The following is a 1077973-nucleotide window of genomic DNA, read 5'->3' on the forward strand; positions in this document are numbered from 1 at the left end:
AACAGATTCATTCTTTTTTGCAATCCAAGATCCGTTCTGTGAGACACCTTGTTAAATTCGTTTCTTCCGAAGAGTTCCACAGGCGGACGCCATTAATTATTCAGGGCAGTGACTCATAAACTGTAAGAAAGCAAACGCACGTCAGGAACAGTTAAATGGACTAGGAAAAATCTAAGTCTTTACTTAGAAAACACTCAGAATTTTTCAGACGAGTCTCGTGAGGTTTTGTGCACAAGCTGCCTCCGTACAAGAAAGGAAACCATCTTGTTAGGCTAATTAACCCATTTATTAATGAAGAGTAAACCCAATTTTGATCTTGAGCATTTCCCACGTGGCATAAACTGAAAAAGTTTGATCCACTAAGATAAAACTCTCACGCTTCGATGCAATTAGATTTACAGAAGGGAACAAATTTGCCTGCATTTCCAATAATAAAGTCATACAGTGTATTAAACACTTTGCTGTTTCACTAGCATCATTGACAATAATTTGTTGCTTCTTGTGTGAATTGCTTTTTATTTTCTTGAGATGTTATTTGGACTTTTTCAAGACATAATTTTGTATGAAGTAAAGAATTCTCATTGTCTTTTCTGTGTGTCTCGTTTGCTTTTGCTATAGAAACAGTCACCACGTCTCCATGTTCCAGGCCACCACTGCAACGAGAGTGTAGACTGCAATCTCATCCAGTGAAAAGGCTACTAGTAGAGACTAATAGAGTAGTAGAGACTCATTGATCGTTGTAAGGTAAAGCATAATTGTTAAAGTAGTGTCTTATCCCATATTTTGGAAATGTAGAAAATAAAATGGCCGAAATTGTTCCTAACCACATGTTTTACAGTTGGAAAAATAATTGCTGCTAATGTGATTTTAACCCCAATAAATGAGTATAACTGACTAGAACTTCACAATAACTCTGGTATTTATTCAAAATTCAGTATTTTCAAATAAAACAAAACAGGTAGAAATATGTTGATCCCTCTGCCCTAATTAAACTTGGAATTAAACCATAATGAACAGATTCTAATTGAATGGCATTACTTGGAGGACATGCAACATGCTGTCAAAATTGTTCCTAAAAATGGCTAAAATTGTTCTAACCCTTACGTCTTGAAAGAGTAAAATTAAAAGCATAATTGTTGCTAAAATTGTTCTAACCCTAAAAAGTGAATTGTCTGAGACCTTGCATTTTTAAATTGCCATTAAAATTGTTCTAACCTCTCATGCTTTGAAAGAGTAAAATTGCAAGAATAACTGATTCTAAAATGGTTCTAACCCCCATGTTGTAAAAAATGTGAATTGTTTGCAACCTGACATTTTTTTAACTGTATGTTTTAAGAAAGTAAAATTACAAGTATATTTGCTGCTAAAATTGTTCTAACCCCCATGATCTAAAAAAGTGAATTTTTTGCAAATTCACATTTAAAATTTGCCATTAAAATTGTTCGTTACGGTACGTTTTAAAATGCTGCAAAGAAAATGGTGGAAATTGCTCCTAAAACTGATGTTTTTAGAATAAAATTGCAAGAATAATTGATTCTAAAATTGTTCTAACCCCCATGTTGTTAAAATGTGAATAACTATGTTTTAAAAAAGTAAAATTACAAGTACATTTGCTAAAATTGTTCTAACCCCAATGTTTAATTAAAAAAGTGGATTGTTTGCAACTTTGCATTTAAAAATTGACATTAAATTTGTTCTCTAACCCCCATGTTCTAAAAAAAATTAACCTGTTTGCAACTTTTCTAACCTCTCGATTTAAAAGGTAGTAGATAAAATGGCGGAAATTGTTCTTTGCCCCATGTTTTAAGAGTAAAGTTGCAAGAATAATTGCTTCTAAAATTGTTCTAACCCCCATGTTGTTAAAATGTGAATAACTATGTTTTAAAAAAGTACAATTACAACTATATTTGCTAAAATTGTTCTAACCCCAATGTTTAATTAAAAAATGAATTGTTTGCAACTTCGCATTTAAAAATTGACATTAAATTTGTTCTCTAACCCCCATGTTCTAAAAAAGTGACCTGTTTGCAACTTTTCTTACCTCATTTTAAAAGGTAGTAGATAAAATGGCAGAAATTGTTCCTAACCCCATGTTTTAAGAGTAAAACTGCAAGAATAATTGCTTCTAAAATTGTTCTAAACCCAATGTTTGATTAAAAACGTGAATTGTTTGCAACTTCGCATTTAAAAATTGACATTAAATTTGTTCTAACCCTCATGTTCTAAAAAAATTAACCTGTTTGCAACTTTTCTAACCTCATTTTAAAAGGTAGTAGATAAAATGGCAGAAATTGTTCGTAACCCCATGTTTTAAGAGTAAAACTGCAAGAATAATTGCTTCTAAAATTGTTCTACACCCGATGTTTGATTCAAAAAGTGAATTGTTTGCAACTTCGCATTTAAAAATTGACATTAAATTTGTTTTAACCCCCATGTTCTAAAAAAGTGACCTGTTTGCAACTTTTCTTACCTCATTTTAAAAGGTAGTAGATAAAATGGCAAATTGTTCCTAACCCCATGTTTTAAGAGTAAAACTACAAGAATAATTGCTTCTAAAATTGTTCTAAACCCAATGTTTGATTAAAAAAGTGAATTGTTTGCAACTTCGCATTTAAAAATTGACATTAAATTTGTTCTAACCCTCATGTTCTAAAAAAGTGACCTGTTTGCAACTTTTCTAACCTCATTTTAAAAGGTAGTAGATAAAATGGCAGAAATTGTTCGTAACCCCATGTTTTAAGAGTAAAACTGCAAGAATAATTGCTTCTAAAATTGTTCTAAACCCAATGTTTGATTCAAAAAGTGAATTGTTTGCAACTTCGCATTTAAAAATTGACATTAAATTTGTTTTAACCCCCATGTTCTAAAAAAGTGACCCGTTTGCAACTTTTCTAACTTCTCATTTTAAAAGGTAGTAGATAAAATGGCGGAAATTGTTCCTAACCCTACGTTTTAAGAGTAAAACTGCAAGAATAATAGCTTCTAAAATTGTTCTAACCCCCATGTTAAAAATGTGAATAACTATGTTTTAAAAAAGTACAATTACAAGTATATTTGCTAAAATTGTTATAACCCCCATGTTTGATTCAAAAAGTGAATTGTTTGCAACTTTGCATTTAAAAATTGACATTAAATTTGTTCTAACCCTAATGTTCTAAAAAAGTGACCTGTTTGCAACTTTTCTAACCTCATTTTAAAAGGTAGTAGATAAAATGGCAGAAATTGTTCCTAACCCCATGTTTTAAGAGTAAAACTGCAAGAATAATTGCTTCTAAAATTGTTCTAAACCCAATGTTTGATTCAAAAAGTGAATTGTTTGCAACTTCGCATTTAAAAATTGACATTAAATTTGTTTTAACCCCCATGTTCTAAAAAAGTGACCTGTTTGCAACTTTTCTGACCTCTCATTTTAAAAGGTAGTAGATAAAGTGGCGGAGATTGTTCCTAACCCCATGTTTTAAGAGTAAAAGTGCAAGAATAATTGCTTCTAAAATTTTATTTAAACCCCCGTGTAAAAAGAATTGTTGGCAACCTTGCATCAAAAACTCCCATGTTCTAAAAACAATGTTTATTAAAGTATACAAACTTTATTTTAAGTTGATGATAATTGGAAGAGAAATAATAAACAAGCAGATTTGATAATTTAATTTCTGTGGCATTTATTCACAAATTAATAGAAGCTAAACAATACATATTACAATTTGTTACAAGTCTAGAAACTTTATTTAAGTTGACAATTGCAAGAGGAATAATAAATGAGGAGATGTGCTTATTCTGTGTGGCATTTATTCACAACTTGGAAATAAAAAGGTAGGTGACAAAGGACAAAGGACAAAGGACAAAGGACAAAGGACAAAGGACAAAGGACAAAGGACAAAGGACAAAGGACAAAGGACAAAGGACAAAGGACAAAGGACAAAGGACAAAGGACAAAGGACAAAGGACAAAGGACAAAGGACAAAGGACAAAGGACAAAGGACAAAGGACAAAGGACAAAGGACAAAGGACAAAGGACAAAGGACAAAGGACAAAGGACAAAGGACAAAGGACAAAGGACAAAGGACAAAGGACAAAGGACAAAGGACAAAGGACAAAGGACAAAGGACAAAGGACAAAGGACAAAGGACAAAGGACAAAGGACAAAGGACAAAGGACAAAGGACAAAGGACAAAGGACAAAGGACAAAGGACAAAGGACAAAGGACAAAGGACAAAGGACAAAGGACAAAGGACAAAGGACAAAGGACAAAGGACAAAGGACAAAGGACAAAGGACAAAGGACAAAGGACAAAGGACAAAGGACAAAGGACAAAGGACAAAGGACAAAGGACAAAGGACAAAGGACAAAGGACAAAGGACAAAGGACAAAGGACAAAGGACAAAGGACAAAGGACAAAGGACAAAGGACAAAGGACAAAGGACAAAGGACAAAGGACAAAGGACAAAGGACAAAGGACAAAGGACAAAGGACAAAGGACAAAGGACAAAGGACAAAGGACAAAGGACAAAGGACAAAGGACAAAGGACAAAGGACAAAGGACAAAGGACAAAGGACAAAGGACAAAGGACAAAGTTGAGGCGGGAGGGGAGGCGGGAGGGAGTGTAAGGACACATTTTTAGCGGGAGGGGAGGCGGGAGGGAGTGTAAGGACACATTTTTAGCGGGAGGGGAGGCGGGGAGGGAGTGTAAGGACACATTTTTAGCGGGGAGGGGAGGCGGGAGGGAGTGTAAGGACACATTTTTAGCGGGAGGGGAGGCGGGAGGGAGTGTAAGGACACATTTTTAGCGGGAGGGGAGGCGGGGAGGGAGTGTAAGGACACATTTTTAGCGGGAGGGGAGGCGGGAGGGAGTGTAAGGACACATTTTTAGCGGGAGGGGAGGCGGGAGGGAGTGTAAGGACACATTTTTAGCGGGAGGGGAGGCGGGAGGGAGTGTAAGGACACATTTTTAGCGGGAGGGGAGGCGGGAGGGAGTGTAAGGACACATTTTTAGCGGGAGGGGAGGCGGGAGGGAGTGTAAGGACACATTTTTAGCGGGAGGGGAGGCGGGAGGGAGTGTAAGGACACATTTTTAGCGGGAGGGGAGGCGGGAGGGAGTGTAAGGACACATTTTTAGCGGGAGGGGAGGCGGGAGGGAGTGTAAGGACACATTTTTAGCGGGAGGGGAGTGTGTGTAAGGACACATTTTTAGCGGGAGGGGAGTGTGTGTAAGGACACATTTTTAGCGGGAGGGGAGGCGGGAGGGAGTTTAAGGACACATTTTTAGCGGGAGGGGAGGCGGGAGGGAGTTTAAGGACACATTTTTAGCGGGAGGGGAGGCGGGAGGGAGTTTAAGGACACATTTTTAGCGGGAGGGGAGGCGGGAGGGAGTTTAAGGACACATTTTTAGCGGGAGGGGAGGCGGGAGGGAGTCTAAGGACACATTTTTAGCGGGAGGGGAGGCGGGTGGGAGTCTAAGGACACATTTTTAGCGGGAGGGGAGGCGGGTGGGAGGCTAAGGACACATTTTTAGCGGGAGGGGGGGCGGGTGGGAGTCTGAGGACACATTTTTAGCGGGAGGGGAGGCGGGTGGGAGTCTAAGGACACATTTTTAGCGGGAGGGGAGGCGGGTGGGAGTCTAAGGACACATTTTTAGCGGGAGGGGAGGCGGGTGGGAGTCTAAGGACACATTTTTAGCGGGAGGGGAGGCGGGGAGGGAGTGTAAGGACACATTTTTAGCGGGAGGGGAGGCGGGGAGGGAGTGTAAGGACACATTTTTAGCGGGAGGGGAGGCGGGAGGGAGTGTAAGGACACATTTTTAGCGGGAGGGGAGGCGGGAGGGAGTGTAAGGACACATTTTTAGCGGGAGGGGAGGCGGGAGGGAGTGTAAGGACACATTTTTAGCGGGAGGGGAGGCGGGAGGGAGTGTAAGGACACATTTTTAGCGGGAGGGGAGGCGGGAGGGAGTGTAAGGACACATTTTTAGCGGGAGGGGAGGCGGGAGGGAGTGTAAGGACACATTTTTAGCGGGAGGGGAGGCGGGAGGGAGTGTAAGGACACATTTTTAGCGGGAGGGGAGGCGGGAGGGAGTGTAAGGACACATTTTTAGCGGGAGGGGAGGCGGGAGGGGAGTGTAAGGACACATTTTTAGCGGGAGGGGAGGCGGGAGGGAGTGTAAGGACACATTTTTAGCGGGAGGGGAGGCGGGAGGGAGTTTAAGGACACATTTTTAGCGGGAGGGGAGGCGGGAGGGAGTTTAAGGACACATTTTTAGCGGGAGGGGAGGCGGGAGGGAGTTTAAGGACACATTTTTAGCGGGAGGGGAGGCGGGAGGGAGTTTAAGGACACATTTTTAGCGGGAGGGGAGGCGGGAGGGAGTTTAAGGACACATTTTTAGCGGGAGGGGAGGCGGGAGGGAGTTTAAGGACACATTTTTAGCGGGAGGGGAGGCGGGAGGGAGTTTAAGGACACATTTTTAGCGGGAGGGGAGGCGGGAGGGAGTTTAAGGACACATTTTTAGCGGGAGGGGAGGCGGGAGGGAGTTTAAGGACACATTTTTAGCGGGAGGGGAGGCGGGAGGGAGTTTAAGGACACATTTTTAGCGGGAGGGGAGGCGGGAGGGAGTTTAAGGACACATTTTTAGCGGGAGGGGAGGCGGGGAGGGAGTTTAAGGACACATTTTTAGCGGGAGGGGAGGCGGGAGGGAGTTTAAGGACACATTTTTAGCGGGAGGGGAGGCGGGAGGGAGTTTAAGGACACATTTTTAGCGGGAGGGGAGGCGGGAGGGAGTTTAAGGACACATTTTTAGCGGGAGGGGAGGCGGGAGGGAGTTTAAGGACACATTTTTAGCGGGAGGGGAGGCGGGAGGGAGTTTAAGGACACATTTTTAGCGGGAGGGGAGGCGGGAGGGAGTTTAAGGACACATTTTTAGCGGGAGGGGAGGCGGGAGGGGAGTTTAAGGACACATTTTTAGCGGGGAGGGGAGGCGGGAGGGAGTTTAAGGACACATTTTTAGCGGGGAGGGGAGGCGGGAGGGAGTTTAAGGACACATTTTTAGCGGGGAGGGGAGGCGGGAGGGAGTTTAAGGACACATTTTTAGCGGGGAGGGGAGGCGGGAGGGAGTTTAAGGACACATTTTTAGCGGGGAGGGGAGGCGGGAGGGAGTTTAAGGACACATTTTTAGCGGGGAGGGGAGGCGGGAGGGAGTTTAAGGACACATTTTTAGCGGGGAGGGGAGGCGGGAGGGACTTTAAGGACACATTTTTAGCGGGGAGGGGAGGCGGGAGGGAGTTTAAGGACAAATTTTTAGCGGACGGGGAGGCGGGAGGGAGTTTAAGGACAAATTTTTAGCGGACGGGGAGGCGGGGGGGAGTTTAAGGACAAATTAACACAAGAAAGGTCTTCATTCTCTTTTTACTACTTTACTGATGTTCATTCTTCCGAGTTGAAAGAAACTTCACTCATCTTCAGGCATCGGACGATCTTCCCAACCTGCAGTCAACAGAAGAAATACATATTAAATCACAATATATTTGCAGAGTTGACAAACATTCTAGATTCCAAAGTATTTGACAGGCAGTGCATTTTTTTAACGTTTATAAATTGTGAAGAACATCTAACATGCTTTTATTGAGCTTTTGATTCCCATTTCATTAAAGAAAACGGGTTAAAAAACTTACCGGTACTATAATCTGTTCCTTCCTTTACACTCTCTACCTCCCCATTGATGAGTGAATCCAGAAAGCTGGAATAAACAATGTATAAAGGCATTATGCAAACTGCAAGGATTTTGTTCCATTTGCCACGCTCTGTTTATGATATTTTCCACCTGGGTTTTTACAAATAGTGAATGTTAAAATGCATATATGAAGGGTTAGCCCTGTCGAAAATATCTACTATGGTATGAATGGACCACATCATTCCAAAGTGCTGGGAAACAGTGCATTCTAAACCAGCATTTTTAAAGAAAAATTCATGAAACTATATCTTCTTGTGCATTATGTTATATCAGCCAAAAACACATTCCAAGCCTAACCTTCAGGACAGTCATCTCGCTTCCGTCTGTCTCTCCTCCTGTCGATGTCCATGTAGGTGTCTTCCACGCTGTAATTAAAAAAACTGATAACGTTACACAGCCTACCACAGCCGTTTTTGAGTTATAGTTGCAATGTTGGTTACAACGGTAAAACAGGGTTCATACATTAAAAAATGCAACGTAAAACAAACGCTGACAAAATGAATTAAATCTGAAATAACTAGGCTACAGCTTCGGAGGATTGACGTCCATGTTTTTAACGTTTGAAGTGAGCATCCTGGAATTATGGCAGGCATTTTGTCCCCAAAATATCACGGATAACAGATATAAAACATCATATCCACAACGTACCTCAATCAACATCAGCTTGTCTGCCTCTGCCGACTTTGGCACGTCTGCCGACTTCAGCACATCTACCTCTGCTTACATCAGCATCTCTCTGTGCATTTGTGACTATCTCTGCCTGCAACAAAGGTAACATAAAGGGGACACGGGATGTCTGCATAATCAACAGTTCTTTACAAATTACTTTAAGTATTAAAGTCCACTGCAAGGTTTCTGTGCAAAAAGATACATAATTTGTTGGCTTCACCACAAAGTGACACACCATCTATAGACTTTGTACACACGATAAGTCAGTTTGTGGTGCAGCAACTACACGGAATATGTCAATTCCTGCTGAGACCGATGTATGGAGGAGGGAATGTGGTACACAATGTGGATTCCTTTCACACAACTTGTTTTTTTACCTTTTGTGGGAAAAGAGTGTTTTGGAGAAATATGATGCAAAAGAAAGGGAAAGTCAAAAAACCTCCTATAAACTAAATCTGACGGCCATGTGAAATTTGTGTCTTTAAGCTTGTATACCAATTGGCAAGGTCAATTATAAATGATTCATCTGCTGGAAATATTCAATAAAACTGAAAATAAAGTAACATTTTGGGACTGTCCTTTTTTCGTCGACCTCCAAATAAAGTTGCCCATTCATCTCTTGGTTTTCAGCTGCTGTTTTTGCAGTTGTGTTGCAAAACAGAATCAAAACCCACATCCACAGACATCCCCAATCCATCCCACATTCAAAGGCTCACACCAAGAGGAGGTCGTTTTTCAATTTTATATTAACTGTTAAATCATATGATAAAATATCCAAAGAAGCTACAGATTGCAACTTCTTCATTTTACCAGAAAACCACTTGATGGTATTATTTACAGCTGAAACCCTGACTTTTGAAAAAGCAAGATTATCGACCAACTTTCAACACCGCCGTAAGTACCAACTCTTGAAAGTCAGTGGTGTAATATTTGACAATATTTCTATGGCAATGCCCTGCAATGCAGACTGTGAAGAGCAATCAAGTTTGTGTTTCACACATCATAAATGTTCACAGACTTCACAAACATCGTGTATGAAATAACAATTATTTGCCCAAATGCCGAGCTTCTTCTGAAATTGCAAAAGAAATCTCGCTCACCTTAAAAGTGAAATCTGTAAGGCGTCTGAAAATGCTGTTTGATGAGATGACAGAGATGATCAACTGCTCTGTTCTTAGTTTACTGGAAGCCAATGATGTATGTCCCTCAATAGCCAGCAAGCTGTGAGAAGCCACACAATACCTGCATTTGAAATTGGGTCAGTAAAAGTAAGGGTTTAACAAAAACCTCAAATTATTCTTTTATTCAGGCATACTAAATTTAACCTGTTAGGGTGAGACTTTAATAAAAGACTGACAGAATATGTCGACAGAATATGTAAGAATGCAAAACAGAAAAAAAAGGAATGTATGTCAACCAACAAACATGCAGTTGTCTTTTGCACTTTCACTAGACAGCTCAGAAAAGGACAGAAAATTTCAAAATTTAAAGCTTTTCTAGTTGTTTTGGTTCACTTGTTTTTCCAAAGTTGATACCAAAAAGCTTATTTCAATATGAAATCCATACAACTTTGAACAAAAATTTTAAAAAGGCAAATAGATTTCTACTGAATTCAGAAAAAGGATAGTTTCTTGAATATGAAATGGCTACCCACAAGGTTCTTGGGAAATTATTATTATTATTTATTTCTGATAATGGCATCAAGGATTACTTAAAAGTACCCTTGGCACTATAGCTTGCAAGCCTGAAGAAACCTGCTGTGAGGACACAATGAGAAGCAGTTACAGTTTTAGAGGTGGGAAGAAAACCCCACAGGAATATTCTGGGTAAAACCCACGGAATCAGGTAGGGACTGAAAACCCAATCCACATGCGAACCAAGCCGAAAATAAAGTATTCTCTTGGATTTCTGTTCAAATAGTAATTTCAAGCGTAGTTCACAACTTTTATGACAACGGTTTGGGCAATGCATAATGCGGAAAGCTTTGATTTAGTAAATACACTACTCACATTCACGAGATGCAACACTAGCACAGAAGGGACCACTGCAGAAAAGTAGCCACTGGGAACTGGTATCAATGGCAAGGCGTATGCCGGAGCATAACATCAATGGCATCAAGAGACAGGTAACACACATAGGATGGTTGGGCATCTACGAGGGGGCTGCATCAAGGCCTCGTGGAGAAACAACAGAACAGCACTATCCGTGGAGCGGTGATGTAAGTAGGAAAACATCCACAAATGGTTAGAGTATCAGTGACCAGACGCCATACTCAAATCCTTACGTGCGTTGTCCAGGATGGGATTCCCCGGTCACTGAATGCACGGGCGGAAAGGCATCCACTGAGATGGAAGAGCTTCTCAAACAGCTGTCTAGTGGGGACTGGTATTATTCACATCACAAATTAAACACATAGATACTGACGGTGTTGGCACTGATCTTTTGCAAGACAGATTTTCCTAAACTTGTCAGTATTCTCATCAGTCCTAAATGTATTTCCTTTTAAAGCAACCTTTTAATGTTCGGTATGGAGAACTCGGGAGCCAAGGAGAATGTTCAGTATACCCCCAATGTTTGGTACAGAGGTGTTCAGAATAGCAGTGTTGGGCTGAATCACTTAAACAATTCAAGAACTTTACAGCCCCGGGACTTAACAAACAGCTGAATTTTTGTGTATAACGTTCACTGCAGTCATTTAAACAAATTTATATTCCTAATGAAAATGCAACATGAAGTAATTGATGCAAAATGAACAAAATCTCAATTAACTACACTTCGACAAAGTTAGGAAATTCCCATTGATGCAGGCCAACTTTGAAAAAAGTATTCAGAGGGAGCTTCTTGAACAACAGCAGGCAATTTGTCTAAAAAATGATGAATCCATCAAGACATAAGGAATGACAAGATGGAAGCACTTTTACCGCTAAATCTCAAATAACAACACGTCATCACAAATCATCATATCCAATGCCAGCTGGTCTTCCTCCGATGACTTCAACTCTCTGACTGTCTACCTCTGCCATTAGCTTGTCCACCTCTGCTGATGTCAGCCTGTATACCTCCACTGTCAGCGTGACCACCTCTGCTGATGTCAGCCTGTACACCTCCACTGTCAACGTGACCACCTCTGCTGATGTCAGCCTGTATACCTCCACTGTCAGCGTGACCACCTCTGCCAACCTTAGCACATCTACATGTACATGTATTTCTGCCGACATCATCCTGTCTACCTCTACTGTCAGCGTATCCAATTCGGCCGACATCGGCCAGTCTACCTCTGTCAACCTAAGCACCGATGCTTACTTCAGCCTGTCAATATCTTCAGCCAATCTCTAACGACTTCAGGCTGTCTACCTGTGTGCTTTTTTGACTCTCCCTTTATGCAACAAAGGTACGTGTAAACAGGAAGATATTATTGTTTTACTAGAGAATCTGCAAAACCAAACTTTTACTTTCACCACTTGAAACTTTCAAGTTTAAAATACACTTTAAACTTTCTATATGAATTATGAAAACATGCATAATTGAGCTGAATATGTAGCGAGGAATTATTCAAAGAATAGGTTTTAGTACAATGACAGGTTTACATGACACAAGTACATGTACATTCGAAAGCGCTGACACTCTTGGCATTGTTGCACATTGATAACAAACCCACAGACCAGAACACTGAATACTGAAAAAACATTGTAAGGAAAATAGGGCTGGTAGTTGAGTCAGTTTGTAAGCCATTGTATTTCATTTATTTCAAATTTTGCTCTGGCCGGAAGAGGAATACTGACAAAGTTCCCAACAGGAACATTTCGCACAATATGCATCCTGGTCTTCAAGTGTCAAATAATACCTAAAATGTCTATCAAACGTGGCAGTTACATGTACTTTCAGCCAACGCATCCAATGAAAATAACTATCCCCTGTGGCAAGGAATATTACTGTAAGACTTGAGCAACGTGCCAACATCTTCCTATCAAAATTGTCTTTACATGTACTGATACATGTCATATACAGTGTACGTGTAATGCAGCCCTACTGTACTGTACACAGCACTAACAGAGCAAGCTCCAAGTGTCAAAGTTCAGTTTTTGGCACAGGTTTAGCTAAAAAATTGCACTTGCACTAGTAATTTTTAAAGTGAATTTCTTGTTATTACTGAATCTAAGATAGAGGACATAATACGGCACAGATGTCAATTTTCCTGTGCACTATGCTGCTGGATCTGAGCGTATTAGTCAGACCTGTACGCGTGGAAGGTTACAAGGCAGTTTAATTCAGAATGGTTGCATGGTGATCAATACAGGTTTTCATGCTGCTGGGTTCATACATGTACAACGGACAAAAACATCATTACAAAATGATCCCAATTTCAGAAGAACCAAATGTGATAAACCGTTGCACGTGGATCACAAAATTCATTACAAAATGATCCCAACTTCAGAAGAACCGAATGTGATAAAAAGTTGCACAAGGATCAAAATATTTTCAATGAAAAAATTGATGTTTTTATGACGCGGTTTTGCTTTTAGATGACTGTAGATGACTGCAGGGAAAAATCAGTGGTGTGGGTTTATGGAATTGTTTCCTACCGGTACCTTGTTCATAAATTTGAGCTTCTCAAGTTCAAGACAGGAAAGAGACTTACCAAACAGCAGAGAGCACAGAAACTTCACAAATCCTGAGTTACATCGAATTGATGATTTGAGACATGACGTACACGTTAAGTACATGTAAGGCTTCATGCTGAATTGTGAATAGCACCTGGGAAGAAAATGTCAAAATGGAAAATGCCAAAAATTAACTAAAAGAAACATCTGCAGGGCATGAAATCTATCAAGCAACAGGCTTGGAAGTGTATTGAAATGTATGACATAATGGTCTGGTCATTGCCAGACTGAAACAGCAGTAGTAGATGTACTTACATGTACCGTTACGGTACGTGTAGATGTACGTCCTCATGTTTTAAAACAACTTCAAACCAACCCCAATTATAAAGTGTATTACGAACGTTTGTGGAGTTAAGCCACAGATGACGGTCTTGACTTCTCAGGATTCTCCTACACTGCCATCACAGATCCCTCGTATTGAAAAACAAAACAACCTGACAAGTAACGTCATTGGATATGAATATCCAGAACCAGAAGAAAAGCTCGGTATACAAGGTCTCAACCCCGTTCAACCTAAACAAAGTGAATTTTTTTATTTCTATAATTCAAACAATTTTAAAATGGGGCAAAAACAATCTCACGTAAACTTGCTTTATATCACAGGAGAGAGCCAAGCGGACGATGAAACAGTTTCTCACTATTGTTGGATCAAAGATGAATCGAGACTACTGTCATCACAGATTACCAAACACAACGGTAAAATCTAGCATTGCAGTCTTTGCAATTCACCCTACCGGTACAACAGAGAAGCTGATCGAAACAGACTCTTTGAAGAGTTCAAATGGCTTGATACCCATTCCTGTTTTATTGAAATGCCAAAAGACACAACAGACGGGTCCTCAACACTGTTTTTCACTAGTTACGAACACAAACAAAAAACACCATTTGTGATTTATGCAGATTTTTAATCGATCTTACAGCAAACAGGTGACAAAGCTCGCCCTCAAAAACACGTCGCTTGTGGTGTTTACTACACGGTTGTTAGATGTGATGCAAAAACGATTGCTCAAAAGCTCTGCAGAGGTCCAAATGCTGCTCAAGTTTTTGTGGAGCAACTAATGTTGGAAGTCGAAAAGACATCTTTGCAAACCCTGAACCCTTACAGCTCACATGCGATCAATGACAGCAATTTAGACAAGCTGGAACCTTTTGGATCTGCAAAAAGAAATCTTTTTAACAAATATCAATGCTGGTGCGACAAACCAGAGTTCTCACCGGACCCCAACGATAACCGATGTTTATGGTGTAACAAGAAATTTAGCAAAAACCCCAAATTGAGAGACCACTGTCACGTGACAGGGGCCTTTAGAGGCGCAGCCCACGCCAATTGTAACTTACAACTCAGAATAGTTCCCAACGAAACGCAAATCCTAGTCGTGTTACACAATTTAGAAAATTACGACGTGCATTTCATTATGCAAGGTGCAAGCCTATTTCAAGGTAACGAACAAACTGACAAGATCTTTTGCATTCCCAAAACATCGAAAAGTATGTCTCGTTTTCTCTACGCCAGCTTCGATTTATAAACTAGTTTTATTTTATGGCAACGTCGCTAGACAGGCTTGTAAAAGCGTGTCACAAAACTCAAACTCAAAACTCAAACGGACCCAAGTGCAAGCGTGTGGTGAGCAAAGCTCGCTTCTTTTGCAAAAAGGGATCTGTCTCTACGAATACATGGACTCGTTTGAAGTGTTTAACGAGACGCTGCTACCACCCTGAGTGCTTTTTATAGCAATTTAAAACAAAATAGCATCAGCAAATCAGAATACACCCAAGCACAACAAGTCTGGCAAAGCTATACAAAATAGTGTCAGCGAATCAGAATACACCCAAGCACAACAAGCCTGGCAAAGCTATACAAAATAGCATCAGCGAATAAGAACACACCCAAGAACAAGTCTGGCAAAGCTTTACAAAATAGCATCGGTGAATTAGAATACACCCAAGAACAACAAGTCTAGCAAAGCTTTAAACTGTAAAACCCTCTGTGACTATCACAACCTTTATGTCAAAACAGAGAACTTGCTTTTGGCAGATGTGTTTCAAAACTTTAGAGACATGTCTTATAAAAACTACATGTATGGTCTCGATCCTGCCAACTTGTTGCATGACCCGGCGAGGGATTTAGAAGGACAGATTTTATGCCAGAATTTGGAGGGTACATGAACTCGCTGCAAGAGAGCTTTATTCACCAGACCAACAGAAACCCGGCGATAGAGGGCGTACATGTACTTCTATTTCTACTCAGCATCCCCCTTTTTTTTTTTTTTTTTTTTTAAAGTACAAACTTTAACATGGTTAACTTCCAGATCTCAAAATAAAGGCAAATCTCAAAGTCTGAGCTGTTCTGTTCTTTCGTATAAAGGTTAGGATAAAAAAAGTATATATAACTTAAAATTTGTCGCCTGGACACTTTTAAATGCTGGATACTTTTTTAACTGCTTGTGAAAAAGTAAAGTTTGACCTTTTGAAAAAATAAACTTGTTTGTAAATACAAACTAAATACATGTATTAGCAGGATCTTCTGTTGTTGTTTTTGTGCTTAAGCAAATAAAATAGTCTGTTGTTATTATACCCCTCATGTACTTGAGAAAAATAAACCAGAAAGCAAATATTCTTTTGTTCCAGAAGTAATTACAGGATATTAGCTGTGTCGGCTAAGAGCAGAAAAGAAAAAAAAAATACAATTGGATGTTTAGTCAGTCTTCAATTGTTCAATGACGGACATAATCTCTCAAATAGCCTGGCGGTTTACGGATCCTTCCACTTGTGCGCACAGGCTGTGGTGGAGCTGGTGGGGTAGGTTTTGTGACTGTTCCTGAATTACTACTCTGCCTGGGCTTGACAGAGGTCTGAGTGACAGTTGGTGCAGGTTCTTGAGGCTTTGCTGTGGTTGAGGTGGTGGTCGGTAGCCATAGTGGTGGTGGATTCCGGTGCATCTCCACTCGAGTCGGTCGAATGTGTACTCTGTTCCGACGATACAATCTACAGTTCGCCCCCTCAATAAGATATGTACGATCACCGAGAACTTCTACAACTTTCCCAATTACCCAACGAGCGTGATCGTAGAGCTCAAAGTACATGTATACAGTTTGACCTGGGCGAAGTTGCGGTAAGTCATGAGCGCAACGATCATGGTGGTTCTTCACAGCTTTCTTGCGCTGTTCTTTCTTGCGAACGATCTCTGGATCGCGTCTGTCCTTTTGGATACATGGTAATATTGAACGTGGTCTGTAGGCAAATACCATTTCGGCAGGACTACGTCCGGTGTCAGAACGCGGGGTGTTACGTTGTTCCAACAAGGCAACATTTGGATCAGTCCCATCCTTGCTGGCTTTGCAGATGAGATGTTTAGCAACTTTGACAGCTGCCTCAGCTTTCCTGTTGGCACTGTGGTGACCTGGGGAAGACATGACATGGTAGACTCCCCACTGTCTCAGGAACTTCTGGAATTCACTCGCTGTGAATTGGGAACCCTGGTCAGATGTCAGTACCCGGGGGATACCGAAATGAGCAAACTGCTTCTTCAGTACAGAGATCAACCGGGCAGCTGTGGTTGTAGGCAAGTGATCTACCTCTATATAGTTGGAGTAATAGTCCACAGTCACTAAGTAATGGCGACCTTTGACCTCCATGATGTCACATGCGATCTTATCCCAAGGACCATTACCATCATCTTAAAGTTTTAGTGTTTCGCGAGGGTTTCGCAGTCTCAGTTCCTGACATGGTGCACAGGCTTCAACAAGTTGTTTCACATCCTTGGCCATGCCAGGCCAAAAAACTAGAGAACATGCACGGCGCATCATGCTGTTGTAGCCCATGTGAGCAGAGTGAAGTCTCCCCAAAATGTCTCGTCTTAGACACCTTGGGATCAAAATGGCCTCGCCCTTGAGGATGATTCCATTTTCGTAGCTCAGCACGTCCCTCATGTCATAGTATGGACGCGCTACATCAGGAACCTTGCATTTTGTGTCGGGCCAACCATCCAGAATGAGTGATTTCAAAGTCATGAGCGATGCATCTTGTGCAGTGGCCTCTCGAACTTCCTCCAGACGAGCATCAGATATGTCTGGGAAGAAGTTGATCTTCATGATGTGGGGTCGAAGGTCAGGTGAGTCGATGTAGGCACGGCTCAAAGTATCAGCAATCACAAGTTCTGACCCCTTGAGAAAATGAAAATCAACGTCATAGCGATGGACTCTCATCAACAGGCTCTGTAGTCGTTTAGGTGTCTGGCTGAGAGGCTTCTTGAGAATAGCTGCCAGCGGCTTGTGATCATTTTGAACAATGACCTTAGTGCCGTAGGTGTACTGGTCAAAGCGTTCCAGGCCAAACACAACTGCAAGCAGCTCCTTTTCGATTTGCGCCCAGTTGCGTTCATTAGAGGAGAGTGCACGCGACGCGTACTCTACAGGTTTGCCTCCCTGCAGCAGAACTGCTCCAACGCCGTCCTTACTACTGTCGACTTGGAGTTCAACGTCCTTTGCTATGTCGAAGTATGCGAGCACTGGTGTTTCAGACAGCTTTTGTTTCACAGTCTCGAATGCTGCCTGGCAGGCAGGGGACCAGTGCCACTCGGCATCCTTGCGAGTCAGGGCTCGGATTGGTTCCAGATCAGTAGAGAGGTGTGGCAAGAATCGGGCCATGTACTGCACCATTCCACACAGACGTTTCACGCCCTGAATATCAGTAGGGGTCGGCATGCTCAATACTGCGTCAACCTTTGACTTGTCCGCTTTGACCCCGTCAGCAGTGAAGCAGTGCCCATGAAACCGGATCTCTGACTTTGCAAGTTCTCGCTTGGTTTCATTCAGGATCATGTTCCTTTCCTGGCACCTGCGATACAACTTGGCAAGCTTCTCGTTGTTGTCTTTGGTTGCCTTAGCGAGCGTACTGCCACATCCTGCGACTATAATGTCATCCGCTATGGTAAAGACGCCCTCAAGATCACTGAGTGTTTCAACGAGTTTGCGTTGGAAGATTTCACTGCTCACCTTTAGACCGAAAGGCAGTCTTGCCCAGCGATATCGGCCAAAAGGAGTTATCATGGTGGTGAGCTTACTGGATTCATCATCCAGTCGTACGTGCCAAAAAGCCTCCTTCACATCCAATTTGCTGAAGACCTTAGCATCATGCAACATTGGGAGCACGTCATCAACAGTAGGCAACTTATAGTGTTCTCTCATGAGGGCTTGGTTGAGTGGCTGTGGATCTATGCAGATTCTCAGTTTACCGTTGGCTTTGCGTACGACAGCCATCTGGCTCACCCATTGAGTAGGCTCGGTGACAAGGATGAGCACACCACAATGAACGAGATTGTTCAGTTCAGCCTCGACGTCTCCTTTCAAGGCCACAGGCACTTTACGTGTCAGTAGTGCACGTGGTTTCACTTCACGATCCACAGTAAGTCTGGCCACTCCAAGATCGCCCAGCGGTTGACTAGACTGGGCTGAGATGCCAGCAATGAATTTGTCGGCATTCACAGTTATCAGGTGCATATCAGTCAGAGTTTTCAGACCAAGCAAACAATGGAGATCATTTGGCACGACAATGAAGATAGCGCTGTGTAGTTCACCGGTACAAACATTGGTGACAGGTATCTCAGCCTCGCCGAGGGGTCTGACTTTCGTGCCGTTCCACATGACAAGTTGCACCTTTGTGGGCCGCACTTGGTCTTGACGAACAAAGCGCTGACAGATTGTGTTTACATCAGCACCAGTGTCCACTTGAAAGCGGATGTGGCAGTCATTTACAGCAAGCTTAGCGGTGAGAGTGTTCTTCCTATTGCTACTCACGTTTGCGAGGTATGCATACTGTAGTTGCTATCGCAGTCGTCATCAGAGTCTGTGATGAAATCTGGATCCTCGCGTATGGCTTTTTACACTTGGCCTTGAAGTGATTCTTGCCTCCGCAGTTAGATCATGTTTTGCCCCAAGCTGGACAGTCAGTCTTTCTCATTAAGTGCACGAGACCACAGTAATTGCACTCACGTTTCCCAGATGATGCAGGGGGTGGCCTCTTGGTCGCAGGTGCTGACTTGGCAGGCACCTTCCGTGATGGGCCCTTGGAAGTTGAGGCCTGTTTCGTTCCACGGACAAGTTTGGCAGATGGGGCCTCTGATGCAGGGCGCAGAACTTTCCCTTGAATGGTACATCTAGCATTTTCTGCTGCCTTGCAAATGTTCACACATGACTCCAGCGTGAGCTTGGTCTCTTGTAGCAGCAGTTTCTGTGTTTCCTGGTCACGTATACCGAGGACGATACGATCTATGAGTATGGAGTCCTGCGAGTCACTATGGTAATTGCAAGTCTTCATCATGCTGCAGATGGCTGCGAGAAATGACTCAAAAGATTCACCCTCCTTCTGGTCTCTTCTATTGAAAAGAAACCGCTCATATGTTTCATTGACTTCGCCGATGGCAAAAGAGTCAAATTTAGCGAGGATTTCAGCCATGGTGCGGGTATTCTCCTCAGTATCAAAGTGAAAGCCATTGTAGATTTTTAGACCCTCATCACCAAGGGTGTGCAGTAACAGGGCCACTTGGTATACTCTATCGTGTGTATCTAGCTTAGTAACGATAGCATAGTTCACCCATTTCTGTTTTAACAACTTCCAGTTCTCCGATAGGAACTTTATGTTGGTAAAATCTGGTGGTTGTGGGGGTTTAATACCACTAACAGGTGGTGCAGTCGCCATTTTGGCAGAGTCGGCATGTACGTATCAGAGGCAACATGGAAGTATAGCAAGAAAAGCCACGTGTCCGAATACTGGCAACAGTTATGCACTCGTTTACATACCGCGTTGCAGTTACGATCTCGGCGGATTTCCAGACTGATCAAGCGTCACAGTTTGCAGCGTCTCAGCAATTATCACAGAGTCATTTGCACCTCGGCCTTTCCATTAGAGCTCCAACACCGCTGCCACCATGTTGCGTGACCCAGCGAGGGATTTAGAAGGACAGATTATATGCCAGAATTTGGAGGGTACATGGAGAAAACACTTTTTTGTTGTTTTGTATGTTTACATTGTTAATAATTGGCAGTTTCCTGAGGTTAAAAATCTATTTTTGAAGTATATTGTGTCACTATTTCCCTTCCTAAATTTGACATTAAATGACATGCTATCGTTATCCAATGGCCAATAAGTGAGTGTAGCATGTATGGATATCTTCCCTTTTTACTTTGGCTATTCACGTGTTGTTCCTAGATTTTTCTTTCACTGTCCCCACCCGTATAGGCCTTGTCAAGTTGTCAATGTGTTTAAAATGACCTTATAGCTACCTGTGTGATATAAGATTTGTGTGTGAATTTAGTACTTGCATTGCACCCATAAGAAGGCTTGTACTTACATGTATTTACCATACTAAACACTGCTAACTGTACTCAGCAGCAATTGCCAGTTTTCCAAGTTGCAGCTACATGTACCTGTAACACCCAGTTCCAGTTAGTGATGATTTAATTAGGTGTGTTGTCTAATTAATGACTTTCATCAGGGTGCATGCACATTACGATCCATTCGGCAGTGTCGCTTCAGTCCAGTGAGTCCATTTATTCCCAGTTTTTATGGAGTCTCTCTCATTTCAAAAGTAGCCTTTGTATTTTAGTGTATTAATGTATAAAGTTTTTGTATATTGCGAGTGTCTTCGGAAGTTTGGTCTCTGATAAAAAAGAACCTAAGTAATTGATCTTTGCCCACAGTGCAAGTGTTGATACGTATTACGTTGGCACATGTTCAATAAGTACACGTGATCCAGTCCATACATTAAGTGCCGTGGCATGGTCGATGATTCCATTTGTATGTGGGTAAAGTTACACGAGCTCAGGCAACGGCGGGTTTGTGGTTGTTCTGATAGGATTATCAAATGAATATATACATAAATGTTGAATGGAAAATAGTGAAGGAGGAAGCAGTGCTGAGTTCTACATACATGTTGCAGATTTATTCCAACCACAACTGGTCTACGGTACGAAGAGGCAAAAGTAAAATTCTAAATACCCACTGTGGATAATCTTTAAGCCCATTAAAGACCAAAAGCAAGTCTGTTGTTCCATTTGTGTGTGGCAGCAACAGATTTTTTTAAAGTGTTTTATTAAACCATATGTTTTTCTTTCTATCTTTTGGAGCCAGTTCTAACTCGGAATCGCAATTCTTAGCTGGACCAGGCTGAGAACAGAGCGCTTTGCGAATTAACATTGGGTTGGTACCCCGGCTTCATGTTAGAGGTCGTGATCTGCAAGTTGTTGCGGCAATTTTCGCATGTTCTGATTCAGAGATCCATGTCTGAGGGTACGAGGTACAAACTGGGTGATACAACAAAGTTCAAAGACGTTTTGGCATATTGTAGCGAGTTTTGAAACTGATCGATCGATTGCTTGAGATCCAGAACCAAATTGAGAGATTCCACAATGTTTACAAATTGTCGTTGCACATCTAATACTTTAGCCAGGGCTAACATGCTGGTTTTGGTATGTACTTGCGCTCCTAACAACATAAAAACATAAGCATAAACATAAGCTCTGATCAATTCATTCACTGCAGTCAAGCCCGCGTTTGTCAAGTGAGTCGTTTTGGTATAAAATCTTGCAAAGCAAGTTTCCTATCGTCCGATTGTTCGATCCAAGTCACTGTATAATGGCTTGGGTGTCCTAACCCTCTTTGGGGATCAGGGATGCCCAAATCCCATGTAATTCGCATAAAGATATTTTCCGTGTCCTCCAAAGTCACGTTTGTTGTAACTGCATCCGGGGACTGGTTTTTATCCATTTTCATAATAAAAAATGGTGCCTAATCCATTTGTGGTGGTGTCTCGCGTCTATCTAAATGATCGAGTCGAGTCAACATTAAACAATAAACACCCATTGTTAAACTTTCTAAGATTTTAGTCATTGTTCAAAGCGTCAAGCACGTTATCTTTGGGGACGGTTATTTTGCAATCAAACAAGACCTTTCTAACCATGTAATACACGTGGAAATTAAACAGAGCTAGAATGTATGAATTTGAGTCATTGAGTACGTCCCATCCGACACCGCAGGCTATAGTGGCACAATATACCCCAAAGTTGAGTTGGTTGTGATAAAAAGACATAGGAATGCTATACCAACGGTGTACAAAGAAGTCCATTCTAATTCTAGGCACTTTGTAAGCATCCATTAAATTGGGAAGCTTGGCAAAAAAGGTGTTGTTTTTGTTAACTTTATTCACGAGTTGACTGTAGTTGATGTCCATGCTTGCTTATTTAAAAAGGTGTTAATTATGTTTGATTTATTTATTTTGTTTGGTGTTTTTAAAATTACACATCATGAGTCAGGTTTACACTTTTCACTTTACTGAAAATGAGCAGACGTTTAAATTACAAGACTACATCGAGAACTAGCAAGGTAAAAAAGTCGTTAGAATTTAATAAGTTTCCATCCAGGATATTTTATCATTATAAACTCCACCGAAATTGATTGGCAAACTCAAATAAATGGTAGACTGGCAAAATTGCAGCGTGAAAGGCGCAGAGATAATGAAGAAGAAACAGCAGAACCAAGCCAAGCAAACTGGAGAACTGATAGACAAGATGTTAATATAGAATTTATAGAGCCTATGGTACTTACAGTACCGTTGTCAGAATTGGAGGCAGACAGTTCGACCTTGTTTTATGATGTAATAAGCGATTATATTCAATCTTATGACACACGAAATCTAAAAGAATTTAGCGATACCATTAGTCAAAAACTAGATGACATCAACAGACAAAAAGAAAGAACGAGGAATAGACTTACAGAATCATTAAAAGAAATGGATGTAGATAGGCACAAACAAAATGCATATTTGTAGTATTTTTATCTGGTGAAAAATCCAATACTTATAGAGAAGCTCAACGCATTGCGTTAAATTATATTCAAGAAGGATTTATAGAAGATAATTCAGACAAAAGAACGAGAATAATTAGAAGTGCTCCATCTGAACCTAGAGATGCTCTTTTAGTTATGGGATTTAATCGTTTAATGATGCAATGGCTACACTCAGGGGAAACATCTACAGATGTTTTGCAACCTAGAGAGCATAGTGGCATTGTCATTCTTCTTGGGTTTACAATGTTGATAGGTTCGAATTTGTTTTCAACGCAATTCCGGGTGTAAGTTTTAAAGTTCAACGAGACTCAAAATTGGTTACAATTATGGTGACAGGTTTAAATCTTAGATTGCGATTGGGTAAAGAAGTCTCGAAACTGTTAAACCTGCCAAAAGGTAGGCTAGTTCCAAACGTTCTTTACAAAGGGAAAATAAATGTAAACCCTTTCAATGAGCTTTGGATACACTGTCCCGAGTTAAACACAAGTTACAACTACTTTAATGGTCGACCTTCAGACGTATTATGCTCTGTTACAGACCTGAGCAAACCCCATAGGGTGCACAGTGTTAAACGAAGCAAGTTGCCAAAGCCACTTAAAAACAGAAAAATAACAACTTTCCATTTTCAGTGAGAAACGACAGGGGAGAGGTCATTAATAACAAAGGTGCTGGAATTTCGATCGAGTTTGAAATTGCTACACAGATCTAGGGGTCCAATCGGAGAGCAAAGCTGTTTGTGTTTTTAAACACGCACTTTTTAAAGCATATAATTAAAAAGAAACCTTTCACTATGAGTAAGATACTGATCATCTATAACCAATTTTCAAGATGTATTTTTGCGTTGGGGAGATGTTAATTATATAAAACGGTTTTGCCCTTACCCAACGTATATTAATAAGCACTGTATGCTCAGTGCTTGTCCGAGAGCTTGAGAAAAAAAAAATACATCTTGCCTGAAGTATGAGCCAGCCTTAACTGAGGCCAAATGGCTGGACTTAAAACCCTAACCCCCTAGAGTGTATGTAAAATCATACAGAAATTGGAGATTTTGGGACTGTTTAAAACACTCAGTAAAATAAAATCTCCTTTACTGGTATAGCAACCCATCAAAAGCATCACATTTATGTGAATTAGCATCAATTCCTTCAAAATCATCCGTATGCAACTGATTAAACGTTATCACTACTGGGCACAAAAGTATATTGCTGACAAAGAATTTGAAAACTAATCTCGCATCCTCCAATCACATCCAACAAACATCACAATTTGAAAACTAATCTTCCGCTCGCATCCCCCAATCACATCCAACAAACATCCCTTACTTTTGGTTATATATTCTTCTTATGCTTGCCCATTTCAACCCCTTACCAGACCACTGGCCTAGACTAATTATTATTCAATCAGTAAACCTCACAAGTCACCAGACAGTGTCACTATATGGGATAGTGTCATCGTCTTTTCACATGACTCACACTTTTCTTAGTTTGAAGTTGATTGATACATGTACAATCATGAAGTTCTTCCTGTGTTATTGGGCTTTAAAATAGGGAATCAGGAATTTTGAGATATTTCATAGGGTCAGCAGTGTATGTTGGAGGCCAACTGTTGTCCAACGTTTTAAAACAATCATTAAAATGGTTTGCAATCGTCTGACAGGGTCGATAGTATCAGAATTATTTATGTGAACAATTGACTGGGTTAGGTATTTTCACACTTTCGCTTCAATATTTTATTGATGAATAATTTCACAGGTATTTTTAGTATTGGATGTTTCTTGATCAAAATATAAGATAATGTATTTTCTTGCAAGCTCTAATTAAATAATAATAATAATAATTGACATTTATAAAGCACCCTATCCATCAGGCTGCTCCCAGGCGCTGTACATCAAAATATAGATAAATAAATACAACCTACATGTACATGTACCATTATCAAAATCAATACTAAGAAAGTAAAAATGCTTGTTTAAAAAGGTGCGTCTTCAGCCCGGTCTTAACCACTTCATGCCAGGGCATTTTTCAATGTAGATGATGCTGGGCCGGCATGACTATCATTTTTTCCGTTTTCAAAATCCTTCAAAAATTCATCATTTAATTTAACGGTCGTTTATAGCCGCACCAAGTAATCTTTAGGCAATACTGTAATTTGACAGGTGGCCTTCATTGACACCCGAGTATTTCAGCCACGCCATTGAGTAACCTTGCTGCAGCATTCTGGACTCTCTGCAAAGGAGCAAGGGCTGACGCCGATAGACCTATTAAAGCAGAGTTACAATAGTCTATGCGAGATGTAACAAGTGCATGAATAATCTGCTCCGTGGCTGATTGACCCCAAAATGTTTAATTTTGCTTATATTGTACAGGTGATACATTGCAGAGCGAGAGATGTTCTTGATGTCGGATTGCATATTCATGTCGTTGTCAAAAATCACACCCAGACTCTTGACTCTGTGATTACCAATATTCACAACATTTCTAGGAATTTTGCTCAACGGCATGTGCGATCCAATGATAAGCAGATCTGTCTTATCATCATTTAGCTTCAAAAAAATTAATCGCCATCCAACATTTGATGTCGTCACAGCATTTTTCCAAAACTGACGCTTGTAGCTGTATGCTACTGGCAGTTGGCTGAGCTGACAGATGCAACTGAGTGTCATCTGCATAAAAATGACAACTCAGTCCATGATGCCTAATAACATCCCCAAAGAGCAACATATACACATTGAATAAAAGTGGTCCAAGTACAGAGCCCTGGGGGACACCATACATGTACTGTACCTAAGTGTATAGGTGTCACTCATGGTTCCCACATCCAATCCATTCCGACCATCAGGCGATAAAGACCAAATCTGAACTCTTTGTAAACTCAAAGGTTTTTTTATGAAAGTCCTACATGTGTCCTTAATCGATGAAGCAAAATGTCACAATCAAGTGTATCAGACACACCACTTAAATCAAGAAGTACCAGAATGGAGACTTTTCCCTCATAAATATTTTTCCAAATATCATTCTGAATGCAAGCAACAGCCGTTTCCATCCCATGGTGGCGCTTGTATGCCGATTGAAAAGGTTCATGCAACATAAACCTGGTCATATGATTAGTAAGTTGTTGCGCAACCACCTTCTCAAGACCCTTGGAGACAAATGGTAATTTGGCAACTGGACGATAATTCTTAAGCAGCTCGGCTTGATCAGCCTTGAAATTCCGAGATTTTGGAATGGGAGTAACAGTAGACATCTTAAAATCATTTGGAAAAACTGCAAGGTTAATAGAAGAATTAACAAGAGATGTGATTATTGGGCAAATTTCAGGCAGACAGCATTTTAAAAGTGCAGTTGGTATCGGGTCAGCACTGCAAGTTTTTGAAGGACACTTGCGTATGATTTGCTGGATCTGTGCACAAGTGGTGGAACCAAAAATTAAGCTTACATCCATCAGGAAGAATTGGATCTTGAATATCAAAATCTCCTTGACCCACACTACTCATACGTTGTAAGTTGCTGATCTTATCTTGAAAGAAATTTGCGAACCAATTTGCCAACTCGACTTCAGACTTATGAGTAGGAAATGTAGGAACTGACTTACGGCATAACAAATTATCAATCACACAAAAAATCTGATGACAATCGCCCCTGCTCTCACGGATTAAGCTTTGATAATAATGCACTTTCGCATCCTTGATCATCTAAACAACATGATTACATTGCATTTTATACATCTCCCGGTCAACAGTGAGTCGAGTGCATCGCCAGCGACGCTCCAGTTTTTTATGCTTAAGTTTTTCCTTCCTAATGGTCTCAGTAAACCATGGTGTATTCGACCGTATAGTAAGAACCTTTGATTGAACAGAAGCATGCTTGTCAAGAACCAACCTTAATTCCAAATTGTAAAAAGCTGTGAACACATTGGGGTCGGGTAATGAAGTTTCGTCCAAATACCTTGAAAATGCAGAACAAAGAATGTCTCAACGAAAATGTTCATAGTCTATGTTTTTAAGCTTCCTAAATGCCACAGATCTCTGCAGTCTCACAGGCTTACTGATTTCTAAAGAACACATTATCAGTGAATGATCAGAAATAGCAGGATCAAAACATTTACAGATTTGATAATGTCCATCGATGGACGAGTAATAACAAGATCCAAAACATGACCTTTAAGATGGGTTGGGAATACTACATCAAATTGCAAGACTCAAGAAAATTAACAAAACAAATCATATCATGTGCTTGAGGCTGATCCATGTGAATATTAAAGTCTCCAACTATCACAAAATCAGATGATTTTGACATGAACTGTTCAAAGACTTGAGAAAAATCAAATAAGAAGGTAGTGAATGCTACATTTGGAGCCAATAAACAACCATCAACAAGAAACATTTATCATGACAGTCGACATCAACCACAATGTGCTCAAAAGATGATCCAGCTGCAGTAAATGGAGTGGTACATGTACATGTATGTACAAGTATACTCATTCTGGACTTATAACACTCCTACACCACCACCAGCTCTATCTACCTTGACGAAATTTATAGAGAAACTGGTAATCGGCAGATGTTAACTGTGACACCGTAGTAATGTCTCCTTCTTCAATCCATGTCTCAGTAACAGCAAGCACGTCAATGTCTTGATCAGCCAGCAATTCAAGAATGCCAGTTGTTTTGTTACACACAGATCTCGCATTCAAACTACAAACCCACAAAATTCTTCTGGATGGGGTGCAGCTCGAAGCTGACGCCAGTTTAATGGAAATTAAATTACCTGTCTGGGGTGGTCGGCAATATGACAAATGCCATGAATTGAATTGCCTAGGCGTTACAATAACCAGATTTATAATAGTTCATTTGTGTTTATATCCGTTTATTTAAGTTAATTGATCTGGGTTTCGAAGAAAAACATAGACAGGTTTGCCACTTACTTTAACACCAAGTCAACAGGATTTAACTCGGATTAACCTGGATTTTGGAATCCAGGGTGTGAAAGTGTGGATGTGTTCTCAGTTAACTAGTCACGTGAACTCAACTGGTTCCTTCCATCCATCTTATTTCAAGAGTACTTTTCCATATGAAGTATACAAAAGCTTCTGGAACTTTCATTGGCCACTTTTATTCCCAGATGGACAAACTCTGCTAGAGGGAGATGTACAGATACAGGAAATCCCAGTATTTTCATGGTACATGTACATGTATGTTTATAAGAGGCAGGAGTATTAATGAAAAGTTCATTAGCCAGATAACCAGGAGTGCTATACTTGCGATCAGATTGCAGTTTGGATGATGTACAAAGTGCAGATAAATGGTCTTAGCTGGACCAAATTCCTCAAAAGCTGATTGAGAGAATTATGGAAGGGTGGTATTGAGCAGGGCGTTTGCCCAATTGCCAGGATAACAAACGCGCAGTCAGATAGCAGCTGCAATATGTCAGGGCATTTGTGTATGATTCGTGAGCAAATATTGTCCAAAGAGGACTAAGTCCTATGCTCATTATTTAAATTATGGACTTAAATACATTTGTAACAGTCGTTATCTTTAATTTTCAGGTAATATTTCAGAGAGGGCTATGGGTACATAAGGACATGAGATGAAACAGGATGACGACTTAACATCTGGGCTACCAGACGTAGACACAGAGCTGAGTCTACTCTTAAGCAGTATAGAGAAGCTTTTCATAGTTTGTGTACATGGCAAATCAAACTACCAGTAAAGCTGAACTACTTATCCCTGTACATAACTCATACCCGTCATACTTCTTCACCTATTTCCAAAGCCAGTTCAGCCATTGCTTGGACGCATAATTTGGCAGTTGTATCTGATCCATGCTCTTTACTTTTAGTGAAACAAGTCATAGAGGGTCTCCGAAGAAAATTTGCCGGTCCAGTCTCAAAAAAGAGCCCAACTCAGCCGAGATACCAATTAAGATGTACAATTATTACTATACAGACATGTGTATCACTTAATTATCTTCTTTTACTATGTGTTTAGATTTGATGAGCTTTGACATATTAAAACAAGCCATTTGACTTTGATCATATTTATGTTTTGATTTTCATTCCATCCAGTAAAATGTATATTTATAGAAATGGTAGCCATGAAGTAATCGCCAGACCTTCTCCTTCCGTCTGTCTTGATCCTCCTCTGGAGCAGGATACAGATCCCCCAATTGGTGGATCTGATCCTGCAATTGGCGGATCACGATCAGATGGGAACGCAAAAGGTGGATCTGATCCGGCAATTTGACCTGTCCTCATCCGTCCGTGCACGAGTGGCACGAAACTTTTGCGGTCTGATGAACAAAGAAATACGTTTTTTGACGCGTAGCTCATGTGAAATTTTTAACGTGCACAGCATGCATAATAAACAACCGCTGAACTATGGGCTAGCAAAATGTGTCACCACGCATGCGCAATGCATGCATGCTGCGATGTGTGCCTTGCCCTTTCACAATTTTCGTTGCGCATTCGTCTGTTTCTTAACCTTTTTCATTAGTGTAATTTCACTTGCTTTCCATCAAAAACTAATTCCTTGTTAGTGTATAGCCCGCAGCATATGACAGAGTATAAAAAACGGAAGCAAAGTTTGAAGAGACAACGTACTAGGCTGAACATTCAGTCTGATTCAAGGTCGTCACGTCAGTAGAACTCCGCACCCGAAACACTGCAGGGTCACAGGCATGCAGCCCCAGCACGCCACACTGCCACAGAGCGCGCGCTCAGCAAGCTAGCACATGCGCAATACCGAACTCAGTGACCTTTCGGGCTCCGAAAAGGTGGATCAAGCGCTAGTGGGAGCGCGACTTGGGGTTTCGTTGTGGTAAGATAACGATCACACCAAAATGCTGGACCAAGATCCACCTTTTCCCAATTCAAGTGGGAACGCGCTGTTACTGTACAAAGCATTAATCAATCAATGTATCATTCCAGAGTTTGTGAGGTCATGATGGAGGTACTCAAGCCAATAGTTGGTGATGTCTCCAAATTCTGTGTTCATAGTTTAAGATCAGGAGGTGCCATAGAGGCTGCCACAGCAGGTGCTGAAGACAGGCTGTTAACAAGGCACGAGACATGGAGATCTCAGTCAGCCAAAGATGGCTTTGTGAAAGAAAACTTCTCTAAGTCTAAAGCCATGTTCCCATTGGACTTTATTTGGTCAACTTACGCGACTTTTCTGTAGATTTACAAAATTAAATCCAGTGGAAACACATGGTAAACTAATGTCCCTGTCAGCTTACCGCAATCGTGATGTAAAAACAACAGGCCGAAAAGGGTCACGGAAGATTTCTTCGCAGCCATAGTTAGTTAGCAGGGGCACAAAAAAGCCCACTGGGAATAGTTCCCATACAATGTAGATTGACCATGACCATGCTAAACCTACGAACGAGACTACTTCCTACACAGAGATTGTAACGGTGCTCCGTACTAAGTTGTTGTTCTTGATGTCTTAAAGTTTTATTGTCTTCCCCAGGGTACTTTAAGCTGCACAGCTGGTTATTGCATAACACATGCCAGAGACAGGCTTTTTGTTTATTGTTTGGTCATGGTAGTTCTTTTTACATGTATCTTTTGTAAGGTAGTCGAGCGTTATGTTGCACCAGAAACACTCCCAGGATCACTTTGTTTGGGGAAGTTGGATTTTGAAACCCTGAGAATGGGAGTTGTATGAGGAAAATGGGTGCAGAGACAGGTTGAGGAGCGTTGGGTTGGCTATGTTACCACCGTAGCCAACAGGTGTATAGAATCTGCCACTGCAGGTTATAAGTAAGAGGGTAGACACAAGAGATACCAACTAGATTGTACCACAAGTTATTTTTCTCCTGTGACGACATCTCTGATCTGTCTTTCAGGAATGCCTGAAGCTACACGTAGAGCCAAATGCCTTGACGGAATTACCTGAAGTTCAATTCTTTGAAGTTTGTTCATTGTCCTAGTCATTGTCAAATTTAGAACTGACTGCTCTTATACATGTAAGATACATATTTATTGGAATATTGTATTTTGGACACTATTTGATGTTTATTCTAAGCCAAATCTATTTGCAAGATGTGTTCCCATACATTATATTTGTAGAAAACCTGTTTGGAGGGTACAGACCTACAATAGTGGCGAGCCAATATGAGCTGAGTTGCTGAGTTGGTCCCTATATAGAGTACAGTCCGAAACACGGGCCATACACGTCGTAATACAGGACATCCACTGCTGCCTGGGGCTCTTGAAGGTCGCATTGGTACACATTTCCTGCATCCACTCGCCATTTAGTTTGATTCCTTTGCTGCTTTATCCTTTTGCTATTTGAATAGAATGCTGCAAATCACACTGAATGAGACATGGTTGTACATGTATGTATTGTTATGAGCTCACATGAATCGCATTTCTTTAATTCACCAATCTAATTTTATCTCTCTTTGCATAAGGTGACATAAGGTGACGTGCATGGCAGAGGGCCGAGTTGCAGTGCAAGACTGGTCAGAGAGTTTCCAATGCATTGTGGGAGAGCATCGCACCCAATTCAAACCACCTATGGTATATGTGTTCTCTTCCTGTTGATTACAGTTGGTATCATGATGGAGATCGCAAGACTGCTTGGGTTTGAACTGATTACCTTCTATTCTGAAAAGTCAGTTTGGATGTGTACGTCCGACACCAAAAAATGTATGTCTGACACCAATATAATAAAATGCTTTATCTGAAAGTCACAACAAGATAAAAATAAGTCTTGCCTTGACGTTTATTAACAAGGGTCTGCTAAAACTAAACACAGGAAAACTACTTCTTCAGGTCCTAGCAATTCATAGAGTTTGTGATACAAAAATGGAAAGTCAAAAAATTTACTTTCTCTGAGTGTGTGTTGATGTCCAACCAAACCCTGGTCCAGACGCTCAGGCACAAGATTGTAAACCTGTCCATTATTATACTCCGAGTCAACTCTACCAGATCAAGGAACAGTACGATAAATTTAGAGTCATCCCAGATGTACCGGTATGGTACATGTGCCGTATCAAGGACCTTGGCATCAATTCAAAACTCAGTACTCATAGAAGTAAACAAGCTGGTCTCAGGAAACAGAAACATCAACTTTCGAATGATAAGTCTACGATCCTCCGTGACAAGCAACAAATTCCTGTTATTGTACAACCAAGATTTGAAAGAACAGTCAACTTTCGTGGTCGTGAGTATTGAACTCAGCTGAGATCTGATCGTAAAGTTGACTCAAGACAGTATCATTTGCCTAGATTCCTATTGTCAAATATAAGATCACTGACTGCTAATTTTGATGAACTCAAAATTTATGTGGACACTAACAATGTTGATGTTATAGGAATAACTGAAACTTGGCTGTCTCCTGATACCCCAAATCAATTGTATACCTTACAAAACTTTTCTGTTATCGAGGTAAAGGTGTGATGGTCGCTCAGGTGGTGGGGTGGTATTGTACGCTTTACATTTTTTCAAGCCAAATTGTTGTCAGTACAGATTCCTAATGGAGTGGAGATCCTATGGTCAAGAATGAAATCACCCCGACTGCCTCGCCAAATTTCATGTTTGATAGTCTGTATTGTGTACTATCCTCCTCGGAAAAATAATGCACAAGAATATATCGCTCATATTGCTTTTACTATTGAGTCTCTTTAGTTGCAATATTCAGATGCTGGTATTTCCATAGCAGGAGATTTCAATGATTTAAATATTCAGTCAATTCTGGATCATAATGGTTCTGCACAAGTTGTTAATTGCCCTTCTAGGGGTGGTAACATACATGTATTGGATAAGATCATAACTAATTATGCCAATTTGTATACTGATATTGACGTCCATGCTCCACTTGGTACGAGCGACCACAACTGCATACTTTGGGTCCCCAATCAAGATACCCATTGTACTCAACGTAATATTACAAACAAAACTTTCCGCCCTTTCAAGGAAAGTGGGTTGAGACAATTTGGAAATTGGGTAGCCCATCAAACATGATGTTTTCAATTGGATGATCCTTCTGAGCAGTGTAGCATGTTACTTAATTCAGTCAAGGAAAAACTTAATACTTAAGGCTAAGGTGACCTACTTTAATACCCGGGTTCGTAATTTAAAAACAAATAATCCCAGAGCATGGTATAATCAGATTAAAATATTGACTGGTCGTGAGCATGGTCCCAACTCGATCGCGATCCCTGGTATGGAATTTGGGGACACCCAACATCATTTTCATTTGGTTGCCGATAGGATTAATGAATATTTTTGTTTGGTGGCTTCAGATTTACATTGTACCTTACCTTGACCAGCGTACTTTACCAACGTTCCTTCCAATGAATAAGGATGACTTGCAAGAAATCCAACCCCACCAGGTATTTCAATCACTTGGTAATTAAGGCCGGTGTCTCTGATGATTTACCAGTGCGTATTATACACGAGTTCCCATATGACTTGTGCTATCTGTTAACTCGTATTTTAAATACCTCATTTACAAGTGCTCAAGTGCCAAATCAGTGGTTATGTTCTGAGATTGTGCCAATCCCTAAGTCGCATCCTGCAACCTTAGAGAACGTAAGGCCTATTGCACTGACTAGCCAGTTTGAGAAAATTGTGGAATTGGTTATTGTGAAGTATTACCGCTAGATGTCATACTCCAGCTCGGGCAAGAAATCAAAAAGCCATGTAGCAACATGACCAATGGGCCTCAAAGTTCTAACAAGAAATTGGATTGTGCTACACGACACATGTGGAAATGACCACTGCCCAACCACTAAACACTTGTTGGCATCTGAAGGGTCAATGGAGGTTGCTTGTGAGGGCTAGACTTGCCATGGGACACCCATTTTATGGGGTTTAGGCGTTCAGAAAAAAAGATATGAATTTTTGAAGATTTTGAAAAACGAAAATATGAAAAAACCGCCCGGCAGCGAAAGTAACAGTTAAAAAAAAAGAACCCGGCAGCAAGTGGTTAACGCCATTTTTTCAAAGTATAAAGTTTGTACACAACCAAAGGAAAGACTTAAATCAGCTATAACTGTTGAACCGAGGCCCCAATGGGCACCACATTTATTCAAATGGAGTGGTGTCTGCTTGTAATCATGTACATACAGTGTGTGTAGGAGTATGACATGTCAGATTTATTTGTTTAGCTGTTATAAAGGATTTCCAAAACCCACTCCTGGCAAGCAGGGGTTACGGCTATGGCTAGGGTTACGGCTACGGCTAGGACTACGGCTATGGCTAGGACTATGGCTATGGCTACGGCTAGGGTTACGGCTACGGCTATGGCTATGGTTACGGCTACGGCTAGGGTTATGGCTACGGCTATGGCTACGGCTAGGGTTACGGCGACAGCTATGGCTACGGTTTAGGCTATGGCTAGGGCTCGGGTTGGGGCTATGGCTACGGCTAGGGTTCCGGCTGCGGCTAGGGTTACGGCTATGGCTATGGCTACAGCAAGGGTTACGGCTATGGCTAGGGTTACGGTTGGGGCTATGGCTACGGCTAGGGTTACGGCTAGGGCGATAAAACTACATCCGCACTCTCCCTGAACTTGTTCTAGGCTGGAACTTTTTTCAGTTCCGAGGTACATTCTTCAGAAAGAAAATCGGATGTGCAATAGGATCAGTAGCAAGCCCAGAAATTTGCGACAAAGCTTTACACGTATTTGAATCAGAAATAGAATGGAAAAGAACTCGCACTTCCTTTGGCAGATATTTCCCTAACTACTGCAAATATGGATATGAAACTTATATATATATGAATAGTTAGATTAACATACATGTATGGCCTTTCAGATGATACCAAGATTGCCAGATTCAGATAATTTTAACATGTTTCATCCTCAATTATATAAAGCATTCACTGTGCGGGAACCGAACTGGTATAGCGCCGACGAAGCCAGAATTCCGCAAAAATAGGAGGCAGTTGGTAAAGAATTTGCACTTCCTTTGTCAGCTATTTCCCTAACGACTACAACTATCCTTTGATGCTCGAATATATGAAGTATTCTCTGCGCAGGACAAAGACTGGTATAGCGCACACGAAACAAGAATTCCGCAAAAATAGGAGGCAGTTGAAAAAGAACTCGGACTTCCTTTGGCAGATATTTCCCTAACTACTGCAAATATGAATATGAAGCTTCTATGAATAGAAAGAGGAACATGTGGCCTTTCAGATGACACCAAGATTGCTTTTTTAGATCATTTTTAGATCTTTCATATTCCATTATATTAAGCATTTACTGTGCGAGATAAGGACTGGTATAGCGCAGACAAACCCAGAATTTCACAAAAAAGGAGGCAGTTGAAAAAGAACTCGCACTTCGTTGGGCAGCTATTTCCCCAGCTATTCCAAATATGGATATGAAACTTAAATAAATGGATAGACAAACGTGTAGCCTTTCAAATGATACCAAGATTGCTAGAATTAGATAAATTTAAGATCTTTTATGCTCAAATAAATTAAACGTTCCCTGCGCGGGATGAGGACCGGTATAACACGGACGAACCCAGAATTTCACAAAAATAGGAGGCACTTGGGAAAGAACGCGGACTTCCTTTGGCAGATATTTCCCTAACTAGTGCAAATATAGATATGAAACTTCTTTGAATTGATTTGGCCTTTCAGACTACACCAAGATTGCAATTTTTAGATCTTTCATGCTCCATTATATGAAACATTCACTGTGCGGGATAAGGAGCGATATAGCGCAGATGAAACTGGAATTCTGCAAAAATAGGAGGAAATGGATTTGTGTTCCTGCATTTTGCTGATAATATTGAATCTTTTTTTAAATAATGAACTTTTTCGGCAGGGTATTTTGGACCATGCGGGTGGTGGATGCAAATCTAAAAATTTCATTCTCATGGCCTCATTATAGGCCTCCACTTTTAAGCATTTTTTAATTTTGGGGTATCACAGGTACATTTCCACTGTATTGTAGACGACATCCATTGGGAAAGGTAAAGTTAGTCCAACATGTACATTTTTACACATGACTGACACCACACATTGTTTGCTCAATGGTTTGCCTTACTCCGGTGTGCAGTAAACAGTATGGATGGTGGGCCTTAGTACCGACTAGCAACTAGGCAAAGTGCACCATGCTAAGTCAAAACGTTAGCAAGTCCTGAAAACAAAAAGTGGTTTTTAACTTACCTGCATCAATTGACCATCTTTTGAGTTGTTTATGTGGAAAAATGGTACCATAGGTTGTCCAACACTTCGCCAATGACGTCCTTTTTGTGGTAAAAATCGTGAAGTTTTTACAAAACGTGAGAAGTAAACTTCGAACGCAGCATAACCATTGCGGGACATAACTACGTACAGCGCCCTCAATCGGAAAAGGCCAGTTGCGCCAACTAGACTACTTGAACTTCAAGAACGTCCAGTCCAAGCATTTTCTCCTCCAGGTCTAGGTCCAAGTCACTACACACGACGTACATGTACACAGAGCAGTGACTTGGAGGGCAAGTACATGTACAAAAAGCGCACTCTCAGGTTCGTGCATGTGCACATGTTACAAGAGGGAGGGGGGTCCCCATCTCCTCCCGGGGAAAGAAGAAAAAAGTGGGTGAAAATCTCAAATGGGATTTGGGACCACTGTTTTGAAACCTTTTAGTTATCCTGTACATGTACATGTAAATATCTGTTAGTTTGTCTATCAAATTAGCAATCTTATTTATTTTCCACAATTTTGGGCAAATCACAGAACATATGCAGGAAAAACGGAATAAATAAACACACATACTCAGTTTATTATGGCACAACAAAAATATATTTACCGTAGGTCAAAACAACAGCGCCACCTGGGTGAACTCTGAAATAGGTCAATACAAGGTCAACCTGCCACTTGCGCAAGACTTAAAAGGGAACGGTAAAATATCTACATGTACATGTACATGTAGGAACAGACTGAAAAAGGAACAATCTTACCGTTCACAAGAATCAGAGTAAATAAACAAGCAAAGTGATCAAAGAATAACACCAAAACACACATTAGCAAAGGAAAAAACTCCCCAAAACATTAGGGAACAACACGTTCCATAATGTAATAAGAAAAAGAGGACATGACTGACGCTTTCACGGGGGGTGAGTGAGTGAGGGTGCACTATTAGTGATCGAGATTTTACCGAAAAGAAGTAATGGACTAGGAAATAATGCACATGTGTTGGTAATCTGCGTAGGTTGCACGCAGTAGGCTACATGTACATGTATGCTAGAAGAGCAGCAACGTCAGCTAACAACCACAGAGGACATGGAGGAACAGCTCACAAGAACCTGGCAAACAGCTCTTCAAATTATTGCTGAGCAATTTCAAGACTAAGACTGCATCATGGCCCAACAACTGTTTGGCTACTTCATATGACCAAACCAACCTCAAGAGGCATCCATAATGAATGTCTTAAACGAAACAGTCTAATTTCAAGGCAACCACATCTTCCAAACGAGACTGCCAAGCACTGTTGCTGTCTACGTGTACATGTATATTGCTCTAGTCTCTGGAATACAACCCACTATCCTCCACTTACAGTATATTCCTATCCACCTTCATCAAAACAAAGATAGCAAAAAAAAACTCAATAGAGAATCAAACTATTTCTCTGATATATGCAAAGCCAAAACCAAGAAAACCAAATCCAATAAAAAAACATTTCTTAGAAGAATGCAATTATTAAACCAACCCATCCAAAGTGACACTAATGCAAACCGGCAAAAAAAATTGAAAGGTCTTAGCTCCATCCCCCACTCCAGCTGAGCCAAACTGCACAACACAATGAAAGGCCTGCTATTATCAGCTGGATTTTGACTTTTTTTGGATTGTCGTCGTCAGTGTGTTAAATATTTTGGGACTACCAGCACATGTAGGTCTGAATGGAGTACAGTTCATGCTGGGGTACTTCAGGGTACGAAACTAGGGCCTATGCTATTTTCAATAATGATTAATGATGCATGTACCGATTCATCAATATCTGTCTTCAAGTAAGTACATGTAGATGACTTAGCCTTGGTAGATTGTTGGAGTCCCACATGACCATCTGATTTTCAAGATGTATTATAGGATTTTTGGGATTGGTCTAATACCAATAATATGAGGTTAAACACAAACAAATGCTATAAAATGACAGTTTCTTTTCGAAACAACCACGTTTATCAGTACCAATTTTAACTGGAGTTGATCAATTAAAGGAAGTTACTACTGCTACGATCCTTGAAATTATAGTCCGATGTGACTTAAAGTGGGATGCACATGTTAATGAAATGATCAAGAAATGTAATGATAAATTATACATGCTACATGTAAGATGTCTTAAGCATTTTGATTTACCGATGGCAGACCTCATTACTATCTATAAGGGTTATATTCGGCCAGTACATGTATTAGAATAGGGTACCATTGTTTTTAATGGAAACCTGTCAAAAGTCCATGTAAATAGGATTGAATTTATCCAAAAGAGGGCTTGTCGAATTATATTTGGGTTTAATTATTTTTCATATGGTCCAGCTTTGTAAGCATGTGATTTACAGTCAATAAAAAATAGGGATAAACTGTGTACAGATTTTACACTGTCTTTGGAGAAAAGCGCAATTGGGACGAAATGGCTTTGTACAAAACAACCAATATCTCATGATCTGAGGAATACTGAAAAATATGTACAATACAGTTGTAAAACTAAATGGTTTCAAAATAGTGCAATAGCTTCTATGATAAAAAATTTAAATGAGTTAATTTTTCTTAATATCAGTATTTGTGTTTTACGATTGAAGGTTTACAGTGTACATTTTGTAATTATTTTGTAATAGTTTAATGGTTTTTAAATTGTAAAAACATGTTCAATCCAGCCCAACGGCTGCCATTCATGTTTTAATAAACCATAATGAATGAATGAATGAAGAAGGACCAAGGGGATATTACCGCTAGATGTCATACTCCAGCCCAGGCAAGAAATCTATAAGCCATGTGGCAACATGACCAATGGGCCTCAAAGTTCTACCAAATTTGCTAAATCAAAAAACCCAAAGCAAGGCAGTCGTCACTGGAATCCCGATGGAATACCAGAAGCCTGCAAGCTAGTGAGAGCTTTGGAGGTTAAACGCCTGCTGTGCAGAACATACGGCCAACTGGAAAAAGTCTCTGTCTGCCTAACCTTCAGTACACCCACTCTACCCGACACATTCCAACTGGGATATGAAAACTTCTGAGTTAACCCATCATTTCAACTTTAACATGAAGCTTCAACTGCTAACAACTTGGTCATATTGACAGTAATTGACACAGTCCAACAAGATGTGTCTGATGTGGAAGATTCCATTCACATGAGCAATGTTGACAAAAAGATCAGGTTAAAGGCTGCAACTGTGGGGAACAACACTTAAAGTGCATTGGCTCACTGTGGGTGCAAAACTATCTAACAGGAAAGACGAATACAAAACATCAGAGTATCATACAATGTACATGCTTGATATAATCCCAAACCACAACACCTGCCAAACAACAAAAGGATGCCACTACTCAAACTGAAGACAGGACAGCTGCGCAAATAGACCCCAGACACCAGTGCCTCTGTAGTGAGCTAAATATCTTAGAACTACTCACTTCACCAGAGTAATGCAAATCTGAGATACTATCAATGATACATGACCAGAGAACAGCTGCAGAAATCTGTAACTGATCACCTTCAAACTAGACCTGAGGTATCTAGATTACCTGGTTGGGATGTCTATTGACATGAAACAATACTAACAAGAAAAGTGGTGATGAGTGTGCTTTCATGACAAAGTATGGTAGTGCGGTCAAGTACAAAACAGGTTCCAACACTTCTGAGGAATTCCAAATCAGATCATTGAATGTACATGTACATGTACCAGCAAGCCTTACATTGTTGGCTGTGATTTCAACAGTCATAACCTGCTGTGTGGCAACTCTGAACTTGACGACAATGGATAAAATATTGATGACATCAATAACAATCTGATTTGTCTCAATACTGGAGAAGGCACCAGGGTTAGCACATCACACAGTTCCCTCACTCTAACTTTCCAAGAAAGAAATTGGATTGTGCTACACGACACATGTGGAAACGACCACTGTCCAACCACTAAACGGTTGTTGGCATCCGTCAGAGTCGGAAGACAATGGAGCTGCACCTGAGGCTATGTTCAGACACTGTGTTAATGAAAACGGTAAAAGTTAAAATGGTCATTCACCACAGATGGCGGTCATAAATTAAAACTCACCGAGCCTTTGGAACCATTTTAATTTGGCAAGTTTAACCCAAAACGGTTTATCTCCTTTTCTTGGGGTCATGAAGAACTTCCACTCATTTAAATAAATCCCACTTAAGTTTGTTTACATACACACATGGCCAGCGTGCGCTTGAAGCAGGTTTGGACTGGTTGCCGATATACTTACCGTATAGGTAAAAACATGCTGAATGTCACCCGGGTCCCTGCATTTGTTCATATACATGTATCATTGCGATGCAACAAATGATGGTTGCCCTGGAAAAATGCTCATCAGCAGTCCACAGCCTTACAGACATATTACCAGTCCTAGGCATCCTTGGAAGGCAAATACAACAAAGATGTATCGCTTTTTCCCGAGTACAGCAGCAGTTCTTACAATATACCACGGAGAGGCAGACGAGAGTGACCGCTTTCTCCAGCATTGTATGGGTCGTTAAGCATGCGGTTACATTGTATACCTCATTGTTTATAACAAAGTGCACCAAAGAAAAGCTGCTACGTAACTCTAGGTCAATTCACTGGCTAAAACCGAATGCGTTTTAGCTAAAACCATTTTGATTCAATGCTAAACCCTCCCTCCGAGGTGGTTTAAATCACCATTTTAACTCTGAAATAAAACTGATTTGGTGTAACTTGGAAAGCGCCCAGACATCGTTTCAATGCAAAAGTTACACCAAATCAGGTGAACCGTAACTACCGTTTTAAGTGAATTTAATATGTTGTTTGAATGTACTGGTAGCCTGAGTTGGTCAATCAGTGGTTGACTTGAAGCACCTGCTGTGGCTGAACAGGCCAATCCTTGAGAGGCAGACTGTGTTGCCAGGGCTGCAAGTGAAGCCTGTGCCTGGGTTCATAGGGGTTTACCAGCTTGCTGGTGTCTGCGTCTCCTCTTCTCCTTCCACCTGGCCTCTCTCTGTTGCTCGCCAGCCAGGGTTACTGCTCTGACAGCCTGCTTCCAGCTGGTCTCTCTCTGTTGCTCGCCAGCCAGGGTTACTGCTCTGACAGCCTGCTTCCAGCTGGTCTCTCTCTGTTGCTCGCCAGCCAGGGTTACTGGTCTGACAGCCTGCTTCCATCTTGTCTCTCTCTGTTGCTTGCCAGCCAGGGTTACTGATCTGACAGCCTGCTTCCAGCTGGCTCAATTGGCAGCCAGATCTTCCCAGGCTTTGGTGTTGATATTGAGCTATCTGGCATGTGGCTGGCATGGCCAAACCAATGAAGGCTAGGCCAGGACAGCAGCACAAACATGCTTGGTATGCCTGTGACCTTCAGGAACCTTGCTGTTAGGCACACAGTCCTGCCCAGGTGATATTAAGTATCCTTCTCAGGCTGCAGAGGCAGAAAGCATTGAGTCTGCGTTCTTGACAGGAGTATTACATGCAGGTCCATGCCTCGTTGCTGTAAAGAAGAGTGCTATGGATGCAAGCCCAGAACACCTGCATCTTGGCATTGGTGGTAAGCATGGAGTTGTCCCACGCCCTCTTGGCTAGTCGGGCAATAGCTGTTTATGCTCTGCCTACACAGGAATTCAGCTCAACGTCTAGAGAGAGGTTGCTCGAGATGGATGAACTAAGGTACTAGTACATACATGTATATGTACAGATGAAATTGCCTATGACCTCTGTGTTGGCACCAATTTACATGTAGGTGTTGGGAATGGAGCTGACATCTTGCCCCATGATGTTGGTATTTTATAGACTGGTCAGAAGACCAAACTCCTTGCAAGTATGCGCAACAAAAGTCACTGTAGTCCCTCTTGTATGTGTGTGCTACTAGTGTTGCATCATCTGCAGAGAGCTGTTTTCAGGGAAGTACTGCCTCCAGTTTGGTCCTTGCTCTCAGGTGGGCAAGGTTGAACTACAGCACTGTATCTATCAACTTGCAACAAAATGAATACAGGGAGCCATACTTGTTCACTAGCAATCAATCCTACATGTAATCAAACTCATTCCAATGGCCATCGTTAGCCACCATATTGCACCCACTCTCGCATGAGGAAGTCCATGGGGACGAGGTTGACATATGATTGTTTCGGGGCTTGTGCTGCGTGCTCACTATACATGTATCATCCAGAATAAAACGAAAACTAAGAGAATTTCTTCTCGAAGGCAAGGGCTGGCTGACACGTAATCTTTGTTATTGTCAATATTCAGAATACAGCTTGTTTAGGTTCTTCTACCGGTACCTTAACGATGGAAAAATTGTCAAACTCTTCTGATGCCATGTTCAGACTTGTGCATAAGCGTGAGCACATGGCCTGCCTGTCTGGTATAAACATGTACATGTATGTGGGTGTGTGCACAGTGAGCATACACGCACTATGCGATACATGTATTTTTTTCATCCATATTGAAGTCGAGTCTTGTACTCAATTTGCTTGTTCTTAGCCAAATTGCCGAAGGAAATATGCAAGTAGGAATACTGGGATTTATTTGGTATCAATATTTTTGTTTGCATATCACATAATAATCTGAACTTACTGTATAGCAAACAGAAAGGCACAAAAATGTGTGTCAAGTACTGACCTGCATTATTACCTGCATACCATTTTTTTAAAACAAAATAAAGTGGTGATGAGAAATCTGTTCAAAGGTGTTTGTCATTTTTCGCTTCTTTGTTGCAGGGCTATTTAATCACACTATATAAAACAACAATTGCACACTGTTTTACACTTTTATTTTTGTTCTAAAAGCTGTTAATTTTCTGTTCGAAAAGGCAAACTCAGAAAAACTGTCAGAAATTTTTCAGAGACCACCAGAGAGCATCTAAAATAGGCAGAGCTTCCAGGGCCCTTACACAGGCCCTGGATCCCGGTCGTAAGGGACTTCGCGCTGCACGCTCGTGTTGCATGCTTCAAGTTCGCACACAAATTTGGACTCTAACAAGATTGCACTCCCTGTTTTTCATTTTGTACTCCCACTTCTCAAATCCTAGCTAAAACAATGCTGAAAAACAAGTTTCTTAGAAAATCCAAGCTACATGTACATATACACTGTACTGGTAAAAGTAAGACCAACACCCTTTCCACTGAAATAATCCCAGAAAATCAGCCAACATTATCAGCCGACTACTCTTCAATGTTGATTACTCTCACGACCTCCTTGATGTCAAGAGTTTCTCAATATGCAGATACCGGTAATATACATGTATACCAGTAGCAATTTAGAAGTCCAGCAGAAACATCTCTTTCCTTGAGAGGAAAATCCAAAAAGTCTCTACAATATCCGTTCCTTGTGCAAAATATGGGGTGTCAAGCTATCTCATCCCAACACAATTGCAGTCTTTTTCACAAAGAAGACCAATAACTCTCTCTTTAAGTTTATCCAAAACCACTGAATCCAAATCCTGCAATCGACCAAATTCCTTGGTGTTACATGTACTTTTGACAACAAATTAATAGATAACATCGCTGTAAAATGGAAAACTTAAATGCTGTATCAACAGAATCACATTGGGCACTGACTGTAATATACTATTTCCGTAATACTCTAGCTAAATAGACCAGTTCACTAATAAGTTCTAATTAACATGTATGTACGCATGCGCATAAATGGAAAGTGGAAGCAACAAGCCTGGGCAGCCCATTGAAAATGTACACAAATTTCAACATCATTCTTTTCACAGCTTCTGCACTTGGACAGACTCACTTTTGTCTACAGAAAACCCTCTAAAATCATTATGCCTATTACTTTCAGATGTGAGTGAGATTTTCGGAGAATTTATTAGTGAACTGATGTATCAAACCTATTCTTGAGTACGGATTTGAAGCTTTCATTCAGACTTCACTCTCACATGTAAATGTATGACACAAAACTAGACGGCATTCAATATCAAGCTCTTAAACTCTAAACTGGAGCTCTCCAGTGCACTTTCTTATTTCAACTCCAACTTCAATGTGATAACACTCCACTTACCCTTCACCATCAATTCTCAGTGATTTGTTTTTATAATATCAAGATTAAAGTTATGAAAACCACCCTAACAATACAGTAGAGATCAAGAAAAACAATACAGTAGAGATCAAGAAAATTGCCCTAAATACTACTTAATAAGGTGGCAACCCACACAGAAAACTCCAATACCCTTTTGTTACTTTCTTCCTGCTTAGCACCTTCCTTATAACATAAAATCTTCTAAATATTACATATCGATGACATCAATGTCAGAGGTAATATTGGTAACAAAATAATGAACACTCTTTGGAACAGCTTACTTCAAATCTACATGTACATTGACGGCTCATTTAATCCTGCCCTCAACACTGTCAGATGCAGTCTTCACATTCTCCAATTTCACCTTAAATGGGCTGGGGAGGGGGCAGAATTTGTCCCCTCCCAGTTTTTCTTTCACCGTTACCAACCTGGCCTGTAGGCTGGGAGGTTCGGGGGAACTTCAAACGAACCTCTCGGCTCGCTTCTGAGTTCCGCTCGTCAATTTCTTTTCAATAAATATATATTTTTAATATACCGTAATTTTCCGAATATACGCTGCTTATACATTGATTCTCACACTGAAAATGTCCCTGTGGCTTATACAGCATTATTAGAAGATTGAAATCAACCACCAAACACCAAGCAATGCCTGCGCAGCCTAGCCTGGGCCACTGCCGCATGGCCAGCCATGCCTGCGAAGCGGTGCAGCACTCCGGGCACCCTGACAAGTCAGTTACATGTATGTTTTCGTTGGTCGTCATCTATATTAGCTGAACTCCCTTTCACTTCACTTTATTTCCAGATAATATGCAGAGATAATGATGGTACATATTTAGTTGACGGATGGAGACCCCCAAAAAATATGCTTGTCGAGTGGAGGCTCCATGGACATGCCTGACAACACTACAGAAACTACAGACAAACGTTGTTACCAATTAACAGCAAAAAATAAATACACATAAAACAAGAGGTTTTGTCTGTCTTAAGGACAGAGCAAAGGACTTTTTCGCATTTTCTGTTTTTCTTAAGAAAAGGGCATTCCTTCATTTGGGATACAACCACACTTTGGTTTCTCACTTCTTACTCAAACATCTATGCAAGAGTTCCCTAAGTTTCTAATATTATTTTTGGTGTCCCCATTATGACAAAATATTCGAACCCTTTCGAACCTTAGGAGATATAATGAATTAAAGTTTGCACCCTTTACATCATGTCACCTTGTCTATAACACTTCCCCATTCTAGCTATCTACGATTTTTCAGCCAAATCAGGCATGAAGTTCACCAGATATAGGGCTGTAAAGAATGTACCCTTAATGTCACATGACTAGTCACATGATATCAGGTCAATGTTCGTCTAGAGCACTTCCCTTTCAAGATATCTGTAAGGTTTGAACCGAATCAGACATGTACCTCACGGTATATAGTGCTGTGAAGAATGCACCTTTAATGTCACATGACTTTTCACCTGATGACGTCATCATCACGAGGTCAATAATCGTCTAAATCTCTTCCCTTTCAAGATATACATGTATGCAAGGTTTGAACCCAATTGGAGCAGCATTCATCTGCATATGCAGGGTGCAACACTATGAAACAAGAAAGACGCATCCAGAACAGCAAGTTTCATATGCAGACGCAGCAAAGGCTATCAAAACAGACATCTCAATAAACCCAAAGCATCATCCACCCAATCTACTCCTGCAACACAACCAATGGCGATCTTTGAGGTAAATCCAGAAGTCGTGACAACCCAAATAGAACAAAAACAATTAGGTAAGCAGACCTATTCAACCTAGAACTACATTGTACTCTCCCCTCGGAACAAAGGAAGGATGCCACTACCAAAACTGAATAGGCAACTGCAACACAAACTGAATCCAAGCACAAGTGCCTTTGTAGCGCAGTCAATATCCTAGAACTACTCACTGGAGTAATGCAAATAATGGATACCTTCAAGAACAAAGACAAGAGAGTAGCTCCGACTAAATCTCTTACCGACCACCTTCGTCCCGAACCTGAAGAACTAAAAAAACACAAAGAAAAGCCTGGCAGATGCAGATCAACTCCACAGACTCCATCCAGCCCGAAGAAAACAGATGCATCAAAATCTCATCAAACAAAAACAGGAACACACTCATCTAACCAGTCAAACGCAAGCCAACCCCCCAAAAGTAATATAAAAACAACATCATGAATATTTACACTTTGATGACAGATTTACTTACATGTATCTGACAATGGAATGCACAATCCCTTCTGGCTCACCAAAAGGAACTAAAAGAAATAATTTACTCTTGGCCTACCATCAAGAAACCAGACATCATTTGCGTTCAAGAAACTTGGTTGAAAGAGAATAAAAATTTCATATTACATGTAAGTGGCTACGATATCTACCGCCATGACCGAACAACTCAAACAAAAAAAGTGGTGGTGGATGTGCTTTTATTGTAAAATATGGAGTTGCTTTCAAGTACAAAATGGGTTCCAATATCCCTCTGGAGTTCCAAATAGGTGACATTTACGATGACTGTAAAAATGTAATTAACATCATCAATGCTTGCACTACACAAGACTTCAACTCACTTTCCGTAACCAAATCATTGGAAACACTGACAAGCTTTGCATAATTTGTGGCGACTTTAACCCTAACCCCCTAGGCTCCTGCACTAGAAAGCATACTGAACCTCACAAAATCCAACAGGTTCATGTACTTGTCTATGTACTTGTACATGCAGGGTAGTGTACCAAACCTGATAAACTCCAACAGAATGAGCCCGTTGGAGTTTGAGTGATATGGTATGGATGGGTCTATGCAGTATAGGATGACTTGCACTGAACAGTACCAAACCTAACAAAATCAAGCATAGTCCAACAATTGGTACAGCAAGCCAGACACTGCACACAATGAACCCTGTGTGTCCCAACTCACACAGAATCCAACACCATCTCCCTGGGCCTTTCATCCCAAGTCTCACAAAATTCAACAAGTTCCTCAGGTATGGTACCAAACCTGCCAAAACCTCACAAAACCTGCTGTTGGAGTATGGCAGGTTTTGGGCAGTTAGGGTTAATGGTCACAACCCACAATGGGGTAGCTCTAAACTTGATCATAATGGACAAATATTGATGATATCATCTCTAACAACAACTTGGTCTGTCTTAACACTGGAGAAGGTACCAGAGTTAACTCATCACACAGGTCCCTTTCATGTATAGATATTAGCCTTGCCTCCCCTTGCATAGCCTCCAAATGCAAATGGATCATTCTAAATAACACGATGGGGAGCGATCACTGTCCAATCACTATTGAAATTAATCACCGCATTTATAAAAGCACTAACCACTCTACACCTCATTGGTCATTTAAAAAAGCTGATTGGGGCAAATTCGTAAAAGAATGCAAATGTCTTATCAGTAAGCCAGACAGCACAGCCAGTATTGATACTACATACGACAACTTCATTCATGAACTTGATTGCGCAATGTCTAGTTCTATACCTAAAACCAAACCTAGTCGCACAAATAAACCACCTACATGTACCACTTGGTGGAATGACAGAAAGTTATACAAAACAAAAAGGAGGCTTTAAAAAATTGAGAAAAACTAGTCTCCCATCTGATCTAATAAACTACAAAAGAGCCTATGCTATCGCTAAGAAAACCATCAAAGTTGCAAAAAGAAAAGACTGGGAATACTTACTCATCATCTTCAACATGATCTGGTACACCTCCTAATTTCCTAAGCAGTGGAAAGACACTATTCTCATTCCTATCCTCAAACCAGGGAAAGATCCAGCCAACCCTTCATCTTACCGCCCAATAGCTCTCACCTCCACCTTATGCAAACTAACAGAACGCATGGTTAACTCCCGCTTATTGTTGTATATACATGTAGAAACACATGACCTCTTCAGCCAGCAACAGAGCGGCTTCCGTAAAGGACGTAGCACAAAAGATCACATTCTTAATCTTGAGTCATCTATTAACAAAGCCTGTGCTAACAAAGAAAGTACTCTAACAGTCTTTCTTGACATTGAGAAGGCTCACGATATGCTATAGCATAAAGGGATCATAATTAAACTCCAAGCCATGGGCATACATGTACATGTATATGGGCGAATAACTCGCTGGATAGACAATTTTCTCTGTGATAGAAAAATCCAGGTTAAGGCCAACAATATTCTCTCTACTGAAAGAACCCAGGAAAATGGTGTTCCCCAAGGTAGTGCCATTAGTCCTTTCACTCCTTTGCTTTTTAACATTGCAGTGAACGGTCTCTCCCAGCACCTTCTTAACGTCAAAGTTTCCCAATACGCAGACGACATAGCCATATGGAAGTCTAACAGAAACATCTCTTACATGTACCTCGAGAAAATAATCAAAAATGGTCTTAATAATTTCCTCACTTGGTGTGAAAAATGGGGTTTCAAATTATCCTACCCTAAAACTGTTGCAGTTCTATTCACCAACAAACAGAAAACCAACATCTCCCTCTCTATCCAGAACCGCTCAATCCAATTTTTACAATCAGCCGAATTCCTGGGTGTTATCTTTGACAGCAAACTTACGTTGTAATTACATATGGATAATATTGTCATGGAATGCAAAAGAAAACTTAACCTCCTGCGCTGTATTAGTGAAAACATGTGGGGCGCTGACTGCAAGACACTTTATCAGTTATACTCAGCTTTAATCAAACCAATTCTTGAAACCAAATCAAACCAATTCAACTGAGTAACTGCACAGATAGTTGAGTGATTTGCCCAAAAGTCATACTGATTATCAGATCTACATGTATAATGTTATGTTTGTCTAGAAATTCCAAGATGTGATTATCTACAACAAGCTTGATGATCTTGGAAAAAGATGAAAGTACCAAATGTTGCTGGGTCGCCATTTTTAAAGATTGGGGTAACTCTAGCAATCTTTATATCATTAGGGACTACACCACTTGGCATAGAGTAGTTTATGATACATGTACATTGTTTACATGTATGTAAGGGGCCTAGCAACAGTCATCACAATTTGTTTCAGTAATGAACTACACGTAGCTACTGAACCAAAACCAAGACTACATGTAGGTAAGTTGTTTACAATGTCAATAATCTCTTCTTATGTAGCAGGAAAGAGAAGCATAGAATCTGAGTTAGGGTTCGGTAGAAAGTCACAGAGATTAAGATCTGAGGTATTTTGCTGGTTAATTATATTGGTACCGGTACCATCTATCTCAATCATGGATTGAGGTATATTTTGGAATACACTTACATGTAATTACATGTATTTTCCATGTGCTTTTTATATTCCCTCTAACATTCCCAGACTGTAAAGTAAACAATTGCATTTTGAGTTAGGGAGGACAATGCTAAGCTTCTTTTTGTAATGCACATACTGAGCTTGATTAGAGTCAGTAGGACAAGCAATATATTTACCATAACGCTTATTTTTGTAACATACATACTGAGCTTGATTAGAGTCAGTAGAGCAAGCAATATATTTACCATAACGCTTATTTTTGTAACATACATACTGAGCTTGATTAGAGTCAGTAGAGCAAGCAATATATTTACCATAACGCTTATTTTTATAACATACATGTACATACTGAGCTTGATTAGAGTCAGTAGGACAAGCAATAAATTTATCATAAAGCTTATTTTTTCACAGCAATAAGACTTGCATAACTAACAGTAATCCAAGGATATTTAGGATATCTTGGATTTATTATTCTCTTTCTTAAATGGGACATGTTTGTCAAGACAGTTATTGAAAATATCTATAAAATGAATACCTGATAAATTGGCATCCTCAGCATTTAAGACAGGCCTCCAGTCACAAGGGGGCTTTATAGGCTACTCCAATGACAACATTCCTTATGTTGTGAGACATGAGGATCTCAACAAATATACATTCAAAAGAGCTGTTACATGTAGATAAATTATTTTGCTCAGGCCTAGAGATTTATTGAAGATCAGTTGATGTGGAGAGCAACTCCATCCACCACCAATTCTTCCCTCTCTGTTTTTAGTTTATTACTAGGGTATAGCCAGGTAAGTTAAATTGATTCAGACAAGAATTTGAATTCAACCATGTCTCAGTCAGGCCTATAACAGAAAGATTATGATTTAATGACTGACGGAAATATTGGAATCGGTCAAAATTTGTAGTTAAACTTCAGATGCAGGAGTGAAAAGTTGTCAAGTCAAATCTTTGTTTTCAGAAATCAATGAAATTTTTGGGTGAATAGTAGTGTGAATTTGTGGTATCAACATTTTCCTCATTTTCATTTTCAGTACACATGTCTCAATAGAGCTGAGATTCATAAGATCCAGTAAAGTTTGTAAACTTAGAGGGTGGCACATGTACATGTACATGTAGTTAGAATCCATGTCAGAAATTACTGAATTAAATTCTTGAAACTCAAGAGAATTAAAAGGAAAAATGGAAGTACATGTAACTGAGGACAATACCAGTTCCCATCATCATTTGCTAGATTGGAGAAATCAATAAGATCATGGAGGAAGGACACAGAAGGAGTTGTAACTCAGGCACTTCAAAGCGTACAATGATGGTCGCCACCGAGTCTGACGAATAATAGAAAATATTCCAAAAATGCCTTATTGCTACCTGCATCTTGGCTGGACAAGTGGGGCCAGTAAAACCCTGGCAATATTTGTAGTTTTTTGCTTGCAATTAAATACAAACTATCGATGTGACCAGGAAATAGAGAGAGAAAAATTCCTGATATTAGACCTACTTTTGCCATCATAAATAAACTTTATAAATTTTGACACACTGTTTCATTATCCATGCAAAGTTTGTAATTCTAGTCTCCTCCGTCCAATTTACATCAGTGTCAAAGACTTGGAAAGAATTTGGCTAAGACTGGCCAACAAATGTTCCCTACTACTGAAAAGCTTAGGTCATTAAAAACAAAATGCACTCTTTCATCACAGGGAGTGATCATGAAATCTAGTAAAATACGCCTTTGTACAAATGCCATAATAAAAATGATTCAAACAAAACACAAAATCTTACAAACAGCTTGGCTATCTATTCCTAAAAGAAGTCCAGAAGAAAGCGTTTGATAAGGGCAACAACTGCACATGAACACTTCAGGTATACAGCCTAATAAAAGCAACTGTGCAAAAACTACATTTGATGACGTTGTCGGATCATATCAAGCACCAATGATGGCATGAATATTCAACTTTGTATACTGCAGTACACAACGTTTTAGGGATGCGGATTACCAACGAAAAATTGCGGCGACGATCATGGGGTACAAAGGGAGCTTACGGTTGCAAAACAGGTGGTGGGTAGCAGGTGTGCACTGCGCTCTAGCTATGGACATACCATGTACCAGGCATGCCAGAAAGTGGTAATCAGCCAGATGTTACAGCCCGGGCAGTTCAAACTTCTTCTGTATCCTTCCTCCATGATAAGATTAAGGCCAGTACATTTACATGTAAGGTGTGTCCAGAGATTGCAGCAGTCACACATAATACTGTTTGGATTGTTTTACACTGGGTTACAGCATATGCTACAAGGAAATTTAACAGGCATATAGACACGTACACTTTACTATTTTATATACACATGTACAAGGAAAAGGACTACTGTTAAATGCGCCCCAAAATACAAGTTTTAGTTCGGTAAGTGAGTGGAGTCAATAACGAATTACTAGAATTGATCAATTTTTATTGAACTTCTATAATTTGTTGTGGAATTTTCTAAGATTTGTAATAATAATGGTCATACCATTTGCTCGTCACACAGCGATTCAGGGCACCAGGTCAAGAGCAAATTCACACCAGGCCAATTTACCACACACCTTGAATATTGAAAACTGAAGTATACTTTACAAGTCTTACATGCATCCTTCGGTTCACGACAAACATGTAACTTGTCTTGTTCCAAACCACATTATGATAAGCCTTCTTAAAAAACATGTGTTATCACGTGACTTTGGAGCTGACGACCCCCCCCCCAGTTTCTGGTCAGGCAACGGGCCTGCAAACCTGGGAAAAAGATGCCCACAAGAAATCCATCTACATGTACATGTTGATGTACATACAGTAATGAGGCAATTCCTTGGTAACAGAATTACATACATGTACCTGTATCAGAACAAAACTGACTGTTATATATGTATTTTCCATGTTATGAATTAGTCGTATGACCTTCCTGATTGCAAACACTTCAATAAGGTCTGGTTATAGCCCTACCATCAAACCAGGATTAACATATTGAAACATCCTACATGAAGAAAGGTCCAAGGCCCAGAATGTTCAGTAACGGAATTATGTTAGTAGATATGAAGCATTTTTTCTAACATAATTTTTAAAACAAATTCCATGAAATCTATAACGTAGAGGCCACAGGTACCCATTTATCTTTTTTACGGTACGTGTACCTATAGTTTCAACTTAGCAGCAGTTTTAGGGTATTAATACTTACAAATATTCCATACTCATTCCATACTCGTCATTTTTCCAAAAAAGGCAGTGGTAACGGGATTACAAAAAATGGTAACGGAATTACACATGTGAAATGCACATGTACCTTGAAAAATGCCAATTCTTGAACAGCAATCTTTCTTTTTTTAATCTGGGCATGTTTTTCAGCTTTAATCATATTGATATAAACCATAATGCAATGCATATGTCATGTCCGTATGCCTATCTGAAAGCTTTTACAATTTTTACACCTGTACATGTAGCAACAAGGGTGTATTGGAAAAGAGCATGAAATTTCCAACTTCTGAACCCTGAGTTGTGATCAGAAACAAGGCAGTTGCTTCAAATTACATTTGTCAACTTCAAACTGCTTAATCCTGCTTTAGTTTGTGGGGTAGGACTTGTTCCATGTGTTGTATCCAACAGCATACATGTACATTAAACATGGTCACAGAATTACACAAACTAGGAACACTGAATAACCTAATGTGCTGTGAAATCACAATATAATTGTCCATACATGTATACAAGTAATGTGTATGCATTATTACAATGTAGGACTGTAATGCAGTCAACTACAATGCAGACATCTACATGTAGAGTGATTTGATCTCAACCAGGATATCTGAATGTGTTGATGACATGTTGTACTTTGAGTCGATTGGTTTAATTGCTCTGGAAAAGGAGATACAGCTCTTTACAAAAGAGTGCTTTAAATCAGTAATTATTGTTTATATAGTCATTGGATTGAAACTGTAATTAAAATCAGTGCTCAGGTGATTTAAACCAACATGATTTAAATTAGCCAACCCTGGTTGGTTGAGATGCACAAGCCAAAAAAGAGCATCCCTCTGAGGTCATTTGAACTGTAATCCACACATTTCTCAAGATGAGAAAGACAAGTTTGATGGATGGGGAACAAAGGAAAATTTGTGCAACTGACCAAAAATATTAAAAAAACTTTTCCCTCTTATTTTTGTGACTGAGACAAAGGGAAAATAAGCTTTCAGGCTTATTCAGTAATGAAACTCAAGTACTTTTCATTGATTAGCTGTAATGAAAATCCTACACTGCTCAGGAATGGAAATAAACTTACCAATTTTTGGATGCATACATTGTAACTCTTCTCTCAATCAATTAGTGATGTCGTCTTGAAAGGTTGATGGCAAAGAGATGAATAAGTAGGAACAGGCTGGATGTTCACTTGTTAACAGCTGTCTAGGTAGAAAACGGTAAATTGCAGTGGATTCAATTATTTACTGAAAAAAAATCATTTACCAAGATTTTGTAATCTTATTTGTTCTGAATACATCACCTGTACCGACTAGAATTGGATTTTGATAAATTGTATTATCTCCTGCCTGTCAGTGTTTGTCCGTGTGTGTCATTGCCAAAAACATTTTCATGTCTTGTATTGTCCTATGTTATAATATGTATGTCTGTCAATAGGTTGGGGTACAAAGGCAAAATTTATGCTTCACCCTTTACCTAAATGTTGTTCTTTAACGTGTGCTCTATCTTTCTGCTTGACATTGTACATTCAAAGGCAAACTATTGTAAAACTTAATTCATCTTCTACTCTGTAACCATGGTATGAACAACATAAGATGGTAGTTGTAACAGAAGTCTGAAGACCAAATAAATGTAGTTGGCAACCAAGTCAAGACTCAACCAAAAAAGACCTCAGGAATCATAGAATGTTTAGCAAAGATACCAATTTGTCAGTGTCTGCACTTCCTATATCTCGCCAACCCCCAAATGGTGGCGACACCATGACCTACAGTGTACTTAGTGAATATCAGAAATAATTTGATAGAGGCAACATGGTCCACTTGTTACATCACTGATGATTGTAACAAACCACAAGAATCCCAAAAGATGTTGCTCTGTGAGGGATGTCTTGATTGGCTCCATATTAAGTGTGTTTCAAAGGTTGGAATATATAGTCAGCTGCTGGATGCCAGTCACTGACAGTGTCTGCAATGCAGCCTCAAAGAAGAGCTGTGAGACTTGGCCTTTGAAACCTCAAGGTCCAGAAGTAGGAATTTCTGCATGTAGATCCGGCATTGGGCATCACAAAAACTTTCTCTGGGAAAATGCCCTTTTTTCAAGGAAAAGGGGACAGCAATCACCTTGCCCCCCTCTGCGACGCAAATGTCCAGACTTGATGTTGTCGATGTCGGACGGATTTAAAGCAAATTCAGTGGGATGCATCTGCATTGACTGAACTCTGTTTTTAAGCTCAATGCAGAAGCTGATTTTGTTAGTTCTTTTGTTCAAAAGAAGTTATCAAAGAACTACATGTAATTGTTAAAATGTTCACGTGACATTTAAAATGACAGGTGATTTAATTTTCATGTAAACAGATGTTAACATACTGGAATATCCTTCAAAGATGCTTCTTTTATTTCACAGGCTAATTCCCTAGTCACCCCCAGTGTCATGTAACTACTAACTAATTGCCTCTGTCACCAATACGAATAATTCAACAGTGTACTTTGACAAGTTACAACTTACATGTACATGTATAAGCTAACAAAATTCACTCTGTTGTGAGCAAGAGTTCCAATGAAAGACATAAATGAGGTTAATATCACACATGCAGCTTTTTAGTACTTCCTGAGTCTTTCATCTTTATGGCTACCCAGTTTAACCACTTTACATCTCTACCCCCATCTCCTTTATCCTATCCTTCACTGCCTCTCCTTTTCACCTACGTACCTGTTGCAATGACCCTGTGACCCCCTGCCAGCCTACCCCGACACAAGGTTATTTTTATAGTACCTTTTTAGCACCACCATGCACTGGACATGTACATAAACACACACAAAACAACTGCCCTAAAATTTAATGAAGAAATAAAATAATGATTTCTTCTGTAAGAATTCATCCTGAATATTGTCATATTTGACGATTTGATGATTGATGATTTGATGATTTTTCATCAAATATTGTCTTATTTGATGATTTTTCAAGTTACAGTACAGTAGTTTGAATTCCATGTACTTTAAATCAACTTCCAGGTCATCCCATACATGCCGGAAATTGAGTTGTACATGTACATGTATCATATCATAGTTTTTATATTACACAACATGTATTACCTCCTGCCTGACATGCTACATGTATGCCATAGAGAACATTTTACGGATGTTTTGGTCAATAAATAAAGAGAAAACACTTGTGGCATTCATTTCAGACATTTTGTAATTTTGGATAATTTTTCAATTACCGTATGTTTGAACTGTGCAGAAATAGAGTGAAGAGTTTGTTTATTGCTAACCCCGGCCTGGCGTATTATTCTATTTAGGATGATTTACGATTTTCATGGTGGGTAAATAAGGAAACAAAATAACATGCACCTGATACATGCATGTGTAGGCATTAATGAAAGAAATTTTTTGTCATTTTCATAAGTCTTCGAGTAAAATCGTGTGAATACTGTTGCAGGCGCAGTTGATTATACCTCCGTTCTGACACGCTATACAAATGAGGATATTTTATAATCATTATTGTTAATGAAGAAATAAAATAACTTCTTTCTGTACATAATGTACATGTACCTCCGACTACCTCTGGCTACCTCCGACTTTTACCAACACCCTGTTTTTACAGTGGTGCATAACATCAGTGTAGTGCTATATATACACCCATTTGAATGACTTTTTTTGCTAAGGTAGGTCTTGTATGATGTTTTGTCTGTAAGGGCAGTATGGGTAAAAAAGTCAGTCTAAGTAATCAGAAATAAAGGAGGAGACTGTTAACATTTCAAATCATGGAAATGTAGTCAAATAGGCCTAGGCTACGGTAGCTGTTTAACCAAGACACTTGTAAGGTTACACACTGAAAACAAACAAAAGTTGCCATGATTGGTTGGTTCGGTTTTTCTTCCAATTAATGCATTTTGTATGGGTAGTCTTCAGCTCAGCCTCAGGTTGGACGTTGTCTTCATTTACCATTTACACTACTTCCAGAACTGTGAGGTTTACACAAATTTGCAGTTCTTGACAAAGGTACATGTACATGTATAACACCCACATCCAAGTTAAGACATTTCCTATTTTGCCGTCACACAAAACTGTCCTTTTGCGATTGAATATTGCTCTGTCCCAAACAAGCTATTCCAGCTCTTAACAATTTGAGGCAAAATAAATTGCAGCTTCAAATAATTTATCACCGTGAGACATTGGAGGATCCTTGTCACTAAGTGGGTCAGTAGTGGTCACTCACGGTTGTTTGCACGGTGATCTAATGCCTTGAACTAGTTACTGGCATGACCTCAAGATGTTAGTAGCTCTGGAGAGAACTCCTGGTCACTTTTGCTTGAGTAGCCGTGGCATTTGGTTGGCGAAGAGAAAAATCTGTCTGTTTTTGCAAAAGCAACCCTCCTCCACCCTGTTCAGTGCCACCACCTGTCAGCCGTAGCTTACTTCAATGCCTCTTTTGTTGCTTTGCAAAAAATTTTGATGCACTTTCTGTCAGTAGTCCACTTTGCTGATTCTAGCTAGTAATCGACAGCGATCCGGTAATTCCAGTACTCTGTTGCCAGTTTTAAGAAGCTAGATGGGAATTTCCCCCTTTTTTAATTAACCCTAACAGTCCTGAATCCCCCAATTTTAATATAATTTTGTACATACCCTAGGGAGTTAGGGTTAATGGTTTTAGGGAGGTTTTTTGCCCTCCTCAGAATTGGCAAAGTCACCAACTTTGGTGGATGTTGGTGCAAATTTCATTCAAGGACCTCAAAACTGACCTCAGTTTTTAAGTCACTGTATTATTACCCTTCGGGGAATGTGCCGAAAGGAAACGCCTGACCCCTTCTTTTATTGGGTGAAGCACTAGATTATTAAGAGCCAAATTAAGGAAAGCCATTTGGTACTCACCAATTTCTGTCGTTTGACATAAATAGTTGTTAGTGGTTATTGAAAATGCTTATTAGTTGACTGATATTCCAGCAAGCCAGTGCAGGCCAAAGTCGGGCCGCACTTCATGGAACTTGCTGTCCAATCACAGCGTTTGATATTGATGACTTAGGATGGTTGGCCCAAAAGATATTGTACACTGGCCTGGATCCTCATTAATTTGTTCATGAGAATTGGGTAATTTTGTATTCTGTAATTTGTAATTGCTGTTTGAATTTGCATATCGAAGGCTTTGTACTGCACAGGTACACTCCAAAAATGATTTACCACTCCATCTGCTTTGGGTGGAAACAAATGCTGATAATTGCTTTTTCGTACATTTTGCCGATAGCTTTATATGTTTTGCTCATATGAGTTGCTCCATGTCAACAGCTTCGGGCGGGAACAATCTCTGTACGTTTTGCTGAATATCTATACTTTACCTGAACGCACGTAAGATATTTGCAGTTTCGCTTCACCAGCTTCGGATGAGAAGCTAAAATGTGTCAAATTCAATAAATGGCTGCTCAGGCCAATCAACAAAGTTAGAATGCAAGTGTCCACCTGTCCCTGAGTTCTGTTCTCTGGTCTTGTTCACGTGGGGATAATTACTCTCAGATGTTCATAAGTCTTTCTTTCATTAAATGTTGAGATAATTTCAAAAATGTAGCTCCCTTCTTGCAAAGCAGACAAAATCAGACCAACCAAACCGCTGACCGTCGTGCGCGCTGCCATATTCACTTAGATGGCGCTAGATGAAGCAAATGGTACAATTTTGGTTTGCCTACCCTCGCCTGACAAGCCAGGTCGAAAAATGCTGCCATCTATTGAGGAGCAAGATTACATGTATGTTGTACAACTCAGGCTTTTAAATTGTTAAAATCGGTGGCGGAACAAGGTTTCTAAGGTAATTTTTGTCCTTTGTTTTTTGCAAATGTAGACCAACTTCCTCAAAAATTATATTTTCTCACAAAGAGAACTTGGAGGAACGTCTTTAAATGCTGCATTCATGAATTTTTTGTTCTTTTTTTTACCAATATTTCCAGTTTTCCTTCTTCCGCAAGATCTCACACCAGGGAAAATAAAGCTTTGAAAAGAAGGCTGATGTAATGTGAATTGGGCAAAAAGTCGCCATTGCACTTGCCGATGATAACAGTCTTTCAAAACTATATTGGTTTTAACAACCTTGATGTATGTTTTTACATTCGGTTTTATAAGTTTACACTTACTTTCATCACATTTGTTCTTTTCCATAAGGCTTGAATTCCATAAGGCTTTTAAATGTCTTTTATTCTTCCTGAATGTGTTTCTATATAAGTTTCTTTAGATAACTTTGACAGACATAATATTGTTCAGTTTTGTATTCTCCAGTTTGTTTTTCTTTTTGCATGAACCATTTTTACATTTATGTTTTGCACAGTATCACGCTCAGACTTGCTTTGGGGGTTTATTGCTTAATATTGCACAAATAATGGTAAGACACTACAAAAAGGCACTGACATCAAAAAGATTGCTTTGTTAATTTACTGTTTTTAAGTAGTTAGCTATACAGCGTATATAATTCTGCACAAAACGACACCAAAATGGTGAAAACCCGGCCTTGAACAGTAAAGCTACAGACTTTTAAAGTTTCACCAGAAGTACTTTTGTTTTTATAAAATGTCTGTGGCAAACTTGGTAAGATTTGGGTCATCTTGTTATACTTTGGTTAGATAAATGTGTGAACAAAAAGGCATCCAAATAAAAACAGGAATTAATGAAAAACAATTTGTATTTAATGTTTTTTTCTCCCACCGAAAGCAGACAAACACATGTAATAGACCAGTCTGCGCTGCAATTTCACAGAGGACGTTTATTTATCGCTACCATGGAAACACAGGTAAACAATAAATCCTTAATTTTATTATATACAGAAAAAAAATAAAAATCACATCCAGACTACAGGAATTGATTCTATATGGAATATGCAACATTTAGAAGAAATTTTGCCAACTTTTGGATAATCAGTTTACGAGAAAATTTAAATTTGTTTACTTCAAAAATAGCTCATCTAATGTAGTAAACAAGTAAGTAAACAAATTAAACATGTACATGTAATATCTTTTTACCCATAAATGGTACAGACGTCATTTTTGTACCGGTTATAGCCAAAAGGATGTAAATTTGATAAATAACAATTAGGACATACATGTAACTTATTATTGGTTATCATCTGTGGTTACCATAGAAACAAGGACTACATATCTAATTAACAAGATTCTTTCCATACAGAATGAACATGGTGATTTTACACCTTATGGTAATTCTTTGTTGAGATTATTGCAGTGACCTTCAAGTTTTTGCCTTTTGAACAAAGTTTATTGTAGTCTTTCTCCAGCTTTCTTTTCTCATTGCGAAGTGATGTAGCCTGTGACTTGTGCTATATTTCACTTTTGTAGAGTCTGCGATTGTTCATCAGGTCGTTTGACAGGAATTCAATATTCTGCTTCAGTTCTTCATTTTCGTTTGCTAACTACTCATTCCATGATTTAACCGTGTCAAGTTCAGTTTTCAGAACGCTGATATCAAATGTTGATGGATTGGGTTCACATGTACATGTAGGTCGTGGACCAGAAATCTCAGGAAACACATACACTGTACACATCCTTTTCCCATTCTTCCAACTGGTCCTTCACATCTTTTCCATGGTTGCACTTTTTTAACTTATTATGCATTCCAATAAGTGCTTTTGATTATACGCTGAAATGCCGAGCCCAGCCCCCATCATTTTCCACGCAATCAGGTTTAATTAAGCTTCATTGTCCATTGGGTATAATTACTTTAAGTAGCTCCACATTGCTTTCGAGAGTTGAACAATTGAATAACATGTCCATTAAGCAGATCAAAGTTCAGGGGTGAAATTGGGCTGTCTGCAGTTTTCAACTTTTGAAGGAGGTCCATATCAAGTGATGTTGGAGGCATTGGTCCAGGATTGAGTTCAATGTCTCCACAAACTCAAAGTGGTTCATAACGAATTGGTATACAACTGAAGGGCGCCTTTCCCCTAGCCACAGTCAGGAGAATTACCAGAAAGGTTCTGCAACCAGTACCTACACTAAAGGTACATGTACTCCCTGTCGCTTCACTTGAAGAATGTTGACATTGAGCTTTGGATGAATGTGCAGAGAAGAGGCCAACTCAGAGACGCCATACTTCTAAAGTCACTCCCATTTTGATGGATGGTACCAAGCTCTGGATGGCAGTCAAAGTCTAAAATGGTAAAATAATAATCATCCTGGTAAAATAATAAAATACAAAAATAACAAAATATAACACTCCCATTTGCACAAGAAAACACAACCCCTGTCGCTAAGAGTTCCTTCAGCGCAAACCAAGTGTTTTTAACAATCATTCTTTCCCACAAGAGCCAGGGATTAACAGAGTTATGTCATGAAAGAATGAAAATGATGGGAAAATGTACGCCTGTACCTATCAGAAAATATTTCTAGAATAAAACAATTACTTCAAAGATTTTAAAACTAATTTAAAAACAAACAAAAATAATTTTAATGTTTAAAAATCAAAGCAAATAACTCCATTCAATAAGCAGGTAGTGAGCATACATGATGGAACAGCCTCAACTATGATGTTGGTGGCGTCTTACTAATGAGTGATCACCATTATGTTTAAATGAGTAACTACCACTTGCACAACATATCCATCTGGCCATAATAATCGAAAGTTGAAGCGTGAGTCCCAACATAGAAATCGATTGCGATCGCGTGCGAAGTACTATACCCACGTGAGGTACTGTACATGTAAGCTGTTTCAAGTATTTTCAATGCCATTCTATTGATTAAAAATGCATTCATCGACATTCACACAACCCCTTCCCCCTAAAACCAAGAAAAATCTAGTTCCTTACCTGAACATTGGCCGATTTTCATGCGGATTTCGATGTTGAACAGCTATTATCAATGTAGGACAAAAATACACCACCACGCAGTGTGGGAACATCAAGCTATTCCAGAGTGCAACAGCCGAAACACGAGACCGCGATCGCCAACATTTGTGAATGGGGAAATACATGCGCGCAGTTGTGATGCACTGTATAACAACAGTCCCTACAACATCAAATGTCCTGTATTGTCATACATGTAGGCTAGCTATTCTTTTCAGAAGAAATAAAGTATTTTTAGTGTACAATTTGTGAACCACATTTTAAACAATGCATGTGTACTTGGGTCTGCCTGTCACAGCAAAATGCCCAGCAGAAAACTCTGATGACTTTGAAACTTCAAAGGGTTGTAACTTCCCAAAGAAACATTGTATGACCTTACCAGTTTGTACCACTGAATTTCTCTGATTTCAAACTTTATATAATTTTATAAATTTTTAATTTCTTTGTATCATACATGTCATACCTACTGGAAGTACATTTCCACTGTATTGTAATTTGTAGACGACATCCACTGGGCTAGGTAACGTGTGTTCCTTCCTCCATGGTTAGTCCTACCATGGAGAAATAAAACACATGGTCCTACACTTTTACAAATGACTGACATCACACATTGTTTGCTCAATGGTTTGTGTGCCTTACTCCGGTGCACAGTAAACATTAGGCATGCATGGTGGGCCTCATCAGCACCGACTAGCAACTAGGCAAAGTGCACCATGCTAAGTCAAAACGTTAGCAAATCCTGAAAACAAAAAGTGGTTTTTAACTTACCTGCATCAATTGACCATCTTTTGAGTTGTTTATGTGGAAAAATGGTACCATAGGTTGTCCAACACTTCGCCAATGACGTCCTTTTTGTGGTGAAAATCGTGAAGTTTTTACAAAACGCGAAAAGTAAAACTTCGAACGCCGCACAATCATCGCGGGACACAACTATACACAGCGCCCTCAATCGGAATAGGCTAGTTGTGCCAACTAGGCTACTTCAGCTTCAAGAACGTCCGGTCCAAGCATTTTCTCCTCCAGGTCTATGGTCCAAGTCACTACACGTGACGTACATGTTCACAGCGCAGTGACTTGGAGGTCAAGTAGCACAAGAGCCGCGCTCTCAAGTTCATGCGTGTGCACATCATACACAAGAGGGAGGGGTGCTCCCCATTTCCTCCTGGGGAAAGAAAGAAAAAAGTGGGTGAAAATCGCAAATGGGATTTGGGACCGCTGTTTTGAAACTGTGTTGCGTTCCCTGCTTTTGCCTCTGACCGGGGTTTCTTTGAACATTTTTCCAAATCAGAGAGCCCTCTATCTTGTTTCTATATCACAGTTTTTACATTGGGGAAAAGTGAGTAAATCAAATTAAACTGCTTGAAAATACCTCAGCGCTAACACCCTTCTACCATTAATTTTGTTTAGTTTAATGCTGATGAATGCAGTGCCCTCCCCCATCCCATTTCAAGAACCGTTTCAGAAAATGAAATATTTCCACAAAATAATTCGATGTAAATCAGAGACTTATTTCTTTATCTTATTCTTTCATTCTGGAAAAAAATTGAGCTATTCCTTCTAAAAAAACTTCACATTCGTTGGGGTGTCCTCATTAAATCATTTTTCCTTTAATAACTTCTTAAATTTCCGGAGCATTTTCAATGATGAGAGTAATCCATAAGGCATAACTTCCAGGTTTCTTACATATATTCAAGTAACTTAAGAGGAACAGAACATTGCAAAAAAGGCGCAATAAAGTGCAGTTCAAATCATGGACATATAATTAATGTCTCAGGCTACACATTTTATTTCATTCAATTAAAATCCTCTGACTATTACACTGATTACAGGAATTACAAAAAGTACATGGAGTACTCATCTAAACTTCAAACTCATTTTGTGCGCACAAATTCCCTTGGTTTGCCTCAAGTGTATTGACCTGGAGTGGCATAAGATAAGGTCACACAAGATCTAATCTATACTCTCTAACCCATATTCCTCCAAAATGATTAAACGGAAAAGAGCTTGAATTGTATTTATTTTACATAAGCCTGAAACATAAACAAGCCCATTTTTGATTGGTGGACCATTTTGGAATACAAAATGCAGACTGAAGGTCTGTGCATTATGTATTGTATTTTTTGTATTGTATTGAAAATTTGTATTGTATTTTCCTGAAGGAGACTGAACCTGTTCAGTACTAAAGCCTTAAGCTTTCTATTATATTCTTCAATCGCAAGGTGTTGCCATCTTAAGACTCAAATCTGTGACTTCCAAGACCATGTATGGCACATCAGATAGTGAATCTTCTGTTTATGAAAAAAAGTCAAACAAGTGGAAATGAAGAAACATGAATAGCAAATCTTCCACCCCTTTCCTCTTGTCCACTTGCAGGTGAGTATAATTTTTGGCCAAAAAATTCAGCTCTTGAAAAAGGTAAGACATGGCCCCCAACACAGCCAAATACCATAAATAGTGATTTACACCAGTCATTTGAAGAGTATTTGTCCCACATTTCTTGCCACAACCTCATACTTTTCAACAACGTGGGACATGCCCATGGAGTGGTATATATAACAGGATGCCAAGTTCACATTCAACACACAGTGTACCACCACAGACTTCTCAGACTTTGTGTGTGCTTGAAAAACAAAACAGAGCATTGACATGTTTAAATGTCAGTCGAGTTGATCGAGTCAAGGTATGCTTGAAGTTTGAAACTATTAGCTTGTAGGCCTACCTTTGTATATAGATGGCCTGATCATGGTTACATCCAAAGTGGATTCAAGTCCTGATCAAGACAGTAAGCAAGAACAGTTGTGTACGGAAAAAAAAGAGATAAAAATTTTCCAGAAGCACCTAATGAGTGAAGCTCCCATTAGAAATACAATTTTAAGCTTGAGTTAGTTACATTTACTGACTATGAGTAAAACTGACATCTTCACTCCATATACTGAGATATGGAATGTGTTTCGAAACCTAAAAGTCACATTTGCATTAAACTTTTATTTGTTGTTTACATCGTACAATTTTTGTTTTACATCTGCATTTTGTACACACTCTGAGTCAATCTGCAATCATAAAAATTGCACGATGATCTATGGGTGACATTACTGTTCAAATATGAAGTAAAATAAAAGCCTTTAGAAAACTACAAATAAAGAAAAGGTCTTGATTATTCAGTGATAACTTAAAAAGTTACAGACGCTTGAAATTGAAATAAAACTGTAAGTAGAAATCACACACCAAATTTATGTTAACCTGTGTACAGACTTCCTTGAGTGAACCCCAAATGATCAGTCTGTTTTATGACCACATTTAGAAATACACTGAAGGAAACCTGGCCCTGCTACCATAAACAATACCATTTCCCCTGTGTAATTTCAACAACAATAACAATTAAAAACTCCCGCTTTATTTATTGATGGTATCAATATAATCTCCAGGATGTTTTTCAAAGGGCCGCCAGTAACCACTTGAGAAATGTGACGATCAACAACTTCAAATTACAACTGCAAATATATAATATTTTAGAAGTGAAGGGAAAAACTCCACATGAACATTACAGAGAAAACCCACAAAGTTAAGTAAAGACTGAAAAAAAAACACATGATAACCTGGGCTGGATTCACGGAAGTGGAAGGTACAAAAGTGTCACTATGCCAAGATGATGCCCCATTCTACTAGTCCACTTCTCTATGCTGAGCCAAAGCAACACTGACACCAAAATAACCCTTCAAGACCATATACATGTAGATATTAGGAGTATATTCAGAAAGAAGTTCGGGGAATTTCAGGAGCAACGTGATTCGACATGGAATAATTGCACAATTATAATGAATGAATCACAAGAGGGTACTACTGTGTGAGAGACACGCTTTCGGACAGCCGCCCCTAAATTGGGCACCAAATTTATGGAGAAGAAAGCGTTGGAGCCACTACAGTTTTCATTCAGAACCTAATAGGGCTGGAACTTTATCTTTTTCCTGGTCATCTTGGACAATTCATTGCAGACGGCTGTTAGTCGTATCAGGCGGGCAACAGGGTGGATGAAGGTCTTCTTCCTCATGCCCACACTGTCTGTGCACACTAGACCATCCGGGCCAGGAAAGGTGTCGATGACTCATCCAATGGGCCAATGAACTCTGCTGAGTGCATAATCAATGATCATGTTGACATCATCAGGTTTCATCTCCCTGCTTTCTCGTTGCCATTTCTGTCCTATCTGCAGAGACGGTAAGGACTGCTTGATGAAGCATTAACAGAAGTGATCTGCCAACACGCGGCTGTGCTTGCAGTGTAGTCTGCTGAGTAAGTCCCGTGCTCGGTAGACAACCTGTGGCAGGGATGCGTCATGTCGTCCTATCAACAGGAGGTTGAGAGTAACTGGGTCTGGGTTGGCGATGTCAGAGGAAACATGATCCAAAGGCTTTGAGTTCAGGATTCCCTCAATTTCTATCAGCATGGTGTGCAGGACTGCTTCAGGAACAGCCTGATTGTGGACGACTCTCAAGCTAGCTAGCTTTGACAGACTTTATCTCTCACTTCCACACTCCACCAAAGTGCGGGGTTTTAGGCGGGTTGAAGACAAACTTCACTAGCTGTTTGGCTAGCTTATTCTTCAGTCTTGGTTCCATGGCAGAAAATGCCTTCTCCAACTCAGAAGCACCACCCTTTAAGTTGGTGCCACTGTCAGACAGGATTTCAAAAGGCTTTCCTCTTCTTGACACAAACCTTCTCATGGCCATCAGGAAGTCATCAGCACTAAGACCTAGTAGATCAAGGTGCACTGCTTTGAAGATGATACTCCATCGTTTCTCAATGAGCCTCGTGGTCTTCATTGTCATGGGCCCAAAACAGTCAATGCCAGTTGAGAAGAATGGTGGCTTGTACAGTCGCAAGCTGGATGGTGGCAAATCTCCCATCCTTGATACATCTGGATTGGCTCACCATTGTGGACATCCAAAGCATTTGCACTGATGTTTGCATATGGCCTCTCACCCTGGAAGAGCCCCAAACTTGCACCTCATCTCTGCAAGTACACGCTCAGGTACGTTATGAAGTAGTCTCTTACATTCTCGGATCAGAAGCCGAGTATGGGGTGGGGCGCTGGATCTGTGACAATGGGATGATGGGACTTTTTCTGGATATCTTGTGCATGCAGGAGACGCCCTCCAACATATACGAGACCAGTGGAATAATCGGACTCTGGAGCTAACTGGAGAAGCTTGCTGTCTCCAGGAAGATCCCTTCCAGCCTTCGGGGCAGCTAAGTCACTAGGATAACTACCTTGCTGAGCATGGTGGTAAAGCGGCTGTTCGATGTAGCCTCACTCCTCAGCACTCAACTCAAGTGGTTCAGTTTTGTAGGCTGCCCCATCTTGATGCTCCTTAGTAGCCATAATGAGGTTTTCCCAGTTTAGCTTAGTTTTCCAGAAGTCTTGGGTGATCACTCTGGCTTGGGTAGTGAATGGGGTGAGGTAGCCGATGGGATCATACTGGCTTGCAAGTATTCTAAACATGTTCCTCATGTTAAGGGACTCATAGTCGAGCATTCGGTGGTGGTAGTTCAGTTTGTCTTTGCTGCAATCCCACTAGAGCCCAAGGGTGGTCTCGAGGGAGTCAGTGTCACCATGGGTTAACCACGGCTTACAGCCATTGGAACGAGCATCTGGTGGCAGATCACCTGAAGGGTCGTTACTGGGCCGCTGGCGTATTTCAAAGCCAGCATCAGCAAGTACTTTGCGCAAATTTGATGGACCAGTTGTTTGGCTTTTCTGGATGAGGATAGGCTGTCCAAGCAGTTGTCAACATAGAAGGACCCGTCAACTGATGCTGCCACTTCCGGATGGTGCTCTGTCTGGTCTCTGACATGCTTTCTGAGTGCAAAGGTGGTGCAGCATGGGCTACACGTTGCCCAAAATGGAAGAACTTGCCATTCACATATCTGTGGTTCGGCTTCGACCTCCAGGTTTCGCCACGGAAAGTGAAGGAGAGGCCTGTCTTGTGGTAGAAGTTGCCCTACTGAAACATCACTTGGATGTCTTCAGAAATGGCTATAGTGTGCTGTCTCAACCGTAGCAGCATACCAATGAGGGATGCACCCAGTTGTGGTCCAGGTTTTTATAGTTGAAAGAGCAATTGAAGATCATTTGGTACTTCCCATTAGGGAACAATCCACAAGGGGGCCCGGGGGATGCGTGGTAAACCTCTAGGTTTTTTGAGTTCCGGCTGCATGAATGGCTCTTAAATATACATGCATAATCCCTGAGCTGCAGGTCAACTTCACACGCATGAATGGCCGCAGGATGAAGCTTTCGGTGCAGGGAACGACAGAGCTACAGCAGACAAAGACGGATGGTGGCTGCTATTAGGGATTAAAAGATTAAAGGATTAAAGGTGTTAACTCCTCTTTGGAAGGCAGGTATCTAATTACATGAAGGATTACTAGGAGATTATCTTGAGGTTTAAATTGCTCTTTTGTCCGTGCGTTGGGGTCGTCTGCGTGGCGGTTAATCAAAAGTGTTCCTCTACCGAGACTGCCCAATGTGCGCTGACCTGTGGATAATGAGCTAATTATAGTACAATGAGAGAAACCTCGAAAAACCAAGCGGCCCTGCGAGGTTTACCGCGCAAAACCTCTGGGGCCCCTTTTGGATCGCTCCCTTACGGTGTACTGTGTGATCAGGAATAAACCAGGATTCATCAGTCCTCTCTGCCTCATCATCTGGCAAAATTCTCACATGACCAGCGTCAACTAGTTTTGTGATGAGTTCACTGTGTTTCTCTGCCAGCTGTGGTTGTTTGTGAAGTCGATTTTTGGCTCTCTTAAGTGTTGGGAGAACTGCGTCTTTAGTCGCCTGGAACTTGTCTCCATCTGGGATTCTCTAAAGGGGTGTGGCATGACGTTGCACGCCATCAATGCTGACACAGGTGGTTTTAGACCCCAACACCTGGAGAGCAAACTGATCGTGTTTGGATCAGGTGACTTCCTTCTCATTTACGAAAGGGAGGACATCAGCCTTCCCAAACATCTGCACATGCTGCAGAAGGTCGTTGTCACTCGGAATGAGGAAGTCTTGAAGACTCTTTGTTCCAGATGTTATCATGATTCCCAGTTTGCCCTTGGAGTGTCCAACCAAGCCTTGTGTAAATGGCTACTGGCGCACCAAGGGTGTCCCGATCGTATAGGGTATTTAAGGATGACGAGATCTCTGTGGTCTGCTTCAAGGAGCAACGTTGGTAATGCCTGATTAACTATGGGTAGTTGCAGGTGACGGAGGTGACTATACTGCTGCTGGAGAGCCTTTACTGAGTATGTGCACTTTGAGAAGCACAGATTGCCGGCAGAAAAGGCTCCAGTGATGGTGTATTTGATGTGGGGCTTCCCATTTGGTGAAGCGATGTGGTCAAACCTCGGCATTCGACGATGTCATCCTGGACAGTCCTAAGGAAGACTGTCTCTGGCCAGCCTTCAAGCTGTACATTCTTGGCCGCTGTTCGCAGAAGCACACTTCTCTCATCAGAGCCATTATTAAGGATGGCATATGTTTCGATAGTGCCAGAAGGGCCATAAAGGAAAACTGGCATGACTTTCAGCATCACGCCATGAGAACGGACTAGTCGGTCAACATAGACAGTTTCGCTTGATGTCTACCCTCTGAAGACACGACTGGTAGTCTTCTGAGTGACATCATGAAGCACAGTTAAGTGTACTTCTTTGCAGGTGTAGCATGGCTTCTTGTAAGTGCACTCTTCTTGTTCACAGGAACGACCACACTTCCAACATTGTCCCCTCTTCCTGAATCCAGCTGGCGATCTGATCAGTCTTCAGCATCTTGAGCTCTGGACATCCACCCAGGTAGTGTTCCTTGTTGCCACAGTACGGACAATAAGGCTCAGGTTTGTTCTTTGGCTTTTTTGCTGTCATGAGTACTGTTGTTGGGGCATCTTTCTTGGATGTTCACTCCTGCAAACTGCGGTAGAGTATAGGTCTGACCAGGGTTGGACTTCAAGATACCCTCCTTCAAGTAGTGCTCCATGAAACTTGTCCGGTGAATGGGGGCAAGCTTACTGAGAAGTCGGACTTCATGTGAGCTGCAACGAAGTTCGATGCCATTGGGACCCTCTAGGGCTTGTAGCATGGCCACGAGGGAGAGGACATCGAGGGAGAACTCCTTGAATTCTTTGGTGTCACAATACTTTATGGCAGGTGTGGCCATTATGGCTGCTATCTCCCAGTGGACAAACTGTCAGGGTTGGCAATACTTGTCCGTAAGAGCGGCTAGGGCTTCAGTGTAAGGCTGACTAGAGTACATGAAGGACTTGAAAAGTTTCAATGCTCTACCACCTAGTCGGTCGAGCATCACCTGGAACTTGTACTGTTCGGTGAGGTGTGGATGGATGTTGATGAGGTTGTCAAGGGCCAAGCAAAGTAAGGCAAACTCCTCTCTTCCGTCAGAGAATCTTGGCAGATTGGGCTTGGGAAGTCCATACGATGATGCTACAAGGAGGCCCATGACCGTTGTACTAGGTGCCATCGGAGGGGAACCGGTGGGATCACTGATGACCATGGCTGGAATTGATCAGGTTGAGTTTCTCAAGATCACTCATAGTATCGATGTGGCAAGACGATCATCTGTTTTGACCTTAATGTAATCTTTTACCTTTTGGGCCGCTTTTAACAAACTAAATGTACATATATATGGAGTGATTTTTTTATGACATCGTCGATCGATCGAGAAATATTATTTAGATCTGTACTTTCCAAAGAAAGCTGTAGAGCTCTTTTTGTAGAATGCAAAACTCATAGCTCGTAAAATATACAGGTTTCATTTGGTCTCGGTTGAAATTTACTAAAAATTAAATTTAAATGTAATTTTTTTTTAATATTATAAAAAGTATTATGCAATCTAGACCATTAGCTAGAGGTTATAGAAAATGGCGTGTCTACGTTTCAAGAATATGTCAATGAGAATTATACATGTATATTACTACCTAGGTACACCTGTACAGATTGCATCTCGGTATTAAAACAAATCAAAATTATGTGGAGCAATCACCGGCAAGGATTTCAAGATCTCTGAGAGGAGTGATGCAAAAGTTCGTGGATGTTTTGAGGAAATCCTTCCAGCGCTGTCTTGGTCTGCCGCAAGGACAGATTCCTTCAACCAGCTCTCCATAGAAAAACCATACAGGGAAGTTAGGTTGTGTCCATTCCAACGAAGAACTCGATGGAGGAGGATGGATTTGTTAAAGGCATTGGATATAAAAGGTTTCCAGAGTCTTGAATTGTCTTCTGTAGAGTATCCATGCTTCACATCCATACAAAAGAGCGGAGGTGCATACGGCAAGGTAAACAGTGACTTTGGTGTTGGTGCAAAGTTTGTCATTTGAGAATACCCGTTTGTGAAGATGGCCAAAAGGGGAAGACGTTTATCGGATCCGGTTGATGATCTCTTCATATGAGACATCAGAGATGATGCTTCCAAGGTATGTGAAGGAATTTGTGTTCTCCACTGCAGTGCCTTTTATACTCTGATGACTGTTTCACTTTTTCTCTCTGTATTTTATCTTTCTTTCTGTTTATTAGATACAAGTTTTAAAAGGAGATTTTAATACCTTGACCCCGCTTGGGCCAGGGATCATGGATTAGTAAGGACAATGGTGCGGTCGTTTCGATCCTTGCTCACTGAGGGAATAGGACAATGCGTAGATTACTATACCCTCCCTTCCGGTCGGTTCGGGGTACCTTATTTACTCCAGTACTATACTGTCGAGCACGTGAGTTATCTCTTTGAGCCTCGAGATATTTACTAACTCGGGAGTGGTGGGCTACTTGTGTGTTATCTGGTACGATGCATTGTGTGCCCGTGCGCCCTTGGAGATCCGGTTATCTCTGGCCCGGTCGCTCCTCTACTGCCTCCCGGAGCAAAGTTGAGTTGCCATTTGAGAGAGCGCTTGGGCGACTCAAGCTCATCTACATCCACAGGGTTAGGTGTTGTCGAGGGGCATTAGTAGAGCATAGCTCTCCCTGCGGGCCGTCTTCGAGCATCGAGCAGCACCGGCCTTTACGTCCCCCTGCTAGTCTTCTTGGGTGTAACTGAGTTTGCCACTCGAGAGAGGCTCCGAGCCCTTAGGCCTACTCCGACGTCGGGGCTTTCGGCCACCCTCCATTGCTGATCCCCTTCAAAGGGACGCTGTGCCCACTAGTCGTTCTCATATTTTAGTTCAGCGGGAGAATCTTACAGCTATTTCTCCCACCCAGGATTCGTCTTAGTTGTCAGGAGATGTAACGGGGCAGAAGCATAAGTCACCTTGCCGTTTTCCTTCCGAGCAATCTTCCAAGAAGAAAACCAAGAAATCGTAGGGCACTCCGTCCGCCAAGGATGCACAGCGGCCTCTTACGGTGCCTATTTCGACCCTTATTCAGCATTACTCCCACCCACCGCGTGCTACTCATCCTTATCCGGATCCTTATTTTCTGCTCCCGGTTCGTTCAGAGTCTTACACGGACAGCGGGATCTTCCTTTGTCCCCTCAGCCTTCTCGACTAGTGTCTGCTGAAGTGTACTCCCATGGTCCCTCTATCAGTCCCGACCCACCTTTGCCTGTTCCCGACTCAGGTCAGTCACCTGATGATGAGGAGCCTGTTTGTTTTTCTTACTGAGTCCCGTCTTCGCCTACTCCAATGTGAAATTATACAGACTCTGGGACTTCCAACTCCTCCAGTGGAAGATCAGACTCACCCCACATTTAAGCGTCGCATTCTGGGGTCGTCATCTTCTCATTCTCTTTCCCCTGAGCTTCCTCTTGAGCGCGCGTACGTAGAGGCCATGGGTAAGCTCGCCAAAGATAAGACTTGGTACTGCAGCAATTGTTCTCGCTTCTATTTCAACTTTCTTTCAGGCGATTACGATACTTATCTTTCGGTGTCTGAGGTGCCTGTGGCGGCTAAAGATAAGTTTTTTTACCTATCGAGGAGTAAGTCCAGCAACACTTTCCCTGACAAGATTCTCCAGCGTTTCGAGGAAGCACTTAGAGATATTTATCGTGCTTCCTGCATTGGTATTCGCTTAATGTGAGCTGTGCTCGTCTCGTGCTTGTGAGAAGGGCTCGGACATCTCTCCCGAGTTTGTCACCATGGCCTTTCAGAGCCTTGATGACACCTTGCTTACAGGCCTTCAACAATTTTTCTCTTCGAGCTACGGCGACTCATCGGGTGTCTTGTATTTAAGCCATGAATATTCCCTATGAATCAGTAGAATCAGCACTTAGAAGTCTCCCTTTTTAGCCAAGGATCTATTCGCAGGCCAGTTCTTCAGCCTCTCGGAAAGTGAGGTCAAACGTATCAACAGTGCTCGCAAGATCCCTTTCGGTCAACTGGCTGAGCCTTATCACTACACACACAGTATCACAGAGGCTACCTTACCTAGACTACCTCGCCAACCCACTGACCGCTTCAGACTTCTCATCCTCGTCAGCCTCTTTCTTCAGGCGGGGGACGACCATGCCCTACTTCCTTCAGTGCTCCTAGGCATCAATATGGTCTGACCTGTCGCCCTCTGTGCTACCCTGGGGCCGGTGCCGGTAACTGTTTTGTTTCTTTCACGTTCCCCAGTCCCGAACCCGTTGGCAGCCGCCTTCTAGACTTTGCAGAGTGGACCCTTCAACCAGAGGTCATTCGATCTCTTTTCCTGGCAACAGACAGACCTCATGTGGACCTGTTTGCATCTCACACCCAGCTGCCAACAGTCTGCAGTCGCTACTCACATTCACTGGCTCGGGCGTACAACACCCTGCACATTTCTTTGGAGGGTCTTCTGGCCTAAGCTTTCCCTCTGATATCACCCATCCCATTGGCACTGGCGAAAATAGAGCAAAGCTACTGCCGCGTCTTCCTCATTGCTCCGTTCTGGCCAAGACAGGCGTGGTTTTCCGGAATAGTTTAAGGCTCCTGGTTGATGTTCCCCTACTCCTGCCTCTGCGTCTGGATTTACTCTTTCAGCCCCGGTCTCACCTCTTGCATCCAGACCCGGCTCATCTACCCTTAACGTGTCGGACATTGTCAAGCGATCCATTGAGCAGGCAGGCCTTTCTCGAGACGCTGCTGCCCTGGCTGCCAGGGTTCAACTTGAGTGCACCGGGAAGTTTTATGACAGCCGACTACGACATTTGACTCAAAACGCCCATTGCACAGGGGCGTTTTACGAATCAGACCACTGCACCTCTTTCAGTCGTGACTGGTTTCTTCATGCATCTCTACAACTTTAATCTTCTCGTTTCCACAATTCGGAACTATCGCTTGGCGATAGCAACGGTGGCTGACGGACATATCCGATGGGAGCCGCTGGGGGTGCGTCTTGTTCCGGAGTTAGGCTTCCTCACTAAAATTCAAACTCCATCATTCCATCCCCCGGATATCTTCGTTCCAGCGATCCAGTCCTTGGCGCCATCCTCGTCGAATAAACTTTGGTGCCCTGTCTGCATGCTGAAGTGGTACCTTAATTGGACAAAAGACATTCGGGGCCCAGTTCAACAACTGTGCATCACATCCACCAAACCCTAAGCTCCTCGTTCCAGCGATGCAGTCCTTGGCGTCATCTTCGTCAGATAAACTTTGGTGCCCTGTCTGCATGCTGAAGTAGTAACTTAATTGGACAAAGGACATTCGGGGGCCAGTTCAGCAGCTGTTCATCACATCCACCAAACCCTATCGTCCGGCCTCCAGAGACGTGATTGCGAGGTGGGTGGTTTCAGCTGTTAAGTTTGGTAATGTTGACTGGCCTTCTGGTTCAGATGACCAGTGTGGACGGCATATTCGCACCCATGACGTCTATGCCATTTCATCATAATGGGCCTATTTCAAAGGGGTTTCACAGCTGCTTGTTGGAATAGCACTACCACATTCACCTCCTGTTATCTCAGTGATGTTTTGCAGGGGGACCATATACATGGACTGACTGTACTACAGACGGCATCATCTGCTGGCCATCCCCTACTATTGCAAGAGGAGACACTCAAGTATTTTTCAGGTTGAGTTGGTTTGTACTCATCTCTTCCTGGTAACATGCTCTGTCATTGTTTAGTACATGCATCTGTGTTAATCTCATTTGCCTCCTTAGTCGTGGATAGATCTTGGTGGTGCTTCCTCCCCTTCCCACTATCCACTGTTCGGTGCTACTCCGCATAGGTATTGGTAATCTGCGTAGACTGCAGGCAGTAGACTCTAGTGGGTTGAGTCTATACTACTGCATACCTACCAGATTACAAATCTCCCTCCCTTCTCCCCACTCAGCCTCGGCGCAATTTGCGTCGAAAAAGAGGAAGAACATGGCAGGCGCTTTTGCGGTGGTCAAGCGAGGGGGGGGGCGCACCACTGGTGATCGAGAATTTAGTGGATGGAAGTAATGGACTAGGAAATAATGCACACGTATTGGTAATCTGGTAGGTATGCAGTAGTAAACTCAACCCACTCTAGGTGAGGGAGAATTCCAACGAGCGCAGCGAGAATACCGTCAAAAGTCAAATATACAAGGCATGAGGTTATTCTTCCGTCGTACTAAGGTACTCCTCATCAGAGGAATAGACGCGCCCTAAAACTTTATCTATTTAATACTGGAAGGACAAGACGTCATTAACGACATCTTCAGTGATTCACTTCCTTTAACTTGGACTCCTGAAGAATGATAACAAAACGACAATTGCGAAATACAAAAGATCTCAAAGATAAAGTAGTCAATTATTTGCACAATCATGAGGAAGTACTTCGGACCTGCCTGTGAATCGTGTCACTTAAAACTCCAAGTGAAAAGCAAATAATTTCTTAATAATTTAGAAAATTTCCACGCTCATCTAATAATGCAAGGAATTTTGCAAACGCATCACAACCACCATATTTCGCTATATGCATCTATTGTGTGCATAGCTGCAGATGACAGCACAAACTTGAAGAATGCTCTCATTCTTCAGAAACCTGAAAAATTTCAATCCCGGTTCTTTGGCAGAATTTCTATTACGTCCACTAAGACGCACGATTTGGGCAGTATTGTAAGTCTTGAAGAAAGGAGCACAAACTCTCGACCGAAAAGAGATAATGCGGCACAGTAGAACCTGCACACGGATCGATCGATACCTGACACGCGGTGCACGCACATGTAGCTCCATTTTCATGTACACTATATGTACGTTCGTAGCGCAACCAGTCGTGCCACGGATACCAGTTTCAATGTTTTCTCCGGTTTTCTCCATCATACAAATTTCGTTTCTCAACAGCGCCACCAGCGGTCACATTGTGGAAATTTTTCATAAAACTCAAAGAGAACGTTCAAAATTGTCGGCAAAATTACAAAAATACAAACGCAATACAGACATGATTTGGTAATGAATATATTATTTATTAAACACTAAACGCTACAAGAGTTTATTTTCAAAATTTTTAGAACAGTTGGAGTTGGTCTTTAAGCTTTTATTACCCCGTGATTCGTTAACCCTGAGTTCCACTCCCATTACTTGCGTTATCCCGGAGTTTCGGTAAATCTGGGTTAAGCTTGCCCGAGGTTAATGCGGTGCTGTTTCCCACTTCTAGCGGGCACTCGCACAGCCCGACATTTTGGACCGCAAATCAGAGCTCGTAGGCTTGTGCCACAATGCATTGCACAGACTTTTTGCACGTCAGTCATACAGCCCTTGGCGTGCAAAATTAACCATACATCTAACCAGAAGTATTCTACGAAGTACCACGGACAATCGGCACGTTACGTACCAAAACCGGCACTACACATGGCAATTTTCCAATATTAACTTTCGTTTCAGCTTAGACTTAATTTCCAAACTAAATTCTTTATTGCTGTACAGTGTATATTGAGATACCAAAGAGTTCACTACGAACGTACTACGATTTCCGTTTATAAAAACATTTACAGAAGCAATGAATCTCCTTCTCCATCCCCCATCAACGAACAACTTCGATTTCAACACTTCTTTCTAAACTGTATCCCCAAAGTTTATTTCGGAATTAAAATTCCTTACAAAGTTACCGTCGACCATGTTTCGCCGGCCAAAAAGCGGTTGTGTTTGAACCACTCTTGACTTAACAAAATGATCGTAGGATATGTGAACAAAGCAAACACCAGCATGCTAAAATGTGAGTTCCCTACTTTACAGAATACAACATTAAAGAAGATTTCGAGAGAATTTTGTTTTGGTTATTATTACGAAACAGATTCAACTACCTAACGAATTTGACGCATTTAAAGAAGAACCTTGGTACCAAGTCGGCATGCATTCCCAGGATAAGGAAATTTTGTTATTTTAGATGGGTGAACATTTTAAAGATCTGGTAAAATTCTATTTACAACGTATACATTTCACGTTTTTATCAAACGAAAGGCAAGCTACGCACCTCGTGCCCTGGAGCGCTGCTCCCGACCTGGGATTGATCGAATCAGCCTTCGATTGAGCATGAGTCCGACTATAATCAGCAACCAATCAAACTTAATTTTGCCAGGCTATTTATGACATCAAAGGACTAATATGGAGCGCTAGGGCTTGGCTGTTGGCAAACATGTCTGAACATACATAATTACAACTGGATGTAGTGAAAAGTTAGTAACGACCAGTTTGGTTCGGTTCGGTTCGAAAGTGCCGTGGTCGATTATTCGACACTGGGGCCAATCTCGAAACCAGATCTGTTGTCAAAGACAAATACCGTCTCTGGCTCCAGGCAATTATCAAGGCAAGCAGAAAATTAAGGACCTCTAACCATAAAGTATTTTTAATCATGGACGTCCAATTAACTATAGAGACTGGCGGCAGCGAAAATGGGTTATAGATCTATTAGAAAGAATCTATTAGAAGAGTATAGAAATGTGTATGAATCTATTGTTGTAATATTATTTGTCCCACGTTTAGAGACAAAACTTATCTCAAAAGGATGTGGGTCTCAACAGACCCGATCGTGTGTCTTTTCGACCCTAACCGAGAAAAATAGAATCGAATAAGGCAATTGACCTATACCGAAAGCTTTGTGATGGAAATTTACTTTATCGTAGACGTCTGTTCTTCTGAGCAACGAATAAAATATGGAAAACGATGTGCGCTTTGAGTAAGGTGGCATTCTCAAGTAGAAACTGTAATAATTCTTGTTGGCTTCTCACGCAGCAATATAAATATTACTCAGTTTTAAAATAAAACGACGAAAGTCCGACGTGGATCGTGTTACTTTACTACAACGAAAGAGCGTTAAACAGGCCCTGGATGAGAATTATGATGTTCCAAATAATGAGCGAGCTTTTATTTAACGCCATATTAGAGATGTAACCTTTGGTGAACTGGAGTTTGAAACGGAACCGCCAGTGAGTAATTAACTTCTTTGAAGACGTGTTTCAGAAATCTCTATCGATATTACAAATACTGGAACAAAGTGTCGTAATCGGTGTCCAAAGACAAAAGAGCAGTTTGTGTGAAACTGGTTTTTGAATCAGAAAATGATAAGGAAAAAAATATGTACAGGTTTATTTTGATAAAAGGAAAACAAAACCGAAAATGAACTTATTAATAATTAATCAGTCAACTATAATTACCATTATATACTAGAAGTCTTGAAAAGCACAACACACTAGTGAATATTCTTCATAAAACTCATCAACTGGAAGGCCTCTGATGCTTGCTGATCAATAAACCTTAAGTTAAACACTTAATCAATCAGTCAAAAGAAGCAATCAAAGTAAACTAAATATGTAAAGAACGTGTATTTAAATTATATTAATCACTAATGTATAAACAATAGCGATTAACTCATTGAACTGAACCATAAATCTCACTCGCACTACCCTGTGGTTTCCTTATAGCGATCAACTGAGTAATGAATAAAATAAACAACTAGAGGTAGTGATTGTTACAGCAACAACCACAGAGCTATTTCGGGTCTTAGTGGTTTAATGAGGAAAGATAAAAAATACAAAAATCAATTGAAATAATTGAGTGATGAAGTCATCATGACGTCATTAATCTGGAATAAATCTTGTATCAGGGTCTTTGTTTGCTATCACTTTGATAACGATCAAGCATCGCCAAGTTACCATAATGGTGGCTTGTACAAAGTCAATGGGCTAAAAAGACATGCAAAAACTTGCTTTTTTAAGTGCATGTCATGAGATTTGCGGTCAAACTGAAAAAAAAATGATGAAATATTACTTGATATTTTGACTCTTGCGTATATTTGTAATCGAGTGAAAGGGAAAATTTAGTCTGATTTCTTTTTCGTTCTCACTGTAATCTTGAGCCGACGTTAAGGGTAAGTAGAAAAACGTGTACAAACCTATGGAGAAAAACTGCAGCTTAAATCTCATGTCACGTGACCCCCGATGACATCATTTTGACAATTTTGTCCTGAGACTCTGTCTACGGTGGACTACCAGTGAACATAAATTGAATAAGTCAGACTGCTGAAGACTGGCTATCGAAAAACGTGTAAAAAACCTATGGGGGAAAATTAAATATCAAACAACCATTTAAAAATAGGTGATGAAGTCATCAGGACGTCAAAAATTAAGCAAAATTCTTTTATCAGGATCTTTGTTGGCTGCAGTTTTGATGATGATCAAACATCGGGAAGTTACCAAAATCGTGGTTTGAAAATGTGTACAAAGTCAATAAGCTAAAGTAATAATTGAAAAATCAATACTAAATCATATGATGACATTATCATGATTTCATTTATTTGCAATAATTGTTATATCTGGGTCTTTATTTTCTATCAATTTAAAAACGATCAAACACTGCGAAGTTACCATAATGGTGGCTTGAAAACATGTACAAAGTGAATGGGCGAAAAACATATATGCAGAAAAACTGCTCCTTTAAGTTCATGTCACATGACTTGCGTTTTACACTGAAGACATTTTGTGAAATATTACTTGATATTTTTACTTCTGGGTATATTTGTAATCAAACGAAAGAAAAAATTTACTCTGCTTTCTCTTTCCTTTTGGTAGTAATGTTTGGTCGAATTTGAGGACTACTCAAATAATGTGGACTACTCGATAATAGTGTGCAGCAGAAAAACGTGTACAAACCCTATGGCAAAAATTAAATATTAACAATTCAAAAATAAATCACGGGATGACATCATCACAACAAATTTGTTCAAGGACCATTCTTGGATGGTTTTTTGAACGTCTGCCAAGTTTGAAGTCAATCGGAGGTATGAAACTATTGAAGTCCTATGGGACAAGAAAATGTGTACCACAGATATAGGGCTTTAAACAGTGCACCTTTAATGTTATGTGACTTGTTTCCCGATGACATCATCACCAAAAGCTCAATAATCTTCTATATCACTTCCATTTCTATATATCCGCAAAGTTTCAACCAGATAGAACATGTACTTCAGGAAATATTTGGATTTTAAAAGGGCACATTTAATGTCGCGTGACTTGTGTCTTGATGACGTCATCACCACATAAGGTCAATATTCCTCTAAAACACTCCCTTGTGGAGATATCTGCAAGATTTGAACCTGATTGGACGTGTACTTCAGGAGATATAGGGCCCTAAAGAGTGCACACATTACTTGTCTCCTGATGATAGCATCATTTCATCATGCCAGTATAGAGGGATCCCAATACGACGCTTTTAGCGTCGATCTGCGCACTTCTGCGTTTGAAAACGAGGCTGTATGTGTCAGCTTCGATTCTTAATACGATCAGATGATTGAAACTAAGGAGTCAAGACACAAAATACATAAAGGTATGTTAAATTCAGACTTTTCAGGCTGCAAATTTTTGTGGAAGATTCTTTCAGGATGACTCGACACTTGAAATCAAAAGAAAAATAACGACAATTGACCGCGAACTTACGTATCGGCGATGGCCGTGTATCTTGTGCAGTGGGCGTGGTTTAAACTGAAGTGGTATCACACTTACGAACCGGATACTGCATGTACTGTGTTGACTCCGCGGGCGCGCGCGACGGAGTTCAACACATAGAGCCTCGGTTTCGATGCGGATATGCGCAGACGCCGCTAATGTGAAATGCATCTATTCCTCTAAAGCACTCCCTTTTCAAGATATCTGCAAGATTTGAATCCGATCAGACATGTACTTATATAGGACCTTAAAGACTGCACCTTCATTGTCACGTGACTTGTCTCTTTTCAAGATATCTGCATCGATATTGTCAACAATCAAACGTCGTGAATTTACCAAAATTATGCTTCGAAAACGTGTGCAGAGTCAATGGGCTGTAAACATGTTTGCAGAAACGCTGCTCCTCTTAGTTCATGTCCCGCGATTTCCACTTAAACTGAACACTTTTTATGAAATATTATTTAATATTCTGACTCTTAGGTATATTTCAAATCAAATAACAGAGCGTAAAGCGCTCAATTTCTCTTCTGTTCTCATAGTTATCTTGGGCCGAAGGACTACTCGCTTTAAAGTACTAGTTTTAAGTAGAAAAACGTGTAAAAAACTTATGGGGAAAACTTAATATTAAAAAATCAATAAAAAATAAGGTGATCACGTCATCATGACGCCATAAAATTGGAAATGATTTTGCATCATATTCTTCGCCGGTTGTAACTTAAGTGACGATTGAGCATCGCAAAGTAACCCAAATTGTGCCTTGAAAACGTATGCAAAGTCAATGGGCTAAAATAAATTTGTAAAAATCAATAATAAATCACTTGATGACTTCATCATGACGTCATGCTTCTAGGACTATCTATGCGTAAGGGTTCTTCATTGATACAAGTTTGATGACGACTCGAAGTTTCAAAAGCACTAAAGTCGCTGGGACAAAAAACAAATGGGTTTTGAGCAGAAGAAGCAGAAGAAATAAGAGCTTCTGTGCCTGCAACAGAACATAGGGCTTTTTCGCATTTCTGAGCTTTTCAATGAAAATGCCATCGTCATGATTGCATATCTGCAAAGTTTCAACCCAGTCGGACATGCACTTCAGGAAATATAGCACTTAAAAGGATGCACCTTTAATGTCATGTGACTCATCGACTGATGGCAGTGCCATCTCATGTCAATCTCCATTTTATAAACCTCTTTCTAACCATCTGCAAGGTTTCAACCCAATCACACGTACATTACAGGATACAATACAAAACATGAATGTTATCGCGGAAAGAGCACATATTAGAGATTTTAAACATTTGCCTCTTTTGGCGTTCCATAAAACGCTTGACAATTGCTTGACAATTTTCCAACTCCTGAGTATAATCCTACGCATTGTGCGCTGCCTATGTTACAGGCAGTCCACACACAGTGGTGAATGCACAGTATGCGAATGGGATTTTCGAGTTCGTAAATTATTGTAAGGCGCTTATTATTTTTGTTGGCGCTTATTATTTTTGTTGGCGATTCATCTGTGTGAAGAAGTACACCACTTATGCATTCCATGCAGTTGACTTCAATGGCTTAGCTATCATTTAATGAACATAGTACCAACGACGAAAAGGAAGCACATGTAATGATGACGTTATTGGGTATCAAGTCACGTGACCTTAAAGGTGCACTCTTAATAGGCCTATATCTCCTTAAGTACATGTCCCATCGGGTTAAAACTTTGAAGATAACTTGAAAGGGGAGGGATTTAGACGAACATTGTCCTCATGTGAAGATGACGTTATCAAGTGCCACGTCACGTGACATTAATGTGCACTCTAAATATCTCCTGAAGAACGTGTCCCATCGGGTTGAAACTGCAAATAATTAAAAAGGGAAAGGACATAGACGAAAATTGCCCGCATGTGATGATGATGTCATTCAGTGCCACGTCACGCGACATTAAATGTGCGCTCTTAAAAGCCCTATATCTCGTGAAGAACGTGTCCCGTCGGGTTGAAACTTTGCGTAAACTAGAAAGGGAAAGGGTGTAGACGAAAATTGATGATTGCGTCATCAGGGGCCAAGTCACATGACATTAAATGTGCACACGAAAAGCCTATCTCTCCTGAAGTACGTCTACTATCGGGTTGAAAATATTCATATAACTAGAAAAGTAAGGGTTGTACACGAAAATTAACCTCATGCGATGATGGCGTTACGGAGTGGCAAGTCACGTGACATTAAAGGTGCACTTTTAAAGCCCTATATCTCCTGAAGTGCATTTCCCTTCGGGTCGAAACTTTGCAGATACCTGGAAAGGGAAGGGTTATAGACGAAAATTGGCCTCATGTGATGATGACCTCTTCAAGTAGCAAGTAACGTGACATAAGAAGTGCAATGTTTAAAGCCCTCTAGCTCCAGGAGTTCCTGTGTGATTGAACTTTCCAGATAGCTGGACTAAAATAATGTAAAAAAATGGATATAAAATTTTAAAGCCCTACCCTTTTTTTCATAAGAAACATGCGAAATGCGGAAAAGCCTAATGCTCTAGAACAGGCATAAACTTCTCGTTCTGCTCAAATGTCCATTTAATTTGTGCACGTTGTTTCTACACACGACTTTAGTGCTTTTACAACTTTGGATCTTTATCAACTTGTACAAAGGAAGGACCCATATGCATAGATGTGTCTAGAACAATGAGGTCATAATGACGTCATCGAGTGATTTATTATTGATATTTCAATATTTATTTCAGCCCATTGACTTTGTACACGTATTCAAGGCAACATTTTGGTTGTTCAGCAATATTCAAAATGGAAAGACCTTGAAGCAAAGATAATACTAAAATAATTGCGTCATAATGATGTCATCAAGTGATTTATTACTAAACTTTAAATAGTTAAATATTATGTTATTTTTTAAAAACCATATAAAATCAACCTTGGCCTCTCGCAACATTTTCTTTGAGGCAAGTGCCACAGTGAAATTCATCTTCAATTCATCTCGTGCGGGTCAAATCACGTGACCCTTCCGGTCAAAACCGAAGTGGGCTTATTGTTTGATAGTGATAATAGGTATCAAGTTGTTTTCAACGGTGTTAGTCTCTTGGGGTATTCCTCAAACCATCCACTGATGACGTGAAATAATTGTCCAGGGCCCTCTAGCGACAGGTTGAAACTCCTGAAAATGAATTTTTGAAGAGATGTCTATGGCAAAGTTTGTCCGAATCGCCTGAAAAGTAATGAAGATAATGACCTTTGCCCAGTTAACACCAGCGTGAAATTTGAGGAAGCTATAATAAAAAGTCCTTTTATTCTTCAATATTCAGTAAAAAAATCAAACGTAACAGGTGTACTTCAGGAGAAATAGGCCTCTGAAATTTGCACCTTAAACGTATAGTGACGATTTTTTTCTTCGACCCTGTCTACCCTGAGGAGGACCGAGTGTGGGCCTAATATGTATTGAGTCACATCGAAAACAGGGCCATGTCTTGCTGTTGAAAAACTTGTAATAAAAAATATGGGAAAATATTAAATATTTCAATTTCCACAATAAATCAGGTGATGACGTCATTATGACGTCATATTTTCCGAAGAGACCTTTGCTATAAGTGTAAAGTTTCGAAGTCATTTGACTTTGTTTAATGCCCAAAGAGGTGACGACAAAAGTGGGGAAAGACCAAGAAGAAAAAAAAACTAAAAAAAAAAGAAAAAGAAAAATGATTAGAGAAACAAAGGCATTTCTGCGCTATGCGAAAAAAATCGAAAAAAAAAACACAAAAAAACAAAACAAAACGAATGTCTTTTTCGCAAAATTGCAAAAAATTCCCCCCCCCCAAAAAAACAAAGCATTACCTAAAGAAATAAAATTAATCAAAAGGAAGCTGGGTGAAACGAAGCGATGAGCGAAGAAGAAAACGAGAATTAATCCAGTAATTAAATGTAGCCTTTGTTGGACCGATATTAAGCAACCGGCAGGTGTCTGCTAAAGATCGATTGTCAAAAGTATTATTCAAAGCGTCAAAGATATCATCACCCCGTTTAGGATCGGTCATATCGTACATGTACAAGCTTTTTCGATGAAATATAAGTGAAAATTAAACAATGGGGACACAAATGGATCTTCGTTGCTTAGTAGTCTCAGCCGTTTCCACAAGCTGTAGACGGGCAATAGACTTCAGGGTTTAATTGATTTTGATAAAAGGTGAGAGGATCAGATCTCAAACGATTTACGGCTTCATCTGTTTCCGACGGTACGCGGCCTAGCGCGGCAGGTACTCATTCCACAAAAAGCGTTATACAACTAAATAACTTTGTATCGATGAGCAAAGTACAATGTGGATTCATGTTATTAAATAACATAACAAAGGATTACATACAGGCGAACCCGTTAAACGAAAACTGCAAAATATTGACTCTCAAAAACAAATTTTCAGAGAGAGAAATAGAAAAGGTGGACTGTCTCTAGAACAAGGAAATAAGAACTTTTTATGTTGTTGGCGTAAGAAAAAGAAAAACCTAATTAAGAAACATTGAATCCTTTTTCTTTAAACCCATCCCTCGCTACTCAAATCCATCTCTAGTGGTGCCAGTTGACCCATTTGACCCAAAAAGTAGTTTCCCTCCAAAACGTGTTGAGATCGGAGACTAAATAATGAAAAGAAACCGCTAGAAACGATAGACTTCGACGTAATTTTCTGCCTGTAATATGTTGGTAGTTGTAATCTGTTATTCCAAGCTGTGGGTGTGGTATTTTTTCCCTAGGTTGCTTAGAATTTTGTCTGTGTATCCTTTCTTTCTTTTTTTTTTCATTGCAATGTGCTGGTTGTATTTGCTGTTTATATTTTCCGCACTAAACTCAATATAATGTAAAAAGTCGATTCTGCAATTTTTACGACAAAACCGTTTCCAACGATTATTAGATTGTCATTTTGGCAATCTTTGATGTCTAGTGGTTGGCTCTAAGATCATAATTTCAATACCGAATGATTCCACTCTAGCTCTAGAGTGACAGAAAACTCCTTTATAGTTTTTTCCATTGTGCAAGTTCAGCGGCTCAGCGAGGGACCAAACTTAATCTTTTCACCCGACGCTTAAGGAGAACCGGTAGCATTCACTTTTGATATAAGATGATTTTGAATTGTCCAAATATGCTAGAAAATCGTCAAAAACAGAGTTTACAGAAAGTCTTTCAAATCTTCATATCTAACCTTTACATATCTTTCCCAATTTCCCTAAGATTTTGTTCTCCTGTAAAGGATACGTAATTTACCATACAGCCATCGGGGTTTTTAAATTGAACATATTCAGGGATATAATTGTCTTAAAATAACAAGAACTGAGCACACTACCGGGTTCGTTCTTCGGGTTCGTTGATTATTTGCGAGCAGCAATATCTACGTAAGATGTAACCTCTATGAATAAGAAATAACCTGTGAGGAAAACCTTCAATCATAACGTTGTTGTCTGAGTATAAATAAATATGATGTCGTAAATTCCTTCTGTTATACCCAGAGAAGCATAAAAATCGCCAACATGTTTCTTGAACATTTCAACCAATAATTTTGAATTTTTATGTTTGTTTGAAAAATTCATGTTTTAGGAGAATAATTCTTTCTAGGTTGTAATGATAAGATTGTAATTATATATTACACATTTTATATCACGTAGTTCGTTCATAGCTGTTATTTTTCCTAAGGATTATCAAATTTTATTTTCATGAGATAGGTCAGTATTATCCTGAACTTCGACATCGTCTTTTCTTATCTGTTTTCCTCGGGCTTCTATTTCTCGTATGATTTTGTTGATACTATAGTATCAGTATCATTATTTACATTTTCTGCATCTAAAGTGTGTTCTATACTTGCATTAAACTCATCAATATTTTTCTTTCAAAAATATTTAATTTCTCATCTGCTTTATATTTATCATAAAGATATTTATCATTTTTTTAAGTATTGATCGTGTATCTATTAAGCTACCTTATTATGGGACATCCAGTCACTATTATACCCTTAAAAAAACGACCATATCAGAGTTTCCTTTTTCTTGGTCGTTTCGCCCTATCGTGAGTGACCGTGACCCATATCACAGCACAAGCGAAGCGAGAAGCAACATGTAGACACGCACGAGCCCAGCAAGTGTCATAGTTTCACAAGAGCCATCGCTGCATTAACGGATCCCAAGAGGGCGCCTTAAGCGCAAATCCCCGAGTAGGGGAAAAAAGGAGTACTCGAATAATTGAACTTTTTTCGTTGGTCGTTGGAAAAAAATTCATTGTCGGGGCGGGGTGAGATTCGAGAGGAGCTCTAGGTTCGAAAAAACTGAGTTTTTTATTAGATTTTCATGTGTAATTTTAAATTTTGAATTGTTTTGTATTTTTGATTCGTTTTTAGATTTTTTATTTTTCGTTTTTGATTTTTGAAAATTGAGTTTTGTTCCAAAAGTTAGACTGGTTTGTTGGTTCCCCTAGATAACACTGTGATGTGATATGCACTTTTAGGTGCCCTCTAACTCAAAATCAGACTTTTAAGTCAAGCATGTTTTTTACTTTATTTCCTTGATTGTTTTTTCATACCATGTATGTATTATTTCCATTTACATATCTCCGAAACAAAATGACGCATCAGTGACGTTGTGGACTTTAAAAAGAAAAAAAGGCTCTTCCCAACCGTCTGTCAAACAATCTGGATAAAATTTCAGTCCACAATCTTAACAAAATATGCACAAAGTCAGAATTTCTCAGAATATTTCTTCGGATGTAGTCGCAGTTTGTTGAGCCAATGTGGTACTCAGAAAGCAAGAACCGGATAAAATCTGCAACAAATCTTTGTCGCCCAGAGCATACAAGCGATCGTCAAATTTTTGCAGTCCTGCCGTGATAGCAGTCACATGTGACTGGCATGCAGTGACTTTCACACTTAACCTACAAGTCGCTTCTTTCATTTTACTTATCAGGCTCATAACTCAGTTTTACCACGGCTCATTCGAAGAAAGGACATTGCCTCAATCTCCCTAGTAGCATACAGTACCATAAAATCAACCTCTGAAATGCCTGAATGGCATAAAATGGACAAACTGCAAAAGCAAATGGCATAAAATATGTAACCGTACAAAAATAAATCTGAATACGACGTCTGCTGTGACAAGCATCAAAGAAAGCTTATTTCTAAGATTTGAAATTCTGTTGCCACCTTTGGCCCTTTTTCCATGAAATGGGATCACATAACAATTTCGAAAAGAACAAATTCCCCATCACTCCCTGGGACTACCCCGGTGAATGTGCCTTCGGAATAATCCAATGCCACGTCTCCATCGCAGCCTACCAAGACAACCTGCGCTGCTACCGGTAGGCTCACTGAGACCCATGGTAAGGGCAATCCTTCCCAAAGCTTTAGGGGACCACCTACAGTTCTATGCAAGGTTCTGGACAGATGTTTCTTTCAGCTATTCCCTCGAATTCATGAGTGCCGCTCCATATGATGCAATTTTCATCCAACTGTAATCCCCTCTGTAGAGATCAAACAGCAAGCATTGCCACACCCTTATCTGATGATGAGCCTGGTGGACGAGGTACCTGTTTGCCATCTTCATATGAGGCCCCCCGGCTCCATGTACTGTAGTTCTTTCAGCCATAATGTGGCCCACATCTTCGCTGGCAGCTGATGTGGAACTATTTGGATTGCAGCCTCTCCTTTTCAAAGATTGATCCACAGGTGACAATTACTACCGATGCATCCCACTTTGGATTGGGTACTTCCCTTCTTGACCTTCCAGGTATCAGAGACAGGGGTGCCTCTGTTATTGGGACATTACATCTACATTGTGGAACTCAACGCGACCTTCAGTGCAGTGTATCATATTTGAACAACTGTCAAGAAAACCGTGTCTTGATGCAATCAGATAATCATCAGTAATCGTGTACAAGATCATTTAGGAGGCACGTACTCACCCCACCTCGGCCAGCTGACAAGACAAATGTTCCTATGGGCACTGGATTCTGGGACCGACCAGAAGGCAACCCATATCCCGGGAGCCTGTGACTCCACTGCAGACATCTGCTGTCAGGGAAGAATCCACCTGACAGAGTGGACTCTGCATCACAACGTTGATGAGTCAATCTTCAAGGTACTCGACAATACACATATTGACCTCGGCGGAGAATGCTTTAGATGTAGGTGTTCTGCACCAGATTCCGTCACCCAAAGGCCTGGGCGACAGACGCACCCCAAATTCCTGAGCGACAGATGCCTTCCATATCAGCTTGGAAGGGTTTACTTGCCTACATGCCTTTCCCCGTTATCCCTAATTGCATCAGTTTTGTCATGATGGAATGGGAATGTTGCCATGTTCTTCTCGTTGCTCCATTCTGGCCTCAACAGCCCTGATTCCCCGTCAGTCAGTTCAAGTTTACCCAGCAGAAAACAACTTTTTGCGTCATGGCACAAAGGAAGAGGTGTGGCTTGAACCAAGACATCTATAACCACAGTAGCCCACTTTTCTGGTACCTATTTATATCAGGACTAATGTTATGTGACTTGTTTCCCGATGACATCATCACCAAAAGCTCAATAATCTTCTATATCACTTCCATTTCTATAAATCCGCAAAGTTTCAACCAGATAGAACATGTACTTCAGGAGATATTTGGATTTTAAAAGGGCACATTTAATGTCGCGTGACTTGTGTCTTGATGACGTCATCACCACATGAGGTCAATATTCCTCTAAAACACTCCCTTGTGGAGATATCTGCAAGATTTGAACCTGATTGGACGTGTACTTCAGGAGATATAGGGCCCTAAAGAGTGCACACATTACTTGTCTCCTGATGATAGCATCATTTCATCATGCCAGTATAGAGGGATCCCAATACGACGCTTTTAGCGTCGATCTGCGCACTTCCGCGTTTGAAAACGAGGCTGTATGTGTCAGCTTCGATTCTTAATACGATCAGATGATTGAAACTAAGGAGTCAAGACACAAAATACATAAAGGTATGTTAAATTCAGACTTTTCAGGCTGCAAATTTTTGTGGAAGATTCTTTCAGGATGACTCGACACTTGAAATCAAAAGAAAAATAACGACAATTGACCGCGAACTTACGTATCGGCGATGGCGTGTATCTTGTGCAGTGGGCGTGGTTTAAACTGAAGTGGTATCACACTTACGAACCGGATACTGCATGTACTGTGTTGACTCCGCGGGCGCGCGCGACGGAGTTCAACACATAGAGCCTCGGTTTCGATGCGGATATGCGCAGACGCCGCTAATGTGAAATGCATCTATTCCTCTAAAGCACTCCCTTTTCAAGATATCTGCAAGATTTGAATCCGATCAGACATGTACTTATATAGGACCTTAAAGACTGCACCTTCATTGTCACGTGACTTGTCTCTTTTCAAGATATCTGCATCGATATTGTCAACAATCAAACGTCGTGAATTTACCAAAATTATGCTTCGAAAACGTGTGCAGAGTCAATGGGCTGTAAACATGTTTGCAGAAACGCTGCTCCTCTTAGTTCATGTCACGCGATTTCCACTTAAACTGAACACTTTTTATGAAATATTATTTAATATTCTGACTCTTAGGTATATTTCAAATCGAATAACAGAGCGTAAAGCGCTCAATTTCTCTTCTATTCTCATAGTTATCTTGGGCCGAAGGACTACTCGCTTTAAAGTACTAGTTTTAAGTAGAAAAACGTGTAAAAAACTTATGGGGAAAACTTAATATTAAAAAATCAATAAAAATAAGGTGATCACGTCATCATGACGTCATAAAATTGGAAATGATTTTGCATCATATTCTTCGCCGGTTGTAACTTAAGTGACGATTGAGCATCGCAAACTAACCCAAATTGTGCCTTGAAAACGTATGCAAAGTCAATGGGCTAAAATAAATTTGTAAAAATCAATAATAAATCACTTGATGACTTCATCATGACGTCATGCTTCTAGGACTATCTATGCGTAAGGGTTCTTCATTGATACAAGTTTGATGACGACTCGAAGTTTCAAAAGCACTAAAGTCGCTGGGACAAAAAACAAATGGGTTTTGAGCAGAAGAAGCAGAAGAAATAAGAGCTTCTGTGCCTGCAACAGAACATAGGGCTTTTTCGCATTTCTGAGCTTTTCAATGAAAATGCCATCGTCATGATTGCATATCTGCAAAGTTTCAACCCAGTCAGACATGCACTTCAGGAAATATAGCACTTAAAAGGATGCACCTTTAATGTCATGTGACTCATCGACTGATGGCAGTGCCATCTCATGTCAATCTCCATTTTATAAACCTCTTTCTAACCATCTGCAAGGTTTCAACCCAATCACACGTACATTACAGGATACAATACAAAACATGAATGTTATCGCGGAAAGAGCACATATTAGAGATTTTAAACATTTGCCTCTTTTGGCGTTCCATAAAACGCTTGACAATTGCTTGACAATTTTCCAACTCCTGAGTATAATCCTACGCATTGTGCGCTGCCTATGTTACAGGCAGTCCACACACAGTGGTGAATGCACATTATGCGAATGGGATTTTCGAGTTCGTAAATTATTGTAAGGCGCTTATTATTTTTGTTGGCGCTTATTATTTTTGTTGGCGATTCATCTGTGTGAAGAAGTACACCACTTATGCATTCCATGCAGTTGACTTCAATGGCTTAGCTATCATTTAATGAACATAGTACCAACGACGAAAAGGAAGCACATGTAATGATGACGTTATTGGGTATCAAGTCACGTGACCTTAAAGGTGCACTCTTAATAGGCCTATATCTCCTTAAGTACATGTCCCATCGGGTTAAAACTTTGAAGATAACTTGAAAGGGGAGGGATTTAGACGAACATTGTCCTCATGTGAAGATGACGTTATCAAGTGCCACGTCACGTGACATTAATGTGCACTCTAAATATCTCCTGAAGAACGTGTCCCATCGGGTTGAAACTGCAAATAATTAAAAAGGGAAAGGACATAGACGAAAATTGCCCGCATGTGATGATGATGTCATTCAGTGCCATGTCACGCGACATTAAATGTGCGCTCTTGAAAGCCCTATATCTCGTGAAGAACGTGTCCCGTCGGGTTGAAACTTTGCGTAAACTAGAAAGGGAAAGGGTGTAGACGAAAATTGATGATTGCGTCATCAGGGGCCAAGTCACATGACATTAAATGTGCACACGAAAAGCCTATCTCTCCTGAAGTACGTCTACTATCGGGTTGAAAATATTCATATAACTAGAAAAGTAAGGGTTGTACACGAAAATTAACCTCATGCGATGATGGCGTTACGGAGTGGCAAGTCACGTGACATTAAAGGTGCACTTTTAAAGCCCTATATCTCCTGAAGTGCATTTCCCTTCGGGTCGAAACTTTGCAGATACCTGGAAAGGGAAGGGTTACAGACGAAAATTGGCCTCATATGATGATGACCTCTTCAAGTAGCAAGTAACGTGACATTAGAGGTGCAATGTTTAAAGCCCTGTAGCTCCAGGAGTTCCTGTGTAATTGAACTTTCCAGATAGCTGGACTAAAATAATGTACAATTTTACATCCATTTTTTTACAGCCCTACCCTTTTTTTCATAAGAAACATGCGAAATGCGGAAAAGCCTAATGCTCTAGAACAGGCATAAACTTCTCGTTCTGCTCAAATGTCCATTTAATTTGTGCACGTTGTTTCTACACACAAATTTAGTGCTTTTACAACTTTGGATCTTTGTCAACTTGCACAAAGGAAGGACCCATATGCATAGATGTGTCTAGAACAATGAGGTCATAATGACGTCATCGAGTGATTTATTATTGATATTTCAATATTTATTTCAGCCCATTGACTTTGTACACGTATTCAAGGCAACATTTTGGTTGTTCAGCAATATTCAAAATGGAAAGACCTTGAAGCAAAGATAATACTAAAATAATTGCGTCATAATGATGTCATCAAGTGATTTATTACTAAACTTTAAATAGTTAAATATTATGTTATTTTTTAAAAACCATATAAAATCAACCTTGGCCTCTCGCAACATTTTCTTTGAGGCAAGTGCCACAGTGAAATTCATCTTCAATTCATCTCGTGCGGGTCAAATCACGTGACCCTTCCGGTCAAAACCGAAGTGGGCTTATTGTTTGATAGTGATAATAGGTATCAAGTTGTTTTCAACGGTGTTAGTCTCTTGGGGTATTCCTCAAACCATCCACTGATGACGTGAAATAATTGTCCAGGGCCCTCTAGCGACAGGTTGAAACTCCTGAAAATGAATTTTTGAAGAGATGTCTATGGCAAAGTTTGTCCGAATCGCCTGAAAAGTAATGAAGATAATGACCTTTGCCCAGTTAACACCAGCGTGAAATTTGAGGAAGCTATAATAAAAAGTCCTTTTATTCTTCAATATTCAGTAAAAAAATCAAACGTAACAGGTGTACTTCAGGAGAAATAGGCCTCTGAAATTTGCACCTTAAACGTATAGTGACGATTTTTTTCTTCGACCCTGTCTACCCTGAGGAGGACCGAGTGTGGGCCTAATATGTATTGAGTCACATCGAAAACAGGGCCATGTCTTGCTGTTGAAAAACTTGTAATAAAAAATATGGGAAAATATTAAATATTTCAATTTCCACAATAAATCAGGTGATGACGTCATTATGACGTCATATTTTCCGAAGAGACCTTTGCTATAAGTGTAAAGTTTCGAAGTCATTTGACTTTGTTTAATGCCCAAAGAGGTGACGACAAAAGTGGGGAAAGACCAAGAAGAAAAAAAAACTGAAAAAAAAGAAAAAGAAAAATGATTAGAGAAACAAAGGCATTTCTGCGCTATGCGAAAAAAATCGAAAAAAAAAACACAAAAAAACAAAACAAAACGAATGTCTTTTTCGCAAAATTGCAAAAAATTCCCCCCCCCAAAAAAACAAAGCATTACCTAAAGAAATAAAAATAATCAAAAGGAAGCTGGGGGAAACGAAGCGATGAGAGAAGAAGAAAACGAGAATTAATCCAGTAATTAAATGTAGCCTTTGTTGGACCGATATTAAGCAACCGGCAGGTGTCTGCTAAAGATCGTTTGTCAAAAGTATTATTCAAAGCGTCAAAGATATCATCACCCCGTTTAGGATCGGTCATATCGTACATGTACAAGCTTTTTCGATGAAATATAAGTGAAAATTAAACAATGGGGACACAAATGGATCTTCGTTGCTTAGTAGTCTCAGCCGTTTCCACAAGCTGTAGACGGGCAATAGACTTCAGGGTTTAATTGATTTTGATAAAAGGTGAGAGGATCAGATCTCAAACGATTTACGGCTTCATCTGTTTCCGACGGTACGCGGCCTAGCGCGGCAGGTACTCATTCCACAAAAAGCGTTATACAACTAAATAACTTTGTATCGATGAGCAAAGTACAATGTGGATTCATGTTATTAAATAACATAACAAAGGATTACATACAGGCGAACCCGTTAAACGAAAACTGCAAAATATTGACTCTCAAAAACAAATTTTCAGAGAGAGAAATAGAAAAGGTGGACTGTCTCTAGAACAAGGAAATAAGAACTTTTTATGTTGTTGGCGTAAGAAAAAGAAAAACCTAATTAAGAAACATTGAATCCTTTTTCTTTAAACCCATCCCTCGCTACTCAAATCCATCTCTAGTGGTGCCAGTTGACCCATTTGACCCAAAAAGTAGTTTCCCTCCAAAACGTGTTGAGATCGGAGACTAAATAATGAAAAGAAACCGCTAGAAACGATAGACTTCGACGTAATTTTCTGCCTGTAATATGTTGGTAGTTGTAATCTGTTATTCCAAGCTGTGGGTGTGGTATTTTTTCCCTAGGTTGCTTAGAATTTTGTCTGTGTATCCTTTCTTTCTTTTTTTTTTCATTGCAATGTGCTGGTTGTATTTGCTGTTTATATTTTCCGCACTAAACTCAATATAATGTAAAAAGTCGATTCTGCAATTTTTACGACAAAACCGTTTCCAACGATTATTAGATTGTCATTTTGGCAATCTTTGATGTCTAGTGGTTGGCTCTAAGATCATAATTTCAATACCGAATGATTCCACTCTAGCTCTAGAGTGACAGAAAACTCCTTTATAGTTTTTTCCATTGTGCAAGTTCAGCGGCTCAGCGAGGGACCAAACTTAATCTTTTCACCCGACGCTTAAGGAGAACCGGTAGCATTCACTTTTGATATAAGATGATTTTGAATTGTCCAAATATGCTAGAAAATCGTCAAAAACAGAGTTTACAGAAAGTCTTTCAAATCTTCATATCTAACCTTTACATATCTTTCCCAATTTCCCTAAGATTTTGTTCTCCTGTAAAGGATACGTAATTTACCATACAGCCATCGGGGTTTTTAAATTGAACATATTCAGGGATATAATTGTCTTAAAATAACAAGAACTGAGCACACTACCGGGTTCGTTCTTCGGGTTCGTTGATTATTTGCGAGCAGCAATATCTACGTAAGATGTAACCTCTATGAATAAGAAATAACCTGTGAGGAAAACCTTCAATCATAACGTTGTTGTCTGAGTATAAATAAATATGATGTCGTAAATTCCTTCTGTTATACCCAGAGAAGCATAAAAATCGCCAACATGTTTCTTGAACATTTCAACCAATAATTTTGAATTTTTATGTTTGTTTGAAAAATTCATGTTTTAGGAGAATAATTCTTTCTAGGTTGTAATGATAAGATTGTAATTATATATTACACATTTTATATCACGTAGTTCGTTCATAGCTGTTATTTTTCCTAAGGATTATCAAATTTTATTTTCATGAGATAGGTCAGTATTATCCTGAACTTCGACATCGTCTTTTCTTATCTGTTTTCCTCGGGCTTCTATTTCTCGTATGATTTTGTTGATACTATAGTATCAGTATCATTATTTACATTTTCTGCATCTAAAGTGTGTTCTATACTTGCATTAAACTCATCAATATTTTTCTTTCAAAAATATTTAATTTCTCATCTGCTTTATATTTATCATAAAGATATTTATCATTTTTTTAAGTATTGATCGTGTATCTATTAAGCTACCTTATTATGGGACATCCAGTCACTATTATACCCTTAAAAAAACGACCATATCAGAGTTTCCTTTTTCTTGGTCGTTTCGCCCTATCGTGAGTGACCGTGACCCATATCACAGCACAAGCGAAGCGAGAAGCAACATGTAGACACGCACGAGCCCAGCAAGTGTCATAGTTTCACAAGAGCCATCGCTGCATTAACGGATCCCAAGAGGGCGCCTTAAGCGCAAATCCCCGAGTAGGGGAAAAAAGGAGTACTCGAATAATTGAACTTTTTTCGTTGGTCGTTGGAAAAAAATTCATTGTCGGGGCGGGGTGAGATTCGAGAGGAGCTCTAGGTTCGAAAAAACTGAGTTTTTTATTAGATTTTCATGTGTAATTTTAAATTTTGAATTGTTTTGTATTTTTGATTCGTTTTTAGATTTTTTATTTTTCGTTTTTGATTTTTGAAAATTGAGTTTTGTTCCAAAAGTTAGACTGGTTTGTTGGTTCCCCTAGATAACACTGTGATGTGATATGCACTTTTAGGTGCCCTCTAACTCAAAATCAGACTTTTAAGTCAAGCATGTTTTTTACTTTATTTCCTTGATTGTTTTTTCATACCATGTATGTATTATTTCCATTTACATATCTCCGAAACAAAATGACGCATCAGTGACGTTGTGGACTTTAAAAAGAAAAAAAGGCTCTTCCCAACCGTCTGTCAAACAATCTGGATAAAATTTCAGTCCACAATCTTAACAAAATATGCACAAAGTCAGAATTTCTCAGAATATTTCTTCGGATGTAGTCGCAGTTTGTTGAGCCAATGTGGTACTCAGAAAGCAAGAACCGGATAAAATCTGCAACAAATCTTTGTCGCCCAGAGCATACAAGCGATCGTCAAATTTTTGCAGTCCTGCCGTGATAGCAGTCACATGTGACTGGCATGCAGTGACTTTCACACTTAACCTACAAGTCGCTTCTTTCATTTTACTTATCAGGCTCATAACTCAGTTTTACCACGGCTCATTCGAAGAAAGGACATTGCCTCAATCTCCCTAGTAGCATACAGTACCATAAAATCAACCTCTGAAATGCCTGAATGGCATAAAATGGACAAACTGCAAAAGCAAATGGCATAAAATATGTAACCGTACAAAAATAAATCTGAATACGACGTCTGCTGTGACAAGCATCAAAGAAAGCTTATTTCTAAGATTTGAAATTCTGTTGCCACCTTTGGCCCTTTTTCCATGAAATGGGATCACATAACAATTTCGAAAAGAACAAATTCCCCATCACTCCCTGGGACTGCCCCGGTGAATGTGCCTTCGGAATAATCCAATGCCACGTCTCCATCGCAGCCTACCAAGACAACCTGCGCTGCTACCGGTAGGCTCACTGAGACCCATGGTAAGGGCAATCCTTCCCAAAGCTTTAGGGGACCACCTACAGTTCTATGCAAGGTTCTGGACAGATGTTTCTTTCAGCTATTCCCTCGAATTCATGAGTGCCGCTCCATATGATGCAATTTTCATCCAACTGTAATCCCCTCTGTAGAGATCAAACAGCAAGCATTGCCACACCCTTATCTGATGATGAGCCTGGTGGACGAGGTACCTGTTTGCCATCTTCATATGAGGCCCCCCGGCTCCATGTACTGTAGTTCTTTCAGCCATAATGTGGCCCACATCTTCGCTGGCAGCTGATGTGGAACTATTTGGATTGCAGCCTCTCCTTTTCAAAGATTGATCCACAGGTGACAATTACTACCGATGCATCCCACTTTGGATTGGGTACTTCCCTTCTTGACCTTCCAGGTATCAGAGACAGGGGTGCCTCTGTTATTGGGACATTACATCTACATTGTGGAACTCAACGCGACCTTCAGTGCAGTGTATCATATTTGAACAACTGTCAAGAAAACCGTGTCTTGATGCAATCAGATAATCATCAGTAATCGTGTACAAGATCATTTAGGAGGCACGTACTCACCCCACCTCGGCCAGCTGACAAGACAAATGTTCCTATGGGCACTGGATTCTGGGACCGACCAGAAGGCAACCCATATCCCGGGAGCCTGTGACTCCACTGCAGACATCTGCTGTCAGGGAAGAATCCACCTGACAGAGTGGACTCTGCATCACAACGTTGATGAGTCAATCTTCAAGGTACTCGACAATACACATATTGACCTCGGCGGAGAATGCTTTAGATGTAGGTGTTCTGCACCAGATTCCGTCACCCAAAGGCCTGGGCGACAGACGCACCCCAAATTCCTGAGCGACAGATGCCTTCCATATCAGCTTGGAAGGGTTTACTTGCCTACATGCCTTTCCCCGTTATCCCTAATTGCATCAGTTTTGTCATGATGGAATGGGAATGTTGCCATGTTCTTCTCGTTGCTCCATTCTGGCCTCAACAGCCCTGATTCCCCGTCAGTCAGTTCAAGTTTACCCAGCAGAAAACAACTTTTTGCGTCATGGCACAAAGGAAGAGGTGTGGCTTGAACCAAGACATCTATAACCACAGTAGCCCACTTTTCTGGTACCTATTTATATCAGGACTGCAGTTAGCAACCATACACCGTACCATTCTGCCGTCATAGCTATCCACGGTGGCTTTTCCTGATGGCCCCACTTCCTCACACAACAGGCACTTCATAGTATGTTCATCGAGCATTCCCCCTTCGAGACAGCTCCTTCCCTGTTGGGACCTGTCCCATGTCCTTGAACTCCCTGCAGGTCATCCCTCCTAGCCTCTGAGTGAGGCCTCATCTTTGAAGCTGGCTTTTCAACCTCCAGTAACCACTTCATGTTGAGGCAGTTGACTGTCCATTGCAGACAAGTGCTTCAGATGGGAGCCCTGGGACTCTTTTCAAAGATCTATCATTCCACCAACAAGACATGTTTGTTTCTGACATCACAAAGCACTCTCCTTCTCCCTGTGACAAGCTATGCTGTTCTGTTCGAATTCTCAAGTGGTATTTGGCCAGGAATCATTACCTTGATAAACCCCATCGGCCAGCAACCAGAGATACCATGGCTAGATGGGTTTTCTCGGCCATCGTGCTCGCCAATCCCAAATGACCAACTTCTTCTGATGATAAAACCTGAATGTCCTATCACACCTCGTGACATCATGGCGATATATTCTTCAGTGGCGTCCCAGCGGAGGATATCTAGAGGCCAGGCAGCATGCTCGAAAAAATGCTAAGTGAGCAATGTCTTGCAAAAAGATTTCGATACCATGGCTAGAGAATCCTATCCTCTACACCAAGACCTCAGGGGCCCTCAGCTACCTCCAGTTCTACCTGCTGGCTTTCTCTTTCTCTCGGAGGGTCCTTGACTCCCTAACCCTTTTAAAGGCATTTTTCACTTTCTTCAAAGACATTAATCACATTTTTCTCACATTTAGTGCGCCCTCGGAAACCCTCTTCTAGGATAAGATGCTACTCTGCTAAAGTAGCGACTGCTTGAGTAGGATGAACAGAGTGGACTCCTCCCCAGAGTAGTGTGGGGGAGTCTGCTAGGGAATTCCTATCCAGCAGTCAGCACCCGCCCATCTTTCCCACTCAGGCGTAGACCTTGTTCTCTGATAAGAAGACAAACATGGCGGCGGCACCGTGTCGTAGCACTAGAGGGTGAACTAGTTTTAGCAAATAGCACAAGACGTGAAAGGAAATTTGCTAAAGGAGTGATTTTTGGGGTAGGTGTTTCCTAGCAGATTACTAAACTTCAAGGAAGTTTTGAACTGAGTAACCTTTAACGTAGTTATGTATAAGACATTTAGCCGTGAGTGAAGTCTTGAACGTAGAGGAAGGACACAGGAGTTAGAACTTTGTCACTTCAAAATGCTGGATAATCGGGGTCACACAAATTACATTCCAAAAAAGTCCAATTGCTGCCTGCAGCTTTGTCGGACAAAGACCTGGTACAAATTTGGCTTCGACTGGCCAATAACATGTTGACCACCACTGGAAAGCTAGGTTCATAACAAACAAAATGCGCTTCAAAATTTCATCACACGGAGTGATCATAAGATCTCGTGAAATACACTCTTGTATAAATGTCGTAATAAAGATGGTTCAAACGACAAAATCGTATAAACAACTTGGCTATTTTAATATTCCCAAAATGACTTCCGAAGAAAGCGTTCCTTAAGGGCAGTAACTGCACATGAATATTGCATTTAGGGCACACATCCTAAAACAAGCAACTGCAGAAGCATTAAATTTGATGTTATGAGATCAAACCAAGCACCAACAAAACATGGATATTCAATTTCCTTTACTTCAGTACATAAAGTTTGAAGGATGCAGATTACCAGCAAATATTTGGGTGGCGATCTAAGGGTACAGAGGGGTCTCGTGGTTGCAAAACAGATCATGCATTACGCGCTCGCTGCGGTCTAGCTATGGACATACCAGGCATGGCAGAAAGTGGTAATTGGCCAGGTGTTATGGCCTGGGTAGTTCAAACTCCTTCTGTGTCCCACCACCATGCCCGAACAGAGTAACTTTGGTAAATTGTGGTCAATTTTTTTTTTATTAAAATTTCCTGAAACCTGATTAGTTAATTTAATTCACATTCGATGGAACTGTATTTGTTGTGCAGTTTAGTTTCTTGCGTCACTTGATTTTAGTTTATTTGTAGTGTATTTTTTTAAATTTGTGATATCATGATCTATCTGCCTATACTGCATTCATCTTGGTTGGTGTGACGAATGCACTAGAATAGAAAACGACTATTCTGCTGAAGATGAAATTGAATGCGTCCCCTTAGAGTTGGGGCATGTCTTGAGACATTTTGAAACATTTCGTAGATTAGGTATTAGGGGTCCTTAAGAATTGTTATTTATGCATGTGTTGTAGGTTGTAACGTCTTAGTTAAAACCCTTAGAGTTCAAGTTTTCAATACATTGCCTTAAGAAAATCTGGCTGCAAATGTATTAAGAATGGAATACCACTTCCCTGATTGTAGTAGGCACACGATGTAAAAAGCGCTACCTTCTCCAAAAGAGAGTATAACTCACGACTCCTAACTTCCGAGGAAGAAATTTAATGCGGAGTCTTACTAAACAAGGGAACCCATTGACCATTCCAACCTTGGCCTGTCGACGGAATTCATGGATGAGCTCAAACTTTAAAATATGTTCTCATTTCCGGTTAATGAGGAAAGACATTTCTCTGATTTTTTGGGAGAAACTGGTGCTACAAAATAATGTAACTATTTTGCTAAACATAAAAATCTCCAAGAGGTTGTGTCTATAATAAGTTTTACTTCAATAGGCCAAAAACGTAAAAAAATAGTTTGAAGAAATCTGTTATAGATTTGACCAACATTATGCATTAGTATTCAGTATACTGCAACAGATCCTGACACAGAAATGTGTCAAATTGTCAAAAAACAGTTATTTCATGGCACGACCCGATATCCTTCCCTCGAACGGTTTTGGAACATTTGTTAAAGCCAACGTAAACTGTTAGGTGTACAGGGTGTCTAAACGGAAATTTGTTTATTTCTTGGATGTAACTTACTGTTTTGGTAAATGGTAACCATCATCTGTTTCACTATGAAGTTATCTTTCGTATGACACCAAGAAATCCGAATTTCCGTCATAATAGAGGACTGAGTACAAAGTGGTGTAATTTAATGTCACAAATGGCTTGGACCCCAATGCTATTTTGATGTTCCTACTGTCCAGATATTTTTTTAAATTACGTAATGTTTGCTGGAATTTTCAAAATGTGAGATACCCATTTAAAGGCAACGAGAACAACGGCAGAAGTTTCCACTGAAAGAAATCGGAGCATTTGGAACAAAAGTTTGATGAAGTTTGATGACGTCATCATAACGTCATGATGTTTCACGGCACATCTTTGCTACAGGGTCTTTGCTTGATGCAATTTTGTCGTTGGCGCTTCATCTGTGTAAAGAAGTACGCCATTTAAGCACTTCACACTGTTGACTTCACTGTTTCATTTATTATCTAATGGACAATGCACTCTTAAATCTTTTACGGTTGATTTTTTTTACCGAAATTTGAAGGATAAAAAGACTTCTTCTTATAACTTCCGGTATGATGACGTCATCAACCCCAAATTTCACACGTGTTAACTGGGTAAAGATCATCATCCACATCAATTTTCGGGCGATTCCGACAAAATTCGCCACGGACTTCTATTCAAAATTTTCTTTTCAGAATTTTTTACCTATCGTTAGAGGGCACTCGACAATAACGTGACGTCATCAATAGATGGTTTGAAGAATACTATGCCCCATCAACGACTAACATCGTAGAAAACAACGTGATACCTATTACCACAATAAGCCCACTTCCGGTTTCGACCGGCAGGAAGGGTCACGTGATCTGACCCACACGAGATGAATTAAAGACCACATTTTACCCTGCCACTTGCTGCAGACAGAATGTTTCGGGAGGCCACGATTGATTGTATATGGACGTTTAAAAATTAACATAATATTTAAATATTCAAAATTAAATGATTATACATAACTTGATGATGTCATCAAAACAAAATTTTTAGTACTATCTTTGTACTAAGGTCTGTCCGTGGAGTAACTTTGATGACATTCAAACATCACCAAGTTACCAAAATTGTGCCCCGAAAACGTGTAAAAAGTCAGTGGGCTGATTTAAATATTAAAGAATCAATAATAAATCACTTGTTGGAGTCACCTTGACGTCATTCTTATAGGGCCATCTATGCATAAGGGTTGTTCACTGACGTAAGTTTGATAAACATTCAAAGTTGCTGAGGAGCTAAAGTTGTTGGCTGAAGAAACGTGCACAAAACAAATGGGATTTTGAGCAGAAAAAAAGATTGGAAGAAAAACTAAAGGTTTTCTCTGTCTTAAGGACAGAACAACGGGCTTTTTCGCATTTCTTTTTTTTTCTGACGGAAACGGCATTCTTTCATTTCAGATACTACCACATTTGGATTTCTCACTTCTTACTCAAGCATCTATTCAAGAGTTCAACCGTCTCCCACCGTTTTTGGTGACCTCATTATAACAAATATTCAAAACCTTTCGGACATCAAGAGATACAACGAATTAAAGTTCGCACCCTTTACATAATGTCATATTTTCTATAACACTTCCCATTCTAGCTATCTACCAAATTTCAGCCCAATGTAGTTTACACAGGGCTGTAAAGAATATACCTTTAATGTCGCGTGACTAGTTACGTGATGAAGTCCTTACTACATTAGGCCAATGTTTGTCTAAAACTCTTTCTTTTCAAGAGATCTGCAAGGTTTGAAACCCATCGAATATGTACTTCACGAGATATAGTGCTTTAAAGAGTGCACCTTTAATGTCTTCTGCATTTCATTAGCACATCAAGTCATTCTTCGTCCGAAGCTCCCCCCTTTCAAGATAAATGGAAGGTTTGAACCCAATCGGACAAGTGCTTTACAAGATACATTGGTTGAAAGAGTGCACCTTTAATCTCGTGTCACGTGACCACTGATGATGTCATGTTGACGCACGTGTTCTGGGACCCTCTTTACGTGATGGAGTATGGGTGTGCACAAACATGAAATCAGTTAGATTGATCAGCGTCCTGATGAGAGCCTGTTGAAAAACATGTACAAAACCTATGGGGAAAAATATTCAAAAATCAATATGAAATAATCCAATGACGTCATCTTGACGTAATAAATTAGGCTTTTATTTTGCATCAGGGTCTTTGCCGGCTGTAACTTTGATAACGAATGAAGATCTCCAAGTAACCAAAATTGTGCATTGAAAACGTGTACAAAGACAATGGGCTAAAATAAATATTTAAAAATCAATAATAAATAACTCGGTGACGTCATCACGACGTAATTATGTTAGTATTATCTTTGCCTTAAGTTCTGTATTTGCTGTAACTTTGATGAGAATCAAAGATAGTCAAGTTACCAAAATGAAGCCTTGAAAACGTGTACAAAGTCAATGGGCTGAAATAAATATTAAAAATTCAATAAAAAAATCACTTGATGACGTCATTATGACGTCAATGCTCTAGGCACATCTTTGAAGTAAGGTTCTTCAATGACGTAAGTTTGATGAAGATCTGAAGTTGCAAAAGGATCAAAGTCAATGGTGGAAAAACGTGCACAAAACAAATGGGCTTTTGGTCAGAAGAGGAAGAAGAAGGAAGAAACTAGAGCTTATCTGTCTGTTGCCGATAGAACAGATGGCTTTTTGCCTTTAGAAGCTTGACCAATTAATCTACAGCACAAGCCTTTTGTTGAAAAGATTTGATCATGTATATAGGTTCAAGTTTGGAACCCAGTCATACATACACTTCAAGAGACATAGCGCTTGGGAGAGTGCCCCTTAAATGTCACGTGACATGATTATCTGATGACGTAATCATCACATAAGTTCGATTTCGTCTGTAACACTTCCCTTTCAAAGTAATTGCCGAGTTTCAACCCAATGGGACAAGCACTTCAGGACATATAGTACATTAAGGGATGCAGGTTTAATGTCACGTGATTTGTCACTTAATGACGACATCATCACATGAGGTCAATTATTGCCTAAAGCTCTTCCTATCCAAGATATCTGCAAGGTTTGAACCCAACTGGACATATACTTCAGGAGATGTAGTACGTTTAAATGATGCACCTTTAAGGTCACGTGATTTGTCCTTTAATGACGTCATCATCACATGAGTTAAATATTCGTCTAAACCACTCCCCTTCCAAGATATCTGCAAGGTTTGAACCCAATTGGATATATACTTCAGAAGACAAAGCGCATTAAATAGTGCCCCTTTCATGTCACGTGACGTCTCACCTGATGACGTCATCACCATATGAGGTCAATATACGTCTAAACCACTTCGCTTCCAAGATATCGGCAAGGTTTCAGCCCAATTGGGCATACACTTCAGGATATATAGCATATTAAATAGTCCACCTTTAATGTCACGTGACTTATTGTTTGATGACATCATCACTAAATGAGTTAAATATTTGCCTAAAGCACTTCGCTTTCAAAAATATAAGCAGGGTTTCAACCCCAGCACTAACACCGACAGACTAATCCCTACTTAATACTTAATACCTATTACCACTTTTAAACAATAAGCCTACTTCCGGTTTCAACCGGAAGGAAGGGTCACGTGATATGACCTACACAAGATGAATTGAAGGCCCAATGTATACTCTGGCACTTGGCGCAAAAACATGTTGCAGGAAGCCACGGTTGATTTTATATGGATTTTTAAAATTTAAGGGAATATTTGAATATTTAAAATTTAATAATAAATCACTTGATGAAGTCATCATGACGTAATTTTTTTTGTATCATCTCTGCCCCATGGACTTTCCTTGGTTTAACTTTGATGACGATCAAAAAATAGATCAGTAACCACAATGATGCCTCAAAAACGTGTACAAAGTCAATGGGCTGAAATAAATACTGAAAAATGAATAATAAATTAGTTGATGACGTCATCACGACGTCATTATTCTAGGAACATCTATGCATAAGAATTGTTCATTGACATAAGTTTGATGAAGATCCGAAGTTGTTAAGGGACCAAATTCGTGGGCAGAAAAAAACGTGCACAAAATAAACGGCATTTGGGTTAGAAGATTAAAAAAACTAGAGGTTTTTTCTGTCTTAAAGACAGAGCAAAGGGCTTTTTTGCATTTTCTTTTTTCTTAAGACAAGGGCATTCCTTCATTTGAGATACTACCACATTTGGATTTCTCCCTTTTGGACATTAAGGGATATAAAGAATTAAAGTTTGCACCCTTTACATAATGTCACCTTGTCTATAACACTTGCCAAATCTATCTACAAATTTCAGCCTGATCAGACATGTAGTTCACAAGATAGGCTTGTAAAGAATGCACATTTAATGTCACGTGACCAGTCACATGATGAAGTCCTTACCACATCAGGTCAATGTTTGTCTAAAACTCTTCCTTTTCAAGAGATCTGCAAGGTTTGAACCCAATCGAAAATCACGAGATACAGTCTTTGAGGAGTGCGGTACCTTTAATGTCACGTGACTTGTCTTCTGATGACATCATCGTCACATCACTTCATTATTCGAAAATGAATTTCACTTTTGATAACTGTGACTAGAAAGTTGTACTGTATGATACATGTATACACTTCGAAACTACTCTGACATTCATCGGCAAACGACGCCATGTGGGATCTGCTGGTTAAGGGTCTGGCGTTGTCGATTCATAGACTTCATCGCCCGTCCTGTTTGGGGTTCAGGACTTAATCAACGAAAAAGTAGAATCCAGTAAAAATTAATAGCGTTTGACATTTCGATAATGTCGATAATGTCTGTTCTGAAAAAAGCGATTGTTGATGACGTCATCACTAAATGAGCTCAATATTTACCTATAGCACTTCCTCTCCAAGATATAAGCAGGATTTCCTCCCAGTACTAACACCGATAGACTAATTCCGTTGAAAAAAAAACTCGTTTAAATGAGATAACTAAGTCGTTTAAACGAGACAACTTTGTCCTTACGAGACACTAAGTCGTTTAAATGAGATAAAATAAATGTTTCGCATTGACAGCAATACGCTTCCGTAGTCGCCCCGACACTGTGCTGCGGCCTCTGCATATGCTGCCTGACCCTGCGCCAAATCCATTTGCATATATAAGAATGGGCACTCAGCCATTGTACAATCCTCGTGTATTCGTTACATTATCTGAAGTTGTTGTTATCTTGCCTGATAATGTTGCCATCCCGAGAAAAAAAGTCAGGATCTAAACAAGTCGAATGGCACTTCCAGGGCTCCGTACCTTATCTTTCTTCTTTCCTCTGTTTTTGCGATGTCTTCCTCCCATGATAAATCATCCCAAGTATAGGTGTCATGGGTGTCGTCAGTCAATTTTTGCGATGTCGTCATCCCGTGATAAATTCATTCAGGAAGTTGCCATTACAGGGTGCAGACCACTGATTCAAGTGAGAATTTCTGGCGAGTTCATTAGCATTAAAAGTCACCCCCCCCCAAAAAAAACAGTATCTTTTGAAAAATGAGATTGTTTGGCCCCTAATATGGTGAGATTGCGTAAATTTTTGCCAGGATCAACTCCCTGGGTCTTCGAGCTTTCATATGAGAGCAGAACGGCTAAAACCACGTTTGATAAATTGAGGGTTGCCACTTGAAAAATGGCTACAATCAAACTTCGGAAAAATCGCAGCTCTAGCTGACAGTGAATCGTTGTGCGCCCTCTCGTGACTGACTTCGTCTGAATATATGTATGTATTGATATAAACAATGTATTGGCTAGCGTTAGGCCTACCTCGGTTTAGGGTTTGGACCAATTTCGGTTGTTATTCTTAAACTGATTAAAGTAATTGTGGAAGACATCTGGAGAAAAATGGGGCGTACCTGTAAAGTTGTTGTCTGTGGGAGCTCTTGCGTCGGAAAGACGGCATTGCTGGAGCAGGCGATCTTCGGAAATCATGTGATAGGAAATGTAAGTGTGGCACACGCATCTCCGACTCTGAGCCTTTCGCCACTTAGAGGAAGGCCAAAGCTAGGGTCATAGATCATGTGTTTGCATGGACAGATCATGGACAGATGGAGGTACACGTCCATGAACATGCACATACCTTCTTGAGTTCTGTATGTCAGTAGGGGCCTAGCACGGTTGATTGACTTAGACCTACATGAAAATACATGTACATGGGCAAGTTACTGTCAAGTGTACATGTAAGCCTACTACTTAAAACCCGAATCCGAAAGTTTATGTAGGCCTACGTAGGCCTACCTGCCGGCTGCCATTCCTGCAGCCAGGAATATCAGACAGATGCTTGAGGCAAAAGGGTGGGGTGTGGGGTCATGACGTGGGATAGAGGCCTAGGGTGGACATGGTGTGGCTAGAAACATTAACATGAATAATTATGTAGTATGCACATGACAGGCACCATGTACATGTACATTGTACACTGCAGGCTTGGGCCTCTTGCATCATGTACATGTTTGGATGTAGGCGGCTCTTTTGGTCAGACATCCCGGAACTAAGGCTGCATCTGAATCTCTTGTCTTAAGTTAGGTCTAGGGCCTCGCTCCAATGGAAATGCGTGGAGATGCGCAGACAATAGACCTACCGGGGTAGCCATAGCTCTGGAAGACACGGCCTAAGATGCATTTTCTGCAGTACGCAGCACTAAGGCTTTTGTTCCATTTACCACATGGCTATAGGGCTGGACCTTGAGAATATGGTCATAAATGCATTTCAGCTTTGGGGGAAAATGCACAGAATGGTCTTACTTAGGCTGCATTGGAATCTGTTGTCTAGACTTATGTCAAGGTTTTGACTCCACTGGAAATACACAGAGATGTGCCGACAATAGACCTACATGTAGCTGTAGCTCTGGAAGCCCATTTTGGACTGTTGTGAAGAACTACATGTAAATACGCTACCCCATGGGTCCTTTTAACAACTGAAGAAGCCTGTCTTACCAATACCACAAAGAAGCAGGTGTGTTTCTCCACTGACCGGTCCTGCATTTTTCTTTGAAAAGCCAGCATGGCAAGAATGAGAGAACTGCACAGTACTGTTAGTACACTGTTCTTGATGTTCCCTCCCTGAACAGCAAAACTCCATTGCCACGATAGAGGATATCTATGTAGCTTCTGTGGAGTCCAACAGAGGAGTGAGGGAACGTGTACGCTTCTACGACACCAGAGGCCTTGTAAGTTTTTTAACAAGATCTTTGGCATTTGTCATTTTGGCATGGGGGGGGGAGTGTTCAGCATCGCACCCACCCACAAGGCACCTGTTTATATCAGAAACACGTACCGGTACATGTACATGTACCCTCTAGTGGATTTCGGCCAGCATAGGTTTTGGTGTCTCTTTCACTAGGGTGAACATCAAAATGACATTGACGTACAAATCTACAAAAGCAGAAATCTACAAATGAATTTTTGGTTTGCTTGTTCCAGGATCCAAAGACCAACCCGGAACTTCCTAAGCACTACTTTGCCATAGCAGACGTAAGTTACTGACACTGGCCGACAAACATGGACCTGATGCTGGACAGAGCCTTGCATTTATATAAACCTTCCTTTAATCCAGCAGGAGCCTTTGGAAGATTTTGCGGGATGGAGGAAGGTAGAGCCCAAGTGTGGGGCTTGAGGCCCCTTGCAAGTACAGTTGTTCCCTTGATCTTTCCAGGTGTAAAGGATTTTACACCTGTAAAGAGGTTCTGGCAATTTCTGTTTGCTAAGCGAGTGATGTCATGCTTCAGTGGTTCAAGTTGGTTTTACATACATGTATTCTTAAACAGGCTCTGACACTCAAAGACGGCGCATTGTACCCAGGTATCCTCCAGCCCCAACTTGGCTGTGTGCCATGGCCTAGTTGTAGTAGCAAGTATCGCTATGTGGCATTTCCTCAGTGGAAAAAGGATGTTAAAGTATAAAATGTGCAAATTTCCAGCAAGAAACTACCAAAAGTCCATATTTGTTAGGCCTCTTGTTCTAAAAAAGCTCAGAATAGCCAAGTTGATACAGCCAGTTGAGAAGGTGCCTACATGGTCAAAGTTGACCACATTTGGGCTTTTTTCAATGCAGGGCTTCATTCTCGTGTACAGTATCACCAGCTCAGAGTCCTTCCAACAGGTGCAACTCCTCAAGAAGGAGGTTGATAAGATCAGCAAGGAGAAAGACAAGAGAGAAGTAAGAAGATGGGAATGTTTATAACACGACACATGTATTATGTGGAGTGGTAATAATGCATCACCTACACGTACCTTGAGCAGAAGCACCCCTCATTGGTTGAAAAGATCCATGTTGATCGGGAGTTTTCATTTTGTTGGCAGTAATGGGACGCAGCGCATGCATTTCATAGTCGTTTGTTAAGCAGCAAAGTGTAGCCTCTGCTGCAAGGAAAATTGTGCCCTTTCTTTCTCTTTGTCTTGTTGGGGCAGATGCGGGAGGGATGTTAATCTCCTACCCCTGAACCCGTCTGCAAAAAGGGGGTAATGTGGCATGGGCAGAATGGCAAGTGCACTGGTGTAACCAGCCTGACTTAAGGCACCCCCGTCACTAACAGAGAAGGGACAAGCTGGGGGAAATTGGTCCATTTGGGCTTCCTGGTGTGGAGATGGTACACACTGCTCGGTGTAGCTTTCAGTAAACGTTTATAAACCTGTACGCGTGCACACAATGAGTTCCCAATAAGGGACCATTGTCATACACATGTAAAAACAGGGAGAAAAGGAGTGTATTCAAAGACGATATTTTAATCCCAGCATTTAGAAACCCAAATTTTATGTATGGGTGTGGAAAATGTTTGTCCACATGGAGTATGTTTCTGCTGTGGAGAATTGTACCTTACCTGTCAAAGTACATGTATGCATATTTACCACTGAAAGCTTTGGTGCTGTTTTCATGTGCATCCCTATCCAGTGCTATTTCATTCCCTGTGCCCCAGAAAGATTGTTAGCTACATGTATTTCTGCCCATCAAGTTCCTGTGGCTTGGATTCGCTTCTGGGTATGGCTGACATTTCTCCTGGGGTTTTAGATTGCTTTGAAATGGTGGCATTTCTCTTTTCCTCTGAAACAAATGAAGCAGAAACAATTTTGGAGGCTTTCAGGGGGATTGGTCTTGTGATCTGTAGTACTACTGTAGTGTTTTATTTCTGTTAGGGATGTCATTTTGTTTACATGAGAATTGGAAGAATAGGAAACTGTATCCTTAGTCTTGAAAAGTATTTTCATGTTACTTGCCTAAGAATATCCCATTAGAGAATGCAGTTAAAAGACCTGTTCTTTATAACATAGTTGTGGCACATTTAATTTGGCTCATCAGCACATAATAAAACTAAATATAAACATTCATGTACAAGGCTATGGCATTTTGATTTACAACATGCTTTTAATAGGCAGTGCTGGATGTTACTGCTTCCGAAGAGCATTTTAAAACTACCGAAATTCCCCTCGAGTTGTTTGATATAAGCAGGAAGTTCAGATGTAATCAGAATGTATACAAAACACTAAGGGCAATGTAAACACTAGCTCATCATGGTTGCTGATTTCATTTAGCAAACAAATGATTGTGGGAAGTTGATATTCAACAGGAATTCGTAAATGGCATGATGTGCAGGGTTTAAGTGGATATTAGCGTAACATGGCCAAGGGAGGCAAACTGACCAGTTGCAATGCCTGTGCATGTATTATTTTAATTACAATGCCAGCAAAGAAGTTTTATCCATGCACACTGACCATATCCTCTTTAGTCATGATTGGTTATTCCAACACCATCCATGTGCATACTCACTTGCATATCAATTGTGTACGTCCATTTCCTCTCTGTGCACAGGTTTCCTTAATAGTTGTTGGTAACAAAGCGGATTTGTACAAGGAGAGACAAGTAGAGTACGACATGGTGTGCGCTTGGGCTCAAAAGGAGAAAGGTACCTTCCCCAATTACCTTCTTCTGTCATTTTGCTGTACAAATGGAATTCTGTAAAGAAATAGAATAAATATACCTTGAGTTGTATGTCTGAATGTGCACCAACAGGACCAATGATGCATCCCAAGTCTTTGCCTGGTGCCAGTTGTATTCAAATGTTTGTGTCCCTCACAACTAGGATGTTACTTCCTACAGTGTTTTAAACCATTGGCATATTCTTTATACTTGAACAAACTGGGGCGTAACAGTGGCTGGGCTGCATGAACCTGAATTGTGCGACCGAGCGATTACCGAGTGTCTTTGAATGTGGGTAAATTAATTGATGACTGAATTGAATGATAGAGTATTGTTTATCACCGTCAGTCCCACTGTATGAGGTGACAGTAGCCAACAGGAAAGTGTTGATGGAACCCATCGTAGCTTTGACGTCTAAGCTCACCCTACCTATTGGTAAGCATAGCTGTAGCTCCTTGCACACATCTTTCCCCTTCCTTGACTTAGATGAAGTATAGAGGGCGCTGCTGTTAGTTTCAGCAGGCTTTACAGACCACACACTGTGCTGTTGGATTCTGTTCCAAGTTGGATTCAGCAGGCTGCACTCTTTACTGCTGGATTTGTTGCATTTCATTTTGGCAGGTCGTACACTTCTTTTCTGCCAGTTAGTTTCTGAAGGCTACCTCCTTTAGAAAAACCAAAAGGGGATATCATTATGATATTAATGATGGTCATTTTTTTGTTTTGCAGTTAAATCTAGTTTTCCACTACGAATCAAGCCCAAGCAGATGACAAGTACAGCCTCTCATGATGTTTAACCCAAGCCAGACGCACCGTTAGGGATTATGACATTGCTTGTGTCCGCTTTTGACATCAGGGGCCTGTTTTGAGGGGCCATTCCATCCAACTGCTGGTTGCACCCTAAAGTGAAGGAATTTAGCCCATTTGCCACCCCCCTGTACATTTTGAGCATTTCCTTCTGGCAGTGGTCAGGATGCATTAGACTTGAAAGTTATTTTTTTTTTTTCAGTTCAGTTTGAAAACAACACATAACAGTTTCTCACGTTATGAACCTGAGACACACAAAAAGCAGGATTCAACTGAGCTTTTACAGCGGATTATTACAATCAAGAGGCTGTTTGAGAAATTAACGCCATATCTGAATTACTTGATTGTGGCTTGAATGTACACACAAGCCTAGGGTAGAAAGGCTGCAGCCACTTCTTGTAGAGGTGTGTGCAATTCCGAGCCATAGCCAAGAAATTCATACACAGGTGTATTTTTGGCACATATAATTGAGATCCCCATTAATATAATGGCTGTATATACTGTAAATATTTACACGACTATGGCATTAACCAGTTTATTTTTGTTCTTTTAAGACTGTGTCCTTTAACACAGCGTCTACATAATTGTTAAGCATGCAGTCAAGAAAAACACTGAATTGAATGTGCAATAAAGCAGTGAAGTCTTTTATTCTCAAGGCATAATTGTAAAAATTTATTCATTTTTCAGTACAAACTGTCTTTAATTCTTGCTGCTCTGAAAGTAGTACATATTCACATCAAGTTTACAAGTTTTTTTTTTTTTACTTTTCTACACTGGTATAATGAAAAAGGTTTCACCCATGGTTGTGAATGGTACCACTCAAATGACATTATGAGGTGTGCACTAAGCAAAATGCCAAAATAATCGGTGCTGGAAACGCTACATAAGTTCGTTAACTGTCACATTAAAGACCACAACATTATTCTATAAGTCAGTTACAGGTTTTGCTTGTAACTGAAACTGTTTTGAAGTACACTTGTTTGTAACTTGCCTTCTTTAAATTGAAAACTCCAACACTCATTTCCAGCCTACTGTGCACAGAGGCAGCTTCTGTTTGCATTTCATTATTTTGTCAGTGTATTTGACTAAATAACTTGATTTTATCATTAACAAAATTCAAGCAAGCTGCAGCCATGGAAAATAAATAAAAGCCACGCAAACAAGCAGGTTTCCGAACCTGTCTATTCCTAACGTGGAGATGGGGCTGTGAAAGTGAATACTGGTAACGCCAAAACTTTGAAAAAACTGCTTATGTCACTGGTGCGCAGAAACAGGCATATTCTCTTTAAAGGTAGCTCAATTTAATAATGCATGATTATTGTCATAGTAAGACAGTGCAGCCATTTTGGTATTGTTCCCTGAAGTCATGGCAGTGATCACACCAATGATTCTTCTGGTACACAACAGCCGTCAGAGTGTCTCCAATCCCTTATTCAAGTTGCACATCAAAAACGGCCGAGTCTAAAAAAGGCAATGTTCCTTATTGCCAACATTCAAAAGGTACCCAAATTGAATACGGGCCTAAGTCTCGTTAACCGGACCAGAAGTATATAGTATACAGTCACTAATGCTGGTAACTGTTGACCTTGTACATTATCCAAAACAAGCATTTTTGTGCTGTTGAAACACCCCTCCATTCTGTCCATTTTGAACCAAAGATCAAAAGGTCAGAGTTTACCCAGTGAGACACTGACACTTGTCCATCGATATTCCCCCCAACTGATGGGCTAATACTCATCTTTGAATCACCTGTTTCACTTAAAAACTAAACAAAACTTACACTGAGCCCAAATAACACTTGTGCTTGCTTTTTAAGCATCAATGACACTTTTTCTACAATTTGATTTTAAGTGATAAACCTCTCAATTTTTGTTACATTACTTTAATGGATAGTTCAGGATAACATACTTAAACATTCACTTCATACCGCAGCATCCATGTTCATTTATGTATGCTTTTGAATAACATTTCATGAATAAAAATTAACAAAATTAAAGGAATACGTATTTGCTGTCTTTCTATTATCTTTCTTTCTGGTGGTATCTTGTAAATAAAATGGAATTAAAAATATTCACTGCACGTTTTTATGAACTCCGTGAAAGATGGTCCATATAAAAATACTGCCACCTCAAACAAATTTTACCAATCAGGATCTGATAAATGAAAGAAATGATAACATGCATAATATGCTTTCAATGGTCAAAATTTAATTTTCTGTGTATTATGCACAACAAAAATATTTTACACATATGAAGGAATAAAAAGCCATTTTTGAAACCTAAGAAGTGTCTAAGCTCTGGCCAATGTGGTGATGTCTCAAAAAGGATAGCAGTCAGAGCTGAATCCAAAGTGATAGGAAGATAGCCACAGGCAAAAAAAATAAGCTGTTTTGCAACTATGGCACCTGTGCCTGCCATGGATTTGCTGTATTTGATAGCCCCAGCCATGAAAAATAATTGTTTCAGGCGTTGCTAACATGCACTGTTTAAATGCAGGCATCTTGGTTTGATTCCCAGGCAAAAATCAGTTACTCTGCACTGTGAAAATAGCCACTTTATCACAGGTATCATCCTATATTTGATTTAAACTACTGCAAAATTTCATGAATGTATAGAATTAAAGCCAGGATATTTTTACAACTGCATGGGCAACTACTTTGAATACATCACCCTGTGTAATGAATTTTGAATAGTTAACAATTGAAATAGAAACAAGTTGTTTGACATTTCACAAATAACAGCACTTGCAGCAGTTAATGCAACATAAAAACTGCAAATTAACTGCTGGGTAATTGGTTCAAGGATTTTTCAGAAAATGTTTTGAATTTTAGGACGGATTTCATTGATCAAATTGGGCAACACAAAAAGAGAGCATTAAGATGAATAAGAATCCCAAGCTCATATTAATGTAGCACTTGGTGGGTGCTGAAAACGAAAAAAAAAACAATTTAGAATAAAAGAAATTGCATTCATTACTTCTCCTGGAGGACATTTTATGCACAAGCTTTTCCTTCCTTGCACAAAAAGACTACCATCTGCAATTTCAGTTTGTTGATGAAGTCCAATTATAGTTTGTAGATGCCTTATTACAAATGTCCTCGTTTTTCTATATGAAGAAAACTTTCACCATTCTCGAAGAATTAAAGGATAAAAGGTAACTTTTCTGTCATTTTTTTTCCGCCCAGGTCACTGTGCTTCAAAACCAGGTTAAAGTACTAACACAGCGAAGATCAAAAACAGAAAATGAAATTTAGAAAACAGGCACAATATAAAACTTAAAAAATAATAAATTAAGGATCACACTTCCAACATAACTCTACTCGACAAAAACTAATAACAGCCTTCCTGAGAAAACAAAAGAAAGCAGGGTTTCCATTTTTTCCAAGGGTCATTTGAACAAATGTGCCATTCTTGTAATCAAAAGGGCGCACCAGCAGAAACATGGCTTTAACCAAAATTACACAGGGTTGGGTTCCCTGGGGGCCAACGGAATTGGCGCCTTTGTCTCTAAGCAGAACCATCCATACAACTCTGATGTTAGTAAAACCGAGAGGACATACAAAGTTGTGGTGACCTTAGTATTTGTGAAACGGAGTTAAAAAGATGGGCAACTCATGGTACTGAGGGCCTTTGGAATAACCAGGGCATGGGAATAAGCAGTGACTTGGTTGATCATACTTGATGAGAAGAGCGTCAGTTGTTGCGATGAATTGGTTAATTTTAGACCAAATAAGTAAAGAGAAATGGAGGACGAGTGTAAAACATGAACCACATTTCAACTATCGGCTGACAGCTTAAAAAGAAAAATGACTGATGATTCAAAAGTCCGACAGAAACACAGAAACTGTGCACAGTCTCGTAAAAATAAAACCAACATTTACAAAATTCAGTTTCCTGAAAAAAGTTTTCCAGTTACTTTTTCCTCTTTTTGCAGTTGGCTTGGTGTCAACACATGGTAACATTTTAAAAATTACAGATACTTATAAAAACACTGGCTAGAATCTAAACTGCACCTCTACGATGACAATAGTTTATGAATACAAAAGATATACAAGGCATTGTCACAACATGTATGAGTTCAGTGTAAACATCAGTATTCAACAATCTCTTTTCAAATGACCCCTTGTGACCTGGGTCAAAGAATGACCACTAAAAATTATGCAGATGCTACAAATATTTTCAGTCAAGACCTATTGGCTTTTTTTCTTCAGGACTTCTCTGCAAATGCCGATACCAACTACGCTTTTCCAACCCTGTTCACAAGCATAACATAAAAACGACCAGGAATCAGATTTAGTTTTGGTACAATGCAACCCAATGACAGGATAATTAGATTTTGTTTAAATTGGCATCGAAACCATGCAGGTACATTTACTTGGGTGAGTTTGCAATGCCAAAAACTACTAGTCTTCAACAATACTGAAAGAAGACACGCTTATTCTGATTAAGAAAAACTACATTCATCTACTTTCATAAAGCCAACTGAAATACTCATCGATGGTGTTTTTATCTCAGGAACAGAAACTCCCCACCAGTTCCTGCTGGAAAACCTGTGTAATCACTGAAAACCTAATCTTTATAATTTATACAAAATTGAGTAGTGAAGTAGGTACAAAGTTATATGTGCTTTCTGACTTTGTATCAAAACTGTTCAAAATATATATATTGGTAAAAAAAGTTTCAAATATCCCCTAGTTTTTCATGAAATTATGATAAATAATTCATCCCAAATAACATACTTCAGACATTTCCCCAATGAGCCACTTTTCAGAAATGCACAGAAGAGAAGGTTTATCTTTCACCATTCAGGTCATGCGTTCTTATTTTTTGTTTACATTAAGCTATATATTTTTGCACTCTTTATTTTTACAAATACATTTTTGGGATTGATTGCGTGAAAATGTTCCTTATTTTGTTGAAATCCAAAACTCTTCTAGAAGCTGATTAATTTAAATGTCTCAACATCCCACGAGTGCAAACCTTCATTCAATTACATCATTAGGATGTAATATTTCTCCCAAATCGCCCGATGATTAAAACAAACAAATCAACAAAGCCACAAAAAAAATCCTTTTCAAAATCACTGGAAAAGCATTTCCGTCTATTTGGGATTGCAGGAGGGACAATCAATTTTTTTTTTCATATTTCATATGGAGGAAACAAAAAAATTCATACACCAGTATGAAGGCACATTTTCATGAGGGATGAAGAAAAAAGTCCCCCCCACGACTATACACATAGAAATCTATCCATAGAGCTTTCTTTAATCGTTAAAAATCTGTACAGGTTGTGCATAGAGGGGGAGTCCTTGGCAAGCTACCGGGCACTCACTTGAAAAAGCAATGCTGTCAAAGTTTCCTGATTAGTATGCCTTAATCCTAACCATATAAAATGCACTGAGATTCTCTATGATTAACACTGGGTTCAGGCTTAAGCACTTTCAGCATTCTCTTATGTACAACAGGAAAAGTGAGTGGACGATTTTAAAATACAGCTTCAATGTTCTTGGAAAGCCAACTGAGAAGCAGTGAGTAAATGGCCAACACAAAAAAATCTAAAATTGCGATCTACATTTCAAGCCTGGAAAACTGCCTGATGACAAGTTTCCCCCATTAAAATCAGGAAAAAAAATTAAATAAAAACTTGGGGTAAAACCTGGCTTGACAATTCTCCTATCTTGCTGGTCATACTACTTTCCACCCCCCCCCAAAAAAAAGATTGAGAGAAGATGTGGTTTTTTTCAGCATTGCCCACTCAAGATCTTTCCAAGGGAATTCTGCCAAGTTCTTTGGTGTTTTGATACTCGCCCTCTCTCTACAAACCAAGTAAGCACCGCATTGTCACAGGACTGTTGACAAACATTCAACTGTTGAGGCACTTGACATATTTATACTTATATATATTTATATAATATATAATATTATTTAAAAAGAAAACACAGACAAAGACAGAACGACCCACTAGCCAACTTCCCTCCAAAACATGACCCATTTTAGTTTATCCAATGACAGGCTGGGGGATCTTTCGATACGGTGGGTGCATTCGGCGGGCAACTGGTCACTCAACCGGCTGCCCAGAGCCCAAGATAGAGAAGACATTAAATGTGCTGCCGTGCTGCAGAGCACCAGTTTAGTACAACAGCCACTACAGAAAAATGAAAGATATGGCTGGATCAGTTGTAGGGATACACTGGTACAAAGGCAGAGGGTGGCAGGGCTGTGTACGGATTCCTTTGACAAGAAAGTTTGACCTATACACAAATGCGTACAAGCTATTGCCAGCATAAGACCTGAAGTCAAATTCCACTACAAGCAATGGAACGTAAATCCAGCTGTGATCATTATTGTTCTTGCAAGGATTGATCTAACGCTTATGGTTTTTTGGAGACAGCAAGCTTAATTTGTTCGACGTCTTGTTTGCGTAAGTCAGAACTGAAGGACAATTGTCATGTGTATACCGAGCTGACAATGGCAAACAACTGAAATGTTTGTCAACGCTATTCAGGTAATACAAAGATCTTCTCCATTTTGGGCCATCGCCCCCAACCATTGCGATCCTTTTTTGATTTGTTGAAAAAAACTCAAAGTCAGTTGACCCGCGTACACTTGGTGAATTTAATCCCTCCAAGTCCCACCCGGGTTTCTGGCTGCAAGGTGGTGTTTGTGGGTGTGGGCGTTGCGGAGGAGGTGGGGGTGTCAGTCCTTGACCAGCCGGTAGATGTGGTGCTGTGCTCCGTGCTCGCTCGTCGAGACCTCAAAGACATAGGCGATGCATAGTAACGTTTCCTGCGTTTCTCTGTTGGTGACAACCTGTTTGAATGCATGGATATAAAAGCATCTTAAAATCAACCTTTTAAACAGAAAAAAAATTATTTGGTAGCCATTGGCTCCTAATTGGGAAAAATCTAGGCGCCAGCACTTTTATAAAAGTTTAGTAATCACATGCGCTGAATATTCATGAATGTACGTACACACATGTAGCACAAATACCCTGTGTTTACATCGTCCATCCATGCCGTAGAATCATGACCCGACGTGGCCCGGCACACGCACACTACACAACTTGCATGTGTGTACACGAGCGCCGATAAGGTCAATCCACAAAATCAGGGTTCTTGCCAAGGAGTTCAGCCACGGACGTTATGACGTCCACAGTTTCAGCATGTCGCAGGACACCCTGCTGCATAAATGGTGCTATTTCCGACACTCTAAATCACAGCGCAATCACACCCTTTAATTCAGGCATAAGTTCCATTTCAGGTTTCATTTACATTGCAGCAACAAAATGGAGCCCATTCCATGGTTTGTAAAATGGCCCTGGTGTCCGTATACAGTGCATCAAAAACGTATGTTCAGATCGGGAACCAACCAACACATGCCTGTGATCGCAACACATATACATTATCGTATGCGTACATGTACAGCGCACACGGCAAGCTTTAAATCTAAGATGTGAATTGCACTGCTATTTCTGCTTTTCCAGAACGAATTTTGAGAACATAATCATTGCTCTGGAATTTCCTTAATTAAGCAAACTCAAGATTGTTCGAATACAGTATGTAGTTTTTAAGCTATCTTAAGTCGCAAATGGCGACTGTATGGTGAAAATATGATAGCATTAGCAAAAATTGGGTCGCACTTGTGACTGATTTAGGCACTATTTCAAGCGTTGCTTAAAATACTAGATTTCCTTGGTAATTTCGGAAGGAAACTTCCTTGGAATGTCCAGAATTCTCTGAACATCCACTTGATCTTTTATAATTCTGAATCCTCCTAAGGTAGAACAGGACTCACAAAACGAGGTTCATCTGAATACCAAAAAATTGACCATCCCTTTAAAATTTGGATTTAACAAAGTGCAAACTGACAATTTCTCACTCGAGGCCAATTCACTGGCCCTGGCAGCTTCACAGTACCATTGGCATCTCTTTGCTTACATGTCTATGTCTGAACAATAGCATATGTCTATGTCTGAACAAAAAGGAAGAAACCAAATATGACCCAGTTCAGACCATGTTATACATGAGTAGCTCATGAATGGGTTGAATGAGTCACTGACCGGGGTGAGGGACTGGGGTGTGGGATGGTGAAGAGACCCTCTGGACAGCCCTATCCCCAGCTTAAGGTGAAAGGAGAGGCCAAAGTACCAGATAGGGGGCACATTTTAAGAGCAACAGTTTATTTTTAATGTTTATGGTTTTTGCAGATCGGGTCCAACTGCTCGCTGGTAGGGGCCTCCTCCCCCACTTTGCGATCCGCCTGTCTCCGCATATTTAAAACCTTCCATCTTAGACCCCCCCTTACTGACCTGCAGAATGGTGAAGTTCTCCAGCACACTGTTCATCATGTACTTTTCGGGGAGGTGCTTGAGCTTGTGGATGAAGTTGATCATGTACTCACACATGGGTGAGGGGTGGATGCGGTAGACGAACCGGCCGTTCTCAAACCTGGCATACTCCGTCTGGTGGGAGGAGAGTGAGCGATGCAAATGTTCAGAAATAAGGCTTGAAGGGACCACTTGGAAAGTTTGGCAGAAAAAAATGGCATACAATCTGTTTTCAAAGGCTCTGCTGCAGTCAATGCTCACATGATTTCTTGGAGAGGGTCATCTGAATAGCCACCAGCAGAACCTTCAGTAAAAATACATTGAATGGTATCCTAGATGTTCACTTTATCACGATCTAGTTGTGCTTTGGCAATGTTTTACATTATATTCACAATGAATCTGAAAACCATATTGCAAATTTGAAGTTCACGGTGACCCCTTACCTCAACCTTTTCCACAACCTGCTTGCCAAAGGAACACACTTTCGTTGAGCACATGATTGTCATGTTATCTGGACTCTCATATCTGTAAAAAAAAAAGGGGGAATGGAGGAAGATTAAAACTACTTTGAGAAAACTGCTTCCTAAAAGAAAGAAAAAACCTCTGAAAGACTCGACATTACTAGCCCCAAGTCAAGATTAGAAGACGCAATTAATCCCTAACAAGCATGGCACAGATAACCACAACCTACGAACTGATTCAGAGACTGGAGTCAGAGCTCATCACTGCAGTGGCATAATGCTCAAACGGGCCTCTTCAACTAAGACCGAGTTGTGACTTGCCGTGAGGCAGGGATGAGTCAAGTTTCATCATGTGTGCGAGGTGCGGTCGCAGTAGTGACGTCACCTCAGATAAGCCCCACATGTGAGGTCCTCTAAGGAGGTTTTGTTTTCAAAATTTTTTTGATACCAACTAAGCAGCACTTACTGGCTTGTGACACCGTAGAATGCACCCGTTTCCTCTGAAAGATTTGTGTTGAGGTCCGCCTGCGAGAGAAAAAAGAAATCCAACTTATTATGGGGGAAATTGGGCAAGTCCAGGAAACAAAGACCACCACACAAAATGACAATAGACACTAAATATATTTTTGTTAATGAATAAGCAATTATTCCCACATAAATGAAGAATTAAATGATCTAACAGTCTCAGCACAAGCATGAGATATGGAGACCAGGTAATTCTTTGATAGTGGGCTAAACAGCACAGGGTATTAAACAATGCAGTCATCTTACCCAGAATTTGACCAGAAAGAATGCTTCTGCAGGGCCTTTATCGTACAGCTCCTTCAGACCCCCCTTCTTCTCGGGGAATTTGTCGTAGATCTGACGAACATCAACTGCCTGAGATCAAGATGTAAATAAAACTGACCCTTTTACCACAGATAACCAACTATGTCTAACATTCTTGGGCCTGCACTGACAAATCCTCACTGCAGTAATTGTTCACTTGAAGCACCAACAGCAGGACAAGACATGTAAACATGTTTAAAAACAATGCACTTAATTCAACACCTTTGTTTGGCTTTGACCGTTGCAAGTCACATACCTCAAGCAGTGGGTCTGAATAGCTGACATTTGAGCCAAGGTGAACAAAGAGATGCTTGCTGTACTGTAGCGATTAAAAAGAAAGTGTAACAAAAAAGTAGCATATTACTCAGATGATTGAGGTAATTAGACAAACGTTTTGTGAAGAATTTCTGCAGCAATGTGGGCAAAGCTACATTATGACAACATACATTTCTAACAAATGTTCATTACATTGATTACAGGAACGCCTATGAGATACCGTTTCTGAGTGCTACTGGCACAGCAGCATAAGATAATGTTGGTTCTTTATGTTTTTAAAACATGCAGACAATCTCAAACTAAAATGACACCATAACAATGCCCCCGATGGTAAGAAAACTTCACACAACTCTGGGACTGCGATGTTGAGGGAAAATGACATTAATAACTAATCATAATGTTGCAGACCAAGAAACAAAAGAAAGGGAAGAATACAAACCTCACTTACACTCTCTGGGTCTCGCTGCAGCTCCAGGAAGGCCTGGAACTCCACCAGCCGCAGCTTGCGAGTGCCAATGGACCGGCCCTCCCAGGCCGGGGGACCCCCGGGGGTCATCCCCGCCGCGTACTCCCCGCCAGGTGCATAGGCTTGAGCCGTCGCCGAGAACGGCTTGACACTGGTAGGAATTTGGAAGGGGGGGGGGAGAAACAAACCAAATATAAATACATTTGTTTATAATAAGAATATATATCTGTCTCTTGTGCACACCCGGAGAGGCTTGCGTAAAATGTGGAGGAAAGGGTGGGAGATGAATGAAAGGGGGGGGGGGGTGGGAGCCAAGTGAAGGAGGGAATGAAACAACAAAACAGAGTGACAGTCTCTGATAACCAAATCCAAGCCCTATCAAACAAAACCTCCCAACACCAACTATACAAAGTGGTCAATCAATGGTTTCCATTTTATTGTTGTGTTCAAATCTGAATGTACAACCCCACCCCCAAATACACCTGTCCCTTGTGAGGTTGCAGCAGAGACTGCAAAGACTGAAATTTGTTTGAACCCTCATTGCATTCAATGAGTCACATTCCAAAAAAGGGCAATCTAACGGTTCGAAGGAGGAACTGCCTTTACACTTACTCTTGCGAGGTACCTGCTTGTGTCAGGCCAGGCTGCCACAGTTGCTGAAAAAAAGGGGAGAAAAAAGTGGCCAAAATTGCCTTAAAATTCATACAAAGAAGTTTATGAATAAACAAAGATTGCACGTGACGTGGGCGAAAGGATTTTGAAGGGGGGGGAGGCATTTGTGAGATTATCAGACACCTGCCATTTAAGGACTGGCCAAAAGTGGGCAAGCCACTTGCCAAAGTTGAAAAGCAAGGGGGGCAGTGGCCCCCCCCACCCATTTCCACCGCCAGTAAATTCAGGACCAAAGAAAGTACATGCACTTCTTGCTTTGTGATTCTGATAAAACACTTCCCACACTTGACAAATCCAATAAACTATTACATGTGTTGGTCAGCCATAGTCGGATCTGTGATTACCCTGGTATAATATACACATACACATGTAAAGGATCAACCAAACTCTTAATGACTTACATTCTCATGGCACAAATGCCGAGTCAAGTGGTGGGGATTTTAACATGTTCGCAAGCAACAATCCCCAGTATGGGGGAGGGAAACACAGTGGCTTTAGGGTGACATTTTGACAGGCACCTGAAGTTGTTCAAATTTTTTTCAAGGGGGCTCTAAAGGCAAATAATTTGTGGCCTGTACACAAGCTGTGCACATTTCAAAATTTCAAATACTTAGCAACTGGTGGGGCTTACAGCTGGAGGGACACTTGCCCCTGTGATTACACCACATAGGGAAGGGGCAGACTGACACAAGCAATGACACTCACATGCGCGGGATAGGGTGGACGCAGCGGGGTCGCCCCCGGTATGCCCAGCCCAGCTATGCCCATGGCAGCAGCCTTGTTGTGGATGGCCGTAGCTGAGACGATCTGCGCTGACGACATGGCCGCCATACTCTGCAGGGCTTTGTCCTTGGTGCTCTGGTCCTGCTGGTGGCCAGAAGACCGTCAGGAAAGTGGCGAAGGGAGGTAATGATGGGGTGGTGGGGGTAGCAAAAAGGTAAGCAAAAACGGAGTGAAGGTAAAAACAATGATGCAAAAGAAAGATAGTCGAGCCTAGTTTCTCTAGTGTGTTAATACTCTCTGAATTCAAGAGCAAAAATTTGACTGAAACTGGGCGAGACAAACTTGAGTGATATTGATTTAATTAGGATTTCACTTGAGTATCCTCTGGAAGAGGTTCTTTTCTGAACTCTTTCAATTCAGAGGGATTTTCACTCTAAACCATGTAGACCCTTGATTCACTCTTTCAGCGACTACACCACCACAAAAATTAGAACGCACGTTGTAAAAGATTGGTGCAGCTTCTATCCTACATGTACTTCAAGCATCTATCTTTAATGCAGAACACTTAATGCCAATTTAAGAAACCTCCTTGTTGGACGGACAATACAGGTAGTCTCCACTTTTACCAGATTAGCATGGTTACACATGGAAGCAATTTCATGTCTTGAAATAAAAAACTTCTAAAAATGAGTAACCGTTACAAGTACACACAGATGCAAAGGTACCAGCCACGTGATCGCTTGTCTACAAGTGAGCAAATGTTAGGTAAGAAAAAAAAAGAAGATTTAGGGCATGTCTAAAAGCAAGAAAAGGGGCTTAACTACTGCAGAAATGATAAGTGAACACAAACACAAAAATATTATTCTTGAACTTTATGTCCAATGACCTTACAACTTCAATGATTGCTATCCAATTTCAAATGCAATTAAAAATGTTTCAGAGTAGAGTGAACATCAAATCATACCAACACTGGCCCTTTTGATGGACCGGTTTTCATGCACACTGCACACCAGTGATCACATATTCCTCCTGTATCTGCAGGAAAACTCTCCTGAATTAGTAGAATACTACGCAGCAATAGGCAGGCGTGCATTTCCCTCCCACAAAACATACCCAATCTGTCAAGAATTGAACGGCTAACATCTAATGTAAAAGCATTCCAAAACTCATGCTGAACAAATCGGTGCAAGTTTTTTGGGATCAGTAAATGACAATCTTGGCGTGTTGCAAATTGTCAGGGTAGTGGAGACATCTGATACGGTTTTACTTACAAGTGCGAAAAAAGATTCCTGATCAAGGTAAGAGCGGGGGTAGCATGAGTCCGAAGGCTGCCCCTTATGAGAGAGGAAGAAAGGAGATTAAGGATGCGATGATGAGATAGAAAGTGGGAAGGGGCAAAGGAAGGGGAGGTTTGAAATTAAACCAATTTCACAAGAACATTATAAGGTAGTTGTCGATTTGAGCATACACCAAATAGAGCCCATTTTGGCCTTCCAACAAATATTATCTACAGATCCAGTACCAGAGGTTTTCTATTTTTTCTCAGATACTTTTGATGTTATTTTGATGCTATTCAATCTGTCGCAAATGTATGAACAATGAAACCGATAAAGTTCAAAGCGCATTGCTGATATGGTCAGACTTGTACATGTATGTCTGCGCCTGATGACAATGGCAAGAAAAAGAAATGGAAAAACAGGCAAGAAGGGAAAGAGTTAAGTTGAATTGTTAGGGAGGCAGAAAATTTGACTCGATTAGAGCTTGAGCACAGGTCAATGAAAAAGAGAAGATTACGATAAAAGAGAAGACAATGACAAAACAAGTTGATGAACTCTGACCCATGAAAGATCTTGATTTATTGGCCAACTGCCAATTCTGAAGGTTCACATGGGTGAGACCAAAATAAAAGTGAGAATAAAATGGCAGATTTCCAGGGACTGGGTCAGAATGAAGGAAAGGAAAAAGTGTTTAATGGGAAAGAGCGCACAAGATCTGAAAAGAGTGTGTGCACTAGGTAACTTTTTGAAGTGGCTGGTACCAATGCATAAAAAAAAATGGCAAAAATATTGAGAAACAACTCTGCCTTTCCAATTCAGAGGATGACACCAAACATCTAATCGCACTTTTTTGTTTGTTTGCTGTCTTGACTAGCATGGGGGCAAGTGAAGACTTCAAGGTCTCAACAACCCAAGGCAAATCCCGTATTTCATAGCTTCTCTGGCAGGAGGTCTAACAACTACATGTCATTGCAAGTAATTCAGGTTTACGGAAAAATCTGAACATGCATATAATATACTGTAGCTCCTTTGAACAACCCCTCCAGCACTTTGCTACACTTTTCAAAATGGTCTGGTTTTCTGATGCACCATTAAGCTACCCATTCGACAAAATTAGCGGAAAATTTGATGGCTTTACAAACAGCATGGAAGTGCATCTGTATCCAACTGAAATTACATCAGGCAACAACCTACAACAAACAGCAGTAAGTGTTGTAGGCGAGTCCTCACAAGTCTATCACACATCCTCACAGGTCCATCACATGTCCTCAAAAGTCCTTTACAAGTCATTCAGTTCCACCCAAGCTACAAGTTGCTCTAGTGAACTGTGGCAAATCACGTCTCCTTTGTTCTCATTCATCCCCTGTTCCTTGTGATTTGCCTTGTGAACAGACTCACAATTTGCTTGAGCAAACCTGCAAACTGGTTTTGTGATTTGCTCATGACTGGACTTCAATGGCCTCAACAAGCCTATGACAGTTGTTCTGTCAAACCTACATGTACATGTAAGGTCTTTTAAACCTGTGACTAGTTCACTTTTGTCAGTGGGGTCGTTGAGACTGGGACAGCAGCCCCCTGAGACTTTACACAGAGACAACTGCACTTCCATTCAGTTGATCTGTGATATAGCTTTTAAAAATTGATTCCCTTAAAGATTTAATCTGAACCACGCCCCGCAAGTTTCCGCTCACTGTGGTTACACTGTTGCAGACCATACCTTAAACTGCTTGGCAATATCCCTTGACGATCGCTTGGCAAGGACCTGCATATGACTAGACACCTGCTCAGACAAACAAATCGGGGTTGAAGGTGAAACAAAAAAGGGGGAAAAGGCCCGGAACGAGCCTGGTTAATACTAGGGGTGATTTTTGTTTGTGCCTTTGACAAGCATATCTATTGGGCCCTACCTTGCATAATGACTGAAGTTCCCTTGATTTTCTCCGAGCTAACACCTGAATGTGACTGGACACCTGTGGGTAATGCACAGATACACACATTCACAGATGGAGTCATCCGTTCTCAAACTCCCATTTTCTTTTTTATTTATTTTCCTTCTCCAGTTGAGGCATTTTGTAGGAAAGCTTACTTTCACAGTTTGGCCAGTAGGCAACTGGCACATCTCAGAATAGTCACATCAGTGCACCTTTGTTTGCTGGGTGAAGGTGTGGATTGCTTTGGATGTACGAGTGCTTATTTCATTTTGGGAAAGGAACTATTTGTGTCCTTCTGTATCTCTACACGGTACGTGTGAGTTTTGATTGAAAAAAGGCAATCACACTAGATTGAATGAAGCAGAGACCTTGTGCTGTCAATCAGAAACAGAATGTAGTTCAATAAAGTTGTAAATTGTTGTACTGATACAGGAGCCTTGCGTTTTGCTCAGTGTGCTGTTTAAACTGCACAATCTCTTTTTTGCCAAAACTCAAGTACACTGACATGCAGTTATTACAAATCTCTCCTTTTCTTTTGAGTACTTCAGTGGGTATAGGCAGAAAATTAAAAAAAAAACAGCACTTAATGGTTAAACTTAAAAATGGCTTGCTTTGTCTTTCAGCTGTTTGATACAAAAGTGGAGGATCGAAGTTTACAGTGCAACCAGTACCTTGTTACACATGCTTGTGCAGCCAAATTTTGAACTGATAAACATAAAAATTTTTAGTCTTGCTTCATTTTAGTCTTATATTAAAACAGGTCAGACACAAAAAAATAGTCATGCTGCATAATACAAATGTAGTGAGGCAAAAAGGTGCGCAGCAAAGGTGCTACCATGATGAAATGTAACACAGACAGGCAAAATAATTAACAAAATAAATTTTGGTCATGGATGGGTGGGGGCGCTATCATCTGTGAAATCAAAAGACGGCTTTCTTGATAAATACTGGAAGGGGTTCAGGCACAATGCAGGTGTTAGCTCGGAGAGGGATAATGCTAAATGAAAACAAAATTAAAAAAGAAAAGGGAAAAAAAATAGAGATGAACTTGCCATGCTTGTAAAAATTAATGCACAGGCCAGGTCATGTGACTTTGAAAACAATGTCCATGTGTGAAGACTGCCAGAGTTCAAGATGCCAATGATCAATGGCAGATCACAGCGCTACATTTACATGTAGCTGCTTATTTCATAGAGGTGCACCCTCAAGGATGGTTAAGACAGTTCTTAGCGGCAATACTACGGCAAAAACCAGACATGTGAGGGTTCACAATTAAGAAAATTGGCTGGGCTGTGGTTGTCCATTTTGGAAATTTCTTGCTTTACGGCTGGAAGATCACTGATTGTAAATTAACCTTTGCTGACACTTGCTATGAGGTCATTATGCAGTTCAACTCCAGGGCATTTTAACAGCAGAACAGATGTTTTCAAAAGCACACGGAATGGACAGAACACTAAATTATAAACTAAAAACACTTCAAAGTAAATTGTTTAACAGACATAAATCACAATGCTTAGAACAACAAAAACATTGCATACATGTACATTGATGTACATCGAGCAAAGTGTAAAAATAACTGAGGGTTTTTCGACAAATACTCTGGGTTCACAATGGTCACCCTGGCACATCCGTACTTTAATTTTGCACTCTAAAACTCTCCACGGAAAGTTCCTGGAAAACCTTGTGTCTGTGCAGAGAGAAGGTTTGCTGGTACACCACATGGATACGTCAAGTTCACACTCACCGGTTCTCCTCAGAACCACGACTCTAAAAGAAGAGATTGATTTCACATGCAGCACCCGAAAACCATCTCTCTGGATATCTTCCAGCATGCAAAGCTTCAAACCTTACTTGTGTTTTTAGCTGTTCATATCATGCAGTCAGTGGCATAACTGGGGTACATTTGTAGGGACACTTGGGGGCTCTCATTTTTCTAGAGGGCACTTAAGGCAGCATGTTAGGATCTTAACTGCCTTGTTCTTAAGGAGTGACAGGTAAAACACTGACCAAGGTGGACTCTCATTACATTTTTTCCTTTGCTAGGGGGGAACACAAGGGGGGCGCAGGGGGGGGATGTCCCCCATGCACCCCCTTAGTTATGCCACTGTTAGCAATCTACCAGCAAAAACAAGTCACAAACGTACATGTACCTACATGTAGTTCATGGAACCAGCCTTTAGTGATTTATAAGACAGTAGTTTCAAACCTGGCCCATGTTTCTATTATCAAACACCCACATCAAAAATCTCTGGAAAATGAAGCTCCAATTTGAAATCATTTGTTGCACCACATTCAGCTTCGATAAAACTTCAGATTGTGCACGCAAGTACAATTGTGCCTTTGCTTTCTGGTGGCTCATAAACGTATCCAGGGAAACCATGAGTAGGGTTATGGTTATAATGCATGCACATAACAAGAAAGGAAAATACTTTTCAACACAAATATAGCACAGAATGAAACAAAGTAAAATGAGATTATAAAGTTACGTTCAGCATAAACAGAACGGAGTGTGATTTTTATTTAAAATGTTGAATTCAACAAGAGAAAACAAATATCACTTTTTGGGAAAAGGTCACAAATACTGAAAAAATTTTAATACCAGGTAGACACATTTGGATTTAAATATGGTAATGTCTGATTGAAAAAGACACCTCTTTAATTGGCAAAAAAGAGAAAAAAATACAGGTGAAGAGGTGATATGCCAACATGTTTGAAAGAAAATGAAACAAAACAAAAAAAATCTGCTAGCGGGAGGAGCTGTAAGGAACAAATCAAACCACTGCTGGGGATTTGACAGGTGGTGAAGTCTATCAAGGTCCACTTTGGTCACTTTTGTAGTGCTTTGCTCTGGAAAGACTTTGGGCTGTTCATGAACACTCAACTCCATGTCAGTGCAACTTGTATCATTCATGACAGAAGTTCTTTCCTCTAAATAATGCAAGCGGCATTTTCAACAATTATCATATCTACTTTAATTCTTCTTTTATTTCAATAGTTCCTTTGTGTCTTCTGGTGTTTTGGTTAGGATTGTATGCACTCTAAGTACACTTAATGGAACAGGTTAGGCACTACATGTGCACAGGTGCAATTAAAGAAACAAACGAAGTGCAATAATAAAGATCAAGGACATGTTTCAAATGTGGCACTTCTGGCTATGGCTTCAGGATTTTAATCATTAATACTCCGTCAAGACAATACCAAGCCATAGACAAAAATGCCTGATTGAGGCTTACCTGCTTCCTTGTTCTCGTCTTTCCCGTTCTTAGCTTAATGTACCTTGCAATGAGTTCGTTGCGACCTATAAATAATACATACATAAAAACATGAAAACATGCTTGTACATGTATGTATCATATGCTGCAGCTGTTCCAATGCCATTTTTTTCCCATGATAAGATAGAAATATTCCCCCAAAATGTTCTTTTATTTTTTTGATAATGGTAACATGCTGGGTCCAATGATAAAAATGGGAAGTTAGAGTAATTCAGGACTTGTTATCTGCCCTTTTAGGTTCGGACTCAGGTGAGCTGTCTGATAGTGCTACACGTACTTAAAAAATCAAATAGAAATAAAAGGCCTGAAAATCCTCCAAATCATCTGACATTGACATGTGGGTATTGTGTCACATTCTGGGCTGGGGGAAGTGTCAACACACTGAACACAAGCCCACAATGCTATCTCCAGTTGGCTTTTGTACTGGCTACCCGTAACAACATGTGCAAGATCCAATAATTCACTGGGCATTGCATATACAGGTACGCATTATATCCATTTTCTTTTAAGGTAACTTCAAAATGGCAGCTCCTTCAATACTGGTACTTCTGGTGCCCAAGTGTCCAGAACCAAAAAGGCCTGCATCAACTGCAGACAACCAGCATCACCTCTTTTCAATTTTTTTGAGGGGGGAGGGACACAGCATGAGAGTTGAATAAAGGCTTTTGCTATCCAGTCAAATAATAAAGGAACATTACATGTACAGTATGAATAAAGTTCATCAATGTATCAATTAATGCAAGTTTACAATGTATATTGTATAATGCTGCTTTGCAAACTACTTTCAATTAATTTCACAAAATTTGCCTCTTCTCACGTCAACCTTAACACTCTCGTGTCAAAACTATCCCCATACAATGTACATATATGTAATATACTATAATACATTATAGTATATTTGCCATTATCCGATACATGCCGTTAAAATCACAGCACCATGGTATACCTGAAATGAAAGTGTATGACACATCACCAAATATAAAAGCTACAATACTTTAACCAGTCTGTGATAACTGAGAAGTCAAACATTGGACTAAAAACTACAATGTAAAACCCACAAGAGCTCAAATTTAGCCTCACAAAAGTAAAAAATTCCTTGTTGATTCAGCTTTTATGGTGGTAACAACAACAGAAGTCACTCTCTCTGAAACCTACATGCCATCATCACAAAGGGAGAAAACCCTTGGTTTATGACCCTGTCATTCGTTAACTCCAGATGAATAAATTTAATTGCCAGGAACAACAAACAAGTCCATACAAAAAACCTTGATGTAGTGAATTGATGGGTTCCTCATACGTCAGGCAATAGACCGTAATGTAAAGATGAGACACTTCAGGTGCCAATTATTACAAAGGAGACAATTACCAGACATTTTCCTCATGGGCCGTCACCACACAATAGGGCTGTGCCAAATATCCGAATATTTGATCCATTATCGAATATTTGAATATCATTTTCCGAATTTGATTATTCAAATTAAAAAATTCATGAAAGGGAAGGGAGAATTTTTTTTTTGTTTTAAATGAGAAAAAAATGCACTATGGAGGCTTGTTTCACGCGGGTAAAAATGAAAAGCAATAGAAATCCTATGACGACTCAAAAAGTAAATTATTGAAAATCATTGAAATTAAATCATTGAAAAAATTTAAAAGGAATACAAGTTTTCAACAGGGCTGGAAGTATTGTTCAACTCTTAAATCTTGCTAAATCGTGGCTGAAGATACTCCTAGACGTGAGAAGCTATTAAAGTAATTATAATGTACAGCTGTGTGCATTATTACAACTCATTTTATAGATGGTGTAATCAACAATCTGCCAGTCAGTAAGACCGAATATTTGGATAGTGAATTATTTGAATTGACTCACACCCTACCACACAATGTGCCAATTTTTCAGAGAAATGGATAAGCGTGTGTTGACTGAAATAAGACATACATGTACATGTATATGTATGAGAGAGAAAAACCGCAACCATAATGTGCATGTATATTTTGCTCCATCTTGTGTGTACTACATGTATAAGTCACAGTCACACTGTACATGTACTTGTACGCACAGTCTTGGGGTACCCTCTGGTGTCATCATGACACATCACACGTGACATACATTAGGGATTTACAAGGGCTCTAATAAAGTTGGCAGGAAGTTTGAGACCATGCACTTCTACATATGGGAACACTGCCCACTGCATTTGAAAATTTTCAAAAGTTTGAAATCCTGCTATGTACTGCAGGAGGACCTCGCGTAAGATGTGATCTTCTCTTGACATGCTCAGACTCTCTGTGTGTGCACCTCTGAAAAAGCTCCTCAACAGTGACATACGCACATGATACATGTACATGTTCGATGCCCATGTGAAATATAGTGAGATTGTGCACATTCTCAAGAAAATAATTGATATCTATACCATATGAGTTTGCTGTACGCATTCCGGTAAAAGTTACTGATGTGCGATGAGTTTGTACACATTCAGGTGAAATCATACATGTACATGTATGTCATGATTTTGTACATACATGTAGTCAGGTGAAAGTTACCAACATACATGTACCATGAGTTTGTACCCATTCAGGGGAAAGTTACTGATTTGTGATGGGTTCACACATGTACACATTCAGGTGAATGTTGCTGATACATGTGTGTAATGCATTTTTTACCCTGATTTGATGCAAGAGCCATACACAGGGAGTTGCAACATACACGTACACAAGGAGCATTCAGCTGTCCAAAGCAACTTTAATGTTGCCATCATGAGACCACTTGGTTTCCAAAATAATTAGTTGTTGTGCTAGAGATTACACCAATGCACTGAAAAATGAAAAACACCAAGCTGGACAACTGAATATTCCTTACGAATGAAATGTATAGTACAGTTGACTCTTATTAACACAAAGGCCTCAGGACTTCCTTTATTATGTCGTATTATCAAGAAACTTGTCTTAAGCAAAAAGTACTTTCTCACTTGTGCATATGCATGTATGTGTCGTTTGTCAATCATACTACGATTGAAGGGTAATGAATTTCCTTTAAAACAGTTCAAAAATGTTCTTTATGAAAGTGGAATGTACATGGAGATTAAATAAAGATTTAAAGATAATGTATTACAATACGGTCGATTCACAATGGTGCGCCTCCAAGAGTTTGCAACGCGTTGGCCAATCACGATGCATGAAATCGGTCGACCCAATGCGGGTTTGGAAAGGGTTGACAGATTCCACACGTTGTGATTGGCCAATGCGTAGCAAACTCTCGGAGGCGCACTGTTTTGAATCGCCCGTATTCAGAAGAACGAAGGGGAAAATTAATAAAATGCAACAACTGGGCAAGCAGACTCATCACCATATGTAAGTACATTAACATTTAGTTGGTGACCATAATTTTATACATGTACAAAGTGAAGGAAACTGGTGAATTTTTGGGTGGACAATAGAGGGCGCAGGTGGGGGTAATGCTTGGCCTAGGGAATGTTGTGCTAGGAAATCAAGTATTTTTATTTTACTTTTGGGATTTAGAACTCCAAAAGTTGACTACCAAGGGACATTTACGGGTAAGAGAAGAACAGATTTTAATGACAAATGAATTTTAAATTAGTTTCTAAGTTGGGTAGGAGCATTTTTTTTATTCTCTTTTTCATGTTTTGCTGGGGAGTTTGTAACGAGTTTGTTCTGATCGGGCCCTGTGATGGCCTGGGAATCGCAAACGCCCATTGTCCATCATTGTTTATTGAATGGGTTTGTTGACTGAGGAGCTGTTTTCAAAGTGTTTATTCTAAACATCTGCATTCAACTGCACTGGAAGAAATGAAAATCTTGTACTGAAGCTCGTCTTAAAGATTTTTTCCTAATAGGAATCAATGTACATACTTTGGTCGAGACAGGCAAAATATGCTTGTCTTAACAAGAATCTCATCTTACCCGAGCTCATATTACGGACAGTCGACTGTGCATATGCCAACTGCAAACATGCAATGGGCTCTGGAACCAAACTTTTTATCTATATAAGAAGCCGATAGGACCCTCAACACTTGCATACAGCTTTGAATGATAGGTATACATGTACATGTACATGTAGGTAATCTCCTCTCTGCTGCACTACTCCTGCATGGTAGTATGTGCAGTGGCATAGGAATTTTCGCCAATACGCCAACTTGGAACTTGTTTGCCAAACTTGAGTCGTGTGAAATTCACGGAGTGATCCCTGGTACATAACATGTTTCATGATTCAGGGAAACAAACATTGTTCATGTATTTATTTTGGATTAATTTTGCCAAAGAAGCTGGAATTAATATTGGAATTAATATTGGGGGACCCCCCCTCCCGCTAAGCCCCTGAGTACATGTGTGTGTGCTGTGCGTACATGCAAGCACAGTCTGATTCCTCTGATGTCAAAAGAATACTCCCTCCATCAACCACTTTTGAAGCCATGGACATAACAGATAATAATGATCTTGTAGACCTACAGCTGCATAGTTCCCATGTACTTGGGCGACAAAAGAGCCGTGACAAGAACCACACATGTACGGGTACATTATGGTTCACAGCCAAAAGCATTATTTTCGTTTTGTGCAGTTTCTTTGACAAACACTGCCACCTGTAACAGTATATGGTCACGGGCATCGTGGGGGTTGCCCCCAAAAGAAAAACTTATAAAGGGGAAAAAGGAAGAGAGAGGAAAGGGGACACAATGCACTAATTTGCTTGAATAAACGTCAGAGTTGACTCCATTCAACTGTGAATGGTTTATTAGTTTGCTGCTGCTAAGTGCTTATCCATAGGCCCCACCTGGAAAAAATCCTGGACGCCTGTGGTCACGGCTCTTGTCATGGGAGTGCTGACTACATGTACGTACACACATATCAACCAAGAAGGCTACATACTGGACATGTACGGTACATGTACATGATAGGTTCACTGGTGCATCCTCATGTACCTACACACATGCTGGCCAAACTGATGTGTGGACTGATCTAATGCTTGGACTTGGATCTTGCGGTTATTACACTGTCCAACAAGCGGTCACAATGGTTAAACCAAGCCATGCAACTGGCTGCAAGCTCTTACATGCATATTCCTCCATGATTAATCATGGTGTACATGTACATGCATGCGTGTGCAGTGTTGTGCCATTATTAACATAATGAAGGCTGACGTGTTTCCATGGTTTTTCTGTCCTCAAGGGTCAAAAGAATCAATCACAGCTGGCCGGTGATCCTACATACCCTACATGTAGTACACTGTACATGTCCATGTATAAAGAAAAGCTGTCAGGAAGTCCTACAAAAAAACTGTATCAATACTGGGTATGACATGCTATGATACAACCCTGTGTCATGGGGAATCACATCACACTGTTCCTTGCTCTATGCATCGCTATATATATTGTCACCGAGAAACCTTTCTATTGTCACGACTGGAATCACGGTGACATCATTTTGTCATCACGTACGTGATTACAGTGTTTTCATTTAGATAGCACAAACAATGTTGATATGCCAGTGAAAAAGATATGTGCATCAAACATTATGAAAATTGCTCAAAATCTTTTAATATAATGACTCATCATCAACTAGAACTTGAAATGCAACAAGAGACTCAAAAGGTATGTTTCCACTCCTTGGGGAATTGCTTTTAACTTCATTTCATGGGGGCCCTCAAGTGTGACAGGAGGAGACCTCCCCATAAAAACTTCACTGTCGATAACCCCTGGAACAGCAATCAACGAGGGACTATGCACACAAATAATGAACAGGGATCGGCTTGCTGGTCAACCGGGAATGAAATGAAAATAAAGATTTATTAACTGTCACCTTATAAGGCAAACGGATTCTGCCCGCATCTCCAGGGTCCGACATGCTATAACTGGTGCAATGAGTAAAACAAGACACTGCACTCGTCTCTGGCTTATGGGCAAAATATTTGCCTTTGGAGAATTTATCTGGAAATTGTGCACTGATTTTTTGTGTGTGTTGGTGGTGGTTTTTGGTGTGTTTCTGGTATCAAATGAAGATCAAGGTAGTGCTTCAGTTAAAGGTTGCCGCTGAACTAACAAACATACATGTACACGTATGCTTGACCGAAAAACCTGCACATCACTCAGCAGCATTGATTTAACACATGTTTCGGTGTTATACATGTAGGCTACCAAATGCCATGCCATGTACATGTAGATCTCGATTTAATTTATTTAACAGTCTCATACTATGGGGAGAAGATAAATGGCAGAAAGCAAAATGCTGCGCTGTGTTCATACACAACATTTGTGGGAGGGTTGAACCCTCTTGTCTTTTTTTTGAACCAACACTAGCCAAAAATACCCACAGGTCAACTCTCGGGTACTTTGGCTGAAGATGTTCTTCACCTGCAATGCTACGCATGACCCAATTTAATTGGTGCATCTCCATTCCCGAGGGAATCGTGGATACACAGCACATCAATCTCTCTCGGCTTTTATTTCACTGGTTGAAGCTAGCTGCAGGGTAAGGAGATCGGGTAGTCCCAGGGCAATCCCCCTACATGTACATGTACCTCCCCCCCTAGGAAACAGGGTTAGGGAGGGGAGAGAGAGACCAGGTGCCTGGCCCCATTTTTGGATGTCGTAAAATCCTTGGGGGAGCATGAGGTGTGAGGAAGCAATCTGTGATCCCAGAAAATGAGTCTTCAGGCCATTTTCAGTGAGTTTGTTCTATCTGTAGTTTGCACTAGTTGCAAACTGAGCTCTTTGATTTTGATGTGTGACTTTTTAAAACACAAATCACAAGGGATTCCTGCAAGAACAATGCCTTCGACTCAACAGAGGCTCTGGCGACTCAGTTTCTTCAGCAAGTTGGATCATGGTTGGAAATCTTTCTCCAGGATACATTTGGTAGAACGACTTCAGGATTTATTTTAGTATGCTGAACTCTGGTCGGATTGCTACCTGAGAAACTTCACGAAATGAGCAAACTTGTACCATACGGCATACTACCTTCTTCCAGGGGAGGGTCAAACACTTGAGTGCTAATAGCAGGGGGGTGGTATCTGGCATTTCTGTGGCCCCCCAAAATAAAGGGAACCTGAAAACTAATGCATGCATTTTCTCTAAAGTGCTTAAACAACCAGGTGAGAACCACAGAAAAGCAGGAAAAAGAAAAAGGTATCTCGAAAAAAACAAAACAAATAAAGCCTTCCAAACAGACACACAAAAGTCAGAAAATAGGGGGTGGGGCATGCTAGGTGCACCCCTTAAACTTCAATGATTTCCATCAAATGATCAGAACCAACCTCATTTTCCTGCAATACTTGCATGCACATAACATGTCAAATTTTCGGGCTTAATGTCAGAAAGACTCCAAAACATTTTACAACAAGCCTGAAATGGGTTGTATATGAAGGGAAATACAAATTCGGTGGTGCCATTATCTTTAATCCATAGTCCACTTTTTGATGACAACCATGAAAACCAACAGTTTCCTGAACAGTATACTCATGCCTATACTCCGGCACAGCCGGCCAAGTGTATGGACATGTCTACGTATTCTTGAGATTGTACATGTACCTGAGAAATTACAATAATTAAATTAACTGAGAAATTATTTTGCCATTATAGTAACACGTTTAATATATATTAAAGGTAAATTCAAGCTTTGTGCACCAGATCTACATGTACTTACACCTGATACAGATGAATTGAGAATTGAGGGAAACCATTTTCTGCAATAATATTTTTCAAACAACTTCCCAAGTTTGATGCATGATATACAACTATCAATGGACACTTGCCATCCAGTTTGCAGTGCCGACACTGCAGGTATTAAACATTGACTGATTTTCAAGGAAATAAGTTGTAGACAATTTTTCTATCAGGTTACGCAAGAATCAAAACAAAGCAACTACATGTATTTTTCAGCTAGTAGTTGGTGAAAAGCTCTTTTAAACAAGCCATAATGTTTACACATTCATATTTAGTCTTTGGCAATTTTTAAATTATGCCCAATTTGTGAATGATTTTATTGTTGTATTGGCAATATCACCAAGGAAAAGAATTTAACTACACAAGAATTAATACTGCCATGACTAGAAGCCATCCCCCTTCATAAGACTTAAAATTTCCCTTCTGTTTTCAATCACTATCCTCATTACTTAATATTTCTTTCAATAAAAACATATTGACTCATGTAGTACATGAAATTCTGATCATTGATGAGGAGCCAAAGAATTCAGCATTGTTCAGCAGAAAGGCAATGTCTGCACCGGTGGTGGAAGGGGGAGGGGTACTAGGGGCACTGTCCCCCACTTCATAGTCCTATCAGCTGTTAGAGGTAAACTGCAACTTCATAACTGTATTTTTTCGGTCTGATGGCCGGGACTTGCCCCCTCCCCCACTTTTAAAACCGTTCCATCGCTGTTGAATGTCTGGTACATACATGCATGTGTATCAGTGTCTGTTGGGGTGTTGTTACACTGTGCTGGTCTTAAAGTGGATCCAAGTTTTTGTCCAAAAGAAAACATTTTTTTCCCCATCCTATTATTCCAATTTTTTGGGAGCAACATGATGGCAAACAAGTATTTTATATCTTGTGACCTAACAAAAAAATTTTCTGAAAGACTGAACTGGTACGTATACATGTATGCCCAACCTGCAGAGATGCAAACTTTCCAAAAAAAAAAAAATGTAAGTCTATCGCACGATACCAAATTACCTACTACTCATTTCAACAGAAATACATTCGAACCCTGAGTTGAAATTTATTGTAAAAGTCATGATAGTTCAGGCCCAAAAATAGTTCTGCTTCCCGTTTCCTGACCGACCCTAATTTATTTTTCGGCACGACCCTAAAATTTTTATAGATCTGTAAACAGACCTCCCAACATTGGGTATCAAGAATTCAGAATCCTTCTCCCCAAAATTCATAAATTTTCATCAAAATTTATAATATTATACATAAAAATCAGTCAACGTGAAATAATGACTCATACAGGTATTCTACATTTTCTTTGCCGATTTCTCTTGTATAGTCTGATAAAAAACTCAGCACATGGTGCTTGCACCCTTGACACATTCATGGTCGATTTCAAAGCAAGGTTTAGTCTTGTCACGGATTGTCTACTTGGTTCCAAAACATTCTTAGCTGTCAGTAGCGAAACCGGGTGCTGCGCAAGTTGATGCACAGTGTTAGTTACAATGTAGCTTGTTTATAGAGGGCATTTTATCACATGATCACTTTCAAGTCGCTGCAAGTACGCGTCAAAAAAGGGCGCTGCCACGGATGTAGTGCGTTGCAGTACAGTACATGGACAAGATTAGGTGGACATTTTCTAGTAAATGATAGGCGTGTCAAAATTGCAATTTGGCAGAAATTTCAGGGGTGAAATCGGCATGGTGGAAAAGGGAAAAACAAGAAGAAACTTTCCACCAAAATCGAGAGGGTGTGAGGTCTGGGTAAACTAGAAAAACAAATTTTAAAAATTAAAAATGTTTAAATATCCTGTTATCTTTTCTTTCTACACAAATGTATTTCAACAACTTCTTTTCACATCAAAATGCTTGTATTTAAGTGACTACATGTAGCATTGAGTACAGTGGTGTGAATTGCCCTTACTTCTTAAGAATCGTTGACTATTATATTTCTACTTTAATTAAGGCAAGTTTCTATCACTTCTGTGGCAAGTTTTGGCAGTTTTCTTACCCATTCAATCTGCACAAATTATTGACCCAAAAAAATCCCAACTGACCCACCCTATTCTTAATTAAGAGGCATGTAATCGGAAGCAGAGCTATATTTCTCGGCCTAACTAATGTATTTTTTCATTTTAATGTGCTTATCGCTTTCATGAGTTTGAGCATGGGCAATGTTTACCACGTCGGTTATATGCATTGCAAAACACATACATGTACATGTAACGTTGTAAGCTTCTCCACTCCGAAACTTAACAATAAAGGCCTAACTGTGTGGTGTTTTTGTCCTCTAATTTCTGCTCACTTGTTGCCATTGTGCAAAACAAGTCCAGTTGCTCACCAAAAATCCAAGAATCAAATCTTCCATTCCGGTCAACCTTAGCACGATCACAACGTTCAGGATGGTAACGCACATGTACGCATGTAACGAGATCGATGTACAATGTACAGTGCATGGATGAACACAATCATGTTGCAAATGAAGTGCAACCATGCCTCTTCGCCCCCCAGTTCATCACAGAATTAATTGGGGCGAGTGGATGGTTCAACCTCACTGGTTTCTACCACTCCTCATGCAGCTTGTATGCACAAACTGCAGAATGCCATTTGACACACTTCTGATGCCTGCATTATGAGGCTGGCTCCATGCTCTGCTTATACATGTACAATGTACATAGAGTTTTATGCAAAACTGTACGGTTTCTTACCTTAGGAGTTGGACATCGTAAATATTTTCGTACGGATTGACAGTCGTAAACAAACTATACAAATCATAAAAATTATGCCTAAATTGTACAAGTTGGCATCTCTGAACCTGTTGGGGGGGTGGACTTGTTACTGAATGTGTATACACAACAGTACCTATCTTGATGGACAATCAATGTCTCATCATTAGTTCCTTCATCACAAGGGAGGTTGCCGATTACGTTAGCCCCTAAATGTACATGTACATGTAAGTGATGAGTAATAACGTGGTTGCACAACTCGTAGATGGCCTACATGTATGTAATCTGTGAACAGATTTAACAAGGGACTGGAGCCTCGAATGCAGTGGTAAATTTGGGGGTTTTAACAGAGGAAAAGTAAGTGTAAACACTGACGACAACTGAGGGAATCTTCCCTGATAAGAAAATTTGTATGCACTCATGTGGCAGCTTCTCATAAAAACTCTCACAAGAATGACTTCGACATACTTTCCGGTGAATATCCACTTACATGTACATGAGTCAGGGCTATTTCACGCAAAGATGAGGGAAATGGCATTATCCCATTCTCTGTGGTGGGAAGTCTTTCTTGTAATTTGACCATGATATGTGGACCATTACTCCAGACTGACTTTGTTCCCAGACCAACATGTCTGTCTGGTTGGTCTCATTTAATCTTTCTGTAAAAGGCTTCTTCCCTCCCTGAGGGAAATCGATCCACCCGCTGCATTTTTTCTACTCTGAAAAAGTTTCAGTCCAGGTGGACCCAAATCTACCTGTTATTGTCTGGAGAGCAAGACAGCAATAAAAACCCAGCTGATGACAGAAGGCGCAAAGTAACCGAGGAGTGACAAGTTACCCGGGGAGCTCGGTTGAGCTGGCAATCGAACCAGCAGGCCCCAAGGTTCCTTCTCCGATGGCTGAATCAAAAGTTATCCCCCTCCCTTTCAAGGGGGCCAAGGGGATGGGGGAGGCATCGGCCTATGGTAATTTTTGGTAAGGGGAGAAGGGAAGCTTGTTTGATGCAAGGGAGAATAAGGGAGGAAATCGTGCTGCCCCCTTGTCCTAACAGCTTGGGGCTCTTTCCAAAATTGTACCTCATTTAATAACTACATGTACTGTGCATTAACAAACCAAACAGGAACTAATTAAGTAGAGTATGCAGCTCAATGACATTTTTCAATTTAAAGTCCAAACTAGAAAACTGAATGCAAGAGTGCCTCTTTCTGCACTATCGTGATGCGATTGCCAAAACAAACAGCACAAAGCGAGGCTTGCTTAATATCATTGTCAATGACACAGAGTACCAGACAGACAAATAAAAAAGACAGCTCCAGACAGATATGGTGCAACTGTTTAAAAGAGGGGAGGGAAGTTTAAACACCTGTTTTTCCCATCTGGACTCCAACTGCACAAACACCAGGTAGTAGTGTGGAACAGTCAACAGGTGCTGGCTCAGATGGATGAGACATTTTACCACTTGCAATAGGAGGGCCCATGGAAACAACCTGTACGGTACTGACAGGCTAGGCCTGAGGTTATTTGTTCTGGGGACTGCAGTGTGTTGGATCAGACATTTATTCAAAGTTTGCAACCACAAAAATGGAAAACTGATAAGGTGGGATGGGAAAAAGAGAAGCTTGGAAGAATACCTGAAAATTTGAAAATGAAGTGCTGGTAAATACAGCGAGTAAAATATCTGGGGTTTTGGATGAGGCATGTTTGCATCAACTGAAAACTCTTCCTGTAGGAGCAAAATTTCTTTTTAAAACAACAGACGCTATGGAAACTTACATGTACATGTATATGTACATGTACTGTACCTTCGGAACGGAATTGGAAAGACTATGTACATGTATGTGTACATGTACATGTGACATGCTTTCTCAGAATTAAACATTTAGAGTATCAACGGTATACAACAAACATTTCAAACGTTTATTTAAGAAGCTTCTTCGAGTCATTTTTTCTTAGTGTTTAATCTTTTCATTCAACAAGGAAGGTACATGTAGGGATTCAACTCCTAATTGCCTGGTTGAGTTGCACCTGATAGAGACCGGAATTGTCTTCTTCACATCATACAGCAATGCCCCCCCCCCTTTTTAATTTGCAGGAAGACTTACAGCAAATGACCCACCTGAAGCAGGCAGCAATGACTGTCTCAGATTGGCTTATGTGTGTGTGTGGGGGGGAGGCTTGGATTGGAGCAATCACTCACACTTGAAAATTAAGACCTGCTGCCGAACACTCTGGAATGCAGCTTGATTAATTTTTTTTTGTTTCTAGCAGCCGACATTCCGTTCTCTCATTGTCTAACCCACAAAGAAATGAGAAAAACTTATTAAAGGGGATTTTCAGGAGTGTTTTAAGTTGAGCATTCAAACCAGTCCACCACCTGGCCACTAGACCATTATAAATGTACAGAATGTAGGCCTACATGTGCTCTCCACATAAACAATACCAGAGTCCTGCAAGTTTATTGTGCAAATTGGCTTAAGAGACCAAACTGGACCCAGTGGTTTAGATGCTCTTTTGAATATGCCTACTCATACTCAAACCATAAATGGACTATTTTTATGTCCGCTATGACAGAGTAAAAAAATGGTACTTTTTTCCAATTCCAACTTGACACAATGCACATCCTCAACAACAAATGAGGATGTGACATGTACAGTGCCTGACTTACAAGTAAAACTGTTTAAACCAATACCTATTTTTAAAATCATGCGTTCGAAAACAGTGTTTTTTCATGTTGGTATTACGAGTAAAGTTTTGAGTAACTAAGCCCTGTAGTCCAGTTGGTTTTAATAAAAACTTTCAGCATTGCTATTGTTTAATATGTGTCTTCCCTTTTAATTCTCTGAGGACACTGTTACTCAAAAACAATTTTAACTGGAAAAACCATTATTGTAGAACAACACGCTCCATTTTCGTAAATAGTCTCAACGGACAATAAATGGATGTAAAAAAAAATTCATTGAAGTATCTCATAGCTAGGACAGCAATAGCATACATGTATTCAATTGTCAAGATGTGGTGCATTAAATCTAACCTGGCTCAAGATTGCCAGTTTTGAAGCCATTTCCGACCCCCAAAAATGCAGTCTGGCACAACGTGCTATTCATCACCGTGGTGTTAATATTGCTCCGTGGTTGGGGGGCTGGGGCCCTCGTGATGAGCAAAGCACACATGAAGCCTGGGGAAGGAAGGATAATTAAAGTGGCCTAGGAGACAGGGCTACCTCATCTCTGGCAGAACATTCCAAGCATTCCCAGCCTGAGTGGCTGAGCAACGGTGGGCGCTCTATAACACTAATGGGTTTGCTGCTTGTTGATTACCATAGCGCATGAGCCTTTCACAACAAATCCCCCTCCCCCTTAAAAAAGAAAAAGAAAAGAAAATCAAAAAATTGCTTTTCATCTGGCGGCATAGTTATTAGTCATGGTTTCTTTTTTGTCTGTGGTTGTGGTTTTGAATATGAGTAATCCTGCAAGGAAACATGGATGTTTTGGGAGCACTATTCTAAGGGTGTATGCAATGTCATTTTATTGCGCCTTTGTGTTTCAATTCACGTTAATAAAAGCTATTTAGGCACCTTTCAGGTTTTTTAAGCTAATTTGCATTCATGAGCAAAGCTAATGCCATCCCAGGGAGACATTCTCACTGTTGCAAGGATTTGAGCACCAAAAAACTGCTCAAATTTGTGATGTTGAGCTGTCCTAAAATTTCATATTCTTTGGTGATAAATGCGTCGTGCAATAAGCAGATAAAGCATTCCTTTCTCAAAAACGTATTCAGGTTCACGATTTGAACAGATTAAAAATGTAAACTGAACAGTGCATTCCCTGAATGATATTACAGAGACTGTGCTCTTGACTGTTGAAAAAAAAGCATACTTTACAAAATACTTCACAGAAAAAGAATGTCAGTTATCATACCTTAGAGAAGAGTATAAAGCTGCACAAAAAGTGCATCTAGGATAACTGCATTACATGTACATGGACCCTTGCAATAGTCTACACTTGCTTCCTATAAAGTGGTAGTGCCTTAATGTCAGAGACAGGCTTTGTCTTAAAGTTAAAAGTTCTCATGACAAATCTAAAATAGCACATCTTAAAGGGGACAATAACAATTTCCAAATTCATGAAAACATTGATAATGCTGGTAACACTGACACAAATTTCTGCTTGCTGCTGGGACCACAAGATCCAACAGTAAAACAACTGTACAGTTTGCAGAGTCCAACACTACTGCATAATAAACGGTCCTTTGATTACCCCTTAGAGATTGGCACAATACATGTACATGTATGTTGGCTCATGGATGGACAGTGCTAGATTCTACTAGGTACAGTTGTACATGCATGTGTACATGTAGAGTCAACTCTCATAGAACACGAACAAAATACTTTTTAAAATGAACAAATTCTGAGAATCCAACTTTCTTTTATGCTTGACTTTTCTTTGTTTTCCCACTCCTTTATAACAAATCTTGGTTATGATGAAGTCATTTGTCTGGTCCCTTTAACTTTGCAATAATGAGTTGAGTAAAAACTAACATTTTTCGGAGCAAAATTTAACCTTTTACACCAAAATCCTTTCTGTAACAAGTATTACAAAATTATAATTACATGCAAGTGCAGTGTAATGAATTAAGTATTTGTGTGGTCATGTGTATCAATACTGCAGGCATGGCTGATATTGGGAATGGCCGATATGCCCTATCCTACTGAACTGATAAAAAACACTGATCTCTAACGGTTTATTTTATCTCCCAACATCCGGTTAGCAACTTGTCCCAATGGTTTTGAGCTGGCAAGCTGCCAGCAGAAAACTAGGGCTTCATATTGTAGATTTCCACAATCTTTGTTTAGACAGCAGTCCCACAATGAACCAGTGTGCGCATTAGCGACAGACAAAATTCAAGGAAATTCAGAGGCTAAAGGGTTTCAACACCAAGGGGCACAACAGAAAAGAAACTCCCTAAGCGGAAACTGTAGGAATATTCTGCAGCATCATGGAACCCAAAACAGAGATTTGATGCTAAATATATGGATAACAAGTTGATGAACTGACAAAGTAGCACTTTTTATTTCAAATATGGTATTCTGTGAATTACTTCATCGTGCCGCTGCAAGGAAGCTTTTCTCATATGGAAATAAGTGATTGAACAAAGCAGGAATAACAATAATAGTAAAGTTATAAAGACGATGTGATGCACACCGAGGCCAAATGAGCTAGGTTTGGGCTAGCCAGTAGACAGTGTCACCTCCTGGCTATGCTGGAATAACTGCAGCCATTGGGGTTAATCGCTGGTAAGAATTTGGGCTTTGGGCCAGTGTGTTGCAGGAGAATCCCCTGTGATTTCCCCCCCCCCCACACATCAATGATCCCCACTGATGCAAATATTCCTTCCCATTTATGAACTGTCAGCCCCACATCTTATCCCCCCTCTCCTTTCCTTTTCTCTCCTCCAACCACATCCGCTGCAATCGGGCATCTCTTTGTCTGACGGCATTCCATCCTGATGGTTACCAGAGAAACCTTTCACAGAACATTTCAACAGGTATGGCGCCGTGGGGAATACACGGTGTCGAGTAAAGGTGGGGGGGGGAGAGGGAGTGAGAGCATGGGACAGCACTCTAGCGAAGCTTGCAGAATACTCCAGAAAGTAATAACGGAATTGCCGGAGGAAACATGTTACAGTGAGTTCAAGATAATAGCCAGGTAACTTTCATTTTCTATAAGGTGATGAGTTATTTAGCTGTTGTGAAATTCCATTTGCGCATGTCCTTTCAGCATAATTGAGTTTTTCAACTTAACTAAAGCATCAGAGTTTTTCTTTGTTATGACACTTCTGCCTATGAGACTAAGAACTTGAGACCTTACACCATACCTATAATGTCACTATCACTGTCATCATCACACTTTCTTTTTAAGTGGGGCATAGACCTTTCAACTTCCACGCTTGAAGAGAACTGTCACACAGCTAGCCAAAAGATAAATATTGAATCAAGATGTTAAATACATTTTAATATCAGGACCCATTAGGTGAGGGACAATGTTCATAAATCAATGGTATCTCGCTAATGCGACAAGTCTTATGATTAAGCATGAATAAATTGAATTTTCTTATCCCTTCATCTCCAGCAATGAGTCATTAACTTTTCAAACAGTGGACGTGGGTGTAGATTGGGATGGTGCCATGTGAATGATGCATTTAAGACAACTTAAATTTCAACTTAAATTCTCAATTTAAATGGTCAACAATGTTCCCACTTACTGAACATGGAAGAGAATGCAAATCACACTTGCTGAATTGAGCAAGTTGAGAATCTTCAGACACTATGTATCACTTAATTGGCAAAGTGGCAATGTTGAAATTTCCTTTGCACTTGTTTTTATGACTGGAAGTCCATATGATATAATTGCAACACAATGTGATGGGATCATCTGTTAAATAAAACATGAATGAAGACATTGCATTTGGCTTCTTCTTGCACATCAGAATAACACGAGCAGTAGGGTGAGATTTTCAGGCCACTTAAGAAAAACAGCCTTCATCCTCACATGCCAACACTGGCCATCTTATGGACAACACTAGTGTTGTAATTTTCTTATCAACACTAGTGTTGTAATTTTCTTATCCCTTCATCTCCAGCAAAGAGTCATTAACTTTTCAAACAGTGGACGTGGGTGTAGATTGGGATGGTGCCATGTGAATGATGCATTTAAGACAACTTAAATTTCAACTTAAGTTCTCAATTTAAATGGTCAACAATGTTCCCACTTACTGAACATGGAAGAGAATGCAAATCACACTTGCTGAATTGAGCAAGTTGAGAATCTTCAGACACTATGTATCACTTAATTGGCAAAGTGGCAATGTTGAAATTTCCTTTGCACTTGTTTTTATGACTGGAAGTCCATATGATATAATTGCAACACAATGTGATGGGATCATCTGTTAAATAAAAAATGAATGAAGACATTGCATTTGGCTTCTTCTTGCACATCAGAATAACACGAGCAGTAGGGTGAGATTTTCAGGCCACTTAAGAAAAACAGCTTTCATCCTCACATGCCAACACTGGCCATCTTCTGGACAACACTAGTGTCAGCACAGCAAAGATGGAGCTGGTGATCCCTTCTACCAACAACGTGGAAAGTTTTTATTGGCTCAAAAATGATTCTGCTAAAAGTTTTGTTGACACAGTGAGGCTTGATGCCCCTACAACACAATAGTTGGTGCTTCTTTGACCCACTGCTGTGTTTGTTTAGCGACCCAATTCCAACACCAATGAAATAAAAAAAAAAAGGAAATGCAGATACATGTAGTGATGAGGGTGACAAGGTGAGACAATAAAGGTTTCATTCAAGTCTAAGTTGCAAGGTGTTGCTGCTTACAGTTGGATACACCAAATGTACTCATTGACAACTTTTGTTGACAAGTTTTTTCCCTCCTTTAATGGGGTTGCGAAGTAAAACAGTATCCCTACAAAAAAAGCTGGTACACACGAGACAGTTAATTCTTAGATCACTGTTTGCTCAACACTTCATGGTAGATAGAAATGGCTCTTCTGCCTTCGTGCTGCTACAAGACGAGTCAGACATGTTGACAAATCTTATTCATGATGGCGAAAACAAGATGAACAAGGTGACCAATGAAGCTGGACATTGAGTGGGGCAACTTTAATCTTGAATCTCTCAAGACACTCTTACTGCAAGCCTTCCTGAATCTTCCAACCCCGCTTCACTCTGTAGGAATCCCACGGCACATTTTTTGTACTTAGTGCGAAGCACAAAGCCCCAAGCAATGAAGGAGCTTCTTAGATTTATTGCTCTCAAGCAACATTTCTTGCTGATGTTTGGAAGATCTGCTGGGAGGGTTTAGCCTGTTTTTCCACATCAACGTAAAGCGATGCAGACAGTATCACTGATCAGTCCCATGGTCAACAACATGGTCATATGGAAACATTCTTTTGCGGGCCTAATGAAAAGACCAATGCAAGTACATGTAGTTGGGAAAGTTGGATCATGTTCAACTTTGCCAACTGTCTGTGTCAAGTCGCCAGAGAAGGCTCATACAAGCATGCACACTGGCAGAGTCAGAGCGTCAGAGACAGACATACATGTACATACATGTAAAACAATATCCCGGCGGCTTAGTACCATGCAGGTAGCCCATTTTCTCCTTATAACAGAAAAAGTTACAACCTGACTGCCAACAGAACACCTAATCATAAATGACACATAAAGTATTGGAGTGCGGGTTGGGCTTCAAGAGGTGGTACAACATCTTTAAAAACTACATTTTATACAAAACTGCTTGAGTTGTGGATGGGATTTTGTTTAATTTGTTTGTGTGGACTGACATCACTTTTCTTTTTTGAATATGTCTCAATATCTTGTATGTTGTTAGTGTTCATTATGACCATATGGAAACTGCATGAGAATAGTGCTGACTTCTGTAACCTTCTGTCTGCCCTAACATTACAGTGACATGATACTTGAGAGGACATCATTAAACTGGTTACATTCAGCTTACCATACATCTTGCCTTCGTCAGACAGGATGATCTTCCGTCGGCCACAGGGAGGGTAGATGGCCAGTGCCTCCTGGAAGCTCTGCTCGATGTCGGGGCTCCACACCCCTTCTGCATCGTTGGCCAGATCATCTTCGTTGGTCTGACCGGGTGAGTGCTGCGGCTGCTGGCTGGGGGTGCTTTGGCTCCAGTTTTCCGACGACATGGCTCGGCGGTCTCAGCCGAAGGAGCGCTTGGGTCTAGACGGAAGTCAGCAAGGGGGGAAAGTACATGTACATGCAATCATTAAAATAAAAATAGGACAGGTTTATTTTTTAAAAAGGCCAAGTGAAAAAAAATGGAAAACCTTCAATATATTCATGTACATAGGTTCTTCTGACACAAACAGTACACAAGTTAAACAAATATTTTCAGATGCAGTTAAGTAACAAAGTCTGTTCATTGGAACTACACAACTTAGCCATAATTACATTACAACCAGGGCTTGAGATCCTCAGAACTTGCAAGCACAAATGAATAAGGCACTCTCAAGCCTATCCCCTGGAGTGTATGTAAAATCATATTGAAATCTGAGGATTTGAGAGTAAGATTCAGCAAGTTTTTCTATTGAAAACACCAACCATCCAAATAAATAAATTTCTAGAAGTAGATATACATGTACTTCTGCATCAAAAAGCCACTAGGCAAGTCAACTGTAACCCTAACCGAAGCCTCAACAAGGAGGTCATATTTCAGGCTGTTCTCCAGATAGCTGCAAGCAAGCCAAGCAACCCTGTGGGCTTTGTTGACCCTTAATGACCTCTCCCTCTGTCTTTGATAACCCAGTGAAGGCTCCCATATGTTTTTAGAGTTGCTTAATGCTGGATAAGTTCTGCAGCAGAATATTAACCTGTTTACACGTACATGTACTGTACATGTACATACTGTACATGTACACGCACATACTGTACATGTACACGCACATACTCGGGTGGGAATCCAGCAGACTTTTAAGGAGAGGACTCTAAACATATCTTGTGTCAGGGTTCAAAGGTCAGGCAATGTGGTAAGCTCAAAACAACTAACAAAATAAACTGAGGTGCTACTACCAATCAGACGGTTTTATTTTCACTTCAAGAGAACATGTGGAATAAGCATTCAAAATACGGCAAGATTTCTTACTGACAAGGACATGTACAATACAGTAATGTGGTGCTATTTTAAGTATCGCCCTGGATTTCCCCGAGATAATTAAATTTTGATTTTATGTTATATCAATGTATTGGAAAATTGAAATCAAGTTATTTAAAGAGTGAAAGGTCACTTCTCACTGATTGAAAAGTATGCATTATCATATTCAAACTCAGTGGCACTATAACTTGTCCAACTGAACAACTTTCTCAACCTCGACGATCCGTGTTCAAGAACAGCATTAACCCTAACAGTCTTGAATGTTCCAACTGCTGGACACAAGATTGTTGGGTTAATTACAGCAGGAAGGATCATGCCATGCTCACATCGGATGCTGTCCAAAAAACTGATTACTCATCCTGCATTTAAACTGCTGTATTTCTTTTTTTTTTAAATGTCAAGACATCAATCTCGCAGTGTATTAATATGCTGGGGATTATTAAACGCAATCAACGGAGAGTCAAGAATTCTAGACCCATTAACTTGGGCTAAAGTCCACCACGGTGGCTTCTGCACTGCAAATCTCTGTACAAATTACACGCGGGTTACAAACGGCTTGGCCAAAGGAGAGGGAATGCCATTGTCACTAGACTCGTAACCGGTTGCCAAACACGGCCCTGAGACGGAAATGAGATTGCTGATAACGCGGCCAAAATCACCCATTCCACATCGTATTTCGGGCAGGGCCGCCGGCCATTCGCATATGAGCATCAAAGATTTGGGCTGTAGGATTGAAAGATGTATCAGCCGTAATGGGCCTTTTTCATCTTTCCTGCGCAAGAGGTCTATTGAAGTTGATTTCACTGTGGCTCAGGGACTTGGCAATTAACTCTCTCTTGAGAAAATAAGAAACCGTGTGACAATGGCCAGAGAAATGCCATTCCATCTCCTTGCTAACATAACTACATGTACCAACAGTTCTCATGTATCAAATGAGCTTTTCTTTATTTTAATAGTCTTTATCAGTTTCTTTCTCAGCAACAGGAGAGGGGTGGCAAAATGTTAGTTATCCAAACACAAGATGCAAAAATAACATCTTTTTGAAAGGAGATCTTTTAACGCTGGAAGTACGTAAATGTCTAAGCCAGTTTAAACAGGCATAGCCTCCTCAAATCTTCAAAGAAATGTCATTTTAGTATGTTTTAAAACATGTTTTGGATTGCATTGTGCACACATTTTGAAGACTCTACTGTGTGCACAGAATTTGATTTCTTTCCACTTTTTTGTTGGAATATCGTTAAAACTCTACCCCTCCCCCGGAATGTATGTGTACATGTATGTAAAATCATATGGAAATTGGAAGTTTAGGGACTGTTAGGGTTAACAATTTATTAACTTTGTTTCTTACTTCACGCGAATGACAACAACTTTTCAGCCAAATGGAAAACCAGAACAGCAGAGCCAATTCATATTAACTCAAAAGTTAACAAAAAGTATGATCACACTTTCAATATTTTTTACTCAGATTTTCTCAATGCCAAATCACATTTCCCAAAGATATTTGCTTTGGAAAGATCATCTCTGGGCTACGATCATCCAAGTAAAATCCTAACAATGTGCTCCATTTTGGATACTAATTGTGCCCTTGACTTGAGGCTCAACACCATTCTCAAAGTAAAACTCCAATTACTATTTATTGACAATGATTGAAAACAATAAGTTTAAAAAGAAATGTTTACAAAATCGTCTTGGTTTTGAACACCAAAATACACATAAAACAAAAATTATTTCAATAATTTCTCAAATGAGTCAAAGAAGAATGTGAAACTAACTCAATTTCATTTCAAAACTTTAGACCGAGTCAGAGTACAAATACAGTAAATTTCTTCACAAAGAAGAAAATGCACTCTTTCCCTGCAATAAAAAAGGTCTACCCTGAAGGCTGAAGACGCCTTCCACGAATTCAACTCCCGGTTTTGTCAAAACATGTGATTACCAACTGCCCACTGCCAACTGATAGCTTTGGCAATGATTCACTGAACCGTCACGCACGCAATACATTCCACCTGGGCGCAAAAAACATAACGCAGTTCTGCAACAAAAAACGTGAGTCACCAAAACATCGACTACACCACGGTAAAAAGACAACGGGGGAAAAACAAACAAAACACAACCTTCTGTCCCTCCTTAGTACTACAGAACTTCAAAAAAAAAAAGACTTGAGAATTTTTCCGACCCGTTGACGCATCTGGGGAAAATCCTTGCATAATACGAGCATGGAGGAATGATCTGAGGGAAGCCCCAATGCAACTGAGCGGCTACGCAGACGAGAACGACCCCAGCCCAACGCCAAATTTGGAGGCAAAAAACTGCGGCACGCCAAGGCGGGCCAGGGGCCAACTTGGGGCCCGAGCCAGGCAGCTTTCAACCCCCATCCCTACCTGCATGGTGTGTGTAGCGTACCGCGCGTTGTTTAGCATGCACCGCCACACGGCTGTGTAGTGCACTGTAGGCTCGCCAACTATGCGAGAGAACAATGTTGGAGGGAGACATTTTCCCCCAAGTCCACAACGCCAAGTCGGTGAAGGGGTTTCGAACTTCCGCTCTCTTCTGCAACACTGCTGCTTTCCCCCAAAATATGCAACACAGAGGTGAGGGGGAAGGCCTTGGGTCCTGTAGTGGTGTTTTGGGCAGGGGTGAGGAGAGCCGTTGCAAAGGTTTCCCGGCCAGGAAAACGAGTCACAAGTTTGAAACTTGTTCCGGAAGTCCGCACTCGTGTGAGTCGGAAAATATGACAAAAATGCGAAAGATGCGCCAAATTCACCTGCGACTCACGACAGAAAACCTCTGGGTTGTGCAAGAAATACAAGGCCACTTACCTGAAGATCCTTTGTGGAGCTTTCTGGGTAAACAAGGCACTGGTTCGGTGAGATTCGGGACGGAATTCGCGGTAAAAAGAGCAATTTTTGTGAGGATTTTTGGCGTTCCAGCGATGGGGAAGAAACTATGTGTGGAATGACGTGTGGTATGGCAGACAGCAGCGGCAAGCGTAGCGCTGCAGGGGGTGGGGCCACGCGGATTGGCTAGTTGGGAGAATTTAACACAAATCAATCAATTAGTGTGCACCTGTTACGCCAATAACATAGCCGCGTTTTGTTTTCTTTCGCACTTCATCATTTGATAGAGGGTAACATTAGCGACATTGATGTCTATGTCGTTGTCTTGTTATTGAACGGCATGTTACTAAATTTCAGCTTTTGATGGAGGAAATTAATATTTATTTCACTTGTTCATGCTGGTTTTCTTTTATAAAAAAATCGTACCTGAATAATATTGAAATGATATTTGAATTCCGAAAATAGTTTGTCAATTCAAGCGTAACGGACATGACATTCAGACAGTTTTTTTTGTAATTCAAATCAATGCACAGTAGCATTCGGCAGTCTCCAAACAATTTTATTGAGTTTGTCAGACATATTTAACTGTCAGTGACATACACATTAAAGTTTACACAATTTTATTATTCGACTGTAGAGAAAATGCACTCAATGTGAGCGTAAAGGACATGACCGAAGAGGACATTTTCATGGAATTGCCCAGTTGCAGTACAACTATTGCATTAATCTTGATACCGTTGATCTTTAATTTTACACAACCCTGTAAATACGGAAGAAAAACTTCATAATATTCAAATTTCTGGCACGGATAATAAATGTCCCAGTTCTTATGATATGGCATAGAGTTGCACAAATAGTTTGTCTCGGGAATCAAAAACCACTCAGCTATACACAAGAACAAATGCATGTGTTAATTTTACTAAACGATTTTTTTACACTTTCGTCTTGCAATGAAAAAATAAAATAACAATGCACTGCCAAGTATACTGTCATGAACAATTTCCCCGTTTCCTAGCGACGGCCTGTTCAAAACAGTGTCCATATCTTTATACCCAGCCGCCATTGTATGTAAAACGTGACCGATATGTCACCTGCTTAAATTAATTATTCATGTTGTCATATTTTCTAATTTTCAATTTGATGCATTACAGCACTATTGGGACTGCTGGATAGTGTTTTCCAATATTCTCCTCACGTCCAGCTCAAACAATAGCCAACCAGCAGCGGGTGATGTCATCGTTTCAGCCTCGTCGACTGTGTCCACGGGGGTGGCACTGGAGCTTCTTGAGGATGAATTATTTTGTGTAGCGCAAAAATCTCGAACGACCATCGCACGACTCGAGCACGGACAATACAATCACAAGACCGTGTTGTGTTGTGACTCCGTTTTCAGGAAATTACTTTTTATCTGAAGCGTCGTGTTCCACTTTTAACTGCAGCGGTGATATCTAAATTGGTTTAATCATTCACCGACATTCTATTATTTCCTGAATTATGCTACACCGGGATTTTACTCAAGGAGTTTTTTTCCTGATCATCAGCTTCACTGATAAAACGATCCCAGATCAGTATACATCAAACACGTTATGTATGCACAACCCAAAAAGGAATGCAAATGGCAATGCAGTACTGTTTTGCGCCGCTGAGGGAAGTTAAAATACACACACACACAAAACAACACAAAATAAACACACAATCAAACAAACAGAAAATTGCGAATTTGGGGATAAAAATTGTTCACAAATTGTCCCATGAAAGCAGAGTTGCAAATACTGATTGATTTGATGCACCTTTTCCACAGGATAACTTCGTTTGAAAACTAATTTCTGGAAGCGACAGTGACTTTGTATTGTTTTAAAATTTTTATCTTATTCTTTTTTTGTCATGTAAAATTTCATTTTGAAAATTCGAATCATCATTCGGTTATTACACTGTACCCGTATTCCTCTAAACCCTAATCATGGCTCCATCAGAAACTACAGGTGAATTAAATGTAACTGTTCTGCGGTTTGGCCCTAGATAAACAAATACCCGCGGACCAGAGGTGTTTCCCCGCCGTCCCTTCGGGACTACATATTACGTGTTTGCATAAAAGCTTGCAAACGAATTCAGAACATTGCATTGCGTGAAATCAAGTGAAAACAAGTTTCGGTTCTGAAATTCAATTGAGATCACGTCATCTGAGCTGTAGGCGCTTCGCTGGCATCATGCTTTTTTGCTTCCTTGCAGAATTTTTTTGAAACTCTTAAGAAATACCTCCCAACCATTCTCTCGTTTATTTTTGAAAGGGAGGGTTAATAATAATTTTATGAAATAAAAATGTCAACAATTTTTGGAAAAAATTTCCCCATTTCCCCTGGACGCGAAACCTGGATATGCCACTGAGAATAGGTCAACAAACGCAACAATATTATTCTGAGAACAAACTTCACTGGCTTGTTTTACAGGTTAATCCAGACGGGACAGGTTACTGGCCGCTTTTTGGTGGATAAGGGCGGAAGGGGACGGATACAGTAGGGTACAAGATGTTCCAGCTTCTTGAAGTTTATGGAGTTACTTCTCCTTGTGAGGCCTCGAAATACCGTTTTAGAACGCTTAACAGGACGCTTTGATTAGAGTGCTTTTTAACAAAACAGCAGGTATATAACATAGCTTGTCTTGTATGCATTTCGAAGTTGTTGAACGGAAAATGCCATGCATAGCGGGGCCACTGTGGAAGGAAGGAGGGTTGCATGGTCTCAAAGGAGTGGCCTGTACGTCCACCGTAAGGTAAACCTGGGACTAGAATGACACCACTCGCCACGACACAGACTGCATTTGTAATATCCATGACAAACTTGCTTGTTTAATGTTGTAAAAATATACATTACGGTTATAAATTACCTAATGAATCACTTTGAATGTTTATATACAGCGGCTGTCGAATCCAATACTCATTCCAAAGATTTAATTTCTTCCACAAATGTACCATGTGACCTCCAATTGACTGAATTGTTTGGTTGATTTCATTTGCTCAAGGTTTTGGTGGATATCAGAATCCATAATTTTCAGAAAGAAAAATAAACAATTTAAGGAAGATAATTATATTGAATTAAACATTCAAAGACCACATGAAGAAGCAATTCAATCAATTTTTTAGCTCCTGCTCAGGTTTGTTGTAAATTTCCTCCCGAATGGAAAGCAACCAAGAAGTGGAACTTTTTAAACTATTATTATAAATATCGATGGCAAACCAGGAAAATCGACACAATCTAGTGATTATCAAAAGTATTACGGAGTGAACTGGCTGAAGATTCACTAAATGACCCGTTCACCTGTCACACAAATAATTCAACGATTTCAACCAACAAATCCCCTTTAGAAGTCCATTCACTTGTACGGGATTCTGAAAAGAGCACATAACAGCAAAAATCGCCGACCCCCAGAACAGACGTAACCCTAATAGTCCCAAATCCTCCAATTTCAATATGATTTTACATACACCCTGGGGGGTTGAAGAGACAGTCTACGAGAGAGGATAAAAGCTTTTCGAATTGAATGAAAATCACCCTCCCCCAACTGAAACCGCCTTGGTTTGCACCGACATTCGAAATAATCAATAAGTAATGTGGTTAGTTTCTACCGAGATATCTACAACCTTAAACATGTATTACCTGTCATAAATATTAATTTGAATATCTTGTCTCTATGAAAATAAACGCTGATCGGGAGACTGATGAAAAGGAAGAACAGCACCAATGATACACTTTAAAATATACAGGTAATGCGTTGGAACCCACAACTGGCAATCTATTTGTTGACTTCACAAAAACAAAGAAGTCATAAATGGATGTTAATAACACACCTTTGTGCATTCGTAACACTTCTAGGAATCATTCCTGATTTGGTTGCATAATGTCATAATGTTGCTATGTGATATATAATACAATTTATAGCCAATACGACTGTTGCGTGTATGCAGGTAACTAGCATTTGTCAAAAGAAATAAATAATGGGATTTGTCCGAGTGAAGCAAATAACAGCAACTACGCGCTAACCCCTGAAAAGCAAAGGGGTATCACTGTCTGAAATACAATCTGACACGGATTACTTTTGTTACAACACTTAGCAGACATCAGATAAGAATATAATACATGTATACAACCTACAAATCTCCTCATCTCGTCCAGCAATTTATGAAATGAAATGTAATTCAAATTAACCTATGACCAGAAATTTTGCATTTCTGCCACAAGAGACTTTGAGATCCGTGTCCTTTACGGCAATGGGTATTTCCATTTCCAGCTGGGGCAAAAAGTTGACATACACCTGAAAGAACGAAACGTTTGCCTCAAATTTCACAACTTCACTCATTCCTACCAACTTGAAGATAAGTTTCTACGTAATGTACATGGTGTATGCGTCAAATAAAAACATCCAGAGATAAATGTATGATTCATATTTATATTTACAAAGAAATCAAACTTTTACATACTCCAACCCTAAAATTTACTGCCACTTTCTGTATTTTTGTCACATCTCATTGTCGCACTGGACCAATTTCTGGTGTTTTTTTAAACGAAAATAGGCCTAAGGGGGTAAATGTTAATTTTCACAAAATAATTTTTCAGAAACATTAATATTTTGAACCATAATAAATGACAACTGAAGCACACACTACGAACATTAAGTTGAGATATACTTTGTCTGACCTCCTAAAGAAACAGTTGGCAAAACTATTTCAAACAGCGACAAATTTAGGGAAACTGTTTTTCTACCGAGTGTATGTAAACTTTTCCCCCAACTGCACCCTGTAATACAGCGAAGCGTTCTCACAAATATACTACTCAAAAAGTTAAGGACCACTTCTTAGCTTGTAATTTTTTTCAAGCAATGAGTGGGGTCTAGTTCTTTCACCTTTTGTCAAGAGATAGTGTTCTCCTTGGAATAAAAAAAATTAAAATTAGACAGTTGTAAGAAGGTATTTTCAGCAGTAAAATATCTAACATAAAAAGTATAAACAAATTAAAGGTCTTTAACTTTTTTGAGTAGCGTAAGACAATGTTGCAAATTGTTAAAGCTTCGCTTGGAGAGTGACATGCTAAGAATTTCTCCGAAACTGTCTCAAGTAGGCCTACATCTTAAAAAATTATTTTTTTCATTCAGAAGTGAAGTAGCGATCCTAAGGTTTCCATTCTGGAATATCACTTTACAATTGACATCTTTGTGAACACAGATGTAGGATACGACGCTGATAGATTTGCTTGATTTCCACAGTGCAAAATCGTTTAGGGGCCAGTACATGTACCTTTGATAGCAACTCTGGTGACCTGCGACTCGTCCTGTTGGGTTGTGTCAAGTTTTGTGTTTGATTCAGTGCATTTCCACTTGTGATGAAAAAAAAAATCATAAACAGATCCGGATGTGCACGTCTCCCTGTGACTTTTCAGGCCATTTTATCAGAATTCCGAGACATGTTTGGACACGCAGCGGTAGACGGACCCCAAATGCCTTGTGGAAGGGTCCCGATGAAGACTCTGAACACTTTCTCATTAACGGTGCCGAGTTCATGACAGGAAGTAATATTAAACTGTAATACATTGACCTCATTGAATGACTTACCTTGGTCGTCTCAAGAGAAGGCGCGGCACACACAACTAGGCCTATGATAGACGGAAGTGGCAAAAGCGGGTTAAAGGAAAAACCCTATGGGTGGAGGCAGAAATTTATCCTCGAGTTTTTCATGACAGGAGGAGGGGATATGCAGAGTGAAGTTCCCCAACCTGCGGAAAAATTCAAGGAACTAGACAACTACTGGTACTAATCTTTATCGCAGGAGAGTGTCGAGTGTTGCGGGAAATCATTCATGAAAAAAAACCCCAGCAAACAAATCACATCATGATTTCTCTTTGATGTGTTTGACAATTAGACTTTAAAGTAATCAGAACCAAATCTGGGTCGTACCAAGTCCCATCACAAAAATCACTGATGCTTAATGCAGGGACATTAGGTGACAAAATTTCTGCCAATAGGGACCTACGGAAATACACGAGCCTAGCGGAAACACTATCTGCTTTTGTGAGTGAAACTCATGCGATAAGTTCACTCATTTTACAGAAGACTTTTAGTTTGGTTAAACGTTTCCATGACATAAATTTGACATAACAAAACCCCCCTCAATTAAAAAAGAACACACACACACAAACTGACCAGAGATCCCCAGACAAACACAAAGGGGGCATTTTTTTTCAGGTCCCGCAGTCTAACATTACACCATAAATCCCAAACCCACATACTCTTAAAATATCGTCTTTCTCAAACTTAACTCCTCCTGCACCACGTTTAAGAGCAGGTAAGGGTACAATCGACTCTTCGTTTAAAGGACGCTGTAACTTTGTTTTTCCAGTCCTCTGGCAACAAGGCTACAGTTACTAGGCAATCTAGCTTGTAGAGAGAGTTGAGTGTACCTTGCATGGTCTGTAAACAGTCGGGCAAAAACCGTGCCTTCTGCATCAAACAAATGCGTGTGCAAACTTCGACAAGACCCTCAAAAGCTGTCAAATTTCCTTGATTGTCTCAGCAGCAATTCCCATATCCCAAACCCTAGCTTTGGAATCAGTCTGAACACAAGAGTTCAAATCATATCCATCACCAAACCAAAAATTAAATTATATGCAATACAAAAGGTACCTGCATGAAGAGAGGCTTTCTTTTTTGCAAAGGTGCTTGGGGGGAGGGGATTACAAGTTTAGAGGGTAGGCCACAACAGCTGCAATATTTAATCTACAGTGTACACATGTATTGAGCTAAAATGCAACTTCAGACCTTAATACATTTCCCAGCTTCAAAGAACTCGGAAAAGCTTGTTTTCATTTGATATACTAATCTGTTTGTCCATCTAATCTTTACTCTCTATCTTTTTTACAGTAATATTTTAACATGAAAAGTTCAGACCTTTTTTCTTCTTATCAATTCAACTGAGATTGTTAAAGGTTGGGGAGAAAAATCCACCAAACAGTACTAAATATTAACTGAAGCAGTTTTTTTTTACAAATGAAAATAATGTAACTTTACAGTAGTGGCTATAAGTCGCCCTCTAAAGACAGGCAAGAGTGAGTTGTCTATGTTGCAAAGAGCAAATAAGCCCCCTCGGCTGGCCCCTATGTCAGATGCTTGTACTTGGTGAAAATGTTGTACAGGACTCGCATTGTTGACTTCAGGTCGAGGTTGACTACATCTGTGGATTGGTGAAAAAAATACATGAATATTAATCACATCATGAATATCGATAGTCACCCAGTCTAGTACATCCAGGTCTTGGGTCCAGGGGCCTAAATTCTTTTGTTTTTTTAAAGACTGTCCTTTTTTCCATCTGTAAAAGAATCCTCATTATCCCCTTACCCCCGACAAACGGTAATTGGGTTTCTAAAAAACTGGTGCTTTTAATTCCTAAAAAAAAGGACATGTCTCCAGTCCAATACAAATAGTGGGGACCCAGCTCAAACCTTGTCAGGGGAGAATGAAAAATGAAACAGGTGGTAGCTTTAGATTTTTCCCCGAGGTACCCCGAGAACACCTGTAAATCCTCAAGGTAAACCTCAAGTTACAGGATGTTGAATTTTGCAATCTCCCCTTAGCCATGTTAGCTGAGTGATCCATCTGTCAGTAGCCTACCGACCACATGTTGGTAGCAAAATGTGTTCAGCAGGCAACAAAAAGCATGCAAGCCTGTAACAGATTCATTTTTCTTTGTGTGCCAGAAATCAGTAGTTGTCAACACTCCAGCAAAGCTGTTGTCGCAACTGTCGGTTTCTCAAGATTTGGGGACCAACTGCATCTCCATAATTGTTCAGCAGAATCACACAGCTCTGGCAAGGTTTAAAGTGGGAGGCAAACTTTATGAAGAGAGCAAACTTCTTGATATCTAACAACATTTCATATCACTGCAGAACAGGCACAATGCATAAATACCACCTGATATATATCTGAAGTGAGCACAACTTTCGTCAACTTTTAGATTTACCAGCACGTCAATTTTGATGAACAAATGCCTGGAAAAAGAAACACTTGAGATGCACAGGCAAGTGAGTCTCCAAACAGTAAGTTGTGAACAGGCAAGAATCAAAACTGCATATCTGTTTAAAGAACTTCAGGATGCAGTGCTTCACTATGATGCATTCTATCCTTTACAGGCTGACGTGGTGCAATGCCATTCAAATGACAGGAGGGGAGGAGTTGGAGGGTTAAGACAGGTAAGAAGAGAGGAACAAGGCACAAGATGTTGGGGGAACCGGGAACAAAGTTCTCCAATTTCTTCAACAGTGTGTGTATCAAGGTACTGCTGTCTGGGTGTATTCACAAAAGACAAAGCAGCAAGGAGGAATGGACACCAACATAAAAAAAGACAAGAAAAATTGTAGTAGTATTTTGTGCAAATATCCAAGCCTCTGAAAGAAATGGCACCCAATTTAATCAGTTTTAGCTCTTTTAATTGGAAGGTTTTTCTGTGTTTGCTACATGTATGTCCATGTTACATGATCTCCTTGAAGACACTTGAGGACAGTACTGCTGTGACATCACCCAATGCACTGAAACCCTCCCACTCTCCCCCCCCCCCGTTTAGGAGTTACGTGTACGACTTTTCTGTAAGACACTGTGAAACAGAAATTCAACTCATGGCAACTGATTCCACACAGAATTTTTATGAGCTAAATTAACAAAGAAACACGGACTTTTAAATTGACGCCAACAAACCCAAACTGTGACTTTTTTTTGGCTGAAGCAGCTTCTTGACTGAGATTATCCGTATGTATAATGTCTGAAAAAGAAATTTTTGCTATTTTTTAGCAATCAAGCAGCTGTTTGATGGAAGTATTGCTGAGATGACATCACAATCAATTTTCTGGCTTTTCGCTGTGCCCAAGCAGCAATGTGACTCAAGCTTGTGCAAGATGATATCGTCATTTTACTCATGAATTTGTTTTTATCAGCAATTTAAAAACAAAATGGTACTGCAGCGTTCTTAGCTTAGTCGTAAACTGAATATCAGGTGAGAAGTAAAAGGTGTACAGAATTCCATAAAATTCTATAACGCCTTCTCAGTGACCAAGTGACCAATGTACATCCGCCATTGTTGAAGGCAAAGGTTATGGCACGCAAAACCTAAGTATTTAGTAGTAGACAAGCTCGTAAAGCTTTCCTTCATTAGAAAAACCCGAGGCCAGCACTACATGCAGGACATCCATGGTACAGTACGCTACTGGTGACCACTGAGCCATTTGATAATGAATTCACCTGCCTGGGTATTTATATGAAAATAAGTCCCACTGTCTACTTCAAAATGTATGGGCGTGTGGTTACCATAGAGAATGCTTGCCTAATGCAGTGGTGGTTGATCTCAGTAAAATGGTGCCTTGATGGCAATTGATCAGACTCTGTTGAAAACCCTTTATGGTAAAAAAAAAAAACAAAAAAAACCAAAACAAACCGACACGGTGGATAGAATACAAGAGACGATTCACACTGGATGCATTTAGGGGAAGCAATTGGTGAGTTGGCGAGTGTTAGATCAAGGAAAGAAAATCCAGGCAAAAAGAGACGTTGCAAAGGAGGCAGAAGAGAAACCTGGCTGACGTCATCAGATTTTGTTGTTGTCCCCCTGTTTATATTTGAGGAAGATGACGTAAAGGAGGCGAAGGGTGGATTTCAGGTGACACTGAGCCACATCTAAAGAAAGGAAGGTACATGTACATGATGCAAAAGATGGAATTCATCTTAAAATATGATATGCACAACAGATACAGAACTGTTCATGACAGTGCAGACTGTTTGAAAATACTGCTCTACTAAAGCTCTGTTGATTAGGACTCCACAGATTGAGGGAATGACTTTGAAAGGTGTCATACTTGCAGAAAAATATGTTGCTGAACAGATCTTTGGAGTTAAAACACTTGCTCGAAGTTGAAAGAACCTGACTGACAGACACAGACCACTGGAGAATGGCCTACCCCATACATATGCAGGAAGTATTTTATGGATTACTTAACCAAGGGTTGACCCCAGGGTTAATTGAAGGTTTGGTGGGTGTTTGGCAATTGTTTGTTTCTCTCTTACCCTCTGGCCTTGCTTTAGCTTTAGGTAGTCCAGCATCATCCATGAGGTCAAGAGCAAATGATACGTTGTGAACCTATTGAAAAAACAATATTGTGTGAAATTACTAACGTTGTCATTCATGGCTTGGAAGTGCAAGTATAAGAGATTGTACAGCCATGGTCAAATTGACTGGCTACGGCTATAAAAAACATGTGCATTTTTGGGATGCAGCATACTGGCCACTTCCATAAGCTGTAGCCATGTAAATAAAGCATAACAGACTGGTCTTATCCAAGGAGCGCAAACAGGTCCTAATGGTCGTTTGTCTTGCATGTGCTGTGCTTCTGCATGTTCATACCGGTGTTCAGTGTACACCCGGATATTCCCAACACTTCTCATCTTCCCTGAAGAAGAGACACCATTCTCACATGGTTTCTTAACTTGTAGTTTAATGTTGGGAGTTTACAAAAGCATCCCGAGTTCAGACCTTTTCTTCAAAGAGCATTGGCGTGACGTGGTAGTGGTAGAGGGGTACATAGTAACCTTCTAGGAGTCCCATTAACAAGATGAAATACACACCATCATGAAACTGGGAAAAGAACAAGGCAAGATAGTGCTTGTTGATTAAGTGAAATGGCAGGAGCTTGAGATGTGTCTCAAAAACTCAGTCACTTCCATCCCATTTAGTGGTATTCTTTCTGAGAGTACTGAGAGTGAAAAAGTCAGGAATGGTACACATAATATGCTATACATGATGACATACATATGTACATTTTTGGCATTTAAAATATATTCCTGTGCTAACGCTGTCATGAACTATAGCAAAGAGGCAAAAAAAGGAATATGAGAATCGCTGAGATTGCTAAATTTTTACCTGATTGTCGAGATCTGTGACTTCCAGGTTGAGCTTGTTAAGGTGTTTGTTAGCAAAACTGATGAGAGACTGCCCGTGAAAACAGGAAGGACATTGGTAAGATCTGATGCAGATGTAAACTATTGACGATTTGTGGTCACGTGAAAGGTATTTGTTCTGAGTGAGAAGAAGCTTTGAGAAGCTCCTGCTCGTATTCTCATCTTCGCTACAACGAAGAGAGAGACATTTCATGGCGCTGGTGAAAACCTTCCCCAAATAAAAACACTTTCAAATCAAAACTGACCCACCATTTCAAAACCAGCCTTAAGAATTAATTAGCTACTATGTACAAAATGATACCAGAGTGAAATTCCACAAGTTTTGTAGCTGAAATCACCAAAGCTTCCTGTAGACAAAATTTACGAAAAAAGAATATTTGGAAGTGTATGAAAAAAAAAGCATGGGAGAGGAATTGTCAAAAGTAACTAATTCAGCCCAGTTTTGGAAAGGCGGGTAACATGCGATTACACATCAGAAAAATATTGAATCAAATTTGATTTACAGCATTTCTTCTTACATCCTATTCGTTTTTTACTGTCAAGTTTAATAAACTCATACATACCTTCTTCACAACATTGAGTTTATCCGGTGCATGGTCAAAGAGTGTGTCAAATGCATCCCTCTCTGTGGGGAAATAAACACCAATTAACCATTTAACCACTGATAAATACTAAATCTCTGTATTTGACATTACAATTGAGTGTCTGTGCCTCAAACTTCTTACACTGATAATGACCCCTTTTCTTGTTGCTTACTAGAGATGTACCTTTCTGAAAGTCTCATGCAAAGTGGCTTTGTTCATGCAACAGAAATGAAAATCAAACTTAGTTTGCAGAATGCTACAACACGCGAAAAATACTCACCAAATCTCCCTCCGATTGCCCTGTAATTTGGAAGAGACAACAGAGAGTACTTTATTCATTACAGAATTGACACATTAAGGTAGGTCACACCACACATCTACTAAGATACAGTCAATATTATTCTCTCCAAACAGGGGGACGGCAGGGGACAGGCAGATAAAATTTTCAGTTTAGCTACCTAACAATGATGCGATTGCAAACCACTCTGTTTTTGAGAAAGAAACTCTCCAGGCCTGTAAAACATACTGAGCTTATCTAACTTAGGCAACATAACCAGGTCGCTCACAATCATTCCCAATACACAATTTGCTTTGAGCTGTCTTTAAAGACTTACTCATTTGTTGTAGTGATTTCTTCCGTGACTCTGTTGGTGACCAGCAGATTGTCTTTTTTCTGTTTGTGAAATCAGAGGTGTGAAAATTAAAATGAACTGTATGAAAAATCAGATTATCACAGTTCAATGAAGATGGCAAAAGTCCAACAAAAAGATTGATTGATCTCTGTCTTTGCTTGTACCTTTAACTTTACATGTCACAGTACGTGGATGTTTTGAGGTGTGGTAGCTTTAACACTAAAGCTCTGGCCTCAAATGATAGCACCATTTTCCTCATGAATAGGAATAATTATGGAAACTGAACTGACTGAAAATACAAGGCATATTAAACACAAAGGTAACTTTCAGAGAACTTCGATCCCAGTATCTATATTGTCTTAAATAATATCACCATTTCACTCATGCATATGACAGTGAAAGTCTATCAAACAGAATTGTACATTTCAGAGCATTTTAAACACTGTGATTACATTATCACTTTAAAGGCACAACGTATCTTTCCTCTTTCTTGAAGCCACATCAGATGAATCTTTACCTCTTAAACCTGCATACCTGAACCACGACGACTTTTGCTGACACATACTCCGGAATTCTGATCGGCGCCTTGAAATGAAACGCGAGCGCCACCAAGAGGTGGAGGATTGCTATAAGATTCTTGGAGTGGATACCTGCAGAACAAATTGGAAATGGCTCATATTAATGGATGTGCCACCGAAGGAAGTCCTGTCACAAGGCCCAAACAAGTCCACTCGTGAGTCCTACTGCAACACTAGCTGTAAGTACCGGTACATGTACATAGGATGACAAAGGAAAATTTTGTCACAGTTCACTTTGAAAAGCTTGTATTGTGGCTTAAGCCCGGATGATTTGTGATGGACTTGCAAGAACCTGTGACAGACTTGACCATCACATCTCTGCTGAAACAGTCACTGTAGGTAAACCACAGGAGAGTTTCCCCAATCACTACTTTGTCACCATCTTTGTCTTGAGGCTTCAAGTTTTATTCATTTGATCCTCAAGGTCAAGACCTTCAAGCTTAATGCAGCTACATTTTCTGTTTACAAAATCATCATGACTTTACTGTAAAAAAAAAAAATTGAGTTCTTAATGCAACAACAGTGCGACATCCGAGTGAAAACAAATATGAATGAAACTTTAAGATTAAATATTTACTCTGTGATTTTGCAAAAGTTGTACACATTTCAAATGGAGCAAGATTCAATGATGTCAAATTCTTTTCATTTTCACATTTGCCTAAAGTACAAACCGCCTTTAAAAAAAAAAAAAATCTGAAACCAAATATTGAGCTTGGTGATAACGGTGCAGACCAGATTTGAAAAAAGGGACCCCCTGCATCCACAAAGAGAGTGATGAGAAGTAGGCCGGCTTACTGTCCACACTCCACTTCTGTTGGTTCCATCGGGGAAGACTCATGAGCTTGTTGACCGTGTCCAGCACCACCTGCAGCTTCTGCTTCTGGAAGACTTCCGACTGCATCACCTCCCGAACCTCCAGCTTGATCCCTGCAAGTTTCTCTGTTAAAATGAAAATAAAAAAAAAAAAAAAAAAAAAAAAAGCAGACACAGTGAATGAAAGGTGCCTTTAGATTCCTGGGTGCTTCGTGTCCAGTGCCATCAAATCTGGTACTAACAGTTGTGCACACTTGGTATGAGGAGACGTCCTTACAGCGATTATATCACACTGATGAACAAAGTCTTACCCTTGAAGCACAGGAGCACTTGGCAAATCGCAACAATCTTCTGGCCAAAGAGGTACATGTACTTAAAGAGCGTGAACCATCTGCATACGAGCATGCTGTCACCACAGTTGCAGCATTTAATGATACAGTGCACGGTTAAGAGGTGAGCATGGTGAAGCCAATTTTGCAAAACATTATGGGAAAAATGGTCAACATCCACGCACTTGGCCATATCCCTCCACAGCGAAGGCTTGGCAGTTTCTGCTTTTGTTTGGACGTTTCCGATTTCAGTTGGAATTTGTGTGCAAAAACAATGAGGAAGGAATTTGCGAAGGTCAAAGTGCATGTACTGCCACCTGGACTATCAAGATAACATGAAGCAGCAGGATAATTATAGACAAGATGTTGACAATGAAACTTAGAAGAGCCCAACTGCAGGAAAACACTTGGTGGTAAATAGTAAAGTGGATCACTTCTTAACCTCGGATGCTGTCAGGGGTAAATATACCTGTAAGAAACAGGCCCTGGTATAAGACAAAGGCAACTTGCAGGTTGCTCGTTTTACCAGTACTTGTCAATAAAATTTGCCGTTTACCTAAGAGGTTCCCCAGAATCTGTCCATCGTAGAGATCCTCCTCAAGATCTCGCACAATGACTCTTTGTTCTTTCATCTCCTCATTGATCCAATCCATCAGCACCTGATCAAACGATCAATGTAAAAATCAGTGCGGTGAGTTGCAAGCTGTGCACAACATTCACGGTTACATTTCATGGTGCAAACGTCACCCTCCCGCTTCATGTGCATCTCTGAGGCAAAGAGGGAAGTCACAGCATTTCTAAAGTGTCGGGCATTATCTGCAGTACAGCATTTCTATACCATCTGACCTCAAGCTCATTATCATCAAAGGACACACTATGGGCGATTGTTTTTTTACACTCTTGATGGTGCATCGCTAAAGGTGAAAATGAGAGAACCACATGCCCTTTGTGTGTGAAAGAAAACCATAAATGTCAATAAAGCAGTGCTGATTTGGAATACATTCATATACATGTATGTGTATGCAATGGTTGGTTGCATCCCAACGTAATTGCATAGCAGTGTACATGTACATACACAAACATACCAACTGCCATCAACTTACAATGTAGAAATATATGGGGATCTAAACTTTGCCATTTGCCACACACTTCAAATTGAGCCTTCTCATCTCACCTGTATAAGCTCCTTGAGTTTGGGGTCCTCTCTGGAGTCTGGCTCAATCATCGACCTCTCCTCTCCATTCTCTATAGGATAATAATAATCAAATTAATAAATACATGTATGCAGGCTGAATTTCATCCATTTCCCGACTACTGCCAGGCCTCAGGAAGGAAAGTCTAGTGTCAATTTCAAACATGGGAATAAGCAGCAAAATCGACTGGCTGACAAAGATAACTTGACACCGAATTAGCTCAGTCCCGATCCCCTGCAGACGTAAGGTGTAGATACTAGTATGTATACATTACATTTCGAATGGTAACCTGTTTTCTCCTCAGTGGAACTTTCTGCTGTGCTTTTCTGTGAATACAGGCATGGCTCCAACGAAACGGGAAGGTTCATACATGTACATGTACAGTACAAATTTATTGTTGGTGGTAATGATCCCCAGCAACGTACAATGTTACGATCCTGTTTCAGAAGGACTGGTGTACAATGTTTCAGAACTACATGTACATGTACATGTCCATATATGTACAAAGAAAACGGTGTTCACAAAATTTACAGTTGTTTCACAATTGGCCTCAGAATAAAGTTGTATACATTTCCCATGCCTTTTTATACATGTACTCCCTGGTGAAACTGGGATCCATCCTGATTGACATATGGTTCAGGTTTCTCATTCCTACATGTACATCAAGATTCTTTAGGTTTTTCTAAGATATTTATCTGAAGGTTTCCTTGCTGTCTCTCAGGCTGCCTTTTATCTGTCTTCTCTCCTGATGTTTCCTTCAGTATCAGTACTTTGAGGAATTCATTCTTTGGCACATATTGTAAATTTGGTGGGAACCAGCTAAAAACAATCATTTGTGCCACACCAAAAACTGGCCCTTGTTTCTGCTCACCAGCATTCGTGCTGAGACAGGTTGCATCTTTAAGTGGTTGTACCTGTAGGTATGTATACATGTACCTGTAAGTCATGAATACCAGTAGGTCCAATGAGTAAGCCAAGGCTCACTCTTGCAGGATCAATAGAAACTGCATGACACATGTGTTCCCTCTATGTACATGTACCAGTAAATATGTATGGTACATGTACATGAGTGTATGTAATTATGACCATTTAATTTAAAGGGGCTACCGTACAGTATCTCACAGAAAATTTTTTTGAGATTGAGTTTTTCCTTAAACGTGGCTTGTCTGTGTATTATTCAAAGTGGATTAAAATTAGGCTACATGTAGATCTAAAAGTACTGTACATGAACTGGCTACGTCTGGGAATAACACATGCTCGGATTAAGAGCCACTGGCTAGCGGCTGCAAATACTTCCCATAAAGGCATATGTTACTGCGGGGCCGTGGCTACGACTTTAAGTGTACCAGTACATGTACACCAAAACTCTGATCCTTAGACTACAAGTGAAGGTTGACAATCATAGCGCATGTACATGTATGTGCGATCTTTCAGTTGACAAGATCCTGCCCCAGAAAAGCTTTAGGAAAAAAAGGAAAGGAAAACATTAGGACAAGTGGTTCTCTTCTTGAATGCACTTGGGACTTTGCCAGTTTCGAAACGGTGATCCCAGCTTAAGAGTGCTCCCTTTTGCCCTGCCAACCCCGTGATCATCATCGTGGCAGACAGCCATGAGCCACTTCATAACAAGGAGGGCCTTCTGGTCAAACAATCCTTGCTATCAAATCAAACCCGTCCTCATTGCTGTCAATCCCATAATCCCCTTGGCTGACTGCAGTCTCTCAACACCGTGCCACTAAGCCCAAATGCTACACATACAATGTACATTCGGCTACAAGTTGATACTCGATACAGTCGTATGCTGTACTTTACATGTAGATCCAAACTGCTTGATACCAGTACATCAAGAATGGCAAAATATTTCTCTGAACATGATCTCTTTGAGAATAAATATGACAATGTATATTCAGTTCTGGTGGAAAGGGCTTAAAATTCTTCCTGATCAAGCTGCACTTGTACCACGTCTATAATCATAGATCCTAATACTACATGCTGATATGGCAAGACTACACCCACGCGTGTTGTTAATACTGATACTGTTAATGCTGTCACTGCGATTTGAAGCTTCAACTCTGCTACGTAAATTTTGAGCGTGCTCCAAATTTTGGCCCGACTTTCCTGTCCATGAAGACCCTACCACATAGCTCTCAGCTCCTACTGAGTTATTGGTACGATGTGCAACATCTCATCACAATTGGCCACACTCTCGTGAATGTATGAGGATGTACGTGTAGTAAGATCGTGTTTGAGTGTGATGGGGGTTTTAGATACAAATGTACAGACATGTACACAGTCAAACCTCAATAAGACGAGCACTGTTAATACAAGGTTCCTGTCATAACAGGAAAAGTTCAGGTCCCAAGTCTTTGTTTTTCCTTGCTTTCCACTCCTGATAATACAAGGTTCCTGTTATAACAAGGTCATTTGAAAAGTCCCAAGGACCTCTTATTAACAAGGTTCACAGTACCTGAACACACACTTAATGGACATGCAACTAGACTTTGAAGTCCACGGCACTGGGAATACATGTACATGTACTGTACTTGTGCAATGCTTGTACATGTAGGCTATGTACATGTACATGCTCTAGTATTTTTGTACGTACACTGAATGACTTTTAGCAATTTCATCTTTAAGGAGGCAACCATGGGGAGGAAAATACACAGGGCCCATCAAAGGAAAGGCAACAAACCTGATAAAGAAGAATTTGAAACTAGAAAACTGATCTTACCGAGGATGAAGTTGTCTGGGGTCAGCTCCACAGGGCTGGCTGGTGCCTCCAGGGCATTCCTGCCATCGCTGTTCAGGTCATTCACTGTGAATGAACAAACAACGCAGGACTTAAGATCAGACAATTTACAAACGGAGCTCAGTCACGCAACACGCAGCCACACTCTTCAGGAAATTACACACAGCATTTACAACTCCTATTTCTGCACTTCAAACCGTGATTCCTGGGCAGTGTGCCAGAATTCTTCCCAAAAAATCTGCAATGTCTAGAAAAAACATTGGTGTACAGTTTACACTACAGACAAAAATCAAGTGTATACATGTACCCGTACATCATGTTCAGAATACATGTATAATATCAAGCCAAGTGTAAAACACCAGTAACTGGGCTTGGCTGTCCTAAATCCACCAAAGTAACTGCCAAAACAAGGGCTTGATTTTGACAGATTTTGACGGATTTTGTACAATCTGAACACATGACAGAAATCTCCAAAGCCCAATAATGCGACAACCACATTACATGTACATATACATATACATGTAGGTGCTTACTGGTTCATGAGGCACAACTGCGATGTGTGCTAACTCTGCTACATGTACATGCCAGTTTTACAAAAACAATGGGCGTGCTTTGGTGTTTGTTGTAACATTATTATCTGTAGCGGGAAGTGGGAAGGAAGGAAATGAAACTAGGACATGTGGTAGAGTGAAAGTAATACCGCACACTTGGAGCTCTGAGCACTGCTTGAGTATCCAGTGAACAGGTGAAGGGCCAAAGCGCAGTGGCCGACAGGAAAAAGTGGTCTATCTTTACCGTACGAGTGTACACTTTCAGCGCTCAAAACTTTGGTCATAAATAAACTGCGACTACAGCACACGTATCAAACGCTGTATGAGCTGATATTGTGAGTGACTTAGTGACAGACTGTTTGGCGACTTGGGTACGTACAATACTGAAGTATAAGTGTAAGTTTTCTTTGTTGACACTTCCACATACTGGCATGACTGGGTTACATGTACTAGTACATGTGTGTTTATGCATGGCTGCAATGTACTCTATATGTACATGTACCATACCACTACATGTAGCGGAATATGCCCAGAGGATAAACTGGTCATTTCAGGCTGAAGTACCCTGCATGTACTTTTTCAGTCAATGAAAGAAATGTACATGTGTACACGCAAGCATTTCCAAGACAGTTACATGTACATGTATAATGCTTGTTCACACGATCCCTGATTCCTGTAAATGTAACCTCAACTCACACTCTAACCTCACTGATAACTGTCACTTTGGGGTGGGGCAAATTGTGAGATGGCACATAGCAGACTAACAGTACCATTGGAAGAACGTTGCCATACAGGTCAGGGACTGTGCAGACTACATGTCTAAATCATGTGTCATGTGAATTCACAGTATGAAATGTGATTTCAACCACTCAGATGAAATTTATAGCATCAGTGACACTACGGCTGGTATGTGTGTGTGTACATGTGATTGTACTGGTAAATTGCCAATTTAAACGTTTGTATGGTGGCCAGCAAAGAGTAATATTTGGAATCCCTAAGACACTTTTGGCCCAAACCAAATCTAAAATTCCCCAAATTGTGAAAAAAACTATGGCACACTCTTGTCTCAAACTTTTACATGTCCACGAACAGCAAATGTACACATGTTTGTCCTGTACATGTACATGGTGAAGCTCAGCTTCTGCATCTGAAATCCGTTGTGTGGCCCAGTCTGTAAAATGAGTCATGAGAACATTTGTTTTCAAAAATTTGCTTCAGTTTGCATCAGAAAAAGCAAGCAAGCTCTTTGTCTTTGTTCACTTTGTTTGGTATCCTGATGACAACAGATAGTGTTGCAGTTGAAAATGTTGAGGATTCCTACTGATTGCCCATAGTGCAAGACTCTTTAAAAGGCCCGTAACTCAAAATAAGCTCTGGCAACTTGTGAGTCATTTTTGCAGGACAGGTCATACAGGTATGTTTACATCTGATGTACATGTACCTTCCAAATCCTCCAAAACCTCATGATAGATTTTGAAGGCTCCAGGCTGATTAGGGTTTACAAATTTGTAAACTCCACTGGCATTCTTGTTCAAAAGCTTTTATATGAATCATCCTAAATCTCAACACTGCAGAGTAAAGCAATGTCATTGGCACATTTTAAGTTGTACAAGTATGACAACACTACCGTATGTTTGCATGTAAGACGGATTGGACACAGCAGTGTTGTACCATAGAGCTACAAACCCTATGGTTGTACCCACTTGGGGTGTTTCATGTGTTGGTTGGCAAAGTGGTTCTTTCTTCCCCTTCCACCTGTACGGTCCAGGTTCGATTCTTGGCTTGGTCCGCAGGTGGATTGGGTTTGCAGTCCCTATTATGTGATTCTGTGGGTTTGACCCAGAATATTCCTCTGGGGTTTCCTCTCACCTCTAAAACTGTGACTGCTTCTGATTGTCTGCTCTCTACAGGTTTCTTCAGGCTCATGAGCTACATGTATGGTGACTATGGCACTCAGTTTAGGAATCCTTGGTGTCATTTCAAGAAATTAAACAATGATAATTAAAATCAGGATGAAAGTCACTGCAAAACCTCTGTGTAATGTAAATTTCACTGGATTCAGGAAATCATGTTTTCAGTTGTACTGCAAATAGAAACCTGAAACTTCATGTTATGATTTCTCACATGTACGTGTAGGATGTGTTTGCATGTGTTAACTTTCAATGCTGTCATTACATGTACATGTACAAGAACTCTAGGAAAATTCTTGCAACATGTTGCCAGAATGGTCAACGTCTGAATTTGACATGGGCTGTTCAGAGTTAACACAAAATAGCAGTCCACAGTTTTTAAGTTCTTGTTGTCCAACAGCTTCAAGTCTCTGTTGATTAAAGACCACTCTGTAAGCCAAGTAATAACAAATTTCCATGGAAACAACTTTTGAAATCCTGCAGTCTTGATCAGGTGATATGCAAGGGCCTACTTTCCATCTCAAAGCAAAGTATTGGCTCGTCTAATCACGGCTGGTGCTGCTGTTCATGTGCCCAGGAGTACGCGTATACTCGTATTAAACACAAATAACATGCTTGAATGCAGAAGCCTTAAAACGCAACCTGCCTTTCAAGTTTAGTCGACAGGACACCTAATAATGTACCCTTACATATCAATCACTTGCAAGTCAAGGTGTGCCTTTTGTGACTGTTGCAACTACATGTACATACATGTACATGTATACATGTAGCTTGCCCTTCTTTTTGCAGGCCCAGTCATGCGAAAGGTTCCCATGCCAAGGCATGATTGTTTGTGCAAACAATTTTTCTTTATTGACGATTCCCAGAAAATTCTGACAATAAAAGTCTGTGACTTTGTGGAAGTTGTAACAAATAAAATCTAGAGGACTATTCAGACTGGTTTCAAAAACAAAATTCGTTTCCATAACATTCCATACATGTATGTACTGGTATGATGTGTGTACGGTACACATGTTCCAGAATATGTTTGTCCCACTGAGAAAATTTTAAAAACAAAACTGATGAGAACATAAGGACAGTGGGATGCAGGGCTTATCTTAATTTCACACATTTCCATGGCAAAAACTCCCTGATGTCCAAGGAAAAACCAGGGTGGCGGTAGGGTACATGTACATACCGGTACATGTACATGTATGTATACATTAGTAACATGTACCGGTACATATGAGCTGCAATGCGCCAGCTAGCCATTAGTCAGACCCTGGCAGCCACTGGTAGTGCAAAACAAGTCAAATATTGTAGGAATTTGTGAGTCAATGTGATAGCCAGATGCCTGCATGCACAGTTACACATGTGTGCCTGATGAGCTGCTCTTACTTTACATTGTGGTCACATCCACATGATTGCACATCATCCAGGAACTGTAATTTATGCACTGTTGGCCTGCGTGCCAGGAAAGATTTACAGGGGGTGCAAGAGAATCAATACTGCTAAGCCTGAGACTATCCATTTAGGTAAATTTTTCAAAAGTGACGTACATGTATTTCCAATTATAAATGAAGGGCTATGTGTACATTCATGTACATGTACGCGTCCCTGTACTTGTGTGTTGTAAAATGTTCAATATCAGTTAAGAAGTCTGGGTTTTAAATCTAATGAGATTTTAAAAACTACCCCGGAAAAAACAAACAGAAAAGAGAGCGCAAAATCAAGTAACAGACAACATGACTTTAATTAATTAGGCCTACATGTACATGTATGTACCTGCATCAATTCGTCAGGTGCACTCAAAGTGACATATTGCGGATACATGTAGTTGCCACACCACAAACTGACGTATTGTGTGCACAAAGTCTATGGACAGTAGTCGCAGTACGTCACACGGTGGTGCACCAAAACTATCCTACACGTCACTTTGTGGTGAAACCAAAGAATTATTAGACAAAGTGTTTAAACATTTTGAATGCTGAATCCTATCAGTCCTCAGTCCTTGAACTATTGTTGGATTGAGGACTGTTATGGTTAAATATGAAGTGTACACCCAGAATGTACATTACATGTACGTACCATTACACAATGTTCTGCCGGTATGTCAGACAGTTCAGGAAGGTTTCCTGTACATACATGTACATGTACAGTATGTATAAATGCCCCCCCCCTCCAATTTGGGTCAAAATTTGGTTTCAAAACTTCATTCAACAGCATGACCAAATGAACGTGGAATCCCCAAAGATACAACTATATGCAGAAAATTATGAAGTGAATTCACGCGAAGACACATTTTGCTCTCAGCTACATGTACATGCACATGTAGGCATGCCAAACACTGAAACATGTACCAGCGTAAACATGTACATGTATGTTGTTTTGGGGCAGGAGTTGACCCAACTCCACTTTCCAGGTCATGGTACTGGTCCATGTGCAAGGTATGTACATGTATGTACGGTACACCTCAGTTCTAATGAACTGGTGAAGCACCTGACCCCTGACATTTGATTGCACTGTATACACAGTGACACAGATTTGATTTGAAAGTTGACCACACGTGCAAGTTTGCATTATTTTTCACAGTAGGCCCTACACCTTCCGTTGGGACAGGATACTGTTGCAAAAGTGGCACTGTAATTTGCACTGGAGTGACACAACCTATGTACATGTACCGTTCTTATGGTAATCTTCCAGTGTTAGAGGTCACAAAAAGTACTTTTTTTGATGGCACAATGCCTACTGATTATGCTGATGCTCTGATGCTGAGCACATTAATTAGTTCATGAATTAATGATGTAAGGACTAATTGGCACTTCCATTGTAATGATGTGTAAACTACTCGTAGTAATGAGTGTTGCCCTTTAAAATACAGGTAGGTCTACTGCTTGGTCCTGAAACCCAAGCCAAATTGACTCTGCAGGTTTCTGGTTCTAGTTTCAGTCCATGTGCAGTTATTAGTTTCAGTCACTGGGGATGTTCCATGACCTCATATTAAAGGGACTCTTCCCCTTTCCTGTCAATCTATCACGGGGTTTTGGAGGAAAATGTGCCGCAGGAGAAAATGGATGTGTAACCTGCAGCCAAATGAGGGTGCATAAACGTGGCACAGGGGCTTCACAGAATGAACACTGTCAACCAACTTTGAAAAGAAATGTTTGATTTTCAGTTCTTGTGCACATGCAATTTAAGGAAAACTGTAGAATACCATATCGAAAACTTAATACACTCCAAAGATTCATTCAGATTAATTTCAGCAAATTGTACACTGTACATCATCTTGCAATTAAGTATTGGGCCCTTGATATGTGCACATTATACTCATACATGATACATAAAAACATGCACATGTACATGTACTCTGGGTAATTTCAAACTCAACTGTCAGGGGCATCATAATCAAATAACATATGAACAACTCTGGAGTTTATTTTATATGCATTGTTTATGTACATGCTACATGTACATGTATATTTTGGATGAGAAACCCATGACTCTTACAGGCACTAACAGGAGTGTACATGTACATCAGTACTGCAGGAACCAGTTTTTGAATCCTCCACAAAAAAGCCTTTTGCGAGTTAACTTTGACCCAAATCTGGTACACTGAGTTCTTTAAATTCATGTGAACATAACTTGAATTCTCCTTACTAAAACCACTGTTGCTTTACCTCATGATTTGGGGCAAGCTTTTGCTTAAGAAGGGCACAAAGGAACCAGTCCGTTCCAGAGATGATGGTCGCCCGTCGCTATTACTGGAAGCTGAAAATTTGAGTGTTACTTAAATAGACTACTCTTCTTTATCCTACAACTTGTATGGGCGGCCAATGTTTGCTGAAATATCACCTTTTAGTTGGTTTTCGATTTTCCTTAAATTAATTCAAACTGGACATTTGTCCCATTATCTTAAATAGGGTTGTACATGTACTTTCATTTAGTACATATACTAATTTAGTGGTACAATGTTATAACTTTCTGGTGTTGTGGTACATGTAGCTTGTAAACCTTACAACCATGTAAACAAGCAAAGACTGCCTGTCCAATTTTTTTGCCTGTCCTCAGGACAGGTGGACAGGTGGCTAGATGACACACAGAACTTTGTGGTGCCAGAGAGTACATGTATACATGTACATACATGTACATGTACCACTAGTAATGACACAGGCAAGAGCAGTGGGGAATGATGAATTCAGCAAAGTCGGCTGTCGAAAAAGTACATTTATAACATGAAAAAAGCACAACCAAAGGCAGAAAAACACGTCACATACATACATGTACCAGTACTAGTAGCAGCAACAACAGTCAGGTGTGGTTCCGTATGTCCTAGACCGTAGCCTATGGCATACTTTCTTCCGGTGTATTGTTTTCTGTAAACAGATGTAGGCCTAGTTTGTATAATTGGGGGAGGAGGGTGAACTGACTGTATGGTCAATCCCTCATCTGAAAATATGGAAACTTGTCAATGTTGGTGAAAATTGAAAGTGATGGTGGTCAGACACGCATATACAGGAAGTGTTTTCATCACAGTCTCACATGGATACCTGTGTCGGTGGCAAGAATGATCTTGTGTTAACTTGTATATAATCTATAAACTTTCCAGCCATGCTTAATTTAACTCTAGTTAGTCTGTTGGGTCCAGGCCCAAGTTAGAAATACAGCTAGGCAATTTTTTATCTGAAATTAGGCCTAGAAACTGTCAGACTGTAGTGTAGGCATAACCACTGCAGTGGTGGTTAGGCCTACAGTGTTTTGACGTGAGCTGGCATACGTTTTTTGTCAGACATTTAAGATCACTGTTCTATTCACTTTCTATCATTATTTTGAACAAATTAGTAAAGATTTTATTGTCACTTAATATACTGCTATGCCTCCTGATTAACTGTACTTCCACTGGACCGCATCACGCCCACATTTACACACCAAGGACCATAGTGCACAAATGGAATGTCCGGAATGCCAAATAAGGAGAGCTACACCGCAATGAATGACTTTTGAAACCAGTTTTAAAGCCAGTATTTCACAGCACATGAAGCCCAGTTGTTTCACTTCTCTGACACGTACCTTCTTTGAGGTCCTTAATCTTTTTCCTCCTGCCAAGTGTTGTGACTTTTTCGAGGAAAGACTCTTCTTTTTTCTCCTTCTTCAAAGTCGAAGTTTTGGTCGGAGACGACGCCATCTTCCAAATTTGACAGTGAGTAAGATTTTTGCCGCCCTCTCGTGAAATAGTTTGGAGTTTTGTGAGGCCAACGTACACACGTCGACATGGACACTATCCATATAGTTAGATCATCATAGAACCAGGTCTATAGTTAGATCTAACTCTATGACACAATCACATATAGTGCCCAATAATAATGTAATATACATGCAGTATGAATTATAAAGCCATTTGACCGCGTAATAGCCACAGAAATAAAACTATGACCGACACAATAGTGCTAAAACATCATCTACTCCGGTCGAGCATTTCTACTAGAAAACATTTCCACTGGAAAACATAGCTAGACAAATGGCAGACTATTTTGACCTTTGGACTGATGCCAACTACACGTTCTTTTATCAGAAAAAGCAGGAAGTAATTGTCTCGTTTTTTGCGATCCCATCCCGATTGTGCTATAAACTGCGCTCACCTCCCACCAGCCTACTCACGGTACCAAAAAAAGAAGTTTGGTTGAACACCAGCAAAACAGGTATTTTAACAAATCATGTTTTGTACAATTTTGTGCTCGTATTAAATGTTTTAATGTGAGACACTTGTTTTGTACGTAAACTAGGCCTATTCGGCCTGTCGGAAGGGACATGCGTATGCATGGTTAATACTAGCCCTACACGAATGTACACAAATGTACATGTAAATCGGACATGTGCTGCATTGTAGACTTTGCCTTGCACATGAAATGAAGGCCTACCTCCTACCACAGTCATGACAGTACCAGCAATTGGTTGTCTCTTCATTCCCAGTTGTCACTGGTTGTTACGCTCCAACTAACTATACTGTAGATGATGTATAGCATCTGTCCCTGTTGTAATATGGGTCGAGACGGTCCCAGCTACCATGACTACACATAATACAGTATTGCCCCCAGACCTCTGGCTTTTCTGCGATACGTCGTCTGCCATTGTCTGCCCCGACGAATCCCATAGTTCTGTAGTTACCCAACTATCACTATAGTGCTGCAGTTAGGCTGGCCCTGCCAACAATTGCTGTATTTGACAAATTTTCATCTAAAATTTCTCAACCTTTTAAAGTTAATGCAGCTCACACGTGATGGAATTTATCCAACATATGCCAACCTGGCATGTCATCCATCCACAAATAAAAACAAACATTAATTTCTGCGAGCATGAGCTGCCAATATACACAAAATAACATTGCCATATTCTGTGGCACACACTCGTTCTTTCTTTTTGTAGTGTAGTTGGGCCCCTTCCTTCCCCCTTCTGCCACAAGTGATATCTATTGTTAGTCTTCATGGTTTAATTTTAAGAAGTTACATTTTTGCATTACTAGCCAGGCCTCATATATCAATAACCGTCACTACTGTGTCCCCCCGTCCCCATGAAGGCAAACTTCTTGAGTGTCTTGGTTTCGAAATGGGCCAGTTCGTTTCCAGAAACAAAAACTTATTCTTGAGCCAAAGACGTTTGTGCAAGCAAATGAGGGAAGGAAGTGGTGCCTGTGGTGCTGGTAATAGAATGCGAAGACTTCCGGAACAAAGGAAACAGGGCAAAGCTGAAACAGTAAACAAAATAACACAGCTGAGCTGCGGCAGAATGCACAGCTGTAATAAAAGTTTTGATTTACACAATGAAGTGTATATCTTGCCGGCATCCCGTCGCACATAACTTGTTTGTTAAACAGCTGGCACTGAATCAGTAGTACATGTATAATAATTACTCCATGTGAAATATTGTGACTGCAGCTGATTCTCTGCCAATTTTTGATTAAGCAAGTAAATCTGCTGGGTAGTACATGTCCTTTATATCAGTATTCAGTTTTACAACATTGCCAAGCAGAGAAATGTGCTTAGCACAGATGTTTGCTTGTACATGTAGCAAAACAGGTTACCAGCTGCAATGCCACACTGTGTGTCCATTTTTTTTTTTAATGATTTCCAGTTGGGTTTTGTAATGACCAGCATTTCTTGCTTTTAAGAAATTGGCTAGAAATCTTTGACATTTTGAAGAGACTTTATTTTCTACAGGCCTTACACATAAATGTACACTGTATCACATCCATGCACATGTAACATGTTCGTTTAAATAGAAACTGACTGATTTCCATGTTGCAGATACAGGCATGCAACTTTGACAAAACAAAAAACGAGGAAACTCTAATATTTCCAACATTTTGTACAGTGTTTTTCAATTCCTAATGGGACCAGTGGTAAGTGAAAAATGAGGAAATCAGCTGATCCAAGGGAAAGTTGCATGCCTGCAGATATTGAGAGGTTTTTGCATGGATGTGCAAACAGAATGACTCACTAGTACATTTTCTCTTGAAAATTTGGTAGATCAACCATGTGGCGTGCTCAAGTTGGGGCAAAGGTCGAAGTTCAAGCTGACGATGATGACTGGGAAACTGACCCAGATTTTGTGGTAAGAATCAGTGTCACTGTGTCGAACTAACTTGGTCCGAAATTCCTTGGTGTGTTTTCTTGGTGTGTTTGACTTGTGTCTGCTCATCTGTTTTTTTGTCAGTCTCCTTGTGTGCTTGTTGGGTTTACTTAAAAACTACACTTGTTACAAGAAAAGATGTACGCATGTCATGCACATTTTGAATTCCCAAAAGGGACTGTATGAGATGAGATGTGTTCACACAAAGTGAACTCAGTACATTAGTGAATAGGAAATTTGACATTTTCAGAACAAGTTTGCATTTGTATTCCAAAGAAGTGACTGTCAGTATACTGCTATGCAGACATGGCTGAAATTCTTAAGAGATAGGCCATGTCTGAAATTACTTGGCAGTGGCTTGACATCCCTCGAGACTTTAGGGTGGTAGCTGCAGCCATTTGCCGTAGAGTAGTGTGTAATTTCAAACTACAGCCAAGCAATTTTGGCATGGCCTTACATCAGCTGCGCTTATGAATTTTGTCGTTGTTTTGGCTCCAAGAACGATGTGAGCGAGAAGGAACAGCGATGGGGCTCCAAGACAGTCGAAGGGTCCGGTCACCAGGGCTCTGTCAGGTAAGAAAATAAAGGCTGTGATTTCAGTGGCATTGATGGAGATGTTGGAGGATCAGGCTTAGGCAAACATCCAAAAAACAGTCTTCTAGAGCTATGGCTATGGCTGTGTCTGTTGTCAGCATGTGTGCATGTATTTGTAACTGGCAAAGACCTAGATCAAGCCACAGACGCAAGATTTGGAAGTGACCTTGGTACTGTGTTTGTGGCTATTCACTCATGGGAGGGACTTGAGGCAGGGAAAGGAGGGGGCCGTTCTTAAACTCTAGAGGGTGGGAGGGAATACAAAGCCCACATCCTTCAAGGCGATGGCCACCATTTCAAAATTCTTATCAGGTACATGTAGCTGTCGGACAGAACGGTCCAATACATTTGTTATCGGTTTGCTATGAGGTGAAGTGTTCTCAAGTGGCCAATTCAAACTGATAATTGCCTTTACACTGCTTACTCCCAAGGCTATGTGGTTTCATGGGAGCAACACCCCCTCCATTATTCACTCAACACAAGTCACTGTTATTATTTATTTATTTATCGGTCAGATGGCCCTGTCCTGTAGTCAACTGACAGGAATTTTGAAATGATGCCTAAAGCATGTGGTCGGAGGGGGTCAGCAGAAACCCGTTTCTATTTGGAGGGCTTTCGGGAATAGCATGGTAGAGGCTCAAGGTTGAATCTTGTTTGAAGTGTTGTATCCTGCTTAGATGGGGGAGGGGCTACAAGCAGGGTGGGGAAGGGAGTTAAAGTTCAAATTTTGGTGTTGATCCTTGATTATTCTTGTGGCTGGTGCTGTTGTAGTGTACGATGCACCAATCAACTCACTTCAGGCCAGAGTCTTCTCTGATCAGCTGTTTCTCAGTGCATTCCTCATGGACTGTCTTTCTGTGGCTGGGAGAGTAGAGAGAGTTGGACAGAATAATCAAGGTTTTTTCTCCTGGGAGAAAATGAGAGTTAACTGATGAAGTTCCACAACCTGGGTTTTTTTCTCTCTGGTAGCATTGGGGAGCTGAGGGAAGGGGTGAAAGAGGACCACTCCAAAGTCAAACAGGAGGAGATGGAGAAGGGGCCCAAGGCGTCCTATGGGTATGGAGGAAAGTTTGGTGTTGAGAAGGACCGCATGGACAAGGTGGGCCACCACTTGAAACGGGCAATGAACTTTTGTGTAGTTTTTATATACCCAGTTCATGTGGAAAGACAAGTAAACTGGAAGTGATTTTCTTTGACAGTTTTATGAAGAGCATGTGAACATGTTAATAGCGACGGGTGACAGGTTAAACTGACACATACCCTGTTTATTTTGAAGACATGCATTAAACACTTCCTGCCGGGGACTCCAGAATCAGAGACGTATGGTATATATGCGTGGCCGGGGTCTCCGGACTCGGACAAAGGAAACAGGGCCCTGTAACAAAAGACTGTACTCCGAACAAAAGTCCAGGCTGCTAGGCATTACCGACATTTTTCACTCTCAAAAGTGGTGATAATCCAGCCTTGTTTTGAAACCGTATACCAGGGTTTGGGGCATTGAGAGTGAGCAAATTACCACCGGGGACAAAAGCTCTCCACCACCGCAGCAATGAGCCACACAGCACCGCTGCATGCTAATCTGGCCCCTATTGAAAAGAGGTCAGCAGTGCACTGAGCCAGGTTTATGAACAAAAGACAGTTATACAACACTGCACAATCTGGGCTTTGTTTACAAGGCTGCAGGCCTGGCTGAAATACCCGGGCGTCAATGAAGGTCACCTGTCAACTTAGAGTAGTGCCTAAAGATTACTTTGTGTGGCTATAAATGACCGTTAAATGAAATGATGAATTTTTGAAGGATTTTGAAAACACGGGAAAAAAATGGTAGTCATGACGGCCCAGCATCGTCAACATTGAAAAATGCCCCGGCATGAAGTGGTTAAAGTCAATTGAGGTGACTGTGTGGTAGAGTTTGGACTGGAATGATGTACTTGGCTTCTAAGGCAAAGTAACACCTGTGTGAGAAATGTTCCAAATCCTGTACAGATGACTCTCAAAAATTATGTGTTGTGTCGTACTTACCCGTGAGTTTGAGAACTGGTCAATATACCATATATTGCATACAGTATACCATTAATTTGTAAAAATCAATTGTGTCGTTTTAAAAAAAGTGAAAGATTTGAAGGAAAAATTCCTTAGGCCAGTTCATTGTGAAATGCGAACCGTTTGCAAGTGGTCAACGATGCAGGTCACGCAGGAGATGAATGGGTGCAGGGGTCATGAAGACACTGATTTATTTTGTCCAGTGAAAGCTGTGATTGCGCCACTCAAGCTTTGACGAAATTGACTTAACAAAAACTGGAGCATACAGGGTGGAGTTGGCAAGATGCCCATATTTTCTCTTACTTGTACACAATATAGGTGCAGGGTGAATGTCACCAAATGGCAGCATGTAGCTCGATACTCCCTTGAGGGAGTTAAACAATGTAACCCCCCCCCCACCACCACCCATAATTTGGATGTATGTATGTTGCTTAGAAAGGTGCAAAATCACTTGAAATTATTTCTCCTGTTTGGCAATGGGAAAAAATTGTCAGTTTGAATTTATCGTACTGTTTTTTGTTTGCTCAAGATTGTTGAGGTTTTCTTAGTGATTGCTCACTTTGCAGTGTTGCAACTGTTTTGTGTTTCATGGGCTGTTTTTGTTGACTTTGCAGTCGGCCATGAGTCACGAACACATGGAGAAGCTTAGTGCTCACGCCTCACAGAAGGACTACGCCAAAGGGTTTGGCGGCAGGTACGGGGTGCAGAGCGAGCGCGTGGACAAGTCGGCTGTGGGTTTTGACTATGCCGGGAAAACAGAAAAGCACGCCTCGCAGATAGGTAGGACAAAGAATGATGGCCCAGCTGCAGATAGTTGCAGGGCAGAGTTATGCCAGCTAATACAAAAGTCAATTTCATGACTATAAGTGTAATTGGCCTCTATTTGTTATAGTTTTGAGTTATTTTAAAATTGTTTTGAATCGGACTTTTCTCCCAGACACGTTGCTCAGCTTAATGCCAACATGTTTTTTAACTCAAAATCATGTGAAGTTCATTGGCCTTGTAATATAAGAAGTAATTGTATTGTTTTAATATGTGTAACATAATTATGCATACCAACTCCAATATGTTCCACACACACAGCCCTGTTATTTTGAAAAACTGCAACTTGGTGACTTGCTACAGGGGAAAAAACTGTGGACTCAAATGCCTTGTAGAAAAAATGGATCTTGCTTGATTCGGTTTGAGAAAGACAGAGCTGGTTGATTGTCTCCTGCTTTGCTTAACCTGTTACACTTTCCCCCATTGTCCCCTACAGATTACTCCACTGGCTTTGGTGGCAAATATGGAGTTGAGAAAGGCAAGCAAGACAAAGTAATAATTGCATCTTTTTTTTCCCTTGTGAAACATTTTAGCGCATGTGTGTGTGGAGAGTGTAAAAAAAAATTATATGTGGTATTGCCAAGTCTGAGATGGTTTAAAGGCATCATAACTCGTGGAGTGCCGTGGAGCATGGAAGTCTCCGAAACTGGCATAGCACAGCAAACATTTGTTATCAAAGCAAAAAGAAAAAAAAAAGCTTCCCAGCTGAAATGCTATTTGATGTATATTACCTGTGATTGGTTTACAGCTGATAAATGCTAAGGGCATAGCTTTACCGCTCTAGTAATTAGGCCCGATGAATAATTGATTGAACAATGCTCATTAACCTGATGAGCAAGGATAACACCGATGTAGAGCCTTGAGCACCAATATTTGTAGATGTGCGTGCCTGATTGTCACTATTACAAGTAATTTTACATTTATGGGGTTCATTGTTTTTCAGTCGGCAGTTGGGTGGGAGTACCAGCAAGGACTGTCAAAGCATGAGTCCCAGAAAGGTATATGTAAATGCCAAAATTTATTCTCGGATGTCACAAAATGAAACTCTCGACTAATGACAAGCATCCCGGTATTACATCTGACTCATAACAGGGTGTGATGCCTAGTGAGCATCTTAGTTTCCTTGAAAGACTGATTCTGGTGGTTAGCAAATCTCAATGGTACTTCTCTGCCTGTGGTGATTGATTGGTGTAACTGGCCTCGAAGAATTGTAGAGCTGATATGGACTCCAAGATAAGCAGTTTTAAGTAAAGATGGCTACCGATCGACTTCACATTTACATGATGTTTCACCAACATCAGCTAACATTTGCTGTGCTCACAAGAGGAATGCACTTAAAGTGGCTGTGATGGACACTGCTTTATAAACAGCTCTTTCGTTTTTACCTCAAAAAGATTATTCCAAAGGCTTTGGTGGGAGATATGGTGTGCAGAAAGACCGAGTTGACAAGGCTGCTGTGGGTTTTGAGTACGAGGGGAAGACAGAGAAACACGCATCTCAAAAAGGTGAGAGTGGACATTATCACTGACAAATTAAGCATGCAGTACCAAGCGGTGTCCGTACACATAGAAGCTGGAACTTGTTCATTGAGGTTGACCATGTATGGAGCCCTCAACCAGGCCAAAGCCTGCCCTGTTCTCTCAAACCTTCGAGAAAGTGAGGTGGTAACAACTGTCGCACAGCTCTTAAACAATTAGCAATAAGGTTCAACATTTGGAAAGTCCAAGGACTTAACTATTGGTATTTTGTCTTTCAGCCCAACATAACATTGCACCTGCCACAAGTTTGTTGTGGAATAATACCGATGGCAAGCAGTTAAACATAGAGTAGGCTGTAGAGTGCAGCAGCTGTTAACTAGTGCTAAAGCTGATTCCTACTTAATGTTTATGCATACACACTTTTGTTGATCCATTACTCCGTGTCTTGCTTAGATTACGCGACCGGCTTTGGTGGGAAGTATGGTGTCCAGAAAGACAGACAAGACAAGGTGGCATTGGGCTACGATGAGACCAGCAAGGTGGAGCTCCATCCCTCCCAGAAGGACATGTCCAAGGGGTTTGGGGGCAAGTTTGGCGTGGAGTCAGACAGGCAGGATGCCTCAGCCGGCTCATTTGATGACATGCAGGGGGTTTCGTCATCCTATCAGCGTACCAGAGTGGCTCCTGGTGAGTATGAGCTTGGGATAACCCAGGGGTACCTGTGGACAGTTTCTGGCAGAGTATGCCAATCAAACCTGTTTGTGTTGCATGGCATCAGAGTGTAAGGGGTCACAGATAAAAGACAATATGGACTTCTTCACAGGTATCGGCACTTGATTAAATATCCTCACTGCTGCTGCTGCGTGCCCTACATCCAGGCCATAGGATTTGCGTTCATTCCACTAACAATTAGTGGTGCTCACTCTGTGCGCATGCAGATGAAAATTACTTGAGGTCAGTCTGTGCACATTCTGGTGAAAATTCAACTTTCATTTTATCAATTCAGTAGTCCCACGAGTAAGACCCTCAAGCTCAGTGCAGCTCCAATCACTGCTACAGAAACATTAAACCATCTGATGGTTTTAATTAGTTTCAAAGTACATTTTCAAAAGTGATTCAGCAATCACAGATGGGGCCAGAGACAAAACTGAAATTTGGAAAATGGCATTTGTTTCCAGAGAACCAGGGCTTTGATAAAACTCCACTCTATTTTCTCCCCCCATCATTCACCATCTAGGTTCCGGTGGTGCAGGAAACCTGAGAGCAAAGTTTGAAAATATGGCGAAGGCAGAAGAAGAGGTATGTACAGATCTAGCTTTCAGGAAATGGGGGGGGGGTTGATGTAAATACTGAAGGGATGCCCTGCTAAGGGGATCTACCGCAAATCGATGTAATTATTTTTATGGATAGATGGATGAAGCAATCCTAGTTCAGGATTTCTTTTTGGGTAGTTCCATTTAGTCCATGGCTGAATGGGGAGGGGGGATGGGTGGGTTGCAACCGTTCAACCCCCCTAGATCCGCCTCTGAATAGGTTAACATATACTACTCAAAAAAGTTAAGGACATTTTTCATAACTGGTAATTTTTTTCCAAGCAATGAGTGGGGTCTAGTTCTTTCATTGTTTTGTTTGTCTAGATGTTTTTTTCATTGGAATAAAAAATTTAAAAAGTTTCAAAACATCAAATGCACATTTTCAGCAGTAAAATATCTCATGTAAAAAAGTACACACAAAACAAAAAGTGGTCCGTAACTTTTTGTGAAGAGTGTACATGCAACCCTCTACTGCCCATTCACGGCACGTATGAGTCAGTACACAGAACACTTCAAAATACTAGGGCTACAACTGTAGCACTCAGTTGCAGTAACATTGCAAATGAACAGAGAGAACTGTTCAATTGCTGGAAATGCTTTACCGTGCTAAAGTGGACACAAGTGAAGACTGGACTTTCAGTGCATCATCATTTTTCAGGAGCAACGTAAGAAAGCAGAAATGGAAAGGCAGAGAAGACAGGAGAGAGAACAGAAGGAGAGGGAAGAGTCCAAGAAAGTCGAAGAGGTAGGTCGCTAGAAGATAGAGGACAGCTGAGGATGATTTCAAGATCTGATGCTATGGCAACATTTGTACCGTCAAGAATGTTGGCCACAGTTACTTTGACTGGTGTTTTTTATTTTCTTGAACCATGAAGTGTTTATCATACAATGTTAAAGGCCTTGAGCTCTAGGTACAAGAGGCCTGTTATACTATTTGACTGTGTATCTTGGTTACTAGGAGCGACAGCGTAAGCTGAAGGAGGAGCACAGAGCCTTAGAAGTGGAAGAGCAGGAAGAGCAAGACTGGGAGACAAACCCCGAGCCACAAGAGGAGCAACCACCAGCGCTGCCACCACCACGGCAGACAGCACCCCGCGCCCAGCCCCAGCCTGAACCCGAGCCAGAGCCGGAGCCAGACGAGATGTATGCCGACCCGGACTACATAAACGAAGGTGGTGTCAGCCAGCACGAGCCAGAGCCTGTGCCTGCTGATACTTATGAAGAAATCCCTCAGAAAGGTAGCATGCTGCCCAAATAACCTTTAGAGGTGTAGCCTTTGTAACTCCCGGCCAGAAGCTCAGAGGTTCGAATCCAGCTGCTGGCAAGCCCCTTTATTATATTTACCTCTTTCAATGCCTAAGTTTATATGGGTACCAGAATTAGCTGGGGAGCATGGACTAGCTGTTGGCCATAACTGTATCCTCACGTAAGCCTCTAAATATACTCCCCCTCTCTCCACTCAGGAGTAACACCATTAGCCGGGGAGTGTGGTCTAGTGGCTGGCGTTAGTAAATCCTGTCCAGAATGTCAGGGGGGTCGAATCCAGCTGCTGGCCACACACTTGTGTCCTTTGGCAAGCCTCTTTACCCTTATTGTGCTCGTAACTCCAACCCAGAAAGTTGGTCAGGGGTTCAAATCCAACCACTGGCAACATGTGTCCTTGGGTGAGCCTGGAGCCCCTGTACTCTGTATGCCTCTCTTTTTCCAACCAGGAAATAAATAATTAATTCCAGTCAGCAAGTAGAGCTTCTATTGGCAAATGAATCCAAAATTGGTACATTAACAATATAGGTTGGCTGTCAGCATTTCCTCTGAAGCATGGAATGTAGCATATCATGGATTTCCATTTTCCACTCTATTACAGTATAAGCAATACTCTTCGAAATGTACAACGTACATAGGAAATGAGGAGCGAATTTTGTGGATTCCCACAAACCTAAATTCTCTTTACGCAGCCAAAGGAGGGAACCAGTGACAAGTGCAGTCGCTTGCGCTTCGCTTTAAAGCTACTTCGGGATCGTATGAATGCCCAGTATCACATGAAAATCTGACTTCCGTAAAAATCAGACTCTTACCTGTTATTGGTTAATTCCTCTCACATGACTGGTCATTCTCCTAATAATCATACGTACTCATGTGCATTACTCCAAATGGGTCCTTGTTTCAAAGAGACGTAAATTCATGGCAGCACTGCTGCATAGCCATGTGCAAACTGGCTTTTGGAAATTGGTACAAGTACGTGTGTATGTATAGCTTATTTTTAAGTCCAAGTACATTTCAGGAATAAAAGTATTAAAGTTCTGACCATTCCCTTTAAAATTCCAGGATCTTTGCCTCGTGTGAGGGGTAATGTTAACGTGAATAAGCTCTTGCTGGACAATGGTTGAACCTAGTTTATCTGGCTCCATGCTGCAGGTCCTGCAGTACATACATGTACAGCACTTGGTAGCCTGGGGTGCTTGCATGTGCTTGGTTGCTATGAACAGCATGGCTTTTTGTACATGAATACGAATGAATGAGAATGGTATTCAGAAACAGCACATGCTCAAAATGAACAGCATCACAGGTCATTCCAGAACATTTGCATGTGCGCTCAAGGCCATTGCTATCAGAGCGGCTATGCAACAGGACGCACTCACTGAACATGTTCCAACTGGTGTGATGTCAGGGGCTTTGTTCCGGAATGACCTTGTCTTAATATTGAAAACACCAACTGGCTCATTGATGAAGCATTTGCTGTACTCTTTGCAAATACATGCCTGGCATCGTGGCTTTGTTCAAATTATGCCCCCCAAATCCTCCTACATCCTTCACAATCCACCGGAAGTTTTTTGAAGAATTTGTGGGACTAAGAAAGACGGCTAGACCCTGCCACTACTATTTTTGAAAGCTGCAGTATACAGATAGAATATAGTATGCAGTATAGCGATAGAATTCCTGCACAATGGTGGATTTTGGAAGATCCAGGAAGGGAGTGAAATTACACACAGAACTTTCATCATGACAGTGCTCTAAATTTAGAAAGTCACCTGAACTTTAGAGGTGTGTTTCGGAGCTGTGGTAGGTTGAGGGTTTTTGTACATCCATTCCTTTTCAGTCGCAGAACCTGAGCAGTCACCGCCAGTGGAGGATGCAGTGTATGAGGACATGCCTGGTGCTGGTACTGAGAACACATCAGGCGGGGGTATGACAGCTGTGGCTGTGTATGATTACCAAGCCAGTGAGTCAATTACTTATCAATATTGATACTCAGAATAGCTATGCAGTAGCAAAATAATAGAAAGCTTACGTAGCCCTTTTTGCTTTGACATACAAACTGATGCATGCATGGCTAGACAGTTTTGGTCTTCCTACCAGTGAAAGATGAGGGTAGAAAGAAAAGTTAATTTAAACATCAAAACAGAATGTAGAGATAAGACAAATGGGGGTTTCTGTTGGAAGAGAGGTCAAAGTATGGTTATGTGCAGATATTGCCAAACATAGCTTGTACCTGTATATCAGGTGATGGGATTTCTTGGCAATTCTTTTAAAACTCCATGTATAGTTCATCTTTATTTTATTTCATAATTTGACATTTCTTACAGCTGGGGATGATGAAGTGTCCTTTGACCCCGGTGACGTCATCACTGACATCGATCAGGTGAGGCCATCTTGTCTTTTTCACATCCTGTTTAATTGGGGGGAAAAAGAAACATGAGTGTTGCACGCTAGTCTCTCAGATGTGACATGAATGGCCTTTGTACCTCTATTTTCAACAATCTGACACGTGGCAAGATGTATACTAGTTGATGGTAACCCTTTATCTTGACCTCTGACCCCTTTTCAGATATATATACTTGACAGTGGTTGACAATTCCAGAACTCTTTAACTTTTGATCTCTTGAATCAGTCTAATTGATCTGCTGCACACTTTCACTTTAATAACCTCTGACCTCTTGGCAGATTGACAGCGGTTGGTGGATGGGGACGTGTAACGGTTCCCGAGGGCTGTTCCCTGCTAACTATGTGGAACTCCAGTAGAGACGCCCATCGCAGAGCACCATGTCATTCCTTTCTCTGATATCCCATCTCGGCCAGTTTATGCCATCTGTAACAATTGATAGAAGAAATTGAAAACTTGGCAGATGACAAAAAGTCTTTTGCAAATATGGATTGTGTAAGATGCCCTAGTTTTTGTACCAATACTTAATTTTGATTGAGTTTTGATTTACCCTGACTAAATGCCCCATTCGTATCATGACAAGTCCCGAAAGAAATGTAGTATCTAGGCAGAAAGGCTTCAACTAGAAGTGTTGCCGGCGCCTCGTTATGAAATGAATCCTACCATCTTGAAACTGGAGCCTCTACCAGCAGATGCATGCATTACATACAGCCACACTAGATCTTTTGGATCAGCCTTTGCTGGGAGAAATCAGAAATTCAAATTCTTGATTAAGAGTCCCAAATATATCATTTTAACCACTTCGGACCGGGGCATTTTTCAACGTTGAGGATGCTGGGCCGGCATGACTATCATTTTTTCTGTTTTCAAAATCCTTCAACAATTCATCATTCCATTTAACAGTCGTTTATAGCCGAACGGAGTAATCTTCAGGCACTACTCTAAGTTGACAGGTGACCTTCATTGACACCCGAATATTTCAGCCAGGCCTGCAGCCTTGTAAACAGAGCCCAGATTGTGCGGTGTCACACAGCTGTCTTTTGTTCACGAACCTGGCTCAGTGCACTGCTGACCTCTTTTCAATAGGGGCCAGATTAGCATGCAGCGGTGCTGTGTGGCTCATCGCTGCGGTGGTGGAGAGCTTTTGTCCCCGGTGGTAATCCGCTTGCTCTAAATACCCCAAACCCTGGTATACGGTTTCAAAATAATGCTGGATTATCACCACTTTTGAGAGTGAAAAATTCCGGTCATGCCCAGCAGCCTGGTCTTTTGTTCGGAGTACGGTCTTTTGTTACAGGGCCCTGTTTCCTTTGTCCGAGTTTGGAGACCCCGGCCACACATATAAACCATACGGCTCCGATCCCGGAGTCCCCGGCTGGTAGTGGTTAAAACAAAGAACTGGTTTTGACATTACTTACACATTGCCAGCTAGGTTAATCTGTAATTGATAGGTACAGTTTCTGGGTGAGCCAATTCCCTAACATGTGTACAGGATGAGGGCATTTAATACATACAGTTACAGCAGTGTTTGCTGTGGGCGTCATAGGGTTAATATGCAGATTATTGATACTTACCCTGCAGTCCATGTAGTCTTTAACCCTTCGACCCTTTAGGTTTTGTCTTTACGTAGACTGCATGTACACAGCAAAATACTCTGAAACTCTGAAAAATGATAAATCCACCTGTATGGAGTTATGCTTTGCCCTTTGAATAACTCTTCCACAGCCCCTTAGTGCAGTGAGGTCAGAGCAAGCAATCGGACCCTGCATTGCTTCATAGACCTTTATGTTTTGGTTTGTACAGCCCCTCTGAACATTGTAATGAAACTATTATACGGACAAGTTAGCATTTGAAACCCTACATACGACAAAATCTGAAGTATATCATCATATTTTACTAAGAACTGTCATTATTCCGTAGAATTTGGGTTTGGTAGCAAAGCAGTTGCCCGATGAATGTATATTTTTTGAATGTTTTGAATTGTGACAAGTACATGTATCTTTGGTGACTAACTGGACAAATGCAGTTTAGGACAGAAATTCATGTAGAACTTAACTCATGGTTTTGTTGCACTTTCTTACTGCTATCAAGGTTTCTTATTTCCTTCACACCAATACAGATTTTTTTTATTAGGATAGAAAAATCAAAATCTTGTAACGTACCTTTCTTTTAAAAAAATTGCATTGCGCTTTCAGCTTCAATATGTACAGCCTTTTGTACTGTGAAGGTAATTTTATTGGAAATGACTGTATGCATGACAATGCGTTGTTACTGCATATTCTTTAACTGAATTAAAAATACATTTAATTACGGCAAATGACATAAAAGGGGGAAATTATCTTTTAAGAATTATATGTCACGTATGTTTCTGAAAGAAACGGTCACTTGGGTAGAAACACCGTCTACAAGTGCCTGACTTGTTTTTTACTTTTGTATTCTTTCACTGTGCACAAATTTTCAGATAGAATTACGGTGGCAGCTGATAACTGGCTGGTTAAAGCATTCCAATTATCAGATAGGTTGGTTTGTCTGAGAGCACCAGGTCTAAATTCTGAGTAACGTGCGTTCTATGACTAAGTGTTTCTATGACTATTAAACAAGTCAAGCAGGCTCATTCAACAGCATATTATGTTTTGTTTGTTTTAAGGAAGACTTTCATCTCCAGTCCTGTTACAAGGGTGGACAGAGTATACTGCACTGTTAAGATTGATCAGTTCAGCTTACTCTGTTACCCATAACAGATCGCTAAACTTTGACCAACACCAACAAAATGATTCAGACACTTCTATTCACTCCACTTAATAGTTATTTCAAATGTCAGAAATGGAGCTTGTGCAGATTTTCTGTAGGTTACGTTGCCCAATTTGGCATCATAAGGAATAGTGAATTTGTTGAGAGTTCCCAATGACATCTACTAACATGTTAAAGTGTCGGTGACTTTAAAAAAAGAAAGCTTGTTAAACCTGACTCATTTTGCTGGGTTTGGTTCATAACGTATTTACAAAATTATTGCTCTACATCTACATTTAAATTCTCCCCCCTTTTTATACATCATGCTCTACAGAACTACATGTACAAGGCCAATTTTGTCTATCATTGGCATAATTACAATTACCCCAATGTCTATGTAATATGTTCAGTATTAAAACGAACGTCAGAATATTTTTAAGAAAACAATTTCAGGCAAAAGTACAAAATGGTACATGTATGTGCCATCTATAAACATTTTGTTTTACCTCAGTTGAGTACAGTTATATTTTCACTGCAAAGTATCTTAAAGGAATACTTAGAAAAGCAAATATATATTCAATTTGGTAAAACATTCCTATTGAATGTCACAGAAAGTATAAAACCCAGACCAAAGTTTGTTGACAGAAATACCATGGAAAAGTACAAAATGTTTTGTTGGCTCTTTCATATGTAAACAATGACTTAACTTCTTTTTTTTTGGTTAAAAATTACAAAATGTTGCACTAAACAGCCGAACAAGATGCATGGGTGGTACAGAATAACTTTTCTTTCTAACTTCGAATGTAATGATTATGAAATTCAAAATTGTATTAAAACAATTTTATGTGATCTTACATTAAATAATCTGCATACAATATGCATCTGTGAAACATTTGGGTAGCAACTTTTGCAGTTGTTTGCATTGCATTTCAGTAAATGTATGCAGTTTTTAAAAAAATCTGAGAGCTGTCAAAATTATTCCGCTGCAGTCATGTAGGATGTTTACTATTACACCTCTGCATTCTTTGTAATATGGTTTAAATTCATGTTTGAAAATTGCGGATTTTCAGGCATGCAGTTACAGGGATGTTCCCTAGTTGTACGACTTGAATGCAATTGAAAGTGAAACACAGTAAATGCACAATGGCAATGCCACTGAAAAGTGTACTCAAATTTCAAGTATAATGTTGACAATTTCCTCTTTTGTATAAATAAATTTTTCTGTATAATTTTATGTTTCAATTCAGAGGAGCGCATTTGCTAATAAAACAAGATTATCACAAATGCATATGTTGAGTGGAGTACTTAATAACTTTTTATCCATGAACAAACACCTTTTATCTCTTCAAATGAGTTTTAAAAAACTAAACCACCACTTTTACAAACACTGTGACACTAAATATTCACTGGTGATGACCACTACCTTTTGTTCCAAATGTACGTAAAATACGTGTCACGGGTTACTTAAAAAAAATATTTGTTCAATGAACACAGTGAATCCCTTAAAATTCATGGTTAATACAACTTAATTATCAGTACTGGTCACTAATGCCTGCAATGCTTTCAGAAAGGTCTTGCAGTAAAACTGGAGGTTTTAAACGGCAAAGAAACAACATGAAGGCATTTGTTCTCAACACACCTTGGTAAAAAAAATACTAAATTCATAGCTACACAGTGGCAAAAAAAACAACACGGAGCCGTACCCCCAAAGATGCAATGCAAAAACCACAATGTAAAGTACAAAGTGCCAAAAACCACATCATAGACACACGAGTGGCAACACTTGCTTCAGCCAAATATAGCATACTTTAGACCTGGCCTGGCTTAAGAGCGCAGTGTTGAGTGACTATGGCTGGACTCCATCTTCAATCTTGCATGATCCTCCAAACTCTGATAGCTTTTGAAGGATCAGGGAGAGTTTAAATGCGATAGAGACCCTGTGAAAGACATTTCCTGGGTAAATGTAACCACTCACAATCTCCAGAACTGTCTCTAGGTGCACTAAAAGAGAGAGATTTTAATTGGTTATTGAACTATGAAGGAAGCAGTAATTTTAATTCTTGCACCCCTCCGGAAGAGCCTCGTCTACTCACTCCGAGTCGATGCCTGGGAGGCATCTGTCACGCTGAGGATAGTCGCATCTGTTAGAGTTCCCCGACTGTGTTTCGGGAGGTTCTGCTCCAGAATTTATACTACGGCGTCTTCGGGCAAGCCTGGGATCTGGCTGGAGGCCAGCTAGGGCCATGGTCCTCTTCTCCTTGCCCTGGTTACGCTTGACATTTTCCACAGTGATCCTTAACTGATCATCTTCATTCTGGGTGGAGAGTCTCTGATTTGAGCTGTCATCTCCTAAAGAGGTTGTCGGCTGCTGGGCACTGCATTCTTCTTGGTGTCTGAGCCTTTCTCTGGTAATCCCAGTCTTCCTCGGAGTTGTTATCCCTTCTTCTCTGGATGGTCTCGCCGTTCCAACTGATGCCCTACTGTCTGCTGTGACTGGGGCAAGTGAATCCTGAAAATGACTGCTGCAGCCAGAGCCTTGTTGAGGGTCTGTGACAAGGCCAGTTTGGGCCCTCAAGCTGGTTAAAAGGCTTCCTAAAGCAGATTTAAGGGCTTCTCCACGGCTTGCAGGTCTGCTCTTGTATGGCGGAGTCGGCTTGGTTGCAGGAGGGCTGCTCTGCGGAGACCTTTGAGGGCTCCGCCACGGCATAAGTCTTTTCTTCAGGATGTGTCGGTACTGAGGTAGTTTGGGAGATCGCTTTGCTCTCTGGCTTCTCTCTGGTGATCGGGATGCCATTTTATAGGGGTTCTGCTGTCCCCCCTGCGACTGCGCTCCCGAACTGCTCTGCATTGGTCTCGGAAGTAGTGTGTGGCTGGCCAAGGCCTCCGACTGTTGGAAGGTCACCCTGTTTGTGATTTTCTTGACCTTTGGAGTGGACAGGCAGGACTTCACTGCTGGTTTCTCACTTGCCTTTTCAATCAAACTGGGGTCCTGAACACGTCCCTGCATTAGAGATGCTTGGGATGCTGGTGGATCCATAGTCCTTGCTAAAAGAATATAAAACATTTCAAGACCAAAGAAACATAATCTAATGATTCGTTCGATGAACATGTCACTGAACATTTCTTTCATTATCACTATATGAAATTACACAAAAAAGGAGGGCTGTGATCTGATTGTCAGACAAAGAAGTCATTCAAACAGTGAAATATTAACACAAATATTGGCTGCATTTGAAACATTTTAAATAGAATGTTACATCCATATACATGAAGCTCCCACTCCAAAAAAGAACCCCCAAAGCAGAGCACATTATCAAATAACAGAGGTATTCTATAAATGCTAACCCCCCCAATTTGGGTAGCAAATTGGGGGGGGGTAGCATTTATGTGTTGCAACAAAAGTCACCAAAAATCAACATGGACCAAAACACGAAGACAGCATGATGAGAAATCGGGGGAAAAAAGAAAAAGGCATGCAGAAGACTTAACCAGTGATGGTCTTGTCAACGGTTGCTGATCCTTGCGAGGATGATGCAGAGGGCTTCTCAACCACAGGACTCTGTACATGGTCTCGTTTGCTGTCTCCAATTCTGTTGCTGGGAACAGTAACAGAACCCTCTACCGTGTGTTTAGGACGGCCCAAGCTTTTGCAGGTTTGTGTGGTCAGCCCCTGGGTGGGTCTGTCGCACTGGGCACTGCTGGGAGGTGCGCTGCTGGGCCGTCTGACGCAGTACCGGGCTGCCTTTTCGTACAGCTTCCTTGGAACATGGATGACGCACTTCCGCTTGTCGGCATCTGCCACCACAGCCCACCACTCCTTCTGGCTCTGGAGGGGGAGAGAAAAAAATCCACAATTCTTGTTTCAGGATGGTTAGACATAATGAATATCAGACGATCACTACATGTACACAGAACACTGCACTGCCACTAACCTGACTCTAATGAACATCACATTCAGACTTAAACTGTCCAAACAACACGTTACAAGTTGCCCGGGGCTCGTGGAACCTCCCTACACCGAACACTGCCATACCAAACATTTGGCTGTACCGAACATTGTCCTTGGCTCCCAACATTTTGTGCACAAAATCTACCGAACATTATGTAGTTACAAATCAACAGAGATTCGCCACAGCATGCATCGGAGATCAATCCTGAGTGGTAGCTTCAAGACTTTTAGGATAAACTAAACATCAATTTTGTAACTCAAGATTTAATTAAAAAACAAAACTAATTAACAGATACATTTTTAGAAACTTCAAACATGAACGCAATGGCAAAACATCACAGATCGTATCACAAGAGGATGCACTTCAGTTAGACAAGAGAGGGTGCTATTCAACATGGCAACAAAACGTTCGGCAGTTAATTTCGCCATACGGAACGACCGCAGTACCCAACATTTAGTGTGGACCCTGTCGTGTTCGTTATAGCGGCGTTCCACTGTAGCAGCTGGCCTCATACTTAATTGAGTTTCACCTACATCATGTACAACTGAGCCACCTCTCAAGACAACTGTGGTCCAGTTCCTTGCAAGTCCTATCCAAAGTTCCATCTCAAGGCCAGTCACAAGTAGAAATCTCAAAATTTGACCGGGATGGATGGAACCACTTACTTTATCCTCAGGAAACTCTACATTTGTCAAAATGAGTTCTGGACAAATTGTCATAATTAGCAACTAATCAATCATGAAATGACTGTTTACTTTTGGCCTATAGAGGGCCCACAACCGGCTGTCCCACAAGAGTGGTTTATGGTTTCTCGAGGAATGAACTTGAATGGCTCCACACCTGCCACCTTAAGTGCACTATAGTCTCAACTGATTGATCTGTTTGATCTGACTGTAGTCAGAGGAGGTAAAAAAAGAAAAAAAAAACATTTCTTTCCTTCCCCACACAAAGCGTGGGACAGGTCTACTAGAGAATACCTACCCAAACAGTCACTACATATGCAAATTTCCCATGCGCCTATTATTCAATCGCTGAGAATATTTGATCATCTGTGATGAACCTTGACCTCCCACAATGCAGCGCAGCCTTACCGCCATGATTGTCCTTTTCGAAAGTGGCTCAAAAGGTCCGACCCACACTTAAAGTGGGGAAGGAGTCTACGGCGCTCTACCTACCCAAACAGTCACTTCGTATGCAGAGTAGTACTGGTCTAGGTGGGGGGTTGGCAGTGACACATGTAATGCCAAGAATACACTCTTACATATAAACAAGGATAAATGTATAAATTAAAGAAATAGTAAAGGAACTTCATAATGACTTGTCGTCCATCCTACAGGAGGTCCCTTTGACCTCTGTGCTGCGGACAGTAGGATTGCCTTGCCATTTGCGATGTCACTCTGCAGGACATCCCTCAAGTTGCAGGAGGTAAAGGGAGACTTCCAACATGCAGCTTTGCAGATGTCTGCAATGGAAATATTTCAAGAGCGAGACCAGGATGGATATACTGCTCTTACTTCATGAACCCTGATGTAGTGTTGACTATGTTCATCAGAGCTTGACGGCCAGACTAGATTAGCAAATCTAAGGGCCGAAGCCGTCCAGCGGACAGTAGTGTACTGACACCGCTGGACAGTGTGGTCTCATGAAAGTGATAAGCGACGGATTAATATTGTCCCTCTCATACTATCATTTTAGTCAGATACCACTTCAGGAACAGGGCCCCAAAGTTTATCCGCATCCACTCTAGGATGTAAGGAGATGGAGAGTGTAACGATGAAAGGAACACTGGATAAGCATATCATACAAAAGGTGATGGAATGTCATGTTGTTAAGGGCAATTGAACCGATTTTGAAACCAAAATGTATAGCAGCTAGGGCTGACCTGTAGATATGAGTTGTAGATACTTGTAGCTCCAAATGAAAGAAGTACATAAGGAAGTCTGTAATAGCACTCACAGGAGCGTTAGCTGGAGCCAAAGCCCGACTATCGACACACATAACAAAATGCTAAAATCTGCTGTCACAAATTTGAAAGGTGGGCAGATGACGGCCATGGTTGTAGCATCGCCAGAAAGTTGAGCATTGTTCAAGGAAGCAAAGAGATCGACGTAAGGCAGCTCTATCACCCCAGGGAGAGTGCATCTGCCATTACATTGTCAGACCCTGCAATGTGGATCGTCTGCTGGTCAACTGCATGATCCCTTGTCCTTTCTGTTAATGTGGCTTTGGTTGGCAGAGAGAAAAAAAAGAGGCACGAAAGCCGCAAGACATATTCAAAGACGGAGATGACATTATCATTCAGAGTCTTTAGCATGACTGTAGTGAGGTCTGGGCAGAAAGGAGAACTCTCCTTTCCCATCCAAGGAATTTACCTCGATAAGAGGGGAAGAAATGAAATAGGTCAGAGACCGAGACTAAGACTTCATGTAACCTAGATAAAGTTGGTGTCAGTCTTTATCGAGCAAGGAGTTCCTAACAAAAGGCTTGCTAAGTCGGATGCATAAGTTATCTTTAGCGGTAGTGTATAACACCTAAATAACTGAAGGAGCATCTATAGCAACTCGCTCCAAGAGTACTCCTCATTCCAGTACATGTTAACCTTGATTGGAGGAAATTGCTAGTATTTTCCGCTTAAGGAATAGATCTCCGCAGACAAAAAACCACTTCGATGTTCGAAATCATACTGAAATGAATAGGACCTGACAGAATTCTCTCTCTTTGTTTCAATCACGCTGAACATTATCGGAAAAGAAAGCCCTACAAAATTGGTGACTCACAGCAGGCCTAATTTTTAAAGACCTCGTAACAGTCACAGTAAATAGATTTTGTGAAGTTCCAAGGACCTTGTTATAACAGTGTTCCACTGTATTCAACAGTGTAGTTGTCTCTGAAACATTCTTCTTGCAAGCCTTAGACAAAGGGAAGGTGATGAGAAGACGTCCAACATTATATACACCAGGGCTGCTCCGGATTACAAGATGGAGCGGTCCCCTAACTCAAGAGCCTACTTCACAAATTGGAGCCCCATGGCAAGAGTATCTGAAGATGTGGGGCAGTTGGTTGACTGGCACGGGTGTGGTCAGTATCTTCCTCCGGAGGGGAGGCTGACAGAGGATCCAGAATCTGGAACATCCCATAGGTGGTGAGGATGCAGATGAAATTAGTGTCATCTTCAACCAAAGACACGGTCACTTTGCTTCAACTGAAGTAAGGCCGTGCAATAGTCAAGAGCCAAGGGTGCCCCATAGATTGGCTGGTGGTTAAGCGGAGGACCATCAGGCTGGTGCAGACTTGGACTTGTGCCAAATTCTGTCTAGAGAGACTAGAATAAGAAGGACTTTTGGAAAAATTGGCCTGGAAGATTCCAGTCATGCCATGTTGTTTAAACAACTCGTGACTGATGTCCTCCTCTGGCGAAGCAGCTAACAGCAGGCCGAGCACTTGAATCATGTCTCACTGAAGAAGACAGAGGCAGCAATCGGACTGAGTGAGGGCGCTGATGGAATCAACTTGTAGAAGACAATGCTGGTTGCCCAATTGGGGACAGGGCAGTGCCTCATTCAGAGCCATATGCAGTCCCATGGGGAGTGGCCTGTTCCCGCGAGAGTACGCCCGGCTGGTGCGATTCCCGTGCGGAACCCCACCCAATGTAATCACGGCTCACGGCCAGAGAGAGCGGAAGGGCCTTGTCCGCCAGAATCGGGTCCGGGGCAGTGGAGGTTGATGGCAGTCTAACGCCAAAGCGACAAGTGATGGAGATCCTGACTGGAACCCCCTGGATGACGGCAAGGCCTTTTCCTCGTCTTGGTAGCCGGAGAAGACACAGGAGTATGACAAATCCTGACAGTGACTCCCTGAATTCAACCAGCTAAGGTATATAATTCACTGGTAGGGTAGACACAGCGCAGCTGGAACGAACCTCGCAGTACCGATGGTAAACACTTGCAGGGTGCACAAATAAGAAAGAACACAAAAATATGCACGAAAAGAACACTCCTATCAATAAATGGATAAAATCCAGATTATACTTCATTTACAAAGGAAGGAAACGTGAGAAAGAAAGATGATCATGGCGACTAGGCCGGGCTGCATAGTGGGAAGCCAAGGTGCACCACGGGTGATCAAATCTTTTCAGCGAATGAATAATAGGCGCATGGGAAATTTGCATATGTAGTGACTGTTTGGGTAGGAAGAGTGCCATAGACTACCCAAATTACACATGCATATTTATATTGATAGGTACAAACTTTGTGGATTTATTTTTCTTTTATTTCACTTTGTTGCTAAATTGTTACTATCAACCAAAGCTAAGGCGGAAGAAAACTAAAGCAAAAGATAAACTTTGAAGAAGACATCGGCAAACAGCAATTACACTTAGAAGCCTTTTATTACCAGGAAAAACAACATTGGATAAATGTTCTTCCAGAAAATATCTACAAAGCATTATAAACCAGCTGCTTAGTCAGTCTTATAAGCGATATATATGCATTACATTACAGTAGACAGTGCAACAAGAACTACAGATGTCCTGGAGTAGCCAGCCTGGCCCAAACAAATAACAGTAGGGGTCAAGTGTAAACAAACCGACTGCTACATTGTGGGAAGACTGCAACTTATACTTATAACAGTGCCCGCAAGTTGTTGGCAACAAGTAATGGATGAATTTGGATAGGGAATGAACAGCTGTTGACTTGGCTTATGACTGAATGACCCGTAATAGGGGTAGGGTAGTGGTGGCGTGGGGTGAAGTGGAGAGGAGGGTGGGGTGAAGTGGAGAGGAAGGTGGGTGATGTGGGGTGGCATGGCGTGGTGTGGAGTGGTTATGGCCTGTAGTGGACTTGACTGAAGCCCCACAACTCATAAGTGACACAAGTCCTCCAGACTTGTTTTGTCATTTCATGGGATACACATCAAAGCATCACTAAGATCTCATGGATAAATACTGCTACCTCCAAACAACTTCAAAAAATCTAGCTTGAGCACGATGCTACGGCAACTCAAGCTGTGTCCTTCAAACTCAATCACAGACGGTTTTTCCTCACCTGGAGAAATGAAAGGTTGCCTACAATGAAGAGCGAGTACCGTGCCCTGGTCAGGAGGAAGTTTATCTTTCTTCCATCACTGAAGAAGTTGGAAGAAAAACTGCAGGACGATCTGAAGAGAAAATGGGGAACAAAGGTAGAAAAGCAGGTTGACTTTTTTAACACAGGACTTTTTAAAACTCTATTAATTTATTACTGATGGCGCACGTGGCCAGTGCATAAAGCACTCGCCTCTCACCACTGTGGCTTGGGTTTGATTCCGGGCACTGACTACATGCGAGTTGGTCATTGATTTTCCGATGTGTGTTTTTTCTAGATTCTGAGGTTTTCCTCCCTTCAAGAAATAAACACTTTCAAGCGCCCAGACTCCCATAGGTAATTCAGTGCCACTATCACTTACCCTGAATGGTCAGACGATCCCTGAGTGCGGACACAACTTATTATTATTACATCCTTCTCACGGCCTTGAAATTGATCTGGTGTTGATATTTCTACAGACGGAAATCTGTGTGAATAGATGGTCACAAAAGGGAGGAAACTAGACAAGCTGGTTGTGACTGAACAAACACAGAGCTGTTCCCATAGAGAGAAGTTCCAACAGAGCTATCAAGAGTGAAAAAATGTGCACAAAACATACGGATGTGGGTGGAAGAAAAAAAGGGGGAAAATCATAATGAAAACATTAGCTGTTTCTGATCAAAATTGGGAACACCCTATATAACTCAGTGGATAAATGCTTACACATGCGAGGTTGAACAGTTAAAGGCAATCACGAATATTCATGAACAATACTGCAACATCTTATTACAAGGCATGCAGCAGAAACGTTGGGAATAAACCAACATGTTTTTCAACTGGCAACGGCAGACATACGTGTACAATGTCGGAAGTCTCCCGATCTGAGGACCAAGTAGCATGGCTCTAGTGCGAGAGGTGGGAAGAAGTGAACAGGGTATAGTGTCCAGCTGAGGGACACAAGTACCGTGGATGCATTTCATAGTGCCACAGCACTGTACGGTACATTGTCTTATCTACTGTACTGTATGGCTTCCGAGAACAATACGGTCATGTCCTCATACAAGCAACAGCACTGCATGCTACACTTTACTACTAAGTAGTAATTTTTTTAATTATGTAGGGTTAGGTTTAAAGAACACCATTTCTGATTGTGTTCCCTGAATCTACTTCATACAATGTCATCTGTCAAATGGGTGGTGCCAGACTGTGTTGGAGTCTGAACCTTGCTTTTACTTTTTGAGAAATGCTGTTAAAACAATAAGATACAATGAATCTGATATTTGAAATCATTCAACATCGTAATGAAATGAATCTGTAATGAACTTTTGTTCATTGCTTTCACATTTACTCTTAGGTTCCAAAATAAAAAAAGGTAACTTCACTTTAAATTCCATTTGGCCAAATTGCAAATAAGGTCAATTGACAGAAAGACTCAAACTGCAGAAGACTGTCTGGCTTAAACATCACCATGAATCTTGGACTGGGCATTCAAGATAATACACAGAGGGCATGACAAAACATCCAACCACTTAATTGGGGAAAAGTTCAGAAGTGATTCATTGCCAGCATTTAGAACCAAGCTCAGTGGTCTAGCAAGGATGAATGGAGGGCCTTACAAGAAGTTTTTAGGAGAGGATGCCGCCAGTTCCTTCTCGGCTTTTTTCTGGCAGAGGGAGATGTATGACGCCTGGTCCTTGCTCAGCACGATGATCCCCATGGATGTTGGTTCCGAGAAAATGACCTTGTCCTTCATTTTTTCCCGGCAGATCCGGTGGTACAGTTTCAGTACCATGATTTGTTCTGCCTCATTGGCATAGGATCTGCCCAACCATCGTCAGGAAAGGAACACAAAAACTAGTCATTAAATTTCACTGCCCAATGCAAAACAAAAAGCAGTCACTCAGAGAGGCATTTCTATCTCCAGTTACTGGGTATTCTTACTAAAACCTTCCTGAATTCTCTAAAAACCTGAGCTGTGCAGGAAACCCGCGGTTCAAGGTTTGTACTGTGACTTTCAAAGAATGTGAAGCCCCAGTGCACTTAAGTGCCCTGACTGTATCTTCCTCAATCATTGAAAATGAACCTCAATCTCCTGATGGATTTGCAAGAATATGACAGGGTAGGGTTAATATCAGAAAAAAACTAGAAATACATTCCAAAATATGTATCAATAGTATCAAGACAGTAATTTCTGGACAAAGTCCAATTCTAAACTTTACTGAAATTTAAGCCAAACAATGAGCTGAATTGAACACAGTGCAGAAAAATAAGCAGGAGTTAAACTGGGAGTTTTAGGAGAATGTGTGCCACAGCCTTTTACACATCTGTCACTGTACCTTTGTGAAGTTTTAACTTCTTTGCTCTGTATGACATTGAAGATGAGGTACGGGTGAAGAAAGAAAGACTGTCTTCTCTTTGCCATGTTCCTGCATCCCCGGAAAATAACAAAAACAGACATAGCAAATTTTGAACTGTAGGAAGAGAGTTAACATGGGCTTATGGGTGATTTGAAACATGAAATAAACCTTTATGCAAAGGTTGCTCAGTTTGCCTATGCTGGATACAATGTTCAAGTTTTAATGTTTTCTGAAAACCTCGGAGAAAGTAACATTCTGAGAGGAAAGGCGAAAGGTAGTGTAATGAACAACTACTGAATGATCAACTTCTGAGTGTCCAACTGCCTCTTGTTAAGAGGCCGATTTGAACCACAGTGAGTGAACTGTACACAGTTTGTCAAAATATCCAATCAAAAGTTTGTTCACCCTATTTCTTTGGGGTGGGTGGGTGGAGGGGGTGGGTTAAGTTGGTACAGAGCTTCTTTCCTTGCCTCCCACCTGTGTGGTTGGGGTTTGAATACCAACCAGGCCGACATGAGCATCAAGCTTCCAACCACATACTGGTAGTTCCCCGCAATATTTCTCTGGAATTTCCTCCCACCTATGGCCCTAGAAAAACTGCGGGGAGGGGATATCTTTCACCATAGACGTTTTCTCAGGAATCGTTACAATGCATTTTTTCATATTGAGCTTTTAAGCCGGTGTTCCAATCATGTGTTACAATTATTATGACACCAATTCTACGAAAATATGCCATTCCTTGCAAAATGCCATTTTTCCAAGATATTCTGCTACAAATGTTAAGTTTTCCAAATGACATGTTCACAAAATGTTGGCCAACAAATATGTGGGTGTGAACAATAAATGAGCACAAATAATTGAAATGAAAGTTGGAAGAAGTACTGGTACTCACAATGAAAGTCTTTACGGATATAGTGTTTAAAGAATTGTTATAAAGGCATGAGACAGCCAAGATTTTCATGTGGGGGTTGGATTCCCTCATCCTCCACTGTGAGTTAAAAACTGAACATTTCTTTACCATCTTCTCTCTACAGGATCCCTAAGGCTGCAAGCCACATTGCCATGGGTGCTTTTGAAGAACTTGCACTCTCATTATCAGACATAAAAAGATTAATGACGATTCAATGAAAAGTACAGTTTGAAAAGCCATGTGGATGCATTTCCACTGGTACTGGGCCACCAAGTGCCACAAAACTTGGGCGGCAAATTCCACACAGACTTTCTGCAAGGCAAATACAGCCACAGAGAGGAGTTCCACCGGTGTCCATTTCTCAACCCTTACTTGTCGATCAGCAGCCCGCCACCATAGAAGTGTTTGGACGGAAAGGCAGCGATTTCCGGGTGCATGCGGTGCTGGTTCTTCAGTCGGCAAATTGGCGAAGGGTGCGTCTCGCCCGATGGGAACCAGCCACACAGGCGCTCAAACAAGGACCGGTGCAAGCCATGCTGGTTGGCTTCCTATGGCAAGGATACATACATGGGGAGGGGTGTTACATGATGAAAGGAGAGTAATGTTGTAGTGAGGAGCATCTACAACACCAGTCATCTCTCAAGTTAACACAGGGAATAATGACAAAGGAATGGCTTTGCAGCAGTTCATTTGAATAGTTTAAGATGTGAATTCAAACTGGATGTCTTGTGTTGGCCTTACAACAGTCTTGTAATGGTCTTGTGGGTCTTGACTACAACACCCACAGAAAACACCTTGTCAATCAAACTAAGGTGCCAAAACTTTGTGCTCACAGTAAACATTTTGTCAATTAAACTACTGAAACACCAAAACTTTGTGCTCACAGAAAACACCTTGTCAATCAAACTACTGAGACACCAAAACTTTGAGCTCACAGAAAACACCTTGTCAATCAAACTACTGAGATTCCAAAACTTTGTGCTCACAGAAAACACCTTGTCAATCAAACTACTGAAACACCAAAACTTTGTGCTCACAGAAAACACCTTGTCAATCAAACTACTGAGACACCAAAACTTTGTGCTCACAGTAAACATTTTGTCAATTAAACTACTGAAACACCAAAACTTTGTGCTCACAGAAAACACCTTGTCAATCAAACTACTGAGACACCAAATCTTTGTGCTCACAGTAAACATTTTGTCAAACTATTAAGATGCCAAAACTTTGTGCTGATGGGAACAAGTGTAATATAATTTAAATTCTAACTTTGCCAGGAGCATGCATTTAGCAATGACAATGAAATTTCGCCATTCCTGGATGTCTTAACCTCTCATGTGAACGTGTTACAAGTTCATTCAGTCTGATGAAAATGGGAGTGATTTGCTCCACAGTGCATAGTTTAATATTCTTGGTGCCTTACAAAGCACAAACTTGTAGGTACACCATGATGTGTCCTATGGCTGTAGGCAAATCTATTGGCTGCAACTGGAACAACTACATGCCCTATGATGCCACAAACTGGCCACTACATCTCTTTGCAATACACACATACATTATTGCCAGAAGTAACATCGTGATTCGGATAAGGTTTTATTGGCAGTAGGCTGTGAAGCATCACCCGAAGTTCTTACAAAGAAGCTTTGGGACTAGATTTTTCTAACCAACTTCATGTGAAGCGCACATGCTATGAACCAGTCCAGGGTAACAGAGCCTGAAAGTAGAAGGTCACGCGACGAGCTTCCGGAACCCTTGCGAAGTCTGCCTATGGGGATTTTACATTGGGCCGTCCTATCACGTTCAATAATTTTTGAAAAATAATTCCTTACTGAAACCACCCCATGAAACACTCATGTTGGAATTTTATCTTTGTCTTCTTCAAATAATATTTGGGAAAAGTCACCTGGAGATGGGTAAAAAACTAATTTTATTAATGACCTTTCACAACCGGCAATATCGTACCTAAGTCTCCTTGTTCATGCACGTTTGTTTTCACTCGCCATGTTTTCTTCAAAACCAGATTGTACAACCTTGCAAAGATTTACCTACCTGCCGTCGATGGGTTGCAGATTCTGTTGAATTGACATCATGCAGTTGTTGTCCGCAAAGGTTAAATAAAATATTAGAACCTTTCGTAAAAGTAGATTATTGCTTTATGTTTAGTACTTTATAAATGATTAAAATGTGCAAAATATTTTGATCTGTTTTTAATTTTGGTTTTTACCCAGAAACTACCATAAAATTTCAAACCTTAAATATTCATCTGCGTACGAGACTGCCCTATTACACTGTTCTTCATGTATTTGAGATTTTCGGAAGTGATGGGACAATTTTTGGCAGAATATTTATTTTTTAGGTTAGGCAATTTTTCAGTTTCTACAAACTGATGTAGAAGCAATTATTATTCAAAGCCCTTTTTCAAGTAGGATTTTTAAAGAAAAAAGTGAACAAAAACTATTACAAATTCTAAAATCTTTGCATATTATTTTTCCTATCCAAGGGTTCCGGAAGAGCGACACCAGGGGTCAACTTTCAGGCTGTATACAAACCACGAAAAATTTTGACTGGTAGCCCGTATTTTTCCCGTAACAGCAAATGCATTTTCCGACCTTGGAGGCGACCGTTGCTCGTGTCAGCTTGGGATCACCGACCAGCACGACCTTCATGGAGCAGTTCTGGAGTGGGATGATGGAGTCCAGTTCCATGCACTGATTGGCCTGGAGAGGAAGGAACCAAGGCAAGAACTGACTTGGTGAACGATGAGGGGGTGGGTAGATGTGGCAATGCCTGCTTTGGTAACACAGATCTTTTGCTCTTAACTAGGCCAGCAGAGTGGGTGACAATACACTGTTGCCTTGGGCTTTAACTGCATACACATATTTGCCAGAGTGCAGCCTTCTACACCAATGCCTGCCTTCCTAAGACTTCACCTGCCAAAACAGCTTCAATCAAGTCTTAATATTAATTCAATAGTCTCCAGGCATCTTTACGCAACCTCATTTAGTTTGTTTGCAAATCTACTCCTGTAATTCAATGTATTTTTATATCTGTATCCTTTCCTCTTGTTTCTAGAAATTTAGGTTTTAAAGTGAATATTTAGAGCGGTATAGACCACAGTGCAGTGTAGTTTCATTTTGATGCCCAGGTACATCTTTTTGTTCCTTTTTCTCAAAGATTGCGTCTGGTGGGAGTCAAATCAAGTTGGGGTGGGTTGGGTTGAGTGAAGTCAAATAAGTCCAATCATGAATGAAGGGACCAAGCATGTGAAAGCGTAATCACATACAAAATTACAACATGAAAGTTTTTGGAGCTTATTGACTTTGAGGTTTACTTTCTGACCACCAGTTACTTTTTAATGGAACACCAGCTTCTGATAGACCCCAAGCTACTTTTTAAAGTCAGCAACTTGTAAAGTAACAACTGGTTTCCAACCATCAGCTACTTTTAAACCAACCTGTTTAGATTTTGATCTAATTTAAAATTACCCACAGTACAGCTAATGTGACACAAGAAAAAAGCATATTTTACCCAAATTGCATGTAATGTAGTCCTCAGGGAGGACTGATTTAGCCCAATATTGGAGCTAAATGAGACTAGTTGTTGAGTACCGGACAGGCAATGTTCATACCTCGTCCACAATGACACAGGAGAACTTCATTTTTTGGCGTGCGCCATCCTTAGAGCCAGTATCCTGCAGCAACTGGCTGCCAGTGAAGTTGACAGTACAGCAGATGACGTCTGCTCTGTCCAGAATGGCCCGCTCGTAGATGGCATTGGGCCGGCCCTCCAGCTCGGCTCTCTGTCGCTTCTGGTCCTCCAGTTTGAGTTTGTTAATAGTCAGGTCTTTGATCAGTTGTTTCTTTCTTTGCTGCACTCTGATTAACTAAAAAAGACATTCTTGGTATATGAGACAATGTCCTAATTAACAAACCCCATGTGACGGTCTGCCCAAAATCATGCAATACTATTTAGGGGAATAATCTTGCTGAACAATCTGCCACTTTTTCCTTCTGCCATCGGCTGATTCTTTTCTTCCTTACTCATGGCCTTGAATGATCGTTTTGTACAGTGAACACCACTATAGCCAACATGACAGGGTCCCCACAAAATATTCAGTATAGCAGTCATTCGGCAAAGTGATTTTCAGTCATAGATCTGAAGCACATGATCGTTTTGAATTCTGGCCCATTCAAATGCATGGTGGCCCCCATTACAACACGCTTTTCTGTGAGAATTTAGGGCCAACAGTTACATGCAAAATACTAAGTTAAAACTAAACACACAGAAGATCCTGCATTTTGTTCTATGAATAATAATTTCTTTTCACATTTTAGCTTTCTGGAAGGCCTCACTGAAGGAAGAATCATAAAATGAAATCAAGTTTTCCTTGAGACATCACTTAAATACTGCATGCAACATGAAGTATGGTTACACTGGTTCCTGTTGGTAAAGTGGCACTTAAATAATGGACCACGTCGGAAACCATTCTAATACAGTAGCATGACATGCATGTCAGCCATCAGCAACAAAAAGTCATGCATGCATTTTTGAAAACTATTAAGACTAGCAAGAAATTCGTTGAAGAATTTCTGGGAATTAATTAAGAGATGCAGTGGTCTATCTGCACATTCATTTTCCATTTTGCTGATTTTTTGATGTCAACTCTTCCAGCTTTGTAGGGATTATCATTTAAAGTTTTCTGCAGAGTCGCCAGTGATTCATGATGTTACATATGCTCAGCAGACGGTCTACATGGCCACCTATACACACAGGCATGTTACATACAATGTGCATTTAGGCTGCCCACACGACACAGGCTGCACCAGGTGTTGGCCGTTGTTCCATCGTGAAAAATAGTTTCCTCAACTGTGAGTTATCATCATCAGTTCTAAATATAAATGCTTGGTTTGTTTAAAACAAAATTTTAATGTTTGGCAAAAGTTCGCAGAAAATTCAGGAGCCAAAGTGAATGTTCTGTAAAGCGGTGTTCGTTACAGTAGCGTTCCATGGTATGCAGTGGTATGTGGGAAAATGGAGTCTGATATTACCCTAAGGATTGATTGACAGCACAACACAATGGACTCAGATTGACTGATCATGCCCATCATCATGACACGTGTAGGCTGGAGACGTCAATGTTACAGTGTGTAAAATGCACCGTCAAGTCAGTACATCAGATATGATTGAAGTTCTCTGCACAAAGAGTGCAGAGCAAGAAAACTGTCACCTGGAGGCTAGAGACTTCCATGTTTGTCTCAAATGCACAGTCAAGTCAGTACATAAGATATGATTGAAATTCTCTTCACACACTGTTACCTCTTCTTTGTTACTGTTGTGGTTGTGGAGTTCACAGTTTTTTTCTAGCTCTGTTATTTGTCTGTGCAGGCTTTCTCTCTTCTTTGTCGAACGTTCTAGGTTGAGATCTATCCTGTGAACATCTGCATAAATTGAAAGAGGGAAAAAAAATGAAAGACAATTCTAAATTTCAGTGAACGCCTGGTGTTTGTTAGCCAATCTGCTGGATCTGCAAATGAGCTACAGCACGTTGCAACTGAAAGTTAGCACTGTGAATTGGAATGGGAAAGTCTATGTGGAAAAATGCACATTCCCAGATACACTTTCAATTGGAATGTACTGTATGTGTGTCAACAAGAAATGGCGTGCTTTCCAATAGTGGTCCAGGTTCTGGACAATTGTGCAAGACGGCACGGGCACAAGACTTGAGTTGTCTTGGTGGTATACAGAAACAGCACCCCACAAGAACTTACTCAAAAAAGGAGGAATTTCCAAGGTATACTTATCGGTCGCAAAATGAAGTAAGGGACACTTGGAAAGGAAAGAAAGTCTGGTTCAAATGGGAGCAATTTGGAAACTGCGCTTCATACACTAAATTATTAGTACACAAGAACAAAGGAAAGTTCCTTGTTTATCATCACCGCCCAACTGGATTTTCCCTACCACCCGGACTTTTATTGATATTTGATATTTCTAACTATTTAACCAATTTCCGGCCTCTTTCAACCTTTTAGATGTGTCTGTACCACAAAAATGGTCTTTGTCTTTTTTAATTCTTTAGTCTTTTGCCCTAAACCATGACCAATTGATCAGATTATGCCGTTATGATATATGGAACACTCAAGTATTAAAGTACTATACAAGAAAGGTACTTTTAGACTATCTGAAAAGCCTAGAAAATACTAACTTGAAATATCAAATATCAAAGGTCCTCCCGGCCCAAAAATATAACTTTGAGTGATGAGAAACAAGGAATTAATTTTAATCAGCCAAATGTAAGAGTGAGTGAAACACATATGCAAATAACCTATCAGTATCACACCAGAACCCTTAAACTAAACATTACATGTCCACAGAATTGTCAAAATGCTGGGAAATGACCAACAGTCCCTGATAAAGATTACAGTATACAAGAGACCAAAGGTTTGAAATTTTTGAGTTTCAACATCTGAATGCACAATCGTAAGTAAGCGTTGTGAAACAGTGGATCCCCCAAGAAATGGAGCACGACAGAGAATGCATCATCTTTTAAGTGCATCATCACACTGTAAATGCAGTACATTTGGCAGGAATTCCGTGGCAGATGTGATCACTAACAGACTAAGGTATTGTTATGCAGTCAAGTGCAGACCAGTTTTTTCATCAGTGACCATCGCAGTTATTTGGAAGATGTATCCGTGAAGAAGTTCAGCACTGCACGTTTCTTAAACAGGATAAAGCATATTCTTTATGTCCACCGTGGATTCTGGTGACAAAAAAATGTTTCAAAGAAATGGGTCGGTAGTTGGTGCATCTGACCTTGTTTCCTCTGGGCTTCCACTTGGCTGTCCAGGCTGAATTTCTTGACGCTGTCGTGGATTACAGCAGAGGGTCCGTGCACTCGCACCACATGGTAACGTTTGGTCGCACCTGGCAAGAAACATTATTAACAACCAAGTGTGGGGTCAGGACCTATCCCCATTAATAATAACAAGTGTTAACTTCACCTCTTCCACAAACTTTCAAAATCCTTCAAATCCACCAAAAATGTTTTGGAGGAATGGAAAGAGCGGAGCACCGAGTGACCCAGAAACAGTTAAATGTGCTTAAATCAGGACAGTGCCCCTTCAAAAGGTGTTCAGAGAATGTATGCTAGGGAGTTAGTGTAACAAATGTACAGAATAATTCACAAATGAAACTCGCTTTGTGAAAGCAAACTGAGCTCTTTCAAGATGTACATGTGTCAGGGAGATGTTAATTTCATTACAGGTTTTGCCCTTATTCGATGTATATATGTCTCAACACTGTACACTCAGTGCTTCAAGTACATCTTGAATCGCAGTTTGCGGTACCTGCTGCTTTTTCTGACTCGGACCGGCCAGCCGACCCCGCAAGCTCGGTGGTCGAGTGGTTAAGACATCTCCACTAGTAAGCAGGAGGTCGTGGGTTCAAATCCCATCTAAGTAAACTTCTGAATTTTTGACGCAAGCTCTCGGACAAGTACTGAGTATACAGTGTTTATAAAAATAAAAATATATACATCAGGTAAGGGCAAAACCTGCTGTAATTAAATTAATCTGAGTTATTCATTGAGATGTCTCTCTCAGTTTGGTATCCTGAAGAAATTTAACATTTTGTGAAGGAAAAATGCTGAGGGTTCCTATTGCTTTAAATTTTGCAAGATTTGTTTAAAAGGCCTTTAATTCATGAGTGGTTCAGGTGACTTGTAACTCATTTGCACAGAGTAGGTAACAAATGTTGAATGTACTTCTATCTTATCCTTGCCAAGTAACGGAACAACTTCCTCAGTCAGTGAATTTCAGCACATGGTCAGCTGAGATCAATTTCTTTTATAGGCTGATGAGCACCGGTATTGACTTAACACAGAACACCATTGCCAAGTATAAACCGATTACCAGACAAAAATGGCACATGATGTACAGTGGAACGCTGCTATTACGAACACAACAGGGTCCACAAAATGTTCAGCGAAGCTGTCATTGGGTATAATGATTTTCAGCCAGGGATGCATGCACCCGTTCCTAACTCTGGCCCATGTTCAAACATGTGCCACTTGGTCCATAAAAGTTTTTGTTTCAGGCTTTTGTGGAAACACTTTTACGCAAGAAATAAGGTTTGAAATAAAAAACATTCAAATTCCTGCATTTTGTTCATATCCTTTCATGTTTCACCTTTTGAGTAGTCCTCACTACAAGTAAAATCACAAAATGAAATCAAGTTTTCCTTGGTTGAAATTTGCATGTGATATGTAGAATGGTTACACTGGCTCCTGTTTGTAAAATAACACTTTAATACATGGCAACAGCACTCGAGGCTAGGTGCATACATGTTCAGAGTTGGCAAAGAAATATAAGGCAAGTGTTTTGGAACGCCAAAATATTTATCAAAGATTTGTGTGGATTACATGTAAATACATATGGTTGTGTCTTTTTGCATATTATTTTTTGTTTTGGTGATTTTCCAAGGTCAAATTTCCCGGCTCTGTCGTGATAATCATTCAAAGTTTTCCACACCAGAGTTTCCAGAGTTGCATGAACGTACTCGGCAGCCAGTCCACCTGGCCACCTGTGGTACATGGAATGTAGGCCACCCACGAACGATACATGTACAGAAAGCACTACTTATTGGCAGTTTTTCCTTCATGAATGTAATTTTCCTCAACTCTGAGTTATCATCATCAGTTCTAAACATGTTTCTATCATTTAAAACAAAACTGTCATGTTTGGTACAAGTGCACAGAAAATTTGGGAGCTTTGGGGGATGTTCAGCATTCCCAAATGCTCGGTACAGTGGTGCTTGTTATAGCAGCGTTCCACTGTATTAGTTGCCTATGACTGGTTCACTGCTGCTGTTTGCTCAGCATTTGAAATTACTCAGTACTATTTAAGCGACCTAAGTGCACTGACAGTCGAGGGGGTTGTACCTCTGTCGCTGGGCTGCGTTTCATAGGGGAACATTGTGGGTATTTCCCTCATCAGCTGCCTGAGTAAGACGTTGACCAAGGTGTGGGAGGGGGCACAGAGCAGAACAGGGGGCGGCTTTGCCTGTGACCTGCTGTTACGCTTGCCTGGAAGGCACTGCTGGTGTTGCTTGGCTGCCTGATTCTACAAACGAATGAACAAAATGTGAGGGAAAACATGGACGTCAAAGGACTATCTTGCCAAATTTTTGAAGCACTGCAGTTTAATACAGCAACGAACATGATTTCACCTAATGGCTGTTTGTAGACACCTCTGCATTTCCACACTATCTGCTGAATGCAGAACAGTTGGTTAGAAGAACCTCTACTGAGAAACGGGGAGGGTGCTGAGCTTCGTTTCCATTTCAACATAAAGACATGTAGTTTTAGAAGTATTACCTTCAGTACTTGCTTGACAATTTGGATGACCGTCTTTGTTCTGCCCGTAGCGGGCGGCCCGTTCACCAGGCATATTCTGGGCAGGGTGTCAAACATGGCAACAGCAGCGGACGCTCTGCTGACTGCCTGCAGCTGACAGGGGTTCAAGCATTTGTCCTGCTTCACAAGATGAGAAAAATAAAACCAACTTGCTTCAGAGACATTTACAATACCACAATACACACTCAATATTTATCACACAAAAGATCAATTTCCTGCCCATGGCCTGCCAAACTGCTTATAGCGTAGCTGGCTATTGTAATTATAATTGATAAGGATCTCGGGAGATTGATGCAAGAGGACAAACCGAAGATATTTTTGAATGATCTTGGCATCTCATGTAGTGACAATAAGGGGGGTAAAGTTGACTTTTTAAAACTGACGCTTCTGTTGATTTGAGTCCTCTGGCCACAGAATAGAGGTACATGTATTGAGACATCAATCCCACTGTGGTAATTATAATCACTTCTTAAGACAAGCACGTAAGGAATCCACATCACAACATCATTTGCAACATGCCGAGAATATGAAAGTATGTCGTGGTGTTAATCTGAAGGGGCTATAGAACAGCTTTTATGATTTTTGTCATATTCATATCAAACTCAGCAACTCCTTATTCAACAAGGCAAAAATAGTGACATATTCATTTAAACACGAAAATGCAAATACAACAGACAGATGATGCAGGATGGCAAAACTTTGATTGCTAACACTGGCAGGTCTGGGGGACGGTGGCAAATGGCCCAAGGGCACACTTAAGTGCACTTGTTTTTTTTTTAAACAGGTTTCAGCTGCTACTTTCTTTCTTTCCCTCCGTAGAGTCCGCAAAATGCTCTAAAATTTAGTGCTACACTTTAAAAAGACAATAACAATTACACCAAAAATTGTCAAATTTTTGCCCTTGATTGCTGATGAGAATATTCCAAGTTTCAGATGCTCAATTTTAGCTCATCAAGAGTTTGTTGTGGCTGGTGAGCCTCTTAAGGCTGGTTTCTCACCGGTTTCATGTTTGATGGTGCACTGCTCGATGCCGACGAGAAGACTTCCATACGTCGGAACCTCAGGATGTCTGAGGCTATGATACCACACTTGTGGAGGGATATCAGGCCTTGGAACTGGTGAATGGCCGACACCAGGGAGTGGAGGACCTGAAAATGGTTAATGGATCACGGAGTATAGTTTAAATTGACGAAACCTTTGGTGATGCTTTGATGAAAATGATTTCACCGAGGGCTAATCAAAATTATTAATGTTTGATGCATTTGGGGTTTTGTTCTAAAATTTGAGATCCATCCACAATCCTTGAATGTTCATTGTGGAAAAACTGACTTGCCATTCAATGCAATTAACAGGGTTGACCTTGGCCCAAGTCTTTTCACCAAATTCAACTGAAAAGAGCTGAGAGAGATTTTGTTTTTTTTTCAATGGAAACTGAATTTTGATTTTCAATTACCTCCTTTGACCAACTCATCCACATTTGGAAATGAAAATTTGAAGTAAAAACATTGACAATTTTGAATGGCCCCTCAACTGAATAACTGAGCCAGTAAAAGTCCTGGAGGGAATGTCTGCATTTCTGCTGATTGGATTACTGATGTTTTGTCCGAGAAATCTAAGCATTAGATGTTCATTACCTTCAACCTAACTTTGTGTCCTGTGGTAGCAGACAATGCTCGGTAAATCTCCTCACTTTTGGCAAGAATGAGCACTGACACTTCAAACAGTTTCTCCTCAGTCCGTGGTAGGCCCTGTATGTTGACAGATGCATCTGCACAAAGATTGCAAAGAAGAAAAGACTGAAAGAGGTCCAGCAAAATTGGTTAGAAATTCTGTACTTACATGTACATCAGTATTTGTGTCACCACTGCGAGAACTGATCTGCAATAGACAAGAAACCGAACCCCAACCCCCCAAACACCAACCAAACCAAACCAAACCAAACCAGACCAGACCTAAATAAGTTCTGATAAACCCAATCATTTTCATATTAGATTAAATCAAAATCAAATCACATTCAAAACCAACCACAATCAAAGTCAAATCAACTGACTTGGCAATCTACAACACTATATAGCTGTTCAACCTCCTTGTTGGAGCAGAAGTTACTGGCCTGTAAATGTTGCTAAATACTGCGCAACTTTCTGACAAACTCTGAGGGATTTGGGGGCTTACGGTTTAATCTTAAATCTATGCAAACCAAACCCGTGTATGATGTGAACGCAGTTCACAAACTCACTGTGATTCAGGTTTCTTGCTCCTGTGGTGTTGAGGACGACGCGGGTCACATCTGTCACCACAGCCAGCAATGGACACCAACTACAGGTTGGGTCTTCTTCACTTGGGGATACCTTAATGACATCCTGCGGGCTGACAGGGCAGGTTGCTTTGGCCCCTTGAACTGTTTCCAAGAGATAAAATTTGATTGGATTCCACATACAGCGTGTTCGGCATCTTCTCTTGTGCTTATCCGTGATGTCGTCATAGGTTTAGGCAAGCATGCATGCAAGCATGAACAATCTCAGGTTACAATGCAATGCACAATCGGGCCAAATGGTCATGAAGAAATGAAATATGTAATACAAATTTGAACTGTTGAAAGCAACAGACATCCACACACACGAGTGACATGAGAATGGGTATATAAAAACCTGCTTAAAACAATCTGGATGTGTAGTCCCAAAAGAAATGTATCTAATGTGGACTCCAATACATGAAGTTATAAATGCAAAAATATTGTTAACATGAACACAACCACCACATTTTTATGAGGACTAAACATGATGGTAATGGCTGTAGATGAGACACCAAAATATGACATGGCAATAATGAATTAAAAAGTTTGTAATGACAGTTACAAATGTCATTTAAATTGTTTTGGTTGTGTCTGATGTTGTTATGCTTTCTGAATGGTTCTACGTATGTTCAGTTGAATAATTGACAGATCGTGTATTTTGTACTGTCATCTTAGTTTATAGTAACGTTCGTAACACGTAGTGTCCTGAGCGGTTACAAACGTACACAATGATGCTGCTCTATCACCGCCAAAAGTTTTAGCTTGCTCAGTTGCCTCAATCAATTAAAAATAAGCCATCTGTAAATTTAGAACGCCCAAGGAATCTGCAACTGTTGCCACGAATTAAATTTGCAGACTTTTCTCACCGTGACTGCAATCATGTCCTGTTCATAACATGTTACGAGAGTGCATTGTGTACCACGTTGAGCCAACACTAGCTGGTGTACGTTCCAGTAAAACCACATGAACACTGCCTCGTACCCAGTATGTATGGGTAACATGCACATGAAATGTTTCCTACAACAGACAAGGATGGGGTCGCGACCTTTGTCGTGTCTCCACCAGTTGGTACAGCTGTTACGAGCGCGACGGTCGACAGTTACGGTTTGCAATCCAAGGAAATCTGAAGTCAATCCACGGCCATCACACAATATTTCTTCATTTGAAGCCCAGTGTAAACACTTACAGACACCATATTACCATTCTGTTCTGTTTATTTGGCAAACTATGTGCTTGTCAGACCGATCTAGATGTCACACATTTGGTAACCAATATCGTATACGTGTATATATACAAGTATCTCACCTTCACTCTATATTCATGTATACACCTAACTTACTTAACGTGAGCAAATCTGCCCCTACATGCAATAATTTTCCTGAACAATTTACAACTCTCCTTCCTATCGTTCAACTAAGTAGCCATGTTTTTGCATTCTATTACAGAATACCTCCCCAAGTAAATGACTTGGAAGATTGATTACTTGGGCCAGGCCTGAGTAAGCGCAACAAGTTACATGAGTGTCAAATCAAGTGCTATTACGTTTTAAAGTTTCTAGCTTTAGTTTGCATAAGAAAGAACAATTTGAGCTCTTTTTGACATTATTCTTAGTTTGGCATCCTGATGAAACAGGACGTTTACAGGTGCAAAATGTTATGGGTTCCATTTGATTTCCATTGCGCAAGATTCTCTTAAAGTGGTTCTGGTGATGTAAAACTCATTTTTGTTGACTGTGTCTTAGTGAAAGGCCAAGTGTAACTTAATGCCATTAAATGATGGCATGGCACTGTGCTGGGGAAAGTGGGCTTAAGCTTGACCTTGGCTAATTCGGCGATAGAAGAAAAAAAATCAAGTCCTCAAATCAGGGAGATTGTAGCCACACTCATTGCTGTTTTCTGATTCTGTGACCAGGGTATGAATCTTGCAAAGGTCAAACGTGAACAAGTTTTTTTCTAGGAAAATCCTCTGAACTCTCTTTTTCCTAAATTTTCCTCAGACTTATCAAGTAGTGAACTACAAGCAAGTTGAGCAGAGTTAGCAGTCACCACAGCCACAAGAACTACCCAAGCAAAGCAGCATTCTCTAGTGGCAATCCAAGCACAGATTGCCTCAGAATTTCTCCACGACTCAACAATATTTTCCACTTCTTCACTGCTTTAACCTGATTCAAATCCACACCCTGCCGAAACAACAGGTGTATGAAGCACTTGCCTTTGAATGTGCAACTCAGCAGAAGCCCAGTCTGTCTCTGCTCTTTGTGTCTGCACTCCACAAAAGCTGCTTCAATGCTGGCTGAGCCAACTTCAACTTTACTCTGCAGCTGGATAAATAATGACATTTAAAACAATCATTATTTATATGAACATGCCTTAAACGATTTTAAAGCCATGTAGCCATCAATTTCATATACACACATAACTCAGAGTTGACAACGAACAAGTATGTGTGTGCCCCCCAGTGATGGCATCTTCTCAGGTAAGTCTGCATATCGAGCATGCAATTGAACTTTGAACACCTTAACCTTCCCCTCTCCAGCATTCTACACAAGCAAATAGGTTTTGAGGAGGGCCCTGCTTAACCCTTGAAGAACCGAGTTATTTATCTAACAGGAACTTGGCTGTGCTATGTTCCTTTTCTTAGAACTTGAAGCGCATGTTAAGACAGTCCTTATCATTACACATTTGGCGTTTGAACTTATTCAGATACAAGTACAAGGTTTCTGTTGTTACAATCATTTGAAGATCAAGGGTACTTGCAGCCTGCATGCACAGAGCTACACAGATAAAGAATACTTTTTGGCTGACCTGTCTCCGAAAAATGGGTGCTGCGCAAGCACAGATTAAAAAAATTAGTGTGAAAATTACTGCAAAGAGTTTTATACTCTAAAATCTCCTAAAGGCTCAGCTCCTCAATGTACCTAGGAGGCATCAGAAAAAATATCAGCAGAGGCAGAAGCTGTCCAACCCGCCACTCATTTAGGGTTAAATCCTTTATTACCATTGCTAGGGATCTTCCTAACTCCTAAAAAACTCACTGATTTCCTTTGCAGGATGCCAATGGTACATTTCTGTAATGTTATCATTCAAGGAATATCACAAAGCTATACTAACCTACATGTAGGCAATGTTTCATTCCCACTTCCACACCCTTAAGCCAAAACAAAGAGATGGACGTAAAGTAATCTCTCATCCCCCCTTCCAAAAACTGCTGAGACCTGTCTCAATGTAGACGTGCATGTAGGACCAGAGTGAACTTGTAACAGTAATTTGCATTCCTCATAAAATTCTCTGTAACTAATTTGAGAAGGAGCAGTCCTTAAGGCTGTGAACTATAGGCAACAGTAGACATTGAACAGACCAAATAGACATTTGGTGTACAGTTTAAAACCTCCAAACAGATTGCTGTTATACCTGAGCCCATATCTCATGCAGCAGCAGAGGCACAAAGACCTTGAAGTAGTCTTCATGGAAGTCGAAGGATGACGGAACATCAAGGAGCTGCTTGTAGGGACAATCTGCTAGAATAGCCTGAGGAACCGCTGCAAAGAACAACCAAAAAACAAAAATAAAACCCCCAAAAATCACCGAATGAAGCAAACTCAGCCTGCACTGCTAGTGACATGGTCGTTGAAGAGCTGATGCTCTTATTACCTTTCAACTGGATGACATTATGGAACAGGGTACAGTTAGAGGCCAATGCTGTGTGGTTCTGCTATGAAGCTTGCAGAGGTCCAATATGCTGATCTCGGTCCTTGAGAACAGAAACTGACCGAGCTGGAACTACTGTGACTGATTTCATTGATGTGTGCATTTTAGAGTTGTTTCTGGGTACTTGAGCATAAAGAATGTGGTGCATTTCATGTACGACAGGTGTAGTTCCGTCAAGAATTATACATGTAACAGTATATCTGTCTCTCCTTTCTCTGTAATGTTGAAAACCTTCCAATCCGAGTAAATGTTTAAACAGTTTCCCTTAGTGCTACATGTATCTGGGCCCATATTTCCATTGCCCTGAATAACTTTTGCCCAGCCGTCCTCAGCACAGGTTGCTTAATGAGAAACCCCATGTAGGTGTATTGCCTATCATGTATATCATAGACATTGCAAGAGTTAACAGTGACAGAGTTAAAGTGCTTGGAGAATGCTGAACATTTACAGTACAGTTCTTTTCAGGGAGATGTATAAACAAGGAGTATCTTCTAGTGCTCAGCGCATGAAACTTCTACACTGTCCTAACGTATGCTGTAACATTTCTTGCCCGATCCTTTTTTATCAAACCAAAATGTTGTCGGCATGTGGATGAGGTTACTTACATGAAGGTGACTGGCCCTCAGACTGCGGGCCATAGATGTCCAGCCACTGACTGTTCCAACCGATTACCCAGCAGAACAGATCTTCCATGGAGAACCGGGCAGCCTTGGGGAGTTGTACGGCAGCTTGCTGCTGTACTGACAAGGCAGGAACCGTGCTTATCTCCCTATTCAAGCCGGATGGCTCTCCCTTCTTTGATGCCTTCGCCTGAGATGCTACTGCTGAAGTCTTTGTTGCATCATTTGAGGGCAATGAAGTTTCAGTCTGTGCAGTGGAAGACACAGCTGTAGAATTCCTGCAAACGCTACTGTTGACAAGAGCTGGCAGGCTAGCAGCAGTCTCGGCCATTTGAGGATCTGAGGTGAAGAACTGAAATCGTGGCTGCGAGATCGATGGCACTTTTTGGGGTAGAGGAGACTCAAGTTCAGAGTTCATCTGTTGCCCGTGTATGTTTGCATCTCTGGATGCGGCATTATTGCTCAGGTTCACTCCATTAGCTGAATTTGACATTGGAGCAGCCTGACCAGCCATGGAAGCTGTATTGGAACAGCTTTGCGTACTGGTACTAACCGTTTGAGAGAGGGACACTGCGGGAACAGTTGCATGGGCATAAACAGGTTGAGCATAGTGTGGTAATGATTCTACATACGACGATGGGGGTGTAGTCACTTTCAAGGTGGTGTCCAGACTCTGTGCAGTCTTCCAAGTAGTAGGAGGGCCTGATGAGTGCCTCACTCGCTTTGAAGGTGTGACATCCTTGTCCTGATTTCCCTTCTGGGCAGATGGTGGACCTTCCTTCATCGTCTGGAACAGACTCCCAGTCCGGGAACTGAACCTGCTGGCCCAGGACTGCACAGACGTACTGGGCCGTTCCTCGTCCCTGGCCGCCCTGGGTCTCCGTCTGGGCTGACTGCTGTCCAAGACATACGTATCTACCAGCTCAGGCTCATTGCTGCTGCCCCGGAATCTCTTCAGTGGTTCGGCGTTGGCTGGGGTGAACTCTGGCTGGTGGAAGTTACCAGGCTTCCAGGAACCTTGCACTTTGGATAGTGAAGAAGTAGGCTCACTGACAGAGCTGCCTTCTACAACCCCATCGGTGCTGGATTTTGGAGGGTAAGAAGCTGCTGCTCTTTTTGGTAAGGATGGACGCTTCCCAGATTCAGAGCTTTCGTCCCATCTAATGCGACTGTGGGACAAACTTTTCTCTTCCTTCTCCTTTTGTTGTGATTTGGTCTGCAATCCCTCTTCTGTTGCAGCTTCTGATAAAAGAAAATGACATTATCTGCAATACATATAGGAGAACAGGTAACTTGCATCTTCATATTCACAAATACACTCTGTGGAATTGGTATGCTATCACATCCATGACAGATTGATATTTTAAATACAGGTGTGTCTTCCAAAATCTTCTACAGACCCTTGAGAACTATCATGTCGTTAAACTGATACAAAGCTTTAAAAGAAAAAATTGTGTTCAGGCATTCGTTAAACTTAAGGAACAAAAAATTCCATGTATATGTATGCTGAGGTGGGATCCTGCAGTCAAGCAGTTCCACAGAGCCTGATTCTGAAGAAATTACCACAGGGAAAAACTTTGAATCTGTTCTTGAAGCCTGAATAGCAATGACACTAACCTAATGCTGTAATGTCATCCAGTGCTTTCTTGAGTACGTTATCTGTTGACTTCTCCTCTGAATCCAAACCTTCTGTGCTCTCTTTAGCTGGAGAGCTGTCATCATCAAACCATCCGTGGTTGTTGTGATCCTGGATGGCTCTCTCTGCAGCTGCATTCTCCAAAGGACTCGATGAATGAGACTTGATGTCTGGCAGATCTCCTGCAATAAAGGCTTCCTCCTCCTCCAAGACCAACCTTCTTTGCTTTGCTTGTCTTTGCTCCATCTCTACTTCTTCAGCGACTTCTTGCACTTCTCTGTATCTTTCTTGTTGGTCTTGAAGGTAATCTTCTTCTTCAATCTCATCCTCAAACCATGTGGTGTCCTCGTGGTCCTGCAGAGCACTGATGAAGTCTGGATCTTCAGAAAGACCGGAAGAGTGGACAGGTCGAGACACTATTGAAGGACTGGATCGATTGGGCTGATAATGATCACCTTCTGGTTCCTGCTTTACCTTGATATCCAAGTCTATATTCAGCTCTCCAGCAGTTTGATCTAGATAATCGCCCTCATCACTTGAGATCTCTATCAGCTGGCTCAGCCGATCCTCATCATAGAGCTCACTGCAGTTATAGTTTTCCAGGTCGATAATCTCATCTGAATCCAGGCGATCCTCTATGTAGCTGAATCCCTGGCTGGAATACGAGTTGTCCAGAGAAGCTGAGGCCAATACAACTTGGACAGCCAATTTACAGTCCTTCAACTCATCTGAGGGGGCTTTCTCCGGTGCCATGCAAGTGCTTTCATCACTGCTGATTACGTGGGAGATCAGGGCAACATCAGGCACACTGGAATCTGAATCTTCTGAACTGTCGTAACTGCACATTTCGGATACCAGCTTGTCAATTCTCTGCTTCAGCTCTTTGCTGGAACCAAGAGAATCCTCACTTTGAAAGGGTTGAACTTGTTCTGGAATGGGAATCTGCTGCGTAAGCAGACTTTCACTTTGTTGGGAGTTTTCAGAACTGGAGTCATCTGAGATTGGACTAAATGGCCGCATACCACTTTCACTGCTAATTTCTTCAGGTCTGTGCTGCATCAGCCTCCCCTCCTCCACATGTTCTTCATCCCTCGAAACCTGGTGTGAAGCTTTACTGACCACAGCTGAACTGGCAGGTTTATGGGGATCATCAGTTCTAAACTTCACATCCTCTTGTCCAGCAGAATCAGAGGTATCAAAGACTGGACTAACGGGGCTTTTACTATCCTCATGATGGTCACCTAGAAGCAACAGATTGTTAGTATTTTCTTCTGCACAAGGCTTCATCTCTTCCTCATCACCGTCTGGTTTTGCCACCTGATCCATCTTGACGGAAGATCCCCAATCCTTGCCAAAAGAAATAACAGCTTCACTGTCACAAGAGTCATCACTGTTAGACATCACAGGCTCCTGAGAAACTGAATCATTATCATTAGCAATTGCGCTGAGTGCACCATTGAGATAATCAAGAGCCTGACCATCTGAGAACAGTCCCCGATTACGGCTCTTGGTGCTTTTTTCATGAGATAACAACTTTCCCTTCCCATCCTTCTTCGCTCCTTCTTCTTTGATTTCCACCTGATACTGAGCAGCTTTGGAGGTCCCTACAGCAGAAGCGATATCCCCATCATCAGAGAGCAATTCCTTCTTTACAAGGGGTTGGTATTCCTCTCTTTCGGGCACGTAGGCATCTGTGTGCCTTTCATTTTTAACAATAGAGCACATTGATGTGTTCAGCCGTCTTGATCTCGACAATCTGTTCCTGGGGTATTTGGGTGAACTCTTAAATGGACGGCTGAGGGATGAGCCAGATGATGAACTCGGCCAAAGCCAGCTTTGGCTGGTACTAGGGCTGGATGATGGTGGCCTACCAGTGTCATCATCACTTGAACTCTCTAGCTCTGTCAATCGGCGACGGCAATTTTTCTTGGCCTTAAGGTGTGCATCCCTCCTGATGTCAGAGTTGGAAAGAGAGCTCTCACTGTCGTCAGAAGAGACACGCTCCCTCTTGATTCCTGTTTTTTGTGGTGTAGCGTTTTTTATGATCACTGGATCCATAGAAGTCACGATAAATTGACGTCCATCTTCTGAGATATCTAGAAAGCAAGCATAGTTCTGCACTCAAAAATAGAACGGCATTCGGTCTTCTGATAAATTCAAATGTTTGAAACGGTCAAAAAATCTGCCAAAGAACCAAGGATATCTAATCTAATTAGCTTTATGGAATGTAATAGTTGTGTTTTTTGAGTGGCAGATCCTGCTTCTGGGATCTGAACGAGTTGGATGCTTAAGCATCCCATGCGCAACATATCAAAGTGATGACCTAATGATATTCGAGTATGGTACCTGGGAAATTCTGTAAGCAGGATCTGAATCTGTGTGATATAATCTGGGATATCCCAGTACGTCTGATCTGAAAGGCGTATGACTATTACAAAGCAACCAGGGATATCCTGGGAGGAGGACCTAATGGTGTGTGACATAACCTGGGATACAGCACACACATTCTGGATGCAAAACCTGAAGGTGAGTGACATAACCTGAAACATTCTGGCTGCAGAATCTGGAGGTGTGTCCTTTGTACATGTAGATTAACTAATATAAGAAGAGTGTAGACGTGAGTTTTTGAAAAGTACGGCCATTTCATCTTGCTGTTAGGATGAAGTAAGGTAGCATACACAAAATATACCTGTAAGTTCTGGAATCAATTCAATCTTCACAGATGGCTGCCACTGTTCTTTCCGAGCATTTGGGACGTCAAGTGAAAAATTATCTGATGAAAATACAAAAAAAAATGTCCTTGTAACAGTACATTTACAGTTTATAAACTGCAAATCTTGCATGCATATCATGCATGTCTGGCAAATGCCATTCATGACAGAGCATTTTAAAAGCTGGACTCATTTTCATGTACAGTACCATATGTGAAATAACACTATTGGTATTTACGGACCTAAAGTTGGAGTAGCATTCTGATATCCATGTGGTTTTGAGCTTTAAAGAAGGCAAGAATACAGTCTGTGCACAACAAAGCCCTGTTAACGGAAGTTTGTGTCTAGATACCATATGTACACGTACAGTCATCATTTGTACTGAATGTAAGCAAGTTATTGGTACCCAATCACTGCAGTTGTTTTCATAAAGAAGTTGACATGCTTGAAGCAGAGAATTCTGAGCACAATATGGGAGATTCACAAAAGTGCGCCTCCAAGAGTTTGCAATGTGCTGACCAATCACAGGGCATGAAAATCTGTCGACCCTTTCTAAACATGCATTGGATCGACACATTTCACGCACTTTGATTGGTCAACGTGTTGCAAACTCTTGGGGGCGCACAACTGTGAAATGACCCTATTTCACAAGGTATACATAATACAATGGAATTTGCAGCAAGCATTGAAAGTAAATTCAAATATTCTCAATAGGTACCAGTACCTGCAGGTTCATTTTGGCTGTCCTCACTCTGAGAGGTATGAGACAGTATTTCGTAAATCTCCTCTGAGTCCTGCATGAGTGCATCATCACAGAATTCCTGGCCTGCTGTTGGCGACTGACAGAAGGCTTCGTCCGATGAGTCATCTGAGATGGAGATGACCACATCACTGGATTTCTGGGAGGATCTATTTGGTTTGGCAGTGCTTCCAGGTTGGTGCATCGAGGGAGCACTGCCGGAAGACAGCTGCGGGTGGCCAGGCTCACTCTTAATCACCGATTTAGTTGGGACAGGGAGCACCCATTTGGGGCTGGTCGGTAGGGGATGCACAGCCTCTTCGTGTGGTCTAGATGCATGTTTTGGGCTTGTGCTGGCTTCATTATCGCTGAAATCATTCCTCTCAAGAACATTCTTATCTTGCATTGTGTTAGAGGTGAACGACAGTGGGCCTCTTAGTTTTAATTTGTGAGAGTTTTTCCTGAAGCAACTAACTGGTGACCTGGTGGATGGGCCAGGGACACATGCTGTATCACTTTCTCGAACTGACAAACTCTGGTAAATGCCTATAGAACTCAACGATGAATGCTGCTTGAGAGTTTCTTCCACAAATTTGACACAATCCGTAAATCCTTTTCCCTGTGTCATCTCGCACAGATTTTCTTGCAAGCTGATGGGAAGTACCTGTATGTTGCACCTTGCTGATGAAGTCAGCAGCAGTGGCAGTCCAAGCATCTTAATGTACTTCACGGATTGACCAACACTCAGCTTGTTCTTTTGCGCCAGCTTGAAGACATCAAGCAGGAATTGGCGAATGCTGTTGGACACAGTGATGGCAAAGGAGAGATCTTGCTGACCCCTTACAGGTGGGTATTTTTGAAGGAAGGCCAGGCAGATCCTGAGCCACATGCTTGCCTTGACCTCTCTGACAAGGTCACCAAGGAGGGACCTCTTTAAAAGGCTCTGTAGGACATTGACCAGAGCTTGCATGAACTTTGCAATCAGTGAGTCAATCCTGCTTCTTTTCAGGCTGTCTCCATGGCAGCCAAGACGCAGTAGATCCTCTAGTTGGATGCATAGGAATTTGGTTACTTTGGCTGGGACACTGTCAGAAACTGATATGCCAAAATCCATGAGTGAGTTGACATAGAGCGTCATCCAGAGGAAGGGTTCCGATGGACCGACAGACATCCCAGGGGCGGTGGGAACCTGCTCAGTGCCACTGCATTGAAATATGGAACATATACATATAGTTGCACACAATGTGTAATTCTTCCCCAAACCTACTCACTTGTGGTTATTTTGCCAAGAAAACCCTGACCGGCACAATGGCGAAAAAGAAGGCTGTCCAGTGCAACAGATTCAACAGGTTAGCTACAAGCATTGCCAAAGCTAAACTGCATCAGAGCCTGACGCTGCCAGCCACCACAAGATCCGAAGAATAAAAACTGCACTGTTTAATGGAAAAAGCTTTATGTCTCTTCATTGGCATATCATTCAGCTAAATCTTGACTTCACAGCGACAGGGATCAGCAGAATTGTTACAACTGACAGACTTTGTCATTTATAGCAAGAATGTAAAAAAAAACCCTCTCGTCATTAACCACAGACCATTTACCCAGGGATGTGCAACTTAAGCTCAGAGCTGGTTCAATGCGTGTTACGGCTGGCACAATATCAAAGCAGAAATTAAATTGGATTATCTCTAATAATAAACCATCTATTCCTGTCTACCACTTTGTTTTCTTGTAATATTTTAAGTCAAGAAGCTAGCTACAGTGCCTAAGATGCGTTTGAAGAATCCTTGGTGTCATTACCAGAAATGACAGATAATAGTAATTAATAAAAATACTGCTGCAGATTAAAAAGAACAGGTTTTTGGTCACAACAAACCTCTTGATCATGTTTTCAATGGCTGATATGATAGTGTTTTTGGCAGTGTCAAAAATGCCCTTGACCGTTGCCTCAGGTACATCCTGCCACACAACCCTGCCGACTTTATCCATTAGGAATGCCAGACACTGTAGCAGAGGCCAGAAAGAAGACTGGCAGCCTGATGTTTTATCTGGGTGAAAAAAGGGAAGTATATTTAAATGGTTATTTTATGAATGCCCCATGCAGGAAATACAGCAGTACTTCGGGGACAATGCAAAGTTGATAGGGGTTTGTGGTTATTCAAGGCAAGAATACTCTCTTTTCTGAGTAGTGTGAAATCATGAAAAGAATGTGGGGCTAAATGCTAAGAACTTCATTCTTTGGGTTCCTAAAAAGTTTGCAATGATGTACTGTACATGTATAGTCAAGAAGGAAAATGGTTCTGAAAAGAAAGGCCAAACCAAGTTTCCATATTTTTTGTTAAAACCCTGTGAACCTGTATGTCATGAATAAAGCCTTTATCTTGAGTTCAGCTTGATTTAGAAGTGTTGCTCTCTTTTAAAGATTACTTGACATATAAACAAATGCCAAAGGATGGGCCACTTTTTATTCGAAAGGACTGCATTTAATTTAGTCCCTCTTCTTTTAAAGCTAAGTCTTATCCATGCATAAGGTAAATGAAAATCTCGTTCATGTTTCTTTTATTTTGGGGCTTATCTTTAAGTAAGATTTGAAGCTTTGCATGGTGGAAGAGACATGAGAAATAGGTCTGCGGGTACACCATGGAATCATTCTCTTTTGGGTGAGGTGTGGTTCTTAAAGAACTGGTGAGAGTCAACTCAACGTTTCAGCCAGTGTGCTCTGGCCGTCCTCAGGACACTCACTGGTTCTTTTAAGAATCACACCTCGCCCAAAAGAGATTGATTTCATGGTGTACCCGCAAACCTATTTCTCATGGCTTGTCTTTAACTTTTCAGACTACTTTTTTTTTAATTTCTCTGTTTATCCTAGGGAGGCATAAGATCTGTCGATTGGCAACAAACCGTCGGTCTTGGTAGAGAAATGATCTATCATTGTAGGGATCAACTTCTTGAAGTCTGGGGAGTTTGTGAAGCAATGCTTGAGAGCCTCAACACTGAAAATGGAGAGCAAACGGGCAACGCCTGGGGGGAGGAAATGAATAGGACAAAGGAAAGTCACATAACCTTTCATGATTATCACAGAGATTTGTTATCAGTATATTCCTTTCACTACTGCATTTACACCTCATGAATTTGGACACGGCCTTACATACCCTGCCAGTAAGCATGAAGCTTGGTGCACAAGAAGTGAGGTGGCAGTTCCTTGACCTGGCTTGGTGAATGGAAGATTGCCAGAGTCTTCTGAGGTGATGGTGTCAGTAGTTCTATGGCCTCTGCCGACAACATAACCCAGCGAAACGCCTGGCCCATATTTGTGTCCTCATAGTTATCGCAAGTGATACGGTAGTCTGGATTTTGAAGGCACCGCCAGGCAAGTTCACGAACCTAGACAACCAAGGATAGACGAACAGGAAGACTTCATACGGCCATGCATCAACAGGCTTGACAGTGATCAATGGCCAAAGGCCACCAACCTGAGCTACAATTGGGTCTATGGATGACTGTTTGAGACTGACAAAGATTCCACTATAAAAAAGACAGAAATGACAACCCCTGAAAGTAATAGCTCAAATATTTCAAATCATTTGGTTTTTATCACTGTAAACAAAACATACATGTACTTTTATTATTTCCCTCAGAAAGTTACCTCAATAACACCCCTAAAATCCAAACTTTCTAGGATAAAGTAAACTTAAAATGATGGATGATCGATGGAAAGTTGATGCTGTAAAGGACATCACAGTCCTACGATCTTCCTTATACTAACAAAACACATTAGTTGCAGCCTACTTTTAATACGTTTGGATTACACTCAAATGTCTTTAACCACTTCGTGCCGGGGAGCCCGGTTTCGGGTTCTTTATACCTAATGCCGGGCTGCCCGAAATCGTACAGGAGCTGGACCTTGTAACAAAAGACCGTACTCGGAACAAAAGACCAAGCTGCTGGGAATTTCCAACATTTTTTCAATTGTCAATAGCGGAGGAAATCGTCATTGTTTTGAAAGATTATACCACTTTTTGTGGCCTTCAGCACGAGCAGATTACCACCAAAAGTGCTCCAGTGCTCCAGTTATGAGCGATACAATATCGCTACATGATAATCTGGCTAGTAGTGCACTGTGCTGGTTTCAGGAACAAAAGAAACTTACATAACATCACAAAATCTGGGCTCTTTTTATAAGGCAGCAGGCCTGGCTGAAATACTCAGGCATCAATAGATGTTGTCTGTCAGATTAGAGTAGCCACCAGACAGTCATTCGTGTGGGTGTAAATGTTCACAAAATGGAATTATGAATTTCTTTTAAAATTTCGAAAACAGAAAAAATTAAAAATCACCCAGCCAAGCAGAATCAACATGGATAAATGAGCCCGGCGCAAAGTGGTTAAACTTGACAAATATCACGTGGAATAAAATCTGCTCTGCTAATTTGTGCATTTGATCAACAGCACACAAATTAACAAAGAGGGTTTCATCGTACTTGTTGCTAATGCTCAGTTGATGTGTACCTTGGAGTACATGTATATTCCAAACACGCAAAAAGAAGCAGATCTCCAGATATATTCTTGTTAGTGTACAGAAGGTTTAATGTTGCCATGACCCATACGTTACCACAAAATACAGTCTGGACATACCACAGACTACATATTGCAAATGTTAGCGTGCAAATGACTTTGGTATGGAGCCTCTACAGGGTTTCTTGTTGAGTGCACATGACAGAGGGGATAGAACGTCAAAAATGCACCTCTTCATTTCGATGTATCAAAAGAAGGTACATTGTAGGGAGACACTCCGTCAGAAATCCTTCCAAGCCAACATCTTTGTCTAGTTTCAAGAGCCTCCTGCAGAACACTGCCTCTGTTGTCATAAACAATTCCAACAAAGCCGTATTATTTCAAGAATTTGCAGTTATTCCCTTCTTCAAGTTTTACAGCGTTGTTCGTAAGCGAATTCACCCCAGTAAGTTTCCTACCTTTGCACCCATTACTATTTTGCTACCTTCCAATACTTCTTGGAGATCACAGTGACGATCTGTCCTCAAACCATTCTAAATTCAGATAATTTCCAGCTGAAATATATGTACACAACCCTTGGTACCTTACCTAGTTCGGGATGGAAAAGAAGATATGGGTGCCACAACACCTCAGTGATGGGTACCAAGATGTCTTGTTCTTCTGTATCACGCCTGAAGGTCTCAGTTAACCGCCTTTCTTCCAGCTGAAACAATTTCTGAGCATAAGTCAAATGGGAATCCTTTATAGGCATGGTGAGCAGGGGGGTAATAATAGCTAGGCATAGACAACAAATGAGGAAATTCCTATCTTTACAAGAGAGACTTTGTACAGTGTTTTTCAATTCTCGGTGGCATGAATGTGAAGTGATAAAAGAGGAAATCAACTGATCCAAGGAACAGTTGCACGGAACAAAAAGCCTTCTGAACTTATAGAATTTCAATTCCCTACTCAGTTATCGGATGCATACAAGAAGCTATTAACCACTGCCTGCCGGGGCAGTTATCAATGTTGATGATGCTGGGCCGGAATATTTATAATTTTTTTTCTGTATTCAAAATTCTTTAAAAAAATCTATCTTCATTTACTGGACACTTACAAACACGTGAAGGACTGTCTGGTGGCCCCTCTAGCCTGACAGACAAAATCTACTGACGCCCGAGTATTTCAGCCAGGCCTGCAGCCTTGTAAAAAGAGCCCAGATTGCGCGGTGTTTATAACTTTCTTTTGTTCACGAACCTGGCTCAGTGCACTGCTGACCTCTTTTCAATAGGGGCCAGATTAGCATGCAGCGGTGCTGTGTGGCTCATCGCTGCAGTGGTAGAGCGCTTTTGTCCCCGGTGGCAATCCGCTCACTCTAAATGCCCCAAACCGTGGTATACTGTTTCAAAACAAGGCTAGATTATCTCCCCTTTTGAAAATATGTCGGTAATGCCCAGCAGCCTGGTCTTTTGTTCCAAGTACGGTCTTTTGTTGCAAGGCCCTGTTCCCTTTGTCTGAGTTTCGAGAACCCGGCCACGCATCTAAAGCATACATGTCTGGATCTGGAATCCCCAGCAGGAAGTGGTCAACTTAATAGACTCATTTGCCCATTTTTACAGCTTTGGTATTCGATCTCTTTTACCCTAACCCCCTTAAGTTTAGTCTTGGTACCATGCTGAACCTGACAGAACAAAAAGCTGTTCATTCACTGCTCACATCAACAAAATCCCATAGACAGTGACCTCTGTTGGATATCCTTGGGTTTAGCAGGGCTAAGGTTAATACTTACTAGATCAAAATGGCCCTCTTCTTGTATGAGCTGTTCCCGGGCTTTATGGTATGCTCCCATGCATTTTCTGCATTCCTTCAAGTCTGCCTCAAGCCTCTGAAACACGGGTGATCCTCTGGAGGCCTCCATCACGTATCTCCGCAGCTGGTCCCCTGTGCTGGTCTCTCCATCAGTGTGCCACTGGCAGGCTGGACAGTTCTCGCCAATGTCCATGGCGACATGCAATTTCATTTGCTCAGCCGAAGTGACGTGACCGCCACAAAATGATCAGCCCATCTCAGGGACGTCCTCTGAATGCAGAAAACAAAATGCCAAAATCATGTCAACTTTACATGTCCTCACTATTGTTTGGCATTGAAATTCTTCCAATCGTCTTGATGCACAGACAAGGTCCACAGCGCTTCATCAGCTACACTTGAGGTCTTTGTGTTAAACAAGACTTTTGTGACATTTTGTACCTCACAGTGAAGCCGAACAATACTGAAGTGAATTATAAACATGGGCCCTGGTGATAGACATGGCATCCGCTGTACTTATGTACACGTACATGTACATGTAGATGTATGTTACACTTGAGTAAAACCTAGGTCAAGGGATTTCACAGTAAGCGATGGCTTTATGAGATACATGTACACATGTAAAGCACATGTACATGGGGCTACAGCATACATGTACATGTAAATATACTTTACTTTAAATACATGTACATGTAGCGAATGGATAAGGCCGTGTCTGAATTACTTGGCTGCGGCTAGAAATTACACACAAGTCTATGGTTGTGTCCATAGCCAGTTCCCATAAAGTTGTGTGCAATTTCAAGCCACAGCCAAGTGATTCAGACGCAGCCTACAACACTTGTAAAACTGTCCCTACTACAGTTCGGCTGGCCCATATGAGGTCTACAATTTTCTATTGGAAATTCTGTTTTGCACCCACTTTGGGAATTCATACCCCTTGCCGGATTTCTTTCTGTGTACAGAGCTCTTCCTGCTGAAAACACCATACAACTGTGCACACAGTTTAGAAAAAGACATCTACATGTACATGTACCTACCTCCGGAAATGGTTGAGCAGGTCAGCCACTGAACTGACACATGCCCAGTGTTGCAGCACAAGTGAAAGGTGTAGTTATGTGCACATGTATCATCGTTTCAAAAGTGCAAGGTTGGGGAGTAAAAGCTTTCATATTTAAAAAAGTCATCCCAAAGGTCCAAACCATCGCATGCACAAAGTTTTCAAGAGATATTGATTACATATAGCTGAGGCTGCTATTTTGGTGATTATTTAAGAAAGGTAATCCAGCAATGGATTCCAAGATCCAAACTGGATTAAAAATCACATGGCACCACGACCTCAAAAAAAGTAGTAGTGGTTGAAGGCACACACAGTGGGGACAGGAACGTGCGTTCTACATGTACCTGTAGTTGCAGTTCTTCCTGAAGGACATGTACAGTGTACATGTGTACATAATAGATGGTTGCATGTATACATGCATAGTCATGACAGTAACATACCTAATCCTACACTCTGTCCACTCTTGACCACATAACTCTACCCAGGAACAGTGCCCTTGTTAGAAGGTCCTTGTAGCTCTGCCCTCTTCTGGATCCTAATGGCCCCACCTGCTTGTGTATCCATCATTGTACCCCATCATCATCATCATAACTCACATCAATTTTGCCACTGGCCCCAGCAACTCTCACAGCATACATGGTCTGTGATTTCTCATACAGTTAGTGTCATGTGGATGGTTCCCTCTACTGGTATACTTACCACTTGTGCTTGCTGTTCAAATTGGCCCTTAGGGGTGCAGACCACTAATTCAAGTGAGAATTTCTGACCAGCTCATTAGCATTAAAAGTGCCCCCACAGTATCTTTTGAAAAAGGAGATTGTTTGGCCCCCAAAATGGTGAGATTGTGTAAATCGTCGCCAGGATCAACTCCCTGGGTCTTTGAGCTTTCATATGAGGGCAGAAGGGCTGAAAACTACGGTTGAAAAATGGTCCTAAGTGCCCGAGAAAGTTGAGGGTTTGCCACTTGAAAAATGGCTGCAATCAGACTTCGGAAAAATAACTTTTTGGGGGGTGATTTTGTTTTGTGGGAATAATTAAAAATGTAATTGGTTAACCCACAAAAAATTGAAAAGAAATTGAAAGATAAGGGACCAGACAAGAATTTCATTTGTGTTTCAGAAATCTCAGGGATGTTGGCATGCAAGCTATTGGGCCCTGAACGGTGCTGATTTTACACTGTTTTCAATGGGGCTTGAATGAGTGGACTGGAGCCTTAGCTACCAGTACATGTACGAGGTGATTGTCCACTACACAGGTCAGGAGACAGTCATCAGCACAGGGGTAACCAATAGGCACACTCAAGACATAAGATATGTGGGGTGAAGTTGGGTCACAAAAAGGGCACTATTTGTGACCGGCTCTAGAAAAATGGGTAATAAGTTGCCAGATTCAGGTTATAGGTTTTTATGTGGCTGGATTGAGTGCATCAAAAGCTACAATTTGATTTATGAATGACCCCTGTAGTGCACTGCATTCCAGAGATATTTAGACATTTGTACATGTACATGTATATTCACATTTTCGGATTCAATAAAAGCACTTTTTGAGAAAAAGCTCAGAAAAGTGTAGCACTTAGAAACAATGCTATGTAGGATTTCCTACTAAATGAACAATTTTTCATCTTTATTCATCCATGTTTGCAGTCCCAAATTCTGAAAACATAAATGTTATACAAGCTGCGGTAACAGAGGAAAAAACACAAGAATCGCATTAATCGCCATAACATATTTTGGAATTGCGCGACTTATTACCCTTTTTTGCAGAGCGGCTCACATTTTGTACGACGTACATGGAATGCCAACTAGTGATACAACAAATAAGTACTACTTTGCGGAAAGAAAATTATTCACTCTGATGGCAGCTCAAATAATCCTGCCATTTCAGTGAAATTTTGTCAGCAGTCCACCTTGTTTGCAGGAGATACTACAAAAGTGTTTTCAAAATCTAAACTTTTAATTTGGACTTTCAGGATTGGCGCAAGTAAACACAACTCTATTCCTAGTTCTTGATTGGTTTAACCAGTTCCGAATCACTTCAAAACTTTTTGCACATAAAAAGTAATCAAGTGAAAAATCCATTCGGCCAGAACCACAGTATAACTGATTTGATAAGCTGATTTTCTAATGAAGAGTTTCTTAATTTAGTGAAACTTAGTTCATATTTCAAAATTCCAGTGAACTAGAAAAGAGAACTTGAGCAACTTATGACTCGACTTTTCCAGCTGTGCAGCGAGCTACCAGTACCAATCATATCCCCGGCACCACATTGTTGACAAACCCATTATGTCACATAAATTTACCAGTACAAATCTGCTGCACACATGCACGTACAGTAGTTATATTTACCAACGATGTGCATGCACTTCCATGCGCAATGCAAAACCAGGAAAAAACATTTGTTCAGCTTTTGACATATTTCTAGAAATTGGAGACTCTAAAATTCATTTTGGTGTGATAAAGAATTCAACATGAGAGTATGTACATGCATATGACTGTTGAGTATGAAAAAGTAGGCCTATATAGAATCACATGTTTTGGCTCCCTTAATTTTTGACCAAGCACCCAAACATGTCCGGATGCGAGCTGGAAATTGGGCATAACTTCTTTGCCCAGAAATTGTCTGAAAAGAAATTTTATTAGAAACTTTCGTTTTATCATTAAAAACAGCACTCATCTGAAAATATGGTGTCGGACAACAATACAATGAAGGTACATGTAGCTTTACTTTTCAAATGATCTGGAACCAGGCGAAATCTGGAAAGTCAATGCTTGAAAAGTTGACTACATGTACCTTCGGTGAGGCCAAAAACAAATGTAGAAGTCTGCCTATCAGAACCTGGCTCTTCAACGATGCTCAGATATTGGTTTAAAGATACAAACAACAGAAGTCGCAATTTTCATATAGAAAGTTTCATTTTTAACTCATTATTAAACTTTCCTTGACATTTTCCTATATTAACATGCATCAATCTGCACATTTTTGGTACCATGTAAAAGCCTATTTTCCTCTGATCATGAATATATGTGTATATACGTGTAGGGCTACATGTATTTTCACCAATGACATCATCTTGAATCCTGTGAAGATTTCAAGGGCAAACATGACCACAACATCGCATGCTAAAACCAAGATGGCGGATTCCATGTCACAGTAGCTAAAAGTAATTTTTCCTTCATCAAATCTCATGTAAGTTTCAAAAAATGTAATGAACATGTACAAAAGTTTTTTTCTATTCAGAGTGGGGAATACATGTACATGTACTTCACAACGCAGGCAATGACCGATGATTTCCCACAGCATTGCGAGAAAATGATCGATGAAAATGACCAAATCTGTGTGGTGACAGATACATGTACCGGTACATGTACATGTAGGCCTACAAACACAGAACCCTGCTGTATCACTGGCTTCCCTACATATCACACTGATCCAATGGCAACGTCACACACATGTACAGTACATGTACATGTACGTCATGTACATTAGATACATGTACTTGTATCACAGTAGGCCCATAGGCATGGTACACAATGTACAGGTACATGTACATGTACATGTAGGTCCCTAACCATGCTAATAACATGAATAATAACATAAATGTACATGCACATATGATGCACCTGTAGGCCCCTACATGTAGGTTTTGGCCCAGTACTGGCAGTAGAAACTCAGTGAGGGATTAGCAGTGGTCAGACATCATCAGACCATGATGGGAGCTACCAGTAGCACCAATATAGGGCAATGCCAAATATCAGAATAACTGAATATTGAAAAGATTGTCAAATATTCCAGTATTATTTTCGAATTTGAATACAGATGCAAAATTCATGAAAAGGAAGGAAAAATTTTCTTTTGTCTTAAATGAGAAAAATGGCAATGTGGAGGCTTGTTTCAAGCAGATTCAAATGAAAAGCGACAGAAAACTTAGAATGATTTAAAAAGTAAATTATTCATTAAATAATAGAATTTTTCAACAGGGTAAGAAGTCTTGCTTATCTCTTAATGTAAATCTCCAGCATGCCGCAGCGAAACATGGTGAGTATGTGGGTTACCAGCTACCTGGCGGTGGTGTTCATTGTGTACAAAGAATGTCTACAGTCTTCAACACTAGGGCAGGTAGCCACGCTTTGTCTATGGAGCCCACCAGAGCAGTTAATCAGATTATGGTCTGTCATGTCTGTAGGGACTTTGTTCTAACTCCTTGTGTTTAAAGGGATAGGGCCATGTACCGGTAGGGTTAAATTGAGGTTATATGATAGTTTTCAACCGTCTTATATACAATAAGTTGGATGAGCCCCTCTTTTATGTCATTAAATAAGCAAAAATTGGCATTTATGTGTGCTTTTTACAGTCTCCTCCTGGGCTCTTCGCAAAAAATTATCGAAATCAGTCCATGAGGGTAGCAGACAAATCTTGGCAAAACTGTGACGTCATTGGACGGACTCGACTTTCCAGACCAAGATTGGTCTGCGCAAGAATAATAACTGCTCTCAGCTCTGGCGCAGGTACATGTACATGTACAGTACGTAACTTGTAAGTGTCAAGTCAACCACATTTGGTCTTGTTTCCTATGCCCTTCTCCCAACATCGGGCTGAGGTACATGTATTGGACAACTAACTCGACACGTCGCGTTTATTTTGTTTCACATCGCGTTGTCCACATGTAAATATTTCTATGGTGAATTGTGAATTTCAAAAGAATGCAGAGAAACTGTGTTATCAGTGGCTGTTGTTACGTCTTTTCAAAAAGACAAATTTTTAGTATAATGGTGCAGGACAGAATCATTACTAGTCAGTATTTTGTTGTCGATCCTCCGGGTCGCTGCCATATGCCCATGGCCAAGAACCTCGAGTTGCAAAATCTTTTGGTGTCTTATGGTTCCAACTGATACGGCAATATTTCTTGAGCCTCATCAGCTCCATCAGTGTCGCTTTCTTCGTCGAGTAAATAAGACGAACATAACAACTGATCGTTCTCATGATCGAAAAAAGCATTAGCACTGGAATTATTGTCGCTTGTACATAGTACAGTAAACAGTCGCTGGATAAAGGATTCCATCCTACATGTATGACGTCACGATTCTTGGGAATTTCTTAGACACCTTTCGGTACCCGACGGCTGTTGTTTAGTTTTGCTCTGAGAGGGGAGTGAAATAGGGTCGTGAAAACTACATGTATAATTTTTAACATACATGTACATGTATTTCTGCACAATTCAAAATTATGTAGATGTGTTTTAAGAACTTTTCTTGAAATGGGGGTGCAAATCATGCAATGCAACACAGTTTAAAAGTGTTTCTCATTTCACTGCACTGCAAAAGGCAACAAATTTTAATTCTGTTTTTGACTGCCACTCTGGTCTAACTTACATGTACATTCATGTTTCACCTTTTTATTAGAATCTGTGACTTTTGAACTTGAAGCCATGATTAAACTCTGATTTCTGATTATTCTTAAACTCCAATAGAACGATAAACTACATTTACATGTATGCAGCTTGTAAGAATGCATGTTCCGGTTTTTCCTTGACCAAAGAATCCCTGACAAGTGACGACCGCCAACGACTTGTGATAAAATCTTATACTTTGTCCGAATCTGTTGTCTAGGTGTACACGTAGGTCTTCACTCCATTGGAAATGTGCGGAGATGCGTAGACAATAGACCAAGCCGTAGCCATGGAGCCCATTTCAGACACAGCCTAGGTCGGTTATTATCACTCGTGACAAGACTAGCTAGGCCTAGCGATATTATCCACGGGAAGCTTGGCTTTAAGCAGCTTGCAATCTTGAGAACATTACGCGTTGGTAATTTCTTTGTATCAACTATCATTTAATCTGTAGAAATTGTACAAATACTATAATAATGGGAGCCTAAAAACGTGTCCCGGCATGCCCGAAAAGGGTCACTGTTATGCCCCAACTACAACATCAGTTCCAATTATAGCTGGGACTGTTCCAACTATAGTTGGGCCCGTCCTAACTAGAGTGCTATAGTTGGACTGGCCCAACTACAGCCCAGAGGTCCCGTGTGCCTGTGCCCAGCATATGCCATTTGTTTACCATGACATTTCATAGATGAAGTGCCATATCTTAGATGAACTGTGTCAAATGTGAGATGCCCAAACCTGAAACTGGTCAACAATACATGTAGTTGGGCCAGCCCAACTGCATGACTGCAGCACTACTGTCCCAGCTATAGTTTGGGCAGACGCTATAGTTTGGACGTATGGGTGCAGGACACGAGACATCAGCAGATCAGGGCAAAAGCATGAAAAGGGCATGAACTTAATGAAGGGACAATCCCGTAAAATACAGGACGTCTGGCATGTCTGATTACACTGCCCATAGGTACTTAAAAAAAACAAATGCCAAAACACACCATACACCACACAAAACACACAGCCTACCATGCTTACTCACATGACTCAGGGTTCTGCTCACTCATGTCAGTCATGTCACTCAGTCTCGTAAACGTTGTCAGGTTGTAGTGTTTCAGTTGGCTCAGCATGCAACCTACGCAATTAACACGATCAACAAAACTTGTGAGGCTACTTTTGTTTTCTCGGCACCATACCTTTCTGTCTCATCATTGTGAAAAAAACAAGTTGCCGCAGCTAAGTTCCTTCCTCCACTACTACCTACATGTAGGTACGTGTGCAAGCACTTCCAGCCTCCATGGTACATGACGCGAGTCAAGCATAGTGCGCCCTCTAACGATTTACTATTAGACCGGAGCTCTTGCTTGCATAGTCAACGTTTCCACGAAGAGACAAATCATTTTTTTTTTCAAATTTCTCTTCTTTTTTGGCAAAACCAGCAAGGCTATGTGATGCCTACAACTTGTAAAACTTTTTAAACCAAATCTGCTGAAATCAGCCAAATCACAATGATCTCCTGAAGTAAAATTCAGCTACCGCAGTTTTCGTTTTCATGAAGCGACTAGATACAGCGTCAGCAAAAAAAGGGAAAAGCCATTGGGCAAAACTTATTTTGCAGTTTTCACGAAGAGACGAATTGACTCCAGACATGTATACAAATGAAACAATTTTGCAATGGTCACGTGTTGTGACAAAAGCATGTACTGTGTGTGCTGTATTCACGAACAGACAAGTCACACGATTTTTTTGCCAAAATAGACCAAAACAATAAATTCCAATTGAGTTCTAGAAATTTTATTTTGTAGTTTTTAGTCATTTAAGATCTTGCATGGGGTAGCATTGCTTGAGTCAAAGGAATGCTCAGTGCTAGGAAAATAAGCGTTTGAAAAAGAGACCAACTTCAAATACGATTATCTCGCAAACCTAGTTTTAGGTCTCTATGAACATCTAACAAAAGAAGCACGGTGAAATAACAATGGACACTCATTGTTAGTAAACCGAGTGTTAGATGTTCGTGTCTGCAACCTCAAATCATAGGAATTTCAGAAGAGTGGTTTCAGTTTTTCTTTATTTTCTTCCTGGGCTTTCATAGATACCAATCATCAATCGCAAAATGGATTTAATATTAGTCGCACGACGGATGTAAACAATACACGCAGACTTCTGCTTTTGCATTCAGATGACAATGGACCTATAGAAAGATAGAGTATTCCCACATCAACCGCCACGACAAATATTGCTCCTACAGCCGAGCGATTACCCTTCAAATTATGTGTCTTTTCTTTTGCAAATTATGCGTATTGACGTCTTCAACGGTTGACTTGTTCATTCATTCTTACCGACATGCCACTGGTGAACAGCGCTCTCAGTGTCAGATGGTTTCCAGCCACACCCTCACAATATCCAGCAAGATATGGGAAGGAGGGGTACCCCCCTACATGTCCAATCCCCATACACACTCTGGACTGTTGTTGCCTTACACACACCCCTGATGTAATTCCTGAGATTCCGATCAAACAATGACCAACGCAAAGGTGGGGGGCTCTCCGTCCTATGTCCTCCTTCATACCTACCTCACCGGTTCCCCCCACCCGCCATCACTGATGTGACGCCACTGAATGGCGGGCTACGTTTAAGCACTGTAGACCTTAATTGAAAATGTAAGAGAACAACGGGAAGAAATTGCAAGAGAACAATTGCAGCCAAATGAACTAAGCGAAGGGTGTATGAATGAGGCGGAGCTGTACAAATTTTCAGGTTGTCACTGTGGAATATTGACTGCGTTCAAAATTATTCTGGAGGGGCGACCACGCAACACTTTCGCAAGCTCAGAAAAACAAAGCAGTTAAACCTTGAACACATTTGACTTGCTTGCAAGAGAAGAGAAATATAATTTTCAGCACAGCAGACCTTAAATGAAAGTGCAGTGAGACACAATATTGGAGCCTTCAAATTGAAATGAACCAAGTGCAGAAGCATAGGAATGCAGCGAAGCTGAAGTAATTTTTACCATGGAATATTGATTGCGTTTTTAAAATGTCTTAAAAATATCGTGGGGGTGACAGGCTCGAGTGATAAGAAAAACCGAGTCGTAAACTTGGAGCAAATCGAATATGGACGTGCTCGGAGCAATGCTTATGGTTTTTGTCGTACATGGGCCGCTTACTATTGGTAAGTATGGATTCTGGGAATTATAATAGCCGCTTTCGAATGTGGATACAAACTTTAAAAATGAAAAAGACTGGTAGAAGCAAACCTGCTTTTTAATATGAACTAATCAGTGGCCTGTAAACTGTTTGATGTGAAAATTGTAAAAAGACAAAAAGTATGTGGTGTGGAAGAAACTTTCCTGAAAAACAGGTTCTCTTCGACTTCACTTTTAAAAGACTGTGTTGCCATCGGTTTTGTAGGTATTTTTCAATGTTAAGTACCGGTATACTCTCTAAAGGCAAATGTGTAAAAAAAACACTCTCAAAAAGAGTGAGTCCTTCACAAATCGACTCGAAAAGAGTGAAAACCACTCCAAAACGGTTAAAAATTACCGTCCAGTGAAAATCACTCTAAAATAGAGGAGCCGTATAAAAGACAGCTACTTTTCGAGTTGTATATCATCTGTATATTATCTCCTTGGCAGAGTGCGAATTTTACAACATAGTAGTTTTCAGTCTTCTTGAGTAGATTTACAAGTGACTCACTCTTTTGCGTTTAGACAGATATCCTCAGACGTCTGAAGGAAAAGTCTTCATAGCTACTTAATTTAACATTTGCCTGGTCCAACTACTCACCTCCCTAACAATGAAGCTATCGAAGCAAAGTTCCATGAGAACAGAATTTGGACATGCGCCTAATGTTTACTGCCTGAACACGGTTATTGCAAAACGTGTAATTGCAAAACACAGGTTAAAGAATTTTTAAAGAAAAAACCACAACCAGCTTTTGTTGCTCATTGCGAAACTTGTAGAACTAAAGGCCAGTTAATACTTCAAGCGAAAGCGAAGCGATATTGACGTCAGGACAATTTTTCAACGAAATTTCGCTCGAGTTGAAATTGGTTTCACTTTTACAGGGTTGCAACGCGAATATCTTGATCTGACGTCACAAATGCGCGTTCACTTTCGCTTTCGCGCAAAGTATGAACGGCCACACAAGATTCAAATTGTGACGTCATGCACAGTGAAGAAAGTATATAATATTCGTGCCAGTTAGTCTGTATCTCAGGGTTTTTCTCACCACTAAGAATTTATCTTTGTTTCATTGTGTGGCTGGAGCATATTCTTGCTTCCTCGGTCAAGAGCTGCTGTCGCAACATGGGAGTCACTTCCGCTGGGTGCTGCTGACGGAGCCTCCTCTCGAAGCGTTCGGCGGTGTCGGCTGTAATGCCTTCCAGCTGGGAGGGCTAAACATGGCTGGACGTCCCGCTTACGCCCTTGGCGTAAGCTTGGCAGAGCTCGGCAAAACACCAACGGAGATGACAGGTGTCCCAGACTGCCAAAAGGGTAGGTTGTCATCGTGGCCACGGGCGCAGACACCATCGCAGAGCAGTCGCAGACACGCAGAGGTGACATAGAGCAAAAAAAGTCGTGTGGTGATGAAATTTGGTCTTAAACATCCTCGGAATCCATTTAATATTACGACTGGCGTCCGTAGTCGACCTTGATTGAACGCATATTCAAGTTGTGGAACTTGAACATTGAAAAGCTCATCAGATGCTGTCGAAAGCTTCGAAATGTTTGGAGATTACTCCCCCCCACCACCCTGTAAATACGGTACTGTGACTGACAGACTTATCAAGTATATCGATGAGTTGATGACTGTATCGGATGTATTGATTGTTAATAGGTGAGGACCATCCTACTTTCATCACGGAGCCAACAGAAAACGGCGACACAGTGGTGCTGTTCCCTTTCGGTGAAGTTACATTTCCGTTGGGCATCACAGTTGAGCTAAACAGGGAAAATCCAGACTGTATCGCACGAATCTACCTGGCCAAGACTAGTAACTCTTCGCAGATCAATCAGTCACCCTATTTGATAGGTAAACGATTCTGTTTCATCCTTTTTAATTGAAATGCTGAGTAAGGCATCTGGGTTTATCCGATGTGGTTGTGTCTGAGTTGGTTTTGACCCCATGGAGGATCCGGAGAGGGCTAGGGGGAGGGATGGCCTCCTAAGAAAGGAGCCAAAACGTTTTTTCAAAATAAGAGAAACACGAACGTTTTGGTCTACTTTACTTTCCCTCTTTCAAAATTTTTTAGTGTGTAAAAAGCCCAAGTCCATATCCCCATTTAGGGAGGATCACGCCAATACTGGAGTCACCCGTGTTAGGAACTATTATCCCTTTAAAGTATTATGTTAAAGTATTATGGGTGATCATAAGACCAACTCAGCCAATAAAAATTAAAAAATTACAAAGTGTACATAGGCCTTTTTCTGAAGGCCTTTTTACAACTAAAAAATTAAAGTATGGAGTATGGAATAAGGCGTGCTTATCCCTTCAGAAACATGTACAGGCCTATATGGTTTTTAAAAACACTTTTGCTAAAAAATCAATCAAATCAAATAGAATCAAATCAAATCATACTGATTTTAATCTTTTTCAGAGTTCCTCGTGACTGGAATGAGGGTAAGGACGCGGAAGTCTGAATCCCCAGCGACAGATATCCAGACCAGATTCCTGGTTAATCAATGCCAGATCGAGGTGACCTATCAACACAAACAAATCACAATACGACTTGCTTACAATGAGGGAGGACTTGAAATATCCAGACTGTTCAAGGAATCCCCAGCAAAGGGTGTGCACTTCCTGGGTATTTCATCGACCGGACGTGTCAAATGGAAGTTTTCACTCTTTGAGCCCCCCAAAATATCGCTCGATATAATTTGAATTCACTTAACAAACACATATATTTGGAAAAATTCGAGGGGCATAATATCGTCTCGAGAGTATAAGACAAAATGTACTACATAATTATACTTAAACTGATGGGTACTTTCTTTTCATTCCAGTGAAGACTTGATGACAATCTTGGAGAGAGAAAAGCAATAACATACATATTCAGCAAAGACACAAAGTCCTACTTTACTTGCAAAGTTAAATTTCAAGTCACAAACAGCGCATTTATTATCTCAAAGTGCATTAGTATTGTTGTTTTATGAACGGCACAAGGCCACTGTTGCTTTAAATTTGCCAGAAGCAAAAGGTATTGAAATAGTGTTGTGTGCATTGTCTCGTGTAGAATATTCCTCGACACAGAGTGAAATCAAATTCAGAACTTCAGTAAAAAATGTTACAATGGTATGCAGCAGGCCTACGTTCTTTGAGAACTGGCAGAGTTCGACAGAGAATTCAGCAAAATCTCCCCCACATATGTGGATGTGTTTTAACCTTTCGAAGACAAATGAATGGACTATATGTATGGAATATTTTCGACACATTTCTCTAGAAATGGCATTTCCAGTCGATATTTAGATTAAATGTAAACTTGACATTATGTTCAAGACTGTCACGAAAAGGAATGGGTTGATCTGATTTTTCCAAAACGAAGTTGTTCCCAAAACCTTTATTCAGAGCACAGTTATGGAGGATTTGCGATGTAACCACTCATTTTCCAGCAAAAGAAAGTTAAACCATCTGAAAAAAACAAATTGAACTGAATGGAGGGCGCCGCGGTCATCTTTCAATTAAAGGACCTACGTTTAACACAGGTGCTCTCAGTCAAACTGTCAGAAACAGAATCAAATTCGTTTTAATAGTACATTTGCACTTTTGCTAAGAGTTCTAATTCCTCGTTCTCTCAAGTTTAACAAGATTAGTTCCTTTGTTTGGGCATATAGACATTAAGGTGTGTTTGTCTACACGGTCAAATTATAAATGAAGTATATTGTTTAGCCAACTTGTGCACAATTATGTAATGTTTTGTCTTTAGTTTTACTATGTAGGACGCACTGCTTCACTTTTCACTGACACTTGTTCAAGACTCAGTTTTCTCTATTTGAGTTATATTTCTTGTGAAATAAATACATGTATATAATTCTTATCATCTCATCTTACTGTTGAAATAAAGAAGTGATGTGCCTGTGCAGTGGTAAAAATAATTTAATCGGATGAAGAACGAAACTGTTATCTGTGGCAGCTTATCTACTGGTTTGTAACGTTACGCGCTGCTTTTGCAGTGCCGGCAAGAGCTGTACACCGGGACGAGTACGTGTCAATGACGTCATCACGATCTATAAATCCCCAAGGTATTTGATAAACTTCACGGTCGTGTGCATGTGGTAACCCTCCCCCCCCCATTATGAAAGGCACGGACGCCTCAGGTTTGAGAACGCATGCGTCATCGTTATGCTTCCATTGATCTCAGTTAGTGCTAAAAGTGGCACAGACTCAGGTTTGATTGCTTGTGTTAACTGGTGGAGCATATTTTGTAACAGCCGAAAACAAATCAAATGGAATGAAAACAAGATGGAGCTAAAAGATTCCTTTTTCCTTTTTTTAATGCAAGTTATAAACACCGGTCCAGTGATAATTTATGTTTAACACGGGCCAGTATTTTGAGGGGATACAGTGAACAGCGTTGGGAAATAATAGAAGCAACGTTTTGTAATACAGCCAACAGCACTTGCTTTTTGTCCCACCGAACAGGCTTCAATTTAGCCATTTAATGTTCCAACAGGCTTCTTTTCCCCTCTGGAAACTCCTGCCATTTTTGTTGAAACAGGTCACCGCTAGATCAAACCCTGGAAGGTCAATTTTAACAGCCAGCCGGCTATATTGACTCAACCAACGGTTGCTATGCAGTATGCCATGGCAACGTCACCAGTTGATCGTGGTCCACGGTCATTCATCATTACACTGAGTGCTTGAATATTGCTGTCTTGTACATACATTATTACACTTTCATGTAGGATAGTCAGATGTTTTACAGAACAAATTATTACATGTGCATATACAAGTGCTGTACTTAGCATAGAAGATTGTGAACGGGTGGATCGGATGAAGCATGTTTCAAGTTGAAACGAATCCAGCTCGAGCTGACTGGATTCAACGAAGCGCCAACCCGTCAAGTAATTTTAAAGTGGATGGAATATCGATTGCTTTCTAAATGAGATTCCCTCCACCCGTCTCAGCAAATTGTTCTCAAGGGAAATTGAAGAAAGTAAACAACCCTTGGTATCATCAGAAACGAACACAGCTCCATTTGAAAGTCTACAGGAATGGGCTTGGGGAAAACGTTTCCCGTTATTTCTGCTATCATTTTGCAGTTTACCTTTATCGCTGGTGAGTATAACACACTTTGACATTTCACGAGGGATGTGGATTGAGCTGGTCATGACTAGGGTCGATTTTTCCCCTTAACCCGCATCAATTGCCGAGGAAGAATGGGGCGTGTTGTTACGTCACTGCAACTCACAACTTATCAAAAGTGATAAAGTCAAACTACTTTCGGGTAAATGGAGCGGATACAAAAGTTGTGGGACACAAAACAGACTGACCCGATGCAATCTTGAATGTTGATGTCTGTTATCACCCATCACCTTGGTATAGCGTTACTTCATGCATACCCATGTAATTCCCTTCTCAGTTGAAGCGTACACGTGCTTCGTCGGTCAAGAGCTTCAGCGGGACGCCAGTACTCAAACCCTGCTGTACCGCTGGGTGCTGACGGGGCAGTCTCCCCTCGACCCCTGCGACTGTGCTGCGTTCCGACTCGGCGGGGTGAACACGGCGGTCAGCGGTAGTTGCGTCCGTGCCTTCAACTTGTCAGAGCTCAGTAAAACTACAGAGGAGATTCGCCGCGCCCTGGGCTGCCCAAGAGGTAGGCTATACAACAAACCAATACTTGAGCCCTAAGCTTCCCTTGAAAGACACAGCGAGTGGGTAAGTCCAAGACAAACGCAGACGCTGGACTGAAGTGCACAGCACCGCAGGCCAGGACGTTTGGGTAGAAATGAAAATCTCGCCCATCATGGAGTTTGATAAGACATGGTAACCTCTGTCAACAAATTACCACACCTTAAACAATCAGTGGGTATCGACAAATTGGTGACTGGATTAATGAATCGGTTTACATTGCTGATTTTTTTAACAGGTGAACCCCAGAGGACTTTCTTTACGGGGCCCACGGACAACGGCGGTGCCGAGGTGCTGTTCCCGTTGGGCAAATTTGCATCCCCGCTGCGCACCACATTTGAGCTAAGCATGGACGACAAAACTGACATTCCCCGTGTTTACTTGGCTGAGTTTCCTCAAATAACAGTGACGGAAAGGCCACCTTACATGATAGGTAGATAAAGTCCACTTATGGCTTAAATATGATAAAAACCGTAAAGCAATTTATGGTAAGACGGTTTATGAAAAACCCTGTGAAAAGACAAAGATACAGTGGATCACCAATAACTTAGTGGAAAACTGTAGAAAAGGCCAGTGTAAATTGGTTACTTTCTTTCTTTGTCGATCTGTTCTCAAACAGAAAAATCTATATGAAGCTTCAGTCTTTATAAAGATATTTTGGGCGGGAAACAATCGGAGTGCACTTTCAAACAAACAAGCGTTGGCGATAACATACATAAACTTACACAGGACAAAGGCATTCTAGGAATTACGATGATATGCTTATTGTTGTCTGTTTACATCATTGTTCCACGCAGAATTCCGCGCGACAGAGATGGTCATACACAAGCTTCAGTCCGGGGTGCCTGGTGTCACATTCGCAGGATATTACGGGGCGATACAAACGAAGGCCATTCCCGAAGAGCTGGGCACCCGCCAATTCACAGTCACCTGTGAATACGAGCCCTTGCCAATACCTGAGGTCGAAATTGAGGTGGTCTTCGTGAAGGAGAGCGGCCTTCGGTACACGATGGAGGCGGTCGACACACTTGCGAAGGAAGTGCACTACGTGGGTATTTTTTCGTCCGCGCGAGCAGAATGGAAATTCTTGAATCCTTGATCCATCAGTAGGGATGTGATGGGATCTGAATTCAATTTATTGTCAACTTGGCCCTCAAAAGAGCTTGAGGGAAAAAAGTGGAGAACAATGTTTTCCATACTGCAGTTAAAACAGAGTTTAACAACTAATTCAAATCTCATACGAAGCACAAATTACTCTCATTTTAATCACAGATATTCAAGTGCGTTGTGCAAAGAAAAAAGTCCAATCAGTAAGTGTGACTTGTATGGTATTTAAAAATAGGTGTACCTTCTCACCAATTTTCTGTAATATTTAATTAAGTTATCTTAAAGAAGCGACCACCCCAATGAATCTGGTAAAACCATGAAATAGATTTCAACTTCATGATTTCCTACAACGAAAAGAAATTCTGCAGATGTGTTCCATTGCTCTTGAAATGTCATTAACATCTGTCACCGTTTATTAACAGTTCTTAGGCAGCGGACACAGTTGGACGCAAACAAAAATAAATAAATTAATTAAAAGGGACGACTTAATGCTTAAAGGCAGAACATAGCGTCAGTTTGCACGTTTGTTTAAACATCCCTAACCCCAATAACAGAACCCCAACTCCAAAAGTAAAAGGAACCAAAATGTTACTCCAGAAGATAGCAACTCGGTGTGATGAGGGATTTTGTTATCCTGGTGTGGTGTTTTGTGGCATAAGTCATTAAATAATATGCTATTTTTTGCATCCATCATGCCTCAAATCGACCGTTTCTTCAAATCGATTATTATAACAGAGTTTCTCGCAGCAGTTGTCAATGCAACGCCACTGTAACGTTAGACGGAACAGGGACAGCGTTGCTGTGCTGCAACCCCCACAGGCTTCCAGTTCATTAGAGATCATGCGCAATGCATCTCTGGTAAGTTATTGAGCATGGCGGCTGCGTGCTGCAACGCAGGTATAACACGGACACAATATACTTGTTTGTATACGGCCGACCAAGGCTTGCAGGTGACGACCTCTTGGTTTGTGGCAGGCAGCCTTGGGATTTAGATACACATTATTTTGCTCCAATGGTGTTGACGTACGGAGTATTGGGGGCCTGGAGCTGGATCAAGATGAGGGTGCAGTTTTCCTAGCAACGGAGGCTCTATTGGTGGGAATTGCTCTCCGCCGTTCCCGACTACTAAATGCAAGCGTTTTATATATGCATGCTACTTCGCTTCACTCGTATTCAGGAAAAACAGTTTGGTATAAAATGGGCAGGTAATGTCTCTGTATTCAGTGAATCATGACAGCATGGTATAACGGTGGGTCACAAACAAGTGCTGAAATTGACAAAGTATTAAGAGAAGATTCGAACAAATACCTCGAAAAACATAAGGGTCGGGATGAGGTGGCTTCGAAGCAATCTGCAGTTGGCCATTTCTACGGCGCTTTTGAATCTCGATGTCCTTAAGGCAGCCTCTTCAGCCGCAATGACTTTCTTTCTTTGCGGACCGCTTATCTGCCTCGGTCTTATTTATATGTGAAAAAGTCCCTCAGCCAGTCTTACGGGAGTCTCCGATGCAGATTGGTTGCTTCCTCTGTGCAACGGTACGGCCTATCTAAGGACTCTTGAACGGTCTCAAGCGCTGATTCGGCGTTGTGACCCAGTTCAAGGGCAGCTTATACTTTTCATAACAGGATCTCCAAATGCCTACAACATTCAAATTGCACAATGTTACCGGTACCCGGTTTACTGAGCTCCTTTGCTTCCAGTTTGAATTTGAGCTCTTCTGACGTGGTAGACTCATCTTCAGGCTTTGCAATAGCAGTGAGGCTGGCGTCAAAGTAGCCCTTAAATTTATCAAAGATGACGACCGGCTCCTGCTCAGTTGACATGGACATGCTAGACAACCAGGACTATACCAGCTTTTCACAGAAAATTGACAAGAGCGTACATCGATGAATGGGGAAGATATCGTTCGGTTCCTTACAAATTTAGACGCTTGAATGGGTCTTTGGTGCTGTGCGTACCTTTAAGGAGTGTAGAATATGCGAAGTAGACCCCTAAGTATGGCGGGCGTAACGAACAAAACTAAATGCATACCGAGCACACACAATGAAAGTGAATTTCACATAGGGATTAATGTTGCTACGCTCCGATAACATTCTGATCTGCGGTTGATATGTTTAACATCGGACACAGAGACAAGAATGAAATTTACAGCATGTTCACCAGTGCTAAAGTTGGTGAGTTCGCAGGCTGCGGTTACCATTTCCTGGCGAAAGGCCAACACTGTCCACGTTCTTTATGCTCTTATCCCGGCAAAGTGAACGCTAAGTTGAATTGCAAAGAGGACAAACACGGACCTGAATAACCGTGTTTTAAGCTCGTCGGACCACGATCCCGTGCGAAACATGCTCAGGGCTTGCAAGTTTTGAGTTAATAAGACGAACCTGTTTCCTGATCGATTCACAGATGGGGACGATAAAAGATATAGATTGTATCCTTTGTTGTGAATAACAGAACTAGTAGACAAGACAAAATTCAAAAAGTCTTGCTTTACTGTTCTTAAATTTCAGATTATTTTAGAATGGCTCTGAACTACACAGAAATGGTTCGGGGCGGGGCTTAGCAAGACATGATGAGAGTTTCCAAGCGAAACCCTATTCTTTGGATATACTGACAATTAAAACTCTGAAAATGGTATTCTGAAATAGACATGGCGCTTTTAAGGATACAGGTTATCTTCTTTTGGACTCTATTAATTTTCTAAGAAAGCAATTTGTAGCTGATGGATTAACTGAAGAGGTAGAGCAATTGAGTATGTCCCCCACCTCCAGGCCTCTTCATCCCTTGTCTCCCTATAATGAATCTATGGCGTATAGGAGCTCTTTGTTTAATCTACCTGGAAAACACGAGGCCTCAAATGCTTGCTGGCCTCTAAATTGGACACCAGGGACAAGTATGCACTGCTCTTAACGGCCTTTTGTCAGTGAAGACTCATGGTTTTGTAACACACCGTGCTTTTTTATACCTCACGTTACCCGATGCTCAAACTCGGCTCACTTCTCCTCACGCAAGTGGCACGTAAATCTGTAAACATTGTTGCCGGATATTGCAAGGTACACTGGTACTAATACACCGGACCAAAACTAACATCACGAAACGCTTGGCAGAAATTAAGCCGGAAATGCTTTTAAAGTTTCAGAAGAAGTCAAACGAATCAAAAGCTACAAATTGTGATTATCCAAACGCAATTAGGTCAACCTTAATGCGCTCTCCACTGGCAGGAGGATAAGAGGTCAGCACTCATTATTACATCAATCCCATTCTCTCATAGACAGAAGAAAATTTGATAAGAACTCCCACTTTCTCACTGCCAAAAAATTATTCACTCCTAATCTAATTTATAAAGGGCAGCCAGAGTGTCGTGGCCCAGGAAACGGTGTTTATTTTCAGAGCGTGTTATAGGCTATACTTAGTCAATGCTCTTGGAGTTGGAGGAATTTCCGTGGTCTCGGAGGCGGATGGAGATCCCCCGTATTCTCGGTAACGCAGTCCAATAAATTACTGGTTGGAAGGAAGTCTGTAACAGTATAGAATACCGAACTGTCCACGTCACGCGCACAATTGTGTGTGTGTAAAAGGCATTCGAGAGAGAATCAGCGCGTGAATCAACGTGCGCATGTACTCCATTGGTTTGTACTACACTTTCTGGTTATTAAACAGTGACGTCACACTTCAGTACTCTATAATAGTCGGTGACTTTGACGGAACAAAATGACTTGATGCCGGTGGCCAACACGTCTGAACTGCGGTCCAGGATATACTGCATCTTCCCGGTAGTGTGGTGCACTCGTCTACTGGTGTTCCGGCCGCATAGGTTTGTATATTAAAAACAGTATGCATGCATGCCTGGTTCGCGTGCCTACACAGTATATGTAAACGATAACTGTTGCAAAAGCGCCGTAAACTATATTCTCTATGTTAACAAGTAGCAAAATGAACATTATTACATGTAATTTCAAAACGGACATCGTCACACCAATAAAATTTATATTCGGTCCCTAATGTTGGACGAGATGATTATTTAAAATTTGTGTTCTTGTGTATCTCGATACCATTGATGTGGATAATTGCTGTTACAACTGGAAAAAATAATCCCCTTTGAAAACACGCAAAGTAGTACCGGGTTTTTATTTGCATACGCATTGTTGGCGAGCCAGAAGTCATTTGATACAGAATCGACTCTTCGATATCAGTCTTCTGCATGCTATTTCGATTGTCTTCACGGTCTGGTAAACTTGCATTGATTGTTTACTATATAATTGCTTCGATAGGGTTCCCTCAGCTCGCGTATTGTCACCGCTAGCAATGGCGAAAAACATTTAATGTAAAATATTGTACAACTTTCTTTTTTTTTGGCAGATTACCTGTCAGCACCAAGACCATAGGGTCTTCAATGAATGCCAGTCACTTTCGAGACAACACGCACAGCAGTGGAAAACAAAGTCGCCACCATGACCTGCCCTGCCCATAACACGTTCAACTGTTCTCTCTCCACCGAATTTGCCGCGAGTTTCCTGTACGACATTACCTCCCTGGTGTTGGTCCTTGCCGTTATGCCGACTATTCTAACCATCGGACTAGTCGGGAACCTGGCCTTTCTGTTCGTCATGGCAAGGATTCGTTCCATGCGCACCGTGACCAACGCTTACCTGATGAACCTGGCTATTGCAGACATCTTGTTCCTGGTCGTCACAGTGGGCGACAAGCTGGCACGTTACCTCGTAACTCCGGTGCCGTGGGACCAACTCTACCTTGGTGTGGCCGGCTGCACGAGCCTGAACCTCCTCCAGCACCTCTTTAACTGGGTGTCGATCTTCCTCGTCACCCTGGTCACCTTGGAGAGGTACTACGGCGTGTGCCACCCGCTAAAGCACATGGTCATGTACACTTACTCGCGTACCTGGAAGCTGATTGCTGGTGCGTGGTTCCTTGCTCTGTTTTGCTCAGTTGTCGTTGTGCCCACTCACTGCCGCGTTCTGCTCAAGTGCATCGTTTGGCCCGACAGCACCGAATATTCTGCTTACCCAAATATAGTTGGCGTCTGCGCACCCGTCCCGAGCAACGACTGGTTGGCTATTTCCACCAACCTCTTTCAAACTATACCCTTCTTCTCTGCCATGGTCTTCAATTGTTTCGCATACGTGAGGATCATCCGCGCGCTCAAAGACAGGCCAGGGAGCAATGCACTGTCCCAGCACGCTATCTCCATGAACGACCGCGTGCGCAACCAGGTGTCGATCATGCTCATTGCCAACGGAGTGTCTTTCTTCGTGTGCGGGGCACCGTTTCAGGCGCTGAGTTTCGGAGCCGCCATTCAGGACATAGTTGACGACGAAAGGGGCTTTGGAAGCTTCGTACACGTTGCTCGCACCATGCTGTACCTAAACTCGGCCATAAATCCGTTCATATACAACGCCACCAATCCGTCCTATCGGAGGTCGTTCCGAGACGCCTTCATGAGACGCGTCTCGAGCCGTGAATCCGCTCAACGTCAGTATCTGAGCAAAGCCAGAAAATCGCCCCCTCAGACGCTCAATGTCAACAGCATTGAACTGTGTCCGTCCAAAACGGATAAAGATGCCTCCGGTCAAATAACTGAATGATGTGCTAGGTGCCATTCAGGGATATGAGTGGCCACATACAAAAAAGCTGAAAACAGCTATAGCAAAAAGCTGAAATTTAAGAAAGGGTTTCCATAATTATGTACGGATTAGGGGTACAAAATTTAAAATAAAAATCAGAACACATCAGCTGAAAAGTTGAAAGCTGAATTCTCACACCCCTGCTATTCAACACGCGTTCGATGCTCTATTTGGGCAAGCAACATCCTGGTGCATCCAGAGAACACCTCCCTGCTGCATAGAATAATCATAGGGGACGCCATAGTTACCGTGCTGTTGTGGCACTAGACTCAACTGCGTTGTGATGGGTGTAAACATCCCTTGGGTTGGCTTCCTACACGCGTACTACTAATGCACAAGTACGGTACAAACCCATTTAGCCCAGGTCAGGGAGTCCACCTGGGCAAGGTGCAGCCCATCAGGATTGGTTTACACCTGTGACTCTGTAGTACAACCTCAGTCGACCGGATGGCTTTTTAGTCTGGTCGCTGTATTATTAGTCCATCGTCTGAGGTGGGTTCTTGGGTACATGTTGCTTCTCACCAACTGCTCAATCGCATCTCTGGTTACACATTTTGTCACCAGATAACAAAACGTTTTGATAAATTATATTTTTGTGTACCTCTACAAGCATCCCTCTCATTGAGGTTTTTATCCACCTTAGTTATAACAGTATCTGATATAATAGCAAGATGTAGTCTTTTCAAATTTTTTTACAGGTATTTTACAGGTAAATCCTCACGATAGAAATCGGAGTACATTGAATGCTATTAAAAATCAAAGTGTGTGAAGAATAGAATTTTAAATAAGAACTTCGTAATTAAAAACTCTGCACTGCGTAATGTACAATATGTGCATGTGCATTTTTTCTCACAAAAGTTTAATCCTACGTACACCCATGTAGAACTCCTCTAATCAATTAGATTAAGCACCACATATAGTTCTATCTTGAGACAGGTCAAAGTTTTGGTATTTTCCAAAGTGAAGAATTATAGCACTTTCATATAAATGCAATAAACATTCAATGAAGGAAAGAATGATTTATACGAAGGATATACCTCTTGTCCACTGGGGCCCACTATCCTCAATAAACCCAAGAGAAGTGGTGTTGTAGGCGTATGCACGTGTTTAAAGAGGAATTTGGTCAAGACGAAACCATGCATTTGTTCAAAGTGTGCCAATCCCTGACCTCGTGTCATCAGAACGTGTTTAATATGCTGAAAACTTTATTATTCAATCGTTGAAAGGGAGGATCATACTTCAGGTGAACTCAAAATTGAAGCGAATTCGACGTCGCAAAACATTATCAGCAAGTGCTTGTATTCAACTTATACGACTTCCGCAGCACAAATACTTGGTGTGACATCAAAGCAGTGGCGTATTCAGCGGGGGGTATATAGGGCAACTTGCCTCTCCCCAGACATGTTGACAATTTTGTATTGAAAACATTAACACGTCCGAAACGGTACTGCACCTTAGGCACCTCTACGGGCTAAAACGAACTATGACTGTCATTTCAAGATGTACTGAGTCTACAGTGTTTATGAACATGCGTCGGTGTAAGGGCAAAACCTGTAATTAAAATCGGACTGTCATTGCCTCCCCAAACTCAAACCTAGATACGCCACTGCGTCAAAACTTCACCTTATGATCACTTTTGCGTCAAGTATGAACCGGCCTTATTGACAAAAAACACCTGATGACAAATTGATGATGCATAACTCTCCTCAATGAACCGTGTTTGGAAGTTTCTGGTGGGGAGCGAATGAGAGTGTGTAATCTCAGAAAGCGTTACATTTGTGCGTTTGATTGTTGACTGGCGAGTTCCGCAAGATGTGTTCGAGGCGCAAGCTCCATCAAGGGATAACAGTCGACCACGAGTGGATTCGAGACGAACTGTGCCCCTCCCTCCGCACTGGTATCATAAGCCCCCTTTGAAGCATGGAGGACACAAATAGAGGGCGCTGTTTGAAGTGGGTTACATTTGGAGTAAACACAAAAAGATCTTACTTGACCTATTGTGTCGACAAAACCTCAGATAGGCTAATGGAGCGAACGTCTCCACTTGGACTTACGTCAAACGTCATCACAACTTTCTGTTCTGACTGCCTGCTGTTCAATGTGATATGCTGGCCAGGTGGTCGCTTACATGTCAACTACACTTAGTACTGGTCCACCCATGTCAATTATAGCGTGTGTTCAGTCACAGCTATCCAAGCGATAGTTACAGATCTTGATCACGACACACGCCGTGAACCATCTACAATCATAGCCCTATCATGGAATTTTCCTCTACTTACATGTATATACGAACACAGCACCACAGTGGACCTAGTTTAAAATTGTAATAAAGAAGTTGGAAATATAGTTGAGAATATTGACGTCAAAGTAAAAGATGGAAAGACTTTTAGTTTCTGAAAAACGCACGCCTACTCATTAACTGAATGAATTCAAACGGAAATCAAAACAATGGGACCAACGGGCAATGACATAAAAATTGAACCACGTGTAACAAAATTCGTGGGGTTTCAGAAGCATATGCAAAAACCCAATACAGTTTACGAATCATTCCATTTACATACTATGAGTCATGTTGGTGTTTTGCAGTGGCACACGAAACGCAGCCAAGAAACATTTGTGTAGTACTTTATTTCGATACTCCAAATGACACCTAAATTGAATATCCGATCAATTCAGATTTTTTTCCTCCATCTGCGTAACTTGGCCCAGGTCATACAGCTCTCTGAGTATTCCATGGTCTTGTTATTACCATTAAAACACGGATCTTTTAAATGGACGTACCCGTAGGCCTTCATCTGTTTTTGTTACACAGAGGTATACGCAATAAAAACATGAAACACAAAACAAGATGGCCGCTTTCTGCAATTTTTCTTTTCTTCAGGTCTGAGGCGTATCAAGGTGGGGGGCGTTAAATGGATTTTTTTCCGAAACTGACTATCCAATTTTTTTCTCCCGTAGAGAATCCTATCATCCCACATCAGGTGGTAGTAACATTTTAAAATGCTGGTGCTTCCAATTCGTAACGCTAAAGCAAAGAAAAACAAACAAAAAAGCAACATGTTTGGGGGCTGCCCCCGGATACGCCACTACTTCAAACACCTATAATGCTTCTTGTCATTTAACTCTATCGACTCTGATCAATATGGCATTTTTTTCACGCTAGCTTTTAACATACTGTAGATAGACCAATAGACGCTTTGCGTGGCGACCACTTTGTAGGGCAGTTCTTTTGTTTCACAGGGAAGCCTCCTTTGTGCATACCCCGTGGAACAAATGCTCTGGCCTACAAGATGGCAGCTATGCAAACCTTCTGTGCGGGCTTCGCGCTGAAAGTAGAGAGCGCTGTGGAACTGGACAACCATTATACAAAGGCACTTCGCTGGTTCACCTGTGCTGCCTACTGCTCATCTCAACTGCGTGCAGCAAGGTGCAAAGGGCAAAATGGCGCTCAGTGGTCTCTCCATACCATTCTCTATCAATGTGAACCATCAAGGGGGTATTTTCCCACAGAGGCAATAGTTGAAGAACGCTTCATTGTTGTTTATAAAAACAACAAAAGTTAAGGAAAGAAAATCTTACAGTAAAAGGCGTCAAAATAAAGCAGCTCCCTTTCCGAGACCGTAAACTATCACTGGCGTCGAGATATTCGTTTTAAACTGAAGATCTAGATGTAGATATAAATATTGACAGTTACATTAAAGTATAAATAAGGTCACACTTTCAGTACAGTGCGACAGAGGATTATAATCAGAAAACAGGAAAGAAAACGTAAAACATAAGGGAAAAATTACAAAGCAATCACACGCTATCCATGAATGCGAGTGTTACCTTGCAGCTCTAACTTTGAACTGTAATTGGTAAAGTTGATACTATACAAAACTCCTCCTAAATCAGTTGAACATACATGTAAATGTAATTTCTTTTCATTAGATTTCGAGCCTCACAAGAAATATTCTTTTGCCGCTAGCATCTATAGTAAGTATAATGTGCACAAACTCTTTACACCCTGCTGTGTTCGAACTATTTGTTTCTGTATTTGATGTATTACAAAAAACAAGCTCAAAACGAAAGGAGTGTTTACATGTAAGTCTTATTTTGATATCCAACCTTTAAAGCGAAAAATGACCGTTTGTCATTCTGCCAGCTTCAATTTTAAGAGCGAAACATGACCATTCCGTGAAGAACGCCAGCATTGTTTTAAAACTTTGAGAAGAGAATACTTCGTAAATGAACACTTGTTAACAAAAATACAACTGCAGCTTCAAAATGACAGCATTTTATAGGTCAGCAAGCTCCGGATCTGCTAGCCTTTCCTCTAGCTCTTGTTTTCGTCTTTCCAGCATCTCCTCTAGGGCCTTCTCCTTCTCCTTCATCAATGCCTTCAATCGCTTCACCCTGTCCTGTCGATCAAAGTAAGAAGGCGGGCATGGCAGCTGAGGTGGCAGGCTATCTTCCTCAGCCGTCATGTCGTCCCAATATGTCGGCTCTGGATCGGGACTACCGGGCTCGGTTTTGATAAACGGCAACGGGCTGCCGTCAGTGTCCTGGACATCCAGCGATTGGTTGGCCTCGTCATCAGTCACTGATGGAGTTTCGGGGCGAGAAACCTTTGCTCTCCTGGGGGCTTCTCGTGGTGGCGAGTAGGGGCGCTTTATTTTTTTCTCCCGGGTACTTCTCCGGACGTCTGGGTCCACCTCCGGTTCCCTCGTAAATTTAATTTTCAGAATGGGCTGTTTTTTCTTTATTTTGTGCGCAGGTTTATGCGCAGGCTTATCCGGAGACTTCTCAGGTTTCTTTGGGCTTTGGATCACTGTCGACTCGCTACTCTTTAGTTCCTCGCAACTGCCTTTCTCACCGTCTGCCTTTTTGACAGTGGCCTTTTGTGGGAGCACGAACTGGTACGCCTTGTTGCTGGCCATTTTCGATAGTACAGTAGCAGCATCTGCATTAGCCGGAAGGCTCACCAACCTCTTCTCTCCGTTTGAGGTTGTGATCAGGAATGTTTTCCTGGGAGCATCAATCCCCGGGCTGAATCCACGCTGCGGAGACTTCAGTTCCAAACCAGATTCTGAGTGTTTAGTCGTTACGGCTTTTGCTATGGGAACGACAGTGTCCTTTCTGGTTACTATAGTTTTCTTCGCTGTGACACTATCGGCAGAACTCGCTACAATCTTCGGGGTGAGTGGACTTGTAGCCAACCCAGGGGACGAGATTGTTCGACCTGACCCCGGAGTAACGATGCCAGACGACAAGGGAGCGACTTTGCTTACTCCATCGGCCCCAGACAAGTGATTTGTTGGTGTGGATTGGGGCCGGTGTGAAGCCTCCTTCCTCACCCTGGTTATCACAATCCGCTTGTCACCTGAACAACTTTGAGCAACAATCGGAAGGTTCAAGACAGCAGGATTCGGCCTTTTCAAAGGCGCTGTGGCAGCGCTCGTAGGTCTTATGGGAAATTGTGCAGGGGCAGAGGAAACCACCTGGGCTATGCTGGATGTTGGGACGGGAACCGAGGGCGAAGTACTGACGGTGGTTCTTTGAAGTGCTCCAATATGAACGGGAACGAGCGAGACCAGCTGGGATTGGTTTGGGACAGCCGGTGCCTGGGTGGATGGAACCAGCTTGTACAGTTGCCCAGCGGCACGGTAAACTGGCTGCTGCACATTTATCAAGCCGGGGGCCGCGGGCACAGAGACTACAATGTTGGTCGGTAACACGTTTGCTGGAGGGCTCGGCACTACAGCAGTGACTGGGGTACAGATGGTTTTCTTGTTCGACGACGCTTTTGAGGGTGTGATGTTGTACAGTTTGACGTTTGGATTGCTGACAAAGGGAAAGGTTGATACATTGTGATTTGAAAATGACGCCGTCTTGGTTGGTTGGATTTGACTGCCAAGGTTAATGCCTTGTAAATACGAGGCATCCGTGAATTCCTCCTTGCCGGTTACTCCGAAATTCGTTGATGGTATACCGGTATCGCGATCATCTGCTTCTTGGGTCGACAGAACAGATTTGTTGGGTTGTGAAGGCTTGGGATCAGGGAAAAGTTCTTTTGCCTCCTTCTCTGACAAGCTGTAAACTGAACCGATCTGTAAAGTGGGGAACCCGTCTAAAGAGTTCTTGAACGGGCTTCCGTTGTCGAGATCGGTAGGAATTGTGCCTTCCACAGCCACGTTCACTGGCGTCTGCGGTACGTTAGCTGGTGATTCGGAGGCTGGTGCAGCTTGCGTTGGAGTTTCAGATGAATGGTTCTCAGACCCGACTTCAGAGCTGGGACTACGGGGGCCTGTTCTACGAGTCAATTCGGACGAGGCACAACTCGTGGGCGCAGTTGGGCTCCCGTTTGGTACGGTGATATGGTCCACCGTGGAGACTTGTTTTGCTTGAGACGGGGTCTGAAGTGGATTCTGCTCCTCCGTTTGACGCTGAGCGCTTTTACTGACCGAAACACTGTCTATGTTCAAACAAGTCTCTCGTGTATTTTCACTAGAACTGGGAAAATGTTGACTGGGTGGTTTGTCACCTGTAGATATTGTCGCAAGATCACGTATACTGCTTACTGACGGTCCAGAGGGATGCACAGTTTTTGCAGGTGCTTGGTAGAGAGCTGTGGCTCCTTCTGATGACACTAAAACAACTGAGTGGTCACTAACAGCTTCACAGGTCTTGGTGGGGGGTTGCAACGTTCTTTCGGCACTATCAAACGATGAAGAGGATGAACTGTTTGTGGCGACAGTATTTCTGGACGGTGGTGTTTGCAACTGCGTTCGTTTGTCTAACAGGTTGAGGTGTTCTTTCGGGACACATGGGGTTGTTACCACCGACGTCTTGGCGGTCGACTGCCTGACCGCCTCCTCGACAGCATCTTTGGAAGAGAAGTCAATATCCAGCTTGATGACGCTGCATGTCGGGTTCAGCTTTCCGGTGTTGGCAATTTTAAGTTCCTTGGAGAGAAAATCAACAGTTTCATTCAGGGAGCGGCGCTTGGACGGTTGGGCATCTCGAAGTTTGATGCTTGATGATGCTGGTGACTTCTCGCTACTCAGGCTTGCTCTTGACGATCTGAGAACAGGTCCATTTGAGTTACAGGTAATATGGGACTTTGTATGCACCTGCTGCTCAGTTCCTGCTGACGGTTCACCATTCTTAGAATAACGCGCTTTGCGGTTTACATCGGCAACGTTCACCAAGTGCTTGAGCGCCCTTACGGCTGGGGTGGCCTGGAAATCTTGGTTGGGCTCGGAGGCTGATCTCCGTCCCACGGGAGAGGCCTCACCTTCCTCGGTCAAGAAATATTCTGGGACAGACAGCCGATCCTCAGCAGTGTCTGCAGACGCCGTGGGCGCCTTTTGCGGAATCTGACGTAGCTGCCCACGTTCCGGCTTGTCCGAGTCTGACGAGGGTTTACTTGTATTGTTGTTTTCACAGTTGCGAACGACCGTGTCTCTCTCAAGGGAATCACCACACAGGTTCTGATCTTCCATTCGAGAGGCTTCACTAACTGCTTCTTTGCTTTGGGTGTCGTCACTGTCAACAATTGCGTCTGAAGCCCCCACTATGGGCGGGGGATCGTGGCTGTTGAGCGCGACCAGCTTGCCCGTCGTTCCCTCATCGAACACCAGGCTACCCTTCTCCACCAGGATGGTGTTTGGAACAAGCTCCCCCTTCAAATCAATCACGGCCGTAGTGGAGGTGTTTCGCTTCAGCATGACGGAGCTCAACTGGTCGCCGGTGGGCGGCTTGGTGCTCGTGCCTACCGTGGTGGACTGGAACGCGCTGTCCTCTCGCCGGACCAGGGTCACCCGTCGCGGTGTTTTGAAGATGCCTTTCTGTTTTGCCTCCTTCGTGTTGATCTCCATGTACCCGGTTGTGAAGACACCGTCTCGTAACCATCCAACCCGCTTGCAAAGCTTGAGTTTCTTGGTGTCTCCACTGCCAAAAATAAACAAAATCAATTTGGTTGCAGAAGCAGTTGAATACTGATTAACACAATGCCCAATAATGAATGATCTTGGATTATTGCTTAACTTTTTTGATAACTTGTACAGCGTACTTCAGTCTACTTCCATGTTATGTACTCCAACCAGACTTTTCTTTAAACATTTCGACTCTGGGAGGTTGGGAAGGTTTTCAATTATTCCAAGTCATCTGACAACACTTAATATGATTTTTTTCAATCTGGGGCATAATTGAACCGCAAGCGGGTGATTGTTTTCATGCATGGACAAGTCTGGGCACCTTTGACAATGCTTGCGGAAACGGAAAGCATGAGAATAAAGACAAGGAAAACGAAAATTCCAAGTTTGTAGTTCAAACCAAACTGAGACCACAACCAAGTCATAAATGTTCAGAAAACTATAGCCACAAAAAACTATGCAATATACAAGAATCTAATTCGTAAGAAGTATACATGTACGTTTTCTGAATTTAATTAAAATTATTCGGTGAGTACATCATTTATAAATGTTCTTCTGGAGGTACATGAAAAGTAAAACAAGTTGGTTTGTCTTAATGTTCCACAGATGTCCCAAACCACACAAATTCACTAGTTCTGTAACAATCTTAACTTTCCCAATGGTTTAAATTAATCAAACCAAATGCATGTAGAGATCGCCAACGATGGTTGTACCTTAACGTGCACTGCTCCACTTAGCAACAAAAGCATATTTTATTTGTAAAGAATGGATTTCATCAAGAGGTCAGTTTGTATTTCTGAAGTAAATATAACCAGGTTTATACGGTTCAAAATGACTGGAATATTGAAAATTATATTGGATCTCGTGGTCTCCTGAAAATCGCTTTCTGACTTTTAAGGCACAACTTAGGGATTATCCATTAAAGGTGTGGGGTGCAATACAGATACATGTTTGGATTTACAAAAATCATATAGGAGGGAGCTACGAGAGCAAAGTGAAACCCTAGGAAAAGAGGTAAAAAGAATGACCAGAAAAATTACAGAGGTATTATCTGCTCTAAAAATCGACAACTACACTTAGAAGGCTAAAGTTTGGAAATTAAATTGTAACCTTTTTGAAGTAAGTCACTTTTGGTTTATTGGGGGCGCTGTTTCCATTTAGCAACTCTCAAGTTTATCATACGTTACTTTACAAAGATAGCAGGGTGAATCTTGTGTAAAACTCAATTGCTTCAGTTTCTCCGACCAAACGGTAAATCATTTAGATGCATCCCGTTTTGGGCTGGACATTTTCAATTTTTTTGTTGACTGAATATTTTGCCTCCCTTTTACTTTTACATTAATGAATATTTTCCATATTCAGGGTAAAAAAAGCAGTGTGATGTCAACCCAGGAAGAAACGCTCAATGAACATGTAACATTGGTTTGCTGATCTGAATTTTCTTTTCTTTGGTGATTCACAATTGCCAAGTATACAACAAAATGAAAGCAAGCGATCCTTGCTCAAAAATGTCTTTATTGAATAAATTCGGGGATTACAAATCGAACACAAAAACTATGAACTGAACCACGTCTTCCCTGAATGACACGACAGCAACAGCGCCCTCAGTCATCCAGGAACAAGATGATTTAGTAGGAATGTTCAAAGAAGTGCATTTTCAACACACATAACTTAGGGAAATGTGTAGTAGTTTTCATAAATAGAAGGAGAGTATAAAATTGCATACAAGTGTTTCTACGAGAATTCACTGCTGTCAAATTTTAAACAATAAATCGAAAATAAAACAATAAAAAGAGCCAATAAAAGAAAATTGATGAATAGCGTAAAAATAAAGATAAGCAAACAACAAAATTATTACAAAAACAAACGACAAAAAGAAAAAGTCCAAAACAATCAAATTAAACCCAAACACCAAAACACAAAACAAATACTTATAACACGTGTTTACTACACATCACTGTTAGAAGTATTAATAACACTGTTGCAACTTTTTTGGTCAAATTATGATAATTGTTTTCTTCTTTCAATGTTTTGTGTTTTAGTTGATTGTAATGTGGTAAATATCTAATTGGTTATAATTGCATGTACGCACAATCATAATACTAATACTACTGCTACTAATATAGAGCAATAATTATACATGTTATTACATGTATAATTATTATTTGCATGCTCCTGCTTCACTTTCTTTGTTTGGAGTTAGTAAATGTAGTTTCTCTTAGCTATACATATGTACATGTACCTGTATTTTTCTTCAATATAAGATTTGTGAATGCTTTTCATGAATCCCCACGAAAGGGGCACGACCGTCTGGACAACATACTGAACAGGAATCTATCCTCTATCTGTAACGAATCGAGTGTGCCACAGTGCAGGTGCCTGACTGGCATGTCAACGTAACGAAGGACAGGACTGGGATCTTTTCAGACTGTAAATGAAATTTTTGAGGAACATGTATGTCTTGAGTGTATGTAATTCACTTACGGAATAACGTTACGACAGTCTGAGAAAAGCCAAATATGCTTCATCTACACATCTGCACAAGCATCAGGAAACTCGATCACAAAACATGAGCACTCATTTACATTAAAATACAACATGAATCATCGATTCTTGTTCCTAGAACTACGACCATTGATACGGCTCCACAACAGAAATGCTCAGAACAGTGAGAGCACAGGGTCATTGAACTTTTCTTCACATACATGTAAAATGCTGTTTTGCGAACTGGAAAGTTGCTAATTCAGTCGCTGCAGATAATGTAACTAACCTGTTACACGGAAGGGCAAATAAAGCAGGCACGAGGTCACTGGACTTGTTGACGGCCTGAATGACACTGGCGGGAACAGTCGTACACTTTGGCGACGAGGTCGTACATGACGCAGTGGCTGATGTTGTGGTTCGCACCTGCGCAGATATGTCCGTCTCGGCGTCCGCCATCTTAAAACCGTTATGTAGAGTGAAGCAATTTGGTTGCGGCCTCTGATGAGTGTCCTATGGGCAACAGAGACAAGATCACTATTTCAGTTTACCACATATCATGCATATACGTATTTGGATAACTTGGCAGGATGCTGTGGACATATGCACGATACGGGTTAGCACCATGAATATGACCTGAAGGTTGCACACACACTGTGCGCCTAATGATGGCGCATGGCCGGCTGCGCATGCACAGTGACCGCGGCATTTGCGAGGTCGAATAATCCAGGCAGTCAAAGTGCGACATCGACGGAGCTGGATCGCGCCAGTTGTGCACATAAACCAAACGATTGGGCATTCAGTGATTAACTCAATACACAGGGCGTTACAGGCTGTAACTATCGGCAAATGTAGGCCTACTACTACCTATACAACGTGTACTTGTGCGTAGGCTGACTAAACAATTCCTCAGATGTGGGAAAATGTGGTCGCATGGTAGTGCCGTTTGGATAAGTTTAATGATCGAGCTGCATTTATAAAACGGACGTGAGCTTAAAAATTAAGGCCCGTTTCAAACGTTGTGCTTATGCCGTGTCGAATACATGTTACAATTCAACTTGATTTTATGTATTCGACACGGCAAAAGCACGACGTTTCAAACAGGTTTCGGCGCCCACCACCCCAGTATCATTACGGGTCAGTCCCTCTAGAAACTCTCCGAGTTTGAGCCCCTAAACTCGGAAAGAAAACTGCACTTCTAGCGGTTTACCGTCAGGTTTTTAATCCGTGAGTCAACAAACCTGCTGTGCTTATCAGCGGGGTTCTACCACAAAGGCTGAAACACAAACACTTAATAGCTGTATGACAGCAGGGGGCGAGTTTGTTACTGTGGAGTACTGTGGGCATCTTCCATTCCCAAAAAGGGGTGTGGAAATCATTTTTAATGGGAGCCTGAGGATTTTCTGTTGAAATCATGGCTTCTGAAGTTCTGGTTTTGCTCCTTGTTCTGAAGATAAAGCGTTGTTTGTCCATACAGAATTGGTGGAAGTGCCATGGAGGCAACACTTTTTTGGTTTGTGTCTGAATTGCTCCCAAAACTTTTGAATCAGGCACAGAAAATATTCAAGCCTGAAATTAATTTTTCAACCGAGACGATTATAACTAGCAGTTTTTATTGCAAAACATTTCCTAAATTAGAGAAAACTATTTTGTGAGAAATCCACAAATATAAACGGGGTTTGACCTCGCCGGTCCACTAGCCAAATTTTAGTCAAGAGGGCCGCACGGCCCGGCGGCGATCATACATGTACATGTGCACACTCGAGCTCGGTGTGATCAAAATCGCGTAAATATAAATTCGATGTGAGTAGGGGATTTTTCCCATCAGTTTTCGACCTTTCAGCTGGAAAACCTACCTTAAAAATTTACTCTGATTGTGACAATGTTAGGACCAAACTGAACGGCAAAGATCGTACCGAAATGAAAGGAAAGTCGGGTCTGCACGAGTGATAGCGCTGTGCATGCATAGGCCAGGCTGCACACAACGGACGAAGTAGCATCTATGTGAACTTCATAAATATGCATGTATGTGACGCATAAGGGGCAGCAGCTTTGCATTTGTTGGCGTGGGATCAAAATGAATATGCAATACACTTGTTTCAATTTATGATTGGTGGTTGGGATGAAAGCGCTAGGGTGGTTGTAGTTTCGTGAGTGCTTGGTCGCGGCATGGTCGCGGCACATGTGGCAGGGAAATGAAAAAGTCAAGTTAAAATTTACGCAAGTTTAGTGTTTTTTTTATTTACTGGAATTCTGATACAAGAACTAAGTTTCCATTAAATACGAAACACTTCATTGTAAAATCAGCTTGTTATAATAGTTCTGGCTGAGGAATGGATTTCTTTCGCAGTTACTTTTTCCATGCTGTAAAAAGTTCCCTCACGGGAATAGCTTAAAACCGACATAGCATTAGATTGGGGAAAAAGTTTTGTAGTAGCTAAACACACACTGTAGACTACTACAATTTGACAGTTTTCCAGATGTTATCCAACTGAACAACTGCTGCGATCTAAAACAAAAAGAAACGGCTGTGATAATGATACATATTTCGACACTTCAAGACGGTAATCTTGCCAGTCTGGCACTCATGCACATGTGCATGTACAGTACGTGATTTCATTTATTCAGCGCACTAGTGTACATTGTACATGTACATGTATGTACATTTACAGTACACGCATACCGTACCGGTACATGAAGCTGGAGCGACGGCCCTGCGTGTGCAGTGAGTGGTTCACTACATGTTGTCGGTCCCCTTTGGGGTTTGCGGTCACAGCCCCTTCCGAGATGATGGGGTCTGGGGTCAGGCTTATCGTGCGTTGGACTGGTCGACCAGCAATGCACGGTAAAAACCGCAAAGCGTGTATTGGACAGCGTGTCAGGTTCATTAGTTGTGTTGTAGCTCTATGGTGTTAGCGTGTCGGCTAAAATTCTGACCTGTACGGTGCACGTAATGTGAGATATCGAATTGAAATTTTGCGACTTACCAGTACTCGGGTAAAAGTATTGCCGGCAATACTTGCATATTTTCACAGGGAGTTTTGCCCGGCATTCGCCCGATCGGCAATAATTGATTTTCGAAATTTCACATATGGTACCCAAACTGTCAGACGACACGTTTTTGCTAACTTCTGCAAAATTACAAGACGTGTTTTCACTTTTGTATTTTCTTCATCTCATACAAAGAGTATCTTCTTCTACTCAATGATTCTTTAGGCAAGGTATGTTGGATCACAGTCGTCAGAGAGTTTTCCGTATGGCAAAACAAATTCCTAGTGGTTTGTTTATTTCCTAATATCTGTGCAGTACACATGGCGTGCATTCATCACCGGCCGCGGTATTTTAATTTGTTTGCGGCACTGCGCACACAGGTGTGACCCTCGCAGTTCTTAATATTTTTTGAAAGGCCGACAAAATTGTATTTCCCGTATGCACCATAGAGCTACAAACAGGGTCATCAAAATCTGTTTGATGTCGTCAAAACTAATGTTCCTAGGGTTTACTCAAAGTAGCCAAAATAAAGTATTATCATCTGGGAGTAAAGTTATTCACCGTTGGCCAGGCACTGCAAAAAACTGTCAAAAACAGCTGGAAACCAGGGAATTCTGGGAGCAAATTAGAGTGTAACTCCAAAACCGCTCAACGTATCACAACAGTTCTTTCACTATAAAATTATTTGGTTTCAATGTAAATATATATGTAAATTCTATTTTTTTAGCGAAAGAACAGACCTGTCAAAATTTACCCGCAAATTGTGCAATGTTCACGTTTCCTGAGGCGCGGAGGTTTTTTCATAACAACTTGGTGACCGGCATCACTGTACACTGACCTAACTCACGAACTACAAGTCGTATAAAAACAGTTCCCACGGGCCTGAAAAGCCCATGAAATAATCTGTATTGTAATATAAACTCGATTTCAATCCGTCAAATTCTTTGTCTGTCAAATTTGTGATCCACTCAGAGAAGCTCTTTTAATCTTAATTGTACAAGTACATGTACACCACTGTACATATATACATGTACGTTAGAATGGTATGCTCCACACAAACCGGGAGCTTATCTCCTGTGTCCTGTTGCACCTTGAGCCTATTATGTAATGTGCAAACACATTTAAGCAGTGTACTTAGGTTGACAAAATGACTAAAACATTTTGATATGAGAGAACCACACTACATCGATGGCCAAGCATGTCCAATAAACAGTGGAAGTGGTGTTTACGATGTTTCTTTGTCTCTTGGCCGGTCAGCGATCGACATGACCATGAGCGCAATAATATACAGTACCAACAATTTATTTATGAAAGCATGCAACCAGCGTTTGATTTTGACCAGCTTAATTCTGAACTCCACCAAAAAATCGAAGAGTCAGCTAGTTGTTAGTGGGGTCTTTTGAAGCATGGTGGTGCTAGTGCATTATGTTTCTACCTCATGACACACGGAACCGACCTTAAGGGGTGTTGGGATCCGGGATATATTCTTAGCGACAAATTCGAATTCCTCTCGAGAATATATGCAGCGGTGGCTGTAGCCACACCACATCGGCTTCTGTGTTATTAGACGGTACAAGAGTAATTATTACATTGAAATGTCTCCCTAATGAGCAGTGTCTCCCTAAGGTTGAAAAAAATACAACAACGTGTCTCCCAAATGCCCTATTTGGGCTAATAACAATAACGATTCCAGATTGGTTGTGCGTATCCCTAAAGTTAGGGTTCCCTTCAGACCCCAACTTCTCAAAAATATATTGACCGGCGTTGGATCCAGGGATGCACTGAGAGGGACGTCCCCAGCAGAGGCTGCATGTGATATTTTTTAGAAGCAGTTGCATTCCGAGTCACTTGGTGATAAATCGTTCTCGATTCGCCCTTGATGGTAATCCACTCTATATATGTTGCACGAACATTTATAAGTCACGTACATCACTTACATGCTCAATCCTCACCCGCAGATTCAGCCTCATTAAAATACTGTAATACAATGGGGACCCACAGGCCCCTACCTCTTTGTATTACTGTATTTTTAATGAGGCTGGATCCGCGGGCGACCTTAGTGACGTCATCCGAATACTTTGTGCTGTAGGTATAGTTACAGCCGTATGGGCTCCCCTCTGCTTGGGAAGCAAGACCGATTTTGCCCGAAAATAGTTACACTTTTTGGGATTGTTTAATCATATTTCCCTTCATAGTCTATTCCCTGAAAAAAAAATGACCTTTGGCTTCTGCCAATCGTCTGTACCGCGGGGTTAGTACCCTTCCGTTCCATGTTTTCGAGTATAATAATATACAAAGTATGCAATCCGCATTTTCACAGTACAGGAAAAGTACCATTTAACGTGTACATTTGTCAACTTTTTGTAAGGGGTAAAATTCTGCCCCCCAAGGCCTGATGACTTATAAAAAAGGGGAAAAAAAGGTCCTCAATAAAAATTTGGGGTTATGAGCCCCAACCCCCCCCCATCAAAAAAACATAATTTTATAACTTATCCATTTCAAGCAGTTTCAAGCCAATAGTATTATTTTTGGCCTTATTTATTCTGACAGAATAAAGTCAGGTGCTGATTATTCACGCACGGTACAGAGCAAACCTGAGTAAGGTTGGTGCAGTCCACCGCTGTGACCTGGGTTTGATCCTGCCTGGGACACGTGGATTGGGTTTTTAGACTTAATTTACCTGATTTTGTGGGTTTTCGCCAGAATATTCCTCTTGACTTTTCCTCCCCCACAAACACTGTAATGTCTTCTCCCTACACAATCACTGATAAGCACACCCCCATTTTATGAATGGAAAAGGCACATACACAGCACTGTCCAAGTATCTGCCCAATGTGGAGCTGTGGTCGTAAAACTCTTGGGGGTCACACAGTCACTGCTTAGATAAAGGATTACAACAGATAAGAGAGCTGACCACAAGACAGTTAGAAAAGCAGTTTTCTCAGAGGAGTTTCTAGTGGAGGTTACCCGTAATGTGAAAGACATAATTGGCTTAATTAAGTTGTGAATTTTCAATGACTGACTTAATTCCATCGCCTGAAATGTTCATTGACAGTTATTTTATGTCATATAGAGAATGAACGACGACTGTTGATTCCGGCGTGCAAGAAATTATGGGCGAGGCGAAGCCGAGGCCATTAAGTTGCACGAATCTACGGGCATATTCGAAACCCCGTTCTAGTGTTAGACGAACACGAGAACGGAACAATGTTCGCGAACAAGATTCTCACTCCCCATTTTGTGGGGAGTGAATGGAGAACATCAAGAACAAAGATAGCGATATATGCCACACACCGTCATTTAACTGGAAGTTTGTTTTGTTACGTAAGATTGAAAACACTCACAATAAGGAAAATGAAACCCAGGGCAAATACTCATGGCTATCGGAGAGAATTTACCTTGACCATCTGATATGGATACATTATTTGGGGGTTTTATTTAATGTAAGAGGCTGGTTAATGTCATGCCACCTTTTCATTTGGTGTCAAAATGGTGACTGCTATTTTGACCCACAGCACAGCTGCAATCCTTTCGCACTTCAGCGTTCGTAATCGACGACACAAGAACACTGTTCGTGAGTCCTATGAGAATGGGGTTTCGAATACGCCCAACAGTCCCAAGTTCTATTCTCTGACTTAAATATTTCCCATTGCGGCACTAACATGGAGTCCGGAGTCTTCTGCTCTCTGCCCTTCGCCTGAGTGCACATCACCTTTGCTCCATTTGTGCACGGATTTTGCTATTCGTGCAATCAACACTCAATGCTGGACACATAGTCTCCTCTTCTTCCTCGTGCACCTTGGAGTCATTATTATACATGTGTCATCGCAACCTATCGGATTAAAACCGAACTGAGGACTCCATGACATTGAGGAATGCTATATCAACTTCATCAGAATACTATGCAGTCCACACTCAGTGCTGGATATGTTGATACATGTACAAGTAGTCTCTTTCTCTTGCGCCTTGGATTCATTACTACGCGTGCCATTGCAGCGATAACTTCTGGACTAAAACCAACCCATTTCATAGGCTATGAAATTGAGGAATGCTATATCAACTTCATTACGTACGGTTAGCAATTCCATGTTCTTATGTATGAATATTCCGGCATGTCCTCTTACTACATTTTTCGTTCGTTTTTCGTTGCTATTTCTTTCGGAGAATGAGCTACCGGTGCCTTGGATTCAAATTACGATGCAAATGCTGGAGTTCAATGATAACAATAATGAATTCTAATAAAGCGCACATATCCACCTAAACTTGCTTATAGCACTACAAAAATAAAAAAAAAAAGGAAATTTATAGGCAAGATTATACAAGTATGTTTGATAACCGTTTTAAGCGAACTGAGATAAATGTGCTGGACCGCACACTCGGGGAGAAGTCATCCTGACAGATTTGTCTCCCATTGGTGTTGATATCACAGTTTTGCTAATGAATATGGTGATGATCGCATTAATATAAACACTAAAAGAAGTGTGAATAATTTTTCGAACTTCCCAACAACAAAATTTATATTCAATAGTACTCAAACAGGGAGAATAATAAAAATCACGGTATACATGCTGTTCTGATGTAAGATTCTGCGGCAATGTAATTCCTAATTACAGATGTACATCTGTATGAACATCGCCATCTATAGTGCTGTATGGTGTCAGCATCAGTTCCCCGCCTCCTTCTTTTCAAATTTCCACAGTCGGGCAAGTACCCCCCCCATGCCCTCAATTTCCGGCACGCTGCTGTCGCACACAATACACAAAATGGTTCGAGAAAAATTCACGATATTGTAAACAGGCATCCGCCAAAAATGTGTCCTCGTGACGGGTACTACTCAAATCAGAAATGTATTTCATCGTCTGCACGTGAGGAAAATGACACAAAAACTGACGAATAAGTAGACCTATAGAAAAAACGGCACTCGTTTTACACAAGGCAAGGAGCAGTCAGTTTTATGCTTCATTTAGTACGCGCACTATCAAATCAGATTTCATTTACTAATAGATATATGAATTATGTGTAAAGGAATAAAATGATTTGTGTCTGAAATTTCCACATGCATACCGGTATGGGTTGCTCGGGGAAGTGTACGTAAACAATACATAACGCACGGCAGCCATCCGGAATAAAATAGGTGGAAACTTGACATGATAAAAGTTAAGAAAGCAAACTCGAAGTTAAGTACATATAAGATATGATTTTAAGTCGTCTTGTCAAAAATGTGAAATGAGGCAGTTAGGCTATATTGGTCTGATCTTATGACTTTTACAGATATATTTTTGTACAATATACAGTACATGTGGCTTTTCAACACAGCGACCACCTCGCGCGCGGGCGGCGCGCCGCGGTGGGCGAGTGAACTCAGACTAGCGATCAATCCTTGTCATGCAGCTGGAGTCCAAGATCAGATGAAAAATTAAATAAACATGCCTCTCCATGACACAATTTGTGTTGGAAAGACTACTTACATGGATTGGGGCTTCAATTGATGAGTCTTCCCATTCTTGCAGGTACCAGGTCTACATGTACATGCTTGTTAAGTTAGCTTCGTCCTCATCCATGGTGATCGAAATATCTTCAAATTAATTCCCGGGATCGATGCTTTTATTTGCTTTTTATCTCACATGTACATGTGTATGTGAAATATGTTTTCATATGACAGTGAAGTTTATTATTCTGAACAAATCACGATATATTTGATTAATCATAACAGAGAGATCTTTCTGATACCATTAACATCAACCACATTCACGTGTATACATGTAGGCCTACAGTTCATGTAAATGTACTTGTATACTGTACATGGCATTGGACCTATGCATATACAATTCCCCGAAGCCATTGCACTGCGTTCCACCTTCAAAGAATTTCGGATACAACAAACATTTCCACTAGGCCCCGCGGATTTCGTAACATCGAGAGTTGACTGTACAACATACAAGTATACGTGGCTGTTCAACACCCTGACAACACATTTGAGGAATTATGACCGGAATAATTTTTCTATCGATTTTGATGACAGAAATGGCCTCGTAATTTGTGTGTTGAGCACAGGTGAATTATATCTGAACTAATAAAGAAAGAAGTCCGGGTTATGCAGTAATTTCCCAGTTCCTGGAGGGGACTCTAGCCTGCTTTTCTGAACAGGGCACACAGTGAGAAAATACATGCATCTCCACTCATTTTTCCTTAGGGATGCACAAAGGGTGGGGGAAAGGACACTGTAATTGCAATAATCTGAATAACTGCAATAATTTGAGTTGCATGTAATATATAGGGAACATCTTACTCAAACTTTGTACACTACCCATTTCACGTAGTGCGCGTACACAGGCCCCCCGGAGAAGCTGCGACACGCACATGATCCGGGCCCGTATTCAACTTGTTTAGCGCCCTCTATCGAAAGACGCACAACAAAGAAAAGAGATACATGTTCTTTATTATAACGTGTAGTTGAAGTCAAATGTGCTCCGCAGAAAAAGAATGCTCGTTGTTTAGTTTTCATACAATTATTTTAGGTGTATAAATCATAACACTGTATTGTTAATACTGTAGAAAGATTGAACAATTAGTCCATGTCAGCTGTCTGTCGAAATGTGTAGAGAATACCACGTTCTGAGGATACTGGCCAGAAGTGATGTGACGTGTACTGAAGAATGAGTACGCGTCAACTGAACAATTTTTCAGTTCGACTTTAAAAGGTTTTACGTTAGTTTGAATCCCGAGTCCATGGGCACGCTGCCGAGTCCTGCATTGTGCGCGTACACGTACATGTACATGTACGCCTATGTATTGAAATTGTCTTTGCATGCAAAGCTGTGACCAGAAATTCGAAAGTACTGAGCAGCCCTCCTGAACTTGTCTGTAGCTGTCATTACGTGGGAAACAAGCAGAGCCTACTTGGTTTCGTATGCGATTCGGAACAGCAGGACAGTTTGGCCAGTAACTAATATCGTTCACGGGGCCGGTGCACAGCAGCTGCAACGCATAACAAACCCTGCTGACGCCCTCTGTTGAATGCATTGTAAACGACAACAAAATTTTATCGTTATAGGCGGCCACAGCCGTGTGGACATTGCATGGAACGCTTTTATACGCAAGAAGGCTGTACACGTAGGGCCTGTGTCTACTCACCGAGAGTATGCTTTAATGGAGGAACCCGAGATGCAGTAATTCCCAACGGCGTAATGTCCTGAATGTTACGTCCAGCGATTCAACATGGCGCCGGGATAATATAACGTAACGTTGACCAATCAGAGAAAAGTATAGTTTGTCGCGTACACTAACGTTGAGGGCGCTTTCTTCCTGTGCGTTACATGGATGGGACGTGTGCGTGACTGAATTAGGCAAAGCTCGTGGGAATCTTTTGGACCCCATTTTCAAGGCAGATGGCTTTATCTAGCGTTTGGAAGGCTGTGTGAATTATTCTGTTACCTCAAATTTAGTTTCATTAATTAGCTGGTATTCTATTTAAGCATTTGAAGGCTGCTTTAAAATTATATATTTATTGGATGACTTTTAGGCCTAGGCCTACATTATTTTCATTGGCGTAAATCCAGGGGAATCGGGGTACATTATACCCCACGACCAGGGAGGTGGTCTATTGGATCATCACACTTTTCCCCGTGATGAAGAAAAAAAGGTGAATTTCCAGGTGTTTTTCGAACTTCTCAGCAACGAAATGTATTCAGTAGTACTGAAAAAAGAGAAATGGTACAAAAGCATTTACACGCGTCGTTTTAATGTCAGGTTAAAGGTTTTAGGAACTAAGTATAGGTACGATGTACACAATGAACAGCTTTGTTTCATGTGGTGTCGTCCAGTATCCCTCAGTCACCGGCACAGAATTACTGCACTGCTTATTTGATTGAAACACTCACAAAAAATGACAAGAAATCTCAACAGAAAAGGATTTTTGCCGTTTTGTTGAGAATTTCAAGAATGCCCATATTTCCGAATGAATCCTCTAGGTCAGTTGCAATTTTAGTGGCATCAACATACTAGTTTCGCATTCGTCGCTCAAATTGCTGTTTGGGAAAGAAAACTCGCCGTCCAGAATTTAGTGCCCGAATTTCACAAGTTTAATAATTCTTTGATGGGGAGAAGAATCCGTAGACTTTGCTCCGTCACGTAGAATGAGTTATTGACTTAAACTGGTTAAAAGTAAACTGCACAAGGCGCCAATTACCTAAGTGAATCTTGTTTTGATCTCCTTTGCCTCAGGTCAACCAATTACCTTCCGTCATTCAGCATTTTAAGTTTTAATAAGGATACGACCAGGAAAAAAATCAGTACGAAATAAATTGGTTTATTATTCCAAGACAGTGAGCAAGTTTGACTGTCTTAGTCCTTTCTTTCAACAAAAAAGAGAAAAAACAAACACTGATTCAAATGTTTCCACAAAATAATTTCCATCGTCAGGTTTCAGTTACAGATTCATTGGAGTATAAGAAAGCATAAAATGCCCGTTCTTTTGGATAGGGTTAGAACCCTGATCTAGCTATTTATAAAGTGGTAGTGAATATGTAAGGCGTAGCCAGAGCTCAGTGGTTGGGGCTTTGGGAATTTTGGGGAGGAGGGGCACAAATGGGAGGATGCTTCCAGTAAGCATCAGTGCCCTCTGCCTTGCGCTTAAGCTGCTTTGAGCACGTGACCCAACTCTACAAAAAGAGTCATAAGTAATTGAGTCATCGCCCGTAATTGGATTCATTATTTTGCACGGTATCTCATTACTTGTTTGCTTAAAGAACCTTCCATACTATCTGGTTACCAAGTAATTATTGTGATAAGGTTGGTTCATTCTGTGCACACACCCGCGAAACCAGACGCTTCAGTTGACACGCATTCGACTCACGCACCTTTTACAAACAGCGCGCGCGACAGCCGCCCACGCCACCGCGATAGCAACTCAGGTAGCAACTCAGTTCCGTTAGGGACTAGACCACTGCACTGTTGGTTTATTCGGAGGGCCGGTCATCTTTTGGGCACCAAATGTGGTCTCCTCCATCGGCTCCTTTTACTCTTTGGTGGTGTACAGGTCCTGAAATGTCGATCCGAGGAGTATGGAATCTTCTTGAGTCTTTTACTTTTGTTTCAAAGGCTTTTGAGAGAGAATCCGTGTCGAAACGTAATGCGCCTCCGAACTGATGCTTTTGCAAATGTTTACTTTTCATATGTAGTTTACTTCTGTAGATATAGACGGGAATCGAACCCGAGGTCGCGGCTACGGGTGTCCGATTTTTAAGCCCTCTATCCTAAGGGACAACGGAGCGCTGCATCTCCTCATCAAGGGGACTATTATCCTCTTTCGTCCATGGCGACAGGATCAGTCGCGGGGGAAGGAGGTTAAAATACTTTGGTCTCACCGACAGCGCGGACAATCAAGTTTGACAAATCACCTTGTTCCATTAATCGCCTTTTCTCAATTTGCTCTTTGCGATTGATAAATTAACGTAAAAGAAAAATTCGTTATTTTCCCCTTATATTGAAAGGAAAATAATGTAGTTTAAGACGTTATATCAAATTTTGCCTTTATACATTCCAGACGTGCATGGACTTTGAAAATTATGGGTATTTAAACATTTGTTGTAACTCTTTTAGCGTTTTAATTTAAAATCAGAAACGTTGGGAAAAGGGTGCACAGGTAGTTGAAATAAATGTGGAAGCACCTTATGTGGCGTACGAGGGTAAAAATTGTCGAGCTCTCAGTTCCAAGTTCGGCTGATTTTTGAAGGCACAAAGCGTGTATTCTAGCAATCCAGGACAAACTTTCGTGTATGATGTGGCCACAAGAGGACTATGTGTTCTCTCCAAAAGAAACTAGGCCTAAATTGTATACCGGTAACATCGACAAATTTGATATGACAAAAACTGAAATGGTAAAAAGGAGAAAGAAAAAAGAACAACAATATGCAAACTGTACCCATCGTGATGGCGAAGCCCTTTTCGAGCATAAATACAGTTTTCAGTCGACGGCTTATAGGCAGTATTCCGTTCACCGAGAGAAGGAAGTAATCCTGATCAGTTGCAATAAACCCTTATATGCTGTCCGACACCAGTTGTAACGCCTTATAAGTGTCGGTTACTATGTATCTATAGAAAAAGAAATTGTCCGTCAAGTTATTAAGTTTGATATAAATATAATGTTAAAGTCAGCATTCACGATTTACGGTATACCTTCAAAGCAAACGTGCACCACAGTGGCATATCCAGTTTTTTGTCCAGAGCGCAAAGGGGGATTGCTCTGAAATAATCTCTTTTTTATTTTTCTAAATTTAATTTATTTATTTTTAGTTATTTGTAAAAGAATCCTTCCCAAAATATGGAAGTGTTTTCATCGGCCTTAAAGTGTTGGTGCTTTAAGTTACTTAAAAAAGGGAATTGCGACTTGCTCCCTGGAAGTTTGCTCCCCCGTTGGACACGTCACTGAGTAGTCATCAGGTCTCTATACAACACCCGACACGCGCTTCCAGTCCAAACAGGACGTTTTCCCCTTTAACTTCATATCGTGCACCAATATTGACCATTGAGACACATCAATTATTCTCCCCTCCCACTGTTATTGTGTCCTCTCCCCCTCTCCTGACAGAACGGAGGGCTGGGCTCTCGGCTATTACTAGGCCCCGATTGGTTTGACACGGTCACTGGTGTTTGGCCTGGGTCACTGGCACGTGGGGGCCGGGGGAAGGCGTATAAAAACGTCTAGCGGAGCCGCGGATGGCGGCCTCGTAGTCTCCAAGTTGGTCACCGAGGAGACGCGTGTGACTGGGACGGGGAGAAGATTCGCAAGGAGACGACTTATAGGTGAGTCTCTACCCACACCTCCTCCTGTTACAGGCATAGTCAATATTTTTGTCAGTGGAGAGGAGCAAGAGAAACCAGTACCCACTGGGGCCTGTACCTTTCTTTTAATTGCAGACCACATTAGTTTTAGTATATTGAAATGCATCTGTCTAGATCGCTCGGTAGAACACTGTATAGACCTTCGCTTGCCACGTCGCAGGCGCTGTCTTTGCCTATTATTGGCAATATCTCATTGGCAGTTTCGAAGCTATTAAAAACGCCAAAAAATGCTTCCATTAGCATAACTTGGGCAAATTTGGGTTTGGTAGCAAACTTTGTAACCGAAACCAACTGGGTTAAGCGAAAGGCACGTCTGTAAAACGTAGCTTCGGTCGGCAAATGAATCAAAACTTAATTAATACATAAACGATATATGTTGGCTATCGGCATTTCCCATGGAGGACTAAATACTGCACAAAGCACTTTGTAAATTTTACACGACACGAGGTTGGCAAACAAGTTACAAGTCAGTAAATTAACTGGCACCCCCCCTAGAAACCGCCATCTCTGTGCCGCTGTATTCAGAAATTTCCCTTCAAAACCGTGTGGCGTTGGCCCTGTTGACCCTCACCCACCCAGATCTGTCTGGAGTTGAAAAAAAAAATCAGTTCTATCCTCCTGGGGAGGAGAGCTAAATGCCAAATCTGGTTAGAATGAGGGTTATGATGGGAAAAGATCACTCGAATGCAAATTATGCAAGGTTTTACCACTGTGGAGTGAATGATTTACCAGATACACGTATCCATGGGTATGTCTACTGATGCCTGTGTTACTTTGCCGTAATATTAGGGTTTTCTGTTCCTTTCACTTGTTTGACTAGAACAGATACATATACCGTGCCATGAGAGGCAACCTGACCCGTCGTGATTTTGTTTCACGGCACAGCTGGCGTGTGTATAAAATAGCGATATCTTAAAATTAATTGGGAATTCGTGTGAAACAGCCAAAAGTTGTGCGTGTCCCTTCGGGGCTATAACTCTCATTTTACCACCATATCATGCGTTTGGCCCTTCCCTACTCCCTGTTCCATCGCAATTTGCGACGCCTTTGACGTCGCTCTCAGCGTCGACACCATTTTGTGCCCAAATACGGTGTCCGCTGTGTGCCATTTAAGAAATCATTCTTTTGGTTTATTCTATTTTTTATAGCCGTACGAATACAAAATGAAAACAGTAAATCCCAATTTGCAGAACGAATTTTCAACTGAACGCACAATATATTCTCATCCCTACACTCGGCTCATCACCTCATTCGCTGATTGGACGGTGAACGCTCCAATCAAACATATTGTTCAGCCAATTAGCTCACTTTCTAGAATGATCGAGGTCCGACAAAATGAATTCTCGGTCGGCACGCAACGAACCAATTACAGGGACTTGCACAAATAAAAACAAAGTGCGCTCTTACGCATTCCCGAGGAAAAAATGACGAAAAAAGAAAAAAAAACCCTCCTTCAACAAAAGGTGGAAAAGGGTAAGAAGAAACGATTACACACACTAACCAGAGTTAAAAGTCCACAGTCTCCATTGAATCCAGTGATGGACTGTATTAGTTGCCACCTCCGCAGGTTTGTCAACAGGATTAATGCTCTTCGGTGCTACTGAATTTGATTTATTGCACTCCTTTATTGTACAGCCATAAAGAAGAATGATCATAGGGTTTCTTTCAAAATGTGGCTTCTTAATAATAAAAGTACATTGCACCGATCATGTCCATCTGTTGTTAGAGGACTCTTTTTTAATTTTCAGACTTCAAAATTAATACAACCCTGAAGGGTAGATCCTTCGAAATATAATTGCCGCCGTCGTTGGCATGGTCAGGATTCGGAAATGAGGTGAGAAATCACCCAAGATGCAATATGAAGGAACATTCTTGATCTGTGTTAAAATTGTACATTTTTGCCGGTGTGCTCATAAAACTGAGTACTCACTCGAGAAAGAGAGTGGATTTGTAATGGCTCCGCGCGTAAACCGAAGAGGGCGCCCTGTAGCCTTGTGACAGCGGCCCCTCCAATTACCAATATAGAAAGGAAACGTGTGAACCAGTATGAATGCGACACTTTCATTTTTGAGTGTCACTTGTGACTGTAACTTGAATATTAGTAGAAATAAAGACTATTCAAGGACTAAATTTTCAGCGAATGCTTTTCTTTCTATCAATGAGACCTCCAAAATTTGATTCGTGCTGGCAAATCACCCCCCACTTTCGTCTGTTGCAGGGGAAAACTACTAAATGAAACACATCCGGTGTTTTTGACTCCGCTTTTTGCAGTGCAGAGAATCAGCGGATCGTCTGTGACTCTCAACGATAAGGACTCGGATATAATCTGGGTTTCTCGATCAGGGTTCCTGCTTGCCCACATTGAAATCTAGCTACCGCCCCTCCGCTGGCCGACTAACTTCCGCATTGCTGACTTTGCAGAAAAGTCATACCGTTCGTTAAAATATGTCATGCAACACAGCCAATTACCTATCAAGTATCATGAGAATCCCTTTGCTTGTCAGCCACAATAACATCATGTTGGAAAGTACTAAGAGATATAAGCAGACGGTAGGCCAGTACAAGGACTAGACCTACGACAGGTCTACTTGAGGAGGGATACTTTCATGGTCGTGGTATTTCAAACGAGTGTTTGAAATCGGTGTCAAAATTTGGCGGGAAATGCAAATACATGCATTTCTAATTGCTGCTCTCAGCGTTCCAATTTAGAAAGTTAGAAAAACATACAAAATGTAGGGACAAATAAATGAATGCAAGTGTGCGGGCATTCCCCCTTCCGACACGCTTGTAATATTAACTGGGGGAGGGGGTGCCCTCAGATTTGTACACATTCATTAGTGGTAATTGCCAACGGCGAGTAAGTGATAAAGCTGTGTCAATACGACGGGTGTGTTGTAATAATTAGAGACCTGGTCGACGCGCTCCGACACAGACGTCACAATTTATCAATGAACTTTGCGTAGCTGCGCTCACCGTCGATCCGCAACCCTCCAGCATCAGGCTCGGTTTGACTAAGTGCCGCTGCTGATTGGATCACCCGGGAATTCTTGCACATGTTGAAACACACTACCGAGGAATGAGGGCTACTGCAGGAAGTGATCTGCCCTGGGAGGGAGGGTATTTTTCTGAGGCAGGACAATAGCGACGGTAAACAGTGCGGCTGATGTTGGCCCCCTTTATTGTCAGTTCTGCTCCGAGGGTGGAGAGCTTGTGTACTGACCACATTTATTCGGCAAATATTGTTGGTTATTAAACTGGCAACATGTTGGCGGGGGTGGGCCAAGCGGCGGGGGGGCACGGTATAACGATGGGATAGCTTCTGCACGCCTCACGCAGCTTTTCCACTGCACAATCCTCGGCGCAGTGTCCAAAATTAAACACCCTTGGAACCTGTATCGGGCAAAACAGGCTTTTGTTGACAAATATAAATTCCAAGGGTGTGAAAGTAAGTGTAATAATTCAATAATCGCAGTGTTCCTGAATCTCCCATTCTACGGCTGTATCCGCGAAAGCAAGATGATGCAAGCTGATGAACAACTAAACATCGTTAAATGAATCACGCTAAATCTGTCATGCTTCAGGGTTACATATGCACCTTGACTATCAAAACATTTCTTGTTGATTAGGATTCAAACAGAGATGAACTTACAATAACCAATGTTACACTCGTTAAGTAATTACAAAAAGCAAATGATAGTCAAACTTGCCTCTTGCCTATTCAAGTCGCACCTTGAATTTCGTGTGGGTCATCAACAGTATTCCTGTGCAGTGAAATGACACCCCAGGTACCAACAATGTTCAAAAAGTGCTTAATAAGAGGAGTTTATGAGGGGGCTAACAGGGGATCGGGTGCTTCAATGCTACTTTGAGGTTACATCTGTTAGCACAATTAAGCCCAAGTTTAACTGCGCGCTAACTCCCCCTCACTCTGCCCCTTTTGCGCTGAAATGGAGTACATAGTTCAGGAAACATGACTAAATATCGTTGGGTAACAAAGAGAGCCTGCCTGGTCTTTTGTGGGGCGTACATCTTGGGCGGAAACACCCTCTTAGCTTAGCCCCTAGCGACGAGAGAGATGGCAACAGCTGCGCACGCTGCTGCTAGGTGCACAACGCTAGTTCTCTTGGCCCGCGCTTCTCACAAAGCCGCTGGTGGTAATTGCTCGATCCAAGGGGTAGTGCCGGTTTTCCGGGCACCGGGATCAAGCGTTCTAAGGGCGGTGAACGGGGGATCGGTGGTCCTCTCAGCCAGGTCAACCAGCCCCTGCACGCATTTGGGCTGAGCTTTTGCAGGCCCTCACTACTGATTGGATGGCTTTATGCATGATTATGCCTCTTTGCTGATTAGAATAATGCTTTGTCATTCTGCTTTCTTCCTGTCCAGATGAATTCCATTTCATCACTCTGAAAATCAAACCAGGCAATTATTGTTACTCATGATGGAGTTGGTAAACGATGGACGTTCGTGTGATTTCAATACCAATTATTAATTGAGGCAAGCTTCTCCAAAGTTTTCAACCAGTTTCTAAAAAAACTTTTTCCACTTTTGAATGTGCGAACCCCATGCACATTCGATTTGTTTAAATTTTGCATTCAACATAATAAATCTTTGCCAGAAATTGCAACTTAGATTGGATTACAATATCAGAACGAAGTAGAAGTTTTGTCCCGACGTCGATGGAACCTCCTTTCCTTTTCTCTGATGGTTTCGAAAATTCTCGAAGCAGTATGCAAATATTTTAGATAATATTTGGTTATTTCGTTTATGAAGGCAGAGTTGGCAATGGTGGTGTTTTTTGTATCATATCAGCTCAAAGGACATTACGTGTCACGTGGATCCATTGCCCAATCAAAATGTGAGGATACGAAGAAAATGATCAATGTATCGCAGGTTCTGCAATCCTGAACCTGCTATGAAAATAAATACCTTTGTCAAGAGAATTTCAGTCAACTCACTTAAATTGTCGTTTTTGAAATTGTGCGCTGATGAAGGCCTGTGGTATACACGAACTGTGCACTTGAGGAGTCATTGGCTTGAAACTAATTACAGCTCTGTAATGAATCCTAAACCCCTTAACTTGTTCACTCGTAATAACTTGCTAATGACGATAAATGGACTGTTTCCACTTGTGATGGTCCGCGGAAAAGAGGGTTCTCCCCGTACCTGGCTTCTGGCCCAGTAATACTGACTCAAGGTTTCAATCTAGGTGGCTACATCAACGCGAGGGGTGCCGCGGGCCGTGACAGCGACGCCGTGGTCGCGCCCTGTCCTCCCCTCGCTCATCGACAAAAGGCGCGCCAAGCAAGATAAGGTCTCTATCTGGTAGCCCGCGATAGCGGAGAAGGGATTAACTCGCGCTTAATACACGTGATGCTCCGGCGGCTCCCCCTACACCACCACGGCGCACGGCAGTCGCCCTGTACTCCCGGGGAACAAGACCAACAGGCGTACAGCCCATCTTCGGGATTCCCTGACAAGGGGTTATGAAAAGCGCCACCCGTTTGAGGGGAAGACACACCCGTCCGTTCGGGCAGTACCCAATCAGATCGCCTGCCGCCTCTCTCAGCGGTTGAGGCGGGTTCCCTTGGTTGTTAACCTCCCCGAGCATCTGAGCCCCTTGTCTTTCCTTCTCTCTCGAATGGAGAGTGTAGGGAAGGGTTCAAGGCTAATCGGAGGGATTTGTCGGGCTGATAATGGAAGAGCCGCCGGTAGGGCATGACTTGTTCTTTAATAAAGGGAGTCCTTCATTGGTGGGAGAGCCAACGGACAGTCGGGGTTTTTACATTGCCACCTTGTGTTGTAGTGGGATGTGTTTGTGTAGGTATTTCAGTTTTCGTGGCTTATCCTGGTTGAAAGTTTTCTCACCACACACCGATAAGAGATTTGGATTTTAACCTTGTCTGAGATATACTCGATCGAGGAAGACTCGAAAAAGGTAATTTGGTATTATTTGTCTCTGTATAGTTCGCTGAATCGTATTCGCTGGATTTCTGAATTATTTTTCTTCTATTAGTCGTTTACTTTTGATTTGATATTTTGTTTGATTTAAAGATCAAGCGAAATTTACACTCAGAACTAGAACGATGAAGCTGTAAATTAATTAGGTAATGCAGGTAGTGATTTCAATCCGTTTCAAAATAGTTTGATCGACCAGGTCTAATTTTTGGTGGATATCATTGAAAGCATGATAAAGGATAATTTTTATGTTGTGCACGTTGGAAGTGACGTACATTCGGCCATTCAATTCCAACAAGCAGGGGCAGGCCGGACACCACATTGCATAGGGGGCGCTGTTCATGATATAGATGTACATCACTAGCGTGCATTGGAAGTTTTTGCTCTGTGTGTACTTCGTGGTATTTAAGGCTGTTGGAAATTTCGGGAAAAAATAACTTTAAAATCTGCATTTGTTCCTCATCACCGAAAAGTGATGGGGTCATGATCAGATGACCCGTTTGCCTTGGTCAAAAAGTGGGGGTGTTTCCTCCCCCAACCCTTTCATGATTGACTATGATTAACTATGAAATCTTCTGTAGTGAACTACTGGTTTCCGAGGGAATACTCACAGTCCGTTTTCGAGAATCAAACTTCTTTGTGGCTTGCTTCTTGACTTCCAGTATGCACTTGCGTTTTCCACATTGACTCGTATTAACTCGATTCCCCAGGTTACCCCCTCCTACTTTCTCTTTTGGTCCATACCTCTTACCTCTCGAGCCAGCCGCTCTACACCGTTGGTTTGACGGTGTGATTGCACGGTCCGCTGCCGGCTGTATGACATGTCGCGCGATGTAACTTGCTCCAAAAACTCCCGCCGCGTTTCCCGTCACGAGAGCTGTTTTTGTTTGATCCAGCGGCATGGGCCCTCAAAGCCGGACTCCCTGCCGATGTTAGGCAAATTGCTCACTTAAAAATCTTGCTTTCGTGCATGTATGATGGTCGCATGGGGTAAGGGTTAATCGACCGGCTTACTCCATACGGCTATTTACTGAACTTTGTCTCTTAAAAAAGATCACACAACAGTTTCTTACCTTTAAATACGTGGTCTCGAAAGTTACCTTTCGTTATTACATCAAGAAATATTGAGAAAAGTTCCCAACGACTGTCTTGTTTTGTAACAAAGTTTAGCCCCAACGTGGGACCCCAAATTGCTCTGTTCCGGTGTTGAGCAGGCGACCGTTTCATGAACACATGCAACTGGGGAAATGATTGGCGGAAGGCAACCCGTGGCTTGTACACCGTGAAACCGATTACCAATTTTTCGAAGTGAATACCACATCAGCTTTTTTTTCGTTGATCAAACACAGGACAGTAGCCGCGAGTGCCGCAAAAATACGCGCTATTAACGGCTGGGGCACTTAGAGGTGAATTAAGGTCCGAATTACTTGCGCAGGATGGAGTCTTGTTTGTCAAAAAAAAAATCTCTGTTTTTGCTCGGGCTTTCTCCGGCCCCGTTGCGCCTACCCGTGGCAGTGGATTAGCGTTGTTTGTTTTTCTAAAAGAAGGTGGATTTTTGGCGGGTCCTTTTTGCCTGTTTAGTCGTCTGCCCTGTCAGTGTCATGTCTGTGTCAGCTTTTGTTGTGGGTCCGCCGCACGCCCACTCTTCGACGACTTTTCTCCCCTCGATTGTGAGAACGGAAGGGTTGACAGTACTTTTATGATGACGAGTATACAGAGGCTCGGCGATTCTTGGTATGGCGTTTTGGCCTAAGTCACCTGCCTGCCGCATGGTAGTGAGCAATTGAAGAAAAAAAAGCTCGAATGGTAAAGATAGTAGACTTGAGAAGATTAAGGGTCATGAAAATTTAGAAATGTTCGGGATCAATTTAAGGTTTGAAGGAATTGTAAGTGCTGTACTGAATTGCAACCCTATGCAAGTGAACTAACAGTGATGCGAAAAAAAGAGTTAAAAACAGTTATTCAGGTTAGGCTATTGAGTTTATGTCGACTGACGTAAATTTTTCGGTAACTATGCTCGATAAGTCCCACAAACAAAAAGGGTAAATCTTAACGAAATTCCATTATATCTATTGGGCTGTATTTTCGTCCATCGGCACGTAACTATTACAATCTAAATCTTGTAGCTGATACACACTCTTTGTACTGTGCAAATAACTTTCACACCCGATCGTGTCGCCCGGGTAGTCATCATCGCCAGCAAAATTGATGGGTCAATCTTTTCCCCGCGCGCCAAACTGTCTATTCATTTGTTTGTTACCCCGAGGTTTGACTGTTGATAAAAGAAGTATTCGACGGGATCAACTATTTAACCAGGTCGGGGTTAGACCTTAGGTCTCTCCTTCCATGCATTTGCTGCCCACGCAGTTGGTAGTTCTTCCGATTCACTCTTAAGCTTGAACGACAAAAATATTGTCTTTAGAAAGTCCATGCATCGGAAGATCATAATCAGCCGAGAGGAAGCATCGTTGTAATGATACGACGAAATTTGGAATTAGGTTAGCCTTTGGCGAATGTCTTGGGATATCGTTTGCTGTCAGTCAAAGCGTCTGTGAAGTGGTCATATAACAACGGAAAAGTTTTGTGGTCTTCAGTGGCGACACTCTGTTTTGAGTTGTGAGCAGTATTAGGACGTGTGTTCAACTTGATAGCGCTCTCTCTCATAAGTGTTTTTGACGTGCGCGAATAAAAACGTTATTTACATAGCATGCATTTGAGGAATGAGCTGGTTTGTTGCTCCTACCATTTCAGCACGGCGCATGACCGGACAAAATTTGTCCTACCTTTGTTTTGTAAGTCTGTGTTCGTATTAGGGAGGGGCAGGGGAAAAAACAAAATACGGAAGGACCCTGTTATAAGACTGGGGACTATTTAGAGTTTGGCCTCCTTCGGCCTGAGTTCACAGTCGGTGACTGACGGGCCTGTCCAGAACGCCGAGATTATCCATCCAATAGCAGATATGCCTGTCAAATCTTCCAAATTCCCATTTCTTGCCCTACATCGTGAACTCATGATCAGGAAGTTAATGAACGCGCCAATGTTCTCACAACATGAGCTTCCGAAATGCCACAGTTATTGGCTGTTGTAATTATTCTAAAGCACACGGGGGAGTTTCTTTCCATAAATGAGATCCCAGTATAAGTGTCCCACTCACTGGCAAAATTAAGGAGTTACTTGTGTTGTCACGGTATGGGACAGGAGGGTAAGATTTGACCGGTTTTTTTTTGTTTTTGTTTTTTTTTTGTTTGCCTGAACGCACCAAACATGATGATCTTGATATGACACGCACAAGTCCGGTCGTCTGCGTCGTGACAAGATAATTGGGTTAGTGCCGTTCGGTTCGGCCTCTATTGAAACAACTGACAAAGTTGGTCCCATTTCGCTTAATTGTCGCAGACTAATTCCTGACGTCTTCACAGAGCATGCCCCAGTTGACTTAGGCAAAGTTAGGGCGGGGAATTCAGGCTCAATTCCTCGCCATGCTCAAAGCACTTATAAACGGTGCAAGCACAACCATTTGCCATTGGCTGGCTTGTCCCTAGACCCTTTTGACTTTTTTTCGTCTTTCCTGATCAGTCTTATTCCGTCATGAAAACTTTATTGTATTTTGCTTTAATGTGTAACGGCATTCCCCCGAATAACTGTCTTTGATGAAACGCTGATCATCAAGCAGAGGGCGCACTCCTCTTCTCTACTTTCCAAAGAGCAGTTCGTTCAAAACAAGGTCTCCCGCGCTGTTTCGTGCCGAGGCATTTCGTCACCAGCTGTTCCAAAGTCCGATTGTTATAAAGATATTGTGAAAGTTTTGCCTTGTCCCATTCGTCCTCCGGCCAGTCTTGACTCCGCGACAACCGGCCGGCTCCCACGCTCAGCTTACGGGGCTGGAAACAACTTTTGAAGTTCTGAACTTGCGAAGTTCTCCCGTATGTCTCCTCAGCTTGGGAACTAGAGTGAAAAAGAGTGAATTTTGTTGCTGTCTTCCTAGAGAATTTCTTTGCTTCAGTTGTGCCTACCCTTGGTTTTGAACTGGAGTCATTTTTTCATATTTTCGTGACGGAAAGTTGACCTTCGGCCGGGAGATTCCAAAGTGACCTTTAGCTGTGGTAAGAAACTAAAATCAGTCTTTCATTGTGACTTATATTGTGTTTTGTTTTGGTGTTTTTCTCTTTACTTTTCCACTTTTTGCACGTGCGAACCTCATCGCTACTTGACATTATTTGAAATGTTTTTGCATCCTGTATCACTCACAGGGAAAAGGAGGAAAATGTGTACATGCATTCTTGTCGCATGTGTAGATTTCAAAATCGAACAGAAAAACAAAACACGAAAAGCTATTTGCCTGTCAGGATAATGGTTGGTTTGAGTGTGCTGGTTAGTGAGCAAGTCCTCCCAAAGGAAAGGTGATCTTAATTTTTTTTGCCCATTCCTTAACGACAAACACATTGCCTTGATTAGTTGGCAAATGCCTAAGATGAGACTGGGGAAGACAAGAAAAGGCGCTGGTCCATATATTAGACAATTTTGACGGAGTTAATCATCGACCAAGGTTTGACCGTGGAGCGGACTGCGTTATACTGTATATGTGTGCGGCGGAAATGAGTTGTTTACCCGGGCAGCACATCTGGTTGCTACTGCCCGTGAAAACTAACTATGCACCACTTAGGCCCAAAGGTGAAATAGGGAAAGTGAAATTATAAATGATCAGTGCCGTGTTCCCAGGGTTAGTCCCGGGCAGTTTGTTACATGCACGGGCGTGCGGTGCCACAGTTGTTCTTATTGTGATTGCCATTCACTTCTGCCACTCTAGTCTTGGTAGACCTCGAAAACTGTATGAATCACCTCAGTGTTTGTCGTGTTCTAACTGTAGCCTTTTGAGTACCCATTTATTTTCGATTTTCATTAGCATAAACAAAAATCGAGGTTAAACATGCAACTGTGACTTCATTTTGCAAAATATTCTTTTTTTATCGATGAAACTGCTTTCCATTTTGCGCAAAGAAAATGACACGCGCGAATTCCCGACCATTGTTTTTTCAACTGAAATGTGTTTCATGGAAAAAATTGGTTAATTCAAAACTCGTAAAATCTTTGTCAATTTTCTGTTGAGTGGAGAGGCTTAACAGGAGGGGCCCACGTAACAGACACCTGAGGTAGCTCCACTGGGTCCTCATAGTTAGGCCAATGTTACAGTGCTCCCCGTTATCATCGCTAAGTGCTGTCATTGCCAACTCCCCCGCCCTCCGCCTGTCTTCATATTCAGATTTCACGGCAGAGCCGTGCCGTCCGTAATCTGCTCAGGCCATCAACGTTGGGAGATTCTATTAAATTACGCGTGCGATCCAGAATTCTCTCCAGGCCCCAGCTTTCCTTGTGTTCGATTTGTGTTATTGGCGTTGCTGGCAATTTTCGATTTAGCAAAAACCCACCCGGGACAAAGTCCGACAAATATGTGGGTCTCTCTGTCGCTGAACCGATCTACGTTTCTTGTCTTTTTGGGAAAGGGGAGGCAAGAAATGACGTGCTAAGCGAAATGTCCTCATATCCTGTTTCCAGGTCTTTAGGACTGGATGAATTCAAGTTCATTTTTAGTCAAGCCGCGTTTAACTGCCGTACACTTGACCTGAAGTTGACAAGGCCTTAAGCAGCCACCAACATCGAGACAAAAAACACGGATAGGCCGAGAGAGGGAGAGAGTGCGAGAACAAAAAGAAAGAAAACACTCTTGAGTTTGTCAGATCATTGCCGGGTGGTTATTTTGGGACAGTTTTTAGCAAAGGAACCCCATTTATCGGTATTCGACGGATTAAGCTTGTCGAGGTGTGTGGCTAAATACGGTAAGGCGCCTCGGGGCCTCTTGCACACCCCGCCCTGGTTAGAGATCGACGGCTTTCGATGATCATGAGCAGGCCTGGGTCTGTGCTAGCTTTGCTCTCAAAGCTTGCCCCTTAGTGCACCTACCGGCTGAATTATTTCGAAATGAACTGAAAATACAAAAGAGTTCCATTATATGCTTCAGACAATGTATGAATCTGTTTGAGGAAAATTAAAACAGAAATAAAAGAGAATAAAAATTTCATGCAAACGCAAAAAAGGAGGAAGAAAAGGAAATTTCACAAAATGAAATAAAGAAATGCACCCGATTGATTTTTTTCCTGAATTACAGTTGGAATTCTTTTAGAATTAATTATTTTCAATAGCAATCAAGACGGAGTCAATTGAGAGACCATTGTTTCATGTTTTCTTAAAGTGGCTTTTCTCAGAATGTTAAAAATAGACACATCTGGTTCTGCATCTAACCTCTTCAAAAGGGACCTAAAACTCAAATGCAATATCTCCATGCTGCTATATTTGAAATTACATTAAGGACAGTTTTTGAAAAATGTTCTTGGATGGCTCTGTTAAATCTTTAGTGGCTCTTCGTGACTCCAGTCACGAAGGCTTAGCTTGGAAACAGATATCACTCAGGTACGGCTGGAACACAACGTTTGTCGAACACAGTCGTCATAATCATTGCCCCTTGATGGAAAAAAGCTAAAAAAAAAAACTTTAGGCTCAGCAACAAGGTTTGAAAATAATAGGCTTAGGGGAAAAAACACCGGGAGGGCCTGGACTTGTTTTGCAGTAAACAAGGCAGTGTTCCTAACAGCAGTACACTACTACGTAAGGGCGTTGGCCAAATTTAAAGAAAAAAAAACACTCGTGACAAAGCAGATTGTCTATATTTGGTCGAATCCATTCAGGGCGTTTACTGCTGAACTGGGCTCCCGGTAAATCTCCAACTTTCACTGGCGGTTGATGCGAACCACGTGGCGACCCCTTTTCAGTCGTCACCACTAATTCATCGCCTGATCTGTCATAATTTTTTTTAAAAAGTCAAAAATCACTTTAGCGAAACAAAAAATAATAATGCAGAGAAGGACGGGATCATCCGGCAAACATAATCGCCAAGAAATGCTTGCCTCGTGGTTCTGAAGCCAAAAATAATTACCGTGGTCAGTTATTACCCATGACCCAGTATCCTCGAATTAGGGCTTGATGCTCGCCAAAGGCTACAAAGGTCGTCATTATATCAACTTCGTTCAGACATTAACAGCAGCGATATTGGGGCTTCAAAATTACGTCACTTTACAGGTTAGAAGTAACGGATGACTATAGACGTGTGAGCAGCTGCTCACATATTAACTTATTCATGAATTCAAATTGGCCGATCAACTGGTTTTGAAATGTAAAACGAAAACCTTGAAGAGCTTACAGGGTCCATGCATAATAGTTCTAAATGAATTCTTTAAATTTGACCTTTAGGCCCACATAATCCTATTTTCAATTTTCTTTTCGCTGTAAAGAAGGGTATTTGGAGCAATTTGCTTTATGTTGATACAAATTTACATGTGCGTGAACAAAAGTGAGATATCTTCTCTGGTAAAAACGTGGATATTACAATTGTTTTAGCCCCAACATTTGCCCGAATTTCGAATATTCTGTTACCTTTAATTATTTTTTCTAGGCTAATCAATAGTCTTTCCGTTCTCGAAAGTGAGCCACACTAAAAAAGTTTTTCTCAAAAGTATTTTTCTAAGTGCCCTCAGCTGTAAGAATAAAGAGGGAAAACTGAAATTTTTAATAAGAAAGTGCACTTTCCAATGCAGTTAATCTAGTGAGATGTCAAATGGTCTTCAAACAATGTAAGAGGAGTAAAATATTGCACAAAATTTGTATCTAAAAATAAAATAATCGCACGGCCCTATCATGAAGAAATGGCAAACAATGTTATGTCGCAGGTGTGGCCAGTCTGTCGCAGACGACGTTCTCTTCATACTAAAGGTACCAAAATAGTCATTCATATGCAAAACAAGCATTTAAAAAAATTTACGCTTTCCCACAAAATGAGTTCTTTATGCAACTCAAATGTTTTTTTTTTTCATGTTCATGTTTTGAATACTGTATTGCGCAAAATCAGTTAATAACATGATTTGGAAACATGAATGAGGGTATACGCCGTTGTTTCATAAACGTATTACGGTAACTAATGTATAACACAACTTCACTTTCGGCAAACAATAAAGTTTGTACTAAAATGCCTGTGCCCTCTTTTAAGAGAAATTACTGTATATTGTGCCCTTATTTGGGAAATAATGAACACCCCTATCGTGCGCACCTGTTTAGCATACGCTTTCAATTAAGGAAGAAGTATATTAGGCCTGTAAGTACCAATCCGTCATGTTGAGGGATAAGTGTTGTGGTATCACAGGGCCCTCGCTCGCCAAACACCGCCTCTCCAAGTGAGTGTCGTTTACGCGCTGCTCTTCGGCCAAGCGAGCAATAAACTAGCAGAATTATATTGCTCACTCAAGAGGCTTCCGCATGTTGGGAAAAAATTGCAGGCCTTCTCTCGATTGTCAAGGCTGCTGATGAGGTTTTTTGTGTGTTTGTGTGTGAACCGGGAAAGAAACGCAAAAAAGGGGAAGTGATACAATTTTGGTCGTTTCCCGCGAGCGCGTAGGCGAAACTAGTGGGCAATCCATCACAGCAGCCGCCTTTCTGTTGCCACGTTCTTCTCCGCGGCGTACCAACGAGGCGAGGTGCATGTCTTCAAGAAAACGGGTCTTGAGTTTGTGTTCTTGTTCGTGGTGTGTGTTTAGCTTGGACGGGAAACAAAATATTGTATCGACGACGCTGTAAATTACCTGCAATCGTCGTGGCCTTGTATGTAGCGGGATGACAACACGGCTGAGCTGCGCTAGGGTATAAGGTTCCGATGACGTCCCATGAAACAATTTTTTGGCTATTTTTTTGTAAGTCAAACAGCGATTGTTGGGGCGCGTGTTTCAGTGGGATGCTAAGTTTGCCGTCGCGGATGATGTGCGTCGTAAAAAGAAGTCTCGCAGACTCAAATCCCCCGAATAATAGGCTCTTTTAAAAATATGTTTAAGGCGGTTCGTGTGCTCAGAAAATTTTGCTGTACTGGCTTAATTGCCACGTGTGTTGTCACTTTGCATTTTAAAGAAAATGGGGCGATGGAGACAAGATACTCGAAACGTGTCGTTCGCCAAACCTGTTAACATCTCAGGTACACAGCCGATTGTCCGCCATTTCGACCCCCGAATTGGACATGTACAATTCATTGTGGCATGTTTTGTGTCTTTTCTTTAGTATTCTATCGTGTTGTGAAAACAAACTTTTGTTCGTTATGTTACTCCATTTTAGAATATATAACAAAAAACCCTGAATTTACTTACAGTGAAATCAAGATTTTATTCCAAATGATGATTTCGTAGCGGGGTGGCTGTGCATGTTAACAGGAACAACGTGGGAATGCTTTACCACATCCAACATCGCGATCTCTAATCAATCACTGCAAAAAAAAAAGAAAATAGTTCAAAACCACATCTTCGTCAAATAATGATTGATTAAGGGAGTGTTAATTTTCCCATTCTTGACAGCGGAAAAGCTCATTAGAAAATGATAAAAGGTGCCTATGCACGCTACACCGACTGATCGCGGCCCAGCATTTATTGTGTGATGACGGCAGCCAGCGATCACGCTGCGACTATTTGTCCAGACATTAGCACTCACTGGCAGGGGAGCGTTGGGCCCATCGCCCGGCCTGGCCACGCGCGCAGTGCAGAGATGTATAAACACGATGGGGATCTCGCGGCGAAAAGAAAAAAAAAGACATTCACGCGTCGCGGGCTATTAAGGAGCGGGCCGCGGGCCGGCGGGGCTACAAAGCGTCCGCCGATGCCGCCGGACGTTGGGGGACCCAGCGCCCCGTTGAGGGAGGGAAATGCCTACCCAGTGGGCGGAGATTTATGGGGCTATTTCTATTATGAAGAGGACTATTGGAATGATTGATGTACGCACTGTAGAGTTATCACACGATCCGCAAGCAGTCGTTAAGGGATAGGCATCAGTACAACGCCTCATTTTTAACGTTGCAGACTCCACCAGGTCACGTGGTCTTAATGAATGATGACAAGCGTGGCTAGCATTCGGTTCTGGGCGTTTTCCAATACCAGGCTTCGTCTCTCAAATTGATCCCCGAATGTGGGCAGGGCTCAGATTAAATAGAAATACTTCAGTATTTTGACTTTGTTGCATGTAGTTGGATGTTTTGATGGCACCACCTGATTACTTAGCCAACAATGTCAAAGCCAGAGGGGAAAAATCAGGCGAACCCTGAAACCGAGAGCCTGTTTGTTTCACGCGGATCCAAATCGCAATTGTGATCTGTCATTGGTTCACTGACACCAGAACCTGCCTAATGGAGAGCGCGAACCAGCCCTGGGATCACTGATCGCAATCCAGATCCGTGTGAAACAAACAGGCCCTGAGACGAAGTCGCGTAGTGGGAAAACTCCTGTTCCATTCATTCTTGCCCGTGTTACCAAAAAAATACCTCAAAATAACCTCAAAATATTGTTACAAATTACTTTTTAGCTAGAGGGACAGGTAAGCAGTCTAAAATAGCCAAGTTTTTTCACCACCGCGACTGCCGTAGATAGGGCCAAATGTTGCTTTAATATCGCTGACATTACTGCTCGTCAACACGAGTAAACCCTTTCCCCTAATTGCTCGGTCCTCGGAACCGACAATTCAGGGTTGAACGAGAGAATGTTGTTTCCCCCGAGAAACTTCACGTACCTGAGCCTCTCCTGGCAAGGCGCCATTCAGGATTAACTCATTACGAACATGCGCGCCCATGATGAATGCGTTTCGGGGGACTCCGGACACACCTTGTTGGTAAGGTAACGCTAAAGGTCAGCCTCGCTGACAGGCAATGGAGCCTCGTCCAACCGAAACGATAGAGGGAGCCGAAAAGAAATACCTTGGTGACATCAGCGTAACCTCTTTCCTTCAATGGAGGTTGCAGGCTACCCAAAACGTTTTGCTGATGCTGCCGTGTCACTCTGTAAATGAACCCAAGGCTACTTGCCAGGAAATGTGCCTGAAATCACATACGCGGACAAAAATCACGACACGCTTACTGTCACATTCTCTGCAGCGCGTTTTGTGGTCACTGAACAGAGGGTGTGTAAAAAACATTGAGAAGCCTAACAGAATTGCCAGTTTGTATTTCTGTGAAATTTCGACAAAACGAACCCCTTCATTTTGAAAAATGGCTGTAGGCTTGGACATGGACATGCTTGGATGGGATTTTGCTCCAAGTGTCACTGGTTGACCAAGTGACAGTTAAACTGAAATGAAAAAGTGGGAATTAAGCTTTAACTTGATGTTTGCCTTTAGTACGTCAGAGAGTTATGAGTATATGTTTCACCCTTTCTTTAGATGAGGGTACTTTCTTACTGATGTCTATGGTTAAGGCCATTTTTGCTTCACTTGTCTGCCACCAGCTTATGTTTAAAATAATTATAGTCGACTCCACGCCAACCGCGCCCCTTAAGGCCTGTCAGTCAACATACGTGGGTGTTAAATACGATGCGTGGTTGATACGTTGGCTATCCGTTTGAAGGTCGTGCCAGGATGCCTTATAATTTCCCTGAGAAAAAAAGTTACTTTAAACGTCTGGCAGAGACATTTGGGGGGGGGGGCGTTTTGACGTTTTTCCCCTTTCCTTCTCAAGGCGAGCAGTTCTAATTTTGAATGCTGCTTACGATACGGACGTGGTTAAGGTTCACTCTCCAGGCCCACAGCAGCAGAAAACGTTAATCGCGACAGATCGATGCCTGGTAGGATAGATCCTTGACGAGCACGTCGTACCAAACAAACAGGATAGATAAAGAAACGGGCACTTCGAGCCAACAGCTTAGCATTGAGACCGACACTGGTACGAACAAACAGATGGACGTGTGGGCCAACCTTACAATCAAAATGAAACTCTTCTGGAGAGCTTAGAACTTGTTACATGTTATTCAGTGAGGGCGAGCCCCCTTGCCTTAGCTATTTCCCTTGAAGAACACCGACTATAAGTAGTGTTGGTTAGAGAATTGTTCTGATTTTTGGCCGTGTACATGTATATCAGACGCATACTTCGTATTTCCTTTCCCTTTGTTTTTCCTTTCAGTTTAGTAACTCATCAACAATGAGGGCGCTACTCCTCATCGACGTCATTTTCGTCATCATGGCCGCACCAATCAGCGCGTGGCAGAGAATCTGCGGGGAACAGTTGGTTGAGACTGTGTCTATCGTCTGCAACACGCGGGGCTTCTATAGTCACAGGGAGAAGCGAGAAGGTTTGTGATTGACACATTCTGTAGCCTGACCGTCCAAGTTGAGGATGAACCAAGCATGCACCGGGACTAACCTGTAATTTTTTGGTGACTCCGCCCGTCCAGTGAATTCAAACCGTTTTCGCTGTAGTGGAGTCACCTGCCTTGGCGTCGAGGCTTATTAGAAATTCTCGAATTATAATTGCTTCCTTTTTTAATTGTGAATCACCGACCCGCGGCTTTCACTTTGAATTACAAGACCCTCTCATAAGAGTTATAAACAAGAACTTGGTATCATCTGGCTCAGGTGGCCCAGGCTGATGATAAAATGATGAACAGAACTTCCGAAGCAGACTCTTGCTTTCACTACCTGGTGCCTTGGGGGAAAGATATAGATCGATGAGAGTCTTGCGCTATTACGTCATTGTTACCAGTCTATTTTGGTCGCAGCACAGAAGTATAATAGCTATTGAAGAGTGCGCTATAATAGGCCTGTGATGTCCATCCTAATAATACTATCAAGCCATAAACGTTTTAGAACTCTAATCGCCATTTTATGGTCAGATTATGTGTATAACTGGCATTATTGAGGTGGTTATTAATAGCTCTGACAGTTTTATGAGGAAAAAAAGGCTCGGTGATTGCATTATATGCCTTGAGCCTAAAACTGTTTTTAGAAGAACTTGACAATATAATTCATGCATGTTTGACAGCAATTGCGTCACCACTAAATCAAGGGAATTATCATTGTTGATGCTTCTTGTTACATAACGAGAGACGAATTTGAGATGACTGGTATGCTGTGGTTGTGCATAATTATCATTAAGCGTTTCTGGTAATGAAACCAGGGATTCCTCAAAAGCATCCTAGGGACCGTAGCTTGTAAGCCCGAAGAAACACGCAAAGAGGATACAGTGAGAAGAGGTTAAAGTTTTAGTAATGGGAAGAAAACCCCAAAGGAATATTTTGAGAAAAAACCCATGGAATCAAATGGGGACTGAAACCCCAATCCACATGTGGATTGAGCCGGGACTCGAACCCGGGCCCAGAGATAGAAGGCGAGGAAAAAAACACGACGCCAACCTGACTCCCATAATGCATAATGCTTGCGTTTGGTAAGGTTTGACCGTTTGTACTCATTTGAATACTGCTGTGTCACCCTTATGCAGCCGAGCTTTTTCAGGATGAACGCACCGCGAAAAGTTTCTTGGGAACCCACATCGGCTCCAGGCAGCGTAGGCGGACGGGCCGGATCGCCACGGAGTGCTGCGAGAAAGTCTGCAGCTACGACATCGTGGAGAGTTACTGTAACCCGTGGCCGGTGGTGGAGGATCGGGACGACCCGATGCTGGCCCCCGTGGCCCCCGGCCGGGTCCGGCAGGACAAGTCGGCCGACGCCGACCTGTTGCTCCGGCCGGACATCGCAGAGATCAGCGAGGACAAGTCGTCGCTGCTTCGGCAGGCGGCGGAGAAGGATGAGCCGATCGACGACCTGGACACGCTAGAAAACGAGTACGCGGACGGGGGAAACGTGATGCTCCAGGCCCGTGAAGGGGTGAAGGAAGAGGGGGCAGAGCTTGGAAAGGAAATGGAGGAGGGTGGGGAGAAGATGCCCTTCCCTGAGGTCGTCCCGACGAAGAAGAGGAGGCGAGTGGAGGGTCGGCGGTCGAGGGAGAATAGCAGGGACAGGAATGGCAAATCAGAAGGAAAGAGCAAGAGAAAGAGCGGAAGCAGGGAAGGCGGTCGATCCTTCCGTCGGAGGGGGAAGAACTCCAGAAGGAAGAAGGGCAGAGACGGACGTGAGAGAAGCAAACGATGGGAGGCGTTGGTGACCTCTCACCCACCAACAAAAGACATAGTAAGTGGTTGAAATGCATCGTGACATATTCTTCGATACCAGGCAAGATATGGGACGGAAGGGTACCCCCCTTACCTGTCGAATCCCTATAAACACTCTAGACAATTGTTACCTAACACATCCCCCTAGAAGTCTGTGGAGAATTCCTGAGATTCCGATCAAACAATGACCAACACGAAGGGGGGGGGGTTCTCCGTCCCATATCTTGCTTCAAATGTATTCTTCATAAGTTCGTCCAGGAGACGAGAAAGTTTATCTTTTGAGCCTTTTGCCCTTGTCCTTCTCACCAATGTTAGTTTGTTTCAATCTGTCCTAATTGTTACCATTTCATAGGTGCAGTGTCTTCAACATCACAAATACCGTTCCCACATCACCACACCAATCCTAATCAACGTTTTCGTGTCATAACAAAAAATTCTATTCTTTTGACTATCACCACCATCCTTTACTTACAGTCTTCACCACTCCGACAGCCAAAGGAGGACACTCCCTCCAACTGATCCCTCTTACGACACTAATTAAACAACAACTATAGCATTTTACGCCTCACCAGCGTCTTGTACTTCGTCAGGTTGACGCCTTGAGAAGTGCCTTGCGAGCGGCAGGCAGGTCACCATCACGCGTGGCCGGCAGCTTCGCCCCCGACGAACAGCGCAGCCCTTTGGGCACCCCAGCGGGCTTGCAGCACCGATCTGGCCTCGACCCGTCGGGCAAGCCCCGCCCAAGCTACCGAGTCACCCAGAAAGACAACCAATCGACGCTAGAGGCCTTGTACAATCTGGCATTGCGGCTGTCCAGGCCACGACGAGGTTGAGATAATAGAAACACACCAAGAGTTGGTAAGGACTGGACTTGAAACACAGCGCCCTCTTTTGTTGCGTGGGCGATTGAACTTAGACCAAGTTGTTGCGTCACTGTTTCAAACAATGTGCTTTTTGTTGTTGTCGTCCTCGAATCAAATGATTACTGTTTAATGCGTCCCCTTCACAAACAGTCTAAAATTGTTAGTGTTGGATTGTTCGGGGTCGTTCAGGTTCGCCTGAGTGCGGACAATTATATTCTAACAAGATATGAAAATCACAACCAAAAATGCTGCAACCGAGTACCAGTCTACGGGTGCACATGCGCACTCAACAAAGCATGTATGATACTCTGTACAAAAACTATAAAAAAAAAAAATCAACTTCGCACGAATTTTTAAAATCCGTCCAAGCTAGTCTAAATATAAAGTGCTACTTATCTTTTCGGTTTAAGTAATATTATGTGTATTACAAGCAGACGTGCATGGATACATGTACTTATATTTTTGTTGCTATATTTATCTCTTCTGCTGTTTTAATTTGTTTTTCAACTTGTAGTTCATTATTATAATAATTGTGGGAGGAGTTTAACACAGAGAGAACATATTTGTGACATCTGTACTTATATTTTGATAAGCGTTGTTTTACGGTACCTGTTATGTTCAATATCACAATAAGAGCATTCAGCATTCAGACTTTTTGTTAGCGATTTTTCATGACACATGTCGAAGTTGAACGTTGGTGGCGCCCTTTTTGAAGAAATCGAACCCTTGCTTATTGTGATCCTCACCCTTTATGAAGAATTCTTTTGAACAATGAAATCGAGATGAGAAAAGTTCACTCCTTTTTTGTGTGCATCTCCTATGAGGACAGTGAAACTTTTATCTGTGCAATACTGTGTGGTACTCTTAAATTAGTGTTTATCAATCTAATCTATTTTAATATCGAGATTGATTTGTTCTTTTTGTGAATAAAGTACAAAATGACGGCTTCTCGTAGTGAATAGCAAGAACATTTCAACTTAACTGACGGTAGTATTAGTAAACGAAGAAATGTATAAATAAGCATAGAATAATATATATGGCAAACAATTATATTTTTATGATTATTGCTTATGGGATGTTTAATGTTTCGTCTCGGCACTTGAGTTGTGTAAGTTTTGATGTTTGTATGCTATTTATCCACCAAGAAGAAATCCAAAAAGACGCTAGGTACACGATCAAAGTATTTCTGTTTTTTAAAGGGAAACAAAATATTGAGGAGGAAAACGGTTCCTGTAATACTGCTGTCTGTTGAAATGAGATGCATTTCTTTAGGCGACTCATTAGCAATGAGTGCCAAATACCGGCTTCAAGATCCTTATTTTTTTCTCTCTAAGTTTGTTTGCCGTGATGTCTTTTGCAGTAGTGACACAGACAGGTATGGAAATTGGCCAAAAGAGCCGTCAGTGGGCCTGCAGAGATTTGCGACAACTGTAAACCAGGAGCCTTTTTTGTTCCAAAGACCCCATGCGTATTTACGCGCTGTACTGTCTATCATCGAGCTTTGTTTAATCTTTAATGATGTCACCTCGAAGCACTACTTCTGCTATTTTCCGTTCGATAAGAACAACCCCGCGTAAAGCAACCCACCATTTTTAGAAACGGGATGCTGCTGAAGTGTTTTTTTTCACCGCACAACCTCATGTCGCAACCCTAGCTGTGTACGGCTCTGACTGGCTTTAAGACGGTGGCTTACGGCGAGAGCAGACCAAAGAATCTTGCACTCGAAATCCGCCTGCTCATTTCTTACCTTTATCTGCGAATTAGGAAATGGGTTCGTCAGTTGCTCGAGATCAATGATTTCAAAGGAGTGGGCAATGTTTGGTGAGGAGTCGATTCATGGTGTGGGATGAAAAAGTTCAGTTTCCCAAACTGATTCGAAAAAGCGGCTCTGGTTTAGAGGTTGAAAAACATCAGCATGATCAAAATATTTTATATTTTGTTAAGTTTCCTCTGTAGTTGTGTGCACAGTCAAAACAAGTACAAAATACTACCTGAGAAAAACTATGGATCCTGTAACATTTTGCAAAGCTGTTTAACTCGGCTTACTGGAAATATTTTGAAGTATATTGCAGTCAAACTTCATTTAAATGTGTAAATGTTATACCCTTAACGTCTATGTACTCTATCTTAGTCGTAACCATGTTTAAATGAAACTGCAAAATAAATATGTTGCCATCTTGTTATCACTCACTCGATCTTCCTCTCTCCTGTTTGTTTTGTTTGATATTTCGATCATCACTGAAGTACATGTATTTTGACGATTGGACTCCCAAATTTTCTCAAATTGTTGACTCAACGTCTACCGCACAGTTGTATGCTTGTGTTGGAGCTTGACATTGGACTAGTTGATGCAATGACTGATCACCTATCTTTGGACACAGAATGGCTTATTTGTGAAATGCTTCGACATCTATTTGTTTTGTTATTATTTAAGAGGCCATTCGATCTGCAAGTGCACCATTACAACGTAAGAGCAATTGTGTGTCTGGATACAGTTAGATGCTCGTTCTCTTCTCTTCCTCATTCTGAAAACACAGCGATATTCACAGTTGAGAAACAACTACATGTACACGTATTGCCTTAGTTTTTTTACCCTTTGTTTCTAAACTTGGTTCAGAGATAGGCGGACAAAGAGACGGACTGAAACTACAGAGAGTGGTTCAATAAGGGACAAACAAGACAGAATTTGACACGGCATATATCACTTGTTTTTCGAAACGATGAAAGTTTTATTCCACTTTCATTTCTCGATTGCAACCAAAAAAAGACATCAAACAATGCGGGCGCTTGCAGTGCATCCCATGGTGGGAGAAGGTCGGCTGAATCCTGCCGACAAACATCTGTAGTGTTAATTGAAGGAAATACCTCCTTCAGCTTTTCGAATCCTCTTTATGGGATATCCTATCTATGCTCTTGTCTGCATGTGTTCACGTGCGACAGATGCACTTTTACCATCGTTGCGATCTGGTTGGAGTACAAAAGTCTTTGATTTACCCAGGTATAAACAGGTATCAGGCCATCAGAGACTAAAGGTTGAAAGTTAACAAGCCAGCACAAGTCACAACGAATCCCGCAGCGAGTGAATGAACTATTAGTCAATCTTGTCTGTCTGATAATGCCAGGGATTAGCGCAACTATTGTTCGGGCCGTCTGAATAAACGCCACCGGAGGGGCCAGCGGGCAGGCAAGAGAAAGCCCCAGAAAATGACGGTGACAGGACGTGAAGCGCGGGCCCGCCCGCCCAGTGACAACGGTGCTGACCTGGCCGCCTCGTGGTGCCCCCTCCAACTTGGGCTCCAGGCCCTCCTGCTCCCAGATCTGAGAATCCACCAAAGACACCGAGACCTTTGGAACTTCCCCCCGAATCTCTCTTGTCACAACCCAGACTATTTTCACTCGCATCTCGAGCAGCGAACCAGCAGAATCTCAAGAACTGGCTGCAGAACACAAGAAACTGAAAATAAAATCTGTGTGGCGACTGAACTAGAAATCTTCTTCTGTGTGGAATACTACTGTCCAAAGTCTGGAGCGGGACAGAAGTAACTACACGTAAGAACAAACACAGCAAGAAGCAGGTAGGTGCCTTCTGATCTGACTCATTCTTTGTTCTTAACAAGACAGGTCCGTTTAGTGATAGGAAACTTAATAATCGTGCCTTGTGTTAAAATGGAAATACGTGTTGTAAACCTTAATCTAATAAATCTTTGTATTGCCATTCGGCTTGCTAGAAGGAAATGGTCAATTGTCCTGGTCGTAAATACTGTTTTCCGAATTTTGAATGGAAATCAGAACGTGGTTTATTAGTTGTGACCAAATATAGGCCAGGAATCCCTCGGATTTTTTTATACTTCTACTTCATTTGTGGGTATAGGCCTATTGCTGTTTGATATTATAGCTCTGAAATGTTCGGCTTTGAATATCTGAAAATATGCATCAGTCGCAGAAGGCATAACCAAGGAACTGTGAATCTTTAGTCGATTTTACAGAACTGATGCTCAGATGTCCCGATTCCCCTTAGAATAAAACCCCCAAGAAAGTGAATGAAACATGCAAGGAGCCTTTTAAACTGAAAAGTGACTTCTGTTATTTTATAGATTTTTTAAACTGTCATTGGAACTTAACGAAGTCAAATGTTCAAGTTTGCACTTAATGATTATGGGAGTGATGAGTTATTTGATTGTGCCTGAATAGATGCATAATTGTATATCATACCAATTTAGGCCTAATATCGGCGTGTTCTCGGTATGCTGGCACAATTGGCGGAAGATTGAGCACATCAAAGGGCTCTTTAATGCTTAACTCCACGACCTCGACGATTCTTGGTGTGCAAGGGGGATTAGGGGTGTCTTTTCACTGGAGATGTTTGAGCGCACTACCCGTGAACGATACGGGGCGACGCAGCCGAGAATGCCCCATTCAGGTCGGAATGCTTGGCCGACCTTGTGGGGAGGTGGCTTCCCTCTCGCGAAGTTATAAATGTTGCATTTGTCAGTATGACGCAGAGTTGAGCTTCATTCCTCTGCGAATTCAATTTAGCTCTTAGTTATGGCCACACAAGCTAACAACCGGAGGCGTGTCTGGTACACACTTCTGAACCCCAGCACTCTCACCTCCTCCGTCAGAAAAAAGCAATTTATTTATTTATTTATTTTTGGCCCCCCCCCAAATTGGAAGAATCATGCACGCCTATATTTGGACTTACACCTGCAGATTTCTTTGCACAGCTTGTCAGCTGCAGCTCTTTTCAGAGCTATTCCCTGAATCCTTGAATTTATTTTGGTTATAATATCCCATATTTGGCATAATTCACTGATAGTTATCAAATGGTAACTGGTTCCAAATACAGCACATAAAATAACAACAAAGATTAATACCTTTAATGGGAATGAAACAAAAATCAGACATCGAACGTCTGACTTAAGTAAACATTTTACACAGCCTGTAATAGTCAAGTGCATTTCTATTGTTTGCGTAGGATAACTACTGTGCACTTCTGTGCACATTGATTCTGTCTAGGTCTATTATTCTGAGCTATTTCAGGACAAGTGGTCGTAATGATTTTCCAGGGATGTAGTGGGTTCATTACTGATTACGGCCTTGACTAAAAAGTTCAAATTGACCGTGGGCATACAATATTCAAGAGCCAACTCACGATTGTAACTTGTCCCAACCGGAATGGACAAGAACTTCTACTCGGAATTTCATTCTCTTCATTGTGCGGTGACGTCGGCTAGAATGGCATTTTGTGGAGATGTTCTTGCGACATTGTGTTTGCTAAACCTGTCTCTCCAAGAAATGAAACAGCAGAAGACAAGACAATTACGTCTCGTCAAGAAATTTTCTTCACCAAGGAGGCCAGACAGGCGAGGGCAGCGCTGTTTACGACAACCTGGGTGCTTGTTGAGTGTTGCGCGCACGTGGCGTCTGAGTGACTGCGGGTTGGACCTTGATCAGTTTTCGAGTGCACTTGTCGTCGGGATAGATACGAAACAATGGGATGAATTGCAGCATATTGCCCAATACATATCATTGACAAAATACCATTGTCTTTGGTCACGATATATGGAAACAAAAACCTGTACACCTTCACCTGAAGCCACCACCTGCAAACGTTCATGTTCCGAAATCTAAGACAAACGTGAATTATGAAAAACTAATTTTAATGAAGAGCGACGTCACTGCAAGTGTTGTGCAATGCATGTAGAATTTAAACAATATGAAGCTAATGCATTTTCAAATGAGGGTTCGAACTAAAAATATCAAGTAGTGCAAAATGTTTGAGAATCAAAAACATGAAATAAGCATTTTTTTCAACCCGAAGATATCAATTACCGCTGATAGTTCTGTCATTGTGGCTTTTTTTCAACAGCTATAAGTTATTCGTCTTATTTAGTGGAAAACAAACACTAGTATTGAAATTGAAGCTTTGAACCATAATTCTTTGCCACAAGGTGTACCTTGACAACGGTAGCACAGCACTAGATATGCCAAAACCATTATTTTTGTATAGTCCAGACAACACTCAAGGGGTCGCTCAAGGGGTTGTCTTGTGCGGGATAGGGCCATTTAGCCGAAGATTCGGCAGGCCAGGAACCTGTTCGTAAACGCTGAGGTTAGAAAACATCGCCCGCTGAACCAGTAATCTCCCCAAACAAGAGCTTTTATAAAGCGAATCTGATTAGGGTCATTGTCTGCTCCGTTTAGGGGACAAAAAGTCCGGAGTTGTTTACTCTAGTTGGCTGAAGAAAAAATGGAGATGCAGTTAATGAGGTATACAAGGGTTTTCGAAGAGTTTGGGGAGGCACGTAGAGTGTAGTGCAAGTGATACAATGGTGCCCACCCACGATTGTGTAAGAATTATGTTGATCCATGATGGATCAAAAGACTTTTGAGCACGTTGTCTGCTCACTGATGATGCGCTTCTAGAGGAATACAATAGGCCCGCCGTTTTGGGGAAACATTTACTCCATCTGCAATCATTTCGTCATAGTAGCGTTTGAATTTCCCTCTGGATATTTTTTAAAATGATTTTCGACGAAATCTCCATCCAGCTCCAGCTGATAGTGACGTAGCTGTTACTCCCATGGTTGCACAGTCGAGCGCCCTCTGTAACATAACTGGTGCGCCATATACGCGAAGTCCGTTACCTACTTGTTCGATCGCTCACCGAACCCCACCGGCCGAACGGGTGACAAAACTTCAACTCAAGACCTCCGGCCAGCGTATCTTTTCTGAAAAGGAGAGTTCGATTTCTTAAATGCACAGGTTGGCTCCAAGAACACTAACGGTGTAGTTTATACTGCTTATGATGGAAGGGGGCCATACATACTACGAAACGACGGTCTCGTGCGCAAAGGAAAAAATGTGATTTTAAAATCTTTTTACAGAGCACTAAAAGTTCCACTTAAATTAGAAACAAATAGCAAAAACGATTTAATGGGATTTTCTTAAGAAAAATTTGAACAAAGTCAGAAAACCTGAGAGAAAATTATGATCGAAGTCGCACCTCTGTACCTTTTCAGTGTCCCGCTCACAGTTCTTGCCGCCAAGGGTATTTGTGCGCATGCGTGCAGAATGCGTCTGTGGAACTAAATTTCGCCTGAATGTACACAAACTGGTAGCGTTTTCGCTAGGGCGTCAGGCGCAATCTGACCCTGCTCTATGCTCTGACAACGAGACAGTTCGGTATTCCAACAGCGCATGCTCAGTGCAAAGCGATTTGGGAACAGCTACGCGCGCACGCGATAGTCATCAGGTGCGTTCGATTAGCTTACACGTGTAAGTCAAACTTACACGAGAGCGTTCGTTTAGCCACCACGTGATCTTCGTGCCTGCCCTGGTGTCATCCACCACTACCCCAGCTGGCGAGCGGGTCTCTGGAGGCTGCCCGAGTGTAATGACGTCGAGCATGGACGTACATGTATATGATGGAACGTGGCGGGGACTTGACCTTTTTCCCAGAATGCCTTGGAAAACACACTGCAGCGTTCGATTAGCCTCATTTTGAGGCTTCCCTTGAGTGTAACACTGGTGTGTTCAGGGAAGCTAATTGAACGCACCCATAGAGTGCTAGCTTCTCATTCTCCGCACGGAGAATCTGACGCCGTGCTGGGTACAGACATTTTGGATCCATGTGCATGTTTGTAGAACATTTTGAAATAAGATAAAATGAATATTAAATTATGTATTCTAAATGCAACCCGCATCGGGTACCGCTAAAATCCGATTAAAAAGTCACGTCGAAATTATCTGCAGCGCGTACGCGCACGCGTTTACGTTGTTTACGCAGAGCAACGCTCATTTATTGATTGTGTGTTAGTTTTATTGCGTATTGCCTTGCTAATAGGTTTTTGTACAAACATGTATTCGCCCAGCAGGCATCACTTTGTGCATGAGTCATTGCTCTAATTTTTATAAATAGCTCTATGATTTAGATGGAATTTCAGGCTATTCATGGTGAAAGACAGCAATAGGAGGAAAGGCTCTTATGAGTATGTGTGGTTCTGAAAAGAACCGGGAGTATACTAAACGTTTCGGACTGCGTGCTCAGTCCGTCGTCAGGAGACTGAAGAGATGCTGAAGATGGAGCTGTTTATATAGGGTGACTGGATGCAGTGGGTGTGACCTATTGCTCTATGATTTAAACAGAAAAACCCAGATTTAATTAGCATTATTTCGGAACTCAGGTTTGGGCGATACGGGCGCCCTCGGTTATTGGCGTTTGTCTGCCAATGTCTTCATATAATTATGCATGGCAACATGTTCAGCAGTTGAATCGCTCAGCGACTCGTGACAAAAGTAAGCAAACGCGTAACAACGAGTTTAAATTTAGCCACGATGTGAAGTGCTTAAAGAACAATGACATCCAAGGGATCGAAAGTCAACAAAAAAATTCTGGCAGCGCAGTCAATGAACTCTGCAGAAGCCGAACCGTCCAAAGCGAAGTTGACGGTACCCTGTGTGGTACCGCCGCTCGCCAATTCTCACCGTGCCTAAGCGGTCTTGGCATAAACTCGTTAACGTTAGGCGCAACCATCACCGCATTTGGATTGGCAACAATTTTCTTTGTATTGTAATATGAGGGGTGTTAGGCCCCTAAGGTGTTAGGCGGCGTCAGTATCGTTCACGCGGCTTTCGCCCTGATGGGTACAAGACACGGGCGGTTTCTCTCCCGGGTGTTCTGTTCTGTCGTGGGTTCAGTGGGCGACTGTCAAGAGCCTCGACGGTCGAGCCAAAAAGCCAAAATTAAGTCAAAGTGGGATGCGTTTGTCTACGGAACCTAATGCAGTCTGTGAGTTTCCAGGAACTTTCATCCTGTGCAACATCACCCAAAGATTAATTCTCAGTGTATTGACGGTGTCTCCTACTGGACATTTTTAATGGCACATTGCTTTCATCGTCTCTCTAGAAATCCTTTATTTCAAGAAATAAAGTAAGAGTCAGTAAATATTTCTTGACTAAATTATGTATTCCCATAACCAGATCTCTTCCTGCGAGCTGTTGTACACCGTGATAAAAATGTCGATCCTGGCGTCTTTCAACCCCCCCCCCATTCTAACGTACGCAAGATTACATAGCTCAAACTGGGTAAAAGTGTAATATTTCAGCGGTATATGACAACTTTGTCGCGCGACTTTCTAGTCGATGTTACTACCACTACAGAAAGACCTCTCCACTTATTGCCCAGAGTCTTTCCTTTTAATCAGCGGCTCCCCTAACAAAAGAAACCTTTACACTTGCAATTTCAAAGCAAACAGAAAGGTCACGGTTGTAATTTTCCAGCACAGATAAATAAGCAAACAAAGCGACCATATCACTTTTCGAAGTGGATACACTTACACTTTATTTGATTAGAGTGTGCCGTTCGACCTCACAGCAAAGTGGCGAACCACAGGAATGAACGAGCGGGAAAATGGGCCCACAAAAATGTAACAACTTCCATCTTGAGCACGTAATAAGCCCCGCTGAATGGCAGCAAACGACAATAGATCAAAGTACGCAGTGGGCGGAAGTTTTCAGTTACACATGCAAAAAAGCCCGTCAGCCCCCGGCCGAATATTTTTCTCTCCTCCCGCGACAAAAGAGCAACAGTAATTTAAGCCCCAAGCTGGCAAACTATTGTTTTAGTGGCTAATTTTTCATGGGTACTGGTTGTTTGCGGGGAAAACAAAAAATGGAGTGATTTGGAGCGAGCGAAGCCTCCCAGGAGAGGCAACATTATAGTCCGAGCGTACGGGTGGCAAAGGCCGAGACGCCGGCCCGGCCCGCCCGCCGTGCCGCCACAGTGCCAGCGCATTCTTGCGTAGGAGGTGGCGGTTTTTTAGTCAAGGCAAAATATTTTCTTTGTAACGGTTCATCAGAAGTTTGAAGATCTGTGAAGCACCCAGGGCATCGTCTGTTGTTTGATTTGCGAAATTTTTGTTTGAACCTCATTAACGCTCACCTTAGCTCCAAAACAGAAGACATTAATAACTGCAGATAATGTGCACATGCATGTGAGTGACTTTTAACAAGTACAAATGGGTAATGTTTTACGAGGTGGTAACGTTGAGGAAAGTGGGCGTGGTGGAATTGTTACGGATGAGGAACGGCAAGAATGCTCAATAAAAGTGGCTAATTAAACCAAATGACCGATGATATTTACGTTGTTGCACTTAATTAGTAAATCTTTAAGACTTTGACAAAACCTTCCAACCTTCCTTGTTGATAACTACTAATCTTCGATAAGTGCTGGGCTGGCATTTTGAGTTGTTACCACCAAACACACTATTTTTATATTTCTGCGAATCTTTGTTATTCGGAACTTTTCCGACCTCAAGTTTGTTTGGTTTTGCATGCGTTTTCATTTTCCTGAATCGGCTTTCATTTTGACGTGGCCTCAAACAACGAGGCGTGAAAACAACGTCCCTTCAGGGCCGTGCACCGACAGACAACTCGCCCGGCTGACCTTCTCGGTCTCGCCAAACATTTGTTGTTACTGTGTATAATGGGGAATAAAAGAAAGACAAAAGGAAAACTGTTTCTGTTGTGGCTTTTGCATCTTTACGAGCCCACCAGCTACTCGGACACCCGGGGTGTCTACGCGCGGGACAGTTCAATCATCTCGGATGCCCCCGATCGGCCCTTCTGTCGGCGGCGCAAGGGGGCCGGGGCTGGGAGCCCCGAGGCCCGCAGTGACCCCGGACTCGGACCGGTCAGTTAAGAGTGCCCCTCATCGCCGCGGACGGGCACAGCTAGCTAAGAGAAAGAAAGGTATTACTGGACACTGTCACAAACACTGGGTGCTCTCAGACATAAACAGTCAATCACGGTGTACGTTTGATGTGGGCACGGAAGGAGAAACATTGATTTTTGGCAGTTGAAAGATTTCTTGGCAACTCGTTTTCTTTGAAATTAATGATTTCCCCTTATGTAGGAGGCACTAACCTGATTGGTACCCATAAGAACATAACATAACAATAAACAATAAATTTACATTTGTCTTCAGTTGCAAGTTCCATTAAAAAAAAAAGATCACTCAGAAGTGTTCAGTGTTTACAGTTAGAAAGTACACGGGCTCGTCCGTTACTCTGCCGTTGATGATCACCCCTGTGTCCGTTTCTTAGCCACTGGCAACGGCAACAATTGCTGCCAAACTACCCGGCATCACTCAACGCAGCCGGATCATCTACTACAAATGACCAACACCCACTTACCCCTCAACGCAAACTGCGAGAGCCACCCCTGGCTTCCCTGCATCAACCGCTCAATGCGCTAGCAGGCACCATCTGTTAGCGTACCGGGGATAATCCGCGTTGACACAGCCCGGGAAACATGAATTAATAAAAACGTCCGCTCTAATTTGCGAACTGCCGATAGACGGTGCAGTTAGTGATTTTGTTAGCGCCAGCCTTCAGCACGTGAAGACCAAAAAGACAGAAGTCGCCGATTTTTTTTGAGGTAATTCATTCATCCACCGATCGTTTTTTATTAGGTCAAATTCAACAACATTACTGGGTCGAATAGCTTTAGGTGTTATTTTACATTCGTAGGGAAGGGACCAAACAGAACCTCACTCCATATTGTAAGCAAGCGAGAGTTTTTCCCTTGGCATCACGGCAAAAACCTACACGGCAAGAAATTGGCATAGATTTCTCATAAAAATCTCGGTCACCTTTCGTTCAGAATAAAAAGTGCCAAGTACGGAACCCCGAATGAATCGCGAAAAGCATGACTGCATCAGTGCACTAGACTAGACAAAACCAATCCGAGCTCCCGACTATACCTCCCTACGTTTTCCCAGCGGAGCCCGGCTCGTTTATTTTCAGGCGTCTTTCCTTGGAATAAGTTTCAATATTTTTGTGAGCAGGGCTTGACGAGTGACAGCGATAATGGAGTCGACCTATTTAGAGGAAAACCAGAAACTTGTTTCTGCTGGGTTTGTGAACAACAAAACTGTGTCAAGTGTTTGGTTTCTTCCGAATTAGTTACCCGAAGAATACCACTTTGCACAAAATTACCACGCTGTACTGGCAAGGATGATAAAAGTGAATTAAAATGATAAAATCCTTCACATGCATCAGAGACCAAATTTGAAGTGGGCGGGGCAAACTGGACAACAAGTGACAATGTGACACCCACGGCCTTTAACACCGAACTCCAAAGTAATTGGCAATCTCATATGTTCTCCTGAACAACTTTGTATCGGCTTATTAATCAGAGTAACTCAAAACACGATGCAAAAATACTGAAATGAAATGTCATACCCTGTCAGATCTGTATTAGTTCCGAAGGCCACCCACATAATTTGAGAGTTCACCCGCGCGGCGACGGCGTTGTCAAGCCGTGGAGCTAGCCCGCCACAAACTCCCCTGAGACCGGCGCTTGGTTTAACTTGATGTCTCACATTTTTTGGCAGCGTTTATTGGGCGCCCGACACAAGCCTGGCAACAAACAACAGCTAACTTAAAGGAGCCCACTTTTTGACAGTTCTCCAAGCGATCCGTAAATTGCGCGAGACACAAAATTGCTCAATGTGCAAAACACGCAGCAACCTCCTCGTATATATAGCATTAATTCGAGTGCTTTTCTTTTGTCAAGAAAGATAAAGTTGGCGTCTCCCAGGAGGCTGGTAGTCTGTTTCCAACGACGGTTGCTACAGCCACAGTTCAGAGGTCACAGTGAGCCTTTTTTATCGGGTCGCCATCTTGCTTTGGACCCATAAATGCACTAATAGGTGTCCCGTTTCGGGTCCCTTACTTTGTTAGTCAAAAACTTCTAACAACCTCGTCTGTGTGTAACGGAACATTACTCAACCTATATTCAAATGGTATTTCTGTATTTGTCAGGCTGTCCAAAACCCTCACATCTACAAAAACCACAAAAATGGTTCGTGAATTTATGAGCGTAATCATATTCCACGATAAAAACAAATTCATCGTCTAGTGTATGCTGATAACGTTTCCATGCCGATACAACGATCGACCCATCGATACAAGCCCTCACTCTTTCCGAACTGAAGGCCCTCAAACTCGTTCCAGTCCACTGCAAACCCACGTCTCAACCTAACTTCCTCCCGGGTTGAGATTTCAGGAAACGCCCGCAGCGAGTAAGCTCAAGCAATAAACCGCTGAGCCGGTCTATCCATAACCGTGCAGAGCTTGTCAATGAGCTCTAGTGTTTCGTTGTTCAGAGGATAAACTCATTAGATGAGCTACCGCATTTTACCATGACCTACAGGTCAGGTCGATGAGTTGGGATGACATTTCACGAGCAGCACCAGTACCTAATAATGATGGTAATGATAAGATTTTTAATGGTCCAAATAGAGAATGCTCGCCCTGGATTTTGAATGGAAACCCCATAGCGTCATTATTGTACTCATCCATGCGTAGGCGTGGGTCGAACATGGCCGATTAGATAGATATCGATAACATGGTTTGTGTGAAATGAACTTTTATGAAGTTTTTGAACAGATGCAGTTGTTATTATGCATGTTGCCAAGCTTGCGAGTTTCGTAAGTATTAATGCACGTGTCCGGAGCTTGCTAGTGCTGCCTCTATTTCGACCAAACCCGGAAAACAACTCACAGACATATTAGTTTCATTTATTTCTTGACGTGGCATAACTAAGCATAACAAGCAGTGAAAACTCCCTAAGTTGCGGCATCAACAGCAGCAGAGGCAGAAGCAGCAGCGCAAAACCAGCAGCAGTAGCAACAATAGTTACAACAACAACAACAACAGCAATAGCAACAACAGCAGCAACAACAGCAGCAGTGTATCAACACCAGCAGCAATAGCAGCAGTGCATCAACAACAGCAGCAGCAGTAGCAACAACAGCAGCAATAGCAAAAGCAGCTACAACCGCAGCAACAGCAATAGCAACAACAGCAGCAACAACAACAACAGCAGTGCATCAACACCAGCAGCAACAGCAGCAGTGCGTCAACACCAGCTGCAACAGTAGCAACAACAGCAAAAACAGCAGCAGTGCAACAACAGCAGCAGTAGCAACAGTAACAGCAGTAACAACATTAACAGCAGAAACAGCGGCAGCGCATCAACACCAGCAGCAGCGCAACAAAATCAGCAGCAGCGCATCAACACCAACAGCAACGACAGCGGCAGCGCAACAACATCATCAGCAGCAGCAGCAGCAATGGTAGAAGCAGCAGCATTAGAATCATCATTATTTGCAGCATTAGTTGTCGCATTAGCAAACTCGGCAGCGGCAAAATTAACTTATATAAAAACAGTAGCAGTAAACAACACTTAAGAGGAAGAAGCAATGCAGAAGTGTTTTTCTTTAAACGTGTGAAACTACACGTATGACACGAAATAACCCAAGAAGCCGTCACCATAATTAAGGTGATTTTCCCTCGAATTGACACTGTTGCAAAAGTAGTTCAAACGGGGCATATTCTTTCAAGTTCAACTCGTCTGCTGAGTCATTATTCATTGGCTCTCCGTCGGGTGTTGTTACCAACACAACTACACATGCTGCCGGTACGTTTGGGAGCCCTCCGATCAGCTACACTCGCACAGTCTTAAATAACTTCCTTTTTTTCTGGATGGACTGAAATGGGATTTAGTAGAGCCAAGCAGTGGTCCTGCGGTGGGAAAACCTGTTGATACAGAATGGTGTCTGCGAAGTAATGGGTAAGATATTTACATTCATGACTTGCAGTTGTATGGAATGTTGTACAGTTGATGCAATTGACATGGTAGACATAGTGTATAGGCACTATGCGTGAGTCGCAGAGAATTGGAACATTTTTAGTTCATCAAGAAGATGGATGACCGTAGCTACCTATCCAGTTTGCACGACATGTGGAGGCCACTTAGACTGGGGATTCTGATTTAGTTTGTAGTCAAGAAATCAACTTATGAGCCCTCGACCCAATCTTGAATTAGGATACATTGGGGCGTGTCCTCCATGCCTTCTGAGTATACAACCCACATAGATGTGACCGCAATTTTGTCTTCTGCTGGCTTGTTTTTCAACTGAGTGTCATGGTCAGAACATAGCCTATAGGGATGAATCCCCAGCCTGCACCACGGGTCCCTTTTCTCACTTTAAGAGGCCCTCTCGAAAGGAGCTTCTGAACTGGGAAACAAACTACTCCACTAGCTGAAATAAATGGCTGGATTTAATGCGGTATGTGAAGAGCTCAACTCAATGGTTAGGAGAACGAGCTTTGGTGGAATCGACTTTCGTTTTTATATGCTCATGCCGCCAACTCTATTCTATAACATGCTCATTAACGTGGGTAAGTTTTCTTTCCCCTTTTCCAAGAATGAGCGAGGACACGCCCACTCCTCAGATTTACCCTGCGCAATCTTTTTTATAAGTGTTTATGTGCAAAATACCATCTGTGTTTTGGTAGCTTTGTTTACGGGGAAAAACTGGGCCCAGGCGACCTCTGGCACTTATCATGTTTCTTTCAAAAAAGGAATTTCATATATTCGCTGTTTTTTTTTTTGGTTTGGCCGATTCCAACGATCATAACAAGGGATTTACTTGGGCATTTTAAGTGCTAAAGTGGCCCGGATATGCAGTGCATAGCGCATCGAGAGCAAGACGCCTCGGCGACAGCCGTCCAAGAATAAAACATCCCACGGAAGACAACCAACAAAAGAAAGGCAAATATGGATGGAAATCAGGCCTTTATTACCGCACCTTTACTGACACTTGAACTGCGCCCCACAATTTTATTGACCATGTGACCAAGTACAACCCTGTTTTCTTGCAGAGCAAAGTTTTGGCCTGTTTTAAGGGAAGTCATCAAACCTACTGCGATCACCATATGAAACCCTAGGGACTTACTTCAACGTCAACTTTTGGGATGCATGACACGAAAAAACATCAACATACCTCGGGCCTCAATACATAAAAGAAAGCCCCCATGTTTCTGTTCCGCGTACGTATATCTAGCGGAGGGTTCAACGTAGCACCGAAAAAACAGAATGGCAAGAGCTCGCATTCTGAACACCTAACAGGCGCATAAAAATAGTCTGGTTTACGAGGCACGCACGTTTCAAGTCCCTCACCAGGGACCAGCGGCGCGGGTGTGGGATGGCACACGGGTTAGGACGATCAACCTCCCTGGTCTCTGCTACCAAAACTCACTCGGTCTTTCAAAATTCGTTCAAAACATTCCTGCGGCAATTTCTTTCATGTTTCTCCACTTTCTCACAAAGTGGCAAGATTTTGTTTTCCGCCCTTTCCTCTGTCGCGGTACAACTGCAAAACACGGGTGTACATATTTCTTCTTTCTTTTCTTGGTCTCTTGTCAGCGGGCTCTAGTCCCCCTGGCTCCATCATCGTATACATTACGTGATACGGATACCGCAGAGGTTTCAAGAATGCTAAACGCGGGAGATACGACAAACAAACAATTTACAGGCTGGAATTTAATCCAACGTACAAGACTCACCGGTAACAATTACGGCATATTTCGGTATTCGTAAAGCGTAATAGACATTTTGAAATATTTTGTATTCCTGTACACCACAGCGACTAATTAGTGACTTGCACTTTTACAAGACAAAAACACATATACATTTGTAAAGTATTCTGGAGTAATTGTTTATGTAATTAAAAAGATACAAGATGCGGTTTCCCAGTAAGAGTTTATACCTGGCTTTTCATAAAAGCCACGGCAGTGAGTGACGTTACTGATGACGTAACATGGAAAGTTGTGATTAGCTGTTGCTTAAAGGGTAATTTTAGTTACATAATAGATGTAATTGTGTTTTTGAAATTGTTTGCCTAATTTATTTTTTTTTGGTAGAGGACAGAAAATTGTCTTTTTTTTGCCAAAAAATCATTTTGGCGGCAAAAGTTGTTCAAAAAGGGTACAGTGGTTTGTCAAAGTCTTTAACATCTCTAAAAATAATTCTCCATAATGTGTCAAGTCGATTTTTGCGTGAATCAGTCATGCGCCAAGGAAAAAAATTCACGTGACATTCGTTTAGCCAATCCGGGGCCAGGGGCCGTGCCCTCGAGAGTTGAGGCCGCGCCAATCAGAGGCAGTCTGGAGATGGACTCATCAGCCGCGGAGACGCGCATCATTTGGCGGGCAGAAGAACCTGTTGTTGGACTGCGGTACACTGCAAACCGCCACTTCGGTAGGGACAAAAAAAATCCCAGAGCGTATATGCCTATACCCAGATTGCCGATACGCACGGGATGCTTGTTTGACGAAGAATTTAGATAGTCTGACTCCGTCACTTGGTCACATGTGGCCCTCTTTCACACGATTGGGTTTAAACTTGAAAGCGAGGCCACCCTGGTAAGTAGCAGAATGGATAACGGCGTATCTGGCCAACAGCTTGAGAGGTAATGAGGCAAGGGGCGGCGCTTCGCTGTGGCCCCACTTTTGTGTTAAATTGGCGACTCCATACAGGAGCACATTTAGCCTAGGCAAATAAGCCCTATAACGCATGTCTATGGAAAAAAAAATGTAGCCAGTGGCTTGTAGCTCCCACAAGCACATGTGTTATTCCCGGCCGTAGCCAAGCAATTCGAACACGGTCCTACTGTAGGGCCAACCTGTCCAGATTTAAAGAGATCTGTTTCGAGATAAACAGGCAGACATTTACTCGTTAGTGTCATAGTCACCACAACGAGGATAAAAGCAAGTATCTTGGACGCGGCTTTATGCTCGAAAAGTTTCTTGTTCGCGAAACGTCTCCTTTGCTTCTATTGGTGTATCTTGTTAATTCTTTGTTTTTGTTTATATGTAATATTGGCCTTGTAGGAGTGTTTCGCGGTAGAAAAAAATCGCGGGTAAAAACAATACAAGATGAACACATGTAAGGTTAAACAGAATGACGCAAAGTGTTCAATATAATTATGATTGCCTTGTTCTAAAATTAATTGTTAAATCCATTACTTGTTAAATCCATCCAGTATTATTAAAGTACAATCATCAAGTATCAATCACCAATCATTTGTTTCGTTACACGAAACGAACAAGGTTTGTAACAGACATAACTGACGTTCAAAGGTTCTCCCGCTCCAGTTTGGGCGAGGCGAGACACTCATGGTCCACTGTTGATAAATCCCTCAAGGGTACATAAGCTTTGCTTAAAAATGCGATAGGTAAAGGCATTTGTGTCTGCATATTACTTCCCACAAAATCTGAGAGAGCCTTCTTTTTCTTTATTTGTTTTTCTTGGCCATATTGCAGACATGGTCGGGCAAAATCGGAAGATTTTTTCGGCAATGAAAACCGTAGAATCAAAAAGGGGCGCCTTATAATGTGAAGTTTATGGGCACTCCATTATAACGTAGAACAGCCGCAAATACTGAAAGGTTCCCGAACAAGCCATCTTCAGTCGTTTTACTGATAAACTGAGCTTTAATTTTCTCAATGCATTTGCTCTTTTCATTTTGGGTACCGTTAAGGAACGTTGATGGAAAGGGATAACCTATAGTAAGCCACTTAACCTTTTCTCAGGAACACTGCCTTTATTTTGGCGAGGGGAAGGTAACTTGAATATTCATATATGTTCCTATTATTCTGTAGGCTGACAAGACCCAATGTACTTCCTCGAGGCCTTGCAGCTGACGCAAACAGCTATTTTAAGGAACTGTCCGCGGTGTTTGGAATGAGGTAAACAGAACAATTAGTCAGAGCCCACGCCACATCTTTCTCTCGTTAGCGTTGAAGGTCGCTGGGGACCAGAGATAGGAAGAGCAGTTCGGAAGTGTATGGTCCCCACTGTCGTGTGCGAGCCGAACCCTCCGGCTAACCGTCCCCCATACCACCCCCGGTACCCGATGTTAGTTAAGCTCGTTCGTCGGTCGCTTTAGGGGGAGGCACAAAACAGGACTGTCCGGAAAAAAACTGCAGGACAGGAAAAAATTACCCCTACCTCATTAGTTAGGTATCTGCAAGGTCAAAGGACCGGCTATCGTTGGGCCTAACTTGCGGCAAGCGAATGGAAAGCTTCTTTCTTTACGAACGAATGCAATAGTGGAACAGATTTGAATTCAGAGCCCCAAAATAATTTTTGCAACACTAAAGCCAGGGAGGCTTCACCTGTAGTGAAGGGACTCGCGTAATTGGAAGTTTTTATATGTTTCAACTGACCTGCGTTGTGCAAATGTGTTTTACTTATTATGATTTATTGGCATTTCTCCCGCTTGCTCTATAGACGTCCCATTTATAGCAGCATTATTTTCTTTGGTTGAATTCTTCAGGAAGTCCCAACTTCACAAAACAATTTCTCGGTGTTTCCCTAGACTCTCGCGGGAGTCTGTCTTCTCCTTTACCGCCTGGCGACATGGTTACGCCCCCTGACTAGCGTACCGTAATTTCTACCTGCTCTGCTTTAGAATAGAAGATGACATCGGATGTGTTTCTTGTAGAGAAAAAACCCATGTGACCTGGCCAGTGTAATAACCACCGCGCTCATGATGTTAATACCGAACTTGCACTTGACGTGCCATCTTGCCAAAACACCAATCGAAACGATTTCCAGACACTGGTGGTTGTTACAAGGGTTTGATTCGAAATCGGACAGTACATTTTTACGGGCGAGCCCCTTCAAGGGACGGGCTTTGCCTGGCCTGCGTGCCCCCTCTCCGGGGGCCAAGAAAACCTGTCGCCGCTAGTAACAGAATGTACATGTATTTGTCATCGTTCCGAATTGCTGAGGTGACGTACACACCACGGACCATCCGTGCACACACACCCACACCACGCGCATGTACCTGTACACCAGAGGCTCCCACCGAAATCACCGTCACCTTTCTTCAAAAAGGATCCAAGAATCAGAGAGGAAATTGACTTAGCCAGGTTGAAAATCCAAGTTATGCCGTGCGTATTGAGACATCGAAGTCAAACTGAAGGTCATTTCAGAACACCTTGGCCCCGCCTAGCTGCCCCTATATGGTCACTCCACTTTTCATGGTTCTTGCACGGCCGTTGATCTTCCGGTATTCGGCTGATTCGGGGCCTTTGACATCACTGGAACTTGGCACAATCCATTAATTTGATAAAGGACTACGCAGCATCAGGCGGAAATAACACACAAGGCCATGTTTGAGGACGCCCTTTGGGACATGTCCGCAATTCAAACCGAAAAGGGGTTTCACTTCTCTCCTGAAGATCTGTATCGTTCTTCACTTTCTGCCTTTTTTGTGTATGTAACTATTTCTGTGCGCCAAAGTTGAAAGTTGGACTAAACGATCGTGCGGGGACCAACGAGAAAAAAAAATTACAGTGATAGTCCTGAGAGATATTGGGTTACTTTTCTCGGTGGGAGAAACAAGTTTATTTTAGAGCGTGACACGACTGATAACTGACTTGCCGGGACGAGTCAGCGCATGGGCATACGAGCAAGTCAGCTGGTGTGCTGTCTTGGCAAGAAGCCTGGGATTTTGTTGAGGGGCCTTTCTGAACTTTTCCCCCTCTTGGATTGGATGTGCATGGTTCGCGCCTCGCCCGGCATTGGGGCGAACTGTTTGTTTTACAAGTCTTGTTTCATTCACACTTCTTACGGATGGAATTAGCCACTCTCTGCTACTGAATTTTGGGCGAGCTTCTTCTTAAAAGGGGGGAGGGGGTAGTTTTTTTGTTTTGTTTTATATTGGTTGCTCTCTCTTTGTTGTACGTTTGCAAATCTAAATAAAAACTTCATTTTAATTTCTCCTACAATATGTAGGAATACAACATGTACATTTTGTAACAATATGCTAACTTTATAATTATGAATTTTTGTTTCGTCGCGCGTTGCGAAAGGGACCTAAACCCTATACGGTATCTGTTGTAACGCCGGTAAGCATATTTTGTCTAGGCATGTAGACTTTCTGACCAATCAAAACGTTTGGTTGGCAATGATCAAGGCATGAACTGTTGTAAATTGGCATAGTTTCGTTTCCAAGTTGTTCAGAGATACTGATTGCATCAACGCGTGGAAATTTCTCTGTCAAGTGTCCAGTTCATTTCATTTTAAAAGGTTAGAGGAGCTTGTTAATATAATGCATCAGGGGGGTCTTGCAAGCCACACTTAAGCATAGACAGCTGTCTTTGAATTCCTCACATAACTCCATCCGCAGAAACAGTTATTAATCATTAATTTAAGACTTGTTAGAATGTGCGAAATATAATCAGGGGAGGAGATTGGAGAAAACTGAAATATCTACAAAATGTTCATCAGAGGTTTTTAAAGGCCCAACAGTAGCAGAGGGTCTATTTGTGTTTGCCTCAAGACACCTTTTTATATACCAATTTCTTGTGTTATTTATCACTTTTTATATGGAGGAACATCTTAATGGGATGGTAAACTCAGGACTTTCAAGGTGTTAACAGAGCTTGTTTTAGGAGATCCTGAAATCAGGAAAACCCTGATGGAAAATCCTGACAAATCTCACTGTATCTGGAGCAGACCGTCTTGAAGACGTTTATATAGACAAGTAGAGTGCAGAATGCATCCGCAAATCTGAAGAATGACCCCGAAAGAATGTACCTTGTACTCTGCTTAGATCTTAATCGTCTCCAATGTTATGTCCTCCTTCACTCATCCCCACTTGTAGTGCACGGGAGTACCTCGTTTCGTGTTCATTTAATGCAAACTTTGGGACAGAGAGAACCCCCCCGCCTTTGTGTTGGTCATTGTTACATTGGTATATCAGGAATATCAGGATGTGTCAAGTAACAATAGGCTGGAGTGTGTATAGGGATTGGACTTGTTGAGGGGGTACCCCTCTGTCTCATTTCGTGCCTGGTATATTCGTGTAGGTGGTCTACGGATGATGCGAGGAAACATTTGCAATTGGGTATGTCCTGCACGGCCAAGCCCCGCTCTTTGTAAGCGCTAACTGTCGAATCTTTCAGGTTTCTCCCTCATTGCCTCGAGAAATTGTCAAACGCATGAATTTGGCAGGATCGACTTGGGTTGCAGAGCTCGACGATGTTTCAACCGACATTCTGGAAAATGGTTGCCCCATTTGATGATTAATGCTTGTTCGAAACTGGACCATCGGACGTTCTGTGGACAGTTGTGCAATCTTTTGATTTCGTTGTGGTGGATAGCCTTGGGTTGGGCCAGAGCTGTATACAGACAGAATAGCGCCAACTTGAGATTTTGGAACCAATATGGCTGTTCATTATGTGCACATTACAGCACGGAGCTGTTGTGTGCTAATTGTCCATGTGCACTGACGCATAATCCACCTCTTCGGTTCCAACAATTGAGACGCTCATGTCGCAAACTCTCTCCATAAACCTCTCTCGGTTGGGCTGGTCGTTGACTCTGGCTTGTCCTCGCCTTTTGTATTTTGCCATTGTTGGAGGCTATGTCGAGTTTTACTGTGGTTCTTACCACTGAAGAGGTATGGATGGGGCGAGCTGCGATAGCCAGAGACTGGGTATTCTGCCACCTTCACCTCAAAAGTGACTTCAAAATGTCAAAAGATGCTCATCAACGGTGCCCCGTCCAGGCTTTACAGTCCGACAGGGTAACACACACTGGTACCGTGTGAGATAAAATGGTCCTAAATTCCAACGGGAACAATAGAAACTTATGTGGGTAGAGGAATAGTTTTAAATAATTTGAAAAACGGCTATTAAAAAGGCTATCCTAAATTAACACACTGTGCGTGGCTTTTCGTGTGACAGTCTCATCGTGTGCTGTGTTCAAGTTTTTATTAATAGTTTAAATTTGTTATTCATGTAATGGAATTTTCATTTTAATTATAAGATTAACTATCCAACATGTGGACAGTACTTTTAACTTGAAGCTTACTTCGTGCAGATATTGTAACGAGATAGGCGAAGAATAACTAGGTACACTTACTAACACAAACCAAGAGGCTGTGTGGTTAACTTGATTGTGTGTGCACATCCTTTATTATTTTTAAGGATTATTTAAGCCAAATTTTGTTCTCAACAATATGGAGGGACAACGTGCCACGCGAAGTTCCCATAAAACTTCTTGCCGCGTGCCGAGCTTCGTATGAGACAATCTGAGGCTGCAACATCCGTTTTTTGCCAGTCCTTATGCCGACAGTCACCCCCTACCCTCGGTATTTACCGCCACAGCCGATGCCCCACCCCTTGTATCTATTATCCAAAACCCAGAGCCTGTGTACTATCTTGTCCTACGCCTAGACAACTATTCTCCAATATGCTGCCCCTCCCCTTTTGAAGTCCTCGTTACATCCTTATAGCGCTACTTGTACTTCCTTTTTCAATTATCCGTCGCAATTGAAGCACTGTATACGAGTATTGCCGTCCACAGGACGTGACGTCCTTGTGAAATTAACAGCCGTTTTTTATTCATTCCATAACAAACCATAATGTCAAGTATTCCTTGCAGTAATCTTGTTGACGTACTCGAATGGGCTTTCCAATCTATTCTACTTTGCACTGTGGCTTGGGAAAAGCTAAAAGTTAAAGAGCAAAGAACAATAGCTACAAACAATGGCTGCATGCACTGTTCGGCATGCGCTTCGGCATGCACTTCGAACACAGAGCGAGGGTTCCCCTCGTTTTCTCCAAATGACGCAATCTACATTCAGAATTTACAACTTGGCACGAACAGAAAAAGTTCTTCTTAGCTTATTACAGTTGAGCTCTAAAAACAAATGACACTGTGCTCGAGTTGGTTGCTTGCATATTTATTTGAACAGATAAAATCAGAGAAAACGTGTTTTCCTTAGCGGTGCTCTTTAACGTTCCGTTTTTCTTTCAAACATGGGAACAGTAATCGTGAGTCAAAACCGAAAATGTGAAGCACTACATCGAAGATTGCAACTGACACCACCGGCTCCGTCTGCCGGGGGGGGGGGGATTCTGGCGTACTCACCCCTGGTGTAAAGGCCCGGGCTGGAGTTCAAGTTCACAGCGATGTGTCAGAGAAAGAGAGGTGTTGTCTCACTTCGCTCATCGTGGGCAGTGGAATAAATCAGAGAAAGAGAGAGCTCAATTTGTCGCTGTTCGAAATAGTTGCCTTTTTTTCTCTATGGGGTCAGACAAAGGGTATCTCAATTAATGTTCATAATGAGTACTTCAATTGAAAATACTCTAGACATTTATTGTGGTTCAAAATGTTAATATTTCTGAAAAAAATAATTTGTGAAAATTTACATTTACCCTCTTCTTGTCGTTCAAAACAATTAAGAAAGTGGTCCACTGCGACTATGAGATGTGAAAAAAATACAGAAAGTGGCACTAAATATTAGGGTTGCAGTATGTAAAGTTAGATTTTTGTAAATATAAATATGAATCATATATACATGTATGTCTCTGGGTGTTTTATTTGACGCATACACCATGTACAGTACGTAGAGACTCATCTTATCTGTCCTGATAAAAAAAAGTTGGTAGGAATGAGTTAAGTTGTGAAAGAAAACTGTTTTTGTTCTACCAGGTGTATGTAAACTTTTTGCCCCATCTCTACATGTACAAGTACTGTATGTATGGTTACCGGAACGTCGTGATTCATCAAGTCACGACATGTGTCGTGAGATGCGAGGAGGGAGGCGTGGCTTACAGTGTTTCCTTTGGGGGAAGCGGTGAACTGAAAGTGCAACCGTCCTTTGGTCTCGCGTTGCCCAACGACCCTGCCTCTGGCACACTTTCGAACCTTGAATCAATCATGCCTATCGCGACATTGTCTAGAATCTGTGGTCGCTTAAATACAGTGAATACGCCAACACTTCATTTTCTCGTATGACTAACAACCTGTCTCTGCAGCATGCTTTGCTGATACTTGGAAAGTTGAAACGCGATGTATCCATGAGATACGAGTGAACTTTTGTGACTACCATAAAGACAGCTTACAGTATTGAGCTTTGCCCTTAACTTCCAATCTCCTCCACGTATACATGCCATTGCAAATTTGGACAACCCAGGCACGGATGGGGGGGGGGTGGTGGTGTCGAAATCCCTGCTTTGAGACGAAACCAATGTAAAAATTGGGGACGAGAATAAAAAGAATGCCATGTAATGTTTCATCATCGTTCTCGCTTGTCAGCAAAAATTAGACATTCACAAATCTCCAGTCTGACCCTCCTTGGAAAAATGTCTGGATCCGCCCCTGCAACCTATACGTTATCTGTTGGCGAGGGGGGGGGGTTGGCTCAAAGGGGCATCCCGATCCTTCACCAAAGGCCTCTGCCTCAGGTTCAGTGACATAACAACGCCGGAAGGGTGAACACCCCCCGCATTCAAAATGTATATACATACCCCAGTTCCTTTAAGCCGCTGCCCCGCCCCCTTTGCTCCCTCCTTAATCTCACCCTAGTTATTGTTGTCCTCGAGAAAATGACAGCCTAGAGCCTCTCTTTGAATTGGTTCCTAGCTATTAATGCTGCTTGTCTGTTGGTAAACTGACCGATCATGCTATGTCAATTTAAGTTTTGTGGGCTGTGTCTTAGGAATTCGAGAACAACTTTGTGTATTCACCGGACTTGACGGTTTTACTGTGGCAGGCCGAAGTAATGCGAAAAGATTTAGACTCGGCGAATGCCGTGACTCATACCATAGAGCTAGGAACACACGTGCAGCTGTCAATAACGTGACGCACTGCATGAATGGTGACATTGGTTAAAAAATGAGCACATTTCCGTCGTGAAATCAGCAACTTCTTGACGTAGGTGTCCTTTAACTTTGGCAGCTTTGCTCTTGTGTCCCCTTCTTCATTTACACACAAAGGATTTGATGTTTTGACGTAAGAAATGAGAAGCTCACTCAACAACCCCTATCCTCGTGAAATGACAAGACATGAACCGTGGATCTTCGCGTGATCCAGGGCAAACTTATGCAGCCGTTTTGAGCAGGAAAACAACAAAGCCCAGCGCGGTGTCTGCACACCTTCCACGGGGTCGCTTGAGGAACTACAGAGAAATTCAAATAAACAACGCTATCATTAGCGTCGTGGAGTTGATGAGCCGATTCGAGCGGGGCACACGATCGACCGACGAGAAGGACGGGGTGGATCTGTCGAGGGAGAATTGATATGGGCTGCTATGGGAACGGTCTTCTGTTGAAATAGAGAAGAAAGCATCACGAAAGAGCATGTCCTTTCGCGTGTTACGGGTGTGTGACGCAAGACTTGCGCCAAAGACGCAAAGTGACGTAATGGCGATGCACATTAATTTGTCCAATTATTGTTTCAGAAAAAGTTTCAGACTTTTTTGGATTAGTTTGTTGATAACGTTCCAGTTACGAATATGTCTCCCCGAGAGTATGCCGCCGTCTGGTTGATAGGGTTCCTGAACTGCTCTGTGTGTGACAGAACCATCATAGGGAATGTCTACTGTGTTGTATATTCATGATGGAGTGTAGAATTGTCTATTTGTTACCTCACTGGAGTTTGTCAGTGTATCAAGGGGATGGGACCCGGTCCCTCACCCATTCTGTAGAACTTTACTGATGGTTCCTTCGTAGCACATAAAATTATATCAGTGACAAATGGGGACCAGGCTCTAGATACACACGGATTGCAACTGTCTGTAGTTCATTTAGGGCGGGTGATCCAACAACATTTCCTGAGGAGGGGGTACCCTTAATGTATCTCTTTGTAATGCTTTTGAAAGCCTTTCCACCTTCATAGAAAATGATTACACGTGTTCAAATTTAATGGGCACGCAGCGGTTTTGATTTGAGGTTTTTGCGCCTAAGCTAAGTGTTCACACACAGCATATACACAAGTACTATGAAGAGTAGACACCGTATGACGGTGAATTAGTGTACTGGTGTAATGATCAACGTCAGGGGGGGGGGAGGTTACTGGTAAGTTGTAATTTCAACTTGTCCAAGTCCCTACAGCACTTAAGTTTCGACGGTGTGTATTTACAGTTAGAAGTAAAGTAATAAGCACACGTATTCCCAAATCTCATCTCCCCCACCTCTCCAAAAATGCGCAACATGATGATACGTGATGTGCACATTTGGTGAACTGGAAATCATGTTAATCGAAACAATTCACATAGCAGTTGTCGACAGTAAAAATATTGGCGAGCCGAAAAAATTCACATTGCAGTTGCTGACAGTAAAAATATTGGCGAGCCTTGCACAGTTCACATTAGGTTCCCCCGTGTAAGATGACCCATACGTATTAGAGGACACTGTCTTTACACGCTTGGGGCCGGTTAGAAGGATAAGGCATAGATTACAATGCGCGTGGAAGCTATTTTTGTTCAACCCTATATTACATATGTCAACTTTTTTTTTACAAAAATAAAACTGAAAAGCTGATTCAGAACAGGCCAATCATATAATGAACCCTTCACATCGTTTTATTCAGCGGAATGAGTTGAACATATAGCTTTTGAACCCAAGAATTTATTTTTTATTTCTGAGACCATTATAAAAACCATCGAATTAAAATGGGTGTCCTAATGAAAATCTACAGCAGTAATTTCACAACAAAGAGACTGAATTTTTAATCTTGGAATAGTCTTGCCAGGCGATAAGGATGCGATCGGGAGACTGTCCAGGAAGTATCCACCTGGATCTCGAAAGAGCCAAGTAATATAATGTACTGTTAAACGTGACATCTCCTTTCCACAGCTTCACAAATATAACCACCATATACGCTGAGGATAGGAACTAAAAGAGGGAAGCAAGTCCCACAAAATTACCCTCTAATTTCCAAACTAGATTCGCGGTTTCTGCATGGACGATACTTGTGCCAGCATTCCTTTTCGGTATAATCCTAAGGCGTGCAGTTTCAATTTTTTTTTCGCCGACCTCATAACAATGTATTTGTTTGGTTCACATGAATGTATCATCACAGAAACAAATCTCTTAAGAGTATTTTATCATGCTTATTGTCGCAGCACTTGGCTAACTCTAGTTTCTGAGGAGATAAACATCAACGTCACGAGGAAAAGCCACTGCTGTGGATTTTGCTGCGTTACCGATGCTGTGGACGTGTTCTGACTTATCGAACGTTTCTCTTGGTCATCCTTTTTCCCTCGTCGCTTCGAACAGTCGTCTGGCAGCGGAGTCTTCCTCCCAGTCAATCGGGAGGCAATAAAAGTGGCGGAGAATTCGCGAAACCTCACTCAAGCAAGCCACATTCTCGGCCATTAACTAATTACTTCCCATTGACGCCAATTTGTGAATTATTGCACCCGTCTACTGACTCGCAGCCCCATCGGTGCGGTTCAGTCGCAAGCGTTGCGACTGTCAGTCATGATGAAACAGAATTGTCATGGGGAGGGAGGGATGGAGTAAGTACAAGGAGCTTGCACTGTCCCCTTGCTAAGGGATTATCAAGTTGGTGTGCTGTGTTTGTGTCAATTTAAGTCGATTTTTTTAAGTGTATGCTTGCTGCATTCCCATTTACCCAAGCGTTTTTCATGCCACTGGATCTTTTGTGGCCGATGAGTTTTCGATTCGCAAATCTTTGACTTATGACTTGCTGAACTTATCGCTCCTTGGACATTTCCTCAGTGAATTACCCGATAGAATTGTTACGATTCAAGCTAAGAAGCTTCCCATTTCGGAGGATATTTGTCAAAATACACCACTTCGTATTCATGTTCCTAAAAATCAAGAGTAACCTTAAAATATTAATTCAGCCTACATCTAAACCTTATCTCAAGAAAGTAGTGTTATGATTGAATTAAAATAAAATTATGTAGATCACTTTCTAAAGAAGACTGTTAGAAACTCGGGGAGTACGCTTCTTTTTGAGTTTACGCACCTTTAAATTTTGCAAGCGATACTCCACAGTAATTTATTCCTTGAACATTTTCTTCCCATCGCTAATGATCCTAGAACAAGGACTTGTACTTTGATGGGAGACCTGTCATGAGACGATTCTCCGCATTCCATGCCCAGCATTCTGCTAGTAATGTTTTTACGACCTGCCTAATCCGTACAAGAAGTGTCGGGCAAGAGAAGGTACGAAAACAAGGTCGCGCGAAATTGCGCGGCAATAAAACGAAAACAATGATGATGCAACCCAACCTAGTCTGGCGTGGGACGAATTACTGTTGTTTTCGAAACTTCGAGGATGTGTACCGGGCCTCTCTCTTTTGGAACCAATCCGCGGTCTTGTTTTTCTTGCTGTCATCGCCCGACGATCAGGATGGTGTAACCTACAATTTTTTTTTCCTGTTTTTTTTTTTTTATTGCTACCAGGTTTGCAACGATTATCAGGTGCAGTTGTGCCGACTCCGGAGTAAACATCGGGCGAGACGACCGCTAGAGTGGGCCGACGCCACTGTTCGCGGCGAGGTTCCCGGTCGATCGTGGTTTGATTAGGGCTGCCCCCGATGGGTTGAAGTAATGAGTGTTTAACCTTCTTGATTTAGCGACCACCAGGGTGAGGAGCATTCCATTCACGCGGCCGTCCTTCACGCAGGCATTTTTTTATATTTCTTTGGGTTCTTGTCTAAGGTCTCGGGATGGTAAATGTTGTCACGTCGCTCTGATTGTTTCCGGTATTCTGCCAAGCAATTTAATGCATTAACTGGGCTTAGCTCTTCCCACCTCGGACCCCATCCATCTAGCCTCTGTCGGTGCCTGGCTTGAAAGAGTGGTAACTGATATTAAAGGGCCCATGTAGTACAATTCATTTTTTAAATGGAGTTCCGATAGATGCTCCTTTGTGTCCTATTTAACCTGATTTTCGGTTTTGTTGGATTGCTCATTTTAAGGGCTTTTGGCACCTTTATGATTTTTATGCCAATGACTATGCATATTTATGATCAAACTGTTACACCATCCTAGGCAGAAACTTCAGTGTTACGGCTATTTTCGCAATGAAATCTGCCAGATAGTTACTTTGCTCTTATAATAGTTATTTCTTTACTTTGCTCCAGTTTTGCCAGTAGGCCAGTGAGCAATGTTTTCTCATATATATTTCAAAAAGAGGAAATTTTGGGTTCACAATTTGAACAGAAACCCCTCTAATGAACGGCGTCAGCAACAACGCCCTCACTTTTCAGGAAAAGCATGGGCAATTTAAAACATTTTAAAACATTTTACTGCACTAAGCTGAAAAGAGACCTTACATTTAAGCAAAAGAGAAAAAAAATGCAGTTGCAGTCTTTTGCAGTTGTTGTTTATCCTTCGCCTAATAACATTCTCTGTGTACAAACCATTTTTACCTCGTTTTGGTTCTAACTGAGTTCTGCTCTCTCCAGTCAAACCTCTATTCCATTGCAGTCTGCCATTGCACCGCTCTATACGGCTGCTTGCGAAAGTTCTTTACCCTCGACGGAAACACGAGAGATGCCGTGCGTCTCAGGAAATTGGTTATTTACAAGTGGCATAGTCGGGACCACAATATTAGTTGAAAGAAACTCCTCCATTCCTGTCCGTTTAAATTCTCGACAGTGTATTTATGCTGCCGACTATGAAGAAAATTGCACAAACCAAACCTGAAACCACGGACATCATAAATATTCTCTGGATTATTCCAAAATCTTCATAACTAACTTCCACTGTCAGACTGTCAAGGTGCAGGCGCGTCAAAGTTACAACGCTGAACCAAGTACTACTATTACATCAGTGAAACTAACAGAAAGTCAAAAAAATTGTTCTTCTCAGTTCATCTTGAAGCCTTTGTTGGTCATTGTTTCATTTTTTCTCCAAAGCAGCCTTGCCTGAAATGCTCTATATCACCGGTGGCCTTCATTCCCATAAATCGCCGGGACAAGAACTTTCTTTTACCGCCAGCGTTGCTAAGGTGAACTCCCGTGGGATTTCGTCCCGCTCCGCGCGAGACTTGGAGTCGTACAAGTCCCAGCACCTGGCGAAGGGCCGCGTGAGAGGTTTATTTACTATCGCGCCGATGCGGCCACGCGGTCTTTAGGGGATCCACAGCTACCCAAGCATGTCAGAAATAATTTTTCCGAGGGCTAACTTTCCATAGTTGCCATCGCTCGCCACCTGTTAGGGAATGTACCAATTGTCTGCAATTGCCAGGACCTGTTTCCGGAAGTTAGAACTTGTTTACCCCCCCACACACACACAAGCACAATTGTAGATATATAATATGTTCGGAAACAAACAGCAGTCTGAGGTAGGCACTTGTAGATTTAGGTCAAAGAGGAAGGCTTCTGGAGTTCCTTAGTGGCAAAGTGAAGAGTGGAGAGCGTTAACCTAGATATGCGTCTTGTAGGGGAAAGGGATTTTCCATGGCTCATCTCATTGCACTCAAACGGAAACTGAAATAGTTTTGAAAAGATTAAGCACTCGCGGCCTATGTTTCTTGCGTTTAGTGCAATTGAACAGGTTGTCGTGCGTTTCGTTGAGGCGCAAAATGTGGAAAGTTCAGGATCCTATTGCAGATGCGGGTCTGATGTTTTGGGGATCGATCAGACTTGAAAAGACTTCCCTTTTAAAACTAAGTCACTAAGAGCTCGAGAAAACGAGAAGTGGCGTTATATCCTGCCAGTACGTGTAGACGGTAAACAGAAAAAGGAGAAGTTCAGGACTGTTCAATGCAATAGGGAAAACGCAGTGTTGTGCAGTGAAACCCAAATTTCCCTGAAAGGTTTATCAATCTGGGCATCGTCTTTGCTAAAAGTAACTACTTTATGGGGTGTGCCTGTCTGACTTTCGGGTAACAATAATTAAAAATTCACAGGAATAGAATGATTATAAGCAACGAATTATCTGCGGTAAACGATTCAATGCAGTACTGTGGATTGCGTGCAACTCTGGACTATTTTCCTCTTTCGATACTCTTGACCGAGTTTCAAAGTCGTATATTATACTGCCTCATACAACTTGTATAGAGCTTTCTAATCGATAGTAGAGCAAGTAAATGGGTACTCAGTATCCCACCTCTCCTGGAAAATACCACCAGCAGTGCGAGTTTCTGCTTATGACAGTGCCCGCTACTCTCCCTGTCTTACGCGACGGGGTAATCGGGTGGCCCAGAAATGGGCCCCCAGGGGACAGTCCCGGGCCCCGAACTTGACAACTCACTTCGGCAACTTCTCCCGACGGGGCATGCATGGTTGGGGCCGTTGAAATGAAGATTTGCTATGGCTGTATACTATACGGCTCTGTATTCGAAAAAAGAGAAACATTAACCCAGCACGTGTAATCGGGAAAAAAAAAACGGTTTAAAAGGTATCTTTTAGTACCTCCATTGGATCACAGTCTAGAGATTTGACCACAAAATAAACACAAACTATCTGAGATCTTTACTGCTAAATAGGAATGACCGGATGAATGGGTTATAGATTTTCTGTTCCTCTGAGCACGACATTTTTTAAAACAGTCTTCACTGATTTTGTTGGGCATTACCTTCTTTTCCTGGCATTTGCAGAAGAGGTTCCGTCTGTCTAGCAACCCTGATTTTTTTCTTCTGAATATAGAGGTACACTATAGTAGCGAGTGGCCCTTTAATCATGACGTGGCACGATGCTGTACACTTGTAGTTCCAAGTGCAGAAACCATAAGCTAAAAGAATCATGCTCGGCCGCGATTGTTGGTGACATTGAACCCTTCAAGATACAGCCATCCGAAAGGCTAAGCCGTTAAGTCGGCCTGGTGGGTCCCCCAGGCCTGTCGGCCTGCCCCTCAAAACATCTTGTACACCAGCTCAAGACAAGCACCCCTTCCGTCTGAAGACTCCACTTGCGACCAGAAAATACCACTGAGGGACTCGTTCCAGAGGAGAAGAAAGAGTTTAAAAAAAATCAAAAGATTTTGATATCAGGATCCGGTTTTCTCCGTTATCTTGTTGAGGAATAATGGGTGGGCAGAGGCTGATAAACATTGCTCAAGCAAAGTAGCTCAAGAACCGAAAGAGGGATTCGAGGAATTGTGGGCGTGCTCCGATTATGATTGCAAACAACGGAAACCGGCACTCACACTGGAACGAAATCATCGGCCATACAAATACAGAGGGGATCTCCGGTCAGGGCGCTCGGACCCCCTATGATCCGTTCCCCAAAGACAGAGATAAAAAGAGGCAAGTCAGTTCAACAACTGCTTATAAAGGAGATTAGGCACGAAATATTTTTGAATTTGACGCGTTTAGTGAGGCACAGAAACTATCGGTGTCAGGGACCCTAAACCCGGCTGCGTACGTTCACATTTGTACACGTTTCTTTCCATGAAGTGCAACTTGATATGCAACCTATTCTCGACCCATATGCGGCTCCGAAAATAGGTTGCGAGGGTCAGGTAAGGGTTGTCCAGACCAAAAAGATGGGTATGGAAGAGAGATGAATTTGATTATTCAGTGCCGCAAAGTATGATCTTTATTCCATTATTAAACATGGATTTCGGTCCAGATGTGTTGGCCCCGAAACATTGCAATAATGTACCGCTGTTGAAACATCGGCCTGCTTTTCATTTTTTTCTGTTCTGTTATTCGGTTCTGTACTGTTACTTCAAATGAAATTCATGAAACCACTGATTATAGTCGCCAATCTGCTGATATCTATTGTATAGACGAGCACATCATTATTACCTGTGAAACTTCGATCACTTACATGTTGGTGAATAATCCTTTTGCAAGTTAAATTTTAATAAAATCTGTTACACCGAGTTCTTTTAATTCATGTGAACAATTTGAATTATCCATACTGAACACACTGTTGCTATACCTCGTGATTCGGGGCAAGCTTTTGCTTAGTTACAAAAGAGACTCCTTGCACCAATACACTGCTTTCAATGGATAAGAAGGGTACAAATGAACCAGTCCATTCCAGAGATGGTGGTCCTATGCGCAAAAGCTTGCCCCAAATCATGAGGTATAGCAACAGTGTCTATAGTCTGTGGAATTCAGAGTGTTGTGTTTATGTGCAATCAGATAAATGAGTGTACCAGATTTTGTTCAAATTAAAGTCACAAAAGGTTTATTCCCTGCCGTTGAGAATTTTCCACTCTTCTATTGCTTGTCTGTGAAGAGAATTAAAACAAAAGTAAGGATGTGTGTTCGTTTAGTTCGAGGCACTTTGTTCTCAATTCCCAGGTATACCTGCTAGAGAAACTCCCTGCCTCAAATAAAAAAAGAATCTGACATCAGAATGTTGCAGTTGTACAGAGCGATGCACGGGGTATTTGCTGCAAAATTTATTGCCTTCCAAATAATTATGAACGCCGACGGAGCATAAAAGGAAAATCTAGAGCGGGAGAGTGGAGAGAGAGAAAAACATGGAGCGAAGTCCATCTGACTTTGATCTTGGTTTTGATTTACGAGGCTGTTTTCGATCGTCTGGGCCCTGTCTGGATAAATCTTTGTGGGATTTTTCCTTCTCGGCTATTATCCCGCCGGTTTCCGTAATTGTTTGTTATCGATAGTTGTTCTACCTGAAGTCGTTTGGACATGGAAAGCGCCAGGTTCGAAACCTTGCGCGATTTGACTGGCGCGGTGTGACATTGTTTGAAACTCGCGCAGTTCATGTTTATGTGGTTGAGGTACAGGGGTAAATAGGTACTTAAAGAGTAGCAAGAGTTACCGGTCCTATTAATGTGTCTACAAGTAGGTTGAAAGTTTTGCGGTTAGTCATTCGTGTGAAATGCCCTCCCCCACACAAAAAAATTCACCTTTCCCGCAGGTGAGGTTGATTTTGCCCGGTTGTCACTCGCCAGCGCAAGCTTTGGATAGAGGAGTAGGGGTGTTTTGTCCGCGGAAACCGCGCCAATTAACGCCGAAGCCAGCTGGCCGAGCTCCGCTCACCCAGCTGACGTTGCCCGCTGACTCCCTCTGCGCATCTGCGAGCGTCAACCAAAAAAAGAGTGTTTTCCCGAGGTGGCGGGTTTTCCAAACATCGCGCTGGTTACGCTTTCGACTTACTGAAAGATTTAAATGAAGCGTTTAACTTTATTAGAGTTGGCGCGCCATTTTCCTCTGGCGTACGCACGCAAGGGCAGGATTTTCCCTTCAGAGGCAAAGAGCTTTTGCTATGTACAAGTAAACTAAAGTCTTCGGCTCGTACTAATCTTGACCCAGGTATTTATTTGTTCTGGACAGAGTGCAACCATTGCTTAATTCTGCTGATAACAATAACATCTCGCATGATTACTAACGGAAGAAAATTTCTAAAAGCCTACTGTATTTCTTCAAGAGTTAAAACAATAACTGTGGGGAGAAACACCCTTCCGTTTGTGAAACGAGATTTTGTTGCGCATGCGGGAAGGGGCCGGCAATGTTGCTGTTTGTTGGACCATGGATAGCTCCATGGTTAGACCGCCAAGGAAGAGAAATTATTGAGCTTTGTCTGGCGTGCGAAGAGGGAAGACCCAGATGGAAGCATGTGGAATCAATTTGTCTGTACCGAGGGCACACACCGACAAATGCAGCGCAAGCAACAACGAGAGTGTTTACGGGAGACTTTAGTCTTTTATTGCTTTGTGAGCCACACGTGGAGCGAGACAGGCCCCGCCGCCGAGTGCAGGGGAAACAAACACGTGCCCCGGTCCGGCGTCGAGGGACCGCGCCGACATTTCCTCCCCGTCCGATTCCTTCCGGAGCACAGGACCCATGCACCCCGGCAGTTCTGTCAGTCTACAGTCTGGTTTCGGGACAAGTGAGTGGCATGTAATTGGCACACTTCAAAGTATGGGCATACCGGGGGCCTGCTCTGTTGACAAGTTCGGCTGCTGTATATAGTAGGAGCAAAGAAGCTATGAGCTTGCTCGGGGATGAAAACCTCCTTAGGTCTTCAAACTTTTCTACGAGGAGATTCTGGACTATGGGGAAATGAACTAACGGAAGGTACACTGCCCCGTCAAGCACTTGAAATGTAGTTGAAGTTGAAACGGCTGCCATTCGACTCGGTCCTAAATTGACTTGCCTCGTTTTGAGGGAATCATGCATATTTATGAGTGAGTGTCAGCTTTTCCAGTAGAGTGCTGAAAATGACATGAAAAGTGGTTAAGTGTCTATTGTGTCACAGTAATTAGTGTCGTGAAAATGGAAGAACCATAAATATGCATGTTTTTTCCAAGAGCATGCCCGTTTCTTGATCTTAGTCACTATTACACCGCGGAGGAATTCCTCTTTGGTTATACGTAATTTGGCAAGCGTCAGATAACACGCACTAAGGACTGTGACGACTGACTTCATGTCCTTTTGTCTCTCCTGAGAAATCGATCTGCCTTCCGACTTTGCTGCTTCACGTATAATCGCAGATTTTCTATAACATTGCGCCATCTTTCTTGTAGCTTGATTAAATCAATCAGTTCCCACATTAAGTTGGCTGTGTTCGTGTTTTCTTGGTGGTAAGGTCCCTTCATCCACCAAGTCCTTTCTCTGGGAGTTGCCGGTTTGTGGTTAATAAGCGTTTGGCCAGGGATTGTACGTTTCCGGATATTCATCGCGAAGCCGTGTGTGGTGTCACGGCTGAGCGGACCGGTGAACCTGCCAACTGTTTGGACCGGCCACCCAGTCGAACTCCCGACTGACCAAACCCGAAAATTTGGGTCATGATCCCACTCAACGATCTAGATCCCTCCCCTTCTACTTTGGCTCCTCTGTGGTCGGCCGACTTTGCTTAGGTGACTGTAGGTGATTTGGTCCGGTCGAGTTGAGTGCTGGTCACTCGATGCGTACATCGTTAGATCTTACTGAAGATAGGTGGGGGCTTTCTTAGAGTGCGTAATTTGGCTTTTTCGCTGGCTTCAGTATCGTCTCTGAACACTTTATGGGCCTTTAGCTATCATGCCCGAAAAGACTCATTTCTTGGCTTCCTGTCCTTCAATCGAATGTTCCTATAACAAAACATCGACTAGCAGAGCCAGAATTTCCAAAGTCAGTGACCTTAGAAAAAAAAACTGGCTATGCCAGAACGGAGCCAAAGTCTGAGAGAGACCCCCTCTTTCTGATTTCCTTTTACATAGGGCGGCCTATACTATTCTATTAACCCAGATTCCACCATCTATAAGCCTGCATGAGCTGCTAGTTCTGATGACTTTCTGGGGTTTTCTCTCTTCAAAAATTGTACAGTATATTGAGTATAATGAGAATGAACATACAAGGTAACAATGAAAGCAGAATTGCGCTCTGATCTGGGTCCAGTGTCACTGGGTTGTGAAGATGGAACCAGTCTCAACCACTTCGGTCATTGAAAACAAAAGTAACCTTGCAAGTTTCTATTTCTTGACTGGTTATACGAAGGACAGTGTTGCTTCACGTCTTACATCAGCCACTGGCTTATCCATCATTGTTTTTACATGGATATAGAGATTAATGTGGCCACTCTGACTGACGGACAAGCCTCCGTAAACCCTCGTCTGTAAAACGCCGAAACAGGGCACCTGGAGTGATTCTCTCGCTTACGTGTGCCCGTTCATCAACGATTAGTTAATCTAACTTGTGGTCTGCCTCCCAGAGGTGCATTAAATTGGCGCTGCAAGCTGACGTCACGTGCGACGTCAGACTTTTAAAAGGTTGCTGCTATCGCTGACGTCAATTTTAGTAATTAGAGTTACCATCTTCTTTCTCTTGCCGCGTTTGAATTAATTGGATTGAAATTACCCACTAGTCTAAGATACACACTGGCTACATCGATTACCCAAAGAGTTGTGTGTGTTTTCCACACGGCCTGTTTTGTTGATTCTGAGCCATCATGATATGAAGGCTTCATCTGCGTATGTTGCTTCTGTCGATATTTCGATTATTTTGTACAATTTACTGCACATCTTGAAAAGTGCTGAGTCATAACAGCAACTGATAATCTTCTCAACGTTTCGGCTTATAGATACGTGTACGAACCACTTCTCAACCACTTCGGTCATTGAAAACAAAAGTAACCTTGCAAGTTTCTGTTTCTTGACTGGTAATACGAAGGACAATGTTGCTTCACTTCTTACATCAGCCACTGGCTTATCCATCATTGTTTTTACATGGATATAAAGATTAATGTTGCCACTCTGACTGACGGACAAGCCTCCGTAAACCCTCGTCTGTAAAACGCCGAAACAGGGCACCTGGAGTGATTCTCTCGCTTACGTGTGCCCGTTCATCAACGATTAGTTAATCTAACTTGTGGTCTGCCTCCCAGAGATGCATTAAATTTGGCGCTGCATGCTGACGTCACGTGCGACGTCAGACTTTTTAAAAGGTTGTTGCTATCGCTGACGTAAATTTTAGTAATTAGAGTTACCATCTTCTTTCTCTTGCCGCGTTTGAATTAATTGGATTGAAATTACCCACTAGACTAAGATACACACTGGCTACATCCATTACTACTCATAATGCAGCCACACATTGGGAAGGTTTTAGAAACAAACTCATCAGCGATACGGCAGCAATTAAACGGCACAAGCCGTGTGTGCTCGAACCGGTGTCTCAGTATGTACGGGTAGGTTTGATGTATTGGCCGTGGAGGAGAAGTGGCATGTGTGGGTGTGAAATAACCTGGACGAGGATGGTATTACGCGGCCAATGTAATACCGCAGCCAATGGTCCCTGGTAACGTACACGTTGCCTGCTCTCGCGCACTAAATTGCCGCACTTGGCGGCCCAGAGAGGCGCAAAGTCCCTTTTCAGCGTCTTAATTACCTGTCGACGACGGCACCAGCGCTGGGTCGATCGGGGACCCGAGCACGTCGCTGATGTGACGACTAGCCATGACCGTGACTCGTCTGTCTCCGCGCCTCGGCATTAGGATGACGTGTGCATCGACGATCCAATAGAGGATAAAAATTAACACATACACGAAAAAAGACAATGGGTCGCGAACCTGTAAAAAGGCATGCGGTGACAGTTAAAACAGTCGAGTCAAAATGCACGCTTTGGGTTTAGATATGACGATACTAAATGGAAAAATCGGCAACACGAAGCAAACTCTACCTGCACGCCAAGTTACAAAGAGGCAACACAAATATTGAAATAAGCTGGTATACTGAGATGCAGTCTATTATATCGTTGTATTTTGCCTGCTAATTCACTCGAACAGAGCAAAAACCAATGTATGTTTCTCACATATTATAGTAATTTAAGCTTTTTTGCCAATGCCACTGAATGGTGACCGTAGTACTGTATACAGACACGTCAAGAGTTCAAAATGTCATCATGACCATGTGAAATCAAATGAGACAGGTGTGGACAATGGCAAGTATTGGGGCCATAGAAGGTGTAGAGTAAGAGGGTGATTATAGCCCCAAGGGGTTCCCGTTCTCGACAACGTCTCCCTGGGCAGTCAGCGAACAACAAGTGTCGAAAAATGTACGTAGGACTTTTGACTTCTGAGAAGTACAAAGACCCATTTTTCTATCGGTGCAAAAGAGGGGGGCTATAATCATTTGTGATTTAATCTTACACATCTGGTTGTGTCACCACAGTCCGGGAGAGGTGTTTAACTTGTTAATTTATCGGCGAAATTTGTCAACCCCTGCGTTTGATCGGGTTGCCCTTTCTTTCCCATGGGTTGAGTTTGGCGCCACCATTAGGTGAAAGAAGGACCTGGGCGGAGGTCGCAAAACTTTGACCTTTGCGGATTATCTTCCTGCCAAGGTCTTTAACAACCTCCTTTCATCTTAATCCCGTTTACTGTAACTCTTTCCATGTGATGGCGGCGACAAAATTTGAATTGTAACACACAGAATATATTTTAAGCATTTCTGCAGCAGAGGTAACGTTTTGCCTCTATCGACGAGTTAGAAGTAAGTAAGAAGTAAGTACAACCACGTTTTGCTAACTAACCGAGATTGTCCCTTTTTTTCAAATTCTCAGCGTATTGGCTCACCATCCACGTCTTCCGGATGAGACAGTGGCAGGTCCTAGCCTTGGGAGATAGATTAGCCCCCCCCCCCCTTCAGGCGCTTCACGACAAAAACGTGCACTCTATCTCTGGGAGCTGGTCCGACTCCCACGCCCGCCAGTTGCACCTTGCGTAAAACCAAACAATCTTTTTGCAAGAGAGAGCATTGTCACGAGATGTGAGCCCACTCCGCCAATGATTTCTCATCAAACAAGCCTGTTCCGTGTACATGTCGGTAATTAACGTTCGACTTCCCCCACTCCTCGCCTTCCACTCCATGCACAAAGCAAAAGGAACTAAGAAAACGCAACCTATTTCCTTCTTTTAATAATTACTCGAGAGTCGGGCCCGCTGTCCTGCGAACGCAGCTATTTCTGCGTTTGTTGGCGCTCGTTGCTGCACGTGGGCGGGAAGCATCTTTTGAAACTCCCACGCTTCACCAAAGTGTGAGTCTTCCCACAGTCTCCTTATGTACATCTTGAACAGGAAGGGAAAAAATCCGCTCGTAAAGGAAAGAACAGAATAATTATTGTCTTTGGGTCGTCAGCCACGGCGTGTAATAAATTTCCTCTATTAGTGGCATTTCGGAAATGCTTTATGACATTATTTTCACTGACAATTACATCGGGGGAAACACACGGCCAAATGCGCACGGTACAAGTGTGCAAGCTTTTTTTTCTGTCTCATACCAGCCAGCGCTGGATATAAATTCTGGAAATGAGTGTTTGTTTTCGTCATTCTCACAGAGCTGAGGTGTGATTGGGAGGCATTCGTTCTACTAACTCTCAAGTAGGGGTCGAGGTTGTAAGAGGTAAGCCGCCATTGTTTTTCATTCTCTTTATGGCCGATCCTTGTTGGTTAGGATCTTTATCTTGTTATTTTTTAAAGGTGTAAAATCGATAGCCACCATCTGGTAAGTCATCTAGGATTTGGTTCTTTTAACTTACCACCGATTCCTTATCTTTGAGGGAGCTCCTTCTATACCACAGGCTTTAAACAAGCTCCCGGGTGCTTCCTCACCGGTTTCTGAATACGGGCAATAACGAATAGTTTCCGACTGCACGAATTTCAAAGGAGAATTAACTTCTTTTGGAGGCCATAAGTAAGTCTTTTGGCCCTTTGCACCAAGTTCAAGGCAAGTCTGGAATCGATACTTTTGTTTTTGCGGCGCTGTTGGTTCAAGCTTCGGGGGAATTACTGTCTGGACTGTTTGCGATCTCAGAGGCATCTGGGACTTAATAGTCGCGGATTCGATAAACACCTCCGGGCTACAGTTATAGAAACAAGTTAAGACCTTGTGTTTGTTTGGTTTAGGATTCTTTTTTACCCAATGTCGGGACTGTATTTGATTTCGGTGTATGCAAGCAATTTATATAGTCACTGCCGTTATTTGAAAATTTTGAAAGCAACCTTTTTCAAGTTTTGTAAGTAGAAATTCAACGTCAATAGTTGTGGACCAAACCATGACAATTGCTATATGTGTTTGATATTCGATGGATGTTTGGGTCATAATTTGCTTTTTCTTTGTTATGATGACGGTCGCTGTTCTTGAGATAAAATTTGTATTTTCATCATTTGAGTAAAGTTTTCCTTTGTCATTTTTTTAAATTGAATAATCAACTACCGGTATTCATTTACATTTGTTGCATTTATTTGGGCTTCTACACCGCCGTTTGATTCCCTGCGCTGTTTGGGTTTCGTGTCGGCGAATTTTATTTCGTACTACGCCTTTGGTGACAAGTGGCTTTGTATATTCGTCATCAAAAAATGCAAAATTTGTGCCAAATTAAAAAGCAACGACTATATAAAAAGGCCATTTAGGCTGAAATCCATTCTTTCAGACTTTCCCCAGCAGTACTGTGCACCTGTCAACTTTTAAACCGCTTCACCTCGGCTGTGGATTGTTAGGTCCCAACGTCAGAAATTGGCAGGCATTGTGAACGTTTTCAATTTAGATGGGAATTTCACCATTTCACCTTCCCGGCATTTCGTTGTCACGAAGAAAATGCTCACTTCAAGCTATCATTTCAAGTATTCTGCTTGGTTTGGATGGAGCGATATATTCTCATGTAGCTCTCTATACATGTTGGCGCAAATAGTTCCGACCGATTCGTCCTCGACCACCAGTCAGTCTGTCGAAACTGAAACTGTGACAATTTGAGTTTGGCACTGTACTTTAAAGCATTTAGGATTATGACACCAACATCGACCCCTTCATGGTCACTGATGGGGTTAATCCAGGTCACGACCTGGCAATTTTCGAAAACACGGATTTTCTTACTTACACTTCATTTTTTTTATTCAAACACTGTGGTTTTGTTCAAAACAGAACATCTTGAACGTGTTCTTTATGTAAGGAGACTTTCAGGCATGAATGGAAGAGCAGGTGAAATGACGTAATAAAAGTCACTGTGGACGATGGTGAAATCTAACACCGTGACGCCAGCAGTTACCATGACTACGTCATCCTCGTTGACAACGACGATATTATCCTCGGTGGCGTACGTGCATTAAAGAGCCACTCATGCCCGCTGCTGAATTCTGTGAGAAGACTAGACACCATCTCATACCAAACATGTTTCAAGGTAATGGGGACAAAACTTCTGAAATGGCATTGGTTGGTAATGCGGTTAACTATTCACTCTTTCCCGTATTCTGATTTTTCTATGCGCGAAATTACGGGACGCAGTGTCAATTCGTAGATGTGAGTTGATATTTTGAAATTGACTGACCCTACCGGGTCGTAAAGACAAAAGGATTGCTGGAGACGTGTTCATATTACTCTGTTACTGACATGGTCAACTATTGGCAAGTTACGTCATGATAGCAAGCGGACCTCACACATGTTCATACTGCGTCGGTGTCTTTTGTAAGAACGGGTACATGTTTGGATGCTCAGTGCGCGCCTTTAAGACTGTTTGTGAAACAGCCCGGCACAACTGTCTGTTTCGATGGACTTGACACAGATCCGTGAACCACATCAATCTTCCGCCTCGACCGGTTTATGGCAGAAACACAATCTGTGTTACTGAGCGCGAAGTTGTCGGCTGCAACTTACGTACTGCATGTGAGCGGCTGTCGTGTACGGCCTGATGCGCATGGCACAGCTGCCGTCTTGAGACATAACGAATCCTACAAATCTCTAAAAAGGAGGGGTCTGTGTTGGTCCGATGAGGAAAAGTAAAGATCCTTCTTAAGTGGTGTCCGTCCTCTGTGAACAGGATAAAGCGAGGTCTTTACTTTAAGTGTACATTATAATTTAGTGATCTGACTAACGAGCGCAAATTTTTTGCTCATCTTGAAAACTTGTAGCCTGTAGAGATTGCACGTATATAGTACGTCCTCTCTAAGCCACTGTACCTGTTAATATTCGAGTACCTGAAGCACTTTAAGCAAAACACCTTTGTCCTAGAAATCGAGCTGATGATATGGAAACACTTCACTTGTGAGTCGTCTCCAACTTCCATTGTCTTATCATACGAAGGGGTTGTTTTACCGCCTCCACCCTTCGGCCCGTTGCCAGCATCTCCAGGCAAGGCCAAAAATGTTGGCGGGAAACAAGCCAAGGTCGCCTCGATTCGACCCGCCGCCCCCCCCCAGCCTCTGGATGTTAGAGCATTGCGAGCTCCGGCTGCCGACCGACCGACCCACCTAACTCGGGCGAGACGGTTCGGTACAGTGGGCTGCCCCCACCGCCACCGTCTGCATTGCATGCTACCCAGTGCACCCACCGGGTCTACCATTACCGCGGGTACAGAAAGTGGGTGGGCCTTGGATTGGACTCCAGCCTGACGTCCACGCGCCGGGTTTTGGATGTTTGACTTCAGTCCCCGAACTTGCGAGACACCAATGTTTCGTGAGATGGGCGTGGCTAAGTGTTTATAGTACTGCACGGCCATCGTGCGGAACGGGGGCGTATTGTTGGATAAAAATAGGTGTATGCCACACGGAAGTTCTCACAGTATCGTCGAACCGCAAGAAGTTTCAATATGATTTTCCCTGCACAGGCGCAGTCCAGGCAAACCTTTAGATCTGTCGACTTGTTCCCTTTCCATCCAATACTTCTTGTCCAGCAAATCTGAGGAAAGAATTGGACCACCTACAATACTCATCAAAGTGGTGATATGGAATTCCACTTGCCATGATATCGCTGCATCTCGATAGCATATTTGGAAAATACATACCGTGATAACTTGCTCTCCTCCACGAGGTATTGTTTGCCAGACGAGGTTATCATTGCGAAATTGCCCGATTGTATGACGTCACCGGCGGAGACCACCGATTTCTCCATAAATACCAGGTATGTTCCGAGTAAAATGTGCTCTTCTTCGTCTTTTGGTACCCCACACGGGTCGGCACAATGTCTTATATCCAAAAATTCTGAACTTTGAAAAGTATCCAAGAAAGTAGCCCAAGGGTCAGTGTATGCTTTGAACAAAAGACTCCACACCTAACACCAATTGAAGAGGGTGTTCTATTGCCGAGAAGCGGACGTCAAACGTTAGCAGTTAGACGAAGCCATCATAGCAAAGGTATTAAATGTACTGTAATCAAATACTAACAACTAACAACCATTTAAAAGCTTTGTGTTTCTTGTTAACATTTGTACGCAAATAAACTGACAGCAAGTAGCAACCGACTAGGGTTAGTTTCGGGGTAAGTAGAGCGCCGATGCAGTGTTCTAGAGGTCGCTGGTTCGAATCCCTATTAAGTGTTGTCAACGTTAACGCGGGACTCCTCTCTTTTAGTGGGTCAAGTGTAGCCACTTCCTAGCCAGAATTTTTTTTGTCTGGTGGGCTTACTCAATTGTGTTGGGTGCGATCGGTCGACCGTGCTGCGCTATCGGCAGAACCTTGAAGAGGTCTCAGACTTTACTTCCCTTCTGAAAAAGAAAATAAAATTCACAACCGTGAATTAGAGAGACGCTGTGTGGCAGTATGGACAGAACGTGGAGCGAAGGGCCGATCGTGCGTATCGACCCAGCTCACAATAGCAGATAACATCCAATAGGCCTACTTCCTCCCACACGAGCATGCCTCGGAAACCCTGTCGCTCTTAGCCGCCTGTTAGTCCCTCCAGTTGCTTGTTTACTACCCTCTGACGTTCGGTTGCGTTTTTTCTACGTTTACACCATCCAAAAATATCCCCCCCCCGCGAGCTCAACTTTCATTCAATTCGTCGACCTCCTTCCCAAACTGATGAAACTATAACCCATATACTTACAGAAACTAAACTTAAAACTTGATAAAATAATTGGATACAAGGATCGGCAAACATGCACGATTATTATTATTATTTTTGTTTTTGGCAGTCAGACCAGAAAGTCCCAGTGTATGGTTTCTCTGAGGTCGCCGACTCTGTGCCAAGAAATAGAACAGAGCTATATAGTTTGCAAGTCTGTATTTTTTTTTAGTTTCGCGGTATATCCGGTTCCATCGTGACCTCCACAGATGCAATCGAAAAACAACTCTGAATAGTAGGAGGCAGACACGTACATGTACATGTATACAACGGGGCACGAAACAGAGCCAAACTGAACTGTATATGCTTCCAATTTACCCTCGGCTTGGGCTCCAAATTTTGGAATACTGGTTATCAAATATATCCAAAAATCAAAAACAGGCTCGGTGGAACTTGTCAAAAGAATTGATGACTCCATACACTTTCGACGAGACGCCCCACAAGTGGACCGAGACGCGTTCTCAAAAAGCCGCGATTTACATTTTTAGACTTGCCTAGTCCTTTAAACAGCATGATAGTTTGTCACAGGTAGTCATTTTGCTTGCTCTAATAACTGGTTGTTTTCTTTTTGTGGAGTTCTGAGGTGCAGGTATGGACCATCCACTCCTCTCGGTTTTTAGTCAAATTTCCTCACGATTGCCTATTGTAATCGTTTGCTGATTCGATCTGGGTTTGTCTACGCACGCACAGGTTCGTCATTTTTTAACACAGATATTTGATATAAGACTGGAGGTTGACTTTTCTTTGAGTTCTGTAATCTGTTAATTTCTCAAAAACAATACTCTGAATCAAGAAAGGCACGATTTGATCTCAAACATTCATACTGAAAAAGGTATTTCAGACGTTCAGGGGTTCCTGCTAGTTGAAACTTCCCTGGTCATGCCCGCGGTGGGGTAAAACACTGCGCCTGCGTAAGGCACCAGCGAAGTAGTGGTGTTCCCCTCTCTATAGTGACGTAAGTGAACCACGCGATAAAGGGGAGACAATGACCGCTGAGAAATGCCGTGACTTTATATAACTAGAACGTGTTCATCTTGGGATGGGTGGAAACGTTGAGCATGTGTGCTTGCCTTGGTGCTATGTGTTTTGGCCTCCTTTGTGCTAGCTCACTGCACACCGTGTCCCGGATCTTGAAGACAGGACCAAACTATTGCGAAATTGGCGCATTTTCCATTGTCTGGGTGATATGGTTTTTCACGCGGGGCATAGAAAATCAGCTGTTGTCATTAGCCCGAGGTGTTGATAACACATTGATTTTATTGGAGAATGTCTGCCTCATTTTGTGATAATAGAAAAGGCGACCCCCATCCCGATTATCTATGTCGCATCGCCCCCTGCGATTTGTGCAAAGTACATCTTTCTCGTCTAGACAACGCGGCCTTTACGTGAACTTGAAGTTCATTTTTACTCTTGTTTATACATTTTTTTCTTTCTAGCTGTGCCATTTTGTTTAGGGTTCTAACCCTTACCCATTGCAGTGCGCGTAACCATGTTCCAAATGGACCGTAGAGCTCTTAAAACGTGTAACATATGAACGTTAGGCCTATATCCAAAGTACTTTACAAGACATTGGCAAGAGTTCGGTACATTAACAAGCCACCGTGTAAACCTTAAAACGTTGAAGGCACTGGACACGCCTCAGTTCACTTATAGAATGCTAACTGTTCTTGCATCTTCTTGACACGATGTTTCAATATTTTGATGCCTTCTGCCCCGCTTCGTCAACACATACTGGTAATTGTTAGAGTCCAGAATTAGTTTGTTATGGCTTAAAATTATTAAACGACTCTAGAGGTAGTGGCATATGCTCTATCATAGACTCGTGTGTAATTTCAAGCTGCAGCCATATAATTCAGACACGGCTCTATGATGTAGTTTCAGTCAGTGACTTCATCAATACTCCCATCAGCCATAGATCCGTCTTACATTTTGACCTACTTGTCAATTCGTGTGATTATAACGTTTGTCTCCCAATATCCACGATTCAAGTGTATTATCTTTTTGTCCTTACCTTCACCGAAGTGGCTGGCGAAGTAAGACTATTCGAGTGTGTCTCGAAAACTTGCAACTCGCAGAAAGATTACACAGTCTTCAGTGACGATATATTGCGAGAATCATTACAACGGACTGGTATCAAGTCTAAACTCGACAATGAACAAACAAAAAACCAGTTATGACTTGATTTATCAATTGATTTCCCCGGGCCGCGGTTTGCTTCCAGGGATACTGTCATCGAAACATACTTTTGGTATTATCCCCAGGGTCCTGTGCACGCAGTCTCTGCAGGACCAGCTGGACCGCACCTGACCACCCAGGGTACTGGGGACTTTTTATTTTAAACTCGGCACAGGTGCAACATGACAAAACTTCCTTTCACACCTGCAGCATTTTCACTAACCGGGCGCCTAATATAAGAAACACCTGTTCTGTTCCGATGTTTCAATCGCGATATTCAGCTGGATTACTCGTGAATGGGAGGATGATTTTCCTTATGGATAACAAATATCAACCACCATTTGCTGACAGTGTCGCTAACTTAGTGCAAGTTTAGGTCATGTTTAAAAAAGATGATAATCCCCACCTGACCCTCCATAATGCCTCCAACCCATTTTTTTCTTATTTTTCATTTTCCAAAAAACAGGGGGGAAATGTAAAAAGGAGCCGAAAAATTACACGAGAAACGATCCCCAGCTTATCCTTCGGTCTGAGAATTCGTGATTGGAGGCTGTTCCGTCTATTTGACACGCGAGCCAAGAAAGGGTAAGGAAAGGGTGGTAAACGGAACAGCACCGCTGACTCATCAGACGCTGCCGCATCCGAATTATTGGCTGCGGCTGCGACTGCATACACAAACAAAATCGAGTACGGTTCTACTGTACTAGTATCCTCACTGCCTAAACTTGTAGCCATTTTAAACACATGTGGACATTTATTACAAAATCCCTCCCCCAACCCTCCCTTTGTGGGCAAAAAGATGGTCACCAGTTTCGTTTTACAAGGCCTTAAGTACATGTAATTCATAATAGGGAAGCGGATCATAATTCAGTTGGACTGTGCCGAAATTCCATTGTCTTTAAAGTATTCATTGTTATATTATTCGTTCTCGCTATTGTTCTATCGGCGGCGTTTGCAGTTTCAATTTTATTCCCAGTAAGTTTTAATCACTTTTAAAAGTGATTGAAAGCTATGCAGCCTCATCTCAAACGATCCTCTCTGGGAGAAATAAAACCTCGCCCACGACTGGCTTTTGAAAATCTAGCCTATCTGTTTAACACATATATCGTTACACATAATTATTATAGAAATCATTATTGTGAGACTTATCGTAGATTCCATTTTCGGTTGTCCCTTGACAGATACCCCCAACAAGATGAACCAGTTTCGATTGATAGTACTACTGGAGGTGATGGCATACACCGTGCTCCCAAACCAGGCGGCCGTCATCCAGGTGTGTGGCAACGACCTGTTGGACGCGCTCAAGTCCGTCTGTGGTGACCGGGGCTTCTACTCGCCCCCACCGGGTGAGTACTCTTGAAATGAACCCGTGTGCAAGGCCACAGATGGCGCTGTTTGGGGTTTAAACCAAGTCGCCACGCAGAGCTGCGCATTCAGGTAAAGCATAGTAAGGGCTGCAAACAGTCGGAAACATTGGTTCATGTTTGGTCATTGCTGCTTTTTGTCTTTACCTTGTCGGCCAATACGAGAATGAATGGCAGATCAGAGCACAATGATCACGGAAAGCGAATAGTCAGAGGTCTCAATCAACATTTCTTATAACTGCTCATCAAAATGTACACCTGATCACTTTAACATGGTCAATATGCCTACTGATAATAAATTTCAGTGGAGTAATCGATTTTATGATGAATTCCAACAGTAGATAATCATTGAAGTATCTTTTGATCGTCGTGTGCATGCCATCAAATTAATCACGTACATGCACTTTCTGTGATTTCCCTCTGTGGTGAGGAGGAATTCGTTTCTCAGATAAGCCTTCATTTCAGATAAAATGTTGCCCCAGGACTTTCAGCGGTATTTCATTTAGGTTTTTTTTCCCAGAGTGCTGTGATGTACAAAATCCAGTGTTATGAATGGACGACCCCTTGAATTTGAGGAAAATATTCCCTTGTACATCAGCCTTCCTGGTAAAAAATAGACCATCATCCTGTCATCAAGGAATATGACATCGACCACCAAGGAAAGAATAATTGTTTCGTTTCTTTCAACACTGCTGGCGGAACTTTTCTTATTTTGATCTCCGATATGTCGCCTGGGACTAGGGAAAGTGCATTGGTGCGCGCACCGTGGCCGCGCCGGTCGGTCCGTGGGTCCTCCGGCACATTTTCCCAGGCGACAAGTTTGACATAGCTCATTGGAATCGACACCGAGGTGTTATTGTAGCTTACAAATCCTATGCAAAATAGCTTTCACACAGCTTTCTCAAAAAAAAAACAAAAAAAAAAAAAAAACGAACACTTTGTTTCCTTCGAGTTTATTGACACAAGGTATTTTAAATAACGAGAAGACTACAACCTTTACGAGCCGGCGGATTCTACCCCCCTCCAAGAACTCAGGTGCCCCATGGCCGATCTTTTTTGTAATTTGGTATGCCTGCAAAAAACACGCATTGTGGGTATATCTAACACGTTTCAAGTAGTCCAACGTCTGTGGTCATCAGCAGTTAATGCATGCCTCATGTGTCGGCCCGAGAGTGTTGAGCATATCAGTTGGAAAACGTAACATGTTGGACCGATCTGTCTGGACAAAAGAAGGCGTTTTGCAACTGGATCGGTATGTCTCATTACAAAAAAACCAAACAAACAAGCAAACAAACAAACAAACAAACAAACAAACAAAAAAGTGTGAAAAGGGATTGCTGGAAAGCCTCCTAGAAGCTTGGCGCAGAAAAATAATGCACTGTAATGTTACAGGAGAAAATTTCCAAGGGATTTCGCACCCCGACTTTTAGGGTTAATACACGCAAAAGAGTTACAATGTACTAATTTATGCTCCTTTGGCAAAATAACTATTACGACCACCTGTAACCATACGCGAAAGGGGAAACCGGTAAACCGTCCGAATCCGTGCAGTGTCGAAACATCGATAATACTACGGTAACAAGACAAATCCTTGCATGGTCGTGCCTTGCCGAAGTTTTTGTCGAGGGGTACTGTCGCCGGGTGCAACTGTCTGAAGGCCGCGAGGGATTGCCTCTTTCGTTGTGGAGGTAGGGGCGCAGACCTCCTTCGGACACCTGGTGTCGGCAGGGACTTGTGCGAAACTGCATGGACCTGTGCCTCCGCTTTTATGTCGCACAATGTGAACTGATTTCGCCATAGAGCCTGCACCCCTTTCTGAGTTATTAAACCCTGGACCCACCCCTCATTTTGATATGAAATTTCAGTGTTAAATTTGCCACGCAACGAGACAAAAACAGATCTTAGACGCCCAAGAGTGTTTGACAGTCAGCGTCAATCAATCACATTGCATTGATTTACTTTCATGATTTACATGTATGTACCTTCGCAGGTTATTCGCGTCGAACTCCGGCCACGCAGACCGGTATTGCCACACGATGCTGTATTTCGTACTGCGAAACATCCGTACTCGAGAAATACTGCAATCCGCCGTCAACGTCCCAGTCACAGACGGCAGCAGCGCCCCCAAGAATCACAACGACCCCAGACGAAAGGAGAGCTAATGAGATCGTCGTGGACGAGACTGGCCAGACGGGGAACACCAACTCACAAATGCTACGTGGAGGAAACGCAATGGGGGCAGGTAGCCGGGCAAACGGGACCAAAGCGCCACCGACGGAGGTCGTCGATGGCAGAAGTGACGACGACGACGACGCAGCGGGTGAGATCAACACGTCCGAGAGGGTTGGAAGCCTTACCGAGCCAGACGAGGAAACGGGCCGAGATGTGGCCACTAACAGGCCCCACAAAACACACTCCAAGGAGCGCAGTAAGAACAGGACTAGCAAGAGTGAGAGAAGGAGGAGAAGAACCAATAGGAGGCGAAGCAGCAGCGAGAGGCGCATGCTCAGTAGCGAGAGGAAGAGAGAGGATGCGACTCGGAAGCTGAGGAGGAAGGAACAGCGCCTCTCGAGGAAGCAGCCCCATTCCAATAAAAGGAAGTCCAAACTGGAGAAAAAGGGCAGTGAATCTGTCACCACACCGGTGGCGGTACAGACAGCGGATCATCCCTTTAAGGTGAACACCTCTTAACAAAAGTTGGTTTGCATTCAGTGTTAATTCTGATAAATGTTATTTCTAGGCCTCAAAGAAGCACTGGTACTGCTCAATCCTCTAGTTGTTTGACATTGACAGCGCAACCGTGTTGGTAAAGTTGGTCCCTATGGGGCAGGTAACGTAATGAATAACGCCAGTACCCTACTTTACCATACTTTAATGTGAAATCATGAACACAAAAAACTAGAAACCCTTTATATCTCACTGCATTAATAATATTCATTTTGCAAAACATCTCCCGTAGTGCGGTCGCCACACTTTATGCAAGCCTGTGTCTAAATGGGGGATTTTGTGGCTACAGTTTCCCACTCGTTATTAACATACCACGGCCATTAGCCGTAGGTAACCTTGTCCGTTTTAGACAAGGATGGCCCATTGAACCGGTTCATGGGAATGTATGCCGTAAAGAAAGATGACATTATTCTGTACATCTGTACGTTTTTCTGTAGCCCTCTGTACGCCATTTTGTAGTTAAAACAAAACGGGATTATAAATCTACCTTTGCTTCTCAACCTGCAGCATGGTGCCTACAACAGCACGACCGGGGACCTTTCACTGGTGAACGTCACAGACTCAGACACGGCACCGTCGTCTGACACGAAAAAAGACGGCTTTTTCACCACAATCACTGCAGTGCTCAGGGACGTAATTGGCTTCCAGCATGCGGACGACGGGAACCGCTGATGACGTCGCAAGGTCAAAGGCCAAGACCAACGAACTCCTTTACTCGAAGGACGACCATTTTCGTCGCTAACCAAAATGGAACACCCATAAGGCTCTGAGTTTCATTCACAACTTGGTCAGCTTGAAAGTCATATGACTCACGTACCACAGTGTGCTTTAAAGAACCTGGCCAGGACGGCTGGCCAAGCGATTCATTGCTGGTACGGTTGACATAGCCCCATAGCAATGTTTCACATATACTTCACTTCATCTAAACAGTTTCGTGCACATCATTTAAGCGCACTTCTTACCCCGATCGTTGTCTTTGATGGTGCCTGGCTGTTTAAACTCTGGAGGGCGCCTCAGCAGCCCGGTTGGCGCGACTAAAAACAATCGCCTTTGACCTAGGTTCTAACATGTAGCTGTTACCATTTTGCAAGGGAATTGCCGATCAAGATGAAGTGTATAGAGAGAGGTGACGCCTTGCTCGTCGCTCAGTCGAAGTATTCAATATACTGTTGCCATATTTATAAATAATTTATTTATGCTAGATGTCACAGGGTAAACTGGATCATAGGCTCTTTGTAATTAACTCAAGTAAACGCATTGCTGAATGTTACTGCACACATATTCGATTGTGAACAACAAATCCACCCTGACAAAAATATAGGTCGTGATATACTGTTTTCTAACGGAGGTAATAATATTTTGTTCCTGCGTGAATTTTTAAAAAGGTTTTTGACTGAGTTTCTTCCATTGGAATCTCTGCAACGTTTTAGTGTTGCTTGGCTCGTGGTATGTGCCAATTTCTGTTTGCTGAAATTGCCCTGGTCTACATAAGTTCACACTCACACTTTTAAAATGTATAAAGAACTCTAATATTTATTCCCTCTGCTATTTTTCATTCCAACCATTGCCTAAATCAAGTGGCTGAGAATTTGTACTGTTACAAGCCACAGATGTAAACGGGATCATAACCGATGGCGATAAACCTTCTCGGCACAACTAAATTTACTCCATTTTGGTATTTGATCCTTTGTCACCGTTCACCCTTAACTTAAGGAATGAGAGTCAAAGCAATGTTTAAAGGATTATCAGAGGGTCACCCAGAGTTACACATAATATTCAGAAAGTTTGATCTTTATCCCCGTAGTAGTGTGGTATCTGTTAAGAATTTATCCGGACCTGAAGAAGAATGTTGTCGAAGATTACATTGATTGTAAATTTAATTGATTCAGAGCAAGTCATGCCTCAATTGATGGGGCCCTGGTTGTGTTGGCCCAAAGCATCTATCATCGTACATGTTGTCAAATAAAAAAGGGGAACACGAAAATACTAACTTCCTTTAGCAAAGCCCTTGATATCAACACCCTTCACAGTTTTTACATGTCGTGTTGCTGCTCGGGAGTGCCTTGACCGCCCCCTGGAAAAAAATTCTGGCGACGCCAATATGTGCTGATGCATAGAATATAACAGTTATTAAAGCAGCCTTCTTGTGATAGATCGAGGACTTGCTCTGCTCGTCATGTGTGTGCGTTCATCTGAGGCAAACACTATTCGTTTAACAATACGAATGTGGTGTGTGTTGGTTAGGCACTACTTCGAATGGCAGTCATCCACACACTATGATGAATAAATGTATATAATTGTCAGTGCACTGTAAAAGAAATCAAATCGGAAAGATGGTTGCTGTATGAAAAGAGGCAGAGCCGAGGACAACCATCCAACATCCAATTCCTTTAAGGCCTACTCTGTGTATGCCTACATTGACCGCATATAGATAATTGTATCCTGAAATTGAGTCACTTGGCCTTCAGTGCCCTCACTTGGTTTCTTTAGAATCGAACACCGCTCTTTGTAATTCACTTAACTTGTTATCCAGATTGATTAAACAAGCGCAGGGATAAGAATGCATAGCTCACTCAATACAAACTTCTAATGAAGTCCTTAATTGTGGATACACCTTTATGTCACATTTAACAGAATCGTAGATGTTTCTTTTTGAAATAATTTGGTGGCTTTATGCCGACGCAAATGTGCATTCTTGAGCAAGAGTGTATTTTGCAGTTCTTTCAGTTCTGAACTATGCATTATGAATAATTTTATTTTCCTTGGTGGTTCATTGTTGTCGCAGATCATGCCCGTTAGCCAGTGAGCAAACTATTCGCACGAGAGAGTGAAAGGTCACGCGACGAACTTCCGGAACCCTCTTGTGAGGATTTTACTCGGGGCCATCCTACTAAGTTTTACAATTTTTGGAAAAATGATTCTAACTATAACTACCCAAAGAAAAACTCGTGTCGGTATTTTACCTTTTTGCACCTCAAGTAATATTTTAAAGTCACCTGGAGGTGGGTAAAAAACGAACTTCATTGTCAATTTTTCACTTATATGGCATAACTATCCCATATCTCCTTGTCTCATGCACGTTTGGTTTGACATTACTTGCTAACGTAAGAACAGATTGAATTACGTTGCGAAGATTTATGAACCAGCAGCTAGTTGGCGAGTTTTAGATCCAGCTGAGCTGACCTGACGCAGGTCTTGTCATCAAAAAGTAGATTAGACTTTAGAATCTTATGTAAATGCAGATTATTTCTCAAAGTTTATTTCCTTAATAGGCCTAATTATAAAATGCTAAAGTTATTTTGTTACTTATTTATTTCAACTTTTACCAAAAGATTACCATAAAATATTATTTCGTAAGTTCTCATCAGCTTACAAAAACATCGAGTTGTACAGGTCGCCGTGTCTTTTAGATTTCCAGAAGTGAGAGGCCAATTTTAGCACAGTATTTCTCTTTCAGGTTAGGCAATTTTTAAGTTTCTATACACAATATGCCACTAAAATTTTGTTGTAAATGCCTTTTTCGGAGACGTTTCGTTTCTGAAGAAGTTAACAAACGAGAAATAATTGCAAATTCTAAAATTATTTGCACGTTATTTTCCCTATGTAAGGGTTCCGGAAGTGCGCCACTATGTGTCAAGGGTCAACTTTCAGGCTCTATTATTTTCGATAAGCAATTTCTGGGTTACGTTTACACACAGCGCTCCATTTGCTTGGAACAGTATCGATTTTGTTTTCATTTATTTATTCATTGTTGGAGAATGTACTTTGCAATGAGATTAACCGCTGAAAAGGAATTTGAAATACATGTATTTGTCGATATTTACTTAAGAGAAGTGGAAGTGTGTATTCCAAGTAAAATTCATGTCGTGAGCCCTACTGCTGACATTTTCACACAATTATGTGATTCTTACATTAGAAGAAGAATGAAAAGGGCCAAAGAAAATGTCAGGAAGCCATCAAGTAAATCGATGATATTTACTTTCAAGAACATATTCTACCTTTGAAAAAATGGAGCGATATTATCGATTAAGCTCTTGGGGGTGAAATTGACTGATGGTCGCAACATAAGGTAATTCAAGCCCTAGAGTTTAATCATGTTCTTGTTCATTATTCGTGACGTTTGTTTCTGATGAGTCTGAGTCATAACATTTCTGTTTTTGAACAGCCCACCAACAGCCCACCAATCTCTTGAGTCCATTTGTGGAGTGAATTATCGTCCTCTAAGTTTGGTGTTATTACTTCGAACGCATTACACCTTTTGACAAAATGAACTTCTATTGAAGATTATCACGAAACAAGGAATATGTTTCTTGTGATTTGTAATAAAATAAGTAAAAAATATACATATCCTTGTCACATTGTCACTGGGCATTGTTCGTTTTGATTTTGTTGTAATTAGCGTCGTATTATTTGCTTGGTCAAGCTCCTGTGTCCAACACAGCCCGAGGTTGGGCAAATTCTTTTGCTTCACGGTGCCAAAAGGATAAATTCCAAGATTTGGGTACGCTCTGGTCGCCAGGATGATCTACATCTCCACTTTCGTGTTTGTGAATTATCGACGAAAGTTGGCTGTGTTGACATCGCAGACAACCTTTCTACAGGCGGTATCAAGCCGCAGATAAGAATTTTAATCCGCAATCAAGTAATCGGGGCCATAGATAGGCCTATATGCACGTAGCCGTAGCTCTTGAAGCGAGCCTGTTATGATACGCCGGTAGAATCCATGCAAGAGCAGATGACTAACCTCTTCGACCAGTAGTGTTCAAGTTTATCAGTGGAGGATCTGAAATGATGTATTTTCAAAGAGATCTGGGGAAACGACCATGACACTTATCACTAATCTATATGCCTACTATGGGAACATATTAGCCAATTCGGTATTTAAAAAAACAAGGTCATTCGGGAACAGATTTCGCACGTGCGTCCGAATGACCTTGAATTCGCTCGATCATTTTGGGCATGTGCAGCTGGCTGAAAACACCAACAACAGTTTACTGTGACCGTGATATAACATGACACTAATGTAAGCCACCCAAATCTATAACCTTACAAACCTAGAAAGATTTTGCCTTGTGCGCCCTCACATATTGACAGAGATGTGTCAGATTTTGAAGGGGATATACAGCTAAGTAAGTTCCTTTGAAACTGAACGAGAGAGTAAATTTCAGAGAGGGGCCGGTTGGTTGAACCGGAAAGGGTGCCATTGATCATTGCATATTATAAAACGTGCCCTCTACTCCACATGGGCTCTCTTTCACACAGTGGTACAACAGATGTAGCATGCCCAGTTCCCTGGGATTTCTTGGTGAAGTAGGCATCAAATCCGAAACGCCACTTAGTTTATCAGCTGTTTTAGCCGCACTTGCCCCAAATGAAGCAAGTTCGAGGTCATTCGGGAACAGCCTCATCAGCGTGGCCCATAGGGCGTGGCTATTATGTATCTGACTGCCGCTCGCACGCACCCATTCCTCTCGAATGACCGTGCATTTTAAACGTTGAACTGGCTCATTCATTGCAAGGAGTAACAAGAAACAAGCTGAATGAAAAAAAATCTACGAATACTAGATACGCAAAAGTAATTACTATTGTTATTTTGTCCACAGAGCCTTTCCCAAGGCGAGAGTCAAATTCAGTAGAACCTCACCTTTCAACGGTTCATATGCAGCAAGGTATGAGACGGAGAGAACCCCCCTGCTTTGTGTTGGTCATGGTTTTGCAGCAATCTGGGGGATTCCTTTCAGACATCTTTGGGGGATGTGTTAAGTGAAAATAGTCTAGAATGTGTGTAGGGATTGGACATGTTGGGGGAGCACCCCTCGGTCTCATTTCTTGCTGGGCATTCAACGGTTAACATGTCAATGTACTGTACACTGTACATGTACGTGTACATGTACATGTACATTGTACACGCAACTTGATTGGAGGCTACGCAGTGCATGCTGGGAGAAATCTTGCGAACTGTTATGTGTATGTACACTGCACTGTGGGGCAAGGGATACGATAAAAGCATAAAATAGCGAATGTATACGTTATACACGTGGGACGTATGTTGGTAGTGTATCACGCGATCACGCAGACGTAGTTGGTAGAGCTACCGATGCTTGCTGCAGGTGAAAGAGTGAAACTGAAAGGCTTTTGCCGCAATTCTTTAACTGTGAACCTGTACTTACATGTTGTGTGGAACTTTGAAGAAATTTGGGAGTTCCTTCGGTGAGCAGCCATCAGGTGGGCCTACACGTTGCAGATAGATAGCACTAGCAATACGGAGCATAGCCCCACTACTGTGGTCTGAGTCCGTGCCACACGAGTGGGGCACGCATGTTGTTAGCTAACCATGAAGCACTTACTTAGCCTTACTAATAATGTAATATCAAAAAGCTAACACAGTAACGGTAGACCTGTCATGCCTGTTGTTTTTATTTTGTGCACTGGACATGCTTGAACCAGGATTAAAATTTGTAAAACCTGAAACTAAGTAAAGTAGGGCCTTCATTAGCCCCACTACACTAGTGTGGCAAGGACTATCACTCATGATCTATCCTCAGCCACACATCCGTATACGCAATATCATGTCGGCGTATTGAACATTCCGGCGCACCCACTTATTGAGAACCGTTGTCACTTGACTAGGCCTGTATATGTAATGCCGTGGAATATTAGTATGGCCAATCCCATCCAAAATCGAAAAAGAGGAATACTAACACTCCACTTAGTGGAGCTGCATTAGCCCCACATGTAGGGCTGTAGTGGAAAAGAGACAGATTGTAAACGAGAGCCACTACAGCCGTACGTGTGGGGCTAGGGACACATCACATGTAGGGTTCAGCCCAGGTGAAGAATTTAGCAGTAGTAAATTTCACCATCATAATCATATCCATGACTAGTCCAAGTAACTTGGACTCTACAGATCACCCTATTAAACATTTGGACAGCGTCAGGCAATAGAGTCCAAGTTCCTTCCATAGGCTTTCCATCCCTTGAATTCATTTCACTCAACATATCTCGTACCTCGAGTCCAAATCCACTGAATTCACCTCCAAATTGGCCCTTAAAATCCGTCTGGCCCTCTTTTGTTCCGCTCGGAGTGGACACAAGAGGAAGATGTACATGCAAACTGTGCAATTGAACCGTTTCGACAACCAGAAATTGAACCCATTACTGCGGTGGCACAATGCGTGTGGACAGGTTGATTATACATGTACATGTACGTAGTTGACGTGTACGTGTACGTGTACCAGTACATATGCAACATTATATAAGCAGTAATGGAAGAACAGAAAATGTCAACAGTTCCAGCTGCTGACAATAACCAATTAACATTTTGGCAAAGATCCTTGACTAAATGGCTACACTAAGCCTTACACCATGCTTAGCTGGTAATACACTTATCTTAAAAAAGAGTCTCTCAGAACACTGGCATATTCAATAGTCCCCTACTGTTTCATTTAATTAGAAAAAAAAACTAAATGGGGCAGATTGAAAGCCAAAGATCCTTGGCCAAAATGTTAAGTGGTTATTGTCAGCAGCTGGAACTTTTGACATTTCCTGTTCTTCCATTAGTGCTTATATAATGTTGCATGTACCAGTCCAGGTACAGCACGTCTCAGTTAACTACGTGGTTTCCTTATTTGTCTTCAGTGGGTAGATATCAAGCAAAGAGGCAAAGGCATATCCACAACCTTTTTAAGTGGGATTGGGTATGAATCATAAAATGGGAGTTTAGGCTAAACTCTGGGCATTCACATATGTACAGTACATTGCTAAATGGGAAGGAAAATGAAATTCAGGTACATGTACATGTACTTGCTTTCCTGAAAAGCCCCCTTGTCTTATGATTTCCATGGGAATAAACTTGGAACAAGAAAAGAGGGGTGGGGCATGCACCCTGGTTGGCCTCCCCATCCGCTATACATGTACATGTACTTCTTTTAGTGTAGAATTTGCAGCCGTCTGACCAGTGGGTGATATTGTGCTGTTCATGTTTAACTTATACCTTGTGTACAGTCCGGCTTAAAATGCCCTCTCTTCTGTCTTGTTCACTGATGCATATCATGTACATACATGTACATGTGTGGAATAAACGTTGTGTATATTTGGTGCAGTGTACATGTACATGCGAAGAGGTGACAGGCCATGTTTATACATATACATGTATTTACATGTAGGTCAAATGCAGTACACTACAAGATGCAGGTGCTTTCATTGGGACTTATGCACATGTATTATGTCTACATGTATGCATTGTCATATTTCTTTTTTTATGAAAAGTAGAATCCAGATATTGTTGATCTGCAATTGGTTTATTAACATGTATTTAATATAGACCAGGGGAGGAGACAAGATCTGGTATTGAGAAACACAGTCTGATGCTCATCCTACTTTCAGTGGTATTTGTCAGTGATCTGTTCATCAGATAGGAACCTACGTGTAAAATGGTCAGTTTTTAGAAATGTTGTTGTTGACTTAATAAGTTGTCACACTCAAGTTGTTGACTCTAAAGGCTTGAGTTAGACTCGAGCCATAATCATTTCTTTTATTTGAAGCTTAACTTTGGAAACTTCAAGATGAATTGTTGACTTGAACGAATTCGATTTGCTGGCATTACCAAGCTTTGCTTATTTAAATACAGTGGAAAAAAATGACTTGCTACATGCACTTGCATACAGTATGTGGTGCATGTACATTTATGCAAACCAAGCCCACTTCTGATGATTGTCATTAGAAATAGCAGCGTCTTATGATTATAACATTATGCGGCAGATGAATCTGACCTGTTTTGTGAAACATCATCGATGACATTGTCAGTGAAGGATGTCAAGAGGATTTCACTTGGAAGAAAAATGAATTGGGACTTGTGAATTGGAGAAAAATTGACACTTGACTGACTTCTCTGGGGAGAAAAGGATTTGTGACTTGGCTTGTACGTGTAGAAAATTGACTCGGTCGCCACATTCTTGGTGTGGTCTGAGATGAGTCGCAAAAAGATCACAAGCTTGCTTGAGTGGAAGTCGAAACCTAAACTTTCTGCTTATTAGAGCAGGGCTCTTAACCATTCAACCTCTGAGTTTGCTGGTATCACTATCAGGTGGCTGGCTTGAATGCACATGCAGTAGCTGGTATCCCAATCAGTGAATGATATTAATTTGGCGTGATGCTGGGGATCTGTTTATTTTAGACCAACATTCGTAGGGGCAAAAACCTACATGTACATGTACGAAATAAACATCCCCGAGGCAAAGTCAACGAACTGTCATTGAATTTACACCGTATTTTTCTTGTTTGTAAATTGAACAAATTGAAGGTTTGTGTCAAACAGTGGTTTTCTTTACTCATTGTGCATACTGGTACATGTATGTACAGTTTGCACAGTATGTATATTGTACTTACAAGTATTTGTTCTGGTACATGTACCCTGTTCAAAGTTTTACGTATACATGTACATATACCGGTATTCTATGGATGCGTTTAACTGTCCTATGACTGTCGGGCCGTAAGGCTTCAATCATATTACATTACAATTGATCATTTGTAAAGCTGATTTACAGCTGTGGCCATATGTCTTGATGTTTTTGGAGGGATTCACAGTACATGTATACATGTACATGTATCCCGTACATGTAAGCTCATTAAATTTTTGTAAGAGGGCTCAATTCTGCATGCTTTCACAGCCAATGCTTGCAGCCTTCCCCTCCTTGTTGCCACGTACATGTGCATGTACATTAATGGTCTGCCCCTTGACCCATGAGCCAGAAACCGACCTGTCAGAGAATAAATGTTGCACAGCACCCTCATCGGGAACACTTCCAGTTGTTTCTCAGCTGATGGCTCAGTATTTGTTCTGTTGAAGATACCGTAGCTGCACATGAAAGCACCTGGTAAGGGAAGTCATTATTTGTACACTGTACCGTTGAATTATTGCATGTGCATTTAAAGTGTGTCATCTTTCCAGGGCTGTGCATCAGAACTACGTTGCACATGTACATGTATGTACTGTATATGTACCTGAGAACCAAAGAACCAAGTACATGTACCGGTACTTGAGAACCAAAGAACCAAAGTACATGTACCTGAGAACCACAGAATCAAAGTACATGTACATGTACCTGAGAACCAAAGAACCAAAGTACATGTACATGTACCTGAGAACCAAATTGTTCACATCTGGAATAGATTCGAAATTGTGGCAGTGGGTACTTGTACCGGTAACTAATGTTAAACAAACACCATTACTTCATGTATGTAGTAACCTTTCAGACAGCGATATTTTTTTAGAAATATTTTAAAAGGAAATCAGTACTGGTACATGTTTATTCTACACATTGTATTTCAATTATTTATGGGAATTCATTCACTCTCATTTAATATAAAAAATCTGTACATGTATTTTATACATGTACAGAGAGCAGTTATTTTGATAATGTACACTTCACTGAGCATTCATATACTCTCAGCAATCCATTCATTGTTGCTTTAAGTGAAACCTCAGTGTTTTTCAAAGGGGTCCCACTGTAGGCTTACACTCAGCCAAATTTCTAGTGCAAAAGACAAAGTACTGGTACATGTACATGTACATGTACATGCATACATTGTACATGTACATAAAGCAATGGGTCAGGAGCCGGTTGTTGTCAGCACCATCACAAGACCAGGGACATGCACTGGTAACAAAGGAATGCCTTTTGAAATGATCTGAGTCTGGAACCGAGTTTAGACTCTAGAGGTCTTGTGATAAAACAATGACAGTCTTATGACAGTCTTATGGGATCCGGACTACAGCATTGACAAAGGAAAAGCCTCCATACATAAATGTACATGTACACGGTTACTGGAAGCTTGATTGTTGTTATAACCAGTGCTGGAAAACAAGGTTGGTTTTGAATTCACTCATTTAGATTCGGGTTTGTCCATGGAGGAATAACATCTCCATGGTTTACGTGTTCCAGGTGTTTACACGTGTATCGTTTCACACCTTACAGAGGTCTTAAGGCATTACATACAGGTACAGGTACCTGTGTTTACTGGGCCATGAGAAAATCAGTTTCTACAGTAGCTGGAGGTCAGCACAATTTGTTCAACATGTACGTGTAGCTGTACTGGTGCCCTTTCTTACTCCTACATGGAGAGAGACAAATTGTAGTGCAGTGTCTTTTTATAAAGGAATGAAGCGCCATTTTACCCACAGGGTGACATGCATGCACATGTATCGGTACTTTCTGAGTTAAACACTTGAACCATTGGACCATGGAGCTCTACAGCTCTTGGCCCTCAGGATGTTGCACCAGTTGCTTCTACCGTGTCTACACAGTAACTACCATTTCTCTTTGAAAACAGCCAATGTTCTGTCTTAATGCCATTGGTGAATAACACCGGTACCCTGATTTCTTCCAATTTTACAGTTTTCTGCAGTGCACACCATTTTCGTTAGATCTTGCTCACTAAGTACCGCGTAGCACAGTCTCTTAGTATGGCCGAAAATGGAGAGAAACGCCCCAGGGCAAACAAGGTTATCCTCGTCACGGGCGGGTCAGGACTGGTTGGAAGAGCCATCCATAAAGTTGCCATGGAAACAAAGAAGCCTGATGAGGAATTTGTGTTTGTTTCATCGAAGGATGCTGACTTAAAGTGAGTTTTGGCAGCCAATTGTACTTGTCTTTCTGATTGAAATTTGTTCTATTTAAAATTGTTTTGACCCCAGGAACTATCTGATCCTACTAGTAGTCTGAGAGTACATATTCACCAAGGATATCACAGCTATTTTTAGGGAATTTTTTTGTTTATAATTGAACTTTATATAAAGTAGTGTTGACCAATGAATAGAATATTATTCAGTTTATTTTTTTTCTAGGTCAGAACAACAAACTAGACTACTGTTTGAGAAACATCGCCCGACCCATGTCATCCATTTAGCAGCTCTCGTGGGCGGCCTCTTCAAGAACCTTTCACACAACTTGGACTTTTTGGTGAGGGTGCTTGTCAAATTGGAAACATTCCGAAACTGGTCCGAAAATTGGACAAAAATAGTTGAGAGGAGAAAAAAAAGAGCGGTTCAATTTCCAAATTCTTAGCTTACGGTGGTGACAAAAGTGGGCTTCATGTGTTGTGCTTGAAGCTTTGCTTTGGTGAAGTGGTAATGAAGAAAGTGGGATTTTTTGGTGGGTTATACCATGGCGACAAATTTTTTTGGGAGTGAAGCATCGACCCTCAAAAGAGCTGATGGTGAAAAGGAATTCCTGACATTAACAGCATAGTTGCCAGGAAACGAGACACTGCACACTGCCCAGATCCATTTTCCCCCCAATTTTAACATTTGTTACCCCAAATATTGGATTTTTACATGTTGTAAGAATCCATATTTTGCTATTTTTCACTTTTAGGAAAAACAAGTGTGAGCCTCACAGAACCATAACCCTTTGGGAGAGAACTTATACCATGTCTGCTATTAAAGCCCTCAAAAATTCTCTGTATAGATTCTTTTTTGTTCACAAAAAACTGCCTTCCATTTTGTATGGGCTGTCTAATTTTACAGAAGTTGGTCCTTTGCTGAGAAGTGCACATTTATTCTCAAAAGCAAACTGTGAATTATTTTTATTAGTTTAGTTACTGTATCTAGCAGTAATTTATTTGTTACTTTGTGTACATCATGCACTGGTACATGCAGCTGTATGAGATTTGTTCATCCTTTGTGAATTATTCCCTTGGTTTTTTACTGACTGCCAGCCATAGTTTTGCCACCCACTGGTGGGCAAATATAGCAGCAGCAAAAGTCCCTTTTTAATTGCTGTCATTGTTACAATCCCTCTTTTCTGGATGCCCCCTTGATTCCGTTTTACCCCGATCCCGTCCTCGGCACGTGTTCAGCCTCGTCCAAATTGTTGCAACATGTGATGTGTTTTACTGATGACACATGCACTGTTAACTGCAGACTTGCTACCGGTACATTTTATTTTATGTATAATTGTAGGAACTTGTCTGATTAAATCTTACAAACTTTGCAAACAAAATTTCATTCTGTTCCATTGACTGTTGTCATCCCTGCAGAGAGACAATTTACGAATCAACGATAATGTCCTCCAGTGCGCCTTTGAGTTCGATGTGGAGAAGGTGGTGTCCTGTTTGTCCACTTGCATCTTTCCGGACAAGACCACCTACCCCATCGATGAGACCATGATCCATAACGGCCCGCCCCACTCCTCCAACTTTGGGTATTCGTATGCCAAGAGGATGATCGATGTAATGAACAGGTTAGCTTAAATAGTCCTTTTTAGAATTGCTGTATGATATCAAACGTTCTCATAGGACATGTGATATGTACATGTATTCGTATTTGGGTCACTCCGTGAGGTTGGGGCACAATTTGTGATGGTGTCCTTGTTACATGGGTAACTTTTGCTATCTGTCATGACCTGTAGAGTAGGTCATTTACTCTGTAAATATAACAGACACCTTTGTATTCAGCCTTGCAAGATGTATTTATAAACAATGTCAATTTGGAATCCACATGAAGGGAAATAACAGTTCATTTTTAAGGAACCCGTGTAACATTTGACACCATCGCAAGTTGTGCCCCAACCTCATGGAATGACCCATTTCCTGCTGGGCTGAGATTTGTCAAAATTTTCCTGACTTCGGGATTTTTCAAACAGTCTCTTTTAAAATCTGGAAAAACCTGAGTTTACCACTACTACATTTTTATGTATAACAGTTAATAGAAAACGTTATCTTAAGGATATCATTTGTAATGCGGCTCTGTAGCTGTTGGGATGATGAGCTCCCCATGAAACAAATTTAAAACATAGAATAAATAGAGCAGATCTTGAGACCTGTGTCGTCATACCATCTTCCAGTTGAATTGAACTTATCAAAGTGCTTACTAGATGTATGACAAGGGAGTCAGATTGGCAAGGTACATGTAGTTCTTTCCTTGCCTTCCACCTCTGTGGTCCCGGGTTCGATTCCCAGCCCGGTCCACATGTGGATTGGGTTTTCAGTCCCTACCTGACTCTGTGGGTTTCACCCGCACTATTCCTCTTGGGTTTTCCTCCCACCTCTAAAACTGTAACTGCTTCCTACTGTCTCCTCTTTACTGATGTTGTTGATTGGGGGTTGTTTGGTGGCTGCCCGAGGCACCCTTGTATGCCATCGGCTCAACAGTGTTTAAATGTCTTCATTTTACAGTGCATTTGAACATGAAATTTGCACTTTATTAATGAATAAATTGTTATTATTAATATTGACCTGAAAAGCCTGTGTGTGTGGCCGGGGAAACGGAATGGATGTTAGACTGTCTGTGACTCGAATGACTCTAAAATGTGGGATTCAATATTGGTTCCGTTGCTTTTTCTGATCTATATTAATGATTTTTTTCACATCTTTTGATGTATTTTCATTCACCTTATTTGCTGATGACTCCAATTTATTTATTTCGAATCGCAATTTTTCAACCCTTGTTAATACAGCTAATCATGGGTTGAAATCCATTTGTAATTGGTTTGCGGTTAACAAGTTGTCTCTTAATACTAACAAGCCAAATTTATATAATTTAGTACAACTGCTAATAAACTTCCAACAGACATTATAATAAATAATGTACCCATGGAAAAAGTTGACTGTATTAAATTCCTAGGATTATACAATGTATGTTGACTCTAAATTAACCTGGGTCAAACGTATTGATTACCTTTGTAAAATTATTGCAAGAAATATAGGAGTTATCAACAGCATCAAACATTTCATTCCGCTATAGTTTTAACTTCCCTTGTAGTTTTAACTTCCCTTTACAATACTTTAACCCCAACTGCCCAAAATCTGCCATACTCCAACAGCAGGTTTTGTGAGGTTTTGGCAGGTTTGGTACCATACCTGAGGAACTTCTTGTTGAATTTTGTGAGACTTCGGATGAAAGGCCAAGGGAGATGGTGTTGGATTCTGTGTGAGTTGGGACATACACGGGTCACCGTGTGCAGTATCTGGCTTGCTGTACCAGTTGTTGGACTGTGCTTGATTTTGTCAGGCTTGGTACTGTTCAGTGCAAGTCATCCTAGACTGCATAGACCCATCCATACCATATCACTCAAACTCCAACAGGCTCATTCTGTTGGAGTTTATCAGGTTTGGTACAATAACCTGCATGTACAAGTACGTAGACAAGTACATGTACTTGAACCTGTTGGATTTTGTGAGGTTCAGTATGCTTTCTAGTGCAGGAACCTAGGGGGTTAGGGTTAATATTATCGTATCTTAGTAATGGTATTCTTGCATGCAGAACATGCTCCCTAAGTAATCTTAATAGACTTTTCCTTTTACAAAAATGAGCCATTCGAATGATCAACTTTACTGATTTTAATGCTCCTACTGATCCACTATTTTCCAAACATAAGATGTTGAAAGTCAAAGACATTTACTTTAGTTGGGATCCCTTATGTATCAATTTGTTGCTGGTTCCTTACCATCTTCAATTAATGCGCTTTTCACCAGGAATCTTGATTTTCATTCTCATTATACTCGCCAAAGTGCAAATTTTCATCTGGCGTTAATGTATACATCTGTGGCCAAAAAGATCCAATCAGATACGAAGGACCAAGATTATGGAACTCTTTGAATTGAAGGATTACTATTGGTAATTATAGACTGTGGAACTGATCAGCTTTATCTCCTTATCTAAAATCTCCCAGGGTTCTTATTCTTTTTCATTTTTCCTATTCTTATTTTTTATTTCAAACTTAGGTAATTGTTAGCTGGCATACAGAGTAAGTGTCTCGTCTGTCTAGTGTTTGTCTTTTTGTGTAAAGTAGTTAATGAATAGTAACCATGAATTGATTTAGGGCCCTCAATCATAAGCTTTGCTTATTAGTGGTTACATGTACATGTACCTCCACGGTTCCCCCCCCACGGGTCAAATATATCGTGTGAAAATTGAGATCGTATGTATGCAAAACTGTGGAAATAAATAAACATGAACATGACTGCTCAAGCAGGAGAAAGGTTCGCATACATGTACATTTACATGTAGTTTTTCTGCTTTTATATTCCTTGTTTTATTTGCTGTGTTGCCAGCTGCTTAACCTTGGCTCTTTAGCTACAAGTACATGTACATGTAGGAAGTGTGACGAGGTATCTTTTAACTGAAACAAAAACCATACAAATGCAGGGGAAAATAATAAATAACAAGGAAACTACATGTACATGTTCCACTGTGACTGCATTGGCAAGAGCCAGTAAAAGTAAAAAAAGCACTATGGTCCTGAGACCTGCTGACCTTATGCAGTCGTTGCAACAGAACGATACAATACAATCAATGGGTGCTGGTACATTACATGGACATGTAGTACATGCCTTGTCATTGTCTTCCATGCAGGGGTTACTACGTTCAGCACAATCGCAAGTTCACATCCGTAGTCCCAACCAACGTTTTTGGACCCTGGGACAACTTCAATTTGGAGGAGGGACATGTCATACCAGGCTTGATACACAAAGTGCACATGGCAAAGCGTAAGTTCTTACATTGAAGAAACTGGTAAAGATGAAAAAGAAGGCCATTTTGGGTTCCAATGGCATATGCACTTACACGCATATATGTATGTGCTTGGCCGGTCTTAAACACGCATTTAAGACCGGGTCAGGAGATTGGACTCAACTAATGCAGCGAGGGCATTATCAGCATTCATTCTCCTGAGCCAGTCTTAAATTCATTATCCTGAACACCCCCGTCCATTTTATTGTATACTCTTTGTGCAAGTTGTCCAGAAGAATCTCTATGTATGGACTTGGTGTGCGCGGGGCGTGTTTTGTGTGCGTTGGTGCACATAGACTCTTAATGGATTAAACTATTTTGTATCCAGGTGCCAGAGTGTTTTTAATGCAGTGGGCATTAATATCAAATCTAAGTGGGCATTATCAACTGTGGTCAAGTTGCACATTGTTGAATAGGGAAACCGAGGTATTTATAGATTCAATATAAACATGTTCATCAGGTGTGACTAGTCAGCAGCCAATGTAGGCACTTCTGCTATCTCTGCACTTACAGGTACCCATTTATACACCTGGGCACATAGGGAGAGGCAAGTAGGGGGTTAAACGATTTGGTCAGCGTCATGACCTGTTACAGGTTGCTGCATTTTGAACCTCCTGACCCTGTGATTGGGAGTCACAAACCCTGGCCACTGGGTCACAACTTGCCCCAATTTCATTGTTAGAGTTTAGTCATCTGCAGATTTTTCCTGCCTGAATGGGAGGGGGGGGTTCAACTTCCTGGTAACCATGTCCCTTGGGGCAACATGCGGCAGCATGCATGCATGCACTTGTTCCTCTTAGGTCAGTGCTGAATATTCGAATATATGATTAAACATCAAATACTTGAATATTTATTTTGGAATCAAATATTCCCAGCATGTAGTGAATCATACAGTGGAAAAATTCATTTTCTTTGTGGTAAGAGAGCCACATTGTAAAACTTTTCACGGTGTTATAAGAGAAAATGTAAAGGCAGGTGATGAATACGGTACATGTAGGTCTTGGCAATAAGACCAAACAATTAGTTGTGTTCCTGCCTACCAATCAACCCTACTTTTATTGTCTAAACATAACAGTTACTGCTGTTTGTATTTTTCTGATGTTCCTGTGTTCAGAATCTGTTTTTGTCTTACACTCGGCAGGAGACAGCACTCCTCTTCACATCTGGGGTACCGGCTCCCCCCGCCGTCAGTTCATCTACTCTGAGGACCTGGCCCGTCTGTTTCTCTGGGTTGTCCGGGAGTACGAGGAGGTTGACCCCATCATCTTGTCCGTGGGCGAAGAGGATGAAATCTCCATCCAGGAGGCAGCAGAGTTGGTAGTGGAGGCTTTTGACTTCAAAGGGCCAATCATTGTATCCTTTTATCTCATGGTGCACTTAAAGTTTACATGTAAGTGCTCTGTATTCAAAGTTAGAGAGGACCATCTACAGCTGTACAAAAATTAAATGAGGAAATTTAGTTAAAAACCATTTTTGATGGAAAGGTAATAACATTTCTAAGCTCCCTTTGATACATTGGTGTGGGCACGTTCGAGTTACGGAGGTATTTTTGTACAAAAAGCCTTTAAACCACTTCCTGCTGGATGGATTTTTCTTGAGCGGGATGTGATGGCGGGACCTTGTCAAGATTTTCCGTTTTCAAAATTGTTTAAAATTTCATGTGTTCATTTACTGGACGTTTACACCCCCCACAAACGACTCTCTGGTGGCTACTCTAATCTGTCAGGCAACCTTCATTGACGCCTGAGTATTCAGCCCAGAATTGTGTGGTGTTGCATAATTTGCTTTGTTCCGGTGAATGCCAGAAGCGTCTTTTCATATGCAGCTGGATTAGCGAGCAGCAGCGCTGTGTCGCTTATCAATAGGGCCCTGGAGCACTTTGTCCGCAGTGCTAATCCGCGGGCGCACTATGCCAAAAACAGTTTTATACTGTTTCAAAACAGTGCTGGATTACCTTCGAAAAATGGGAGTTGAAAAATGATGACAATTACCAGTAGCAGGTCCTTTGTTCCGAGTACAGTCTTTTGTTACACTGACCAACTTTTTTGCCCGAAATCGGGCTCCCCAGCGGGGAAGTGGTTAACCCGCAACGTATGTATCACTGATCCAGTCCACACATGACACGACCGGCACTCACTATTTGTGCATGTGCAGCATCTGGGACATTTTTGCGCAGTAGCTGGTGAGTAGGTGGTTTGCAGCGCTGTTGTCTGTTCTGATGCTCCTTGTCAAAATTTTGTTTTTCTGTTTCATATACTTGCAAAAAGAGGATTTTAAAGGGGAAATTAAAGGTAAGAATTTAGTTACTAGAGGTATTAAAGATTTACCCTGACCTTTAGAACAATGTGCTGCTTGCTTCCTGTTTAAAAAAAAAAGCCCTGTTTCAGGCACATGGTCCACTGCGGTTGCACGCAATACCATTTGTTATTAAGTGTTCTCTTTTATGGGTACCCAGGTACCTGATGTTGACAAAAAACGGGTGCCTGGTTCCAAAAATACCCGTAAATGCACACCCCTTGATTCAGGTATTGTACCAAGAGAGGGTGCACTTCAGAACATATTTTAGGAATACATGTATACATGCACGAGGCAGATTTCAAGAGCCCAATGGTTGTGCATTTTCCTGAAATATACAGTACACTGTTGGCAAAAGCAAAACTTCAATATGTTAAACTCCTGTTTTTAAGTTTTGAACAGTTTGCCTCAATCAAATAAAAAATGCGTAAAGAGCCCCTAGCTGGCCAAAGAGAGGGCACAATTTTCCAAACAACGGAGGTTAATCTGGTGGTATATGCACTCCACTGGTTCAGGAACAATTATGAAATGCATGTTTTAAATTGTTGCAAATACTTCTGGAGTACCTAATGAAAATTCAACAGTCGAGGTGGGGCATAACCAGGAAGATATAGTTTTTCCTGACTAGTGAGCAAACAGAATGACACCAGCAAATCGGATGGCCAGTTCAAAAAAACAGCGAGCACTGCCAAGTTGCGCAAGTACCTGCCCGACTTCAAGTTCACTCCTATTAAACAAGGTGAGAGCATGTTGAAGGTTAGGTTTTTAAGTAATTTGGGACTGTGGCCTACCTGTAGTGGTTAAGATTCGGGACTCATGGTCAGAGGGTCAGGGGTTGAAATCCAGTTTCTGACCATGAGTTGTGGCCTTGGCAAGTCACTTCTCCAGCCAAGAGTATAAATGAGTATTGTTACCTGTGACGGAAAGGCATCCCATCCATTGTGAAATAGAATTATTGTCAGTTATTTCACTGTTGATGCTATTATAAGTTCTTTACGTTTTCACAGAGACTAATCTTCCTGCCAAAATTTAGAAGCCAAATTCAGAAGCCTGAAGGGGCACTGCTCGGATTCAGGTGGCATGTAGAAACTGTCCTTTGGACTACATGCATATGCATTTCAGTCGCGAAAATATGCCTGTAGTTTAAATTTAAGAATACTTGTGACCTTTCCACAACAGTCACGACAGTGGCATACCCTGGAGAAGCAGCCATGAGATGTTTCCTAATGGGATTTCAGAGTGGTTCTCCATTCAGTTCCTGTTTGTTCAATTTTCAGCATTCTGTGCTGTAAACAATATGTACTTCTGAGGTTCTTGCAGGAACTCTTCTATTTTCTTCAGGTTCAATTATCATGCCTTTAGAAGGAAAATGGTGATTTCTTTCTGAAAAGATTGTCCAAATTTTGTTTTCATCCTTGAACGAATCCTCTAAACAAAGAAGCCAGCACTGTTTTGTTATAACAATGTTGGAATTTTAATTTTCCCTGATTCCCTCTGGATATGTCACTGACAAGTGTACTAGTGTGGCACCATCACAGCGACGAATTGATTCATGGATTATTCAGTTGTGATCTGACTTGTTTAAAGATGAGACTGAGGGGTTTGGACTTCAAAACAGAGTTTGGCCATTACTGACGTTCAGAATAGTTGCTGACTGCAGACAGGCATGTATGTAGAAGTACATGTAGTTGTGTTGGATTGTGGTTGCCAGTGGACACACTTTCAATTTGGATTTTCTTTCTCCTTTTTTTGGTGCAGCTGTCAAGGAGACGGTCGATTGGTTTGTTGAGAACTACGACATCGCTCGCAAGTAACCTTGGAAGATGCCTGTTCATCTGGTGATAATCGTCTGGTCGACATAGATGGTTATTGGCATCTGTTGCTCAGAAACACATGTAGGAGAAGCTTGTAGAAGGTACATGTAGATGGAAACAGTTACTAGCTCCAGAAAGGTGAAGTTTGTCTCTTAGGAATCAAGAGGGGATGGAAACAGGCAAAGTTGTAGAATAAACATCACAAAGTTGGTTACATGCGCAAGAGCCATGCCTTTTACATTGAAAGGCTTACATATCTCTTTTTGTCTCGATGGGGATTATGCAGTTGAGGTAGCTGGGCAACTGTAGGTTTTGCATCGTCTTTAAATGTAGCAAGGCTGGTGATTGGATTCTGCCACGTATTACGTAGATTACCCATCGGTCTGAAAGATAGTAACTAGCTGGTCAGTGTGACAGAATCTTGTCCTGAAATGAAATTATCCTCACTGCTGACAAGACGACATCAGGGCCTTGACAACCAGTCACAGAACACTGTTCTTACCATTCTCAAGAGCTTTCGGCCTGGTGGCATCAGTGATTTTGTGGGTACCGGTAAACTGGTACTGCTGCATTTTCTCTTGTGTGGGTTGATGGCACATGTGTCTCACATTGTAAGACCATCTTAACTCTGTTGTTTTGTTTGCTTTTCTCTGTCAAGTTGCCGCTCAAATTTACATTTCACGTTCAAGAGGCTTGCTGATTGTCACTGAGAACCCCTAGACTTGGATTTCCCCTGGTGACAGAAATTCACTCCAAATAATATATTTCTAGTCCCTGCTCCGTGCAGAAACGAGATGGTTGGGTGCACAGGTTCATGTGTGTTTGGCGTGGGCCTACATGTAGCTGAGCATGTGCGACTAATTTCTTTTGGAATGTACTGTCTTCAAGTGTTCGCTGGGCACCAGTCGCAATGACCTCCACCAACCCCTCTCATTCTTTCCCAGTGAGGGGTTGCTTCTTCATAGAGTGGACACTGATGGTCAGGAACTAGTTGCTGAGATTCCCCATATCCTCCATAAAACACAGCATACAGTACACGTACACAACTCAATACAAACACCCTGTCTGTTTCATCAGGACACGCGAGGCGGCCATACCCTCTTTTGTTTGTTTTTAAATGAATTTCAATGAAATGGCGTCGGGTCGTTTATCTCAAGTACAGCTGTTGGGGGAGAATTTGTGTAGGAAAAACGCCAGTGTTTACAGGACAACGTAGAGACCAAAATTGTTTGCCAAAGGAAAAATCATGGCATTGCAATTTTCTCATACATTATAAACGACTTTGGCAAGTGTAGCCAAGCTATTTTGGGAGTTCATAGTAGTCTTGTGATATTCGTACTCGTATTCAAACTCTCATACTCATGGAAATATACTCCACTACAGCACTGGCTAATAGTGACCTTTCCATGGGAAATAGTTCTGTGAAGAGCTATTGGTCCAGTGGGTGTAGGACCAAGGAGACAGGTGGTCAAGTAGACTAGTCCCATGCTGTGTATCTGCCAGTTCTCAAATCAGCTTTGAAGTATTTACCGTTGGAACTAAATGGAAACTCATTGTCTGAACTCCGGCCTCATAGAAGACAAGTTGAATGTTCTGCAGTGGAGTGGGGGGTGTCTCAAAATCCAGGCATGTAAAAGCCGGAAGGGAGAAGAGTCTAGATGTCGGTGTTGGCTTTCAGTCTGCACATCATCTCCAGAGGGTGGTCTGACTCGGCCATGGCAAGGGAAGAGCCGCTTTTTATTTTGCTAGCGTGCAGAGTAGCAGATGTACTCTTCTCAACCCTGTGTGTTGGTCATTGTTTGATCGGAATCTCAGGAATTCTTTTCAGACATCTATTGAGGATGTATCAGATAACAGTAGTCTAGGGTGTGTATAGGGATTGCAGATGTGGGGGGGGTATCCCTCTGTCCCATATCTTGCTGGATATATCATTACGTTATGGCATCAAATGCCAAACAAGGTATGGATTTTATACATGAACCTATCAGGGAAGTGAACCTTTTTTGTTCAGAAATTTTCTCCAGTGCCTGCTCACTAAGTCACAGATGGATGCATAGCACATTAATTATAAAAAAAAATTGGGTCCTTTCATGTCAGTGGTCAATTAAAACACTTCTTGGGGTCAGTGTCACAGATTTTCCTGAAATTTGTTGAAATTGATGCATCATATGAGAAAACTCCAAAAGCCAATTGTAAGTGTTTTTGGGTCATATGGTTTGTGAGTTAAATGTCATTGAGTTTTTGACACATTACTTTTCAGTGTAATGTGGAATGTCTGTCTCCCGATGGGAATGCAAGAAAATGAATAGAGATTGTTTTAATCTCAAACTAAAGCTCATAATGCGAGAAACCACCTTGTTTCCAAATGTGACAAAAATGAAGAATTTCAGCATCATGTCAAGCAAAATGAATTTTGACCTTTGACCCCTTTGCCAAAAGAAAGTCCTGAATGTATTCACTATTACAGAATGTAAACATGGAATCTCATGACGTTTGGGTGGCAGATGAGTTGAACGGAGAGCAGTAAAGTCAAACTGCATTGAACTGAAAGTGAAAGAAAGTATGTTTCTTTGTATTTTTATTTCAAATCCTCAGCGTAGCAGTATGGGAAAAAATGATGGCATGCTGTTGACTAGTATGTAAGAAGGTGGAAAATGATTTATAGATTTTATGTTGGCCCACTTCTCGAGTAGGATTGTACATGAAATTCATTGTTTATCCTCCCGTCACATAATTGAGTGGGAATGTCTGAAAGGTCTATTGCGTAGACATTCATGTGGGCATCGATCACCGAAAAAAGTATTTCAATTATTTTTATCAGTTATTTGAATTGTACTTTTAGACCTGCATGCTAGTATCTTGTTGATTTTTCAACAGTGTTGTCTTTTGATTTGAAAGAGATCTTTTGATTTTTTGGAGCTCGGCTATTTTGGGACATTGTTTAATTGAATATTATAGATGGAGCGTATTTATATCCATAAATTATCAATTTAAATGAAAGTATGATATGAATACAAAAGTTCATATGAATATGCAAATACATTCATAGTTTCCAGATGTCACATTTGACTTCGACATTTTGGTATTCTAATTTTTTTTCATTTATTTTATGCAAGTGCATCTTACAGGATTTCTTTGTTTCCCAATTTCCGTATCTTTTGTCATTGCTCATATTTATCTTGCTTCTGTATACATGTACGTCATTAGTGGTTAGGAAACATTAAACTTCAAAAAGGAGGCTGATTTGATGATGTACATGTACATGTACGTATAGCTTAATTTGCCCTTTGTCGGTCTTCTGTGTGTAAACAGTTCAGTCAAAATCCACTGTAACTGTAAACTGCGCCCTCTGCTGATTGGATACGTTTGTGCCACGGTGTTGTGCACTTAAGAAAATATAGAAATGGTGTGAGCAAAGATATTTAATGCAGAAGTCACGACCTTCGTAAGTGTTTAATTAAATGGCAAACTGAGAAGCATCGGTAACTCGTGACCATTACGGACAGACGAAGTAATGGACCCCGTTGGCCCGTACTAGCCAGTGCTTGCTACCCAAAGTGCTTTACACATTTACTTAGTTCCTGCTAGTTGTAAGCGCTTCGGAAGAAGGAGGCATCATAACGTTTCTACATAGCGAATTCTTTTTACACATCACGCTGGGGAATCTCGACTTGAATAAATGCTACGATCGGCAGCTCTGGAGTTTTTTCTCAAGTGGAAGTAAAGTCCGGTATTTCAACAAGGGAAGCTTGTATGAGGCGTGAAGACTATAGTCTCCTTTTAAGAGCAGCAAAAAAACCTCATTTTTCTCCTATAGGAAAGTACATGATGCATCCCCAGACAGTTACGTCCATGATAAAACATGCTGCCACTCACTGGTGGAGTGCTTCTCCAGTCGCAATGTCGGACGTATCAGTCAGGTGGGGTGGACGTGTGGGGTGTCAGCTTTTTTGAAAGACTTCCAGGGCAGCATCGGGAAGCATGATTGCCTGAGATTTTCGCTTTGCATGAGAAAAGAAATTGATCCTAAAAATTCTCGTAGCAGTTGCGGATGGATTTCGAAATCGTTTTGATCTTACCTTTCAGTGGCAGGATGCCGTAGCAGTCATTAATTAAATGACCAAAATATTCCGATCACGTCACAAATTGGCACTTGCTATTGGGTTGAATTGATTACTGTGCTTAACCACTATAGCTCAACGTGTTGTGACGTCATTAATATGGACTACTAGGTCGACGAGTACAACAGTTACACGATCGTTCTAGAAACGAGAATCCAGTTAATGAACAATTGGTCCTGCGAGATTGAAAAGCTCTAGCGTCAGGAATTACAACAATGCCCTCTTTGAAAGGAAAATCCTTTAATTTTGATTATGAATTAACAATATTTTGGAAATAGCCTCTGGGATCGGCTACTTAAAAAAGGATCTTAATTTAATTTACTTGTGTTCAGGGCTCCAGGATTCTGGTGAATGTTGTCCTTTTAATTGAATTGTTTTACCAAAAACTACTCCCGTAATTGCTCAAGCGTGAAGCAATGTAGAAAAAATGAAGTCTGCTTTCCACTGCCGATGCTCGAAGAAATTAAACATTTACTTCGAAAGCTTCAGTTGAGTAAATGGATAAGATACAGTAATAAAGGATAAATCAATGAATGCCATGGACTAAACCCTAGCCTTTGTAAGGACAAACACCAACAAGCCCACATTCCAGCCTAACCAACTTATCAAACGTCCACGTTAGCAGCCAAGACCAATTTCTCGAAGTCTAAGCTTCGTCTTCAGAAAAGTTAACTCTCTTCAACTCATCATATTAAGATGCGTACAACATGTCCTAATGGCGCGACGTAATTAAAGTCGTTATTCCTATATCTTATATCTGATAACTCAGTGCGCTGAAATTGAACGGCAATACGGGCGTTTCGCAATAGTGCACCACCAAGAGATTGCAATGCGTTGACCAATCACAATGCGCGAAATTTGTCGACCCAATGCGCGTTCGGAAAGGGTCGACAAATTTCGCGCTGTGATTGGCCAACGCGTTGCAAACTCATGGTGGGGCACTATTGTGAATCGCCCCTATTGCGCTTATGTGTTTTCCCCCCGTTGAGAAGCTTGTTGACACGTGTGCCTGGAAAAAGGTCGGAGGCGCTTACGCCCTTTTGCAGGGAAGCATGATCACAGCAGAAAAAATGTTCCCGGCAAAAGGGCGTAAGAAACAATCTGTGTATTTAGTAAAAACACATAAATTTACTTCAAAATCAACACAGGTTGTACAAAAAGCAACCTTCGAACTACTTATGAAACAACTTGAATAAAACGTGTTTTAACTTTTTGCAAAGAAATCTTTATATTTTATTAATAGAAATAAAACAGTTACGTACGTTCGTACTTTTGCCGGGATTTTTTGTGTATTTTGTTTTGCAGTGATCATGCTTCCCGGCAAAAGAGCCTAAGCGCTTACGCCCTCCTTCCAGGCACACGTATTTAGAGATATTCCGAAACAACAAAAGTCTCCCTAATCATCCTCTATCAAGGACTTGCGTGAAGTGTGTCGAGGTGCATTTTACAATACCAACTAAAAGGCGGAGAGGAAAATCAACTTTTTTAAAAGCTCTGTGACTTTGAAATAATAGAAGATTACTCGGGGTTGGAAAAGTCATTTCGAAGCGTATTAAGATCGAAAACCCAGATTCTTTATAGTGCGCAATCATGAATACGCATGTGTCCATCAGTTGTGGAAGAGGGGAGTTTCGGCAAGCAACCCTCGACCACTCAACATAACATCAACCTTGGATATTTTGCGCATGCTATGTAAACCCGCTGCCGTTTTAAAACGACAGATACATGATACAACTCCGATATGGAGAAGTTTTCAAGAAAACACAGTCGTTTTAGCGCGTTTTGCGCTAGGCACACTCTTAGGTGCCATACCCACAACGAAAGCAAACATTTTGCCTCCACTCACCTTTTATCAGTCAGTGACCCTTCAAAAATGTGCGGATGAAAATGAACCCTTATCACAACTTGACGATGTTCTTGAAAATTGCATCCGAGGCACTGTCCCTGGAAGTCCTTGTCTGCTCGGTACGACAAAACACGACTTGATGGACGATATATTGCATCCTTCAGAAGGCATAGGCCTACATAAATATTTATGGCGTGATATCTTCATTTCAGAATCGTTTTCTGATTATTATATGGCCTATACATGGCTTAGATCTTGTATGATACATGCAATGCTTATAAACAATCATTTAATTCGACAAGGATAGACCTTGCAAAATGCTGGTATTAATCCACCAAAGAGTGACTCATAATTTGTAATGCCAATGAAGATATGGCTGAAACTGTAATGCACGGCACAGCGCTCCCAGTTTTGGACCAGCGTCATTACTTCAGCACTGATTTTGGCGGGAGTCGACAAAGTCACATCACCTACAAGACAAGGCCACCTACCCATCGATGAGACTATGATTCATCACGGCCCACCCCACTCCTCCAGTTTTGGATACGCCCACGCCAAGAGGATGATCGACATTATGAACAGGTCATTTGAGAATCTTCATTTTCATATCTTAAAAACGGAAACCCATCTCCACCCCACCCCATCCTCACCCCTTCCCCGCCCCCATCTCCTCCCCTCCCCCGTCCTCATCCCCACCCCCAATAAAGTGTTATTTGTTCTGTGCAAGGTAGATGAGCTAGGGTGCCGCTCTTCGGTTCACTTCCTTTTTGGTGCTTTTTCTCTTTCAGGTTTGACGAACAACCTGAACAGTTGAAGCTTTGCATCAGTTTCTTAAAAACGAGGCTGAGGTGATTTAGTTTGATTTCCTCTTCCTTTTGTAAATGCAGGGCCTGCTTGCGAAAGTACAACTGCGGATTCACTTCGGCAATTCCAACCGACGTTTTTGGTCCCTGGGATAATTTCAATCTTGAGGACAAGCACGTCATTGCGGGTTTGATACACAAAACGTACATGTCAAAACGAAAGTTGTTTTCACTTTGTGGAAACAAAATTCACCGATTTGCACTTAAATCTGAAACTGAGTCCAGAATCCACACTCCGTGACAGGAAATAGTGCGTCATTTTGTATCTGGGGCACTGGTTCCCCCGCCGTCAGTTCATCTACTAAGAGGACCTGGCCCGTCACTTTCTCTGGGCTGCCCGGGAGTACGAGGAGGTTGACCCCATCACCTTTTCGGTCGGCGAGGAAGATGAAATCTCCATCCAGCAGGCGGCTGAGCTTATCGCTGAAGCCTTTGGCTTCCAAGGACCCATCGTTGTATCCTTTGCCTTGCTGTGATTCTCATTAACAATGAATTTTTCCCTGAATAATTCGACCTTAATTCAATCACGTTTTTCCCTCCCCTCTCAAAAAAAATCTACACACACTGATGTTTATGAACAGCCAGTCGTTTCAGAAATTTTGAACTCATAATCATATCGAATGTAACATTCACAATGGGTTATGTGATAAAGTACCCTGCTTTGAAAAACCCAGATGGACATTTCCTTAAGTGGTATGGACGCTGAACAGAATGACAACAGCAAATCAGACGGCAAGTTCAAGAAAATGGCCAGCATCGCCAGGCTGCGAAAGTGTCTTCTGGACTGCAGTAAAACAAGGTACGAAATCCTCGAAACCACTGACCCTGTGTTCAACAGTGGGAACTTTGGGAGAGAGTCGTAGCCCAAAAATATTTATGTGTAGTGCTGAGATGTTATTTTTACCATCACCTTCGATGGCCAAACAAAAAGGACACATATTGGATGCAGGTCTCAGGTGGTTTATGGCATGTGCCAGTAGACCCGGCCTTCAATCTGTCAAATTCGTTACTTTGTCATTACACAATGTTCATTGGGTTCCATTCAGAAACAATTCAGCATTTATATTTTGAGCTTTTGTTTTGATGCTTTTTTCTTTTAATACGTTGTGTATTTCTTTCACTCTTAGGGTAGGGTTCACTAGAAAATCAGTAAAATCTATTTATGTATAATAAACTAACTTTATTATTTTGTCCAGTTGCTTTTCCAGTTGTCACGTTTGGGTTTTGTTATTACTTAAATTATGATTCTGGCACACTAAATTTTGCTATGCTGCGAACCTTTTATTTCAGTCTTTTGTTTATTTTCATGTTGTGATGTTCCCAGCTCTCAAGGAGACGGTAGATTGGTTTGTAATAAATGATTTGCTTTTTCGAAGAGTTTAATTACAGAGGGTAATTTCGTGTTTGAGGCCGTTTTTGTACAAAACTACGGATAAATCTAAAGATTCTGCTAGGATCGAAACGTCAAGCCCTCCATATTTTGAGATTTGTATTTTAGGTCATTGTAGTCAGCAAGCAGTTTGCTGACTATAAAATTTCTAATATTTTGTGGAGATTATCCGCTTTAAAGTTCGCGATTAAAACGTCGTAGTTTGCCGGCTATGACTTTCGTCAATATCATTTGGTGTAGCAGGGCAAAAGCAAATTCCCTTTTTTTTCGTAAATTTTAGGGAAGGGCCATAATTCATCTTATTCAATGGAACTTTGAAACGTTTGATGCTAGATTTATTGTACCGGTATGCAATGAATTCATTTGATTGATATCAATTATGCTTTACCAGATGCTTTTCATTATTCTATTATTCAGTTAAAGAAATTTATATCCAAATTAGGGTCCTTCTCTTTAACCACAAAACCCCTGGAATTATAGCGGATGTATGCATTTCTTTCAAACAGTAGCGGAAGGGGGGCGGGTCGCACCCAGGTCCCCCCTCCATATTTCGATTTTGTTTTATAGAGATATACGTTTCTCTTTTCCCAGTTCATATTGCAGTTAACAACACAAGTAGTTTAATAATTTTAAAGACAGTAATAACCTGTTCATCTCCATTTGAGCCCCATGTTTTTTGTAAAGATGGAACCCCCAGGCCAAATATTTTAAAAACCGTCTCATTGTCAAAATTAGAATTTAATGTTCACTGAAAAGCTGGTTATTGCGAATAAATTCTTTGTATTTCTTGTATTTTTAGATTAGACTGGTGGACCGTTAAAGGAGTTTCCCATTAGTTGTATAAACAAGTTACCAAATGTGCACGACTCCATGCTGTCTCAATAAGCATAAACAATTGGACATTCACACTGTCTTAACCATGCCCGAATGTTTACCATGACGACGCATGCGCACTTCCCGTTGCTCCAAACGGCATTATTATATACAACTTGCGAACATTCTTGGGTAAGAAGAGCATAATAGCCTAGTGGAAGGCACCTCGATGTTCACTCTGAAGGTCTTGGGTTCGAATCCCTCCCGTGCTGTCGGTGAAAACTGTTCTTTTTACTTAATTCTACTTGGCTGTATAAAAAGAGTAAAACTATTTTATTTTATCCTGTTTGCTAGGCTACCGCCACGGAACTCCGATCCACCGCGGGACTCGAACCCGGGACGGTTTGCTCTGCAGCCGACACCTCTACCGAGTGCGCTGTCTGGGTCCCCCAATTAGATGCGCTCATTCCTAATATTTATCTAAAATACTCGGATGGGGGAAAACGAAAGTAACAAAGGACTATCTGCATAAGAACATTTGGCTCTTGAGGGCAGACTTTCCGAGTTAGACAAAAGTCATGTACCTCTCATAACCGCCCTAGGGTTGGAATTCTGCAGTATCAAGCATCGCACGTTGTGGACTTGATGCTCAAAGTCAATACTCCTGATTAAAACTTTGACATGGTTTCCAGTGCAACTTTTCGTTTATTCGACCTCCACTGTAAAGATATAAAGTTTTCACGAGAACAGTAACATCAAATGAACAGTTAAATATCAATGGAATGGTATTATAAGATGGACAGTTAAAACATGAATATCCGGTGTTGTAAACAAACAGAGTGACAAATATTCAACCAAACACAATCGTACTTTTTATGGAACGGAATTTATACGCATTAATTGTAATCATAAATATTGTAAAATACATTGTAACCTGTGGTTATACTTTGCACAATTTTCTCAGTTGAGGATTTTTTTTCTGAAAACATCCAATGTTAATGGTCAATGTAATCCGAAACCAAAATAACTCCCACACTGGTATAGGAACAAACTGTTTGAAAAACGTTGGGGCAAGTTAAAAGAGAGATAACCAATCACTGCCACAAAAGTCCCGATTTTAGGGAAAGTGACAATGGCGCACCTGCTGAGTAATAGTTTTCCAAGGAAATGGTTCCCTTGGTTTTCTGCAGAATTTGTTCAAAAAATAAATCTGTCTCAACATGAATTTGGTACAGTGCACAAATGAATGTTGCATCAAATTTGGTTTAAAATGGTCGCTTTTCTCCTGTTTAAACTGCCCCAAACATAAAGACAAGCTACATCTACACAAACGTCTTTAAACCTGGATTTTTTTAAAAGTTTTCTCCTTAAATATTTAATAATCTGTGAATTCAATACAGCAACCGCATAAAATTTACAGTTGTATGTAAATACATTTACAACAAAAATACATTACATTTTAAAATCTGTGTAGTGTAGTCTGTCACTCTAGACATAACAATTTTTGTACACCGAATTCAGGCACTCGATAATATGATTTTTTTTTGTTGGCATACATGTATATCAGTACAGTACATTGGTGATTATTAAATGGAACACCAAATAATTGTACGTGCAATGTATTTTTAATAACTACATGTAGCGACTTTCAACTAGCACTGACAGTTGCAAAGCTACAAACCAAATATAGCTCAGAGTGTGCCCATACTATTTAACATTTTTAAAAACGCTTATATATTTATCAGTCACCACTTGCACATAAGTCGTCTTTTCAAAATTTTTGGAGACGTTGATGGTTCATTGCATAATTTCGTCTTCCCCGACTTTGCTTAGCATAGGGGCACACAGCTCCGTGGATGTTAAATTGAATACAGTGCCATTCTGAATTTAACATGGCTCCTCAAAAATACTGAATTAAAAAATCCTTACAGTAAAATTTACATGGGCAACTCTGAGCATAAAATTTTGCATAAGAATAAAAAAATTACAATAGTGCATTCTCACTGGCCTCGTGGGCCGGCTAGTGTCAGTGTTCTACATGTGCATGCCCATACTGCCAAAGAGTGGTCGACTCATTTCTAAATCTCCAACTCAACTGCTGGCACACAACTTGCGTGCCTTTTTGAGCCTCCTTTTTTGTTTTGTTTTTTTCTCTCTCTCTGCGGGGAGCTGAACCATTTTCAAGAAAGCATTTAAAAAAACAACTGACACCCTTTCCGGGGTTCCTAACTTTTACACCCATTTCCAGGCTACTGGTTAGAAAAGGGCATGTCATAAACGTACAAACACAAGGTGAATTTGTAACTACTCATACGGCGCCAAACCAACAAAACTAAAAGCACACTCCCCCAGAATGCACAACAGGCTCAATTCTTTCTTGTCCAGATATGCCAATGAAAAAGGCGAATGTTATCAACACATGTCCATGTATGTTATATACCTTGTCAATTGAAATAAAAGCCATATACTCGACTTGGAAATACTTGACTTGTGTTTCAAAAAATGAGTTTCAAATAATTTGCTGTATCCCAATCAAATGGAAATAACCTGAACCTTTTTATTCTGTTTGAAACCAAACCAACTGCAATTGTCCTTAAAAAATATCAATATAAAAAAAAAATCAAAATACTGAACTAATCGTTAGTACGCACCAAAAAGCTAGATACTGGAATCTACATATATGGAGTAAAAACCGCTGAATGAAATTAGCGTGGTCCGTGAAGATTAACAGCCCTGGCTAAAGAAACAACTGCAACGCAAAAGCGGCTGGACTGTCTACCCTTCACCGCCCCATGGGAAATTTGCATATTAAATCAACTTCCAAACTGGGTCGGTACGTTATTAGTACAGAATGAGATTGACTGAAAAGGCCTTCTCTCCTTCCCAACCCACTTTCCCCATCGAGTACTGTACATCGATTTGCAAAGTTTCTGCTCTGTGAAGGGCTTCGGCTTGGATGAGTGAGAACGATCGCATTTGCCAATTGCCATTTGCGCACAAATTATGCATCACTCACGGGACTGCACAGCTAACAGCTGGAACATACTTGGATCTTCACAGTGTATGCGGTGCAATTACATGTAAATGGACTACAAGACAAACTCCGTTGGGAGAAAAGTAGCACAATCATTATGATGCTAACAGCATTTTCTCATGCAAGCAACTACTGCACCCAGCTACATGCATGTCCACATGCACAGAGAAGAAATAATTTACTCTAGCAAAAAACAAAAGCCGAAATCGTGATGGACGGACTATTAAGTTGATTCTCTCCTTAAACATTTCTGTCAAACTAATGCATCCTTCAATATATTAAGTACAAGTATTTTGTTGACTGTCGATATTTACAAAATATATACAATGTTCACGGACATAACGTTAGTCACTTTGTTGAAATAAAATAAAATTGGAAAATGTGGCAACATGCATCCTATATGTATCAAATCAGTCAAGGTGATAGTAAGAAGTACGGAAGTTAAGATTCAAAACAATTAGGCTCAAAATACCTGCCGATAAAACTAAGTAACGAAAAGTAGCCGAGGTGGTTTAAAACAATTTATCTATTTTTATAATTTTATATATAGCTATAATGCTTTTTGTTGCGTGATGAAAAACAAATGCACATGTCATTTCCAGCTACTGGACACGTTGGTACTGCGGTGATTTTTCTGATAGATCATGTCCAGATCAAAATTAAAAAAAAAACTGAAATTGCTCTGGGTCATTAGACCAATAATAAAAAAACAAAACTGGTAATTCTGAACACGCATGGATTCACTGAATTCTCCAAGGAATTGTTTTGCTTTCAAAACTACATGTATTTTCCAGTTTTGAACCACACAGAAATGACTTTTTATTGATATTCTGGCACCATTCACAACAACATGAGGGCTGCATGACTTTTGTCCGTTGCTACTACAAATCTACTGTGCCACACAGGCGCAGCCTTCGAGGAACTAAAAAAAACTCATGAAACTACAAGCCAGAATCCAGGTACTCAACACGTCATGCATGCATGCACGCGTTATGTCACGTACATTAGCACATTCCAGACGGCGCGGCAATGCAAAGAGGCATCCAGGCCTAGCCTACGTGTAATTGGCCGTGCAGTCAGCCTCAGCTGACAGTGAGAACACCTGATCCCCGCTGGCTCAAATGGCTCTGGCAAACTGAGCCGACTCCTACAATACTCCCTGGCCATTTCTTCCCCGTTATCCTTCATTGAATTTGTTTTGAGTCCCAGGGAGCTGAGACAAACCATGGAGATTCGCCTCTGATATGATATGAATGATAATTGCTTGATTACTGAGGCCACTGTTCGCTTATTACTTTATATAATGCAACAAGAAGCTAAAAAAGAGAATTTGAAACTGTTTCCAAGTTCTCTGTAATTTTAAAGTAGGAACTGGAGTAGTTACAAAACCAGTGAATTAGATGAATAAATGTTGCTCTTAGATTGCGCAAAGCAGCTGGACAATATCCGTATCAATAATTTATGTACATCTAATACGTCTGGTGGATTATTGTTGGTAGGCCGGTCTGGGTGGGGTAGGTGGATTGCTGCTCGATACATACATATTCTCCCCTTCAAATGAGGCAAAATTCTTGCGATAATGATGTGAACGAGTACATGTAAGTACATGCTAGAGTTTTCCAAGGTGATTATGTTCAAAGCAACTTTCCTGCAAAGGCCATCATTTCCTTGAGAACCCTCACCCAAAATCGTCACTACATGTAGCTATATGCATATTAAAAATGAAAGTTTAAAATATACAATGTACCACTCTGATGGATCGACACCAATGTCTCTATTCGCATGCATCAAAAAGATAAAAATGTTCCAGAACTTTTGAAATCCCACTAACAGCTGAACCTTGTCAATAACACCGGTAGCACTGTCATTCTGCTTTATAGCAAGGACATTTTTAGGTCCCAATCCTACTTATTCTTCATTGTTTTCATTCTAATACAAGGTACATGCTACAATATGGTAACCTGCGAAGTCCGGAGGACCTCTTGTTAACGAGGTTCAACTATAAATCTGACTCCTTGTATTTCTTCAGAGGTGAGTACCGAGGTAAAAGTAAGGTCAGTGTTGAAATACTGGTGCAATAGAAACACATGAGACTTGGGCATTTTGTGCAGGATACTACCGTTATACTCTTTCTCTGGCAATATAATGTAGTTCCAAACACAGTTCAAGGTGTAAAAGTGAATAGTACCATTTCCTTTAATAGTTTCTCCATTCTTTGTTCAATACAGGTTAGCCCTGGTCAACTGCTCAAATCAAAGTTGATGGATAAAAATAGTGCTTTCAAAACAATTTTTTATATTAATTGCATCATTACAGCAAAGAATACACACATACGCAACATATAATAAAGTTAACTGTTCGCTGACAACAAAATTTTTGAGACAGAACTTACCTCCTGAAGCTCATTCTCTTCACAATACTGTAAAAACTCATGCACAAATTAATTATAAATTTCGGCAACGGAAAAAACAAGAAGAGGAAAGGTTTCTGGGCGTCAGAGCAAGAGAGGTGGTGTGGACGGGCCATTACTCGCAGGCCAGTTTGCTGTCGAAGCTGCTTAGCGCAATCCCCATGGCCTGCACAGCGCACAGTGGGTAGTTGTAGTCCATGGTGAAGACGTCCTCGGTCACCCGGCCAAACTGCATCACGATGTACTCCGCTGTTGAGGGAATGACGGCAAGAAAAAGAGAAATTGAGAAGACATTGGCTTTATGGGCTTCATGGCATCTCAAAGAACAATGCACCTCAACCACCCAAATGCAGCTGGACTCAGTATTAAGGGGATCTTCTCTTCATTCTAGAAGGGAGAATATCTTTCAAAAAGTGTTTAGCACTAGGTCACTAGATTCTGAAACAGAAATAATGTGACTAAAGTATGCCTTAACTGAATAATGATCAGGTAACGTTTTATACTCACGATCATTTGAATGCACCACTTGGAAATTCTTCACAGATGCCTGGGTTACTCGGCCGTGGAAATTCAACACGTAGGACTGAGTGTCTGTTTGATAAATGAGAGATGAGGATGTGATACCATGATTTAAAAAGAACCGAAGAAGTGGGGAGAATGGAAAAACATATGCATGTTTGTGAATGCACAATGAAGAACCCTGAGTTCTGTTCTATTGGTATTTTCCTAATCTCAGCTTTGGTTTGGCTTTCAAGTTTCAATGTTTAGTTCCCCCAGTTATAAAAGCATCTCTTCATGGATCTAAATAGACCATAATCACAATTCTGCCATGTTTGCCTTGTTCCCTGTAGACCCGTTGGCAACAGAAGTTCATGTATGACCTCACATATTGATAAAAGGGAACAGACTATTTTTCATTCTAGCCTCAGTTTGGACACATTGCTTTGAATGCTGGAAAAGCAAGATGATTGCCCTGTGATAGAGGTCTATGCAGCTCCCTCTTTCTGTTCCATTAGCACCTGCTTGTCTAACCTGAAGCTAAGATCTTAAGTTTTTAGATTCCAGTCCCGCGGTGTATGGCTAAAAATGATGACGCAGCTCAAGATGAGGCCCCACATGAATACAGAGCTAAGATATTGAAAAAAGGCACCTAGTCTATGGTCTTCAGGCACCCCGCCACTCACATCGGTGCTCTGCATGCTGCTTTGTGCCTACATGGCATTGATTTCGGCAACCAACTTTTTTGGCAGTATGTGCACCGACCACATACACGTAGTTGAGCAAGTGCCAGGTGCAAGTAGCTGACCTGCAACACTCCTTATTGTTGTATGCCAAGCAGAAAAGTATTCTCACATTGCAGCAGCTGCTTAATACACCTACATGTATGCCTTCAGCTCAGCAGCAGACATTATGTAGATAAGCCAACTCAGCCAAGTCCAATGCTGAAGTGATCATGTCACAGTATGCATTCACAACTTCTCAAATTTCTTTATTGACAGTTCCTGCAGATACGTGTATGTGGGTGTACAAATGGATACCTTTCCATGTCAAAATAACCGAAGATGAAGAGTAAAGTTTTTTGTCCAAACTTTAAATGGGTAAACCTACCATCGTTCCATACTGGGGTTTTGTTGTGGAGTTCGAGCAAGTTTTCCATGTTTTTGGCTTTGAAGCGATCCAGAATTGAGTCATGCGCCTGATGGAGATGAACAAATCACACTCAATCATTTTATACTGGTTTTGAAATCGCAAGCGAAGCACTGGTATAATCAAACATCATCTACAGTGTCAAGCCTGGTTTGCATATTGACATAAAGAAACACAGAGAGCATCGCTGATCAGTCCCTGACAATACCCAGTGATGTGGAAATACTTTATCAAGACTAATGCAAACATCGACGCAGACAGTAGGAAAGGGGATCATGTTCCCCTTTGCTGACTGTCTGCATTGAGTCACCAAAGAAGACCTATACAAACATGCACGCTGGCCCGATGGGCATACAATGATGTCTTCGCTTAGCACCACTCATTTTGCCCATTTTCTCCTTATGATTCCTTATAATTTGGATGCCATTTTGTTTATTTTCTTTTGGGTGGAATGATGTCATGCATTATCTCTTCCACAAGTGTCTGCATCTTGATGCCTTGCATGCCGTCAGCGTTTGTTACAGCCACATGGAAACCAGGCTTAAAAGGCTCAGAAGAAGCTTCTTGCAAAGACGACGGTGCAATTGGGAAACATTATTTATGATTTCTGGGATCTAACGTATGCACGAATTTTCAACCCAAGCATCTGAGACCTCGGCCCCGAGACACTGACCTTGCGTGGTCTGAATGCCACCCTCTCATTGTCCAGAGTCATTCCTGGGATGACGATGGTCATCTTCCGGGGCCCCTTGAAGCCTAGGACATTGGTTTCCTGAGAAAACAGAAACATTGGCAACTCAGTTCATTATCTATGCATATGTGCCATAGCTTGAGGAGCATAGCTTGATGTTGGCACTGAGGGATGCGAAGTCCTTTGAGATTGTACAATGAAATGTGCTAACATAAGCATTACACTTTTTTCACTACTTTTCTTAGTTTTGACTAAAATAATTGGTAACTCTTGGGTGGGCTTGAATGGCAAATAGAACTGTCTCTCCCCTAAATGATAATGTGTTTAGTGAGGAAAACAATGTTAAAACATACTGATAAAGAAATATGTTCTAAAGTAAAAAAAAAACCGGCACTATTGCCCCAAAGAGGCATCTACAGATGTTGATATCACTGAATTATTAGATACATTTAGTTGGACCTGATTGAAACTTACATTTGGAAAGACATTCTACATTTCTACATAGTAAAAGCAGAGAAACAAGGGTTGAGTCCTTAACGTCAGTAGATTTATTCTGCTTTTCACAGCCCGACACTGCTCTGCCATAAAAGGAATGTGGGGAGGGGGGGTTGGGTGGGTGTAGAACTTACATAGATAACTGCAGCCAGCTCCTGGCGAGTGTTTGTGCCATCTGCCATGGCGCCAGGCTTGTTTGGACTGATGCCGTTGTCGTACACGGTGAAATGGGTGCCCATAAAGTTAGACCTATTATGGATGCAATATAAAGACAGAAACCGTCAACGGTAAACAGTGGCTGGGCTCTGCCTCTGTCAGTTTGTAAAAAAATTGTCTAAAACCCTGAGGACTTTGAAAGATCTGGGTGGTTGGGGTTGACAAAGTACGGCTGGGAAAATTTGGCTGGACTTAAATTGTCTACAGGAAGGGCAATTGTACAATTGATATTATTAAACTGCATGCCACACACACATGAAACAGCAGGTGATGGTTATGATTCAGTTTATTACAAATTCAGCGGTACAGGAAAACATGTTAACTTGCGCTTAGATCCCAACCTTAGTTTGCCTGTGAAGCTCTCTCCATCTCGAGACAGATCCGTGGCATCCGTTGACAACAAATAATTGGATGTGGTGCTCTTCTTGCGTCTCCTAGCAGCCAGTAAGAATGCCTGCAGAATAGGAACAAGGGTAAACAGGTTTCAGTGACAAGCTAATGACCGTCTGTCGTCTCCTGGCAGCCAAGAAGTAACCTGAAAAATAGATGTGCGTGTGAGCATAAACAAGATTCAGTGATAAGCTAACATCGTAATTGAACCAAGAGGTGCACTGTTACATGGTTATAAATGCTGTTTCTTCTGTGCACTAGTTTCCTACATATACATCTAACACAAATGTACATGTACATGTAGATGTACTTTACATTGTTGTTATTACATGTGCAGTGCATGCACAGTTTTCACTAATCTGGGTCACATACATGTATGTAGTCTTGAGTACATGTACATGTACATCTGCAAATTTCTGCACTTTTCACATAGGACCATGTGAAAGTGTACTTACATACTGTACATGTACCGGTACATGTGTACTGGTACATGTACGTCATCAATCTCTATCTATGGTTTTATTTTACAACATGATCAAGGAAACTGTACAGTACTATGCAAATACATGTACATGTGTACATATCTCACCACATACATATGTCATGTATTTGGCTATGGTCTCCCCTTCACATAAGAAAGTGTATTTATTATGCTATACATTGTGCATGCAACTTTGGGGCATCCATTTGCACAAAGTGTCTCGTTTCAAATCCTTTAATACTCCTGATGGAATCACACCAAACAAGATTACATCCTCTAACATTGAGGAAGGCACACATCTCTAAAAAAGGCTTTGGGCATATTCATTAGACCCGTGGCACGCACAAATTCCATCGTCTTTTTTTCCTCTTTACTTGTTCGCTTCGGGCAGTTCATCAATTGTGAAGAGACTTCATTGCTTATCGCAGACCAGATAGGATGAATGAACACATCGTGAACAGTCCTTACTTGCTCCAAGAAATACATGTATCCACTCTGATCATTCCCATCCTGGGCCAGTAAACAATAACACTCCAGAGGGACAGATGCACCTGCACCGTATACAGTCAAAGCCCAATAATAAAAGCACTGCCCGCGTCTTTGCATTCTTTGTTTTCCAACACCAATAATACTAATAATTCCTGTTACATCAAGGTGTACATGTATGTAATTGACTATTTAACCCTAACCCTACATAATACTACAAATTACTACTTGCAGTAAAATGTACTAATCAGTGCTGCCGCTTGTAAGAGGACATGACTTTATTGTTCTGTGAAGCCTTAAGATACAAAAGATAAGACAATATACCATACAGTGCTGTGGCACTATGAATGCATGGCTTTATTGTTCTCTGTACAAGTAACAATGGAAGTAACCTAGCCAGAAGTAGTAATCTGTAGCGTTAGGGTCCTTCAGGCTCAGGACCATATCTCGTCTTCAATATTTTGAAGGCAATGTCTATAATATCACTCCATTTCCAAGAAATAATGGAGCTAAAAAATAAAGCTACATGTAATAAACAGAGCCAAACACATGAACAATGGCAAAAAACTACACATGAACTAGGTACATGTACAGCATGAGTACTAACCCTTTTGCCGCTCTCTGTCTCAAGGTGCAAGAAGTAGGTTGGGTAGATACTGCGGTCCATCCCTTTTTTGTCACGGGAAATCCGGCACCGGACAGTCAGGCCTTGGGGAGCCGGCCGTAGCACAAATGCATCCAGGTCACTCAGGTCCAGCCCGCCTCCTGAGGCACCTAGGGTTTTGGTCTCCTACAAGCCAAAAATAGAACAGAGAGGATCAGCTTTTTTCCCACAGTTCATGATGAGAACTCGCTTCAATTTTAAACTGTACAATCAGCTTCCAAGAAGCGTTCCACTATGACCAAGAAAACCCATGACAAAAACCATGCAAGTATGTACCACACCACAGTTCTAACGCAATACTGGTGTGAGTGGTGAAAACACATTTTTGATATCTATAGATGTATGCTATGAATACATGTAGATGTTCCTCTAGCCAACAGTTTATTCATTCTTGACCAGCCACATGGATGGGTTCTGAGATGGTCAGGTAGACCTACCGGTACATGTTTTGAACAATTTCTGGGTTTCTTATAAAATTTCGACTTCTATTTTTATGGACCCTTCATGTACCCCTCAATACACGTAGAGTGACTGAGGCAATAAGAACCAAAAAGGCAAGTGCTCTATAGACTAATCCGATTAGATGCCATAACTGTGGTGGCACCGCACTCACACGCACATTCTTCAGCTTGACACGCGCGTGCATTTGGCAAATCACGACACCCAGTTGGTCAAAAAAGCATGCAATGCGTGCGTACCAACTATCCACGAGCGTTGTGCCACGGCAGTAATGGCTTCTAATTCTGGTGGTCGAATTACACTATAGTGGCACTACTGCATTCTTGGTATCATTGTGTACAATTTCCAATTTGATTACAGAGGATGAAAGATGTCCGCAACCAATACATGTAAATGTGCAATGTACATTGAGAGGGGAATTTCACCAAAAATATAAAATTGATGAACAAAATGATTGGGCTTTTACAGGGGCAAAAGATATTTAGGGGTGTGAACAGGAATAAAAGTTTGATGGATCAGCTTAAAACAAGTCCACGTACATGTACCGTACATTTAAAACTAACTGCAACTACATAAAAACAGCAACTAACATTTAGCAATTAAGCCAGAAATACATGTGTTTACATATGTTTGTTGGTGCAAAGATTTTACCCTAAACATGCTAAATGGCACACTCAATATTGTACAAATGCCATCCACTAGTGGTTAAAATTGATTCAATCTACACGTACATGTACAGTACATACGTGTGTCACCTCCTTGGCTTTTTCAACTGCAATTATATGTACCTGAGCTGGAGGGCTAGCTTGAGTGCTAGTGTAACCGCTCTCGGAGCCGGTGTAACCCCCTGCATAACCGCTGCTGGTGTTAAACGTCGTGCTGCTGGTTGTGTTGATGTTACCGAACCCGCTGGGCTGGTTGGTCGGGTAGGCAGGGGGTGGGGACATCTGGCCCCCGGGATGGCCGCTGGTGTTCATGACCCCAATGGGCGTGCCGCTCTCCTCGTTGTCCTCGTAGTTGACGGCCTGGGAGATGCCCATGGCTTTCAACTTCTTCTCTGTCTCTGGGTTTGATGGCGGGGAGTGGAGAGATGGAGAGAACAGAGCAGTGTGATTGGACTGCGAGATAAGATGTGGTTGCTGGTCAATACAAGTGTACATGCACTGCTCCAGGTGTGTGCAGGCTGTGGACACGTGTGAAAGTCAACGCTAATTGGACCTTAGAGGGCAGGAAGTTGTGTTTGTGACGCCCGGTGTATCTTGAGGCTGTAGCGTGGCTTCGTGCAAAGTCAGCTTGTGCACAAACACATCTATACCGGGCTAAAGCTTATGTGGAAAGATGTAACTGAAGCCTTTCATTATGCCATCGCACAATTGCGCAGATTTACAACACTTGTGCCAAAGTGTAATGTTACAAAGGCCACATTTAGTGTTTTTGGAAATGTTTTTCTGAATGTGTTTCTGCACCTGCACCATTTCTACCCAATATTACCAGTTTCACACACAGTCACACACACATGTACAGATACACCCATGTGATCATCTTAAAGTAAGTTTTTGCGTTCATCACATCCACATGGAAATATCTCCTCTTCTAATTTTTGGAAGAGTATCAATTTGCCCAATTTTTCAGTCTCCATTGAGCACATACATGTACATATACAATGTATTAGTACTGTATGTGAAATGTGCCTTTGTTTTGGGTTGATGATTTATTCGACACATTGACCATTTGCTTTCCCGTGACACTGCCTCACCTGTTGTTTCCCTGAATGTGGGGATGTCGTCATCATCTTCTGTGGAGGAACTGCCAACTGTCAGGACTTGCACAGTGGTTAGGGAAGAATTCAGGGAGAAGGAGGCCGGCCCATCAATACCTGCGAACAAATCAGACATGGGCAGTATTATCACAGACGCTGTGGGTGGGATGGGAGGGGGGAGGACCATAGAGTTCTATCACATGATTCATTGTCTCTATAAACGACCACGCGCAGATAACTGTAGACCACAAACACTGCAGGACACTGACTGAAACGTGATTTTTAATGAGATTAAAAACCTCAAATTAGTTTTCCGGAACAATATAGATATTCTCCCATGCCGTGTTTAAATGTCAACAAGATGCCATCTTACAACTGGTAATACATGTATACTATATGCATGTGCATGTCCGAATATATGTGAAATTTACTTGAGGGAACATCTTCGCGACTGTGCTTTGTTTTTTTTTTCTTGTGGGGGGAGGTTCTTTTATGGGAATTGATTCGGAGCCCAGGATCTCATGCCTGACTTCCGATCAGAAGACTGTGGTTCTGAATGACAATGCCAGCCCCTTCCGTTCACAAGACTAATGTGCATTGATTTTGTTGAATTTGCCAGGAAATTGGTGGAAAGCAATTCCATTTCTGGAATGTTAGAAATCCATGGAGTGCATTAACTGTGCACTTTGGCGATCTTAAATAACCTTCGAGTCTGGCAGGAAAGAAATGTATGAGTGGTGTTAGAACAAACTCATGTACTGGCAGCTCCCTCAGCAACCAAGGAACAAGGTGAGTATATGTACATGTGCAATGTACATGTACAATGTACATGTACATGTATACGGAACCACCAAATTGCTGAAGTCACACATGCATGGAAACAATTTTCAAGCCCAACGCTAGTTACAAATGAGGAATTGAGGATGATATACGTGTACCTTTAACACATACAAAGTCTGCAATGCTAATGACAAAAACTGTTGTTACACAGTAGTTTCATAAATGTTCACATACTTACATGCACATGTAAATGTACAGTTTTCTGTAAATGTTTCAAACTTTAAACATTACAAAATCAAAACAAAAAACAGAAACAAAGAAACTTTTTGACAAGTTGGACTGCTACCGGTACATGTTCTCGGTAGATGTTAAACTGAGAGAAACAAAAAAAGATCAGCTACCGGTAGATGAGAGTACACAAGTTTTATTTCTCCACTTTGATCAGGTTTCATGCAAACACATAATGGAGCCATGATCTACATGGAACTTAAATTTATCACTTCAAAAGGAAAGAGCAGATAAACTCAATCCAAAGGTTAAATTTGAAGTGGTTCACAAAGTGAACCATGAAAAATAAATTTCTTTAAGTACTGTACAGTGTTCACAAACCAAACTTGCTTGTTTTCAGTTCTCAAATCATTCTTAAAAAGACTATTAAACTTCAGCTAAAATGTAAGTTTTTCTCAATGAGCAACATTTATTACATGTACATTGTACATGGACAGACGTAACATTTGTCACATATGAACTGGGGACAGACAGCCTTTGCACTTTCATTTCAGGAAAATGAACCTACAGTGCACTTTTTCTCAAGAATTGTTCATTATTTCATTTAAATGTAGCGGTAATTTGGTTCTGTAATGGTACATGTACTCATAAGATCCATGTACACGAAAGTCTTCTAAGATTTTTACACTTAGAGGGAAAAAATACATGTAGTTGTGACAGGAATTTGCAATTCCTAAAATTAAATCTTAGTTTTGTCATCTGAGAGCAAAAATCACGAAGATGATGTGAACTATCATTGTGAAAACTTTTCCTAGGAAGATACAGTACATGTATACATATACATGTATATTTGTTGAGGTTATCTGCTCAGGAAATGGCAAAATCGGCCTGTTCCACTGTGGACAGACACTGTGATGTACTGTACACGTACATTATTCCTTAATAAACTCTCCTTTAATTCGTATTTAAGAAAACTTAAAGAAATACGTGTAAAAAACCATACATTTAAAAAAACCATACAAAAATATTGGTAAGCTGGACATTTTAACAATGAACAACCAAATCTTATTAAACTGTGTAAACTGCAGTACATGTCTATCTCTACAATCATACAAATATCAGTAAAATTGTTGAAGCTTATTTCTTGATTTTGGTTACGTGCAAATGTGTCTTTTAGTGTGGACAGACCCATTTACATGCACAGTTTACAACCTTAAAAATGTGCTACATGTAAATGCTCTGTCCATACATGTATGTGACATTTGAACATGCGCTGCCCTATGAAGACTCGCTCGCAAGCTTCACTCCCGAACGACCTTGCTTTTATTGAAATACCAAACTGGCTCATTATTAAGAAACTGAAAAGATCAAATTCACTAGCACTGTAACTAGAGATCACTTGAAAAATGAATGTGTACATGTACATGTACCGGGTATCACAACACTGTTTGAAGTGCCTCATTTTGGAAATTAATTACAATTTACAATACACTGGTACCTGTACATGTACAGTTGCATTAACAATGATGTTCCATACATGTACTTAAAGTTATAAACCATGTACATTTTACATGTAACGGTAATTGTAGCACAATCACCGGTACATGTACTTGGAAAATTGAAAGGTTTGCAAAATTTCCAGATTCTTCATTACACATTTACATTATATGTTGACAGAGAAATACACATGCAGAAGAACGAAACATTGTCAACATTCCAAAAAATTCTTCCACAATATCTTATGAAACTCCACACCCTGAGGGTTGTTAAGAATTTTGTTTTTGCACACTGTGTAATCAAGAATGCTCGTTTACACCTGTACATGTACATGTGCCGGGTACATGTACATCCTATGGACCCTATCCAGCTATCAGCCCACGTAAATACTGTAGGCCATAAATTTATAGAGCTAATAGGCTGTGTTTCGATGCCCACAAGGTGTGCCAATTTTAATATTCATTGTAGAGTTTCAGTTTGCGCCTTGCATGAATGATGCATAGGCGCTGACCAAGAAATCATAGAGTTCTGTCCATTTGTCTGCTACCATGGCTACTGTACAAGTAATCCCATATGTACATGTACATGGCAAATAAATTATATATACATGTACATGCACTGGTATGTTTGCGTCAGGTCTAATCACTTGAAATTCACCAAATGTAGATGGACTCATTTGAACAAAGCTGCTTGGACAAAAAATCCTGCTCAGCAAGGTTTTTTGTTCCCTTCCCAATCACAAGTTTTCCCCTGCCTATTAACACTGATTAAACTGTGGGATGCCCCGACTAACTGATTTTAGTGAATCAGGCTTTTGGTTGAATTTTACCTCCTCACACTGAAGATGGAAGAACATGTAGAAGCAAAATAACTTAAATATTTTGAAATGATAATAATAATATAAATTTAAAAAGCACACTTATCTGGAAAACCGGGCCCATGAACAGATGAAACATTCCAAATACCATCTCAGCTCCCTGGGGAGTATACAGCTGGATGCTGCCATTTCGGTGCAATGTACGGTAGCTAAATCAACCACAGTAACCCTTTCTGCCCTCACAAATACCCAATTACTCCTCGGTGGAGAAAGACAATGAGTGATGAAGCACCTTGCCCACAGCACATGCACCATGACCCCAGGCTGGATTCGAACCAGCGGCTTTATACCCAACGACTACGAATCCAGTGCTATTAACCACAAGGCCACGGCACTCCACTTGAATGATAAAGAGGGACACAGAATACAAGAGCGACTTATTTTCTAGGGGAAATTTAGAGTACTGGTATTATGCTATAGTTGAAAACACTGTTGTTTTCAGCACTAGAATTTTCCAGACATTTGTTCGACCACCTCAAACTTATCAGTTCCCCAGGGGACACCCTGCCCAATCAGGTCTTCTGTGTCACAAACACACGGACACGTACACATTATCCTTACATCACGCAGCACATACATGTTCAAGTGTGGGTAATATTTCTCTGGCCTATGAGCTAGAACCATGTAATGCAAGCAAATCTTTGCTTGCTGAAGTCTAGACCTTGTGAATGTACCAGCAAGTCAAGTCCAAACGGCATACATGTACATGTACATTGTATGTACCGTTACATGTAATACATGTACATGTAGGAGGCTGAAACAACAGTGTGGTAAATCAGCCGTTGGTTTTAAGGACAGATAACCTGGGGAAAGCACAGAACTGATGAAATTGGATCTTGTGTGTGAAGACCCGTCACAGTTCTCATCACTGCATTACAGTGAGTTTGATATGAGTGGGTGAGGAATGGATTGGTGTACGGGGGAGAGTGGGCTGTATAAGGGGAAGATAATTCAAGTGACAAAGCCATATCGTAATCTTCTGACGGGTGGTTTGCATGAGACTGATAAAAAATGCATGCAGGAGAAATGGATTCAAACAGTAATATGATGGCAATCTGCACCTACATATATACATGCATAACCACTTGCTCCCTGTCCACAAACATCATTGATCTGCTGTGAGGTCTCTCCCCAGCTCACCTGCACCCAAGCCTATTCACAAAACTGTGCGCCTACAGCTACATGTACAGTATCGTACATGTACATACACACAAGCCCTTGCAAACTGATACGGCATAGTTGGAGGCGATTTTCCCACGTGAACACTTTTTACCCCGAAATTGGTTTCATAAACTGCCCCTTCGCTAATTGAGTGCGCGCTGAAGAGGTCTCTAACCAGCTCACAACCCCAGGCAACTGCTGTAGCACCATCGTATTCGGAAGCACGATTTCCTTCCTTTTATTTTTTCCTTTTTACGGCAGTTGATGCAGGATGGAGGCTTGATGGAAAAAGGGAATGCCTGCAATAAGACCGTGTTCGTGAATGGGAAGAAGACTGAATAAATCAGGAGTGGTGGTTATTGTGTACCTCAATGTCCCCACACGACAGTTCTGCAATAATTTTCTTTTTTAACTTCCACACTTACCTGTATTTCATTTAGCTTCAGAAAATGCCTAGTGTGTTTCAACACTTTTTCTTTCTATAAGGGTACCGGTAGAAATAAAGACAAGCAATGACTGGAGAGTTGGGAAAAAAATAAAAACAATTGAGGAAGTTCCAAGCTGGCAATTCCTCCCTACTTTGCTCTGGAGGTTTTAAGCACTCTGAAAAAAAAGGAGACCCACAAAAAGGATGTATGGAATTATAACTGTTTACTTCATTTTTGTAAAGTTTGCGGGCATGAGAAAATAAGACCACCACAAAAGATAAAAGCCAAAATCAGTGACCAACACTGAGCAAACTGCTGGTAAGGTTCAATAGAATTTTGATGTCTTTCGCAAAAGGTACCCCCACACTTGTTTGCTTCATTTTCCTGTTTTCAATTCATAGACACTTGAGCGGAAAGCCTGTTAGGCCCCAACGTTTTCCAGTAAAGTACCAATTGGTCTCACCCAGTCAGGGGAGAAATTCCCTCCTGTATCACAAACACTGATTTTCTAAAATGTTCTCCCTGTCAACATCATGAGCCTTACATGCCTAATTTCATCAAGCATCCTTCTTGGATTTTCTAAAATGTTCTCCCTGTCAACATCATGAGCCTTACATGCCTAATTTCATCAAGCATCCTTCTTGGAATTTTTGGCCCCCGGCAAACGACATGTATGCAGCTGCAAAGTTTATGTCTCGCGGATTTACATGTAAGAGCCAAGCAAAAGAAAAACAAACAAAAAAGCGGTGGAGAGCTTGTCACAAAAGGTAAAAAGTGCAAATACATGCACACATATGGCACAAACCAGTATGGCAGAGTACCAGTGTTTTCCTCAAAATTTGACGCTTTTGCCATGTCTTGAGCACTCACACTCCAATTCTTCATGAGTCAGTGCAGAGGCTATGGCTGGACTGAGACCAAAGACTGATTTCTGTTTAAAAATAAACAGGCTGGTAGCCTATCCTATTTTCTCATACTTTCCAACTTGCTGAGTTCAGTATCAGCCCTTTGGTATTCGCAGAAGAGACAGAACCCCACAGGAGTGTTATTTACCTTGTAGCCCATCACTGGCCGAAGAGCTGTGGGTTGGGGAGACCAGTGGTCTTGTCTCCTCCGGCACCTTGCGGCGTGACTTGCCCCCTGACCCCTGCCGCTCCTCGTTGGGCTGCACTACCATTGGCTGGTTGTACTTTTTCTTTTTCTCCCGCAGGAGGGCACGCTATGCCGGAAAAACAAGAATTGGAAAGGGAAGGTAATATGGGAAGAAGACATTCATGAATGCATGGCCTATGCAGTGAAATTTAATTTAAAAAAACATAGTTTTTTATACACGTACTTGTGTGACGAAGAAGCCGGGGCTTGGTTTAATTCAGCAGGAGTTGCTTTCGTTGACAAGTTTCAATTGTATTTTAAATAAATTTACTACATCAAAATGCTGTAGCCTACATGTATTTGTTAATTTCCACCCTAGTTCAAGCACAATGCCTTAGAATTCCTTCTCAAGCCTTTCGCTGGAATGAAATTTGATACCCTTTTCAGCCTACTGGTCAACCTTTCTGTATAATACCTCAACAGATGTACAGTGTACCAAAGCAAAGAGCATTAAGCAAGTTGGCTATTATGAGGGGCCATTCCTGCTGGAAAAATACAATCATGTCTGAGACACACGAGCAGGTCAAGTAAATACGAGAGAAAAGAGCAAATCAATTGCCGTATCATCCATTTCCAAAAAGACCTTGGCACATTTCACACATGGTCCAGGAGAACTACATGTATTACAGCTGAGGGAGGGAGGGGGGATAGATGAGGGAGGAGAAAAACCCTACATGCAGTACCTGTTTTTCCAGTTTCTGCTCTCGGAGACTGAAGGGTGACGTGGCCTGCTCATCGTCCATGATGCTGCCTGGAGGTGCCGAGTTGTTATTCCATCCACCTCCTTGGGAGGACGATAATGAGGAACTGTGGGAAATGAGCCAAAGACGCATTACTGCCATACATGTACTCAACGATATACCAGCACATGTACTGATAATGCAGCATACCGTATGTTCACCTGCATTACATGTAGCTTAAACAATCACAAATTTACATGTCCACGATGGCAGCCTGAGTGGGAGCTGAAGTGACAAATAAAAGTAAACTATGACAAAAAATGTCCCTCTCTCAATTTGTCTTTCCTTTTCTTTGAGGTTCTTCTTGTTCATACATGTGCCGGTACATGAACAACTTCCGCTTTGTAAACCCAGTACGAAATACATGTACATGTATGTGTACCACTGCATAACGTGTCATTCCTCAGTATTTTTTCTACATGTACATTGTGTAAATTCTAGTTGCTACATGTATATCATTAAAAATTCGTACTTTGTGGAAAAACCATAAAAATTGTAAAGAACTAATAATAAAGAATAAAACATACATGTACATTTACATGTAAATGTACCCATACAGATAATAATTTTGTATACAGGTAATGTACATGTACGTCTACATGCACATAATATGTGCATATACCAATGTATGCACTGGTACATGTTGGCCCACGTACAGTAGATTCTCTCTTGTGATATTAGAAAAATACAAATACCGGTACGTACATGTACATGTATGGCGACATTCTGGGCAACAAAACTGTTACTACAATGTACATGTGCCAGTGCTATATTCCGGTACATGTACATGTACAATAACATTTGATTTGCTGAATACTGTCTTTCATCATTTGGTACATGTACATTGACATGTGGTACCTGGTAGTTTGGACAAAGTACATGTACATGTTCATGTACCATACATGTACCGGTACTGTCTATCATGTCCATGTAAATGTGCACACCCAAGGCACACATGTACCGGTACATGTACCAATGCCTTTCACTGTCGACCTTGTGAAGCTGACGATTAACAACCCCTCCCTCCCCCCCATAAAATAAAATCCTCATAATTTACATGTACATGTATATGATGAAGGGCCCAGAAATGACGTCAGTAAGATGTGTGTTACCAGGACAACTATGGCCACTGAGAGAAAGGCAATTACTTTCTGCCAGTCTCTGCCAGGACTTGGCAGGCCTGCGAGAGGATTCACGCCATGGTCTGTTTGTTGCTGATTATTTAGACTGCTCATTCAGCCAAATTCTTGAGCAAGTTGAAAAAGAAAATGGCTGGCAATGTGGTAACCTTTCTGGAATTACAGACTTAATTACAGACTTGATCCGATCTCCTGCTCCAAATTCAGATTTTTAAAATAGCTTCCATTCAGCCACTCTCCCCAAAACACCACCATATCCATCCCTTACACTCAACTCCAGATGCTCCAGTCCTGAATATTATTGTGCCAACAACCACGTACATATACATGTAAATGCACCCTACATGTATGTACAGTGTAGAAGTGAATGGTTTTTTATACCTGTACATGTACCGGTACTTCAAATGAAAGTTAAATGGTTTTTTATACATGTACTTCAAATAAAAGTTAAATTTTAATGACACTGCTGTTTTTAAATTGAAAATCTGTGCTGATGTCATCAAAGCCAGAAAGGAATGACCTGAACTCCAGGTCATCTTAAACAAAAAATGGGAAAGTACCGGTACATGCATGCAGAAGGTCTGCAAACCTTTTAAGGTTATCTGATGAATCAATCCTTGTGCGTATCGATTATTTGGTTACACCTGTATGCTTCTGTTTGATTAATCCAAAGACAAGTTTGTGAAATTACATGTACATGTACCGGTACATGTATCCTTTGAGAAAGTAGAGTATATGTACTTTGCTCCAAAACTTCTCAAACCAAATATTTCAAACACTTTCAGGTGAATAAATGTGGGAAAAAACAAAGAATGCCTGAAAAGGGATTCCATGGATTGTAAGCAAAAAATTGTCAATATGGACTATAGTACTTGATTACATTGTACATGTATGTACAAGTACATATGGACATGTACATGTTCCAGGGTACCTGCACGTGTACAGTACATGTGCACGTACATGTATGCTAATGTGTATTTTGCAGCTTAATTTGCTTAATTGAAGTTGCTTTGTTCTTAATATCTTAAAGGGAACGTTGTTTAGATACCGGTACTGTAGATGACATTACATGTTTATTTACATGCAGAGCTTTACATGTACGCACAGGTTCACTTATGATGGTGGCCAACAGTGCATGGTTTAATGTATTTTCCTCTTTTCTTTTTAAAAAATTCTACCAGTACAAGCACAAAACTGTCAGGGACATTAAATATGAAATGCCTGTGACGTCAGACACAACTTGAACCCTGCTTTAATTTTTAACCAGTAGTTTGTTGCCTATTGGCAAGCCACTTCACTGTACAATAACAGTACCCCATGTACAGTACATGTACAATGCACACTTGCTTGACTAAACATGTCAACACAATGACAACACTGTGAGGACTGGGGATAATGCTTTTATTGCATGGAAAAGGTATACAACATGAAATTGTGCGATTTACGTGGATAAATTAAACTTAAAAAGTAATGAGAAGAACGGTTGGTATCTTTTGTCAACAGTTTTCCTCTTTGAACTTCAAAGTTCAAGGAAGGCAGTACCAGTACAATGTACATGTAAACTGTAAGATACTGTACTACAAGTACATGTACATGTAAAAGTTCATGTACATGTATGTATACATGTACAGTAGTGGTACATGTACAGTGTACATGTGTGTACTGTACTATAGGTTATTTGATGCTCTCATGTACATGTTCATGTACACACATGTACATACAGGTACATGTACACGTTCACTGAACCAGTCCATACAGGTACATGAAGCATCCTTGACGTTTGTAGAAAATACATGTACATGTAGATAATTAAAAATCCTAAGCCACATGTAACCTTTTATTGCAGCTTGTTGCTAAGCAACCTCTATGGTTGCCTTAGTGATTGTGTTTCCCACTATGAAGCCATATAAACACAGCTCAGCAGACAGAGGCAATGCTCACAGTGCCTGCTGTACACACAGGCAATGACACTACAGTGTATCAGCTTACAATTTCTGTCGGCATGGTTGGTAAATTAGTTTTGCAATGTGGCAAGATGCACTGATGACAGACGTTAAATGCAAGTACATGTACAGTGAATGTGTGCATACCACAGGTATTAAATGTACATGTATGATGTACATGTAACTTTGATAAACACTTATTGTGTGGTTGATGGCATTTTAGGCAACAACTTGGACTCAGACAAGAGAAATACCAGCACATGTACATACATGTACATGTATGTGCTGCATGAAATCGCTGTTTCAGAACATGTACATGTGTACATGTACGTTCAGTGTACACGTACAGGTGTATATGTACATGTACCGGTATCTCTGCTTACTGTAAGTTAAAGTCTCACTGTAGTCATGCCACATGGGTTCTGAATGATCAATCATTTTAGAAGCTTTGAAAATGTAAATTTGTGTCCTTCTAGTCTTCAGCTTCCATTTGCTTGAAGCTCAGCCTAGACATGCTAGAGGTGCAAAATGCTGGAGGAATGCTACATGTACCTTCACTGACATTTTTACATACATGTACTGGTACATGTAACAGAAGCCCAAAAGACACATGTACTGTACATTTACTGGTACTCCATTGCAGCAATGTGTATCGTAACATTTGCATCCCATTTAAAACATTATATGACATTTCAAATCCCAATTGCCAGACATGCTTCTGTTCATTTACCAGTACACGTACCGGTAGACTTGCATACAGTACATATACATTAAAGATCATCATGACATGTTCATTGGAATGACATTTTTTCCCACCTTGCAAGGCAATTAGGCATTCCTGTGTCTGAGGTGTCTCACAGCAATCAAATGTGTCAAACTGCTGCTTGCATGTACATGTACAATGTATAGTCTATACATGTATGTACCGGTCCATACAGTGCATACCGTACACACAAAGGAAATTGCTAAAGAGACTGCCATGGCAATTTCAGACTCGGTATATCACAGTACATGTACCAGTACAGTGTACGATTAAAGCAGCCAACTTCTCCTAAAAACAAACAAGTTTGGTTTGTGAACAATTCTGTTTTCATGCTCTAATTCAAACACCAGAAAAATATCTGTCCATGTGACATACATGTACATGTACATTGTATATGTACATGTACTGTACCGGTTCATTGTATCTGTCCATGAGACAAACGTGATGTCTGTCCAGTGACAAACGTTACTTTTTTTCTTGATATTAATTCCATTTTTATCTACCGGTACACTGGAATTGTTTTTAATGAGATAACGAAAGTTTCTGAAAGTAAACTACATGTAAAAAGAATATTTAATAAAATGCAGGTACTTTTCAATTGTATTTTGAATTTAATTTTCATATGTCTGTCCATGTGACACACATAACATCTTCAAGAATAAACTTCTGTAATTTCTTAAAAAAACTCTGTGTACCACTATGAAAATGTTGAAAATTTTGGAAGGCTCCTAACGTGTTCTAGCAGAATCCAGTTTTTATTTATGTTACAGTACATGTATGGATGGAATGCCACGTTGGGTAAACTTAGATATACATGTTCATTGTATATATATGCATTCTGTTGCGTGTGAGCTGCCAAACATTGGGAAGGTTGAGAAACTCTACAGAAATTTGCCGACTATATTGTACATTTGGGCAGGGCTAGCCCAACGACAGCAAGCCCCAACTACATGTACATGTATGTACATTGTGTCTAGTCAAGATTGATGCCATACATTAGTTGTAACAGTGACAAGTACAGAGTGAAGTTAAGAAGCACTGTGCTGCTTATTAACTACCTCTTGCATATTGTACATGTCCATGTACCACATGTACATGTACTGCACCCTGTTGTTGGATAGAGTGCACAGACCACAAACACAAAAGGGGTACTGACTGTTCAGTTTGTACATGCATGTACATGTACCGGTATGGCATGTACAGTGTATGGTGTCGTTGCTGTATCATACATGTACATTATATGTAAAAATCATTTTGAGATATCACTATTGCCGCTGTATTGAAAAAAACCAGATAATCTAAGAATTACTGACACTCTGTACATTCTCAAAAAGAACCAAACCACAACTCCATGCACAGTGACGTCATCTGGTTTCCAGACACCAATGAAAACAAATACATGTGTGTATAAACCTACCCATGGCAACAAGCTGGGTGGCACTGGCAATAAATAAACCTTCTGGACTTTCACACTGTGAGTCAGCTGTACAGGTACATGTACTGTATGTACATGTAGTTGAGTTCAGCATACTGTACATGTATTGTATATATACAATGTGCACGTACATGTACTTGTACATGTACAAGTGCAATGCATGTATACATGTACCCGTACATGTACAATGCAAGAGTGTACCCGTACAAACCGGTACCGATACTAGTACATGTACATGTACTAGTGTAGTACTGGAAGCAGAATCCACCGACAAAAGTTACTGATACATGTACATGTATGGTGGTACATCTTTAGAAATTACAAGTAGGGTACACATCAGCATGCAAGTATGAAGTTTCGCGAAAGCAAGTACAGGTTTTCGTACATGATTTCATGTACTGTGCACGTACCGTTACATGGGTACGGTTAGGCCTATACACGTACATATGTATACATGTACATTGTACATGTGTAGTACTCAGTACATGTAAATTTATGCAAATGTATAAAGCATTTTGACAATGTACCCAGTACATGTACTAAAAATGCATCACGTTCCACTGAAAAGGATGTGACAGATGGTTTTCCTCAAAAAGCTTGGGCCAAACTCAGGGGTGAGATTGGAAGAGTGCTTGCATCTACCGGGTTGAACTCAACTTCTCCTCTTTCTCAAACAATTCTTTGTCACAAAAGCAGCCATGGTTGATCCATATTTCTTTACAATTTAAAGCCCCAGTGTCTGGGTCACTGGGCGGATGGTGATGTGCCACACTGTTACTACAATTCGTAATCATCCATGTACCAGTACATGTAGCTTCACAGAGCGGTGTATGAATGTTCATGGCACCCTACAGATGATCCCCTCCCCCACAAAGCTTCAACTTCAATAAAGGTACGTGTAATTTTAGACAAAACCCATTTTGGCATTTAGTCTAGCCCTAAATTTTTGTTTCAATCATTCTTTAAAACTTCTTACACGTACAAGGACTTCGAAGTTACCGGTACAATGTATCAACCGTGTAAACAGTCTCTGTTGTCTACCTCATGGTGGTGGATTTTTTATCATCCTTGTAAGAAGTGAAAAAAACCTGTAGTCCACATTGTTACAAAACTTTAGACAGGTTACGGGTCTACTTTTTTGCACCAGTTGGATGCACTGGAAACAAGAACCAGACCAGTCTACGACAAAAGGGTCTTGGACTTTACACCATACAGTGCACATGTACAGTACCAGTTTTTCTGTTTAAAAAAACCCTCTCTTGGTATTCATGAATTTATCAGAAAAAGAAAGATAATGCACACACACAGAAAGTACACATGTGATCTGAAAATTAAGAAAAATGAAATGAAAAAAAAAATGTGTACCAAGTACATCTACATGTAGGCTCAATCGCAGCATGCTGAGATTTTACAGAGCAGCATGCAGACATGTACATGTCGACTGAGCTATTGCAATGCATCTAAGTCAACGGGAAATTGAAATCTACGGTTGCAAGTACATGTACATGTAATATACACATACGTAGATTGGTAATGATAATTATGCAACGCTGTAACTATAGAATTTGGAAGATGTGGTACCGGTACAGTTAATGTAATTACAAGAACATGTACATGTACATGTAGATGTATGGCCACTTTGGAAAACCATTGGGTGAATCAAATACTGGTACAAAGGGGTAGCTTAAGCTATGGACTGCCCAAATACATGTACATGTGCATACATGTACCGGTACTGTACAATGTACATGTACATGTATGTTCCTGTCTAGGAGGCTGGCTCTCAAACAGTAGAACGGGTGGAATGACAAGCATAGGAGCAGACTTTGCACTGGAAATATTGGACAACTCTACTTCTTACATACATGTACAGTGTATGTACCAGTGTATGTACTTGACTGGGGACAACTCAAGCGTTGAGTACATGTAAGTTGTCCGACACAACCGTGTAAGGCGTGAACATGGTGGAGAGCGCAGACTGCAGATAAGATGTCTTTGGGCAGATTTGCATGAAATGTATTGGTACATTTACATGCGACTAGACTTGCTAGGCATGACATGCCCAGGGACCCACCTGGTGATGCACACATGGACTAATGGGCAGCGTGCCAGCCGCTCCATTCAACCAGTGTGGTGTGAGCCCGCGATGCTGGTGGGGCATGCGCAGTGGTGCGGCGCACCGTCCGTGGTACACAGGCGCTGTAGGGGGGTATTTGCATCTGATTTCACTTTCAAGTTTTCAATCACACCACTCCAAAATTGTTTGCACAACAGGATACATGTAGATATGTACACTGTACATGTACATATAACAGTTCCATGTACTGTACATGTACACGGTACATAATACTTCAACGGAGGTTAATCGGTCTTGAAACCCATAAAATCTGGCCATTTATTGGTCACAAAGCCTATTCTAGCATGGCCGACAGTATTTACAGGCCATTGTTTTGGTGATGGTAGGCTGGGAACAGGTCAACTCGTATGTATCTTGGACAACTCGTACCATGGACTCATACCATCAACTCAACATAAATGTACCATATACTACCAACCCATACATGTACAGTACCTTTGCCGAGTCGCATCTTTGACAACTTGTACCTCCAGTAAAGACAACTTGTACCTTCGCATATGAGACAACTCGTACCTTCACAGAGTTTGCTCAGAGCTTCTTCTTGTAATTAACTTGAACAATAATTTGATTTCTTAGTCATGTGTTCATCACTTACATTGCCGTTTTGGCTACACTGCCTTCCCTACAAGCCAGTGAGGTGACATTAATGTGAGATACGCCGACGTCGTGCATGTGCGTGCATGGTCAGGCATCTGGCTCTGGTCAATGCGGGCTGCCGTCATTGCGTACAATTCGGAATCTTCTCCTTGCAATCCACCATGACGATGGAGTGATGTCATGTTTTCATTTGTAAATGTCAGGTGTAACTTGTCCAAAAAAAAGAAGAATTTTAATAAGGAAGGCAACCACCACCCCAAAAAAAGTACATGTACACCCCCAAAGTTACTAAACAAAACCACCATTCCCCTACAAAATGAAAAAGTCCAATATTATAACTTTTCCCAGAGCCATAAGAATAAATTGAAGTCCCTCCTCAAAAGAACAACAGAATTTAGAGTTCAGTAAAGTCCCCCCTAAAAAAAGATTAATGCAGGCCTAAGTCAAGTTGGTAAATGGTCGAGTTGTTGGAAATCCGTCACTTAAATAAACTTACGGTGCAAACGCCTGCTGCAGGCACTATGCAGAAAATAATGCTGGCACTCGAGATCTCTCCGGGAGATTTATGAAGATTTTTCCTTGCTACATGTATGTTTGTCATATCTGATCTTAAACATGCAGAAAACATGGAAAAGGAAGAACAAGAAAGTTACAACCGAATTGCAAACATGAAAGTACGAATGATCTGAACTCGAGAACTGTACAAGTTGTCCAAGGAACGAGTTGTTGAAGGTACAAGATCAAGTTGCCCATGGTACGAGTCGCCCAAGGTACGAGTTGATTCGAAAGTGGTAGGCTTCAGCTGGGAATTACGGAAGTAGGCCTTGGCCTAAAATGTATGCCTTTGCCATGTATACATTGTAAAAGGATGCCAGTTTCATTCTATTCAAAGGAATAAATGTAAATGAAACTTCAGTGACAGAAACATACATGTATATGTACACATGTACATGTATACCCAAACACTCATAACCTGATTAGTGATAACTCCACTATATTACAAGTTCTACGAAGGTGATTTAAGCATTATTAGGCCATGATGATGTACATGTAGGCCATGGGCAATAAACTTCAAGTTTTAAGCTTCTTCTGGGAAGTTCTGGCCTGAACTGCTCTTTATCCTGGGCATGCCGGGCGCAGGCTGTATGGAGTGGTTCTGTCGAACTTACCCAGTGTCACGGTGATACATCCTAACCGTCTGATTCCTAAGTCTTTCAAATCACGGATTCAGTTGTTTTTGAGTGTTTGGCAGAACGTGCATAAATTCTAAGATGCAGAGGAAAAGACCGACCGTCAACTTCAGCGAAATGATAGATTGGCACGCGACGTACATGTACAACCTTACGCACCGGTACAGCTCACTTTCTTACACGCACGTACGCACGATAATAAAAAATAAGGCAAATCGGCTACCAAGTGTACATAACAACAATTTTTATTGGCAAAGACTGTTCACATGATGAACAGAAAGATCGGCTATTGGTCAAACATTAGTCTGGTTCCCAAACTAACGATTCCCCCCTTGACGTCTGTACAGGAACATGTCACTGATCAAAATAGAGATCAGTGTGGAACATGTACACCGTAGTGCACTGTTTCTCTATCGACAGCGTACATGTATGTGTGTACGTGGATTCCCTCAAAGCATCCTTTTTGGGGTGGGGGGGGGGGAAGTCGCCATGATATTTTGACAGAGAACGCATGATGGCGCTATTACAGTTCTAGGGTAGGACTGACTAGGTGTGCGCAAAGGTGTAATACTACTAGTAGGCCTATAAAATAGTAACTGGCTACGTACGGATCCGCATCGTCGGCCGTCGGCGTCATGTTCATGAGAACCATCCCACCACCTTTGTTGTACATATACATGTAGGCCTAGTACAACGTGACCACAGTACCATTGCCAGATCTTCTTGAAATGGGTAACAATTATACAATAACTTCATCACAAAGGTTTTGATATTAATCTCTTTCTGTTATTCTGACTCTTGTAATAATTAGGCTCAGTCTTGTCTCGAGTCCACCAACATGCATGATGACCAAGGATTAATTATACTATAATTGTAGGGGAGGCTCATAATTTTTTTTCAACTAGGCTAGGCCTACTTGGCCTAGGCTATTTGTTTCTGTTTTCTTCTTCAAGTAATCTTGGAGAGGATGTCATAAGAAACATTTTGATGTAAGTTTGGATTCCATCCGACTTAGCAAAGCAAAGAAATACTGATACACTGTATAAAGCACAGATATTTTAAGATATTTTGAGATTGTTATATGGGTAATGCATATCCCTAGAACTGTGGGGTCCAATGTTCGTTCTGCTCCCATGAACCCCACAGAAAAAGAGCCTTTCTTGCAACAGGCTGTACATGACGGTTAACAGGGTAGAACAGGGATTCCATTCTAGTTGTATACCCATAGAAATGCTACATGTACTTCATTTCCCCCAAGAGTTTTTTGTACATGTAAAGTACACTGTAGCTTACATATACACACCTTTGTACCAAGAAAGAAAAGTGTCAAAACCATGCTGTTTTCCAAAAAAAGTTGCAAATATTTCCTGATCAGTGCCCGAGAGTCTTGCAGTTCACATGTGTACTTGTGAAGACGAGCTGCGACCATTTATGGTTGACTATGGCTGCAATCGAGACATAAGACACTAAAATTAGCTGCAGCTGCTTTCCGTACGGCTAAGAATTACACACACACGTACGGAAAGCGGCTGCAGCCAATTTCAATGTCTTGTTTATCGATCGCAGCCATTGTCCACCATTTGGTCACTGTTTGTCTTCGCAAGTACACATGTAAACCGCATGACTCTCAGATACTGATACGGAAATATTGCACCTTTTTTTGAAAACAGCATGGTTTTGACCCTTTTCTGTCTTGGTAATCACTACAAAGTAAGCTACATGTACTTTGTACCTTACATAAAACTCTTGGAGGAAATGAAGCAACATTTCTATGGGTACACAACAAGAATGGAATCCCTGTTCGTGCCGTGTTCAACGTCATGCATAGCCTATAGCGAAAAAGGCTCTTTTTCTGTAGGGTTCGTGGAAGTGGAGCGGACGTTGGACCCCACAGTTCTGGGGGTATGCATGTATGTACATGTAATGCAGAGCAAACTGATTTGTTTGGACACAAAAATGATTGTAGATTTGGACTGAAGAGCATAAAATTCTTATTTCCACACAAGGTTTGTTCTTATTGGTGCCTGATTTCAAGGAATTAAATGCTGGGTTCACTTAAATTACAAAAATTTTGAAAATGGAAATTAAATAGAGGAGCTAGCTATGTACAGCGTGCAGGAAAATACAAATTTTAATCACAGTTTCCTATTTAAGAAAATGAGTTCTCATATAAACAGCACCCTCGTTCCTTTATGCGTGTCCCTACCAAGGAAGTTATCATGATCGTGGTTTGGAATCTTGCCAACTTGCCTTCTTGCCAACTCGCCCCTGGCAAACTCGCCTCCTGACCAAGTCGCCCCCTCAGAGGAGAGTCCGCTGGTTTGGACCATTACTGTAACTACATTTCTAAGTGTCTTTGCAGGAGGTGGGATATTGAAGAGTTCACCTTCAGTCAGAGGATTATTGAGAATTATTCAATAAACTTGCGTTCAGTTGATGAGTTACTGGTACATTTCAATGTTCTAAGTGATAAAATGGCTTATAGCTTCTTCCTTGAGTTCCATCAACTTTCTTAACTTCTTGTTGAAAGTCCATTTTGTCTGGTTTATATTTTTAATGCATGTGAGTTGAATTTAACTTTCCAAAATCATGTCGTCATTGGTTTTTGGCTTGGCCCCGGTGTACATGTACAGTACATGTCACCATGATATCAGCACAAAAAATCTAAACTCCAGTAAAAAATAATGATGGTCGTAATGTTTGTAATGAAAACAAGACGAACACAGCTTAAAGTTGAGGGGAAAGAACATTTTAAAGATTACATTTAAAGTGAGATTTACACAAAATCAGATTCACAGAACAATTTAATTACCCATCGGTCGAGGTAATCATGTGTGCCAGACAGTGAATTCTGATAAGCTTAGCGTGCTTTACAATCAACTGAATGCAAGTTTATTATGGAATTATCAATAATCTCATTAAGGTGAATTCTTCAAAATTCCGCCTTCTGCAAGGACACTTACATGTAGGCCTATTATCACTTTGGAAATGTAGTTAATGGTCAAACCAGCGGACTCTCTTCTGAGGGGGCGACTTGGTCAGGAGGCGAGTTTGCCAGGGGCGAATCAGTAAGGGGTGAGTTGGTAAGGCCAGGGGGCGAGTTGACCTACAATCCTTGGTTTATGCCAGGGCAGACATCGCAAAATGGCATGGTTAGGATTAATGCTCTGAAGGCTCCTAAATTCCTAAGAATTTGGATGGAAGTACATGTACATGTAAACTATTGGTGAAATCTGGTTTTAGGTGAACATCACGGGCAGTTTCTGTTTTCCATCTGCCTTGGTGGTATATGAGGACTGGAGGGACTTGAGTGTTGAAAGCAGCAGAAGCGCTGCCTGACCTTAGGCTGTGTACATGTACTGGTAGCCCAAAGCTTCCAATGTCTTGAACTACAGATTTTAGGGGCAAGCAGCACTACATGTATCTTGTGAGTATGCATGTAGATCAATGGGTGAATAATGGGACTGAGCTTTGCATTTTTGCGTGTGAGTCTTCTAAGCACTGGAAGCGGACTGTCTGGGGGGCCTTCTACATGTAAAGCTGTAACAGTGTTTAAAGTATCTCTCTAGAGACTGTGCATGTGGGCTTGAAAGTCTTGTAGTGTAGCTATGACAACATCTTAATCTTGTCGGAACTGGTCGTTTTTTGAGGAAGGCAGGTGGATAGTCGGCCTATCGAATAAGAACAAGCAACTGTTGTGTGTTATCTTGCTAACGTCGTCAAAATGAAGAAAGCCTGCATAGGAAATGAAACAGATGAATAGAAGTCTTACGTCCGCTAAGTCGGCTGAGGTACATATCCATGTACCCCCGTGAGATGCTCACATGCTCTGTAGGTTGTCTGGTATAATGGGCTTCTTCCTGATGGAGGGTCGGTTGGCGAAGGCAAATTGGCCAATGAATGGACCCATTTCATGGATGCAGTGGTGGCGTCAGCGATGGACTTCTTACCCAAAGTCGCAAGATGAGTGATGTACATGTACATGTACTGTATATTGAAAATGTAAAGGGCTGACCGAAAATGTAGGATGAATGGCCTTAGATGATGCCCATTGTTCGCAGCGTCTCCAAGATGCCATGTACATGTACTTCTTGGTAGTAGGGAGCTTTGGCCCGAATCATCATGGATGGAAGTTGATTGAAGCCATATGCCTCAATGCTGGGTCTTGGAGGGAAGCCGTGACTCTGCACCAAAAAAAACATGGAAAACCACAAAACAGTACTCTTTACAAAAGACGCCAAGTACCTTGCTTCAGAACGAAATGATCAGTGCAACGAAATGCCAGGCAGCCTGATGAAAACCTGGCAAATATACATGTACTATCGATTTCTTCAAGTGTCAAATAGAGAAAAAGGGCAGAAAAGACATGCTACAGCACTTTTTGTCTTGCACTGGAGCATAACGCAAGGATGGTGCAAATAATCGACAATGGCATAAAAAGGTACATGTACATGTATAGCAGAACTGCAGTACATAAACAAGACGTACAAGGAACGGGCTGAATCGCTATCAAACACCTGTTGTGGCCATGAAAAACCCTGTGGGGAAAGGTGGGTGCATCCCAGGCATCCGAGTGGGATGCACTTCCTGGACCAATTCGGTGCAGGGAGGGATAATATGGGATTGGGTGGGGAACATGGTGTAGTGCGAGGTTCAACGGCTTGACCGCAAGTGAGCTATTGCATGTACATGTGTAGCTCACTTCAAGCTCTTTGTATAAGGATAGAAAGCTAACCTGGAATGGTTACATGTACATAACCAAGTACAGTATGTGTATTGTACATGTACAAGACGGTACAATACGCTTGCACCTGTCGTGCCTGGCATGCAAAATGAAAAGAAATTCCATGTACCGGTACTCTGTCTGGACAGGCCTGTGTGTTTCTTTTTGACTGATGCGGCATAACTACATGTAAGAGTAAATCCAGAACCAAATTTTCAGGGGGGGAGGCAAACTTATTAGGAAGGGGGCCAAACAATTTGGAAACTGTTCATGTACATGTATATGTAACCTTTTATGGTCATGCTTAGGGTTGAGGCTACATGTACAATGTACATGTACATGGGGCTTACACTCTTCTATAAGGGAGGAAAATGAAATACATGTACATCTGTAGACCCCAAAAATCCCCTTCCGTTATTTACAAAAAATAGCTCTATATGTACAAAAATGTATTGAACAGGTTTCTTTGCACATGGTTTGATAGAACATTGGGCACTCATACTGGTAAGTTGCAAGACTCAGTGCCAGGGATAGGAAATTGTCTATTTCCTTATATTTACATGGACATGTACAGGTATGTACATGTACAGTGAAGAAAGAAAGTGGCCGTCATCCCTATGCCTTTGGCAGCAATTTCCAACCCCTTTTGGTTGGGGGAAATTGAATATTGGACCGGCCACATTTAGTCACCAACAATGTGTTACTGGCCCAAAAAAGAATACAGGGCACTCCTGTGCCAATCAAGAACAAACCATATTTTTGAGTGTGACACACTGTCTTGAAACGGAAGTGTGCGGGTTAATTTTCCATTCGGGAGACGTGTTGTGAAGAACCTCATACTCGGTTACTGTTACTGCATCGTGGTAAATGGGGGGGGGGAATAAAACCCTTGGAATTCTTGGACAGGGGATGGGCCATACATATAGGATCATCCCCCCCATTTTTTGTCCCAAGGGAACTAATCAACTTGTTTTCAGCCATCTGCCTACTTCCATCTGATTTCACGGGAAAAGTGTATGAGATCTGAAAGCATGCTACACGTATCAGAACACAGCAAAAGCATTTGAAATGGGTCAACACACCATTGTTTTGTTTTGTTAAATTCCAGTATTTTTTTTCCCACTGTCCTTAGCTGCTTCCTCCCCCGGCCACCAAGGTGATAGATTGGCCGGCCACCAAGGCAATAAATTGGCCATTCGGAGCGGCAAAGTGAAGTCAGCCAGACTGGGCCCCAGAGTCAGCAAGTCTCTCCTATGGTGCTTCGGGGTGTTTTTCATGGTCGGGGTAGGCATAGATGTTGCCTACTACTGGCAGGGTGATCATGTTGAGGTAAAAATAAAAGCTATACCGGTACCTATGGACATGATGGAAAGTAGGATGATGTACTGTGGGTGGTCTTTTATAAGAACATACAAAATTTGCAGTATATTCAGCATTGATGTTCATGCACATGAGATGAACATTTGTTGTACATGTATGCAAAAATAGTCATTATCTTGTGTCCTGATGAACAAAGTGTTTACCACTGAATTTCAGGGATATTTTTAATTTGTGTGTGATCCACATTATCTGAGTCGAAGGATGTCATTTTTCAAGTTAGAAACTTGAGATTGAATAAGATCTTGGCTGAAACCAGGTAGACCAAAATTACATGTACATGTAGCTGTCTTCATTAGTTATGAATTATTTGTGCTTGGTTCACTCTTCGTGTGTGTTGCAGAAGTCCAGGGCCCAGTAGTTGCACAGGTATGTAATTGGATTCTTTCCTTTCAGTGAGTGCTTGCGATAGACAAAATTCCCTATCATGTGCTTTGTATTTAATCCATTTTGGTTTCACATGTAGATCTAGGGCTAAGATTAACTCTAAAGGAGCCGGGGTAGAATTGGCTTCTTAGTACATCTTTTCCAATATTGTTGCAGTGTATTTTTTAATCACGTCAAGCATTGAAAATGTTTTCACTTACCTGTACGCGCACTGGTATGTCGTGCACTTATTTTGATACCAATATCACAAACATTGGTTGGCAAAAGTGTTTTGCCAGTGATCATGATGATGAAACATGAAACCGAGAAATATTTGCTGATGATGTAAGAGCACATGTTGGATTGATGTTAACTTCACAACTGTATTTACAAGGGTGTCTCAAGTACATGTACATGTACCAAGTTGAGAACCCTTGGTCTTGTGACAGCCGAGATTGGCTTCCACCAAGCTTGAACAGGTCCAAAAAACCCCAACTCATTTAGGGTTAATTATCCAGACCCTTCTCATCTGTCATTCTTGCTGTCTTACCTTTGTACAGTATGTACATGTGTAGAATAGTGTCACATCATTTGAACATGTATGTACATGTTGCATTTGTCTGTCTGTTGGCATATGTTGGTTGCTTTCTCCAAACAAACCCCTTGAAGACACGTACAATGTATGAAACCTGCTCAGTTGTACGTCTGTCTCATGCAGTAATGGCTCTGGGCATTCTGTGCACTCCTTCAGACATGCCAGAGTGTGTACATACTCATGTAAGTGCACAGACATTTATACGGAAAGCTGCAGCATGAGGTTTAATAATATGCCATTTGGATTCCAAAATGGTTGATGTGATTCATGCTTTTGCTAGTGTGGACTGAACACATGTATGCTTCCACTCATTGCCCTGTCCTTCATGCAGATTCTTAATTTTAAGTTACCTGTGCAATCATTTCATAATACTGAGTACTGACTCCTCCCTTCTTCCTTATGTACAGTAGGTGACATCCTGTACCTTATGGTGTGCTGTGCTCTAAGACTATGCTATTAACACTGATAATATTCATGTGCACTCCCCTCTTTCTGCAATGTGAGGTTCAGCTCTTCTTTGTAGAAACGTCATTCCAAACCCTAATCTCACTCGATCACATGTTTCTTCTGCGGAAGTTCAAATCCTTCACATGATTTCAGTCCCTCATTCCAATTTGTGCAGAAACTCAGGTGCATGCTGTTTGACACTGACTTTGACTTTTGTCAGATATCCTTGCAAAGGGAGATTCCCAATTCAGTGGATTTGGAATGGCTTCTGGGTCACACTCTTACCACATGTACCTTCTCAAATCCTTCAAAATGCACCACAAGGTTTTGGAGGGTATTGCATGTTTGAGAAAGTTGGAGCCAGTGATTGTTATGTGTATGTGACCTGGGAACTTGAATTTGGTACCCTTGAAACCCCACACTTGCTGTTAATTTCCAACAAAGTGTTGGGGATTTGAAGTGATTCTGTCCAGAGGGTTTATTGCAAAAACAGTCCAGGAGTTGCTTTGCATTTACATGTAGCATTTAAGTGAAAAAAAAAATCCAACTATCTGGTGCTTGCTTCCCATACATGTATTAAAGGCACAGTATACTGTACATGTATATTACACATGTGCATGTGTAATCTTCCTGTGTTCATCCCTCATTTGTACATCTTTCCATTACAGGTTGTTGAACCTCACAATGGCAGACGTGACAAGCTTGCACATGTACATTCTAATGACCAATCCAACTTCATGAAAGCAAACCTGCCATTTGCACATACCCTGACAGGATTGGTACAGTTTATATACTGACAGTTGACTCACCTCAAACCGAACAACTAATGAACTATAAGTAAAGAAGATTTGTACTATGTATCCATCACCATTGACTTCTGACTTGATAACCGTTGCCTTACCTGCTGATTCTATCCTTTGATTGGCTGTGAGTGACTTTTCTTGTTTTCATTGTTTTTGCTCTTGGTTCCATGGTTAAAAGTACCGGTACTTCAAAACAAAAAAGTACAGTGTACCACCCCCAATAGCTGCCTCACTCTGAAGAGTACTACATATACTTGTATACCATTAGCAACCAGAGGAAGTGCCAGAACATACACATGTATGCTCTGTGTTTAAAAATAGGACCTATAGAAAAATGTTAATCACTCTAAAGTTTGTAAATGTACATGTAGAAATGACATCTCAGGCCATTTAGAATTGAAAAAAAAAATAATTACCAGCTTTATTAGTGTGAGTCTTTCCATTTGAATAAAATACGTGTACATATACATGTGCATGTATAATAATGTACGGGTACATGTACCTCTTCCTGTAGATTTGTGCAGAATCTGTGGGTGACGTGTTATAATCCAAAATTGACTACTTCCAGAGTATGAGAAAACTGTCCAGAAATTGTCCATTGTGCATTATTTTTTCCTGAGGCAAGGGGGCGGAATGGAATGTTCAACAAATCAGCATGAGAGGCTAGTTTACCATACCAGTCAAGGCAGTCAATATGGAAATTATCCCTGACACTCCCAAATCCTCCAATTTTACATACGCCCTCGGGGGTCAGGGTTATTGCATTAAACACTATACTGTACATCTGCACAGCTGATTCATACCCTAGTGTAACCTTTTTGCTGCAGCACCCCATACATGTACAAGGCTGCCGGAGACTGCAAATCTTGGAGACTAAAAATTTTGCGATGGAAGTGCAAATGTTGCACAGCAGTGTCAGTAGTTTTCTGCCACAATCAGTGCAAGGCATAAGCAGTTTGTACATTTTGCTCATGCCTATTTCATTTGGTTAAAATTTGTAGATTCTGTCCAATGAAAGCTTGAAGGATTTAGTGGTTTCCAGCAATCTTGGATATCGTTGTGGGCATATTACACACATACATGTACATGTATGGACTGGCAGTAAGGTCACTTGTGCTCGTCTCGGAGGGACTGTGAGTGACCAGAAGAGGGTCCAATTCAAGGCCTGAGGAAAAAGGAACCTCTTCTGGTCTCTTACAAGCCTGAGGGGGCATGGGCCTGCACTAGTGACCGAATTTGGCCAGTCCATATGTGTTTTATAACACACCTCAAATTAGAAAAAAATTGTTTTAATTCAACTTTCACAAGCATTTCAAAATTGCCAAAAAATTGAAGGTTCATTTTAGTGTCCCTTGACGCAGTCTAATTTTAAGTTGCTATACTCGACAAGGCAAAGAATTCTTCCAGGGCTTTTAACTGATTAAATTCAACTTTTCAATCATTACTATTCAAAAATTGCAAAAATTAAAGATTCATGTTAGTTTTCATAGATGTAGTCTAATTTTTAGTTGCTGTATACAATTAGGAAAAGAACTATTCCAAGGTTTTAACTGTTTCAACTCAACTTGGTTATTGCACCCTCCAGAGGGCACAATAACCAGTCAGCAATATTGAAGACTAGTACCTGACTGGGCACTAGTCTCTGGATTGATGCACGTGCAATGTCTAGGCGCGTGTCGAGTCACACTGAATCCAAATTCATGTACTAGCCCATATTAGTGAATCACACTTGACCGTATTTCAGCCAACCAGGATAAAGAACTAGGGAGAGGTGTGTTATAAATGAAACTATTATCCAGCAGCCAATGCCCATCAACTAACTTCTCCACCTCTGCCCCACTGGTAGACTAGGCAGTCACAGCAGAGACCAGTGCCAAGGTACGCTGTCAGGCATTCGACAGGCAAGCACCAATTCAGCAGCTTGGTGTCTGGTCACAATGCCAGTGAGTGGTCTTCCCCAATATCTGGGCTTTCCACCGAGCCGAATGTCAACATCTCCATCTTTGAGCCTTCATCAATTGACGTGTCATCCACCTTTTCGAAGTTCAAGGTTCTGCAGAGCTCTTTTCCAACTGATGGCCTGAACTCCTTTTTTACCATAAAGAATGCTAGACAGGCTTTGAATTATTCACTGTGCGACACCTTGGAACTACACATTGAGGCAAGGGACCAGCACAACCAACTCAAACAGTATGGTGGAGATTATTTCTGGGTGAGTTTTTGAAATCGAAGCAAATTGATTTTAGTGTGGAATGTGACCTTGCAACCCCTCGAATGCTGTGCTGAAGTGAAGCTCTATTGGGTCAAGTACTTGGCCTCCCAATTTGTCGGCGGCTGTGTTTATGCCAAAAATCTAAAAACAAAGATATTGCATATGCAGTTGAAGGAATCAATTGATGTGCATGTATGTGCCTTCTTTTTATGCTTGCTTATGTCATTGACGAGCCTTTCAACATTACATGAAGATGAAGTATAGAGTGACTGCTCAAGTGACTGCTCAATGAAGTCACTGTGAACCTATATGGTGTGTAGTGGTGGTTTGATCGTGGGAAATATTACTTAAGTGATTCATCTCGTTTGTTGGTAAGGATGTAGAAATCGAATTTATATATTGAACAGAACCAACAACTTTTTGATACTGACTTGATGGTTTTATTTTGCATTAAAGACAGATGTCTGCTAGTAATGATGGGTTAGACTTTCAGGTCGGTGTTGAAACTTTCTTGGGTGTGTTGCATGAATTCATTCTCTCTGCAAAAAAAGCACCTCCCGGGATAATTTGTTGGGTGTATCAGACAACAGTTTCTCAATATTTCTATTCAGAAAAATGCATGGCAGATGCTCTGGTGATTTCTGACTCATTTTGTAGGGTCACATTATGTGTATATTCATACACTTTGAATCCCATGCTTAGTATTCCATGTACTGCCACGTTCTTGCTGCACCAGGCCAAAATCTTCAGCATCACGTCACATTCCAGCCAGCCAGCAGATGAGATCATGGACCATGGCAATGGCACTTACACGGCCCGGTTCGCTCTGCACTGGACGGGTGCAGTCAGCATGCAAGTCCTCCTCATCAAGTCCAGTGAGTATGTCACACTGCTCCGGGAGTTGCGAGAGGCGGCCCCAGCCCGCTTTGCCTACAACGGGAAGTTTCAGGTTGGGGACCAAATAGAGGTCATGCCCTGCCACATCACCACGGAGATGTTCCTGGGCTTCATGGAGGCGGAGAGGGCCCGCGGGTTCTGTGATTTCTCCAACAGGCGGTTGGGTTTTCCATGGTTCTGTCTGAAGCCACACAGGCTTCCCTGCAGCTCGTTTGTGGAGCATATGGGGTCCTTGTCACGGAGTCATGCTTACAACGAGCTTTTGCTGCAGGACAAACCTATCTCTGTTATCCATCCGTAAGTGCACCTTTTTCAACACCTCTCGCATGGCAAGATTAGGAAATGTTGTGATTCTGATAAATTTTAATAATTGCACCATTTGCCTCTTCAAAATTCCACAAAAGCAAACAGAAAAAAATAAACAGATTATAGGCAGTAAGCTATTTAAAACTTCCATCATTTATACCCAGATTTTTCTAAAAAAAATTAAATACTAATGTAATATTAACCCTAACACTCCTCAGTCCTCCAACAGGTGAAGGATTGAGGAGTGTTAGGGTTAAACCATACAAAGAACAATAAAAATGTTGCCTGATGAGGAATATTTATATTCTGATATCCTTTTTTCTCAGTGGACATGTACATGTATTGGCATGTTTTTGTTGTCAAAGAGCCATAGATAATATCTTGAGGAATTGGTATGAATTGATTTTTTTTAATGAACAGGTTTGCTGTCATCAAGCAAATTGGAGCTACAGCTATTGAAGTTACATCTGTGCGTAAGTAGGCAGTAAATTGTAGCAAATTTAACAAACCTTTGCCGATTTAATTTGAAACTGCACACCAGCTGACCCCCCTTACTTCCATGCAACGAGAACAGAACACAAAAAGCAAAATAGCCCAAAACAATAAGTTTCTCCCTCTGTTTTTCTTTAAAATCAAAAGCTTTTGAAGAGCAACATTTCCTGATTTTGGGGGTTTAGCATTCTGCACTAAAATCTAGGATCCGACCTTCGGGGTCTTTTCTAATTGAAAGTATTATCAGTTGTAAAGAATGTAGTGTTTCTCTTTTCTTGTCTCCTCAGGTAATAGGGAAGGGATGAGCCTTTGCATGGACAAACCTCTCCCCCTTTGTACCCCAGGTCTTCCTCCAAGACCCCCTAAATCCGTGGCTGGTTTCTATCACCAGACATCCTGGCAGTCTCTCATTTGCCAGGTGCGGAATTTCCAAACCTCGGATGCTCTAAAATGCCTCCAGGATCACAGTCTCTTTTTCTACGGGGACTCCACCTTGCGTCAGTGGTTTGAGTACCTGAGTCTTCGCCTGGGTCCCACCATGATGGAGACAGAGCTGCTAACGAGCAAACTGGTCGGGCCGCGCTTTGTGCACGACGTGGTTCACAACATTTCCATGACATTCCGCATCCACGGGTACCCCATCCGCAGCATCTGGCTGCGTGTCAAAGATATTGCATACACCGCCAATGAAATTGACGCCTTGCCTGGCGGGCCGGACACTGTCGTTGTCCTAACACTCTGGGCCCATTTCACTCCCACCTCCCTCCGGTTTTACCGTGACCGCTGGAGGGCCATCAAGGCAGCCTTGCAGAGGCTGCAGATGCGGGCCCCCGGCGCACTGGTAGTTATTAAGTCAGCCAACACCCGGGAGCAGCAAGGCATCGACATGAGCAACTGGTATGCCATGGAGCTGGACAAGGTCATGAGGGAGGAGTTAGCCTCGGAACAGGGAGTGGCAATCATTGACGTCTGGGATATGACCTTGAGTCACTCCACAGGCTACAATATCCATCCCTCGGAAAGCATTGTTGCTCAGGAAATGAAGATGTTTCTTAGTTTTCTGTGTCCCGTCCCATAAAGTGGTTGTTGTAGAAAAGGTAGTGCTATATCTGTATGCAGTAGCGGATGATATCTGTACTTGTCCACTGTACTTGTACATGTGTATTCACACATGCTCACACATGCTTAAATTAGTCTATTGAGGTTAAACATACCGTGTGTGGAGCACACAAGCATCAATGTATCATGGCCGGGCATTGGAGTAGAGATTACTCTGTGACATCACCTGTAAATGCCACAAATTTTGAGCAAATGACCAACAAGGGTCAGTGTTTGTGAAGTCTAGTGTTGCAAAGCCTGGCCACTGATACATGTACTTAATGTGGTACTTCATTCCTTTTGAAATTTTATAAAAGAATGGCCATTTAGTTTCATTGCAGTGGTGCGTTTTGCAAATTACTTGTATTTGCAAAAATTTCTTGTGTGTGAAGTTATCACAATGGTGCTTTATGTTTTTACATTGTATCTTAATTAACAAATCTATGCTATTTATAAAATAAACACTGTTATGCTTGAAAGAGTTTTTTATGCAAGGTACAGTCTTCTTAAATGATTCATTAAGCTCAATATTTATTATTGGAGTTTGAAGTGTTACTTGCCACAAAAGTTAACCACCAATTCCTTTAAGCTCAGGAAATTTTGTGAGCTCTCGTTAATAGAGAGTGTTGAACTACAGGTAAATTACAAGTTATTTTAAAAGAGCAACAACATGCATACATCTCTTATATAAAGGATCCTAATCAGTTTGGAAGAGTAAATTGGGCCGATGATACTACATGTATTAGTTTTCACATGAGGGCGAGTTGCACATGGAATGATGAGTGTGTCTGTGTCCCACCGTATATCACAAGGCCGAAGGTGAGTAGTATACGGGACACAGACATGCTGCATCATTCCGTGTTCCATTAGTGCAAGTGTAATAACAAATTAATCTTCAAGCAGATGTGACATGCAGTAAACATGTTACAGAGACCCATGTGTGTAAATGCACCACCTTTGAATTTGCAATAAATTTTCCAGATGTGCACTGCTTTTCTTTTAGCGTCAAAATAGCGCAACGCATTGAGTTTTAAAAGTGCATTACGCAGGGTTTGAGTGGGAGGAGTTCACAATGCATTGTGGCACCACAATTACACAGCCTTTGCAGGACACATACATCAGGTGGAGGCTGGTTCTATAGGGTTGTATTGTCATAGGCTGTATCAGTTTACTGAGCCAGGCAGAAATTTCAGGCAACCAGTTAACACTGTCAATCAGGACTGTGGTGGTTCATGTACGTATAGAGGTCCATGTAGCTTTGTCAGATCCACTGGTTTTTAAAGGGGAGTGTTGTATTGGATGTACATGGACCAAAACCTTACTCAGTGAATGAAGATGTGCAATATTGTATGATGTTACTTGGGGACCAAAATAGGGATACTGTGACCGTCAGTGGGGACAGGGTTGGGGATGTGTATTTTAAATAGGAGACGGTGGATGCAATTAATTAACATTGGTGGAAAGTATGATGGGTGGGGTGGGTGGGGAAGGGGAATTTTCCTTGTGGGATCATTATAATGTGCTGTTTGACCTTGGCATGGCTGTTTGTGATTCTGTGTTTATATACATGTACGTGCACCACAGAAGGTGGAGGCAGAAATATTTCTGGAAACTCTTTAACTGTGATGCTGTGGCATAAGCATAAAACTTCAAAGTCAAAGCAAATTAGAGACAACAGGGATTGTATGAGTGTAATACTGACGCTTGTCATTTTAAAGCAAATGGTATTCAGATGAATAAAAAGAAATCTTGTTAACAATATGTGTGAAAACTCAAGAGGCAATCTATGCAAATCTGTGTAAATACGTCAATTCGGATCGTGGGATGAAACCCGTCGTCAAGGGCAGCTGTTTCAAAACCTTTGCTGTACGTGTAGATCAAAATAACATCTGTGGGTGTTATGAAACTTCAGAAACCTGCAGTGAGAATGACCAAATTTCAACCTCGACCTCAGTCAAAGATTAGTGGGGGAGTGGGAGTGTATTACACTTAGGGACAATGATACGTAAGGGATGGAGACGCGCTCGGCCGTCCTTCACTGTCACTTTTCATTTCACCACACAAGTGGAAAATTTTTTATTGTATAAGGCTTTTTAGGCACAGATTGGACCTTCTTATCAGCCAAACTACTGTTGTGTGTGGGATTTCCTTCTTGCCTATAAGCATATGTGCTTAAACATTTAGAAGGCTATAGAGTACCGAAGTGCGACGTCATCTAGAACCAGTAGATGCTGTACAAACGAATGGAGTACGCGCGCGCGTTGGTTCACGTGCGGGTACCATCGCTTTTCACATACAAGTGTGCGTGTCACGTACGTCACGCGCACATGGTACCCGTAAAAGGCGTTAGTACGAGAACCAGTGCCTGAACCAACACGCGCGCTTCATCCGTTTGCACTTCACTTTTCGGTTCAAATGACGTCAAACTTCAGTACTCTTGGGGCACTGTAAATCAGTCATATTTTAGTGTTTTTGTAATGTCCTTGTGCTAATAGGGGCTGACTGCAAATTGAAATATGGAGCGGAAACCGGAAGACGTTTCTAATTATTAGAAATGTATACAATTCATTTTTATTCACGTCGGCGAAAGTTGTGGTTTTGGGTGTACCAGTTAAATGTGAAACGGTTGAGAGTAAGACTGTGAAGTTTTAATATACGGTAAATCTAAACTATATGAAAATATCTCTCAAGATTCTCAAAAAAGTGCCCATCGTTCACAGTCGTCATGTTTTGCATTTGATAGTTCACTGATGTTTCCACACAGCACACCCGAAAAAAGTGCGTTGACATTTAATATTCATCTGTTCACTTACACCATGGGAATGATAACTACACTTCCCAGAATAAAGAAAGGTTAGCAAATTGATTGAAATTCTTAGTCAAGAATAATGCTTACTTGTTTGTTATACATCTCAGCTGTGTCCCAGAGACCTGTCAGTAGTAGATATAAGGGGACCGTTTGAGGATTGCAACCCCCACTTCACCCCCGCTCAGCTGTAGACATAAAGTATGATACTAGTAAAAATGGCGTCAAAAGACTGCAGTGCTAAACGTTCCTGTATTTATTATCGAAATGCCTAAAAATACAGGAGAAAGTACAATACTGAGATTTCTTTAGTTTCCTTGCCGCGTAATTTGTTTCCTAGGAGGGTTAGGGGTAATAAATTAAATGGGCGTATCTGAACCGTTGCGCATCCGTTTTTCGTAGGAAGGTTGGGGACAATTATTATAAATGGGGTGGACATACTTTTAAGGATAACACAACAAAACACAACCAACATCTAACAAAAGAAACATAGTGTCCACTGCTATTGCATTGTACTTCTTTTGTTAGATGTTCACAGTGTTCAGCTAATTGCATCGTTGCTGAGAAGAGCGCTTGACTTGAAGGTAAGGATTCGAGTTTATACTTTTTCGGTGGGGGGCAGTTAATTGGTAGGTAGATGATTTTATAATAGGAAAGTAAAGCCCGAAATTTACCATGTAACTTAAGTTGCAGTTAACCACGCACATATATAATAATTGCCCCTGACTCTCTTTGGAAAAAAAACCACTTCAGGGCAATGCCCTAAACCCTCCCTCAGTTGGTGTGCCTTCGGAGAGCTATAGCGGACTTCCTGCAGGGTTTTTGAAAAATCATATTTTCTTTCAGAACGTGCCTTTTACAATGACCGACAGAGTTTTTTTTCAAAGCTAATGTGAAATAGACTCTAGTTAACTAGAAATTGTCCGTTTACTTTCTCGATATTTTATTTCAAGATAGTGTCTTTTGTGTCACAAAATGTATTTAAACATCAACAAAAGCTAAGGAGAGACAAAAGTATATAAAATGTTGAACATCTGTGCGCTCTTAGGAAACCCACCAGCCATACGGTAATTTAACTTTTAAGTCTTACTGTGAACATTTGTTCTGATTTTTGGAATGAAAACGAAATTAAAATCCCTGCATTAAGAGGCCTGTTTGGGTTAAATAGCTCAACTACATCTACTCCAGCCAAATGAGATTTTGCGTTGTGTGCCTTCCCTTGTAGTAGGCCTATTGTTGGTTTTTGATTCTTAGAGATACCTACATCTCCGTCAAGATTAACCTGTATTTTGTTTTCAATACAGTCTTGTCGATCTCACTTGAAGTGGAAACAGCTCACGGATTAATCTGAAATTCGAATGATCAAGAGCGAGATGCAGACCACAAGGTTCCAGGTCCACAAAATTAATGTTCGTGATATCATGACAGTCAAGTAAATTTCTTTCAGAAGAATGCCCGCTTTTGCAGTCTTATTGCTGACGACCCTCAAAAAATACCACAGTTCACTTGCAAGAAACGAGTAAGCACGATACGAAATACCTTTTTTTGCGGCGTTCTTGACCTTCAGTAGACATTGTGGTTCAGAATTCTCACCCCCCCCTGTTTTGTCTCCTTCACCTCGAGGCATTTTTACGAGGGACTGGAGGAGGTCGGCCAAGAAACAAGATCGGGGAAGACTCGGTCCTGTCAGCTTTTGTGCCCACGCCAGTCCTGTGTCAATCACTGTGTGATAGATATGATGAAACTAACTTGTTGAGAAGCCGTCCTGTCATTTGAAACTAGCCTCAACCTCCGTGGAAATCTTATAGCACACCGGCATGGGTCATTGGCATCAGCAGTTTCAAAAACCAACTCCTCTTTAGGGGAGAATTTGAAAGTCATCGATACCACTCCGAGATAGATTGACATTATAACAATAGTTTATCTGGGAAATGCTACACACAAAGTAACATCCTAACCAAGTAGCCTGTGTATCCAAACAACCATGTTTAACGAGACCTGTATAGGTAGGGGTCATCCATTTTGCCACTGGGGCCGGCATACAAACCGCAGCGGGGAGGCGGTTAGCTGCTAATAGCAGTTCGTGTACACTTTTTGATTACACTTAAAGATAAAATGATGGGAATAATTATTTCAGTTGGCACTCAAGGGGGAACGCGGAGGGGTCTGGAAAGAATGTACGCTCTGTACACTCGTAAAAAATGACAGAAATAACTGGTACGCTTGTTACTAAAACAAAACCCGTCAGTCGCAAATCCACTCTTTTTGCAGTGTGATATTCCAAGACCTTAAAAAAGGGAATCACTGGTGAATCGAGTACTATACTGGAGCACGTCAAAAGTGAGCTTCTTGTGGAAAAAAAATCGTTTTGGATACCTCAGTGATGAAGTGGATCGAGTGACAAGGGTACATATCCTGTGTGTGGGGGGGGGGGGGGTAGGGCAATAGGGGCCTTAATTAGCCCTTCCCAAATAAGGAACATTTTTTCAGAAAACAGTATTATGACAGAAAGGTAATGTTTATATCTATTTTCTTTTCCTTAGCTTCAGAGGGTGTTAAGGGCATGGAAATGTAGGCGCAACCCTCAAAACCCCATAGGCCCTAAAATGTTACATGATAAAACATCCAAAATTTTAAGCTTGCCTCAAACACACAAACAAATAATAATTTTTACTCCCCCCGAAAAGTTGGTTCTGGATCCCCCTTGCAGGGTCGCAGGTTGTGATGTTAACACAAGGATGAAGGGTGCCATGTGTACCTAAGTAGGGCTACTTTGATCATGAGTTTTTTTTTTATAAACATTCCAATTTCATTTTGTGGATGGCTTCGGGAAAGTTTCCAGACAGCTAATAACCATTTCACTAATCTCAAAAAAAAAAATAAATGAAGTTGAACCATTTCAAAAGTTAACAACCTCAGAAAAATTACTAGCGGTCTGTTAAATACGTTTGCGGACACTTGCAATATATTTTCTAAACAGAACTTGATAAATTGCAGATGGGGATTGTGCACGACCTACCTTTAACGGAAATACCACACGACTTTTCGTCTATCATCTGACTGAACAATTTTGGCGGGAAACGGACACACCTGGCATAAAGTGTTTGTTCAACTATACCTTTGTTATGCAAATGACGCACACGCATTGGTATTAATAAGTTGTGAGCGGACTGTCGTTTGCAAGTTGGGCGGTGTCGTTCACTCAGTGAAACTATTGAACAGTTTGGAAAAGATAGTATTCGTGGTGAGTTTTTATCCTGCGTGCCTATAGTCACAGACAAAAACAAGAAAACTACACACAGGATACAGACATTATGAGAAGGTTGGCGAAAGGTAGACTGGTGTAAGTTTTACGAAGCTCAATCGCTGCGTGGTAAGTGTCCTACACCGCAAAGCGTCGCCATCTTGATTTCTGACCGTACATGACAAGACTTGCTGGGGTGTACGCCTGGATTGTGTGTCAGGAGAAGGAAGAATGTTTCATTTGCGGAAGTAGGACAACCTTATTGTTGCGTGGAGGTTATGGATTTCAGAAGGATAAGCGGCGTGACACTTCAGTTTTGGTAAGTGGTATTCACTTTTAACTTGCACTGCGAGCGTCACCTTATCGTCACCCTGTCTTAGTTAATGCTGCATACAGATAGAGCCTACCACCAGACGTCAACGTGAGCAGAATGATAGTCATATATTGCCAGTCACTGGGGGGTTGTACTCGTCTTTGTTGTTTCTTGACTTAAGTAAGACTGACGACCGACCTTTAAGTCAAATCTCTAAATTCATGTAGAGTATTACCGGCGTGGTAAGGTCATTTTGACTTGTCAGTGTGTGTGGCAGGGGTAGCGGTGGGATTAAATACTAGTGATAAAGAGCACTCAGTGTCCATGGTGAAATCAGACACGATATCCCCCTTGTAAACAGGATTTTTCTATCTTTTACCTCTCATTAATTTTCAACATTCTGTAGTGTAGTTTGTGTGTGTGTGGGGGGGTCTGCGGGGAACTCGTGCCTGTCGAATTTCAATCGTCAGCGTACCTTGCTGAAAATTATTACGGGTTGGGGATCAGCACCATCCTCTTCAGGACGGTATATGGCTGTAGATTGTGCTCTTTAAGGCTTCAAAATCTCGTTAAAAGAGGAAAAGGATTCGTGTTTCAAAATACCATGCAGTATATGCTACTGCCGTTACATGTAAGGATCCAGTGCAGGGATCTGGCAATTATTAGAGTTTCTTCCTTTTCCTCAAGACTTGAACACCCCTTGTATAGTCCTCAATATTTGCAACGAAATCGCTGTACACGTACTGTATTGTAAATAATACATGTTTGTGAGACAATTTTCAAACAATTTTGTATAATCTCAGTTTACTTGATATTTCACACCTGAGCTTAAATCGGTAATTAGGTCATTCGGGGTCTATAGGTCTTCCTGATTTCTTCAGAAATAGATCTATATCAATGCAGTCATTCATGGATTTTTGGTATTTGATGAATCACAAGCTTGCTTCCAAGGCTTGGGGAAATGTGGCAAAATTGCGTAGATGCCAAAACTGCAACTCATGTTGGCACGTATTAATTACAGCAATTACATGTGTTACACTCCTGCTTATTATTACCAACATTTAGACTTTGCTTCTAGACAGTAGCGTTTACACCACCATTGCAAGCACCGTGAACACCACACATATCGCCGATACCACTGCCTCAAACAATCTACACAATTAATCGTAGTACATCACCATCACTGGCAATACCCACCACTCGAGTTGCCCTAACGTGATTGCCACCTCGGTCCTAGACGCTTCTCGTCCCTCTCTCGCTCTCACCTTGATCACCTCAAACGCCAACATCCACTGAATGGCGCGTGCGTCACCCTCACCACCCAAAGGCGGATCCCGAACAGAATTTTTCGGGGTTGGAGGCAAACAATTTTGGAAGTTCTTAATGTATCCCAATATAGCGTTTCTTTGGTCGAAGATAAATTTCGAGGCATTTCACACGTTTTTCGAAGGGGAGTGAAATAATCCCCAAATCGCCTTTCTTCTCATTATTCAAAAAGAAAATGCTCCTTTTTGGACCCTGGCTCCGTTGCCCTGGATTCGCCAGTATCACCACTACCACCCTCCGCCAACATAACCAACGCCCTGACTCCATGCACCAAAGAGGATGGTTGCACTACAGTTTTAGAATTCGATTTTTTTATTAGTCGAATATCGATCACGTGATACCCCAAAAACACACATGCAACCTCACTCTACTGTGCAAACAAAAATATCACCTTCGTCTGGGCTTTTAATTAATCTATAAGATGAAAAACAAACTATCAAGAAGAAAATGTGAAAGGACTTTAACAGTGGAATACCGTTGCGAGGGTTACTTAAGACTGGACTACTTGTGTGCTTACAAACTTGCCTTTGCCAACATATGCAAAATCATACCAACTTCCAAGTGATATTTGTAGTCCTTCATGATATTTGCAGTCTTCCGCCATTACTGTTATACCGTCCTCCTTTTCATCCACTGCCGTATCTCTTCGCTCACTACGTTGAAACGCTGAAGCATTGGTCATGACTTACAATTTCCAATACCTTGAGGTTATTTGAAAAAGATATCTACACCATTTGCATGAGTTGTATTCTAGTGTACTTCTACAGTTACTATTCAGTCATTTGCCCAAGGGCTAAGTTCTGTGTTGAGACAAAGCAGAAAAAATAATTGTTAAACCATAAGAATACACTTACCAAAACCACAAACACTAACTGAATTAAATTACATTTACTCAGTGCTGAAAAATTATATTGTTCACCATTTTCTTTGCACAGTCAGTGCGTACTGATATGAACAGGTTGAGTAGTACACGTGCTTGCCATACGGTACTGTTTTCTATCAGAATCGTTTATATCGTTTATTTAGAATTACTGTATGATTATTTTTTTATTCTTCCAATTTATATAAAATATGTATTATTATACGTTCTGTGACGAAGCGTTCTGGGCAAAATTCTCCGTATATATAAAGGTCTGCCACTTTGCAAATTCTAAGAGCAGAAATTTGCTCTAATGCCAAGAATTCGCGTTGACTTTTGCAGTTTCATCTAGCACAATCCGATTTTTAGCATTTAAATAGTCATACCACTGGCCGAGTTAGACGTCTGGGCGGTAATTCACAGAATGAGGATTTATGATCTCATTAAACATAATCTAACTTGAAAGATGTTGCCATTGGTAGGCATTTAAAATTGAGGCTGAATGACTGCACAGGTACAGCAGGTTGGGATGGCAATGTGCCGCCAAGAATAGTCTGTTTCTTCTAGCTCTCTCGCCCAGGCCATCACCCATGAGTTGGTTTCCCGACACTCTGTAGTGGCTCCCTCTTCTGATGGGGAGAACCCGTAGCAAGACTGGTTCTCGTGCCGACAGGTAGTGTGCCAAAACCACTGGAGTTGGCTAACTTCCACCTGCAAATTTGAAGAGCATTCGACACAAAATTATCTTTGGGCCTTGACAATTTGGTTTCATCATGAAATCAAAAAACCTCGTATGTAAATTTTCAGTTCAGATTGAACCAGAGCCTTTGACCTGCTTCTCTATACTATAATTGCATTATCTATAGGTGGTACCCCAGTAAGATGATTTCATGTGAATCTTTCATGTGAATAATTAGTTCTATCTGAATTTCAAATGTAGCCATAATTTGAGGGCAGTCCATCTGTACTTACTTCTTCATTGTAAATATCTGTTGCTGTCTGTATGTGAACCCATTCATTCTTTACCGGACATGCTCTGAACGGTGGGCCACGGTCCCTCTGAAAAAAAAAGGGACATTACTGTTGTGATGATGGCCAAACCCTATATTACAAGGGTTGTTTTTGAAATAAAAAAATAAATCGGAAAATCATTTGAAAGTCTTTGTTTAAAATCGCAGATTTGTCATAAAAAGCAGCAAATTAATAAATTACAGCAAAACATTATGTTACCATGTTTAGACATTATAGCTCCTATTTTACCTTAAACATGGAAAGTGGGGGTTCCGGTACGAATTCGGTAGAGTCTCCACTCCAGGCTGTTCCACCGTTTGGGACGTCAGGGATATGGCTAGGTCTGTCTGGCGCGAAGGATATCCGCATAACCGCGGCCTCCTCCATAGACGGGATGGAGAGGATGTCGTACAGTGTAGGCTTTTCTGGAATGCTCCTTAATTCCGGTGGTACATCTAGAATATCAAAAAATGGCTGCAAACACGAAATCAACATCATTGATTCATTTTCCATCTCTTTTCAGAAATATACCGTTTTCAAGGTACTCTTATACAATAAGAATTTCGTCCAATTTAAATTTAACTTAAAAGCTGTGATCCCATCAAAGATACTTTGTTTTCAGAAATTTAAATGTGTTTTATTTTTATCTCTTTGGAAGTAAACTTAGCTTTGAAATTATTTATATTGACGACGTTCTGTGAAAAAACGATCGAATTCGTTGGAGAAAAACAATCCTGTCTTGGAACAATCGTGTAAATTTCCTTAGAAAAAGCAATACATGTACTTTGAAGACAGTAACTTTTTAAATATCGTTAACGTCGGTTGCTCAGAAATAAGTCGTTGTTGATTCGTAGGACAAAGGTGGTTTTGAAAATTAACTTCCATTTCACCTATCCGAAATACAGGCTCGGTAAATATGTGCAATCCATATTTTGATTGACTGGCTTCTCGATTGGTCTTTAACAAACTAAAATGAACTTGTAAGTCACGTACCTCTGATTTTTGCTGTGCTACCCTAGCTTCCACGCCCGTCTTCCCTAGTATTACTGCACAAATGAAAATAACTCCAACCTATATTGAAACTGTCATATCAATGATTAAGCTGTGTTTTTGACATTTTTATTTGTGTCACACAACATATACACTAATTTCAGGACGGCAAATAAATAATAGGATTTTGTAACCTAACGCTTTAAACCGTAAGAAGCCCGTAGGCCAGTTTCTTTCGAAAATATCACAGGAAACAAAAGCCTCGGTAATCGAAATAAAGAGACGGCGCTTATATTTCGTGTTTGTGTATTTGGGGCGGATCGAATAAGATATTTTGCCGCCTCGTTCCATTCAAACACTAATATCAACATAATTGCAAGCAAATACCTCTAAAATACTTTTGATTACCAATCAATGATTCCGTTCGCGTTAAAACGTAGTTTGTCACACCAAGAAAAACTGAAACCGGATACTCGGCTATATGTCAGTTGTCAGATTTGATGTGGTTATAACACAGAACAAGTGGTGTTCTTGGTAGAAGGGCATAAACGCTAACGATCGTTTGCTGGGAAGCATGATCACTGCCAAAAAACCTTTCCCGGCAAAAGGACGTACGTATATGAAACTGTTTTATTTGATTGAAATATACAGATTTCGTTGCCAAAAAAAAAATCCAAGTCGTTTAATAACTTGTTCAAAGGATGGTTACTGTACAGCCTGTGTTTTTTTGCAGTAATTTTTTTTTATCCCTTTTTACTAAATAAAGAGCATGTGTTTCTTACTTCCATTTGCAGGGAACACTTTTTCTGCTGTGATCATTCTTCCCTGCAAAAGATGGTAAGCGCGCTTACTCCTTTTTGCCGGGCACACGTCACTCAGTATATCCAGTTTTGGGGGGGATAGTAAATATACAACTTCTTTATTCACTCAATATGGGCTGAGCACAGGTCCCAACCCAGCAAATTTGAGTTTGTACATCTCGTTTCTTCAATCCCCTTACAACTGTCACCCCTCTTTACGTTATGGTTTATTTACTTGCTAAATGATGTACCTTATTTTATTCAAATATAATGTACACAATGTCAGAGTTATTACATTATGACACTTGCAGTATAAAAAGTGGCACAATCGTTTAATCAACCTTTATTCAAGTTGTCTGCGATAGAATGATATGAACAATTTTCTGTTCAACTGGTTTTCTCTTGGATGGACCTGGGAGCAAAGACGTTACATACCGGTAAATCATAGGTCATAACTTTGAATGCAAAATGCTGTCCTTTGTTATATTTGTGTTTTTGTGCTTGTTATCGTCCATTGTTCGCCTAATTCAAGGTTAGGCTGGTAAAGATGCTTGATCATAAGCAGCATTCAACATATTAGGGACGTTTTTTTAGAAACGTAGTAGCCATCTGAGTAGAATTCTGTGTTACGGAAGGAAAACAAGGTAAATATTTTGGCGAGGTATGCAGGTACATTCATTAGCCTCGACTAATTAAATTCGTTGATGTATTTATAGGTTGATTTCTCCGTAGTTTTTGCTCGTTGATTCGAATGGACTAGTGGGTTCATCGTGGGCTTTTGTCGATCGAAATGATTGGATATTAGAGGTTGATTGAAATAATCGGCACGCCTTATTAACCTTGTAGGCCGTAATTGGCGTAAATTCAACGTAACTCAAAGCCTTTTTTTGAAGTCTTTAGCACTAGACCACCATAGAATATGAACAGTAAATACACTGCAAAAACTACAGTGTTAAAATCAACACTTTTTGTGTTTTCAGATGACCACACCGTAAGGTACGTGTTCGTTTAACACTCCTTGTACAACTTTGCACATCTGTAAGTGTTGTGAGTGCACTGGAGAGTGTTAAAAGTAACACTAAATAACACTAAAAGTTTTAATACCAGTGAAAGGTGTTGGTGTAGTTCCCGTTTAAATTTAACACCCCAGTTTGTGCAGTGTGAAACAAAGTTCAATGTTCCAAATTAGGTAATTCCGATTTCCCTTCTATTTTCACAATTTTTGTGCTCGTTTTCGTTGATGTATCCCTTTCAAATACAGTAAGCAAAGCAAATTTTGAAGTCTGACTCAGAAAATAAACCCCGTCATCTAGAACTTTGGTAAGTTAAATTTTGGTATGTAAGTAGTAATACTGCAGTTAATGTCTTTGAGTGATGCAAAAGAACAGCCAAAGACAAATCGAAAATTTCCAATCACCAACTCAGCGCATACATTTAGAATTAAACTACTTACCTGCTATCAAAAGAAAGACAACAGCTGAAACTCCCTTGGTCTGAGCGCCCGTCTTGAAATCCCCCATTAGTGATAAAGGTATTAATGGACTCACAGCCCTCATACACATTTCGGACAGCAAATCGTCCCAGCTGTTACGTGCGTCTAGGGAGAAATATAGTGTTACGGTTTGCAGTGAAGAGCGCCGAGTTCGGTTCTGTTAAACAGCACGTGCCAACAGGCTGCGTGTATTCGCCATCGCAAGACACTGCACGCAGATTCCACGCTAGATAACTGTCATCCAATACAAATGGTAAATGAAGAGGGCCTTTCTTTATATACCTCAAATATTCCAGTGGAAATGCAGACTGGAGAACATTTTTTTACAAGGTAGTATTACTCTGTGTGGGCGGATGAAAGAACGACTACCCACGGGGAAGAAAACATGGGAAAAGTTAAGTAATAATTCATTCCACTTTTATATCAAAGAACAAATAGCGTAAATTGGATATTATGCAAGACATTCTTGGTATGTTTAGATATTCTTAATATTGCTCTTGACAAGAGCTGATTTCTCAGATTTGTGATTTGATGGAAGTCAGGCTACAGAAAGGAAGCGTATATTTTGGTAAATAAATTTCGTTATTTGTTCGTAAAACATCAGTCTAATCAAACGGGGAAATGAACAGGTGAAACATTTGACAGGTGAAACAGCTGGTCCCAACAAAAGTCATATTCTGTTCATTTTAAAATTGAGATGGCAGGTATGCAGTACCCTTCCAGGAATTTTCATTTCTTAATTCACGATCTGTTTGCTGTTTTTTGTTGTCTGTTTGGTGTTCTCTTGTTGCTGTCGGGGTGGTTTAATGATACGCACAGCAAGCTGTGTGTTTTTGTGCTAGTGCTCGTTTCTGTAATTTACATCAGTGAACCGTAAGTCTGTTAAAGGACACTACAAAAAAGTGAGATGGAATCAATACAAGTGGATGGTTTCAGTGCAAGGTTCTACAATCATCCAGTGCTGCTGGGTGGTATCAAATTCTGTATCGCTGACATGTGTGGCTGACCCAGTGGGCAGTGTGAATACTCGCCGTGTCTTCCGGGCATGTGTCTTCTTGTACCCGGCTAACACCACTTTCCATAATTTTAGGGCACTGTCGATGTCACATTTCATGGATACGTGTGGAAGATTTCGGTATAACTGACATCCGTCAAAGATGTAAATTTACAGTGACAGGGTGCCTTCATTTTCGGAAGATGATTGGCTGCATTTACCACCTGAATTTGGTTCCTGTATTGGTCAAAGCATGCGTATGCGTAGAGTATGTAAAAAAGTGACAGAAATCATTTTTAACACATTTTCTTTCTATTTGAGTGTCTAGTTTAATAAGTAAGGCCTTTATACAAATGAACTTTGTACTTCCATTTCGTGCAAGTGAGCAGCAGGCCTATGAAAAGCAAACACATTTTTCACACACAGTCCAATCAGTTTTTCTGTCCTTCGGATGGTTAATTTTCTTGTCGCGCAAAACACCGTACGGCAAACGTATGTCCATGAGTGCACACCATGAACTTGACGGAAACACTCTTGATAAAAAAGGACTGATTTAATTCATCACGTGTATGATCATCAGGAGAGACGAATACCAATAAAATCTGATGATATAAACTGACAAATGTTGAAAAAGATCAATCATCAGTAGGAATGGTCATCGACTAAATTCACTATAGCATTTATGCGTTCCAGTTTTCTCGAGAGGAATTTGATTTCATCGTGTATTAAATTTGAACGAAATAAAGGAAATTTTCCGGAAAACCTATATTATGGCTTGGATTGTGATTTGACTTGTAATAAATTTGCCATTATTAACTAAATGTATGTGATTAGCTTGTGTCATTATAAGTGATTCGACATGAAAAACGATGGGACATTGGCTTGTTATTGACGTTGTAATTGACCTGTGACCATTTTAATTGCCTTTGCTGGTGAGCGCTTGTACATGTAGTTGGATTGTGATGACTATTACAAGACTTACATAAGACATTGGTCTTAATTTATATATAGGGAAAGATATATCATCTGATAATTTCCTATAAACTGAAGTGAGTATTTGAGTGAAATTCTGACTCAATAAAATTAGGACTCATTAATACTTCGCATGGCGTTGGTGATTGTGATGTATGGAGTATATGTATAGAAATAATAGAGTTCATAAAATAGGAGCTATCATTTATCATGATACCGGAAAAATGTTTCAAATCTGTTGGGACCTTTATCGATTTTACACACGTGGCGGGCTATATATCTATCAACAGGAATGAGTAAACTGTTAATATCATTTCAGTGTACCCGAGTTTGAATAGGTCAAGTACCGTAATTAATCGGCAAAGAACTGTGCCGAATATCTTATTGATGGCTAAAAATGGTCTCCTTGCCCCAGTTCAAACAACCGTGTAATTTAGTGTTCATGCCATCGTCCACAAAAATTTGTTATTTAAAACCCTAACATGTCTCAACCCTCCTATTTCTATATGATATTACACACACCCTATCCGCCTCGGGCAGAAGCGTACACCCTGATGGGTTGGAAATAACCATGCCTGTTTGGTGGGAAGTGTTTTTTGTCGGTTGTGACGGGACCGTAACGCTTGCATTTCATACCCGTTTGAGAATTAGCGAAGTGCTGTTCTCACCAAAGGAGCCCTCGTTGCTAGGAAAATGGCGCCCTCTCTTAATTGGTTCAGCTCGAGGCTCTTAGGGTTCTTTAATGTTAAGACAGTATACGGCAACAAGAAGGAAAGTACTTAAACCTTTGGTAGACCCAAGATACTATTTTCCTGCAGAATTCAACAGGCTGAGCTCAGTTCTTGCTAGAGTGGTGGTTGTTTTTATTTCTAATAGGGTTTTCTCCAGAGAGAACCTTTTCTGAAGGATATAATAGGGCTACGATTTTAATCTCTAAAGCTGTTTTTGGTGATTTTGAAGTTTCTATTTATAGTGATTTGCTCTGCCAGCTTTCGCAGCTTGTATTGCAGTAAGGAGGGTATTGTTTGTATATAAGGCTACGCTTGGTGCACACAGTCTCCCCGTCATTTTTCGTGTTCGTCAATTTTATTAAAGATGTATTTTGATGAGTGATGAATGGAACTCTAATGGTACAGAAATGGTGTGTAACTTCACCGGTAGGCCTAACCCCATCGATTTTCCTACTGACATGAACGCGGATCTCAGATGACTTCATGGTTATGGCCAGGTTGAACATACCAGCGCCGTCTAAATGGCAACCTGTCTTTGAGTTGGACCGAGTTTCTTCAACACTTTCAGAACTTTGAGATTGCTATGGGTGTCAATCAAAGGATGAAATAGTCCGTGTTGAAACGTTTGTCTCCGTCCTAGGACTACCCGCTGTGGACACCTTCAATACCCTCGATCTTAGTGGACGGACGAAAGCGATGCCAGACATTGTGACGGAGTTTTGGACAAATTCCCCACATTTTGCAAGGGCAAGAAAAATACAACCTTTGAATAATATGCTTTACTGTAGAGTTAGAGGGAAAACAAAACCTCGGCAGAACCTGTAAATTCGTGGAGCTTAGACCTTAAGACAGTGTGATTCTAGCCCGTCTAACACTCGGAGACATTGGCCTCAAGCAGCACCTCAGGTGTGACCCTGTATACTAACCGAAAGAGTGTCGCTTGTGAGAACTCCTGCCATAGTTGCAGCTCAACTCAGAAGCACGAACACGGGTTTAACAGTCCATGTCAGTGCAGTTTGCAGACATATATGGCCTATGAAACACAGAACCAACGTTGACAGCGTCACACCAAATATTGCATCCTGAGCGCAGACGGGCCATCTGAAGCTACCATCCACTCTACATCTACTTTAATGGCAACTACAGTCACATTCAGGCACATACCCTGACTGTAGAAAACTTGTGCTGCAGAAAAAGAAAAAAATCATTTTGCATCTGTATGCCACGTTAAGAGACAACACAGGGTACACATGGCTCAAGACAACGTAAACAATGGACAAGAGTTTGCAACATGCACAATACTGGATTATTTTTGGCCATCCAGTACCCAACTACTGATAAAAATAGGATTATGAACCAAAATTGCGCTTAAATGTTGATCTACGTTTGACCTGAAAATCTAAATAATGGCGTGCTCAATCATTGGTTAAAATACTTTTGTCTAGGTATTTTAATCAACTTCACCCAACTGTTGGAAGAGCAAAATTTGACCAAGAATTGGGGAAACCATTGTGCTCAATATGCATGATGCACATGTTACTGAACTGTCGGTGGGGTTGACGATCTGTAAAACGTTGGACAAAAAGTTGATCAAATAATTTAACAATTTTTTTTTACATTGCATGACGGCAAGCAGACTGTAACCAACACAGGTGCGTCGGACAATGTCATGAGCTTGACCATCGTGACTGCGTCACCTCCCTCATAAGCCAAACGTGCATACAAATTACGGATCTTTAAGTTGTTAAAGCACCAGTCCACTCCCGGGTTCCTAGCCCATTCAATGACTGTCAAGTACAGAGACAACTCCACCAGCTCTGAATTCCATGTTGTAGAAGGACATGGTGAATTGGTGACGGGAGTTTCCGAACTGCATCGTCACATATTATGGTACCGATATCGTACAATTTTGATGCACAATCACCGACAATTGATGACATCGTTGCTCAGTATAAGCTGATAACTTTGAAGGGAAATTGGCTGATGTGAGGTGCACACGTCATGTTGATAAATGTGTCGCTCCAGTGGCGCAGCCACATCTAAGCATTCCCCCCCTCGTTTCAACCAAAAAATGAAATCAAACGCCCGCAACCCGACATCATGATCTACTGTGGCGTGCACGGTGTTGTCTGCTCCTCGTGACGGGGTAACTCTACCACCTACTGGAGTACGATCGAGCCTGCTCAAACGGCCTAACCTCTCAGCCTCGTGCCACAATTGAAACAGCGCCACCATGCTGCTGAGATTTCTCTAGTTGTTTGTTTTAGCTCTCACCAGCAGTCAAAACCTTTGGGCGTTTTTGGTGATGACATTGGAGGAAGCCAGTAACTAGGCCCACAATAGCCTGCTCAGACAACATCACGATTTACATTCAAACTCGGTGGATTGTAAAATTGAAAGAAGGGTGCTTTTGAAGGGAATAGCGGTTTGTATTTCTAAAAAAGTGATGAATTTTGGAGCTGTTTTTCAAAAATGGTGATGGACTTGGGGACTACCGGTATTTGTGAAGGTGGGCATTTTTATTGAAACCAAAAACACACACACACACAAATCCGATCAGATTAAACATAAAAGTTAAACAAAACTGAAAGATTTGAGTTTGTCATTTGTCTTGCCAACTTAAAGTGGAATTTGAACGGCAAGGTGTTAGTTGTTTGATTTCAAGATCGCTGTAAGTATATATCTATTTGTCACGCGCATACGAAAATCCTGATTCGATTTCTGTTCTACCGGTGTAAAAGTTAATACACAATACGGAGGTTTATGACATTTGAGCCAGTAATATTTGAAAATCAAGTGGTTTGGAAACCCCCCCAGCCCATTGTCAATTCATAAATCGCTGCGTCTGCCACTGGTTTTGTCTAAGCATTTGTAGCGGCTCAGTATATATGCAGCGGTTAATTATCTATAAAATCGATCGTGAAAACATATTGCTCGGGCAGATCTCTTTAGAGAAATCAGTGTTGTTTCAAAGAAACGTTTTTCTGTAAGGGTGTGGATTAATCTTTCACACTTCAAAAGAGCTTGTTACTTAAAAAATATATATATTGAGTGATGGTATTGAAGTTTCTTTGTTATTCCTGCAAGAACTGGATATAATCAGAACAACTCAACGCCATCCCCTGAATAATAAGTAAAATGGCCTTGCCTTTTGGTGAGAGAGATGGCACAGAGGGAAACTGACAAAGGTAAACGGAAGAAATGAAAAGCTCTCGTGGGTAACCCTTTCAGGTTGCTACATTCTCAACGGTACTTAACGACTGCTTTTGTGTCCAAAAAAGCCCTGTCTCTTTTCTGAAGTTGATTTCACTTCTCGGCACCTTTGGGTTTTCTGACGTGCGTATTAAATCATATTAATGGCAACCAACTCTTTTCCATGGCCCACGTGTGGCGTGAAAAGTAATCACAGTGCATGACCAAAAACAAAATGATATAAATATGGCGAGTTGGAAAACATACTTGTAGCTATTTCATTTCTAGAGGAGGCATTTCCTAACGTCTTTTCTTGCTAGGGGGAATCCTCTCAGTTACTTCGAGGGGCTGACACTTGTGTTCGGTTCTCCCCCCAGCAACTCAAGGCGGTGCTCACTCACTGCTCACGATCTCAATTTGTATTCATAGTTTTTCGTAGAGATTTACAGAAATGTAAAGTTTTCCTGGAGTTGCACTTTTGACAGTTTCAAATTCAGATTTGGTTTAAATGAGCCATTGCCAAGAATCTTTGAACCTATTTTGATGTACAGTATTAAATACCATTGCATGTTTTTATGCGTATTAATTGCCTATACACATGGAATCCCATGGTATCACAAAACTTTACCAGAATTCACTAACACATTATGAAATTTCGTATCTATTTCTTAAAAGCTGCCAAATCTTTTCAACCGTTTTTAATTGTTAAATTTGAATAATTTAATCATTTCAAAGCTAATAACATGACTAGAACACGTTATCCTCCAAACACGAGTATGAATGGACAATAATTGTTCATAGCCAAAATTGGTAATGGCTCTCTTTTTTATAAATCGTTCCCAATTAAGTATTGACTTTTTTCTACAATTTTTGTCCTAACTGTTGGTAGGACAAAAATATATAGAACCTTTGAGAAACACGTACTCCTCAATCAAGGGAGGTTTGATGATTTCGGTCTCGCAGTAATATAGCATTATCGTAGGATTTGCTCTTTGTGGACTGTGCATCAATACCTCCCCTATACAAAAGGGGAAATCCGAGTGAAGCATGAAACGGTTTGCAGAAAAGAGAAAAACACATCGGCAAAATGTGCATCTTGCAGATTTGTCTAAATTAGCAGTTATAAGCTTTATTGATTTTCCTCATTAAAATCGGCTCATTGGATTGTCGATTTTAAAATGCATTCGTGTCGTCATTTCAGATTGAGTGACAGCAAAATAACCTTTCTCCATGATTCATATCACTGTTGCAATCTACCACCACTTTCATCTTCGTTATCAGGTTATCACCACCACTTTCCCTCGCCCTAGCACTCTACCACTAACCATCATTCGAAGTGCAGCCACTTCGGCCATCCACACCTGCACACCGTCATAATTGAACCACCAAACCATACCCTCCTCCACTTCTGCAGCACCTCCTTCTGTGACATGACTTCGGCCGCCAGTTACTTTTGTTGCTACCAACCATGTCACGCTATCCGTCACAGCCTCAAAGCCGCCATCGCCTCAGTGTTTTCCCGTATTAACCCATTTGCGACACCGACCCAAGTAACCGTTAATAATGAAACAATCCAATGGCTATTTTGAATGCCATTTGTTCCACGCAATCATGATCTGGTAATATATAATATGTAATATTTTTACAATTTTAAAAATTACTGCTGGCAAGGCGTTGGCTAATGTGGCCTCCAGATGTTTCCGTCAATACAAATATTTTTGGCATTCATTTCATAAATTAAAGTAACTTCTGAAGCCTCCGTTTTCAAGCCTCTTCTGCGTTTAGCTATACTTCTATAAATGCAAGTAAACAAAGTTTCATTACGCTAAATATTCATCTTCTGAGCTGAATGAAAACTAATGTTGACCCCAGCAGCTTATTTATGGAGTAATAAAAAAATTCTGACCATAGAAAAATTGCAACTCGAGGAAACAGATCGCAGCACGGGGAGATGCGTTTTGTGTAGCGATCAGTGTACGCAGTGTTGCGATTTCAGTGATAGAGACAGATTTGTGTGAAGTTTGCCTGAAGCGCGTGCATGAGTATCGAAGGCGATTGCACGTGATTGCACTTATGTAGGCTTAGCGTTTGGAAAAATTTGTCACTAGGAAGGGATTTGCAAAACCTACGAAAAGCAACACAAAAGCTGCCGTTGTCTCCCGGTACCCTCAGTGGATTGCTTGATTACCGTGTGTACGGTGATGCTTGTCGTACGCCAATAAACGACCGCCAACTAGTTCAAATAATTCAGAATATTAGAACACCTAAATCATTTTACTTTTTACCAAACGGTTTGCATTCATCGGGAAGTGTTTACCTCCTTCACGCATCCATTAAACTCAAAACCAACAAAACCAGCCAATCAACCAAAGTCAGCCAACATACATCATCGTTACCCACCAGTAAATCAATTCAGTTAAGTCATTGTTTTAGTGACTTTACTAATTTAGTCAACGTGTGAATGAGACAACTACAATTCGAAAACGTTGACTTGAATTAAAACAGAAAATTAAGGAACTGCATATATGGCATAATGCACGTGTTCGAATCTTTACAAGGATCCATTTAAAAACATTTTTGCAATCGTTTCAATGATGTCTGTCTCTGGAATGCTAACTAGGTTTGGAGACGGCGTGGTCAGTCAGTTTCATGTTAAAACGGGTCTTGTTCAGCCGTTGTGGGCGCGATGCTGTTTTTATTTTTCAAGCGGGAGATTTGAAGACGCCTTGATGACGGCACACGAGCAGCATGTTTTCAGAGCAATAAAACGCCATGTGTAGTTCATGACGGACTCAGGCCGGGCCCAGGCAACCACCCAGGAGAACACGGGTCTACAGCTTGACGTCATGCGCGGCGTTTCCATGAACCCGTAGCATTTACCTCCTTCGTCCAAACACGTCGTCTGCCAGAACCATTGCCGAGTCCCCAAGATGACTTCCTCGTTTTCCAAAGCAGTCGCTCGTGTGATTTGTACCCAGTCGCTCTGTGCTTCGCAAGCCCGCACAGTCTCCTCAGAGCTAACCATCGATCTCTGTGCAGAAAAAAATATAAATTATTCACTGGATTTACTCAGTGAGGGTTGGGAATAACGCCCACCAATACCAGTGTTATTGGCAGATAAATACTTTGAACAGTTAGCTTCCCACCGGGTCAAGCAAACTTGCAAGAGAGAGGTTTCAACTGACAGAAAAATACAGCCCATAAAGAGGTTTCCTTTTTATTAGTTATTGTGGGAGTTCATCATCAGTCGTGCACATTAACTCATCAGCGTACATTGAATGCCCAACGCCGTTGCGACGGCGAGACATGCTTGTGAACACTCAATTCGTATAAAGAACAGAGAAGAAAGATCTGTAGGGCCTATGTGTGATTTCGATGAGAACATACCTATCTAATAAGTCCTTGCATTTACTGCTCATGTGGGAAATTATAATACGTGATTTTCTCAACTTCTTCAGTGCCATGTGAAATGTTTCAGTTGCATGTGCTTTTCAAATTGGTATTATTATTACATTCGTTTTACTAATGGCATTGGAGTAAGAGGCCTTTGGGTTATATTTTTAAAGTAAACTTTTCTTTCTTTCTGGCATGTACCATTAGTTTGTCCTATTATCCTGCTGTTTGTATTCATGTTTTTCTGTATTGTGATGAGTATTTTTGTAATTCCGAAAAAATAATAATAATATTAACAATGAATCACTACATTGATTTGTCAGACCACCGCAGTGGGGCTTAAAGCGTGTTCATGACTGTCGACTGTAAGGAGCAGTGTAAGCCCCATTATACAGTCTGTTCAGTGTTATCTGATAAAACAAACGCCTACTGGTCAAAGAACACGGGCGACAGTGACGCTTGAACATCTTGCAATCTCTGCACATTTTTAACATAGTTGCTTTTCGTTGTAAAAAACATTACCTTGTCAACATTAACCCGTAAAGTGGTGTTGCGTCGGTCAGTTTACCTTATAAAAAGGGTAGGAGAGTGACCGTCTGTTCCTAGGGGTCAGCGGTATCTCAACGGCCGGTGAGTGGGTGGGTTTGCTTTCTCCAAATGCGATCCGTTGTGCATCCGCACCTTCCATGGACGGCATACGGAGAAAGTCCTCCCGGGTCGGGAAATCGTTGGTGACAGGGCTCAGTTGTGGTGGTATCCGCAAGGTGTCAATAAATTGCTGAACTGAGTCGTTTGGCTGTGGATGTGTGTAGACACATAGGAAATGGTTGAAGATGTTAACAAATATTTGAAGTCGTCACTACAAGAACTATTGAGTGTATGCTAACTTATGGTATATGCAATAACTTACCAGTCATACGTGTTTCAGTATTTACACAGGGCGGTATTGATGTGGCAACCAAAATTTTTCGCAGTAAGCTAGTTTTAGCATGTACGGTTGCCCAATTAATACGATATCACAGCAAAAGCTTGCATGCAAGCTGTAAAATCATGTTAAAAACTGTATCTTTCAAAGGAACAACCAAACGCATGTCAAACTGTGTCAGTCTTTTAAGAAGAGTAGAAACGTGTACACAATTTCGCTTTCAAGTAAACTTTTTGCAATATATAAACCCTCTATAAAGGCCCGTTCGGTTCACGGAATTGTTGTCGATCGTGACATAGATTTCTAGTGAATTTATAAATGAAGTACAATGTCATGCGAGTGTCATCAAGAAGCTGATCTTAAGGTCCAACATTTTGATAAGTTACCCTCTGCATTCAAATGTCGAGAAACTTTCAGAAATTCTTACCAGTCTAGAGTGTTCTTCATTTTCATCGTAATACTTTGAAGGCGTATATCTTGCCCCAGCAAATGCTGTTGGAATGAAAAGACGGCAGTTCTGGCTGTAAACATCAGAATCATTAGGTAAGAAAACACCTTTCAAGAATTCCTCTCACGAAACTGATATCTTGTGCACCGGCAGGAATCTGCATTTGTATAAATGTCATAAAACGCAAACGCGGCTCTCGACGCCAACAAGAGCCAGTTGATAATGCATTGGCAATAATTAAAGTACTCGTGGCCATTTCACTCGGGAAACAATAATATCCCTTTCCTTCCTTTTTCTTGACCGAGCTTGGATAACAAATGTGGCAGCGAATGCTAAATTGGTTTCCAACTCAAACACTTAAAGCTGACGGACCATCGTTGCGGACTTCACCCGCCCCAAACTGCTCACGTAGGCCGGATGGAGTGCGGATGCATAAGACAAGGACAGCGATGAAGAGTTCTTGGGTAGAATCGGTGAGTAGCCGTTTACCATAACACCTGACAAGAATATTGACTCTGATGAATCGCACTGCTAAGATTTGCATACAGCCGTGTCTATATCTGTGCATTCACCTGCTCCCAAGCCAAGCATCGGACATTTTTACCCAAAGTGGCATCGTTTTCGGCATTTGTTGGTTCTAATTAAGTTAATTGTTGTAACATGCACTTGCAAGTCGGTTCAATTTTTTTCCCCATCCTGGGCATCCTGAAAATCGCCTTTCTACCTCAGAAAACAACATAACGGTGCTGATCCATCAGCTCATCTGCGAAGGAAACGAACTATAAGAAGTATTCTCACTAGTTGAAGGCTCCAACTGTTTTGTATCCTTTAAGCAGGCGGCAGAAAACAATTTTCCCCAACTCACGGACTGGGTCAAGCGGACTCCATATTCAACCCGTCAGATCTCGGCTCGCGCAGTGGCTGATTGTGTTAAACATTAGTGTGCAATTTGACGCATCCGTGCTTAGTATATAACCTCGAGGAATTAGCCAAAATCGATCCAAATACCACAGGATAGAAACAAGGAAACAAACTATGCTTTCTTCATAAATTTAAAGGATAAGCTTTGAAAACTTAGAAATTGAAAATAGTCTGAGATAAAACCACTTCTGTCGGAGAATACATCTAAAGGGGAAAAACAAGCGTTAAGTATATTAATGAAATGATTTTTGGAGAGTGCTCATTGTAATTCACGTTCACCCAGCACTGCCTGTGTATCAGTTTAGTTAATGCATGAGATTGTATGGGGCGGCACATGACGGGTAGCCATAATTCCGTCCTGTCCTGCTACTAAGGCTTCAAATTTTGATCAAAAGAGGCAGCGGTGGAGAACCGTAGCGAAAGTTTGATTCTAGTGCCTGTCGTAGTCTCACAGGAGACGCCGCACAGCGTGTTGCCAGTGCATCATAAACCGTTGAAAATATTTCTTGTTGGGGTTTCCTGAAGATGTACCAACATATATGTTTGCAATGGACGTTAGTAGGCCTAATGACACACATAATAACGCCAAAAGTAGAAGAGTTTTTAAAAGTGATTTTGAGTTTTTTTTTTATGCAACATCGTCTTTAGAAGTCAGTATCGATCCTTGACATATCATAAAGTGATTTTTATCGACACCATTAAACCGTATGACACTATTCGACTATCAACTGGACTTTTGGTTAGGCAATAAATCACTGTGACAGAAATAAAATCACAGTGAACTACATTTTGAAGTTCGTGAATCTGGCTTTATAGACTCTTCTAAACTATTGACCATCAGGATGCCCTTTAATTCAACGCTGGCTTCATAACCGTTTCACATTCTTGTGAAAGCCCCGGCTGCAAAAATAAATTGATTTGTTTTTCTGGAAGAGTGCAATTTTCACTGCTCGAAAAAAGGCTACTGCATATTTGATTACATAATATCATTGACCAGTAAAACAACCTAGCAGGCGTCTCGTTTTCATCACAAAAACTCACTTACGTTCCAGTGTATGACCCTGAAAAATAAGCAAAACTAAGTTAAGGAAAGAAACCTACGTGAATTATGCACATTAAAAGCTTTCCTTAACTTGTAAACATTACTATGACATTATTTTTGAATCACGTTCAATTCGTGAACGTGATAGAGAACACGACATGTTCCCTCCGCTTCTGACCCGTGAGTAAGTTATTACTACATCCGGTCATTCCAGAAAAAAAGAGAAAGGTAAAGACGCAAATGACAGGTCACTCATGAGCTCATAGGATTTGGGATTATAGCCCACGATGTTTTTGGTTGGTGTTTTTGTATCAAGCAAACCCGTCAATAAACGGTGCTTGATCTGCATGAAGAATAGGTCATCGATAGATTAGCAGGGATGGTGAGATAGTATACGTCCCAAATGTAATCGTTAAACCCGCATCCTATATTAAGTCATACCTGGAATTCTGTATTTTAAAGCAACCATGTTAATGCGATGAATTCTTCACCGCCCAAATCCATTACAATTTACGTACATGCCAGCCTTTTTGTCAGGTGTTTGTTGGGCTAAATGTCTGATTACAATGCCAATTTTATGTGACCCAAGATGGAGTATTTGGAACCGTTACTTTAAAAAAGAGACCAAAGATTTTATTTCAGTGTTTGGTAGCTGTAAGTTGATCTTTTGCCAATAGGTGGAAGCCTGCTTATTTGTCTCAGTCTGGACAGCACTTAAAGTTTAGACACTTTTGTACCCCTAGTGCACGTTTAGCTGTATACAATCCACTTAGCATTTAAGCACATTCCTTAACGCATCTTTGTGTAAATATCTAAACATATACACAGGGGAACGCATTCAAAAAGTGGGTCCGTGTTTACGTTTTTTAATTAGTAATCGACGCATTAACATACAAGTTATTTACAAACTAATCTTGTGCAAGGTCCATGATTAGACACAAATTAATTCATTTCATTTGGATAATTACAAACATGGTGCCGGGAATGTAACGGGCCATTCCAGCCCAAAACTTCATTAAGTATTTTTGTCAGATACTTAAGGAGCATTGCACTTCATGTTGAAATTACGTTTCACGCTGACAGCTGAGTCGCTGTTTCCTACATACAAGAGCTTCACTGAACTGATTTCATAGTGTCAAAGATGGCAACTAAATCGTACATCACATCAACGAATTTTTTTTTAAAGCTCGAGGGCTCCCCCCGCAGGTAAACGTCGTGTCAAGTACGAGCAGTTGAACTGAAATCGTGAAGTTCAAGATATAACTTAAATATTGTAAAACATTATGGAAATAATCATGTTTTCCCTCTAGTGTGGGCAACGTGATCCGTTTTGCCCGAACAATGACTGAAATTCTATATACTCAGAGGGGATCCTCATACCTAACTGATTGAATTTATTCGCCTGTATGCCTGTAGGAAGGATCAATAGTCGAACAATGTTATCTTTCAAACAAATTGCCATACAATAATTACCCTCAAGACAAATTTCGTGAAACCAGTGTGCTCATATGAATTGCTGAACTTCGTTTGAAACTTTCAAAACTGTATTCATAATATTAGGAAACTGTTCTTTTCATATCCATCACAATATTTGCAAAGAATACGGAAAAAAATCTGTTCTGTAATAAGGATTTGGCGACATGTATATTGTAACCCTTTAAAATAATCAGTTGTTACTCGATAGCAACAGTTATACGCATGCCTCATCAAAGAAGAGACCTCTTGTAAACGAAACGAAACATCAAAAGAAAACGTTATGCTTCAATCAAAAAAAGGATTTGTGGAATTCTCCATACATCATTCAAGGCTTCTATATAGATCATTTCAGTTGCACGATGTTCAGAGGTTATTTGTACCGTTTTCACAAAGAGACGGGAACGTCAAAAGTGACATTTTGTTTTAAACATCGAACTTGACCATTTAAACATGTTTCAACAAGCAAAACATCATTAATGTCAAAATTAAATTAATTATGTTAGGGGGAGATATCCCGATAAATACATTTCACATTTTCACTTGGAGACGCAGACATTCTTGCTCCGAAACTTGTACAAAACGATTTCACGAAGGGACTCATCTTTCGCGCACGTATAAATGCATGCACCTTCCCTATGGAAAACACCTTGCACCGAAAGGCAAAAGTGTAGGGTTTTTGTTTTCACGAAGGGACGCGCATCTTTCCGGTTATTATTTTCGGCTATTTTACTACTGTGTTCATTCTAGTTACTTGGTTCATGTGAAAGAATCAAAGAAACATTTAGTTCCTTACAAAATAAAAAGTTGTGCGAAGTAGCAGTTTTTGCAGTTTTAAAATAGCAGACGCTTCCTTCGCGATTATTTCGAAAATCTGTTTTTCTTCAAATCGGTTTGTTCATATGTATCGGAATCGAATTTAAAAAGAATTTGCTTTAAAGGAACCAAGACCTGTCAGGTTTCCGAAACAACTACTTGAAAAGCTGGAGGGGATTTTGGCACGCATTCTAAAGCTAAAGGTTGCTCAAATGCCTACTAAAACAAATCAGGGCCTGTGCCTTTCCGGCACGGAAGCCTGCAGGAAAAGAGATTATGCAAAGAACATGGTTAGTCATCACTCTGTTGGGCGTTGTATGGCCAGCATTTTGTCACCCATGCCACGGTTCTACCAAATCTGTTCTCAGCCTCATTTAAAAAAAAATAAAACATAATCGAGAATAGGAACATGACTGGTGAGAGTAGGGAGCAAGCTCTCCTTACATTTATGACGACCAGGCATGCCTTACAATCGAGTAAATTACTCTTACTGCTTGTCAAAGAAAAGTAATGCTTATTTGGGAGTTTTTTCCAGTACAAAAGAGTATGGTTTAATTTACAGAAAACATTGTGAATGTATCAGGCTTCACCATCAGGTTTAATTTCTCGTTTCGGTTCCCTTACAGGCATATTTAAGGAGATGGGATGATAACAGCTGTCAATATTTATAAAAGAACGGCTTCAAAAATACCTCTCAATTCGCACTGTTCACCGTGATTCATTTTATTTCCCTGCATGAACACTTCAAACCATAATTACTCATGAGAAGAAGTATGGAAATCCTAATGCGCAGCAGATACCGGGTGTTTGAATCTATAAGGGAGTTTTCCTTTCACGTGCTTCGCCGCCAAAAAGGCGGCGACACTTACCTGCCAGTGTATTTGGCATTATTGCTGAATCGGATAAGTTGAGTTGCGTATTATGGATAAAATGTCACAGCGATAAATCCTTTGTTTGAATTTGAATGTAAAGTACCTGCGCGCTTCCCAGTTGTGTTTTACAATCACGCTTTGTATTTTCGTTACATGGTAGCTGCAATCAATTTGTTTTAGTACAAACCTTCAAATTGCACACTCTGTTACCTTATTTTCAACTCTTGTTTCTCTTTTTTCAAGGGGATTTTACTGCCTTTTTGGTTTTATGTTAATTAGTATTTCCATATTCATAAGCAAAACTGTGGTGTCATCTCAGGAAGAAAGCCTAAATGTTACATTAGTTTGTATACAACAGGTATTGCATTTTTTGAGATTTTGCTGGACTAAATTTTCTCTTCCTTGCTTATTCCATGTTGTTTCTGTTCATAGCAATAAGTGCGCACTGATCCCTTTCTCAGAAAGGCTTCTGTAAGTAAATTCTGGGTTCACAATTTTAACAGAAAAGCCTACGCAGTGACTCGTGTCTTCCTTGGATGACACCACAGCAACAGCGCCCTCAGTTGTTCAGAAAACTATGGATAATTTAAAGTGTTAAAAGTGCAATTTTTTGCGCATTTAACTAAACAGGGGTATAACAGAATTTTTATACATTCAATAAGAATAAAAATTTGCAGAAAAATTGTGTACAAGAAAAATTCATTGTGGATACACTTTGATTTAAACTATAAAATGATTCAGTCGCTGGATCTTACATAGGAACATTTTGTACAACATCCTGCTCCAGTCAATTGTGTTAAAGAAAACTATTTCATCTCCAGAAGTATCAGAAATTCGGAAAACGCGGATATTCGTTGACGGGTATTCGTTTAATGAAGGGACACGCGTTTTTGCTGATTACTTTGGGCTACTTAACCACTGCATTCATTTAATTACTATGTTCATCTAAAAATTTACGTTTTAAAAATAATTGATTTTCTCACTGCGTGAAATTGATGCAAAGTTGTAGTTTTTGCAGTTTCCAAGTAGAAGGAACTGCTCTTGCGATTATCTTGATAACCTGTTTTTCTTCAGAAACGTTTATTGAGATTTTTGTAAGGGAAATTTAAAAAATGGTTTCAAAGGGACTTCAATTTATTAGATTTTCGTCAGAAGAAAATACTCAAAATGTTTGGGGGGATTTTGGCGCGCGTTCAAAAGCTGAGTTTTGAGCAAATACCAAATCAAGGTCTGTGTCTTTTGGCACGGAAGCCTCCAGGAAATTAAAAAAAGATGATGTGAAGAACACAATTAGTCATCACTGCACTGCGCATTGTATAGTCAGCGTTGTGTCACCCACACCACGCTTCTGTCAGTTGCTCTCAATCTGGTTAAAAAAAAAGCAGTAAAACATAATTGAAAATGGGGACAAGATTAATGAGAGTACCTGGAGGATGTGAGCCCAGGCATATCAAAAGGTTATACGCTCATTTGGTGTTCAAATTTTTTTCGGTCTTTTTTAAAAGTTTCACTTTGGAAAGCAGACTGAAATATATCACGCGGTGAAGATTGAGCCTATGACACCATCAGTTTTAGGTAGTGGATATTTTGTTGTTGCCCTAAAAGGTCCAAAACGATATTTTACCTGTAGCCTTGTCCTGATTGGTCCGTATTCATGACATCACCGTTATTGATGTACATGTACCCACACGGGGCAAACTTATTTTCGCCTGTGGTACGAGCAATAGTTTTGCCTCAATCATTTTTATAACAAGTGACATTTGATCAAGCTTCAGTATTCCCCGTGCATAAATCTCAAGTTTCTGTTTCTCATTCAAAGTTCCGATGAAATTTGCTTTGGTCCCATTTTCTAATTTTTTTTCTCGTGTAAAATGAACACTTTTAAAATACGTCCACAAATAAGGAATAATTTTCTTCACATTTGAATTTGGGTATGTGAGTGAAAATATTGATTTTTCTAGAATTATTGCACCACGTTAGGGGACTCTACGGTCAAGTTCCTGGTCTTGGTTCTAAGTTCCAGTTCAGTGCTCCACGACAAGAACCATCGCACGTACTGTACTGTACACACATGTATGTACATGTACAGGGACAGGGCGCTATCACATCATGAATCGTTATCACAGCAAGGTCTTGGATATTTTGTAAAGTCTTGGGCAGCAACAGATATGGTAATAAAGGTAGGATTTGCATTATTAATATCACATGACTTACGATTGATGGAAGCTACGCAAATGATTTTCAACACGCTTCGGATTCACGAACTACATTTAAACATAGGCCAACATCATGGTAAACTTACTGATGCTCATAGCTAAGCACTCGCTAAATATCCTTCTTAAGCCCAGAACAGCAGCCCAAAAGTTGCCGTGAGCGCATATAACCAAAGAAATTGAACCATTTTCACTTTGTCATGTCGTACCACGGTACAGTCACGATGTATGATGTCCAAGGCTCGCTTTAGCACTGCGAATTCGGTCTATTTTCCCCCCAAACCTGGAAGTTTATAAAATTTTAACAAAATTTATAAATGATCAACGAGAAGCTGAATATGGAAATTTGTTATAAATATAAAAAAATAATCTATTGGCGTATCTTAAAGGCATTTTCTGCGGAAATTGTTGGATCTCGAGATTCAATTGTCTATTGAGAGACGTCATGAACTTATATGAATAATTCAATATAAGGCTCAAACGAAACAAATTACTGTTGATTGGCTCCCTCGGAAAGTCGATGGAAAACAATGAAAAACATAAGAAATGAAAACAAAATATCCAATACCTTTCTGCGATAACGATTTGTGTAGTGGTAGCGCCCTCTAAAAGTGTACGTGCGTGGTTCTTGTCGGGGGAATAACGACTGGAAGGTCTTGGGACCAAGACAATCAAGTTTCTGACGTGAGAGTACAGTGAAAGTCGGTACCCGAGTGAGTGACTGCATGTTCTGACAGAGAACTTCACTAGAGGTGTCTTTGTTAATTCCAGACCTGTTTAATAGTTATCGATGGGTATTCCCGGCAGTGGTGACGTCATAAATATGGACCAATCAGATATCGTTTTGGAATCTTGCCGGCGACAGCAAAATATCGAATGCCTCAATTTTTAATATCTCAATTAGTTCCCTCGTAGGCGTGCATGAGGAGACGGGGTTAATAACCAGAGCCAATATTCATGCAGCAGTAAGTCACGAGATACAGCATAAGCCGTTTTGTTGGCCGTGATTTCACCTCACTTCCACTGCATGAATACTCCAAACTTGATCCCACACGAGGAAAAGGCTTGGAAAATCCAAACGCGCAGAAAAGGGATTATACCAACAAGGACCCACGCTAACTTGGAACCCTACCAACTTGGACCTGAATCAAACTCGGACTCATAGCAGCTCGGACCGATGCCAACTTGGACCCACCCTGAATCAACTCGTGCCCCCATCAAGACCTTTATAGCATTATGGGATTGCAACTCTATGGGAATTCGTCGACGGCATCGGATAAAACCCATCAGAGCACACAGCCCCCGCGACATGCGTGTCAGGGCCTGCTTTACGACAGGATTGGATATATTCTGGAGTCAGAATAGACGTTCTGTTTTGTGGCAGCGGAGGCGTTTCTGCACACTTCAACCAATTATATGAGCAGAAAATACCATTTCAAATATGATCAAGCTTAGAACTTTTATGGAACAAGCCTTGTATCACAAATTTAATTAAAATTTCATCAAACACTAAACATTTCCGTTCGTAAATCTAGAGTTTACGTACCCCTGCCAAATTGCAGTAGAGCTAAAGATTTATCAGAATTTGAGAAATTCAGGGAGATTCTTAATTTTAACTTGTGATTTCGTCTAAACAAGATCTATGAAACTGTGTACCCTAGGCCTGTAAAAAAGCAAATGGTAGCCTATTCATATTTTCACATCTTTTATGAACAGTTGATTCAGTTCATCTTTTTTTATCCTAAGTGTTAGTTGGAATGACCATGGTATATAACATTTGCACACCCTAGTCTTCTTGAAAACGGTTAAAACTGAACCAGTTTGACTTCAAACGGAAAGAATTTGAAAATTACATCACGTAGACCATTTAAGCGGATACGTGTCCAGATATATATTCAGTCATTCATGTTTATTCATCATGATGAAAAAATAGCAGATTCTGTTCCCCGTGTGAAAAATTAAAAAACCAGTAAAAATACACTAATTTTACACAATTTATGTTTAATCACAAGCAACTTACAGATACACAAAACCCAGGCCACACCCAGAGCCACGTGTATTAATTAGTTTATCGTTTAAATCTAGAATTAACAGGATGACAAGAATATGGCGAGAACGATTTCCTATAAAGCGCTATGCGTTCGTACATATGGGCCTGATTATTATAATGTAATCTGTAAGATCAATTATATCTGACTATTTGTGCATTTAATAGAGGATATGTTGCCACCCCCTTCTCATGATAACCCCGAAATGTATCCCCTGTCAACCGTAAAAGTGTCCGATTCCCACAGACCATTCTCAGCGATTTGAGGTAATGAGGGCGAAGATGTTATAGCCTCCGTAAAATTCAATCAGGCGTGATGTGGCTATTATCTGTCCACTTTCGTCCATTTACGCTTTTTTCACCTTAAACACGTACTGCAGGTGTGTGTTAGTGGGTGTGATTGGGTGTTTAAACCAGTGGATTACTTTTTTATCGAATAAGCCGGCTTCCATCAATGATGACATTTGGCAGTTTTAGTTGCGAAATGATATCATGGCCCTTGGGTTTAAAAAATATGCCTCGGTGTATTTGCATGCATTAAAATGAGTTTGCCTCCGCAGAACGTGGGTAAATATTCGTACACGCAGGCGGTTCTGTGGAACTGATTAGACGGTTCTTTACTTTTGCCCAGAGCAAAAATTCTGAGTTGCTTAAAAACCTACGGAATGATAAACTGACTTTTACTCATTTAAATACCTAGGCTTATAGCTTAAGGCAATCAGCTATATCTATATCTATATCTCACCCACAGCAATCTTCCCAGCCTTTTATTTTCCCTACTTATTTTCTTAAAATTACACGGTTACACTGTAAAAACAGGTATTAACGTTTTAACGCCTTGTAGATGCCTTTGTGATAACACTTTAAAAACGTATTGTGGTGTTAATAATGAAAAACTAAACACGTTGTGGTGTTCCTTTTTAAACAAGTACGTGTTGATGTGTTGATAAATTTAGACAAAATTTGGGTGTTAATAGCAAGACACATGCAAACACACGTTGTCAGGTAGTAACGCTTTCTGAACACCGAAACACAGTTATTTCCAAGAAGGATTTTGATTTTAAACGGTTACATGTTAACAATTAACGTAAAAACGCGTTTATAATTGGCGTTGGTTTTTACAGTGCTGAAAATTAAGATCTGTGGCGTAGCTATGACGTCATTACGTTGGTGTTCTAGTGTGTTACACCCCATTCATTAATTAATTTGCTAAACTAGTTGGCCTCACCGTAATATTTCATCAATTGCCTACTCTAAGTTTTTTCGATTTCCTTATTTTTTCTTTCCAATGTCGTGGAATATCGAGGTAAGGAAAGTTTTCAGTATTGAGTATTCTGCAGTATTTTGTTACCATTGGGATGGTACATTTTTGTGTTTCGCCTTTTTGTTCGACTACTGTCATCAGACACTAACTGATATATTTTGTGAAAAAAGAGAATATTTCGGGAATGTCTTGTCAAATTAAGGACAAAAACTCAATCCATCATATGCAAACTTGTTAGCGTTTTCCCTGTGCTTAGAGAACCTTACAGTGCGGGCCGCAAACTAAAATTAAACGACACAAGAAAAGCGACAATTCGGTATGTGATCCGAAATCCCATAGCTCACAACAACTGTTCATCGTCACCTAGGTCAGCTCTCTTATTTTGAGGTTATGGCGTAGTCATGGCGTTCACGTGGCTTGAATATTCGTAGTCATGTGTTTGCATCATTCTTCAATCACCCACACGGGTATCTCATAGATTATGCACAACCCACTGTGGGCTTCAAACTATAAGGCAAACTGTTAGGTTCTATCCCGGACTTTCATAAGTAAGCAATCACTTGGAGGGGGAGATTATTGAAAATCTTGAGAGCAGTTACGGAGTGAAGACTGAAACTCACCCACAAATGTCAGGGCCAGCAGGGCCGAAACTTGCAGACGTTCTCTTACTCGAAGCGAAACCATCTCGACACGAAGTAACTCTACTTCACCAGCCGGCTTTACAGTCTAAGTCTGCTTGGCACTAGCAATCAACAGGCTGCTGACAATTGAAGGCTTGATTGCAGCGAGACTGCAGACCACTTCAAATTTAAAATTGGCAATTGAAAAATTTGTGCAGCACTTCGAAGTTTTTCTAAACGCAGCCACCACTGCACCAGAAGAATCAAGAGCGTGCCACACAAACCAAAGTTGACGTGGCTTTTATACATGTATGCGCAACTATCCCGCAATCATGATCACGCGCGAACTGATGATGGCGCTAGGTCTTGTACAGACCGGAACAGGGAATCAAGAAGGGGCAATCACCATCTTCGAAAGATGTGAGTAGGAGGAGGCATTAGGAGGAAGTCACGTGGATACACTCACCGTTGGTTTGGGTGCGTGGGCTAGCGTTGTTTAAGCAGTCAGTTAGCGTTCCAAGGACTGGTTGTGTATACACCGCTTCACCTTATATCCCTATGTTTGTATACCGCTTGGATGTTCTTTTACAGGCTACATTGGTTAAAATGTTTTTCCACACTGCAGTGTAGGAGTGTTATAGTTTAGCGCCTTGATATTTTCTGGCAGAATCGAGCTCAGCGTTTAATCGTTCCACTTACAGTTAGTTCCACTTACTTACCTACCACTTCAAAAAAAGTGGGCAATAAACCGGTTTGTGATAACAACGCAGGTTTAGCAAACAATTATCTTTTCTCGCATACCATTTCAGTTTGTATGAGTGTTGTGTAATTCTAACTCTGGGGAAGCAGCTGAGAGATACATAATTATGGCACAAAACAGGTAAATCTCAGTCCCGTAGGGCATAAATGATCCACGTGTTATTTTGCGGCGGATTGTGGCGCATTATTGAGACTCAAGTAATGGGTATTTGAGGGAATTTAGTGTATCCTGGTTGATCTCTGAAATGCAGAGACTTATGAGCCAAGTCTAATCCTGTGATGTGAATGACATGCAAAAAAACGTTTCCTTATTTCACTACGATATAGGGAAAAACAACGTCGACCCAGCCGCGACTGGTGCGTACAAAATTGTCCAGAGCAACCTAAGTCCGGTTCATACTAAAGGCGAACTTGAAAGCCGAATTTGACGTTACAAAAGATTTACAGCAAAATTTCGCCCGAATTGAAATGTATTCAACTTTCTGGAATTTGCGGGATGAATAATCTAACGTCACAAATCCGTGCTTGTGTTTGCTTTCTCGTGGAGTGTGCCTCCGGCCTTTAAGCTGTCCACGAAACGTAGAGTAGAATATGAAACAAAAACGACAAACCGGATTAACGAATATTGGGGGTAAACACATACCTTTTGTTCACAAGTCCAAACTAGGTGACGTTAAAAGTAAACCATTGTAACAAATACTACTACCGCTGTTGCTGCTGTTACTGGTGCTGCTGTTGTGGCTTGTGCTGTTATTACTTCGAATGCCGCTGTGCTGTTGATGTTGAGGCAGCTGTTGTTGGTGCTGTTGGTGCTGCAGTTGTTGTTTCTGCTGTCGGAAGTGCCCTTGCTGCTGCTGTTGTTCGTTTGTAGCAGCAAGTCTTGATACTTAATGAGTTGAATAAATGCTCTGCGTCTGCCCACAAATTTCTTTATGAGTCACTATCTGACGTAAGGTCTGTGGGGTGTTTGTATCCGTCCAACCGTGAAGAATGAATTAAGGTTTAGTTTACACTAGTTCCAAATCCTTCGATTTCAATATAATTTTACATACACTCTAGGGGTTAGGGTTAAGTATATTTTACAGTGCAGCTTCAGGCAACGACTGTGATTGGCACACAATCTTTAGGCTAAAAATACAGTCCTTCATACAGGCCAGTCAGCCGTATTTCAATGACATCTGACAACCACGTACGGTTTGTTTTGGAGCACGACCAAAAAAGATCAGAAGGTGGTATTTTAAGACTTACGTAAACTGATCAGTCGCAGCATTGTGCAAGAGTTCTGTCCAAAGATTGCGTCCGCACTGAAAAAATAACTGAATTGACCATTCGCGGTGAAAAGTTGGGAGGTTAATTGAAAGTATCATTACAAAGAGTTTGCGGAAAGAACTAAATCGATACCAACGGGGGTTCCAAAGCTATACCCTCAAAAAACCCCAAATGCCGGGGTTTTGGGGCGTTTCACGATAATTCTGAGTTGCAGTGTGTGGACTTTGCTCAAGTTGTGCTAAAAAATTCATAGGGCTAATGGAATGTAAAGCCCCCCCCAAAAAAAAAAACAATCGGTGCCGCAAAGATGACTAGTTTCCTAATTTGTCCTTCCGACACGTGCATGGTATTTGTGTTAGCAGTGCAATCTTGCCCGCAAGAACAGGAACGTGTGTGTTATTATAGACATGGATTCTTGGTGAAGATCAATCAAAAGAAGGAAGTAAAACGAGTCCAAGTAATGAGAGAAGGCAGTTTCCAACCACTTTGTCCCCTCGAATTTCCTCTCCGTAGGGTACAACTTCCTGTTGATAAATAAAAATATCGTTGACGAAGCACACACTTGGGCATCTAAGTGGAAGATCGTGCACAACAGAAAAGTTAAGATTAATCATGTTTCTCATGTCTCGAATCATACCGGAAAACAAGGTGGCAGGATAGCTGTTGCTTCCTAAACGCATGTACTTCGTAACACGATAAGAAAGTCTATAGGGAATGTCGCCAATACCTTTAATATTTTTCAAGCTAATCGACTGTGGTAAATACAATAACAAATTTTGATTCACGTAAAGAAATGTGCATAGTTTAGACTTCCTGGTTGCTCCGTTTGGTTTGTTTCGGAGGACTCGAAATCCCCAGGTTTCGCAACCCATGGTTAACGGAATCTCTTTATCTTTCAGTGCTGTCTTCCTACAACACTTCCCACGTGTCGTGCTAACGAAAGGATATCCTAACATAGAAGATGGAAGGAATAGACCGAAGAAATGACGAAGAAGCAATGCAGTGGATGGAAACGCAGACACTTTCTTTCGCGATAACGTTGCATGACGGTGTACACCTGGCTGAGCTGTTTAATATATATTTTTATCACATATGCTAAAATATGTAATGAGAATAATCATGTTAAATTGTTTCTAAATTAATAAAACAGCTCCGTAAATAAATATTCATATTGGCATGACTCTTAATCAGAGTGGTTCGTCCAATTTTTGGTTGCATGCTCCATAACCGTGTGCACAACGGTTCGCAAATTGTTCAGGTCGGTAATTGGTGGACCTTTGACAAACGGCAGTGAAGGCAAACTAATATATGCAGCAAGGTATGAGATGGAGAGAACCCCCCCTGCTTTGTGTTGGTCATTGTTTAGCAGGAATCTGGGGAATTCCTTTCAGACATCTTGGGGGGATGTGTTAAGTAACAATAGTCTGGAATGTGTATAGGGATTGGACATGTTGGGGGGATACCTTTCGGTCTCATTTCTTGCCGGGTATACAAACTAAGCCCAGCCAATTATCGACTTCATTTGAAGTCGACCCTACATTGTATTTCTCTTTGCGCTTTTTGTTTTGAGTTTTTCTTTGCTAAAGTAATAGCTCACCGAAAACAGGGAGCTACAAAGTAATCAAGGGAGACAATGGGCAGTGGCTATGATGCCAGTATCCAAAACTTGCTTTCCAAGGGAGCATAGCATAGAATGACCTCACTTCTCCAGATCTACAACATAGAAACACAAGAAACTTTACACAACTTGACGATCTTTTCTTTTCTACTTAACAGTTTGATACAGGTGCGTTAAATACAATTGTAACCACTCAAGGAAAATTGATGGCAGATGTCAAGCGCGCCAGCCTACGCATTACTTATTTTGGCATTAAAGGCATGTTAAAATATCAAAGCAACCCCGTAGGCACTATCCATGGACTGTAGGTGGACGTTTACTCAAATCTTACTGCTTGGTTCAATATTTGAATGATTCTAAGGAAGCTAGAACTAAAATGAAAGGTGTGGGTGGGAGTATTTTACCTTCCAACTTTTAGTCCTCTTCTGACGATGATGTACCACAGAATCTAAAGCTACTGTCTCTTTCCAGCATTTAAAATGGATAATTGCGTCATCATTATCAATATGCTACTTACCAATGCTGCCCATGAGTGAGCTCCTTTCGGTTGTGCTTTTTGGAGGCAGATTCCATAAGCTTGAGCCTGTATATAATAATATTCTAATCATTAATTCACACATCATGGCTACAAAACAACTGTGCATGTTTTGTTAAGACACGTATAAGCACTAACGTGTATTTATTCGGCCATTTTTGTGGTTTTAAAGAACATATCCAGGGTATAAAGGCAGTTTTTCAAAATAGTTGGCAAGCAGACTTGAATGACCTAAGGCTTTTGGTTATTTTCTTGAAGCACTTAGGCCTTTCATTGTGTTTGGAAACTGATCCTCTGGGAAATAGTTTCGACGGTATTACATTCAACACGTTGTGAGAGTCTTATTCCTTTGTCAATCCCTTCAGGAACATCTCAACTGACCCAAGCAGTGCTTTTAGCCGCTGCTGAAGGGGTTTTGTCCGGGACAGAGGATGACATCTCCCAGGCACGATTGTCCTGAGATGAATAATAGACACTAAGGTAGAAAGCATTCAATCGGGGATCAAGTGATTGTTTGTGTAAGGAAGACACCCGCTTTTCGAGCTTGTATGCATGTATGAGAGAAGCGCGACGCAAAGTACCCCTGGTTGTAAAACGAGTATTAAAGGTCACTATAAGGCTTAAAACTCGTTGATTTTCTTGTAACACTTGTACTGTTGATAGCTGAATGATACAATAAATAAAAAACATTATTATATATATTATATTATATTATGTATAATTTTTTAATTTGTTGTACCAATCAGCCATCACCAGAACATAGTAACCATTCCGTATTTAAATGCCTGTTGGGAGCCTGACATAACTCTTGCAAGCCAGACACCTTTTGGTCTGTTCTTTTGTATTCACTCTTGACATTAAGCGTAGATTTTGAAGGATGAAAGTTCGTGTTTAAAAGCAGGGATCAGGTCCAACGTGGGTGTTCTAAGCTACTTGTATAAAGACATTTTGTTGGGCTCTCTGTGATTCCATCACCACGCAAACTCTTTGGATTTCCAAATTATAGTAGAAATATACGAAGGAAAAAACATCAATTCACCCAGATGACAACGTACTTGACCCTCAAAGAATCAGGTTATTTGGGCCTATCTCACAACCGGGGGCGGATCCGGCCCCCTCCCACAAGAACTTGGCTGTGCTACTCTCGATTTTTTTGAAATTTAGCGTATTGTGTAGAGATACTTTTTTCAATACGAATGTGAAGTCTGAACTTAATGAGACGTATGGTTTGTTTGTTACGGTCATTTAAATACAAGGCTACTTGCGTGATACCTTGTAGACACTACTCGAAAAGCACCTGTACCTTTGAAACGTTAGCTTTTTTGTCGAATCATTTCCCATATTTTGTGGACTTTACTAGATTTTGACGATTCACGTTTTAGGTTTCGGAAAAAGTGTCAACTACAACATCGATTCGTGGGAAGTTACATGGGAAGAGGGGAGAGGGCGTATACGGGGTGAAATGACATGGAATTTGTTTGTTGGTTCGCTCGTTTGGCCAACGTCCCGTGATATAATCGGCCACGCCCCCTTTCCTCATTTTGCTAAGGTTGTACCTCGCGTCGAGGTTGTGGTTTTGAGAGCTATCAGCGGTTAGATTAAATAGGCTTTTTTAAATTATCTGATTGGGTTTTCTTTACGGCAGAGTATTATGTGGTCCTTCCCTGGTTAAATTTCATGATAAATTTTATTAGGGGCACAGATTTTTGTAGGGTTTGCTCAGCATTTTAGTAACCATTTTCTTCAGGATATGCTGAACACATGGATAAGGTGCCTGCGGAGCCTTATATGAAAGTGCACGTCATTCGGAGAAACGTATGCCGTGTAAACTCGGCCCACGCACGGTGCGATACAAAAATGACACGATTCTAGCATTAGCGTTGTCATCGGACACTAAGAAAATAACGGAATAATCTGATGAACAGTTGATGATCTAAAAGTAGCTTTTACAACAGCTTAGTGCTGCGTTGGTGTGTTTCTAGAGCGTTTTGTTCCCTCCTCAAAGCAAAACAAAACAAACCAAGACACATTTTCCACGAAGCTCACCTAATTTCTATTAGCATGAATCAACAAGAATTTTATTTCCAACATTGTAAACATGCTTTTATGCACGAGTGATCCACGTTTTATTTTCCCTTGTCCCCAGGCCTGACGTTTTTATCCAACAAGCCCTCTAAATTTTTGAATTCAGGCCATCCAAGTCAGTGATTATAGTTGCAGGAGTTTCGTGCTCTTAATATTTGTTGGATGTTTATTGAATTAATTTAGTGATTGAGAGGGAAAAAAATAATAAAAAAACATTGCCAGCTTTATATACTCCCAAAATGTGATTGACAGTGTACGTTTTTCGTGTTCAACAGTGGTGTATCCAGAGGGGGCATGCTGGAGCATGTTCCCGTTTTCTATTTTTTAATTTTAGAGAGTTGAAAACACCAGCAGTTTAAATACGTCCCAACCACCTAATGGTGGATGGAAGTCTTATGCGAGTGCAAAAATTTAACAGACGTACTTTTGGAGGGATGATTCCATCCCCTCAAACCATGCATGACCTGCATTCGCAAATGTCTTCGCGTATACATAAAGATCGTTTCTCACAGGTTAGATCGGGGGACATTACTCAAAGGTATTCCTGGCTGGACTGGGAGGAGCGGAAGCCGGGTCGGAGGTTTGTAGTAATTTCGCACCCTGTCACTTCATTCCTCTTACATGAGTTGTTCGTTTTTTTAGCGTTGGCAGTGAGCCTGTAGTAACGCATTGTTACTTTTTGGGGATTATTGGTTTAACGCAATCATTGTAGCATTTACCCACGATTGAAAACGATGGAAGGATTAGAGTATTTTGACGGAACATAATTTGGAACTAAATTGTACTTTTCATGATCTAGACTTGTACTTGTACACGATGATACGATAGTATCATCGTGTTTACGATTTTTCACAAGAAATAACAGTATCTGGCTTTTGCTTTCCTCAATAGAAAAAAGAGGCAATGGGGTGTGTGATTCCAAACCAATCTCTAAGCTACGTCAAAGGAAGATAAAATTTGTACAGAAACATTAATCCCAATCCAAAATCAGAAGGACAAAAACATAATGATTAGACTGCTCATGATAATCAAAGCGTCATTCGTAGAAAAATAAAGTCAAAGAAAAGACATAAAATTCTGTTTCAAAACTTGTATTTGGTCGCTAATTCTTTGTGGAGTCTACGTTATACAGATAGCCAGCCAAAAATGGAACTTTAATCAACTAATCAACTTTATTCAAACAGCAGTTAAGTTTTGTGTCATTCACAAACTAAAAAGACATCAAGAATACAAAATCCCCCCCCGTGTTATTCTGGGAATATGAAAAGGTTAGATACATATCACATAATTAGCAGTAGTTTTGCGGTGGGTCGCATCTGCCTTGCTGAGAATGTGTGATGTGCACGCATGAATATATTAGCATGGAGATTGCAGTTGCTTAAAATGCGTTGGGGTTTTATTCGGGTGGGTAGAGGGCGTACCTGGAAAAAAGATTACATTTGTGAGGGAAGGGATTAGGGAAATTCGTTGACATTTCCTTGGTAAACCATTGCTGAATCTGTAATGGAGTGAAAGTTTCTTTTTATGTTTAACAGTATCGTATTATGGTATCACACCATTATCAGAATTGTTTTTGTCTGACATACAATAGGTGCTCGGTATGTATAAAGAAAATATTTTTAAGGAGGTCTTTTTAAAACCAAATTAAGTTTCTTTCTACGTTCAGGTTGTGGGAGGTCATTCACAATTGATACCACGAATTTTAATAGTGAAAGCAAACTTCTAGAAAATTTGCACTAGGGTCCCGCAAAATTTTAAACAGTGTCCATGAGGACAGTAAGAAATATTCAAGGTCAGTGGTCATTACTAAATATTGAATCTAAAATAACGTGTAAGCGCATTTGCAACAGGTGGGGGTATACACCCATTCCCAGTGGTATAGATCGCGGACATTAGGACACCTGTCGTTACAGTTGGGGTCGACGTTGAAGTTGCAACCACCGCACACCAAAGCTCGAACCCAAGTCCCCGTAGTCTGACACGAAGTTTCACCGAAGCTGCGAGAAAAAAACGTGTTAACACTAAAATATTTCAGTAAAGACATCTCTTACAATGCATTTACCTCTTACCTGGACCCCTGACTTCAATATAATAGAATACGAAATCACTGCCAAACAAAGATGATAACCTTTAGTATTTTTCTACTAATTTCTCCCACTCTCAAGAATCTGTTAATGTCAGGATTTGTTTGTCACTTTTATTACCCGACTGACCTGTGATTAAGGCAACTTATAAATGTTACACGAATGGACTTTGGTTCCCCGTATGCATAAGTACGTTGGTGGCTCAACGACCTTAAAATATTCTTAAGGAGCGTAGGATGAAATTACCATCCTCGGCGAACTAGGCAAAAAGCCTAAAAAAAAAGACCAAGAAAAGAAATGGTCACATTACAGGATCAGTGAAACTGCAAGATTCCACCTGTCCTGACATATGAAGGATGCAGATGACTTTAATCCAAGTGACTTTTCTGGGCCAAACACACGCAGATGTCGTCGACCCTCAACCTTTCACTCCCATTTGCGTTTGTGACGAGTTTTCAGCTTATTTCATCCCATTATTACATTTATTTAAATTCAGTCTCTTGGTGTGGTTGCCCCACGGGTCCAAAATATCTTTTGAATAGATGGAATCAAAGCGTATCAAATCAGCTTTAGAAGTGGAAGGGGAGAAGCATTAAGGAGCTCTGAGCGACGAAAGTCCACACACACGTGCCACCTCCGCGGTAATTGGGCTTGGCACAAAAGAGGTTAAAGTACAGTGCCAACACGTGAGCTCTGCGCAAATTATCAAAAAGTACACCATGGGACACAGGGGAGACACGTATGTCTAAACCGTCCTTGCTTACCCGGGGCTCATGCCAAGACATGGTTCATCTTCGCTGAACCAGGTGCACGCCCTCATGTGGAACTCGAAGCCTGGGAGAACCTTGACTAGGGTATGGTTCCTCAAATTGGCCGTGACCATGCTCTCCCATCTTTCCTCACTCTGGCACAACTCGTGAATCTCCCCGCGGTATGCTCGCTTTTCCTGCGGGATAGAAATGATGGCGCCTTGCCTGGTTAAAACGGCGAATTATCATCCCAGAAAACCCGCCGCTGTAACTGCGTTAGAGTGACATTTTACAACTCGACAATTTCCACAAAGTGAGGCTTTAAGGCGCTACATCGTGTCCTGTCAAGAGGTAGGCTCAGTGATCACAAAGGTGTAATTCCTCAAAGGGCACAATACCCTGTCAGTGCATGTATTTAGGGTTCTATCACTGTAGTCTTCCGCCAGTTTCCCAGTGCTTTGTCAAGGATATTGTCCTTATGATAAAACACCCACTTATATTACCACCGGAGGCTACATCGGAGTTCTTTAAAAAATAAATGAAATGCGAAACGACTCATTGCAAGTCAGAAGACTAATTCATTTCAGCGCCAATGGTCATAATTTTGAATACCACCGTTTAATACTTCTGGTCTACTATGTCGTATTTTCCAAATAACTCTTCCAAATCTAACATTTAATTTGATACACAGTTTTCGTTTAACGGTCTGGTCTTCTTAACCCGTTTAGAAATTACTTGAGAGTTTTGATTCTCTGGTAAGATTTGCTCTAATGGCTGGCTATGTTACATTCCTTTCGTTTCTGGAAGTAAGATCAAACGTCATGATAGTTCACTGCAAAATACATTAAATTTACAACGTTACATACAAAATACACATCATCCACCAAAACGAGCTGGGGAAGATTCCATCCCCCACATTAATCTGGCATCACCTTTTGCACGTTTCTTTCCTTTATAGTGTGGAGCCCTCATGGGTTTTCAGTGATTACTTACGATGAATTTGACACAAACGCTATCAAAATCGGATCCACGGTTCTAGCAATAATAAATGACCGTAACAAACCTCTCCGTTGAATTGAACTGAAACTTCACATACTTGCTTGTAATAAATGTATTTGCACGCCATGTTTCAGGAATTATCAGACAAGGGATGATACATGGAGGTGTTGGGAATGCCCTTCCTCAGCTGAGAGATTTTCCGAAGAAATTGTTTCTTTAGAGGGTCAATTTGTCAAGTTAGCCGTGCCAAAGAAATTTGCTCACTTACTCGTCTTTCCTGTGCACGGGTCCTGAGCACGGAGTCCGGAGTGTATCTGTGGAAGTCGGGCTTTTTCGGCGAGTAGGCAATTATATCGCTTTCCAGAGCAGGATGGTCTTTGCTCCTGTCATAGATGCTTTCAAGTTTGTCATGGATCGCATCCTTGTGTGTGCCGCTGAGGCTGAGACCCTGCTCCTCCAAGAGATGAACGAGCTCTTGTGCGATATCTGGAGAGAAATGTCGTTGAAAACTATCAATCATAAAATTCTGGATCGAATATTTGAAACACCTGGAACTTCTTAAAACGTTGGTGTTAGATGAGAAAGGTGGCAAGACGTTTATTATATACAATTCACCGTGAAATAAGGAAGTGATTGCAATACTCTGTTCGGCAAACAGATAACGTTTTTCAGGCAATGAAGTTTAGATTGACCCAAATTATGGAACCCAGATGTTTGTTTTGAGATTGATTAAAATGCATTGCATTTTTTAAGGAGAGCTTTTTAAATGTCAGGAGTAGGAGACATGGACATGCACACTGAAAATCCATGGCTGAGATCTCACAGAATCCCAAATTAGACGAAAATTTCACACAGTATTCTTTACCACTCTGGTCTGTGTAAAAAGGAATTTAAGTATATGTTTTGAAAAAAAGGTTCATGAGGGACCTTCCATAGTTTTCACATCGAACACGGTATGACTGCTTTACGTTTAGATTAGTGGCATTTCAAAATGCGCTGATTGGCATGAGAAGCAGACATTGAATCTTACCTTTAAGTACAAAGTGGAACATTCCATTGTCTGGCACAATCTTAGGAAAGGGCTTGAGACCTGTCTGTCCACTTTGCTTGCGGGGAATTTGAGCTATACGGGTAAAAGTAATAGACATTTTACTTTGACACCCACAGGTATCAGAAAAGCAAACTAACTAATGTTAATTTTGAGAAAGAGATAAATGTTGTTGGTAGTCCTAATGTGTAATTTTAAGTAATACCGCATTTTTAGAGTGATTATCTAGATTGTGAATATGTGTTATTTATTGCCAATTTAACTAGATTACAGACATTCTGCATTTTTATTATGTGGACAGAATGAAGAATGGTAAGATGAGATGCAAGTGTAATATGCTCACGTGACGAAAATCAGCCAGCTGTCCCAACAAGGTTAGTAATATGGTTATATTATTAAAAAATCAAAACAGTGTGGTCTTAGAATTTGTATTGTATACGGGACTTGCTAAGAGCCAGCAATATGCCACTGCGTAAAATGTAAGATATTTCACGTTAAACAGTGTATCCCTCAACAACAATATTACTCTTAAAACGACTGTTAATGCCCCAGCGTCATTGGTAGCCTCATTAAAGATTAGGTAAGCAACTGTCTTTGGGCTTATTCAAACTTACCGATCATTTCTGGGCGGAAGTTGTCTATGTTGTCATTCGTATTGCTTGCATCACCTAAAAAGTAAAGAGAAGAAAACGCCGGAAGTTTACTAGTCGTTCTGTGCTCGTTGCATAAAATAAATTAGTGAATACTTTATAAACCAATAATTCAGAGATTTTCCTTTCTCAAACCAGAGCCTTTCTGGCAACAGTGTCTGTTTCCTATCAGTTTCCGTCTTCGATAGCAGCGACTAAAATGCTTTGAATAAAGAAATTTATTGTTAAGATGGATATCAACTTTTCAGCTTACTGATTTGGAGTAGGTCCGCAATTGCCCATATCGTAAGGAAGTTGACTGCAAACAGAGAAAATCGCGTCATATAGTACGGTGCCATGATCCACGTTATCTACAGAAGATAGCTATCTATATCTATTGTGTTATGGTTGTGCAAGCAAGCAACACCGCCAAATGTTCAAGATTATTTCGAAGCTGGCACCAGAGCTTGTGATTTCTGAAACCCAAGACACTCCCTTTATATATCAAGCTCGCAGGCAGTCTGGGCATAGACGTGTCCTTTCTCTATGGTCTCAGCATGGATCATTTTTAGTCTAACGTTACGTAATAATTAGTAAGACGCTCTGTGCTATGGACAATTTTGAGACTTTGGCTAATAGACCCTCCAACGAGATTGTATCCCCTAGGAGTTTGTTCAATTCCATTTGAAATCTGAGGTCATGTTGTAGCACCAGATGTGACCAGAATGCGTATAGACTTCTCTGTCCTCGAGGCAATGTGCTCGCCTGTCCTATCATCTTCTATCCCCACTGAAAAACGAGACAAGGTATTTGACAGCGCCATAATAGGGACTGCCTTTGTTGAATTAGCCATCCCCATTATTGGATTTCAGCAAGGGGTATATTGAAGAAACCGCTCTTGTTAATCCAGTTTCATTGTTCAAAATTTGTAGTGTTTGCTACTCTTTCCAAAGACTTCACGAACGACCATTTGTAATTATTCGGCGCAATCGTAAGTAATGTGCTTTAATACGCGAAAATCAGATAATTACAGTTAACTTTAAGTAATGGGATTTCATGTTTTCGAAAAGGTTACTTTCTCCCTTGATGACATTATTTCTCGGGCTGTTAAGATTCCAAAGGTCTTCTGGTAGAAGCTTTTGGAACATACTGTCACTAACTTTTCATTGTAGTTTACATTCATTATAATATACACTCCAAATTGATTGAAGTCTGTTAGATCACGATGAAAAAGCCCATCCCAAACACCTGATGCTAAACCATTGTAGAATGTGACGCCATATTTCATTTTTCTGATGGGTTGTCCTCTTGGTTGACACTTCAAAAAAGCTCCTGTTCTTCTCGACCGCAAATCAAAGGGGGAAAGGTGTGGAGCGTGGCTTGGCGTGATCACGAACGGCTGTTTCATTAATACTATAGTTCAGTTTTCACCGTCTTGCAGGCGGCATAATATGTGACGGATGTGGGCTGGGTGTGGTAGTACACACGGAACAAACGGGGCATTTGCCACTTGTTTGGAAAACTACAACGATTGTTTCCTTTTTGTTGCTCAGATTTTCGTTGATTATGAACATTTAATGCACAGTATTACAGTTACTCTATCTATTAGGAAAATAGCGAAACGTTTAAAAGTACTACAGCTCGAATAAAATATGTCTAACTGTTCAGTTGAAAACACATTATCACATTATGCGTTCAAGTTTTTTTTCATTGTGCTTGTGGCGATAAGAACATGAATAATACTTAGAATTTACTGTGTCGTGTGTGTTTATACATGTGCCATATACTGAAAAAAGTTACAGATTTCAAGTGTTTAATTTTCTATTTAAAATTTAAGTTTAGGTTTTATAAAATGTAACGTAGGCTAGTCTTTACTGGTGTGCTATTGCACACTGGATACTTGTTTCGAAAAAGACGTTTAATCCAACAGATGACAGTAAACATGTTGAGAGTAGAAAAGACGGCCTTGTTATGCATACATGTGTTGTTACAGTGATATGGTAATGCTCAGTACGTAGGAATATCGGGGAGTTCACACGTTCTAAGAGCAGTTTGACCGACTGCCGTCTTTCCTAATTATTTCTTGCACCAAACAGTAGTCTGCTAATTAACACCAATCTTCCGTCGGCTTCCGGCCGTGAAAAAGATCCTCTGAAGAAGTGGCGCCCACGCCTTCGCGTTAGTAATGTCCTTGTAAGTCCTAGATGAGTTGGAGAGTGATCGACAGCGGAGAGAAACGGCCGATGGCTATCAGCGAGATAAAAGTCAAGAAACCGTACATCTGGTTTCACAGAGGTAAAAGATTAATGGCGCACTACAAGTGTAATGTAATACTTGAGACGGGGCTTTTCATCGGAGTCTGGGCGGAAGCAGAGTTTATTTCACGATTGAAAACTGCTGCGTAAAATAACACCACGTGGCCTATGTACACTCTGCATTAATTCAATTCCATTCGGCATTTTCTGAACGCAGTAATGTTACAGGACCAGATGGTGTCTACACCATACATGCAGTTTCCATTCAACGCCACACATTGTCCATTCAGCCTCCCACTTTGACCTTTAGTCCAAGCTCTTTCAATTAAAAAAAATGTATTTTCGATTACATGCGATGTCTATTGAAAACCGTTTTTAACAATTCAACGCAACGTGGTGTTCATTTAACTCTATAAAGCGTCAACTCAACACTGCTCGTTGTCCTCGCAGTCCAATTACTTTGAAATCAAAACAACTCATGTTTGATTCAACGTTGAATGGTGTCCAGTCAACATCATACGGTGTCAACTCAACACCACTCGGTAGAAGTTCAGCAGCACAGCTTTTTGCAAAGTAGTAACGGAACATTTCACGGGGCATTTCAGCTAAATCCAGCAATAATCAATATCCTGCTTTCAACCTCCCACTACATGTACTCGTCAGCAGACGCCAAATTCGCTTGATTTGCACCAAAGTCCATTACATGTTAAGCGCTGGTTAAAAATTTCATTTTTCAGAATATCAAATGGCTGGTCGCAGGAGAAATAAACTGTACATTGGGAATGACCTGGATGAGGAATTTGTGGATGATGATCGGGCCTAAAACGTAATATAATAATCTGATGTGTTTACTCTAAATTTCGCCAATTAGTCGACATTGCTTTCACGGACCAACTGTCAAAAAATAGAAACTTAGTTTATGACGGTGAGATGATAATAATTTTTTTAAGGAATTTCAGATTCTCGCCCGAAATTGCAGATGGTGCTCGCCCAACTAAATAATTCCAGCGACGTTGGTGTGCAACTTTCTTAACCTTTTTAACAGCACTTTTCTGCTTTGAAACCGTCTTTCTCCGCATGTTGACCGTAAAATTGTGAAGCTCACCCAGCCTAGGCCGTGACTGTAGAACACTTCAACATTTAAATCTAAAACCCTGTTTTCGGTTGCTTTCCTTGTTATAAAGATTGAAACATAAATTCAAGCACCTTACAATTTAGTCTCCAAAAAGTGACAAGTAGACCAATAAATCGGACTAAACAGAAAACGAATTTCTCAAATAGTTGAGGTAGGCCCATTAGTATGAGAACCGCAACGACAAGGAAAGAGGTCAATGCAACACTGATGCGTGCGTACATAGCCTCAGCTGGCTGAAAAGATCCAAATTGCACAAAACAGGAATTCCTGCTGGGCTGAATCGCTGCCAAGCCGCAGAAGACACGCGACACAATAATGCAGCCCACGAGGGACTAGAGATCTTGGTTTTAATGCATGGAAAAGTCGATGTGATGAAACCTAATGCAATTTTTCATATTCCGCTAAAAAGGTTCTGTGGACATTCTGATTAGGAATCCATGCAATGAACATGGGTGATTCACAGCAGTGTGCCCCCAAGTGTTTGCCACCTGTTGACGAATCACAGTCCGCGAAATCTGTCAACCTTTTCCAAACGCGCATAGGGTCGACAGATTTTGCGCACTGTGATTGGTCAACGCGTTGCAAATTCTTGGATGTGTACTATTGTGAAACACCCGTATTTAATGTAGATTCTTTTTGGCACACCCTTTTACTCTTCTACAATGTATGAAAGCTGTTTGAAATCGTTTCGGAGTTAACTGCATTGAAAAGTGTACTTTACACTTACATTAACAATTGTTCAAGCTTTCTGGACAAGCTAGAGCACTGTTGTTCTGACGTAAATCAGGGAAGACACTGCTCAGGTTACGTTTTCATATTCAAATTTTGAACCCGAAGTCTGCTGTTTGAAATTACTTCTGAGTAAAGGTTGCTCGCCGGATTGTCATGGACTAAAAGAAATAAATTGCCTAAACAAGTCAAATTTATAACCATACATATGAACAAATTCAGCATTAAAAAAAAAAAAGCAAACAAGAAAATTAATGCGACATTTTGGTTCAGTGTCATGAATATGCAAATTCACTTTAGCATTAAAACCAAACAAGTCTCGAAAATGCAATAGCAAAATTGAAATTGAAGATACGATTCATCGAAAAAAAAGGTATAATTTCCAGTGTAGCAACAAAAATAATTGCATGGTCTCTTTAAATGGGGCTTGAGATAAGCTTCTGGGACGCCCTGTACGCCATAAGATCAGTGATTTGTCTTGTTCTGTCCAAGGGGTTTGCGACAAGGGGGTGAAAAAGTAACAATACAGCATCAAACAAGGAAAGTAAAGATTGCCCAAAATGTTTTCCATAAATCGAGCATCAAATTTCAACCAAGACTCGAGCAACATTTAAGGTTGGACAATTTTACAAAGTCTTTACGAAATTGTCACGACTTTTACAACTCATTTGAAGTCGAAACTCTCTTGCTATTATTGGCGGAAAGAATAGATATTTGACTGCTTATAATTGTATGATTTGGCTGACGTAACTGTAATGTCCAGTATCACAAGAAACTTATTTTCTGACCGGGAAGGAGTGGTTGTAGCCTTCAGGGATAACAACTACTCAAGATTCCTTTACAAAATCCAAAGTCTCTTGACATCATTCTTAATGACGCAATTCGAGGCACTACGTTTTCGTGTGTAATATTTACCTTTTGAATTTGGAGGAAACGAGCGTGGTCAGGAAACGCAATTCACGTCTTTCGTGCTTTGTTAGTGATCAGAATTGTGCTCCGTTATCTTGTTTGAAAACTGCCGAGTTTATAAGTCCGAAGGTGATTGATGATGTATGCGGGCTCTAAATATAAACCCTCCACCGGCGTAAAAGTGCGGAATTCCCTGAAGGGATAAGGCATATTTACATCAGCTCCCATTTTCTAGGCCGTGGATCTTAAGTACTCAAATATCTTTGGTCGTATTAATTCCCTCTTCACTGTCATATTTATATGCTGTGTGATATGTAAATGGTGCCCTTTTACGAAGCTTTTCATTTGGACTAATCATAACTATCCTGAGTCTTTCATTTGAGAAAAGCAAGACTTCTCAAATACCTTTATTGGGTAATGGTGAACGTCACTTTGTTATAATGTGCCCTGGCTTAACAATGCTTGATTGATTGTATGGTGATGCCACTGGGTTTGTGATGCGAGATCAATCAGGAAGCGGTAAGTATCGTTGCGAAAATAGCAGGCGAAGGCAACTTGGAATATGTCAGTGGCGTATCCAGCGGGGGCGGGGAGCAACTTGTCTCCACCCCCAACGGATTTTTTTTTTACAAAGAATCCTTCATGGGTGAGTGGGAAAGAAAGTAATCAGTATCTTTATTTATCAAATATTCGTACCAAGACCCTAAAGACAACAATACCAGGAAATATAAGCAAAGATGTCGGGACCGCAAGGCTTGTGAGTTTTTTCTCCCTAACATCAAGCTGCATTCGCTTTTGGATTTGCCCCCCCCCCACACCTAATGTTGGATACGCCCAGCCGCAGCAATATGTTGTCAATATGACATGTAGCCCATAATTATATTGTTTCTAACAGCCAGGGATGTATAGCCATTTTTTCGTTTCCAAATTATACGACTTTCTTCGTTTTTGTCTCTTAGGGATAAAACTAGAGGTACATGTATATCTAGATAAGAAAAATTGAGACAGCATGCAAATTAAGCATTAAGTACAAGTTTGAGAGTATAACTACCAGCAAACAGCACTGTCATGGAAACCAAAATACACTTTTGATTCTTTGTGCGTGTTTGTGTAGGAAGATACGGGTGTGTAGTCGCATTCAAAAAGCCATCCAGTATATGGCGGGAAACAGAAGCAATTCACGATACAGTGCGCCACAGCGTTCATTCCATAAAGGCTTGAACTTTGTAACTACGCCACATACGCTCAAAGGGGAACGGGGGCATGGCCAACCAAAAGGATTACCCCCCCTCCCGTCAAAAAAAGAAAGAAATGAAATTGAAAAAATAAAGAATAAAATGAAAGTAAATTACTTGATTGAAAATCTCCCTGAAGCGTGTAAAAAAACTCGAGAAAGATTTCCACATTTTTGGCCACCTACCCCCCCTGAAAATTTGGTTCTGGATTCGCCTTTGCCTACGCTCTCCCGTGGTTTGAGGACTCGTGGTGGATATCTAACCAGTGAGAAGGCGGTGCGGCCTCACATACAGAGAAAACTTTAGAATGATCACGACCTCCCGTATTATACGAGCAGGGGATTGAGAAATTTGGTTGTGAAAACGTGGACAAAGTACGATGGTAGTCCCTATACGTGACGAATACGTCTGCCGATACTAGAGCTTCTTGAGTCTAATGTGATCAATAACAACTTAAAAGAGGGAAACAAATCTTAATGATTCAGTAGATATGTAAATCAAAACTGCTGCAAACTGCTTGATGACCAGTGACCTAAAATACAAATCATAAATAAGGAGATATCCAGCCACCAGCTTTCTTTTGTCCTCCTGCATTTTGTCCATGCTTGGTTTACTCCCTGCCTGCTTGTTTGTCCCCGTCCCCGTCATTTTGCTTTTGAGAAAAATTCTGCTAAACGTCAGGCCCTCCTTATTTTTTGATTCAATAGATAACAGGGTCATTTCTCTTTCTCATATACCTTTGGCTTGCAGCCTGATGCTAAGGTAAGACTGACAAGCAAGCCCAAGTAAGTTTTAAAAGCACCTCCACTGGAAACAATCCAAGAAACATTTTGATGCGTATGTTATCTTCTGTACTCAGAGTTAGTAGACGGTTGTCGCCGCAAGGGCCTTTTGCCATAGTCTTAGAAGACGTATTTTTATTACATTATTTTGCTACTTTATGAGGTCACGAGACAGAGCTGTTGACTGTGTACTCGGCTTCTTCAAATACTTCGTGAAATACACGCCGCTGGTAAAATGACATTTTCATTTTTCCCGGCCCTGCTTCACATGAAATTGAATTGACTCATACGTGACGCATTTTGTCTTTTAGCAGACCTAATCAACAGTGCCGCCTGCCAGTGGGACAGATCAGTTATTGTAGCTTGAGGAAGGAACAGGATATTTCTTTCGCTGGTCAACACCCGCTGGTCTGATTAGACTCGAAACAGGGAACAATATCATTCTCTTATAATTTTGTGTGTGGCTTCGGGATATCACTCATAGGTAAATGTCGAAGGTGAGTCAAACAATAGCCCCATCAGCTGACATTGTGGGAGCAAGAAAGGCTGCTCTTCATAGTTTTCTTACGCCATGAAAAAGTGATATGGGAAGGGCTAGCGTAAACGCTAACGATTGCGTTTGTAGGAACTAACAGTCGTTAAGCTGTGGTACGCAAAACGACTTTTGCTCGGATATTGGTGCGAGTTGAGGTAGGTTTATAATTACTTGGTGCTTTGGTTTACTTTAGCTAGAATTCAGAATATGAACAACTCGACTGTAGCTCTGCACTGCAAAACTCTGGTGTTAAAAGCAACACTTTTTGGTGTTAGATGACCACACCATAGGGTGTTACTTTAACACCGCTGGTGTTACTTTGCACACCAATAAGTGTTACAGTGCACTGGAGGGTGTTAAAAGTAACACTAAATAGCACCAAAACTTTTAACATATGTCAAAAGTGTTGGTTTAGTCTTCTGATAACACCTGGGTGTTAAATTTAACACCCCAGTTTTTGCAGTGTGCGGAGGAGGGTACGTGTTTTCAAGTTCCGTCATTTACCTGTATATTCATTCCCCCTAGTGTCCATAATAGGTCTGTGTTACGAACGAAACAATGGTCGTTAACTTTGATCTGTTGTTCGCCAAATATACTGACTGAGCAGTAAAACTGAAGTGCACAACTGGCCGCCCTCTTTTTAAACAAAACGGCATAGGCTGAGCTCTGTCACAACTCTCTGGGCGTATTCGAACACCGTTCTCCTGAGACTCACAATGAGTGTTTTCGTTTTGTTGATTAAACAAAATTAACGCCGACGTGCAAGTGGAGTGAAGCTACGCTAAAATTCAAGATACTAGTCGCCGTTTTAACACTCATTGAAAAGATAAGATGATATTCCTAATCTTATCATAAATCAAATCTCAAAATATCCCTATAAAACGGTTAAGGTCGCCCCTAAAGCTATGCATGCATACAAGCTCTCGGCTATATTTTCCTTATTGTGAGTACTTTCAATTTTATGTTACGAAATTAACGTTAAGTTGCAGTATGTACCCATGTCTGCCATCTTTGTTCTTGACGACGCATCCACTCCCCAGTAAGTGGGGAGTGAGAATCCTGTCCGCGAACAGTGTGTTCACATGTTGATTCTTGTCACTGGGAACCCCGTAGTCAGTCTCGTTGTCGTCCAACACGAGAACGGGATTCTGAATACGCCCTCTCTGTATCCATCCGGCTCTGACCATTCTTTTGGGACAGCGCCCCCGTTGTCGTATTGTATATTATAACCCATCCGTAGCTTTGATCATTCAGGTACGTGCTGTCATCCAGCCTATCACCCCGTTGTGCTATGATTTATCGGCTTTTTCAGAATGTATAATATGAGTAGGCTTGTGTTTCATTTTACGTCGCCTGCATTCCATGTCATTGTCGCAGCATGTACTCCTTGTGGTTTTTATCCAAGGCCGTGCCCAGACCAAAATTGGGGGGAGGGGTGGCAAAACAAGTACGCAGCGTCCCCGGTGCACTTTTGCATTAATTTACTACACCACAATTGAGCAGCCGCTCAGAAACAATTTTCTGAAAGTGGCTCTGTCCATGCAAAACAACCTCCATTAAATTAAGACTCTATTTTCAATCTGATTGATTGCAAAATCTTCATTTTGGGGAGGGGGGAAGGCATGGCTCCCATTGCCACCCCCTCCCCCTTGGTCCACCCTTCTGTTGATCAGGGGTTGAGGGTGAAATAAAAACAAGACTAACCAAAAACAAATACAAACCAAGAAAATGAAACGCAACCTCCCCGAAACCCAGCTGCAACCAATTACAATTGGGAACACCTTTTCTGATGCAACATATATATATCTCAGACCCCGCCTTGACAATCAAATTAAAAAAGACCAAGACGGCGCACGCAAACTAAATGTTTACAGTATAAAAACATGTTTTGCTATTGATTGTGTGACAAATTGATGGAGGGCACCCCGATATTTCAAACGCCCAGTACAGTCAACTAAAACCCAAAAGTGTTAGTTATTTTGAATAGGATTCTTTTGAAAATATGAAAATATGAGCCATGTGGGATAATCGCTGCGTGAATTAAATCTAGGCTACTTGTAGTCACAGAATTCTGAATGCGTCTTTCAAACCAAATTGGAAAACAGGGCCAGTCAGTAATGAAAAATGTTTTGCTTACTGTCAGTGCTAGATGTGAAAAGAAGTATTAAAATCAAAGCAAAAAAAATTCAACAACTCCGCGAAATTTGACTAGGTCATCAGTGGTCATTTTTAAAATCATTTGATATTGATGGCATTGTAATATGTAATTTCAAAGTACTGACGACTTTAGCCACATGCATTTCGTAGATGTCATGAGTGTTATTACTGCTCACGAAGGGGGGGGCATTACGATATTAGATATTTTTCTTGGTGGATAAAACATATTTTTACCAGGCGTTTAAGTTTGTGCTAGACGAGTAACCAGTGGCCACGCCTGCATGACTTTAAATTGGCAGAATTTGCAAGAGTTTTAACAATGTCATGCTGAGGGTCCGCACATTCAAATTCGATACAAAAATTATTTTGTCCAAAGATCCCCGTACAAGTGCAATGACCTCAAACGAATCTGTCGATGACTAAACGAGTCTTCTGTTTAAGTCATAATGCCCTCTGTTGATGCTGTCGCATTCAAAAGAAAGAGGGCGCAAAGGACACGCATTCGTTCCGGCAATCATACCAGGGCAGATATACCTTGCAGACAGTAATGACGTCCCTAGCAATGAAGTGGATAAACATTGACTTGTTCTAGCGGGATCCCGTAATATGTCTTGTTAAAATCCTTGGGTTAGTGCTCTAGAATGAAGCAATCGTGCAGATCAAGATCTACAAAGCATAACACATGCATCGAATGGCACTTTAATACAAGGTAAACCACATGACAAAACCTTTGCCTATACCTGTGCAAGGATGTGCTTGTGCAAGAGGAAACCTTGAATTCATTTAACCCTCCGACTCAGAAGTTCGGAAAACTTACCTTTAGGACACTGGAGTCTCACATTTTCAACTACCACATACTAAAATCATTTTGAACTTATTTTGTAAGCAGTGGAATGTTAAAGTCAGTGTATACGTCTGCCAACTCGAAGGACAAACCCGTTGATGGCTTGGTCCATTTAGGGGGAGGGGCTTAAAAGGTAGGGGATGCAGTGGCGGATATTGGGGTAGGTGGTCTACCCCCCTCCCTTGGGCCACCAGAGGAAAGTTGTGATGAGCAAATCAGCATCCTTGAACTGATTTTGGTATGTACAAGTCAAGTGGCATTAAAATGGAATTTAGGCTATAAAAGCTATGGAGGGACCGAATTTGTGCAAAGCTGTAGTTATAGGAAATTGTACACAACATAATGGGAGTACCTTTTTTCCCACTAAGTTCTGGGATAACCAGACTGCTCCGGTGACTCATCCCCCCTCCAAAATTAGTGTCCAGGTCCAACTTAAAAGGTCATTGAGATGGGCTCAATGTTGTTTACTATGAGGTCAGGAGGTCAAAAGTCGTGATTTGTGACAGTCCAAACTGTCAGATTCCATCGCTGGGGGTTAACACAATTCACTTCTAATGGATTTGATTTTTCCATATCTGTTTTTTGTTTTGGTTTTGTTTCTGTTTTTGCAAGGTCCAAACTGACCAATCTACAAAGGTGTTATTGTGTCCCTCATTTGTAACAGGAGACATGTTTACTCTTTGCCAGAGGGCGTTCCATGCCTCGTTATTTGTCATCGTTATCAAACTAAAACGAACCTAGCTTGTAAAATAAGTGTGAGTCTTTAGAAAATGTACAGGACGCGGCCATGTAATGTTCATTAGGTTTATGAGATGTACAATGAAAATTAAATCTTCAGAAAATTATTTCCTGTACGGGCGAATCTTAATATAGTGCGCCACCTTGGAAGAGGTTGCTAGAGAGAGAGGCAAATTGCATTTTTCAAGTTTTCAGTCGACATATAGCAATGGAGCAGATGCTAGTACGAAATGTTTTATTTTATTCATTCGTCGGGGCATTTCCTGCCCCACGAAGCCACAATCCCATTGATTTTAACAGCGACACTGAGAAACACTTTCGGATCTTTAACCCAGACACGCATTGAGAACAGTTCAAGTTCCCTGCGCACAGCCGGCGCAGCTGACGAATAGCAGCTTGACTGTTTCCCATGATGCACTGGGAAAAATACCCCTCCCTGCCATCTTCGTGGGGGCCGAACACTGAATAGCAAATTGCCCGGATTCAAACCTGTTGAGGTGTCATTGCCCTTATATTTGTCATCATTGATTAATATCGTATTATAGTATTCTGTTTAGAAGAGGTTGATTTTTCTAGATCCTAGAAGTTAAGGGTAGTTACTTAATCCTGAATTTTATTTTCTTCTTAAGAAGCAGTCCATAATGACTGTTGGGACGTGTATATTGACCAGATGTCGTGTATAATTCCCTGCTCGTAAAATTATTTTGTTGCAGTTTTTTCAATTAGTCCAGCTTTTAAAGCTGTTAGAAACATTAATTTTAACCCTCAAAGAGCCGAGTTGTTTTGGCCCATTTGCATCTCACAGCTGGGAGATTCCTCCCCTCGCCCAGAACTCGGCTGTGCCAAGTTTAATTTAAAAAAAATTGGCGTGAATGGAAAGGCTCTCCCCTTATCGTTACAAGTAAGAAGTTTGAACTCAATCGACATATGGTTTTGTTGTTACCATCATTATTTTATAATGTTCAGGGCTCTACGCATGCCAGTCCGCGTGCATTGACCAATGCAGTGGAAACACTTTGCCTCACCTGTCCGGGAATATGGGCACTGAGCAAGAACAGTTCAATTATCACAAAGTTGGGGAAAAAATGACCTTAAAGAGTTACTCTAAAACTACCAAAGGCTCAGCCCCTGGAAAAATAAACTGCGATGTTATCGGAAAATATTTTTTTTGGGGGGGCAGATTTCGACACCCGGCCCCTTGATGGTTAACAGCCGAAAATACCCTTAACAGGTGAAGTAAGGATGGACATTAAGGCGTCATATTTTTCCTCCACAGCCAAATAACTCTCAGTCGGAGACGGTGTGCAACACGAGTGGAAAGAGACAGCCGTGTGCAGCTTTCGATGATGATAATCACCAGTAGATCTTTCGCTGCTTGCATGTTGGTGGACTGCAGTGTGTCGAGCGAGGCTGGTGGTGGGCCAGCGCACTGTGAGGCAGTGCCGCGGGTGGACAGCAGAGCGCCAGAGGCTGAGAGCACTCTAATTTTCTGGGGTTCCCCCTCTTTAGGCTAAGCTGATCAGCCGCCGATGTGCTCAAGTTGGATATCCCACAAAATCAGGGTTTGCATGATCATTACACTACAAGCGAAGCTAGCGGGAAGTTGCTCTGCGTGCTCATCAGTGTTCCCTGACCCTCCGCAGCATGAATATTCATTACTGGAATACCGCCTACCCAGCGATGTGCGTGCACACTATATGTTCCACATGATACGAACGAGGGGTGATGACAGCTACAGATGTAGCTTGGGTTCCCACTGTCTACACGCCAACGTAAATTCAGCAATGTACGTGTATTTCGAGACTATATGCTACACTAGCCAGCCACAGGAGCACAAAATCTGGAGAGGAAAAGGGGACCGACTACACATCGTGCCTGGTCACCTTAGCCACGAGAAGAGGAATGACATCTCAACTCAAGCATAAGGTCAGTATAACAACAGAGATCTTATGACAGAGCAATTCATCTATTATGGGGCATCATGGTGCACGTACATAAACACAAGCGAACAGCAGATCATTATTACTCGTGTGTTGCATTGCTCTGCGCCGTGCCTTGCATTAAATGAACATGTAGATCATTTTACCATCAGTGTTACCTCTACATCCACTGTCTGTGTTTAGCAGGCGCTCTTACACATCCAAAATGAGGAACTGCTCATCCAGTATGAATCCTCTCATCCATGCACTTGGTGATTAAAATTCAGTCGCTTTTTTTTTAATTGAAGGTGTAATCATGACCTCAAAGATAACTATTTATAGCCTCTACGATCTTATCCAGTACCTTACATCTTGAGTTGACATCAGGTAAAATATGTGGATTGTTTTGTTCATTGTATATTTAGAACCCGTGTGCAAACCTTTGAGAGATTGCCGTTAAAATCCCATCTATAAACGTAGCAGATCGACCGTATGTCTACGCTTGATCGGTTCAAGTAACCAAACCTTATTATGTCTATGTATACTGAAACATGTACATGTACATGTACGTGTATACATAATGTACATGTACATGTACGTCCACATGTGCATATACACTAATGACCGTATACCGTATATCGGAGTAGTAAGGTAGGCGTACTTGTATATCGGCATCGTATGTTAGCATTCGTATATATATGCAGATATTGCCACATAATTGAATTAGTGTTATACAAATATATACTGACCGCTTCATTTGCTAAAATAATCCCCCCGAGGTAATCCACTGAGCATTTTCTTTCCCCAGGCGAAGCTGAGGGAAAGTCGCACTGCTCCATAAATCACCGAGGGAGGCTAGGTTTACTACACCACGAAATAAAGGAGTCGATATTTTTTATAACACCTCTCCTATCGATTTCCTTGATCTAAAATAAATACAAAAGGGACGCCAATGTGACTTTTAAAACATTTTGAAATTTATCAGCACTTTCCAAACTACCTGTTCGTGAAATGTTTGAACCCAGCTCTAGTAGCACTAGCACCTTGGAATAAGCGCAAAGTGTATAGCGGTAGGCATTTTTTTTTCACACAATGCCGTTGGCCGTGCGTGAAGTTCCTGGTTCTACGGGTGATGTACTTTGGTTGCTGGGGGATTTCCTTTCGTTGCGCATGGCACGATTGCAAAATTAGCGAATGCAATGTGACTAGCTCTCGGCCAATCAAGATACAGAATCTGTGTAATAAAGGGAAAAATATATCTGCTCATGCCGCAATGAGTAGGACCAAATATAATGGAGCTGTTAAGTACAAAACATTGAGTTTAAAAAAAGTAAAACTTGTAGAGAACCAGCCTCCCGAATGATGTACTTAGCGAAGCGCTTTAATTTTGACACATTTTCTGTGCTAAGCAAATTCCTATGTGCTTTAGCGTCAGGCCAGCCACCGACGGAAAGGTTGTAGCCCATCAAGGCTTGCCCGTAATAATCATTGTATGACGTGAACACACAAACACATCTTTTGTATCCCTGTGGGGTATTTTCTTTGTTCTTGGGTATTTATAACTTAATTGCAGTTTTGTGTGAACTCCCTGTTGAGCCAGAGTCAGTTTCCTTCGTTGAAATTTTGACCTAATGTCACTTATATAAATGCTTAAATTTCACCTTGGAAATTCCACGTTCGTGAGTAAATTCCAAATAATTATCTATTTCAAACGGATCTTGTGGTAAGCTTCCTATTGTTCTGGTACCCTCCATTACACCTGCGCTGACTTGTGGCTTTACGTGTTGCAGCTTGTGCAGATGCACTGTGCATTTTTCGACCCATTTTGTGCCTTGTTAAGCAAGTGCAGTAAATGAAGTCACGCCCTTACACTGCCCAACACGGCAACATACTCAATTTAAGCTGGTTTTCAGGCATCACTTAATTGTTTTGGGCGAAATTGCCTTTTCAGAAAAAAAAACACGTTCGGAAAAAAGCCGACAGCTTGTTAAAACTGGCCTTGTTCATCACAGGCACCCCGGAAGGGAAAGCTGGCGGGGGTGCGGCATTATTGGGGTAGGAGTCCTATGCTTACCCAGGGGCATTGCGCCATAACATTACTTTGTAAAAAGTTACCTTTCGAAGCTAAACGTTTTTCAATAAATAACTGAAACTGTCAAAGTAATGTACTCGAGTCTTTCAATTCTTTCAGGCGAGGCTTTCTTAATTAAAATGAAAATCCCAAAGAAATATTAGCTCACATTGCCCTAAGATATGCCAATAAAGGCTGCAGTGTCACGTGTACGTTACTGACCCGTACAGCACAAACGAATCCCTTAGGAAAATGCTAAAGGTTTCCCCGCGTCGACCACCATAATCAAATTCTAGAAGGCAATAGCGGAATTCGCGGAGTTGCAAGCTGAGCGTATACATGTATATATTGGCCAGTATACTGTATCTCGCACCCTGGAGGTATAAGGCGCCTGTTCGGTCATATAAGATGAATCCCGTGGAGCTGCACGGAAAGGCATTGATGAACGCTTTTAAATCCAGTGACCGGTTCAAATCACTAATTAGTGATCCGTCGATACTACACGTATGGACTTCGAGCTGGACCAAGAGAGGGCGTTATTTTCTTAATAACGGACGCTTCTTTGATCGGAACTGAACTTCGCTGGTTCACGAACGACTAGGAAGTGCACCTGTCACCGTTGTATCGCTACCAACAAATTGAACACTTCTGACCAACGCAGCTCTTTTCAATCGATGAGAGGTGCTTCTGCTCGAGGCGGATAGTGTCACATGAAAAGACCGGCCATTGAACTAAACATCGCAACGGTTTATAATCTGTTATGTTTCACTGTTTGTCCACAAACAATAAATAAAAACACTGAGTTTTCATTGTTCTTACATCACGAGCAATAAATAACGAACTCCAGGCGAGACAAAGAGAAAGTCTGAAAAAAGATGAAACAGACGATGGAGAGCATCGATTTTTTTACTTGAAGCTATTAATTTCTCACTGTTTTCCAAATTCCGTTGACGAGAATATATCCTTGAGTCTCGGAGGACGATGCTTATTTACTAATGCGCACCTTAACCGCTTTACTGGCTTCTTTTCTATTTCTATTTTTCTTTGATTTCTTTCCTTTAAGTTCATTTTTCCACACGAATCACGACTCAGAGCATGCCCATGAGTTCGTGGTGTGAACATGACGATCGATCCAAGCTCAGTGCGATGTAATCCAGGAATGTCTGAGATATTCTGCACTGCCTTACATTTTTGTCCGTTTAAACCGGCAGCTCCGTGATTATGCATCGTCCCGACACGTTCGCTATCAGCCTGCGGCAACAATGTGTGAAAGTCTATGCCACTCGTTCCTGTCACTCACGTAATCGGCAATGCACCGTGCGTCATTTAAAACAGGCTCATTATGCTGATTGATGTCACAATGAACATGGTGAACTTCAGTACATAGGTAGAAGTAATTGTTAAGGTGAAGCCATTGTTAGGACTTTTGGTTGCAGTGCAGGCATTTGACACTTGTAATTAGACTTCCGTTTGAAATTTTACACACAAGAAACGGCAAGAGAAGCCTGATGATAAAACAAACAATTTAAATCGAAAAGTAATGTACAAGGAATTAATGTTCTATACTGTACTGCCAAATGGTCTTGCTCTGGTTGAGCTCTAGTGATATTTTCCCCAGTGCTCTGTCTTTGTTATTTGATTTCCTTTTAATGCGGAAAAGTTTAACGTAATACTTGTAGGCCTTCTTCTTATTGGCTTCATTTTTTGTTCATTTTTTTTTCTGAGCGGCAAAACGCTAGATAACGTTCACCCTTGGTTTGTAGCAGCTTTTGCCTCAAAATGCACGCTTGCCCCGGAAGTTCTGAAGACATATGGTGCTGTAGCCAGAGAAAGGTCTATATGTTCAATATGTCCAGAATTAAGTCCTGTGTACACGCTGATGAGGGCAGAACCCGTTGGAGACAAATAGTTGACGCCTTTTGTCCCACTGGGGACGAAGAGGATTAAGTAAGTAGTAACATGCGACCAGCGGCTTATACAGCTTTGTGTGTGTGTGTTGTTTTCTTAGGAGATTTGGTGCTAATATTTGCTAAAAAATATAATTGATATATGATGAACTGAAAAATTCCGTTTGGGGAAAGTTGTCCCCCCTGATACTCCACTGTATACGACGTCTGCAGTGGAGGATAATTCTATCTTTTCCAGGTATGATGACGTTTTACGAAGGAAGGCCACTTCAAGGCTGGAAATAACAAATGCCCGTGGAAGCTGGGAAGCTTCATCCACTCTCACAGGCCCATGCGAGATTTCCAGCCCGAGATGATCAGCGTTGACGCGATAAAACCTTTTTTTTGTAGTCAACACATTGCCATGCAATAGTGGCCCAAGTCCGAAACTTGTTATGAACAATAACATTATCTTTCTGACTTAGTCCTTACATTTACGTGTCACTGATCTTCATGAGTGAGAACCCTGTCGCAGAGACTTCATGCACGTAGTGTATTTACCGTGCCATACACACTCTGTGCTTGGTTATTACACCAATGAATCTGCAAACAAAATAGATTTATGGATTTGTCAAAATACTGGAAGGTGGGGACAACAGATCACTATGCATACGTCAGTGATTATAATGGATTATCATTCTCAGTCACTTACATTTGCAGTGGAAGTGCAGAAGGCACATAACTGCGACAACACACTGCAGTAACACAAGCGTCTCCATCTGTGAGCAGAACCGTGTGCATTGTTATTCAAGCAGGAGCTTCGATATGGGATTCGGGTAGTGTACTGGTATGATATTAATTTTTATTTTCAAAACCGATTCTGGCCATTGTGTGTGGGTTCCACTATGGAATCTGAAAAGTCATCAGAGAGAGAGGGAGAGAGAGAGAGATCTGAGATGGACTTTTTATTTTGCATAAATACATATCTGCAGTACCCTCAAGAGATTCTCTTTCCCGAAAATCTTGGTACCAAAATGGTTTCGAATTCGAAGATGTCGCAACTCTGTCTTTAGATGGCCCTTGGATTGGAGCATAGGCAAAATAGGAAATGGTGGAGGCATTCAGCCGTCCATAATATCTGGAAAATGGTCAGGGACTTGTGGCCGACTTCATAGAGCTGATAAGCGTAAGAATCTCCTCAACAAAGGAAATATTTTGCTCAGCAAAAGAACGCCAGTGGCCAAATGTCATGAGTTGTATACTTCTGATAGGTGGTTCCCAGCTCATTACTAACACATACATTTGCCTCGGCCGCGTAGCAGCTCAACAAAATTTGGCCCTGTTATTTTATGCAACATCGGGCAGAATTTCTGCCGCCACAACAGGGGCCTTTGTGTAATAATCCCCGGAACTTGTTGTTTTGGAGAACAGCTTGGCTTGATGTCTAATTTGTGGTATTCAGCCGGGCTCCGTGTGTATTACGCTTGCAAATAAAACAAAATACCTTACATTTCTACGGAGCATACGTGTATCTTGAAATATTGCGATATTCACTGTAGAAGTGTCCAAAAGTTGCGTACAATACCCAAACTAAACGAAGCTAATTGTCTACAAAACAACGAGACAGTACGAATTGATTCCCAGACTTCCTCATGAAAAGAAATCTCATGCAACGTATTGAGTACTCTCTATCGTTGATCATCTTATCATCTAATGTAAACCACACATACCATCGTCTTTTTTATTTTTGACCATGAAATGATAGCCCTTGTCTGCTCCCGGGCTCTCATCTGTCGTGTAAGCTTCATTATCATCGTTTCTGCATGCCCTTTGGACTCTGCGCGCCCTGGGTTTATAGAGATATTTGATGACACAGCTCGCCTTTTCCAGCCTAGGGCCTAATGTACAATCAATGACGGCCCAATGCAGTGCAATCCATGCCCTGGATGGTCTGCATGTGGAAACAAATCGCCCATCATCGCGCTTTCATAAAATGCGGAGATCGCATTATAACGCACATCGCGCTTGATTAATTAAAATAATCCTATACACGGGTGGAGAGTGCATCTCTGGCATGACATGTTGCCAGTTTGTTTATGTTTTTTTTGCTGAAATGTGATGAAGATGAGATATTGCCATAATATTAAAAATTTGTTAAAAGGGGCTCACCTGCCATACTGATCACCTACATTTTCTTTGATGCGGTGTTAAGTGGACGTTTCCAAACGAATTGATTCATTATTTGCTTATTTTTCCAGGTCACACAGAAGTGTAAATTGATTCAGGCCTTTTTTTCATCATAAGATTATTACATTAACGTGATCTTGATCAATCCAAAATGAGTCTCCTGTAAGGCTTTCTAAATATTGCTCCCGAAGCCGTTTGGAATCCCTCGCAGCTGGATATGAAACTGGTTTCCACTGTCAGGAAAGGGTACCGCCTTAAGATTACGCATGAACAGATCAAGTGAAGGCTATAACATATACAAACAGGTGCTCGTGAATTATACAAAAGCTTTGACAATGTACTCAAAACATCAAGACGCCTTGCTTGTTGACCCTATTTTGAAAGTGCCTACTGAACGTTGGTTTTTTTAATGCTCCTTTGTGTCCCTTTTAACCCGATTGAAGTTTTGTCATTTTAAAGCCATTGTGGTTTCTTAATGTGAGTTTTAGGCCAAAACAGATCGTAGCTAGGGATTTCATCCAGTCCAAAAGCTTCGGGGTTACAGCCGTCACTGCTCTGAAATTTGTCAGAGTTTGGACATTTTTCTGTCATAAACTTGTTTTAATGTTGGTAACTTTTTTTCCGGTTCACGATAACAAACCAGTGAGTGAAGTTTTCTCACAAATACTTTCATGAAACACATAAACGTATTTATACTTTTCAGTGAGAGTAATTGAAAAGAGGTGTCAGATAGGTCTCTTACATTCAAGAGGAGTAGAAAGTTGTAGAAACAAATTCCCAAGTACAATTTACATCACGGACGCTCTAACTTGATGCGTATCTATTGCTATTTTTACCCTTAACTAAAACCAGGCAGACTATAATAGAAGATGGTAAATTACGATGAATTACAACTCCTTTTACCGCTGTTAATCTGTGTTTTCAAAGCAATCATATTACAAATATGCCACACTGTAAGTTTTGATAGTGAAAGTGGGAGTTTTGGAATTTTTTTTAATTGGTTCCAGTTTGCGGATAATAGCTTATCATTCTTAAATGTGGTTTTGGAGTGTTATATGATCTAAAACAAAAAAACCCTTCTTTTGTTTTTATCAGAGACGTACCTTTTGTACTTTTGCTTTGTTTGCATTGTGTTATCGTTTTTTCTTTCTTTTTTTGCCTTTAGATTTGTGTTTCAAGTTTGTTTTGGAGTCTCGCCCGCTGTTATATAAAATTAAACACAGGGAAAAACTTCAATCCGCTTTGAGTAGAAGCACCCTGGTAATAAGATCCATGCTGGTGGGGAGTGTTTGTTTGGCTGGTAGTGACACTCACAGTCTCCCTTTAAGCAGCGAAGCGCTGTTCCCACCAAAAAGGAGCCTCCGTTGCTAGGAAAATAGCGCTTTCTCTTGGTCCTACTGGGTGCCTGTATCTGCAGCACTGTATAAACACCTTGCCGGTTACAAAAGGATGTCTAATGAATGTTTGACTGTCTCCCTTGAATAATTAGTATTCCAAATGGGCAAGCAGATGGAGATGCATTATGTATTTATGACAGACAAAATGAAACACTATATGCAAGTAGTTTTAGACGACGGGGGAATAAGATTGATGCATTAAACGGTTTAACTTAGCACCATGAGTAGCCAAAGCTTTTCTTCTTGTCCATTTTAACAAGCTCATTTAGAATTCTAGGCTGATAGCTCAACTCCTCAGCCATGCACAGTGTTCTAGCCTGAAAGAAGTCGAGGCTACAGGAACGAGCTGCCTTGTTTGATTAATTGCGTGTTCTGTTGGCTCAGAATTGCTGCATCCACGGCTGGTGAGCTCCCCGGCTCGCCGTCTTGCTGGCGAATTGGCTGGCTTAGTGTTTGCTTTCTACCTCGTTCGTTTGCTTGCTAATTTTACGCAGTGCTTTCCCCACACGTCATCGTCCGGTCACCACGCCTACAAACCCACCAGTTGGCGCTTCTCCCATCAGTCTCTAGTCGAGCATACTTTTCGCAGAAATCTTTTGCCCAACACCTGAGACAAAGGGGGGGGAGGGACGAGGGATTCAATACAGTAAGCCTCCAAGAGTTTGCAACGCGTTGGCCAATCACAGTTGGCGAAATGTATCGACCCAGTGCGCGTTTGGAAGGGTCGACAGATTTTGCACGTTGTGATTGGCCAACGCGTTGCAAACTCTTGGAGGTGCACTATTGTAAATCGCTCGTATCTGATATCCGAGGGCGCAACTGTGTCACCATCGAAGGCAGGTACACGAACATGTACCAGTGATACGCGTATATTGACCTTTTTTTCTCTTTAGTCCGGCAGTGTGTTCAGACCCATCTTTTGCCTCGACACCGCTGTAGTCGTTGTCAGACTATGACTGGCCGTTATTACAAACTTGATAATTCCTCACAAAACAACAAATAATTCTGTGGGATCAAAACTGTGGATCAAAACAAACGAAACTGATATGTTACTGTTAATGGTAACAGAAGTAGGGATAATTTAAATCAAAGGGAGATATCATCTGTTAGGTTTGAATCTTAAAATGACTCCCTGATCATATCAATACGTTCACGGCTGACTGAGCATTGACCAATTTTATGAAAGGGTCCATTTAAAAAATGGCGCCACTTCTCGTTTGTGGTTTTTGTGGTGTCAATTTTGTCATGGGGTTAAAGGCTCAGTCAAAGATAAGTTTGAGCTCGTTCCCGTGCCAAATCGTTGCCTTAGCTAGAGGAGGACGTTCTGGATAGTTTTTAGCAAAAGCATCTGCCAATTCCTCAAGGCTCCTCGTTTTTAACCACTTCGAAACAACAAAACCGCGCAATGCTTTTGTAATCTGCATTCTCATGTACGCCTGCATATGTTTTAAGAAATTGCAAGTCTCTCCCCACCCACTCGTTAATTTTTATTTCAACATTCTCTTTCACCTGTTAAATATACTGGAAGTCTCATTACACCCACTTAATAACTTCACTGCAAGGTTTTCCTCACCCACTTGTAAATTTGAAAGTATGATGTATGATGAAAGTATGATGTAAGATGTTATGATGTGTGATGTTAATAAGGCCACTGAACGAAAAGTGGAGCAATGCCTTAAATGGCCCCTTTCATAAAATTTGTCACTGCTTAGTCAACCGTGAACGTCTTGATATGGTATGATCAAGGTGTAATTTTTAAGAGGAGATTCAAACCCAATAGATGATACCTCCCTTTGATTTACATGTGCCCTACTTCTGTAACAATTAGCAATAACATCTCGGTTACTTTTTTCCATCCTGTATACTAAATGCCTGTTAAAAATACTTGCATGTGTCTCTTTATCACTAATATGGCAAAGGTATAAAGGCAAGAATATTGCCCACCCGTACAAACTCTGTGGTAATGAGAGATGCGTGATCTCATTCGAACAAAGAATATGGGTGGGAAGGGCAGCGGTACTGATATTTTCTTTGTCGGCTTTTGACCAACATTGCATCTGGGATCTGTTGTAAAGGGAAAATTTAAAGGAAATAATTATGTAGAGGAACTTCAGCTCAGATCTAAATTCTTTTCATTTGAAATGACAGGAAGGTGGTACGGGTTTTCTATTCGTAGAAAATCCTTTCATCAATACTTTTTAGACGGCACTATTTACACGAGGAACTCCTTGTCAAGAGAGCAAAAGTGAAAGTACATAAAGTGACCTTCAAAATACCCAGCAACAAACTGTTGAAAAAATAATGGCCAATTCTATTGTCCAAACATAAATGCTTCACACGATAAACAAGTAAAAAGTGCAACTTCCTCAAAAGTAATGTAGAAAAGTGTGATACCTTTAATGACATGACGCTCATGAATATGGACATTTTCAGTGCACATTCAAGAAAAACAAAATTTTGAAGCCTGTCAATCGTACCGCTTCGGAGGACGTGGAAAGTCACCGTCGTAAAAAAAAGCTTTCCTTTACAGGTATTCGAGTCTTAGAAATCTTATTCCATGCCCCCTTTCATAAGACGAAAATTAGTGCGATACTGAGTATGAAGCGAAGCAGAGGGGGTAAAAAATTCCTATCTAGCCTTCAATACCACCCCGTTTCGCTCGCAAAACTGGAAGGCTTCCAGTTGGCTTATCCACGAATTGAATTGATCAGTAGAAGCTTTTTTATCAAGTGATCCTGTATTTTAGGAGAGGAGCAACCTTTGCAGGGAAGAATTGGAAACCTAATTGAGTATAGATTACCGTTCTTTAATACATAATAATATTCATTTTTGAGTAGCTTATTTTCCGTTCACGCTATCATAATAGAGAGTTTTTATTTGTGATGTGCTTTTGCAGTCACCTTTTTGCGTGAATCCGAAGTATTTAGACAGGGATCTTTTTCATAAATGTTTATGCGTACAAAAATAGATTAGATCACCGCATAAAATAATAAAACAACTGGCCATTTTCTCTTCCAACCTTGTGGTCACCTGTACCTGCACCATCTGTAACGTGGCCCCTCTGCTTTCTTCTCAGTACCACGCCTACGCAACAAAGTGTGAGTTTGTTCACTTTGTTGGTAAATTACATTACTCCCTTGTAATGTCAGGACCTCGTGTGATATGACCATCCCCCGTCAATCAGTAGGGTTGACTTCTGATTCCTAATCGTCCTTACCCAGGACAGAAATGGCAACTGTGTCCAAGTCATGTGCATATCGACGACGCCGTCGGTCACGATATTGTTAAGGGCACCGTATACCGGTCGAAGCGCTCTGTTAGGGCTTCACCATCGGGAGCAGGGTGCACTGTGTAAAAAGAAAACTGTACCAAGTCTATTGATAGTACGGACAATTTGACACAATTTCGCAGTGAATCGGGTAAATGGAGCAAACACATTAACACGGAAAGAAGGCACGTGCAACGAGCAAGTACCATTTAAACCGAACTTTACTCGGACACAAGATTGTTGAATACAAGAAGGGTGACATGTTCACACATGTCTGTTCAAGAGGAGACAGATACGACGTCTTTTCCTAGATTAATGTCTTTTTTAACTGCCTCCTCCGCGAACTTGTGATGTGCTTGTTATGCAAAGGCTGTGTTGCCCAGACGACGTCATGGTCGAGCCAAAGGGCAATCTCGATTGTTCAGAATTGCTTAAATGACTTCAAGGTTAATTGGCACTTTTGTTAAATATTGTAGTTGAGAACGTATATCTGACCCACACGCATTTCTCCCGGCAGTGCTCAATGCAGTTTAATTCCCATGCAGATATATCCATAAAGGTATAAATTTTTCCCTGGGAGGTAGAATGACCTTTTGATTAAAAACAACCACTAATCTGTAGAGAAATTCGAACTTACGTTGCATGCATATGGACACCACGTACCTGTTCAGTGCTGTGAGATAGCAGATCGTTCAAGGCAGACAACCTCATTAAATCCATCGACCCGGTCTGTTAAAGAGACGTATCAGGCTAGCCAAATTCTGATATTGGTGATGACTGGCTTTCAATGCAAGGGGCAGACAAGCTGTCTTTGTAGCCAGTCGAACAAATTAGGCTGATTAATCCTAATGGCTGAAGTAAATTTGAAGCGAGACTTTGCGGGGTGGAAGCGCAACTCGAAAGGCATGCCAGTGGCTAATTTCCTTGGAGGGAAAAATCCTTTTTCCGTTTAAGCCAGTTAAGACAAAAGCCAAAGTGTTCTCTAATAGAGTTCAGTATTGGCATAATGCCTTAAAGTAATTTTGATAAATAACTCATATAAAATGGCACTCAGTCATTGGTAATGGGGCTTACATGAGATTTTTTAAACTCAAGCTTTTTGTAATTATGATAGAAGCGCGCGTGATAAAAACCATCTATAACACGCTAGGTCCAAGACCTAGGCAAAATGAGTATTTGTTGCAAACAAATGTACATCTTTACTCAGTAGACATTGCTCCATGTCCAAACGTCGCCTCCGTCTAAGAAATTGAAATGCAACAAGGTAGTAAGCTGGAAAACTATATGAATGAATAGTGAAACATGTTCCACCAGACAAAATTCCTGCAGGCTAGTGTGCATGATATATTTAGTAGCCTATTAGTTTTCTCCATATTGCAAATAATATATGTACGAGTGTTTTATGGCTTTGTACCTGGCCTGTTGTATCACAGAAGGCCGGTAGTATGTTTACCACTCTACAGAATATTTATGGAATCATAAAAGCCTCGACATGTGCTGGTATGGTATGGTAATGCGGGAGCTGTGCATAAAGCGCTTAATATGGCGAAGGAGCAAATGCAATAAACCTTCAGATTCGATGACAGTGACAGTACCCATTACGAGTCACAGTGTAGGCTTACAGTGAATAAGGTGCAGAAATGTAGCGCTTGGAAAGTTGATGAACAGAAAAGTTTGTTGCAACTGCCATCTTCCTGAGATTTTAATCCGAAATGTACATGTATTTCATAATGTAATCGCATGTCTCTGATTGCGACACTTACTGATATTAAAGGGACCAGGAAATAAAAATAGTTTTATAAATTTTACTACAATCCCTTGAAATTGCATCTTTAGGTTTCAATTAACCTTACTTTGAATTTTTGTTTAGCAATTTTAACCCATATTTTGATGGTATTTGCAAGGCACTGACTCTCAATGCAGAACTGATTTGTGCACAGAATATTTGTAGATTTTTTTAACAATTTGGCAATTAATTGCTGTGTAAGCATATGGCAATAATCCGGCAAAAAATCCTTTTCACAGAAATGTTCCCAGATAGCAAATTTGGGATTCACAATATAAATATGAAAACATGCAACCTGAACCATGTCGTCCAGGATTTACATCAAAGCAAAAGCGCCCTCACGTGTCCAGAAATGCTTGGTCAATTTTTAATGTTTGAAAAAGTGCACCGTTGAGTTCACGTAACTCAAAAAAAATGTCAAACAGTCTTCATACATTGAAGAAGAGTACAGAGATACACAAAAAGTGATTCTAAGAAAATTTCATTTCCTGGTTCCTTTAAAGAAAAGCACCGGTAAATGTTTTCCCAAGTCACTTATGGAAGGAAACTCGTTTGCGTCTGCAGCTGGCAGTGTGTGTGAAACTCGATTACATTATCATGTTGATAATTTTAGTAGCAATTCACCCTATAAAATGTTGTTTTAAAACATCATTGAAAGTGTGTAACTGGCATGTTTATAACCACTGCTGACCTTTAGTTGTTTATTCGGCACCAAGTGTTGCACTGGTTCGTTTGCAGTGTATATTTACATACATTGTATTTTTGAGTAATTACCTTGTAAAGCGATATGTTGAGTTTGTTTGTTTTATTTTTTTGCTTGTTTTTTTAAACATATCTTGGATTTGGCGTCTTGAATGTTTTTGCTTAAAAGCTGGGTTTATCAAACATATGCTAATGCAATGGGCAATTACAACGAGCCGACCAATTAAAACCCTGTGCAGTCAGTATACAAATCCGCCCTGCGCGATATCCGATGGAGATCAGCGTACTTTCGTTCCATCTGTGTTGAGATATGGTTGCAGTGGCGCCGTGCTGCAGCCTGGAGGCGGTTGCTAAGCAACGGTTGCCCAGGAAGGCCTCTCCATCATGACCTCGTTTATGTACACACACACGGGCGCTTGCGACGTAAATGTACATACTCATATGGTACAGCAAACCGACGGATGTTAAAGAGTTGATTTATTATTGTGCTATTTATACGACTTCTTTTATTGTCCCCCATCGTCTATAATTCATTGAGGTTTTGGGTCCAACCAATAGACATTTGGACAGCTGTCTTAGACTGTTCATACCATATAGTTGGCTATTGCTGAAAAAAAGAATAGTTCTCCTGCCATTCGATACAGCTTTAAAGGTAGATTATTGAGGTACAAGGCGCTTGTTGTCACTCCAGACACGTAGCGTATTTCAAGAGTATAGCAGAGGTTTGTTTAGTATCCATTTTTGTACCAAGTTGCTCCCATTTTCGCCCCCTGCCACTGTGCCGCTTGTCTGTTACTTAACAAAGTTTGATACGGGCTGTTGGGTCATTAACATTAATTTTGTATGAGGCCAATGACATGCAACAACTAGAGTTTTGCATGTAGTATTGAATTTCATTCATACCCAACAACAGCACGGCTTAATCCTCCGATTTTAATCAAATTTGACACACTCTAGGTGTAAAAGTTAATGGAGAAGAAAATCTGTTCCAAGTACCAGTGGCACGGGAAGGTCAATGTTTATGGGTTCAATCGACGAATTTTTCTTAAATGTACATTTTGAACAACTTTATGTTCTCCTCTAATGTATTGAAACATTCGACATCGTTTTGGTCAATAACTTATTAGTGTAGGCCTACTTAAAATAATTATTGTCTTTTTTCTGGGCAACAGAGGGCACTGTTGCTGTGATGCCTTTCAGGGAAGACGCTCTTCAGTTTAGTTGTTTCTCTGTTCAAATTTGTTCTGACAAAATCCGGAATTTGCTTATTGAAAACATGTCTGAGAAAAGATTGCTCCTTGGCTTATTGCTATATGCAACAGTCAACAACAGGGAATGTACGACTGCAAAATCTTTAAAAAATTTAAGAACATTTTCCAGGGTTGAAGTAAAAAAAATGCATTGCATTTGTCCCCTTTGAAAATGTGTAGAAATATGCAGTAGAAACTGAGATGCAACAGAAAATAATATTGCAGGAGGTTAAACAGCGCCTATCCATATGCGCTGTTTCTATGTGCGCCTCAGTCCGGTTGCGTAAATTGAGGGGAGTGTTCATTGAGATCGTACAGGAGTGAAACACGTTTAACAGATGTGGATACGGAAAGAACGAATGCCTACATATTGAAAGGTACCATAACCGAACCTAAAAGACTCCGTAGTCAACTAAAACGATGCTATTATCGCCCTTCAGTTCCCCATAGATTGTATTAAACTGTTCTCTCCCTAATGTAGCATTGTTATATGCGTATCTGTACTGATCAACTTATTAGTTGCTCAGTGAAGTTTACGAGAAAGCGTGTTTCGTGTTTTCTTCGACCAGAGCATGTGTGTTGAGTAAAGAATTACTTGTTTGCACCTGTTTGAGGTGATGTGGTAATGTCTTGCGATTGTAACATCGTTTCTCCTGACGCCTTTACTTGTCCACGAATAGCATTCTACGTTTATCTAATTATGTGCCTATGTTCCATCATGATTACATGTATATTAGAAAAATTGCAAATCTCATCGGAAATTAATCCTCAACCAGTTCCAATGAAGAAGTATAAAAACTTTACCGAACTTCATCCTCTGACTTTAAATAATCAGCAAACAAAACCAAAACAGTTTCAAAATCACGGTTATACGCGCAAGACTGGCGGTCTGTGCGTTTATGTCTGTGCTCCATAGCTAAGAAAATTGCGCCCTCTCTTGGTCCAGCTCGAACTTGGCAGGCCGTCTTGGTAAGTAGCTGGTGCATGTAATACGTAGGTAGTTGCAACATGTTTTGGGGGCCTTTTTGCCGAATACTTCTGCTTATAACTCTGGAAACTTCTCATTAACGTCAAACGTTTTTCAGGTGCTCGGTAGCCAGCACAATTGGCTGCCTTTCCCAGGTAAATCAACCTATCTCAGGATAAGGATTAGATTAGATTCAGAATCAGATTCCCAGTTTCTCAGCACACTTTTCTTTCTGTTTCACTCTTTACCTACTATAAAAACTACCCTTCTTTGGATGTGTTTGCCGGAAATGTGTAGAAAAATTGGCATAGGTACATCATGGGCATGTATGAATGTCTTTGTGCACGAGTAAAAAGATATTTTAAATGCATATTATAAAAAATATGTGAGTAGCATGTAAAGTCATCTTTTACGATTGAACACTTTCCTCTTCAGCGTCAATCAGAATCTTTCCAATCGTCGATATGCCGTATGCATGCCACGTCTAAGTTTTAAGAGATTGACGTCAAAACAAGGCAACTCAACAGACTCATAAAGGCTTGACTTGGATTTTGATGTCCTGCTTTTCTTGTGTTTGTGATCACCAACAAAATGAGGACATTCTAGTCAACCTGTCAATGTTTTTAACTTTACTTTGCATTCTGACTGACTTCGAATTTTAGATCTAATGTTCGGTAGTTTTTTCCAGAAATTTAGAAACGATGGGAAAGAAATACCTGGTGTTTGTGAACAATGATATTCGCTCATGTTTCAGGAATCGTGAACGCAAGTTGTTCTCTTATCTCCAAAAGCTGTTTGAAATCAGATACAATGAGTGGGGAGGTTGCCGGTTTCTTGTGGGCCGGGAATCGATACAGTGTCCCAAACAAGCGAGAAGACAGAATGCGAATAATCGAAGCCCAGGTGAGACCACAATTATAATTGTCCGCAACTCGACCCCGTTGCTGGTAGATCGCGTGGGACCAATCGATTCCATTTCAGTGTCATTACCTCCCGTCTGCGCCTCTATCGCGGAGGTTAATTAGGTGGAGGCACGGGTTTTTGTTTCACGCGGACTTTACCGGAAGGGGGGGCGGCAGCGGCGCGCATTCCCAAGGCAGTGCATTTGCAGCGAGGCACAGAGCCCGTTTTGATAGTTCGAAGTGCCGTTAACCAATACATTAATTAATGAGTTCACACCGGCGCCCTTTACGGTGTAGGCTTACTTGCCAGTAATGCGTTTTCCCGAAAATTACACCCATAACTAGGCTTGAATTTCACTTTCGACAATTAACTTGAATTTTCCTTCGAACAAATAGGCGTTATACAACTTCAAATCCCTTTGCCTCATTGCTTATTAAGGAATAATGGCCATCATGATCAGAAGAATGATATTTTTGGCGTAGGTTTCACATGAACATTGGTGCATGCTCTGCCTCATAATAGCCATCATGATCAGAAGAATGATAATATTTTCAGCGTAGGTTCCGCATGAACATTGGTGCATGCTCTGCCTCATAATGGCCATCATGATCAGAAGAATGATAACATTTTCAGCGTAGGTTTTTCATGAACGTTGGTGCATGCTCTGCCTCATAATGGCCATCATGATCAGAAGAATGATAACATTTTCAGCGTAGGTTTTTCATGAACATTGGTGCATGCTCTGCCTCATAATGGCCATCATGATCAGAAGAATGATAATCTTCTCACCGTAGGTTTCACATGAACATTGGTACCTGTTCTGCTTCATAATGGCCATCATGATGAGAAGAATTCTCAGCTTAAGTTTTACATGGATATTGGTTATGTTTATAAGCAATCTATGTCATAATGGATATCATTGATCATTGATTGATCATTATTATTTGATGCAACAGACCTGATATACCATTTGCTAAAACATCAGTAGAGTGCGTCCATCGAAATCACCTAATTCTTTCGTTAGTTCTGTGGGAAAGGGTATGGAAAGAGCGACCAGGAAAATTATTGTTATTGCTTTCATTTATCGCTAAGCAGGTGTCGGTGCCTGTAGGAAGTCCCCGTTACCCTAAGCTCAGTCTGCCACAGAGAGAGAAAGCATTCAGTTCATTTTTAACCTCGAATGTCTAGCGTAAATATGTCCTTTTTAATCTCAAAGGGAGGAGTCCAGCGGCCCTTTTGCAGAAAACCTAATTCTGACTTCATTTTCTCTCAGCTGAACTCAATATATATCGGTTATTCATATGTCTGTTCTGATTTTGTTGTTTTCCCACCTATTGCTTGTGGCATGGATATTTGAAAGAACCGACAGTCAAGTGGTTTGCATTTAACAATCAGTTGATGGCATTAAAGTTCATATTCTCGCCCTTTTTGGACGGAACAAAGGATAGAGGTTTTAATACGAGCTAAATTTGTGTGCATGAAATAAAATAATTTTTATCCTATAACTGACACTTAGTAGGCTACTGAGTGGTTTATTCGCAAAGTTTGCAGTGTGACAAATAATTATGTCGACGAGCTTCAGTCTGATTACCCCATCGCCTCCTCAAACTGCCAATTTTCTTTTGTTTTCAAAATCAAAACCTGCGGTCTCTCTACCTTTCTGTGGTCTTTCTTTGTTTTCCCCCAGTGTTTTTCCTTGTCTAGACAAAGCATGTTATAAACAGCGTGCATAAACAGCAGAGCTCAGCCATATCGGGAAAACAAGTCACAGCTTGGTTTGTGCAGTATGTGCCACCGGATTTTTTTCCTACACCAAAATGCTCGTTATCTGACAAATTGATTCCTGTCATACAGAGTTATGAAAACATGGTCTGTGGGTGGGGAACGAGCTGCAGATGGCTCGTCAAATATTTGTGGACCTTAAGTGACGGCGCGGGTTGAATTATTAAAGAGAAGCACCGTGCGGATAGGAACGTTTTTGTGATATTCAGTCCGATAAGAATCCGTCGGGAAAGGGCACTAGATTGCATCAAGGAACTTGAACACATGGTGATTTGTCGATAGACGACCTCAGGAGACTGTAGTAATGATATTCGCATACGAAGATTCTGTTGTGTTATCTCTGGGTCTCAAATTAAAAGTTGTAACTCAATTTGTATTTCTGTCAGCAAGGTTTATTAGCGGATTTCGGACGGTTTCTCATCAACCAAAGTTAAGTGAAACACAAGATCTTCATAATTCCTTGAGTTTAAAACGACTTATTATTTTGTGGTGATTATGAAGTTATTAGTTTCAATTCTTATAAAAAAATTTGCCGTCAGACTTTGGGACATTTTTAACATAGGGAGATGTGGTTAAATATTTGAAATTGAGAATCTGTGAACAGAGTTGTTGATTGTAATACGCAAGACAATGTGTACAGAATAATGGCTACTGATAGTGATATGGAAATACTGGTGTCCGCAAAAGACAAAAAAGCAACCGGATTCAAGGGAATCTGGGTTCAAGTTACAGGCAGGGAACAAAATCACATGAAATGAAGGGAGAAGAAATGAAACAACGTGAAATGACAGGAAGGGAAACAATCATAAAGAAAAACGAAAATAAAGGAAATAAAATAAAAAGAAGTGTAACGAAATAAAAACAACAGTGGAACTGAAACAGAAACTGGACTGAATGAAATAAACGGAAATGGAAAGAATGGAATACAACGAAATGATTTAAGAGTCCTCAGTTTGTTATTTAATTCATGAAAAGAATCTGACTCTTTAAGGTGTAGGCCTAAGTTCAAATCGTGTTAAAATTTTGGAAATAGTATATTAAATATCCCAATACTGAAATGAAAATAATATGGGAGATAGGAAAGTGGGTGCTTAAATGCCACTCACTCTTGCCAACGGATCATAAAGCCAATTCTAACGTATTCGTTTTATCCTACACTGTGTCCACCTCCGTGCGTTATTTATCCTTCATATTAAGCACCTATGATACATTTTCAGATTTCTCGCACCGTCACAGCGTCATTGCCTCAGTCTCCGCCGGTAGACGACTGATACAGAAGGAAGTGTATTGTTTGCGTGTTGATTGAGTGCCACAGCTAAGACTAGAGAAGATCGATTACTTAATTGGAGGTTTCGTGTCGCTTTCCATGCTGTGCACACAGCAAATCCAGATGCCTGATTTTCTCATTATTTTTTCGTCTTTAGCAGTCATGCAGTAATGCTAAAGTATAATGCCATTCTGAAAATTGACCAAACTAGTAAACACCTTGAAGTGTCTGTCTCTCGAATGTTTTGAAAGTGAAGCAGCCAGGAACCGATTAGTTTGGGTTTCTTAAGTTGTAACTGTTAGGCAAATGACGCTTGCCAAATAAAAACAGCAGATAATTAGCCTTGTCAGCTGTTGTTGATTTGAAAGCTGCAAGTAACACGTTTTTTAATATGTGCTGTCGGTTTTTGTGTCAGTTTCTATCTAAATGGCTGCATAAATTGGAATTTCACGACGCACACCAGCCCCAACGGAATAGACCTTTTTCAAGAACACACTGAGCAAAATCAGGGTAAGTGGTTGTGGCTCGGAGCTAGATACACTGAGATGGTCCGTGCCGACTGACTTAGCTTGAGACACTTGACTCAAAGATACCAACCGCAATGGATCTGCACTTCAATAAACCATTTGCAATATTTCTTTATAGCTCAACTCCACACACAAAAACACCAGAAACCCTGAATTGCAGGGTACCTGTTGTTGTTTAGATTAATGAAAACTCTAGGATTGTAGATTTTCTTCTGCAGCGTCAAATTGGCCTCGAAGTGGGCCATTGTCTTCATTAGTGAGTGTCATGTTTCGGAGGCATGCCATTCCTTGAAGAAAAAAGTCAGCGACTGTGGGTCAGCCAGCCTATTTTAATTCGAAATTACAGGGATTTTTCTTTTTTGGGGGGCGGGGTGCAGAGGAAATTATATTCCAACGAATACACGAGTCAGTGGGTTATTTATAAACTAACAATGGTTGGTGGTGTTTTATTTGTATGCTGGGAAGTCAGTTTTTGTAGGCCAACCGTTGAAATCAATAGATTTCATAGAACAGTATAATAATGAATGTTGGTGGATAAGAGGTGGTACCAAAGCTTCATTTCTGTTCGCATTAGCCCCTGTCTTACAGAAGACAGCAACGGTGGACTCAGTAGATCTGGACACCTCTACAGATAAACGTATCTCTGTCTCCGGAGCCCTGGGATAGAAGAGCGATGATTACGATACGCTGCGCTACCAAAGCGTTATAAGGCCCATATCGTCGTATCTCCATTTTTAACACTGTGACAAAAACAACAAGGCATCTGAAGGCCTATATGGCCTTAATTGTTCGCAAACTCCTCCTTGATCATAGACGTAATTAAGACTTATGGTAGGCGTCCCGGAGGGAAACGACTCCATGCTGATGTGTAGAAGGCGTGATATTTTGTACACATTATTTTGCGCTTCAAACAGTTGCGGCCTATTGGCGCAAGTTGTCTTTTTTCAGTAAAAATGATAAGCACTTGCGTTTCCTGCGCAATTATGGCGGCGGAATCCGAGCCACTTGACTGACTCTCTCGTCTCTGCCCTTTTTCGGTTTCCATTTCAGCATCTTGTTTATTGCTCCCGTCCCCAGCCGTCTCTTTGTGGGTTGAGTCGAACCCTCTTTTTGGCGTCAGAGACACCGCATGTTGTGTTGTGGCGCTTTAGCTTGAATCCCCAACAAGCTGTGGCATCAGCCCCTCAATCAGCCTTGGATTCGGGCGCGGCAAGTGTTTTATGTCACAGTGACGTCAGGCCTGTGTTTTTCTCACCTGAGCGTCTTTCCTGCATTTCCTGTATTTTGTAATTCAAGTGATACACGTACATACGGTGTAGAATGGAGAAGCTTGAGCTTTTTGCCAGTGAAAAATGTAGTCATTTGACCACAAAATGCGATTTCGCAAGTATCTGTGACGCGGTGTCTAAAAGGAGTGAGTGCTTTTAGGAGATTCGAGTTTCTGGTACTCAGTTCTGATGTCTGTTTATTCGTGCACGATGATTTTCAGCATCGCCTTGTTGTCACGTTCAATGGCCTCAGCGCTGGGTCAAGTAGAAATCAAGCTGGATTTTGTAGGATTACTTAGTACGTCGTCCCAGCTTGTTTTGTTCACGTGAACATTGACTGTGAACACATTTGGAATGAACTTCACAGTCTGTTTGGATTAGAGCAACAGACGTCAATAAGAACATTTTGCTGATTGGACTGATGACTGTCGTTTTCTGATCTTTTTGTTCTTATTTTTTCCCAGTGTTTGTCTTAGCTTTATCTTCAGCTGTCTATTCATTAGCCAAGTAGTGGAAGAAATTAGATGTGTTTTCCACCGAAAGCTGATATATATTTTGCATCCGCAAACCCAATTCCATAATTACATCACAAGAGACTTAAATTTTAGGGAATACGTACAGATGTACAGATTTGAAGTTTGTGCCCTCAGAAAACTGATAGTGTTCTGCCCTAAATGCTGTATAATTTTTAATAAAGGCTGCATTCAACGAAAGAAACATAGCCTGTTACAAAGTTTAACACAGCCCCAGATTTTTCCCACAATTAAACTACACGGTGTTTGTCACTCCTTCTTTTGGCATTCGTAATGGGTTTGTGGACATTTTGCACTCAGGTGCATTTGTCCCTTCATTACTTTGGAAAAAAGTGACACAAGAAGCAAGCACAATACAAAGACAAGTTCTGTACTCTGTGAAATGAATTACACTCACAAAAAAATTCTTCCTGTGCAGTACATTTTTTCATTTTGCTCGAAAGAGGTTAGTGTTTTTGCACAGTAAATTTTCATGCTCGTTTATAAATCCCGGTAAAAGGGATGTATATACCCCCCTTCCACTTTTTAAGCAGGGCTGTCTGGGATGTTGAATTATTCCCCTACTTTTTAGTGCCGAGAAATAATTAAGGTGAATTTTGAGGAATTTTTTGACTTCCCGACAACCAACGTGGATTTTATTGCACTGAAAAGAGGAGAAACGTGGAAACAGGTACAGTAAAATAGAAAAGGTCTTTCACTTGAGGTCTCCATGTGTCCCTGCTTTATTTTATTGGTGATACAAAGCCAGTTACTTTGAACCCAAGAAATTCTCAAGAGCAAGATGCAAGGCCGCAAGATTTGCTGGCCTCAAAATTGGAGTCCCTCAGTGTTGTGTTCGCACAAAAATATTTTGGCTCTAAGTTTCGGACTTTCTGAAAATGTGAAGAGTCCATTATGAAACTGCACTGAAGATGTAGACGGTCGGGGAGTAGATAACATTCCAAGTCTGCTAAATTTTCATATTGCTGCACTCTATCTTTCCAATGTAACATTAACTGTACGGGACACTCTCGCAGGACTAGACTCTAAGTAGATCGAGGGAAAACAAGATGTTCTTCTGTAATCTTGCAGTCCTAAAGCTCATTCAATACAGTGTATCTCCTGAAAACCGTTCTGCTCTCTGTATGAGTGAATGCAAACCTGGAAGTGTAGTCCTCGGGGTTTTTCCTGCTCCTGGCAATGTCCATCTGGAACAGTTACCATTCTGAAAACAGTCGGGGGATATTTTTGAAATATACATACATTCAAACACTCCGTGGCTTTATGTACGCCTAATTATGGTGGCCATTAGCACTGCAGTTGAAAAAAAGCCTTCCCCGTGTCCACTCTCCATTCAATAGAATCCGATCCACGCAACATAGAAAAACGTGGTAGTTTAATGCCTTTGCGTTTGCGTGAACGACCATTCTTGAAACTCAGGAAACGCCATTTGATTAGTCAGATGGAATGCTAATGCATTTTATGTTCAATAAAGGTGATGATCTTTTCTCTGAATGTAAATAGAGAAGACAAGTAGTGTTGCAGATTTGGAAATTTAGTTTGTATTGTAAGACTTTACTTAAACAGGGAATCTCCAAATAACGGCATGCTCATAAACATCCCTTAAGCAGCAGAATCTACTGTTTTATTTAACTTTTCGAAACCGAATCTATTGTAAATAAGCGCAGTCTTTTTTACAACATGATAAATACCAATGGAAATTGAACGAGATTAAAGTTTTATTTCAATCAGTGCATCCATCATGACCACAATGTGAGAACTTATGTATCCAGTCTTCATTACACGGTAAAAATTAAAAACAAAATCAACATTTTTTTTCACGAACAAATAATGGGGACAGCAAAGTCACCGTGTGAGAGTGTAATATGAAGAAACAACTTTAACCTTTTTTGATATCTATTCAGGATTTGTATGACAAAGCCAATGTCATCCATCAGACATTGCTGTTTTCCACAAAATGACAGTGGATAATTCCACGTAATTCCAAGCTGGGTGAGCACGTCACTCGAATGGGGCATTGTTGAACGGAGTGGATAACGTGATGGCACAATAAGTTGTGCAAAACAGAAATGAATTGGTCGGCTTTTAATGTATCGCTGAGTTGTGGAGGTAACGAAGAGAAGCGAAAAGTGGCGAAATGACTTTAGCATGACGTCATCGTCCTTACGTTGACTTGGGTATAATAATCGTTACAAAATACCATTCACGAGACACTTTCTTAATAGTTGCTCGTCTATGTGTTTAGATGTCTGTGGTTGGCTCTAAGGGAAATCGTTTCAACAAAGCGCCCTCTCCAGGTTAAGAGTTGTGCGCCAATGCCGCACAAGACACATGCCTCCCAAAAGTGGAAAGAAGTGAAAAAGTTATTAGTTTTGTGTTTCCAACATCAGTAATTGTAACACCAGCTTACGCATGCATTTATGAATTGTAACCAAGAAAGTACAGACTCAAGCAAACTCCTTAGAATAGTCTTTCGATTTTCGTAATTTTTTTCCGAGAAGAAAAGTTCCCCAGTGTTCTCTCTCGGGAGACAAGCAGAAATTGTATGCCTACACATACAGGAGAGAGCGCATTTCGCAGTACGATTGGTGCAAGACAAGCATCCGCTTGACGTCAGAACTAACTTACAGACGGCAATTCAGCTCTTGCCAGGAAAGGCGCTTGCCCTGAGGAAGGGCAAAAGTACACAGATTCGTTGTTATTAAAACACTCACCATACCTTGCGGAAAGAAACAAAATCTCATTTCTTGGGAGATTAAAATATAAATGAGCGCATTGACAACCTTTACAATTCCCCTAAGTCTGCAATAGGGGAAACATGTTGACGTTTATCATCTTGTTATTTAGAAACCCCAAAGAAAGCTTAAAAAATTGTATACCATGTTACGTATAAGCACGCCTTGTATTCTTTCAGTTTCAAGCTTGCATTTACATATATTGCAAACAGAGTCCTTGCGTGTTCTTTATTTGGATATGAATCCTAAACAAGCATAGTAGTGTCCTCATCTCACCAACCTGAAAATGATTAGAACCGATCAACCCTTACCAAGTACCACCCCAACGGCGACAAGAAGGAAGAAAATAGCAGAATGTCGATGTTGATGAAAATGCATTGTTTTCCATCGAGCATTGCCTTAATTTTTAGTTTGCTTTTTAATTAAGCAGCGTAGTAACCATCGATTGATCTGCTGTCAGAGTCTATTTGTTTGTTTATTATTAATTTTTGACCACGTCAAGGGTCGTGAAACAAGACATCAAAGTCCTTCTAAAATCATTCCCCAGATAAAATGATAAAAAATTAAAAATAAAACATGGAACACTGTGCGTGTACTAAAAGCTAAAGGAAATTAAACTATGCAAACCAAGACAAAAATGTTGTTGCATCCAAGGAAAAAAAGGGGCACGGTTACATTTAAACAAAAATGGACTAAAACATAGACCAATGAAACGGTAAAACCATTAAAAACAGTAAAATTAAAGACAATAAAAAAGGGAATAAAATTACTAAAAAGTTAACACATAAAAATTAATACTGAATGCAAACACCAAAATCGAAACAGTAAGAATATGCATTAAATGTTAGTAAGATGAGATTAAAACAAAAGAATAAAAAGTTGCAAGATAAGATGAGACCAGAACGACGATTTAAAGATATTCAGAGGGGGGACTTTCAATGACCATATGGGTCCGGTCAATCCATTCCCTATAGCTGTCTGGACAAAATTAGCAAAAGTTAATTTCAGGCTATAATTGAACATGAATTTCGGCCAATTCGTGAAGGTGGAACAAACTAATTAATAGCATTGACATTAGTGATATGTTATTAAGGAATAAATGGCTGGTCTTAAACGTGCGTTTAAGACCGGCTCAGGAGAATGGACGCGACTAATGCCCGAGCTACAGGAGAGGGCATTATCAGCGTTTAGTTTCCTCAGCACGCATTCATGCTGAGGCACATAGTTATGCGTCAAGCACATATTTATTCCGTTCATAAGTACTTTTTTAGTCAGAGAGTCAAAAGAAGTCAATATATGATGGATTTCTAGCGATTTTGTTCTAGAATTCTACTTCCATTATCTCGAACTCCCCCGTCCAGTTTATGGAATATTCTTTATGCAAATTGTCCAATTTGCGCGCGCGTGGCGAGATGCGTGCACACAGACTCTTGACCTATCACAATAGATTAAACTGTCCTGTACCCAGGTGCCAGGTCTTGATTTACGTACCGGGCATTACCACTTCTCAGCGGGCATTACACACACCTTTTAATAGGGAAACTGTCTGAAGTATGTATAAATCATAATTCATAATCTTGGGCATCCCCTTCAAAATCTCTGTGCAATCAGCCTTAAGACGACGGACCCTTGATGGATCGCTCCCCTCCACTAACGCTCATTTCTTCCGAATCTGCCCCACCATGCTTGACACCCGACTCGGAAGATGATACACCACCACATTTTAAAGTTCTTCTTTGGTCATACAATCGAAACAACCGATTGATAAAAATGCCTTGGTGAACATGCGTAGTTTCGTATTACTTCCCTCTATGAACTCAGAGCTAACTCAAAAATGTCCTCTGATCAGATTTAAGGCACAGGGATGTCTGCGTAACGACTGACAATTCTTTTGGGCTACCATAATGTCTTCAGTGGTGTTTATTTTCGTTGCAATGTGTGCTGCAGAATACAACTGCCAGCCTATATTGTTATATAAATGTAAATCCCTCTGACGTAAATTGCATGCGATGGGCAAATTTAGAGGTTCATATTTAATACGCGTCAGCAACCATTCAAATTGTTATGTTCATAATGCAAACGTATTAATCATGCAAACGGCAAAGAAAACACAGCAAAATATTCCCAAACAACAGATGTTTTTTCCCATAAAAACAGTGCCGTAGCCAAACAAATGAGCGAGACTGCTGCCGCAGCAATGGATGGGCGTGTCAAAATAAGAATGCATGATGGGGTGATTTCATGAGGAGGTTGAAGGAATTAGTCGATGGCTGATATTGCTTCGTGTGAAGATAAGGTGAAACCAGCACTGGCTTTGGGTACGTACGACCTAGTCGTGCTAGAAAATGTTTTTAAAACTTGCGGTGAGCACCTAACACTCGCGCCAGTTCCCTGTGCCGTTTACAGACGCGTGTTGGATGTCATGCGACCGAAAGGAAAGAACGTCGTACACTGTTGGGTAGAGCCACACTCCAATTTCACGGCGCTTTGCGTCAGCAGAAATATGAAGTGCTAAAATACCGGACTCCACATTTTTGAGTTTCGATATTTTCCCCTGAGGTGTTTTGGATTGCGGTACTGTAACTGGATCATAAGAAGTTCCAAGAAATGACGTAAGGGGACGATTGGCACCAGTGCACTTCTCAGGCATGACCTTAAAAAGATGCAATTACAAAGAAACGTATATCTTAAGAAAATTCAGTTTTATTTGGTAACGTAATCCTGTAAGAGTAGGGCATAAGGACGCCCGTTGCCATGGTAAAGACAGTTTTGAAGTGAAAGGGGCCTCTCGGTAGGTAAGAAATCACCGATATAATACATGTAGACTTCAAGGCGAGGATAAGTGATCAATTGAATGTAATGTTATCTATCTCGAGGCGCTCGGGCAGGTGCACATTAAGAGCACTGGGATGCCAGGACATGCCCCCCTCCCGATTGCAAGTGTTGTTGCACCCACAGGCTTTCCTAGCTGGTTACAGAGTGACAAGGCTGGTGAGCGGAAATTGCATTCAGGCCTACCACACCTGAGCAAGGTATTGCCACTGACAGCAGTCAATACTGGGGGACAATCTGTATAGTGCAGCAGAGATGTATTCATCCCCCTCCCATTTATCAAGGGTAGACTGTGTACCGTCACTTTAAAGATCTGTTCCCCTCGATATCGCTTGACACGATAGCTCGTAGCCGTACGTCACTTACAGTTACCTTTTGCCTCTCCCTCAGGGTTCGAATCCCACCAAGACTGAATATTCATTGTCTCGTCATCACCCTCTTTTCTTTGGATTCCTTCATGCCTTTATTTCTTGTCACAAAATTAATATATAACTTTAAGTGAAATAATTTTTTTTTGTTGAACTCAATATCGCTCAACCCAATTGCATACGCTCAGAAGTTAGGAGTCAACATGCAACAAAGTACATACCCTTTCAACAGATCGTCATTCATTTGTGAAGAAAGTATGACCTTGTATCTCTCCAATATGTTAGATGACTGCAAGCAAGGATATTCTGGATGGCGGAAACGAAAAAAAAGTCAAGAAAGTCTTTGGGCATTTTTATAGAGACGTTATTTAACTAACAATCGATTTTTTTCTGTCCGGTCTTTGAGGTCATTTTCCTCGCGAAGAAAACATATGCCAGCATTGTGGCATTTTCTTCTCAGCCCGCGACAAAATGGCATATGCAACACGGATGAATCTCATGCGAGCTCGGCAACGTGCTTCGACAGTGCACGATATTTCGAGGCCGGGCGGTCAGCTGACACAGCTGCTCTGACTCGAACTTCCAGCCGATTGTGACTGATGGACAAAATTTTTCGTTTTAATTCTATTTATTCTTCCGCGCCTGACTCTCGCGTGCCATTGTCTTTTTCAGTTAGACGATCATGCTCTACTGTGCACGATTTTTTGGTTAGCTGTGTAGACTATAAGCATTGAGTGAATATAGGAAGCTGTCACTACCACTATACTAGTAGACTATACTACGTCTTGAGAATGGTCAGTTTAAATCTTCTGCGGCTTCCTTGTGATTGTAGCATCACAAACCACCCATCATAGATACCACTAGGGCACGATGCATGCTGTAAAACCGACCTGATCATTAATCACTATTGGTTGTTATAAATCTTACGCACTAGTATAGTGTGGTGAGGGTCTTGAGAAGGGTCAGTTTAAATCGTCTTTGGCTTCCTTGTGATCGTAGCATCACAAACCACCCATCATAGATACCACAAGGGCACGATGCATGCTGTAAAACTGACCTGATCATTAATCACTATTGGTTGTTATAAATCTTACGCACTAGTGTAGTGTAGTGAGGGACAGCTTTTCTAATTGCCTGGCATGTTCGAAAGTTTGTTTTGAAACTAGCCCTTTGGGAATAATGTCATGCTGAATGTTTTACCTTGTAACATTCTCATAACGGTTGGGGGGGGTGATGGAACTCCCTTGTATTGAGTGTGAATATAGTTACAAAGGTATTCCCGCTCACTGTTCGTTTATTAACTCTGCGCGTACAATTTCAAATGTTCGCATTTTTGTTACGGTAATAAATTTTTCCTCTCCGCGAGAATCTGCATTGAGATATATATATATATATATATGTAAAACAATGGCACCCAGCAAAGGCAGACTGAACACTTGAAGGCTCAGTACGATGTTCTCAGGGTATCACAAAGATACACAATATGGGATTTTGATTATACTGGATCCTGTTTATTACCCCGAAAGTTCACTCGCCATTTACATTTTGGACAGTATTACATATTTCGTTACCAACACCACGAAGTAACACAAATCTATAGATGTGTGCGCGCTTCAACGCGTATTTTATAGAAATGTGATGTTTTTGTTTTCACGAAGAGGCACAAATGTCTTGCGTCATGTGCTCCGTGATTTGCCATATTCAGAAATTGACGTTCTCCTTAATTTACACAGTTACAAGTTTTAAGAGCATTTTTTTTCAATTTACTCACCCATTTACGGGTAAAATAAAATCATTTCAGACATTAAAAGCTTTTTTTGCTATATTGACAAAACACACATTTGTGCTTCTTCGTGAAAACGAGATTGTTCGATAATGTACGAGTGTACAATATGCGCGGGCACACATTTGTGTCACGTCGTGAAACCAAAACTGCTCTAATCACGCTTTTCACGAACTAGCACAAAAGTGAAGATGTGTGTCAGTTCGTGGTGTTGGTGACGAATTTTTATATATCATCATATAAATTATTATTGCCTAACTTGCATTGTATACAGACTGAAAAACACCAAGACAGAATTCCAAGTCATTAAAACTAGTTATCTTGCTCCAGTCAACGACCAATGTAATTGTTTAATGCAGTTTTTGAAAAAGCATCTTTATGTCCCATAACATTCTGTGATGACATGACGGCAATAGCAACACAGTCGTCAAGAAAAACAAAGCACAAAAACAATTAAAGAAAAACTAAAGAAAAAAATGCGCCTTTCTACATAGTCATAAATGGATGTTAAGTAGTTTCCATATATTTAAGACGAGTAGTAAGTTGGTGGAATGTTGGGGTTTCGCTTTGGGGGTATATATTAGATTCCAGCATAAGCGCAAGCCGTATGTCCCTTTGTGAAGACCGTGACAAAACAGACCCTTTAACGATGCTGATTCACGAAATCAGTGCTCTCATACGCACTGAAGAATGCATGAATTCATCCAGAGTTACCATAGCAACTCTTCGGTCAGTCTCTGCGCACTCGCTTTAATTGGTCCAAATTACGTTAAGCTTTCTGGTCAGATAAAATACAAGATGTACATGGTTTATTTTGGAATTCGCTCCATTCTGTGACTGCACCTGGCTTTCACGCACTATTCGGGTTCCATGTTTATAAAATATGCAAACTTCCATTGAAGAGTTGTTCCCTTCGACTACGTAATTGTTGTATTCATTCTGTTCAGGTACACTGTAAATGTGGTTTTTAATTATCTGTAAACTTAATAAGCTGGCTTTATTTAGTTTTTAACCGTCTAAGACTTTAGAACCTCACAAACTTGAGCAAATATCTCTGAACGACTACGTTTTGGAAGTATTTCTAGAAATTATGACGTAACGTTTGGGTTTCGCAGAACAAAATTGCATAAGAGTTTTCTAACTGAAAGAACAACAAATTGTGATCAGTAATCATGTGTGAAAAGACTAAACTGATTACTGATCAGATTTATAAACTTCCTGTCTTAAATTGTTCCATTATATATATTTGATGTGCCGCGATAAATTACCGTTGTCTTCAACTGATTTTTTGATCGAGCTAATGTTTGCATGCCTTGTAAATTCTACTTATAAGTCGCTTCCTCTTTGTCCTTGTTTCATTTAGAATCAAAACACTTCCGGGTTTGCACCGAAATTCGTATTTACCATATCAGCATTACGTCTCCTTTATGTTTCCTTTATGTACGACGTTCTCCGAAGGATGTTTTTATCATTTTGCTCATTGACCAGTGCTACGTTGTAGCCAGTGACCTCTTAATATCCATTTTAGCCATACACAGCATAGCTAGATTTGATTACTCTCTGAAGCTTGACCAGAGGGAAATGAAAGTTTGATTTAATAGAGGACAAAGTTGTATTCTGCGTCAGGATTTAGGACTTATTTTTCAAACATTAAGTCTGTAGCAAACACATTTTGTTGTGAAAGTCTTCCTTTAATACAGGCGCTATGCATGGATATATTTGGCAAAATAAGCAGAATGTGCAGAAAAATCCTTCAAATAGTAGAATTCTAGATGAATCTGTTGAGCACAATATAACTTAAAATCATCTGTGCATAGCTAGGCCTAATGTGCACATATCTAAAAATAAAAATGTAGTCATAGATCACCGGTAGTGTGCCCTTGCGGTACATGTGTCGCTCATTGCCTTCACTGCGAATAGGCCCATGTGTATAGTGTATGTTAATATGTTGTACCTTTAGAATTTGTAGCATAAAACAAGCTCCAGAGTGATAAACAAACAGACACCAACAGGTGTTAACATCTGGTATGTGTTTTGGCTAGGAAATCAAACAAGAATGGTTTTAGAGATGTTTACAGGGGAAGGCTGGGCTTTTATTGCGAGCCTGACATGACTGTATCATCTTGGTGGTGCGTGTTTTGTTCAATTGGAATTCACATTAAGTTGTCTTGTTGTGTGACTGAAATAAAACGGCGAAAACAGGCTGCATACAAACTGGTCTGTGCAAACATTAGTCTCCTACAGTAGATATCTTGTACTACGGTACATCCCCAGTGTTTCAAATGAATACTTCACCGCATCAGTACAACAGACATCTTATCATACAGTCACCCCTTCCACACCATAATGATATGAACAGCAATCCCGTTTATGTTCAAACGGTAGATGAGAAATGTGGCTGACATCTGGCCCATTATCATTTTCGGCGAATTTCTCACATTTTTTAATATTAACACACCCGTTGGCTGAATTTTTTCAGTTTCTGCATTTGAGTATGTGGGAAAAACATCTGCCTGCAAAATGCAAGGTTGCTGTCTATAATAATAAGCAGGGACTTGGTGTTCATACACGGTGAATTTACCCGCTTTCGTAGTGATTGCATGCTTCGCCCTTGTTTTATGCATGCAGAGGGAAACACTGCGAAACTGAGCTAGAGGGGCACCCACGAGGGCTCGGACCGTCGTCTACAACATGATAAGCTACCGGAATGGAGAACCTCTCGCCAAGCCCGCCCGTTGAGCCTTCGTCCCCATGGGCCGAGAGACGATTATCTCAAATCGCGTGCGAAGGTAAGATAAGTAGCCTCAAGAACAGGAAAGCGTTGGGAGAAAAACCTTATATTTTTGGTAAACTCTGGGCTCTTCTCATTCTTGAATTTTTGGAAAGATTTCTTGGGTCGTTACAGCAAAAACACTGGGAAAAACAATGGTGTAGATCATGGCGCATCTTTTAGACAAATATCCGTTGCAAGGATGTGCATTTCTGAACTTCATAAGTAGATTAAATCAGGCTGATATAAATGTTGACATTACAGATCATTTTATCTCTTTTATCTCTTTCATTTGTTAAGACGCTGGAAAAAACGGTAACACCTATCAATCGTAGTGTGCACAAGCAGTGTGTAAAAGGAAGGGTTATTTCTGTACCTAATTATTACCAATTTAATACCGTCAGCTTTGAGCTACATTTTGCCTGTTGATCGGAATTGAAACCTCTCATTCTTACTATTGATAAACTAAATATATCAGTAAGACTTCAGTATTGTGCGCATATAAGATAAGGTTTTTCATTGAAATGTTGAAACTGAATTGCAGTTGCTCATGCTGTCGAAAACCTCGGATTTCTTGAGGAATTCTGTCGTAGCCAAAAATGAATCGTATCGGATTAGACTACCCACCGCCGTTGATAAAACAGGTTTTTACAGCAGAATGCCACTGTTCGGGATCGTGCATGTGATACATTATAATGCACATCAGAATTACGTCACAGATTCGGCAGCATTACATTGGGCCTACAAAAGGAGCTGAGGACATATGAAGCGAGATATGAAACGGAGGGAATCCCCCAGCTTTGTGTTGATCATTGTCTCACTGTAATCCGAGGGATTATTTTCAGACATCTAGGGGGATATCTTGGGTAACAATAGCCTAGAGAGTGTATAAAGATTGGACATGTTAGGGGTACCCCTCGGACTCATTTCTTGTTGGATATAGCCGAGGAGGTCGGTGGTACTGAGTTTGTTTCTGCATTCAGTTGGGGACCCTGAACAATAGAGGACAATAAGGTCCCCCGATTGACAGAGGGTCCCCGATTGACAACTGTGTACAAAACATATGGGTGGTCTTCTAAAAAAGTTGAAGTACAAACAAAAGAGGAACAACAGGGGGTCCCCAGTTGCAGGCAAATACACACTTGGGTGTGTTGGTACAGACGTGTTGACTTGTGTAGACTAGTGGGTAAAGGTATAGAGGGATTCCAATACGACGCTTTTAGCGTCGATCTGCGCACTTCCGCGTTCGAAAACGAGGCTGTATGTTTCAGCTTCAATTCTTAATACGATCAGACGATTGAAAGTAAGGAGTCAAGACACAAAAGACATAAAAGTATATCAAATTCAGACTTTGGGGCTGCAAATTATTTTGAAAGAGTCTTTAAGGATGACTCGACGCGGAAAATCAAAAGAAAAAATAACGGCAATTTACCGCGAACTAACGTACCTGCGACTGTCGTGTATCTTGTGCAGTGGGCGTGGTTTAAACTGAAGTTGTGTCACACTTACGAACCGGATGCTGCATGTACTGTGTCGACTCCCTGGGCGCGCGACGAAGTTCAACATAGAGAGCCTCGGTTTCGATGCGGATATGCGCAGAGGGCGCTAATGTGAAATCCCTCTTTAGGTTCGAAGTTTTGATGAAACAGTCTTTTCTCCGCATTGCCTTCCTTGTTTCCAAAAATATTTTTGAAGTTATTTACTTTCGTGCTCAAAACTATAGCAGTAAAATTTGCTCTATTTAAGGGAAAATGCTCTTATTAAGGGCGCAGTCGACGTTGCATACTATCATGTTTCATGCAGTAAAATTTTTCTGTAAAAGCCCAGTTTATTAATTGCGTAGGGTAGTCAAATGAAGTGGCAGTTTTGGACTTAATGTGATGCTTAGGCCTATATCAAACATCTACTCATTTTCTCTGGCCATGTAATAGGACACTTTTCCGCTTATAGTCTCCATAATCTTTGAGTGATCTTTATTTCAACTTCCCCTAGCGGGTTCCAAGAAACAGTCGCCGTCAGACACCTGTACTCGACCCTCCCGGGGGACAGTTTCACGGACTGACAGCGTCGATTCCTTTCACGTGACCCTGGATTATGCAGAGACCGGTCTGTACACCAGGGCGAGTCCAGGAAAAGAGTTTCCCAAAGACAGAGCCCAACATCAATACGAACAACAAGAGCACCACCACAGCTCCACCAATGCGCACACTTCCATGGCTAATGGAGCCAAGCCAGTTAAACGGCTCAAGCATCCAGCCGACCAGAGCCTGATTCTTCCTCTGATTGGTACGCTGGTTTTCGTCTTTCTTGCCCTGGCAACATGCATTCCAGTGTTATTGGTTACCTTCGTTGCTGTTCCTGTTGCGTACGGCGTGCGGAGACTGGTATCCTGTCGGCATTGCGCATGCGTCGGTTGTCCAAACCTAGTGTCTGCCGTTGACCGATACTGGCTGTACGAAACCGAGTTGAACCAGGCAGTGAACCAGTGTCTCCTTCATTTGGAAGGCAGTCTCGAAGTCACGCGCCTTCGGGACCTGCTTTTAGCTCGGTTAATATCCGCCGAAAACAGACGTGGTAGCAAGTTGTACTCCCGATTTACACAGCGCGTTATTCCAGCTGGGTGCGGCTACCAGTGGAGCAACGACGATAACTTTAACATCGATAACCACATAATCAAAGTTACCGAGTCTTTCAGAACTAAAGCAGACGTTGTTAGGTACGTTTCCGAACTCTCTTGTCAGGCCTTTCAACGTGACAGGCCACTCTGGGAGATGCATGTTCTCCAACTGGGTCAGGAACAGCCGGACACGCTCTTACTTTTCCGAATCCACGCGTGCGTGTCGGACGGTGTAAATCTAAACGAGTTATTGCACAAGGCCTTAGCAGACACACACACGAAGTCTCCTGTTAATGTGCCGCGAAAGACACGCTTTGGGAGACGCGCGTTCGCTTTCAACGCAATAAGGGCACTGATCGTGGGACCACTCGTTGTCATCCGGCAGATCCTCTGCGGCAACGAAGACTTCAGTCTGTTCCGCGAGAGACGAATGACGGGTCAGAAAGAGGTGACGTGGTCCGATGCCATCCACTTGCCGCCTGTATACCGCGTCAAACTTGTGACCCGTTGTACGTTGAACGATGTGGTCATGTCAGCAGTGGCCGGAAGCCTTAGACTCTATCTCCAGTCTTCAGGCGTGGACAGGCCAAAGAACATTCACTCCAATATGGCCGTGGACTTCCGAGGCTCTGAGTTGCAGCGTGGCATCGGGCCGATGGGTAACCACTTCACCTTGGTCAACGTCAAGCTACCAACGAGCACCGAAGGCGCAATCCCTCGACTGTGGGACACCAAGCGACGCATGGATGAACTCAAGCTCTCAGCAGAGCACGTGGTGCTGTACGGCATGACCCAAGCGGTCTTAACGACATTCCCCGAGTCGGTGGCGCAGGGCATCCTTACATCCTTCTTTGGAGAGAGTAGTTGCACCGTGTCCAACCTGGCTTTGGGGGAAGACATCCTTTCTTTAGGCGGCAAGCATATTAAGATGATTCTGTACTGGATGTCACCAGGAGACGAGGTGCCCATAAGTATATCCATCCTGACCTATGCCGGTCAGATGAGAGTTGCTGTTCAGGCTGATAAAGGAATCGTACCAAACCCACAACTGATTGCTGACGAATTTAAAAGACAGGTAGGAATAGGACTTTTACCGAAAAGAAAACTTTAAAAATTCTTATAGTGGTCTCTTGTCACTGAACGTTGGCAGGGTCAAATGAAGTTAAGATTTAGAAACGATGACAGAGCGCTTTAGAAACAATAAACAAACGTTTATCGTCACCTGTCTTTCCAGCCTTGTGCCTTGAAATTTTTAAAGTTTGATTGATTATATTTTGGTTTTTTGTCTTTCTATTGGAGTTAAAAAGGTTTCCCGTCCTATTCCACGCTTTTAAGACGGGTTTGACTTTTGGAATTTGTGCACAAAACTTGTTAGATATGGCCCTCTTAACATAAAGTGTGCCATTTTTACAGATTGAGACACTGGTCAGCTTACTGGCACACCGACGAATCCCAGGAGAATACAGACGTCGTGCTATTGATGAAGACGAAGATGAGGTTAAGTTACTATTATTACTTTTATTTTATTTGGCATTACAATAAAGTTGTACAAAAGGGATACGTCACAATACAAAACAATACAACAGCTGTACAATAGGGCAAAACAAGTAGGACATGCTGGGAGTAAAGAAAAGTTTACTTCAAAACTTTGACCCGAAGGCCTCTACCTCCAATGCCATTAGTGTACTAACAAGATATATACAGATTTGATGCTGATGTCGTTGCTACTGTACCAAGCTAGCCGAGTCCAGAAGCTATGCGCATTTGTGCTGCATCGTCCTGGTTTGATTTTTTTGCAGCAGATAGTTACTTTTTAAAAATATGTATCTATCATGTATTTCAGGATGAAGAAATGGATCCCCTGGAAGAGGAAATTCGCACTCCATCCTCAGCTTCAGGTAGGAAAAACCGTCCATTATCAGCCAATTGTCTCCAGCGGCCGGGCTCACGGTCGTCTTCGATCATGCGCCCGCTATCCACCTCCACGGACATCAATGAAGCCAACGGGGCTCTGGAGGGCGTCCTAGGGTCCAGCCGCGAGACATCTGACCAGATTGGCGGCAAGGCCACAGAAAAAAGGGCGGAAAGTAGTTGCAGCATGGAGTGCGTGAGTTTCTCGGCCGAACTGAGCCACTCTGAGGGCGAGTTTGCTTTCGACATTTCACCCAGCGTGGAGAGACGGAACTCAGCTGGCCATCTTGTTTAGAAAGTGAAATACTGCACTAATCTCCATGACAGAGTAACTGTTCCTTCATAATGCAAGGAAAGGTGTGCAATTTGTAGTTACATCCCGCAAGTGGAAAGCCATTTTTTTCTGAAAGTACTGAGCGTGCACAGGTATTTATTAAACTCGTATTTAGTCTTGATGCTGGCCTCTAAATCTTTTTGTAATGAAACCTTTGGAGGTTTTTCTGAATTGTGATTGTGAAACAATTTCCAAACATACCAAACTAATTCTGCATGCATAAGTTGACAAAGCAGTAATGTGTTACCGTTTGAACTGCCCCTTCGTATCTCTAATTGGTGAAGGGGGATGATGTTTGAATTCGTGAGGGCTGGATGTTTGCAGAAACGAGTTTTCAACGCACATGTGTTGAAAATAGTTCTGAATGCGATTTCAGCCCGTAGAATAAGGTAATGTTTCCACGGAGCTGTCTGACGATAATTTGTCAAAAGTTACAGAATAACTTTCATCGAATGTCCATTGCCAAAAATACAATCTTTGTGTCGAAGCTGCTACTATGCCTCATCAGGTTGAATTTGCATTTTCATTTCTTTTCTGACAGAGAAGGGGAGATTTCCATTGAAGGAAATGATTTTTCAACTGAACATTTGTTATTGTGCAGGAAAGCGTGTATATGTTCATTATCCGTGATTACGATTTCAGCAATTTTCCAATTGTGACAAGTTCAAGTGCAATGCATCGACTGGAGAACCCAGGTACAGGTTACAGGTTCCTATTGACTCAGTTCAACACGTTGAAAGTACTTTGAGTAGCTATTTGATTTATTGACTTTATTTCAGTGAATTTTTCCCGAAGTCCTTCGCTTTATATCATCTCCATGTGCAGCTGATGGTTAAGGGAAAACAAAATTATTTAAATGTGCACTGTTCGGATTTCAGGTTTATAGAATGTATTCTATTTTCCTTTAATAGTTCATTGTATTTTCAAGTTGGAATAGATATTGTTGTTAAATATTCAGAAATAGTATACATGTGATATGAAAGAAGAGAAATTCGCAATGATCGAACTGGAGGGTAAATAAAGAAAATAATCGTCTTACAATTCACTCTGCTTTATTCCAATACTGTTTTGCTTGTTTATATAGTGTTTTGAAAATTTAATCATTTTTGGCGTATTTCTCTTCGAGTCGCTAGAGCTTTTAAATCTTTTACGCTAAAGCAACATAATTAATTAATCCACTGCATTTCACGCAGACTTCCACCTTTTCTAATTATTGTTTTTTCTGAAGTGGCGTTAACACTGCATATGACTCTTTCCCGCGGCAACATACAAATTTGTACATGTTTATATAATCTCTTCGGTCTATTCCAGTGGGGCACTGGAACACGTTTGGTGGCAGCAAGCACCAGTTTGTTTTCTATTGACGTCATATAGAAGCTATAAAGTGGGTACATGTTCAGAATAGTGCAATCGGTAGACTAGGACTGTTGTGTTTGTTGCCAGCAAACATGAGCGTCTCATACTAGGTCTCCTATCATGGTGGGCTGATTTGTTTGTTTGTTTGTTTGTTTGTTGGGGTGTTTGTTTGTTTGTTGGGGTGTTGGGGGTGTTGGGGTGTTTGTTGGGTTGTTTGTTTGTTTGTTTGTTGGGGTGTTGGGGTGTTTGTTTGTTTGTTTGTTTGTTGGGGTGTTGGGGTGTTTGTTTGTTTGTTTGTTGGGGTGTTGGGGTTGTTTGTTTGTTTGTTTGTTTGTTTGTTTGTTGGGGGGGTGTTTGTTTTTTTGTTTGTTTGTTTTGGGAAGCTACATGACGTAATTTTTTGAGGCTCTCAGTGTAGAATTTGTTTGAACGTTAACGGGGTCCATATTATAGCGTGTGCATGGCACGTTCGACATTGATTGTACATGCATTGCGGTAGCCCGATGCTTCTCTGTAGTTATTAAGTACGCGTACTTCTTTCATGACATTCAGTTCTAGCGTCGTGTGAGATTGTGTATTTCGAAGTAGTATTTGAACATCTAGAATCATTCTGACTGTGATTGTAAGCTTTGGAGATCTGTTAGTTACCACATTTGGGTATCATACTCCGTTATTACATATCTCGATGAGCGGATATTTGAATAATGTCGCCTTCTCATCACGGTCTGTATCACCCCCCCCCCAAAAAAAGCGTGTAAATAATCAACAAAATGTACCATCGCCCATCAGGAAGTGCATAAAAGGTTACATGAAAACATTTTCACAATTTTTGCCCCCTCCCATAAAAACAAGTTTGCCCCCCGTCTCGAAAACTTGCTTCTGGATCCGCCCTTGATAACTGAGAATACTCTACATCGTTTTAATTAACCAGTAAGATAGGCGTGGGAAGAAAGTGTGCTTATTGGGGTCAATGACGCATGCTGATGATTGCTGAATGAGTCCCGAGCCGGACCAAGAGAGGGCGCAATTTCCATAGCAATAGAGACCCCTTTGGCGGGAATTACTCTTCGCTGGTTCACAAACGACTATGATATGTACGCGTTACCATCGTAGCGCAACCAACAAAACAAAAATTCGCCACCAACGCAGCCTTTTCAACCGATGACGGGTGCTCCTGCTCGAGGCGGATTAACGCCGATGGCATCCTGCCACGTCGAGTGTTATTAATTCTAAGGAATTAGCCAAAAGAGCCTTGGAAAACAGTACTCCGCTTTGTATTGAGGTTGTTGCAGCATCCCTCATTTAGCAGCGCATCATTCGACTATTATTAGGCCAAAAAAGTCTTCGCTTTCTGGTGAGGAGCTGGCCTTTAAAGTGGCCCGGCGAGGCGGCTTTTTTTTACCCTCTTTTTTTTTTACCTGCAAATGATAGGTGCGATAGCCATTGCGACTGCATGCGCACGTAACGCCGGCTGCTACTAACACTACAACAGACTCCCCCCCCGCACTTTTACTGGTTAAAAGCATTTTCAGCTTGTGCATACGCACACAGAACTTAAGACCACCTTGTTTGGTTCCCAGATGTAAATGTAAAATACAGAAATGACATCATCTGAAAAAGCCTGCCGGACTAAATGTTTGGGGAGCTACAAGGATTCCTTGATTGATTCCGTACGCCCATCAAAAACACGTTAAATGACGCAGTAGTAGGATTCCTGTTGATCAAGCAAGTTTGGCAGCTTTTGGACATGGTTTTAAACCAAAAATAAAAACTTTTTTCATTTTCCGACGTGTAGATCTACGTCGGCTGACGACCAGAAACCGGAGACTTTTTTGGCCTGAAGGCCGTTTTAGAGATCATAATTCTCAAGGCCGTATCCCTACGGCAACAAATATGGAGAATATACAGCCTTTATCGGCCTTTATCTATCCCCTTGTGGCCTTCGTGAACCTCGAGGAGTAAATCTTTACGCAGACTGGTGTCTAAGACTAAGTCTGGTGACGTATGCGTCAATGCTTTCACCAGGTTGCTGGCAACAGTTATTGAAGTGAAATCTCTCCAATGTCAAGTTGGTCTTAGGGGTGCAGTAGGGGCAACTTCCACAATTTTGTTAGCCAGCATAGCCAGTTGGTCAATATCAACGTTATCCGCAGAGGATGCAAGCACAAGCTGGACGTTGCTTGGCAGCCTTTGTAGGAATAACTGTTTGAATATGGTCGGTTCAAGCGTGCGTTATCCGAGCAGCTCTTGCATTTTCCGGAGGAATTGGGATTTTTTTTTTCTCTTCAGAGGTCAAGAGTTTGTGCAGCCGTTTTTACGGACTCGCCTGTACGCTTGACCAATTCTTCCTTCAGTGTACGTGGTGTACGGCTGGTTGGCAGGCGGATGTATCAAAATGTCTTGTACTTCTTGGGTGATGGATAGTTGGAGGGAAGCAACAACATAGGCCTAGTGGTAACAAGTCTCCTCGGATGTGGTAATCCTGGTGTCAAACTGGATACAGGAAATGAAAAAGTTGTCAAACTTAAAAATGGAGATTCTGAAAGCTAAATTCACTGAAAGAAATAAATGCAAATAATTTAAGTAATTGTGTAGAAAACGCTACACCTTCTTTGGTGCTCCAATCGCATCTGTGTATTATATACAACTGGAAACGTTGTTTAAACTTCTTCCAGTTTTTTGCAACATTACCGGTACGTTCAAGTGGGCTAGGTGGCGGTACCACATTCATTACTAGGCCTGCAGTTTATTTGTGCACACAGTAGCCAAATCAGAGTTCACACACAGTGTAACAGGGTCCACGTTACAGCATAGGTGTACGCGGGGGGAGGGTATTATGCGACAAGCGCCCCCCAGGCTACGTTCAAACTCTTCTCATTCAGTATTGTGCAGCAATGGCGTGCACATCCTTAGTTTCTTAACTGCGTGAACATGGACCACGATCCACGAACAGCCGGCAATAATTTTTATCGATAATTTATTAATTTCAACTTTGGCTCGGAGTTTTTAAACCCGTATGACAGATTTTTATATGGGACTTTCACTTGTATCAGAAAAGTTAATTTTTGAGATGGAAATTGTCTTTGGGAGAGATATTTTGTTTACCTGCAATTCCTTTTTGACTGTGCCGTGCCAACTTGCCAACGCGTTGCCCGCATACACATTTGTGTGCGTGGCGGGTTGTGCGTGCTGCGTCTCGACGTACTGTGAGTTTTGATCCAACTTGAAGAACTTTTGACTGTACGCGTAACCAAAAGCAATGGACAAAATTTGAATGGGATGCCACATTCGTTTTGTATAACGTTGTGGAAAAAGGTCATGTTGAAGGGAAGGATTTTCTTTAAACGACTACAGTCGGGAGGTGAGGCCTATATTTCAGAGAAAAAAAAATCGATGTCGAAGGTGGGAGTTTTACATATTAAATTGTTGTTTTGCATGAAATTTAGGGGTGTTAATTTGAGGATACCACAGCGCAGCGTGTGCATTATAAACGTGTTCGGATGCAGGATCCATCATAGCTGGATCGAGAAGCTGAAATGGAAATCCTTTTCTAGAATCTCCATGAAACAAACGGCTGGTGTACATATTGAAAATAGAACAAGTTCTTCAATAATCCATGTATTGTAAACAACGCTGGAGATTGTAACTTTAAATGAAACAGTTCCTTATGGCCACCCCGTTTTTTATGAAGAGAATAGGCTTACAGACCGTTGTGCGCACTCCACGGGCAAACCCCTTCCGTGCTCCCCCCCCCGGGTGTGCGTGTACGTTACGCACGTATTGAATGAACATGGAAATTTCCAGAATCGGTAAGGAATAGTCAGTACTTAGCACCTGCATTTCCTGGTTATTTTGGCCGTAACTCTACCAACACATCTCTTCGGGTGAGTCTCTATAGGTCCTTATTACTTCAGATACCATGTGGCGTTACTGACAAGGCTGAATAGCTTTGCATTTGCAGGATTTGAACACGACGTGGTTTATTGGCATCGTCAGGGAGGTTGAACATAACAATTCAGCACACGCACACGCGTAGTACGCCCTACATAAACACAGACTTGTGCCAGTCCTATCACAACGTTCAGCAAATTCAACAATTCAGTGCTGGCCGAAGGCCACATCAAGCAATCCACATTTTGTAGACACTGGGCAATTCACTGTGCACATCTCATTTTCAGGTCTAAAAAGAATTAGTACCACAATGTCATGACAGAGTAGAGATCAAATTACATTCATATCTAAAAAGCATGGGGGAAAATTCAGGTTTTGGTGCAGAAAGTCTGTGAAACTCTTCTATAAATGCAAATTGTGGTTGTGCAGAGCTGCATATTTCCGAATTCATGTATTCCCCGCCCTCTGTCTTTACTGATAGGGATGGTATTGTAATTGCATGTTATTAATTAACCTTTTGTTTGTCTTAGTTTAGTGCTATAAATAGTAACTGTGCAGAACGCTGTTGATTTGTCCCTATTTAAATGTTTGCATATTTAAACTTTAAGGCTGTGCAACCAAACTGTAAATTTTACTAAAGATTGCTCATGTTTGTATCATCACCTGGTTTTTGCCTGTCATCTATTTACATGAAATGAACCCAATGATCATGGGCCCAACTCCGTCAATGTTATATAGCCATTTGTAATCAAGCCCCCAACCCCAAAGACCCTTGTAATGGCATTTAAATTGATTTGAGGGAGTCCCTGGGTATCTACCATTGCCTACTACATGTAATAAATAAACGAGAAAAAAAAGGTCAGAATATGATCATAGTAACTTTTATCCAGTCCGGGGGGGGGGGCACCAAGTCAACAAAAATGTGAACCACCCCACAACATGAAACAACTCAGACAGCTGTCTAGACAGCTCAGAGACACATGGGAGAGACCGACGATTCGTATACAACATACTCTGGCTGGCCAAGGCAGCCTTTGTGTAAATAATCCCAAAAGGGCCACGTGGCAGAGAGATTAGTACGTATTCCAAGGGACTTAGCAAGACGCTTGCTCTGGTGAAACTTGTATAAGCCAAGGGGAAGTCCCTACCTCAAACTGAAAGTGACTAAACTAGGTTATTCAGCATCGGCAGAGGTAGGTTAGTTTATAAAGTCTTTGCATTTGGCCGTAGAAAAAAATTAATTAAGACATTACGAAAATGGCCTTCAATAGCTGACTGAGGGCGCTCTGCACAAGGTTAGAATCCAAGTACGGGAACGGGAAAACCACCTTCATGGCAGTATTATGAGGCAATTGACCAAGCTCTTGGGTACATTGACGCTATGTGCCCCCACTACGTATTTCAAGCAGTGAGGGCACAGTGTCTAAGCCTTCACAGTTTTCAAATAGCCCGACGTCAAGTCCAACCCCCCCCCCCAAAAAAAAACCTGAAACAAATCAATGATGGATCTGTTCCAGGAGAGCATGAAAAGAAAATAGATGACAGGGAACGAGCAACTTCTTGTTCTTTAAACTGAAATGATGACGACGATAAAGAACCTTGTGGAATTACTTTGGACTAAAAGATAAGTGAACTCTAGGTGTGAAGGTTTGAATTGAAAAAAAAAAGGTTCTCTTTTTGCCACCTTTAATGATTCATTTTTTATTGTGTTTTGTTCTTGTTAAAATACAGGATTATTTACCAAATTGTAATGTGTTGAAACTTTTAATGTTGAAAACTACAGTTAAGAAGGGTCACGGTCATTGCACCTTACAAATTGTAACTTAGAATTACAAAGAATAAACCTACTCTTGTCAAACTGTATGAAACAATTAGAATTAACATTGATGTGTTGTAAAGTTTTGAAGAAAATGCATACATTTTAACTTTCTTACAGAACAAAGTGAGAATTCAAAGGTGTTGTCAATATTACACCCCTCAGCATTACCCCTCCATTTTCCCTGGCCTGGTAATTCCTTTTAATTCAAGGCCATTCCCATCACTCCCATCTTCGTCCTGTGCATGGCACAGATTTACACTGATGGCTGGCAGATAATTTTTAATTAAGGTGAAGTGCCGGAAGGGTTCTAGGCAGAAAAAAACCGTGAGCTATCATGGCTCTGGAATGAAGTATTCACGGTCACTGAGCTGCTCTGGGCAACTGCGAGGAGCAGAAATGATACCAGCTATCCTTGCTCTCAATTTGAATCCTCCTCTCATTGGCATCCTCATCGTTAACCTGATCAAGTTCTCCATTCACATAGTTGCCGTCAACATTTGGCCATCCATCCTCCTCTTCCCAAATGCCACCTGTTAAAAAAATTGGTTTGTAAATGAAGAATCAAACATGACATTTCAGTGGTTTAAGGTTTTCTGTAACTGTGAAATTGTATTAAAGAATAAAGTTGTCAATAAAACTTTTCCTGTGCACTTCAATGACTAGAATCAGACCCAAACTTTCCTTTGTCCCTGGTCCTTTGTTTTACCTCTTACTAATTTCTCTTTCCTGAGGCAAAAAAGTATGTAGTTCATGTAAGGTCAATAGAGGTTAGTTAAAAAAGAATGAGAATCAGGGTCTTTCAATAAGCTAAAATAACCGTAAAATTATTGCAGTCTTGAAAGGGAAAAAGGGGATGGGCAATTATGCTTGTAAACCAGAGGCATGGCACAAGTTGTGCATGGCACAACAGACACTGATTACAAAAGGGACCATTTTTGAGCGCAGTTCAAGATCCTTTGTGAAGATGCGGCTTTGCCAACGCAACTGAGCTGGCTAATGTGCGTTCGATGATGGAACGGGCCCTGCTGTAAAGTTTATTGAATCAAGCATTTTCTGGATTGGTAGCCACAGGCATCTTGATAAGAGGTCAACAATGATTCTGACTCAGGGTAAGCAGAGTCCGACAGGTAGTAACCGCTTGGTGGGAAGTAAGGATTCATTGGGCTATGATTGCGAAACACTCTTGCACCATGGACTGATCCTGTGGGAACCCAGTAAAAATATCAGTAAAAACACCTTCGTGACTGCACACGGCCTGAAACTTGATGGAATACTGATTTTTGCTGTTACGATAATCCTGTTTGGATTCCGCTGGAGGTATAATTCTAATGTGTGTTCTATCTGTTGCGCCAACTGCTCTGTGACAATGAAGGGTGTGCCCGAGATTCTGTCAAACTGTTTGTGCTGAGGTAATGTACAAAATTCTTGAGGCGTGTCAGTCATCAGAAGTAGACCATGTACATGCTCTCTTGATAACCCTGTATAGATACAGCCTGTTGCAAGTCAAAACAGGAACACCAATACTTCAACCTCAGGTTGCCAGCCATTTTATTTGGGGACATGGATCAGTTTAACAAGTTTTACAAAAGCCCTGCGAGTCACATGGAAGTCTCTCCTCAGATCAATGTGATCATTGGAGTTGCTAAGAGGCAAGTGTCCCAACGTTGCAGTATGGCCGTCTAATCTGAAACAATTATGACATGAATGAGAAAACGAAAACCTTGCTCAGTATGTTGCTTGCAAGTTAACCAATACAGAACATAACTGAATTGAGTTTAGCTCATCATGTAGGGTTGCAAATGTACATGTACATTTAGACAATCTGTTACAATATCATGCTGTATGAACAGGCAAATGATCCTGTTACTGTGAATGTGGTCAATCCTTGACCTACTGTTAATGGCTTTCTTCCTTAGATTTACAACGTTTGGTGAATTCCAAATGAAAAACATTACAAAACCACCTATAATAATGTTTGCCCTCTTCCTTCCCAGCTGCGTCAAAAACACCCCATAAGCACGAAGCAGAAAATGTCTCCATTGTCAGAATTATTCTAACGTAAGTTCAAGTGAAGTTAGTGACGACAAAGCAGCTAGCTCCATATAGCTCGTGTAACAATACGGGCGATTCACAATAGTGCGCCACTAAGAGTTTGCAGTACATTGGCCAATCACAACGTGAAAAATTTGTCGACCCTTTCCAAACGCGCATTGGGTCGACAAATTTCGCGAATTGTGATTGTCCAACGCGTTGCAAACTGTTGATGGCGTACTATTGTGAAACGGCCGTATTACATGCGTATTAGCACTGGACGACAAGCAGTTGAAGTTGTGCACTCACTAGGCATGTGTATGACTCGACGATGCCCAAGCCAGACAGCTGTACAAACTTTAACGATTTGGTCGCCATTTTGAAGCCAGCCGGGACCTCAGTCTTGCCTATAGGGGTGCACTGAACTAATTCAAGCTCCATTGAAAATAGTGTAAAATCAACCAAGTTTGGAGCCCCATGGCAGGCAACTGAAGTCCCTGAGGCCTCTCAAACAAAAATCAATGTGTTGTTTGGTCCTTCAGATTTCATTTGATTTTCAATTTTTAGTAGGTTAACCAATGATTGTTTTAATTATCCGCCCAAAACAAACTCAGCCCCCCAAAAGTGAATGTTGCCAAGCCCTCCCAGCGGCCATTTTTCAAATGACATCCCTCACCTTCCTGGGGCTCTTCGGACTAATTTTCAATCCCATTTTTGTCTGCTTTGCCCCCAGATGGGTGCCCCTGAATCTACACAGATGATCCTGGGCCATACTGACACAATTCCACCATTTCTTGGCTAAACAGACCCCTCTTTTCGCCTCGGTCTGGCGGAGAATTGTCCTTGAATTGGGACACTGCACACATAGGGGTGCAGTGTTAGTCCCAATTCAAGGAAAATTCTCCGCCAGGCGGAGGCGCACAGAAAGTACCCCCCCAGAGATTGTTTCGAAAAGAGGGGTCTGTTTGGGCCAAGAAATGGTGGGATTGTGTCAGTATGGCCCAGGATCATGTCTGTAGATTCAGGGACACCCACTTGGGGGCAACTGAGCAGACAAAAATGTAAACCCAGCAAGAAATGAGACCGAGGGGTACCCCCCAAACATGTCCAATCCCTATACACATTCCAGACTATTGTTACTTAACACATCCCCCCAAAGATGTCTGAAAGGAATTCCCCAGGTTCCTGCGAGACAACGACCAACACAAAGGCGGGGGGGGGGGTTCTCTCCGTCTCATACCTTGTATATGGAAGGATTGGCAACATTCACTTTTTGGGGGGTGAGTTTGTTTTGGGCGGATAATTAAAAAATTCATTGGTTAACCTACTAAAAATTAAAAATCAAATGAAATCTGAAGGACCAAACAACTCATTGTTTTTTGTTTGAGAGGCCTCAGGGACTTCAGTTGCCTGCCATGGGGCTCCAAACTTGGTTGATTTTACACTATTTTCAATGGAGCTTGAATAGGTTCAGTGCACCCATAGCGCGCCTGTACGTATTCTAGGGGCGATGCCCACAGCCCCTTGGTTTCGTAAGATTCCATATTATGTGGCCCACAGTGCATTGGTGCCAACAGTCGTCAGTTGCGTAACGTTCTTGTAGGGTACAGTCCACTAAGTCAAACCCCGCTGAAAACTGTGTAAAAATCAGCACTGTTCAGGGCCCAGTAACATGCATGCCAACATCCCTGAGATTTCTGAAAAACAAATAAAATTATTGTCTGGTCACTAATTTTTTAGTTTCTTTCAATTTCTTTTGTCGGTTAACCAATTACATTTTTAACTATTCCCACAAAACAAAATCACCCCCGCAAAGTGTTTTTTCCGAAGGTCTGGGGCACTTAATTAGGACCATTTTCAAACCGTAGTTTTTAGCAATTTTGCTTTCATATGAAAGCTCAAAGACCCAGGGAGTTGAACCTGGCACCGATTTACACAACCTCACCATTTTGAAAGCTAAACAATCTCCTTTTTGAAAAGATACTGTGGGGGGGAGGCACTTTTAATGCTAATAAGCTGGCCAGACTAAAACTCTCACTTGAATTTGTGGTCTGCACCCTGTATCGTCAAAGGATGGCGCTTTTTATCAAGGCTATCAGCGTAGTGCCCAGACTGCCCGTCTCGTATTGACAATGTACTAATTGTTAGTCTGGCCCATGGCGGTATTTTTATTTTTTTACTCAACGAAGTCACTTCTGGTAAGTTCTACCTCCCTTGCTTTTCTTTCTCAGATTTTTGTTCGGAAGTTTTTCATTTTCATTTCGTGCGAAAGTAATAAGTATATAACTTAGGCGTATAGTTGAAGAGGAACTAGATCAAATTTGTGTCAAAATTTGTTTGAACATTTCGTCTTCAAAAACCTGTCAGTGTTGTGTCACTGTTGTTACTGTTAGCATGGTTAGTAGTAGTACTACTAGGCCTAGTACTACTAGCACCTATCCAGTTAGAGACATGAAATTTCCGAAATTTGTCTTTGCAACAAAATTTCATACATGTACATGCCTTCTTGGTGGCGTTAGGTGTCTATGGGGAGGTTTATTCACTTTAAAATGAAATGTCCTCTTTAAAGTAGTGAAATTCTTGAATATTTTTCCCAACCACACTACAGAAACTCGGCAGCATGTACATGTACTCTCAGTCACTGTCAGCTGCCTGACAGCTCGACCAATCGCAACACAGCTCCTCTTTTCGTTCAGAAATCAGCTTTGTTTTTCTTTTTTTAAAAATTGGAGACATGTCAGCTTAATTACATCTACATGTATCTATTCCAAAGCAGGCAAATTTAGCTGCCTACATGTACAGATGTATGTACATGTACAGTATTAATTTTTTTTATTAGTTTGGTTAAAAATTCAACAAATTTCGATATTAAACTAAGGAATTTAAATCAGGTAATTTTATTAATCACAAACCACCTTAAATACTGTCTAAGCCTAGGTGAAACGCATGAAGTGTAGTGCCTGCATGTATACATGTACGTGTACCTGCAGAGAACACAATTCCTTCAGAGACACAGGTACATGTACTGTATGTACCATGGGTAAAGCACACACCAGGTTTCAAACCAGCTCTACGATTTGGCAAAACTAGAGTTCGCAGGAATTTGTTTACAAGAAACTCATGATACATATACATGTACATGTAGCTAATAACCAGTGAGTGAAAAAATGCCATCAACGGCATGTACTGTATATGTATATTATATTACAATACATGTACATGCTACATGTACGCGTAGGTACAAAATGCTGGTATTTTACCTTGCTCTAATGTCTGAATGTGTGTGAAAAGCAGTCTCATTTTGTTATTGATCAAGCTCCTTTGTCTGTTTGTGATCAATACAGTAATGACTCAATTTAATTTAAAACTCACTTTATTAAAAACATTTTGTTACTGGTTTTGGTGTCACTGCCTAATAACTGTCATTTCTAATCTCGTAATACATGTGTACTGGAATCTATATCATAATTGGAACGACGTGTACATGTATTTTAGAATAACTGGAAAAGGGACCTTTGGTACTTAATCATATAATCACAACTTCTTGTCACTTTTTGTCTAAATTCATCACATTTAGACTCTGAAAAAGAACAAATGTCCACAATTGTCTCAGACTTGAAGATTTGTGTGTGCATTCTTCTCACTAGTTGTGTACTACAAAAAAGAAATCCTAATAATTCACACAAAACACGATGGCAGTGCAAAATCAGTTTCCTTCATCTTTTTAATTCTGTAATGAATTCCATAGACACGGTTAATATATGTGCATGTACTTAACAGTTTTGATTCATTTAAGAAATTAAGATAATTTAAGAATATTGGTAACACAATAGAACCCGCAAGGTATTTTGATGAAGTGTCTGGGTGTTTCCCATAATATTTAAAAAATAGCATTTTTCTTTCCAATAAACCAGAAATACAATCCTACATGTATTACATGTACATGTAGCAAAACGTGTTACAATCTGTAACAAACTGTATGTTTCTCAAAATAATGTACATGTACATTGTATGTTTCAGGTTGTTGAAACAATGCGAACTGTCCCAGGATATGCAACGTGACAATACCTCCCATGGTCGAGACCATTCTGTACATTGTTCAGTTCTACATGTGTCTGTCCTAGGGTACTCCACTTGGCGTACCTTACTTCACGTGGTCCACACTATTCTTTTGTACATTATTCTGCATGGGACTGTCCTAGGGTACTCCACTTGGCGTACCTTACTTCACGTGGTCCACACTATTCTTTTGTACATTATTCTGCATGGGACTGTCCTAGGGTACTCCACTTGGCGTACCTTACTTCACGTGGTCCACACTATTCTTTTGTACATTATTCTGCATGGGACTGTCCTAGGTTACTCCACTTGGCGTACCTTACTTCACGTGGTCCACACTATTCTTTTGTACATTATTCTGCATGGGACTGTCCTAGGGTACTCCACTTGGCGTACCTTACTTCACGTGGTCCACACTATTCTTTTGTACATTATTCTGCATGGGACTGTCCTAGGGTACTCCACTTGGCGTACCTTACTTCACGTGGTCCACACTATTCTTTTGTACATTATTCTGCATGGGACTGTCCTAGGGTACTCCACTTGGCGTACCTTACATGTACATGTACATGTAGCTCACACGGTACACACTGTCATTATGTATTCTTTAAGGTACATGTACATGTACTCTTCTGAAGTAAGCTACTTACATGTAGCGTTACTGTACATGTATTTAAGGCCTACAAAATCCTGACCCTTCTTTGAAAATCCATCATGATCCTAGTACAGTACAATAACCTTAAAAATGTACATGTATTTCAACCAAGTACTGTATAATGCACTTTATATACTTGTCTGACACATTTCACATTATAAATATTACAGTGTATATATAAACAAATAATATGCCAAGGCAACAAAAGGCACGTTACAAGGTTCAGATTGGCCCTACAGGAGAACAACCAAGGATGAAAATGCTGCATTGTCTAGGTTTACCGATTCGTGGGTTGATATTCAAGTGACCGCAATTGATTCTCCCAAAACAAGTACTGGCTGCACCACCATAAAAGTTACTGTAAGTACATGTACACCTGTAGGTACAGCATTGGTGGCTTAGACCAAAATGGACGAAAATGACTTGCATGTATTTGGATTCACCTTCTGGAACTCAATATTTCATGTGCCACCTGATACAATTATTTTACAATCGGATTTCAAACCACATCATTGTAGATTCCTGTCATAGTTTTGTAAGGGGAACAATCTTATTCCGAGTCTGAACGATTATCCAACTCACTATACATGTACTTTCTTTTAAGTTGCGTGGACACAGCTTTCGAAAGTTACCCTTTCTGAGTAAGCTAGAAACCCCACATTATGACCTGAATTCACATCTACTTCATATGGTCTCACATTTCTACCTACTCCGAATACACAAGGTCTCCACTGCCTCATCCAAGATCCCTTCATCCACTGTACATATATTTTTATTCTTGATCCATCCCATCCATCTACCTTTGCCACAAATGGTCTGTTAGTCTTGTCTTCCAAGTGAATGGCTACTAAATCTCCTGACTATGGACTCTCTGTTGGATTCGATGGAAATTGCATTCTGTTTTCTTCCTCAGCGGTCTCCAATCATGACCTCCACACAAAAACTAAGAATTAGAATCAAACTGAGGATTCATATTGGCTTTTCAGGGGCACTTACATGTACATGTAGTTATGGCATACATATACATGTAAGTTAAGCATGCATACCTTGACATCACATGTGCAACACTGACATTTTGATTCGTTTATCAGTGATTTTGTCGATGTACTTCTGTCTCTGAAGCCTTAATCTATTGGCGTAAGCATTATAGCTCCAGAGAAAAACTCTTGATTGACTTTAATTGTAAATTGCAGATTTTCAATTATTAATGATAAATTTTTGGAAAATTATACATTTTCAATTACTATTATTGTCATTGTGGAAGTAGTGAAGATAACAGTGCGCATTTAACTTTAACCCTAACCCCCTAGGGTGTATGTAAAATCGTATTGCAATAGGAGGATTTGGGAGTGCTGTACAATCTACATGTACATGTACTGTATGTATGTTACAGTTCTACAGCTTAGCCTTGATGCCTGGTTCACAAAGGCCACTGTGTTATAAAGTGCCAAATTGAATATTTTATGCAAGCAATAAAAATGTGTGATCCAGCACATGTAGCAATACATGTGCATTCATTTCCATGACACTTTCATGTCAAATGATGTGACCCTATGGTATTGTGTGATGGGGGTACTATGGTTGACATACATGTACATGTACATCTATTAAAACTACATGTACATGTACATTACAGGAAAACTTACATCTAGGTACTCCTTGGCCATTCCATCCCTGACCATCTACAGTCCCTGGAAAGGGTTTTCCAAAGCCTGTTCTCTTCTGCTTAGATGGTTGTGTACATGTACGTGTTTTAGCCAAGATGTGTTGACAAAGGGGACCTGAAAGGATGTGTGCCAAACATAGCATCAAAATGTTGAAACATTTTCAGGCAAATGTGGGTGATGAAGTTTGGACTCAATGTTTGTATGGCACAATACGGTACAGTTGAACCTTAAAAAGAGGAACTTTGGACCCAACAATTTACTTTGTTATGACAGGAACATACTAGTAGTACATGTAGTCTCAGAAATGAAAACAATTGGAAAAAGAAAGGATTGGGATCAAAATTTTTCATTGTTACAATCAAAATCGTGTATTTACAGAGTTTGACTGGACATGTATTTAAGAAATCATGTGGGAAAATAAAGTTAAATTCCTACAATGTGCATTTACAAATACATGTAGTTGTACGGTACATGTATAGTTTTGAAGCATCAGTCCTGTCTATGTTGGTCTTAATGTTCAGCCAAGCTAATTATGCAAAATCACTGAGAGTTTACTAGGCTTCATGCATGAATTTGTAAAACATGCTTGAGAATATTCACACTCAGAATCTAGATGTACACGTACATGTATAGTGTATTTTGGAACAAATTTTCACTTTACAAGTTTCTCGCAAGTATCATTATGAAAATTTTAAAACAAACATACAAAAGTGATTGACTTTTTGACATCTTCCATGTGAACAAGGAAGTTGGTCCACCACTGCTTTGCTGAATGTGGCAGCCTCAGCATGTAGCCTTCACTTTGTGGCAGATCCTTCCTTGGGCCTTGTACATATACACATGTATCTACGGTATTTTCTCAAGACTTGGTTCCACTCAAAATGACGTACTAATCAGGAACACTCCGAAAATTAAATACACATGTAATTAGCCATATTGTGCAGCAATAGCAACAAGGCAGACGTGTCCAAGACAAATCATGCATGTCTGTTCAGTCTGTTGGAAAGTTTACTTGATGTGCTTTTTCAAATTGAACTGAAATTAAGACATTAAGCTTTTAAAAGCAATACATGTACATATTACACATAATACTTCTCGGGCTTTATGTCCTCGTTACATGTGTATCTGGACAAGAATGACCTCTTCTGCCAAAAGTCTGTTGCAATCCTTCCTAGCATAATGTATTTTTGTGATTGCTTGGTCGTCTTAAGACCATGCAATTTTTCATACTTGTGCGCATCTGAGTTCTAGCTTATAATGTATTTAAAGAACTCTACAGGGCTTAACTTTACTCTCAGGGCAAGTCATTACATGTACCTTTAGGCAAAGAAGTTCCTCAGAGTGATTAGCAATCATCTCTTCGCTATACTGCACTGGCTGAGGCTCCCAAGGAGACAAAAACTCACATATACAATGTACAGTACTTCTTATCAATACTAGGAGCTGATGGGCTCACCGAGGGGGGTATTTGCTGATTGAAATGTACAAAACCTGGAAAAATTACCAATCAGTCGAAAGAGAAATTTCAAGAGAAACATATTCTCTTAAAAGTGTTGATTTAAATAAGTGATCTACCTGTACATAAATCAAGGTGATTTAAATCGGCCAAACGTGGAATACTGTTTTGGGAATATATGAATTCAATATGATAATGTGGCGTGAAACCAGATTAATGTTTGACATGGTGATATTTAAAGTCCCATAAAACACTCGCTGTGCATGTTCCGTTGCAGTGTTCAGCAGATACATGTGATCACAGTAAATGTGCAAATCTTAATGTGCATGTGCAATGAAACTGTATTTGTTTTCTATCATATTAAAGAACAGAATATAATTGTTAGGTCCTGCACAATGTCATTAAGGTGTAGTTGTCACTGTGTTTTATTCATTGTCGGCAATGGCATGCTAAGCAGAATCGCGAGTCAAGGCCCATTGGATTTCTTTTGTGTTTTGATCTCACAGATTACATGTCATTGAGGATGGAAAGAAAAGGCATTGTAACATCAGCACTAGACACCTTTTTGAAGATACATCTACCGCAATCCTCAATTGGGTAAGACTTTCGCAAGGAAGAGAGATTCACACTGCACAGTTTTGACAAATTGATGAAACAGTATTGCTTGTAATTTCTTCTCCCTCCTTAAAATGGTGGGCATTGCTCACTCTGATTTGTCTGTTGCCCCTGTCGATAGTGCAATTGATGATGACATAGTTCTCAACTACCTGGTGGGTGTTCTCAAAGAGGTTGGGAACGAAGATGAATTTGATGTGGAAGACTTTGCTGAGATGATGGAGGCCTATATCCCTAGCTTCAGAGACATCGGGAGGTGAGTGCTGGCATTCAGGACATGAGAGATTAAATTACAAATGTGAGATCTGAAAGCCATTTTGTTGGACGTTAAGTACCTGACTACGCAACACTCAAGTAGAAATGCAGGAAGGGGTAATTCGTGTATCTAAAATCTTGCATGTGTGGAACCAACCATTCTACAGCACTCTGTGCTTTCCTTTGAAGGTCAGAACTGTTTTACAGATTCTTGAATTTTGTTTTCCTATTGAAAAGTGATGCAATTTATGAGTGGATCTTTCAGCTGTCTGCAGAGGTCTTGTTGACGGCTTGCACAGAAGGTAAGATGAAGGGTCTTATAATTGTGCAGCGACTACATGTAAGTGAAAAATATGGAGCCAATTGTTCACTTTGTCATAAAAGCACCAAATTTGGCACAGGTATACATGTAGAGTAACAACAGTTTTAGATATTGAGGCATTTGAAATTTTAATTGGGGGGGTGGCAGCCATTTTTCAAAATGGCCGCCAATCACCGATGGTTGCATCTGATATGATACAGTAAATTTGGCTGAGATTGTCAAGTTTATTTCTCCAGTTGAAGAAATGATGCCTACAGACTTCCCTGACTGTTTATTTCGTCCCCAACTACCTAAGTGACTAAACGACTGCCAATTCTTAGCCAAAATGGCGGCCAATCTTCCATACATCTGTTCATTTATACAGACTTCATTAAGACACCCATTTTGTGCTGAGAATTTTAAGATTCTTGCATTGTTTTTAAAAAATCATGTTACTTAACTTAAATAATGTCCCAGGCTGTTTTTCTCTCTAAAAGCTAGAACTAACACAAGACTGTTGGTTCTTAGAAGAGAATCAGGCTACAGTTTAATGAACGGTGTATACATGTATACACCACATGTATACAATGCATATAACCATAATATCTGTACACATGGTACATGTCGGCTCCATAAGACCAGACACTGAGTGGCCTGAGTCAACACTCGGGCCACTCAGTGTCTGATGACCAGACACTGAGTGAACACATTGTTCTAAAAATAGTGGTGTGAGAAACAGCCAGTACACCTACATGTACATGTAAGCAGAAACTAATGACAGGAAGTGGCACACACACATGCATAGGTATGCATATGCATGTGCATGCCACTTAGTTGCACAGCATATTGCAGAACAGTCTGTAGCCTACATGCTGGTGTCAGCACACATGCATGTTTTTTGCAGCCAGTCTAATGGTCGGCTTCTCTTTGTAACAGGATATTTCATGCAGCTATATTCCAACAACTGCATCGGTAAGATAGATTTAGGTGTAATTCAAGGCATGTGGTGTATATATATTTTTTGGGAAACGGGGGTGGAATTAAATCAGACGGGGGGAGATGAAATCAAGAGAGGACTTTAATAATGAAGGTACACAAATGGTTTGCTTAAAGGGATGATTGAAACATGATGCTTTCTTATGTATTATGAGGTAATCTGAGAATTAAACTTTGAATTTATCATTCTTATGCCATTTAACTGGTTCCATAACATTTAAAGCAAAGCAGGATCGAGTGTGTGACACCCAAATCTCCACGTTCTGCTACCGGTACTTTAAATACATTTACATATATAGGTAGAGGCATGGTAAAATATTAGTTAGTGGGTGCTGATGCCTTTTCAGATGAGAGGTGATCAAGGCTAAACCATGTCTAAACAGTTCCAGTTCATTCAGACATGCCAAGGGCGGCCTTCACAGTTGTCTGAAATAGACTGTTATATGTCAAGAAGACAACCCAGAGCATCTGAACTGTCCGGCACAATCAAAGACAGTGGAAAAGGATGCAGAACACTGGCCCAGCAAACTTGATAAAGTTTAATGAATTGGGGAAGCTACCAAGAACAATACAGCTACACAGAATAGACAAAGGAGATGGCATTGAAGCAGTTATGGTTACTGAGCCAAATGGCGCCACACATGCATGCTGCGCTACAACACAACAATGCTACGGAGAGCAGAGAAGTGACCAGCTTCTCAATTACCCTCTGAAGATGCTGATGTTCCAGGCAAACATACCAGGGCAGGGTCTTCAAGTTCTGAGAAACTGATCTCAACTGATGCCACGTTTTTTTGTGGAGAATCAAGCAAAGACATGCTTCACGTAGCTACGACTTTTCAGCTGGATCAGTGTGTACGAGATAAAGCAGAACTTGTTGAAGATATCCACCTCTTGGCAAAGCTCAAAACAGGTGGTGACATACATGTATTCGCTCAGGAGGCAAAGTATTGTAACGTCTCTCTTGGGGTAGGGAGTCGTTATCATAAAGAATGAGAGTCATTGGACTGACTTATCAGTGTCCATCATGGACACTGAACAGAAACACTGAGTTCGATAGATTGCGGTGATTGAGCTTATATCAGTTGTCTCCAAGGCTACGCATAAACACTTGAGTAAGGTGGGAAGATTGTGCCTGCACTACCTCTTTTATCTTGAGTTCAAGACTGTTCTCCATGTCGTCCAAATGCTTGTTCAGCCGGCCAATCGCTTGAGTGAGAGTGTCCGAAGACAGGGTCTCCGACGTCAGGGTCTGGGCACTTGGGTGTGATGGTGTGGAAGCATCGTCAGGGGAGGGGCTTGCAGGTGTCACTTTGCTTGGGGGAAGGACTGCATCGGAAGACTCTGGATTATCGGGGGCATCGTTGAGGGGGCTTGGGGGCTGTGCTGTCTCGTCCTGCAACGGCATACCAGGGCTACGGTAGGGATCAGGAGTCGTAGGTCTTGAGTCTGCTGGGATCATCAGAGAGAGGATTAGCGATGGGAAGTCTGACCGTTGTTGGTGGTGTCCCATCCATTGCTCACGTAGGCTTGAAACCATTTCGTCCGGCGTAACAAGCCCCTGGTAGGAATGGGCATGTCGGTGGTGCCAGCGCTTTTGATTATACTTGAGTAGTAGAGGAAGTTTGGCATAACCCCGTTTACAAACTCCGCAGACAAACTGTCTGGTGTACCAGGGCATATGCTGCATTTGAAAATGCCGATGCAAGGATTCGGCATTGGTAAAACTGATGATGCAGATAGAGCATTCCATGGTAATAGGATATGTTGGTTGGATGACCAGAAAGAAAATGATGATGTTCTCAGTAAGACATGCGTGCACAATTGCTGACCATCTTTTCCGGCTGAAAGGTCATTGGTTGAGAATGACCACAGGTCAATGACTGGTCGTGCAGACTGATTTACACCCAGGAAAGAAATCGGAAATGGAAGGAGCAACAGGTGGCTTGAGAGAAAAACATTAAATTTTGTGTTTGGTAGTGGCCAAGGATAACTAGTCCTGCTCTGTTTCTAAGTGTTCAACCTGTAGAATACAAGGTTAAGAGTATTGCAAGGGTAAAAGGGTTGTCAACCTATAGTAGTCGATCGAACGCGAATGTCTGTGTATAAGGGGGGTGCTTAGAAAAATCTTGCAGTCAAGCTGGCCTCCGTCTTGTCCGGTTACTTTTCATCTCAGGGAAGATCGAAGTTAGTGATTTTGAGGGCGCTGCTGTCGGTTCAGACGAAACATGGGCTGATGAGTGAGAGTCGGTGTTCTTGGCGCGATATAGTTGCTTGGCATGGGTGGAAAGAGTGCTCCTCCCAAGCAGGGTCTTACAAAGGTCCAGCATCCATTAAGGTACTTCAGTACTTAAATACTGTTCAAGCCGGTCATGGTGAAGAATTTTTGTTTTTCATCGCTGATTGTACCGGATCTCAAATAGAAGATCACTTAATGTTCGGAGGATGATGCAGAGGCTAAGCCATTTCGCGGGTTTTAACTTGGAAGATAACCCAAGGGTTTTTGTGCTATCTCTCATGTAAACCAAGTCACCAACTTGATACATGTAGGTTCTTTGGGAAACATGGGGATCGTGGTCTTTCTTTTGCCGCTCCGCAGATTTACCAAGATGTTTGCGATCAAAGGGGGTGAGCGCTTTCCATTCGTTTACGTAATTACGTAACATACTCTCATTCATCTTGCGGTTGGTCTTCTGTGACAGGGCCACTGAGTACAATGGCAATTGGTAGGTGAGTTTGTCGACCTAACATGAGCATGTTAGGTGAATATACTGTCACTTCATGCTGACAACTTCTGTACGCAGAAGTTAAGAGAGGCAGGTGAATGTCCCAATTGCATTGGTCATTGTCGACGTATGCTGCGATCATGTCGACCAGAACTTGATTGAATCGCTCTGCCTGTCCATTTGTAGATGAGTGATATGGAGAAGTTCGCATTTTGTGGATTTCTAACAGTTTACACACTTATTGCATGAGATGAGACTCGTAAGTTTGACCTTGATCGGAGTGCATGTCAAGGGGCGGGCCAAAACGGAAGATACATGTATATTCGTAGACGATTTTATGAGCTACTGTGTCTACCTTTTGGTGGGGGAATCAGGTAGGCTTCCATCCATTTTGTGAACTGATCACCGACTAAAAGGATGTGTTGATTCACGTTGTCACCTATGGGGAAAGGACCAAGGATGTCTGTCACAAGTCTGTCCATTGGTGCACTGACTCGATAATCCTCAAGATGTGCTCGTGGGGTTGTGTGCGGCCTTTTTTGGGCGCCACATTTTGCGCACTTCCAGATACAGTCAAGAACTGTTTCCTTCAGTCTGTACCAGTAGAACTGGCGTTTGATTTTCTGAGTTGTTTTTTTGACACCAAGATGATGCAGTGGTGACAGCATCACGTGTAGCTCTAAGAACAGCAGTTCACAGTTCTCATGGCATGACAAGCTGTAGGTAAGACTGGGTTTTGTCTGAAGTCACCCATCGTTTGAAAATGATGCCATCCCTAAGCACAAGTTGTTGCCACAACAACCACAGGTTCCTTGTGGTTGGGCTTTCTCGTGCTATCTGGTCTCTGCTGGGCCTCTTGGCTGATTTCGCTATCAATTCCGTGATGGGCCTCAGGTCTTGATCTGATTGTTGTAACTCAGCTACTTCCTCGCTGGTGTAGCCACTGACCCAAGATGTGGCTCGTCCGGCGGTGGGACCGGCAGGGGTGTTGGAAGGGGCACGATCACTGGTTACCTTACCATCTCGGTCGTCTAGCTGTCCAGTTGGATTTGAGTGTTCTGCAAGTTGCTGCCCGGTACTTGAACCGGCATCGGCATCCTTATGGGGAATGCAGGGTGCGTTGCAGTTCACCTCTTTTCCATCTGGGTCAGAGGATAGTGTGGGAAACTCAGTTCTTTCGTGGGGCTGTACTACCCGAATGGCGGTGGGGACTCTGGATTTCCCGGAGTTTCTTCAGTAGGTGTGGCTGTGTGCGAAAAGCGACTGTTGAACTGTCCATTGTCAATGTCGCCAGTAGACTCACTGCATGAGCGCCAAGTAAGTTTACCTAGGCTGCACATAGGCACAAGTAGGAGCATTACTATGGTTGCCATCAGTGCGAGGACTGTCCGTATGGATATTGGCATGGCCTGTAGGTTGACGTCATTGCTTGAGGGTGATGGTGTGGTGAAGTTCTCTGTAGGAAAAGAACTTCAGCTGAGGTAGCGTTAACACGCCTGGTCGAAAGGGGAATCACATCATCTACTTTGGCGAAGTCAGACCACAACTCACTTTTGGTTTTTCACTTCTCGCAACCGCCGTAGGGGAGATCAGCAAGTAAAGTCTTTCCCTCGTAACACGGGCAATCGTCTGGATCACATGGCACCCTGGAGAGGGCATCAGCATTGCCGTGTTTTCTCCCAGGTTGATGCTCGATCTTGAAGTCGAACTGTGACAGGATCTGGAGCCATCTAGCCATCTGATCAACAGGCTCATGGAAGGACATAATCCACTGAAGAGCACTGTGGTCAGTTCTGATGAGAAACTGTCTTCCCAGTAGGTAATGTTGGAAATGCTGGAGGAAAGTGACGATGGTGAGAAGTGCTCACCTCGTTGTGCAGTAGCGTCGCTGCGTCTTTGTCATCAAACGACTGGCATATGCCATTGGCTGTTGTTCCTTCCCCCCCCCCGATCACACCACTGAAGTTGAGATAAAGTCGCACCAATGCCTGTATCTGAAGCATCGGTGTCAATAATGAATAAACCATCATCATTGGGATACGACAGGATTTGTCGCCGGTGAGTGCAGCTTTCAATCGCTCAAAAGCCGCTTGACAGGCAGAAGTCCACTTAAATGTCTGTCCGACCTCTAACAGACGATGTAAGGGGCTGGCTATCGTGGCGAATTTGGGGATAAACCTGCGGTAGTAGGAGCATATTCCGAGAAAAGAGCGTTCATCGGTGATGTTCTTGGGAAGGGGCTAGTTGTGCACAGCAGAAACTTTACTAGGGTCTGGTTTGACACCATCTTGTGTGATGAGATGACCAAGAAATAAAACCTCTGTCTGGAAAAGTTCACATTTACTCGGTTTCAGCTTCAGTCCAGCTGTCCCTAGACAGTGCAAGACTTCATCGAGATGTCCGATATGCTCGGAAAACGTTGATGACAGGATGATGATATTGTCTAGATATTTGAGGAGTGTTCGCCATTGCAGCCCTTTGAGAATGAGCTCCATACAGTGTTCAAAGGTACTGGGTGCGTTGCAAAGTCCGAAGGGCATGGTAATATATTCGTACAGTCCACTCCGGGTGACGAATGCGGTTTTGGGACGGTCTTCCTTCTTCACCTCAATCTGCCAGTAGCCCGACTGCAGATTGAGGGTGCTGAATATTTTCGCTCCGCTGAGGCAATCTAGACAGTCAACAACTCGGGGGAGGGGGTATGCATCACGACGCGTGACGTCATTCAGCTTTCTGTAGTTGACACAAGGGTGAGTTGTGCCATTTTTTCCGTACAAAAACCATTGGTGATGCCCAGGGGGATGTCGATTCTTGTATAACACCCACCTTTAATTGGCTCTCAAGAACTTTTTCCTCCTCGCCCTGAAACGCCTTGGGAGGACGACGAGGAGGCTGTCTAATGGGGCGTGTGTCGCCAGTGTCAATAGTGTGCGGCACTATCAACGTTTTTCCCAAATCCTGGCAAAAGTGTTCTCATGTTTTGGCAAAAGTTCACGCAATGTTTTCTGTTGGTGTGAGGACAGGTTCTCACAACTCCTCTCGTACCGATCTTACAAACTCTCTGACCACTTGTCAGAAGTTTGAGGGGGGTCGGGGTGGCGGGGCTGACTGGGTTGCATGTGTATGACATATGGCGAGCATGTTCTCTGCACACGCGCATGACACGATAAAGATGATTGGTTTCAAAGTTTTCTTGCTCGGCAACATTTCAACCGCATCAACTCCAGGCAGGTAGCCGATGGTTGTACCAGCTTGAAATTCAGTGTTCTCGGGTGAAAGGTTTATAAGTCTGTAAGTATTATGGTTACCGCTGCTCCTGTGTCGACTAATAGTTCGCTTGGTGTTCCGCATATCTGCACTTTTAAAAATGCAGACATGCCCTGAATTTGCTGTCTTCTTAATTGGATCGTGTTCTGTTCATTGGGACAGACCGATGTCAGGCCGGATGGCACGGTCCTTGTTAGTTTTCCAGCTGTGTGACAACTACCTCCTTTAAAGAAGCCGCTGTTTCAGGGCACTTGTTCACAAAGTGGCCGGGCTCGCCACACTTAAAACAAGTGACGTCATCAGCTTTCTGCTGTTTGGCTTCAGCAGTTTTCTGTTTGCTGGCTTCGACAGGCTTGGCAGGTTTCTGGCTGTTAACCGGCTTGTTTTTGATCAGTTTGACGATTCCATTCAGTCGTCGGTCGAGGTTGTCGTGGAACTGTTGAAACTGCTTTGTGGTGACAAACTCACTGCCAGTCTCCGGAGCTGCTTGCACAGTGTTCAAACGATGTGACTCTCCAGAGCTCGTAGTGTCACGGAGACTCAGGAAATTTTCGACTGCCGTTGTAGCATCCTTGAGGGACTTGGGATTCGTCATGCCGACGGAAACTGCCATCTGCTGATCAGAGAAGCCTTTCAGAAAATGGTGAAGAGCAATGTTCTCCCTTGTAACTGGATCTGTTGTCAGGTAGCCATGGAGGACGAGACGGCGAACGTCGGCAACAAACTCCATCAGCTTCTCCTTGGGCTGGTGTTTCCTAGCTTCAAGCTGAGCTATGTAGTAGTTTGGCAACTGGCGTTCGCCAAACCGCTTGCCAAGCTCCTTCGTCAAGGTGTCGAAGGACTTGATGGCTTCAGGATCAAGTTGCTCGAAAACATACTCGGCTGCCTTTCCTCACAGACTGCTCACAAGCTGGAACAGCTTTTCTTCATTCCAGCTGCAAGCCTTAGCGAGACCCATCAGTGGATGGACTAAGCCTGCCCATGACTTCGTGCAGTCGAATTCTCCTTGACGAGGGAGAGGAACATCCAGCTTATGACTCGACTGTGTTCGGGGTGAATGGGACTCGGGTTGCTCAGCAGCTGTAGATTTGACTGCGATGTCTGGCGTAGATATTACTGCCTGTGAATCTTGCGAGGATTTTGCTGAAACACTGGCATTAGTCTGGTCAGCCTTGAGTGAGCTTGATGCAGCGTTTGCGCTGAGTTGTTTCAGCTCTTTCTCTGCCTCCACTGAATGAATCTTCAAGAGTTCGAGTTCTTGTTTGATTTTTTGAGCTTCTGAACTTTCTGCTTGAAGGCCAGGAAACGACATGTCACTGTCATCATCCCCATACAGAGACTGCAATCTGCGAGACTTTCGGCGTTGTTTGCCAGGCATGATGGCGATTGGTTTTCAATGGCTGAAAACAGAGTTCAAGGTTGAGGATATGCGCTCAGTGGAGGGATGTGGAGTGACTTAATTAATGAAAAGTCATGCTAAAGTTCAATGGTGTGTATAAGTTCATATCCCTCCGCTTGCCGCCAGTGTAACATCTCTTTTGGGGTAGGGAGTCGTTATCATAAAGACTGAGACTCATTGGACTGACTTATACACACAGTACTGTTTTATTCCGAAGAATTATTTACATCTTCTCCATATTTACAATGAGCAACTGCTACTAGTAAGGCTGGATATTATTCAAGTACTGCTCGTCCAAATCTGAGCCATTTATTCGGGAGTGAAAGGAAGGTGGTTCATATCGGAGCTATACACTCACGAACGGTCAGGGAGTTGTTTCTCCAAAGCTGCCCGCTCGGGAATGATCGATGCTGACTGCTGGAGCTGGTCACTTTATATAGACTTTTGGGTCTGCGTCTTAGCCAATGGGAGCACTGGATGGGGGCGGTTATGAATAATTCATACCTATAAAAGTCTACGGAAGAAAAGTCTATGGGGATTTGTACACACTTGGTCTTTGCTGACTTCGTTTCTGTAGTAGTTTGGGAGTGGGAGGGTGAAAGGCTGTTCGTGGGTGAGCTACAGGGGACTTGGTCAATGAGGGAAAGGAAAGGGTGAGCCTTTCTCGGTACATTGGTTTGTGTACTACACTTAGTGTCTGGATGGCTAGGAAATCTACACGTAATTCTTACGGGGTAAAACTGAGGGTGAGCGGAAGTAATTGACCTCGCTGTGCCGTAACTGGACACAGGCTTTTGGTGTGTGGTTTGGCGGGACACTTACGGTATGAGTTGGGGGTCTGTGTGGGTCGAATGTACGGGCTATGTGTGCGACTGAAAGTAGGATCGACTTCGAGGAAGATTTGGGGGAAAATGACTAAGTTGGAAGTGTGCTTCGGAGTTGCGGTTCAAGGGCATGTTGCAGCATCACACGTGGAATGCAATCCGTACAGTCTACATGTAGATGGTCATTGCGCGCTGGCTGTGGGGTAAGTGGTGTGTGTAGTAGCGTGTACACTATAATCTACTTGCATAAAGGGAAACAGTTTGTGGAAGCATAACAGTATCATAAGAAATGTTTAGTGTCGAGCTGAAGGTGTAAAAAGGGCAAGGGATTCTGAACACAAGAATGACCATGAATGGGTGATGTCAAAAGTTGCACTGGCTGAGCTTGTCTTGTTCATGGAGGAAACTCGACTTGAAAATGTACTGCTCCCATTTCTTCTGATCTTGCAAATCTGTACTCGTCAAGACAGGAACACTTTGGAATAATCCTTGAATAGCGAGTGAACTCCACAAGGCTGAAGGAACGTCCATTAGCTCAGCTGCCTTGTCTACATGCTCTTACAGAATATGTAGGACAATCAAAGAAGTTGAATTTCCCAGAAGCAAAAGCAGACTAATTGCTTGTTTAGTCCACTGTCTTCTTCAGTAACAACATACATGTACATTATAAATGTATTTTGGATGCACATTTCTTCTTTTGACTGTCCCAAGTGCAATTTATAGGGTAAAGAAACACACCCAACATATGTAAAATCATGGATACTATTTTTTAAACCGCCACTTATTTCTTAATGACTGTTTTGCACGCAAAATGTGTGAGCGTACTGCCTCCTGTTGAGATCTGTACAGCTGAGAGACACATACATGTATAGCATAGGAGCAAATCCCAAATGGCGGCCATATTGAAACAATGGCTACCGCACACAACATGGATAAAATCGTGAGTACTATTTTTTCAACCTCCACATAATTCTCCGTGATCGTTTTGCATAAAAAATGTTCAATCCTACCGCTTCCAGGCGAGATTTGTACGGCTGAGAGACACATACAGCATACATACATGTACATGTACCGGTAGGAGCAAATCCAAAATGGTGGCCATTTTGAAAATTGGCTGCCACGCACCATTGGGGTAAAATCGTGAATGCCTCAGTATCTTAATTCTGAAAGAATACCTAAAGCTACATGTACATGTATATGTCTGCCAAATTCGGAGCTTTTATGACAGAACGAACAATACTTTTCCTATGCCGCTGTATTATAATGTTCTGACTTCATGTATTTCTGAGGTTTGAGCTTAACAATTCGCATATTTACTGTATGAGTATTGGTGCGCTACTGTAATTATTACTGATGTCATACAAACTAAAACCTCTCCAGTTTGTTGAAGCAATTATGATTACACATATGATACCTGCCTTTATCAGGAACTCCACCAACATCACCGTCATCAGTAGAAGAGTTCATGACAACAAAAGAAGCACTGATACCCCCCGAGGAAGATATTGAGCTTCCCTACTCTTTGCCGTCAGAGGCCTCCAGTAAACAGGGGGAGGGCAGTAGCAGTGATGTAAACAAGAGAGGGAAAAAGAGAGAGACCTGGGTAGGTACAGTGTATGGATTTGTTACCTTCATGTAGTTCGTTGAATTCCTTCATTTTTGTGGATATTTTTATTGCTGATCTGCTTAACTGTTTTGAACCAGAGGGCATTTACATGACCTGGACAACGGATGGCTGACAGCATTGGTGGGCATTTACTTGTGTGTTAACTCACCAATTCCCGATTTGTTTGATACATGTACATGTGCATGTGTGCACATACAGAATCTGAGAAGTCTGTGGAGGCAGACCACGTGTTGAACTTAAACTTGACTGCTGTGCATAGCCTGTTTTAGCAAATGTTGCTCCGTGGCAGCACCCCAGAGTGTTGTCAAATTTGATGTTGGGGTAAGAAATACAGTGAGGCAGGAGGCCTAGTGGTGGAGGTTTGTTGCCAAAGAACATTAGGATCAGATGTTTGAATCCAGTTGCTGGTTACATGTTGTGACACCATGGGCAAGTCACTTTACTCCTACTTGCCTCTCTCCACCCAGGACTTAACCGGCTACTGTGAGAGCAAAGAGGGTTATTGTGTTTTTATTTGCCCTTTTGGGCCTGCAATGGCAGCGTCAAGCTGTATACTGCCCAGGGAGCTGAGATGGTTAAAGTTTTATCAATTTTTCAGATGAGCGTCTGAATAAATTGGTGATGTTATTGTTTGTCAGTGAGTGTAGTGTTGGCTGTATATCAAGAGTTGGCTGCTACGTGTATTTTTACATATGTATGTAGGCAAAAGCTGTAATATACACCTTTTGATAGTCACTTACATGTACATGTACAGTGTATATGCATGTGTATTATAGTGAAACTGTGTTATTTTAAGGAACTTGAAGTATTACATGTACATGTACATTGTAATGATAATTTCTGAAAAATTCGTCAAGCAAGGCAAGTCATTGGCTATTAAAGTAGGGAGATAGAATCTTGTAAAAAGATACATACATGATCACTTTCATTGATATTGTAGGCTTTTTTGTTAGATACAATTGTAGTGAGAAGGACTCTCTTTTTTCCCCTAGAAGTCAGCAACTGCCATGCCACCATCCAGAAACATGGACGACAAGATCAAGTTGTTGGCCGACATGTTTCCAGATGCATGCAAGATGAGAGTGAAGCGATGTTTATCGGACGTGAGTGGTGACGTGGAGCAGGCTGTGCAGGTCTTGCTTCACCAGGAGAGACCCAAGACGAGGGGTGGATCTCGTACAACTGCCAATAAAATTGTGAGTTCAGTTGCTCATGTGCTTTCAAAGCAATTCAAATGCAGTTCATGTAAAGTATTATGTACTCAACAGGTGTCAAAGTGCTCCCCATGTACATGTATACTGTATTACTTCTGTTCATAGGCCATGATTCACAATGCTAAACGTGCCATTCAATGAATGAAATTGATGTTGACATTTCTGAATTCAGTTTATGTCATTTTGAATACATAGGATGTACATGTACATGTATATAATCCTGATTTTGAGGTTTTTGTCGTTTTGGCTTATGATTGGTTATTAACCCCTTCGTGGTGGGACGCTGGTAGAGCCGCAAAAATTAAGATCCTCAGCCCGCTTTTCAGCTATTATTCCCGGCCCATGCTTGAGCGAACACAGTGAAAGAAGGCAGACCCTGGCTCTTGGATAGATAGTGATTGGCTTTTGTTTGTTGCCCCGAAATGGAAAGACCGAATTTGCATCATAATCACCAGCTTCACAATAGTCCCCACTTTGAAAAGAGGCAACGGGATTGTGGAAGCGTGAGTAGAGCTTCATGCCACCGAACAGTCAGCATTGTCACCGTGTAATTCAAAATGTGCAGAGCACGCAGGGCCACAAACCGAGAATTAGTGGATTTGCAGGTGGCCTTCGTGACCAAGCGAGGCTGGGATTCTTGGAGTCGGCTTTCGGGAAGAAATTCCCATTGTCAAGGGGTTCATGGACAAGGGCATTTTTAGAAAACATGTAAAAATTGATTTGAAAGATGTTTCCTGCCTTGCTGCAGCTAACTTTCCAAATCCTGCCAAATGCCACGAAAACTGACCCATATATATACATGTATTTGTTCAGTGTTTGTTCTCATAATTTTCACTACTTTGAGACCCTTTCCCCCCAGAAAGTGTTACATGTACATGTATTTGTCTCCCTCAGAGCATGTGCAGTGGTCAGGTTTAAGTTCAACACAGTTGGTCTCCGCAGACGTTCCTATGTTCTGTGTGAACAAAATGAATTTGGATTCTTCATGAAAATTTCTATTTACATGTAAACACATCCACCACTTAAGGTGCAGAAAACGGTGGGCATTTTAACCCTAACCCTCTAGGGACCATTGAAATCCTACATAACCTTGTTCGGTTCAGCATGGTTAGGGTTAATGTACCAGTGGCCCCTTTGAATAGAGGTGGCTGTCATGCTGACTATGCTTGCCTGATCAATTTTGCAAAATAGCTAAAGATGAAAGACAACTGAATGAATGCAAGCAACCGTTAAAAAAATAACACACACCGAGATTCAGGATGTATTCAAATAACATTTTCTTGCATGTTTTACTCTGTTGGTTAACTCAAGAAGTTGGTTTTTATGATATGACCAATATATGCGGGAGACATCTCAACAGGATACTTTTGAGATGCTTAGTAGGGCCACCGAGCATCTCAAAAGTCTTCCGTTGGTGATGGCAGTTGATCTTTGAACTGGCAGGGCAAGCAAGAATCCATGACTTCAGACTGTGAAGAGACCATCCAGCAGCTAAGGGAGATGTTCCCCAGCTCCACTGAGCTACAGGCCAGGCAGTGTCTGTCCATCGCCAAAGGGGACCTGGAGCAAGCCTCACAGGTCTTGCTCAACCTACAGGAGTCTGGCAAACTCGAGGACCAAAGCAGTATAACCCCAGTGAGTTACAACTTCACAGTGTGAGAAGTGTGAAAGGATTACCTTTACTGTACATGTTTGTGGTTCTGTTGATAATGCTGCAATTTTGGAATAAAAAACAAAATAAAGCAGACAAAAAGGAAAAAAGCTGCATGGCAATAATGGAGGCATTAATCAGGAAGACTAGGTTTTGTATAGACATGCCTTGAACAAAACAGGACAAAATGAAACAATCGGACGGGACAAACAACGAACAATACAAGATCAACATTGGGGATCAACATATTCACCCGTATGACGTGTAACCTGCTACTGTGCTTTGCCGGCCGTTGGGGATGCCTACAATAAACCTTTTGCAAGTTAAATTTGAAAAAAATCTAATACACAGGGTTCTTTAAGTTCAAGTGAACATACCAATTTGAATTCTCACTAAAGACACTTGCTATACCTCGTGAATCCAGGTGTTTGCTTAGTAATACGTAATAGATGCCTTGGACCAATACACTTTTTTATGGATGTGCACGGCACAAAGGAACCAGTCCATTCCAGAGATGATGGCTACTTGGCAAAAGCTTGCCCTAAATCACATGGTACAGCAACAGTGTCTTTAGTCTGGGGAATTCAAATTGTTTTATTTACAGTGTATGTGCAATCAGATAACTCACTGTATCTGATAGTACTCAAGTTTAACTCGCAAAAGGCTTATTTCAATTGATGTGAGTAAAACTATATTGATTGTGGCATCCCATGTAGTCACAAAAATGGGACTTGCAACATTTGGTTGTGAAAGTGGGGACTGTATATATAGATCAAGAATATGCATGATTGATTGATGAAGTGCCACAGTATGAACTTCTCAGGATGCAGTGCGATTCTTCCCAATTAGCCTTCTGTTGTTCCTGTTTCATTCACTTTATTTTTCTACTGTTGCAGGTGGTAGTCCAGAAGTCATGTGTGAGAAATGAGACAAATTTAAAGGAATCTGTGTTGGAGAAATATGGATACGTTGACACAGACGAGGATAGCAAGAATCATAGGCCCATGGAACCCAAAAAGGTTTGGACATTCAGTTTCCTTCTGAAATTCCTACTAAGCTCCATATGCTGGATGGTTGTCTATTCATCCACAGGTTCTTCTGAAGAGAGTTACTTGTTCTCAACCTTTTTATATTCTGTAGAGTTTCCAGCAATAGAGACTCCCAACTCTGCAATTTCGATTTTTCCCACAGTTTCGCTCCAAAAACCCTTTCAGGGTTTCTTATTTTTAAGAGTTTCTAATTTCCTAAAACTTTCTGTTTTTGGTAAAAGAACACACCTGAAATAAAAAAAACTTTTGGGGGCTTTTCTCAGCCTAAACACGTTTTACTTCATACATATGCACACTGCAATTCCTAGCTTGATAATCAGGCATAGCAGACTATCACCATTTTGTTACAACAGGTGCTGTACCTTGTCTGTGGAAAATTGAAGAAATTTCCTTTGAATTACACATCTCGCCCCTTATTACATTCCAGGAGAAAAAGAAGATGGTGCGCTACATTAACAGCCAGACGGTGACAACAAAAGGAGAGAGGTTCATTGAGACCAAAAAACCAGAATCGGACGAGATGAAGAAGACGTACTGCAACTTAAAACCGGCAAGGAAGTATCATTTCCACTGAAAAATATTCAATTTAATGTATTCTAGAAACGAAATTTTTGTGATACTTTAGAGAAAAGTGCAGAGCAAAGTTAAGCGCTGCTTCAGAAACGTTCATTTTCTGTCATCAGTTATATCTCTGCACTTAATAGACAGCCATTTGCAAAAGTTTAAGACCACCTTGAATTTTATGGGTATTTCTGTCACTGGGCATGTAGTCAAATGTAGTCAAATAGCTGTTCAACCAAATACTAGAGTTACACATTAAAAATAAGCATAAGTTGTCATAACTGATTAAAGTTTGGTTTTTCTTCAGGTTAATGCATTTTGTATGTTTGGTCCTAAACCTTGGCAAATGACTATATTTGAAAGTGACCAGTGACCCTGTGCAATCTTGTACAAGAAGTACAAGTGATTTTTTGCAGTTTTTCGTGTGTTTTCTCCCAGAAACTTGTCTGAAATCATTACGCGTGCAGTAGTGAGGCCCCTACTGTGTTTTTCGCTGAGATGGAACGGATTGTAAAAGTTATGTATTAAGATTAATATCAGTAATATGTTCACATGCAAGACGTTTGTGGTTGCGTCAGAGTTGAATTCAATCGTAAACCCAAGACTGTTTCATAAACGGAAGAAATGCAGAGATTGTCAAACGACAGCGCTCACGTTAATCTTTCACGTGGAGGTGTCACAGACAGTCCCGACCAAGGCAAACGACTTCTGATTCAATCTGTGAATACAATGTTAGAGCTGGTTCGACAGTACCTGTGTTCTGTTTGCATATGTACATGTACTATGTACATGCGGTAACGACATTTCTGGTTGATAGCTAAACAGGTTGCTGTCGGAGAAACGCCCACACAGAAAATGTGAAAACCGTCAGCATGGCTGATTCCTAAACGACTCTTGGGCCGGACACCAAGCCACTTCTAAAGACTTGGTTTGTTGGCTTTTATGGTTGTCCTTTTAATAAATTTGGAGGTCTGTAGACAAAGAGACTAAAAATTCGTTTTCTCAAATGAAGTCAAAGGACTAGTCTTGCCATTACAGAAAGCATCTCAGACCTCGCTGAAAAAGGTCGCCCAAGCCACACCCTCTGCACCCACTGCATGTCCCCCGTTAAAGGCTGCATAGAACTAAGACTCATCCTAGTTTTTTTATTGTGAATTTAGTGTACAATAGAGTTTCACGTTTACACGCAACCTCGCTATTTTCTCTATGTAAAAATGGCAGAGACTACCAAAACCCGACACAGGACTGGAAGTTCTATCAATAGATCAAGCCACGTTCCAGGCAAATCCCCCAGTTCCTCCAAGCCTGATTGGCCCTCCAAGCATGTCATTTCCAACGTGTTGACTGAGTCTACCCTGCTGTGTAACGAGTTGAAATTCCCAGGCCGAGCCTGCAAACGGCACCTAACAGGGCTTCTCACCGGCAGGTTCCGCACACCTTCGGTAGCATACGTGAGCACATGTCCGCAGCGGAGTCCAACGTCCAGGTGTGTGTGGAACAGTGGGGCCCGGCACTCGATGCAGCACAGTCATCTGAACGTCCGGCCACCCCCGCTCGGTCACAGAGGCCCGGGGCACCACCACCGCCTCAAGTCGGCTGCACATTTTCAGCCGCATGGACGACAATCTTTTTATTGCAGCAGTGTTGTAGTCGAGACCTTTATGTCCGAGACCAAGACCAAGGTATTCGAGACCGAGACCAAGACCGAGACCAGCTCTTTCAAGACCGAGACCAGAACTTCGAGACCAAGATGACCTAGACCTTGCACAACATATACAATATATAGGCCTACATGTAGTTCATTAATGGTAAACGTGGTGGGCAATTGGCATTAAACAGCAAAATTAAGTGCAAATTTTACATGTAAAGCACACAACATATTCAATATTCCATGAAAGAGTTTTATTTGAACTCTGGGAAAAAACAGCAGTTATTTTGACCATGAAAGCATGGACTGCCGATGCTATAGAATTTTGTATAGAGTATACGGCATAATCGTACATTAAACATGTACATGTACAGAGTTTTTGTGTTCCATATGTACATGCACAGCAAAATTAATGTGGGCGGGCCATATTCAAATGTTTAAACAGGCAAAACGTGGGGTTTGAGTTGCTCGGACTATGCCAAAAGGTGTGTGTGAGTTCAGTTTATGAGTTATACTCTGTAATGATCAATGGACAGGTTAGAAGGGTCACACAACATAGTGGGCAGTTCTCTATTAAAAGTACATGTACATGTATATAAAAATCATGATTTTACCAATCCAAGTTTCCTCACTGATGTGTAAACATTCTACCGTAAGAATACTTTCCTGACACTTTGTTTGGAACAAGAGTGAAGAAAAACACAAGACGACCACAATTTAAGTTTCTAACAAAGAATTGTACTATCCAGATAGTACCTGACTCACCAACTGTGTAAAAGGGTCATTAAGATGAATGCACTCTCCTCTATTTGAAGCATGACACATTTTGATTACACTTAAGAAACATGAGGATTTCCAGCATTTTAGCTGAAATTCGGGCTCTGTGGGGGCGCATTATGATTCCACCTGTGCTAAACACACGCTCTACTAGAGCACTTGAAGCTGGTACTGACAAAAGCGACAGTGCAAGGTTGCTCAGTGAGGGATACTTGCTGTGATGCTGCTGCCAAAATTTAAGAGGACTGTCTTCAATGTCAGTTTCCTGGACTTGTTGCAAGTACCGGAGCAGTTGCATTCTACATGTTGTAGGATCGCCACTCTTGTTCCTGTTGCGCAGTTTCTTGTACTTTGCCAAGAGTCGTGGAATTTTGGCAGGTACTATACATTCGTCTTCACTGCTTGCTGCCGACGGGTACGTGATTTTGCCGCGGCCGAGCGTGAATTGTTGACGCACATTGTCTGCATTTCTGTCATGGTCTCGGCAGGTCTCGGGTGGGAGACCTGAGACCTCGGCATCCGAGACCAAGACCGAGACCAGTCCTCCCGAGACCAACCCTCTCGAGACCGAGACTCTTGTAGGCCGAGACCAAGACCGAGACCTCAAAAAAAGGTCTCGAGACGGTCTCGAGACCTCCAACACTGTATTGCAGAGACAGGTTAGACGCAGCAGCTTCAACTTCGTTCTCATCCAAGTGCTTGGTCTTACTCTTCAAACGACTGTAGCCCGTCAGCACTACGAGCATCCAGATTTTTCAGCATTGTTTCCCAAGAACTACATCGTTTTCTCGTTTTCTCCAGCAGATGCCTTCACCCTTTGCAAATAGCCCACGATGTAACTGTCTCTCCGAATCGTGGAACCATTTCTCGGCATCGTTCTGCCGCATGCCATACTATGCTACCCGTCCCAGCAGTAGGCCTACCCCCGCACAGGACTTCAGCGCTGTGTTCGCACCCGTTCACGGCCTCGCTCCCACTCGTTGGATCATGGTCGAATCGACATCCGTTCCCCCCGTTGACACTTAGGGGTAGGTGGTTGGAGCCCTTTCTCCTGTCATTTATATGCTGATCGAGATGGCCTCCTTTTTCCTTAGCTGGCTAATCTATCACTTACAGTGATGACAGAAGTACATGTAGGTAAATTTCAATCATGCCAGCTTCTTTTTCGCACTCTTTTTGGTGAGTTCCACCAATGGAACTGCTAGTGTAGCATAGTGTGGTACAAATTTCCTGTAGTACCCTGATAGGCCCAGAAATGCTCTGACCTGTGTTTTGGTCACAGGCCTGGGAAAATTTACCAATCCTATCTTATTTGTCAGTGGCTGTATGACACCACCACCAATGATATGACCCAAAGATACAACCTTTGGATAAGCCATTTTACATTTGAGTGGTTTAGCTGTTAAGCCTGCTTCTGCTAATCTGCACAACACTTCTCTTAAATGGAACATATGCTCCTCCCATGTGCGACTGTAAACACTGATGTCATCGATGTATGCCTTGGCATATCCTTGGCAACCAGCAAGAACGGTATCCATCAATCTTTGAAATGTACTGCTACTGTTCTGCATACCAAAGGGCAACACATTGTAACAAAATTGAACGAAAGGTGTCACAAAGGATGATTTCTCTTTCGTTTTTTCATCCAATGGAACCTGATAGAAGGCCTTTGTCAAGTCGATAGTGGATATGAATTTTGCACCCGCTACATCCTACAGAATTTCATCAATTCTAGGCATCTCATACATTGTACGTGTCAAAATCCGTAACTTTGTTCAGCGGCCTGAAATCTGTGACAACTCGAATCTGCTTATCAGTTTTTCGTGGAGCAATAATTGGTGATGCGTAAGAACTAGAAATTGGTTCAATTATTCCCATATCTAGCATACTCTGAAGTTCATTTTGAACTTTATCTTTGAGTGCTTACGGAGTATGATACACTCTGTGTCTTCTCGGTTGTGGCCCTTGTGGTTTGATTTCACTTTTTACTAAATATGTTCTCCCTGGAACATCTGAGAATACACTACTGTACGACTTAAGTAAAGATAACACTTCTTCTCTTTGGGTAGGTGTCAATGAGTCAGCAATAGACACATCTTGCCATGTCTGGGTTTGATAGTAACTCAACCCTATATCCATACTTCCGTCTATGTCATCCTTTTGCTCAATTACATCATTGTTGTCATGAACAGAGAAAGAGTCAATCTCAGCAATAATACGGTGGCATTCTGCCATTCGTTTCTCATGATCTTTATCATACCACAGCTTCATCACGGATGATTCGTTCTGACTTGCGTTTGTTAGGCAGTTTGACTTCGTAATTTGTCTCATTAACTCTCCTCAAAATCACGAATGGACCCTGCCATTTGCTCTCAAGCTTGGATTTTCCCATCGGTAGGAACAATAGCGCTTTATCCCTTGGTTCTAATATCCTTGGGGAAGCATTTTTGTCTAGTATTCCTTCATTTTACTCCGACTTTTTTTACATTTTCTGTAGCTTTAGCCATCAACTTGTTCATCTTGTGCTTGATATCTATCATGGACTGAACTACATGTACATGTATGTCTAGGGATGGGTCATCATCTGTTGTCCACTGCTCTGTAATCAAAGTCAGTGGACCCCTCACTTTTCTCCCATATAACAACTCAAATGGGGAGTACCCAGTAGCCTTACTAGGTACTTCTCTGTATGCAAACAGAAATGGGGGATGTATTCATCCCATCTTTTCATTTGTTTGTCATCTAGGGTTTTGATCATGTTCTTTAACGTGCCATGAAAGCGTTCAGTCAAACTATTGGTTTGTGGATGGTATGGTGTTGTAGGGATTTGTTGTATCCCTAGACTCTTGCACATATTTTTCATGATCTGAGACATGAAGTTTGTACCTTGGTCATGCACAATTTCCTTTGGCAATCCCACTCTTGAAAATACTTGGATCAGGGCATTTGCTACCGTGTCAGCCCGAATATTTGGTAAAGGGATAGCCTCGGGATATAATGTCGCATAATCAGAAATTGTCAACAGGTTACTATTCCTTTTTATGGATCTTGGGAAAGGACCTACAATGTCAATTCCTATCCTCTTGAATAGAGTCTGAATGATGGCAGATTGCACAGTGGGTGTTTACGAGGACTTTTTGTCTTATCAGTGAATTGGCAAACTTGACAGCTGCGACAGTAGTCGGCAACTTGTTTGAATATACCTGGCCAGTAAAAATGTGAGAGTACCCTATCTTTGGTTTTGGATACCCCCAAATGGCCTGCTAGAATAGCATCATGTGCCAGCTGAAGTACTTCTAGCCTACACTTTTGCGGAAGCACTATCTGATGCACAATATCACTTGGATAAGATTTCCTCTCCCATTTGCGCATGATCAATCCATCCCTATCATAAAAGCACACCCCATGTTTTTCCACCTCACTCATAGGAACTAGCCTGTCCCTAATGCCTTGCAAACTCTCATCACTGTGTTGCAAGTTGATTAAGGCTGTTCTGCCAAACTGGAGAGTTTCTTAAGGTTTCGTCATCTGTGTACTCAACTGTTGATGTGTTTATATTGCCATTCAAGGTTTTACTCTTACTATTTGCACTTGAAGACGATCTATGCTTACCCAGTTTATCTACCTGTACATCACCAACATCATTACCATCTGTACTGTGTACTTCACCAGCGATCTGTTGTACTTCAATATCACTGGACATTAATTCATATTCTCCTGCCACTTAATCTTCTAACTCTGTCTGAGCCTGTGCTCTGGTCAAAACACGCATTTCTTTAGCTAGGATTTCTCCACAACTTTCATCGAGATCATGTCCTAACAAGACATCTCTCTCCAGCCCGCCAAGAGCTGCAACTACTACTTTTCCTGAAACTATGGAACATTTCAGGTCTACTAAGGCTAAAGGTGCAGTCACTTGTCCTCCTACTCCACGGAGTGTGACATGCCTACCTGGCATATAACACTTGGCTGGTACTAACGTCGCCTTAACTGCTGTTTGTGTGCAAGCCAAATCTCGCAATATTCGGACCTGCTCGCCTTCCACAGTACCGTCAAGCATACACTTTTGAATTTGAATTTCCACGGGGTCATTTACCGCTGTTCGAACCCCTGGAACTACACGTACTTCATATCTGTATTCGCCCCTTTAGTCAGTGACTTGTTTTGGCGAAACTTAAGGTTTTCTGTTCTGGATGCTGTTTCCTCTACTTGCGTCAGACTACTACTACTACTACCCTGATTGGCTTGCGACCTTAAAGGGCAAAAGGGACTTATATGTCCATATTCATGACAGTGATAGCACTGCCTCTCACTAAGTGGAATATACTTGGATCCCGCACAACCATTACTCCCTTGCATATAACCTCTTTTGTTTTTGTGGGTACTGGGTCCATCAGTATCAGTACCACCAACTTTTATGCCATCTACTGAAGTCATTCCTGATTGCTCACTGGAATTTTACTTCTTACTACTTCCAAAGTCACTCTTGTGACCAGAATAGTGATTTCTAGATCGCCACATACTTTTTGACAAATCGGCTTTATGCGAGTGTTCTGAACCCCCCCTGTTAGCTACATAGGCATCTGCCATGCCTGATAATTCCTTGCAAGTTTTAGGGTTTTTATCCCTAAGATAGAGTCTAAGGTCATAAGGCAGTTTGTTGAGTGCCTGTTCCATGACCATTAAATCAATAATATCTAATGGGTTTGAACCATCGATCTCAGCGAACTTCAACCAATTTGTGAATTGATGGGAAAGTTCATTGACCCAGTCGCGAACAGTTTCCATGCCCTATCATGCACGCTGACGGAAATTTGTGCGATATGTTTTGGCTTTGATCTCATATCTATCGAAAATAGCTTTCTTAAGGACATGATAATCAACTGCTTCATCTGCAGGTAATGCCGCATATGCCTCTCTAGCTTTCCCTGTTAATTCGGGTACCAACCTCGCCGACCACTGTGCATCAGGCCAGCCATTCATGTGGGCAAGGTTCTCAAATGCCTTGAGATAAACATCAATGTCGTCAGAGTCTCTCAATTTTGGGACCCTAATCTTGTCAGAGCTACAATGTCCCTGGAACCCAGGTGTGCCAATGTTTGGTGGCATTTGAGCTTGTGCATGTGCCAATTCCATTTGCTTCGTTTGAATACTGAGACTGTATATGAAGATATTCCAGCCACATTTCTGGTGGGAGACCATCTGGAATACCAGCTGGTGTAATTCCACTCAATACAATCTGATCATTTTCAACTGGGCTGTACTACTTGGCCTTGAACTCGCCCCAGGTTGTTGTTGATCACTGGGAATTTCACTTTGATTAGTTTCCATGGTATGTGCCTTGGTGGACGAACGAAGCTGGGGCATGCTGAAGATCATGAACTGTACTACTAAGATTTATGAAACAACTTTGATAGAAGCAACTACACTTAACTTCTTACGCAATGTTAGATTACTTACACATGTCACATGTATCTCAAAATTTCAAGACTTGTTCTCATATATTCAATACATCATACTCACCATACCCAAATACATCAGAACTCAGTGGTCAACTTCAGCATGCTCGGCTGCCATCCGTCCTCCTCAGCACTCCATCTTTAGATTCTGCGGGATCACAATTTTTGTCATCTGTGCTGGCAGACATGCCTTCTTCGTCTCCGTCTTCAACCACAGCTCCCCCGTCAGACGGCTCACTCCCTGGCTTGGCGTCCACTAATGGAACAACTCTGGCATCATCAGTAGCATCCGTGCTGTACGCTTCACCATCACCATCTCAACCATCACAGACATCAGGCTGAGTACGGTGCTCAAAGTTTATAGCAGAAGACTGCAAAAAACTCGTTCACCACACAGTGCTATGAATGTGTCCATTTCTCAGTCTTGTCTTAGCTCAGACAACCGGTTGAGCATTTCTTCAGTGGTGGCTGTGATTATCTGACTGACTCTTTACCGCTGCCACAATGTAATGTAGTTTCATCTTCTTTACGACGAAACCGTTGTACTTCTGACGAACTCACACGATCAAGCATTTCTGCTAATCTACATGTATACTTATTTATTTCTACAGTAGTGCTAGCAGATGTGATACATAGCAAGTCAAAATCTCGAAGACCCTCTTCCCCACTCTCTCCTCCTTTTTATAACCCATCTTATTCCCATCCAATTTCTAAGAAAATATCTGTGCACTTCCAGAAGGTTAGTGTGGTCAGTCCAGGAGGTTAGTGTGGTCAGCCCCGACCACTTCCAGTCCCTTAGATTTCATTTTTACGACCTTCTCATGAGCCCAGTTTGCTCCTTAATTGATCACGACCTTCCCCTACATACTTGTGGTTCCTTACTCAGAATTGCTTCATGACAGTCCGATACACTACATGTACATGCATGTACAGTCTCAAGACTACTTCAGGTTTGGAAGATTATTTAATGTTCTCCAGCTGCAATAATTCTAATTCCACAGAAGCTGTTGTCATTAGTCACCTTTGCCCTTTAGAGCTTCAGTCTATATGGACTCACATACTCAAATTTAACTGGCAGCACTGTGTTTTCCTACTCTGTGGTGTCACATTTTGGTTTGATTTGGACCCTCCGGTTCAAGGCTTCGGGCAGGGTTCCTGTGTTCATTCGGTGACTTGACATGTGGAGACCATTCGTAGTATATTTGGTTGCACCTTTTTCAGTGTGTTCCATGCACAATCTTTAGGTGCCTTCCATACAATTGTTGCAACCCCACGGTTTTGACCTGGTTCCCCGATCTGACCAGAGATTTTAAACTCTCTTCTCGTAAGGCTCAGGAGACTTGCTGGGGGCGGGGTTTCTGAAGGAGCACTGGTTACTGCAGAACTAGTGGTCACTATGGGGGTACTGGTTGCTGCTGAACTCGTAGTCACTGTGGGGGCACTGGTTGCTGCTGAACTCGTCGTCACTGTGGGGGCACTGGTTGCTGTCGTAGTGGCATTTGCTGTAGGGGCACCATTCACTACGTTGTTGAGGGTGGGGTTGGATGCCTCTGGCTGCTGCGTCTGGGATCCACCAGTGGTACTCATTGCCCCAAGGAAATCGTGCAATTCCGTATAGGTGGCCATCCCCTCGTCATCTCTCTGCTCCAACTCATGGCTCAACAGGTAGCGGTTGATCCTCCTCAGCAGCAACTTGGGGCTGTCATCTTCTGAGCTGGTCAACCCCAAATGGTCACAGGTCTTTATCAGAGATGCCTGTGACAGCAGACCAACTTGCTGCATCAACTGGCCACATAGCTCTTGCGGCGACTCTGCCATGGCGATTCCAGGTCAGTCCGGCTGGCTCAATCCCTTGTGCTGGTACCCCTGGTCAACTCCCTGTGGCCTTTCACCTCTCTCAGCCAGTAGCAACCCTTGTGCAGCAAGTAGTGGCTTCACAGGCAGTCTCTTCTCCTCCTATATCATGCCGCCTTGGTTCATGTCTCTGGGCGGGTGCGACCAATCATCCCCCGTTGGCGCAAGGGACAACAACACCCGTCCCTTCGTGGTCGCCAAATGTTGCAACCCCACGGTAACCTGGTATTGGTTACCACGAAGTGCACATTAAAAAAAGAAGACTCCAGAGCACTGTAAAACAAGAGGAAATCAGACGGACACTGTAAGCTATGGTGTGGAGCCAATGTTACTGCTCTGAAGCATGGAGTCAGAATGACTCAAGAGAACAAAGGCACCCACACATGGCAGCAGTGCCCTACAGGAAGTGTTATGTAACTGGTTGGAACCACTGCTGCTGTGTACTAAATAGCATTAGACTGGTAAACAGTGTTCAAAAAAATACGGGGGTGCATAAAACCACTATCAACTGTACTGGTCAGTGCAAATGTCAATGCAGGGGGCTACACTCTCCCCTGGAAAAAATAAATGTTGTCCTCAACATTTCTTCGTCACCAAAAAAACCAATACGCGTATCATGGGCAGTCACTAGTCTACATGTCCTGAAAATCAACTACAGTTTGTTGACAAGTGTCCATCCTGGTTGTATCGTCAGGACTGCTGAGTGGGTGGCAGCTGTTGCCATGGATACACCGGCATCTGCTGTGGACTCCATGGTGTCACATGTGGTGGCCATGGCATGGGGTATTGGGGCCACATCATTGGAGTCACAGCTGGTGGGGTCATGCACATGGGCCAAACTGGAAGTTGAAGACCTTAGCGGGGGTCATGGGCTCTGACTTCGCTGATTCTTTCTGGCTGCTGCTGGGGTTGACCCAACTGCTCATAGGTCAGACGCTGAGGTGGCCTCCTGTCCCTTGCTGGTCTAGAATCTGGATTAACCTGCGGTTCAGGCTCAGTTGTGTAGTCTCCATATGGTCCAGCAGGCTGCTCCGGAACATCTGCCGGCTGGTCAGTTTTGGTGTCCGCTGCAGCATCATCTGGCTCAGAGGAAGGGGTTGGAGCTTGACACATTGTTTGGTGTTGAACAGCAGGAGGGGGTGCATCCATCACTGGGTCCCGGGTGGGGGACGGGCATAAATGCATCCCCAAGTCTGAATGGACATCAGGACCTGGATCAGTCTGCGGCTCTGGGGTGGCAGGAGAAGGTGGATCAGCTGCATGTTCTAGGGCGATGGCAAGTTCCGAGTCGGCCCCTGGGACTGGGGTAGCAGCTGGTTGACTGACTGGATCAGCTTGTGTCAGGAGCTTCGGTGTGCAGGTTGATACCGGATGGATGGCTTCATCGTTGACATCTGCAGCTAGATTGAACTGGTCGCCACCATTTTTGTTGTTCTGCGGCTGCAGGTTGCTCCCTGGAATGAAGGTCGGGGCCTCTACATTCAGTGTTGGGGCAACTTCGGGTGGTGTGCAGACCAAAAGTTCATCTTCAGAGCTATCAGAGTCCGAGTTGCCTGATACATCTTTTCCTTGACAAGCTTGCCTGGCTCGCCCCCCGGTACCAGTCTGCTGTCGGCAACGTGACTTGGCTGTGTTTTGGTACTCGCCTGGAAGATCGGTGCAGGGTAGGAGCAAATTTCGGTGCAAGGTCCGGTGACGGCCCCTCCCGCTTTCTGGTCGGACCTCATATACAGGAGAGTCTACTGCCTTCCGCTCAACAACGACGTAGATTTCCTTCTCCCAGTGAGCTCGCAGTTTCCCCGGGCCACCGGTTTCACTCAGGTTCCGAACTAGCACCCTGTCACCACTCTGCAGGACCGTGCTGTGAACCCTCTTGTCAAACTGCTGTTTCCCTCTGGCGGCCGACTTAACTGCATTTTGTCGTGCCCTCTCATAAGCATTTGCCATTTGTTTCTGCCAGACTCTGCTGTACTCTTGGTGATCCTTAGTTCCGAAGTCATCATTAGACAGGCCGAAAGCCAGATCTATGGGGAGACGGGGATTGCGACCATGCAGCAAGAAGAACGGTGAGAATCCGGTGGCCTCGGAGCGTGTACAGTTGTAGGCGTGGACAACTTTGTTGACAGCATCTTTCCAGCGCGACTTCTCATCTTCCGGAAGAGTGCGCAACATCCCCAGCAGTGTCCGGTAAAACCTCTCCACCTGACCATTCCCCATTGGGTGATAGGGTGTGGTCCGTGATGGAGAGATTCCAGACAAGGTTTGCAGCCTCCGGAACAGGTTGTTTTCAAACTCTCGCCCCTGGTCATGATGCAGTTTGTGGGGGAAACCAAACCTCAAGATGAAATCATTGAATATCTTATCTGCAGCGGTCCGGCCAGATTTGTTTGTTGTTGGGTAGGCTTGAGCGAAGCGAGTAAAATGGTCAACAATGACCAGAATGTACTCGTAACCACCGACGCTCCTTTCAAGATGGATGAAGTCCACAGAGACTAACTCAAATGGGGCTGTGGTGACAATGCTCTTCAGGGGTGCTCTGGCTGGTTGGTTTGGTTTCCTCTGTTGAAGACACCGGCAAACATTCTGGATGTAGTGCTCGATGTCTCTTTGCATCCCCGGCCAGTAAAACCTATCTCGGGCCAGGTTGACAACTCGCTCTGCACCAAGATGTCCCATCTCCTCATGTAACTCTCTGTATACCATTGACCGTAGTTTCTGAGGGAGAACCAGCTGAGACCTCCTGCCACACTTTCGAAGGAGAACACCACCATCCACCTGTAGTTTGGACCACTCTCTGAGGTATGCTTGTACGTCAGCTGGTTCTTGTGCTGCAATCTGTCGGCTTGGGCGACGCTTCCCTTTAACATACTCCATAGCACGCCCCAGACAGCGGTCTTCACATTGCGCTTGCTTCAGGTCCTCCCTGCTTATACCCTGGGTGACTGTCACCTTTTCATCTGGGCTCCACGTCATCGCGGTGATGGCGGAGATCCACGGGCAACAACCAGCTCTGGAAGCACTGACGGCCTCAACTACTGCTTTTATCTTATCTGTGCTTGTCTCTTCAGTGCACTTGGCCATGAACTCATCAATATCCAGTGGTTGTCGGGACAGAGTGTCTGCGTCGGCATTGTTCCTCCCTGGGCGGTATTTGATTGTGAACCGAAAATCGGCAAGTTCAGCCACCCACCTGTGTCCTGTTGCATTGAGCTTGGCCGTTGAGAGGACATATGTCAGGGGGTTATTGTCAGTGTATACCGTGAAGTGTGGAGCATAGTATAGGTAGTCCCGGAACTTTTGTGTCACAGCCCATTTTAGGGCCAGGAACTCCAGCTTGCCAGAATGAAGGTGGTAGTTCTTTTCAGCTGCATTTAGTGTCCGCGACCCATAGCCAATGACTCGCTTCTTTCCATTTTGTTCCTGGTACAACACTGCCCCAAGACCATCTTGAGAAGCATCAGTGTGCAGTATGAACGCTTTCTCGTGGTCAGGAAATCCCATTACTGGAGGGCATGTGAGGCAGCTCAGTAGGTCCTCAAGGATATTCTGGTGCTTACGTTCCCATGTGATCGGCTGTCGTGATGAGGGCTGGCCAGCACCCCTTTTGGCAGTCCTTTTGTTTGTGCCCCTCCACTGATTACTATTCTGCTTGGCTTCCCTTTCATCACTGGGGCTCTTGAGCAGTTCATAGAGGGGTTTCGCTTTGCTCGAGAAGTTCTGTATGTACTGCCGATAGTACCCGAGCAATCCCAGAAGCTGTCTCAGTCCTCCCACCGTACTGGGACTCTTTTGTCTTAGTGACTCGATGGCTGCAATGTCGACAGGGTCCATCTTGTGGCCCTCCTCTGAGACGATCCTTCCCAGATATCGAACTTCCTTCTGAAAAAGGCTGCATTTGGCTGGTTTTAGCTTCACACCCCGTTCCCGCAGACGCTGCACCACCTGACGCAGACGTTCAAGATGGGCACTGAACGTGTCGCTGTAGACCAAGATGTCGTCTAGGTAGACAACCGCAATTTCTCCCACCAGACCATCAAGACAAGTCTCCATCGCTCTCTGAAAGACGGCTGGGGCATTGGTCAAGCCGAAAGGGATGCGTATCCACTCGTACAGCCCCCAAGGTGTTTTAATGCAGTTGCCGGACGACTCTCTTCAGCGACGAATCCTTGGTGATAGGCCTTGCCCTGGTCCAGGGTGGAGAACCAGGCATTTCCCCCAAGACTGTCCAGAACATCCTGGATCCTCGGGATGGGTTGTCTGTCGGTGATCGTCTTGCCGTTTAGCTCACGATAGTCTATGCAGAGACGAAGTGACCCGTCCTTTTTCGGGACGCAGACTACTGGTGAACTATAAGGCGACTCTGACTTGCTGATCCAACCACGTCGTGTCAAATCCTGAAGATAGGACTTGACCTCTCGATAAAGAGGTGGAGGGACAGACATGTACGTCTTCTGCACCGGCTGGCTGTCTTTCAGTCTGATGTGCATCTGAAGGTCTGGTATGCACCCTAGGTCATTGTCATCTTTGGCAAAGGCACCAGCTTCCTTCCTCAGCAGTTCTGTTGCCATATGACGCTGTTCCTCCGTCAAGTGGCTGAGGTCAACAGGGGGGATCCATGCAGTGGTGGCTGCATGATTATGGATGGAGCATATGTTCTCTGCCTGCTTCTCATGTGTGGGCTCCAATGGGACTGACTGAACATCGTCTACTGGCTTCAGTGTGCCCAGCAGGGTACGGCCTCTAAGCGTGACATCATACGTGGCAGTGTTGAGCACCAAAAGCCTGACTTTTGTTGTCGCTCCTGCTATCTGGAGTACCACTGGTGGAGTTTCCAGCTCTGGTGGCCACTGGTCAATTTCTGTGGGTTCAAAGAGGACTGTGGTTTCCCCCATGGGTTTGGTTGATCGTACTCTGCCTGTGACGTAGGTATAGCACCTGCTGGGGAGAGTTATGTTCTGTCTGCCCACCCTGACATCTGCCTGTTGTTCTGCATGGTCATCTCGTATCAGGTGAGCGAGGACTTCAACCTCATGTCTTCTCATTGATGGGAACGCCGTTCGGACAATGTTGATGGGTGAGACTCCCCCCGAGTCATTCTGGACAATCTCTTTGATGACATTATAGCCAATGATGGGGACCCCCTTGGTTCCAGAGGTCACCAAAACCGGGACTTTAATGGCTGTACTGGGTCCAGACATCAGTTGGAAGGCAATCTCAATCCAACCCTCAAATGGTATCTTGGTCCCATTCGCCGCAGTCAAGTCGAGGTCTTCAGTTCCTGGTAGTTCACTCAGGGGTCTTGTGCGAACACTGGGGAGGTGATATTCTTTCCATTCGGTGGGGAGTATAGATACCTGGGCCCCAGTATCCCACAACACTCGTGCCCTGACACTGTTGATCCAACAATTTACCAGGCATCTCTCACCAACGAGTTTGCTGACCTGCTGTTTTGATGACACTTTGGAAACTTGGAAGGGTTGGGACTGCTGTTGAGGATGAGATCTGGTTACTGCTCGTCCCTCGGCAGCAACCCTTGGGCGTTTCCCGACTGCAGATATTTTCCACGACGGCAACCTCGTGCATAGTGTTCGCTTGAACCACACTTATAACAATGGTCACAAGTGTCTCCTTTCCCATCCCGTTGGCAGAGTTGGCATCCCCGTGCTCGAGGTGTTGCCACGGTCTTCCAGTTTGCTGGTTGGCGAGTTGGTGCTGTCTGAGCTCCCCTCAAAACATTAGCGATTTCTGCAATGCCAGCTTTGAGTTCAGCGATGTCTGAAGTTAGAGTGCCCTGCTTTGGTTGTCTTTTGCCCTTGTTGCCTGGTTGTGTCTGGGCGTCACTCTGTGTTACCTCCCTTACTTTGACTGGTCGTCCTTTGTTGGTCCCCAGTTTCTCCTGTCGCTCTGCCTCTTGACTTGCAGCAAGATTCAGCTTGGCAAATAGCTCCTCATCGGTGATACTGGTATCCTGCAAGTAAGGACGCAGCTCCGCCTTTACTGCATCGCTGCGCAGGCCAGTTAGCAGTGCATGTACAAACATGTTCTGTACCAGGGTGGGGTCGTATTTGAGGCCAGAACCGGTCTCCTGACTGGCAAACAGAACCTTCTGCCTCAGATCCATAGTGCGTACCAGGAAGCTCTGGGCTGGTTCCCGACCATCTTGAGCAAGGCGGGATAACCGGTGGAACAGTTCGGTGGCATCTTGTTCCCGATAGTGGGACCGCAGGATCTGTCTTAGAACTGGCAATGTCAGGTTCGCCCTGCCCTCCAAGTAGCTGCGCAAGGGCAACCCCGGCACAACTGCACGGATGACTGCATCAACGATGTCCCGCTCGGAGTGTCCCCGGGCCCGTCCTCTCTCAATCTGGTGGGCCAGGCTCGAGAATGACAGACGGTCTTTTTGACCTGGTTCCCCGATCTGACCAGAGATTTTAAACTCTCTTCTCGTAAGGCTCAGGAGACTTGCTGGGGGCGGGGTTTCTGAAGGAGCACTGGTTACTGCAGAACTAGTGGTCACTATGGGGGTACTGGTTGCTGCTGAACTCGTAGTCACTGTGGGGGCACTGGTTGCTGCTGAACTCGTCGTCACTGTGGGGGCACTGGTTGCTGTCGTAGTGGCATTTGCTGTAGGGGCACCATTCACTACGTTGTTGAGGGTGGGGTTGGATGCCTCTGGCTGCTGCGTCTGGGATCCACCAGTGGTACTCATTGCCCCAAGGAAATCGTGCAATTCCGTATAGGTGGCCATCCCCTCGTCATCTCTCTGCTCCAACTCATGGCTCAACAGGTAGCGGTTGATCCTCCTCAGCAGCAACTTGGGGCTGTCATCTTCTGAGCTGGTCAACCCCAAATGGTCACAGGTCTTTATCAGAGATGCCTGTGACAGCAGACCAACTTGCTGCATCAACTGGCCACATAGCTCTTGCGGCGACTCTGCCATGGCGATTCCAGGTCAGTCCAGCTGGCTCAATCCCTTGTGCTGGTACCCCTGGTCAACTCCCTGTGGCCTTTCACCTCTCTCAGCCAGTAGCAACCCTTGTGCAGCAAGTAGTGGCTTCACAGGCAGTCTCTTCTCCTCCTATATCATGCCGCCTTGGTTCATGTCTCTGGGCGGGTGCGACCAATCATCCCCCGTTGGCGCAAGGGACAACAACACCCGTCCCTTCGTGGTCGCCAAATGTTGCAACCCCACGGTAACCTGGTATTGGTTACCACGAAGTGCACATTAAAAAAAGAAGACTCCAGAGCACTGTAAAACAAGAGGAAATCAGACGGACACTGTAAGCTATGGTGTGGAGCCAATGTTACTGCTCTGAAGCATGGAGTCAGAATGACTCAAGAGAACAAAGGCACCCACACATGGCAGCAGTGCACTACAGGAAGTGTTATGTAACTGGTTGGAACCACTGCTGCTGTGTACTAAATAGCATTAGACTGGTAAACAGTGTTCAAAAAAATAGGGGGGTGCTTAAAACCACTATCAACTGTACTGGTCAGTGCAAATGTCAATGCAGGGGGCTACACAATGTTCAATTTGGGTGCATTCCGTGCCCGTATGTTCGTGGCATTCACTTTCTCAGAACTTGGCACTCTTGCCCTTTACGTCCCCCTGTTAGGGCTGCTCCAGGAGCTACTTTGACCAGCACGCCGCATGGGATGCAAGTTTTGTCGCGCTCAGGTAGAGTGCCTTAGCTTGCGCACCCTTGTTTTGAGTTATAATCACTTTCCTTATTGCAGCTCTAGCCCCTGCTCTGCCTCGCCTCCCCTACCAAGAATTATATAGGCTTTGGGTAGGCGCCTCCTGCTCAGTGTGTTTCTTGAACAAGGTAAAATTACGCCATTCATATCGCAGTGGTGCATAATGCTGGACCCGCAGCATCCCCTGTTGGTTACCGATTGCCTTCCACTTTTTTTTCTGTGTTGTTAAGTGGCTGCTTTGCACTGTACTTTAGTTACGATAGCCTTTGGATGTCTAGGTGTTATGCTAGTCTTCCTGCACTTCCCCAGCATGTCCACGTTGCAGGGACAGTTGTACAGGTTCATTCACAGAATTTGCTCCCTTTCCCTGCAGTCATACTTATTACTCGAGGTTGTTTCCTTGGCGAGAGCATGTTCCCAACAAATTTCATTAGCACAGCTCTAGGTTTCCGTCTACTTCCCAGGTTCCATGAGATTAGATGCTGTATGTTCATGTATGTGTGACCTGGGTTGACCTCTTCTCCTTGGGTTCCCATTGTGGTTACCTGACTGGTGCAAGTTGTACATTAGGACTCCAGTTGCTTGTAATTCTTAGGCATGGTCAACTGTATAGTTAGGTTGTTTAAGGCACGTTTTTTATTACCTTCATGAGTCTTGGTTGTCATCGTCCCATTTCCTGCCATTCATTCCATAAAACATGTGCATACAAGATACATGTAGCACAGGTAGTTTTGGGTTCCTTGCGATCAGTAGTGGAATCAACAGTGCCCATACAACAGCACAATCTATAATAGGTACTTTGTAAAGGCTCAAACCTTCTTTACTGGTTTATTTTTGTACAGCCATTCAGTATAACTACTAGGCTTACTTTATACAGTGTTAAGGGGGGGAGGCAACATCAAAGTTACCACCCTCTTGAGATGACAACCACACACATTTTCAAAACTGCCTGGGTACCATCTCACTTGGCCCCCTTACCCTTCCAGCATTTTGTGAGGTTGTATTTGAGGCGTAGTGGTCTTTGCCCTTTTACAGCTATGGCTGTAGCCTGTTGTTCTGTTTGATAACAAATTCTGCCAGACCTTCTGCCTCTAGACCGCAGACAGGATGGACCTTTGTCATTTTGGTATTGTTTCTCTCTTCAAGCCATCCACTGGTCAGAGGAAGACTTCTTCGGTTGGGGCCTCACCACAGGGCATCTTCATTCCCAAAGATTGATCGCTTCATTTGTTGCTTAATCTCAGTTAGGGAAACTTGTGCCATTTGCTTGTTGGAGACAGAGGTTTAAGGGATGTCCTATAGTTTTATCCCTTCATTTTTGCTCAACCACAGTGAGGGGAATTCAATAAGGGAAACTTCCAGTTTTTGTGGGAAACAATGTTATTAAGGATGTTCCACAGTTTGATCCATTCATTTTTGCTCAACCTCAGAGAGGGAAATTCATGCCTTCACCTCCCCTCTCTGTAATAATGAATACATCAAGTTACTCATGAGAGAGAGAATTATCCAGAATGCTCACTTTGCTTCATTTTGGCCACAACAGCCTTTGTTCCCTTGCCTCATAAGCCTACATGCATAATTTATTCATTCTCCAGTCGGGCTCCTCAACTGCTGAGACCTCCTGAACCAACCTTAGTCTCCAATGGCTCATCTGGATAGAGCCTCCCTTCATTTGTGTGCTTGGATGCTGTCATAGTCATAGTACATGTAACTAAACTTTGGGAAGTAGATTCCGCCTAGGTAGCTCGACACCGGCAAAGCCCTACAGGCACGCTTGTGGTAGCTGTGTTCTCCACTTTCCGAAGTAGTACAAGACGATGGCTATTGATCCCCATTCTTCAGCTTCACCTGTCATCGGGGTTTTTCCCCTACAAACATTGAGGGGGATCAGGGCATCATTGTATCCCAAGTCTCACATTGATCCAACAGAGGCTCGTACCCTTCATCAACCAACCTTTAAAGCGGTATTTTTGATGGCTGCCCGAACAGTTTCACAAGGAGGCCAATTCTGTACCTAGTCCACAGAACCAGTCCACCTTTACCGGCAACCGAGAGGCGTATGCCTCAGTAACATGGGGTTTCTTTCCACAGTTCATTTAACCGGCTTCTTTTCCTTAGATATACATGTATGTACCTTCATCCCAAGGTTGACAGTGATTTCAACAATGGCGGGGGATTTATGGTGGTGCCCTGTTCAAGAGCTTCCACACAATTCTTCGCTCATTTGCAGACCCCATGAGGTGACATCAAGCAGTTGTTCATCACGACCATCCAACTACGTCGCCCGGCCTCTGTGACCACAATTGCTCAAATGAGATTGGAGGCAATAATATGTGTAAGCCCTCTCGATATTGAGGATCGAAATCAGGTGCCCAGGAGACAAGCAGCGCATCAACATCCTCTGTCCACCAGCTTGGAGTTTCTTTTTCAGGCATAATGAAAATGACCTGCAATCACCTTCAGTTCATGCTACGTGAAGGATGTGGTTCAAGCATAGGGTGTCGTGAGCGGGAAAACCCTCAAGCAGGTTGGCCAATCAGCAGCCTGTACACCCCAGAAAGGCAGCTTCTGGGTATGTCTAAACAACCTTTTTCATATTTGAATGGGCTCAGTTTAGACCTTCGTTACCCTGCATGTCCTTTCCCTCCCAAATTGTTACTTAACGGTGCTACTCTGCAAATGTAGGTAAACAAAGGTGAGATGTTTTCTGTAATGGAGTTCCAAAAATCCAACGGGATTTTCCATTCTTGTAAGAAAACACTCACCTCTTTTTACCATCCTTCCCTATTCCAAATAAATAAAATCAAGAGACCTCAAAAAAAAAAAAAAAAACTAGGACGAGTCTTAGTTCTAGGCAGCCTTTTATGGGGAGACATGCAGTGGGCGTGGAGGGTGTGGCTTGGGTGACCCTTTTCAGCAAGGTTTGACGCGAATGCGCACTGATACGCAAATGTAGGTAAACAGAGGTGAGTGTTTTCTTCCTAGAATGGAAAATCCCATTGGATTTTGGGAAAACTTGGGAAATGTTTTAGCATTTTAAGCATGCTGCCAGGAAATCACTCTGTTCATTTTTACTTCTCTTGTTAAACTTGGTATCTGAAAAGTGGTCAATTTATCTAGTTTTCTGGAGCATAAATATATCACTCCCGTAAAACTGTTTCTTTTATTTTTTTATGCTGTAGCACTTTTTACACACCTCCATACACGTACTTACATAGGCTGAAAATCACAAATGTTTAATGCTCTCGATTAAGGCTCTTGCAGTGGAGGTGGGGGGGGGCTGGGTGGATCTTTTCGCCTTTTTGACTCTTGGCAAGACCTTTAATGGGGCAGAGTTAATGAATCTGCCAATTTATGGCTTATGTCATACCTGCCCCCACGTTGGAAATCGTTTTCTTGGCGTTGGATCTTTGATCGTTATATTAATCATTGTAACAGTTATGTTAAAAACCAACAAACATTTGACAACGGTCAAATTAGCTTGTATTCAGAAGTTATCAGTTTGTGAAGAAAATATTACAGTAGTTCAGTACTTGCAATTATATTTATTGTACTCACCAACATGAATCGTTCTTTGTATATTTTGATACCAAATCATGCCATATGGTATTTCTTCACATTTGTATTTATTCCGTAAAATAATCTTTGTGAAGTTGTTTGATATTAATGAATAAAAATCTCATATTGGAGTTCTTGGTATTACTTATTTTTTAAGTTTTCCTTGAATCTTCAGATTCTTTTTATGTGCTAGATTTCTTGTACGAATTCATTAATTTCGATTTTTTTCTTTGGAATTGTGCAAAATCAATTTTCATATTACACAGTTCCTGAAATTTGATTTGTTACCAATATATGCATTGCAGGATCAGTTCTTGCAGTGGGTGGATTATCGGTAACTTCCATGCGTGACAAAGGATACTTGTAAAAAGTGCATGCTGGAACGTGAAAGCACGTACATGTACTTCAATACTATGAATTCAGGTCTGTCTTCTAAAACTCGGTTTATGCTGTAAAAAATCTCATTTAATTTGTTACTGTTCACTTCGCTGGGAGATGATTTTTGTTTGATACATGTATTTCATGGGGATAAATCCTGTAAATGAAAAATTTAGACTAGAAATTTGTATTTGGGGTGCCACGCTTTCTTGATGTGTGGAAACATAATTTCAAATACCAGTATGCATTTTCAACAAATTTATTTCATTTTCATTGAAAGAATTATTTGAAATAGTACTCACATTAAAATATTTCACATTGAAATACATGCACACTGTTTTGGCACGAACATCACACAAAGGTTCAAAACCTATGCTCTGGCTAAAAGTGCACCTCTAAATCGGGCATCAACCCAAGAAACTAATCTACATTTTTATTCATTTTTAACTCACATGTAAAGCAACATGAAGCACAGCGTTGATAAACACACCTATTTTGTTATGCTTTTAGGAATGTAGTCCCTGTAATTTCAGTTAATCTGAAAGACTTTGGGAATGAATGATCACACGAAATGGGAAACACTGCCCTCAACGTTCAGGATTATATGCATGACCAGCTGGTCATCATAGAACCATATCCAACAACATTATCCCAATCAGTGATGATGTCATCTGATTGATGTCAAGAGGACAAAGAAGCAGGATTTGGCTTCTTTTATGAAAAAAAATTCAGTCATACTCAAGATATTAAATCATACTTCATCTCTAGCTGTGTCTGTTTCCCTTTCCGTCAAAAAAAGAAATTAAAATTTACAATTCGGACAGCTTTAAAATGCCATGACCTTAGGCACCAAATTGGTTGAAAGTGTTTCCTGAGCCATGCACTTAAGAAAGATAAATCCGTTGGTTAAAATCTGGGTATTTCTTTGGTAGCATTACTATTAATGATATTTATAGGCTATTTGTGAAGTTACGGGAGTACACTCTTAAAATGTAACAGAATAAAATGAAATACCATATATAATGATAATAGAAAAAAAAGATAAAATTATGGGGTACTCTTCCAATGTATGAATGCTTTCTGTTAGACATACATGTAGAAGGTGGTTCTCCTCTTTAAAGATTGAAGGCAACCGTCTTTCAAATCCGCATTCTCTCAGTTCTCCTTCCCTTCTTTGTGCAACTTTTGGGTTTGTCTCTAATTCATGTCTCCTTCCGGAGCCTCGTTGGGGTAGCGGAAGTGACTAAGTGTTGAGATGTCATTGGACAGGTGACCGTGCCCCTGGCTTTCCACAGAATTCTCGGTAGCACCAACTCCGGAGTCATCCGACGCAGCAGTTGGCACCGGTGAAGGCAGGGGAGTCATGACTGGCCCACGATAGTGGATTCTCCGGACCATCAGCCAGATCAGCACAGCCATGATGATGGAGATGCACTTCAGCAGCGTGGAGAGGCCCAGATAGCGGTAAAAGAAGTTACCATTGTCGTACTGCAGGCATGCTCCATCGCTGCCGCTGCACCCCTTCTCCCAGAGTATACAGGTGCTGTCAATAACAGCTCCATAGTATACCGGCGACGGAATGAACCCTGTTCAAATGAAATTTGAAAAAGATACCTAGGTTGTTAAGGAAGGATTTTTCAATCCAGAGTGTCACAGTCCATGATAGGGGGCTTGTTTGTTTCTATATGCAAATATCTTCTAAAATTTTTTTTGATTCAACATCTATTTGTTTTTTTGTTTAATTTGCCACTCACCAAAAAGTCGCAGAATAACAAACTGCAGACCGATTGCAAAGGGCCTCTCCTCCCGCTTCACGCATCTGAAAAAAAAAAATCAAGGAAAACTTTGTAAGGAGTATAGTATACTTCAACATAATACATAGTGTTGCAACATCCATTATGTTTCTTGTTGTTTTTTCCATAGGAACCCCGCAGCAAACCAGAAACTTCAAGAGTACAATGTACACTTGACTGTCTCGCCACAATTGATCTCCCAATAGATATATTATTGACCCGTTTTTCTACAGCAGCAAGGATCCCTGGGTGCAAGGACGAATTTTCCTTTTATTATACAGTTGTGGTCAAAGGTTTACTTATGCTCCAAGTGAAGTGCTTAATCAGAAGTAAGACTTCATGACAGGCAACCATTCCTTTTCTTTCGCTTGTCACTGATCAGTTAGAACATTTTACTCCACAGTAATAGATGTGCTGATCAACTACCAATAAAGATTTGCCAGGAGTGAGCAAAGTTTTGAAATGATAGTTCAAATTTCCAGTCAACGTATAATGGAACTTCTGACCACAAGTGTATTAATAGTGTCCCTGTGAAATAGTATGTTGGTTTCATATTCAGGTCTAGCCATAGTTTTGCCAGTGATGGTGAGAAAAAGGGTGCTTTGTGACGCTGCTAAAGAAAGACTGCAAAAACATCTCCTCAGGTAAGTGAGATGCATTCATAATTTCCTTTTCCCTACCGCAGAAGTGTCATGAGAGCTGGCATCTGCTCTGTTGAAGACACGAAGACAACCAGCAGCAGCAAAGCGAGGAACGACACAAGCTTCTGGCAGTCTGGCTCACACAGGCCCGTTGTAGCTTCATAATCGGCACTGAAATGACCGTGCGGTGGGTCGTCCTCGCCACTCGCTGGAATGTTGAACAGCTGGACGTTGGTCGATGCAGGGTGGTTGGTCTCATTGTAGACTTTCACACAGCTGCAGTTGAAATATTCCTGTAGCAGAAGAGAATGCTGTTAACAGTTTTCACAGGAAAACAGCAAGGTATGTTTATATAAAACTTCATATTAAGAGATACAATGATTGTCTCGGGATTGGACAATAATGGATTACTTTTTTTTAATATAAAGATTGTTCAGTATTTCGGAGATCTTCAGCTTTCTTTAGCTTTTACTAAAGGCAAAAGTTATCAAACATGTTTTATTGTGTTAAACTTCCTAAGAAAAAGTGTTGTTGAGAATTAAAGGTATTCTTAACTGGGGATGGTGATTCATATTATAGTTCTGTAGTATCCTAAATGCTAGACATGAAAGTGATGCTGTGAATAGTGATGAAGTCAGCCTTCCTTGATTTATGATGCCAATGCCCAGAGAAAAATGTGTCCATTTCACTACAGTCATGATTAGAGTCTGCATGGTTGAATGTTATGAATACTCACAAAGCGATGAACATCATCGCTTGATAGCATGGCAGCCTCAACCTTGCACCCAGCTAAGCAGGGGTTGAAGTAAGCCACACCCTTGTCACTACACACAGGACTGTAGATGCGCGGGTTGCACCGGCAGGCTGCATTGCAGGGCCTGGTCAGATTGATGTTGTAAGGGTCAGGAGGTTGCTGCCAACCAGGATCACTGAAACAGTCACAAGGAAAATGTACATTAGAGTAAGGAGTTGACTAAAAAAAAGTGCCCCTCGTCTTACATCGTTCCTGCCAACTATGGGATCCGTTCGAGAGCTGTGAAATTCACTAAAAATACAGTTCCTACAGATTTACGTTTATGGAACTCCAGTTCATGTAATTTTTCTCTTAAAGTTTCTTTCAAGAATCAAAAAATAACTCAGCTAGGTCATGAATTCGCTACTCCATCAGCTGTTCTGCCATTCAGCAACAGGTGCGTGGTAACTTGGCAACTTGTGTCAATCAGATATAAAAACAAAGTTGACTCTCTTTTATAACTGATTACACAGGTGCAGAACAAACAAACTGGGGAAAACGCATCGATTGTTTTGAATCGCATTTGTTTACGCACGAATGACTTTCCTTTCTCAAAGTTCAATTCTCAACTGGAAACTAGAAATTGTTAAGACAAGGAGTGGTATCGCATTTGTGGTATACACAAAACGTAGCTTGGTGGCTAGATGAAAATTATTAGTGTTCCGTTTAATAGCAGACAGTGTTGATCATGCATTGCAATGCAGTGAATGTGTATACATCGTACCATATATTTCAACAAATCGAAAAAAATCTGTACTGCAAAAGGTGTCAAAATGCATTGCATACAAGTTATAGGTTTTTATTGATACATGTACATGACACTCTTTCCCGTTTTTGCTTGTATACAATAGTCAAAATAGCCATGCGACATAGAATTGATTTTTGTGGCCGATTTGTCGGATTTCTGATAAGGTTAAGGATTTGATCATCAGATCTTGATTTGAATGAACGCATTCCTTTTTCGCTGAAGGTGGCTTTGAAATGTCATCTTATCATGAAACTTACTTGTAATGATACGGGGTTGTTACCCCAGCCATGAGTAAGTTTTGGCATGGGCCCGGGATGAAGATGAGCCCGTACATGAGCCCTGAGAGGATGGTGACTACGGTCAAGACGTTGACCACACCCATCAGATTTGTCTTGACGCGGTTCAAGATGAAGCCTCCTAGGATCACACCGAGGGCCCCAACTGGTATCAAGGTGCCTGGCGGAGATTGAGCATAATTCTAACTAGGAATCCTAATGCTGATGGTTGTACCAATTCAACCCGACAAGTAATGCTGAAAGGTCTAAATTATTTACATATTCAAGAGGGCATGTCAGATTCACCCTGGCAAGCAGTTGTTTTCAAAGAAATCAAAGAAAGTTCGTTAACATCCTCAGCACTTTGATGATTATGTGGAATTTGTTCTACTGAGGTGCTGAATGAAGCTTTTCATTTACTATATTAGTTCATTCGAAAAGGAGTGAGTCAACAAAATTAACACAAACATTATTTCCATAGTGTACAATTTATGGCACATTGCATCACCTCTTTAATACCCTCTGCAACAGCAGTAGGAAACCACTGTAGAGTTGAAATCATATTAAAGGAAATCACTTTAATGGTGAAAAAAGAGAATTTAGTAAAATGGACTCATCTGAATTACAACTAGTAATTACACTAGGGCTAGTACTCTGTTTGCTTTTGGCTTCAGTGTTGTTACATGTAAAAAATCATGGCGTTCTGCAACAGTTACAGATCTTTTACAGGACTGTGTTTCACAAACCTGTCACAAGATTTGCTGTTGAAGCTTTCAGTTGGAACTGTGACTGGATAAACTTAGGCGCAAACCTTACAAACCCGGTGATGATACTGAATTCTGCGGCTGCCGCAAAACTGACCATCATGTACACGGGGTTCTTGAGTAGACCCCAGATGGCCTCTGGGATCTCTGTGGAAAAGGCAACAAACATTTTTTTTTCATTACTATATAATCCATCGATTGATTGATGATCAGTGGATTGCTGGGTGCAGTGCATGGGTAGACTGTACATGTAGATTTATGATTGAATGATCTTAAACCAATCCATTATCAATCTACATGTAGTTCTTACTGTTTAACAGAACCAAGGATGAGGAACCCTGAATGCCTGAGGAAACAAACCCGAAGACGGATACAGAGCTTGGAGGGAAAAAAATCAAGAAATTGTAGGGTAGTTGTGGAACCAAAAAGCCATAGCGGGTCTTATTCACATGTCGTCTTGGAAGAGATTGTCAGCCAAGCTGAAGTGCTGAGAAAAAACTCAGGTGAGAACCAGTCACAATAGGTGTACATGGTGTATGACAGTTTCGGCCGGTAACCTATCTTTTGCCAAGTACGTGTTCTTTGGTAAATGAACTCTGTGCTTAGCAGCGCTGTGACATTAAGCCATAGCCAGACTATACACTTAGGAGAAACAGTCACTGCCTTGGCACTGTTAAGCAACTTACGCCCTAACTTCCAGAATCTGTCCCAACTATAGTTTGGACAGTTAAAGCTTTTGTTGAAACAATGCTGTAGCTGGGGCGTAATAGTACTCATTTTGTACTGCTGCATTTTGATGTCAAGACGCTATTTGCGCACATGACTTTTATTATGGCTTGCATTATACTGGGCCTTATGAGCCAGTTGGGTATTTCAAATAGGCGAGGTCATTTAGAAACAAGTAGATGTACGTATGACTGCCCTTAGTGGGTAGCCCTCATGTGCGTATGTTCCCGAATGGTCTCGGATGCTCTTCATTTGGGGAAGTGCTGTTGATGTACTGAACTGGCTGATCTCAACGAGCTGCTAAACAGTCACTTAATTTATATGCTCATCAGATTTTTGCTCAGTAAAAGTGGGCAGCAGCCAGGCTATTGCACAGTACCTTTGCTGTTGGGCTGTTTTTCTATTAGCCTGTGGCAGTTCGCCAAGTACTGTACTAAGCACTCTGAACTATCGCTCCTGGACATGTTTGACTGTTTTTTCCAGTGTTTGTATGCTTTTATAGTAATTTATAAAATCTTCAGTAGATATGTCAGATAGTAGCTCTTGAACTTTAAGTCAGTGAAGCTTAATCCTCCATGTAATTATTTCTAACTCTGTCCAGACTGGAAGCAGAGGAATGAACTCACTTCCCAGGGAGACATCGCTGAACGCCATGTGCACGGTAGTATCGTCCTCTTCATCTACTGGCTGTTCAGGCTTGCCATCCTGGCCCTTCTCGGCCGGCCTCTTGAGCTTGGCCGGGAAGGCGTAGACCGGGAACGCTGTGACCAAGATAGCCCCGGCGAAGAAGAAGAAGCCCAGCCACCAGGCACCCACCCATCTGGGGCTAGATGGTGATACCGGTGTCTCCAATCCACTGGTGGTGTCAAAGTCCACATAGTACTTGAGGAAAAAGCCACCAATGAGAAAGCCGAGGGCTGGTCCGATGACAGTGGTGCTGTAGACAATGGCTGTAACATCACAGATAAACAGGAAAGGAAATGTCATTTGAAGAGTTTCGTTTAGAAGGAGAATGGACGAGGGATTACGGGTTAGTGGCAACTTGTTTCTTATCTAGTATTCACAAGTAGTAAGATGAAAACCCCGCCTGTCACTTGAGAAAATCGTAATGGCAGAAAGAATCTCTCTGTTTCAGCAGTAGCCTTCATTTTTGCCCTTTGAATCCTCCCCTAAAGTGCGAATCACTTATACGCTTTGCACAACCCTAAAGTTCTTCGGGTGCCCGGTAAAAGGGCATAAGCATGTTAATGCCTTTTTGCCAGGAAGCATGATCACAGCACAAAAAATGTTCCCAGCAAAAGTGCGTATGAAACACACTGTTTTTATTTAGTAAAAACGGATAAAATTTACTACAAAATCAACACAGGCTGTACAAAAAGCAACCTTTGAACAACTTATTAAAGGACTTGGGAATTTTGTTTTCTTTTTGCAGAGAAATTTTCATATATAGTTGCAAACTTACGTCCTTGTGCTGGGAAACGTTTTCTGGTAAAAGGGCCTAAGCACTTACGCCCTTCTGCCAGGCATATGACAAGTTCTGAGTGTGTTCTCCATTATACACTTTTTGACTCAACACCAGGCCAAACTTGATTATTTTGGAACCATGTAATTGTTCATTTTAACTGTTACTGAACGAAGTGTTTCAGATAGAACTGTTACATGAGTACCATGAATTTAACGTGATCAGGCGCTCCTGAAAAAACCCACTAATCCATTTCGTGTTTATAAGTTTTGAATACTTTGGCTGTTGAACAGCTCCATGTGGTACACTTTCCTGACGTGGGATATTCTAGTGTAATACAGCGGTAATCCTCAAGGGGTCTTTGTGTCTTCATGCGATACCAATAAAGCAGGGATGTCTTTATATTTTCAAAAGGAGTCATGATTTTAAGCATGGAAGAAAAATTACTATGACCACGCTCTTTCATGTTTCAGATATGCTGGACAAGAATGCACATCACACCTGCGACAATAGGAACTCTGATGCGTCAAGGAAAATGACAACCTCTGCAACATTATTTACGGAACAGGAAGCACATTCAAATTCACACTGGCCAAGCAAGTAAAGGAAACTACAAGGTAAGTACACACAAAAGGAAATTATGAAGGTTACTTTTTTTAGCAACCATGTTATTTTTAACATTTAATAGAAAACACTTTGCATAATGGCCCTATTGCTATTTTACTATCGTTTCTTTAGCAAATTTCTTATGTTAAGAGGAAACATGAAGAAAAGCAGCAAGTTACGGAAACTATCGAACAAAAAGGTCGGGTTACCAGGTTGTTCAAAGGAAACATTCGAACGTACGACCTCCCGTAGTCCATGCAGAATTCAGATAGTGTCTGACAAAATTAAAATGCACCTAACTTTGCTTCTTGCAGTGCCACAAACTTCAATCTCAGTGCGTATATATATGGATAAATGGAGTATGCACGAATGATGACCTGCCTGCAGTTTTCTTCAGAAAGCAATATTTGTGTTTTTATGTAAAATGTATTTGATCTACACTTGAAAGAGTAATTAAGCACTACAACACCACATTAACCACTTCGTTTGGGCAAGTACATGCCGTAAACACACACTCAGCGCCACAATGTCACATTAATACCTCGTTTGAACAAAATTAAATGCCGTAAACACACTCAGCGTCACCTCGTTTGGACAACAGAATTAAATGCTGTAACAGGCACTCAGCGCCACAACATCACATTAATACCTCGTTTGGACAACAAAAATAAATGCCGTAAACACACACTCAAAATTTTAAGGCATTTCATTATGACTGTTGTTTATTTTTTCTTTAAACTGAGTATCCCATTCAGTGCTGGTAGCTCTGATTTCCTATGGGTGCCTGATTAAAAAAATGAAAACCAGCGTGTAATTTTTAAAAAAGTCATATTACACAAGTAAAACAACATTACATAAACTCGATCAGAAATTTATGTCAAACGGTTCAGTCAGCTAGTCAGTCGGTTAACAAGTCACCTGCAATCAGTCAGTAGGGCCTATATAGATGCTTAATATAGTTCCAAATTGGATTTAATGACGTGAATTAAATTAGTTAAAGAAACTGCTTAACAGTTGTGGGACAAGTTTTTTACTCGCTTTAAGGTACCGGTAATCCTTGGAGTATCACCAAGCTGATTTTTTTTTCATCTGCCAAATTTGGATTCGCTTCATCTTTTGCGGTGTAAACGGTGTTCGTTAATCTCAGTGACATTTTCACAAAGTTATCTTAGAACATAGCTCAAGAGGCAGGGTAGGCTGATTTAAATCACTGATTTAAATCAAATGAGTTTTTGAAAAACAATTACTGATTAAACTCAACATATTAATTTTTTGGGAAAAGGACAAAAAGTTAATAATAAATTTAATTAATTTTTAAAATAGTTGATTTTAAATTCTTTTGAAGTGGTTGGTAATGTTGCAGGTCTTGCACATTTTAAAACAAAACCCCCTGTATGAGCCTTTCAGTTCCTGGTATTGATAAGAAGTATGAATGTACACGTGTTACACACAATCTGTGTTGGCAAGATTTTTGTTAAATTCAATCCACTTGTTTCGATTTATACCACATTTTTAGATTCAGGAAATTAATTTCATGTGAATGATTTGTAATCATGATTTAATTTCAATTCATTTAACTTGCCTACTTCTGAGCTTGACACGGCAAAGTAACAGTGTACATGTACATAATCTTTTTATCTCTGCAAGTACACGTGCATTTTATTGAGATTAGAAACGTTGATCATTATGCAGTGAAACTAAAACCAATAACAACATGCTCTTAATAAAGTGATTTTAATCAAGCCTAAGTCATTGCTCTGTTAATCACAAAGGAGGTGGATCACAAACAAAACAAGACTGTTTTATGCACCCGTTTGAGCAAGATGAAATGCCAGCATGAAATGCCAGCATTTCGTACCCACATGTGCATGTGGTTGATGATATGTTTTCACTCAGTAGTTATTCTTTTTATATGCGTTGTTGTGTCATTCCTTTGGAAAATAAATTAAGCGAGTTACGTGACTCTCCGACGTGACTGGCTCGGCATGAACCATGTTAGAAGGATAAACAAGTGGGAAAAAATTGGAACAGTTAAAAAAACCGCACAATTTACAAAATAGAAGACCCGTACCTATTCACACTTTCAAAATGATAAAGTACACACATACACGCATCAAAATCAAAACAATTTAATTACAAATGTTATCTACACATTGAACAAGGAAACAATGAAATAAATATTTCATTGAAATCAAACAGAAATTAAGAGCTGGAACCTGCTGAAAAGAAAAATGCAATTACTAATTGATAATCCATCAGCAGGTAGCAGAGTTCAATGGATTAAATCATGTGTGACGTCCAGCGGAATTCCTAGAGATATTGCAATTTCCTTTCAAATGCCCCACATGTTTTTGCTTTCATGCTTAATTTCCCTGACGGTGCCCTGTTAGTCTGACGTCAGCTCAAAAGCGAACGCTAGTCCACTCAGTGTTAAAAGTTAGCACGCAGCTATCAGAATACCATTACGCAGTTCTAGTACAAATTTCGCCCCTCTTTGAAACTAATTGGGGGCAAACATACAAAGCCTATGTTTAAGGCAAAACCTGTCACTAATTGAGGGTGATATTTCCCGGTAGAGAGGTCAATACGCCAATCACTGGTTAGAACGAATCACCTGACTACAGGTTTTCAAATATCTCATCCGAAGCGCGTATCTTTGACCTCGTACACCGAAACTTGCTAAAGTAAAGGGCCGAAGTGAATCCTTTTGGATAGACGGAAGAGGCCCTATTATGCGTATTTTTTTTTTTAAATCTGGGCACGCACAATCCCACCAACTCGTATATTCAGCAGTCCAGTTATAAACATAACCCTCAAGTCACATTTAAGGCACTCGGTTCGAGTCTGCATCACGACCTTCTAGAATATACCGGAGATTCATGCCTGACCTGTCCTTGTACTTTTGTTGTCGTGGAAGTGAGCCTGTGAGCGGTTCGACTTTTAGTGCATCCATTTCAGAATTTAGGAAAACTTGAGTGTTTCGTTTCTTTTCCTGATATGAAGAGATTACATTCAGGTGCCTGCTGTTTCTGAACTGTCATTACACACACTGTAATGAAGAGGAAAGATCGAAGAAAAAAAATGTTCAAACACAACCCAGATTATCGTTTCTGCCGTGATAGATGCTAGAAGTAATAAGTATCTTTTTGAGAACTAGACAAGTCATGCTAGCTGAATGGGGTTAACTTTCTCTGAATACTGTAGAAAGAGCCACACGACATGAATCTCCCCCGTTGTTGTTGGCAGCCACGGGCAGTGAAAACACACACAAGACCGTTATTCTCGCGTAAATAATGATTTTCGACTGCACCGTTTTTTCCTCGTCCGTTTCCGAGAAGCGTAATTTTCTCCATACTCTGCCTGTGAATAAAACCTAAACCCTCCATATGTCGAACGCGTGATACTTCAAACGTTACTCTTGATATATTACATTCAACTCAAGAGGTGTTTACTTGGAATCTGCCATTACGTCAATTTCAAGGTTGTGATTGCTTCGGGGGATAAGTAGGAACAAAATAAGACAACCAGTCAAGACAAATCCTTCTTAGCAGTTCTTGCATGGATCATTCCAGACACATTAGTCTGTATTACTAGGCAAGGTGGCTTCCCTGCCCAGTGTAACAAGATCCAACAGCTTCAACTCCCCCAAAGCCAAACAACGTAGAAGTACATGTATGTGGTTGCCAGCCATTGCAAGATCCGAGAACGGTGCAAAGAAACCAGCTGCCATTGTCTCAATGTGGGCATTGATTACCATGTGCTGCTATGCTGAAAAACTTGGTTAACATGGACAACTAAAATCCTTAGTTAGGACAACCATAGCCCTAACAGTCTCAAATCCTTCAATTTCAGTGATTTTACCTACATCCCAAGGGGTTAGGGTTAAAGAAAAATTCTTCCATACCTTTCAAAACGTTATCTCAACAAATGGCTACAAGTTTTTGAGAACACACCTGCTCATCTTACCTGGATATCTGTGGTGTGGTAAAGTTAGACTAGTTATAAGTCTAGGGATAGTAACTTGAAGCTCTTAGTCTGATTGAACAGCCCTTAAGTTGGCCACAGTGGTTGAGTCAATTTGAAAATATTGGAGGGTCAGAATTGGAAACTTAGCAATCACAGTTCAGATATAGGAAGAAAAAAACACTGGAGCTAATGCTGATGGATAGCAAACAATGAATCATTTTATATTAAGAAATTTATAACTATTGACTTGCTAGTATAGGGGCGGCCATCTTGATATTGACCGCAATAAAACTTCTTGTTGTTTTTACCGGTCACGCTTCAATTTTTTCATCACCAGTGAATTTTTGGACTCTGGAAATCCTATGGTAGTTGTTCAATGTACATGTGTACATTGCATATTACGGAGAAACGACAGTTTTAGTAATTTTCCAGTAACAGGGCGGCCATTTGGATGAAACTTGTGCTTCTTTGTATACACGTAGGTCAGTATGTAATTTATCATCACCAGTGAATTTGTTGAGCCTTAAAAGCCTATACTACTCATTGAAAGTGAAGATACACGTTGCAATATTAAGACAGTTATGACTTTTATAATGACTTTCTTGTACAGGGGCGGCCATTATTTTGAAATTGACCCGAATGAAACTTATGGTTCTTTATATAGGTCAGTATTTAATTTCATCATCATCAGTAAATTTGTTGACCCTGAAAACCCTATAGTAGACACTGAAACCAAATTTGTACATTGCATATTTAGAAAGTAACGACCATTTCAGTGTTTTTCCAGTACCAGGGCGGCCATCTTTAAACCCCCCCCCCAAAAAAAACACTTCCGGTGGTCAGAATTTTATAGACTTTCTGCCTGTCACTCATCACATCTAGTAAAACTGAAATCTGTCGAAAAACCTTTTGTTAGAATTTGTTGGGGTTGGGGTACTTTTTCACTTAAATCTAGCCGTCTATTTGGCCATATTTAACTAAAAATATTTACCGGTAATATTGTTATTAAACTCTTTAACAATTTGTTCACCATTCACTCTGTGTGTCATGGTAATGGCGATACGGAAATCTGTTGTGACCAAAAGTTTGTGTGTAGTGGAGATGAACTGGTAGTGGTGGAGGAGGAAACTGACGACTTGGTTATTCTGATAGAAATAGTTTAATTAACCGTTCTTTTGGCCGAATTTCAAAGTGACGAGTTAAATAACATGGTGCATCTGTGAATACGTGTATTTGATTTAAAGGGTTACGTAGCAGCGAAAAAATATGTGTTTTTTTCCGTTAGCGTAGCAGTTAACCGTGTGGTTGATAAAGAACGGTATCGACACCGTCAACAGTGATATTGGCAACTCTTTCTTGAGATAAATTTAATGAATCCTCAGTCTTGCCATGCATACTGTAAGTGGGCTGTCTTGTCTAAATCATTTAAAGTGCTAGGATTATTTTGCCAGTTCTTATGTTTCCTCCTGCACGAATCACGTTTTGCGTTAGCGATGGTGTATCTCCACAGCATGTGAATCAAGGAATGTGCTAATGTGTTTTAACTGTGCTGTACTACTCGTACGGTTAGAGTTTTCATACAACGTAGACATGTGATAAGCACGAATCAGTTTATTGGTTTTTGTCGGCATTTATACATGTGCTTTTGAATCCATTTTAGATCAGGGGAAATCACTTCAGTCTGTCCTGAACAAAGCTAAGCAGTGAAAGAAAATCTACGTCTTGAAAATACCCTCTACAAATTTAAAAGTGGTTTTATTATATGTTAGAGACTCTAACAATTTTCACTGTGTGAGAAAAACAACAAATTTGCTTCCAGGTTCTCGAAGGAAAACGCTATTTTTTCGCGATGTATGGGGTCCGCCGTCTGTCTTTCCTCTGCCGTACGGCCATCCACGCAAACACAAGATGGCGGCCGGTCGGACTGCACAAACAGGCCCTACTTTGTCACTCAAATTTAAACACTCAATATTTTTCCAGGTAGATGTAATGTATTAAATTTGATATGTAGGATCCTAATTAACATTTTAGATTAAAAAATCTTTGCATAAAAATATGCTTAAATAACCCGTTGACGCACGTTGACGCTTGATGATGCTAAATAGCATGACCCCTGGCAAGAGGTCGGAAGGGGAAGAGATAGTAATGACTCGACATGACAAGAACGCCCGTCTAAAAGCAGCACTACCGCAGACCGGTTATGTCTCATTTACCCCAGTCATCAGTCATTCGCTTGTGACTGTGAATCTAAATTTGGTCAAGTTTTAGTGGCCCCGCTGACCCGAGTTTCTGTATAATCGCGTGGCTCTATTCCAACAACTTACCGAGCATAATCGGTGTTTCTTTCTTTCGCACGAAATCGTCGATGTAGGTTATGCCGAGCGTCATTGTAGCCGTCGACCCAGCTCCAATCAGCAGCATTCCAGGGATGAGAAAAAACAGTGCCGAGCCCTCAATATTGTTGCCACTGTTGCCTTGGCAAGCAGGTTCCAGTTCATACCAATTTCTCTGAGATTGTAGCGAGGTTTCAGGATGGCAGACCTCTGCGACAGTGTCGTTCCCGCTGGCCTTGTAGGAAATAAAGAAGTGCGGAAGGGTTACGATGCTAGCGCCCAGCGTCATGGACCAGGCGCTCCACGCAATCCACTTGGGCCGGTTGGCTGCCTCGCGGCCGCCGAAATAACTGGTCAAGATGACCACAAGAGTGCCGATATCATAGCAGCTGACCACGAAGCCCGCAAGTGTGCTACTGAATCGGAACTGAAGTTCAAAGCTTGTGACCACGCTGCTGATATAGCCCACCGTCAGGCCAGCCTCGGTGAGACAGAGCATGCTGAGAAACAAGACGAAGAACCGGCCCGAGGCCACCCTCTGCAGGCAGGCCGGCACCCAGCAGCAGTATCCACATGGTCTGGGCAGGGAGTCGTCTTCGCTTTCCAGCTCAGCATGCTGTCCCTGGGACGAACGGTGCTCGGATCGCGGTTGCGACAGACCGTCGGCGACGCTAGACTCAGGTCCCGCAGGCGAGGCCCACTGATCCGAAAACCCGCTGTGTGGGACGCTGAGTTTTTCATCAGATGCAGTTGGGATATGTAACGAGGTTGAGCAGGAACGATCGCCATCGAACCCGGCGTTTGTAAATGCCGTGCCACAATCTTCCCTGAAGTCGGCCATCTTTTGACGCCGGTGTCGGTCCCAGTTTAAAACGTCGGCATTAACAAGACACCGGTCCACACGCGGACTGCTTTGAAATCGGAAAAGGGGCTGACGGTTTACGTATACCCTCTAGTTGAGCGCCATCACACCACTGCATTGGATGACTCCATAAATGCACAACAATGGATGGCGTGTATTCTCAGTCACACTCGCAAACAGTGACACGCACACAGCGGTACCGCCAGATTCTCATGCGCTGTGACCTGGCCTGGTATGTCAAGTGCACAGTGATTACGATGTGTTTTTACTTCGTCATCTTCCAAAATAATACACTTGCCAATTCAGATTCCAAGCTTATGGACTTGGCAAATTAAACGATACGTGTCCGTTTTCAGGATATGCCGTTGAACTTTGGACGCAAGCTCAAGTTTACAATACAAAACACGACAAAGCAGTAGGGTGAATGCATTTAGTTGTTCTTTAACTGTTGACGAGGCCATGAGAATAAAGCATTATGTTTTAGGGATGTCCCTCTGTTATTTTGTAATCGAACTATGCGTAGGCCTACAAAAATTTTAAACAACATAGTGTCGTGGGGTATAGGCTTGATATTGTGTATTGAAAATCTAATTTGTGAAATCCCCCTTCAAGACAAAATACTCAAAACTACAAGTCGTGGCTTTGCTGGGCATATCATGAGTTCACAAATATTTTGATTGTTTCGAGGTAAGACTAATTTCGGAAGGTGACCCGTGGAACATTTTATTTTCCCTAGGCTTCTTCTTGGGCGAATACAATGTTTCATTGATCACCAAGAGAGGCTGGTTTTACAACACGGCGAGATAAAGCAGTCAATACATGTACACGTATTTCTTTTATGCATGTATTACGTCCCCCACAGATTCTGCTTATTTTCAACTATAACTGGTTGATTTGAGATAAATACACATCAATGGTATATGTCTATTTCAATAAGAAGTTTTACTAACACTTTCTCAAGTACCTCTTCTCGAAATAATTAAACCCAGCTCAAGAGCGCAACACTTGTGAATGCGCAAAACGCGCACAGTGCTGGGTGGCCATGCGTTTCTTTGATTGTGGTACATGTATACTGCTGTGGCTACTACGCCGGTGTAGTAGTTTGGTTGGTGCGGGTAAATTCGTTGGCTTAAAAAGCGAAATAACTGAAACAGCAAATGTAATGAGACAGCTGTCAGCTAATCAAGAAACAGCATCTGTGGGTGAGGTGTTGTAAAGCGGAATATCTTAAGTTCCATGCTTTGGGTTTTTTTGGGGGGGGTAAGTATTAGTTTCCTGGCTAAACAGAATTTTTACTAACGTTCCTCTGTCCTGGCTTTCTCACCATTGGATATCTCATTTCTGTCACTGCTGATGACTATGGCCGATGAACGGAGAAATAAAAGATTACCGAATTTCGATTTTTTCCCGTCTATATGGCAACGTCAGTTGGTGCAACTTGACACGCGGGTTTCATTTATATGAAGTAACCCTGCAGTTGTTAAGGGAGTCCACCAGCAGGTTTAAAGCAGTTGCCACGAGTAGTTCTTTTGAGCCCAGTGTGTAGGCTGTAATAAACTACTAGGCCTATTTTTTTATACTGGATGCCACGTAGTCGATGTTAATTTTTCCCATGTTGGTCGAACGTTCAGAATGGGAAGTGGGGTTTCTTTTGGGTTTTTGTTTTATCTTTCGTTTTCTCATGGTTTAAATGTTACATTTAATTACTCCCCAAACTTTGAACTTTACCGGTTAGTTTTTCCCATTGAAATTATTCACTGTTCTGGGAAAACTATTTTCGCATACCGTAAAAGATGTAATATTTAGTTGCTTGAATTCAAAAGAAAATCCACATAAAGACCCACGTCGTCATATCGTCTTCGTTTTAAACCCTGAATTAGCTCATAGATTAAAGGTCACGGCTGCGTGCAGTAAGTCATAGCATTTGTTAGCAATTATTTTCATCTTAACCTTTCGTGATAATCGTGTGAAGAACCGAGTAAATTTAATGCACACGTACATGTACGTGTATATTCGTATGCACTCATCACACGGAGATCGTGGCACCTTACGTTTCGATATTCGGTTTCTCGCCTAGATGAATCACATGTAAACACGACCTCAAAGCCTCTTGGCCTACTGCACAAAGGTCGAGAAGAATAGTGGAGTGGTAGAGCTGCTCAACTTGGCAAAAGACGCCTCACGGGACTATTACGGCAAAGAGCTTTCAAAATCACCATCACCACCGCAAAATACATATTCATCACTGAGTTCTTTAAGCTGGCTATTTCTGTTTTATTGATAAAGGAATACAAAAGAACTCGAATAACTACATGTATTTGAAGTATTTAACATTTACCAATGACATCAGCAGCGTTATATAGAAAGTTGAATGTCCTGGAACGAAAGGCGAGCCCAGATTTACGTTTAAAAATCTAAGAATTTCACATAGGCCTAATTATTGTAAACTTGGTCCGAGCTACTCGATGCTTTGGTGTTCTCTTTGAAACGTTTCTGCCACAATATCAAAAACAAAATTACAAAAGAAACGGTTTTGCCCCAAATAAGTTGATTATAACCGGACGGATTCGATTTATCAAAGGGGTGTTTTAAAACAATAGTCGATACACCAGTTCGCTTGTGTATCATGCACCAGTCCGCTTGTATATCCACTGAAATCATTCGTAGTTTGTTTCATTGCCGGTCTGTGGAATTTTTGTCAGCCTTCTGTTTGGGGCTGGAGATGATTATCGTAGTTAAAACCACTCCGGAATAAATGAACAATTTCCGGTGCATATGTTTTCATATCAGAATATATTTCTTTTTTTATACTTGAATCTGCGTCTTTAGTATGATAGGAACATGTTCAGTCGAACTTCGTTATTAAGATCATTGTTAGTACAACATTCTGCTTAAACTGAGAGGAAATTTTAGGGCCCAATTATTTGGTCTTCACTGTTTTCATTCCTGATAATACACGGTTCATGTTATATGGTAATCTGCAAAGTCCAAAGGACCAGTTGTTTGTGAGGTCCGACTGTACATGAATTGAAACTGCCATCATAATTTCCTCAAGAGCAGCTTTACAATGATGAATCATAAGTGAACAGTTTCCCCATCATTCCTGGAAAATCGTCGTTCCCCCACAATGGGCCTTTTTTCGAAAGGACCATTTCCCTCACTCTCTGCAATTGTCTTTCCAAAACAGGAAAACATGCAATTCGCATGTGCTGAAGAAGACCTGCAGGGGTTTTGATTGTGTCTAATCACATGTAATTTTTTTTCAATCGATGTTATGATTTAAAATCTTCATTCTCCGGGTGATAATTTTCCCAATCTGGAACATTCCCACTCGGACCTAAAATTAATATGAATTCTTTGGAAAATCGTTCCCTTTAATGTTCATATCTGAAAATTACGCGTGATGGGTAGTTCTTTTCTTGGACTTTAAGTCAACGTGGCTAAGCCACCTTTGATTCAGGGACCAGTAACCCCCCCCCCATTTTCTTTTTAACAATAATATACAAAACTAAAGTCGTAAAACATGAGGAAGTAGCCTATATAAATTTTATCGCGCAAATAAGATTTTCACTGAAACACCATTTATGTGACTTTTCTTTACGTGCAGGAAGCTGTCAAATTGAATGTTTTAGAAATCACCTTGATTGGCTATAGTATATTATGAAGCGTGAGTAACTGCAACGATTTCAATACCATTATCATTTGCTCTGTTCAGGATCTCTTATGTTATGTGATTTGGTTGGTTTATTTAGCGGCATGGGAGTGATGTCACACTTATTTGGATTTCGCAGCCACGCTAATGGTGTCTTCGTCGAGGCAGTAGAGGGCGCTGTCTACTAACTCCAGGCCCTCCGGTGCCCCCGTCTCTTTAATGATCTTCACCACTTCCAGCCCGGGTTGGAAGTTCTCCTTCAACCCGAGGAGCTCGCACCTCATCACATACGTTACAGCCTTGTAGGGTTCTCCAGGGGTAAACCGCTTGTACAGCCCGGCTGTACCGAGGCGGACCCCGGCAGGGGCTGCCTCCTTTACCGCGGTTATGCCCGTCCAGCGTAGCCACTCCTTCTCCAGGTCACCGCTGTTGCTCAGTTCTGTGTCGGAGACCTTACTCTGGAAAATATTGTAAAACACGCCCGTATCAGTTGTGAAATGAAAAACAAAGGCTAAGCTTCCAGGCCATACACGAGAATGCACTTTGCAATCCAGCACTTGCATGCAGAAAACCCCTCTACATAGATCTTACTCTATCGTTGTCGGACAGTGTTCACAGGATCTACTTCTTACCCTGAAGGCACTCAGGATAAACAGCGAGTCGAGGCGAGCAGGCATGTCGGGAATTATCGGCTTTCCTTCCAGTGTCGCGATTTCGTCATAACCACCTGGAAGTACGCCAATCGTAAAAGTCAATTTTCCATGCGTTGCGAGTCCTTCACAAAACAAAAACTGCCACAAAGTAATGGATTAGAAATGGCCCAACCAGGAAACTTTCCATGGTAAGAATTAGGACTGGGTGCGCAGTAAAGGACATTATTTGGCGAAATCATATTCCATGCATCAGTGTCAGTGTACAGAGATGTTTTCCGGCATGTATGTTGTATTATGATTTTCCTATGAATATACCGCAGCCTCTGTAAGTACAAAAATGATTTGAATTAGGAATTTTAAAAGTATGAGATCATATGGGAAGTATTCTTTGTTTTGTTACCTGGGTGATTCACTTGAACTCCTGGCATACCGTGACCCTTGACCACAGCCTTAATCAGTTCCGGATCAGGGTGCATGAAGTCGTTGATAATCCTCTCATGGGAACCGGTAAACGTTGAGAAATTTGCGTAAGGAAACAAGCCTGTGAAAAGAGTACATGGTCACACTGAGACGATCGGACGTACTCTGGGATTTGGCATTGGAAATCCAGTTCTTTGCTGAACTTGAAGGACGTTCCCTGCCCATCTCGAAATCGTGCGGGGTTTCCCTGTTTTCTCGACCAGTGAAATATTTACACGAAGCTAAAACTTCCCAAACTCGCTTGTAACAATCAACTAAAGATTTTGAAAGATGGCGTTCCTGGAAATGATGGTCAAGCTTGTGGATACTATAGTTGAGGACTTAGATATGTGATGGTTTTTAAAGTTTCACCGTTAGTCATAACCCCCTTGAGATAAGAGCCAGTAGTTTTTATACAAAAGATCTACCCACCCTTTTCGTCGATGTTCCGGTGAAGCTGTGCGGCTATGTAGTGATCCAGCGTCTCCACGTATTGGCCTAGGCTCTTCCATCCATCGACGAAAGTCGCAAAATCTGGCGGCGGGGTTATCTTCTCGTAGAAATTGATCACAGCGCTCAGTTTTGGGGTTGTCATCCTTGCTTGTGTGGTCCAAGAAACGACTGGAAAACGGACTGTAGAGACAAGCCCTGAGCTCACAGTTTTGTTCAAGGTAGTAAAAGCAATTTCTTGCGGAGAAATGCGCTGATATTCTTGAGCCTTCAGCTTTGCCAGGAACAGGTTGATGGTGGCATAATGTGTGATAAAACTAACGTTCGAGCTGCCCACACGTTACCGCCGCCGGTACCTTTTAACTTAGCCGTAATTTCCGGTTGCCACGAGCCAATTGCTGCGAATTCCATTCTGTCAAGAAACACCCAGTAGCCTTTACATTTGTCTTTCAAATGAACTCAGGCCCAGGATTTCTAACAGACTGACAGTTCTTTACAAGTTGCGAACATTAGGCTAAAGAACCACCAGAAAGAGGCTCACAGTCATAATTTACTGTTAATGTATAGAGTATTTTTGCCGATCCACTTGCGCATAACGAAAACCGTAGGGTCAGTCATCAGTGGGTATGTCCTGGCTTTTGACATGTCCCAGCCACCAAGGCGAAGTCATCGACCTCATCTTGCCATTTACCTAACCTATTAATGGTTTTTGTTGTGTGTGTGTGTTGGGGGGTACCAGTAACCCATTTTCCCGCAGCCAGTCACCGAATTTTGTTCCATTTGGAAGATTGCACTCTGCCCCTAGGCCACGTGTACTTTTGCAATTGTATTTTTTATTTACATCCCCACAATAGCCGCATCGCTGGCGCGAGGCGGGGCCTTAAACCAGTTTGGTTTAAATTGTATTCCTAAAATCCAACATTTGATCTGGAAATCCCCTAGGCAGGTGCGATTCCAGACTCTGCGATCATGCACCATTGCTTTTGAAACCCACGTTTCCAGTGTAGTCTGAAGCTGTCAGGTACATTGACGGGAAAAATTACATGTTTTTATCATATGGGAAAACAATGTATTATCAACCCGCCTGAGTATTTCCAAAAATAACAACGGTTTGTGCGGCTAGGGACATGGTTATAATACCTTTTGAGGGAACATTACTTCTTGAAATGTAATTGGCACGTTGTGGCTGTGGACAGAACAGTATTTGGTATTTGACAAAGTAAACCACACATCAAAATGCACGTACCACGCAACGTACGAGTCATAGCGTGCAAAATATGCACAGAAAATGGCCGTGTCCTTGAGGCCACAATATGAAATCCCCGTCTTATTTGTGAGCAGCACAGAAAATTCAGGCGCGCTTTCTTCTGTTTTCGCGTTTGAAACTGATTAGTAGCTTCAATAACGGGCTGATTCTATAGCTCTCCGTGCATTCTGAGCAGCGGGCATGTCTTTCTGCGAGGCAATGCTAGCGTGCATAATTCGTGTAAACCTCTATGAACATAATGTAAAAGCCTAAAAGCACCCGTGGCTGATTCATCCTGTTTCTCACCGCCAGCTCATGGGATGACGGCGTGCAAACCATAAACCCCACTTTGGCAAACACTTGAATCGCATATAATGCTGCATCATGTGTGGGGGCGTACCGCAGGGAGGTCTTTCATACAACAGTTATCCCTCTTTTGTATTTTTTGTTAAATTTCAGGATAACATACTCTTTGGAGTTTCACTACAACCGAGACAATGACATGCTATACTTTCTCACTAACGTTTCTCCTGTGTGGGTAAAATTAAGGCAGCCTGTAAAACATCCTTCAGCAGAAAACAGTTGTGGGGCGTTCACTTACTGTCTTGACCGAGAAATTTCACATTTTTGAGAAAGTCACTTACCACTTATTGTAGCCTATGACTCCCTCCAAATCGGTGTCTCTAGAATCTCACTCTGGGTCATCTAATACGCGCGTGACGCTGTGGGTGACTCGATTTGGACGACTCCTCGCATCTGATGGAACAATAGCTTCTTAAAGATGGCCTCCGGATTGCACCGCGTCCTCAGCTCATATGGGGCAGACGCCGAGATCGGCCTGACGGTACAGTGCAGGCCTGTGCGGGTCGAACAAAACCACTAAGCGCGCAACGCACGAGAGAACAGTAATGGCACGAGGCCTTGGTGATTATTATCATAAAGGGTAATGTACTTTGCTCTCACAGCTCTTCATCACTTCCGCTGCTTGGTCACACTGCGTGTTCTGTGTACACAATCATTGCTTGTATTTTGCATATCAGCAAACGTAAAGGGAATATTTTGGCCGTCTGTTCTGGGTACTGTACTTTACTGTCGCAGACCCCCCCCCAAAAAAAAATAATAGAGATATTTTATCTGTCACCATTATTGTGGACGGCTCCTCGACGTGATGTAAGGTTTTTGTCGTTACTTTCAATTTTTTTTTGGCAGGATTGTGCCTTCAACTGTGGCCTAGGCCTATTCATTATGCAATCTTTTTTTTTTCATCCGCAATGGCCAGTTTTACTGGAAATAGCGCGCAAAAGTATCCTTTCCTCCCCCGTAAAAACAACTTCGCGCCTAATCGTGCTTTCAGCGGTGAAAAGGACTAGTGGGACATGATGGTAGCTGCCGGTGACAGCGAAGCGTAGTGGTCCATTTCGTTGGATGTTCTGTACGTTTTTGGCCTTCCAGCATAGTGCAATCTGATGTATCAACAGCTCCCTGGAGCTCCTGGAAAAAGAAAAGGGTCAAAATAACAGATATCAAAATAACAGAAACTAAAGGAAAACAAAGAGTGCAATATTGCTAAATCACTCGACATCGATCCCTTGCGATTCACCGCGTGTGATCTGTTTTTAGTGTTTCTTGGTGGGTTTACTTCCTATAGTCCGTCCAGTATTACTGGCGAATGACAAATTTGTTGAGCCGTTTTCAAACCAGATACCCTGGTGCTTTGTCAGCGTCGGCGGGAATGACATCTCTAATTTCAAAGCAAAGCAAACGCAAAAAAAGACATTAAACAAACAACAGTATCAACAAAGAAGACTTCAGACTATCGTGACAAAATTTAAATTTTAGAATATCCTTTACAGTTAAAAAAAAAGATAACTGAACTTCTCCTTCGTGGTTTACTTTATGCCCAGTTGTCAGACGACACGGAAATTGGTTTTGACTACCGATTATTAATGCTTTGCCCATTTTTGCTTGTAGTAATGTTATGGAATATGGGAACAAACCAATATGAAAGCAAGTTTCTAAAAAAGCACGGCTTCACATCACGAGCTCATTTCTGGTCAGTTTGTAAAAAAAGTGAATATTTTAGAGCATGTTCATCAGGGGATACCGAAGAACGGCGCTGTTGCAAAATTTAAGGCCTTCAGCAGTGTAAACTAACGCAGATCGCGAGCTGGATCGGCGATTTGCATGCAGTGACGTTGTTTAGTGGAGGGTGGCCTACATTCGTCAGCAGAAGGCCGGAGTGGCAGGGCACCATTCCACATCTGCACCTTGGCCAGTTTGGTTTTGGCGCATGCAATAGCATGTGCTTGCCGTGAGTTGGGTCGTTTGATCCATCACATTCCTTTCCATTTCCATTAAAATTTATTTTCGCCAAAGCTGAGCACAAAAAGACTAAATGATTCTGTTCGCTAAGCATTTGTCTTCTCCTAAGTGCCACTGCACGTTTTCAATGACCATTTTTGTTGATAGAATTTATATTTATCGTCTTTTATTTTCGTTAAATTAAATTAGAATTTTTTACAACAGCCACAAGCATGGAACCACGTGACCACACTTTCGTTTATCCACCGAAAAATAAATCTCCCACCTCCCATTTTCATCGTCCCAATTTTTCTCCCTTCCCTTCTCCCTTCTACTTTGTTTTGATAATAACCCCTTGGAAGAATGTTTCTATTAAAATGGGAGCTATTTCATCTATCAAATTACTTTGGGCAATACTTTGTAATTTGGCCGCAAAGTTATTCGTCAATTTGTCAAACTGCAAAAACTCCAGTTGGTGATATCGTCATCGTGGGCGTGCTATTCGGCAGTTTATCAGAATGCAAAACTGCACATTTGCTGTAGCTGGTCAATCCACTCATGATCCAATATGTATCATTCGCAGGTCGTGCGCACATGGATGGCTTGTTCATTGTGCAAACTATGACTGGTTTAATTATTGCTAAAACCTAGCCTCAATTCATTTCTCAGTATTCTAGGAACATTAATTCAGTTATGGGAACGTTTGGAGGCTTATGTCTATATAGGCAAAACAATTCAGCCTTATAAGCTTCCTTTTCATTTAAATTACATCTGCGCTTTGAAATTGATAAGCTGACAAAATCGTATTTAGCATTCAGTTGAATTGAAATTGATGTACAATATGAAATGTAAACTTTAGATCTCGTTTGATTAAATCAGAGTTTAAGGTTTGTGGTAAAGTTAGACAACAAAACGAAGCAATTGAAGCAATTTGTTCTACGTCATTTTTTAAAACAATGAAATTCATCAAAAACACCCTGTTTTAGTTCCTCAAGTGCTTAATTTTGTATTGAAAATTATCATTCATATCGTCACATTCAGTCAGTCTAAATTTCAATTCATTAAGTACAATTAGAATAGCCACATAAGATCTTAAAAAGATCTTAAAACTTCATGTTTCCTGATGATACTATGTACCGAATCACCTTCTTATTGACAATGGACGGTCTCGAAAAAGTGTATAGTTATTTGCTGAACAAACCACAGCAACATAACAATCACGATTGTGTTTTTGTTTTTTGCCGGCACATCCATCGGCGAATAAAGGCACTTCCTCTACCCCATCAAGGTCGGTTTCGATAAGGAATTCGCAGAGATGTGACGCTCTCTTATTCGATCCTCTTGCAGCTATACTTTCATGCCATAAATAACATTTGCAGTATTATGTATCGAGGACGTAAAATTGTAACAAGTAGCCTTCTCTTGTAGAAAAGCTCAGTCTTATTTGTTCAAGATCAAATGTGGCGGCTCGTAATTTATTGTAATGGATGCCAGTTTCCTTCATTGTTGTCTTGATTTTTCGAACTTCATCCTTTCTTTGATGGGATTCTGATTCTTTTCCTCTTGGGATCCTCTGTGGTATGAATCCCATATACCACAGAACTTTTTAGGTCTGTGAAATCTCAAATTCATTGTCTGAAACTCTCAAAGATAAAGTGTGTATGAAGCTGATTCATTATTTTCATTACACTGCAGTACATTTTGTACACTTTCGTGACCGTTAGGTCTTCAGCAAGGCACGGTTGATTGTTGTTCTTACGACAATAGTGTGATTCTGTCCTTGGAAATCGATTAATATGATTCCTTGTGCTCTGTTTTTGGTCTTCGACTGTTTACTTTTGTAAACACCACCGCGTTTTTCAGATTCAACCACTTCAAACGATTTTGTTTTACTTAATGCTGTCCGAACCTGCTTTTCGCTCACACCAATCGTGTTGAGGAACATGACAAACTTGCTGAAAACCACCGTGTTCATCAGGCAAGAAATATTCCAAGCTCATTTTTTACGATTTCCTTTTGCTTTAAGAGTTTTTGGCTGTTTCACTCTAACATGTTCTTGAACAGCAACCGCCCTGTATCAAAAAATTAATTTTGAATTTCTTGGTATTTCTTCAACTTCTGAGTTGGTATTTGTCACCTTGATCATGCACACGCTGCCTGTACACCGTGGGCGCAGTCCCCTTCTAGCAGGCATATCCGTCTTTGAATGCTGGCTGATGGAGGACAACCCCGAATTTCTACGTTGCTTGGCAGGTTGAGCTGTGGTCTTCGTTACAGTGATCATCATCCCATCGTTCACCTTCAACTTGAAAATCTTCTGATCGCATACGAGGTGATTCACTCATTTGTTCAGCCTCTTCAAAGGCCACTGGTTTGGGAATGCGATGAGTTTCTTTCATCTGGTCGCACACAATGTGATTTATTCATTTCGTCAGCCTCTTCAAAGGCCATTGGTTCGGGAATGTTTGTTTCTGAAAAACATTGTGGAACATTGACATCGCAAGGTCCATTGTGATTTGCTCTTGGTGGTTGTTCTGTCATAGCGTTTAAAAACGGGGCGACGATTTCTTCGTTTGTAAGTTCACCATTGGTGAAGTCAACCAGCTGGTGAAGTGAACCAGTGGAATGTCATCTCGGTCCATGGTCTGAAAGTATTGCTTTTCGTCTTCAGTAGAGCATTCTGACTGATGATTCTCACTGTTGAGAGCTGGAATTGAGACCGTTTTGCTGTGGAGGAAACTGGGAAGTTTCTTCAAAGTGTTTGTAGCACAGAAGACAGAGACAGTTAATGCACGCCGCTCAAATAATGCAATGCAGCCAAAATGTTTCACAAGTTCATTTCTTCTTCGAATTATTTTTTCTTTGAGCTTTGTTAATGGCACATTGTCTTCTTCATCACTAAGCTCATCTTCTGTACCTTCAAAATTAGCAACAGTTTCTTACCACCACTTATTATGTGGTTTCCGTCACATGCAGACCTTGCTACCGCGAGTCAACACATCTGACGATAAACACTTCAGATCATCGATATGACAACATTCATGGAGTTGTCCTCCCATTGAACTAATACGTCAGTGCCTGGTTTAGGATGACGCATTCTAAAGGACGTGAGAAGAAAAAAAATTCAATTCTGTGCATCATAAATTGTAGTATTATCTGTTTTCCAAGTTACAAAAATCCCTAGAATAAACTTTCATAATGAACCTAATAAAAGTGATTCTGATTTGCAGAACTGAAAATTTGCTTACTACGCCAAAAATGTCATCTGCAATTATAAACGCAATTTGTTGTTAATCAATACTTTTACAAATTTATCACAACACGGATGCTGTTTGGAACAATAATTTTTCAAACTTAAAAGTTAAGGGCATTACTTTTACCTTTTCTTTTATGCCAAAAAGAATCCTTGGGGTAATTACAACAGAAACAGGAGAACACAGTTATCTTGTATTGCGAAATGGGCAGACCGCGTGTATAGGCTAGGCTTAATCCGCGCTAGGTGTATATGACATAGCATAGGCCTGTCTTTAAAATGCAGGCGGAGCAAGTTCCTTTCACCTTTCAGTTATTCTAATTATTTTTGTAACAAGACCTAAGAACATCCAACAGTGGACTTTATTATTACAGTAGGCCTAAGTGCTAAGCCAGCAGTGCTCCCCGCATAAGCTTAGGCCTAACTTAGTTAAACAGACACTGCAGTTCAGAAAGACCGCGGATATGTAGCAGGCCATTGAGGTGTTAAACGCAAGACATATGTGCTGAATATCATAGTATTTTTATTGGGAATCGCAAAATACAAAACTAAATCGAAAACTCACTTTTTGCGAAGCATCTTGCCAACCAAAGAGCTATTGTATGTAGATGATGATAGCCGATACTTTGATTTGATCGTTAATAGTCACCAGCGAAAACACATGTTCGTCAGTTTGTCAACTGAGTAGAGTGTACCTGATATATTTCAAAGTGGCAAATCGTATATTTGTCACTATGTTAAATTCTTTGTATGCTGCCTTGAACAATCCGTCAGGGTGGGGCCTCCCATTTTTTTTTTCAAAAAATCGGGGGAAAACGGGATTTTGGCCCCCAAAATTGAAAGAGCAACCTTTCAGATCCCCTAAACTGACATTTAAAAATCGCCAAAACGGTGGGTTCGCCGGTACGTCAGCTCTGCGACGAAATTAACAGTGCGTTTTAAATTAAAGGAAAATGGATTAATTTCTTCATTTCATGGGTAATTGGAAATTGGCAACACCATTCATTGACTAATGATGTCCTCTTTCTCTTCACACAAGGAAATCCAGATTCACCACAGCCTAACTCCAACAAGTTTCATACCTTAAAAAAGAAAGACCAGTGTTTCCTCAACAATTTTTTTTTAGTGACTTAACATGTTTATGCCTGTCTCGAACTTATCCCATTGTCCTTCAGCATGCCCCCATTCCTTCAACACAAGATTCAGCTGGTCCTCATCGTTCTCAATGCATTCCTGATTATGTCTCTCTGTCTTCTTAAGTCTCAACTGCAGCGAAGATTCTGACACGTATGTCAATGATATCTTGGGGTGGCGACTTGTAAATGTGGTTCTTAAGATGTCCCAAAAAACGAAATCACAGGGGTGAGATCAGGGGACCTTGGTGGCCACTCAATCTCATGGTTGAAACCAATTACTCTCGTGCTGAACAACTCTGGTGCTGAACAACTCTGGTAGCCTTTCCCTCACCATGATCCGACGGTTAGCTGGAGTTCCATCCTGGACATAAGCAGCCAAACGTTCTACCCGAGGTGTTCAAAGTGTTGCTCTAACTGCGGTACAGTTTCGTCGTTGATAATCTAAAAGTAACATTCACCATGGAGATTGCCATCAAAGAAACGGGATCCAATGACGGTGCCATCCCCACACAGACCTATCCAAAGAGAAATCTTCTCTCGGGTCATTTTCACATCAAAACTGAAGTTGGGTGGGGTATGCATCGGAGTGTATTCGCAGACATTCTGGTTTACTGACAAGGTGCTCCAAGAATCTGGGATACTGGTCAAGGAACGACTGGCAAAATCTTAGTCGTCTGGATAGATCTGCGTGAAAGAGTTCGTCTTGCCTGTGTATCTTGTAAGGGTACCATTGGATGTCCTATCGAACAATCTTGTGAAAAGGGGATGGCGACATTCCTAGCCCATTTCTCCTGGCAGACACGTGCTGGTCTCTTTGTAGCAACTCAAGGACAGCCCTGATGTTCGCATCTGATCTTGCCGTTCTTCGTCAGCCTGGGCGATCCTTGTTGGGATTCAAGCTTGTCCCCTCCTTTTGGTACTCCCAGATGTTTTTTCCAAATTATCGACTTGGCGGAAATGGAACGGTCAGGAAAACGCTGACCAAATGCACCTTCTACTTGCTTGAGGCTTCCAGTCCTCAAACCACTCTTTTACCACAAACACAGGCTGCTCAGTTGTAAGCTGCATTTTGCCAACTTTTAAGGAGTGTGCAATGAGATAACGTGCTGATGATTGCATAATTTGGAGGCCCAACAAAAGCCGTGAACTGCGCAGACAAGGGTCTGTACCAAAAATTCTGTCAGGTGTAAGACCAGTTCTGACATGGTTGATTGAACTTCTTCGTTCTCAGTCAACTGTGACAATAAATTGGATTTCTTGGTGTCACTAGAAAGAGGACATCATTAGTTAATAAATGGTGGTTACCAATTTCCAAAATATTTCACCATGTCCAAGATATTAACAAGTTAATCTCGGTTTTTTTTAAACATACTGTATAATTCTTTTGGAAAGAAGTCGTAAAAATAAATAATTACACACGCTTTTTTAATGGGTTTCGCCGTCGCAAACACCCTCCCAAAGGAAAACTAAAGAACGTTTAGTATGGAATCAGGGTACTTCGCCCGAATCTTTCCACCTAGACCTATAGGTTAAGAAACTGAACTAATTATGCGTTCGCACAAGCATTTGACGCCTGATGCATGTTGCAAGCAAGGCAACGCGGTGGCTGTACGAGTTCGAAAGAAGCGTTGTATGTGCAAATGAAAAAGCTTTAGCGCGGTTATACCTTGAATGCTTTCAAACTGATATAGTCGCTCGTTGCTCAGCCCAATCTATTCTGTCTGACAGAAATGGCATTGGAACACAAAATTTATTGTAACTGTTCGTGTGGAAGATGCTGCAGAACGAATACATTCATTGAATTTGACATGAATATTCTAGGCGTCGATACTGAAGGCCCCTGAGATATCTCTGCTGCGTTGGTAACGTGCCTGCATAACCTGTGGTGATACTCGTGCATGTTTCTCCGAATTCACTTTAATGTTACGAGGATGTATGTAATTGCATAGATTGTTGCGCATAACCGCCTAAGTGAGGGATCCTACTGTTTTTTGGGGGTGGGAATTTTTTATGAAAAAAGCGGTTAACACGAGTCTGATGGCAAAAAGCTTAAACCTTGTTGGTTGCGGACCCATATTACAGCTGCAGAGAAAAACAAGAGCATGATATGACTTCGATAAAAATTCGTTTCGGCTTCATGGACTCACGTGGTAAAGGAATGGCTTTCATCATAATGGCTCAAGTTGACTGACCCACCTTTGACTGACGCTCCCTTCCTACAGACCCACAGACCTAATGCTGCCCTGTCTAGACCATTGCCAATTGTAACAAACTTCACATATTGATTAAAGGGGCAGACTGTTTCTTTCCAGCCTCATCTTGGTTTTAACTCATTGTTTTAAATGGTAGAGAAGCAAGATGGCTGCCCAGAAAAGAAAAGAAATCTGAAAGCCTACTAAAATTAGAAAAATATCGTGCTTGGACAATTTATTCTGGTTATGATCGTTGATGTTTACGGGCCTTGGAGTTTGTGACAAATCGTACGTTAATAACCACGGTACCGGGAAGAAAATACTGTAGAGGAAAAATTTTGGACGAAATTTGCATGATACCGAGATAATTTCCACAACTGAGTCCATCCTGTTAACGACCGTAAAGTGGTAGCACCACGGCAAACAGTAATCAATATTCAGTGAATGTTGTGTATACTGCGCCTGCATACACAGCACCAGGCACCAACAGCACAATGCTTTAAGAGAAAAACCTTCCTCCTTTCTGCACGCTCGAATCTTCCCCAAAATGGTGCATTATTCAGAAAAGGATTCAGCTCAAACAAGGGTTCAACACGAAAAGTAAAGGTTGGGTTTTGAGATGTTACAGATAGACGCGCTGTGACGCTTGTATGACGCATGTGTATCACACAATGACGAAATCGCCGAGGCAACATTATACAGTTGGTGTGCAGTTTTATTTATTTTTTCAGGAAATCTGTCACAGAGCACGTTCTTGGTGAGGGGTGAAGCTTCAGAGAATTGCATGGAGATCTACCGGTACCTCACAGGGACGCTGAGTTGGATTAATGACGTCAGCTGTGATACACTCGACCCGCTGGTCTCGTGTCAACTTCGTGACCAGAGTACGAATATCTATTTGTCCTCGTTTGTTAAAACTGTCCGTGCTGATCAAATAGACACAGTTTCTTGAGATACTCCAATACATCGTATACTTTGTACAGTACTTCCATCAAAGCTTTGCTTAAATTAAATTGACGTTTTGGTAAGATTGTGCCGAGGTGTTTCCCTCCTCCTGTGTTGAAGAATGAAGAACTTTAAACCTTTAAACCGTTCAATGTCACCACTAATGAAATACTAAGATAATGCTTTACATAGTTTTAAAGTGGAGCTGGATAAATTTATAAAACAATGAGTTCTTTTTTCAGCTACATTGGTTTTTCAATTTGTTTTGTTCTTAGAGACTAATGCGTCTTATGTACTACTTTGTCTTATCATTGCAGTTGGCACAACACCACTGACTACAACTTTATCACAGATTCCAACGGGGATTGTGGCCATGGCGCCTCAACACGTGACCCATCATCTTCACAGTTGACCCTGGAGCCTTGACAGACCAGAGTCGCGAGTGCTGTTACAGATCAGCCATGGTTCACTTCCCCGTTTGGGCTTGACCATTGCCTTGCTGGTCACGTCGTCATGCAGTTCCAAACGCGCCTTACGCTAGAGTACATGCGGAGTGGTACGCCTCATAAGAAGGTTAAGGATGACGGTGGTGGGGTTCTAATGACCTGCCAGTTGCAAGATGTTGCGCTGAAAGAAACGAATGTCCGTCTTGTACAACGTTTACAAAGCACTCAACTAATGGGGGCTGAATGTCTCTCTCTGTTACAGCCATGATACTTGGTAGGTAAAAAGACGATTGGTCTTTATTTTGATTTGTGTTGATAGCTCTGTGTCACATTTAAAAAACCGAATTCGTGAAATGAAAAATCCACGCTTTCCTACATTTTTGCCCTTCTTTTCAATGTATTTTTTTCCAGAGAGAAGGAAAATGCATGTTTACGCACGTGCTGCTGTGAATTCAGCACGATACATGTGTCTTTGTGAAATGAAAACTTTAGCTGACCTACATGTACACTTCGGTCTTTTCAGTCAATACGTTTTGTACGTGTACGAGGGACATTTAGATTAGTGGCTCTTTTTGAAAAAGCAAAATGCACTTATCGAGATTTTGGCGCCTAACAACATTACTGTTATTTTGACATGACATTTTCAACATTTGTGGCTCTTTGTGAAAGCGGTGACGTATGTAATTGCATAGAATGTGGCACGCTACGATTAAGTGAGGGATCTCTCTCTTTTTTTGTGGTATGGTGGGGATTCTTCGGGTGCTCAACCCGAGTCTGATGGCCTAACAGCTTATACGCTGTTGGTTGCGGGCCTGTATTACACCTACAGAAAAAAGGAGTATAATATAGCATGTTATGAAATACCAATTTTCGGAATTCGAGCCGCACCTTTTACGTTGATTATCATGCTGTAAAAGTCTCTGCGGTTTATACGCCAGGCGGCTTATACGGTAAAGTTTGAAGGATAAAATCTGTCGCAAAAGCCGCGGCCGGGCATCATCTGAAATAAATTAAAATTCGAGTTGTCTAGATTCCGGACTTCCCAAGTCATGGAGTCACGGAACACATACATGAAATGTGTACTTTGCAAAAATTTTCAGTGATTATTTTCCCGCTTTTAATACATTGCAGACAAATAGTCATATTTTTTTAAAGTTGTAACCTAAAGATTTCTTTTCTACCTTTAAATAAAAATCAATTGCTTCAATGGTGTACTTTTATGAAGCCGATTTTTTTTTTACTTGGGTTCTTGATGACAACGATTCTGTGGTCTCGCGGTTATCGGAAAGAGTCAGCGATTGGGCTTTTAATGAATGGATCTGCGGCAGAAAAAGACCTATTCGATCTGTGAGGAAACAAACTGTTCTTTGTTTTACCTTACCTTGAATCCATCCACTAGAACTGAAACTTAAATTTGTTCAGGGAAGTTTAGTTGCATCCAAACAAGATTTTATCGTTTTATCAAATAGACTAGCATACGTGTGTAAACTGTTTAAGCTGGTATAATAGGTACATGAAATTGATTTTTTTGGTTGTAAATTACAGCAAGGCACTCTTTCCTTGATCTCCTAAAAAATTCAGATGGTGTAAAACTGGAAGAGCAATCAAATCTGTATAAAAAATGTTTGATACTGTTCACACATTCCTAAGACGAATACTCTGGTGAAACCTTTGCTTCCATGAAAGTCATAATATAGGGGAAGAAAACAGCGTGTAATTTCTGGCAGGCTGCAATTTCATGTGAATCCACAGGGCATGAAAGTGAAGCAAAATGTGTTCCCTCAGTTTTTAGTGCCGATAACTAACTTGGATGCCGTAACATTCTTTTGCTTGCATCACGCAAGCGTATCACACAATGACGAAATAGTCGAAGAAACATTAAACAGTTGATATGCAGTGAAAGAACACTAATTTTTTTATGTTTACTGTTACGCTTGAAATCATAAATTGGAATTGAAAAGGGTGCACATTTCTCGTTTTTAACAGTCTTTGATTGGTAAAAGAGGTTACGATCATATTGGACCCAAAACTTGTGATGTATGTTATACCAATTTACCTTGTTATGTATAAGACCATTAGGCTACAATGAAGTTTGGAACTGAGCAACTTCCGAAGTAAATGTAGTTGTCAAATCTGTTTTAAAAAGTAATGTATGCTGCCTGAGTATTTACCTGTTAATTTCATTCACAACATAAAAAAGTAGCGGTGTAATTTTTAAATTACATTTCACTATTATGCCACGCAGAATGTTAATGATGGAATTGAAACGAGACCCTCTGTGAGACTGGGGGCATGTTCTGTGACATTTTGACTCTTTGGAGGTTACATATGTATGGGGGCCCTTTAGAGCTGTTATTTAAACATGTATTGCACGTTGAACCTCTTTTCTTCTCCTCTCGTTTCCTCTAGAGCACATGCACGTTTTTTTTAGTACAATGCCTTTTAAGAAAATTTGGTTAAAAGGGTAACAAGGATGCAACACGACTTCCGTCAATTGTTGTGATACATGATTTAAAAAAATACCAGTTTCTTCCAAAAGATATGGTACAGCACGATACCTAACTACTGTTGGTGAAATTGAATGTAAAGTCTTAGTAATCCCAGAAATCCACTGACAATTCCAAGCATATCCTGCCGATGGATTTCATGGAATGGTTCAGAAACTTTACAACATTTGATGAGCGAAGCCAGGTTTTCTGATATTTATTTGTGGGAAAAACTGGTGCTACGAAGGTTTTGCGAAACACAAAACTCTCCAACAGGTTTTGTCTACAATGAGTATTTCTTTATATGCAATATGAAGAATTCATTTACTGCGAGGGACACGTATCCCTGTCCAGGACCATGTCAAAATGTCACAAAACAGTTATGTAATGGTATCGCCCTAATATCCTGTGAGCGCAGTAGACTCCTCTCCCACATTAGTGTGTGCAATAAAAAGACGAACATGGCGGCTCCGCGTCGTAGCACTAGATGGTGCACTACTTTCAGGAAATAGCACAAGACGTGAAAGGAAATTTGTCTAAGGAGTGATTCTTGGGGTAGGTGTTTCTTAACAGATTCTCCCACATTACCGTGGGGGAGGATTTTTGAGCTGCCTTAAATAATACCAATTAAGCACAATTCGAGCGGACAGTGCGTCAGACTACTAAACTTCACGGAGGTTTTGAACTGAATAACCTTTAACTTAGTTATGTATGAGACATTTAGCCGTGAGTGAAGTCTTGAACTTGGAGTAGTGAGGACACAGGAGTCACAACTTTGTCACTTCAAAATGCTGGATAATCGGGTTCAGACGAATAGAAAACATGAAAACGTCCAGTCGCTGCTTGTAGCTTAGTCAGACAAATACCTGGTACAAATTTGGCTTAGACTGGCCAATAACATGTTGACCACCACTGGAAAGCTAGGTTCATAACAAACAAAATGCGCATCAAAATTTTATCACACGGAGTGATCATAAGATCTCATGTAATACACTCTTGTATAAATGCCGTAATGAAGATGGTTCAAACCACGAAATCTTATAAACAACTTGGCTATTTATTCCCAAAATGACCAGAAGAAAACATTCCTGAAGGGCAGTAATTGAACATGAATATTTAGGGCACATAGCCTAACATAAGCAGCTGCAGAAGCATTAAATTTGATGTTATGAGATAAAACCATGCACAAACAAAACATGAATATTCAATTTCCTTTACTTCAGTACACAAAGTTTGAAGGATGTAAATTACCAGGCATGCCAGAAAGCGGTAACTGGCCAGGTGTTATGACCTGGGTAGTTCAAACTCCTGTTTCTTTCCTCCATGCTTGAACTGAGTAACTTTGGTAAGTGGTGGTCAAATGTGTTAAAAAAATAGCTTTCCGGAAACCTGATCTTTTAATTTCCTTCACATTCGAAGGAACTGTATTTATTGTGCAGTTTAGTTTGGATCTTGCGTCACTTGATTTTTAGTTTATTTGTTGTGTATTTTTGAAATTTGTGATGTCATGTTCTTAGATGTATCTGCGCATACTTCATTCAACTCGGTTGGTATGATGAATGCACCAGAACAGAAAACGACTTTTCTGCTGAAGATGAAATTGAATGCGTCCCCAAAAGTTTGGGCATGTTTTGTGACATTTCAAAACATTTGCAGTTTAGGTACTAGGGGTCCTTAAGAATTGTTATTTATACATGTATTGTAAGTTGTAACTCTTCTTAGTTTAAACTCTTAGAGTACGTTGACGTTTTTCACTACATTGCCTTCAAGGAAATTTACCAGCAAAAATATTAAGGATGGAATACCACTTCCGTGATTGTAGTAGGTACACGATGTAAAAAGCACTAGTTTCTCTAAAGGAGAGTATAACCAACAATTCCTAACTTCTGAGGAAATTTAATATTGAGTCTTACTAAACAAGGAAACCCAGTGACCATTCCAAGCTTGGCCTACCGACGGATTTCATGGACTTTAAAATATTTCCTCATTTTAGTTTAACTGGGGAAGACATGTTCTCTGATATTTTGGGGAGAAACTGGTGCTACCATATAATATAAATATTTTGCTAAACATTATCTCGAAGAGGTTGTGTCTACATTATAAGCTTTTCTTCAGTATGTGGAAAACATAAAAATTGGTTTGAAGAGCATTCAGTATACTGCTACGGATCCTGACACAGAAATGTGTCAAATTGTCGCAAAGTGGTTATTTCATAGCATGACCTGATATCCTTCCATCGAATGTCTATGGAACATTTGTTAAAGCCAACGTAAATTGTTTGGTGAACAGGGTATCTTAAAAGGAAATTTTATCTCTTGGATGTAACTAATTGTTTTCGTAAATGGTAACCATTATCTGTTTCATTATGAAGTCATCTTTCGTATGACACCAAGAAATCCGAACTTCCGTCATAATAGAGGACTGAGCACATAGTGGTGTAATGGACTATGGCAGAAATGGCTTGGGCCACATTGCTGTTTTGATGTTGAATTCATACTGTCCAGAGATGGCTTTTTTGAAAATTACGTAATGTTTGCAACGAGAATAACAGCAGAAGTTTCCATTGAAGGAAACAGGGACAAAGCCATTTTTGACAGGGTCCATTAACTACTTTGTGCTCAGTTGTGCATGACGGCAATTGTAATTTCTTGGTGTCATACGAAAGAGGACATTATACTGAAACATATGTACAAAAATAGGTTTCGTGTTTAAGCCCCCTTTTAAAAGTTACTTGATAATTTTTTAAACACATGTAATAAACCTATTATGAATTTTCATGTGGTACGTGATGCCTCTGTGTTAATATATTGTAACGTCCTGTGTACTGTATAAAAATTGGGTTGGGGAGAGGTTTAGAAAACCTGAAATAGATGGAAATATACGAAAATCTTCTTTCCCCTGGGTCCGATTTGGGTCCGATTTGGGTCCGATTTGGGTCCGATTTGGGTCCGATTTGGGTCCGATTTGGGTCCGATTTGGGTCCGATTTGGGTCCGATTTGGGTCCGATTTGGGTCCGATTTGGGTCCGATTTGGGTCCGATTTGGGTCCGATTTGGGTCCGATTTGGGTCCGATTTGGGTCCGATTTGGGTCCGATTTGGGTCCGATTTGGGTCCGATTTGGGTCCGATTTGGGTCCGATTTGGGTCCGATTTGGGTCCGATTTGGGTCCGATTTGGGTCCGATTTGGGTCCGATTTGGGTCCGATTTGGGTCCGATTTGGGTCCGATTTGGGTCCGATTTGGGTCCGATTTGGGTCCGATTTGGGTCCGATTTGGGTCCGATTTGGGTCCGATTTGGGTCCGATTTGGGTCCGATTTGGGTCCGATTTGGGTCCGATTTGGGTCCGATTTGGGTCCGATTTGGGTCCGATTTGGGTCCGATTTGGGTCCGATTTGGGTCCGATTTGGGTCCGATTTGGGTCCGATTTGGGTCCGATTTGGGTCCGATTTGGGTCCGATTTGGGTCCGATTTGGGTCCGATTTGGGTCCGATTTGGGTCCGATTTGGGTCCGATTTGGGTCCGATTTGGGTCCGATTTGGGTCCGATTTGGGTCCGATTTGGGTCCGATTTGGGTCCGATTTGGGTCCGATTTGGGTCCGATTTGGGTCCGATTTGGGTCCGATTTGGGTCCGATTTGGGTCCGATTTGGGTCCGATTTGGGTATAAAAAAGGGGCGGAGGGGTACGGGGACTTGACGTCCGCCATACCACTCCACCCTTGACCTCTGACCCTTGCCCCGGAATCGATCCTGGGTCTCCCGGTTCCCAGGCCGTGACCTTAACCACTGCGCTCTTTGGGTCCCCAAGGGATATTTTACTTTTTTCTTATTTAACACTTAGATTTTATTTCTTACATTTGAATAAAAAAGTGCCCTCCCTGGGATTCGAACCAATCATCTCTCGCTTTCAAGTACGATTCTTCCACACTGAGCCACTTCGATCTCTGAAAGAACATCTTTTTTTTTTAAATTTAACCCTTAGGTTGGAATTATAAATTTGAGTTTGAATTTTGAGATTGACTTCAAAAAGTGTCTTCCCCTGGGATTCGAACCCATCATCTCTCGCTTTCAAGTACGATTCTTCCACACTGAGCCACTTCGATCTCTGAAAGAACATCTTTTTTTTTTAAATTTAACCCTTAGGTTAGAATTATAAATTTGAGTTTGAATTTTGAGATTGACTTCAAAAAGTGTCTTCCCCTGGGATTCGAACCCATCATCTCTCGCTTTCAAGTACGATTCTTCCACACTGAGCCACTTCGATCTCTGAAAGAACATCTTTTTTTTTTTAAATTTAACCTTTAAGTTGGAATTATAAATTTGAGTTTGAATTTTGAGATTGACTTCAAAAAGTGTCCTCCCTGGGATTCGAACCCATCATCTTTCACTTTCAAGTACGATTCTTCCACACTGAGCCACTTTGATCTCTGAAAGAACATATTTTTTTTTAAAATTTAACCCTTAGGTTGGAATTATAAATTTGAGTTAGACTTAAAAAAGTGTCCTCCTGGGATTCGAACCCATCATCTCTCGCTTTCAAGTACGATTTTTCCACACTGAGCCACTTTGATCTCTGAAAGAACAACTTTTTTTTTTAATTTAACCCGTAGGTTTGAATTATAAATTTGAGTTTGAATTTTGAGATTGACTTCAAAAAGTGTCCTACTTTGGATTCGAACCCATCATCTTTCGCTTTCAAGTACGATTCTTCCACACTGAGCCACTCCGATCTCTGAAAGAACATCTTTTTTTTTTAAATTTAACCTTTAAGTTGGAATTATAAATTTGAGTTTGAATTTTGAGATTGACTTCAAAAAGTGTCCTCCCTGGGATTCGAACCCATCATCTCTCGCTTTCAAGTACGATTCTTCCACACTGAGCCACTTTGATCTCTGAAAGAACATATTTTTTTTAAAATTTAACCCTTAGGTTGGAATTATAAATTTGAGTTAGACTTCAAAAAGTGTCCTCCCTGGGATTCGAACCCATCACCTCTCGCTTTCAAGTACGATTTTTCCACACTGAGCCACTTTGATCTCTGAAAGAACAACTTTTTTTTTTAAATTTAACCCGTAGGTTTGAATTATAAATTTGAGTTTGAATTTTGAGATTGACTTCAAAAAGTGTCCTACTTTGGATTCGAACCCCACGATCTCTCGGGCCAAGCACGATTCTTCCACACTGAGCCACTTCGATTTCTAAAAGAACACCTTTTTAAAAACTCAACCCTTAAGTTTGAATTACAAATTTCAGTTCGAATTTAGAGATTGACTTAAAAAAATGGCCTCCGTGGGAATCCAACCCATCACCTCACACTTTCAAACACGATTCTTCCACACTAAGCCTCTTTGCTCTCTGAAAAAACAATTTAACCGTTAGGTTTGAATTATTTTTGAATTTATTTCAAATTTGAGTTTGAATTTTGAAATTGAATTCAAAAAGTGTCCTTACAGGGATTCGAACTCACCTCTGACACTTTCAAACGCGCTTCTTCCACACTATGCCACAAACATCTCTGCGAGAACTTTTTTTTAATACTTAGCCCTAAGGCTTGACTTCATAATTTGAAATTGAAAAAAGGTGCCTCTCCGGAATTCAAACCAGCTTCCCACACTTTCAAACACGACGCTTCCACACTGAACCACAAACCTCTCTGAAAGAACAAAGTTTTTTAAATTAAACCTTAGGTTTGAATTTCGAGTATGAATTCAAAAAGTGTCCTCGCTTGGATCTAAACTCATACTTTCAAACACGTTTATTCTACATTGAGCAACTTGCATCTCTAAAGGAACGCCTTTTTAAAAAATAACCCTTACGTTTAAATTTTTATTCGGAATATTTAAAAGGTAGCGTGCCGGCCCAGGAGACAAACCCATGATCACAAATTTCCAAATATGGCGCTTCCACAATGCGCAACAAACATATTTCGTTCTGTTTTCCTGGAAATGCGTCACAGCGCCCACTTTTGGTGGAGGGTGAGACTTCAAAGACTTGCATGCGGATCTACGACATAGGGATGTCGAGGAGTGTTTGTCACAGAACCATTCAGTAATGGGCGCCGGCGATTCACTTAGCTTGCAAGGATAGTAAAGTGTCTTTCAACCTGACACAGTCATGATCGTTGGTAGGCAACACGACGAGTGCCGTTAGTCTTTGTTTTGATTTGTGTTGATATAGCTCTTTGTCACATTTGAAAAAAACTTTGAACTGAAAAAAATGGGTTTTTTTCTAGGTCAGGCTAAAATGACTTTGATGCAAGGGTATTTGGAAAACTGTGTTTTGACTTAATATACCTTGTTAATCAGTGTTTTTGTGACAGGAAGAGAACATTCTTGATAAAACATCTAGCTGCATTTTATTCTGTGTTTATTTCTTCAACGACCTCGGGGAACAGGTTTATATATTGGGTTATGCGTAGAAACTTCAAGATTTTTGTTGTTGTGATGACAGCCTAAACCTAAGCAGCAGATGCTAACATGAACATCAAACAGCAATCGTAGTACATTGCAAGATACCGCCGGAACTGTGATAATTCCTTCAGGAGCATGATATTTTTAATTAATTCACAAGGCACGAGCATCTGCAGTGTTGTGGTTTAATGCAAAATTCATGTCTTTATCCCTGTCATAATTAGCAGTTCCCTCACGAGTATGATTTTTTAAAAATAAATTCACATGGCTCATACGTCTGCCGTATATGGTTAATGTTCTTCATCCCTGCCTGTTCAAAACAGATGTTCCTCCATTTAACTTTTCCTTGAACATCCTCACCCATTAATTAAAATGTTTTTCGCTTCAATTTTAATACACAACAAACACCAAATGAAAATCTGATATGTACATGTACATTTTGAGCCACTTGTACATACAGACACAGTGGTAAGCTACACGTTTTTAACCATTCGTCTATATGCAAACGCAGTAAATGGCGTGAGCTTAATACTCACTTGATGTACTTTTTATAATTTAAGTGAGAGTAGAGTCTGCAACTGTAAGCCACACATTCATACGTGTGTGCTTCCCTATAGAGCTCCATGGATAGTGGAAAGCAAGGGCCACTGTACTGGCTCCTTTTGAATGGACAGCAAAGACTGGAGTACAATTTATTTTGACATCGGGTCGCGTGATTTTTCTGACAGGCCTTGTGTATATACCTGTGTAGCAGAAGTAGTTTTCATAACTCGTGGTTTTTTGTTCTATTTTTTCTACCGCCGTGTGAAGGTCCAGCAGGTTGATGCTTTTGGTTGGTCGTTATATGGGTATTTCACTCTGGTCTTGCACCTGCATGGCTCGAGTGAACTCTGGAAAGGAAACCACAATAAGACAACGACGAAGAGGATATTTTCAGTTTGAATACCACTCCACAGGTTCTCAAAACTATAACGGCACGAAGAGGCGAGTCATTGCGTCAAATGCACCAGTCCATTTTTCGCACATAAGGCGGGGTACGATGTACGTGAATCAGATTCCTGTGATTATTTAAGGGTGACCCGATGTTTCGAAATATAAATGTGTATGTTGATTTCTGAACCTTGTCCATTCTTGGTCTGTAAAATGTGCCCCGTTTCAAACATTATAGGAATATACCGTTTTGGTCAATGGCACCATCACCATTTGTGTCAGTACGGGCGAACATCTGCTCGATGAAGTCGCTGGAGGGTATATTCTCAGTCATCCGTTGAATGGCATTGGCCACCTCGTTGTAACTTTAAAAAAGTAAATAAAACATACATATTTATAAGTAGATAGCTCTCTATTTCTTCTTTGCTCTTTCTTTCATTTAGTTAGTTTTTTTCCAAGAGTAATGAGACTTGGTAAGAAAAACACCCCGATATTTCCCGGCAGTTCAGATAAAAAGGATTAGTGACGGGGAACTGATTTGTACCTCCTACTGTCGTGGTAGCTGCTCTACTGTTACAGAAATATAATTCGTAATTTTACTCATGGATCATTGAAACGTTTTATAGCTTGGCTTACACTGTGAATGCCTTTTAACAAGCCATATTCACGTGTCCAGTATGCTGGATGGAGCAAGGCGTTCAGGGGCTGCAACGCAAAACCGTGCCTTATTTCTAAATTTTGTATTCCAACTTGAGAACCATACCTTAAATAGTTGTAATCGGGGAGAGAGGCCTTTGGTGCATATGAACGGTCCCAAGTTTCTCTCACCAGAGTGGTAAGAGAAATCTGTGAAGACTTTTATGATTAGGCAAAAAAGAGTCTGCGGTTTCTGGTCAGCGCGTCAGTAAAATAAACAATTTTTTGGTATAAACGATGTCCAAATGCTGCCAAACATGCTTGATCGAATGGGATGCGTAATTTTAAAGTGTTTTGGATGGGTACGATTGAGTACTCTATACAGTAAATGAGTCTTTCTAGGCCAGATACATTTAGTTCGGCACTCTTTTTCAGATTACGTCATTTCTGTATTATTTACGTCTGGGAACCAGACAAACGAGGTGGTCTCATGTCCTATGTACATGTACAAGCTGAAAATGCTTTTAAACAGTAAAAAGTGCTGGGGCAGTCTGTTATAGTGTTGTTAGCGGCCGGCGTTACGTGCGCACGCAGTCGCAATGGACATCGCTCGTTATACGTACATGTACATCGTTTCCACAAAGAAAAGTGAAGGTAAAAAAAAAAAGTCGGAGACTTTTTTTGGGAAGGGCTTCGAGATAGTTGGCAAATTTCCAGAGTCGGCCCGTGTCCACTTATGAGGGAGGTATAGCAAAAACATTTTCTGACAGAGCTTACCATACAGACACAGCGACTAGATCTATAGTACAAATATTACGCACAGGGAACTTCGTATACTAAATCTTTCCTTCAACCAGTATACAATTAAGTACTAGCCAGTAACTCCTGAATGAAAGTGTGGGATATAACGAAGTTGTTTTATCGAAGCCCTTAAAGCTTTTAAGGACCCATGGAAAGTGTTTTTATTGGTTATAATTGAAAACTGTTCGGTTTTATACAATATCCAGAATGAAAAAGTTGCTGTTTTGATCAATACATGGGAGAAACAATTAAAAATTCTCTTAGCGAAACGGCCCCGCACCCGAGAGGTATATCTCGTTAACATGGAAAATTTGCATATCCGTGACGTACACTTCAGAAGATATCATCACGCGGCGCTAGCGTGTCCATGCTTGTCTTGGGTCGAGTTCGGGAAATTTGTGCAAATTGGGTGTTTTAGAGATCACGCCGACCAGATGTGTTGTCGCAGGCTGAAGGAACCCCATAAAGTAGGGCAAGCCTGCACAACTTTTCAACTAAGCGAAATTTATATAGGTGAATTTGGATATTGGAAGTAAGGCTGACCAGGGCCAAAAGGTCAGGACTGACAACGAATTCCAAACAATCTCCAAAAAGAAATTCAATAAACAAAGACGAAGAGGAGCTTGCATGAAACACGAACGACCAAGGGTAAGAAATGCTTCCAAATCGGCCCAGGCTATTCCATTCAATATATTTGTATGTATAGGTCACGGTGCCCTATTGATGTAATTTATGTACACCACAACAGCAACACGTTATGCGGTGAGTGCACCATGTGTACATGCTTTTACCGTGCGCGGGGGTATCGTTTTCGTGGACATGTACACGTACACACACGTTCGAACATTCTACGGCTTGCAAAATTTGTGTGTACAATTAATTAATGTCCATGTCTCTCTTAGGTCCAGACGCACTAAAAGGGTGCCTGACTATAATTCTACTGCCATTGTGGGTTCTCAAATGTACGTCACACATACGCCATCATTTGTCAGGATTAAAACATTCATTTAAAAGGTCACTAACATTAACCACAACAAAGGGATTTTATTCCATTTGTACATCCCCCGTCGTGTTATTGGCACAGCCTACTAATGAATACATTTAACAATTAACAGGTTGTCCACGAAGGTATTCAAGGACCTTAAAGAAATGCTTTCTCAGTATGATTTCTGTGACTAAATATCGCGGAGAAAATTGTCGCACATTTTGTCGTCTTGTGAAGTATTGTCCTCAATTAGAGTACAGCAGTGTCCTTTATATTTTAAATGGCCAAGTTTGCCTGCACTCAATTATTGGGTATCAGTTTGAAATACGTATGTAAGTAAGGTATTTTCAACGTTACAAATATGTAATAACTTAAAATTTCCACAGGAGCGGGAAAAACTTGATAGACTTTGTTTGATGAGACACCAAAGGTAAAATTGCAAAGCGCGTAGAGCAATTTTTTGTGGTCATATTCAGTTTCCAAGGTTAGCTGTAAGTTCACAATTTCGTACACAATTTTGCAAACTGGCCCGGCTGGCTGAAGTAACAAGATCCGAGTACCCTCGTGCATATTAGGGAATGGTACAGGTAATTTGATATACATATATATAGGAAGTTCATCACGGCAGTATCAGAGCTAAATTGTATACATTTTTCACAACATTGTATGACAATTTGTAAGATAGAAAGAATAACTTTCAGTTTCTTTTTTGTTCACGACATGCCTGTGAGTTACAATGTGCTGAGCGACACAGAGGTATTTACACAAATGCATGGTAACACAGGTTTTCTTGGTCAATTCGGTAAATGAGCAGCCAATTTAACCTCCGAGCCATTCTATTTTGCGTGAAATTGAATGCAGCTGTAAAACAATAATTCGATTTCGTTTTAAGACTAGACAAATGTACAGTTGCGTCGTTAGATTCAACAAATTATCAACCAAATAAACAATTCACGTAAAAAGCATTCAATTTCGCAGGCGCTTTTTCGAGGTATGTGTTTGGTCATTCATCTTCATTATTGGGCAGGCATTTCTGTAATCTGTGCAATCTAAAACACAAACAGTTAAAACGTTTCCTTCAGAATGTTCATGGTATAAATACGATTGACTTATTGGCGCAGGAGACACTTTGCTGATGTTCTTCGAAGACAGCCTTTCGCTACAGTTATAAACACTTTTTTTTCTACAGAAATGACAGCTCGTGGTCGCTGTACGCAAGAGGGTCTCGGTAGATCAATTGGACTGCATGTAGTAGTATAACCAAACCAAAACATAAGCCAAAATGTCTGGCACGCCAACCGAGGAGGAAAACTGAAACAACATAGAAAAAATAACACCGTTTATTTGCTAATCCGTATTTCGTTTCTGTTTGAATTGTTATAAAAATAATGAATTACAGTGATTCATGTAAAAATATTTATAACACACAAATGGACAAGGGGGAAAGCTAAAATCTAATCTAAAAGGATAAGAAAAGTAGAATGAAAAATGAAAGCAAAATATTACTTTAAAAATGTGACAAAAATGAAATAAGCATTGTTTGAGAGAATCCAAAAAGTCTTAGTATACATGCACATTTAAAAATGTTTCTTGTGCATAAGATAAAAAGATTACAAATTACAAAGTAAACTGCATCTGAAGGATTTTCTTCTTTTAGCATCAGCGACGAAGGTCTGGGGGAATTTCATTTCTACATTTTGATTAAACGGGCAATCAGTATTGCTGCAAAGTATAGTTCTCGATGTGTAATTTGTTTGAGATATAAAAAATATACACTCAAGTCAATATCTGGGACACACACACTAACCCCCTTTCTGTTCTATACTCATCTCAAGTTGCCGTATATTTCTCTTACCTTATAGTTTTCTAATTTGAAGGCTCAAAATGAGAACATGATTGCCCATTGACGAAAGTAAAACTCGGGGAGAATTTATCATTTCAGTCACCCAGCGTAAAATCGAATTATGGTTATGCACTGTTCAATTGAATGAAGTCAGTTCTAAATTGAATTTGAAACAGTACATTATTCGACGCCTGTAAACGAATTTGAAGGCTCTATAAAAAAGAAACAGCTGAAAAGTCGTTGCAATACAAATGAACAATAATGGATCTGACTGTGAAGATGACGAATTCGGCCGGGAAAACCTATTAAACTAATACTTTTGCAAGATTATGAACTGATGCCAAGGCATTACAGGGCGCAGACTTTCCTTTTAATTTAATTGTTTCTACATTATTTTTTCCATTTAGTTTTACAATCAATTTCAAGTTTATCCCAAATCTTGTTTCCGCTAAAATTCCCAAACGTCCCACAAAAAATAGTATTTTAAATCAGCTTCGCATATATGCCCCGCTGCTTTAGTAATTTTAGTCACCACAAAAAACTTGATCAGAGCAGAGCGCATGGTCAGAGACGACGTCAGCATTTGTACAGAATATTTACATCACAAGCTATTTATCCATTGCAGCTCCTTTCCTACAATGTAGGCCTACCAACGATACTTTTTCTTCAACCAAGCACAGTTCTGTTTTTAAGCCAACCGATACACGTTTTAGACCAACAGCTTCTTTTATACCACCGGCTAATTTTAATCCACCAGCCCCTGTTACACGGTAGCACGGAGTGTATGTATCAACACAGCGAAAACTCTGTGGCATAGCCAGAATCAAGCCAGCAAGACCCATCCTATGGTCTTTCGACTAATAAACAATTTTATATCCGACCTGCGTACGCGCACACTGACATCCAATCGATAAACGCTACATGTGCAGTGGGCATGGCTATAACTGGATTTGTTTATTAACATACAAAACTTCCTAAGAAAGGGGATACTGTGCATCAATGCGCATCCACTTACTTCAGCACTTGGTCCCCATTTTCGTCAAAGAGTTCAAAAGTCCCGGATGCCTCAACCTGAGTTGGAGCACGTGGCTCGGCTGAAACAGCCCTGTCAAACTCTTCAATGTCCAACTTCCCATCCCCTGCGAACGAATAAGCCAAACCTTTTTTAAAAGGGATGCTGGTTGTACATGTACCTCAGAAGGCAACCATATTGATACGAATAATCTGAATTGACTTTGTGAAAGAAACGTCATAATCACCACGGTCATACAAGAGATTTACATGTACATGTGTTAGAATGACATCCAGGTAACAACCCCCTCGGTAGTGCAGAAAAGCATGGCAAACTTTTAGTGTTGAATACATTACCAAAATGTAGGATGTCAAATAGTCTGCATGTCTCTCAGACTTAATTGCACAGACCCATCAAGTGTAGCTCTTACTTTTAAGGTGAGGTGACACAAAGCCATCAGATGGTTTATCACAAAGCCAAATGATATACATTTATTGATAACTTACCGTTGGTTTCGGCCTTGTTGAAGACCGTCTTCAGCTTGAGGACGAATTCGTCCACAGCATTGACTTGGTCTGGTCGCTGCAGCAACAACATCACCTCAATGGGCTCGAGGAAGCTGTTCGAGTCGACATCGTACATTTTGAAGAGCTCTGGTGTAAGTTTAAGGTAGCCAGTTGAATGTTTTCAGGTTTGAATGTTTTCAGGCGAGCGTTGTGGTTTTGGATGTCACATTGATGCAAAGAGGTATTGAGATTATGTTTGCAAGCTTGAACTTTCAAGCCCCCCCCCAACGAAAATTCTGAAACTTGAAAAATGAAGACTTTGCGTAGGAGTTGGTGGTTTTGCACATAGGGGTATGAATTTTGTGGGACCTCTGATTTTTCGAACGCCCCATGAACATTGCCTACTGGATGCCATGAGCCGGCCCTCGTGCTAGTACATGTACTCACCGGTGTGACTAGGAGCGCCTAGCCTCGTGGGGGATTTTCGTTTCTGCATCGCGGGCCGTGGCCTGGCATGGTGGCTCGGTATCGCGGCGAACACCGACAGCAAGGCCAGCATCAAAGCTGGTAGGCGAAGGCCGGAGGATCGCTGGGCCGACATGATGTAAACTTCGGTTGCGTCTGGAAGATTATAGTGTGTGGCTGCAGGAAAAGAAGAAGGAAAGTAATAATATGCGAGGGAAGGCAAGACAGAATGTATAAGGCCTAGGCATCGCTCCGCTATACAGACGCCCTGTAATAATATTGCATTTAACTGGCTCCAAGAAGGATTCTGGATCAAAATATCTACAAACGCAAAGCAAAAGAGCGTTGGACATCTCGCAAAAATTCCTACAATAAGAAGTTCAGCGATGAGTTATCACAGTCGAGGACGGCAGAAGTACCTGTTCAAAAATGCAAGATGGTCGACAAACCAACTAGCAGGTATGTCCGATTCATAAGTCATGTGAATGTACACCTTTCAAAATTCCAGTGTTCACAATCACACCAAATATGAACCACCGGTACCTGCAAAGCAGCCATGTAGTTTGCGATAGAGAATACAACCTCACCTTAAATCACCTTTTGCCAACTTGTCTTGCGATGTTCTTTCTTCTTCCATCCGACAGCGGAATTTTATGACTGAGGAACGATTCGGTGCCTCGAAATCTTTATAGGTTGAGTTGAGGAGAGATTCTCCAGTGGCCTAGTTTAAATTCACAGTTTAATACCACTAGTATTAGAGCGAAGACGTCTCTTCAGAAGGTATACTAAGTATGACGTCAAGTATGACGCACCAATAGGATTAAATTCTGACTAGTTTATATCATTTCAATTTGCTACAGAGAAAAGCAAGATTTACCTCAACTGAGAATGACTGAAGTCTAAAGCCAGTCCATTAAACCAATCAGTTTTTAATGCGCAAAACACTTCTGAGATGACTTAGGCGGTTTTCCTTGGAACTTTGCATTTACCATTTGCTTGTACCATATGCTAATACATGTGTACGAATCTCAACATAAAACAGTGGTCTGAAGTGTAGGCCTAAGTGCTTCGAAGTGCAGTCAAAATGTATTTGTGTCGATCGCCATACATCTCAATTACGGTCTCCTTCATGGCAAACTATATGTCCTGTGAACCCATTTGGCAGAAAGGCATAGGAAATGTAGACAGCATAACGAGGAGAACCTACCTAAAGGAGACAGGTGAAAAATGGATGGGACTACACACCTAAAGGATGTACAATGACAGAGGAAGAGCAGAAAAATACTGGGTCAATTAAACGCACCACACCTACAAACAAAAAACATTATTTTAGGGTGAATCGAAGCTACACCTTGTTGTTTCACGCCAACATACTCAAACTTCCAGGCTATAGAAAGAAAGACCAGTACTGCCGACGCCGTGCACTGACCAAGATTTGCAAGCCTCCTTAGATCTGGAGGAAAGATGTAATAAGGTGGAAGATTAATTGTTGGCTTATGTTTGTTTGAAATTTGAAGACGTTTTACAAAGTGGCAGTTGACCTGAAGACTACGTTTAGGAGTGATCATGTTTGGGACATTATTGGAGGAACATTTCTTCGAAAGGTGGGGCACCCCCTCCAAAACTGAACGGATCTGAAAGGTGGTAAAATAAAGTTTGAATTGAATTGAGTTGACTTTTTGAGTTTTATTAAATTGAAACAAAGTGTAAACAAATCTCATACGAGTCTTAAAACACAAAGTGATTACTACTACTTCTCAGTACTACTTTAATATATTAAATGAAAATAGGGGCCCCCTTGAGATTAAATTAAACAAAATGTACACTTTGATAAAAACAAAATGCTACCGGACGGAGATGATTTTTTGGCAAATTTTAATAGCCCATGCACGTAATGGTCGGCAACGTCCATAAACGATAAAAACTTCTTAATCTCATAATGGTTCGTGTAGACGTCTTTGACGCACAATCCGGGAGACGTGGTGACAAATGATGAATTTTCTGATGGTAACAACAAAGCTCCTCTTAAACCCTCTAAAAATATGATTTAAATACACGGACCACTATATCATTTAATGGATAAATTGCTCCAAACAGCCTGAATGACAATCATTCCACTTGGCACGAAGCCAACTCTACTGACGCACTAAATTACGAAGAAGCCATTATTCAAAAAATTGTAAAAGCAGATGGCTGAATGATCGATTACCCAGACACCGCTGAGGTCCAGCCCAAACTGGAAAAAATAAACGGCGCATTAACGACAAGTTCAAAGTCACTAGAACCAACAAGGGTCCAGAAATGTGATTCATGCACAATATGGAAAGTTAAATTCCGCCACATATAGGTATCCGTGCAATGGCGTACATTATGAGTGCTATAGTTTCCAATGATCCCATTTATGGCTGATACACTGCATTATGCAAAGTGAAACGCTAGAGCTTATTACAAAAAAATGAACTGAGCTCATCATTATTACGTTGCCTCCCTGAGTAATACGAAGTCAAGCTCACTGACTGACGAGGTGATTATCCCGCTCAATTTTCTACCCAGCAATGACGGTTATCACATTCTTTGTAAGTCATTTCGGCCCGCATAACATAAATTTGGGCGGGACTATGGGATAAAACAATATTTAACGACTGAAACCGAGCGTGTAGTGACATAAACTCCTGCACACATGGCGACAATCGGAGAGTAGTCTACACTCTAGCCGACTAACAAGTCCAGCTTTTCTTGGAAACGAATTTGTCACCAGCTTACTGACAGTGGGAGTTTATAAAAAGGACCGTGAAAATCGACACGAAAACGAACAATCTATAAGTTTGCCAGCAGCAGTTGGACAAACAGACAATGAAGACAATTCAATTATTTTGGCTGATTATTTTCGTCAAAGGTAAGTATTCCTTGCCTGTAGTTTCATAGATTGCAAAAAGAAGACTAAGCGCTGAGAAGACGGAAGAGAAGTAAAACGAACTGGAAACCATATAGTATCGTCACGCTTTCTGAAAAAATTCAAAGTTAGGAAAGGTGTCGCATCTGTTTGCAGTTTATGTAACCCTAAATGGAGAAGAAGGAGGCAAACTTGATTTTTTTTAATTATCGTAAAACTTGAAGATGTCTCTTTTTAAAACGCTTATTTTCCCGTAAATATTTAGCAATCCTTTGACCGTACTCAACGCTACATGAAAGAGGGGATCCTAAATGACATAAAAATATTATTGAAGTCAATTACATTTGTTTTTTTTGGAAACAAACAAATTCGCCTATTCGTGAAAACGCTAAAATTCATGAAGCTTTTGCCTATTCGTTAAAACGAATTTGTTACATTTGTATACATTCCGGCGTCAAGTTCGCCTTTTCGCCTATTCCTGGCTGGTATGGAAACGAAATAGAAAAGTCTAGGCGACACCGTGTTTACATTGCAATATATCACCATCACATCTGCACATATGATGGGGACGTTGATTTTGGCTTGTCCAAAAGTCGTTTTCTGATCTTTGTTAGGACAAACTAATTAAGACAGTTATTTTGGGTGTTTGAAAAAAGCTTATGCTTTTACGTTTCTTCTGACAGACAATACGAAAATACGCAGTTGTCGCTTGCCAGTACAGTGATGTCATAACGATCGATCTGAATCTTCATAAGTAGGTTTATGTGGCAACAAGCAAAAGCTTTAAGACACAAGCGCAGAAGCACAAATTACTAATTTGATTCTAAGATAACGACCCAACGCCCTGAAAAACGGGTGAAAGGGAAAATACCCGGTATGGTAAAATTGCCAGGGTACGGCCGCATGACCTACTCGTGCGTGCGGTTCCATCGCAGTACATTCTTGACGAACTAGCTATTGCTTTTGTTAAAGATTTTTGGCTTTTTCGCAATTTTGCGAAAAAGGCATTCTTTTTGCCTTTTTTTCTTTCTTCTCTCTCTTCTTACCAAAAGCCCATCTCTTTTGTGCATGTTTCTTCCACCATCAACTTTGGTCCCTTTGGAACTTTGGATCTTCATGAAACTTACATCAACTAAGGACTTTAGTTCAAAGATGTTCATGTTCACAATGACGTCATGATGACGTCATCAAGTGGTTTTTTTAATTGAATTTTTAATATTTACTTCAGCCCATTGACTTTGTACACGTTTCCAAGGCCCAATTTGATAACTTAGCGATTTTCAGTCGTCCTTAAGGTACACAAAGGAAAGCCTTGAAGCAAAGATAATAAGTACGTCATGATGACATTACCAAAGTGACTTATTATGAAATTTGAATATTTAAATATAATGTTAATGTTGTACAAATCCATATAAAATCAACAGTGGCCACCCGCAGCATTCTGTTTGCGGCAAGTGCCAGACCAAAATTTGGTCTTCAATTCATCTCGTGTGGGACAAATCACGTCACCCATCCTTCCGGTCGAAACCACTAGTGGGTTTTTTTATTTTAAAGTGGTAAAAGATATCAAGTTGTTTTCAACGGTGTTAGTCTGTTGGGGTATGGTATTTTTCAAGCCATCTGCTGATGACGTCCCGTAATTGTCGAGCGCCCTCTAGAGACAGGTTAAAAATTCTGAAAAAATAAATTTTTGAATGGATATCTGTGGCGAAGTTTGTCCAAATCGCCTGAAAATTGATGTAGAAGATTATCTTAACCCAGTTAATATATGTGTGAAAGTTGGGGCCGATGACATCATCAGATCGGAAGTTATGATAAAAACTTCTTTTATTCTTCAAAATGCGGTTAAAAATCAACTGTAATAGATTTAATCATAAATTGTTCATTAGATGACAGCTAATATTGAAGTCAACTGCATGAAGTGCATAAGTAGTGTACTTCTTCACACAGATTAAGCGCCGACAACGAACCCCGCCCCCCAAAAAAATATTTGCGAACTCGAAAATCCCTTTCGCGTACTGTGGATTGGCTGCTGTTTCCGTGGATGCTCAATATCTGACTGTAACGTGGGGCCGGCAGCGCACAGTGCATAGGGCATATACTCAGGACCTGGCAAAATGCCGAGCACGTGGTGCCGCATTGTATAGAACGCCAAAAACTGACCTGGTGTGATGATGACGTCATCTTATTTTGAGTCACGTGATATTAAAGGTGCACTCTTCAATGCACTATATCTCCTGAAGTACTTATTCAATTCGGTTCAAACCTTCAAGATATCTTAGACAGCGAGTGCTTTAGACAAAAATTGACTTGATGTTAAGATGGAGTCATCTCATGACAAGTCATGTGACATTAAAGGTGCACTATCTAAAATTCTAAATTTCGTGAAGGAGTGTCCAATTTGGTTCAAACTTCGCTAATATCTTGGAAAGGAAGTGTTTTAGGTAAATATTGACAGGAGACACGTCACGTGACATTAAAGGTGCACTATTTCAAACTCTATATCTCCTGAAGCATATAACCAATTGGGTTCAAACCTTGCTGATATCTTGGAAAGGAAGTGATAAAGACGATTATTGATCTCATTTGATGTTGATGTCACCAGGTGACAAGTCCTGTGACCTTAAAACTTCAGCTCTCTATCTCCTGAAGTACGTATCTTATCGAGTTGAAATTTTGCAGATAACAAGAAAAGGAAGTCTTGTAGTCGAAGATTTACCTGATGTGATGATGACTTCATCTGCAGGCAAGTCACGTGAAATTAAAGGTGCACTGTTTAAAGCACCATATCTCCCGAAGTACACATCCCATCGATTTGAAACTTTGCAGATATCAAGGAAAGGAAGTATTTTAAACGAAATTTACCTGATGTGATGATGACATCAAATGAGTCGTCAAATTACATTTTATTTAAAACAAGTTATTTCTTGTAGTAAAGGCCTGATTGGGTTGATACCTTGGACCCAAACGGTCATGATTACGCCATCATGTTCAGTAGATTGGTTGTTCAAATTAAGAAAGAAAGGCGAAAAAGCCCTCTGTTCTGTTGGCCAACAGACGGATGAGCTTTTTCTTCTTCCTTCTTCTTTCTAAAAGCCCGTTTGTTTTGTGCACGTTTTTCCACCATCGACTTTGTTCATTTTGCAATATTGGTTCTTCATCAAACTTACATCAATGAAGGACCTTAGGTCAAAGATTTACACAGAACAATGACGTCATGATGACGTCATCAAGTGATTATTTAATGATTTTTAAACATATATTTCAGCCCATTGACTTTGTACACATTTTCAAGGCCCAATTTTTGTAATCTAGTGATCTTCAGTCGTCTGCAAAATTACACAAAAGGAAAGACCTGAAAGCAAAGATAATACTAAAACAATTATTTCATGATGACGTCATCAAGTGGTTTATTATAAAATTTTGAATATTCTAATATAATGTAGATGTTGTAAATCCATATAAAATCAACCGTGGCCTCCCGCAGCATCCTAATTGCGACAAGTGCCAGAGTAAAATTGGGTCTTCAATTCATCTCGTGCGGTCAAATCACGTCATCCATCCTTCCGGTCGAAACTGGAAGTGGGCTTATTGTTTAGAGTTGGAATGGGTTTCAAGTTGTTTTCAACAGTGTTAGTATGTTGGGGTATAGTATTCTTCAAATCATATACTGATGACGTCGCGTAATTGTCGAGCGCCCTCTAGCGACAGGTTAAATTTAACTTCTGAAAACTGAACTTTGAATGGATATCTGTGGTGAAGTTTGTCCGAACCGCCTGAAAATTGATGTAGACGATTATCTTAACCTAGTTAACACGTGTGAAAGTTGGGGCCAATGACGTCATCAGATCGGAAGTTATGATAAAAAGTTCTTTAATTTTTCAAAATTCGGTTAAAAATCAACCGTAAGAGATTTAAATGATAGCGAGACATTGAAATCATCTGCATGAGGTGCATAACTAGTGTACTTACTCACAGAGATGAAGCGCCGACGACAAAAACCCCCTTACAATATAAATTGCGAACTTGAAAATCCCGTTCGCATACTGTGCACTCGCTATTCTGTGCGTGGACGCCCAATATCTGCATGTAACGTGGGCAGCGCACAGGTCATGTACTCAGGAGCAAATTTCCAAGCACAAAGTGCTCAGAGCAGATCGCATAATATGGAACACTAAAAGGGATAGAGACGAAACAGACCTCATGTGATGATGACGTCATCAGATGATCATGTCACAGGATATTAAAGTTACACTCTTCTAAGCGCAATCTTCAATTTCTTGAAGTGCTTGTCTGATTCGGTCGAAACCTTAATTCAACCTGAATAACACACACAACTTGAGTGTTACGCCAGTTGTTTACATAAAAACAAACTTTGTTCAAGACCTCAAAGAAGCGGAAAAGCCAAATGTTCTGCGCATGAGACAGACACACAACATATAGTTTTTTCTTTTTTCCCTATTTCAGATTATTTCTTTAGCCAATCGACTTTGGTACCATAAAAATCCGATCGACTTCAAACTTCGCACAATGTTTAAACATCATCCGACGATTGTCCTAGAAGACATTTATTCACAATCACGTGACATTAAAGGCGCACTCCTTAAAGCGCTATATCTTCTCAAACACATATCCGGCTAGGTGGATTAACTGTGTACTGCAGTTGGACTGTTAAAAAAACCTATATCTATATTGTACAATTCCGACTGAATTAAAACTGGCATGGGCATTTATTTTAGAAGACAACATATTCAAACGCCAAAACAGCTCTGTGTTTGTCGACTCACATATCTCGTTTCTGATGTTAATCGTCACAAAAATCTATGATCACCTTACATTTTACCATAGCCTTATCTATAAAACTGGGTTTTGTATTACCAAATCCGAACATAATCACTGTGGTGCCGGTAACAGGGACTCTTTGAAATAAAGTGTCGGACTGGAGATGTTTTAAGATCTCAAATTAGATTTGAAACGGACGAAAACAAGCATCAAAAATATATATTTACTAAGGTTTACTCTCGCACGTTTTCACACAGTGGAGGCACGGCTTGAGTTGCCTACTTCGGACTGGAACGTCACACTAGCTGGCGGACCACACGAGTACGAGGGACGACTGGAGATAAGACCACCAGATGACGTATGGGGTACGGTTTGTGACAGAAACGGCACCGCAGTGGCACGGGCCTGCTCTCTGGCGGTAGTGCACGGCATCTGTGCTCGACTGGGGTACCTCGCTCCCTATAGCCTCACCTATGCGGGCCAGAGGTACAGCAAGGCCGACAAACCAATATGGTCTCAAGGTTTCACGTGCACCCGTGAAAAGTATGGCAACCCGTGCTCACTTGTTGCTTGGTCTCTGCATCCAACTAGCTGTGACCACAGCTCCGATTTGGCCCTACTCTGCATTCCACGTGAGTTTTTCCCATTTGCATCTTTGAACATGCAGTTGCGTCACTTTTTGCTTAATTTATCACATTAAAATGAAACCTTGTTTGTCGAAAGTCATGAAACAACATTTTTTTTACAACTGTAAAACTTCAGTGATGCCGTCTAGGCTACACTGTGCAAAATACCCCATAAATGCACTAGAAATTATCTCTCAGCCATGCATGCAACAATTTTGCATTTTATTAAGTAAATTGATGGCACCCATTGGCCAGGTAATTTCCCCAAATTTACAGTATTTTTTAATGTATAATTCACCGTCCAAGGAAGTCAGTCTGCTAGACGTTTGAGGGGGCCAAACAATTTCACTAATGAGAATATCTGACATCAAAATGGAAAATGAGCTGCTTAGTCTTGTGTTACGTTTGTGTCCAGGCCTGTTGGTGGGACAAAGACGTCCAACCACAACTTGTATTATTCCATTGCCAACTAACCTGTTTCTCCCTGCAGAAAATGTGTTTTTTCTTTTGTTTTTTTTCGTACATTTTACATGCAGCTACGTTTCGCCTATCTGCTGGATGTTCTCCCCGCGAAGGCCGGGTAGAGGTAAGCGTCGGCACAGCAGGTTGGGCCGGGTTTGCACGGTGCCAGCAAAACCAACGGGCTGACACCGCAGGCGACTTTTATGAAGCCGATTTGATTTGCCAGCATTTTGGATATAAACTAGCCCTTGGTCTGGGTGGAGTGTGTACAAACGAAACTCAGAAGCCTACACTCCCATTGACACAGATCACAAGATGTGGATATGCGTACAATTCGTGGACAGAGTGTCTGCGGCACACGCTGATGAGCAGGAGCTGCAAGAATAGCACGCCCTCTTGTACTGGCCCTGTCAAGGAGGTTATGTGTGCCAATGGTGAGATGTTTGATTGGGTTGCATTTATTCGGTATTACTTCACAGCAAAAATACAGTAACAAATAAATTAGATACAAAAATACTATAAAGAAGAATTGCACAATATACACAAAACTTGGGTATATATACCAGGGATACCCCATGAAAAATTTTCAACTTATTTCCAATGGAGTCTCTGATGACGATGTATATCGACACGGAACCATTGAAACGATAACTGTGCGCCTTTACTTTCAATGTCACAATGTCGTTTATAAGCCAAGAAAACACTGATTTGGACAAGTTGAACCTATATCGCGTTTACATCTACCATGTTCAGAAGTATGAAGGTCTTAGGCTTTTAAGCGTACACTTGGTGCATGCCCCGAATGTGTACACTAGACAAGTCATTAGATAGCCATGTATTTTCTTTGAACCTCAGTCAAAATCCAATACGTCGGGGCACATTTGCAGATCTGGTGACGTGTAAGAATGAATACGCGCGTTTGGGTCATTTGTGAATTGAAATAAAAATGTTACCGTTGCGAAATATTTGATTTATTTTGTAAAGTTATATACACAACATAGAGTACAAACCTTCGAAGTAACGATGCGTTTACAGTCATACCGTTTTAAGTATATAGGTCGGTGTATAACGTTAACTGCAGCATGAATGTACACGTACCCCTCCCGTTGAGGAAACTGCTTAAAAGAGCAGTCATATTGCTTGTAGGCCAATGCAAATGGTTGGTCATTATTACCCGACCAACATGGCAACTTTTCTTCGCATTTATGAATAAAATCGTCATTTGGGGAGTTCAATTCAACCGGGAAAATGCTCAGAAAAAATTACGTGGATAGGGTCGTCAAATGAATCTAGAGATTTAATGATGTCATGATACGGCTCTCGTATTGCGGGCGTAATTGCCTGTTTCCTCGCCAGTCATTCTCGGAAAATGACCACGGCCATCAGCCTGAATTTCATCAGGACCTTACCCAGGTTCAAATTTGGACGATTCAACAGTATCATAGGATCTAATGTTGACATCACCTTGACTTGTCTGATCAACAATCGACGTTTAAGCAATTCCAAGTCGCTCTCATTGTCCGAGCTCTTCAATTCACAGTTGATTCGAGCAAGCATAGCGCTCATGCACTGGGGCCCGGAACACAAGCTGTTCTTAAGGTCGCTCATATATATACATCTCGTTGTGAATCCAAACCAATCAGAGTGCTTGCCTGGAATCTGCTAGATCGTCCTGTATGTTGAGCACAAATCTGAAAACGATTTCTCATAGTCGGAAATTGACGTTCGATCACCCGCAAGATTGGGACGAGGCAACAAACATTTCCACGCAGAAGTAGATATCGCCACCTTTTTCACGAAGAGACAACAGTGCCCCAAATGGTGACTTTTTTATTTGTTTTCAGTAACATCAGTGAGGCTAACTGTTGCCTACAAGGTGGTGTAATCATTTTTTACTAGATCTGCTCAAAATTAGCCAAATCACGACGATCTCCGCGGGCAAATGTAACTTGATCGGCATTTACCGTTTTCACGAAGAGAGAAAGTAGTCCTCCGTGGATATAACGTTACCAAGAAAGGGCAAATCTGTGGGCAAAATCCATTGTACTGTTTCCACGAAGAGGTTAATGTCGTTCAGGAAATGTATACAAATGTAAGAATTGGCACTCGACAATACGGACCGTCTTCTCAGAGGCAAAATGCTCACAAAATTGTTTTCACGAACAGGCAAAAGTGTTTGTTTCCAAAATAAACAATTTTAATTGATTCCAATTATGATTTTGTGGTTTTTGGTATCATTTAAGATCTCATCTTTCATAAGGTAATTTTTTGTAGTAAAAAAAAAGTCAATTCTTGGGGAAATGATTGTTTGCAAAAGAGACTATTTGTAAAAGCGATTTTCTCTGAACCTGGGTTTCACTTTTCGCGTAGACTTTTGTCTCTTTGTGAAAACGGTAACGAAATATGTGCACAATGTGCAGATCGCAGCAACTGATACCCGTGTAGATTGCATAGATGCTGCATGTGAAGAACAAAACCAAACCAGTCAATTACCGACTTTATTTGCACTGTACTAAGTCCACTCAACCCGTAAGTGACCCCTCTTGCAGGTAAGAATAGCTTGCTCAAGTAAGCAAAAGTTCAACGTTATCTCGAGACATTTCTCGCTATCTAGAACTGTCATCCGCTTTTGGCGCCTGCTAAAGTCAGTTATAGCAGAGATCTAGGTAATTAACAGCAGGAAAAGTTTGACATACTGAAAGATCGCTGGGGGATCGATTTCGGTTTCACGTTGGTCCCAGTCGTACTTTTTGTGAACTTATAGGCCTACATGGAATTGGTGCATACAAAATAGATCAATTGTTAAATGGAATTTTCTGGACAAAGCAAGATATTTAGGTCATTTAATTGGCACTAGCGGTGCATTAGACGTGACGGTGTATAATAAGTCAACTATCCGTTTTAAATATTCATGTTTATTAAATCTTGAAAGATCGGACAGTACAAAAATCTTAAGTTTGTTAATGGTACAGCGCGAAGTTGTTCTAATTGCGCCCTCTTGTGTAGGCGACCCCTGACCTCCTAATTCTCGCTCTTCGTTTTACTCAATTTCCGTGTTTTGCCCGTGTGCATTAAACGTCCTGTGTATCCAACAAGGCGGTTTCACAGTTGTGGTCCAGAGGGAACCTCTTTCTTATTACTGGCGAGTTGGTAGCGTCAGGAAACGACCGTTCGCTGTCAACAACCCGGAAAGGTGTTCCGAACTTCGTGTGAGTGGCACGTGATACGCCGTTCGCATATACTGTATTTTTCTGTCCAGTTGTTTATACAATTGAAGTAATCGTGTTGTCCATCCCAACCATTTTGTACTGCACAAAGGCATCTACCCACCGTGCACCGAAGCAGTGGTGCTTGAGTAAAGTGGAGACTATAAATACCTTCGAGAATTGGCGACCCAAACTTTACTCCATTCTTAGTCGAGGGCTGCCTGTGGGGAAAGAAACCCAAAACTGCTCTCCTACGGCGCTTTGCCGATGACACGGATGCAGTCCCAGTTGATAAACGGAAGACCGTTCAGCAGAAAGTCACCATGCTTGAGTTGATACTAGGACAGATAGCAAACTATTGCCCGGTGATTGATGAGCTCCGGTCACGCACACTCCTCGCATCCATAAAACCAGAACTGTCCCAAGCCCTGGATTCCCTCCTGGAAGAACTGCTTGCCAATGACAATACCAAAGCCATGCGTGCTGCAGCTTCATGCTCACCACCTACACGTCCCTCTGCCTCGCAGTTCCGCCCCCATCAGCGCCAACCACGTCCCTCCCGCTCCCAAAAATCGTGCCAGATCTGCAAACAAGTCGGACGGAGTGATTCCAACCACTTTCTGAGCGAGTGCCCCCACCTTCCCGTGCAGGACCAGCGTTTCATCTTGAAGGCACGTCAGATCGCAAACATCATTGACGACATCATTGACGAGGTCCAGAAGACAAGCCCCACATCCCACATGAGGATGAGATTGGTGGTGTCAGCCACAACACAGACACCCGCTCCTCCTACCGGGTCCAGACAAGACAATCCTCTTACTTGGACACCTTCTGTGGACACCACATCATCCATATCCTCATCGATACTGGTGCCACAGGAAACATGATAAGTGCAGCTGCTGCAAAGCGTATCGGGGCCCCCGCCAAAATGAGCTCCAAATCGGCCCACCGAGCAGACGGTTCTTCCCCACTCACGGTGACGGGCGAGACGCAAATCACCCTCTCCCGTGAAAGCTTGAGTTCCTGTTCGAGGACCTTGTGGTCGAGCAACTCGATTTCGACGCATTTGGTGGCATGCCCTTCATGGTAACCAATGATTTGGCTGTTTGACCTGCCAAACGCTTGATCTCCCTCGCCGACGGAACTACTGTCCTCTATGGCGCACACGTGCTTCGTGCCCCCTCCACTTCAACCACCGTCAGGCAAGGAGAGTTCATTGAACTGCAACTCTCAAAAGACATTTCTGCACCTGACACCACTTTCACCCTCTAACCCCGATCTTACACCCCTTGTGCCAACCTGACCGGCCCCGCCCCCACCTGGCCACCCCCCGACATAATTGACAGCATGGCTGGCAGAATCCGCATTCCTAACCTGGCTGCAGAGCCACAGGTGCTGAAACGACACGAACACTTTGTCAAGTCTGCTCTATGTTCCTGCCCACCCAATAGGAAGATGCAACACGCAACCACGACAGTCCAGCAAAGCATTCATCTCCACACTCCGACAAAGTCTCCCTCGACTCTGACAATACTCTACCTGCAGAAGCTAGAGCTGCCTTCCAGTCCTCAACCTTGAGTTTGATGACGTTTTCAACCCAGACTTCAGTGGCTACAGTGGTTACCCTGGACGGTTTGAAGCCGTTTTCAACATGGGTCCTGTTCAGCTTCCTAAACACAGTACTCTAAGGACAAACTACAGGAGTTACAACAGAAGTTTGATGAACTTGAAAAACAAAGTGTCTTCGCCCGTCCAGAAGACTTAGGCATCACAGTTGAGTACCTCAATCCCTCCTTCCTTGTCAAGAAGACAAACGGCCTTCGCCGATGTTGGCCGCTACAGCAAACCACAGCCAGCTTTCATGCCTGACGTCAATTCTACCTTGCGCCAGATTGCACAGTGGAAACACATTATCACCACTTGCCTCACCAGCGCTTTCTTTCAGATCCCCCTTTCCCGCAACTCCACGAAGTACTGTGGGGTAGCCACCCCTTTTCGCGGTGTCTGAGTCTACACAAGGTCAGTCATGGGTATGCCGGGGTCAGAAACTGCCTTGGAAGAACTCATGTGCCGTGTCCTCGGCGACCTACTGAGGGCGTAGTGGCCAAGATTGCAGATGACTTACACTGCAATGGAAACACTCATAGCGAACTATTACACAACTGGGGACTAGTTCTACACACCCTGTACAAATGCAACCTGCATCTGTCCGCCAAAAAGACCATCATTTGCTCGAAAACAGTCTCCATACTTGGATGGGTTTGGTCACATGAAACACTTCCCGCGAGTCCTCAAGTGTTGCCACTCTTGCCTCATGCTCCATTCCAAAAAAGGTTGCAGGCTTGCATTCCTTCATCGGAGCGTACAAAGTTCTTGCATGCGCACTACCAAAGTGTGCATCCATCATATCGCCCCTTGACGTCATCGTAGCTGGACGTCAGTCAAGCGATCGACTTCAATGGACAGATAGTACCCGTGCTGCCTTTACTGACGCACAGTCTTCTCTTGCTAGGGCATGCACGATTACTTTACCTCGCCCAGACGACCAGCTATAGATTGTCACAGACGCCGCTCTCAAAAACCATGGCATTTGAGCCACCTTGTATGTCACAAGCCAGGGTACACTGCATCTGGTCGGCTTCTTTTAATAGTGCCCTTGTGAGGTCGAGGAATTATCCATTGCTGCCGCCACCAAACATTTCAGTCCCTACATCGTCCAATCAACACAGACGACCTCCATTCTCACAGACAGCAAACCCTGTGTTCAAGCATTTGAGAAGTTATGCCACGGAGAGTTTTCCGCCTGCCCCGGAGTGTCCACATTCCTGTCGACTTGCAGTCGCTCCCAAGCCACAGTTCGACATCTAGCAGGGTCAGCAACATTCCATCAGAATTCGCAATTCGAAACGCACCAGACTGCAATGGCCCATTTTGCCGGATCTGTACGTTTGTGAAGCATACAGAGGACTCGGTGGTCCAGCGCATCTCCACTCAGGACATTGTAACAAGCAAGGCAAAATTGCCATTTACTAGTCGATCAGGCTGGTTAAGCACACAGGCGGATTGTCAAGATCTTTGTCGAACACGTGCCTATCAACTGCAGTGGACCCAATCCTCCAAAAAAGTCACCAATGCCAAGGATGTCAAACAATATCTCAACGTGGCCACCCTCGCCAAGGACAGCATGCTGGTCAATCGTAAAACCGAGCCTCTTGCCCCCACAGGTGAGTGTATCATCGTCCCACGTCAAGTTTTGGATGGCCTGCTCACTTCCATCCACATTCAGTTGAACCACCCGTCGTGCCACCAACTCAAGTGCGTTGTCCACCGCCACCTTTATGCGCTTGACATAGAAAAGACCATCGAGTAGATCTCATCAAACTGTCATCAGTGCGCTGCCTTCCGCAACGCTCCTAAGTCAGTGACACCCCAGTCCTCTTCAGAACCACCAGATGCAGTTGGCATATCTTTCACCGCCGACGTCATCAAAAGAAGTCGCCAGCTCATCCTTGTCGTACGACACTGTAGCATGCATAATCGAAACGAACAACATACCACCCTCCGTGATGCACTTCTCGCACTCTGCATTGAGCTAAGACCACTCGACAGCCCCCCCCCCCAGCTGTTATCCACACTGACCCCTCACCGGGCATCAAGACCCTCGTCACAGACGCGCTCCTAAAACAGCAGCAGTTATCCATAGAAATTGGCTGTATCAAGAACGTCAACAAAACCAGTCGCAGAGAAGGCTGTACGTGAATTAGAAGATGAGCTCCTCCATCATGACCCCGTGGGTGGTGCGGTGTCACCACTACCCTTGCACTGGCCACTTCTCGCCTGAATTCCCACATACATTCCCGTGGATTATCCGCCCGCGAGATGTGGTATCAACGCGACCAGTTCACCAAGAGCCAAATCCCTATTACTGACCGGAAACTGATCTCAACCAACATGAGTCCCGCTCTCCCAATCACCCTCATAGTGCCAAAGCAAAGGCACCATCAGGAAGAATTGCAACCCACACTGTTGTCGCTATCGGAGACCCGGAGTACCTTCACGGTGACTGGAACAAAACCAAAAACCGGAGTCGCTGCCCCGTGACAAATGTTAATGAATTGTGGTGCAATGTACGGAAATTCATCGGTATTCAGCTGAGGAGCATTTCCAACACGTCAAACGCTCCAAATGTTACAAGGTCCCCTCCCCTCTGATGAATAGGTTCCCAACGCATCCAGTCTTTCAGATCTTGCTGACAGCGAAGATGGGTCCGACACCACTGTGGAGCCAGACGCTTTGAACCCCCCCGCGATACCCGCCATACTCTCAACACCTGCTGAGCCATCCACGGTGTACTTACCACATGAGCCATCCGACTCTACTGAGTCCCCGCCTTACTCGTCAACTCCTCAGCCGATAAACTTCTCAGACATTCTGAAAGACGTGGGCACCCCATCCCAACTGCAACCCCAAGACGCTCTTCCCGCCAGCGCTAACTACCCTTGTGTCTGGGCGATTATGTGACTGATACTTCAATGAAGGCCCTGTTCACCTCATTTTGTGTTATTTTCTTATTTTAAGCCTGATATGTAGTTCCTTTAGTCCAAGTACAGTTAGTTTTATTATTTCATTTACTTTTGTTCATTCATTGACTTCCTATATCAGTCCTTTCGTTATCAGTCAAGGACTGCGCTACTTTCAGGAGCGTTTACTCCAGGGAACACAGCCCTTGTTCAAAAAAACACACCAGTAGCTGTGATTCCGCCCTGTTGGCAACCCCTGACCTCCTTGTTCTTGCTGTTTTTTTTTACTGAATTTCCGTATTTTGCCAGTGGGGATTTAACCTCCTTCATATCAAACAAGGCGGTTTCACAGTTGCGGTTCTTGTGTGTCCAGGGAACCTCTTTCTGATTACTGGCGCAGGTCATTTCGTGTAATCAGCAACGATATCAAATTGACCAAAAGAGTCCGCACATGTAACCTTTCATCATACGTTTCCCATAATGCTAAGAGAAAACTGTCTTTGATATATATCTAACTGTCAGCTCGACAACCTATCTTTCGCAAGTGGTGGGCGTAATAAAGAGCGGTCTCTTTCTGCAACTCTGATTGTATCAAAGATATTTTGGTTTAGGACATCCTTACTTAAAAAGTCTTATCTTCCTTTTGGATGTCTGTCGGTATCGACAAAGACATATGCCCCCTCAGTACACAACAAAATAAATAGAGTCAATGATGGTGCCTGCGTCTCTAGTGGACCCGTTGATGGCTGTGGAGACCAAACTTATAGGCGCACCGTCTTCTCCATGTGGGACAGAAGATGCTATCGTCTTGGGGGGTTGGGGGTGGGGGCCGTTACTCTGGCGATCGTGCTCCCGGAGGCGACGCTCCTCACGGTCATGGGTGCGGTTGCTCTCAAAGATCCTAAAAGCCTCGTGACACGCCGTGCGCCAAGCTGGCTGGCCACTGCCAAGCCGCTCAAGTTCGGAATGAGGAATACCACATTTCTTCGGGGAGGCTCTCCAGTGGTCTTTAAATCGCTTCATCTGACCACCGACGCCACGGTATCCGAAGAAGAGCTCGACGTGCAGGAGTCTGCAAGGAAAACAAGCCTCGTCCACCCGCAGAACTTGACCAAAACCTCGTAGCTGACGCTAGATGATAATGGCTTCCACACTATCGCAACTGGTGGTCTGGAGGATGATGACGTTCACCCAGGTGAGCCTGACAATCCGCTGCAAGCACCAGTTGTGGAGGTTTCCAAGCTCATGACGTGGGCACGGTAGAGAGTCCCGGCCTCGTTGCCACACAGCAGAGTGGACAAGCAGACAGTTCTGTATAAAGCGACCTTGGTGGAGATAGTGAAGTCGTGGTTGAGAAACACACAATGTGCCGGGCGGCAGAGGCACTGGAGGCCCGTCTGATCCTGTTCTGCACCTCATCTGTGATACTACTGGATTACAACAGGATGCTGCCAAGGAAGACGAAGCTGTTTTAACCCGGCTGAGGTCCTCAGTGCCGACCGCAACGACTGTCAGAGAACTTCTGTCTTTTGGGCATTGATGACCAGCCCAGCGTTGGAGTACGACTCTGCGATGATGGAGTTCTCTGTAGGCCGCCCTGTGTGTGGCTGACGAAAGTTGCGTCGTCTGCAAATTACAGATCGGAGATAGTTTGAAACCGGGTCTTACTGCTGGCCTGGAACCGCCGCAGGTTGAAGAGGCTATCCAGCCGGTAGCGGAACGTGACTCCATCATTAAGATGGAGTTGCTCCCGGGAGAGAGTGGAGACGGCCGCAAGGTAGATGTTGAAGAGCACCGGCGCAAGGACAAACCACTGTTTCACACCTCCTGGACCTTGAAAAGACCCTGACTTAAGGCCACCGAGCAGCACACGGGCAAGCATACAGGTATGTAACTCCTGGATGATCTTCGTGAACTTAGGTGGGTAACAGCACTTGGAAAGGATGGTCCACAGGAGACTTCTACTGATGGCATCGAAGGCCTCTGAGAGGTTTACGAAGGCGATATGGAGATGACCATGCTACTCCCTGCACTTCTCCTGAAGAAGGCAGGCAACGAAGATAATGTTCGTGGTGTTCCTGTCCTTCCAAAAGCCACATTGTGACGCGTGGAGTACAACATGGAAATGAGGAGAGACGGTGCAGCATCACCCTGGCAAGAAACTTCCCGGCCACCAACAGGAGCAGCATGTTGCGGTAGTTGCAACATACGGATTTATCTCCTTTCTCTTGTAGACGGTGACAACATCCTTCCAGTGCGGAGAAAGAGCCTCAGCCACTCAGATGTCGCTGATGAACTGGTGGGACGTCAAAAGAGGAGATAACCACCACATTTAAAGATGTCTCCAGGGATCCAGCCCGGCTCTTCAGGCTCTTGACCACCCGCTGAATCTCGGAGGACAACAACAGCTGGAAGCATGGGTAGGCGATTGATCACGGTGGGGTCAATGGGGATGACACGGTTCACGAGCTCACTGAGGTACTAAGTCCGGCAGGTGAGAATTCTCTGGCGGTCCTTGATGAGGGTGGAACCATCAACAGCCGTAACCGGGACAGTAGAGCCTCTGATTGATCCGCAGACTTGACTGCATCATATAACCCTTGGAGGTCGTGGCTGTCCACAAAGCCCTGGACCTCCTGGGCCGTTTTCCTCCACCACTTGTTCTCTATTTGGCGGCGGCGGGTCTGGGCCACGACACGAAGCTCGGCGAACTGAGCTCGAAGAGCAACAGATGACGGGTTATTGATGGTGGCTGTATGGGCTACGTTCTTCCTCTCCAGGAGGTGATAAATCTCCATATTGTTGTCATCAAACCAGTCCTGATAACGTCTGGTGGTGTGCCCTGGTGCAGCACCGGCAACATCTCTAATTGCTATGGGGATGGTGTTCCACTCTTGAGTGAGTGTTGCGCTGGTAATCTCGGCAGATCTTGGATGGGGAGGGACGTTGGAGAGGGCGGCAGCTACCTCTCAAGGATTGCCTGACAATAAGGGAGGTCCCGTAGGGCACCACAGTTGACTCTCTTTCTCCCGGCGCGCTTCCGGGCAGGAGGTCATGAGACAGACTGTGGATGGTACGAGACAGTGGTTGGTCAAGCACGGTGCACCTCAGAGAGCTCTGGTGATCCTGACTTCCCGACAATCGCCACAGCGCACGACGACATCGTCAATTAGGTGCCACTGCTTTGATCACGGATACATTAATGTCGTCTTCAACTTGTTATGGAGCTGGAATGCTGTTTTGTTGATGGTGAGGTCATCAGAACCTACAGCATGCTTGCCAATGACTCCACTCCAGACAGTGTGGTTCCCGCCAACACGGGCGTTGAAGTCGCCGAGCAGGATGATCTTGTTGGGCCAGGGGGATGGCTCGGAGCATCTGATACAGTAGATCGTAGAACCAATTCTTGACATATTCGTTAGTGGTGAGAGTTGGTCCGTAGAAGGTGATGATGATGGTTTGTCTCTGTGCTGTTAACGGAACACAGAAGGACATAAGCCGCTCGTTGAAGTCGACGGGGGCCTCGAGAAGGCGACTGAGGAGGGAAGTCTTGACTGTGAGTCCCACGCCGTGGATCCTAGCGGTCTCTTCAAGGACCCTTCCAAAAGAAGGTGTATCCTTCACCAGCCTAAGTGAGGTAGTTTTCGGCAGCAAAACGGATCTCACTCGGGCGGCAATATCGGTATCATACCTCCTCAGTTCTGCAGTGATAAGGGCAGTACAGCGAGGTGGACGGTCGGTTGAGGCGATATCCTTCAGGTCCAGCAGCGTGCGGAAGTTCCAGGCCAAAACGATCGACTATTTCGTCTTTTTCGGCCATGAACAGCTGCCTGTCGGACTAATAATGCATTGTAAAAAACGAAAACTAAAAAACAAAACAAAACGCTCATTACGAGCGTGTCTTTGTGTTGATTGTAAGCCTGTAAAATTAAAAACAACTTTTTACAAAATAAACGTCTTCGGTGTTCTAGCGCTACACGTAAATACGTGTTTTTACATTATGTGGATGAAATACGTCAGGGGAAAGGGCTGGGAATCAGTCTAAGAATGCATCCAATTATAACATGATCTCTTGACCTCCTACTTGAATTGAGTGGGAGGTAAAGTAATGTTGACTGTAGCGAGAAATGACTAGATGACCAGCGTAAAGTAACCAGCGTTTGTCTGCTTCGCTACGCACGGAGTGCACTAAAATCAAATTGCAAACGTCACTTTGGAATAGTGTTAATAGTAATGTTAAGTCATAGTCATCTGTCATATGCTTCAGGAACACCTACAAAAAACACCTATTCTCTGACTATCTCAGATATCTCCTTTTCTTTTATCGTTCTAATCATCCTTTTGTTCTTCTAAAGGTTTCTAGTGTTTGGTAATTCCAGTTTTTGTTACATTTCAGTCTGTGGATTCATCTTTATTTTGTTTGAGTTTGTACTTGTTTTGTTTTAACTGTATTGCGCAGTACTTGCATTTCATGTATAATCTGTTGTAAGTCTTCCTTTTATGGTTCTTTTTCTTGTCTAAATATAGCATTTCTTCTGAATGTGCCTCCGCATTTCCCCCTTTTTCAGTGTCTTAAAGTCTTATTTTATTTTCAATCTCGTAGTCAAAATTTTTTCTTGTGTATAATTTGATATGTACATTGCAATATGAAAATAAATATGTAGTCGAAAAAAAATAGCTATGTCTCTGCGTCTCGGCCAGCCTCGTGGGCTAGGGTGCTATCGGACACACGTCATGTCATAGTGGGAAACAAATCAGTAACATTTTTGTACTTTTTTGTTTCCACATGAATACAGATGAAGAAATAGTTGCTATCAGTAACACCAATCTATATGGATTGAATGCCAGTGTTCGTCTTGTTGACGGTCCTAACGACAGAGAAGGCATTCTGGAGTTGCAGTTCAACGAGACTGGTTGGGGGCCAGTCTGCCTTCATGATGACATGATGATATTGGCTGAAAACGTTTGTGACAGTATCGGCTCGTCCTGCTTGATCGGGTCGCACTTCCTGTCGGCCGACGAACGCGGCCAAACGATAGAATACCTTTTACGAAAGAAATATGAGGGGAGTTTCTTCTGGGTCAGACTGCAAAATCAATGCTGGAGAACGGGTGGACATTACCTACGTATTACTTGCAGTTTAGGTTGGTACTCCTCGATGATGCAATTTTGCTAAGAACTCGATGAATGCGAGACGAGAACACGTGCATGATATCGTTTATGTCCTTTGGTGAAAGTGGTCAGCTTTTAAAAAGCTGTTTGCATTAGTAAAGAATTTCCGTGAACTGATTTAGTATTGAAACTATGACAATCCAATGTTCAATAGATGACCAGAACTTTTGCGCATCTCCTTTTCTCTGCTTGCAGAAATAACACTTCACGGTTTGACGGTAAGCATTACACCAAGCCAGACTTGCATCGGGCGCTGTGGAGAAAAATCATCCCCAGTCCAGTGTGGTTGCGACGTCATGTGTGAAACTTTTCAAGATTGTTGCTATGATGTCGCCACAGAGTGCTCGACGTCCCTGGAGTGGCTGCGCAGGAACCACACGAGGCATGGCCACGATCTCTCGGTACTACTTGACAACTCCCACTACTACCAATGTTGGTCCCTAGATTCAAACCAGAATTTGACATATCAACTGGTGAGCGAGTGTCCAGATTCCTGGGGAGAAGATGACGTAAGACAGGCATGCCTCCTCCCCTCCAATGTGAATCCTGTTCTCTATCGGTCGCTGGTGCCCTTCAAAAACGTGGCTTGCTTTATCTGCCACGAAGCTACAGTTGTCTCATCCGTGGACTCCAATGCAACTAATGAATTCCTAATTCCAGTACCTCTATCTGACTATGAGAAGACGTTGAGACTCTGCCCCAAGCCCTCTATGGTTGGCCGTTGCCCAACGCACGCATACGGCCAAATGCAAGCTTGTAAAGAGTACATGGCACCACATCAATATTTCAAAAACCCACACTGCGCGCGGTGCAACTTAGGCCCATTGTATAAAGGCGTGTGTGACAAATCAAATATCATTACTTCCATAGGGAGCTTGGTAGATATTAACTTAATATTTCCAACTGTCAGTCCACGACGCGTTCATCATCACATCATTAGAGTAGATCCAGCTGACTTTCGCACAAGCATGCATGCAACAAGCTTAGGTGTCACTGCTGCCAACGAGGGCGCCCAAACCACCAATGAAAGCATTCGCTCTGGACTAGACTCTGCGAAATGTCTGCTGCAAGCCATTGGTTATTCCAATCTTGGCCTGGCGCTTAACTTCTACCCGTCTCTCCACCAACTACTAAAATCAGACTACGTTAACGAAACCGTTGACAATGCCGTCTCCCTGACAACCTCGTATTTGGAAAGCACAAGTCAACTTGAAGAAGTGTTGGATGATGTCTTGAGCCAGGAAAAAATCAGGTCTGGGACGGACTGGGTGGGTCGTTGTGGCTTAGCTGAGGTCCTAGCGAGTGATAAATTTAATTTAAAAATAATGCCACTGAACTACGACACTGGCAGCAGTGGTGAAGTGGAATGTTTTGATGTCAATAGCGTGAACTTCACATCGGTCAACATTAGTGGAAACGTATTCATCTTTATCGCCAATGCTCATGCACTCTTTAATCCAATAAACCGAACTAAAACCATAGCGTACCGAGCCCAAGCAGAAACTACAGACAAATTCAAACTGGTGAACTACTGTGGGATAAAAGCAAACAATGTAACATGTGAAATTTCAGGCTGAAGAAACTGAGGAGATCCATGGCCCAGATTTGCACGAAGTGACTTTACCAAGTGGTGGAACTCTGGTCTGTTTCTCAACAATCCCTGGCCAAACCACAGGGGATCGCGTTTTCCTTTGATGACCCGGCACAGGTTCTCAATGTAGTGGCGTTCAGTTTGTCTATGGCCGGGCTATCGGCAACGCTTGCTACCTACAGTGTTTTTGCAAATCTGAGAGACGTAGCCGGGCTGGCCATCATGAACTGTGTCGCTTGCTATCTTGGTTGGTCAACTGCTGGCAATCCTATCCACAGTGGTCATCGATCCTTCTCACAGAGCCATCTGTAATCACAATAGCAGTCTTCAGTCACTACGTGTGGCTGGCTACCTTTGCATGGATGGCGGTCATGTCTTGGGACTTGATGCGAACTTTCACCACCACATCAGCCAAGACCGTGGGTGGTAGGAATAGGTTTCTCCGTCTGTGTTTGATCGCTGGTGTGCACCGCTGTTGTTTTTGATTCCCCAACCTAATTCTACACTTCTGCGACTGCACCCCTCTGGTATTCAGCTACGCAGGTCAGGTGTCTTGTTGGCTGGCAAGCAGTGGGTCTCTGTACGTCATGTTCTATGCACCTATCGCGCTTTGCATCTGCTTCAACGTGGCGTGTTTCGCTTGGACGATTCGAGGTATCAGAGCCAGTAAGAAAGCTTCCACCATGGTGAGCAGAGATAGATCCAGAGCCAAGGCTGTGTGTCAGGAGCTCCTCGTCTATGCAAAGGTATGAAAAGTTCCTGTGAACGTGACGAGTGGTATGCACATATATAGGACTTTATAGATATCACTCACACAACGAAGTTCTGAGTTTCAAAAGGCATCCTTCTAGGGTACTTCTTTGTTCTCAGTTGATTATGAGGAATACCTTACCCCACGAATACAAGATCTGGTTTCCAAAATAAACGTAATTCATTATGAAATTACCAGGTTAATAATTGACTATTGCATCGCATTACTCAAACAGATATCAAGTTTGATGAGTTTCGCTTGGATCCTTGGGTTCGTCGCAGTGGCAACGGAAGTGGAAGTCTTTCGGTATTTGTTCGTCATCTTCTGCTCCCTCCAAGGCGTCTTTGTGTTCCTGTCCTTTGCCTTCAGTCGCCAGGCGAGGACGATGTGGCGGGAAAAGCTAGGTCGACCGTCCACGGCCACAGCTCTTGGTACATCCCTTCCGGACGCGCCTCCGACTCCAGTCACAACTACTTCTCTGGGATAACCGGAAACAGTAAGAGGTTCAATGTGTCGATGCACAGCATGACAATGATAGATGTTAATTTCGCTTGGACAAAATAATCTTGAAAAATGATAGATGTATTTCTTGCCCACGCCACTCTATTCCTTAAATACGTAGACCTTGCCGTAATTAAAGCCAGTGATGCAATTCCGACACGTTAGAATAGCAGTATTCAGAGAACAAGAAAGGTAGTGGGAGCAGTCAGAGTGCGAAATATAGAATTAGACATGTACTGGTAGTGAATACGGCTAACTGTGTATGTGTGAGATAAAATAAGCTCTTAGAAAATATAAATTTCTAGCGAATAGTACTACAACGTTATGACTTAATCATGTTTCACAAAATGGCCTTGTAGACGTTATCGTTTTGTGCTAGAATTCCAGTGTAAATTGTATTTGTCTACGCAGTATTTGAAATATGCAAATAATAATTGTTTTTCACAAATCTATTGGAATCAGCCAAATCACGATGACCTACCTGGAGCAAATTTCAATTGAACTTCATTTTGCGTTTTCAAAACGACGCAATTTTTCTTCGATAGATAAAGCGTTAGCAATAAAGGGCAAATTCATGGGCAAACTTGTTTCGCCTTTTTGACCAAACAGGTGAATTTTTACTCTGGAAATGTACACAATGTAACAAATTTGCACCTGACACGCACTATAGCAATTCCCATATGGTTCCCTGGAAGTAGCAGCATCTTACCACAGTTGTTCACTGAAACATTCTTACATTCCGTCGGAATGATTCCGATTATAGGTACACGTGCTTTTAAATGATGGCCTACTGGTGACCAACTTGTCTTATAAAATTGTTCACAATCTTTATTCTGCATGTCATTGAGATTATTCTTTGATATATTTATTTTATATTTTAGTAGCTTTGGTATAAAAACAAAGGTTGCTTTACTCTCTTCTTTCAAAACATTTACCAGACAAACACCTTTTGATTTAATCTGTATGGGTGGAAAACTAAGTCAATGGAAAATGTTAAGTTCCTGCATTTGCAGAAACATTCGTCTCTGTTAGTTCATGAATGCGGCCATTCAAATTTACATAACGTGAGGTGTATCCCCCAACATCAGGATCGTACCAGATTTGTAATCAAAACGTAGCAAGAGCGTACGCGGCCATGTGGTAAACTGGCTTTTATTTTCAAAGGCCGACAAATAATAACTGAAAATATTCTTGACTGTGACTGATATGAACGTATCTACAGCATAATTGTCGACTTCTGGACAAAGGGTACAGTCACAATAAGAAGTATAGAATTAAAGTAGTGAATACAGCTAACAGTAAATGTCTGAGATGAAATTAGCTCTTTAGAAATATAACTTTCTAGCAAATAGAATTATAACGTTATGACTCGTCATGATTCACAAAATGGCATCGTAGGTGTGACTGTCTTGTGCTTGTAATCCAGTGTAGATTGTATTTGTCTTCGCAGTGTTTGAATTTTGCAAATGGAACGTCCTCCAAAAATACGATAGTCAGCTTTTTGAAGGAAAAATAACCCGGTCCGTCTGCTCAAAGGTCATCAGCAGACAAAATGGCAAGCAAGCATTCTCTAGACAGAATCGTCAGTGTGGTTGATAAAGTTTGGTTAGGCCCTCCCCCCATGGTTTAATATTATTACCTTAATTTATAGGGTTTTGAGGGATTCCCCTGATTTTTGAACCATTATTGTATGTTGGTTTTGTGTATGTGTGCCAAGTTTTGTTTTTAATGGGAGCGTTTCGCAATAGTGCGCCACCAGGAGTTTGCAACGCAGCAACCACTGTGCGCAATGCGTGTTTGAATGGGTTGACACTATTGAGCTCCATTATAATGGAGACTGGTTGACACGTCCGGACGTGTCACTGGGAAATGTGAGTTGGGAAATGGTCGACATATTTCGCGCACTGTGATTGGCCAACGCCCGTATTGGTTTTAATTAGTTTTAATTTCTTTAAGTGTTTTCAGTTTCAAGTCAGATTGGGTTGGAATGGGATGGGGAGAGGATCCTCTATAGGAGAGGTGGCTGGGACGTGGCTTACTTGGGTGGATGGTTGTCATGAAACAGCAAATGACACTTAGGTCAAGCATCTCTACCTGCCATTCCTGACCCACATATACCTTTGCATTAAGCTGCAACGGCTCCTTTAAACGTAGGTACAACTTCTCCCATTGCCAAAAGGCTTTAACATTCTGAATTAGAACAAACAAACAAAACAAGGCAAATACGCTGATAAATGTTTCACAACTGGGAAGTCGCAGTACATCATGCTATGAATTTATTTTTTTTATTCTAGCAGCATTTTTCCAGCACAGCTGGAAAAACGTGATGTGACCACACATGTTTGCCGAATACGTTTCTTCCAGCCTAAAATCACCGTTCGAAATGTACGTGCAGAAGGAACCCACAAATTAAAAACTGGTCCCTTTATTAAATTACTTCTGGGCTGGCTCGGATGTAAAAAAAAAAATCACATCTGCAAAAGAATGAGAACCCTCACAAATCTGTAATCAAATACAATTTATGCGTAAACAGGGAGCACTACTGCAGAGTTCTGCAAAACCCCTGCAGGGCAACTACACTTGCTACAAATGGTGCAAGGGTTATTCTTATCTATTGCACAGTAAATACGCCTAACAAAGCATGCAGGGGAGGCCAGACTATGATTGGAAACTAAAGAGACAGTGTAAACAAAAAGCTAGACAATAGACAAGAACGTGGTGCATAATACGTTTTGATTCACCATTTTTTATTAATTATGTTTAATCGTACCGTATCATTTACGAGTGGACGTAATATTTAACCTGGATTTTCAGGACAATATCCTCTTATTTCCTCCGCGATCATTCGTAACTTTTAATCGTTCTTTATCAGTCTTGAAGGACAGACCGCCTGTTTTTACATAGCTTGAGAACAAAGTTGATCACTCTACCCACGTTTTTTACAAAACATTCTCCTAATGTTGTGCTCAAAAATACCGATTTTTTCACTGCATTGTCTGGGTTAGAAAATGGGATTCCACGGTACAGTTTGAGTTTCCTTTGCTTCAGTGGTTTGCCTTCAGCGAAAGATTTTTTTAGCTGGGGGGTTGCACTTTCCAATTGTGGTTTCTGCTTTCTGTCTAAAAGTGAAAAAAGACAATTATAAAGTCTTTTTACAGAGCACTAAAAATCCCTCTAAGATTAGAAACTAATAGGAAAACGATTTATTGGGATTTTTGAAGGAAAAGTTTATCAAAGCAACAAAGCTTGAGAGAAAATGATCATCAAAGTCGCACCCCTGTATACCTTTTCAATGGACTGCTCTCACTTCTTGCCACCAAGGCCATTTGCATGCCTAATTAAGAATTTGTTAGTGAAAAGGTCTATTGTCGGCCCAAGTTGGGCATTGTAATTCCGATGTCTGGCTAATTCAACAGCATTAAAAGTGCCCTTTTAACATCTATTGAAAAAGATTGTTTGTCCCCAGAACGGAATGGCGAGATCGTGTAAATCTTTGCCAGAATCAACTCCCAGGGTCTTCGGGCTTTCATATGCGTGCAAAATAGCACAAAAAAAGGTTGAAAAAAACGGTACTACGTGCCCGAGAAAGTTCAATGGTTTTTCAGGGCATCAGAATATAAGGGTTTATAGGCTTTAGAACGGGTGATGCAAAAGAGAGAAATTCTGCAGCCAGTGTGGACAACAGGAATACAATAAACGAACATGCGTTTCTTTGCATGTACAGGTACATACAGAATGAAGTGCTGTTTTGTCTGCACGTCCAGGTCTACAACATGCATGAAAAGATGTATTTATTCGTGGAGGAAGGAAAAGATGATTTTACAAGCAAGCACTTAGAAAGCGAGCAAAACACTGACCAGACTGTTATTTAACCCAATGCCAGCAACATGATATGGCAAGTCTCTCATATTAAATGAGCATTTATAACTTATGTCTGAATTTCTCTGTAACATTTAGTATATTTAATATTCACAGTGGTTGCCCTTTGTCTACAAATGCAACATTGATACTAAAATGTTCATTGTCAGTTTTGAAAAGTTGAATTCTGTCTTAGTCTTCGTGTGTCTCAAGTTTCCAAATTCATCTGTAAACAGTGTGCGACCCACCTTTCTTGCAAGTAAAGATTTCATATACATGTAATTACATTGAAAAGGTTCTCTGAAATTAGCGAGTTTAATATAGAATTTTAAATTGGATCATAATTAAGATGTGCATATAGGACTTTACATGTATGTAGGCTTATACTTATGTGTAGGAAAGACTAAATCATCAAATTTAATATTCTGTAAATGAGGAATTGGATTTTTGCATGAACTTCAATTATCAGGTTTTATTGTTGGAATTTGAGGTAGGCCTACAAAATATAGAAGAAAAAAATTCGTTCACATAGAAATTATATTAATTGAAGGAAGGCAAATTCATTTCGCTTGTTCGTGTTGTAGTTGCAGTGATTGAAATTTGCAATTTATGATGTTAAAACTCTGTGAAAATGAACTTTGATTATTTGCATTATCAACTTTCAATATATGGAAATTTGAAGATTTTAAAATTTATTGTGCTCATTTAAGGTGCAGAATTTGTGCAATTTATAGTTTCAAGATTTTAAAAATCTTGAAAAAGTTCAGTTTCAATTTCATATATTTGCCTTGAAGATTTGAATGTTTAATCAGTGACTTTTATTATGCTGAAATAAATTGTTTGCCAATCTGATGCGCTGGTGTTTGTTTCAATGTTTGTTCTGGAATGTCAATGCTGTTATACCATATAGAACAACGAGCATTTGCAACTAACGCGCGGCAAGAACACAATATCGAGCTATGATCAAGAAATGTATTGGCTGTCCTGTGTGATGTAATGAATCTGTGAAAAGCAATTCAAATGTGTATGCATGTACACTGAATGTGGTTTAATTTTAGTCGAACGATACTCGCATCCATAATATCGCACATTGTGGACACCCCTATTTCACCAAATGGTCACGCCTGAACTTCCTCACGCGCTCTCCACACAGATCGGGGACGAGCACGCGCATGGCCTTCTAACACGCGTGACAAACATGGCGCACAACAATTTAGCTGATTTCTGAGATGCTGTTTTGACCGCAAGGGAATTCACATGACTAGCAAAAATATATGTTGATTTGGTGTTTTCAGTTACTTGTGTAAATTTTCACCTGTGAGAAAAAATAGTTTTGTCTACGGCCTTGTTTATTTCTTGTCTCGCGGTAATACAAACTGGTATCCAGCGCGCCAGTCAATGGCATCTGTCAAGTTAGACAAGGAAACCAGTTAATCACACGAAAGCTAAGTACAGAGCTAATACACGCACACGTACGTTCACACTATCGGTACGGTATAGGCTTTACGATGCATCCAAACGTACGAGCTCGATGTGAAATATTTGGACTGCAAACTGTCTTCAGTTTGGCAAAATTTAGGGGAAGAAAAATGCCGCTTGAGTGACATTACACTTACTGCACGTGTCATGGGTCTGGACACATTTATTAACGAACAAACAGGATTCACGTTGGTCAGTAAGCCTATGCCTATGCTGCGGCTATATGTGCGGTCCAGGGCAACATGTGTCAGGCAACTGCTTGTGCCAGCTATTCAGGTATTGTCACCTTAGGCTTCCGTAGTAATATATATGTACTCTTCAATTATATACAAACGTTAGAATGGTCAGAGCTACATAACCTTCTTCATGCAGCACGAATTTTCATTGAAGAAGAGATTTATGAAACGTCTCTTTCATCGAGAAGAGTATTTTGGTTATATGGGTGTGGAGAGTCCATTCGGTGGGGCGGACAATGCCGTCGGAAAGTGCATCTGTGATGGAATTGTCGGATCTCACGATGTGAATAGCTTGTAGGTCGATCAGTTGATTGATGGACCGGTGCAGAATTTCCCAAGTTAAGATGCACAATTGGGGAAACGCGTGCCGCCTTGATGATTGATAGAGGCCACTGCCGTAGAATTGTCAGAGTAGATCAAAACGCTCCTTTCTTGGATGCAAAAACGAAGTGGCGTGAAACGTTGAAAATAGCCAAGACAATGTGGCTTCACTGGAATTTGGGGTCCCAGTTCCCTGAAACCTGATGAGGAAGAAGGGCAGCCTCCCATCCTGGAGATGACGCGTAGGTCATCATCACCGTTTTGGGTTCGAACTGTGAGCTGCCAAGCGTTAAGGTGCTTCACATGACTATAGGTGGTAAGTGTATTTTGTAGGATGACGACTCGTTCGACAATCGGTAAGATAATGTCTTTAGCAGAGAACTGTCATTGCCCAAGCCCGGTCGGAAGCGGAAATGGAACCAGCTTCGATTTTCTTGATCGTCAAGGAATTCCAGAAATTTATGTCCAACTCCAGCAAAAAAAGTTGTATGGGCTGAAGTCAGCTGCAGTATCGTTTTGGGGAGGGGACGTTTGCGTATGCGAGCGAGCGAGAGAGAGAAGTACCTATCTCTCGGAGATAACCATCCCCCAAAAAACAAAACACTCGGCCAGTAGACTGTAGACAACCGCTTAAAGTTTAGGATCGGAGAGGACGAAGCAACGTAGTCGTGTGCGAGCTCCCCGACTGGAAAGAGGCCGTGTGATGAGTACCTTCGTTGTAAGGGGGCTTGCCTCAATCTAGGAATAGTACGAGTTGAGGCCCGGCACTGGATCGACTGTCGCAAACGGGGTGGGATATATGGAGGACGACTAAGATGAGGCGAGGGTATGGGTTGGCGGGCATTACGCAGTTGAAGGTGGGAGGTAGGGGATACAAACAAATTGTTCGAATTTACCGTTAAATTCTTCACCAAAGCTGCGAAGAACCAAGTTGTGAAGCCTACGGTTACTGAAGAATTCCACTCATATGGAGTTCTTGTCTCGGGAAATTGATTTAAGGTGATATTACAGACTTTGCGGTAATTTTGTCTTCATCTGCGACAGGTACTTTCGAGAAAGACAAGTCTTCCGCCAGGTAGAGGTAGAGTTGTAAAGGTAGAATTGATGCGGTTCAACAATAGATCACATGCAAGACAACAATTTATTCTGAACTAAAAAACAAAAAATGATATCGATCGGGTGACCGAGAACTATCATAGTGGTAAGTTACGGAGGCCGAGTTAATTTTTCCTCGTTCAGGAAAAAGTCGGCGACCAAGACTGGCGACTGGCCCCGTGAATGAGCTGTATCCTACGGCAGACTTTGCCTCGTAGTACCGACAGTAAGCGCCTGCATGTAGGGATGTTAATGACTGATGTACATCCGTTTTCATGCAGTGACATTTAATTCAATTTAGTCGTTTGGAAGTCCTAAAAAATTTACAATCCGGTTTAATTAATTCAATTTCATGTCGTGTCGTGCCCTGTCGTATCCTGTCCTATGTAATCCTTTTGCATACCGTAAAAAGAGTGGAGAGATCACTTGTTTGCCCATCAGCCTCAAAAGGTGGGGGCGAAATATATCCCCATCTCCAGGGATTTACGCCGGTGGATTCATGAAGAAGAAGGAAACTCAACCTGTAATGTATCCATGCAAAGACATACATAATGAGTACCAGACAGTAGACGCCCCCTCTTAATGGCTGTCACATTACATTATGCAAAGGGGAATGCAAAACCTTATTACGTTATGTTAGATACTGAAGCTGATTCTTATATTGGCTCCTTCATGAGTAATATGACATCCAGGCTTCACGCTAGACCGCCAGACAAGATAATCATCCTTCGGCAAAATTTTAATTAGTTCAGCACGACTGCCCAGCACTTACAGGTAACACACTCTGAGGAATTCATAGCATATGAACCGAGGCAACGAAAGAAGATAAAACTTCTGTAACGAGACACTACAATATTACGCTCTGTTAATCTCGCTGAACAGGTCCACAGCTGTTTCTGGAAACGGATGGGTCAACAGCGTACACAGACGGAGGAAGCTTATTTAAGGCAATGTGAAAACAGCCACAGAACAAGAACAAGCTGTGCAGTTTGCACGAAACGGGCCACCCTGAGCATGAAGACGATTCTGTTACTTTCGCTGACTTTACTCATAGGTAAGTGCATATATGCCTCTATAGCTGCCTGTGGTTCATAGACTTTAGAAAGTACATAACAATGCACGTTGGGAAGACGGAGGAAGTGGGGAAACGAACGGGTGCACTGGAAATCACATAATCAGGGTGGGTGAGAGTTAGATTGAACTACTAATTTTTGTGAGTCCAGCACAGTCATTGTAACGAATTTAACGAAATTAACCGGGGAAAACCTAAAATACATGACAAGAACATTATATAAACCGGCACTGTATGTAACTTCAACTATTTATTCGCAAGGGAGCTTACTGGGGGGGGGCTTATCCAAAAAGTAACTATTACTCGAGTCAGATCTTTTCATGAGGGAATCGAGTCGCATCGGGTCATTAATTTGCTCCCAGTGATTTGAGTCAAAACGAGTAATTTATCCGTCGGGAATCGAGTCGTCCTAAAATTGTGACACTAGGCCTATTCGGATTCGAGTCGAGTCATAGACTCCAGTCAAGACAACTTTGGGGAGAGTATCACAGCACAGCTGAAAATTGCAAACAGCTGCACACTGGATCGAAAACAAAAGCAACAAAACACATTACAATAATGTGCAGCCGATTTTGCGCTTGGTCAGTACCGCTTACAAAAACAAAGTTGCAACTACTACGAGAAAATCTCAGTGAGGACAATCTCATTCCAAAGTAAGCTTTCATAGCATAACGTAAATGACAATTAAGAGACAAGACAACAGACAATAACTTACTGGAACCAATATCTCTAGACTGTCCTTTTATCAAGAGACTCTGGCTAGTTTTACCTCTCAACTATGCAAGCTGACAGCAACGTGTCTTATCCACGGGAATGTGACAGAGACTGTATAAAAGAAACTTATTTTGTAATGATATTATTCTGGATGTAGGAATAAATTATGTGCCCATGTGTGCCTCACTCTGCATTCTCGAACAGATGGCGCTTTCAAGTGGGAAAATATGTGCGGCTGGAAAATTATGAAAATAAAATCCTTCGGGTGAAGCCATGTCTACACTGCAATCACACCCGCACATGTCGTGGCCTCTTTTTTCCCCTGCCCCTCGTTTCGCAAAGGATTTCACACACAACTTTCGACACACAAAACCATACAAGTATAATACAAAGGTAGTGTTGAAACTGATGTTTTATGAGTGATCAAAAATCTAATTGCTTTTGCATAAATTGGCAAGAGTCAGCTCTTGCATTACTACATCGTTTGACTTAATTGGATCAAGTCTAGCATTTTTTTTTACAAATGCGGTAAATAAGAGTCCCGCCAACGGTCCCATGTGCTTAGTTTGTTTGTTTGTCTCCCCCGGCGTGATAGCAGTCCCAGTGTCGTCAAGACCCACGAAACTCCTTCGGAGGTGAGACCTGGATAGTATTCTCAGGTAATGTGTTTATAACAAACGATATTTCTGGAAGCCATAGAACTGTCTGAACCAGGAGTTTCGGCGCTATTATTGTTTTTCAGAAGAAAAAGTTAAACCGTGAGCGCATTGCACCACTTGCCGAAGAAGCCTTTAAGGGGAGTTACATGTGAATAAAATCTTATACTTTAAATTCACTTGAACGTAACAAGTTAATTTTTTCATACTAAAAACACTGTTGCTGCTAGGTTTTTCAGGGAAGGCTTTTATATCAACTAAATTACTGGGTTAATTTGAACCAACACTGTGCGACAACCAGGCCAACAACTGGTCACTGACGATTACCCAATCTTTGAGCAAAGGTTTTACCAACTCATGCCATGGCAAATTTTTTACTCATTAATTACGCAATGTCTGGTGTTGCCCAACTGTTGCTTAAAGCTTTGCCCAATTTTTGCATTAGTTGGTATTTCACCCGCTAAAAATGTTGCATAAACTTTAATCTACACGAAGAAATGAAAGATGATCTTTCATTTCACAAGGCAGTCCTCTGATTATGACACGCAGTTATAATCTCATCATCTGTAAAACAGAGAACACAAAACACTCAGCTCTGCTGGCCAGCAAAATCTCCACTGGTAAGTCCGGGTTGCAAAAACCAAAAAGCTGAATGACGCACACGGGTCCGAAAGGAAATGTCCAGTACTGTTAAGATGTCAACGGTACGGCCGCATGACCTGCACGCAAGTTGAGTGTCATCGCCAATTGCTGTAATTTTAATCGTCGAAATCTGTGAAAATGAATTTTCCATTACCAAATCCGAACATTATGTCACTAACTCTGTGGTAAAGGGGACTTATTGAAATGCATTGTGACTATTAAAGAAAAGATTAATCGTGAAACAACATTAATCACATTTATTGGACACGATTCATCCTTACCAGTGAAGGCAAAAGCTTTCATTCTCTGCTTTCACTATACACCTGTTGAAGAAGATTACGCAACAGCTTTGGCTCAATATGCACAAGCAAAGGGTTCACGGTACACTGCTTTTTAACCGTACACGAAAGCCTGTTTGAAATCCTACTGTGCGGCACTTGCGTTGAGACTGTCCGAGGCTTTAGTTTTTCCTCCACCCACCCCACCTACCAACACTAAGTTTTAGGTCATTTTAAGGAATGAACACATAACAAGTAGGTGTATACTAAAGTTTATTCATCATCAAAAGCAATCGCAGACGATAATTAAGATGAGCAAGACTCAATTACAAGTAACGATAAAATGATGTTTTGCAATTATTCAAATGAAAGAAGAAATGTGTAATGGTTAATTTGTCAAGTATGTATTCCAGAAAACATAGTCTAACATTTAATTTTATTTATTTACAAATATTTATTTACAAAAATTCACAAATGTATATATAGATATATAAAATAAAAATAAAAGCTGTGGACTCTTCACCCCAGAACATCAACATCAAGAGCCTCAGTTTGGGCTTTTTATCTGTGACTCAGAAACCCATAAAGATATTAAGATGTTTCAAACTCCAACAATAGACTTGACAAGGTCAAAAACAAGCACCGAACTGTAACCTGCCTATATATCATAAGTTTATTTCCGCATGTTTCACACAGTGGAGGCACGGCTGGAGTGGTTTTCCTGGGACTGGAATGTCACACTAGCCGGCGGACCGCACGGTTACGAGGGACGGCTGGAGATGAGACCACCAGATGACATATGGGGCACGGTTTGTGACAGAAACAGCACCGCGGTGGCGCATGCTTGCCCTCTGGCGGTAGTGCGCGGCATCTGCTCTCGACTGGGGTTCCTCGCTCCCTACAGCCTCAGCTATGCGGGCGAGAGGTTCGGCAAGGCTGACAAACCAATATGGTCTCAGGGTTTCACGTGCACCCATGAAAAGCCCGGCGACCTGTGCTCATTTGCTGCTTGGTCTCTGCATCCGACCAGCTGTGACCACAGTTCCGACTTGGCACTTCTCTGCATTCCACGTATGGTTCTCCCGTTTGTATCTATGAACATGCACTTACAACACTTCTTGCTCGATTCATAAGAATACAATGAAACCTTGCAACATTCCCTTTTACAACTACATGAAACTGTCCTGAGGCCATCAAGGCTATACTAAGCAGAATATCCCGTAAACGCACGGGATGATACCTGTTGGTCATGCGTGCGTCGATTTTACATAAATGTAAAGGAAGTTGAAGGTATCCATTGGCCAACAAATTTCCCAAAAATGCAGGATGGGTTATTTTATATATATATGTATGTGAATAAAAATATACATATGTATATAAAAATGCATAATTTAAGGTCAAATCACGTGTGCCAGATGTCGGGAGGGGGCCAAACAATTAAACAACGCTATGCCAAAATAATTGAAAATACCAAGCTGTTTTAATGTTAGTTTTCACACGTTGGTGTCAAGGCTTGTTCGTATGACACAAAATGTGTAACCTGGTATTCTTGTATTATTCCTTTGCCAACTATCCCGTTTCTCACTGCAGAAAATGATTTTTTCTTTTGATTCTTTAAAATATATTTTACATGCAGCTACGTTTCGGCTATCTGCTGGGTGTTCTCCCCGCGAGGGCCGGGTAGAGGTAAGCGTCGGCACGGCAGGTTGGGCCTGGCTAGCAAGGTGCCGCCCACAGGACCAACAAGCCGATATCGACGGTGACCTTTATGAAGCCGATCTGATTTGCCGGCATTTCGGATATAAGCTAGCCCTCGGTCTAGGCGGAGTGTGTACAAACGAGACTCGGGAACCTACACTCCAACTGATGACCACAAGATGTGGATATGCGTATCATTCGTGGACAGAGTGTCTGAGGCATACGCTGATGGACAGCAGCTGCGAAAACAGAACGCCCTCTTGTGCTGGAACTTTCAAGGAGGTCATGTGCGCCAGCGGTGAGTTGGTTGACAAAGAACTGAAAAAAACCAAATCCTACAAATAACGGTGATTTGACGACGGGGAACCATTGAAATAACCCGTCACCGTTTTCATGACGAGCCAAACATGTTGAAAGTAGCATATTTCGATATTCATGATGTTATACGCCCAAATTTCGAGGAGTACATTTTGCGTTTTCACGGACAGACATAAATCTGACTGCCCTTCGTACACAAACAACAGGTACTGACTGGAAAGGCCTAAAAGTAAGTCAAGTAAGATTTTCGCTTTCACGAAGAGCAATAAATCTTTGTTACATCCCCGCCCTACGGAATAATAAATTGCACAAAAAGGCCAACAAGTGGGACAAATTGATTTCGATTTCACGAAAAGACGCGCATTTCTACTAATTGATTTTGGCTTATTAACCACTTATAAATACAATGTCATTTAATTGATTTGGCAATGTCACAGAACATACAGTATAATTCCTTGAAGTAACGATCTTAAGAGTAGATCGGTGCATAACGCTTGGCATGCACGTTGACTGATTGGAATCTAAATGTATCCCTGCCGATGAAACACTGCTCACAGTTTATAGTTTCTCGGGGTTTACGGCGCTCATCCCCAGTATCTCAATGGAATAGGGTTTCTGTCTTTATAATAGAGATCAATGGTTTCTACCAACAATATGGCGACTCACAATGCCGTGCGGTACCGTACCAAGAGGTTTTCATGGAAAGGAATTAGACGTGATGGTGTATATGATCAGAAATATAAGCTAACTATTCGTTCAAAATATTAAGGCTTTTAATGCTGTAAGATTGATCGTTACAAAAATCTATCAGTCCCGTAAGATCCGATTAGTGGGAAAGAAATCAATAGCATTTTTGTACTTGTTTTGTTTTTCAATACAGATGAAGAAATGGTTGCCATCAGTAACACCCGTCTCTATGGATTGAATGTCAGTGTTCGTCTTGTTGACGGTCTTAACGACCGAGAAGGCATTCTGGAGTTGCAGTTCAACGGGACTGGTTGGGGGCCAGCCTGCCTCCATGATGGCAATCCCTCGCAGAGACTGGCTAAAGACGTTTGTTATCGCATCGGCGCGTCCTGCTTGATCAAGTCCCACTTCCTATCGGCCGAAAAACGCGGCAAAGCGGTGGAATACCTGTTACGAAAGAAACACCAGGGATCCTTTTTCTGGTTCCGACTGCAAAATCAATGCTGGAGAACGGGTGGCCACTACATGCGTATATCTTGCAGTTTAGGTTGGTACTCCTAGGTGATGCAATTTTGCTGAGAACTCGAGGACACATGCATGATTTGGTGTATGTATTTTGGTGAATATGGTCAGCTTTTAAAAAGGCACAGCGATTTGAAATAGCTTAGAAAATTCCATGATTACAACTACAACAATGAAATGCATTTAAGTTCGATAGATAACCTCGATTTTTGCGGATTTCCTTTTCTCTGCCTGTAGAAATAACAATGCATGGTCTGGCGGGAAGCGAAAGCATTACACCAGAACAGACTTGTGTAGGGCGCTGCGGAGAAAGATCATCCCCGGTCCAGTGTGGTTGTGACGTCATTGAGACTTTTCAAGACTGTTGCTATGACGTCGCCAGAGAGTGTTCGACGTCCCTGGAGTGGCTGAGCAGCAACTACACTAGGCATGACCCCGATCTCTTCCTGCTACTACTGGACAACCTCCGCTACTACCAATGCTGGTCCCTAGATTCGAGTCAGAATTTGAAATATCAACTGGTGAGCGAGTGTCCAGATTCCTGGGGAGAAGATGAAGTAAGACGGGCATGCCTCCTCCCCTCCAATGTGAATCCTGTTCTCTATCGGTCGCTGGTGCCCTTCAAGAATGTGGCGTGTGCTATCTGTCATGGAGCTACAGCTGCTTCATCCTTCGACTCCAATGCAACTAAAGTACCCAATGAATTCCTACTTCCAGTACCCTTATTTGACTATGAGAAAACGTTGCGACTGTGTCCTTCTACGATTGGCACTTGTCCAACGTACGCATACGGCTACACGGAAGCCTGTGAATCGTACATGGCACCGCATAAAAATTTCAAAAACCCACATTGCGCGAAGTGCAATTTAGGACAATCATATGAGGGAGTGTGTGATGATAACCAAGGACAAAGTGTAATGGAGGGCTTGATGCTGATTCACAAGCAATTTCCAAGTGTCACTCCACAACGAGTAAATCACCACACCGTTACAGTAGATCCAGCAGATCTTAGCACAAGGATGTTTACAACACACCTACATGTTACTGCTGCCAACGAGGGCGCCCAAAACACCAATGAAAGCATTCGCTCTGGAGTGGACTCTGCAAAATGTCTGCTGCAAGCCATTGGTTATTCCAATCTTGGCCTGGCGCTACACTTCCTCCCCTCTCTCCAGCAACTGTTAAAATCAGAATTAGTTTACGAAACCGTTGACACTGCCTTCTCCCTGTCAACCTCTTGCTTGGAAAGTACAAGTCAACTTGAAGGGGTGTTGGATGACGTCTTGAGCCTGGAGAGAATCAGGCCTGGGACGGACTGGGTGGGTCGCTGTAATTTGGCAGAGGTCCTGGTGAGTGATAAATCTAATCTACAGATGACACCAAACAGTAACACTAGCAGCAGTGGTGATGTGGACTGTTTTGATGTCAATCGCGTGAATGTGACACCGGTCAATATCAGCGGGAACTTATTCCTCTTCATCGCCAGTGCTCCTACACTCGTTAGCTCAACATATCGAAATACATCCATAGTGTACCAAGTCCGAGCAGAAACTACAGAGAAATTCAAACTTGTGAACTATTGTGGGATAAAAGAAAACAACATAACATGTGAAATTCAAGCTAAAGGAAACGAGAAGATCCATGACCCAGATGTGCCCACCGAAGTGACTTTACTGAGTGGTGAAACTCTTATTTGTTTCTCAACGATCCGTGGTTCAACCACAGGGGATCCTTTTTCCTTTGATGACCCGGCACAGGTTCTCAACGTAGTGGCGTTCAGTTTGTCTATGGCCGGGATATTGGCCACTCTGATTACCTACGGCGTTTTTCCAACTCTGAGAAACGTACCTGGTCTGGCAATCATGAGCTTGTCTCTTGCTATCTTGGCTGGTCAACTCTTGGCAATCCTATCCACAGTGGTCATCGGTCCTTCTGACGGTGCGCTCTGCATCACCGTAGCGGTCGTCAGTCACTACATGTGGCTGGCTACCTTTGCATGGATGGCGGTCATGTCTTGGGACTTGATGCGAACCTTCACCACCACAACATCAGCCAAAACCGCAGAGAGCAGGAGTAGGTTTCTCCGCCTGTGTTTGATCGGCTGGTGTGCACCGCTTCTGTTCGTGACCCCCAACCTAATTTTACACTTCACCAGCAACCGCACCCGTCTGGTTTTCGGCTACGGCGGTCAGGTTTCCTGTTGGTTGGTAGGACGCGGGTCTGCGTACGTCATGTTCTATGCACCAATTGCGCTTTGCATCTGCTTCAACGTGGCGTGTTTCGCTTGCACTATCCGAGGTATCCGAGCAAGCAAGAAAGCTTCCACCATTTTGAGCAAGAAAGGATCCAGGGCCAAGGCAGTGTGGCAGGAGCTCGTCGTCTACTTAAAGGTATGAAAAACTCCTGTTTAACAAGACAAGTGATATACACATATATTGGACTCTGTGTCGAAAGTATCTATATCTGTATCTATATACTTACGTATATAGATATCACAAGTTTCTGAATTTCACAAGGTAGCCTTCTAAAGTACTTCCGTGTTCTCACTTGATTATGAGGAACACGTTTTTCTATACACACAAGATCTGGTCTCTAAAATAAGTGTAATTCATCATGAAAGGGTCAGGTTAATTGACTTTTTCAATGCATTACTCAAACAGATATCAAGTTTGATGAGTTTCGCCTGGATCCTTGGGTTCGTCACTATGGCAACGGGATTGGTCGTCTTTCGGTATCTGTTCATCATCTTTTGCTCCCTGCAGGGTGTCTTTGTGTTCCTATCCTTTGCTTTCAGTCGCCAAGCGAGGACACTGTGGCGAAAAAGCTTGTTCGACCAGCCGTGGCCACCGCTAGAGGTCCATACCTCTCGAACGCACAAACAACTCCAGTCACAAAAACTACTTCTCTGGGGTAACCGGAAGAGGTCGATGTGTTGACGCACCGATTCACTGCATGACAGTGATAGATGCATTTTGCGCCCGCCCCACTAGATTTCTTTAACAACACCTGCGGACACTGCTGTAATTCAAGGCAGTGATGCCATTCCGACACGTAAGAATGGCAGTATTCAGAGAACAAGAATAGACTTAGAGACCATGGCTAGTTACAGTAACTTTGATATAAAAACTCGGTTGCCTCATTCTCTTCTTTTAAAACATTTACCTCACAAAATATTGATTTGATTTATCTGCATGGGCCGAAAAACAAAGCCAATGGAAATGTTACGTTTTCACCTCTGCTGAGACGTTCGTCTCTGTTTATGAATGCGGCCGTTCAAATGCACATAACGTGAGGTGTTGATTTGTAACCAAAACGTTGCAAAGGGAACACCGGCATGTGGCTATAGCTTTTATAGACCCACACATAAACAACTGTAAATATGCTAAACTATGACTAATATGAATGTATCTACAGCGTAACTGTTGACCTTTGGACAAGGGTACATAGAGTACAAAGAGTACAAAGAATTGGGTAGGTAGTGAATATGGCTGCGTGTGTTTGACATAAAATTAGCTTAAAATACAATATTTCTAGCGAATAGTATTATAAAAGTATGACTAAATTATGATTCACAAAATGGCGTCGTGGGCGTGATCGTTTTGTGCTTGAATTTCAGTTGTAAACTCCAGTGTATTTGTCTACGCCGTATTTGAATTTTACAAATGGAAGCTCTTACAAAAATACGGTAATTTGAAAATAAACGCCCGGTCGGCAAAACCTTCTTAGAGGCCGTATTCTGCAGACAAAAAGGCAAGCAAGCATTCTACTGACAAAACTATCAATGTGGCTGATTCATTTTGGCTTGGCCCATTTTCCCCTAATGATTTAATATATCTTGGTTTACAAGATTTGGAGCGGTTTACCCCTGATTTCTGAACCATTATTAACTCCCCCATAAAAGATCTGTTATCTTAAAAGTAGTAACCCCCTAGGGAATTAGAAGGAACTGCACAGTACCCCACTGAACAAAACTGCACCTTTCACATCCCGTGACCACTCATTTGCCAGGCCAGCCGCAAGTTGGAAAGAGACAGGTTTTTCGCCCTCCGGTCTCAACCCCTGTGCATGCCAACAATGGCTACAAGCAATGGCTGCGTGCACTGTTTGACATGCACAAGGGTTTATCCACTACGAACACAGGGCGAGGGTTCCCCTCGTTTTCTCTGAATAACACAATCTACATTCAGCACGTTCAGAATTTGCATCTTGGCATGAACAGAAAAAAAACCTTTTTAGCTTGTTATAGTTGAGCGCTGAATACAAATAACACTGTATTCGATTTGGATGCATCCATATTTAGTTGAACAGATAAAATCAGAGAAAAAAAGTTTTCCTTAGAGGTGCTCTTTAAGGTCAAAGGCATTAGCATTCCGAATTTCAAAATAATGAGGCATATTCGCTTTTTAGCTTAATAGGCTTCTCTACTGGGAATTTCTTTAAAATAAAGAATTTTATTGCATATTTGCAGCATTCAGAGTGTAAGAACACAACTGGAATAGCGTAATGTGACCACACATGCTGGCTGAATGGGTTTCATTGTGCCTAAAATCACAGTTCGAAATGTACATGTACGTACAGAAAGTCCCCTTATTACATTACTTCAGGCTAGCTCAGACGTAAAAATTCACATCTGCAAAAGAATGGTAGCCCTTACAGATTTGTAACCAAATACAATTTATGCAAAACGGGGAATACTGCAGCAAAGGTATTGCAAAACTCTTGAACAGCAACTGCACTTGTTATACATGTAAATGGTAGAAGGGTTATAGATGTATACTGTACAGTAACTACGCCTAACCAAGCATGCTGGTAGAACTAAGATTGGAAATTAGAAAGTGAACAAAAACGTAAGACATTAAACGTAGAGCGTGGTACATAATACGTTTTGATCAATCATATTTCATCTTTATCTATATCTAATTGTACCATATTATTCACGAGTGGATGTAATTTTTCAGTCGGATTCTGAGAACAATAAGCCTATCTTCACATTTCCTCTGCTAATCATTCGTAATTTCAATCGTTCTTGATCAGGCTTGAAGGAGAGACCATTACGCATTTTTTGTAAAACATTCTTAATAATCTGTGCTCAAAAATGCTGACGTTTATGTAACTACCGTCTACAACTGTAATGGCTGGGTTAGAAAATGTATAGGATGCCAGGGTACGGTTGAGTTTCCTTTGCTTAAGTATTTTGCCTTGAGCCGAAGGTTTGTTTTTCAGTATCGATGGAGGGTTGCACTTTCCAATTGTGGTTTCCGCTCTCTGTTTCACATCAAAAATGAAACAAGGATATTTTTCCAGGAAGCTATCTGCAGTGTACTGCCGACCGAAGTTGGCCACTGTAATTCCAATATGGCAGCTGGCTTATCCGTCTGGGTCAAAACCCATCAAAGCCATTAAAAATCTATCGGGGGAGAAAGTGCATGTTCCCTCCCTCCCACAGTTTTGACCATGGAGATGGGCCTTTACAGGATCACTCCCTCTTGTATATTGAAATCCCTATAAGAGCAGATTCTGACTTCTCCTGTCAGCACGGCCACAAAATAAATTCATTCATTAGACTTTATTCACGGGGAAGCAGTTTTTCATCATGTTCCCTGAATCCCTCACATTTAATGTAATATGTTAAATGGCGTGGTTCCAGACGGATTCAGTATGTTTAAATGTGGCTTTAAACATTTAGATATAATTTATCACAAATTTGAAATTATTAAAAATGCAAAAGTGGCATTAATTTGCAATAAATTTTATTTCCTTACTGTTACTTTTACTCCCAGGTCCCAAAGATAAAAAAGTAAACCTCAACTTCAATTCAAGATGCATGACACAAAAATACAGTCTATTAGTAGGGAGAATGGAAGTAGGCTACTTATGAATTCTTTGAAATGTAATTTCCCTTCAGTTTCCAACGCTTTCTTCTCAATCCCTTACAATATTCAGGAATTTTGGACATTTGGCACAACACAGTCATGAAAAATACACGACCGCAGGAAATATTCAATCTGAAATTCCTAGTTTTACTCTGAGCTTGGAAAACGAATTCAACGTAATCCGTTGAGAAAATGGGGTGATCAGTGGAACCAATTGTCTGACGTCATCATCAGAAGGTGGGCATGCTAAATGTATTATATCGCTAAAACAGGGTATATTTTCAAAACACTTTTTTCAATTAACGGCATTGTCAAAGGGAAAGAATGCTTACGAAAGTTAGGATTTCGGAAGAAATTAACAAGTTGTGCAGTGACTGAAAACACGGTACTGAGTTTTAAAAAATGACTTTCGACTAAACGAAACTTTTCTTTGTTTTCAACGATGACTCGATGCACAATTCATAATTATTATATAAGTTATTAAGATGTTTGTACACAGCCTTTCCAATTCTGCTGCCCAAAAATCGGTGCTATATTGCAGGCGTCAGCTTTCATTACTCATCGATTTTATAGGGAACTTTAGCATTAAATCCTGGGGAAAATGTGATGAATTAACTGTGACCAAATGAAGCACAAAAGATTAAAGGTATAAGATACCAGAGTGCATGGGACAATTATTCTCCCAAAGGGAAGGAAGATCAACCCCGGTCCGCCCTGTGGTTGCGCGTTTTGCAACTAACAAACCAGGCAACACTATATGAAAAGCTATCCTGGCTCTTGAGTCTGGACCGTTTAACCACGCTTCCTCAACACAATCGCTGTGTCAAAGCTATGAGATGGCCCTGTCAGATAGGGCAGGAAGTTGCCGGTTCCGTCTGTGGGAGTTTGATACGTTACTTCGTACTGACTGTGTAGAATGAAGTAATTTCTTTACTTTATATATGAGCTGACTGTGGAGCATGTGTAACATGCGTGAAGATGTACAGGGAATTTGACCACGATATTGATAAGCTTGTGTGGTACAATCTCAGTCGTTTCTCAAAAGTCCAACCGGTTCGCGTTTTTGAAGTAGAAATTTCACGAACATTACTGCAACGCGGACAAGAAATGTAAAACTGCAGGGAATGTGTATCATCGTGGGAGACACAACAGGCGCACTCCGCGGGCTTAGAGTTTATCCTTGCTTTTAAAACGATGAGTGATTTCAAAGACAGCAGAGCCGAATGCAATACGATCCAGGTCTACACTACAGAGTGCTCCAAGTGTCATTTTGGACCATCAACGTTATAAGGAAGGTATTTGATATCAATGCCAGCAGCCCAAAAACTCTGCCTTAATTTCTCATGTTGGCGTACCCATTGAAAATCATTACGCGGTCCGAGTTTGATGCATGACTTCGCTAAGCAACGCAGGACAAAAATCTTAATAACTGAAGTCATTTGTGGCTTTAGAGAAGAGAACCGTCTCAGACTGTTACTCCTACAGAATCTATATTGAACATCTTCAGCGTCTCCGAGTTGCCAGATCAGCAATTTGACCCTGTTTGGAGAATAACTTCGACTTTTGTGCCTATTAACCAGCATGTATCTCGCAAGGTTAGTTGCGTTTGCAGCTTGTTTACCCCTCTGGTGTTCCGCGACAAATGAGCTCATGTGTTCCTTCACCTCGACTCACGACAGTGGACCCATACAAGAGGGCACTTTTGGCACCTTCAGCTGCAACTGGACGGGCCCTGATGTCGACAACAGTAACCTTAACTGGTATCGAATAAGTAGTTCAGGCGAAGACACGACGCCGATATCTTCAACCGATGGGGCGGCAATCTGGCGAATCGCGGGGCTGGATAACGGCGTCGAGTTCCTCTGCGTGGGACAGAACCGCACATCATTGGAGGTATCAAGATGCACATTGATGCCTTTTGTAGTACCTCCCACTGCAACCGTTGAGAACTTCGGAGGTGCTTTTGTCACAGGGAAGGAAGCCTCCTTCATATGCAAGGCGGAGGGCATACCAGCGATCGCCGGTTATCATTGGTTTGTAGACAGCGTGAAGAATGAAAGTCATGGAGGTAAGCTCATGAGGGAAGAAGACGGTAAAATTGCTAAGATAGAAAAGTTGATGACATCTGATAACGGCAGTGTGATAACATGTGAGGCTTATGTACCCTCAGGGCTGAGAGTAAACGCTAGTTTGACAATTGACCTTATACAGGAGCCATACGTGCCTAATAAGGACAGGTCAATGATCAATTTGTGGATTTTCATCGCATGTGCGGCAGCTGGCGGAATCCCTGTGGTCGTGCTAACGGTGGTGTGCTTCGCCTGGTGCCTCCGAAAGACTTACCGCTCCAGACGTTCGCAGTCCAAGAAGCGCAGCCAGTCCCGAAGGCACATCGTGCTGAATGAGGAGCAGAACGAGCCTGGCGAGCCACACCGCGAAGAGAACGCTGAGACCACCCTGAACGAGAGGGCAGAGAATGGGGCAACGACCAACTCTTGGCATGTGACTAACGAGGAGGACGATGGAACCCACCCACCGCCCCACAAGCCAGCGCCTCCACCATCCATCGATCCTGACAACGTGTACGTTAACACCCCGGCGCCAACATCGGCCGCCACGCTCCCGGTTCTCGGGCGTCGCTCGACATCTCCACCGCACTACTCCACACCAAGGTCGGTGCATCAGCGGAAAAAGACGGAATATGAAAATGTAACCAACCTAAACAACGATGACAACCATTCCAATGGTGACACGGGAACCACAGGGTGATGTATACGAGAACGTGGCGCCATCTCGTCCTCTTTCACCGAAGCCGAAACTTGAGCATACGTCCTCGTTGCCCAACTTTTTAACGTGAATTTGAGTAATATACCAATGACTGTAAAACGAGAGAAAAGTTTCATCTGTCGTGCGTTCGGCAAACATTACAAACTATGAAACTGAACTAATGTTTATGAATAAGTATGTAAAATCAGTAAAGAGGACAAATGGGCTTTCAATGACGGAATTAAACGTCGGATATGAAATTCGTGAATTTCTAAAACGAATTCGATGTTAACAGTTGATAAATTTGAATGGAAATACATGTAGATTGCGGGAACAGTACGTTGTTTGCTTTGTGTAGAAAATAGGAACATTTAGGCATCACGGTATCTTATTATTTTAATGACATTATTTTCATGATTGACTTTCAAATCCTCTGAAGTCATCCATTATTTCACGGATAAACCACCACTTGAAAGTAGTCTTGGAATTGTCCTTTTGAGCACTTAAAACACACAAGATTGCACGATTTTACGCCTTTTTCTTGGGGGACTGCGTACCCACGGCATAAATTTGGAGATCCCAATAAGCCATTGGATTTCGAACTCTCTTTCTGATAATCCAAAGCAAGCCTCGGCACACTAAAAAATACGGAGAACTTACTTGAAATTGATGGTCAATACTAGAATCTTCGGCGTCGTAGTTCACTGCAATCCACTTGAAAAACACATCACGTCGTTTTTCGTTGATGATGCATCCCTGGGGGAAAAAAGGTCGCTTTGCATTTATTTAAAAATTCTACAGAGTTGTTTGCTATGTTTTGTATTAACAATGCTCGAGTTTTCAGAGAAAAAATATGATATATGAAAAACACACTTTAAAAGTATATTCGTGAAGTTATGGTCCTGCGTCACGGTCAAAAGAAAACTGCTCAGTAAAGGTTTTCACCAATCTTCAACCGGATACGTACAAGATGGCATTTTGAGGGGCTTATTTTCAAACCATAAGCCTGCCAAGTCTGCAAAAATCCAGAATTTAAGCAATTAAGCTCAAGTCTCAAAGAATTATTCACAGTGAGGTGGACGTGACATTTCTGATGCATTTTGTAAAGTGTTACGCAAAGCAACAAGTGAGTGAACACTGATGTGATAACAGCTAGTTTTAGAAAATGCATGTATCTAGTGTATTGGAATACAACATTATCTTAAATACTGCACAATATTGTAAAAGCACGTGAATTACCACGAAGGCCGTTTGTCAGCTACAGGGGAGGACTTTTATTGTTAATCATTTCATTGTTTAAAATTCTACTAATATCAGAATCTAAAATACGTGTATGCATCACCACGATTATAAGGGAGATGTCATGTAAAGTAAGGAGAATCCGATGTAAAAATTGTTTTGATAAAACTAGGAATCAGAGATTTACAGATCACGGACGGAATTTCACAAAAAAATACAAAAACAAATGCATATTTCAGTGAAAAGATACGGTTCGCACTTATAGACAGACGGCTGAAAACGAATTAGTCTACTCATCCTTCTGGATATACATGTGTTACACTTTACATTTTAAGAGGTTTATCCATGGTTTTTAGGATTGAAAAAATGTCTATTGGTCGCAAGATATGATACATAAAATACATTTCGCTTATGATGGAAGTAATTATTGCAAATGTGCTCAGACTTTACCCAATGCACCTTTTTGGCATGTTTTGCAAAATGTAAGGATTGGGAAAAAAGAAAAATACAATCATGGCAATACTAAAGAGAAACACGTACCGCGGAGTGGAAACCGGATGTTGGTTCGGCCTTCATTTCCTTCAGCAATGACATGTTTTCTAACATGATACCGGTTGTCATGATAGACATGACCGAATTAAATACGCGTGCATGTTCTTCTTTACTGTAGAGGGTAGAAGACAAAGGGAACGAAGGGTGTTTCCCGGTTGCCAGTCTCTTGTTCGCTTGGTGCTTAGTATACAATGTATTAAAGCGCTTTATATTGTAGGAACAATGGTAGTGTCCTATTCTGAAGGCATGAGAAGACACAACTGCGTAACCGTAATTATGTGATCAGTACTGCAGTTATAACCTATGAGAATGCTTAAGTAAACTAAAGCTTGGTTTTTACAGCATAAAATTTACAAACAAGAGGCTTGCGAACATATAAGCGATTAAATTTACGTAACAGTGCGAAAATACATGACTAAATGTTGTTGACTGTCTTATTTTCTGAAGCTACTTTTTCCTGCAACCCATTCTAACGGTGAACACAGCAGTACAATCTCCAACAATGAGCAACTGTAAACTGGAAGTATCATAAAGCTTGCAAAATAAAACAAAACAAACAAAACAAAAAGCATACAAACAAACAGACGCCGATCATAACGTACCGATACCACGAATATAATATTTATTCATATTCATTTACATCGTAGCCTCGTCAGCAGTTTTAAACTCTTCAAAATTCAAAATTAACAAACAATGCGTATACTACAATTTCCACAATTTTCTTATTTACAAAGTAAATAAGAAAAACGTTTTTGTTAGGTATACTTGAAAAACAAAACAAAATCAACTGAAACGTAAGTTTCCGCTTCCATCTTAAAAAAACCTTCCTTCAGTACTGCAAAACAACGCACATTATCACAAAACCTGAAAGAATGTACGAAGTATTCACATCTGTCATATATAGACACGGGCATCTTCTTCTTATTATTATAATTATGTAACAAGATATGACAACTTCAAATCCGGTTAACGAATTTCAAAAAGAAATTCCAATATCGGATTTCTGGGCTCTGCCTCTGCTTTCGAAAATAAAGAACTTCACGAGAATACAGAAATTTTGTCAGGCCTTCAGGACCCACTGCTGTAAGAGCTATGTACGAAATAGACAATCGACTTGGCTTTAAAAGGAACGTTTTTATGCCATAAATGACAAATTATTGTTGGGGCACCTTTTCTTGCAGTGATTTTCAGACTGGTTAAAAACTAAAACCAGACAGCTCAGTGAAAACCAGAACACGAAATGGTTCAACCCCCACCACTTAAGATAATGTTCAATAAATAAAACAAAATAACAAATTAAAACAATTTCAGACGGGTAGTTTAAAGAACCTTGAGGTAGCTCTGGCGTGCATCTCCTTGCATGTCTAGAGGAGGAATATTGGGAAGATGTTTGAGGCTTTCCTGAGATATTCTTTACAACAAATGTTAATATTCTTCACAAAATTGAGCACACATTTTCTGAAAAAGTTACATGTGCACAAAATAGTTCAGTAAAAAAGGGGGGTGAGCACGTATCTACACTGTACGAGCAAATTTTGCCTGTACAACTATTAAGCTTTTTTTAATGAGTCTGGATGCATGAATGGTCAATTGTTTTCCAATGGTTGAAAGTCTGACTAACGACCCCAAATTTTCATCTCCGACCTTGTGAGGCCTTAATTTCCCTCTAACGGACTGTTTCTGTGGTTGGTGCATTGCTGAGTTCATATACTCAAAGGGTCCAAGATATCAATGACTGTGAGCAGCTTGAATTTCTGTGATATGCAGGATCCAACCCGAAACCAGACCCTAAACTTCCCCGTTTTGTAATGAAGCGAAGAAGTCATTTTTCAACATGGCAATGGGCATCTGAATTACTTTTAAAGGTACAAAGGAAGCTTTACGCAAAACTATCCACTGAAAATAACAGCCAATCAAATTTTAATAGACCACCGGAAACCATTTTTGTTGTTTTCCTAAAATCAGATTCAATGTGAACTGTCAAGTTGGGTTGTGTTAGACTATTTAGGTTTCCCTGCCCGCTTTCATTTTTAAATTGTGCTTCAAAACATTTAGAAATAATTGATCACACTTCTTAATTATTCATCAACATAAATGACACAAATTTGTAATGACCTTTTATTTCATTGCCTTCATTTCTATTCTCAGGTTCCCAATATAAAAATGTTTCTTCACTCCCAATTCACGATGGCCGACTTATGATCAAAACCATTTTAATGTCTGCCTTGAATGCCCTTTTGAAGGTGTTCGAAGCGAGGATAAAATTTTCTTCCATGGAAAATTATTACCTAGCTGAAAAACTTATTTTTTCCTATAATCACCAGGCTACTGGTAATTCTTCATCAAGGGAGGTCATTTCTGTGTTCACCACAAATGTTTGACGTTCATACCTGTGGTATTCATTCAGAAAATTCAGTGTTACACAAACTTATTTCTGACAAACTGAAAACTAGCTCCTGGGTGTTCCATGCTTCAAAATGTTGTGAATGAGGGCCTCTAAGTTAAACATGAGGAATTTGAGGTGATCTGAGAATGTAGAGCTCCCACCTTCAAATACAACGGCAAAGTAGTGCTCACGTTTACCAGCTGCAGTTGTCTTGTCAAAGTACACCAGGTCAGAGTAGGCAGACTTGTAGGGGAAGATTATCCAGGGATTGCTCCAAGAGGTACCCCCGTCGACAGACAGGCGAATACCCTGGTTGACACGTTCGAGTGGGTCGGCTGGATTGGAGAAAACCAGCCATGTTTTCTGTGGTGTCGGAACTGGAGTGGGTGTGCTGATATTGACAGAGATGGTGCTTGCCTTAAGAAGAAAGAAACAAACTTCATTTTTCTCAACAATAGGTGTATATAGGCTACACTTGACTACATTAGCCTTTTAAAATCCAGACTTGACTTAGCACTCCTGTATACCCGATCAGGGTCTTTGGAAGTGGTTACCACATGCAAAGACTCACAATTGGACTCTGCAAGTGTAAAAATGAACCTATTTTCTTATACTCCATTTCATTAGTCAGAAAACGGATTAATTTTTGACAATTTGAATACATGTACAAACTTTTCAAATTGACTACTCCAGCTTAAAATCAGTGAAATAAAAAACATAACAAAATTAAACTACATTTTTAAAGCATATTTCAAGATGTGAGTAACCTTGCATATGGTTCCCCACAATAAGGCCAAATTTTACCTTAATTGTTCTTGTGATTTTTGTTTGGTAAATTTAATCTTTTTCTGCTTTGGTGGGAATTGGTGCAACTGAATAATTCCCTCCCCCACAGAAAAGTGGGTGAGGTCTGCTCATGAACACCTACCCCAAACAGCCGCTAAATGTGCAAATTCCTTTGCGTCTGATTCAATTCGCTAAAACTTCTGATCAACCGTAGTGCACCCTTTAGTCCCACGATGTATAGTGGAATGGCCGCCATTTGCATCCTTCTTTTCCGGTATTAAAACCGTCCGAGTGGGGAAGGATGGGAGGGGGCCAACTGTTTGGGTTAGGTATTCAATAGCAGACCTCACCCACATTTCTGTGGGAGGAGTCTTCTGCTTTCAGCTTACCCCAAACATTCACTAAATATGCAGAGTAGCACAAAGCCCTTGGAGGGGGGGGTGCAGCGAGGACGCACTACATAATGAGATGTGGCCGATGTAAGGACCGCTCTGCCATGCACGGAGTCCTTTTGTAGAACATCGGTAAGGTAGCATGTGGTGAAAGTAGATGGGGTCTTCCAGCATGCTGCCTTGCATATTTCCTCCATTTGGTACGGCCCTGAAGTAGGCCCATGATGTGGAAACTTCTCGGATATCATGAGCCATGATGAAGCGTAGTGTTTTATTGTCCACAGAGTTCAGCCAGTCTGGGTTGGCAAACTTGATGGCTGAAACTGCCAATCTGGCTATACTGTCTCTGGTCGCAGCTCGGTGAGGTTTTATTGTGGTGATGAAAAGCTGCAAAGTTGCACCTGTGAGTTTTTTGGTTTGGCTAAGTACAATTTGAGAGTCCCCACTGGACACCAAGGCTTGTCATCAGGAGTCCTAGTGTGTTTGGTAATGTCTGGTACAAAAATGTCTGGAGGATGGAAGGAAACTGACTGGTTCTTGGTGAGAAACCCAAGCGTTGGGATGAGACAAACACAATCCAGCAGGAAGGCCAGTTTCACCGATAAGCTGAACAACGATGCATCTCTGAGAGGCTCAAAGGGAGGACCAGCAAGCAGTTGGAGGACACCTGACAAATCCCATGAAGGAATTAGTCTCTTAGTCAGGGGACGCTCAAGAAACATCCCCTAAAGTAGATGTTTAAGAGCAGTATTGTCGAACCCAGTCGTACAATCTAGGAAGCCATCGTGTATACCCGCAATAGCTGACCAGCAGTTACGGATAGTTGAAACCTGGAGATCTGATTTGAACAGGTGCATGAAGAAGTCAGCTATAGAGGTCACAGAAACTTCATTTGGAGAAAAACCTCACTCTGAACACCATGTAGTAAAATGTCGGAATCTGGAGTCAAAGACTGGCGTCGACTCTTCGAGGCCATTTTGGCAGCTTCATCAGAAAGCCCGGCTAATCTGAAGGACTGTTTGACAATAGCCAACGGGTCAGGTGTAGTGATGTCGGATGAGGGTGAAGCATGCCTGACTTCAGCTGATGTCGCAGATCCGGTCCATCAGGAAGGATCACCGGTACCCAGACGAGAAGTCTGGTCAGACGTGGGAACCATGGCTGGCGTGGCCAGAAGAGGGCGATGAAAAGGACATGGCAGCGTTCCTTTTCGATCTTGGAGAGAACTGCTGGTATTAGGGATATTGGAGGGAAAGCGTAGGCCAACATCCCTTCCCAATTTATTTGAAGAGCGTTCGTTGCCCAGGCTTGCGGGTGGTAAAATCTGGTGCAGAGCACTGGCAGTTAGGCATTCTCCGCCGAGGCGAAAAAATCTACACTGTATGTTCGGTTTTCCTACTTTGGGGAAGATCTGTTCGACTACACTGGTGTGCAAAGTCCACTCCGTAGGATATACCTTTCCCCGAGAGAGAACATCTGTTATGGAGTTGTTGACACCAGGAATGTGAGTCGCCTATAGGTCGATGCCATAATCCTGGGCCCAAAGGAATGTCTGTCTCGACAGGAGGCATAGGCAGGAAGAATGTGTGCCTCCCTGGAGATTGATGTATGACACCACTGTGGAGTTGTCCGAGCGGATGAGAACTCGTTTGCCTATGATGCTTGAGCGGAAAGCTTTCCGTGCATTGAATAGGGCCTGAAGTTCCAGTATACTGATGTGACTCCCTTGGAGCTGGAGGTCCCATGTTGCCAATGCTTGAAGCGGTGGTAGGGAGGTTCCCCAGCCCAGTTGAGAAGTGTCCGATGTTATAGTTATTTCCAGCTTCACCTTGGGTAAGGGAACTCCGAGCTAACCGTAACTGAAGATGGGGGGGGGGTGAAGTCTCATATGGGGACCTGGAGATTGATTGAGTCCCATTTTGGCCTGTAGAGCGCAATGAGATGAAGCTGAAGTGGGCGCATGTACAGCCTGCAGAGGGGAATGAGATCTACCATACTGGCCATCAAGCCCAGGGGACGGAGTCAGGCACGGGCCGGAGCAGACTGCTCGGTAGAGAAGACTTTCACGCAGTCGAGAAGATTGTCAATGCGTTCAGTCGTCGGTGAGATTATGCCTCGTTGAAGGTTGATAGATGCCCCTAGACACGTCGGGTATTGTGTTGGAGCAAGATTTGACTTCTTGTGGTTGATGACGAAGCCAAGCCGATATGTGATGTCGCAAGTCAGGCCGGTAGAAACCTCTGCTTTGTTGATCTGCCGACGATCATCCAGTCGTCCAGCATGAACAGCATGAAGTCCCGTTTTCGAAGGTAAGCGCAATGACCATTGCAACCCTCGAGAACACTCTCGGTGAAGAGAGGCCGAAGGGGCGAGCCGTGAATTCAAGGAAGTTCCCATTGTATAGAAAGCGTAGGTATTCGTAGCTTTTTGGGTGAATCGGAATGTGGAGGTAGGCATCTTTCAAGTCTATGGAAGAGGCCCAGCATGAAACCTGTAGAGATTGGGTGACCGTCCGAGGGGTCTCCATACGGAATTTCTTTGGGTGGATAAAGCGGTTCAGAGGTTTGAGGTTGATAATAGGTCGCCAGCTGTTGAGTTCTTTTTTTGGAGTGAGGAAAAACGTTGAGATGAAACCTTGTTTGCTTGAGATTTGGGAACCGGGGGGCATAGCACGTTTCCAAAGGAGAGAGTCTATCTCAGACTCCAGTGCCTGTCATTTGTTTTTGTCGGTAGGAACTGAAGTAAGGCGGAAGATATGTACAGATGGAGGGGTGCTAGTGAATTCGAGGGTGTATCCATAACAAATGGTCGCAAGCACCCAGCTGTCCAATGTCACTTTCTCCCAAGACCCTGCAAAGAGTTGAAGTCGCCTGCTGACGGGTCTGAGATCGGTGGGGAGGCAAATATATATAGTCAGCGTCGCTGAATAGTCAGCGACGCCTACCACCAGGAGGTCTGGTAGCGTGGCACGGTACTTCTTCCTTTGAAGCTCCTCTGGGGTGGCTTGGTAAGTTAAGAGGAGGATGGACGGCTGCGATTCGTCTGGTAACTGGGTTGACAAAAGGGAAAAAGGAACCATGCCCTGACGTGAGGGTCTGAAGGGTCAAGCCCGGCGATCATCGGGATGGGATTGGCAAGGTGGAGCCACTGGTGGAAGGTCACGGAAGCTACGTTTACGTGTTGTGTCAATACGTTCACATCATTTCCATGAACTTCCCTGTGGAAAGGTCTTTGCCATAAAGAGGAAGTTCCTGAAGTCTTGACTTGACACCCTAATGTTCATAGCGTCTAAAGTGTTGGATCTGCGTGAGTTAACGTTGTCATCGAGCGCTCGAAGTGCGACAGCTGCCAGGTCTGGAGTAACTGGTGAATCTTCGTCACACGCTCGGGCCAAATACTTAGAGAGGCCATGTCGCTTTGTCAAATTCAGCAAAGAGTAGACTCGACGAAACACTTGTCCTTGTCTTTAAATGGAGACTTTCCTGTAGGCTTGTAAGCGTCAGAGGAAAGTTTATATTTAGCCTCCATTGGAATCTCCGGCACAGAGAGGAAGTCAGAAAAGTCCTCCCAGGCAAACAGGAAATAAGTCGAGACCCTGGGCGGGTATGGACGCCCTAAAGGGGAATTTGGGGTCGCAAAATTCGAAACGCTCGCACTTCCTTGCAAACCCCAACAAGCCCAGGGTTGCCCCGTTGACCCTATGTATCGCTTGGTAGTAATCGCGTAGAGTTAACGATCTATAAAATGCACACACACGAAAAGATGAAATATACCACCAAAACAAGACAATATACATATGAAACCTCAGAAATATAGAATGTACATTAATCACAATATGGTACGTTACAGTTTGGTCAGAATGTAACAAAGGTGTGTAGCGAAACGGAAAACTCGATAAACTCGAAGATGTCAAAAAAACATGTTCGTTTAGAATCAAGCTGAGGAAAAGAAGGACGAAAATGACGGCCATTCCGCTATGCATCATGAGACTTGAGGGCGCACTATGGTTGATCAAAAGTTTTAGCGAATTGAATCAGATGCAAAGGAATTTGCATATTTAGCGACTGTTTGGGGTAGGTTGAAAGAAGACTCAATATTATTCAATTATTCCAATTGAAAGCCTGAACAATTAATGGAATCCACATAGACATGAAGAAACATTTAATTCATGAAACAAGACGAACGACAAAGAAGGTAAACATTATTCAAGAGAAAACACAATGGAATCTGCAAGGACTGAAAATACATACCCGATTTACATGTATATATATATACATGTATTTTCAACCCTAGCAGGACTTAAACCCGGGTCACAGTGAAAACCACAAATCTGTGTGCACAGTTGCAATGCCGACATGCACACAGGAATAAAGATTTTCAATTGCCAACAACATGTTTGTAATACAACAGGGACTCACATGACAGCCACCGGGCAATGCCGGCTTCCATGCCTTGTTCTTCCTCCTGTACCCTGGCTCCACTAGAGTCGGGTGAAGTTTAATCCTAGTCAAAGTCTGGCCGCCGTCATAACTACGGCAATAGGCCCTCGGCTGTACACTGTCCAGAGTTCGAAGATTCATGTACAGGGTACCATCATCAAATTCTGCAAGCTAGCCGTGGAGAGGGGAAAGGAAAAAGACAGATTAGAAGTGTGATACAGGTTTAATAGTTCAAGTCGACAATGCCTGACTTTGACTGGTTGGTTCACCTACCGGTAGAGCTTTGCTGAACATTGTATAGAAATATCCAAAGACCAAAATTAGGAGCTATTACTGCGGGGCCATACTGTTCGCACGCAGGCGGTGCACATGTGTGACATCCCTGCTTGACCAATTGCAGTAGTCAATTGCCAAAGGGTGCGCACATGTTCAGGTTGAGACAGCTGTGTGAGTGTAAATGGCTCCTCTGAATGGCGTCATCAGATCTGTCTATAGGATTGAGGTGTGAAGTACAGAGGGCACTTCAGAGCCTTTTCCAAGGCAGGTCAATTTGCTAATTCCTATAGCTTCGCATCCATTGGGCACCAGATTTCATGCCATCCATCTATGTGGTAGGTGAGGAAAAGGAACACCCTCGTGGAGGCCTGATGCGCACCTTGACAATGCAGCATTTTCAATGGGCAGATCAGTCAAGTTCCCAAGTCAGTGATGTAAAGGAAGTCATCAGTAAAGCTTTCACAAGAAGACACAAGACCATGCATAAGACGATTCACAAAACCAGTCATAAGTAACAGGGACAATCACAAAGGAATGTTTTTGTTGCAGTCCACTGGAATAGTCTCTGACTAAAATTAAGACTGAGGGTCTTGTATGTTTTGTTAAGGTGTTGTGAGGTCTGACAATAGCCTGATAAAGAGGTCTTAACTGCAGCACTACCCAAAGTATGAACACACAGCACATCTGTACAAAAGTTTGATTATTTCATTAAGTAGACCCTGCATGACAGTTCACCCTGCATGACAGGCCACACATACTGCAGTGATGAACTTAGACTCTACATGAAAGTAAGAGATATCAAGCTGTTTGGACAAAGTGTGTATTGGAAACCACTGCACAACAGAAAAAAGGAATTCTCTGAAGGATACAAGGGAATAAGTGAGTGATCTGTACAATTATAATTGACTCCATCAGATGCCTAAATGTTACAACTACATTTACGGTACTTAAGCACCACAGTTTACCAGAATTTGGGTATTTTACTGCCTTACACTTTCCTTCCTTTGATGATACACGTGTGGATTTTTTTGTCTTTTGTACACGACAGTAGGCCAGTGGGCATACTTTTTTGACAAATGCAGGTATTTTCAATGGGTTCTGAATTCAAGAGAAAGTCCCAATAAACTGTGCAATGTCTAAGGCAAAAGCACTTTTGATACAAGAGCATGGAATGTGTTTTAAAAAAGGCACTTTTCAGAAAGACTACACATTTCAGTTTCATTTTAAGGAAAGGAAAAATTTTCTAAACTGTACTTCAATTAACCCACCTGCGCTTCATTGGGGTAGATAGAAGCCCCACTAGCATCTTGGGCAGGTGCCGTTCTGGCCCCGAGGTGCCATGTTGTGCCCCCGTCATCGCTGTAGAGAATGTTGGATAGATTGATGCAATTGGAGCACATGCCAGAGATGCCTCCTGGAAAGAAGCAATTTCAAGTAATTCGCTTACAAATTGATACAAAAGTCACTTTTTTCAACAGAGGTTATGCCAAGTACTCACACGTAAGCAACTTTGAAAGTGGTCAAATTTGCTCGACAATTATTCACCAGTTTGCACAGTACATTACAAACGTACTGGTACCCCAGAAGCATTAGTCATATGAGCTATATGGGCATTGCTTTGTCACTGTCTACGCACTGTTACAAGTGAAAGTACTAGTCAAAGTACTTGTGGCAACCGCTACAAACTCTTGAACAATATTACAAAATAAGACTACTTTTCACTCATCAATATGCTGGCACACTGAACTATATCACTCAATTTGTCCATTTCTATCAACATCAAGAATACCTCTTAACTCGAGCTGCACATCATTCAATACTCAATCTCTTTTCTTCAGAAATTTGATAAATAAGCTTTTTATGCTTCACTAAAATACAAAGTTCTCCTCACTTCTTCTTTCCTCCGTAGTAAAGAAATTTCCAGGAACTACGATCCTTCCACAATTCATTTGAAGAGAGTGGCCTGGGCCTGCCAAGAAAAAATATCCTCATTACTTCAGAGTTTGTGACCATAAACTGCAAGAAGGAAGATGGTTCATAATTTCCCTCTCTGGTAAATGCAGCTGAGGAGGCTTCACCAAAATTGACACTCTAGAATATATTATTCTGGGAATATCGCCCAACTGTTCCATTAGGGAACAACTGATGTCCCAGATGATCTATGAGAATCGTCTCAGGATAATATAATAATAATAAAATGGACTTGGCAACCCCCCTCCATTATTACCTCACGGCGATTTACATTGACTTATCTGGCAAGACAAAATTACAAATGAGTAATGCATTACATTTAACATGGGCACATTACATGTATCAGTATACTACATAAGAGCTTCTGGTACCGGTATTTCACTGGGACAGTCTATATATCCGAGTGATCCGTTAAGGAGGCCGGGCATGGGAGATTCTTAGACACACAGTACCCTGCCTTAAAGGTCTGGCGAGGCCAGCCATTTCCCAGCAGTTTAAGAGCCTGGGCCCTGCCAGTATTTTCAACCTCAGGGTGATGAAGGGACGGTGGTACTGAGTGTCTGGTTGATCACCCATGTCCTGCCCTCCAAAAGTGACAGCTAGAAACCAGAGTTATACCGGGTAATTCCCAGTGAAATAATGATCATTATAACATTAAAACTACACTGATTAAAATTAAAATAAAAACAAAAAGAACATTAGAAAGTTAGAAAGATTTCAGACGAGTGTTGAACACCTGACTGAAGGGGCACTTCCATCAGAGAGAGGCAACTTGTTCCACATGACTGGTGCAGCTACAGAGAATGATTAGTCACTGTAGGTAGATAGAGTCCTACCCACTACTCAAGGGTGTTGCAGTAACCCAAGAGAGCTTGAACACAAGGAGCAAGACAGAACACAGGGGGTCGGGAGCTCATTAATGTACTCATCCAATGAGTATGATCCATTTGAGGATTTAAAGACCAAGAGAAGAATCTTGAGAAGTATATGTTTCCAAATGGGGAGCCAGTGAAGTTGACAAAGGATTTTGTGGAGCTATCCCACATTTTAGCCTTAACTGTCAGGTGGGCAGCTGTGTTCTGAATGTGCTGAAGCTTGCTTATTTCAGAGTCTGGGATTACAGCGGTAAAGTTGAGATGAAATGTACGAGATGTTCAGCAGTAGCCCTATCTAGAAACCTCCTCAACTGACTAATGGTGCACAGACTGGATTACGTGCACTGACTACAAAGGTTGACCTCAACAGGACCATGTGAACATAAGATCATCAAAAGAACTCCCAGATTACATGCACTGACTAATGGGTTGACCTCAACAGACCAATGTGCACAGGAGGAAGTAGATCCTTATTCCTCTGGTAGCATGAAGTGATGTGGATGACTTCAGTCTTAGAGTCCTTGAGCATTAACTTGTTGGTAATGAATAAATATCTAGTATCAGTTACGTAAGCATCAAGACCATCAGCAAACTGATGAATCAGAGTGATACAGAGTTATGTATCATTTGCACACAATAATCCACTGATGTTATGAGAATTTAAAATAGAAGCTACTGGCCCAATGTACAAAATGAAATCTTTGGGACCAATGATGGATTCTTGAGGAACACCATACAATACCAGCCATTTGGAAGATGTGGCTTTGCCTACAGACAGAGTGATGGCCATCGCTAAGGTATGAAGCTATTAATCAATAACAATCTTCACAATGATAGGAGAGAATCAAGGCATTCTTTCAATGAAGATGTTGGCATTGGATCAAGCAAAAAATTAAATCTTTGGTGGGAGATGGATTATCTTCGCAATGTCAGCTGAACACATGGTGAAGAGAGAGTCAGAACTGCTCTCTGTACAGATACTGGCCTTCTATGTGATAGATCCAGGTTCTTTCGTAGATCCATGATCTTAATGGTAAAAAAGTTGACAAACCTTTCAGCCACATTCCTTTCAGGTGCAGATGGAAGCACTCTGGCAACTGATCTATGCCGCATCTAATGATCTAATGATCATGTTGAACAACTGCCGGGAGTAACAGCCAGCCACCTCATCGTTATGGTAATTAGATTATTGAGGTACTGTCGGTAGGTGTGACAATTATCTCTGTACACTTGGTGATCATTCTCCAAGTCACACCCCGTGTGTGGACGGAGAGTGACAGTTCGGTGGACCTCTGGAGCACACTTATTTAAGAGATCATGCAGGACTTGGTTGTATTGTAAAATGAGGTCAACAAAATTCATGAGAGAATTAAACCAAGTTCAGATGGTTGAATGTCTGTCTTGAAAAAATTTTTACACTCATTTGTTCCAGTCATCTGGAAACAGTGACTATTATGGATGAGCTGGATTTGGACACTTGAACCTTCATGATGATAACTGCATGATCACCCTGAAGGCAGTCGTTAACCCCTATTTACATGTAAGATACAATTTTCTCCACATTCCTAGTAACAGCAGGTCAACAACTACTTGAGCCAGGTCATGCAGATGTCAGTAAGTCTAAAAATCTACAAGGTTCACTTTCATCAGTCTTGTCAACATGTATATTGAAGTTTCCCAAAATAAGCACCTTAGATGAAATAGCGGGGATGCTCTCAACAACTACACCAAACTCCTCCAAAAATGTGTACATCCTCCGCTTGTTAATCCTGGATGGCGGAGGTCGGTAAATGATAAACAGCTTCAATTCTTTTACTTCCAGATGTGAATGTTATATTCATGCGCTTGAAAGAACTAAAAGAGCTGCTTTCATTCATCTGAACACCAAAAATTCTGTATTTAGTATCACACAGATACCTCCGCCGGTTCTGTTAACACAAAGAATATGATGTACATGTATTGTATATATATATATCTTATGACAAGGAATATGGAACTGAGCTCTTTCTACAAATTTACATTTTCAACAAGCTCTACATCAACAGTGAAGCAATGATAAGGATGAGATTTGGAAATACTTCCAGTGCAGATACATGTACATCAGCTTTTAAAATCATTATCTTCATCACAAAGCTGATTAGCGCAGATTTGATCATTGCGATACAGTGAGCACAACCAGGGGATTCAGTCATGCGCAACTGATTTGCAAATTAGAGAGGGGAATTTGTAAAGTTACCTGGAGCATATAAGACAGGAAAGGGTTTGATCTTGCCGATAGTTTGATTGGTGATGTCCACAGGGTCACTCCAGGTCAAGCCAACATCATTACTCTGGGAGGAAAAAGAGTTGAATTCAAAATTCTGACTGTGACAATTATTTAGAAAATCAGTCAATGAGACAAAATGCAACAACTCATTCGGGAAAAAGAGGGCCCATTGGTTTGCACATAAGGATCAAAATGCAATACATCACTGTACATACTTATAAAAATAATGGCTTTATTTATATGGTGCGAAATTAACAGCGGATAAGTGGTCCTTCTTCTACTTCTATTATTATCTTATTATTATTATCCCTGCTCACTGGGCCACAGACATTTCTAAAACCATCTCAGCCTTGTAAGAAGTACGGGTACAGTGTGTACAGCTCAATACTTCCATTTTTGGTGCAAAAGGCCCACCTTCTACCAGTGGAAACTAAAAAATATATACCCAGCAAGAAATGAGACCGAGGGGTACCCCCCCAACATGTCCAATCCCTGTACACATTCCAGACTATTGTTACTTAACACATCCCCCCAAGATGTCTGAAAGGAATTCCCCAGATTCCTGCGAGACAATGACCAACACAAAGCAGGGGGGGGTTCTCTGTCTCATACCTTGCTGCATATGAAAAAATAAGAGCACAAAGTGCGTGTGCCTGTCAAGTGCCTTTCATCTCACACATTGCTGATATCTGTTTGGTACATTAATTCACTCTCGATCACTGAACACAGGAATTTTTTGGTCTGGGAACAGAGAGAGACAAATGCCGATCTCAACAGCTGGGTTTTCAATGGACCAGACAAGCATAAATAGACCAGTACTGAGAGAATGTATTTAAATTAAACAGCCGTTGGGTGTTTGGATAGAGCTGTGCACCCATACATGTACATGCAGCAATGTTTTCACACTTGATCCCAAGGAGTACATGTGTAGCGGTTCATTATTGTTACCTGTTACTCAACATCACCATGCTCTCGGATCTACACCTTTATGGGAGTATTAAAGCAAACCTCCCAGACATGACAGCATATCGTGTATGAGACATTCTTTCAGATTTGTTTTCCTCCAAAAATGGAGACCTTCTGTTTTCAGACATCTGATGACAATCTGATAAATTAGAATGGTTCTGTTCTGACTAAATCTGTATAATGGGCAGGTGAACAAGAAGCTAAAAAGAACACCACTGGAACACAATCATTTTGGAATTCAGCATTCGATAAGTACACCGAGCCCCGCCCACTCTGCACTTGGACAGCAAGCATGACCGTGATTGATCAGAACTACATGAATCAGTCACAAGCCATGGTGATGCTTTAAACTGAGGTGTTTTCCTTCTCTCACCTTCATAACATACAGTCTGGACATTGGTTGTCCGGCATGCTTCATTAAATCTAAGTAGGTCATGTGTGTTGGGAAGGCCGAGAACACTAGAACAATGGCATTGTTCTTACGATCAACAATGGGAGTTGGATTCATTGTCCTGCAACAAACACACAAACAGAACAATATACACTTCTGTCTGTTTATGAAATACTGAAATAATGTAACAGTTTTCAATTAACACTGCCCTCTCATGGAGCATAATTAATTTCCTTAAGATAGCAGTCTGTTATATTACAGGTCCCTAACAGATGTCTGAGGGGGAAATCAAGTGCAAAATGCTTAGTTTTACTTAAATCCAGTAAAAGTGGTATTTCTGAGTATGCTGCATCTGTATGACCAATTTTCTTTTGAATAAGAAAAATTTGGGAAGGAGAGGAGTTTCAGAAAACAAAGTACACAGGCAGTACAAAGGCATTGGAAATTTGTTCAGACTTTTTGACAAAAAAGCTATCGCTGAAGAGGATCTGCTTTACACTAAACACCGGCAGGATCCTTGAAAACAGCCATTGCTTTTGGCTCAGTCCACCATGACCAACAAGACCCCACAATGGTTTTAGACCATGTTTAAAAATTGTTTTGAACTCCTTATTTAAAAACAATGTATATTTGTTAAATGTAAAGGTTTCCCAGTTTTTTTGTTCTGGTAAGCACATGTACATACACACATATGGCATCGCCGCTAAACTTCACTGTTTGGTTTGATCAAATTTGTTGATCACCTGTGTTCAGGTATGCCCGCTATAACTCGTATTCTCTCCCAGGTAACCTCACGCCCCTTCAAGTTGCCCCTCCTCAGGCCGATCATCATGTTGCCCCAGTCTTGAACGGAGTCAAACCTGGCCTCACAGAAAGCCAAGAAGGTGTCCTTAAAGAACACTAATGCCGGCACCCTATGGAGAAAGGAAAGAAACAATGCTGCAAGGCATGCATACAAAAAAATTGATTTCCTTTAAATGCCAAAGATTTTCAAATAAGATCATGCCTTTTGCTTACATATCCATTTATCAGTTAACTTAAAAGCACATGAAAAGTACACGTGTTAGAAGCTGCCTCTGAGGTATTTTGTTTTCTAAAGAGTGCATTACTAAAAATTCAAAAGATTCCAAGCTGTTTCTGACAAATGGATCGGATGTGCATGATAACTTATTTTTAATTAAATGTGCAGAAAGCCAAAATATCTTTGCATGTACTTGTAAGTAACATGACATGCACCTGAACAGGTGAACGTGATTCAAAGTTTTGCACTGAACTGTCAGTGGCACAGAGTCCACATTAACAGCTTGTGAAGTCAAGAGCCACAACTCTATGCAGCATACATGTACATATACATGTAGCTATCTGTAACAGTCCCAAATCCTCCAATTTCAATGATTTTACACCCTACGGGATTAGGGTTGTAATCAACATGTCTTGATCATGGCAGTACATACATACATGTATCTTACCTTGCCTGAAACTGTGGCATTTTTAGATCTTCAAACTCCTCTTTTGCAAAAAGCGCTACAGAAAGGTATTAAACAAAGGAACAAACACATCAAATTAACTAATTAAAAACAAAGTTACATGTATACTGAAATCTGATGTTACTGTTAATTACTTCCACTACAGATGTTTCAAACAAACCTTAACAATTTGGTAGTACACATACTGTACAACTGTACGTGCATATGATGGTAAACAGTCTTTCCACAGACTGATATGCAGACCATACTTTCCTATGCAATAACTGTCCAAGAAGTGTTAGTACAAGTCTGCTTTTTCTCTAATTGGGTTAATCTTTAAACTTCACCTCAACTTAAAGTGGCCCATTTTGTAAAAATCCTTTAGCACGTACAATGTAGGCCTACTCTCGTACATGTACATGTAGGTACCACTCCCCCTTTGTATATTTGTTTCACCACTGGTTGCAGACAGAGAGCAGTGGTGTAACTACATGTAGGGCTATATGTCCGAGGGGCCACCAGGGGGTGCAAACATTTTTTTCTACGGGGCACTACAAGAAAATAAGCTGCAAAGCTGCATTTCAGTGGAAATTATTCAGAGGTTTTTTTTTGGGGGGGGGGGCACCCGGAGGGGTAGAGGTGTCTGCTGGGGGAGGGGCATGTACCTCCCTGTAGTTACGCTAACAGAGAGGCATTGGTCAAACTAGAGAGTGCATGCATTTAGGACTGTCTGGGAAAATTTTTGATGGCATGTACGTCCAATCCTTCGAATGAGACCGTACTCACAGGGGGCTTGAGACACCCAGGCCTGGCCCAAATCCAATTGAAGGCTTGTAGCAAGTTTCTCCAGGTGGTGAGGGTCCAGTCTGTACGCTTTAGATGAGTTCCCTTTAGGATTAGACACACACTTTTCTATCAAAATGGCAAATAGAGGAAAACACAGATATTGTTAGGAGGAAAACGTGTGGCAATATGCGGATCATTATTCCTAGATTTTGTAAGAAACTTCTCAATCTCATCCAAAAGAAATCTGAACAACACATCAGTGAAACCGTGATGCCAAATTTTAGTACGTCCCACACAGACACTACATTTGCACTGCGTAGACTAGGGCTGTGCCGATTATCAGAATATCTGAGTATTCAATCAATTATCGAATATTCAAATATTATTTTCCGAATCTGAATATTCAAATACAAAATTCATGAAAAGGGAATTTTTTTTCCTTTTTTTTTTTAAATAAGATAAATTGCACGATGGAGGCTTGCTTCAAGCAGATTGAAATAAAAAGTGGCAAAAAACTTACAACAAATCTAAAAGTAAATTATTCATTAAAAAATTGAAAAGGACAGACATTTACAACAGGACAAGAAGAATTCGTTCCTACATGTATATCTTGCTAAATCGTGGCTGGAAATACATGTACATGTACTCCTAGATGTGAGAATTTACATTATAGTGATTATAATGTGCAATTGTGTGCGTCATTGCAACTCATTTTGTATACATGCATGTAGTTTGTTCATCAATTATCTGCCGGTTGGTACAACCCAATATTCAGACATTCAATCGAATTGAAGGTTGAATATTTGAATTGTGAACCATTCAAACTGACTCAGCCCTGCATATGACCAATCGAAAAAGGATTTTCCAGAAAGTTCAGAAGCTTGCAATTAAATCAGCATTCAATCCAAATGAATATGATTCAACTAAACTTTACTCAATCAAGATCTGGACTTTAATTCCCATCTGGTTTGGCACAGCCTAACTCTTTGAATATACCACAAGCTCTTGGAGACATAAAAAACACATTGTTCTTGGGATTTGACCTGCATGTACATGTGGGCATCCAATAAAAGCCAGCCTTGACTTCACTTTCCAAGTGGAACAAATTTTCTTTGGATTCAAAGCTAGACTTTGATTTCAACACAGCTGTACAGTGCATTGATTAGTTGAGAACTGAGTTCTGATGCTCCAACCATGTGTCTGCATTAGTGGTGTGCACTAGGGTGGTTACCAAGGTACCCATAATTATTGTGAAGATTAGAGCACAACACAGGATAGTTTTTCTAACTCGTCCATGCCCAGACATTACTACATGTACAAAGCTGCTGTGGGCAGTGAGAATTGCCAGTATTAAACAAAGGGCATCTTTTTCCAAGTGTTACAATTAATGTACATCTCCAATGTAAACGACGGAGAATTGCCAGTACACAGTCTCAAAAGATGTTTCATCCAATCTTTGTTCAATAGTTTTCTGGCAAGTACAATGTAATTTGTCTTTTGAAAATAGTAGATCAAAATTTCACCAGAATTTTATTTTAGTCAACACAATGGAATCGGGTACATGCACCTGTAATTAAGGGTCAGGTTTCTGGCACCCGGGAACTCGGCACGGCCCTAGTCTGTACTGTTCCTGAAGTTACACAAGAACAATTCCATACATACATACATGTACATGTATAGCCATTTTAACAAGAGTGCTTACCCTTCATCATACCGGAAGCAGTGTGGGGTCGGGAGTTGCTAAGACCACTCCACCTAGCTTGCAGCACCTCCATGGCACTATGCATCACAACACTTTTGGGCCCCTTCTCCAAGAACGGGAAGATATTATTCATTCCCAATTGCCACGTAGTGATCAAGTAGACAAGACAAAGGGCGGCTAGCAAGACTCCTATGAGACTCAAGCGTGGATGGCCTTTGCGGATGAGCCTTGACATCCTAAAAACAGGAAAGCATGTGATCCTTACCAATTTTTCAATGTAACTTTCCCTCAGATTTGAAGTTTAAAAGTTGGAAGACTCAATGGTTTGATCTCAGCTCAATCTTTTTCTTTCTTATTCAACCCAGTAGTTGAAACTCCCTGAAGGGGCACACATTTTTTTTTCAAGCAAGTGAACTGCCATGTCGACGTACATGTACGTACATGTACATATACCATGTATTGATTGTTGCTTTTCAAATATTTCCTGCACATGTTCTCACAGATGCAATTAAATCTTACTTTCCTAAACATACAAAGTTACAAGGTTTGCATATAATGGACTTGCTTAACAACCAAACTGAATCAAGTGATTTGCTAAAGCTTTGGCATAGTAAACCAACCATGTGTATGGCTAATTTATGTACTTGTATAAACATTAATTGGAAAGTGGTTCAATGAACATGTACCGGTATACATGTAAGAGTCCCCCAAAATGGCAGTTTCACAATAGTGCCCCACCAAGAGTTTGCAATGCATTGGCAAATCACAATGCGCCAAATGTGTCAACTAAATGCACATTTGGAAAGAGTTGACAGATGGCGCACGTTGTGGTTGGCCAATGCGTTGCAAACTCTTGGTGGCGCACTATTGTGGATTGCCCATATTCAAGGTCATACATGTACAACAAAACAGAAAAGCTGGTCCTTTTACTGCGATTAGTTCTTACTCTGCTCTGTTTGGAAACCAACACTCCATGTCTTCCTTCTGGTGTGACCTACATGTGCATACATGTACATGTCATACCTGAACCAGCAGATCTACTGATAATTGAGGCTGTGATACACTGGAAAAATTCTGCTACATTAATAAACCACTCTCATGTTGCCTAGAACTTGTACGGGTGGCCAATTATTCGCAGAAATATCATCTTTTGGTTGGTTTTCGATTTTACCTCTAACAGTCCAATTTATTCAAGTACGGTTGCAAGTATCCCAATGATTTAAAATGGTTGTATTTTCATGAAGTATTTAGTAGCACATGTATTATTGACTGGAATTCTGAAAGCTGCATGGGATATTGACACTCTGTGAATTATTCTTTTCCAACGATGGCCAACCACAGTTTTAGTGGTTTAGCAGCCACTTGCACTGTTGCAGGAAAAACATGACTGTGACATCAAATGAGCAGACCCTATCTTGACCTCCACTCCGCTCCAGCACAAAGGATATGCAGGGCTGTACACTCAATATGGTCAAAATAGACTTTATGTGCAGTACTAATATGAAACACGTAACTCATGGAGATGGTGCCCCAGACTTGTATAGATTTGGGAGAAATCACGGAGCTGAAGCAAGTGATCAGATGCATCACTGACCATGCTTACATGACAGGCAGAACACATCTACCAGTTGTGTTAATTGTAGTGTGTTCTGCCCGTAAGCAGTGTACCGTGCATGTACACATGTAATCTTTTGACACCGGATCAAAAGCTTGCAAGTTAGTCACTGAAGTGCTACTTGACCTGTATTTTTCATTTTATTTTATTCATTCATTCATTCTTTATTTACCACATAACTGTACAATACATGTATGTCATGAAAAAATTAATGTGGATGGGGGGTCCCAAGAAGCAAAGACTTGCCAAGCAGGATCCTCTAGTACATTAATTAACATTACACATTAACACATAGCACACCTAATACACATTACAGAACTAAACCCAAAACAGTAGGTTCAATAACCCTGTGAGACACGTTAAAATTAGACAAATTAGAGTCTACATAAGCAGAGAGTAATTTAGCTTTAAATTTCTTTTTGAATAAACGAATATTCTGTATACTTTTTATAGAAATTTCAAGGGAATTCCATAGTTTAGGTCCCTGGATGCCTAACTTTTTGAATAAACGAATATTCTGTATACTTTTTATAGAAACTTCAAGGGAATTCCATAGTTTAGGTCCCTGATGCCAAACTGTATTTTGAGTAGCAGTGGTACGAGCAAAAGATTGATGAAATATTCATTTCAAGGAAAGAATTTGAGACCACAGGCCACTTGATACCCTGTGTACACACTCATCATGCCCATGAGACCAGTCTGAACAATTTTGTTTTCTTTAAATAAGCTGTTGCTATAATTCAATGTGCATTAATCACAGGTTTCAAATGGGGGGATCCGCTGGGGGAGGGATATGTGCCCCCCAAGTAACCCCATAGTTACACCACCTATTTCACCACTAGGCCTTTATGCATGTTAATTATTAACCAATCATGCCAATAGACCTTTTTCACCCACTGTGTCTGGATTGTACTAAATGTAAACAATACCACAGGCTGCCTTGGTCCCAGTGATTGCATCCTACGTGCAGCTCCAATCACGAGCAAGTGCACTGCGAACACTCATGCTTGACTGGCTTATCTTGAACAAGTAGATAACCACCTGATTACCATCACAACACATAGCAGTCTAGCACAATAGCGACATCACAGAAGAAAGGTCTATAGGGGTGGTCCCACTACTTAAAATGCTAGAGCAAGAACTTCTTGCACGAGCGAACTTCTTGAAGGCATATACATGTACTTCTTGAAGAAGTAGGCCTATACGCCTTCCTTGGCAAGTCCGCGCTCTAATTGGAGCAAAGTCCAAACAGAACTCTAATGGTCTAAACTTTCATTTAGTTTCAAATTAAACAATAAAGTGTGCAAATCGTCAAAGGCTGTTTACCTTACTCGCCTTACTGCCTGCTTCATCTCCATGGCCAAGATTATTGGCTGAGCACAGCGACGTCTTAGCCAGGATGACGACCATTCTGCCAGGGAGGTCGGAAAAGCTTACATTTTGGAGACACCACCTGCGTATTCTTTGAAGGCCTAGTACATACAAATAAATACACGACACTTTTTGATGACAACACACTTTCTGCGGTCGCGCCATGTGGCGCCCTCGGTTGGTGAAATGTAGAGAAGACCATAGACTCGATTCAAGGCTAATAAACCAAAAAAACAGAAGCTTTGAAGTCAAGTTACGATCATGACACAAAACAGTGTAACGATCATAAATGTTGACCCTGAAGTTGTGATGTTCACGGTCAAAACGCGACAAAAAGAACTGGTCTTCTCTAAATATTGACAATCTTGGATTATATTTATTTCCCAACTTCAGAAACCGTATACACTGTACACAACCAAAAATTCTGCTTCAATTGTTTTTTACGGATTATTGTGTTATCATTTTCCAATCGATAAAAGTTCGAACCAAATACATGCTTATTGTCCTAATACGCACGTTATGCATATGGGAATTTATCTAAAGCGGAATTGATTCTAGCAAAATCGTATAGAAAATCTGTATAGCTGAGCCGGCAAATAAATATCAACCAGGACACATTACACCCGCAGCCTGCAAATTGCGTGGATCGTCCAAACATGTCATTCTTGATAAAACTTAGCTAACCCATCTAAACTAATAATGTTTTCAAGTGCATATATACATTCATTGATCAAAAATGATCCATTTCGATTTCTACGGAATGGAACATTTTATTTGTTAATTGAAGTCATTCTTAGCACTGATGCACTTAATACTTATTGTTTTGGTAATAAAGTTGAGCCACAAGAACCTCATGCAATTTCGGTGCTTGCTGATTTGAAATTAGTTAGCACACAACACAACAACACACAACTTATAAGTTGAAAAAAAAACGGAAAAGGTGATGCTAACGTCGGGTTTCCCAAAAAAAATTCATTGCTGTAACATACAGCAATCATTGTCACCTCGGAGTATACATGACCATTTTTATTTAACGTGACTGTTACAACCACTTTTTATTGCTGTGATTGTTAAGCTCAAACAACTATCTACTGATATAAGAATGCCGTGCCTCGAAAACAAAAGGGTTGCGGCCGATAGGCTAATATTGACCACACTGGAAGTGACAACAACAGTCGCTATCACATTAGCTTCCCAACTGCATTAGCTTTAGGCAATATGTTTGGGCACTAAAGTTCACCATTATTTCCAGTTACAGCCAATTCATCAAAACAGTTTGGAATACGTCAGGGATAGGCTGACATCGTATAAAATATATCCAACGTGGGATTTTTCGTGATCGATAAACAAGCGCCGATGTGTAACCTTGTGTTGTACTGAAGGATCAGTTACGTCGCTATTATAATGTATACAACATACGGTTTGAATCATCGTGTGAACTGGTAATGTCTTCAGTGAAATTCTCTTAACTTGCAATCTTTTTATTCCTCTTAAAATATAAATCTGAATACATAATACAATCATTAGATTACAGTATATTTCCATTAAATGAAACAATCAATAAGTTTCAGTGTTTAAGGGTTGTCATACAAACCACAAAAGCAAAAAGGATTCGTTACTACCGGTACTTAATATAAAAGACTAAAAGGAAAAACTGTTAATGATTAAATGCAGTACACGTATCGTTGCATTTCATGTCAGGTAGAACGGCGCAAATTTATTTCTAAACATTTGAATAAATTCTTACGAATTTTCTTCATATTCTATAAAGCTTAACCTCTATCAACAGAGGTTTGAGGTGCAAAAGTTGATGTTAAAATGCACCTTGTTGCTTTGTAGAGCCGGCTACGGATACTTGTTATTAGGGCCCTGCGGTGGTACGCCTGATAAGACAACCCACCAACAATCGATGCTTCTACATGATGCCATGGTACAAAGCTTGCCGATAATACATTATAATAGCTAACTGCATTAAGTAGCAGTTTGAGCAGTATCATGTGTCGTGGGCACATGAGAACGAAAAAGAAAGGCCGGTCGAGCACGCTGCCTTGGTGGAGAGGGTTAGGGAAAGAATATGAAAGAGGCATACCTTTCGAACATGGTACAACGTCCTCTCAAATTGTTCGCATTTGATTGGAAAAGTCATTTGTTTATTAACGGTGGTGAGTTGAGTCAGGTATGTGGACGGGTAACCTCGTGTGATATTATTTACGGGAAAAAGCTCATGAGATACAAAAACAGATGCACATGAGTATGAAACACAGTGGATTATTCACTAAACGTAACCATAATGTCAATTACAAAGCACAGGAAAATTGGACATAGGGGTTCTACCCTCAGTCATTGACTGCTGTAAAAGAAAGTCAAAATATATTTTTAAATCAGCAACTACTTCTGTAGTCTGAAGGTCGGCAACAAACAAGCATTTTATTCTTAAATCAGGAATCGGCGATCAGGAATTTGTTTTCAGCAAATCTGATCTAATCTGACATGCAATCCTCCTCTCACTTTTGATTTGAATCCAGGTTGATCAGCCCACCCCGCACGCGCATCTCTTCCTCAGACGTCATGGTTACTTTCCATTTCCCCAACGGTGTGGAATCAATCTGGTGAGCTCTCTCTACGACACTTTCATATTCACGACAAATGGAAAGACCAAGGAGAAATATGTTGCTCGGAAAAGCAGTTGATGACGCAGTAAACGAAATGTTATTGACATGTTAAAAGCATTGCTTGATAATTTTATATGAAATGCCAGTGAAATCTGTTGAAAACTGTCTGATTAGTATTCCCTTCGGCTTTTTAAAACGAATTATTGTCAAATTTACACTGAACTAATGGAGTAGCAAATGCACAGTGAATGTAACACACTCATCTAGCAATTAGCTTCAAATCTTAGCTTTTATAGTTTTGAGGAAGCCCGAATAAGAGATTACCTATTTCTACCGTCTACCGAACTTGGGCTTGTTCTGGACAGGAGGTGGCGTTTTTCCGGTGATGGGGCGGATGACTGCATTCTCATACTCCGTGGAGGGGTTACTGAACTGTTTGGGTCCTGAGGCCTTGCTTGGGTCATTGGGAAGCTCATATATTTCCCCGCTGTCTGTATCAGTTACGCGACGCTCAGACTAGGTTCGTGACACAGAAGAAAAAAAATAATTAGAAATTTTAAATAAGCAAAAGCAAATTTAGAATGCATGTATGATATCAACAGTTAGTGGTGCAATATTCTTCATTTCGAAAGGTGTTACTAAACGAGTTGATGTAACTTAGTGAAATTATGTAATTTCAATTAAAATGGATGTTAATATAGCTTCGGACATTTACTGCTCTAAAAGCCAATACCCAGGAAAGAGCCCCAAAATTAATACATCAGACCGACTGCGCCTGCTATTAAAGTCACGTGATCTACAGTGGGTATCAAATATCAACAAACATAACGTCCTCTTACTGCAAAATGTGTGTTTTAAGTGGTATTACTTACTAAGACTAAAGCCCATTTTTGTTATACTACATAGCACAACAGTAGTCTATGTACTGTACTGACCGTCGGCGTTATTTTTTTGTTAATAACACTTACGACACAGTTTGCTGTGGCAGGACCACATGTTTGTTAATGCTTGATACCCATTATAGGTCACGTGAATTAGTGGGTGCAATCGGTCTATTCAACTGAGCGTTGTAAAGGGCATTCCTTTATTGTTCATCTAAACTAACTACTCTCTTTCTATTGCTGATAGCCAATGGCTAAAAAGTACACTAAAGTATAAATTAAGAAAGGCTGATCACCTTATAGGTGTGGTCGTCTGTTTCCAAGGCGGCGTTTGTGCGTCCCGTTCTTGCCGAACTGAGTTTTTCACTCCCCTACGCTCATCAAAACACAACAAAAGAAAGGCTGGTCGAAGATGAAGATATATAATTAGCATCACATATAGAAAAGTATTAGTAGACGCATCTATAGGACTCCATAGGTGACTGTGTAATTAAATGTGCTCATTGCAAATATTCTGAGTAAACTTTGCTCTCTCGTGTTTTGTCATAGACAGTCCAAATTCCTGTACATTTCTGACATAAAAGCTGTAACACAGAGTCATCCTCCCAGAACAAAGCAAACTTTGTTCTCTCAGATTTGTAAATAATTAAACTCAAGAAGCACAAAAAATGCCGTTACATGTTCTACGAAAAGTTTTAATGGGTTTATACAAGACACAAAGCAGTATTAAAAATGTGCATTTTACAAGGAGTGTTTTAAAAATGTTAACTGCATGGGCTCTTCAATGGAACTAATGCACCTCAAACAACATCCACTTACCTGCAGCCTGCGGTACTTCCAGAAGGTACAGCAGAAGATAATTGCCAGAATAAGGACAAACGTACCAAGCACCACTCCTACCACTATCGCCACCATGTTCACTTTCATATAAAAAGTACATCGAAATATCAGTACACTTTTGCTAGTCACACATAAGGCCTGATTACTGACTGGTTTTTCGGGACTGTGGCCAAGAAAATACCGTAAAAGGGGCATTTCCTGCCGATGGTCTAATGAATACATTAACGTCAAAAGTTATAGCCCTTTTGTCAATTATTCAGTGTATGTATTGGAGGGAGGGAAAACAGTGACTGAATGGTCCAAGTAAGCCTGTTTAAATTCCCAAGTACTACTGCACATTCCTGTTTCTTGTCAATTTCATCTTTAAATCTTGCTGTTTTGAAATGTATATATAGAGTATATGGAGGTTTCATTAATTCATAAATTAACTAAACTGAATGGATATGTGGAAATATCATGTCTATTTAATATCCATCTGCAGTTTTTGGAGCAAGAGTTGTACCCTCCTTGCCCCTCCCCCTACTATAAAGCCATTGGTCAAAAGGAAAGGGTGGACCTACGTGGTTCTGTTACGGCCTGGGTTACACCGGGCGTCACCATCAGCGTTTGCGGCACGCTCTCAATGCCGTCGTGAACAGAGACAACACTGAAGAAATACTCGGTCGCATATTCCAGATTGACGAAAATGCGGCTTCAGAAAAAAAATTAGAAACCAATGACTCATTTTACAATAATTACGAGTATGCAGTGTGAAATACAGGCAACTTCCCACGTCACTTGTTTCAAAATGCGCAACACTGCTTGACTATGTCTGCACCGTTCAACACAAGCGAATCATAATTTGAGCAGCAGGAGGCATCAGTTCAGATTAATGACATGGCTAATATTTTTCGATGTTGTATATGAAAGATATACCTTCTTTAAACGTGACGCTGTATTCTTGGACTCTCCATTATGCAAGAAAGCAGTCCATGCTTGTATTTAGAGTGAAAGCCATACTTATGAACTAGATCTAGCGTAGATTTGGCTTGGGTTCGTTTCTGTTGTTTAATTGACTGGGAGCTATCTCCCAGTAGAAGTATAATAGTGGGCCTATGTAAACATAAACGTATCAGCTTCTCATTTCAACATCCCCAATCTGAATTCGTACGCCGTAAAAACGCTAGGTAAAAATGTTAAAATCGTTTTGCAATTAATATATTTTACGATTTGTCGGGTAAATGATACAAGCGCGCACAAGTATCGGATAAGAAATCATCGCGATTCACTTTGAACAAAAAAAGCTTCAGCTTTACAGCGTTTAGTAGCACATTCTATTAAACGAAATAATGATCATCTGGAAAAAGCAAAGAAAGTTCCTACCTTGTGTCTAACATCGTGTTGGGGTCTTCCGCGGTTCCAGCCGGAGAGACTGTAACCATGTATGAGGTGACCTCATCCTCTGTCGGTGCGTCCCACACGAGGGTGATAGAGTCATTTGTCACCACCGTAGGGCGAATATTGCTTACGCGTCCCGGTCCTGCAATATGTGCATAAACAAGAAAGTTTGAAGTTGAACAGTGCCTTTACATGGACACCCTCTTTGCTCTGGAAATTATCCAAGCAAAACAGATCAACATAAAAAGTATAAACAAGCGGGTTCCTTTCTTTTGCTGTAAGTGCGATTGCATATCCTGTGCGGAGCTTTTTAAAGTACCAGTTATGCTTGCTGGGCACAGTTTCCAAAGTGCATGTACTGTATATAAGTTCGAGCCAAATTTAAAAGAATTCCGATATTTGTCCTAGAATTTTGCAATTTTACGATTTGTGCGGTAAAAAGTGGAGCTTTGATGGACCAGAAAAGTCTCGATTAGTTGATAATATTATGAAACGTAAACTTTAAAAGGATGCCGCAGCCAGAGCCGAGGTTTAGACAACGTCCATTGGGTCATGTATTGTATAAGGTTACACGGTACAGTTGTACGAGGAGTCAAAACAAAAACGAAACGCCTTGAAACCCTGAGCCTTAAACTTTTCTTACTTACTAGTTTTCTGGGAGGTGCCGACCGACAGACCCGAGTTACTAATAAGTCTGATCATGTAGTCGGTGTTCGGCTTCAGTCCTTTGAACTCGGCCGAGGCGGTGTTTCCAGTGTTGGATACGGTCAGGTAGCTCTTCTCCGCGTCAGCTGGATTAATCAACAGCATGTACGGCTCCTCATTGCTGCTCGGAGGCGAAGTGGCCCACACAAGTGCTATGGTTGATTCGGTGTAGTTGTAAGCAACGAGCTGAGAAGCATTCAGTAGTCCTACAAAGCGAATCACGACAAGGTCGACACTTCGAATATTTGTCCGTTCAAATCTTACACCGCTTTTACTTGCGGACCATTTTCATCATTTTTACGAGCGCACAAAGCGACCCTCCCAATTTTCGGGAATTTTTTATGTATTCGTTATGGCCTTTCTGAGGGGTGACTTGAAATTTTGGGACATTTTACATATTTTTGGGAGGAGTGGAAATAAAACAAACCAATAAATCTTCTTCATCTTATTCTTCTGAAAATTAAATGTGAGGAAGACTTGGCCCCAGTTTCCCCTTCCCTGATCCATCCCTACCCGTCTTGAGTGTGCAAAACGAAAAACAAAAAAATCATGTTTTCTGAGCTAAAGGTATTCCCTTCATTGCTTAGTTTTTTTTAAAAACGCTGTGCCCTAACGCCATCCCCCAGCTTAGTGTTTAGCACTCGAGAAAATGAATGCTTCCTTTCATTAATTTCAAAACCTAAATCCCTCAAAATGCAGACTGACTGCAGAATGTATCTTAATAGCGTAAGCAATACATTATTTTGAGGTATTTTGAATGTCCATGTCTCATAGATTTCACTCAAGTCGGATGACCAGCAGTTGGGATTATATGCAAAGAGACTTAAACTCAGGACTGCTAGAACGAAAGATATACAAGCTGCGGGTGGGATGACTGGTCGGATAACGCTCTCGCATTCCAAGGACACCCCCTTTGCCATAGCAGGACTGGGTTGTAAATGTTCTCCTGGAAATGTTTAGTGCAATAAATTTCCCAGGTCTTAGTCACAGAAAGTGTTTTCGTGCGCCAAGTGCATGCAGACTGCGTTTTGCAGCCCATATATAGCTACCGCGTGGTGGACGATTTGCTTTTTTGACAGATCGCTCACCCACACTTTCACGTTTGCCAGCCTAAGGCAAACATGGGGCAAGAAGGATGTTAGCACAAACCAGATAAGGGTAAATCACTTTTGCAGGAATAGAGTGAAAGTGCCAACCTTGTACGTGGCGTTGTAGGCTACTCTCAACCAAAACTGCTACTTGACTGTCAAATTTACCTGTAGAAACAGTTACACTTGAATCCGCTTCTTGGCGCATTTTGCCTGAGCCAACCACCGCACTGACACGTGTTAAGAGCGATTCTCCAGGACGGAGACTTTCCAGTATCACTCTGCTCATTTCCCTGGGGACGTACACCGGTTCCCTTACGCCGACAGTTACTCTGTATTGCTCCACATTCCCTGAACTTGGAGCTGTCCATGTCAGTTCAGCTGATGTAGGTGACAGGGTTGTTGATGTCAGACCGGCTGGCACGGTGGGTCCTGGTGAAAAAAAACAGAGCAAACAAAATAAACAGAACAAAACACAAACAAAATATGAATCTTCGCCACTCTGTGTTCAGCAATTAAAAGCAATCTTGCCATCACTTAATAAACATGTTTTTCTAAACACCACAAACCTTTTAATGGAAAACAAAAAAGAACTGACATATCTGTAACTTCGAAATATCCCAAACTGTGCCTTGAGGGCACCACGTTACCACTCAGCACTCTATGATACTTTATGATCACTTTATGATCTAACTTTATGAAATCATTCCCCATTACACGTTCAGTGAGATTTGAACAGCTTTGCCCATATTAATAGCAATGTGAATCATTATTCCAACCCCAAAATTGCGAAGCGTATGTTTAGGAAATAAATCACGCAAAATCAATTTATTACTTAGGCCTATTAGTAACCAATGTTGTAGCCTAGCCAGAATCAGGAACATCAACGGAAGAACTTGTCAGTGTGGTTCCTCATACCCGCCGCTTCGTTCAAGGCATGAGCCATGGAGTGTGCATGGGAACGATTTTTGTTAACCCAGTGAAACAGTGTAACCTAGGCTTCCGTATGACGCGTGCGTACGGAATGAACGTAGCTTGTGGCAGTATACCTAGCAGGCTACAGGATAGGCCTATCTTTTCAAACTTAAACATGTAATGAACGAGATTCGCAGCTGTCAGTGCCCTTGGATGGGGTTTATGGGTCCCAGTGATTAGCACTGGTATATCTGGAGGTGGGAAGGGAACTTCTCCCTTGTGGGAACTCTGTCCCCCTCCTCCTCCCCAGGAACCTAGCGACGTAGCCAAGGGGGAGAAGCGGAAAATACCCCTGAAGGAACTCTTGTCCCCCTGCCCTTCTCCCCCAAGGAGCCTGGCTTCACCACTGATGATTAGAGTTTATAGGCATAGGCTGAGATCTACGAAGCAAGCGGCATCAAACAACCGAGGCAGAAACAGACCTCACACCAAGATGCCCCCTTCATCTTGAAAGCACGCACTGAACGCAAATAGTACTGCTGTTAACCTGAAGACTTCCCTCTTGGAAAAACTGCAGGCACCACAGAGCATCACTTACTCGTCCATTGCTGAGTCGAAGAGACGACAGCACCCGACTCACTGCTGACCTCTACGTTGTACAACGTCCCGGGTTCGAGACTGGTGACAGCCTGTTCGACATAGGTATACTTCATCTGGTCAGAGGAAAGCGTAACAGGCACGCGCTGGCTGGAATCGGGCCTGGGTGTCCCCTGTGAAATAGAATTCAACTCCTTATAGTTTTGAACTCTTTGAAATATGTCACTCGTACTCTGTACTAGACCTTGTCCGAAATGAGCTTTCAGAGCTATGGGCAATGTCTTACGTCAGCATTTGTCACGTTTTTGTAACTTAAATTTAGCTCCAGGTTATCACTCGTGGCCGTCACATTCGCGATTTCGACCATGAAGTTGAAACTGTCCGCTTTGATGCACACCCTTCGATGGCGAACTGTACGATAATCCTATTTATACCATTTACACTTGCGTGCGGTACTGGAAAGTGGTTACAGAAAGTGATAACGGCCCACGATGCTGTACATTTACGGAGCGGACAACAATAATAACGTAGAAGCTGGACCACAACGTCATATCATACCCGACAAGAACGCTGACTCAGCTGGCCGGAACACGCGGGTCTGTGTGCGCTAAATCATTCTGGTTTCTAAATGCAGCGGTTTATTGAGTGACCGCGCAGTTTGTCGGCTCTGAATGAAACAACCTGAAATACTAGGGTCTTATATCTTAAACCGCGCGAATCCCGTTCCACAAGCGCTGTAAATGGCTCTTCAGACACCATGAATGTGACATCATCATGCAAATTTTGTACACTGCATCACTCTCTGTAAAATTATGCAGCATTGCAAAATGAGGCTTACATTTGCCCAAACTAAGAGGCTGTAGTCTGCAATGGCTGCATTTTCTGACTGGGGCCAGACGACGGTGAAACGCTCACTCGTGACGAACCTGAACAAGGTATGATTCACCGGTGGTTGCACTGCGAGGAAGAAGAAAATTGACTATTTCAAATTATCTAAATTTGAAACTTTAGAACAGACTGGCATTTTTTGGTGTTAAGCCCACAAAAATATCACAAATATCTCAGTTTCTTCAGTTTCCTTTTTAATGAAAACACAAAGGCTAATTTCTGACCCTCGACGTTTCCCCTTGAGTGAACAAGGGTCATGGAATATCTGTTGACACTTCACTTCATGGATTGCCCCAAAACAATCGGTGAGTATGCTGGCGTACATGTACCAAATTAGGCTAACTGCACTAACCGACAGCACGGATGTTGAAGGAGCAACTCGCCTCGTTGCCCGCGCTGTCCCTGGTAGTGTACCTGACAGTCGTGATGCCCAAATCGAATTTGGTCCCTGGCACGTGCGTGAAGGACGTGCGTAGAGGTTTGTTCGAGTTGTCGTCGGTCGCCGGTTGGTCCCAGCTGACCGGAACGGAGAACACCGGATTCATCGGATCGAAGTCGGGTATAGTCTTGCGAACGGCTTCGGGACATTTGGTTATCGTTGGATTCTGATTGTCTAGTATAAAAACAAATATGACAACCCGACCTTTCAAAATAATTAATGCTCACACTTTTGCTCAAGACTAATTGTTTTCTTCACCTTAAAAGAGACACGCGATGCAATTTTCATGTCTCGAATACATGTCAAGAAGCTTTCTTGTAATGTTACTTTGACTTTCCACCCCTTTGGAGTAGTGAAGGGAGAAACTTCGACATATTGGTTTCTGTACTAATAAAATGTCCCTAGTCATGAGCCGAAGTGTGATGTCATCCAGGCCAAACAATAGTGTCTCCATAATTCTATGTAAAAAAAATCACATTTTTCCACATGATCTACTTGTACGTTCCATTCTTCTTGTTTATCCTATTAAACAACTTGTTTAGATAGAGAGAGTTTTTGGATTTTTTTCATCGTCTTTTGCATACCAGTGCCTTGTGTGACAAAAGCAAAATAGAGCCCTTTAAAATGTACCGATGAAAGGATTTTCTAAGAATGGAAAACTGCCATCGCCTTGTCACTTCCAAAGTATTTACCCCTTGGTCCTGTTTTTATTGTTCCAATGCGTAGTAATGTGTATGAAGCAATTTGAGCTGAATGTCCACTGACAGTTTCCTTTTACTCTTAAGCACGACCGTATGACCCAGGAAGGTTCATGCTGTGACCAACTTTACAATACATAGAGCTGCCTTACTGGCATCCAATATGTTTGATACTCAATGGCAACGGTTCGAGTCTGCAGACTTGCCTTTGTCGTTCAGGATCGGCACAATCACAGTTGAGCATTCTGTAAGAATATCTCATTAGTTTGCAGCCGGCAAATGAAAGTGGCACAGTTTACCTTGCGGCCAACAACAGGATGGGTACACTCCACTCGACGGCAGTAAATTTGGATCTGTTGAGTATGCGTCTCCCTAGGGGTTAGTTGGATAGTGTTGGGATTGGGCAGTTCGGATGGGTTCTGGTTACGTTTAGGTTCAGGCGGGTTTAGTGTCGGTTGGCTGAACTGCTGTGGGTTGTTTGATGGGCGTGATACGAGTACATTAACCAAAATGAAAACCAACCAGTAGGCCCCGATGGGTGCAGACCACTAATTCAAGTGAGAATTTCTGACCAGCTCATTAGCATTAAGTCAAGAGTGCCCCCACAGTATCTTTTGAAAAAGGAGATTGTTTGGCCCCCAAAATGGTGAGATTGTGTAAATCGTAGCCAGGATCAACTCCCTGGGTCTTTGAGCTTTCATATGAGGGCAGAAGGGCTGAAAACTACGGTTGAAAAATGGTCCTAAGTGCCCGAGAAAGTTGAGGGTTGCCACTTGAAAAATGGCTGCAATCAGACTTCGGAAAAATCACTTTTTGGGGGGTGATTTTGTTTTGTGGGAATAATTAAAAATGTACTTGGTTAACCCACAAAAAACTGAAAAGAAATTGGAAGACAAGTGACCAGACAAGAATTTCATTTGTGTTTCAGAAATCTCAGGGATGTTGGCATGCATGCTATTGGGCCCTGAACGGTGCTGATTTTACACTGTTTTCAATGGGGCTTGAATTAGTGGACTGGACCCCGATGCTACTCACCGGAAACTGTCACCCGAAATGTGCAGGTTACCCTATCACCAGCAGTAGTTTGAGCCGAGCATGTTACCACAGTGATGCCGATTGGAAACTCCGAGCCACTCTGGGGGGTGCATGCCGTGTTCATCACCTCAGAAGGCTGCCTTGGGATACTCCAAGTCACAACTCCAGTGTCTTTGTTATTGTCTGTATTACCCGTCCAATCAGAGGGACAAACGACGTCTGAGAAAATATTGAAAGAGAAAATAATTAGGCAAAGAAAGTAGACCCTATTTTCCTTGCCGAAAAAAACATTTCTGAAGGTATGTCCTGCAGTGCAATGTTGATCACCACTGCTGTTTGTTCTCGGCATTGGTGGGTCAAAGCAGAGGAACCACACCTGCTCCCCCAAACCCCCAGAAATGGCATTTTGAATACCACGAGAGAAAGTAGATCTAGAAAGCAGTTTCATCGCCCTTCCTTCCCAAAGCGTTTAAAAAGCAGCAACCCTCTGACAAGTTCAAAAAGGCTACACAAAGAAATTCCAAAATGTCAACCCCACCTCCCAAAAAAGACACTAACACCCCATTAAAATCAAGTTTTTAGCCACCCCTTAAATCTATGCAAAATGTGCTGAGTACTCATGAGTGTGATTCGTCCTTAGTTTTGTATAGGTCCGACCTCCACAGTTTGATCCCAACTTTTGGAGGAGTGAGAGGTCAAAGCAATGTACTTCAGAATTATTTCATCAAATCTATGCCACTTTGAGTTGGAATTCACACCTCAGCTCCAATGTCAAAATGATTTAGTTAAAAACCCGTTTTTATTAAAAACGTGCAGCTGCGCTATCCACGTGGCGTTTAGTGCGGCATACTTTTATTTTTGTCGAAAAAATCAGCTTTTAAACATCGCATATCAGTGTCATTCCTGAGTGAGCGAGAATAAAATACATTCGGAAATCTTTTAAAGCCCTTTCAATTTTCTTTTCGTTTACTTTTCTACCTTACAGCCTACCAACTTCCACTTCTAGTTTTATCCCGTCAAATGGCCTGCCGAATATGAAGTTTGATTCTCGAAAAAGCTAAACGAATTGACTTTAAGCCTTGGCTCAACCAGAGACCGAAACCCTGCTACTCTCAAACCTCTGGCATTTTGAAATTTAGCAACTCACTTTGACCAGTCACCGACACCACGAGAAAAGACATCGCCACCAACAAATGGAAACAGGCTCCGATGGATGTCCCATCAGCCATCTTTTGAAGATCTGAAGAAAACGGTTATAAAACGGAGAATCTACAATCGTTGGTTTCTGTTCAAGTTGGGTCTAAGGTAAAAACAATAGAAACGACCATGAAACAAATAAAGCCGGAGTTTTTATTTCTCAAACCACCTTCATGACAACATACTGTTTGAATTTCCCAGACCAGTTTCCCACTAGTCCCCGCTGCAAGTCACAATTTTGTCTACTCCCTGCTTTAGTTAACAAAAAAGGGTTAACAGTTAATTAAAAGTTGCTGAACTCGCTGAAGAGTAACCATTTTCTGTAAGTTTTCAGAGGTGGGAAGTTTCCTGCCAGCAGAAAAAATGACAGAATAATCCTACATGAGTCATCGGTTCTACAGTCAGTGTTCTGTTTCGCAATAATTTCCGGGAGACCGTCTTCCCCGTTTTCTCATTCTCTGTGAATTAGAACTAAAACCAGGAAAATATAGTTCGGAAGCTTCCTGCCGAAGATTCACACATTTATAACTATTTACAGCGTGGACTCAATCCACCGAGTTCCTGGTTCAAGCATGGTTTCTTGACTCCATCGTCAGAACCAAAACATTTCCTGAACACGTTCTTCAAAGCCACACACTGAGATGCAGATCGGGTTTTAGAGCACACAATGTTTTGATACAGCCTCTGAAGCGCTTCTCAACAATAGCACGCATCAAACCTGTACATATTGACCCACAAGACGGAAAAGGACGTTCATTAACTCCAAAATAATAGTTAACTTGTTTTTAGAATTCTGATACACGATGGACGTCTTAAGGCCAGTTCACACTTCACGCAAATGCGAAAGCGAAGCAATTTTGACATCATGAAAGATTTGCAGCAATTGTTTATTAAACAAACAATTACTTCAATTGTTCGTTAAAAACACTTAAAACACCCTTTGGTGCAGAGGGACGTCATGTTTATGTTTGATACCCCCTTTCATTATATTTTCAGGTGTTCCAGTTGTTGCAATAAATCCTAATGCCTGTTTCAAACGCAAGCAAGGGTGGCCCAAACGTATTGGATTTTTGAGTGCGGACCTGATGGGAACCTGTTTCCACACAAAATCCACTCCCTGCAGCTGAAACTATATGCGGAGAGGACGCATTCGAGTGAAAGTTAATCAATCGAATAGAACGTGATTTCACTCAAGTTTCCACTGAAAGGGGTTCTTTTTAAGTCTTGCGATCTAAATTCACGGTGACTGTCACGCTAAAATGGCCAAAATCCCCAGGCTCACTTTGCCGGACCTAGAGAGTAACATAGGAATCCCGCGTCTGGCCCTTGCTATTTTAACAACAACCTGTCTGCCGTGCCTGTACAAAAAAAGTGTGTTTTCACATGCCTTTTGAAACCCTTTTTTTTTCAGGGATTGGAATTTCTACATCGTGCGCGGTAAGATCGTTTTGTGAACAGGCACAGGGTAGCCATTTTTTATTGTGATCCGGAGATCTGTCAAATGGGGTGTGCCAGACTATTTGGGGGGTTCCACCTCTAGTTTTCATTTTCTAAAATGTGGTTAAAAACAGACGGATATAATTAAACATATCAATCAAATTACATTATTCGTTAGTGTAAATGACATTAATTTGCGTCAATTAATTATTAAAAAAGTTAACCTTGCTTTCAATTCAATTTGGCCGACTTCTGAGTAAGGCCAATACAGAGGTAAATGATACTCCTCCACACTCTTTGTAACGACTTCATCTGCGTCGCTTCAGACTCAGTAGAAGCATGCTTTCAACGGGATGGTTTCGTGGGCTGCATTCTGGAAGGGCCTCCTTTACTATCCTTTTCATGACATTTAAATAACAGAAATACTCGCAGAACAGAACTAGGAAGTTAAAATATGAACATAAGTCCCAATAGTAACATTTTTCTGGTACTTTTTTCTCTGCGATACATGTAAATTTGCAACAGTCAAATCAAAATAGGAATAGGGTCTGCTCTTTCCACTCAGCCGTGTTTTCCTGCAAGTGGTTGCTAAAACTATGGTTGGCTGTCGGTACAAAAATAAAAGAATAAATCACACAATGTTAAAACTCCTGCACAACTACTAGATGAAAATACAACCCCATGCTTCTATAAAATTATTTTTAAGATTTAACAAAATGTCCATTATGAACGAAGGTAAGAACAAATATAAGGTAAGATCGAAAATCAACCAAGAGGAGATGTTTCTGCAAACATTGGCCTCCCATACAAGGTGTATAGGCAAAATGAAAGCGGTTTATAGTAATGTACATTGAGTGTAAATTCAGAGCCATGTAACTCTTCTTCATGCACGAGGGCTGAAGCATAATCAACATCGTTGTCCAAACCATCGCTCTATCACCTCAAATGAACACTACAACCACCAATTTTATCAATCGTGTCATCAAATTGTCACTATAGACTTATCCAACAATATCACTGCTCACCATCACCAAAAGTTCCCAATCAGTCAAAGTCACAATTTATTTGCGAGATTATTTGCGAAATTTCATGTCTTGTAATGACCTTCACTGCTTCCATTATAACCACCACCACACAAGCCCAGTTAAGCAGGTGTCCTGGAGTCATGCCGACCCAAATAGATTAACGGGAACAACGCGGGTCGACCCAATAAAAATTTGGTTTCAGAAGGCAGGTGAATTTAATTTCATAAGAACTCCTCAACATTCATAAATCCCAACAATACTCACAAACGTAAATACAAAAGGCATCAACTGTATTACACCTGAACTGGTGCTTTTAATCATTCTTTAATAGAACTCCTCCGTCACTACAAATTTGTTGTTTTCCAAAATGTCCATTTTCATTTATTCCATTGAGGAATACAATGGGCGTCTAAGTACATATACATATATATTTTATTTGCATCATGTTCAGCTCATACAAGAGCTCAAAGTGCCGATCTTTCGCGCGCTGGCGCGCCTACTACTGTCGCTACCACTGTTTTGGATTTCGAACGGAATTCAAATCTTGCTTTTAATTGGATCGGCGCGACTCTCTGGAACGCATGTCTGAAACGGGGTGTATTATCATGAGTGGGTAAAGTCTCGGGTAAAGTCCGTAGTGGGTAAACACTAAACAAACTGTAAGTCCCCCTCGAACCCCTGTTCTTGTACAGCTTGCAGTTCCCGGCAAGCATTGGAAACAAATCGTCACCCACTTCACAAACTAACACTCAGTTGCGAGTGTGTGTCAGTAAAAACAGCGCTTTCGACATTTTCGGTTTTCACGAACTAGCACCCGGTTATGCGCGCACATCGCACACTGAAGCAAAATAGACTGATTTCGTTTACATGAAATTAGCACACAAGATTATTACGGTAATTCAGCATAGAGAAAAATTATTTAAAAGGTTAGACGATTATTTATTCCATCCACATCATTGGTGCCTCACCAGAAAATTTAATTAAAATTCGTTTTAAGCACTAAAACAAAGATTGTGGTTAGTTCGTGAAAACGAAAATGAAGGGACTGCGAGCTGGAAGTGCCGCAATATACTGGGTTCTACTTTGTGAAAACAAAAATCACTCATTTCTCTAAAACGTTCACAAACGAGATTACCTCGCGCACAACTGAGTGTTACGCCGTGGTGTTTTAGAGCACGTCATCAGATTTTCAGGCCGAGTCATCTAATCTTCTCACTGCACAGAACGATATTTTTCTACAGAATCTCAATCCACCAAAACTGCATTCTAAGCGAGTAAAGTACCCTCTATCTAAATTAAGACAAGCATTCAAATTAAACTCACCGCGTACCTGGTTCTTGAAAATCGGAAATTTCAGCTTTAATGCAACTCTTTTGCTCTCGCGAAACTGTGTAAAACTACATCAACTGTGTGGCTGAAGTTCATACAAGGCCTACTGATGGCAAATGCGGAATACTTCCTGCTATACCATCAATAACTTGCTTTGCCAATGGTTGAAATGTGCATTGTACCCCAGTTTTTTTATCTGCACTGTCGCGCATTCACCCGTAACAGTACATTGTGGTGAACTGAAAGCTGGTCGCCCGTAGTTAGTTGGCATATCCTTCAAATGAGACCTCAACAGGAAATAACACACCAAGTTCAGCATGAACTGTGTGTGGAGCATTGCCTTTTATACCTCCGTCAAGTACAGACCGCCATTTGTCAATATGATAGCTCACAGTGAAACATGGTTTACTGACCCCGAGGAGGATCTACTTTCTTGAACATCTACAAAAGCTTCCCAACTACTCTCCCAAAATCAATCCCTTATTACGAGACACTATAAGGGCCTTGAGATGACCACTCATGATGAGAACTACACAGAAGAAGGGGAAATTTAAAGAGGCACACCGCTCTGAAATGGCAGAAATTTCCATTGTTGAGATTCTTTACGTACATGTGTTTCATCTGAGTTGTTATGACCCAAGTACATGACTGGACTCGAGTCCGACTCGGGTCACACGTTTTGGAGACTCGATTCGAGTCCCGACGGGTAAATGACTCGACTCCACTCCAGTCACTTCAATCAAATGCCACAACTCGATTCCCTCATTAGGAAACCCAACTCGAGTGAAAGGTAATAAGAAGTGAGTCCAAACACAAAACGAACTTCTCGTGGAAAAAAATATTTGCAATGACAGTACCAGCGTTCATTCTCATATCATGCATTATTATCAAGACGGTAAGATCGACTCCACTCGACTTTTTGACCGAATGACTCATTCGAGTCGACTCCAGTCACCACATTCCAAATATTCGACTTGAGTCACAAAAATTTGTGACTCGTTACAACTCTGCTGTATGACAGAATTACGCAGAAATGAAACCAAACAAGCCAAACAACGGTTTCTGTACAGTTGAGGCAGCATTGAAGCTTGCGCGTATATGTATTTCCAGCCGTGTCATATACAGCATCAAACAGTGGCGTAAATTTGTTCCGGAAACTGGGGGATGGGGACTAGTGGGGGTGAATGACGGCCCGGCCATGGAAATTTGAAAAGTGCAGGGGGGCTATTACGTGTGTAATATGTATTACTGTCACGAAGTGAGGTTAATTTGTTCAAGAGAAATAACTCTTGAGTCTATTTACGCATGGGAGCCAAACATAACTTGAGTGTGCGTTGATAGAAACAAATTGTTGATTTTATTTGGCCAGTGTTTCCATGTAGTATTTTTATTTAAATTAGATAGGTTCGCGGGAAGAATTGACAAACCCCATTGGATAGCTCGACTCTTGCTTGAGTAAGTCCTTTCTTATGAGGTCACCAGGGTCACACAACAAAAGGATTGAGGGTGTCCCACGTAGAAATTTGGCGGGGTTTTAAAAAAATTTTCGGGGGTAAAGGGGACTTGCGTCGGAGAGTCCGAGGAGAGGGCACGTCTTGCCAGCCTCGATGATTTTGCTGTGAGTTTGAAACTGCGAGAATCCAGCCAGTTGCGCTGAAGAACTTGATGATTGGAAGCTAGTTTATCGGTGAAGATAAGTTCCGTTAATGACGGGACGCTAGTGTATCGGTGAAGATAAGTTCCGACCGATACGCAAGGCGGAAAAAAAAAACTACTCGAGACGCAAGATTTCCCAAGAACCAGGTGTCTACGCAACCTGGTTCTACTGTTGGTATTGGACTAGAAGTCCGATCCAAGAGCTGGCCAGAAACTTGAACAACTCAAGACTCGGGGTTAAGTCAAGACCGCTGTACAACGAGAGGGTCAGGTCGGCGCCCCGAAGGCTACTCTGCGGTGAGACAGCCCGCGAGTTCCTGGCCAAAACGTGAAACAGTATCACTGCAGTGACAGAACGGATCCTTTAGAATTTTTACGTTAAATTTAAGTGGTGCACCTACTGTGTTGAAAACCCCAATAGTCCCGGGCGTATTTCATATCGTGTGAGATCAACAAAACTGTAAATATTTTTTTAAACTATAATAAATTTGTAAATTAGTCTCCGTAAAATAGAAGATCTGGTATCCAGTGTCTTATTTTGCTGGAGAGTGCAAATAACTGCCGAAGGTTATGTCCTCGGGGTAACCCAGGATGTGACAATTACATTCATACAAAATCTTACCACAACTTTTTATGCCTTTTTTGATTGTTCTCCTTTTCTAAGTGATACTGAATATATTTTGGCTCATTAGAAGTTTGAAAACTTCTTCGCTATCCGCTTTAATTCTTTTCTCACCCCGGAAAAGTGGGGGGTGATTCAATAGCCCATCACCCCTGGTTAAAAAGTGGGTGGGGATATATGCCCCCATCCTCCGTGGGATATACGCCCTGGCCAACATTTTTTAAGGCACTTCCCCGTCACACTAGACCGGCGCCCGCTCGACCCGTCAAATTTTACACCTCCGAAAAAAGCCACGCATTTGAGCGTGTAGTTCCGTGGATGGAATGTTCATGTTTTCAATGATCACTCTAACGTATATGATTTTGCTAGCACGTCCAAAGCGTTTCAGAGACCAGATGGATACATCCAGGGCAGATTACCTCCTTTAACTCCTCTAAATCAGTTATTAATGCATGAGTTTTTCAACTGTTGGTTTTTCTTACCAGGGTAAATACTTCCGCGTGTGCAAAATATGCCTTGGTTTATTAAGAGGGCAGTAAGCTACCCACAGTACATTGCGACGTCGGAACCGTCTTCACGAAATTTAGTGAAAGACTTAAGACCTTACCAGCTACCTGTTTGGGAAAATATTGCGTTGGTAACATGTTTTGGCTCCACTTTTGAAATGGAAACCGAAATCAAATGTTCAGTTCGTTTGCTACATTTCAAAATCGGAAACCAGATGGTCATGCTACTGCTGCTTATTTAAAAAGCGCCTTCTGTAGTCCTCCATTCAATGACATCTCGATCTTATCGTCTTTAACTTTGCACAAAATTTCGCTCTATAAATAAATGCACAATTATCAATACAGTTTGTTGACAATTTTATTCTTCCTCTTTTGGGAGGATGAGGGTGTGTGGCTGTTATTTTGCTTGTGTTCCTGTGTTGGTCCTCAATGTTCTATATTTAGACACACCTCTTCAATTTCTAATGGTGTGTCGTGGCGCACACATTGTATATAGTATAAACGTCGCACACGCTTAAATGGGCCACTTGAGCTTTAGGGTCAACATAATGAATCGAAGAGGTTTTCCCTAGTGCTAATGGAATGATATTGATTCTGACAAAAATGCTCTTCTCTTTACAGGGGGCGAAGAGCATGTGGAATTTGTCAAGAATGTGGTTTACTGCATACATATATTTATCATCTTGACGGAAATGGGAGAAAAGGAGATACAAAGAAATGAATCGGGAAATGCAGATTTCAGATGTTTCACTTGTGATTGTGTGTACTCGATTTGCACGTCTGAAACGAGGACCAGGTTTCACTTCTTTTCGTCATCTGGCGTGAGAACGTCAGCGACAAGGCAGCCAAAATATACATATATATTTAATAGCACTGAAGTGATACTTATGTTTCAGGCTTTGCATTGTGAAGCCTTGAATCTACTGGAGCCCTGCATACACTGTTGGCAAAGTTCGGCAATGGCAGTCGCTCGTGTTGCTAAGGGACAATGTGTAATCAATCCCCTGCCCTCCTGAATAGAAGCAAGCGGCTTAGGAAGCCAAATAAAAGAGAGGGAGACATTTATTTCGGCCCGCTGAATGCGTCCATCTCCTCGTGATACGATTGTTGGTTAATCTTTATACCACTTTTGTCGAGGTTAAGAAAAAAGGGCTTTATCCAACCTAAGATTTAGCCGTCTGCGAGGAAACACATCATAGTCACCTCTGAGATAGTGCAATGTACTCACAGCGATTTTTTTGCGGCAGATACGTCCTTTATGGCCTCTGAGTTATGCAAGTGACATGGGACCAGCGACTGCATCTGCTTAAGGAGTCATTAAACGGTGAAATTCCGTTTACTCGCAAGCTCTGATTTGCGAGCCAGATTGCAGGCCAACAGTAGGAGAGGATACCAAATTAATCAATTCTTTTAATTAAGAAATGAAATGTGATGTTTTTCCCCCGGATGCTGATACGAGATTGAGCTTACTAGTTGACTGACTGATCAGTTGGGAAACTGAGAAGGCCTTTTCAGTGTCATTGGAGCAAGTGCCCTGCGAAATCAACACTGCAGGTACTCCTTCGATTGTGAGCTGGACCATCAAAGGGTTCGGGATTATGAACAAGCACCGCTTTGCCGTCGAACACCAAATGGCATGTCAAATTTACGACCACCGAACGTGTGGGTCGCTGGTCTTCAAAATTTACCATCGACCTCCGCAGCCCACAGCCTTGGACATAGCGAAATGGTACCTGTCCAACACTGAATTCTCCTTTCTACGACGTTGTTTTTAAATCAAATAGGAATAATCCGACTAAAAGTGTGTATTCCTTGTAAATTCAAAGCTATCTGCCCTGGAAATTTCCAAATGTGAGACAAACATGGTCGACGAACTCTCCAGCGCAGAAACGCTAGACTTGTACCGGTACCTCGCGTGAACAAACGTGTGGTTTTTTTAACTAAAGGACACGTGGGTTAATAGACACCTGATAATCATTGACAACACAAAAAAGAACACGTAACCCCGTCTCCGTGGTAATCATGAATGATCGAACTACGGACTCAACTTAAAAGGGCAATTCATTTTTTTTAAATTTGCATTTCAGAACTCAACACTTCCTAACGATGGTCGTGAGAAGTTGCCAGCCCGTTTGTCTCGTCCGTAGCAACGATTGAACAAGCTGTTTAAAGCTGAGAATTAAACTGGGGCTCATACTGCACAATTCGTAACTGAGCATGCCACGCCATTGTGCGAAAGGATGGAGTGCCTCTTGGACAACTTCAGAAACATGGACGGACGAGATTCTATTGGATATTCGTTACTAAGTATTTATCGCAAGAACACAGAAAATAAGCAAACATTGGTGTGGACATGAGGGATCTAACAGTAACGTGCAAACAGTGAGATGGGGGTCGATCGGTGCTCTGAAAAACAAACAAGGGAATGTTTTTAGCCTTATGAGTGTACTCACGAAGTGTTGTTGGACATGGATGCTGGACAAACGCCGATGACTGGCAGACAAACATTTAAGAGTTTCTTTTCCAGTGGCCATTCGCCGTACCACAACAGCGGTACACTATCGGCAGCTGTGAGCGATTCAGCATTCCGCTATCCAGACATGCACGTGTCGTTCCCTCCGCTGTCCGCCTCATCAGCGGCCCCCGCGCCTGCTGTACCGGGGTACTGTGGCGAGATAAGGTCCCACGCCGGACACCGTGCGCTTGGGACGTCCAGGCTGACAGGTTCGGCATCCTGGGGCACGTCCCGCGCGCCAGTGAAGCGCCGAGGCTCCCTCTCCAGCCTCGGGGACGTGATCTCGGGCGGTCAACAGCAGAGACAGACTCTAAAACTCGCTGATATCACCGACTTCGATCTGACGCGGCCGTCGGCGTTCGAGAAGTTGAGCGACCTGTACCGGAACAAGTCTACCCTGGATGGGCCCAGTGCCCACGCCATCTTAGGCAGGGAGGCGCGACAAAAACATGGACCTGGCCCGTCGAAACAAAAATCTAAACCAGGCCCCCTCAGCCACCATGTTCACCTGCCCCAGATCTCCATGGACTCATCACCACCTTTAGTCTCTTTCCGACACTCGCGGATCAAACCATCCACCCTTACCGAGAACGAGACTGGTCTACCGAGTAAAGCCCATCAACCGGCTCAACGAACCCAAAGTTCCAACCCTTCTGCAGACGAGGGAAAGCTAAATCCTCGTCCCCTACCAATCAGGAAAAATGAGTCCTCAAGAGCGAAAAACAACTCTGTTCACCTGGTGGATAAAACTCAAAACTCCACAGGTTCCGAGAGGGGAAAGCAACTCCAAGTGAGCATCTCGTTACTACCCTCTGTTTCTACAAGCACAATTGCAACAGCTCTAACATCTCCTTCTGCTAAAACTCATGATTCTGCTTCCCGGTCAGTCAACAGAGAGGTAGACTCTTCCGAGTCGGAGATAATATTGAAAAATCCTCTTCCCGGCAAGTTGCAAGATGGTATGGATCCTTCAGTACGCCAAAGCTCGGCGCAACAAGACGCCATTAACTCCTCTATGCACTTACCGCTTTCAGGAACCCAGCAAACGTTGACGGCCACAGGTCCGGCAAGCCGCGGTGCCTTACATGTACATCCCAAGGTTGATGTGAGAGCCGGTGTTGGCCTTTCCCTCAGCGAGTACACAGCGATCATCATCAACAACGACGGCTGCGAAGGGGAGACGTTGAGTACTGTCAGAAGCGACACTTTCCTGGGCGAGAGACGATCGGTTCGGTTCAGCGTGAGCACCAAGGTCATTGAGTACGAGCCCGGGGCCTCGCTTGCCGGTGACGATAGGCAGTCCGTCGATCAGGACAATGGCACCTGTATGGCCATTACAGAATAAAGTTTAACGTACAGCCAAGCAAAAATAGTACTCCCTTAATTAAATAGTATTAATATGTAGGTGTAAATCAGCCCATGACCAAAAAGAATGATTTTTTGAATATCCAATTATGGACAACAAAATGTGGATTATTCACACCAACTGAACTAATATATTATTTCTGTTAGGATGTTGACAATGTTGAAAGAATTCTAACATAAACCTGGCCAATTCAGTCAGTACAGCACTGAAATAGTGGACCAGACGGGCGCACAATCGATCAAATCGGTACGTCCATCGGAGTTTCTGACAAATCTAAAAAAAAAACAAAAAAAAAACCTGTAATGTGCAATTGTGTTGGGGATTCGAAACACTGAAGATAACTCTTATTTAACACAGTGGCGAAAAGCAATAAAATTATATTTCCAATTTCTACAGGATCAATACTTTCCAAGGATGGCAGTGGTTTAGTGATCAAAGGGGGAGTTGTTCCTTTCAAAAATAAATGAAAGGGCTAAAGACTGTGCAAGAGTCAAGCAGCGTCACGGTCAGCTTGGGCTATGTGGCTTGGTTAGGGGTAGCGCGAAGCCTTCCAGAAGGGGTTTATGATGAAACTAAAACTGTCTCACCTTGGCTACTTTTGGTTTTACCCTTTTTTCCTTATCCTTAAAGTTCTGTGATGCCCCTCAAGCATTATTCAGAGTGTCAGTTCGCTGTCATGCATACAACTTTGCGCTGGAAATGTGTGAATGACTTTGTTTGAAATGATAGGGTAAAACGGTTGCTGTTTACATTGCATTATTTATTTTGTTTTAATTTCATTTTATTTAAGTTTCGAAAATTGCCTGTGTGTGCTCAGAATAGATTTGGGGCGTTACTTATTTGGGGCTTTTGGAAAACACAAATGCAATGAGTGAATTATGCTTATCATAAATATTTATCAATGAAAGATCATGTAGGCCAGAATGTTGCATGGCAGACTTGCTCATTCGTGATGTTAAATAACCTTTATAAGGATTTAAGCATATTCACCGACAATGGGTAAATGCGCCTTCACATCTTTGCCAATAGAAATTAACTGTAAAACAGGTCGGGTGGCCTGGGGTCATTCAGTTACCATTTGAAACCTGCAAATGCACCTGAGGATTTCCTATCTCACAAAGCCGGTTATAAATCAGATACAAATTAGAAAAATAAATCTTCACAATTCTCTGTGTGTTTGAATGCGTATGAGAGATTAATTGTGAGAGAAAGTTTCGTGTTTTAAATTGATTGTTCTTCCATTAAGCCGATGCCTTTTGAAAGCATTTTTTTATCTTAGTAAATCTTGAATGACAGTTGATACACACTTTGTTATCTTGGCGAGCTGTTTGTTCAGCACTGAAACGATCACCAGATAGCATTTCAAATATCACTGCTCTCATCATAAACCACAACGGAAGTTAATCTACGAGACAGATGCAATACACGAAGATAAAATGGTCTTCAGCGAGTTGTGAAAAACTACATATCCAGGGTCTCCGAAACTTTTGAAACAAACGCACATGTCCCTGGCTTAAATCACTCACTCACACGCTTTCTGTGCGTGTGGAGGCAGCTTAACCTGATCATCTGACATTTTATCAGCCTATCAATATCATTTAGGTGTTCTGTTCGAAATCACATCATGATTTCTAAAGTCGACTCTTACTGGCTGGCTTGTGGCCGGGGTCATAATATTTGCATAATCATCAGACATTTTGAAGCCACAGGCTTCGTGGAACAAACGACACTCAGACAAGACAGAGATGTGCACAAAGCAGTATTGGAGGAAGGGAAACTCCCCGTCGATTACGGCTCAGTCTGGAGACCGGACTGTTTCGGGGCGTGTTTTCGTGTTTTAAACGATTTCTCAACTTGGCATACAATCGTGGAATCGCACTCCATGTTTTTGTCATCTTTTTATTTTCCTGATAATAATTACAATATTTGTCCATATGAATAGAATAATATATAATCTTAGACATTCCAAACTCGTACTTAATATGAGGATCATTAAATTTATCTACAAATTTTGTTGGTTGGTCATTGTCAGGGAACATTCTTATTGTTACATGAGGGCCGACAATGAGACCTGGAACTGCACTCCGGCCCACCTAACCGGTTACCCATCGAGGCACTCATTATTTTGACTTGGAATGTTTGCATTACTCCCACAATGCCGTGTCTCTGTGTTATTTCCGAATGGTCTCAGTTTCGGCTTAGGCCTGTCCGCAACGGGCTCCCAGAGCTTTGGCTAAGTCTACTGTCTGCCCGTCTCGGTGTACTTCCAATGGAGTGAAGACCTTGACCTAGCTCTAGACAACAGATTTGGATGCAGCTTATAGTCTCGACGAGTCTCTCTTCGAAAATGCATTCTGGGTAGCAGCTCTGTCACTGTGGTCTTTGTGCCAATGCAAAGTGCAACACTTTCAAACTGATAAATTTGTTTAACCGTCTGAAGCAGGCTACTCGCAGTTGTATGTCGTGTTAATACACCCACAGCAGGAGGACTGCGCTTTCAAGGAGTTGGTGAGTAGACATTTTTAACTGTTGATGGCCTGATTCAAGGATTTAATAGATTGAGCATTCTGGAAAGAATGGAAAATGCTCAGAATTTGGGATCAATATGTCAGTAATCAGCTTACTGCAAATGTGCGAAGTTTATTTGCTCAAATACCCCTTCGAGCCTCCTGGGGTTAAAAAAAAATGTAAAACTGAGCTTTTACCCATTATAATAAAATACATGTCATAGGACTCATCTAGGCGGGTCCCCAATTTGTCCGTGTAGTGACATCTTTTGGCTCACATCATGGAGGTGGCTCACATGTATACCCTGTAACTGAGTAGTCATTTTGTCCATTTAGTGACATACTACCATGTAGCAAAAGAGTCCAATTACTCAGAATGCAACACGTGGGTCTCGTGACTAAATAAATACGTAGCTGGGTCCTGAAATAAAACCCTGTGAAAAGCATGATCTAGGTTACATGCATAGGATACTAGTCGCCTGGCCAGTTTATTTGACCAATCCCTGAATTTGGAGAGACAAATTTGCGTTAGCCTCCACTGACAGTTCTTCCAATATGTTTTCCTTTGGGATTTTTGAAGAGAATGTTAATTCTACAATGACGTGCAGAGGACTTGATAAAAGGGTTTTTCTATCAATTACATTTAGTGCACGAACACTTGCTGAAGTCGCACGTACAGGTTATAAGTTGTATCTATATGTTAAAAGTTGCCATTTACTCGAAGTTACGAGGCATGCCCGCTTTTTATTTCATACGTATTCGGGTAAGCAGAAATGGGGTAGGAAAAGGTTACACAAAATCGCCGTACGGGTTTCGTCAGCTTTCGTGTAAAGCACTGTGATGCCAAAACGACAGTAATCTTCGCGTTATCTACGCCTGTCTTGTGTATTTGAGTTTGTTTCTGCATTCAATTGGGGACCTTGAACAATAGAGGACAATAAGGTCACCGATTGACAGAGGGTTCCCGATTGACAACTGTGTACAAAACATATGGGTGGTCTTGTAAAAAAGTTAAAGTACAAACAAAAGAGGAACAATAGGGGGTCCCCAGTTGCAGGCAAATACACACTTGTGTGAGTTTGTGAGGGGTATTTCTGGATCTCACGATTAGAGATGTGTAAAGCGGGATAATTCTTGATATTCGTAAAAACTATATAGGTTAAACTCCTTTTATCTTAGCGAAGGCAAGTTTTGCATAAGTGCCATGAACATTTCCTTGCCTTTGCAGTGATCATGTGTTACAAAATGCGGAACAAATACTACTGTTTGAATAGGTGCACAGCTTGTTATAATTTTATTTCCAGGTTTACAAGCATTTTCAAAAGTAACAGTGTCAGGTCGAGATAAATATTTTTCCACTGGACTTCAACAATAGATACAATGTACCAGTTGATATCAAATTCAGATGAAACTAATTGAAGAAGGAAGGTATGCATGTAAAAATATTATGACAACTCTTCAAACAATACGAAACCTTGCACTTGTCATGCTTTGAATTAATTTTGTCATTTCATTTTTTCCTATCCTGCTCGTGGCGTAACTGTTTCAGTAACTTTGGTAGTTTATTAACTTTATGTGTTCACGGAAACGGTTCGATGTAATTCGTACAAATTTGTTTTATCAAGGAAGCGATGTCGTTGCTGAAACAAGCACAGCATTAAGTGCGATACATAATTCAATATTCCAAGGGAGCACTGGACCGTATGCGCATTCGCACTACGGTTGAAGGTTATCAGTGTTCCTGCCCGAGATAATACCCCAAGCTACTCTGCTGTTGGATCTACACTTAAGTTTTAAATAGTGGTTTTTAGGGGGGGGCAGCACGGCACTGAGCACAGTAGGCAGCCCTACTGCCTTTCAAACTTTCTCGGTAACGTAAAGAAAACACACTCTTATCCTAAATTTTACTTCGAATATTCTAGTGACGTAGCCAGCGATGGGAGAGGGGAAGATGTCGACAATTTTGTATTAGTTTCTAGATCTGAAAGCGCCAGCATTCTAGAAATGGTAATTCCGCGTTTATTCGAAGGTTGAGGACAGCGGCGTAGTGAAGGCATTTTCTTGAGGGGGGGTGCCAGGGTCAATTTACCGACTGGTTGATGTACGTCAATAATTCATGACGTCAATTTCAGTTTCATTTGCTGACTGACCCTCTATTTGCCGACTGAAAAGAATTATTGGGTGGTGCAACACCCCCACCCACACCCCCCCCATCCCTACGCCGCTGGTTGAGGATTCTCTTACTGATAAAAAAAAATGGACAATCACTTGGTAAAAATCCACCCGTCCCCCTGCGCTGCATCCAAGACCTGGATACGCCACTGTCATATCCTAGATACCTACAGAGGCGAAAAGACGGAAATTTAATTACAAGTAAATATATTGTTTTTCTTTCTGCCAGATAACTGAGGTCTAGAAATGGCCGCAGCAGAATGGGGCACGATGTGCTTCATTGAGGGCGTTCTGATGTCTTTGGTGATGCTCCTGACTGTTAATGTTCAAGGTAAGTGGAGTTCCGTGCACAAATAAACCTCGTTAAGACAGAAATATAGTGTTGCATCACGGAATTTCGCCAGTGCCATTTCGACGAACTATCGAGGAAACTCCACCCAAACTGTTTCTAGTGAGTTTGCACAACTTTGCTAAAACTGAGAGAGCGCATAAACGTCAACCCAGTTCACCGTTCCTATTAATCATAACATCGAACTTCGTGGTTTTGCTGTATCTGCTGTCTGTTCAGATGTATGGTTGACAAAATAGAATTTTGTCAGGGGGTCATTCTTCTGAATTTAAATTCACACTGCAGTTTCAATTTCTCAAATACCACGGTACTAAAATACAAAGCCAAGGCTCTGAGTATCGTCACTCGACGAATTAAAAAATAACACACATGTGCCGTCGACATTGCAGTGTCGCACCGACCAGATTATTCTTGTGCATATTACAAACGCCGGTGTGTACTCAGAGACAACACACAAACCGGAGACGAACTTGGGTGACGATGCCCCGGGGGTTGAGGACGTACATGTCCTCACAATAATTTCCAGGTGGGGGACGTCAACGGTGATTTTCCCCACCCCCAATATTTTTCCGGTGCATAATGAATTAACGCAGCGTTCCAGTATTTCCGCACATTATGTCTAAAACATATTTTTCAAACACTGACAATACATTTTACTTTTACTTGTTTACACTACATTGTACAATTGCACAATATAATTTTAATGGGCAAAATGGCGAGCTCTTGTGTATCCAGATTTATGCAGCGCCCTCTATGGCCAGCTGTGACCCAAGTCTCACGTGGCTCCATTCCTTGTTTCCTACCTTCTCTACCTTTCCAATAAATCACTACCCCAGTAGACAAAGACGAATTGGTAATACGGTCCAAGATGATGAATATGTGCCAGCTTCGTATGAGTGAAGGCAAGTGAGCCTTACCAAATAATCGTATATAAAAATGTAAATATAAATGTATAATGCGATGTACTTTGTTGTCGGTAGCCAGTGTTGCAGATTGTCCAGATGACATCTTTCAGAACACAGACACTGGAAAGGCAACAACTGTCGTGAACTGGCAAGCAAACGACACCACGTGCGATCTGTTATCTGGTTCTAGGTAAATTTAGAGTGGATGTTCTTGCTCTCTCTTCGGAGATTGGCAGAGTGTGTTCATCAATGCAGGCCCCAAGACCTTCCACGTTGTCTCAGTTCATTTCAAATTCCGTATACATATAACAAGGAATTGGAAATACCAGCTACAATTTAAGTGTTAAAGTTATGGGCTGCCTCCTTTGAAAATATATTTGTGACGGTTTTCCAAGTTAATCAAACTTATGCACAAATGTTTCTGTCCTACGATCATTTCCACTTGGTAATCCGCTCAGTGGAAAATTTACTGAGGCTATAAATCGAACACCACCACGATATTTCTCAATCTGATCCACAAGGAAAATCGTCCTACAGAGTTCGAAAAGTCCAATCAAAGTTGTTCAGATCCTGATTTATTTTATCTCGGGATGACGACATCCTAAAAGGATGGCAGCATCCTCGGATAATGTTTCTTGAATGACAAAATCCCAAACTATAAAATCAATTTATTTCGGAAAGACGGCATCCTAACGTGGGATAGTGACATCCTCAGATGATTTATCTCGGAAAAACAACATCCTAAACTTAGGATAACGACATCCCGAGATAACTAATACCGTGATGACGACATTATAAAAAGGATGATGACCTCCTCAGATACTTTTTCTCGGGATGCCGACATCTTTAAAGAAAGACGCCGATATCCTGTGATAATTGATACCTTGGGATGACAACATCCTAACGTGTAATGAAAATATCCTGAGTTCATTTATCTCCGAGGGATGTCGGCATATTTACTTTGGAAGACAACATCGAAAGATATATAATGTATATAGGATGACGACATCTTAAACGGCAGATAACAACATCCCAAGATAAATATTCCGATTTAAATATGATTTTACAAACACCCTACGGACTGGGGTTAATCTCGGGATAAAACATTTATAACTTTGGATGATGACATACTGAGATATATAATGTATGTTGGGATGACGACGTCCCTAAAGATGCCAACATGACCCTCTCATAATTGACAACTCTGGATGACGACATCATAAACGTGGGATGACAATGTCCTGAGATAATTTGGTACTGAGGAGACATTTCATTGTTGGCAAAAATTGTTGAAGGTGTTTGAACTTTTGGCGTTTTCAATCTCACTATAGCAGTTAATATTGCCTCGTTGTTCGGTAAGTATGATTCTCTTAAAAGACTTTATCTATTGCCGATGGAATTTGTGCGAAGATAAGTTTTATTAGTTATATATAACTTCATGTGTTGAAATACTTCTTTCAAATCTTGCGAAGGGCTTTGCTTTGTTCTCATTTCGTACTCAGTAGTCCATGGTTCCACAAATTCAATGACACCAGATTTATGGCCACCCATTCCATGATTTCCTCATCTTAATCATTTTTAGGCGTGCCATGCATGGGACAGGACCTTGCATTTCAAATATTTGACAGTGAGTGGAAGAATTGGCCGAGCTACTCGACGGGCGCGAAACTACAGATATGAAGACAAAGCTAGCGAAATACACAGTGATACCTGTCTACAGGCATTCTGTCAGGTAGAATCATTGGCTTCCTGTACCACGTACATGTACTACACATGTGCCAACAGTAAAACATATGGTCACATAAAATGAAATGTTCTGCATTTGTGCTCTGCAATTAGCTTTCCCACATCTGCACTTTGTTGCACTAAGTTTTTTTGTCAGATAAAACCTCAGAGGCACCCATCCTCTGATAACTTAGTCTATGCGTCCAAAAGCTGAGCTACGGGTGCCTGGTTTAATTTGTAAAGGCTAGTTAAGTTTGATTATTAACAAAAGGATGAAGGAATGCAATACATGTAATTCTTAAACTGTAATTCAGCTGACGGTAAGCAGCTATATGCCGTACCGTCTACATGTACAACACACACATGCTTCTATAGCTCACTGCACTATGCCAGCAACATACAGTAAAGTTCACAGTCCTTTCGACTCCAGTTCCATTACCGTCACATAAAATTATCCCACGTTATCCCGAGTGACTGCCGTAGGCCTGTAAAACACAGCTAACCATCCACAAGGAGCTGCGGTGTGTATATGTCGTTCACAAATTGCACATGCGGCCGTCTCAGTGTTGGAGCTGAGGCTTTGATCGTCAAGGCCTGGGACCTTTTGAAAACAACCTGCTTACCTTCCACAGCAGATCGTCCTTAGTGGCCCCTCAGTCTCAGAAGATGCCCGAATTGCTGCATGTGGCCTCATCAGAAGCTAGTCGAAATTGCCATGCTGCTACTCCACAAGTGGAAGTTGCAGACCCTACTTCCGGTGTCGCAGACGCATCTCTATTCATTCACTTCAGAAACTTGTCTGAGGGAACGAGGCCCCCATGGTCGACATCAAGTGGCTGCCCTGGCATAACCTGCCACATCATAACGAATTACACACAGTAAGAAAAATATTTACAAAAAAGTGTAAACTAGGTTTATTTGCGACTAAGTATTCACGTACGGTAACACGTACGTGTGAAAGTGCTCAGGGCATCGTGGATACCACTTAAATTTTGTAAAAAGCCGGCCTGCGACCATACAGTGCTGCACAATAATAAAATCCACGTGTTAAAAATGGGGATCTAATAAAGCTGTATGTAATTTTTATGTCGTCATTATGGAACATGGAAACCATTAATTCTGGGCCAAAGTGGTAAGAAATATATAAATTTGGACAAAAAGTAAAACTAATCAAAGTTATCCTTCGAAAAAGTACAATCCTCACTGTCCAATCACTTGCATTGGGGATATTTCATCTACCATATGAATCAAGATGTCAGTCCTACAGGTTCTGCTGGTTGTAGTAAGTGCAAGAAATTTCAGTGGGCTGTTTTTTTTCTGCCGCCCCCCCCCACACACATTGGTAGCATCCAAAAATCCTTGCAGTCCTCAAACTAAACTTACTAATCGCTAATGAAATTGGCAAACTTGTCACTGTCAGCCTGAGAAATTTATAAAAGTGATCTAAAATCTAGTGAAAAGTCCCAAATACAATGGGTTTACATGATATGCTCAAGATCTGACCGTGTAAAAGTGACCTATAATTTGACCCTTCAGTTAACGGGTTAGCGTGTCTATTGCTTTTGTTCCTAAGAAAAACAGACACAATTATTTTGCAAAAGCGAACTGGCCAGCCGGACACTCGATTGTGCATGACAAAATGGGAACAAAGTATGACACAGAAGTAAAAGGTAATAACTGCCAATTTTGTGTAGCTGCGGTGGCAAAGGTTTTTCAAAATCACCACATAATTACCGGAAAATTGGGGCAAGCGAAGTGCCGAACATGCGTGTTACTCGCCCATTTAGCAGATTAGAGCACGCAGTACGTGTCACACTTATAATAATAAACTGATACATAAATTATGGGTCCAAGAGAGGAAAAATTACACAAGTATCCAATCAAACATTACAAACAGCTATCATTACAAATTATATAACTAAAGTGGTCGCGAACGAGAAACTTTAACCCGAGCAACGCGAAGACGACAATCTTACAAGCATGTATAATTATACGCATGAAGTGTTCCTGGTTTCGCTCTATGAACAATTACACACACTGGAAACATAAAAATACAGAGCGGTGAGGACGTCACAGTTTGTTACCCCTTGCATTATCGTACAACGGTAATATTTCCTGTCGTTGAACGCTATTTTTAAGATTTTATATGTTAACATCTTAATTAGGGAATGTGGTGCTATTTACTTCAATCAAAATTCAAAATTCCAAACACAGTGAATTCACAACGTGGAAAATCATCAGAACTTAAATGTTGAAACATATTTAACCGAAGGTTTGAACTCATAATCGTTGCATTTGTATTGGTCTATCCTCAAGGTTCATGTGGTTTTAGACGCAACTAGGCCTTTAATTGATTTTTCCCAAAAGAGTGAGCTCAGTTGTACGCAGCTTCCGGCTAGTGAGCTTGGCATAAACCTGCGGGTAGGCTGGTTAAACTACCTACGATTAGGATATCGTCATCCCGTGAAAAATAATCTCAGAATGTAGATTTTCTTCGTTTTGATGTCGTCATCCTAGGTGATATAATTTGGCTCGAGATATTGTCAATCTATTTTTAAAATAATCCCGTGATAAATTATCTCCAGATGTTGTTATTCTACTTTTAAGGTGTTGTCATTTAGTGATCAATCTCGGGATGTTGACATCACATGACAAATGTCTCAGGATGTCATCATCTTACTTTTATGATCATCTTTCCAGTAATGTGCTGTCAATCTGTGATGAAACAAATCGTTTTAGTCGGTCTCTACCTGACGTAGTCTGCAAGATATAACAGTGCACCCTGTGACGTTGACACCTGGTTGTTTAGCACCAGTGATGTTACAAGTAAAACACGATACAATGTTTGGTTAGTTAGGGAAGCTCAATTTTTTTTTTTAATCTGTGACATTTTTCTTTGAGCAGGTTTTCCATAGGATCTACAAACATTACCTGCACCGATGAGAACGGTAATGACACCTGCATTTTCACGGTCACTGTTAATGGTAAGCCTCAAAATGTCATGATTCCCGATTCAAAGCTTCCTATATGGCACATCATGTCGGTAGGTCTGTTCCTAGACGCCCGAAACACTTTGGGAAGAAGTGCATCATTCTTCCTAAAATGGGTAAAGAGTTTCGTGTGAGTTGATATAATACCAAACCAAAACAACGCACTTGCTTGGGAACTTTTATGAAAATTGGGCTTACTCGGAATACCATACTGTGGCCATTTTATCATAGCGGTATATGCTATACAGTTGAAGGCTAAAAATGAAGTCCCTTGACGCAAAGGAAACCTGTTGCACCAAACAGGGGACAAAAAGAAAATGTTTACTAAAGCTTCAAACAAATAAACCAAGTTTAAGGGATAAGATGGTACATTCTTTTTTTCTGACCCCAGTAATAATACATCTTAAATAAAAACAGCAAACGGCTATTCTTTGACAGTCCATTTATCCTTTACCAAAGCTACATGTATTTGCTAGCCGAAAGGTATTCATTGACCACCAGGTGCTCTTTGAAAGACGGCTTGACCGAGAGTTATTCCTTAAACAAGTACCTGCTTTTTGACTAACAGCTATTCGTTGACTTTGAGGTGTTCATTGAACAGAAAGTTCCTCTTTGAACAACAGCTTCTCTTTTACACTATGCTCCTCTTTGACCACCAGCTCGCCTTTGACCACTAGCTGTGTACTCCATGACCTAGAGCTATTTTTTAACTCGAGGTACTCTTCGGCCAACAGTTCCTCTTTGACAAACAGCTACTCTTCGACCAATGAGCTGTTATTTTTTGTACCGAAATCCTCTTGGACATCTACACTTTGACCAACATTCTACTGTTAGATAACGACCAAAAGCTACTCTTTGACCTACAGGTACTGTTTGACCATAAGGTACTTTCTGACACACAACGTATTTTTTGACAAATAGCTACTTTTTGACTTGAGGCTACTCTTTGACCAGCGCTACTCTTTAATCAAAAACATTCTTCCACATTTCACAATAATGTGTTCGTGCGTTTCAGTTTAGTGGCAGAGAAAAAAAGCTTTCTGGCATCAAAAAGAAGTAACTTATGCAACGTCAAGTGAATGTCCTCTTGTTAGGACCACGACGATTATTTTGACACGTATCCAACTTGCAGATAACGAGGCCCCAGTTTTCACAAAGTGTCCCTCCGCGCACATCCGATGGACCATTCGAGATTTCGACCCACTCCTTCCGGCTGTCTCAGCCCAGGTCACGTGGGGCTTGACCTCAGCCAGTGACAACTCGGGGGGCGAGGTGACCTTGAATTCGACGCACGAGCCGGGGGATAAATTTGAGCTGGGAGTGACTTCGGTAACGTACACAGCCAGAGATGAGTCGGGCAATAGAAACAGCAGCTGCACGTTCAATGTTCAAGTTGTTGGTCAGTTGGTTTTCTGTTCTGAGTTATTTTGGTCTATCACTTTTGCTCGATGAACAGGGTAAACACAGTAAACTTCTCTTCCAGTTTATGAAAGAACCTCCAGAAGATCCCAGACAGAGCCGTTAGGCGATCATTGCTGGCCATTTGTTAATCAACATTTTCCTTTTTCAATATCTTTCTAAAGTTCAACCTCCCGCCGACTACATATTCATCGACAACCCAAGAACAAGCAGCTCAGTTTCTTGTATGACGGTAGTGTGGCCAGCGTCAAAGGACGGAGAAAATAAAGAATACGCTCTCTATTACTGGAGAAAGGCAAGTCATTGCCAAGTGGTTTCGTGCAACAAAAGCCATAAAAAAAGTTAACAGTGACATCAACACAAAGTGGACCACCGACCGCAGTGTATATATGCCCTGTAAAATAGCACATCCTTTGTTTCTATGCTTCTAAAGGTTTAATGTGGGCTTTCTCTGTCCATCTATTTAGATTATTATACTTAGGTTCTCAGTACGAGCGAACTTTTATGATTTCGTTCCTTCCGTCCAAAGATATTCAAAATATCTCCCATAAAATAAACCCTTAATCCAAATTTTTTTGTCATCAATTGGCCGTTTTAATTAATTTCAATCGCTTTCTACGGTCACGTACAGTGTTATTCGACAACCAGAATTTGAAACCATTCTCATGTCGACAAAATGCTCGTGACAAGGTGGTGCGCGCGCGTTACACGCCTCTCTGACCAACAGTGTGTCGTGATTTTCCAGATGCACACGTGCGTGAAGCTAAGGAATGTGCATGTGAGTGTGGTGCCACCACAGCTATAGCGTCCAATGGAATAAGTCTACCGGTAAATTTATTTCCACGATTTTTTTTTCGGAGGGGGAGTAAATAATAACTGTTTTCATAACAGGGGACGCCTAAGCCGGATAGCAGCGAGCGAATCGTCGTCACACCCCAGCAAGGAGACATTACCTACACATTCAACAGGCAAGAGATATGCAGCTTGTTCCCTGGAGACTTGTACGTGGTAGAAGTGAGTGAGGAGTCAGGAGACGCCATCTCATCGGTAGAGCATTGGACTAGTAAGGGCCATTGCTAACTGTTATTGAATGCTGTTGCAGAAATGGCACGTTTTAATCTATGCCTTACATATGGCGTTCATCATCCTCTCAAAATCACACTGCACTTTTGGCGGCGGCTGCAGGTTCCAGCTTCACCCTTTATGCCAAGCGTGATAAATGACTATTAGGCTACATCCAACCACTGCTCGAGTTTGCCCGGTCTCTAGGATGTATTTTGTGCGTGGGTTATATCGAGGAAGCTGATTAATAGCTGAAAAATATGCCTGACTAATAAAACTCTGTGACTCGATCGTAAGTGTGACGTCACTTCAGTTTAAACCACGCCCACAGAACACAGAGTTACACGGAACCCTTGAACCTGAAGTTAAATCACAGCTTTGAGTGTTCGAGCTAATTGTAATCAGTGCACGTGTATAACGAAGTCACCTACAAACCCGATATTCGGCCACGTCCGAAACCGACTTCTAGAGCTACTTCTAGGTCTATTGTCTGCCCGTCTGCGTGTACTTCCAACGGAGTGAAATCCTAGACCTAGCTTTAGACAAAAGACTGGGATGCAGTTGTATAGTACCACTACCGTACGAGGGTCATACGCACGCGTGCATGAAATCCGACATGAGTGCACGTAGGACAAGCACGTTAAACATGCCTCGTGATGTTGAAGATCAAAAGTTAAACAAACAGAAAATGCCATTCACAATTAGCTGGCTTACTGGGTCAGCCTATTAGGGCGTTGTGACTTCCAAATAAATGTGCACCTCAATTACCACGCGACATTAACGCGAGTGTGGTGCAACGTATGTGTACGAATTTTATGGGGGGAGCCCCCAAGGTCCCCCACTGGCTATGTTGCTGAAGACACCTCTAAGAATAAGTCGTTTATATACGTATTCTTCTGCAGGACCAAGAACACCAAGATGGATCAGTGTTGTTTCCGGTACCTCATCGTCAACTTCCGTGGAGCTGACTTGGGAGAGAGTGAGCTTGCAAAACTTGGAACAATACAGGGTGTACCTGAACATGTACACGGGATATAGGCCTACTTCAACAATAGATCTTGGCTACGTCTCCAAGACAACGGATAGACTGGTGGTGGACAGCCTCCGTCCTGGCGCTGCATTTGATGCATGCGTATCTGCAGTGGTTGGTTCAGGAGACATGCGCCTTGAAAGTCGACCACAAAGCCGATACATAAATCTAGGTACGAACTTCAGTAACAGCCTTAAAAGACCAGTGTAGAGTGAAACACCATAAATGTGCTAAATAGCATTTAAACTGAAAATAATAAGTCACCCTTCTAGTTGAACGCTCTAGGTTACGCCGGCACAACTTAGACTCGCAAAAGTCAATGAATTAGAATAAGATATTCCCACAACAGCGATGTTCTCCCCCCTGCCCCCCCCCATCCACGACAAAGTAACATTTGAAGGTAATCGAGAGGGATCCCAATACGACGCGTTTAACATCGATATGCGCACTTCCACGTTTTAAAACGAAGTTCCATGTGTCAGTTTCACATTTACATACACCAGGCACGAAATGGGACAGAGGGGTCCCCTAACAAGTCCAATCCCTATACACAGTCCAGCCTAATGTTACTTAACACCCCTCCCATGTCTGAAAAGAATTCCCGAGATATAAGTATAACAATGACCAACACAAAGACGGGGGGTTCTCTCTGTCCCATAGTTTGCATCAAATGTGCGCACATTGACAACGTCTAATTGTCTGCCACAAAGTGACGCCGTGCCTGCTGCTCACGATTCTTAGTCGTATTGTTACATTTAGATTATTGAAAGGAGTCAAGACACAAAATACATAAAGGTTTGTTAACTTCAGACTTTTCAGGCTGTGACCTTTGGTGGAAGAGTCTTTCAGGATGACTGAACATGCGGCTTGAGAGTTGATGTACTCCTAGGCCCATTGTTACTTATTGATATTGCATATATAACGTTACTGCCCTGCCCGCCGGCGAGGAAACGTTGAAAACCTCAACTATGGTTTTCCTCATACTTGTTGCCAATCTTGTTTGTTGAAAGGCCTAGAATTCATTCGGTTAAACACTGGCACCTATTATTCCATGATACATGAGACTGAACCTTTGTAAACAATTTCGTCGCCATGAACTTTCTTCCAAAACTGGAAAACGGCTTGCGTTCAACAAAAAATTCGAAGATCAAAATGAGCAAAGTTCAGCACAGAAAACCTCAGTTTCGATGTGGATATGCACAGCACAGGCGGCCCTAAATGCGAAATCCCTCTGCTGACCTGACTTCCTGGGGTAATTTATTTACATTACCGGGTATTGTACAGCATGGCATGCGACACTTGGACATCATTCTATGCTTATGCAGGATTCATATGACACGGGCTCGGCAAGCCATATCCAAGGACAAATTTGCGCCGAGGAAATATTAAATTCATTTTTGATTTTTTTTCCCTGCCCGACGTGCGTTATAACACTGTATACTCAGTGTTTGCGCCGAAGGCTTGTGAAAAAACCCAAGCGTACTCGGGTGGGACTCGAACCCACACTTCCTGCCTATAAGTGCAGATGTCTCAACCTCTCGACAACAGAGCTTGCCAGTGTCGGCTGGTTGGTTCGAGGCAGATGTAGCAGCCGGTACCATAAACAATTATTTCCAAGGATGGATTTGCGCCAGAGAATAGTTAATTAATTTTGGATATTAGGGGCAAATAAATCCAAAATTAATTGAGCTCATAAGTCCCATCGCGTGCCTCCTGTATCAGCCCCACTGAGCTGTAAATCGAGACTACAAGGACAAAACGGGGAGTAATTCCTCGCCGCCGAGCTGTCAAGAAGCGTTCCTGCCGTAGTCGTAAACAACATTCCGTTATTGAACTTTTTCGCCTTCAAGAATGGTGTAAATTTACCCTGAAAACGCTGTTTTGTTTAGCAAAAACCTACACAAATCACCTGAAAAATTGTGAAACTATTGAATCAGAATAAGCAGGGGTCATGATAAGCAGTTCGGGAGAGGGTGAACACTACTATTATAGGGAGTGTGGTAAGCGTTAAGAAAGGGGATGGGCATCAGAAATTTCTAACTTTTTGGTCCTCTACACGAACAAAGGCACTACTACAGTGAACTCGCTTTTGGGGTACTGTTGACTGTGTAAAATGGGGCGCGAGCATAGTTTTGCAGCTATCCCACAGCGCCTGCACATTGAATGGTGATAAACCTTCTAGTCTTGTTTAAAGGTCAGTGATCAGCCAGTAATAACACTTTCTACATCATTCAGAAATTTTCATTACTTCCTTTTCATGTCGGAAAATGGAATTGATAAAAAGAAATACTTTTATAAATACGGGAAGCCCTGTAAGCTCTAAGATAGCTTGCTTGACAGACAGAACCATTCTCAGCATATTTTTAGAATGTTACCAAAGACGTCCAATCCAAGTAGTTGGAACATTGTTTCATCGTGAACCCATAAAGTGCACTGTATAAATTCTAATGGAAGTCATGCCACGAAGAAACTGTTGACCAGAAGTGGCCTTTTTTCCAGGCTCACTCAGGGAAAGCGAGCTCTTGGCGTACAATTTCACCGAGTCAACCATCGCGGTAGCATGGCGCACTGCGTCTGGCACCAAGAATCAAAACGACCCGTACATGCTACACATCGACCCGGACGATGCGGACGAGAACTATTTGGCTGTTTTCAACCCATCAGGCAGTCTTGCCTTCTCAGAGTTTGTGGGGCTGAAGCCGAACACGGAATACAAGATCAATCTTGTCAGTAATTTGGGCTTGATCCTCGGCACGTCGCAGAAAACCAGTAGGTTTCCCCCTCTAATCCAGACTTAGATTATGTTGAGGAAGAATATAGCTCAAAGTGGTGTCCACTTTGAGGGTGTCACACCCCCCCCCAAAAAAAAAAATACTAAAGTAAACGGTTAAGTTAGCCAAGTATAGAGATGTATGACAAGAACTGTGCGTTTGCAGTAAATAGGAACGAAACACTGTCAGAAAATGACTTTTTTTTCATTCATGCTTCACCATGCACCATTTTGTTTGGAAAGACTATGTCAAAATCCAGTTGCAACACTTTAGGTTAAGATATTACGATCACATCCAATATCACTTGAGGGAAATTTAACCTTATAAACATTAAGATGGTTATTATAACATAATATTTAGTCACAGCAAACACTCTTTGCTCAATGATAGGCTACGTTTCACCATGTAACTGTTACTAAACATTTAGGCTAGCCAGACAGGCTATCCAGATAGTTTCAACTGTGACTACTTCTGCATTATATACCGCCTCCAAAAATCAGTACCTATGGGATAATCTGTCCACATCACAGTATACCTAAAACACTGTTTTCCTGACACCAAGGAAGATAACAGGTATTCCTTTCAACATATTCTATACAAATGCATGTCGACTTACCATATGCCCGGTAAGAATTCCACCAGGCTATGTTTGAATGCAATCACTCTCTCTAAACCTGAAGTGCCGTCAATTGCGTTTGGCATAACAATAATGAAACGTGACTGAAGGAAAACCATCATGTACTCCTTTATGGCAAACACACTTTTATACTCAGACATTACACAATGTGGTTAAATGGACCATTTGCTTCAGGATTCTTTTTCTTCCTGGGACACCCTGTATATCTAAACATTGGTTTCTGTGAACACCTGTAGGAGATACCAAGGAGAGTGGCTTAGTTAAAGCACTAGTTAGGCCTTTGCAAGATGTTAGTGTACTAATCTGAAATAGGCACTGTGAAACACGCTTCTCAGACTCCAATGGATCTGTTCCCAGACCAGAAGATAACGACTAATTCGTTTAACATCTTCAGTGCGGTAGATGCAATATTCACGTGACCAAAACGGAAGTTTATACGAAAGTGTTTCGTATACGAAAATGTTTAGAATGTATAAGTAATAATGTATAGTAATAATTAGAATGTATAGTAATAATTCTTGGTTCTCGCTGTAAATTTCTACTCCTTTAATAGCATTGCTGAAGATGGGATTGCTTAGAAAATTACGCCTACCATCATGAGGACTCGGCAGCAGGACGATGATCGCTCTTTGACTTTGTAATTTTCAGGGCCTGGGCGTGTGGCTAACGTCCGCCCCATGCTCGTGACGGATGACGCTATCAACCTGGAGTGGGATGCTCCTACGGAGGGTGATGTCGACTCTTACGAGCTGCACATCTCTCCGGGCGAAAACAGCGAACCCATCAAAGCATGGGGCACAAGGTTCTGTGGCAATTTAGGCTCTTTGATCATAATATGTGGACACTCATCTCTCAGCATTCCTAGTTTACATTCTGTCCACTGAAAGGGAAATCATGGATGGGGCTAGCAGTTTAAATTTGAATACAGTCCAACCTAAAGCTATAAAAATCCTGACTTCATTGGCCACTTTAGCCATTCGTGATCACAGCCGTGAATAGGTCAAAATGTATGTTTCAAATACCATTCATTTAAACAGTCTTGGTGGGCATCTATTTGATTACACACATAGATGAGTCTGGGTTTTCTAAAAGCAGCGCTTACTCTTTGTTTTAAAAACAGTTGTTATTTCTCGTCATTAACTGCAAAGACCGAGTACTTCTTCAAGATTTTTTCTGTTTACGATGGCATGAAGAGTGTCCCCCAGACCATCATGGTGACAGGCGGTGTAACAAAGGCACACGCCTCGACGCCAGGTAGGACTAAAGATAGCCTTTCCTGGCTATTTAAAACTCTTGCCATTCAAATTTACAGATTTATATTACCAGATTCGTCTAATTGAATTAATTTTCTACCGATTTACGCTTCTTAAATTTTGTCTAACATTTGTCACGACTTTAACGTGAAGTGACGAAGTTTCTTGACAAGGTATTAAAGTGTCAGGACAAAACTTTGAAATCGAATGGTAAATTACTTATTTTCACAATAGCACAAGAAATGCCTCTCAGAAGAATTTCATTATTCCAATAAGTGAATAGAAAGGAAAATGCTTCGGTGGCCGGAAAGCCTACATTGCTCGTTCTTGTTAGTGCTGACTTTTTACGCTTGCATTTCCTTTAAACCTTCATTTTTTTATCTGGACGTTGGCAATGACCTAGAATTTATAGGAACTTGGTGATTCTTATCACCTAATACATTTCTGTTTCAACTGAATACAGTTAACGTTGTGGCTACGGCCGTAGGCACAGTGCTGAGCTTCCCCTCCATTGTCTTAACCATCGGTATTGTCATCCTGTGCCTCAAGTATCGGAGGTTGAAGGTATAGGAAAGTACTTTTTGGCGGGAGAGAAGGGAAGAATTAGACATATTAAACCGTTATCATAAGACAAGGTTTTTTCCATCCAAACTCACATTATGAAAATATTACGTATAATTATGTTCAATTTGGCAACTCATTCCTCAACACATAACATTCAGGCCGTCGATATCTACCGGTATTAAGTTACAATTGCAGTTGTCAACGAGAAATTATATTGTTTATTTCCTGCTATAGAACAGCAACGATAGCAGGGCTACCGTGGCGGTCAGTTTCAATCCGAAAGAAGATCTAACTGACGACTATCAGGACAGTCGTCATTACCAGGTGACAACCAGCCTTCTCAGACTCCAATTTCTCCCATTACTTGTTTGTACTTCACCTTTCCTTAAATCGATTGTTGCCCTATAAATAAAGGAAAGCTGTTGGGTTTTTGGAAGAGAATTCCAAGGGTGCAAAATGATCGCAAACGCCAGAAGGTAATTGAGTACAATTCTTCTGAGGACTTTCCACTGTTATCTCTTACCGGTACACATTTTAGACACACCAGTCAGAAACTTTCAAGTTTGTTCTGTGTTTGGTTAGAAAGTAAAATTTACCCGTAAACATGATCAGCTCTTAAATAATTAAGGTGCCAACTACCATTTTGACAAGTACATGTAATTTCTGCACTTCAGTTCACGTAAAATAGTACATTCGTGGGGTGCTGTTTCGCAAAGATGATAAGTATGACAAACATATTTCACTCGGATCATAGCTGTGACTGTTTATCTTCACAAACCTACAGGTTTGGCAACTCACCCCTATGATCAATGTTGAGTGCAAGCAGTTTGATCTGCGTTAACTATTTGGTGCGATATTCTGCAGCAACAGCAGTTACACGTAGGCCTACATTTAAAAGTATCTATTTTTGTGCGCTGTTGACTACTTTTTGAGTAACAACTTAAGAATGTGATAAGCTGGTCTCATTTTCGTTTTAAAAAGTCATTTCCAAGAAATGTGACAACGTAAAAGAAAGGTCCATTATCATAACTAGATGATATTTACAATCATAATGATGCGTTGTCTATAACAACTGTTACTCATTTGAATGCTGGATTTCTGTTTGTTTATTTAACAGGCGAGAATTAAAGAAACAGAAGGAGTCGACTATGCTGTTCCCGACGTGGACGGCTCAAGCCACATGACCCTTGACCCATCGTAGGAAACACGCACAACGTCCAGAGGAGGAATGAATCCTACACACATATGACGGAGATTTAGCAGTGTTACAATTTATGCCATTTCCAAACGAGTGGAAGGCCTATTATGAACCGCTGCCGATTTTCTTTAACCACGTTGGTCCAAGGCTTACCATGTGAACTGTCAATTTTACTTATACACGTATGTTCTGTCAAACTAAACAGGCCAGGTGTAACAGGAACACAAATATGTATAGGATGACCAATTTACGTCTTTCTATCCGTAGTTTGTCAGGAGGACAGTGTTTATTGTCGCACCATTAATTTTTTTGGCTCTCATTACTCAGACATCTGGTCGTAGCTGTGTCATAAATCATTTCACAGCCAACAAGGAATCCCTTAAATTGTTGACAATGATCATTTTAGTTTCCAGTTGTCATTTTAGCTTATGTGTTTAATTCTTAGTTCAACAGATGACTGAACAGCACCGATATCTATTTCGGGGGCCGGATTCAGCCCTCATCACCTATTTCATTTGCAGAAGTTCTTTCTCCTTCCTGTTGTCGGTCTTTGTTTTGTCTTTTTTTTCTAGATGATAATTATTGGCTCTTCTTCAAGAGAGTACAACTTTTAAGTTTGAAATTAACTTCTCAAGAACATTAATCCTAATCCCGCAGTGTTCGTGCATATGACGTCATGAGGGCACAGGCTGTGCCACCATGACGTCATATGTATATATGTATATTTGACTTGTGATTTTGTTACAACTTTGTTACAAAGACCATCCTTCTAAGATTCTTTTTGACGTCTGATTACTCACGTTCACGCGACTGTTCCTTTGAAACTTCCACGGCCTTGTAATGACGTGATTAAAATGCGGAGATAACATTCCTTGATCACCAGAATTGCTGGGTAGGTATTATGAATACTGATCAGAATGTATAAATGAAATCATATGTTACAGCAGAAAAATGGAAGCAACAAGCACTATGCAGTGTTGCCAAAGGGAGTAAGCTCATTTGTACACAGCTTCCGGCAATGATCATGGCGTCACAATGCGCGAGTAGGCTGCCCGTTGCATCCCCTACTTTCAGGATGTCGTCATTTCAGTGAATACCGGTGTGAAGGCGATGTTTTCAATCTGTGCGTGATTTTCATTTCAGAAAACTGCTTATTACCGCATTATTGACCTGTACTTTCTCCGTCGCCAATGCATCTGGGGAGAAGTACAAGAGAACTACTAAACCCAATCGCGTATTCAAATTGCACACCACACGCTTCGTTAGTTGATTCTCCTGTAAGCAGCCACTTCACGGTTATTGTTATTTATTATTTATTATTATTTATTATTTATTATTATTGTTATTTTTTGCATGATTACTTTTTTATTTACTTCATGCATGTATGCGAATGGAGAAAGTTAATAAATAATCCGGAAAAACAATGCTATGAACGGTTTCTGTGTTTTACTTCTTTTCTTGATTTCAAATTGAACTGTGATCATAATAACGACATTCCTTTACTAATTTTTGTTTCGACTTTCCCTAATGTGCCCTCCCTGATTTACAAATTATAAAAAACATACATACATGCATAGACGAAAATTCTCAAGAAAGTTTAAATCCGACCCTGACATTTGAGAAGTGTTTTGATGACAGAAGCGAGGTTTATGTTCTGGGAAATTAGCACTACCCACTGTATACGATGCGGTGTTTGCACAAAGTCACTAATTAGTAAACAAACTATTATATACAATCAAAACTATCGACCTTCCGAGTGTACAAACCGAAGCAGACATGGGCCTTGAAAAATCAGTGAAGTATCTAACAACGTACCCTCATCAAAAACCTCTGCAACTACCATACAAGGACATGATGAAAAAATATAGAGTAGTTTTGCTAGTTAATAGGAAAAAACCTGCTAGTGCTCTTTTGAATATGCAGCATTCTAGTTGGACCTATTATATGCAAAGTTGTTCTTTTATGTCACAATGCGCAAGCAGGGTTCTGCTTTCAAGATAAGCGGTCGTATAAGTTTTGGTATGGACTAATACACCCACACACGTAGACGGTGTTTGTGCAAATACGCGATTTGAAATGTGGAAGGGCTTACTGTGGGATACAATCACCATCAACTTTAAACTACCTGCATTTTTTACCAAGTAAACCCATTATTTGATGCATAAAGGCGAAGTGCAATGAATAAAAACGAGTGTAGTCTAAATACTACAAACTTAGCTAAAATGCCCAAAAAAATCTGGAAATGAGCCACCAGCTAGAGCCACTTTGGAGGATCAGGCCCTCCAAAAACTCTTGCGCTTAAAAAAAATTAAAAGAAATACCATTCTTACCAGCCAAATGTGCAATTTTGTGATGATACAAAGATAGGTGATACATGAACTTGAAAGGCCGCAACTTACTGACAAACATGCACCACCCTGCAAAATTCATATCACCTAGTAAAAATGATACTAATGGGACCTCATTGAATGATCACAAATTATTGTGACTCAAGTCGAGTCCGGTCTTTGCAACGTAGTGGCTCGAGTCGAGTCACTGTAACGTACCTTAGTAGTTCGATTCGAGACATTAGTTAAAAAATTGACAGTACACCGATCTTACTTTTGATGATAATAACACACGAACATAGTTACAAACCGGAACTGTACCTCATTCCATGATAAGAAAACGAATTTCTTTTGCACTTAAGTTTATTTTAACATTTTGGTCTCGAGTATTATTAACTTTCACTTGAGTCAGGTCTTCTGATGATGGCATCGAGTTGAGTCATTTACTCGCAGTGACTCAAGTCGCAAGTCGAAGTCATTTAAACGTCGAGCCTAGAATCGTGTCGAGTCGCCAAAAGTTGTGCCTGGAGTCAGACTCGAGTTGGGTCATTGGCCCTTGACATTTAATGAAATGCTTCAGCTTAGACATTTCGAATAAAAACGTACATACTCTCGATTGTATTAACTTTCGGTCATTTCAGGGTGGTGTGCCTCTTTAAATTGCCCCTTCTTCTGTGTTGTGCTCATCACGAATGGGCATCTTAAAGCTCTTAAAGTACCTTGTGATAATGGTTTGAATTTCGTACAAGTACTAAAGTTGGGAAGCTTTGTAGCCAACGTCCGAGTATTCCACGCTGAAGCCAAGAAACTTCAGACTTCACGAATGGGCATCTTAAAGCTCTTAAAGTACCTTGTGATAATGGTTTGAATTTGGTACAAGTGCTAAAGTTGGGAAGCTTTGTAGCCAACGTCCGAGTATTCCACGCTGAAGCCAAGAAACTTCAAACTTCACGAATGGACATCTTAAAGCTCTAAAGTACCTTGTGATAATGGTTTGAATTTGGTACAAGTACTAAAGTTGGGAAGCTTTGTAGCCAACATCCGAGTATTCCACGCTGAAGCCAAGAAACTACAAGCCACCCTGCAGACCCACAAGTAGAAGCAACGAGTAGAAACAAAAGCCGGTGTATACATGATCCCCTGCTAATGTGGGAAGGTGTATATCGGAAAGACTGGTTGGGACTTGCCCGCCAGACTCACAGAACACATTGCCCATGGACGCAGAGGTGACTACGATAAATCAGCGATTGTCAAGCACTCACACATCACGGATCACCTCACCTGGCAAGCAGCTCAACTCATCGCTCCGGTCAATAGATGGTACCCGATACGCGTCAGGGAAGCAATCGAGATCTACAGTTTCTTCGGGAGCAAAAAGTTGCATTGAGGCTGAAACTTCCGATTACATGTATCAGTAATCAGGTACAAGGTGAGTTCAATTTGAATACATGTCTTGATTCGGACAGTTTTTGTGAGATAGTACTTAGAATGCAGTTCTGGTGGATCGAAATACTGTCAAAAAACTGATGACATACTATAACGCGTATTTGTTTCCAATGCTTAGAACTTGAACTGCCAGCTTCACAAGAACGGCGAAAAAGGAGGCACTCAAAGTTCGTCTGTTTTGGCGTGTCTTTCGTTCAGGTATGCGTTCCAGTGTCGCGCCGATCCAACTGAAGGTAAGATTTTAATTAGGTTCGATATTTTAACAATTAGGCGCGACCAGGCGCGTCAGAAGGCGAAAGATCGACACGTTGAGTTGTTCAGAACGATTCTGGCTTCAGACATCGCTCTGATAATGAGTCAAACTCAATGCAAATAACATGTAAATGTATTGTACATTGATATAAGTATATAATGTCTTCATGACATGTCCCCAAATCCATCGATGAAAACAATTTGGTGTCATTGTGCTCTGTTATTCTTAGCTCATGCATTAATCTATCAACAAATGACTGGACTCTTATTGAATTCCTCTACTGAAGAAATGAAAACACATTTTGGAAAAACAACGAATTTAAAGTGACACAGACGTGCAAGCAAAGAATAATGAAAAAAACATCAATTCGGGTGTATTACAATTAGGGCTTTTTGAATTCACGTTAGTGATTCTGTGCGTGTGTGGAGTTCTTATACAAATTAAATTCACCTGGAGTCTGAATTGGGTCGACCGACCCGAGTCATTTCCTTGGATCTACTTGTTCGGTGTGACTCGGGAACTTATGTCTGAACCGGGCGTTGTTTGACACTGGTGATAATGACGTATGTCAATGGCGGTGACTGTCGTAATGAAGGCGTCTTCGCACTTAAGTCACTGCATGCCGTCACTATTCAAGCAGTCAATGATTGGTCATGAAACTTCAAGTTGCGTCGCAAGGTCAAATGAGCATTGCAAAGCAAGTTCTTAACATTTTTATTCTCTTGTCGGTTCACTCTAGACCATTAGTGAACTGACTAGCGAATACATTTTACTTCCACTGGCCCAGTGATCGCCTGAGTGGGAACTCTGGGTAACGGTGACTGGCAATAATAATGAGTGAGGCTTATCAGGTGACACAACTGATGAAGCTGATCGAGGGTTGCAGAAATTTAGGTGATAGATTATGATGGCGTGCATGCACGGTGACGACGATGACGATTATGCTTCAGCCCCAATGCATGAAAAAGAACTACACTGATCTGAATTTAGGTGTTTTGAAAAGCATTTGCTTATAACCTTTGAAATTTGTAAAATACAATGTTCACAATTTTCATCCTGTCCCAAGAGTGCGCTCCTGATTTTCATGACGTCATCAGTGGATTTTTGGAAGAGTACTGTTTGGCGAGAGACTTACACCATTGAAAGAAAGGTCGTATCTATCACCAATTTTGAAATCTAAGCTACTTCCAATTTGAACCGGAAGAAAGGGTCACGTGACTTTACACGTACAAGATAAATGAAGATTTCGGAACATTGACTCACTGGTCAATCTTCCCACCAGATTATTGCCAAAGAAACTAATTTACTTCATGGACTTTCTGTTGACAGAAATAAGTTTAAAATGTACATATAGGCATAAAGACTATGTATCAACATTCCTGAAATATTTGACAGATTACTCTCTAATTGCTGTGTTACCTTAGAAATAAAACATAGCACATTTGAAGTCCAACCACTCCCAATAATTGAACATTAAATCATAAATCATCTTTAAGAAACAGATTTACATGTTATATAGTCATTAAGTACACGTGCAGGTTTGTTTACATGTGACAAGTTCGCCTACATGAGCCTGTTCATGTACATGCAGCCATGTACATTCACATGACAATAACGGAAAAGTTTCTTTCGGTGAACCAATTTGAACTGATGACACTTACTTCACTGACCCTACAATTACAATAGTTCTCAACGTCTGATACAATATGGTCTGACCACACCGCAAGCGAGGGTCTCCATTATTTCACCAATCAAAATATTGTAAATAAGCAAGCACGGTCTTCTATGAAGGCCTTTGAGTAATGATATCACAATGTCATTCATACACAACCAATATTATACAGTATGCCTGGTTTTGGAGGTAATGAATAACCGTCAGCGATGACACAGTGACACGATTTGATGGCATGCACGAAAATTATGCAAATGTCGCACTTTAATAGGTGCACATCTTTGCGACTGTTTTCAACGTCTATGTATGTACAGGTCGTGTGCGCTAGGGTGCAGGCAACAACAAGCTCTTGTCTGGGTCAGTAAGAGAGTGTGCAGATAATTTAGCAGGGTTTTACGAAACTGTGACAGACTTTCCCCACACTGAAAGATGTACATGTAACAGGAGACCGGTAAAATGGAGTGCTAATGCGGCTTTAGGACCTAACAGATCTGAAAAATCTTGACTTTATGATGCTGGGATTAAATTTTTCATGCCCAGAATGTGAAAATGCACGTATACAGTAGAGCTGCTGTAAAGTCTTGTGTTCTTAAAGGCTTAAGTTGGACTAGAATGTACTGAATAAAGTATTTGTATTCGCTCAGTCAAGTTTCTGTAGCTTACCTGCAGTAGACTTCTGCAGAGTAGCTTATTACATTTTACAGTGACTTACTCATTTTTTGATCTTGAGCATCAGAAAGATGTCATCACCAAGGAGAAATTACCCTCCGATGTTGGGTCAGCAGATCATTTGAAGGCAGTGTGCAGACTGGCTGCAAAAGAAAAACTGACGGTCAGTATTAACAACAATCCAGAGTGTATGATATGGGTCATTTCATGAGGTTGGCCAGAATAAGCCATTTGAATAAAATCTGGTACACTGAGTTCTTTAAACTCACATGAACATAACAACTTGAATTCTCCATCGTACGGTAAAACCACTGTTGCTATGCCTCGTGATTCGGGGCAAGCTTTTTCTTAGTTACATGAAGGACGCCTTGCAACAGTACTCTCTTTTCAATGGATAAGAACGGCACCAAGGAACCAGTCCATTCCAGAGATGGTGGTCGCTATGCAAAAGCTTACCCCGAATCACGAGGTATAGCAACAGTGTCTGTAGTCAGGGAGTTCAAATTGTTACATTTCTCTGCAATCAGATTACCCAGTGTACCAGATTTTATTCAAATTTAACTCACAAGTGGCTTATTTGTGACACTGTCCATTGTTACGTGGGATCCGTGAAGATGAACCCCTAATACTCAGTATGTGGATTGCGAATTATAAATCTTACAAGGCTGAATACAGAGGTGTGTGTGATTACAGAGTAAATGACTTACTTTACAGGTTATGACAGGTGGTAAAAGTTACCCATATAAACAACGACACCGTCACAAATTGTGCCCGAACCTCATGGAATGACCCATATGGCATTCCTGTTGATCCTGAGGTCTTCAAAGAAGTGTTCAATACCAAGGAGAGCATTTCAGCGGATAAGCTTGATTCGGTTCCAGAACCAAACTAGAAGTCACACACTGTAAAATAAGAATGAAGATTTTGCTTTTGTAAAGGAAAGTTTTGTCTCTAATTTTTAAAAAGTGTAAATTCCTCAAGTACAAGTACAGGACACGTGCCAAGTACATCTTCATGCTAGTGAGAAACCAGCAGACAGGCGGAAGATCAATATGGAGAAACCAAGATCGGTATTCAAAATGAAATGCAATGAGACTCATAAAAAATCTTAAAGAGGAGTGCCAAGCCAGATTGCAATTTCTGGAATCATGGGGGGTTCAAGCAGTCGTGAGAGATGCAAAATGTGGGCAAGTGCAGAATATTTCTCTGATAAAAGACACTACTGTGCAACATTTCTACCTGTAGAGCATGGAGAGGAATTACTAGAAAGAATCAATCTTGCTATTTCAGTAAAAGGTCTTTACGGCATCACTGATGCCTGCTCTCTTGCATATACATGTATCCAATCTCCAAAATCTCACACAGGTGAAAAGCCAAATGCCTCAAAGTGAGATAGACATCCCTTGTTGATTGTTTACAGAATTGCTGCTCCAAGATCTCTGTCACAAAGATTAGTGAAAAGGTACTCTTGCATTAGCAAGTGACTATCAGAATTACTGAAAGGCTGCTGACGAAAAGCATGCAAATGATCAACTAGCTTCACATGCAAGGAATGGGTACAATTTGCTTATATTGAGATGAGATGCTTGTTGATTGTCATGCCCATGGATACAGCACAGGTTCGGGGTACCTTATGACCATGTTGAATCATTTAAATAGGTAAATGCTAATAATAGACCTGCACAATTGGCAAAGTTGAGGAGCGGTTTAGTCGAGCAGTATAAGAAAATCTATTATTCATTTGCACTGCAAATACAACAACCCTACATGTAAATGTATCTGTTTGCAGTTCATACAGCTGTTATCATAGAAAGACTAGGTTTCATTCACCTGTTAATGTGTTGGAAAAAGTAAACGACTTAACAACAACTAATGCACCAATCACTGCAAAAGGGTGGAGTCACTGACCCAGACCATTGCAAGGAGCAATAGGCATCTGTATCGTCCACACAAGGGCACTCAACATCCAAAGAATCCAAAGAAGTGTGAAAAACTTGGTCGGTATGCTGGTCATAATCGCTCTACCTTTCCAAACTCAGACCAGAGTCAAAAAAACTATAAATGGGCACAAAAAGATACATGTGCATATACATTGTTTTATAGGCCTATAAGGGACAATGTGATGATTGTGCACAAATCTCTGAACATTTTACAATAAATTTTACTACATGTACAAGGGCATGATTGTGGAAAAATGTATAATTACAGTGCATCCAGTGTTCAAACCATTTAACGGTTAAGATTTTTCATTCAAGATGTTTCATTAACTGCACATTTATGTTCATGTTATTCAACAGCACATGGATGTAATGTTTGCATCCATATCCTGATGCATCCTATCCAATATGATTGTAAAATCTTATTAATTAACTTAGGTACGGTGCATGTAGGCCAAATTTACCATGAAACCTCATGACAATTGTGTTACTAGTGTACATGTGTGCCACATTTGTAATTGTGGTAAGGTAGCAGGGTGCTGATGGGGATGGCAGGAGCTAACAACCCAGAGTAGTGCTTGGGGGGTGGGGAGGGGAAGACAGTTGCAAGTACGGAAGCACACAGAGTGGGAGGTACCAGTACGTAGCGGGATGATATGCACGCCTAGGCCTCCTTGTAGGACCATGCTTGGTTATGTTACACTAAAGTGTGTGTATGCTTAGAAATCCAAACTTTTTAAATGATTTAGCAAGACATACAAATTTTACAGTCAGTAGCATATTTACTGTTTTCATTTTTTCAATATTGCACACTGTACATGTAAGTCCATGGCAATGATGCTGTACCAAAATTCAAACCAATTCCTTGTTTCATCCAATGACTTACATTTATCCATGAAGTCAGCCATCAAGTTATGATTACTTTCCTGCGCCGGCCGATGAATTCATCAGTTCATTACAACATGTTTACAAAGATATTACTCTATGGTCTGTACTGCGCATGCATGAATACGAACAGCCCCTCAGATATACCATGCAACCCCCCAAAAGTTAAAAATGGTATGCCTACCCAGCACGCAGTACAGTAAAGCATTGCACACAGCGCATAACTGCATCCTTTGCATATATACAGCAGGTCAACTTTTAACTTGACCATGGTCATGAATATTGCTTAGGTACATGTGGTGGAAATGAAGAGAATCTCTTTAAACCTTGCAACTGGTTTGAATATTCATTAGGGTCAATACTATAAAGCTGCACAGTAACTTTACAAATGAAATATATGAGTGACAGGGAAACTGCTTCAAAGACCATAATTGAGTAAGTAAGTCAACGCGCTATAGAGGGCATTTTGAACAGCATGCAAACTTAAAAGTGATCATTTTGAATCCGATAATTACGGTAAGTGTGAATTTTTTCCGCCAAAAACAGGTAAATTTGGTTTCTAAAGCAGGGAGACATGCTAAAGTTACACAGGATATACATGTAGTTAATATGTTCAGTACCCATCTGTTTTGGGAATGGTTTCATTATCTGCATGGTGCAGGCATTCAGCACACACCTACATGTACATGTATGTATTGCAATGCCAGATGTTCTGTTAGGCAAAGACAGTGCTGCGAACCAACACGAAGATTGGAGAGTGCCCATGTTTTTGCACAGGGTGCAGTGTAACAGTGTAACAGTAACTTTTTCAGTCCACAGGCACGTGCCGCTTACATTGGGCATGTTAACACCTGTGGAGGTTGCACTGGTTGCATTGGGAGAGTAGACATTCGAGAGAATTTTTAACCATTAAAATTTTGTGAAAAATTTTGAAAATAATAACTGAAATGAACAAATAAAATAATTTGCTATTTTACGTAATTGATAATGTACAGAAGATACTGGGAAAGTTTAACCCTCCTTTTTAGGTCTCTCCAGCCAGAGCAGACTCTACCCCAGCCATATCATGAGTATCAAGGACAGATTTTAATTGAATTGATTTTGTGTATGCCAGCCTGGCTGTGGTAAGAAAATGACTGATGTTTATTTCACTTCATCATAGGGGTTTATAGTTGTGACACAATAAGCAGGGCACATCATGTTCTGTGGTTACTGTGTAGGCCCAAGATCTCACTGAGCAGCAGCCTACCCCGCCAAGTTTGGGGTCCAGGGGAGGGGCAAAATAAACTTTTTTCTAAAAAAATAGGGTCCATGTTTGTTTCCATCAGTATATTCCTCAAGCCCAGTCCCTTCACTTGAAGCAGAAAACTGTTAGTTATGCAAATGCAAGTTTAATAAATTTTCTGTTTTGCTTTGGTTTTCTGTTGTTCTTTACCTCTTCATCAGTCCTATTTCTCTTCAGATCTGTTTTATAGAATTTCACTGCAACATTGTGGTGCCATTAATGATGGAGCACCGCATGCTTGCTTGTGTTTTCCATGGACGTGTTGTGGTTGGGCAAAAGTTTTCCCTTGCCCAAAGTATCGGCGCCCTACACCATGAGCAGCCATGTTGCGTTACACTTTTTGGCGACTGTCCAATCTTAGTGCTGCTTTGCAGCGCTGGCTAGCTCTTGTACCGATATGAAGTATTGGTAACAAAACCATGTGACCTAATTACCCCTTACACTGTGTCTTAATACCCTGCACAAGTTGTCCAACAATTGCTATACTCCCCTGGAAGATCAACTCTACAATTGAGATGAAATTTAAAAATCAAGGAAGAGAGACATTTACCTCAGGATTGGTGGACACAAACAGGCCAACAGCAGGCATATAGGCGACGGTAACATGAGGAATTCCGAAGCTGCCGCATGGTGGCGCTGTTGCCACGCATCGCACAGAGTCCAACATGTCCTATACACGTCAGATACAAATCAAGAATTGTAAGATTCTAACGTCAGTCCATTTATACCAGTTTTATTTAGGAATCATCAAAAGATGGTAGGTGGGACATCTATCAAAGATTGTTTCCATTTGTTGGTGGCGATGTCTTTTCTCATGGTGTAGGTGACAGATCAACGTGGGTTGCTGAATTTCAATTAATGTCAGAAGTTTCAAGAGTAGCGGGGTTCAGGGTCTCGTATTGAGCCAAGGATTTAGGTCAACTTGAGCCAAGGATTAAAACTGCAGGTTCGGCAGACCGATATTTAAAAGCAGGAATCGGCTGTCTTGTTTACATGGCTGGTAAGCAGTGAGGTAGAATAATAAACGAAAAGTAAACTGAAAGGACTTCGGACAAAATAAAAGTACACCATAAACACCCTTGAAGGACATGGATATTGCGGCTGCATGTTTTTATTCAGTGCAATGGAAAAAATTATTAAAGCGTCATTCATTTTAGTTTACACAGAGCTATATGGAGACACTACTTTTTCGCCTGGATGACATCAAACTTTGGCTCGCATACACAGACATTTTCCTCAGCATAAAAACCAAATGCAAAAGTTTCTCCGTTTACTGCTACAAAGAAGTTGAAAGTCACAGTAGGCCTTACATTACAAGAGCCTTTTCAACTTACTTTTCTATATGTATATTCAAGTCATGAAACCTGACCTACGGGTCTCTTTTCGGGTGAAAAAAATCAGTTTGAAATAATTAAGCTCGATCATTTTTATATATTAGTAAAAGTTTGTTACAATTAAATGTGAAGTTTGTTTTCACAACTGACAACCAGAACCCAACGATCAAGTGTCCTGAAGTCGTGCGCAAGACTTTACCCAATTTCGATCCGATGGATCCGGTGTTCTCCGTTCCAGTCAGCTAGGACTAGCCGGCGACCCGGAACAACTCCAGCAAACCTCTACGCACGCCCTTCACGCACGTGCCGGGGCCGAGTTCGACTTGGGCATCGCGGCTGCCAGGTATAATACCAGGGTGCAGTCCACTAATTCAAGCCCTATTGAAAACAGTGTAAAATCAGCACTGTTCAGGGACCAATAGCGTGCATGCCAACATCCCTGAGATTTCAGAAACACAAATGAAATTCTTGTCTGGCTGCTTGTCTTTCAATTTCTTTTCAATTTTTTGTGGGTTAACCAATTACATTTTTAATTATTCCCACAAAACAAAATCACACAAATTTGCATGACGTCACGTACATGACGTCACATTCAGAGCTATTTACATGTACACCGCTCCTGGAACGGGATTCTGCAAAACCAAGGGTTTATTTAAAGTCGTTCATGACCCTTGACCCATCGTAGGAAACAGACACAGTATCCAAGAGAGGATACACAGATGATTGGAAATTAGCAATGTTACACTTATACCATACCCCTTATGTACTACTGTCGATATAAATATAAACAACGTAGGTCCAAGGCTGAGCATGTGAATCATCAATTTTACTCATATTTCCTTGTCATATCATACAGGTCGTAGTTGTGTCATAAATTATTTATACAGTCAGCAAGGAGTCCCTCTAAAACTGTTGATCATAATAGTTTTTTATTCGACAGATTACTGAACAGCGTCAGTATCTATACGTGGTCGTGTTAATCCCGTACCACCTATTTCTTTTGTAGGAATTCATTTCCCCTCTTATTGTCCGTCTTTTTTCTCAATAACTTTCTGCGTCTCTACTAAGTTCAAGAGGATACAACTTATGAATTCGAAACTTCACAAGAACATCAGTCCTGGTCTCAAGGTGCACATATATGCAACGTTACGACAGCATGGCGATTAGGGTTTTTTAATGGTTTTTAGAATTGTCTCACAAAGATTGTCCTTTTAGAACTCTTTTTGACCGTTGCTTTTAAAATTCCGTGGCATTGTAATCACGTCATCAACATACATTTTTTTGTTCCAAGGGGTCGACAGACTTGCTGGATAACTTACTAATAGTCTTCAGAATGGCACAAATGAAAACATATTATAGCTGAAAAATAGCAGCAAATGCTCTTGTTATGGCACTCACGAGACATAAATTCAAGGGTCATGCTATATAGTATAAAGGTCGTTATCTGCACAAGTACAAATGCGATTAGAGTACATCTATATAAGTTTGTTGGTACCAAACTGTTATTGGCATATTGTTGATGCAGTCTATTGTCACGTGACCTTAACTTCGAGGCGCACTCTCGACAGTAGAGAACAACAATTATACTGAAAGTGCAATGTTATCCCAGCCAAATACGGGACAGAGGGGAAGCCCCCAATGTGATGCATAAGCTGGGTGCCCCAGGCTGTTGTGCCCATTGCTTTCCCTGACAATATGAACGAATTTTCTAAGATTCCTACAAAGGTCATTCTACAAATGATGGGTCCATTTTTTGTGTGTACCTGTCACATCTGACATATGATTTTGTAAGTTCAGAACACATTTTCTAATTTCCAATAGTGATGAATTAATGCAAATTACAGTTTTAAATAAATTTCAGTGATACTTCCATGTCAAATAACAAAAGTCAGATGCAGCAGGGACACAGAAATGTCACACGTTTGGACCCCATATTTATAAAATGACCCACAACACAGAAGATGACAAGAAGGGGGAATTCCCCTCTGTCCCAAATACTGCAGCAAATGTGCAATGTAATTAGGTTTTTTAGGATAAGGATGTGTTTGCATGCGTTGTGTTGATGCCTTCATGTGTAAGAGGATAATGCCTAAATGGTGCACTCTTCGTAGCCAGGAATAAAGATTTACGACATGGATCACACCAAGTTTGTATAACAGATGTTACTTTCCACAAAAAGCTTTCAAGCGTATGTCAAATTTCTGCAATGTCATCAACCTGATATCACCCAACCACTTTTGTTTGCACATGAAGTAAACATGAATCTCAAATTGCAACAGATAATTTCTGCATACGTGACGATCTCATCCAGACTTGATCATTCTACCGCGATACAAAGTAAGAATATTAGGAAAGAAGTTACTCGTATTTTCAATTCGAAAACGTTTTGGTTCGTATTTTTTTAGAAGTCGGCCAAGTATGAATTTTCATATTATTTAGTTGTTTTTATTTTACAGTTCCAATGTTACAGATGGAAGGCTGTTTACTGATAGTTGCTCAGAGATGGATTAAAAAAGTTATAAACTATTTTAGTTCTTCTACTGACCCCAAATGACAAGCACTTCTACGTATTACATTTTTGCAAGTGGTGCCATGGTTTTCTCGTCTAAACTGATTACTGTCTGAACCCTAGCTCCATTCTGAGCCGACAGGTTTATCGATATATAACGGGACAGACAGTTGTTTCATCTGGCAGTTGTGTTAACAGAAGCGTACGTCAACTAGCTATGTGAAACACCTAGCAATTGTATAGGATACCAGATGAACACTATCATCAATGACTGCTTATAGACGTTGACATACAAGGAACTGTGGGATCGGAAATTTGCTTGTTAAATTAATGGCAGCAGGGTGTGCTTAGATCTACCGGCAGTGTTCTGTTTCGTGTTCCTGTGTATAAAAAAAGCATCATCATAAGTCGCTTTCAATTACTGAGGTTCCTTTTGTGTGGAATGAATCCTCAAAAACCGCTTTGAATTACTGATAATGTTAATTTTGTTTGGAATTCACGCCTTGAATGACTATTTCAAACATTTAGTCATGCGTTTCACAAGGTTCCGCAGCATTTCAAAGTATTGAATCTGAAATTTTCGAGAATCTTAAACGTGGCAACATACACTATCGTTTTTGTTAAAGTATCAGGTAGATATGTGGAATACTTTCCATCAACGTGTTTATTGTTTCGATCAATGAGGAAACGCCAGCCATTATGAGCGAATAAATTCATGCCTATGTACAAAGCTTTCATTAAATGCTTGAAGGGCACGTGCATGCGTGGAAAAGTGACGAATCATGGGGCCAAAACCATAAAAACACAAACGAAGAAGAGAATAGTGTTTGTTCATCTAAAACCCCATGACGAGTCAGTTTTCTAAACATGAAGTGCTCGACATTCATTGTGAGTGGCCAATGTTCCAAAATAGGACACACATAAGATTTAGACGAAAGCTGAATTCTTCGCACTAGTAAGAAAAAATATTCCAGTCGCATGATCAAAGGTCTGTTCAACCAAAAATACACCGTTTTTTATTGTTCATATATAATTATATAGCCAATTATATAAATCATATTAAGGATTACTCCTACTGCAAAATTAAACTCGAGGGTGCATGGCCACCAGCATGTGAGTATTTACATATTGAATCATGTGTGACCCTGCTATTGACTTAAGACTCTTTTATTAATTTGTTTATTTATGTATTTCTTTATTTCTCTTTTTTATTTTGTGTGTTGTTGGTGGTGATTTTTTTTATTCTTAAAAATGCATTCCGATTTCTAAGCTCTTCAGACGACGCTACCGGTAATTCTCATGCATTAGCAATGACATTTCCAAGATAAGGTTTAGAATAGTGACAAGTATGGTTACAAAGGAACTAAAGCCTTGTCAAAATGCTGAGACACAACGAATAATTTCATTTAACCCTGAAAGAGCCGAGGGCGGAACCAGCCCCCTCCCCGACATTTTTGTCTGATGTCGCTCCAGTACATTTTTTCAGGAGTTGAGCCTGTAGGAGTTTTTAGAGTTACTCTTTGCGGTCATTGTGACACGATTTTTGCAAAAATCGAACACAGATCTCGCGCAGCGCGTTTTTTTCAGAGACGTTTCAGCCAAAAATGTATGCATTTTACTCTGCGGTGCTCAATGCTCAATGGAGAAAAAAATCAAGAGCCACACGCGTCCCAACATCCTAACTTTTATTTCATGGTGTTGTTTTCTTTGGTTTTTTGGTTTTTGTTAACTCAATATGCTTGTGCCGATTACTTTCTTTTCCTACTCACCTATGAAGTATTCTTTCAAACCAGAGACCGTGGGGGGCTGCCCCCTGTGCCCCCCCATCTTGATACACCACTGGGATCATTAGAACGGCCTACATAATAAAAATACTGAACTGACAGGGTCCTATTAAATGAAGTCTTTATTTTACTTAAGAATAACCTTCGTTTAAAATTATGATGCCGAAACAACTCTTTCTGACATTTATTTTGAGAGAAAATAAACAATGACTCTGGGATGCTTCTAGGGTTTTCATTAGTTATATAAGCTATGCCATCTGTTATACCACCTGTTGAGTATATCAATTTGCTTTTATGGTGTACGCCAGTTAGAGCATGAACTTGTTTCTTTTTTGTTTTGTTTCTATTTCTGATGTCAATATATCTGGCAATGTACACTGTCGCAGTGCGATAAATCTAAATGCACTAAAGTAATTAACAAATTTGAGAAGGTGTGCAAGAAACCGGCAATTAGGCCTACAATGTAAACTCCTCTAAATGCCGTTTGTTTTCAAGCTTTCCAATGAAGGCAATGTGGGCTTACCCATGAAGTTGTCTGTGTTACAAATTCAGTCTTATTCAGTGTTACGAATTACCATTGCCTTCTGAAACAAGCATTAGTTTCCTCAAATTTAGAGGTTACGAGAACTTCGAAAGAACAGCTGATGTACATATAAGGGACCCAAACATTTGTACAATACTCTAGGAACTGGATTCAGTAACTGCATGCACTTGCAAGGTAAACTTCCATTGGACAGAAAACAAAATTAATTGTATGTGCTTTGTAATTGAAAATATCTCCGCAACGCAACGTTAAATTTGAATAAATCTTCCGTTCTGAAAGATAAGAGCTTTGATATAATACCCCAAAAAGCTTGGGACACTTATTTTGGAAAAAAATGTTTAGTTTGGGTTATTTCTTTGGGGGAGGTTATTTTTTATACATCCCATGCTGTCCGTTATACATCACCTATTATAACCCCCCCTCCCAAAAAAAACCACAAATTGATAATTCATAACCACGCGACAGGTTCATCAATATGTGCTAAGGTTGTGTTTAAAGGGCCGCAGTCTCTTCCGTTTGGCAGTCGCCGACCTGACGCATGTAGTTGCAGCCACGCAGACCTCCGTGTCTTTTTAGTCCGAATTTTTAGGTGTCGACTTTACCAGTTCATCATGTCTCCTCCGGCCCGCCTGGGTGTCTTTCTGCTGGCTCTGTCGTTGGTATCATTGCTCCTCTGCACCGATGCCGGAGGTTTGTACAGTTTCAGTCAAGCAGTCAAGTTTGAAGTTGATTTTGTGTAAATAATTACTGCAAAAACATGTAATAGTCATGTGTTGTAGGGAGAATATCTTCGGCTGGCTCATTATCTTACCGTATGTGACGAGTATAAAACTATCCTCCCTCTCATCCCTATTTTGTTTGTCTGTGATCTTTTCAGGCTATTTAAATTCAAATTAATTGAGCGCCCTATCATCGTCAGTTACGTTTTCGGGCAGTCTGTGATTTCTTTAAATCATTCACTCAATGCCGAAGACTAGGTTAATATGCCAGGCTAATAGTTTCCGTCTTCGCCTCTGCAGGTAATTGTCATGTTTAAGTCTATGCTATTTTTAATCTTAATTCAAATAGTCTAAGGATTTGTTCGACTGCTTGTATCCTTTCTTTATGAATACTTTTTTTTTCATGTATTCACGTTACTTAAAAGATCACGATGGTTGTATTTTCCAACTTCTAGATGCAGTTTATTTGATGCATCTATTTAATTTATCAGTGTGTAAACTTGTATTTATTTAGAATTGCTTAAATCCAATATGGCAGAGCCTGCGAAAGTTTTCGGGTGAGAGATGAAAAGCAGCGTGTTCGAAACATCAAAACTGTCCTTGTCTAGAACATTTGTAAAGAAATCCAGCTAATTTAATTAGAACTCTCTTCATTTCTCGTTAGTGCTTTGTAAATATTTTGATCTATTTTGCTTGGTTAAATCATTCACTCAATGTCGAGGAGCAGGCTAACATGTATTTTCCGTTCTCACCTATAGGGACCTAAAGGAATTAAATTACATTTGCTAATACATCAAGAATGTGGTCCGGTCCCTCATTTTCCAACTCAAATAAGTGCCACACTTATATTTTACCAATTCGATTAGATACTTTCATATTTCAAGTAGACTGAGAAATGTACGCTGTAGCAGTGCAAAGAAAAAAATTCACTCGTTTACAAATAATTAATAAAATGGTAATAATACAGTTGTTTCCCTCTTTCGAGGATTTATTCTTTTTGTTATGGACATTACATGGAATCAGTAAAGTCAGCAAGTAAAATCAAACCATGAAAATTAAAGAAAGAGTCCCCATAACGTAGGATTTCCCAGCAAAGTTCTTCAAAATGCTATTCGTGCATATGCTTGATAGAAGATTATGTATTGATAAACTCAGTTTTGACTCACTTGAGATTTTATGAAGACTTTGGTTCATGTACTTGTATTTGATGATGATCATACATGCATTTTCAACTACATGTAGAATTTCTTCTTTTTTTTCTTTTAATGATAGTTTCTTCAGGCAATTAATGAAGTATAAACACATAGAGAGAAGAAATACACACACAAAGTTTAACATGTTACGCAATAAAAGACATTAAATCTTAAAATAAATACACAGACAGTATCCGAAGAAAAGGACATTGAAAGGCTGCCGAGGAGAAAGACCAAAAAGTGAATCCAAACACTGTCACCTCTCTGCATTTTTCAATGACACTGTTGAAAATAAAGTGCTGTTTAGAACTTTATCATGACATACAATTATGAAATTGTAATAAAACCTTTAAAAGATTTTATGGTTTAATAACGTCTTTTTCCCGAACATGTATAGTGCAAAAGCTGCCTCAAACTGCTTACTGGCTTCAGTGATTATATCTAAAGGATTCCACGGTTGAATTTAAAGGCGTACTATTTCAGAATCAGAAGGCATGTAGAATTACAAGGCAAGGCAAGTAGAAGTATCGTGTTTACAAGTTCGTTTTGGTTTTCAGGAATGAAATTGAATAATCGAATAATCGTCTGTAGGTATTAAAATGCAATTTTGAAAGTCCTTAATTTTTTCACACTTGAAATGGACTGTGGCAGGTTTACTCTTGGCCACTAATTTGACGAATTGGGTATTGGGTAAAATTTCTAAAACGGCCTCCAAAGTGTCTAAAATGTATACATTTTTTACCACTCCTGTATGGTATACAGTGCAGGAAACGATAGAGGATTTGGCCGCTCAATACACTGATGCTTTTATTCAACATGACGGCGATAGGCTCATGGGAATTTTCGAGGATGACTTTATTTTCATGCCGGCAGGCAGCCAAACTATCATCGGGAAAACACGTGAGTTTCCCGTAAATGTTTTCATAAACTATATATATTTTTGAATGTTTGAATAACCAAATAGGCAGTGACATTGCTTAGGGATTTTTAATTTCAGATGCACTAGATCAAAACAAAGGTTTCCTTCTTGCACCTTTTCCCCTCTTTTATCATTTATTTTTTCATAACATAACATTTCATCTCCGTATAGTTGCAGAGCAGTTCATTTTCCCTGTAATGAATGGGGTGAAGACGGCTTCAATGACAAGTCAAGAAATAGTGCCACTTGACGACGAAGCCTCTTACGTCTATCAACGCTTGGAAATCGTTGCGACACACTTGGACGGGTCCACATATTACGGAAAGTAAGCGATTTTTCAAACCGTAGCATTGACAGTGGCGTATTGCGGGGTATTAAATGTCCGCAGGCACCCAGGGGTGCACCCATTTTTTTCAAGAGGGGAACAACAAGCAAATAAGCTGCAGCTGCATATAGCTGTATAAATTCCACGGAGCTTCGAAAAGGGGGGCACCCGAGGAGCATTGGCATCCGTCGGGGGGGGGGGTAGTTACGCAACTGAGTTATTGAAATTCGTTATTGTCGGAATTCAAAATTTGTAATGGAAACTGGGCGACACTGGCGAAACAATTTATGTCCGTTTGAAAAGGGAGATCAGTGGTGATAATAAGCCTTGTGCGAGGTAAATTTGAATAAAATCTGGTACACTGCTTTATCTGGTTGCACATAAACGTACCATTTGAATTCCCCAGACTAAACACTCTGTTGCTATACCGTACTTCTTGATTCAGTGCAAGCTTTTGCACAGCAACCACCATCTCTGGAATGGACTAGGTCCTTTGTGCTCTTCTTAACCACTGAAAACAGTGTGTTGGCGCAAGGCATCTCTTATATAAAGCAAAAGCTTGCCCCATATTACAAGGTACAGCATCAGTGAGTTCAGTATTGAGAATTCAAATTGTTATCTTCACATGAATTTAAAGAACTCGGTGTACCATCAGATTCTACTCAAATTTATCTCTCAAAAGGCTTATTCACTAACAGCCAATCGTAGCCACGGGGATGGGTTGACCCCTTATAGCACTTTAGTATAAATTTCCTGTGATAATTTCATTTCTTCACAGGGACTTGAGGATTTGGAAGAAACATGGCAACTGTTACAAGATCCACCTTCTCATTTATAATAGTAACAAGTAATATACGGGGATTATGACAACGTGTCGGTGTTCTACATGTAAATGTGGGAATCTTTTGGAATAAGCTGAACTAAATAACATAAGTAGTGTAATTCACATTGACAGCTGAATTAGATTTAAATTACGACTTTACGGTTACTTCTTAAGCCTAACAAATGGGGAATTTTGTCCTCTAAAAAACAACTTTCTAAGAAAATATTCTATTGATAGGGCCCGTTGGCGCTATAATTTATGCAAATTTCCCCCATGTATATGAAGCGACATTGTCAAAAATTGAAAAAAAACCTTCAACATTTGCGAATCCGTAGAACGTTTTCTCAGGACTTCTGGAAATTGATTGTCTGCTTTGTACACTGTTATTCTGCTGTGTAAAAAAGCGCTGTGTAAAATTGATTTTACACAATAATGTGTCAATATCGAACAACGTTGTGCGATCATATCCAGGTTGTGTTAATACTAAGTTGTGTAAAAATAATTTGACGTTATACAAACTTATTATTCCCGCCAAAACTGAATTTAAGCAACTGTTGTGTAAACATTGTAACATGTGATAAGAAGTAGCCAATCATGACGCACCAAAGTTTACTGCGGCCGGCCGGCCGGCCGGATCGAAATCGCGGCGCGGATCGGAAGATGGCTGACGCTGACACGGCAGGCCTGCTGGCAGAGTGGGGATTCGAAAATTTGGTAGATCTATTTGACGGTAAGTAAGACAGCGGTTCATTAATTTCACTGAAAAGTACGAAGACGAGTAAAACGTTAGTATGATTCTTTGAGTTGGCCTGCGACACTGAAAGTATTATAAGCCTACTTAATCATGGTCAGCTTGCACTGTTTGCAGTTGCACTGCGACCGTCATGACCGTGTACGGCCGGTGGTAGTCGTAGGATACGGCATGGCATGGTACGTGTGCTCCCGTACAATGAACAATTCTAGATGAAACTTTTTAACTCCCCTTTTTGAACGGCAAATTACATTTAGGCCTACTTCTGAAATGCTCAAATTCCGTACGTAGGCGACAAGGATACCTTGGGTGTTTGCAGGATTACATGTTTTTGTGAGAAAGAGGGAGGGTTTTGATTTTGAACTTTGAGTTTGAAGGACATGTCCACTCATCAACTTCGTTAGGCCCATGATAATTTAGTTCATACATTATGTCTTCAATATTATAAGGCCCTGCTCATGTTGAGCGCACGTCTTCTGTCGGTCGAACATGTACAGTGTATACGTACGTACATGTACATATGTACATGGGTACTTGACCTGAGGTCAATTCGCATAGCAACCATGCGCTGGAGTGAAAACAAAACGCTCTGAGGGAGTGTGGACCTTGCGTTTTCCTCCATTTTTAGGCCCCACATTTATATTTCATTTTGAACTCATGTTTTTTACGTTATAAATACCTGGTGTGTCAAATTAGTACATGTATTGGGATACTCTTAAAAGAGAGCCATTTACAGCAACACAAACACAACCTCAGTATTAAAGGTCGGATACACAGTAACTGTATATCTGACCTTTAATTCTGAGGTTGTGTTTGTGTGGCTGTAAATGGCTCTCTTTTAAAATCTCTCTCTTTCTGTCCACCGCTGGGTCACCATTCACAGCCCTACTTCAAGGCATGACCAAAACAGTCGAAATCCAAAAAGCAGAATCGTCACAAAATTTGAATCCGAAAAATACCCTACAATTACTGGTATTTTCGTATTCCTCCGACTTTCACACTAGCCACCCTAAAGCATTTTAGAACCGTGCATTTTCCCGTGTATTTCATCCAGAAATCCCAGGTTGTGGGATTGATGTGGTGACAGTCGACGTCACCATATTTATTATAATGAGTACCATTTATAAAGGCAGCGATTCGTTTGTTTGATTCCAGGGTACCCAGTGCAACAGGCACGCTGATACGTGTGTATGTTAATTTTGTACAATTCAAAACTGGTTCCCGTTGAATCCGTGCATGCATAACGAACGAGCAGGGAACCAAGGAAACGAATTTTCATGATCTTTTGTGATACTCGACCTAAAATAAAGCATATATTAATGTTTCAACTTTTAATTCTTTCGTTCCCTGCACGAGCATTATGCATGCATGAATTCATCAACAGGATGAGTTTTGAATGTTGAAAATTAACATACACAATCTTCGCACCTGTCGTGCCCGCCGGGTGCCCTGAAGTACAACACATGAATTGCAGCCTTCATTGGTATCCTGTTTATAATGAACATGTCTATGTCCACTGTCACTGGATTAAACTGGGATTTCTATGGTGAAATACAAGGGAAAATGCATGCCGTTAAGGAGCTATGTGTGAAAAATCAAAGTTGGAGGAATACGAAAATGTAAGTGGCATTGTTGAGTCACAAGTATTTTAAAAGCTAGGTATTCGGATTCAAAGTTTGCCGTGACAATTCTGCCTTTTGGATTTCAACCGTTTTGGTCATGCCTTGAAGTAGTGCTGTGAATGGTGACCGGAAAGAGAGCCATAAAAATTACAGCCCTATCATGCCTATGGGCTAAAATTTCAACTAGCCTACATGTAGGTGTTGTACAAATTTTAATTTTTTGCAGCTTGATTATTGATTGATTGATTATATTGGGAAGAAGTTACAGCAATATGTAACCCGGACCCGCTTTCATCAGTATACTTAGACATATATGTGTGTCAAATTCGTGGCCATTTTGTAAATTCCTCTCCCCCACCCCATAGTCACTGCCAAAGGTTGAAACTAAGTACTATGCATGTTTTATGAAAACATCTACCCTATTTCTTGATCTGCACACACAAAAACTCGAAAAGCAGCCTCGATTTATTTCTCAGTTTTCCAAATTCCAAACCAAAAAAACCCCCATATTATTTATTCTGAACACAAAACAGGGACTGACATAGAGAAATTGACAGAGGGTGAGCTAAAATCTAGTTCAAAGAATTATTAAATAAATGGATGACTTAGAAGGCAATACTACATGTAATGCATTAATAAGCCATAAGTCTAGTTTGTGTTTGTCTATTTCTTTCATCAGAGGAGCGTCAAGAACTGGCCATGAGCGTTCTACCATTACTTTTCGTGGGGAGGAGCAAGGGAATGAAAGGAAGATGCACCCCTGCAGAATCACTGAGATCATTTATAGATATGAAACCAGTAAGACATTTTAATTTCACTGTCACAAAGAGGAAGTTAAATTGTGAGAACAAAATGGTGGCATGTCTGGAAATTTTTGCCCAAAAGCTGCTCCATTGTATATTATGATTTGCATTTGTCATATGGTCATTCTTTGTTTTTCCTTGAAAGTCATAACTTGGCAAACTTGTTTTTTTTTAAGTTATTGTCACGAACATTTGTACCATGATGTTTCATAAACCTCAGTCCCGTACAAATGGTGTTGTGATTGGTTGATGAAGTCATAAATAGCCCATTTTATCACCAATTTTTAAAGCTGTTTTTCCAAAAAGGCACATTAAGTATATACTTTTGTACAAAAAAGTGTTTTGGGCATTGTGTAATGATTATGAATATTTTTGTTATACATTTATTTCTTATTAAACAGGAAGGTACAGATATCCAGCACTTCATGGCGACCATTCCTGCCAAAGAACGTCCACAACCTTTCATTTTACTTCTCGGAGGAACCCGCTTCAAGCCGAACCAGGTGTTTATGGTTGTTGAGAGAAAGGCTGTGGCTTGCTCCTCTGTACTTCAGGCAGTTGACACATGCATGAAGATGATCTACGTGCTGGATGTAGACTATCAGCCTCAGTGTAGTGCTGTGTGGAAGCTGCTACAGCACGTCGTCTATGGATTGCCACCTGGTACCCTCACTGGTGTGTCACTGATTAACTTTCGAACATGGCTAAAACATTTGACCGAGGATTAGCTAGGGTCCTGGATATAGGGACTGTGAATGCTATTTTCCTTAAGTTTGCAGTACTCTCAGTTTCGAAAGCCAATTTTTATTCAGTAACTGTGTTCATTTTTCGTCTAATTCATAATCTCATCCTTGGAAGGTGCATGTTCTCTGTGCTTAGGTGAAGTCACCATTTGAGACTTTGCAGTACGCCATGTTGTTTCATCTGTCATATCAATTAACTGCTCACAAAAAAGAGTGTAATTTTTTCTTGGTTACCAGCTTTTTAAATAACCAAGATTTTATTTATCTGAAATTTCCATTTGGTTGAGTATTTTTGACTCCAAAGAAATTACTCTGGGAACCCTAACCCAAAATTATCTTCAAATATGCGGCCTGCTGCTGATATGCGCTGTTAAAGGTCATCAAACTTTTAGGTGTGTCAGACCTCTTTAAAATTGTGAGATTGGTTTTGTTGATCAGAAGCCCTGATACATTAGTCATTTTACATACTGGATACATTTAAGGTAGAGCATGACAGGCTACTGTGGAGACTACATTTGAACAAGTGTAACCGAACAATGGGGCCAAATTCATGTTGGTAAAAGTGTTGCCCCTGTTGAAATCACTGAGGTTAACAGAATGTAAGCCTACCCTTATTACAGCCCATTATAGTGTTTTCCGCCAGTGCAGCCACGTGCATTTTGATAGTATGAGGTTGAAATTGTGATTTTTCCTTGATAGTGCCAGCATTGGTGAAAGGTGATGCAAAGACATGTGTTAAGCCAGTTGTCTTGAGACACCATCGTCACTGACTTGATGGAGTTGATGAAAAAAAGTGGAGTTCATGAAAAAAAACCAGTGTTACTCACAATTTTTGGAAAGGTGATTTTGAGCAGTAACTGCAGAACCAGTATTTTAAATTTCATTACATGTTTTGAAGAGTTATACAGTAAAATCGTTTTTCTCACAGGGAGCTGGAGGTAACTGTGTTGACAGTGCTTCATCATGGGACCATAAAAAGTGCTTTTCTCCCAAAGTATTACACTGTCTGGCTGCACTACATGATGCACAGTCACTCCTAACTCAAAGTGTTGTATTATTAAAGAGAGCCCTTTTCCCTCCATCCAGCAGGTACATACTGTTAAAATGAGATTTCAAATAGATCAGCATTCCAGTGTAATATTAGAAGCAGCTTACTTGCAAATGTAAAGACTCGGTTTTTATAGATACACCACATTCCAGGATTGCCATAAAATACACTGATGCGGTGGCCTGTTACATTGGTTTTGATGATCAAATTTCACCAAACCAAAACCTGATTTGAAAAATAATTTTCAAAGCTTAAATTTTTCGTCAAAACAACATATGCAAACAAGAAGAGCCACTGTTACAGTATTTGTTTACTGCTGTTTGTGAAAAACTAGCAAAGGGATTTGTCATGTGGTAATGTATGCATTTTCTCTGTTATTGTCAATAAAATTAACAAGAATTAAATCTGAACCAATTCTGTATTGCCATTTTGTTTGTACATGTGTATATCGACTAGCCATTCCCCAATTCAGTTAGAAATACACAACGTTTGTGTAAAAATTTAACCATTTGTTGTGTAAATCATTTCAACATCAGTTGTGTAAGTTTATTTTACACAATTATTGTAAAGAAATAGTACACAACTGTTGTTTAAAAATTACACAACCAGGGTTGTGTGAAGTGTTTACACAACTGTTGCTAGGTTCATATAGTAAACAGCAGTTGTGTAAAAAAATTACACAACCGTAGTAACAGTGTACGATTCACTGTTTCCTGTATAAGACATTTCAAATACCCATCACAATGAGAGAAAATTGATTACACTCCTGGCTTGCTTGTTTTCTCTGATTCAAAAATATTAAGGAAAATGTAGATGTTTCAATCCGAGTTTTTGCATACTTGTTTGAGCTTGAACTTCACTTCCATCAACATATGCACGCAACAGCTACTGCTCAGCAAATAAGATACTCTGAATATGTATGTATGGTTAAGTCTTTCTTGGGTAGTTATAAGGGATGGTTAGGTAGTTTGAAATATTCAGAAAAATTCTTCAGTAGTAAAGGGCTCTGAAAGTAGGTATAGTACAGATGAGTTAAAAAGACAAATTATATGGCAGGAACAATGATAGTGCGTACCGGTATATCTTTTATGCAGAGGATTTATTTTAACAGAGTCCGTTAAAATAGATACTCTGCATAGAAGATATATTCACTATCGTTGTTCATGTCTTTCAATTACAGCGCTCAAATCCACGTGACCTATGAATCTTTCTTTTTAAATTTTATTTAACTTCAATACTTGACTTCTTCCCAAGGTTTTTTTAAAGTAACGATCCAGTACGTTTTCGTCATGCAAGGTTTATGCACGACGCACTGCGTCTATTTGAAATTCCTTGCATATCATGCGATTCCCAAAGATTTCCGAAATACTCTGTATATTCACGACCGTGAAAGCCTGTGCAGGCCACAAAGAAAACTGAAAAGCAATCAAAAGCAAAGAGGAAACAAAAAAGATTTTTAAAAAAGGAATGCAAAATCGGCTGTTTGTGTCCAAATTTTGTCTGTCATTTTAACACAAATTATTTTCCTAGCATCGCAGGCTCCCTTAGTATCCGGTTCGATACTGACTTGGTCACACACGCGGACGCATTGCAAGCTCCCATTGTACAAACACTGAAGTTGCACGTTGACTCCCGTCCGTGGTTCCATGTAAGTCTAACTTTATATGCAGCGGGCGTTGTTTAAACTGAAGTGACGTCACACTTACGAAAGGGATAGGAACTGCACTTCGCTGGTTCACCAACAACTAGGAAATGCACGTGCTACAGTCGCATCGATATCAACACTGAATAAGCACTCCGACCAACATGGCTCTTTTCAACCGTTGAGGGGGTGCTTCTGCTCAAGGTGGGCTGGCCCCCGTACCTATAATATAAAGACCGCTAGCTGGCTGGGGTCCGAGGTTGGTTCAGTTCTGCCCAATTGCTTTTTTTTATTTAGAGAGATGATGTCTGCATGCAACGTTAACCTTTCATAGCCCTAACAGCCGAACACAGTATTGCCTCTGAGAGCATTCTTAAGACACAATGCCTGCTTTGTTTCAAAGAACAATACTCTGTATCTCAGCCGGCATTGACATTTTGCCAAAGACAGCTTCGAAGTAGGGCCTAATCAGATACTCCATTTCCGGACGCATAATATTCATCATGCATCCATGCAACTAGAAAGTCTTCCAGCGTCTCGTCACGTAAAAATGTTGCATTGTGGAAATTGTTACATTCTAATTTCGCCATTAACATAAAATCGGCAGGATTCCCCGAATAATTAGGTCAAACCACGTTCGGAGGACGTCTATAAGACACCTGGAGACTACGTGCGGGACGAGGACGAGTCTACTGTTCAAGGCAGATGGCTGTTCATAAAAAATATTGTGCGTATATCCATAATAATTTACTGCTCATGAAAAATGCATGCACTCACTGTTAGCTGCACAGTGCTGCCCTTGCGACGGTGTAGTTTGCGATGGTCGCTGACTGTGTCACTGTGTTATTCTGGTTGACCGTCGATGGCATGTTTCAGTATTTAGTCAGGAATGACTGGACAGAGGAGCCGGGTCTAGCTGTTTTCTGATCATTACTTCCGCATTACTGACGTACATGTAGTGTGCAGAATTTAAGGCTAAGCTTATATCAGTGTTCTCAGAATTTATTCAGTTTATGATCCCTAAAAGGGCCCACGAAAAGTGCTTTTTTTAGTTTTAATTGAAAATCGGTAGTTTTTATAAAGATATCCAGAATGTAAAAGTTGCTGTTTTGGTTAATAATTTGGAGAATATTTAAGTTCATGACGAAGCGACCTCACCTCCAAGAGGTATTACTTTTAAAATTTGCATATCTGTGACGTACATTTGAGAAGACGTCGTCGGGCGCCACTGACGCGTCTATGCTGATCTTGGGTCGAGTTCAGAAAATGTTGTCCAATTTTGGGGGTGTTTAAAAAATCATTCCGACCAGATGCGTTGCCTGTAGCAACACCTATAAAAATGGGACAATCCTGCATAACTTTCCAACCAAAGCGAATTTAGGTGAATTTGGAGATCAGAGGTCAGGCCGACCAGTGCCAAATCGTCAGGCCCGACAGCGACCTCCTGCCGTGCACAATTCGAACAATAGTTCTTTCTTCCGAACATTTTCGTCTCGTTTGGGATTAGATTTAAACGATTGCTGGAGCCAGGCGCCACGATCTTTGGGAAATCAAAGAAAGTCTGTGAACAAAGACAAAGCTGAGCTTTCATGAAACACGAATGACAAAGGATAAGAAATGCTTCCAAATCAGCCCAGGTTATTCCACCCAGTATACTTGTGTGCCTGACTATAATTCTGCTGCTGTTATGGGTTCTCGAAAGTACGTCACACATAACGCCATCATTTGTCAGAATTGAAACATTCATTTGAAGTGTCTATGAAATTAACCAACACAAAGGGAGTTTTATTCCATTTTTACATCCCTCATCGTGTCATTGGCACTAATGAATATTTTACACAATTAAATAACGGTCTGTCCACGGAGGTCTTGGGCCCTTTAATTTTATAAGTGTGAGCCTAGGCGAGGCACGCATGACGTTTGAGAAAAGACTAGCGCACGATTCGCATTTCTCTGAATGGACCAGTGACTTTCCCAGCTGAACTATTATACTGAAAGTCTGGTCGGAATTGTAAGGGACGAATAGCTGTGTATTCATGATAATAATATGGAATAATTAATCATACAATGATCCTTTTTATTAATTTTCTTCATTGTTTACTTAAAACGTTTACTAAAATGAAATCATCTTCATGGAATTCAAGCTCAGATGATTCCATACACGTTGCCCTAAGCATTTCAGCGCAGTGTCATGGCAAAATGATATATTCTGCGCAATGCGAAAAGCACGTTTGCACTGGATTCCGATATAGTTTTATTTGGGTACTATGAATGTGCACCACTTGCCGACAAAGTTTGAAATCTGAATTTTGAAGGTCTCAATCTGTTTAATTCTTTTGCTCCCCTTTGTTGTCCGCCCCATTTATAACTAGGAACTACCTCTCTTTACAAGGAAAATTGGCTAGTTCCTGAAACCTCATTATAACAGTCCTTAATTCGATCGACCCCTATTAGATATTTGTTCAAATACATATCGCCACTTTATGGCTAACCAATCTGCCATAATGTGTCGGCTTGGGAAGGACTTCCTGCGAAAACATTCATTCATTTAAGTACAAAGTAAAATACTGTACACTACGCCTCCTGCATAAACACAGTGTCACTTCTGAAGGCCTCCGTATGAAGGGAGGGATTCGATTACGATTTGTGTTAAAGTGATTTGTGCCTGACACGTGGTTTGGTAGAGCAGATTAGAACAGAACCAAATCGAAAGTAGCAGAGCAGGGAACGAGGAAACTTCGTCACAAATTCTCATTTTATCCGGAAATGTTCCTGCTGTTGAAGTCACAAATTGTTTTGTTCTGTTTTTCTATCATGAACATCCTGGTTTTAATTCAGCCCATTTGGAGCTGCGTGTCGCGAAATGCAAGCAGGGAGATTGTGTTTTCTGGTATAGTTGGTGAGTACCCAGTTGTTTATCATTTTAAAGCCTACTTGCAGAATCTGTTCGGAAACAAGAAACGAATTGACGAAATGGAAGTACAGCTGGGACAGTACGATTCGAATCAAACAATATTTATTGAACCCAATCGAAATCAGACCAAATTTGAACTTAGATTAATTAGAGCTTGGAGCCAACTTTGCGAGGTTCAACTTTATTATGAAATGAACAAACTGTACGAAATTGTTAACGACATGGAATCTTAAACTGTCGCTGAAAATTAGGCCGTTTTGAGACAGCATCGAATTTTCGTTTTTATTCTTAGTGTTGTCTTAGCAAAAATACGGGCAAAAATACCGACGAAAACTTTGATAGGAATTTATAAACAATTATGCGTGCCAATATATCCTGCTTGTGTAAACTCACGTAAAATAGAAAATTCATGGCAGGCTTGTACTTGGCTGCACTAAGTCTGAACATGAACAATGACTTGGGCAATGCCTTTCTAAATGCCTCTCTCGAAGGATCACCAAATACATGCCTAAAAATATACTAGGGAACATTTGGGATGATTTTGCTTATCGTGAGTACAGAGAAAAGGGAGAGACAAAAACGAAAAATTTCGACATTAACCTTACCTCAGCCACATTTTTAAAAATTGCAAGCCATGACAGACAAAGTAAGTTTTTTAAACCAGTCGAAAGTATAAAAATTTTATCGAAGAATGATGAATAAGATAATCGATTTCATCTGATCCAATCCGACATTACTGAGTATCAATCTGAAATCGACCGAACCACGCTCAATCGTACTCGATCCGGTCAAAGGTCTGATTTGGATGATAGCGGCAGGTGGAACTGAGAGGGGGGTATTAGTCCCAGGTGGGCGTGCACACCTAAAAGTTATGTCAAATGTTGCCTACGCACAGAGAGCTACATGAAACAAACTCGTCATTCCCCGCGCAGAAAACTTTTTACTCCTCCTGGGAGCAGACATTTTGAATTTTGTAGAACATACTAAACTAAGATTGAACGAGTTCCGAATCGTGTAGTCTTTACCCATTTCCTGTTATTTAATTTAGGATCTGCAGAGTACAAGCACGCGTTTGTTTGCACCAAACACGACTTTAACGCTCATTTTACTGATGCAATTAGGTTTTTGGCGTATCGGCAGGTATGCTAATCCCTACCTTCCACTTAGTTTGTGCGCATGCGCTAAAATTCTGGTCGTGGTCACTTTCTGTTGCTTGTTAAAATGGCGACACCAGCCAGCAAACGACCATACCAAAATCCATCTGCGCATATCATCCGCATTGTTAAAGTTTTCTGAATTCATGATACCAGAGAAATATAACCAGGCTTCCGATTTCATTTTGTGATGTGTTTTTTGTTAATTATAAGTGACACTTGGGAGAAAAGCTGTTACGAATTGTCCTTTGTTTTAATAATTTGATCAATTTCAATTTTGGCACTCTGTCGACAGGTCGACCATGATTTATGTGGGCACATGTGCACGTTCATGAACGTGTACTGTACATGTACAGTACTCCATCAACGCACGTATACGTATACATGCACTATTACGGACAAATGATTCTCGTATTTCTATCGGGATTAATACACACAGCACTTTATTTCGTTTGTTTGGATAAATTTGGGAAGTTGTTTAGACTGGGAAAGACCGTGCACGTATTTTCTTTCAAATCTTATCGTGTTTATTTTTTAATCACTTTTCAGAATTTTTTCTAACTGTGTGCAATATGGTTCATATAATACGATGGTTTAATGTTGTCTAATCAAATTTTCGTTATCAGTGAACTTTATTTATTTATAAATACTGGTCTCCATCCGCGGAGAGAAGCGTCGACGGAAGAAGGATGCCCGACGTCACCTGCCTCGAAATCTACAATAAAGTGATTGAGTGCGCATGCGCTAACTTTCAACTAAGTGCTGCACAAGGGCGTGGGTGTGAACCATAGGTTTCCATAGGTTTGTGCACAGACGTGAATGCGTCCAGGTGTCCTCAACATGTACAGGGAGTAAGCGCTCATATAATAGCTCTATGTACATGCAATATACACTTTTTGATAAAGTTAATAAACGTCGTTGTCAGCCACAATGAATCACCCTTGCAACTGCAGTGAATCGTGTAGCTATTTTGATTTGCAATAATACCTCACTTGTACTGGGTGTACGTTGCATTGTTATTTCCTGGTTTTTAAAGCACTTTTGAAACTCTTATTGGTGCCAGCAAATGACAATTCCCAACACAGGACATGGACGAACAAAACAGCTTCGAAACTCGAAACTAACATAAAATGAACTGATCTATTAAGTGGAAACCACGTCAGTGTACCTATTATATCAACCTGAACTTTAAAATTTAACAAGCAGAGACTTGATATGTACGCTTGAAATGAAACAACTTGAAAGAGGAAATTCGCGTGATTGTGACAAATATGACTCGATTTTATTGGCAGGTCGTTTCAGAGGTATTCTTCAATCTTTATGCAAAGCCTTTTTTTGTGTCTTTAACTAGAATACTACATTTGCGTGCGACTTTCGTATACATGTGATTGATAAAAACTATCAATCTTCTGGTAAAGAACCAGGTGAAAGCCTTACAATTGTGTAGATTAAATCACTCTACGGTGCCCCAGATCGAACCCAACATTAGCTTGAAATCTTGCTCGGGTGAGCTGACCGTTGAAGATGTACTCATTCCCCAGCTAAAGCCTGCGCTCCCGAGTAATTAACTAAACTGAGCCCATTTTGAACTCAAGAGAAGGCGTCTTTCGGCATTTCGGTCAGTTATACGTTTGCACTGAAAGTGATCAAATTGAGAGAGAGGCTTAATTGGAGGGATAAGCTCCACTGTAAGAAAAACTATCATTACGAAACCAAGCAAAAAATTACGAACAAAATGCACATTTAAAAAGAAAGAAAGAAAAATATACCTCAGATTCCTGGTAAAAATTTTGCTAAATCCTCTCATTTTGCACAGACATTATGAAATCAGAATGTGTGGTATCAGAATCTAGGTCAATCTTATTCAATTATGGAGCCCTCAACTAATGTGTAAAAGACATACCCCTTTAACAGATTACTGTCTTCGCCTCTCTATGTCAGGTAAACGAGTTAGGACTGGCCATGATTTGTTTCTCTTGGGGCACGATGCTGTCTATTGTTGTGCTAATAATTGCCGCTAATCGAGGTGAGCTCAGTTCAACGCACAATACTCTATTTAAAAGTTGATAATCCATCAGGAAATGTTGCAGTGCCTTGTCTAGATTTTGAGTCCGGGAAGGCAAACAATTTTTTTTCTTCATTTTTTTCTGTATACCGTGGGAGAATGTTGTTCAGTTCCTCACAAAAATGCAAAATGTCAATTGTCCCTGTAGAAAGTGATCTACCCATTCTCCCGAATGTAGGGCTGCTCCGTTTATAAGAAGTAAATCTTCAGAATGCCTGATGTGTGATCCGAGATCGAAGTAATATAGTAATTTCCTTCTTTTTGTAACTCCAATAGCAAAGTTTGAAATAGTACTGCAGGAGACGTCGGCATGAGGCCGAATCCGAGATATAGTGACAGTGGCCTAAGATCAAGAAAATGAATCACTTGACCAACTCCTGGAACCCACCGTGTCAGAATATCTTCTTGACCCATAGGTTGTGGCACATCCGTGCATCATTTTTATTATTCGATATATCAATTCTGGCGTTAATTTGCTAGCAGTCAGTGCCGCAGTTTGTCCCGATAACATCCATCAGAGCACCGACCCAGGGCAGCCAACAGCGGTAGTTAGTTGGACCACCGAAACGAACCACACCTGCAGTCCAGACTCAGGGTCTAGGTGAGCTTTAATTTCAGCTGGTTTCTTGCCGTATCACACGAAGCCATCGTCTACTAAAATAATGAGAACAACATGCCTTCTATATTAGATAAGGCGCTTCCAATTATTTCTAAGCGTAACCAAAGTTGTGCAAAAGTGGAGATCACAAAGCAATTTACTAAGAGAAATTTATAAATTTTTTAAAGAATTGTGATGCATTTGGGGAAATCTACAAAGAAAAGCGACTTATACACGTTCAAATAATTCCAGATAGTAATTCAATTCAATTACATTACATTTATTTCCTCCTCATAGCAAAACACAGGTACTAACAACGTATGAGAGGGCAAACCTTAAAAGCAAAGCTTATGTCAGGCATGCCATTACAAGAAACAAACAAGACAACATAAAAGATACTGACGACAATACCCATAAAATCAGTGGAGTCAGACATTCTGGAAATGGCAGTGGTGGTTATCATACTTAAAGATCTTTCAAAATAGTAGGTATCTTTTGCTCTTGGAGCCAGACTATAGGTGAGCTGCTATCTTCTTGTTCTCTTGCTCGAAGCACGCTGATTGAAGCACGGACAATGAAACAAATGGCTAAAGTAATCTCAAGGAGGGTCTCAAAGCCCATGACTCAGATACGGTCTACGCAGTTACAGATCATGAATTGTCAACTTCCACTCAATATTCGAAGGAGTCAGATTAGCTTTTGAAAGGGAAAAATAGTGTCCTATCGCCAGTCACCGATTCTGAACTGGACGTCAACATTGTTTGGCTCGTCTTTGCCTGTAAAAGTTCACACCTCTGGTTTTCATATAAAACGTTAACGTCAAAAGACGTTGATTTAGTAATCGTTAATTTTCTCCTTTTGAAACTGTGATGATTTAAAGAAGGTCTATATTATTCGGCGAGTATCTTTCATCGTAGCAAAATGCAGATGGTTGCCATTCTTTTTAGGGACTACATTTCCTAAGACGACATAAACATGCACGGTAGTACATACTTTAGAGTGTGTTATGGGTCACAGAAAATGGCAGGCTTGCTCCCCCAGCCCACCTACCCTAGTTCTCCAAGTTTTCAAACCACGTACAACATTCTTTCGAGTAGTTTTTCCACAGGAAATACACTTGCTGAGTGCATCGACGAAGACGATGGCAGCAGGTGCGCATTTACGGTCAATGTCACTGGTAAGCCTGATTTTAGACTTAACTTCTGCTGCTCCTCCCAAGTAATGCCATCCCCATTCTTCGTTTATACAAATTGTTTGGGGATAAGCAACAGTGCTATCTTGCGTGTGATTTTTTTCTTTGATAGACGATGAGAGTCCTAAAGTAACTTGTGACACTTCAGTTACTGCCAATACTAATCATGGAAAAAGCACGGGCCAAGCAACCTGGGACAACCCACAAGGCAGCGATAACGTTGGTGTAAATTTCATAAGATGTTACCCAATCAGCGGTTCAACATTTCCTCTGGGCACAAGCCGTGTGACCTGTAGGGTGCAAGATACGTCTGGAAACGAGGCGATGTGCACGATCCAGGTGACCATCCAAGGTGAGCAGCCAGACAGTGGCTTCCTAAATATTAGCCTCATCCCGTCTTAGGCTTCAAGCAGATATCTTGATCTTAATCCGGTACTTGAGAAACCTTAGAGACCCAGTGGATTATAATGCAGCAACCCTAAAGGTCGTCTGGTCATGAGACCGACAATTTCAGCGTTCAAATTGTTTTCACCAATAAATGTGTGACCTCGGTTGTGGAGCTCAAAAAAACAGCCCGAGACGAAGGCAAAACCAAAATTTGACAAAAGACCTACAATTTATATTTTGACACCGGCGTTGAGGTTGTGTAAAGTGCACTCCCATTGGGAAGAGCTTCTTGAATCACAAATCTTGGCCAAAGGGCTGGGTTCTTGCAGTGTAATAGCCATTGTCACTACCAACGAAAAAATCCCTTGATTCAACAAAGACATTTTTATGGAACGGCTTGCCAAAATATCAATGTTCTTCGAGAATATCCCATATAGAGATTTAATCCACTCAAAAATGCTCTGAGGCAGTTCGAAGTGTGGAAATTGCCCACGTGTAATGTCTTATAGTCACTGTTTTGGTAATAGCGAATCAAAGCAAGTGACGTTCTCTTCTGACTTTCAGATAACGAGGACCCGGTTTTTACCAAGTGTCCCAACAAGCCCATCCGACAGACCATACCAGACTTTGACCCACTCCGCCCGCCAGCCGCAATCCAGGTCACGTGGGACTTGCCCTCCGCTAATGATAATTCGGGACGAGGTGTGACGTTCACTTCTACGCACGAGCCAGGGGAGGAGTTTGAGCTTGGCGTGACTTCAGTGACGTACACAGCCAGAGATGAGTCGGGCAATGAAAACAGCGACTGCACGTTTTTTGTCCAAGTAGTTGGTAATGAGTGGCACATTCTATGTCGGTCAACAAAAGTATCTCCCACGCCATTAAAGATTGCAAAAGAACCATTGAAAACAATTTTAAAACCTGTCAGTTTAACATTGGGAATTCTTGTCGTTTTGGACAGTCAGTTTGAGCCCACTTTACAGCTTTCCATATCATTAAAATGGGCACATCTGTTTTTACAATCTAAACGTTCCACAGTTCAACCTCCCGTTGACATCTTCGCCGAAAACGTGAGAACAGGCAATACCGACTCGTGTATGACGGTCGTGTGGCCAGAGTCGAAGGATGGAGCAATAGAGGAGTATGCCCTTTACCACTGGACGCAGGCAAGTGATGACTTTTCAACTATTTACACAACAGTCTCGGCCGATACTGTTTGATAGCACCCACCAGCTCCGAACAGCATGAACAAGTTGATAGGGCCATAATCAGAATAGCGTCAAGTTCCCGTGATGACAACACAACATTGGCCTATTACCACCCCATGCTTTTTGGGGGAGTGGGGTGGGGTGGAACTTATTTTATTTTACACAGTGGCAGTATAGGAACCGATTTTCAAGATTTTCCCCGTTTGTGTATGTGCAAATGTTAATACGACCACATGTTTGATAACAGGGGATGTCCAAACCGGATCCCAGCCAACGAATTGTCATCACACCTCAGCAAGGTAGCATCACATACACGTACAACAGATACACGATTTGCAACCTGTCCCCAGGGGAACTTTACACGGTGGAGGTAGAAGAGGAATCAGGAGAAAAGATCTCCTCGATGAACCAGTGGTCGAGTAAATGGCAATCCTTGCTTTTCAGGACACTAGTTTGCTTCACTCACAAAACCTTCTTGCAGTTTGTGTATTAGTGACTGTCGGACAATTACCTTTGCAGACCCCGCCCGGACAGTGTTCATGTCTAACGTTGGCACTGTTTTTTACTCATTTTGTAGTGGAAAAATAGAACGTGTAAATTTAATTACACCACTTTGGTCAGTGGAGGAGGGACATTGTTAGTGCCAATTAGTTACAGTCTCTTTCATTTATGCCGTTTCTCTACAGGACCGAGTGCCCCAAAACATATGAGCGTGGTACCTGGCACCTTATCGTCAACTTCCGTGGAGCTGACATGGGAGAGAGTGAGCCTGCAGAACTTAGAACAATACAGGGTGTCTTTGTATACAGGGTATACCTCAACTCTAGATCTGGGCTACGTGTCGAAGACAACAGATCGGCTGATGGTGGATAGTCTCCGTCCCAGCACTAGCATTGTCGCATCCGTATCTGCAGTAGTTGGTTCAAGAGACGAACGCCTTGAGAGTCACAGGAGAAGCCTGTCTGTAACAATCGGTACTATTTGCTTGAAAGAGATTGTCTCGTTCGTACCGCTTATGGGGTCACATACAGGCCAAAACTGAATATATTCTGCGTTACTCAAAAACAAAGAATCAACAACCATCCTCCCTGCCCCCACCCGCCAACCTATCCTCCCCAACCCATCCCCCAACTCCACCCATATCTACCCATTACATGTATCCCATTATCTGTGATCCTGATATAACCCATATCTGTGATCCTAATCAAAATCAAATCACGAAATGGGGCACACTCTATCAAGAAAATGATATGGCAAACTTTGGTCATGGAATGAAAATACACTGTGTAAAAATTTGAACGGTACCCTTCTTTCCAGCGTCGTTAAGCGATCGCGAGTTCTTGGCGTACAACTTCACTGAATCCACCATAGCGGTGGCATGGCACCGTCAGGTCAATACCTATAACGGCAAGGACCCGTACATGCTGTACATCGAACCGGAAGACGCAGAGGAAAACTACCTGACTGTCTTCAGTCCGGGGGATCCCGCCGTGGCAGAGTTCGTGGGGCTAAAGCCGAACACTGAGTACAAGATTAGACTCATCAGTAATTTGGGCTTGTCACTCAGTGCGTCGCAGAAAACCAGTGAGTGTTTCCATCCGTGGGGTTTTTACAAGACGTTTGATCAATCAAAAATGTGTTATCAGGAAGAATTGGCCCAGGCTCCACGTCCCACAATCCCCTGACGAAAGATTTTTAGAACTTTGCAAATACTTTCAAAGTCAATCACGATATACCCAGACGATCAATCCTTGTGTTCCATATCTGGGAACACCTGAGGGTAGGTCAAAGGTTTACAGATAAGAACTCCAGAGCCTGGCTTTGGGATACAATCAGTGAAAAAATTTGCGATAAATAGGTACTGCTTAAATGATGTGCTTCACAGACCTTTTGACCCTGTGCTCTCTGGCCAAGATCGTGCGAGCTGACCTAAAATAATTCCTATGACATAAAAATGTCAAGCTAGTAGTGCGACTAGATTATGATTTTGTAGTCCTTCGCAATCATGAAAAAATGTTTCAACAGAATCATCAGGAGTGATAACATATCATTTGATGACATTTTATACATAATCGCTCCACGGATCTGTGTCCCGTTCAGGGCCAGGGCGTGTGGCTAACCTCCGCCCCACGCTAGTGAGAGATGACGCCATCACCCTGGAGTGGGATGCTCCAGCAGAGGGCGTCGTCGATTCTTACGAGGTACACATCTCCCCGGGAGAGGATAATGATCCCACCACAGTGTCGAGTACCAGGTACCATGACCAGGGCCCTTGTTCAGTCCCAACAATATTAATTAGCCCAATTGCGTTAAGTCGGAGACAGGCCTAACTTAGCTCTCGCAGTCCAGGTTGTTCTTACATTATAATATAGAGGAAACGTTCATAGCCAGGGAACAGCGAATTCTCAGGCTCGTTCTTCATACACAAATTAAGAGTCAAAGTGTAGTATGCAAAGTGAAATTGAAGACACCAATCTGTGATTCTCTGCATCAAAGGGGGGTATACCTGAGCTCTAATTTCTTCGATGAGCGCACAGACGAGGAAAATTTAAAAAATCGTAAATACTTTTAGAAAAATATGAATCGTCTTTTTTAACGTGCGTATCCTGCAAATGAAGGTGAATTCTACAGGGTTTTGGTACTTGTCTAAAAGGAAACTTAAATGAGTGTCATTTATTAACATTTCAGTGATTAAGTCTTTTTCAAAAACCAGAAATGAAGATGTTATTGATACTTTCGTCTTATTTCAGCTGTCATTTCTCATCGCTGAGAGCTAAGACTGAGTACTTCTTCAAGGTTGTGTCTGTCTACGATAACGCGAAGAGCGTTCCTCAGACGCTGCATGTTACAGCTGGAGTGACAAAGGCAGAAGCTTCTAATCTTGGTATGATAACAAAGAATCACAATGTCTCCTTTGTAGTTTTGCTATTTAGTTTACAAAGCTGTAATTTAAGAAGCGACTAAGTTGGCTAACCTGGGTTACTGGTATTTCAATTTAAACCACTCCTGTGACGTCAATCTATTTCAAAAAGTGTCTGTTATTCATAAGAATGTACAGATAAACTGTACACTCTTGAAATGATTAAAGAAAATAAAACTTTAATTTTTAAAAATTGTTTTAAAAATGTACAGTTTGGACATTCTTAGAAACTTGACTTGACAGACACAGAAAAAGAGCTTGTGACATTGAATTACACCGTCAAACACAGTAAGAAACGCTCTTAAGTACAATGTTTTAGACATTGTAGACGTTGATGGTCGATTAATTTTTATTTTGACTTCTTTTGACTCTCGGACTAAAAAAGGCATTTTTGAACGGGAATAAATATGTGCTTGGCTGGTCTTGTTCGAGAGACTGAATGCTAATAATGCCCTCGCCTGTGGCTCGGACTTTTAATCCCGAAAACGTTTTTCCCTTTGTGCAGTACAGACAGTATTGGAGGAAGGGACGTGGTTTAAGTCGGAGAAACAGGTGGAGATTCTTTGATACAAATGACTTGAACGCTTCCCTCGCCCTTTCAAATCAACGTATTTCAACCTTTTCGTCGTCTCTCCTTAAATGTAAAATTTAAAAGTGGAATTTGGCAGATGGGGCATAATTTTTCCCGAAGTTTCGTCATGTGAGGTTTGCGTTGCATCATTCTTTAATTAACAAAGACTGTAGCGTCCAGTGAAATTTGTTGTCTTTTTAAAATCTTGGAGACAGTCTCGATAATTTCAGATTGCGGTGTAAATGTTACGCAATTCGATAAGATGGGCAATAATTGTTTCTGTTTGGATCGAACACAGTTAACATTCCGGCGATAGTCTTTTCTGCTGTGTTGGGTCTCCTCTCCATTGTCTTAACCATCGGCTTGGTCATCCTGTACCTCAAGTACCGAAGGCTGAAGGTAAGAAACAGGAGGAAAAGAGGCGGGGAGATTGACTACTGCGTGGTTGTCACGTTGGCCATCCTTGGCATCTGTGCAAGACTTATTAAATTACAGTCTGATGCCAAGCCACAAGCTTTTCAAATAAACTGTGACAACAGGACTCTTCTGTTGCAGCTCTTTCAGTTTCCGTGTTATTGATCTTGTGATTCGTCCTGTAAGAGGTCTTAAACGTTGACTTGTGATAGACTTGACGACAACCCCGGTCCACACCGTCGAGGTCATTCTCATCACCGGTGTCATTGTAGTCATACACGCTATCGTTATTGTAATCAATTGTCTGCCTTATCTGCATAATTACCCCTGTAACCAAAATCAAGTGTATAGTTTACTTCTTGTCTTCTTCCTCACCAGTAGATTGTTTTTTCTCTATGAACATCAGTTCTGGCATCACCCCCCCCTACAAAAAAGCATTTAATTATTGCCAACCATTCGCACCATCATCAGTATCTGAAAGTTCAAACAGCCAATAGAGAGAAATCGACAATGTTCTGCATTTTAGAAAGGCAAAGGGGAAACAACTACAGTTGCTGGTAGTTCCAGAGTAAAGAAGAAGATTTCGAACGCAACTATTCAGGACCAAGACACTCGCCGGTACCAGGTAACCATTCGCTGCATTTTATAATGTTAACGTCTGGGAATTTTCATCTTAAGTAAAAGGTTTACCGTAACTTGCCACCTTCACAATAAAAAAGCATCAACGCTCATTCAATATCCATCTGTTTGCTGTACTTTAACTCAGACCCTATGAATGAAGGTGTATCAAAGCCTGGGGCCTGGGCATGTTTTTTCCCTGAAACAACAGTCCACTTTTAGTAGCAAAAGAACTGTCACTCCTTCCTTCTCAATGCAAGGTGGTAATAATGTAATTCTAAAATGCTGTTGCGTTCAATGGTACAAAATAGCCACTACCTATAACAAATCATCCTAAAGTCGTATTTCAGCAGTCAGCCAAATTAAGGAAGTTCAGTTATAATTTTGGACGGTTTCAGAAATGTGTTCTGCATTTCATTGCATAACAGAACCATTTTAAGTTCCAATTTCACCAAAAATGTCTCAGAAAGACGAGGACACGTTCCAAGTTGAAGCTCACAACCCTTCAATTTTATAAACCTTCAACAACAGGAATTCAGGGCATGTAAATTGTGCATTTTGGGGGCACAGGCACTTTAGGTCCTAACTGGCACTTGCCTGCATGTAACCAAAACGGTTAAGCAACTTTCGTATCAGTAATTTTTGTGTGCTGTGATTCTCCTGATGAAAGAATGTTATTGCCCCATACTATGTGCCTGGGAAGCGCCACTCAAGGGAGGATCCATAACAATGTGTGTTTTAGATGGTTCCGTCCGTGTACTGTTTTTGGGGTGGATTTTTACTGTCTTTAAGTCGGGAGGAAGAGAAAATGGTGTAATAGGTAAGATATGTTCGCCTCTCTTTGTCAAAAATGCCCTTTGATTTGGTGGCTCTGTTTGCACCCTCCATGGAGTTACAAGTGGCTCTGTCCTGTTTAGCAATTGCTTCTGGTATTAACAGCTGTGACTGTCTCCTCTTTGTCTGAATAATTTTGTAGATGACAACGGAAGACAGCGATGACGTGTATGAAAACGCTTCGCCAAGCACCCTCCCGAACCGTCTTGCTCCCACCGCCCCGGCCTACCAGAACGCTGTGATGGGCCACGAACTCAAACCGCTACCAAAGAGCAGGAACAAAGTCGCCCTCCCGGTGCCGTCCAGTCGGAAGTGTGAGGAAAGGGGAAAAAAAGCGTCCATATCTGTTTCAGAGAATATTTCGGGGAATGTCGGTTATATAATATCTCACAGTAGCGTATCCAGCGGGGGAGGGGGTTCAACTCGCCCCCCCTCATTTTTTTTTTTACTAAGAATACTTCATAGGTGAGAAAGTAATTGGTGTATTTATTTATCTAATGTTATCACCCAAACTCTAAGAAAACCGAAGTAAAGGTGAAGTAAAAGCAAAGATTTCGGGACGGCGAGTAAGGCTTTTGATATTGTTTCTCCCCAACATCATGTTGGGGAGCCCGAAGACGCCTTCGCTTTTGAATTTACCCCCCCCCACACCAAAAGCTGGATACGCCGCTGATACCACACCTAATTAAACCCAGTCTTTCTCTAATGCATCGTTACATATAAATGCTGATCAGTCAGAAATCAAACAATCTTTAATTAGTGTCCCTCAGGAAATTTGTCGAGTAAATTAAAAGCTGTTAGAATTGCCAGTGATATTACTCCACCATGGATGGATGGATGGACGGACTCACGCAAATCTAATCAGGCCTACTGTAATATTCTGAGCACCGGTAGGCCTAACAAATTCTGACCAACAAGATATTTTTCCAACCGCTGTAGCCTCCTGAGAAAGTCTGTGGAATAAAAACGCAACTACGACAAATGGACTGTTTTTGACACTACGAAACCGGTATTATTATTTATCATTAATTGTACTGAAATTTACACGTTAATTTCGTTTCATTTTTTTCTTTTGCAGGAACAGGGCAAGCGAGGTGCTACCTCTTGACCTCTGAAAGAAATGCCTCACATACGTAATTGCTCCTTAAATGCTGAAGTAATTCGTTACACGGAAAGCTTAAATGTTACTGTTTTACACTTGCTTACAATTGCTCCTTAAATGCTGAAGTAATTGGTTACACGGAAAGCTTAAATGTTACTGTTTTACACTTGTAGTAATAGTCACATGCCTTCCAAGAAGACACAAGATTTGCTGTGGAACCTATACGAACGCACGATAAGTGTGCCAACGGATTGAAAAGACAGCTGTGCTACGCCATTGCACTTTATTGACAAAAATAATAGGCCAAGCCTTCTGTGTCTTGCTGCATTTTTCATTCGTCAGGTTGCTTAAAGCAAATCTATAGACATTATTGAACGAAATGATATACAACAGTGCTTTCTGCTGGTCGTTGACTTACTGAGAACTCGACAACATATAGGCCTACATGTAGTATTAAGTGTGCTTCAATAATTAGCGTAATCGTAATTTCAGTACTTAAATTTTAGATTGGGTATCGTTAAATTCTTTTTGGCTGTAAGCAAAAAACGGATGTAAGAGACAAGTAGATCAAGTCCTAACATGAGGAAAGAGTTTATTCGAAAAAAAAAGTTTGTTTAGTAAATTTTGTACCTGTTATTTTCCCTTCCCATATTTTGCTTGAACTATCAAACTAGAATTGTGTTGACAATTGAAATATTCTCAAACCTAGCGATGACACTCGTAAAATTTTCAAATGCACACTACATTTTGTTAATATTTGCATTTTAAAGTTTCGTAATGACGATTATGACGGGGTTTTTCATTTTCCCCCTTTTTATCAGATTCTAGACAAACGGAATAGGAACGCTTAAATCAAGTATGTAAAAAAAACAGATTTATGCAAGCATATAGACGCTGTTACTGCGGTGCATCCGTGATCTCCATCTTCATAGACCTGACAGGACATCACACCGTACTTTTTGCGTGAAATTACAACCAAACAGTGCTATTCTGTTTTGTGTTAGGAGGGTAAATGCCCACTGTGTGCTGTGAAATTAAGAGTTTGTTCAATAAGCAGGCTGGGCGCGTGTTGATTTAGCACCTTGTTGCATAGTGTTCAGAAAAGCCTGTTTAGGTTTTTGAAGACCAAATCCGGACGTTTCCTCTGTGAGACCACCTCTTTGGATCATTTGTGTTCATATCATTCAGTCATGGTTCAAACGTGAGGTATAGTAATAAACCCGTGTTGTGAACCCGCACAAAGTAATAGTTCTTAAAACGCCACGCGCCCAGTACCGGATACTATTCACACGTCGTTTCTGTGCTACGTATGCTGCAGGTGTCAACAACTCTAGCATCAGATTGACGAATACTCTTCCTAGAAACTAGAAAAAATGTGCCGCTTTTCACTTGACGAATTCTGTCCCGTATTTGCTTATGTTATAAATACACTGACTTGTGAAATCAGCATAATTGCTATTCCTTACACAGTTTCCTTGCAAGAGATAAGTCAGTTTTGTACAGGCTGAAGAAGTACATTATGTGAAGATTAAATTGCTTCGATAACCTGTGATGTTACAACATCCCAAAATCGCTGTAAACCCAGTGAGATTAAACCAATAATTTAGAGTGATAACAATGGATAACACAAAGAAAAGGTTTTTTTGCTAGAAATCCAACAGTTCACTTGGTAAACATCGATCACGAAGAAGACTCCAACTCCACGGCAAACTATAGACCCACGTGGTTTTGATAACCGAACGCGAAATTTTCATTCATCGTACCGTCCATTTCCTGTAAAAGTTGTCCGCGCTGGCAACTCGAAAAAAGATTATTTGTTATTCAAACCGCGTCGCACACTGAAAGTCCCTATACTCACGTGTGGCTGACCAGAGACTTTACAGAAAGAAATCAGAGAGCGATTCGTTGTTAGCAAGTCATTTCAGACTATTAGCGAAATGACTAACTACGAATGCAGGAACTGGTACTGCAATTCATTGTCTGAGGAAGTTTACCAAGTCCGTTTCAGTATCTAAAAAGCCTCTGAGTGTGAACTTTCAGTGTGCGACGCAGTTTGCATAGTAAACAAATACTCTGTTTTCGAGTTGCGCACGGTGTAATAACTGACTGAAATGGCTAACTGAGAATGCAGGAGCTGCTAATGCAATGCGTTCTATGAGGAAGTTTAACAACTCCATTTTCTGTCTAAAAAGCGTCTGATCAGCCACCCGTGAATGTGACCTTTCAGTTCGCGACAAAGTTTGAATAACAATACTCTGTTTTCGAGCTACGGACGGTACATGACAGACTGGAATCACTCACTGAGAACTTATTGCAGTAACTGCTCACGTAATGCAGTGGATGAGGAAGTTTAACAAGTCCAATTTCTAACCAAGTGGCAGTGGTTGTGTAATTTCAGTTGGCTTCGCTGTCATACACAGCGAAGACTAGCTACGGATTCGAGTTTGGACGGTCTGGAGTATTCTTTGGTGAGTTATCTTTATCTTCCAAATTTCTGTGCCATATTTTTAAGTCTGTAATAGCCGTCGATGGACGTTCCTAATGACAACAAACACCTCAGTAGTTTAATCAGAATGTGTTGTTGGTATACATGTTATTGTTTGCTCTTTTGTGTCCGGTTGCTTAATTCCTGTGACAAGTGTGTCGACATATTGTAATGGTAAGTTCACCTGTTGAAACTATTCAAGATTCCAAAGAAAATCGGTAAATTTCACGCATTTTTCACCATGTCCCGCCCCATATCCAAATCCCTTGACCTCCCTCACCCTAACCGACTCTTCCGTTTTCCAGTGTAAGCCTTATTCATTGGAAGGATAAGAAAACCAACAGCCAAGGTCAGAATGTCGATGTGGTATGCAACGGCGTACATGACAATGGTGCGTTCTTTCTTGGCTTGATGCTGACTGTTAAGATCAAGTTACAGATCCGTGTTGTACGGTGGCCCACAACTGTCAAGGCAAAAACAAAAGGATCACGGCAAAATCAACGGGGTCACGGCAAAAGGAAAAGCCCCACGGCAAAAAGCAAATCCCTCACGGCAAAAGCAAAAGGGTAGCAGCAAAAGCAAAAGGGCCACAGCAAATGCAAAGTCCTCACGGCAAAGCAATAGGGCCACGGCAAAAGCAAAAGCGCCACGGTAAAAGCAAAGCATCACGGCAACTGAAAAGCAAACGCCACTACATACCGAACAAATGGCTAGGACTCAGTCTAGTACTGTACATGTAGGCCTATTATGTAATGAAGAGCGAGTGTGCGCTGCGTTACCGGTAGACAGTGCAGTACATGTTCACTCGACCTAACATTTAAAACCCTCGCAGGTACACCGATACATTACAAAGCATGGACTCAGTAGCAGTATCATAAAAATGTATCTCTCATTATTGTGCATGGTAGCGGTAAGTGACTGCCAGTACACCTTTTATCATTTTCCATATCTTTCTGAATGGTTGTAAGCCATCTGTAGCCATTTTTAATTTTTTTAAAAATAATTTTGTACTAATTAATAACTATGCTAAGAAAGAGGCAAAAAACGACGCCACACAGTTTTCTTCTGACTTCCGACGAACTATTTGTACTATATTTAGCAGTGACGTACATTTACATGAAATATCACACATTTGCCTGTATGAAAAATCACACATTGATCCCTTTACGTAAGCATTTCTGTTTATGGGTGGGGGTGCACTAACGCACATGTACATGCATGAAAAATATCACATTAATAATTTCTTGTTATACGTTCCGTAACGTCATTTAAGTGATTTAATGCATTGGGGTTCCTTCTACAAAGCCCATATTGCTTGAGTCTTCTTAGATAGATAGATATCAAGCACAACAAATGAAGATGACGAAAAGCTAACCTCGTCCACAGTTGGAGCAGAAATTGCTCGCATTTCTGTCGTGTCCGCAGTTGCTGCAAAACATGGTTTACTCTTACGCATGGTGTTCATGCAATAATAATCAACTTCACCTCACCGGTGTACTGACCAGTACACTTAATAGCATTCCACTCCATGGTTTGCTGCAATCCGTGTATGCGTGTGCCATGGCCCTTTTCCTTTTGTCGTGAGAAATTTGCTTTTGCCGTGGCGCTTTTGCTTTTGCAGTGACCCTTTTGCTTTTGCCGTGACAGTTGTGGGCCACCGTAGTGTTGGGATAAGAACTACGTGGGACCAAGGGAGAACGATATCAAAGTTTAAGCTTACGATGATAGTGGTCAAGCATTGGCGTAGCTCTGTGGGTTTCTCTCTTCTTTTCTCCAATAATTTAACTCTCCAAACTGATTTATCAATGATTCATAATATCTCAGACAGTTTCCCGATCCAACAACGTGCAACGTGAACGTATATTGACAAAGTACTCCATACTGCGCAGTGCCTTAGTAGGCCCAACCTTTGCTTTGATGATTATATGCAGTAGTTTTATTTGTTTTCTTCAGTGAACCAAAGATTTGCCACCGGTATTTGTTTTATATTGTTGGTTCTTCTGCCCTTGTTACAAAGAATATGTAATTCATTGATGTGCATAAATGTGAGGTTATATGAACATCGATGTGAATTCCAAGCAAACTTTTCCAATTTTGGCACCCATATTTCTAGTGCAACTTTCCCCACGGTTTGTAGGCGGCCTTTAATTATAACTTCAACCTGTCCTTCCTATTTCTCGGATATTTTGCGTCAGGAAATAAAGTGACAAAAGAGAGAAGCAAACAATAAGACACATGTCGGAAAGAAAACCCATCAAATAAATCAACTTATTCGGACGTTTTGTTATTAGTGTAGCATTATAACGATGTTAGGAATGGCGTTCAAGCGTAATGTACACCCACGTGCGGTTATTGTGTGCACTCTCCTTTGGCCAACAGTATTCCACATTTGCATGTGTGCCGCTATTACGGCACAAATAATGTTTGATGTAGGCCTAAGCATGACTGCATGAAGAAAATTGGGAGCAGGAAGGGGATTTCCGGGCTATGCAGGCCTTGATATTTAAATAAGGGTCCACTGCATGGAATGTTTGCTCTAACCAGCTGGTCTAATTACATCTGAACAAAAAGATGAGATTTGCTGGACAGAAATGAAATCAATCGTTCATTTTCAAATTTTTCATGTAACTTCCTTTTATAGACTTTGTTTGGGAGAGGGGATGATGGAGAAATTGAATATGCAACAAAGCGTTATTCGGGACATTTAGTCTTTGGGGATCCTCGAAAAATTGTTCTAAATCAAAATGAAAAATATACACTTCAGAAAATTCAGACAAAATTGGGAAATTATTATGTCCGTAGTCCCAGGAAACGTCGTTCGTAGTAACTATTTTTAAAAATTAAAAAGTACAACATTCGCGGTACAATGTGACTGATTACACGAAAATGCATATACAGTGGGAAATTCATGCATAAGGACTCTCCTCATGGACTGTGTATACCAATATTAATGCAACTTAGTTTAAATACAGGTAACACTAACGTATGTGTATGAAATTCAGCAGACTTGGACTGACTTATTGCTTCTGAACGGTGGCTCTGGTCTGAAAATAACCAAGAACATTTTCTATTCCATTTCTGTTATATGTTTGACAAGACACAGATATAAGATGGTCGTTGGGATGTCATTGAGGTCGTTCGATCTCTTAATAGCTTTTTCTTTTGTGGTGACGGTTCCGATTTGCCAAGGTGAGTTAATAGTTTTAAGCAAATGTTGACAAAACGAAAAACAGTCGTTAGAGATTGATAAAAATGTACTAGATGTTGTTGTAATAGATTGTATTCATCAATTTAATCCCTGACTTACACAAGTAGTGTTTTCACTGATCCAAGATTGACGAAGAGCTGTCTTGTGTAACCACTAATTGATTTGTGCATATAAATTGGTTGTTGTTCATTATCAAAGGCACCTAATGGTATTTCGATTTCTGTGGATCAGCCTGAAGATTTCTAATAATCACCTTTATCAATATGACAGTTTATCTGTGGCATTTGAGGATTTAAGGATTACAGAATTACAGAGCCCCAGAAGAGGAATAAGTACTCTTTACTTCTCAGTTCAGATAAGGAAAGATCTAATGAATCAGCGGTGGTTCCTGAAAGAATGACGCATTGTGCTTTTTTGGTAGTTGAGGCCGCTACGTGTATGGCAGACATATCAAAGAACACAAACATGGGACAGTCTTTCGCCACTGTTATTCTGCCTGCGGATTCCCAAAACTTTTCGTGTAACATTACTGGTACCAATACGTAAGTGATGTTTTCTTCCTTCAAGTTTTAATTGGCTGAATATTAAGTTTCAACCCTCATTCCCCAAGTATCCGGATTTCGAAAGACAAAACGAAATAAGCCCAAGAATGGTAATCATATCAATTTTCCCCTAAATCTTGCAAACTGTTTGTCCCAACTACACACCTGCACTCCATAACTTAAGATTTAAATGGTAAAATATTCATTTTGGTCGCATTTTGATAAATTGCCTGTACAATAACAGATTTCGGAAATCGTTGCAAGTTTGCGATGTTTTAATGATTTTTTTTTCTGAATTATTCACATGCCTTTAAAGGGTCCGGCTAAACACCAAAGATCACATGCATTTTGATAAATTGAACAACGCCGGAGGACCTAGTTTCAGTCATCAAAATGAATCAAAAATATACACAGGGATTGATTTTTTCTTTACTTTGCTTCGTAGCTTTCCGGTGGGAGAGAATGTCGTGTCTTGCCACAATGCAACAGATAACACAAACTGTACATTCACTGTTCTTGTAACAGGTATGTGCTATGTCGTATTTAACAGTAAAATCTTAAATCAATCCATGCACAACCAATAGGACGGTAATATTCATAATCAGAGCGAACAGAATTAATGCGATTTTGTGACTTGACGTGACATCGAAGACCTGTGCGACCTGCTGCATTGAGCCTAAGTCGGGGTCGCCACGAAGACGGCGCCCTAGTCGTGTGATAGGGACCTTTTACAGCTGGCAGCGAGCAAGATGTGCTGGAACTCTGTCAGAAAGATGTGCCGATGTGGCCGCGGAGTTGAAGTCTCCTCCTCCGGGGATGGTCATACTCCGCGGACTGGTGGTTGCCGGCCAGACCGTAGATTTCCTAATTGGTCATGACGTCGTGCGAGTTTCCTGTCCACGGCTGCCACCATCGACTAGACCTCACTGCAGTGAAGCAGGACTTTGGTGCAGTGTCCGATTCATGACAGACTTTGTGACGTCAGATCAAGATATTCACGCTGTGAATTCGCAAATGTTGAACACAATTTAACTGAAGCAAATTCCGCTGCAAACATTCCACGATGTAGGCCTAAAATATTTGCTTTGCTTTAGTGTTAGCCTGACGTGTGAAACGGCCTTTTAGACCGTACTTGTACTTTGCAGTAACCAACAGTCCTTACAATGTAATCAAGTGGGTATATAATGTAATTTAGTGCGTAATATGCAACAGGAAATTGCTGCTGGTTCATTTGAAATTGAAACAGCACAGAATGGAATAATTGTTACTTCAATGGAATATTTTAGCATACACACGCGGAATGAATGTTATTGAGATAAATTATGTGGCTAAAGGGTTATAAAATCATTGCGTAACAGAAGAGATACGAGCAGAATGTTTGAATAATGTAACACAAATTTCCTTTTTTTGGGTTTGTTATATTCTTATTTACAAGGTGTTTGGTGTGAATCATTTCTCAATTTTACGAAAGCCCACTAGTACCATGAAGTATGTATTTTTTCTTATGTGAAATGTACATTTTCAAAACGTGAAGTAAATGTATGTAAAGAATCGCCGTTACAGGTTCTAATGTTTTCGAAACATTGTTTCTGTTTTGAAAAAAAGTAACTGATTGATATTTTCGCGTTCGCTTTTAAGAGTCTCGTTTCAAAGACAAGAGTTCTATTTTCAAAAAGAATCTTTTTAGGAGATACATCTAAGAGTTCACTTAAAGGAATTTTTTTCAAGGTTTGTTTTATTTATACATCTCGTAAAAAGGAACTTTGATAAACACATCTCATATAAACGAGCTTGAAAAAAAAAACAAATACGATCCTCTGTTTTTGAAAATGTATGCTTCATGGTAATGAAATGTTTGATATGTCGCCCCTTCTTCCTCTTATTTAGACAACGAGAAACCCTCGATTATGTGTCCCAGTAATAGAACTCGACCACTGAGTGCTGGTGAGCCTGCTGTGTCGAGTTGGAATAGATTTGAAATAGTGATCAACGACAATGTTGGTGTCGACAACGAACCCAGTTGCACCCCAATGAGCGGCTCAGCGTTCACGCTTGGCGTGACTCCGGTAACGTGCAGGGTGGACGATGTGTCTGGCAACGTAAATTCTTGCACGTTCTTTGTTACCGTCAAAGGTATGTAATCCAGCAAGGGCTGTTTAAGGGCTGTTTTGCCTATTCTTCGTGGATCTATTAAAATAAAAGTGTCAGAATTTGAAATTTATCTTGTCAAGTCCTGACAAGGGACCTGTCAATTTCCCCACGACTCTCAAGGGTGTACAGAAACAAGTCTTTTCTCTTGAACCCCGTTCACTGATCTCGAGAATTGCTCAGTGTGCTGTGTAAAAAGGTTTACCCTAAATTCGTCTCCAGGCTCAGGGTTTGTGCACTCGTGTAAAAGATTCTTTAAAAGCCGATGGCCCTTGCTTGCAAATGTTTTGATTAACCAACTAGACACGAAGCTAAAAAAGATGTCTTTATTCAAAATGGCTCATTTCATGAAATAAAGAAGCGGCCATGAGCCATGCACGTGACGGCCACAGTTACCACCGACGGTGTGTCAGACTGAGTGCCGGCAGGAGACGACTCGGCTAACCACTTGTTTTCGTTCACGTTACCACAACACCCTTCATTGTAACTTCGTTCTAAATAACGACCCAATACCACGACTTTCTGTTTATATAGCCCCACGGCACTGCGTTTTGAAAGCCAGGGTTCTGTGCTTGCGGTCAGCATATAGAATTCTGAGCTAACGCCATTTGAATTCGGAATGCAATAGGCGTGCTTTATGGATAGGAGTGTAAGAAATATGTCTGCATTTTAACTTCAGAAGGCGGTCATTACTTTGACCAGTAAATGCAGCTAAGGTAAGGGCGGATCCAGAACCAATTCTGGAGGAGGCTAAAGTTTATAGGGGGCAACAGATGGGAACCTTTTCATGTAATCTTGTATGCCATTCTGAGAGTGGTGCCGCATTTTGGGACTTTAGGCCTATGTGCGCTTGTGGAAGGAAGGAAAATGGAAAAGACCAAAAAAGTTGCGTTTCTCTCATTGAAAGAATTTTCTAGTGGGAGGGGGCACGGTTGGCCATATCCGCCACTGAACCATGCAACCAGTTGATTATAATTATTTCTTCATCACAGACGATGTGCTACCAACAATTTCATGCCCGTCTGATATACGCGACAGTACCAATCCTGGAGAACTAACGCACGTGGTCAACTTGCAAATCAATTCGAATGATAACGTGCAAATTTCAAGCTCAAGGTGCGACCCAATGAGCGGCACCGCCTTCCAGATAGGCCCCACTGACGTGACCTGCACAGCTACAGATACTTCAGGAAACACGAGGCAGTGCTCGTTTCGAGTGATCATTACCGGTACGTAATCAGGATCAAGCATGCATTCTGCTGTTATGCGTCCCTCTATTAAATTAGCAAAACCACTAACTTCTCTCATTTCAAACACACAAAATAACTGCGATATAAAGTAAACTGATCCCGACATGTGTGGAAATCAACCTACAATAAAATTTTAATTGAAAGACAGTGATGTTATTTATTTGTACCAATATCTGACTTTTCCACGTGTACAAATGGCTGCATTTTTAATACTAGTTTAAATATTCAAACACAAAATTAATTTACCCCCAATTACAGTTCTCCGAGACCAACGAAGAAAACTGATTATAAAACCGTGTGAATTACATCAGGATCAAAAATAATTCGTTTTCTCAGACGGAAACCCCCCGTATTTCACCTCCTGCCCCACGGGGCCAATACTCAAGGTTATCAACGTCGACAGTGTCCGGTGGGAGCTACAGGCCCTCTCGGCTCAAGTCACCTGGAATGAACCCACAGCCAGGAACATCGACGGCGTTGGTACGCAGGTGCTGACGTCCTCCCACCAGTCCGGGGATGAGTTTCCCCTGGGAGAGACGGAGGTGACTTATAATGCAACTGACGAGGCTGGTAATACAAATAGCACTGGATGTTCCTTCTCCGTTGTGGTGTTATGTAAGTGCAGCCTGTATTGGTTGGTATGTTTTGTTTTGGAAATATATCCTGTGACAGGGTCCATGCTACATGAAATCTCGTCAGAGACGCTGTTACTTTTCATTCTAGGTCAGTTAATTACTATCTTGAGACGGCATTTTTTAAACCGAAAGGAATTATTGCAACTGTTGGCACGCCCTCTGCTGGTTGTGGTAGGATACGAAAGTGGAAAGTTGCACAGTTTTAACCGATTAAGCTCTATATGGAAAGCTGACACTATGATAGAAGTGGATGTTTAAATCTGCAACGGTTCTCCATTCTTTCCCACAGTCCAACCCCCATTGAAAGTGTCTGTTACCGGAGTTTTTAATGAGCGGAATTACCAAACCTGCTTTGATGTTACTTGGACAAGGCCACTAAACCAAACAGTTCAGGAGTACACTATATCGTGGAAAGCAAGCCAGGTTTGTGACTGCTATAACCCATATTTCGCTACCCCGCATAAGCACTATCATATAAAATTTTGACCAGGTGAAATGTTGTCTGCTTTTACCAAATATGGATTTCTACCCTCCCTTTTGCAAACTTACTGTCATCGTGCTGTTCACCTTTTCTGCCACGTTGAGCCAAATGGACCGTTATAGAGTCCAGATTGCACACTGCGTTTTCATTTTACCTTCCGACCAAGAAATAAACAAAACTGCCCCTACAATGTCTGGAATGTTTTATGGAAATTTCCTTTAAATTGCATACGCATGAAAATGTGTACCTGCTGGCCCAACTTTTGTGTATTTATCGTCAATGGCAATTTACATGATTTCATGAAAGAGCACTCTTTCTTCTTAAGGGTTGATATCCAGATAGTAATAAAAACAGGAAAACAATTTAACATCATTGTGCATGACAAAATGGCATAAGAAATAGTTCCCATTATGACTAATGTTAGATTACGTTTTGAACTACATAGGGTGAATCTGAAACCCATAGCGTTACTGTGCAAAGTGAAGACAGCACCTACAACACCAAACAAATCTGCGAACAGTTTTTTCCTGGTGAGCTGTACACGATTACAGTTGAAACCAAGAGCGGCAATACGCTTGGTACAACGCAACAGTGGACAAGTGAGTCATAGAATCGTTATTACTGGTGCAGAGATGGCACAATTTTTACAGAATTCAGTTGGCTAGCTGGTTATAATTTCGAAAGCTCTGCGAATAAATCTGATTTCTTCCGAAGAGCGCGTGTTTTATCAGTAGTGGATCGAGGCACGGGGCGTGGGGGCGCATTCCCCCCCCCCTTTCACCAAAAAAATAAATTAATAAATTTTAAAAAAAAGAGGGATGGATAAGAAAAAGAAGGCCATACTGCCTGACCGTCAAGTATCCAGTCCAATCCTAGAATCCCTTAAACGGACCCCGGACCCCACGCCGTATTAGGGCGCTGTGCTAAGCGCTCGCGGGCATTTTACCATTGCTGCTTTAGTTCATGCCCCTTCCCCCTTAGAAGATCCTGGATCACGCCCCCCCCTTTGGAAAACACCGGATCCACCCCTGTTTATCCGGATAAATCTCAACCCATTCTTTGTCTTTATTGTGCTCATTTTCCCACGTGATCCAATGTTATTATGTTTTAGAACCGGATAGTCCAGATGGAGAGTTGAAACTGATTCCAGGCACCAGGTCCACCTCCTCCTTCGAATTGTCGTGGCCACGAGTGACCTTACAGAACGTGCAACAGTACAGGGTACGGCTAACAGGCGCTGAGGGGTACCAGTACCGGTATGTTACCAACGGGACGAACAGGATGACTGTGGGCGGTCTCATGTCGGGCGTTCCCCACGTCATCATGGTGAATGCTGTTGTAGGGTCGGGAGACATGCGCTTGCTCGGTGATGGTATTTCTAAGGGTTTTGCGACAGGTGTGTATAAATTATCAAAATTTTGATATTTCAATTGTGATTTTCTACATATTATTACGGATATAAATCAAGACATAAAGAAGCGCCATAGTTGACATTAAATCTTCTCAGTATGAACATATCATCGCACGATTTACTCTTCCGACGAAGGCAAACGCAAAGCGAGTGACGACACCAATGTCGCATTTGGTAGTCTCAGATGTTAATATCATGATTCCTCTGTCCAAAGTTTACAAAAGCTGACCTGTGCATATCGTGCCACGAAATTGAAACATTTTATGTCTTATTAAAGCTTCTTTGGAGGAGTCGAAACTGTATACAAGTAGCTCTGAGTCAACTATTGAAATCTCATGGATAGCAACGTCTGATACCAAGAATGACAATGACCCGTACATGCTATACATCGAACCGGAGGATGCGGAGGAGAACTATCTGCCCGTCTTCAACCCAGGGAATCCCGCCAGAGCGCAGTTCGTGGGACTGAAGCCAAACACGGAGTACAGTATCAGACTCGTCAGTAACCTGGGCTTGTGGCTCAGTGCATCGCAGAAAACCAGTGAGTTCAAACTGTATGCGCAAGACCTAGTTTTCCTAAAGCCAAAATGACCACAGATACCAATCTCGAATGCATGGCTCAAGCTACTGTGTATGTACGACCAGCATAAGATGGTTCGTCTCTGAGAAAAAATGAAAACATGAAAAGGAAAAAAAGAAAACACTATAAGGAAAGAAATAGGGGGATGAAGAAAGGGATAAAAACCACTCTTGAGAGTACATGTACCTTCAAATGCCCCTTTCCACAATTGATGGATTTGTCAGTTTGGTATTAGTGAGTGTCTCCTCCCCGGTGAGAATTTTCATCCTTTTCTACTAGGTGTACGTAGTCGGAAAAATAATGGTGCATCGACCACGCCATGCAATGCCATATGCAGCTAGTTCCTTCAGTGCCGTGAAGTGCTAAAATCACGGGGTTTTTTTTCTTAGGCTGATTGATATTTTGCATTTTGCCTGACACCGTCCCCAAAAAGGAAATTGAAAAAATATGAATTTATTTAGCACAATTCATTTTGAATTTCTCTAAATGGAACAGTCTGGTTTTAAGAAACGCTAAGTCCAATCCGTCTTCCCTGCCTCTAAAATAAAAAGTATGAAAAAAGAGTGCACAAACAACAGGCAGTGATAAGAATTGAAAGCAGCTCTTATTTGAATGTGCATCGCGCAGGGCCGGGACGTGTGGTCAATTTGCGCCCTACAGACGTACAGGATGATTCCATCACCCTGCAGTGGGACCCACCAGCAGAAGGAGACGTCACCTTCTATGAAGTGTATATGTCCCCGGGGGACAGCAACGAGCCCGCGGAGGTGTCGGGAACCAGGTATGGGGACAATTAACTGGCAAACTTATTTGAAACGTTCACTGACATTCCTCCGTAATATGTTTTTTTTTTCTATTTTGCTTGGCAGCATCAACTAATTTCCACGTTGGTGCAAACAAAAATCGTATTTTACATCATCTTTAAAACTAGCACAGATGTCTTTAAACTCTCAATTTTGGTGAGATCTAAGTTCTATGCTTCTTTCATTTACATTGAAATCAGCCACACATCGCAGTCCCTGACTGCAAGGACCGCGTACTTCTTCGAAGTTGTGTCTGTCTACGATGGCCGGAAGAGCCTCCCCGTGACGCTGATGGTGACGACCGGAGTAACCAAACCAGCACCTGCTCCTCCCCGTACGGTGACACTATTGGCTGTTATGGAATAATCAAATCATTACTGCGGCGGCACCACACGCACATTCTTCGCAGGCGTGAACCCCCCTGAAATCGAGATACCCTATTGGTCAAAGAGGCATGTAACGCGCGCGTATCACCTGTGCTCAAGCGTTTAGACACTGCAGTTATGGCTTCTAATTCTGGTTGTTGATTAGCACTATAAAAGCATGAAACTTTGCATCAGTAGGCTATATGTATTTATGAGAAACATGTTTTCAACCTGCAGCCATCGGAAACTCACTCCTTTTTCGGCAGCCACTATTTGTAAACCGTGGCGTAGGGCATACTTCATCCTGGTATTTTAGCTTACTAAAACGATCAGCTCACTAGGCAATTAAAAACTACTTCGAAAAGGCTGCTTCATAATAATTTAGACGAGTGTGAAAGCAAATGCTTCACCGCGAAATAGTTGCAGCGAAATTCGTTCAAATGCACTCAACTTCTGCAAATTCGCAGCACGAATTATTTGGTCTGACGTCACTATGTCGCATGCTTTCGCTATCGTGTCAAGTATGAACCGGTCTTTATGCGAGAACAAGGCTCCACATTTCACACATAATCACCATCTCTGCCCCCTCAAGTACCTTGTTACACTATTAAAATTATAAAATTGTCTCTTAAATAACAGCAGATTCTGTTGTCAAATGGCATTAATACAGAAGTTGCTGTTTTGAGACAGCACATTCTACTGTCTATTTCTCTCTATTTACTAACAGTTCACACAACTTTTTAACAGTGTACCCTTTGATGTGTTCATTTAATACTTTTCGATTTTTGTAAAGGAAATTAACGGGGGGTCATAGATGTAGAAAAAGTGCGCAAAAATAATATTTTGAAAGCGTTCCTTTTTCCAAAAGCCAATTCATACGGTTTATTCAATTTTGTTGATCCGTAGTTAATATCATTGCGTTAGCTGTGGGCGTGGCACTGGGCGTGGTTGCATTACTTCTCATCATTGCCCTTGTCATCACATGCCGAAAATTTCGGCGACTGAAGGTAGGCAACGACCCAAGACTTGGCTTGTGACTTAGAATTGGCCTCATCAGGACCCGCTGAAATGCTACAATCTGACGCGTGAAATAGCCCATAGAGAAAGCATAAGGATTACCGAGATCCCGACTCAAAATGCTGACATCTTTCAGATTTTATCATAATAGCGCGAGAGTATAAACTGTTTTGGCTTAAATAATAAGGGCTCTTTAAAAGTGCATTCCCATTTTAAAATCGCGAGATTGAGATTTCCACTCCAGTGTCTATTACTTGATGCAAGCGTGATGGGTGTGTTAGCTGTTATGCTTTGTCTTTTTCAAGCCTGCTTTTATCACATTCGCAGGCAGAGAAACCTTGGCCCACGGCATTAACCTGCAGGCATGCATGCGAGATCGCGTGCGACGCCCAGTACCTCTTTATGCTTAATTTTGCTCCCTGCATAGGCTGACATGAATACCGCTACAGGGTATGAGACGGCGATACGGGACAAACCGGCAGAGGTGCCAGGCCGGTCAAGCACCGAGGCTAGTCCGTATGAAAATGCTGCCATCGCTGACATGATGGCTGACAAGATACTGAGTGGAAAGAAGCAGAATCCGACCCCTGTGCCCTTACTTCCGGTCTCAAGGTACGGTCAGCTCTGTTGGGAGGGGGGCGGGGCGGAGGGATGTGGTAGCCTGCGGGGATTGGGTTGAGGAAGGGAGAAAGGTAAGGGTTGAGTGGGGTTGGAAGGTAATTCTTTGAGCATATATACTATAAAGAAGCCGATATTACATTGTATCACCCAAGCTATATAAGAACGGGTAATTTGCTTTGAGATGTGAGAGGAATAGAGAGACTTCAAAACAAACCGTATAATTTCGGTTTTGCTCTTTAGGCTAAGTAGAATGCCGTAAGAAATTGTGCCTGTCAACTTGCGTACACAAAATGTTGCTCGAAGAAATTCCAGAATGAGTGGTTTGCTCTATGCGGCTGCAGATGTTTCATCAGAGATGCATGTTATCGTTAAATGAATGGCTGCAGGCACTAATTTCCATTTCGGACCAATGGGCCAGTGTTGATTTTGCTAGGATAATTATTTGTCCACTTTTCTTGATATTAAAGATGGGTTACATAGCTCGTTCGAATTTTTACGACAATCATAGTTTATTTTTCTTTTGAATTAAATCCAGGTCAAATCCAGCAGACGACTACGCATATGCCACTCCGGAAATTTAGGACCGGATCTTTCGCAGTCCTATAGGATGGACCTTTAAGAATGAAATAGATGCATCGCAGCATGCACAGAGACTAATCATATTCATTTTTCTGAATCCTTTTCCATTGTGTGTACATTTCTTTTTCAGAAAATACTCATATCATATAGCCTTTTTCCGAATATACGTATTTTGAAACTGATCATAACTTGCTTGTGACTTGTCATATCTTTGGGGCATTGTAAATAGTCTTGGCTGCAAGCCTGATCACATACAAGTGATCCATTTTGTTGGATAAGTTGATTTTGTTGGATAACTTGAGGGAAAACTGAAATTGAGTAATACGTGTATTGGCTTTTTGTCAGAATCCGCAATCTCTTTTCTGCACTTTTTAAAAAATTCAAAGAATACATATTATGCTAGACAATTCTGCTGAAGTTTCATTAATTTTACGTTATGTTTTCGGAAATGTGGTGTTGGCTTAAATTAACGAAAACAAATGAATACTTGTTAGACGTAATAGCTGGATCATATATTTTCACAAAGCGTTGATTTGCGTTTATTGCTGATGATGTCAAACAGAGAATGTTTAATTCCTTAAGAAATGCAGCACAGGCAATGGCGTACCCAGGATTCCGAGCACGGGGGGGGGGGCAAGCGGGGGCTTCACGCCAAAGTGTGTGTGGGGGGGCTGACTGGATGTTGGACATAATTTATACATGTACATAATCGTAATCACATGATATGCAAGTGGGGCGACGATTTTTCATGGGGGACATACACCCCCATCCCCCCCATAGCTATGCTGCTGAGCACAGGAAAACCTCTTGAAAACAGGTAAAATCGTTTAATAAACAATGCAGCACCGCTGAAAATAGATTCAGTATTATTCGGCTGCATTGACGCATTTTTCAAATAAACACTGACTTACACAGAAATTTTTGGTTTTTAATTGCTACAGCCACAGTTTGAATAGTGGATCATTACTTTTATAGAGCTATTCACAAAGTAACTTTCCTGTGCTTTCCAACCAATAATCCAGCTAGGAATTAACACTGATTTTTTAGAGTGTATTTCAAGAAAAGCCGAAATTTTAAACAGAACTTTACTCATTTGTATTACATTCTGAAAAAAAAAATAAATATGCCATATTTGATACCATTATTTTATAAGAAAAATTTAAAGAAAAAATTCTCCTGACTTCAATGATACCAATAAAACGTGGTCCTTGCCCGTGGAGCTGAATTTTTTGTAGCCTATGTTGTCGATCACTGCCCCGCCCCCCAAAACATTGTTTTAATATAGCGCCCTCTCCAGTTTGGCAATGCCAACAAAAATACATTGTAAATGTGCCGGTGCCCATGCCCCAGCAAGTTTGATTTTTTGTTAAAACGGCAATAACATGAGTCTCATGAACAATTTGTATTTGCTAGTTTTTGTGGTGACTTGTTCATAATTGAGGCCTTCTGGACGACTAAAAGGTAAGGGGTAAGCATTAGCAGCGACGGTAACATTGGTATAATCATCTTCCTACAGTAGTCAGTACCCCATAAGCATACTGCATAGCCTTATCCATGTTATCGCAAATACAGTACATGTACAGTACTTCATGGGTGATTTTGCACAATGGTAGAAAGGCATTGTGGGAAGGAAGAGGGGGCAATGTTTGCTCGTTTTTCCTTCCCACAATGTCTTTCTACCATTGTGTAAAATCACCCATGCAGTATTTGCGATAAGGTTATGGCCTAGCCCCACTAGTGTATGTAGCACAGACTCTGACTCCTGATACATGTATGGATGTAAGTGACGGTGTATCAGTGCGCAGTGGCTGTTGTTATGGCAGCCGTAACGCATCTCCTATTTTCTATCGTTATGGCACTGTAACTGCGCAAGCACGCCAACTTCAGAGCAGATTTCGGACTTTACATGTATTTCCCTTTAAAAGAAATCCTCCAAAGCCTCCGATGAGAAAAAAAAAAGATTCCTGCGTAGGCCTGGGCTATACATTTAGAAACCAACATAAAAAAAACAATTGTGGTATAAAACATAAAATTTAGGCAAAAAAAAAAAAAATAGTCCAAGCGTGGATTCGAACTCACACACCAGTGGTTCCAGTGGTTCCACCTTGACCACCCGGACACAAGCGTTCAGTGATGGAGGTAATTTTAAAATGCATAAACCATTGTGATGATCAACTACGTCATCGAACTTGCGCAGCTCAGTGCCATAACGATAGAAAATGAGAAATGCGTTACGACTACTGTAAAGATAGCCACTTGGATATCAATAATGAACAGATCCAGATGGGCATGATTACCAATGTGTACTGTGCATAGGTACATGGAGGCCTTGGCCTATGCCTACATGTACATCATGTTTGCAGTTGCATTGACAAATAAATGACATGATTGATCAGGATGTGCAGTGCGTACTATAACTGAAGATAAAGTAGGACCAGCTCTGTTACAGCAATTCTACTTTGAAAAGCTCCAACTTCCCCTCCTACCATGCCTACAACAGAGAAGATGGTAGGCCTACATGTACATAGCAGCTTAGTTTACTTACCCCCGGCCCCCCCACAGTTCTGGGGGTACAGCTTTGTCATGTTGCACAAAATCATTCATCACAGTGTTGACCTGGACATAAGAGATTTCCTTGATTTGCAAGAACCTCCATCAACTCGCACACGAATGAAGTCCAGGAGCTGCAAGACAAATCAACTTGTCATCCCACTGTCTGTGTCACAATCCCATCTTCATTCATTCTTTCTTAGCTAAGATGGCAAAAGATTGGAATACATGTAAGCTGCCAAAACACTTGACTTCTAACTTCTGTGGAGAAGTTACATGTAGCTTCAAAACAGCACTGCAAAACCATCTTCAGTTCGAATGAACAACTCCCCAGTTCTGTTCTGTGTGATGCTCATTTTGAGCTTTTCAGAGTGTTTATCTAGATCCAGGCCTAAACGATGGTCGGCATGTTTGGCGAGATTAATCAGTCAATCAGCTCCAGTACATTGCGTTATCACTTTGGATGCTGCATGAAATCTCAGACATCATCGTGTCAGACGTTAAGTTATTTACATGTACCGGTAGGCCTAGGTTTGTCATGTTACTTGTTCATGTTGTTAGGCCTAACTGCTACATTCCTTTCAAACAATCTTCCATAACTGCCATCCCGGCTAGGTTACAACTTACATGTGCAAATACATGTACTAGTGCCTTAGAGGCTACTCTTGTAAATTGTAATTTGGCCTGCAGGTACATGTACTTGCAATGAATTCACAAAAGGTTTACATGAGTCTTCCCTTAGTCCCAGTCATGCTATACATGCTCTATAAAGCCCTTGCCCTCCATCCAGTTCTGCCTTAATCATAAACTATGCATAACCTCTATAAGAAAAGATGATTGGTATATCTTACCCGCAACTCCACTCAACAAATCGTCCATTCTTTTGTCACATCCCGCCTTGACATGGGAAATTCATTCCTCTTTGGCCTTCTACGGGAACAGCTGAATCGACTCAAGTGTACTCAGAACACAGCTGTGCGTCTCGTCACATTAACCAGAAAGTCTGCTCACATCACACCCATTCTGAAAGATCTTCACTGGTTATCAGTCTTGTACCGGATAATCTACAAGCTTCTATTAATTGTCTATAAGAATCTTAATGGCAAAGCCCTTTCTTACGTCATGGATCTCCTCACACCTTACAAACAATCTTGCATGCTTCGATCATGTCACAAATATCTACTTTCAGAACCCAGGTCACATAGCTCATGGGGGGATAAATCATTTTCAGTAGCAGCTCCTCGCCTATGGAACCAATTACCATGACATATTCGAAGTTCTGACTCCATTCATTCATTCTAGACATCCCTGAAGATCCATCTCGTGGCTCAGGCATTTAATTAGTATTTCATTAATTTTTCTTTACAAATCTCCATTATTATTATTATTATTATTATTGGTGGAACTGTGCAATAAGATTGAATGATGACACAAAAATTGTCAAGCGTTCGTGCCTAGTAACACATACCCTTACATGTACAGTTGCACAAGCATTCTAGGACCCCACCTGTCATTACAGAACTTTTCAGCTAGCCCTATTCACTGCTCAGCTAGCAAGAACTTCACATTTCCTCTTCATGTCCTGTGCCAAATGATTAAATGCAGTACCAATTAGAAACGAAGACTAGGCCAACTCAGGCAGCAGCAATGCTCTTGGACTTTACTCTGTGATACACATCTTCACAAACTGTAAAGAGTGAAAGACATATCCATGTAGTAGGCTAGTGTGAGCAGTTTAATCATATTAAACATTGAGCACCTCAAACAGGTTAAGGTGTCCTACCTTGTAAATTAGGGATTTCCCTAAGACTAAATGCTGATTAGTCCAAGCTGTATGCATTCATACGGTCACAGACCCAGTCTGGTCTACCATACCTTGAATAATAATGGCCTTGTTTGAGACATGCATCTTTTTTTATGACTGAAGTGTTTAATCTTGCTTCAGATCTCTTTTTTCCCATGCTTAAATGAACTTAAACATTTTTCTTTCCAGAGTGCACAATGGCTGCGCCCTCTCTTGCAAGAAACGTGAATACCTTCCTTCTGAGGGCATCGGCATGCTCCATGCAGAGCATCCCCTTTACCAAACAATGTTTGCAACTTCCGCTGGCCACGAAGCAGACTTTGTGCAAACCTGGTCTTGGGCCACACCGAGGAGTGAGCACCGGACATGTTAGCCACAGCCGGGCAGCTACCTCTGGTTGGGGAGTGAGGTGTGTCAAGCTCGAAGGGAGGGGGCTGGTTAGAGTGGTTGGGCCTGACGCGACTGAGCTCCTCCAAGGGTTGGTCACCAACGATACTGGAGTGATGTGGGGTGCAAATAGAGCCATGTACGCCATGTTCCTAAACACCCAGGTACTTGCACACGTGTAATCACCAGGACATGGTAACAGACCAGGCCAATTGCCCTTCGGGGGAAAATAATTTTCAAAATTGGCCCGATAAAAGTCTCTTGCCTGACTTCCTTTTCCCTTACTGCCCCCTTTTTTCCTCAATTTTATGGAAGTTAAGCTCCTGTATGAGTTGTGTGGTTGTGAGAGAAACACTTACTTAATACATGTACATGTAAGCTTGTTCACCTGCATGTGTCTGTGTTCCAGTGACAGAGTACTTGGTATAAAATGTCAAGTTTAAACAACTGGTTCTATTCAGAACCACACAAGCCAGAAAAGAGATTAGCTTCCGGGATGTAAACAAAAACCTTCCATACTGAAGTAAAAGCTAAAAGGTGTGTAAGTACATGTACAAACAGTGCAAGATAAAATATTTGTTTGTTTTCTCAGGGAAGAATCTTATTTGATGTCATGTGCTACCGTGTGTCTGATGATGCTTCTAAAGAGCCCAGCTTTTTACTAGAGTGTGACGCGGAGGTCCAGGACAAATTGGTTAAACACCTCAAGATGTACAGAGTCAGGAAGAAGGTACATGTAGTGGTGTGAAAGTAATCTGATCGGACTACATGTTAAAAAATAACAGTGCCCCCCCCATGGTGGCTCATTCAAAGTTAGCAGGTGCTGTACAATGCATGGGCTGTGTCCAAGTCGTTTGCCTAAAGTTAGGTTTAGGTGTTTTTGCTGGTTGCAAGAGCATGGGCACATTATCCGATTCGTGCATGTTATTGACTTCGTCACAAAGGTGGACGCGCCACGATTTTCAGGCTCCCATTGGATGATCGCTGAACTTGCGCATTAATTTCCGGTACCATGGTTCCACGTTAATGGTGATCAATGCATTTAACTCTATGTGCAGTGCATGTGCAGTGGGCAAGGTTTTAGCTGAAGTGACATCACACTTATCGGTACGAACTGGATTGACAATAAACATCCATATAGTACAGTGTAGCTACATGTATGCTGCATATTTTCGATGCACAGCAACGCTTACAGACATCCAGCCAGGGGCAATTTGAAGGGGAGGCAACTGGGCCATGCCCCCTCCAAAAGGAGCCAATAACTTTTGGTGGGGGGTAATTAGAGAAATGCTATTTTAGGGTCTTTTTCATTTCTTTTTCGACCAGAAGCACGTAGACAGCCCCAAGGTGTACATGTACATGTAGCTCTACCTTTCAGGAAGGCCATGAAAGGTGGCTTTAAAAATTTCAAACATTTTTAGGTCTCCCCTCCATAAAAAGAACTTGTTTGGTTTCTCTGTAAAATTTTGTATTGTAGCTATCTGCCCTTGCATCCATCTCAACTGACTGAAGCCAGTTCTAAATGATGGATTTTTTATTTGGCACCCGACTACAATAGCTCACAGAAGCATTTGGACTTATTGCCAGTGTGGTTCCACATAGGAAGTGAAGACAGTGAAGAATGTTCAGTTTTAGAGGTGGCAAAAAAACCCTGGATTAACATTCCGGGGAAACCACAGAATCAGGTTGGGATTGCATTTCAAAGGCAGGGAAGGTACCACTGCATGAACATATCTCCCAATAAGCCATTTGCGAGTTATACTTCAATAAAATCTGGTACATTGAGTTATCTGATTGCACATAAGCATAACAATTTGAATTCCCTAGGCTAAAGACACTGTTGCTAACCTTGTGCATTCGGGGAAAGCTTTTGCATAGTGACTACCATCTTTGGAATGGACTGGTTCCTTTGTGAATTTAAAGAACTCAGTGTACCAGATTTTGGCCAAAGTTAACTCACCAAAGGCGTATTGATGTACACATGTAGGCCCACTTTAAACTGCTTCTAGCTTGGCCTGTTAGGTTTTGAGGTTTTGCTACACTAGCAAATGGGGGAGTTGGGCGGTGCCACTTGCACATCAAAGGATTAGCTTGACAATTCCTAAGGGTGTGGCACTGACTGCTACATGATGAGTGTCTCTACTGCAAATGTATTGCAGCCAGGAAGTGTTTATTGAAACAAATTGGAGGATGTAGCACATAGAGCAAGGGGTTGACATGAATTTCCCTTGCACTCTGCAGTTGAAGAAGAAAACTGGTTGTTGTTTTTCCCCACAGGCTGAAGTGTCTAGCGCAGATGAGCAACTCCAGACGTGGGCTGTCTTCAGTAAGGATGACGGAGACATGTCCCCCTTGGCCATCACAAAGATGCAGGCCACAAACTGTGGCAGATGCCCGACAGATGTGAAGGACCCAAGGGTGGAAGGGTTTGGGAGGCGGGCCATTCTTCCGAGGGAGGAGGCGTGTGAGTTTGCTGGGTAGCCTCTAGAAAATCAACTTTGTATTGAGTGAAGGGGGAAGAATTGCAGTGAGGTCGTAAACTTGACACATGTACCCTGTGTTTGGTGGTTCAGAGTCAGTGATGCTTTATTTCAGAGCTTAATGAAGACACGCGGTGCAGTAGATCATAATATACCCCCTGCAGCCTGTTAATACAGGATTTAATGACTTGGCCTCCTTTGACAAAACAAGGTTATAGTCTACCCTGAGCTGCAGTGCACCCTCACTGGTGAAAGAAAGACAGATGGTACAAAGTTTTCCAACCGGCTTCTTGAATGCATTCAGCGTGCACACAAAGACCATATATTCCAGACTAACTTTGCTGCTCATACTCGGCGTGCTCCGCATCAAACGTGCATAAACTTATGCGCCTATGTAGTGAGTGCGTACCAAATGACTCAATTTCCTTTCAAAACGCCCTATTTTGTTCCTGCTCGGAGTGGACACCACTGTGGCATTTTGTATGACAGGGGAGATCATTTAGGCGTTATCTAGGGGTTGTGTGCATCATTGCATTCTTAGCCTTGAAAATGTGAGAGTTTTTGTCGGGTGAGGGCACGTCAGCGTCATTTTCGTTGTGGCCATGCAGAGTTATGTTACGCTCATGCAAATATCCTCATGATGAGTTTATGTATCCACCTTCAGTTGAAAATTGGCCTCTTTTTTATGTCGGTCTGTGCATGTACAGTACATGCTGAACTCTGAGACTTAATTCTAAAAATTTGAAGCCTGAAGCCCCAGACAGAGAAAGAGATTTTTGGAAACCCCCAGTAATTGGGGTAATTTCAGACTGCGTGTAGATAAAACGAATGTTGCTGCTTTCTTTGTCCTTCGACAGTGACCCACCTCATCCCAGACTCTACTGAAGCAGACCCAGAGGAGTACACACTGCACCGATACCGGTGGGGAGTGCCAGAAGGAGTGATGGACCTCCCCCAGGGGGAAGCCCTACCCCTGGAATCCAATCTAGCTTACATGAATGGAGGTGAGTGAGGCAAACTTTGGGTTTTCAGTTCTAGAGATCTAGAGTTCTATCTGATCAGGACCCATTACAATTTTCTGACTATTTCCTCTTTATAAATTGATTTTTTTTTACTTTAAAAAGTATATAGCATCTTTATTTCTGAATTACTAGATGTACATGTATAGTAATGAAGCCAGAGTAACCATGTTCACTAGTGTTTTTTATATGGTTATGTTGTATCTGAAAGTTTTTTCTTGTTTTGCTGTGTTGTCAATTCTTTGTACCTGTTCAAAAATTTTTTTCCTGATAGAAATTTAAAGTTCTAAGGGTGTAATGTACATGTACGCCACATGTCTTGCAAAGTGGCATTGAGACATTGATGTATCATTACACCCCTAAAAGAAATTGTATTCATACATGTATGTGGCTCAACACAGCATAACACTGGTTATTTTTACTTCTTGAATCAGTTCGCTTTGACATACTTTTGTCTGTATCCAGTGAGTTTCAGCAAGGGCTGCTACTTGGGGCAAGAGCTCACAGCCCGTACCCACCACACTGGGGTGACCAGGAAACGAATCATGCCCATCCAGATACTCAGGTCAGAGGTGGTGAGTGGGGTGGGTGTGGTCTTAGAGGGAGAGGTCTGTGACCACTCCCATTTCTAGATGACAGCTTCCATGCCAATCGATTTTGAAGGGGATTATCACCAAATCATGCGATGATGAGCCTGCTTTGAAAATTTCCAGAACATTGTGGAGCAAGGGGTTACCCTCATTCAGAGTAATTTTATTCTTGCATAATTGTAGGCTTTCATTCAGCGATCGCAAGCTGCAAGGTCACTTTAATATTTCTTACTTTGTAGTCATGGGAGGTCTCCTCCAGAGGTCGGAGCTAAGATCATATCTGAAGCTGGGAAGAACCTTGGCAAATTGCGCGGTTACCTTGGCAACAGTGGCCTGGCATTGCTGCGAGTTGCGCAGTGGTAAGACTTGAAGAGAAGGGGTCGATCTTATACCAAAATTTAAAAGCCATGGAGAATGATGAATAACAAAAACAAGAGTTCTCCCCCCACCCCCATGGCTTGTGCTCCCCATGTCCCAATCTGATGGTGGTCTGCCTTTGTCAGTGTTTTACTTGTTACTTCATGAAAACAAAGAAATGAGAGCCCCCATCCCAAGAATTTCAAAGAAGTTTTTCCTTGATTGATCAATTTATATTCGCTAACCAACTGCCCTGTCTTGGTATGTTTTGCCGTTGGCAGCAAAGACAAGAAACTTTTGGTCATTGGTGAAGACGGAAGCCGAACGGAACTATCAGCATCAATTCCATCATGGTGGCCCCAGGAACAAGAAGAACTCAGAGATTACTGATACAAGATCGTTCAAATCCACCGCCAGATTCTTCAAATGAGTAAAAAAATGATGCACGGAGATACATGTGGGCTCTCTAAACATCAAAAAAACCTGTTTTGTTTGAAAATGCTGTGTATTTACAAAGTAAATATATATTTTTTAATACATTCTGCCGGTAATTAGTTGATTTTTATTCAGTGGCACTCAAACTTGTCCAAGGCTTTTAATGCCATTCTTTAGCCAGCAGTGTTTAAAGAGTACATTCAGATATTTTGTAAACTGAAACCTGTTTTGATCCAGTGAATTAGGACATACTCACAACTGGTCGAGAATATACCATTACATGCATACTTTGTAAATGTCCAAAAATGATGTTGACATCAAATGTTGTACCCCTGAAAGCAAAATGGTGCCATTTCCAAAACATGCTGGTTCAACAAAGTATTCTCTAAATTTTACGCTGTAATTTGCATGTGTTATGCACATGGCTAGTGCAAACAGCAGGAAAAACCCTGAAATCTTCAGGACAATGCTACAATTGATTTGTCATGTTTAAAACTGTGATCTTTATTTTGCAATATTCAAGTTGTACATAAAGGACACTGTACAGCAACATATTAATTAAACCTAAATATAAATTATGCTAGAATGGTATTTCATCATTTTATATTTGTTCATAAAGCTTACATTTGAAATATGATTTATACGTTAACACTTAAGAACAGCCATTGTTGCACTACTCATAATTGATCGCTGTTGCGGACCTCAAACTCATATAAATTGAACATTGTTGCACTGCTCGTTACTTGAGAAGTTTTCCCCGTCACGCTTGTGCTCACAGAATTTACTCAACTATAACGAAAGTGTTGTAGTGCTCCAAGTACTTTTATACATGTTTTTTTATTTGCAGCAATGTACTCCACACACTCGCAGCAATCAAAGATAGGCTTGCTTATTCAATGAGAAATACATGGATGGTTTTGTCAAAATACACAGTTCATAATGAATACACAAAGATAGTTTTATGGCAGTGAAAAAGAAAATCTGACTTTAAATAGGATAAGTTGAACCAAAAGGTCTGATTGCCAAACACATGAGGTTTTATTACAAGTTTACAAGAGAGATGGAAAGAAATCTGTGCTGTCTGTGCATTAACCAATCTGGATTACTGGTCTTAAGTTGCTTTGGGTCAGAAGCTTTTGGGGTTTTTTTCCCCATGTGCAAAATTCAACAAGGGTTTCTTGAATTTTCAGACTGATGCAAACAATATGCACTGCTTAATAGAGACAAAAGAGAAAGACCGTCAGAGATTTCTCGAGTTCGGTGGCCTATTTAGGCATGGGGGGGCCAAGGTGGTTTTTTCCCCAAAAAAACGAACGTCCTATTTTTATTCACCCATAAAACAGATATGCAACCTGGACTTGGACAAAAAATGAGGTAGTCCAATCTTTACAAAACTGTTCAGTGTTTTTCAATCTTCATTGGCATGAGTGTGGAGTGAAAAACAAGGAAATCAGCCGATCCGAGGAAAAGTTACATGCCTGATAAAAGAATACATTTGCTTTCAATTCCTTAAAAAATCTTCTCTCCCCCACTATTTTGCCATTGGCTGAGATGCGCCAGAGCTGAGAAACTGCCAGGGAATCCAAAAGCAGTCCAATTCCACTCAACGTGAATCTAATAATGCTGCCTTGAATGCATGATATGTACGCATATGAACCAGCTCATTGACATAGTACATGTACTGGTGTTTGCCGTAAGTTTACACTTTACTCTGCTTGCTTTGCATTATTACTGTTCAGTTTCCAACCTTTTTCACAACGTCCAGCATGCCGACACCATGCCGATGAATTCATCGTCGCTGCTGATCGAGACACTGACACCCTCGTAGTAATCCTCAAATTCTCCGTACGTGATCTCCTTTGCACGCCGATCAAAGAGCTCCAGAAAACTGTTCATTACCTCCGAGGCCGTGACCAGACCTGGGGGAAAAATACATGCATATTGTACAATTTATAACACTTTTTGCTCAATAGTTTGCAGATGATAAAATGTTGTCAACAATCCACCAAGAATTATCTTATACACAGTTTTTCACGGTCAGTGGCACTGGATTTCCTTTTTCTATTATGACTTTTGAAGTGTAAGAGTTGCCAAAGCAAAATACTCTAATTAGAATTCTCAGTAAGAAAATAAATCAAAGATTTATATCTTGTTCTAAAAATTGTCATGCCACAGAATTACATTCCCAAGTTAAAAGATACCTTGTGCTACATGTGGATGCTTTTGCAAATTGAAGAATTTCTTCAACTCATCAATGCTCACTGTTCCCGACTTATTGGCATCGATTTTCTGGAATGCCTGTAAGAAACAAATTGAAACCAATGAGAAAATTCCATTCTGTGATATCTATAGATATGGTAGACAATGTGCTGCCACACTGACGATGTTACACTGTACAGAAATGTATGTCTGTGCAACAATGTATACTCTTAGATTTGAATCAGACACTTAAAACAATGAAGCTGTAATCAAATCATCACTGAGCACAAACAATTACTGTACCACTGGTCCTGACCTTCCTCACAAATGTTTTCCTCCTTTCGTTCATCTCACCAATGAACGCTCTGTGGAATTCACCGTAATCTATCGCACCATCCTCATTCTGGTCCAGAACCAACCACAGCGACTCAAATAACTGAGACAGGGGGAAAAAAATCAACAACGACAGGAAGATATTCACATGCGGATCCCGAATGCACATTTACCCATGGTGCGAAGTAGACTGAGAAATTTTGGTGAAAAAAAACACACAAACCCATGGGTCTTCACGTTGGAAGCTTATTCGTGTAATAACTTAGCCGTGCTTGTGCCAAACCCATGGGTAGTCACCTTGGAAGCTCGTAGACCTTTTTCACCCATGTGACTAAATGTAAACAATATCAGCATGAGTGGGCCGCCTTGGCCACGGTGATCGCATATATTCCTACGGGCAGCTTCAACCACGTGCAAGTGTAGCTTCAAATACTGCATGCTTGACTAGATCATCTTGAATAAGTAGATTACCATCACAACACTATTCGTCATTACCATCACAACACATCATAGGTCCAGCATGATCATGACATCATGGGAAAAAGGTCTATTCATGGCTTAGCCGTGCTTGTGCCAATACCTACAGGTAAAGAGCTTCCTCAGTTACCAACAAAGCCCATTGGATAAATCCGACAGCTCCACTGCTCTTGATAGAGCTTCATTCAAGTCATATGTGAGCACACTGTTACTCACATTTTTGTCTACTTTGATGTGGTATGTGTCTAGTGCTTGCCGCAGCTCCTCTTTGTTCAAGACGCCATCTCCTGATTTGTCAAGCTGCCTGAAGTGACGGCCTAGGCCAGTTAACGTCTTGCAAGCTCGTTTGCGAATCTGACCTCTGACAGATTCTAGAGGGCAGGATTCAATTAAAAAGAAAGAGTTCCAATACCGTACGACTTCAAATTTTTCACATGGATTCTTGATATTTTTACCTACAATAGAATTTAGAGAACGACGGGCAAAGTGTATTTGATTACTTCCCCCCATGCTGGCGTGTGCAAGTATGACTGTGCTCAATGAGACATTCGTGACTTTTCATGCGCACTCGGGCCTGGCCCAAGTGAGTGACCTACCGAGCCAGTTACTTGCAGAAGTATCCCACAATGCAATGTGAAAACATGGCAGCGTAGTCACACATTGCTAAGGAAAGATGGGAAGTCAGCTTGGTGTAGTGGCTCTTTCTTTGCCTTCCACCTCTGCGACCCAGGTTCGAATCCCACCTCGGTCAGCATGTGGATTGGGTTTGCAGTCCCTGCCTGATTCCATGGGTTTTCCCTGGAACAGTAGTCCTGGGTTTTCCTCCCGCCTCTAAAACTGAACATTTCTGCATTGTCTTCTCAATTATCACTTCATCTTGTAATTGTTACTAAATGTGCTGTTGGATGAACAGACATAAATAAAATAACTTAAAAGCGCAATAAATAGTTCAGGAGTAGTTGACTACGGTGGCACGTTTTGTGAAACAAAGGCAAGAAATGGACGTTTGGATGTCTTGCTTTTGATCATTGCGATCATTTTGCGAATTTAATTGACGTATGACCTTATGACCTAGTCAGGGCTCTTTGAATAACCCAAGATCATTCGTTTATTACCACATATTATGCATGCCTGCCAAACGTTTGACAGAAGCAAGGGTAAGCATGAGAGGAGTAATCAAATGTGCTGTAAGTGAAGTTTACAGTACCTAAAGGATTAACTCTAATCCCTACATATTCTTGCTCGGAATGTCCCTGCACAACCAAAATTCCTCCACTGAGCAGGAAGCTGATGGTGCCTTCTTTGCATGGGTACTGTCAAGAAGCATCAGGCGTTAACTCAGAGTGACTGGACTTCAACTTTCCTCAATACCACAAAATCCTTCAAAACCTTCTGATGGGTTTTGGTGGATCTGGGAAGATCAGGGTTTGTATGTCCTACCTTGTATTTGGGCTATGAGTTTACTGTCGGCAGCATCCTGCTTGGAAATTGGTGGATCCATCTTAGTGTGATACTCCTCTGGGTCATATGGAATCCTCCCATTTTTAAATCTGAATCCAACACAAAAAGTAAATTTTATCAGAATCATTTTTAGTACTAAAGTTATCCAGTAAACTACTTTTGGAAGTGAAAGTTCTAAACTAAACTGTGATTATTATACAATAGTTTGACTATGCGACTCGAATGCAGGGTGGTTGGGCAACTCCAATCAGCCATGTGTTGCATTCAGCAGGGTTCTCGTTTCACTTATGCAGAATTCTGTTGTGCAAAGCAGGGTTTTTTCTGCAGTGCTGCAATATCCAGCATTCAGCAGAGCGCCCTGTTCAGCTGTGTTGAATCTTGTTGCATTTAGTAGGGCTTTCTTTTCTGCTATGTGTTAGTTTGTTGTATTTGGCAAAGCTAGAAGAGAAAGCCTGACAAAGTTCATAGGGTTGAGATAGTTCCGCAGGATCCCACTTTGTTTTGGTCAGAACTCACGAGTTTGCTTACATTAGCTTCTCTTTGGAAGTCTCATCTACGTGCGTGATCCTGATCAGCAGTACAGGTTTGGCCTTCAAGGCAGAGGAGATTGAAGGTTGGTTTGCTGAGTCAAAGGTCAGGGTGGCTCCCTGTGTAGAAACAGTGAAGGTTGTAAGCATGGGCGGAAATCTCTCCTCGGTTGTGGGGGGAAATCAATTAAAACTCTTTTGTGTGCACATCGTGTTTATTATCTTATTCCATTTATAAAAACTCCAAAGGGAAAATCCTCAACCCATCAATTTCTTTAGTATTTTTTGCTTAAAGCATGGAGGGGACATTCGACATTGTGTCCCCCCGTACCAAATTCATGGGAGGGATCTGTTCCTCCCCCCCGGATTTCTGCCCATGATCGTAACTGGTAGCGCAACTGGTTGTTCACTAGAAGCTCAGCCTCAAGTTGTAGAATGCTGTTCTTATGTAGTATGATAACACAGTAACCGATTTGCCAGTGAAGATACTTTATCAGACAAAAGTTGTCTTCAATAAGCTTCATGTTACACTGAATCTGCTCACTAAAGAATTGGAATACGAATCTACTTACCGCTGAAATGTCCTGCACGACATACAGCCTGCCTTTCCTTCGGCCAGTTACATGACTGTATTTCCCTCTTTGGATGAACGGTAAGGCTTTTGATCTGCAAAGCAACCGGACATGATTTTCTCATTACTTTTTACATTATTCAGCGCAAAAAAATACGCATTTATTCATTCTCAAATCATTCTCTCATCCAAGCCCAATAAGGCCCTTATGTAGCTCCTGAGCGGAGAGTACTGATATGCACATCAAGCCCCCCCAAAAAAAACCTATTGATATCCCTGTCAGTGCTTTACAATTTTTCCACACCTCATTTGTCAAGCTTTCGTCACTTGATGTGCCCCTATCACATCAGTGATCTCCAATATCGTTACACTCACTTGGAACCAAAGTGGCGATACTCGTAGACGGTCATGGTCTTATCCAAGTCAAAGTAGAATCCGCACAGCTCCCGTAAGGCATCATGGCCGCTCCTTGTCACAATCCGAGCATTGAATGTCAAGCGTTTGTCCAGGAGGTTCTCAGTGACTGTCCCCGTAGTCCGAACTCTAAAAGTAAAGCAGGACAGGCCACAAGGTACAAGGTAGAACCATATTTTGGGCAATTGGGGTCAGGAACTGCCTTTACCTATCAGTCCATTCAGTTCAAGAAACAGCATTGCGTACATTCTGAGTAAAACAGTTAATCTCATTTTTAAAAGAGTTGCATAAACCAGAGTGTTCCACTTCAAAGTGAACTTATATATTGAATTTTTGGTGATTTGTACTTACTTGGATTCATGCAGAGTTCTTGTTTTGGGTCTTGGTTGGCCCAAAGGTGTGGCAGTTCCAGAAAGTGGTGTTTCACTTCGCTGATTTTGTTCTGGGTCGCAAATGACACTCCTACATGGCACACAATTCAATACCTCACAACCACTGCAAATCTGCATTGACTATTCTGAAAAACAGAAACTGGGACCCACCGTTCCAAAACAAGGCTGAAGTAGGTACTTCCTCTTCCCAACTGTTAATTTTCAAGCTTTAATGTGATTCAAAGAGAACAGTTGGTGTGCAGAAAGCTAGGGTATTTACGGGCAATGCAAGTTTTTGAATTTGCATTCATGTGCATTCATGTGTGTATTATTTTGCAAATAAAAGCTTACAATTTTGGAATGGTGGCTCGCAAACACGATAAATTCTTCTTTTGTGGGGATGGAGTTTTTTTAATGTAGGCAGGGTGAAGGAGAACAGAAATGTGAAAATGTTGATGATTCTTATGCTGATCAAAAACCTGGCATATGAAAGTATGCAAAATAAACTGTGGACTTGTGGCATGTTAATTGTGTACAGAAAAAAATCAACTTTGACTGCAAGTTTTCAAAATATTCTTATTTTTTAAATAACGGTGACTTTGTTCTCTTTTACACTGCTGATCTTTACCAAAACACAATGAAAGTGCTTTACCTCGAAAGCTGATCAACTAAAACAGTCTGCTCAATCTCCTGCCTCCTTCTTTCCGCTGCCAAAGCTTCCTAAACAGAACAAAAATGTGGAGAAGAATCTCAAGTCAATGCCAAGTTGAAAGAAAAGAAATTGATCTTGAGATGTTTAACTACCTGTTTTATCCAGCCAAAGTGCACCTACTGTAGTTTTGATCAGTTAGTCTTGAATGAAGTGCCACAACTCACTGATACAAACTAACCTTTGCTGGTGTGTAATTACAGGGTTTCATCTAGGATTTAACTATCAGCCTGTCCTGTCCCATTCAATATTAAAAACTGCCTGTCTAGTGTCACCAAACTTTTCTATCTGTTACACCTTGGTGCTATTTGAGGCTGTGTTTCTAATGTGCTGAATGCTTTGGATAGAATCACAAAGATTCCTTCACCAGTTTTAAAGGTTTGTGAAGAAGATGGCGGTTGGTAACTTCTGATAAGCATGCGAAAACAGCTCATCCGAAATAATATTTGCCCCTCCCTGTGACAGGTGGACAGACTATGAGATAAGACACTGGTGTGTGGTCATTCAAGTGCAGAAATATAACATCTGGGTGCCAAATGTATGAAACAACCTGCAAAACCCCACTAGACGGTCAGTGTCTTAAAAATATTTGACAAGTGCTGGTCTAGGTCTACTCTCTAAATTTGAATAATTGTGTTCACCAACAGGTTGCAATGGGCCAAAAAAACCTAGTAAACACAAAACATGAATCGAGACTTAAACATTGGCTTGCAAAGCACATGTTTGTGCATTCAAGACCTGAGTCAAGTTGGCTTGGGTTGTTTCACTGGTGTTTTTCTCTTCAGATCCCAGTTTGATTCTCAAGGAAATGTACTGTGGTGAATGGGACCAACCAATGTACTCACTGCATCAACTCGTTTGTCGTGCTGGTCCCGACTGCTGTTCACATCAGCATCATCATCAGAGTCATTGTCCGTTCTGTGTATCATTTAAATTTGAAGCATTTGGAATCTCTTTTAGTCAGGAGGGGCAACAGATGATAAAAAGATACATATGCATGCCATATAGAACAGAGCTATTTTAAATTGTTAACATAGATGCATTGCATTTCTCTAAAATACAGCCCCACGGAGGATCCATTCTTCAACCTTGCACTAATTTTTAGCAATACTGACAAATTTTATATGAAAGCACTGTAGCAATGGCATTTATAATGCAACACAGTGTCATGATGCATTGAAAGAGGCAATATCTCTCTACCTATATGGAGCCTTTAGGTGCTTTTTTGGTTGGCCACCCCTCTGGGACCACTGCTTCAACTCGTCTTTCCTGTCCTGCTCTATCTGCTTGAATTGCTGCTTCTGGCACTCAGAGGGAGGGGGTAGATTCTCTGGCACAGCTGGGTCAGTCCAAGCAGACTATTAATCAAAACACAGGTTGAGGCAACTCTTGTTAAAACCCCTTTGTGCTAGGAGACGGCAAATGCCGCGGCTCAGTGGGAGAATTAGTGCATACCACACATACATTCCATTCATCATGCACCTGCAGTTTCAAATTGCGCCTGCTGCTGGATAGGGCTCTGCATACTGGGCCTACTGCAGTGCAGCAGTCCGGTAAAAAAAATTCTGCCACAAAGGAGTTAAAAAAAGGTTGCTAACACCATCTAAATCAACTTGTTTTGAAACCAGAACCCTGCTATAAAAGGACCACTAAACAGCAAACTTGAAACGTCAATTTACATTTTAGAGGGTAATTTGACAACCAGAATGAGAAGCCATTACAAAAGTGGCACACTCTCGTAGACAGATGGTACACACAAATTACATGCCTCTACAACCAATAGGGTGTCTGTATTCACCAAATGTACATGTGCATCAGGCTCAAGTACATGTGAGTGCGGTGCTGCCCCAGTTATGGCTTCTCCTCAGATTAACAGTAATCTGTCAGAATAGTACTTTGTATTAAGAGTGGACTATGCACAATATAAAGAATGATAGTAGACAGACAAAATTTACAAAGGCTCACATTCTCGGACGAGAATGAGAGAATGTATTGCTTAGAACATTTCTTACAAAGGTGACATTTGGCTGAGGCCAGTAAAAACATACAGCAAATAAGCCTGCTTGATCAGCAGGTCCTCTAATCCATCCTGCCGTGGCTACAAACCTTCTGCCTCCGTTCCAGATCAAGGCGTGGCACACTGCCTGGTCGCTGGGTGCGGTTGCTGGGTGGGCCCACTGTAGGGGTGTGGTGAAGAGCAAAGGGGGCATTCATGGCTGGAGATCTAGTGAATAAAATACAGTACAGCTATCAGATATGTAAGAATCTGCTCACCAAAAGTTCTCCAAAATTTGTTTCTTCTGGAATACTGTGGTCATTCCAATAACAGTTGTAATAATATCAATTGTAGTACAGCTACTAGTCTTCCGTTCATACCACAAGACCAGTCAGCAGCACGCATACTTATCTCTGCCCTCAGAGGTGCCAACTTTACACCTGGATGGACAGAAGTAGATGTAATAAGGGTAAAGTGACTTGCCCAAGTCACAACATACTGCCAGCTGCTGGATTTGAAACCTCTGATCCGGACGGGAGTCACAAGTATTAAACCACCAGACCATGTGCAACTGCTACACCGAATCGGTGTGACCTGACCTCCCAGAGCTGTTTAGAAATAATATTCAGTCCCTCATGAATTGTGGCAGCATCCTACCTGGCAGCAGGGCTGTACTCGTGATATCCCCAACTGTTGGGAAGAAAAAAACCAACGTCGTGGGTTAATAGACAGCATTTTGATTCCATTGTTTCCTGAGAAGGAATTCACTCCCACTTTATACCTAAGGCATTACCTTAATACATGTGTATCAAATACAACGAACCAAGAAATTATGCGAATGAATGAATTATAAATTGGCAGGATTAATTTGTTCTTTTCAGATGCACATAAACTTCTTTATATCCGCCTTTTCTTAAAAGCTAAATACAAGTCCCTTCCAAGCCATTAGGCTCATCAGGCTGGGGTTTATTTCTGATTTCCTTGGCATGGCACGACTTAGAATATGCTACATGTATTTCCCACAGGAAGGGATGTCAGTCCATCACATCTTGCTCCCCTGCTCACGAAGATGCCCATTTACACTGTATACTCCTGGGTAGAGAGGCAAGCAGGGGTTCAGTGGCTTACCCAAGGTCACAACTTATGGATTCCAACCCCCTGACCTTCTAGTCTGGTCCGAGGACACAACTTATGGTCAACAGCTGGATTCCAACCCCCCACCCCCACCTTCTGGTCTGGTCTAAGGTCACAACTTAGGGTCAACAGCTAGATTCTGACCCCCCCTGGCAAGAGTCACAAACCTTAACCACTTGGCTACCGACACTCCCTTCTCCCTTTTCAACGACGGTGGCTGACGTGTACCATGTCCGCAGCACATTTCATTGAAGGGATTTTTGGGATGTGTCAAGGTAGCACTACTCTTTCCCCCATCAAACCTCATCCCAAACCCTTCAGTAATCATGCTCCTGTGATAGACCGGGAATAGGAATGTGAGTACCTGACGGTGCTGGCTGTGTCTGGTGGGTCAAGTTTCTCTTCATAGCTTTTGACTGGGTTCTGTAACGAGTTGTCTTTGTCCTGGAGTTGTCCAAGGTCCAGTGAAGGAACTCTGCAGGGATACATAAACATTAACCATATAAAAAGCCACATGGAATCATTAAAGTGTGCTTACTTTTTGTAAGGCAATATAACAACCCTTTATCATTTCAAAAAATGCTTTAATATTTTTGTAAATGACTGAGGGAATCTGATTTGAAAGGTACTTGAAGTAAAAATATTGCATTGTATTTTAACAGGTGTGATAGAATCTATTGGCTTAAGGCTTTAAATATTTATTTTTAAATAGCCTACATTACCATTTACATGTAGTAATCTTTCAAATGCTTCTCCTTCACTTATATTTGCTCACCCTTTAGGTTTGGGGTACTGCATCCTGGAACGTGGTCTTGGGGTAACAACTTGCTGAATCTTGTCAAGCTTGGACTGAGTAATCACACATCCCTGCAAAGACAGACAAAACTGTGTGGTATAATGTTTCTTTGTCAAATCATATCACAGAATTAACAATACATATGAAAAATAACTGAAATAAGCATAAGGCCAGATGTGACCCGAAGACTGAACAGTTCAACTTTATAATCCTACATACAAGTTCCAACAATCATTTGAGTACTGATTTTTTTTTCATTGTATGCATTTGTTAGTAAAGTCAGACACAGACACTGACCTTATTGTTAGAATTGTTAGTAGAAAGGCTGCGCAAGGCGGCCGGTTTTGGCCCTGCTCTGGGTGCGTCCGGGGTGCTATATTCTGGAAAGGTTCTGGTGGGGTTCAGGCCAGTGGCAGACTTGCCTGGCATGCCTCCTTGTTGGGGCTTTGGTCTCGGTGTTGATTTGCCTTGAATGGCCAAATCCATTCCTATCCAAGAAAAATGTGTGTGATATACAGACACAGTGTTGGTCACAATCTGCCACTGCACTATCCGTCCATCCTGCAGGAAATCTCTGATGTTATGTCTGCTTCCCCTCATGAAAAAAATCCACCTCAATCGTAACTTTTAACTTTTACATGTAACTAATCATTAGTAAAATAAGATTCTCTGTGTAGTATTGATATTTCTTGACTACAGTATTTAATTCTAATTACTGTATCTAATTCCAATTATCAATTGACATTAAATCGTCTTGGCAAGCTGGCAATATAAGAATATTGCCAGCTTGCCAAGACAATTCGCCTTGAAAATGGAAACAGTTTGTTTGAAGAGAAATGCATCAGGTTTATGTACTTCAGTAAAAGATGGAGCACCATTTTCTTGTCATTCAACATCCTTAATGTCCGTCTCAGACTAAAAACCGATGATGCCTCGAGTTGCAGTGCACAAGTTGGTTGGTATACATGTACATGTAAGAAATGGTGAAGATACGAGTTGGTCGGCCAACGAATTGGTAAGTGCATGAGTTGACATGCATGCACTGTACAACACTGATAGTCCAGGATTGGGACTCAGAATGATTGAGACGGGAAACTAAAGTGTGATCTTCTTTGGAGGTGAAGGACAACCGCACCAGCAGCACCAAATATGGGAAGAAAAGACTCTGACCTGAAAGTGACATCTGAAGTCTGACTGAGCTGTACCGGTACAGTAAATGGCATGTACGTGTACAGTATATGTACTCAGCTCTTATCATTGACGAATTTCCAGCTGTGCAGATGTCAGAAGCATACCATAAGGGTTTCAACTGCTCAAGTTACATCGTATATGTCATAACAAGTATGTAAAACATGTACACATGTAAATGGGTCAACTCGTACCTAGGTTAACTCTTACCCCGGTCAATTCGTACTCCAAAATATGCACCCAAGTTAACTCGCACCCGAGTTCATTCGTACCCAGGTTGGCTCATACCCGACTCAACTCATATTCCCCAGGCCCAGTCAGCAGAGAACATGTGGAGCATAATATAGGGTTTGATGCTCCATTTATTGAGTCCCTCTCCAGTCAATGCCTTTGTCCATTTTTACGCATCTAAGTGTGTATGGTTGTTTAATTTGAATTAATAAAATCAGTGAATACACTCTGATCGAAAGCGTATGTTTGAGGTTAGCTTGTTTTGGAGAGAAGGGATGGGTGCAGTACTTGACTTGCAAATGAACTTGCTACATGTACCACCTCTTGTTAGAGTTTTGAAATATGCCTACCGTGTTTATTATGACTTTAAAGAAGCCAAATAAACTCTGATCGAAAATGAATGCTTCTGTCAGTTCTGTTCAGGGAGAGGGGATGTTGATCGGTTAAGCAATGTGACAGATCGCAATCATTTACTGTGACATTTAAATGTCTCAAAATGATTTTGCCATGTTCGACATGCTGCTTCACGAAGCATTAAGCTCAGCCTGCTGTTTAATTTGTGATTAATTTTTTAAAAAAGAGATTTTCCTTGTTCTTTTCTGATCAATCACGGTGGCTTGGGATGTAATAAAAGTTTGGGTCACAAATGTGTATTTTCATCAAAAGTACGAGTTGACTGGGGTACTAGGGTACGAGTTGACCAGAGTACGAGTTGACCGAGGTATGAGTTAACTCGGGTACGAGCTGACCCAAAATCTGCAAGTAACTAGTAACCATGGTAAAGGCTAATGGACACCCCGGATGATCATGATGATGGTAAAACTAAAAGTAAAACACTGATTAGGGTCTCCACCTACTTAAATTTAAGTCAAGCATGTCATGGGGCATGAGAAAATGTTAGGCTTAGGCCTACTTGAAAAAGCACCACATTTGACTCGAGCATGTTCTTATTGTTAAGATGAAGACTGAGTCTAAATCCCCCTTCTCTGTTTTCTACCCCATCTTTTCCTCTCTCACATGTATCATGTCTCTCCTGACGTCATGGACGTGCAGTAACCATGACAGTCTGACAGTGCTAAAGGAAAGCAAATATGCCTAATTATAGCCTTTTTAGATGATATAGGCCAGCAGCCTGGGATCCATCACTGATGTGATAGTTACATGAGAATACAGATAGTGTTAGTGGCATGATTTGGCCTAGGACTCAGTAAAGTAGCCCTATCTGATTAGGCCTATTTAACATTATTCATGTCCGGTATCCGAGCAATTGGCCTGATTGGGACCCACGTCAAGATGACACCATCACTAAGATAATCGAAAAAAAAATAACCCTATATTTCATTCACACGTCTCTCGTGCATACTCACAGCTTCCAAACAACTCAGTAAACACGACACGCTAAATCCTCCAGGCTCCACTATTTTCTAAATTCTAACGATCGTACGAGCGGAATGTTTTCTGTTTATCAAGGAATAGTCTGGTAACTGAACACTTACAACTTTTGTCATTGATTTCTTTTAGAGAGATTTTGGATGTTAGACATAATCTAGCATCCAGACGTCATTGCTTCATTTTCCTATCCTGTCCTTATTTTCAGCCGTGTGTAAATCACATAGGCAACCAGTCCGACTTATCATGCGTTTGGCTGCGCCCAAACCAACTGGCTGTGGCTAGGCTGGAAATGACATTATGCCTCTCTACTTATCTACATGTACGGGTTTGGTAGCCAACACACAACTTGTCTGGTACGGCTTGTTTTGTACACGAAAGCTGATGAGCTGGGTGATTGAAACGACATCGATATCATATCATTATTATTAGAAGTTAGATTTTGGAGCGGGAAACAGTAAGTGTGCTAATTTATTTGCTAGATCTATCTCTCATACTTAGCCACATTTTCGTGTTAAAGTCGTGAATGAAAACCTGAAAAATTGCAGTTGCGCTTGGTTTTTTTTTTCTGTGCAAGCATGGCAAGGCTTAACTATCTCATCTGACCATGGAGAAATAAAACACACCATGATCTGACCATGTAACGTTATGCCTTGTAAATTAACTAGTATTAATCACGGTGATATTTCATATCCAGATACATACGCGCGTTTTTACACAGTGGGCATGAGGCCTATCAAATGTCAAGACGTATGTTATGCGTTGTTGAACATGTTGAATAGGGAAACTAGTTTTATGCATTTTTTTAAATACGTGTTTAGGCCTATAATTAATGGATTAATGCATACAGGCATGACCTGATGACTAGTGACGTAAAATTAAATTTACTTAGGCCCTATACATCATTGTTAGGGAGTGCAGCGAAACGGCACCTCTAAATTTTATATCTGAAAGCATGTACATGTATGTAAAAGTGTTTGTTTTCAATCAATGATTTCTGCCCTTTTTGTGCATCAAATTCTGTGTTTCAAAAGGTAGTGGTGCTGGAAAAGAACTGACAATATCTGTTTGCATCGAGTTTGGGGTGAAAAGTACATGTATGATGAAAATAATGTAAGATCGGAGCCACTTACACTACATGTACGTCAACAACTGTGTGCCATCTTTGTTTGTTGTCGTGTGACATAGTCTTGTCTAAGCCTAATATCTCGCGAGACTCAACCAGGTTTGGAATGATGATGCTATCATCTTGTAGAGCTTAAAATACTCTTTCATTTGACGTATGACTCAAGGCATTTGACTAAAGCACCATCAAGCCTTATTTTTTGGTTTGTGAAGACTACAAAAAGGTACATGTAGCAAAAAATGTACATTTTTCTGTTGAAAATCCCCCCAAAACATGTATAAGGAGTTGATGAAACATGAAACAGTGTTTATTTGGAAGCTTGGTACTTCAGGAAGAAAAGGAAGTTGCTTTTTTGTCAAAAATGGATGTCAAACAGCCCTTTGTGTTGGGGTGCTGTCGCGCAACTGTGCATACATGTACAGCTGTACATGTATATGGCGTATGGTTCTTCATAAAATGGACCAAAATGCAACTCCAGATGTCATTTTTCAAAACTTCTAAAAGAGTGGCTTTGATCATGTAAAATACAAATTAGCACCTTCAGATTTATAAGAACAATTATATGAGGATAATCAGGCAAATGTGTACTTATGGTGGACATTTGGTTGGCTACCAGTGCAAATCAAATGGAGTTGAATTCATTTAAAGTTTTACGTCAAAGTGTTTACACCTGAGGACTTGATTTCAAAACTTCTCTCAACAAGAAGGAGAATTCAGTATATTTTTCGACTGATGTATTTTAAAGCACCTAAGAAATAACTTTTAAAAAATACAGGCCACGAAAAAAAGAGCACAAAATTGACGGAAAATGATGAGAAAAGTTTGGCTGTCTTCATTCTCTTACCATTTATAATCACTCTCACTATACCAACATATTTGCCAAGTCTTGTGCATTTTGACCACCAATAATTATCTTTAAGTTTGACTGCATCAAAAATTTATGATGAGTACAATATGTTCGTTGCGAACGTCATATTTGACAGAATTTTGATGACGTTCGAGAATTATGACAGAAACTGCATGGCGTTTGAGAATGCCGAAAATGCTGTCACATGTAGTGCTCAAAAATTCCATGCCCGGTTTTCTTTTTGCCAGTTATTTTGGAGATAACTCCACTGAAAATGAAATTAAAATGAACAACTCTGAGCATTAGATTTTCATCATGAATTGTATTTTTTGTCTCGAACGTCATTTTTTTGCAAACATCATTCAGAATGACGGATTTTCTTTTGATAGAAATTGTTCTGAAGAGAAAAATCGCGGTGCGTCGCCATTCCGTGGAGGGGCTCATGAATATCGAATAAGAAAGAGGGCGCACTATCTGGGTTGATGTCAAACAGTCCACGATGCAGCAAAATGTTTCTCTAACGTCACCGCGAGAGATTGATGGAAGCCACAAAATCGCCACGATCGGTAATTTGGACTGCGGTTTTGGGGAACATACTTGAAGAAAATGTGATCGGTCCAGTCGTAAAAGAATGATGGTTTGGCTGTGCTTTTTGCATTCTTTTTTAAAGCTTGTGTTGTACATCGATATACAGTATGTATTTTACTCGCTTTTTTGCAGTCGATTTTTTTGACACTAATGACAGAATCGAACGACATTCGCGACTGCTGACTTCGGGACCCGATTAATTGTGAGAGGTACTTTTTAATTTCGTGATTATGGTTTTAATACATTTAAGTATTATCACCTTTCACCACATATAAATGTGTTCAATAACCTCGGGGATTATCACTCCTCAGTAAATTCTATTGGCTCGGATTTTAACAGGGAGTTCATGTCCCTGAAAATTGCTAATGTTCGAGACTTTAATTAATTAACTCCAATTAAGTTGAAAGGTTGACACGGTCATCATTGTTCCAGATATCAGCCATGACTTCCCTCATTACATCAAACATTGGAAATTAATTCACTGCTTTTCACTTCATGAAAAATGAACCCCCAAAGCTGAACATTATCTAATGGTCCATATTTTGAGGAACCTGCCATATGGTATGTGCATCAGATTGATGGATGGTGCACAGGGAGCAAGATGCAAGTAACAAGCGCATAAGCCACACAAAGTTGTTTCAATGAAATGTTATCAAAAGACCGTGTCAAACACGAACAGACTTAAAGTAACTTATGACACCTGATAGATTTAGTCCCTATTTTTATAGCTGTTTATTAACCCTAACCCCCTAGGCTCCTGCACTAGAAAGCATACTGAACCTCACAAAATCCAACAGGTTCATGTACTTGTCTATGTACTTGTACATGCAGGGTAGTGTACCAAACCTGATAAACTCCAACAGAATGCGCCCGTTGGAGTTTGAGTGATATGGTATGGATGGGTCTATGCAGTATAGGATGACTTGCACTGAACAGTACCAAACCTGACAAAATCAAGCATAGTCCAACAATTGGTACAGCAAGCCAGACACTGCACAAAATGACCCGCGTGTGTCCCAACTCACACAGAATCCAACACCATCTCCCTGGGCCTTTCATCCCAAGTCTCACAAAATTCAACAACAAGTTCCTCAGGTACGGTACCAAACCTGCCAAAACCTCACAAAACCTGCTGTTGGAGTATGGCAGGTTTTGGGCAATTAGGGTTAATGACAAAATATCACATCAAAACTATGCTTCAGTGATCTTTCACACATCACAAAAAATTTCAAGCCCAACTCGCCTGTCTGTGACTGTCTACATATGTATCCTGTGTTTATTATTGATAAAGTTATCCATAAAAAAAGATACTGTTTACTTTACACTTCCTCTGTGACTTAACTACAGATCTTTGTCCAACTCTGGCATGTCTGGAAGTGGAACCGATGAGGACCATGACTCCATGTGGTTCATATACGTACATTGATGAAAATAAAACTTGTGTTCACCCCCAAAAAGTGACGGACTGATTACACCTAATTTTAATAACAGAAAAATTCATAACTTCACAATACATGTACTTACAGCTATTGAGCTAAATTTCTTTTTAAATTCTCTTTCCAATGATATTATATTTGTGGGGGGGTCAAACCAAAAAACCTAAAAAGTGCCAGACTCCCTATCATTGTAATTTGTATAAGTGGGTGGTGGTTGGGTGGATGAGGTGCATGGTGCTGGCTCTGTCATGTCCGTCCGAACATGAAGGCACAGATTTTAATCTGCATTCAGTTTCAAGGTTTTTTCCTGATCATATGCCAAACATGATATGCAAAAAAGTCATACTGACAACAATTGTTAATTATTCAGATTAAATCTCGTAATGTACATACATGTAAATTGTAAGACATTTTACTTTCTTTTTCTGATACATGGCTCAGAGGATTGTTTTTGTCAATTGAAGTGAAGTTCAAATTTACACTAGGCTAGGGAATTGCACTTGTAGATTTGGGGATCCTGTTCCTGTAACAGAAGGGAGAGCTACATTTTAAGTTTTGAATTCACCTTCGTAGATGACTACTTCCAAAACTGTAAGCCTTACAGATAGCCAAGCACTAACTCCCATAAACACATTTTTGCTGTTTTGATTGTGACAGACTACCCTTCCATCACATTTATGCAACCAAATTTCATAAGTGCCTTCTTGGTGAAGTTAGATTTCAGGTGGGGAGGTTTATTCACCTTACAGTGTACATGTACATGTATATCCTCATTAAAATGGGGAAATTCTTGAGCATCTTGTTTTCCTGACCCCATCCAAATGAAAGCTGAGCTACAGTGTACATGTTTGATTGGTCACTGGAATGGAAGCAAATTGGACCAATCAAAGTGTGTTTTCATCTGTGGGTGACAGGAAAACAAAAGGATCGGAGCTGTGTTGCGATTGGTCAAGCTGTCAACAAGCTGTCAAACAGCTGAAGTTATTGAGAGTACGTGCTCAGTGATGCTGCTGATTTTCTGTAGTGTGGATGGACAAAATACTCAAGAATTTCATCATTTTAATGATTTATACAGATAAGGTGAATAAACCTCCCCGTGTGACATGTACATGTAACTTCACCAGGAAGGCATAACATGACATTTGGTTGCAGATAATGTAGCTGTGATGGATGGGTAAGTTGTCACATTCAAAACAGCCAATATGTGTTAATGGGAGTTAATACATGTACATGGGTATCTGTAAGGTTTGTGTAAAACTTAAGTAGTACAGTAGATGAATTTGATGAATTTGACGTCATGCTCAATAACTGTAGTGTTGATGTTGTCAAAAAGTGGCAGGGCTTTGGGTTTTGAGTGAAATTATGAGGGGGAAACTGAGTGTTTTAACACATGACACATGGTGGATTCAAATTTGCATGGCTTGGCTAGTTTATCAGTACGAAAGTCACATCTTCTCACTATTGACTATTTGAAATTTCCAAAAAATAGGGTCAGTGCAATAAAGAGAGTGTTAGCTTTGTTTTTTGGGGGAGGACTTACCAGTTTTGCAATATTAAAATGACAAAAAACTTGGGGGGGGTCCCCAAGTATACCGTACAATCTCGGAAAAAAGTAATCTGAAGTACATGGTGTACATACATGTATACCGTACGTACCGGGGGGGGGAACAGCCACAACAGTGTTGTGTTCGAGTCCCTCAGAAGCCCATCACATGCACAAGTCATTCAGTCTTGAGACAATTCACAAGCTACATGTACCTGTATTCAGATGAACTGTTTCTTTTGTCATTCTTCACCCTGTTACTTATGACTGGCCTATTGTAGAGACTTACCAGTATGAACGGACTTATTGCACATGTGCATGTGTTGGATCATTCCCCCTCACTTCTTCAAATAAAGGTGAAAATAAGTAAAAAAGAATGGATTTCAGTTTTTTTCATGTGAATTTTCTATTACTTGAAGTAAATGTCTAGTTCACCCACAGGCTCTGTTTAAAGGCTACAAATTACAATCAACAATATATTACACTACAGTACATGTACCGGTACATTGATCTACACTAAATAACCGGATAGGCTGTAATGAATTCTGTTTAATGTAAGAATAATACATACATACATGTACATGTACATGTACATACATGCATACTATACCGGTTTGTGCACAGTGTGTGCAGTGTGCAAAAGGAGCAAACAAACCCAAACTGACTCGCAGAAACATTCTAATTGTAGGCGGTTTGTTTCTCAGTGACAAGTGCTCAAGTGAGTACAACATTGATCAATTCAAAGCCTTCCACAGAGTTGTGTATTTTCCTTGTAAATTACTGTGCATGTACATGTACATTGCACATGTACATTGTACATGTAGACATGTACAAGTGTTAATTTAGCGATTGGTTTTGACAAGAACCCTTCTATATTAGTTATCACACGAGTGTGAGTGGAACACAGAATAATGTACCGGAAGTGCGTCGGTGTCCCGTATACCATGACGCCGAACATACGAGACACAGACATACATGTACGTTGTTCTGTGTACCACGAGCACGAGCATGATAACGAATTTATCTTCAAGCAAACTTGACATTCAGTGTAGATGTTATAAGGGGCCTATGCATGCAAAAGCAACAGGTTTGAATGTGTAACATGCAGAGTAAACCTTGCAGCTGACAATCGTATTGCTTTTCGCTTGAAAACAGCACAGAGTTGTAGCGCATCACGCAGGGTTTGGTATGAACCATGCAAAAAAATATAAGATACATGTCACACTCTTTCACTGTGCACATAAACTGATAAATTCCCATCTCCGTATATAAGTGTTTGTCATGTACCGTACACTGTACAGTTGCACAGTTGTTCCGGCGTTTGTACATGTACTGTACATGTACCGGTATGTGTCCAGTGCCATTCATTCTTAATACAAGAAATTGACACTGGACATTATCACATACATACACATGTACACGTTGTACTTGCACTGTGTAGAATACATGTATGATGTGCTAAAAACAGATTCGTTGGAACCAGGAGATTATTCTTGAGGCATGCTCAGATTGCAGCAATCTTAATACATGTAAGCCTTTTGCGAGTTACATGTAACTTTGACCCAAATCTGGTACACTGAGTTCTTTAAATTTCCCCTTAACATAAAAACTTGAATTCTCCTCACTAAAACCACTTTTGCTACAGTGTATGCCTCGTGATTTGGGGCACGCTATGCTTACATAGAAGATGCAATAATACACTGTTCTCGATGGATAAGAAAGGGCACAAAGGAACCAGTCCATTCCAGAGATGGTGGTCGCTATGTGAAAGCTTGCCCCGAGTCACGAGGTATAGCAACGGTGTCTTTAGTCTGCGAAATTCAAATTTTTATGTTTATGTGCAGTCAGATAACTCAGTGCACCAGATTTTATTCAAATTTAACTCACAAATGGCTTATTCAAATAACATGTATACCGTAGGTAACCCTGTAAAGGAAACAATGTTGCTTTGTTTCCAAAAAGGGTGGTTCTTGAATTTTACAAAAGAGTCTTACATGTACATGTATGTAATTTAAAAAAAAAATTGTATGGGAGGGGACAAACTGGGTCGTGGTACTGCCTTGCCCCCCCCCTCCCCGGGACAATTTATGGGACAATTTGTACTTGGCATATCTCCCCAAAGTGGTCATTAACTTTCTTTTGATATGTACATACTCGTAGACCTACACTGTACTACGTGTAGGTACTGGTACATTTTACATACATACATGTACATGTACATGTACAGTTTCTCGGCAGTCATGGCAGTAACATCACTGCGTTACACATGCAGAATTGGAATTTGTATTAAAAACCTGAATTCAGTAATTTGATTACCGAGCCTTTCCCTGCAGACTTTGATTTAATTGATCTGCATAAAATTAGTACAACATGCTGCTGTTGATTTTGAAACCATCTGTCCCATTCCAGAGTGTGTTGATCAGACACATGTTGAATTTCTAAGTTTATTTTACATACATGTATGTATGTACATGTATGTACTGGTCGGTATAACCATCTATTACATGTACATTTACAGATAGACATGATAGAAGTACATGTACTCATGGTAGAAAACATGTACGTGATAGTGTGTCAGGTTTCCCACAGTCATGAAGAATCCTGGACAAAAAGTTGTCCTGGAAAGTCCTGGAAAAGTCAAAATTCAGCTTGAAGATTTCTGTTAGTCCTGTATGTGTACATGTACTGTACATGTTTGTGCAAGGCATGGTACTGATAATGTTTTCCACACATGCACAATGTACATATACATACATCTACATGTACATGTATGTACCAGAAGTGGTACATGTAGATGAAAAAATAATCCTGTTTCCGCTTCTAGTGGATTTTACATTTACTAAATTCTGATTTATGTATTTAACCGTGAAACTTGTACTTCCTTTTTCATAGTCCTAATGTTTATTTGAGCAGATGCATGTACATGTTCTGTACACACAGTACATGTACATGTATGTGCATGCAGGAGCAAATTAAAACAGTACTGTACCAGTACATGTACAAGTACATGTACACTGTATATTAGGACAATATACACTAAGCATATTGTGTATTGATATGCACAAGGTAGGGACATGTATAGTACAGGTGTCATTAGCCTATAGGATATGCCAATGACAAGTTGTTACCAGGGTACAAAGGCTTATTTGCCATGGATGAATAATGGCAACTAATCAGGCTCTGACCTCAGAGAGATTCAACCGTTACTGTACAAGACTAGGAAGTGGACACTTTGTGACGTACACATGTATGAAAACATCCCCGTATAGTGTACCAGTATATGTCAGCTGCCTACACATGTACAGTGTATGTACACTTACATGTATGGTCAAACTGTCTTTTCCAGGCTTCCTTGGGTGACCCTTTCCACTCCCCAGGTAATTTCTTTTGGTTTCCTGAATTCTCCAAAAATTTATCACCATTAAGTCATATAAAAAAAAAAATTATACATGTACATGTACATGTAATTGGGATAGAACTGGAAGTATGCACATGGACATGTACATACAGTACACGTATATGTACGTGCATACTTGATGTGCTGGTACATTATCAAGTCACACATGTGCGTACCTGGTACCGGTACCTTGTACATGTACTACAAAACCAGGAATGGCTTGGGGAAGAATTCAAGCATATATCCCCCTCCCTTCTCCCAGAACCTGTACGTGTTGAGTGAGCATGTACATGTACATGTTCAACTTCATGCCAGTGCCATATGATGTTTAGGCAGTTAGGCCATACATGTAATGTACAGTACATGTACCCTGTGCATATATACATGTACTCGTCAGTAGTTGCATAGTGCCAATCCTGCAAACATGATGCAAGGATTAACTGTCATTGTACCTACATAGTGTACATGTACATGTGGCTGCACATGCAATTAAATTATAAATTGTGTATACACCTGTATGTACCTGTACCTACATGTACATGTGTATGTTTATCCACCTCTCACGACTTGTGCTTGGGTACTGCACATACATGTACATGTACCTGTATGCACATACATGTAGGTCATTCTATAAATTAGGGATCCAATTTTTTTCGTGTCCCTGTCAAGTCTAACCTAAAAATTAAAAATGCTTGGAAAAGATTTAAATGCTCACGCTTGAAACGACAGTACAATAACCTTTTCAGAAAAAGTAGCAAAAAGATTAATGTAAACTCTCTATTCTGGAATAAAAAAATTCAGGGTTAATATGCCTGCTGCTTTTAAGGGGTATTACACTGTACCTACATGTACATGTATGTACGGTACGTACATGTACATGTAATGGGAACAGACTCCTTGGTAGTCCCAGCAGTCAAGCAAGGTATAGTACAAGTATTTGAGAAACGTTGGTGTGGTGTGTGTCAAGTGTGAGTGATCACTGTGGATAATATTGCCCCAGAAAATCACCAACCTGTATGTTGTCCCTTTAGGCCTAAAATATTCCCCAGTGACCTTCTAATTTCTTGTGTTTTCACGTGGTCAATGCATTTATCTTTTCACTGAAATACAGTCCATGTCAACTTATGCGCAAAGTGTGTCATGTCAGTAACTGCGCCAATTGTGAACAATGTATTGCCTAATTTGTTGTTGGTCAAGTCTGTCTGTATAAAATGGCTTGCATCAAGAACGGGTCTTCAGCATTAAAACAGACTGAGGCTACCGGTACATGTATGAAACACAGACAATGGAAATCTGACAAAGTTCAAACATTTAGTTCTAAACCGTTGGTAAGATTGTTCATGACACTGTATGATGTTATTCGCCCTTATTTCCTGCAACCAGAATCAAATCAGGCCTGTGATGATAGTCAGGATATGTTTGACTTACATGTACATGTACATGTAGTCCTTGACACAATTACCCTCTTAACATGATTACCCACAGTACATACTGGTACATTGTAACTTGGGTGACAGAATGCTAAACATGAAACATCTGTCGGTAAGTTGGTAAAATTGTTGCCAAACATCGAGTAAGAAACCTTTGTCCATTAGTGGAGAGTACATGTACCAGAGGTCAACCAGGGATCTGTCTAATTCTAAGCTTTCATGCAATGATGAAATTACCCACCTACCCACGTAACTACATGTACAGTATTTGATGGAAAGTTGGAACTGAGATGTCATCGGGCATTTTGAAAAACTGACTTTGGGAAGATTTGTTGTTATGATATTTTTTGCATACAAGATAACAAGGCTATAAAACAGTCATAAGCAGGGGGGGATACAAGGCTTAAATTTTGTGATGTGGCAATGTAATGTTTTGAAGGACAAAGTTACTTGGGTAATCACATTTCTAGCAGGTGGCATGAATTCAGAAGGGAGCTTGCAGTGGTCTTGTTGGAACTCAAGTCTTCAGACGCCACGAATATACCGGTACACATGTAGCTTCATACTCGGACTGAAACAGAGAACAAGCAACAGTTTCCGGCTCCTCAGGAAATGTCATAATATCTAACACTCTGTAAGGGGCTCAATTTTTAGGGTTAAGAGAATGATAAACCCATCAACCAATGGTTTTCGTTTTACATGTATTTCTGATATCTATGATACAGTACATACTCGATAACATCACCAATATCTTGTACAACTTAGTGATTGTTGGTTGTTCATGAAATAATCATGTACATTATACATGTACATGTAAATTTTGTCCGTCAAATGTATGTTCATGTAGAAAGACCAAGGTACATGTACGGCACAGGCATTAGTACATGTACATATATGTACATGTACAATATATATATTCACAATTCTGTTGATTATTAATGAAGCTGAGAGCCAAAGGCATTATTTGCTCCATGCCTCTTAGATTTCATCAGCCAATCATCATGCGTTGCCAGGGGCAGGCCTACATGTACCCATGTACACGTGTACCATACTGGTACAATCTCTTTTGTTCACATGTATTCCATTTGTATTATAACTGTGGAACAAGTATGAATGTTTCTGAATGTCAAATGTCACACTCAGATAATCTACATGTACATGTAAATGTACAGGTACACAAATGTGCACATTTTTACCATGAAATGTGGATACCCAAAATCCACTTAATAAGTGAAGACACCTGCAGATACATGTTACATGTAAGCCTACTTCTTTCGTAGGTTCTGCATACGTGTACATACAACTTTTTATTGGTTCTTGTACATGAACTTTAAACACCTGGTGGTAAATGAATTTTTGCATCACAAAATTTCTGAAAAATTCTGAGAAATCGTGCACCCACCAATGTTTCTGACACCTGCAGGAATAGTGGTTCAATACTTGAGTGGTCTACGAAGGAGTGTGAGAATTCAGCTTTTTAGCTGATTTCAGCTTTTTTTGAGCAGATGCTGACCCAGAATTTCAGCTTTTTTGTACACCTGGTCTGTAAAAAAGTATGGGAACTTTTTACATTTCAGCTTTTTGCTACATGTAGCTGTTTTCAGCTTTAATTTTAAATTGATGACTGTAAAACGGAACTTCTGTGATCTAATGTGGATTTTTGTCTCTTTTTCCTCCACCATAGTACGGCACCCAGTTTTGGGCGAGTGACATCCTTGTCCTTTCCCACCCTGTAAGGATGCTGTTGCGGCAAATCAAGATGGTGCTGAAACGCGTGGCATTCAGTGTCAGGCCAAGCTTCCAGCTGGTCGTGATCATCCTGAGTGTGCTCCTCGTTGTGTGGGTGCTGGTTTTGCTACAGAGGCCCCTAGATACCATGGTGTCCAGCAAAAATGAGAAAATAGAAGTGCCAAGGCCCTTGGAATATGCACGCACAAACCCATATGACACACAAATAGAAAGTGAGTAGTGTAGTGGTGATGACTCTTTTTATGGACAGATGGAGGGGGTCACTAGAGGGGGTAAGGCTAGCCTATCCCAAAGGAAACTGTGGTTATCATTTTGTTTCATATGCGTGATAACACAGCTTGCTGCTGCAGCAGGCCTTTATCAACATGCAAATATACGTGTGCGCATATATGCATTCGTGTATTAATTACTTACATGCACATGTACAGGTACACCAGCATTTGATCTGCATGAATTCTAATCACCTGTTTTATTTTCATCGGTACAGACCTCCCACTGAGTTTTTCCAATGTTTTATTGCTTGAAATAAGATGTGGCATCTTCTCTCTCGTGAAGACTAATCTGGCCACTAAAATGGTTAGCAAAACCAAAGAAAAACAAAAGGTCAAAAAAACTTTTGAGACAGATAGCTATTAAAACTGGAAATGTTTCCAAACTTTTGGTAATTTATACATGTGTACGGTATGGTATGTACATGTGATGATGTAAAATATTGTTCACATCAGCTTTCCTTCTATTAAAGAATGAATGGGCCTCAATATACATGTATGTGCATGTATCCTTCCAGGCTCCAAGACCCTATCTCAATGCATCAGTTTCATCTGTTTGGATTGTAAACCTTAACATTCAATCTTTTATGCTACATGTACATACATGTACCGGTACGTGTAGTTTGTATTTTACATGACACCTGCTGACATGTGTACTTGTTCACCCACAGCTGTTTACAAGCAAGGATTTCTAGGATACAACACATCTAGGTGAGTGTACCAATCACCACTGATTCCTGTAGTTTCACGCTTTGCGTAGTTTTTCAGAAATTACCTGTAAACTAAAGTTTTGTTCTTTGAAAGATCATTAACAAAAGCAATAACCACATTTTTATGACTTTGTTGTAGTTAGTTCTGTGAGCAATTCGTAATTTATCAAATTACTGGTAGTTGTGCCTAGTTATTGCTCCCAGAAAATTAACCCATATTCCTAGACTTTCATCGTAACAGAAAATGAAGTCTATTTTCCAAAATTGAAGATAGAATTTCTTAAATTCTAATCCTTGCAGAATCTTTCTCAAAGCCAAAAAAAGCCGTATATTCTGAGAGATTTAAAGACAAACTGCAGGAAAGATGTTGTGAAAGAGGAACTTGAAGTCAAGACCTAAAACTTTCATCTTGTCTTTGTCCTCACCCAGAATACCAGCCCTGGTGTATCATCAGGGCTACTTCCTAGCATTCTGTGAGGCCCGGAAGGAAACCTACAGGGACATAGGAGGCATGGATCTGGTGGTCCGACGAGGCCGGCAGAGCGGCTGGAAGGTGAAGTGGGAACAAGTTGTCGTGGTCGCCAGTAAAGCTGGCCACAGGTAGGAAGAGGTTTAAGACTCAACTTGAACCTTGACGGGCTGGTTTTAGTGATGGTCATCTTTGACCATGGGACATTTGTGTTGGATGATTGCGGTAAGGGACTGCGGTGGTATCCGAATGTCAGTGAGAGAGGGAAACTGTGTTTTCTTGTGAAGAATAAGGGCTGATGAAATTTAACTAAACCCCTGTCAACTAATCAAGCACCAAGATGTAGGAGCTGTTATTGCCAAGTGTGCAAAATGCATGCGAGTGTGGCACCATTTCATTATTAGTGGTGTCTTCTGAGATGAGGCTAAAATGATAAGCAGGTTCAATTGATGGCTGGGCCACATCACTCAGTGCACCAGAAGCAGTGACTGTAACCGTTCAGTGAGCTTCTCTCACCTCCATTCGCATTGCAAATGTTAAAATTGCTGCTCAAAACTGAACCTGAACTATAAGACTGCAGATGCTACTGTACTCTCTGTGCCACTGCAGAATGTTAAGAAGAGTAAAGCCTTGTCATCACAACCTGATTCTTTTCCTCCAACCCGCAGACTGATGAACCCCTGTCCCATCGTGGACAGAGACCTAGAAGCCATTGTTGTTGTCTTCATTGCCATTCCCGCCCACCTGAACCAGTGGACCATGGTCGAAATGGGCTTTATACAACAGCAGGTCATGGTTACCAGGGTAAGTAGACCGGTGCAGGGACAGGGGGCTGCCCTGCGTTTTCCTGAATGAATGAATAAAGAAATTCAACCCAATGCGGATTTTGTTCAAGAAAATCATTTCACGTGATTACATGTACATTTATGAATGTGATCACATGAATTTCAAATGACAAAGCGTACTGTGCAAACACATTCCTGCAGATGTTTCCAAGTTGCAGGGGCTAAAAATATTGTTGAGGCACTGGAAAGCCCACAACTTTCTCATCAAGCAGATTGCCCCCGATAAAACATAAAAATATACTAATTTAACGGCTAAGTTAAATGTTCTACTTTTTGGGATTACCTTTTGTTCCTGGATGCCAGAGTTTTGACAATGGGCAGACGTGGACCTTTCCCCGTGACATCACAGACAGCACCATTGGCAAGATGCACATCCAACCAGGAATATACGCCCCAGGTTAGAACGCCTGCACAGACTATACTTGCAGTACGAGTATAACGTAGTTTGTGTTTGATGCTGGATCGAGTTGGTTGAATCAAATCAGACTTCCCCAGTCAGCCATCCTTTCGCATACACTGTACACAGTCTTCGCGCTCAGCCGCTCACATAAATTCTTATAAGACGCCCTATTTCATAGTTTTTCTGCGATGTCCGGCATCAACATGTGTCATACATCACCAGTCAGTAAGTCCAACTTGACGGATAAGCCAACCAGACCCCCCCCATCAGTGATGTGCAGTTATTCGTAATTGCTTAAGAATGATATGATATTGCATAATGTATACGGAATTTCCACCAATCAAAGTAGTCAGACTTGGAATTTCCACCAATCGAAGTTGTCAGACTTGTAGATTCATTATAATAGAGGTATGCACGATGTAAAATAAGTCCAGCAATTTGATTGGCTGCTACCAGTTTTGGTAGAGGAGCCCATTCACTGTGTACAAACGGCTGGCAGATTCGTCAAGTCAGGATTTCAGAACTCACAGTAACAAGTGGACATGAGGGCACAAAGCGAGTAAATGTAACACCGCGCAGCTCCATATCCAAGGCATAAACGCAGACAATGTCATGGAAGATCCCATCTTGAGTCAAGTCTAACTTGGTTGCTGAACAGAAAATCTTCGTCTGTGACCCGTCTTTAACAAAATGAGTGGCAAGACTAGAGTCAAGTTTGAATGAAATAATCTTTTTAAAGAAATCCTTGACAATGAGCTGAAGCCAGACTTTCAGCACACGGGGAGCGCTGCAGCTGTCACTGTGACTTCCCTCAGATCTCCAGAGTGATAAAATGAGGTTTCCCTATTAATGACTCTGCTTTACTCCCAACAGGTCCTGGCCATGGTATACAAACATCCTCAGGGAAACTCATCGTTCCAGGCAATTATTTTGTAAAAGACACCTATGGCTCAGCGCTCAGTAAGTATATTTGCATGCTGTCAGCTTGGCTGACAAAAAGTAATCGTTTATCAGATTAATATGAAATGCTCAGTTAACCCCTTCGCGCTGGGAATGTCTTCCCGAAAGCCGACTCCAAGAATTCCAGCCTCGCTTGGCCATGAAGGCCACCTGCCAAACCGCAAATTCTCAGTTTGTGGCCCCCATGTGCTCTGCTCGCTTTGAAGCACATAGTGAAAAGGCTGATTGTTCGGTGGCATTTGGCTCTGCTCACCCTTCCACATTCCTGTTGCCTCTTTTCAAATTGGGGACTGTTGTGAAGCTGGTGATGATGATGCAAATTCGGTCTTTTTATTTCTGGGCTACACACCAAGGCCAATTCTCATATATACAAGAGCCAGGGTCTGCCTTCTTTCACCGTGTTCACTCGAGTGAGGGCCGAGAGTAATAGCTGAAAAGTGGGCTGAGGATCTCAATTTTTACAGCGTGTCTAGCCGTGCCTGGCGCAAAGGGGTTAATACATGTACATGCAGATTAACACAAAAATTACATGTGCACAGTAGCCAGTGCAAGAGCAACAAGTGTTTAGAGTTGAAGCAGTGGCATTTCATGGAAGTGCAACTTACCAACCAGATAATTTATTTAAGGAATTGCACACTTATGCACAGACTATCGTTACTCCTGTTACTGCGTGTAGCATTTTGCTCTTGTTTTGATGCATGCAGAAAGTAACCATACCTTTGACAACAACACAAACTATGCCAATGTCATAATCAGTTCAGACCACGGCCAGTCGTGGCACCTGGGCGGGAGCTTACCCTTTGAGCTTGACCAGACCAGTCGCCCCATCCACACCTCTGAGCCAATGGTGGGGGTAGGAATGTGGCACAACACCTAAAAAGAAACAGACAGCCAGATAGATCTCTGCGGCATTGCAGCCATTTTGGTGTTGATTTTGACCTTCACATGCTGTCAAACGTCGAATGCACACGTGAAAGTCCTCAATATGTTGAGAATTGCATATTGCAAGGTTAGCCTTTCAGCCAGTGAGATCACTATAATTTAAACCCCCTCTCCCATTTTACATCAGTTTCACATCAGTTTTGGAGACTGAAGTGTCTGCCTGCTTGCACATCTACAGTATCCCTGAATGGCAAAGTGGCCAGAGTTGATATCCGATTTGTTGGGCGTTAAAAGCCAATCATTGACAGAGAAGTCATTGTAAACAGAGACAGTCCAGAGACTCGTTAAATGGAACCTTGAGTCCGAGATTGCTGCAATGCCATGAACATTTATTTAACAACTAAATAACTGTAAAACATCTCTTCGTATTCCTGTTTGTTTCTACCTTCTCCCCTCCCCACCCCCACATACACATATCTGTACCTTTCTATATCTGTTCCTTCCTCTGTAATGTCTATTCTCTACCCCATACCGTTCTGGGTCTTGTTGGCTTTTCACATTTCCCTCCTCCAACCTCTCCTTCCAAACCCCTCCCCAAATCCCCCTCTATGCGTTGCTGGACAGAATTTGAAGAAAATATCCATGACAGCGCCAATTACGCCAACGTATTAATCAGCATGGACGGTGGCATCTCATGGAGCCTAGGGGGCAGTATACCCTACGGAACGGACTCGTCTGGTTGGACCGTTCACAGTAATGAGGCCATGGTAGGATGCTGTAACTCAGCTTGCTCAAAACTAACTATGTATAATTTTATTCTCTCTGGGCGCTGAAGGTGTTCCGTCAAGTTCCTGCATGTTGCATACATTATTACAATCAGAAACGATTTCCTAAAGACACTGCAAGAAGGAACTCACGTTCAGTTTTGAAGTGTTTTAAATATCAAACAAATGAAATTGACTGCTCCAGAACTAGAGTGCCAACTTTGCCATCCTTGTGTGGACTGCAGAACAGTACAGGTCCACACAGTGGAGGTTGTTTGAACCTTGTGTGGACTAAGCCAGGTCCGCAAAGGTTTTCACCTCTGAAAAAAAAAAACAGGTTTAGAGGCTTTTTGGAGTAAGGATTATGGGGTAGTCAAAAAAACTATCAACAAACACCCAACTTAAAACAATGTGTGCCGTTCAAAGCAATGTGTACTTCAGTAGACCTTTTCTTAACTATGCAAGAAAACAGGAATGTCCGCATTAGCTACATGTATTTAGCTTCAGTGTGTGTGTAGCTATCCAGCTGTATTCTGGCAACTTCCCAATTGTTCCCAGAGTCTTTGCTATGTGGTTCCTTACAGGTGTGTAATAATAATATTTATTTGGGGCAATTGAACATGCAACAAGACAATCACAAGACACAGTGGGCCACCCAGGAGAACATAAAGTTTAAAAATAAACTGTCGCCAAAAGGCGTATGTCTCCCATGATGTATGTCTCCCACATGCATTCTGAATAGATAAAAAATAAAGACTTATTAGTAGTAACCCCCCCCCATCATTAAAGAAGGGAAAGATTGAGTGGCCGTTTAAACCTGGACACGCACCAGCAATTAAAGGACCAAACATACAAACAGAAATTAACCACTTGTGCAGCACTTTTTGCAGTTAGAGCACTACTTGAAATTGGAGCTGGCGTTTGTCGGTTAGAAAGCTTCCAAATTATGGTATTCTCCTGCCATCCCAACTGGTTTGCAATTTAACACAGACAAAACTGCCACTTCTCCTGATGAGCGGAATTCTGTGGAATGCGTTTGCGTCAAGTGAAATTAGATTGAGAAAAGAAATGAACCACCATGTGTCTGTCCTGTGTTCATGCTTTCTGTTTTTTCATGGCAAGCTCCATCCTCTTCTGACCTCTTCTGGAATGTGAAAAACCTCTCATGCAATGCACATTTCCTCATCTGTCCCTTCAGCACCTATCACTGTGTGTATTAAAATCCCTTCAGTTGTGGTTTCATCATGAAAGCCTTCCTCTTCTTTTTGGTCTTTGAAGCTAAGTTATTTATTTTTTGTTTGTTTGTTTGCTTGTAATTAAATGAAAAATATGCATGACCTTTGATGTGTTTTTGGCATTCACGGCCAGTACTTGTGTCAGTCGTTGGCAAGGTTGCAATGGAGTCCATAACAAGTCTACATGTACATGAGCAGCAGGGTGAACGGATGGTACAGGAGGGCTTTTTGTCAGTGTTCATGTACTGTATTTCTTGTGGTGGGCTTTCAGAGACTTGTTGGGACTTGACTTCAGCTAGTAGTGTGTGATTGGTTTTGCATTTTGGCAGTTTGTCATTGTTATAAAGCATTACAGCTTTCGATTACAGTCGGCATATAAACAGTTTTTGTTTGGTTTTTTTTTGCAAAAAGCACAGCTCATCCTGCATAGGATTTTGTTACAAACAGGATAGTGGAAGGAATATTGTATGCATGGAAATATTTTGAAAGGGTTTTTTTTATCAAAAAAGCAATAATTTTTCATACCTTTTAAAATCCCACCTTTTGGCTGCCCAGGTAAGTTTCGAGGGGTTTACAATGTATATAGACCGATCTGGTGACTGGAATCAGGAGCCATTACTGCGGTGTCCCCACGTGCTTGAACAAAAGAGATGCACATTGAATGCTTCCTCAGCAGCCAATGGGAGTGCACTGCTAATCAAAAGCATGTGCTCATCAAGCTTACCTTGCGCGCACCTGAGTGACCAAGACACCGCAGTAAGAGCGTCAGGGAATTGGTGTATAAAGAGCACAACTTGTAAAGCCTGTGCAGAAACAAGTTGAGTTCAAGCGCACCCAGTGTTCTGTTTGTATTTGTTCAAATTTCATATTATATTTTTTAAAATGAATATACATGTATCGTATTTTGGAAATACACTCATCTCTTTCTCCATGTTTTCTCCAAAATTTCAGGTGGTCGAGCTTAAAGAAGGGGTTCTAATGCTGAATAGCAGAACCTTGCATCCAGACCAACCTCGTGTGCAATCCCGAAGCAACAATGAGGGTTATTCCTTCTTTGCAGGAAATCTTGTACCCGAGCTCATCGAGCCAGGATACAAAGTGGTTGAAAACCAGTCGCTGGCCTCCAGAATAGGAGGGTGCCAGGTATAATTTGCAAAAGGAGCTTGTTACCAAAAGTGCCCATGTGACCCCACCTGAAACATGAGTTGGAAGTGTACAGAGTTACTTTGGAGTTGAACTACTTTAGACACTACTTTAGGAATCTTGTTCTATGTGAATCGATAGGAACCCGCAATATGTTTCTCTCACATAATGTCAGTATTCACCAGAGTGCTAGGTTGAGTGGCACGTCAAAACAAGGACATCAGTTTGCTCTTTTTGTGTGAAAATGCATGCAAAATGACTGAAAGAAGTTGCCTTGAAACCCATTTTGTTGGGTCTGCTGACATATTTGGAGTACATTGATAGAATTTTAGTTCCAGTTCGATTACAGTTGACTCTCATTCACACAAACTTTGTTGATTCGCATTTTAGTAACAGTGAGCGTACGGTCTTGTTTCCAACTATGTTTGTGTGTATGATTAGGACTTGGTATCCCTGTAATACAAAAATACATTACATACATCTACAAGTACATCTAACAAAAAGAGGTTGGGTAGCATTTCTTTTAATAAACGTCACCTGTTGTTTGTACCAGGAGCATGCTATAATAAATTGTCTGCATGTCGTTTGCCATGAGGCACATGTATACCACGGATATTCAAATAAAAGGCAGGACTTGATATATCTAAGAATAAGTTCTAAGAAATAGGTTTTAACTTCATTACCACTCCTTTTTTTCTGTTCCATACAGGCTAGTCTCATTGGCTTCCCTGCACCTAACTCTGCAAGTATACCAAACACCTGGTTAGCTTTCTCAAATCCGGCATCCATGTACCGTGAACGCATGTCGGTCCGGCTAAGCCGAGACGGCGGCAAGACATACTCCAGCCCCTGGACGATATACCAGGGTCCTTCCGCCTACTCGGACCTGACATACTTTGAGATAGAGGACCCAGACACGGGACTGAAACTGCAGAACTTTGCCCTTCTCTTCGAAGGTGGCATAGATGGTCCCTATGAGAGGATCATGTTTAAAATGTTCAACCTGGATGCTCTCCAGTCCATGGTCCATAGGACGGTCAGACAACACCGGAATGAGGTGGACTGGAACAACAGTGTTTGATGTTTGATTCCATTTGTTCAACCAGACTCACCTTCAAAATAATGTCTGATACTTTGCCCAATATGCATTTGTACTGGCTGCTGTGGACAAAACTGGAACTGTAACGTTGACTAGATTATTTGCGGATGGAGAGATACATTCATGGATCAGGCCATTGGCGTCTGCGCCATCCTCAGCCCTGTGCGGAACTACCCCATCGTCAGCAGAGGAGAGAGAAGCTGGCATGGAGTGTTTCAACCAGGCACCCTGGGCGCATGCAACCACTGTACATTCCAGCCGAAACCATTTCCGCGTCCCCCCTGCGCAGCTCTTGTCGAGTGCACTTGAACCCTTGCAGGCACACAATGTGCTCTCACCAAAGGGACACCGTTGCCGTAATAAGGCACATCATCTCCTTGTCACTCACAGTGTAGATAGGATTTTTCTCATGGATGCACCTTGGTATCTTAGTCTGAAGAGCGTGGTTTTCCGGAGTGGCCATGATTGGAAGACCAGCAAGATTTCACCCTTTTTATACTGTGGTGTAGCCTCTCATTGTTGGTGTATTCACATGAAATAAGAAGGAAAGTATTACATTGAGATCTCATGTGGAAATACCAATAAGGATAAAATCAGGGTTGAAAAAAATCAGGGCTGCAGACATTTTCAACTCTTTACATCCATTGATTACCGTAGTCCCTAACCATTGAATCCAATAAAGTCAAGCACTGGGATATGTGATGGAATGAGTATAGCCAAACACAGGGACCATATAGACCCCTTGCAGTTGGTACTCAGTAATAGTCCCTTAACATGGCAGAGAACCACTTAAAAATGTGATGTACTATCCCCTCCATGGGGGATCTATATGTCGGCGAATCTACATGTATATCGAGGAAAGATCCACAGTAAATGTTTTTTGGGGAGGGGGATCAAACAGTTCTTCAGCCTGAGGTAATTCAATGGTTCCTGGGGTGTCATGCTAAAGTTTTGGCCAGTTTACTGAGGGGGTGGGGTTAAAGTGCCATTGGTGCAAAAAGGGGGGTCATACGCCCCTCTTGAACTGCCAATGCTCGATGCAGGACAACTACAGGAAAAAAGTGATAGATGTTTGTCACGTCCCTCCTCCAAACCTGCACGTGCCCCTGGAAGTCCCCACTTCGCAGTGGTTTTTGGTACATGTAATTCTGTTACTTGTCCCTTGAAATTTTATTAACCGAAAATGTTTTTAAAGAGAATAAGGGAAGAATCGTTAGCAATATGTGAACTTCCCAGGACAGCATCTAACTCAGTAATACCAGTCTTTCATGTTTACACAACGTTTGTTGAGGTAAACAACAGTTGATCAACAACAGATGTGATCATTCAGGAAGTGCATACACGCAGTTCACCATCTTGCACGCGGAAATCTATTTTTCGAGTTGCATTTTGATTTCTGAGACTAGATGTATATAGAAGGTTCTCTCACAGAGGAATATTTAAATTCAATTTATCATTTGTTTTTAACAGTTTTCATTTCCTTTTATCCATTGTATTTTGTGAAAATTGCTGCTTTCAATGCAGGTTTGTTTTTAACCCTAATTCCCTTGACCGTGTGAAATCTTATAAGAGTCAGTGTTCTCGTCAAAGCAGCACTCGTTCGTGTGTGTATGATTCCCCATCAGCAGTACATCTTAAACTGGTAGGTCACAGTGTAAACGGCTGATGGTATCGTCATCAAGCTCCATAAGGCCAGGGCCACTGTGGGGAGACTCATACATAGGGCAGTCCATGATATGCTCTGAAGTCAGTTTCTCTCCACAGGCACAGCTTGGTGATGCTTCTGCACCAAACTTATGTAAGCAGCCTCTGGGTTTGTCTTGCTTATAGTGTAATTTGACCACCAGAATTGGAAGCCATTACTGCGGTGACACAACGCTCTTGGACAGGTGGTACGCGCACGTTACATGCCCCTTCGTCCAATAGGGTGTCGTGATTTGCCAAACGCGTCTAGCTGAAGAACGTGCGTGTGAGTGCGGTGGCACTGCAGTTATTACGTCTAATCGGATTAGTCTATTGAAGACTCAGGAATGAACATCAGGCATGTGATGGATGACGTATTTGGTAGAACTAAGGCTATTGAACCAGTGAGCTTGGTACATATGTAGAGACTGGTATTGGGAGTCATCCATGCCTCCAGAGTGCTCGATTACGTCCTTCAGTAGGCCCCTAACAATCCCACCCACCTGTTTGAGGGGTTCTCCAAGACCGAACACCCCCCATGTTAAGTTGGGTCTTCAGATTAGCACTAGAGTGCATTTCTTATGTGCCTTCATCCACACCACATATGTAGTGGTAACTCTAAATGTCAAATGTGATTTGCATGCAGCATTTAATAAGTGTTCTTAATTTTTACAGCTTATCCGGTAGTTTACAGTATTTGATTGCAGTCGGTTTACACAAAGCTACAGTGTTTAATGCAGGGGTGCGCAATGTATGTGTATATACAGTAGAATCTCGTTAATAAGAGGTCCTTTGGACATAGCAAATTTCTTTGTTATAACAAGAACCCTTGTCTTATCAGGAATGAAAACAACGAAAAACAAAAGATTAGGACCTAAATTTGTCCTTGTTATAAGCAGAATCTTGCATTAACAGTGCTCTCATTAACAAGTTCGACTGTAGTTAGATGTAGCGATGCATGTGCAGGTGCTGAAATATTATGGTATACATATACTGTTTATTCCAATTGGAGTTGCCCTGTGGAATGGAACATTCCATCTGCCAACTCATGGAATTGCTGTTTCCATTGGACTTACATGTTCATTGTTGGTTTTATACAATGCCTGAATATATCCCTGTGTAACCTGTCCCACCTAATAAAATACCAGTCAGAAATTCAGTTCGACATCCAAATTGGAACATTAATTTGCTAATGGAATAGAACTTCTGTCTTTGCAGTGCGTCTGCACCATCCATTAGGTCAACTAATTCAAATGACGCAGATTTATTCAGCACATTGTATAACATTTAATACTGTGTGTGATACAACTTTCGTTCTATTGCAATTTTACGTTTCTTTTGTATATTTCGAACACCTTTAAATACATGTTTACACATGGCCTTATTTATGAATGCCCTCCTATAATCGGATGTAGAAATTGTAGTTTGTTACTATAAAATTATTTGAAATGCTCTGTACATAAAGCTAGTCTTCAAGATTCAATTCCACCAAATTTAATTTCACAGTTGCTTGAAGTCACAATCAACCATTCTTGTGAATATGTGGGCACCAAATCCAGGCCTGTGGATTCTTATTAACCACTTTTTGAGCCAATCATGTTAGTTCAGATTATGCATTTGGGAAAAACTTTTTTCTGTTGGAAGAGAAAAGGAGACACTTGTTCTCATAAATCTGTAATATATTTTGGATAAATTGTTTTCCCTCACATTGTCAGATTGTACCATATGTATGCAGTGCGGATGAGTGATTGTTGAAATTTTTATAGTGCCATTTTTCCTTCATGTCTACACCACTAAAAAGTTAATGAAAATGATATGCTATCAATGATTTAGGACGACACTGCACAACATTCCATTCAAATCATGGCGGTATTTTATTTGGGAAGGTTCAACAGTCTGGGAAGGCTTGACAGTCACTTGTGAGCACAACCAGAATTCTGCATGACATCTGTCTGCTAAAGATGTTTTTCTTTTTACCTGCTATTTGTAAGGACAGCCATATTTTGCAGAAAGTTTACGCCATCATGTTGAAGGGGGGAGGGAATTTTCATTAAGAATTTAACAGCAGTATTAACTTATCGGCATTATTGGGCATTTAAACTGTTAAATGCCAATGTACTTCAACTTTGTCCCCTCCTAACTAGTTCAATATATGTATTTGCTTGGCAGAGAAAATTCTGAAATACACAAGCATAGTAGAGCAACAATAACATTTGTTTTTCCCTTCAAATTGTTGTCTTGCCACAGTGTAATAGTGGCTTGCTGTGGCAAGATAGTAGCTTGTGAATGGAACAGCTGGCATATATGCACAAAAACTGGAGCAAGTTTCCAGGGTCGCCAGTGACACAGATCCTGAATATTTCACATTCACAATGAATGCTGAAATGGGACTGCAGCTTTTATTCTCAAAAACACATTTCAGTGCACCGATCTGTACACTAAATTTGTACTGTGTAATAAAACTTGCAAATTTACACGGCCAATGGTCTACCCCAAGTTGTGGCTGCACAAAAATTAAGTTTTCCAACGGTGGCAAAAGGCATGCTAATGCTGTTTGTGTTATAAACAAAGTCAATGTATTCCTCAAGCAGTGCATTATGGGTAAGACCTCCCTGTAAATACAAAGCTTTCGGTGTCTTTGATAATGCATAGTGTGATATTAAATTTAACAATTGTTGGATCTCTTGACAACCCAACTCTGCGAAAAATCTATGGTGTTAATTTGACACCCTGAGTGTCCAAATATGAAAAATACTAGTCTAATGTTATTCTCTATGTGGATGGTGAAGGTGTCAATTTTACACTACAGTTTTTACACTACTATCACAACTGTGATAAAATTGCAGGTCAGGTAGTCAATAGGGTCTAAAAACATTGCAATCTAGTATGTAAGTGGCCATCATACGGTAATGGCAACAGATGTTTGAATAAAATGAAAGCAAAAAGTGTACACGATCTATTTTTTATTCATTTCTGTAGCTATGAAGGAGTCATGTGATGGACGAATGGAACAAGCTTGCACATTAAATTTGTAACAAAGACAAAAAGGTGAAAGGTCTTCGATACCAAACTGACCATTTCTGCTTATTTTTGGAGCACTTTTGGAATTTCAATCTGATTTTTCTTTAAAACTTAAAGGTAGATTTGCCACATGAATAGTTTTTGCCCATACAGTCCTGAATATTCTGACTGCTGGACTGCTCTAAATCATAAGTACACCCATTCATTGTGGGCCGGCCCGACCATGCAACCACAGCAAACTTTTGATATCCAAAATTCTTTGACTTCTTCATGCAAATGAGCTGGGTTTTGGCTTAATTATTGCCCTCCACATATTTCCGGTGTACACAGTGTAAATAAGGGAATAAATACATGTATGTGCTTTGGTCTTAAATGTACATTCCAGACCGGCTCAGGAGAATGGACGAGACTAATGCCCAAGCTGCAATTATCAGCGTTCGTTCTCCTGAGCACGGTCTTAAACATCAGTTTAAGACCAGTCAAGCACATACATGTATTCATCCACCTTTTATACACCTTTCTATTCAGAGAGTCAATAGAAGTCATCATATGATGGATTTTGAACAACTTTGTTACTTTCATTTTCCCGAACATCCCCTCCTGTCCATTTTTTGGTATATTCCTTTTGAAAGTTGTCCAATGGAATGCCCTTCAGTGAACTTGGCACGTGTGTTAAATGTTAATAACAGTCATGTGACATGTTTTGACCAATACAAGTAGAAAAATTGTCCCAGGTATATATGAATATGTATTTAATTAATATGACCAGCTGTCTTTTATGACTCAAGTCAAGAATCTATCATGATGAGCATGGCATGTCATTCTTTCCTGGCTAAAACGTAAGATGACTGAATTTGTAACTGACCACCTAACTTACCCAAGCAGATGTGTTGCTGGCTTTTGGTCTTTCTTAAAAAGTGCAAAAATGAATAACATTTTAAAAACAATCATTCCAAAATTACAGCCTTTAAATATGAAAATATGGCTTGATCCCTAGCGCTCGTCCATTGAAATGCTCTGGAAATTATCGACGCCCCTGAAAAGTGAAAGACAAAGAAATTGACACGAGGCTATTGGCTACAAGTACAGCAGTCATCAGAAATATCTTTGTTGCAGTTGCCAGGTCATAATGAATTTCTTGGGGGTCAACAAATTATTCCTCGCACAGTTCAAAGAGGTAGTCATACATGCTATTTTGTAAGATTAAGGTCATGTTATTGATCTGAAAGACGATATTACAGAGGAGGTACACACTTTTACACATCATATGAGCTATACGTCTTCAAAACTCTTTCTTTTTGAGACGATTTCTTGATTCCTGCATGCCATTTCCCTGAGTCTACATTAACCCCTAAATGGCTGCTTTGCACTTGAAAATGAATATGATTGCGTCTTCGTGCTGCAAATTTGCAAAGATTTGAAACCACTTCAACTCCAACGAATCTCTTCCTGAATGTTATCTGACATCAAATTCGCTTGGATCCCTTTTAAATTCGCCTGCACTCACGAACCGGCCTTTAGTATCACATCTACACAGTTAAGGATTACTTACTTGGCCTCAATCCCGTTCTCCTCACCAGCCTGAAGATTCTTCTTGGAGCACCGACCGCGGAGGGCACAGTACAGCATATTCAGAATTACTATCAGCAAGAGTGTCCCGCCAATACCTACTGATAGCCCAACAATGAGTGGTATGTTAGGCTCATCTGGAGGTCCTTCAGTTGGCCCTACAGGGGTACATCTGGGCCCTGTTGTACCCTCTGGACACTCACTGTAGAGAAAAAAGACCCAAGTTGGTTCAAATGACAGTATACTAGTGGTTCAAACCTTTCGCAACTGTGCACGGCCATTTTCAACTACATGTACATGTATACCCTGTGGTGCTCTTTGGCAATCACCTAATGGTAATCTTAACAGAAACAAAATGGGGGACCCTTTACCAAACTTGACTGCTATTGTAGCAGTTTAACAGCAATTACAATAGCATTCTGACAGCATGTAATTACAACTGTAGCATTCACCGTAGCATGTAAAGGATTGAACGAATTTTTCGAATTGATGATAGCAGTCCAGATAGGATTCCTGATAGCATTCCTGAGCAACCATAGCCATGATAGCATTCAAAAATTGCCGTAGCATTCATCAGCCTTCATAGCATTCAAACCAGAGTATGGTCTGAAAAATATAGCATTCCTCAAGTGGAAATCATCTGAATAGCATTCCTAGCGTGGAGCATGAATGCTATACAGATAAACTTATGTCTAGAAATTTAGAGGGTCAAGGCAGTGAATTTTGTCAAAGTATAGCATTTCTAGAGTTGACAAATGCATGCAGTCATTGAATGCTATACTTGCTCTTTGATTACCTTTAAGTCAGAGGGAATGCCAGAGGCGGAGCTAGAGGGAGGGGGTGGGGGGTTGCAACCCCCCCATTGATTCATTTCATCATGCTGTTTGCATGTGAATGCTACTAGAAATGCATCTCTTGAGAATGCTATAGGAAGGTAGTCCTCATAAGGTTTTTGAATGCCATGTGCATGCTAAATGAATGCAGTCCAGTTTGGTAAGGGAAAGGATGCTTGTTTAAACCATTGGCCTTTACAACCACAACTCTGTCTCTCTGTTTCATAACAGTTATTAAACAGAGTCATTATGTAGGGAAACAACACAGACAAATTCTACTGCATGTTATTAAAAAGCATTTCACACGTTTGTCTTAGGCAGCCTTCATCAGAAACATATTAAGCCGGCTGTCTCAAGTCTGGTCTACATATGGAAAATCTGAGGACTAACCTGCATTCTGCATCCTCGTTAGTCTTCTGTGAGCACACACCTCCATTGCAGTAACTGGAATCTTCCTCACAGATGGAAACGCATTTATAAATGCACAGCCCACTACTGGCATCAGATTCCTTCGTCAGGACACTTTTGTCTGGACACACTATAGTCTCCTCGTCCACACCAACACAGACACTGGTAATATCTGGATAAACAGGAGAATGATGAATATTTTTTAAATATTTGTGCAAAGGTGACAATTCCAACACATTTCAGAGATATCATATGGGCAAATAAAAGGCTAGAAATTGTAAGCTCTGTGTCACATTCATCTGGCATGCCCTTATTTGTATAAATGAAACTGGCATTATGCTGACAGTTCATAGTACAATGTAGTATCCTGTGGATTTGTCACAGGATTGGTCTTTACAACTCTCTCATAATAAGCCTTTGGCGAGTTAAAGATGAATAAAATCTGGTACACTGAGTTCTTTAAATTTACGTGAACATAACAATTTGAATATTCCATAATAAAACCGCTGTTCTCAACTGATAAGCAGGGCACAAAGGAAACAGACCATTCGAGAGATGGTGGTCGCTATGCAAAGGCCTGCCCCAAATCACGAGGTATAGCAACAGTGTCTTCAGTCTAGGGAATTCAAATTGTTATGTTTATGTGCAATCAGATAACTCAGTGCACCAGATTTTATTCAAATTTTCCTAAATGGCTTATTACAACAGCCAAAAGGGTAGTGTACAAGGTATGTCTCTTTGACCACTTGCTTCAACCATTTCATCAGATTCCAGTGTTGTTTCTATAATTTTCACTATCCACTCTGATGAGATTCACATACAGTGCACATGAGAAAATTGTACGCTACAAAAGATAACTGTCAAACTTGCTCAGCAGTCTGCCCCCAAAAGGGCATCGTTTCTTTATGTAAAAAAACATACACCGTATCTTGCTCAAGCATGTCATGCGCATGGACGAAGATGCTTGCCTTTTGGACTCGTGCATTCCTTGCAGCTTTTATCCAGTTGCAAGCTGCCTACTCTGCCGGCTTCCACATCTGGCTGCACCGACCTCGCGTAAAACACGGCTGGCTGCATTTCTCGGATGGCTGCATCCGAGTAGTTGTAGGACACAGTGTGTGGAATGAGAACACTGCCTTTCCTGTGATCAAAAGGAAATCCCCAACTGATGTTGACAGGTTGTGCTAACTTGCAGAAAAACTTTACTAGCCTAAGCACTATTTTGCAGTCACTCTAGATCTGTGTAAATGGAAATTTCTGTTGTTACGTCATTATTTTAAGCAAATTCTGCCACTGAAGTTACCGAGCTTTCTCATGTGCTTACTGCTTATGGTGTTAATGAAGTGGATAGCCGTTTTGTTAGCAGAAAATCATTTGCTCAACAACCTGTGAAATTGAGTGCTGTGATTCAATCAGTTTATAGACAGGAATTATTATCTTTAATAAATGTCAGTACGTGTTTGGGTTTATCTCCATTCGGGGTACCCCATTTTCATGAACACCCCAGCCCCTCCCTTTAGTAAATGCTGCATCTGCCATAAACCTTTTACAGGATGAATGTACAATTTTCAAAAAGTACATCAAGGGTGATAATTTTTTCATGCTCTACAGTTGTTACAGACTTGCCCTCTCTTGAAAGATAGAATGTCGGTCACACTTTTTGGTCTGTACTCTTGGTGAATGAATACAATTCTTGCATGTAAGTAAAGCTCTGACAGATCGCATCATCATAGAATTCTTTCTTTTTCTAGGAAAGACTGCTTTTCCTAAAAAGCTTATTAAAAAACTGTAGCCAGTGAAAAAATTACATAAAGGGGTTCTCACCTTAAATCTGTTTGGTTTATCTTGATATCCAAAAAGCCACCCTTTGATACCTTCTTATACAGTGGTAACACCTTATCACAGACAATCAAAACATAACAAAATATGGGCCAGTTTTCCTCCACAATAAATTCGCATGACCATTTTGCACCTTTCTTTTCAGAATGCATGTATATTTTATGGTAAATTCTTCACTGTACTGAAGTATCAATGGACCAGAGTAAAAAGTGCCCACAAAAATTATTTGTGTAGATAACGCCCTTACTCTGCCTCAATTTTCAGTCTTGAAATGTCCAGGAAAAAACTTTCTTCCACGTTAATGGAGGGCTTGCACTTCACATTTTTTAATGATTCCTAGCCATGTTAAAGGAACTGTCACTGAGTACCAACTGCAAGGGGTCTATACAGAATGGTGTACTTTTTTCATGTTCAGCTTCTTTGAATTTATATCCAGCAGGATCCTGACACATCATAGAACTTACAAGCTCCTTGAAGGTTCTCACAAGTGTGGAGCACTCAAATGACATTGTATCGACATCAGGGTTGCAGTCACTGGTGGATGGATCGGCAATTGCAAGGACAACCAAGAACAATTTCTTCAGATCATAAGCTCCGCCTGATACAGAAAAATACAGGAAAACGAGTACAGTAAGATTTCTGATCACACAGACAGCAGGAGTATGACAGCGTACTCTCAACCACATCGGGTTTATATCCTTCTATCACACATGTCACATGCATGAATTATTTCAAGATGGCAGAAGGGCAGCTGTTGACTGTTGGCTGTTGACTGACATCATATTATGTGATCTGAACATGCAATATTTTTGTTCACTGATAGAGTAGTGCCGAGTATTTCCTGCAAGGGTAGCACATGGGAACAAACATTATTTATGAGGACATTCCTTTGTTTTGGTACACTTCAATAAGAACCTGTCTTGAGAGTATTGACTTTTCTTGCAATATGAACACTCTTTGAAGCTTTATTTTTGTTGATGGTTTCCTTAACTATTCCTCCTCCCTTTGCTACAAATAACCCTAACCTTAAAATGCCTCTAAAACTGGTTTCCATTAAGGGTGTGTGACCTCAGCCCTTCCATACATATACATGTAAGTCTTTCAAATTTCTACTAACCTGGTAGCAGTATGTCTGGATACTCAGGAGGGAAGTAACCTAGGACAAATAATTACAAACAAAATTTTCATCTTACATGGCTTGCCAATGCCGATTGGCATAAATGTATGTAAGACGCACAGCACATTGCTGGCACTTATCAGCTGCTCATTACTGCTAGTTTTGTGGGACACAGATCCACTACTGACGGTGGCTTTTTCAACCCATCCAAGTAACTGGTGTCGATTTCACCAGCTAATGGAGTATTTTGAAACCCTTATTGTCTCATGATCACTGTGCATGAATTAATACTTTTGTTACAAAATTAAAGATGAATTTCTAAGGACATTTTTCCCTTCACAGCCTTGACAAACAGAGTTTAAAATTCTAGGATTTTCAAGGACTGTACAAGTCCTGCATGAGAGAGGACTCAAAAATTCACAATCAAATTTAGTCAGACAAGTGAAACGCACGTTCGCAACTGTAGGTCCCATCCCCATAGAAGCCCTCTTGGCATTCGCAACTGTAGAAATCAGGCGGGGCGAGGTCGCTGCAGATGGCATTTGAATGACACGGGCTGGAGGCACATTCATCCACATCTGTTCGTAAACAAATCTCAGTTGTGACATTTCTAATAAATTCACAAAACTGCATTTTGATATCTACTCCTTGCACAAGCAATGAAGAGCACTGTGCTATCTCACAGGTGCACGGGTCTTGAGTGGCCACCTGAAACTAAAGCTGAAAGGAGCTTGCAAAAAGCTGAAATGTAAAAAGTCCCCATATGTTTGTACACAGCAGGTACACAAACAACTGAAATTCAAGGTCAGCATCTAAACCAAAAGAGCTGAAATCAGCTAAAAAGTTGAGTTTTCACACGTTTGCAGGTGGGTAGCCAAGGCTATATTTAAGTTCCCCTGTTGCAAAACATACTCTTCATCATTTTTACAACCCCAGTTCAGCATTCCAACTTTGTTTTGAAAATCTCCCATCCTACTACAATGTGCCACTCTGCACTCCCCCGGCTATGCTACATACCACTATTGTGAAAGACATTTCACCCACTTTGCCACTTTATGCATTCCGTTTATCCTTTGAAAGATAAATCTAAATATATATGCCTCAGAAGCAGTTTTAATATTGCTCTCTTTTTCACCACAGGTGGTGAACGTTACCTGTGGTTTATATATCCACAGATTTGGCCCAAAATTAACAAAATCATGCACTCGTGATGGTGCAAAAGAAAGGTTTACAGTTGAGTGGACAATCAGCTGGGCAGGAAACAGTTGTGGCCCAGCAAAAAAAATAAAAAAACTAAAATGTGAGTAGGTTTTATCTTGGAAAGATGAATGAAGTCTTTTTTCCAGTGGTGGAAACCTACTTGTGCATTCTGGCCCAGTGTATCCTTGGTTGCTAACGCACACAGACTCGCCATCCTCTTGTAGCATGCAGACTGAATTGTCTGGGCATGTCTCAACACAGTTTGCACCTGGACACGGTCAATCATCAGGGACACCGGTAAACAGGAAGGACAAAATAACAATGGATCAACCTGGTCAACTTTAATAGTGAAAAACGGTGGGTACAGTACTCAAAGACGATTAAGTGAATGTATGCAGATGAAGAGTTTCAGCTGAAGACCTGACCTGACTTTGTCATGTCTACGTATAACATGGAGTGCACCTTTGAAGCTTCTGAACTTGTGTTAGTTCTCACACATGCAATGATTATGAATATTTAATTAATGTGTACTACCTGTTATTTCCACTTCAAAAGAGCATGTTCCAACATTGTTAAGAGAGTCAGCAGCATAGCAGACCACTTGTGTCGCACCATAGGGAAAGAATGTGGCAGTTTCTGGTATGCACGCAACTCGTATGTCCGGTTGTGGTGTGTAGTTGTCGGTGACTACAGGGGCATCCCATGTGACGTTCGCCGTATTCGTGCCAGGGTTGGCAGTGATGTTGAAATTGTTTGGGCAATCCAGAATGGGTGGCTCAGAATCTCGGAAGCAACACAAGGAAACAAGTCGTTGTTCCATCTCAAACATACAAGCATGAAGAACTCAAAAAAGTTGAAAGAGTTCAAGGGTGGATGAAAGAGTTCAAGGGTGGATCTAACATTAATTAATGTTTCATGGAACTAAGATTTATTTTTTGGAAGGGGGGCCAAAAATTAGGAAATGTCCTTTTGTAACTTTAAAGCCTTACTGAGGGGTGAGGATCTGTTGGGCCTTCTAACTGTAAATGTATATGCTCTTGGAAGGGAGAGAAATGAAACAGGCCCAAGAAAAAGCCTTTCTCACATTACGTATCAACAAAAATTTTTGCTCAATGTTTGGAGAGCCTCAGCCCTCATTGCAACCCAAATCCACTAAAGAAAAGAGTTTTGTACATCGTTTTCACTCAAACTATCATTATTCCACTGTTCTCATCGTTAAAATCACTATAATCCTCATCATCAACAAAGGTGATTTACAGTTAGTTATAAATCGGTTTCCATCATGCTTCATTTCTAACAATAGAGGGTTTGTATTTTTGTGTGAAGTCCAATTCGTTTGGATTGGTTATAACCTGCAAATTTCATACTCACAATTTTAGTCACTAAGAGACAAGACATTGATTGGAGATTAGATATCCTTTTTATTTGCCACACATTTGACTGATTGTCGTTTGCCATGTCACTCCTCTGAGATTTCATTTTCTTTTACTGTATTTAGTAAATTTAACTCTTACCAAGTATAACCCTAAATGTACAATTTGCGGTCAGTGTGGTTCCAGCATCAGTGGCTATACAAGTCACCAAAGTTTCAGTTTGGTTGAAAGTGTTTCCACTCTTGTGGTCACAATTAACCTCAGCCGGCTGGCCGGTGGAATCCTCATTGCCTGTGATCTCATCCCAGGTCACTGTGGCTTGTCCATTCTCATCTGGCGCAACAACGATGTCTGCCGGACAGCCTTTGGCAAAAGTTGGGGCTGTACATAGAATGTTTATCATAGAACAAGTGATGGAGCCAAGTTTCCCTCAAAACAATCAGTCTGTGGCTTGTTGTGTGGATAACTTTCTCCAATGATAAAATGATGGTTTATTTGACTGTTTGGGGCTTATATTATCTTTACGCGTGCTACCTCAAAACTTATAATTTTACTTAACCATGCAAAGCTTCAACCTTACTTCATTTTCACAGTACATATAACATGCTTACTTGTATTAAGACAATTCCTCACCATATTACTATCTTAAAATGGACCTCCACCCTGAAAACCTTCTGATACCCCTTATGCTCCAATCACATTTTAGTGCATAAAAAAGCTTTGCGTTGCTAGTAACAATTACCAACCCTGTTGAAATTGAGCAATCAACTCCAGGTCTTAGTAACTCCAAATGCCCACTGCAAATTAAAGCCTGTATAATTACGCCACTCAAAATGTATGTTCCAAAATAAGAGATATTCTGTGAACCCGATGAACTACATTCACTCTGAGAGGTCTCACCTATGCCAACGATGACTTTGAAAGTGCAGGTGGCCGGGCTAGGAAAAGTTGCATTGTCCGAGTCGATGGCGGTGCAAGTGACTTCGGTCGCGACATTGTTTGCAAAGGAGGATCCAGAGGGTGGCTCACAGGTAACATTTGCAGCTGCACCGGTGGAGTCTGGGGCACCCTCTGGGATCTGGAATTCCACCAGCGTTGTCCCTCCTGACTCTGGGGCTTCAACGATATCGGCTGGGCATCCGGTGACGAAGGTGGGATCTGTTTCGCAAACAACTGGTGTATAATCTGTGCATGACACTCCAGGATTGGACTGATTCTAAAGACATATTTAGACGAAATTCTGAAGAGGGCATGTGTTGTCTAGTAATTAAAGAGAGTTCTGATAAAATATCTCATGCAGTTATGCACAACTGCTCTTAAAGGCAGTTGAAGATTGGTAAGAGACCTTAGCATAACATGTACTGTTTACTGCCTTTTATCATCCAGGTTCAACAAGTTTGCTGTGCTTAGGTTCAAATGTGAATTTTGGGCAAAACTTGTTCTGCTTTGTTCCTCTTTAAAATGATGCCTATTTTAACTAACATGATTCAGCATAGCTGACGTTTGGACACCAAGTGAGATATGATCTTACAGACGCGAACTTGGAAGTCACAGGTGGTTTGCAGGGTGTCCGGTGCGCGCTCATCTACTGCCATGCAAGTGACTGTATTATTGCCTCCTGGGAAGTTGGAGCCACGAGACGGCTCACAGGTCACCATTGCCGGGTTGCCATCCTCCTGGGTGGCTGCACGCTTCGGCCATGTCACTGCCACAGCCATGTTTTCTCCAGCAGCTGGGGGCACATTGACATTCTCGTCGCAGGGTGGAGTGGCATTGAATGTGGGTGCTGCAAAATATACCATTCCTTAATAGTCAACAACACACAAAACTTAGTACAGCTCAGTGGTAAAAATGTTGCTTGCTACAATAACACAAAAATTCTAAAAATATTTCAGGTTGGCAACACCCTTGTCCTTTACTTGGCAAGATAAACCAAAAATTGACAACGTCACAGATTTAACTTCAAACCATAATTATTTAAACGGGAAAATGTGAACATTATGAACAAACTATACTTTGAACATAATGTTACATTTTGAGTGGCTTTAACCTTTGCTTGCTATTTTACTATGCTTTGGGGTACAATGCATAGTAATAATTAAGACCTGCTGATTAAACGAAGTCATGAAAATTCCACCAAAAGCAGGACTATGTGTCTCAACTCCACCCGTATTTAAAGGCTTACCTGCCAAGAACCTGATGGTGAAGGAACAGGTAGCTTCACCCAATGTCACTGAATCTATCGCTGTACAGGTGACAACCGTCTCATTGTCATTTCGGAAGGCAGAACCACTAGTGGGGTCACAGGTCACATTGGCTGCCTGTTTGCCACCAGAGTCGATGGCGGCCTCCGGTATTTCAAAGTTAACAATGGTAGATGGTCCAGAGTCATCCGGAATTTGAATTATGTTGTTCGGACATCCCTCAACAAATGTTGGGTCTGTGAGGGTAAATTAACCATCTTTTAAGTGACGTGCTCTTTGCACATTGAGCTGAACAACCTCAATCTGTTCTAGAGTATCTTTAAAATCTTGAAACCGGGGATATGGCAATAATGGCCATTGGTTTGAAAAAAAAAGGCTTTTGGTTTGACAATGCAAACATAGAGGTAGAACTGGAATTTTGAAAAAAAGTTCACAATTCTTATTCTTCCCATTTAACTTACACACACGAACTCTGAAGACACAGTCTGTGGTAGGGGTAATTGAGGGTGGTAAGCGGGTGTCTGCTGCCGTGCACGTCACGTTGGTGTCTCCGGCCTCAAAGTCCGAGCCAGGAACTGGCTCGCAGGTCACATTTGCCGGGTTCCCATCGGCCTGTGTAGCTGCGCGCTCTGGCCAGGTCACTGCGATAGCCCTGTTCTCTCCCGGGGCTGGTTCGGTGTTGTAGTCTTCATCGCAAGCAGGAGAAGCATCAAACGTAGGTGCTGTAAACCATGATTAAGAAGCATAACATTGTCAACAGAATATTACAAACCAAATAATCACAGACTATGGTGTTGTACTAGAGTTCATCACAAGTCCCTTCAAGTTCATCACATTGATTTCAATCTAAAGTCAAGTCACAGCTATTCAAACAAACTGTGAAAAGATTCCTTTTTCATTGTTCACCCTTAATACTTATAACGGGTCATGTGGAAGGGCTTGTGATAGACTCGGCTGCATCAACAATAGATTGGACCCTGATACAACCCAAATTAAGTCACCTAAACTGAATTTTAACACTTTACCCTTACCTTTTTATCAACACAATTACAAGAACTTGTCTTGATCCATGTGTTCTTGCTTCTTCAAATTAAAAAGTTTCATATGGCATCAAAATTTCAAGTAAAAGGAGCTGTGCTCTGAATGATTAAGAAAGACGAAATTGTCCAACTCCTGAAAGCATTCCTTTGTCACTGTTCAACCAGCCACTTTCTTGTGTAATTATGGGTCTTCGGAAAAACCTTCATTTGGACTTCAGCCCTATCGGACAATCTTCCAAAGATTTATCAAAATTGGTGAAATTGATCTCTCGAGGTGTTCAATTCTTTTTTACTCACCAACAACGATTGTGACCGTGAAGGAGCAGGTGGCCACCAGCTTGGTCACAGGATCTGTGACTGTGCAGATGACAACAGTTGTGCCTGGATTGAAAACGTCCCCGTCATTCTTTGTGCAGGTGACAGGAAATGGCTTTCCTCTAGGATCATCGCCTCCTATTGGCACCGGAAAGCTGACTGGATTGGTTGCCTGGATTATGTCATTCGGACAAAGGGTCTTGAAGACGGGTGCTTTGTGTTCATACATGTACATAGACAAGACAAGGAAAACATAAAAGGTTTAATTTAACAAAATTTCAATGTTATTAACATGTTTCCCCATATCTATGCATAAGCTAAAGCATGATCACACGTTTCTTGGAGAGAATGATGTTTTAATTCATAATTAATCCAGTCTACATAAAGATATCATTTTTCAAACTGTATTGCTGAAACCAGATACACAGATAGAGTAACCCTCTAATTGCCGATCCCATATTACAAACTGACTAATTAAAAATCATTATTTTGACCGCAACCCTTAATACAAGGGGTGTCCACCAATGCACCAATATCTGTCTTATCTGCAAAACTTTAATGTGCTCATAATCAAAGAGGGCCACTGACATCCCTGTAGAACAGGAACCCACTGATCTCGGGGTAAGTTGGAAACAGAAATGCTCACCGACGGTCAAGTTGAATGTGTAAGTGGAATCTTGATTGGCAGAAGCATCAGTGGCTATGCACTGTATTTCATGTGTTCCCCCGCCAAACTGGGCACCCGACATAGGACTGCAGACCACGGGCAGAGATGCACCATTGCTATCCTTAGCCAGGGGATCGAGATAGGCGTAGGTTGCATAGTTGGCCCCAGGGTCTGGAGACCGAAATGGGTTTCCTAGCAATGTGTCCTTTTCAAAAGCTGGAACTGAGCAGGTCAAAAAGAGATGTCTTCCATGATACTATAAAAATTTCATTTTTCTCATTATCACTTAGAGTCAAGTCCTTGAAAAAAATATACAATGTGGACCAGCTAGCTATAGCTGATCTGATTTATGAATAAACAAGAAATCTAATGAGGTTTCGACATATTGCAAAAGCAAAGGAAAACACAAATATATACAGCTTTTTGAAATTTCATGGATATTACAGGTTAAAAATTTCCAACACTGGAATAAAGTATCCACCGTTTTTGGTCATTTTACTGGGATCTTGCAAAACAATCTAATTAGTTGCATGCACCAAATCAGTCTTATTTCTAGGCAGCTTTGTTCTGATGAGACTTCTGTGATGTCACATTGACGAAAACAAAAGACTTTTGACTTACATACACCGACATCAAAAGTGCAAGTGGTCGTGATGGACGGTGCTTGATCATTCTGTATGGTGCACGCAACTTCAGTTCTGTCTCCCACAAAGGTCGTTGTGTCCGGGTCAGGGCTGCAGGTGGCCTGGCCCCCTCCAGCCCGGGTCGGTCGGGTCCACTGCCCAACAATCCCTGTTGCCGTCATCTTGCCCTCGTCTGGAGGGACGTTGACTGGACTAGAGTCGCACGAGCCACGGGAATCAAAATCAGGCGCTTGAGGAAAGAAAAAAAGGATGTGACGATTAAAGGTAGACTGTTCAAGAATGAATTATACAAGTCTTTTCCTACACACGATACATACAGTTTCCACGGATTATTCTCTGTATGACTTTAGTGGAAAAAGATGGACCTAAAATGAACTGTTTTTTGTTATTTGGGCTATTTGATAGTTTTGGGCTCTTCATTTTGGCATCTCTGTTTATTAATACATTCTTGGAAAGCTGAAGTGATGATGATTTTTTTTTCAGTTAGACGTGATTACTTTACCTTGTGATACAACAAACAGATTTGTAACCAACCCAAACTGCATGTATGAAACTGCATTCTGATTATTACCTGTCCCTCATTTGCAGGAAATTTGGATAGGTACATATAATTTTCCACACTTTGTAACTCACGGGTGCCAACAGCCACTACAAAGCTGCACGTAACGGTCTGCGTAGTCTCAACACTGTCCATCGCAGAGCACCGTACAGTTGTTTCGCCACTTTCAAATGTGTCGTTGCTGGCCTTGTCACAAGTACCGGGTATTGTGGAACTAACTGAGTCTATCGCATTAGGTGGGGTAAAGTCAACATCCATGCCGTTGGCTGATATGATTGTTTCCGGACACCCATTTGGGAATGTAGGAACTGTGGTGGAAAGTCAAATCTCAAGTTGAAATATAAGACTGATAAAGTTACTCACTGAGGACAAACATCTTTTTGATTTTACAAGTACATGTTCTTGGCATGGCTTTCCAAATTTAAAAAACAAAAATCACACGAAGTCAAATCTTAAGGAAATGCATAAAAATTATAGGTATCTGGAGTGAAATTAATTAAATATTCAAATTTTTATATAGTCATGTCCTAAAGTGTACAAGTATGGTAAATGATAAACATTCATGAGATGAATGGCTTTTACTCGCTACGCCTACCAGATTTTCTTTAATGTATGACCAGAAAGAGGGCAATATACATGTGGACTCATATATTAAATCTAGAAATAAATTTGACAGGGACAGTAATTATTGAGTTCAGAACATCAATACCACTTACAGACACGAACTTTAAAGGAACAGGTGTCGATAAGAGAGGGTACATTGGAGTCGGCTACCATGCACGTCACCGTGGTAACCCCCGCGACAAAGGTATGGGTGTCTGGATCAGGGTCACAGACGACGTCGCCCCCACCGTCCTTGGTTGGCCGTGTCCACCGGCCGGTGATGGCAGTGGCCGTGTTCTGACCATCATCAGGTGCCGTGTTGACAATGGCAGCATCACCACAAGAACCAAGATTGGCAAATTTGGGCACTGAAAAGAAAAAAACCTAAATCCTTTTCAAATGGCTTGATCGAACTGGCCAGAGCCAAAAAGTTCAATAACAGCTCACCAGACTGCAGTCAAATACTTTTGATGGAGGACTGCGATACTGGTACCATTTTCAAGGGGATCTACATCATTTCAAGATGATGCATGTGCCTCAAATATGCTATGAACATAGAGAATTTGATTTCAACTGAATTCAAAATTACAAAAAATCAAATGAAATTCAAGAAATTTCCTAGGAACACTATTCACAGGTTTAGATACTCATCGTACCACATGCTGGAAATGTAATTGCCTTCATGTGTCTTTTTATTTGGGCCAAAGGCAAACAGGGTTTAGTAAATAGGTTTTCATTTTAGCTCAATTCCGAAGAATGGCTACAAGAATAACTGTTGACTTACAAGTCCCAATGGAGACTTTGAAGGAGCAGGTGGCCTCCAGATTAATCGATGTGTCTATTGCAGTGCAGTTGACCAAAGTCAACCCCGGCTCAAACACATCACCGCTTTCATGGCTGCATTCAACTGGGGAGAGATCACCCCCAGCGAAATTCTGCTCACCAATGGGCTTGGCAAAAGTAACCATAGAATTCTCCTGAGAAATGTCCGGTGGGCAGCCTCTGTTGAATCTTGGAGCTGGACAGATTTTGACACGAATTTTCAACAGCCAGTGAGACTAGATATTACTGGTATTTCAGTTTGACTTAAAATTCAGTCAGCAATGTAGGTTGATCTGGCAAATGTCAGTCTGTTAATAACTTCAACATTGAATGTTAAAAAGAGGGCGATAACATCCTGCTCAGATTGATTTCCAATAAAAGTACGTTTTGTCTAAATGCTTTGAAACTGAAAACAATAAGTCCATACTTACAGCTAGGACTCCAGGCTATAGTATTCCTGAATTCATTCCAAGGATGAATTTGGGCCAGGAGATGTTAATTATTTTCAGAAGAATTTTGCCCTGCCCGATGAACCAGCCAGCCAACACTGGTAAGCTCGGTGGTCGAGTGGTTAAGACGCCTGCACTGGTAAGCAGGAAGTCGTAGGTTCAAGTCCCACCCGAGTGCGCTTATTGTTTTTCACAAACCTTCAGGGGCAAAGACTGAATCTACATTGTGATAATACACGTCGGGCAGGGCAAAAATCTAAAATTAATTCTTAAAACTTGTTTATTGTTCCGAAATTACCTTGTGTTCCCAGTGTATAGCCTTAATTGGAATCTTACAGCTGTATTTAATTATCTTGTGGATATAGTGTCAAATTTGTGAGAAAATCTGGAATTCTGATCATTCTTGACGGCTGAGGAGGGGTGAGGAATCCAATGTTACAATGGGAAAGGGTACTAAAAGTAAAGATTGCAAACTACTTGTAGGGGGATTTCAATCATTCTTACACTGCCTTTCATCTATGTATATAAGTACCTTCATTATGTTTAAATTAAGGTTGTTCCTAGCAAGAGGTACATGTACTTACTCACGGCAATTAACAACTGGCACGTGGTAGTCCTTTCACGATTGGACGTATCCACTGCCGTGCACTGCACAATGCTGATCTGCCTCTCGAATTTGCCTCCCCGAGGCGGGTTGCAGGTAACGGCTGCGGGGTCACCATCCACATCCATCGAACGCGGGATAGGCCAGTACACAGTAGCATAGTTCTCATTGGCATCTGGCGGGGTGAAGATATTGGGACAGACCAAGCTTGGCCCTGCACAAAATAAATCCAAGTGAAATATTCAGTTCTTAATGGGAGTCCTGCAGAGTCCCTGGATGGATGAGTTGTTAGCTCGTGTTGCAAAGTATTTGGTAATCACAATTCCTAACATTGTACTGTAAATATATTCACATACTGGAAAGAGTTCCATTTATGGATGTTAGCAGATATTCTCTACAGTGACCTATAGAATAGACCCTTTGTGTAAAGGCAGAGTCAGAGGCTATTCTTTGTTATTTTAACTTGATTACAATCAAGCCTATCCTAGAGGAAGAAAGAAATGCCATATATTATAACGTGAGGTCATATGCAGGGGGTCAGAAAGCAAAAAAGATGTCCAGAAAAGTATTACTTTAGGAGGGAAAATACTGACTCATTTGTGTAAAACTATTTTCTGTCATTTTTATATGTATAGAAAAATCATTTCACTAGGCAAAATACAATTCAATAACTACGTCATTACGGAGCGTGTGGAGGGCAACCAGTATGGGCCTAGTATCATTTCCCTCTGCCTCCTGAACTAATTCTTCCTTTGATCATACATTTCATAGGCTTGCTGAGCAGCACATACATGCAGGAGGTGATGTTAGACTCGTAAACATGGTCCAACGTACACGTGCAGAACAGTACATGACCTACAACTTGTACGCTGGTTGAATGTCTGCCTTGTTACTGAAAGAACCAGCAAACCGCAGGAAGTTGCCGTTGTTTGAGTCCCGCGGCAGGTTGTGCTAAGGGACCCATACTGCAAGATTCAAAGGAAAGGAAGTTTGGAAACAGTCTCACATTCTGCGCCAGAGTCTCTCTCCATGCACGCATAGCACGCTTCGATTGATCAGTAATTTTAAGGGAGGCCTCGATCGAGCACTGGCCCGGCCCCCGCGGGAGGCAGTATGCGTACCACGTGGAAGATGCTGTGACCTTAGACCTCTTAAGTTCTTCAATGCATATGCAAATAAACCCTCTCCTTCAGCCATCTTTTCTACCTTCGCAACAACCACGCACAAGTGTGAAATCGCGTGACAACTTTCATCTCTTTCCACATTTAGATCCTGTTCTCAGAAGTCAAGATAATTTTTACAGTTTTCATTCAGGTTTGTTTTAACAACAGTGCAGGGACGGTTTTTGATTGACCTGTCTCAAAGAAAGGAGACATTTAATTTAGTTGCCGGTCACACACCACTACCAGCAAGGCCAGGGCGCCGGCGGGCGCGCATGGTCAGCTCGCCCGGGCCTGCAGCCAATTCTAACCCAGTGTGTTTTGTCAGAGGTCCACCGTTCGGACTACTTCGTTTTTAGCATAGAGCAAGGAACCCCTTTTTCAAGAAAATGTGCGGGGGTGAGTCTTTATCATATTGGTATATATTTATTTGGTTAACCTAGGGTGAATCCCCTTGGCAACAGTTGGTGGCCCAGACAAGAGGGACAGCTGCAGGTTTTGGTTTTTCAATTCATCGTCAATATAACTGTCATTTCAGCCATGCACAACTTACATGTAGTGTAACCATGGTAACTACTTTTCATTGCTCCAATTTGTGCCACTAACTTGGGATTTTTCACAGTGGCACTGGATGAAACACTGAAATGCCGGGAAGTTCAGACCTCAAAAGATGATAAACCACAAACTGGGGCTCTCTCCATTATGTCCATCAAGCTTCCTCCGGCTTTTTTGACCAGCTGAGCCAAGCCATTAATTTGGTTCATTCAAGCAGGGTCCCTTGATAAAGGGCGCTGTTGACCTGCTGCCTGTTAATTCAATCTCTTGAAATCTCATTTCTTTTGTACATCAACTCTCACTTTTTATTGCATGGGTTTAGCCGTTTTCTGCTGTCTGTTTCGTCGTATTTTGCCATTTGACAAACTTTTCCAATGGATCATTTTCAATAAACTGTGTTAGGTATATACATGTAAGTGTGCTGTACCTTTAAATGGATGCTCGTATTCCACAGGCTTAACCATATTTGTGATGCATCTCTTGTGTTTCATTTTCCTTTATCTGATTGCCGGCTGTGGACTTCAAAGTTTGTATGTCTATATTAGGGAGCCATACCAGCTGTCTTGTATTTATTGTTCAGTATTATGCTTGCAATCTTCACCACGTATGATGATTGACACGAGGCCCACCACCCTTTGCCATGTTTGTAATATTTTAACTTCTTTTAGGGCAGTTTCACGGGAAAGGTTGCAAAAAAAGTGTCACAAGTGGTCAAAAATGAAACTTTTTATATCAATAAACCATGTTTGGCTATTGTAAGTGTATGGATAAAGGTAACAGAAAATGCAAATTTCAAGGCTTAAACCTTTTCCTGTTTTAATTTCAAGACACTTTCCATTTGGCATGTCATAATTAACTTTGTCAACTGAAGGTACATGTATATATCATTCACTATTATTTCCACATTCCAGACATGTTTGGGGTTGCTTTAAATTGGTTAACAGCCACCACAATTCACGTCTTCAACGCTCATGCAAGTTATGCTGTTAAAAACAATGCATATTTTCTGATATTTCGGGAAAATTAATTTTTTTACTCTCTTTTTTTCTTAAAATACCACCTGTCATTTCAACTACATGTAATTCCGAAAATCATGCATCCTGCTCAGTATGTTCTCCTTTGTCCAAGGGTTACATGTGGGAGAACAGCTGTCAAAGAACTGTTTTCCTAGGTTACTGCATTCAAGAATTATGGTGGCCTCTCTAAATGCTCTCTTAATGAAAACAATTCATTTGTTCAGGAAAGGACAAAGTTTTAACATAATGCTACCTTCCATCAAGTTTGATCTTATAAAGCAACATTTTGAGAAATTTTATCATAAAGCTAATTAGAAGGACAGACAGAACCAGTATAATCACTTTAACATGTTTTGCTGTGAAAGTGCAAAATAAAACTGGTAAACATGGGTGATGTGGTCCATATAATTATGCTACTACGCCAGCGCTCTAGCCACGGTGGGTGGCGCCAGGCAGCGCCACCCAGGACTGTAAATTTCCGCCTAAGTCTCGGGATTCAAATTGGCTGTACCACCCAGCACGGATTTTCCAAAAATTTAATGAAATATTGCTAAAAATGTACCAGTTTCATCATATTTCAAGCTTACAAAGTTGCAGTTTTGCACTATTTTACAATTTTAAACAAGTAAGTAAAGACCTAAGAAACATATTTCTCACAAATCAGCAGCTGATTGCAAAGAAATAATTTATTGTAAACATGCCTTCACAATGACGTAAGGGGAAATCCCCTCTGGTATTTTCCTAAAAACCCTGCTGTGGGCTGTGAGAGTGACACAAGTACTGATGTTGGCCTATGGTAGCCCCTACAAAGAAATGCATACGCATGAATACATACAAACTGTGCAGGAACAAATTATTTGCGCTTATCATTTTAAAGAATATCGACCTCAGCAAGTTTACTTCTGCCATAAACTTTCATAGCATTTTGCCTTTCTCTTTCTCTCTTTTACTTTGTATTCCTCATAAACATCACTGGGTTTTTTCCTTCAGTTTGTTTAAATACACAGTTGTCCTGCAAGGCCCCTTCCTCAGACAAGTCAGACATTTCTTTCTCTTCCTGAGGTCCCAGTTAAATTTTATTTTGTAGTTTCTCTGCCTTGTTAAGGTTGCTTGTTTAATTAACAGTGCACTATACATGTACTGTACATTCGGTGTCTACAGTGGGTATGTTCAGGCAGGAATTAAAACCATTTGAAAACGTGGCTCCATGAGTCTATGCATACATGGTGAAAGCTATACTGAAGGATGCTTTAGAAATGTATGCAATTAAAATAACAGAAGAGTGATCAGCACATGATCAATGCATGATATGCTGAAGTGTTCCATTTTTCATAGGCAAAACCACAGAGCTCTATGGTAAAATCAATGAAATGGCTGTTAACACAGAGTGTAATGTTAAAAACTCGTGTAGGTAGATGGTTTTGAAGTTGTTAACAAGTGTCCTTTCCTGAACACTCTAATACCCCAAAACTTGTCTAAAACAGTAAATCTTACTGAAATTAGGACAAACTGATGCATTAATTTTGTGAATTTGCCTGCATGAAACTGTAAATCAGCCAATTTCTGATAAATATTTGATTAAGTGTGAATTAGATGGATAATTGATATGGGCATATAGTACGCATATTATGTGGACATAATGCTCAAGTAAATGACCCCCCCAAAACAAAATACTAGCATTTTTTGTCCAATTAATTGGTTTTAATTTTAAAGCACAAACTCTACAGACAATATAAGTATACACTTCATCAAATTTAAGCAACAGTGGCTTAACTGGGTGCTCTGTTAAACTTAATATTCAGGAAAGGACAATGAAGTTTAATAACGACAATGCCGTATCATCAAGCACGGTTCAAGTCCGATTTCTTCTAGTCTGTTTGTTCTTGTAAGTCTATGCCAAGCTACCAGTTAATGCCCCTCCCCCCCAAAAATCTGACTTTCTGCAGATCATGGGATGCCGTGTTCAGGAAAGGACGTTTTTAACTAACATTTGCATGACATATTCATGAGCATTTGTATCTTATTTACTTGTGATCACTGTAGTGCAATGTTTTTATATTAAGTGACTAGAGTGTGTAGTGTTGTGTTGACGGCTAATGAGTTACATTACATTTCTTTCCATTCCGGAAGAAATACCGTGTTCAGGAGAGGACATTTTGTACAAACATTTAACTAACAAACCAAAGTGTCACTCAAAACAGTGTAAAAAAAAAACTGGTCAACCAATTCCAATGAAATTTGGAATACACTTTATTGGAACACATCTCAACGTCCACGCGAAAGCAGGCAGTTTTACCATACCATTTGATTTTATTTCACATCAATTGCAGTTTGTGGAAAATTCGAATCAGACTCCAAATCTTGTGTTTTTGCGCCTGTTTTAGTTCATATCTTGAGAACCAAAATGCGTAAGGCCTTGACTTTTTTTTTTGAGATTGCAACAAGGTAAAACTCCATGTGAGACGAAAAGCATTAAGTTTCAGCAAAGTTTTCCAATCAAAAAAGGCATCAATATCCAAGTTTTCATTTTACAACCTTTCCCGTGAAACTACCCTATACATTGTCAGCTTCAATCATTATTTGCCAGTGTACATGTAATATGTATGTGTATGTACATGTATGTATTTACAACCTTGAGCAAAATTTTGCATTTCGACCACATCAAAAAAATATCTTTGCCGGGGCATAATCTAGCAACTCCCCAAAAGCTTCAAATCTTGGCTTTGTGCTCTTGGCTTTTGTTCTTCAAAGTCACTAGTGGTTAAATGGTTGAACCATGGATGTACACGTATACTTCTGCTTGGTCATACCTGGTCATGACCTACCCACAGATAGCACCATCTTTGTGGATGTGTAAAAAAAATCAAGGACCAAATATTTGCAAGTGTACAGATCACGAGCGAGTCACTTAAATACTCCAAAGGTGGGATCAAATTTTGCATTGCCAAATTTATATGAAAGCTTGAAAGCAGGTCGTCGACATTTGGCTATTGAAGCTGATTAAATCTCAATATTTGAGTGTCAACAAGGACAACGTGGAGGAATGACAGCTAGAAATATCACAGAGGTTTCCAATCAAGCCAATGATGACAATTTCCAATGTTTTTATCAGACAGGAATTCACGTAATCCATTCAAACGCAAAATCATTAATCCCCAAACTTCCTTTATCGAAGATTGTCGCTCAAAAGTCAATGGCAGCTATTATTAGAGTTTAAGAAACATGTATTATCATCAGAAGTCATCCAATGGTGCATCGCTCATATTCATTATTGATAAACGGCAGGATCGATGCCATGCTTAATAACTATATCCTCTGTGCAGGTTTGCACTCATTAGAATACCAGCTTCCGATAGGTCAGAAGTTTGTCAGATGATGTCCGTCCGTTGTGCATTAATTCCACTGGCATGGCGGATGCCATTACCCACCAATGTGTTACCAAAGGCCAGGGACTCCTTTTGTTATTGACCAGTCTACCTTATAAATCCCAAATAGATTGCAGCATGCACATACATGTATTAGTGACTTACAGAGACACTTTGTAATGTGGCAGTAGCTTCTGTTTTAATGACTGCGTCTCTGAATATAGAGGATCCCAGTGGGCTTTATGCAAACTTTTGTTGCCCAATAGTTATCTAAAAGGGATCTGAGAACATAAGCTCACAGACTGGAAAGTGTTTCATTTTCAGTTCGCAATACAATTTACGAAGCATTTAGAGAAAGCTTTGAAAATCTTATGCTTACTTTATACAATATGAAATAGAAGTGTCATTGGTTTAACTCACTAGGTGCTGTCCATTCCTGAAATTTGACATGGAAATAAAAATAGGGATAAAATGGTGGTGGTTTCATATTAAGGAATCATTGTCGTTTATTGCTAGGCTTGGTTTGTGTAGCATTTTTAATTGTTTCAAATCTACTTAAATATAAATATTATCTTAGAACGTTTGTGATAAAAATTCGAAGACAATTCCTTTTACCTTGCGTGCCCAGTTCTGTGTTCTTGAGATATAATAAAATTTACACTCACATTACAAGAGTAACAGCCAAGCTTCATATCGGGAAAGCGAAAACCACTTTATTTTTTAAACCCATCAAGGCCCTCTTCTGCGGAATAAAATAATGCCAGTCCCTTATTTCAGAAACTTGCACGATTTTAAAAACTACTCTAAAAGCTATTATGTCTGGAAAGGTATAATGTATGACATTATCCATTAATGCCCCAATAGTTTATCGGTATTTAGAATAAATGGCAAGTGTGTTTTTTGTATTCCTGCTATGGCATTCCATGTGATTTCTTCCTTTATCAAATTATTTCTTGTATTTATTTAAAAGAAACATTGATTTTTTTCACTTTTTTGTTAAGGAACGTAGCTCCGTATAAGCTCATGCTGTTGTCAGGTATCCTCCGTCCATCACCCTGTGTATGTATACCAGTTATTTGTTTGCTTCTTTTCATCTGTTCAAATGAATGGATATCAATCGAATCAATCAGAACATAAATATTACACGCACTTTGTCACGTGTTGCTGCCGAACGCATAATTCCGTCCGTTGCTTTTCTGTCAGTCATTTTGATCACCTCCTTGGGGGCCAGTCCTTTTTGCATGTGGGCATTGTGATTGTAGTCTGTTGTGTCTTTGTTACTTCTTGTATGCGAGTCTGCGTATCTGTAGGTAATACATGTAGCAGTTAATGTCGCTTTTGCAGTCCCTGACCCACATTACAGTCACGTGTCTTGTATTTGCTTGTTCGTGGGTCCTACACCTGCCTGTTTGTTTTCTTTTGCATTCTTTGTCCATCCTCGTAATTTTGTTTTCTTTGATTTGCTTTTCTGTAAACTATTAAACTATGTGATATTGTTTTGGTCGAATAAATAATTGTAAGAGTAATAATAATGAGTATAAGATGTGTACATCTATATCATGAACAGCGCCCCTAGTATCATATGGTGTCCACACGCACGGTTTGAATTTCCACGGCCATGCAATCTTTATCTCAGTCATCTCCCATCCCCAGCGCGCAAAATATGAAATAAATATCAATAACACAATAGATGAATCATTGTTGACCTTTGATCAGCGCCGCATAGATGTCTTTAACAGGTACAAAATAATTACTTGCGTGCAGTTATTCATTGCTATATCTGGGTAACTGGGTCATGTATAGATAGAGCATATAGTCGGTGTGACAAATGTGCCCTGTCGGAACATTAATCAGGTCATATACAAACTTAACATTAGGTTCATTCTATAAATTAGAATTTTTTCCCTGTCTCTGTCACATCTAACGTATGATTTGTAAGTTAGACCATTTTTTTTTTATTTCCAAGAGTGTTGAATTGATGCAAATTACCTGCCAAACAATTAAAAATAATTTGAAATCAAATTTATTGATATGTCCACGTCAAATTGCCCAGCTCAAATGTAACGGGACACAAAAATGTCACATTTTTGGACCCTGAATTTATAGGACAACCCATTACGGTCATTCTCTTTAGTATGCTGTTGGCCAAAATCTAACTTACGAGATACCCCACGTTGACACGCTCCTAAAGGAATCATGATATTTACAATAATAATGAATGTAATGTAATACTGAATATTGCATATTAATTTTGTAAAAGTAAGATATAATTATTCGACTCGCATTTGCGTCTTGCCGATAATGTTGATTACACTGTACTTTGAGACCTTTAGATATATCCAGCAAGAAATAAGACAGGGTACCCCCATATCCAATCGCTATCCACACTCTAGACTATTGTTACCCAAAACTTCCCCCTAGATACCCGAAAAGAATTCCTCATATTCCCACGAAACATTGACCAACACAAAGGGGGGGGTTCTCACCGTCTCATATCTTACTTCATGTGTCTTTGGAGCAGCAGTTCCATGCCTTCTGTGGACAAGCAGAGCTTACCTCTCAGTATGAGAAAATCTCAAAAGAGAGACGATACTCCTTTTTTTAGCTCAGTTTTAGCTCAAGCTCAATAACTTTATTTCCTGGATTGGTGTCTGATAGAAGGGTGATCAGAAATGTTTCCTACACAGCTTACAATATGCAAAGTTTTGACTTAATTACGGCATGTTGCTTGGCAAAACCAGCAGGTGCATTCCAGTTCATGATTTTACGTTGCTAAAATGAAACTACAAAAAAGATCTCCGTTGGGTCAACACACTGTTGTAAACTACCAGCAGGTGTTCGGGAACATACATGGCAGGAATAGAGGGTGTGGAGCCTTTGTCGACAGATGACAATTTCCCTGCTTTTCACATAATTATGTTTACATTCCTGACATTTTGAAGCAGTTACGATACACATACAAAAACCGAGTTTTTAGAACAATGCGTTCGAAGTTTTGTCGAAATTTTTACATCGTGTTTCCGACACCTCTCTTTCCCAGTGAAAAACATCTATATTGTTTATGCGGTAGCTTAGTTAATGTAGTTAAATAAATATCCACGCAATACCTCAATAGCACTCGTCACCGACACACACCTTACGAAATACGACTGACGTGCTGATGCTGTGTGTGGTTTGGGCAATTCGTTCAATATCGAAGGACAGTGGGGTTTGAAGTGATATTTAACGAATAATGGGATCACAGTGTACGTCGTTTTTGTTTTTGTTAATACAAGGGGAGAATAGATATTCATTCTGAAGTAATATACAAAACAAGTGTTCAAACGATAAGCGAAGCTCTGTTTTTTAAGTGTACCTATATCGTAATAAACTCACTGGCTAAACTCTGTAAACTTACGTACACACGTGGCGTTTAGAAAATTCACTTGCTTGAGACTTCGGAATGAATAGTGTTTTTCTTCTTTCTTCGTTGGTGTTTTCTGAATGTAGAGCCTTACCTTGGCAACGAATGTCAGGTACACACAGGTACAAGATCAGCAGAGATCGAAGGCATGCTACATATATCTCAATCCTTGAGGTCAACATCGCTAACGTTAATAATCCCAAGCAAGGCACGTCAACGGTTGTGGTGCGACTCCCAGGATCACGACACACTCGCTGAAATAGCCCGAGGAACGGTCCACCCCCTTAGGTAGGTCACTCGGGATATGCAACCACACCCGTTCCAGCCACAAGATGGCGCCAATTGCTCTGCGAACCATTGGCGTTGCCGTGGTATTATTATTAAAGTTTAACTTTCGGAGATAACAATGCGAACTTGGCATATAATGCAGCTGCAACAATGAACGCAACAATGCGCAACAGCCTTAGACTCTGACAAGTCATCAGTCATTCACCGAAAGAGATCAAGCTTGCGCATACGCAGTTGCTGAACTAAACATTTTGCTTCACCCCAAACAGATGTTTTCAAAATTGCATTAAGAAATACCAATATCGAACGTGCTTTATGCTGTAGATTGGGATAGTTTTTCCAAATGCTCAAAGACTTATTTATATGCACAACAGACGTTCGGCCTTCAACGAGAGCCAGGAATTTCGATTGCGAAATGACGCTTATGCTCAGTACAAGTTTCACGAATATAATTACTCGTGAAACTTGTACTCGTTAAATAACTTATAATCTCAGTTTTCTACCCATTCCCGAAATAGAAACAGAAAAACGCACATTGTTCAATATCCGTTTAGAATTTCTATATTAAAGGCAAATACATGTATCCAATCTACTCAGGATTATGCGAAAATGAAGTCCTTGGATTAAACTGACTGCTTGTTCCTCAGCCGCAAAAGTAACCAGAAACACTTGCATTCCTGGTTTGCTGGTGTCTCATTGATGTTGAAAATCGAGGCACCTGAAACGAGTACCAGGACTTCAATTCCTACCGTTATCTTACCATTTCCCAAGTGCTATTAAAACACCGGGAAATTAGTTACCCAGATAAATTTCAGACTTTGACAGGGCTATCATATATGTATTGGAGCTTAATACTGAAAGCTTGGAGGTTTCGCAACCAAGAGCGCATTTTATTTTCGTAGTTTGTTTCTTTGCAACCATTCGGACTAAGATAGGTGTTTTCTGATTTTAAAAGAGTGCAACGAAACAAACAAAGAGTTTTCGGAGAAACAAACTGCACATCTGGTCATAGAGATTTATCCAGTTTTGAAACCACACATATTTAAATTTTAGTATTTAGAGAGGTCATTCGTATTCACTCAATGCGTGTGTTGTCACTCAAAGGTGAACTGCTCCTTATGACGACCTTTTCTATCAGTTTTCCACAGCTTTGAACACACGCTATAATCGTTTGTCAAATACATTCAACTTGTAATTATCTAGCGCCATTGTGCGATATGACACTCTTGTGTTCTGAGTTGCGGCAGTGTGCAGCTCAACGCAAAAACTGGAGAGATAAAGATGTGCACTTCTGAATGCGGAATCGACCCGATCTGAGTCGGATCAGATCATAGAGCTATGTAAAACGGATTCAGTGGGGTTCAGTTAGATTTGGATCTCTTGGTTGAATCGGATTGGATTAATCATCTCTCTTGTAGTGTGGCAACGTCTGTGCTATCGATAGTAAACACTATATGGGAAATTCACATGACGTCATACAGTCCTTGGTTTCGCTTATGCCGCCACATTGGCCGTCAAGTGCATGTATGCACGTACGAGCACGGTTTGTTCATTCACTTATAAACACATGTTTTTCCCACGTTTCTGAAAGTTACAAAAGGAAAGTAAAGCAAGAGATATGTTACACAAAGTCATTGTCTAAATAAGGATCATAAAACTATATCACAAGTAAATAAAGAAAATGAAAATTAGTAACGCGGTAAATAATGTACAGAGCAATATGGTGGCATAGGCAGAAGCCAAGGGCTTATAACGCCATGCCAGGATCAAAAACATAAAACAACAATCAGAGATTAACAAACAAAATGAAATAACAGAACTAAGTATAATAATGAGCAGTGGCTGCTAAAACAACCAGTCAGAATAAGAGTCAACAGCGACAAAAAAGGGAAATGCTCGTAGCGGCATAACAACGACAAAAGAGAAGCTGTGCTACATAATGGGAGATCAAATCCACCTTGAAATGTTTATTAAAGCAGCCCACTGACGGCTATTTTCACCGTCCTAATGATGTCATTCCAGAGACATTCCAGAGACTCGAATCGTGTTCATGGAATAGGATGCGCTGTCGCTGTAAAATGGTGAAGGTTTGCTGTGCCGTCGGATGCCGTAATCGTGAAGATCTAAAGATCTGCGTTTCTATAGGTTTCCTACAGACGCGACAACTGGACTCCAAACTCACATATGCGACTACAGTGTTCACTTCATTGTGGCTATAGGCTATATAGTATTAACGTTGTTCGTACAGTCCCCTAACGTAACGCAGTTCGGACTTTCCATTGACTTTCGTCTCACAGCACTGCCAAACATATGAAATATATCGTGTGAACACCATCCCAATTATTAGCAGTGTCGTAAAATGCGATTTCTTTCATTTGATTCGTCATTTTTCTTCTCTAACATCAATCTCTATTGTGTGTTACTGTGCAGTGCATGAGCCTCTCAAGAGTTGGGCAATATGGCAGGCGAGTCGAAAGTCACGTGACAAAGTGACGTCGGAGAAAAACCTATATTGAATGTGGCAGATTTTCCTCCACAAATGCCGCCTCTTTAACGTAGACCGACGCCGTGCAAAAAGTCTTGAATATGGGTCAATACCAAAGAATTAGTACAGTGTTGGACCATACGGGACGGAGAAAATGCTGGTTTCACTTGCAAGAATTGCAGGAATGCAGATTCTGGTAAAGTAGGATGATACTTGCAGAAGCGTTTATGTAGGCCTTTAAGTACTATATGTTTACTTCTTGGCAGTAAGCCCAACCTGGGCTATTATAAGGCTTTAATAGGCAAGAAGTGGGTGTGTCTTCTGTCTTCTTGCTCCCCAATTTATTTACTGCACGTCTTGGAGTTCGAACTGCATTCACTTAATGATGCATTCACCAGTGGAATCCATGTGAGAGGAAAATATCGAATTAACCCTCCACTGCAAGAGTGTTAATTTTTGTAGTTCATTAAGCTTTTTTCACAGTGTAGCGATGATTCATAGATTTTGACGTAGGAACACTGCCACGAGTCTATTTGCTTGTCATCTCGTTCGTGCAGTCAAGTGTATTAACAAAACGATAACACAACAAAAACACGGTGATAAAAATTGAGAAGTTGATAGCGAACAAAGAAGGAGGCGGGCCGATAGCGAGTGTAAGGTCCATAATTCGATGCCCGAGCTTCCGGGTCAGTCCTGATGTTCCTGAAAGGTGACTGTGCCATCTATTCCATGACACTGGCTCACACTGGTTGTCGCGAGGGAGGGGAAGGCTTGATCTCGCCCCCTAGAAAAATGGGAAAAGAAAAATGGAGGAAAGGAAAAGAAAGGGGAGAGAATCACTAATGCATACATGAAAGTACCTCAGAATGATGGTTTAGTAGTTTGCTGTTGGGTGATTTAGGCCCCTCCCCGCACTTAGACTGAGAGCGTCAATTCCCCCTTGGCCTTCCTGTCAATCCCAATGGCTGTATTCTTTGGCTCCGTTCTTACAAAACTAGGGTCGGATCCATGCAGGTGTCTGTAATTAATGACCGTCCTTTTTCATCGTCAATGCAGTTGCACTTTCCATATGTAATGTAATTTTTGCCGCCGGTTCAGTTAAGTGGTATAAGTAAACCGTAAGGGCAGTTTATATTGGCGTTGTGGTGTGGCTCCAGTAGAATAATCAACAGAGGGCGTCACTTGGCCTTGCGTACTGGCATGCTTCTCTATTCTGGTATTAACAGCCGTAAATCTCGGAGGGAGGCGGGATTGTCAAATCATCCCCCACCGTTTTGCTATAAGTCCCAAAAATGGCAGATTTGTGAAGAATTTTATTTGGACTTCAGCGATTCAAAAAGGAAAAGAATCGTTTAAAAGTCATTAAAAATGCCGTTTTGATGCGAAGTTCTGTAGGAGTGTAAAACATTTCTCGCCGTTCAAATTTCCATAGCCGGGTAAGTCACCCCCACAATCCCCAATTTCCTCCAAACTACAAATTAGAAACAAAAAGAAGGTTCTTTTAACATTAGAATACTTTATATGGAGAAAAATAACTTGTCATTAACGAGGAAAAGATGACAAAAGTACTGCAGAGGAAAAAAATCAACACACTAAAGCTAACTTTTCCGAAGCCACAAGTTAAATGTTTGCGGTAGCACAATGCAAAAATATCTTTGTGAGGATCTGGGTTCCGAAAAGAGCCGAGTTAAGGTACTTGGCCTTTCGGACACTACGCGCTGTCTATTGTCGGGAGACTGCAGATGTCTCTGGGCGACAAATTAATGGCAGAATTTGTAGCAGAACGCCATCGCACAGCAGACCTCAGACCCTTAGACCCAAGAACACTTCAAAGGCAGTGTCTTGACGACAGACAGAGCATACTGTCCAAAACGTTGAGTATTCTCCAATCCTTTTAGAGCCCACATACGCAAACCTATTAACTTTTCACCTTCACCTTCGAAAACTTCAAAGCTCAGGGCTGCTTTTGTTCCCCCGGAGCGTGAGTTTTATGTCCGTCCACCCGAAAACACTCTTGAGTTCAACGTCTGAAATTTAACATATAAAATTGGGTCTCAAATGTCTTAAACAGCGCGGTTATCTTTCTCAATCAGTAGTCGTCGGTCAGTTTTTATAGCAAGTGTTGAAATTCGAGACACAAAAATTTTACTTCCAAGGGGTATTACATGGTAAGGACGTTTTAATGTTATAATGAAATCCCTAAATCGAAACCATTACGCCAATGCTTTGATAGCAGGGTCTTTTCCTTGTTTCCTTATTTACAAACCCTACTTGGCAGTAGAGCGCAGAACTTACTTGCCCAGTGGAGACATGAATTTTCCTCAAGGCAAACAATAAATGCAAATGGGTCGAATGTAAACGCCCGCTGTTCTACACCTTGGTGTGTATTCATTGTTTCGAAAACACGATAAATGGGGGCAGGTACACACAAGCAAACTGAACTTTAGTCCCTCATTGTCACACGCCCTCAGTGCTGAAAACGAAAACCATGTCTCAGACACTCATGAAAAATTCGCTCGCAGCCTGGCATGTCATGACTACACAATAGGCGAACCTGTGGTGGAACTAGGTGATGTCACCCTTACTGGTACAAAGTTAATGTATTACGAGGAGGAAACAACACAAAGATAAACAGATATAGGATCAAAGGTTTGCAGTACTCTTTTGACTTTAAAAATTAGGTTGCTCGGTGAATTTTTGAAAATTCCTGACATGGTTTAAATAGGTCTGGTCAATGCATCGTTTTACTTTGAAAAAGTTATGCCGTCCAAGTTTCTTACGTCTCAGTGGCGTAGCTGGGGAAGACTTACATTTGAGCCCAGTTTTCATCCGACGATCCTACCATGGGGTTTAGAATTAACACCTTTAATATCAGGGTGCTGAAGGTGTGTCTGGCCATCATCCCACTACGAAACGAAATCCCCCGCCCCAACACACCTGCGCCATCGCACCGTATATGTGGACTTCTTTCGTGCAGAGGTCCACACTGTGTATGCCACGCCTGCACACATATTCTGTATTCTGAAACTGTCCCTTACATTCATTTTTTTTCTCTCAAGCCAGAAGGATGTCTGTTGATCCTTTATGTCCAGGTTTGATGGATTTGTTCCATGTATAGCGCCATCATATCCATAAACTTGAACCTTTGTTTGCACGTAATTCTGAAGTATCTGTAAACAAAATTATGCCGTAAAGCATAATTGACTCGGTATTGAAGTGGGCCTGGGACCTGTGCACGCATAGAAAACATGCGTCAGTAAATAGCCGTATGAGAGACTAGGCGATCTTCAGCACGTTCGTGAAGAATCACAATTTTTGCCTTTCCTATATAAGACGTCAAAAAAGCTATTAATGTTGGCGCCCAGGGTTACCCTTTCCTGTACTGGTCATCACAATCTTGACACCTGAATAGAAACTTCTCTAAATCTCATAAGTTTTACCTCTTAAAAATAAAAAAGAAAGACGGGAATCTGCATTTCAGTTTAAGGCTTGGACGAGGGAACAGGCCAGCGTCAACTTGTTACAGTGCCTCTTTTCTTCCGAAAAAATGGCGAGGAAGCTCGCTTACGATTGTACGTTGATGTTAGATCTTCATGTCCAAGTGAGGACTCAAAACCAACAACCGGAACTTATATAGATTTTCAATCTCAGGAGACCGTATTTTGGGGGACAAAATTATTTCAGAAGGTGTTTTAAAATTTATTTGAAACTCTACCATCTGTACCTAGATACCGGACACCGTGTCTTAAGCATTATACAACATTATTATGATACTTAAACTGTTTGAAAATGGAGGTGTTTGGCGCAAGAAGGGGGGAAGCATTCAAGTTCAACCCAAAGAACACTGTGCCGACCGTTAAGTTTGAATTTGGGAGCGTCATGTTGTGGGGTTGTTTCTCTGCAAGTGGACTTGGCAATCTCATAAAAGTAGAATATGAAGATGGAGCAGTACATCCAGATGCAGCAGGACAATGTCAAGCAGTCTGTAGAAAATCTCCATCTCGGCCCCTACTGGACATACCAACTGGACAATGATCCTAAACAAACGCAAAGGCAGTCAAGAAATGGTTCCGGGATAACAACGTGGAGGTGCTACCATAGCCAAGCCAAAGCTCAGACCTGAATTCCATCGAAAACCTGCGGATGTGGGAAACCCTCAAGTCCAAGGTGCATGCCAGCAGGCCCTCCAACCTGAAACCTAGCTATTAAGATTTGATTATTGGCCAAATGTTATTTTCCTACCTTGCATTCCTTGCAAACACAAAACCTAAGATTTATAAGGGGTATAGGCCTATATGAAATATTTTGTTTTTAACTGTATACATAACGTATTATTAACACTTTAGAACGTTTCGATAGCTTATAGACAATTATAAACGGGTAATAGAAACACGTTCAGTAAGCTCTGTGGTCGTCCTGAACACGTCAAATATGTATACGTATGCACACGTCAGTATGCATTGGAGATAAGTTCGGTATAAGTTACGCATAGGTTCAAAGCACGTTACTCATAGGTTAGCACGAAGTTTTAGGTACGCTAGACATTATCTCCACAAGTATCGTGTGTGGACTTGTGTTAACGATCCTATAGCTAACCTACAACTTATGGCCCGTGTATGCGGGACGTATGAGCCGTACGCTGGCATGCGTCGATAATTTTATGCATGCCCAAAATTTTTCGACGACCTCGCCGTGCTACGGCGTATACCAAGCTGCTTCAGCTTATACCCATACAAAACTTATACAAAACTTAACCATAACTTATTCGACGTACATCAGCGTATTCACCAAATTTTTCATACGTCGGCATACGCTGGCTAAATCGTCAAGGTGTGACAGGGCCTTTAGCAGAGTCAGGGCACACGCTCAGTTAAATCGTAATGAGAACGTAATCCGAACTTCATACACGTGCCAGTAACAACCTAGTACGATCTTGAAAGAATCATTTTTGCCCTAATTTCCTAGTTTCTTCCCGTTGAGACGACAGTTTAGAATTTTACAACGCAGCGGGGTCTACCTTGTCGTCGTCAAAGTTTGATGGGGCACAACGCAAACAGGTGATACCTGTGGCGAATGAATAAACGTCTGATCGTGGTTCAATGCTGAGCTCAATCACCTTAAAGTGATTTTGTTTCCTTAGCAAAACAAAACACTGTGCAATCGACTTGTAGAATCGTTTGAACTTGGCTGTATGCGAATCTTTTGTTTAGACCTGGAGGACTGGGCTTCACCTATTCCACGCATACGCATTGCCATGCAATAGACGTACTCGTACCTACCGTACCCAGTGGAAGCTCATGATGAACTTAACCTATGTATTGACCCGATACATTAGAAGAACAGTAATGCTTGAATGTATAGCATTCGATGTAGTTCCCTACAATAGATACTGCAAATTCGACGTATTTTTGCAGGCAACAAGTTTGCGTTACGATTTGCCCCGCGTCTGGCCTAACTGCAAACGTTTTCCTTTTTGGGGGTTCAATAAAAGTTGGTGTAACAGTATTATATACTAAGCTTCCACCAGAAGAGAGATCAAAAAAGGCGTTATTTTGTTTAATCTTGGAGATATGCAGCTGAAACTTACATCACTAACAACCGTTGCTCTGTTATTTCCCCCACACTGAAATATTGTGAAGTATTTGCACCATTTACATAATTGTTGTAGCTGAGAGCCAAAACCCCATGAACACCCCCACTACTGTCTGAATTATGTCTGCATTTACTTGATAAAAATCCATGAGATGTTTTCATTATTCTCTTCCCCCCTTTTGTTGGTCCAAAGGGCGTTGCTATTTATCTTGTTTATTTGTGGTTCAAATATCGATGATATAAACATTAACCACTTCACAACGAAAGTAAATCATTGACATAAAATCATTATATTTTGATATAGTAATTGCAAATCGTACCGTTCAAAGTTCACGATGACGTGCCTATAGATCGCAATGTGCAGTCTGTGACGTACATGTACATTTGTTAGCATCTCAGCTTGTGGTGAAAACTCCTGTCGTATTCCGTCGTCACGTCGGTATCTTTGTTCGAAAGGCCTTTTATGTTAAGCGAAAACGCGTAGGCACTACCCCGTTGATAGCTGGGTGCATCTGTATCAGGTAACAAAATGCCGTCTGCGGTACAACAGTGCTGCCTTCTGGTCTGGACGGTTCTGTGCGTCCATACCAGCATGACCCATGGCCAAGGTAGGTTCGGTTCCTTTATTTTGACTTTCATACTCGTTTGCGCCAGGCAACCGTAACGCTCAAAACTTCCAGTGTCTTTGTCAACCTTTCTTTCCAATCTGTCGATTACCTGTGAACGCTTTCGTTTTCGTTTATTTATTTTTAAAGTCACATTCTGATTTCATCAAAATAATTGTTTAATCCCAAATCCGTGATAATATTAACTCTGCATGTTCCATTTCGAAAACGCTTTAAATTATCGAGGCTGAAAAACTGCATGGGGCCATGAACTCTTAAAATTGATCATTTTTACTATTTTACCCAACATTGATGGAAGAATTTAGAATTAATTGAACAGCTGTCTCATTTATGATGGGCATGAGTGCATATTCGGTCATGCAGTATACATGTATGCAACACTCTTGGATAGGGCCATTTGAAACCGTTCATTTTGCAGATTGACAGATGCTAGCAACAACTGGTCGAACGTTTAAAACAATTTGCTGGGTCAATTCGAGCACAGGGAGAGAAAATAACCAGTCCTGAGTCATTCTCAGTAGGCCTACAAGTAACGCCACCACACCGATGGGTTTTCGCAATGACCAATTTTCCTTTCTCCTTTTTGTTGAGGGGGATTTACATTCGTAAATATTTCATTGAAACCACATTTCGAACAAATTTTGAATCGGTGAAATTAATTTGCCTACCAGCATGTTTTGTGTGGTGCTATTCCTTCAACGCCCCTCTGCTTGTTGGAGCAGGAAGCGTAGAAAAAACGTTGACTGAAAACATTCGTTCACAATAATTTCCTGCAACTGAAGTCACAAATGTCATTTTTTGACACAGTGTTGTAATTTGCAAAGTTACCCACAAAAGCACCTAGGCTACGGGTGCTGTCTTTCGTTGTCTAAATCTTCATATCCATAAAAATGGTTAAGTAGAGCAAATCCCAGCAACATAAAATTGCCCCTTTGGACAACTGTACATGTACCAAAGAGGAAGAGATGAGGGATGTGAAACCATTTTGAGGGCAGTTATATCTATATTATGGAAAGGAAACTGACTTCTGGGAATAGCTCCCTAAAAGTGGTATATTTGTGATACCGAGATAGGAAGTGTCTAATACAGAACTCCATCGCTTTAGAGACGTAAAAAATACAATTGAAAGAAACAGCTCGCGATCCCTTTCGACCGAAAAATACGGAGAATTCTGGGTAAAAAACGATTCTGCAAACTTTTGAGTTGTCCCATTGACAATTTTCAACCAAGAGTAAAAAGCCTATATAATAACACGGTATTCTTTTTTTGACTAACGGCCGGTCTTGCAGTGCGAATTTCAGTTTTGCCAGTGCTAGGGTTATGCTGCTTTGGATTTCCGGCGATATTGTTTTATTGAACATGGAGGAAATTTAACAAAATAATATCGTTCGTGAAGTACATGTAATTTGTACTCATGTACGACCGATTAAGGTGTTTCTCCTGAACAGATGAATAACTTCCTGGGTTAATTGATTTTGCCGACTGGCAAGTTGTCCTATTGTGTCTGCAGACACAAACTTGCGTGTGATACCAGATGACTAACAGATGCCATGAAATAGTTATATCAATTAAATCTAAAATTCATTCGTGAGATGTGTTCATTTTCGTTGGGACGGCTGGCCCGTCACAGGGACTTGAAAATTAAGCCAGAATTTCTTAATGAGTACTGCCTGATATTCCGTCACCACATTGGCATTTCATAATGTGACAACTGCTAAATAAAGTACACATGTAAATACTGTTTCCCCACAACCGCAGACACTCAAATAAAGACCAGCGATTACAGACCGACCTACTTGAAGCTGATGTACCGTAACCTTGGCACTGAAGAAACTGTATACTATTTGTCAATGAATTACTCACCTTATAACGCTACACCCATAGATTGCATTGAGTTTTCTTTTCTTATTGTGGTGAGATAAGGCATTAAGCGGTATTACTGATTTTTCCCTCTACCAGATCACCGCCCCTCCCAATCGCAATGCGGCACAACAGGACCCGCAGTAACCACAACACTGTAACCACAGTGACCAAAATCCAATAGGGACGTATTGCACTTGCGCATACAATGTAAACGTTACCAACGTTGGCTTGTAAAATAAGGCAGCCGCGGATTAACGGGGAGGGATCACTCCGCCCCCACACACGCGGCACACCCTCGTTACCATTCTCAATTAGGGGCCTACATACGTCTAAAGGATGAAAGACCCGGCCATTGAAAGCATAACCTTTTCAACCCCCTTGAACGAAACCAAATTACCCAACACAAAAAAAGGGAAAAAAAGAAAAGCTAACAGTGATAATAGTGCTTATTTTGCATAAACTGTTCGCGCATTGTCAATGCTGCGCATAGATTTGTAATGATTGAATTTCTTCACCTTCACCGAAGGCGGCGCAACAACAACCAACAAAAAAAAAAAAAAAACCAGACATTTATAGAGCGCCCAATCCATTAAGCTGCTCCCGGGCGCTGCACATCAAAATATAAATAAATAAAACCTACGTATACCATAATTGAAATCAGTACTAAGAAACTAAAAATGCTTGTTTGATATGCATGAAACAATAACAACAGTGAGTCTTAACACATCATTAAAGAATTTGAGTCTCTCACTTTCTTTTTATTTATTTTTTTAATTGATCATCGTTGCATTTTCGAGTCAGTGACGGAATGACAAAATTGGAAAAATTCCACAGGATTGTAAGTTGTTTCTGTTCGAGAATTGGTCTTCCAAATTCAGAAAAGTGTTGATTTTGGTCAGTTGCTTTGCCCATGTGGGCTGAGATGCTATTAAGCATTGTATACAAAGAACTCCTACAAACAGTTTTGACACATACAATACAAAATTGATATATTTACCTTCCTCTTTCTTTTACCTGTTCAATTTTAATAAGTATACCTTTTATTGAACCCCCAGCTGCCATTTTATGTTTTCCAAGAACAACACCGGAAAGTGCACACAAATTGACATGGTACATGTACATACACCACTTCTAGATCTATGGTCTGAGCATAGTAAAAGGAAGGACACAGAAGGAGTTTGAACTGCCCGGTCTAATGACGTCTGGCCAATTACCGCTTTCTGGCATGCCTGCTATGTCCATAGCCAGGGTGCAGGGAGCGTTTGCTATGCACCATCCGTTTCACAACCACAAAACCGATTTGTACCCTTTGGTCGCCGCCGCAATTTTTCAGTGGTAACCTGCATCCTTGAAAGTTTGTGTACTAAGGTATAGGAAATTGATAATTCGTATGTTTGTTGGTGTTTGGTATATGATCTCATAACAACATCAAATTTAATGCTTGTGTTAAATGTATTATAGTAGCAGGCCTTTATTCTGTTGTTCTTTTCCGTACATTCTTTCTACAAAAAGTGTGGTGCTGATAAAGTTAACGAAGAAGACTGAATTGAAGGAAGACTTAAAGATGGAATATTCTGAGGGTAATAATACAGTGCAGGATGGGTGGTAATTTCCTAAACCTGAGGTCAAACTTCCTGTTGTACAATTGTAAACAAATTGTCTGGAAGAATGGGAGTACTACTTGGAAATTGCAGGTATGAACCACAGAGAAATATCTAGATGGTTACAAATCTACCACAACTGGGAACTTAATCAACGACCTCGAAAAGAAATTGGACGGATATTGGGATCGGCCGGGTAATTAAAGAGTAACGAATTTTGGGCTTATACTTGTTATGTGAGAGCAGTTCCTACATATGCAGATTTTTCTATTTGCTTTTTTTTTTCAATAAAATGACAGAAACTAATTCAAATACGAGCGATTCACAAGAGTGCGTGCCTCCAAGAAAATTAACATGTACTTGACACCAGCCTACGTCTTGCTAAAGATTTCTTCATTTCTACGGGTTATGGGCTATGGCTATAAGCCATACCCCATAACCAGTTTGACTTTGAACAAACAAATTTCTGATCAGTAGAAATTTAGACACCACCTGGATTTTTTTCAATTTTTTTTCAGGGGAAAAATGATTGATATAAACAAGATTCAGTATTTCTTCGGAAAATATAAATACTGCTTGTCGGGACTTCTAACTCACGACTTTGTCGGTCTATTTCTATATTATGTAGTCGAGTGTGCCATCTGCAAACATGATTGAAAAGAGTCGGCAGCCAAATTGGTGATGGGCTTGTTTGTTTATTTACCCTGTGGTCAACAAAACAGAATGAACATGAAGGAAGTAATAGACATGTGCACAGACTGAGATAACACTTGATATTATCATAAACATTAACATAAATAGTAACAAATTATGTGTAATCATGTCCATAGTTGGCCGAGAAAAACATGTTCATATGAACCTGGATAAATGTCAAACACACAAGGAACACTCCTAAACAATGTTTACATGACTCAAAATTTACCAAAGCCTGAAACCCCTATTAAGTCCTACGAAAATATATGCCCTCTACGCTTGTGAGTATACACATGTATAATGTGACATGAACACAAGACGATAGGCATTACACCCTAAACCCAATGATTATAACCCAAGAACTCGCCCCCAAATATCATATTTAGATCAACCACAATGTACTCACTTTATGTAGTCCATACACAGGGGATATTTATGATTAACCTCGTAACTGGATAATTAAGGTAGGGCGATTAGGAGTATATGTATATTCAGAAAGAATTTCGGGGAATGTCAGGAGCAATGTGATTCAACATGGAACGATTGTGCAATTATAATGAATAAATCAAGAGAGGGTGCTACTGCGCGCTCCGGTGGGAGAGACGCTTTTGGACAGCCGCCCTAAATTTGGGCACCAAATTTATGGAGTAGAAATCATTGGAGCCACTACAGTTCTCATCCAGAGTCTAATAAGGCTGGAACTTTGTCGTCTTCCTGGTATCTCGGACACTTTCATTGCCAACGGCTGGAAGTCTTGTCAGGCGGGTATCAGGGGCGATGAAGGTCTTCTTCCTCACGCTCACGCTGGCTGTGCGCACACGACCATCTGGGCCAGGAAAGGTGTCAACGACTTGGCCAATGAGCTCTGCTTAGTGCAGGATAAATTATCAGGACGACATCATCATGTTTCACCTCTCTGCCATCTCATTGGCATCGTTGTGAAGAATTTTGGCTTGTACAGTTGCAAGCATGATGGTGACAAATCTTCCATCCTTGGTACATCTGTATTGGCTCAACCCATTGTTGACATCCAAAGCATCTGTGCTGATGTTTGCGAATGGCCTCTCACCCTTGAAGTACCCAAAACTTGCACCTCATCTCTGCAAGTACACATTGAGGTCCGTGGTGAAGTAGTCTCTTGTCATATTCTCAGATCAGAAGCCGATTAATGAGGTGTGCTGGATCCATGACGATGGGATGACAGGACTTGTTGGGGATGTCTTGTACATGTACATGCCGGAGACGCCCTCCAACATGGATGAGACCAGTGGAATCACTGTACTCTGGAGCTAACTGGAGAAGCCTGCTATCTCGAAACTAGGGAAACTACCTTGCTGAGCATGGCGGTAAAGCTGCTGTTCGATGTTGCCTCACTCCTCAGTACTCCACTCAGGTGGTTCAGTTTTGTCGGCCGCCCCATGTAGCCATGATGAGGTCTTCCCACGTGTTAAACTTGGAAAGGTCAGGAGGGTCTGAAGGATCCACAGCTACTGTACCACAGAATGTTGATTTCTTATACTCGCAGACGTCTTCTGGTTTTGTGGCCGGGTTGACAGGCTGCTGGTCTGGAGATAATAAGAAGAATGAGGGTCCATTTCGCCATCTGCATTCTTGGGCGAGCTCCGTCAGGGTCTTTCCTCAGGTGAGGTCATCAGCTGGGTTGCCCTTAGCATCTACACAGTGCCACTGTTTGACGTCATTGAGGGTCTGAATTTCTGCCACTCAGGTGCCAACAAAGACCTTGTAGCGGCAAGATTCAGATTTCAGCCAGGCAAGCACACTTGTTGAGTCGCTCCAAAGGACGACATCCCTGACAGGTCGACTCAGTTCCTTTTGGAGTAGCTGACACAGCTGGGCACCATCCAAGGCTGCAGACAGCTCCAAGTGTGGCATTGATAGCTACTGTTTGGGGGCAACTCTCGCTAACACGGATGTTGTGGGTTTATTCTCTGTTTGCAGGTAGGCGACAGCACCATAAACTCTCTCTGATGCATCGCAGAAGGTGTGGAGTAGGCGGGTTGAACCCTCAACATCCATAAGTGGGAGGTGTGTAGCATCTGTTCAGCTTGATGCTGGCCAGTTATGGGAGTTCCATTTCCCAGGCTTGCCATTGGTCTCTTATGGCACCTGGCTCCAATTGCATCATCCCAGTTACGCTTGGTTTTTACAAGTCTTGGACTATCACTCTGGCTCGGGTAGTGAATGGGGTGAGGTAACCGATGGGATTATACTGGCTTGCAAGTATTTTACACATGCTCCTCATGTTGTGGGACTCGTAGTCGATAATCCGGTGGCGGTACTGCAGTTTGTCTGTGCTGCAATCCCACTGGAGCCCAAGGGTGGTCTCAAGGGAGTCAATGTCACCATAGGTTAACCACAGCTCACAACCATTGGAACGAGCATCTGGTGGCAGATCCTCTACAACTGAAGGGTGTTACTGACCCACTGGCGTACTTCAAAGCCAGCATCAGCAATTACGTTGCGCATTTTATGGATCAGTTGTTTGGCTTTTCTGGATGAGGACAGGCTGTCCAAGCAGTTCTAAACATAGAAGGACTTGTTGACTAATGCTACCACCTTAGGATCGTGCTCTTTCTGGTCTCTGACGCACTTTCTGAGTGCAAAGGTGGCGCAGCATGGGTTATTCATTGTGTCTTCGGAGATGGCCATGGCATGCTGTCGGAATTGCAGCAGCACACCAATTAGAGATGTACCAGTCGTGGTCCAGGAAGGAGATGCTAGTTCAGCACCTGGTTGTTATACTGGAAAGAACAATTGAAGACCAGTCGGTACTTCCCATTATGGTGTACAGTGTGATGGGAAAGAACCAGGATTCATCAGTCCTTACAGCCTCGTCATCTGGCAAAATTCTAAATGACCAGCATTGACCAGTTTTGTTTTGAGTTCACAGTGTTTCTCTGCCAGCTGTGGGTGTTTCTGAAGTCACTTCTCGGCTGTCTTAAGTATTGGGAGAACTGCATCCTTAGTCACCTGGTTCTTGTCTCCGTTTGGAGTTCTCAGAAGGGATGTGGCATAATGTTGCATGGCATCAATGCTGATGAGACAGCTCCAAGCATGGCATTGATAGCTGCCGTTTGGGGGCAACTCTCGACCTGGCCATGACAAAGCTAACACGGATGTAATGGGGTTTATCTTTTGTTCACAGGTAGGTGACAGGAAGGAGATGCTCTTTGAGCACCTGGTTGTTATACTCGAAAGAACAATTGAAGACCAGTCGGTACTTCCCATTATGGTGTACAGTGTGATGGGGAGTGAACCAGGATTCATCAGTCCTTGCAGCCTCATCAACTGGCAAAATTCTCACATGACCAGTGTCGACCAGTTTTGTTTTTAGTTCGTAGTGTTTCTCTGCCAGCTGTAGGTGTTTCTGAAGTCAGTTCTTGGCTCTCTTAAGTGTTAGGAGAACTGCGTCCTTAGTCACCTGGTACTTTTCTCCATCTGGCATTCTCACAAGGGGTGTGGCATAACGTTGCACGCCATCAATGCTGACATGGGTGGTTTTAGCCTCCAACATCTGGAGATCAAACTGATCGTGTTTGGATCAGGTGACTTCCTTTTCATTTGCAAAAGGGAGGACATAAGCCTGTCACAACATCTGCACGTGCTGCAGAAGGTCATTCATCACCGGGAATGTGGAAGTCTTGAAGAATCTTCGGTCCACGTATTTATAGTGATTCCCATTTGGCCCTTGGAGTGTCCAACCAAGCCTTGTGTAAATAGTTACTAATGCACCACGGGGTCCAGATCTTATAGGGCATCTGGGGATGATGAGATCAGTGTGGCCTGCTCCAAAGAGCAACATTGGTGATGCCTGATTAAGCACCGGTAGCGGCAGGTGACGGAGGTGACTATACCGCTGCTGGAGAGCCCTTATTGGGTATGTATATTCTAAGAGGCACAGATTGCTGGCAGAGAAGGCTCCAGTGATGGTGTATTTTATGTAGGTCTTCCCCTTTGGTGACACCTGAACAGATCAAAGGGTCAAACCTTGGCATTCGACAACGTCATCACAGACAGTCCAAAGGAACACTGTCTCAGGCTGGCCTTTAAGCTGTAGGTTCTTGGCCGCTGTTTGCAGAAGCATACTTCTCTCAGAGCCGTCATCAAGGATGGCATATGTTTCGATGGTGCCAGTAGGGCCATGAAGGAGAACTGGCACGACCTTCAGCATAACAACTTGAGGACAGACTGGCCTGTCAACATAGACAGTCTGGCTTCATGTCTGCACGCTGAAGACACAACTGGTAATCTTCTGAGCGGCATCATAAAGCACAGTTAAGTGAACTTCTTTGCAGTGGCATGGCTTCTTGAGAGTGCACTCGTCTGGCTTATGAGAATGACCACACTTCCAACATCGTCCCCCTTCCTGGATCCAACTGACGATCTGATCAGTCTTCAGCTTCTTGAGCTCTGGATATCCACCGAGGTAGTGTTCCTTGTTGTCACAGTAGGGACAATAAGGCTGGGGTTTGTTGGTGCTGTCATGAGTAATGCTTTTAGGGCATCTTTCTTTGATGATCACTCCTTGTATCTACTGTGAAAGCTGTGTGACTGGGCTTTCTTCCAAAGCCAACTTGGAAACTGCAGTAGCGTATAGGTTTAACTGGAATTGGACTTCAAGATACCCTCCTTGAAGCAGTGCTGTATGAAACTTGTCCTGTGGCTGTGGGCAAGCTTGCTGAGAAGTTGGTCCACATGTGAGCCACAACGTTCGAAGTTCGACACCGTTGGGCCCCTTCAGGGCTTGTACCTTGTAGCATGCCCACAAGAGAGAGGACATCGAGGGAGAACTCCTCGACTGCTTCGGTGTCGCCATACTTTATGGCAGATGTGGCGATCAACTGGTACTGTAACTCCTCAACTTGAGTCTTCTTACAAAGGGCTTGTACCTTTGCGGCGTATTTCTCACCCAACCCAGATAGATGGGAAGCGATGGAACTACTGGAATGGGTGCTACAATGGGAGGAGTGATCGCTGTTGGCCATCACCTGTATGGCCATGGGGGGGCAGGCCAAGAACGTCATCTTGCTGTGTCCGAGACATTCTGGTTCTTGACATTGAAAGCCAAGGGTTGCTGGTTGTAGGATCTGGCTCGAAGGACTATGAAAAGGAGCCGGTGGCCAAACTGGTGATGACCTTAATTGTTTATTCACCCTGTGGTCTACAAAACAGAATGAACATGAAGAAACTAATAAATATGTGCACATACTGAGATAACACTTGATGTAATATCAAACACATGTTATAAACATTAACATAAACAGTAGTCAATTATGTGTAATCATATCCATAGTTGGCCAAGTAAAACATGTTCATATGAACCTGGATAAATGCCGCACACACAAGGAACACTCCTAAACAATGATTATATGACTCTAAATTTACCAGAGAAACCCCAATTAAGTTTTACAAAAATATGTGCCCTCTACGCTTGTGAGTATACACATGTATAATGAGCACAATACGATATGCATTGCACCCTAAATCCTGGAACAATTAAAACCCAAGAAATCGCCCCCAAATGACATGAGCACAATACGATATGCGTTGCACCCTAAATCCAACGATTATAACCCAAGAAATCGCCCCCAAATGTCACATTTAGATCAACCAAAATGTACTCACTTTATTTAATCCATGCACAGGGGATATTTATGATTAACCTAGTAACTGGATAATTAAGGTACAGGGCGATTAGGAGTAAACCTTTGAAGCCTTGCTACTAAGGCACTAAACCGTCAAAACCTCCTTAACCAATGTTCAGTTCTCAGTCCAATTAACATTGTTCTTTCATTCCTGGTCTCTGAACACTGGAAATGGGTAAAAACTGGCTGTTGGATATTTTTTTTTTAAAAAGACAAAATGAAAACAAAAAATACGAAAAGTCCCGCCTGCGCTTTCTTTAAAAAAATCTGGATGCTATAGACATGTTTCTTTTCTCACAACCTTAGCTCTATTTGAATATTCCAGTTTTTAAATAATGCTGAGTCTGACCTGTACTTCTGTTAAATGTTACAAAAGGCAAGAATTTATTTGTTGACTTAACTCTGTTAGAGTGTTATTTTGCCCTAATATGGTCTTGTAATTTATTTAGGATCAAAACTCGGATATTGTGCAGGCATGTAGTATTTTGCTTGCTTTATGCAAACTAGAATGATTGTCCCATTCGGGCAAAATTATGCAGTTATGGGATATGAAGATGCTGATAAGATACCAAAAGTTGTAGTAATACCTCTGATCATTAATGCGAGCTTCTTTATTATCTGTCCCAAGTTGCTTCTTTTGGCCTCCCGAATTCGCTTTTATTAGTTTCAAAACCCTCCAGTTCGTTGCATTCCGCCATTCTGGTCTCGCCTGTTTTATAATTCGAAATTCCCTTTTTTGCGTCGGTTTGTAGCTTTTATTCAGAGTGACATTAGTAAAATTAGCATTTTATTGTATATTTGGTCTAGTAGATCGGGCTTACTATGCACATAGTAGAACCTCTTAGTGAATGAGGAATAAGTGTCTGGCAAGATATAAAGTGGGAAAACAGAAATGTCTGAGGATGTTGCTATTCTCTTTTTATGATTGTTTTCCAGTACCGACCTTTGATAAGTCTCCGTGTGTTGATGACATTTACGCTGAGCCCGGATCGGCGTCGTTTGTGGAGGGGATTGTATGGGTCATTCCAAGTGCCAAAGATCAAAACAAAAAACCAGCAGCCGTAACCTGTGACAAAGACGTCGGGACTGACAAGTTTGAAGCCGGTTCAACGGTAGTCACTTGCACAGCAGTCGACACCAGCGACAGAGCATTGACGGCAGAGTGTAGTTTCACCATTCATGTGTGTAAGTGTCAAGGTGTCATACGAACGGTGGGTTATTTTAAAATTCTCTACATACATGTAGGTATAGAAAGGGTATGGAAAGTTCCCATATGATTTTGTGTGGTTGCAGTTCTGTTGTGGTTTGTGGGAGGGGCTGTAGGGACATCCATTTTCCCGAATTGCACCCTCGCCAAACCCATCCATAAGAAAATTTCCAGTTGTACTTTTTTAAATCGAAATTTAGTAAAAATATAGCTTGTAAGATCAGCATTATGACAATAAGCCACCGGCCCCTAAAAATGAACCCCAGTTTCACTACTGCCGGACAGTGAACAGTCTTGTCAACTCTTCCTCCCCTCTCCCCACAGTTCCCAAGTTTACAGTCGGCTGCCCCTCTCCTATCATCCAGAATGATACCGAGGCTTATTTTGACACTCCAACTGCCGTTGGTTCGGGAGGGAAATCCGTAGATGTCCTGTGCAACACGAAGAGCGGTGACCCCCTTTCTGATCCTTTAACCACAGTGACATGTACAGCAACTGATACTGACAGAAACTTAAATGCTAGCTGTTCATTTACTGTGACAATTGGCATTCGTAAGTACTCCTGACAGCCAGGCATAGTATGGCCTGAGAAAATTTGGGTCTTATGAAAAAATCATAGTGATATTTTGATGTGCTTCTCTCATTCAATTTTCAGTTTTGGAAAAGCTTAAAACTTGCTATGGTATATGCCTTATACGTGGCATCTTAGTACTCTCTAAAGGCAAAAGAGTGAAAAACTCCCTTTCAAATTGAGTGAATCATATATAAAACCACTGCTGAAGATTTAATACCACTCTACAAAGGGTGAAACCACTCCAAAATAGTGAAATTCTTTTGAGGTGTCCTTTATGGCCCTTTTTTGAGTCATTCCACCCTTTTGGCTTTTACTCTTTTTGAATAAATTTATGAGAAACTCCCTCTTTGTGAGATTGAGGTTCTCAAATCTTTTGCTTGAGAGAGTACAGAGAAAGTATTCATTAACATGAAATGTAAGGCTGGTGCCATAAGGGCTATGAAATTGGTCCCATAGAAACCATGGTACATCATAACCAGTTATTTAAGTGCCAACTTGCTGGGGGGACAACCGATTTTGGAATTTCTTTATGTAACATTTTGCGATCTTTCTGCTCTGAGAAGTGGGGCAAAAAAAGGGGGGTTTTACCTGCTTTAGGAAGGAAGAGAAAGGAAGCATTACTCCAAAACTCCCTCTTCTGTTTGTTTTTCACAAGTAAAGGGCATTTTGCCCAGGACAGGGGGCTTGTGCCCCTTGGCCACTCCCTGTCCTTCAGTGGGGCAGAGTAGTGCCTATACAGGTCACTGCATGCCCATCATGCCTATATGGATCTGAAAACGGTAAAAAGTCAACCATTCTCAGTGCCGTTCAGTGGGCACCACTCTCAGGAGAGTTGGCCATTTACTCTTTTTCATTCATTGAAATCTCCAACACCACAGCATTATCCCATGTGGGGTACCATATTCATATAGACTTAACCTCCGGGTTCCCAGTATCCCCATTGTTGCTCCTTTCACTCTTTTTGACCCTGTTATGTATTAACAGAGTCACATATAAATCCTTTGAGCAGAAAATGTTAAACATCCAGCAGTTTAGGCCCACAGGAATAGTTTCTTTTTGAAAGGTGGCCAGACTCATTCTCTGAAGTGGCTATTGGTTTATCAATTGGTTTACACATACTTCAACCCACGAAAGTCTTCTGTAAGTCTTTGCTGCTTTATTGTTGTCTTATTGGTGTCTTAACCCTAACACTCCTCAGTCCTCCAACAGGTGAAGGATTGAGGAGTGTTAGGGTTAAAGTGCAAAGCACGGTGCATTCATACAGCGGGTGCTTGTTGCATACAACAGATCTGCTATAAATTCACCAAGGAAAGACTTAATCTGGAAAATAATCATTGTGCAGATTTGTCATTGCCAGAAGAGAAACAAAGGGGACCCTTGTTTTGAACTAATTATACAGGTACAAGATTTTATGGTCAAGTGTATCAAGATCATTCAAATTTAGCTTTCCTTGGCGGGGGAAAACAGAGGTGTTTTCTGATATCCCTCCTCCAGTTCAAATTCTTTTTCCGGAATTCTGTTGCTCACTCTATCAATTTAATAGTGAACTGGGTCAAGGCTTTCTTGCTTATTTTGAACAGCTTCTATCCCCATGTATTCAGTTATATTAAATACAATTTGCAACATTCAAGAATTTGAATGTGCAACAGTCTGTTGTCATATTTCTTTATTCCATAGATTTGTCAAAAACTTTTGGACTTGACTTTCCTCAGAGAGAGATTCAGTTTCCAGTGAAATCAGATTTTGGGTACCAATTGACATCACACTATTTTCACAGAGAGATCTAATTTCTAGTTTTTATGGGATTTTTCTGCCTTTTACTTCAGCTCCGACATTTGACCTAAGCCCAAATTGTGAGGAATCTTACAATGTTGCACCAACTGCTGGCAAAAATGAGGCAGAGGTAGTTTCTTGGCCTGAGCGGACAGCCAAGGACGCCAGTGGCGGTGTCGCAAATGTGGAGTGTAAACCAGCTAGTGGGGCGACATTCAGTGGTGGGGAAACAAATGTTACATGCACAGCACAGGATTCTTCGATATCAACTCTGATAACTACGTGTGATTTTAAAGTTCGCGTCTGTAAGTACTTCCAGTTCAGAGTGGGCTATTTCCTTGTTAAAACAACACCCATCCAGCCATGCTATGTAGTTAATGACATTTTTCTTCGGACATCGAGGGCTTTCCAAATCTTGGTGTTGTGTCTGTATCCACTACATTCACCCAACAAATATGCCACCATATCTATACCCACCCGCCGCATAACTGGTTCACTACAGTTACCCTAATTGGTCATGGAGGTTGGACAGTGAAGTGCACGATATGTTGCTGGCCAGTGGCTAACACTGTCAGCTGGTCACTCAGTCATTATGTATGTATATTGTCCAATGCCTTGACCAATGTTAGCGATGTGTTTTGCTGAGTTGTGGGCTGTAGGACCTTCAGAAGTATGATTGGAAAGCATCCAGAATGGATAACCTCTCTCCAGTTCATTTTAGTTTTCATTTTAGGCTAAGGAAGAATATCGGTTACATATTACTCTTCGTTGCATCTACAGTGCTTTACTTTCTTGTTTGAGCAGCAGTATCATGATAATTGCAGTCAAACCCTTTTATTATTTTATTTTTTTTACTCACTTCTCTTACTCGTAGATCCTATCTTTACCACCGGCTGCCCGGCTGCCATAGTACAGGCAAATGGCAGTGCCGTAGATTTCCCAATGCCGGTCGCGACTGACTCTGTTGGGACAGCCCCTGATGTTACCTGTGATTATAATCCGGGTAATGGGTTTGCTGAAGGAGTGACAGCTGTTACCTGCTCAGCTAACGATAGTGTGCAGGCAGGACAGAGTGTTTCTTGTTCTTTCAATGTCACAATTGGTAAAGGTAAGCAATTCTACAAGCGTTTTTTTAAGGAAGCATTATCTGGAGAAGACAGACTGGAAAAGCAAAAAGACTTTAATAGCCAATAGCATAAACATGTAGTGACTCAACTTGAAATGATTACCTTTGCGATGTTGACAATGCATCATGGATCTAGAATGAGATGACAAACAAGCATTTTATATACAATCCTTTGGAAGAAGTATGCCTGCAAATAATCAGTTCCAAAGTTATATTCATAAAAATTACATTTTAAATGCTTTACCAGAGAGAGAAAGTTTCAGAATCCCTTCCACGAACATTGGGTTTTGTTTTGGACTAAATTCATGAATATTGTCCAATCAGAATTGGGACCTGAAGCTCATTACGTTAGTCCTGCATTTACCGATCATTTTAATTTTTACAGCCTTTTTTGGTGCCTGGTGCTGTTTTAAGAAAGCAAAAATGCCTTCTTTCCAGAGTTTACGTAGAGGAAAAATCAGCCTCAGGTTTAAGAGCAGTTTTTGCTTCTAAACTATTGAAAATTTATTTGATATTTTGAAAAGGCTTCTTGAATGCACCTTATATACTGGTAGCAAGCCTACATGTGGGCCATGAGGGAAAGATCTGCAGGGCCCAATTTCACAGAGCTGCTTGACAGTTTAAGGAGAAACATTGTGCTAACTTTAGCAGAAACATTTGCTAATTGTGAGCACTATTTTATGCCATTGCTTGATGTGGCTGTGCTAACGAAATCTAAAAGATTAATATAGGCATGCCCTTGAGATCGAGCACCAGCAACATACTTTTACATGTACACTGTAAGTGATAAAGTATTGACGGTGCAAAATTACATCATTTTTACAGCCTGAGTATCTGGGCCTTCTAATTGCCAGATCGTGTCCTAACAGAGTACCGAAGTGAATACGTCACAATTAGTGTGTAAAAGGCATCAGTGCGAGAACCAGCGTGTGAACCAACAAGCGCGTACACCAACACGTGCACGTACTCCATTCGTTTGCACTGCACTTTCTGGTTCACGGTGATGTCACACTTCGGTACTCTATAGGTCCAAGTTTATACATGTACGTGGGCTGTAGTCATGATGAGTCCATTTAGGTGAACTTTGGCCAGCTTTCGGAGGAGAGACAACACTGTAATCAGTACTAATGGATGGTCATTATCAGTCCAATATTCACCAGGACTGCTGGAAAAATTGGGGATGAAAGTGGTTTAAGGCAAAAGAGCTGCTTGAAAGGAAAACTTAATACCTTGTAGAATAGAGTAGTAAAATTTACTTAGACACCGTTTTTCTGTAACTTTATATCTGTCCTCAGTGTATGAAGACAATTTGATATCCCTCGAAGATAAATGCATATAAAGTGCATATTTTTAAACATTTCAAATTATCCATGCTTTCTCGGAAAAGTGAGGGAGCTGTTGCTGTGATGTTGTCTACGAAAGATATGTTTCAGTGTACAGGCATTCTCTATTCAAACTGTGAACTCCAACGTAATTTAGTCACTAAAAACAATTTTAAGGAAGTACATGTATAGGCTGCTTGCTTATTGTTTGTATTTACTTACTCAACAATAAACCATGAAGAAAATGACTGAAAATGTAGGCTAGAACAAAATACAGGACATATGGATGTTTTAGTAGAAAAATTCCATTGCAGCCATCGAGGCTTCATTAATTCTAATACTCATTACATAACTTTGTAGCAGATCATGTGATCTTTTTGAGATTGCATGACTGTAGGTGATCAGTCTTGAAGAGTGAAAAGCCACTAGAGTGATTTTAAACCTTGCATCATTTCATTTAGGTTTTCTCTGTAATCAATACTTGATTTCACTAAGCAAATTGTGTCAGTGCAAATAATTATTCTCATCCAAAAATGCTCAGTGAAAAAAAGTTGCTCTGTGAAATCTTCTTAGATGGGCAGCCTTACAAGCTGGTTGAATTGACAGAGTATCGTGAACGGAATCAAATCAACTCGTGTATACCCTCAGTCACTCTTACCTTACTAATCATCAGCATCTTTCCCCAGACAAACTCCTTGCAACTCACCTCCTTGTCAACTCACGCCCCTTGGTAACTTGCCCCCTTTGGGTCCATAATGCCTTTAAAAAACATATGATGGTAAGGGGTTAATGGCATGGGGGCAAGTTGACCTAAGACAGTACCCTCGTTTGAAGAAGTGTCCACCAAAATTTTCCAACTTCTGTCAAATTTCAGCTCCGATATTTGATCCTGACCCGGACTGCACCAGAGATTTCATCGTCTCACCCAACGACGGCATAGATGCCAGCAACGTGGACTATCCCGAGCGGACAGCGACACAAGCTGATAACACCAAAGCAACTGTGCAATGTGAGCCTGCAAGTGGAACCAGGTTTCAAGGAGGCGATACTAATGTTACCTGCAGTGCAACTGATGCGAGTGTGCCGACCTTAATAACTACATGCAGCTTCAAAGTCAGAGTTTGTACGTAAATCTGGATGGCTGTTTGTGTTGATCTGTTTATCAAGCAATCCTTTTCCTTGGCTAAATCATGAGTAATGGGTTAATGTATATGCAATTTAATGCATCATTGTCTCATCAAATGAGTAAAAATGCAAGGAACAATGCCTTCTTGTAAACTTTATCCTTTAACCATACAGTGGTCATTTTTCCAGTACTAATTTAGGTGGTCATCCTCTAACAATGTTACGTGTATGTGCTCAAAGCCAGTATTAAGATCGTGACATGTGAGAAGAAATACACCAGCTAATCTGGCCTGAGAGCCGATGATGATGATCATGATGATGACGACGATGATGATGACAATGACGATGATGACGATGATGATGACGATGATACGCAGTGGCAAAATAAAGATCTAGTGTAGATTGCCATTTGACTTGATCCCTTATTGCTTTGACAGAACTTCCCCACCAGTATGAAACAAACCTAGTAGATCTTGAGTCTTGCTTTTGAAACGTTACATGCTTTCTTTCCAGATCCAAAATTTGAGAATGTTTGTCCTGAATTTATCAACCAAGTACCGGATCCTGATGACTACAGAGCAACAGTAGCCTTCCTGAATCCAACTGCAATAGACAAAGATGGCAACGAGGTCACTGTGACCTGTGACCCTCCCTCCGGCAGCCAGTTTGAAGGCACGAAGACTACTGTGGAATGCATAGCCGAACAGTCAGCAACCGAAAATGCCACTTGTGTCACCTCTGTGGGTGTGGGTAAGTATGTAGCTGCAGTCGCTCTTTTTAAAACAGAGACGACTTTCCCTTCATTTTCTCATGCAAATTTCAGTTCCAGGCAACATTTGTTTCTGTGCTTGGATTAGTTTCGGTTTTTGTTGGTGTTGGATTGGGTTGGGGTTGGGGATTTAGGGTATAGTTTACCAATTGGTCTAGGTTCAGGAACACAAAGGGGAGGAGGGACATGGTTGCTGCTTGCTGAGTTATATTCCTATATTTTAATGATCCTGGTTCCACCTTTCGCCATATAGGGTAGCACTTGGACTTTTGTGGGGTTGGCTGGGGTTGTTTGGTGTGACTTTGCTTGTATGGTTTGGTTAGTTGTGACTTTCCTTGGTTCGGCTAGTTTTACGTAAAAAGAAATCTTTCAGCAGCAAAACTGCAGAATACTGCACCGTCCATGAAGATTTAAAGAAGCATGAGTGTGCTAACCCATTGGAAATAATTATTCAAAAGGGTTTGTCTTAGATAATTGAATGGCCAAATCTGCGCACATTGTCATATTGTCTTATTCCATGTTATTCATAAATCTGTTCATTTGCGAAGAATACTGGAGAGTGTTAAAGCCCCACGCCCGTGTGGTGACCCTCACACTGAAAGGCTTCCTGTCTTGTTTCTGTGCAGTGCCGGCATTAAGTAACCCAGTTCAGGACATCGACCAAGGTCCAGATCTTGGACAACAAACAGCTGTAGTTAGCTGGAATCTGCCATCTTCAACACTCCCAGGAGACCAGCAAGGCGAAGTCAAGTGCACGCCGGAGTCCGGCTTTACGTTTCCCCCGGGTGAGACGGATGTCAAGTGTGTGGCCCCGTATGAATTGCCAGTTTCAGGCACTGTGGTGGAGGCAATCAACTTTTTCAAAGTTAGAGTGTGTGAGTATTTATTAGCAATTTGGCAATCGTTATCGGATTAAAGGCACACATTAAGATGAGGGCTGAATATTTGCATTCTTGCAACTCTCTCCTTATACTTTAGATTTGTTTTTTTGGAAATTTGTTACATTGTTTGACTCCCCATCAGAAATTCGACTTAGTACTTGAGACTTCAACGTATTGTCACTGTTGTCCTTTCTTGTGTGAAGCTTTAACATAAGCTATCGCAACAGTGTGTTTTCATTTGATTCCAACTGCGGACACTTGAAATGAAGCTGAATGTGGAGCTCAAGTGTTAGCTAAAAGAAGATAAAGCCATTACTTAGCAAAAAAGATAAGAAACCAGTGGTCCATTTTTAGTGTTGCTTTACGCTACCACACTCTCTTTACTCCTTCAATCTTTCAATTGAATAAGCTGTTATTTCTGTTTTCGCACAATCATGTACTGTAGCTAATTTCTGCCTGAATGGTCAGTAGCCAAAAACCAAGCTACAATTCCCTGTCAACCTGAAAATCAACCTGTTTTAAACTTCACATGATGATCGCGAGGTAAAAGACAAATTACAAATCTATGGATATGAAGAAAATCTTTAACAAGAGCAGACCAGATGAGCTTTGCCATTTTCAACTGTAACCACACTTGATTGATATGTAGAGCTCTAACTAGAGTAACCCAAAAACTGTTTGTTGTTTTTTTTAAATCCTCCAGCACCCACCTTCAATGTGAGTTGCAGTGACGATCTGGTCGTGAAAGGAAGCGAGGCCGTCGTATCCCCTGACTGGCTTCGTGCCAAAGGTAACACGGACACCACCGGAGAGCTTGCCGTTGTCGAGTGCGACAGGGAGGCCGGGTCAGTTCTCGCTGAAAATGTCACCGTGATCACTTGCACTGCTACAGATGCCGGGACAAGTTTCACCACAAACTGTTCCTTCACGGTCACTGTTGGTATGTGCAGTCAACTCCTTAAATTCTAGAGTTTTGTCATCTGTAATACAGTCACTTGAAGATACAGAGTGCCTACAGAGAGGCCATTTTCCGCAGTGCATTGTGTAAAATTGTTAGCAAATTCTGTTTGCCAGAACATGAATTATTCCCTATGTTTGTAATCCAAGTAGAAGATAATTTCGAGTAATAGTATTAATTTATCCCTAAATTATCAAACAAACTCCTCAAATTGATTCATTCTCAAATGCAACTCAAGTTGCGACAAGTTGGCCATGCTGTTAATCATAAAATTGAAAAATGGTCTCTATGCCGCAACCTCTTGGTGCCACACTATATGTGAATCAGTCACATTGATGACACTATTTAAGCCATTTGGCACCAGACTGAGGACTAGGTAAAATCTCATTCCTACCAAGATGCAAGTTTTGATTATTTGTATTTAGTGGTTGGTTCTCATTAAATGCCAGTTCTTTGTGGACTAGAATTTAATTTTCAAAAAATGGAAGTCTTTACTTTTTCAAATTTCTAAAATGTCACAGTTATGAAAAAAAATAAGCTTTTTGAAAAAGGTTAAAACTTGTGGCAAAAAATAAGGGAACTTCTCTAATTGGAAACAAATCCTGATGTAGGAAAGGCCATAACACAACATTGTTCAGGCGTGACTGATTTTATTCACATGGCTGTAGAGGTTGAGTATTGTTTTAAATTAGTGGTTTACGTCTTATTTCAACCCTATAGATGCTGATAGTTACTTTTTCAGAATGAAAGTGATTAACTTCATTTGTGTCAAAAATTACAGATGCTGAACCGCCAACTATGGATTGCCCATCTGGAACCTCCCTACCGGTTGATCCGGGTAAAAATACAGCCACTTACACATGGACTGTGAACGTGACAGACGACAACCCCCCAGCTGACGGTTTAACAGCTCTCTGCATACCGCCTTCAGGTTCCATCTTTGAATACGGAATGACAGAGGTCATCTGCTCTGCTGTTGACGTAGCTAACAATATAGGAACGTGCACCTTTGAGGTCAACGTCACAAGTGAGTTAGGAGGGTCATTACAGAAAATGTGGGATTGAAATGATTTTGTGACCTTTAAAGTTTCAACAACGAAAATAATAGTAATAGTAATAATAGTTTCTAATATTAAGAATCTGAGAATTAACAACCAGGATTAGATTACAAAGTAATAATCAGGTACTGGTTGATGAGTTCCCCTCCTCCCCAAAACAACGAAAGAATGAAGTACAGATATGACAAATGGTTTGTCCACTAGAAGAAGATTGGAAAACAATTCAGCGCAAATGGAAGTTGAAAGCTTTTGGGGCATGCAGTGATGGTACTGAATGTGATCTCCTGAAAGCTTCTTTGTTATTCCAAGTCAGTGCTTTCTGTACCACTTTTTGTTACTTTAAAAATGAGGCAAACCTGTGAGGCAAAGGACAGGTGACAATGGTGTTGGTGAGCTGTAATCTTTCATGCATGCATGAAGGAAGAGAGTAACTTTCCAATGATTGATGATTCCATTATGACTTTCTTCAGGTACAGAATGCTCGCCCAACAACTGCACAGACAATTCGAACTGCATAATCGATGAAAGCGGCCAGGCAGAATGCAGGTGCAGAGAGGGATTCTCAGGCATTCCGTGTGAAAGTAAGTACCCACTCATTAGAATGGTTAATGAGATGTTATGTGCACTTTCCTAAGAGCAGTTTTCAGTCTCGACATAAAGGTGTACCTAAGTTGGTAAATGTGGCACATAATTGCTTGTAGAGTCAGATTTAGAGCACCTTTTCCTAGGCAAGGGAGTGTGGCCAAATGGCCATCCTTTAAGTTTTCCAGTTTCGGTGAAATTCTTTTACTTGGCACCTCATCTGTACCCCTAGATATACCAGAGGTATTGATTCCTTTTGGGAATTCATTGTTTTCAAACATGTGATTGTAGACTTTCAATTTAATTCTTTTTACACTTGTGTTCTGACAGTGTTTCATAATTTCCAAGGAATATGAAACATGTGTGCCCAATTCAATCTAGTTGGCCACAGTAAGTTGGTAAACATTACATGTATGGTTACGTTTTTAGTATGGATTAGATTCTGAAACCAAAATGTCCATGTCAATATAATAATTATAATAATAAAATAGGTATCTATAAAGCGCCTTTAGCATAGATCAAAGCACTCTACATCATTATTACCCCATTATCGTCAAGGCATGTCATTTTATTTGCAGACATAAATGAATGTGAAGTCGATAAACCCTGCCACACCAATGCAGACTGCAAGGACTTGAAGCCACCTGAGTTCTTCAGCTGCACCTGCAAAGAGGGATTCTACGGTGATGGCATAGACAGTTGCGAACGTAAGACCAAACGCCATTGTCATCAACAGAAAAGAGATAACTGATTCTGTTGAAATTATAAAAGTTGAATGTTAAAGTTTTGAGTTGTATTGTGTGCTTACACTGTAGTACATACAGTACATAGATGTACGTACTGAGCACTGCTGTAATGAACATGTACATGTATGTATAGACAGTGTTTAGACACATACAAATGTACATGTCCAGTATGTGAGGAAAATGTAAGGGATGGGGGGGACTCCAAGTGACAGATTAGTATGTTTGTTGGGGGGAGGGGTATCTGTAGGAGGAGGATCATGGGGACAAGGTACATGTATGTAGAAAGTGGATGAAATGCTAGATAAGGTTGGCGTAATGGTTGGGCTGGATTAGTGGGATGATGGGACAGCCAGAGTAAGAAGTGAAGGGAATGATGGGCAGGGGAAAGAGTAGGAGATGGATGGGATGAGGGGGAAGAGTAGGAGATGAATGGTATCATGGGGAGGGGGAAGAGTAGGAGATGGATGGGATGATGAGGAGGGGGCAGAGTAGGAGATGAATGGTATCATGGGGAGGGGGAAGAGTAGGAGATGGATAGGATGATGCGGAGGGGGCGGAGTAGGAAATGGATGGGATGATGGGGAGGATATGGAGTTGGAAATGGATAGGATGATAGGGATGGGGCAGAGTATGAGATGGATAGGATGATAGGGATGGGGCAGAGTATGAGATGGATAGGATGATGGGGAGGGGTGGAGTAAGAGATGGGTAGGATGATAGGGATGGGGCAGAGTATGAGATGGATAGGATGATAGGGAGGGGTGGAGTAAGAGATGGGTAGGATGATAGGGATGGGGCAGAGTATGAGATGGGTAGGATGATAGGGAGGGGTCAGAGTAGGAAATGGATGGGATTATGGGGAGGGGGTGGATTAGAAAATGGATAGGATGATGGGGTTGGATACAAAGTGTAGAACTGTACGTGTACGTTAGAAGAATTATGCACCATCCATCAAACTCTCAAATGCACTGCTTATATAATCATCTGGGTCTATTCTGTACTAGCTGGAGACACTTTCTATAGGCATTCCTCTCTGCTGTAACCAACTGTGAATCCTTTGTATCTGCATCTTTCTTGGTGGTGGTCTTTGTTGATTTACTTTTAAATGACAGGCGCCTTTCAACACACCGTCTGCACACAGCACTGACTAGGTTTTTTCTCCAAGAGTACAATGAATTGTATTGCTAAGGTTGATAAAATAGCTTGTACATCTGTATTGGAGTCGTATGTCAACCAAACTTGTAAAAAAAAATTGACAAAGCTTTGTTAGTATTTACTTTTTGGATTTAGTAACCATATTTGTATAGCTTAGATGTCTCTTTCCTGTTATTACAAGAAAGAAATTCAAATCCATAACAAGCAGCGAGCCATGGCGGCTTTGCCGTTCTAGTTTCATTGATTAATTTTTCAGTTAAGTTCTGATTGATATGACGTGAATTTTACAGTTTTGGCATTCTCATTTCAGGTTACATTGAACCAGAGTACCCTGATATTCCAGGTAATCATTTCATAAAGACAGTTATGTTGTCGCAGAAACAGAACACAAAATCATCCTTTCACACCAATTCAGCATTTTTGGCCTTATCCTGTCCAGGATTGTGTTACCTTTTAAGTCACAACGTTTATAAGAATCTGTATAAGAGACAAAATTGGCCCCTTTTCTGCAAAGTAAATTGCATCCTACACGTCCCCCATTACTCCATTAAGTGAGCCCACCCTGTTAATTTGAAACATCTCCAGTGCCATTAAAGCCCTGCAGGCAACTGTGTGACTGGTATGGAGTGGCTTTTCGAAATTTACCAGTGATGGACTTGCAAAACAGAAAAAAAAGACTTATGGTTTCTGAAACATTTCCTCTCGGCTGCAGCAGCCTCAGTTAAATTAGCCCTCTGTTATTCATGTGATCAGGGTCCGTTGACTTCGAGAAAAAGTTTGCTTTGGAGCTTGCCATTTCAAATTCTTCAACGTACGGATGTGACCCGGAGAATGAGAATGACAAGATGTCCCCCCAGTGCTTTGGACTTGTAAATATATTCAAGGGACTTGTAAGTATAAATGCCACTTCAGGTCATTAATTTTAACAAAAGCTCCAGGAAAGTCTCAGCAAAGTCCAAATAAATCCAGTGCCACGCTTTCAGAATACAGAATAGTAGAGATATGTCAATTAAAGGATTTATAAGAATTTGTACTAAGATAAGCTTAGGATCATCAGGTTGTGGGCCTCCCAACCTTTTGCCTGTCTTCGTTCTTGCTGGTTGTAATTGGAGCTATTTCAGTTTGGAATCAATTAACTCGCTTGGTTGATAGGGAGGGGTGGAGTAAGAGATGGGTAGGATGATAGGGATGGGGCAGAGTATGAGATGGGTAGGATGATAGGGAGGGGTCAGAGTAGGAAATGGATGGGATTATGGGGAGGGGGTGGATTAGAAAATGGATAGGATGATGGGGTTGGATACAAAGTGTAGAACTGTACGTGTACGTTAGAAGAATTATGCACCATCCATCAAACTCTCAAATGCACTGAATGAATCAATTAACTCGCTTGGTTCCCACAACTACTTCACTGCAGATAATTATGCAGAGATGTCATTCTCTTGTTTTGACAAGAGAATGAGTATAAAGTGTTGTATATGCATGCCGTTGACACTTTCATGGATTTTTCCTCTCTGCAAATAGTTGCTGTCTGTTGCCGGCATTATACACATAGATACAAATAACCCCACAGGGACTTAAACATTATGAATGTATTTTCATGTATTCTTATCAGAAGAGGCTGTTATTGATAGCCATTTCTTGAATTTTGATGCCTTTTTTTCAGATCGAGCCACTGTACAGGCAAGTGTCATCCAGCAGCTTCAAGGCCATCATAGTAGACCAGTCAGCAATCAAGTAAGCATGATTGTATTTTGTTATAATATTTGTGGATTGTGTGGTTAGTGTGGGAAGTTGCCAATTTTGCAGAATAGGCACAAGGCAGACTTGAATCAAGCGACAAAGGCAGAGCCATCAGAACTGAAATTTTTGGGCGGACCAAAAATTTTTTTGAGGCTAAACTTTGGGGCTCTTTACAAGCTTTTAGAAGGAGGAGAAATTAAACAATTAGGCCTACTTTCTTTCCTGTGAGCTATTTTTTGTAAAAACATCTGTTCGGGGAGGCAAGTAATCACCCCCCAGTACATCAATGCTAATTTACTTCAAGGTCAGAAACCCAAAATACGGGTGTGTGGTGACCTACCTCATTGAGTTTGGCTGATTTCAGGCCTTAACAAGGTATATCTAGACTTTCCTGGCCTCATTTTAAGGCTATGGTCAAAAACCTGACATCACCGCGACATTGTCATGTCTCTGCTGAAACTGCCATTGTTTCTTCATTGCAAATGTCACTGGATACTCCCATTGCAGGAAGGGTAGTGTGGTCATTCCGCACACAGTGACCTACAACTACGGCAATGTAGAAGTTCGGGGCATTGGATCGGCCGAGTTTCTCCGGAAATCGACGCTGGCGACTTCGCTCAAGGCAGGTGCTATTGGGAGCTTGGAGCTGCAGGACTGCGCAGAGTGTGGTAATCCCAAAGGTAAAGTCCTATTCTAAATCAGAAAAGCTTCTCAATATTGCATATGGCCATGTGCTGATACCTGTGCCAAAAACTCTGGCAATAAGTCCTGATAAGAAGTTGGAAAAATTGCCTATTAAGCTCCGCATTGACAATGTATTTAAAATTGCATCATTTTGGCAGTGTCATTTTCTTCTACACTGTGTGCTTCCTGGTATGCTCCACAACACAAGGTATGATAAAATTTCTGTAAGCGAGTATGCTTGTTTTTGTCACAGTGCCCATCCATAGTCAACCCAAGTGTTGGTCACCAGTTCCAGTACCTGATTTCCAGGGAAACTCTCAAGCAGCTATCTGTATCATGTGCCATCTTTGTCATCAAAATTAATGTATGCCATGAAAGCACTCACATCTCGACTGCACATCTTGTTTGAAAAGTTCATTACCATTAACCACGAAATCCCTTTTTGTAAAAATTGTGTGATATTTAGAGTAAATGCAAATTGATGCCCCTTGGGGGATATATCTGTCTTGGTGTAAAAGTGATCTCCTTGTTTTAACTTTTGTAAGTTGGGTAGTTAATTGATGGGTCTCTTGGTTAATTTATCATTTGTCAGTATATCAATTTTACATGTACCGTCTCATCTTTTTTCTTTTTATATTTAGATGTCACTGACGTTTGCACAGGTGTGGATAAAAATGGGATCACTTGCACAGGCAAACGGGTGCTGTATGAGGAAAAGTCCAGTGACCATTGCATTCTCAAATGCGTGTCCACCTGTGTCGCTGAGCCCAAGTACTGTGCTGCTGGGGTCTGTACCCAGGAGTTAGACAAGGAGGCAGTTTGCAGGTAAAACCTTGGGTTTCAATCGATTGTCCCATTTTGTGTCACAGTGAAAATTTGGCAAGGAGTTCTGAAGAACTTGCAAAATTCAAGGATCCTTGAGATATCTTCATTTTCCATCATGCCTCTTACAGTCATTTGGCTGTTTCCCGTTTCAGTAGGACTTGTATCCGAGTTTGACTACAAAGTGTAATTCAGCAAGCAGGATTTGGAGCTATTACTTCATTGCCACCACACTCATTGGCTATGCTGTTGCCAAGGGGGTCCCAAAGGGGCTGCCCCCCCCAGCAAGCAGCTTCGCCCCCCCATCAGCAAAAACCATGAGCATCCAAATTATCTATTCTTGTGATTTACCCCCCAGTTGGTACCATAACCCCCTTGCCCTGAAGCTGGTGATGGGGCTGTCATCAGCAGGTGGTACGCAAGCATTGCATGCCTCTTCGACCAGTAGGATGCTGTAAAATTCAAAGTCCATGTTCCCATTCAGCTTAACAACATAAGCAGACATTGAGTGCAGTGCCATCGCAGTATTGGCATCTCCTAGGACAGCGATTTTGCAAATACGTGTATCACTCCATAGTTACTCCTAGCTGTATCCATAGTGTTGTCCGTCTGTGGTGCAATTTGACGTCAAGTAAATGTGGCGAGTCAAAAAGGTCCTTAGTCAGTGCATAACATCAGAGCAAGTGGGGTATTTGCCTGAAACTTTACACAAATGAAAAGTGTTTCTAGACCAAACAAAAATCAACTTTCAAGTTGTGTAGTTAGCTTTGACCTGATACCTCAGTTTTTCTTTGTTGCTGTTAGTAATCAACTCTGAATCGCTGTAAAGGGTCACAAAATTAATGATGCACAATTTCTGTGCCAGTAGAGATGAAGAACAAACCAGACCGTGCATACCCACTTACAGCCAATTAATTACAGTGGTGGAAGTGATAGAGGTCTCAACAAACAATAGCAAATAAATTGCAGCAGATAACGCGTCTCCCTCTATTTTGTCAGTGACTGTCCGGAAGGCACTGAGGGACCGAAATGCGAGGAGGTGGGTCCCAACATCCCCTTGATCGTGGGGCTGTCGGTGGGCCTCGGTGGCGGAGCCTTACTTATCATCATCATCATCATTGCTTACTTCATGTATAAGAACAAGACATCTAAGAGCACAGCTGTAAGTGACCTTCCAGGCGGCAACAGGTAAGTCTCTACGGATTAATAATAAACAGCTCTATAGCCCTATTTCATGCATAACAGAATGAACGGGGTATGATAAAGAGAAAGAGAGATATGGGTTAGGATCAGAGGAGGTTGAAAAGGAAACAGGTGCGACAGAAATTTGATGTACATGTATAATAAGGAGGAAAGTGTAGGGAAAGATCATCGAAGGTCCAAACCAAAAGCTTTGACAAATGAAAAAGTAAAAAGAGGGGCTGGAACTTCTTATCTGAACAGGATTTTTTGTAACGGAAGAAAAATAATGAAATCGTAAAAGAGTTACACTTTGATGTTTGTGCATGTCACCTCATTGACAACATTTCTCCTCAGTCTTCTGACAGTTGTTTTCGGTGACTTCATCACAAGTGTTTTAACCCTAACCCTCCTCAATCCTCCAACAGGTGAAGGATTGAGGAGGGTTAGGGTTAATGGACTTGTTTTACATTCTTATGGAGGACAAGAGCACAGAGATCCAACAAAAATTATCTGGATCCTTGTTCCTAATTATGTCTTCCAATGTAAAAGAGTTCAACCATATAATGGTACAAAACTAGTGTTTCAAGGAATACAAGAAAATTCAGTGGCATGTCCTAAGATAATAATGCGGTATGCAATGCCAATTATCACCATTATTATATTACCATCTATTGTTATGATGATAGATGTGTAGTTTGAACTAGTGGGGTCTTGTCCTCCGAATCAGCAACACCAAAAAGGGGACACAACTCACAGGATTTACAACGACAAGACTTCTTTGATTCACTCGAAATCTGGCTTACAGCTTTCAGCACTGAGGTCAGAACCACAACTACACCGTTCCAACTCTCCTCCAAAACCGAATGTACAACAGTGTTAAGCAATTCCCGCCCGGGAACTTTGCCAAGCCCTTCCCGTGCCCGCCAAAGCATCCCGAAATAAAAGCCAATTTCCGGTGCGCACAAAATGTTATACAATTACAAAAGAAGCAGGTCAGGGCGCTCCACCGGAGGCCCTCCGCCAGCGGCCCTCTGGATCCGTCGGCACCTGAGGCTATTCTAGTGGCAACAAAAGCTACATTAAGGGTCCATTATACCGCCCCCCTCTTAGAAAAAGGCTGTTCTCCCGAATAGGAGGCACAATCCCAAGATTTTACCTAAATCTAGAAGACAATTATTTTTTATTTTTCTAGGCAACTGGAAAAATTATACAGAATTAAGTCACACAATCAGCACATATATTTCCCAAAAAAGATGTCCACTCATAGGCCTGTCTGGATGTCCGCGAAGCTATTGGTTAATGTTGATTTAGGCCCCGAATTGGTTCCTAATTCAACAAGAACACAATAACTACTGGGGCCTACCCATAGCGACAACAAAATGGTGATTGGAAATAGTCTACTCGCCGCGACGTGTGTCTCTGTTCCACGTCTTCCACAGGACATCGCTCGGCTCCCTCCGGCTGATCGACTCTGTCTCCCGGTAGGTCCGTCGGCCCAACGGGTCTTCCGTTGTCTCACGTGAGACTGTTGTGAACTCCTCGCACATTAATACCACCTCCGTCTGCGTGGCTGCGACCACCCTGGTTTGTACTGTTGCTTGCAGTGTAGACAGGGGAAAGTCTGGCTCTCATGTGACGACTTCTCATGCCTCTGCCTGTTGTAGGGCGAGGCGTAAGGTTGCCCACAAACTCTGCATTTGTATACACCTTTCTCCATCGCTGTCTTCTCTTTGGACTTCGGGCTGATCTCGCACTTTGCTAGTGTCTCCCGATAGTCTTTAGATGCAGCCGTGCTGGTGTCCGCACCTGGTGATTGGTAGACTTGCTGTAAGTACCTTCAGGGTTATGGTTTGCAGATAATCTCCAGGAACAGAATCCACTGTTCTCTGCGCTTACTCCTTGGCAAGCTTTTAGCCTATCCGCTTGGACTACATGAGGGTTAGAACAAGGGGTCTTTCTGATTCTATACACAACGTCAGACAGCCTGTCCACTACGATACATGGCCCAGTCCAGCTCAGGCTGAACTTTGGGCAGACTCCCTTCTTCCGCACCTTACAGTGGAGCCACACGACATCTCCTTTGTTGTACAATACCTGACCAACATTCCTGTCGTAGTGTCTCTTCTGGGACTTCATTTGTGCCCCGGTAGCCTCCCGTGCAGCCCCGTGTGCAAGCCATAGTTTGTCCTATAGGGCTTGCCCATACTATTGTATATTGGACTGGATCTAGTGGGGCAGAGCCAATAAGCAAATCAACTGGCATCCTAACCTCGCGCCCCTACATCACGGTATTTGGTGTCTCTTTGGTGGTTTCATGCTCCGCTGACCTGTAAGCCATAGTCAGAAGGGCTAGATGCTCTTCCCAGTCAGTCTGCGACTTGTTCACCCATAGACTCAGCATGGCCTCCATGGTGCAGTTGAACCGCTCGATCATCCCGTCAGATCTCGGGTGGTAGGGCGTGGTGTGGGTCCTCCTTATGCCAAGGACTTAACACATCTGTGCAAAGACTTCAGATTGAAACTCACGACCCCGATCCGAGTGGACTTCAAGGGGAACACCGAATCTAGAGACCAACTTATCTATAACCTTGGTTGCCTCCGTCTTAACAGTGTGGTCTGGAACTAGGTAGCATTCCGTCCATTTGGTGAAATAGTCTCCAACAACCACAATGCACCTGTTGCCTCGTTCTGTGACCGGAAGTGGCCCAACTACATCAATTGCTATTCTCTCCATCAGCGCTCCAACTTGGTAGCACTCCATTCGTGCTCTCTTCGCCTTTGCAGGTGGCTTTTGCCTCTGGCACTGCTGACATTGTGCAACCCATCTTCATAGAAGGCCAGTGGAAGTCACTTCTGCATAACTTAGCAAATGTCTTTGCAATACCTAAATGTCCGGAAATCTTTTGGTCGTGGAAGTGCTGCAGAATGGTTGGTTGCAGTTCTCGTGGCACAAGGACTCACAGGCGAGATGCTTCGGTCAGTCTGTTTGGCTCCCACTTGATGCAAAGGGCCCCACGCTCTATCACCAACTGCTCGAAGCGAGCCCACCAGAACTTGATATGCCTGTTTAAAGAAGCTATATTCTCCCATGGTGATAGTTGACCTTGCGTCACCCACGGCCTTACTACTCTTACTACTCTGTGGTGACCGATGTACCCTGGGCCCTCGCTTGAGTATCTGTCCGAGGTTGACGTGCTGGCCGCAAGGACGGGTCTTGTGGCAGCAGGTGGGAGGCAATGAAACTCTCTGTTGCTCCAGTGTCTATCAGGAAGCTCACAGCCATCCCAAACAGTTTCCCACGAATATATAGTCCCAACTCCGAAGACGCCGGTCGTATCCCCGTTCCACGCTCAGTATTTGCACCACCAGTCAGTAAATTGTCTGAGTCCAAAGTGGGGAACTGAATTTGTGGCCCCGTGGCTGTCCACACCGGCGGCAGCGGAATTGCCTGCGCCGGCGGCGAGGCCATCCGTGCCAGCGGCGGGGTTGCCTGCGCCGGCGGCGAGGCATTCCGATCTTTCGGCGGAATTGCCTGTGTCGGTGGCGAGGCTATCCGTGCCGGCGGCGGAGCTGTCTCCACCCCCTGCCTTAAAGTACTGGGCTCTGGGGTGTTTACGGCTGAGTTTTTGGCCCCAAACCCAGACCTGCTCCGTTTAACGGTGGCTGTTCGTTCTTCATCAATGGACGTTGGGCTCGAAAGTGTTCTGGACTGCCACACTTCCAATAACCTGGCTTCCACTCATCGGTTTTCTTGGGCGGATGGCCACGTCGTTGGAATTGCAATAGCTCCTGCAACATTGCTGTTACCTGGTCAGTTGATGCAGAGTCCGAAGATTTTCCTTCCCCGTGCTCAGTTGCCACTGTTCACGACCGTCCAGTCTTCTCTGCCTTACGCCTCTGCCTATGCCACAACGTCCACTGCTTCATCCAGCGTTGACGGCTTCCCTTGAAACAGAGCGAGCTTCAGTTCAAGGTTGTCCAGAGCATTCGTGAAAATTTCTATGGCAAAGTCCTCCTGAAAGTCGATCCACTATCAGGAAATGCACGACGGACCAGCCTTCTTGTGGCTTGACCAAGTTCAGGAACAGGCTGGCATGCACGCCTTCTTCTTGATGACAGTTCCGCACGATGACGGATTCGCTGAGTCGCTGTCCCGAAGCACCGCTCGAGGGCCTTTACCAGTTTACCATAGGACGAGAGTACCTCCTTCGGCAAGGAGCAGACAACCTCCAGTGCAGGTCCCTTCAGCGCCACCAGCAGGTAGTCGGCTCGCTGTGTATCGTTCCAGCCACTGATCTCACTCACTCTCGAGAAATGCACGAGGTAATCCTCAATGAAAGAGGCCCCATCGTACTCCCGAGCCTTCACCCGCGGTACCGCTCCCGTGCATGCCACGTTTGCGTGCTGGCCAACCACATTTGCAAAACCAGGTCCAGTAGTAGCGGTGTCTGTGTGCAATGCCGTGTGCCTGCCGGCATGACGAGGCATGCGGCCTCTACGTGTCCCGGAAGGGCAGGCTGCAAGTTGAGAGTAACTTGCGTCAGAGCGGTGCTCACCTTCGCTGTCTGATTCACTACACACTGTCTGCCACTGTCTACGAAGGTCCTCAGCGAGTTGTCTCTGGTGATTTCCGCAGGCTACGAGATTTCTTCAACCTGTCGGACTTGTCCTCTGTAAGCAGAGTTGGCGTCTCCAACGAACGACGCTGCCGTTTATGTCCAGATTCGGACCCATGCGTGACCCTACGTGAGCTCTCGGTCAGGGAGCGTTCCTGCCGTTCAGTGTCCTTGGAAATGTCGTCAGTGGCTTCGGTGATGCTCCGTGTGGATTCCCTACGATTTGCCATGTCTTTTCCCCAAAAGAAATCCCGTGAACAATGCCGCCGCTGCCACCAAATGTAGCGTGAACTAGTTGGGTCTTACCCTCCTAATCAGCAACGCCAAAAAGGGGACACAACTGACAGGATTTACAACGACAAGACTTCTTTAATTCACTCGAAATCTGGCTTACAGCTTTCTGCACTGCGGTCAGAACCACAACGACACCGTTCCAACTCTCCTCCAAAACCGAATGTATAACAGTGTTAAGCAATTCCCGCCCGGGAACTTTGCCAAACCCTTCCCGCGCCCGCCAAATCCAGAAGCATCCCGAAATAGAAGCCAATTTTCGGTGCACACAGAATGTTATACAATTACAAAAGAAGCAGGTCAGTACGGAAGCCCGTTACGGCCACGGTGTGTTTCTCTTTCACGGCTGTGCGTTTCTCTTTCACGGCGGTGCGTTTCTCTTTCGTTGTTGCCAGTAACTCGCGGCCGCGACTTACTTAACTGTAATATGTGATACATAAATACATTCATAAATGACCAACAAACATTATTGGACCTTTAATCTAGCGCCATGCTCTCTATGGGCGGCCAAAAGGGTCAAAATTAATTTTAACAATAAACAATTACGAGCAAACAGAATCTTCTTATTCAAAAATCTAAATAATAAAACAGAAAACAACCACCAAAACCATTTAAGAACAACTTATTAAAATATTTAATTAAACAAAATTAAAAGTTATATGCCACAAAAATTAATCTCACCAAAAATAAATAATCACGGGCGAACAACATTTTCATATCAAATGTAAATGGTAAAACACAAAACAAACTCTAAAACATTTATAACAGAAATAATTTTTAAAATAGATAACCAACATCTGAAAACAATGTGCCCCAAAAAGTTCCCAAAATAAAAACAGTAAATGAAAATACAAAATAACTGAAAAAAAAGAAAAAAAAATGTCCAAACCAAAGGTTGCTAGCAGTTTACTTCAATTTTTCACAACGAAACTAAACACAAATCATTAGAAAAATTCTGAAACAACTTTGGTTGTAATAATACTTAATTTTGTGTAATTTTTTGTATAAGAATTTTTTTATTGATTCGCGTTGAGTTTGTTTGTAAAAAAAAAACGGGCGGCCAAAAGGGCCAAAACCGGCCAAAAGGGTCAAAATTAATTTTACAAAAGATTATACGTTGGAACCAAATTTGTTTCAGAATTTTTTTAATGATTTGCGTGTAGCTTCGTTGTGAAAAATTGAAGTAAACTGCTGGCGACCTTTGGTTCGGACATTATTTTTCCTTTTTTTTGCAATTATTTCGTATTTTGATTTTTTGTTTTCATTTTTGGAACTTTTTTGGGCATATTGTTTTCAGAGGTTGGTTATTTACTTTTTCAATTATTTCTGTTATAAATGTTTTAGAGTTTGATTTGTGTTTTACCGTTTACATTTTGATATGAAAACGGGCTTCCGTAGGTCAGGGCGCTCCACCGGAGGCCCTCTGGATCCGCCGGCGCCTGAGGCTATTCTAGTGGCAACAAAAGCTACATAAACGGTCCGTTACAGATGATTTTGCATAACTGCTTATACGCATTTTACTTTGTTGCGGCATGCTTCCAGAACCCTCAATTAGGAAAAATAACTGGCAAAAATATGAAAAGTTAAGTATCTTTTTCACTTGTTTACTTTTTTAAAAAACCACCTCCAAAGCATGCCCTCATAAATCGTTCCCCAGCATAAGGTTTGAAAACTAAAAATTGCCTAACAATTATTGTGCCAAATGAGAAATATGGTGCCAAAAATTGACACTTCACTTCCAAAAATCTGAAATAAATGATGACCTGTTCAACTAATTGTTACGTACTCATACAAAAGTGAAAATTCACAAAATTCTTTCCAGGGGATTTGTAGGTAGAAACTAAAATTGAAACATTAGACCAAGACAAGTTGTACGGTTTGCAGTTTTTGAAATAAAGTTTACAGGAATGAGATTTACACAAAATTCTAAAGTCTAATCTAACCTTTGTTGTCAAGAACTACATTAGAAAAGACAAATGTGAAACCTCACCATTAATGTTCCCTGGTATGATTTTAATCAGAGAACATTCTTCTAGAAATTACAGAATGTTGTAAGACAAGCCTTTGGTGGGCTTTGAGGGCTCTGGATGCTCACCACATGACCTTTTACTCACAGACTCTGTGTAGTAACGTTGACGATATTAATATGAGTCTTGTTTATTTTTACTTGTTTCAAACAGTCGAAGTGTTGAGGCACTGCAGATGCAGGACAAAAGGGATTCCTTTTAAAGACTCAGCTGGTGGATTGCATGCATGTTATATTATGGTGTCTTAAATACAAACTGTGCTTCATGAAGTCAACAAAGCAAGAGTATAAGGTTATTCTAGAAATTAAGGGTCCAGTTTTTTCGTGTCCCAGTCAAATCTGACATATGATTCTGTAAGTTCAGAACTGATTTTCTCATTTCCAAGGGTGATGTATTAATGGAAATTACCTGCCAAACAAATACTAATCAATTCCGGTGATATTTCCATGTCAACTAACAAAGGTCAGATGTATAAACAGGGACACAAAAATGTCACATTTTTGAACCCCTAATTTCTGGAATTACCATATATATATATTCTTTGAAGCACAAGAATCCCGAAATCTGAAAAAGTTGCATGGAGGAATTTCTGTCTGTTTAATTTATAAAAGCTTGGTAAGTACTGCTGTTGGATTTTGCACTTGTTCTTTCTGTCAACACTGTGACTGTATCGATTAGAACTCAATCAAAGTAAAGTATTTGGTACTTAGGCGCTTTAGGCCTGAAATATTAACTCGTAAATTGTAGGACTATATGCATTCATGAAAGTGAGATTGTCAGTACATGTCCCATCTACACCAATTTAAATGTTGTAAAGATTGTTGGTAATTATGTGTTTAATTATTTCGTAACTTGTATTTTAATGTCAGCTTTTTTCCCAGTCATGTGATATTAAAGTTTGAATAGTACAAGGAATTTAAGTCTCCAGTTTCCATTTCAAGCAGCTTTCTTTGTAGGTTTGTCGTTCTGTAGTAGGTTATCTATGGAGCAGAATGGAAACTCCAGGCATATCACCATATTGACGTAAGGTAGTAGAGTCAGAGACTTCCAGATCATGATCAGATGGGATGTCAAAGATAACAATGTCGCTATCAAGCAGCAACAAGCTGCAAAGATACGTATCCATGGTAAATGGGGTTTATAGTCAGAGAGGTTTTAATCTATTCCCCATCAGCTCCATCTGTATCAATTAGAACAAAACCAGTTCTACGTTGTGAGCAAAATCCAGGCAGTGTTTTACTGAAAGGACCTGCAACCTTCCTGCGAGTAAAAGTGATTTATTTTCACCTTCCTTGGTTTGTTTCCAAGCGTAGTATTTAATGGGCAGCTTGTTTAATCCATTGTTTTTGTTTTGCTGATATCCTGTTTTTCTCCCAACATAAGTGCATTCTGTGTTTTCTAGATACTAAAACGTGGTTTAAAGCTTGATGCTCAGCTTCTGTTTTGGGAAAACAGCCATTCATCGCAAAAGTCATTTTATTGTTGGTGACCAAATTTTAGCGTCCATTTCTTATCTTGAGGGTGGTTTATAAACAGTGTATTAGATTCACTAGTTACCTTTGGAGTGGTTTCAAGTTACAAGTTTTCTTTCCAAAAAGACAAAAGTGCAAATGATGTGCTCTGAGCTGTGGCCTTTTCCTGTTGATAGGCGTGCGCATTCCTCCATGCTTAACACTGGTAGCCTCCACACAAGTTCCGTTTCTGTTTTCTTCTTAGTTGTACCTGTACAAACACAAAATATCTGTCCTAAATACACTGTTTTGCTTCTTTTACTTACACAGTAATGCCAGTGGTCAAGTTCGCCTTCTATGTGACCCACTATTTCAAAACCACTGACTGAACGATATAGATAAATGCTTCCACTGTTTATGTCCGTGGAAGCCCACAACTGTCGTTTATTATGAAAGCATTCGAAAGATAGAACTTAGACTTTGGATCACTTTGAAGAGCAAAAACAGTGGAAGGGGATCTGTAAAACACTATAATTACCTACTTTAGCCTTGTTTTGTTATGACGGCAGACATTTTCCCCCGCACTCCCTTCACAGTTGCAGTAAAATATATTTCTTCAATTTATTTTTTTCCAAGTGTGTAATGTCTTTTCAGACATGTTATTGCTTAACTTTTCCCAGTTTAACATATGCGCTTGTAATGGACCTTTTCCGTGAAATACGCAAATAACGCAGGCGCAAATGCATTACTACCATTGGTTGGCAAAATTGCGCAAACCTATGACTCAACAACACAAATCTCCATGCGCCCGCCACTATCGCCGTTTCTGTACTGGTCTAGATGAGTGCCAAACTTAAAGACAAGAAATTGTTACTTACGAAGCTCAGGACACTAAAAACTTCACTCAGTTTCGAGAAAATCTTGCTCAAGTATCGGGCAAAGACTGTAATACGGTTTTGATTGACGTTCAGCACTCCAGCTTATAGTTACTAGCAGCTCGCCTACACTGCCGACAGTGTTGACGGCCGCACTTGCCAACCAGCGGTAGTAGCGCGCATGCGCCCGTCTGATTTGCATATTTCATGAAATAGGTCCAGTGGCTTGAAGTGTATCAACATTTAAAAAAAAAAAGATTACATTTAGTATATTTTATTTTAGGATTGCAGCATGTAGTACCTAATACATATTTATGAACAAGAGCCAAATTCTCACTGGCCCATTGACTATCACTTGTGAACCGCTATTTATGCTGCTCTCAAAGCTTTCATAGTTATGTTGAATAATTAAAACTGTAAATGAAAGCATTATGTCGATTAATTTTGTTGATGGGTTTTCGAGATAATTGAGTATCAGACTAGTCTCACAGTTCACATGGACTTGCTGATTGAGGGAGGTCCACTTTTGGAGGTGCCACTTCATGCAAGTACGAGTACATTTTCACGAGTACCAAAAATGTACTCGAGTGCATGACTACTAGTACTACGACACTGAACATGGTCTGTACAGTAAACACGTCGGTGTTCCTGCTCTTGCTGAAAGTTTGTTAAAAGGTAGATCAGTACCGCAATTATTTAGGTCTCGCTGTGACCAAGCGGCTTGCATAATAAAGGTCAGGTTCAGGGATAGGGTCAACCCCCCGGCTAAGACACCCCAAAATCGAATGGATAAATGAAATAATAATTATAGTAATAATTAAAAAAAAGATTACTTCCTATAAGGGTAGTACTTTGTACATCCGTAGCAGTGTATTTTATTACTTATGTTTCAACCTGTCAACAACAATCGGACATCAACAAATTTTGAGGGGTCTGACCCCAAAGGAAAAATTCCTAGGTCCGCCCCTGCAGTTAAACGTTTCGTGTAATTAGATTGCTTCGGAGGAAAATCGAGAAGCTTCACCGAAGAGGTGGGTTGTAAATGAAACATTAGATCACTAACTGTGTTATTTTATATTTTGGATTAAAATTGTATTGTTAATTGTAACTATATATGTACAGTAAGAGAAATTTCCAAGACACTAACTGCGCTTTCTGACATGTCCTGGTATATGAAAAGGAGATTTCCATATATAGAAGATTTTATTCCCTATCATAAAACTGTCATTTTAACTAGAAACTGTTCACGTGCAGCTGGTAAGTTTAGGCAGTAAATAAAGCTTTTTGAACTATGGTTACTGAATTGCAGTTTAATTATTTTTAGTTCTTTCAACTGTAACGGTGACGATCTGTAGGAGCCCTATACGGCAATGTCAGGCAAACAAAACTTCCTTGGGAGATATTTTAACGAACTTTAAGGTGAACAATTCTATTCACAAACAAAATTAACCGGAGTGGGATTCGAACATGTATTCTCAGGATGAGACTATATGGTCAGCCTGTAACTTTGGGGTTGTCTTGAGGTTAAATGTTAATGCACTATACCAGGTTGAAAGCTTTATTCTAGGTGTTGGGCTACAAAAACTTACTCCCTTGTGATGTTTTTATCTGCACTTAGGCTAAATTTATTTATGTCTTCCTCAACCGCGAAAAAAATGCCATTACGCAGTTTGGCTTCGTTTATCTGACCTACGTTGGTTATTAACTGACAAATCTTCAATGTAAACCACGGAATTAATGGTAAGGAGTCCAACTGGATAGAGTTCGCGATCAAACAAATTTTATAGATCGAAGGGAAGGAGATTGGGCGAATGTAAGGAAAGGAAATTTTCATTCCGCCCCCACACCCAGGCCACCCCCACCACCAAATAAGTTTTTACGGTTTGTGTCTGGTTTTGTTTTTGTTTCGTATAGGTTTTTATCTTTTGTTTGTGTTTTACAGAAAAAAGTAATTGTTCCGTCAACGTTGGTTCAACAGCAATATAAAATTATATATTGGCCGTAACTAACACGTGCATAATAGGCCTATATGCACTCGCGCGACAGCTTCAAGGCTTAGTATAACACGCCGGGTAATACGTTTCATGCGAACCTAAAGCACATGGGATCCTGCACGTTATTTTTGTCATTTATGGCGGAGTTCAAGCTGGGACTGTGTGTTTGGTTGCGTTTTCTTGGCTTTTTGTGGCACGGTGCAGTGTGTGCGCAAGGAAGGACCAGTTTCACACACCCCCCCCATCCCTCAGTTTATTCCACCGGTAGATAGACAGCCATTCAACGGGTGTGTTCACAAAAAGGGCTAGATCTGTCAGCTCCAATCCAATCAATTCATTCAGTGGGGTTCAGTGGAAGTCCAAAATATTCTGGCTGATTTATTCATGCGGTTAGGCCCTATTCAACTATGGGGAAAGAGCACATGACGCAAAATATGGGACAGAAAGACCCCCCACCTTTGTTTTGGTCAGTGTTATACTGGTATCCCAGGAATTCTTTTCAGACATCTAGGGGGAATGTGTTCAGTAACGCTAGGCTGGAGTGTGTATAGGGATTGGACTTATGTGTGTGGGGGGTACCCATTTGTCCCATTTCGTGCTCGGTATAGGCAAGAGTTGCAGAAAGAGAAGTGAAGGGTTCGCTATATCCCACGATATTACATAGGCTGCAAACATAGGCTACAGTGAATCGTATACTGTCGGTTTAATACCTTGAATCCCTTAATTTGATTGCACCATAGCTCTAAAGCCTCTATGTGGTATGGTTGCACCTGCAGGTAGGATATGCACTTTTTGTGTTTTTGCGAGGGTTGTAAGGACTGCATGGCTTCCCAACTATGAAAAAATAGCAGATTGTTTTGAATGTGAGGTACGCTTACCGATCTGGCAGCTGACGGGGGGGTTGTTGTTCGGGATGCAGACATAATACATAAAGCGGACAATTGATATAAAGTAAGAATTATAAAAACCCATAGTTCATTGTAGACTTCGCGTCACTGATTATGCTAGAGGGCGAACTGCACTGCACCAGTAAATTTGTCTGGACGTCACTTGACACTTTATGTACAAGCCTGATTAGTAACGCAGCCCATCTACCGAAGCAATTAATCCCTCTCCCCAAAAGGCTTTCGACCAATCAGAAGGCCGTATTTGCCCCAACGTGACACTCATTAGCATAAACCGAGGAACGGGAATATTCCCTGTCATATACGGCGCGGAAGTAAGGTCATTTAGGGAGAAGGATTACCTAAAGGAACGTACTTTTTATGTGTGTCTCTATATATTACTTCTCCCTCAAAACAAATAAATAATAAGAATGAAAAAAATAAGAAATATAGTAGGCCTATGTAATTAAGAAAAATGGAACTAAGTACATGTATATAAATTCAGCACAAAGGGGGAAGTCGGCATTGCGAACCGTCATAATAGCCTTAAAGATCAATCAAATTACTTTGACATAAAATGGTTATTTAACAGGGAACTGGTCATTGTTACCCATTATCGTCATGAACACCACGAAGTAGTACTCATCCCTAGATGTGTGTGCCGATTCAGCGCGTATTTTACCGAAATAATTATTTTCATTTTACAAAGTAGTACTCGGTGCCGTGCAGCACGTGCTCCGTGATTTGCCGTTTTCAGGAATTGACCTTTCCCTTATTTTAAACAGTTAAAACGAGTTTTAAGAGCATCTTCTAGTCAAGTCACATATTTACGGGTGAATCAAATCATTTTAGACCTTTCAAAGCGTTTTTATCCATGCTATATTGACAAAACACACATGAGTAATACTTCGTGAAACCGAAATTGCTGTAAACACGGTTTTCACGAAGTAGCACGCAAGTGCTGTTGAGTGTTACTTCGTGGAGTTGGTGATTGTCATGACTAACGACTCAAGAACACTGTTCTCAGAACAGGATCACACACCGCCTCCTTTTCAGGGTTTTACGGGAACACACGGGAAAACTCGTGAGATTTTGATTTTTGAACAGCTGCAAAAAGCAGAGAGCTGGTCTCCAAAGCCATGGACAATGGGAAGTTTTGCAAAATTAACATTAATTGTTTTCCTGTTAAAAGAATTCAGCCCATCCAAACATTAACTCTCGAATAACGTACATGGCCGCCGCCATGTTGTATGTTGCTTGCTACTTACTACCAGCAATAACCGATTGTTTGTCCTCAGCATTCGAGCGGCCGACCCACGAACAACAAACCGAGCCGTTCGTGATCACACGAGAACAAGCCACCCGAACTCAGCCAAAAGTTTTCACCAAAACCAAATAGCGCCCTCCTATCGTGTACCTCCTTTCCAGGTTTCATATTATGCCTGTGATATACTCGTGGATATACATGTAGTATTTCATAGGTGTTTCAGAGTAGAGCCAGAAGTCAGGCCCATGGTGGCGCGCCTCCAGAACTTTGAATGGGAAAAATAAAGTGAAAAAGATTGCAGAATTCGCACTTTTTGCGATCATGTACGTCCTAAAAAATCACCCTCAAAATGTCTCTGTTTAACATTTTATTAATATATCAATTCACAGAATCTAGCAAATTTGCCTGACCTGTAGGCCCCCTAATAGAAATATCGCATCAAACTTAACCTCTCACCTCTAAAAATCTAAAATACATGAAAATACAATCCTCTTATAAACATGGAAAGTTAACATTTTATAGTAGTTTTAAGTTAAAAACTGACATTAGAAGAGAAGATCAATCTGAGTTTAACGGTTTCAATTTACAGACGAAAGAAACTCAAAGGAATGATCCACATTTACGAAAAATTGTGAAGTCTAATCTAACCTCTGCTGACAAGAACTGCATAGTCTGCATCTACCTTCCATCGACTGTAGGTGGGTAATCTCCGTAGCGTTATTCTTACGTGTAAGGACATGGAGTGAAAAACGGATAATTATTAATAAGCAAGGTGACCCAAGAACGACGATGCCGGAAGTGGGAAGGTCGTTATTTCAATTGTTTTTTTTACCTACATTCATAAGTCATCTTAAGGTGACTTTTCCAGAATATTACTTGAAGAACACAAATGTAAAATTCCAAATTTTTATCGAGATATTTCATATGGAAATCATTCTTCCATTCTAAACGTTCAAGAAAGTGTCCACATATAGGCAGGTCCGTGGGGGTTCCAGAATCTCATGGCGTGCCGTTTTAGTTTAGACAGTACAATACGCGTGCGGTGATTGTATACTGCTCAGCGGAAATATACTGTACTGGTATTGGCTCAAAGAATGTAATACACGATTGTACTCAAATTTTCTCTCTTTTCAGGATTTACCTTAGGACAAATAAACAATAGAAGGGGAAAATAGAGCATCCAGGTTTGATTTTGATCAGCGATTATGGTTTTTGAAAAAGAATTGAAGCGCTCATAAATTTAAGTTTGACCGTCGGACAGATATTGTTAATCATGTTCAGTCGTGCACCCAAAAATATACTTACGGCATGCATTGTGGCAGGATTCCACCCACGCGAGCTTATTTCACTATCTGTTCCCCTTCTGAAAAGAGTGTGATTTTTTACAGAGATTCTTATGTAATAAGGTCAGACACACTAATAAAAGTATACCCTCGGCCTGCCCAATGGATTTACGTCGTCTGCTGCCACATGTCTGTTGCATGCTCCATGAAAACATACATGTGCACTTAATGAATTCACCAGCAGCGGTGACTTGATAACCCTATGCATACATGACAGATCGGTGTGAAATCGATGTCCAGACAACACCAAAACAGAGAATTTGATTTCAAAGCCTCTTTCTCTTTTTCGGTTTGACTCCCGTCTGCATAAAGAAAAAAACAGCTGCCCAAAATCCCACATAGATATGCCTAGCTTAAAAATAGAATCTGCCACGTTGAATATACATGGGTTTATATTAAAAATATGTTGTGAACAGGGGTTTTATTTTCCTGAACTATCCCGGCTAAAGATAGCAACAGACCCAAATGGCCTCTTCGCTCACGTCAAATGCAGTAGCGTTGACGTCAAGCCAGTGCGCTGTGTCCACACGAGGGTCTAAACCTCACGACTGTTTCATGTGTTCAGCACGAAACCGTTGATTTGCTTTGGCGTGGACTAGCTTGTATAAAATTCACGAATAGGCATAGAAAAGACATTTTTGCAATGAAGCTTCTGTTGGCGGTATCAGTTTTTACACTTTTATAAATCAGCAAACAGCGACTGTTTACTAACAGTAAGTAATTTCCTAACACGCCCCACCCCCAAATATTCTATTGTGTCAAATACTAGTCATGAAATTTCAAAAAGGTTAACATTTCTGTCTGGACTTTAACAGGCTTTTCTGTATGTAATATTTTTAATCGTTTACGCAGCATCTAAGGGGAATTTGAAATAATTCTATATACCCTTAAATTGTAGCAGGTGCAGTTACGCCCTGGTTAGGTGAGCCAGAAAAATCACAAAGTCATGCTTGCATTCAGTTGCTTATCAAGTCCTTTTTTCAACCTGCATTGTGCACCCCAAAGGGCCTCTCGGGGAAAATGAGAAATGTGGAAGCTCGTCAAGAAGTGACAAATTGGGTGCGATCCCCTCTAGTCGCATTTGAGGCAAGTCATTGGTTTTGTATGAAGAAAATCTGTGCAGTGCATATTGTTTATCTTCTTTCACTGATATCAAGACTTTGATCCTGTTGGAAGGTTTCACACACAAATCGCCTAGACCTATTTCTTCATCTGAACTGAAAAGGGGAAAGATGTGCCCTTCGGGCAGCAGTCTCAGAAAACTAGGCTTGTGGTGTTGGTTTGACTCCCAGTGACCCCATCACACTAATAAGCCATTTGCGAGTTAAATTCGAATAAAATCTGGTACACTGAGTTATCTGATTGCACATAAGCACATCAATTTGAATCCCCCAGACTAAAGACACCGTTGCTATACCTCGTGATTTGGGACAAGCTTTTGCTTAGCGACCACCGTCTTTGGAATGGACTGCTTCCGTCATACCCTTCTTTTCCATTGAGAACAGTGTATTGTTGCAAGGCGTCTCTCATGTAACTAAGGAAAAGCTTGCCCCGAATCACGAGGTATAGCAAAGGAGAATTCCAATTGTTACACTCTAAATATTCCCGGGTCAGATTGACCCAGAATTGGGTCCCATTCGACGTGACCCTTTTCTGGGTCAAAAAATGCCCCCCCTTTCGGATCGTATTTGACTCTTTTGGGGTCATAATCTGACCCGGAAAAGGGTCATGCCGAATGGGACCCAATTCTGGGTCAATCTGACCCGGGAGTTTTTAGAGTGTATGTTCACGTGAATTTAAAGAACTCAGTGGACCATATTTTATTCAAATTTAACTCGCAAAAGGCTTATTGCCCACGCTTCCACACAATGAACCTGAAACTCACTCCTCGTAATTGCACCCACAGACCAAGGAATACGGGTGATTCACAAAAGTGCGCCTCCAAGAGTTTGCAACGCGTTGGCCAATCACAACGCGCGACTATTTCGACTATTTCCAAACGCGCATTGGGTCGACGGATTTCGTGCATTGTGATTGACCGACGCGTTGCAAACTCTTGGAGGTGCACTGTTGTGAAACGCCCGCATCAGCATTAGGGGGAGTGGAAGTGGATTGAGCCCGAGCTTGAACCGCATCTACGCCACATGAATGAGATGGTGAAATTCTCATGGGGATGGGGTCGGATCGGTCCCACCTTAGCTTGGGCACTGTTTAAATTCAGTTCATTCATTCTTTTAGCGTGGAATGTACATCGATGAGAGCGAATTTTTTTTCAGGTGTATAGTATTTGGCAGATTTTCTCGAAATAGAGAAAACGGTGTGGAAATTCTCCTGAACGTTTTCAAAGCTATTCATTGATGAGTTTTCACCCATGTTTCTACACAACTTGACACCCGCATTTTCTCTGGCTGATCAGTCAACCGGGTATAACCACGCTCATCAGAGCTGTTAGGGTACATTAATAGAGGTTTGCGTGGTAGCCATCTTGCAGGGCATTTCTTTTGTTCCACAGGACACCTCTTTGCGCGGACTCTGTGGAACAAATCACTGGCAAGCAAATGGCAACCATGCAAACCCTCCACAACGACAGGACCTAATTATATCGGAAACAAAAAAAGCCGAAACTAACAGAGTGCTCTTCGAAACTGTGTGGGATAGGCCTACTTTGATTTCTTAACCCTGTGCTGTCGATGTTCAAATTCGCTCGTGATGCATGCAGTGAGTACCGAAAGCCACCGTTGCGGCCTCTTGCCCACACACAGGCGCTTATAGGCAGCGTATTCCAAACCCGTATAATATTCCAGGGTCATTAGCCAAAAGCGTGATGCAAACAGTCATAAAACAAGTGGGCAGGGGATTCATTGATTCTCTGAAAGTGAAAATCCACCGTTATGACTTCACATCACACACCGTTGAGTGTGCGTAATGACGGCGTGATCAAATTCCAGAAAGCGCAGAGGAAACCCAACCCAAATTGTGGCTGGAACTGAAAACAGCCGTCGCGTGTTCTGGCGCCGGTTTGAAAGGGTATTTCATGCACGTCCTCGTTCGCGAAATGAGACATTTCCCAAGCTATGGTGTCAGCGAGCACACAAACAAAACACCGTTATGTATCTCACCTGAGTTTGTTTTGTTCCACTTACCAGCTCTTGAGATCCAAGACTGTGTTTGTCCTTTAACTTTATTTTAAAAAAGTGATAAAATGGTTGGCATTGTTTCAGACACATCAACAGCAAGTATCAACGATGTTTTAACAGAATCCCTCGCCACATAAATATAGGTCAGAAATGGAAACATATGATCGAGACCAGACATCTTCCTTGCATCATAAGTAGTGAAATGGAATTTTCTGACTAGGAGACTGACTCACCCATCCAAGCAAAAGAGATCGTACGGAATCTCGGAATGTGCGGAATGCAGAATGTGTGGTGACTTAAATCCAAATTTTTGAGACAAAATCCGAGCAAGAGCATTTAACGACTTTAATTACAAGTTTTCGCATGATGAAAGTCATAATTTTTCTGTAGTTGATTACTAATCCGACAATGATGTTTTTAATAAAGGGTGGAAGGCTTCCGTCAAACTTGTGCAAATGTTTTATTCAATACTTCAAACATGTGTCCAAAACACGCCCAGCCCTATAACAACCTCAGAGCTATGGCAACCTCTACTAGCGGCAGGTGGTCGCGTACCTGCAACCGGCAAAGACCGTGACCAAGACCTAGCCGCTGTATAGATGGAGACAGTAAAATGTAACACGCAGTCGTACGTGCTGACCTCTACTTCCCGGCCCTTTGTGTAATCTGTACCACTTCCGAACAGTGGCGTAACTACGGGGGCCGTGCCTCCCCCACAGATGTCCGTGCCCCCTGCCCTCCCCCAGTTGAAATCTGTGAATAATCTCCGTTGCAATACATGCAGCTTTTTTCTTGTGGTGCCCTCTTGAGAAAAGTACACTCCTGGGTGCCCCCCCCCCAGGCCTAGAGAAATTCAGCCGTCGCTACGTCATTGCTTCCGGATGTAGTATACAAAATATGCACACTGAGCATAACTGGCTACCAACAGTGCTTTGCGCTTCAGTCACAAATCTTGATTGGAGAAATCAGCGGATACTGGCACGGTTTCTTGTGTCTATGGGTGAAGCCACACCCAACAATGCTGTGAGCCACACTGAAATTTCAAGCAATTGAAAAACCCTCGCGCGGTCCGCCTATGAGGATTTTACATTGGGCCGTCCTTTCACGTTCGTATGGAAGACTAATTCCTAACTGAAACCATGAAACACAGGCATTTTACCTTTGTCTTCTTCAACTAATATTTAGGAAAAGTCACCTGAAAATAGGTAAAAAGTGAATTTCATCAACTTGAACGATCTTGCACGTCCGGCGATATCGTACCCAGGTCTCCTTGTTCATGCAGGTTTGTTTTCACTCCCCGTGCATGGATTTACCTACCTGTAGTCGATAGGTTCCATGTCCCGTTGATTTGACATAATGCAGTTGTTGTCAGCAAAGCTTAAATAAAATATTAGAATCTTCCATAAGTAAATTATTGCTTAAAGTTTATTACCCTATAAATCAAAACACTTTGCAAGATACTATCATCCGTGTTTATTTCGGCTTTTACCGACAGACTATTATAAAATTTCAAACGGTAAATGCTCATCTGCGTACTAGACCGCCGCGCTGTACTGTTCTTCATGCATTTCAGATTTTCGAAAGTGATGGGTCAGATTTTCGTAGAATATTTCTCTTTTAGGTCAGCTAATTTTTCAGTTTCTATAAATTGATATACTAGCAAATATTTTCCTAAAACCCCTTTTCCAAGTTGGATACATTAAGAAGTAACTGAATGAAATATATTACAAATTCTAAAATTTTTGCACGTTATTTTTCCTATCCAGGGGTTCCGGAAGCGCGCCATCAGGGGTCAACTTTGAGGCTTTTTCATCTGACGTTATAAACAGAAATACATAATTAATCGTGGATAATCCATAAATATGAATTATTCATGTTTTATTTGGTCGTGTATTGATATTACGCGTGCGCAGTGTTAGTTCACAGCACAGCACATGGTGCACACAAAGGAACAAATTTAAACACCATGCACACTGTAAAACATCATAATTGTAACGACATACCGATCGTGCAAATATTATATAAAATGTGGCTCTGCCACCCAGCGCTGTGCTGTACTTTCAGTGCAGACCGAATACGCATACGAAAATGTGAAGCGCAAAAAATTAATGGTCTGACCTACTACATAAATAATTGCCTAACATGAATAATTCATGTTAAGCGTCCCTCCTGCGAAAAAAAATTTGCCAGCCGGTGCCCTCTCCATGAAATGACGTCGACAGGTGTATATTGGTCTACACCACTTATCAGCAGGGTGTCTTATAAGCCTATCTTAGAAATGAATTAAAAAATAATCCGACGATATCAGAAAAAAATTATCAAAAATTGTAAATTAAAGAAAACGTTTGATTCTTTACAAGGCCTTTAAAACTAGCTATAATACTGTAGCATCTTACTGTGGTCCGTTTCCTTTAGATAAATGCGAACGCCCCTAAGGGAAAGTGGTTGTGATGGCGGCCATTACTGGTGTGATACACCGCATACAAAATTATGCACATAGCTAACGTTGTGCGTTGAGCTCAATGCGGTGCCCAGTAACATTCGCGTCAAGAAACATATCCGTGTGAACTTTCACGACGATGTCTGCCTGAATGTGCTAGTCCAAATGATTCAGAAGAGGACAGGATACTTTTCCAAGGCATGGACTAGGCGGTGAGAAGCGGAGAGCTTGTGTTTTTTATATGCCGGGAAATATGGCTCGTTCCAGTTCGAGTCGGCGCGACCTGGAACAAGTGAGTGAGCGCGGTACGACGGGCGCTGGCAATAACAATATACAGGTCTCTGCAACAGCACAGACTCAGGTGAGGGTGGGCAAATGATGAAGCCCTTTTATCGTCTCTATTTTGTTTTTCCACACTGAAAGTTTTGTTCAACATTTTGGTTTAGGCGTTAGTTAAATTTCTGGTCGTTGTCATGTTTCCTTAAAAAATTTAACTAAACAAAACTGCTGGTCCAGTGCTTATACTAGTATATTACTGGCACTGCCATGACTGCCTGTTTAGAAAGCCCATTCTGAAGTTTTTGAACATGCTGAACATGCTGAAGAAAATAGGCCTCGCCAGTGTAGCACAGTGCACGCGAGGAGTAGGCCTACCCTATCCATCCCCCATCCAAATGTATTAATTATACATGTATGTGTTATCATGGCATCTTTGCATTGATGCAAATTAAAGGTCGATTGTCTTTGCATTTGTATCGAAGTGGGGGTTATGTGCAAATGAAAAGCCTTTCTGGAAAGAGTTCCATGCATGAACATCACTTGACAACCAATGCATGAACCTTATGAGATTTGCTTGAAAGTAAATACGTGTACATGAATGTACTTACATGTAGATACGCTTTCAGATGCCTGATGTTTATGTAAAGTACATGTACAACTGTGAGGAAAATTTAGTGATGTCCGTATAGGAACCCTTCCTACTTTTCCAGCATGTCCAGTGAATATTTTTACAGAAATGTAGGCAGAGGGTAAGATTTTACAGTATATTTTACAGAACTAAATGTAAAAGATAGCCCATTTAAATTGTCTAGAAAAGAAATGAATGATCACCACAAGTTCATAATCACTACTGACTATTCGAGTCTGAAACATGGTTGCTTTGGTCAACTTTTGTTAACTATTGAGGGCATTATTGAAATTAAAAATTGTGCACCTGTATTTAAAGATCTCCTTTGCCAAGCATAACTAAAGTGCTGTCATGGCCAACTTGATAACCACTTAGTTGTGCTCTCACCAACCTCTAATGTGGGAGTTGAGCAAGTATACACTGTATATTGTATAGGATTAGTTTAGGCTATCTGACAATTTTATTTTGAATTTTAGTTAATGTACATTTATGTCAGAAAATCTGCCATGTGAAGTATTTTTTACATGTCCCTTATTTATAAATATTCATGACCAAATGGGTCTTGAAATTTTCTTTCAGTTTTGGAAACCAGAGGAACTCCCATTTTTAGTCGTGACTGTGGCAGCTACCAGACATGTACATGTATATAAAGATCCCTCTGAATAGTCTGTACATGTATATTTTGGTCTGGCAACCAGACTAAGGCAAAGGCATAAGTATCAGCGTCACAGTACCTGTTCACAGTCAAACCTGTCCCTACTGAACCTAGTTGTTTTTGCTAGTGTGTGTATGTAATACCAGCATCTGATGCTCGACTCTGCATCCTTGGTTACAGAACCATGTCTACACTCTAAAAACACTGGTGAACAATAGTCCAACAGACATGTACATTGTACTTGTATACATACATGTACGTAGGACGCACAGCTGCAGCATGCAATGTTGCATCACAGAAAAGCGGGTGTTAATTGTCCACATGCACATTGGGACCATTTGCATTGGTCTATTACCCAAGTTACCAAAGGGAGCTCTGGTATGTACATATATACAGTACATGTACTTGTTCTTCATTTTTGTACACATTTCTCCCTAGTTGTGCCAATGGACCACCATGTCTTTATAGAAAGTTGGACAGGTCACCTATAAATAATGATGGAACATGTGGACAACATCGTGGAAATTAATAAATGTTGTACAAATCTTGTACAGATTAGCCTCATTGTCTCAAGAGTCACTGTTTGTGGTGTTTCACTTCTAATGTTTTTATAGAAAGTGGCTGTGATATTTTGTTCCATGTCTGTCCTAAAAAGTTGAGTTTTTCAGCCCATTTACATGTATATGCACGTGGTTCTTGTCACAGAATAAACAGGAAGGTCTAGGAATACACCGGCATTTCGCTTTCGTAATTGGCTAAGACGGCAAATGCGTAGGTCTTGTGTTTGTCAGACTGTACTCAATATTGGTCTGCCAGGATTGATTTTCATGTACCGTCGTATTTCAATGGCTCTTACAGGATTTAAAGGATTTTTTTTATTGAGTACTGTTAATCGAGTACGAGTACCCCAATGCTCGATTACAATTTTATTCTGAGTATTTTGCAGCCTGAGTATGAGAACTGCTGTTCAAGTACAAGTACTTGGAAATTTGAGTACAAGTAAGATACGGGTAGTTTGATAGCAGTACTGGAGTAGTACTCGAGTACGAGTATGGTGAACAATAAAATGCTGTTTCTGCCATGACCAACATTGTTGTTTACACTGTTTGTCAGTGTTCCTTCCTTGAGTACGAGTACTACAACACTGACCGGTATGCATGGTATACTAAGACATGTCTCATTCATTATTGACTACGCGTACATGTACATACACACCAGTAGTTGGTGCAGTTGACAAAATGTTTTGTATGTTATATATGTTCAGGTACCATGGTTAAGATTGTAAAGTTTGACTGGTCAAGTACAGTATTGATCACACGATTTGCTCCTTCCTTTTGTTTTTTTCAACTTTGCCGGGTTGGCTTTAATGTTACCATAATGCAGAGATGACAATGGGGAAAATGGCATCCTCAGCTTCACCTAGGGCGACATTTAGCCCCTCAGGTGTACAAAACACCACGTATCCTTCACAGCAGTTAACAATTGTATAATTTACAAGCTCACATTCCATTTCAGGGCTTCACATGTAGGATTTTTAGCCTTAGCTGAGGCTATGCAAATTGTGATCTGGTTGGCATCCACAAGTTTGAGCCCACACTTTTTTCCTTGCATGCACTTTAGCCATAACCTCCCAAGGGTTGCTGGCCCCTAACCTTCCCCATTCACACAAAGTTAAACACCCATATGGGACTTTATGCACAGAGGCTGTTGGACTTGTTTTTCTGAGGTACATGTATGCCAAACCCAATGCAAAGCCAGCTGTTTATCGGCCTACCAGACCTATCCCCACAGAATGTTTCATTCTGTGTGGTTGGGGAAGGTTAGGGTTGAGACCTACATGTACATGTGTACATGTACCATTTACATGTTTACTTTTTTCCTTTTCATATTGGCACAAAAGTTTTTGTGCTCTCCAGAATAAGGAACTTTGTACCAATCGCGTACTTGTATACTGGTACATCATGTGAAGTGTATTTGGCTTGGGCGGTATTTTGGTATTACCGAATACTGCGGTTCTCTTTTAATACCGAACAATACCGACTAACAATCCACGAATACCGGAATACCGGCTAATTCGGTATTGAATTTCAGTACTGCGGTATTCTGGCTAATTTGTTCAGAATGTTCCTACCACCCTCTTAAGATGAAAACAGACAATTATTTCCACAACCGGTGACTGCATACTTTCCGGTTTCAGTCACCCAGCATCATGTTTGTATTGTCTCTTTTGGTGAGGAGATAAAACGTACATGTAACATGATACTTCCGCATGCAGCCATCAACCCACCTGTCACAAGGTTTTGTTTTCCCATGCCGCCGTCGAGTTTGCAGTTTTGGAATAGCTTGTAGACATTGCTTATTGTATTGCTCACTGGCACATACATGTATCACAGCCCTACAGCTTGGGAACTAAAAATCAGCTAGTCTTCCGTGTTCGCACTGGACTTTATTTTCCTTGCTAGCTCCCTGTGCTAGCCTTGTGCTCTCTTTGGGTCTTTTTTGTCCTTTATTTACAACATGTACAAGTATAGTGTGAAAATCCATCTAACTGAAGCCAGGAATGAGTGTTATAAACTATAAAATGATTCCATAAATCTGCATCTATTCGACATCCACAGCAATCAACGATCATTTTTTATTGTTCCCACATTCGTTCCAACCTCAAAAAAACCTGATTCCTCACTTGTCACTGTTTGTACATGTATTTCAGTTTGTCTTGAATAAATTGAGGACAACGTGGTTGATCAAAGAGATCTCTTGGTTATGATTAATCAAATACCTTGTGATGTGTTTAGAATAATAAACTTCATTGTCATAGGACATGTTTAATGTACATGTGAAATAAAAAAAATCAAATACATGTACATGTAAAAGCTTCGATCCAGGGATTTTTAAAAGACTTTCAATCGCATTGGATGACGACGAATCGAACAGTAACTAACCTGCATGCACATGTAGCTAGGCCTGTGTGTACAAGAATGTGAAGGCTCATCAACTAAAGCCCCCATCCATGTAAGCAGTCTTTCCAACACAATTGTGTCATGGAGAGACATTGTTTGTTAAATTTGTTGTCTGTCTTTTGATTTTTGACACTAACTGCAAGACACGAGTGATCGATAGTCTGTATTCAGTCGCCCACAGGGGTGCGGCGGCCCGCACGCGAGATGGTTGCTAAAGAAGCATGATGTCATGAACGGATATTGTGATTGGATAGCTGTGTCTTGCCAAATGTACGTCATGAAAATACACAGTCTCATTGGTGGGTACGCTAGATCTTTTGCAGCAACATGAATAATTCAGTGTTGGGCGATTAGTTGGACTCTTGTGATGTGAGAATAGTCAAGCAAGTCTTATTCGGGTGTATTTTTATGGGAAATGGGGGGGGGAATTTTTGTTTTGGCGTTTGTGTAATCAATGTAAAATATTGATTTTTTAATCATGCACTTTGTATGTCATGACGACAGGAAACTGAAAATGCTGTCTGTATATCGCGTTGTAAGCATGCACATGGAGGGGCGGGCGATAAGCCTGGTGTTGCGGCTGAAAATTTTGTGGAAACACGCTCACAGAAACACAAACACAGACATGAGATTAATTTTTGTGAATGAACCTGCCGAAAAATTTGTGATGACAGTGTTTTTTCGACTTGCAACTGCATTCGACTAGGGGAACGTACGACCTTTTCAAGTTGGCAGAAACTGTACATTGACTGGTTGCCGCATTTCCATCATGCCTTCATTGGCAATGGTTCGGCCTGGCGGGAACCAGTGTGGTACACCGCGCATGTGTTTCCACCACCATGATTCGCAAACACTTTATAAAACGGTCATCAACAATGGTTTTTCGGGCAATGGAGTCACGAAAACCTTTCGTAGTACCACTGTACCAGGAATTTTGTACAAAGCGATTTCGCTGTAACAGATTTTCTCCCCATAGAAATGTGCACATTTTCGCCGGGACCACAGATTTGTGTTTATTATGATCGGAATTTGTTACAACCAATTTCGTAATAGCAAGAGTCGACTGCCACGCCGCAGTTTTCTGGAAGCCACCTTACTATTGCACACGCGCAGTGTTAGGGCGCAACTAAGAGAAGCAGCCACTGGTGACCAGCACAATGAGCACATAATCATTACAATAACGCACTGTCTCAGCGAGTACCAACTTGACTGTAGTACACGTGCAGATTTTCACAGCACACAGGTGACCACACACATAAGAATCACAGAGCAACGAATCGGTATTTTTTATAACACCCTTTTTTTATTCTTTTACATAAATGATATTTATTTGACATCAAATGGACAGATAAATTATAATACTTATTAAGTTTAGGGGTTTTGTGACATTAAAAAAACCCTTTATGCTGGCCCCTAGTTTTGTTTGTGTTTTGCCATTGAATGTCAGCATCGACGCTACTTTTTGATGACATCATTGCCTTCTGCAATAAATACCGCGGTATTAGTAAATACCGTGGTAATTTTTTCACGGATACCACGGTATCGAAAAAGGCAATACCGCCCAAGCCTAAAGTGTATTCAAATTAAAAAACTGCTTTATCATGCATGATGTATTATTAGTATGCATCGCTGGTCAATAACAGAGCTTTTATTCTCTCAAGAATCTAACAGTAACAAAAGGTGTGTGGATGAGAGGCTGCATTAGCATTCAGATGTTCAGATACTACACCGTAGTGCCATTTCTACTGTACTGTTACGTGCTTTATCTTTGTCTTCCTAGGACAATAGTTGTGTGTGTGTACATGTATGTGCACAGTACATGTTCTTAAACAGCAGGTTTCATTGCTCTGAGTTGTGGCATTATCCCCCGGAGGCATGAAAAAACACCTGTTTACCAAGAACCAGTGATGATTCAGGGCTGCAGGACATTTAGGTGTTTCTTCAAGATCACTGACCAGCTGGGACAGTGGCCTCTATTGTAACCATATGATGGGGACCTTCACTGCAGATTGTGTTTAGTTGTATGGAGGTCATCACCAGACCTTTTCTTGGTCCATGGTCAGATTTGTGAAGGTACATCAGAGACAGGCAGAAACCTTTTCTTTGACCTTGTGACTGATGTACATACATGTATACATGTGGTACATCATGTTCACAGTCAGCAGGCCTCATTCACTAGTAATTGCAATTAGGATATTACATGCAAGTGGTTTGCTGTGTGAGTGCGGCATGTTCACTTGTCTTGAGTATCCGGTGAGTTTCAAATTGAACCATGCTTTAGGGAAAGTCATGGCTTCAGTCACCTTTTGAAAAAGCAACCGTGTCTATATAAATTTGTCTTCAGTTGATAAATTTGAAGCGTTTATGGTTAGCCAAAAGAGTGCCTCTCTGGGACATTGCAGGTTGTCCAAAGATCTGCCCTGAAACCCTTCTAAACAGGTAAGACCAGGAAGATGTCACATTACACAGCAAGCCTCTGTTTTATGAGTAACAGACTTCCTTGCATAATTCACACATATCGTCTGCCAGGGAATCCCCATTTGGACAGAGAGCCCTTGCCGCATTTGCAGTGCAGAAAAGTGATTCTCTTCCAGTGTAATATTCAACCCCTTTTGTTATAAAATGTTGCACTTCAGGGTTGATTCGCTCAGTGTGTTTTATCAGGCTGGCCTGTTCTAGCCAAGTACAATTGCGGTCCAGGTGCAGGCTTGAGATACGTGTACATTATTTCCATTGGTAGCATATGTACTTGTTTTCAAATACATGTCTTAAGTTCTCCATCTTATAGAGAAAGGGCATGCAGTGTGGACACTTCTGTGTGGGCTGCCTATTCACCTTTGGGGAGCATTCCGCGACTTGAGCATGCTGTACAGGTACATTTATACAACACGTATTTGTAATCAGTAAAGCAGTTGACACTTCATCTGAGCACCTGAGTCGACTGGTGACACCATGCCTTCATCCAGGGAGCGAATTAAGCCAGGCTGTGCACGCATTCATGTCTTTTGGGTTTTCTGACTCATCGATTCACCCTTGTGTGTGTAATGACACTACACTATAGGCAGGAGGGAATGGCGGCTGGAATATAAGGATTCTCCCATCTTGCCTACAGCTTACAGTACCTATTCCTTTGCCTGTCAAAGTTACCACTTGCCAAAAATTGAAATCAGCTAGTTTTGAAATGGTCAATTCTTCTGTCGGCCAAATTGTCACTGCTGTGTATGTAAAGGTGCACTCTGGTTTGTTCATTAATTAACGATTTACTACAGTGTACAATGGATGCACCAGATAATTCTTCCACATTATGCTTCGTTGCACAATTTTACATGTGCAGTGTACATGTAAATGAAACACTGCCACACTACCAATGCAGTAGAGTTCCATATTGTATTTCTTTTGCCCCCTCTCATAAAAACTAGATTTGCTAGGTCTAATTAGATTAGTAACCATTTGTTGACCACTGGTCAATTTGCCAGGAAGCCTACATGAACATATGTACAAGTACAATGTGCATGTACATGTATATAGACAGAATATCCTTAGGTGCCAGGCAACATCAACCATACCCCGCCCTCCAAAAAATGGCCCGAAACCTTGTCCAGTTTATCTGTGAGATGTACCGGTACATGTCTTTGAGTGGTCCAATTCCAATGCCACTATGTTCATTACAGTTTGAAGCAAAAGTGACATACATGTAACCAGTTGAGGAGGTGGGACCAATTGCCTTCAGCTTTCCACTATATGAGACTTTTCTAAACATGTACACGTACATGTATGTTGGGTGTATTCATGTTTCTGATTCTGTTTTTGTTAGGACTGTCTTTGCATGTTAGAGAAGACTCCAGACAGCAAATGTTTTTAAAAGATGTTTATTTCCATTTCTCCTATTCACCATACCATTCAGTCTTATATACATGTATACGTATGTCATAACTAATCCAACTTTCATTAGTGCATGTTTGCTTTTTTTTTCTCTGTCAATTTTCACCATAATGAGTAAGCAACGTATTAAACCAGTGTCCAGAGTTCTCCCCTTAGCAGAAAATCTGTGGAAATCGTGGAATTCGGAGTAGGACGCAGAGAATGCTTGTTAGTGGGGGAAAATAAAATAAGACAGAAAACAAAAAAAGAAGATAATTGCTTGAAGTTATGTAGAATGAATACAAAAACAGCTTGTATTTGTTACTAGGCCTCGAGGCCTCATCATTAACGGTTTTTCAATTGCCCAGGACAAGTAATTTCTTCTTATGGGCATGTAAAAATTAGGGACAAATTGCCTGATGGACAGGTACTTTTTTCTTGAAATAAAAGTGTCTGTTTTTTGTGGCCAAGAATACCAGTCAGCAAATTTACCTTTGATTTGTTCTTGCCTCTTCACAAAAGCCTATAAAAAAAGGTGGTAGAAAGTAAAGAGCTATGTGGTGTACAATGATTTTTTGCAATGTTACGTACATGTAAATGTACTAACTCGCTTGTATAAAGCACACTGTACAAATAGCAGGGCATCTTTCTACACAAGGGAAATGCGTACACAAATAAATTGTAAAATACCCTTGTGTCTGGGTACCAAACCTCACTGGTTATTGCACGTGCAGTGCAACAGTGAAGTTTGCCTGGTATTTGTGTGTGTACTTTTAGCATATGACACCAGGCAAATCATTGAATGGTTAAGAAATAGCCATTGCCCTAAGTTGGTATGAATGATGCATCAAAGTCCTCCACACTCTCTGCATATATACAATACCTGCAGTTGGGGGTGATGTATATTCATGTGGAAAAAATGAGCAGAAAAATGGTGAATTTAGAAAGGAGAAGAAAGCAAAAATTTAAATTTTACAAAGCAAAAAATTCTGAACCCTACTGGAAACCTTGGTTTCCTACATGTATATACAAGTGTACATGTACATGTTTTTAGGTTACTCTTCTACAATCTTCACACCTACATGTACAGACCTGCCTTTGTAATATTTACCATACTTTGGTACTTGCAGTTATAATGGGGACTATTGTAGTCATGAATCTAAAGGCAGTGTTAAGTACATGTAGACGGCATTGTCACTCATGCATGTGAATTTCATCGGGAATAAATTGCTTTTTATTCGGCAGTGTACCATGTACTGGGTAGCGAGGGAATAAACTAGTGCAGATTGCATGTAGAAAAGAAATGGCATGGCACCCCTGTCCCCTCGGCAGTGCCTCCTGAAAGGATTCCAGTTTTCTTTTACCATACGTTCTGCGAAGCAGACATTCATGTACTTCAGCTTGCTCTCCGATCCCCGTAGCTTGTTACGGTGTCTCTGGTGCATGCTCTGCATAATGCACTTGGGCAAACTTGTGGCGACAGTGGCCAAGTCAGGAAGCATTTCCCGAGGCCATGGAAGGTCCCTTGGTGTACTCAGCTCTTCTTATCTGCCACACTTGTTAATGTGGAATTAAACATGAGCTAGCTGGGCTGAAATACATGTACCTGTATCAGTGTTGTATCCGAGACCTTGATATCCGAAACCAAGACCGAGACCTACTCCTTCAAGACCAAGACCAGGACTTCAAGACCGAGACTTTTGCAGGTCGAGACCGAGACCACGACGACATCTGAGACTGAGACCGAGACCAACCACAAACCAGTGTTAAGTTTTTACGAAAAGGTCAATAGGGACAAAGATATGGCAGTACAATTAAGTGTAAAAGAAATAAAATGAAAACATTAGGATAAACACACACACACACACAAATAGGTCAAATATTTGTTAAACAATGTCTCAGTTCTTTTATCAGTGATACTGCTCTACTTTTACCCTGGTCTGGTCATTTTCAACCTGAGTGTCCCAAATGATATGATGTGAACATTAAAACAAATATCCTTAGACTGTTTTTTGTAAGCAAAATACTGAAAAACAAATATCCTAAAAAGATACCGTACTGTAACGAAACTAAAAACAACACGTACCACATACAAGACGGAATGAAAGCACTTTCACACGTGCACACAATTTAAAGCATGCGCACACACACAGACTGGTTCCCGTGCTGGTCCTACATTCAGTAGGAGACTATGTAGGGAATGGGAACCAGTCTAATGTGCGAATTCCACTACTCACAACCTCATCTCCATGGAGTCAAGCAGCATGGCTACTCTGGATTGGAAATAAAGTAACAACTTGGGACAAGGTTGCATCATGCTGCATTGACTAGTCTGTGTAAGTAAAGTATATACACGCATGGTGCTAGGTGACATGGGCCGGTGATGAGCGATCAGCCCTGATGAATACCTTGGGCGTAATTCACAAAACTAATAATAAATCAGACGCCATAATCCCATATATTGTGTTGATATTTTAAGAGGTGTTATTGATATGTTGGTCGGACAATTTGTCCGAGCATCTTTGATTTTGTTTTGACAAACGCATTAAGTGCTCGGAAAATGTCCGATGTCCAACCGTAATTTCTCGCTCTGCATTGGACTTTTTTTGGTTAACTTAGCACATCTTTCCTGTAGAATTGCAAAATTAAATCCAGTGGAAACTCGCAGTAAACTAACGTCCCTGTCAACTTACCGTTGTCACGATGTAAAACTAACAGGCCAAAAAGGTCTCAGATTTCTGCGTAGCCACGGTAAGTTAACAGGGGCACAAAAAAGTCCAATGGGAACAGTTACATGTACCATACAATGTAAATTGACTGCGACCATGCTAAACATACAAACCAGACTACTGCCTTCACGGAGGTTGATAGCAGGCACGCGAAAATGGTTGTATGGTTCCCAGTCTCCAGCTATATGCATACAGTACAGCAGCATGTCGTGCACACACAGTGAAGCGTGCCTGGATATAGCTTTACACACATTGTGTATGGGGCTTTTCCTGTACAGGTTCATCATCTTTGTGGCAGATTTGGTGGGATTCTTCTGATTTTGTCTTTATTTTTGTCAGATCTTGCCGATTTCATCATGATTTTTACAGTGCAGACAATGTAATCAGCTGGTCTTATTAGGCCCAGCACAGCAAATAAACATTCTGTTATGGTTAAAAAATAGTCCATGTCGGAATGGGCGGTAGATTGGCACGAAGAAATATCGCGGTAAGTTTCCGCATGCCCGCGGAAGAAAAAGCCCAATGGGAACATGGCTTAAGTACTGCCTCACTAAAGATTTTTTGTGGGATGCCACCTCCAACATCACCCATTCATTCAGGGTTGCCTGATTTAAATCATGTCAGTGTAAATTACTGAGTTAAACCATGATTTAACCCTAACATGCCTAACCCCTTAAGGTGTACAATGCAAAATCATATTAATATCAGAGGATTTTGGACTGTTTAGACTATCAAGTGATTTCTTTAAATTACCGATTTACATTCAAATCGACATAATGATGTTTCCAAAGTACAAAAATATTAATTTTTTCTCCGTTTTAAAATTGTTTTGTAATTTTTCCAGATTTTAAAATGAGACATACATGTACCCACAGTGACCCCTTCAGTACCTACTGGATTGATAAGAAATAAGGGTGCATGTGGTACATTTATAAATTACGTGTACATACAAGCTCGGTTGGCAAAATTTTTTTGTTCTGTTCAAGCCACTTGTTCAGATTTACAAAAGCTTTTTTTATTGAATTCATGAATTTTTAAAATGATTTACCTGTTATAATCATTATTTAATTTAATGTGATTAACTTGAGGCATATTGCTAAAATACAGGCATTGGTTATTTCGCAATTCCATTGGGGGCTTGCAAAAAGTGCATACATGTACCACCTTTTATCAAAGTTTTTTCTGCCCCACCTCACTTTCTATTGGGATTAGAAATGTCGATCATCATGTTGGGAAACCAAAACCAGTAAAAGTGCTTTCAGTACAGTTGATTTTAATCAAGCCAGAGTCGCTACTCTATTCATTGCGATGGAGCTGGATCACAAGCAGAATTACTGTTCTGAGACTGCTTTTTGTAACTTACTACAGTAGCTTTTTGAACCATGTACATGTACCTGTAGAAAATAAAATAAGGACACATACATGTAGGGAGCCTACATGTACCCAGCACATGTGTATTGTGATTTTCACTCACTGGTCCTTGGATAACAAAGTCTTTGCCCTCTAATTTTGACGAAATTTAAAGCCTTGTTTAAGGTACTTTGCCCATGCCACCATTTACTTGAAGGCAGATGCTGCACTGCATACCATATATTCCACTTGGGCTCAGACGTTGAAGGTGGTTATTGGGTTGAAGGTGGTTATTGCGTGTCAGTGTGTGGTTTAATCGAATTACTAGATTTAAATCTCTTAATTTAAATCCTTAATTTTTTTGTATGTTTGTAAACAAAAAATAACTAAAGGGAAATGAACAGATTCACAGCTAAATTTGCCTGACTTGGAATGAATAATTAAGCAGACCTATCTCCATTTTCAAAATGAAAAAAGTCAATTTACTGGTGTAAGCATACATGTATGTACATTGTATTGTTCCAGCATCTCCAAAAGGCCAATTTTTCAACCATTATTCATGTGGCAAGATGTGTGGAGAATCACTGCCTACATGTAATAGTTAAACGAATTCCTGCTCCCAACACTTTTTTGACACTGACACAGGCAAAGGTCAGAAAATACAGGTCACTCCCTGGACCCAGGCACTAGTTGATTTTCCACAGGATTTCAAAGTGAAGTTTCCCAGAGTCACGGGGGCTGAATACAGAATCTTGCAGGTGGCCTGTATGGTACATGTACAGTACATACCTATTGTGATACTGCATTGTGCTGCAGATTACCCACTTTTCACAGGTCGGTGCTTACTTGTGCACAAGTAGAGGGTTCAAGGTATGGTTCAGCCTATTCATCCCCCCTCCCCCAAATTCAAAGACCATTTACAGGATTGGCAATAGCTTTGTCCGCTGATCCAGGGCAACAGATTTTGCTATGCTTTGGCCACCCATGCGAAGCGCATACAAGCCCGGGAAAGGCTGGCCTGTACCGGTACCTATGTCAGACCTTCGTGTTTGGTGTACTTTTATCTTGTAGTCGAGAACAGTACTGACCATTGCTACAACCATGCGGCCGGAGCAGAATGAACTTGTACATTTACAGGTATGGTGCCACAGAATGAGGATATGGTACATGTACAGTATGTACATGTATGTCATGATGTTATGAGTGGATCGTAATTTCACATAGGCCTACCTGTTGTACAGCCTGTTATAGGAGGGCATACAGTTTGATGATTGGTGTGGTGATGAAATACCAGTGACTTTTGTTTGGCGTGCCCCCCTCTTTTCTCCAGACCTTTTTATGCAATTTGTAGTAGTGAAATTGGGAATGAGAGTGTGAACATCAAAGCTGTTAGTCTTGTACGCCATTGAAGCTCAGAACAAAATGTATTCATTTGAAAGTCTCCACGTTGCAACATATTGGGTGGGACTCGAACCCACAACTTCCTGTTCACTGGATTGGACAGGTTCTACCTAGTTCAATTCCAAATGAGGCCCTGCCCACACCCCTTCCATTTTCTGGTAGGAACCTCTCCCTTCACCAACAAGTGTAGAGGTTGCACTGTACCTATATATGTACATGTACTTGTGCCTGTAATCTTGAAGTCACGTACCTGTAAGCTCAGTTCTCCATGACACAGTATGCAGACTCAAACTTGTACATGAACTGTATTGTAACATACAGTCTTGCATAAGTTTGCTTTTCATGGATCATCAAGGTTATGAAAACATAAAAGGTTTCAAAATGCATTTTACTGGTTCTCAGCACCAATTTAAAGAAAAGAAAAATGGAACTATACCCACATGTACATGTACATTATACAGTAGGCCTACATGTACAAAAACAAGCAAAATTGGCACCAACCTGGGTACAGCTGCAAATGACATCCCAAATGAGACAAAGATTTAAACTAAACCCCATTTAAGCTCAGTTGCCATGTGTCTGTGCAGTGCATGACAATTTTGTAAAATTCACATTGTTCAACCACATACATGTAGCTTACATGTGCTGATATGTACCAGTACATGTTCTTGTACATGTACTATGAAATGTCAAGAGTTGTCTCACCCACCAGGCCTAATAAAAAACTTTATTCATTAAGATAAAAATAGCTCTACGTGTAGCATAAAATTGCCAGCCCAAGTCAAGTTGAAATGTTATCGTTGATAATTAGGATTTGAGTGGCAAAATTTGCTCGTTGCTAGATGCCAATGAAGTAATTTTGAGTTCAGCTCACACTTCGGACTTCACACTTTGGTGTACTTAACCTTAAATCAAATAGGAATGTATCCTATCCTCCCCCCCCCATCTGCTGCAGTATTACCAAGTATCTTGTTGCAAGAGAAGACTCAATCTCCAGTGGGGAGGGGGGAGAAGGGGGAGGGGAAGAGGAGGCAATCTCAAGACCAGTTAACTTTGAAACACATCACATGATGCATTATCATGTGCAGCCTTGCCCAGCATTCCGAAACAACTGTGACTCATACCCATAGGGTTTGTTAAGCAGGTGCGCACTGTAAGGTGCAACGCAGCATAAGCAACTCACAGAATTATTTATGGAATGAGACGTATGCATGGCACGCCATCCCATCTTGCATTGGACTGGTCTGCTGTCCCGTTGCATCGGGGGGGGGGCTTTCAACATGAGATGTACATGTACGCCCTGCGTGGCCCAATCGCGCATACGACAGTCATGCTCAATTGGAATAGATGTACATAATAAAGTCAGCACATAGATGCTGACTCACCGAGCTGAATTTACTGTAACCAACAGTGGTGCAATTTTGCTTGAACTTTCTTTTAAAATGTGGTCAAATGTATCACAGGGCTTTCATTTCTTGACGTAAATCTTTAATGTACATGTACACTGTACTTCTTTTGGGTGTGTGAAAAAAATGGAGGATTTTGTTCATTGTTAAGGTTAAAGCAAATATATGTAGATGCAGCAGAATATTTACAGAATATCCACAAATTTATATGCAGACAGTGGGAAATGGCATCTGGGAGCTTGGGTTGTGTTCACAGTTTGGCTTGAAATTGGGTCAAGATACACTTGGAAAATGATGTCCAGAACATACAAGTACATGTACACTTTCTTACCTGTTAGTCAAATATTCATTTCTTCTACCTTGTAAAGATTTTGAAACTTTTTTGTGAGGAAAAACTGCTGCAGAATTTTATACAACATATGAAAATAACATTATGAAATTTCTTTCTGATCAAATCACAAAATGCTACACTGTTTAACTTCTTTTGCAAAATGTGACTGTTGCCTCATTAAAATTATATTAAAATGAGTAAAGTTTATCCTTGTAACCATTTGCTCTTTCCCTCAAAATTGCTTAATCCTAAAAGAGCAAGGTTACATGTACTTTGGCCCAGTTTTCAGTAGGGGGATTCCACTCCCCCCCATGTCCTCTTGATTTTTTGTGAACTTGGCATGCATGTCCATGTACAGACACTCCTTACCATTGTAGATGTGAAGATTGAACTCTGTCAGATGTAAATGTGTAGTTTTGTTAACAGTTATTTGAAGTTCAGGGTTACATGCATGCCTGCCCACCTGCATCGAGCACCACAGTGGAAAAAGTATACCTTTTTGACTGACCCATCTGGGGGAAAAACGTGCACTTTGCAAGAATGCAAGAACGGTACATTGTACGTGTATGTTTGATTTTCACAACATTGGTGTCAAAATGACTGTGCAGAGTTACTCTAAAACTACTAAAGGTAGATTTTGCCCCCCTCCGGGCTCTTTTAGGGTTAATGAATGGCTGTTTGTTTTTAGGATGAAAACCTCTTGAGAAAGGTGGGACAGAGCAAAATACACATCCGTCGTCATGTGTACATGTACGTAATCAAGAATCTGCAAAATGCAAGGTCAAGAATTTCCAAAAAAATTGTGTAACAGTTCATGTGAAGCTGTGCAACACTGCCAGTCATCTTTGCCTATAGTGGAGGCTTACATGTACATGTATTAATTACCTGTAATACATTGGGTTTAGTGTAAGACCAGTAGCATTAGTGAAAGAATGTACATTGTAACAAAAAGTATTACTTGTAATACATTAGGTTTAGTGTAAGACCAGTAGCATTATAACAAAAAGTATCATGCATTTTGGAGAGCACGGTTTGCACACTGGAAATCAGTGTTCATGAAAACATAACTGAAATCCACTAAATTTGGGGGATTGTTTGATTTCCCTTGAAAATTAGCAGGTTATCTTCTTCATGTTCTGCCTCACAGACATTGTCTGGTGTTGTGTCACACTTGTACACTACTAGCTTTTGCCAACTAGTGCTTGGCAAACTAGGGCTGGCTGTCAGTGCTGTGCATACACAAAAGATGTATAGCTAAAAATGTCAAGAAACTTTCAAAACTCTGAGCGTGTACATGGACATGTAGCTCTACTCGATGCAAAAGGAAGAGACTCTCTTTAACTGATTACAGAGCAAAGCTGCATCTTTGAAGCGAAAAAGCTGTAGCTAGTGGTGAATGCCATACAAACTTTGACCAACCATACACGCGGTACATGTAGCGGCAGTTTGTGTCTGTGATGAAAATTTTGGAGATCTACAAATACATGTACACATGCACCCACCATGCTCCGTACACTACATGTACATGTACATGTACATGTACCTGTGTACACTTGTGCATTTTATGATGAATAAACACACACTGTACTCTACGTGTTCATGAAAAGATGCCTGTGTACATGCATCGAAGTTAATGAACAGTTATGCATGCATTTACATGTATATTCTAACACTCAGGTTGTTTTTGTTTGGTTATGTTGCCAGGGTTGAAAGCACAGTCTTGCACTGAGTAGAATCAGATTTTTTTGAATTAATGTTATTTTTTGAATTACAGAATTTTTGGTTCCGGGGGTCGGGCAGTGAGCATAAAATAATAACAGGGGCCCCTGTAATCTGAAATGGTGGTGCCCGTAGACGGCAATTTTTTCCGGTGGTTATTCCGTAATCCAAGTAATTTAAAAGGTACCACACACATGTAGAACCAATTTGTGTATCATTCATCATCATGCACGATACACATGTACATGTATACACAGGCACCAACCCCACACAGGCCTACATGTACTTGTACAGTAGGCCTACTTGTTCAGTACATGTACGTCACATCTTCCACCACACATTTTCAGACACCGATAATTTATGCCCCGGAGAGACAGTCAACCAGAAAATGTACACAGTGAACAAGCTTGCCCTACACCTTGTACATTGGACCTGAGTGCATGGATGGGGATCTACGGGTTACACGGACTCCCTGCCATTCAATTTTAATTGGATTTTCTTGCAGTTGGATCAAGTCAGGTCACCACACAAGGATGCACCTTGGAGCGTGCAACGGTAGCCATGAAGGAGGATGGGCCCACACATACATGTATACATGAACGTGTACCGTTACATATACAAGAACTGTACATGCTCATGTATGTAAACTCACAAACACCATCCATGTACATGTATATATACAGTGTACACTATGTAGATTTTATTTAGATTTGTGTGAATATAAATTCACTTGCACAAATGTGAAGCACAGTGTACTGGTGACACCATAAGGGATGGATGCAACCAGGCCTCAACATCGGTTTAATGAATGCAATGAAACTTTACTTGCCCAAGGTAAGATTTTACTTGCCCAACCCCTGGTTTAGTCGCTCATTGCTTCACGGGACAGTAAGTTCCTTTTTGGCTACAATACAACATGAATACATGTATATACATGTGCATCACCCCAACAATATCATGCAGAGAGTGTGCAGGACTCTGATGCATCATTCATATCAAGCTCTGGCAAGGGCTCTTTCTTAACTACTTGAGGATTTTGCCTGGTGCTATTTATTCAAAAACGTGCACACACACTAGTACTGGGTAAAATTCACTAATTTTGAAGTCACAGCCACATGTAAAACAGTCTTCGAGCATCCAGCCATCAAAGCTCCTCTGCTCCGCACGTGCAATAACCAAGGTTTGGTACCCAGACACAAGGGTATTTAAGAGTTTGTGTATGCATTTTCCCTTGTGTGGAAAGGTGCCCTGCTAAATATACAGCATGCTTAAAACCCTAACCCCCAAAGGTGTATGTACAGGTTTGTACATGTGCATGCACAAGACGATGCAAAAAAATCATTGTACATCACCACATACATGTAGCTCTGTACATTTTACCACTTTTTATTAGCGAAGAGAAAAACAAATTAAAGGGAAATTGGCTGACTGCTGCTCCTGGCCATGAAAAGAAAAAAAAAGTACCAGTATATCTGGCAATTTGTCCTTCATTTTTACTTGCCCGAAAGAAGAAATTACTTGTCCCGGGCAATTGGACAACAGTGAATGTCGATGCCTGCATGCAACTGTCACTACTCTGTGCTTCCTTGCAAGGATTCAGGCTGAATCATTAAGGTGTACATTTGTACATTTGTACGTAGTACAGACACCTTTTTATACATGTACATGTATGACAGTGTTACTGACTCGAGTTGCTAACTCGGACTCAAGTGGGGATTTTTTTACTTGAGACTTGGAAAAAAATGACTTGGGACTTGACTGAATTTGACTTTTGACAAACGTTTGTTACAAATTATAAATAGACTTTTGGATGTCCTCACATAATTAGTTAAAAAGAAGGCCCATTCAATGCCAACCCTTCGTATACATGTATAGGCTAGCAAGCACGAAAGCAAGCTGCCCAGTTGTCCATACATCGTGCAACTGGGCCTGCACAGGCGGTCCACAAGCTGCCATCTCGAGGGGTACGATTTCTTTAATAGATATTATATCATCTGTTGTTCAGTGTAGTATTCTGTATTTATACATGTACATGAATGATCTGAAAGAATAAAAGAAGGAAGTTCTTTCAGTGGCTGGAAAAGAGTTACATGTACTACCTGCATACATTTGTGTAAACCAATGAGCAAGTGACCCGGGAAAATCTGACTTCAGACTTTGACTTGGGGAAAATTTGACTTGAGACTTAATTTGGGAAAAAATGACTTGGTTACAACACTGACATGTGGTTTGTTTCGTCACATCAAAGCTGGTTTCAGTTAGTGACTGTGAGATGTCCTTATCTCAGTAGCACAGTGTTGTTCATTTTTTTCTCTCATCTGAAGGGGTTCCCAGCCCCAAACTGCATGTATTGATAAAATGTCAGTATCCTCATCATTTTTTCATGTGGTCGGAGGAAATGTGGGTCTGTAAAAGAAAGCATAACGAGGCAGCGAGGTTGAAGATCTTTACAAGTTCATGGATTCTTTTGATTGCGGTTCACACAGCACAGGCTGACGTTGCATTGAAGAAAATAAGTTGCGTGTAAACAATGATAATATCTCTCATATTGAGCAAGGATAATAGAACAGGCTTTGTACATGTACCAATGGTACCATTAAAATTAACTCCATAGCTTTGCAGGGTATACAAAAGTATGCATGTACCACACACACGGACACTGGAACTGTTCTTTTTTCATTAGGGCAAGACCATGCTGCTAATTGATTATACGCGGGTTGGTAATCCAAGTAAGAGTGAGGATAATTGTTCAGAGCATACCTGATGTACACTTATAAATTTGTACAGTACACATGTACATGTACACTGATGTACACCTACACACTATAAGCACCGGTACCAGCATTCTTTAAAAAGTGTCCGATGTTCGAGTAGTGATAAATTTAAAATAGCAATGCAATGTGTGATCCAAGTGGAGGTTGTACATGTACCGACTGGTACGTACATGTAGCTGTGTGAACTGCTCTTTCCACATGTACTTGTACGTACAATGTATTATGATTGTTTCGAATGCCATGATGAAGTTATTTTGGCCTGTGGACTTTTTTTTGTCGTCTTGGTTGACACAGTGTGTGACAAACGTGACGCCGGGCCCATTTCTACGGCGTCTTTGCATTTCTTGGTCATCACTACATGTCTTTTCTCATTTGCGGGATTGAATTTTAATGGACTGCACTTAACTGGCTGGCAATTAGTAGGCATGGCTTTGCACAGACAATATAGTGTACTGGTAGAGCATGCACTTAAACATAGAGTGTATTGCCACTAGGAGTATACATGTATTTTTAGCATTCGACCGTTCTTCTGGCATTACAGTCCTCCACATTTAAAATCCATCGCCGCCTGCAGATACGCGCCCATGTGTTCATATCAATATTTTTTTTATTTTGCACATACATACATGTACATACATGTATATCAAAGTCCACGCGTAGACCTAACCATTCAAACTGGGCTTTCAAAATGAATCTTACATGAATATTTGACAGAAGTTTTTCATGGCTTTGTACTTTGTATTTACTTGAGAGAATGTAAAAGTGGAAGCTTGTAGACAGTACAATGAATGAATGAAAAGACCTGTCATAAAGCAGCTGTAAGTAAAACACCTTAAAGTTCAACATATTGTGATGCATATCATTCTGGTAAGAATTGTGATATGCATTATAAGGTGGCATCATTGCATCCATAATTACAGTGCAGTTTGTGGTTTGTTTCGTGGTGACAGTATGGTTTTCAAAGGTGCCCTTGTGTTTAGTTAGGGGGAGTGATACTGTAGTGCTCAGGCCTAACAGATTTGGGCCTCCTGATGCACAGGTTTGCCAGCACCTCTTTTCAAGACGACGATGCATTAAATAAATGTTTTTGGTTTTTTATTTTTTTTATTTTTATTTTTTTTTTTGCTTTCTGTTTTGGGCAGAGTCAGAGTGTTGGAAAAGGTGCAAGGCGGAAAGGGAAGTTCAAGCGCTCTGATGGCAGCTTCTCTGACACTAGTTCCAATAGCCTTCTAAGACAGGTAGGTCCCAGAGAGACACTTGGGGGTAGGGAGGAAAGGTAGAGAGGGACAATTCATCAGCCCTCTCCCATGCCATCTTACCAGTAGTCCACTGCCTGAAGTGTTTGTAAGTTTGTATTCCCAGCTGGCCTAGGGCACAATGGCTCTCTGCTGTGTGACAAGTCTGCATGTCTCCAATAGAGGGCGTCCACTCCCACACAACCCGGATCCTAAACATACATGTACATGTAGTCCAGTCCATTTGCTCAACTTCCAGTGAAGAAGGGGGGACTTCATTCCACTTGCAGGCTGCTGCATGGTTCTGTGCTGATTTTTTCACATACGTGTAGCGCTATGTGTGTATTGCGCATACGCATTCAAGAGCACGCCCAAACATTGTTACATAGCAGTGTTGTATTCGAGTCCATCACCAGTCAGTAGGTTTTAATTCACAAGCTGTTCAAAAAAACTGTGACTAAAGAATTTTTTGGTTATTGTTCACTCTGTTACTTGTAGCTTGCTTTGTGAAGGGACTTGTGAAAGGACTTGTGAGGGACTTGAATACAACACTGTTACATACATGTCGTGACATGATTATCTATGCTCAACTTACATGTAGTAACCCTTGCCCTTCAGCATTCACAGGAGCAATTTTTCTGGACTTGATTTTTTCGGTGTTTATACTGGTAGAAACAATGATGTTCTGAATCTAGACTACGCCCATCCTTGTCCTCATACTTCCACGTGTAAGTCACAGAAACATGGAGCGCATGCAGCAAACATACATGTACATTTACGTTATTGCATTTTGTTTGAATTTGAAATTTCACGCTGCTCACTGTACAGCATTTCCTAGGTGTAAGTTGTCTTTAAATATTCACATCGGCCCATCTCACACTCCCCCACCTCGGCACAGTGGCCTGCATGCATTGTAAATGTGCATTTTAAATACATGATATACATGTATGTCTGCTCATTGCAATACATACAGACATTTTGTACTAGTTACGCTTTCTACACGCATTCATACATTTGCATGTACCATTGTAATCACAAGCATTGTGCACGTGAAGTGTACTTAAATGGACACGCACTTAGACGACAAGAGATCAATTTTCCTGCCACCATGTGAGGGTAGATGATTTCTCAGAACCAGTGGTCATCTCATTCATACCAGTATGTTTGCCTTGGAGAGCTCTTCACATAATGACACCCACGCTTCTGCACATACATGTACATGTACTACATGTACATGTAGCTTGGACATGGATTTTTTTCCCCTTTCCTGGAGATTTTGCTACTTTACATGTGACATGAGTGCAGGTGTATGATAGTATCATTCCCGTTTGTGATGGGTAAATGAGTTTTACACAGAACATGATGTGCATTGTGTATTTTGTTACCAACAGGTACATGTACTAGTAATGTACATTGTAAGAGCCCCAAGCTAGAAATGACATGTTCATCTTCATGTAGACATGATAAACAGAGACCCTCAACGATTCAGCTTTGAACAAAATGCCCAGTCTGGATTTGCCGCCTGTACTGTGCTGCTTTGTTGGGATGGTCCTGCTGGATAGTAGTTGTCCATCTTGGATGAGAGAGTGTTGCTCTGTACAGAGAATAAACCAGGACTACAGCCGTTTCTGCAGTGGACTCTTTCAGAGGGTTTTTATACAGCTGCTGGTCAAATAAAAAAATGGTCAAATGTTACCATTGTCCGCACTTGGACTTTAGACACGGAAAAAGTTTATCGAGGCCGCGGGGGGGAGTAACTGGGCTGTGAGTACAATGACATGTGAGGGCGCTTTGCATGACCTTTTGCATTGGTATTTGTCCTCAGACACAATGTTACCAGGTCATTCCATGAGGTTGGGGCACAGTTTGTGACGATGTCAATTGTTTCATATGTTCTGTAAAAATGAATAGCTATTTCCCTGCATGTGGATTCCAAATTAACGTTGTTTTACATCTTGCAAGGCTTGAATACAGATGTGTGTGTTATTTTTACGAGTAAATGACCTGCATGTACTCTACAGGTCATGACAGGTATATAAGGTATCCATGTAACAAGGACACTTTCACAAATTGTGCCCAACCTCATGGAATGACCCTTCTGCCCTCATCATCTGAAAATGGTGCACTCTAAACAACAGTTAATCTTCCAACTGTGTCAGTGATTTTTGCCATGATTGGGACCAAAAGAGGAACAAATTTACTGGAAATATTTGCCACATGCCACACCATGGCGAAAAGTCCAACCAGGTGTAGTTTCACTGTATGTATGTGTACATGTACATGTACATGTAGCATGCTGTTGTGGTCGGGCAGGAAGTACACTCTACTGGGCCACTTTCCCATGCTATTAATGACTTGCACTGTCGGCACTGGACTTTCTGTCTTGGGGAAAAGTGTCTCGGGAATTTGCCCTGGGCAGAAGTTCAGTATACATGTACGAGATCGAAAAGTGACATGTATTTCAAGATTTTTGAAATTTTGTTTTCACTACTGAAGAACATTTTTGTCGCACATTTGTTAGTTTTCCCTTGTAATTAGTTTTTAGTAGTAATTAGCTACTCATCCCGAAGTTGAAATTGGCAATTCTGAATTTGCCTCTTCTGAGATTGGTTTATGTAATTGTGTTATTATAGAGCAGTACATGTACAGCAGTGAACAGTCCTTATTCGGCGAAGCCAAGCTTAGGGACTGGAAATGATCCATATGTACATGTACTACACAGTATTCAAAGAAGAGTGAAATTAATTTCCAGCCTAAACTGCGTCATGCTTACATGGAACTGGTAATGATCCATCCTTTCTTAAAAATTATGTTCACTTGATAGGCCTGTCGGTAGCTCATAGACTCGAGAAGTGAGTCTGTATTTCGTTACACTGTTCTGAAAAGACAGATGGAACGCTCATGAGTCAAAACAGGTTCAGGGCATCTATTTGCATATTAAGCATATGGCTGGTTGGTTTTGGTAATGTGATCCCGTTATTGGCACAAAACAGTATTTTAACCACCCGTGGACAGTATTAGTTTCAGCCAAAAATAATGCTTTTTTAATGAAAAGAGTAGCACAAATGAAAATGTACCACAACCACAGTCCTTTACAAAGGTGGACTTTGCAAATGCTGGTCTGTGCTGGTCCCAAGATTTGTTTCTGCATCATCGCTCATGTTAAACTCCTAGACAGCAAAGTCTCTGAGTGATGTATATGCCACAGCGCACTGCCTTAACATACAGTTGTATGGTACATTTGCGGGTACCCTACTTGCTCATTTCCAGTCATTGACTACAGCACATGCAGTTTGAGCCGGTGTGTGTTAACAAACACAACAGGAATTACTCAAATGTGGGTTTACAAACACAGTGGGAGTCATCTACTAGTTCTACTGCATACGGATGTTAACATGCCACTTGCATTATTTGCCCAAAATCCTGGCATGGAAAAGCACATCTTTCCGGGGGGGGGGTAGGGGCATGAAGTGGTTCATGTTTGTTCAATTCAACTCACCTGAGCAGTTTTTTAAAATGATTTTTGGTCGGAAGTACAATTTGCATTCAGCAGAGTCTCATAATTACATGTACATGCTGTCCCCCCCCCAAAAAAAGGTTGTCAATAAATATACTGAGATAGTAATTTCAGCTTCTCAAAATTAAACCTGCTACAAGATAAAGTTCTCAGGAAAGCCTAAATGCAGTGAGCAAGCTTGTGAAATATGACAAAAGTGTCCTTGAGGTTTTGTGATTGGCATAAACAATGAAACCTATTAAATAAACATCATGATCGCATTCACAGGACATTCCTTTTCATCCCAAAATTTATGCGTGTAAAGTATAAGTACTGCAACCACCAGGAAAGAAAGGACAAAGTGATAAAGGAACGTTATCTGTCTGGCCAACACGAGAGGAGGAGAGGCATTCATGGTAGGGACGTTTGAAGATTTTGTATGGAAAGGGCTTCAGCAGACCCCTGGGCAGACACTGCGACACGGGAAGAGTACTGGAGAATGCACCACTTGCACCGAATGCATTAAACATGTGAATCTTAGCCAGTCCAACCGGCCCAGGGTATTGCTCTTTACCGGGCGCAGAGCTGTACATGCAAATATATTGCGTGTTGGGGGGGGTGGGGTGGGGGAGGAAGGGAGTGGGAATAGCCTGTGCGTTTTGCTGTGTACCGGTACCAGGAGAATTGCCAGAAAATGCATGCTCGTTTGCGCACAAGGCCACTCTGGAAGGCAGCGAGCCACCCACATGGTGAAATAATTGCTGCAGCTCATAATTATTTTGTTGGCGGTGTTGGGGCCCACACACCAGTTACATGAAGATTGGATTCAAGCCCATCCCTGCTTGTCACTGTCACCTAATAGGCAGTGCGCGAAATAATTAGGCCTTCTGTAAACTTGGTACATGCTTCCAGTACACGTACAACTACGTGCGCCATAACATCTGTAGCTGTGGGTACATGTGTAATATGTGATTTATGTATACATACAGTAACATCCAAACATTGACACTGAGGACTCGCTTATTTAACCTTAACTGAATCAAATTTCAGGATAATTTGTCACACATAGAAGGGGGGATTTGGTCAATCAAACTTGAGAATCATTGATTTTGCGCCATCCTCTTGCCCAGCCTGTACAAATTTTATAGTGGCATGAAGCATGCACATTGCACAGTGCAGCATAGTCTTTTGTGAGGTAAATTTGAATAGAATCTTGTTCACTGTCTTCTTTGAATTCATGTGAACATAATTTGAATTCTTCGTAATGAAGACACTGTTGCTATACCTTATGATGTGGGGCAAGCTTTTCCTTAGTTGCATGAGAGACACCTTGCACCACTACACTGTTCTCAGTGGATGAGAAGGGCACAAAGGAACCGGTCCATTCCAGAGGTGGTGGTTGATATGCAAAATCTTGCCCCGAATCACAAGGTATAGCAAAAGAATCTTTAGTCTGGGGATTTCAAATTGTTGTATCCATATGCAATCAGATTTAATTCAGTGTACCAGATTTTTGTCAAATTTAACTCATAAAAGGCTTCGTGCAGCAAGAAGTCTGTGTCCTGTACACATTTAGTACAAGGCTAAGATACACATTATTCCTTGTTCCACAAATGTGAGCAGGATTATGAATATGAGTGGAATTACGAATTTATCGTCAGGCAGACGTGATGAGCCTGCACGTTTCTTTGAATTCACAGTTCATACTGTACTTTCCTCTTTCTTAGATGATGAGGCAGATGTTGCTGTGTGTACTAATGCCGTAGGTTTTGGATGTGCAGTTCATCAGAATACATACATATTTGTTCTTACACTAAAATGTACATGTACCTGTATGTTTAGTGAGAAATTCATACATGATAAATTCTGATACTGCAGAAACTTTTTTCATCCTAATATAAATTTACTAGCTGAGGCACTGATTCAGATTAAATGGGGAACATTGCAGATTGACTGCAACCATTCCCGCTAAACCTACGAACCAGACTACTGCTGCACAGTGTTCGATAGCGGGCATGCAAAAATGGTTGTATGGTTCCCAGTCTCCATCTCCTTGCGCACTACACAGCAGTATGCCGCACTCACACAGTGAGGCGTGCCCGAATAAAGCTATGTACAGGGCTTTCCTGTACGGGTTAATCTTATTTGTGGCAGATTTGGCCGAATTTGTCTTAGTTTTTGTCATATGTTGGTCAGATTTTGCCGATTTTGTCATGATTTATACTGCTAAGGCAATGTAATCAGCCCGTCTTTTGAGACCTAACACAGCAAATAAACATTTTGTCACTGTAAAAAAAGTCCACGTGAAAATGTGAGGTAGATTGACACGAAGGAATGTCGTGGTAAGTTTCCACATGCCCAAGGAAGAAAAGTCCAATGGAAACACACCTTAAGTCCATATTTCATTGGCAGTGCACTCCTGGGGTAAATTGCAAAAACACCAGCGAAATTTTGAAATGGACACCAGTAATGTGGTGCCCAATTGCATATATCTGCACATACAATATGTAATGTACATGTATCCTAATGGTGCCATGTGGAGTGGGACTGCTTTTAAAAAAATGAATGATGGTTTGCATATATTGCACCTGTTAGTTTGTTTGATTCTATGTCTTGCTTGGTTCCTGGCTCAAGGCAAAATTGTAGCACAATGAGACAACAATATCCAGCTCTGAGTTAAAATGCTGGTACATTGTATAAGCAGAACGTACTTGTACATACATGTGCATGTACATGTACAACCCATGCAATACCAATCCATGTATGTTATTTCTGCTCAGCCTGAATGTTCGCTAGTAGACTGATTCCCAGTCACAAGTCCACAAGTCTGAAGGGCAGTTTGTTCAAGGAACCAGACTAATTCGTAGGTAGCTCGTGCCTGGTGATAGACCCGGTACGACTGCGTAATGTTGATGTCGAACACAAACAGTAGACATGGGTAGGTTACAAAGTTGCAGCCAGCTGGTCAACAACAATGGCAGCAGGGCGTGCTACTACTTGCCTTTGCTCTTTGATCAAATATGCCACTCATATCCATGTCCGTTGCCAGTCTTAAAAGCCAACCCCCCCCCAAAAAAAACGTATCGCTGCATCAATTCTGAAACTTTGGTCTTACCAGAGACAGAGTATTTTTTTACCTTAAAAGAAAAACTGTAATTCTAATACTTTGAATTAGTTTATCCAAGGATTACAGTACCATTTCTTGGGTCCCCTGAGAGGCCCCACACAACCTTGATCTGGCTCACAAGAACTTATTCACAGTTAATCCTCTGTGCCAAGCTTCCCCCCATTACTTTAATTCCAACATTGTGGTCTAACATTTTGGATCAAGAGCTTTTCCTCTGAGAATTGTTTATTGGAGTGATTAAAGAAAATGGTCTTCAGAACTTCTGCTGGTACTTTCTTGTCTGATGGAGTTCAAATATTTTCACTGGTTCCAAGCGTGGGCTGAATATTTAAAATAATGTAGGTTTTAGACTTTTGCAGATACATGCGCATTTCAGAAGAAGATCAGACAGATTATGTTGCAGTTGCTGATTTGTTATGTCCTTGGAGTAGGGGGGGTTCAACCACAGGATCATGTGGGTAGTTGGATCAAGTCCAGCCATGTGCAGTAATTGTGATGGTGGTGTCCATGAAGCAAGAACCCCAGGAGCAACCCTTTCTCAGAAATGTTTTCAGTGAGTTCATTGAGCAAATCTTTGATTTCACAATTTGAAGAGAAGAACCTTTATATTGAACTGTGGATTCTATAAATGACATCAGCAGCACCACCCTCATTTGTGCAGAGAAGCATGGACAGTTCTGAATGCTGAGAAAAAAGCACTTTTCAATACTTTTAACCCCAAAAGGATGTCAAACAATTTTCATATTGGTACATTGAAGAAGAGTGCGAAGTTGCACATACGTGTACATGTAAGAGGAATTCATTTCATAGACCCTTGAAATGGCTGATGCATCATGGGGGTTGATGTAAAGGAAAGCCACCATGACAGCCACTCACCTCCCCTTGATGAATACCTTGTCCACTTGGGACCCAGTTCATTCGTGTTGGTTGTCCACCCATGCATACATTGGCAAGTACGGCACGTGTACATATGGTTTGTCATACTCAGTAACGCGTGGCACTCTGGTAATTGGATGTGAGCCGCTGCCAGAGTGGCCCGTAGTGAGTAACTCACCCTGGAGCCTCAGGTCCAGCTCTCTTCCAGACACCTAAGATCTTGGGAGCTTTGGGAGCTGGGACAGTTGTCAAGATTCTGACCCAGTGCTGTCATTCGGTATTTCACGGCACAGGTGCAGCAGCATCATTTGCATGCTAATTTCCTATGAACTATTTATGCGGCTCTGACGCCCTCCCTCACCTCCCAATCCCCTCCCACAAAGTGTGGATCTTGCATGATCTGGAGTGTGTGGTCTACCTTTCTCATTTGGTAATGAGTAGCTTCCAATTTGGAAGATCCAAGCAAGCGTAAAATTCACATAGAGCACTTTGCAGTATATAAGATAGAGTCAGTGATTGTTATTGCAGAATTTCCCAATTACACTATTTATACATGTATGTTTATATAGCACTAACTGTACATGTACGTCATGCGTACATGTACAGTGGAACGCTGCTATAACGAACACTGCTGTACTGAACATTCCTAAATACCGAACAGCCCCCTTGGCTACCAAATTTTCTGTGTACTTTTAATGAACATTACAATTTGTTTTAAAAGAAACATATTTAGAGCTGATGATAATGACTCAGAGTTGAGAAAATCGCACTAACAATGGAACAACGGCCAACATGTGGTGCGGTCTGTATAGTGGATAGCATACATCACATGTAATGTGCATGTCCACAGGCAACCACGTACACCTGCTGCTGAGTATTTGGGTGCTGTGCACTACTGGGGACTCCAGTATGAAAAACCTTGTATCGTAATCGCTACAAAGCCGGGAAATTTGAGCTCAGATACCACTAAACAGGAAATAAATGTGCAGCTCAACACTAGCATTTGTTACTTGATGCGCAGAAATCTTTCATAAATCTCTGGCTAGTTTTGATCTTTGTAAAAAATGCTTTCCTGACATTTCGTCACCAACTTCGGACATTTACATTATACACACTGTAGCACCCTCATGCTGAAACATTTTGTGGGATGGGCCAGCGTACCTGTGAAGATGGGTCAAAGTTTGGAACTGGTGCATGCATCCATGACTGAAAATTGCTACATGTACATGTATATCGAACAACCGCTGTACCCAACATTTTGTGTGGACCCCATCATGTTCATAGCGGCGTTCTACTGTATATTAGTACAATTTTATATTATGTTATTAGTATAAGAGACATTTTAATGAAGATCCTCTCCTAGTGCACATTTGTACAAAGGCGGCAGCTCTTACGATAGAAGGGGGCCAAACATTTATGGAAAAACAGGAGGCCGTCAAAAGAGAGATGATGTCAAAACATACAATTTGAGCAGAAGTACCGGAAGTTGAGTACAGAAGATAAAAAAGTAATCTCTTTAAAGGCGGGGGGGGGTGCCAGCCACATCCCTTTCTGGGTTGACTTAAATTTTATTGTCAGTTGTCCAGTTAGAACTGATAGAGGGGCATTGTTTCATTTTTCATTATAATGTACATGTACCTGTAGAGCGTAAATGACATCCGTGATTGCAGTGATGAAATAATGCAATATTGAATTGGCCACTGTAACCTTCCAGTCTGCCTTTACATGTAGAAATAATGTTTGCGTATTTTGCTTAGTAAATAAAAGAAAAAATTTAATTAGAATATGAAAACAAAACAATGTAAATATTTAAAAAAGGAGCTAAAAAAAAGTAGTGCTCATTTTCGTAGTATTATGTAAATGTAATTTGAAAGCATTGGCCAATGGAAGCAACCAATTAAGCATGTTGAATATTGAATTGTAATTCATTGAATTTCCTCATTTCATATGCAGGCCTAACCTCTTCTTGACCCTACACTTTATGTACCAGTACATGTAGGCTTACATGTACATGTGCATATGCATGTACTTGCTACTGGTACATGTACGTGCGTACATTGGACATGCACTGAAATCCATTGTGCAGTGCAAAACTTGGTTTGCACGTACATGTACATGTATATGTGTTTATGCTTGTGTCTGATGGCATTGCCTATGAATTATGAATTTAATTACCGAGTTTTATGTACGGCATCACCACATGTACACTGTAGCTGTACGCTGTATATGGATACACTTACATGTATAGCAGTGAATTTGTGTGACTAACATAATTATGGTTGCCACGGAGGTGACAGTTGTTAAAGTTACCTAGAGCATGCCTAGGGCTGGTGGCAACTTCATCGCGGAGATATTTCTTTTGTGAGGAAAATTTGAACAAAACTTTCCGGACTGCTGAATGAGGAGACTTTACATTTCCTGTGTCTATCTCGGGACTCAAATGTGGTTTTACAACCCACTTACACTGTACATGTACACCCAAAACACTAACAGCAACATGGGAAAGATCTTTCATGCATATCGTGTGCTTCAGAATTTTAAGCACATACATGTGCATTTATGGAATAAATAATTGTGAGCATGCATGTAGTTACTATACAGAATTAATAGTTGGGTGAAGACACGTGCATGCTAGAAATCCAGGTTGTTCAGTCTCTCTCTTTGTTTAAAACCAAACTGAAGACCCATCTTTTTAGGCAAGCATTGTATTTAATTTATATAATTTTATGTAGGTTTACGTGTATTCTGAATTTATTATATTTTGGATTAATTTAGTATATTTTTAAATGTAATGCACTTTAGAACATTTATATGGTTTCTGCACAATATAAATGTATTATTGTTTTTATAAAGTGAGCTTTTGATTTAGGAAAAAAGAGTTTTTACATTTAAGTTTTTAGTGTCAGTTGGTTTTTGTTATGCAACAATTTCTCAAAAGCAGCCCAATTCAAGCAGTGATTTTTATAAGCTTGTTACATTCCTCCTGTTATCTTGAAAGTGTAGCAGAATACCTACATGTAGAGGGTATATTGCTATCATGTTTGCAGCCTCAACTGATTTTATGTTGTGTTGTGTGCTTTGTTGTAAAAATAGTTCAGTAAGCAACCAACAAGGATCTAAAGATCTTAAAAGCCAGATGCAAAACACATTTATATGTACACTGTACATGTACAGCCTGTAAGAGTTGCATCAAGCATTTTAAATGCTAAATCCAGCTTTTGAAATTTTTTTATCTAGAATTGGAACTAGGCCAGAAAGTCCAGACAATTTTTTTGTTCTCTAAATTTTTATAGTACTAAAAATGAGGGTTAGATGATGGTCTGTATTTTTTTGGTAACAGGTACTACATGTAAGTCAGTGTCTGATTAATACTGTACACCTGCAAGTCAGTATTACATAACAGCACTGTGATTGAGTAGTAAAGCAGCTGGTTGTGCCGTCCATCTCATGCAAGAATTCAAATTAAAACAATACAATGTACAAGATGACGTAGGGCCTGCACAAAAGTAGGCTCAGGGCAAGACACCATAAGTTTTTATATTTTATTGATTTGTTGAATAAAAAGATATAGGTTCCGCGTGATTTTCTAGGTTGGGTCAGGTAACCTTTTAACAAGCAGACCCAGTGGGAGGTACACCTGGTGCCCTTCTCCATTTGTTTGATATGAATACCCCCCATTGTCCTCTCATTCTCAACTGGTTATTAATTGACTCTAAAGTTAAAGTCAGACATTGTCATGAAAACTATGCTTGTTTGTATGTTTGGGTTCACCTGCATATGGGGCACGTCCCTTTGTTCATAGAAGGCACTCTTCGCCTTTTTTAGTAAATTATGTGAGATCTGTCTCAGCCTATTTCCAATCTCCATCCCCGCACCTTACTTGTGAGAGTAAGACATTCCATGAGTACAGTATGGCTCCATACTTAAAAACCCTGACCCGTACCTGCTGCCATAATTACATTGGGTGTATGAAGGCAGAAACAGAACCATGGCCCCTACTCCCAGCCCCTCTGAGTAGTTGCTTTATGGGAACGGCGCCCTCTGTTGACAGGGGGATGCTAGCACGTTCACACCCAGTGTACATTGTAGAAATGAACATTTGGCTGTGTGCCGGGTCATCAGTTTAATTGAACACTCAGTCTCAGTGAATGGTCCAAGTATAAGTGTACATTGCATAGAGGTTTTATACAGCTTTTTTGAAATTTATAACATTTCAAAATTGAGCAAAACTTCCTCTTTTATCATTACTATTCTAACAGCTTTTTCAATTTGACATAATTTTTCCTTTTGACATAATTTTTCCTTTGCGTTTTTTTTCACAAGTGCTTATGGACGTGTCTGCTATACAGCATGCAAATTCTGCATCCCTAGTCTTTTCACCTGGTAATTTGTTTTGAAATGACTATTATTGGTTCATGTTGTGTAGTCTGATTACCTCTAACTTTCTTTCTTGTTACTTTTGATTTCCAATTGTCTACTCTGTTGTATTATCCAAATCCTTCAAATATTTACATGTACCTTAGCCAATCCTTTCACTGTAATTTATGTTTCCTAATGTCCCGCAAGCCTATACATGTATACTAACTTGTAATAGCCATGATCATTGCATATTAAAACGTGTTGTCACAAGGAAGCACCGTTTCATACATGTACATCAACCTGCACACTGTGAACATTCATGGGCATACTTGTATATGTTTTCACCTGTCTGTGGGAAACGTACACATGTACATTGTACATGTATGTATATACATGTACACATGTACTTAAATAACAGGAGCATGTACATGTGGTTGAGCCCTAATGGATCAATCCATTATGTCTATGCACTGTGCATAACATAGTGTATCGCATAATGTATTGCATATTATGTTGGTTAATTTTTCTGATGTATGTGCAGTGCACTTTAAATAATAAAAAAAGGAAACAGCAGGATAAAAATTTTAGATTGTTTATGTTATTGCACATTTAGGTTGGATCAAAGCCCTGATATGTTGAGTGTGCAACACTGACAGCAGAACAATTTTCAAAGTGAGGGGGCCAGTTGTAAGACTGCCATTAATAGGCTGATCCATTAAGCCCCGCCCCATTATGCGACCTACAACAAGTGCCTCTTCCACCAAATGAAAAAGTGGGGGAGGGGGCAACTGGCCTCCCTGGCCCAACTTCCACACCCCCCCTTCCACTGCCAGTGGTGTGCAACATTATACATGTACATGTACATGTAAGTCTGCCAGGGAGGCCAGCCATACTACTGTGTGAAATCCCCCCCTTGGAATGGTACAGCCACCATCTGCACATCATGATGATTCAGGATAGCTCAGGGTTGTTGGGATCAATGGTTTCACTGACTGGTCATTAACAATTACTGCGGGATGTATTATTTCACATCTGTGTCAACTGTTCAGACCTTGTGTGGAATGGCCAGAGTCTGTTTCTTGCTGTATTTATCATCCTCGATATTTGACTGTGCTGTGTTTTGAATTTACACATGCACTCATTTACATGATATGCGTGTGAGGCCGCGCTGAGGATTGCACCTTGCTGTAGGCCCCTTTTAGTAATTACAGCACCCCCTGCGTGTGCGCTGGTTGGAGACTTGCTCTTAGCCTCGATATTAGTCAAGTACCCTACACTGTAGACCACGCCTGCGTTATGGTGTGCTGCCATTTGTAACCAACGTGTTGAAGCAGGAGATGATTCCATGGTAATTTGATGGAGGGCTGCTTTGGTTAGTTACCGCCGTCATTATCATCGTTTGGCCCGGAATGCACAGGGGAGCCTGTGCGGGCCGGCAGATATTGCATGCAGGAGATACACATGTACAGTCAAGATACGAACATGCTGATTTGATCCGTGTGCGCTTGCATCTATGAGTGAGTGGGTGAGTGTATTGTAACTGCAGGGGCTACCACCTTCCTTCGTCCTGCATTTGGAATGAGTCTCGTCACTGGATGACGGGGGAGTCTGCCTCTCGCTGTCTCCCTCTCTCACTCTGTCTCATGGGGAGCCTTCAAGACGTATAGGCCAAATTTGCCTAGCTGTTTGGCTGTTATATGCTGGACCGCTCACTCAAAAGGAGCGTCCTTTTGCTGATGAGATTGCTGCAGAGACAGAGACCAACTGCCGAGACATTGCTGGACAGGTCGTACACGGACATGTGCAAGCACTTCTCAGCAGTGTATAGCCTCCCTGCTGTTCGGAGTGAATAGATTTCAGATTGCCGCAAAGGTTATGGCCGACCCACATTTCAGGATTTGTGCTACATTTGAAGCAGAGCCCGACAGGAGCAAGGAATTCTACTGTGTAAGCGCCTTGTACATGTATTAAAGTCGACTTGTGACCTTGTAAGCTGTTGAACAGCTTCACGTCAGACTTTGTGACAAACACAGAAAAGACATCTCCTTGAAGGACAAGCCTCAACTGTATCCTGATGATTTTTCATCTTAAAGGGAGACAGAGCGGCTGATTGTATTCCATAGCGTCGTGTCACTGATTGATTTGTTGTGTTTTTCCTGGTCATGACTTGGACCCGCAAGGACCGGGGATCTTATTCTTCTGTCAGCCAGTTTGATCCGGACTATTTCATGTCAACTGACGAGGTAAAACCACAAACATTTCTGGTTCATATTTGCACATGTATCTTCAAAAGTGACAATGCTCTTTCTGCAAAGTCACAGATGTGACAAACGTTTATAACATTTAGTTTGTAGCTTTAACATATTTGAAATAGTTCAGATCTTTTAGTTATAACAGCACATTCAATGTAACAAGTTAGATTCAACAGACATGTACATGTACATGGACTTGTATATATGTGCGCTAATGCAAGACAACCACAGTTCAGTACATGTACATGTACATGTAGGTGCCTGGTTACATGCCTCGTTGATTTGAAGTCTAAGGCCCTTTTACACAAGTGATGGAAACACACACATCTGCGATGTTTGGCACTGAGTGTTCGTCACAAGGGTCACCTGCAGTTTCATTGCAAGCTTTCATTGCATGTGAACATCGCTTGTTTTGAAGAATTAATATTTGTGTCACTAGTACTGCGATTTTCTTTGACCATCGGAATCATACATGTAGGATACCAGTGATTTTCCCTGCAGTATACATGCACATTTTTAAAAGTTTCCAGGAACTGTTGTGTACAAGTACATGTGCATTGTACGACATTTACTTGTTGGAGCCTGCCCTACATGTAGCTCTGCATCTGTCTGTCTCCTAGATTTCGTACCTTTATTTTGTAACAACCCTGAAAATTGTTGGTTATTGAACTTGGGGGTAGACCTAGCAGCAGCATGATTTTCACTCTTGGTTAGTAATAGCCTTGTTGCCAGCACCCAGTGTGGCGCGTAATTAATACATAGGTGATCAAGTTATAGACAGAAGACATCAAGCCGGATCACTAAAAATATGGTGAAGACATTTTTTCCCCTTGTTTTTTTATTCAAGGCTCTAAAGGAATATTTTTAAAACACAACCCCAACGGTGGTGAAAAAATGGGAAATAAAGTTAAATATACTCACGTGGTACCTAAGTAATAAGTTATATATGTAAAGTGGCACTGTGACTTCTTGAATAAGTAGTAATAATGCGATAAAAATATGGACCAATTCTGCAGGTTTTTCAAAAACTTTTCACGTTTTTACTGTCGGTGGCACCACGCAGAAATGCTTGTTTTTATGACGTACCACCGTGGAAACGAAAAACGTCATGACCTCGCAGGACGTGGTTTCGTGGATATGTTTTCGTACAAGGCCTGAACGCCTGAGCTGCCAGCCTAGCCCAACACTTTTTTCGGTATAAAATAACAACATGAAAACATTGAAAGCATCTGTCCTTCACTCTCAATTTACCAGGCCGTTTTTATCAAATAATCTTGGTCTCCTTCACTGCCTCGTTCACCAGGGTAGCCCGTTTGGGATCCCGTTGGCGCTCCGGTGGCATGATGGGCTCGAAGCAGTACGTCTCTGTGGGAAAGTGTATATTAAAGTGAAACTACATGTACTCACGTGTTGCTATACTAAGTGTAATTATGTGCATTAACGTGACTGCGCCCGCTCAGTGAATACATGGACCAGCAGCAGAACTGTTTCCATGGAGCTACGTCGACAAAATCCTGGAAAAGCTGTATTCACGAGATGTAAATAAAGCGATGACGACATGCTTCTTTCACGAAAGCTAGCCATGGCGCTCGGCGGAAACGGGTCTCAGTACATGTGCATGTACTGGAAACAAATACATGCGTAATGTAGTTTTCTGTTTTTGCATTCCTTTACAATACATAATGTTGCCAAGCAATCTTCCATGAGTCATTTTTTCATATCAGGAGATTCTTAAATTGGAAGCCACGATTCGCAAATTTATGATATTTGATTACGTACAGTACGGTCAAAGCTTCATGTACATGTACTAATGGAGGGCACATACCACTAACTATTATGTGATGTTTACCTACTGTATGTGTGGCAGAAAAGCCCCATATTGATCATAACTGGTAAGTTTATGAAATTTCCAGTTGAACCGGGCGCACAGGCTTGCGGATAGGAGGTGATCAGTTCTGATATTGAAGAATGACCCCCCCCCAGCTGCCCTGCCCCTACGACAAGTTCTGTGCATACAAAAATACAAAACACTGAAACTCCTTGGCCTTTGCCTGACATTTAATGCAAGACACATGTTCCGGTTCAGTGGCACTGTTTCCAAGGTGATGGGCATTGCCATGGATACCCAGTTCCTTTGATGTATTTTTCTTCCCCTGGTATGTGTTGAAGAGGAGGGAATTCGCAACCTCGAGCGGGCACACTGACATTTGAGCAATGACAAGACCAGGCACAGTTGTTGATAGATTATTGAATGAGGACTTTAATTGCTTGTGGCAGTGTGGGGGATGTGCCATATTCGTTTGATAAAAAGTTCATTCACGGTTTGCACTCAAATCTTGTCTGATCTGTATATCTTTTATGTTTTGATGAGTTTTTCTTGTTTGTGGGTTTTCTGTTTAGTCTCGCAAATCTGAATTTTACAGCTCACACACACATGTGTGGAAATGTTCACCTACTTATGTACACACAGTGGAATATACCCAGCAGAGGGTAATTTTGTCATACTTTGTTTGAGGAAGGAGCAAATGTTGTGTCTCTCATTATGCAAAATTTATCTCTGTATTAAAGTAAAGCACCCTTCCCATAAAAAAGGGTCATGTGATTCAAAACTTCAAGTCTTTTAAGAAGTACAAGAGATTCTGCCAGAAACCAAAGGATGAAAAATCTTCCACATTCTGTAGACTGTAACAGTAGAGTTGCTGTATTGATTGCTTTTATTATCACTGGTGTTTAAATATTAAAAGGAAAGTAAATTTTTTCGGAAAAATCCCGGCATCTTATTGTGCTGGTATCGTAATGAAAAAGGAAGCAACTGATTTATTGAAAGTTTTGTAAACTTACGGATATGGCTGCAGACCTACTCTTTTTTGCACAATGTACAGTACGCTGCACTGTGAGTTTGAATTCACACCAGATATGAAATTAAATTGATTTGTATGTCCATAATGCATCGTTTGATTTTCAAGGACATTGACAAGCTACCAGATGTTTTTCACAAAAACGTGTGATATTGACACAGTACCATTTACTCAGAGATGTGTCCAGTTGTAACATGAATATTTACATGTGTACATGTATGTACTGGTACATGTATGTACATGTGTGTATAGACTTGTTATTGCTGTTGCTTTCTTGTTCACAAAGACCCTCCCAAATTTCAAAGTGCAAAAATTTATTCTTTATCAAAAAGTGAGAATATTCAAATCAGAATCTGCTGTGTAGCATGACTTTAATGGAAATGTGACATGTTTTAAAAGGGGTTACAGCTTGTTAAATAGGATTAAGCTGTGTTCCCATTGGACTTTTTTGGTTAACTTACCACGACTTTCCTGTATTACAAAATTAAATCCAGTGGGAACACACGGTAAACTAACGTCCCTGTCTACTTACCTCAATCGTGATGTAAAACCAACCAGCTGAAAAGCGTCACAGAAGATTTCTGCGCAGCCATGCTAAGTTAGCAGGGGTGCAAAAAAGTCCTATGGGAACAGTTTCCACACAATAAAGATTGACTGCGACCATGCTAAACTAACGAACCAGACTACTGCCCACACAGAGATCAATAGTGGGCATGCGAAAATGGTTGTATGGTTCCCAGTCCCCAGCTCTATGCGTACAGTATAGCAGCATGCTGTGCACACACAGTGAAGCGTGCATGAATATAGCTTTACACACATTATGTACAGGGCTTTTCCTGTACGGGTTCATCTTATTTGTGGTAGATTTGGTCAAAATCATCTAAGTCATATTTTTGTCAGATTTTGCTGATTTCGTCCTGATTTTTACAGCACATAGGAAATGTTATCAGCTGGCCTTCTTGAGCCTAACACAGTGAATAAACATTCTGTTATGGTAAAAAAAAGTCTATGTGGGAATGCACAGTAGATTTACATAAAGAAATGTCATGGTAAGTTTCTGCATGCTGGTGGAAGAAAAAGTTCAATGGAAACATGCCTTTATACAAATTGCACTTGATGAAAACTTTTTTTCTTTTTGGCAGATCCATTTACTACATGTACATGTATGTACTTATAAATCCACGTGCATGTACAGAGTATATGAATGATATACATTTATGGGTTTTTTTCAGAACCCTACCATCGCTATCATGCACCTTCTGCAGTGTACAACGTTATAAGTATATCGTGCACACGCTTCAATATATTTGTATAACTGATATGCTTTTCTCTCTGAAATATGGAGTTGATTCCCTGACTGCAGTTGGGATGGCATTTGCATCCTTACAGTGTACATACATGTACCTGTATGTGTGAAAACAGTTTGAGGGTGCATTCATAAGTCTATACGAATGACTTACATGTATTTCCCCTCGAAAAATATCAGTGAACAGTAGCAAATTGGTTAAGTAAACATTCAGATATGTCAGCTGCCGAACTCGATGATATTTTATGCTGTTTTGTATTTGGATGAACTAAAAGTGATTTCATAATGTAGAGGCAACTTGAATTTGGAAGAACAAAAGCGTTTACCCAAACCAAACAGTTATGCACTACATGTAAGTAAATCACCTTTCGGTTCTACAGTGTACTCTACACAAGTATTATTTACTGTTTGTATACAAGTTCACTGTATACATGGTACATGTCAGTGTACATGTACAAGTTACCGTTAGTCCCCTTAGTAGCAATAATTGAAATAATTCATATGCATGAATATTCAAGCATTTTGAAACAGTACATGTACGTGTACATGTGTATGTACATGTTTTTACACATGACATACCCCTTCTCCCCCCCCAAAAAAAAATTCATGTCAGATGTCTGTGCATGCAAAGCAAATTAACAGTGCTTTGTCAGCAGTAGTAAATGGTTTGTACTTTGTTGCAAAATTGAAATGCCCTAAAATTTAAATGGCAGTCATTTTCAGAGACAATTTCCAGGCACGAAAAAGGCCTGGAACGTCAACAGCACAACCCTCACCTTAAGCCAAGCATCCGTTCAATTTCTCTGCAGACACTGCATTTTCCTGGGCACTTGACAGTCTTCTGCTTACGTCAGTAATACGTGTGCACGGAGTCAATTTACAGAGGGATAACGAGAGACTAGACAGAGTGGCCGTTGCGTACTGGCAGACTGGCCAGTTTTATTAGCGATGGGCATGGTGGAACCGGTTAAAAAATCAGTCATTAGGAAAACAGAGACTCTGGTATTTATTATTTGGTGTCATTTGTTAAGTTTGAATGTTGATATTTAAAATCTATATTGATGCGAGAATACCTCTGTATGGCACTCCAAGATTTTACACGCAACAATGCATGTATGTACATGTACATGCCAATGCACCACACTTACATGTACGTATTCATAATCAGATATTGTGCTCAATTTACATGTACAGTATGCATGCACATTGTTCTTTGAGAACAAATTCACAGTTACCCGAGTTCAGATGTGTTCAGTAATGGTACATTGTGGGATTCCCATCTGTTAGTTCTTTTTGTACCAGTAGTTATCCACATTATGGCCCTGAAAATAAATTTTATGCTTGTCATCCTGACGAGGGAAAAAATGGATGTACGTGTAGGCTGGCAACATTTTTTTGTCAGGAACATACATGTACATATAGGGTCCATACATGAATAAGTGCATACACATACATGTACATTGTACATGTATGTGATAATATACATGTAGTATTCACAGTTGGCAAGATAGAGCTACAATGAACGTTTTTGCAAATCCAGTTCTTTTGTATTTTTTTCTTCCCATTTGTCCTTGAAATTGTATATCCAGCATATTTGCTGGCCCAGCTGGCCAGGTTTTGTTTCACCTTTTTTTTGGGGGGGGGAGGGAAATGAAAGAAATCAATATGGTATAATCAGATGACCAGCAAAACTGACAGGGGTAGGAACAGTAAACTAATACTTTATTAAATGGAGTCTAGTCACGTGCAAATGAATGGCATGCTTCATTCGGCATGAATCTTTTCTGATCCCACACATTACGTTAAACTTCCATATGGAGTATGAGAATACAGCATCCAGGGTAATGACGTGAGTGGACTTACATGTATGTTTGGGAAATCTCTTGCATTATGCCGTTATTCTGTTAAGCACACACACATGAGAAATTGAGTGGTGAGCAATCAAATGACAGATGACCAATACATATATTTCTTCTATTTCCGGTTAATGTATATATTAGCCATTGGATTTACATGTCCTTAGTGTTGTACCATCACAGTTTCTGCTGTTAATGCATTGAGGATGCCTTTTAAGGCATCATCTCAAAAATGTACCAGTACGTATGTATATATGTAAATACTCCTGCAAACATCAACAATTTACATGTGGAAAGTCTAATCATCAGTTTCCGTGAAATACTCTGATGAAGGAAACAGACTCACGGTGCTTTACAGTAGCCCCTTTTTCCTCTGCCAGTGTTTGAGGTACATATAGCTCAGTTTCATAGGAGTAGTTCTGCAGCATCATTTACCAACATCTTCCCTAATCTTTCCAAATTTTCCAGGGGTTTGGATGATATTGAAAGATTTTGTAAAACAGAGCTCAGTCACTGTTCATAACATGCAGTGTGATGCTCTATGAAAATTGTGCAATTGGATTCCTGTGCATTGATCGATTTTTCTCCCGGAGGATACCGGATGCAAAAGTGGTTCCCGGGAAAACATGCCTGAGGAGTTAATGTTTTTCTGAGGAGTTAACGCAGGTTCAGTGTTGTAGCAGTGCATTTATGAGGGTTTGTTTTGGTCTTGGTGTGGTCTTTTCAGGGCTCTGAGGACTCCAACTATGGCCGGCCGTCAGACTCGGATCTCTCACTGGATGAGGAGAGAGAGGCTATACGCCGGGAGACAGAAAGGCAAGCCCTGGCACAACTGGAAAAAGCAAGGGTAAGACAGATTCATTTTTAATAGATGGGTGTTTAGGACAAGAGAGCAGGGTTCGGGGTTTGGGGGGGAAGAAATGAGGTCAATGGACAGGTAAATGTACAACTACTACTAGAAAGAAGACTTCAGTACATGGTCCAGGATGTAAGATCAAATTGCTCTCAGGCCGTGAGGATTCAGTGAGATATATCAAAGCTCACAGTACGATGTGCTGTAGAGGGAAAGAAATTGGCTGCTAAAGCACGGTTAAAGGTGCTACATGTATGTTCATTTTTATGTTTCGTTTAATTAACCCTAACCCGCAAGGGGTATTTGCCAAGGACCCTGCTACATGTAAATGCACCAGAATGCTCCAAACCTCGCATGGGTACCCTGCTAATTGCACCAGTATGCACTGGTGCATTCTGGTGCACTAGATGCTAGGACGTAAACACCAAGCCTGCTAAATGCACCAGAATGCATACCACCAGAAGACTTGTGTTGCCTGCTTAATGCACCAACTTGCAACAACTTTTTACCTCTGGTGCATCCTGGTGCATCTAGCAGGGTTAGGGTTAACAGAGTGTTTAGAGAATTTACCGACTTGAAAGTTGTGAAATTTATCATTGTCAGAAGTTAGCAGGTACTGATAGATTGATCCTGAGGGACTTCCTGGATGTAACTATAAGGGCATTTTTCAGCGGCCTCTGAGATCACATTCAGATACGTCCAGATAAGCTGTGTTCCCTAAGGGTGTGGCATTTCTCCAATCTCTAAGCCCACCTCATGAAATGTGTCCTGCTATTATTTAGCGCAGTTAGGCGTTATCAATCCAACTCTCCCCTCCATTCCTGCCAACTGTTGCCTTAACCTTGGCGTCAACGGATGCAGCCCACTCCGGTCAGACAGATTGTCAGAAACCCCTAATGAAACCGAAGCTGACAGGAGCCAACATGTACCAAATTAAAGATGCTGGACATGCAATTTGGCCGCTAATCTAATCGGCTTCCGGCTTAAGGCCTGGGACACTCGCATCGCCGCCTGTCGAAGTGCTGGTGCTTGTAATTTGTTGGACGCTTTCCATGTTCTTCATCTGCTTGAGCACATGCATTTTAAGCACTCGCCTGTCCCGCAGTGTAAAAATTCATTTTGTCTGCAGAAGTTGCTTATCTCACATTCAAAGCATTGTGATAATAAGTGTCGGCTGTTGATTACATTAACCCTGTTACCTTTTTTTTTTTTGGTCTGCATACCTGTATGTTTAATCAGGTGGGGACGGTTTCTTTACCATCAGTAACAACATAGTTTAGGTCATAACTCTGGCAATTTCATCAGCATTGGGAATCTCAGAGCATTTGTAACAGCCTGTTGCCTTTATTGCAAAGGTTCAATGAAGAAATTGACTTTCCAGTATACTTGTTTCAGGAATGAGTTCACAAATAGTATCCCCAAGGCAGTTGGATTTCTGGCAAACGTGGTCACAAGTTTTGTGTCTTTATTTTCATTTTACTCTTTCATGCTTTGATCTGAGTTTTCAAGGCAAGGAGAGTATTTTGTACAAGGAGTAATGTGGTTCAAAATGTCAGAATAGCATGTTTACTGTGTCATCTGGATTCTTGAAAATAAAAATAACTGTCTTGTTGCAGTATGAAGACTCACGCTTTTAAAGCCAAAGTCCTCTTTTGTTTCCAGTGGTTAGTTTACATTGTTAATTGGGGAAGAAAAATTAACAAAAAATAATTGCACTTGTTTGGATTTCAAAAAATTTGTCGGGAAGCGAATATTTTCCTCTCTGCTACCAGTTGTAAGTGCATTTAAGCTCATGCTTCTGATCAGCTGTGGTCGTCTTGTGTGCAGTGATGTTCCTCATCTCACTTCGTACTCATCAAGCAGATTCCACTTTCAATAGATCATTACGTGTAGGTCAGTAGGCTGTTGGCAGCACCATTAACTGGGAAACAGCAGCGTGAAATGATTTGAAATTCACTGTCAGTTCACTCCGGTAAAATCCACTGCCATTCGGCAAGCTGCATGCATGTACAATGCACTTGTGTACATGTACAATGCGTATACTGGTACCCACTCACATGCACTGTACAGTTCTGAATTAATTCTGCACAAGATCAGCCAGAATGCTACTGGGTAGGCATAACTTTTTGCCATTAAATTTCATTAGATTTAACCCACGTACTGAGATACATGTACTCATTGAGGGAATATTCATTGAAATTAAAGAGACGGCCTACATGTATATACATGTACATGTACATGTGTGTTAAACCATCTTAGGATGATTCATAATCTTATTTAACTTTCTAGCAGTTCTGTAATGTTTGACTTTAATGTCTTCAGTGTTTGCACAAAATGCATTATACGATTTAGGGTGTGAAAATTATCTAACATTTACTCCTACAGTGTACATGTGTGCATACACTGAACATGTACAGTGTATGCCACGGCACTTGCTACATGTACATCATGTACCGGTATGTACTTATTACGTGTGTACATGTATTTACTACATGTACCTTGTACTTGTACCGTGGTCATACTGGTACATGTACATGTACGTCCTGGTACATGTACGTGTTGGCATGTTCACCCTTACATCGTGCTCTATACATGTAGATGTACGTTGCAGAGTGTGTTGTGGAAAAGAATTATCCATTATATACATGTAGCATGCATTACCTGTACTGTACAAGACAGTGGCAGTGGAACGGTTTTCAAAGTGGGCGTGCCAGTTGTGAGATCATCAGGCCTGATCAGCCACTGATAGACCAACCTGTTTAAGCCCCACCCCTTATACATGTAGGAGCTGCAGAAAGTGAAAGGGTTCGATCCCCCTAGTCGACAAAGTGGGTGGGGGGCATTGGCCACCAGGCTTCCTCCCCCCTCTGCTGCCAGTAGTACGTAATGCGCTGGTACATGTACATGTATACGCACCTACAATGTATGTGCACTAGGCCAGTGCGACTAGTCGCCAATACCAAAAGGTATTGGTCACGACTATCAATTTCCAGATAGTCGACTAGTTGTTATGCGACGATTAGTCGGACTGTGTCACAATTAGAGGCTGGAACTCGTACGCAGCGCATAGCATTGGGCGACTGTACGTGTACGTGCCCGTAACTGCGCAGTGCAATGGAGTACCTGCCAGATCCCCCAGAGCGTGTATTGCCGCGCCACGTGTGTTCAGAGCAGCCACACGCTGCTCACGTAAAATTTGTACACCTACATGTAGCTTGATAGTCGTGAGTGACCACCAGTACCTTGTCTCCTTTCTCGATGGTGTTGTTGACTAGTCGCAGTAGTTGTGCAGCTGCGACTACTCGAGTCATGTTGGCCTGGTGCCAGTGCATCACAGCCGCGACTAGTCGAGTCCGATCCGAACATGATTGCGCAGAGCAAGGTGCAAACATGATTCCCTCTTGTTCGAAGATATTATTATTCATGATTAGGGCCATGCATTTGTGCCTTAAGCTTTGGGATTGTTGCATTTTTATGTGTGTCTGTGAAATAAAGGATTTGCGATGAATGTGCACACTGTGAGAGAGCCTTCTATATTTGTCACAAATGTTATTTTACAAACCACTGTTTAATTTTTGTGATGTGTGATTCCAAACTGTACCCTGCAATTCGTCTGCCATCGAAAGGCTGATTTGTAAACTGTGCTGTGCTCAGTTGAATTCACTGACCAAAATAGGCATCATTTATTGTTTCTGTATTTAATTTTTATATCTAAACATTTGTGAAATAAAAATGTTTTGTATGCATATAGTAATAATTACTTTCTGCGCAAAGTGATTTAACATATTTTATTCCTTATAAGCTTTCCTGATGTTTAAATAAAAATAGTATAAAAATAAGGTTTCATCTCTCCCCTTGAGGAAAATGGAAGTGTCCAAGTCATGTAAATGTGACTGACCATCCATGATTGGCATTCAGGTGAACTATTCACATGCGCTGCTTAAGCATTGCACGTAAAACACCACGAAAGTGACAGTACTGTTGCATTGGGGTCAGATAAATCCGTGTTCTGCATGAAACTTGTCCGCTGAAACATGTAGGAATAATTCCTTTTATATGAAATTTCTAGCAGTTTATTTTTGGCCCGCTACTAAGAACACAGAAGTAGTTTGGAATTTTGGAAGTAAGCTGCCAAAAATAATGACTCTCACAAGTGACAAAAACTTATGTTGATTATTTGTAAAAATATACCTGAAGCTGTTGATTCTTAAAATTGTACAAAAAACTGAAGTGGCGATGGCTTGTATCGCTCAGAATAAGCATGGCAGCACTGTGCATGAGTCGGGTCTGCGTAGGGAACGAACCACAAAACCAAGTGCATACATTTATTTCTCGAAAATTCACTTTGCTGCACGAGTGTATTGTCTCTTGTGAGAGCAGTGCAAACTTGAAATAAAGACATTAAAACATTGAATACATACACAGAAAATAATATAAAATTATGTTCGTGGATCAAATCTGCTGCTCATTGCCTTCTCCATCAATGTTTATTTGACATGTTTACAAACATCAGACTCGACAACTGAAGAGACCCCGTAGCCTGATTCAGCGTGTGCGCGCACGCAGCCCAGCCATAAACTAGTCCCTGTCCTTTGCTGTTGCAATCGTAGCACTGTGTCGTGGGTCAGGCACCAGTCAGACGTAAGCACCGTGTGCTTTTCACCTCTGCAAAGTTGTTGATCGCACTGTGGAACGATTAAGGCTTCCTTCCAAAAAGTGGTAGTAAGTACATGTAAGCAGAGAAACAAAGAAGGAATATCACAAACATTTCTGACGAAAGTTTTTATCTTAAAAAAAGCCTCATTTTTCATTCACGATTGTGTTAAAGTCCAACCATCCAATAGGAAAAAGTGGAACACACAGTGTGACATCATGCAAAATTAACCCCGTATTATGTCATGAAAACAGGACATGATTTTCTACTGGACAAATAAACAATGCAAATAGTCGCGACTAGTCGACTAGTCATGACTATTTATTGATTATATTTATTATTTATTTCAGTAGTCACCACAACTACTTAAATTCACTAGTCGCCAACACCTAATGTGCACCCCTAGCCATAGTATGATACATCCGTAACAGTCCCAAATCCTCTGATTTCAATATGATTTTACATGCACTTAGGGGGTTAGGGTTTTAAATTAATCAAGCTACGCGCACATTGCATATGTCATGCTAATGCTGAATTTGCGTCATTCTGCTGCACTGCTGAGCTTCAGTAAATCATGGGCTTGTGTTTGTTAAGCATATGCATACACAGGTTTTTGTTTTCCAGAGCTCGATCCCGTCACACAGCCCACTCACCAGTGTACACAAACGTAGGTTGCTGCACAGGTACTGAAGTACATGTATGACTAAGGGTTGCTTTTCACATGAGTTCATCATTGAAGTAGGAAATGAAAGTATAATTTACAAAAGCATTTGGTTACATGTGCATCAATTTTTCAACATTTTATGGTTGAAAACATCTGTAGTCCCCCAAGAGATCATATTTTCGTTGAATGTTTTGCACATATATGTATGTCCAAATAAATACCAATAATTCATCGAAATTGTTAGGGGACAGTATAGAAGTGATTGTTTGATTCTGTGCATGTGCATCATGACACCTCTTTGTGGCTTTGTGTAATTAGAAAACTTTAAAACGGCAAATCGCTCGAGTCACAGTGGAGAGATACTTCATTCGTGACTGGTTAATTTTCATCTGACAAAGAGAATCTTCAAATCCAAGCCTTCTACATGTACCCTTGTTTTGTATTTCATTTATTTTTGTAAAGGTTGTTTCACGCACTGCAAGAAAGTGTTCTGAATCACATGTACACTGTACATGTAGAGTACATGTACTTGAAGAATGTACCACAGATTGTGTCTGCAACACTTTTGCACTAGTACCAAATGTAAAGTGGTACATTTACTTGTACGTGTTCAGTCGAACCTCGTTAATAAGAGGTCCGTTGGACTTGGCAAATTATCTTGTTATAATAGGAACCTTGTCTTATCAGGAATGAAAATAATATAAAAAAACAAAGAACTGGGACCCCAAAATAAATTTCCTTGTTATAAGCAGCATCACTAATTAACAGTGCTCTTATTAATGAGGTTTGACTGTACCCTTGATGGCCGTGTATACGGTGATCAGCAGACCTACATGTACATGTACATAAATGCACCTGTACCGGTATACATGTACATGTACATAACAGTACGGGCAGTGTATATGTGATACATGTACTGGGACGGCACATGTACATCAGGGTTGTGTGGGATTGAGGGGTTCACACATTTATCCAAATTGGTGTCCGCAGGTGGGATTTTCCAAAGCTTTGGTCAAGCGGAAATTCAAATAATGGCACTCACCCTTGAAAAATGACGAATAAGCTGCCTCTGTGGCCTGCATGCACCTAACACAAATTTCGCATTTGTGATTATTTGACGACATGTAACATGTAGGCTGGCTACCTGCAGTTTCATACATGTAAACATCTTGCCCAATACAGTATTATTGAAGTTTTATTTTTTTTATGTTTTTGACTTTATTATAGACACATTGTTTGTGTCTGCTTCTCAAGTCTTCCAAGAAATTTCTTGAAAAATTTCACTACAGGTGTAACATACAATGTACATGTACATGTCCCGAGTTACAGTAGTTGATGGAATGACATAGAAATGGTACGATACCTTACCCTGCACATGTGCATGTACACGTACCAGGGATACAGTACATGCTCCCTTCCCCCCTCCCCCAGCACAAACAATGTAGAGTAACAGACAGGCCAGGCTGACTGAGCGGTTCCAGACTCTATAGTGATCAGCAGTAGCATGAAAAGGAGGAGTCTGGGAACAATCAGTGATACATACATCATGTATGCACCCACCTGCCCCAGAACCCGTACGTGTATTACATCACACTGCAACTGATTTCACAAAATGTGGCGTAACGTTGAACCATGCATAAGCCTTAACTGCATCACAAATGTAGCTATGCAATATTCATGTACTTGCATGTACATCCAATTGAACGAAAACTTGGGTAGCTGTGCCACGTTTTAATAATATTAAATTTCTTGGACGAGGACAAATGGCTTTTATGACGGCTGTTCCTTTCCAATATAACAACAGTTATCAAATAGTCATTGAATCACATCCGCCTGCCATTTGGAAAAGTTTTCGTCTTTTCTTCACCAGAACTGGACAGATGAACTTGCAGGTTCCCCACAGTCAAACAAGTTTTTCATTACCTTCTCCAACAAAGTTGTACGTTTCTCTTATGAGCCTGCTGAGTTCAGCAATGACGATTCTTAACTGAACACGAGTTTTAACTGAACACGACGAGCTGGCCTTTTTTGCTTTGTTTGACACAACTTATAGCACCTACATGCGTAAACTGACTGCGTAAGTTACGCCATAATTTGTTGCATAAGTCGCAGTCTTATGCATTGCGTAAGTTTCATGAAATCACTCTTAATTTGTTGTGCAACTTACACAATAAAATGTGGCTTAAGTGGAGTTTGCGTAAAGTTTCGCGACATCGGCTGCAGGTATACGTACACATGCACATGTACAGTGTGCATATGAAAACATACAGGTACATACATGAAAATGAGAGATACCACTAATGTGTGTCAACCATACATGTACATGTACATGTATGTGCACGTCAGTCATCAGTGTCTGTTCAAAGAAGTCATCACCACTGGTACATATAAAATGCATGTACAACAAAGAACACTCTTTTTTTTGGAAGAAATTATAAACTAAGACTTGCTGACGAGGGGTATTGTCATTTTTTTTATGGTACATGTGCTTGTGGTTGCACAACTATCTTTCTAGGTTTTTTACAGTTGTACATTTTCCCCCAATTTTCGTAGTAACAGACTTGTCCATTCCATTATCTAAAAAGCTTGAATTCTGTTGGAAGAGCTCACATGTACAAATCACACAAACTCTGCATACACATGCAAATGTTTGTTGTCTTAAGTGTTGATGTGCAGATGCTTGACACAATGTAACAAAATTTGTCCCTTATAACCCTCCATACACAGACATTGTTGATACTGGCACATGTTTTGCCTGCATCAGTGCATGTATCTCACCTTCGCCAACTACATGTACCCTCAAACTCCTGTCTCCCCGACATGCTTGATTGGAAGCAACACATTGGAACTCGGCCGTTGTCTGCCTTGTATGCGCATTTGTTTACAACGGGCCTCTACTCCCCGGGCCATTCAATTATGCAGATGAGGCTACGGACGTCAAACGGCGCTGGCGTTGCCAGTCTACCCAGCCATTTCCATCACTTCCTGGTGTCTGTCTGGCGCATAACGGCATTAGGACCCATCATTCACACTGGTCCCTCTAGTGGGCCATCCAGGGGCATTCCGCAGCAACATCACAACCACCAGCTGTATCATCCATGGCCAATTATTAGCAGTTCTGGAAGACGTTACGTGAGCAACGCTGTTTGGATTTTGCACCAGGGAAAAAAAATTGCAGGAAATCATTTCATAAGGCTAACAAGATTTGGTTGGAGTTGCTCCAACCTCTTCTTGTGACTGTTATTGTGTGGGGTGTGGAGTGCACCCTGTTTGACCAGTCAAAATTGGATTACAGAGGAAGCTTTCAATATGGCTCGGTGGAGTGGCAGTTTACCATGGGTGGAGCTTATTAAAGGGGTGTTATAGGTGCATGCATGTAGGTATGATAGCCCATAGAATTTGCCGTGTTTGCTGGGGCATCTTGAGAGGTCACGTGTGGGCTGCAATAAGTACATGGGAGTATTTGGATTGTGTATCAGCCAAGATCCATCACAGGAAAATATTCAAACGTGTACTGGTACCTTGATAGAAGGCTGGCTGTGTTCTCATCCTCCAAACTGGAGATAGCTACAGTGGGCTGAGACGGAGACTTCCATTCAATCATTCATCCATTCAGTGTTCATCACAGTTTTGAAACTTCTACATGTAATTTTATACACCTTTTCTGACCTTCACATGGTGTACACACTGTTAACACAATATAAATAATCCACAGATACATGTACTTGTGTATGTATGTCAGAAGGAGATTAAAAATGTGAAGGAGTTGACATTCTGTTAAGTTTTTTTACAGTTTCATGTCCTGTGAAAAATGAATTGAAGAGTATTTAGATAGGTACTTATAATTTTGAAATTTAACCTAAATTGCTTAAATTTCCCTTGATTTATTAGGAATTTTTTATCATCAATTTCTTATCAATTTTTTTAGCCTTTGTTTTCACTGTCAGAACAATTAAAACCTTGCCCAACAAAAAGAACAGATGCATGAAAGATTGAAATGACATTATACCAAACAAGTGGTGCAAATGGTGTCCTATGCCTAATTGGTTTTTCTCTTTTCAGTTAACCTAGGTGCAATTTTCACTCTGTTTTCAGACAAAGCCAGTGGCGTTTGCAGTCCGAACGAATGTAGCCTATGACGGGTCAATTGACGACGATTCACCAGTCCAGGGCTATGCCATCACCTTCAAAGTTAAAGATTTCCTCCATATAAAAGAGGTGCGTTTGAATTTGTTGCTTGTTAAGGACGGTTCATACTGCACGTGAAAACGAAATGAACACAAATTTGTGACGTCTAATCAAATATTTGTGTTGCAAATTCATAAAAGTTGAACACATTTCAACTGGAGCGACCTTTGTTGTGAATTTGTTGTGATGTCAAATTTGCTCTTGCATTCGCAATCACCTGAAGTGTGAACCAGCCTTCAGGTGGTATTTTAAAATTCTTAATTGGGCTTTATAAAAGAATAATAATTGAAATTGCTGTTTGGGAGGACTGTATAAATTTTGTTTGTACCATTACATTCAAATGAGCATTCTTTTAATTTTTGCATATTCTTTTGAAAATTAGTCGATTTAGGTGGTCATCTTGAAGCATTTGTTGGATATCCCTGGCTCTAGTGAAAAGACTATACAGTATCAACTGCCATTCAAGTTTTGGTGAAAAAACTGTAAAATTAAATTTAAAAACCAAAGTGCTATCAACAACTTGATTTGCTTCTTTTCTGCCAGAAATACAATAATGACTGGTGGATTGGTAAGCTGGTGCGGGAGGCCGCTGATGTTGGTTTCATCCCCAGCCCGGCCAAGCTGGAAAACATGAGGCTTCAGTCATCAACAAGCAGGACGAAGCTCATGAACAAGTGAGTTGTTGCCGACAATCAGCTTTTCAAAGTGCTCGGCTTTTCTGGAACTTTGTGCAACTAAGTCATTTCACCTTTGCTGTCTTCGTGTACCTAGTTGTTGTTTTTACACCACTGATGAAGTTTTTTTTGTGTTTGCTCAGTGTTTTAAATTTTCTTCTATTTGAAATGGATTTTACTTTTTTTTACTGATTTTGTTCCTTTTGAGTTACAAAATTCAGCTTTTGCAAGTTCTTTTTCAAGGTCCTTAAGGCATAGTGTGTCCCATAATGGCAAAAATTAACATGAAATATTGTCAAACACGTAATCTGTAACTGGATGAGTTTTGATATAAATGTGCTTGAGTGAGCAAAAAATTTAACATTCTGATGAGATTAATGATAGTGATGGCATCCCAAAGAAGCTAGTGAAGCAAGCCTATAACTTCCAAAACCTTGCCTTTCCCCCTTCAATCCAGTTTGCTATGTACATGTACCTGTTTTCATAAATAGTCAGAACCCCAGTGGGACTGGCACTCCACAGCAGTACAAACAATGCACACATGGAAAATGACTGAAATGGCCACTGTGTCTCAGTTGGGTCTCTGTTAATAATACATGCCTAATGGCAGAAACAATTAGCTTGAAAGATCTGCTTAGCAGACAAGCTATAAACAAGAGAGATAAAAGGGGGGGGGGTTACGGTCATCTGGTTTGCGTCAACCTCCTTCTCCTTTTCCTGTGCATTATTCCCCAACCCTTTCCTCTATGTGCATCTTTCTTCCCTGAGGACTGCCTTGTGATGAATCAATTTGAAATTACCACATGGCTAATATGACAATGACAAGGGAAGGATTTGGTAAACATATTTGGTGCTTAAAAGGGTTTTCTGTTAAAAATGTTAGACTCATTTAAGCTCAGAAGGAAAAATTTTAACAATTAATAATAAAAGCACTTATTCCCTACCGCGTTTTAAATGTCAACAGTACCAGTAGCTTTGAGTGGAAGCTAACCTAAAACAAAAGTCAAATGTAAAATTCCATTTTGATTAGAGTAATGGATCATGGGACAGATATTGCCCGCACTTTTGCTGACTCGGTAGGCCACAGTCTCTTTGGGATTGAATCATATTAACACGGTTATGTAAACCAACTAGTACCTGTACCTTTACCTATTTGCAATCCGGGTATTATGCACAAAAAATGATATGATCATTTGATGAAGCAAACAGACCCATTTCATGAGTGCTGAACGAACTGAATGCATACTTGATCGACCACTGGGATCGAGGAGTCATCAGGCTTGGTCTGCGAATAGACACAGAAGCTAAACCAACCATGAATGCATGTACATGTACATGTACGGAACATATACCGTAACATGCAGTGCTTCAAAGCATAGATGCTTGTTAAGTGGGCTTCATGCTTGGACTTGAGAGGGAGCTTTGTTGCTTGAAGTTGATATGCCTTCAGGCCAATACCTACATGTAGCCAATTTAACTGGTTGGTGAATGTTGCTCATCATTCACTACGTGTCCAGATATCATTAGAGGCAGCTAGCCAGACTGCTCTTGGACCCGTTGCTTTATGCAGATGGGAACCAGGCTGTTGACTTACAGTAGCTCTTCTGCCATGTCTGCTACTCAGTGTGGAAGGCCATTTTTTTGTCCATGGAACCCACACTTTCCCAAGTCACAGTGAAACTTGCAATAGTTTTGCAGTTTCACAAGTGACTAAAATTGGCCTGACATCAAAAATTTGTGGAGTTCAGTTTAGCCGGACTCAAAATTTCAAAATTTACACCCCAGTTTCTCTCTCTACCTGAGCTGTTTACAAAAAAACAGCAAAATGTGACAAAACATAATGCATCCATAAAAAACATGGTAATTCAAGTCCATTGCATTCACAAAAAGATTTCTAACAAAAGTCTTCATCCCAGTCTCACATTTTTCATGTAGATGTATTCCCAGTGCAATAAACGCAGTGTAGTATCTCTCCAGCCTCTGCCTTGCTCATAAAACAAGAAACTGATAGTGTCTGATGTGTGAAGTAAGACTGGGGTTGAAGGACATCAGATCCATAGCAGTAGGTAGGGGGAGCCTAGTAGGGGAAGGATGTTGGCAGTTCATTGAAAAGTACAGTGAGCAGTATTGTGGCACTGAATTTGGATTTGTTTATGGGGGGGTTATTCTTTGGGGGGGACCTTTAGGGGGACACTGTTTCCACAATTCACAAAGTATGCAGTAGGTTCGTATGTCTTCACATGATTACAATTTGCTGAACCCTGAATGGGATTCAGCATCTTTGTGTGCATACATGTATTTGTACAATGTACATGTACGTACATGTACATTAACAATTTCACGTGTACGTGCAAAAACCACTTGGTACATGTAGGGGATGGAAAACGGTAAAAAGAATTCTTGTCATTTTCCATGCCAGTAATTTGGGAAAGGATGAGTACATGTACATGTACATTGAGCACGCACTGTGCTCTGTATGAAATTTCTGTACAGAGGTGCCATTTGGGAACATTGGCACCATAATGTGGGACACACTCTGTGAAAATAAGTCTTAAGTCACCAGAGCCACTTTTTGAGTTTTCCTTTGTATTGGAAGGAGCAAATTGAGTTTTTTGGTTTTGATGTATCACTCAATTTAGCATCTTAATGAAAGTGGATACCCCATGGTGAAAAATGCTGTGGGTTTCTGTTGATTTACACAGTGCAAAATTATTCTAAAGGACTTTCTACTCCACAGTGGCTCTGGCAACTTAAGACTCATTTTCACAGAGTGGGTCACAGAAAGTGTTGCTGTATAGGGTAGGGGTAGAAAAAGTAAACGTTTAAAGTACACTTGTATGGTAAATGATTTTAATCATTAACCCTAACCCCCTAGGCTCCTTCACTAGAAAGCATACTGAACCTCACAAAATCCAACATTTTCATGTACTTGTCTATGTACTTGTACATGTACATGCAGGTTACTGCACTAAACCTGATAAACTCCAACAGAATGAGCCCGTTGGAGTTTGAGTGATATTGTCTGGATGGGTCTGTGCAGGATAGGATGACTTGCACTGAACAGTACCAAGCCTGACAGAATCAAGCATAGTCCAACAATTGGTACAGCAAGCCAGACACTGCACACAGTGACCCGTGTGTGACCAAACTCACACAGAAACTGGCACCATCTCCCTGGGCCTTTCATCCCAAGTCTCACAAAATTCAACAAGTTCCTCAGGTACAGTACCAAACCTGCCAAAACCTCATAAAACCTGCTGTTGGAGTATGGCAGGTTTTTGGCAGTTACATATGGGGTTAAGAAAGCAGGTTGCGTAGCTTGAACGTACATGTACATTCAGTCATTGTAGAATTTTTACTACTCACATACATGTACATATGTATGTGAATATGTACCGGTTCACGTAGAGTCGGCTGTACCCAGCTTGAGGAATTTGTGAAGATTGTGCTTTTGAGCACGCAGACATTTTTCATTGCATACATGTACGTGCTTGCTCGCATGTACATGTGCCAGTACACAGTGCCATTTACTTTAGTAACACGTCAAATGCATTTAAGTAAAAAATCAGATCAAACCAACTTTAACCCTAACACTCCTCAGTCCTCCATCAGGTGAAGTATTGAGGAGGGTTAGGGTTAAAGGGTAGCTGCAGTGCAATTTTTTTAATGCAAACCTAAAACCATGCACCTTCACATATCAGATAACCTCATTTTCAGTGTCTCTTTCACTGTTTTAAGGGGTATTTTGCTGCCTTTTTGGTTTTTATGCTGATGAGTATTTCCATATTCATGAGCAAAACTGTGATGTCATCCCAGGGAGAAAATCTCAATGTTGCATTGGTTTGTGCACAATAAACGTCTGAAGTTCTCCTGGCCTCAACTTTTAGTTGTTTGTTTAGTAATTTCCTAGCAATAAGCATGCATGCAATCCTCTCTCAGAAATGTTTCCATTGAGTTAATTTTGGGTTCACATTTTGAACAAAAACTCAATGCATAGAAGCATGTCTTCCCTGGATGACATCACAGCAACAACGTCCTCAGTTGTCAAGGAAAGCATGGGCAATTTTTAACATTTTAAAAATTGCACTTTACAAATGCATTGATTAAACCAAAAAGAGATGTCAAATAATTTCCAGACACTGAAGAAAAGTATAGAGTTGCAGAAAAATGGGATCTCAGATACATGTACATGTAAATTCATTGTAGGTACTGGTACACTTTAAATACTACAAAATATGTAAAATAATTGTGAGTCTCCAAGCAGAATCTGTAGTTTCAATTCAATCAATTCAATTCAATAAACATTTAGTTATAACTTCCCAATCTAAGAGGTACATGTATAAACACAACCATAAACAAAGCTACACTGTATATCAAGAGAAAATATATGCACCAAAGAATAATACTTGAAAGCCAAACAGATAAAGCAAAATAAATTTTTACTAATTAAATATGCAGTAAGAGTTACAAGGCCATTGACGTAAGCCAAAGGCTTGTAACTGGAACAGCCTGGACTCACTAGACAAACTACAGATACAGTACACTAACAAATAGTGGAGGAAAGGCTATGCTACACACTGGGAAAAGAGGAGTCTTTTATAGGCTATTCAAATTGACCCACAGACAATATTGTCTTGATGTCCTCAGGAATGGAATTAAAAATTCAAATCGCAAAAAATTATAAAGCTGAAAGGTGTCATGGCCCAGTTTTGAATTTTCGAATGCCTGACTCTTTTGGGAGTTCACACCGTGCCCCTGCATAAATCCAGTAATGCTGTTCTCGCTGGCCACATTTCAGATTAATTTACATATGTACATTACAGGCTATCCATGTGCATTTCACACACAAGTCTATGCATACTTGTATACAGGTGTGCATTTAAGTACACTTGTGGACATGTCAGGCATAACACTCATACGGGTGGTTACGTGTACCTTATTTCAAATTGCAAATGATTCAGTATAAAAAGGACACATGCAGTGTGCTTGCTTCTACATGTGTACATGTTTAAAGCAGTAATATTTCTTCAAAGCTGGTTACTCAATATTATCAGATACCATTGCATGCACTGTAGTGATGCATTCTGTCATGTTTTGCATCAAGTTGTTTTCCAGAAACTTAATGCAAACATCTTTCATTCATTCTGTCTGCTCTCCTTGTTGATTCAAGGCACCTGAGACTTCAGTAGCTTGCAGTAGTTTTCGTTTATCTCTGACAATTAGAAATACGTACTGCCACAAGTGTTCATGTTTAAGCTAAAAGACGGCCCTCTTACTTTGGAAAATTATGATCTTGTAGTAGTTTCTTCACTTTTGCCAATTACACATTTTATCAATTTGTTACTTTTATCTAATTCACTGCATTTTTCCCCCTTTTTTAAAGTACAATTGTGGTGCAACACTAACTGTTTTATTCTGTTTTGCTATTCCCCTGCCTTTTCTCTTTCTCTTCCCCACCCCTTATCCAATTTAACTTGCATTATGTCAATTTGCTAACTTGGCTGAATTTACTGGTTTATCTGATCTGGTTTGTCACGTAATGCTTACCTCTTTTGGGCTTTTTCTGTCTTCTATTCTATGTTCTTGCCTGTTTGCATGCCACCTGTGCCTTAAATCTGCTGTCAAACTGGTTTACTTGTGGCTTTTCTAACTGGTTTAATGTGATCATTTTTTGCCATGTTCACTTGTACCATTAACGACTGTGTACTGACCCTCATTCCAAACCGGCTTGTGGCTTTGTTGTGGACATACCTGGTGGAACCATTGGAATTGATGGTTGTCAATGCCGATCTCTGACCACCTGAACGGACATTGAAATCACTCAAACCTGGCTGTACTGTCTTGGTTGTGGTACCTAATTTGGCACATTCTCTTCATTTTTGCCCGGCATTAAACATTGGTGCCCCCCCTCACTTCTCAAAACTGATGTATGCGAACACACTCAATGATTGGGTTTATTGCATCAATGCCAACTTTGGTCATGAATGCATGAATCATGTGTACTAAATCTCCAACTTCCACCCCCAAAAAATGTATTTCACAAACGATATCATCCATCTCTAATATGCACTCACTGACTCTTCACTCGTAAAAAAAACACAATTCATTGCGGCCCCTCTACAAAGTAGCCGGTTACCCCAGTCCCCCTCTGGTAGGATCAACTACCTGCCGAACAAAGCCGCAACCTTACCCCTCAACAGCAAGAGTAGTTACCCAACTTCCCCCCGTCATAGCAGGTCGACCAGCGGGCTGAGCTCCACCTCCAACCTGGGCGATATCATGGGACTGGCCAACGCCCGCAATGCCAACTCCAGGGGATCAACTCCTCCCACACCGGGTAAGTAGAAATCGCTCACATCGGGGGACAAAGTTGTCCATCTTTTAACCCTTATATTTAAACACCCCAGTCAGTCCTGCCAAGAACCTTCCTGAATCCTTTAAAATCCTCCACTGTGCAGAAAATCTAGAGCCCTTTTTTTTACTTGAGCTTTCAAAGGTTATCGAGCTCCATGTACATTGTACAGTAATAGTTGCTAGGCTCTGCCTCCTCCAATCCTTCCAAACCTGGTTGATTCTGATGTATTCAAGAGAATGTGGTATCATGAATGAAGCTAGCAACCAAAACACTGCACTTTTCATCGTGATGTGATGCCACAATGAATAACTGAAAATGGTAAAGCAATCAAGTGATAGGAAGATGACTAGTCAATGAACGTGTCAAATAAGAAAACTTTGCATTCTTTTGATTGTGCAAAATCGTTTTGTTGACCCGTGATGCAGACTTAGTAGCCCTTTGAATCTCACTGCAAGATACATGTAATTTTTTTCTAGTATTTTGAGGAACCAGACATACACCCATGTACACATGCTGAATGCTATGGCTTGAAGTTGAACGAAGATAGTGTGTACATGTATCTTTAGTCTACTCAGATCATGTACATGCACATGTATGGATATATGGCTCAATGAAGGTCACCTCATGGGTCAGTGTACTGCCAGCTTTTTGCGCACTACATGTATTCTGCTCCCACCTATGGATTCATAGGGAATAAATACATTGCATTGAAGTGTATGAATACAAATGATAACAGATGACAGATGTCACAAAATGTTGTGACATTTTGTAACGTTTATATATAATATACAATATTTGAAAGACTTCCTTTTGTCTGGACCATTGAAGAACTCCATTCTACCAGCACTGGTTTTGTTGAATGATTATTTTTATTTAGGATTTATTTCTCATGAGCGAGTTTGAATAGATGCTCATGTAGTTGCTGCCTAAAGTGAAACAGTCAAAATCAACTGTATTTATGTGCATTTCAGACCTCAGTCCACCAGAATGCCTTTGATACAACATCAGTACGACGACAAAATACACTCCGGGTCCTCAGCAGTCCCCACCTCACCTCCCCTCCCCTCCCCCCCCCACACACATACATGTACACCATGGTCCTTGCCAACCCTCTAAACCAAAGAAAGCAGAACCGACTCAAGTCAATCAGAAAGTCGCCAGAGGCAGCTGCAGTAATGCATGTCTGAATACCAAGTGATAAAACTTGCAGGGAAACGGTGCGCCAGCGTGAGCTTTATGCATTCAGCTAACAGTACGCTGTGCAGAGAGGTATTCATGAAGATGGATGCCCTTTTCTATCCCTCTCTCTCTCTCTCTCTCTCTGTGTCTCTCCGTCTTCCTTCCCTTCCTCCCTTAACACTCGGCGGGCTGCTTCCGGCTCGGCGGGTGTCTCTCAAGTGCATTCTTGCGAGTGCTTGTTTTTGCCCAGCCTCGTTTTTAAGGCAAAGATAAGGCAGCCAGTGAAACAAAAGCATAATCATCTCCAACAGATCCTGAATCAACCAGTAGTCAAAGATTTCTTACTGTTTGAAAGCAGTGATAATCCATTCTTAAACACTGACAAGAGGGATGAAGCCTTTTTTTTTACAAACTGGTTTGTGACAGCATGCATGGACATGGACATGTACATGTAGCTGCTGTTGGGTGGTCAACATTCTCTCCAATTTTTTTTTTACATAGTGTGTGAATAAGCTGAACCTCCCCTTCCAGTGTGCATTATGCATGAACCCAAGTGATCCCTCTCTGTGGAATTAATGCAAGTGCGGTGTGCTTCTGCTGCACACACAGCAGACCAAATTGCCCGTCCCTCCGTGAACCAGTCGGACGTGATTTATTTGGTGCTAATTAGCATGCAATCATTCTCCACCGTGGCTATGACGCTTTTCCGTGAATTCCTTTCCACACAGCTTTACAGCTCTTAATCAGGTTGTGAGTTGCTTTAATTGCTTCCTTGGCCGATACGGTTCCCTCTTTATTGTGGGGTTGTTGTTCATGATGTGAATTGAGAGGTCAGTCTAGATTACATGTATATCCATTTCCTCCTCGAGTCGTTTCCAAATTTTCCATCTGATTTGAGTTCCTTTGATGCATTGTCAAGTATTTAAAAAAGTATTAGGAGCAAAAGGATCGTAGTCAGTATCACACAGGAGTGTAAATGGGACAAGCCATCCAAGTTTGCTTGCATAGTGCTAAGCAAAGAGGTCTTATAATGAAATCCCCGACATTCTATTGACATGCTTCACACGTGAGTTGCAGTTGATTATAATTCACATGCCACTTCCATTCCATGCTCAAAGTGTTCAGTGTGTTGCACGAAATGTTAGTTATTTGACACTATTTGCTCTAATGTGAACTTCAAGCTGTCACTGGTGTTGAAAAAATCATTCTGATGTTTCAGTTTTACAGAACAGTGCTGTAGGTTGCCACTAGGCATCTTTTTTCATATTATTGGCCTGGCAGCTAATGTCAACACAGTTTGGACATCCTGAGATGGCCTTTCAAGCGACGTGTCAAAAAAGTGGACGGATAGAGTTGCGATCTCTACTTCCGTTCCCTCAAAAAGAAGAAATGCGCCGGCTGTAATTAATAGAATGCGGCTCCGGCACCTCGGTCCTGTCTTGGGCCCTTGTCGCTCAACGCCATTTGATCTGAGCTCACAGGCTTGGCTTTCGATTCAACATGTCCACAGCTGCAGCTGCAGGGGTGTTTATTACGGTTTGCAAAGGCAGAGCAGAGCATGCAGGGCCGGGGCCTTCCTCGTGGTTGGTCATAATGGGATGCGGGAAGCTTCTAAACGAGCAAGCAACCGTGCGTCTGTGGCACATATCCCAACTGACTTTTTTTGATTGGCTGGTTATGTCACGCCTACATCTTGATGACAGACTCGCAAACCTTAAATGCTTGGTAAACCCTTGGACAGGTGTTCTGCATGGGAGAATATTTTGAGGCCAAAATTCCTTGCCCTTCAAATAGAGTGGTCACTTTAAACGAGAGATGTACATGTACATACATGTATATCTGGATGCCAATCCCCTGAAGCCAGTCAGTGATGGTCCAGTAGATGTGTGGGAGACGGGACACCCTTTCCATCTATGGAAAATTGATCGATCTTCAAGAGATTGCAAAGCTTGCACTTATATTGTGGGCGCACACCCCAAAATAACCTGTCAGAACCAAGGCTTGAATTACCCTGACGATTCCATCCGTGTCCGTGGGTGTGAATTCTCCAGGCTGCCGACTGCCCCAGAAAGTGTTTTTCCCATTAATGTTTTGTCTTGGATGAAAAATTGCTCACATTTACATCAGAAAGAGATACAGTATACAGCTACTTTAGCCCGTTTGTGTCCAGTCAGGCATATTCAGTGCACATTAAATTGCATGAGTGGTATGATAAGTGGAGATCAGAAATCTTTGAGAATGCTTTGATCATACATGTATCCAAAAAGTATTTCCATGTACGGTACAGCATATGCTGTGCATGTTGGCCAACGGGGGCCATGAACTTAAGACCTACAACCTGCAGTGTGCAACCACATTATGTGCCTTGTGTAGCTGCATGGAGCTTTTCAACTGGAGCTTCCACTTTAGGAAACAGACTGATACGGTTATGCAAGAACGTGCCTCATTTCAACTATGCTGAAGTTGGCCTTACTCTGAACACATTCAGAAGGAAGAAGTATAAAGATTGGGGAGTTTGGATTCTCCAAATCAGGCTTTGGTCTTCCATTGACAAGCTTTGTTGAGGAATCCTGTTTGGGGCAAAAAGTCCAACTTTTTGGTTAATTAATGGATAAGGATCTCCACAGTGTCTCTTTAATGTATGAATCATGTCTACTAAAAAAATCTGAAACATGAGGATCGCTGCTTTAGGGTATTATATTTTATGCTGTTTTCCACAGAAAGTCTGGTATGTCAATAAGCATTCTGTGCAATGTCATGTTGTTGTAAAGTTAATAAGAATAGAAACTGAATTGGAAAGCATTTTTAGCCAAAATGGTTGGACTTCCCAAGAACCATTTCAGAGAAGACCTCCCCCCCGCTGCCTTCCCCCAACGTTTTTTTTGATACGCATCTCTCTAGTGTGCATGTCAGCCATGCTGGCCCCTCCTCGAGTGGAAACACAGTGGAAGGTAAAATGAAAAGTGGACACTTGTCCTGACGTACGTGCATATATGTATAAGTTCGTGTGCACATGTTCAGTAATTGCACTCAACCTATGACATTTTCTCAAGGAGTTAATTGTGTCTGCCTTTTTAGATGGACAATTTCAACACGCGCATCTTGCTACTGTGCTTTTCCACTTTTTCTAAATTTTTTTGTATACACAGCGGTAGTGTCAACAGTTTGGCAAGTGCTTCTTCTGCCGTCCAGAATTTACAGACTTCGTAGGAAATGGGAAGACTAAACGAAAACAGTTTGATAGCAAAGAAAATGGAGAAATAAATAGCAGTATTGCATATTTCAGTTGGTAAAGTGTTCTTTGATCGAAACAAGAAAAAGATATGAAGTACATGTTCTCCTAATGGTATTCATGATGTGAAGCTATTGTTTTGGTTTGATACAAATCTGAATAATGAAACAACATACAGCACCATCACAGAATTTGGCATTTATGTTTATGCGTATTGACAGTTAAAAGTACAGGTACACAGATGTACACGTTTTCCATGAACACGTTCATGTACATACAATATATGGGTACGTGCAATACAAACACAGCCACAGCAGAACTGTCATACACTGATTGACCTGCTCCAAGTGCATACGTGTATGCCATATGTATAAACTCCTCCAATGTGTAATTGCCTCTTAGGGGTGTTGTTACAAGAAACAAACATATTTTTCGACCAGGCCTGTGCTCTCTCTTTCTTTGCTCTAAGCATGGCGTTACATGCTGGATACCAGTCCCTTAGTATTGATTTTGTATGTTCTCATGCAGCCAAAAACATGGTGCATACCATTATATCCTCAAATGCTAATTTTAGTGCTCTGGGGAAGAACAAATAAACACTGTACAGTATTGGGGTGCTGAGAGTATTTAACGATGTGAATGGCCTCGATGCTTCTGTGCTCATGCTGGAATAAATTACCGAGGAATTTAATTCTGTCCATGTTACTCAATTACAATTTTGGACGTGCTGCATTATGAAAAACAGCCATGTTTGGAATGGACTGTACATGTAAAAAGTAGCTGCATTCTCGATCTATTTTTGCGATCTCGGTTTACAGACTGAAAAAGTTCCGCATTATATCAGGTTTGATGAAGACTGGCATACACGTAAATGGACCTACCGGTACATGTAGGCTTATTTGAAAACAAATGAGGTGGGTTCTTGAGAGGGTTTGGGGAAAGGAAGGATGATGCGCCGCTGGTCCGTGCAACATGATGATGTTGGCTAGCATGAATCGATTTCGTTCCGCAGCTGCAAGGAGGTCCTAATTAGATTATAAGCCAACATCGGTTCCCAAATCTAATCTGGGGCCACTAACTGTAGATTGATTGAAAATTTAGCACAATATGTGCACAGAACATTAAAGATGTCGTCTTGGGAGCACTCTAAAGTTGTAACAGTGGGTTGGCGCCGGCTTGTGCAACTCTTCACACCTCACAACTGTTGTTCAGTTGTATTCTTGTAACAGGCCAGTTATAGTTGTGGACCACCAGCAGTGAAGTAAACCCTCATAACCCTTACATGTATACAGGTCTTGATGAAGCACACCTTGTGAAACATAAATGTTCGAATATTGTACACAAAGCTATGGAGATACTCCTGTAATGCCTTGTCTGGCGTCGTGCTGTGGCTCATGAATGTGGAAATCTTCATCGGCATAAAATCAGAAATGTTGAATTTTGTCCATTTATCTGCTACAAACGAGGTGGAAAGTCATTGTAACATGTACATTGTGAATAAAGCTGTGCTTCATCTGTTCAAGTTAAAATTGTAATGTATCCTGTTGCATTTTAGTTTTTAAATTTGTTGAAGTGTTGATAGCTGTATAGCACGTACATGTATATGAACCCTTAGATTGGATTCTAACCATTTGAATTCCCCCCCACCCCCGCAAAAAATTGCACTCCCATGTAGTAAAATTTTAATCAATTTACGATTTGCTCATTAGCAAATATTTATGCATTCCTGTGAAAGTCATCTGGAAGGAAACTTGGCTTTTCTTAGAAGCGTACGCGAAATTGTTTGAAATGTACATGTACTACGATGGTGCAACCTTTTTCTGCAGAGAATGTGTGCTGTTACAATTGCACGAGTCAGTGTTGCACATGCCCGCAGTGCCGCTTATCTTGCCACTGCTGGTAATCTGTAAGCAGTCTCTAAAAAGAAAATAAAGTAAAAAAGGGAAAGGTCCAGTGATCTAAGTAGAACATTCTACACAGAGCTGCATGTAGTTTTAGATAAGCAGTGTCCAAAGAGAGTGACAGATCCAGAACCCAATTTTTTGGGGGGGAGGGGGCAGGCCAAAGATTTGTTCAGTTCATGTAATTTTTTCATGGCTTTTCTGAGTGATGGGGCTATACAGTTTGGGGTTTTCACGTGCTGTTTGAGGGAAGGGAAATGAAATAGACCAAAAACTTTTCTGCCCTCTCATTTAAAAAAAAAATAAATCAAAAAAATTGGAGGAGGGGGCACCTTTTGAGGGGGAATGCCCCCATTGGCCCTTCTCTGACATCCACTGTTGGCCCAAGATTTTGAAAGCTGGCCCTCAGCTTCTGAGAGCAGTTGCTGGTCAAATGCACGTTGTTAACTTGCAGTTCATAACTTGCATTGAAATGAGGCACTCCAGAGTGAATTACATGTACATGTAGATAGGAATAACCAAGCACATCCTTAGAGGCCTCCCTCATGAATGTCCATGTTCCTGTACATGTACCTGTATCACATGTATCACAATGTACCTAATCTGGCATTCTTTGAATAATTGTAACTTGGATTTTCTGTTCATTATGCTGTGAAGAAGGAATACTTCATCTCATGTCTGCATTTTCTGTTTGACTTGTGGTTTCCAGACCACATTCCCTGGCCCTTTAAGCGCCACAGGGCCCAATATGTTAATCACTAAATTCGTTTGGCTAGTACCACAGTTATCTTCTGAAAATTTACTTCCATCTTGCTCATTTGCAAGAGTCTAACGTTAACGCTTGTATCACCAAAATTCTTTTTCCACATGCATTTTTAGCAGTAAGCTTATCAGTGGAATTTGTTGGACCCCTCTGGCATGCTGTGGCAAGCCCATCAGCTTAATGCAGGGAAGCTTCATAAATTATGTTGAGTCCCGCTTGTCTTCAATAGGCTGACGTTTGCAGTATCGCGCCACCTTGGGCAGTCTCATAATGAGAGAGGTGTACGCTTGCATGTACTGTGCCAAGGATATTTGATTTTTTGACTCGGCTAATGAGCACAGTGCGTCGTACACTAATCCAGAATGTTCTGCGCTGTAATGAGTTACGATGTTGAATGTATGGCTACATTAATTGCATGGGTCATTTATCCAAGTGAAAAGCTTTTCCGAGTAATTTTCAAACCAGCAGTTTCCAATCCATCATGGCCCATTAGGCTGATATGAAAGCAGGAAAAAGGTTTGAACTGGTACGTGTATTTCAGGAAAAGAGTAAAAAATCTGAAACAGAAGAGTGGTAATGAATGCTGCGTGTATCTCTCTTGTGATGGTTATGGAAGCCGTCAGCTAGCGGCTTCACACGTTTCCCACAGATCTCATGTAATTTCCATCCATAGCAAAGTCCTTTGGAGACAGCTCAACATTGCTTCATTAAAAATGCAGTCCCAACCTATCCTCACATGCAGAAACTTCCTCAATTTAGCTGTTCTATCCCATATCTGAGTATTGCTCATCACGATGTCCTCCCAATTTGTTACGGCGACCTCCATGGTTTGGTTTTTTTGCTCTGGTCAGACATGAGTCCAACTGTAGTGCAGGCTTGGCTAACTTTGCCGGCCTTTCATTTGGTCATATAGATGCTGCCTGTCAGTTAATTAGAATTTTCAAAGGAAGGGGGGATGGTGCTAAGCACTTTCACGAGTGGTGTGCACACATTTTATTATTAACCCACTGCAAAATTGACAGGAAACACAAACCAAAATGAGATTGTTCAGTGGAAAATCCATTCTCCTTAAACTTCCACCATGCACATATGAGCCAGTTTTTAAAAATACATGCAGAAATTATTAACCATAAGCATCCTGAATCCTCCAAAATCCTCCAGATGGTTTTTGGAGAATTTTGGAGGATGTAGGCTGTAAGGCAAAATTGAGTTGCTGATTGTGAAGGATGCATTGTGTCAAGGTCGTTGGTGAGACCTTGCGTTAATAATGCTCTGCCATGCATAAATTTAGGATAAGATCACGTTAGGAATCTTCCATACTGCTCCAGGATACCATGTGCACTGCCTCAACGTAATGATAGGAATTACCAGAGGACTTTCATGGATTTATACAGTGGTTAAACCCTCCATGGAACATAGTAAAAAAAATACTGGAAGATTTTGGAGGATTGAGGCTGTATCCAACAAATCCCATGGGGGCAGTTTGAAGTGTTTTAAAAGATTGAGGATGCACCATAGCCAAAAGTGCAGTCATGCCTTTTGTGAAGGAAGAGCAAAGAATAGAATATGTTTATTTTTCAATGGCAGCGTTACTGTAAGTTGAACAGTTCTTGTTTTCTTCACTGATTTCATAGCACATTGATTGTCCCCCTGAATTTGAAAATTGCTTTTGTCAGTACCTGTAATTTCTACTGCAATTTACAATCTTAGCACAGACGCCAAATCCACAGTGTTTGTTTTTTCTCTGTGTTTCAGTGACATTTTGTGCTGCCTTCTGACCTGGGTTCCCCGACTTGGCATTACATACGTACATCTTTGAAATGTCAGTGGTGTTATGTTGCTTGACGTGTGCTGTGGCATCCCCTTGAGTACATCTAATTGCTCGAAGAGGGTTTTTTTTATTGACCCGAATGAGTTGATGGTTTAAAAATATTTTACACTCTGCTTGGGGCATAAATATTGGTGTCTCAAAATATTGGGTGTGATGCACTTCCAGAGATGGTTACTGTAAATATCTCTTGTGCATTTTGCCCTAAAGGGGAAAGTAGAATATTAGAATGAGGTATGTTGTACCTGTGATTTCAAACTTGATTTTGCCAAGCATAGTCTGCCAAAAAAGGAGAACATTATTCCGTGTTTCCTTTTTTTTTTTTAATAATCTGAGGAGTGAATGTCAGTTCATAAGAATGCTTTAACTTTGGTGTGTTTTTCTTGACTGAAATGTAGATTACTTCTGTGTGACCAGTTTCACATGTAAATACACGGCGACCTCTCAACCTTGCCCCATCCATCTTTTCAGACTGAAGCGAAGAGGCCTCAGGAATTTGAATGGAATCCTTAAGTTGGTCTCAAAATTCTTCTCTAATGTGGTGTTGTGTGATTACGTCCAGTGTGCCTTGGTACAGGCTCAGTGAAATCTTCGTTTCAAATGTTACGCAAGTAAAAGTTGTGCAGTGCCTTATATAAAAAAGGAATATTAAGTGCGGGTACGTGTAACAAGGACACGCATACTTTGACCCACAGTGGCATAGAAAGGAATGAACTCAGGCCTTGCTAAATTGGGCCAATTTTGTCCAAGCGCGATAAAATGTGTGTACTGCCTGTACAGAGCAGAGGCATACACTGTGCATAAATAGCGAGACAGAATTAGATTTGTAGGAGATTGAAGAAGTTACAGAATCTGATTGATCTAACCTGCCATGAACTATGGGAGGACATTCCTTGCAAGCACAATGGGATAAAGTCTTTATTATTTCCCCAAAGAATTTACAGGGGAGCAGAAATTTTTAGTCCAGTTGCTCTGTATGCCAGCACTGATGGATGTCAAATTTATTAAGTTCTGCATGTGGCCCACAGGTATATTTGAGGGAGACGTCTTATGTTCTTTAACTGGCATTGTCATGGGGAAACAGTCAGAACAATAAGCCCACAAGAAACAATCCCCCATTTCATGGAGAAAATGCCGTGGGGTTTGGGTATTGAAAAGAGACTTCTCTCTGTCTGCGTCACTGTCGTATTGTTTTGCGTACCCATTGGCTGGTGAACTGGCCATCAGTACAAATGCAGAAGAATAATTCACAAAGTATTCTAAACATTACGTAGCCAGAAAAAATCTTAAACAATAAACTCTGCTTCTAACTATGAAATGAGTATTCACATGTATAACTCTCCCTAAAGTACAGAGCATATACAGTTTGAGACAGTACCCAACACCAAGGGTAACAGTGCATTTCATTTAAGTTTGAACGTGTACGTGTCGCTGGGCATAGCACCCCAGGAAAGTTGAAGTTCAGAAAATGTGACAATAGCCCTTGCCTTGTTAAAAATTTTAGAGGTGTTCAGGAAGGTTCTTCATAAAGAAATCCCCAGGGCAGGGGGTTGGCTTACGAATACTGAGCAATAAGCTAATGCATTGGATGCATCACTGGACCTGCAAATGTTAGACTGCATGGGTGTACACTGTGAAATGTTAACCCAGGCATAGATTATATGGTGGCCAGGGATGAGGATTTGCCAAGCGTCAAATGGGAATGTGAGGCATTGTCAACAAAGCACATTCAGACCATGTTTTGAAACTGTAGATTGACACTAGGAATTATTCACCGTAGTTCAATTCTTTCTGATCGGAGCTCTTAGATTTAAGCCTGCATCAGTGATCCTCAAATTTTGTCGGTAACAGAAACCTGATCTGCATTATTGACAAGTGTCTTTGGGCTGTGCTCTCGTTTGCAATGTAGGGATTGACATGGATCAGAATGGAATGGGGGAAGTGGACGACAGTGAGACGCTGAGCCGCTCAAAGAGCAGCACCATCTCGCCCCAGCCCAAGGAGAAGAGGAAACCGTTCTTCAAAAAGGTAGGTAGCATAATACCACAATTCTTGCATCGTCATTTTATTATTGTAGTCACCCTGCCCCCTAACCGGTTTCCAGTTCTATAAACCAGAATTTGTATATACCTGTGACAATCATTGACACCACTCTTCACGTCCTGGTCTGTTGGTTTTGCCCAGTAGGCACTGCAGTAAAAATTGACCTGGCCCATATCAAGAGACACTGTAATTATTGATGTGAACTGAATGAGATACCTAGCATCCGTGACTGTATAATCCTCAATTTCACCACCCATTGTGCAGTCTGGTTGGAAGGTTGGTTTTCACAATAAATGGTGAAATGAACATCCTTGTGACTATACAGTCAAGGACATTTATCTCTGCTCAATCCACTTCCCATAACAACTTATTGTGCTATACGAGGGGTCGGGTTCTTTTTAAAGTACCAATATTTTCAAAACATTTATTTGTACTTTATCATTGCGTGTCGGTGCATTTTTTTCTTGGTTTGTTCCACAAAACTGATTTATGCCATGCTTTATCCTTTATGGACATGGTGTCGCTTTAGCAGTGCAGAGTTGTGGACTGTGTTAGAGTTGTTATCCATTTGGATATTTTGATTTTCAATATAGAGTATTATTTCATTGTTTGGTTGGGGGTTTAATGATTTTGAAACCAAATTTAACATTATCAAATGTAAGAAGACTTACCTACCCAGTACTTAAGGGTAATCTTACTTCTCCAAGGACGGTGATGAAATCAAATTTTGAAATGATGGCCGGCTTTCTTTTTCCAGACGGAGAATATACCACCCTATGACGTGGTCCCCTCCATGCGGCCTGTAGTCCTGGTTGGCCCCTCCCTAAAAGGCTACGAAGTCACCGACATGATGCAGAAGGCACTGTTTGATTACCTCAAGCGCAAGTTTGAGGGGAGGTAATGCACTTAATTGAAGGATGCTGTTCTGTTTTTCAGTTTTTCTGCCAGAGATTGTAAGGCAGCATGCAAAACTCTAAACCCCTCTGAACAGGGCAAGATCTGCCTGTAAGCAATAGGAGCGATTCAAAATACGGTGTCATCCCCTTCCATTGTCTGTTCCCAAATGACCTCCCTCTGATTTAAGGGGCAGCATTGGTAATTACATGGTACCTTTTCTCATAAGAGTGCTTTGAAAAGAAAACACACAGGCGGTTACTCAGATTGATGCTAGTTTAGGAGGAGAAGAATTTATGAATGGCTGTAGCATCTTGTTTGATGCTAAGAAGGGAAGTTGGAGGAGCTGGTTAAGAAAACATAAGCAAAGTACATGTACAGGGAGCCATGCATTATTGTCATACAGTGGAGCTGCACTGTGTAGTGATATTGTAAAATCACTCTCCTTTTTGTCAGAGCTTGTCAGTCAAAGCAGGTTGAGCTGAATTTGTTGAAGTTGGCTCATTTAGGAATTTAGCCACCGTTGGAATCTGTTGGATTCATGAGCATTTTCACAGACACTTGAGGGAACTCTGCTGAAGATGTACACTGTAGAAAAGGTGACAATCCACCTCTGAACTGGTATTGTAGTCCCCCACTGGCTCCACACATGTACATATCAACATTGCATGGCATTCATTAGGACTTGGGTCACTAGTAGTCATTCATGTTTACTTGCTGTTATCAACACTGGAAATGACAAAGCTGTTCATTGGCAGAGTATCCATGATTGTCACTGTACTTTAAATCTAGGTTGATAAGAGAAGAGAAACAGACAATTAGACAGCTGGTTGATCTTCTCCAAATGCTTCCAAAATTAGTTTCTGCTTAATTTGTTCAAAAAGTTGAATTCACAGGTCAGACACTTCTTGGTTGATGTGACATAGGGCTTGTTTGTAGTTGATCCTTGTATATGTGTGTGTACTCTGACAAAAATTTCAACTAGTTTGGCATTTGGTGGAAAACGAACAGTTTGCACATCATTTATTTTGATTTGAAAAACAAACTTGTGAAAAAAAAGTGCAGGAAAGAGAAACTAATTATGGTGCCATTGCACTCAGTCAAAGAAAAAACAAGTTGCATGCCACAGAACTCCTAGAAATCAAGTTTATCGCTTGTCATCCCTCGGGACTACACATTAGGCGCTTGTGCCTCACTTAATTTGCAAAGCACTCAGAAATAAATGAAGGTAAAATGTCACAGAGACAGCCCGGTGCCCAGAGTGCGGGCCAGAATGCTAATACTTGTAGCAGGGAACCGCCTGATCAGCTATTGTAGAGTCAGGCAAGTATCCCCATAGCCATCCCAGGGTCCTTTCGCAAAGGAAAGGTCACACAGGCTGTTCGGTCCCAATGCGAATGATGCTGATGCATGTGTGGCATCCCTTTGAGTAATTTGTCAAATCCAAATGCATGCTTGTGTGCGGAAGTTGGGAAAAGGAGAAATACAACGGTCACAAGATGAGTTGATTTAGAGAACCGATGGAGAGTTGTTTTTCCATCGTAGGTTTTTCAAGGGTTACATTTTTCCAGTAGTCCTAGGTGAGCAGAATCTTCTGGTTGATATTGTCTGTGGTGACATTTGCTCTGATAAACATGTTGTCTTTCAGGAAAATCACTTAAGTCCCTCAGAAAGTAGGAAAAACAAATGTTATAAGTGCATACAGTGTATTGGCCCAGCCTGTTGTTTTTCAGCGACCCACCAAAGGTTTTGAAATATTATCCCTCTGATAATTTACAAGTCGCTCTTACGTTTCTCTTTTGTATTTCCTTTTTTTTTAATTCATCATGCAGAATATCGATTACGAGGGTAACTGCCGACATTGCCTTGGCCAAACGCTCCGTCATGAACAACCCCAACAAGCGTGCCATTATGGAACGCTCCAACAGCCGATCCTCAAGCATTGGTAAGTAGAAGACAAAAACATTAAAAATGACCGTCTGTCATCTGCTGGCTTGATCTGAAATGTGAAACCATCTCTCCTGGTATCACCAGGTGCACTGCGAAGCGTTTGACTGAGAATTGGAAGCAGATGGTGTCTGCTTCAAAGAACGTGTGGACAGTAATTTTTTGAGGGATATAAAATGCAAGTGAAATGCCAGATGATGCATGCAATGAAATTTACCGAGTCTTTCTTTAGCAGGTAGTTTTTACAAGGTACGCCAAAATGGAGAGATTTTTAAAGTGGTGTATAGTTTTAAGTCTTTGTCTGAAACTTCATGTTCCTTTTTGTACTGCAAATATTTTTAAATGAGCTTCCAGACCACTAGTTTAAAGTGTTCTTCCTGTCTTCATAAATCCAATCTGGAAGGGCTGAGGATGCATGTTATATAAAGAAATGATTTTACACAAGAAATACAAATTTCACACCTCTGACTGTCGCTAATTTCCAAAGATCTGAAAGAAATTCCACTTGAGGTCAGTTTGAAGTCATACAACAGAGCTTGATAATGGTGTAGACAGTTCTGATTCTGAACTAATCTGTCACAAAGCACACAAAAATGTTGTGAGGCAAGTATTGTCCTTTGTTGGGAATACCAGGAGTGCCCCATCTCCGAAGCAGTTTCGCCACTGCATCTCACAGGATGGTGCCAATGTTAGCTTTTCACAGATTGCCCATTCCGATTTGATCAGCAAGCGTACGTGCTTGGATAGTTAACACCTGCCAAATTGTTCGCGGCGACCACATGAATGAGTTTGGGACGATGGGGTTGAAACCGCACGCATGGCTTGCTAGGGTATTCGCTGTTTGAGTATGCTAGACGATGGGGAAGCAGAGCAGAACGTCTTGTCCTCAATTCTGGACCTTCTGAGTCAGACGCCGATGCATGCCGATGGGGGCAAGGGGGGAACTCAGCTGGGGAAAGATGGGGGGCTGTATACTGTCTGGGATTGGTCTGTCTGAAGAAGCAGTTATTACACTATAAAGAACTGTGCAGGATTTTTCACTGGCTTCAGTAGTAATCTCAATGGACGGAGAGACTCATGTTTGGCAGAGAAGCAATTTTAAGCTTGTGCTCTGAAAAAGTTTTTTTTGGGGGGGAAACCGTAAACACTGTGCGAAGTTAATTTCTGGCTTAGTTGATTTCTGGCTAGCCTTTTATTCCTGTGTTATTTAATTCTCGCAAAGAAGCTGACTGTAGTTCATGATACACATTTGTATCTAATTTTGGCCCACATGTTAACAGCTCGGTTAACAAGAATTCAGGAATGACTTTGAAATTGGCACAGTTCTGAGGGTTGTGGTGATGCCATTATTAGGTGTTCTGAAGGTATGCGTGCCCTTCATCACTGGCTGACTTAGGGATGACGGCTTACATCACATGAATTAGCAGGTGTTAACACCCCGGCCCACAGAGATAAGTGCATATCTTATTCATGGCAAGAGCCATGTGTCTGCACAAGACGTGCAGCTGTGGAGAAACTATCAGACTTGCCAGTCCAGATGACTGATGCAGTGTGTGGAAGCTGAGCCGAAGGGATGCGCAGCATTTCAAAGCTCTGGGCCCAATTTCCTGGCTAAACTTACAACGGCATCCTGTTCTAATGCTAACCGTTCTGTGCTTACGGGGAGACCACTGTAATTTTTTTATTTCCGTACATCAACCCAGTGTTGAGTACTGAATCCTTAAATGCTGTATATACATGCACATAACCCAGAATTGGTGCCTTTCCTTTGAAACATGCTAACAGAGTTTCTTTCTGTAGCACACATTCCTCACTGTATGCACCAGCTACAACTGAAGTAATTTTTTAGCTGAGAATCTGCGGTCACAAGCAGTGCATGATGTTGTGGCTTAATTTTCCTTAGTTACTATTTTCCGTGTGTAACAGCTGCATGACATATGCACCTAGTCTGTATATGTCCATGTTCTTTCCTTGGACAGTGTGAGTGGCTTTACTCTGCTTGCTAAAATAGTGACATCCAAGTTCAAACGAATGCATTTCTGACAGTGTCTCTCAAAACTTGAGAGTTATTTGGATGTCATGATGGCTTGCTTCCCATTCTGATTGAAAATGCAGGCTTGTTTCTTGAAGAGAAGGTGGGAAGGCCCGTTTGCTTTTTTCTTCCACATGGCAGCCTGCATCGCCAGCCATGAGTAGCCCACAATAAGATCCCTCAAATCACTTGTGTATTTTTTGTTACTGTTTTTTCCCCACAGCCGAGGTCCAAGCAGAGATTGAGAGAATATTTGAGCTGGCCCGCTCCATGCAGCTGGTGGTGCTGGACTGCGACACCATCAACCACCCCACCCAGCTGGCCAAGACCTCCCTGGCCCCGATCCTCGTCTACGTCAAGATCTCCTCCCCCAAGGTCCTGCAGAGGCTTATCAAGTCCAGGTCCAAGTCCCAGAGTCGCAACCTGAACGTCCAGCTAGTAGCAGCGGATAAACTCCAGCAGTGTCCGCAAGTGAGTTGAAGTGGTGTGTCTTGCGACAGAACATAGTTAAGCTTTTGTCAGACAATTCCTATCCGAAACAGGCATTGTTGTTTGTGGTTGTGGCTGTCACACACATGGCAAAAGCCAAACCATTACTTCTGATTTTGGATGTGGCAACCCTCCTTTGGTTTTTCTGAGTATCCCAGACTCCGGACAGTGAACCACCTGTTTGAAAATTTAATGCCATGTTCCCAGTGCAAAACAAACTGGAGTTTGGAGAAGTAATACAACACTGGATACAAAAATTAAAGAATGTTTTAAAGGGATTCATCCATCATTGGAGGGTGTTACAGAAGAAGAAATGCAGTAAGTAAAATAGGAGACATTTACAGACATCAAATTAACTGTTATATAAGTTAGCAGAGTTAAGCTGATAATGGTAATTTTTTTTTTTTTGCAGGAGCTGTTTGATGTGATCCTAGATGAAAACCAGTTGGAAGATGCATGCGAGCATCTAGCAGATTACCTGGAAGCATATTGGAAGGCAGCCCATGGACCAGAGCCCACCACTCCACCGAAACCAACACCGGCACACAACTCGGTCTCACGGACGTCCTCGCCCCTGCACAGCCTGCTGTCCCGGGTGGGATCCCACAGGCACGACAAGCACAAGCGAAAGGGGAAAGACGAGCACGATGGCAACAACAGCGACCGTTACGAGAGCCATGGCGACCAGGCTGAGAGTGGATACCGGAGTGACTCCCGGCCAGATTACATGTACCCGGACCGTCGGGATGATAGCGATCACGACGACAATCGGGGCATGTCACCAGATGAGCGCCCTCGGCGGTCCAACGATTACTATGATAACGAGCGGCGAGACAACCAGGAATATGATCGTGATTACGATCACCGGCGCCACCCGCGAGAGAGGACTCGTGACCGTGACATAGAGCGGGGTCGTGAGCGCGGGCACGACTACCGCAGCGAGCCACGGGAAAGTTCCCGCGGCTCCAGGGACAGGCTTAACATGGAACGTGACATGGTCCGATATGAGAGTGACTACCCTGACCGGGGCTCACAACGAGAACACTATGAGCCCAAGGGGCGCTATGAGTCCTCAGAGAGGTCCCGAGGCAGTGCTGACAGGGACAGGTATATGTACCCCGAACGTAGTAGTGGGCCAAGCAGCGGCCGCTCCAGAACACGGGATCGGGATATTGAGATGGAGGACATGTATGAACACACCAGGTCGGGCCCATATCCCGATCAGTACTCTCGCTACCATGATGGCCCAGTGGAGCGAGCTCCTCGTGATCCTTCACCCTCACCCAGGTCACGTGGAGGCCGACCTTAACCTGTCCCAGCAGGATTCAGAGACTCCTTCATCAGGGAGTTGACTCCCTCGGGGATTCTGTCGTTTCCTTATGGCTGGTTGTCTTCATGGAAGTAGAAAAATGACTTTCATTTTCAGATTTCCAGCTGGCTGAAAGATGAAAAAAACAACCGTAGTGGTGTTTTTGTTCTTGACAGCCTTTTTTCCCCTTCAAGCCTGCAAGCAGCAATGCCACTTAAGCTATCAGGTCAAGTTGCTGTCCGATGTGTTCTGCAGGTTCTTGCGTATGATCAGCCTAAGCAGTGGTCATCAGAGATATTTAAGGTTTCCAACTTCAGGTTTGATGGATCTTTGCAGTTTTCTTCCAAAAAAAAAACAAAGTTCACTCATTAGTGCAGAGGAAAATCAACAGCTGTTTGATGCATATCATTTGGAAAGGTGCTCTCTATGGACTTCGTACCAGCTTGTGTAGATGCAATTTCATCTTTGATCTTTTCTTGATGCCTGTTTTATTGTGTAATAGAGCATAGTCATTCTCAGTCATTTTCCTCTATGTCTAAACCATACTGGATTAGTATCGGGCCTCTGAAATCTCATGTGATACAGAATATTGAGAAGTTAATGTAGCTCAGTTTGGCTCGAACACAGTCATCCATGTCAGGCTGCACGCCTTCATGAACTTACAGAAATAACCCTCAACAAATTCTGCCCATGCTTTCATAGCTGGGTGTGGCGCTGCACCACAGAAGAATAAGCAGCAAGTTTAATGTGGTTTTTGGGATTACATCCAAGATGGGAAGAAGACCAAACAGAAAGTTGCCAAGATTTTTTGGACCCTGACCATTTGCAGATTTCCACTGCTTCAGTGAACATGTTTGTTTTTTTCCTTCACTGTCAAATCGTTACCTGAAGCGAAACTCATGTTTGATTTATTTGTATCCACCTGCTTAGAGCCAGATCAACAGCTATCTTTCGTTCAGCCCAAAATGGCTGGAGAGATTTGTTGGGATGTTTATTGCTTGACTTTTTGTCCTGAGGTGACACAGGTTTAAGCCATAATGTTTAGGCACAGGTTGTGGAATCACCAATGTACATTTAAACAAAGTTGACTTTCCAGAACAAAGTCCTGTCCAGCTTACACCGAGTTGCATTCATTCGGTCTAGCACCCAGGTAGTCCAGTTGCTTTGTTTTTTTTTGTTTTTTGGTTTCGTTTTCTGAACTCTTGTTTCATTTTTCACAACATTTTCAAATCAAAATTGGGTTCGCTCCTGCAACATGGAGCATAATTCAGGTCAGGATACCCGTGTTGAGTAAGCACTGTTCATTTGTAAAAACGCAACTGTTCTTAAATTTTCAAACACATTGAATGGCCAAAATTGTTGTCTTTTCATCAAGAGTCACCCCGGTTTCCAGGACCTTTAATAGAGGGAGATAGCCCTATTATTCTCTGACACATTCTTTCTGTCTTCAAGCACAATCATTGAATAATCAGGTTTAGAAGGAGTACTCTCTTACTTAGCTCATAGACAAGGTCTGTCCAAGAGGAAGATCTCCACTCACATTTCAGACACCAGACAGTTGTCCTGGCCCACCAATGCCCAGTGTCAGTTGATGGATAAATCTTGTGAGGACCCTGAAGAGTAAATAGGATGGTGGCGCCTCACAGCAAATGCTCTGGGTTATTAGGGCAGTGTTGGGAAGCACTTTACAAAATATATTGCTATTCCATTACAACAACATTGAATCATGGAAGTCTTAATCCAAAGCACGAAGTCTGGCTTCTCAATATGAAGTTTGGTGGGTGAAGACACTCGTGCACAGGTCACAAAAAAGTGCACCAGACTGTGGTATTCAATGCTAATTTTATGAAAATAAAGTATCTCTATACTCTTACAGCCTAACGTAATGTAAATTCTAGAGCAGAGAGATTTTAATATGCAAATTTTACAGGTCATGCATATGTAGTATATGACCTCTTTGTTAATGGTACCAATCTTTGTGACAGCAACTGAGGACGTATGTCCTGTGACAGCTAGAGATTTGGCTAAGTTTCAGTAGCTATCACTCTAAAATGTAGTTGAGATCCCCCAAACTCATTATCTATGCATTGGAGCTGGTAAAAATTCATGTAAAATAGATACCTGTTGTGCAAATTTGTGGAATTTATCGGGTAAGGGTGGAATTATTCGAGGCGAAAGTTGATGGATATTTTAATGAGAAAGTGTGGGCATAAAAAATTATCTGCAAACTCAGTACAAACTTGTTTCACAAGAGCCGCGTTGAAATCCACAGAAGTGAACTGCTGTCTTGTCACAAAAGAAAGAAGGCAAAAATAGTTGGACAAATTTGAGAAGCAAAAGAAGGAAATCCAAATTTTGCAATAGCTTTTGTTGTCTGGGCAACCAGTAAGAAGTAAGAAGAAAATTGTGTACTTGCCCACCACTGAGGAAAGAGAAGTGAAAAATATTGAACTGGTCTGTGCTTCAGTAACCCAGGGTGAGGACTTGGTATATAACAGTGAACAGTGTCCAGAATGTTGCCATCCACACCACAAATTGTAGGTCTCTTAAAATTGTAACTGCCATGTAGAAATAAGAGTACACCATTGACGTTACTTGAGCGAGAAGACTTGGTTGTGGCAGCAGGTTTGAATGTTGTCTAGTTCTGCAGTTGTCAGGGTATGTGTCAATTTGTGCAATAACTGTAGCCATGACCCGCGGCCAACTTGAAGCACCTCTGAGGTGCTGTTTTCTATCCACCTATTTACTGCTGTACACTATTGTAACCATTTCCTACCAACACTACTAGAGCTACTAAAAAACCAGGTTGCTTGTCAACCAAAAGATAAGGCTTTTTTCCCAAACCGATGCAAATTAAACGAAGAAAAAATCACCTCAAGCAATTAAGTAACCATTCTTGAGCTAAACCTCTTAATAAATAAACTGTATAAACTTAATAACCATTCGTGGATATTCAAAATCGTGTACTGCTTTGTGCAACGCTTAATGTGCATAACACATGTTTTGAGCCATGTTGGTTCATACACATTATTAGACTTGTGAACAATCTGCATCACTTTCTGTGATTTTTTTTAATTATTGTCAAATTTTGAAGCTGTCACTTGTAAAGAAACTGTTTGAAGCATATGAAGTATATGTAATTTTTTTACCTGTATACAGTACACATTTCATCAAATAGCCTTTCACATAAGATATTAACACGTGTGGCTTTTCTGCGTGCACATATCAGCATGCTCTCATCTGTTGACACTCATTTCATCTCCAGTGGGTTGTTTGTACCTACGATTCCAGTCCAGTGAGTTGTCAAAATTTTGCTGGAGCTGTTTGCCAACGGCAAACCGGAACAAATGCTGAACGCCTGTCCTTTGACATCTGAGTAGGCTTTTGGTTTGGTGTTGAGAGCCAAAACGGAATGGTATAAATCACCCATAGACTTGGGCAAAGGAGAGATATATATGCAAAAAAAACCAGACATCCCGGTCCATCAGAATCTTACAGTTTCTGCACATTAAATTGAAATTCGTTTCCAAGTAGGTCTTTACCCCATACGACGTACAAAGAAGTCTCCAGCCATTTTGTTGGCACATTTTACCAATTTTGTTGCTGTTCTAAACTTCATGGCAGTGGTATCTGAATGTCACATCCAACATATTAAGCAAAGCCCACATACCTTTGAGAGGGGAATTGAATATTCCAATTTCCCCCACCCCCCACCCCACCCCAGCCCAGTTTGGGTTGGTTTTTGCTTTCTGGCTGACCGCTGCAGTATCCCTTCAGGTTTGGAATCATTGCGGTCATTGCCAGTTTTTCTCTCCTTTGCCAAAGGTAGGCATCCTTTGTCTTGCAAAATACCAAGAGGTTACTATGTAAAAACAATATGGTTCACTGCAGGAGTCAGTCGAGGCGGTCCACTGGGAAAGTCACCCGTGAGACCAAAAATTTGATTGGTTTGCTGGGCCGGTACAACCATTCCTTGATGGTAGTGGAGTTGGCTAGTCACCAACAGCCAGCCCTGCTGTTTGCCTGACAAAATGCTGCGGAGCCATCCCGGGCAAAAGCCACAAAACATGGACGGTGATCACATTTTTTTCTCCTGATGTAAATATAGCACTTGTAACAAAAAGATATAACCAATAATAATGTGCAACTTCTCGAAGAACTAAACTTCTGTCACTTTGAAGAAAACGAAAGATATTACATGGGTTGTTTGTACTAGTAGTCTGTGTGTAAAAATGAATGTGTATGTAATTCACCTTAATCATATTGATAGGCAGTTTATATATACATATAATACATATATATTTTTCTTTTTTGATTTATGTGTCTTTGTATTGATATTTCCTTTTTGTTTCCAAAAAGCGCAACATTCTTCGGGTGTCAGATCGGACGCACCCTTGTATATGTATTTAATGTAAAGACAATTTTTTTCCATGTACTGAAGAACAGACAAAATATCGCTTGATAATGATTTGGTTTTAATGTTTTCTATATATTGTGCCTTTTCTTATTATATATAAACTGTATTATAATACAATTAGCAGGTGCAAGTAAACATTTTCATACTTTTTAATTCTGTTAGTGCAGTCTCATTTCGGCACCTTTTTTCCATCATGGCTTTTTAAACGTGTTGACTTCTTTTAGCATTTTGCAATATATTTACACGCTCGATCTTTCTGCCTCAAGAAGTTTCCTTTCTGTGCGCACTATGAGAAGTTGTAATTACAGTGTATTGACTAGGTAGGCAGAGTGCCAGACGAAGACATATATTCAATGGCAAACTAGCGATAACTATCGCGTTTCACCTTTTGTGTTTATGTAGCGGGTTTTTTGTACGTGCTGAAATATTGGCGTTACCATCCAGATGGCATATGTGCAGACACCGTGTTAACTTGTCCTTCTTTTGTGTGAACCGAATGCAAGTTGCACCGGCTAAAAACAGTGGAGTTTGTCCTTTGTGCTTTGTCTAAATCATGTACTCTCAACGTTAAAATCAGGTTAAGTCAACTGCAGTGTAACTGGCATTGGGTTTAAAGTGGCACAATACATTCACCAATTAGGTTATGCACACGCAACCAGACTATCCTTGCTTTAAAAAGGCAGTTGACGGTGTATTTATCAACTGCTTATCTGGTATGATGAGTGGGCTATATTGGATATATAACATACCAGGATACACTGAATAATTTACCAGGTATGTTTTTTTAAATGCCAGTTTAGTGATCTCTGGTACCTCTGGTTTGGAAATGTTCAGGTTGGTTTGAGTAACGCCATTTTGTTAATATATGTTGGCCATGGCAATCATGAAAATTACAGCCATGATAACAGTTTTCTTCAAATTTACTATTTATTCTGTTGTATATTTGAGATTTTAAGAGAGTTTTTACTGGCAGATTATATATTGGTGTGTGATACATAAAATATTTTCTTTCTTGGATTCCAGGATTTTAGTGAATTGCCACAGCTTCTTCGACAGATGCTGTTTTCTGGATTGTTTGAAACTGCACTAACACACACTTTTACGGGCTGTTGTGTAGACTACTTGTGCCTAGGTGTCATTTTTTTCTGTCTGGAACCAAGTTGTGTGCTGCAATTACTTTTTGCTTGAGGCTGTCACAAAAACAGAGGTACTGTTTTGGACCAAATGGGAATTAAGAAGGTTTTGCTTTATCCAGGTTGCACATTGTTCTCTAACCACTTATAAACCAGCTTCTGTGGCACGACCTTATTGGGTCAATGCTCATAGTGCAGTGGGCAATGTCTGACTTAACAAAATTGAGGGGCAGTTAAGGGCCTTTACACATGGCTTGTTTGTATGCACCATTTGCCTGTTCTTAGATGGGATCAGTCTTCAGAGAGGACTAGGCTGTAGCTGGGTGGTCTCTGCCGATAAGAGTCGGGCTTCCCGAGCACCTCTGCTCAGTATTGTAGACTGAAAAGGGGAGTAGGGACCGATGCCGAAGTTAGTGCCTCAATTTGCTGGTACCATCAACTCTGAAAGAGAGTATAACATTGGCAGTGGCACTCACATTTCTTTATTGATAAAAGAGTCCCTGTGCACGGATCCCATTGGACTTTTAGCAGTAATTCACTGGTTCAAAATCAAGTCTCATCTCAATGGTGCCTGTTGACCAAAACTTGCCAGGGGAGACATACATCAGCTGTTCTGATTGGCTGTCTACAGGATTAGTGTGCTAGAGATAGCCAGTCATTGCCCTTGTTCCACCTGGCAAAGAAAGTTAAACAGCCTGGACTTGCGAGAGAGTATTGTGGCACATACTTGCAGGCAATTTTGTTTTATTTGACATGGTATGGTTCCTGCTTTGGAAACTGGTCATAATGCTGTTGCAAAGTGACTATAAATTTTTGTGAGAGCGCTGATAAAGAAAGGGAAAATTGTTTGAATGAATGTGCACAATGTAACGCACTGAAAATATGTAGGCACAACATAAAAAAGAACTTCATGACAGCACAAACAATCAAAAAAAGGAAAAAGAGTAGTTGATGCACCATCACCATTGGGAAAGGATTATCAACTGATCTTGGTTGAATGAATAGTGACAAACTTTGGATTGGTGTAGTGATTAGTGGTAATGACAAGAAAAGAGATGGTCAGGATGGTGAGTGCGGTGGTGATGGTGACCGGGGTGAGAAAGTGGTAATGACAAGGAAAGAGATGGTCACAATTGTTAATGAAGTGTTGATGGTGACTGGGGTGAGAATGCTGAGGGTGGTGAGTGTGATAGATTGTGGTGATAGAATAATGATGAGATGCATCGCCTACATCATACGTAGCACTCGAGCCAAGCCTAATTCTCACATCAGGAAACAAAGTTCCCAGACAAGGCACTTTGTTCCAATTTTTCTGTTAAAATCCCATGCTGAAATCAAGTCATGCAAATGTATGCCTTTCCTTGGCCTTTTGGAAGAAAGTGTTTCGAGAGCCAATTTTCTGGTGGACCTTTTTTTGAATGTTAAATCTAGCAGCTTTGTGGGGTGTGTGTGTGGGGGAGGGTGATGTTTAGCCTGTAGTGGAGGATGAGCAAAAGGATTGTGAGAACTGTACAGTTGGTTGTGAAATGATATACTGCCGTTAGTGGTTTATTTAGCCAGAGAATGTTTGAGTGTGAGTGGAACAGAGTGATTGTTGTCAGGTGCTGTGGAGATTAAAGTGATGATAGTAATGGCAAACCGATGAGAGTTTACCCTGGCAATTGCAAACATGATTCTGGTTTGAAGTCTACTGATTTTGCTGTTGTCGGCTTTCAGTTGAAAAAGAACTGAACAAAAATTTCCTAACCTATGAAAGATTCTGTGTCCATTTTATTCGAAGTGTAGCTAGTGCAGTAAAATAAGTTATTATTTCTTTTTGATGAAGTATACGATTTTGAACCCATCTGAGCACTGTTGCCTTTACAGCAGCAAATGAAAGAAGTTCCAACTCCTGCAAAAAGTAGCACGTAGGATTGGTGCAAGATACTTGCCACTTGGGAGTTCGCTCAAGATCATATTAGTCTGGTTTTCTCTACCTACCTTTGATTGTTTTGATGTCATGCAAACCTTTTTAGCTGGCACTTTCAGCTGTTTTTGATCCAGTACTGATATGGCGGTTAACAAAGCAGGAACGGTCCTATCATATGTGCTTGCTGCTAGTCAGTAGGTGTTTTTTTGCAGAACTTTTACACTTTTGTGCCAGAATGCACTTGTATAAATTGCTCTCCGTTTTGGTATGCCTTTCTTTATATTTGTAGATAAACACAAAACGTGTTTGTATTCAATAATGTGGCAGGGTTGTGAGAAGTACGTGTGCCACCAGACCAGGTCATGTGAGTGTGTCATGTGACTGGGAGTACAGACCACCCCTGGCTGGCCCTGCTGGTTCAGGGTAGCATTGTAGCCTACTGGTTGAACAGATTGTGGGACCCAAAGTGGCCACCAAAGAAGGATACCCTGTGTCTAGTGACACTTTTTTTTTTGTTTTTTGTTTATTCAATTCAGAAGTCTTTTGATGGAGTACATTGTATTCATAACTGGTAAAATGTTAATGGTACATATATACATTGTATTCAAGTAGGAAACACTTCACTCGCCCTATGGGGGGAACAATGTGTTCTTATGGTTATATTGAATAGTGAAAAAAATTTCTCATTTCTTTGAAAGGATTGTTAAGAGAAAGTAATACAGACTTAGAGAAGGTTTTTAGTGTTCAAATGGCCCTCAGTGTTCAAACTTTCTGAGAAAGTTCTTCTGATGTATTATAGACTTTGTGTATGCACTAAAATATTCATTGTAATTAAAGGAGAAGAAAGCATTTTAAGGACAATTTTTATTGAAAGATACTTATAGATATACTCAAGGGAAACTACATTTGCCATGCATCATAATTAAACGGAGTGTTGGGGTCTGGAATTTTACACTGACTCCAGAATGCCATGATGATGATAATTATGATTGAAGTTAGAAATGGAAGTTGATTGTGGGTTGGAAACATGACAGATGTTTTTTGCGTTTTTTTCTAATCCCAAATTATCGGCAGTGATGAGGAGTGGCTGGTAGGTCTGTGGAATCAGGAGACAATGTGGCACTGTCATACAGCACAGAAGTGTGCAATACTTGAAACTACAGATTGGGCTAAGACAAGCTGAAATAAGAGCAAAGTGAAAGGTTGAAAGATGCACCTGGGCTTGTACTGCCCTTCTGTTTGTTTTTCTCCAGTCATTCAAGCAGGACTTTTTGTGGCAAGTTTTTTTTTTCAAAGTGTATCAAAAATTTACCTGTTCATAATCAGCTTTTATTGAATTGTAAGGGAACTACTCTTATAAATAATACTACAGTGGTCTGTTACGGCAATTTTTCCTTATATTGTGAGAGAAAGAGGTACCATTGGGGTGTTTTTGAGATATAAATAAAGCTCCTAACCTGGGTTATCAACATATGTTGTTCGTATGGGTATACTTCTCTGAAGGCTTTAATAATCCATTTAAAAATTATTATTGGTGTAAATGTAACACATTGCTAGCTAGGAGTAAAAATCATCTTTGAAATGTTCACAAAATTTCAATCAATAAGGTTTAGAGCATATAGCCTAAGATTAAAAAACAGTCAGTACATCTTGGACACTTATTATTTTTCAGGTTTTTTAATTTCCAAATTACTGTTGTAATCAATAGCCTTCAAAGAATATGTATCGTACAATTTTGAAGATCTTCCAAACTTGACTGTGTAATGTACAAGCCTCTTGTATTTGAGTGGCTGATATATATGCTGTTTATGGTAATCATGTATTCATCCTATCAAGTATCTCTCTGCCTATTTGTGGTGGTTTCCTTATTTTTCCAGCAGAATTTGTAACTGCATTTGGTGTAGATTAGAATGCAACTTCTTGAGACCATTTTTTTTGGCACAGGACTAGTAGTGTAGCCAGTCTTTTCTGTGGCTGGCATGTTAGAAGAAAAAAAACAAGTCAAACAAATAAAGAAATAAGTCAGTCCAGTATAGAAACAAGGTATACGATGGGTCAATACAATTTTCTAGTGGGGGCTTTAAAAGAAAGGTTGATATAGCTTAAAAATGGTACCTTAAACATGAAGTCAGTCTTGCCAGACTCAAAGTTTTGACCAAACAAAACTGTCAGTTGCATTTCTACCAGCTAGATTAACTGTGCTCAAACCAAGAATGTTTCCAAACGCTTGGTATGATGTTGAAAAAAATCTGTATATGCAAAATGGTCCAAAAGTGGTTGAAAAAATCTTGTAAATGTTAACACAACGATGTAGCTTGCGAGTACATTGCCCGCAGGTAGATGACAAAATAAAGAAAACAAGTGTGCAAGTGCATATGAAATGATGGTAGGCTGACAAAAGGGCATATTTCCATTATCATAATTAGTGTTGTATTTCACATAGATGGGCCAGTTCTCATCCAGTGCTTGATATGGTAGCTTTGCAACATGTATAAACAAAATAGTTTTAAAAAGAAAACATTATTAGGAACATGTTGTAGGTTGAAATTTTAGATATTGTCCTTATCTTTCTCTTCAGAATTTTATCGTGTATGGAACTTCCACAGTGTCTTGCAATACAAACTGTTATATCACGTTCGTGTGAGTCCTCGCTGGAGCGTTTTCTGTTATACATTGTTTTAAAGGCAATTTCTGCAATTCAGAAATGTACTTCATGTATTGGGGACAGTGTAATCGATTAAAAACCATGCAGGTATCATGTTCGGCATTCAAGTTGCGTGTATGGCAATGGGAAATTTAACTTACCATAAAAAATAGTATAAAATGTAATCATAAACAAGATCAATTTAATGAGTGTATCTAATAGTAGTGGTGAGCTTGTGTGAGGGGTTGGTGTGTTGGCACAGTGCTTAGTGCTAATGTCAGACTGTCGTTATAAAAAAGCAGTACAATTGTTACGTCAGTTCAGGCGGTATGTGGTTCAGCCATATGTAAATAAATTTTTAATTGCTTCTATCAGCTACTCCAGTGTCACTGCATCCCCTTTTGTTCATCTCTGACTCCTAGTATAAACTTCTTTTGTAGTAGTAGTCTGTATCAGGGTAATGCATATACAATTGAGGGCGCTATTTATTAGTGTCTCTGGTCACATCATGCAAAATAATAAGTAAATTGGGTATTTGATTTAATTTGTTCACCTTTCCACAATGTTAGATTTTGATACAGATAAAGCCAAGACAAATATCTAGACTGAATTATTGAGTTCAAATAAGAAACCCAATTTGGTGGAAAAAGCACGGATATAAATGCAAAAGGTTGACAGAGCTTATTTTTATTATAGTCAATAGGAAATGGCCATTATAACTTGAGGAATGCGAGATGGCAAATTCAGTAACTTTGCAGAGAAAGTGAAGGCCTGCAGATTCCACTTGATGGGCTGAATATTGTTTTGAAACAATGGATGATTCACTGGGTTATGTGAAGATCCAGGGTTGCACACTGGCTTTTCAGTGAACCAAATTCTTTGGATGCCAGCATATTAAGTTTGGAGCAGGCAGTGGAGCAGGTAGACTCACTGAAGACAAACCAAGCATGCAAGACCCTGACTGGGTGAAAAATGTGGCCAGTGTTGTATGGGGAATAAGCAGAATGTAGCAAAGAGCCCACAACCTGTAGCTTGCAGTCTGCTTGGCCATCTGGATTTAGACCCAGCACAAGGAAGTGCAAGGAAAGGAAATGTAAGTACATGCACCATTATTGTCAAGGAAGAGATATAATGCTTGGGCACATGTACAGTTTATGTTCATTACTGAAATGAGTAATACCCCTTCATGTCCACCCCTTCCCAACTCCCTGGCAGATGTAGCAATTGAATTGATATCAGAACGAAAATCAAGAGGGATGTGCCTCTCTTAGTGTGATAAATTAGGCCTACGATTGCCATTTGCAGAGGAATGGCCTTGAGCAGAAGCACCCCTCATCAGTTGAGAAGAGCCATGTTGTTAGGCAGTGTTTATTTTGTTGGTGGCAATTCAATCTGAATGCATGCAATTCATAGTTGTTCATAAACCAGCAAAGTGCAGTTCCCCATATGAAGCAGACTATGGAACAGAGAGCACCCCCACCGCCCTTTTTGTGTTCAAAGTTGGTCATTGTTATACTGGTATCTCATGGGGGAATTCTTTTCAGACATCGAAGGGGACGTGTTAAGTAATAATAGGCTAGAGTGTGTGTAGGGATTGGACTTGTTTTGTGGGGTACCCCTGTGTTCCACATTGTCAGGCCTGTCAGAAGGTATCTGACAGTGTTTTTCATCCTTGGGTGATCAATTCTTGCGAAGCCACAGCGTGGGGTTTGGGGCCCGGAAAATTTTGGATTGTAGATCGATGCTCTCTGGTGCAATCTTTGGGGACTTTCCAGGCCACTTGCTTCTGTAATTTGGCCCCAAATCTGCTTGCATTACAAAGTGAAATGATGACAAGAATTTTCAGTAAAACCGTAGAGCCAATATACGCGTACATACTATATCATAAAACTCGTTAACGCAGTACTGGTGACAGTTAAAAGACAGATATCAAAAGAGAGCCATGATGTATGGCCCTACATGTATGTGTGGGGCCAAGTCGTACAACATTACAAGAACAGGACGTACATGGAATTTGATGCGACGTCCAAGACAAGAAAAGATGGCAGATGATCAAGAAAAAACAGACAAAGTTGGTGTAAAGTGCTTCTTTCCAAACGTTTTGAAAACGAACCTTTTCTGAACAAACTTGCAGATGCAGTGCAAATATCGTGCTTTTATTTTTGTCATGTCTCAAAAAAGTGGGGGGCCCATGACCCCCAGCCCTCCGGTTCCGGCGGCCATGCATTTTGTGCCTGGTATACAGTTCCTACCAAGGGAGCCTCTGTTGCTAGGGAAATTGCGTCCTCTCTTGATCCCCTTAAACCTGTCTTTCTTCTCCAAAAAATCCTTTCCGGATAAGAAAAGTAACAATTATGCGACATCTCAGTATTCCAAGAAATGCAATGTCCTCTGACATGTTTGTCTATTTGTTGGGCAAGTCCACCATTTCATTGCTACATGTATGTCCCACACATAATGAAGTTCACCGTCAAAGACATTTGTGGATTTCAGTGTTTTTCCTTCAAATATTGAGCATCTGGATAGAATATAAACAAAAATTCCTACATTACTAGTCTCTATGATGATTGTGTAATCAAAGAATATATTGCGTCACTTATCGCACAAAAAAGGACCTTTTTTGCAGACTCCGTTCTTTATTGTCCATTTTATACACTGCTGTACAGCCATCAGGCGTGACATGTACAACACTCGTACCTCATAATGTGATTTTAGCAGAGGCAACACACTCACAAATTTTAAGACAAAAAGCAAAGAACATGACAGATGAAAACTGCAGCTAGCATCACCGTGCCTTTATTTTTTTCAATGCAGTAACTATGGCAACTCTCACATTATGCTCATTTTATGTTTATAAATAGAAATCCATTTCAATTAGTCCATGATGTTAAATAAGGAAATACACAAATCAACTCTCCACAGAAAAAAAAGGTACATGTATAAAACACTATGTACAAGAAAATCACAGCTCCTCTCTCTGGTTTACTTTTTGACGATCTTTGGTCAAATTTGCATCAGACTATTTCATAACCCAGGGGTGAAGAATCTTATGAATGACATTGTGCAGCAGATGGGCATTACTTTAAACCAAAACTTTCCAGTCCAATTTTGGTTTCCAAAAAAAGCCTGACAATCTAAGGTCAAAATCTGTAACAAACCCAATGAAATTTGCCCATACCAACCTAACTTTCAAGCAATGGAAGTTCAAACCTTGCACTCCCATTTTTTAATTCTTGAAGTGTACACGTACTTTGAATTTCAATCAATGTTTCTTCAATACAGTGTTTTGTAGGTAAAAACCCACATTAAATACATTTCACAAAAATGCATCTCACAAGTATATGCAACCTATTCAGTAAGTAGGTTATTCTCACAACTGATCGACACTGACTATGGAGAAGGTGCAATACAACTCCTCAATTTCTTGGCTTGTTTTTCAAGAAGGAAACTAGATATTAATTGGATTTTCTCACATAGATTTTCTTGAATGGTCAACATCTGCTGGCCAGTATCCATGGTCTACACGGGTAAATACATGTGTACAATGTACACCTAAAGAAACAAGACTTTGTGAGATCTTCTCAAAGTCCATTCTAAGGGCCAAAGTCACTGACTACAAGTGTTTAGTCTGTGACCTGTAACACTGTGATTGCTGTAACATGCCTAGGGCATGTTTCAAAGATGGATTTTAAAATACACGTTGGGCAGGGCAAAAAAATTCAAAATGCCTACGGCATGTTCACTAGGCAACTTTTACAAGGTGCGTACTTCTAAAACCCGATTTCCAACTGCTGGTGCCACCATTTATCAGTGCTCTTGTGAAAGTAGTTTTCAGAAATCACGTAGAAATTAGTGGCTGTTGCAATATGACATTTACATACATGTACATGAGAGAAGCTAGCTACTCTTGAAAGAGAAGAAAAAAAGGGTTTAGTAAAGAAAATGACACCACCAAAAAAACCCTTAAAACGATAGAGAAATAGTGCTATGTTATCATTTTCAGGTCATTTCATAGCAAGTCAAATTATAGCAGCATTTAAATATCACGGTGGACCTTCATTTGGATCTGCTCAAGTCTGATGCCTTACACAAACTACAAAGTACACAGGTTGGCTACTTATTTTATAACAGTGTCTGACCAACTGTTCACTGATTTGGTAGATTTATGCTTTGACGGTTGAACAAGATTCATGGAGTAGTGCTTCGGAGTACAGGTTTGAATGAGGGAAACAAGAGCTTGCAGGTGTCTGTCCACTGATTTTCTACTGGTTCTTCGTTGGGGAGTTGCACTTGTATCAGTGTCATTGAGCTGCTAGTTGGATTCATGGAACAGCCCGGCAGACAGTAACTGGGCATTTTGTCGTGCTCAGTTTTACAAAAAACCTTCATCTGTCCTACTGAAATAATCTTGTTCAAATCATTTCTTGTCTCTTGCTGGTACACATTTTATGTGGCAAACAATACACATGTACATGTACTGTATGCCCCTGTACCTTGTCTAGTTCTTTCAACCTCATCTGTTATCCCCACAAAAGTATGTCTTCTTTTAGTTTCCATTCTTTTTCTCTCTGAAGCAAGCTGCTTGTGATACAACCCAACGAACCATACTGCATTTTCTACGGCCTCACCAAGTTCTCATGGTCAGTTCTGCACCACCAGAAATGGGTTGATTACTGAAGAGGAGGCACATTCAATACAGAGGAGAGTTGCTACATCCTAGCATGGAACAAAATGTAGTGATAGTCTTGAATATTTGTAAATGGGCACAGGAGAGGGATGCCTGACAAAAAATCCTCCATCTCTTGAACTTGCCACTCCTGTTTGGGTCAGAGCATTTCTTAAACTGAAATGTGCCAGTCACTGTCTTGTCCCACTTCTGACACCAGAAATTCTCTTCTCCAGATGGGTGTATCATCTCTTGGCATACCGCTCTACGTAATGTCGTACTTTGGCCTCAAAGTCACTCCTATTGCGTTGGTAGTGTTCAGCCGCCTCAATGTTCAGTGGGTCATCAAAGTTCAGCAAGTCCTATGGTGAAAATGACAGATGTGACAAAATGCCATGAGAAACAATTAAAAACCATATTGGCGGTGAATTTGCCAGTTGAGCTTACAACATTTGCACAACATGAGCAGCAATCTGTGGGTTGAAGTCCCATCCAAGCAAACTTATCAAGATTTTCTCTAATGCCCTTATCAAGCACTGAGGAGCAAAGTGTCCATAAACTTTGTCCGTGAAGGATGAGACGTAATATTCCAAGTTATGTCTATCTGTTATTTTTTGCAATATCGACACTAAAACCTGCTTTGTATATCATCAGCCTGGCTAACTTCAAGGCCATCCCGAGGCCAATCATTCTCAACCGTGCTAGCTTAGTGGTTGGTGTAATTACTTACCGTGAAAAGAAAACTTAGACCCCAGATGACATCCTTCATGCGCCTTGTCGGTGCCCAGCCCGTGCCATCCACAGAATGCTCTCTGAGTAAACTACATGGACACATAGACATGCACAGTTAGTAAAGCGTGATCACCAGACATCTTGTCAAAGGAATCACCTGTGTACACTGCCCCGCATGGAGCTGTGTCGTGGAGTTATTGCTGTAGTTACGAGAGATCACTTAAATTAAATCCGAGTGAAATCACTGATTAACGGACGCTTTTACTCTAGTTCCATTTACATACATGTAAAATTTACATTTTTCTATTTACATGTATGTTTGAAACTCAAACCAAAGTATCTTTGTACTAGGTCACTGACTCTGTTAAGTTGCATTAATTAAAAAAAAACGAGCCTTGGGATGAACAGATAGTTTGAAAGGATTCACACTATGAATCTCTGCTCGGTTAAAATGCAGTTTCTCGGTTAAAACTGGTGTATGCCGTCTGATCACTCAATTTAACCGTGTTCATTTTCGGTTTAACTAGGGGTACCAGTACCAAAAACACAGGGTTAAAAGGGAGTTGTTTTGGGAAACTGGTTAGGAGCTCTACTCATTAACTCTGTGGTCAGTTTTATGGTTTTTAGCTTGGATGGCAAGGCCAGCTGTTCGGTTAAAACAGGGGTCTTTTGGGGAATCAAGCTCTGCGGTCAGTTTTGTGGAGTATAATTCCCAAGGCCAGATGAGTTCCTTTGTGCATAGCAATCATACTGCATTATTAGGCTGTCCCGCCCTGATCCCTAACGGTATAACACTGTACTATAACTTTTAATCACCACTGATTGATACAAGCGAGTTCTTTGCACTGGTACTCAGCACTTCGTAGGCACCTGAACGTATTAGTCTTCAGGCCTCATCCCATGTGTTTCAGGATGCAGACATTTCATGGAATCACGGAGAGTATGCAAATCTCTGCCAAACAATCTAGCCCTTTACAAGCCGGCGGATACATGGATAGAATGCAACACGCAAGCTTATGTAAATGAGCAACCCCATGAATGCCCAATCTTCCACGTGTCATAAATATTTTTGCTACAAGCTCATGCTTCAGCCAAACCACCGAACCGAACCAAAAATCGTCGCACATGGCACTTTCGAACCGGACAAACCGGCAGTTAGGTTCGGATGTTCGACTTTGATATGGCATGGCATTGATAGCAAACGAATTGCATGGAATTGCAAGAACAGTTGAGACAAAAAAGACAACGGAAACTGGATAACGAGTTATACTCACACTAGCTAGTTCGGTACTTGTACAATGCACACATGGCACATACATGTACATGTATATGTACTTGTACATGTAAATGTGCAGTCTTGTACAGTAAACTTAAGATGGCCCCACATCACATGATGGTGAGAATTCAAATCAACAACTTGCTAGGTATGGCATTTCAGCCACATAACAATATTAAATTCTCGATAAATTTGTACTTATGTACATTCAGAACACATTATGCATGCAAATCTCCAACATGGATGCCCTTTTGTTCCATACTTGGCCAATGAAATCAGAAATGGACTTTCAAAATGAACTTTGATTGGATGCTGATTGCACGATTGACGGCAACTCCAGGGGAAAATATTATTCTAGGATCCTTAGAGGCCCCATTCGTGTACAAGGTATGGTCTAATTTGGATGTGAAGTTTTTTTCATTCTTGCTATTGGCTGAGACTGTAATGAAAAGGATGTTCTAAGATTGGGGCTGGGGACGGGGGATTGAGATTTCTAACCAGGAATTTGCCGTAGACTAGCTGTAAATCAAAAAGTGCAATGTGAGGTTTAATTTGAAGAAGGTGAGAGTGGGTAATTCCTCAAATAATAGTATACTGATAACTGGCCAACACAAGCCAGTCGAGGTGATCGCCACTCGCCGCATTATCAGTTTATGTCCGCGTCTTCCCCTGTGGACCTCTTTGTCCACCCTGGCCTGGGCATGTGCAGAAGAGCTTGCCTTCGATATACGTGTCATGCAGTCAAGCGTGTAGCTACCACGCATGACGTGACCGTCCCAGCAATCCGCGGGCGGCCTGTTAGCCTTGAGGCTGTCCACTGGAGAATTTGTAGAACGAGGAAGTTTGTCCTCAAAACAGGGATGAATTATTCCAGATTCTCCAGCAGATTTCATATGATTTGGATTGCCAGGTTCTTGCAAATTTGTTGGGGCTTATGGGTCGGCAGCGGTGAAGTTTTAATTGGTAAAAGCTTCTGCTTCCTCTTGACACATGGTTAACACTGGACTATGGGTGCCGCCATCTAGGATTTTAGCACTAGCGCAATTGATTTTGGGCTCACAGAAAACAGTCACTTCTAATTATTGTCATTAAGGACCAATGAGCGGTAACTATACCAATAAAACTTCAGTTGTTTATTTTCAATAAACTACTCCAGACATATGTATCATTCTTATTGAATTAATTCATTGCTTTATATGACAAAAAACAGAGAATTTATCATGTAAACGGGTGCAGAAATAAGCCAACATACATGTGCATTGAAGCCAATTTCCAACTTGTGGAACGTATAAGGAAGATGATCGACATTTCCCCTGATCCGCTCTTTAATTAGGTAAAAAGTAGATTTCCCCAACGGGACACTGCTGTTTGTAGCACACCATCTCTGCACCATTAAAACACGGTTAAAATGGATGACTGTCCATTTGGACTGATGACTGACCAGGAGAGGATTAAGGCTTGAATAACAAAAAGTGGTGGGTTCGGTTGAAACACGGTTAAAACCGGGTGAAACTCTTGGCTTGATCTATGCAGTTAAAATGGGGTTAAAATACGGTGGAATACTTTTTAACCAAGAAACGACAGTTAACCCTATTTAAACCAATCTAAATTTCATAGTGTCATTAACATGAATGCATTTTCTCTGTACATAATTTCATATTTGAGTGTTTAAAATAAATGTTTTAAATGCGCAACACAGCAGGCAACTTTGCATGGGGTGGTAAAAACCAATCCATCTTACCTAAGGCAAATCTTCCCATCTTCTGATATGTTGGGATGCCATATTCTTGTGTGACAGTTCACAGTTGGAGGCTGGTGAATCAAAGAAAATCAGAACATGGCACAGTGTTTTTAAAACAAAAAAATGGCTAAGCGGACAATGAGAGAAAGAGATAAATACTACAGGACTTGTTTTGGGTGGCTTTATCCAAGCAAATCCCAACACCTAGTTTACAGCGTCCTGATGAATTCACAACTATACAGTCAGCCACTATCTTATCACACAATATCCTAATTTTGTCATACAGTATATTAATTGAGTGTAAATCTTCAAAACTAATCTTTGGTGTGTTTTATCTGCTGTTTTCATTGAGGACAGGAACTACTGTCGAAAGTAAATAGTGTCACATTATGGGCCACGAGCTGGGCTAAGAGAGGGCAACATTTTCCTAGTAATGGAAGCTCCTTTGGTAGTTGCATGGCAGTCTAACAACTATGAAATATGACTATGAAAGCTAGCAACAAAGGAACAGTCCCGACCAATACAGCTCTTTTCAACCAATGAGGGGGTGCTTCTGCTCAGGGTAGACTGACAATAGCAAATGACAATGGCATCTAAATCACAACAGGTTAAATTAAGGGCATGAAGGGGCTCCCCGTGTGTGTGATGTAGAGAAGTAAATGACAAAATAATTACATGAGGTCCAATATAATTATTTTGGATCATCTCGCATTGGGGGAATTCTGCCCCCCCCCAAAAAAAACTTGGTCGTTCCGCGACAGATTTTTCAAAAAAAAAAATAGCATGCATGTAAAACTCCTTATCAGTACAATTGATGTATGGTTTTGTTATGGTCATTTAAGTTACAGGCCACACTTGTGCCAGCCCAAATTCATTGAGCAATGCTGTGGAAAAGTATACATTTTTGGCTGACCTGTCTCAGAAAACTGGGTACTAAGCGAGAATGGTACATGCACAAAATTGGAGACAAAATGACCAAAGAGAGTTACCAAAAAAGAAATGCTACAGGTTCAACTTCTGGGAAAAAAAGGTACTGCAGTGATATTGTAACAAATGTTGAGGGGGGAGGCACCCCGCTCTCTTAGGATTAAGTCTCTGAAGAAGGGCACTGATGCCTTTCTGAAATGGTGAATATTGCTTCCCCCCCCCATATTTGAAAAACATTATTTGGTCAAGGGGTGTTCCTTCCTAAACACAGATTCCCGTGCCGACCCAACCATGCATTATCCAAACTGGTCTTCATCTCAAGGCCTCAGCTTGTACAGTTTTCGGACTGCACAAAAAAGTGTTCCAAAACCTACTTGTTCACCTAGGCTTGCTAAGACTCACCACTATATTGTACTCTTCTGGGACGTAGATACTGAAGATGAACCGTCCACCTCGCCAATAACCCTCCTCCGGAGTAATGATGAGTTGAAATGAATGGAGTTTGTTGACATCCTCATACTGAACTGAGCAGGAAGCTGGAGATACATGTATATTTCCAGAAAATTAACCAAATAAAAGTAAATAAAAAGGAGGAACAAGTTATCAGGATGCAACTTGGATTAAAGTTGGCAAAAACAAGGAAATTCCAAAAGACTTTGTACATGTACAGTGTTTTTCAATTTTCAGTGGCATAAGTGTGAAGTGAAAAACGAGGAAATAAGCTGATCTGAGGAAAACTTGCTAGCCTGATTATTATACTTTGAAAAGAAAAAAGGTAGGCCTATAATTGTCTTAATCAGTGCCTTTTTTATGCAGTGGAAAACATGACAAGCAACAAGTTTGACAATGTAAATAATGCATATCACACGAACCTACACAAAACACTGGGAACGTTTTTTTTTTTAATTCAAATGTGATGTGGAGAACTCCTTGCATATAGGCCTACATGTATTTAAGGGAAGTCAAAGATAATCGTACAAACATGGTTACTTGGCCAAGAATGTGCAAGTAAAATGACTGATGCAAATTAAGACTGAGGGACAACAATGCTATGGAGCTTCTTATTAGAAATCACTGCTAAGCAAAGTGCTACAGGAAGCACATTTCATGTGACAGCTGTTTGCAGGCAGAACTCTGTGTGCGATTTTCCCTTTCCTGCTTAGCATAATTTGCTTGCAACTTAGCACATTTGCCTGCATCTTAATTGACAGCGCCACAATATAATCCTGAGTTCCTCACAGGGCATGTTCACATTCATCTCGGGCACTTCTTTGACCAGCAACTTGTCACGGATGGACGCTCGTTTGATGTTGTCCAACGCAAAGGGAGGTGTTGGCATGCTACCAGTACTGGCCCGGCGCGCTGCATCCTCCTTCCGTTTCTTAGACAGGGTGATCATCGCTGGCGCATCACCTATCACAATTTGATGATGAGTAACATAATGGAATGAAACAGTTAATTCCTACCTTCAAGCTGGTTATGGGGGTTACTTTTTTTAGGAATTTTTTCCTTGTCTCCAAAAACATAACACTAATTTGGTTATTGTTTGTTCTCAGTTTGCTCTCTTCAGGCAGTTTGTCAGGCTAATATCATTGAATATGTTCCCTTCTTGTCAAGGTATATATACATGTATCAAGTTATCACTCACCACGTCAATGGGGCAAACTTTCGTGAAGGAAATGATCCACTTAAGGTTTAAATAGAATTCAGATGAACCAGAAAATAGAGGCACTTTCTGGGCAACTACAGTATGCACAACTATCAGATTTATGGATTCCAACCTGATGCACCTTTCAAGCTCACTGAGGTACCACTACAGTTTCACGATTTGTTTTGAACACTCCATCGACATCGCACTTTCATATTTGCGACACAGACACGAAATTGAGTGCTTAAATAAGCCATGAAAAAGTCATCATGGAGTGAGCTTGAAAGATGCATTGGGATACCTGTACGATTGCCGGGGGGTCCTCTAATATACAATCCTTATACAGTCTGATTAATGGCAAAAAATGCCATTGCCGTCTACCACTGTACTACTCATTTAAATGATGTAGGCCTATGCCAATTAGCCCTAGAGCTCAATTGTAGAATAACCTGCGGCCACCCCGCATGATCAACCTCATAGTCAGAGCCAGGTACAGGTCAAAGTGTCACACTCTTCTCAAGGGATTTTCACCTGTATCCACGTAACCAGTCATTCCAGGGGTCGTTTTTTAGAGTGGCAGGGTATTCTGCAATAATTCCAAGCTTAGGACCAAAATGTAGGCCTACATGTAGGCTCCTACATGTATGATGTGGTGATGTACAGTACATGACGTACATGTACACAGTCCCTACCTGTGTGTGCACACCGTAAGACTACGAGTCTACTCTAACGTTACGACGAACTTGAAAGTTAGACCGACAGTTGAGGTGACATTCCTACAATAAGCGGGAAAACAGAACAAGACCCTGTGCAAATACGAAGAGCATAGATCGGCTTATTGCAATTACATACATGTGTAACTGACTCGCAACGACAGAAGTTAGCATCACACGGACAGACGGAAGTGAACACTACTGTACTGGCGCACTATTCATCGCCTCATAGCATTAGGAAGTCTAGGTACTGTACATATTTTGCACAGCACTAGTCACTGCTAAGAACCAGACTGACAGCAGATTCCATCAATGCTATTCCGATTTGGCCGTTTTCCAATACTCAATTCGTCCCCGTTCACAGGCTTCGTCTCCGAAACCAGTAACCGAATGTGGGCCTGAAACGTTTCAATTAAACTAAAAAACTGCGATGTTTGGCACTTTTGCATCTTACTTGATGTTTTGTGCCACTATTAAACTCGCTGTTGCGCTTACAATTTCGAAGTTAGGTAGTAGAAAAACGGTTGCAGCCTATACGGAGCTGAATCGAGTATTGGAAAACGGCATATATTGCAGATCCCTAGGAGTTGAAAATTGATGAATGATACAGGACACGCGACGCAATTAATTAAAAAATAATTAAATAAATCTCATTAATAAACTACGTGGTTTTATTGATGGCACAGCACCTGAGGAGATAAAAAGAGAAGAGTACCCCCCAATATTTTATAACAGGTGCCCTTTTTTACCTCCAATTTTAGTTTAAAAAGTGGCCACTGGAGCGGAATAGAGAGAGCATCTTCAACTTATGGGCGCAGATCATAGACATATAAACGCACGTTTATTATACCTGAGGCGCGCAGACCAGTAAGTAAACTGCCACAGCCAACAGTGATAAATAGGGCCCACCTGAACTTCAAAAAATCAGGACAAATAATCACTAGTTTCTCAGGCGTTCGAGGCGCACATCAAATAAAATCTCATTTTATGAGGGTTTTAAAAAAAATTTTGGAATTTCCATTCATTAATTAACCGATGACTTTTGAAGATACTTTGTTCAACAGAAGGTTACCCCTTCAAAAAGTTGTGAAGCCCCTCGCTATTTTGAACAATCGATGCTTACACTTCTCGAAAAATAGAACATTTTCAGGCACCAATTTCTTCCGAATCCCACTCAGACACAAGCTTGCATTCGTTTTGGTCGCCTAAACCGGCCTTTTTTGCAAATCTGCGAACTCGTGGAACACAAAATGCTTTATTTCAGTAAAGAATCTGAGTGCATACACATTGTGATTTGGCCGGTGCAAGCACTGGCCTCCACCTTCATGGTGTTGTTCCTGAAACTTCTCTCACCACTCGTTGGCGCTCTTTATGTCTGTAAAATCTAATCAGCTCACATCTGTTAGTCAGCGTTGTCAGCCTGGTTTGGCACGGGTTTCTCACCGTAAGGTTGAAAAGAATACGTAAATATAATCCTTGTCTGGGTGAGGTTGATAAACATTATTCTACCCTCCCTTGGGAATAATTATAAGCCCCCAAATAAGTGATCCGTGTTGCAATTTATTTAAAAATTGATTTTTTTTTTAGGCTAACAAGGAAAAGTGAAACAAGTTACCGAATGAAGAGAAGTGCGATCCAAAATTCCAGAATAATAACCAAACATTCTTTTAATCGAAGTACAAGATGACAAAGTTATTACCTGAGAAGGTTTCAACACGCTGCTATCACTGGCACAGCGTTCTCTTCTTCGTTGATCTCTGCAGTGTCGAAACAGTACGTTCGTCATGCTTCAGTACAATATCCGAATCGTCCGCTGACGTCACAATCCATCGCGCTCCCTCTTTAAATAGTAATCACTGTCTCAATCCCTGGATTAAACACTCCAATAGGGCACGGTACTGACGTAGCATCTAAAGAGCTACGTCCCACTGTATGACCCTTTTTCCGATGAGCGATTCCCAGTAACTTGTTTCAATAAATCCCCATCTACGTAGACCCGCATTCTGCTGCACAATGCCGGGTATCACAGTTTCACATCCAGGCGGTACTTCCGCGATTTACGGTCACACGACTGCCCGTCGATGTGGAAGTATTATCTATGTCCAAATCAATGCTGTTCCAAGATGCCAGAAGAACAGTCATGCCGAGGATACCTTCATTTCTGATTCCAGCAACGAGGATTTTGAAAGAGGTGCTAAATCCTCTAACGGTTACGGTCATCCTCGCAATTCCTTGTGCTGTCAGCGATTTTCCATCAGCTAACTTAATTAATATAATCCAGCACTGGTCGCAAATTTGGTCACACATCCTCATGTAATTCTGCAGATAAATATCACTGTTTCCGATTATCCAGTGTCGATCAAAACATCAGGGTGTGATCATCTATTCCTCCTTGCACGTAAAATCCACTCAGCAGTGCCGGTGTCACGCGGTTTTTCCATCTTCGGATAGTTTCGCTTTTAGAGCCCGTCCTCTCGGCAGCCATAATATCTTAATTTCTTAGTTGCTCCTGCCGTCTTCCCCGAGGTCGGTTGGCTCTGTCCGTTGTTCATTACGTCACTCCCCATGGCTTTGGTTAGGTTTGTGCAGTACATTTAACTGCTTGGTCCTATAAATTTCTCTCGGTTGAATTTCTCTCGGGTAATAGTCTGAATTTGACGGAGGTATCAATTTCCTCTCTCTATGTCGCCCGCAGGCGGGACCTCCTACGGCGATTACAACCTTCCTTATCCTTGATGCAATCAGCCAGCTCTGTCGCGGTCTCCACGCCCATATCTCTCCTCAGGACGCTAACATAGCTCATCCTCTGTCCACGTACCCCTTACTTTATTCCATGTGTTGCTTCCCACAATACCGGCAGCTCAGGGTGTCTGTAACAGTGCCCTGCAAGGCCTATCCATCTGAAAGCGATCTTTTGTGAGATCCGTGATAGTGCCCCATAAAGGATATTATTGGGCACATGGTCTCTCCAATCGAGGTTGAGCACAACCCTCAGCATTCTGGTGCAGCATCCACCAATAGACTTCCGATGGGCCGGGTTTAAGGTCCAGCACTCACACCCATACTGCAAGACTCCACTGTGGCCTGGAAGAAACTTGGTTTAACGTCCCTTGACATGCTTGAGTTCCACACAGATTTCATTTCATTAAGAGCCTTCCAGGCAAGGGCTTTGCGAATGCGAATGTCCTCTGCAGATGAGTCAACCCATGACCCCAGATACTTAAAGTCCTTGACCACTATTAGAGGGCTGCCTTCTGTGGTAATCAGGGGAGCATGGTCGGGGATGTTTTATGTGATCAACTCCGTCTTTCTTGCGTTGAGTGAGAGACCCACTCAGCTACATTCAATCTCAACACGCGTCAGAAACTCTTGTGCGTGGGAAGTGGTGTTGGAGAGGAGACTGGTGTCATCAGCATATTCAAGGTCGGCCAGGGCTACTGCGGGGTAGCAACTTGATCTCCTTGGTGTCATTGTGAGACCAAGATCCACCTAGTATCCACTGATAGCTCGTCGGAGGGCAAAGTCAAGTACAACAATAAATATGAATGGGGCGAGGTCGTACCCCTACATGACGCCTGCCAAAATATTGAATTCATCCGTGGTACCGTCGGGAGTAACCACTTTAGACTGCGTTCCTTAGTACATCGACCGAATATCTTCAAGCAGGTTCGGTGGGACTCCGTAAGGCTTAAGAATCCTCAACATGTTCCCTCTGTGGATGGAATCAAATGCTCTTCTAAAGTCGATGAAGGTCAGGCCAGCTGTGAGGTTATTACTCTTCACTTCCTTAATTATTCGTCTCAGTGTCAGAATCTGTGCCACTGTTGATCTCTTCTCTCTAAACCCATTTTCGTTATGTCAGAGGTAAGGATCAATATCGCTGCGTAACCGGTTTAATATCATACGGTTGAAATCTTTGCAATAATACATTTGAGGCTAATGCCACGGTAGTTGTCAGTTTTACTAAGATCAGCAGATTTAGGCACGGGAATGATGTTTGACAGCGACTATTGCCAGGGAGTTTCGTGATTAATCAGGGCACAGTTAAAGATTTCCATAATGATATCATCAATCTCACAGTTTTTGTAGACTTCTGGGGGGATGCCATCTGGGCCGGCGCTCTTACCTTGTTGCAATGTCAACTTGACCTTGGTGAGTTCCAGGGCGGTGAATGGACCATCGTTGATCTCGAGGTTAGTGAGGATGTCAGGTATTTCTTCATCCACGTCCACAATTTCCGGGACACTACCTAGGAGTTTACTGAAGTGGGTGAACCACGTGTTCACTCTTTCCTCTGCAGTGGCTCCTGTCACCTGACCTTCCTTTGCCCCCCTACGCCCTGTTACCTTATTTATGACCTTCCATATTTCATTTTACTCTCAGACTCAGACTCACTTTCATAGAGACGACTCTGTGATCAGATCCCACTGAAGCAAACGAACTGAAGGGTTCAGCGTTTAAGATGCTGTTCCGCCACTTCCTCCGTACTAGAATGTAGTCAAATTGCCTTATAATTCCAGTGCCATTATCTCGGAAGGTCAACCTATTCCCATACTTTCTCTGGAATTCGGTGTTGGCTGCGAGTAGCTGATGCTCAGTCATAAACTCATACATAAGCGTACCATTTCTGCGTGTAGTATAATGACATGTGTACGGTACATTGTCGGATCCAAGTCTCGAATTAAAGTCAACCAGTATGGCAACGACGTTAAGAGCAGGCATACTCCTAACAGCTGCTGTGAGCTGCTCATAAATCAGCTCTACGTCCTTTACTTGGGATAGGTTAGTTGGAGAGTAGGCAACGAGGACAGTTGTAACTGGGTTGCTATCGAACTCGGCAACCAGTATCCGCTCAGAATGAGAGCGAACGCTTCGAAGAGACCTTCTAGCTCGAGGACTGAGAAGCAGCCCCACCCCTCCGTTAGCTGCCTGGGCCGCATTCCTCCATGCCGATGATGTAATAAAATAGCTACCCTCTTCTCGCTCAAACACAATTGTGTCTGAGTGGACTCTCCCGTGTTCGTGCACACCCAAAATCTCCACTCCACACTTCACTGCACAATGGTCCATCTCTCTAAGCCTCCCCTCCTCCCTCACAGTGTTTGCGTTGAAAGTGGCCACAATGAACGGCATCTTGCATCGCAGAATCGCTTTGGGCTTGATGCTGTCGTCAGGTGTTGGGGGGGGGCACTGTCATACTGCCGAGTAGAACACTGGCCAACACCACTATCCGCAGCACAGCTCCTGTCCACTCCCGGGACTGGCAGTATAGGATTTGTAGTTACAAGATTCGCCATTGGATTGCCTTTCAAGGCTAATAAGGCCTGGGGGCGCCACTCCTCTCGGACCTACCCTGGCCGTTGGGGGCAAGGCCCCTCATTCGCCCTTGTCCGAGTTAGGTTACGAGCAGGTAGACTCCCAACCAAGGGTAAGGGGCTCTACCTACCTGGGTTTAAAAATCAGAGTGGTCCTTCTCCCAGGTGGACTGGCAACCGAGTCTAACTAGCTCCACCTACCCGGAGCCACCTGGTTAAAGCGCCAGGCACACGCTGTCATCCTCTGTCATTTTGTCAAAACGGTTGTCAAAACTCTGTCATTTTGTCAAATCCAGTAGGATTTGGTTCGGAGAGGCTAATGTTGAGACGCCGTGCTATACAATGGAGTACTTCAGTGGAAATGGAGCTGCTCAATTCACCATTTTACCCCCAACACGTCCTAACCCAATTGACCCCATCAGGCCGGTTACCGTGGGCAATCATCCGTGTTGTTCCGCTTTCAGAAACGACTGAGTTTCCAAAGGTGCTTGAATCGCGTCATCCAGGGTTTTAGGATGGGCCCTGAATATGCCCACCCAAATATCAGCATCCGAGATTGAATCCAAAAAATGCAGCTCCAGATAAGCTAACTCCGTCAATCGACGTATAGCGGTTTCTGCTCCTACTCCTCAGCTGGGCAAAGAACGTCTTAGCTTGTTCTCCAGGTCCATGTCGCCGATCTAGTCTTCCTGTTAGCTCATTGTTCGTCAGTTTTCCACTTGGCAATCCGTCACCAAGCATTTCTTTTGCCGCTCCCTTCAGCTCAGCTGCCACGATGTCGGCTTTCTCCTCTTCAGTCCATCCTTTGATGATGACAGCATACGATTCAAAATGTGCCTTATAATATTTCCAGGACACATCCCCCAAAATCTATCCGGTACTCAACACAGTTTCCTCCGAGTCCGCTGCACATCTCCAATGTTACCTACGTCTTGTTTATCCACAGATCTTGCAGAGGTATCCAAACTGCAGTTCCCCTACAGCGACGATTTCCATTCTGGTTGCCCCCTAGCAACAGTTGCTATGGGTGTCATTATTGGAATCTCACTCACATCACGTTGTGCATCAGCATTCCGCATCACTAGTAGTTTTCATCTGACAGTCATTACGTCACTCAATGGCACTCTCAATGCATCTACGAGAACACTGCCAGTGTTCCTCACAATGTATGCCATCCATCCGTCGGGTCGGCAGTTCCTCCGAAATTCTCCCTAGTTCCTGATGAGCGTGTGAACTTCTCTTCGTTCTCACATCACTCTGCACTGCCGGGCCTGTCGGGTTGTAGGCATCTTGATGCCATCGTGTGAATCCTTCACGGATCGCACTCCAAACGATAAACAGCGGGCCTTCATGGGTGACACTCATATTAACACTGCAACTCCTCCGGCCGTGCATAAATCTTGTGATGTCTCCAATTGCACTCCAACTGCCCGTCCGGTATCATGCGCTGATCACTTTTCCACCAGTCGTGAACTCCGTCTTGACAACAACGAATCCCACCGCTGCCACCAATTCGACACGCACTTGGTCAAACACTGATGCGTCCCAGGGTTCAAAAGATGTACTTTATGTGCGATCAGTCCTTATCCGAGGTGGCGTAATTGGACCGACAACGTGAAGCCCTGCGGTTGAACGCCACAAGTGCGTCTATCAACCGGATCTTTCACAATCTAATTACAATCTAGTGGTGTTATCGTCTCTTAAGTTACATAATCCCTCTCATATGTAGCTGACTCAACTGCAGACTCGGTAGAAACCACAACCCCAGCCAACTTGTAAACAATGTAATAAAGACTAAGTAGTTTATAATAAAACACTGTATGCCTGAGGATTACACGTGGGTTATTTACATAATATGTAAATATTTCATCTATAGTAAAGATTGCGGTAACACCATGTATTTATCTCTTCTTTGAGTATGTGTGGTTCTGAGAAGAACCGGGGAATAACTCGACGTTTCGAACAGTGTACTCTGTCCGTCTTCAGGAGACTGCAGGATTCTAACTGGGAGTGGAGCTTATATGGTGTAGAGAGGGATCCAGATGTAGGGATTAGCTCGGTGAGGCGTTAAGGCGGGAACAGTGATGGATGCTGCACTGGATCCTGGAGCTGCATGCCCTGTGTGTGTGTTTACCGGAGCGTGTCAGTTGGGGTTGGCAGTGGGAGAGTGAATAGCTGGGTGCCAAGGGGTATAGAAGACCCATAGGCTGACTAAGGGGGAAACCTAACTAGGGAGTCCTAGGGTATAGGAGACCCATTGGACTGGGATGTGAGGATGGGGCGCCATTCTTCGAACAGTCAGCTGGAACCTCCATGGGATCTCCTATATCCCCGGTTCTGGCTGACATGTTCATGGAGGAATTTGAGCAGCTTGCCATCAATACATCAGACCACAGGCCCAAAGTTTGGCTCCGATATGTGGACGATAGGCCTACTTTCGTCATCTGGCAACACGGGCAGGACAACCTCCAACTCTTTCTGGAACACCTCAACGGGCTTCACAGCAGCATCCAATTCACCATGGAACAAGAACGTAATGGCAACATTTCGTTTCTTGATGTTGAAGTGACCAGAAAGGAGAACGGCAACCCAGCACGCACTGTCTACCGCAAGCCCACCCACACGGACAGGTATCTCCACAATACTTCCTTCCACCACCCCAAGATTAAGTCATCCGTCAACCGGGCCCTGGTCCGCAGGGCATACAACATCTGCGACAAAGAATTCCTCGGTCAAGAACTCCACCACATCACTGCATTGTGCAACGTAACGGATACAAGCCAAGCCAAGTCAAGACCTAAGATCCCAGATCCACCCCCGGCCGAAGGGTCTCCTATACCCAAAGCCAACTAGTTAGGGCCCCTAGTTCCATTACCCTCCCCTACTTAGGCAACACCTCCCACCACATCCAGCGGATTCTCCACAAGCACGGTATTAAAGTTTTTCACACAGCCCCACTTCAGTTGCATCACCTGCTTACTTCGCATAAGGACCGACAGGACCCCCAGCGCAGACCGGGGGTGTACAGAATTCCTTGCCAATGCGGCAAAGTGTACATCGGCGAGACGGGCAGGGACCTCCCTACCCGAATCAACGAGCACAAAGCCCATGGTAGGAAGGGAGAGCTGAAGACCATCAAATCAACTGGAGCCAAGCTGAACTTATCACCAGCATCGAACGATGGTATCCCCGCCGCATTAGAGAAGCCATGGAAATCATCAAGCACGACACAGTTCCCCAAGACATCGGCTTCAACATCAGCGATATCTGGCGACCCATCCTCACATCCCAGTCCAATGGGTCTCCTATACCCTAGGACTCCCTAGTTAGGTTTCCCCCTTAGTCAGCCATGAAAACCTCTAAGTCTTATAAATATTTCATGTTTCACTCTGAACAGACTAGAGCGTAATCTTCACGTACCAATATCTCTCGTTTATTATCACTGTAATTAGTGATAATATTCTTAGTTACTTGTTGCTTTTTAATACATACAATAATTGTGAATTATTGCAGCATGAAAAAAGATTGAAAAGACAACAGAGACTGATCAAACTAGAGAGAATACAAGAGAGAAATGGGAATAAGCCAGACCTTAAAAGCAAAGCATATATTCGTATTAAATTAGCCAGCATTAATTTACTGATGAGATTTCCTACCAACCAGCAGCTCTGCTGAGCCCAACAAAGTCTTCCCATATTTTTTAGCCCTTCAAGCAGAAGAATCTCAGGGGAATGCTGGTCAACTTGTATGTATGCCAACTCGTATGTGCCAACATACACCAACCAACTTGGACGGCCACCAACTCGTACGCCAAACTGTACATTCAGTTGACACATGTGAGGATAAGTGATACTCTGTTGTCCTTTACCCCAACTTAACACCCACCCAGTTCGGTTAGAAAATATTCCATGTTGTATATGTACTGATGATTTGACTTGTAACCTATCAATAAAAAGTTGCTTTGCCTAGTATTCATATTTCTTGACTATTGTATTTGTGAAATTTCATTTGCCAATGGCTATAAAATCTTGTACTATTCTTTGAAAACGGAGTGGTTCATTAATATGATATAATGCAACTTAATTTAATGCATCAAACAATTTGGTCAAAAGCACCATTTTCCAGTCATTTAACGTCTCATTGACCGATTTCAGATTAAAAACGATGGTTTGTTGATTTGTGGCTCACGAATAAGCTACCACACGGCGAGGTGGTCAACGTTCACGTTGGTTGGCGGACAAGTTGACCAAAGTGCCTACGAGTTAGTCTACAAGTTCGCATATGTACGAGTACACTGTAGCCTGAGTTGGTTCTTGTCAGTGAAATAGGCCTAACTAGGAACTTACAACCATGCATTGCCCCAAATCAGTTCAAAATGGCCACTCATGGGGGAGCTTGAGGACCCGTAACTCTGCAAAAATCGTCATCATCCAGACGAGATTGGCAGATCAAGAAGGCGGTCAATGACTCCATGCCTTGATGCGGGCAGCTGTGGAGGAGATAATCCGCATTTGACAGGAAAACAGCCTGTGAAGAAGAGGCTACAGGTCTGGAACAAGTTGAGCGAGAAATTCAGATGCAGCGCCAGTCAGTTGAAGCTCGACTGGATGCAAACCTTCAAGATAGAGGACTGTAAACATACAACTCAAGGAATTGAAGATTCACTCGGAGACAGAATACTGCAACGGGAGCTTGCGAGGCAGCAAACTGCGACAGGAAAACATGTGAAACCACATGGGACTTTGGACTTCCACCCATGTCCCATGACATTATTACAACATACAATGCTCATATGTAACCGTCACTCGGTTACACTTGCTGCGTCTTCTAATGGAACTAGTATGCATGACACGTCCTCGTGTAACACCGATAGTGCAATAATTGTGTTGTAGTTACATCCGTTCCAGTGTACAGCCAAATACACAGGTAAATCTACATGTAGGTCCACGTACAGTGATTACATTCACTGTGCCTGTTTTGCATGCATAGGAGCAGGTTTACCAGTACCACCCCTTCATATACACAAATGTCACTTATATGTAACTTATTTCCCAGTGAGGGTTCATGAGTTTCTGGGGTGGCCGCCACAAGTGCTGATCGAGTCCCAACCTCTATTACTCCATGACAGTCTCCAGCCAGCGGGACTACTCAGTCAATAATCGCCCACATTTCATCGGCCAAGGCTGATTGACAAATTCCATCAATCCATCTGATAAATCCAGCAATAACGATGAAGCTGCAGTCAAAGAGAAGATTTATGGTCAAAGGTCGAGAACTCAGTAGGCAAATTGCCAGTTAAGGCTGACATACCTACAAGGGCATGGTGTATTCCTTGACAGTTTGCCTAAGCTGCGCATCCCCAAATTTGAAGTTGAACATGACAAAAAGCAGTGTATTGGTATTGGCTATTCTGGTGTAGACGGCATCAAAGTTCAACTTTGAGCTTAAGCACCGTCACTATGCAGCTGGTCTGGTTAGGAAACGTTCTGACCTCCTTCTGACAGAATTCCTTTCCAATCATGTGGCAGAAAGGTCAAGGGCACCAATATACCATCAAGCACTAGAGTAAATAGCTATATGAGAGGAAGACTGGCCCAGATCGACGGATCCTGTTGGAGAAGTCTAACCAGGGGAAGACCGGAAAGATCTTGTCAATCCGGAAAGGCAAGAACCATGTCAGAAGCACCCACCATGCACCACAGAAGTCTACAAGAGAACAACCGCCACCAGCTCAAAGCTACCTGGCAAGTACTCGGTTGGACACTGAGGAGTCAACGGTGATCCTTACCAATGGTGTCAAAGAGGCTAATGCTGCATCAAAAGATAGAAAAGGAAAAACGTTGACTCTGAGGGTAACCTACCTGCACATTCAGAAGAATGAGACTTGGCATTTCTAAGACATCTGTGCTGAATTCCTGAAGTGGAATGCCGAGAAGAAGTTTAAATAAATAGCTCTCGACGACGAGCGATATGTTTCAAGTGCGCCAAGAGGTATGGTGGGGATACGTCCATTCCTGAAGCAATGCAACAAGTGCCAAGGAGATCACCGTTCTAGCCTAAACGACTTGGCAAGCCACCGCCAAAGACCCGAGCACAGTCCTTTCCTGTGGGGGTGGGGACAAAGCCAACGGTGGACAACGAGTCAACCCGTCCTTAATAAAGTCAGCCTCTTGACTGTACATGGCACAAATGGGACGCTTGAGACATACGATACAATCAATTTGAAGAGCGCATGCTCGTTCTCCAGAGTTCAACAGAGAAACATCAGATAATTAACCAATTGGAATCCCTTCAAGCTGAAACTGTAAATGGGGATGCAGTCCAGAACGAACTTCAGCGTCTCACCCAGGGATGATCATGAACGGGAGATATCACACTGAGAGTGCCTTTGCTGCAAATGATATTTCGTTCGTCGTGTGTCGGCAGACGAGCTGCAAGAAAAATGGCTGCATCTAAGAGGCTTACCACTCCTCTCCGCAAGAAACGTCCAACCAGTATAACTAATAGGGGCAGACTGCATCGCGTCGGCACTGCCTAGTGAAGCTCAAAGGAGCCCCAAACAACATCTCTCCTGCGGCTGTCAGCACGATATTTGGATGGACAGTCCGAAACCTGGATACGCCACAGGACTGATACCGCATGCAATGGGAGCACATTACACCTAAAATGAAGCTTATAGGTCGTCGGTCTAACCGATTTTCAGCGGTCGGCGCGCCTATGATGTGCGGGACCGGGAACCTGTAATGTGGCATTGGAGAAGTTGACGTGCTAAGCGCCCACGTGCGCAGTGGGTGGGGCTCACTAGATCGGCGTATTTTACGTCTGTGATAAAAAGAATAGACAAACTTTCTCTAGTCTCCTCACAGTTTGCGGCCTTTAGCACGAGTTGAATATTGCTCTGTCTTTATAGTTTTCCACTGAGTTGTCATTGGTGCTTTGGGCGGGTTGTAAAATCTCTGAGTTACACAGGTAACCGGACGGACGGAACAAACAGAAAATGGGCGTTCCCTTGAGATTCCTTACGGGCTGATTGGCACTGACTAATGACACAGCGCGTCCGATCTGTCGCCTAGTCAGTCAAATCCGCTCGAGGATGTCACGGTGAACGCTATTGGGCAGGCATACAGTACCAGTGTTGATTTTTTCATTGTTGCTTAGGGCCTCTGTTGCTCACCGCATCCTGATACTTCTTATTAGCCAGTTACGCCTAAAATAAGAGTATACTGCACTGATGTCCCTCTCGTTGAACGTGAGCTCGTATACAGCAGTGGATCTCTGAATCTACTTGGATGAGAAGGGTAATGTATGATGTCCCGCAGAATGCACTAGTAGTGCCAGAAGAGTTTGCAGTGGTTTTAATTATGCTGTTGTTCGCGTCGGTATCTGCCTCGCCCACTATACAAGTTCGTGATGGACATTCATTCGTTTCATTACTTTACTTGTAGGTTTACATACGTGATCGTAACTCATTTTCCAGTCATCTTTTGACAAGGCATGCACTAAAAGTTTAGGCAAACCGCGCATGCTGTCTGCCTGAATGCGTCTTTCTATCTGTTTTTACATTGTGTTTTCTGTGCGCGTTGTAATGTTTGCTGAAGTTATAAACAATGTCCATTTGAATGTGCATAAGTGAATCACGGTAAACGGGAGCTTATACCGATGGAACAAGAAATAGACTAGTTTCCCATTGTAAAAATAGCAGTGTCGACAGGAAGACGTCCACTAAAACAATGCCAGGATGTCCTTTCTGTATTTTTAAATTCAACGCGCGCAAGTCCGTTAGCCTTTTAAAAGCCAAAGCAGTCAAATTGCAAAAGTTAAAATCGATATGCAACAAAATACCAAGAAAATGTATAGACCTACAACATAATGACGTAATGCAGTGTATACCGCGGTGCATTGTGGGTGAAAGGTGGGGATGTTGCAGGAAGGCGTCGACGTGACACGTTAATACACATAACGTGTCGCTCACTTGTCCACGGGAAAATCTTTGGATCCTGTACATCGTAAGTTTTGTCAAAAACGTAGACTGCATACAAAGGTCCACTTGGACTTCTCTTTGATGGCCTTATTTCTCACGGAAATCTGTCACCTTTTTGCAGTCCTGTGGAAGTTTAAAAACGCAGCTCTTGCGTTCGTTGAGTGCTTGATAAACACAATGGAACACGTACAGCAGTTCACATGGACCATTTCGAACGATAATCTGGAATTTTTTTGATTTTTGCCTTTTTTGGTGTCAGGTCGATACACGCCATGTGGTATACGTTACACATAACGTGTCACGTCGACGCGTTCCTGCAACATCCCCAACTTTCACCCACAATGCACCGCGGTAAACACTGCATTACGTCATTATGTTGTAGGTCTATTGTGATAGATGTGGGAAAATATGCAAAGCAATTTGTACATGTTCACTGTTCGCCATTTAAATGGTGATGACTCTAGGACCCGAAAATCCACGAGACTTTGGTCTTGTATCGGCTCTTCCACCTACGCGCTATAACAAGACTAAGGTGTATGTTCTGGGGCCGTTTGAATCAAAACGAGCAGACCCATCGCTGTGGTGTCCTATATCGGCCGCCATAGCATAACTGCTCCGCCGGCAGATCATCACTGATTGCTTCAGTTCCATCAATGCCTAAAGAGGGCGCTTCGTGCAAAAGTGATGCCAAAACGTTGGAAGAATAACACGAGATGGCAAACTTTCAGTGGCCTTGGCAGTATGAATTTCCCCCATTTTTTACGTAAGTATTGTAGTCATTTTGGTCGCCTAAACTAATTGAAATGACTTATTGCAGAAAGGTATTGCAGTGGTTGAAGTGGGAGACCGGGAGACATGCAGACGGGATCGCAAATGGCTAGCCCCACTAGTGTGGCACGGACTCTCACTCCTGATCCATCCTTAGCCACACATCCGTATACGCAATTTCGTGTCGGCGTATTGAACATTTCAGCGCACCCACTTATCGTGGGCGCAATTTCTTTTGCACACGAACATGATTCTTGACCTTTCCGCTTTCTAAAAACCATTTATTGAATGATTTCACTCACGTTATTCAGGTATTTTCCAGTCTTTTTCCTATATCCATTCAATCTAATGAGCTCGCTCTCTCAGTCACCATCTTTAAAATAAGATCGTTGAACAAAATGTCACTTGACCCCTCATCGTCTCGACGGCTGTTCCATGTCAAGACATATGTAATAAACGGACTGGTCGATAAGATACTACATGTACCAATGGGCTCTTCCAAAACTTTGGCAGCAGTTTAGATGTCTTGACACGGAAGAGCCGTCGAGACAATGAGGGGTCAAGTGACGTAATGTGACATTTCGGCAGTCATAACCAAGCAAGAACTGCTTCGGTTGTAGTTATTCTTTGAGATACAGCCCAAAACTCCAAAATTGGAAGACAGAATTACAGTCTCTTATGCACAGATGCCAGCAGCTGTATACCAGTGTACTCATGGTACTGCAGCGTCACCACCTCTCTCAGTGGTCGAGTTGTCCCAAGTCAAGTTGGTAAACGGTTGGGTTGTTCAACATCCGTCATGTAAACCGATGGTGCACACACCTGAGGCTGGATGATGCAAAAAATCGTGCCGGCACTTTAGAGCTCTCCGGAAGATCTATGAGGGCATTTTCTCGATATGTTTGTCAAATCTGATCCTTGAACATGTCAAAAAAGAAAAAAACAAGAAAGTGACAAATGAATTGCAAAAATGAAGGTACGAGTGGTCTTAACTCGAGGTACGAGTTGACTCGAAAGCATCTGCATAATAAACATCCATCATGTTCTTTCTTGGGTGGTAATGAATAATGTTTTATGTGGGAATACAACCAGGTCATTAACACCATTTAAGATAGTGTTGTACAGTGGAACACTGTTTTAACAAGGTCCTTGGGATTTGAAAAAATTAACTTGTTAATAGTTACCTAAAGTGTCACTCTGTATGTGTAATGTCTGTGACCTGATGAGGAGCAATAGGGACTTGCTTACTATTGCGGTCACGAATGTTAAGTAGTGGCCAGGCCCCTTTTAATGTGAAATCCAACCTGCCAACCAAATGTTAGGCCTGACATCACAAGTTGAACCTTGCTCTATGGTTCACCCATGTTTGAAATGACATTATTTTTATTTCATAATTTTTTGATATGTGATTTTCTCACAAATGTATAGCAAACAGATTCAGGGAAGTCTCAGGACACCTTGTTAATTATAAGAGTCTTTTCAGATATTGGAAGTTTTTCGTACATACGCATGTAATTATATATCTTCCTGCGTGAGGCTCTGTATTTTGTCCATTTACTTTTTATTTATGCTTTCTCAGGTTACAGCCCAACTTGGAGACAAGGAAGAAGCAGTTGGCAGCATGGTGTGACCTGGTCCTAGCCTACCACAAACATCACAAGATCTTCAATCTAGATGTCAAAGAAATCCAGTCTTCATCACTCTTCAAGAATGCAAAGATAGACCGTATCCTTAACCTAAGGGCACTATTTTCTTGGTTGAATTTATTAGTAGTTGGTAGGTCTTTGCCTACACTGTCATTCAGAACCTAAGTTCAACATCTAGTTAATTACACTCATGCAGTACAAGTTGCAAACTTTTCAACTTTCCCTAAAATCATTGTGCAGGAGGTTGGCCATTGTCTTTGTAATTAAACTCTAAAGATGAAGAGTGCAGGGGGTAATTTGGGCTTGGTCTAAATTTAGATTGCTGCAGAATTCTAAAAATCCTACAGAAACCTAGTTTAAAAAATCAATTGTAACAAATGAAATAGTACCTGATACAACCATCCAATAAACTTCTCTACCCAAGCCCATGCAATAAAGGAAATAGGCATTTTTTTGTTTTTGGTTTGCCAAACTGAATGTGAAATTTACTTTTTGGCTAGTTAGAGATAATGTTATTTGACTTGTAAACAAAACAACCGTACACTTGTACTTGGATCAAATAATTTGTAGTTTCCTTAACTGTCACAGGAAAACTTTCCATAGATGCAATTTATACCATTCTAGAAGAACTTGGGGCCAAAGGTGAGTCCTTTCACAAATGAAACCCCCCTATCATTTTAAAAAGTAAATTTCTATCCTTGATGAGCTAGGTCGGTATTTTAGAAAAGTAGGGTCATTTTGGAACAAAGCACGTGCGCGTTTCGGCATAGGGCGGGCAGACTTCACACGCATATCCAAATGACTTCTGACACGGTCCGTTTTGGGCATGTGCTGTTGGGATACCGAACTGACTCATTGGGAATGCCAGCCTTTCATGTTGGCTTAATCAGCACTTTAAACTTGGATTTTGCAGCTCTATGGGTGTTTTCAAAACAGGTGGATTTGGCTTAGACTTCAGTTTCGCTGTTCCAGCCATTTTGAAGCATCTTTGGAAACCACATGTTCAAGCTCTGACTGGAACAAGCGAAACTGAAGTCTAAGCCGAATCCACGTGTTCAAAAATGCCCTCTCAAAACATCCAAGGCCGTCTCAAATTCTTCAGAAACTGGATGGTTCAAGGCTAGGTATAATTACCAGATGGTGTCCTTTATTTGAGTGATATCAATTAACCCCTTCACGGCGGGATTATTTTGACCGGGACTGCTGGGCTGTGGTATGCCTTGAATGGCGGGCTTTGTCCAGCAGCAGGCCCCATTGGACCAGCAGCTGCAGGATGAATAGACTGTATGCACTAATTCTCGCACAATGGTGCGGCAGTAGCAATCCTCCGTAGCGAAGGGGTTAAAAATGTTTCTTGTTGCAGGACATATAGAATGGACTGACAAGACGAGGACACAGTGTCTTGTCATGTGGAGAACTCCTGAAGAGTGGGGCAACCTTATTTATAGATGGGTAAGGATTGTGCTCACTGTTCTCCTTCCCCGAACCTCTTTTCACAGTTATGTATCTTCCAGCCCTACATTTGAAAGTATCAGCAGCAGTTCTGGTTCCAGCTTAGTCCTAAAAAACAAAAGTGGAAAGGATACCTTTGCAAGTCAGACACAAAGCATTCCTTTGATAACATATTCCTTGCTGTCACGGGGGTTGACTCACTGGTAGCAGGACCTGCATCATGTGCAACAGCCCAGTTGGCGTTGATCTGTTTATCTGTGCCACGGTCCATGTACTTGTAGTTCCTGGATGGAACAGTCTCCCTGGCAATATGATGCAGGTCTTTGCTACAAATTAAACAACGTCACACTTTTATGTCATTTCATATACGAGTACCGAATTCTCATTAACTGTTCCCTGTATGATTGAACTTCTTGCGGCTCCCTGGGATGGGGTGTTGTTGGTATGATCCAGTCTCATCTTGTGGAGATTTACTGTCTGCTTCCCTGTGGTGATCATTGGACCGTAGGCCTCTACTGGCTTCATAGGAAAGTAAACAAAGTGTGGCGTCATCAGTGCAAATGTGTACATGTATGGATATTTCAAAACAGTTCATCTGTATGGAAGCCAAGATAAGTGATGCGGGGGGGGGGGGGGGGGAATTGAGGTCACTGCAGCACCCAGTGGTATAATAGCATGCCTCAGAATTTTGCTCTGAATTCTTTGACAAACTTTATGATTTTTCCTTTCAATTTTGACGCTTTCTATTCAACAGAACTTGATTTTTTGGGGCTTAACTGTCATTTCCTTTCAATAGGCGGCCAGTAATGGTATGACAAATTCTGTCTGTACCCTGTACGAACTAACCCACGGGGATGACACGAAGCAAGAAGGTGAGCACATTTGCGTAGTAGTCCTCATTTCAGATTTTTGCAGGAGAGAGTTCGTTACTCACTTCGATACAGTGATTTTTCCAAAAGAAACAAAAATGATATATGCAAAAAAGACTCTCAGCAAGTGTCATCAAGAATTATAGCTTGATAAATCCCTTCCATGTGCTTGGCGGATCACTGATGAAGTAAGTGCCCTCGTTAAAACCTCAAGTTACATCCGATTGGTAGATTAGGGATGAAGTAGATGCCCTCGAGGTAGAACTTCAAGTTACCCTATAAAAGCCTGTTTACACAACCTCAAGATGAGCCTGAAGTTACCCAGTTTAATTTTGCATTCTGCTGTAAGTCAACTGACAGGGAGGGAGCAAGGGCTATTCTCGGTCACACCCTCCACCAACTTCCACTAAACTTCTGTGCAAAAGTCTAAGTATTTGGCAGGTATGGTAAAGGATAACCATCCACTGTTTTAAAGGCGTGTCCGAATTAATGTTGGCTACAGCCAGTTATGAAACACTCATGAATAGCAAATTGACGTAGTTCCTGACTTGTGACTTCATAGGTACACAAATAATTTCAAACTGTATTCAGGTTACTCAGACGCTGCCTATTGGTCTGTTTTCTCCCCAGAGTTCTATGGTCTGGATGACTGGCTCTTGAAAAGGGCATTGAGGACACTAGAAAAACAGAGGAAAGCCGAAGTCATGTCATTTGGCACGAGTGAAGGTGTCAAGTTCTTTTGATCTGTACTACATAATTTGAGAGGCCATATTGCCAAAGATGTGCAGTGTATAGACAGTGCAGTGGCTTAAGTACACAGTTAACCATCCCAGGAGTGAGGTGGGATGAGAACTTCTCAGTAATGAGTCGTAAATCTGAAGCTGAGCCAAGGCACAATTCGCTGATGCACAGCCTTTGTAAACCTTTGGGCACCTTGCTCACGCTCAAAGTACAAAGGATGCCATCATGGCCATGGTATACCTGTCTTTAGATCGGAAGTTCCAACCAGGTGACTGTAGCTTCCCGGCTGGCAGCAAAGATTGGCAACATTTTTCGTGAATCCTGACTCCTCCAACTGAATCATTGACAGATATTTGGTCAACAAGACTGATTTTATGGAAGGAACTCCCCTCTCGGTCATTCTCAACTCCTTCATCACTCACCTTCAACTCCACTGAAATTTTACCAAAATCGTTCCCCTCAAAATAGTATTCTTTCAGCCACTACCACCCTCTTTCTAGGAACCAGACTTTGACAGCAAAGCAGGCATGTTCTTCACACCTTATCAACTAGAGTCATCTTTGTAGATTGGCTATGAGGAAAGACGGAGACATATTTTGGGTGGAGGAATATGAAGGAGACTCCATCAGTTGTAACCATTTCTTGAACATGTGCAGTTTTGAAATTTGATCCTTGTGATTTATACACAGATTTTCTGGTTGAGTGTTTGGCGGCTGCAAAAACACATGTATATACATGAAGCAGGTTCAGCTGTGAGTTGTCAATTTCCATAGGTCCATGCCTAATTTGCTGACTGTAACCCAGTATACAGGCAACAGATGTACAGGTTGTTCATTTAGAAGTACAGTGTATGATGGTTGAAGTTGGCCTTTGTGCTCAAGATGCAGGAGTCTTTACCATGTATTTATTTGTACATTTCCCTTTTTGAAGGTGATTGCACTCAATGAGGTTTCAAAATAAGCAAAAAGTAGCATGCTGGAACACGTTTAAACATGTGATTTCAAACCAGCTTGAAATTTGGTCACTGATAATTGTCTGAGCCGAAGGTGAGGACCGTTATCAGCATTTTCCAGTTTTAAAAATACCATTTCAAACTTAGCCAGCATACCATTAATCTTTTTTTTTCACTCAAAACCTCTGAACAAGTGAAACATTGAAAATTTTCTCAAGATTTTGTTCAAGAGTTTTAGCCACTTCTTGTGATTGTGGCTATGGTGTCTGCTTCAGGCGTGCAGTGCAAGCATCTCCTTTTATGGTGTTGAGCTCTGTCACATGCCAAAGAATATATGGGTCCTCGGCTGTGTTTTAACAGCAGTTTGAAAAGTGCCCACATACTCCAAACCAGTCTGAGTCCGCTGGATGTCTTTGGGTTTTATGATGTCTACAATTTCACAATTGGTTCTGATGTCATGATATTGATCGGCAGGTATCTTGTGCTTTATCATGGTGCCTTTAAACATTTGCCTGGTACCCAGACTTTTATCATTGCCTGCATTGTACCCAGTGCATAAATTATGATGTGCACAGTGCTTTAAAATGTGCTTATGATTAAGTAGATTTTTTTTTTACACAAGTGGAAATTTAGTATTAATAGATAAACAGACCTGTGTCTTGCGTAATGGTTGTATACAAAGTAAGGAAATTACATGTAGTGTATTTCACGTGGATTGTTATTAGCCAACTCTGGCATTTTAGGATTCATGTACTGGTACTTACATGTAGATAAAGATGAGACAAATACAGTTATTCATATATTACCAAAATGATGTTCTGACAAATTGATGTGGGTGTCCAGATGTACCTTTAGACAGGATTCTTCCCATGCGGAATAAAACCCTATCCTGTTAAACGTAGATTATGTAGTAATGCAGGCAATGTGATATCTTTTCTTATAAATTACACTGAACATTCTGCATTGTGGGCAAAATGGAACGCAAATGAAAATCCTTTGATTAGAAGAAAAAATCATGAGAAATAAATCCTTAAACAGTACAATTGAAATGTAAAACATTTCCTGTTTGATGAACTGTAAACTTGGTTGCTGTCAATCAAAAACCCAAAAATTGACATGGTGTTTAAAATGTCCTATTTCTCGAGAGCTCTGAAAGTGCCACCCAACTTGTTGAGATTGTGACTTTTTTCGCAAGATGTCGACATTTAGAGATAGTTTATCACGAGTTGACGACATCTTAACTGTTAGATGATGATGTCCTGAGATACATGTAGTTTATTACATGATGATGACATCAAGCAAAATAATGTCATTACATTTCCCTTTTACTTTGTCATCATCCATTGAAAAATCATCTCAGAATATCGCCATCCAACTTTTATGTCATTATCCTGTGCTGAACTATCTCAGAATGTCAACATGTTGATATGGTTGTCCCAAGAAAAACTATGTCACTTCCAGAGCTCTGTAATACCAGAGATAATTCAGGCTGATAGCATCTTTTATTGCAACATGCAGGACATCCTAAAGCAATATGCATCCTAAAGCAAGATCCCAACACCGTAAGATGGGGGCTCTAGCTTTTGTCTAGCCCCTCCCCACCAAAAAGGCAAATAAAAAAAATTTAAAAAGTAATAACATGAACAGAGCAGTTGCAAAAGTTAAAAGGTGACGTCACGTGTGAGAGTCTAGCCCCCCCCAAAAAAAATTGGCTTTAGAACATCACATGACTCTGACTACAAGTCAAAGGCACCAAGTTCTGAAATACAAAGCCCAAGTCTGGAATGTTCTCATTTCGTTTTAGCACTGACGATCTTATATGTGTTCAATTTAGCCACAGCTGTGAAGGGCCTCATCCAAATAGTTTGGATGTGGCTGCGAATTGCACATGCACCTAGTGTTTGTTCTTGCAACGTCTGGCTGGACCAACAAGCCACATGTTAGTGTGCACAGGTTGTAATGCACGTATGACCCTGAACTTTATAGCGCATATGGGATAGAGCATGGTATGTGATGTAGAGTATATCTCAGGAGCAAACTCATTGAGCTTCAGCATGGATGTCAGGAGTGTGGAAGTGTGTTGGTCAATACCATGCAGCCTTGGCTGAATTTTTTTGCAGGTTTACCTTGAAATTTGGATTTTGTTTTGCCCACCTGCATCAGCTTGTGGTGAGCCAGATATTTTTAGTGAGGCATTGTTTAATTTCATTTCAGTGAGTATTTCTGTCTCCAGGCCTCCTCCCAATGCTTACCCAGGTTTTTGGACAAAGCACTGGGCATTAACAGTGAAGTTAAAAAGTTGTGACAGGGAGGGTAGAAAACTCTGGTGACAAACCATCACGTTTGGACCTCAAGTCGGTATATGTTCTCATTCAGTGCATTCAGATCACTGCCAAAGTATGTTTTTGGAAATTTCCAGATGTTTATGCAAGGATATTAAAAACCTGGTGATCTGTTAGAAAGTCATGTCATAGAAGCCTTCAATTACCTGCTTAAACCCAACCAGGGTGTTGTATCCATGAACAAGACAAATAGAGGGATCCCAATCTGCACACTTCTGCGTTTGAAAACGAGGCTGTATGTGTCGGCTTCAATTCTTAATACGATGAGACAATTGAAAGTAAGGAATCAAGACACAAAATATAAAAAGGTATGTTAAATTCAGACTTTTCAGGATGCAAATTTTTGTGGAAGAGTCTTTCAGGATGACTCGACATGTAAAATCAAAAGAAAAATAACAGCAATTTACCGTGAACTAACGTAGGCCTACTGCGATGGTTGTGTATCTGCATGTGCAGTGGGCGTGGGTTAAACTGCAGTGGCGTCACACTTACGAACCGGATACTGCATGTACTGTGTCGACATAGTGGGCGCGCACAACCAAGTTCAACAAAGAGAGCCTTGGTTTTGATGCGGATATGCGCAGACGGCGCTAATGTGAAACTCCTCTATTGCTGCGATTGGCTTTCTCTTCTCAGGACTAACAAAATCAATGCCCCAGTTCATTATCTCTTGCCTCTACTCTATGTTTAAAAAGTTTAAGTGTCCACATGTAGTTTATTATTTCTTTTGGTGTCTGCGACAGTATAGCTTAAATGAACTTCAGTAGGCCTACTTTAAGCATTATCAGGCACTGTTTTGGATGGCCAGTTTTGAACCAAGTCAACAAGAAAACGTGGTCGACGCCATTACAAGACCAGTCACAAGTAGGAGGGTGAACAGAGTAACAAAGGAATGCTTTTGCTGCACTTGTTGCAGTTTTGTTACAGCTTGTTTGAATAGTTTTTGACTGAATTTGAATGGAAGCCTCAAGTTGGTCTTTTTTGGTAATGTGCTGGTCTAATTGCTTCAATAGTGAAAAGTTTGTGATCGTAGAAAATCAGCTATAATAACTTGACAAGTGATCATGAAGGCATTAGTCATTCGCAGACTACTTTTTTATCTCCTCTGCAGGTCATGTGCAACATCATCAGCCACTGTGAGCCAGAACTGCTGGCTCCCGTCACTGTGACATCCTACCTCAGTGTACCTTGGAGGAAGCCAGCATGGCACCAGTCACGAGGGAGTCACCATACAAGAACAAATACAAGAACAACCAAGAGGAAGAGGTGGGCACAAGACCAAAGGGGAACCATGAAAAACTGGATAATGCACTCTTAAACTGAATCATATTTTGTTTTTGAAAGCAGAGTCTACAGCTGCTTTCAACAAGTTAGCATGTATAATGAAAAATACTCAATGTTGAAAAAGAAATGTGCCCCAACCCATTAGAATCAGTGCATTTAGCACCATTGTCAATGGCATTTTGGATGTATAGATTTTGGGCTTTTTTGTTCAGAAACATTGGGTAGTCATTGACTGAAATTCTTGTGTCACTCATGGTCAGGTTAAGACATGTGATGCCACATACCTGCAGTGAACATCAGGTTTGATGAGAGGCCTGGGTTGGCGGGGGCAGCACCGAAAGCAAATGCAACATCTTGACCTTTGCCTTGGATCCCAGACTTCAAGCACAGCAAGCATGAGTCCAGGAGATGGCCTTTGTGATGAAAGGTTTGTCCAGCTTGTCTCTTGGGGCAAGTTCAAGACCCATAACCACATCGATGATGTCAGTGTTCTCCCATATTCATGTAAACATGTAGTGTAGAGGCCGTGCAGGAGTGAAATTTTACCTTCTTAATTGTACGTGACACTCGGTATTTTCATGGTCTCTCATTGAGAACTTTCATATGTATATTACCTGCACAGTGGTGTACATAAATACATGTTCAGACTTGTTTTCATGGACAAAATACTTTTGCATTAGTAGACGATTTTCCCAGTATTTTGGAGGACACTTGTACAGCGAGTTCGACCAAATGGGATCAATTGCCCCTGGCCAGTCATGTTGTAGCAGTCATGTCAGAAGTATTTTGTCTTGACTGATATTTGCATATTTTTGTACTAGTCAAAAGAAATATCCCTGACCACTAAGCCACAAGCCGTTTGGATAACACATCATAACTGTCCAATTATGTTTCCTTAGGTAGTTAGTAGCATACAGATGCTCCGCCAGTTGTGTTATGGTGCCCTCTAGTGACTTGTTATCCGGCCGCTCACTCGGGTGCCGCTATCTTTTACACTTATGTGTTATTGTGACATTAAAGTTGTTTCTGTCATTCTTTAAGTCTAGTGTTTGGCCGTGATTCATAAAGGAGCACCTTTATTGCACATTGAGGCGCAGAGACAACATTGGAAACATTTTAACTCATTAGATGAGCTCTACACTTTTGAGAGTGCGTGGTCAATGTGCACCTCAACAACGGATTACTGCCTAATGAACCCTCATTGTCACTCCAAAGCCAGACTGGATCTCGTCCTAAGCCAGCCAAGACTGCAAAAAACTTGCCATCTCTGCAAACAAGTGGGACGCATGATTTCTGGCATTTCCTCAGTGAATACCCCCACTTACTGGAGCCAGACCTCAAACACATTGCAAGAGTATGTCAAGTTGCCAACAGTCTTGAAGAGTCAGATGACAAATCAACTGATCTTGCGCCCTCGTCAATGAGTGTACTGGTGATCCCCCCTGTCCCAGAAGCATTGACAACCCAACGTGTTCAGGTACGACAGTCCCTGTACGTTACCACTGCAATATCTGTGTCACTATAGACAGGTGAGCGACAGGAAACATGATCCGTGAGGCCACAGCAGAACGAATGGGATCCAACATACGCAAGAGCTCAACAAGTCTGCCCATTAGGCCGATGGCTCCCTAGTCGTCATTGGAAACACCAACCTCAAATTGATATCCGATGGGAGAGAATTTCACTTTGAGGGCTAAGTCATGAAAACCTTGCTGTAGAAATTCTTGCTGGCAAATGTGTCACAGAAACAAATGACATTGCGATTTGCCAAGCAAAGTGCCAAGTCATCCTGGGCAACAGTAATACTTATGTATGGATCCACCATTGAACCGAAAGATTGGAACACAGTGCACCACACTTACATCTTACACACATTTCCACACACAACTGTGCAGCAAGGAGAATTCATCGAATTCAAACTCTCTCCTACCAGCCCCAGTGATCCTATTTTTGCATTGGAGCCACATACCAACACCCACACCATCACCAACGACAACCTCTGGTCCTCACCCACCCTCATCCAAAGCTTGGCAGGATAAGTTTGAGCACATCCAAATGCTGAAGTTGGCTTTAACCCAAGTTATTTGAGAGCAACAGAGGCAGCGGCATTGCATCCAGAGCTTAGAGCACACCTTGAGTGTGCATCAGTCACAACTAAACTGGAAGAAGCGTTTTGAAGATAATCATACCACCCATTTCCCCACCAGAAAGCCAGCAGCCGGGCATCCTGCAGAAACACCCTAAAACCCTTCGTCTAGTCCTGATGATGAAGTCCCTACCACTGCCCCGCCGAGTAGCAAGTCGAGCGAAGACAACGGAGGCACAAGATGTAGCCAAAGTGTACAACAAGCCTGGAGGAGTGATCCAGCCCAGAGAGGTGGAGCTTAAGTTGGCCAGTGCCAAGAGGACGAGTAGAAGGATGGTGGTGTATCAACCAAAAGTGGTACAGAGGCTACTTCATGTGTGAGAGCATCTGGAAGTGTACTTCTGTACAAGACAGGTGGAGCAAGGCCAGGTACTTGCCTGTACTTCCCCGTGGAATGGGGGAGGAGGTTTTCAGGGGCCTCATCACCACAGCATGGATACATTGACCTGTGGACAGGTACTAAAGCTTGTGCGGCAGAAATTCCTTTGGCCAAGTCTTCACAATGAGACAATGAGCTATATGAGGCAACATCGGCAACAACATCAGTCTACACCAGTGCCGCAGATGGTCACTGTGTCATTCCACCACCAGATAATTAAGTTTGATAAAAAGAGTTTCCACTTTTCTATGTTTCCCTAATTGTAGTCTGCTGCTAAATGCATTTATTTATAATTGTATAAAGATTCGGGGGTTTTTTTTGCGTTGCTGGAGACAGCAACGATCCAAGATGGGCAAGTGTGGCAGAGCTGAAAATTTGTTATAGTTTTTGCTAGCATATTTTCATAGAAGTAGTTCTCCTCTAAAAATACAGTTTTTGTTTAGAGTTCCCCTGGATTTTTTTTTTAGTGTATCCCCCTGTTTATTTACTTTGGCCCTTGCTTCTGCCCATATAACTTTACTGACCCCATACTCTGGCCACATTTAGTTTTGGAGAGCAGACCAGCAGAGACACTATCACTGTTCATTTGTTCCTCCTAAAAGGAGTGTGCGTTGCTTGAGTCAGGTTTCTGTCTGCTTTTGTGAGTCAGTGGTGAATTTCTCACCTTTCTTATTTCTGTGTATAGAGTTCATTTTGTGTCTTTTTTATCATTTAGTTAATTTGGCAATCTTCCTGAAGGTTAGTTTGAGGATATTTATTCACTTTCCCTGGAAAGTCTTGGAGTCATTTATTGCTGTTAAGATTTGGAACTTGGTTGTTAAAACTTTCTGGAAACTCATGACATCCTTCAAATGAGTATTTCCACACTCATGAGCAAAACTGTGATGTCATTCAGGTTAGAAACCATCAAAGCAGCGTGACATGTGCATTGACAACTGTTTGATTTTGTTTTTATTTTGCTTGCCTAAATGTCCTTTTTCGTTAATTTTTGAAGTACATGGCAATATGCCAACGAGTATCTTTTTCATAGAAAGGTTTTAATTGAGTAAATTTAGGGTTCATCATTCGAACCCCAAAACCGGTGATAAGTAGCATCTTCCCTGATTGCATCATGATAACAGCGCTCCCAGCTGTAGATAGTCCATGCCAGGTAAGAACTGATGTTTTGGGGTCAATGTTTTGCCAGTGGATTTTGTTAATTTAGACCATACTCTTTGAAATAAAACTATGTGCCACCTCAATTTTTGGCTGAAATCCAAGACTGCCACCACAAATCCCAAAAAAGTTATTTACAGCAGTATCTGTGGCCAAAATGTGAAAGTTCTTTCACTGGTATTTGAGGTTGAAGCTGCAGACAGATGGTAAAGTCGCAACACGTATATTCAGTGTTCTATAATCCGTATATAGGCTCTAAAGGCTGTAACTCCAACAAAGCTACCAGGTGCTGCACCGGATCAATTTGATAGCTCTATCTCCTCTTCTCTTTGGGTTATGAGAATAAATTTTGTGTCTATCCCCAGGTTTTCAGGTTCAGGGACTCCATTTTTGCGATTATTTTATGTCACGCTACTTTATCAGGCAGTAAACTAAACAGGATCGTCATGACCTGTAACCATAATTTGGTTAGGTTTTTTTCTTGGGTCTAAACAAAGGTTATCAAGGTCATCGAATCCTTTGGAATATATTTCCATAAACTACAAGCACTTTGTCGAGCCTTAAACTGTCCTGGTTCTTTGTTGTTTTGAGAGCATTATTATTTCGAAACGGCTACATTTGCTAATGTCCAAGTCACTGTAAACGTCAATCTCGGATTCCACAATTTCACAAATGTCAGAAGAGCTATCAGAACTCTGCTGAATGTCACTTTCCTCTGTGGTTGAGTCTTCATTATCTCCAGAGAATTCATAGTTAGTCGGACAACGTGCAATTAAAAAAAAATTATTGAAGTTACTTTGTGTTCATTCAATGGTCAATAATGAGTTCCTTGCTAAAGTTGTCTTTAAACTTTTTTACATTATTACCTTTGACGAAGTTGAAACGCTTGTTCTTCTGAACGGGTTGCTTCTCTGTTGCTCGTTTTACATGGTTGACGGTCTCTTTCTTGCATAGTTTTGTCCACTTCTGCCTCATAGTCGAAACGGCCTGTAAAACGGAAAGATATTAATACAAAGATTTAAAAAATCTGAAAAGGAAATATCTGAATGGCGCATTGCTTACCTTGTTCCCCCCCCCGTTGTAAGCTGCTGCTGTTTCCCCTTCTCTACACTTGGTAACTGCTTTGCTCTTTTAATATGGAGGCGGTCCACTCGCTTTCACTGTTTCGTCAGCGTCTGCGTCATAGTCATTTTCTGTGTGAGAAATATTTAGATTTTGTCAACTAAATGGTGATTCCGAAAAAAAAACAATTTATGGAGTAAAAATATGTTTAATTAGGATAAAAAGTAAATCTACATGATCCTGAGGAACATACCCTGGTTTTGTCTTCGTTTGCTATTTTAACTCGGTGGCAGTTGTTGCCAGGCAAACTATACTGGTCGAATGCATTCTTCTGTTCTTTTCCAACCCTTGCTTGTGATGGAAGAATATTCAGTCGTTAGCTTTGGGCATTGGTGGAATATGTGCCTGTAGATCACTCCCCTTAATGTGTTCAACGGCTCTATTTTGATCTGGTAGTATACTAGCACTTGGTTTCCTCTTGTGCATGTTGACATCTTGATCTTCGTTTCGACATGTCTTTCCTGCACATTTCCCTGGTATACACGCAGGTCTGAAAGAATTTAGCATTGGAGATGTCATTAACAGAGTCAACTGATGACCCAAGTTTGGAGAGGAGGTGGCACTTATCCTGATTCGGCATTTTCTTGAAGGACTTGTTCTTCCAATTCTTTATGGGTAAGATGTCGTATTGCACCCTGCGATACTATGGTAAGCTGGGAGAACCTGACACACTTTGTCTTCAAAGTGGTTCGCTTACTGATACTGGTATAGCGTTGGTCCACCTTCATCCAGTCATACGGAGGGCTTAACTATATTATTAGCAGAGTACAGAAGAATAAGGATGTCTGTATCAGTGGCTCTGACAATGACTGCACTTTGGCACTGCGATAATTATGTGAAGTATTAGTCTGGTGTCGACTTCAATGTAGTTGCACGATTCTTGTTCCTGGACACTCCCTTTGTCACCAGCCTAGGCTTGCTTTCCTCTCAATGTTATAGGAAGTATCAGTCTCCCTCTGATGGGTTCGGAATTGTAGTAGGTGACTAGAAACTCTGTAAGCTCCGTTTTGTTTTTCAAAATTGCGCTGGAATAAGTCCCAATCTTTTCCCCTCGGCAAACTTTGCTCGGAACTTGTGATTTGGATTCTTCCACCAGATTTCCCTCGACGAATTTGGGTTGGCTGTTTTGTTGTATTAAAGAATTAAATGTTGTTCCCGTTTGCAGTATTTTGTTATTTGCTGGGGGAAGTGCCGAACTGCAGCAACGCATTAGAATACGCCCCCACGTTGGTTGATGAGAAACGGACTTAACCTCTCCCATCCCGTCAATCAACCAAGGGCTGCTGTCTGGAGGTTCTGGACTGGAGCACAGCTTTAGAGCCGTGTCGTGGATCCCTTTCTAGAGTCGAAAGAGCGAGTGGTACTGTTGTCAAAGGATGTGAATGCACCTACTGTGGAGAAATGGAATGCCTACCAACAAGCCAAGTGTTTGTCGATCTTACTAGAACATTCACCGCCTTCACTTCTTTCTTTGCTTTCTCTTGACGTATGACCAGTTTTAATTTTGAGATTGATGATCTTGTCGAAAAATTCGTTCTATCTTCCCTATAGCTTTAAGCCTGCTATTTTCATATTCGTTGAACTGTTTTTCTGGCTTCCGCTGATGACAACTGTCCAATAACAATATTGTTGTCAAGTTCAGCACCCGTCTTCATGTGACGAGCAGGACCAGTCAGGAATTCGAATGGGTTTAAATAATTGTCCGGTTTCCTTCGTCCTCGATGGAAGTCTCCTTGTGAGTTGAAGACGTCAGTACACATAATCTTTCTTTCAGTACAGCTTTGAGATTTGCCATCATGTGGCTAATCTTCATGAATGTTTCTGTTGTCTGTTCAGTGGTACTGTATCCTCCTTGCATATCAGCCCACCTCAAACTTTTACCCTGATTGTTGTTTCTGTCATTAGATCTCCGTAAATGGTAGAAAAAGGTTAACCACAGAGTGACCCTCCAAATCCATATTCCACCAAGTGTGCCCAGGCGTCTTTGTGATTGATCTTCACGGTTTGGAGGTTGACATGCTGGAATGTTAGGGATCGGGCATAATTGATGTGGCCAAAAGCAAACTCATTTAGGAAGAAGGGCCCGCTCCGCTGCTTTCCCCCCTGACTGCTGCAATGAGACATTACAGCGCAGGTACATCTTTGAGATACTCCACCATCATTTGTGTCTGTGTCCCTTCAAAGTGTATCACGGAGGAACAGATGCTTTTGAACACTAGGAAGTCAAAAAGTGATCGTACATTTTCAGCATCAGACTGCTTCGAAGCTTTCAAATCACCTCCCTTGTCTCCTGGTCTAACTGGCTGGGGGCATTTGCTGATTTAATCCTGTGCTGCATAGGTCTACCTCAAATTACTGCTCGTTGAGGTAAATACCTCTTGCAAAGTGGCGACCTTCAAATGCTTGCAAGAGAACCCAGCTATTACACACCTGGTCAAGCCATGTGAAATTATCAACATCGTGCTATTGATTACCTCATCTGCATGTGCAAAAAGTAAGTCAGTTCCAAATTCTCAGCAATCTTCATGTACCACTTGATTACATTCTCCCCGTAGGCAGAGGAACTACTGGGAGATACAAGTTTGCACTTCGAAGTTGAGCAATCCGTCACACTTTCATGAAAGAAGTCCAAGAACCAACGAATCCCAGATGCTCCTTTCTATTTAAGGGAAGTATTCTTCAAGGCAGTCGTCACCAAGAGCACTGACCAAAACCCAGGCAATGTTTTGTTCCAATGCCGCACTTAGTATAACGTGGACTCCTTGTATTCGTCGTTGAACTCAGGAAATGATGGTGGAGGCTCCCTTCTTGTGTAGATTTGGAACAACTCATAGTCAGTCTTCTCCTGGTCAATGATGTCCAACTCCTTCCGCACAGTAGTAGCAGGTGTTTGATCATTTCTGAATACTTCACCTGGAATATTTTCTTCGTTGTGCGATGAGTGGTGTGTGATCCTGTCATAAACTGCTGTTTGCCACCCGAGTTATCAAATATTATATGCTTCGTCCATGGACGAAACCTGGTGGTTGCATCTATCTGTGCTGCACGGTGACGGGCCTTGCCAGTTGTTGTTCAAATCTCGGACATCTGTGTAAGGGATAACAACCCCGCAGCGATTGAACAGAGTTTTTGCCTCTTTACTTCCAGTGATCCCATGTATGGTCAAACCTGTAGCCGTTTCTACTGGAAGTCGTTCTCCAGTGACCTTCTGTTCCCAGCTTTGCAGATTAGCCTACAGACATTTCTCTGCTTCAACCTTATTCAAAGCTGTGGCAAAACTGTTTGCATTCGTAGGTCTTCTGGGATTTATTGACCGGCAAATTCCATTAAAAATGCACTGAAGAGGTTTGTGACTTTAAGCAGATCGAACAACTCATGTTGATGTACCGCCCATTTTAGAGCTTGTCCGTTCGATATCTTACGACGAATCAGCCTTGCGAATGCCTTGGTCATGACAAGTAATTTCCCTGTAGTCAGTGGCCTTCAAGGGTCGCTGCCGAACATGATATCGGATTCACTGCAGAGGAATGCACCACTAGCTGGGTTGTTACCAAACTTTTAAAACGCAATAACATCACGAAATCTCTGTCAGTTTTAATTTAAGAGTGCACGTCTTTGTCATCGGTGGTTCATCCAGGTCATACTCTTCACTCATATCTTTGAGATCCTCTCAAACCGAAGTTATGCGTTTGATAACTTTACTCTTGAAAAGATGGTAAAAATGGTCCATGATAGCTCTTTCCTGCTGTGAAGTTACAGTTCTCGTCTGTTCTTCGTAGTTGTACGTAAAACTACGATAACTACCTTTATGACAGAAGAGATCGACTGCAAAAATTCATAAGATGTTGCTGCAGCATGATATTTGTCCTCTTCATTGAACGCGTGATTTTTTCGAAAGCGTGTCCTCTGAGCATTATCACCATGTTACAATAGCACATGTTGTATTGCTACTTAAGTTCAATGCACGGATTGACCTTCAACAGTAGAACCGCTTTCCAAGTAATGAGCCTCACTTAAGGAATGACTAGTTGAACCACAAGGCCCTTGGGGAGGAAAGCAGGGCTGGACCGGATGGGTCATGAGGCAGCCCACTAGCCTTATAAGGAAAAGTCAGTGTTCATTAATTTGACTAACCCTACCCTCAAATCCTAATGAACCAAACATATTCATGCACGCTGTATTAATATTCAAAGAATAGTAGCTAATACCTAATAAGGCAAGGAAACTTGTATGATGGATGAAAAATGGAATTTCCAGCGAATGTATAAAATCCCTATGAGTTCTAGCAATTGGGCAGAGAGCCGCACATCGAGCCAGCCGAATAAACCACATCAACTACAGTACAACTTTGTCTCAAGTCATCCTCTTGTGTCGATTCATATAACCTGTCGGGTTATAGCATCTACCAAGACCACTATCATTAAGTGCTTTCTCATCAAAAAAGAGTTATGCACCAATTAGAGAAAACACATTACAAATTAACCCAATGTTTAAGGCTGCGATTATCGTTTTCAGTATAGTGCCTGGTAAAGTGGCCTGACATAAGAAAGAAAAGAGAATGGATTCCCTGACTCCGAAAACCTAGAGATAGACACCAAATTTATTCTCATAACCCAAACAGGAGAGGAGATAGCTGTCAAATTGATCCGATGCACCACCTCGCGGCCATATTGGATTTATAGCAATTGAACCTATATAGATTTTAGAACACTAAATATGTGTTGTACCGATTTTACCATCTGTCTCATCTCGGGAAGGTATGCCCGACTGCCTGGAGATTGACCCCTGCTTTGGGATTCACCAGCTCCTAAGTTTTCACCGACCCACCGACTGGCAACGACCTGGATATCTGTCAAGGAAATACAAGCTCCGAGGGCGTGGCCATCACCCTTGGACTGATGGAAGTGTGTTTCCTTTAAGGGACCTGAATAAATAAGTTTTCGAGTTGTAAATATTTTTTTCTTTTCTTTCTTGTGAAAACGGCCGTGGGGTGTTCAAGTAGGACTTTAGTTTAAATTTATACACATAGGGATACTGCCGATGTTTTCGGAAACTGGTGGTTGAAATCAGCAAAATAATAAGTATTGGAATCAAATAAGTAATTACATTTTGCGAATTGCAGAAAAAAGGTTAAAGGATATCTTCGTTTTGGGGGTTTGTTTAGCCCCAACTTACCTGCCTGCTACTGCACTGAAGACTTTTCACTGTTCTTCGTTTTAACCCTACGTAGATTCAGTTCTACAAATTTCTGTGCCCGATTCTTCAAATCCGTGCCTTTTAAAATAGGATTCAGAATTGTGCATGTCAGAATATTCAGAATAAATCACTTCAGTTCATCGTCAACTTCATTCCTTTTAGATTTCTCTGCTCCCTGTGCACTTTCCATATGTCTCCATAGGTTATATCTCCGTCCAAAGCTTTTGTTACACCATTGCCAAGCGTGGGGTTTGACTGCAGAAACATTATTCACGTCGATCCTTGGAAGGACAATCTTCATATGGCAAGAAACGGATAAATAATTAAATATACTACTGCTCATTTCTTTGCTTATTTGGTCACTTCGTTGCTCATTTGAATTCCGTTTTTCTTCCAGAAAAGCCTACAGATTGCACGACAAAAGCTCTTGATATGTTTGCGGCATAGTGTGCAAGGGCCATTTTCGTAAGCTTTAGACGATAGAATCTGCTGCGGGTTTTAATTGCATTTGACTAATTAAAATGAAAGGGTTTGTTTTTGAAAATCACTGATCTTCCAAGAGATGTTCGTGGCGTATTCGTAGAAGCAGCTTGTTCGTAGGTTTGAGATGATGGGTTGAAATTGCAATACATACACCTGTTTAATTGCAGTGAATAAACTGCATTCTGAGGTTTGAGTTTAAAAAGTCACCTTTCTTAGAGATGTACGTCCGGATTGCGGGGACTCAAATAATACTTTAATTCCAATTTATAAATGCAGACCTAAGGGTAAGGTATATAAAAGACTGTTTAATCAGAAAAGTTTGTGGCTCAGTGTGAAGACGGCGTGACAAATGTTGGGAAGCTGGTTCAAATCCAGGAGAAACACTTTTTTTCAATTTCAATATTAATTGAAACCTAAGGGTGAAGTATAAAAAAATCAGTGTTTTCTCAGATATGTTTGTGGCTCATCAATGTAGAAGCGCCGTGCTTAAAAGTGTGGGCAACTGGTTAGAATCCCGGGAGACACTTTTTTAAATTTCACTAATTGATTCAAACCTAAGGGTTTAGTATAAAAAAAACCCGGTGTTCCTTCAGAGATGCTTTTGGCTCAGTGTGGAAGTGCTGTGTTGGAAAGTGTGGGAAGTTGGATCGAATCCCAGGAGACACCTTTTTAAATTTCACTTTATTAATTCAAACCTAAGGGTTAAGTATATAAAAAAGTTGTGTTCCTTCAGAGATGTTTGTGGCTCAGTGTGGAAGTGCTGTGTTGGAAAGTGTGGGAAGTTGGTTCGAATCCCGGGAGGCACTTTTTTCAGTTTCACTTATAAATTCAGACCTAAGGGTTAAGTATTAAAAAAAATGGTCTTCCTTCAGAGATGTTTGTGGCTCAGTGCGGAAGTGCCGTGCTGGAAAGTGTGGGAGGCTGGTTCGAATCCTGGGAGACACTTTTTAAAGTCAATCTCAATATTCAAACTCAAATTTATAAATCAAACCTAAGGGTTAAATTTAAAAGAAAAAGGTGTTCTTTCAGAAATTGAAGTGGCTCAGTGTGGAAAAACCGAGCTTGGAGTGACAGATGATGGGTTCGAATCCCAGGGAGGACATTTTTTAAAGTCATTCTCAAAATTCAAACTCAAATTTATAATTCAAACCTAAGGGTTAAATTAAAAAAAAAACATGTTCTTTCAGAAGTCGAAGTGGCTCAGTGTGGAAGGATCGTACTTGAAAGCGGAGATGATGGGTTCGATTCCCAGAGACGACACTTTTTGAAGTCAATCTCAAAATTCAAACTCAAATTTATATTCCAACCTAAGGGTTATATTTAAAAAAAAATATGTTCTTTCAGAAATCGAAGTGGCTCAGTGTGGAAGAACTGTGCTTGGAGTGAGAGATGATGGGTTCGAATCCAAGGGAGGGCACTTTTTTTATTCAAAGGTAAGAAATAATTCTAAGGGTTAAATAAGAAAAAAGCAAAATATCCCTTGGGGACCCAAAGAGCACAGTGGCTAAGGTCACGGCATGGGAACCGGGAGACCCGAGATCGAATCCGGGTCAAGGGTCAAAGGTCAAGGGTGGAGTGGTATGGTGGACGTCAAGTCCCCGTACCCCTCCACCCCATTTTTATACCCAAATCGGACCCAAATCGGACCCAAATCGGACCCAAATCGGACCCAAATCGGACCCAAATCGGACCCAAATCGGACCCAAATCGGACCCAAATCGGACCCAAATCGGACCCAAATCGGACCCAAATCGGACCCAAATCGGACCCAAATCGGACCCAAATCGGACCCAAATCGGACCCAAATCGGACCCAAATCGGACCCAAATCGGACCCAAATCGGACCCAAATCGGACCCAAATCGGACCCAAATCGGACCCAAATCGGACCCAAATCGGACCCAAATCGGACCCAAATCGGACCCAAATCGGACCCAAATCGGACCCAAATCGGACCCAAATCGGACCCAAATCGGACCCAAATCGGACCCAAATCGGACCCAAATCGGACCCAAATCGGACCCAAATCGGACCCAAATCGGACCCAAATCGGACCCAAATCGGACCCAAATCGGACCCAAATCGGACCCAAATCGGACCCAAATCGGACCCAAATCGGACCCAAATCGGACCCAAATCGGACCCAAATCGGACCCAAATCGGACCCAAATCGGACCCAAATCGGACCCAAATCGGACCCAAATCGGACCCAAATCGGACCCAAATCGGACCCAAATCGGACCCAAATCGGACCCAAATCGGACCCAAATCGGACCCAAATCGGACCCAAATCGGACCCAAATCGGACCCAAATCGGACCCAAATCGGACCCAAATCGGACCCAAATCGGACCCAAATCGGACCCAAATCGGACCCAAATCGGACCCAAATCGGACCCAAATCGGACCCAAATCGGACCCAAATCGGACCCAAATCGGGGGAAAGAAGATTTTCTTATTTCAGGCATTAAAAGATACTAATAATATATTCACTGAGGCATCATGTCCATTTTGAAACTTCATATTAATTTTATTGCATGTCTTTTACAAGAAGTATCGAGTAACATGTACATAGTAACTAACGTCTGCATTTTATACATGTTCCTACGAAAGCCCTGTAGTGCCATCCACTATATATTTTCAAGATGTGAAGTATATCTTTCAGAATTCGTCTTTATGACTTTTATTTTTAAACTCGGTTTCGTTTTTAGAAATTTTGTTTTTTTTCCATAGTTCATTTGTTCGAGATACATTCTACAGTTCGTTCCCATAAGATCTGTAAGTAGAAACGTTTCTATTTTTGGAATTAAATTTTCCATGTTTGTTGTCAGATTTTTTTAATTCGTTTTTAGGGGTTGTATTATCTTGAAGTTCGTTTTTTTTTTAAGAATCCAATCCTGAAAATACATATCTCCTGGAAACAAACTTCATCGAAAAATATATCTCCTAAAACGATTTGTTGCGAAAAATAGAAATGTTTCTAAATATAGATTTCATTAGAACAAACTGGGTAATGTTTGTCTCAAACAAACTTTCGAAAACTATATCTCGTGTAAACCTGTCTTCGAAATAATTTAGTTCACTTTTGAAAATACACACTTAACGGCACTACGGAGCTTTCGTATCTTCCATACTCGTTTGAGGGAAAATAGTTTGGATTGTACCATGAGTTAATTGTTTCGTGACATTTGGACAAATTCCTGGACAGGGATACATGTCCCTTGCAGTTTCTGAATTGGTATGGATAATGTTCGTCTAACTTGTAACAGAATTCTTATTTTAACCATTTTTAATGACGCTTTTGGCATACTTAAGAACAAATATTAGAGACATAACCTGTTGGAGATTTTTGTTTTGCAAAACATTTACATTTGTAGCACCAGTTTCTCTCCAAATAAATATCAGGGAACACGTTTTTGCTCGTCAACCTGTTCTGAGCAAAAGTATTTTAAATTTTCTGAGCTAATCCATGAAACCCGTCGACGGAACATTTTCATATCATATAACTAAATACCATAATTGCCAGAAGTGGTGTTACATCCTTGTTACACTCGCAAGGTATAGTACTGAAACACTCGAATGTGCTCTAAAATAGGTTAAACTAATAGGAGTTAACAAGCTATTACACATGTATAAATAACAAATCTAAACTTGGACCCCTTATACCTAAGCTGCAAAGGTGTCAAAATGTCACAAACCGTGCCCCAATGGTGGAATTTAATTTCAAAGTTGCACCGCTACATTTCATGCTGCTTCCACAAATATCGTAGTTCATTCTTTTAGATAATTTCATCTCATTCAGCTGACTATTAAAAGCTTTCAGAGCAGAATCCTCCTTTGTTCAATGGCAATCATCATACCAACCAAGATGCATGAACTACAGGTAAAGAGTCTGAAGAAGAGGAGGATACAAATTTCCAAAATACATGGACACTGCAAACAATCTAAACTCAAGTGGTGCAAGACCCAAACTAAATTACACAATAATGAAATACAGTTCCATCGAATGTAAATGAAATTAACAGGTCAATCTTCAGGCAACCTACTTTTTTTACAAATTTGTTCAACTACACGTACTTCAAAAGTTAATCTGTACAAAACTTCACTGTGGACTAAACGTAACAAGGTAACTTTGTATTTAACATACATTACGATTGTTTACAAGTTTTACAACTTCCTTCAAAGATACCCAGTTCAAAACTTCTTTGTAGTTTTTTTTTTGGTCTTACATAGAAATCGCCCATATTTTGCGCTTAATTTTTCAACCTTAAAGGCAGCTCATAAAAATGAATGTTATGCAATACTATGTTCATGTAAAAAAGGTAAATTCAACACAGAGTTTTACTACTTTAAAAGCAACTGAGTTCAATTTTTGTAGGCAAACAGTCTTTATACAACAATCTCCAACACTTCAGTAACTGTTACCTTAAGATGCTGCATAGAATTTAAACTACCATGTAACATAAGCCAGTTTGTGTTTCCAGAAGTGATGTCCATCCATTTCGTTCTTAGACAAGAGGTAAGTGATCCAGTACAACACTGTGTTGGGTACGGAAAAATGCAGTCTCACTTCGAACCCACTCCAACTTGCAGAATAGAGGTAAGTGATCCAATCACAGCGCTAGGTTAAGCAACATTGTTTTTACCAACTCAGCTCATCGTCCCCAAGTAAAGTGATTTTAATCGGAAGACTGTTAGGCGGAGCCATATGCTTTGTCACTTCCTCATGAGTTACCTTGGGAATGATGCAGTCCACCATTTTCATCTGATCTCCTAACAATCTAGCAGTATCCAGCAAGGTTTGTATGAAAGTGTCTTGTCAAGCACCTTGGTAGTTCAAAGAGTAGGTTAAAACTTCAAGTGGTTAAGGCTTACTTTTTAATTCTGTTGGAAAAACAAAAAGGAGATAAAATTAACATCACTCTAAGAGTTGACTCAAGCTTTGAGAGCAGACCAGTGATTTCATTACAAAACACACCACAAATAAAGAGAGGGAGATTAAACTTCCATTTTCTTCACTTTTTCTTCTGTTTTTGCTGAGTTTAGATTTTGTTGAATTTTTTCATCTCTTTTCAAAAGCACATGAAGAAATTACCGACAAATAAATCAAGCAATGTGTGCACCTAACGTCAAATTTCTTGGGCACTGTAAGTCACAATGCAGAGTTCTGTATCAAACTGCTGATTTATTTCTGTTAAATCTAGAATCTTTCACATATAGTCTCTGGACAAGGTACATACCTTTACTGTCGGAGTCATCTTTGTCATTCCCTGTGAGGCCAAACTCGTCCAAGCTGACAGTCAGGACAAAATAATGGTAAATTTACTCACATACCATAGTAAGACATAAGGACAGCATCGAAAGACCCTGTTTCCTAGAAACATTCCCAAATCCTCAAAAGTCCTCCCCAGAATTGTATTCTTTAAAATTTCAGAAATTTTCACAATGAAATCAAAGTGGCCGGGCAGGACTCTAACTTCCTCAATCCTACTAAAGGACCCTGGTAATGAAGTATACCCAGTCAAATCCATGTCTGGCGAAAGCTTGGGTTTGGGAAGAGCGGCTATACTCCCACAGGTTTTAGACCGGCCCAACAAACTTAGGTTTGGCCCGGGGAGATCCCTACCACAAATGCTGTCAGAAGTGGGATGACTGTGAGTGATTACGTGATTTCTCTGTGATATTATTCCATTGCACACTGTGTTTTGATTTGCATTGTATACTGTTTGTTGTTTTGTGAGATCGTTGGGGCTGTTGTCAGGCACCTCAGATGCTCAGGCCGAGATACAACAACTGCAAAATCGAAGCACAATTTCTGCAATGGGAAAAAGGCCTCATTGCAAAGTAGTTGGATGCTGCGATTGCACTGCAGTCGAATGGTTCCCCAAAGGAAGGGAACACGGGCAGGTCAGCAGGGATTCGGCATGCGTTCCATCAGGTTGATACCAATGTTGAGCTTAGGTTGCCAAAAAAGACTTCTGGATATGTCTCCGGTGCAACGGGGAGACAAGTGTCAAGTGCAAAGGAGGGCACCAGACACCATGAGTGGGCCCCCAAAGTAGGGAGGGAGGTGAGCTTTTTGGAGATTACGCCTCTAAAGGACCCAGGCTCATGGATGAAACCACAAGCAGGGTCAATGCCAGTCGCCTTGGAATGCAAGAGTCAAGTCATTGATAACCCGACGCTGCTCCCTTCAAGGCAAGGTGGTGTGGAACAGGGTGAGTTAAGTACTAACCCATTCGTCTCTGAAGTAGAAAAGGGTACCCCTAAACAGGTGCACAGTGATATGAGCTGCTAAGTTTTGCAACTTGACTAGTGAAGGCAAAGGACAGCTAGTCAGTGGAAGGAGTAGACTTGTCATAAGTGGGTCCTTGGCCACTGAAATGAGAGGCACATGTCCATGGTGACTCGGGTCAGAAGGGAAGATTGTAGAGACAAAATCGTTGGCCAAACATAACTCCAGACCGGTATAGTGGAAAAGTGCTCTAGAAGGGTACCTCTACCATTTCTAATGATATTGGGAGTGAAGAGCAGGCCGGGGAGTTGTTGGCCACAAGCTTGGAAGAGGATGCTCTATGGGTGGTTGGGTGACTCGGGCCAAAGGCAAACATACAGTGTTCTTTGGATCAAAGGGAGTAACAGCAGGAAAAACTCCAAATCAAAAAATTACATGTCTCTATTATCCGGGTTTTTTCACTTAATGAAAACACAGACAAACTGAAGGTTGAAGCAGTGACAACTCTGAGGTGTGTATGAAAAGAGAAGCTTTTTGGGTCTTGCCTCGGACTACCAGAGGTTCATATGAGGGTTTGCAGAGATTGCAAGCCCACTCCTTGCCTTGACAGAGAAGTCAAAGGAGCTTGTGTGGACTGAGAGTTGTTGAGGCATTTCATGAGCTGAAGGGCTGGATCCACCTGCTCCAGTTCTGTCATTTGCGGTTCCTGAAGGCGACTTCAACTTGGACACCTGTGCCAGTGGTGACAGCATCAGGGCAGTCCTGTCCCAGGTCAAAGATGGTGACAAAAAAGTGTTTGCTTATGCGAGTTGGAAGCTCAGAAACCTGAGCAAAACTACTGTGTCACTCGCGAAGATTAAGAGTTGTTGGATGTGGTGATATATATGAAGTTTTTCAAATAATACCTACACGTATATGGCCGGAAGGTAACCATTAGAATTGGCCATGCCACACTGCAGTGGGTTTTTTTAGTGCTCTAAGAGAAGCCCAGTCGTAGGATGACATCATGAGTTGGCTCATAGGGTTGAAGGAAGAGAGCAAAGGACTTCCAACAGTGGAAGACAATTTTTGACTTATCAGCGACCTCCAAGACCTATTGGTCACAGTAGGACCAGTTGGAGGTCGGTGACCGAGTGTTCAAAGGAGATGGGACTCCAAAGATGGAAAGTCCATCTGGTGGCTATTAGTGATGCCACCGAAGTTTAGCAAGAAAGTCATAGCCGAGTTGTACGGTGGGAGACGTAGTGGTCACTTGGGGGTACCTAAAACTCTGGCCACAGCCAAAGTGAAAGCTAGGTATTTTTGGCCAGGCATGTCTACGGACGTCATTTCTCCAAGACTGTGATGTCTGTGCAAGGAGGGCTTGCTGGGCCATTGCCCACAGAGGACAATGGTAACTGATGGGTGTTGGTAGTTGGCAATTATTGTTTTAAGTGGATAGAAGCATTCATACTTCCTGATGCCAATGCCATCACAGTCGCCCATACACTGGTTAATGAGTGTGTCGGTTTGGGGTACCCTAAGAGCTCCATTCTGAAGTGTGCTCCAACTTTGAGGCAGATGTGTTCAAAGAGGTGTGCCAAATTCTGGGTGTGACAAAGACAAGACAACTGCCTATAATCCGAAAACAGATGGCACGGTTGACAGGTTCAACAGAGTCTGGGTGAAAAATGTGGCAATGCTACTTAATATCCAAAGCGTAGGTGGAAGGATTGAGATGCGTTCCTCCCCTACACCACTTTGCAGGTGCGCAACACACGAATCAACTGGAGAACCCCCGAACATGACATGATGGTAGACTTGGTGACAGGGTGTCCCAAAATTGAGGATACAACCATGGACTTTGCAGACACACTGCACACAGTAACATGCAAGGTGCTCATAAAAGAGCCGAGGAATGCCTCGGCAAAGCTGCCCATGTTCAGCAAGGTATTTGAACATCGGTTTAAGAGAATGCCAGATGGTTTGGCTTCAGAACCCAGCCAAGGGGAAACATCTTTACCCCAAATTCCAACTTTGGTGGGAAGGACTTTGGTTAATCTTGAAAAAGCTGTCGGATGTGATGGTGCGCATCCAGCCAAAGAATGGAGGCAAACCCAAGGTTATCCTTGAGGATGGACTCAAGCTGTATGTCAGTTCAGACGAGTCTGAATGTCAGCCTTGGTACAAAGTGGCTGAAAACCTCCCTATGAAGCTGACAGAGTATCCAGATGATAAGAGTTCATCTGAAGAGTTGGCCTATGAGGTCGGGAATGATGTTCATGTGATGGGAGATGCCATTACTGAAGAATTGCATGGGTTCTCAGAGTCCAGTAATAAAGTCAATTGGAAGAGCAAGACATGTCACCGCCCAGCCAGTACCTTAAAAGGGCTTGTAAGGTGCCCCTCCGATATACTATTAGGTAGTTGTGGCAGACTTGTCTTGTTATTTTGAGAACTAGCACTTGTGGAGGAGAAGTGGTCTTGTTCCTTTACCAAACACCCCGGTCCCTACCTCCACTCATCTGGAGGAGAGCCTAGTGGGATGCTGCACATGATCAGGGATGAGGCGAAGGCCTCCTTCTGATCAATCCACTGCATCTTCCTTTCTTGCGGAAGAGGAGGGCAAACCCCAGCAACCGCCGGAAGTGTCTCAGTCTGAGACATCCCCACCAAGGAAGACGAGAATGGAGACGGTGCAGGGCAAAACCTCAACACGGATGTGGCTGGACAGAGAAATTGTCGCAAGTGAGGAACACAGCCGAGTACTCCCAAGACAAGTTGTCATGGATGAGAATGGCCATCCCGTGGCAACCGAGTGAGTGACAAAAACTCTGAAATTAGGTAGTTTCTTCATTAATTTTTCTTGATTAGATATATTTATATATATTTATGTAGAAAAATGTTGGTACAGAAAAATTTGAAAACTTATAATTTTCAATTGAAATTTGGACACCTGAATTAGCTCATAGATTAAGTATATTTAGTCAGGCTCTGATAGAGAAAATTAATGGAACTTGACAAATAACCTATCTTGTGAAAAAATTGCAATATGTACCATTTAGACTGTATAAAATCTTGTAAATATTTCTCCATACTCCATCCTTTTTTAACCTAGTAAAAGTATGCCCACTGGCAAATCAGACAATTAGATATTAATGTATGGGGGTCCACAAATTTATTTATTTGAATTTAATACAGATATTTTTTGTAAAATGCGTTGTGAATATTTAATTAGGTGAAAATTTGGTGTTTTTGTGGCCCTTTTACTATGTACAAAATGTGGTGCATATTTAATGAGGCAAAACTTGGTGTTCTTCTGTCCCTTATACCGTGTATAAGATCCTGTGACTATTTAATGAGCTTTGGATGACATTAAAAGTTTAAGGTACACTCTTCTTATTTTGCTGTTACACCTTATGGTGTATCGGGACACCCCACTATGCCCGGGCCTGTGTAACAGAAAGTGTAGAGACATAGAGCCTAGGGGTGTGCATTTGCGGGTATTTTTAGAACCGGGTACCCGTTTTTTGTTAACATCGGGTACCCGGGTACCCGGAAAAGAGATCGCCTAATAACAAATGGCATTGCGCGCAACCCCGTGGATCATGTGCCCGAAACACGGTTCTTTTTGGTACATAGGAAGCAAGCAGAACATTGTTCTAAACGTCGGAGTTAATCTCGCCTACCTTTTTATCAAACGAAATTGTTACCTTCAATTTGCAAATTTTTTGCGGGTGTATGAAACAAATCTTCACGGGAAACGTCAGAAAAAAGAACAGAGCTGCAAACCACTACATGATATACGCACCTGCAAACGCTCAAAGGAAATGTCCCGGATGCTGCATGACCACGGACACGCGGAACGCATGTGGCGTGCACAAATGATGAGCGCTGGTCGTGTCACGTGCGGACCAGATCAGTGCTACGTACGTCACGGGTGAAAAGGCTTAAAGTTTTATGTACAAAAATACCACTGTAACTCGAACAATGCCCACACCATTACATCCACTTATTTTGAAGTTTCTGATTCAAAAAACCGCCACCAAAATGCTTCAAACGGCGTTGAAACAATCGGAAGTCTATATAGGGTCAGGAGTCATCGCAAGTTCATTTCTTTCCTGACGAGGACCAGCACGTTGCATAAATCAACGTAGCTGCAACTGTGTAATCCTGGCTTTCAAGACGCTGAAACTAACCCGATTGCAACGCGGGCCCAATTGTAGTCCCCTTCAGACAGTCCAATCGCTGACACTGCAGCAGCCATGTGACCGTAAAAAGAAAGGTCATGGGACCACACATAAGGAAGCCCAAGTGAAAAAAATAGCAGCGCTTCACGTTGTTGAATGACTAAGCGATACGCAAGTTTTGCCACACGAAAGTACGTACCACGATGAAGTGGTTTAGTTTTATAAATACTTTTTCAGGATAACTCCATTCCCCTGAGGTTCAAATTGTCGAGATTTTAATGCACAAGTACTTCGACAAGTGATATTTGATTGGCCGACTGTATTATGGCTTGCACCTGTCAACATTTCCTTTTTTTTCGAATGAAAAAATACTTGGATTTGAAATGCTTCAGTACATACAGAAAAAATCATTCCTGCTTTTTTGGTCAATTCCTCATCCACAGTTCCGCTGAATCACTGAGGAAATTCAAGTTGCTTTAATTTAAAAATAATTTTGAAACGGAATATTTCTTGGTATAAAACTTAACTAAACTGGTTCTCTGACTCTTTGGGTTTGTAGCGCACATTTAGTGCTTTGATTATAAAAAGAGGCCGATCAACCGCACAATTTTGTGCGTGATCACTACTTACCGCACGCCACGTGGAGTCCAGTACCGCAGGAATATTACACAGACCGCTCTCGCTTAGTCGTCAATCCCGACATAAAGTAATTTTCATTCATATTGTTTTATTTGACAAAAATACTCTTAATTCAAACAGTAAGCACTACTTATTCCGCACAAAAGTCATTTAGGCCGACAGGGTTTGATAGTTACAAATACAGTCATGCAAGTGTACATCAACAGCGCTTCCCCCTCATAAGACAAAACTCCTTCGGTCTCTTGTTCATATAGGTTTGGTACAGTCATTTTCCTAGTTCCGGGTAGCGAAAATTATTCAGTAAGACTGCAGCTAAAAAATCCTCAAATTCGAGTGAAATATGGTCAGAAGTCGACTTTGTGTTTTGGATATACTTCAATTTTTTTTTCAAAATCTAAGCTTTTATATTTGGACTCACAGGATCGATCAACGAAAGTGATGAACACATCTTTCCTAGTTCTGGATCGGTGTAGGATCGAGACAAAAACATCTTCACAAATAAAAAGTAACCACACGAAAAATCCATTTTCAGCCAAAACCATGGTAAAAAGTTGCTTTTCTAATAGAGAATCTTTTAATTTTGAGAAAATTAGATGAAAAATAAGAATTCCAATGAATTAAAAAGGTAGAAATTGCGTAAGGTTTGACTCGACTTTTAAACTGTACAGTGAGCTATCAACGTTATCCTCCCCGCGCCGCACCGTTGACGAACCCATTACGTCACATACATTTCTGCTGAGCCCGTGTAGTTGAGTTCGCAACGACTTTGCGTGGTAACGCCGCGCGATCCGAGAGTGGGGGAAAAGCTTGCAATTTTCGCTAAATTAACAAAAACGGACACTCTAAAAAAGTCATTTTGATTAAGCAGACATTAGATGCAAAGGTTTATATGACTATTCAATTTAAAGAAATATTTAAAATCACACGCAGCGAGTGACCTATCACCCGTGAATTTTAGTGTTTTTTTTCGCTCTTGTGAACTAGGAAATTCCGGAACTAGGAAAACGACTTGCGGTACAATGGGCGGAGTGGGTAACGAAATAAGCTGTCGATCTCCGAATCCAAGTTTCATGTATGACCGCGGGACCGGGTTTTCATCGGCACGGTGGTTTTCCATGAAGTCTGTCCTTCAGTAAGAAATTTCACAGACATTTTATGCATGAATGTTTGTTCCTAATTTATTTACTTTTTTACGGGTACCCGGCCCGGAAAAATGGAACCGGGTTTTGAAATCGACGGGCGGGTACCCGGGTACCCGGCACAGGCGTAATAGAGCGAGTTTTTTTAATGTATGAATGAACCTGTAAATGTACATGTAGGTAGCAAGTGCATGTTCACATTAACTAGGCCCAAAGGTTTATTACATGTACATGCAAGTGTGTACAATGTGTGTGTCTACCTGAAAGATATACAGTCACATGGTGCTCAGGAGTCAAGCTCTGGACAGCCTCGAGAGAGGTACCTGTATATATGCTGTCTGTGCTACATGTACGTCTGATATGTGTAGTGCTTACTGGGGCTGAGTGTATGACCCATGGCTGTACGTAACTTGTGCTGTGCAATGCAGAAGTGCTGGCTGTAGAGAGTTGTATGATGCTGATACTAGGTTGCATGGTTGGAGTTTAATTGGGTAGTGTTGGTATGAATTGTGCAGTGCTTGTTGCAGTGAGCACTGCTGATGTGGGAGCACATGGTTCACATTGTGTTGCTGATTTGGTAGCGCATTGCTGACTTGGAAGACAAGCGCACTGCTTACATTGTTGTGTATTGCTGACTGTTGTGCAGTGCTTATACTGTGGTACATTATTTATGCTTTGCGTATTACTACTGATGTCAGCAGTAGGTTGTCTCCCTTTGTAACTGAAGAACCCTGTTACGAAAGTATACCAAACCAAATCCCAATCATCACTGTATATTTCTTGATTATTGTTAAATAAATTATCATCATATTAGTTGCACTGACAATCCTGAAGTCACAGTGTATTTCTTGCAAATTTAATTGTGTTGTTCACAGAGAGTAATCACAATCATCATAATCGGGCGATCATGTTGGTCTCTGTCTGATCCATAATCTTCATCTTCTTTAGCCTCTGAAATTGTGTTGCAATATGGAGAAAAAGCAACATATTTTAAAATGCTGAAGAAATGCAGAACTTGAAGTCAACAAAGAATTATGCTCACAGGGGAAGACCTGGAAAGATCGTCAATGTGAACTGGAAATTTTGGCACTTCAGCTGTAGGCTGAAGTCAAGACCATAGAGTTGTAGACTCAAGTGACTTGACTTGGACTCGAGTCTGTCAGTTTAAAGCAGCACATTGTCTGGGCAACCTTACATTTTGAGCTATACATTTGTGACTTAGTACCAGTAAAAAGCATAGGCAACGGGAGGACCGTGTAAGTAACAGTTTATGATGTTCTTGAATCAAAATGAAAGAGACAGTCGGAAGCCAGAACCTTGTGCCCCTGTGAAATGGTTATTAGAGTACAGGCCCCAGTCCTTATAGGCTATAATAATCCTAGTGTAGGTGTACACATTTTCAACTTCAAGTGGTTGATCACCAATTTGGCCAAAGGCCTTTCAAAAACTCTCAGCCGCTACTTTTCCAGTTCAAAGCCAACTAAATCAAAGAAAAATCCAGGAAACTGTCAAGTACGACATCTGAGAGCTAAGACCCAGCAAAGACAGAGGGGCCCAACACAAATTTAATGATACCTTGCAGAGTGCGAAATTAGACCAAAATAGTGCTCGGACAAAATGTCATAACACAATCAAATTTGTTCCGCCGTTACCATATTTTGATCTACCATAACACATAAAGGGTAAGAGTTGTAACGTGCAGTGTCAGGGATCGAAATTCCTCCCCCACAGAAATGTGGGTGAGGTCGGCTATTGAATACCTACCCTAAACAGTCGCTAAATATGCAAAGTCCTTTGCATCTGATTCAATTTGCTAAATCTTCTGATCAACCGCAGTGCACCCTCAAGTCCCATGATGCACAGCGGAATGGCTGCCATATTCGTCCTTTTCCGGTATTAAAACCGTCCGAGCCAAAAATAGGGAAGGATGGGAGGGAGCCGACTGTTTGGGGTAGGTATCCAATATCAGACCTCACCCACATTTCTGTGGGGGAGGAGTCTTCTGCTTTCAACCTACCCCAAACAGTCGCTAAATATGCAGAGTAGCACTGAGCCCTTGGAGGGGGGTGCGACCAAGACACACTACATAATGAGAATGTCGGAGCAAAAAGAAATTGTCCAAACTTATTGCGGACTCACCAAATAATGGAGTTATGTCGTTCCAGTGGTGGTCCTTTTGTAGAACATCTGTGAGGTAGCATGTGGTGAAGGTAGATATGCTGCCTTGCATATTTCCTCCATTGGTACACCCCTGAAGTAGGCCCATGATAAGGAAACTGCTCGGATATCATGAGCCTTGATGAAGCGTAGTGTTTTACTGTCCACAGAGTTCGGCCAGGCTGGGTTAACAAACCTGATGGCTGAGACTGCCCATCTGGCTATAGTGTCTCTGGTTGCAGCTCGGGTGATGAAAAGCTGCTGTGGTGATGAAAAGCTGCGAAGTTGTACCTCTGAGTTTTTTGGTTTTTGGCCAAGTACCATTTAAGAGTCCCCAATGGGCACAATGGTTTGTCATTGGGAGTCCCAGTGTGTTTGGTAAAGTCTGGCACACAAATGTCAGGAGGATGGAAGGAAGCTGATGGGTTCTTGGTGAGAAACCCAAGCGTTGGGATGAGATGAACACCATGGGGTTCCCATCGGATGTGGCCATCTGAGATAGTGCCTTCGGTTTACTGCTGGGCCGTGATGTAGTAACTGCCAGCAGGAATGCCAGTTTCACCGACAAGTTAATCAATGATACGTCACTGAGAGGCCCAAAGGGAGGACCATCAAGCAGTTGGAGGACAGCTGACAAGTCCCATGAAGGAGTTAGTCTCTTAGTCGGGGGACACTCCAGAAACATCCCCGAAAGTAGATGTTAAAGAGCAGTATAGTCGGACACAGTCAAACTATCTGGGAAGCCATCGTGTATAGCCACAATGGCTGACCGGTAGTTACAGATAGTTGAAACCTGGAGATCTGATTTGAACAGGTGCATGAAGAAGTTAGCTATAGAGGTCACAGAAACTTCGGTCGGAGACAAACATCGCTCTGAACACCATAAGGTAAAATGTCGTAATCTGGAGTAACAGATGTCGCATGTAGACTGACGTCGATTCTTCGAGGCCATTTCGGCAGCTTCATCAGAAAGTCCTGCTGATCTGAAGGACTTTTGACAGTAGCCAAAAAGTCAGGTGTAGTGACGTCGGATGAGGGTGAAGCACGCCCCACTTCGGCTGATGTAGCAGATCCGGTCTGTCGGGAAGGATCACCGGTACCCGGACAAGAAGTCTTGTCAGACAAGGGAACCATGGCTGGTGTGACCAAAAGGGGGTGATGAGAAGGACGCGGCAGCATCCCCTTTCAATCTTGGAGAGAACCGCTGGTATTAGGGATATTGAAGGGAAAGCATAGGCCAACATCCTTTCCCAATTGATTTTAAGTGCATTCATTGCCAAGGCTTGTGGGTCGTAAAATCTGGTGCAGAACACTGGCAGTTGGGTGTTCTCCGCTGAGGCGAAAAGATCGATGTTCGGTTTTTCTACTTCGGCGAAGATCTGTTCGACACTGGTGTGCAATGTCGACTCTGTGGGACGTTCTTTTCCCCGAGAGAAAGCATCTGTTATGGAATCGTCGATACCAGGAATATGAGTCGCCTGGAGTGGATGCCATAATCCTGGGCCCAAAGGAATATCTGTCTCATCAGGAGGCATAGGCAGGGAGAATGTGTGCCGCCCTGGCGGTTGATGTTTGACACCACTGTGGAGTTGTCCGAGCGGACGAGGACTCGTTTGCCTATGATGCTTGACTGGAAAGCTTTCAGTGCACTGAATACCACCTGAAGTTCCAGTATATTGATGTGACTCCCTTGGAGCTGGAGGTCCCATGTTCCCGACGCTTGAAGCAGCGGTAGAGAGGCTCCCCAGCCTAGATGAGAAGCATCTGATGTTATGGTTGTTTCTGGGTTCACCTTGGGGAAGGGAACCCCGAGAGAGAGGTGCTCCTTCACTAACCACCACTGATGATGAGGGCGGATGAAGTCTGATATGGGGACCTGGAGATTGAGTCCATTTGGGCCTGTAGAGCACTAAGACATGTAGTTGTAGCGGGCGCACGTACAGCCTGCAGAGGGGAATGAGGTCCACCATGCTGGCCATCAAGCCCAGGAGATGGAGCCAGGCACGGGCCGGAGCAGACTGCTTGGTAGAAAAGACTTTCACACGGTCAAGAAGATTGTCAATGCGTTCGGTTGTTGGTGAGATTATGCCTCATTGAAGGTCGATAGATGCCCCTAGATACGTCAGGTATTGCGTTGGGGTGAGATTCCACTTCTCGTGGTTGATGATGAAGCCCAGCCAATTAATGTATTAAGGCAGGTAGAAACCTCTGCTTCATTGAACGATCTGCCAGTCGTCCATGTACTGGAACAGCATGACGTCCCGCTTTTGAAGGAGAGCAGCAACGATCTTTGCAACTCTTGAGAATACCCTCGGTGAAGTGGAGAGGCCGAAGGGGGGCCATGAATTTGAAGAGGTTCCCATTGTATAGGAAGTGAAGGTATTCCTAGCTTTTGGGGTGAATCGGAATGTGGAGGTAGGCATCTTTCAAGTCTATGGAAGAGGCCCTGCATAGAACCTGTAGAGATTGGGTGACCGTCCTAAGGGTCTCCATGCGGAGTTTCTTCGGGCGGATGAAGCGGTTCAGAGGTTTGAGGTTGATAATAGGACGCAAGCTGTTGAGTTCTTTTCTTCAGAGTGAGGAAGAACGTTGAGATGAAGCCCTTGTTTGCTTGAAATTTGGGAACTAGGTGGATAGCACGTTTCCAAAGGAGAGAGTGTATCTCGGACTCCAGTGCCTGTCGTTTATTTTTGTCGGTAGGAATTGAAGTCAGACGGAGGATAGGTACAGACAGAGGGGTACTCATGAATTTACGGGCGTATCCGTAACAAATGGTTGTGAGCACCCAGCTGTCCAATGTGACTTTCTCCCAAGACCCTGCAAAGAGTTGAAGACACCTGCTGACGGGTCTGAGATCGGCAGGCAGAGGCAAATCTAAATAGTCAACGACGCCCACCCCCAGGAGGTAGGGGGTAGTGCGGCTCGGTAGTTCTTCCTTTGAAGCTCCTCTAGGGTGGCTTGGTAGGTCAAGAGGAGGATGGATGGCCATGATTCGTCTGGTGACTGGGTTGACGAAAGGGCGAAAGGAACCACAACTCTGTTGACTTGGGGGTCTGAAGGGTCGAGCCCGGCAATTATCGGGACGAAATTGGCGAGGCGGAGCCACTGGTGGAAGGTCGCGGAATTTGAATTTAAGTATTGTGTCAATACGTTTAACTTCAGACTCCATCATCTCCATGAACTTCCCTGCGAAAAGGTCTTTACCACAAAGAGGAAGATCCTGAAGTCTTGACTTGACTCCCTCAAAGGGAATGTTCATGGCATCTAAAGCGTTGGATCTACGTGCAGAAGCGGCTAGAACGGAGATCCGAACAAACTGCTCCAAGATAGAGTTGATGTTCTCATCGAGCGCTCAAAGTGCAACAGCTGCCAGGTCAGGAGTAACTGGTGAATCTTTGTTACACACTAAGGTCAAATACTCAAAGAGGAGTGCCATAAACGTGGTGCAGCAAAGGCCATGCCATGAGGCTTCGTCGAGTTTAGCAAGAGCAGACCAGACGAAACACTTGTCCTTGTCTTTAAATGGAGACTTTCCTGTAGGTTTGTGAGCGTCAGAGGAAAGTTTATCTTTAGCTTCCATTGGAATCTCAGGGACAGAGAGGAAATTATCAAAGTCATCCCTAGCAAACTGGAAATAAGTCGTGGCACTGGGTGGGTAAGGATGCCATTGTTTAGCACAGGTGAGAACTTTAAACATCTCGAGGCATGCACAGTCGAGTGGAAGTTCAGGAAAAATCAGCGTTGATGTCTCCAACCTAGCGGGGTGACACTTGAAGGGAGCATGTGAAGAG

The 1077973-nt window shown here is 41.4% G+C and overlaps 41 protein-coding genes, 6 long non-coding RNA genes and 2 pseudogenes across 134 annotated transcripts in view; 28 read left to right on the forward strand and 21 right to left on the reverse strand.

Annotated features, from left to right (window-relative positions):
- Nucleotides 1-7251: 7251 nt before the first annotated feature.
- On the reverse strand, nucleotides 7252-62444 carry LOC110978422 (uncharacterized). Of its 5 annotated transcripts, XR_015424650.1 has the most exons (9): nucleotides 62096-62438; nucleotides 53583-53704; nucleotides 13024-13139; nucleotides 10394-11760; nucleotides 9485-9626; nucleotides 8364-8475; nucleotides 8013-8080; nucleotides 7657-7721; nucleotides 7252-7468 (listed from the first exon to the last, which is right to left on the reverse strand). It is a non-coding gene; the product is annotated as an uncharacterized LOC110978422 (long non-coding RNA). The 5 variants fall into 5 exon arrangements; XR_015424652.1 differs by having other exon boundaries at nucleotides 10394-13139; nucleotides 53583-53700; nucleotides 62096-62444; XR_015424649.1 differs by having other exon boundaries at nucleotides 8364-8471; nucleotides 10394-13139; nucleotides 62096-62444.
- Nucleotides 62445-65847: 3403 nt separating this feature from the next.
- LOC147799664 (uncharacterized) lies at nucleotides 65848-66231 on the reverse strand. The gene has a single exon (XM_087134009.1). It carries the CDS (start codon nucleotides 66229-66231, stop codon nucleotides 65848-65850), a length of 384 nt encoding a protein of 127 aa, XP_086990135.1.
- Nucleotides 66232-106437: 40206 nt separating this feature from the next.
- On the forward strand, nucleotides 106438-113436 carry LOC110985755 (NF-kappa-B inhibitor-interacting Ras-like protein 2). Of its 3 annotated transcripts, XM_022247034.2 has the most exons (7): nucleotides 106439-106658; nucleotides 107782-107880; nucleotides 108134-108184; nucleotides 108764-108868; nucleotides 110516-110609; nucleotides 110972-111058; nucleotides 111353-113436. In XM_022247034.2, exons 1-7 carry the CDS (start codon nucleotides 106560-106562, stop codon nucleotides 111418-111420), a joined length of 603 nt encoding a protein of 200 aa, XP_022102726.1. In that variant the 5' UTR covers nucleotides 106439-106559; the 3' UTR covers nucleotides 111421-113436. The 3 variants fall into 3 exon arrangements, with proteins under 3 accessions (XP_022102728.1, XP_022102727.1, XP_022102726.1); XM_022247036.2 differs by lacking the exon at nucleotides 108764-108868 and having other exon boundaries at nucleotides 106438-106658; XM_022247035.2 differs by lacking the exon at nucleotides 108134-108184 and having other exon boundaries at nucleotides 106438-106658.
- Nucleotides 113437-115774: 2338 nt separating this feature from the next.
- LOC110985753 (transcriptional enhancer factor TEF-1-like) lies at nucleotides 115775-152715 on the reverse strand. 12 transcript variants are annotated; one of them, XM_022247022.2, is made up of 14 exons: nucleotides 152554-152715; nucleotides 148568-148803; nucleotides 129622-129686; nucleotides 126175-126237; nucleotides 124452-124514; nucleotides 123163-123324; nucleotides 122398-122441; nucleotides 121759-121936; nucleotides 121300-121362; nucleotides 120987-121094; nucleotides 120682-120740; nucleotides 120198-120279; nucleotides 119737-119889; nucleotides 115775-118238 (listed from the first exon to the last, which is right to left on the reverse strand). In XM_022247022.2, exons 2-14 carry the CDS (start codon nucleotides 148767-148769, stop codon nucleotides 118125-118127), a joined length of 1356 nt encoding a protein of 451 aa, XP_022102714.1. In that variant the 5' UTR covers nucleotides 148770-148803; nucleotides 152554-152715; the 3' UTR covers nucleotides 115775-118124. The 12 variants fall into 12 exon arrangements, with proteins under 12 accessions (XP_022102714.1, XP_022102718.1, XP_086990364.1 ...); XM_022247026.2 differs by lacking the exon at nucleotides 126175-126237 and adding an exon at nucleotides 126365-126427 and having other exon boundaries at nucleotides 123163-123321; XM_087134238.1 differs by lacking the exon at nucleotides 126175-126237 and adding an exon at nucleotides 126365-126427 and having other exon boundaries at nucleotides 121768-121936.
- A 2668-nt stretch (nucleotides 152716-155383) lies between these two features.
- Nucleotides 155384-178280, reverse strand: LOC110985732 (beta-parvin-like). Of its 3 annotated transcripts, none has more exons than XM_022246966.2 (14): nucleotides 177940-178280; nucleotides 170415-170498; nucleotides 167665-167735; nucleotides 167047-167149; nucleotides 166144-166287; nucleotides 165305-165420; nucleotides 164753-164811; nucleotides 164419-164438; nucleotides 164118-164179; nucleotides 163517-163585; nucleotides 163130-163231; nucleotides 162664-162736; nucleotides 162175-162276; nucleotides 155384-159787 (listed from the first exon to the last, which is right to left on the reverse strand). In XM_022246966.2, the coding sequence occupies exons 1-13, from the start codon at nucleotides 178052-178054 to the stop codon at nucleotides 162188-162190; spliced, it is 1107 nt and encodes a 368-aa protein (XP_022102658.2). In that variant the 5' UTR covers nucleotides 178055-178280; the 3' UTR covers nucleotides 155384-159787; nucleotides 162175-162187. The 3 variants fall into 3 exon arrangements, with proteins under 3 accessions (XP_022102658.2, XP_022102660.1, XP_022102659.2); XM_022246968.2 differs by lacking the exon at nucleotides 177940-178280 and adding an exon at nucleotides 170966-171076; XM_022246967.2 differs by lacking the exon at nucleotides 162175-162276.
- Nucleotides 171190-191203, forward strand: cttn (cortactin). 3 transcript variants are annotated; one of them, XM_087133924.1, is made up of 15 exons: nucleotides 171190-171379; nucleotides 180393-180477; nucleotides 180995-181068; nucleotides 182059-182188; nucleotides 183747-183912; nucleotides 184391-184446; nucleotides 184898-184952; nucleotides 185349-185459; nucleotides 185886-186119; nucleotides 186670-186731; nucleotides 187404-187490; nucleotides 187704-187983; nucleotides 189843-189965; nucleotides 190330-190385; nucleotides 190688-191203. In XM_087133924.1, exons 2-15 carry the CDS (start codon nucleotides 180400-180402, stop codon nucleotides 190763-190765), a joined length of 1590 nt encoding a protein of 529 aa, XP_086990050.1. In that variant the 5' UTR covers nucleotides 171190-171379; nucleotides 180393-180399; the 3' UTR covers nucleotides 190766-191203. The 3 variants fall into 3 exon arrangements, with proteins under 3 accessions (XP_086990050.1, XP_086990049.1, XP_086990048.1); XM_087133923.1 differs by having other exon boundaries at nucleotides 171190-171354; XM_087133922.1 differs by lacking the exon at nucleotides 171190-171379 and adding an exon at nucleotides 178433-178568.
- A 1399-nt stretch (nucleotides 191204-192602) lies between these two features.
- Nucleotides 192603-241674, reverse strand: LOC110985731 (uncharacterized). 4 transcript variants are annotated; one of them, XM_087133921.1, is made up of 30 exons: nucleotides 241601-241674; nucleotides 240304-240396; nucleotides 232811-233100; nucleotides 231631-231757; nucleotides 231273-231385; nucleotides 229681-229912; nucleotides 229430-229549; nucleotides 228405-228576; nucleotides 226517-227733; nucleotides 225771-225854; nucleotides 223063-225177; nucleotides 221431-222687; nucleotides 220529-220656; nucleotides 219330-219438; nucleotides 217062-217223; nucleotides 216460-216593; nucleotides 215824-215973; nucleotides 214787-214945; nucleotides 214352-214532; nucleotides 212227-212337; nucleotides 210730-210851; nucleotides 209042-209296; nucleotides 208023-208130; nucleotides 205786-205961; nucleotides 204483-204572; nucleotides 203763-203966; nucleotides 202529-202633; nucleotides 202129-202240; nucleotides 196626-196962; nucleotides 192603-196181 (listed from the first exon to the last, which is right to left on the reverse strand). In XM_087133921.1, the coding sequence occupies exons 3-30, from the start codon at nucleotides 233039-233041 to the stop codon at nucleotides 195226-195228; spliced, it is 9267 nt and encodes a 3088-aa protein (XP_086990047.1). In that variant the 5' UTR covers nucleotides 233042-233100; nucleotides 240304-240396; nucleotides 241601-241674; the 3' UTR covers nucleotides 192603-195225. The 4 variants fall into 4 exon arrangements, with proteins under 4 accessions (XP_086990047.1, XP_022102655.2, XP_022102657.2 ...); XM_022246963.2 differs by lacking the exons at nucleotides 240304-240396; nucleotides 241601-241674 and adding an exon at nucleotides 240458-240565; XM_022246965.2 differs by lacking the exon at nucleotides 241601-241674 and having other exon boundaries at nucleotides 214787-214942; nucleotides 240304-240550.
- Nucleotides 241675-243432: 1758 nt separating this feature from the next.
- LOC110985742 (uncharacterized) lies at nucleotides 243433-246355 on the forward strand. The gene is made up of 3 exons (XM_022246981.2): nucleotides 243433-243757; nucleotides 244101-244295; nucleotides 244861-246355. The coding sequence occupies exons 1-3, from the start codon at nucleotides 243664-243666 to the stop codon at nucleotides 245142-245144; spliced, it is 573 nt and encodes a 190-aa protein (XP_022102673.2). The 5' UTR covers nucleotides 243433-243663; the 3' UTR covers nucleotides 245145-246355.
- Nucleotides 246356-246985: 630 nt separating this feature from the next.
- Nucleotides 246986-250845, forward strand: LOC110985724 (uncharacterized). The gene is made up of 4 exons (XM_022246951.2): nucleotides 246986-247538; nucleotides 247843-248076; nucleotides 248350-248544; nucleotides 248909-250845. The coding sequence occupies exons 1-4, from the start codon at nucleotides 247475-247477 to the stop codon at nucleotides 249208-249210; spliced, it is 795 nt and encodes a 264-aa protein (XP_022102643.1). The 5' UTR covers nucleotides 246986-247474; the 3' UTR covers nucleotides 249211-250845.
- A 1991-nt stretch (nucleotides 250846-252836) lies between these two features.
- On the forward strand, nucleotides 252837-255462 carry LOC110985738 (thyrotropin-releasing hormone receptor-like). Its single transcript, XM_022246976.2, has 2 exons — nucleotides 252837-253029; nucleotides 253575-255462. The coding sequence occupies exon 2, from the start codon at nucleotides 253613-253615 to the stop codon at nucleotides 254816-254818; it is 1206 nt and encodes a 401-aa protein (XP_022102668.1). The 5' UTR covers nucleotides 252837-253029; nucleotides 253575-253612; the 3' UTR covers nucleotides 254819-255462.
- A 2002-nt stretch (nucleotides 255463-257464) lies between these two features.
- LOC110985737 (uncharacterized) lies at nucleotides 257465-275511 on the reverse strand. The gene is made up of 3 exons (XM_022246975.2): nucleotides 275380-275511; nucleotides 265544-265767; nucleotides 257465-262789 (listed from the first exon to the last, which is right to left on the reverse strand). The coding sequence occupies exons 2-3, from the start codon at nucleotides 265711-265713 to the stop codon at nucleotides 259135-259137; spliced, it is 3825 nt and encodes a 1274-aa protein (XP_022102667.2). The 5' UTR covers nucleotides 265714-265767; nucleotides 275380-275511; the 3' UTR covers nucleotides 257465-259134.
- Nucleotides 275512-278881: 3370 nt separating this feature from the next.
- Nucleotides 278882-302101, forward strand: LOC110985744 (uncharacterized). 2 transcript variants are annotated; one of them, XM_087134936.1, is made up of 4 exons: nucleotides 278882-279048; nucleotides 297065-297233; nucleotides 298379-299067; nucleotides 299639-302101. In XM_087134936.1, the coding sequence occupies exons 2-4, from the start codon at nucleotides 297083-297085 to the stop codon at nucleotides 299879-299881; spliced, it is 1083 nt and encodes a 360-aa protein (XP_086991062.1). In that variant the 5' UTR covers nucleotides 278882-279048; nucleotides 297065-297082; the 3' UTR covers nucleotides 299882-302101. The 2 variants fall into 2 exon arrangements, with proteins under 2 accessions (XP_086991062.1, XP_086991063.1); XM_087134937.1 differs by lacking the exon at nucleotides 278882-279048 and adding an exon at nucleotides 288593-289145.
- An 868-nt stretch (nucleotides 302102-302969) lies between these two features.
- Nucleotides 302970-355389, forward strand: LOC110985749 (uncharacterized). 13 transcript variants are annotated; one of them, XM_022246996.2, is made up of 6 exons: nucleotides 302970-303486; nucleotides 340286-340350; nucleotides 347422-347540; nucleotides 348137-348301; nucleotides 350310-350995; nucleotides 351554-355389. In XM_022246996.2, exons 4-6 carry the CDS (start codon nucleotides 348151-348153, stop codon nucleotides 351716-351718), a joined length of 1002 nt encoding a protein of 333 aa, XP_022102688.1. In that variant the 5' UTR covers nucleotides 302970-303486; nucleotides 340286-340350; nucleotides 347422-347540; nucleotides 348137-348150; the 3' UTR covers nucleotides 351719-355389. The 13 variants fall into 13 exon arrangements, with proteins under 13 accessions (XP_022102688.1, XP_022102692.1, XP_022102695.1 ...); XM_022246998.2 differs by lacking the exon at nucleotides 302970-303486 and adding an exon at nucleotides 314357-314551; XM_022247000.2 differs by lacking the exon at nucleotides 347422-347540.
- LOC147799665 (uncharacterized) lies at nucleotides 316892-319872 on the forward strand. Its single transcript, XR_015424826.1, has 3 exons — nucleotides 316892-317187; nucleotides 318427-318513; nucleotides 319104-319872. It is a non-coding gene; the product is annotated as an uncharacterized LOC147799665 (long non-coding RNA).
- A 1630-nt stretch (nucleotides 355390-357019) lies between the features above and the next one.
- On the forward strand, nucleotides 357020-374920 carry tsta3 (tissue specific transplantation antigen P35B). 4 transcript variants are annotated; one of them, XM_022246970.2, is made up of 8 exons: nucleotides 357020-357369; nucleotides 362443-362668; nucleotides 362892-363006; nucleotides 364085-364287; nucleotides 367401-367534; nucleotides 368698-368909; nucleotides 370491-370590; nucleotides 371610-374920. In XM_022246970.2, the coding sequence occupies exons 2-8, from the start codon at nucleotides 362511-362513 to the stop codon at nucleotides 371663-371665; spliced, it is 978 nt and encodes a 325-aa protein (XP_022102662.1). In that variant the 5' UTR covers nucleotides 357020-357369; nucleotides 362443-362510; the 3' UTR covers nucleotides 371666-374920. The 4 variants fall into 4 exon arrangements, with proteins under 4 accessions (XP_022102662.1, XP_022102663.1, XP_022102661.1 ...); XM_022246971.2 differs by having other exon boundaries at nucleotides 357020-357256; XM_022246969.2 differs by having other exon boundaries at nucleotides 357021-357271.
- A 3217-nt stretch (nucleotides 374921-378137) lies between these two features.
- On the forward strand, nucleotides 378138-381752 carry LOC147799666 (GDP-L-fucose synthase-like). Its single transcript, XM_087134010.1, is given in 5 exon segments — nucleotides 378138-378359; nucleotides 378721-378772; nucleotides 378775-378950; nucleotides 379206-379294; nucleotides 381053-381752. Coding segments are annotated over 5 exon segments (642 nt in total). The 3' UTR covers nucleotides 381156-381752.
- Nucleotides 381381-409743, reverse strand: LOC110985751 (tubby-related protein 3-like). The gene is made up of 12 exons (XM_022247019.2): nucleotides 409477-409743; nucleotides 400237-400360; nucleotides 399455-399620; nucleotides 393428-393547; nucleotides 392460-392734; nucleotides 391156-391338; nucleotides 389533-389645; nucleotides 389110-389224; nucleotides 388463-388561; nucleotides 387751-387838; nucleotides 386650-386733; nucleotides 381381-386391 (listed from the first exon to the last, which is right to left on the reverse strand). The coding sequence occupies exons 1-12, from the start codon at nucleotides 409494-409496 to the stop codon at nucleotides 386258-386260; spliced, it is 1521 nt and encodes a 506-aa protein (XP_022102711.1). The 5' UTR covers nucleotides 409497-409743; the 3' UTR covers nucleotides 381381-386257.
- On the forward strand, nucleotides 403386-423001 carry LOC110985752 (NXPE family member 3-like). 2 transcript variants are annotated; one of them, XM_087134550.1, is made up of 6 exons: nucleotides 403386-403527; nucleotides 415353-415549; nucleotides 419655-420020; nucleotides 420757-421214; nucleotides 421644-421696; nucleotides 422003-423001. In XM_087134550.1, exons 1-6 carry the CDS (start codon nucleotides 403458-403460, stop codon nucleotides 422791-422793), a joined length of 1935 nt encoding a protein of 644 aa, XP_086990676.1. In that variant the 5' UTR covers nucleotides 403386-403457; the 3' UTR covers nucleotides 422794-423001. The 2 variants fall into 2 exon arrangements, with proteins under 2 accessions (XP_086990676.1, XP_022102713.2); XM_022247021.2 differs by lacking the exon at nucleotides 403386-403527 and adding an exon at nucleotides 409879-410229.
- Nucleotides 423002-428796: 5795 nt separating this feature from the next.
- Nucleotides 428797-520779, forward strand: LOC110985727 (uncharacterized). 2 transcript variants are annotated; one of them, XM_087134545.1, is made up of 8 exons: nucleotides 428797-429182; nucleotides 469025-469097; nucleotides 481948-482597; nucleotides 487268-487394; nucleotides 514731-514891; nucleotides 516865-518564; nucleotides 518903-518986; nucleotides 519333-520779. In XM_087134545.1, the coding sequence occupies exons 5-8, from the start codon at nucleotides 514810-514812 to the stop codon at nucleotides 519693-519695; spliced, it is 2229 nt and encodes a 742-aa protein (XP_086990671.1). In that variant the 5' UTR covers nucleotides 428797-429182; nucleotides 469025-469097; nucleotides 481948-482597; nucleotides 487268-487394; nucleotides 514731-514809; the 3' UTR covers nucleotides 519696-520779. The 2 variants fall into 2 exon arrangements, with proteins under 2 accessions (XP_086990671.1, XP_022102649.2); XM_022246957.2 differs by lacking the exon at nucleotides 487268-487394.
- LOC110985729 (uncharacterized) lies at nucleotides 430686-435900 on the reverse strand. Its single transcript, XM_022246959.2, has 5 exons — nucleotides 435616-435900; nucleotides 433366-433418; nucleotides 432622-432846; nucleotides 432334-432420; nucleotides 430686-432072 (listed from the first exon to the last, which is right to left on the reverse strand). The coding sequence occupies exons 1-5, from the start codon at nucleotides 435722-435724 to the stop codon at nucleotides 431848-431850; spliced, it is 699 nt and encodes a 232-aa protein (XP_022102651.1). The 5' UTR covers nucleotides 435725-435900; the 3' UTR covers nucleotides 430686-431847.
- On the reverse strand, nucleotides 442647-457892 carry LOC110985730 (uncharacterized). Its single transcript, XM_022246960.2, has 4 exons — nucleotides 457578-457892; nucleotides 446289-446353; nucleotides 445505-445732; nucleotides 442647-444574 (listed from the first exon to the last, which is right to left on the reverse strand). Exons 1-4 carry the CDS (start codon nucleotides 457639-457641, stop codon nucleotides 444239-444241), a joined length of 693 nt encoding a protein of 230 aa, XP_022102652.1. The 5' UTR covers nucleotides 457642-457892; the 3' UTR covers nucleotides 442647-444238.
- LOC110985728 (uncharacterized) lies at nucleotides 463920-469830 on the reverse strand. Its single transcript, XM_022246958.2, has 6 exons — nucleotides 469627-469830; nucleotides 469338-469391; nucleotides 468706-468798; nucleotides 467944-468161; nucleotides 466692-466873; nucleotides 463920-465840 (listed from the first exon to the last, which is right to left on the reverse strand). The coding sequence occupies exons 1-6, from the start codon at nucleotides 469709-469711 to the stop codon at nucleotides 465663-465665; spliced, it is 810 nt and encodes a 269-aa protein (XP_022102650.1). The 5' UTR covers nucleotides 469712-469830; the 3' UTR covers nucleotides 463920-465662.
- Nucleotides 520607-524438, reverse strand: LOC147799667 (uncharacterized). Its single transcript, XR_015424771.1, has 2 exons — nucleotides 524196-524438; nucleotides 520607-523583 (listed from the first exon to the last, which is right to left on the reverse strand). It is a non-coding gene; the product is annotated as an uncharacterized LOC147799667 (long non-coding RNA).
- A 606-nt stretch (nucleotides 524439-525044) lies between these two features.
- On the reverse strand, nucleotides 525045-535381 carry LOC147799668 (uncharacterized). The gene is made up of 2 exons (XR_015424770.1): nucleotides 535192-535381; nucleotides 525045-527330 (listed from the first exon to the last, which is right to left on the reverse strand). It is a non-coding gene; the product is annotated as an uncharacterized LOC147799668 (long non-coding RNA).
- On the forward strand, nucleotides 530937-611497 carry cuedc2 (CUE domain containing 2). 4 transcript variants are annotated; one of them, XM_087134551.1, is made up of 17 exons: nucleotides 530937-531029; nucleotides 537175-537265; nucleotides 537405-537539; nucleotides 537776-537840; nucleotides 548479-548654; nucleotides 549671-549874; nucleotides 551336-551527; nucleotides 552440-552562; nucleotides 553020-554081; nucleotides 574453-574570; nucleotides 575821-575989; nucleotides 577004-577301; nucleotides 579860-580042; nucleotides 580867-581295; nucleotides 582201-582344; nucleotides 605568-605720; nucleotides 606099-611497. In XM_087134551.1, the coding sequence occupies exons 2-9, from the start codon at nucleotides 537180-537182 to the stop codon at nucleotides 553164-553166; spliced, it is 1128 nt and encodes a 375-aa protein (XP_086990677.1). In that variant the 5' UTR covers nucleotides 530937-531029; nucleotides 537175-537179; the 3' UTR covers nucleotides 553167-554081; nucleotides 574453-574570; nucleotides 575821-575989; nucleotides 577004-577301; nucleotides 579860-580042; nucleotides 580867-581295; nucleotides 582201-582344; nucleotides 605568-605720; nucleotides 606099-611497. The 4 variants fall into 4 exon arrangements, with proteins under 4 accessions (XP_086990677.1, XP_086990679.1, XP_086990678.1 ...); XM_087134553.1 differs by having other exon boundaries at nucleotides 549674-549874; nucleotides 575795-575989; XM_087134554.1 differs by having other exon boundaries at nucleotides 530979-531029; nucleotides 575795-575989.
- Nucleotides 574769-589999, reverse strand: LOC110991251 (solute carrier organic anion transporter family member 2A1-like). The gene is made up of 8 exons (XM_022256560.2): nucleotides 588624-589999; nucleotides 580892-581215; nucleotides 579522-579686; nucleotides 578758-578956; nucleotides 577696-577888; nucleotides 576999-577252; nucleotides 576280-576344; nucleotides 574769-576111 (listed from the first exon to the last, which is right to left on the reverse strand). The coding sequence occupies exons 1-8, from the start codon at nucleotides 589471-589473 to the stop codon at nucleotides 575723-575725; spliced, it is 2439 nt and encodes an 812-aa protein (XP_022112252.1). The 5' UTR covers nucleotides 589474-589999; the 3' UTR covers nucleotides 574769-575722.
- LOC110991252 (uncharacterized) lies at nucleotides 591745-596796 on the reverse strand. The gene is made up of 5 exons (XM_022256561.2): nucleotides 596599-596796; nucleotides 594691-594891; nucleotides 594200-594340; nucleotides 593779-593873; nucleotides 591745-593604 (listed from the first exon to the last, which is right to left on the reverse strand). The coding sequence occupies exons 2-5, from the start codon at nucleotides 594851-594853 to the stop codon at nucleotides 593269-593271; spliced, it is 735 nt and encodes a 244-aa protein (XP_022112253.1). The 5' UTR covers nucleotides 594854-594891; nucleotides 596599-596796; the 3' UTR covers nucleotides 591745-593268.
- On the reverse strand, nucleotides 597075-669773 carry LOC110991034 (troponin C-like). Of its 7 annotated transcripts, none has more exons than XM_087134557.1 (7): nucleotides 669680-669739; nucleotides 623508-623545; nucleotides 622898-623021; nucleotides 622283-622477; nucleotides 621836-621982; nucleotides 621333-621456; nucleotides 597075-597445 (listed from the first exon to the last, which is right to left on the reverse strand). In XM_087134557.1, exons 3-7 carry the CDS (start codon nucleotides 622935-622937, stop codon nucleotides 597217-597219), a joined length of 735 nt encoding a protein of 244 aa, XP_086990683.1. In that variant the 5' UTR covers nucleotides 622938-623021; nucleotides 623508-623545; nucleotides 669680-669739; the 3' UTR covers nucleotides 597075-597216. The 7 variants fall into 7 exon arrangements, with proteins under 7 accessions (XP_086990683.1, XP_086990682.1, XP_086990687.1 ...); XM_087134560.1 differs by lacking the exons at nucleotides 597075-597445; nucleotides 623508-623545 and adding exons at nucleotides 615062-616012; nucleotides 616299-616417 and having other exon boundaries at nucleotides 669680-669764; XM_087134556.1 differs by lacking the exon at nucleotides 623508-623545 and having other exon boundaries at nucleotides 669680-669764.
- On the forward strand, nucleotides 625057-645689 carry LOC147799669 (scavenger receptor cysteine-rich domain superfamily protein-like). Of its 2 annotated transcripts, XM_087134543.1 has the most exons (5): nucleotides 625057-625196; nucleotides 630233-630607; nucleotides 631138-631497; nucleotides 643586-643933; nucleotides 644157-645689. In XM_087134543.1, the coding sequence occupies exons 1-5, from the start codon at nucleotides 625154-625156 to the stop codon at nucleotides 645536-645538; spliced, it is 2508 nt and encodes an 835-aa protein (XP_086990669.1). In that variant the 5' UTR covers nucleotides 625057-625153; the 3' UTR covers nucleotides 645539-645689. The 2 variants fall into 2 exon arrangements, with proteins under 2 accessions (XP_086990669.1, XP_086990670.1); XM_087134544.1 differs by having other exon boundaries at nucleotides 643586-644280.
- On the forward strand, nucleotides 645870-651674 carry LOC147799670 (uncharacterized). The gene is made up of 2 exons (XM_087134563.1): nucleotides 645870-646298; nucleotides 646539-651674. The coding sequence occupies exons 1-2, from the start codon at nucleotides 646140-646142 to the stop codon at nucleotides 646788-646790; spliced, it is 411 nt and encodes a 136-aa protein (XP_086990689.1). The 5' UTR covers nucleotides 645870-646139; the 3' UTR covers nucleotides 646791-651674.
- On the forward strand, nucleotides 651905-666128 carry LOC110991029 (uncharacterized). 4 transcript variants are annotated; one of them, XM_087134541.1, is made up of 8 exons: nucleotides 651908-652417; nucleotides 654676-654847; nucleotides 656175-656238; nucleotides 657852-658226; nucleotides 658792-659151; nucleotides 660052-660405; nucleotides 660618-662770; nucleotides 663041-666128. In XM_087134541.1, exons 4-8 carry the CDS (start codon nucleotides 657935-657937, stop codon nucleotides 663314-663316), a joined length of 3435 nt encoding a protein of 1144 aa, XP_086990667.1. In that variant the 5' UTR covers nucleotides 651908-652417; nucleotides 654676-654847; nucleotides 656175-656238; nucleotides 657852-657934; the 3' UTR covers nucleotides 663317-666128. The 4 variants fall into 4 exon arrangements, with proteins under 4 accessions (XP_022111801.2, XP_086990667.1, XP_086990668.1 ...); XM_087134542.1 differs by having other exon boundaries at nucleotides 656178-656238; XM_022256109.2 differs by lacking the exon at nucleotides 656175-656238 and having other exon boundaries at nucleotides 651905-652417.
- LOC147799671 (uncharacterized) lies at nucleotides 666591-671222 on the forward strand (annotated as a pseudogene).
- Nucleotides 669680-695564, reverse strand: LOC110991032 (sialidase-3-like). 2 transcript variants are annotated; one of them, XM_022256124.2, is made up of 13 exons: nucleotides 695435-695564; nucleotides 692454-692599; nucleotides 689513-689748; nucleotides 687811-687936; nucleotides 687028-687082; nucleotides 686302-686472; nucleotides 685541-685679; nucleotides 684172-684265; nucleotides 680981-681058; nucleotides 680358-680503; nucleotides 678793-678984; nucleotides 673358-673613; nucleotides 669680-669775 (listed from the first exon to the last, which is right to left on the reverse strand). In XM_022256124.2, the coding sequence occupies exons 2-13, from the start codon at nucleotides 692483-692485 to the stop codon at nucleotides 669747-669749; spliced, it is 1554 nt and encodes a 517-aa protein (XP_022111816.1). In that variant the 5' UTR covers nucleotides 692486-692599; nucleotides 695435-695564; the 3' UTR covers nucleotides 669680-669746. The 2 variants fall into 2 exon arrangements, with proteins under 2 accessions (XP_022111816.1, XP_022111814.1); XM_022256122.2 differs by lacking the exon at nucleotides 669680-669775 and having other exon boundaries at nucleotides 671405-673613.
- LOC110991030 (tenascin-R-like) lies at nucleotides 692855-747948 on the reverse strand. Of its 5 annotated transcripts, none has more exons than XM_022256117.2 (15): nucleotides 747833-747948; nucleotides 743219-743318; nucleotides 724508-724735; nucleotides 705721-705813; nucleotides 704574-704792; nucleotides 702754-703014; nucleotides 702352-702470; nucleotides 701515-701686; nucleotides 700170-700433; nucleotides 698856-699119; nucleotides 698194-698350; nucleotides 697392-697522; nucleotides 696811-696911; nucleotides 696288-696362; nucleotides 692855-695626 (listed from the first exon to the last, which is right to left on the reverse strand). In XM_022256117.2, the coding sequence occupies exons 4-15, from the start codon at nucleotides 705800-705802 to the stop codon at nucleotides 695441-695443; spliced, it is 2031 nt and encodes a 676-aa protein (XP_022111809.2). In that variant the 5' UTR covers nucleotides 705803-705813; nucleotides 724508-724735; nucleotides 743219-743318; nucleotides 747833-747948; the 3' UTR covers nucleotides 692855-695440. The 5 variants fall into 5 exon arrangements, with proteins under 5 accessions (XP_022111809.2, XP_086990673.1, XP_086990672.1 ...); XM_087134547.1 differs by lacking the exon at nucleotides 747833-747948 and adding an exon at nucleotides 743914-743930; XM_087134546.1 differs by lacking the exons at nucleotides 724508-724735; nucleotides 743219-743318; nucleotides 747833-747948 and adding an exon at nucleotides 714799-715197.
- Nucleotides 715223-738237, forward strand: LOC110991031 (tenascin-R-like). 4 transcript variants are annotated; one of them, XM_022256120.2, is made up of 14 exons: nucleotides 715223-718734; nucleotides 721135-721236; nucleotides 722235-722349; nucleotides 726789-726868; nucleotides 728007-728273; nucleotides 728458-728588; nucleotides 729185-729356; nucleotides 730258-730557; nucleotides 732885-733154; nucleotides 734442-734595; nucleotides 734914-735047; nucleotides 735510-735610; nucleotides 735845-735934; nucleotides 736728-738237. In XM_022256120.2, exons 2-14 carry the CDS (start codon nucleotides 721152-721154, stop codon nucleotides 736809-736811), a joined length of 1983 nt encoding a protein of 660 aa, XP_022111812.2. In that variant the 5' UTR covers nucleotides 715223-718734; nucleotides 721135-721151; the 3' UTR covers nucleotides 736812-738237. The 4 variants fall into 4 exon arrangements, with proteins under 4 accessions (XP_022111812.2, XP_022111813.2, XP_086990674.1 ...); XM_087134548.1 differs by lacking the exon at nucleotides 715223-718734 and adding an exon at nucleotides 720168-720603; XM_087134549.1 differs by lacking the exon at nucleotides 715223-718734 and adding an exon at nucleotides 720631-720740.
- Nucleotides 747949-753927: 5979 nt separating the features above from the next.
- On the forward strand, nucleotides 753928-762811 carry LOC147799672 (uncharacterized). 2 transcript variants are annotated; one of them, XM_087134899.1, is made up of 6 exons: nucleotides 753940-754143; nucleotides 756128-756265; nucleotides 756456-756609; nucleotides 757388-758162; nucleotides 760485-760603; nucleotides 761010-762811. In XM_087134899.1, the coding sequence occupies exons 4-6, from the start codon at nucleotides 758027-758029 to the stop codon at nucleotides 761334-761336; spliced, it is 582 nt and encodes a 193-aa protein (XP_086991025.1). In that variant the 5' UTR covers nucleotides 753940-754143; nucleotides 756128-756265; nucleotides 756456-756609; nucleotides 757388-758026; the 3' UTR covers nucleotides 761337-762811. The 2 variants fall into 2 exon arrangements, with proteins under 2 accessions (XP_086991026.1, XP_086991025.1); XM_087134900.1 differs by lacking the exon at nucleotides 756128-756265 and having other exon boundaries at nucleotides 753928-754143.
- A 286-nt stretch (nucleotides 762812-763097) lies between these two features.
- Nucleotides 763098-781636, forward strand: LOC110973053 (tenascin-R-like). Of its 2 annotated transcripts, XM_022223494.2 has the most exons (17): nucleotides 763098-764768; nucleotides 766880-766940; nucleotides 770051-770135; nucleotides 770655-770775; nucleotides 771870-771949; nucleotides 772077-772316; nucleotides 772916-773182; nucleotides 773390-773517; nucleotides 773807-773978; nucleotides 774246-774533; nucleotides 774877-775143; nucleotides 775660-775813; nucleotides 776310-776443; nucleotides 777349-777449; nucleotides 777991-778089; nucleotides 779059-779230; nucleotides 779995-781636. In XM_022223494.2, coding segments are annotated over exons 3-17 (2289 nt in total). In that variant the 5' UTR covers nucleotides 763098-764768; nucleotides 766880-766940; nucleotides 770051-770071; the 3' UTR covers nucleotides 779997-781636. The 2 variants fall into 2 exon arrangements, with proteins under 2 accessions (XP_022079186.2, XP_022079188.2); XM_022223496.2 differs by having other exon boundaries at nucleotides 763098-766940; nucleotides 770658-770775.
- A 133-nt stretch (nucleotides 781637-781769) lies between these two features.
- On the forward strand, nucleotides 781770-797368 carry LOC110973052 (uncharacterized). 4 transcript variants are annotated; one of them, XM_087134074.1, is made up of 17 exons: nucleotides 781770-782486; nucleotides 782809-782894; nucleotides 785601-785692; nucleotides 786133-786253; nucleotides 786699-786778; nucleotides 788141-788386; nucleotides 789394-789630; nucleotides 789988-790266; nucleotides 790576-790709; nucleotides 791213-791366; nucleotides 791879-792163; nucleotides 792456-792719; nucleotides 793386-793539; nucleotides 793762-793895; nucleotides 794833-794933; nucleotides 795371-795555; nucleotides 796100-797368. In XM_087134074.1, exons 3-17 carry the CDS (start codon nucleotides 785614-785616, stop codon nucleotides 796143-796145), a joined length of 2499 nt encoding a protein of 832 aa, XP_086990200.1. In that variant the 5' UTR covers nucleotides 781770-782486; nucleotides 782809-782894; nucleotides 785601-785613; the 3' UTR covers nucleotides 796146-797368. The 4 variants fall into 4 exon arrangements, with proteins under 4 accessions (XP_086990200.1, XP_086990201.1, XP_022079184.2 ...); XM_087134075.1 differs by having other exon boundaries at nucleotides 785607-785692; XM_022223492.2 differs by lacking the exon at nucleotides 782809-782894.
- Nucleotides 797369-797447: 79 nt separating this feature from the next.
- Nucleotides 797448-806343, forward strand: LOC110973055 (iron-sulfur cluster assembly factor IBA57, mitochondrial-like). 8 transcript variants are annotated; one of them, XM_087134079.1, is made up of 9 exons: nucleotides 797451-797603; nucleotides 799629-799694; nucleotides 800687-801048; nucleotides 801477-801614; nucleotides 803162-803348; nucleotides 804222-804368; nucleotides 804849-804948; nucleotides 805213-805332; nucleotides 805612-806343. In XM_087134079.1, exons 3-9 carry the CDS (start codon nucleotides 800695-800697, stop codon nucleotides 805718-805720), a joined length of 1155 nt encoding a protein of 384 aa, XP_086990205.1. In that variant the 5' UTR covers nucleotides 797451-797603; nucleotides 799629-799694; nucleotides 800687-800694; the 3' UTR covers nucleotides 805721-806343. The 8 variants fall into 8 exon arrangements, 7 of the variants coding, with proteins under 7 accessions (XP_022079196.2, XP_086990205.1, XP_086990208.1 ...); XM_087134082.1 differs by having other exon boundaries at nucleotides 799629-799668; XM_022223504.2 differs by lacking the exon at nucleotides 799629-799694 and having other exon boundaries at nucleotides 797448-797604.
- Nucleotides 806245-819665, reverse strand: LOC110973054 (calcyphosin-2-like). Of its 3 annotated transcripts, none has more exons than XM_022223497.2 (18): nucleotides 819540-819665; nucleotides 817051-817241; nucleotides 816733-816824; nucleotides 816322-816432; nucleotides 815481-815513; nucleotides 814934-815051; nucleotides 814028-814185; nucleotides 813673-813745; nucleotides 812771-812838; nucleotides 812099-812209; nucleotides 811709-811876; nucleotides 811335-811428; nucleotides 810764-810882; nucleotides 810215-810324; nucleotides 808991-809145; nucleotides 808281-808400; nucleotides 807967-808063; nucleotides 806245-807684 (listed from the first exon to the last, which is right to left on the reverse strand). In XM_022223497.2, exons 2-18 carry the CDS (start codon nucleotides 817237-817239, stop codon nucleotides 807518-807520), a joined length of 1983 nt encoding a protein of 660 aa, XP_022079189.2. In that variant the 5' UTR covers nucleotides 817240-817241; nucleotides 819540-819665; the 3' UTR covers nucleotides 806245-807517. The 3 variants fall into 3 exon arrangements, 2 of the variants coding, with proteins under 2 accessions (XP_022079189.2, XP_022079190.2); XR_015424645.1 differs by having other exon boundaries at nucleotides 807546-807684; nucleotides 808268-808400; XM_022223498.2 differs by lacking the exon at nucleotides 817051-817241 and having other exon boundaries at nucleotides 819540-819654.
- Nucleotides 819666-819886: 221 nt separating this feature from the next.
- Nucleotides 819887-845086, forward strand: LOC110990601 (sialidase-2-like). Of its 2 annotated transcripts, none has more exons than XM_087134253.1 (10): nucleotides 819887-820018; nucleotides 831613-831889; nucleotides 832618-832653; nucleotides 833082-833256; nucleotides 833794-833929; nucleotides 834274-834367; nucleotides 835244-835330; nucleotides 836837-836979; nucleotides 839163-839354; nucleotides 840064-845086. In XM_087134253.1, exons 2-10 carry the CDS (start codon nucleotides 831667-831669, stop codon nucleotides 840433-840435), a joined length of 1458 nt encoding a protein of 485 aa, XP_086990379.1. In that variant the 5' UTR covers nucleotides 819887-820018; nucleotides 831613-831666; the 3' UTR covers nucleotides 840436-845086. The 2 variants fall into 2 exon arrangements, with proteins under 2 accessions (XP_086990379.1, XP_022111372.2); XM_022255680.2 differs by lacking the exon at nucleotides 819887-820018 and adding an exon at nucleotides 828090-828478 and having other exon boundaries at nucleotides 832618-832657; nucleotides 833086-833256.
- On the reverse strand, nucleotides 843987-871296 carry LOC110990576 (uncharacterized). 5 transcript variants are annotated; one of them, XM_022255636.2, is made up of 23 exons: nucleotides 870997-871296; nucleotides 861384-861617; nucleotides 860313-860546; nucleotides 859642-859896; nucleotides 859000-859233; nucleotides 858344-858595; nucleotides 857702-857944; nucleotides 857038-857268; nucleotides 856162-856422; nucleotides 855682-855936; nucleotides 855028-855282; nucleotides 854397-854654; nucleotides 853638-853877; nucleotides 852658-852906; nucleotides 852284-852391; nucleotides 851376-851501; nucleotides 850924-850962; nucleotides 850271-850404; nucleotides 849792-849862; nucleotides 848936-849108; nucleotides 847950-848139; nucleotides 846710-846928; nucleotides 843987-846193 (listed from the first exon to the last, which is right to left on the reverse strand). In XM_022255636.2, exons 1-23 carry the CDS (start codon nucleotides 871082-871084, stop codon nucleotides 846151-846153), a joined length of 4392 nt encoding a protein of 1463 aa, XP_022111328.2. In that variant the 5' UTR covers nucleotides 871085-871296; the 3' UTR covers nucleotides 843987-846150. The 5 variants fall into 5 exon arrangements, with proteins under 5 accessions (XP_022111328.2, XP_086990378.1, XP_022111354.2 ...); XM_087134252.1 differs by lacking the exon at nucleotides 870997-871296 and adding an exon at nucleotides 862410-862449; XM_022255662.2 differs by lacking the exon at nucleotides 870997-871296 and adding an exon at nucleotides 862263-862392.
- LOC147799673 (uncharacterized) lies at nucleotides 862601-871106 on the forward strand. Its single transcript, XR_015424683.1, has 3 exons — nucleotides 862601-862962; nucleotides 868501-868558; nucleotides 870989-871106. It is a non-coding gene; the product is annotated as an uncharacterized LOC147799673 (long non-coding RNA).
- An 8343-nt stretch (nucleotides 871297-879639) lies between the features above and the next one.
- LOC110973056 (hyalin-like) lies at nucleotides 879640-917983 on the forward strand. 2 transcript variants are annotated; one of them, XM_087134534.1, is made up of 19 exons: nucleotides 879640-879875; nucleotides 890653-890901; nucleotides 891248-891475; nucleotides 893324-893575; nucleotides 894145-894378; nucleotides 896593-896841; nucleotides 897357-897593; nucleotides 898239-898487; nucleotides 899197-899433; nucleotides 900233-900478; nucleotides 900980-901090; nucleotides 901670-901798; nucleotides 903303-903335; nucleotides 903746-903882; nucleotides 904656-904726; nucleotides 905240-905412; nucleotides 905575-905624; nucleotides 906058-906241; nucleotides 907238-907378. In XM_087134534.1, the coding sequence occupies exons 1-18, from the start codon at nucleotides 879797-879799 to the stop codon at nucleotides 906220-906222; spliced, it is 3129 nt and encodes a 1042-aa protein (XP_086990660.1). In that variant the 5' UTR covers nucleotides 879640-879796; the 3' UTR covers nucleotides 906223-906241; nucleotides 907238-907378. The 2 variants fall into 2 exon arrangements, with proteins under 2 accessions (XP_086990660.1, XP_086990659.1); XM_087134533.1 differs by lacking the exon at nucleotides 905575-905624 and adding an exon at nucleotides 914508-917983 and having other exon boundaries at nucleotides 879641-879875; nucleotides 907238-907426.
- Nucleotides 917984-927785: 9802 nt separating this feature from the next.
- LOC147799674 (uncharacterized) lies at nucleotides 927786-953156 on the forward strand. The gene is made up of 3 exons (XR_015424911.1): nucleotides 927786-928106; nucleotides 948981-949076; nucleotides 950465-953156. It is a non-coding gene; the product is annotated as an uncharacterized LOC147799674 (long non-coding RNA).
- Nucleotides 953157-961941: 8785 nt separating this feature from the next.
- LOC110989549 (voltage-dependent L-type calcium channel subunit beta-1-like) lies at nucleotides 961942-1014689 on the forward strand. Its single transcript, XM_022254073.2, has 10 exons — nucleotides 961942-963174; nucleotides 969931-970050; nucleotides 979470-979592; nucleotides 980106-980236; nucleotides 986365-986573; nucleotides 997404-997522; nucleotides 998295-998434; nucleotides 1000264-1000376; nucleotides 1002634-1002881; nucleotides 1003312-1014689. The coding sequence occupies exons 1-10, from the start codon at nucleotides 963094-963096 to the stop codon at nucleotides 1004206-1004208; spliced, it is 2181 nt and encodes a 726-aa protein (XP_022109765.1). The 5' UTR covers nucleotides 961942-963093; the 3' UTR covers nucleotides 1004209-1014689.
- A 527-nt stretch (nucleotides 1014690-1015216) lies between these two features.
- On the forward strand, nucleotides 1015217-1047376 carry LOC110989607 (vacuolar protein-sorting-associated protein 25-like). 2 transcript variants are annotated; one of them, XM_022254129.2, is made up of 6 exons: nucleotides 1015217-1015404; nucleotides 1041658-1041803; nucleotides 1042313-1042366; nucleotides 1043088-1043176; nucleotides 1043973-1044048; nucleotides 1044676-1047376. In XM_022254129.2, coding segments are annotated over exons 1-6 (480 nt in total). In that variant the 5' UTR covers nucleotides 1015217-1015402; the 3' UTR covers nucleotides 1044789-1047376. The 2 variants fall into 2 exon arrangements, with proteins under 2 accessions (XP_022109821.1, XP_022109813.1); XM_022254121.2 differs by lacking the exon at nucleotides 1015217-1015404 and adding an exon at nucleotides 1039946-1040073.
- ube2f (ubiquitin conjugating enzyme E2 F (putative)) overlaps nucleotides 1017081-1077973 on the reverse strand; it is a 70863-nt gene continuing 9970 nt past the window's right edge. Inside the window, exons 1-6 of one of the 4 annotated variants that reach the window (XM_022254099.2) lie at nucleotides 1026154-1026280; nucleotides 1024893-1025066; nucleotides 1024056-1024189; nucleotides 1022727-1022797; nucleotides 1019708-1019798; nucleotides 1017081-1019339 (exon numbers count right to left, since the gene is read on the reverse strand). In XM_022254099.2, the coding sequence (XP_022109791.2) occupies nucleotides 1019223-1019339; nucleotides 1019708-1019798; nucleotides 1022727-1022797; nucleotides 1024056-1024189; nucleotides 1024893-1025052 (573 nt within the window). In that variant the 5' untranslated portion in view covers nucleotides 1025053-1025066; nucleotides 1026154-1026280 and the 3' untranslated portion in view covers nucleotides 1017081-1019222. Of the gene's footprint in view, nucleotides 1019340-1019707; nucleotides 1019799-1019820; nucleotides 1022511-1022726; nucleotides 1022798-1024055; nucleotides 1024190-1024892; nucleotides 1025067-1025993; nucleotides 1026281-1077973 lie in introns of those variants that run through there. The other 3 variants (XM_022254091.2, XM_087134988.1, XM_087134990.1) reach the window with 3 other exon arrangements.
- On the reverse strand, nucleotides 1029498-1033204 carry LOC110989578 (protein CFDP2-like; annotated as a pseudogene).

The sequence above is a fragment of the Acanthaster planci genome, linkage group LG03, assembly GCF_054643075.1.
Source record: "Acanthaster planci isolate LZ-2023a linkage group LG03, COTS_SCS, whole genome shotgun sequence".
NCBI lineage: Eukaryota > Metazoa > Echinodermata > Asteroidea > Valvatida > Acanthasteridae > Acanthaster > Acanthaster planci.

Coding starts and splice junctions, on each gene's coding strand:
- LOC110985752 (XM_087134550.1), top strand. CDS start 403,458: ATGTGGCAAGATGCACTGATGACAGACGTTAAATGCAAGTACATGTAC. Junction 415,550..419,654: donor GGCAGGGTGATCATGTTGAG/GTAAAAATAAAA, acceptor CCCCACTGGTAG/ACTAGGCAGTCACAGCAGAG. Junction 421,697..422,002: donor TATTGAAGTTACATCTGTGC/GTAAGTAGGCAG, acceptor TTGTCTCCTCAG/GTAATAGGGAAGGGATGAGC.
- tsta3 (XM_022246970.2), top strand. CDS start 362,511: ATGGCCGAAAATGGAGAGAAACGCCCCAGGGCAAACAAGGTTATCCTC. Junction 362,669..362,891: donor TCGAAGGATGCTGACTTAAA/GTGAGTTTTGGC, acceptor TTTTTTTTCTAG/GTCAGAACAACAAACTAGAC. Junction 370,591..371,609: donor GTTCACTCCTATTAAACAAG/GTGAGAGCATGT, acceptor TTTTTGGTGCAG/CTGTCAAGGAGACGGTCGAT.
- LOC110989549 (XM_022254073.2), top strand. CDS start 963,094: ATGACTTGGACCCGCAAGGACCGGGGATCTTATTCTTCTGTCAGCCAG. Junction 980,237..986,364: donor AGGACGAAGCTCATGAACAA/GTGAGTTGTTGC, acceptor TCTACAAAGTAG/CCGGTTACCCCAGTCCCCCT. Junction 986,574..997,403: donor ATCAACTCCTCCCACACCGG/GTAAGTAGAAAT, acceptor TTTGCAATGTAG/GGATTGACATGGATCAGAAT.
- LOC110989607 (XM_022254121.2), top strand. CDS start 1,040,024: ATGGCAAACTTTCAGTGGCCTTGGCAGTATGAATTTCCCCCATTTTTT. Junction 1,041,804..1,042,312: donor CAAGAATGCAAAGATAGACC/GTATCCTTAACC, acceptor TAACTGTCACAG/GAAAACTTTCCATAGATGCA. Junction 1,044,049..1,044,675: donor GGATGACACGAAGCAAGAAG/GTGAGCACATTT, acceptor TTTTCTCCCCAG/AGTTCTATGGTCTGGATGAC.
- LOC110985731 (XM_087133921.1), bottom strand. CDS start 233,041: ATGAAATTGCATGTCGCCATGGACATTGGCGAGAACTGTCCAGCCTGC. Junction 229,550..229,680: donor GCTTCATGCTTACTGGCAGG/GTATGTAAGGCC, acceptor TCCTCCCCCCAG/GCGTTGCCCGTTTGCTCTCC. Junction 202,634..203,762: donor TCCTCTCCTAAAAACTTCTT/GTAAGGCCCTCC, acceptor CTATTCACACAG/ATTTCCGTCTGTAGAAATAT.
- LOC110973052 (XM_087134074.1), top strand. CDS start 785,614: ATGGTCGTTGGGATGTCATTGAGGTCGTTCGATCTCTTAATAGCTTTT. Junction 786,254..786,698: donor AACATTACTGGTACCAATAC/GTAAGTGATGTT, acceptor TTTGCTTCGTAG/CTTTCCGGTGGGAGAGAATG. Junction 786,779..788,140: donor ATTCACTGTTCTTGTAACAG/GTATGTGCTATG, acceptor CCTCTTATTTAG/ACAACGAGAAACCCTCGATT.
- LOC110973055 (XM_022223504.2), top strand. CDS start 800,695: ATGGCTGCGCCCTCTCTTGCAAGAAACGTGAATACCTTCCTTCTGAGG. Junction 804,949..805,212: donor ATGCCCATCCAGATACTCAG/GTCAGAGGTGGT, acceptor CTTACTTTGTAG/TCATGGGAGGTCTCCTCCAG. Junction 805,333..805,611: donor TTGCTGCGAGTTGCGCAGTG/GTAAGACTTGAA, acceptor TGCCGTTGGCAG/CAAAGACAAGAAACTTTTGG.
- LOC110985728 (XM_022246958.2), bottom strand. CDS start 469,711: ATGGCACCGTACTATATGACGCGATTTTCTCTGTTTGCAGTCAACTTC. Junction 468,162..468,705: donor GTTCCACTTTGTACTTAAAG/GTAAGATTCAAT, acceptor ATTTCTCTCCAG/ATATCGCACAAGAGCTCGTT. Junction 465,841..466,691: donor TGTCTTGGCATGAGCCCCGG/GTAAGCAAGGAC, acceptor TTTTTCTCGCAG/CTTCGGTGAAACTTCGTGTC.
- LOC110985749 (XM_022246995.2), top strand. Junction 348,302..350,309: donor CTTCTACTCGCCCCCACCGG/GTGAGTACTCTT, acceptor GTACCTTCGCAG/GTTATTCGCGTCGAACTCCG. Junction 350,996..351,553: donor CAGCGGATCATCCCTTTAAG/GTGAACACCTCT, acceptor CTCAACCTGCAG/CATGGTGCCTACAACAGCAC.
- LOC110985751 (XM_022247019.2), bottom strand. CDS start 409,496: ATGTATCACCGTGACACTGG. Junction 399,621..400,236: donor AGCAGAAACTGGAAAAACAG/GTACTGCATGTA, acceptor TTTCCGGCATAG/CGTGCCCTCCTGCGGGAGAA. Junction 386,734..387,750: donor AACCCCAGTATGGAACGATG/GTAGGTTTACCC, acceptor TTTATCAAACAG/ACACTCAGTCCTACGTGTTG.
- LOC110985744 (XM_087134936.1), top strand. CDS start 297,083: ATGAGGGCGCTACTCCTCATCGACGTCATTTTCGTCATCATGGCCGCA. Junction 297,234..298,378: donor TCACAGGGAGAAGCGAGAAG/GTTTGTGATTGA, acceptor ACCCTTATGCAG/CCGAGCTTTTTCAGGATGAA. Junction 299,068..299,638: donor ACCCACCAACAAAAGACATA/GTAAGTGGTTGA, acceptor GTACTTCGTCAG/GTTGACGCCTTGAGAAGTGC.
- LOC110991030 (XM_087134546.1), bottom strand. CDS start 714,853: ATGTTTGTCTGCCAGTCATCGGCGTTTGTCCAGCATCCATGTCCAACA. Junction 699,120..700,169: donor AAGTGTAACTGTTTCTACAG/GTAAATTTGACA, acceptor TTCGCTTTGTAG/GACTACTGAATGCTTCTCAG. Junction 696,912..697,391: donor CCAGGCCGTAACAGAACCAC/GTAGGTCCACCC, acceptor TTTATATGAAAG/TGAACATGGTGGCGATAGTG.
- LOC147799669 (XM_087134543.1), top strand. CDS start 625,154: ATGAAGACAATTCAATTATTTTGGCTGATTATTTTCGTCAAAG. Junction 625,197..630,232: donor GCTGATTATTTTCGTCAAAG/GTAAGTATTCCT, acceptor GTTTTCACACAG/TGGAGGCACGGCTTGAGTTG. Junction 631,498..643,585: donor GGAGGTTATGTGTGCCAATG/GTGAGATGTTTG, acceptor ACATGAATACAG/ATGAAGAAATAGTTGCTATC.
- LOC110990601 (XM_022255680.2), top strand. CDS start 828,410: ATGTACACTTACATGTATGGTCAAACTGTCTTTTCCAGGCTTCCTTGG. Junction 833,257..833,793: donor GCCAGTAAAGCTGGCCACAG/GTAGGAAGAGGT, acceptor TCCAACCCGCAG/ACTGATGAACCCCTGTCCCA. Junction 839,355..840,063: donor CCAGAATAGGAGGGTGCCAG/GTATAATTTGCA, acceptor TGTTCCATACAG/GCTAGTCTCATTGGCTTCCC.
- LOC147799672 (XM_087134900.1), top strand. CDS start 758,027: ATGACGCACCAAAGTTTACTGCGGCCGGCCGGCCGGCCGGATCGAAAT. Junction 758,163..760,484: donor TTTGGTAGATCTATTTGACG/GTAAGTAAGACA, acceptor TTCTTTCATCAG/AGGAGCGTCAAGAACTGGCC. Junction 760,604..761,009: donor CATTTATAGATATGAAACCA/GTAAGACATTTT, acceptor CTTATTAAACAG/GAAGGTACAGATATCCAGCA.
- LOC110973056 (XM_087134533.1), top strand. CDS start 879,797: ATGCCGTCTGCGGTACAACAGTGCTGCCTTCTGGTCTGGACGGTTCTG. Junction 879,876..890,652: donor CAGCATGACCCATGGCCAAG/GTAGGTTCGGTT, acceptor ATTGTTTTCCAG/TACCGACCTTTGATAAGTCT. Junction 898,488..899,196: donor CTTTTTCAAAGTTAGAGTGT/GTGAGTATTTAT, acceptor TAAATCCTCCAG/CACCCACCTTCAATGTGAGT.
- LOC110991032 (XM_022256122.2), bottom strand. CDS start 692,485: ATGGAGATGAAGCAGGCAGTAAGGCGAGTAAG. Junction 689,749..692,453: donor CAGGCAGTAAGGCGAGTAAG/GTAAACAGCCTT, acceptor TCCTGTTTTTAG/GATGTCAAGGCTCATCCGCA. Junction 686,473..687,027: donor ATGCCACAGTTTCAGGCAAG/GTAAGATACATG, acceptor CTTTCTCCATAG/GGTGCCGGCATTAGTGTTCT.
- LOC110973054 (XM_022223497.2), bottom strand. CDS start 817,239: ATGGATTTGGCCATTCAAGGCAAATCAACACCGAGACCAAAGCCCCAA. Junction 816,825..817,050: donor CTAACAATTCTAACAATAAG/GTCAGTGTCTGT, acceptor CTGTCTTTGCAG/GGATGTGTGATTACTCAGTC. Junction 812,839..813,672: donor ACGACAAACGAGTTGATGCA/GTGAGTACATTG, acceptor TGTTCTGTTTAG/GAAGCTTTGGCAGCGGAAAG.
- LOC110990576 (XM_022255636.2), bottom strand. CDS start 871,084: ATGTTGACCTCAAGGATTGAGATATATGTAGCATGCCTTCGATCTCTG. Junction 854,655..855,027: donor TGACTTCCAAGTTCGCGTCT/GTAAGATCATAT, acceptor TTTGCGAAACAG/ATCCCACCTTCGTCACCGGA. Junction 850,963..851,375: donor TGGGACCTACAGTTGCGAAC/GTGCGTTTCACT, acceptor TATTTGTCCTAG/GTTACTTCCCTCCTGAGTAT.
- LOC110991034 (XM_087134556.1), bottom strand. CDS start 622,937: ATGGAAGAAGAAAGAACATCGCAAGACAAGTTGGCAAAAG. Junction 621,983..622,282: donor AGGCGCTCCTAGTCACACCG/GTGAGTACATGT, acceptor AACTTACACCAG/AGCTCTTCAAAATGTACGAT. Junction 597,446..621,332: donor AATGGGGACCAAGTGCTGAA/GTAAGTGGATGC, acceptor TTCTTTTTCCAG/GAGCTCCAGGGAGCTGTTGA.
- LOC110985742 (XM_022246981.2), top strand. CDS start 243,664: ATGGCTGGACGTCCCGCTTACGCCCTTGGCGTAAGCTTGGCAGAGCTC. Junction 243,758..244,100: donor TGTCCCAGACTGCCAAAAGG/GTAGGTTGTCAT, acceptor GATTGTTAATAG/GTGAGGACCATCCTACTTTC. Junction 244,296..244,860: donor TCAGTCACCCTATTTGATAG/GTAAACGATTCT, acceptor AATCTTTTTCAG/AGTTCCTCGTGACTGGAATG.
- LOC110985724 (XM_022246951.2), top strand. CDS start 247,475: ATGGGCTTGGGGAAAACGTTTCCCGTTATTTCTGCTATCATTTTGCAG. Junction 247,539..247,842: donor GCAGTTTACCTTTATCGCTG/GTGAGTATAACA, acceptor TTCCCTTCTCAG/TTGAAGCGTACACGTGCTTC. Junction 248,077..248,349: donor CGCCCTGGGCTGCCCAAGAG/GTAGGCTATACA, acceptor TTTTTTTAACAG/GTGAACCCCAGAGGACTTTC.
- LOC110991029 (XM_022256109.2), top strand. CDS start 652,289: ATGGGTCTGGACACATTTATTAACGAACAAACAGGATTCACGTTGGTC. Junction 659,152..660,051: donor GGAGGTCATGTGCGCCAGCG/GTGAGTTGGTTG, acceptor TTTTCAATACAG/ATGAAGAAATGGTTGCCATC. Junction 662,771..663,040: donor AGCTCGTCGTCTACTTAAAG/GTATGAAAAACT, acceptor TTACTCAAACAG/ATATCAAGTTTGATGAGTTT.
- LOC110991252 (XM_022256561.2), bottom strand. CDS start 594,853: ATGACAACCCCAAAACTGAGCGCTGTGATCAATTTCTACGAGAAGATA. Junction 593,874..594,199: donor AGTTCAAGTGAATCACCCAG/GTAACAAAACAA, acceptor GCGTACTTCCAG/GTGGTTATGACGAAATCGCG. Junction 593,605..593,778: donor TTATCCTGAGTGCCTTCAGG/GTAAGAAGTAGA, acceptor AATATTTTCCAG/AGTAAGGTCTCCGACACAGA.
- LOC110985753 (XM_022247022.2), bottom strand. CDS start 148,769: ATGTCGTCGGAAAACTGGAGCCAAAGCACCCCCAGCCAGCAGCCGCAG. Junction 121,937..122,397: donor CAAGCAGGTACCTCGCAAGA/GTAAGTGTAAAG, acceptor AATTCCTACCAG/TGTCAAGCCGTTCTCGGCGA. Junction 121,363..121,758: donor ACCCAGAGAGTGTAAGTGAG/GTTTGTATTCTT, acceptor TAATCGCTACAG/TACAGCAAGCATCTCTTTGT.
- LOC147799664 (XM_087134009.1), bottom strand. CDS start 66,231: ATGGGAGATTTGCCACCATCCAGCTTGCGACTGTACAAGCCACCATTC.
- cttn (XM_087133924.1), top strand. CDS start 180,400: ATGTGGCGTGCTCAAGTTGGGGCAAAGGTCGAAGTTCAAGCTGACGAT. Junction 186,120..186,669: donor GCGTACCAGAGTGGCTCCTG/GTGAGTATGAGC, acceptor TTCACCATCTAG/GTTCCGGTGGTGCAGGAAAC. Junction 187,491..187,703: donor AGTCCAAGAAAGTCGAAGAG/GTAGGTCGCTAG, acceptor CTTGGTTACTAG/GAGCGACAGCGTAAGCTGAA.
- LOC110985737 (XM_022246975.2), bottom strand. CDS start 265,713: ATGGCGGACGCCGAGACGGACATATCTGCGCAGGTGCGAACCACAACA. Junction 262,790..265,543: donor TTTGCCCTTCCGTGTAACAG/GTTAGTTACATT, acceptor TATTTTTGGCAG/TGGAGACACCAAGAAACTCA.
- LOC110985755 (XM_022247034.2), top strand. CDS start 106,560: ATGGGGCGTACCTGTAAAGTTGTTGTCTGTGGGAGCTCTTGCGTCGGA. Junction 107,881..108,133: donor TCTACGACACCAGAGGCCTT/GTAAGTTTTTTA, acceptor TGCTTGTTCCAG/GATCCAAAGACCAACCCGGA. Junction 111,059..111,352: donor TAAGCTCACCCTACCTATTG/GTAAGCATAGCT, acceptor TTTGTTTTGCAG/TTAAATCTAGTTTTCCACTA.
- LOC110991251 (XM_022256560.2), bottom strand. CDS start 589,473: ATGGCCGACTTCAGGGAAGATTGTGGCACGGCATTTACAAACGCCGGG. Junction 581,216..588,623: donor AGAAACACCGATTATGCTCG/GTAAGTTGTTGG, acceptor GTGATGTTACAG/CCATTGTCTACAGCACCACT. Junction 576,112..576,279: donor TGTTATTCTGCGACTTTTTG/GTGAGTGGCAAA, acceptor TCATTTGAACAG/GGTTCATTCCGTCGCCGGTA.
- LOC110991031 (XM_022256120.2), top strand. CDS start 721,152: ATGGCCGCAGCAGAATGGGGCACGATGTGCTTCATTGAGGGCGTTCTG. Junction 726,869..728,006: donor TTTCACGGTCACTGTTAATG/GTAAGCCTCAAA, acceptor TCCAACTTGCAG/ATAACGAGGCCCCAGTTTTC. Junction 728,589..729,184: donor CTCTCTATTACTGGAGAAAG/GCAAGTCATTGC, acceptor TTTTCATAACAG/GGGACGCCTAAGCCGGATAG.
- LOC147799670 (XM_087134563.1), top strand. CDS start 646,140: ATGTTCTATGCACCTATCGCGCTTTGCATCTGCTTCAACGTGGCGTGT. Junction 646,299..646,538: donor AGCTCCTCGTCTATGCAAAG/GTATGAAAAGTT, acceptor TTACTCAAACAG/ATATCAAGTTTGATGAGTTT.
- LOC110985732 (XM_022246966.2), bottom strand. CDS start 178,054: ATGGCGTCGTCTCCGACCAAAACTTCGACTTTGAAGAAGGAGAAAAAA. Junction 170,499..177,939: donor GATTAAGGACCTCAAAGAAG/GTACGTGTCAGA, acceptor GTTCATTCACAG/TGAATGACCTGAACAGCGAT. Junction 166,288..167,046: donor GATTCTGGGGAACCTCTTAG/GTAAACGGCAAA, acceptor TCATTTTAACAG/AGAAACTTGCAGGGATCAAG.
- LOC110985727 (XM_087134545.1), top strand. CDS start 514,810: ATGGAGAACCTCTCGCCAAGCCCGCCCGTTGAGCCTTCGTCCCCATGG. Junction 518,565..518,902: donor CTGACGAATTTAAAAGACAG/GTAGGAATAGGA, acceptor CCATTTTTACAG/ATTGAGACACTGGTCAGCTT. Junction 518,987..519,332: donor TTGATGAAGACGAAGATGAG/GTTAAGTTACTA, acceptor CATGTATTTCAG/GATGAAGAAATGGATCCCCT.
- LOC110985729 (XM_022246959.2), bottom strand. CDS start 435,724: ATGTGTATGAGGGCTGTGAGTCCATTAATACCTTTATCACTAATGGGG. Junction 432,421..432,621: donor CCCCACTTTCCATGTTTAAG/GTAAAATAGGAG, acceptor TTTTTTTTTCAG/AGGGACCGTGGCCCACCGTT. Junction 432,073..432,333: donor CAGATATTTACAATGAAGAA/GTAAGTACAGAT, acceptor TCAAATTTGCAG/GTGGAAGTTAGCCAACTCCA.
- LOC110973053 (XM_022223494.2), top strand. CDS start 770,072: ATGATTTGTTTCTCTTGGGGCACGATGCTGTCTATTGTTGTGCTAATA. Junction 774,534..774,876: donor AAGCCTGTCTGTAACAATCG/GTACTATTTGCT, acceptor CCTTCTTTCCAG/CGTCGTTAAGCGATCGCGAG. Junction 775,144..775,659: donor CAGTGCGTCGCAGAAAACCA/GTGAGTGTTTCC, acceptor TGTCCCGTTCAG/GGCCAGGGCGTGTGGCTAAC.
- LOC110985738 (XM_022246976.2), top strand. CDS start 253,613: ATGCCAGTCACTTTCGAGACAACACGCACAGCAGTGGAAAACAAAGTC.
- LOC110985730 (XM_022246960.2), bottom strand. CDS start 457,641: ATGGTTTCGCTTCGAGTAAGAGAACGTCTGCAAGTTTCGGCCCTGCTG. Junction 446,354..457,577: donor GCTGGCCCTGACATTTGTGG/GTGAGTTTCAGT, acceptor TCATTCCAACAG/CATTTGCTGGGGCAAGATAT. Junction 445,733..446,288: donor ATGAAGAACACTCTAGACTG/GTAAGAATTTCT, acceptor ACACATCCACAG/CCAAACGACTCAGTTCAGCA.
- cuedc2 (XM_087134551.1), top strand. CDS start 537,180: ATGTCATTGAGGATGGAAAGAAAAGGCATTGTAACATCAGCACTAGAC. Junction 549,875..551,335: donor GTACAACTGCCAATAAAATT/GTGAGTTCAGTT, acceptor TTGAACTGGCAG/GGCAAGCAAGAATCCATGAC. Junction 551,528..552,439: donor ACCAAAGCAGTATAACCCCA/GTGAGTTACAAC, acceptor CTACTGTTGCAG/GTGGTAGTCCAGAAGTCATG.